The sequence below is a fragment of the Schistocerca cancellata genome, chromosome 8, assembly GCF_023864275.1.
Source record: "Schistocerca cancellata isolate TAMUIC-IGC-003103 chromosome 8, iqSchCanc2.1, whole genome shotgun sequence".
NCBI lineage: Eukaryota > Metazoa > Arthropoda > Insecta > Orthoptera > Acrididae > Schistocerca > Schistocerca cancellata.
In genome coordinates, this window is record NC_064633.1 from 124,727,267 (window position 1) to 125,880,699 (window position 1,153,433).

Genomic DNA, 1,153,433 nt, shown 5'->3' on the forward strand with positions numbered 1-1,153,433 from the left:
CCGTCATCTTATTGCCTCTCGTTCAACACCATTGGGCAGCTTGTAGCAACGAATGAACTGTTTGGATATAAAACTGTTCTCAATCTGTTGTTCCTTATGCTGTCCTTCAACAACAGCAAAATCGTCTACCAATTTTACATTTAAGTCATTTGACTGGAATTGTTCCAAATCAAGGCTTACCATGAAATCGAGGTTAGTGTTCTGAATGTTTGAAACAACGCTATGCCCCATTGCAATGTGAGTATTGTTTTCCATCTGAGTAGCCCTTGCGTCATCTGAGATAGTTGTATCTTCGTAAAACCCAGGAGGGTTTGAGGAGATGTATGGAGACAGTGAATGGCGTCCTGTTTAGTAGTATGCTGAAGGTACTGTATTGCTGTTTCAGCAACCATCATGGCCAGAATACGGTGGCTGCAGCTAGTGTCATTCTATCGTCCCATAACACGACATACTCCCAGTCTGCTAGAGCACTGAGCACAAAAATCTTTGGTGAGCTATGGGACTGGGTTGGCAATACGCATGCAATATGTTAATTCACTCTCTGGACTAGGGCTGGTAGCTGCGCAGTGGATGATGCTTGAAGAGGGAAGATGAAATCTGCCAGTAGGTTGAGGGCTCGCAGGTCTTCTTTGAATGCAGGTCGGACACTTAATAGGCATGTCCCCGAGTGCAACAGAAGGTGCAACCTATCAAAGACAGTCTTTCTCATATTTAGCATGACTAATAAGCAGGTGCAGCATTGCGATATGTCACACCAGACTTGCATGGAGAAACCAGAAATGGTGTGTTGCTTTAGTTTCAAACCGTTTGTGGTACCTTGTAGACGATTGCTGATCCTATTTTTGCGCGTTTGTGAGGTCGTCATAGTTGATGTCAACTGATAGTGCATTTACTCAAGATAGGCAAATCCTACCATGGCATTGTCTGTGCCCTGGAGAGACTGAATGCAAGTAGTAAATTGTGTGGCATAATGAAGATGAAGGAAACAGTATTTTTACCGGATTTCGTACGGCATCTGCTATCGGTCGGTGATCGGTGGTCCGTGTAAATTGTTAGTGGTCTACCCTCATTGTCGTCCTTGAAGTGTTACACTCTCTCGCACATGGCCAGCAGATCTCGATCATATATCAACCACTTACATTTAGACTCCGTTAGCTTCTATGAAAAGAAACGTAATGGTTGTTGCTCACGAACTACTGTCTGCTGATGAGCTGCGCCAATTGGAGTTTCACATATGTCAGAGGCAATTGTCAAGGGAGCTACCACGACCAGACGGGATAGCATTATAACATGTAGGAGGCTGGGCTTAATTCTGTCGAAAGTCTGTTGCGTTTTGGGAGTCAAAGTGAGAGCCTGTTTGCCATGTGTGTTTTTGCCAGGCAACATCTGTCAACAGTAACACTCGTGGCACGTGACCCCCATAGAAATTAATTATGCTGAGAAATCGCCACAACTCCTGATAGTTCCTGAGCCGTGGGAGCTGACAGATGAGCTCTGTGCATTGGGTCATGAGTCGAATCCCAGATAGACTGTTGAAGTGTCGTACAGAACTGACTTCAGATTGTTTAAGTTGCACTTGTCATCGTTTATCACTACCCAAAATGTTCAAGTGTCTGAGAAATAAGTCTAAGATTTTTCTTGTGCTCTTGTGAATGTGGCAAGAAAACTTAAGTAGTGTCTACCTATAAGAAACAGAATAGAGATTCAATTTTATCGATGAATTGTTGCCATGTTTGGGCTGCAGTTCTCAAACCGTAAGGCTTGAATAAGAATTTGTAAAACCCAAATGGTGTTATTATTGCAGTTTTTGGTATGTCCATGGTGCCAAGACAGTTTGCAGGTTAGTTTTTTTGCAGTCTAAAATGCTGAATACAGAATCACTTGCTAAGGTATGAATAACTCTTGGATGTTCGGTATTGAGTAACGGTCAGGTACCGTGCGGAAATTCAGGGTCCAATAATCACTTTTGGAACACAACCTACGACCAGCTTAGAGATAGAAGTGGTGACACTTTCTGCAGGACCTGACCATCATTTTGCAGGACAATGCTCAAGTACGTACAGTGCAAGCTCTTACTGATTTGTTTGACTGATGGGGCTGCTAAGTGCTATACTGCACTCCCTGACTTAAGCCCTAGTAAGTTCAAATCGATTTCTAAACTGAAGGAAACACTTCAAGGCATTTGCTTCAGAACTGCTACAATTTCGTCGGGCAATAGGCCGTGCCACTCGAACTGTCAATACAACTGGCACTGCTAAGAATATCCTACGACTTCCACATTGCTGGCAACGGGTTATACACAATGCTGGTGACTACTTTGAAGGTCAGTAAAACTGAAATACGTATCTATCTTGTATGAGCTGTAAATAAATAGTTGCAACTATCAAAGTTACAACCCTCATATAATCTGTATCCTTCTTAGGTACTAAATGTATGGTCAAAATCCAAGGGTGTCTGACGACCTTTCTACGCCTGTATACAGTAATTCATCAATAGCAGTTTTGGTTGCTCTTAGCCCTAAAAGAAAAGAAGGAACATTGGAGTTTAACAGCCTGTCGGCAACAAAGTCGTTAGAGGTGAAGACATGTTCTGATTATTTCAAAGATTGGTAAGGAAATCGGCTATGTCATTTCAATTTGTCTGGAGCAATTGAGGGAAGTCATGCAATAACTAAATCTGCTTGGACAGATGTGGATTTGAACTATCGTCCTCTTGAAGGTAAGTCCACTATGTTAACCACTGTGCACCTTGCTTGGTCTGTTTGGCTCCATTTGCTATTCTTTGTGGTAAACTGACAGACCTAGCATGGTGTTAAATTTGTGCACCATTTATGCATCACACACATCACATGGGGAGCACAGCTGTATAAGTAGCAGATGCATGCACACTTTTACATAAATTTTCCATATTGCTCAGTATCTGTGGTGTGCAGTATACCCTGACTGCCAATGTGTATCATCTGCCAAGACTGCTGTCGGTGCTGTCTTATCCATACTGTGTCTCTGTGTGAATGTGCTGGTGGACTGACAGTGATATCTGAGTGCAGACTCTCCATTGCTGGTTTGCCCAAGAATGCTTCATGTTAGGTCAGAGGAGAGGTGAAATCAATGGAGAAAATCCGTGTCCGAGATCATTTCATGAAAGTCTGCGACCACAAACTGCCATGAAAATTCCATGTGCATCACGAGGTCCACAGTGTGTGTGATGGTTCCAAATAGACTGAAGTGAGCGTTGTTTCTCGTGTACAGTTGGAAGAAAGGTGTTGTAAGTCCTATTTGTGTTGTTCTCCGAAAATGGTGCTCACTTCAGAGCTGATGTTGGTAAGAAAATATCGGTTTGTTCTGTTATCTAATGGATACAGTCTACTGCTGCCACCTGTAAACAGGGCAATAATAGTTTGGTCCACATGCTTGAGCTAAAGGTGACTTTGTCGAGTGTAGCGATCCAGAGCACCTATTGTTGATGGCATCTTGCATTTGGGTGATTGCATCAGTTGCATGTCTGGTCTCGAAGTGGGCATGAAACCAACAAAATCAAGGCTGCACTCTCTCGCTGTTGTGAGGAATGTTATTGTAAGCTGGGGGGGGGGGGGGGGGGGCTGGTACGTGGCGCTTGCAGGTAGCCAGAGGTCACTGCGCTTGTCTTATGTGACATCACTCTCGTGAGTATACACAGTTGCTTGGGCCTTGAGGACCCCTTGTGGTCATGGCTGTCGCACCAAGGATGTCCCAGCGATTGTCATTGGCATCCATGGCATCTGAGTACTGTCTTCAGTGTAGGATGGCAAAAGGTCTGTCAGACAGGAATAACTTGTGTTCCCTCATTTCATTTTCATGTGAAATCATCTCTTGCCGTATCTGAGGCAGTAATTTGATTAACCAGAGCATCCACAGCCTACTGTCTGGCGTGAGACTCAGGTTTATCATTCTATCCTCGTAAATTACTTGCTACAACTATTACTATGGCGTCTTGGCAAATCGGCAGAGCAGTACTGCCTTGGCCATGTTGAAATTTCCTTTGGACGGAGGTGCTTATATGATACCACTAAGGATATGAGATGATCCCCTATGTTGCTTAGTACGACCGTGAACTGGAAAGTTTCACCGAAGGTTCCATAACATGAACTCAATGTTCGTGAGTAATGTTACAGGGTGTTCCAGTTGAATGGTCAGTAGTTTAGGGTAGAAGCTCGGTCATGTATGTGCTCCACAGAAGCCCTAATGTTGATGTGCTGGAATGCGTACTCTGAGGGCAACAAAGATTGAAGCCCCTTGGACCATGCATGGCATAGACGGCAAACTGAGAGTCTTCTTGCATGACCCAGCCAGTTGGGTGCTGCATGGAGTTACACACAGATTAGGACAGATCGCTCCCAGCGTAGATGGGCAGTAAAATCAAACAAGACGTTGTTGTGTAGACACGAATCAGTTAGCAAAAACTGTATAGTAGGCGTGAGGACAGACTGGACTCATAACCAAAATCGCTGAAGAGGTTGAAAGGCATTACAGTTGTCCATGTACACATTTACCACCGTTGTTGTCAATAGTAAAACATGGCAGAATGTCACTTATGTGTTTCACACAAATCACAGGCTGATCCAAGTGGAAGAAAACATTATGGAATCACTTTGAATGTCACGGTTTTGTCCAAATTGCTCGAAAAGGTGGCGAATGTGGAATAGCTCCATTCTTGGAACGAACGCAGTCTCACAAAGGACACTTGTTACTGATTCCAGTAGGAAAATGCTCGCAGAATGAAGCAGAATCCTAGTAAACGCATGTAACACACATTTTATTACCGCCAATGGATGTACCTACTACAAAAACGCATGCACACAGTACAATTATTCATAGCAAACTGAGCAGGCTAGAGCATCATAGATATTCCTCTATGCAGGAGGCCCAAACTCATGTCACTGCTAAAGTCGTACTTGTGTAGCATTTTAGGTCATCAATGGTGAGGACCCCACACAGGGTCTTTAGATTTCCAAAAAGCATTTCGCTCACAAGGAAAAATTCACAGGTGTAAATAAATGATCTTGATGAAATTTGGTGGGTATGTAGAGGGGTCAAAATAATTCAATATGTATTTTTTTCATTTTTGCCCAATTTTACTTCTAAGGGGTAAAAAAAGGTAATTTGGCATATTACATTTAGAGGGAAATCTTCGAAGCATATGAAAAGTGTGTTTCATGCAAAAGTTCAAATATAATTGAAGTTCTTGGCAACTCTATAACGAACTTCTGTATAATATGAAATTTTGGAAAATACCCCTCTACCATTAATTAATTTTGAAAAATGAAAATTTTTGTTGCAACATAAAATAAAGTCCTTTCACGCCACATCAAACCATGTGTAATAAAGCTAGTTTCTAAAATACTATTTTTTGAAAAATAAGCTGTACATGATATGCTCTCATAGCTTTCTCAACATACCTAATGAAAATAACCAAGCGTTCACTATTATTCTAATTATTTGTTGTACTTATTCTTGTTTTACGTTTTAAATTGCTATTTTACGTTTAAATTCTAATATAAAATCATTACAATAATGATTATCTGTAAAGGAATGCTTAAACATAACTTTCTTTACATAATGCACTTGGCATGAAGGAAATTTCTTCACATAATGCGCCCAGAGGACAACACAAGATAAAACAGAATTCAGTAGGATTCTCAAGTTGTGACAGTTGATCCTCTAAATATCTTGATTTGTACCATGCATATTTCAGTACTCTGGAAAAACTGATTATGTATCTGTGACTGCAGCTTGATTATATTGTTTCTCAAGTGAAGACTGACATCATAATCATTCATCAGAACGGGATCTGATAGTTTTCTCATAAATTTCTTCCATCATCAAAAGTTATATACCTCCATCAGCTGAACCTGTCCCAATGAGCCTTTTGGGATCACCAGAGTAACAAGTTTCTTCTCCTCAAGTATGACACTCACCACTCTTTTTGTAGCCCCAAATTTTCTTGTGATGGCATCAAAAGCTGGTAATCTAACGTCTGACTGTGTCAAAAGATAGTCAACAGATGTTTTCTTCTCCAGTGCAGGAGAAAAATCTATATAATTGTTAAATTCTTGAGGTGATCAGTGTGAAAGAACTGTTTGGGGTGTCATACTGGAGAACAAGGAACTAGTTCACCCAAAGATCCAAAAAGGCTCGATCTTTGTCAGAAGATTTTCAGATCGAGTTCTGCTGAACAATTATGATGTCAGTCTCCAATTGAGAAACTATATAACCAATATCTAGTCACCACCATATAATCAGTTCTCTTCGCCAGGATCTTCCAATGACCTAAAATACGCCTGGTACAATTCATAATATTTAGAGAATCACCCATCAGAATTTGAGAATCTTACCTAAATTTGTTTTATATCATGTTGTCATATGCGTGTATTGTGTGAAGAAATTTCTTTCATGTCATGTGCAAGGTGTAAAAGGAGGTTATGTTTGAAGCATTTCTTTTCTAGATAATCAACGTTTTCATGAATTCCTTTACAATCATTATTGTAATGATAATATTGTAATATGCAGTTACTTATTATTTTTAATTAACAAAATACATTTACATGAAATGACAAAATAGAAAAAAACATGGATTTAAAATGTAAAATAACAATTTAAAGCATAAACCAAGAATAAGTAAAACAAATAATTAGAATAATAATGGACAGTTAGTTATTTTAATTAGGTATGTGAAAATACTGTGACAGAACATTGCATATAGTTTGTTGTTGTTGTTGTGGTCTTCAGTCCTGACACTGGTTTGATGCAGCTCTCCATGCTACTCTATCCTGTGCAAGTTTCTTCAACTCCCAGTACTTACTGCAACCTACATCCTTCTGAATCTGTGTAGTGTATTCATCTCTTAGTCGCCCTCTACGATTTTTACCCTCCACGCTGCCCTCCAATGCTAAATTTGTGATCCCTTGATGCCTCAGAACGTGTCCTACCAACCGATCCCTTCTTCTTGTCAAGTTGTGCCACAAACTCCTCCCCAATCCTATTCAATGCCTCCTCATTAGTTACGTGATCTACCCATCTAATCTTCAGCATTCTTCTGTAGCACCACATTTCGAATGCTTCTATTCTCTTCTTGTCTAAACTATTTATCGTCCATGTTTCACTTCCATACATGGCTACACTCCATACAAATACTTTCAGAAACGACTTCCTGACACGTAAATCTATACTCGATGTAAACAAATTTCTCTTCTTCAGAAACGCTTTCCTTGCCATTGCCAGTCTACATTTTATATCCTCTCTACTTCGACCATCATCAGTTATTTTGCTCCCCAAATAGCAAGACTCCCTTACTACTTTAAGTGTCTCATTTCCTAATCTAATTCCCTCAGCATCACCCGATTTAATTTGACCACATTCCATTATCCTCGTTTTGCTTTTGTTGATGTTCATCTTATATCCTTCTTTCAAGACACTGTCCATTCTGTTCAACTGCTCTTCCAAGTCCTTTGCTGTCTCTGGAAGAATTACAATGTCATCGGCGAACCTCAAAGTTTTTATTTCTTCTCCATGGATTTTAATACCTACTCCGAATTTTTCTTTTGTTTCCTTTACTACTTGCTCAATATACAGATTGAATAACATCGGGGACAGGCTACAACCCTGTCTCACTCCCTTCCCAACCGCTGCTTCCCTTTCATGCCTCTCGACTCTTATAACTGCCATCTGGTTTCTGTACAAATTGTTAATAGCCTTTTGCTCCCTGTATTTTACCCCTGCCACCATCAGAATTTGAAAGAGAGTATTCCAGTCAACATTGTCAAAGCTCTCTCTAAGTCTACAAATGCTAGAAACGTAGGTTTGCCTTTCCTGAATCTATTTTCTAAGATAAGTCGTAGGGTCAGTACTGCCTCACGTATTCCAACATTTCTACGGAATCCAAACTGATCTTCCCCGAGGTCGGCTTCTACCAGTTTTTCCATTCGTTTGTAAAGAATTCACGTTAGTATTTTGCAGCTGTGACTTATTAAACTGATAGTTCGGTAATTTTCACATTTGTCAACACCTCCTTTTTTGGGATTGGAATTATTATATTCTTCTTTAAGTCTGATGGTATTTCGCCTGTCTCATACATCTTGCTCACCATATGATAGATTTTTGTCAGGACTGGCTCTCCCAAGGCCGTCAGTAGTTCCAATGGAATGTTGTCTACTCCTGGGGCCTTGTTTCGACTCAGGTCTTTCAGTGCTCTGTCAAACTCTTCACGCAATATCGTATCTCCCATTTCATCTTCATCTACATCCTCTTCCATTTCCATAATATTGTCCTCAAGTACATCGCCCTTGTATAGACCCTCTATATACTCCTTCCACCTTTCTGCTTTCCCTTCTTTGCTAAGAACTGGGTTTCCATCTCAGCTCTTGATATTCATACAAGTGACTCTCTTTTCTCCAAAGGTCTCTTTAATTTTCCTGTAGTCAGTATCTATCTTGCTCCTAGTGAGATAAGCCTCTACATCCTTACATTTGTCCTCTAGCCATCCCTGCTTAGCCATTTTGCACTATTTCCCTAAAATGGCATTCCAGAAACCAGCTTTCTTGCCCAAGGATGTATGTGGTATGAAAGCTTCTTTAATTCATGTTGTAAGAAATGTTCCCATTTATCAGAATTAATTAATGGAATTAATGTATTTTGCAAAATTTCAGAGTATTACAGAAGCTGATTATAGAGTTTTCACGAATGTAAACACATTTCAACTTTTATATGAAAGACATCTTTATATATTGTAGCGGCATCACCGTTTAGGATGGGGACAGTTAGTTTTGTCAAATATTCTGAGCACAAGTTACAAGTTACAAGTGCGGGCCAGATTGCAGTGAGGTTTGCATACCAACACTTGTGAAGTAGAATAGAGGGCACAGGGCCACCAAATTGCTGAAAAAGTATACGTAGCAGTTTTGCCTGTCACAAATCACAAACAGAAGGGGCTCACTGGCCAACCTAGTGTATTATGTGTACGTGACCCGAAGCGGCGCATATGACAAAACAGAGGCCACAGCCGCAAATAATTAGGTGCGGGTTTCTAACGAGATTCATTGAAGTGTGGCAGCTCTCCTGGATGGCGGGGTGTGTCACACCACCAGCTACACGCAGCAGCAGATGGAGTGCCAGCGTTACAGTCCACGGTTCACTACTGCTGGCAGTCATCCTGGCTTCCAACACACGCCGGAGGCATCCCGAGACGAGGGCCACAGATTCTGATGCTGGATCGTGGGTGCTTGTTGTCGCCGTGATTTTAACCATGTCAGCGAGAAGCAGGCAGCTGGCCACTTACGGCTCACACTGAGTGGTGCTGAGTCGGCAGGGATGCAGTCTGCTGAGTCAACTGCTGGCATCCTGACTACGATGCAACTCTGCTGCCGTACAAGGCCGACACACAGCAGGGCATGCATAGGTCGCTGAGGCAGCCATTCCGCACCAAGCTGTTTCGCGGACAGCGAAGTGGTGTCCTCAGCATTTCAGGACCCAGTGACGCAGACCAAGACGAACGGGGTCACTGTAACTGGAAACCATAAATCACTTGGAAAGCTCGGACGAGTCTTAATATGGTGCCTTCTCCCTCTTCCCACTACCATTTTGTGTTGCTGTTACATTCGGTGGCAGAAGTTGCCACTATATTTGGTGTCAGAATGGCGGACGTCATCTGTCCAGCACGACATTCGAGCCCTCCACCTGCAGTGCACATACAAGATGTGGTGAGTTTTGACCAGTTTGCTTTTGAGTATTTGATATTTCGTTGCCTTTGTTTGTTTTTGAGTATGGGTCATGGGAGGCCATTTTAGATGTTTTGCATAGGCATATTATTTTTGTTTGTCAGAATAAGTGTTGGTGTATTTAGGGCAGTAAGATTTATTTTTTTCGTGACATGTAATTACTTTTGTATTGATTTGAGTATGATGCTACCGAGTACGATGATACTGAGGTGTAGGGAGTGGGGTTATTCTTGTACTTAAATGTTTTGTTTTGGGACTAACTGGGAACGAAAGCGACACAATGGCAGAGACAGAGATGCAAGGTGTCTCAGAACCAGAAGCAGTACGGATTTTGTTGGAAAACCATAGCACAATTGACACCAGACAATACGCACTTGAGAAATGAATTAATATCTAGAAGTGAGCAGGAAACCGTATCTGATCAGTCGTTGTTGCCTAGGGTGCAGGAGATTGATCCAGCTGCCATGAGTTTGATTATTCCGTTTTCTGGCAAGGCACCTGAGGATGTGCGTCCGTTTGTAAAGGACTTGGAGACTTCAGTGGTGATGAATGGTTGGTCTGATGAGCAGTTGTTACATATAGCCAAGATTAGATTAACGGGTGAAGCATAAGCATATGTAAGGTGTTCTGAGACCTTAAGGAAGGCAGGAGAGTTTAAGTAGTTAAAGGAAGGGCTTTTACAAAGGTACAAAAAACAGAATAGCGCTCGGTACTTTAGAGAGCGGTTAAGTATAATGTCAAAGAGACAGAGGGAAATGATTGAAAAATTTGCGGACATGATAAGGGAGATTAATGAGTATACTTACGAGTTGGGTTAGAGCGATGAAGTGAATAGTGTTCTGTTGCAGGAGGCCGAGCAAAAGGCACTTATTGTATTTTTGAGAGGGTTACCAGCGCATATGTCACGGAAAGTGCGTGAAGGGACTCCGAATGATTTGTATTTGGCCATTCATCTGGCAATTCAATGTGAGGAAATAGACACAGCAGCAGGGGTATGCGAGAGGCAAACAGTATTTGCAGCGGGTATAAAGTATTATAACTGTGGTTGTACAGGACATGTGCAGAGGCAATGTACTCAGTCACCAAGGAATAGAGGAAGGGATGGAAATCAGCAGCGTGGAGGATGGAGAAATGGAAATAGAAGACGTGGACAAGTGTTGAATGACTAAGGGGGCCCAAGACCCACCTAAGGGAGCTCCCGTTTAATTTCAATGCTATGAATACGTATGCAGAGGTGGAATGTCGAGTGGTAGGATCCATAGGAACTAAAAGTTTAAGATTTTGTTGGACATAGGGGTGCAAGTGTCAGTGGCTACTAGGAATATAATGGGATGAAGGAAGCTAGACTCACCACATTATAGGCTGCCTGGCATGTGGGATAAGGAGGTCACTCCTTTGGGGTTGGTGACAGTTGACTTTCGAATAGGGAAAGTCCTATTTGATGCATGCATGGAGGTAGTACCATAGGTAAGCGAGGGCTATGACATGATCCTAGGAGTAGATATCTTGCATCAATATCATGCCAAAATTGACCTTGGACAGCGAACTGTGGAACTTGGTGGAATGTTATTTCAGCTAGGGGAAACTGTTGTCAATGCAGAGCTGTCACGAGGGGTGTTCAACGTGATGAACAAACCAATTGACTCGCGTACATTAGCATTAAGGCTTAATTCGCATGAGTGTGTGTCTAGTGGCTCCGGAAAGTCTCTTTGGGTAAATGTGGAGTCAAATCTATCTGTGGGTACAGTATGTGTTATTGAACCATTGGAGGATAATGAAGTTTTGGGTCCATTGGGTTGTTTTGTGAAATGTAGTGCTGTACACGTAGAAAAGGGGAATGACGGGAGAGTAGTTCCCATGAACGTAGATCATTTTAGCGCTGTAGACGCTAATTTGAGGAAAGGAGTTTTAGTAGCAAATTTTGATGTGCCAGATGATGAAGACTGGTGTTAGAGAGGTAGGCGAAGAGATCAACCACTAACTGCCGATAGAACTGCATTGTGTGACAAAGTTAAGCATCTGAAAGGAGGAGAAAGAGAGCATATGGAAGAACTATTGTGGGAATTTAAGGCTTTGTTTTTTCCACAAGGTCTGTTACTAGCAACTCCATTAAAAATGGTTCAAATGGCTCTAACCACTATGGGACTTAACATCTGAGGTCACCAGTCCCCTAGACTTAGAACTACTTAAACCTGACTAACCTAAGGACATCACCCACATCCATTTCCGAGGTAGGATTCGAACCTGCGACCGTAGCAGCAACGCGGTTCCGAACTGAAGCGCCTAGAACCCCTCGGCCGCAGCGGCCGGTTGCAACTTCATTAGTTCAACATAGGATACTAACTGGGAAGGAAGCACCTGTTTACCGCAAACCATACAGAATACCGAGGTATTTGCAGCCGATTGTGGAGGATTTCATTGATCAGCAGCTTGCGGACACTATTATAGAGCATGGTAATAGTTGCTGGGGAACGGGCATTGTCGTTGTGCCTAAAAAATCTATGGATGGAACTAAGAAATACAGGTTCTGTTGTGACTACCGATACCTCAATAATAAGGCAGTAACGGACACATACCCCGTTCCAAATATATCCGAGACTTTGGATCACTTAGGATAGTGCCAGTACTTTTCTACGATGGATTTGACAAGTGGCTATCATCAGTTAGAGGTGGCTCCAGAGGATCGTCCAAAAACTGCTTTCTCTACTCCTGGAGACCATTATCAGTACATTAGAATGCCATTCGGTTTGAAAAACGCTCTGGCAATGTTTCAGAGGTTGCTAGACAGTGTCTTGAGGTGTTTGAAACCACAGCAGTGTCTGGTCTATTTGGATGACATTATAGTATTTTCAAGAAGTATGGAGCAACATAGACAGCGGTTAAGGGAAGTCTTTATGAGGTTAAGAGCAGCTCGTTTGACTTTGAGACTGGAGAAGTGTCATTTTGCATTAGAAGAAGTAAAATATTTGGATCATATTATCAGTAAGGACGGAGTGCGAACAGATCCGAGGTTGGTAGAGGGTGTAAAGGGATTTTCGGGAACCGAAAACAGTTAAGGAAACGCAGTCATTCATCAGAATTTGCAATTTCTATCGAAAGTTCGTGAAGCGGTTTACAGATTTAGCACACCATTCACGCAACTGTTATGGAAGGGTGTGAAATTTGAGTTGACAGAAGAGTGTCAGAAAGCATTGACAAACTGAAGGAAGTGTTAACATCAAGTGCGGTTCTTGTGTTTCCAGATTTTGAAAAGGAGTTTATACTAGCATGCGATGCATCGAATCAAGCATTTGGGTGTGTTCTTAGTCAGGAAATTGATGGCAAAGAACATCTTGTAGCTTCTGTGTCTAGGCAGTTGATGCAGCAGAGAGGAATTACTCAACAACAGAGAGGGAGATGCTTAGCGTAATCTATAGAATCACATATTTTAAATGTTATTTATATGGGAGAAGATTTCGGGTAGTGACAGATCATGCTGCGTTGAAGTGGTTGTTGGGGTTGAAGGATCCGTCATCTAGACTCGCTAGATGGTCTATGAGGCTCAGTGAATTCGACTACGAGGTGGTGCACAAGCCTGGGAAGAAGCACAGTAATGTGGATGCACTAAATGGAATGTGGCAAAAGTTGAAGTCATAGGTTATGACCTAGCAGTATCGCAAGAATTACAGGACGCGGACAACGATTGTAAATTGTATCGGACACAGCCACAATTTAATACGTACAACGGTCTTCTGTGCAGGGAAACGAAGTTAGGGCCAAGGGTAGTAGTGCCAGCGAAGTTGAGGGATGAGGTTTTAAAGGAAGCATATAATCACGTGTTATCTGGTCGTGGAGGGTGTAGAGTGATGAATAGGAGAGTGATGGAGAGATATTGGTGGAGAGGTAGGAAAGGAGACGTGGATCAGCATGTCAAGAATTGTGTACCATGTGCCCAGAGTGCAGATTTGAGTCAGACACAGATACAGCTACAACGATTACCGGAAGCAACATGTCCATTTTCTATGTTGGGGATTGATGTCTTATGACCTTTTGGCGAACACCATTGGGGAACAGATTCGTTCTCACAATGATAGACTATTTTTCAAGGTATGTGGAGATGGTGGCTATGCAAAATCAACAGGCAGAAATGGTCGAGCAAGTGTTAGTAAACAACTGTATTTTAAAGTTTGGTGTACTGGAGACAATAATTACTGACCAAGGGACCAACTTCATGTCGGGTTTAATGAAGGAACTGTGTAAATGGTTGAACGTAAAGAAGTTGAGGACTAGAGCACTGCATCCACAGGCGAATGGAAGGACAAATGGTTCAAATGGCTCTGAGCACCATGGGACTCAACTTCTGAGGTCGTAAGTCCCCTAGAACTTAGAACTACTTAAACCTAACTAACCTGACACCACACACACATCCATGCCCGAGGCAGGATTCGAACCTGCGACCGTAGCGGTCACGCAGTTCCAAACTGAAGCGCTTAGAACAGCACGGCCACACCGGCTGGCGAATGGAAGGACAGAATGGGTACACAGAACAATCGGGAAGATGCTGAGTTTTTGTCTGGATTCTCACCGCCATCAGTGGGATGAGTATTTGAAGCATATTCTATGCACATACAATGCAAAAGTCCATACAAATACCGGTTTGTCTCCATATGAGGTAGTGTATGGGCGAAAAATGCCATCACTGTTTGATTTAGTGAAGCTACAGAAAGGAAGGACTGGTGAATCTGTACGTCAATTCGCAAGAACAATTCGGGATGTTTGGAAACGGGTACAAAAGGCAAATACGAAGGTTTTGGAAAGGAAGGAAGACGCAGTAAAGCGGAAAGGAAGTTTACCGCAGTATAGCGTGGGGCAATGGGTAATACTGTCCATCCCCTATACGCAAAAAGGTATCAAGGGTCATACCAAGTTGTTGAAACCACATCCCCCATTAATAATAAGCTTCAGCTACCAAATAGAACAACGATAGTACACACTAGGCGGTTAAGGCCATTTAAGGGTTGTTTGGGTGTGATTGCAGGCGTGTCACAGGAAGGAAAGAGGAAGAATGAGAGAGTGAAGAGAGGTGCTAAGCACAGAGAAAACCAGGAAGATAGAGTACAGAATGAAGTACCGTATGCTGTGTGATCCAGAAAGTAGTAGAGTATTTGTAGTTTTTTATTTTCTTGTTATGTATTAGCGGTTTTGCGTAGGTTAATTAGGCATTGTATTTTCGTATATGTGTTTTCGAGTATTTTGAGCCTGCTGGGGCAGCAGCCTTTTTGAAGAGGGAGGAATGGTGACGGTGATCCCTGTCCTCAGGTCACTGAAAAGGGAAGTGTAGCGTCTGACGTATGTGGAGTATTAGAGGAGAAATCAAACGCAGTTCTGGAGAAATAAATGTGTCGGAGTAAATTTTGAGGCAAAGCCGTAATAAATATGTGTTGAACGATGTCAGAGTCTTACGATTTCCTGTTTAAATTTTTTGTTATCGACAGTGCTGGGTCAGGAAAGTCGTGTTTATTGCGCCAGTTCATATAATGTAGTATAAGGACGAAAGCAGTCACACAATCGGTGTTGAGTTTGAATCAAAAATAATAAATGTTGGAGGAAAATCTGTGAAGCTACAAATGTGGGACACGTGCACGGTTCAGTTATTTCTAGCCAGAGGGAATGGAGTAGACTGTCCAAGGGACATCGTGGAACCAAAATTGAGCTTGCAACGGGTCGGGATGCATTGGATCTTCTCCACCTACGAGAATTTGGTAGTAGTAGCAAGTTGTTTTGAGCGGGGAGTATTAGCAGAAGCGAAACATATAGAGCTCGAGGGGAGCGGAATTTTAATCACTGGAACTAAGTGTAACATAATAGGACCAACCTTCCACCTGCCAACGTCAATTTGAGGAGTCACGCAATTGAATGTTACACGGCCACAGCTGTACTGTCCAGAAGCCACTTTAGAGTTTTTTCCAAGGCAGAATCTGTGCTTGTTAAATCAAACTCTGGAGCCAGGTCTGTTGAGATCCGTAAACCAGTTCCTTTTAGAGCAAGAGGGGCGCATATCAGCCGAACAGCTTGTGCAACATGTAGCTCACTATAGGGAAAGGCAACGGCAAACAACGATCATTTTGAGCACCTCTGTGCAAGTGTCATCGCCGCCTTAACTTTGTTATGTGTTGTTTTCTTTCTGATCAGACGGAGAGCTAAATCCAAGAGGGAACCAAGGGTAGTCAAAGTCCCAGTGGGTTGGATACCAAGGACATGAGATGAGTAGGTAAGGGATTGATCGAGCAGTCGTCACCCAGTAAGGAATTTTTACGTTTTGTTTCATGTCATGGTTTTAAGGGGTACTAGACCACATTTAAGTTTTCTAATAGTAAGGAAATACGCCATAGGTGCTGACCCAAACAAGTTAAGAGCTAGTTAAGGGTCGACCCAGGGACCGGGTCTGTCCAAAGAGGTAAATAATGTAGCAGCACCACCGTTTGTGAAGGAGAAAGTTAGTTTTGTGCAATATTCTGAGCACAAGTTACAGCTAGGTGCGGGCCGGATTCCAGTGAGTTACGCATACCAACAGTTGCAAAGTAGAATAGAGGGCTCAGGGCCGTCAAATTTCTGAAAGAGTATACGCAGCAGTTTTGCATGTTGCAAATCACAAGCAGAAGGGGCCCACTGGCCAGCCTAGCATATTATGAGTACGTGACGTGAAACGGTGCATATGGCAAAAAAGAGGCGCACAGCCGTGTGTAATAGGTGCGGGTTTCTAACGAGATTCATTCAAGTGTGGCAGCTCTCCTGGATGGCGGGGTGTGTCACACCACCAGCTACACGCAGCAGCAGATGGGGCGCCAGCGTTCCAGTCCACGGTGGGTCTCTGGTTCGACCCTCTGAGGCCAATGCGGGGTCCATAGCCAGCCAGCGGCGGGCCACTCCACGGCTCGCTACCGCTGGCAGTCATCCTGGCTTCCAACACATGCCGGAGGTATCTCGAGGCGACGGTCGCAGATTGGGACGCCAGATAACGGGCGCTTGTTGTCGCCGTGATCTTAGCCATGCCAGCGAGGAGTACGCAGCTGGCCGCCTGCGGCTCACACCGAGCAGCACTGAGTCGGCAGGGACGCACACTGCTGAGATGACTGCCGACATCCTGATGACGCCGCAACTCCACTGCTGTACAAGGCCGACACACAGCAGGGTGCACACGGATCGCTGAGGCAGCAATTCTGCACCAAGCCGTTTCACAGATAGTGCAGTTGTGTCCTCAGCATTGTGACACAGACCCAGTGGAATGGGGGCACTGTAACTGGAAACAATAACTCACTTGGAAATCTCGGATGAGTCTTAATATGGTGCCTTCTACCTCTTCCCGCTACATTTAGTGTTCCAATTACATTCGGTGGCAGAAGTTGCCACTACAATATCATGGTTTTGAAGATATCCCCTCTAAACCTAATATGCCAAAAAGGTAAATTTTAAAAAAAGGGAAAAATATGTACACTACTGGCCATTAAAATTGCTACACCACGAAGATTACGTGCTACAGACGCGAAATTTAACCGACAGGAAGAAGATGCTGTGATATGCAAATGATTAGCTTTTTGAGAGCATTCACACAAGGTTGGCACCGGTGGCAACACCTACACCGTGCTGACTTGAGGAAAGTTTCCAACCGATTACTCATACACAAACAGCAGTTGACTGGCTTTTCCTGGTGAAACATTGTTGTGATGCCTCGTGACAGGAGGAGAAATGCGTACCATCACGTTTCCGATTTTGATAAAAGTCGGATTGTAACCTACTGCGATTGCAGTTCATCGTAACGCGACACTGCTGCTTGCGTTGGTCGAGATCTAATGACTGATAGCACAATATGGAAACGGTGGGTTCAGGAGGGTAATACGGAACGCCGTGCTGGATCCCAACGGCCTCGTATCACTAGCAGTCGAGATGACAGGCATCTTATCCGTATGGCTGTAACGGATCTTGCAGCCACGTCTAGATCCCTGAGTCAACAGATGGGGACGTTTGAAAGACAACAATAATTTGCACGAACAGTTCGACGACGTTTACAGCAGCATGGACTATCAGCTAGGAGACCATGGCTGCGGTTACCCTTGACCTGGGTGTAACAATTCATAAGGATATGAAATGGAGCTATTATATGGGCTCAGTGGTAGGTAATGCAGCTGGCAGACTCTGATCGGTTTGTAAAAGACTGGAGAAATGCAGTCTACAAATGTGATTGCCTACAAAACACCATGAGACCCATCTAACAATGTTGTTCAAATATTGCTGTACCAAATAGGAAGCCAGCCGCAGTGGTCGTGCGGTTCTAGGCGCTTCAGTCCGGAGCTGCAGGACTGCTACAGTCGCAGGTTCGAATCCTGCCTCGGGCATGGCTGTATGTGATGTCCTTAGATTAGTTAGGTTTAAGTAGTTCTAAGTTCTAGGGGACTGATGACCTAAGATATTAAGTCCCATAGTGCTCAGAGCCATTTGAACCATTTTTGAACCAAATAGGACTAATAGGGGACACTGAATATAAGCAATGAATGGTAGCAAAAATTATCATATGTTTCTTTGACCTATGGCAGAATGTCCCGGAAATGCTGAAAGAAGTGAATTGTCAGACGCTTAAAGGTAGATGCAAACTATCTCATGAAAGCCAACCAAAAACGTTTCAAGAAACAACTTTAAGTGATGAATCTAGGATTACACTACAGCTCCTACGTATTGCTTCTGAAGGGATTGTGAAGACAAGATTAGACCATTTACTGCGAGCAAGTAGGCCTTTAATCAATCATTCTGCCCACACTTCATCTTGGATGGAAGTATGAAGTACGAGGAGCGTGCACTGCTCGATGGTCACATGATACCTTGTTGCAGCGTGACCTCAAAGTCAGCCTTTGCTACCACGACCCTACCGGGTGCAAGGCAATGTGGGCAGCACGAAATGGGAGAACCAGGCATGGTAATAATGTGTTCAAGTGTTATATTCTGAACTTCCCTCGGTGCTTCTGATAGGCAAGCAAATTCTGCTAATATCTTCAGGATGTTTGTGTACATTGTGAAGCAGGCCACAGGTTTTATACTAAAGAACACTGCCTGCTGTCATTGTCCTGTTATCTTCAAACTCATTATGGAGCGGATCAGTTGGGCATTTGTGATGGCAGCAAGCAGCTTGTAGTGGCTGAGGAAATCCACGCCCAGGATCAGGTAATTGACATCGACCACAGTGAACCTCCACTTGAATGTGTGGTACAGTCCAAGGTCCACATTTCAGTGATGAGTACTATACGCATTTATGGTGGAATTGTTTGCTGTCATGAGACACAGAGTTTTCACGATCCTGCTGTATCTTAACATCATCTGAGGGAAAATGGACAAATCTGGACCAATATCGACCAGGTACCTTACACCCCCCCCCACACCCTCACATTCCTGCTTTGATACTGTACTGCAACTAGGTAGGTCTAAGCCCACTCACCATTGGCTTTTAGGTGTGAACACGGTGAATGACACCTGGTCGCTTCATTGTCAAAACTGGTATGGTACCAACAGTAACCACTTGGAGGTGCTTCCATTGTCAGGAGAGACACGTTAGAATGTCTGTCGCTGTGTCACCGATTGCACATGCTGTGTCGCCTGTAGTCAGATCCGCTATTGCCCTCTGGCAATGAGGGTGCCAACTGATCAACCTGTATGGTGAGAGCCACCAATTAGGCAGCCAGGTTCTGCACTACCTAGTGTAAGGTGGAGTACAGGGCAGTGGATGCAGTAAATGTATGTCACTGTGGAGGTGTGGTGCACAGTGTCATACATGGCTGCGGCTATGGTACCAGGCGCCGTTATCAGCGCAACGTGTACCTGGCTGGCCAGGTTTGCGATGGCGTCCAGCTGCATATCTGTCTACTCAGTTACTGCTGCTTGCACCTTTGTGGATAGGCTGCACACCCAGATAGTGCACAATAGTGAGTCAGGATCACGTCAGACTGCACAAGGCTTCACAGGTAGTACAGGAACTGAGAAGGTCTCCAATCACCACATTCCTCTTGGCATAACAATTTGTGTACCTATTGTTCTTCAGAAGACAAAATCCTTCAGATTAATTCCTCCTTCAGCCGTTTATATGAGGAGTGTGTCGGTGGTGCAGTAATTATATCCCGCGCTTTGGCCAGGTAATTCTGATTGAGCTGGCTCACTATGCATCCATATTTGGCGAGCTTGAAAGTAACGTTTTTACTTAGGAAAACCACCCGCACTTGACTAAATCACATGAATGGGTCAAGGGGTCAAAAGGAAGGCAGCCTAACCAGCATGCATCCTGTGCTACATGTCACCCAAGTGGCGGTGTGGCACTGTTGCGCGTGTACAAATTCTCATGAGCTGGCTCCAGGTGGGCAGTTCCCTGCATGCAGAGCATGTCTGTAGCTCACTCTCCAGGAGCATAATGCATGCCAACAGCTCTTCTCTTGCCTTTTGGAGTTCATCATTAGTTGTCATAATGCAATAGCAAAGTTCTCAAGCACACGGAAAAACACACATGAAGAAAACATGCACACAAAAAGAATGAATGTTCAATGTTCAAATCACGAGTACATGTGGCTATGGAAAATACAGAAATGTTTGTGTGGGAATCGACTCATGGTTCAGCATCACTTCCACTGATCCAGTCCATCACCACTCCACTTGTTTGCCTACAGATCACGTCAGGGTGAAGTGGGAAACGGGTTATTTTCTCTGCTTCCATGTCCGTTGCATGCTGAACTGACTTTTATTGCTACACCCATTTACTAAGTTCAGAATTTAGGCTCAGGCGACAGTAACTGATTAAACATTTGATTACGTAATAACACATTTATTTGCAAAGGTCGTACACTAACAAACTCGCGAAGTATTGTCTGAATGTTCTCACACAGTTAACACTTCACTGCAGTTAATAGCTCAACCAGTGATCTCGGAGCATGCACTCTTTCAGTGATCAAGCGCATAGTATGATCTTGCAGTCGTGGAGAGACATTTGTCCAGCCAAATGCGCAAATTACCACTCATCTCTAAGGCTCTGTGGCACAGAGCAAACGATCAGCATCTGATCAAACTTGTGAATGCATTGGGGGGAGTGAGTGTTGTACTCGTCCAACATGGTCCACAGTTGACATAATCTAGGTCGAGCTTGCAGTGGCTTTCGCTTTGTCTCTTCCATGCCCACAGGTGTTACACCATGTTGGCCTAAGAATAAAATCTGTGATCAGGTGTGAATAATGGCGTGCCACTGTCCACATGGTTCTGTGGTATGGCTGCAACAAAATTATTTCTTTGTGGAAACTAATACTTTCTAGCAAACTTGTTTTCATAAAACTCATCTTTGATTTCTCTGTCAGCGTCATTTGCAGCCGCATAAGCCCCTATTTCTCTTCTCCTTGTCAAAAGCACTTCATTGCTGGTAAAATAAAAATATCTAAAATAAATCTTTAAAACTGTTTGGGCAATTTAAATTTAAAGTCTTTTTCCTGTAGTGGACTTGTATAGGATTTTGCAGCCATAAATTATTTGAATCTGTCATTGTCACTTACTCTTCTCTGATCACTGGAGTCAATTACAATTTTCATCTGAAACTAAAATTGCATAGTGTTGTAGACAATTTTACATCATAATCTTTGTTTGAAATACACTCCTGGAAATGGAAAAAAGAACACATTGACACCGGTGTGTCAGACCCATCATACTTGCTCCGGACACTGCGAGAGGGCTGTACAAGCAATGATCACACGCACGGCACAGCGGACACACCAGGAACCGCGGTGTTGGCCGTCGAATGGCGCTAGCTGCGCAGCATTTGTGCACCGCCGCCGTCAGTGTCAGCCAGTTTGCCGTGGCATACGGAGCTCCATCGCAGTCTTTAACACTGGTAGCATGCCGCGACAGCGTGGACGTGAACCGTATGTGCAGTTGACGGACTTTGAGCGAGGGCGTATAGTGGGCATGCGGGAGGCCGGGTGGACGTACCGCCGCATTGCTCAACACGTGGGGCGTGAGGTCTCCACAGTACATCGATGTTGTCGCCAGTGGTCGGCGGAAGGTGCACGGGCCCGTCGACCTGGGACCGGACCGCAGCGACGCACGGATGCACGCCAAGACCGTAGGATTTTACGCAGTGCTGTAGGGGACCGCACCGCCACTTCCCAGCAAATTAGGGACACTGTTGCTCCTGGGGTATCGGCGAGGACCATTCGCAATCGTCTCCATGAAGCTGGGCTACGGTCCCGCACACCGTTAGGCCGTCTTCCGCTCACGCCCCAACATCGTGCAGTCCGCCTCCAGTGGTGTCGCGACAGGCGTGAATGGAGGGACGAATGGAGACGTGTCGTCTTCAGCGATGAGAGTCGCTTCTGCGTTGGTGCCAATGATGGTCGTATGCGTGTTTGGCGCCGTGCAGGTGAGCGCCACAATCAGGACTGCATACGACCGAGGCACACAGGGCCAACACCCGGCATCATGGTGTGGGAAGCGATCTCCTACACTGGCCGTACACCACTGGTGATCGTCGAGGGGACACTGAATAGTGCACGGTACATCCAAACCGTCATCGAACCCATCGTTCTACCATTCCTAGACCGGCAAGGGAACTTGCTGTTCCAACAGGACAATGCACGTCCGCATGTATCCCGTGCCACCCAACGTGCTCTAGAAGGTGTAAGTCAACTACCCTGGCCAGCAAGATCTCCGGATCTGTCCCCCATTGAGCATGTTTGGGACTGGATGAAGCTTCGTCTCACGCAGTATGCACGTCCAGCACGAACGCTGGTCCAACTGAGGCACCAGGTGGAAATGGCATGGCAAGCCGTTCCACAGGACTACATCCAGCATCTCTACGATCGTCTCCATGGGAGAATAGCAGCCTGCATTGCTGCGAAAGGTGGATATACACTGTACTAGTGCCGACATTGTGCATGCTCTGTTGCCTGTGTCTATGTGCCTGTGGTTCTGTCAGTGTGATCATGTGATGTATCTGACCCCAGGAATGTGTCAATAAAGTTTCCCCTTCCTGGGACAATGAATTCACGGTGTTCTTATTTCAATTTCCAGGAGTGTACATAATTTTTTGATGAATAACGTCAAACTGACTCTAGGGGTTATTTTCTATAAACCCATAAGCACATGCATGGGTTAAAATATACCACCTGTGGCTTCGACATGTTAACAGCATTGTTAGATAAATACTACAACTATAATCTTCTACATAACTTTCAACCAACAGTCCCTCCTTGCAACAGTTTGTGAGATCCCGTTTCTCACATTGTCTTGTTGAGTAAGGCTTTGTCTAGTAGTGTCTGGGTAAAAGATACCCCAAGCCTGGGATAACTCAGACACTTAACTTCAGGAATAAGTTGCGGTTTCGAATATGATAACGACATGGCATCCTGTGTAAAAAATTGTGCAAACATTATAAGAATAATGAGCCTGAGAGCGAAAATGTCCACATTTCAGGGAAGTAGCATAGTTTAGATACTGGTCAAGAGGTAGATAGTGATGATTCGGAGGATGTCTCTGCAATATCTCAAGCAAAATATAAGGGAAAGTATGGCAGTCGGTGAAAAAAATGCGCACTACCAAGATAAACTTCCCGTAAACAAGACAGAATACAGATGGATTTTCTTCTGGGGGATGCAAAATGCGTCCATGGGAAAAGGACCAGAAAGCCAAAACTACCACCAACACTTGTTTCAGGTTAACATGTAAGGTACATTAATTTTCATTTTGTTAAGAATGTTCCGGCAACGGTTCTGATTAGATATAAAAGACATACTCTTCAGTACGCACAGTCTTCCTTAGATTCATTTTTTGTCATTATGAGAAGTGAGTGTTTAAATCTTAAAAATCATTAATTATATCTTTAAAATACTCTAATGTTGTGATGTGTACATATACATTCCCATTCCCTGAATAGTATAGTGCAGTTTTTTTCTAATGGATAAAAAAATACCCCACGCTGGTAGTAACGTAACAGGAGTTAATGAAGTGAACAACGAGGCATGCTCATGTGATTCAGTTATGAGACTGTTGCCTGTAAAAGAGTAACACCGTATTTCGATTTCCAATCTTGCATTCATTTTTGATCTATCACATTGAATTAAAGGAGGATTTTGTTAACTGTAGATGTTTTCAAATGCATTTCAGCTCCAGGTATCGCGACAGAACTCGCCTTTTTTCGAGAAGAAGCATATCTTTCCGCATAGTTAGTGTAGTCACTTGCTATCTGGACAAAACTCGCCCTAAGAATGTAACTCTACACTCACGTTGTTCGCCATAGACAACCTAAATCCAGCTTATCATTTTATGAGGTGGTCAGATATTATATGGACCATTGCTACTGGCTTTACCTAAACCCGCACATAACTTGGAAATACTGTATATCAGCACATTCAAATGTGGTAATACTGCGCCGTTGAAGTGCTCTGAAAGATAGGTTCTGACATGTAGGAGCAGTGAGCATTGCATAAGAAGTTGTTAACTGTCATACAGAGAGAGAGATATATATTTACTTTAAAACTCCAGTTCTCTATGATAAACGTGCTTATGTGAAATGAGATTTGTGCTATATCTCGCATAGCCCAATTGTGTTGTTACTGCAATTTAAAGAAACCGCTCCATCAGTCCCATTCGATACGTGATTGGAGTGTCGTTGTGACGACATAATCTTGCGCAGTGGTGTCTCGACATCATCTGATAATGGATTAAAACAGGATAAGCATATTATAATATCGCTTTATTTGTAGTGAACACCACGTTAAGTGTAGGGGCAAGTAAACAAAATTAAAAATGTCAGCTGGTTTTGATGAAAATCCCTTTGGGGAGCCAACAGAACCTTTTGCGGTAAGCAATGTGTATGGGTTGACTTTGTTTAGACGAATGTTTGACATACGTGTGCGAGAGTCATATGATCTAGTAACACTTTAACTTTTCTTATTTTTCTTCTGTAGGATCCAGCAATTCAACAAGTGACCAGTAATACAAGCAGTGTACAGAGAGGTCTTGAAGATTATAATCCATTCGCCGACCAGGGAGATCAGAGATTTCCTGCAGTATGTTAATTTTTATCATCTGTGTTAGACTATATTCAGATGTGTGCCACGTAGCATTATAATTGCCCATATTGTACGGTTGTTGAACAACGATATTAGCCTGTTGTGTCTCGGTGCTATCGTGTTAACAATATGGGCGTTATCATTCCCTGAGAGGTAACGTGTGTTGAGCTGTCACGTACGAAGTGCTATTTGTTGCAGACAGTTTACCATTGTTGATTTTAAGGGTTATGGTCACTACGCCACCCAGTTTTTGATTTGGATGTCAATTTGTGTTAGACATGGTATGCACGTATTGACAGCGTTAAAATATGCTATATGCTGTAGTTTTTTGACGATATAACGCCCGTTGCAGTGGACGTAATTAGCAGTAGATTGTCAGACTGGCCATTTGATTGGGATCCAAACACAAGGATGAAAGGTGTGCCTTGCCCAATTGTATCATTTGAATTGCTGTATTGTGCTGTTAAATCCAGCTCGTGTGTTTTCTGTGTCGTGGGCACTACATGATGGATATTGGCTGGAAGAAACTACAGTATAAATGTAGTTATATCTCCCTTGAAGGGAAATAACTGATTTTAATTATGAAGGAATAATATAAGTTGTGTAGAGGCTGAGATTATTTTCCCTGCCAAACTGTATACTGGTATATACTAGGCTAGTGGATTAGTATATCGGGTTTAATATTTGACATTGTATGTGGTAATTTCACCCTGGATTGTTAAATTTGACAAAGTGAAGCATGAAATGAAATGTGTCAGCTTAAGACAGAACTATAGCCATAACATTCAGGTATATTACTTATTATGACACGAAATACTCAGTATCGAGTAAAGGTATAAAATCTGCTTGCACTGTAGAGCAGACATTTTTATATATCCTTTACAGTGATTACTCCCACCCTGTGCTTAATGTTTTTGTTGATTTATTTTAGTTTTTTGTAACCATAGAATATGGAAAAGGACTTCATGGTGTGTGTAAAACTCGTGGGTTGCCAACATAGCAGTGTACATAGTTGGGGCATTAAGTTTTTAAATGAAGCAATGGATGAGGCTGTAAGAGTGAGTAAAGGCATTAAAACAAAACAAGTGACTTTTATTGCATTGTGCAAAGTAATGAGAAATTGACATATAGGCTGCAAGCAATCTTGTTTACATTTATACACCTGATGCCTGAAGAATTTATGTTGGAACATTCACTGAGTGAAAGTGATCCATAGTAGAGAGAAAAATGGCCTAATGATCAGTGTTCCTAGTGTAGACTGGATTTCATGAGTGGCAAATAATGTAATTAGATATATTAGTCAATGACCAGAAGTGTGGAATTATAGTTAAACAATTCTTATATTGGAAAAGTGCTTCCAATCAATTCTCCTTGTCTCATTGCTGCACCAAGCATATATTCAGGTCAGTTGTGATGAACAAGTCGGTCATCCAGCCCTGCTTGTTTATTGCTGCTCAGTGCTGATAACCTTCTCTCTCTGACAGAGGAGTAACAGACATGATGTGGCAAAGATGGTCCCTGTTATAGATATTGACTAACAAGAATTAGACATATACTATTGTGGCAGATAACAGATTTGAGTAATGGACATAGCTCAGCAAAAAACTGCAGAAACAGCTACAGGCAGTGAGTAAACTAGGAATGAGATGTGTGATTTCTGACTGTACAGCAGTGATGATAATTATTTCAGTGGAAGAAGTGCACGTCTGGTGGTGAACTGAAATTGCTCGTGTTTTCTGTGTGGTGTTGCATTTTACTAACACACAGTCATTTGGCACAGATGAAGTGGATGCAGTGGAAGACAATCAAGCAATCATACTGTGTATGGTGAAGCAATTAATGTGACGGTGAAAAAGCAGTTGCTAAAGCTCTACAATATATCAGTATTATGTCTGTTAATAACATACAGCAACTCATAACAATAACATTCATATTACTTGTAAATTTAATGTAATAGTTTTAGGTGGGATGGGAAATTTGTTTTGAACTATGGTTGTGTAAGAAACTGCTAGAGATTGAGTTTGATCTACAAAGTTAATGATCCTGCCAATCTAAGCAAGCAGTTACTCAGTAGCCATTCCCAAATGCTTCGGGTTGTGTTGCTCATTATTTCTCTTCCTTTGGAAAGAGTGAAGAGGCTAATCCAGGTCCATCATATGTTTTGAATACAATACAAAGGAATCATTAAGCCCTATGACAGTGTGTCATTTCTGCTGTCATTGAAGCACTAAGCACAGGTGTCGACTCCCAGTCCTTGAGACGGAGGCAAGGTTTATGCTCCCATACTGCTTCTTTCACCACTGGTTATCTAAATTCTCATTCGTTTATACTAGTCCTAAACTATTGTTAGTGCCCACATTCTATCTGTAAAATTTTTTTGAACACACTGAAAATGATCTTCTTAATGTTTAGGACAGATGTTGACTATGCTACAAAAATCGTAATGGATATTCACATTGTTTGTTTGGTGACTAATGGCTTTGTGGTAGTTTGAAAGAAACTAATTATTGGAGTCAGATTCAAGTGCTCAACCAATTTGGTTTATTAGTGTTGTTGTATACAATTATTTAGGATTTATCGTAGACAGTAGTACATGAAACAATTTTCCAATTGTGTTGGTTATTGATATGTTCTTATGTACAACATAAAGCCAGAATGTAAATTAGTATAGTCAAAAGTTTTCTTACAAGGGGCAGTCAAATCAAAACGAGAAGGGTAAGAAAAAGTAAGTAAACTATTTGTTATTTCAGAAGATTCATCATATCTGTTACCAGAAAGACATTCATCTCACTGTGACAAACCAGTTGTTTCCTCCATGGAAAAATGTCTGCAGTTGCATACAGAACTATGGTTGTACAGAGGTGTGCACCTCTGTCCGAAGCAAATCAATGGCCACATGTTACCAAGTTTGACTGTGAAGTCCCAAACTCTCCTCAAGCAATTTCTATATTTTTGGAGTCCTAAGAAAGACATTTGTGGCAGTCAATTTGCTTTGGACGAAGTGCACCTCTGAGTACAGTTGTGGTTCCATAGGCAACCACACACATTTTTTCCATAAGACAGTGGCGAGTTTGTCTCAGAGCGGTATAAATTATACTTTAATTATTTCAAAAGTTTTCTTACTTTTCTATCTCATTTTCATTTGACTGCCCCCTTATATAAGTTTGCGAATGCAATTACTATTTTAAAAAATAAGCATTTCAGTTATCTACAATGAAGGAAGTAGCTGCTATACTGTTATCACTTATATGTATTCTCCAATACTATAGAAATTTTGCTAAATAACATTTTTTAGTTCTTATTTTAAATATGTCATTCTGCTATTCTTTAACTTTTTTTGGTATTGAACTGACAAGAATTTTCTCTTACAGCACTTTTTGTGTCACTTGGTGTATACTTCAGAAAATTGTTTCTGGTTCCTATTTCTTATCTTTGCACTTGATTGTTTAACACTAACAATTCATGAGAATTCCTGGTGTACCTTTAGAAAACGTAATTCCATAAATGTAGATACATGGTAGGATCAAGATTTTAAGTACTGTGAAAAAGTACTTGCCTGATCCTTGATGTGAGATTCATTTGATTATTTTTATTGCCTCCATTTGAAGAATAAATGAATGGTTTGCCAGAGTGGAATTTCCTCATAACATTAGACCATATCTTTTAGGCTCTGTAATAGTGCAAAGGAGGTTCATGGCACTGCTCCAATATTGTAGGCAGTTTTAATTATTCTTTGAACATGATATAACTGAATTGAGTGTTTTAACAATTTTGTATGTTCTTTCCACCTTTAATTTAAGAGCAAACGAGGCCATTATCACTCTGCATTTTGAGTGCTATTATTTACCTCCATCAGAAACATCTGACAATTATTGTTGCCAAAACCTCTCCACAAGTGTGTAAAATGCCCGTAGACTTGCATGGTAACTGTTGCAGAAGTGTAGGAGAAGTGGCTTAGCCATTACCTCATGTTTCCACAATGGTTCTGAGACTTCACAGTAGTTTGTTAGTACTGTACAAGGTATAAACAGCCATTGCCAAACTGTGATCAGAAACAAGCTTAGCCATTAGCCACCTGGTTGCAGATCATACTGCTAGAAACCACATCATACCCCCCTCTCCCCCGATTCTCTACACACACACACACACACACACACACACACACACACACACACACTCTCTCTCTCTCTCTCTCTCTCTCTCTCTCTCTCTCTCTCTCTCTCTCTCTCTCTACTCTTATTTTCTCACTATCCTATCTTCGTATTATGCAATGTGCGTAACTGGCAACATTCAGGGTCAACCGAAGTGTCAGATTCCACCTGCCGGCTTTGACCTGTGACATAAGGCTGTTGTGGTGTGTGATGTCATGACGGCACAGAGTTTAGTTTGTGGGAGTGGTGTGTTTGTAGGTGTTGATTTGATGTGATCGGTGGTGCTCTATGGTGGTGTGTTGTGTGGTAGGTGATGTTTTTGGTTTAGTTTGCATGTGTGGCATGTTTATATGTGGCGTATTGTTGCGGTCAGAGGTTCTCTTTGGTGGTGTGTTATGTGGCATGTGGGGTTAATTTGTGTGGTAGCATTGCATGTGTATGGTATCGGTGGTGACGGTGCTTTCAGCGGAATATTTTTCAGTGAGTTGACAATTTTGGTTTTGTTACGTCGACATTATTGTAGTTTTTTTTTTCTGTTCGTAGTGTGTGAATTTTGGTAAATCACTTTGTCTTTGGAAGGTATGGGTATGACTGACAAGGTCAACAGTTTTCAGTTGCTGGCGATGATGAGGGACAGTGCGTTGTCTGTAATAAAATTTATTCATCTTATCGGCCTGTTGGCTGAAGTCGTGAAGTGTTGAATGTGCCGTGAAGAAATCAGGCTTATTAAAGTTCCGCTGTCTCTGATCAGGGATGGCTATATGTGGAGATGCTGTAAGGATAACAGGTCGAGGGAAAGTGTTAGATTCCAATGTTGATTTTCTAGGTTTTTTAGGGGATTGTGGTGGTGGTGAAAGTTTTGAGACTTATAGTGTGGTATCTGTAGTTGTTGTTGACCTGTATAGGTCAACAGAAGTGTTAGATTCCAATTTTGTTGGTTTGTTGCGCTTTTTGAGGTAGTGATGATTGTGGACGTGGTTGTAGTTTTGGGTTTCATGATTTGGTGTTGGTAGTTTCTGTTGACCTATGTAGGTCAAGGGAACTGTTATATTCCAGTGGATATTGTTTTTAGTAGATTTTGGGAAATCTTGTTTTTGTCGTTTGGTTTAATGGTGTGTGTTTATTTTTAGTTCGTCCCCACCCAAAAACCCCAGTTTCCACTGCTTGTCCCATTAGTTTCATTATATTTTTGGAGGAATATGTGTTTGATGGTTTTTCGATCTATTTTTGTGTTTGTTGTCATGTTTACATAATGACGCCATAGTCGTGATATGGGAGTTGTTGTGAATGATCGTTTCCACCATATTGGTGACATCATTGGTCAAAGTAGACGGGTGGAATCGGATGTTTCCGTTAACCCCTGGAACTGTGGGAACCATTGTCACTTCTCTCTCTCTCTCTCTCTCTCTCTCTCTCTCTCTCTCTCTCTCTCCCCCCCCCCCTCTCCCCCCTCCCTCCCCTACAGTAATAAGATCAATGTTTGTCACTCAGTGCATCTCAGTGGCTCTTGTTCCATGACATTAACTCCCCTGCTAATTAGAAATAAGTATCTCCTTTGACAATTGCTGGAAAAAATCGTGTAATTTCATCTGTCATTTGGCAGGTACGAGGTGCAGCGAACCCTCCGCCATACCTAAATGCCAGTGCAACACAACCAGCAGCTCAACCAGCCATCATGCAGCCAACGCATGAGGCTCCACCCCCGCCATATACTCGAAGTGGTCAGCAAACTCAGCAGCAACAGCCACAGATAACAACAGCAGAATTCCAGGTTTGGTTGTGTGTTGAGTGAATATTCTCATTAGTTACAGATGAATTGGATACATGTGTGGTATTTGTCTGATTGATGAATTATCAGAAATAAATCTCTTCTGGAATGTTCAGAAGTTTAAGATTAAGTGATGTTAAAGATAGTTAGCTTTACTTCAAGAAATCTTATTTTTACATGCTTCTGTGCAGGAACTCAAGGTATGTACGTACTAAAATCACAGAATTTTATGGCATAATCATAAATCTTTGGAAGGCTGTTTAGACTAGCAATATATCTGATTATATGAAGATGATTTATTTGCTTCACAGCCCTGGCATTGCAAATCTTGTAGATACTTAGTTTCTGTACCAGTTACAGTAGCTGTATTGTTTGTCACAAAGTACATTAGGTTAGCTCTTACTACACACTGTTTAACAGTCGGCAAGATTAAACATTTATCCATTGAACTTAAATGTGTAAAGCAGTCTTCCAAAAACTTTGTAGTGTGTAGCTGCCTTATTCAAAGAAGGTTAAAGCCATAATTTTTTTTTTTCTGATCACAAAAATGATACAGCAAATTCTTTTGAGTTGCTCACCACAAATGTGTGTGAAATTTCTATGCCAGACTGGGAACTTAAGAAATAACTGAAAGGTGATTGCTAAATTCTCACAGCAGTTGTATTTGGACATCTCACAGAAAGCTCTCGGTACCATAACTGAACGATTGAGAAGTATTTCCAGTAATGTATTGGTGAAGTTTCATTTCTTTCACTAATGGGGAGAACGTTTCACTCACCAGTAAATTACCATAACGCTATAAATGGCCATTCAGTTATACCATAGTCTATTTGCTTTGTCTTGGCTGGACTGGAGGTTGCATTACACAAATTGTACACAGATTAAATGGGAAGAGAAAACAGAATGCTTTTTAGAATTTATTTTAATGTTCGATCTTGGGCAGTCAAATACATTAACAATTATAAACATCCAGTTAGAAATAAAACAAAAAATCAAAGATAGAAGTCCAGGTTTTCCAGCCACTCAAATGCTTTGGACCCAGTTTGACATAGCTTTTACAGGCAGTCAGTGAAAGTGCTCAAGGGGTAGACCTGTAGGGTATTGTGGCACTGCCTGTGCAGTCGCAGCTTTGGAGACTCATCACCAGCTGTATAAAATATCATATAATTAGATGGCTCCAAAAGGTGGCACATTTCTTTTCCTTAATGTCTGTGTATTTTCTCCTGACACTGCTTGGTGAGTAGATTTGTTATCAGTCAAGTTATATTTTCAGACATGGATTATTTTCATTTATGTATAAAATATCAGTTGTTCTCCCTGTCTTGCACCTGATTGGATTCAGTTTTTACCAGGTGACATGATGGAGTTTGATGGTTGTGGTTTTGACACTCAAGAATCTTGATATGGTGAAGATGCCCACTTAAATTTCTTATACCCATAGAATTGAAAGTGCTGGTTAATGGGCTCATGGCAATTATAAAGGTTGTTCTATGAAACTTCAGTTTGGTAATAAATCCTTGCTGAATGGTATAGTGTAGGATGACTGGTAGTTCTGATTCGTGTCCATATTAGAATGATTACTTGCTTTCTTCGTATGTGAGGCGGAGTGATGCTGCTAAGTACTGAGAGCCACTGAGCTGGCTTATGCAGATGTGTACTGGGTATAACGCACCCTGGTTGTCAAAGCTGAACATCTGGGTGTGTGTAGGAACTGTTGAGCCATACAACTGAACACGTTCCACATCATAAGTTTCTCCATGATATTGATCAATGGAACATGTAACTAACTAACTTCTCGAAGTGTTTGTGCCAGTGTCCCGCATAGTTATAGTTAACTTTTGTTATAAATTATTACAGCTCTTCACTTTTGCAGCTGTGTTCTGAAGGTGGTGTCAGTCTGCAAGTGGTCTAGCCAAAGTGATATCCCAGAGTCTTTGGATTACTGTTGTATTCAAATACACTGTCTCTGAATATTACATACGGATGAGTTTGCATATGTGTTACTAAGATGGAGTTCTGAAACTTCTGTCTTCAGTGATTTGGTTTTAGCTTTCATGTCCATCCAATACATGTGTATCCTCTATCATCATTTCTTCTGTCCCAGAGACAGCTCTTTCAAGTCACTAGACTGATATTGTCGGCTTACATTCTTAAAGTGGATCTTCATCTAGAGAACTACTACTGTAGTTGCCTTTTATTGCTTTTTTTCTTAATAGTTGGAAGAGAAGTTGCAGGCTTCTTATAAATATTCAGCAATTAAATGACTGTACAATTAATCAAAATTTGAATATTCAAAAAATTCTGTGGTGTATGATTTCAAATAAGTTAGAACATACAAGCCAACTTCATTGTTTACAATAGTAATTGGTTTATTTTTGTTGTTGCATGCATTACTCCTTACGGGTTTTGGTATTGAACGGGTTTTGGTATTGAACGGTACTGGAGTAGTTCCTTCTTAAAGTTGTAAAGGTTTTTCTGCTTCATTTAACATTACCCTCAGGATTTTCTTAATTCATGGAGGGCAAGCCCTCCTAGATTTTTTATATTATGAGTTTTGTTGCACTTACGTCCATTTAACCAGTCTTCCCATTGCTTCTTTATTTGTACTAAAACGTGTGTTTAGGCTTAAATGTCTCCACATGGGTTTAGTAGTCTCTCTACAGTTGATTCCATCATATCAGCATGTGAAATGAAATGTAATCATATACATGCTTTGTTCATTGTTATTGTGACTGTTGTTAGAGATACTTCTGCTATCTTTAAGGGGAACACATTCTAATTATCTAACCCATGTTAATTTAGGCAAGTATTTGACCCATTTCTTAAAAAAAAAAAGAGAGAGAATTGCTGCAGGACCTTAATATTTTTACTGTATGTTACATGATGCTAATAGTCAACTGTACTAAAATCTACTTTATCAATATTATACTTTTAAAGAAATACTTTTTAAATTTATTAACAAAAATATTAAGTTTTTTCTGCAGAAAATATTTTTTTGTGAACTTCCTAATGAGGAAATATTAATATAGTAGCAGAGGTGGCTTTTTGTTATGCAGAGTCTCTGAAAATTTCATTCATTTATCTATGATAGTTTCTGATGTAATGGGGCATATGTACTGAAAATTTTAATTTGTGAGAAATTGGCTTTAAAGAAAAAACTTTTGAAATTTGTTACTTGCAGTTAATTAAAACTGTCCTGCTACATATGATGGCCCTTCTTTGGCCTCCAGCAGGTCTTCCAGCTTCTTTTTCACTTTCCTGGATGTTTGTGTTACTTTCTTGGCCATATTAGATGCAGACCTGTCTGCATCAGCTATCCTCATTTTACCACAATGTTGCAGCCCCGTGACCATATTTTCACCAGGATTAATTCCCAGCTTTTTCAGTACCCAACACTTTCCAATATTATCACAATTGAATGTAATAACACCATCAGGAACTCCTAGTTTCATTGTATGTATGCCTACAAATACAGTTTTAGGAAGGTGGTTCCAAATTATGCTGTTGAAACATTCATTTGGGTTCTGTGTCTGCCCATGCAAACATTTCCTTAGGTCAGGATGAGCCAAATCTCTGAAAATAGGTTTAATTGCTGTAATAACAGCAGCAGGAAGACAATGCTGGTGAGAATAAGATTATCCAGTTGCCTGTGCCCTATTGTATTTGCACCATGAATTTTCTCCTGATGGACACAATCCATGATATGGCTTATTATCGGCAGAGGACTTACGGAAGAATATGGCTCAAACATCTCTCTTCATTGCCTCCAGATTTTCTTTATTTCTCCTATTTGCCTGCCCATAGTATACCTGCAAGTTTTCTATTTCAGTTTTAGTTAACCAACTCTGTCCGGTCAACAGTTTTTCATATTCTAATTTTTTCCCTCTCATATCAACAGTTAGTTTTCTCAGCCTTGTTCCCAAACGTTTTTAAACATGGCCTACACATTCTATTTTGCTAATAATGGCATCTCCACATGGCTTGGAGTTCACCACATTGTTGTATACCTTACTGTACGCCTCTTGTTTCTACAGAGTGATGAAATTTATTGTACTCCATGAACTTCTATTCCACCACTTGTTCCTCTAAAATTAGCCACACAGATGTCTTCTTTATATTCATTGACTTTACAACATTTGCAATATTTAGACATTATCTCCACATCTAACACTTTACCGGTGTCTACACTCGTGGCAGTCACTACTCCATTCAGAGAAGTATGTCCTCTTTTCTGCCTACTTCCATCAAGTGCAACTGCAATATCCGAACATCCATAATTTTCCTCCACTGCTTCCCTAGCCGCCAGTTTCATGCTTTCCTTGCAGACCCCACATACAGCTTTCTCTAATATTGCAGTCAGTTGTTCAAATTCATTTGGTGGTTGATGTAAGTTCATCACTGAAGAAAATGTTCTCCCTGCAGCCATGCCCTTGCCAATGGATCGTAAGGCATAAATTAATCTAGTATTGATTTCATAAGGGCCACTTGCATCTGGTTTTGAGGAACTCATAAATGAAATCACAGCTGAGCACTCTCACAAATTTTCACACTCTGTGTCTCACCACACTGTCTACATTGTACAAATTTAGAAATTACATCTGAGAATATTCTCAAATTTATGATGTTACTGCACCCCTTATCACTTACAGTACATTCGTTGTAACTCCCTTGAAATGGTGAGAGCTTCTTTGATGATGCACTTGTAATTCAACAATTAGAAACAACATTTCCAGGTGACATTACCTCTTGTACAGAAAGCTTTGTAAATTTGTTTCCTCTAAACTGTCATTTCTTGAAAATGCCTTTACGTTTTGTCATTTTCAATAAACACATGTAAAAAAGCACTGCAAACGTAAGTATAACAACTACTCGCAATCACTTGAACAAAACTAATCGTGTGTTTGAAAGCGTGTTTACAAACAGCAGAAGCAAAAGAATACCGGCTGTTGCATTCCAAAGATAGCCAACACACTCGGGAGTTGCTTGAAAAAAAAATTTTTCAGGAAAATCCTTTTCAGAGTACTTAAATAAAACTTTAATCTATTGAAATATGATGAAAACTGAAAAGCATTTTTTACCTGTATTACGGTGTGATCCCCTTAATTGGTGTGATTTTGGATTTTTCTTTTTTGTCTAGTATATATTCTTAATGTTCTAGTTCCTTAGTCATGCAAATATTGGCTGAGATAGTGATTTTGCTGCCAGTTCTCAGCATAAGTTTGTTCTCTCACCATCTAAGAATTGGTCCTTCAAAATTTCCTTTTTTTTCCTTTAAAACAAATGAAAACAAATTTTTAAAAAGGTCTTACTGTAAAAAAGGTGATTTTTATCACAAAATGTCTCTTGTGTACTCTGTAAAGCCAAAGTACCTTTAAAATGTGAAGTTTGACATTGCGGTTAATTTAAAAGGGTGTTGTAGGCAGAGCACAGTGGAGTCTCCTTGACAGCATAATGCCATCTTCTAGTAGTTTACTGAATCTTCATTCTTGAACCTGCACTCATTCTTCAGCAAAAAAGTGAAAGAAGTAAGGCATTGCAAAAAATTTCTAGTGTGTTGAAGCTACTGATAAGTGTAGAATTTGTACTAGAATTGACAAATTTAATTCATGGGTTCTTGGACTTGACTCTGTTATCTTCTACAGGAAAGTGTCCACAGCGCCCCCCCCCCCCCCCCCCTTCTTTTATGCTATTAGTCTCTCTCTTCTTAGTCATGGGTTTTTGCTTCTAATAAGTCAAGGGTGAAACCTGTATGCCTTTAGTGTACCCAGTTGAATATTAACTGAAATTTTCCATAAAAATAGTTTCTTATTCTTAAATTGTCATAGCACATTTAAAAAACCTAAAACAGTTCAGTCACTGCAAAATGCCATATTAAAAAAATCCTTGCCCTTGGATTTGCATTACTGAAGCTATGAGTGCCATTAGCAATTTCATGGAGTGCTTTGGCACATTTGTTAGTATCACAAATAAAAATCAAAACCTTAGTACTCATTGTGGATATGTCCCAAGTACTTTTACAAGATAAATGCATATAATTTATTCAAACTATAATTACATCAGGAGGAATCTATAAAGGAACAACAGCCCAGTGTATGTCGTCTTTAATGATGATGGCCTAACTGGAAATTTTCTTGCTTTTCTCCCTTTTTTATTTTTCAAATTCTTTACTAGTTGGGGTGGCACATACATCTAGGATGTCCTTACGATATCACTGTAGATAGGATTATGCAAGGCTTCAGCTCCAGTAACATCGAAGCTCAGAACTCCAATTTGTTCGTTTCTCATCGAATTCACTGCTTTAGATCATCATGTGAAATTACTGTTTTGAAATTCTGCAGACTAGCGGGCATGAGCAATTGTCTTGAATAGAACATTGATGAACCAAATGTGGAAGAGCCATGAGGTATGGAGAATTTTTTACAGCTAGCAAAAGGAGTTGGAGGCTAGGAACATGTGGTCAGATAAAGCATCCTTGAATGTATGTGGTGATAGTTGGATGTTGTGCTCCATGATTTCATGAATTGAGTAGGGGGAGGGGAGATGGGAGTCACAAGATTCTTCGAAACGGTAAGGAAAAATCTCTCACAAGGGGAGGGTCTGACAGGTGGGTCACAAATTCTGATGAAGTTCTGCAAGCACATTCTACATTTAAAATAGACATGTTTTGGCTTTGTTAGACATTCCCTAGTTTTTGAAAAAAATGAGGTCAAAGCTGATGATGAAAACTGTATTTTTAATGTTGTACATTGAAATAGCATCTAAAAACAAACCTTTTTAGTAATATAATATGGAGACCAAAGTTAATAATGTTAGTTATTAACATTTTTTACGTTTACCACTGCAGTTTGGTTATCAAATTGTTCTAAGTGTTCAGAAGTGTGATGTTGGCGGTAAAGGCATTAGACAGTCAAAATGCTCGTCCATGTTCAGTTCTTGGTTGTTGTTTATTTTCATTTTACATTTCAGTGTAACTGTTAATATACTGATAATCTGAATACTTTTCTTTGTCCCTTCCTCTTTTTTTTTAAAGGGTAAAACATTGGGAGCTGTGATTAATAAAAAGTTAAGTCTGTATACGGTACTGACAGTAATTTTCTTTCTGATACATAAAACTTGTCATAGAAGCAGGCAAAACATAAATACTTCTTGCACCGTGTGCAACACATGAATGAAATATTACCCCAGTGGTGTATTTTGCTTGACATTGTTCGTGGAAACATATGATTCACATTGCTAAAAACAGATCTTTCAGATATCAATTTGGATTTTTTACCAAGTGTATGAACGCATATTTTGAAAGACAGTTGTGGACAACTGGTCGTGGACCAGTCCATAAATTTTGATAGCATCCACCCTATCTTTTAATTCTGCACTCTGCTGTGAAATTTTGAAATGATACAATAAAATTCTTTGCCTGTTGGAAAAAGTAAATGTAACCCTGTTGACAAAAAGGGGTACATTTTGGTAGTATCACTCACAGTAAAAGTCAGTTCAGCATTGTCACCTAGCAAAGTCCTATTGTGGAGCTTCTTGTATCACAATGAAAATAACTCTCAGTACATTATATATACTTATTTGACTATCGGACACACCTGATTTTTTTTGCTTAAAAAAGGGGGAAGATAGGTACTCCCATTATCACATACACTGAAAAAATTATTGAATGGAAAAAAGCCACTACCAAGAACTGAACAGGGACCAGTAGTTTGGTAGTCTAATGCCGTGATCACTTGACTGCCAATCTCTCTCTGGCAACATGTTGAATTATGGGTATTGAAGATACAGCATGAAAACTTCAAAACATTAATAACACAGACTTCACAAACTTCGGACCATATAATACATTCATGAATAAATTTTGTTTCTAGACAATATTGTGATGTATAACATTGAAAATACCATTTTCTGTCATTAACTGTGACCTCGATTTATTTATTTTTCAGAGATAAGGGAGTGTCTAGCAAAAAGCTGTGACACCTTTGTCGTTACTTTCGGTATGGAACATCCTTGCAAAACTTCATCAAAATCGCTGGCCCAAATTTAAGACTCCCCCCCCCTTGTCAGCACTCTGCACCTTGAACACAATTTCTTGAGCTGTAATGTGCAACGCTCAAAATAGTTCATGTGCCAGTACTACTTTAGTATTTGATGACCTACATATCAGACCAACTTTACTTTTTCTTGGAATTGGTTTTATGGCTGTTGGGGGCAGGGAAGGAATTATTTTTTGCCATTGATCATCCTTCAATCAATAACACTCACAGATTTTTATTTAGAGACATCAGTGGACCATTATTATCTTTTGTTATTGGATAGATGACACTCTTCTGCAATTATGATGGAGAGTAGAAAATCAGGTGTTACATGTCCCTAACTTAGAAGTCTTCATAAGTGGGTACAAGTAATTTACACCTACAATTAAGTGCACAAGTTAATGATTTTCCAAAGTTACAATCGGCTGTGAATTGTTCACATATAATTGCAAGGTTGCTGACAAGGACTGTGTTATGAAAAGTTGACAGGTGTAGTCTTCAAAATTCATTGTAACAGTTGGCGAGTTGCCACTTCCATGTGTGGCAAAATTTGAAATAGATTGTGAATATATGCCTAGAAAGTGAAATAAAAATATTTACCACAATATTCCTTAGAATCATTTCTAAGACCAATGCCGTGCATCAGAACATTAGTATGAGCATAGTTTATCTTATTAATAGCATAGTTTATTCTTCTTATTTAGCAAAAATTTAGAAAATGCTTTTCATTTACACATGAATGTCTGACAGTATTCATGTAAAGAAAATTATTGGTAAGTTCAAATTTTGTTTGCTATTAGAAATAGGATGTTTGAGGAAATAGTTACTCTTTCTTTCCAATAGTAATTTAATCTCTTTTTCTGATTTTCCACAGCGAAGACAGGAAGAACTTGAAAGAAAAGCCCAGGAGTTGGCCCGCAGAGAAGAGGAGTTGAAGAATGCACCATATAATGGTAAATTGCTTTAATAATTTTAATTCTGATAGAACATTTATCTACTCTGTTGAAGCTATGTAGTGGTTGTTACATGTATTACTGGTAGTGAAATGTAAGGGAATTGTGGAGCATTCACCTGGAGCTGTCCAAAAGTGGGTGAAAATGCTGTTCACCGAAATTACTGACATTCTTAAGGCAGGTACACAGTGGAATTAAAATTTGTTCATGAATATCCATTTCATTACTGTGCTACAATTGAAGTTATTGGTAATGAGTGACAAAGGAGATGGACTCAGCATAAAGGTCCTTGGGATGGGCCCCGAGTAAGTTAAGTGGTGAGTCTTGGATTAAATCAGTATACATTGTTTATAAGTGAGAGTTTGACAGCTTACTTTCTGCCACGTAATCTTGGCAACGGTGGAACCTTTGTTCACTAGAAAGATGATTGGGGCCTGTTTAAAGTTGTTGATGGCTGTTTTCTGTGCTGGTAAGTTAGTTTTTAGGAAGAGTTCGGGGAAGTGAGGATGAGAGGATGAGAGGATACAGGAAAACTACCAAGAGCAGTGTGGATGTGCATAGCTGAAAGACTGTAGTGCATGTAAAATCTCTATAGGAGGCTTTGATTCAGAAATTGGGTCCAGGTATGAACTGTGAGAGGTTAGGTTCAATTTGGATTTTGGCTGGTTTTGGTCAAAGGAGTTGGTGCCAAAAAATTGGATGAATGAGATCATGGTAGAGGTCAGCATGATTGAATTTTGGTGTACGACTGCAGGTGAGACATTAAGAAAAGACTGAAATATCAGTGGGATATAGGTTTGTGGCAGGTGGCGCACCAACAGTGTTCTAGGTTTAGTTGCATGTGGGGGTTTTAAAGTAAGTTGGGATGATGTTCTGGGGGGATGCTGCAATTAGTAAGTTGACAGCAAAGTACAGTATTAAATGCCTCATGTGCACAGTCAGTTCTGTTATTTATACAGTATCTTAAAGATGGGATGAAGCAGAGCAGTGTGTGGAAAGCACCAACTTACCTCCATACAATGGAGAAGTTGGAAGGTTGTCAAAGTGCTGTAGTTGCATGAATGCTTTTAAAACAGATGCCTGTATAAAAATGCTAGGAAATTCAGGGTAAAATGTAAATAATTCAGATGTAAAGGAAACCACTTACCAAATAGCAGAAGCGCTGAGTCATCGACAGGCACACGCAGAAGGGAAAGAAAACTAGCTAGCTTTACCTACATTTATACTCTGCAACCACTGTGACGTGTACAAATTGTTGGGATTTTTTCCTGTTCTGTTCACATATGGAGGGCAGAAATAATGATTAAATGAATGCTTCTGGGCATGCTGCAATTACTCTAATCTTGTACTCATAATCCCTATATGAGTGATCTGTAGGGGGTTGTAGTATATTCCTAGAGTTGTCACTTCAAGGCAGTTCTTGAAACTAGGGTAGAAGATGTTCTCGGATTAGTTTATGCCTGTCTTCAAGAGTCTGTCGGTACAGCTTCTTCAGCGTCTTGGTAACATGCTCCCATCACTGACAAACCTGTGTGACTATACATGCTGCCTTTCTCTATATACATTCAATATCCCCTGTTAGTCCTATGTGGTACAGATAGCACACACTTGAGCAATATGCTACATTGATTTCACAAGTGATGTGTAAGCAATCTCCTTAGTAGACTGATCACACTTCCCCAGTATTCTACCAATAAACCCAAGTCAGTCACCTGCTTTACCCACAGCTGAGCATGTGTGATCATTCCTTTTCATATCCCTGCAAAGTGTTACTCTCAGGTATTTGTATGAGTTGGTAGATTCCATCTGTGACTCACTGATATTAGTCACAGAATACTATGTTTTTTGTTTCATGAAGTGCATAGTTTTACATTTCTGAACATCTAAAGTAAGTTGACAGTATTTGCACCAGATAGAAATCTTTTCGAGATCTGACTGTATATTTAAGCAGCTTCTTTTGGACAGTACTTTATTATTAGATAACTGCATAATCTGCAAAATAAGTCTCGCATTACTATTAATATTGCCTACAAGGTCACTAACACAGAGCATGAACAGAAAGGATCCAAACACACTTCACTGGGGCACACCTTAAGCTACTTCTACAGCTGATGATGATTATCCATCCAAGATAACATGCTGTGTCCTCTCTACCAAAAAGTCCTAAATTCAATCACAGATTTCACTTGGCACCCCCATGTGATCATACTTTAGCATAGGTGTGGTACTGAATCAAATGTTTTTTGGAAATCAAGACATACAGCATCCGCCAAGTTGCCTGGAACCAAGGCTTTCGGTGTATCATGTGAGAAAAGTGTGTTGGGTTTAACATGATCGATATTTACAGTATCCATGCTGTTTTGCATGGAGGTCATTCTGTTAAAGATATCTCATTGCATTTGAGCTTTACAACAAATTGATGTCAAGGACATTGGACGGTAGTTTTGTGGATCACTTCTATTACCCTTCTTGTAATCAGCTGTGACCCACACTATTCTCACTAATTAGCATAGTTTATTTTAGAGGGCTCTGCAATAGACTATAGTTAGAAGGGGGGCTAGCTCAGCTGCATGTTGGGTGTAGATTCTGATTGGGATTCCATTGACCCTGGAGCTTTGTTCAGATTTAACACTTTCAGCTGTTTCTCAACACCATTGACACTAATACTTATTTCATCCATGTTTGCAGTGGTACAAGGATTAAATTGGGGCAGTTCTCCTGGGTTTTCCTTTGTAAAAGGAATGTTTGAAAATGGAGTAAGCATTTCAGCTTTTGCTTTGCTGCCCTTAATTTCAGTTGTCTCCTTCACTAGTGACTGATAGTAACTTCGGTGCCACCAACAGCCCGTACTTGTATACAACCAGAATTTCTTTTGGGTTTTGTTTCATTTGACAGTATTCTGCTACTGTAGTCATTGAAGTCTTCATGTATTGCTCTTGACAGCCAAATGTGTTTGATTCATCATCTCTCTATCTATAGTCCTATGCTTTGTATTACACGTATTATGCAGTAGTCTCTGTGTGTGTGTGTGTGTGTGTGTGTGTGTGTGTGTGTGTGTGTGGGGGGGGGGGGGGGGGGGGTACAGTGACTATACCATGGAGGTTATCTCCCATTATGAACTGTTCTGCTATGTAGATATCTGCATAAACTTGGGCATGTAGTTCCTCTACATGCTCCTGCCCTGTGGTGAAAGTTTAAAGTTCCTTGTTGAGAGATGACACTACTGATTTTTATCTAGTTCACTGAACATATATATCTTTTTGCTTATTTTAGTTATCACACTGATCTCAGTTTCGATGTAGACATCCTCAAAGACATAGGGTCTATTTGTTGCTGTTAGGTCTGGTCTACACTGAAGGGAAAAAAGAATCACAACACCAAAAAATAATTAATGCAGAGTAATGAAATTTCGGGAATACATTTGTCTATTTAACATATTTAAGTGATTAACATTGCAAGACCACTGGTTAATTTAAGCAAGAGATAAGCCATTGAAAATGTGAAATGCTGGTATATCGATAACAGGTATAACAGGCAGGATGTGGAATGTGAGCATGCAAATGTGCATGCATTGTGTTGTACAGGTGCCGGATGTCAGTTTTGTGGGATGGAGTTCGTGCCTGTTGGACTTGGTGGTCAGTTAATACAGGGACAGTTAATTGTTTGTGGATGACGCTGGAGTTGTTGTCTGATGGTGTACCATATGTGTTGTTAATTAACTTTTTATACCTGGGATTCACAGTCGTGTAGAACATTCAAAAAGACATCATATTTATGCCAGTGACTGTAATACTTTCTTTATTTCACAATTGCAATTTTAACCTGTGGCCATTATCAAGTGAACATGTTATGGCTATTGGGCCATGTCAACCTAAAGTGGGCTGACACATATGTCATCATCATTACTATTAAATACATTGGTGACACTGTTACATATTGCAAGCACACATATCCATATGTCATAAGACAACATAGTCTGTAGACACTAAGGTTTGTTAGCCTGTCACTAGTCACCTAGTTCACCAAAACAGTAATCTGCCACTGCAGTTTAGAGCATATGTTACTAGTGATGGGCTGACGAACATGAGTGTCTACAGACTGTTGTTTCATGACATATGGATGTGTGTGTTCACAATATGTAACGGTGTCAGCAATGTGTTTTATGGTAATGACGACATGTAAATGTCTCAGCTCATTTTAGGTTGACATGCCCTAATAGCCATAAAATCTTCACTTGATAACGGCCTAAGGCCAAAATTGCAATCATGAAATAAAGGAAGTGTTACAGTCGCTGACGTAAATATGTCTTTCATATGTATTGTATTGGAGATAGACCTGGTGATAGTGACCCAAGGCAGCATGTCGACACTCGGTAGAGCATGTTGGGTTACAACAGTGGTATATGGGTGACTGTTATCCTTTTGGAAAAGTCCCTCTGGAATGCTGTTCAGGAATGGCAACATAACAGGTCAGATCAGTACACTGTTGTACAAATTTTTTACCATGGTGCATGGGATAACCACAAGAGTACTCCTGGTGTCATAAGAAGTCACATCCCAGACCATAACTCCAGGTGTAGGCCCAGTGTGTCTAGCACACAGACGGGTTGGTTGCAAGTCCTCAACTGGCCTAACCCTAACCAACACATAGCCATCACTGGCACCAACGCAGAACCAGCTTTCATCAGAGAACAGAACAGACCTCTACCCTGCTCTCCAATGAGCTCTCACTTGATATCGCTGAAGTCACAGATGGCAGCAATTAGGAGTCAGTTTAATGCACACTACAGGGAATCTGTCTCAGAGCTGTCCTAGAAGTAACTGACTGGTAACAGTTTGTCACGGTGGTGCCAACTGCTGCTCCCATTGCTGCTGAAGATGCAGCCATATGCTGAATATGACAAGTCTTGTCTTTCGGTAGTGCCACGTGGTCATCGGAAGCCTGGACTTCTTGCAACTATATATTCGCGTGACCACTGCTGCCAGCAGTCATGTACAGTGGCTACAGTATTGCCAAGACTTTGTGCAATATTGAAAAAGGAACATCCACCTTCTCATGGCCCTATTACACAACCTCATTCACTCATTGAGGTGTTGATAATGGCGTCTTTATCACCTTACAGGCGTTCTTGACAAACATCAACTCACCATGTCCAGTCTCAAAGGTAACTAACGCTCATGACTGTTGCAGTGTGTATTTAAAGCAAACCTTATTTACATCCTCATAGTGGTGCTACTAGCACCACTCTTATGTGACTGGCACAAAACTTGAAAAGACATCATCTTTCAGATGTAGAAACACTCTTAGCAATTTTCGTTTGTCGCACAACTTCTTCTTGGTGTTGGAAACTTTTTTCTGATCAGTATATTTCCAATATGAGTAGGGTTCCAAACTATTGGTTCTAGGTGGTTTTCAGAGATGGCATTTAATAATGGTCCACAGGATGCCCTATTGTATCCACCACTAACAAAACTGTTATTTTCACAATTTATTGTTGGGTGATTAAAGTCCCCAGTGATGATTATGGTTTTACTGCGGAATTTACGTACAAAAGAACTGTTGTTTTCTCTAAAGTTTTTGATCACATCAGGGGATGTGTGGTGGGTGATAGGCTCCAATTACCATTTTATGCTAACCCTTGATACTGAGTCTTGCACAAACAGTCTCACATGCGGCTTCAATTTCTATCTCCAAGGATTCAAATTTATTGTGTACCGCGACAAATACATCAGCTCCATTTCCCACCTGCTTATTCTTCCGATACACACATTAATTTTCACCAAAAATCTCACTATCAGTTTCAGGTTTCAACCAGTTTTCTGTACCTAGTATTATGTAAGCTTCACTGCTTTCCAGGAGCCCTTCAAACTCAGGCACTTTGTTGCGAATGCTTCGGCGGTTAGCCAATCGCATTTTAATATTTCTACCTGTGGGAGACATTTCTTTAAATTATACATTGATACCTCTGGGTTTTGTACAGCTATCTTTATATGGATGGGATACAGCTATCTTTACCTGGATGGGATGGAGAGTCACCTAATCTACAAAATCCTTGTGTGCACCCCACACAGTCAGCTACCTGTGTAGCAGCTGCTGATGTGTAGTGTACAGCTGACCCACTTAAGGGGACCTACAGATCTTAATGCTATGGTGCAATTCCAGTAAGTTTTAACCTAGCTCATCACAGAACCTTTGAAGTCTCTGGTCCATTCAGAACCAAGGGGCCAGGATCACTTCTGTGGACAGTGCTGCAGATAGTGAGCTTTGTTGAAATTCGATGTGCACAGCTGTTCTTCTCGACCATCTCTCCCAGTCACTGGAATTACCCAAGTATGACTTAGAGCCCAGATGGTGGGCATCTTTTGTTCAGAAGTGCGGCACAACCTATCCTATTCCCTCAGTGGCAGCCCATCCAGTGTCCTTTCCTGCCCCTTGATGCCATTTCTCTCTGTAAGAGGTACCACCATTTGCTGTTCGTTTTAACTGCCAACAGTTAATAGACCCTACCCTTTCACATTTGCCACCTCTTGACACAGGACAAAACTGGATTGCCCAAAACAGCTGAAATGAGTCCCACTGGCTCACTTACAGAGAGACTGTACCTCAAACTTGTTGATTACAGGAATTGGTATAACACCCCGAGTCGTCCTGGTCTCTGTTCACATTGCACAGGAACGCCTAGATCTACCATTGAAGCGTCAATCGCAGTCAAGTGGAAAAGTAATGAGAGATCCTGCACCTTCTGCAGAGGGTCAGGCTCCACAGGAGGGGTTAGTACTGGAGGTGCCTTTGGTACCAGTACCACGTACCAGTCTCCTGGCAGTAGTCAAAGTGTTTCCCAGCAGCTTACGAATGTCTACCAACTCATCCTGCATTAAAGAACAGCATTTTCACTGGTGCAGTGTATTACAGGATAGTGAACAAATAACTTTAAACTAAACCTGCTAATTATCTTTTACTCCGTTGAGCTAAAAAAATACTAATTCCTATAAGAATTTAACCAAATAAACAAAATAGATTTCTGTTAAGACAACAGGAAAACCTTTGGTAAAAATTACTAGTTTGCTAAAACTTCTTTAGGTTAGTTACAGTTGTTAGTAAGCTTGAAAATAGATAATTTTTGATAAATATAGATACTCATCTTTCAGGTGAAACTAAATGTAACACAGTATGTTAATTACAATATTTGCTGCAAATTAGATTACGCACATTCTCAGAAATGCACACTTATTTATTTGGGGTGAGTTATTCTTTGGCAGTAACTGTGAATTGCAAACGTTTATTTGCTACAAAATAAGTTATCCAAAACACTCATACCAGTAACTTACAGAAATATAGTTTTTTTAAGCATAAAAAATTTTCAAAAATAATGTTTCTCACATAATTATACAATGAAGTCAGAGAAAGATTGTTTTGAAAGAGGACAGGCCTGCAGATAAGTTTATAAGCTGCTACAAGCATACAGTTAATAACAGTAGGAGTCCTTGGTGGCACTGGCGAATGTTCGAAATTTCACAGTGTATCACAATACAATGGGGTAATGATAAAACAGTGAAAGATTATGTCAAAGTTATACAAACGGTAAAATATGTGAATCTACAATTTCCAGTCGGCACATGAATCTTTTACATGTGGTCTCTCTCAAAGGAAAATTCAGACATCGGCTTCCGCACATAAATAAATGTGCGAATTGTACATAATTTTTACTTAGATGTTTCTGTGTCAATTCTGCATTCGCGTGCCGAATAAAAACATTACAGTGTGAGTTTGTCAGCTGAAATCATGAAAATGTGCAGTGCCAACAAAGCAAGTCTTCTGCCCGTTGCACCTAACAATGCATAATCCACACTGTGTGTGTGTGGGTTGGGGGGGGGGGGGGGTTGAATATAGGAATGTAGATTTCAATTAACTCTTGTTTCTCTTCCACAGCTCGCCGTAACAATTGGCCACCTCTACCAGAGAAGTGCTGTTTCCAACCATGTTTCTACCAGGATATTAATGTTGACATACCACTAGAGTTCCAGAAAATTGTTCGTTACCTGTATTATCTTTGGATGTGTAAGTTTCCTCAGATCTTTTTATTCATTTTAAACTGTTATGTGTTAGCTGTAATTATCCTCCCTTCCCCATCTCTTCCTGGACTTCTTGGTGTGTTGGAGCATACCATTATGCCTGTTAAGTTTATATGAATTTCTTATAGTTTCTTTTCCTCTCATTTTATGGATTAGCATTGGGTGTTAATATAAGACGACAACAGCAACCTACACTGGTGAACACATAAACAGAATAGTGGTGAATGGGGAATCACTAGCTGCAATACAACCTTCAAATGAGGAAATAAACTGGAATAAGTGACTGTGAGAAATATTAGACGGTTAAGGCTTGTACCCTTGGAATGAGCATTTTGGAAATGGTGAAGCTAGTTAACTGTTCGCCTTGTCATTAGCATCTATGGGAAAGTCGGTGAGTGCCAGTGAAACTATGGGTAGGACACAAGGTATTAGATGTCAACACTTCATCAGAGAACCTACAGATAAAAGGCTTTCCTGCTCCATACAGCAGGATAGATGGTGACCTATGACAGATCTGATGACAGAGTACAATGCTGCTACAGGCACAAATGTTCCAGAGCACATTGTTCAGCATACATTGTTGATCATGTGGTTATTCTACATGTTCCTTAATTGACCCAGTGACAGTCAATTACAAATGCAGTGGGCACTGGATCATAGGGATTTAACCAAGGAAAAGTAAAAATTTGCTGTGGATTCCATGAATCACATTTCCTGTTACACCAGGTTGCAAGTCAAAGCCGGATACACCATCAAGACGAGTAGCTGCTTGAAACATGCACATAGTCCCAGATGCAGACCAATGAATGCAGTATTATGCTGTGGAGGGGAAGGGGGCGGGGTTAGATCCACATGGATTGCTACAGGATCTGTGGTAGTAATCAAAGGCAGCATGACAACTGAGATTACATGAACTGTATTCACACACACTTGCGTGTGTTTGTGCCAAACTTGGGCAAGATTAAATTAATCTGAACCTGATGGAACATATTAGGGTAGTTATTCTACTTTAATGTAGTTATTCTATTTGTTTTTAAGACCACAATGCAATTTCAAGAAATTTCACATTTTCAGGAGTATTGATCCTCCATAGGATCTCCTAGAATGATGCCCTCCTAACCCCTGATGTTATTAGACATTCTCAAAAAATTGCCAATAATTTTGTGTGATGTAATAGTAATTTTGCTTGTAAGGAAATTGTTTGTTCATTTCACTAAATGAACATGCTCATATTTGGAAAGTTGCTAATAACCTTTTTATTGAGCACCCTCAAGCCAGTCATCAAGAAATCTCAAGCATCATCAGTTTCAGAAGCATGTGGTCTCTTTAGTAACATGTTTATTGGATACATCACTTAGACAGTGTAATAAAAATGTCATTTAGCAATTAAAAATTATTTTGAGTACCTCAGCTAAGCTGCCTGCTCTCTTTTGTTAAGACATACTGTCTAAGGCTGGCCACCCCCTGACAGTGCTTATTCCTGAGTATGCCACCAGATTGAAGATTCCTCCAGGCCACTGGACACACTCCCCACAAACTGCCCCATATAGTCCCAATTTGACATGCTTCTAAATTGTTCATGATGAAGTAACTGCCATATCATTGAATTTTCCACCATTGCAGCTATAGAATCTTCTGGGTGAAATGCTTCATGGTGTTTTGGAGATGGTCATATCATTTTGATCTGTAGTCATGGTGCTTTCCAAGGAAATGATAGTCTTGAGCTATTCTCAAGTATTCAGCTGAGTGTCATTTTAAAAATGGTGCAGAATTTCAGCAACATGATTTCTTGTCATACTCACTAGTTGTGACAACTGAAAGTTATAGTGTGGATGACCTGGAATTGCTTCTTTGTTTAGGTGGAAAGGAAACTATTGAGCCATCAGCTTCAGCCCTCAATTGCTTTGCTGTGCTGCTATATTCTGGATATTTTTTGAGTGGTGGAGGTGGTGTGTAATTATGGTATTCTCTTCATTTGTCATAGTGTGAACCAGTCTTCCAAGTGGCAGTTGTACTTTGAGTAGGTTCAAAGCTGCATTCTACCTTACATTAAACTGGAAAGCGTTGTCATTACCATAAGCATTTTCCCCACAAATGGTATATCATTTGATTCCACCCTAGACATTAGTAGCCTTCCTTAGCCTCTTGGTAAGGTCTCTGAAAATGTAATGGGCAGTCAGATGAAAATGAGATATATGGGGGAAAAAGAAAGTAAACTGTTCATTATTTATGGTATGGATACTCCTCATTGGAAATCAGTTGGAATAATTAATAACTCAAGACAAATGTTTTAAGAATAGTTTGCAGATGATAACATGGAATGAAATTTATAATGAACCAAATGCTAACATAAAATTTAATCTATTCCATGGTAAATTCATATAATTATTTGAAAATAGCTTTCCACACAAGCTGGTCAGGGAGGACACTAAACAGCACAGATAAAATGCTGTGGATCACTAGAGGGATTGATGTATCTTGTGGAAAAAAAGGAAAATGTATCTTTTGGCAAGAACAAGTAGGAATCCTGCAGTAGTTTCCCACAACAAAAGATACTCAGTTACTAAGAAAGGTTATTAAAATCAAAGAACATGCACATAATGCTGGAAATTAGTATATCCAGTAACAGACTTGAGGCAATATGGAATGTAGTGAAGCAAGAGACAGGACAATCAGCCAGAGAACTCCACAGCAGCATTGAACTGAATGGAAAGACTATAAATGACGAATCAGAGGTAGCAAATGCAGTCACTAACATGTCTTAAATATAGTAGAAAGCATAGGGACAGACAGTTCAAGAGCAGTATGTTGAAAATGTAACTTTCATAAAATTCAATCGTATGAATGTATCACCAACTTCTCCTTCTGTGATTGAGAAAAATATACATTCTCTGAAAAATAAAAGCTCAAGTGTTTATTTTATCTGGTAAGAATTGATTTCCTAGCAAAGAATTTTACTGTATCCTGCTACTGGAGAATGGTACTGCAGCAGTAAAATATGAATGAGAGAAAAAAAAATAAAACTTATGGGCAAGGAGATGCGCCATTTACAACAAAACACTTTGCTCTCACGAGTGTCTGTAAATAGCAAAAATGTGCCCAAGGCCGTAGGGCGAAGACTATGTAATACTTCGTAACAATAAACTGCTTTTTATGAGCGTGACGTGACAACTGTCTACATTTGACCAGTTGTCAGCGGGCTCATGTGCATGCATAGTTGACTCCGTATGATCGCTTTTTGAAGTGTGGCTGCACGTGTCCTATGCTCTGAGTATATTCTGTCATCAGCTGGCGAGATGATGTGTCATGAGAAACGACTGGCTTACAAAAGGACATCGCAGTCTCGATTTCAACGCTCCAGAAACTAATGCGCTGTGTTTGGTGCAATTCTAATTTATACTTCCGTAATACGAAAATATGCAGCAAATCAAAGAGGTCATTTCAAAACTTCTCTCCCCCTTTGGTTGGTTGGTTGGTTGGTTGGCTTTCTTCTTCCTCTCTCTCTCTCTCTCTCTCTCTCTCTCTCTCTCTCTCTCTTTTCTTTACCCCCTGGGAAGTTCTACGCCAGTGAATAAAACATTACCCATTCAAAGGAATGAAAAGTTTTACAGATCCATGGGAAAAACTACGGAAAACCTGACACTTAGTACGGAAAAAGTGTATTTTTTGCCCTGGAAAAAGCATATTTTTTTAAACAGGATACCCGGGAATTTTTTTTTCCTTGTCCCTGTATAAGCTCAGTCTTATCTGAAATATGTAATGCATCACTAAAGTGAGACATTTTTCCAGAGAGACTGAAATAGTCATTGTTAAAACCCCTGTTTAAGAATAGAGGTAAGAGAGGTGTCAGTAATTCTCAAACATTTTTGAGAAGATAATGTATTCGATAATAATATTTCACTTTAGCAACAATAGTATCATTAGCAAATCACAGTTTGGGCTTTAGAAGGGTTGCTCTACTGAGAATGCTATTTACACGTTCACTCATCAGATTTTACAAGCATTAAATAATGAAATTGCACCAGAGGGTATTTTCTGTGTCCTCTTTAAGGCATTTGACTGTGTGAATCACAGTATTATAGATAAATCAACATTTTTATGGGATTGATGGTATAGGCAACCAGTGGATAATGTCATACCTAACCAAAACCAAAAGAATGCAGAAAGCTGCACTTAGTAATTCAAGCAATAGTGTCTAGGGGTACAATTCTGACTGGGGAGAAATCACGTATGGGGTTCTCTAAGGTTCAATCTTAAATCCATTACTGTTTCCCATATACAGGAATGATCCTCCATCTTGTATACAATAAACAAAATTAGTTCTTTTTGCAGATGACTCTAGTATTGTAATCAATCCAAGCATACATACAGAAACAGAGGAAATGATAAATAAAGTTCTTAAAAGTATCATTGACTGGTTTTCATTGAACGGTCTCATCCTCAATTTTAAAACCCAACATAACCAGTTCCGCACATCTAGAGGTACTACACAAATGATGCGTGTAACACATGTTGAGAAATTTATAAATAGGATGAAACTTCAAAATTATTAGGTGTTCATATTGATTAGAATTTAAATTGGGAAAAACACATTTTGGAACTCCTAAAACGACTTAGTTCAGCCACATTCACACTTAGAATCATTTCAAATCTTGGGGAGAGGAAAAACAGTAAATTGACATATTTTGTATATATTTGTTCAGTAATGTCATATGGACTAATGTTTTGGGGTAACTCACCTTTAAGAAAATAAGTTTTCGCTGTGCAAAAATGTGCTGTGAAAATGATATGTGGTGCTCACCCTAGACTATCTTGTGGACATCTGTTTAAGGACTTGGGCATTTTGACTACTGCTTCACAGTATATTTGTTCCCTTATGAAGTTAGTTGTAAATAATAGATTACAATTCCAGAGGAACAAATATCAGAAGGAAAAAGTAACATGGCTCCACATTCAGGTTGTCTGTAGCACAAAAAACTGCGCGTACAATGCTGCAAAAAGAAATTTGGATCATTTACCCAGTGATATAAAATGTTTGACAGGCAGCAAAGTAAAATTTGAAAACAAATTGAGACAACTCCTTTTATTCCATAGAATAATTTCTATTATTGCAATGTGTGAAAGGTGGCAGATAGGAATTACTGAGACATTCATAGTCATTGATTTGCTCTGGATGAAGAGGTGCATGCCTTGGTACAGTCACTGTTACGTAGGCAACTGCAAACATTTTTCTGTGAAAGGGTTGACCGCCTTGTCTCGCAGTGGGATAAATGTATTAACAGTTATGGCAATTACTTTTGAAATAATACACAATTTACTTATTGTCCATCTGTTTCATTTTCCTTTGACTGCCACATATATATCTAAATCCAATGACCACGGAAATGGGTTGTTTTCTCTTTCAAAATAAGTAGTGTATGGACATTCCTCTGTAACAGAAATTAAATTGACTCATATTCCAGTATTAAGTATCAAAAGAAACATTTCATTTCCCTTTAAGGTAATTCATGAGATCTTTAAAAGTTTTCAGTGAGAGCAGAAAGAGCTTGCCTTGTCATATTGTTCTAGATTAAAATAAAAAAAAATGCTCTCCATTAAACTGAGAGGGGGAAGAATGAAAATATGGAAGTAAAAAGTTTCATTATTACACTAAAGGACCAACAGTCTAAAATTCACAAATTACATAACTATTGGAAAAGTGGGACAGAAATACAAAATATAATGTAATTTTATATTGACATGTTAAACGTGAGTCATTGTATAACTGCATAAATTGTATATCTAAAAAGAAAGATGATGAGACTTACCAAACAAAAGCGCTGGCAGGTCGATAGACACACAAACAAACACAAACATACACACCAAATTCTAGCTTTCGCAACCAACAGTTGCCTCGTCAGGAAAGAGGGAAGGAGAGGGAAAGACGAAAGGATTTGGGTTTTAAGGGAGAGGGTAAGGAGTCATTCCAATCCCGGGAGCGGAAAGACTTACCTTAGGGGGAAAAAAGGACAGGTATACACGCTCGCACGCGCGCCCCCTAAGGTAAGTCTTTCCGCTCCCTGGATTGGAATGACTCCTTACCCTCTCCCTTAAAACCCAAATCCTTTCGTCTTTCCCTCTCCTTCCCTCTTTCCTGACGAGGCAACCGTTGGTTGCAAAAGCTAGAATTTTGTGTGTATGTTTGTGTTTGTGTGTCTATCGACCTGCCAGCGCTTTTGTTTGGTAAGTCTCATCATCTTTCTTTTTAGATATATTTTTCCCACGTGGAATGTTTCCCTATATTATATGCATAAATTGTGTGTTTTATTTGAAGATGTAAGAAGTTACATTATAGGAAATCTACCATAGAAGTAATTAAGAATTGAAAACATGATGAGAATTTTTATTTATGCAGCTGAAAAGAGAACCACAGATTTTTCTGATAATGTACGGGAGTCCTGGATGAGAATAAGGAATTATTTAGGAATGAAGGAGATGACTCACCAAAAGGCAAAAGTGCTGCATCATCAATGGGTGCATTAACAAAAGGTACAGACTTGGCTAGCTTTCGGAATGAAATTCCTTTTTCAAGCTTGTAGGAGAAGTACGCTCATGTGCAACCCCCCCCCCCCCCCTCCCCCCACGCACGAACGTGTCTCCCTACATTGTGCTCAGTTGACTGCCAGCTCTTTCCTAGCCCACAGTGAGTGTGCATGGAGGAGGTGGGATGGGGTGAGGGATGGAAAGCGGCGGGAGGCACGGAGGGAGTTAGGAGGAAGCATCTATCAGCTCATGGGGATTGGGGATACTGGGTAGCCATTTGTGAGCTAACTGGCAGTCAACTGTGCACAATGTAGTCACATGTGTGAAGGCACACAGTTTTCTACGAGCTTGAGAAAGGGATTTCATTCCAAAAGCTAGCTAAGCCTGTACCTTTTGTTGGTGTACCTATTAACGATGCTGCACATCTGCATTTCGATGATTAGTCTCCTTTATTCCTAAATAATTCGTAATTCTCAACCAGAACTTTCCTCACGTTATTATACCACTAAGTGGCTCCTTTCCATCCGAACCTCATGTTGCCTGTCCTTCATTACTGTCTCATTTATCTAGCTGCCATCTGTTGTCCGTCCATTTCTTTCTTTACGTTTCTTCCCTCTTGCCGTTACGACACACACTGCAATGGTCTTGAGACACGTGGTTACACAAGACTTCTGTTAAACCCTGTGATTATGACTGTGTCCGTTACAACAGCCGCGCGCACAACTCCATGTGTCGTGCGACTCCCAATAAAAGCCTAAGCAGAGCTTAACATTCTATTTTTATCTAGTTTTTGTCATTCTTTCTATATTTGATAGCGTTTTGCTGACGCTTCTAGAAACACAAAATCCTTTCCTCCCTCGCATACTGCTCCTGATCTGCCTGTCCTTGTTTTCTTTTTGTCTCTTAAAAGTGATGATAAATCATGCATGATGGAAGTTATTTTGCTTGTGTGACAATGTATTGTGTGCAATTAGATATACCTCAGTCATAATACTGCCCCCTGCGCTCACTCAACATAATTCCTTCCACTCCTTACGCCAGTCAGTAGTGCTATTAAACTCCCCTTCCAACCAACTGCAACCTTCACCTGCCACTTTCAACACTAGCTTCCTTACCCAGTGCCATCCCACCCCTCCCCCCACTCCCCCACCCCCACCCCCCAAATGCAGTGGACCCTTGCTCTATTTATCTGCATCAGTTCAGAAAAGATTCCCTGTTCCTAGCCGAAACCCTCTCCCTTATCCTGTTCTTTAAATGCTGCCTAAACCATAGAATCTCTCCCCCCCCCCCCCCCCCCCAATGGCCTAACCATAAAAATCCCTATTTCTGGATCCCCCCCCCCCCCCCCCCCCCCATCCTCCTGTGGGTCCGGGTGTTAGAACAGGCCTGAAATATTCCTGTCTGTTGTAAGAGGCAACTAAAAGGAGTCTAACACGTTTCGGCCTTTATGTGATGGTCCCCTGTTGGGTTTGACCTCTATCTTTCTAAATTTTCCCGAAGAGCGAGCCAATTGGGGAAGGGTGCCTTACATGGTGCATCGTGTCCATAGTGCATAGAGATCTTTAGCCAACTTTCTCGTCATCGCATTGCAGTCCGCTCATTCTCCGTCTCTTGGGTGAGGACACCTTCCTGGGTGCATTTTCCACCATGCACTATGCACTGTCGCTTTCTCTGCTGACGATGACCATGGACTTCTTAGCACCTCATATCCAGCGCTGTAGCCAGTCCATTGTGGTGGGGCCACCATGTACCTTGTTGGTTGCTCTCTGACAAAACAGGGATTACTCTGCTGATGCCTATGTCATTAACTCCCCATGTATGCCATGGAATAGATGCCCATCTCCCTGGGGCATCGAGACTCCGGGCAATGGCCATCCTGTCAGGCTTCCCCATGCTGAGGCTGGGTGGCACCCCTGGTTGGAGTGGGTGGCATCAAGGTGGATGACACGCCACAAAGCTTAGTGCATCATCTCTTGCTGATGGTCCTTTGCCAACAGTCTGTATGTGGGTAAAGGGTAACTTCAGTGCTAAGAAATATGACCCCAAATCGTTCCCCTCCCTGGCCACAGCATGGGAGGAACGCAGGCTAAGGATGACAGTGAAGCTTATTTGCCTTGGTACCTCATATGTACGAGAGTTGATGGGGAACCTTTCATGTCCATGAAGCCTCAGTTTGTTGTGGAGCATTTGGAGGACAACTTCGGGGAGGTGGAGGGGGGCTTGTCCAAAATGCACTCTGGGTCAGTCTTGATAAAAACAGCATCCTCTGCCCAGTCACGGACATGACTCAGTTGTGACAAGCTGGGGGATGTTTCTGTTACTATCACGTCCCATAAGAGCTTAAATATGGTCCAGGATATTATATTTCACAGGGACCTTCTTTTGCAGTCTGACAACGAGCTGCACGCCAATTTAGAGTGGCGAGGTGTTCATTTCTTCCGGCGCGTCCATCGGGGACCGAGGGGGTAATAAAGTTGCTACCGGTGCCTTCATCTTGGCCTTCAAGGGTGACACATTGCCCGTTAAGGTCAAGGTGATGGTGTACCTGTGTGATGTCAAGCCATATATCCCTCCCCTGACGTGGTGCTTTTAAGTGCTGGAAGTTCGGCCATATGTCTTCCCGCTGTACTTCCAGTGTCACATGTCGAGATTCTGAACGTCCACTACATCCCAATACTCCACGTGCCCCGCCTCCCATCTGTGTCAACTGCGGAGAACATCATTCCCCTTGCTCTCCAGATTCCAGGATTTTACAAAAAGAGAGGAAAATGATAGAATATAAGACCCTGGACTGACTGACCTACACTGAGGCTAAGAGGAAATTTGAGTGCCTACATCCTGTGGCTATGACCATCACTTACACTGCCACTATGAGAACAGTTGTCGCCCCATCAGTTCCTCGCATTCCTGTCACTTCCCGGACCCAGAAGACTACACCTGCCCTCTTGATTGTGGGAGGGGGGGGGGGGGCACTTCCTGTTGCTCCTGCACCACCTACTTCTAGGGCGACAACCCCCTCCCCCAACCATTGGGGATATCAGTCCCCACTTCTGAGTCGCAGAATCATAAGTCTTCTTCAGCTCTTCTCGCCAGGAAGTAGTCCCTTGGGTCTAGTCTTCTGCTAGTGGGGAAGATGAAACTCGCCAGTGGCTGAAGAGCCCAAAAGTAGCTGGTCGTATGGCTCCACGCTCATCCTCAGTTCTGGAGACTGAATCAGTGAAGTCCTCCCAGCCAGGGAAACCCAAGGAGCAGCGAGAGAAATCAAAAAAGAAGGTCCCCAAGGTCAAGGGAATTGTGGTGGCACCCACACCACCGTTACTTAGCTCTGCGTCTGCGGGTGAGGTGGAGATTCTGGGGTCTGCTGAGGACATAGATCTTGGCAGACCCTCAGACCTGATGGATATAACTGCCCAGTCAAAACGTTGGTGGCAACAGGTCACCCTGAGGTGTCATCTGCCTCATTGAATGTTCCATGCCTTCCCAGTCCCAGGATGACATCATCCTCCAGTGGAGTTCCAGCGGTCTTTTCCACTACCTGGCTGAGCTACGACAACTGTTCAGCTTTACACCTGCTTTCTACATTGCCCTCCAGGAAACCTGGTTCCCCTCAATGCGGACCCCTGCCCTTCGCAGATATAAGGGATACTACAGGAACCTAGTGACTATAATAGTGTCAGGTGGAGTTTGTGTTTATGTCCTAAACTCAGTCTGTAGTGAACCTGTGCCCCTTCAAACCCCTCTTGAAGCTGTGACTGTCAGAATAAGGACAATACAAGAAATAACTGAGTGCAATGTAAATCTTCCTCCAGATGGTGCAGTATCCCTGAATGTATTAGCTGCACTGATTGATCAACTCCCTAAACTTTTCCTGCTTTTAGGAGATTTTAATGCCCATAACCCCTTGTGGGGTGGCACCGTGCTTACTGGCCAAAACTTTGCTGTCTCAGTTCGACCTCTGCCTCTTAAATACTGGGGCCGCCACACATTTCGGTGTGGCTCATGATAGTTATGCGGCCATTGATTTATTAATTTGCAGCCCAGGAATGCTCCCATGTGTCCAATGGAGAGCACAGGACGTGTGTGTGAGACCATTTTCCCCTCTTCCTGTGCCGGCATCAGGCCCATGGACGCCTGCCCAGATGGGCTTTAAACAATGTGGACTGGGAAACTTCCACATCCCTTGTCACCGTTGAATCCAAAAAATGTGGACTGGGAAACTTCCACATCCCTTGTCACCGTTGAATCTCCCCTACATGGTAACATCGATGTGACGGTTGAGCAGGTGACAACAACAGTTGTTTCTGTGGCAGAAAACACGATCCCTACCCCTATAGCCCCCCCCCCCCCCCCCCTTTCCGTGAAATGCAGACCCTTGGTGGTTGCCGGAAGTCGCTGAAACAATTATGGAGCATCAGCGAACTCTACAGCACCAAAAGCAGTACCCATGCCTGGAGCACCTCATAGCCTTTAGACAACTTTGTGCCCGCATTCGCCAAATTATCAAACGTTGGAAGCAGGAGTGTTGGGAGAGATACATCTCAACCTATGTGTGCCAACTGTCACCTTCCCAAGTCTGGGCAAAGATAAAATTTATTTTTGGGTACCAAACCCCCAACAGATGTTCCCGGTGTTAATAAATGGTGTGTTACTTACCGATGCAAACAAGGTTGCCGAGCTCTTTGCTGAGCACTATGCTAGAGCTGGTGCATCTGAGAATTACTCCTCAGCCTTCACACTCTCAAATGGCGGCTGGAAAGGAAAGTCCTCCTGTTCACTACCTGCTGCAGTGAATCCTATAATGCCCCATTTACAGAGTGGGAAACTCCTCAGTGCCCTTGCACATTGCCCCGACACAGCTCCTGGACCAGATCGGATCCACAGTCAAATGATTAAACAGCTCTCATCTGACTACAAGCGACATCTCTTCAACAAGATCTGGTGTGATGGCGTCTTTCCATTGCAATTGTGGGAGAGCACCAACATTCTGGTACTCAAACCTGGTAAAAAACCTCTTGAAGTGGACAGCTATCGGCCCATCAGCCATACCAACGTTCTTTGTAAGCTGCTGGAATGTATGGTGTGTCGGCGGTTGGGTTAGGTCCTGGAGTCATGTGGCCTACTGGCTCCATGTCAGTGCAGCTTCCACCAGGGTAGCTCTACCACTGATAATTTGGTGTTCGAGTCTGCCATCCGAACAGCCTTTTCCAGATGCCAACATCTGGTTGCCGTCTTTTTTGATTTACAAAAAGCGTATGCCACCACCTGGCAACATCATATCCTTGTCACATTATACGAATGGGGTCTCGGAGGACCCTTCTCGATTTTTATCCAAAATTTCCTGTCGCTTTGTACTTCGTGTCAAAGTTGATGCCTTCCATAGATTCCCCCCGCCCCCCATATCCAGTATAATGGGGTCCCACAGGGCTCTGTATTGTGTGAGTCTCTATTTTTACTGGCCATTAATGGTCTGGCAGCAGCAGCTGTAGGGCAGTCTGTCTCACCTTCTCTGTATGCAGACGACTTATGCATTTTGCACTGCTCCACCAGTACTGGCGTTGCTGAGCTGCGCCTACAGGGAGCCATCCACAAGGTGCAGTCATGGGCTGTAGCCCATGGATTCCAGTTTTCAGCCGCAAAGTCGATGTCTTACCGTTCATCCAGAACCAGAACTTTACCTTAATGATGATAGAGGAGATATACTGATTCTTAAGACTGTTTTCAACGCCCAATTGACTTGACTTCCTCACCTTCGTCAGCTTAAGTAGAAATGCTTGCAGCAACACCAGCTGGGGTGGAGATCACTCAACACTGCTGCAGCTCTACAGAGTCCTTGTTCAATCCCGCTTTGACTATGGGAGTGTGGTTTATGGTTGGGTGGCACCCTCAGCATTGCGTTTACTTGACCCAGTGCACCACTGTGGTGTTCGCCTAGCGACAGGAGCTTTTAGGACTAGTCCGGTGACCAGTGTCCTTGTGGAGGCTGGAGTCCCTCCATTGCAGGTTAGGCATGCACAACTGCTGGCCAGTTGCACATGTTCGTAGTTCTCCTGCACATCCGAATCACCGTCTCCTTTTCCCACCCACGGCAGTTAATCTCCTGCATCGACAGCCCAGGTCCAGGGTTTGTTTCCAATTGCAGTTAGTGTCTGATCCCTTCTTTCTGAACTTGAGTTCTTGCCTTTACCACCTATACTTGAGGTCTGTTAACACACTCCTCCATGGTGTACACCTAGGCTGCGGCTTCGCCCGGACTTTTCGCATGGCCCTAAGGACTCGGTTAACCCCATGGCTCTCCGTTGTCACTTCCTCTTGATCCTTGTCAAGTACCAAGGCCACGAAGTGGTTTACACCGATGGCTGATGGACACATTGGTTTTGTGTATGTGTCCATGGAGGACGTATTGAACAGAATTCCTTGCCCGAAGGCTGCAGCGTTTTCACTGCAGAGCTGCTGGCTGCATCTCGTGCTCTTGAGCACATCCGTTCATTCCCTGGTGAGTCGTTTCTTCTGTGTACTGACTCCTTGAGCAGCCTAAAAGCTATCGACCAGTGGTACTTCGTCATCCTTTGGTAGCGACCATCCAGGAGTACATCTACGCACTGGAATGGTCTGGTCGGTCAGTGGTATTTGTCTGGACCCCAGGTCACGTCGGAATCCCAGGCAATGAACTTGCCGACAGGCTGGCCAAATGGGCTACACAGAAACTGCTTATGGAAATCGGCTTTTCTGCAACTGACCTGTGTTCAGTACTACACCGCAAGGTTTTGCAGCTCTGGGAGACGAAATGGCATAACCTCAGCACAAGCAAACTGCGTGGCATTAAGGAGACTATGAATGTGTGGCAGTCCTCCATGTGGGCCTCTGACAGGGACTCAGTAGTTCTCTGATAGCTCCACATTGGCCACGCTTGGCTGACACACAGCTACCTCTGGCGCCATGATGACCCACCTCAGTATTGGTGCAGCACCTGGCTGTCATTGGCCCATATATTGGTGAGCTGCCCTTCTTTGGCTGACAGGCAACGAACTCTTCAGTTACCGGACTAATTGCCGTTAATTTTAGCTGACAACGCCTCATCGGCTAATTCAGTTTTACGTTTTATAGGTGAGGGTGGGTTTTATCATAAGTTTTAGCGCATGTCCTTTGTTCCTTTGTTTTCTCCACTCTAATGTTTTTAGGATGGATGTTTTAATGTGCCACAGATTGGCTGGCTTTGCCTTTTTATTCTCATTGTCAGCCAGTCAGTCATCTGCTATCTTCTTTTAAACCCCTCTACCTGGTTTTTCTTCTCTCCGTGTTTTTCTTGTCCTATTTTGTCCAAGGTAGTGTCAGTTCTTCTGTCGTTCTTCTGATTCTTCCTTTCTCCTTTTATAGTACTGTAAGCTCCTTTTTCTTCTTTCCATTGTGTAATTATTTTACCAGGAACAAGGGACCGATGACCTCACAGTTTGGTCCCTTCCCCTCCCACTTTTATACCAACCAACCAACCTCCTTCCACAATTACCTTCACCTTTTCAGATTCCACTAGTCCCTTTCCCTCACAAACCTTGTTCTACAAAAACATGACTCCATGGCATAGGCATCCCTGACCCACCTCCACTCCCTCCACAAAATACTATTACTATGCAATCCCCACTACCTACACCTCATCGCCCAAATTGATATCCTGAGACTCCAGTGCCTAGAAGAACATCCAAAGCATCACCTCCACAACTTATCCACCCTGCTGAAATCCTTCTCCTCGGGGGCAGCACTGCCCACCCCAACCCTGCTCCCAGTGTTCCTTCTCATCAATTCCTCATAGCACCCAGACTCTGCCTAGCTGACCTTTTAAACCTACCACATCCTCCAAAACACCCTACCTACACACCACAAAATCCAGAACTGAAACAATCCCTGGACACCGTTCGTAACCTCTCCACCAAAATCCTCAGCTCCACATAAGTTTGTTCTATCTAAAAGTCTCACATTCAACCCTACTCCCAGATTTCACAATGTTGGACTTGTGAAAGACCTACTGTCCTCCGGCTCACCACCGTCGAAACAATTCTTTGCTACCTACCCCTCGAACCAAAGCCAATCCAATCCTAATGTTGAACCCTGCGTGTCCAAAGTTCTACCACCATTCAACTGTGATACTCTCACACTCCTGCCTAACCATCCCTTGGTCACCTTCCAGGAATTCCTAACTTTCAACATGGCCTCACCATCCTTCCCCAGTCCCTCCCTAGAAACAACAAACCTTGAGAAGCAAGGACTGCCCTGTACAATCTAAAAACAGATCCTGACCTGATCATTCTCGCGGCAAGCAAAGGTTCCACCATTGTTGCGATGAACTGGATTGACTACCTGATAGAGGATCTCCGCCAGTTGTCAGACACCTCCACCTACAAGCTCTGCCAAAGTGGCCCCATCCTAGAAGTCCAACATATCTGCCCTCTCCCGCCCCTCAGTGGGCCCACCACACTTTGGTGAGTTCGTGCTTGGCTACCACAGGGTGCCAGCTTTGCAGTATCTTTTCCCTTCCATGCTGCATGTCTCTCCTCTTGCTATTCTTTTTCCCCTCCCTTGGGGAATATGTCTGGGATATTTTTGGGAATGTGTTCTGCATTTTCGGTGGTCTGATAAAAGAACAGTCTCTCAAATGTTTTTTTTTCTTCGTTCCCTTTCTCCTATCCTTCCTCCACTTCGACGTTTGAGGTTCCTCTTTTTCTTCTTCCTCCCTGTGTGCTCCTGAAGGCCAGCCAACGTCTGAAGCATAACACGTGACTGGGTAACGCATAATTCCGAGCCCCGGGTCAACAGGTAGGTTTCACACATACCCCCTGATACAGGCCAGGCCTAGGGGGCGGATGTTGTCCTGAGCTGTTAACTTCCCAAGTTGCCAGTTGGTCCCTCTGACAGGTGTTCACAAGGTATGAACAATCGCCTAAGGTGGGTGAGCCCGCCTCTGAGGGCACCTCACATACCCACCTCCCCCCTCCCCACCTCCTACTGGAAGGAGTGTGCCACTGCGGACGGGATGGGGCTAACGATTCAAAGACCCTCCCAGCTGCACCTCAGTTCCTCACACTTCTGCGTACTGAAGACAGTCAGCCTTTTCTGCAATTCACCTGTTTATTATTCAGAAAGCTGAATTGCCAGCCCTGTGAAATCCTGCTCTCGTTTACCCAATTATGCTTTGGTTTCTAGGGACTACTTGAAATTCTCAATCACACAAATTGCTTGCAGCTTCGTTCCTCCATGGCTATCCTGTTCCTATCAAGGCCCATTGAATGCTGAATTCTTCGTGTGGCGTTATTTACACTAGGCTGCTTGTTAGTTGCCGGTCGTTGTGGCCATGCGGTTCTAGGCGCTTCAGTCTGGAACCGCGTGACCGCTACGGTCACAGGTTCGAATCCTGCCTCGGGCATGGATGTGTGTGATGTCCTTAGGTTAGTTAGGTTTAAGTAGTTCTAAGTTCTAGAGGACTGATGACCACAGATGTTAAGTCCCATAGTGCTCAGAGCCATTTGAACCATTCTTTTGCTTGATAGTCTGACCAAGGCAGAAATCCAAACTTTCTGATCAGAGTGTCATTGCCCCCTGCAGGTTCTGGGGTTAGAATAGGCCCACGATATTCCTGCCTGTCGTAAGAGGCAACTAAAAGCAGTCTCAAACATTTCGGCCTATATGTGATGGTCCCCTGTTGGGTTTGACCTCCATATTTCCAGATTCTTGCGGAGAGCGAGCCAATTGTGGAAGGGCGCCTTACATGATGCATTGTGTCCATTGTGCATTGAGACCTTTAGCCAGCTTTCTCGTCGTCACATTGCCGTCCCGCTTGTTCTCCATCTCTTGGGTGAGGATACATTCCTGGGTGCGATTTCCACCCTGCACTATGCAGTGTTGCTTTTTGCGGAGACGACGACCATGGACTTCCTTGCACCTAATATCCAGCATGGTAGCCAGTCCGTTGTGGTGGGGCCGCCATGTACCCTGTTGGTTGTAGCCCCCTGACAACACAGGGATCGCTCTGCTGATGCCTGCGCCATTAACTCCTGATGTATGCCAAGGAGTAGATGCCTATCTCCTTGGGGCATCGGGACTCCTCGCAATGGCCATCCTGCCAGGTGGCTCTTGCTGAGGTTGGGTGGCACCCGTAGGGAGGGCCCTTGGTTGGAGTGAGTGGTGTCAGGGTGGATGACCCACAATGAAGTGTGGTACATCATCTCTTGCTGGTGGCCAGCTGCCAGCAGTCTCTAAACGTTCTCAGGCTCAATTCAACGCTCAGAAATACGATCCCAAATCATTCCCCTCCATGGCCACACCGTGGGAGGAGCGTAAGTCTCAGGACGGCAGTGACACTTATTCACCATGGTTCCTAGTTTGTAAGAGAGCTGATGGGGAGTCTTTCGTGACAACAAAGCCTCAAGTCTTTGTAGAGCATTTGGACGACAAGTTTGGGGAGGTGGAGGGCTTGTCCAAAATGCTCTCTGGGTCAGTATTGATAAAAACAGTATCCTCTGCTCAGTCTCGAAGGTTACTTGCTTGTGACAAGTTGGGGGATGTTTCAGTTACCATCATACCCCATAAGACTTTGAATATGGTCCAGGGTGTTTTTTTCCATAGGGACCTTCTTTTGCAGTCTGATGACTAGCTGTGCTCCAGTTTAGTGTGTTGAGGTGTTCATTTCGTCCAGCGCATTCATCAGGGTCCGAATGATAATCGGATTACTACCGTTGCCTTCATCTTGGCCTTAGAGGGTGATACTTTACCGGAGAAGGTCAAGGTGATGGTCTACCGCTGTGATGTCAAGCCCTATATCCCTCCCTCGATGCGGTGCTTTAAGTGCTGGAAGTTCGACCATATGTCTTCCCACTGTACTTCCAGCCTCACATGTCGAGATTGTGGACTCCCATCACATCCCAATACTCCATGTTCCTCGCCTCCCATATGTGTCAACTGCGAACATCATTCACATTGCTCGCCAGACTGCAGGATCTTACAGGAAGAGCGGAAAATCATGGGATATAAGACCCTGGACTGACTGACCTATACTGAGTCTAAGAGGTAATATTACTCCATCCTGTGCGAATGACTTCATCATATGCCGCCACTGTGACAACTGTGATAGCCCCGTCAGTTCAGCAAATCCCAGTTGGCTCACCGAGCTGTACAACTCCACATGCCCCCTTGCCTATGGGGAGCACTACCCACCCTGTTGCTCCTGCACCACCTACCTCGGGAGCAACACCCCCCCCCCCCCCCCCCAACACCCATCGGGGAAGTCCGTCCCCGCTTCTAAGCCGGAGCAGCGTCCAACTTCTTTGGCTCCTCTCGCTCGCAATGGGTCCCTTCGGTCCCGCCCTTCCCAGGTTTCCACAAGTGGGAAGAATGACACCTGGCAGTGGCGTAAGTGCCATCCAGCAGCTGGTCATAGGGCTTCGCCTTCCTCTTCTATCCCGGAGACTGAATCGGTGAAGTCCTCCCAGGCAGTGAAACCCAAGGAGCAGTGAGAAAAGTCCAAGAAGAAGACCTTTAAGATGAATGAACTTGCAGTGGCATCCACCAAACCGCAACCTAGGAACTCTGCATCTGAGGGCGAGGTTGAGATTCTGGCGTCCACTGAGGACCTAGATCTCGCCGGACTCTGACACAATGGATGTCACTCGCACAGGTACTCAATCGGTGGCAGCAGGTGACCCAGCGGTGTAATCTGCCTCCTCGGTACCTTCACGCCTTTCTTGGCCATGGGCAGTGTCATCCTCCAGTGGAACTGCAGCGGTTTCAATCCTTGCCGCATTTCAAGGCTCTGACGTTGTCTATACTGACGGTTCGATGGTTGCTGGTCGTGTCGGTTATGCTCTTACTCTAAGGGATCATTATGAACAACACTCATTGCCGGCTGGCTGCAGTGTTTTCACTGCCGAGCTGGTTGCCATCTCTCGCGCCCTAGAGTATAACTACTCCTGCTCAGGTGAGTCCTTCGTTATCTGTAGTAACTCCCTGAGCGGTTTATGAGCTATTGACCAGCGTTTCCCTCGCTCTCGTCTGGTGATGGCTATCCAGGAGTCCCTCCATACTCTTGCCCGTTATGGCCGCTCTGTGGTCTTTGTGTGGACCCCGGGTCATGTAGGCATCCCGGGAAATGAACGTGTTGACATGCTGGCCAAACAGGCTGTCGGTGCACCAGCCTTGGAGATTGGCCTTTCGGAAAGTGACCTCAGGTCAGTTTTGCGGCAGAAGGTACTTCACACCTGGGGTGAAGAATCGCGCACCCTTCCTTCACCCAACAAGCTTCGGGCCATCAAGGTGGCTACCGGTGCGTGGCGCTGCCTGATACGCTTCCTGCACTTTTATCAGATGACGTTGCAATGGCAGATTTAGTTTTGAGTTTTATTTGTGCGGGGGGTTTTTATCACTTGATCTGAGTGTTTGCCTTTTTTTTGTGTTGAGTCTGGCCTTTGGCCTATGATTTTAGACTAGGGTTTTTAATGCGTTGCTTGGTGGTTGGCTTTTCCTTTTCTTTCGTTTCTATGGTCGGCCAACCACTGTCACACTCGGTGTGATTTTAATTTCTTTTGTCTGGTCTCTGTGTCTTTCTTGTCCGGTGTCATCTCTTGTCATCTCTAGTGTTTGTTTTTGTTCCTTGTGGAGGCTTCAAGTTCACGGAAAAAAAGATCGATGGCCCTAGTAGTCTGGTCCCTTCAATCCCACAAACCAACCAACCAGAGTGTCATTGCAGTCCATTGGATGATGAAAAAAGTATATGCATCCTTAGTGCCCATACACATTCTTTTTCTTATGTTTGACAAAGTAATGCTTCCAGCAAAGATCAAAGCAGGCTATGAAGTTATCACAGTCAGACTGTACATTCCGAATCCGAGGTGCTGCTACCAGTGCCATTGCTACAACTATATTCGAATGTCATGTCAGTTCCCAGCCAAATGTGTAACCTGTGGTTGATGCTAACGAGATTGAGAGTCTGCCTCCTCCTCCTCCTCCCTGCTGTATCAATTGCAATTGCCACCATGCAGCCTCCTCCCAAGATTGTCCGATGTATCTCAATGAGCAGACCTTCCCGGAGATCATCTCCAGCTGTGCAACAAGCCACCAAAGCGGTGAAATCACCTGCTACACAAATGGCAAGCTGGAAAGGACAGAAGGAATACTCCCACAAAGACTTTTCATGTCCCTCCAGCCAACAAACATCCGAATCATCATGTGCCAACTGCAAAGGCTCCAAGAAACCAAACAAAGGTAAACGGTCTTCTCTTTCGCTGACTCTGAGATCCTCTTAAATCGTGTCGCCGGAGGATATCCTCACCCTGCTGACCTCGGTGTCGCCTGTGCACAGTGCCAACTGTTTTTCTGCCCTGGACTCCACAGACCAACCAAGGGAGAATGCAAACACCTCTATAGATCACATGAAGCAGGATACTCTGGCCTCTGCACCCTGTAGCAGTGTTTCTTCAAAGGCTGGCACATGGCAGCTGCCAAGGTGACATCCCCTCATTCTTTCCTTCCTCCCTTTTCTTCATCATGACTCTCCTCCAATGGAACGTTTGCGGCCATAGATCCAACGAAGAATTATGGCTGCTCTCGGAATTGCAGTGTCCACATGTTCTACACCTCCAGGAAACAAAATTTCCTCCTCACTACCAATTTGATATCCTGCATTTGTTTCCGGTCTGCTTTGACCTTCACCTGAGAACGGCATTTCACCTCATTGGGGAGTCATGCTGCCCATCTGGGATCATGATCATAGTCAAACCACCTCTCTGAACACTCAACTGCAAGCTTTTGCAGTCCGAATTTTCCTTCCTCATTCCACCTTCTCTCTTTGTACCATTTACGTCCCTCTGTCATTTGGTGTCACCAGGGCAGATTTCCTCCAGCTTGTTGGGCAATTCCCTCACCCCTTTTTTGCTACTTGGTGACTTTAATGTGCACCATCCCTGTGGGGCTTTCCCAGAACCTGTCAGAGAGGTGCACTCTTGGCTGACCTTCTCAATCAACTTAACCTCGTCCGCCTTAACATGGGAGCAACCACGTTCCTATCAGATTCCACGCACACTTATTCTCATTTGGACCTCTCACTCTGCACTGTCCAGCTTGCCCAACGTCTCCAGTGGTCCGTTCTCTCTAGCGCTGTGCCATCCATTTGCCAACTCCTATCCCACCTATGTGCAAACCCAAATTTCAGCTTTCTAAGACCGACTGGAGGCTTTACACCTCTCTGGTGGCCTTCGACAAACATCACTTCCTCAGTTGTGGTGACCAGATAGAATACCTTACAAATTTTATCCTTACCACAGCAGAACATTCCATTCCTCACACTCCATCTGTACCATTCCATGACCTGGTCCCTTGGTGGACCGACGAATGCCATGACGCAATTCACGTGTGGAGACGTGCTGTCCACGTTTTTAACCATCCTCCTACAATGGTGAACTGTATTTGTCATTGTGTTCTTCGGTATAGCAAAAAAGCTAGCTGGATTTCATTGATAGTTCCTTTAACAGTTCCACTTCCTCTTTCGTCATGGCCAACCTCTGATGGCTCTCTGGGACCAAGGTCCATTCCCCAACTTACGGCCTGACAGTAACACTGTCATAGTGGACCCTATTGCTATCTCCAACACCTTGGGCTCCTATTTTGTGCAGATTTTGAGCTCCACCCACTATCACCCTGCCTTTCTCATTGGAAATGAGTGAAGGAGGCTGGGGCGATACCCTTCTCTTGTCAGAATCCTGGATGATACAATGCTGCTTTCACTGTTAGGAAGCTAGATCATGCTCTCACTTCATCCCGATCCTCCATCCCAGGGCCAGATGATGTTCACATTCAGATGTTGCAGCACCTTTCTCTTGCAGCAAGCACTTTATCCTTCATACATAAAATTGCGTATGGGCAGAGGGCAACATTTCCCAGTTGCTGGTGTGAAGCCACTGTCATACCCATGCCTAAGCCCGGTAAGGACAAACCCCTTCCTTCTAGTTACCATCCCATTTCTCTCACCAGCTTTGTTTGCAAGGTGATGGAACATATGATTCTTGCTTAGCTGGTATCGTGGCTCGAGTCTTGCAATTTACTGACCACTGCCCAATGTGGATTTAGAGCATGCCATTCTGCAGTTGATTATCTCGTCACTTTGTCAACTCATATCACAAATGGTTTTCTGCAGGAATACCAGACTGGTTGTGTTTTCTGATTGGGAGAAAGCCTATGATGCCTGCTGGAGGACTTGTATCCTCCATACTCTCTACATGTAGGCTGCCCCCCCTGAGGTCCGGGGATTAGAATAGGCCCGAGGTATTCCTGCCTGTCGTAAGAGGCGACTAAAAGGAGTCCATCCCCCTCACGGGGGTAGTTAGCGCCTGCGTCCGGAGACGGACGGTTCCACGACCTATAATCGTGGTCTTTTTGGTTTTTCACTTCTCGTTTCTTCCTTCCTTTTGTTGGTTCCTTTCTTTGCTCTTCTCCACCTCACTGTCTTCCTTACTCTTTCCCTTGACTTCTCCTTGCTTTCTCATTGCCTTTTTCTCCTTGCCTTCTCATTGCCTTTTTCTCCTTGCCTTCTCATTGCCTTTTTCTCCTTGCCTTCTCATTGCCTTTTTCTCCTTGCCTTCTCATTGCCTTTTTCTCCTTGCCTTCTCATTGCCTTTTTCTCCTTGCCTTCTCATTGCCTTTTTCTCCTTGCCTTCTCATTGCCTTTTTCTCCTTGCCTTCTCATTGCCTTTTTCTCCTTGCCTTCTCATTGCCTTTTTCTCCTTGCCTTCTCATTGCCTTTTTCTCCTTGCCTTCTCATTGCCTTTTTCTCCTTGCCTTCTCATTGCCTTTTTCTCCTTGCCTTCTCATTGCCTTTTTCTCCTTGCCTTCTCATTGCCTTTTTCTCCTTGCCTTCTCATTGCCTTTTTCTCCTTGCCTTCTCATTGCCTTTTTCTCCTTGCCTTCTCATTGCCTTTTTCTCCTTGCCTTCTCATTGCCTTCTTCTCCTTGCCTTCTCTGGTCTCCGCCTTGGCGTTTGAGACAGTCTGTCCTCTTTCTCCCTCTCTCTCTTCTTTTTCCTCTTCTTCCTTCCTCCCTGTGCGTGCCTGAAGGCCGACCCACGCGTTCGCACGCGTAGCCGGTGACGGGGTAACGCGTAAGTCCCCGCCCTGGGTAGACATGTAAGGCACGCGCGTACCCCCTGGTAAAAGCCAGGCCCGGGGAGGGGTGATTGCCTGAGCTGATACCTTCTGACCATGCCGATTGGTCCCTCCGTCAGTTTCTCGGGAGGTGTGACCTGAGGTGTAAACATTCACCTAAGGCGGGAGTGCCCTCTGAGAGGGTCCCCACAAGGAAGGAGCGCGCCATCGGAGATGCTGGCAATCATGGGGGATTCCTCCGCAATGGATTCTACTCCATCTCTCTCGACTTCGACCCAAAAACGGAAACGTGACCAGCCAACAGTGACAAAAGTACTACCGCCTGCCCCACAGTTCCTCGTAGTTTCTCGATCTGAGGACGGAAAGGATTTTTCCTCTGTCAACCCTTTCGTTATTCAGAAGGGCGTAGATGCCATAGCCGGATCTGTCAAATCTTGTACCAGGTTGCGTAACGGCACCTTATAACTAGAAACTGAGAGTGCCTTTCAGGCACAAAAACTGCTTCGGGCCACCCTCCTGTACACGTTCCCTGTCCGGGTGGAGGCCCACCGAACTTTGAATTCGTCTCGTGGTGTAGTTTATACTAGCTCACTCGACGGATTGACTGACGAGGAGCTTCAATCTTTCCTCGCTGAGCAGGGCGTGACGGCTGTCCATAGGGTCATGAAAAAGGTCAACAATGACCTTGTACCGACCCGGACACTTTTCTTGACCTTCGATAGTGTTAAGCTGCCATCGCGCATCAAGGCGGGCTACGAGGTTATTTCTGTTCGCCCCTATGTCCCGACACCTACGCGCTGCTACCAGTGTCAGCGTTTCAATCACACTCGACAGTCTTGTTCCAATGCGGCTAAATGTGTCACTTGTGGCAGGGATGCCCATGAGGGTGACTGTCCACCTCCGTCTCCTCGTTGTGTGAACTGTCAGGGTGACCATGCCGCATCCTCCCGCGACTGTCCTGTCTATAAGGAAGAACGCTGTATCCAAGAAATTTGGGTCAAAGAGAAAGTGTCCACCTCGGCTGCTCGCAAGCTATTGGCTAGTAGGAAGCCCACGCTGCTCCCAGCGGGGAAATACAGTACTGTCCTCGCCTCTCCTCGGACTACCCGGGAGGTAGCAACCCAGACATGCGATCTGACCTTTAGCACCACGGTCGTCCGTTCGGCCAGTGCTAAGATCGCGCGGTCGACGTCTCCTCTTCCTCCCATCACCCCACAGACACCAGCCCCTTCCTCAGCTTCTGCTAAGTCGAAGACCCCGAAGTCAGATGCACGGGCCTTCAAGAAGGAACCATCCCGTGCAGACTTCCTCCGTCCCTCGACCTCCCAGCCTTCGACCGGTACTTCCACCAAACGTCCTTCCAAAAAGGCGCATAGGAAGCACAGTTCTCCTTCTCCGCCATGGCGCATTTCTTCTCCTGCGCCACCCAGCGGTTGCCGCCCCAGGCCGTCATCCGTTTCGCCTGGCCGCACCGCTGGTAGCCGTACATCTGGCCGTTCACCGGCGGAGGAAGCTCCCCCTTCGGGCCATCCTCCCGAGATGGCCGATGAACCTATAGACCCCATGGACGATGACTGTCTCGCCTACTGATAGCGGCGGCAGTGCTCGCTCGAAGCCAGGCCCTAAGCGGCCTTCGAGGTGACCCCTTCTCTCATCTTCCTTTTCTTACGATGGCACTTATTCACTGGAATATTCGCAGCATTCGCTCCAACCGAGAGGACTTGAAGTTGCTGCTCCGCTTGCATCGTCCGCTCGTCGTAGCCCTCCAGGAAACGAAGCTACGCCCATGCGATCAAATTGCCTTGGCACACTACACCTCTGTGCGTTTTGACCTACCCCCTGTGGTAGGTATCCCAGCTCATGGTGGGGTTATGTTGCTGGTCCGGGATGATATTTACTACGATCCCATCACGTTGCACACCGGCCTGGAGGCAGCTGCCATCCGCATTACTCTCCCCACTTTTACGTTTTCCTTTTGTACCGTTTACACTCCATCGTCATCTGCCGTTACCAGGGCAGACATGATGCAACTTATTGCTCAGCTACCTGCACCATTTTTGTTAACTGGAGACTTCAATGCCCACCATCCCCTTTGGGGCCCTCCAGCATCCTGCCCGAGGGGCTCCTTGTTAGCAGACCTTTTCAACCAGCTCAATCTTGTCTGCCTCAATACTGGCGCCTCTACTTTTCTTTCGGACACATCTCACACCTATTCCCATTTAGACCTCTCTCTATGTACTCCCCAACTTGCACGCCGGTTTGAGTGGTATGCACTTGCTGATACATATTCGAGCGACCACTTCCCGTGTGTTATCCATCTCCTGCAGCATACTCCCTCTCCGTGCTCCTCTAGTTGGACCATCTCCAAGGCAGACTGGGGGCTCTTCTCTTCCAGGGCGGCCTTTCAGGATCAAACCTTCACAAGCTGCGATCGTCAGGTCGCACACCTCACGGAAGTCATTCTCGCTGCTTCTGAATATTCCATCCCTCACCCTACTTCTTCTCCACGTCGCGTACCAGTCCCCTGGTGGACCGCAGCATGTAGAGACGCTTTACGTGCTCGTCGACGTGCTTTACGCACCTTTAAACGCCACCCTACAGTGGCGAATTGTATTAATTATAAACGATTACGTGCTCAGTGTCGTCGTATTATTAAAGAAAGCAAGAAAGCCAGCTGGGCTGCTTTCACAAGCATTTCAACAGTTTTACTCCTCCTTCTGTTGTCTGGGGTAGCCTGCGCCGGCTATCTGGCACTAAGGTCCACTCCCCAGTTTCTGGCTTGAAGGTCGCGAATGAAGTCCTTGTGGCCCCTGAGGCTGTCTCCAATGCCTTCGGCCGCTTTTTCGCAGAGGTTTCGAGCTCCGCTCATTACCACCCTGCCTTCCTCCCCCGCAAACAGGCAGAGGAGGCTAGGCCACCTGACTTCCGCTCCTTGAATTGTGAAAGTTATAATGCCCCATTCACCATGCGGGAACTCGAAACCGCACTTGGCCGATCACGGTCCTCCGCTCCAGGGCCTGATTCTATTCATATTCAGATGCTGAAGAACCTTTCTCCTGCGGGTAAAGGTTTTCTTCTTCGTACATACAATCGCATCTGGATTGAGGGACATGTTCCCGCATGCTGGCGCGAGTCTATTGTTGTCCTGATTCCTAAGCCGGGGAAGGACAAGCACTTGCCTTCCAGTTATCGACCTATCTCCCTTACCAGCTGTGTCTGTAAAGTGATGGAGCGAATGGTTAACTCTCGATTGGTTTGGCTGCTCGAGTCTCGACGCCTACTTACCAATGTACAATGTGGATTTCGTAGGCGCCGCTCTGCTGTTGACCATCTGGTTACCTTGTCGACCTTCATTATGAATAACTTCTTGCGGAAGCGCCCGACCGCGGCTGTGTTCTTTGATTTGGAGAAGGCTTAAGACACCTGTTGGAGGGCGGGCATTCTCCGCACCATGCATACATGGGGCCTTCGCGGTCGCCTCCCTCTTTTTATTCGTTCCTTTTTAATGGATCGACAGTTCAGGGTACGTGTGGGTTCTGTCCTCTCCGACACCTTTCGCCAGGAGAATGGGGTGCCACAGGGCTCAGTTTTGAGCGTCGCTCTCTTCGCCATCGCGATCACTCCAATAATGGATTGCCTCCCAGCTGATGTATCAGGCTCCCTTTTTGTGGACGATTTTACCATCTATTGCAGCGCGCAGTGTACACGTGTCCTGGAGCGCTGTCTTCAGCGTTCTCTTGACCGTCTTTACTCCTGGAGTGTCGCCAATGGCTTCCGTTTTTCTGCCGAGAAGACGGTCTGTATTAACTTCTGGCGCTACAAAGAGTTTCTCCCACCGTCCTTACGACTCGGTCCCGTTGCTCTCCCAATCGTGGAGACAACCAAATTTTTAGGCCTTACCTTTGACAGGAAACTTAGCTGGTCTCCACATGTCATATTTGGCCGCCCGTTGTACCCGTTCTTTAAATGTCCTACGTGTTCTCAGTGGTATGTCGTGGGGAGCGGATCGAACTGTCCTACTTCGTCTATATCGGTCGATTGTCCGCTCCAAGCTGGATTATGGGAGCTTCGTATACTCCTCTGCACGGCCATCCATCTTACGCCGCCTCAACTCCATACAACATCGGGGTTTACGACTTGCGATCGGAGCATTTTATACTAGTCCCGTAAAGAGTCTTCATACTGACGCTGGCGAATTGCCACTCACCTACCGGCTGCGATATACTGCTTTGTCGGTATGCCTGTCGGCTACTGTCAATGCCCGACCATCCGTCTTATCGTTCCTTTTTTGACGACTCTCTTGACCGTCAATACGGGTTGTATGTCTCTGCCCTGCTACCCCCTGGAGTTCGCTTTCGTCGCCTCCTTCAACACCTTAATTTTTCACTCCCTGCAACCTTTCGAGTGGGCGAGAGCCGCACGCCACCTTGGCTCCAGGCTCAGGTCCGCGTTCACCTTGACCTCAGCTCGCTCCCAAAAGAGGTCACCCCCGGTTCGGTCTACCACTCCCGTTTTTTGGAACTTCGTTCGAAGTTCATCAACATGACTTTCATTTATACAGATGGCTCTAAGACCAATGACGGGGTCGGGTGTTCCTTTATTGTCAGGGCACAAAGTTTCAAATACCGGCTCCATGGCCATTGTTCGGTCTTCACAGCTGAGCTCTTTGCCCTCTACCAGGCTGTTCTTTACATCTGCCGCCACCGACATTCTGCTTATGCCATCTGCTCAGATTCCCTGAGCGCCATCCAGAGCCTCAGTGATCCGTACCCGGTTCACCCTTTCGTACACCGGATCCAACGCTCTCTTCAGCAGCTGGTGGCCGTCGGTTCTCCGGTTAGCTTTATGTGGGTTCCTGGCCATGTCGGTATCCCTGGGAACGAAGCTGCAGATGCCGCGGCCAAGGCTGCGGTCCTCCAGCCTCGGACAGCTTCTTGTTGTGTCCCTTCGTCCAATTTTAGCAGGGTCATTTGTCGGCGCATCTTATCGCTGTGGCATGCCAATTGGGCTGCACTTACCGACAACAAGCTTTGGGCCTTAAAACCTCTTCCCGTGGCTTGGACGTCCTCCTCACGCCCTTCTCGGCGGGAGGAGGTCGTTTTAGCCCGGTTAAGAATTGGACACTGCCGGTTCAGCCATCGCCATCTGCTGACGGCTGCGCCGGCACCGTTCTGCCCATGTGGGCACTTGCTGACGGTTAGACACATTTTAATGTCCTGTCCAGATCTTAACACACTGCGCCTCGATCTTAACCTGCCTAATACTTTCGATGCCATTTTAGCGGATGACCCACGAGCAGCTGCTCGTGTTCTTTGTTTTATCAATTTGACAAACCTCGCTAAGGACATTTGATGATGATGTTTTTTAATCCTATGCCTGTCAGTCTGTCTTTTATCGTGTTTTCCCTTTTAGTTGTTGTTGTCAACTTGTGCCTCGCGGTGCATTCTTAGAGTAGTCAGGGCGCTAATGACCATTGAAGTTGTGCGCCCTAAAACCACAAAAAAAAAACCACATGTAGGCTGCCTGCCATTTCCTTCAGGAATTTTTAAAAAGACAGAGTTTTCAAGATAGGTATGGGTTCTGCCTTGTCAGGCACCTTTCCTGAGTGTCATTTTCTTTGTATTACCATTAACCCTATAATGACGTGTCTCCCACCAGGCATCTCCAGCTCCCTTTCCATTCACGATTTTGCCACCTATTGCAGTTCTCCATGGATTTGTCTCCTTGAGCAGCATCTTCAGCATTGTCTAGATCATCTTTGCTTGTGGAGCATCAACAGTGGGTTTCACTTTTCCAATGACAAAACCGTTTGTATGAGTTTCTGGTGGTGCAATTGGTTCCTTTTATCATCTTTACATCTTGTGCCTGTTTTCTCTTCCATTCATTGAAACTAGGAAATCCTTGAGGGTAATGCTTGATAGGAAACTTTCTTGGTCCTCCCACATGTCTTACCTGGCCACCCACTGTGCCCAGTCCCTCAGTGTCCCACGTGTCCTCGGTGGTACTTTCTGGGGAGCTGATCGGACCACTGTCCTCCATTTGTACCGATCCCTTATCTGTTTTAAACTAGACTATGGGTGTTTCATTTATGCATGGCCATCCATTTTACACCATCTCAATACAATCCACCATTATGGCACCGGTTCAGCCACTGGCACCTTTTACACTATTCTGGTTGAGAGTTTGTATGCAGAGCTGCCAAAATCCCACTGTCAAACCGCCGTGATTTTCTCCTCAGTAGTTTCGCATGCCTTTTGTTTGGCATGCCTCGCCATCCATCTACTTCTTCCTTCTTCGGTGATCACTGGTATGGGGCGTGTCCCTCTTCTTTGTTACCTTCATGAGTTCACTTCTGGCTATTGCTCGGACAACTTAACTTCATGCTACGTGCCAGTTTCCTGAGGGGGTGTGAACCTTCACCGCCTTGCCTTCGTGCAGTGGCCCAAGTTCACCTGGTCTTTGTTCGCTTCCTATGGACACCACTTCAGACTCGCTGTATTGCCATAAGTTTCTCGACCTTCGCTCGGAAATTTGTGATTGTACCTTTCTGTATACTGATGGCTCTTGGCCTGACCGTCGTGTTGGATGTACCTTCATCATTGGCACCGACGATTTTCTGTATCGGCTTCCAGAACAGTGCTCTGTACTAATAGCAAGTGCCCATATCCGTGTATCAGGCCACGCAGTACATCCGGTGTCACAGGATTTTAAATTGTCATTTGCTCTGAATTTATGTGCCCTTCAGAGCCTCCGTGTGCTGTACACCATCCATCCCTTACTGAAACGGGTCCAGGTAAGCCTTCACTTGCTCGCTCTTGATGGAGCCATTGTGATGTTTATGTGGGTCCCTGGTCACATCTATCTGATGGGAAATGAGGTGCTGACACTACTGCCAAGGCTGCAGTCCTTGTACCTCAGCCTGGTAGTTCTTCCACTGCCTCTGATGATCTCTTTGTTGCCATCTGTCAGCAGGTGGTGTCACTTTGGCATTTCCATGGCTCTTTCCTCCATGGGAATAAGCTTTGGGAAATTTAGTCTCTCCCAGTGGTATGGCCAACCTCCTCCTCACCTCGAGGAGATCATTTTAGCTAGGTTGCATGTTGGGCATGTCTCTTTAGCCATTGCCGTTTGTTAAGTGGTGACCCCCCACCACTTGGTGCCCATTGTCATCAACCTTTGACAATTCGCCATTTCATGACTTACTGCCCATTTTTTAACCACTTATGTTTTAATTTATGTTTGCTGTCTGAGTTATCGACACTTTAAGTGAACAACGCACTGGCTGTCAACCGCATTTTACTTTTTGTCGATAGTAGCAATATGACGAAGGACATTTAATCTTTAGTTCTGCAACTCTGTTTCTTGTGGTGTATTTTGTGGCACTTTCTCCAAGAGAAAGTTCCTGTTTCTAGCTGACTTACCTTCCGTTGCTTGGGCTTAACAAGTAGTCTTTTTAACTCCTTTTTCGTCTTCGTGATCTACAGGTCTGACATGGGTGTGTATGACCTTAGTTATTTTCGTGCCCTAAAACCAAACATACATACATAACCTCCAATCACTGCTGAAATCCTTAGGCCCTTCCAGAACCTCTCCCGCGAATCCATCTCCGTACTCACCCTAACAATAACCTGCACACCTACCCTCTGTATCCCCCCCCCCAAAAAAAATCCACAAACCTAACAGTCTGGGTGGCCCATTAAGGCCGGTCACAGTGCTCCCACCAAAAAGATCTCTTCCCTCGTTGACCAACATCTGCAACCAATTGTCCAAAACCTGACCTCCCACATTAGATATCAACCACTATCTGTACCGGCTCTTCACCAGCCTCACAACCTTACCTCCAGGGTTCGTACTCTCCCTGTAGAAGCAACCTCCTTATACACCAATATCCCTCATGGCCATGGCCTTGCCGGGATTGAACACTACCTCTCCCAGTGCCCTGCAGTATCCAAACCCTCCAGTTCATACACCTAACCAACTACATCCTAACCTGTAACTACTTCATCTTTGAAGGGAAGGTATACAAATAAATTCGTGGCACAGCCTGGGCACCCACAAGGCACCCTCCTATGCCAACCTCTTCATGGGCCGCCTAGAGAAAACATTCCTAGTTTCCCAAAACACCAAACTCCTAGTCTGGTTCAGGTTTATTGATGACATCTTTATAATCTGGACCCAAGGCCAGGACACCTTATCCTCATTCTTCCACAGTTTCAAGACCTTCTCTCTCATCCACTTCATCTGGTCTTTTCCTCCATCTGTCCTATCACCTCCTTGGGCATAAATCTCCTCCTCTCAGATGGCTCCACCCCCGACACCTTGGTCTGCACTAATCACCAACAGTACCTGCACTTAGACAGCCGCCACCCCATCCACACCAAAAAATCCCTCCGTACAATGTGGCCACCCATGGTAGACACATCTGCAGTAATATCTCCCACCCAGTACTACCTGGGACTGGAACAACTGAACCACGTCCTTCGTTAGGGCTTTGATCACCTTTCATCATTCCCTGAAATGAGTGACGTCCTACCCAAGATACTTCCATTCTCTCCCAAAGTGATGTTCTGCTGCCCACCCAACCTCCACATTATAGTCCTCCCTATGCTTCTCTTACCTCCAATGCCTTGACACAGGGATTGTACCCTTGTGGAAGATGCAAATGCAAGACCTGCCCAATCCACCAACCTGGGGCCACATGTGAAATCAGCCATGTTATATACCAGCTCTGCTGTAACCACTGCATGATGTTTCGCATTGGTATGACGAGTTAGCTGTCAACCAGAATGAATGGCCACTGCCAAACTGTTGCAAAAAACAAGGTGGACCACCCAGTGTCACAACATGCAGCAGAGCATAACAAGATAGATTTCAGTGGCTGCTTCACAACCTATGCCATCTGGATCCTCCCCACCATCATCAGCTTTTCTGAGCTCCACAGATGGGAGTATCCTTCCAGCACTTCCTTTGCTCCCGTAACCTCCCAGGCCTAAACCTAACTCGCTGTCCTTCTACCCCCCACACAATAGCTAGGTGTGTGTGTGTGTGTGTCTGCGCGCGCGCGCGCGCGCGCGCGCGCGCGCGCGCGCGGCGCGCGCGCGCGCGCCCGCGCGCACGTGCGCGCGCGCGCCCTCTCCCAACTTCTTCAAAAACTGCCAACAGCTCCAGTGAGATCCACAGATCACTGTACAGCGAAGAAATTGGAGTTCTTGTAGCTTTCTGGAAATAAGTGTTACTGTTCCTTCCAACAGCATCTGCTTTAGAATCTTTGCTAACTTCATAAACATCATCACACACTTCTTACACTTCTTCAGTGTATTATATGAAGCAAGTGTTCCACTATTTCAGTGGGTACCACTGAGACATTGTAAAATGGGTTTAGATAAATGTTTCTTCAAAATACTTTATCGATAGCTGGATGCTGAAAAGAAATGGAAAACTTCTTGAACTGAAAAAGTTGACAGACCATACAGTAATCCATAAGATTTAACAAATAAACGCCACATCGACCAAAAATGCATGTTGGTTAAAGTGATTCCATCAAATATGAGCATGCAAATGAGCCATTGTGGTTATAAACAGCCACTGAAATCAGTATGAAATGCTATTCTAATTAGGACAAATGTATTTGAAATTTAACTTTTTGACCCTCATCTGTTTGGGCTCAAATTTCATCCATGGTCTACTTTACCTTGGGAAACATGGGGGAATGTGGCACATGAATTATAGGCACAAGTAAATTTTGCTGCTTCATATAAGACATCTAACATGCCAATATGGTCCAAAACAGACTGGTAGAGCACAGCCTGTATCTTGGCCTCAAAGACCACCCAACCTCAATCCATGGGATTTTTCTAGTTGAATCATCTCAGACAATGTAACCAGCTTGTATAATAAATACTCCCACTACCTGTCCCCATGACATGCTACAGATTGCATAGTGCAAACTGGGATGCCTTTATAAACTTTTATCAATCACTTATGTTTGTTAGTGGCTGCTTAGGCACAGTGTAGCAAAGTTTAAAACTTGTGATTTGCTGATCTGTTTCATTACACAACCATATCAAGCAAGTCATGCTAATTGCCAGTAAACTAGCATATTATACAAATGTTGTCACTTTTACTTTTAACAAAATGGGTTTATGTAACCACAAAGATACATGTTTTGATGATTTGAGTTCTAGTCAAGACTAATGATTTATAATATGTAAGTAAGGAAACCATACATAGAGTTAACTGTTTGCTGTGCTATTTTTCTGATACTTGTACTTTTATTGTGCTTGAATCTGTTGCAATTGTTACACTTGATAATGGCCTAAGGCCAAAATCTTAGATTGTGGAATAAAACCTGTTGTACAGACAAATGGCAGTTACATCTTTCAGAAAAAATTTATTAATTTAAATTTTTAAGGTTTTGAGATTCTAAGCCAGATAATGTTAATGTTAAATGTAATGTGCTAGTGATCTTGTTTGTATTTTTTCTCTTGAAAGAGAATAATGTTAGGAATGCACACCACTGTTCCAGTTCACGCATGTATAATGCTGCTGAATGTGTTTGGTGGCCTGCTGCTAATGTTTAGTGTGGCTGACTTCACAACATTTGGACTGGGACTGTTGTATCTAATTCTGTTCACACCATTCTCATTCCTATGCTGGTACAGACCAGCTTATAAGGCCTTCAGGTATGAGTTATTCGTAGTGCAAACACTTAGTGTATTTGAAATCAGATTAGATGTGTTTTGAATAGTCACCAATGCCAAGGCATTAATCATTCATAATTTTATATATCCCCCTTCTTTCTCACTTCCCCTTTCCATCCAGATTTTATCCAGACTGCAAAATTGTTAAACACATTTTTATTGTTTTGATTTTTTTTCCCTAGTTGTTTAACACCACGGGTATTGGTGCCTTCTTTTTTGGGGGCAGGGGGGGGGGGGGCAGGGAAGAGTTGGAGGGGAAATGATGAAGAATTGTTGCAACAACTCATAGGTTTGAGTGAGCCATGAGTAATTGATTTTTAAAATATAAGTGTCGGATGAGTGTATAAATATCAAGCCTATGTACTTAGTTTGGGCAGTGTAAACTTCAGCATCTGTGACAAGCAAAAACTCTGTACTGAGCTTGGACTCATATAGACATTCTTTCTTGGGAAGTAAATTTTCATTTCACATAATGTGGAAAACACACACACACACACACACACACACACACACACACACACACACACACACACACACACACACCTTATCACAAATACTCAAGTAGATGTTCTGGCATAAAGTAACACATTTAGAACAATAGAAAAGATATCTGCAAATAGCTTTTTGTAATGTAATGTTTTCAGTATGCATTACATACTTTATAATTGGGCACTGGTGAGTTAACTACATGGGTCGGTGGAGAATGATGTAAGTTTTATGGGTTGAAGTTCGCATGTTTCAGTGAAAATAATTTAAGAAGCTGTCTCTCAAGTAAGGGAGTTTGAGGGGAAAGTAAGTATGAAAGCATTCTGGAGATGTTCAACAAACTCTTAAAGCCAGACACTACAAGGGACTTGGTGAAGTAAGGAGAATTTAACAGTTAATGCAGAGTGCATGTAACTACAATGATTTCTGTTGTGTTTGTTTGGTTGCTTATGATTGGATTTCAGAGCCTATTAAAGAAGATAAGACTAATATGGAGAATACTATGTTTAAGGTGTATGGTAGGAGTATCTGTTAGATAAAGTATAGGGAAAAAAGATCACCATAGGTTCGAATTATGAGGAGATGCTGGCAGAGGAATATTGAGATGATTTCGAAGACTGGTCAAAGTGCTAAGATTCTTGCAGTAGGTGGAAGGAATAACTAAAGTTGTGATGATGGTATATATAAGAAGACAATAAAGAAGAAGTTTGCTGGGGTAGAATCACTGAGAGGAGCAGTTTCCCTGTGAATTAACAACATGCCAACAAAATTTCTGTATAAAGAATGCAATGTACATTGCTACCTAGCTTCTGCAAACATGCAGATACTGTAATAATTGAAAATCAAAGCCAGTATAAAAGTACAGCCTTACATCCACTTCCTGCCCATAACTGAAGTCAAGAGTGGCAAATCATGTTGGTATATAGTTCCTCTTAGTAATTCTAATAACTTTATCAACATAAAAATCTATCTCTAGAAGTTTAAACTATGATCAATATAATGTTATAAAAGGGCATTAAAAGTAAAAGATGTTGAATATTTTTGTGTAAATTGTCTCTCTCTACTGTATTCTCAGTGTGATTAATGGTATGCTTTAGTGTGTTCAGCTGAGTTGTTCGTTTCATTTCTCTGTGAGATACTTAGATGACACACACAGTGGTCTTCTTCAGGTGCAGTGAGCTTTATGTGTACTTAATGCCTGGACTCCAACCATAAAATGAAATCAGTAGCTTGGCTTGACACCTGAAAGCATTCCATTAGTTAGCCATTCGTATAATACACAAACTCAAGTACTTGTGATGGATAATCAATGGAAGGATTGGCTGCAGGAAAAAGTTCTGTAATGTAAGTCGGACAACCAAGCTAAAAAACTGACAAGTGCTCAGTATGTATTCTTCAAAGAGAACTCGCAAAGTAGTAAGGTATTTAGACAGAGGACACACTGTACAAAGTAGGCTTTCACAGCTGGTTTAACATCCTTGGTGATTTTAGATGTTTGGGCAGCAGGCCTTGGTCTGATGCATTTTTCTGTGCCTAACATTTAATCTCCTAATGGTGGAGGCATACTCACATGTGGTGAAGACAAAATTGCACATTATTTGTTACTGGAATAAGTGGTGGCTTGTAACCACACATTTGCAGTTTTCTTGTAAATAACTTATTTGCAGATCCATATTTAGTGGAAGCTGTTTGCTTCTAATATAACATATGCGTGTTAGTTTTCACTGCAACTTCATAGTTACTTTTCTAACTCAAACTTCTTAGGTGCAGAAACATGCCTTAAAGCCCAGTGTAATGCCCTCATCATTGAGGATAATAGTTAATGAATCTGTTGGAATCAGTGGAAATATTGATAATGATTGCAGCAGTATATTGAGAAGGAAGGAAAATTTAATGAATGAGGAAAAAAAGAATGATGGAAAAATAAATAACCTTGCAGTAAAGAGAAGAGTTCTGTACTAGAGTTAGAGAAGTTAAGGCAATTGTATATTTCGACTCACTAATGTATATTCTTGCTATTTGCAACACAGTACCAGTAATCATATTTGTTCAATATATTTTAGGGTTATAACTTTTATGTATGGATTGTGAATTTTGGAGCATTTGGAACTATTGTTTCTTTGCTTTCTGCTTTTCAGGAGTGATAGCTCTTTCAACTTCATGGTATTTTTCTTCGTTTTCTTTTTTCAATTTATTGTGACTGTAATACAAGCAATTGGCATCCACGGATCAGGTACTTGGTAAGTAGTAACATCACTTATGTCTGTGTGACTCTTCTAATTTTGAAAGGGAATAAACAAAAAAATGTGTTGTTCTTGCAGTGGTATCCTCCTTGCTGTACAGCAGTTTAGTACTGGTGGAGCAGGTGTTGCAGTGGGTGTGATATTATTAATTGTTGCTATTGGTTTTGTTGGGGCCGCATGCGTTGATTTGCTGCTGTTGTCAAAGGCAAGTAGTTCTTATAAACACAATATTGTTTGCGTTTTAGTGACCTTTAGTTGCAGACTATCCTGACTTAAATTTCTGGTAAATACAGATCCATCGGATTTATCGGAGTACTGGTGCAAGCTTTGCTAAAGCTCAGCAGGAGTTCACATCGGAGTTCCTACGCAATGAACATGTTCAGAATGCTGCAACCAGTGCTGCTGCTGCTACCGTCCGTGCCCAGATGAACAATAGCAACAGCAGCCGTTACTGAATGAAGACTGAAAAGGAATGTATGCTATTCAAATTGTCCATGTAGTAGACAAAATGTACACCTTTCTAGCTTATCTTGGTGTACGGAAATAATCAAATTCTCATGAGCTCCCTTGGTTGTACATCAGTGACTCAAAGTGTGTTCAGTTGACTTTACACAATTTTTTATACATATATTCGTGAAAATGTGTACTTACGTACAGAGGTTTATCAGCTGTTTCTTAACACAGTTTTGTATTGAATTTTGTTATTGAAAGCACATGTTAATTATAAAATTATTATGAAGTCTGTGCTTACTAATTGTAGTGTCGTTATTGAAGAAAAACTGTTGACTAATTCACACGTTTGAGCTGTGGCGAAGGTAGCATTTCTGTGTGTCATGTGTAACATTGGTACTGAGAATTTGTATATAAATATCATCGGCACATAACAGAATTTAAAATGGAAATATTATATAATTCTGTATGTAGTATTTCCACATTTATCCCTCCATTACAGTTTTGACATTTCTAAAGTTGTAATTAACTTTATGTAATAAATCAGTAATATAATGTATTTGTCTTTTGCCCTTTGGTATTAATCTGTCAGTTGAGTATTTCATTGGTACTTAGTTTTCTTTAGAAAGCTCATATGCTTTCCTAGTGGCGATCAAAGAGAAAATATGATATGGCTTATTGTGCTTGTGCTTTATTTTGTGCCACAGAAGTTGTACAAGTGATTATGATCATAAAGGCAGGCATGAACTTTGAACTTATATTGCAATTTTATTTTTAATAAAGTTAATATTTTTTATTAAGCATATTGTATGAGCATGTCTTATTTTTTCATTCAAATGCTTGACATTTCAGTATTTCACATTTTGATATGTCTTTCTAAAAACTGACGGAAACTCTGAAAACAGGGAAACTGGATATTACTGAAACAATTTGGTTACTGAAGGGAAAGTTAAGGCATTGCAAACCCCATATAAAGAGGCAGAAATTGTTGGAATTGATCTGGAAATAACAAGGTAACAGGAACTTTCTCTTTTCCAGCACTCTAACAATGCACAGTAGGTGGTCCATCAGTCCCAGAAGAATTTCAGGTGGCAACTTTTGCACATGCCACGAAGGAGTTCCACTTGTTGCCCAGTTATGTGGTTTCCCTTTCTTTGCCAACTGTTGTCGTTGTTCTTTGTTGAAATGTGGACCTTTGCTCGTGACAAATTGTGCAGTGATGACCAAACATGAATGCATTGTTCTTAGTGTTTCTGATAAGCTTTAAATAATAGAGCAGTTGAAGAAATGTGTTAATGGACCAAGCTTAGCTCAGGAATATGGAATTGTAAATGACACTGTGCTGAACATTAAAAAGAACAGTAATGCCATTACAAAATTTACAGATGTATTTGACAGTAAAGATGGAAAATTCCACAGAAAAATGGCAGAGAACCAGGATTTAAACACTGCTCAAAGCTTGAAATAAACTCCTTCCTAAAGATGAATGTATTGCTACAGCTGAAGAGTCGCCAGTCAGTCAGTTTGTATGTTAACTGGGTGGATGATTAAAGAATCTTCAGGATTTGAAGGCTGTGATTAGGAAAATATTAAAGACTGGCTTAAATGTGATGTTGGTAACACTGGCTAACAAGTATAGACAGGTGATGGAATAAGCCCCAGTGTAATCAGTGACCAAAATCCTTGCAATGAAGAAGGGTCCAGTGATAATGTGCTGAGAAAGTGACATCCAGTAAGGAAGCTTTTCACTGCCTTGAGGCAGCTATCCAGAACTGCCTTAAAAATACAAAATATAGCAACACAAAAAAGTTGTGGTCTAAAAGCAAAAACGAATTGTGGACGTATCATAACTTTAGTGTAATGTAATGGCTATATTGATCTTTTCAGCTTTGCTTATGCAGTCAGTTTTGTGTGTCGTGTAAGATGTGTGATAAAAAGATATATGCAAAAGTGTGTGTTTAATTCTGTTTTTCTTTGTTTTATGTCCCTACAAATACTGGTACAATATGTATAAGCAAGTAATTATCCCACAAATCAGTTATCAGAACACACCACTCTCCAACTGCTTTGTTAATTGATGCTCTACTGTAAACAGAAATGTAGAAGAAAACGTAAGGGAAAGTAGAAACACTGTGTGTTTTACTTTTTTCTCTAGAGCTTTAGTTTCTTTCTTGCAGTGAATGGAATAATCGCAGGTAATTAAAGGGTTGAATGGTAAAATCAGTGTTTATTGTCAAATAAAGTTTGTTACAAATAAATAATAGATATGTGTGCCACATCTTAGTACTGTAGAATGCTATTAAGCGATAAATTGTGTTCGGGGGTGTAAAAGTGTGGAATACGAGGGGAAGGGAGGTAGTTAAAAGGGTGGGAGAAAATAGGTTGCCAGATTGTCGTGATGCACTTCCCTCCAACATAGGTCCGCAAACCAAAGAGAGCAGGGTTCCCACCTATCTACTGCACAAAGTCACAAATAGTAGCAACAGGGTGTTAGTTATATGACTACTTCCATAGCTCGCCTCCCAAATCACTGGCGACACAGTGTGCACACACTCCCATGGGTATTTACTTTCCACAAAGTGCATTAGCACTATATGCAATACAGATTTGTGTTACAAGTAACAGTAATAAAAGTAGTACACATAAACAGAATATACATAAATCCTTGCACACTTTTCTAAACTGTCAGGGGCAGTTGATTTTTAGTCATCCTGTACAACAGCATGAGCATTTTCTGGGAAAGGCAATTTTCTGAATTTCTTGATTTTCAGTTTAGACAGACTATACCTCCTCAGCATTTCCTGTCCAGTTCTCTCATGTGAGTAGACGATATAACTTCACTGAGCTTGTGTTTATATAATGGCATTATTTGCAGCTGGTAAGTAAGCTATTGTCAACTATCACAAGTAAGTCTGCACCAAGTGTAACACAATAGTAATCGTCATTCTTCCGGCGGACAAGGGTTCCACGACTGTGGTACTTGATCGTCGGGAGTATGTGGCTGAGGGACTGCGTCAGCTTTCAGACAACACTACTTACAAAGTTTGCCATGGTAATCCCATTCCTGATGTCCAGGCGGAGCTTCAAGGAATCCTCAGAACCTTAGGCCCCCTACAAAACCTTTCACCTGACTCCATCAACCTCCTGACCCCACAAACACCCCGCACCCCTACCTTCTACCTCCTTCCCAAAATTCACAAACCCAATCATCCCGGCCGTCCCATTGTAGCTGGTTACCAAGCCCCCACAGAACGCATCTCTGCCTACGTAGATCAACACCTTCAACCCGTTACATGCAGTCTCCCATCCTTCATCAAAGACACCAACCACTTTCTCGAACGCCTGGAATCCCTACCCAGTCTGTTACCCCCGGAAACCATCCTTGTAACCATTGATGCCACTTCCTTATACACAAATATTCCGCATGTCCAGGGCCTCGCTGCGATGGAGCACTTCCTTTCACGCCGATCACCTGCCGCCCTACCTAAAACCTCTTTCCTCATTACCTTAGCCAGCTTCATCCTGACCCACAACTTCTTCACTTTTGAAGGCCAGACATACCAACAATTAAAGGGAACAGCCATGGGTACCAGGATGGCCCCCTCATACGCCAACCTGTTCATGGGTCGCTTAGAGGAAGCCGCCTTGGTTACCCAGGCCTGCCAACCCAAAGTTTGGTACAGATTTATTGATGACATTTTCATGATCTGGACTCACAGTGAAGAAGAACTCCAGAATTTCCTCTCCAACCTCAACTCCTTTGGTTCCATCAGATTCACCTGGTCCTATTCTAAATCCCATGCCACTTTCCTTGACGTTGACCTCCACCTGTCCAATGGCCAGCTTCACACGTCCGTCCACATCAAACCCACCAACAAACAACAGTACCTCCATTATGACAGCTGCCACCCATTCCACATCAAACGGTCCCTTCCCTACAGCCTAGGTCTTCGTGGCAAACGAATCTGCTCCAGTCCGGAATCCTTGAACCATTACACCAACAACCTGAAAACAGCTTTTGCATCCCGTAACTACCCTCCCGACCTGGTACAGAAGCAAATAACCAGAGCCACTTCCTCATCTCCTCAAACCCGGAACCCTCCACAGAAGAACCCCAAAAGTGCCCCACTTGTGACAGGATACTTTCCGGGACTGGATCAGATTCTGAATGTGGCTCTCCAGCAGGGATACGACTTCCTCAAATCCTGCCCTGAAATGAGATCCATCCTTCATGAAATGCTCCCCACTCCACCAAGAGTGTCTTTCCGCCGTCCACCTAACCTTCGTAACCTCTTAGTTCATCCCTATGAAATCCCCAAACCACCTTCCCTACCCTCTGGCTCCTACCCCTGTAACCGCCCCCGGTGTAAAACCTGTCCCATGCACCCTCCCACCACCACCTATTCCAGTCCTGTAACCCGGAAGGTGTACACGATCAAAGGCAGAGCCACGTGTGAAAGCACCCACATGATTTACCAACTGACCTGCCTACACTGTGAAGCGTTCTATGTGGGAATGACCAGCAACAAACTGTCCATTCGCATGAATGGACACAGGCAGACAGTGTTTGTTGGTAATGAGGATCACCCTGTGGCTAAACATGCCTTGGTGCACGGCCAGCACATCTTGGCACAGTGTTACACCGTCCGGGTTATCTGGATACTTCCCACTAACACCAACCTGTCAGAACTCCGGAGATGGGAACTTGCCCTTCAGCATATCCTCTCTTCTCGCTATCCGCCAGGCCTCAATCTCCGCTAATTTCTAATTTCAATCTGCCGCCGCTCATACCTCACCTGTCTTTCAACATCATCTTTGCCTCTGTACTTCCGTCCCGACTGACATCTCTGCTCAAACTCTTTGCCTTTACAAATGTCTGCTTGTGTCTTGTATGTGTGGATGGATATGTGTGTGTGTGCGATTGTATACCTGTCCTTTTTTCCCCCTAAGGTAAGTCTTTCCGCTCCCGGGATTGGTATGACTCCTTACCCTCTCCCTTAAAACCCATATCCTTTTGTCTTTCCTTCTCCTTCCCTCTTTCCTGACGAGGCAACCGTTGGTTGCGAAAGCTAGATTTTGTGTGTATGTTTGTGTTTTGTTTGTGTGTCTATCGACCTGCCAGCGCTTTTGTTTGGTAAGTCTCATCATCTTTCTTTTTAAATATACAATAGTAATGTGTATTAGACAGTTTCAATTTCATGGCCTCCACTATCAATGGAATATATTTCCCATTAGGAGATATATAAAATGCATCATCCCAGCCTCAGCTCCCTCTACATTTGAAGAGGCCCAGAGATTAAGTTGGTTTCCTCTGCAGCAGGAGGAGGTCACATACGGATTGGGGGCTTCAGAAATTTCAGCCTAACGCAAGCAATGCATTATAGCAAATTACTGTTCTAGAGCTGAACATGATCAACCCTATTCCATCAGATACATTGACACCCTCCATGCAATATATTCTGTGGATGTATGTTGGGTGACTATACTCAGTAGAGCCTGCTCTAAAAGTGCCAGCAGTCTCATGGAAGAGGTTTATATGGTCTACCAGTGAGAGTGGTGCAGTAACTTTTTGGTCATTCATTAATTCACCACCAGGTGATCACTATGGTTACACACCTCTGTATTACACTGTAAATAACAGACACTGCCAAGATGTTAAATTACCAATCAAATCCCTTTCCCACCAACAGTACATGTTTACGGGAACATACTTTACATAAAAGCTCACTTAACAACTTAAAATAGGTACTCTTAATAAACTGAAAAGAACTCCACTGTACACTGAGGTGACAAGAGTCATGGGATACCTCCTAATATCAGTTCCAGGCGTCCTTTTGCGTGACGGAGTGCAGCTACTTGATGTGACTTGGGCTCTGTAAGTCATTGGAAGACCCCAGCAGAAATATTGAGTCATGCTATCTCTATAGCCACAAATAATTGCAAAAGGCAGGGCAGGAGATTGTGCATGAGCTGAGCTCTGAGTTGTCGCCCCTAAATGTTTAATGGGGTTCTCATGTGATTTGAACGGCCAGCTCATATGCTCGAATTGTCCAGAACGTTCTTCAAACAGCTGTGACACAGTGACATGGTGCATTGTCATCCACAAGAATTCCACTGTTGTTTGGGAACATGGAGTCCATAAAAAGCTGCAAATGGTCTCTAAGTAGTCAAACATAAAAATTCCCTGTCAATGATCGGATTGGGTTGGTTGTACCAGGGGACAAAGTCCATTCCATGTAAACTCGGTCCACACCATTATGGAGCCACCATCAGCTTGTACAGTGCCTTGTTGACAACTTCAATCCATGGCTTTGTGGGGTCTGTGCCACACTTGAACTCTTAAGCCTTTACCAAATGAAATCTAGACTTATCTGACTGGCCCCTGGTTTTTCGGTCATCTAGGGTCCAACCCCAGGAGAGGCGCTGCAGTCAATGTTGTGCTTTTAGCAAAGACACTCGCATCAGTTGTCTCGTGCCATAGGCCATTAATGCCAAAGTTCATCACACTGTTCCAAAGGATACATTCATACATCCCACATTGATTTCTGCAGTTATTTCACGCAGTGTTGGTCATGTGTTAGCACTGACAATTCTATGCCATCAGCCAGGTATTGTCCATGGTAAAAGGTAATGCTTGAAATTTGGTACTCTAGGCACATTCTTGGCACTGTGGATCTCGGCATATTGAATTTCTAACAATTTCCAAAACAGAATGTACCATGAATCTAGCCCCAACTACCATTCCACATTCAGTCTTCTAATTCCCTTCGTGCAGCCATAATCATGTTGGAAACCATTTCACATGAATCACCTGAGTAAAAATTACTGCATTGTCTATGCACTGCCCTTTTATAACTTGTGTATGTGATACAACGTCCTTCTGTATATGTTCACATCACTTTTCCATGACTTTAGTTGCCTCAGTGTATAAACGTGAGTTCAGTAAGTTATTGTGTCCCCTTACATAAAAAGAACGGGATGGGAAATGCTAGGGAGGTATAGGAGGTATACCGTATTTACTCGAATCTAAACCGCACTCGAATCTAAGCCGCACCTGAAAAATGAGACTCGAAATCAAGAAAAAAAATTTTCCCGGATCTAAGCCGCACCTGAAATTTGAGACTCGAAATTCAAGGGGAGAGAAAAGTTTTAGGCCACACCTCCAAATCGAAACACACCTCCAAATCGAAACAAAGTTGGTCCATTGTAATATGAGACACAATTTAGTTCGAATGAATGACGATACAGCTACAGTAGGTTAGAGTCGTAAGCTTAGCAGTTAGCTTTACTAGGTAGCCATTGCTATGCGTCACGCGCTCCGTCCGTATTTATAGGGGTACCTTCCCTTTTTCACGTGCTTCGTCTGGTTTGAATAGATTGCTTATTTTGCTTTGATCTGGTAAGTGCCGTACTCTTTGTTATAGGTGTTTACGTCACTCTAAGCTGAAAATGCATTACTGTACTGTATCATGAGTTGTTTGTTGCATTCTGATCATGAGTGTTTACGGCCTGTACCCGCTCGCGGAATGGCTTGTTTTCGTACGCGTTACCGCAGCTTACAATAAAAAAAGAGAGGAATCGATTCATAGCAAAACAATGGCAAGAGACTGCTATTTGTTGTTACTTACACTGCTGCTTTCTTTGATAATTATCAACAAGAACCAAATAATAGACTGCTTTTGATAGAAGGCGTTCTGAACGAAAGTTTATCGAAAATTTTTCTCTGTTTGAAAATCTTTGCAGACGCCTCTTTAGTACATTACATTCTGCACAGAAATTAGTCACCTTAGATTTAAAAATAGAGTCAATTGCCGTGCTTCATTTCTGACTGTATCACTATTAGGCATAAGAATAATACAAATATAAACGTGACATGATATGTATATTCTTCCGCGTTTGTTGTTGTCTCACCCTAGTTTCGTAGTTTATTAGGCAGACAGTATTTAAATGAGATGGCAGCAAACACGAAAGAATACACAGCAAAATATTTATATTCGTATTATTCTTATGGTGAAGAGAATACTGTATGTGATTCACAATCCATAAAAGTTCGTATTAGCAACCATCTCTTCTCACAGGTAGGAAAAAATTCAGAACGTAGGGTTGGCCATATTGACAAAACATCCCAGTCTTGCCAGTTGGATTTTCGTAGTACATTCAACATTGAAATGCTGCTACATTCGAAGATGAACAATACGGAATTTGTATTTACTTCGTGGATAATGTATAAAATGCAGTGGTCGAAACTCGGGGCGGAGAAGAAGGCTCATCTTCCACCCTTTTTTTTTTTTTTTTTTTTTAATTTATTTACTGACGCGGATGTTTTGGCGCTAATATTTATCTTTGTGCCGGCAAAGCATGCCTATGCAGCGCTACATATATTCGACGGCAGTAGTCAGTTGTGGCGGCACCTACCAACATTTTTCAGAACTTCCACTTAATTTGCACTTGATTCTAAGCCGCAGACAGTTTTTTGGATTACAAAAACTGGAAAAAAAGTGCGGCTTAGATTCGAGTAAATACGGTAGTCTGTAAACTCCAGGAGCACTCGTGGTGGAAGGAGTCACCTTTACTGGAAGACTCATCCTGTCAGGATGACTAAGAATCAATGTTGTCTCAAATTGTGGTACAGTGTGTGGGTATTTACGTGGAATCTGCCCTATTCTTGCATCTGTATTCTTTGTAGTGTTAACACACTTTGTGGAAAGTAAACACCCCCAGAAGTGGCTGTATACTGCTCAGTAATTCATAAGGCGAGCTGCAGAAGGGTTGGATAACTTTGTGCAACACTCTTTAGGTGTTTCTTGTGACATAGTTTGCAGACTTGCAGAGGAGGGGGGAAGTGCGTGACCACAGTCAGGCACCGCGCCTTCCACTCTTGTGCATCTCCTAACCCCACCACCCTCTGCACTCCTACAGGACACAATCTGTCCCTTAATGCAGTTCTGTTGCACTTAGATGGAGTACACACATTTAATTTTTGTTCTTAATCTGCTATTTTTAATAATCTATGGTTTTTTCCTGTCTTCTGCAAGAAAAATATGATCTTAAATGGCCCCCACTCTCACACTCAAATTCCAGCAGTCAAGATTTTTAGTATGTTGTTCGTGACATTCCTCCCTACTACTACACAAAAATGTGACTACATGAATTTTTCCCCTATTTGTCCATTATTGATCCTCTTTGACTGGGCTGCAAGTAAAACAATCTAGTGGGTAAAGACAGTGCACTTGCATCTGGAAGGTAACAAGCTTCCTCCATGGTCAGTCATAAATCTGCCCAACAGTTGTAACAATGAGCAGTAATAATGGCACTATAGAATGCTCTGCCAGGAATGTCTCACAGAACTACAGTTTAGATAAAATACTTACTGTGCTAACTGTGAGCTGATATCTGTGACATGCATGCCATTTAATCTGGTACTTTTTGTCCCATGAAGATGTAGCACTGGACTGAAATAATAATCTTTTGTATGTGGTTGACTGGTTATGGTGCAATGATCCTGAATAACAAAGCAGGTCATTAACTGGTATTTATTCAAGGCAGCAAAATGTAATGTCCAACTGAACTGTAAAACTTCCCCAGAACTCTATCAACACCAGTCAACACGCCAGCTGCATCACACAAAAATCACACTTGACATGACAAAATTCAAATTCCTGTTCCAAATAGCAACGTATCTAAAAGCACACAAAAATCAAAAGTATTATCCCACGCAAAATATGTCCCAGACCAAACCAGAGTGTTTATAGACTTCATACAGTGCAAAATTTCAGTATTAAATTTTTCTCAACCTCCTTACCATTGTCCACGTTTCTGACTCAACAATATGCCTGCAATTGCTTTATAGAACTTTCATTTTTGTGAAATTAGTACAAGGTGTACTCCAGCTCAGGAGGAAACAGCTAGAACCCTTCATATCATTTGGGAAGGAAGTGGTCTTGAATAGGGAATTGCTCTTGGCTTTGAAATATCAAGGAGTGACTCTGAACAGTACGTACGTATAAGAAATAATACCTAAAGATGAAGCAGAAAGTGTCTGCCAGAAATAACATTGCGGATACTGATGAGTACCACATGCAAAGATCACCTCTACAGTGTGAGAACTAGTCATGTGTCCTGAAGTGCTGAATATGTATGTTTGGTGTGTTCCAAGTCGAGCCATGCCAGAAACATAGATGTGGTGCTTAATGAGACGTATTGCATTGTCATGGGTTGTTTAAAACCTACACCCCTAAATAAACTTTATTGTGCGCGGCTGCAGTCTGTGGCAGCTGAAGTCACACTGTGAGCAGCAATAGCAGTGCATGATGGGAGTGGAAATTGGGTGGGAGTAAGGGGGAGGCTGGGCTGGGGAGGGAGAGGGATTAGTAGGGTAGGGGTGGGGGACAGTGAAGTGCTGGTGGGGAGCAGTGTGCTCAGATAAAGGGTGGTCCACTTGTTTCCTGGCCACAGTTTGTCGGTGGCCATTTATGCGCATGAATGGCCACCGACAAACTGTGGCCAAGAAATAAGTGGACCAACTTGTTGTTGATCATGCTGCCCAACATGACATTCTTCATTTCAGTGACTGCTTCACGTCCTGTGCCATGTGGATCCTCCCCACTAACACCAGCTTTTCTGAATCGCACAGGTGGGAATTGTCCCTGCAATATATCCTATGTTCCCATAACCCTCCTGGCCTCAACCTTCATTAGTCATTGTTCTCACCCATTTAGCCCCTTCCCTGTTCCCATTGTAGCACTAAACAGCCCTCATTTCACCAACAAATGCAGTCTTTTTACTTCTCTCCTTTTCCACTAATCCTCCACACGACTTGGATGGTTAAACAATTTGAACTGATTGCTGATAGAAAGTTAGGATGTGAGAAGCTAAAGAACAACCTCCAGTGCAAGTTGAAAGAGGCTCATAATCTCACTGGGGAAGCTGTATTTTCTACTGGCTCTATTCAAATGACTGGTAAAAAGGTCTGTTTCTTCAGGATCTTTGTTTTGAATACTACGACTGTGTACTTAGATGTATTGAGCTTTGTCAACAGAAAGATAACAACAGTTGAATTAGTTATTTCTTTTGTACAGGGATTTTTTAAAATACATACAGGGCTATTACAAATGATTGAAGCGATTTCATAAATTCACTGTAGCTCCATTCATTGACATATGGTCACGACACACTGCAGATACGTAGAAAAACTCATCAAGTTTTGTTCGGCTGAAGCCGCACTTCAGGTTTCTGCCGCCAGAGCACTCGAGAGCACAGTGAGACAAAATGGTGACAGGAGCCGAGAAAGCGTATGTCGTGCTTGAAATGCACTCACATCAGTCAGTCATAACAGTGCAACGACACTTCAGGACGAAGTTCAACAAAGATCAACCAACTGCTAACTCCATTCAGCGATGGTATGTGCAGTTTAAAGGTTCTGGATGCCTCTGTAAGGGGAAATCAACGGGTCAGCCTGCAGTGAGCGAAGAAACGGTTGAACGCGTGCGGGCAAGTTTCACGCGTAGCCCGCAGAAGTCGACGAATAAAGCAAGTAGGGAGCTAAATGTACCACAGCCGACGGTTTGGAAAATCTTACGGAAAAGGCTAAAGCAGAAGCCTTACCGTTTACAATTGCTACAAGCCCTGACACCCGATGACAAAGTCATAGGCTTTGAATTTTCGGCGTGGTTGCACAGCTCATGGAAGAGGATGTGTTCAGTGCGAAACTTGTTTTCAGTGATGGGGTTATGTGAAAGATTCAGTGTTTAAACCTCCTCTACCAAGAAACGTGCCAGAACTGCGAGCTCGCATCAACGATGCTTTCGAACTCATGATGAGGACATGCTGCGCCGAGTATGGGAGGAACTTGATTATCGGCTTGATGTCTGCCGAATCACTAAAGGGGCACATATTGAACATTTGTGAATGCCTAAAAAAACTTTTTGAGTTTTTGTACGTGTGTGCAAAGCGTTGTGAAAATATCTCAAATAATAAAGTTATTGTAGAGCTGTGAAATCGCTTCAATCATTTGTAATAACCCTGTATCTTTCAGATGAATACCATGAACATCATACTGTTCCTCCATATCCGTAGTGCCTAAGGCAGGCTGTTCCAAAACTCCCGCATAAGGCTGGGGTTCTCAGTTTGCCCGCAGGCAGGCATATGTAATACACTCCTGGAAATGGAAAAAAGAACACATTGACACCGGTGTGTCAGACCCACCATACTTGCTCCGGACACTGCGAGAGGGCTGTACAAGCAATGATCACACGCACGGCACAGCGGACACACCAGGAACTGCGGTGTTGGCCGTCGAATGGCGCTAGCTGCGCAGCATTTGTGCACCGCTGCCGTCGGTGTCAGCCAGTTTCCGTGGCATACGGAGCACCATTGCAGTCTTTAACACTGGTAGCATGCCGCGACAGCGTGGACGTGAACATGAACCGTATGTGCAGTTGACGGACTTTGAGCGAGGGCGTATAGTGGGCGTGCGGGAGGCCGGGTGGACGTACCGCCGAATTGCTCAACACGTGGGGCGTGAGGTCTCCACAGTACATCGATGTTGTCACCAGTGGTCGGCGGAAGGTGCACGTGCCCGTCGACCTGGGACCGGACCGCAGCGACGCACGGATGCACGCCAAGACCGTAGGATCCTACGCAGTGCCGTAGGGGACCGCACCGCCACTTCCCAGCAAATTAGGGACACTGTTGCTCCTGGGGTATCGGCGAGGACCATTCGCAACCGTCTCCATGAAGCTGGGCTACGGTCCCGCACACCGTTAGGCCGTCTTCCGCTCACGCCCCAACATCGTGCAGCCCGCCTCCAGTGGTGTCGCGACAGGCGTGAATGGAGGGACGAATGGAGACGTGTCGTCTTCAGCGATGAGAGTCGCTTCTGCCTTGGTGCCAATGATGGTCGTATGCGTGTTTGGCGCCGTGCAGGTGAGTGCCACAATCAGGACTGCATACGACCGAGGCACACAGGGCCAACACCCGGCATCATGGTGTGGGGAGTAATCTCCTACACTGGCCGTACACCACTGGTGATCGTCGAGGGGACACTGAATAGTGCACGGTACATCCAAATCGTCATCGAACCCATCGTTCTACCATTCCTAGACCGGCAAGGGAACTTGCTGTTCCAACAGGACAATGCACGTCCGCATGTATCCCGTGCCACCCAACGTGCTCTAGAAGGTGTAAGTCAACTACCCTGGCCAGCAAGATCTCCGGATCTGTCCCCCATTGAGCATGTTTGGGACTGGATGAAGCGTCGTCTCACGCGGTCTGCACGTCCAGCACGAACGCTGGTCCAACTGAGGCGCCAGGTGGAAATGGCATGGCAAGCCGTTCCACAGGACTACATCCAGCATCTCTACGATCGTCTCCATGGGAGAATAGCAGCCTGCATTGCTGCGAAAGGTGGATATACACTGTACTAGTGCCGACATTGTGCATGCTCTGTTGACTGTGTCTATGTGCCTGTGGTTCTGTCAGTGTGATCATGTGATGTATCTGACCCCAGGAATGTGTCAATAAAGTTTCCCCTTCCTGGGACAATGAATTCACGGTGTTCTTATTTCAATTTCCAGGAGTGTATATACAGCCCACCAGGTGACCCTATTGCACACACTCTGTGTATATGCGAGTTACTTGGTGACTGCTGCCACTTGGCCAGGGCAGTATGATCCCCCTATGCTATGGCCCATCTGTCGAACTGTATGTGCATCATCTGTTTACTCACCTGTGCCTGGCTGCCCACAAGTAGGCATTCAAGTTGGAACAGCTTAGCCTAAAGTCTGGACAAGAACTGTTGAAGTTCCTATAATTTCCATAATCATTGTAAAACATGTTGTTGGCATCAGCACCAGCTGCATGCATCTTGACATGCCATTGCCAAAAAGCTCCTATAGGTCTGAAACATCAGATTCCAAGAGCTGATTCTTCTAATTTCCTTAGTAGCTCTTAAGCACTCAAAGCATTCTTTTTCCACTGTTTACTGTTTCATGAAGTTCTGCCATTAGACAATACACAATACATTTGAGCTAACATTATTTATATTTTATACTGATGATCCAAAACATTGCAACCATCTGATCGATAGCGTGTTTGTCCACCTTTGTAATTTAATACAACAGCAGTTGTCCATGGCATGCTCCATGCATGAGTAGCAGTCTTTGCCATCAGGATCCTCCCCACCAACACAAGCTGTAGGAACTCATCCTGAAACTAATCACATTTCCGGTCTTGCCTGTCCCTATTCCTGCCTCTTCTGTATCCCTACCCTGGCCAAGGTCACCACTCACCCCAGTGGAACCTCAGCACCCAGATATCATATGGCCTCTCTCTCTCTCTCTCTCTCTCTCTCTCTGTGTGTGTGTGTGTGTGTGTGTGTGTGTGTGTGTGTGTGTTTCTCTCTCTCTCTCTCTCTTCATCTAATGGACTTTGTGCAATAACTAAAGAATGTAATATGCCTTTCAGCTCTTCAATGGCTATGATGAGTAGCAATCTATCATAATTCATATTGTCATTCCATCCCAGGTTTGTCATTGTTTTACTTCACTCATGACTCTTATGAATACATGCATGGCGAGCTTGCTATGCTGCAATCTCTCATCTCTGACTATTCTTCCGTCTCTTACTCCCTCTTTCTTGGTGTCAAGCCTTTGATGTTGACCTAGTTGTTCCCCAGGTTCTGCTTTCCTTTCTTGGGATATTCATTCATTCATCACCTTAAAGTTGAAGTAATTTTTGGTGCCCTTCTGGGTTTGATCATATTACAAATTTTTACTGTAGTGTGGATTGACTGGGGAAGAACACCTTGAAGAGCGCCTGCTACAGGCAATGATAGAGGTCATCTGCACACAATACCTGTGCAGATTTTTATATGCACTTCAAGGCAAACACAGTAGCCAATCCAACATGGTGGGACTGTTACGTTCCTTTTTGGTTGAGCTCTCTGATAACACAGGGATCACACTGAGAGGATAGTTCGCTGCAAACCAAGGGGTAGATGCCCGTCATCTTGTAGCATCAGGGCTCCCGGCAATGGCCATTGTGCCAAATGGCTTTTGCTGCAATTGGATGGTGCCTGTGGGAAGAGCCCTTGACTGGAGCAGGTGGCATCAAAGATGATGTTTAGCAAGAGAAATGTATTAAATTACAGCAAAACAATAGTCATTCTGATCTGGCCATCTCATCACACAGGTACAGATTTCAATGTCAACAGTTACAACGCTTTGCTCTACCTACAATGGCTAACCCCTGTGAAGAGGGACAAGCCAAATGTCTGGGCACGAAACAATTCATCCAGTGGGGATGCTTTTACTATGACAAAGCCATTATTTTTTGCAGAACATTTTGAAAATAAAATTTGGAGTAGCCAAGTCTTCGGAAAAATCCAAAATGGATCACTATTGATTAAAGCTGCCTCTGTTGCGCAATCTACAGCCCTTCTGGCTTGTGGTTGTCTGGGTGACATATCAGTGACTATTGCTCCACAAAAGTTGTGAATATAGCCCAATGAATCATTTTCCATATAGACATTATGCTCCAAACCGACGAGGAGCTAGGGGCTGATCTCAAGTAGTGAGGCATACATTCTGTCTGACACGTCCAGAAAGATCCCAAGGATAATCGAACAGATACAGGCACCTTTATCTTAGCATTTGAAGGGAATGTCCTTCTGGGAAAAGTCATGTTATACAGGAGTGATGCAAAACCTTAGATTCCACAACACATGAGGTGGTTCCAATGCTTATGCTTTGGTTGTATATCATTCCACTGCATGGCACACCCAAATGTGGCAACTGTGTGAATGATCACTCTGTGAAGGTAGTCCTGAGCAAGCACCTTTGTGTGTCAGTTACACAGAACTCCATCCTACACATTTGTTGGTTTGCAGAGGCTTCAAGAAAGAAACAAAAATAAAGGAATATAAATCTGCAAGCTATGTGAGAAAAATAATGAGACTGACAGCACCACGAGCAATCGGGCAACACTGTGTCGTTCTACTTGTGTACACCAGTGTGTTCACCCTTCCAGATATTCAGTCCAAGTTTCAGCTCCGTATAGCCATCACATGATTTTTGAGAACACCATCAGTGAATTTGTGTTTTTGTTGTGTGTTACAAAAATGAAACAGCAAAAATTAGAGTAACATTATGCCATCAAGTTTTGTGTTAAACATGGAGCATCCACGAGTGTGACCATTGGAAAGTTGACTCTGTCCTATAGGGAACATTACGTATCAAAAACACAAGTTTTTTGATGCTACAAATCGTTTTTGGAAAGCCAAGAACATGTTGAAGATGAACCTCGCTCAGGCAGACCTTCAACTTCAAAAACTGATGGAAATATCATACATGTGCATGCTCTTGTGAGACCAGACTGACATTTAACTATTAGGGTGATAAGTGGCATGTTAAACACTTTCACCCTACATCAAATTTTGACTGAAGTTTTGCACATGCAAAAGGTTTGTGCTAAAATAGTAACAAACTGTCAACCAAGATATCCATGAAATGAAATGCTCAGGAAAATTGTAAATCAAGTGAGATCGCAGACAAGTGGATGCTGTATCATGACAATAGCGCCCCATGTCTGACGACCACTTTCATCATGGAATTTTTGACCTCAAAAGACATTCCTGTTGTTCCACAGCCCCCCCCCCTTTCCCAATTCACCTGATCTGAGTCCTTGGGACTTTTTTTCTTTCTTGGGGGGAGGGGGGGCTTGTGGAGAAGATTCAAAAGAATGTGACCAACATTTAAAAGCCCCAACCAGTTGATGCCTTTCAGCACTGCTACTGATACCGGGAACAAAAATTCCACTGGTGTGTGTATAGCTGTTGAATGGAACTACTTTGAAGGGGACAATATTGTTTGAAAAATAAAAACTTTTCGTAGATAAAAAAATCAGTCTCATTACTTTCCTCACACACCTAATAGTGATCCTGTGTTGTGCACCGAGGCACAACAAAATATGAACCCCTACATCGTGCTGATATGACCTATTATGCAAAAGTCACAGTCATCACCCCCACTCTCTCTTTTTTTTTCCAAACTACTTCTCCCACCACTCTCCTCTCTTTGGGAACTATTACCCGCATCCGGTCTGAGGAACAGCTCCATATTCCAGCCTCTAATGGTGACAGGGCTCTCTCATGGGACTCGTTTCCCTGGAAACAGATCAAGAGGGCAGACACCAGCCAGTGCCTGAAGCAACTGCGGCCTGTGGGTCCTAGGAATGCCTGCTCTTAATTTGTTCCTACACTCATTGTGGATAGTCCCTTACAAGAATCCCAGCCACCAGACTAAAAGAAGAAGAATGGGAACAAGGCTTCTCTGGTGACTCCGGAGGTGCCAGATCCCCCATGCAATCGGATTCTGAGCCAATTCTCATTTAAGGGGTTCCATTCCCTTCAGTGTTAGGCAAAGATCCTGGGGTATGACTGGTCCTTGTGGCCCCTTCATGCCTAACTTGGGCAGCAGTAACACGATCATTCAGTGGAACTGTAGCTTGTCACCTGTCAGAACTACTACAACTTACGTCCTCCTCTTCTGCAGTTCGCATTGCTCTACAAGGAATGCACTTCACTCATAACTATTCCTCAACACTTTGTGGTTATTGTGCATTCTGTTGGAACCATGCTGGCCCTGAGAGGGCATATGGAGGAGCCTGTACATTGGTTGCACAGATGTCATCAGTGAGTGGATTCCCATTTGTACCACATTAAAAGTAATAGTGGTGTAGGTGCAAAAAACCTCAGCGGTTATCATTTGCAAAGTTTATTTACCTCCAGGTAGGCTACAGGACTTCAGTGCACAGCACCCTTTGAAGGAGTATCACTTTGTCTGGTAGGGGCTTTCTGGCAGAACAGCTTAACAACTGTGCTCCCCCCCCCCCCCTTCTCCCCATGGCACCTTTCCAGCTACCTGCCTAATGATGCGTTCTCTCAACCTTGTGGCTGCGCTATTTCAGTCACTACATCAAAACTTTGTAACACCTACCACTTTCGATACTGTTGCTTCCTTGTCACTGCCAGAATGCCCAATTACAATACAGAGGGTGCTTTGAAGAGCGAAGTGGCAGTTGCGAGCCTCTAGTTACTTTTGCCGCTCTCACCCCTCTCCTTGTCAGATTGTACTGACAACATTGTGCAAGATGTCTCCAATGCAGTCACCCATGCCACTGGAACTGCTATTCCCCTTTCTACAGCCCCCCCCCCCTCCCTCCAGTTCTACAGGTCCCCCTATATTGCCAGCCAGTGCCTTGGTGGACCAAGGACATTGCAATAACTACTCAGAATCACCGAAGAGCCCTGCGACGTTTCAAATGACATTCTTCATAGATCAACTTTATCACTTTCAAGTGGCTTCATGCTGAGGATCACCATCTAACTAAACACAGTAAGAAGGAATGATGGAAGCACTACATCTTCTCCCTGCAACTGTATACCTCTTTCTTAACTAGAAGGAGAAGATAAGTAATTGCAAGCATCTGACTTAAGACAATGAATGAACATTATTTAGGTTGAGTATGATTGATGTAGAGGAATTATGGACAAAGTTTAAACTTTTTGTAAATCACACCCTGGGGAAGTTCATGCTGAGTAAGTGGATTAAGGATGGAAAAGAGCCACAGTTATTTGATAACAAAATTTGGAAAATGCTGAGGAAGCAGACTGTTGCACCCTCAGTTTGAAAAAGAGCGCAGAAATTACGACATGCAAAAGTTAGAAGAAACTCATGCATATGTAAAATGATTGATGCACAAAGCATACAACTTCCACTGTCACATCTTAGCAAAAGATCTTGATGAGAACCCGAGAAAATCCTGGTCCTAATGAAATCGCTAAATGGATGGAAGGCTTCTATTCAGTCACTCGTTGACCAGTCTGCTGTGGCAACAGAAGACAGCAAAAGGAAAGCTGAAGTTTTAACTTTAAAGTTTAAGAAATCATTCATACAGGAAGGTTGTACAGCTAAATGAGATAAAAGAAAATATGCAGACGACTCCCGAATATAAGATGGGTAAAAGGAAGGACCCACAAAATCGCAAATCAATATCCTTAATATCAGTTTACTTCAGAGTTCTTAAATATGTTCCAAGTTAGAATATAAGAAATTTCTGTGGAACAGAAAAGCTTCTGTCCACAAATCAGCATGGATTTATGAAGCACAATGCCCTTTTCTCACATGATGTGGCGACAGGCAGATTCTATATTCCTAGACTTCTGGAAAGCATTTACACGACGCCCCCCCCCCCCCCTCTAGACTGTCAATGAAGGTCCAAGCGTATGAATTAGGAATTAGCTTCCCAGCTATGCGAGTGAGCACCTCAAAGACTTACTAAATAATAAAACCTAGTTTAATGTCCTCGACAGCGAGTGTTCATCAGAGACAAGGATATCATCAGGAGTGCCCTAGGAAAGTGTGATACAACTGCTCTTGTTCTCTGTATACTTTTAATTATCTGATGGACAGGGTGAGTAGCAATCTGCAGCTGTTTGCTGATGACAGTCTGGTGTATGGGAAGTTGTGAGTGTAGAAGGATACAACATGACTTAGACAAAAATTTTAGTTGATTTGATGAAGGACAACTTGCTCTGAATGTAGAAAAATGTAAGTTAATGCAGATGGGTAGGAAAAACAATTCCATATTGTTCTAATATAGCATTAGTAGTGTGCTGCTTGACACAGTCATATCAATAAAATATGCATGTGCAATGTTGCAGTTCAATATGAAATGGATTAAGCACGTAAGGGAGGTAGTAGGGAAGACAAATGGTCGACTTTAGTTTCTTGGGGAAATTTAGTAAAGAGTAGCTCAATCTATAAAGGAGACTGTATACAGACACACCGTAAATATGTAGCATTATATTTTGTGATGTTACTTGATAATGCCCAAGGGGGTGACTGACATTGGCTAATCTGAAATGACATTTTTTAATTTAATTTTTTTCTTCTTCAAATGAGAAATAGCTTCATGCGGGAAAGATGCATTTAAAATGATTTTTTAAAATCCAATTTCTCTCTCGTTTCACCGACATTTGTGTAAGAAAAGGTTTCGTGAAAAACTGGCCAGGTGCAAGTAGAACTCTCACACCACGGATTCCCTACAAATTTAATTATATACATAGACAGTCAATCCTTTCCAGGAATTGAGAATTTAAATTATTATTGAATTATCGACATTGATACTGAGAAGGTCTCAGTCCCAGGGATTCCAGGACTTTCGAGAAAGCTAATTTCAAGTTTGAAGTGGGATTACAAATGACAAAAGAAATAAGTTTGTTTGATATAATTACAAATTAACAACTTCCTGTTTTTTTCCTCATTACTTGTCCTGTGACACCTTTCTTCTTACAAATTGTGTGATTCTACATCAAGGAGAAGTAAGCATAAGTTTTTAATGAGAGAGTGAAGAAACTTAAAATCACTTAATAAAAGCAGGTCTTCTGGTCCAGACTGTATACCAGTTAGGTTCCTTTCGGAGAATGCTGATGCATTAGCTCCATACTTAACAATCATATACAACCGTTCGCTCGACGAAAGATCAGTACCCAGAGACTGGAAAGTTGCACAGGTCACACAAATATTCAAGAAAGGTAGTAGGAGTAATCCACTAAATTACAGGACCATATCGTTAACGTCGATATGCAGCAGGATTTTAGAACATATATTGTGTTCGAACATTATGAATTACCTCGAAGAAAACAGTCTACTGACACACAGTCAACCTGGGTTTAGAAAACATCATTCCTGTGAAACACAACTAGTTCTTCATTCACATGAAGTATTGAGTGCTATTAACAAGGGATTTCAGATCAATTCCGTATTTCTGGATTTCCGGAAGGCTTTTGACACTGTACCACACAAGCGGCTCGTAGTGAAATTGCGTGCTTATGGAATATCGTCTCAGTTATGTAATTGGATCTGTGATTTCCTGTCAGAGGGGTCACAGTTCGTTGTAATTGACAGAAAGTCATTGAGTAAAACAGAAGTGATTTTTGGCATTCCCTAATGTAGTGTTATTGACCCTTTGCTGTTCCTTATCTATATAAACTATTTGGGACACAATCTGAGCAGCCATCTTCGGTTGTTTGCAGATGACGCTGTCGTTTATCGACTAATAGTCATCAGAAGATCAAAACAAACTGCAAAACAATTTAGAAGAAATATCGAAATGGTGTGAAAAGGGGCAGTTGACCTTAAATAACGAAAAGTGTGAGGTCATCCACATGAGTGCTAAAAAGAACGCGTTAAACTTCGGTTACATGATAAATCAATCGAATCTAAAATCCGTAAATTCAACTAAATACCTAGGAATTACAATTACGAACAATTTAAATTGGAAGGAACACATAGAAAATGTTGTGGAGAAGGCTAACCAAAGACTGTGTTTCAGTGGCAGGACACTTAGAAAATGTGACAGACCTACTAAGGAGACTGCCTACAATACAATTGTCTGTCCTCTTTTAGAATACAGCTGTGCGCTGTGGTATCCTTACCAGATAGGACTGACTGAGTACATCGAAAAAGTTCAAAGAAAGGCAGCACGCTTTGTATTATCGCGAAGTATGGGAGAGAGTGTTACAGAAATGATACAATATTTGGGACGGACATCATTAAAAGAAAGGCGTTTTTCGTTGCAATGGAATCTTCTCACAAAATTCCAATCACCAACTTTCTCCTCCGAATACGAAAATATTTTGTTGACACCGACTTACATAGGGTGGAACAATCACAAAGATAAAATAAGGGAAATCAGAGCTCGTATGGAAAGATATAGGTGTTCATTCTTCCCGTGCGCTATACGAGATTGGAATAAAAGAGAATTGTGAAGGTGGTTTGTGAACCCTCTGCCAGGCACTTTAATGTACAATTAGTATATAGTAAAATTATGAAGTCAACTATTATAATATAACAATTATTGATCAGTCTTTCCTTATCCCCCTCCAGTAAGTCTGCCCTGATCCAAGATTTTGGCTGACTTTTCTGTAACTCTTCCCATTTCCTAAACCTTTTTCTTCATCCCCATTCCTTTCACTTGAGTCTTTCTGCCAGAAGGTGCCACTGCCTCCAAAAGATCGTGTGTTTCCATATGTTTTTTTGTGCCACTCTTTGGTGATAGGATTTTTTTTTTTATCTATCCTATTGAAATATTGATCTTCGTTTGGCCCAGTTTTCGGTTTTTATCCATCCTATTAAAATACTGATCTTTGTTTGGCAAAATTTTTACTTCACAAAGCTGAGTTGGCAAATGCATGCTCTATGTTAAAAATGTCTGCACAATCTAAAGGGTAAGTGTTCAGTTTGTGCTTCATTGCATGATCACATGATGAAGATTCGCCATAATGGCTGCGTATTCTTAAATCCAGTAACTGAACTAAAGCCCATTTTTGTATGCTCATTTCTCCTCATGGGGAGATAGTTTCTCTTTCTTATTTTCACTGCTAATTTACAGGAAATGTGGAAAAAAAAGCTGTTTTTAAGCAATGGATTTTTGCTGTCCTGGTGTTAGTGGCTGAGTGTCTGATGCTACTTCTTCTCTCCCTTTTCCCCCCTCCCCAATTTTGCTGCACCTTACTATTGCCAAACAAAATAGGAAAAGAAAAGTTTAATGAGCATAGCATTACTTTGTAGTTGTTATGAGTTTTGCAAATCTGCTGTGGGAAGTGTAAGGTTTGAATGATGTCCCACATAAAATGTACACCTCATGTACCAATTAATCATCACTAATTGAATTGCTTCACATGAAGTCAGCAATATCTGGATGCCCATGGCCACCACTTCCAGCATCTCTTATAAACAGGGAACTACATGTTTATGAACATTACTATTACCTATTCTTTTTTTGTTAGTTCATTGTTACTAAAATCTCAAGCATGAGGCATGTTTTATGTGGAACACCCTGTACTTTCAGGTCAGAATTTATAACTTTTAACTGACTGGTTTAATAACAATAAAATACAAACAGTGCTTTACAAAAGTTTACAAATATCATACATTTACAAGCATCCTACCAGACTTATAAACATTCATTACAATAGTGAGATTACTGTGATACACTTTTTCATACAAAAGAGTCTTATACTAGATATGGTCTTTTTTTGGTCAAATGTATAAATATGGATCTTCACACTAGAAGCAGTGCTAAAGTGTTTTCAGTGTACACTGATATTTAGCACGCTAATAAAATTTGTCCTCGAAAACTGTCAGTTAACTCGTGGAGCACATAGCCAATAAATAATAGAAGCGAAAATGATTTGCTATTGTTGGCATTACAAAATTCCATACGTATTTCGGTATTTAGACCAGTGTTGACAACATAAGTAACACAATATTGAGCAATTAATTACATTCACAACAAACAATCTTTTATGCCTTGAGGAATAACATACATATTTCCTTTACAGCATTTTCACTTCCATTCAATTACTGAAAGAAACATAACATCCAATGTTATTTACATAGTTTTCTTGGTAGTAGGAACTGCATAAAAAGCTAAAAAAATGACTTGCTTGCAACTATTCACAGGATGATTTTCAAACTTTTTGGCTGACTTGGTATTTTACATACGAGGGTAATCCCAAAAGCAAGGTCTCCTATTTTTTTTATAGGTACATAGATCTGTTTATTTCTACAATGGTTTACATCAGTTTACAGCTTGAACATTTAGCTATTTTTCGACGTAATCACCATTTCTGTCGAAGCATTACTGTAGACACTGTGGCAGTCTTTGTATGCCCATGTCATACTAGCTCGTCGCCATGCCATTCAGAAAGTTATGATTCTCTGCTTGCACCTCGTCGTCGGAGCAGAATCACTGGGATCGCAATTAACGCTGACAGGTACTGTGAGACTCTGAAAAAACTCAAACGGGCATTTCGGAACCGGAGAATAGGAATGTTGAGCAAGGGCATACAAATTCTCCATGACAACGCTCGCCCACGCATCGCTCGGCAAACCATTGCTCTCCTCCAATGGTTTTAGTGGAACATAATCACCCACCCATCCTATAGTCCTGACTGGGCACCCCGTTCCCTAGGTTAAAAGAACATTTGGCCAGAAAGCGATTCAGCTCCGATGACGAGGTGAAAGAAGAGGTTCATAACTTTCTGAACAGCATGGCGGTGAGCTGGTATGACATGGGCATACAAAAGCTGCCACAGCATCAACAGAAATGCATTGACAGAAATAGTGATTATATTGAAAAATAGCTAAATTTTCAAGCTGTAAACTGATGTAAACCACTGTAGAAATAAACAGGTCTACGTACTTATAAAAAAAAATAGGAGACCTTACTTGTGGGATTACCCCCGTATACACCCTACGACCATTGCCTTGTCAAACACTAGGTGCTGTGATAGCTGCCAACTCCACTAAGAGACTGATGGTGTTGTATTGATTTGCTGATGCAAGGTCTACGAGCAGCAGCAAAGGCTTTACGTAATGGCATCTACACCATTCATTTTTAAATTGTTTCAGTCAAAGTTGGCAACATGTTAACAGATTTAGTGGCAACCCCAAATAAACTGGGGTAGTAACTGTCAAAATTAGCCATGACAATGTGTGTTACTGTTATGTACAAGAGTACCACTATGAAAATTATCCTGTGCATTACAATTCATTTGATGATCAGGGGTGCTTGAGTTAATTGGCATGAGTTGTTAATTAAAAGCTTCATAAAAATGGAATCAATAAGAAATTTTCTATGAATGTTCTGTAATGGTTTTGTTTTTAAAAATACAAAGGTGCCTTAGACCAATGAGAAGTAGAATAAAAAATATGTTTCAATGTAAGAACAAAACTACTAAAAAAAAAAAGATAAAACTGAAATCAAAGGTATTTTGATGGGAGATATTAAGAAACATCCACAATAAAGATGCTATACTTTCAAAGGATATGAAAGTTACAGCATAACTTCTGTGTTACCTTATTTTGCCCATTTAGTATAATATTTTATTTTGGTCTTGTATCTAAGTTTCAAGCTTTTAACTTCAGCTTTCTATATCAGTTTTTTATGTAAATATTCATCATAGACCTCAAAATTGTTCCAATGATTTTAGTTAGTAAAAACTGCAACAGGAAAATTAACGTGAATGGTCTATGATAATATTAATTTATAAAGAAATTACTATTGTTACAAGCCTGTTTCTCAATGTGGAACAGTATCCTTCCGCGGACTCTTTATTGTCTTATTTTGAAGTGCAGTATCAAAATATAGTATCTCATTTTGTCTTTACTAGCTGAAAATGCAATTTAAAGTTACTGAAATTGCTGAAAGTGACATATTAATAAGAAGTTATCCAGTATAAGGGTCCTGTATTCTTATTTTTAACAAAAATCGTAACTTTGCACTATAAAAACACTAGCATAGAATGGAAGTGGAATGTACTGCCTTCATTTTGTATATGGTCACAGGTATGGAGTAATATAATATGCACAAAGGATAACAGTTACATTACATTAATGAGTAGACATACAGGAAAAAATAACTATGTGCATTGTGTACTACACCTGATAACAAGCAGGATCAAGTATAATAAATAGTTATAGACACAGTAATACAATTTCGTACAAGATATGCACTCCCCTCTACACTGTAGTCGCTAGGCTTAACAATAATTCATTTGACAGATGAAGAAAGCACAAAAAACATCCTGTATATCTTGGAGCATAAGTCTAGATCTGACTATGCTTCTGCATGAGCTTTAACAGTTAATTAAAAATAGCTATTGCATTGTTGTACCAGCAACCATTTGTTCCCCTTGAGCCTCGTAAAATAGAAGCATCAAATTTTGAAGTTCATAATTTTTGTTCTTTCTTTTCCCTTTCAATCCCCCCCCACACACAATTTATCATGTGAATGGTGCATAAACAGTAAATCAAGTTATCACAAAGGACAGCTACACTCTTATTATTATGTCACAATGCATATCATTTCATCAAGTCTCAAATACAGCAAAGTAAAATTTTCACTGTAGTTTACAAAGTATCTTTTGACAGAATAACATTTTACTGATGTTTGGTTACCTGATCTACAGAATTCATTTATGCCTTTAGTTATGACAAGTGTAAAATCTGTCATCAGTATGAACAGCAGAAGCCCAATGGCGTGCACTATTTGGTTTCCAGAAGGTAGTCTCTTACTTGCATGTTTATGAAATAAAATGGGTTAATGTCTGCAATATTACACGATACATGTGACTATTCTATTCAAATGGATTTTAACTAGATTTTTAACAGAGTCAATGAAATTAGGAAGGTATTTAAAAATTACTGCCTTCTTTACTGGAGTGATCAGGAGTTACAACTACATGTTACCAGAATACACACATGCTTTGAACAGGATGCATACAACTTGGAAAACAAATAACTACTTGTGTCATACTATTTGATTTCACTACCAATGAGCAAAATGAGTGGGGCAGTTCCATTACAGCAAGGATCACAATTGAGCATGCATTCCTATATCGTTGTAAGGTTTTTAAATTAACTTGTAAGATATGAAAACTATCCCAGCTAGTGTTTCCCATGTTTGGTTGTATTTTCATATACGCAAGATAAGCTCTCTTAGTCCAATGCCATTACACTAGCAGATGGAAAGTAAGCACACTCATAGAAAATATTTTCAAACAAAGGCATTACCAGACATTAAGATAGGACAGCAGAAGAATTAGCAGAAAGAGAGAGAGAGAGAGAGAGAGAGAGAGAGAGAGAGTGGGAGTGTGTGTGTGTGTGTGCCTTGGTTAACTGTTATAATTTTTTGTTAAACTGTGAAAGTGTAAGACTTTTATTCAAACTGTCCACAGGGCTTTAGCACAATGTTGCTGATCAAACAGATTCCTATTGTTTCACTGAGATACATACCTTTTCTGAAAGTATTTTTTTGTTTCTTTTGACACTTCTACACTATTTAATGCATTTTATAATACTATATGGTTACATTGTATAGATGCATTACAAAACTTTGGATGTACCTTGGTCATTTGTGATATGTATATACATAAATTAACAGATGCAAAATGTTATCTTACACATTTATGAGTTACTGATAATAAATTTATCTTATCTCATTTCTCTGTGAATTTCACTTGCTTGAACAAACATCAGCAAAACAAAGGCAGTGACTTGTATGAGGTTTTTTATAAAATGACACAGTGCATAAACAGTTTGATGTGCACATTACTAGAAGACTAGTCAAATAGTTTATCAAAATATATGCAGCAAATATTTGTTTATTGACACAACTTTATAATCAAATAAATTCTCAAAATATGGCAGTGACTTCTTGCAATGAAAGGTGCTGTTACTGTATAAGGATTGCATGTAGATTAGTTTATGTACAATTGTAAGTTCTTTAATGAAATGTTATATTACACAAATTTTTATCCGGGAAGTATAGCTCGAACTGTGGGGAAAACTAGGTGCAAAATTCAGAACATGACAATTATTGTAGTTGCAGGAGTGACAAATAACTTCACTTGTGACAATCATATGGTGGGTTCAAAAACTGATGAATCCATATTCAGTATACTTTTTCTTTGCCAGTTGTATCTCCATTTGTGAGTTAAGTATTCACTTACCTGTAGCCCTCTTATTCAAGTCCTTTTTCTTACACAAAGCTGAGTCATTACAGACTATTTAAAAACAAGCTTTGAGCAACATTTTGAAAATCTGTAGATTTTTTTACTAAGTGCTACTAATTTGCTAAACTGTAGCAAATTTTTTAAGCAAAATCAAACTGATTTTGTGAAATTTGCCAGTGAAATGTAAGAAGGATGTGAGGATGCATTAGTGAGTTATTTGAAAAAATCAAAGCACACAGCGAAAGAACTGGGACCTGCCTTCATGCTACTTAGTTCAGCAGACAACTATACCACTCTACAACAATGATATGGAATGTGGCTGCCTACAAGGCCATATCTTTGGGGAGAAAAATTAATTCTGTACTTCTACAGAGGTAGTACAGAAATTTGCAAAAACCAACCTCTTTTCCACAATGTATATACCTGGCAAGATATTTAAAAAATGCTGATACAATTTATGGCAATATTAACACCACGTGGTACTCATTCAATAAGCAATAGATTCATTTGTTCCAGCTAGTGGTAGATAATCTTCATCGCTGGTGATAAGCTTGATAAACTGTCCCAACAGTCTAGTGTACCTTTACTTTTATTGGTGCACACACAACTACCTGAGGCTGACAGACAACCAGAAGGGAATGTCACAGTCACTACATGCCACCTTCATCCATTGCTCGGTTCATGTCTTCAACCACTCGCCCTAGTTCTGGCCGAAGTTCAGAATCTCGTCGAAATACTGTGTCGAGGAACTGGGGATCACCAAAGAAGTTGAAAATTGAGTCAATTCGTGTGATGCTCTTGTCAGTAAGGTGGCGTCCAACCAGTAAACCCAGTGCTGTACGAGCTTCAGCCAGGGCAGTTAGAAGATACATACGATCATAACTGAAATCCACCTGAAATATGAAATAAGAATAAGTGTGGAAAAAAATACAACTATATCATGTGCACTTGCACAGGAAATCAATGTGCCACTTAATCTTTTTTTTTACTTGGTGGCAGTTTCGTTTTAAAAATCTAATATCCTAAATTTCTAGTATTATTCTCTACATGAACAAGTTAACTATCCTCTTTATAAAATACGTAAATGCAAACATAATAAGACACACAATAACAAATTATCATTTATTACTACACTTTGGAAACACTATTAACTAGGCATGCCATCTTTCAAGAAAGTCTCAATCAAATGAAGTGAAGAAAATGCTAATATTTTACAATAAATATCATTAGTAATGTACTCAATTTGTTGTATGTATAATTTCAAAACATACAAAAATGTAGTTTTAATATTGTGTTAACACAAAAATAAAAGAGAAAGTCTTCTCTTTTTCACTCTTCCTTGTAATGTACAGATTTGCCATTTAAACAAAGAATGAATTTTTTAATGAACATTTAAATGCAATATAAAAAGTCCAGTTCAAAGTCTAGACAAAAAACACAGAGAAAAAAATCCTGAAGAAAATGTCCAAAAGTAACATGACCACTGTTTTGTATTTTTGAATGCCTATTTTGTGTAGTTCTTTGCTGCTTTCAGTAGTCCTTTACTGCCCCCCCCCCCCTTTCCTTTTTAAGAAGATTCAGGAATTCACTACAACATTCAGAAAAGTTCACTTTTATTGGAAGTTCTCTTTTCACCACAACCCTGAACATCCAGTTTCTTTAGTCTGATCGCTGGTTCTAGATCATATTGAAAATTCTTTCACCAAACGATTTACTGGCAGGAACTGAAATTATGTGTAACATACGCTAAGCAACTGAGAATGGGAGATGTCAATTGTGGTCTGCTGCTTAAAGAAATCTACCCAAACCTGGTCTTCTGCTTTCTTTTTGTCATGCCCAGCTTATGCCTCCTGGAAATCACAGAATTCACTGCATAACTGATCTTCATCGAGGTTGAAATTCAATTTGTTGGTAACCTTTAAAACACAGTGCCATTGCAGATGAAAATCTTCCTGTTGTTTAAGCAAAAAGACTGAACACATTGTTCTCATAAAAGTCATATTTTTGTGACAAATAATTAATGCATTGCGTCAAAAAAGATTGTGACTCGTTTTCATAGCTCAACGTCTGTGATTTGCTATTTCTTCCACGGCTTCATTATATTTCTTTCCTAATAGTTTATCTTGCTTCCTGCTATCTAGGTTGCTCTTAAGGAAGCTTATTATTCTGTCCAACTCAACAGAAGTAACTAAGCTGTTTTCCAGTTTTCTAATGGCAGTTTCAAACTGGGGCAAAATATAGTGCAGAAAACCAATAGCTTTCAGGAAAAGAAGTTCAGTATCTTCAGCGTCATGCTGCACATTTGATGCCACAAACTACCAAATCAGTCTTGAACAATCTTTCTCAAGCTCTGAAATAAAATAGTTGCTGGTAGGCCAGCAGTATACAATTCCGTCAATTGCAGGATGTAGTGAGTGCCAGTTTAAACATCTCCACTAACTCTAAAATTCTCTCAGTGACTGAACATGTGGCACAGAGAAACAAAATTCACTGCCGATTTTGAGAACTCTAGCATTATAATCAAATGTTTTAAGACCAAGTTTTACGGTATTATTAATTTATGGTGAGGCAGATTCAACTGGCTCTCAAAGTCAATGGATTCTTGTTTTTCAGTAAGACAAAAACAGATTTTTTTTGCCATAGTTCACTAGAGCACTGTCAGCATTGTAGGACCTTACTTGGTTAAGATGAAAGACATTCTTTAATGTTCTCTATTCTATGAAAAATATCTTTGTGGGTTTCTTTGGAGTCTTCATAAAAATCTAGCAATCTCTGATGTATCCTGCAGTTTTATATTTCCTCAGTTTGAAGTGACTGAGGACACAAAAAAAAAACTTTATGAAGCTCATCATGACTATATGAACCAAGAATTTTTTCGATATAGTTGTTGTCTTAGTTCTTCCACACGAAATTTTAGATGCAGTATTACTGTCTGGAAATAAGGAATGATGCAATGATAATCCTGTGACTTGTGGCTAAGGCCATGTTTTACACCAGATGCAACTTCAGCACGTATCATGACATTGGACATACGTTTCTTCACAAAGAAAGTTGTGATTGTTTTAGCATTCCATACATGAATCAGTAAAATCGGAACTCTTATAGGGTCACTTTGTTGTCAGTCTGTCTGTCTGTCTATTAAGATCCCTTTTTCTCTGGAATGGGTATATGTACGAAGATGAAATTTATGTCACATACTAAAGTATGTGGTCCTTGGCAGCATAAAAGATTTAAGCTTCCAAGTCAGTGTAGTCTAAAGATATGGCCGATTAGGTCCCTTTTTTTTGTACTCGTAAACTCACTCATCGAAAGTTATAGGGTGCTTCCCACTGACATAGAATTATGAAATTTGTCAAAAGGCAAAGTTTTATAGTATCAGTTAAAGAAAAAAATCTGAAAATTGTTAATTCATAATTATATCATATGACATTCATGGAATTCCAAGGACCAATATCTTGCCAGTATCAAAACTGTAGATATTCTCGATTCTTTGGATAGAATAACTATCTGTATACATAATTAAGTTTGTATGGAACCCTGAGAGAGTGAGTCGTACTAGCACTTGGCCAATTTTATTTTTGTGGCACTGCTGTTGTGCCAGAATGTGTTTTTGTGTCTTCTGATGAGCCACTACAACTTTTCTTCATTGAATTTTGATCACAAACATGATGGGGCAAATTTACACATTTTGCTGTAAAGTCTTTTTCTTTCATCTGTCTTGTGAAAAAATCTTTGTTTTCTAACCAATTTTTGTTCTTGGTTCTTTGTTGTAACATTTTTCATCAGAACAAACTTGATGAACTGTTTTCATCATCAGAGGAAGCACAAAACACCTTTTCAGAACAATGATCATTTACAATTCGTAAATGTTCAAGCTGGACATGAAATGTGCTGCTGGCAACTTCACTACCCAATAATATCCAATTTAACAGGAAATTGTGTGTTCTGAACCATGTTAAGCACCTGAGGGAGGAAAGTCACATATCACTGCTTCACTTTGTTCTCATGAAGTGTAAATTCAGCACAAAGGTTCCTGGACAGTACTCTAATATGTAGACAATCCTGTCAAAAATTGGTGAGGTGGCAATGCTACCAATAATCCTAATAAACTTCACATTCACTTTCAAGAAACTTAAGCCATGGTACATTCCATAATATTTCATTTAGAATACATTGTTGAGGCATGCCAACAAAGACAAATTAAAATGTGGTTCAAAAAATATTTTTTTTAGCATTTATACAAGTGTTTCTAAATCAGCTTATCGGTTTCAGTGAGTTACCTGATCGGAAATGATATTGTTAATCATTGATAATTGTTTAGAATTATGTAATATGAGTTTTTTTAGATTACAGTTGTTTCCTATTCGATAATTGTCTTTGCCGTGGCTGTTGTGTTTGATTTAGACCCCTATCAATAGAGTCGTAACTTTCTGGCCGAACTTACCCATGTGGGAACTCCAGACAATGAATGCCGTATGATCATTTTCTTTCATTTTATTTGTGTCATCAGGAAACATCGATTAAAAAATAAAGAGAGAAAACTTGAATGGCCTTAAATGAGAACTACTTCAGTCAAGACCATTTGTGGGTCAGCAACGGAATCTTGGGGGGCGCAAATTTTATTCTCAGTTGCTGTTATTCCAGCAGTGTGGGTTAATCTTTTTGTGGGTATCAATACATTTTATTGGTTATAATTTCAATAAAACATCATTGTTTTTAAATGACATCTGCAAAGACGATATGGGATAGTAAGGAAGGTGAGCCAGAAATGGTAATGGTAATGGTACACGACGTACTCCTTGCTACAGGCCATATACATGTACATGTAAATGACAATTGGGCAAACTTCCCATTGCAACCAAATGAAATCAGTTAACAGCCATATGCAGAAATGTTCATGTTCATGATTTTACTTAAGCGAGCTGATAAATGCAATGGAAAGAAAACACGGGAGGACGTAGAATGGGAGGGCAATGGAATACCACTTTAGGAAGAGTGGGAAAGATCTCGGGTAGAAACTCCCTTAATTCCAAGCGTGATGATACATAGTCAAAAATTCCTGTCATACGATATTGTTCAGTTTTCTAGGTGAGGGTGATGAGGGGGACAGTTCTTTGTAGCTGATTCTTGGGGGAGGTGGGAGGATTAGGGGAGTGTGATGATGTGGCATGAGAAAACTGTTTGCAGACTAGGTTTGGGGGGGAGGGGGTAGTGCCTGTCTGTAGAGTCCCTAGCGAGACTTTCAGCATACTAGGCAAGAGAATTCTTGTCACTGCAGATACACCATCCATGGTTGGCCAGCCTGTATGGGAGAGAATTTTTGCTGTAGAAGAGATGTTTCCACATGGTTAACCTTGGGTGCAGGCTGAAGGTGACACCTTTGGATAGGATTAATACTTGGGGGAAGGGGGTTGAGTTTTTTTGTGTTTGGGTTCTGAATTTCAAGGGAGAGAGTTTTGGAGGATGTGGCAAATTTAAAATGTCAGCTAGGCAAGATCTCGGTGCTATGAGGGATTGGTGAGGGGTTTCACTATGGGTAGGATAGGTAAGTTGAGGGTAGAATGTCCATATGTTGGAAGATTAATTGAGTTGATGTCTGGGATGATCTTCCAGGTGTTGCAGGGCAAGGATTTCAAACATGGAAAAAAGGTGCATGTAGTCAGGATTGCACAGTAACAGTATTTTTCAGAGGGAGCAGAGATGGTTCTGGATTGCCTGTGCCATGGAGTTGGGCTTTTGCAGTACCAGGTTTGTGAGAAATAGGGACTGGTAGAATTTGAAAAGATAAAGATCACTGTGAAAGGAAGGCTCAGTTCCTGAAAAGGGATTTTTATGGTTAGGTATTTGGGACGGGGGGATTCTATGGCTTAGGCTGCGTTTAAGGAACATGTTGTGGCACTGGGCTTCAGCTAGGAAAAGGGGCGCTTTTCTGAACTGATGCAGATAGATGGAGCAGGGTCTGTTTAGGCTGGGATGGTGCTAGGAAAATATGAAATGACATGGGGAAAAAGACAACTGAAAGCTTTAAATAGAGGGAACTGGATAACAAAGCATGAGTTTAGGAAATGAAAAGGGTGGAAGAAATTATGCCGAGGGCAATAAAATAGTCCTGTAACTTAACTCATGTCACAGGACTATCTACTGCCCTCACCACAATTTCTTCCATCCTTTTGTATGTGGTTTATTGCATGTAAGTTATATTCAGTGTGGAAACCAAAAAGGAAAGACATAAAATTCTGACGGAAGCAATGTGTGAAAAGGGCTGGGTCAACTGGAGATGAAATTTAGTGGTTTGTTACTAGAATAGTGTTGTAACTGTGATCTGGTTGATGGGTGATTCATAGAATAGCATGCAACACTGTTGAAATGGCCCTGACTGGTGCCACAAGGTCTCACAAGTCACACATGACCACGATGGTCAGGGCCGGAGACATGAGAAGAAAAAGGTAGGAACAGATGAGGATGGACAATAAAGGAAAGACAATATAAATGTAAACTGCAGGACAGATGATGTGAAATGTAGGATGGAAGGGAGCCACTAGGCAGTATAAATATAGGCATGTGACAGCTATGATATTCCAGCTCCCACACACTTGCCACAGGTATCACAACTCTATGGAAGACCCAAGTGAAGATCTGCTCAATCCATCCACTAAGCACTTCCTACTCCAGTCCTGTCACTGGCTTATCCTGTCTCATAACAGGCAGGGCCACCTATGAAGCATGTATGACACATACCAACTCTGGGGCAATTGCTGAACAGCTGTTTATGTTGGTGTGATAACCAGCTGCCCACCAGAATGAGTGGCCACTGCCAAACTATGGCTGAAAATAAAGTTACCAGCCAGTGGCACAACAAGCAGCTGAGCACAACATGCTCAAGTTCAGTGGTTGCTTCACAACCTGTGGCAACTGGATCCTTCCTTCCAGCACCAGCTTATGTGAGCTACACAAATGGGAGTGATCCTTGCACCACATCTTTCGCTTCCATTATCCTCCTGGCCTCACTCTCTGCTGACCCACTGCCCCCATAACCTCCACCCACCAATTTCCCTTTCCTGTCTCCCCTCCCAATCCATGTCTGCACATCACCCTTGCTGTGTGCTGCACCTCACCGGCTCTGGTACCTTTATCTTATTCCTAGCCCATGCAGCTGCCACCCCTGTTTGGAATTCCTAGGATCTCTCTCTCTCTCTCTCTTTCTCTCTCTCTCTCTCCCTCTCCCTCTCTCTCTGTGTGTGATTTTGTGTGTGTGTGGGGGGGGGGGGGGGGGGGAAGGGGGGGCACGCGAACTCGTGCATTTGTCCGCATGTGGGGGGGGGGGGGGGGGGTTTACAATATTTTGTAAAATGCAGACTGAATAAGGACAAATAGTTTATAGCAGTTTTAACAAAAGTAAATTATTAATGCAGTTTTTAATAGTTACTTCTGTTTGTATGTGCATGATTTGACTCATAGCATGTCCCTGCATGTTCTTTTTCATGGCAAGATCTACAAAAAAGATTACTGAATGAATTAACATTAATGAATCACTGTGAACAGCATCCTTAACACTTTTTCCAAAATCTATCTCTTTTAAGGTTAGTCACATTTTTCATACATTCTTCTCCTTCTCATCTGCGATGTTATGTGATAATCATACAGATACAAAGTATCCATCAGAACACAGGTTCTGCTGTCACTGTATATCTTTAGATATATACATACCTCATAAAATGAAACAACAGCCATGGCAGTTGAATGAAACCGCTGTTTGAAGCGTTCTGCATGATGCAGCTCTTCATTGCTGAACTGCCCATTTCTGTAGAGCACTCCTAACTTCACAACCAGTTTTATGATGTTCTTCACCAACTTTTCCGCTTCTTTGCGATTTCCAGTCTGTTGAAAAGAAAAAGAATAAATGTAAATTTAGCTTATCTGTAAACCACTGTAAAGGTAAATGGATAATATGTGGTAGAAGCAATGTAAACCATGGCAAAGGTTAACAGCACAACATAAGTAAATGAAATTAAATATGGTAAATAATTATAAGGCAGGAACAAATATAACAACAGCAATAATTCACTTTAAAAATAAAATAAAAGTGAGAAATATATAAAATAATCATTTCCTGTTTGACTTACTGGTAATATCATGTAACGGCTGTATTGCTATTCCCCATATAGAGGAGATGTTGAGTCACAGACAGGCAGAACAAAGACATTGGCAATGAGCAGAGACATTCGTCATGTGTGTGAGAGTTGTGCTTGTGTGATAGTCTGTGTGTATTTTCTACTTTAGAAGAAAGCCTTTTGGCTGAAAGCTCAAATGTATTGCAGTCTTTTTGTTGTGCCTGTCTGTGACTCAACAACTCCTCTATATGGTGAGCACTGATCTACCCTTATCATAATATTGTAATTATTCCATCCTGTATTTTCCAAGGAAAAGGAACCATACAAACGTTTGCATAAAATGATTCGGAAAGACAGTGTATCTATGAGCAAAGTCCCATTCTATTCCATTGTCCTGACTGAACAATCTCATCAAGTTTAGTGTCCTAGCCAAGTCTACTAACATGCTACAAGTTTTTAACATGAGAAATATACACATGATACAACAGTTTTTATAATAATTATGGAAGCTTGATGGTGGAAAGTCAGGAGACGCCAGTGCCAATAATGAGGTATCTTTTTAAATAGCGAAAAGCTTCAGATTCTGAAGTGATACTATATTAAAATCTTCTGATCAATTTTATGACAACACACTGCACTATATGTTGATGACTTCATTACATGTTTTTGTATAGTACTGCATCCTCACTATAGGTGAGTCTTTCTCAACTGATGCTCCAAGTGATCTTTCCTTCTTTTCCTACCTGCCACAACCTATCCCTCCTTCCTTCCTGAGGAAGTTATTATAATTTCCAAAAGTTACATATTGTTATTAACACTTTTAAATGTGTCTATCAGCAGTGCTACAAATTTCACTTCTTGGAAGTAAGCACTGGCCAGCTGTTCTATCCGCTTGTAATTCTTCTTGTCTATTAAAACTCTGAGTAAATTAAGTATGTAAACTTGTATATGAGAATTCCAGCAAATAGAAGAATTTTAAATAAAAAAGGGAGATCATGTAGTGCCAATAATTTTCTCAGCATCACTTGGAAGTCACGAAAACTTTTTACTCCTTGAGAGTTAGACGCTAGTATCATGTTAACAATTACTTGAGAGGTGGACTGTCTATATGCACGAACAGCAGAACCAAGTTCCTAGACCAAGGTGTAATAAGCCCGTGGTCAACAGCATTTATAATGTTGCGATAAATTAAAGGACTTAACAACCCACTAACCACGCCAAATAACTGCTGTTCTTCTCATTTTCAAGTGATTCATAATGAGATGAATATTGGGGTTTTAGAAAAATGTCATGAAACAGGGATTTTCTAGTCTATAATATATCTTAACCATATAACTAATTAAGAGTTGTTGGTGGTGTATCTTTAAAGGTGGAATATCTCTTTCAACAAGGAGATTACCAATAATGTTCATGCAAACACCTCCGTGATGCCTCAGTTGTGGTGTACAGGGTGTAGTAGGTCTAAAACAGAATGTGCTGCTGACCTATAAGCAACATATCCATAGTTTAATTAGATTACAATGAATAGCTGGTAATCTGAACATCTATCCTGGTTCATGGGTCAAGGTCATATTGCAGTCTCCTAAGCTAACGGCTTCCAGAGGCAGCAAAACTTTTATTTTCAATATTTTGCACAGTTGAACAAACTTAACAATTTAAATCACTTTCATAACCCACTAATTAAGAGATATAATCTTTGTTAAAGTTTTAATGCAGTGAGTCAAATATAACAGTTAGAAAGTGAGTATGTCTCGAGGCAACTTAACTAACTGCAAGCAAATACCCAGCAAATTTTTGTAGAAAATTTACATGTACGTTGAAAGTATAGGTTAATGGGAAATGCAAGTGGCTTATCTGTCACAGTAGACAAGAAACTCAAATCCTCCAAGATAGAAGCTGAAGTTGCATGTGAGTCTGCTTGGGCAGGACTCAGTATCAGGAGTGGGCATAAAATGGTAATTGGATCCTTTTGTTGCCCATCATACACACCTCCTGACCTAACCAAAAACTTTAGAGAGGGCCTCAGTTCATTCGTGTGTAAGTTCCCCTGTCGTACTGTAATCATTGGTGGAGACTTTAATCAAACAACAATCAATTGAGAAAATTACAGTTTTGTTAGTCATGGGTGTGACAATACATCCTGCAAAACATTACTAAATGTCTTCTCTGAGAACTACTGAGAACAGATAGATTGGAGCCCCACTTACGATGGAAATATATTAGATCTAATGACAACAAATATGACCTCTTTGAGGATGTCCACATGAAGACTGGTATCAGTGAGCATGGCACGATTATGGCAACAATCATTACCAAATACACAGGATAATTAAAACATGTAGAAAGATATACATACCTTCAGCAAACTATCAGTAGACTCATAGCTCAATGAGGAACTTCAAACTTTTAGCACAGGATACGAACATGTAGAGGAACTATGGCTCAAGTTTAAAAGAATAACTGATAATGCACTGGACAGATATGTATCCAGGTGAACAATTCATAATATGAGGGACCCTCCATGGGATTCAGTCACAGAAACTTCTAAAGAAACAAAGACTACCGCACAACAGGTAAAACAAAGCATTGGGCTATAGAAAGAAAGACACTGAATGAAATGCATTTAGCTACCAAGTGAGCAATGCATGAAGCTTTGAATGTTAACTGTAGCAGAATCTTGTCAAATGACCTTTTACAAAATCCAAAGAAATTCTGGCTGTATGTAAGGGCTGTTAGTGGCATCTAGATTACTGTCAGTCACTCACAAATGAGGTGGGAACTGAAACTAAGGGTAGTAAAGCAAAAAATGAAATGCTTAACTCCATCTTAAAATGTTCCTTCGCAATGGAAAAACCAAGAATTGTCTCAATTTAATCCTCATTCCACTGAAAAGATGAGTGTAATAAGTGTTAGTGTCAGTGATGTTAAGAAACAGTTGAAATTGTTAAAACTGAACGAAGCTCCAGGGTCGATGGTATCCCTATCAGATTCTATAGTGAATTTGCAGCTGAGTTAGCCCCCCTTTTAACTACAATCTACGGGAGTTCCTTGGAGAGGGGGGAGGGGAGGGGGGGGGGATGCTCAGCATTTGGAAGAAAGCACAGTTCACATCAATTTACAAGAAGGATAGTAGAAACTGATCTGATGGAATTACATTTTCCTGGAGACATATGAATCTAAACTTTATCTTTGATAAGGATAGAAACTGAAGCAATAGATTAAAATTTGTGCCACGGCTGGGACTTGAACATGAGTCTCCCGCTGACTAGGCAGATGTGCTAACCACTACATTATCACAGCATTGTGGCTACCACAGGCTACCCTAGACCAATGTTCTCCCTAACACAAACTTCAGTTCACACCTTCAGCCCATTTTCCTCTTCTTAAGTCAACAGTATTGCTCTCCAGCACTGGAATAGCACCTCAGCCTTGTATATAATGGGGAAATCTTGTCACAATGCTATGGTGGTGTAGTGGTTAGCACATCTGCCTAGTAAGCAGAAGACCCATGTTCGAGTCCTGTCTGTGGCACAGATTTTAATTCGTTGCTTCAGCTTCTATCCTTATTGATGATGGAGGTACATACAGGATTTAACCCAAAATTGGACTATGGTAGTCCATGCAGCTTTGGTAGCCGTACTGCTTCAGTGAGGTAGGGGTTAACCCATTTACCTAGTGGGCAGGAGAACTGGGTTCAAGTGCCAGCCGTGGCACAAATTTTAATTCACTGCTTCAGCTTCTAGCCTTATCGAAGATAGTGGAAATGATCCACAAAACTACCACCCAATATCCTTGACACCAGTTTGTTGTAGAATCTTATAATATATTCTGAGCTCAAACATAATGAGGTATTTCGAACAGAATGACCTCCTCCATGCCAACCAGCATGGATTCCAAAAATATTGATCATGTGGACCCCAGCTTTTCTGACATGATATACTGAAAGCTTTGGATCAAGGCAGTCAGGTAGAGGCAGCATTTCTTGAGTTCTGAAAAGCATTTGACTCAACAGCACATCCAGACTTGTTGTCAAAACTATGATCAAACGAGGTAGCAAGCAGAAAATGTCACTCGGCTGAGGATTTTTTGGTAGGGAGCACGCAGCATGTTATCTTGGATGGACAGTCATTGACAGATGTAGATGCAACTTCGGGTGCACATTAGGAAAGTGTGTTGGGACTCTTACTGTTCATGTTTATATTAGTGACCTTGCAGATGATATTAATAGTAACCTTAGAATTTTTGTAGATGGTGCAGTCTTCTATAATAAAGTATTATCTGAAAGAAGGTGCACAAATATTCAGTCAGATCTTGATAAGATTCCAATGTGGTGCAAAGATTGGCAATTTGCTTTAAATGTTCAGAAATGCAAAATTGTGTACTCCACAAAACAAAAAAGAAACATACACTGAAGAGCCAAATAAAATGGTACACCTCCCTAATATTGTGTAGGGTCCCTGCGAGCATGCAGAAGTGCCACAACACAATGTGACATGGACTCAACTACCTGAAATAGTGCTGGAGGCAACTGACACCATGTATCCTGCAGGGCAGTCCATATATCTGTAAGAGTACGAGGTGGTGGAGATCTCTTCTGAACAGCACATTGCACGGCATCCCAGTTTGGCTCAATAATGTTCATGTCTGGGGAGTTTGGTGGTCAGCGGAAGTGTTTAAACTCAGAAGAGTGTTCCTTGAGCCACTCTATAGCAAATATGGACGTGTGGGGTGTCGCACTGTCTTGCTGGAATGCCCAAGTCCTTCAGAACGCATGATGGACATTAACTGATGCAGGTGATCAGACAGGATGGTTATATATGTCTCACCTGTCAGGATTGTATCTAGACATATCAGGGGTCCCATATCACTCCAACTTCATAAGCCCCCGCCATTGCAGAGCCTTAAACAGTCCCCTGCTGACATTCAGGATCCATGAATTCATAAGGTTGTCTCCATACTCGTACACGTCCATACACTCGATACAATATGAAACAAGACTCATCCGACCAGGCAATATGTTTCTAGTAATCAACAGATTAATAGTCCAATGTCGGTATTGATGGGCCCAGGCAAGACGTAAAGCTTTGTGCTGTACAGTCATAAAGGGTACACGAGTGGGTCTTTGGCTCCAAAAGTCCAAATTGATGATGTTCCATTGAATGGTTCGCACACTGACACTTGTTGATGGCCCAGCATTGAAATTTGCAGCAATTTGTGGAAAGGTTGTACTTCTGTCACATTGAACAATTCTCTTCAGTCATCGTTGATTCCGTTCTTGCAAGATCTTTTTCTGGCCGCAGCGATGTCAGAGATTTGATGTTTTACAGGATTCCTGATATTCACTGTAGACCCGTGAAATGGTCATACAAGAGAACCCCACTTCATTGCTACCTCAGAGATGCTGTGTCCCATCACTCATGTACCGACTATAACACCAAGTTCAAACTCACTTAAATCTTGATAACCTGCCACTGTAGCAGCAGTAACTGATCAAATAACTGCACCAGACACTTGTTTTTCATATAGGCATTGCTGACCGCAACACTGTATCCTGCCTGTTTTCATATCTCTGTAACTGAATATGCATGCCTATACCAGTTTCTTTGGTGCTTCGGTGTAGAATCCTACGATCGTAATATCAATGAGTCACAGCTGGAATTAGACAACTCAAATAAAAATACCCAGGTGTAACACTTAGTAGGGACATGGAATGAAACAATCATGCAGGCTTAGTCACATGTAAAGTAAAAGGGCAGCGCAAGTAGTCACAAGTTTGTTTGATCCATGGGAAAGTGTCACAGAAATGCTGAAGAAACTGAACTGCAGACTTTGGAGGATAAACATAATGGTGAAGAAACTGAACTACAGACTTTTGAGGATAAACATAAACTATCCCAAGGAAGCCTACTTACAAAGTTTCAAGAACTGACTCTAGGAATGTACTACTACTCCTTTTGTATCACTCACACAGGGATTGTGATAGCAAGATTAGATTAATTACAGCACACACAGAGACATTAAACAATCATTCTTCCCATGCTCCATACATAAATGGAATGGGACATACCCTCTCCCATGCACTTCACAGTGGCTTGCAGAGTGTAGGTGTAGACAATGTGCAGATCATATTCGTCCAGCATTTCAGAATAAGAGCACTTAGTGACTTGCATCAAACTTTACACATAATTTCAAACTTCATTAAATATTTCCTCTACTTTAAATAAGAACATTTTAGGTTAGGCTTTACTGTGACTGTTATTGACATTGAATGAAACAACAAGTTTACTATCACCAGTCACTGTTTATTTCTCTCCACGATGCATTTCAAAGATTTAAACCTCCATCATCAGATGGATTTACATTTGTTAGTATGACATTTGTATGTCTTTGTGTGTTTGTTTGTTTGTGTGTGTGTGTGTGTGTGTGTGTGTGTGTGTGTGTGTGTGTGTGTGTGTGTTGTGTTACAATGTTTTGGAGTAACTTGTGGCACTGTCTAGTGGAGAAAGAAAACACTATTTCAGAACATGGTTTTGGGTTACTTTTGACAATAAACTACATGTTTATCTAACAGTAAAAATAAAATAAGTAAAATAGAATACCTACAGAGGTCACAGTTTTTTTTTTCACTGTTGTAACACATCATATGTGTACTGTCACATTTTATAAAAAAAAATATGGTGTTTGGAAACTATATGGTGCAGATATCATATAGCAGAAGAGAAAACTTTATCACAAAGTACAAATAATATACATAGTAACAACATTATTACAGAATAAATTTTTTAAGGATTTTGGAGATGTTTGTTTTGAGGTGTCGAATGCATGTGATGGAATAAATATTTCTGGTGATATATAAATCCTATTTTGACAAGTTAATGTAGCTTAAACTTCATACTCGTTTATACAACCAGGTGGCACGTTATAAACTTCCAGTACAATAAGTATGTTGGCTACAGTGGCAAAATTATACACAAATAACAATTTTAGTTGGGACTCACAGTTAGGCTGGAGGCAGAGGGAGAGGAAGAGAAAGAGAAAGTTAGACGCAGGGAGAACTTGGAAGGGAGAGCAAACTCTACAAAGCAGGGGGGTCTTAAGATTACATCTGTTACATGTAATAACTGCCTAAAGGTTGGGGCTATACATTGGTTAATGCTTTAAAATATGCAGATGGATGTACAATTTTTGCCAGGAGTTGATGTACATAGTTTCAAGCTGACAGGGGGTACAAGCTGTTGGTGTGATGATATATTTGCAAATGAGGTCAATCCCTTCAACATTTGAGGGCTATCATGGTAACACAACTAAATATTTATGCTAAATATTAAGGTGTCCACCATAGTGCCACCTATACTGGTCAAGGGCTAACACCATGGCCATCACCCAGCATGTCCACCTGGTTTGATAGTCATTGCTCAGAGTCCTGGTGGCATAAAAGGATAGGCATCTACCTATTCTTTCCCTTATGTAAGTAGGGATGGGGTGGGTTTAACAGCTCAGGCACCAACTGTACGGGTCATGGATTGTCAGTAAGCTATGGTCGAGAGGACATACGACGACCCCCATCACATTGGATTCATTACTGCTTGGGCTGCTTGGCAGGAGTAGCTGTCCACGTATGGGGGATGTGGTGGTGGTCATGATATGCTATGCATTTGGTGCCATCTGAAGTGTCCTTTCCTAAATGACCTGCAGTACCATCAAAATTTTGAAAAAAGAGAAAAGGTGGTTCAAACCCGAAAATGGGGATTAGATTTTAATTTACCGGAATTGTGATAGAAGAAAGCAAAGGGTGCAGTCCAGTTCAGAACTTAAGGAACAGGTTGAAATGAAGACTTAACGCAGGGTTCAGAAGAATCTGATAGATATTTGAAAGAGGGGAACAGAGAACTGCAACATGGGAAATGAAGATAAAAATACTGCAATAGTTCTAAGCCTCACACCAGCCATATACATACCCACGTAGGAGAGAGACAACCCCTGGAGTGAATGTAATGTAGGGTCTATGTGATTGAGGAAGAAAAATTCAGTGGAATGGTGATAATTCATTTTCTTCTGTCAGCTGCTAGTGGTTTGGAAATTTTCATAATTACATTGAATTAGTGAATGGATTCCAGAAACATCAGGCGGCAGTTGCAAGAAGCAGGTCCGACTGCAATTTCATAATTGTCTGACGTAAAACAGAAAACACAGCTGTCAAACGCAACCACTGCACCAAGCACCTGGAGATGGCGCAACAGAAAAGAAAAGAAAAACACAGTTTGTGTTATACTTTGAGGGAAAAGAAGGTCATTACACTAGATTTAAGTAATCTGCCATTTAATACTGAACAGAAGATAAGAACAATAATGGGGAAATATTGTGTTTCTGTGTGTCATTTGTTTTGGGTTGAGAAGATAGACATATTGTGCTAGGAAACTGAATGGTGCAGTTTATCACTGTCACTACATCATGATGGGAAATCTGCAACATTTACATTTATACTCTGCAAAATACCGTGATGTGCATGGCAGACGGTACGTCCCATAGTACCAGTTATTAGTGTTTCTTTCTCTTCCATTCACATATTGAGCATGGGATGAATGATTGTCTGAATGCCTCTGTGCATGCAGTAATTATTTTAATCTTATCCTCGCAATCCCTACTGAGCGATACATAGGGGGTTGTAGTATATCCCTAGAGTAATCATTTAAAGCCAGGTCTTGAAACTTTGTGAATAGACTTTCTCGGGATAGTTTATGTCTGTCTTCAAGAGTCTGCCAGTTCAGTTCCTTCAGTATCTCTGTGACACTCTCCCACAGATTAAACAAACTGTGACAATTCATGCTGTCCTTCTCTGTATATGTTCAATACCCACTCTTAGTCCTATCTGGTATGAGTCACCCACATGCTTGAGTAATATTCTAGGATGGGCCACAACAGTGATTTGCAAGCATTCTCTTTTGTAGACTGATTGCATTCCTCCAGTATTCTACCAATAAACCAAAATAGTACCCGTGGTCTAGGGGTAGCGTCTTTGATTCATAATCAAAGTCCCGGGTTCGATCCCCGCCACTGCCTAAATTTTGATAAATAATCGGCATTGGCAGCCGAAGACTTCTGGCATAAGAAGTCAGCCTTATTCTGCCAACGGCCTTGTCAAAGAGGGCGGAGGAGCGGATAGAGGTTCAGGGCACTCTCTTGTCCTAGGGGTGGGAAATTGCCCCTAAAGGCGGAAGAATCAGCAATGATCAACGACATGAGGATGCAGAAGGCAATGGAAACCACTGCATTAACGACACGTAACGTGTATCCACAGGACATGTGGCCTGTAATTGAAGAAGTGTCATGATGATCTCTCCATTGGCAAAAGATTCCGGAATAGTCCCCCATTCGGATCTCCGGGAGGGGACTGCCAAGGGGGAGGTTACCATGAGAAAAAGATTGAATAATCTACGAAAGGATAACGCTCTACGAGTCGGGACGTGGAATGTCAGAAGCTTGAACATGGTGGGGAAACTAGAAAATCTGAAAAGGAAAATGCAAAGCCTCAATCTAGATATAGTAGGGGTCAGTGAAGCGAAGTGGAAGGAAGACAAGGATTTCTGGTCAGATGAGTATCGGGTAATATCAACAGCAGCAGTAAATGGTATAACAGGTGTAGGATTCGTTATGAATAGGAAGGTAGGGCAGAGGGTGCGTTACTGTGAACAGTTCAGTGACCGGGTTGTTCTAATCAGAATCGACAGCAGACCAACACCGACAACGATAGTTCAGGTATACATGCCGACGTCGCAAGCTGAAGATGAACAGAAAGTGTATGAGGATATTGAAAGGGTAATGCAGTATGTAAAGGGGGATGAAAATCTAATAGTCATGGGCGACTGGAATGCAGTTGTAGGGGAAGGAGTAGAAGAAAAGGTTACAGGAGAATATGGGCTTGGGACAAGGAATGAAAGAGGAGAAAGACTAACTGAGTTCTGTAACTAGTTTCAGCTAGTAATAGCGAATACCCTGTTCAAGAATCACAAGAGGAGGAGGTATACTTGGAAAAGGCCGGGAGATACGGGAAGATTTCAATTAGATTACATCATGGTCAGACAGAGATTCCGAAATCAGATACTGGATTGTAAGGCATACCCAGGAGCAGATATAGACTCAGATCACAATATAGTAGTGATGAAGAGTAGGCTGAAGTTCAAGACGTTAGTCAGGAAGAATCAATACGCAAAGAAGTGGGATACGGAAGTACTAAGGAATGACGAGATACGTTTGAAGTTCTCTAACGCTATAGATACAGCAATAAGGAATAGCGCAGTAGGCAGTACAGTTGAAGAGGAATGGACGTCTCTAAAAAGGGCCATCACAGAAGTTGGGAAGGAAAACATAGGTACAAAGAAGGTAGCTGAGAAGAAACCATGGGTAACAGAAGAAATACTTCAGTTGATTGATGAAAGGAGGAAGTACAAACATGTTCCGGGAAAATCAGGAATACAGAAATACAAGTTGCTGAGGAATGAAATAAATAGGAAGTGCAGGGAAGCTAAGATGAAATGGCTGCAGGAAAAATGTGAAGACATCAAAAAAGATACGATTGTCAGAAGGACAGACTCAGCATACAGGAAAGTCAAAACAACCTTTGGTGACATTAAAAGCAACGGTGGTAACATTAAGAGTGCAACGGGAATTCCACTGTTAAATGCAGAGGAGAGAGCAGATAGGTGGAAAGAATACATTGAGAGCCTCTATGAGGGTGAAGATTTGTCTGATGTGATTGAAGAAGAAACAGGAGTCGATTTAGAAGAGATAGGGGATCCAGTATTAGAATCGGAATTTAAAAGAGCTTTGGAGGACTTACGGTCAAATAAGGCAGGAGGGATAGATAACATTCCATCAGAATTTCTAAAATCATTGGGGGAAGTGGCAACAAAACGACTATTCACGTTGGTGTGTAGAATATATGAGTCTGGCGATATACCATCTGACTTTCGGAAAAGCATCATCCACACAATTCCGAAGACGGCAAGAGCTGACAAGTGCGAGAATTATCGCACAATCAGCTTAACAGCTCATGCATCGAAGCTGCTTACAAGAATAATATACAGAAGAATGGAAAAGAAAATTGAGAATGCGCTAGTTTGGCTTTAGGAAAAGTAAAGGGACGAGAGAGGCAATTCTGACGTTACGGCTAATAATGGAAGCAAGGCTAAAGAAAAATCAAGACACTTTCATAGGATTTGTCGACCTGGAAAAAGCGTTCGACAATATAAAATGGTGCAAGCTGTTCGAGATTCTGAAAAAAGTAGGGGTAATCTATAGGGAGAGACCGGTCATATACAATATGTACAACAACCAAGAGGGAATAATAAGAGTGGACGCTCAAGAACGAAGTGCTCGTATTAAGAAGGGTGTAAGACAAGGCTGTAGCCTTTCGCCCCTACTCTTCAATCTGTACATCGAGGAAGCAATGATGGAAATAAAAGAAAGGTTCAGGAGTGGAATTAAAATACAAGGTGAAAGGATATCAATGATACGATTCGCTGATGACATTGCTATCCTGAGTGAAAGTGAAGAAGAATTAAATGATCTGCTGAACGGAATGAACAGTCTAATGAGTACACAGTATGGTTTAAATCGGAGAAAGACGAAGGTAATGAGAAGTGTAGAAATGAGAACAGCGAGAAACTTTACATCAGGATTGATGGTCACGAAGTCAATGAAGTTAAGGAATTCTGCTACCTAGGCAGTAAAATAACCAATGACGGACGGAGCAAGGAGGACATCACAAGCAGACTCGCTATGGCAAAAAAGGCATTTCTGGCCAAGAGAAGTCTACTAATATCAAATACCGGCCTTAATTTGAAGAAGTAATTTCTGAGGATGTACGTCTGGAGTACAGCATTGTATGGTTGTGAAACATGGACTGTGGGAAAACCAGAACAGAAGAGAATTGAAGCATTTGAGATGTGGTGCTATAGACGAATGTTGAAAATTAGGTGGACTGATAAGGTAAGGAATGAGGAGGTTCTACGCAGAATCGGAGAGGAAAGGAATATGTGGAAAACACTGATAAGGAGAAGGGACAGGATGATAGGACATCTGCTAAGACATGAGGGAATGATTTCCATGGTACTAGAGGGAGCTGTAGAGGGCAAAATCGGTAGAGGAAGACAGAGATTGGAATATGTCAAGCAAATAATTGAGGACGTAGGTTGCAAGTGCTACTCTGAGATGAAGAGGTTAGCACAGGAAAGGAATTCGTGGCGGGCCGCATCAAACCAGTCAGTAGACTGATGGGGGGGGGGGGGGGGGGGGGGGGGGGGACACCTGCTCTACCCACGACAGAAGGGATGTGAGCACCCCATTCCATATCCTTACAAAGTGTTGCACCCAGGTAGTTATGTCAGTTGACCAATTCCAACAGTGACTCACTGATATTATAGTCATAGGGTACTACATTTTTTCATTTTGTGAAGTGCAAAATTTTAGATTTCTGAACATTTAGAGCAAGTTGTCAATCTCCGCACCACGTTGATATCTTATCAAGATCTGACTGAATATTTATGCAGCTTCTCTCAGATGGCACTTCATTATAAATAACTGTATCATCTACAAAAAGCCTGAGTTTACTATTAATATTATCTGCAAGGTCATTAATATACAACATGAACAGCAAGGGTCCCAACACACATCTCTGGGGCACAGCCAAAGTTACTTCTACATCTGATGATGACTCTCCATCCAAGATAACATGCTGTGTCCTCCCTACCAAAAAGCCCTTAATTCAGTCACAAATTTCGCTTGATACTCCATATGATTGTACTTTTGACAATGAGCATACATGCAGTACTGAGTCAAATGCTTTGAAAATAGAGAAACACTGCATCTACCTGGTTGCCTTCATCCAAAGCTTTCAGTATATCACGTGAGAAAAGTTCGAGTTGGGTTTCACATGATCGATGCTTTCAAAATCCATGCCGGTTGGCATTGAGGAGGTTGTTCTGTTCAAGATTCCTCATTATGTTAGAGCTCAGAATATGTTGTAAGATACTAAAACAAATCGATGACGAGGATTTTGAATGGTAGTTTTGAGGATCACTTCTACTACTCTTCTTGAAGACAGGTGTGACGTGTGCCTTTTCCCAAGAAGTGGGCATGGGTTTTTTGCTCAAGGGATCTAAGATAAATTATAATTAGAAGAGGGACTAACTTAGCCACAAATTCAATATAGAATCTGACAGGGATTCCATTGGGGCCTGGAGATTTGTTCAATTTTAACAATTTCAGCTGTTTCTTATCTCCACTGACACTAACACTTGTCATTCATCTTTTATGTGGTACAAGGACTAAATTGGGGCAGTTCTCATGGGTTTTTCTTTGCAAAGGAACATTTGAAAACAGAGTTAAGCATTTCGACTGTTGCTGTGCTAGTGTCAGTTTCAGTTCCTGCAGTGGCTAGAACAATAGAAGCAGCAGAGAGGCTGGTCGGTTCTCTCATGAACACATCGTTCACTCATGTTTTCTCACGGTGATTTTTTTCTGTTTCAATAACAATTATTCTCCATTGTTGATACAAACAAACATATTTGTAAAACAGGGCAAATGCGTATAATCTTAAAGTTTTGTTCTAACTGTGACATGTAAACAAACAGTGACGTACTCTAACTGTGTGAAAATCTCAGGGTGATGCTAAGCTGCTAGCAAGGCTACAGTGACGTGGTACAGAGGTAAAGGTACTGGACTTGTATTCGAGAGGAGTGGGCATCAAATTTCTTTGTGTTGAAGTTTACACTTACTAACAGTCTTTAGTACATATTCACTGTACACACAAGGAGTGAACAAGAGGTACAGAATCACACAGTATATTGAAGCTAAGCTCATGGCAAAGTTCCCCCCCCCCCCCCCCCCCCCACCCTATGACACCCTGCTTGCCTCATATGGACAGTGGGTGGGCTGGCAGCAGTGCAATACTACACTCTTCAGCCAAGAGCATTCTTAAAAATCTACCAAGCATGAGGGAAAAAACAACATGAGGACTTTTTTAATTTTACATTAAATAGATTAATGATGGACTGCTAAAAGGACAAAAAATACATACCATTTTAAAAAACACAATTTCTATGTGCTGATATTCTTCTATGAAAAGGCTCTGAAGCACTGTACTTTCACTTAAAATGTGGAGGACCCGCACTGAGTGAGAAGCATTGTGACAGTACAAAATATGTTCCATAGGATTGAGGGGTGTGGGTAAAAAGATAAGGGTCTGTCAGGGAGGGAAACAATGCTCATTCCAATGGTATATCTATACCCAGTGCCACAAGCAGCTGACAGTGCTTGCCATCTTTTTTCATTAGTTCATGCCTTTTCTGCTTTGACCGATCAAATACATGAAGACTAACGTGTCCTCCAAACAATATGTCTATATAATTTAGAAGGAAAAAAGGACGATTAGGATTTAATGTCCATGGACAAGCAAATTACCAGAAATTGAATACATATTCAGACTGAACATGGACAAGACAGGCAATCGGTCACATTGTTTTCAAAGGAACCATCCTGCCATAAGACTTACCTGGTTTTGGGGAATTGTGGAGAAACAAAGCATGTAACTGCTTCAGACAGTGAAACGAGAGTTATCACAATGTCTGAAATCAGTCCATATTTGCTGCCTGCCACAAGACAAGTGCTGGGAAGAGGCCACACCCTCGAAGTGTTTACTGTGTCACCTGGTAGGATCCCATGACTGAACTGCTTGACATAAGTGATCACTGTTTTGGGAATGGTAGTTTTCGTTGGTGCTCCCTGTATCTGCCTATTAGACCGGTTGCTTTGTGATAACAACTGCCGCCTAAGACCTGCACTACTCTTGGGCAGTACAATTCTGTACTTCTTGTTCACTGCTAGCATACTCAGTGAATACGCAATACAGAGTGTTAGTAAGTGTAAACATCAACACAAAGCCTGGGTGTTCACACAGAAATCTCATGCCCGCTCCTCCTGAATGCAAGTCCAATACCTTTACCTCTGTACCACATCCCTCCTTGTATAAAATTTAAAAATTCAAGCCTTGCTAGCAGGAGAAATAATTAATGTATATGTTGATTATTTATCTGCGTTTCATATGCATCCAGAAAGGGGAGGGAGGGCAAGATAAGGCACTGGCCACATCCTTTAATTCAGGGGGGCAGGGGGCAAGATGAGACTTGTAAGTAGTAATAAAAAACTTCCAGTTCCGAACCTGTTAAAAAGATACGTAACACCACTATTAAATAATTTTCTTTAGAGAAAAGCAGCTGACTGCACTATATCTTTTCCTTTCACTAAGAGCTGGAGGGAGAGGGGGGGGGGCTGGGGGAAGGCTTGTGTGGCTGTCACTTCATTCAGAATAAATTGTGCCGGTTCCTTGGCATGGTGGTAGCTTCACAGATGCCCGGCAGGAAGAACCAGTTCAAAGGCCATGGTGAAGCTAAAAGTGGCTACATTATACATACACCCCAGTCTGATGGTTGTTTTCTAGCATTCGTCTCCCCTGGTTTATTCTTTACTCAAAAAGTTCAAAAATTTAGCTTTCAACCACTTTTATTAATATGTAAGTCAACCTCAAAAATAGAAATTATGAAGATAATGAAATAAAACCGTTAATATGACGAGTTTTATAAGAAAAAACTGTTTTTCAGTATCAACCCAAGATTACTTGTATACAAATAAAAATAGCTTTTGTAATCATTTTCTAGCTCTATTTCCTAATTTGTTGGATGTGCTGCAGATAAGCATATGAGTGTCTAATCACAGATCATTAACTGAAAAAGTGGTTTACATATTCATATTGATTATATCAAATAACATACTTTGCATGTATGCTTCAATTTGGGAATCAAAGTAATTTACACTGAGGTGTCAAAAGTCATGGGATAGCGATACGCACATATACAGATGGCAGTAGCATACTGTACACTGTATTGATGTGATTCATATGAAAAGGTTTCAGACATGATTATGGCCACATAATGAGAATCATCATACCTTGAACATGGAATGGTAGTTGAGGCTAAATGCATGGGGCATTCAATTTCACAAATTGTTATGGAATACAGTATTCCAAGATCCACAGTGTCAAGAGAATGCCGAACACAAATTTCATTCAAAGGACAATACAATGATGACCTTCACTTAACAACCAAGAGCAGCGGTTTTTGCATAGAGTTGTTAGTGCTATCAGACAAGCAACACTTCATAAAATAATGGCAGAAATCAATGTGGGACATAAAACGAATGTATCTGTTAGGACAGTGCAGTGACATGGTAGCAGATGACCACATAAGTGCCTCTGCTAACAGCATGACAGTATCTTCAGTACCTCTCCTGGGCTCATGAACCCTAGATGACTGGAAAATTGTGGCCTGGTCACAAGAGTCTTGATTTCAGTTGGTAGGAGCTGGCAGTAGGGTTTGAGTGTGGTGCAGATCCCTCAAAGCCATGGACTCAGACTGCCATAAAAGCAATGTGCACACTGGCGTTGGCTCACATGGAATGGACTGGGTCCTCTGGTCTAACTGAACTGATCACTGATTGGAAATGTTTATGTTCAGCTACTTGGAGACCAATTGCAGCCAATCATGGACTTTATGCTCCCAAATAATGATGGAATTTTCACGTCATCGTGCGACAACTGTTTGCGACTGGTTTAAAGAACATTCTGGACAATTCAAATGAATGATCTGGCTACCCAGATCACCTGACATGAATCTCATCAAACATTTATGGGGTTTAATCGAGAGGTCAGCACTGCCAGCACTTTTGCAATTATGGACAGATATATAGGCACCATGACTCAATATTTCTCCAGGAGACTTCCAACAACTTGCTGAGTCCATACCACTTCACGGTTCTGCACTACACCAGGCAAAAGGAGATCTGACATGGTATTAGAAGGTATTCCATGACTTTTGTCACCTCTGTGTAGTTTCAAAACAATACTAAGTAGCTAATATTTGAAATATATTATGTTTTATGAGCTTCGTGTCAAATTAAATTCTGAGGTTCTGACCCATCCACTGATTCATCGAATTAGTCTCATAAAAAGTAACAATTTCAAAATCTGCCCCCTAGTATATAAATTTCTGCAGACACCTATACCACTTTCATTTCTTTTGTAACAATATTCACATTATTAACAGACATTTTTGAATGAGGGCATATTGTGGCTGTAACATTTAGGTTAGGGTATTTAATGAAATTAAAATGTTCACACTAGTGAATGAAAAGTTTTAATAAGCACACCGGACAAACTTTAGGTGTGCCCCAGGGCAGCGTAATAGGTTCGCTGCTTTTTACGATTTACATAAACGATCTGGTTGATGGTATTGAAGCAGCATTAGACTGTTTGCCAATGATGCTGTAGTCTACAGGAAAGTAGTATCACACAAAAGTTTTCAGTGAGGATTTGCAGACAATAAATACGTGGTGTAATGACTGGCAGTTACCTCTCAATATTAGTAAGTGTAATCTACTGCGTATAACAAGGTGAAAATCCCCATTAAAGTACGAGTAAAAAATAAATGCCCAGTCTTTGGGAGCAGTAACATCTGTCAAGTATCTGGATGTGACTATTCAAAATGATCTCAAATGGAATGATCAGATTACACAAGTCATGGGCAAGGTGAACTCTAGATTGCTGTTTATTGGTAGAATCCTGAAGCGATGCAGTCCTTCAACAAAGAAAATCGCTTACAATACGTTAGTTCGTCCAGTCTTACGAGTATTGTTCATCTGTATGGGACCCTTACCAGTTGATTCAAGAGATTCAGAAGGTCCAAAGAAGAGCGACAAGATTTGTGTCTGGTACATTTAGCCATCGGGAGAACATTAAAAATCTCATATAAAGTTTGAAGTGGCACACACTTGCAGATAGGCGACGCGCTAAACGGAAGGGGCTGCTCACTAAATTCAGAAATCCGATCTTCGCCGAGGATGTAGAGCATATATTATTATCTCCAACTTTCAGATTACGGAATGATCACCATTCAAAGATAAGGGAAATTAGAGCTTGTACTGAGGCGCTCAGACAGTCGTTTTTTCCCTCGCGCGATCTGCGAGTGGAACGGGAAGGGGGGGGGGGGAATATGACTTTGGTGCGAATTGTGCCCTCCACCACACACTGCGGAGTATATATGTAGATGTAGTCACCTCAGGAGAGATCACACTAATACCACGTGACACCATCTCTAGCCTGGGCAATGGCCTCAATGGCAAGGAAGAGGTTACACAAGTTTCTTTATGCATGCTAAATCCAGATGAAGTCACTCAGTGATAATTAGATCCTGCACACCTACAAAACTAGGGCGATGTTCAGAACGAATTTTCACTATGGGGCAGAGAGTAAGTGATTTAAAACTTCTCAGAAGATTAAAACTGTGTGCCGCACTGGGACTCAAACTTGGAACCTTTGCCTTTCGCAGGTAAGTGCTCCAAACTGATCTAGAGGAGCATGGGAGCTCTCGGCCACACAATGTCAAGGTCCCACATTTGAGTCAAAGTCTGGCACACAATAATATGATGCCAGAAAGTTTTGAATCATAAAGATGTTGATTGCTGCATTTTACCCACTGTTCCAAATAGTCCCAGACATTTTCTGTGGATTGAAGTCAGATGGTTTAGTGGGTCAGCCAAGGTATGATAGGGCACCTGAGTGACAAACCAGTTCTGTGAACAAAGCTGTTCTGATGTTAGAAGACGGGAGTGTTTGCAGAACATTCCTCGTGAAAATGTACTCCTGTACATTTTCATGATAAGTGTTCTGCAAACACACCCATGCTGGTCAACCAGAATGATGGAATAAACACCTTGGATCATGTTAACAGTAAACTTAATGAGTGGGTCAAAATCATGGTGAAAAAACTCCCCTAAAACACCTCCAGTCTGAGCCACATGATTTACACACTCAGGTTAAGCACCACACTTGGCAGTCAGTTCACTCTATGCCTTATATCACATGAGAAGAGGCAAAATTGCAGTTTGCCAGACCACTCTACACCCCTATGTTCAATTACTATCGTGTTTCTGTGTCGTTTGGCCTATTCGAGACGTGCAGCTGTACGTTCCAATGTTGGCATTGACCTGTTGCAAAGTACCCGACTCCAAATGTCAGCTGCACGCAGTTCCCTTCGCAACTTTTGTTGGGAAATTGGTAGACATGTTCACTGACAGAAGCCACTTCAGCTGGTCATATTCATGGATTCTTCTGTCAGTTTTTGGTCAGCCTGTTAGTTTTCCAACCATGAATAATTCCTGTTATGGTTGACATTGACTGTCACTAGAGGACATATCACTCATCTCATGTCCCTGTCGATTAGCATCTTTTTACATTCAGTTTTTTACACCGTGTTACATGGATGTTAGTGAACGCCATTCCTTGTAGGTATGTTGGAGAGTCTGCAATGATACATCAACAAATCGCGAATCTTCGTTCTCAGTGTGGGGAGGGGCACGTCTATACACCATACTTCCTCTCTTGCCAGTCCGTCACATCTCCACATCTTACTGCGCTGATTCCATATACCCAGAGTGCACGTACTGCACGCGCAAACAAAGTTGACACGATGCGGTGGCTGATGGGAGCAACAGTAAAGGCATTTCCCATTTACAGTCGCTCCCATTGGCCACTGCACCGAGTGTCAACTTTGTTTGCATGATTAATACACACCACTTCACTGCCATAACTCACGACAGCAGTAGAGCGTTATGTGACCACTTGGTACCAGTTCTAACCATCTGCAGCGTTTCAGATCAACTACTTTGTTCCTTTGAAGACTAGGTAATGTTCCATTAGAACTACTAATAGTCTTGGGAGAGCCAGCCACGACAAAACACTACCATCTGCTGAGCAATATGTATGAGCCAGGTGAAATACCCTCAGATTTCAAGAAGAATATAATAATTCAAATCCCAAAAAAAGATGGTGTCGATATGTATGAAAATTACCAAATTATCAGTTTAATAAGTCATGGCTGTAAAATACTAACACAAATTCTGTACAGACGCATGGAAGAACTGGTAGAAGCCAGCCTCGGGGAAGATCAGTTTGGATTCTGTAGAAATGTTGGAACACGTGAGGCATTACTGATCCCACATCATATCTTAGAAGATAGATTAAGGAAAGGCAAACCTACATTTCTAGCATTTTTAGACTTACGGAAATCTTTTGACAATGTTGACTGGAATATTCTCTTTCAAATTCTGAAGGTGTCAGGAGTAAAACACGGGGAGCAAAAGACTATTTACAATTTGTACAGAAACCAGATGGCAGTTATAAGTGTCCAGGGGCACGAAAGGGAAGCAGTGACTGAAAATGGAGTGACACAGGGTTGTAGCCTATCCCTGATGTTATTGAATCTGTATATCGAGCAAGCAGTAAAGGAAACAAAAGAAAAATTTGGAGAAGGAATTAAAATCCATGGAGAAGAAAGAAAAACTTTGAGGTTTGCCGATAACATTGTAATTCTGTCAAAGACAGCAAAGGACCTGGAAGAGCTGTTGAACGGAATGGACAGTGTCCTGAAATTAGGATATAAGATAATGGAATGTAGTCGAATCAAATCAGGTGATGCTGAGGGAATTAGATTTGGAAATGAGACACTTGAAGTAGTAGATGAGTTTTGATTTTTGGGGGACAAAATAACTGACGATGGTCGAAGTAGAGAGGATATAAAATGTAGAATGGCTCTGGCAAGGAAAGCGTTTCTGAAGAAGAGAAATTTGTTAACATCGAGTATAGATTTAAGTGTCAGGAAGTCTTTTCTGAAAACATTTGTATGGAGTACGGCCACGAATGGAAGCGAAACATGGACGATAACTAGTTTGGACAAGAAGAGGATGGAAATATGGTGCTACATAAGAATGCTGAAGATTAGGTGGGCAGTCTCACCATGGATCTTGCCGTTGGTGGGGAGGCAACCACAACAGAGGGGTATCTGTTGAGAGGTCAGACAAACGTGTGGTTCCTGAAGAGGGGCAGCAGCCTTTTCAGTAGTTGCAGGGGCAACAGTCTGGATGATTGACTGATCTGGCCTTGTAACATTAATCAAAATAGCCTTGCTGTGCTGGTACTGCGAACGGCTGAAAGCAAGGGGGAAACTACGGCCGTAATTTTTCCTGAGGGCATGCAGCTTTACTGTATGGATATATGATGATGGCATCCTCATGGGTAAAATATTCCGGACGTAAAATAGTCCCCCATTCGGATCTCCGGGCGGAGACTACTCAGGAGGACGTTGTTATCAGGAGAAAGAAAACTGGTGTTCTACGGATCGGAGCGTGGAATGTAAGATCCCTTAATCGAGCAAGTAGGTTAGAAAATTTAAAAAAGGAAATGGATAGGTTGAAGTTAGATATAAAGGGAATTAGTGAAGTTCGGTGGCAGGAGGAACAATACTTTTGGTCAGGTGAATACAGGGTTATAAATACAAAATCAAATAGGGATAATGCAGGAGTAGGTTTAATAATGAATAAAAAATAGGAATGCAGGTAAGCTACTACAAACAGCACAGTGAACGCATTATTGTGGCCAAGATAAATATGAAGCCCACCCCTACCACAGTAGTACAAGTTTATATGCCAACTAGCTCCGCAGATGACGAAGAGATTGATGAAATGTATGATGAGATAAAAGAAATTATTCAAATAGTGGAGGGAGACGAAAATTTAATAGTCATGGGTGACTGGAACTCGACAATAGGAAAAGGAAGAGAAGGAAATGTAGTAGGTGAATATGGAATGGGAGTAAGGAATGAAAGAGGAAGCCGCCTGGTAGAATTTTGCACAGGGCATAACTTAATCATAGCTAACACTTGGTTCAAGAATCATGAAAGAAGGTTGTATACATGGAAGAAGCCTGGAGATACTGGAAAGTATCAGATAGATTATATAATGGTAAAACAGAGATTCAGGAACCAGGTTTTAAATTGTAAGACATTTCCAGGGGCAGATGTGGACTCTGACCACAATCTATTGGTTATGAACTGTAGATTAAAACTGAAGAAACTGCAAAAAGGTGGGAATTTGAGGAGATGAGACCTGGATAAACTAAAAGAACCAGCGGTTGTAGAGAGTTTCAGGGAGAGCATTAGGGAACAACTGACAGGAATGGGGGAAAGAAATACAGTAGATGAAGAATAGGTAGCTTTGAGAGACGAAATAGTGAAGGTAGCAGAGGATCAAGTAGGTAAAAATACGAGGGGTAATAGAAATCCTTGGGTAATAGAAGAGATATTCAATTGATGAAAGGCGAAAATACAAAAATGCAGTAAATGAAGCAGGCAAAAAAGAATACAAAGGTCTCAAAAATGAGATCGGCAGGAAGTGCAAAGTGGCTAAGCAGGGATGGCTAAAGGACAAATGTAAGGATATAAAGGTGCATATCACTAGGGCTGAAAGACCTAAGCCAAAACAAGGCCCCGGGAGTAGACAACATCCCATTAGAACTAATGACAGCCTTGGGAGAGATAGGCCTAACAAAACTCTAGCATCTAGTGAGCAAGATGTATGAGACACGCCAAATACCCTCAGACTTCAAGAAGAATATAATAATTTCAATCCCAAAGAAAGCAGGAGTTGACAGGTATGAAAATTACCGAATTACCAGTTTAATAAGCCACAGCTGCAAAATACTAACACAAATTCTTTACAGACGAATGGAAAAACTGGTAGAAGCCGAACTCGGGGTAGATCAGTTTGGATTTCGTAGAAAGACTTAGAGAAAGCTTTTGACAATTTTGACTGGCATACTCTCTTTCAAATTCTGAAGGTGGCAGGGGTAAAATACAGGGAGCGAAAGGCTATTTACAATTTGTACAGAAACCAGATGGCAGTTATAAGAGTCGAGGGACGTGAAAGGGAAGCAGTGGTTGGGAAGGAAGGGAGACAAGGTTGTAGCCTATCCCCGATGTTATTGAATATGTATATTGAGCAAGCAGTAAAGAAAACAAAAGAAAAATTCAGAGTAGGGATTAAAATCCATGGAGAAGAAATAAAAACTTTGAGGTTCGCCGATGACATTGTAATTCTGTCAGAGACAGCAAAGGACCTAGAAGAGCAGCTGAACGGAACAGACAGTGTCTTGAACGGAGGATATAAGATGAACATCAACAGAAGCAAAACGAGGATAATGGAATGTAGTCGAATTAAGTCGGATGATGCTGAGGGAATTAGATTAGGAAATGAGACATTTAAAGTAGTAAAGGAGTTTTGCTATTTGGGGAGCAAAATAACTGATGATGGTCGAAGTAGAGAGGATATAAAATGAAGACTGGCAATGGCAAGGAAAGCGTTTCTGAAGAAGAGAAATTTGTTTACATCGAGTATAGATTTAAGTGTCAGGAAGTCGTTTCTGAAAGTATTTGTATGGAGTGTAGCCATGTATGGAAGTGAAACGTGGACGATAAATAGTTTGGACAAGAAGAGAATAGAAGCTTTCGAAATGTGGTGCTACAAAAGAATGTTAAAGATTAGATGGGTAGATCACATAACTAATGAGGAGGTATTGAAGAGAATTGGAGAGAAGAGAAATTTGTGGCACAACTTGACTAGAAGAAGGGATCGGTTAGTAGGGCATATTCTGAGGCATCAAGGGATCACCAATTTAGTATTGGAGGGCAGCGTGGAGGGTAAAAATCGTAGGGGGAGACCAAGAAATGAATATACTAAACAGATTCAGAAGGATGTAGGTTGCAGTAGGTAGTGGGAGACGAAGAAGCTTGCACAGGATAGAGCAGCATGGGAGCTGCATCAAACCAGTCTCTGGACTGAAGACCACAACAACAGATGGGCAGTTCACGTAACTAATGAGGAGGTTGAGAATGAGGAGGTGCTCAACAGAATTGGGGAGAAGAGGAATTTGTTACACAACCTGACTAAAAGAAGGGATCGGTTGGTAGGACACGTTCTGAGGCATCAAGAAATCACCAACTTAGTACTGGAGGGAAGCGTGGAGCGTAAAGACCGTAGTGGGAGACCAAGAGATGAATATACTAAGCAGATTCTGAAAGATGTAGGTTGCAGTAGTTAAAAAGCTTGCACAGGATAGAGTAGCACGGAGAGCTGCATCAAACTAGTCTCTGGACTGGAGCCCACAACAACAAGAGCGTGCCATTCAACACTATTATTCTGCTGCGTTCGTTGTATGAACGACGTGGACAACGCGAAATTGATCTGTAGTGGTACTCACGTATGCTTTGGCCAGCCGGTAGACGTTGTCGAGTAGCGAGCCCGTGGTTTCGTCAATGAAGACTTTCGCCACCGACTTGTTGCTGGCCATGCGGCCGAGGATCTTCTTCTGGGCGCGCAGGCCAATGTCCCGCGCGCGGAAGCCCTCCGACATGGCTGCAACAGTGGAAGAGAGTACTCACTCACGGTAGCTGAAATTGACCTCTTTGCAGGCGCTACATGAAGAAACAATGACGATTAGTAAAATATGTTTACGGAACAACATCGCACAGCACACAGAAAGTACTGACAAATACAGTACTGGCCATTAAAATAGCTACACCAAGAGGAAATGCAGATGATAAACGAGTATTCATTGGACAAATATATTATACTAGAACTGGCATGTCATTGCACTTTCACGCAATATGGGTGCATAGAGCCTGAGAAATCAGTACCCAGAACAACCACCTCTGGCCGTAATAACGGCCTTGATACGCCCTGGCTTTGAGTCAAACAGAGCTTGGATTGCATGTACAGGTACAGCTGCCCATGCAGCTTCAACACGATACCACAGTTCATCAAGAGTATTGTGACGAGCCAGTTGCTTGGCCACCATTGACCAGACGTTTTCAATTGGAGGGAGATCTGGAGAATGTGCTGGCCAGGGCAGGACCTGCAACATGCGATCGTGCATTATCCTGCTGAAATGTAGGGTTTCGCAGAGATCGAATGAAGGGGAGAGCCACGGGTCGTAACACATCTGAAATGTAAATTCCACTGTTCAAAGTGCCGTCAATGCGAACAAGAGGTGACCGAGACGTGTAACCAAATGCACCCCATACCATCACGCCGGGTGATACGCCAGTATGGCGATGACGAATACACGCTTCCAATATGCGTTCACCGCGATGTCGCCAGACACGGATGCGACCATCATGATGCTGTAAACAGAACCTGGATTCATTGGTTTGCCATTCGTGCACCCAAGTTCGTCGTTGAGTACACCATCACAGGCGCTCCTGTCTGTGATGCAGCGTCAGAGGTAACCGCAGCCATTGTCTCCGAGCTGATAGTCCATGCTGCTGCAAACGTCGTCGAACTGTTCGTGCAGATGGTTGTTGTTTTGCAAACGCGCCCATCTGTTGACTCAGGGATCGAGACGTGGCTGCACGATCCGTTACAGCCATGCCGATAACATGCCTGTCATCTCGACTGCTAGAGATATGAAGTCGTTGGGATCCAGCACGGCGTTCCGTATTACCCTCCTGAACCCACCGATTCCATATTCTGCTAACAGTAATTGGATCTCGACCAACACGAGCAGCAATGTCGCGATACGATAAACAGGTATCGCGATAGGCTACCATCCGGCCTTTATCAAAGTCGGAAACGTGATGGTACGCATTTCTCCTCCTTACAAGAGGCATCACAACAACGTTTCACCAGGCAACGCCGGTCAACTGCTATTTGTGTACGAGAAATCGGTTGGAAACTTTCCTCATGTCAGCACGTTGTAGGTGTCGCCACCGGCGCCAACCTTGTGTGAATGCTCTGAAAAGCTAAGCATTTGCATATCACAGCATCTTCTTCCTCTCGGTTAAATTTCGCGTCTGTAGCACGTCATCTTTGTGGTGTAGCAATTTTAATGACCAGTAGTGTAAGTCTTGATTTACAGATAAGGTACACAACAGCTGCGCGGAGTGGCCGCGCGGTTAGAGGCGTCATGTCACTGATAGTGCGGCCACTCCGGCCGGAGGTTCGAGTCCTCCCTCGGGTATGGGTGTAATTGTTGTTCTTAGTATAAGTTAGTTTAATCAGTGTGTAAGTCTAGGGACCGATGACCTCAGCAGTTTGGTCCCTTAGGAATTCACACACATTTGAACATCAGCTACACAACAAAACACTATTGCTATCCCCGCGCCAAGAGATGCCCCAACTCGTGCTGACGCTATAGCCTGAACTACAGATCGCACGCTTTTACTCGTCCACTGAGCGCAGGGTGCTGGGAGTGTAAGTTTGCGATCGGCTCGCAGCGCTTTGGCTGCTGATACAAGCCCCGCCTCCTTCTTCCAGAGCAGCCACCTTCGCACATAGATCAACACTAATTCACAACGGCTACTTATCGTTACGCTGCACAATACTGTTACGTAGTAATGTTGGAAGAGACAGTAAAAAATTCGGAGAGGCGCGAAGTCAGCCGACTTTCATCAATCACAGAGGGGCCAAGCAGAAGTGCGCGAACAACAATGGGCTACTTACTACCTAACAATGAGAAGACTTACGAGGGTCACTCCAAAAGAAATGCACACTCTTTTTGTAAAAATACAGTTTTCATTCTGCATGTGTGAAAGTTTTAAGTGTGTAGATACATCCTTCCCGCTTGTTTTCAAACTTAGTTCAACCTGTTCCCGTGAGTGGCGCCGTCACAACATGTCTTCAAGATGGCTGCAACACTTGACGTTCGTCACAAGCAACGTGCTGTCATAGAATTCCTGTGCTGTGAAAACGAGACAGTGGGAAACATCCACAAGAGGCTGAAAAAGGTGTATTATGGAGATGCTGCTGTTGATCGCAGTACAATTAGTCGGTGGGCAACCAGGTTATGTGATGAAAGAAGGTACGGCAATATTGAGGATTGTTCTCGCAGTGGCAGGCCTCGTACTGCACACACTCCAAACAATGTGCACAGAGTTAACGAATTGGTGACTGCTGACAGACGCATCACAGTGAAAGAATTGTCACGCTACATTGGGATAGGAGAAGGAAGTGTTTGCAGGATACTGAAAGTGTTGGCGTTAAAAAAGGTTTGTGCCAGGTGGGATCCCGGAATGTTGACAGTGGCTCACAAAGAAACAAGAAAAACGGTACGCAGCGAACTTTTTGAACCGTTCAAGAATGGTGGAGATGAATTTCTTGGACGAATTGTGACAGGTGATGAAACATGGCTCCATCATTTTTCACCAGAGATGAAGAGGCAATCAATGGAGTGGCATCACGAAAATTCACCCACGAAAAAATAAAAAAATAAAAATTCAACACCACACCTTCTGCTCGAAAAGTTATGGCTACGGTGTTTTTCGATTCGGAAAGACTCTTGCTTGTGGACATCATGCCAAGTGGGACCACCATAAATTCTGATGCATATGTGACGACACTGAAGAAACTTCAAGCTCGACTGAGTCGTGTTCGACGATATCGGCAAAAGTAGGATGTTTTGCTGTTGCACGACAATGCACGGCCACATGCCAGTCAAAAACCCATGGAAGCGATCACAAAACTCGGATGGACAACACAGAAACACCCGCCTTACAGTCCTGACTTGGCTCCATGTGACTATCATCTCTTTGGGAAACTGAAAGACTCTCTTCGTGCACGCTGCCAAACAGTGGCTCCAACAGGTTGGTCCAGAATTTTACCATGCGAGTATACAGGCGCTCGTTCCAAGATGGCGTAAGGCAGTTGAGAGGGATGGAAATTATGTGGCGAAATGAAAATATTGTTCCTAAAGGATGTATCTACACACTGTAAAACTTCCACACATTTAGAATAAAAGATGTATTTAAAACTAATAGTGTGCATTTCTTTTGGAGTGACCCTCGTATATTTGCCGCAAGGCACGTTTCCGTGAGATACTTCCCTCTTCTCTTGCCACTGACCGCGACCTCCGCACGGTGCCGGGGTAGCGGATGCATTATTCTAAACAAAAATTTACACGTTCTGTCGAAAACAAAAGGGAAGACTTGTTCATACAGACATGTACAGAATCGAGGTTCAGTTCTTGGTGATGGGCTAAAATTCGCGTTGACGATAATTCTGCTATAACAGTTTAAAACTCGAGTGAAATCTGGATAACACAACTGATTTTTTTCCCCCTAGTGCATCACTCATTCATTCCACTGCCCTGCGGACAACATCACGAGATGCAGTAGAAATCGACAAATTAAACACTAATTTAGCAAAATATCGTGTAACTAGTAAAATCAAGTGTCGCACACAACGTAGTCACCTCTTGAACAAAGCTGACTTCCTTATCCGAGACATATCGCTACTGATACTGAAAATTATAAACGATCTACATGAAAGTACTCTTTAAGAAGAAACTTGCAATTCTTTAAAGAATCAAGTTCTCATGTATAAAACAGCTTCAAATGTCTGATTACTTTACAAATGAGTTAGTATGTTAAATATTTGATGTTAAACACGTAAAACCTTTCTGCCGAAGATGCAAAAAATCTGTTTTTCACCTCAATGTTTATGCAATGCTGATACCGTTGTGTGGCACATAACTATCCATATATAAAAGGCATCTCCTGACTGACGCATCAACGCCCAGCCCAAACCGCTAAGGACAAAAATTTGAAATTTGGAGGTGTTGACCTTACACTACACGCATCGTTTAAATTGTGATCTTTCGAAATTCCATCCCTAGGGGGTGGGATATTGGATTAAAGGTTTCTTGAAAACATTTCGCTAGTAAGGCAATGTCGAAGCTAGAACTATGAAGATTGGTATTTGGTTTCTTGGCCAGAAATAATGAAAAAAGACCAGGTATTTCAGCATTTTTGGAAAATTCAACCCCTAAGGGACTGAAATAGTGGATGACTACTAATGCATTCTTAAACCTGCACCTATGAAACTTGGTATGTGAGTTCTCAATAAGAAACACGCGTGTCAGCGTTTTTGAAAATTCAAGCCCTAAGAAGGTGAAACAGTAGACGAACTGATTTATGAAAATATTTCATTATGAAAGCAGAATCGCTTTTTGGTCGGAAATACATTCGGAAAAGACCATGCTCCTATACCTTAATTAGTTCAAATTGTTCAAATGGCTCTGAGCACGATGGGACTTAACTTCTGAGGTCATCAGACCCCTAGAACGTAGAACTACTTAAACCGAACTAACCTAAGGACATCACACACATCCATGCCCGAGGCAGCATTCGAACCTGCGACCGTAGCGGTCGCGCGGTTCCAGACTGTAGCGCCTAGAGCTGCCGGCCCTTAATTAGTGTGAAAAGTTTAGAAGGTATTGCAATTTGGGAACTAAATCAAAGAAAGTTATTTAACAGTCACCACGACAATCAGCTTTGTCCGAATTGCATAGAAAAAGAAACGGATCTTTAATACATTAATTTTTCAGTAGGCCTAACATATGTTTATAAAATTATTTTTGTTGTAATTACTACGCAAACTAATAATTAGTGATGACAAAATAGAAACCACGTTTAAATGCTATTCCATGTACAGGAATATCCGTTTGAGATGTGCCGAATATAGTACTGGGTTAAGACGACCTAATAACTATAGACCAGCTTATCCGATTCGTCTGTTAAAAAAAATGAAAGATTGGCATCCATGTAAAGAGTCATTAACTTTTATAGCGTGTAGATTTACACGAGCGCTTCACACAGAAAGCAGAAACTGAACTCTTCTTCTAGTAAGAAGCTACGATAGCGAAATCTCTTACAGGACTTGATATTATTTTGGTTTCGGTATCCGTTTGACATCTTCTTTAATGCTGGTCCAGTCTCACACTTTCGACACGATTTAAAAGCACGGGTGTCTCTAACACGGAACAGAGACTGGATTATACACTCCTGGAAATGGAAAAAAGAACACATTGACACCGGTGTGTCAGACCCACCATACTTGCTCCGGACACTGCGAGAGGGCTGTACAAGCAATGATCACACGCACGGCACAGCGGACACACCAGGAACCGCGGTGTTGGCCGTCGAATGGCGCTAGCTGCGCAGCATTTGTGCACCGCCGCCGTCAGTGTCAGCCAGTTTGCCGTGGCATACGGAGCTCCATCGCAGTCTTTAACACTGGTAGCATGCCGCGACAGCGTGGACGTGAACCGTATGTGCAGTTGACGGACTTTGAGCGAGGGCGTATAGTGGGCATGCGGGAGGCCGGGTGGACGTACCGCCGAATTGCTCAACACGTGGGGCGTGAGGTCTCCACAGTACATCGATGTTGTCGCCAGTGGTCGGCGGAAGGTGCACGTGTCCGTCGACCTGGGACCGGACCGCAGCGACGCACGGATGCACGCCAAGACCGTAGGATCCTACGCAGTGCCGTAGGGGACCGCACCGCCACTTCCCAGCAAATTAGGGACACTGTTGCTCCTGGGGTATCGGCGAGGACCATTCGCAACCGTCTCCATGAAGCTGGGCTACGGTCCCGCACACCGTTAGGCCGTCTTCCGCTCATGCCCCAACATCGTGCAGCCCGCCTCCAGTGGTGTCGCGACAGGCGTGAATGGAGGGACGAATGGAGACGTGTCGTCTTCAGCGATGAGAGTCGCTTCTGCCTTGGTGCCAATGATGGTCGTATGCGTGTTTGGCGCCGTGCAGGTGAGCGCCACAATCAGGACTGCATACGACCGAGGCACACAGGGCCAACACCCGGCATCATGGTGTGGGGAGCGATCTCCTACACTGGCCGTACACCACTGGTGATCGTCGAGGGGACACTGAATAGTGCACGGTACATCCAAACCGTCATCGAACCCATCGTTCTACCATTCCTAGACCGGCAAGGGAACTTGCTGTTCCAACAGGACAATGCACATCCGCATGTATCCCGTGCCATCCAACGTGCTCTAGAAGGTGTAAGTCAACTACTCTGGCCAGCAAGATCTCCGGATCTGTCCCCCATTGAGCATGTCTGGGACTGGATGAAGCGTCGTCTCACGCGGTCTGCACGTCCAGCACGAACGCTGGTCCAATTGAGGCGCCAGGTGGAAATGGCATGGCAAGCCGTTCCACAGGACTACATCCAGCATCTCTACGATCGTCTCCATGGGAGAATAGCAGCCTGCATTGCTGCGAAAGGTGGATATACACTGTACTAGTGCCGACATTGTGCATGCTCTGTTGCCTGTGTCTATGTGCCTGTGGTTCTGTCAGTGTGATCATGTGATGTATCTGACCCCAGGAATGTGTCAATAAAGTTTCCCCTTCCTGGGACAATGAATTCACGGTGTTCTTATTTCAATTTCCAGGAGTGTATCTCTCCTTCAGTCTCTCTAATTGCACCTATCAAATGACTGCACATCCACATGCATTTATATACATATATCCAAAATTCGACAAACAGACTGACTCATACATTTAGGATATATTGGAAGCCATCAAAGAAGGAAGGAAAAATTGCACAGATGTCCACTTGCGGTGGATAAACAGGCATCATCGAATTTTACGTAACAAAGTAACGGACCACACGGCGGGGAGGAACATCACTGAAGGGCAGTTCCGTCTAACACCAGTCCCTCATACTGATTTCAAACCTCCGATCAAGAAAGCTGTTTACCATTACTGGAGCCCCATAAAAGCAGACATTTGTCCTCCACCGTGGTTTGACTATGCGAGGCTGGGACACGGACATTGCCCCTCACATTTACATCGAATAAAAATTATAGTTTTTAGACATTGTGAAGAGGATCAAAACTGACGTGGCAGATTGAATCACGTAATACTGTCATTCACGATGCACGGAGCACAAGAAGAACAGTACAGGAATCTGGTTGCATGAGGTTTTGCCCTTCCTACAGGTGTGACCTCTTTATCGATTCGATGCAAATACGCATAGCTTGAATAGTGGGATACTTAAAAGACGCTGGCATAAAAATTTAATGTTGGGACTTAAAGTTCACGTTGCTCAAGTACTCTTATGGAAACAGCTTGGATAGAATCAAACTATCTTGAATAAGGTACGCCATATGGAAATACTGTAAGGACATACTTGTATGTAATGTAATCTCCTTGGTATATTGGTCATCCCCACAGTTAAGCTTACTCTGTCATTGTACTTCAACTTAACGTTCTATGTTAACTCTGTACTGTTTATAACTATTGCTGGCTGTAACGTCAATGTTGCCTAAAGAGAAAATAAATAAATAAAATAAAAAGCTTCGAAGCCTCCCATCCTCTACAAAACTGAGTGGCACGCCAGTAGTACTCTCTTTCCATGCCAGTGACACTTTCGAACTGTTTGTTCTGTGCTTTCGACCGTAGTGAGAAATGAAAGACGTGAGGCGGGTGACTTAGGTCTGCGCTGAACGCCTATCGACGTTCTCAATTCACTCACTCAATGAAAATACGACTCGAAATTATTTTATAGGATATGCGTCTATTTCGTGACATGGAAAATACAAACAATTGAATGAAGCCACACGCTGCTTAGGTATATTAAATACTACACTAACAACCTTAAACATCGGCCCATCTTACGTGAATTCCATTATTACTCTTACGAAACGCGGAGCATGTAATTCTTTAGCGTACGTGTGTTTCTTCTATTCAACCATTTAATGAGCAGTGGTTTTTTATTTAGGATTTTATGTAAATCTTTGTTTATACCGAGCATGTGCAAAGATGAACGTAAAAATGTATTCTCTTACTCTTATCGTTTCTCCAATTTATTACGTTTTAACAGATTTCAAAACAGTTCGAATTCCGCTATCTACGCTTTGTGCAGCCATGACAGTGTTGCTGCGAGAAAAGCACTGTTTGCAAACAAGGTGGTCAGAAACAGTCTGAAAAGCTTATAGAAGTGTTGCAGGGTAGATTGTGCTGAGAAATAATTGTTCAGCAAAAAATTCCATACGTTGCGCCGTTATGAGTTAATTGGCACTGAAGTTAGCGAATCAGGTCGTTACGCGCGCAAACTGGAGCGGCCCGCCAGACACAATTAGTGTTAGTTGTTGACGCCGCATAAATGATAGCGCATGAGACTGCTCAAATTTTGCGTTGGGTTCGATCCTTATTACCGTCCCATGTCCAATTCTCGTATCGCTCTCCTGTTCGGTTTTAGGAAACCAAATGAAGAATACGTTTGGCGAGACCGTCTCTGGCGGGCCGCTTGAATTTGTGCGCTCGGCGTTCTATTTGGCTAACTTCAGTGCTAATTAACTCGGAAACGGCACAACGAGTAGAATTTTTTTCCTGAAAATTATTTCTCAGCACATCCTACCCTGCAACACCCTTACAAGCTTGAGATGGTTTCATACCACTCTGCATATAGTTTGTGAAATAAGTTTGTTTTTTATAATTACATCTGCAGCAAAACGCAAACTGCAACTCATTTATCAATAAATTTTTCGGTCCCTATGTGCTTTCTTTTGTGGGTTCAACTTAATTTCTTAATGTGTATCATTAGTGTCTTAAATTAACTCTGTGACATCCCTAGGTAAACCGTACGAATTAAGAATATAATGTGTTCAGATGTTATAACATGCTTTGCGAATATGTTGAATACGAAAATTTTCTGAATACTTGCCTTGCCTTTTTTCACGTAGTTTCGTTAGCATACGATAAAAAATGGACGAAGAAACGTTGGTTAAACAGCACAGCCAGAGAGCTTCGCTGCTGTTTTTGATGTTTGTTGAATATCAGTAGCAAAGGAGGCATTTACAAATAACACATTTTAACTTGGCCCCTGAGCAGATAATACTGGGCCGGCCCTTGTGGCCGAGCGGTTCTAGGCGCTTCAGTCTGGAACCGCGAGACCGCTGCGGTCGCAGGTTCGAATCCTGCCTCGGGCATGGATGTGTGTGATGTCCTTACGTTAGTTAGGTTTAAGTAGTTCTAAGTTCTAGGGGACTGATGACCACAGATGTTAAGTCCCATAGTGCTCAGAGCCATTTGAACCATTTTTCAGATAATGCTGGGGGATGAAGCTTGCGCACTGGCTGCCGGTTCAAGCCTCGCCTCCTCTTCCCAGAGCAAACATTATATAGGTTGCACAGGATCCGTCACCGAAATCGTATGTTTTTATATTGAGTAGTACGCCCGAGCGATTGGCTTCAGAGAGCGGAAATTGGTCTTGATTTGTCCATTAGAGCTGGAAATTCGTTGTCGCGATGTCGTCGAACGTAAAGCATCTTGCGTTCATTCGCTGGCGATTAGCCGTAATGCAATGGATCTGGACGCATACACATCATGACTTTGTACCCACTTCAATATTCCCCTCCGCCAACCTGTTCAAGACTGCAACACCTTTTTGAGATGGGCTGAAAACTTCAACAAACTCCGTAATGAAGAAGGAGCTACCTGGCCCTGTCAACACAGCACATACGCCCGAATGCATTGAGCAAGTTTCGGGTGTCTGCACTTGAGCCTAACGTGTGTTGCGAGTGCTACATACACGGTAGGGATCACAAGGTGTATGCGTAGTAGCAATCCACGCCACTGACGTCAGAGTGAACCCAATCAACACTCGGTACCTCGCGATTGCCGTAACGTATTGTGTTGTAATTGGGTTTGAGCGAAAACAATGTTGCTTACTGGCGACTGAGTTCGGAGTTACGCCATAATTATCAGTGTATTGTGGGATTTTTAGAGTAAGTTTTTAAGTGAAATATAATGGTTTGCTACGCGATCGGCAGTTGTACTAATCATTGCAGACAACTAAGTAAGTTTGGAATTAAATTTCACATGTTTCCTAAAAACAATGAAATGAAACGAAAATGGATACATGCTTGTAAACATGGATATTCGTTTTCTGTCGAAAATGCTCTGTCCGCTCAATAATTTCACTGATTCGGATTATGAAACGGATCTGAAATGTGAACTGTTGAATATTCCTTCGAAACGCAAGTTTAATACTAGATGCTGTTCCAGCTCTACATCTACCATCCTTTGGTGCTGGCTTAGGGCGTAGTAATGGACCTAATAATGTGAGAAGTATTCGGGCACACGTTACCGTAAAGAAGTAGAAAATATTTTAGAGGTAAATATATTACTAACTATTGAAGAATCTACAACTAGACAATAACTTTGAAGCCGGCCGCGGTGGTCTAGCGGTTCTGGCGCTGCAGCCCGGAACCGTGGGACTGCTACGGTCGCAGGTTCGAATCCTGCCTCGGGCATGGGTGTGTGTGATGTCCTTAGGTTAGTTAGGTTTAAGTAGTTCTAAGTTCTAGGGGACTTATGACCTAAGATGTTGAGTCCCATAGTGCTCAGAGCCATTTGAACCAATAACTTTGAAAACAAACACTGCTGCAAATGCGCCAATGTGAGGTTACGCCAAAATTCTGAAATTATGAAAACAGAAATAAAAGACACGAAGCAAAAGAACGCAGATTTATGGGGTCGTAGGACTGAGTTACATGAAATTAAAGATGTTCAAAAAGTGATTCAGGGGTCTTTTTCTCCCAGTCAACAATAAGTGGTTATGAAAGAACGGTTTACTAACTGGTCCTCTGAAGATATTGCAAAGGGTGCGACTTTACACAACCTACGTTATAAAGAGTTATCTCTCGTCAGAGATGTATAGAAATAGCCTTTACCTTGCGAAGTCACTATTAGAGAGACTCACGCAACTTACCGTTCCATCACTTTTTACTGATTTAAGCCTTCTTAGTGTTTTGAAAACTCAAAAGTTTTTAACAAAATTTCAAAAAGACGTAGCTCGGAAGTATTGCATTAGTATTTCACCGAACATAGAAAAAACGGTCTAACTAATTAATACAGAGCGTACTAATAATAACAGTAATAACTAAAACCTGGAAATTCTCGATTACGTTCATACCTACTTGTTCGCCTACCTATTTGCTTCAACGCAGTGCGGCGTGGCGGGAAGGTCCACGGTGACGTCACAGCTCACAGTCCGCCTGTGCGTCACACCTGCCGAGTATTCAAGTAGCCTTGGGTGCCATATCACGATGCTCCACACCTCCGGGTTCCTAATTTCATGGCTGTCTTACGAAATCAGTTTCCAGGCCACATTATCTCCAGTTATGGCAATCTTCACTGGTCAACTCGCTTCCCTAATCTAAGCTTATTGTACTTATTTTTGTGGAGATACCTCCAGTCCCGAGTATATGTTAACTAGCCACACTGCCTTGAAGATCTTAAGATGACAATCAAAGAAGAAATCATTCGTATTCCACGCCGGATGTCAATCAATGCTACTTTTCGGTTTTCAGAACGGGTTAGAATCAAGGATAAACCTAAATACCGGTAGTCAAAATCTGAGATCTTAAAATCATATATGACGCAATGGAATTCCCAACATCTTAGCCAATGCACAAGCATAAATGAAAATATTTTTACGCAAAACTAACTGAATCATATTTAAAAACCATGCGATTCCCGCGACGGACTCTAGGAACGAACATGTAATGAATAAATGCGTGTCAGAAGTGACACGAAAGTCGACAGCGAGCCGCTAGAAGTTCCAGGTATATTCTCTCTCCTTATTTATGTAAATATTATCAGTCATTACAAACAATGTCCAACACAATCAAGACTGCATACAGAATGACTGCTTATTGCACAATAAGGTGACGCCGTTAGGGTTTGCAACGATCGTGAACATTCCGGAGCGCCACTTTGCCGACTTTCACCCATCACACAGGGCAAGTTCAAGTGTGCAATCTGTACTGACGCCCTGTAGAAATACTGGCAAGGTAACGAGGCAGCACGGTGTTTTAAGTCCAGAAGTCGCAAGATGGAAACCACCGTGAAAATCAGAAAGATTTTATTTGTAACACCTTCCGGCTGCTTCTCTACATAGCGCCGCTCCGGTTCACACATCTGTCGTATCGTGGTACCAGCGTTACAGTACCCTTGTCAAAAGAAGGCAGCCAACTGTGCTGTCAGCCAATTCCCTATGCTGTTTAGCATAGTCTGTGCCAAAATGCTGTCCGCCCCCGATAGCAGCTGAGTGGTCAGCGTGGCGAAATGCCATGCCAAGGGACCCGGGTTCGATTCGGCGCTCAGGGACTGGGGGTTGTGTTGCCCGCATCATCATTTCATCCCCGTCTCCGACGCGCAAGTCGCCCAATGTGGTGTCGAATGCAAAAAGTACTTGCCCTCGGCGGCCGAACTTCCCCGAGTAGGGGACTTGGCTTCAAATGACTCTGAGCACTATGCGACTTCACTTCTGAGGTCATCAGTTGGGTAGAACTTAGAACTACTTAAACTTAACTAACCCAAGGACATCACACACATCCATGCCCGAGGCAGGATTCGAACCTGCGACCGTAGCGGTCGCTCGGTTCCAGACTGTAGCGCCTAGAACCGCACGGCCACTCAGGCCGGCCGAGTAGGGAACTCCCAGCCCACTAGACTTGGCCACTGTTTCTATGTTTCGATACAGTGTATCGACACGTGGAACTGTTTCAGTGTTTCGGAACGGCTGTGGTTCACTGTTTCGAAACAGTGGTGTTTCATTCCGCCCCTGTCTCGGATATCCGGACCAGATTCGATCTCGAGCCAGACACAGAAACTGTATCGTTGTTTCAAAATAAGGCTGTTTCAGTCCACCTGTGCTTGGAACGGACTGATTGTATCGAAACAGTGATGTTTCATTCCGCTCTGTGTCGGACGAGATTCGGGCTCGGCACAGGTACTGAAACACAACATACCACTTCGTGAAACACTTTCAAGAGTGTCGAAATCGTTTTGACAAGCAATAACATGAAGCTTAAGATATCCGAAAATAAAGCTTCGTTTCTACATGACTGTCCTATTCCGAAATGGCGTACCATCTGCTTTACAAACACTAACCAAACAATAAAACAACGCATACTATTCACATTCAAAACAATAAATATGTGAAAATCATTCGATTAAATTACACTTTTTTTATAACATACGCTTCTCTTTTCATGTACAGTAATCATATTAAGAAACGCAAGCAAGCCTACAACATTTTGAATAAAAAAAGGCGCAGTGACAGTTATTAGACATATACATGAATTTGATGTAGGTATAATTGCAAGCAATCTGTTTGACTTATCACTGATAGTGTAGTGGTGAACGGGAAAGGCTGGGAAGCATGGTGAATTTATAGTAACGGTTCGAAACACCTTGAAAGACAAAAGTTTTTTTCTGTTATATTTTGTTATTTATTCGAATTATTTGGCGTTATTTGTGAGTTTATAGTCACTGTGCCTATTATTCACAATGATTCCCTTCGTGTGCATGTAAATTAGCAGGATGGGTATGTTACCCATACTAATGGAATGTGGGAATCCCAGTAGCATATCCGTTGTTTCTGCAGTTTGCTCCCACCTCCAGTTCCGTTCGTGGTGGTTGTTCTGTCTTCAGCTATGGCTGTCCTCAGCCGATTGAAAAGAATGAAAGTCACACAACACAAAAGCAGCACATTTGCTGCAGGAAATACGAAACTGCCAAGACGCCCAGTGCAGCGCTCTCGCACCTCATTTGCGTTTATATGGTCATACTTATACAGTAGACATTCAAGATGATAAAATGTGTAGGTTTATTAGATTACAAAACACTAACTGTTTCACTGTTTCGAAACAGCGTATCGAAACATTACATTGTACTGTTTCATTTGTTTCGAAACAGTTACGTGTTTCAGTTTGTCCATCTCTACGCCCCACAATGCCGTACGCTCATTTCCATTTTTGTCCCAAATTCTGTCCTCCTGTCCCGCGTTTCTTGTCAGCAAATGATGAAAATCAAAGGGAGCCGAGTCTGGACTTTATGCTGAGTGATCAACACCTCCCATCGAAAACGCTGCAGAAACGTCTTTTTGCAGCTGGAGCGTCCAGCCGAACATTGACATGAAGAAGAACAATGGCTCAAGACAACAGTCCTCTTCGCTTGTTCTGAGTTACCCAACGTCGACGTTGAAGAGTCACGCTGCAGTGATGGTCGTGCCACGTTCCATGAATTCCAACAACGAAATTTCTTTTCGGTCCCGGAACACAGCAGCCAAACGTTTTCTCATCAGAATTCCAACAACGAAATTCCTTTTCGGTTCCGGAACACAGCAGCCAAACGTTTTCCCATCACTTGCTTGTGGAATGAGGATGCATCCACTGTTAGGACTGCTATGTTGTTTCTTCATTTTCGAAATGGACCAATGTCTCGTTCCAGTGTCAATTTTGTTCAAAAAATCTTCTCCATCATGGTGGTTCTGGAGAAACGTTAAGGCGGCGCCCATTCGCTGTGTTTGCTGGTGGTCGGACGGCATCTTGAGAACTCATCCCGCACATTTGTTGCTCACTCAAGATGGCACAAAGAGCTTTGCTTGAAATTTCACGAAATAAATAACTCAACAAAGAAACTGTAAACTGTCGATTTTCTCGAATCGCTTGATTCACTCACTGAATTCGTTTCTTTCCCAGACTTGCTGCATCATGAACGTTTCTACATCTCGCTTCAAATTTCCTGTCCCATTGCTGCACTTAATTGTCACTCATGAAAGTTTCACCGTACACATAATCCATGCGTCAATGAATTTAGGCAGCTTTGCGCCCCTCAACATGTTTCTAAGTGAAAATTCTATTGTTTCAGCAACTACAGATGGAATTGCTCGCATATTTTCATTTAATTCTGTCCAATGGCACAATTTTCATGAGAAATGAATGTCAAAAAGAAACGCGTAATATGGATATTATGTAACGCTGACAACCGAATTTCTTGAGGAAGCATCTTATATGACAATATATTTACTCCCTCTGCGTATTTGTAGTTAAAAACATAGAATGGATTTGGAGTGAAGTGTTCAATCCGCAACAACAATACTAGAAGTAAATATAATTTCCACACAGGCTGCATCCCCATCTCAGATTCAGAGAGGAGTTTTCTATTCTGATACAAAAGTCCGTAACAGGTTGCTGGCAGACTAAGACAGAAAACTGAAACTGCTCCGATATTAAAAAACAAAGTAAAAGAATACATACGAATATTTGGGTTGCGGGATGCAAATTCTGCTTCACTATAAAAGTATTAAGGTTTTGGTTTTGGCAGTATGCAAAAATATGTTAGCGTTCTATGTGAAGCAGATAAATGCTTTGTTTGAAGTATTACACACAAACTGTAGCTGAGTAGTGTAAAAGAAGTAATGGCCTTTTCTAAGTAGCTGTTGTTCTAAATTACATATCTGTACTACTATGTACGGTAAATCGCTGTTTAACATTGTTACCAAAAATCTCGAAAAGTTCTTGACAGATTTATTTGTAATTTTTATAGAACCGGTATTGGCAAAAATCTTGAAAATTACTTGGTCGATTTGCTTTAAATAAATACACGATGTAATAAACGTTCTGACGGACGTAATCTATATATTTTAATATACATAGTGTATATAGATATCTACATACAATATACAGTGTATATCAAAAAGAATTATCCGATTTGGCACGTCTATATTTCTGAAACTAATAAACATATACAATGAATTTTATTTTTTGATGAACGGGAAACTCAAAAAGTTTTTTTTTCATATCTTTTCATGGGTGTTCAATACGCCTCTCTTGAGATGCACGACATATGCCAATCCGGTATTCAATTTGTTCCCACACTGCAGCGAGCATGTCTTGAGTTACAGCTTCCACAGCTGCTGTTATACGATGTCTCAGTTCATTCATTGTTGCTGGTAATGGAGGCACATAACCAGAACCTTTTATAAAACCCCACAACAAATAATCACATACAGTCAATGACTATGGCGGATGCGTTCAACATCTGTGTCAGAGACTCGGGGACGGCCCAGCGATTTGCCTTTATACAAACAACCTGTTTCTCGGAATTGTCCATGCCATTGTCTAATGCTCTGTGCTATAGGAGGATCCACATCATACCTAGTACGAAAGTCACGCTGAACAGTTATTACTGAACCGCACTGCACAAAACTTAGAACACAAAACACTTTCTTTTGTACCGACACCATTTTTACAACTGAAGTGAGTGCACATCTGCTACCTAGCGGGCACCATGTAAAACTCGAGTGTTTGCCCTTTTCAAGAGTACATTGTTCACACACGTATCTCAAATAACATAACAGTCATGAATTTTTAAACCGGTGGATCTTTTTGATATACTCTGTATAACAGGGAAAAGCTGGTACCAAAAATCTCGAAAAATGCTTGGCCGTCTTACTTCAAATTTGTACACGATACACTAATTCAGACGTACGTAGGCTCTGTTAAAAAAGAAGAGAAAAAAAAATTATATATTTTCTTTTAAAACAGAGTGCGATAAAGCAAATACTATAGTATGATTTACTGTGGAGGAAAATGTGCGGTTTTTTCTTTCTCGCAGCCAGTTTTAGCTATGATAGCAGAGCATTTAAACCATTAGAAACATTGTTTCTCCTGTTATATATTCTTCCTCCTTACACACAATTTTAAACAAAAATTGTTTACACAAAAATGTGCTGTTTTTTTCTTCAAGTCGGTTTTAATGCAGAATAGGAAAGTTGTATTTCTAGCTTATCAGCTCCGATTTGCATACCACTACGAAACTTTGCAGATTAAAATTATACACAATACTATCTTTGGAGCTGTTATCCTCACACACCCAACAACAGGAGAGGTCTCTCATACCCTGTATACCAATGATCCCAACCAATTTACCTATTCATTTTAAGTGACTTTAATTCGCAATCGATGTTTTGTTGGGAATTAACAACAAATAAGCCTCGATGTGAGAGAGAGAAAGAAAAAGGGGGGGGGAGGCAAGAGGAGTTGGGCATAAAGGGGACAAAGGAAATCAGATGGAGACTGAGGGGAGGAGGAGGTGGAGAGAGACAGGGGAGGAGGAAAAGACAGAAAGAGGGAGGAGGAGGTGGTAGACAGAGAGATGCTGAGGAGGAGGAGATATACAAAGAGATGGAGGAGGAGGGGATAGACAGAGAAAGGGGAAGAAAGAGATTAGCACTTACATCCAATACTCTTACATAGTCAGCAATTGCAAAGGATTAAAGAAATCACTAGTAAAACTGAAGCAAATCTCTTCATATTAATTAACCTAGAAGTAATCCTCATAATCGTCAGTCTGAACAGATTAACACTGTCCATAATCTTATCTTTTAGAGAAGAGACTTCGGTGGCTGTTCCTGTTTATTATTGTATAACTTTACACGTTCCACATCCCTGAGCGCTCTCCTTTATTATGGGATATTTGGAACACGATGTACGAATGAATGAAAGCACTTTATAGGCCATGTGTGCACGTGTAGGCCTCTTGCACCAAAATGCGTCTACCTGTGTAACGTGCAACACAAAAAGTCATTTGAATCCGGAATTTAATACAGTTACGATTTACTGATCTGAGTCACTTCCAACATAATAATAGTCTCAAATATGTGTGATATAATTATAACCGGGAACGATTTAAAATCGCACGAGGCACTTATAGGAGCACCTTTTCAACAATGTGTGCAATACTAATTTTTTAAATGTTATATTTTTATTTTCGGATAATATGTGAAAGTAAGGTGTAATAAAATTTTAATCACTAACGGGAACCGCACACCTTATCTTTGAATAGTTATATGGATAACATAATATACATTACTTAAAACACGACCAGCCACAGATAAATCTAATAAGTAGCATTCACACTGCAGAAAAAACACATTTCCGAATAAAAGGTTTCTTCATAACAAAATTAAAAAAAAAAAAATGGCCCACTGCCTACTTACGCCTTATATACATTGAATCTAAGTGACAAGTCTTTTCACTATGTAGGAAGAAAAATGTAACCAATGCTCCAAATTTTTACCATCGCTCTATAATAGTTACAAGCATGCGGAACTCAATTCCCCGCCGTGACTGGCGCTGACCGTGCAGTCTGCCTGGAAATTAGTTGTAAAGTTGTTAAGAGGTAATGAGCGTCGTAATACAAATTTATAAAGTTCAGACCTGTGAAAAGAACAAAATTTGACGACATAATTTACAGAACTATGCAACCCAGCACAACGTTCAGGCGCACCGGTTAGGAGAGCCTGATGCACATTGTTCTTAGAGCAGGAAGCTGGAAACCTAACACTGCATCTTTCGCCGGCAGAGAAAAACCACAAGGCATATCTGGATGGGTTAGACACATAATGCACGAAAACTTCGAAACATGTTACAGGAAAACATTGTAAATACATACTGCCTGAACTCAAAGTAGTGAAAGGAATATAAACAGGCTGCAAAAGAGCACTATGGAAGCAAGGTTATCATTAACGTTAACTGAAACAAATTTCATTGCGATTATTCTGGTTGTCCAACCGCTTCGCGCAGCGGCCTACTTCGACAGGCGAAGAGTACGAGAGCCTTGTTAACAATGTATAGAGTAAATAATCTCTGTCAACTATATTGTGGCGCAAGTCGGTAATAATTCATAGCTGACCGCATGAGAGAGGCAGAGCTCGCGAATAAATCTCTTATTCGGGTGTTTAACAGGTGAAATGTGGTTTAATAACATTACGTCAAATGTATTATTCAAACTCTCGAAAATACACACATTTTATGTCACTGCTTTTTCCATTGCTTTAAAAGTACTGTACAATCATGCGCACATAATCCTAAAAGAGTTTTATTATCTTCAATGTAAAATTGCTAACAGTTAATTTACGCAGTAAAAAAAATCATATTGCGGCGTGGGATCACTGACTCAGCATGGATTAACCGCTTCTGATAATTGTATTGCGGGCGGAAAGGAACATGTCTTACCTGTCATTTCATCCATGAACTGAGAGAACTGTTGCGTTGATCACTAACATTTCACTTGGCCAACTACGTAGGAAGGAAGACAAGCATTTCAACAATACAAAAATCTCCTACTTTCAAAAGGTTTACTGCGCATGCGCAATAGAAGAAGTTTGCAGACCGCCAAAGATCTTTGCTCGAAGAAAGTCTCTGTGCCACCCTCTTGCAGGTGTTTCTACAGCCCTAGAAGCAGCGAGCGAACGTCCGACCGCACCTGGAACTTGCGTCACGTGTCTCCAGAGCACTGCTGGCGCCACTTCTGCGCGGAAGCACTCGCCCTAATGAACAGCGACGCACGGGGACGCCACCCGTCGTCGTCCGCAGTCACGCTGCGTAGTACCTCCAGCGATTTACGATTCGCCTCTGCTACGGTGCGAAAGCGCTTCCCTTTCAGGTGCCTTTTCATTCTAGTGAACAGCGTTAAGGTCACAGCGTGCGTGCCAAACAGCTGTCATTTCAGGCCCAAAACTGCTCGACAACATACTCTGTTTCAGCGACAGCGTTGTTCTGCTAGAGGAAATTTGCTACACCAAGAAGGATATAAACGGATATTCATTGGACAAATATATTATACTAGAACTGACATGTGACATTTTCAAGCAATTTGGGTGCATAGATCTTGAGAAATCAGTACCCAGAACAACCACCTCTGGCCGTAATAACGGCCTTGATACGACTGGGCATTGAGTCAAACAGAGCTTGGATGACGTGTACAGGTACAGCTGCCCATGCAACTTCAACACGATACCACAGTTCATCAAGAGTAGTGACTGGCGTATTGTGACGAGCCAGTTGCTCGGCGACCATTGACCAGACGTTTTCAATTGGTGAGAGATCTGGGAGAATGTGCTGGCCAGGGCAGCAGTCGAACATTTTCTGTATCCAGAACGGCCCGTGCAGGACCTGCAACATGCGGTCGTGCATTATCCTGCTGAAATGTAAGGTTTCGCAGGGATCGAATGAAGGGTAGAGCCACGGGTCGTAACAAATCTGAAATGTAACGTCCACTGTTCAAAGCGCCGTCAATGTGAACAAGAGGTGACCGAGACGTGTAACCAATGGCACCCCATTCCATCACGCCGGGTGATACGCCAGTATGGCGATGGCGAATACGCGCTTCCAATGCGCGTTCACCGCGACGTCGCTAGACACGGATGCTACCATCATGATGCCGTAAACAGAACCTGGATTCATCCGAAAAAATGATGTTTCGCCATTCGTGCACCCAGGCTCGTCGTTGAGTGCACCATCGCAGGCGCCCCTGTCTGTGATGCAGCATCAAGGGTAACCGAGCTGATAGTCCATGCTGCTGCAAACGTCGTCGAACTGTTCGTGCAGATGGTTGTTGTCTTGCAAACGTCCCCATCTGTTAACTCAGGGATCGAGACGTGGCTGCACGATCCGTTACAGCCATGCGGATAAGATGCCTGTCATCTCGACTGCTAATGATACGAGGCCGTTGGGATCCAACACGGCGTCCCGTATTATCCTCCTGAACCCACCGATTCCATATTCTGCTAACAGTCATTGGATCTCGACCAACGCGACCAGCAATGTCGCGATACGTTAAACCGCAATCGCGATAGGCTACAATCCGACCTTTATCAAAGTCGGAAACGTGATTGTACGCATTTCTTCTCCTTACACGAGACATCACAACAACGTTTCACCAGGCAACGCCGGTCAACTGTTCTTTGTGTATGAGAAATCGGTTGGAAACTTTCCTCATGTCAGCGCGTTGTAGGTGTCGCCACTGGCGCCAACCTCGTGTGAATGCTCTGAAAAGCTAATCATTTGCATATCACAGCATCTTCTTCCTGTCGGTTAAATTTCGCGTCTGTAGCGGGTCATCTTCGTGGCGTAGCAATTTTAATGGCCAGTAGTGTAGTTCGTCGATCACCATACTGCAGGTCATGCGAGTAGTTGCCGGCTGCCACTGCTCAGACATTAACCCCTACAGTGCATTTAGTCATTTCTATTAAAAAAAGAATCTGTCACCCTAGAAAAAAGGATTCAATAATGTAAATCTGGTGCATGGTGTACGAATTCTCAAAAAAATCTGTGTAAGCTATATGGAAAGACGTGTAATATACAGCATATGTAAGATCCAGGAAGGAACAATAACAGTGGAAGACCGGGAACGACGTGCTCGGATGAAAAAGGGTGTAAGACAAGGATGCAGCCTTGGTAACCTACTGTGCTTCCGGTTCTCGAAGAAGCAGTTACGGAAATGGAAGACAGATTCACGATGGAGGTTAAAATTCACGGTGAAATAATATCAACGCTAAGCTCCACTGATGGCATTGCTGGTGTCAGTGAAAGCGACACAGATTCGCAGGATATACTGAGTGAAACTGACAGTCTGCTGAGCACAGAATATGGACTGAGAGTAAACCGATGAAAGGCGAAGGTAATGAGGAGCAAGAGAAATGAGATTATTGAAAAATTAACATCAAAATTGTGGACCACGAAGTAGACATCATGGAGAAATTCCTCTACCTCGGAAGCAAAATAACGTATGACGGACGAAGGGAGAAGGCCGTAAAAAACGGACCAGCAGGGGCACAGAGCACATTCCTGACCAAAATAAATCTACTAGTACCCAACATTAGCCTTAATTCGAGGAAGGTATTTCTGAGAATGTCCGCCTGGAGCATAGCTCTGTATGGAATTGAGTCAGAGGATTTTCTGGGAATCTGAGGAAAAGAGAATCGGAGCATATGAAAAGAATGCTCAAAATTAGGTGGAATGTTAAGTTCAGAAGCGAGGCGGTTCTCGGCAGCATCGGCGAGGATGGAATCTGGAAAAAATCGACAATAAGAAGGGACAGGATGATAAAACGTGCGTTAAGGAGTCAGGGAATAATGCACATGCTACTAGGGGAAGCTGTAGAAGGCAAAAATTTTACGGGAGAACAGAGATTGGAACATCTCCAACAAATATTTGATGCAAGTACTGCTCCGAGATGAAAAGTTTGGCACAGGAGAGGAAGTCGTAGCAGGCCACATCAAATCAGTCTGATAACTGGTGACAAAAAAATCAAAGAAGCGAGCTTAATTTCCTCGTGTATTCCTTTGGTGAGCAATAGCTTCAAACTGGATGTCCCGAATCCTCAACAACAAAAATGTAAGCAAGACGTGTCGTAATACAGGCTTAGCCAGTGAAACGGGCAGATTGGAGATGGCCTTGACAGTTGGAATGTGAGTGGTGGTGGTAATGGTGGCCGGCTCCGTTCTACCTGCATGTCCCGCCATTTAGTTGCGATGGATGGTTGGACGGATGAACATCGCGGCTACGCGGTTATACGAATGGTGATAGTTTGGTGAAAGCGCGACGTGCTTTTCAACGCCATTTCAACATACCGAGCAACAGGCCTGTTCCCTCGGATAACGCAATTCGTGTAAACAACCTTGAACAAACTGGATCAAAGTCTAAAAAACGACGTGGGGGTGCAAAAACCCTTCGAACCCCTCAAAACATCGCTGCTGTTCTACAGGCAATGCTCAGAAGTCCACGCCGATCTGCCAAACAACATGCTCTACGTCTTGGAATAAGTAACGCTTCGGTGAGAAGGGTTCTTCGTCAAGATTTACATTTTCACCCATAAAAAATACAGACTGTGTAATCTCCCAAGCCAAGTGACTATCAGAAACGATAACAATTTTTGTGAGGAAATGGACAGAAGACTTGAAGAAAATGACGGCCAAGTACACCACTTGTGGATGAGCGATGAGGCGCATTTTCACCTCTCTGGTTTCGTTAATAAACAAAACTTCAGATACTGGTCGGAGGGAAACCCTGGCGCACTTCATGAAACGCCTCTTCATGCTCAAAAAGTGACGGTTTGGTGCGCAATGTCGGCAAGAGGAATCATAAGCCCATTTTTCTTCGAGGATATGAATGGAAGTGCTATGACTGTTAACTCTTTTCGTTACGTTGCAATGATCCAGAACTTTCTTACGCCAGAACTCGCCCGTATTCCTATGAATGAACACACAATGTTCCAACAAGATGGGGCAATAAGCCACACTGCAAAAGTTGCTGTGAATGCTATGTTTCCAGGCGGCGTCATTTCCCGAAACGGGGATTTCCCTTGGCCCCCTCGCTCGCCAGATTTGATAACCTGCAACTTTTTTTCTATGGGTTTTTCAGAACGATCCACCCAGAACTATCCCAGCCGTAAAACAACGAATTCGGGACGAAACTGAAGGATTACCAATCAATATGCTGCAAAATGTCATGGGAAACTTCCAGGCCCAGCAGCAGAAGTGCATAGATTCCAATGGAGGACATTTGGCAGATATTCAAAAAATAATTTTTTCACTTATTGTACAGTAAATGGCTGCCTTTGTACTTTATATTTATAACCATTATATTAAAAAAATAAATTTTCTTAAAGAATTAGTTACTTATTAGATCTTCCCGTTTCACTGGCTCACCCTGTATATTCTTTGTGAGGACGGAGTTTTCGTGACGCTGCCACTTATTAACAGCATTAGACTTCGTAGTTCCTGATGCGGTAGCGAGCTCCAATATCTGGTGTTACCATATACAGCTTTCAACTATCTAGATTCCTCAGCAACCGCAGTAGAAAAAAGTAAGCAATGTTATGTTGGTCATCATCGTTTTTACGAGGAAAAATTATATGTGCAAGGCCAACATCAGAATTCTGGATCAAGTTTCGTTCAGGAAATTGAAAAGAAACGATTTAGTAGTACAGAAACTAAGCTTCTCTGGTGGTAAAGCATATTTAGGAAATCAGGTTACTTTTCTCCTGCAAGGTTTCTTATTGCTACGCTTTTGTGAATTGTCACATTTCACTGAGCCATAATCGCAGTACTAATATTAACTGTCGTGTATATGTTAATGTCTTTATAATTCTACCAAAATAACTTTCCTGAGCAAAACATAAATGACATAGGGATAACAGGCATGAAATGAACAGCATCCTCTGTACAGGCATGGCGCATTCACAGTTCGCTTGCTTCATTGCTAGCAGCCCGCACATGCATATCTCGAATAAAGTGTAATTGATACACAAATTATGTACAAATCACTGTATCTGCGTTCAGAACTTTTTGCAAAAGCATACAACATACTAAGTATTTGCATTTGTAATTGCTTAGATTATTATAGAAACAACTATCAATTCTGAGAACTGAAAAAAATAAAAAAAATAACAATAACTGTACTGTTCCGATTGCATTTCCATTACTTTTATTCTGCTTTTACCTTCCCTTATTTTCTGTAAAGATACACTAAACACAAGGAAATGAGTGAGAAATGAATGCAGGACTCTTGAAGAATGTTGCAGTGGCATTAAAACTAAATTAAACGATCATCAGTTTTGTGAGCACCGTGATACTTCATATTTACTCGAGTATTTCAACCAGCTGTAACGATCATATGACAGTTTTGGCCGGGAGCTGCAATCTGGCGTTGCACGGCCGCCTATCGCATTTCGTTTTATTTGACGCCACTTCGGCGACTTGGGCCTCGATGATGATGATTTTTCATCTACAAACAAAAAAGCATTAATACTAAGTATTTAAACTCAGACCATTACTCAGGGAATTCCCCTTTTGTGGCACTACGAATCAATTATCAGTTGTGCAGGAAGCAGTCGGTTTTCTGGCGATGCCTCTACAGTCCGTGTGAGATGTTTTATTACGTGGAGCAGTTGTGTAACTCGAAGCCGGGTGTATGGCCGGCTGTCCACGTTTGCACAGTGCGCTGAACGCAGCTCACCAGCGCGGCTGATGATGGCCACGCAGTCGTTTGTGGAAATATTCTGCCGATCGGACACTAAGTGCTGCCAGTACACCCGAGTACTAATTTGTTATCATTTATACCGAAAGAAACTGAAAAGTCGCATTACTGAAACTTTCTGAATGGGTTAAAATTGTGTGCATGATGGTATCACCCCTGTAGACCTTCTCCACAGTGGGCACTCGTTTGCGAATAATCGACAAAAAAGTATTTTAGAATCTCTTCTGATCCACAACAGCCTTAAAATTAGCAGTAATTACAAAAAGGCGACGCAGCCTAACGTCAAGTACAACCTACTTTTTCTGCACCTTTTTAGAAGCGACTGCTCTCATTATTTTTATTCCAAATTGCTTTACATATATTTTTTTTATTTCTAATACTTTGCAATGTCGTTTTAACCATCGTATAATTTTTTTATTTAGTTTAATTTTTCTTTTCTTTTATTCTTTTTTTTCTTTCAGAATCTCTACCCGTATAATTACGAATATTTTTAATTTTTTACTTCGATTTAATTCCTCCTTCATCATTTTGTATTTTCGTAAATTTTACCTGCAACTGTTATTTCTATTACTCATTGTGCTTGAATTTCGTTTAATTTATAAAACCTTCGTTTAAATCTGTATCTGCTTTAGTTTGTCCATGGTGTGATAAGAGTTTATATTTCTAATGTTTGTACTACGGTCACCATTCAAAAATGAACATTTTTGTAACGAAAAATATATTTTTGACACCACTGCATACCTAATATGAATAGATTATTTCATATTTTGTTTTCTAACCGATAGATAGGAAGACTCGGAAGTTTAAATTTTTCCGGTAAATTATTAAAAATAACTGAAACCATACGGACAAAGATTCCAAACGAAAAAATAGTAAGACGAAATAAAAAATGAGAGCAAATAAAAAATTAATACGATAATTAAAATGATGGGACAAAGAATTATAAATGCAAAAAATATTTTCTAAATCATTTACTTTAATAGAAATAATGATCGCAGTCGTTTCGATAAAGATGTAAAACAAGCAGATTGTACCTGACGGGATTCGAACCAACAGCTTTCATCACACAAACCAAAATAACTTATCCGCTACACTACGCCGCCGTTTTGTTGTTGCTGTTTTTAAGGCTGCTGTGGATCATAAGAATTCTGAAATGGGTGAATAACTGCAGGGTGTGATGCCTACGACCTTAACCTATATGAACGTATAGGTAGCTCGAAGAAGTCGATAGCGCTACTGTCGACCTCTCCTATCCTGTAACATACTGAAGAAAGTCATAGGCAGTATAGTGTACCCCTTAACACATTGTATAAACATACATCTAGCTGAAGGATATTTTCCTGATGAGCTTAAACTGCCTAGGGTAGTTCCAGTTTATAAAAAAGGGGGTAAAGACTCTGCCTCAAGTTACCGGCCAATTTCCATAGTCCCATCTTTTTCTAAAGTTCTGGAATGCACAATTTACAAACAATTATCTGATTACTTTGATAATATAGGAATTATTAGTGGGTCTCAATATGGGTTTAGGAAAAAATTGTGAACAATTGATGCAATAGATGCTGTTGTAAAATACATCTATCAAGTATTTGAGGATAAAGACTTTCCTCAGGTCACTTTTTGTGAGCTAAGCAAAGCCTTTGACTGTGTAGAACATACACTACTAATTGAAAAATTGGACTTTTATGATGTTAGAGGTAATAGCCTTAAACTATTAAGATCATTTTTACAGAACTGTAAGCAAGATGCCTGTGTTGGCAAAGAATTGTCCAGTGTAGAACTAGTTAAGGTAGGTGTCCCACAGGGATCTGTACTGGGCCCTTTCCTGTTCCTAATAATGATTAACGACATGCCGTCATATATTAAATCAAAAACTGTACTATATGCAGATGATACAACTTTTCTGAACAGCAGTAATGACCTCAATAGCCTTAAAACTTGTGTTACATAGACAATTGCTCAAGCATCATACTGGTTTAAAGCAAATGGATTTTTGCTTAGTGAAAATAAAACTCAGCATATAGTATTTAATCTAAAAGACACGCTACCATCTGATGATCCTAGTTATGTTAAGTTTTTAGGGGTATATTTGGATGACAAATTATCTTGGGGTCAACATGTCAAGTATCTTAGTGGTAAGTTGTCTAGGGTAATCTATCTGTTAAGGCGACTAATGGATTTTGTACCTAAAAATTATGTTTGAATATCCTATCTCTCATTCTTCCAAAGCATAATAACCTTTGGTATCATTTTATGGGGAAACTCCAGTTGTGTGCGTGACATCCTTCTACTGCAGAAGAAAGCCATTAGGGTAATTACAGGCTCATCATATGAGGTACACTGTAAACCTTTGTTTTCTGAGCAAAAAATTATGCCAGTAGTAAACCTATATATATACTATGTTTTAATCTACACGAAAAAGAAGCTACCTGAAGCTAAACGCAGAGAAAATATACATTGCTACAACACTAGGACGAATAGATGTATTTATACTCCATTCCACAGACTCTCAAAATCACTAAACAGTTATGAACTAATGGGCACAAATTATTTAATAAACTTCCACTAGCTATGCAATATTTACCAGAGCAACCATTCAAACAAGCACTGTATGACTGGTTAGTTGCCCACCCATTCTACGACATAAAGGATTTTATCAATTGTAAAATTATACTGTAATAACAAACCGATTACTCTTTTGCCACAGGAATTGTATAGTAATATAAGTATGACTTTGTAGGATTTCACCAATCGTAATATAACCATGTAATAACAAACCTATTGTTCTTTTGCGACATGAATTATATTGTATAATATGTATGACCTTGTCAATTGTAATATTATACTATAATAAAAAATCTATTGCTCTTTTGCAACAGGAATTATATTGTGTTATAAGTATGACTTTGTAGGATTTCATCAATTGTAGTATTACACTGTAATAACAAACCTATTGCTCTATTGCAACATGAATTATATTGTATTATATGTATGACTTTGTCTATTGCCTTAATGGCCTAACGACAATAAAATTATTCTGTTCTATTCTCTATTCTTCTCAGTAGGTCCTAGTTCCAGTCGGCAGACAGTTTTAATCCGCCAGGAAGTTCCAAAACAGCGCAGCACGCACTCTGGAATCACGTTGTTATTCACCGGTAAAGAGATCCCTTACAGGTTTAACAGTCCTTTCGGGCACGTGTCGGACTGTGAGTGACTTCATTTTTAACTGTCGTCAGTGGAGGCGGAGTAGAAGCGGCTGCCCTGCATGCTGGACATTGAGCACTCACGCGGCGCAGCTCGCAGCGAGTGACGCACTTCCAGCGCTCAGAATGGGAAACAGACAGCAGAGCATCAGAGGCGCACTGGAGAAACAAACCACTGGCCAGACATAACACTCGCGACTCCAAATAAGCGCCGTCCCCGCTATGAAGCAGCAGCTGCCACCGGAAACTCTCCGGCGGCCGATGACGTACGATCAGGCGGGGCGTCCATCACGGGACCTGCTTGTCTATTTAGTCTAGAGTGGTCATTACTCTACAAGGCAAGCTGCAGCGTGAAGTTACCTGTTCACCTTATAGGTGCAGCCATAGGCATCCGAAAGATGGGGAAGGGCGGGGGGGGGGGGGGGGAGGGAGTGGGGAAGGGTGGGCCGGGACAAGAGTGGGGTCGTTTGCTCCCTCTTGGAATACGGGTACAGGATTTTTTTTATTCCTTATAGAATTCTCGCTAATGTCCAGCAATGATTCTGTACGATACTACTAATCTACTTACTTAGTGTTGCCGACCGCGTCTTGAAATTCTGTGAATTTAATAGTCACTATGTACACTATGCAGGAGTAGGTTTAATAATGAATAAAAAAATAGGAGTATGGGTAAGCTACTACAAACAGCATAGTGAACGCATTATTGTGCCCAAGATAGACACGAAGCCCACGCCTACTACAGTAGTACAAGTTTATATGCCAATTAGCTCTGCAGATGAAGAAATTGATGAAATGTATGATGAGATAAAAGAAATTATTCAGGTAGTGGAGGGAGACGAAAATTTAATAGTCATGGGTGACTGGAATTCAAGAGTAGGAAAAGGGAGAGAAGGAAACATAGTAGGTGAATATTGATTGGGGCTAAGAAATGAAAGAGGAAGCCGCCTGGTAGAATTTTGCGCAGAGATAACTTAATCATAGCTAACACTTGGTTTAAGAATCATGAAAGAAGGTTGTATACATGGAAGAACCGTGGAGATACTAAAAGGTATCAGATAGATTATATAATGGTAAGACAGAGATTTAGGAACCAGGTTTTAAATTGTAATACATTTCCAGGGGCAGATGTGGACTCTGACCACAATCTATTGGTTATGAACTGTAGATTAAAACTGAAGAAACTGCAAAATGGTGGGAATTTAAGGAGATGGGACCTGGATAAACTGAAAGAACCAGAGGTTGTACAGAGTTTCAGGGAGAGCATAAGGGAACAATAGACAGGGATGGGGGAAAGAAATACAGTAGAAGAAGAATGGATAGCTTTGAGGGATGAAATGGTGAAGGCAGCAGAGGATCAAGTAGGTAAAAAGACGAGGGCTAGTAGAAACCCTTGGGTAACAGAAGAAATATTGAATTTAATTGATGAAAGGAGAAAATATAAAAATGCAGTGAATGAAGCAGAAAAAACGAATACAAACGTCTCAAAAATGAGATCGACAGGAAGTGCAAAATGGCTAAGCAGGGATGGCTAGAGGACAAATGTAAGGATGTAGAGGCTTATCTCACTAGGGGTAAGATAGATACTGCCTACAGAAAAATTAAAGAGACCTTAGGAGAAAGGAGAACCACTTCCATGAATATCAAGAGCTTTGATGGAAACCCAATTCTAAGCAAAGAAGGGAAAGCAGAAAGGTGGAAGGAGTATATAGAGGGTCTATACAAGGGCGATGTACTTAAGGGCAATATTATGCAAATGGAAGAGGATGTAGATGAAGATGAAATGGGAGACACGGTGTTACGTGAAGAGTTTGACAGAGCACTGAAAGACGTGAGTCGAAACAAGGCCCCCGGACTAGACAACATTCCATTGGAACTACTGACGGCCTTGGGAGAGCCAGTCCTGACAAAACTCTACCATCTGGTGAGCAAGATGTATGAAACAGGTGAAATAACCTCAGACTTCAAGAAGAATATAATAATTCCAATCCCAAAGAAAGCAGGTGTTGACAGATGTGAAAATTACCGAACTATCAGTTTAATAAGTCACAGCTGCAAAATACTAACGCGAATTCTTTACAGACGAATGGAAAAACTGATAGAAGCCGACCTCGGGGAAGATCAGTTTGGATTCCGTAGAGATGCTGGAACACGTGAGGCAATACTGACCCTACGACTTATCTTAGATGAAAGATTAAGGGAAGGCAAACCTATGTTTCTAGCATTTGTAGACTCAGAGAAAGCTTTTGACAATGTTGACTGGAATACTCTCTTTCAAATTCTGAAGGTGGCAGGGGTAAAATACAGGAAGCGAAAGACTTTTTACAATTTGTACAGAAACCAGATGACAGTTATAAGAGTCGAGCTGTATGAAAGGGTAGCAATGGTTGGGAAGGGAGTGAGACAGGGTTGTAGACTATCCCCGATGTTATTCAATCTGTATATTGAGCAAGCAATAAAGGAAACAAAAGAATAGTTCGGAGTAGGGATTAAAATCCATGGAGAAGAAATAAAAACTTTGAGGTTTGCCGATGACATTGTAATTCTGTCACAGACAGCAAAGGACTTGGAAGAGCAGTTGAACGGAATGGACAGTGTCTTGAAAGGAGGGAATGAGATTAACACCAACAAAAGCAAAACGAGAATAATGGAATGTACTCGAATTAAGTCGGGTGATGCTTTCGAAATGTGGTACTACAGAAGAATGCTGAAGATTAGATGGGTAGATCACATAACTAATGAGGAGGTATTGAATAAAATTGGGGAGAAGAGGAGCTTGTGGCACAACTTGACTAGAAGAAGGGATCGTTTGGTAGGGCATGTTCTGAGACATCGACGGATCACCAATTTAGTGTTGGAGGGCAGCGTGGAGGGTAAAAATCATAGAGGGAGACCAAGCGATGAATACACTAAGCAGATTCTGAAGGATGTAGTCTGCAGTAGGTGCCGGGAGATGGAGAAGCTTGCACAGGATAGAGTAGATGGAGAGCTGCATCAAACCAGTCTCAGGACTGAAGACCACAAAAAACAACAACACTACTGGCCATTAAAATTGCTAAGCCACGAAGATACCGTGCTACAGACGCGAATTTAACCGACAAGAAAAAGATACTGTGATATGCAAATGATTAGCTTTGCAGAGCATTCACACAACGTTGGCACCGGGGCGACACCTACAACGTGCTGACATGAGGGAAGTTTCCAACCGATTTCTCATACACAAACAGCAGTTGACCGGCGTTGCCTGGTGAAACGTTGTTGTGATGCCTCGTGTAGGGAGGAGAAATGTGAACCATCACGTTTCCGACTTTGATAAAGGTCGGATTGTAGCCTATCGCGATTGCGGTTTATCGTATCGCGACATTGCTGCTCGTGTTGGTCGAGATCCGATGACTGTTAGCAGAATATGGAATCTGTGGGTTCAGGAGGGTAATACGGAACGCCTTGCTGGATCCCAACGGCCTCGTATTACTAGCAGTCGAGATGACAGGCGCCTTATCCTCATGGCTGTAACGGATCGTGCCGCCACGTCTCGATCCCTGAGTCAACAGATGGGGACGTTTGCAAGACGACAACCATCTGCACGAACAGTTCGACTACGTTTCCAGCAGCATGGACTATTAGCTCGGAGACCAAGGCTGCGGTTACCCTCGGCGCTGCATCATAGAGAGCCTGCGATCGGGTACTCAACGACGAATCTGGATACACGAATGGCAAAACATCATTTTTTCGGATGAATACAGGTTCTGATTACAGCATCATGATGGTCGCATCCGTGTTTGACGACATCGCGGTGAACGCACATTGGAAGCGTGTATTCGTCATCGCCGTACTGGCGTTTCACCCGGAGTGATGGTATGGGGTGCCATTGGTTACACGTCTCGGTCACCTGTTGTTCGCGTTGACGGCACTTTGAACAGTGTACGTTACATTTCAGATGTGCTACGACCCGTGGCTCTACCCTTCATTCGATCCCTGCGGAACCCTACATTTCAGCAGGATAATGCACGACGGCAGGTTGCAGGTCCTGTACGGGCCTTTCTGGATACAGAAAATGTTCGACTGCTGCCCTGGCCAGTACATTCTCCACGTCTCTCACGAACTGAAAACGTCTGGTCAATGGCCAGCAACTGGCTCGTCGCAATACACCAGACTCTTGATGAACTGTGGTATCGTGTTGAATCTGCATGGGCAGCTGTACCTGTCCACGCCATCCAAGCTCTGTTTGACTCAATGTCCAGGCGTATCAAGGCCTTTATTACGGCCAGGGTACTGATTTCTCAGGATCTATGCACCAAAATTGCTTGAAAATGTAATCACATGTCACTTCTAGTATAATATATTTGTCCAATGAATACCCGTTTATCATCGGGATTTCTTCTTGGTGTAGCAATTTTAATTGCCAGTAGTGTACAACAGCGCAACGTGCCGTTTCATTAGCATCCAATTTATTTCTCACGATTTTTCCATACTTTTGTCCAACGCCTGTAATGCCCTCAATCTCTTATTTGGCACTTACTCGTAACGCTTTTATCGTGTTGCAGAAAGGGACGGATCCGGCACACTGATGCGCTGATTACCGGCACAACACACAATTGGCAGCAGTCTGCGTGACCCTCAGAAGTCCCAAATATCTTTAAAAGAAAAAAAAAATTGAACGCGAGAAAATGCCTTACATCCAGTAACACCATCTGTTCTGAAGTTCTGTAAGCAAACGAAGTGTTATTATTCTCATTTAAGTTGGAGAAGGCTTTTTTCAAGTTTATTCCATGTTTCTTCATTTCAAAGTCTGTCTATTATTGCTAATTTTTGTTGACTTTCAATAGGATTTTCTCAATTCGTCTGACTTTCTTTTCGATTTCAGTTTTTTAATTCTGAGTTTCAACCCAACTTCGTGGCAATATGAATAAACATTTCTTGTGAATGTTTGTTAGTTTTTTTTCCCATAACTCGCATACCGTGAGTTTAATCTTATGAGGATGTAATTTCAGATTGTTGAATAAAAAAGGTGACGTCCATATTAATATTAATCAGTTATATAAAAAATTGAACTTTTGGAATTTTGCCCCCTCTTAGATACGTTTCTACGAACGCCCAAGGGCACAGCCACAACCTCGCACCGCAGCTGACTCATTGTCGGTCCTTGTACTCATTGACCACCATGGCGTGGTAGACTGGGTTCGATTGGCAGCTCCCATTGTCTTACTCCGGCGCGTGAAAGCAACTGAGAAAACCACAGTTTAACCCTGCTGTTCTGTTCACTTTTACTTGACATATATACTGTTCGGGTCAATATGACCCGACATATCAAAATGCTTTAGAAACATAAATTTTGGTACAGTTTTAGCTATCGACATTGTTGTTCTATTCCAGTACCTTGTTAGTAATAATAATAATAATAATAATAATAATAATAATGGTAATAATAATAATAATAACAATGCATACAACTTTATTGAGGGATATTTTTCATTTAAATATGCACATAAATTTGAAACAACAGACAGTTTCCATTACAGGCATTCAACTTAGAAAGCACTACAGTTTTTCCATACTTCTATTCTTATTGTTGACAGTTTAGACGTAAGTATTGACATTTTCTAACAACAGACAGTTGTCATTACAGATATTCATCTTAGAGCACACTACAGTACAGAACACACTACAGTTTTTTTATTACATTCCAACATAGAAAGCACTACAACTTTAGAATCCTCTCTTCTTACTGATTGTAGTTTAGGCACAAGTATTCACATAAATTTGAAACAACAGAATTTTCAATACAATCATCTTATAAAATACTACAGTTCTTTTCTTACTGCTTGCACTGTGGACACAAGTAGGTTACATGTTTCTTGCAAATATGTTTACTACATTTTCCACACACCATGTTTGTTTTATTGTCATTACTTGATGGACAGAACTTACAGCGTGCACGTTTTGTAGATTTTCTTGTTGTTACCGATTCTGACACACCACCCACATCATTCGGGTTTTGGATGCTTGTGACCATTCTCAAAGAATCTTCTGTTCTTGGGAAATGCGTTCTTGATGCAATATGTTCTTTTATCAGTGACTTTCCAAGTTCCTCCAAGAATATTCTCCTTCTAGTCAATTTGCTTGCATTCCAATTAGGGTCAACCGAAATCCACAAAACGTATGCATTATAAGCAGAAACATCAAGAATATTGTAGAAAACTATCATTGGCCACCTATTACTTTTTCGTTTGCATGTATATGTACCTAATAACTGATCAAGCGTGTCTACAGCACCTTTGGTTGAATTATAGTCCAAAATCATTTTTGGCTTCTTATCAGCCCTGTCACTGATTTCCGCATCATGGTGGAGAGTGCTCATAAGTACAACATTCTTGTGTCTCTTAGGAATATAATTAACCACAGTAGTGTCATTTGTGAAGTAAAATGAAGAGCTGTGTACCTCCTTGTTGGTCATTTTGTGTGGAAGCTCCGGCTTATTTTTCCGTATAGTTCCCAACATAGTCAATTTCCTTTTCAGAAGCAGCTGCCCCAAATTGTACGACGTAAAAAAGTTGTCACACGTGATATTCTGACCACGTAACTCAGAAGTGAGATCAGATACCACCCTCATTCCCTGATTTCTTTCTGGTGCCGCTCCACTCACCTTTCCTGTATAAATTTGGGCTTTCAGTACGTATGAAGTTTTGCTGTCACACATGGTCCATATTTTGATCCCATATTTTGCCGGTTTACTTGGGATATACTGCTTGAATGGACAGCGACCTCTAAATGCTACTAACTGCTCGTCAACAGTAACATTTTCTCCTGGATTATACAGTTGAGGAAGGACCTCTACCCACTTCTCCCAAATACTACGAATTGCGGCAAGTTTGTCAGTACGTCGTCTTTCCTCTCTAGTAGATTTCTTGTCAAATCGCAGGACACGTGATATCTTACAGAATGTTTCATGAGACATGGTTGCTCGAAATATGTTTCGCCCAGTATCTTTATCCCACAAACTTTTTGTAGACTCCCCATGAGATCGATATACACCCGCTAGGAGTAAGAGTCCTAAGTATGCATGGAAAACAGAACCATCAATATCTGTCCACTGTTCACCATAAACTCGCTGCCCTTCAATATTTGTCATCTCTATTATTTCATTTTGAAGCGCTGTGTGAAATACTGCTTCAAATGAACATTTTACATCAGATATTCTGCTGACTGCATACCTGGTAACTCCTGGGGTACTCTTGATGATGTTCGAAGCTGGTAGGCGACCATGTTGTGCTGGTGGATGCAACTGCCATTCTATATTCCCATTTTTAGAAAGAAAAGTCTCTACACTATTTTGTATGGGCTGTGGACTGTCGTAACTGTCATCGGAACACTCGCTTTCAGATGCATTGCTGATGTGATCTTCAAACTCAGAAAGTGATCCTTCATCTGGTGAGGCATTTACTATTTCTTCCAACTCACGATCATTCAATGGTCTCATCGCCATGGTGTCACAAGTCAAACTGGGCAGAAACAAAGCATTCCAATTATTGAGAACTGCCAATTATTATTTCCTGGGGAAAGCAACAAACAAGCCCATTGTTGTGAACGCATGGAGCTTTAGGTGATTGTTGAGAGTAAGTTGGAATGATGCAGTCACTATTCCCACACAACACAACAAAAATAATTTTCGCCATTTCCAGATTTTAGAAATAAATACGAGTTACACTAAACATATTTGTGTCGGGTCATTATGACCCGAACATTACATATGCAACTATTACAGTTGAAGCCCAAACTTCTTAAACTTTTTTAAAACCTTTTAAAACACATGCTGCTCATCCATTTTCAGACAAAGTCACAAAGTTTCATAAATATATATTGGTATTTACATAATGTAAAATAACGTTCATATTCGTTTCGGGTCATATAGACCCGAACAGAACAGCAGGGTTAAATACTTGAGATTTATTACAGGACTCGGCGGCAGCAAACAGTACGGTACTGAGGTACTAATGGGTGCGGAGGTTACCAGAAGTTGCCAAATACTGTCACGAATTATGTAGAGAATGGTAAAACTGACAGAAGCCAACCTCAAGGAAGATCAGTTTGGGTTTTGGAGAGATGTAGGACAACAGGAGAAAATATTGACCCTAATACTTATCTTAGGTTCACGAAAGGCAAACCAAGTTTAAATATAGCATTTGTAGATTTAGAGACCTCGTTTATTGGAAAACACACTCTGTAATTCTGAAGGAAGCAGGGATAATTACAGGGAGCGAAAGGTTATCTACAACTTGTATAGAAATCAGAATGCAATTACTATAAGAGTACCAGAACATGGAAAGGGAAGCAGTAGTTGAGAATGGAGTGAGGCTGGATGTTATTTAGTTTGATGATTGAACTGGTAGTAAAGGAAATCAAGGAGAAAATTGAAAAGGAAAGTAAAGTTCCGAGAGAAAAAATAGAAAAAAATATTTTCAACTGACACTGTAATTCTATTAGAGATGGTACATGACTTAGTAGAGCAGTTGAATGGAACAGACAGTGTCATGAAAAGACGGTATTAAATGAATATCAACTAAAGGACAAGAAGAGTAATGGAAAGTAGTCCAATTAAACAAGAGGATGCTGAGGGAATTACAATAAAAAAATGAGGCACTCAGGGTAGTGGACGAGTTTTTTTGTTTGGACAGCAAAATAATTACTGATGGCGAGAAAGCCTGCGCCCCCCCCCCCCACCCTCCCCCTTCCGCCACATGGATCTTGCCGTTGGTGGGGAGGCTTGCGTGCCTCAGCGGTACAGATAGCTGTACCGTAGGGGCTACCACAACGGTAGGGTATCTATTGAGAGACCAGACAAACGTTTGGTCAGTGAAGAGGGGCAGCAGCCTTCTACTAGTGCAACAGTATAGATGCTTGAGTGATCTAGCCTTATAACATCAACCACAACGTCCTTCCTGTGCTGGTACTGGGAACGGCAGGAAACAAGGGTAAACTATCGCTGTCATTTTTCTCGAGAGCATGCAGCTCTACTGTATGGTTAAATGATGATGGCGTCCTCTTGGGTAAAATGTTGCGGATGTAAAACAGTCCCCTATTTGAATCTCCGGGACTACTCTGGAGGATCTCGTCATCAGGAGAAACAGAACTGGCATTCTACGGGTCGGAGCGTGGAATGGTGGATCCTTTAATCGGTCAGGTACGTTATAAAATGTAAAAATGGAAATGGATCGATTAAAGTTAGATATACTGGGAAGTAGAGAAGTTCGGTGGCGGGAGGGACAGGACCTCTCGTCAGGTGAATACAATGCTATAAATACAAAATCAAATAGGGGCAATGCAGGAGTAGATTTAATAATGAATAAGGAAATAGGAATGCGGATAAGCTACTATGAACAGCATAGTGAACGCTTTATTGTAGCCAAGACAGACACGCAAATGGCTCTGAGGACTATGAGACTTAACATCTGAGGTCATCAACCCCCAGAACTTAGAACTACTTAAACGTAACTAACCTAAGGACACCACACATAGCCGTGCCCGAGGCAGGATTCGAACATGCGACCGTAGCAGCAGCGCAGTTCCGGACTGAAGCACCTAGAGCCGCTCGGTCACAGCGGCCGGCCATTCGTATGAGTGCTAAAAGGAATCCGTTAAACTTCGGTTACACGATAAATTAGTCAAATCTCAAGGCCGTAAATTCAACATTACTAAATACCTAGGAGTCACAATTACGAACGACTTGAATTGGAACGAACACACAGTAAATGTTGTGGGGAAGGCTAACCAAAGACTGCGTTATATTGGTAGAACACTTAGAATATGTACCAGACCTACCAAGGAGACTGACTACACTACGCTTGTCCGCCCTCTTTTAGAATACTGCTGTGCGGTGTGAGATCATTCCCAAATAGGATTCACGGAGTATACCCACGTGGTCTAAGGCGCCTTGCCACGGTTCGCGCGGCTGCCCCCGTCGGAGGTTCGAGTCCTCCATCGGGCATGGGTGTGTGTGTTGTCCTTAGCGTAAGTTAGTTAAAGTGAGAATAAATAGTGTGTAAACCTACGACCGATGACCTCAGCAGTTTGGTCCCATAGGAACTTACCAGCACCACTGATGGAGTACATCGAGAAACTTCAAAGATAGACAGCACGTTCTGTATTATCGCGGAATAGGGGAGAAAGTGTCACTGAAACAATACAGGATTTGGGGTGGACATCACTAAAACAAAATCAGTTTTCGTTGCGGCAGAATCTTCTCACGAAATTTCAATCACCAACTTTCTTCTCCGAATGTGAAAATATTTTGTTGATGCCGACATACATAGGGAGAAACGATCATCATAATAAAATAAGGGAAAACAGAACTCGCACGGAGAGGTATAGGTGTTCGTTTTTTCCGCGCGCTGTACGAGACTGGAATAATAGAAAATTATTGTGAAGATGGTTCCACGATTCCTCTGCCAGGCACTTAAATGTGATTTGTTGAGTATTCGTGTAGATGTAGATGTAGACCTAGATCTACAGATATACTGAAGTGTTGGGACGACACTTTTCTTATTCTTTCAGTTCACAATTTACCAAGCGATCTTTGTCACGAACCTCCACAATGAAGTTTGTTTTGGTCACAACGGATGGTTCCTTACAACCTCAATTTCTTCGTGCAGGTTCCAAAATGCACAGCAGACAGCTTTCCCAAAATAAGTTATTTTGTCGTGGCGTGTAAACGCAAACGACCATTCGTAACAGACGAGACTCAGTACAGGTACAAAACGGCACGAGCGCTGCAGGAGAAGCACTTGCCGCCAAGTAGTCGACTGAGGAAAGAAATTCGCTTGTTTGGAAGGTGCTTAAGTTATTCCTGTATTTGGTGTGTGGCGGCCCTCACCGAAAGTGGGAGTCGTCTACGTCGGCACCACACACTTCCCGCGCTTTATGCTAACGACCGCGAAACCGGTACAGCGCCGGCCCCGCGCCTGGATGCAAACTCGCTTTCCTCACAGGAGAAGGCCGGCCTCATGAGGTCAGCATCAGGAAAAACCCCCGACGGGCGCTTCGGATAACTGAGGTGTGTGTGTGTGTGTGTGTGTGTGTGTGTGTGTGTAAGTGCGCGCGCGCATCGAGCTACAAAGACGCGTTTACTAACTCGCGGTGAGTTCGTTACTGGCTGCTTTCGTTACCAAACACTACAAATGGATCAAATGGCTCTGAGCACTATGGGACTCAACTTCTAACGTCATCAGTCCCCTAGAACTTAGAACTACTTAAACCTAACTAATCTAAGGACATCACACACACCCATGCCTGAGGCAGGATTCGAACCTGCGAGCGTAGCGGGCGCGCGGTTCCAGACTGAAGCGCCTAGAAGCGCTCGGCCACCTCGGCCGGCGCTGCATCACAGACAGGAGCGCCGCGATGGTGTACTCAACGACGAGCCTGGGTGTACGAATGTCAAAACGTCATTTTATCGGATGAACCCAGGTTCTGTTAACAGAATCATGATGGCCGCATCCGTGTTTGGCGACATGGCGGTGAAAGCACATTGGAATCGTGTATTCGTCATCGCCATACAGGCGTATCACCCGGCGTGATGGTATGGGGTGCCATTGGTTACACGTCTCGGTCACCTGTTGTTCGCATTGACGGCACTTTAAATAGTGGACGTTACATTTCAGATGTGTTACGACCCGTGGCTCTACCCTTCATTCGATCCCTGCGAAACGCTACATTTCAGCAGGATAATGCACGACCGCATGTTGCAGGTCCTGTACGGGCCTTTCTGGATACAGAAAATGTTCGACTGCTGCCCTGGCCAGATCTCTCACCAATTGAAACGTCTGGTCAATGGTGGCCGAGCAACTGGCTCGTCACAATACGCCAGTCACTACTCTTGATGAAGTGTGGTATCGTGTTGAAGCTGCATGGGCAGCTGTACCTGTACACGCCATCCAAGCTCTGACTCAATGCCGAGGCGTATCAAGGCTGTTATTGCGGCCAGAGGTGGGTGTTCTGGGTACTGATTTCTCAGGATCGATGCACCAAAATTGCGTGAAAATGTCAGTTCTAGTATAATATATTTGCCAATGAATACCCGTTTATCATCTGCAATTCTTCTTGGTGTAGCAATTTTAATGGCCAGTAGTATATTACGAATTGTATGACGTGAGCCATTATTCATCGTCTTGTGAAAATATGTGCGGTAATTTATGGAATATTAACTGCAAGGTCTTTCACGTAATCTGAAAACTGATGAAGTACGAAGCAATGTTTGTATCCTTGCTTTCAATAGGAAGAATTTTAAGCCGAATGTCTACACAAGAGTATCCTTCAAACATACTTCAAAATACTTGCAGAGACATTTCCATGATTTGAAAGTTAGGATGTATGTTGGTCCTCGGACAGGTTTGCCATATCTAGCTGGGACCTCGTCGGAAGTGGTAAAACAATTATTTAACGTAATTACTTTTTATTTAGAACACAATTACATGGAACTTGTTGTGGCAGAAGTAGTTGGTACACCACATGTTTCGGAAGATTTCATCTTTTTCAGCATGTCTCTTTTCCCTTTTAATAAAACCATGTACATCAGCTTGTAGTTAAACAGGCAGCATAAAACTGATTCGATAATCCCTGGGCCAGCAGCGAAAATATGTACTCTTTCCACAGTAGCGTTGTGTGCTCGAATAAAAAGCAAATACTTTCATAACTTTAGCAGTTGGCACTAGCCTTCAGGATTTTTGGTTTCCTTAGGAAAGTAAATCCACCTTTCTTCCACGGGGTGTTAATCAAATGCAACGGTACAGAAAGCCATAGTATCAAATTTCGAAAGCAAAGTAATTATTTCTTGGTTAGGGTTCTCCTTCCTTAACTTGTACAAATTCATCTTGGTTTGCATGTCAATGAAATTGGCGGTCTTCCATTTATTCAGACATCTTTGAGTGTCGATTAATATATTTATTTTTCAATTATCGAGACTTCATTCTTCTCGATGCTTTTTATATTTTTTTTTCCAACAGAGCCAAGTTTGACTGTAGAAACATGAAGCAAATTTCACTGATCGGCTGCTGAAAAAAATCTGAAGTTACTTTAGGTGGCCTGTCTTCGACGTCAATAAATTTTTAGTGGAATCCAAAACTGCGGTCATTAACGCCAGCCAGCTAATTTTTGAATGAGAAGAGTCTGATGATTGACATCAATGTATAAGCAAAACTCTTTCAGCTTCTCTATCCATCCCGTGCATATTGAAAAATAATTAAATATTTTCAGGAGCATTTTTTCAATGCCGACAGTTAAGACTCCAGCAGCGCTTGATATAGTATTTTGGAGAATATGGGCATGCCATCCAGTTCCTTCTACATTTCTTTCTAGTTCTTTTTTAATGTGGTGAAACACATTCCGCTGCCGCGTCGATGAAGCACTCCGAAGTTGCTATTTGCTACTGTCTTCACAAAAAGCGCTTAATTTATCTAATGGTATTTGTCTTAAAGTGCCTAGATAAAACTTTGCAATTGCCTCCGATGTTTCGTTATTCAGCGAATCAAACTGCAACAGCTTCTGTTGGATTCCGTCAGTTTCAGGAAAGGACTGAACCACTAAAGGAATGAAACTTCTTGTAACTCTTCTATGAATTCGTAAGCGGAGTGTGGTCCATGCTGCAGACTACTTTGCGGCGACTTTTGAGTCAGGATGCATTGCTACATTCAGTCTTACGGCACGGTCAAAAGAACTAGGGACTCGTGATGCTTGACAACTTTGTAAGCTGTTGTTAGTTCTGCAGCAGCAACGAGCAATTCTGCCTGGGTGTCTTCATTAATCTTGAATACAGAAATGCCTTTGATGTCAATGCTACCGTGAATCTAACTGTATGATTCTTCGTAGAAATGTGATGCCTCACATCTGCCTTACCTCCGTAAATTACTGAGCTGAAACAGCTACAAATCTCACACAACGCTTCCTGATCCCGTACGTTCTTGCTTGACAAATGACCACTCTTCTGTGTAATCACCCGAAAAATGACACGCTCTCTTTTCACCGTTAGGCATTTTTGTAAGCTACGATAAGTTTAGTAGACGGTAAGCAATAGACAATAACACTTCAGTCATATAAGAACACGACAGTATACACTTCACGCCTATATACCCGCACTAAACACTTCCACTCGTTGTTCGTATTAAGTTTAGAAAGAACCGTCTTATCAGATCGCCATTCAAATGGGAACTGCTCGATTCTTCCGCGTGGCGCTGCTTTAATAGTTCCAGCCCTGTACTACAGTAGAAAGCTGATGTTTTCTCGATTGATGGCGCTACACGTAGAAGGTGCTTTGAGCGTCGATACATGATACACAAAACGCAACGCCATCTGTGAGACGACCTCATCAACATAAACTTGATGGCATAAGTAAAACTAACTGCGGCTGTATTTACATGATGAGCTAACTGATTGCGTTACTTCAGTACTTGAGCCAAGCTCGCAACAGTATCTTGCGAAATCGGGACAAAATTGGGTCTTGTCGGGATGTCTGGACAAGTAGTTCCACAACGGTTATCGTCCCAATATATCGTGAGAGATGACAGCCCTATCGTCAAATCTTAAAAGTCGATGTATAACGAAGTTTTTGAGACGACAGAATGTCAATATCTCACTACAAGAGTTTCCTCTAAAAGCATGCTTTCTAATATATTATGCTTATTATCTTGATATTGTTGCAATATCTGCACTGGATTAAGCAGAAGTCGTAAAACATAAACTCTTATTTTGTTTAAGAACTGGACATTAAGGATAGAAACGATTGTCATTTCTTACAAAAGCGTAATAAAACAGGTCACATATATTGCTGAGCAATCGACAAAAAACTAAATGCTTCCTGCCAAACTGATATTTTGTTTTCTATTTCCGTGGAAGCGCTGTTTAAAATGACTCAAGTGCGACAAAAACAGAAATTCTTTGAAGTACTGTAATTCTATTGTCAGTAACAAGAAAGAACTGCTTGTTATCCTTTCACTTGACTCAATGTAACAGCTTTAACCATTGCATTAATATCGGGAATTTCGGAGAAAATAGGTTAAATCTACTACATCATGTGTAATACTAATAAAATAAATCTTTCAATTGTTAAAAATATACTTCGTGAATGAGAAAACTTAGCTGCCGACTTCGTACAGAGTGTAGTGATGGAGACTCGGCTTTTTTCACCTCGACTAAATGTTGGTTTCAAACCTTTACACGAGAGAGATAGTCACACGCGCGGTCGAAGCCACCGAGGGTAGCGAATTGGAGAGATTCGACAGCTATCGATTCGGCTACTAACTAATTGCGCAGGAAAAAGCATACGAGTAAAGAAACGTTTAGGCAGTAAAGAGGCGATATTTCAGTTTTTGTGGAATATTCGTTGCTCAGTAGCAAACACATTCGATGTGCAACGGCCCTCGTCACAAGCAAATATTCAGCGGTCAACACAGGACAACAAGGTTGGCACGGCAGGGGACACCGCCAACGGGGATTTTATACGGCGCTCGCGTAAATTTGGATACGCCGCGCCGACTGGAGTGCTTCCGGTTAACCGACGTTTCGACTAAACGTTCGGTACTGAAATGTCAACAGCTGACGTCTTTCTTTGGCTCTTTCCGTCCCGTGACCTTTGCTGGGGAAGACAAAGTGGTGAGTGGATCAGAGGCGAGAGGAGGCAGCCTTGAGCGGTTTCTCGCCGCAAGTGATGCCAAGGCCGGCAGCCGCAGTCCAGCCGGGTCATTGTCCAGGCCGCGCCGCGCCGTACGTAACACGACGCAAGACAGACGGGCTACGCGTGTCCCCTACCCTCGCGTGCCCTTCTTTTTATTCAGGCGCTTCCGGTGAGAAGCTCGCAGCCACTGGCTGCCAGTGCGGGGACGCAGCTCTTCACACGCATTCCGCTCGTCCTTATGTGCAAATGTAAACGTAAACTACATGGAAGCTACCCCCGCCAAACACTCGTCAACGCCAATTAGTCACATGGTTTTTGCGGAGCACTGCTATCCATAGTGGTATGACGCAGTACATTGTACCCCTCACGCATAGCTGATTCTTTGGAACTTTGGGAGCTGAGCGCGCCTTTTCCAGCACGGTCAGTCGTGCTGTTAAGTTCCCATGTGCAGTGCCAACAGTGAACAAGGGAAGAGATTATGCTTACGGTTGGCGGTGTTTTACATGGTTAGGGTACAGTCCCATTACGACGCTTAAGAAAACGCTAAATGCAGAAGAATATGAACACATTTTACGGGTTTTACTGGCTACAGTAGGGGAACAGCTTGGTGACGAGGACTGTATCAACATAAGAATGCATCCTGTCATTAAAGCACCTGGAAGGAAATGATCTTCACCAATACCATTCCTGAAATGGACTGGCTTGCCCACACTCCCGTCCCGAAACCAATGCAACAACACTGGGATGGGTTAGGACGTCGACTTCGCTTCAGACCCCAACGTCGAACGTCACCTTCTCTGGTTTCGGCTCTTGAGGAAGAATGGGCTGCCATTCCTCCAAAGACATTCAGACACCGCAATGAAACGGCCCACCGCACAGTTCAAGAAGTAATACAGGCGAAGAGTGGACACATCCCACATTAATGTCCACTAATACATGTCTGGATGCTTTTGAAGAGACAGTGTATGTATAGGATAACTCTGACCGTGGAATACAACTGACCAACGCTGTTTCGACTACATAATAAACTGTTTACGTATGTAGTTGAAGGCATAGGGTTCGCACAACCGACAAGCATGTAGCCATACATTTTTCAAGCACCATGATATTTTACACATATCAGAGGAAATTTTGCATCACCTCGGTTCCGAGAGTTCCGGAACATGTTCAGAAAATTGGAATAGAGACCAACATAAACGTCATTTCCGCCCTTTTTATTGCTCGTGAAAACCACACATTGCATGTTGTACCACCATACAGCGACACCAGAGGTGGTGGTCCACATTGCTGTACACACCGGTACCTCTAATACTCAGCAGCACGTCCTCTTGCATTGATGCTTGCCTTTATTCGTCTTGGTATACTATCCACAAGTTCATCAAGGCACTGTTGGTCCAGATTGTTCCACTCCTCAACGGCGATTCGGAGTAGATCCCACAGAGTGGTTGGTGGATCACGTTGTCCATAAACAGCCCTTTCCAATCTATCAAAATGGTTCAAATGGCTCTGAGCACTATGGGACTTAACTGCTGTGGTCATCAGTCCCCTAGAACTTAGAACTACTTAAACCTAACTAACCTAAGGACATCACACACATCCATGCCCGAGGCAGGATTCGAACCTGCGACCGTAGCGGTCGCGCGGTTCCAGACTGAAGCGCCTAGGACCGCACGGCCACTCCGGCCGGCTTTCCATTCTATCCCAGGATATCGATAGGGTTCACGTCTGGAGAACATGCTGGTCACTCTAGTCGAGCGATGCCGTTATCCTGAAGGAAGTCATTCACAAGACGTGCACGTTGGGGGCGCGAATTGTCGCCCATCAAGACGAATGCCTCGCCATATGCTGCCGATATGGTTGCACTATCGGTCGGAGGATGACATTCACGTATCGTACAGCTGTTACGGCGCCTTCCATGACCACCAGCGGCGCACGTCGGCACCACACAATGCCACCCCAAAGTATCAGGCAACATCCACCTTGCTGCACTCGCTGGACAGTGTGTCTAAGCGTTCAGTCTGACCGGGTTGCCTTCAAACACATCTCCGACGATCGTCTGGTTGAAGGCATATGCGACACTCATCGGTGAAAACATGATGCCAATCCTGAGCGGTCCATTCGGCATGTTGTTGGGACCACCTGTACCACGTTGCATGGCGTCGTGGTTGCAAAGATGGACCTTGCCATGGACGTCAGGGTAGGCGCTGCACCCAATAGCAAGCGTTTTCGCTCAAGTGAACCCCCCCCCCCCCCCCTGGATGAGACGAGGTCAGCCAATAGCCCGCTGACAAGGACCGCACCACGACATGAGCGCCCTCTAGCCGAAGGAAATATAAGCGCCGCTGCTGCCAGCCTCGGTCGCACAGTATTCGCACAGCACCACACCGGGACTCGCGGACCAGCACAGTTGTTGACCGGCTCTACGATGGCAGTTATTAGTGATCCATATCCATTGCTTACAGGGACATTGTCTATAACGAAGAACATTTCTCGTTTGCATGTTACCCATCGCTTGCGACACCGTTGTAAATCCAAAGTTAATAATAAAAGCTATTAATGTGATTTTCTTGAATTGTTGTATAGCATTCCGAGAACGCAGCATTCTTTAGGCACCCTATACGAGACGAGTGGGCAGGGCCCCACACTTATCTCTTCTGGCCATAATTAGCATTGTCCTTTACTTTTAGAATAGTAATGTAAGCGAACTTCGCGACTGTGTGCCAGATTTTCGGTTGCTTATATTTTAAGGTTGTGCACTGCACCCTACGCTAATTCCGAAGAATATTTTAATTACGTGCTATTATGTTTTTATTGTAGGGTGGCCTGATGATGGTACTTGGTACCGAAACTGATAGTCATTAGGCAAAATAACAGTGTGATTACAGACACATTGTGTTGCTCGCTGTTCCAACTGGCAATGTGTCATGTTATCCTAGGTTTTTTTAATATCTCGTTTTCTTGCAAGCGAGCTCCAGCTTTTTTTTTCTTGTCTTGCAGCAGTGGTTTCCCGAAAGGTGGGCAGGAACTAGAGCCGCTGTTTCATGGCCGCCTCGTCCACCTGATCTTTTTGTAGCGCCAAGTGAAAGTTCCTGCATATACACGAGACGCTTGTGGAGGCTGCAGATGATCTCATCACGAGAATTCTCGCCTCCCCCGCCCCCACCCCCCGTCCTTGCTACGCTACATTTCGAGCAACACCGGAATTGTCCGTTGTCCGAGCTGATAGGGCTGAGATTTGTCTGACCACGTCGCGCCTGCTTAGAAGCTTCGGAACGTCATTGTCAACAATTGTTTTGAACGTAGCTTTATGTTCAACAAATGTATTCCGGAAGACGTTATCCAGCAAGAGTGCCAATTCAGCGAATATGCAAAAAATGAACTGGGTGGACACTGGCATACTTCGCAGAGGATAAGAACCAAGCATATGACGAGCGGAGTGAACGAAATAGATGTACACGAAGCTGTTGCTAATAATTCATGTAGTATCGTTCAGAGATAGCGGTGCTACACCAAAGTCGACAACTCAACTCGATACGCTAGACGTCAGCGAGTTCTCGCTGCAATCCACAACAACGTATTGGAGGCGCCCCAGAAGAAAAGCAATGCCCTCACGCTAAGGTCACTATAGTGTCGAGCATGTGAGAGCTCAGCCCAGTTCGTGAACTCAGCTATAGCAGTAAACACCATCGTGTAGGACAGTTCAAAATGGTTCAATGGCTCTGAGCACTATGCGACTAAACTTCTTAGGTCATCAGTCGCCTAGAACTTAGAACTATTTAAACCTAATTCCATGAACTGTGTACAAAGCCAGACCAACAGGCATTACATGCATTGACCAAAAAAGGATAGTGCATTGAGAATGGCTAGTTGCTAGCCGAAATCTAGATCTGCCAATAAAAATTCCAAAGGACGACTGATAGCTGAAATCTATTATTTACAAAAGGAAGAGAAAGTATTTTGTGTGCTAGAATTTCCCCTTTGTCAATCGGTGGTTTGTGTCCGAGCTTTCAGTGTCAAGTTTCACAAGTCACCATTAGTTTACATAAGCACAGTGAAGTGGCACAAGAAATTCCGTGAAGATGGTTGTGTGTGCAACTGTGTGAGTCAGTCAGCAGTGGACTGCATGCGGGACAAGATGCTGCGAAGTCCCTAAGTCTACCCTTCGAGCTAGTGCAGAACGGAACGTCCCTCATCTAACGCGTGGAAAATCTTCCGTTAATTGAGTAAAAGTTGAGCCGTAGAAATTGCAGCTCCTGCAAGCCAAAAGCCACGATGACAAGTAGCGCCGTCTGCAGTTCTGCATCGATATGCAGAACCACCGTGAAAATGACGTCTTCTCAATCAAATTAATCTTCAGTGGCGAAACAGTTTTCCATCTTTCTGGAAATGTCAACCGACACAACACACGCTTAACCAATTGCTGAACACTTCCGGGATTCCTACAAGCTAAGGTGTTCTATGCTGTGTCCAACAAGACAGACCGTCAGTCTTCTTCTTCAAAAATGGTTCAAATGGCTCTGAGCACTATGGGACTCAACAGCTTAGGTCATAAGTCCCCTAGAACTTAGAACTACTTAAACCTAACTAACCTAAGGACATCACACACACCCATGCCCGAGGCAGGATTCGAACCTGCGACCGTAGCAGTCCCGCGGTTCCGGACTGCAGCGCCAGAACCGCTAGTCTTCTTCTTCGCTGAGAGAGCTGTCAATGGTGTCACATATTTCGACGTGGTACAGCTGTGGCTCATATTGCAACCTGAAAATGCTGGCAGGGATTTCATCTTTGAACAATATGACGACCCTTGATATTTCCACAATTGTGTACGAGATTCACCGAATGAGACGTTGCCACGTCGCTGGATAGGCCGTCCTACGGCCTCTGGTCTGGCGCTACAGTAGTGGCCCCCACGATCGGCGGACTTGACGGCTTGCGATCTTTTCTTCTGAGGCTACATCAGAGACATCGTTTAGCAAAGGTAAATATGAAAATTTTCTAATTTTCGCTTCTAGATTTCGACTCAGTAATTACTGACCACGACTCTGTACATCAAATTGAAAATTTTGTCTCCTGTGTCATACCAGATAATTACCACAGAAGTTCGAAGACATGCGACACTGCATCATAGCAGCTGTTCATACCGTTATTCTGGATATGCTACCGATTAGATGAGTGCCTGTGACAAAGAGTGGAGAGACAGAACATTTATAAATAATGCAAATTTGTGAATTTGTCTTTCAGACACTATATCATTTGTTGCGTTGTTCTTAACCATTTATCTGTAACGATTTTTTCAAGTGTTTTGTGGACTCCATAATTACCCTGTACTCGCTATTTTATCAAATTAACCAGAACAACGGTAACTTTGAAGATTTTCAAATTTTTGATTCTAACTTTCGACTCAGTTGTTACGGACCACGACTCAGTATTTCAAATTGAAAAATTTACCTCCTGTGTCATCCTAGACAGTTTTTATCAGTATTGCGGGAACATCTTGAATACCAGCCAAGTACAAACGAGCAAAAATATTCAAATGGTTCAAATGGCTCTGAGCACTATGGGACTCAACTGCTGTGGTCATAAGTCCCCTAGAACTTAGAACTACTTAAACCTAACTAACCTAAGGACATCACACACATCCATGCCCGAGGCAGGATTCGAACCTGCGACCGTAGCGGTCGTGCGGTTCCAGACTGTAGCGCCTTTAACGGCTTGGCCACTCCGGCCGGCTCAAAAATATTCCAAATATTGTATTGTGCTGTGCACTGGTCGCTGACCTTACCTCTTCTCTCCTGGACTAACTTTAAAAATTACGAAACGTGTTACCATGTAACGAGACTTTGAAGGACCTCGACATTTAACACTTCTTATGCTACCACACAGCCGGCCGGAGTGGCCGAGCGGTTCTAGGCGCTTGTCCGGAACCGCGCGACCGCTACGGTCGCAGGTTCGAATGCTGCCTCGGGCATGGATGTGTGTCCTTAGGTTACTTAGGTTTAAGTAGTTCTAAGTTCTAGGGGACTGATGACCTTCGATGTTAAGTCCCACAGTAGTCAGAGCCACTTGAACTATTTGCTACCACATATACCGTACGTGACACACTAATAGCCTAATGTGCTTTGGCCAACGCGGAAGAACTTATCGTGGGATAAGACAAATGCTGTATAAGCTTCTGAGCTCACAAGAAGAGCTCAAGGTAGAATTTCTGAAGAGATGGAAAGAAAACTAACGTAGGCTTTGGAAACCTTGGGAAATTACTACGAGGAAAATCATCAGCGACCTATTCCAGAAAAAACTCAAGCATGCGCACTTCACCTGCGTAATAGACAGCTGGCAGTAGAATGGAGGGGGGTTTAGACCAGATCACTGCACCAACCCAAAATATTTTAGATTCAGTCTACGCCGCACACCGCCATTTAAAAACAAAAAAGACTGCAGAGAGTGTACAGGAAAAATAAGTGGTAAAAACAAAAGTGTACGTAAACTGACTGGATCAACATGGGGAGCACACAGCTGTGGGACTTGTTTTGCAGCCAGTGAATATGCGGCACCATTATGGGAGCCATCTTGCCATTCCGAGCAAGTACTTAGCTACTTTCCGTCTGATATTTTATGGTGCTATGGCCGCAAGTGGGTAAATTTTGTGGAGAGTTGTAAGCCTCAGTTATCTCGCGAAAATCCTGATAGTCTCATTGAAAGTCTACATCTACATATATACTGCGCTAGCCATCAAGCGATGTAAGCCGGAGGGCACAATTCGCGCCAAAGTCCTATTCCCCCCCCCCCCCCCCCCCCCCTGTTTCAGACGTAGATCGCGCGAGGGAGGAACAACTGCCTGAACGCCTCATGGTTCCGGCGGAGGTTCGAGTCTTCCCTCGGGCATGGGTGTGTGTGTTTGTCCTTAGAATAATTTAGGTTAAGTAGTGTGTAAGCTTAGGGACTGATGACCTTAGCAGTTAAGTCCCATAAGATTTCACACACATTTTTTTTTGAACGCCTCAGTACGAGCTCTTATTTCCCTTGTCTTTGAATGGTGATCATTGTTTGTATGGGGCCCTCACCAGTTGGGTCTGATTCAAGAGATCGAGAAGGTCCAAAGAAGAGCGGCAAGATTCGTGACTGGTACATTTAGCCATAGCGAGAGCGTTACATGTCTGATTGAAAGTTTGAAGTGGGACACACTTGCAGATAGACGACGCGTTAAACGGAAGGGGCTGCTCACTAAATTCCGAAATCCGATCTTCGCCGAGGATGTAGAGCATATATTATTACCACCAACTTTCAAATCGCGCAATGATCACCATTCAAAGATAAGGGAAATTGGAGCTCGTACTGAGGAGTTCAGACAGTCGTTTCTCCCTCGCGCGATCTACGGCTCTGAGCACTATGGGACTCAACTGCTGAGGTCATTAGTCCCCTAGAACTTAGAACTAGTTAAACCTAACTAACCTAAGGACATCACAAACATCCATGTCCGAGGCAGGATGCGAACCTGCGACCGTAGCGGTCTTGCGGTTCCAGACTGCAGCGCCTTTAACCGCACGGCCACTTCGGGCGGCCGCAATCTACGACTGGAACAGTGAGGGAAATAGGGCTTTGGCGCGAATTGTGCCCTCTGCCACACATCGTTTGGTGGCTAGCGGAGTATATATGTAGATGTAGACATTCAATGAGACTGTCAGGATTTTCGCGAGATGCCTGAGGCTTACACCTGTCCACAAAATTTACCCACTTGCGGCCATTGCACCATAAAATATCAGAAGGAAAGTAGCCGGCAAAACAGGGAGGAAAAACAGCAAATCAGCCGGCCGGAGTGGTCGAGCGGTTAAAGGCGCTACAGTCTGCAACCGCACGACCGCTACGGTCGCAGGTTCGAATCCTTCCTCGGGCATGGATGTGTGTGTTGTCCTTAGGTTAGTTAGGTTTAAGTAGTTCTAAGTTCTAGGGGACTTATGACCACAGCAGTTGAGTCCCATAGTGCTCAGAGCCATTTGAACCATTTGAACAGCAAACCAGCGCACGGCAATTCACGTACAACCCCTGAAAAGTTCCAAATCATTTTATGTCAAGGAACAGCTTTATCCAGCGGACATTACCGATAGGAGCGACCCGAGACCTGCCGCGTATCTTTGAAGTTAGACTCAGTACAAAATAGAAACTTGCTTCCCCACAAAAGCGCAGCAACTGAGTTATAGCATATGGAGAGCACTGAATAGATTAAGAACAGGAGTCTCACAATATAAAGTAAACATGGTTAAGTAGGGCTATCCTGAAGATGACCAGTGTCAATGCAGTGACAAGGCTGTTAACGGTGCATAATTTCAGAGAAAGGGAGTTTAGACGTTCTTGTCTGGACACTGAAAGTAAGTAAGAACTTGAAACTTCCTGGCAGATTAAAACTGTGTGCCGGACCGAGACTCAAAGTCGAGACCTGTTGCCCTTCGCGGGCAAATGCTCTATCATCTGAGCTACCCAAGCACGACTCACGACCCGTTCTCACAGCTTTGATTCCGCCCGTAGCTCGTCTCCTAACTTCCAAACTTCACAGCTCCTCTCCTGCGAAACTTGCAGGACTAGCACTCCTGGAAGAAAGGATATTGCGGAGATATGGCTTTGCCACAGCCTGTAGGATGTTTCCAGAATGAAATTTTTCACTCTGCAGCGGAGTGTGCGCTGATATGAAACTTCCTGGCAGATTAAAATGGTGTGCCGGACCGAGACTCGGACTCGGGTCCCAAGTTCGAGTCTCAGTCCGGCATACAGTTTTAATCTGCCAGGACGTTTCTTATCAGCGCACACTCCGCTGCAGAGTGGAAAATTTCATTCTGGAAGTAAGAACTTATGAACCACGCACTTCCGTATGTGGCCGACTGTGCCGCCTCGTCACGGTAACAACAGCCCGCCTCTCATGGAAGAAAGTGACGTGGCCGTCCTGTTTACAATGCAGTCAGCGGTACAGACTACTGCAACCTGCGGGATTGTGTCAGACTTGCCGCTCTTTCCTCGTGGTATTTGCCGGCGCACAGGAAAACTTAAAGGCTCACTTATCGGATTTAAAGGTCAGTGGGAATGCCATTTTTTACGTAGAATAACGATAAAAAATTTAATTCAGGGTGAGACAGCTTGTGCGAAATATTTTTCCTCATTTACGGCACAGCAGGACCCGCCCGGATACCCGAGCACTTTAGCGCGCCGCTTCCGTGATACGGGGAGGCGAGCCAGCCACAGATCAAATTCGTCTCGCGGATTACTGCCGAGGACTGATCCCGGCAGCCTGGAAGTGGTTTATAGGAGGTTTTCCACATCCAACTAGGTAAATGCTGAGCTGGGACTCACATCTGGCCCCAGATACACGCTCCGCAAGCATTTAGAAAAACGTTACCGCACTTGAACGTAGATTTACTCTAGACTCAGACAGATTGGGTAGAGCGATTCCGCCACGGGGAAAGTGGTGGTGTCAGGAAGGGCGCACCACTTTCGTGTTGGGACCTATACACCACCAGGCCGACCATGTGGTGCAGGCCCTGACACAGGAAATTTTGTAATAATTAACCGGAAAAAGAGCACTTTTAGAACAATTTTCGAATTAAAAGCCTATAACGCGGCATTTAAAGTTTATTATTTATTTAATATACAATGAGTGATTCAATTAATTGATGAGATTAAAAATGAAAAGAACTGAAATCATTATGTTATTCAATATTACTTATTAACTACCTGTATTATTAAATGACTAAATTGGTTACCCAATAGTCATATTTGCAGGTTGCCTATCTAACGACTCCCAGCGAGAACAAAATTTTTATTGTCACTATTTTATTCTGTTAATAACCGAATTAAAAAAATTAAAATGCTTTCATAATGTACTCATTAACAGGTATATTACGTACAGGTTTAAGAGACTAAGATAAATATTACAATTAGAAACTGCGTATATATCTCGAAGCAGCGTAACTCATGACGCGCAAATTAGCCACACTGCTTTCGTCCAATACTTCAGAATGACAGCACTTGGCTGCTTCCAGCGAATTTTATACATAATTTCAAACCTTTTCGATACTTGTTGTCGCTGACACCCCTCACAAAGTAATGAAAAGAATGAATTTTATCGCTGGCCACCTTTTCACTGTTCATTCAAATGTGAAGCGCAATGGGTTGCAGCCGAAAACAATGTAATAGTCGTCTATAGAGTTCTGACAACAATGAGGCTTTGCCATAGCGCACATACAAAATCGCGTTACCTGACTGATGGATGCACACGTGCGAAGCAGCCGCCCCAAGCCCACTGCAACTGTCAGGGATCTTCTTTCATTGACTGTACTGGCGTTGAATGCACATCACAATATTATAAAATGAAATAAAGGAAGAAAACCTATAATTTTCGTAACGAGTATGGCCATGTGCTGGCTGTAAGGTTTAACAGCCAGATCCAGTTTCTCATTTAAAATCTGGAAAACAAAAACGATGCACCTGCTGTAGAATGCGGAAAATTACCTTATGCTCTTCCAGTTAAACAAAGAGGGGGCCACGTCATCTATACAGGGAGAAATTACTACGAGAGTCCTTCAAGGCTCAATCACTGGCTTATCTAGTTATTGTTAATTATCTGCCATTTTATTTGAATCAGGAGGCATAATTAGCCCTTTTCGCAGATTGTGGTATCGATAGCTACGATGCCACAACGTAGTTCCGCTCTGCTAGGTTGCCACTACAAGAGACACCGACGACAGCTCCGCGACTGCTTCAGCCCGTTTCATTAGGTGCAGACAGCCAGGACACTTCGCTTCAACTTCGCTCATCACCTTGCAAGTTATGTAATATGTTTGCATATGTTTATCCACTAGTACAGGTTTACAAACTGTATCTGCAGTACCGAGACATAAGTATCTTACCACGCGCCGCCCACGCGCCGCCTCCCAGGCGGGATACAAAACAGATGATACAAGCATTGTTGTGAAGTCGACGCATCAACAGAGAAAATAGTAAATGATGTCTTTGTAAAAGTTACTGACTGGTTTTGCATAATAGCTGCAGACTTTGAAAGAACATAGCTCATCCAGCTCTGTTCTGTTATAAATATCCCACCTGCTGTTAACCAAGACACCAACAAGAAGTAACATATGAGGAGCGCTGGAACAATACCCGATACATCCACTTTTGCTGTATTCGCGTGTTTGAGCTGTAGGGGGGAGATACTGGACTAATAAGACATGCTGCCACAAAATAATTTTTAGCACAACGCGACATCAAGTGTTTTATGGTGTGTTTCTTCTTTTTATAGCTCGTGGAGCCATTTGTTACTTTCTGTATTAACAGCAAATGCGGATTTATCGGTTTGTGTTCCGGCGCTCCTCATATATGGGGGGGAGTTCCAAGTTCTCAGTTATGAAATTGACGAAAACATAAACTGGAAAAACCTTATAACAGAAATGCTAAACGTTTACGTTCAAGAACTTCTGACACAAAAATTATTGACAACTATGTGATACAGGAATCAGTAAGGTAACGAAAAAAAATGGCTCTGAGCACTATGGGACTTAACATCTATGGTCATCAGTCCCCTAGAACTTAGAACTACTTAAACCTAACTAACCTAAGGACAGCACACAACACCCAGCCATCACGAGGCAGAGAAAATCCCTGACCCCGCCGGGAATCGAACCCGGGAACCCGGGCGTGGGAAGCGAGAACGCTACCGCACGACCACGAGATGCGGGCAGTAAGGTAACGTATTTTGTATATTTTCATTCTGTGATGTCCTGTGGGATAATATTCTTGAGTAGCTTTTCACTTAGGCAAGAAGTACGTATTGCACAAAACAACATAATTAGAATTGTGTGTGGGGTTAAAAAATATACTTCTTTCAGGGATGTCTTTAACCAGCTGGGAATATTAACCATAGCCTCACAATACATTTATTCACTTTTCAAATTTATCAGCTGTCAAGCAGAGGCTAAGAGTAGTAGAGATATTCACAGGTACAATACTAGAGGGGAAGGATCTGCATTACCCTATAACGAATCCAATTTGGGCACAGACATGGGCGAAACGCACAGCTATAAAACCCCTTGACAATCTACCTATGGAAATAACCTGTTCAACAGATAGGAGAAATATTTTCAAATGTAGGTTGAAGATGCTTCTCCATAACACCTCATTCTATACCACAGAGAAATTCTTGATATGCGTATAAACATTTCTTTAGACGACGTCGCTAATGGACGCTGGAGGTGCTCAATTGGAAGGTAAGCCGGTCATATCCTAATAGTGGACAATTTTCACTGGCATGACGCACCTGATCACTCTTCACACCAGCGTCCTGGATTAACTTCCAACGCTCTCCGCATTACCCCGTGGAGTGACGGTATGAGACACTGCTGATGGTGATCCGTCCGTCAGATGGGGCGCTGAGCTTGACGGTTCCCAGGGTGCTATACGAGAGGAGCAGGCAATGCGCCGGCAGTGGGTTTCGCCGACTCTCTTCCCTTCATCCATAACAACACAAACCCAACACTACACTGTACAAGCAGTCCCCACAGTCACTCACACGACATGTATACATATTTGACACCTCATGACAGATCGGAGGAAGACCGTGGCAAACCATCTACGCATGGACTTTGCCACGAGCGGCGATGCAGGATTATCGTATCTGCCTCCCGAAATCCATTTTCGGAGTATACGATCTACAAAACAAGTAACTAACTACTTTAATAAGAAGGAATGGCTCCAAGGTCTGGGAAGTCAACACGACCGGGAGAGCGGTGTGTCGACCCCATACCTCCTCCATACCTCCGAGTGACGCCATGTGGCACAGGATGACACGGTGGTCGGTCGGCTTCTGCGAAGTTCGCTGGGCATTTTTTTTTTCCTTGTGCATTTCGCAAGAGAAATTTTGTGCATTAAATGACGTCACTCGTTGTATGTTTAAGTTTTTGTTGGTTGGTTGGTCAGTTGGTTGATTGGGGAGAGGGAACCAAACAGTGGTGAGGCCGGTATTACACTATCAAATTTCTTTGTCAAAGATGTGATCAAAGATGTGATGAAATATTCCGTCAAATATATTTGACAAAGATCTTTGACGTAGCGCTAGAAGGGGTATTACACTCTCATCATATTTTTCGTCAAAGTTCAAGATGGCTGACAACAACAACGTGTTATTAACCGCAGCAGTTGCATGTACCACAATTGCACTGTGTGCACATGCGGAAGAGAAGCGGGGGGAAAAAGGAATCATACCTGGGTGAAGCCGTGGGTTTTACGACGACACGATAAAAGCATTCAACAAAACTTGTTACGTGATCTTAATAGTGGAGGATGTCAAGTCGTACATCAATTACTTAAGAGTGGATGAGCATACATTTCTGTATGTCCTCAATGAAGTGTATCCTCATATCACAAAGCACAATATTCACTTCAGAACTGCTACATCTGTAGAAGACAGGCTCACTGCAACACTCCGATTGCGTGCTACAGGAGAGGGTTGGGTAAGGTTAGGTTAGGTCTCCAATCTTCTTAATCTGTTTTTGTATTCAGCGTGCCTCACGTTGTAAAGCACTTCATCAGCTTCATATATCTCTATTAATTTTTTAGTTGTCGGCACACACCAATTGTATTTACCGGCAATGTTTATTAAAAGTTTAAGACACTACAGACGACAGAATGCTGCAGCGATGCTAGCGCTCTATATGGTAACATGTCATATTGCAGTGAACAGAAGACAAGCGACTTCTTTGATCAAATCTACAGCGAAGCCCTAGATTTGATCAAATATTGGACGACATTTGACAAAGTTCTCTATTACACCATCAAATATCTTTGACAAAGAAATTTGATAGTGTAATACCGGCCTTATCGGTACCGTCAGATCAGGGAAGGATGGCGAAGTACATCAGTCGTGCGCTTTCAAAGGAACCATCCCGGCATTGGCCTGAAGCGATTTAGGTAAATCACGGAAAACCGAAATCAGTATGGCCGGACGCGGGTTTGAACCGTCGTCCTCCCGAATGCGTGCCCAGTGTGCTAACCACTGCGCCACCTCGCTCGATGTTTTTTTAACAAGTTTGTTGGTGCGGTTACGTTTCGCAGAAAGTGTAAAAATATTTATTGCAAAAATTTTAAAAGTCTTTTTCTTTCTGCTGCTTGGTATTTATTTGAAACACTTTTCGCATTTTATATTAAACCATTCTTCCATAGATATTTCCATGAATAATACAGTTTTCTTATTACTTGTGGTACTGAAATGTACCAACGCTGATCACCTTGGGCTGCTCCCTGCACTGCATTTGTGGCTGTTTTTCCTGATTTTTCTCAACAGTATAACTGGAACAGCAATTTGTTGTAGTCTGATGGTTCAAATGGCTCTGAGCACTATGGGACTTAACATCTGAGGTCATCAGTCCCCTAGAACTTCGAACTACTTAAACCTAACTAACCTAAGGACATCACACACATCCATGCCCGAGGCAGGATTCGAACCTGCGACCGTCGTGGTCGCGCGGTTCCAGACTGTAGCGCCTAGAACAGCTCGGCCACCCCGGCCGGCTGTAGTCTGTGTTATATTAATTTTCAGTAATTTAATTCAAATCAACAATTTGATACGGATATTAACTGTTACTCCTCGTAAGGCAAAATATGTTGTATATTGAGAACCATGCGGTTGTAGTAGTGTGGAGTCCATTTTCGTTTTGGTTCTTAAGTTTCGTAAATTATTGTCGCTTAAAGCAACTGCACTGAAATTCATCTACGGTCATTGTATCTGGAGTGAGAGTATTATGCAGGAGCAAGAAGATACAGACTATGTGACTATAGTATTGGTTACCTTTATTCGTGTGATTCGCCTGGAATCCAAAATCGGTGTTGGTAAAACGCAGTCGCATATGTTATGGGTAAAACTGAAGAAGCGTTCTACCAACCGATAGCAGACACTGACATTTGCGGTTTCCTTTTTTTTTACACCCTTATGGCAATGAACAAACACTTTTACTATTACAATTGAAAGAAAACAGCCCTCGGTCACTAACGAATTAACCGGTTTTCAACCCTGCTAGGAGTGTCTTCCTCAGAATTTAAATAAACACAAATAACATAAATAAACATAAATAACATGGTCACCGAATTATGACTAAAAACGTATGATACAGAGTATAAGAACAGAATCATCGTGAAAGACTGGCAGTACTTATATGTCATTTATAAAATAATAAATATGCCAAAAGGGCATTAGTCACAAAGATATTTCAGATAAAAAATCGTGATGGCGAGTCACTAGGGGCTGCTCGTTACTTATGCGGTTACAGGTTGCAAACGGACTCCGTAAGTAACGAGCAGCCCATGGTGGCTCGCCATCACAATTTTTTATCTTAAATATCTTTGTGACTAATACCCGTTTGACATATTTATTATTTTATAAATGACATATAAGTACTGCCAATCTTTCACGATGATACTGTACTTATACTCTGTATCATACGTTTTTAGTCATAATTCTGTGAGCATGTTATAGACCATTCTTTGATTTAAATTCTGAGGAAGACACTCCTAGCAGTGTTGAAACCCGGTTAATTCGCTAAAAATAGTGACCGAAGGCTGTTTTCTTTCAATTTTAACTATTCACGCTCTCTGAACGTGCAGACATGTACAAAATTTTACTTACACCATTATTAATAGACTTACAATGTCGTAATACCTATAGGTAGAAATTGTGGTGAAACTGTTTGAAGTTATACGTGAAAACAAAAATGTATCATGCTGACGGTCACTTCAATATAAAAGCCGAAGCTTTTCTGGAATGTAAGAGTAAATAAATATTCTGTTGCAAAAAGGAAACGGCACTGTAAGTTCTAAAAGAAAAGTTAAAAATATGTTTACTACGAAGCGAAGATACGTCGACCTGGGCGTTCAGTTGGCGTACTCTTCCTTTCTCCGCGTGGTTACGTAGCAGCTCCCAGCGACTGCGCCTCCCTTCCCTCATGAACGTAACAGCTGTTTCGAAACTAGTTCCCATCGTCGCGTGCTACTCATCCTACAATGCGCTACGCTAAAGGAACTCCCACGAATGTTACTCGCTCTTCAGACACTTCGCTAAGATCCTAGTCTCTGCTGATCCTCAAGTATATTCACAGATGCGCAAACGTTAATTCGTAGTTTGCACTGGAACGAATGGAACACTAGTGAACGGGCATCCGCTGACGCGTTTGTTTACACCAGAGGTAACGGAAGAGAACACGGGATAACGAGTATAGCCTATGGTCGCTGCGTTATTGCTTTTTGGCGCTAACAGTTGTCACGTTGGATACATTACAGCAATCAAGCAGAACTCTGATATTCAGAGAGGATTTTATTCCAATGCGAGAGTCATGTTTTTGACGAAGTAAGCAAAATGACGTAGGAAAAAAAAATTTTTTTGGTCTGTGAGTTTGTGCGCACACTGAACTACATTTTTAAGTTAGCATTATTCCAAAACCTCGCACAAAAATCAGTAGACGCGTTTTGCTGGCTTCTCATTACAAATGAGGAGGGATTTAAAAGCAGAACACTAATCACCGACGACCAGCATAAGCTCACGGCTAGCATTTACGTTCTGATTAGTAGCAGATGGGAATATTTACGTTACTGATTGTTTCGCATTTCAGTTGCTGCTATAAATCAGACAGTTTCTGATGTCAGCAATGACATGCGCGAAGTACTTAAAATATTTCATTAATGTGTTAGGGAGATAACGTCAATAAAATATGGTTAATTAAATGGGAAATATACATATCATCTGTCATATAGCCTTTAATCTGCTAGATCAGGGGTTCCCAACAAAATTTTCTCGAGAACCCCCTCATCTGTGAAACCACTAGCAATAAATTAACAATGGCCGATTGTCGTCTGAAATGCGAGCTTCTGTGTAAAGTGACTGTCAGTTGTCAGCTGCAAAGAGGTAGCGTGCTCAGTGTAACGACACACAGCAGAACTATTTGCCTCTATCTAATTCTAGTTTTGCGCTAGAGTGTGATAGTGTCAGTTGGATCTAGGAAGACGCTAGACGCAGAAGTTTGCTAAAGCTCTGCTCATGCAGGAAGCGGCCAAAACAACAAATCTGTTATACAAAATATATTTAATATATTTTTTATTCTAATAGCATCTTGCCGACCCCTCTGTCATAGCTCGCGGACCCCCGGGGGGTCTGCGGACCACCTGTTGGGAACCACTGCCCTACATAGTTTGTAAGAGGGCCGATAGCGTAATCCCGGATACGCCAATTTTAGTTATCCTCAGAATTCTCTAACATAACAGTGATACACCAGCCATGTAATTAATGCTACCATGTATTTATATAACGACAATGATCAGGTCTTTCATATATTTTGACTCACCGTGACAAATATTCCTATTTGCTTATTTTCGTGGAAATTTTTTGTGCTTTTCTATTGAGATAGAAACAAATACAAAGCTTGTGCTTACCCACTGTCTTCCCTCCTGATGAAAGCGTCTAACGCACAGCTAGTGAATCTGCTTTCATGTGAGCGGTGGGCAGTAAGGGTTTTATAAACGTTATCGTTAGGGTTTCATAAAAATTTGACATGAAGTATTAGGTAAGTAATTATAAGCGGAGATTAGAAAGTTTCGTTTAAGGGCGTTGCTGCAGCGCATATGCAACGTAGTGCGACTCCGATGTGGGTATATAAGCACCTACAGGTATGCAAGGCATTAGTGTGGCATTTGTGTCTTTCTGATGTGCGGGCGGTAAAATACGGAAACACGAAGTATGGCGACGTTATCACCAAATACCTCCAAACAGGACCAACGTGCTGTTATTCTTTTCTTGGCTGCCCTATCACAAATACCGCTAGACGTACATCGGAGAACGAAAAATGTGTATGGGGCAGCATGCCTGTCGAAAACCACCTAAATCACCGTTAGTGTGAAACCGATAGGGTTGAAATGGCTCTGAGCACTATGGGACTTAACATCTATGGTCATCAGTCCCCTAGAACTTAGAACTACTTAAACCTAACTAACCTAAGGACATCACACAACACCCAGTCATCACGAGGCAGAGAAAATCCCTGACCCCGCCGGGAATCGAACCCGGGAACCCAGGCGTGGGAAGCGAGAACGCTACCGCACGACCACGAGCTGCGGACAAACCGATAGGGGTTTAGAACATTCTGCTATTAACAGAGATACAAAAGTGGGCGGTCGGTGAAAAAGGTTGACTACCTCTCGTCTAATGAATTTATCGTCTTTCTCATGTTCACAGTTGAACCCTTTGAGTGCATCGACAATCTTCTACCAAACATCTTTCTTTTCCTTGCGCGTTTGTGTTGCACATCTCTTGGATCGTAGAAGCGTCTACGAGATTTCTGTTCTGTCGCTCACGCAGTTCATGTCAACAATTTGAGTAGACAAGACATCAAATGATTCAAATGGCTCTAACAAGGGAACCTCCCCATCGCACCCCCCTCAGATTTAGTTATAAGTTGGCACAGTGGATAGGCCTTGAAAAACTGAACACAGATCAATTGAGAAAACAGGAAGAAGTTGTGTTGAACTATGAAAAAATAAGCAGTTTGTATAAACTGAGTAGTCCATGGGCAACATAGGCTACATCATGGACACTGTGAACTCAGGAACAGCGTGGTCCCATGGTAACGTGAGCAGCTGCGGAACAAGAGGTCCTTGGTTCAACTCTTCCAACGAATGAAAAGTTTTTTATTTTCAGTTTATGTGACAAACTCTTATGTTTTCATCACTTTTTTGGGAGTGACTATCGCATCCACAAGAAAACATAAATCGGGCAAGGTAAAAGAATCTTTTTACCCTTTCGCCAAGTGTACAAGTTAGGTGGGTCGACAACATATTCCTGTCATGTGACGCACATGCCGTCACCAGTGTCGTATAGAACATATCAGATGTGTTTTCCTGTGGAGGAATCGGTTGACGTATGACCTTGCGATCAAATGTTTTCGGTTCCCATTGGAGAGGCACGTCCTTTCGTCTACTAATCGCACGGTTTTGCGATGCGGTCGCAAAACACAGACACTAAACTATTACAGTGAACAGAGACGTCAATGAACGAACGGACAGATCATAACTGTGCAAAAATAAAGTAAGTAAACTTTTCACTCGAGGAAAGACTTGAACCAAAGACCTCTCGTTCTGCAGCTGCTGACGCTACCACGGGACCACGGCGCTCCTGAGCTCACATTATCCATGATGTTGCCTATCTTGCCTGTGGACTCCTCAGTTTGTATATTTTGCTTACTTTTTCACAGTTCCACACAACTTCTTCCTGTTTTCTCAATTGATTTGTGTTCAGTTTTTCAAGGCCTATCCATTGTGCCAACTTATAACTAAATCTGAGGGGGGTGCGATGGGGAGGTTCCCTTGTAAGTACTATGGGACTTAACAACTGAGGTCATCAGTGCCCTATACATAGAACCACTTAAACCTAACTAACACATCCATGCCCGAGGCAGGATTCGAACCTGCGACCGTAGTAGGCGCGCGGTTCCGAACTGAAGCGCCTAGGCCGGTCGATGTGGCCGAGCGGTTCTAGGCGCTTGAGTCTGGAACCGCGCGACCGCTACGGTGGCAGGTTCGAATCCTGCTTCGGGCATGGATGTGTGTGATGTCCTTAGGTTAGTTAGGTTTAAGTAGTTCTAAGTTCTAGTGGACTGATGACCTCAGATGTAAGTCCCATAGTGCTCAGGGCCATTTGAACCATTTGAAGCGTCTAGAACCAGACAAGACATCTGACGATAGCTTTATGTCCTGATAGCGCTGCAGCTGAAAGGACGCGAATGTCCTTTGATAGTTCGTCAAAAGACCAACAATCAGTGGAACACGGGCGAGCACTAGCGAATGCAACCGGAACACAATCGAATGCAGTTGGCTCGCCCTCGCCTATCCTTTCGACCAGACAGAATTCTCGTTCGCTGTTGCTTGTTCGCTTCTTGTTCGCTCGGGCACAAACCGGGATTAACAGCTTCTTGTGTCGTTCTCGGGATATGCCACTTGGTCGACAGCTTTGTTGCTGCTACTGTTGTTGCCGGTTCTCTCCATTCGCGCGGTTTCTGCCTCTGCTTCTCGCGTCAGCACTGCGCACCGCAGACGCCGTTCAGGACTCAAGGTGCATTACATCGCGTTCACAAACACAGTCTTAGAACACATTACAGGAGAAACGACCCGTTACGTCAACTTTGCTTCACAATTTTACTTTATTGCCTTTAAAAAGAAATTTATTGTTTTAACTGATTCGACTTTGTGTTTTTGGTGAACATTGTATATTGTTGTAAGTGAAGGAAACCACAATTTTAGCCCTGTTTCATAAAATTTATTATTACTATACGACACAGGTTTCTGGTAATAAACCCATTTCCCGGTGCAAAACTGATTCCAAATCTATCGATTCTTGACCCAAAAGCACTCTTTGTCGACAATTTTGATAATTACACATGGATTTACAAAATTAATTATGGGAGCATTTAAAATTCCAAATCTATCGATTCTTGACCCAAAAGCACTCTTTGTCGACAATTTTGATAATTACACATGGATTTACAAAATTAATTATGGGAGCATTTAAAATAACTATAACTAAAAATACATTGTAGTAGTGCTACGACAATGACAAAAAAACCCACTTCTGTACATTGTTCAAATCAATGTTTGTTTCGCAGTAGTTACTGTGAATTCTGTCCAAATGAATTTTGTAAACCCATATGTAACTGTCAAAATTGTCATCATCTCTGATTACAATAAAAGTTATCTCTAACTTTTATTGTAATCGATAGATTACCAAGCTGATATGCTTATATGTGCTTAGTTCTCATATTTGGGATCAGATGTACTAGAAAAATGCTTATTACCGAAAACTGCGTCATACAGTAATAATACAGAATGAGATTTTCACTCTGCAGCGGAGTGTGCGCTGATATGAAACTTCCTGGCAGATTAAAACTGTGTGCCGGACCGAGACTCGAACTCGGGACCTTTGCCTTCGCGGGCAAGTTCGCAGGAGAGCTTCTGTAAAGTTTGGAAGGTAGGAGACGAGGTACTGGCAGAAGTAAAGCTGTGAGTACGGGGTGTGAGTCGTGCGTGGTTAGCTCAGTTGGTAGTGCACCTGCCCGAGAGAGGCAAAGGTCCCGAGTTCGAGTCTCGGTCCGGCACACAGTGTTAATCTGTCAGGAAGTTTCAGTAATAACACAGTTTGAGAAAGAAGGCTAAAATGTGTTCAGTTAATACAAAATAAATGGTTACCATTATGCATATGTGACGTATACAATGTTTTTTTTCTGAAAATCTCTTCATCTGCGCCATTTTCTCTCAGCTGACGTATCAAAACACACTTATTTAAAAAGTTAAAACGGAAGAGAGGTGGCAATTTTTCATGAAGACTCAAGGAAAACACCGTATACTTAATCCTCAGCTCTATTTGCAAACTGCTTTGCATTGCCTTGGCTGCATTTGTTTGCTTCCATTCGCTTCGTCCTGTGTATCGTTCCCTGATAAAAACAATGGACTGCGAAGGTGATTGCAAGTATAGCGACGATCTTCTTCGAGAGACCACTGTCGCCATATACGCTACCGCACAAATGGCAGACTGATTGTCTAAAATACGCAAGAAACTGTCTAAAATGATAACGACAGTACAATAAAAAAACACGGAGTTCACCAAAGAAAATGACAGACAAAATATGTAAAACAGACATAAATTGGAAAATTTCTGTATTATGTGATATCGTGAACAGAAAGTGAATTACACACATATTCAAAAGATGAATGAATCAGTGTAACGGACAAGTACATACTTTACTGGTGTATATGCACTATATGCACAAGCATAGTTAACGAGTCTACAGACATCGGGAAAAAGAAATGCACAAACATAATGGATACAAACTGGACGAAAGATGGATGGAAACGTAGAAGTACTACGGAAATTTACCAAAGAAAAGAGAAAGTATGGGAAGCAACGGCAAAGCGAAAACTGACATTTATTATTATTATTTAAATTATGCAGCATGAATTTACACAAATAAATATTCCAGTGTCTTCTATATAGGAATCAACAACTGACCGGAACAAGGAGAAAAAAGATTTGAAACAACTGCCAAGAATTGAAAAGTGGAAGGAGTAAATGCGAATAGAAGGACTTTACAAGGGAAATGAACTTGAAGACAATATTGTAAAAAGGGAAGAGGAAGTAAATCAAGTTGGGATGGAAGGTTATATTACTGCGAGAAGAATTTGACAGAGCACTTAAATACCTACATCGAAACAAGGTCCCTGGAGCAGACGATATTCCCACTGGATTACTGAGAGCATTCGGAGAGCCAGCCTTGAAAAAATTATTTCACTTGGTACGGAAGAGTTATGGGACAGGCGAAACACCATCATACTTCAAGAAGAATGTAATAATTCTATTTCTGAAGAATCCAGGCGCTGACAGGTGTGAATATTACCGTACTATCAGTTTAATACGTCATGGTTTCAAAACACTAACACGAATTATTTAAAAGATACTGTAATGAGAAAAACTGGTAGAAGCCGATCTCAGGGAAGATCTGTTTGAATTCCGAAGAAATGTAAGAACACGCGAGGCGATGCTGACCTGATCTTAGAAGATAAATTAAAGAAATCCAAATCCATGCTTATAAAGAACAGATTTTGACAATGTGGACTGAGATGTCTCTGAAATTCTGAGGGTAGCATAGATAAAATACAGGGAGCGAAAGGCTATTTACAACTCGTACAGAAACCAGAATGCAGTTGTAAAGAGTCATGGAAGGGGTGTAAAGGGAAGCAGTGGTTGCGAAAAGAGTGACATTGGACAGCTGTCTATTCCAGGTGTTATTCAATCTGTACATTCAGTAAGCAGTGAAAAAAAATCAAAGAGAAATTTGGAAAGCGAATTAAAGTTCAGCGAGGAGAAATAAACACTACGAGATTTGTCGATGACATGGTAACTCTATCAGGGACGGCAAAGTACTTGAGAGATCAGTTGAGTGAACCGCGCAATGTCTTGAAAAGAGGTGATAAGGGACACATGAACCAAAATAAAAGAAAGATAATCGAATGTAGTCGAATTGAAACAGGCGATGCTGATAGAACTAGATTAAGAAATGAGACCCTAAAAGTAGTACAAGAGTTTGGCTATTTCGGCAGCAAAATAACTGATGATGGACGATATAGAGGAGATACAAATTGCAGACTGGCAATAGGAGGAAAAGCATTTCTGAAAAAGAGACAGTTGTTGGAAGCGAATATAAATTTAAACGTTAGGAAGCCTTTTGTGGAGATATTTCTCTGGACTGTAGCCTTATAGGGAAGTGGATACAACATGGACGACAAGCAGTTCAGACAAGAAGAGAACAGAAGCATTTGAAATCTAGTACGACACAAGAGTGATGAAGATTAGATGTAACCAAAGAGGAGGTACTGAAGAGAATTGGGAAAATCGAAATTTATGGCACAACTTAACTAAAAGACGGGATGATTGAATAGGATACATCATGAGGCGTCAAGGAATTGTTAGTTTGGCAATGGAGTGAAGTATGGGCGGTAAAAATTCAATGAACAAATTCAAGAGAATGCAGGTTACAGGTGTTACGCAGGGATGAGTAGACATGCACAAGATAGTCTAGTCTGGAAAGTTGCATCAAATCAGTTTTCAAACTGAAGTGCTTAACAAATTTCTAGACGAGAGACATTTTTCTTTACCGTGATTGTTATTGACATTAAATGAAACAACAAATTTACTGTTACCAGTCACTGTTTATTTATCTCCACGACGCGTTTCAAAGGTTTAAACCTCCATCATCAGGTAGATTTACATTTTTTAATATGACTTTTGTGTGTGTGTTGTGCTACGATTTTTTGGAGGAACTTGTGGCACTGTCTCCAGTGGTCCCAGGTTCCTTTCACTGTCGTAACACATCACATGTATCAAGTGTGTCAATACATGGTGTACGTGTTCGTATCAATGCCCGTCCAACTCTGAAGAGCACGTCAGGATTCTGTTGAACTTCGTAGAATGCATCAATCATTCGACCTATCAATGCATCTCTGGTGGCAATTGGAGTAACGTAAACCATAGCCTTGACATGTACCCAAAGAAAGCAATTAAGGGGCATCAAGGCAGAAGAACGAGCTGGCCATGCAAGAGGACCTCCTTGTCCTATCCAGTGTTCCCTAAATTCGACAGTTACCTGCGCTCACGGCAAGTGTGGATTTTCCTGCAGTTCCAGAACTGTGGTATGCAGGAACTCTAAGGAACCTGTTCCAGTTAACAAACGTGGCACTATTACAAGTCCCAGAAGATGATTATTCACAACTTCCACCCACATGTTTACGAATAATCTTCGCTGGTGCGATCTAGAAGCAACCAACGGCATCCGGGCTCTCATAGTCCCAGATGTTGCTGTTCCTGCTGTTAAATTACTCCTCACCTGTAAGGCAGGCCTCATCTGCGAATAAAACATGTACGTGAAAGACAACCTCGTTCAATCGACAGTGTACGAAACAAGGCAATCAGATGGTCCTGAAATCTGCATCCTTTGAAAATGGTACGGTTAGGCTGTACTGCAATACTCTTCAGATACCTGACCAGTTGCCAAAACATGGGCCGTGTCGCGCGTGCTGCTTGGCGGTTCATTGCTTAATCGACGTATCACTTCACCCGCAGAATCTCGTACTCTCTTGTCACGCCTGTCCTCACCAACAGGCTGAGGAAGCAAACTCCGTGTTTCTCGTGAACGTCCATGACATGCAACAAAGGTGTTATGGTGTCGGTGTCTTGTCTAAAGGCACCGATTTTCGTAGGTACGAAGAACTGCTCTTACATTTCCCTTCGCTTCGCCGTAACGGAAAATCATGTCATGAGCTCAGCAAATCCATACTCCGTGTTTCATTGAGTACTAACTGCAAGAAAATTTTAATTCAGGACCAGAAAGATGCACGACACTGAAGATACAGTATTAACAACACAAGCTGAAAGACGGGACTGTCACAACTGCACAGAATGACATTGTCACTGGAAGCTGCGCAACACAACGGTAGGTACCAGTGCGTATCATGAACATACGCGTAAATCGTAAACGGCGGACCGAAATGTGTATGTTCCTTAACAAAAAATGATCGTCTTTGTGTGATCTATCATCCCTTCGCGTTTGTTGGTGAGGTACTGCAGCATCCTGCATAACAAGCATGACAAACTGTCAATAGAAAGTAATGTTTTAATCGAAAACATCAAACATAAAAAGAAGTATTTTATGCAGGTGGTGTTGTACTAATTTAATGAATGTTCACATCTGCGTTATGTAACACTCAGCTGTATCGCTATATTGTATCAGAGACGAACGATTTCAGTCTAGGATCAGACCACAATCGGGTCCCAAAACCATCTCAGTTATTCACTTGCGTGTTTGGCGTAACAGTTATCAGATGCACACTGTACTTCACTAATAACAGCTGTATATAAGTTGCATATAAACAGCTACTATTAATGTTGTACAATGTACATCTGATAATTGTTATTACAGTTATGCAAATGCAAACATGAGATTTTTTTTTTTTTTTTTGGAACCGACGATGGTCTGATCCTGTACCGAAATCGGTCGTTTCTAATAAAATATACCGATAAAGCTGTGTATTGCACAATAGTAGTTCTAAAAATAAAAAAGTGTTACGACGTCTCTTCTGAAAGTATTTGTTTGGAATAGAAGTGAAACGTGGACGAAAAATATTACAGACAAGTAGAAGGTTGAAGTCGTTGAAATGTGGCTTTACAGAAGAGTGCCTAATATCTGACAGAGTAAGGAATGGAGATGTAAGACGTGAGGGGAGGGGGGGGGGTGCAGAATTTTGTGGCACAACTAGATCAGAAGAAAGGTTAATAGGAGATGTCCTAAGACAGCAATAAATGGGAAAAAACTAAATTCGTATGAAGTATTTGGCTGGGATGCTCCTAACGTCAGGTTGAGCTGCTTCACCATAAGAAGGTGCGTCAAACCTTCCAGCTTACCTGGGCCATACAGGTCGAAGACGAGCATTTTTGGGCTGCATATAACATACTTAACATTAACTATAATAGCCGAGAAAAAAAAGGGGGTGGAATGAAACAGACCAATGAGAGAGGAGAGAATAGCATCGTGTGACGGGAATTTCAAACTGAAAATATTCTTTTTATCACAACTTTACTTAAACGGAGTTTTATGGATTTTTTAACGATCGTGTAATAGCTGCTTACTTGTTGGGCCGCACTAACGTTTACTTTGGGGCGCATGCGGCCCGCTGGCTGCAGGTCAAGTCGGAGACCCTGTTTTAAAGGTTTTATTTGTTCACTCACAGTAACGCCCTTTCCTGTTGTTGTGTCCACAGTCTTCCTGACTGATGAGTGGAGGTGACTGTGAGGAGTGCTTGTGGAGTTCTAGTTTAGTGTTTGCCTGATGATATCCAAGAGAGAGAAGTGTCGGAACAGAACGTACTCCTCTGGAATAACACGAAGGCGGCCACTTAACTTAACATCCCCCTCTGGCGGACGAATGACCATCAAGATTAACTATTTATAAATCACTTATAGGGCCAGTGCTTACATATGCCTGGGAAACTTGGTCATTAACATCAAAAGATTTTGGAACGCTAGATGCCTCTGAGAGAAAGGTGCATCGAAGAATTGTTTGCTCGACCAATGAAAGAGATGGATAGAGGAGGAGTTAAAAATACGAGCCGTGCACTGTATATAAAGATCCGCCTATAAGAATTTTAAAAAATCCACCTATTAGAACTAGCCAGATTGAGAGGGAAGGGGCAGATGGCACGGATGAGTTATACGGTAGTATCTGAAAGGATATCGGAAAGAAAGCCAGGAGTTCAAAGAGGCCGAGATCGATCGAGAACCACTTTCATCGATGGAGTCATGGAGGACCTGCAGAAAACGGGCTCTAGAGGATAGAAAGTAGAGGAGTGGATTGTGTTCACTGATGAAGAAATGTTGAAGAGGCCAAGATTCACAGCTAACTGTAGAACCACAAAGAAGAAGAATACCATACACAAAATGGATAGAATCAACAAAACGAGAGTACCTTGATAGGGTGAAACCACCGGTGATACGACTGGTTGGTGAGATGCGTCGCTGGCGACTGCGCCGCTTTAAACAGACGGGCCAGACTTCAGTGAATCACCGACCACAGTACCGTGGGCGCAAGACCCTCACTCACCACGGGCCGGTCGAAGCGTCGTCTCGAGTGATGAGTCAGCCACTCGTTAGTACACCCCTGCCGCGGAGTGTGAATGCGATGGAAAGACACTCGAGCCGACGTAACCACATCCTTTTTCCATTTAGTTTATTGTGATGTTAAAGACCTGTATTCTTTAAAATAGGACGTAAATGTGACAGTTTCAATATTGTAATAACATAGATTGTTCCTAGTTTAGGTGTGCATGTCGCCATAGCATTTGAATGATGTCAGTAAGCCTTTGCCGCATATAATCAACATTGCCTTGTATATCCCCAACTTCTTGTCTTTCTACAGGGGGAATCCAACCTTCGCCAACAAAATTTTGTAGTCGTAAGTTCTTAGGCTTCCACGGTCAGTGTCATTATGAATAAAATAATTTTGGGTATTAGGTCGTATCATTGCAAAACACTAAAGCAACTAAACTGCTGACGTTTCGGCCAACATTGCAGCGGTTCTCTTCAGGGCGGTTAAGTGCTGGATACTACTGAATGTCTTCCCCCATGCAGGGAGTTCGAAATTCCCGTTACAAAGTTCTAGGACTTGTAGAAGGGAGTGAGTATAAAATATTTTGAACAGGAACCTATGTCAGGAAACGTACAGTTTCTGTTCTACGACGGTTTTAAGTCAGAAGTTTAATTCATCCATTGCTTCTTGAGGAAATGTATTATACCTGACGCAGTACGTAATAATTCGAAAGGAAACACAACGAAACACCAGATTCCCACTTTAAGCACATTTGCTTGCATTAACACTTAAACATTACGTGTTGACATTATTCCAAAATAAAAAAGGATCCAGCATACTGTACATATAGAGTAGTACTGGTGCATTACATCAGCGGCTCGATGTGGTGACCATCAACGTTATGACAGACATTGTGCCTACGAAGCATGTTCTGGTGCACACTCTCCACCCCCATCTGGCGTCTCTTCTATTTCTAGTGCAGCCCCCAGAACTCGTGCCAGCAGATCTTCCTCTGTCTCTACAGAGGTCTCGTAAATTAAACTTTGCATACGAGCCCACGGACGTTGAATGACATCAGGTGACAGTCTGACTAGTACACGACATCTTGTCTATTCTGCTGCGTGTCGGTATAATTAATTCTTAAACTCTTCTCTTTCCCTCAGCAGACGTCGACGCGCTACACATCCGAACTGAAACCGTCGTAGAACCTTTCCATACATGTACTCTACAAGTCCTACAAGTTTGTAAAGGCAGTTTACGAACACTCCGTACACTATTTCGGTTATATGGTGGCTACCGACGTCACATATCTGCAATGTCACTGGACAGTTTGAAAAGAATGCTATGGGCGAGGATGGCTGTAGGGGGGGGGGGGGGGAGGGGGTGATAGCTGCACGGTGGGCGATTGCTGTGCTACTCTGGGAGATGACTGGTAGGTAACTCTCGTAGCTGATTGGTAGGCCAAAGCAAATCGGCAGCTTGTACGGGGATGGTGAGGGGGGGGAGGGGGGTAGTATTTTCCGGCAGTGAAACGTTGAAGCGACGCTGTTTCTGCTGTTAAACCCGCTTCATGTGGCGCTAGTGGCTGGGAAACACATGCGGTTCGCCAAACCTCCGTGTCCATGCTGTTAGGGCGTTTGGTTCAGTGTTGCCAACAGTTAAAGTGAGCTCGCCACCAGTTTCAAGTGCAAAAACCACCAGAAAACCACTAACAAAAATGCCCCTACTCTCATAATCTCTAATTTTTTAAATTATTATGAAAGAAAACAATAAGTACGTTAGTAATTAGTTTCATTTATTATTAAGTAATAAAATATTCACAATCGTTAAATCAGCATACAATAAATAAATCAGCAAGTCAAGGTCAGGAACATACAAAAGGTTCTATAACAACAAATAATTATTTAAATGAATTCGTCTTCTTCGGATGACTCATTTTTGTCTGCATCATCATCATCGTCGGTTTCAGACTGATACGGTTCCTTGGTACCTATTTGTTTTTACAACGTTTATTGGAATTTCATATTCATTGCAGCACTTTCCTTCCAACCTCAAACTACAGCCTATTCTTAATATATCAGTTAAAAGATTTAACTTCATTCTGATCCTCTGCTTGTTTTTTATTACATTGATACTGCTAAACAGTCTCCCAATATCGGCACTGGAGTGAGGCAATATTAGGAGAGTAGTAGCAGAAGTCGCTAATTCCTCAAATCTGGTTTCCCCTTGAGCATCTTTGAAATACAATACTTCATTCCAAAAAAAAAAAATTTTTTTTGTATCTTTGGTCTCGTTCCCATTCAACAGATGAATGTTTCGCTACGGAATATCCACTCTTGCTATAAATTCTACACTGTTATTGAACTCAGCAATTACATCAATTAAATTTCCTTTGTTGTGATTTAGTGCTTGTTAAATACTTATCCGCCGGCAGCAGTGGCCGAGCGGTTCTAGGCGCTTCAGTCTGGAACCGCGCGGCCGCTACGGTCGCAGGTTCGAATTCTGCTCGGGCATGGATGTGTGTGATGTCCTTAGGTTAGTTAGGTTTAAGTAGTTATAGGGGACTGATGACCTCAGATGATAAGTGCCATAGTGCTCAGAGCCATTTGAACCATTAACTGATGATGTCGCGCAAATATTATTCAGTTCTTTGACAACTGTGATACCAAAATACTAGACAACATACAGTATTAAAATACTACCAGATGTTAATACATTTTAAGTAACAGAAATACAAATGTAAATGAGGAGGCCCTTATTGGTCACAATTATTTCGTACGTATTTGTTTTTATTTGAAAATATTTACTATTGATCACAATACGAAGCAAGTACACACAAAGATGCAAAATACATACTGTACATGATACAAAACTTTACTGAAGCATGTGCTCAAAATGCTTCCCCTCTGCTGCAGTGCATATTTGTAGTCTCCGTTCGAATGATTTGTGAACGGCTGCGAGGGTGTCACGTGAGAGATATCAGCGCACTCCTCGATGATACGTTGCTTCATATCGTCTGGCGTAGTTGGTATTTGGGCATACACTTTATGGTTGACTGCTCCTCACAGAAAAAAATCAAGAGGGGTCAAATCAGGATACCGGGCTGCCCACTTCACTTCAGCACGTCGTCCTATCCAACAATCCGGGAACTTTTCATTTAACAGCTGTGTAGCCACACGGGAAGAGTGAGCAGGACAGCCGTCATGTTGGAACCACATGCACTGACGCGTTGTTAGTGGCACCTCTTCCAGCAAAATGGGCAGAACGTTTCGCAGGAACTGTGCATAGTTATTGCCATTTAGTATACCCGCAATGACGTACGCCCCCACAATGACATTTCTGACGATACCGGACCACACGTTAAAACTTCACGGTTGCTGATGCTGTACCTGTCGCAGCCAGCGAGGGTTCTCTATTGACCAGTTATGCATATTATGCAAATTCACATTACTGTGGTTGGTGAAAGTCGCTTCATCAGTAAAAAGCACCCGTTGAGAAAACGATGGATCATCTTGTAGGTGCTGCAGAGCAAAATTCTTGGCGCCGTTCGAAATCCACAGCGGAGAGTGCTTGATGTGATGTTAAGTGAAACTGGCGAAATCTATGCCGTTGCAATATGCGTAGAACATTTCTCTGACTTATACCACATTCCGAGGCGATACGTTGCGACGAAACAGTAGGGTCGTTATGCGCCGACGCCCTCTTCATGTACCTCACCAGTTGCAGTTTTCTGCTTTGTCCTCTGTATGGCGTTGTCCGTGGTGAGAGGTAACGCCTGAAATGTGGTACTGTCGAATCACTCTTGACACTATGGATGGCAGAATATCGAATTCCCAAACCATTTCCGATGTGGAATGCCTCATGCGTCTATCTCCAACTACCATTCCGCGTTCAAAGCCTGTTAATTACTGTTACGCAGCCGCAGCCATGCCGGAAACCTTTTCACATGACTCACCCGAGTACAATTGACAGCTCCGCCTATGTAGTGCAAGCTAGCCAATGGTGGCGGCAGTTCTCCGTCTGCCAAACGTCTAGCTTGTCACCTCATCTCAGCGTAAACACGGCTACCAATATTTGTTCGACGCGATATGTCGTGTTCCGCTCAATATGTCATGTGCTACACATTTTTCGTACAGTTCCAACTCGAATTTTACTCGTTTTTCACTTTCTTTTCGAAAATTTATCACTTTAAAATGTTTTCACTCTAGGGTACCGCAGCATTATAAGCATTCAATAGCTGTCGAACAATAAACCTAGTCAGGGATTAGTCCTTAGACCTGTTCCAACTGGCCGACTGCTGTCTTTCTAGACAGCATGAAAAAAAATGGGTCAAATGGCTCTGAGCACTATCGGACTCAACATCTTAGGTCATAAGTCCCCTAGAACTTAGAACTACTTAAACCTAACTAACCTAAGGACATCACACACACCCATGCCCGAGGCAGGATTCGAACCTGCGACCGTAGCAGTCCCGCGGTTCCGGACTGCAGCGCCAGAACCGCAAGGCCACTGCGGCCGGCTAGACAGCATGAGGAGCGATCTATGACTATGGGACATGTGATCAGAATGTCGCAAATTCCTCCAGCCGTTATTGCCAGTAGGTGAATACTGATGGTGGCGCCGTTTCTTTATTCAGGCAACACAACGCTGTGTGGGCCCCATTCCAGACCTCCCTGCCTCAGCAAAAGTCTGAGGTGATACTGAGAATCGAAGCCGGGCCCTTCTGCTCCGAACGCAGCGACGCTAACCACATTTTTGTCGTCTTCCTTTCCATCTGCTTCTTCGTCGTTATTCGTCAGTGGTACTGTGTGGATGTTGCATGATGTCTCTTAAATTCTATCGATGAGAACTTCACTGAATTTTGTTATTATTACAGTGGCCAGTCCCCTGATAAAACACCCTGAGCTACAATGCTGGCAGACTATTTAACTACGGAGGTGGTTTGTCCTTTAAATACAGTGCAACCACATCATCATGAATACAATGTTCGAAACCTGTTGTCGTGCACAAAGCAAGAGATGCACGACAAATACGGCGAAAGGCCGCCACAATACGCACAACCCGCCGTCTGGCATCTTTCATGTCAGTTGGTTCAAATGGCTCTGAGCACTATGGGACTTAACTTCTGTGGTCATCAGTCCCCTAGAACTTAGAACTACTTAAACCTAACTAACCTAAGGACATCACACACATCCATGCCCGAGGCAGGATTCGAACCTGCGACCGTAGCAGTCGCGCGGTTCCGGACTGAGCGCCGTAACCGCGAGACCACCGCAGCCGGCTTTCATGTCAGTGCGGCAGCGTCCAGACAGTGCTTGCAAAGACGGGCCTCTTCCTGCTTCTGCACCATTGCCTCCAGTGCTTTATGCACATCCGCCAAATCTGTGGACGGCTAATAGGGAATGCTGTCGACCATGTGTGGACTCTTTCGCTTCCACCTTCTACTGAAACACACCGACATCCTTTCGTGAAGAAGCACCAAAGCATGACGTGCCGCGGGCTTTCAGCAACTCAGCACTCAGTACTCTGAAGTATCGACCAAGCAGTCAGTGTTTACACAGAACTTGAACCAGTCCAGAGTGTCTCTGACATTACATTCAGTGATAGTGACTCGATCAACGAGTGTCAACGGTCAGCAAAGTTATATTAAACATTACTGTATTAGGTTTAGGATATCAAGTGTACCAAACTTCTTATTGTGTTGCCACGGCTTTGTTATAGTGCCGCCCTGTGAAACAATTGCTGTAAGTGTTCAAACCAGCCACCATTAATGAAAATTAGCAGATAAAAGGTTTTTTTTTTTTTTTTTAATGTGAATGTTTGGGCTGAAGTAATATGGAATTCGGTTATTACATTCACAACACCGCTAACGGCAAGAAATAATGATATGTGTTCAAGTAAAATGTCATCACGTCAATGGCTGGAAGCTTCTTTACAACGTACCTTATGTCCTCTACTTACAAAGTAAGTACCTTGATACTGTGTGGCTGGCCGGGGTGGCCGAGCGGTTCTAGGCGCTACAGTCTGGAACTGCGCGGCCGTTACGGTCGCAGGTTGGAATCCTGCCTCGGGCATGCATGTGTGTGACGTCCTGAGGTTAGTTAGGTTTAAGTACAGGGTAGCGCACGAAATGTGTTACCACTTTGTTTTTTAATATAAACTTTATTGTCAATACAATCTGAAAGGAACATATACTACAATGAAGAGATATACTACATGGAGATTTGTTGAACATATACTACAATGAAGAGATATACTACATGGAGATTTGTTCTAACTCAGCACATGCTCAATATGTCCACCATTTCGTTTCCTAACTTCCTTCAAACGAACACTGAAGTTAGTGATTACCCTACGGCACATGTATTCCGTAATTTCACTGCAAGCTCGAAGAATAAGTCTTTTGAGCTCCATTAAATCACGTGGACGTTTCGGGAATATTTTTTCCGTTAGGTACCCCCAAAGAAGAAAGTCACATGGACTGAGGTCTGGACTATTGGGGGGCCAATTTTGTCCGTGCGGTTCTAGGCGCTGCAGTCTGGAGCCGAGCGACCGCTACGGTCGCAGGTTCGAATCCTGCCTCGGTCATGGATGTGTGTGATGTTCTTAAGTTAGTTAGGTTTAATTAGTTCTAAGTTCTAGGCGACTGATGACCTCAGAAGTTAAGTCGCATAGTGCTCAGAGCCATTTGAACCATTTTTTTGTCCGTCATTGAAGCGACCTGGAAACCTGAGTGAAATGATCCGCATGTCGAAATGCTCGTGTAAAAACTCCAACACAGTGTTTGCAGTATGTGGCCTGGCTCCATCTTGCATGAACCACTGCGTGTTGAAGGGCAAGGCAGTAGCAAGAAGCTGTGGAATGAAGCTATTGCGAAACATGCTCAAATAACGCTCGTAGTTCACAGTTTCTTCAACGAAAAAGGGTCCAATAAGTCCGTGACTGGGAATTGCTGCCCACGCTCTAATCCTCGGAGCATAATGTTTTCGTTCATGAAGCGCTTGTAGGTTTTCAGTGGCCCAAAAGCTTACATTTTGTTTGTTAACTATACGGTGTAAATGAAAATGCGCCTCGTCTGAAAACAAAACGTTGTTGAGAGTTTCTTCCCTATCCTCCGCCCACTGAGCAAACAGTAGTCTCTGCTGCTTGTGTTCTTCAGTGAGCTTCTGTGCACAGGTCATCTTGTACGGGTACATATCCAGGACTTCTCTGTACAGCAACTCGTACCGCTTTAATATTCTCCGGCGAACAAACAGGCTTAGGCAGAGGTCGCTTCCCTTACAAAACTGTTCCTTCCTGTACAAATTTATAGTACAACCTGTGGATGGTCTTCTTGCAAGGGACCCATCGCGTGTTAAACTGTTGTCGAAAACGCCTCTGAGTCACAACAAGGCTTTTCATTTCATGAAAAAGTAGCACCATTTTGCCGATCGTTGCTGTGTCGTCGGTCTTCCATTGTCAGCCATTGCTGCTTACTAGTCTCCTAGCGGCAGTATCGTGAATTACACGTCATTTCGTAACTCATTTGTTTTTCCAAGCTCTGTTGGTACTGCTGTAGCGATCCCAGTGGGATATCTAATGTGCGTCGTAAATTGTGAAAGAAACAATTGGTAACACATTTCGTGCGCCACCTGTAGTTAAAAGTTCTAGGGGACTGATGACCTCAGATGTTGAGTCCCATAGTGCTCAGAGCCATTTGAACCAATTTGACACTGTGTCATAATAGTGGCGACCGTGACAGGAAGCACAGTTTCCACCCGGGAGAAAGTTAAGTCGCAGCGCCAACGACGGTGGCAGACGGCATAAAAAGCGACAGCGCGGTGGTGGGGGCTCGGTGTCGCCGCCTATCGACCGGCGTCGCGACCTCACCCTCTGCCTCGGCGGCCCATCTGGCCTGGTTCGATCCGAGCGGATCGGGTGCGAGCCGGCGTGGCACGGCCACAGGCCGCCAGCCTTGTGCTGCCCGTGGGGGCCGGGGACTCCGCCGCCGTCGCAGATCCTCCCCGCCTACTCCACCCCCATCCCGGTCTCCGACCGCGATGAGGAGTCACGCGCCAGCCACCACCTCACCTTACGTGCAGCTGCGTTCACACGGACAGTGCTTCACGGCACTGTGCGGCCGCGGTAGTGTTGCCAGTAACGCTTCTGTAATCTGTCTACATTACCTGGCGATGTTGCTGTATGGCCGGGTAATATTACCGAAGGAACAGATTGTTGCACACAGCTGCCGACGTTTTGCCCATGCGTCACCATCATTCCGCACCAATGGTGGAGAGTATTTCGTCTGGCCGGACCACGTATTTTTTCTTCATTGGTTTTCGAGCCGTGTCCAAGAGTGGGATCTCGGTTACGGCGATACGAACATAAGGAAACACAACACCCAGTGCCCGAGAGGAGGAAATCCCCGACCCGGCCGAGAATCGAACCCTGGCTCCTTCATGCAGCTATCCGCCGCGCTGACCGCGCAGCAACGGAGGAGGACCGCGGTCCATCCCTGCTCTCTGGATACTATGGCTCCCTCTCACCTGCTTTCTTTTTCTCGCTCCGTCCGCGTTTCAGTGCCATGTCGCGTGAAACAATATCATTTCGCTTCAAATCGAAAATTGGCGCATACATAGAAGCCACGCGGGCTGCTTGTTGTCTGCTGGAATGTAGTAGCGGACAAGCGACACGAAGTCCATAAAAGTAATACGTACGTATCTACGACCAGTGTTGTGGAACACGGAAAGTAATATAAAGAGTGAAATCTGGAAAAGAACATTTTCGCTGCTGCATTGGGCAGTGCGGTATCTGGAGTACGGAATGGATGGCGAAAAGTTATAAACTTTGTTACTTGCACAAAATTTGTGTAACCAAAGCAAGCCACCACATGGAGATGTAGGTGAATGACAAACCACATAAATGGGCGTATAAACGTTCCGTTCTGTATGACATTTTAATGAATAGTTAATTCCTATTAGCTGCTTACAGTTTATTATTCTTTCGTACTATAGAACCAACTGTTGAAACTTGCGAAAAATACCGAATTATTCACAATATAAGACAGCAAGAAAATTACGAGAATACAAAAAACCAGTATATACATACGTCATACACTGAAGCGCCAAAGAAACTGGTATAGGCATACGTATTCAAATACAGAGATATGCAAACAAGCAAAATACGGCGGTGTGGTCGGAAACGCCTATATAAGACAACAAATGTCTGGCGCTGTAGTCAGATCGATTACTGCTGCTTCAATGGCAGGTTATCAAGATTTAAGTGGGTCTGAACGTAGTGTTATAGTCAATGCACGAGCGATGGGACACAGCATCTACCTTGAAGTGGGCATTTTCCAGTACGACCATTTCACGAGTGTACCGGGAATATCAGGAATCCGGTAAAATGTTTAATCTCCGACATCGCTGTGGGTGGAAAAAGATCCTGCAAGAACTCGACCAACGACTACTGAATAGAACCGTTCAACGTGACAGAATTGCAACCCTTCCGCAAACTGCTGCAGATCTCAATGCTGGGCCATCTCAAGTGTCTGCATGCGAACCATTCAACGAAACTGCCCACTCGTCTCGTATAGAGTGCCTAAGGGATGCTGCGTTCTCGGAATGCTGTACAACAATTCAAGCAAATAGCATTAATAGTTTTTATTAGAAATAAGAAGATTGACAATACCTAACTTGGAATATACAATGGTGTCGCAAGCGATGGGCGACATGCAACATAAACCCGAGTCCTTTGCTGTATGCAATGTTCACGCAAGTTTGACACACAGTTCGTGCATCACTAATAACTGCCATCGTAGCATTTTCTGCTAGGCGGTGTCTGTGCGAACACTGTCCCAATACTGAACGGCCGCGGTTGGCAGGAGCGGCGCTTATATTCTCCTATTGTAGAAGCCGCTCCTGTCGTGGTGCCGTCCTAACCAGCGCACCATTGGCCGTCGTCGTTTCACCGTCTTGCGTTCTTCATCTTCATTCCGGCGCTTGTGGTTACGCCAGATCATCAGCCAAAGACTCAAACGCGTACGCTATGATGATTGCGCGACAGAAAGCTTTATGCCTCGACAGTGCCGTCAACACCGAAATTGGACTGTTGATCACTGGAAACTTGTTGCCTGGTCGGACGAGTCTCGTGCCAAATTGTATCGTACGGATGGACGTGTACGGGTATGGAGACCACTTCATGAATCCATGGACCCTGCAATGCAGCAGGGGACTGTTCAAGCTGGTGGTGGCTCGTAAAGGTGCGTGGCGTGTGCATTTGGAGTCATATGGGACCCCTGATACGTCTAGATACGACTGTGGTATGTGACACGTGCGTCAGCATCCTGTCTGATCACTTGCATCCGTCCATGTCCACTGTGCACTCCGACGAACTTGGCCGACTCCAGCAGGGCATTGCGACATCCCACACGTCCAGAACTGCTTCAGAGTGGCTCCAGGAACACTTTTCTCAGTTCAAACACTTCTACTGGCCACCAACTCCCCAGACATGAGCATTATTGAGCATATCTGGGATGCCTTGCAACGTGCCTTTGAGAAGAGTTCTCCACCCCCTCGTACTCTTACGGATTTATGTACAGCACCGCAGGATTCATGATCTCATTTCCCTCCACCACTAATTCAGACATTAGTCGAGCCCACGCCACGTCGTGTTGCGGCACTTCTGCGTGGTCGCGGGGGCTCTACACGATATTAGGCAGGTTTACAAGTTTCTTTGGCTACAAAGTAATCAAACCTAGATCAGGTTAATAACCTATCAAAATAGAACCAACTATCGAATCTTATGATAAATACTTAATTGTTCATAATATACGCTAGCAAGAAAATAGCGAACAGAGACAGATGCAGTATGTACATATGTCCTTAAAAACTTAACGTAAGTATGCATTTGTACACATTCTACGTATAATGAACGCAGCTTGTACTACAAAATTGGCCGGCCGCTGTGGCAGAGGGGTTCTAGGCGCTTCAGTCCGGAACCGCGCTGCTGCTACGGTCGCAGGTTCGAATCCTGCCTCAGGCATGGATGTGCGTGATGTCCTTAGGTTAGTTACGTTTAAGTAGTTCTAAGTATAGGGGACTGATGACCTCAGATGTTAAGTCCCATAGAGCTCAGAGCCATTTGAATCATTTTTGACCTACAAAATTGAAATAACAGCAAATTACGAGAAAACAAATTATAAGCAGCTAAAAGGAATTAACTACTGATTAAAATGTCGTACTGTGTAGGTCGTAGAATGCGAGAACTTTCGTTGTGTGTTAGGAAACGAGGATTGTACAAAAACTGAAATCTACAGTGGGCACGGAAGTAATCCAAAATTCGCGTTATATAAGGAACCGGATTTTGGAGGGTCTGGCGCTTCCCGCGCCCGGCTTCCCGGGTTCGATTCCCGGCGGGGCCAGGGATTTTCTCTGCCTCGTGATGACTGGGTGTTGTGTGATGTCCTTAGGTTAGTTAGGTTTAAGTAGTTCTAAGTTCTAGGGGACTGATGACCATAGACGTTAAGTCCCATAGTTCTCAGAGCCATTTGAACCATTTGGAGGGTCTGGAAACGGAGCAATGAACGTAAATGGATCCTAATCGACGATCGGAGACGAGTGTCCTTCACGTCAATGATAAGCAATGATAAACGGTTTTATACCTGGCAGGAACAGCTATTGTCACTGAATGCAGGTTTCCGAGCGAAAGTTGCGGAGGCGCTGCGCGCAGTTTACATTTGCTGTCGTGTACCTCGCAATATGCCATTGCTCATAGCGGTTCTTCAGTAGACAAACAACACAGAGACTGGACAGTACATAGCTTGAATTTTGTAGTATTGGCTGACGAGCCGCTATGTTGCTGCTTTTCAAACAATGCTGGGCTTCGTATGTACTGACAGCCCAATTGGCGCTTAACCTGCAGAGTGTGGGTTTAACGTCCTGTCGACATCGAGGTAATCAGAGACGGAGCACAAGTTCGGATTGTGTCAAGGATAGGGAAGGATATCGGCCGTGCTGTTTCAAAGGAACCATGCCGGCATTTACCTGGAGAGATTTAGGGAAATTACGGAAAACCTAAATCTGGATGGCTGGACGCGTGTTTGAACCGTCGTCCTCACGAATGCGAGTCAAGTGTACTAAGCACTGCGCCACCTCACTCGGATGCAGCGTCTGTAGGGAGTTGTTCAGACCGAAGGTGGTTTTCAGACATTTAAGTGCATTTTGCATTCCACGGCTTAGGCGCACTCATTCAGTCTGTCAGCCTCAACTGGTATGTTTGTTTCAACATTATTGTGTGATCCAAAAACGCCTTCATGACGATTGTGCTGTGGACACACCCTTCTTCCAGTACGATAACAGCCCTGTTCACTGCGCTTCACAGATACGTACTTCATTTGACGAACAAGCACCTCGATTGGCCAGCTCATTCGCTCACCCGATCATAATGCACACAAAGACAAGAAAAAATAGAAAAAGAAGTTATGCAAACTGGTCAATAATTACACTAATGGCCATTAAAATTGCTACACCACGAAGATGACGTGCTACAAACGCGAATTTAACCAACAGGAAGAAGATGCTGAGATATGCAAATGATTAGCTCTTCAGACCATTCAGACAAGGTTGGCGTCGGTGGCGACACCTACAACGTGCTGGCATGAGGAAAGTTTCCAGCCGATTTCTCATACACAAACGTTGACCAGCGTTGCATGGTGAAACGTTGTTGTGATGCCTCTTGTAAGGAGGAGAAATGCGTACCATCACGTTTCCGACTTTGATAAAGATCGGATTGTAGCCTATCGCGATTGCGTTTTATCGTATCGCGACATTGCTGCTCGCGTTGGTCGAATCCAATGACTGTTAGCAGAATATGGAATTGGTGGGTTCAGGAGGGTAATACGGAACGCCGTGCTGGATCCTAACGGCCTCGTATCACTAGTAGTCGAGATGATAGGCATCTCATCTGCATGGCTGTAACGGTCGTGCAGCCACGTCTCGATTCCTGAGTCAACAGAGGGGGACGTTTGCAAGACGACAACCATCTGCACGAACAGTTCGACGACGTTTGCAGCAGCATGGACTATCAGCTCGGAGACCATGGCTGCGGTTACCCCTGACGCTGCATCATAGACAGGAGCGCCTGCGAAGGTGCACTCAACGACGAATCTGGGTGCACGAATGGCAAAACGTCATTTTTTCGCACGAATCCAGGTTCTGTTTACAGCATCTTGACTGTCGCATCCGTGTTTGGCGACATCGCGGTGAACGCACATGGAAGCGTGTATTCGTCTACGCCATACTGGCGTATCTCCTGCCGTGTTGGTATGGGGTGCCATTGGTTACACGTCTCGGTCACCTCTTGTTCGCACGGACGGCACTTTGAACAGTGGACGTTACATTTCAGATGTGTTACGACCCGCGTCTCTACCCTTCATTCGATCCCTGCGAAACCCTACATTTCAGCAGGATAGTGCACGACCGCATGTTGCAGGTCGTGTACGGGCCTTTCTGGATACAGAAAATGTTCGACTGCTGCCCTGGCCAGCACATTCTCCAGTCCTCTCACCAATTGAAAGCGTCTGGTCGATGGTGGCCGAGCAACTGGCTCGTCACAATACGCCAGTCACTACTTTTGTTGAACTGTGGTATCGTGTTGAAGCTGCATGGATAGCCGTACCTGTACACGCCAGCCAAGCTCTGTTTGACTCAATGCCCAGGCGTATCAAGGGCGTTATTACGGCCAGAGGTGGTTGTTCTGGGTACTGGTTTCTCAGGATCTATGCACCCAAATTGCGTGAAAAGTAATCACATGTCAGTTCTAGTGTAATATATTTGTCCAATGATACCCGTTTATTATCTGCATTTCTTCTTTGTGTATCAGTTTTAATCGCCAGTAGTGTAATATTCGTATAGATGGGCTCAAAGAAACCGGCTTGTGTAATCGTCGAAGCGCTCACAGTGTCAAGAATGAAGCAGTCGGCCTAGACAGATCACACAACGTGAGGCCCGAGCAACCGCGAGAGAGGCAATCAGAGCTCTGGTTCATCGTCATGATCGAACCGACGTGCATCTGGCGCTACAGTGACTCCAAGGACCATTAACAGGCGGCTCACAGAAAGGGAGCTGATTTTCAGGCGCCCCTTGCGCCCACTTCCATTGACCTCTATACACCAACAAGCACGTTTGCTCTGGTATCAGGCGCATTCGGGCCAGAATCTCACCGAGTGGTGCAGAACTGTCTTCAGTCATGAGTCCCGCTTCGAAAAGTGTTCCGATGACCAGCGGAGATGTATCACGAGACGCCCCGGACAGTGGTGGGATACCAACTAGACTGTCGCCCGCCGTACGGGCTGACAACCAGGGGTGATGGTCTGGGATGCCATTTGACAGCAGGATCCCTTCGGTTGCCATCTGCGGCACCTTTACAGCAAAGCGATACGTCGATTTCCCGTGATTTCCCTAAATTGTTCCAGGCAAATGGGATGGTTCGTTGGAAAAAGGAAGGCCCGATTTCCTTGCCCATCCTTTCGTAACCCTAGCTTGTTCTCAGTCTCTGCGTTGTAAAGGGACGCAACTCTTCCTATCCTTCCTTCCTTTGGATATAGCAACCTGAAGAAACCTATCGACTCTCTTCCTCGCCCAAATTAGGTCATTGTCAATGTTAGGGGCAGTGTTAGACAGTTTCCTGGAGGTGACAAATTTTTGTCTGCTTTACTTGAAACTGTATTTTTCCGTGGACCTTTTCCTGCACTGAACCGTAAAAAGACTGGGAGCAAGAGGTTTAGGTTGCTGGAAAAAATTGTGATTTTTCGGAGAGCCTGCCTGTGGCCAGAAAAGGAGGAGACTTTGTGGTTCATCGGCAGGATCTCTACTTAGCAAGCCAAGTAAGACCTTTTCAATAAATTTCTATCAGTAGCCTGTGAACTACTTTTCTGGGAAGCTGGAGGCACAGTAACACGGCACAGAACTCAGATTTCTGAACAATATCTGTTATTTCATGTCTTTAGGTAGCGTACCGGAAGAGAGTCCTTTGCCACTGGAGATAAGCTGTCCGCTTACATTCGCAGAGGTGCGTCGAAGTCTGTGGCGAAACATTAAATCCCCCCCCCCCCCTCCCCAACTCTGTCCAGAATGAATATTTGAATCTGCAGCAGAGTGTGCTATTATTTTTGAATGACACGATTTTTTTATTGTCTCGAGAAGTAGATGTTAAACAAGTACGTCGAAATCTCATTTGGCCAAATAAGCAATCAATGCGCTAACTGCCGGTGCGAGTTATTTTGAAATTGTACCGGCGATGCTCTTGTAACGTCGAAGTTTTAAGTGCTTCGCCATTCTCCAAACTTACCTTACCCTTCTTTAATTAAGAACGAAGCCAACTCTTTAGAAAGTCCAACAAAAGAGAAGTTCACAGAAGTTAAAGTGGATATTGAGGGCGCACAGGGCACAACGAATGATTGAAGCAAGGTCGTAGTGGCTTCTTGTTATTAAGAAAGGACTCTGGAGTTTAACACTGGGCAAATGAAGCAAATGAAAGAAAATCCTTTGCTGTTGAACAAGTGCAGTAGTACAGCATGTCCCAAAAGGTACGTTAAAACTTCGACAACTCGACTTAGTAAAGTTTGCCTCATGCACCACATTATATATAAGGTAATTTACAAAAGTTTTCCCTTACGAGATGACAAGAGCAACGTGACTAAAAAAGTGTTTTCTCTCTTGTTGCACGGTGTCCTGAGTACCATAAATGAATCGAAGATTGTAATTGGCACAGGAAAAGGCACAGTGTGCGGCTTGATTTATTGAAACAGTCAGGCACCTGAATTCAGAGAAATATCAGAGCGCGATACGCAAACAGTCTCCCTCTCGGCTTCCGTAAGAAAATTGCAAAAGGACTTCATGGAAGCAGAGAGTGTCGATCTGATGCACAATGTAGGCAGGCCAAGGAAAAGTGGCGAAGATACGGTGAGAATTCGACAGTTGTTCCAGCGTTCACCACAGAAATCTGCTCCTAAGACATCAAACAACTGTGAATTCCTCGCGTAACAGTGCACCTTGCATTCCTAAAGCGTCGTCATCTGTTTCTACACGTACTGCAATTGTTACAGAAAATCAAACCTGATGAGAAGCCAACGGTTTGTGATTTGAAGACAAGAATAACGGCAGCTATTGAGACAGGTGACGCTGTCACAATAGGTTTGGGCCGACTTCGAAATCGGCTAGATACTGTACGTGCCACAAAGGGAGCACTTATAAGACTTGATTACAGAACCAAAATAACGATTTTTGAATTGGTGCATCAATTAATCAGTTAATTACGAGTGATATAACATTGAAGTTATGGGACACCGTGTACATTTTTTATTTATAGTGTAGTTTGATGTACCTCTCCACACAAGCCTTTATATTTCTGCACAGCTACTTAAATCTAAATCCACTTTAACCTGCTTACTGTATTCGAGCCGTGGTCTCTCTCTGTAGTTTTTACCTGCCACATTTCGCTCCATTATCAAACTGGCGATTCCTTGATGTCTCACGATGTATCCAATCAACCGAGCCTTTCTTTTGGTCAGGTTGTGTCATAAATTTCAGTCCTCCTTATTTTAATTCAGTACCTCTTCGTTAGTTACTAAATTTTCCCACATAATCTCCAGCACCCTTGTGTACCACCATATTTGCGAATCTTCGATTCTGTAGTTGCCTATTCTGGTTATCGTCCACGTTCCATTCCCACAAAAAGCTACACTGCACTTAATTTAATTTACATTGTATGCTATGAAATTTTACTTTTTCAGAATTGCTTTTCTTGCTATAATCAGTCTGCATTTTGAATCCTCTATATTTCTTCTATTATAAGTCAGTTTGCTGCCTAAATAGCAAAACTTGTCAATTAGTTTTAGTATCTCATTTGATAACCTAGTGCCCCACGTAAAACCTAACATAATTCGACTGTTTTACTCTGAACTCTTGTTTTGCTTTTGTTGATATTCTTCCTTCCAAGACACTATCCATTCCGTTCAATAGATCTTCCAAGTCCTTTGCGATCTATGGTATAGAAAAACCTTAAAGTTTTAATTTATTCTCCTTCAGCTGTAATTCATTTTCCGTATAGTTCCTTGGTTTCCTATACTGCTTTCTTCAGGTACTGATCAAATAAAATCGAGAATAGGCTGTCTCACTCCATTCTCAACGATTACTTCTCTTCCACCCCCCCCCCCTTCGTTTCTTATAACTGCAGTTTGGTTTATGTACAATCTGAACATTTTATCTGTGCTACCTTCAGAACTACAGAAAGTGTATTCCACTCAACATTGTCACAAGTTTTCCCTAAATTTGGAAACGTAGGTTGGAGTTTCTTCAGTTTATAATATAAGTTGTAAATTACTATGGACTCCGGTGTTTCATACGTGTCCCCGGAGCCAAAACTCATCGTTCCCAGGATACATTCTACCAATTTTCACACCCTTCCGTAAATAATTTGTTAGAGTATTTTTCAGCCGTGACGTATTAAACTGTTGGTTCGATACCATTCACTCCTGTCAACACCTGCTTTATTTGGAACTGACGTTATTAGTTTCTTCTTCAAGTCTGAGGGTATTTCCCACGACTCATATATCTTGCACAAGAGGTGAAGTAGTTTTGTCATGACTGCCTCCCCCAATAATGTCAGCAGTTCTGCGGGAAGGTAATACATACAATAAGCATAACTATGCCGTTCTGTCTATATGTGGATACATAATGGCCAACTATCTATGCACGTATCACTACAGTGTTGGTTCGTAGAAGTAGCCTAAGTTGACTGGTGGTACTTAACGGCGATGATAACAACAAATACAGAGTAACATTAATAGAACCGACAAACTGCAGGGAAAGATTGCTGACTGGAAATGGAGGAGAAAAGGTCTATGCACATGTGTCCGTAAATGGGCGGTGTGCATGCAACGTCCAGGAACACAGTACAGAGTTGCTTCGCATCCAACTTACAACGGATGTTCAAAGTGGCCTCCATGGGGTTGCAGGTGATAGGGATAGTAGCGGTTCTCGTCAGAACAGACCCTACTTTGGCTCACACTATGTTGGCGGGACACTTGCCTGGAGCTTGCACGAGGGTTTGTCTAAATATTCTGTAGAACCAGGTCCTCCAGATATGATGTACGCACAGTCCGCCGTCTCCCTGCATGTTCATTTGTCTCAAAGGACCCAAAATCGCGCAAACGCCCAAAATGAGCTTGACATTTTGTGTAATGTTGTTGGTGTCTCTGAGGGCACTTGTTTTGGTATAGTCGTGCTACCCCTCGACCTTCTGCTTCGCCGTACACAATCACCATCTGGGGCTGTTCTCAATATGAATAACAGACCATTCTGCTGCTTACAGTACGCTGTGTCAATCACACAGCCTGCAACACACAAGGAACACACGGCGCGTGGTCAGAGGAACTGTCTTTCGTCAGCGCCATCTACAGTGATAACGGTTCATTTCCGGATGTTCACGCTGTATAGCTGCGTCTCACAATCAAAAATGCACACATCAAAAAAGTTTTGCATCACCCCGGCTCCCAGAACTCCTGAAGACAGACGTTGAATGTGGATATTATATCACAGACACAGTCCCTTTGACTGTTGAGAGACGTCACTAAACCCAGCCAAAGATGTAAACAACCATGCATGAGCAGCGCCTATTAGACGAAGGGTGTCCGACAGCCGATCAGTTCCAGTCATTCTACCAGGAAGTATACGGCTCGTGTTGTCTGTAGTTCAACAATGCCTAGACGGACAATGTCGTGGTTAGATCGCGTCCGCATTAATACTTTGTGCCAGGAAGAACTCTCAACAAGGAAAGTGTCCAGGCGTCTCGGAGTGGACCAAAGCGATGTTGTTCGGACATGGAGGGGTACAGAGAGACAGGAAGTGTCGATGACATGCCTCGCTCAGGCCGCCCAAGGCCTACTACTGCAGTGAATGACCGCTGCCTACGGATTATGGCTCGGAGAAACCCTGACAGCAACGCCACCATGTTGAATAATGCTTTACAGCCACAGGACGTCGTGTTACGACTCAGTGCGCAATAGGCTGCATGATGCGCATCTTCACTCCCGACGTCCATGGCGAGATCCATCTTTGCAACCACGACACCATGCAGTGTGGTACAGATGGGCCCAACAACATGCCGAATGGACCGCTCAGGACTGGGATCACGTTCTCTTCACTGGTGAGTGTCGCATATGCCTTCAACCTGACAATCGTTGGAGACGTGTTTGGAGGTAACCCCGTCAAGCTGAACGCCTTAGACACACAGTCCAGCGAGTGCAGCAAGGTGGAGGTTCCCTGCTGTTTTGGGGTGGCATTATGTGGGGCTGACGTACACCGCTGGTGGTCATGGAAGCCGCCGTAACTGCTGCACGATACGTGAATGCCATCCTCTGGCCGATAGTGCAACCATATTGGCTGCATATTGGCGAGGCATTCGTCTTCATGGATGAAAATTCGCGCCCCGATCGTGTATATCTTGGGAATGACTTCCTTTAGGATAACGACATCGCTCGACTAGAGTGGCCAGCATGTTCTCCAGACATGAACCCTATCTAAAATGCCTGGGATAGATTGGAAAGGGCCGTTTATGAATGACGTTACTCACCAACCACTCTGAGGGATCTACACCGAATCGCCGTTGAGGAGTGGGACAATCTGGACCAACAGTGCCTTGATGAACTTGTGGATAGTAGGCCACGACGAATACAGGCAGGCATCAATCGAAGAGGACGTGCTACTGGGTATTAGAGGCAGAGGTGTGTACAGCAATCTGGACCACCACCTCTGAAGGTCTCGCTGTATGGTGGTACAGAATGCAATGTGTGGTTTTCATGAGCAATAAAAAGAGCGGAAATGATGTTTATGTTGACCTCTATTCAAATGTCAAATGTGTGTGAAATCGTATGGGACTTGACTGGCTCTGAGCACTATGGGACTTAACTTCTGAGGTCATCAGTCCCCTAGAACTTAGAACTACTTAAACCTAACTAACCTAAGGACATCACACACATCCATGCCCGAGGCAGGATTCGAACCTGCGACCGTAACGGTCGCTCGGCTCCAGACTGTAGCGCCTAGAAACGCTCAGCCACCACGGCTGGCTGGGACTTAACTGCTAAGGTCATCAGTCCCTAAGCTTACACACTGTTTAACCTAAATTATCCTAAGGACAAACACACACGCCCATGCACGAGGGAGGACTCGAACCTCCGCCGGGACCAGCTGCACAGTCCATGACTGCAGCGCTTCAGACCGCTCGGCTAATCCCGCGCGGCTGAGTTCTATTCCAATTTTCTGTAATGGTTCCGGAACTCTCGGAACCGAGGTGATGCAAAACTTTTTTTGATGTGTGTATATCCAGAACGACTAAATTCATAGAGGGCGGTTTTAGTCAATGTATAGCGGACTTTATGACGAATTTTATGACGTAAGCAAATGCTTTATAAGTTTGTAGCTGCCAATGTAGAGCAGAAGTTTCTGCATCCTCTTCTCCTGAAGGCGAGATTGTGGCGCTATTATCTCGTTATTATATTATCACGTTTCACACAGGCTATATCGTCGAAGTGCTCTTTCTCTTATCTCAGGAAAAAGTGTCTAGATCATAGAATTTTTAAACGCGAATCGCTTTCACGTTGGAGAGGTAGTGCCGCTCGTTACACTCAGCCTATCAAAGAAAGAGGCTGTTACTATCAGTTCAGTTATATTCCAATCGCAGATTTTAACGGCTGATGAAATTACAAATAGAATTACCGAAATCACGCGTCGATTGCGTGGATATTCAGCAAGTATATTAATATGCAAGTATCTGCCAGCAAATTAATTATGCGTGAAGTGCTGAAAATAGCAGTGTGTTGCGGAAGGATAGACCTACCAGACAGTGATGTCGGATTAATTATGTGATTTTTGTATAAGCCCCAGTATGGTGTTGATCATTGGGAAAAGCTGTTTCTCCTGGGATGAATTGTTTCTCTACTCACCCTCTCGTTGTCACTGCATGGGAGGAACAACCCTCGCTCCCTCCATTAATGGAGTGAACATGTCAACAGAATGACCAGCGGCAGATGCGAGAAACAGAATGCTGCCGCCACTACATGCTAATTTACTGTAATTTGTAGAGACAAGCTAAACAGCATATGAAACATTGTAGACAACTCACCTTTTATTAAAACGAATACTCACAGAATTACTGTGATCGTGGACTATCGCGTCTACTTCTATATAAAAAGGCCGCCAACAGATACTGGTACAGCTCTCTTTCGTTTGGACGGTGGGGGAAGCTGAGAAGAAGAGAGTGGAAGCACTGGGGCTAAATAAGGATGCTGAAAATAGTGTAGACATAAGGTACGAAATAAGGTGGTTCTACGTGGACTAGGCGTGGATAGAAATATGTGGAAAACATTGACAAGAAGAAGGCCAGTGTGAGAGGACATGTGTTACGAGGTCAGGGAGTAACCTGCATAGTACTATAGGTAAGAAAGAAGGATGAAAATCAGTAATGTTCCGGTGGCATAGAGGTCATTAGAGACGAATCACAAGCTCGGACTGTTTCAACAATGGAAAAGGAAATCGGCCCTTACCTTTCAAAGGAACCATCTTGGAATTTGCGTAGAACGATTAAGGGAAATAACGGAAAACTTAGATCTGGATAGCTCGACGGGGATTTGAACCATCATTCTCCCGAATGAGCGTCCGGTGTGATAACCGCTGCGCCACCTCGTTCCATGCTCCGAGAGGGATCTGCACAGGGTACAACGGTAGGAAAATACATAGATTGGAATATATCCAACAAATAATTGTGATCGTTGGTGTAGGTGCTACTGTGAGATAAAGAGGTTGGCACAGGAGTGTCAAACCAGTCCGATAAGTGATGACCCCCCCCCAATCCCCCCCCCGTTCCCCAAATATATATATATATATATATATATATATATATATATATATATATATATATATTTATCATCTGTCTTCAACTTCTTATCCTTGAATGACAAATTAAACTATAGCGGCAGCAAAGATAAGGGCGCTCAAGCGAGCTACTAATTAATCACAAAAACACGCAAAAGCAAACAAGCCAAATGCTACTGTCAATCGCGCAACTAAGAGAATTAATTTAGATCGCAGCCGTGAGAAGTGTAATATGACAAATATTACGGTAACCAATGGACAATGTTAGGATACATAACAACAAAGGAATGTGGAAGGAAGACTACGGTTTAAGGTTCCGTCGACGACGAGATGATGAGAGTCGGAGCACAAGCCCGGATTGTGTAAAGCTGGGGAAGGCAATCGGCCGTGACCTTTCGAAAGAACCATCCTGTAATTTTGTTTGGGCGGTCTGGGGCAATCAAAGAAAATTTGAAGCTGGATGGCCGGACGGGAATTGATCCGATGTCCTAATGGAGTCCAGTGTGTTATCACTGCACCACCTCACTCTGTTTAACTAAAGTAAACGATCTGCCCAGAAGTATACGGACCCTTCTATGTAACGCGGAACTGACCACTAGAAGCCACGAGAGGTGGAGCTGCGAGTGAAAAAAAAAGTATTGTGTTGTCAGCATAGAAGCAGTAACAGTAGAACTGGTAGCTCAGTGATCTCGAACGTGGATTAGTCATTGCAGTACAAGATCCATCAGCGACATTTCAACCCTTCTGAACTTGTCCGAGTCAACTGCTGGTGACATAGTTGTGAAGTGGAACGACAAGGAACAACCAGAGCTAAACCAAGAGCAAGCATATTTTATGTACTGTCGGGCATTGCTGTAGGGCATTGCGGAGGGTGTATGTAAAACAATCGCATGCGACCAGCGGAAGGAATCATTCATTAGTTCCAAAGAGCTACAAGCAGTCCAGCTAGCACAATGACTGTGCATAGCGAGTTAAAAGGTTGGGGTACAACGATCGAGCAGTTCCTCATAAACCAAACGTATCTGTAGTGAGTGCTAACGATGTAAGCAACACTCGAGGTGGTGTAAAGAGCTACATCACTGGAGAGTGGACGATTTTGAGAGATGGATCACGCGATACACTGTGACAATCCGCTGGAACGGTTTGTGTTTGGCGAATGGCTGAAGTACGTTACCTGTTCTCACGTGTCATGCCAACACTGAGGTAAGCATGGTTTGGAGGTGAGCTATGGGGCTGTTTTCGTTCTTAAGGTGTGGTCCCCTTATAGCGCTTAAGAAAACGATAAAAGTGAAAAGATGTGAAAATATTTTACAGAACTGTGTACTGCATATGACAGAGCAACAGTTCGGAGACGACGATTGTTTGTACCATCATGACAATGCGCCCTGTCATAAAGCATCATCTGCGAGGCAAAGACATTAGCATTCCTGAAACGTACTGGCCTACCCAGAATCCAGACCTGAATCCAATGGAGCACTACTGGGATGAGTTAGAACGTCGACTTCGCTGGAGGCCCCAGCGTCCATCACTACCTTCTCTGCTTTCGGCTCTTGATCAAGAGACCGAAGCCCGTGGTCTAGTGACAGCCGGCACGGTAGCTCAGTGTGTTCGGTCAGAGGGTTAGCTACCCTCTGTAACAAAAAACTGAGCGATCAACGAAGAACCTAAATGGGTGTCATCGGACGTCCGCCCCGAATAAATCAAACAATATATAGAACAAACTGAGATAAAAACAAAACCGAGTAGACTGCTGGGACAGCAAAAAAAAAAAAAAAAAAACAAAAAAAAAAAAAAAAAGGGGGGGGGCTAGCGTTGCTGCCTCTGGATTACGGGGTCCCGGGTTCGATTCCCGGCCGGATTGGGGATTTTCTCCGCCCGAGGTCTGGGTGTTTGTGTTATCCTCATCATTTCATCATCATTCAAGAAAGTGTGAAACGTCCCCTTAGGAAAATTGTACAGGACTGTGCTTTAAACTGACACACAGTATTTTTAGCGCAACGCAATCTGACTTTCAGAAATCCCTACAAAAGAATAGCCCTGACTAACATTAACCTATGCGTTTCACAAATCGCTTACCTCACAAAAATCTTGGTTACTCGAACTACTGCAATACAGCGAGCGCCACTACTGCCAGCTAAATAAAAGATTCAAACTACTGAAGGCACTAACTACTGATAGGCATAGTTAGCAAATGAAAGATGTTAATAGAGAACCAACAATGTATTTACCTTAATAGTGTTGAAAAACCATAATATACATGTTCATGACATTCAGTCTTACAAATTTCCAAACTCCGCCATCTCTCTCCCCACATCCACCGCTGCTGGCGGCTCACCTCCAACTGCGCAACGCTACGCGCTGTTCACATCCAGCTGCCCAACACTACAATGGCAGACAACAATGCAAACTAGCCACAGACTGCACACAGCACAGCCAGTGATTTTCATACAGAGCGCTACGTAACGTTGCCAATAAGAAAACCTAAACAGCCTACTTACATGAAGAAAACATAAACAGCCGACTTACAAGTGCCGGCCGCGGTGGTCCAGCGGTTCTGGCGCTGCAGTCCGGAACCGCGGGACTGCTACGGTCGCAGGTTCGAATCCTGCCTCGGGCATGGGTGTGTGTCCTTACGTTAGTTAGGTTTAAGTAGTTCTAAGTTCTAGGGGACTTATGACCTAAGATGTTGAGTCCCATAGTGCTCAGAGCCATTTGAACCATTTTTTACTTACAAGTGGCAAGATTGGACTGAGTAAAGAGTGGAATTTGTACGAGCGTTGATAACTGCGCAGTTCAGCGCCCCACAAATCACACATCATCATCATCATCTTGATCAAGAATGGGCAGCCATATCTCTTCAGACATTGATACCTCACTGAAAGTGTCCCTAGCAGAGATCAATCCATCGTAAAGGCTAAAAGTGGACACGTTTCATATTAATGTACAGAAGTACAGAGACTTTTGACCAGATAGTGTACAGCTTACAGAATGAACAGTACGAAAACAGGCCAAACAGAGAACACACTTTATTAAAGTACACACTGATAAAATCTGTGTACTAAACAAATATTTGTGGGGAAAGAGGCAGATTATTTGCTGTTCGCTATTACATATGAATTTTTTCTGCCAACAAGCGAATGAAGACTCTCTTAACATAATTATACGGATGATTGGTGAGAAATAAATAGCATTTTGTGTACGGTGAACCCTGTGGCGCGTTGTCGAGTGGACGAGCTGAGAGCAGCGGGAAAATGCCTGGTATCACTCGTCACTCTGTTACAGATAGCGCGCGGCTATTTGTGTGTGTGTGCGTGTGTGTGTGTGTGTGGAGAGCAGGAGCGGGCAGCGGATATACTGCCGTAATCTCATCGGCCGGTAAACAAACACCGTTACTGGCCCGAGAAATGAGTACCATCTGCTTTCTGGGCAAGCGCTTCAAGATGTGCCGCTGTGCTTGCGTAAATCTCCCGGACAGCGTTTACAGAGCAAAGGAGAACTTTACCGCAACAGGAACTACAGCGAATGAGCAGCGCAAAGCGCTATAGGCGTACAGCACGAGCAGTAGCCGCGACGAACAGGCAAGCAGTGTCGTGCATGGTTATGACGCCCAGTGAAACTCAACTCAAGAGTATCGTTAACACTGGTTAGTGTGGGAGAGGTACAGGACTGATCAAGCTCCCGTGTAGTCTACAATCCGAAGTGCTATCTGTACCACCAAACGGCTAAAAAACGCTGCACAGTTCCAATTGTAGGTTGCCTATCTCACGGTTTCCAGGGGCAATTATTTTCATTATTTCGACACTCATTAATAAATATGACTGTAATGCAAAACATCACACAACCACAAGCAGTTTTTACTCGACTCTCATAGTTTTCGGTATTCTTTCATTAGAGTGCTGTGATAGATTTCACCCATAATATCTTTGTACCAACTATTCAAAAATGACGTGCTCCCCAATAAAAGAACAAATATTTATAAGTTATTTTAAAGAAATTACATACTGTTATATTTATGCAAATGATTAACGTTAATTGAAAAAATTGAGAAGAAAACCAATGCGGGTTAATTAACAAATTTCTATAAAATAATTATAACCTTCCTAGTGTTACGTTGGTTGAAACATGAGGCTTATATATAAGAGCTTTGCAACAACTGCTCGACAGCAACGTGCTCCTAAAATAGCGTAAAACATCTCGGATTTATTTTATGAGCATGACATGGAGTCATAGGAGCAACGACATATAGGGCATAATTTACTACTAAAAATCATCCACAAAGTAAGTTATAACGCGCCTAGTATATCTACAGATATGACTTGTTCCTACATCAAAATCACAAGTATCACTAATGTATCCAAAGTATAGCTAATTCTTCCGTTTTAGATACTTGAAAATGGCCTAAAAGGCTAAAACTGTATAATCGCACATGAAATAAAGAGGATGGCAGCTGAAGGCATTATGAAATATTTTTTTAAAAAAAGTGAAGTATTAAAATTAGACACTGCGTACATGTGTAGAGGTCTTGTAACACACTGCAGAGAAATTACCCATACTTTATTCATCCACTATTTGAGAATGACAACACTTAGCGACTTCTAATAAACGTTACACATTAATTTCAAACCTGACAGCCTCACAGACTGATGAAAGGGAAAAACTTCATCGCTTACTACATTTTCGCAGTTCTTGGCGTAAAACTTCAGTATTATGCATGACGTTTTAATTTATTACTTCTTTACTACAAACGCTATTCGCAACACATTTTGTAGACAGTATCAATCACGGTTTTGCACATTCAGTCATAAAGATTTTACATCCTTAACGTCAAATATTTAACACATTAAGACATTAACTCATTTGTAAAGTAATCAGATGCTGGACGCTGTTTTAGCCATGCACCGTCGGTTCAAGACAACTTTTTCCACACAAGCGACTTATCATTCGGTGCTCCCCTCCTCCCTGCGTTTCGCTGGTGAACTTTCATTGGTGTCAGTTTTCTCTGCTAATTGTGATACGCAGTGTATACAAATCTTACACTTGGGCGCCCCTGCCAGCTGTGGTGGAGTCATGTATAGAAATCTTTCGTAATTATTTTTCGCTTTTAGTCTTGTATGAGCTCAATGGATTTTAAACGTTTTAAGATTATACGACAGAGATGTGTTAAATGTCATATTTATTTCAGTGTCTTTGCTCCTTATCATATCTGAAATAGAATACCTATTAATAACATGTCACTTTGTTTAATTATTATTTTCCTAAAAAATAAAATAAAGAAGTAAGAAAAAATAATTTTGTATAATTTTTATTTGAGATTGAAAACTAATGTGATCGGTAGCTGACAAGGATTCAAATGGTTCAAATGGCTCTGAGCACTATGGGACTTAACTACTGAGGTCATCAGTCCCCTAGAACTTAGAACTACTTAAACCTAACTAACCTAAGGACATCACACACATCCATGCCCGAGGCAGGATTCGAACCTGCGACCGTAGCGGTCAGGCGGTTCCAAACTGACGCGCTTAGAACCTCACGGCCACACCGGCCGGCGACAAGGATTGAGACTGACTCGAAGAACAAGGAGAGACTGGCAGATTGGCCAGGGGGCCATCAGCAGTGGTTAACCGGCTGAAGGGCAAGAAAAAGAGGAAAACAGAAAACAGATGGTATGGCAGGATAATGAAATTCTAAAGAGTAATCCAAGAGCGAAACCATAATGTGTAGAGAAATATGAGGTGAAACCCATCCTGTATAATGAGAAGGATATAAGAGCGCAGCGAGCACACAACTGAAGGCAGAGCCTCGATGTGGCTAGCTTTGTAGTCTGCACTAATTGAAAGGCAAGTACTGTGGTGTCACGAGGAGAGTGCTGTTGAGGCGATACTAGCGCACGCAGACGTAGCAGTGCTGTCTAGCAACCATCATCGAGCTCTTCGCTTACCGCCTGGAATGCATTCTGATGCTATCCACACAACACGCTGGACCTGCAGGGCAGCCGAGATGCCCGGCGTTACCAACCCTTTCCACCCCACCCCTATGGAAGCTAGGTGGATCAGACAGACAAGATAGCGAGCTAATATGGCATTGTTATCCAGCTGAGAGCTACGTTTAAAATTTCAAGTCTCTGGCACGTTCGGTGTTTTCACCAAACAGACAGACAGACAGACAAGAAAGTAATCTAATAAAGATGTGTTAAAAAAAGAAAAAAAAGGGGAAACAGACTGTCGTCATGGGAAAGTGTTCGACACAGTGACCCATGCAGACTGGGTTAACGAAGGTACAAGGATATGAAATAGGTTCCCAGTTATGTGAATGGCTTGAAGAGTTCTTAAATAATAGAACCTAGTACGTCATCCCCGACAGTGAGAGGTCATCAGAGACAAGGGTATCGTTAGGAGTGCCCCAGAGAAGTATCATAGAATGGCTATTATTCTCTACGTGCATAAATGATCTCGTGGGCCAGCTGAGCAGCAGTTTACGTCCGTTTGCTGGTGATGCTGTGGTGAACAGGAAGGTGTCGTCATTGAGTGACTGTAGCAGGATATAGGATGACTTAGACAGGATTTCTAATTGATGTGCACTGAGTGTAGAAGTCAATGCAGCTGAGTAGGGGAAAAAAGTCACGTGACTTTCGAATACAGCATTAGTTGTGTGCTGCTTGATACAGTTACATAATTAAATATCTAGGCGCAACGTTGCATAGTACGAGGGTCACCCCAAAAGAAATGCGCACTATTTTTGTAAAAATACAGTTCTCATTCTACATGTGTGAAAATTTTACAGTGTGTAGATACATTCTTCACGCTTGTTTTCAAACTTAGTTCAACCTGTGCCATCACAGCATGTCTTCAAGATGGCCGCTACACTTGACGTTCGTCAGAAGCAACGTGCTGCCATAGAATTCCTGTACCGTGAAAACGAGACAGTGGGAAACATCCACAAGAGATTGAAAAAGGTCTATGGAGATGCTGCTGTCGATCGCAGTACAGTTAGTCGGTGGGCAAGCAGGTTATGTGATGGAAGAAGGCACGGCAATATTGAAGATTGTCCTCGCAGTGGCAGGCCTCGTACTGCACACACTCCAGACAATGTGCAGAGAGTAAACCAACTGGTGACTGCTGACAGATGCATCACAGTGAAGGAATAGTCACACTACGTTGGGCTAGGGGAAGGAAGTGTATGTGATAGGTGAGTTCCCAGGATGTTTACAGTGGCTCACAAAGAAAAAGAAAAACGGTAAGCAGCGAACTTCTGGAACAGTACGAGAATGGTGGAGATGAATTTCTTGGAAGAATTGTGACAGGTGATGAAACATGGCTCCTTCGTTTTTCATCAGAGACCAAAAGGCAATCAATGGAGTGGCATCATGCAAATTCACCCAATAAAAAAAAATTCACAACCACACCCTCTGCTGGAAAAGTTATGGCTATGTTATTCCAAAGGACTCTTGTTTGTGGACATCGTGGCAAGTGGAACTACCATAAATTCTGATCCATATGTGACGAAACTGAAAAAACTTCAAGCTCGACCGAGTCGTGTTCGACTACATCGGCAAAAACAGGATGTTTTGCTGTTGCACGACAATGCACGACCACATGTCAGTCAAAAAACCATGGAAGTGATCACTAAACTGGGATGGACAGCAATGAAACACCCGCCTTACAGTCCTGACCTGGCTCCATGTGACTATCTTCTCTTTGGGAAACTGAAAGTCTCTTTTCGTGGAACAAAGTTTGAAGATGATGACTCCCTTGTGCACGCTTCCAAACAGTAGCTCCAACAGGTTGGTCCAGAGTTTTACCGTGCGGGTATACAAGCGCTGGTTCCAAGATGGCGTAAAGCAGTTGAGAGGGATGGAAATTATGTGGAGAAATGGAAATATTGCTCCTAAAGGATGTATCTACACATTGTAAAACTTTCAAACATGTAGAATAAAAGATGGATTTAAAAAAATAGTGTGCATTTCCTTTGGAGTGACCCTCGTAATATGCAATGAACGAGCACGTCAGGTTGACAGTAGGGAAGACGTACGGCCGACTTCGCCTTATAGGGAGAATTTTCGGAAAGTGTCACTCATCTACCCATAGAACAATAGTGCAACCCATTCTAGAGTACTGCTCGAGTGTTTCGGATCCCCTCCAGGTCGGATTAAAGAAAGACAGCAGCCTGTTAGATTTGTCACCAGTAGTAGCGATCGAAATGCAAGTATTACGGAGATGTCTCGGGAATCCCTGGAGGGAAGCCGACGTTCTTTTCGCGGAACAGTATTAAGAAAATTTAGCGACATCTGAAGCTGACTGCAGAACGATTCTACTGTCACAAACGTACATTTCACGTAAGGGTCACGAATTAAAGAGAAATTAGTGCTCTTGTGGTTGTATGTAGGCAGTTGTTTTACTCTTGCTCCATTTGCGAGTGGAACACGAAAGGAAATGACTAGTAGTGGCAAAACGCACCCTCCGTCACGCACCGTACGGTGGCTTGCGGATTATGTACGCAGATGTAGATGTGGAATACAGTCCCAATGTCAATTTCCAGGCAATTTTGCGCCACTCTATATGTTACACTGCAACTCATGCAGTAACCACTGACGTGAAAATTTGCTATCGTTTTCGTAGCCATTTTCTTGAGCACTTTAATGTTTGCATCTCAAACACTTAATTTTGGTTTTACTTAACAAGACAATGAGCAAATAGTAGTACTCCTACTGAGACGAACTAGCGGAGGTGAGTGAACAGTGCCGTCCTTGAAACAGCCTCATGGTGTCGCAACAAAACAGGCCCATAAACTGAAAGAGAATCAGCAAGCTTAGTTTAAAGTTTTTTGTTTACCGCTCAGCAGAATATTGCACTGGTCACTGTACAGCTTCGCTACGTATGATGTCCTCGGGCAGAGGATGAATCAAGAAGAAAAAATGAGTTGTAAAGAATAGTATGAATGATATATTGGTTGGATACATACACTACTGGCCATTAAAATTGCTACACCACAAAGATGACGTGCTACAGACGAGAACTTTAAACGACAGGAAGAAGATGATGTAATATGCAAATGATTAGCTTTTCAGAGCATTCACACAAAGTTGGCGCCGGTGGCGGCACCTACAACGTGCTGACATGAGGAAACTTTCCAACCGATTTCTCATACACAAACAGCAGTTGACCATCGTTGCCTTGTGAAACGTTGTTGTGATGCCTCGTGTAAGGAGGAGAAATGCGTACCATCACGTTTCCAAATGGTTCAAATGGCTCTGAGCACTATGTGACTTAACATCTATGGTCATCAGTCCCCTAGAACTTAGAACTACTTAAACCTAACTAACCTAAGGACATCACACAACACCCAGTCATCACGAGGCAGAGAAAATCCCTGACCCCGCCGGGAATCGAACCCGGAAACCCAGGCGCGGGAAGAGAGAACGCTACCGCACGACCACAGATCACGTTTCCGACTTTGATAAAGGTCGGATTGTAGCCTATCGCAATTGCGGTTTACCGTATCCCGACATTGCTGCTCGCGTTGGTCGAGATCCAATGACTGTTAGCAGAATATGGAATCGGTCGGGTCAGAAGAGTAATACGGAACGCCGTGCTGGATCCCAACGGCCTCGTATCACTAGCAGTCGAGATGACAGGCATCTTATCCGCATGGCTGTAACGGATCGTGCAGCCACGTCTCGATCCCTGAGATAACAGATGGGGATGTTTGCAAGACAACAACCTTCGGCACGAACAGTTCGACGACGTTTGCAGCAGCATGGACTATCAGCTCGGAGACAATTACCCTTAACGCTGCATCACAGACAGGATGGTGTACTCACCGACGAACCTGGGTTCACGAATGGCAAAACGTCATTTTTTCGGATGAATCCAGGTTCTGTTTGTGGTGTCACCGCCAGACACCACACTTGCTAGGTGGTAGCCTTTAAACCGGCCGCGGTCCGTTAGTATACGTCGGACCCGCGTGTCGCCACTATCAGTGATTGCAGACCGAGCGCCGCCACGCGGCAGGTCTACAGACACTTCCTAGCACTCGCTCCAGTTGTACAGCCGACTTTGCTAGCGATGGTTCACTGACAAATTACCCTCTCATTTGCCGAGACGATAGTTAGCATAGCCTTCAGCTACGTCATTTGCTACGACCTAGCAAGGCGCCATTACCAGTTACTATTGATGCTGTAAAACATGTACCGTCAAGAGCGATGTTCACCATTTATGGATTAAAGTTAAGTATTCCACAGCTACGTCCTTTTTTGCTAGTCTCATTTCCTTGACCTGTTCCAGACCTCACGCCAGCCTGCATGAGCTAAAACGCGTGCCTTTCGGCTTCCTCTCATAGTGGGTTGGCCTTCTTGCCAATCCACAACACTGTTTACAGCCTCAAGATGTGTTTGGCGACATCGCGGTGAACGTACATTGCAAGCGTGTATTCGTCATCGCCGTACTGGCGTATCACCCGGCGTATGGTATGGGGTGCCATTGGTTACACGTCTCGGTCACCTCTTGTTCGCATTGACGGTGCTTTGAACAGTGGACGTTACATTTCAGACGTGTTACGACCCGTGGCTCTATCCTTCAAAAATGGTTCAAATGGCTCTGAGCACTATGGGACAACTTCTGAGGTCGTCAGTCCCCTAGAACTTAGAACTATTTAAACGTAACTAACCTAAGGACATTCCCGAGGCATGATTCGAACCTGCGAGTGTAGCGGTCGCGCGGCTCCAGAGTGTAGGGCCTAGAACCGCTCGGCCACCCAGACCGGCTCTATCCTTCATTCGATCCCTGCGAAACCCTACATTTCAGCAGGATAATGCACGACCGCATGTTGCAGGTCCCATGCGGGCCTTTCTAGATACAGAAAATGTTCGACTGCTGCCATGGCCAGCACATTCTCCAGATCTCTCACCAATTGAAACGTCTGGTCAATGGTGGCCGAGCAACTGGCTCGTCACAATACGCCAGTAACTACTCTTGATGAACTGTGGTATCGTGTTGAAGCTGGATGGGCAGCTGTACCTGTACACGCCATCCAAGCTCTGTTTGACTCAATGCCCAGGCGTGTCAAGGTCGTTATTACGGCCAGAGGTGGTTGTTCTGTGTACTGATTTCTCAGGATTGCGTGAAAATGTAATCAAACGTCAGTTGTAGTATAATATATTTGTCCAATGAATAACCGTTTATCATCTGCATTTCTTCTTGGTGTAGCAATTTTAATGGCCAGTAGTGTATTACCACATGAATCGTTGGTGAAAGCTGTCGTTGAAGGGATGTTAGAGGGAAAAATCAGAGGATCTGACACAGATTTGACTACATAAGGCAGATTGATGATAGTGTGGGCTGCAGCATTTGTGCTGAGACGGGCAGGACATCTCGTAAGGTAGAAGAGTGGACAGTTGAATCTCACGAACCTAGCAGTTGGTCACCCAGATAAACAAAGGAGAAACCTATAAAGTTTCTGTAAAAACTGAAACTGTTAGTATAGAGACTGCAGAATGGTAAGCGAACGGCGTGTTCTCCGAGCCATTCAGTAACACACTATATTTCGTACATATTCTCTGGTGCAACTACACTATATAAGTACCTGCCACGGCGTTTACTTCTTTCCACTCGCACACGTAAAGCGCTGCGGAGGACGGAAAGGCCGCGTAGTCGGTCGTAAAATGGACCGTTATCTACCGGATACGACGGACTGACGGCGAAATCGACTGCGCGATAACGGCTCCGCGAGAATTTAATGGACGCTTTCGACTTCTATAGAGTCTTATCTGTTACGCAATGTTGTGATTCTGCTGCGATACCTACCTCATATCGCTGCTTCTGTTTTGGTCAATGCAAGATATCGTGAATACACACATTCCATCGTCATCACGCAACAGGTTTTAAACAGTACACAATAAAATGTGGAAATTCCGGGTATTGTATTCCTCCTAGTTATTTCCTCAAGTAGACTATGGAGGGGAGAGCCTTCTGACGCAATGTGTCAGAACCGAAACGCTGTACGTAGAGCTGACAATGACTGGGTTTTTGTCGGGTAATTAGCACCAGAAACTTCACAGACTATTGCTAAATGCCTCATTAAAGTATCTTGTCATTACAGTCAATGACTAGTAGCGAGATGCACCACAGAACCTCAGCACGAAGTGCGGACAAATGTATAAAACAAACTTTAGTATCTACAAGTAATCACCCAGCGTAACGTAGAGGAAAGAACGCTACCAGAGCAATAATAAGAAAGATGACTTATGATTCAAATTAACGAACGATGGAAACAACAAAATCTAACTCTCCAGAAATTCCAATATACACTACTACGTTCAGAAAGCACCTATCAAAAATGGTCCAAATGGTTCTGAGCACTATCGGACTCAACATCTGAGTTCATCAGTCCCCGATAACTTAGAACTACTTAAACCTAACTAACCTCAGGACATCACACACATACATGCCCTATGCAGGATTCGAACCTGCGACCGTAGCAGTCGCGCGGTTCCGGACTGAAGCGCCTAGAACCGCTCGGCCATCGCGGCCGGCAATGCACGTATCGACCAGAAACACTAGTAATGGGGTCGATGAAAGTAAGCGAAGAAATCAAGAAATGAGAAAAAAAGACAAACAACAACACATCGTCAGCACAAAGATTTAAATTACGATGGACACAAACACAGCGAAAAAATTTTCCTCTTGATTTCACTTACAACATTAATATCAGACAGGCACGTTCAATGAATAAGTTAGTGCTGGCTGACTAGACGAATTGTACAACACACTGAACCGCCTTTTAAGGTACACCTAACTGGTTTATGAACGTACGTGAAGATGTGAAGGAAACTGGCATATAAAAGCAAGGGCAAAGCAGACCTATAACGAAAAATAAGAAGAAAGATAATAGTTCTGTTCTCCATCGACGAAGAGCAAACTTCGTTTACTAATGTACGCCCAGCGGTCACGTTATTTTGTTTTAGAGCTACGAGAAAGAGGCAAGAAAAGTCTGCCAGGAAGTTTCATATAAGCGCACTCTCCGCTTCAGAGTGAACATCTCATTCAGGCAAGAAAAAGTAAAATAAATAATTTTAGAATAATGCTAACTGAATTTTCCGTCGTTGCTTGGGAGAACATGATAATAATATTAAAAAGGATGTCACTTCCTTATGTTCAGCAAAATTATATTTATTTGGTCACGAACCGACTTTCGGCTTCTCAGGCCATCTTCATGTGACAAGCCATCTTCGTGTGACAACTGACTCTTCAAACACAGATAAACAGGATGTGCGACTTAAACAGATATTATTTGTACAAAAGATACAGAAATGAGCAAGTGTTTACATAGGAAAACATCACAATAATTACATTAACTAAAAAAGGGGTAAACAAAATTTTTGTGTAGAGATACAGATAACAAATGATGAAAAATGAAATGGACTTATAGCTAGAATCTAATATTTGTAACGAAAACTTAATTTAACTAGAGGGGAAACTGAGTTTGATCGTCTAATACGTGACTGGCATTTTGTGTCACGAGTTTGTTGATTTTCATTATTTCCATTAGGGTCATCTTTCTGTTTTTTTCCCTTTTTTTTGGCAGAATGTAAAACTTCACAGTCTACATTATATGATATAGTCACTGTGTTGTGTACGCATAGGACTGTAATTCCTTAGTCTGGCTGTTTCTAGCCTTCTACCAATGGTGCGGGATGACGGAGTGCTGCACGGAGCCCATTACTTGTTCTCGGATAGAAGGCACAGATGTGAAGGGGTGACGACGTGTTTTGTGCACAACACGGCGATTGTCCCTTGTGGCCGTTGGACGTGGTCGAGGGGAACCTTGAGGACGAGCATGTCTGTCTTCACACTCCTGTGCAGTGCAACATCGGGCCACTATCACATTCCAATGCCACATAGTTCCCGATAACGCACGATGCGGCCAACCGGCAAAATAGAGCCCCACAGTGACAACCCTTTAACATTCTGTCAGGTTCTGATAACGCTGTAACACACATCCTCGTGTCCTTCACAGTGACCACTGATCATCCGACCGGTTCACATTCCTTACGTAGCCGACCTGGCCCGGTAACGACGCTAAACACAAACAACGGTAAAGCATTCTGATGGCTGTTTTACCCACACACAGAATTAAAATCCTAATAATTTATACGGGGTGAATTTCTCCACCGTGTACAAACTCTAGGGATTCTTCGATGATAGGATTTTTTTTTTTTTTTGGTCATCAGTCTACTGACTGGTTTGATGCGGCCCGCCACGAATTCCTTTCCTGTGCTAACCTCTTCATCTCAGAGTAGCACTTGCAACCTACGTCCTCAATTATTTGCTTGACGTATTCCAATCTCTGTCTTTCTCTACAGTTTTTGCCCTCTACAGCTCCCTCTAGTACCATGGAAATCATTCCCTCATGTCTTAGCAGATGTCCTATCATCCTGTCCCTTCTCCTTATCAGTGTTTTCCACATATTCCTTTCCTCTCCAATTCTGCGTAGAACCTCCTCATTCCTTACCTTATCAGTCCACCTAATTTTCAACATTCGTCTATAGCACCACATCTCAAACGCTTCGATTCTCTTCTGTTCCGGTTTTCCCACAGTCCATGTTTCACTAACATACAATCTGTACTTAAGACTTACATCCTCAGAAATTTCTTCCTCAAATTAAGGCCGGTATTTGATATTAGTAGACTTCACTTGGCCAGAAATGCCTTTTTTGCCATAGGGAGTCTGCTTTTGACGTTCTCCTTGCTCCGTCCGTCATTGATTATTTTACTGCTTAGGTAGCAGAATTCCTTAACTTCATTGACTTCGTGACCATCAATCCTGATGTTAAGTTTCTCGCTGTTCTCATTTCTACTACTTCTCATTACCTTCGTCTTTCTCCCATTTACTCTCAAACCATACTGTGTACTCATTAGACTGTTCATTCCGTTCAGCAGATCATTTAATTCTTCTTCACTTTCACTCAGGATAGCAATGTCATCAGCGAATCGTATCATTGATATCCTTTCACCTTGTATTTTAATTCCACTCCTGAACCTTTTTTTTATTTCCATCATTGCTTCATGATGTACAGATTGAAGAGTAGGGGCGAAAGGCTACAGCCTTCTTAATACGAGCACTTCGTTCTTGATCGTCCACTCTTATTATTCCCTCTTGGTTGTTGTACATATTGTATATGACCCGTCTCTCCCTATAGCTTACCCCTACTTTTTTCCGAATCTCGAACAGCTTGCACCATTTTATATTGTCGAACGCTTTTTCCAGGTCGACAAATCCTATGAAAGTGTCTTGATTTTTCTTTAGCCTTGCTTCCATTATTAGCCGTAACGTCGGAATTGCCTCTCTCGTCCCTTTACTTTTCCTAAAGCCAAACTGATCGTCACCTAGCGCATGATAGGATATGGAACGAAAAAGGTCTAACGAACTTACGTCCGGAAATGCATGGTTTCCATGCTAAAGACTTTATACTCTGTGGCTGTCATACTTAGTTACAAAGACTGCAGTCTAATACGCGTTGTACCGCGCAGCCACAGTCACAGTACGCACGGGGAGGTGGTACTGTTCCTCATAGTCATACCCTAGCGCCTTCTCCTACCATAGTAATTGGTAATGTTGTGTCACTTCTCTTGCTGACTCACTTTGTAGTGGATATGATACAGCGTTGTACACAGTGGTTCTGCATTGGAACCGAGAGCTTGCCGACATGGTGTTTACTTACGGAAAGGCAAACGGTAACGGGCAGCGAGCGGAAAGGTTGCATCGAGAGACCTATCCCAGGCGGCAACAACCACAGCATTCAACGCTGTTTCGCCGCTTGAGACAGGGTGTTTCTCAGGAAGCAGGAAATCATGAACGACGTGCCCGAGGTGTTCGGACACTAGACTTGGAGGAAAACGTGATTAACACTGTGGAAGGCGACCGCCGTTTGAGCACCAGGCAGTTTGCCCGCCAGTGCTGGGTAAGCCAGACGACTGTGTGGAACATTCCCCATGACAATTGTTACTACCCTTATCACTTACTGCGTGTCCAGTGCTTACAAGCGACAGACTTTCCACATAGGGAGCGGTTTTGTCTCTGGTTTCTTCACCGGGCGACCAAAATTGCCGAATTTGTGTCATCCATCATATTCACAGCATAGTATTTACTTTCATAACATTCATCTGTGGGATACTACGCAGAACCCCCTTGGTATGGTGACAGCGAATCGTCAGCATCCAGGCAGTCGGATGTGTGAGCCAGGATTATTGGCGACAGTATTTTGGGGCCAGTCTTCTTTCCACGTCGCCTAGCAGGCCGGACCTATACACGTTTTTTGCGGGTGACTTTGCCTCCCCTGATGGAAGAAGTGCAATTGATGATTCGAAGGTTTAGGCTGATTGTGCTCCAGCCCACTTTGCCGTTAAAGTCCAAACGCATCTTAATCGTGTCTTTCCTGGTCGATGGGTCGGACGAGGGGTTCCAATTGCATGGCCTGCTCGTCCACCGGATCTCAACCCGTGCGATTTCTGGTCTTGAGGTCATCTCAAAAGTATCGTGTATGCAGAGCCCATTCCAGATGTGGATACACTGGAGCCCCGTATACATGCTGCCTTCGACACTGCTCGGATACAGCCTGGCCGATGTGAATGTGGGAGACAGAACATGCTACGGCGCGTACACACATGCGCTGAGGCACATCGAAATAATTTTCAACACATACTGTAACTGAGACTGCCCGCATCTCGTGGTCGTGCGGTAGCGTTCTCGCTTCCCACGCCCGGGTTCCCGGGTTCGATTCCCGGCGGGGTCAGGGATTTTCTCTGCCTCGTGATGGCTGGGTGTTGTGTGATGTCCTTAGGTTAGTTAGGTTTAAGTAGTTCTAAGTTCTAGGGGACTGATGACCTAAGATGTTAAGTCCCATAGTGCTCAGAGCCATTTGTAACTGTGACTGCATGGTACAGTATTAGATCTCAGTCTCTGTAACAATGTATAATTGAATAAATAGTCTCTAGCGTGGAACCCCACGCATTTCCGGACAAAAATTCATTAGACCTTTTTCGTTCCCTATCCTCTCATCGATCAATCCCTGTAACGAAACAGGCTATATTGGGTCATGTGGAGTACCCGATACAGCAGGTTTCGTAGTATGCGATACACGCTAAAACACATGAGAGTAGTGTAGAAGGACACTTACTGAATAAGGTCACTTAGTGCAACAGTGTGAAATAGTTGCAACGAAAATGTTAAACTGTGCCACAGACCAGTTAATGTATGTCGTTAATCAGGTAAAGTCGCAGGATTCGAACCTGTGGTCCAGTGACTCGTTTTTTCGCACCGAGACGGCCCTGTGAGTAGTTTAAGAGGTAAAGAGTGGAGGATGTAGTATTTCTGTGAAGCTCTGAGTGAGCTTCCTGTACCATGGGTTGGGCCGCGACATTCTGGTTGCCGTGGGCATAAATCAGGATGTATACTTCACCATTCTACGACTATATGATGAGTGCGCTGTGGACACTCCAGAGATGACGACAGCCTTGTTCACCGGGCGGCACGTATAAGATCCCGGTTTAACAGTCACTCGCGCACCCATTCACAGCACTACTAGGCCACTACAACACACGATCCTAAACTCAAAGAAAGTGTCATAAACTATTTGCAGCAGCAGGTGAAACGTAACTATCAACATTCTAACAGTTTGGCAGTTCTGTAGTACCTAATCACCAGTTTTATACTGCATACCTCAAAAATTTGTGGAGTGCCCTTCTCAACGAATTGAGCCCATTATCGAGGCTAGAGGCAGTACTGTACGATATTAGCGTCATATCTCCTAGAATTAACTAATTTTTGGCCAGTGCTCTTATTACTAGAAAGTACTACATACAATTAACTCTACGATCAGACCTGGAAGGCTCCGCAAAGCTGTCATCGTTTGGGGTCACAGGATATCAACATACAGTCGCACATAGTTAGCACTCTACTATTCCAGTTTTTTAATTTTGATATATACATTTGTCATTGCGTCAATCGTTGGGAGCGATCTGACTTATATTATTCTTGAAGAATCAAGAGTGGCAAGATCGCTGATGTTCCCTGCTACTTTTTATTACAATTTGACGCAACATCACCATGTGACTTTCAGATCCGATGATGACAACGTAGATCTGTCGAAATTGTTAACAAAAAAAATGGCTCTGAGTACTATGGGACTTAACATCTGAGGTCATCAGTCCCCTAGAAAGCACACACACCCATGCCCGAGGCAGGATTCGAACCTGCGACGTAGCAGCCGTGTGGTTCCAGACAAGTGTTAACAGTAATAAAAAGAATTACTAATGAATTTGGCAAACTTGGTTCCTCAAGAATAACATACTGAGCGAGGAGCTGCAGTGGTTAGCACACTGGACTCGCATTTGGGAGGACAACGGGTCACATCCGCGTCCGGCCATCCCGATTTAGGTTTTCCTAAATCGCTGCAGCCAGTCATGGATGGTTTCTTTGAAACGCCACGGCCGACTTCCTTCCCTAATCCGACGAGACTGATAACCTCGCTGTTTGGTCCCCTTCCTCAAATCAACCAACCAACCAAGAATAATATGATTTTAATGTTGCCTTTTCCAGACTGGAGCCGCTACTGCTCAATGCTGCTGTGACTCAGTTACATGGAAATTCAGTCCTCATTCCATCATGGCCTTCTAGGGAATCAAACCCGGTACTCTGCGCGGTACGCAGACACGCGCTCGTCATTCGGTTACGGAGGTGGACTGGTAAAATTCTGGCGATGACAATTTATTGCACCACCAGGATTCGAAGCAGCAACTTTCGGTGGGGGCACCACTGTATAAGCGCACATTGGCGATCTAGGATAGAAAGGCATGTACACATGGAATTGAAAAGAAAAAAATGGTTCAAATGGCTCTGAGCACTATGGTACTTAACTTCTAAGGTCATCAGTCCCCTAGAACTTAGAACTACTTAAACCTAACTAACCTAAGGACATCACACATCCATGCCGCAGGCAGGATTCGAACCTGCGACCGTAGCGGTCGCGCGGTTCCCGACTGTAGCGCCTAGAACCGCTCGGCCACAGCGGCCGGCGAATTAAATTCGTCATTGAGACTCATGAATGTGGCATATAAGAAGTGTCTCTCTCCCAGTGTACAAATGACGCTAGTTAGATATAGTACGAGTGCGACAGTAAATGCGAGCAAATTTCTAGTCTACTCATGTCGTCATTAACCACATTTTATGTCTTTTGTAAAGGCCAAACTTTTGAAGAGCTATGCGCGTAATAAGAAGGAAGTCATTAGTGGCACGTCACAAGCTCCGGTTGGGGAAAGATGAAAAGAAGACTCGGTCGTGTCCTTTTTATTTCTTTCGGTATTTACCTTAAAAAAATTTAGAGAAAGCAAAGAAAACCTGCATCTGAATGAGTTGACGGAGATGTGAACTCAGTTCTTCCAAAATGCGAGACCAGTATCTTACAATGCGTCAACGTTTTCGTTGTGCACATAAGCACGCTGGCGGAAATAAGCAGGACTTGTGAGTCACTCACCGCGCATGGGAATTATGTCGACGTCAGATTCTCAGCAGAGGCGCTGTCCCTTTATCTGTTATCTGGGGAGATTCCTGCCTAGTATGACGCTCAATTCGTCACAAGCGGTCAGGCGCTTTAAGCTGGATGGGGTTTTTCGAGGTTGTATCAATTTGCTTGACAACTAAACAGCTATTATTTTGGAAATAACGTGCAGTTTGTGGATAGGCTTATATTCAACATTAATTTAAGAAATTGTCCTTCAAGCAGGACGCAAGCGGTTTCACGAGAGAGGCTAGAAGCTTTCAAAGCATTCATTAGACCCACATATAAAATCTGAGTAAAAGTATCCGAACAGCTATTAGTGGTCAGTAATCTGGGGTGTGTCCCCCCTTCGTTTTTATGACGGCTTGGACTTTGCTGAGGATACTTTCAATTAGGTGCCCTGAAGTCTGAACGAATGGTAGCCCATTCTTCCTCAAGAGCCACAACGAGAGAAGGTAGTAATGTTGCACCTGGAGGTCTGCAACAAAATCGACATTTTAGCTCGTTCCAAAGATGTTCCATTGTGCTCAGGAATGTTATTGTCCACAAACCATTGCCTCGCGCATGCTGCTTTATGACGTGATGCGTTGTCATGCTGAAGCAAAACAGTCATCGTCTCCGAACTGTTCTCCAACAGTACGCTGTAAAATGTGTCCATATCCTTCCACATTTAACACCCGAAGCAGGAAGAAGCTCCCCTACAGCAACACAGCTTCCTCCGTACATCACTGCTGGTACTAGTAGGTTCTCCAGGCATTCGCCAAACCCAAACCCTTCTACAGCATTGCCGCAAGTTATAGCGTGAGTCGTCACCCACTGTCGAGTGATGTCGCTCTGTGTACACCACCTCAAGCGTCGCTTAGCACTACCTACAGAAATGTCTGGCCTATGAGGAGGAACTGATCGCCCATTCTGCCCCATAATTTTTAACTTATTACTCACAGTTATTATGCTAACTACACTTCTGGTAGCACTTTGAAACTCGCGGGTAATTCCATCCGCTGATGTCAATAATCTTCTGACAACCACCGTCCACAATAGTCTACGTTTCCCGTTCGTCAGCACGTGACGTCTGCTTAGACTTGTTTTAGCTGTGGTTGTTCTTCCTCACTTCAAATCGCCTCATCAATAGTCGACTTCGGCATCTTTAGAAGGTTTCAAATGTTCCTGGTGGTCTCGTTACTCAGGTGACATCCGGTGACTTGTCTACGTCCGAGGTCACTGACCTGACCGACCGATTCTGCTGTTACTGCCGATAACGCAATATTCTGCGCCTCCTTTTATACTGGCCGGACCACCCCTCCTGACATCTAGTTTCCGGACATCTTTAACCAGATAGTGTAAATTGACAACTCTGGCCGGCCCCTTTGATCGAGCGGTTCTAGGCGCTTCAGTCCGGAACCACGCGGCTGCTACGGTCGCAGGTTCGAATCCTGCCTCGGGCATGGATGTGTGTGATGTCCTTAGGTTGGTTAGCTTTAAGTAGTTCTACGTCTAGGGGACTGATGACCTCAGATGTTAAGTCCCATAGTGCTTAGAGCCATTTGAACTTTTTGGCAACTCTCGCCCAACCAGATTGAAGCACGGAAACACTTCATTTAAATGGCAGAGCTGGAGATTCTGTGTGATATAGTACATGTCGTCTGTTTCGCATTTTTTTCGCTGGATCACTCAGGGGACTGATTTTCCATTAACGAAAATATACGCCATTCGAAGCTGTCAATATTGTAACTCGATACACTCGGACGCTGTTTTCAGTTTGTAAAATATCAGGTTACTATAGCTAAGTGCTTTTGTACATTGCAAGTTAATTTTCCGTACCTTTTAGCAGTAATACAGTCACTGTTAAATGAGTTACAAATTGTTGGCACGCTCGCATGACGTTAGTTCATTTTTAGCAGCCTGAATTTACTCGCAATTCACTATGCCAGCAAGCTTCTTCCGTTTATCAGTCGCACAGCACACGACAGAGAGTATAATGTTCATGCTTGTGACACTGAAACTTTTAATCGTCTTCCATATCATGGAGAGCACATTCGTTGGTTCTGCAGTACAGAGACTGTGCAGTTTCTGATAATACCGTCAACCACGTATGAGGAGTATTCAGAAAGCAAAGACTGTTCGGTCACAGCAGAAACATTCTGTTTTGAAAAATCTTTCACTGGCAGTTTTAGTTTCATTTCACCATTCACTTCTACACAAACTTCGTCAACATTGCACTAACTTTAATCCATCTAAATAGTCGCTGTCCGCTGGGAACAGTAACGGTTCACAACGGCAGTCTGGAGTTCCTCACCTTGAAATTGTTCTCTACCGATCCTTTATTTCAGATGATGTGATGATGTGTGAAATCTTATAGGACTTAACTGCTAAGGTCATCAGTCCCTAAGCTTACACACTACTTAACCTAAATTATCCTAAGGACAAACACACACACCCATGCCTGAGGGAGGACTCGATCCTCCGCCGGGACCAGCCGCACAGTCCATGACTGCAGCGCTTCAGACCGCTCGGCTAATCCCGCGCGGCTTATTTCAGATGATCGTTGAGTACGTGTTAGGGAGTGTCGGGCGGTTGGTCGAAAAGTTCCCGGCGGAAATAGTGGCTATTATCTTTGGCACGCTCCGAGGCTTGTTCCGTTTTTGATAGTTCCTCATTTCTCCACTAAAGGCCTGTTGGGCCTATCACAGCTTCACCAGACGCTCGACTTCTGATAGTTTCCGGGGTTCCGTTCCAGCTACCGTAGCACTCACGGGCCACAGCGTCCCGTCGTACTTAGCCCCTACGGGCAGCATCCTAGTTCATGTCATTACTTGTCAACCACGACTTGGACGAGATCTTGGGCTTCAGTGTGTGAGCGGAATGATATGGAACAATGAAAGAGGGTGATGGATGAACCGTATTATCTAACAATTCTGTTGCATCCTGTAGAAATCTGCGGCACGAAGAAAAGGGGAAAAATGTGTGATCAAGTTTATCGAATCTTGTTAGAAGTAAAATAGGTGTAACAAAAATGTAACGGATGAGAAATGAGAGTTTTACGGAGATAATACATGTAGAAATCCTGCGACAGAAGATTGAGGAGCAAAAATGAAAATGGCGTGGACATGTGAACAGAATACATGAGATACCAAGAGTGATGTACAAGCTGAAGATGGAGATCAAGATACAAAGATTAAGGCGAAGGAAAAGTGGCTAAAAGGAGCAGCAGAAGGGAGAGAGAAGAAAACCAAAAGAGCGCCCTTTTCATCACAGTAAACGGTAGTCACGTTTTTTCGACTCAAGTAAAGAGGACAGTACAGACAGAAAAAAGATAGTTTAAAGTTGAAAAGAAACAAAATGAGTTTTTGCTCTATCGGTATTTTTTTTTAAATCGAATGGTTTTCGGATTATTAGACTATGTTCAGGAAACTAGTATGTTGAAACTAGTAATAGTTACGGAACTGGGTCGACAGGGATCCTTTTGGTTGCACTTGGCTACGTTAAGACAGCTTTGAGGTTTTGGAATGTCAAAATTCTACGCCTCATTATTATGAAAATGAAGGTTACTGCTACGCTGAATCCGAAGGTTATTAAAGAGGAAGTTTAGTAAGTGAGAATTTCAGATAAGAACTGTGATCTGTGTTGACCAAGTGCTGCAGTGTATCGAACTGTGATTTTTTTCCTTCAGGGCTGTATTAAGGAGAGTGTCATTTTAAGCAATAGGCTGAAGTTTAAAACAGACAGAAGTTGAACGACAGCAGGAGACATTCATGCATTTTAAACGGTATGCGTGTGGAATGAAATAAATATACACGCTCTGATAAAATAACTATGGAACAGGCATACACTGTTGACCGTATTACTTGTGTTTTGCACTAGTTGGACGTCAAATTCCCATCCTGGCACCATTACGTGAATGTTGAGACTTTCAGCATGTCGCAAACCGCCGAACGGTGGACTCTTAGCGCAAATCCCATTACACTGAATTTTAATCTGCTGTTTATGGTCGTCAAACACATTACCGAGAGCGTCCATTTTGTCTTGGCGTAGCAGCGGTCGCAGATTTTATTGCATCTTCGGCGAGGCAACGTCATTGCAAGGCATGTCCAAGGAAGTTAGGGTATGTCTTCTCTGACACATCTCTCGTCTTTGACGAAACTCACTTTTCAGAGGCGGCAAGAAAAGACATTACAGATTACGAGAAATTTGTACGTCAGTGTCTATTTATGAGAATGAACTTAACAGATCTGAGAGCAAAGTCAAAATTAAAACTATTAAAAGAGTAAAAACGTTGTCACTTTCGAGAGTTAATTATTTTGTAATCAAACATAAAAAATAGCTCATCTACTGTGGGAGTTTATGTGATGTAAAAGTACAATATACAGAGAGCGATGTATTTGATTAACAGCCTGGCAACAGTATTCGACAAGTCATTCTAACTGAATAGTGTTAAGTATCATTTATTATTTCACACGGACAGCTAAAACAGAGCAGAAAACGGTTAGTGTTTATTAAGCAGTTTTGAACTGCTAGATATTGAATGTCATACAAAATTACAAGTTGCAGTCGTCTGCTGTCAAGGGCCAGTGTCGATATTACATCTTAGTTGCCTAATACCTTGCATCACTAATCTTTATTCATACGTTACTTTCAAACAGTTGCCTGTTCTTTGAATATCTTATTATGTACTATGACAGAGAGAGCGTAGTTGAGTGTGTGCTAGTTACGCGTACCTCTGACAGATAAGAAGTGAATCTAGCATTCTGTAGGAAATCCGTTTAGCGAGGGACAACAGCTTTTCTGACAGTCGCTAATATACTCTTCTGTAAGATTGATTTTATATTACAAGAACCGGCTTTATTTCAACAGAAAAAAATCTATCCGCGTAGCACGAACATAGGAACAAAATAGGAGAGTTATAGCGGAATAAAGTGCAAACTTTATCACGCAACCGTTCGTTATACCTTGCATTTTCCCGATCTGACACCGTTTCGCTCCTGCGACGTATTCCGTTGTTGTAGCTTAAGGCGAGTTGCCGACTCGCTGGACGCCTGAGTACGGTGTGTCAGACGCGACTTTTTTTTCCCTCGACCACATCCGACTCTGATTCTTTATCTGCATCCGGGAATGGCTTTCGCTGCAGCCTTTCCATAAGCAGCACTAGAATTATCAGCTGTCTCCGACGCCATGAGTCAGCTGTAAAGCAACCGAAATATTAGCAGAATAGTAGTCCAAAAGTGACAGGAAGACGATTGTATTGGTAACAACTTGTGGTTTTTACGAGCAGACAGCAGGGCAAACTGAGTGCTACTCACTCACGGCTAAACCCTCGTAGACAGAGACTGAGGTGAGCGCAGAGCTCGAGACGTTGTTCTCGCTTTTGAGAGGACAATAGTTCAGTTCTGCATCAGGCCATCCAGATGTAAGTTTTCTGTGGTTTCCCTAAATCAGGGCAAAGTAAATCCTAGTATAGCTCTTTTGAAGAAGACGTGGCTGATATGTCTCATCTTTTTTCACTATGAGTTTGTGCTCTGCCTTCGTCTTTGTAATCTTAATGTTATTTTATTTCTGAGAGTAATGCACCATAGAACTATTTCGCATCCATATTACCTCAAAATGTGTAACTGGGAACTGCAAGATAACGTTAATTTCGTCTTTGGGGCAAAAAATACCTATGACAGTTAGGAATACCAAAAGGGAAAGAATACTAATTTCAAACCTTCCCACTAGCGTGATGGTTCAGTTGTCCTGTGATAGCAGCAGCAGGAGACCGCTCCAGAGTGGCGTCTGACATCAAGATTCGTATAAAACATTGAAAAAAAAAACAATACGGACGAATATTTGAAGGAAATAATTTGGTTGGAAAAGTTGAAAATGTTGAAAGAACAAAAGTTTTCAATTTGAACGTCATCGTATTTTTTTAAGGCAAAGCAAATAGATACTTTGAAAATACGAAGAACGATTTGTTACCAATATTGCATTGGCCACCGCGCCATTCGGTTCAGTGAGCGGACGCATGGGTATTATATACTGTAGGACTGATAGTTTCGGAGCGTTTTTCTCGTGAATGGCTGACCATCTGGCCGTATGGCTGGGGCATTGTAACTCTGTGGGGTAGTGCTGCAAACACGCGCCGTCCCACTCCAAACTTCATTTCCAAACCCTGGCACTCCCCTTGTGAGTGCACCCCACTCGCCAACAGCACTCGGCAGACCCGGAGGGTCACACATCCAAGCGCTAGCCAAGCCCGACAGCGCTGAACTTCGGTGCTCTGACGGGAACCGGCTTTATCACTGCGGCAAAGCTACTAATAATAATAATAACAATATCAATGATACGATTCGCTGATGACATTGCTATCCTGAGTGAAAGTGAAGAAGAATTAAATGATCTGCTGAACGGAATGAACAGTTTAATGAGTACACAGTATGGTTTGAGAGTAAACCGGAGAAAGACGAAGGTAATGAGAAGTAGTAGAAATGAGAACAGCGAGAAACTTAACATCAGGATTGATGGTCACGAAGTCAATGAAGTTAAGGAATTCTGCTACCTAGGCAGTAAAATAACCAATGACGGACGGAGCAAGGAGGACATCAAAAGCAGACTCGCTATGGCAAAAAAGGCATTTCTGGCCAAGAGAAGTCTACTAATATCAAATACCGACCTTAATTTGAGGAAGAAATTTCTGAGGATGTACGTCTGGAGTACAGCACTGTATGGTAGTGAAACATGGACTGTGGGAAAACCGGAACAGAAGAGAATCGAAGCATTTGAGATGTGGTGCTATAGACGAATGTTGAAAATTAGGTGGACTGATAAGGTAAGGAATGAGGAGGTTCTACGCAGAATCGGAGAGGAAAGGAATATGTGGAAAACACTGATAAGGAGAAGGGACAGGATGATAGGACCTCTGCTAAGACATGAGGGAATGACTTCCATGGTACTAGAGGGAGCTGTGGAGGGCAAAAACTGTAGAGGAAGACAGAGATTGGAGTACGTCAAGCAAATAATTGAGGACGTAGGTTGCAAGTGCTACTCTGAGATGAAGAGGTTAGCACAGGAAAGGAATTCGTGGCGGACCGCATCAAACCAGTCAGTAGACTGATGGAAAAAAAAAGAAAAAAAAAAAGAAAAAAAAAAAGATAAGAAGAATCGTAATAATGACAACGCGATCTGAGGGGTTTTTTCTTTACACTATAAACAGCTATTCACATCTGTGCAGCGGTGCGCCAGTGAGGGCGGGGGTAGGGAGGTACTTGACTGGTTAATATCTATACCCGCTGTATCGTGCGCCCACGAAACCACTGTGCTAAACTGATTGAGTAAAGAATGTCGTCCGCACACATTTAGCAGCTAAATCACACGCTGCTTGGCTGATTTACTGACCTACCGTGAACCACCCTTTAGGCTAAGAGAGCATGACGGGGCGGAGTACAGGGTCTTGGCAGCTGAATGCCTGCAGCTCTGTATTTTTTTTCCAGTTCCGCTGTACGTGCCGGCCCGGCAGCGAGGGCAGCGCCGACTGTCAGCAGAGCGGTCACAGGTCATCCTATTCCTGGCGCCGCCGCTCGCCGGCACGCAGCGTGCATTAATGATGGCCGCCACAGCCACGGACACGTCTCTGACACACGGAAACTCTGCCTCTGGCCCAGCGTGCCGCCTATGTCGAGGGCATTTGTGTACTGTGTTGAAGAACCTACGGGGAACAATAATAACGCAATATGCAGCCGAGATTAAAACCGGAGGAATGAAGTCTCCCTCTTTTACTGTTCAACCCGTGTATTTAAGAAGCGATGAAGGAAATTTGGTAAGTGGATTAAAATTCGGACTGAAAGGATATGACCTTTAAGATCTGCTGCTTCCGTTCCTATTCTCAGTGTAAGCGAAGAAGAATTACAAGGCCAATTAAATGGAATGTACAGTTTAATGAGTGCACAATATGGCTTGAGAGTAAATCGAAGAAAGACGACAGAAATTAGGAGTAGCAAAGGTGAGAGTAGCGATAAACTTAACGTCAAAATTGGTGATTACACAGTAGGTATAGTGGAGGAAATCTGCGAATTTGGAAGCAAAAATAAAAAATGGCGGACGAAGCAAGGAGCACTTAAAAAGCAAACTAGCATAGACGAAGAACCGGCCGAAGTGGCCGAGCGGTTCTAGACGCTTTAGTCTGGAACCGCGCGACAGCTACGGTCGCCGGTTCGAATCCTGCCTCGCGCATGGATGTGTGTGAAGTCCTTAGGTTAGTTAGGTTTAAGTACTTCTAAGTTCTAGCAGACTGATGACCTCAGATGTTAAGTCCCATAGGGCTCACAGCCATTTTTTCTAGGGACTGATGACCTCAGATGTTAAGTCCCATAGTGCTCAGAGCCATTTGAACCATAGACGAAGATGGCATCCTTGACCAAAGGAAATAAACTTGTGTCAAACATCGGCCCTAAACTGGAGAAGAAATTTCTGAGAATGTACGTTACGAGCACGGTATTGTATGGTAGCGCCTCATGGGTGTGGAAGAATGGGAAGTGAAAAGAATCAGCGTCTAGATGAGGGTCTGTAGAAGATTGTTGAAAATTACGTGGACTGGTAAAATAAAAAATAAAGACGTTCTTCGCAGAATCGACGAGGAGAGAAACATCGACAAGAGAAACGGACAGTATGATAGGACATGTATTAAGACATCAAGGAATACCTTCCATGCTACAGAAGGAGCTGGAGACAGCAAAAACTGTACGAGGAGACATAGATACGAATATAAATGGTCTGGCAACAATATAAAGAGGCTGTATAAGGTGTGTTGTTGAGGAACAAATTGATAGGTACCAATGTCCGCAAACGCCATCGAACGAGGCTACAGAGTGTATAAGTTTCAGGGGCCACCACCCGATCTCAGACAGTCTTTCCGGTTGCAAACCTGAGTTGCTGCGTTGAGGTAATGCAGCCCAAATTCCTCGCAATAGACCCGACAGCGCTCAGGATGTCAGACTGCGTCCAAGCGCCCATTCTCTTGTTGCTATAAGCGTGCAAGAGTTCGCGGAGTTGCGCAGATTGCCTAATTGGCCACCCTTACTCTGCTGCTGCTTCATGCGGCACCGAACCAAAGGCAAGTTGTGCGTGAAAGAGCATACGATGATACGCGAATGTTACCGATCGGAGCCGAAGCGTTCACTCACAGCTGTGCTTTCAAGCGAGGAAGACTTCTCAAGCCATCCACTTCATAGTTTCCGCTGCCCGATGACGAACTAATTTCGAGAAGAACGCTTCAAATGGCTCTGAGCACTATGGGACTTAACATCTGAGGTCATCAGTCCCCTAGAACTTAGAACTACTTAAACCTAACTAACCTAAGGACATCACACATATCCATGCCCGAGGCAGGATTCGAACCTGCGACAGTAGCGGTCGCGCGGTTCCAGACTGAAGCCCCTACAACCGCTCGGCCACAGCGGCCGGCTCGAGAAGAATGAACATAGAATCTGATATTTGCTGTGAAGACCTCGTGGCTGTTTTAAATAAACAATACGAACTGAAGCCCGTGTCTCTTTGACATCAGAAGTAAACATTACCTCAACAGCAACAAAGGCGATAAAGCATTAAATGAAATATGCTGAAAAATTTAAAAAAAATGTTATGTTACATTTGATTACACTTTCGGTTGCTAAACAACGATCGTCAGATCACTCATGGTAAAGAAATTATGTCTATTTACACCGAAGGTTAGAACGTCACCGACCGATATTATTTCTTGACGCATGCTTATTAGTGAGGCAAAATTCGGTACACTGCGGGTTATACCAATAAAGCTATAGTGTGCAATACAGAACCACGCTTCTCTGCAACTTCGCAGGCATAACCAACAGTGTATTGAATCTAGGCTCATTAATGAGAATGTATCAAGATATATTATCAGACAACGGCACTCTAGCCTACAGCGTACGTAGATACAGAGTCATTACAATGCGTGATCTGAAGACGAGTTTTAGCAGCCGAAACTTCAATCGGCCGCTGGAGTGGCCGAGCGGTTCTAGGCGCTACAGTCCGGAACCGCGCGACCGCTACGTTCGCAGGTTCGAATCCTGCCTCGGGCATGGATGTGTGTGATGTCCTTAGGTTAGTTAGGTTTAAGTAGTTCTACGTTCTAGGGGACTGATGACCTTAGAAGTTAAGTCCCATAGTGCTCAGAGCCATTTGAACCATTTTTTTGAAACTACAATCAAATACAACGTAACATACACTCCTGGAAATGGAAAAAAGAACACATTGACACCGGTGTGTCAGACCCACCATACTTGCTCCGGACACTGCGAGAGGGCTGTACAAGCAATGATCACACGCACGGCACAGCGGACACACCAGGAACCGCGGTGTTGGCCGTCGAATGGCGCTAGCTGCGCAGCATTTGTGCACCGCCGCCATCAGTGTCAGCCAGTTTGCCGTGGCATACGGAGCTCCATCGCAGTCTTTAACACTGGTAGCATGCCGCGACAGCGTGGACGTGAACCGTATGTGCAGCTGACGGACTTTGAGCGAGGGCGTATAGTGGGCATGCGGGAGGCCGGGTGGACGTACCGCCGAATTGCTCAACACGTGGGGCGTGAGGTCTCCACAGTACATCGATGTTGTCGCCAGTGGTCGGCGGAAGGTGCACGTGCCCGTCGACCTGGGACCGGACCGCAGCGACGCACGGATGCACGCCAAGACCGTAGGATCCTACGCAGGGCCGTAGGGAACCGCACCGCCACTTCCCAGCAAATTAGGGACACTGTTGCTCCTGGGGTATCGGCGAGGACCATTCGCAACCGTCTCCATGAAGCTGGGCTACGGTCCCGCACACCGTTAGGCCGTCTTCCGCTCACGCCCCAACATCGTGCAGCCCGCCTCCAGTGGTGTCGCGACAGGCGTGAATGGAGGGACGAATGGAGACGTGTCGTCTTCAGCGATGAGAGTCGCTTCTGCCTTGGTGCCAATGATGGTCGTATGCGTGTTTGGCGCCGTGCAGGTGAGCGCCACAATCAGGACTGCATACGACCGAGGCACACAGGGCCAACACCCGGCATCATGGTGTGGGGAGCGATCTCCTACACTGGCCGTACACCACTGGTGATCGTCGAGGGGACACTGAATAGTGCACGTTACATCCAAACCGTCATCGAACCCATCGTTCTACCATTTCTAGACCGGCAAGGGAACTTGCTGTTCCAACAAGACAATGCACGTCCGCATGTATCCCGTGCCACCCAACGTGCTCTAGAAGGTGTAAGTCAACTACCCTGGCCAGCAAGATCTCCGGATCTGTCCCCCATTGAGCATGTTTGGGACTGGATGAAGCGTCGTCTCACGCGGTCTGCACGTCCAGCACGAACGCTGGTCCAACTGAGGCGCCAGGTGGAAATGGCATGGCAAGCCGTTCCACAGGACTACATCCAGCATCTCTACGATCGTCTCCATGGGCGAATAGCAGCCTGCATTGCTGCGAAAGGTGGATATACACTGTACTAGTGCCGACATTGTGCATGCTCTGTTGCCTGTGTCTATGTGCCTGTGGTTCTGTCAGTGTGATCATGTGATGTATCTGACCCCAGGAATGTGTCAATAAAGTTTCCCCTTCCTGGGACAATGAATTCACGGTGTTCTTATTTCAATTTCCAGGAGTGTATTTTTGCGATCAAGACAATTAAAAGATTGTCTAATTTTTTTAAAGAAGAACATCTAAACATACATAATTTCGCTTTCCTGTATCACCTGCTAATGTCAAATGTTACTAAATGTGCTGAACGTTCAGTGTAGGCTGCAGACAATAGTGGAGGAAAGTAAAAGGAAAATAAACACTATGTGTTCACACTAATTCTAAAAATAGACATGGCACTCAGACCTCGAAGAGAAGTGATGATAGTAAGTAGGTTTTCTTTTTCTTACCATAAGTATAGTTTCACGAATGACTTACCTGTGGCATAGAATTTTAGAGTACCCGATAACTTCTCAGTAGAAGTGGTCCACAGATTACCAATTAGATTTAAATGAGGGGAGTTTAGTGGCCACGGGAGTACGGTAGCCTTATCCTGCTGCGCTTCGAACCATGCACGCACATTGCGAGCTCTGTGAGACGTTGCATTGTCCTGCTGGTAGATGCCATCAAATGGTTCAAATGGCTCTGAGCACTATGGGACTTAACATCTGAGGTCATCAGTCCCCTAGACTTAGAACTACTTGAACCTACCTAACCTAAGGACATTACACACGTCCATGCCCGAGGCAGGATTCGAACCTGCGACCGTAGCAGCAGCGCGGTTCCAGACTGAAGCGCCTAGATCCGCTCGGCCACAGCGGCCGGCGAGGTGCCATAGTGCCGAGGAACACCATATTGCATGCAGGGATGGACAGATGGTTCAAATGGCTCTGAGCACTATGGGACTTAACATCTGAGGTCATCAGTCCCCTAGACTTAGAACTACTTAAACCTAACTAATCTAAGGACATCACACACATCGATGCCCGTGGCAGGATTAGAACCTGCGACCGTAGCAGCAGCGCGGTTCCGGACTGAAGCGCCTAGAACCGCTCGGTCACAGCGGCCGGCAGGCATTCTGCGTCCTCGTGTTGTCTCTCATGCGATAGAATCCTGGTGCAATTAACCAAAAAGATAAAGCTCGTCCTCACATGGCAAATCTCGCTATGAGCTGCCTGCCTGATGGTGAGCTATCCATGTGGCCTGCAAGATTTGTCCTCCTTAGAATATGAGTGAGACCAGCTCGGGCATCAACCCCGTCCCAGTGGCAGTATCCAGGATATCAGGGACCAGTTACGTCTGTTGTGGGCCGGCTTGCCTCAGAAAAGGATACTACGGCTTTATGATACTCTTGCAAACCGAATCAGTGCATGAATCCAGGCCAGGGGCTGTGCAATGTCATACTGGTAAGTGCGCTCCAACTGCAAAGTTGTTTGTAAATTTGACTCGATTTTGTTAGCACGGAAATAACATCGCATACACTCTCAACCCGTGAAGTTTATTTCGTTTCCGTCACCCACTCCGGGTGCTTCACTTTTTTTTGCGTTGTGGTGTTCGATCACGAGACAAAGTACAATCCAATCACCAACAAACTTTACATATTCACAGGTACCTTTGCCTTTGATCCAAATAAATACAGTTTCATTAGATGATAACTTACGTCTACTACGTGTATATAAAGTAAAGGGTGAGGGTGACATATAGGTGGTGGTGGTGGTGGTGGTGGTTAGTGTTTAACGTCCCGTCGACAACGAGGTCATTAGAGACGGAGCGCAAGCTCGGGTGAGGGAAGGATTGGGAAGGAAATCGGCCGTGCCCTTTCAAAGGAACCATCCCGGCATTTGCCTGAAACGATTTAGGGATATATAGGTAGATTTGCCGAAGTCTCTATTAGCATTTTCAGTAACATGATAGGTTCTGTATGCGATGACATCACGGTCGACAAAGCTTTCGAGGCCGGATACATTTGGCACACCTGAACCACCACGTACAATAGCGACGGTTAACCATCCGTTGCCATGTGTGAAGGCAGACAAGAAGAAGAATACTATAAAATCTGTTGCTGCACACTCTCTACTGGATGGACCAGCAGTCTTCTGTGGATGCAGACTAAACTTCAGCATTGACATCAATGATTCCTTCACACATGGCAACGGATGGTTAACCGTCGCTATTGTACGTGGTGGTTCAGGTGTGCCAAATGTATCCGGCCTCGAAAGCTTTGTCGACCGTGATGTCATCGCATACAGAATCTATCATGTTACTGAAAATGCTAATAGAGACTTCGGCAAATCTACCTATATGTCACCCTCACCCTTTACTTTATATACACGTAGTAGACGTAAGTTATCCGACGACTAAATAAATAAAAAGTTTCAATGGGAACTTTCCTCCGGTACATTGCTGATGTTATTATTTTAATTGCCCAGTGCAATTGACTGCGGTTCATTTAACGTAATGACACGTTCCATGATGTTTCCGTGATCCTTGGAATAGAAATTAAGTAAAGGTCAATGGTTGAAGACGTTAGCAAAGCATATATCCTGAGTGCTCACAATGGTCCACACGCGGAATGCTGTGCCGTGCGTGTTCCAAGTGGTTCTTACGACTGATAAACGGTGGGCACATTAGTTTCAACCTGTGCTCTGTGCTCACTCAGAGGCATTTATTGCCCCATCAGCGGGAAATTCAAGATACAAGTCTCTTCCCATTCGCAGCTAGTGATATTTGTCGGATACCGGAAAGAAACAAATCACCGCAGGCAGATATTATGAATATATACTACGTAAATCTCACAAGTAACAGATAAAACAGCGATTTCATTTGCCTAGATACAAAACAGCTTTTTTAACGTAATGATCTCAGCCATATACATTGATAAGCCAGAACATTATGACCACCGACATAATATCGATATAAATCCGTCCGGGTGATAGCAGCGTCAGCTGGCGAAGAATGACTGCCAGTCAGACACAAGCACGATGCATATACACTGAAGAGCAGAAGAAACTGGTACACCTGCCTAATATCGTGCACAGCCCCCGCGAGCACGCAAAAGTTCCGCAGCACGACGTGGTATGGACTCGACTAATGTCTGAAGTAGTGCTGGAGGGAACTGACACCATGAATCCTACAGGGCTGTCCATAAATCCTTGAGAGTACGAGGGGTACAGATCTCATTTGAAGGGCACGTTGCAAGATATACCAGATATGCCTAATAACGTTCATGTCTGGAAAGTTTGGCAGCCAGCGGAAGTGTTTAAACGCAGAAGAGTGTTTCTGGAGCCATTCTGTAGCAATTCTGGATATGTGGGGCGTCGCATTAACCTGCTGGAATTACCCAGATTCGTGGGAATGCACAGTGGACATGAATGGAAGTACGTAATCAGATAAGATGTTTAAGTACGTGCCACCTATCGGAGTCGTATTTAGACGTATCAGGGGTCCAACTGTACACGGCACACACAACTACAGAGCCTCCACCAGCTTGAACAGTCCCCTGCTGACAATGGATTCACGAGGTTGTCTCCATACCCGTACACGTCCATCCACTCGATACAATTTGAAGCGAGACTCGTCCGACCAGGCGATATCTTTACAGTCATAAACAGTCCAACGGCGGTGTTTACGGGCCAAGCGAGGCGTAAAACTTTCTGTCGTACTGTCATCAAGGGGAAACAAGTCGGCCTTCGGCTCCGAAAGCCCATATCGATGACGTTTCGTAGAATGGTTTGCACGCTGACACTTGTTAATGGCCCAGCATTGAACTCTGCACCAATTTGCGGAAGCATTGCGCTTCTGTCACGTTGAACGATTCTATTCAGTCGTCGTTAGTCCCGTTGTTTCAGGATCTTTTTCCGGCCGCAGCGATGTCGGATTCCTGATATTCACAATACACTCGTGATGTGGGCTTACGGGAAAATCCCCACTTCTTTGCTACCTCGGAGATGCTGTGTCCCATAGCTTGGGCGCCGACTATAGCACCACGTTCAGTTTCACTTAAATCTTGATAACCTGCGATTGTAGCAGCAGTAACCGATCTAACAACTGCACCAGACACTTGTTGTCTTATATAGGCGTTGCTGACCGCAGTGCCGCATTATGCCTGTTTACGTATCTCTGTATTTGAATAAACATGCACATACCAGTTTCTCTGGCGCCTCAGTGAAGTTACAGTGAGTGTGCTGTCCGTGTGTGGAATGTGGAAGGTTCAAAAAATGGTTCAAATGGCTCTGAGCACTATGGGACTTAACATCTATGGTCATCAGTCCCCTAGAACTTAGAACTACTTAAACCTAACTAACCTAAGGACATCACACACATCCATGCCCGAGGCAGGATTCGAACCTGCGACCGTAGCGGTCACGCGGTTCCAGACTGAAGCGCCTAGAACCGCACGGCCACACCGGCCGGCGGAATGTGGAAGGCGCGCGAGGATATCGAGGATAGATTGTGATGGCCCGGAGGCTCCGCACGGATTATTGGGTGTTCGATGAGTGCTGTGGTAAGTGTTTTCAGCACGCGGCGAAACCAAGGTGAAACCACGTCGTAGGTTGGGCGTCCATCCCTCATTACAGATGTCGGACGTCGTAGGCAGGGGAGACTGCTAAAACAGGACAGGCGGGGACTCTGGCGGAATTGCTTATAACGTCAAAATTGAATGCTGGACAGAGTACAAAAATGTCTGACACACACTCCATCGAACACTCCTAAAGGTGTGTCTCCACAGCCGACGACACATACGTGTGCCAATGTTAACATCACGACATCGGCAACTACGACTGAAATGGGCACGTGACCTTCGGCACTCGACGTTGGCGCAGTGGCAGAGCGTTCCATGGTCTGATAAATCCCAATACCTTCTTCGTCATACCGATGGGTGGGCGCGAATCCGTCGTCTTCCAGGGGAACAGCTCCTTGACACCTGGACTGCAGGACGGAAACAAGCTGGCGGCGCCTCCATTATGCTCTTGAGAACATTCACGTGGAGATCTATGGGTCAAGTGGAACTTGTACAAGGCACCATAACGGCCAAGCAGCATCGATCACTGGTTGCACACTACTTCATGACGATCGGTTTCCCGACAGCAGCAGTTGGCATTTTTCAACAAGATAAAGCGCCGTGTCACAAGGCCAGGAGTGTGAAGGAGTGGTTCGAGGAACACAGTGGTGACTTCCTATTGACATACTGGCCCCCCAACTCGCCAGATCTGAACCCGATTGAAGACATCTGGGAATGGATTGAACGAGGCGTCAGAGCTCATTGCCCTCCTCCCCGGAATTCAGGAAACTTAGGTCTATTAGGTAGGTGGTCATAATATTCTGGCTGATCAGTGTATCTGACCCTGTAATGGTCGAGAGTTGTGGAAATGCACTTTGAAATACTATCTAATTCACCCTATTCTACAAATTTGGTCGAGTGGTGCCAAAGCACAGTAAAGCGTATTAAAACTAAAAAGGAGACGATTCCGGAAAAACAAGAAAATTTCTTTTAAAAAATTACAGGCTCTGAAACGTATCGTGTTGGATATGATCTCTACTGGCGCGTTGAGTCTGTAAATCTCATATGCAGGTTTCCACCCTTACGATTCGTAGCAATGTCAGTGAAAACAAAAATGGACGCAACTTGCTGCATTTAAAGTTCTTCTCAAAAATTCATCTCACTAAGTCCTCATTAAAACATGTACCCACTTCTTCTTTTGTCACACTCTAGAGAGTTTAACGTCAAAAAACCCACAAACAGAATGGCTTCTCCGTATGTCGCTACAGCAGTCGATTACATTTTCGTGCGTTAGCTTCATGTAATGCGTTGACCGATCTGTTCCTCATTACTACTAAGAAGGGCGTCAAGCAAGGCTAATGGACCATATTTCTCTGTCTGCATCGTAAAGAGGATGTGAGAGAAAGTCGTGAGGAACTCAACTAATATGCTGCGAAAAACTAGGAAAACAAATTCGCTTAGAAACATTCACAGGAACGGAGGGGACGTAATTTTTTTAAAGACTGCTCATTTCAACGTTCGCCAGTGTAAGTTAGGGAGGACTACTTCTCGGTGCTCGTAAACGGTCCAACCATGCAGTTCCTCCTCCTCCACCGCTGCTCCACCGAGCGTGTAGCGTGTCGGAGTTTCTCCGCCATTCCACGGCCAACACTGCGATCTCACGAAGTGCCTGAAGCTACGATACCGCTAGCAACCTCAGCTCTCCCATTGCGTTCATCAAACCGCAGACAGTGTTAATCCTTTCAAAAAATGTTCATTGAGTAACTTTCTACACCCTTCTGTTATACGTTTTTGGTCATTGGAATACACTACTAGCCATTAAGATTGCTACACCACGAAGATAACGTGCTACAGACGCGAAATTTAACCGACAGGAAGAAGATGCTGTGATGTGCAAATGCTTAGCTTTTCAGAGCATTCACACAAGGTTGACACCGGTGGCGTCACCTACAACGTGCTGACATGAGGAAAGTTTCCAACCGATTTCTCATAAACAAACAGCAGTTGGCCGGCGTTGCCTGGTGAAACGTTGTGATGCCTCGTATAAGAATGAGAAATGCGTACCATCACGTTTCTGACTTTGATAAAAGTCGGATTGTAGCCTGTCGCGATTGCGGTTTATTGCTGCTCGCGTTGGTCGAGATCCAATGATTGTTAGCAGAATATGGAATCGGTGGGTTCAGGAGGGTAATACGGAACGCCGTGCTGGATCCCAACGGCGTCGTATCAGTAGCAGTCGAGATGACAGGCATCTTATCCGCATGGATGTAACGGATCGTGCAGCCACGTCTCGATCCCTGAGTCAACAGATGGGGACGTTTGCAAAACAACAACAATCTGCACGATCAGTTCGACGACATTTGCAGCAGCAAGGACTAGCAGCTCGGAGACCATGGCTGCGGTTACCCTTGACGCTGCATCACAGACAGGAGCGCCTGCGATGGTGTACTCAGCGACGAACTTGGGTACACGAATGACAAAACGTCATGAATCCAGGTTCTGTTTACAGCATCATGATGGTCGCATCCATGTTTGGTGACATCGCGGTGAACGCACATTGGAAGTGTGTATTCGTCATCGCCATACTGGCGTATCACCTGGCGTGTTGGTATGGGGTGCCATTGGTTACACCTCTTGGTCACCACTTCTTCACACTGATGGTACTTTGAACAGTGGACGTTACATTTCAATTGTTACGACCCGTGGGTCTACCCTTCATTCGATCCCTGCGAAACCCTACATTTCAAGGATAATGCACGACCGCATGTTGTAGGTCCTGTACGGGCCTTTCTGGGTACAGAAAATGTTCGACTGCTGCCCTGGTCAGCACATTCTCCAGATCTCTCTCCAGTTGAAAAAGTCTGGTCAATTGTGGCCGAGCAACTGGCTCGTCACAATACGCCAGTCACTACTCTTTATGAACTGTGGTATCGTGTTGAAGCTGCTTGGGCAGCTGTACCTGTACACGCCATCCAAGCTCTGATTGACTCATTGCCCAGGCGTATCAAGGCCGTTATAACGGCCAGACGTGGTCAGTTCCGGTATAATATATTTTTCCAATGAATACCCGTTTATCATCTGCATTTCTTCTTGGTGTAGCAATTTTAATGGCCAGTAGTGTAGTAACACTAGGAACGAAATTTTGCTTATTGTGCGTGTACAGTATAGTAAGAAGAATGCGTGACTTAAGTCGTAGGTGATTCGGGGGTATACACGATGCACAGGCCTGCCACCTCTCGCATGAACAATTACTGTACCCCGGATGGGAATCGAGTCAACTGAGCTGGGATGACAGATGCAGATATGTCATTTTATGCTGTATGCCAGAGTCCGTCACTCTAATGGCCGGCGAATGTGGCGTACGTCTCTTGGCAAACCCATGACGAGACGTTTTCACTGGGTGAGATGTCTGGAAAACGGGAAAACGTACTGACCAAGTCAACAGCATAACACCCTCTTCATCGAGGTAGGTCAGGATAGCACGGGGAGCATGAGTTGTTGCATTATCTTGTTGAAAGAGAACGTACACTTGTAGTGGAAGTGCAAACAGCTGTGTGCGCGCACAATTTGTGGACACATACTCCGAGGACGCGTCCGCCTGCGCAGCCAGGTGCGTCGCCACGGGAGCTCAGCATGTTCGATGACGCCACTGGCGACCCTCCCCGTTTTTATTTTTTATTTTTTTTTAACTTAGTTGCGTCCTCATCGACGAAAGATGTCATGCGACATCCGCACGGAACCACACACGAAAAAGGACGAAGTAACTGATCGAGAGAAAGAAGGAAAGGAGGAAAAAATGGTCACCCTAGATGGCTGCCATGCAGAGGACTGGATTCCAGTCCCGGCACTGCCAAAGATTTTTCCTTGTCAGGAGGTCTGGTTCGGGGTGAATTAAGCCTCGCGATGCCAACTGAGGAGCTGCCTACATGAGACGTAGCGGCTCCACGGTCTGGAATGTTGGAAAAGGCCGGGAGAGCGCTGAGCTCTCCACAGCCCATACCTGTACATATCACATCCGCATGACGCCACAAGGCAGCGAATGACACGGCAGCCGGTCGACATCTCTTGGGCTTTGAAGACGTGGGCGAGGAACCCATATTTTTATTAAATTTATTCCTAGGACGCGTACGTGCGCATGATGGGTGAACTTTGTTTCGCACGATTTATGAGGCTGACGTATCAAAGAATAGAAAATCCAGGATGGGATGTTACAATATTATGAGAAGGAAAGTTGACACTCACCGTATAGCGGGGTGTTGAGTCGCAGATAGGCACAACAAAAAGATTTTCACACTTAAAGCTATCCGGCCCCGGTAGCTGAATGGTCAGCGTGACGGATTATCAGTCCTCTGGGCCCGGGTTCCATTCTCGGCTTTGTCGGGGAATTTTCTCCACCCAGGGACTGCGTGTTGCGCTGTCCTCATCATCATCCTATCATCCTCATCGACTGCAGGTCGCCGAAGTGGCGTCAAATTTGGCAACCGGTGACCGGCCTGCCCGACGAGGGGGAGGGGGGGGGGGGGGGGGTGCTAGCCGTACCATTAAATAAAACACTTAAAAGCTTTCGGCCAACGGCCTTTGTCAACAATAGACACACATACACACACACTCACGCAAACGCAATTCACACACACAACTGGTTTCAGTTGCCTGAGACTGCAGTTGTGTGTGTGAATTGCGTTTGCGTGAGTGTGTGTGTGCGTATGTGTGTCTATTGTTGACAAAGACCATTGGCCGGAAGCTTTAAGTGTGAAAATCTTTTTGTTGTGCCTATATGCGACTCAGCATCTCCGCTATATAGTGACTGACGTATCCACACACACAATGTACTTGAGAATGAGCAAGGCTCGGAACTAGGTGCAAGAGCTTAATAAAGGACTATTTTAAAACAACAGGCTGGTCGGAACGACATCATTCTCCGAAATCCAATTCCTGTATAACGTTCTACCGGAGACCAGGTGTTCCTTAGACCCAAAATACTCAGAAAGTATCCCTCAGCAAAATCCGCAATACTGTCGGTCGATTTCGGTTTCACTATGGGTATGTACAAAGTTAGCTTGTAAAAACTGCAGGCGTTACAGAAGCTGCACTCCAAGATCTAGGGTATCTAGGGCTGTCCCACCCCACAGTATTGTTTTCCAGACAGCACGTCACATGTGTAGCAAACTTGACTGAAATCGCTCTAGCTGTTCCAGACCTGTTCTGGAAGAAACGCACACGCATACATGCATTTATATACACGTAGGGGGGAATGTTGTACCTGGAGAATAGCATAGCTAGGAACAATTGATGGTTCGTGCTCCGTGTTTCAGTCTAGTGACAGGGTTTAAGAGCACCTGAAGGTATGCGCACTATCATTTAGTAATCGCGAAAGCGTTACGGAGATGATAGATAAACTCCAGTCGAAGACTCTGCAGGAGAGACGCTCAGTAGCTCGGTACGGGCTTTTGTCAAAGTTTCGAGAACATACCTTCACCGAAGAGTCAAGCAGTATATTGCTCCCTCCTACGTATATCTCGCGAAGAGACCATGAGGATAAAATCAGAGAGATTAGAGCCCACACAGAGGCATACCGACAATCCTTCTTTCCACGAACAATACGAGACTGGAATAAAAGGGAGAACCGATAGAGGTACTGAAGGTACCCTCCGCCACACACCGTCAGGTGGCTTGCGGAGTATGGATGTAGATGTAGATGTAGATGTAGAGACAATCTAAGCAGTTTCCGGCATTTTCTGCTATTTTTTTTGTTTAGAAACAAGAGGTTGTGTTTTATTCACAGTTTGTAAATGTATTTAGTTACATACATTTAAGTACTACATAATATAGTAAAGATATTTAGAAAGTATTCTCAATTCTTCATTTATAGAATTTAATGATGAGTTAAATCCTAGAAATTTTTAAAAGTAGTTGCATAACGTGTGGACGCTTAGGCCATACTTCGTCGGTCTTGCTCCATCTTGTATTCTGGAACGGTAAAAGGTCTTCTATGATGGAACATTTGATATTTGCATGAGTTTCTTTAAAGTCTTAAAATTTATCCCTGTCTTGAATATGGAAATTTGTGTTATTTTTAGTAGCTTCTATTTCAAAATATATTTAATTACACCTAGTTTTTTTATCTATTTTGTGGTAAGTTACAATGGGTCCAAACGGTCCCTAGGTTTACACACTACTCAATCTAACTTAAAGTAACTGAGGCTAAGGACAACACACACACACCCATGCCCGAGGGAGAACTCGAACATCCGACGGGTGGAGCCGCGCGAACCGTGGCAAGGCGCGGGAGACCGCGCGATTACTCCGCGCGGCTAGTTTTTGATAATAATTCTACGTAATCTAATTTCAGTTATTGATTATTAAGATGTCTTGAAGTGATAATGTAGCAGATAGACTATTCAGTACAGTATTGGCAAGATTTTCTCCACTGGGAAATTTAAATTCCAATATATTATTTGTTCCTAGTCAGATAACCATGTTCTACCTTGGAACACATTTTCACATTGGGAAAAAAAATTACTTTTCTAGATATTTTTTGTCATTTCAGAAAAATACTGCAGAACATTAAAAGTGAATGCTATTATTTAAAAATGGAAATAGAAAATATATCAAAATTCTATTACAGGGTTGGCTAGAAACGATAATCTGCACATGTTCCAAGGTACAACATTTTGCCCTAAGTATGGAGAGGAACGGCTAAGAAAATATTATACGACTGTGGAACGACACATAAAGATTTTAAGAGAAAGTGTCCTTCATGAGGAGACGCATGAGATTTAGCCGGAGGTAGGCAGCCGGCTAACATGTGTCGGAAATGGACAAACAAAGGAACTGGATGCGGTTGGCGGCAGTCGAGGACGGATGCAGCCAGATCCAGAGGAGACCGGTAGTATCAACTGTCCAGCCACGAGGCAGGTTGTACTCGCAAGTCACGCGTAACGGGGCAACACAACTTTCGAAACGAGCTGATACAATTTTTAAGAGACAAGCCGATATGTTTCAACTGTGCAACAGAGAAATCCGCACAGCACTGGAGAGAAATGTTGTGAACAATTTCTGAAATTACTGTACAGCACACACAGGTTACAATCCCACACGCAGGAAGTCAGCACTAGACTACGCAGTACAACGTTTACATCCTCAACTAGGATGGGCGGCAGTGTGTGACGAAGGGCACACAGAAAACCTTATTTTGCCCATTATGCACCTGATTTGCAGAGAATGACCATCGGCACGATTATGTGTTAGGCAGAATCTCTAACTGGATGTTAGTAGTATATTACTCGGCACTCAGGGGATTTCAGGGGGAAACCTTGACGCGTCACGCAATGCGTTCCCTAAAGCATCGCCCACCGGACGCCCTCCATTACTTCGGGGTTCCGTAGTAACACGCGAAAGAATCGACAATATGTATACAGGGTGGTCCATTGATAGTGACCGGGCCAAACATCTCACGAAATAAGTGTCAAACGAAAAAACTACAAAGAACGAAACTTGTGTAGCTTGAAGGGGGAAACCAGATGATGATGATGATGATGTTTGGATTGTAGGGCGCTCAACTGCGCGGTTATCAGCGCCCGTCCAAATTCCCAACTTTTCTCAGTCCAATTTTGCCACTTGCATGAATGATGAGGACAACACCAACACCCAGTCATCTCGAGGCAGGTGAAAATCCCTGACCCCGCCGGGAATCGAACCCGGGACCCATGCTCGGGAAGCGAGAACACGACCGCGAGACGACGAGCTGCGGTCGGGGGAAACCAGATAGCGCTATTGTTGGCCCGCTAGATGAGATGGCGCTGCCATGGGTCAAACGGATAGCAGCTGCGTTTTTAAAAATAGGAACCACCATTTTTCATTACATATTCGTGTAGTACGTAAAGAAATATCACTGTTTTAGTTGGATCACTTTTTTCGCTTTGTGATAGATAGCGCTGTAATAGTCACAAACATATGGCTCGCAATTTTAGACGAACAGCTGGTAACAGGTAGGTTTTTTAAATTAAAATACAGAATGTAGGTAAGTTTGAACATTTTGTTTCGGTTGTTCCAATGTGATACATGTACCTTTGTGAACTTATCATTTCTGAGAACGCATGCTGTTACAGCGTGATTACCTGCAAATACCACATTAATGCAATAAATGTTCAAAATGATGTCCGTCAACCTCAATGCATTTGGCAATACGTGTAACGACATTCCTCTCAACAGCGAGTAGTTCGCCTTCTGTAATGATCGCACATGCATTAACAATGCGCTGACGCATGTTGTCAGGCGTTGTCGGTGGATCACGATAGCAAATATCCTTCAACTTTCTCCACAGAAAGAAACCCGGGGACGTCAGATCCGGTGAACGTGCGCGCCATGGTATGGTGCTTCGACGACCAATCCACCTGTCATGAAATATGCAATTAAATACCGCTTCAACCGCACGCGAGCTATGTTCCGGACATCCATCATGTTGGAAGTACATCGCCATTCTGTCATGCAGTGAAACATATTGTAGTATCATCGGTAGAACATTACGTAGGAAATCAGCATACATGGCACCATTTAGATTGCCATCGGTAAGATGGGGGCCAGTTATCCTTCCTCCCATAATGTCGCACCATACATTAACCCGCCAAGGTCGCTCATGTTCCACTTGTCGCAGCCATCGTGGATTTTCCGTTGCCCAGTAGTGCATATTATGCCGGTTTACGCTACCGGCCGGCTGGAGTGGCCGAGCGGTTCTAGACGCTTCAGTCTGGAGCCACGCGACCGCTACGGTCGCAGGTTCGAATCCTGCCTCGGGCATGGATGTTTGTGATGTGCTTAGGTTAGTTAGGTTTAAGTAGTTGTAAGTTCTAGGGGACTGATGACCTCAGAAGTTGGGTCCCATAGTGCTCAGAGCCATTTGAACCTTTTTTACGCTACCGCTGTTGCTGAATGACGCTTCATCGCTAAATAGAACGCGTGCAAAAAATCTGTCATCGTCCCGTAATTTCTCTTGTGCCCAGTGCAGAACTGTACACGACGTTCAAAGTCATCTCCATGCAATTCCCGGTGCATAGAAATATGATACGGCTGCAATCGATGAGGTAGCATTCTCAACACCGACGTTTTTGAGATTCCCGATTCTCGCGCAATTTGTCTGCTACTGATGCGCGGATTAGCCGCGACAGCAGCTAAAACACCTACTTGGGCATCATCATTTGTTGCAGGTCGTGGTTGACGTTTCACATGTGGCTGAACACTTCCTGTTTCCTTAAATAACGTAACTATCCGGCGAACGGTCCGGACACTTGGATGATGTCGTCCAGGATACCGAGCAGCATACACAGCACACGGCCGTTTGGCATTTTGATCACAATAGCCATACATCAACACGATATCGACCTTTTCCGCAATTGGTAAACGGTGAATTTTAACACTAAGCAAATACCATCCGCACTGGTGGAATGTTACGTGATACAACGTACTTATTCGTTGTGACTATTACAGCGCCATCTATCACAAAGCGAAAAAAAGTGGTCCAACTAAAACATTCATATTTCTTTACGTACCACATGAATATGTAATAAAAAATGGGGATTCCTATTTAAAAAAAGAAACGCAGTTCATATCCGTTTGACCTATGGCAGCGCCATCTAGCGGGCCAACCATAGCGCCATCTGGTTTCCCCCTTCAAGCTAGACGCGTTTCGTTCTTTGTAGTTTTCTCGTTTGACGCTTATTTCGTGAGATATTTGGCCCGGTCACTATCAATGGACCACCCTATATAATTAAGGCGAGTACGACCAACTGATCACTTCATTGCGGATGTGCATCATTCTGGAACGCTTATGGGAATCGGCTAAATGCCGCGAGTAACGAAGATAATGGGCAAAGAGCATTACACCAGTAATGTGTGGATAAGCTGATAATCTGGGTGTCCGGATGCCGCAGTGGTCAGCGCTTGTACTTAGTAAGCAGGAGATCCGAGTTCGAATCCCATTCCGGCACAAATTTTCAACTTCCCCAATTTATTTAAATTAATTTCCACTGATAGCTGATCTGATCGATTCGTTTGTGTATAAACTTTGTAATGGGAAACTACGTTGACCATATTTCTCCACATGACTCCTTCAGTCTCTACATACTTGTCCATCTCTTAACGTGCTTCTGCCATTGTTAAGGCCCGTAATAACACTTCACACGTCTGGCCTAGGACAGCAGGTGGTACTGTGAGGCAATATAAGCGGCTGGCAGCCAGCAGGGAGCGCGACGCTCGTGCAGCGGCAGCAGGATGCAGGCTGCGACGTAATTCGCCCCGGCACAAGTGGCGGCGGGAAAAAGCCGGCGGCCGGCGCTGGCGCAGGCGGACACTGCGGCCGCAAAAAGGCGCCGGAAGGCAGGCGGGCGGCAGAGCGAGCTGTCTGACAGGCGGGCGGCAGAGGAGAGGCGCCCACAGCTCCCGTCGCCACAAGCAGCTTCCCTCATTTGTACAACGCAAAGAGAGGAAGCGGCGTGCGAGTCAACCGTTCCGTGACACGCGGAGCAGTATCACAGCCGGAAATGGAATCGTGTGAGTAACTAACTGTAGACCGTTTCCAGGAACCACTGTAATTCAGATACAGCGCAGAAAATGTAATTGAGGAGCGTCTTTCAGTGGTTTGATCTCCGCTTCTCTCGCAATCTCATCGGATAAAATTCTGGTTGTTGTTGTTGTGGTCTTCAGTCCTGAGACTGGTTTGATGCAGCTCTCCATGCTACTCTAGCCTGTGCAAGCTTTTTCATCTCCCAGAACCTACTGCAGCCTACATCCTTCTGAATCTGCTTAGTGTATTCATCTCTTGGTCTCCCTCTACGATTTTTTCCCTCCACGCTGCCCTCCAGTACTACATTGGTGATCCCTTGATGCCTCAGAACATGTCCTACCAACCGATCCCTTCTTCTAGTCAAGTTGTGCCACAACCTACTCTTCTCCCCAATTCTATTCAATACCTCCTCATTAGTTATGTGATCTACCCATCTAATCTTCAGCATTCTTCTGTAGCATCACATTACGAAAGCTTCTATTCTCTTCTTGTCTAAACTATTTATCGTCCATGTTTCACTTCCATATATGGCTACACTCCATACAAATACTTTCAGAAACGACTTCCTGACACTTAAATCTATACTCGATGTTAACAAATTTCTCTTCTTCAGAAACGCTTTCCTTGCCATTGCCAGTCTACATTTTATATCCTCTCTACTTTGACCATCATCAGTTATTTTGCTCCCCAAATAACAAAACTCCTTTACTACTTTAAGTATCTCGTTTCCTGATCTAATTCCCTCAGCATCACCCGACTTAATTCGACTACATTCCATAATCCTCGTTTTGCTTTTGTTGATGTTCATCTTATACCCTCCCTTCAAGACACTGTCCATTCTGTTCAACTGCTTTTCCAAGTCCTTTGCTGTCTCTGACAGAATTACAATGTCATCGGCGAAGTTTTTATTACTTCTCCATGGATTTTTACCTACTCTGAACTTTTCTTTTGTTTCCTTTACGGCTTACTCAATACACAGATTGAATAACATCGGGGAGAGGCTACAACCCTGTCTCACTCCTTTCCCAACCACTGCTTCTCTTTCATGCCCCTCGACTCTTGTAATAGCCATCTGGTTTCTGTACAAAATGTAAATAGCCTTTTGCTCCCTGTATTTTACCCATGCCACCTTCAGAATTTGAAAGAGAGTATTCAAGTCAACATTGTCAAAAGCTTTCTCTAAGTCTACAAATGCTAGAAACATAGGTTTGCCTTCCTTAATCTTTCTTCTAACATAAGTCGTAGGGTCAGTATTGCCTCACATGTGCAACATTTCTACGGAATCCAAACTGATTTTCCCCGAGGTCGGCTTCTACCAGTTTTTCCATTCGTCTGTAAAGAATTCGCGTTAGTATTTTGCAGCTGTGACTTATTAAACTGATAGTTCGGCAATTTTCACATCTGTCAACACCTGCTTTCTTTGGGATTGGAAATATTATATTCTTCTTGAAGTCTGGGGGAATTTCGCCTGTCTCATACATCTTGCACACCTGGTTGTAGAGTTTTGTCAGGACTGGCTCTCCCAAGGCTGTCAGTAGTTCTAATGGAATGTTGTCTACTCCCGGGGCCTTGTTTCGACTTAGGTCTTTCACTGCTCTGTCAAACTCTTCACGCAGTAACACATCTCCCATTTCATCTTCGTCTACCTCCTCTTCCATTTCCATAATATTGTCCTCAAGGACATCGCCCCTGTATAGACCCTCAATATACTCCTTCCACCTTTCTGCTTTCCCTTCTTTGTTTAGAACTGGGTTTCCATCTGAGCTCTTGATATTCATGCAAGTGGTTCTCTTTTCTCCAAAGGTCTCTTTAATTTTCCTGTAGGCAGTATCTATCTTACCTCTCTTGAGATAAGCCTATACATCCTTACATTTGCCCTCTAGCCATCCCTGCTTAGCCATTTTGCACTTCCTATCGATCTCGTTTTTGAGACGTTTCTATTCCTTTTTGCCTGCTTCACTTGTTGCATTTTTGTATTTTCTCCTTTCATCAATTAAATTAAGTATCTCTTCTGTTTCCCAAGGATTTCTACTAGCCATAGTCCTTTTACCTACTTGATCCTCTGCTGCCTTCACTATTTCATTCATCAAAGCTACCCATTCTTCTTCTACTGTATTTCTTTCATCCATTCCTGTCAATTGTTCCCTTATGCTCTCCCTGAAACTCTGTACAACCGCTGGTTATTTCAGTTTATCCAGATCCCATCTCCTTAAATTCCCACCTTTTTGTAGGTTCTTCAGTTTTAATCTGCAGTTCATAACGAATAGATTAGATAGTCCACATCTGCCCCTGGAAGTGTCTTACAATTTAAAATCGGTAAACCTCTTACAAGAACACAAGATCGCTGTGGATTGCGAAGAGTTAGCATCAATCGCTCATGTGACGTGAGTCATGGCAGGCAATCAACGTGTCGATTACCCGCTGGACCTGATGGGATACCAGTTCGATTTCACACAGAGTACGGGAAGGAACTTGCCCCCCTTCTTGCAGCGGTGTACCATAGGGCTCTAGAAGAGCGTAGCGTTCCAAAAGATTGGAAAAGGGCACAGGTCATCCCCGTTTTCAAGAAGGGACGTCGAACAGATGTGCAGAACTATAGACTTATATGTCTACCGTCGATCAGTTGTAGAATTTTGGAACGCGTATTATGTTCGAGTATAATGACTTTTCTGGAGACTAGAAATCTACTCTGTAGGAATCAGCATGAGTTTCGAAAAAGACGACCGTGTGAAACCCAGCTCGCGCTATCCGTCCACGAGACTCAGAGGGCCGTAGACACGGGTTCACAGGTAGATGCCGTGTTTCTTGACTTCCGCAAGGCGTTCGATACAGTTCCCCACAGTCGTTTAATGAACAAAGCAAGAGCGTATGGACTATCAGACCAATTGTGTGATTGTATTGAAGAGTTCCTAGATAACAGAACGCAGCATGTCTTTCTCAATGGAGAGAAGTCTTCCGAAGTAAGAGTGATTTCAGGTGTGCCGCAGGGGAGTGTCGTAGGACCCGGGCTATTCACAATATATATAAATGACCTTGTGGATAACATCGGAAGTTTAGAGAGGCTTTTTGTGGATTAAGCTGTAGTATATCGAGAGGTTGTAACAATGGAAAATTGTACTGAAATGCAGGAGGATCTGCGACGAATTGACGTATGGTGCAGGGAATGGCAACTGAATCTCAACGTAGACAAGTGTAATGTGCTGCGAATACACAAAAGAAAGATGCTTTATCATTTAGCTACAATATAGCAGGTCAGCATCTGGAAGTAGTTAATTCCATAAATTATCTGGGAGTAGGCATTAGGAGTGATTTAAAATGGCCGGCCGGGGGGGCCGAGCGGTTCTAGGCGCTACAGTCTGGAACCGCGCGGCCGCTACGGTCGCAGGTTCGAATCCTGCCTTGGGCATGGATGTGTGTGATGTCCTTAGGTTATTTAGGTTTAAGTAGTTCTAAGTTCTAGGGGACTGATGACCTTAGAAGTTAAGTCCCATAGTGCTCAGAGCCATTTGAACCATTTGATTTAAAATGGAATGACCATATAAAATTAATCGTCAGTAAAGCAGATGCCAGACTGAGATTCATTGGAAGAATCCTAAGGAAATGAAGTCCGAAAACAAAGGAAGTAGGTTACAGTACACTTGTTCGCCCACTGCTTGAATACTGCTCACTGGTGTGTGATCCGTACGAGGTAGGGTTGATAGAGGAGATAGAGAAGATCCAAGGGAGTGCAGTGCGCTTCTTTTCAGGATCATTTAGTAATCGTGAAAGAGTTACGGAGATGATAGATAAACTCCAGTGGAAGACTGCAGGAGAGACGCTCAGTAGCTCGGTACGGGCTTTTGTTGAAGTTTCGAGAACATACCTTCACCTAGGGGTCAAGCAATAAAATTCTCCCTCCTACGTGTATCTCGCGAAGAGACATGTTAAAATCAGAGAGATTAGAGCCCACACAGAGGCATACCGACAATCTTTCTTTCCACGAACAATACGAGACTGGAATAGAAAGGAGAACCGATAGAGGTTCTCAAGGACCCTCCGCCACACACCGTCAGGTGTCTTGCGGAGTATGGATGTAGGTATAGATTGAGGAGAATCAGTGCAGTAAGATGCATCCATGTCGAGGTTGGCACAAAAGGCAGAATCAATATATATTTCCAGAATAAATTTTCAGTCTGCAGCGGAAAGTGTACTGATCTGAAACTTCCTGTGGATCAAAACGGTGTACTGGATAGGGTCTCGAACCCGGTAGCAATGTCTTTCGCAGAAAGTTCTTCTCCTGCAAAAAGCAATGGTCATAGGCAAGTGCTTGCCTACGAAGGGCAATGGTCCCAGGAAAGAACTCGCCCATGAAATGCAATAATCCCAAGCAAGCAATTCCCCACAAATGGCAATGGTCCAAGGAAAGATCTAGCTTGTGGAAGGCAATGGTCCCCGGCAAGACATTGCCTGCGAAAGGCAATGGTCCCAGGCAAGAACTAGCTCGTGAAAAGCAATGGTCCCATGAAAATACTTTTCTCTTTAGGGCAATGATTCCAGGTAATGTTTGTCTATGAAACGAATTGTATCAGATAAGTGCTTGGCTGCGAAAGGTAATGGTCCCAGGCGAGTGCTTGCTTGAGAAAGGCAATGGTCCCAGGCAAGAGATTTCCCATGAAAGGCAATGACCTAAGGCAAAATGTTGCCTGATTGTGAAAGGCAATGGTCCCAGGCAAGACGTTGCCTGCAAAAGGATATGGTCCCAAACAAGAGCTTGTCCATGAAAGGCAATGATCACAAGCAAGACGGTGTCCCTCAAAAGACAATGGTACCAGGCAAGAGCCTGTTCACGAAAGGCAATGGTCCCATGCAACTGCCTGAAATAGAGTACCACTCGCAGCCATGTAACATGGAGTATGAACAATAGTCATAAAAAGATCCTAACCGTTGGGGCAATGTCAACCCATTCTGTGATATTTTGATATTATTTTTCGTACCATGACTTGGGCCCACTAATTCATGTTATTGTGAACTTGGAGCATGATAATTATTTCAGCATTTTCGTGACCCAGCGTTGAATTTTTTTCTACATATTCACCACGAGTGTGCTATGGACCCTCCTGTCTTCCGAGATGACAACAGCCGCGTTCAAAGGGCTGTACGCATATGTTCTTAGTTTGGCGAACACTCGGGCACCCTATCTGAAGAAACTCGTAGACTCTCTCCTCGCTGAAATGAGGCCATAATCGAGGCAGACACGGTTTTACACGGTATTGGTGCTGTGCCTCCTGCAGGTGTGGTTATATCCGTAGCCACTAAGACCGCTCTGAAGCTGAGTTTGTCAGGGTACGCTAGTGCGATGGCGCCCGACCAGTAGTATCCTACGCTAATGCCGCTGATGGGAGAAATTTTCATGACGAAAATGTGGTTGTTATGTCGATTTCAGAGCTCCCTGATTAATAGAACGTTAGCTTTATTAGTCCTCCTCCTGATAACCCCTTCAAGCAATCCATCTCCAGATAACCTCTGGAATGCTTTGCGAAGGAATTGGTCATGATGTGTTTTCAGAAGGCTACATGTCCTGGAGCTATACTTTGCGTCTCTAGTTTCCATTGTATTGTGCATCCTGGAGTCACTGATCATTCCATTGACGTTGATTAGTGACAGCTTTCCATCCCCTTAAACTTCCAGCCGTTCCTCCGCCAACTTTGACAAGTCTACTGGAAGAATGACGGTAATTACTTATAGCGGAAGTCTTCGGCCACAATAGCTGATGACATTATCCAGACTCTAAGCTGCGACTTGGATGCAACCCGGACTTAGAACCTATGCGTCGATCGTCAGACACTATCCCTAGTCATGGCCTGTTCATTGATTTCATCGTCATTGACCCATTAATTACCATATGAATTTAATTCTTTTCATAAATTACATTCGTCCAGCAAGACACAGACATAGTCTCAAAATCGCTACTATAATGTGATTAATTATAGTCCATCCATTACTAACTGGCTGTTCACATGCGTCAGATATTAGTGCGGCTAAGATGAATTTGTTTGGTAACGAGAGAGAACACAGCCCTAACCACTGACAAATCATCTCGATTTACTTTCGTTACTTTTCTCGAATCTTTTACGCTACCACGGACTTCCACATGCTCATTTAATCTCGTTAAACACGGTGGCCACTTGTGGCCCATATCAGTCTCAGTCCACGTCACATAGGGATTGTGATGATACATCGTGGCACTGCAAACGACAACGTTGGGCTGTTATCATTCTGCAAACCAGGCGTCGGCGATAAGGGCGAGCAGGGTGGGTAGGGTGCTCAAGTAGCATCGTGACACTTGTTGCCTATTTTATAGCAGCACCAGACTACAGGAACTAATGTTCATTTTTTTTATCTTCCATTAGCTATAGGTATACAACCACTGATAGCAGTCAGACGGAATCACTCCTACTACAAACTTCCTACAGTTTTCATTAGTTACCCTTGTTCAGTTGGACAAAAACTGCAAAGCAAGTGTGCCGTGGCTTGTCTGAAGAATCATCCCAACACACAGCTGGAGAGAGTTAGCAAAACCGCGCAAAACCTGTGCGCGGCTGTCTGCACGGGGATTTAGTCCGAGCACGAGTCCATCTAGGGCCCGATGTCTGACAAGAGCCACCTTGTTACGTTGCCTACCCCTAAAATGCAGCAACAATTCACTGTTCCATACAAGGACGTTCTTTACGTCATCGTAAATGAAATACGGATAGTGATATAACGTAGGAGTACTTTATTTGAAGTGGACTCTCTGAAATGATGTTGCAGTGACATCAAATCATTCAGGACTGAAGCTTATCCCAGTCTGACAGTCACGACAAACTCATAATACAGAGGGGTCCAAAAAAATGTATCCACTGTTTAAAAGTCCATAACTGGCAAACTAATTGACGGAGTTGTCTCATCTTTGGTAGTGTAACAGTTTGTAGTTCCGGCAATCGCCACACAAGCGTTGTATTGCGTTGTTTTGTTTTGTTTTGTCAGATGACAGTCGCCAGACAGTCAGTGTTTTGTTCTTAGTAGCACCTAGTTACTCGAGTAGACATGGCTGGTGCACTGCTTATATTCGATGAAAGGAAGTCAGTTTTGAAGTGGTATTTTAAGTACGAAAACATTAATGAGGTTCAACGGCAATGGCGAAATGAGTATCAAACAGAGCCACCGACACGTTTAACGATTCGTCGCATTCGAGACAAATCTGAAGCCGAAGGCTGTGTCAAACATCTACACAAACAACGATCTGGACGACCTGTAACAGTAACAAGTCCAGCTAACTCCCCTCGTGTGTTACAACAGTTCACTCGCTCACCACAGAAGTTTGTGAGACAGTGTGCCCGTGAAACTGCACTGAGTCGCTCAAGTGTTCGGCGAATTTTGAAGACAGCAAAGTGGAAGTGCTACATCCCACGATTGCTACACGCAGTCAACGAGGACGACCCAGATCGTAGAATGGAGTACTGCGAGTGGTTTACTAACATGGTGCGCAACGATGATGATTTTGCAGAGAAGATTGTGTGGTCTGATGAGGCACAGTTCAAATTTGCCAGGAGTAGATGTGTGGTGTGGGTTGTCTTACCGGGGCTTGATTGGGCCATTCTTTGACAGCACAGTTACCGGTGAGGTGTACCTTCAGAAGCTTCAGACATCCATTTTACCTGCCATCCGACACTTGTATGGAGACGGAAGAATTTACTTTCTACAAGATGGTGCCCCAGCCCACTACCAAAATAGTGTTAGGGCGTATGTGGACGAAAATCTACCAGGAAGATGGATAGGCCGTAGAGGTGCTGTGGAGTATCCACCACGTTCCCCAGACCTAACTCCTCTGGACTTTTACCTGTGGGGAACACTAAGGGACGTCGTTTATCGACAAAAGCCACGCACATTGGATGAACTTCGAGAATGCATCGTACATTCATGTGCAAATACCCAGCTGAACACGTTGCAGTCAGTAGTTCGTGCTGCAGTTCGGCGGCAGCATTTGTGTGTGGACGTTAATGGTGACCATGTCGAACACCTACTGTGATATCTTTAAGTTGGGCTTTAAGCTACACTTTCACCAAAAATTAGTCAACTCTGTCAAATAGTTTGCAAGTTATGGACTTTTAAACAGTGCATACATTTTTTGAACCCCTCTGTATTCTAGGTTCAGCATTTCTGACCAGTGTTCACTAATATCATTTCATGTCAGTGAAGCAAACCTGATACCATCCACATGGATCCGTTCATTACGCTTAAATGAAATCAGTTGATGTACACTGTGACACAAAAAAGTGAAGCGATCAGAAGGGGAGGAGGAAGCGAAATGAAACTTCACGGTTTGAGAGGGTATGTGATACTGCTTCAGTGATTATAAAATCGAGTCAGAATTACAAAGAACTTGGCAGTATGAGCCCACTTATCTGTATGACGTTGCACCCACTCTGGCATGGGTGAATGCACTGATTCGGTTGGGAAGGGTGCCTTAAAGCCACTGTATCCTCTCCTAAAGCAAGCTGGCACAAAGATGTTGTAACTCGTCCTTTATATCCTGTACACTGGCACTGGGACAGAGGTGATGTCCGAGCTGATACCAGACGCGTTCTGTCGGGGACAGATCTGGGGATTTCTCTAGCCACAAGTTTTAGAAAACTGCAGCTTGTACAGTAACTGAGGCCCGAGACTGTGAGGCCGCGACTTGGCCACGAACGGTGGAGGCGACTGAGTACTTATCTTCGAATTAAGATGTGGACTCCGTTTGTACTTCCACCCCGTTCAGAACACCGAAATCGGAACCAAACAGCACACGCGAGCTCAGGCGAAGTCCACCGCCCGTACGACCTCTAGTAATTTAAAAAGGGGAGGCTCTGCACTTCGGTGGCCCACTGCTTCCGATCTCTGAAACATAAATCAGAAGCGACAACAGGGAACCAAACAACCCTTCCTTCACCTTAATACTCAAACTTATATAGAAAACTACTTCGATAAAATCGACAATAATAAAACTGATTTCATTCCTTTAAGCAGAACCACGTACACGAATGCTGCAAACGGAACTGGCTCTTTAAAACCCAAGCATCACATGGAGCACCTTATGTGGGCCTGTAAGGTACCACACGGCAATCTTTAGACACGGTATACAGATCGTTCGGTAAGGCTGCGCACACGTATCAATGTTTTAGACACCTACGTAATGTGTTCCAGGGGCAGAAAGAAATTCAGTTTTCAGTATTTCATATAGTTATATATCGAATTTTAAAATTTAAAATGCTGCCATAACCTATTCATTAACAGGTGTAACCTTACGTTAAAGGTTTATCACAATAACTCAAGAATTAAACTTAGAAACTATGTACATGTCTTGACATTGTGGAACTCACGGCGCACAAATTATCCACGCTATATTCTTCCAGTATTTGAGAATGAGAGCAGCTAGCACCTTCAAACAAATTTCGCATATAATTTCAAAGCATGTTGAAACTTTTTCAAAAATGGTTCAAATGGCTCTGAGCACTATGGGACTTAACATCTGTGGTCATCAGTCCCCTAGAACTTAGAACTACTTAAACCTAACTAACCTAAGGACATCACACACATCCATGCCCGAGGCAGGATTCGAACCTGCGACCGTAGCAGTCGCGCGGTTCCCGGAAACTTTTTCGCTGAGACCGTGCACAAAACCGCGAAAGTTAGGAAGCAATTCATCGCTTACTGCAATGTGCAACAGAATTAAAGGATCACTGTGTCGAAACGCGGTAACTGTGTCACATTCCGTCACGTGAGTTTGAAGTTTGGCTCAACGGTGCCGACAACCTTCGTGCGTAATGGTGCAAAAGCGCGGGGCGTGCGACGTCACCCTCGGGCTTCACGACGCTTCACATAGCAAGGTGTCGATATTTACGGAAAAAGGACCAGAACTTAGAATTAATTTGAGGTGGGTTAATGATGTGACACCGGTACCAAATGCCACCACAATTCTGCCCAATCCCACCCTAGACGTTTCACCCGATAAGAATATCGTCACAGTCCATCTTACCCACATTTCACCCCTTCTTTTACGCCTCTGCGACAGAGGTCAGATCCGCGATGCCCAGCATTGCAATCACGCGGTTTTCTTATGGATGGCCGAGGATAACGTTGCAGACATACCGCTGTTCAGAATCGAAACGAAAAGGCCTTAGTGGGTAGTATGAAGGGCATCAATGAAACCACACCTTTCCTTGGGATGTTGACTCCCACATAGTTCGCGGTCGAAATGTGCAGTTCACAGTGTGTGAACAATAGTAAGAAGTTGTTGACAACCTTTGACATTGCTGACACCCTGGAACGTTTTAACCCTATTATATGGAGAGTGAATGAATGTGATCACACCCATTTAAAGTGCAGTGCGACTGCAATTTTTGCTTCCTTTCGCAGGTTGGAACCACTAGGAACTGTACAAAACCATTTGACAAAATAATGTGATCTGAAGCAGCAAAGACTCCTTATACTTTCTCACTGCTGCTCTTTCACAACCTCCTGTGGTGCGTTCACAGAGGGGTATGACATTGACACAGGCGAGAATAAAACTGCAAAAGTGCCTCTAAGACTCCCCAGTTTGGCAAAAGTCTCGGTAGCACCCAACCACATTTATTGAGAATTTTAAAACTGTACCTTTACTGAGAAAACCTCCCAAGGGGCCTGCATGTAGTCAACCACCTGACACACGTCCGAGGCCTGTTGCCTGCCTGCAGGCGCCTAGGAGTATATTGCTGGTTTTCTCTGTAAAGGCACACTTTTGAAATAATAAATGCATGCTGGTGCCTCCTAGAATTTTGTGGACTGGTGGTGTATTAGAGGGATCCTCTACCATTTTATTAATGCATGTGTCAATGTTGCACCTCTCAACGATCACATCATAGGAGCATGAGAAAAGCATAAGGGCCCTTTGCTAGTTAAGATCAGATTCAAATTTCTTTAAATGATTTTGAATGGTCCTTAGTCGTTCCACACTTAACACCAGAGCAAAAATTGCAGTCGCACTGCACTCCAAAGGTGACAACATGTTCAGTGGTGTTGCAGCCCCACGATGTCTGTTGAAATGGGTTGAATCGCCAATGAGCTGCCAACAGTGCCAAAGGTGGTCCAGCATGTCCTTTTGTTGATCGCACTCTGACTTGTCGCTTTCGACCACGAAATGTGTGTGACTCCACGTCCCAGTGAAAGGGCCGATTTCACTGACGCCCTTTGTGCCACACCCTGAGGCATTTTCGTTTCGATTCTGAGCGGCGGTACGTCTGAAATGTTTCCTAGCCCACTCACAAGAAAATCGCATGATTTCAGCGCTGTTCGTCGTGGTTCTGACCTCCATCGCAGAAGCATCAAAAGAAGGGGTTAAATGTGGGAAAATGGCGTCGTAACAACCTTCCTATCGTGTGGCACGTCCGCGGTGGCGTCGGGCAGAATTGTGGTGAAATTCTGTGCCAATGTGATCCTATGTCTGAAGCAGCGTCGAGTCTGTGGGCGGTGTCTCACGGCGCAACACACATTTGCTTCGTTACAGAGGAATGTTACAGGCACCTTTGAGGCACATTTTAAATTTATTCGGTGGAAGGATACACAATCGTGAGGTTTCTAATAAGTGATCCTTTAATTTTATTGGGCAGTGCACATTTTCGATGTTCGTGCAGTACAACCTTAGCATGAAGCATGATATTTTAATTCATTAATTCTTTAATACTAACACATTTTGCATACAGCATACACATAATCCACTGAATGTACCTGCAAAATTATATCAGTGAATGACACGTAGTTTAAGAGATATAACGTCATAAACGTCGAGATGCGTGAAAAACTAGCTTTTCGTATAACGATTCTTTAAATAATCGGCGAAGGGGTTACTTTTATTGACTAGTGGGCGAATTTGGGAAGACGGTGGCTCTTATTAACCAAAAAAGGTCCAGTGAAGGGCTAAGAATGCAGGGTTGAGACTGGGAGTGCAGTCGGAGAAAGATGCTCTTTGGGATATATGTTGGGGAGCATATATAGAAGAAAATTAATCGGCTTTGGAACTTCCAACGCACTTTGAGCAAACATTTTTATAGAAGAGAGCGTCAGGGACTTTCAGTATGAAGGAAGCGAGGGTTGGAATCAGCCGATGGCAATAAGATGTCCAGAGTCGAGGTTCTGTCTGAAGTTTGGAGGTACTTTTTGGTGAGTAAAAGGGCGAAACCGGTAATCAACGTTGTTCAGCCTTTTTTATGCTTTCCAATTCGTAGACAGGACGGGTTGTTGTGGAGCAGGGGGAGCCCAAATTGGGAATGTTTGGGACAGGGGTTCTAGTTTCGGCAGCTGTCTTACGACAACGAGAAACCTCCTGCAAACCTTGGTGAGTACAGTGTCTGAATAATGAAATTAAAGGGATTGACTATTCTGACAAAAAGCCTCTCAGATCTGCGATGAATTTTAGCACTGAATGGTAGGCACAGATGGTAGCAGGAATGTAGCAAGAGGTGCCAGGGTACTGTTTACTGTTGCTGACAGGTCTGATGATGGGGATACCCCAAAAACGCGTTGTGGTAATGTTAATAGAAATTACATTGATGAACAAGCCTAGTGTGTTTCCATTCAAAATAATTTAATTTGTTTAAACATCAGTAGAACTTTTTTACTAGTAACTGGAATTCACGAAATATATTCTTTTTCTTTTGCGGTCTCTTAAGACAGCTGAAAGTTACATTTAAATAAAAATATAATCTGCAATGTGTAGTAAAATTCTGTCTCGCTGCATCACGAGTAATAGCGAGGTTAACTGCTCGGATGAAGCACTGACGATGGTGATAAGGTGTGGGTGGAGACGGAACCGGGGGCGCCGCTGCCGTGTATTTCTGGCCGCGCTTAATGAGTGTAGCGGGCCGAAACTAACTGGCTTCACGAACTTCAGCGACGGCTCTGAGAGGGCATCGTCGGAGCGAGAGGTTTCTCCTTGATAAGAACCAGGGCATGACGGCATAAACCTCAGTTAGACTTCCGCTCGCCAGACAGTATGACTCATGAATCCGCAGTAGGCGTCTGTCACGCGCGAATAACAACGGCCGTATTTGCTTTGGCGCAGAAATGACGGCGACGGATCAGCGAAACTACGGCAGGGTTCCAACACTAGCAGTGCTGCCTATTACGCATGATGCTAAAAATGCCGTAAACAAGAACTTGGAAGTTATCCTACATGTGTCATCGGCTAAACTCGTGATTTCTGTAATATGTGATTACATTATTCATTGCAGAGGAATAAATTGATGTTTTATTTATAGATGATAGCTTTAGTACACTGAAGTTATTTTAATCGACAACAAAAAGAGAAACGCCGCAACTATCTACAATTTCATGGAACGAACGATGTCCACTGAGGTATACCTCCTAATATCGTATCGGATCTCCTATCGCATGGTGTAGTGTAGCAAATCGACTTGGCGTGGAGTCAACAAGTCTCTGAAAGTCCCCTGCAGAAATAAATATTGAGCCTACTGCTATAGCCGTCCATGATTACCAAAGTGTTGTCGGTTCAGGATTTTGTGCACGGGCTCTCGATTGCGTCCAATAAATGTTCGTTGGGATTTACATCGGGCGGTCTGGATAGCGAACACAGTGAAAATTCCTGGCTTATGCAGATGATATAGTGTTGCTGAGTGAAACTGAAGAAGAACTGAAAGACATGTACAGATCTCTCAGGCACAGTGCCAGCAAAATCGGGCTTTTGATTAACCAAGAGAAAACCGAATATATGGAAATAGGTCGAGTCATAAACTCAAATCCTTACTTTTAAATTCACCAACATTCTAAATTCAGAAAAGTGCTCCAGTTCAAATAACTGGGATCAACAGTAAAAATATCATAACAATGGGTATAAATGAAAGAATGGCCTCAGGGTCAAGATGTCTGTACTCACTAAGCAAGCCACACAAAAGTAAATGAAAGAATAGCCTCAGGGTCAAGATGTCTGTACTCACTAAGCAAGGCACACAGAAGTACAACTTCGTCAATCACCACAAAGATGAAGATATACAACACTATCACCTGCCCCATAGTACTGTACGAATCAGAAAGCTGGACGCTTACAAAGAATGAAAGAGAAAAACTGAATGTTTTCGAAAGAAAAGTAATGAGAAAAATCTGGGGACCAATGTTGGAGAATGGCGTTAGGAGAATTCGAAAGAACAATGAAATTTATCAGTTAATGAAGCAACCCACTATCATCCAGAAATTAAAAAGTAGGGGACTGCAATGGACTGGACATGTGGCCAGAATGGAAAAAAAAACAACAGAATCACCAAGAAGGCATTTGAATGAACTCTCTAGGCAACAAGACCATTGGGCCGACCTCGTACAAGGTGGAAAGATGACATAGAGAAGGACGTCGCAGAATTAGGAATTTCCACAGGGTGGAGAGAGGCTGCGAGAGAGAGAAGGCGCTGAAGGAGATCGTTGTTGCAGCGCGTGGTCTACAGGGCCTGTGATCACTGGGGGGAGAGAGAGAGAGAGAGATCTGGACAGCTAAATCATTTGCTCGAATTGTGCAGAACTTCACACCAACGGCGAACAGCAGTCGACCGGTGACACGGCGCATTTTCATCCATAAAAATTCCATCGTTTTTTGGGATATAAAGTCCGTGGATGGCTGCAGATAGTCTCCGAGTAGCCGAACATAGCATTTACAGTCAATGGTCGGTTCCGTCAGACCACAGAACTCAGTTGATTCCATGTAAACACAGTCCACACCAGCAGCTTGCACAGTGCCTTGTTTGCAACCTGGGTCCATGGGTTCGTAGGGTCTGCGCCACACTCGAACCCTACAGTCAGCTCTTCCCAACTGAAACCAGGACTCATATGACTAGATCGCGGTCTTCCAGTTGCCTAGGGTCCATAGGACATGGTCATGGGCTCAGAAGAGGTGCTGCAGGCGATTTCGTGCTGTGAGCAAAGGGTATCGCGTCGGTCGTCTGCTACCATAGCCCATTGACGCCAAATTTCGCCTTAGTGTCCAAACGGATATGTTCATCGCACGTTCCACATTGCTTCTGCTGTTATTTCACGCCGTGGTTCCTGTCTGTTAGCGCTGACAACTTCAATCAAACGCTGCTGCTCTCGGTCGTTAAGTGAAGGACGTTAGCCACTAAGCTGTCTGTGGTGAGAGGTAATGACTCAAATTATACATTCTCGGCACATTCTTGGAAATGTTGACGTCGGAATACTAATTTCCTAACGATTTCCGAAAAGGAATGTCCCATGCGTCGAGCTCTAACTACCATTCCTATCGCCGCGGGAGATTAGCCGAGCGGCCTACTGTGGTCATCAGTCCCCTAGAACTTAGAACGACTTAAACCTAACTAACCTAAGGACATCACACAACACCCAGCCATCACGAGGCAGAGAAAATCCCTGACCCCGCCGGGAATCGAACCCGGGAACCCGGGCGTGGGAAGAGAGAACGCTACCGCACGACCACGAGATGCGGGCCATGACTAAGGTCACTTCAGTGTATTTATCTGTAAACAGTTAACTCCCATCTTCAAGTGGCGGCGTACATCTCCTATTCAACTGACATGTTTACTTTGCTGTTTCATGAATGAATAAAGTTGGTTAATAATGTGCCGGGTAATCAAAAAGTCAGTATAAATTCGAAAACTTAATTAACCACGGAATAATGTAGATAGAGAGGTAAAAATTGACACACATGCTTGGAATGACATGGGGTTTTATTAGAACCACCCCATATCGCTAGACGCGTGAAAGATCTCTTGCGTGCGTCGTTTGGTGGTGATCCTGTGCTCAGCCGCCTCTTTCGCCATGCTTGGCCTCCCAGGTTCCCCGACCTCAGTCCTTGCGATTATTGGCTTTGGGGTTACCTGAAGTCGCAAGTGTATCGTGATCGACCGACATCTCTAGGGATGCTGAAAGACAACATCTGACGCCAGTACCTCATCATAACTCCGGACATGCTTTACAGTGCTATTCACAACATTATTCCTCGACTACAGCTATTGTTGAGGAATGATGGTGGAAATATTGAGCATTTCCTGTAAAGAACATCATCTTTGCATTGTCTTACTTTGTTATGCTAATTATTGCCATTCTCATCAGATGAAGTGCCATCTGTCGGACATTTTTTGAACTTTTGTATTTTTTTGGTTCTAATAAAACCCCATGTCATTCCAAGCATGTGTGTCAATTTGTACCTCTCTATCTACATTATTCCGTGATTTATTTAGTTTTCAAATTTATACTGACTTTTTGATCACCCGGTACATGGACATACATGAAATTTATGCACCAGTTTCGGGACTCACGCCTGCGGAAATCTCTTTCTGAAATAATGCTGACTACAGAAGACCATAGGGGATTGTCATTACATGGTAGTGTTACAGGCCCTTCGCTGTTCCTTATCTATATAAACGATTTGGGAGACAATTTGAGCAGCCGTCTTCGGTTGTTTGCAGATGAAGCTGTCGTTTATCGACTAATAAAGTCATCAGAAGATCAAAACAAACTGGAAAACGATTGCGAAGAAATGTCGGAATGGTGCGAAAAGTGGCAGTTGACCTTAAATAACGAAAAGTGTGAGGTCATCCACATGAGTGCTAAATGGAAGGCGTTAAACTTCGGTTACACAATAAATCAGTCTAATCTAAAAGCCGTAAATTCAACTAAATACCTAGGTATTACAATTACGAACAATTTAGATTGGAAGGAACACGTAGAAAATGTTGTGGGGAAGGCTAACCAAAGACTGCGTTTCATTGGCAGGACACTTAGAAAATGGAACAGACCTACTAAGGAGACTGCCTACACTACGCTTGTCCGTCCTCTTTTAAAATACTGTTGCGCATTGTGGGATCATTACCAGATAGGACTAACGGAGTACATCGATAAAGTTCAAAGAAAGGCAGCACGTTTTGTATTATCGCGTAATGTGGGAGAGAGTATCACAGAAGTGATACAGGATTTGGGATGGACATCATTAAAAGAAAGGCGTTTTTCGTTGCGACGGAATCTTTTCACGAAATTCCAATCACCAACTTTCTCCTCCGAGTGCGAAAATGTTTTGTTGACACCGACTTACATAGGGAGGAACGATCACAAAGGGAAGTCAGAGCTCGTACGGAAAGATACAGGTGTATACGAGATTGGAATAATAGAGAATTGTGAAGGTGCTTCGATGAACCCTCTGCCAGGCACTTAAATGTGATTTGCAGAGTATCCATGTAGATGTAGATGTAGACATGGGGATTAGGCCGTAGTCCAAAGCATGTCTCTGTGTCTCAATTTTGTTCCCATAATGTTGAAGACGCCTGCAGAGAATGCAAATAATCTGAATTTTCTAACTCAGTGCTCAGCTAGCCGCACTGTTTATACCTAACCACACAACGGTCGGGTAGTGAAGGAAGTCGACCGCTGTCTTAAGATCGTGGAACCGCGCAGACGCGTGTTAGCGAGCTTGCATTGAGGAACATTTGGCACTTTTCGCTTTCTTTCATAATAAAGCCCACGACTTGTCTCATTTCAATCCCTCTTCTTTATTACCGTGGTTTTGAATTTCTATGGTCTCTTTGTTCGTCCCAGTGTGGTAATTATTGGACGTTGACATACCGGAGAAACGAATTTGGTGGTTTCCTGTCTAAGCATACATTGCTTAGATCATGATCTAAGTGCTATGCAGTTACCAAGGACGCCAATACTCCTGTCTAGATACACAAACATTCCTTAAATCACGGCCTAAGTCCTATATAAGAAGCTTCCAAGGCTGCTAATACCGGCAGTGGAAGCCTACAGACCACACAACAATTTTAGAAAAAGAACACTTTCTCTAGCTTTAGATAAGTAATTTATAGTATGTTTGTGCGTTATTATTAGGTTGCAACGCAGGAGAAACACTCGAGTTGCGTCAGAAATGCATATATGTTTGGGTCGAAACTTATATCTGATGTGTTGGCAGAAGAGCCAACACCGTGTTGCTAGAGGAATGCACGCGTTTAAGCTCACGCAGGCTGGCGCGAGGTCTGGAACAGTTATAGGAGTTGAGTCTAGTAAAAAAAGGAGGTAACTGGTAGAATACTTAACTTTAATCCACAATTGGTGAACATCACTCTTGACTGTACATGCTTCACAATCTCAATATTAACTGGTAATGGCGCCTTGCTAGGTCGTAGCAAATGACGTAGCTGAAGGCTATGCTAACTATCGTCTCGGCAAATGAGAGCGTATTTGTCAGTGTAGCTTCGCTAGCAAAGTCGGCTGTACAACTGGGGCGAGTGCTAGGACGTCTCTCTAGACCTGCCGTGTGGCGGCGCTCGGTCTGCAATCACTGACAGTGGCGACACGCGGGTCCGACGTATACTAACGGACCGCGGCCGATTTAAAGGCTACCACCTAGCAAGTCTGGTGTCTGGCGGTGACACCACAATATCATTCTTTTTCTCGTCACTGTAAGATCTTTCATTCAAGGACTAACTAATGGCCAGTATGCGTTGCAATGCCTCTTTCAATTGTTTTGTAATTTATTGGAAGTAGATACACATGAACGAAACATACACTAATGTACAAAACAATAATTTCTTCATCATTGCTTTATATGTAAATACGTTTATTCATGTGAGAGGCGTGCGTGGCTCGCGCTAGTGCCACCTCTTACTTTACATCCTGTTGTTTTTTTGTTGTTTTTCTTTTGCGTGCTCCCACCTCGTTATGTTAGTTTCAATTTCTGTTGTCCCTGAATTGCTGCTTCGTCTGCCCGTAAGCAGCAGCAGCAGCTCCTATCGATATAGCCCTCACGTGTTATCTTTGCTGCACTGCTATTACTTCCCGGTTGTCGTCTGTCGTGGGGGGTCAGTTGGATTCGAACATATCCGCATCCTCTACACCTCCCGTCGTCCTGAACCCCCTCACCCCCTGGTTGCTCCTCTCTTCTCCCATCCCCGCCCCCTGCCACGTCTTCACCGTTGTGTCCCCCCTACTCTCCATCTCTACACCCTACATCTCCTTTCCCAAGGTGGCTTCCATCAACTCCCCCTCCCGGATGATGCCCTCTCTCCCTCCATTTATCCTTCCTATCAACTCTGATCCTCACCCCCCTCCTTTCCTCCATCCTTTCCCTGGACTCCCTCTTCCTCCCCCCTCTTCCTGTGTTTTCTCCCCGCCTATCCTCTCCCTATCTCCTTTCTCCCCCCCCCCCCCCGAGTCCTTTTGCACTCCCCTCCTCTGCCTTCCCCACTCCCTGGCACGTCAGCTCAGCACCCCCCACCCCTCTTATGGATCTTCCTCTTCCACTGGCTCCTTTCCCCCCACCCCCTTCACTTTTCTCTCCTTCCCCCCCCCGCTTTTTCCCGTCATCTGCCCAGTTTCCCCCCACCTGCTCTCGGGTGTGGTATGTCATATTTGTGCCACCTTTAGTGCAGTGTTTAAGTGAGTGTTCAGTGTTGTGCGTCCTTCCACAGTGTTGTGAACAGAAATCATGCTGTCGCTGGGTGTGCTTTTTATATCTCTTGCGAACAGAACCCAGACTGTCGCCGTGTTTTTTTAATTGTCTGTCTATTATTTTTCGGCTTCCTGTGTATTTTATTAGCATCATCCACCCTGTGTTTTATGTTTTAACCTCTAGAATTTTTCTGCCATTTTACCTTTAAGTCACCGATTTTATCGCCAACTGTTATTATTTTTTTATTATCTTCATCTTTTTAAAACAAATTCTGTAGGCTGAAGAGTGGCGTAATAAGCTGCTGCCAGCTCGCCCCCTTTAGGGGGAATCGAAACTCAATAAAGGAAACAAAAAAAAAAGTCAGTTGGAACTTGCCAGGAGTGCAGTTTGCACCTGCCAGTCAGGAAGTTGGAACGCGGCAATAGTTCAGTTGGTTTGGAGCAGCAGTGAGGCCTGCTTGTCCAAGGCTCCTCCAACCGTTGCCCCCACACATCACTTGACACGGTGACGGTCATCGTGAATCGTCGGTTGGGTGTCCTACTGGACGACTTGAATTGGCTCGCTGATCGCTTATGGGTTGGCTGTGTGTGTGTGAATCGACTCCCGATTACGGTCGTTCAAGTCTTCGTGCAAATGTTTGTCAAACTAAGTGTGTACTTGGTGTCATTTGCACTGACAACTTGTTTTAGGTGCTGACGGCGTACTGGCAGTGAGGCGGTCGGTTGGAGCGGATCAGCACGCAAGTCTCCGCGCGGCGCAGTCGGCCGGGCCCGCGGACTGTCTCTACGCTGTGTCGGAGCGTGTGGGGGCTGTTCCGAGTGCTGCGAGGTTCGTGGCTCACCGACCTATGACATGAAAGTTGAGTGGTGATTTAACTATCGAAGCCACGTCTGTTCACGTTGTCCCATTGGTTGATGGTTCGCTGTTGGTGGTATTCCTCGGAGCAACAGCGTGTGCTCGAGTTGGTGAAGATTTAGCCGCCGTGTGGTGGAATTAAATATACACTCCTGGAAATGGAAAAAAGAACACATTGACACCGGTGTGTCAGACCCACCATACTTGCTCCGGACACTGCGAGAGAGCTGTACAAGCAATGATCACACGCACGGCACAGCGGACACACCAGGAACCGCGGTGTTGGCCGTCGAATGGCGCTAGCTGCGCAGCATTTGTGCACCGCCGCCGTCAGTGTCAGCCAGTTTGCCGTGGCATACGGAGCTTTAACACTGGTAGCATGCCGCGACAGCGTGGACGTGAACCGTATGTGCAGTTGACGGACTTTGAGCGAGGGCGTATAGTGGGCATGCGGGAGGCCGGGTGGACGTACCGCCGAATTGCTCAACACGTGGGGCGTGAGGTCTCCACAGTACATCGATGTTGTCGCCAGTGGTCGGCGGAAGGTGCACGTGCCCGTCGACCTGGGACCGGACCGCAGCGACGCACGGATGCACGCCAAGACCGTAGGATCCTACGCAGTGCCGTAGGGGACCGCACCGCCACTTCCCAGCAAATTAGGGACGCTGTTGCTCCTGGGGTATCGGCGAGGACCATTCGCAACCGTCTCCATGAAGCTGGGCTACGGTCCCAAACACCGTTAGGCCGTCTTCCGCTCACGCCCCAACATCGTGCAGCCCGCCTCCAGTGGTGTCGCGACAGGCGTGAATGGAGGGACGAATGGAGACGTGTCGTCTTCAGCGATGAGAGTCGCTTCTGCCTTGGTGCCAATGATGGTCGAATGCGTGTTTGGCGCCGTGCAGGTGAGCGCCACAATCAGGACTGCATACGACCGAGGCACACAGGGCCAACACCCGGCATCATGGTGTGGGGAGCGATCTCCTACACTGGCCGTACACCACTGGTGATCGTCGAGGGGACACTGAATAGTGCACGGTACATCCAAACCGTCATCGAACCCATCGTTCTACCATTCCTAGACCGGCAAGGGAACTTGCTGTTCCAACAGGACAATGCACGTCCGCATGTATCCCGTGCCACCCAACGTGCTCTAGAAGGTGTAAGTCAACTACCCTGGCCAGCAAGATCTCCGGATCTGTCCCCCATTGAGCATGTTTGGGACTGGATGAAGCGTCGTCTCACGTGGTCTGCACGTCCAGCACGAACGCTGGTCCAACTGAGGCGCCAGGTGGAAATGGCATGGCAAGCCGTTCCACAGGACTACATCCAGCATCTCTACGATCGTCTCCCTGGGAGAATAGCAGCCTGCATTGCTGCGAAAGGTGGATATACACTGTACTAGTGCCGACATTGTGCATGCTCTGTTGCCTGTGTCTATGTGCCTGTGGTTCTGTCAGTGTGATCATGTGATGTATCTGACCCCAGGAATGTGTCAATAAAGTTTCCCCTTCCTGGGACAATGAATTCACGGTGTTCTTATTTCAATTTCCAGGAGTGTATTTGTCGATTTGAAATTCAAGTGCACCAGCGGAGTTTTCTGCCTTGTGGCCGTCAGTGTTCCGGTTACCTGACCTGGTCGCTGCAGGCAGTGTCCTTTCCTCACCTCATCTACATCTACATGATTACTCTGCAATTCACATTTAAGTGCTTGGCAGAGGGTTCATCGAACCACAATCATACTATCTCTCTACCATTCCACTCCCGAACAGCGCGCGGGAAAAACGAACACCTAAACCTTTCTGTTCGAGCTCTGATTTCTCTTATTTTATTTTGATGATCATTCCTACCTCTGTAGGATGGGCTCAACAAAATATTTTCGCATTCGGAAGAGAAAGTTGGTGACTGAAATTTCGTAAATAGATCTTGCCGCGACGAAAAACTTCTTTGCTTTAATGACTTCCATCCCAACTCGCGTATCATATCTGCCACACTCTCTCCCCTATAACATGATAATACAAAACGAGCTGCCTTTTTTGCACCCTTTCGATGTCCTCCGTCAATCCCACCCGGTAAGGATCCCACACCGCGCAGCAATATTCTAACAGAGGACGAACGAGTGTAGTGTAAGCTGTCTCTTTAGTGGACTTGTTGGATCTTCTAAGTGTCCTGCCAATGAAACGCAACCTTTGGCTCGCCTTCCCCACAATATTATCTATGTGGTCTTTCCAACTGAAGTTCGTAAATTTAACACCCAGGTACTTAGTTGAATTAACAGCCTTGAGAATTGTACTATTTATCGAGTAATCGAATTCCAATGGATTTCTTTTGGAACTCATGTGGATCACCTCACACTTTTCTTTATTTAGCGTCAACTGCCACCTGCCACACCATACAGCAATCTTTTCTAAATCGCTTTGCAACTGTTACTGGTCTTCGGATGACCTTACTAGACGGTAAATTACAGCATCATCTGCAAACAACATAAGAGAACTGCTCAGATTGTCACCCAGGTCATTTATGTAGATCAGGAACAGCAGAGGTCCCAGGACGCTTCTCTGGGGAACACCTGATATCACTTCAATTTTAATCGATGATTTGCCGTCTATTACTACGAACTGCGACCTTCCTGACAGGAAATCACGATTCCAGTCGCACAACTGAGACGATACCCCATAGGCCCGCAGCTTGATTAGAAGTCGCTTGTGAGGAACTGTGTCAAAAGCTTTCCGGAAATCTAGAAATACGGAATCAACTTGAGATCCCCTGTCGATAGCGGCCATTACTTCGTGCGTTGCACAAGAACGATGTTTTCTGAAACCATGCTGATTACGTATCAATAGATCGTTCCTTCGAGGTGATTCATAATCAATATATGCTCCAAAACCCTACTGCGAACCGACGTCAATGATATAGGTCAGTAGTTCGATGGATTACTCCTAGTACCCTTCTTAAACACTGGTGCGACCTGCGTAATTTTCCAATCTGTAGGTACAGATCTATCGGTGAGCGAGCGGTTGTATATGATTGCTAAGTAGGGAGTTATTGTATCAGCGTAATCTGAAAGGAACCTAATCAGATACAATCTGGATCTGAAGACTTGTCCGTATCAAGCGATTTGAGTTGCTTCGCAACCCCTAAGGTATCTACTTCTAAGAAACTCATGCTAGCAGGTGTTCGTGCTTCAAATTCTGGAATATTCCATTCGTCTTCCCTGGTGAAGGAATTTCGGAAAACTGCGTTCAATAACTCCGCTTTAGCGGCACAGTCGTCGGTAACAGTACCATCGGCACTGCGCAGCGAAGGTATTGACTGCATCTTGCCGCTTGTGTACTTTACATACGACCAGAATTTCTTTTTTTTTTTGTACCAAATTTCGAGACAATGTATCGTTGTGGAACCTATTAAAGGCATCTCGCATTGAAGTCCGTGCCAAATTTTGCGCGTCTGTAAATTTTAGCCAATCTTCGGGATTTCGCGTTCTTCTGAACTTCGCATGCTTTTTCCGTTGCCTCTGCAACTGCGTTCGGACCTGTTTTGTGTACCATGGGGGATCAGTTCCAAAAAAATGGTTCAAATGGCTCTGAGCACTATGGGACTTAACATCTATGGTCATCAGTCCCCTAGAACTTAGAAGTACTTAAACCTAACTAACCTAAGGACAGCACACAACACCCAGTCATCACGAGGCAGAGAAAATCCCTGACCCCGCCGGGAATCGAACCCGGGAGGATCAGTTCCATCTCTTACCAATTTATGAGGTATGAATCTCTCAATTGCTGTTGCTACTATATCTTTGAATTTGAGCTACATTTGCATAGTCAGTTCGGAAGGAATGGAGATTGTCTCTTAGGAAGGCTTCTAGTGCCACTTTTTACGCTTTTTTAAATAAAATTATTTTGCGTTTGTTTCTGGTGGATTTTGAAGAAACGGTATTGAGCCTAGCTACAACGAGCTTGTGATCACTAATCCCTGTATCAGTCATGATGCTCTCTATTAGCTCTGGATTGTTTGTGGCTAAGAGGTCAAGTGTGTTTCCGCAACCATTTACAAATCGCGAGGGTTAGTGGACTAACTGCTCGAAATAATTTTCAGAGAAAGCATTTAGGACAATCTCGGAAGATGTTTTCTGCCTACCACCGGTTCAGTCAGCTGTCCACCATGGTGTGTAGTTTTTGACAGCTTAATGTATATTTGGTTGTGGGCGGCTGTGTCTGTAACGTTTTGGCTTTGGAATCCTCGTATACTGGTCGGTGGTTAGCAAAGCATCTTGTCGGTGGGTACCTGACTGTCTCTTGGTTATGTTGCCGGTGGATCGAATATAGTTGGGCCGACTTCTTGTCTCACCTAAGCGAACGTTAAGATTTCAAGGGCAGACCGAGCCCCCTGTAAACTTCTGAGCACCGTTGCCTATAGTGCCTTCTTATTAGCGTTTAATTGTGTATTTTTAATGGCTCTTAGGCCTTCAGCCGTTTTAAAAATAAGATTTTCTAAATTGGGCAAGTCTTACGTTGTCTGAAGATAAAGCTTGGGCCTTCTGCCTGATGAAAATTTATTGTATTGTTTTTCAAGCATCGGCCTTCAGCCGCTTTAAGTTTTAAGGATCCTACTTATCAAGTGTTACCTTTTGGAAGATAAAGCTGTGAGCTTTCTGCATGTTGAAACTTTATTGTATTGTTTTTAAAAGCATCGGTCTTTAGCCGCTTCAAGTTTTAAGGTTCTTACTTATCAAGTATTACTTTCTTTCAAGATAAAGCTGTGGGCCCTCTGCCTGTTCAAAATTTATTATAGTTGTGTTGTTCTTAAAATGGCGGGCCTTCAGCCGCTTTAAAATTTTGAATTCTTACTTATCGAGTCTTACATCACTTGGGCTTAAATACTATTTAAGGTTAAAGGCTTTAGGCCTTCTGCCTTAGAAAATTGTAAAGTTTTTTTTAAACAAAAGCCTTCAGCCGTTTTGAATAAGGTTTCTTATTGGCAATGAAGCCTAGAGCCTTCTGTCTGAAAAAAAAAAAAAATTATTATAGCAGTTGTATTTAATTCACTGGCATTCAGCCGTTAAGACGTTTTCTGTCTGTAGTCAAGCTTAGAAGTTGCGCTGTAATGTTTGGACAACTAAATAAAGTGTTATGTCTGGAGTGTAACTGACAGCCGCTCGTTCTGGCCCCCTTCCACAATTCCTACTACTTGTCCTGTTCTGCGGGTTTAGCAGGGCGTCTCGATGGCTCTGGGATATAAAATAATTTTGGTTTTTCCGTCTTGTGCAAAAATAAATAAATTTTTCGGTTGTCCCCCTGATGAGCATGCAACATATAATTGGCCATGCGAAAAGCATGGTTTTTCCAGATGTAATCCACATACTTGATGCGACTGTCCTTGTTCTTTGGCGATGGTAATTGAGAATGCTAGGTGAATGGGCAAATGTCTGAAATGAAATGACAAGCCGATATGGTTGATAGGAATATGTGGAATGAGCATATCATTTCCGTTTGAATTTCCATTCAGGATTGTCGCCTCACTGATGTACCGCGTAAACTTTGCGACGAGAAGCCTTGTTTCATTGCACAGTCGAGGTGGATTAATGTTGCACAGAGGAATTATTGGTGCCCCAATTTTGTGTTACAATGTATGCGGTGGGACACCAGGAAGATCCAACGAATCCAAAAACTCAAACAGTTTAAAGTACCGTCCGCATTCACGACGCTGTCATTCAATTTGTATGAGAGGTAATGTGTTCGTCGATGGTGTAGTTGAGTGCAATGACATCGGTGTTTTCTGGTGCCAAAATAACACGTTCGGAAAGCCATAGATGATTTTTGTAATTCTTGGCAATTTGTGGGAAAACGTTCAAGTAAACGATCAGCTAAATTTCCTGCTACGCGTTGCCCTTGTGATTCCAAAGCACGCGATAGAGCAGCTCGTAAACAGACAGATAAATCTCTTGCCAGTTACTGAGCAACCCGAAAAGGATCCTTGAGTTGCAGGTAATCACTTTCTTCTTCGAGCCTGGCTGGTGGGCCCACCAACTGATGCGAGTTTAGGACGGATGATGGTTTTCAAGGAGAAAGTAACGACAACTGTACAAAGTTTCACTCAATCGTATAAACTAATTATTTTGCTTATGTACGAAAATTATTGTATAGGCTACTCACTTTTTTTAAACAAACTGTTATGCAGGACTGCCGACATGTGGGAGCTTTCAGAAAAGTCGAGAAATGCAGCATTGTGTTTCTCGCAGCCGATTTTAACAGTAAAGCGGTAAAATGTTACTGGAAACTTAAAACTGCTGCAAACTTTCTTCTAAGTGTGCCGATCTTGTCGTAAAATACCGCACGTAAATGAGGTTATCACGTTTTGAGCTCATATGTTCGTAACGGACAGTAAAATGTTCAAATGAGTCTGAAATCTTATGGGACTTAACTGCTAAGGTCATCAGTCCCTAAGCTTACACACTACTAAACCAAAATTATCCCAAGGACTAACACACACACCCATGCCCGAGGGAGGACTCGAACCTCCGCCGGGGCCAGCCGCACAGTCCATGACTGCAGCGCCTCAGACCGCTCGGCTAATCCCGCGCGGCTACAGACAGACACTCATTTTTACATAGATAAGGAGTATATAGTATATTTTGAAGAGGAAGAAACAATATAAGCTATAATTTTTATGTAGTAGTAGACCGGCTTAAGACCATACAGCTCCATTATCAGTACCCTCTATAAACTATTAAAGTTGCCGTCACATATTACAAAAAACACTGATATTTCATAAAAATTGTAGACGCTAGGTGAATTTCCTTTCTCCACCAAATGACCTGCGTATCTACGGATGCACTGCAATCAGCCACTACGAGATGATGTTTGGTTTGTGGGGCGCCCAACTGCGCGGTTATCAGCGCCCGTACAAATTACCAACCTTTGCTCAGCCCAATCTCACCACTTTCAAAATGGTTCAAATGGCTCTGAGCACTATGGGACTTAACATCTGTGGTCATCAGTCCCCTAGAACCTAGAACTACTTAAACCTAACTAACCTAAGGACATTACACACATCCAAGCCCGCGGCAGGATTCGTACCTGCGACCGTAGTGGTCACGCGGTTCCAGACTGAAGCGCCTAGAACCGCACGGCCACACCGGCCGGCTCACCACTTTCATGAATGATGATGAAATGATGAGGACAACACAAACACCCAGTCATCTCGAGGTGGGTGAAAATCCCTGATCCCGCCGGGAATCGAACCCGGGACCCCGTGCTCGGAAAGCGTACACGCGACCAAGTGACCACGAGCTGCGGACATCAGCCACTTCGTGGAATAGAATCAGGATTATTTAATATCTAGGAAAGTTTTCCTAATGGACTGGTATCTACTATAGATGTCCAAGTGTTCCAACATTAACTGTGTACAACTTTTTCAGAATTTAGTGCTGAACAGAAACTTGCAATTGGTGTCTATAGTTCGGCGCTGCATTTGCTTGTCAGTCCCTGGAACTCTTTTATATTGGAGCGTCACTGGAACTGCGGTCGGCGGTTGTTAACAGCGGAAGCTCAGCGCAGTCCAGAACACAGCACCCGTGTCAACAAAAAGTTGTAACAGCGCAGCTCTCCCCAGATGTTCGCCGTCCTACTCCGAGCAGAAGAACGGTCTGCGGCGTGAATCTGGCGCCGTGTTACGGGAGCTGCTGCGTGCAGCGTTACGCTTCAGAAGGAATTTCAATTTCGTTCGCTCCACGAGTAAATTCGGCGTGATCTGATTATTCCGCATCGCGACTGCTGACGCTCGGAGACTATCTTTCCCGAAGACGTTGGCGAGGTATTCCGATGTACTACGCTGAAACAACAATTTCCAGTGAAAGGTCAGAAACATGTATGTCTACAAGGATACGATGTGTGACACAAATCGCTTTATCACTGTCGTCGTGACTGCAGATCGAGCTGCGCACACTTATGCTAACAGGATATTTCAGGATGTCCAGAGTGATCCCCTGTTTTACAGGAATGTGAAGAAGTAAAAAAAAAGAATGTAAGGTTCGACGAGTACATTACAATTTCTGTTAGAACTTGGAAGAGCAGTTGTAGGCCACTGATACTGCCATGAAAAGAGGTTATAAAATGATTATCAACTAAACTAAAACAAGGGTAATGGAATACAGTGGAATTATATGACGCGATGCTGAGGGAATTAGATTACAGCATGAGGTACTCAAATAATTACCTGAGTGTTATTATTTGTGCAACAAAAACGAAAAGCATTTGTGAAAAAGAAAAATTGGTTTGTTGTTGTTGTGGTCTTCAGTCCAAAGACTGGTTTGATGCAGATCTCCATGCTACTCTATCCTGTGCAACCTGCTTCATCTCCGAGTAACTACTGCAACTTATATCCTTCTGTGTATATTTAGTGTATTGGTGCCTTGGTCTCCTAAGATTTTTACCCTCCGCGCCTTCCCTCCAATACTAAATTTATGATACCTTGATGCCTCTGAACGAGTCCTACCACGTGCTCTTCTTCTGATCAAGTTGTGCCACAAATTCCTCTTATACCCAATTCTATTCAGTACATCCTCATTAGTTACGTGATCTACCCATCTAATCTTCAGCATTCTTCTGTAGCACCACATTTCGAAAGCTTCTATTCACTTCTTGTCTAAAGTATTTATCGTCCATGTTTCACTTCCATGCATGGCTACACTCCGAACAAATACTTTCAGAAAAGACTTCCTGACACTTAAAGCTATGTTCGATGTTAACAAATTTCTCTTCTTCAGAAACGCTTTCCTTGCCATTGCCAGTCTACATTTTTACATCCTCTCTACTTCGACCATCATAAGTTTTTTCTCCACAAATAGCAAAACTCATCTACTACTTCAAGTGTCTCATTTCCTAATCTAAAACTCTCAGCATCACCCGACTTAATTCGACTACATTCCATTATCCTCGTTTTGCTTTTGTTGATGTTTATCTTATATGCTCCTGTCAAGACACTGTCCATTCCGTTCAACTGCTCCTCCAGGTCCTTTGCTGTCTCTGATAGACTTACAACGTCGTCGGCAAACCTCAAATTTTTTATTTCTTCTCCACGGATTTTAATTCCCACTCCAAATTTTTCTTTTGTTTCCTTTACTGGTTGCTCAATGTACAGATTGAATAACATCTGGCCGACCGCGGTGGTCTTGCGGTTCTAGGCGCTGCAGTCCGGAACCGCGGGACTGCTACGGTCGCAGGTTCTAATCCTGCCTCGGGCATGGATGTGTGTGATGTCCTTAGGTTAGTTAGATTTAAGTAGTTCTAAGTTCTAGGGGACTGATGACCCAAGATGTTAAGTCCCATAGCGGTCAGAACCATTTGAACCATTTGAATAACATCTGGGATAGGCTACAACCCTGTCTCACTCCCTTTCCAACCACTGCTTCCCTTTCATGCCTCTCGTCTCTTATAATTTCCATCTGGCTTCTGTACAAATTGTAACTAGCCTTTCACTGCCTGTATTTGACACCTGCTACCTTCATAAATTCAAAAGAGAGTATTCCAGTCAACATTGTGAAAAGCTTTCTCTAAGTCTACCAATACAAGGAACGTAAGTTTGCCTTTCCTTGATGTATATTCTAAGATAAGTCGTAGGGTCAGTATTGCCTCACGTGTTCCAAAATTTCTACGGAATCCAAACGGGTCCTCCCCGAGGTTGGCTTCTACCAGTTTTTCCATCTGTAAAGAATTCGTGTTAGTATTCTGCAGCCGTGACTTATTAAACTGTACTTGCTTTCTCTACGATTGAAATTACTATATTGTTTAAAATCACATAAATCTGACTGGCAGGAAATATTTTCTGGAGATATTTGTCTGGAGTATAGCCTTGCACGAAAGTGAAAATGGACGATAAAGAGTTCACATAAGAAAAGAATGGAAGATTTTTATATGTAGTGCTATACAGAAGAACGGTGAACATTATGTGGGTATGTCGAATAATTAATGAGGATGTAGCGAATGGAATTTGTGAGAAAAGAAACCAGAAATTCACTAAAAGAGAACGGTTGACTGGAGACATCCTCAGGTGACAAGGAATCGTCAGTTTGGATAATTTGGAAAGTGTGTGTGGGGAGGGGGGGAGGAGCTACAAATTGTAGGAGACCAAGCGTTTACTACAGTTTGAAATGGAGGTAAGTCACACCAGCTATGCAGTAGCTATGCTTGCACAGGCTAGACTAGCGTGGAGAGCTGCATACAAACTAGTCATCGTAGCGAGGATGGTAACAACATGATGGGTACAGCCTGCGATCGGAGATATTTTCCACACAGCGTCGGCTACAGGCGGATTTTGTGACACGCATGCACTGGTCGGAAAACGATGCGCGTGAAAAGCTCACACAACAGAGAACAGTGAAACAGTCGGAGCAGTGAGACACAGTTACCTACACACCGCGTCGAGCGAAGCGTGTCGGGAGGAACTACGAGTATCAGCGAGCTATGTACAGCTGCATAACGACTTCGGAGTAAGCACACGTGAACAACCATCCGCGTCGCGTGACGCTTTACGGTCGTCGTCACACGTTCTGAAATGATTAGCATACTGGTAAAGGGGACAAAGAAAATGACTGTACTAACATGTTACGTTCCTAGTAACTCGAATGGGTTCCGATAATGGGACAAGAGAACGCCGAAAACGGCTGTAGTGTAAAGGAAATGACAGGCACATCTACACAAAGGGTGAAACATTTAACTGTTCCAGCAGTCTAGAGCAGCCTCACATGTATCATAATTAGAGTTGCAGAACTGTCGTAAGCCACCGCACACTGTCATAAGGAAGCGCAGACTACGGTAGTTTGGTCAGTTAAGATCGTAACAGCGTTAGCTGTACGTTCGGTTCATTGCATAGCTGTCGGGCGTTACCTCATTTCCATCGCTTTGTTTGCGTATGCGATCAGTGTCTTAATAGATACTTCTAGAAACTGGAAACGGTGAACCATCTAGAAACGGAGTGAGGACCGTTTATCGACTAATAAAGTCATCAGAAGTCCAAAACAAACTGCAAAACGATTTAGAAGAAATACCAGAATGGTGCGAAAAGTGGCAGTTGCCCCTAAATAACGAAAAGTGTGAGGTCATCCACAAGAGTGCTAAAAGGAACTCAAACTTCGGTTACACGATAAATGAGTCTAATCTAGAAGCCGTAAAATCAACTAAATACCTAGGTATTACAATTACGAATTACTTAAATTGGAAGGAACACACAGAAAACGTTGTAGGGAAGGCTCACAAAAGACTGCGTTTTATTGGCAGGACACTTAGAAAATGTAACAGACATACTAAGGAGACTGCCTACACTACGCTTGTCCGTCCTCTTTTAAAATACTGCTGCGCGGTGTGGGATCCTTACCAGATAGGACTGACGGAGTACATCGAAAAAGTTCAAAGAAAGGCAGCACGTTTTGTATTATCGCAAAATATGGGAGAGAGAGTCACAGAAATGATATAGGATTTGGGTTGGACATCATTAAAAGAAAGGCGTTTTTCGTTGCGACAGAATCTTCTCACGAAATTCCAAAAATGGTTCAAATGGCTCTGAGCACTATGGGACTTAACTTCTGAGGTCATCAGTCCCCTAGAACTTAGTATCAAGCGACCGTAGCAGTCGCGCGGATGAAATTCCAATCACCAACTTTCTCCTCCGAATGCGACAGTATTTTGTTGACACCGACCTACATATGGAGGAACGACCACCAAGATAAAATAAGGGAAATCAGAGCTCGTACGGAAAGATAGAGGTGTTCATTCTTTCCGCGCGCTATACGAGACTGGAATAACAGAATTGTGAAGGTGGTTCGATGAACCCTCTGCCAGGCACTTAAATGTGATTTGCAGAGTATCCAGGTAGATGTAGACCGCGCAACATACGGAACATTTCTGTTCTGCATGGTTTTTCTACAGTCTGTTACTTAAAAATAAACAGTATTTATAGCAAAATTGAAACTGTCAGTGTTCTGTTCAGGTTTTACTCGAAAATTGTTGATTTGTAACGTGAAACAGACGGATATTGTAGTAAAAATAAAAAAAGCAATACAGATTTATCATATAGCGACGGGAAAAGCTATTTCCTCAAAAAAGGTACATTAAAAAAAAGCGCAGAACAAAAGCATATCAAATGTCGCTTCAATACTTCGTCGAGCTTATATAACCATGTTTCTGTTATTCCCAAACAACACTTGCACTTAAGACGAAGCAATTGCCTTCGCCGGCCCGAGTGGACGAACGGTTCTAGGCGCTAGAGTCTGGAACGGCGCGACCGCTACGGTCGCAGGTTCGAATCCTGCCTCGGGCATGGGTGTGTGTGATGTCCTTAGGTTAGTTAGGTTTAAGTAGTTCTAAGATATAGGGGACTGATGACCTCAGAAGTTAAGTCCCATAGTGCTCAGAGCCATTTGAACCATTTGAACCAATTGCCTTCGATCATGACGAAGAACGTTGTACAGAGTACAAAGTAATACTTCTTTATGATCGCGAGAAGTTACACGAGCAACTGATTTTTATTACTTACGAAATGTAATTTATATTTTGTAAGAATATAAAATGCACAATGCACAAACGCTGAACGATGTGCTGTTCTAATTACGGGGAAAACAAACAAACGAAGTCGTCGTCTCCCAGTTTCTCTCCCATAATTCATTTATGTATCTTTCCCTGCCAATGCTACCAATACTACCGCTAATCCTACCATTTACTACATTATTTATGTACTGTACTAAAACTTTTGAACCGCAACTTTCGTAGAGAGAGTCCGCCGCTCGTGGTCTCGCGGTAGCGTTCTCGCTTCCCGAGCACGGGGTCCCGGGTTCGATTCCCGGCGGGGTCAGGGATTTTCACCTGCCTCGAGATGACTGGGTGTTTGTGTTGTCCTCATCATTTCATCATCATCCAAGAAAGTGGCGAAATTGGACTGAGCAAAGATTGGGTAATTGTACGGGCGCTGATAACCACGTAGTTGAGCGCCCCACAAACCAAACATCATCATCATCATCATCATTTCGTAGAGAGCTGCTCTGCAGTGTATCAATTAGTCCTGTAAAGATAGCTAATCCTGTAGTATTCTGTACCTAGAACTGTGAAGTTCACGGCTGCCACACTGTCGCCTAATAAACAAAATACGAACGAACTGGATATCCTAATAGCTTTGTTACTGGCTAGAACAGTTCCCAAGAAATAGAACACAGCATGTGGTAAAAGTAGCTTCGGCTGCACTCCTATGAACTGTTACAGTACTATTACTGCTCAAAAGAGGAAGTCAGATATTGTAGTGGGTGTTTCAGAACTCGGCGCTAAAACTTCAGGAATGGATTCCTCATATAACGAGGAGAAAAAAAGGCTATATCAGCATGAGTCCGGCGGAAATGCATAGTTACAGAGTTGTTCGATCATGTTACGCAGAACACACTGCAGGAGGAATGTTACACAAGTAATAATTTTGTGAATCAATGTGATTTGGGCCTGAGCGTTTTTCAGCAAACGCGACTGAAGTACAGTGATCGCCAGTTAAATACGCTTATGTGTGATTAGTAATTGTGATGTGCTGGGAACGTTTGCCGGCCGTTGTGGCCGAGCGGTTCTAGGCGCTTCAGTCTGTAATTGCCTGTGCACGTGGTTTGCAGTCTGCAAACGTACACCAACCAAGAGATCTTGACCATGCATTACATGTACGCTTTGGCGGACAGCAGTGCACTGGAGGCACGTCGCTTGTACCAGGAACTCTGCCCATTTGGCAAATTACCAGACCGAAAGACATTGAAGGAATTCAGGGCTGCCTCTGTGAATACGGGAGTTTCACATGTCCATCAAGCAGAGGGGGTCGGCCAAGACGCCAGTCAACCCCGACCACTTCAGTTGCATTACGTCAGTGACGGCGTAAACATGTCCGTCCGGAGAAGCTGGAGGAACTCGGACAAGGAGGAACAACGGACAGTGATTCGATTTCCTTGCACACGAAAGGGGTGAAATGGTCTGAACTTTCTGCACAGTACGGGAATAGTGCCGTATCACGTAAAAGTGTTTATTTGTGGAGCGAGATGTTTGGGAGGTCGCCGGACAAGTGTGACGTATGAGGAGGACGGAGGACTCACGTCAATGTCCACCACGGTCCAAAAAATCGAGGGAAAGTTTCAGAGTACAGGCGATGCCACTTCGAAGGCAGCATATTGTCTGTTCATCTACACTACTGGTCATTAAAATTGCTACAACAGGAAGAAATGCAGATGATAAACGGGTATTCATTGGACAAATATATTATACTGGAACTGACATGTGATTACATTTTCACGCATAGATCCCGAGAAATCAGTACCCAGAACAACCATCTCTGGCCGTAATAACGGCCTCGATACGCCTGGGCACTGAGTCAAAACACAGCTTGGATGGCGTGTACAGGTGCAGCTGCCCATGCAGCTTCAATACGATACCACAGTTCATCAAGAATAGTGACTGGCGTATTGTGACGAGCCAGTTGCTCGGGCACCATTGACCAGACGTTTTCAGTTGGTGAGAGATCTGGAGAACGTGCTGGCCAGGGCAGTAGTCGAACATTTTCTGTATCCAGAAAGGCCCGTACAGGACCTGCAACATTCGGTCGTGCATTATCCTGCTGTAATGTAGGGTTTCACAGGGATCGAATGAAGGGTAGAGCCGCGGGTCGTAACACATCTGAAATGTAACGTCCACTGTTGAAAGTGCCGTCAATACGAACAAGAGGTGACCGAGACGTGTAACCAATGGCACCCCATACCATCACGCCAGGTGATACGCCAGTATGGCGATAACGAATACACGCTTCTAATATGCGTTCACCGCGATGACGCCAAACACGGATGCGACCATCATGATGCTGTAAACAGAACCTGGATTCATCCGAAAAAATGACGTTTTGCCATTCGTGCAGCCAGGTTCGACTTTTGAGTACACCATCGCAGGCGCTCCTGTCTGTTATGCAGCGTCAAGGGTAACCGCAGCCATGGTCTCTGAGCTGATAGTTCATGCTGCTGCAAACGTCGTCGAACTGTTCGTGCAAATGGTTGTTGTCTTGCAAATGTCCCTACCTGTTGATTCAGGGATCGAGGCGTGGCTGCACGATCCGTTACAGCCATGCGGATAAGATGCCTGTCATCTCGACTGCTAGTGATACGAGGCCGTTGGGATCCAGCAAGGCGTTCCGTATTACCCTCCTGAATCCAACGATTCCATATTGTGCTAACAGTCATTGGATCTCGACCAACGCGAGCAGCAATTCCGCGATACGATAAACCGCAATCGCGACAGGCTACAATCCGACTTTTATCAAAGTCAGAAACGTGATGGTACGCATTTCTCATTCTTATACGAGGCATCATAACAATGTTTCACCAGGCAACGCCGGCCAACTGCTGTTTGCGTATGAGAAATCGGTTGGAAACTTTCCTCATGTCTTCACGTTGTAGGTGTCGCCACCGGCGCCAACCTTGTGTGAATGCTCTGAAAAGCCAATCATTTGCATATCATAGCATCTTCTTCCTGTCGGTTGAATTTCGCGTCTGTAGCACGTCATCTTCGTGGTGTAGCAATTTTAATGACCAGTAGTGTAATTTTGTCCCAACTGTTTGCAGTTTGGTTTCAAGTTTTGGCAGACCCTTCCTGTTCATGCGAGCTGTACCTGCTGCATTTGTTCTTCCTTCAGGCAAGTAGTGGTGTGATGTGCTTGGAGAGTCCTGTCCCAAAATTTCTTACTTGTATACCAGTCGTTCATATGCAGCGCGTGTTTTATAACGTGCATTTACTAAGAAAACCTCAAAACGTATGTATTTGACGTTAGCACTCCTGGCATGCTCAGTTCCTGTCGCATATATACGTCATTAGCAGTTAAAGGGTTAGTGTGGTAAGCGGGCCAATGCTAGTAGTTCCGGCTGCAGCGTCGGCCCACAAGCTGCTGCGGGGACAGCAGCTGCAGCGAGTCGCGGGACTATCAGGGAAGGGCCCGCCGGGTGGCGGCGCCTGCTATCTGCACGGCGCCCAGACGTCCGGCGTCTGCTGTCCCGCTGGGCAGCTGCCGCGACGCGGTCCCACGACACGGCAGCCGCTCCGGCGCAGGACGCTCTGATGCGGTGTCCAGTGCTTACTGAATGGCAGGGTCAGTTGCAGCTAAGGGGGTCCATTTCTAGGGCTTCTGCCTCGATTGTGTGTTGATAATGTCAACACACACGGTGCTGGCTTGGTTCAGGTGTGGATGCCGAGGAACAGGTGAGTGCCGAGAGATGGAGAGCAAAATACACTCAAAAGATTGAAACAACGGCGCACCACGAAGGAATTATCCAGATGTGGTGTGCATGTACAGACCAATGATTACAATTTCAGAAAAACTGGATGATTTATTCGAGAAGAAGAGCTTCACAAACTCAGCACGCCAATAACGCAATGGTCCACCTCTGCCCTTATGCAAGCAGTTATTCGGCTTGGCGTTGATTGACAGACTTGTTGGATATACTCGTGAGGGACATCGTGCCAGATCTTGTCCAATTGGTCCGCTGAGGGACATCGTGCCAAATCTTGTCCAATTGGCCCGTTAGGTCGACAAAATTTTGATGTGCTTGGAGGGTCCTGTCCCAAAATTTCTTACTTGATAAAGATCGGGCCACTTTGCTGGTCAAGGTAGGGCTGGCAAGGATAAAGACAAGCAGCAGAAAATTTCGCCCGCCCAGGCGAGCGTTACCTTGCTGCAACGTAAGCGCAGGATGGCTTGCCACGGAGGGCAACAAAACGGGATGTAGAATGTGCTCGACCAACCGCTGTTCTCTAAGGGTGTCGCGGATGACAATCAAAGGGCTCCTGCTACGAAACGAAATGGTATCCCAGACAATCACTCCCACTTGTCCATCCGTTGTTACCCCATCGCTGTCCGGGGCGTCTCGAGACACGTCTTCGCTGGACATCGCGGTTCAGTTCGAAGCCGGAATCATCGCTGAAGACAATTCCACTCCAGTCAATGAGATTCCAGAGAGACACTGGGTTCGTTCTCTTCCAAGTATCAGGGTCCACTTTGCAGCAAATAGTTCCCGACGTACGTCGAACATGTCCTTCGAAAGATTGTGGTCAATTTCCCATTACGTTGTCACTCCAAGCACTGTTTATACAGGGGCTGGACAAATATGCATGCTTGAACATAAATGCAGATGCTTACCAAGCCTGCAGGTTGCGGTGTTATTCAAATGGTTCAAATGCCTCTGTGCACTATCGGACTTCTCAGGGCATCAGTCCCCTAGAACTTAGAACTACTTAAACCTAACCAACCTAAGGACATCACACACATCCATGCCCGAGGCAGGATTCGAACCTGCAACCGTAGCGGTCGCATGGTTCCAGACTGTATCGCCTAGAACCGCTCGGCCACCCCGGCCACCACGAATGGCGCTTGTGCAAGGTTCTCAACAAGTTGCAACGGTCCGTAGTTTTCAGAACAGTGTTCTGTGTAACTGAGTGTATTATGTCGGAGCTCGGTGAATCCGAACGTGGGCAAATGGTTGGTCCTCATTTGGTAGGTGCTTCCGTAACGAAGCCAGCCGAAGTGTTTGGTACTTCAAGAGCCACTGTATCGAAGACGTATACCGCATACAGTGCACGCGCAAAATCAACATCCGTTACGTCTCAACGCGGACAAAAGTGTGTAGAACAGCTGCGAAAGTCACTGCAGAACTGAATGTCGCACTCGCGAATCCTGTCAGCACAAAAACAACACCAAGGGAGCAGGGAATTGCAGGGCTAACTGAAATACCGAACCCAGTTATCGGTGATGCAAATGCCTGTAAAAGGAAAACGTAGAGCTGAAGCCATCCAACTTGGACTATCGAGCTTAGAAGAAAGTCAGTGGGTCGGATGAGTCTTGTTTCAGACTGTTTCCAACTTCTGGCCGAGTTTACGTCCCAAGAGTCAGATTTGATGAGCTGGACAGCCATATCGTGGCATTCCATGAGCCTCGTGGTTAACTCTGCAAGGTCGCATTACTGCCAAGTACTATGTGGCCATTTTGGCTGATCAGGACGTTGCACAAGGTTCGCTTCCATCGGTTCCCCAATGGTGATGCTGAATTGGCAGAGCTTCTGTTCACACAGCTCGCGTAGTCCACCATGACGATCAACTGTACCTCCCGCGGCCTTCGCAGTCACCAAATCTCAGTACCACTGAGCATTTTCATTCTACTTTGGAGAAGAGGGTCCGTGATCGCTATCCACCTCCATTATCGTTACCTAAACTTGCCACCACTGTGCAGGAAGAACAGTGCAGCATTCCCTTGAAAACCATGCAGAACCACTATTAATTCATTCTGAGACGACTGGAAACTGTTTTGAATGCCAATGGTTTTCCTACATCATATTAGGCATTGTAATGTGTTGTGTTTGTGGTATCTCCATATTTTTGTCTGCTCCCTGTATTCGTCAACCGTTTGTCATCGACTGTACATCAGTTTCTTGAATCCTCAGAGCTAAAGACACAAGGCAAATTTGCAAGAGATCAACGCTTTTTCGAAATACTGGTACCTGACTTTTAACGTAACTCAAATTCAGTTGGTTGGTTGTTTGGGGGAAGAGACCAAACAGCGGTGTTATCGGTCTCATAGGATTGGGGAAGGAAGTCGGCCGTGCCCTTTCAAATTTGCCTGGAGCGATTTAGGAAAATCACGGAAAATCTAAATCAGGATGGCCGGACGCGGGATTGAACCGTCGTCCTTCCGAATGTCAAATTCAGTTAATCCCACACGTTCAAACTGACGAAAAGACTAGATACGGGTTTCACTGTACCATCAATAACGTAGTCAGTCAGAAGCCAGCTGTGAGTAAGCCGGTTATGTAAGAAAATCGCAAACTACAACTCATCCACGAAGGACGTCACTCGTTCAACTCATTATTAGGAATTACTGATGATGTTCAAATGTGTGTGAAATCTTATGGGACTTAACTAAAAATGGTTCAAATGGCTCTGAGCACTATGGGACTTAACTTCTGAGGTCATCAGTCCCCTAGAACTTAGAACTACTGAAACCTAACTAACCTAAGGACATCACACACATCCATGCATGAGGCAGGATTCGAACCTGCGAGCGTAGCTGTTGCGCGGTTCCAGACTGAAGCGCCTAGAACCGCTCGGCCAGTCCGGCAGGCTGGGACTTAACTGCTAAGGTCATCAGTCCCTAAGCTTACACACTACTTAACCTAAATTATCCTAAGGACAAACACACACACCCATGCCCGAGGGAGGACTCGAACCTCCGCCGGGACCAGCCGCAAGTCTATGACAGCAGCGCCTCCGACCGCTTGGCTAATCCCGCGCGGCGGGATTTACTCGCTGGTGCGAATTTAATCACATTGGATTAAAGGAAGAGACAGGATGTTCGGGGAAGAACAGCTCAGTTTGTCAGGTTTCTTTAATCAGCATTAGAACGTGAAGCAAAAATTCTTCAATTTACAGTGGCAGATGCTCCAGTTTAGATGTTGTGCATAAAGAGAGCCGCTATCCCAAGATGAGTGAAGTGACACACTACTTTCTCCACCGTAGTATCTCGTGCAGGAGTGATGAGGGGTTAGAGCTTACACAGCTGGACAGTTGGTCTTCTGTGAACGGGAAAGGGAAAGGAAAGGCGGCAGAAACGACTGGGGCACGGCACGATCGCTCCGGCATAGTGGATTGTGGAGCAGAGCTATAAATTTATCGAGTATTGCAGTCGGAAAAATAATCGAGGAATGGTCGACCAACTTGTGCGACTTCAAGCGTAAATAGCGCGGAATGTGTTCCCAGCCCTAAAACTAATTAACTCAACGCTGAATTAACGGTGCAAACTGTACCGTGATGCGGTGCGCTCAACTCGAGCAAATAACGATTTTATGAGGCATTAAATCACCAAAAATGTTTTTAAGCAACCCGCTGCATCAGAAATGAGTCCAGCGGCCGGCGATCGTTTTACATAAACATGAATGTCTGATTAATAATCACCAACTTTTATTTATTAATTATGACTGCTGAGTGTATTCCTCTCCGGTATATCGAGGTCTGCAACAACGAGATAAACCGGGTGAAAATTGTAAAACTCAATGCTTCATTGTAGATTAAATTCAACGAAATATTGACGCATTAAATGGGCCTAATTTAGTCACTTGAAAGCAACAAGTAGCAGCTGTATACAAAAAATATCGATTATTCTTCAATGATTGCTGTTTCGCGTATTATGTTAGCAATTTCGCGTATCTTTATTTCACAGGTCCGTCTTGATCACACAAACTTTTACACTTCACTATTACCGGTTTCGGCTAATGTCGTCTTCAGATATGTTACAAATAAAAACAGTGTGTAATCAACTAAGTTCATTTTGCTGACGCTAAATCTATAAAAGTCCTGGTGCTAAATAAGAAAGATAAAAAGTGTTTACATGATTAACAGCCATGTACACCAGCCATACATACCATAAAATATTCTGATGTAGTATCATTGTCAAATTAAACATGTAGGTACATAGTAAGTGCTGGTGATGATCAGAACGCGTCTGGTATTACACAAGGAAACTGAGGCCAGCAGAGGGCACTATAGCTAGTGTAAATGATTAACCAGTATACCAAAAACGGTTAAAATGCGGTATGCTTAGTCATTAATTACAGTTACACTACTGGCCATTAAAATTGCTACACCACGAAGATGACGTGCTACACACGCGAAATTTAACCGACAGGAAGAAGATGCGCTGATATGCAAATGATTAACTTTTCAGAGCATTCACACAAGGTTGGCGACGGTGGCGACACCTACAACGTGCTGACATGAGGAAACTTTCCAACCGATATCTCATACACAAACAGCAGCTGGGCGGCGTTGCCTGGTGAAACGTTGTTGTGATGCCTCGTGTAAGGAGGAGAAATGCTTACCATCACGTTTCCGACTTTGATATAGGTCGGATTGTAGCCTATCGCGATTGCGGTTTATCGTATCGCCACATTGCTGCTCGCGTTGGTCGAGATCCAATGACTGTTAGCAGAATATGGAATCGGTGGGTTCAGGAGGGTAATACGGAACGCCGTGCTGGATCTCAACGGCCGCGTATCACTAGCAGTCGAGATGACAGGCATCTTATCCGCATGGCTGTAACGGATCGTGCAGCCACGTCTCGATTCGTGAGTCAACAGATGGGGACGTATGCAAGACAACAAGCATCTGCACGAACAGTTCGACGACGTTTGCAGCAGCGTGGACTATCAGTTCGGAGACCATGGTTGCGGTTACCCTTGATGCTGCATCACAGACAGGAGCGCCTGCGATGGTGTTCTCAACGACGAACCTCGGTGCACGAATGGCAAAACGTCATTTTTTCGGATGAATCCACGGTCTGTTTACAGCATCATGATGGTTGCATCCGTGTTTGGTGACATCGCGGTGTACGCACATTGGAAGCGTGTATTCGTCATCGCCATACTGGCGTATCACCCGGCGTGATGGTATCGGGTGCCATTGGTTACACGTCTCGGTCACCTCTAGTTCGCACTGACGGCACTTTGAACAGTGGACGTTACATTTCAGATGGGTTACGACCCGTGGCTCCACCCTTCATTCGATCCCTACGATACTCTACATTTCAGCAGGATAATGCACGACCGCATGTTGCAGGTCCTGCACGCGCCTTTCTGGATACAGAAAATGTTCGACTGATGCCCTGTCCAGCACATTCTCCAGATCTCTCACCAACTACAAACGTCTGATCAACAGTGGCCGAGTAGTCACAATACGCCACTCACTACTGTTGATGATCTGTGGTTTCGTGTTGAAGCTGCATGGGCAGCTGTACCTGTGCACGCCATAGAAGCTCTGTTTGACTCAATGCCCAGGCATATCAAGGCCGTTATTACGGCCAGAGATGGTTGTTCTGGGTACTGATTTCTCAGGATCTATGCACCCAAATTGCGTGAAAATGTAACCACATGTTAGTTGTAGTATAATATATTTGTCCAATGAATACCCGTTTATCATCTACATTTCTTCTTGGCGTAGCAATTTCAATGGCCAGTAGTGTACTTCACATGGCAAAACGAGCGTCTTACAATGAAATATCTACTGATATACTATACGTGGAATTGTTGGTTACACACTGTTTTTGTTTATAACAGATCCGAAGATGGCAGTAGTCGAAACCGGTAATAGTGACGTGTAAAATTTTGTGTGATCAAGACGGATCTGTAAAATAAAGTGCCAAAAATACGATCACGGACTCATTTTCAGACTTTATATCTTCAATTGATAATTTCGCCTAAGTTTTCTTTCCCGTCTTCCTATAACGTGCGTCTGAAAAGTCCGGTGAATGACCTCAGAAAGTAAATGTGATAAGATTTACAAACAAAACATCTTTGCCGGCCTTCAAAGTAATCGTCATTAGGTACAACACACTTCTGACATCAGCTGTAGAGCTGTGGAAACTGCATCATACGCATCTTGTGGAATCGCTGGAAGCACCGTGGTCGCGTGTTGTTGGATAGCCGAATCATTACAGGAGACCAAGATCCGGGGCTACCAATGCGATCCGGAGACCCTGTGTGCCTCGGTCGTATGCAGTCCTGATTGTGGCGTTCACCTGCACGGCGCCAAACACGCATACGACCATCATTGGCACCAAGGCAGAAGCGACTCTCATCGCTGAAGACGACACGTCTCCATTCGTCCCTCCATTCACGCCTGTCGCGACACCACTGGAGGCGGGCTGCACGATGTTGGGGCGTGAGCGGAAGACGGCCTAACGGTGTGCGGGACCGTAGCCCAGCTTCATGGAGACGGTTGCGAATGGTCCTCGCCGATACCCCAGGAGCAACAGTGTCCCTAATTTGCTGGGAAGTGGCGGTGCGGTCTCCTACGGCACTGCGTAGGATCCTACGGTCTTGGCGTGCATCCGTGCGTCGCTGCGGTCCGGTCCCAGGTCGACGGACACGTGCACCTTCCGCCGACCACTGGCGACAACATCGATGTACTGTGGAGACCTCACGCCCCACGTGTTGAGCAATTCGGCGGTACGTCCACCCGGCCTCCCGCATGCCCACTATACGCCCTCGCTCAAAGTCCGTCAACTGCACATACGGTTCACGTCCACGCTGTCGCGGCATGCTACCAGTGTTAAAGACTGCGATGGAGCTCCGTATGCCACGGCAAACTGGCTGACACTGACGGCGGCGGTGCACAAATGCTGCGCAGCTAGCGCAATTCGACGGCCAACACCGCGGTTCCTGGTGCGTCCGCTGTGCCGTGCGTGTGATCATTGCTTGTACAGCCCTCTCGCAGTGTCCGGAGCAAGTATGGTGGGTCTGACACACCGGTGTCAATGTGTTCTTTTTTCCATTTCCAGGAGTGTATAATCCACTCCATGTCGGCAGAATCTGATGTTTACAGCCATTATAGTATGTGCGGAACTGATTTGAGATTATCACATGTCAAGAAAGCACTTGCCGCTTGTCGTCAGACTACGAGTCGCAGAATACTCTACAGTTTAAACACAGAACGAGGGCATACGTCATACCGGGGACTGGAACCCTGGAGCGGAGAAACAGTAAGTAGTATTGCTGGCGCATGAGAGGCGGAAGTTTCGCAAGGCCCCTGTCAGAACAGGAAATATGTGGGTACCGGTATAGCACAGTGTACGTTGGCAGCAATAAAAACACCCGCGTAAATCACTGACGTGCGATATGCCAGAGCGCGTTATGTTTGTGCGTGTGCGTACGAGGTTTCCGTGTCCCTAGCTTGCCGATGCTACGAATCCTCACCTTTCAATATCTTAGCGTCTCTTCCATACAACCTCACAAAAAGAAAAAGTTTGTAGGACTTTCTACATTTACAATTAAAACCTCAAAGCAAAGCACCTGATATTTGATGAGCAGTCTCTGAGTTTTAGACGAGATTACGACATACAGAAGTGATTAAGGCCCTCATTCGGATTTGAGACATGTTAGTTTCATACTATCGTCCCTCCATTCTTCTACAGTCGAATAAAGGAGAGATGCATTTTAAAATTATTGGGGATTTAAGAAGCCGCTTTAGCTGCATTTAGTCTTTTTATAATCAGATCACAACAGGTTTAGTGACACTGGAAATCATATCTGTAGGTGTCCCAAGATCCGGTTGTGATCTGATAACAATAACATTAATTATAGCTGAGGCGGATTCTCAATCGCCAAGATGTTTACTCACAAGGGTTTCTGCAATGTACGTCAGCTTCCATTTAATCAAGTTCGGATATTCAGCCATCTAGCATGTACGGCTCACACATGAGTGTTATTTTTTCAGTGTACTGTTACAATTCTTCACAATAATTAGACGCATATGTAAGAATTTGCATCGATCTCCCCCGCAAATCTAGAGGGCGTACACAGTAATGGTATAATTAAAACTCTCATAATATCCGAGGATTCGAATCGCTAGCCTCACACTACGAGGCAGCCACTCTATCATGAGGCAACGAAGATCTATTCGTGCATAGTTTTTAACCAGAGACAATTTATCCGTCTCTAGCGATTTCAACGTCGACGGGAGGTTCTCTGACCGTTTTTCCTCTATATCTCTCTTTCGTCCTTCTATCCATCCTCAATAAAATGATTCAAATGGCTCTAAGCACTACGGGACTTAACATCTAAGGTCATCAGTCCCCTGGACTTAGAACTACTTAAACCTAACTAATAACCTAAGGACATCACATACATCCATGCTCGAGGCAGGATTCGAACCTGCGACCGTAGCAGCCGCGTGGTTACGGACTGAAGTGCCTACAGCCGCTCGACCACAGCGGCCGACCATTTTTCATAGACAGCGCTCGTACACACGTATAATATGGTATCGTATATGAAGCCGAACAAGAACTTGAAATAGTTCGTAAGTTATCCGTGTGTCAGTACCGTCCTTTTTGTGGATTGCGTTTTTCGGCCTGTAGTCCGAAAACTGGTTTTATGCACCTCTCCAAGCTGGTCTATCTTGTAACAGTCTGCTCGGACACTGTATCCTACGTACATTTGAGCCCGCTTACTAGTACATTCAAACCTTGCGTTCCCCCTCAGCTTTGACCACCCACTCCCTCTATTACCATATTAACGATTCCTGATGCCTGAGAACGTGCCCTGTCCCCCGATTCCTTCTTTTGGTAAAGTTGGGTCATAAATTATTTTGCTCCCAAATTCCATTCAGCACCTCCACATTGGGAACTGGATGTACCCATCTAACCTACAGCGTTCTTCTGGAACACCACATCTCGAAAGCTTCTATTTTCTTGTCTGTACTTCGGTCCACTTTCCTCTTCCATATTAGGCAACAATCCAAACAGATGCCTTCAGAATTTACTGAGGGTGGACGAAAATACGGAAATACCAAACTCACAACACGTTACCACTCCTTATACGGTCTAGGAAAATCGCTGGGTTTCAAAACAGCTTCCAGTCGTCTTGTAACGGATAAGTACAAGTCCTGTATAGTTTTCAAGGGAACCTTGTACCATTCTTCCTGCAAAATAGTGGCGAGTTCAGCTAACAATGATGAAGGTGGATACCCTCACGCACTCCTCTCTCCAAAATGGATCAAAATGCTCAACAATACTAAGATCTGGTGACTGTGGTGGCCACGGGAGATGGGACAATTCATCTACGTGCTCACAAAACCAAGTATGGACTATTTGAGCTCTGTGAACAGCGGCCATATCGTCTTGGAACACGCATCACCAATAGGAACAAACATTATATCATGGGGTGGATTTTATCAACCAAAATCTTTGGAAGTAACGCGACCTTGAACAATACTAATGGGGTCCATGAAATATTACGATATGGCTTTCCAAATCATCATCGATTCCCCACCATGTTTCACTGATGGACCGTAAACCCGGACAGAAGTCTGAAACAACGTGAAACAAGACTAATCCGACCAAATGACTTTCTTCCATTGCTCCCTAGTTCAGGCTTTATGGCTTCGGCACCACATTTTCCTTTTGAGGGTATTTCCATCACTGATGAGCCGTTTTGGAACTCGCCTTGCAATTTCCTGCTTATGGAGTTCCCTTCGTGTTGGCTTTGTGGTGATAGGATTCGAGAGTGTGAGAAGCAGTTCTGTAGTCACTTTTGTACATGTCGTCCTGCTACTTTTCGTCACATTCGTCTGTTACGATCACTCAACAAACATCTGCGTCCCCGTTGTGACTTAGCGGGTGATGTTTTTCGCTCTACCTGTATGCGATATAAATCTTCGATGTGGTACCTCTAGAAACACCAAACACTTCTGCCACCTTGGTTACGGAAGAACCAATCATACGAGCTCTAACAATTTGCTCACGTTCGAATTCACTTAGCTGCAACATAGTGCACTCAAAAAGACTACACAGAACGTTTTTGTGACCATGACAGACACTTCAACGTAGTGCGGACATAGCACAGGTGCCGTTCCTGGTCAAATGCAACAGCGCAACCTGCAGGCATGATAACATCCGCATTTATGTTCAAGCATGTATTTCTTGCACTGTTTGCATATTACTGTCCATCCGCTGTATTTCATAATATTTGAACTTATTTTGTATACTAGCATGAATCTGTTTTACAGGAGAGGGTTTCTTGCTATTGACAATCTATTTTCTATCTCCTGCGTATTCAGCGGAAGTGAATTCATTTGGTGCTCACATAGCAATAGCTGTTCCTCTGCTACTTAAAGTGTCCCATTTCGTAATCTAGCCTCCCTCAGTATTACCTGACATTCCATCACCCTTACTGTGTAAATTATTTATGTCCATCTCATAACCTTTTCGAAGGGTTTGTCCCTTCCACTCTACCAATCTTCCAAGGCTTCTTGTATCTCTTGGCACAATTACAATGTCATCGAGAAATGTTAAAGTTCTTATTTGTTCTTCCTGTGCTTCAATCCCGTTTCTTTTTATTTTATTTTATTCTTTTACACTGCTTGCTCCATGCACGCATCGAATAACGTCGGGGATACCTTACAGTTCTGCCTCTCTTCCTACGCTATTCCATCGTTTCATGCTCTCCGATGCCTAGAATTATTATAGTCTGGTTTCTGTAGAAGTTGTAGATAACATTTCGCTCCCTGTGTTGTATATATATATATATATATATATATATATATATATATATATATATAGGCTTATAAAAAATCACTGACAGACACTGTATCTAAAGTTAAATTCAGGGAGAAATCTCTGAACCTTTTCTCATAAAAACTGGAGTACGTCAAGGTGACGGGCTATCTCCACTTCTGTTTAATATAGTCCTGGATAAAGTCATTAAGAAATGGGAAAAAGAATTAAAAAATCAATCCTACTGGAAACCAATCCATCTTGGTAGAACCAAAGACAACGTGGAGGTATCTTGTTTAGCATTCGCGGACGACTTGGCCATACTTGCAGATGATGAAGAAATCGCCACCAAACAAATAGAGATCCTTAAGGAATGCGCGGATAAAGTAGGTTTACAAATTTCGTTTCAAAAGACAGAATTTTTCTGTACGAAATTCCATATACACAGTTTGAACACAAAATATGGAAAAATAAATAGAGTAAAACATTTTAAATACCTAGGTGAAATTTTGGAGCCAACCGGAGGAGAGAAAGTTGCACAGAAGATCAGACAACAGAAAATGAAGAGAGCATATGGTATGACACATGAAATATACAATAAAAAATGCATCTCCTCGAACACAAAAATCAGACACTACTGCGCAGTAATTAAGCCAGCAGCACTATATGCTAGTGAAACGCTCACACTCCACACAAAATGTGACTTAGAAAAAATACTAAAAGAAGAACGCAAAATTATGAGAAAGATTTTAGGTCCAAAATTAACAGAAGAAGGATACCGGATACAATCAAGAAGAACCACAGAAACTATATCAAACCTGGCAGCAGACATAAGAAGGCGAAGATTAAAATTTTATGGACATGTCACTAGACTTCCCCCCACACGACTCACCAACAGAATTCTCACTTACATAGAAAAAGTCAAATCAACAACACCATGGATTAGCCAAGTAAAATTAGATTTACAAAAAGCAAATATTGAACTTAAAGATGTCAAAGATAGAAAAACTTTTAGAAATAAGGTGGAAAAGTGGATTGTATTGTCGGAGAAGGAAGCACTAAAGAGACCAGGAACAAAATGGACAGAAGAAAGAAAAAGAAAACATGGAGAACGAATGAAAGAAGTATGGAAGAAACGACGTCAGAAAGCTTTGCGTGATCCTTCTGGGTCCATTCGCGATAAGTAAGTATATATATATATATATATATATATATATATATATATATATATATGACATCTTCTCTAAGATGTCAAACATAGCAGCAGATGTCAGAAAAAGAAGGTTGAAATTCTATGGGTACATCATCAGGCTATCACCAAAACGACTCACCAAGAGAATTCTAACATACATGCAAGGGACCAAATCAACAATACCGTGGATCACACAAGTCAAATTGGACCTAGAAGCAACAAAAATCGATCCATTAGAAACTGAAGACGGAAATGTATACACGACAAGATACAAAAGTGGAACGTGAGGTCAGAGAATGAAGTCCCAAAGAAACCAGGGACAAAGTGGACTGAAGATTGGACTTCATGGAGAAACGATGAGAAAATCGTGGAAGATTAGAAAGAACACTCAAATTAGGCAGAATGCTTTGCATGATCCTACAGGCTCTCGACGCTAGTAATAGTAATAATAATAATAATAATAATAATAATAATATATAAGGAGTTAAGAATACGTAGGCAGGAGGTACACGCCGCGAAGCCGCTAGGGGCAGCTGCTGCCAGAGCACAGACGGGCCAACAAAAGCCCAGTGTGTCGCTTTAAACGGACGGTCACATAGTGAGATGCGGGTTCAGACCTTCAGCACACGAGGCCGTCGCAACAGAACCAGCTGCACTGTGCGGAAGTAGACGCGGACCAACTCTGGTTCACACAATCGAATTTGCATCTATCAGGCCAGTCATAGGCAACTTTCTGACAACATGTTTCTGATTAAGTCATTGCCATTTATTTCTTATACTTCCATTACTGTCGCTTTGATAACCAGGACGAGTTTTCATTGAGTTATAGCGGAGAATGTGGCGGATATTCTGACGTTCACAAATAATTTCGAACGTTTTAACTGCTGAATTATGATGACGCCTGTTTTATGGAACTAAATATAAATAACATCTTTGGAACTTGACCAAATAATAACAAAATAACAACGTCACAAACCAGAGCAACGTCGTCAGAAGAAGAGCTCCCACAAATGATCGTAGCCCTATTACGCCAGATATAGGCAAATACTTAACTCAGCTACGGTTAGAGAAAAACGACAACTGGGCTCTTTAACTCGTGGAAATATTAGTAAAATACAGAGGGTGGACAAAAATACCGCACACCACGAGAAATGCATGTTTGAACATACATGCAGATGCCAAACAAGACTCCACAATGCACTGTTATACTTGACCACACACTGCACCTTTACAATGCCCTCAAATCGTTGCAAGTGTCTGTCATGGTCCGTACAATGTTCTGCGTGGTTGTGAGTGGATTATGTCTCACCTAAGTGAATTCGAACGACGTCAAATTGTTGGTGCTTGTTTGGTTCAAATGGCTCTGAGCACTATGCGACTTAACATCTGAGGTCATCAGTCGCCTAGAACTTAGAACTAATTAAACGTAATTAACCTAATGACATCACACACATCCATGCCCGAGGCAGGATTTGAACCTGCGACCGTAGCGGTCGCTCGGCTCCAGACTGTAGCGCCTAGAACCGCACGGCCACTCTGGCCGGCGCTTGTTTGGTGACTGCTTCTGTAACCAAGTGAGTCGAAGTATTTTGTGTTTCAAGAGGTGCCTTACCAAGATTCATACAGGATACAGGGAAAGCGGAAAATCGTCATCTGCTACATCACAACGCGGATGCAAGTGGAATAACATTTCTCCGGAAACATATGAGTCTCAACTTTATCTTCGATAAGGATTTATTGCTTCAGCTTCTATCCTCAGCGGATAACAGTGTTTATTGAGTGATCTTGACAGCGGTCATTGAAGAGAATTGTGACGAAAAACAAGAGGACATCAGCTACAGAAGTCATTGCAGCGTTGAAAAAGCCAACTGACTCTTGGTGTATGGAGAGTTTAGGAAGAACGCAGTTCGTTCAGAGTACGGTGTATGCGGCAAGATATCCAAGAGATGTCAACAATCTCGGCGTTTCTTTATCATCCTCTTCGAGCAGTGACGTGAAAGTGGTAGAGCAACGCCTGCACAGCGTAACAGAAGGAAACAAGCGACGATAGAAGACGGGAAATCAATGTTCTTGCTGCTTTTGCAGTTATCAGCCCGTTGCCTCCCGCGCGATCGCACGAGGAAGTGGCGTGAGGCAGGCTAGTGCCCTATTCATTCTCCATTGACAAAGGTTCTACTCCTATAACGTCTATCAAGAGCAGCATGGAAACGATTAGGAGAATCGTGTTAACTCCTGTACATGGACATTATGACAGGACGCTCTTGATGCATTATGCATCTTGTTTAGCGATGAAGCTCGTTTACCAAAAACGGCCAGGTAAACCGCCGAAACACGCACTACTGGTCCTTCGACAATCCCCGTTCGCTAAGTGAGGTGGAACGTCAGCGTCCATGGTGGGTAAGAGTGTGGTGTGAGATAGAGAACCACTATATCATAGCCCCATTCTTCATAGACAGAACACAACATGCATCAGGATCGCGGCCTCCTATTATACCATTTTCTACGGATGCTGGAAGATGTTCATCTGCACACTAGGAGGAACCTGTGGTGTCAACATGGAAGGCTGTACAGCCTATAGTGCACGAAGTACTACAGCATATCTCGACAGACTGTATCCACATCGTTAGATTGGACGCAGAAGACCTGTACCTTGGCCGACCCGTTCCCCGGACTTGACGCCTATAGACTTTTTTCTGTTGGGGAAACATGAAATACTGTGTCTACAAGGACATACCAACTACATCCGATGGTATGCCACGATATATTACTCTAGTCTGCTCGGACATCTCTGCTGAAATGCCAGCACGTGTGCAGCAGTCGTTCCATACCCGAGTGGGCCGGCCGCTGTGGCCGATCGATTCTAGACGCTTTAGTCCGGAACCGCGCTGCTGCTACGGTCGCAGGTTCGAATCCCGCCTCGGCCATAGATGCATGTGATGTCCTTAGGTTAGTTAGGTTTAAGTAGTTCTAAGCCTAGGGTACTGATGACCTCAGATGTTAAGTCCCATAGTGCTTAGAACCATTTGAACCGTACCCTACTGGAAGCTTGTATTGCCGCTGCCTGCAGTCGTTTCGAACACCATCTGTGACGGTAAATTGTGACTTTACTGCTCAGAATTCACGTAAATAGGTATACACATGCATTGTTTTTTAGTTTGTGCTACCAAGCGTATCGTACAAGTGTCGGTGTGGGAATTTTCCAAACTACGATACCTCGTTAACGACTCGCGACAGAAATTTTAATTTACTATACTTTTCTTTTGTTAATGCCAATAGGCCTTGTTTCATTTAAAAAAAGTATTTTTTGAGGAAATACATTTTCTAAGTATTATTACAATCTGTTGGTTGGATAACAACACGAACCCTTGATTACGAATCCAATCTGTGAAAACCGCACTTCCCATTTCCACAGTATTTGCGGTGGAAGTTTTAGGTAGTTCATCCCGTATGTACGCATTGACCGATTCCAATTGAGACTCACTGATATTGTGCTTATACGGTAACACATTATTTTCGATTTGAGAACTACAGAATTCCATATTTCCGTACATTTAAAGCACGTTACCAATATTTGCACAGATAAAAAATCTTATTAATATTTGGATATTCGTCCGAATCCTTTTAGACAGCACTTCCTTATTGAAACGGCAAATACACAAAAAATAAATAAATAAAATAAAAAATAAAATCTGACGTTACTACTAATACTAGCTGCCTTGTCATTAGCAAGCTATGTGAACTGTCTCACTACACAACAGATACACTCCTGGAAATTGAAATAAGAGCACCGTGAATTCATTGTCCCAGGAAGGGGAAACTTTATTGACACATTCCTGGGGTCAGATACATCACATGATCACACTGACAGAACCACAGGCACATAGACACAGGCAACAGAGCATGCACAATGTCGGCACTAGTACAGTGTATATCCACCTTTCGCAGCAATGCAGGCTGCTATTCTCCCATGGAGACGATCGTAGAGATGCTGGATGTAGTCCTGTGGAACGGCTTGCCATGCCATTTCCACCTGGCGCCTCAGTTGGACCAGCGTTCGTGCTGGACGTGCAGACCGCGTGAGACGACGCTTCATCCAGTCCCAAACATGCTCAATGGGGGACAGATCCGGAGATCTTGCTGGCCAGGGTAGTTGACTTACACCTTCTAGAGCACGTTGGGTGGCACGGGATACATGCGGACGTGCATTGTCCTGTTGGAACAGCAAGTTCCCTTGCCGGTCTAGGAATGGTAGAACGATGGGTCCGATGACGGTTTGGATGTACCGTGCACTATTCAGTGTCCCCTCGACGATCACCAGTGGTGTACGGCCAGTGTAGGAGATCGCTCCCCACACCATGATGCCGGGTGTTGGCCCTGTGTTCCTCGGTCGTATGCAGTTCTGATTGTGGCGCTCACCTGCACGGCGCCAAACACGCATACGACCATCATTGGCACCAAGGCAGAAGCGACTCTCATCGCTGAAGACGACACATCTCCATTCGTCCCTCCATCCACGCCTGTCGCGACACCACTGGAGGCGGGCTGCACGATGTTGGGGCGTGAGCGGAAGACGGCCTAACGGTGTGCGGGACCGTAGCCCAGCTTCATGGAGACGGTTGCGAATGGTCCTCGCCGATACCCCAGGAGCAACAGTGTCCCTAATTTGCTGGGAAGTGGCGGTGCGGTCCCCTACGGCACTGCGTAGGATCCTACGGTCTTGGCGTGCATCCGTGCGTCGCTGCGGTCCGGTCCCAGGTCGACGGGCACGTGCACCTTCCGCCGACCACTGGCCACAACATCGATGTACTGTGGAGACCTCACGCCCCACGTGTTGAGCAATTCGGCGGTACGTCCACCCGGCCTCCCGCATGCCCACTATACGCCCTCGCTCAAAGTCCGTCAACTGCACATACGGTTCACGTCCACGCTGTCGCGGCATGCTACCAGTGTTAAAGACTGCGATGGAGCTCCGTATGCCACGGCAAACTGGCTGACACTGACGGCGGCGGTGCACAAATGCTGCGCAGCTAGCGCCATTCGACGGCCAACACCGCGGTTCCTGGTGTGTCCGCTGTGCCGTGCGTGTGATCATTGCTTGTACAGCCCTCTCGCAGTGTCCGGAGCAAGTATGGTGGGTCTGACACACCGGTGTCAATGTGTTCTTTTTTCCATTTCCAGGAGTGTATATGGGATATCCACTCTTGAAATTGTAACAAGAGAAGTAACGCAGTTCGATCGGCTAAAACTGGATACAAATGGTCCTAAAATACGGAGATGTGTCATTTCTGCTAAACGTCAAAGACACAACGAAGAGAGATACTAAGCGGGGGTCAGTGGTCATATAAATTCCACTCCGATCTTTTAGATTTGGGTTTGTGGTAAGGAAGGTGTGAAGATTAAGCGCCGAATGTCCTTTCACTAGTGACGGAGTACACGCCCGGATTGCGGTAGGTTGGAGAGCGAAATCGGCCGTACCCGTATCGTCCGCGATTTGCCTTAAGCGAGTAAGGGAAACCAAGTAAAATCTGCATCTGGGTGATGGAAACGTTTCTTAACCACTGTCCCATCTCGCTAAATAGCTTAAGGCGAATGCTGGGATGGCCCTTCGGAAAAGGCGTGGCTGATTTCCTTCTCCGTCTTTGGCCCACCAAACGTGGGATTCCTTATCTGCTGAGGTGGAACCACCGTCTTCCTTCCTTTAGCGGAAAGATGTCTAATATCTCGCGGGAACTTAACTAAGCATAATTCGCAGACTCACGAAGATAAAATCGCAGCAATATGACCTCACACTGAGGCATGTAAACAGTCATTCTCCATTTCCTCCATCCATGAACCGACCAGGGAGATATCCTAATTTATGATACAGCAAAAATCTCCTCTGTCATGTGCTTTATACAGATACAGCCCGCAACGACCCAGGATTGATATCCTGTGAACTTTACGGCATCCACTGATACCCAATATTTTCAACTGAAATTATTGGTTTTGCAGTGGAGCTTGTTATATATATTATTTTCTGTTATTAGCATTCCTCTGCCCTATTTGAAGTTTATCTACGCATTTTGTAAATAGAAGAAAGCGAAATTTTAGTCATGTTTAATTAATATCATGTTTAATTAATACAGAGTTGTTCGCCCCGATAGCTGAGTGGTCAGTGAGTCGGACTGCTGTCCTAAGGGGCCCGGGTTCGATTCCCGGCTGAATCAGGGATATTCTCCGCTCAGGGACTGGGTGTCGTGTTGTCTCCATCATCATTTCATCCCCATCCGGCGCGTAAGTCGCCCAATGTGGCGTCGAATGTAATAAGACCTGCACCAAGTCAGTCGGACCTGCCTCGTAAGGGGCCTCCCTGCCTATGACGCCAAAAGCTCATTACATTAATACAGAGTTTGTTAAAATAAAAATTATAAATATAAATACAAATCATAGTCTGCAAGATCACATGAGTTTCTTCTACCTATTAATGTACCAAAAATATTGTTATCACAGTTTACATTTTAATATCAATGTAAAAACTTCGAAAATTATCGTTAATACATTTTTGACTTTTCAGCGAGAGGGGCAGTCAAATGAAAACTGAACTACCGCCGCAACGGGAGCATGGAATCGTTCCATTCAAAAGTAATCACGACACATCTATCGCATTGCAAGACGAGACGATCGGTTCCTGTTTGGTAGAACGCGGTCGGCCGCTGCTGGATCCACAACCGCAGCTACGCTTGCATTCCTCGACCGACTGCCTTTCTTCCTGTCGCCAAAGATGTGAAAACCACACACTGAAAGATCCGAGTTATACGAAGGATGTTGTAGTGTATCCCAACGATATAGCTGAAGTGTTGCATTCGTCCCGGTGGCAGTGTGGCGGCGGGCGTTACCGTGCAACAGGTTGATTCCGTCCGAGAGCATTCCAGGCCGTTTTGACTTGCTGGCGCGTCACGGTTTCAGCAAAGTGTCTTCATAGCACTGCGCCTTGATTGTGGTTCCACGCTCGAGGAGCTCTACAAGAAAAATTGCCAATCACACGGAGGCTACGCGTCAGCTTTTTTTTTTTTTTTTTTTAACAGTGGAACATCCTCTGTGCAGCCCGAAACACCCAACATGTGATTTTTGCATCTTTGGCGACCAGAAGAAAGGTATGTACGGACACCGGTTTCGGTATGACAGGTAAGTGCAGGAGTGGATCCGTGAGCAGCCGACCCGGTCTACGAAACAGGAACTGATAGTCTCGTCTCCGAGTGGAATAATTGTCTTAGCGCGTGTGGTGATTACCTTTGAATGGATACACTCCAAAGCCCCGTTGCGCCGGATACTCGTTTTTCGTTTGACTGCCCCTTATATTTTGACGCCATGTTTGGCAGAGAGAGTTTTTCTGAGTTCTAGGTTACGGACTGTGTTGACAATGCAATAGACTTGTTGCGAACGATGTTTGCTGCTAATGTAACTATTTGAACATTTTGGAGAGTTTATACGAAAAGAGTTTCGGACTGGATGTATTCCAGTCTTTTTCTTCCTCTATTACATGAAAGTTACTCCCTGATGCCTTAACACACGTCCTATCGTCCTGCCCCTTCTTGTCAATGTTTTCCACCTACTTTTATCGTCGCCGGCTCTTAGGAGAACCTAGATTAGACTAGAAATCTACTCTGTAGGAATCAGCATGGGTTTCGAAAAAGACGATCGTGTGAAACTCAGCTAGCGCTTTTCGTCCACGAGACTCAGAGGGCCATAGACACGGTTTCCCAGGTAGATACCGTGTTTCTTGACTTCCGCAAGGCGTTTGATAGTTCCCCACAGTCGTTTAATGAACAAAGTAAGAGCATATGGACTATCAGACCAATTGTGTGATTGGATTGAAGAGTTCCAAGATAACAGAACGCAGCATGTCACTCTGAATGGATAGAAGTCTTCCGAAGTAAGAGTGATTTCAGGTGTGCCGCAGGAGAGTGTCGTAGGCCCGTTGCTATTCACAACACAGATAAATGACCTTATGGATAACATCGGAAGTTCACTGAGGCTTTTTGCGGATGATGCTGTAGTATATCGAGAGGTTGTAACAATGGAAAATTGTACTGAAATGCAGGAGGATCTGCAAAGAATTGATGCATAGTGCAGGGAATGGCAATTGAATCTCAATGTACACAAGTGTACATAGAGTACATAGAAAGAAAGATACTTTATCATTTAGCTACAATATAGCAGGTCAGCAACTGGAAGCAGTTAATCCCGAAAATTATCTGGGAGTAGGCATTAGGAGTGATCTAAAATGGAATGATCATATAAAATTAATCGTCGGTAAAGCAGATGCCAGACTGAGATTGATTGGAAGAATCCTAAGGAAATGAAGTCCGAAAACAAAGGAAGCAGGTTACAGTACACTTGTTCGCCCACTGCTTGAATACTGCTCACCGGTGTGGGATCCATACCAGATAGGGTTGATAGAAGAGATAGAGAAGATCCAACGGAGAGCAGCGCACTTCGTTACAGGATCATTTAGTAATCGCGAAAGCGTTACAGAGATGACAGATAAATTCCAGTGGAAGACTGCAAGAGAGAGACGCTCGGTACGGGCTTTTGTTGAAGTTTCGAGAACATTTCTTCACCGAGGAGTCAAGCAGTATATTGCTCCCTCCTACGTATATCTCGCGAAGAGACCATGAGGATAAAATCAGAGAGATTAGAGGCCACAGAGAGGCATACCGACAGTCATTCTTTCCACGAGACTGGAATAGAAGGGAGAACCGATAGAGGTACTCAAAGTACCCTCCACCGCACACAGTCAGGTGGCTTGCGGAGTATGGATGTACACGTAGAACCTCCTCAATTCCCATCAGTCCACCGAATTTTCAGCATCTTTCCTTAATATTATATCTTAAAAGCTCCAGTTCTCTACTTCTCCAATTCCCCCACAGCCCATAATTCACTTCCATACAATGTTATGCTCCAGAGGTACATACACATGGTACTTAAAAACATGGAAACACCAAAACCGCGACAAATTACCATGCCTAATAAGTGTAGGAAAACCGATGGCTTTCAAAACAGCTTCCAGTCGTCTCGGAATGGATAAATACAGATCGCGTATGGCTTCCTACGATACCTTATTCCATTCTTCCTATAAAATAGTAGTAAGTTCAGCTAAGGATGGTGAAGGTGGATAGCAATCGCGGTCTATCCAACGTAGAACGCAAAGGCTCAATAATATTGAGATCTCGTGACCGTGGTCGAAATGGAAGAGGGGAAAATTTGTCCCTGTACTCGAGAAACCAGTCTTGGGCGATGCGAGCAGGGAAAAGGGGCCATATCGCCTTGGAACGCAGTAACGTTTTTGGGGAGCAAACATTGTACTATAGGATGAACCCGATCAGCCAAAATAGTCACATACAGCGACCTCGCAGAGTAATCATGGGATACATGAAATGCCACGATGTGGCTGGCCAAAACATCACCGAACCCCCGCATGTCTCACTCCTGGGACGTAAACTAGCGCAGAAGTTGGGAACAGTGTGCAACGAGACTCATCCGACCAAACGATTTTCTTCCACTGTTCCACAGTCCAGGTTTTATGGCTTCGGCACGACGTTTCCCTGTTTGCGCATCTGCATCACTGTTGAGTGTTTTCAGCTCGCCTTGCAATTCCTTGCTGATGGAACTCCATTCATGTTGATTTGGTGGTGACAGGAATCGCGGATGCAGTGACTTCCGTAACTGTCGTTCTCTTATTTTTCTTCACAATCATCTTCAATGACCGTCTGTCATTATCGCGCAACTCACACTTTTGTCCGCGTTGTGACTTAGAGGAGATGTGTTTTCGTGCTTCCTTTCTCTGCAGTATGAATCGTCGATAAGGTGCCTCTTGAAACACCAAACACTTCGACTCCCTTGGTTACAGAAGCACCAACAATTTGCCCACGTTCGAATTCACTTGGCTGCGATGAAATGCACTCAGAACTAAACTACGCAGAACATTGTTCGGGCCATGAGAGACACTTGCAAGGGACTCATGACCCTGTAGTTTAGTCCATTTAGTCTCCAAACCAGCCGGCCGGAGTGGCCGTGCGGTTCTAGGCGCTACAGTCTGGAACCGAGCGACCGCTACGATCGCAGGTTCGAATCCTGCCTCGGGCATGGATGTGTGTGATGTCCTTAGGTTAATTAGGTTTAATTAGTTCTAAGTTCTAGGCGACTGATGACCTAAGAAGTTAAGTCGCATAGTGCTCAGAGCCATTTGACCCTCTCCAAACCAACCAACGCTTGCAATGTATTGAGAATATTGCGCAGGTGCCGTTCGTGGTTAAATACAGCAGCGCAATCTGCACGTTTGGCTAGCATCTGCATTTACACTACTGGCCATTAAAAATGCTACACCAAGAAGAAATGCAGATGATAAACGGGTATTCATTAGTATACATTATACTAGAACTGACATGTGATTACATTTTCACGCAATTTGCGTGCATAGATCCTGAGAAATCAGTACCCAGAACAACCACCTCTGGCCATAATAACGGCCTTGATACGCCTGGGCATTGAGTCAGAGCTTGGATGGCATGTACAGGTATACCTGCCCATGGAGCTTCAACACGATACCACAGTTCATCAAGAGTAGTGACTGGCGTGTTCTGACGAGCCAGTTGCTCGGCCACCATTGACCAGACGTTTCCAATTTGTGAGAGATCTGGAGAATGTGCTGGCCACGGCAGCAGTCGAACATTTTCTGTATCCAGAAAGTCCCGTACAGGACCTGCAACATGCGGTCGTGCATTATCCTGCTGAAATGTAGGGTTTCGCAGGGATCGAATGAAGGGTAGACCCAAAGCTCGTAACACATTTGAAATGTAACGTCCACTGTTCAAAGTGCCGTCAATGCGAACAAGAGGTGACCGAGACGTGTAACCAATGGCACCCCATATCATCACGCCGGGTGATACGGCAGTATGGCGATGACGAATACACGCTTCCAATGTGTGTTCACCGCGATGTCGCCAAACACGGATGCGACCATCATGATGCTGTAAACAGAACCTGGATTCATCCGAAAAAATGACGTTTTGCCATTCGTGCACCCAGGTTCGTCGTTGAGTACACCATTGCAGGCGCTCCTGACTGTGATGCAGCGTCAAGGGTAATCGCAGCCATGGTCTCCGAGCTAACAGTCCATGCTGCTGCTAACGTCGTCGAAACCGGAATCGCGATAGGCTACAACCCGACCTTTATAAAAGTGGGAAACGTGATGGTACGCAGTTCTCCTCTTTACACGAGGCATCACAACAACGTTTCACCAGGCAACGCCGGCAACTGACGTTTGTGTATGAGAAATCGGTTGGAAAGTAACTTCATGTCCGCACGTTGTAAGTGTCGCCACCGGCGCCAACCTTGTGTGAATGCTCTGAAAAGCTAATCATTTGCATATCACAGCATCTTCTTCCTGTCGGTTAAATTTCGCGTCTGTAGCACGTCATCTTCGTGGTGTAGCAACTTTAATGGCCAGTAGTGTATGTTCAAGTATGCATTTCCCGCGAAGTTCCACATTCTTGTCCAACCCCTGTAAATATGGGGATAACGTTATTCAAACATTTATCTAAATTTTCTCCGGACGTCTTCAAGCACACAGCAGCTACATGTCCTTCCAAAGCCACAGCAACCAAGGGCCTCGTTTTAACTATGCTTTCGAAAGTATAATTACGTGGAGCGACGAATGACAAAAGCGCCAACAGAGATATCCTTGACGCCTGACTGACCCTCCTCTTTAATTTACCAGTATTGTCTTTCTTGAGGCCTTCGCGCTACGATGACGTGGGAGAGCGGCTACAACACAAGCGGACCGAGAAAGCGAAAGGCGACTTCCTGCTGGCGAGCATTTGGCGGTGTTCTTGTAATATTTCTGGCTTAGGCAGCCATCATATTAGGCTCCAAGAAGCTGTTCCCAGAGCACTGGAGATGCAAGAAGTATATAGATGAAGAAATGTGGTGCGAGGTACCTGTGACAGATGTTAGATTCGGTACCATTCCCGTGAGAAAGACCACCTGCATAATGCTACTGCTCTGTGATTGGTTGCTGTGTTCGGAGCAAGGGCGCCAAAACGTCAAAGTATAGTTATTATTATTAGTTAAACTACTCATTGGAATGAATTCACTTTTTAATATAAATATCTCTCAACAGCTGACTATCAATCAGTCACTTTAGAATTATTAAATACAATTTAAACAATTAAACAATTTAAACACAATTTAAAACAATTTAAATAAAAAACGAAAGACTGACGAAATTGCAGACGAAGCACTTCGGAAGCGTTCGGGTCACGCCTTTTCTGGTATGGCGCGCGAAGTGTTTCCGGCTGTTCGTCACTCTGGATTAGGCAGTCGAGAAGAACAGACAGGTTGTCTTTCGTAGGATGTGTTTCCAATTTTTATTTAAGTTCCTGTTCGTCACTCTGGATTACGCAATCGAGATGTACAGTCATGTTGTCTTTGGCAGGATGTGTTTGCCAGTATTCAGTATTAAAAGATTCACTCCGGTAGTCATGAGGCGCAGACACGTGCCACATATAGTGTAAAGATACATTTTCGTAAACATTGTGTTTGATCGTGTACTTTGCTGTATCAGAAGGTGTTGTATTAAGATCAAGTAGTCTTCTCGTATGGCTATATTAAAATACGCGAGTGGCATCCCAAAGAAGTAATACATTATTTCAGAACAGAACCTCGCTAAAAGTCAGTTTCACCCTTAATATACGGAACCTAGGACCTGCGTGCTGTTTTCTGCGCTGGGGACATCAACTCGAAGACAGCAGGTTAGTGAACTATAACACAACCTTCGTATTCCACACAGTGCAGTGGAAACAACTAGGCACCTCACGTGTACTGCATGCACAGAACAAAAGTTCTCAGTGACACGTCATCTGCAGTAACTCAGAGGAGGTAAGGGAGGATGATCGTTATTAACACCAACAATCAATTCATTCTTCCTTCCTTGGCGTATACTGCAGCCTTCGAATTAATCCGACGATCGAGGCGTCGCAGCAGGAAAACACTGGACTCGTATTCGGGAGGAAGGCGTTTCGAATCCCCATCCTCTTATCCAGGTTAAGGTTTTCAGTGATATCCCCAAATCACTAAAAAAGAATGCCGGTATGTTCCCTTTTATAGAGAATGACCGACTTCCTCACATCCTTCCCCAATCCGAACTCCCAATGGCGTTGCCGTCGACGGACAGCGAAACCTTAATCTTCTTTAATGTGGTTTCCTGTTTATGAGACACTGGCCTTTTCTTGCAGTACCAAGAAGCGAGTGTCGTAATTGTAATGAAGTAACAAAAAATATTAAAAATGGAGGAGGTCTGAGCAAAAAGCGTTGCTTCTCCCTCTCGCTTCTGTTTCCTAGAGTCTTAATGTTTCTCGGTCTTTGCTCGCTCTGTAGATCAGCAATATGCGACGATACTGTCGGGCCCTGTACGTGCGTCTTTCAACCGCGGTGCGCAAATTGGACAGTAAATTCTGTTAGAAAAAATCCTCCGCAACATTCCAGAGAGCGGAGCATCGGGCAAGCGGCAACAGGCGGTAGGCGATCGTCTTCCGGTATGTGGAGGTTTCTCAAACGCTAAGAATTATTTGATACATCAAATTTAATATGCACGGAGCATTCAATAAGTAACGCAACATATGTTGTTTTCTAGGCCAATTTAGGTTAACCAATGAGGAATGTATTATGGGACATCGTGCAATACTCCCGCTTCACAAAAACAGACATAATGTCTTATGGGATAACAGCAATCAGTGATTTTATAATGTTGCTTAAAATCCGTCTTGATTGCAAAAAAAAATTTTTTTATTATTCATATGACCGGTTTCGGTTCATTCAGAACCATCTTCAGATCTGATATTTTCGTTACAGGAGTATGTGACGTAGCATGTGAAAGTTGCTGGATTTGGACGGGTTACTCCTGTAACGAAAATATCAGATCTGAGGATGGTTCTGAATGAACCGAAACCGGTCATATGAATAATTAAAAAAAATTTTTTTGCAATCAAGACGGATTTTAAGCAACTCCCGCTTCAGCCCCTATAAGCTCTGATATGTGGCGGTGCTACCGTATCCTTCAAATATCGTATCCGCCTGTAACGTTCCAAGCAGAGAGCTGTCACTGAGTTTCTTTTGCAGGAAAACCAGAGCATCACAGATCTTCATAAGCGCTTGCAGAATGTCTACAGAGACCTTACAGTGAACATAAGCACGTCGAGCAGGTGGATGATGCGTCTGTCATTACCACAACAAGGTCGCACATACCCGTCCGATCTAGAGGGCGCCGGCCGGTCGCACACAGCTGTGACTCCTGCAATGTTGGACGTGCGGACACTCTCATTCGAGGTGATTCAACGGTTCGTAAGCAAGCACCTAGCGTCTCTGTCGGTAGAGCTGGCACACTGGTCCACCAGTTGGGGTGCTGTAAGTAAGGTGTGTGCCAGCTCCGTTCCCCACCGGCAAACACGAGACTCTAAAGACCAACGGAAGACCGTCTACGCAGGACTGCTTGCGCGTTACGAAGCTGATCGTGACAATTTCTTGTCGAACATCGTCACAGGTGGTCAAACATGTGTAGTTTGGCTCCACCAGCTCCCATCTCTTCCTCAGGCTCAAAATTTTCCTCGGCGTACGGACATTCTCTTCAGATGAAGAAGTGGCAGCAGAAATTGAATTTTCGTGATGGGATCAAGGCATTGAAACACAGCTGGACTAAATACGTCACTGTACAGAGAGAATACATTTAAAAATAAAAATGATTCTCTGAGGTAAGACGTATCTTTCAGCTCTGTTTCCAGAATTGTTCAAACTATCCTTCTATTGTTGATTATAAACTTTATATTAAAAGTAGTTTTGAGAGATGAAATAGTGAAAACAGGACAGGATCAAATAGGTAAAAAGACGAGGCGTAGTAGAAATCCGTGGATATAATAAGACATATTGAATTTAATCGATGAAAGGCAAAAATATTTAGATGCAGCACATAAAGCAGTCGAAAAGGAATACAACGTCTAAAAAACCAAATTGACAGGAGTGCAAACAGGTTGAGCAGGAATGGATTGACGACAAATGTACGGATTTAGAATAATACATCACTAGGGGAAAAACAGATACAGCCTACATGAAAATTAGAGAGACGTTTGAAAGAAAAGAAGCAGCTGTGTGTGTATCAAGAGCTCAGATGGAAAACCAGTCCTAAGCAACGAAGGGAAACCTGAAAGATTATATACAGATGTACTCGACGGCAATATTATGGAAATAGAAGAGGATGTAGATGAAAGTGAGATGGGAGATACGATACAGAGTGAAGAATTTGACAGAGCAATGGAAGACGTAAGTCGAAACAAGGCCCCGGAGTTGACGAATTCTGTCAGATCTACTGATTGCCTTGAGAGAGCCAACCCTGACAAAACCGTTGCATCTGGTGTGCAGGATATACGAAACAGGCGAAGTATCCTCAGACTGCAAGAAAAATGTAATAATTCAGATTCCAAGGAAAGCAGGCGCTCGCAGGTGTGTTTATTACCGAACTATCAGATTAATATTGCAAAATACTAACACGAATTCTTTACAGAAGAATGCAAAATCTGGCAGAAGCCGACCTTGGGGAAGATCAGTTTGGATTTCAGAGAAATGTTGGAACACGCGAGACAATACTAATCCAACGACATCTCTTAGGTGATAGGTAAATGAAAGACAAACCAAAACTTGTAGCATTTGTAGACTAAGAGAAAGGCTTTGACAATGTTGACTGGAATTACAATGAAATGAAAACCCTTAGCTGCTTACAGGCGTTGACATACGTCAATGGGGACAGATGAAAATGTGTGCCCCGACCAGGACTCGAACCCGGAATCTCCTGCTTACATGGCAGACGCTCTATCCATCTGTGTTCTCGGTGGCTCAGATGGATAGGGCCGTCTGCCATGCAAGCAGGAGATCCTGGGTTCGAATCCTGGGCGGGGCACACATTTTCATCTGTCCCCGTTGACGTATGTCAACGCCGAAATTTCATTCTAATGAGCTGCATGGTCACCGATGGTATCTGTTCTTTCGGACATGCGAAAGAACAGATACCATCTTAGTATATATAATGTTTACTTGGTCTAATTACAGCTTGAACAGAAACCAGACAGCAGTAATAAGAGTCGAGGAGCATGAAAGGGAATAATAGTTGACATGGGATGTTATTCCAGCCGTACTTTGAGAAAGCAGTAAAGGAAAATCAATAAACATTTGGAATAGGAAGAAGAATATCTAATGATGAGTTAGTAATGCGAATAGGAGTAAAAGAAGAGTAGGTAGAAAAAATAAAAACTTTGAAGTTTGCCGATAACATTGTAATTCTGTTAGAGACAGCAAAAGGACTTGGTAAAGCAGTTGAACGGAATGGACAGTGCACTGAAAGGAGGATACACGATGAATATCAACAAAAGCAATACGAGGAATGCAGTAGAATTAAATCAGGTGATGCTGACGGAATTAGACAAGGAAACGAGACACTTAAGGTAGCAGATGAGTTTTGCTATTTGAGCAGCAAAATGATGGCGAAGTAGAGAGGCTATAAAATGTAGGCTGGCGACAGCGAGAAACGCGTTTCTGAAAAACAGGAATTTGTTAACTTCTAATGTGATTTTACTTGTTCAGAAGTCATTTGTGATTTGTCTGGAGATTTGTCTTGCACGGAACTGAAAAGTGGACGATAAACAGCGCACACGAGAACAGGATAGAAGCATCTGAAAGGTAGCACTACAAAAGAATGCTGTGTGCAGCAGACTGAATAACTAATGGGGAGATAGTAAAGCGAATAGCGGTAAAAAAAAAAAGTTATGGCACAGCTGAAATAAAAAGAAAGGACCGGCTGATAGGGCACCTCTCAAGGCATCAAGGATTTGTCAGATTGTTGATGGAAGGAAGTAGAGGAGGGTAAAAACTATAGATGGAGGCAAAGATATGAATACAGTAAGCAAGTTCAAATTAATGTAGGTTGCATTAGTTATGCAGAGATCAAGAACAGTGTGAAGAGCTGCATCAAGTCAGTAATCAGACCAAAGACCACGCCGACCAACTAACGTATATTTTCACACGTGACAGTTACCGTGACTATGATATACCCTGTATAATAAACAGTTATTTGTACAACAGAGCGGCGCCTGTGCCTTTCTCGGAGTTACAGAGGCTGCAGCGATCCGGAAACGGACCCCGGATACACACAAGCGTACGGACAGAAAAAAACCAGCGACCAGTGTGTGACGGCGGGCAGCCTAGTTCCTGTGGCGTCCGCGGCGAGCGCTGCTGTCGCAGCACCACTTGCCAGTCCGCCGCTGCCGGCTGGAGCGAGCGGAGTGACCTCAGGTGACGTCAGCGCCGGGCTACCGGAATCTGCGCGGCTTCCAGCCACCGGGCGAGCGCGTCTGGCGATGCGCGCGAGAGCAGATTGCGTCCCACTCTGTGCGCCCCTTCCCCCGTCTCTCTCACACCAGCAAGGCGGCTTCAACGACGCTCCACCGTGACTCACGCACTCCAGACTCGAGAGTGGATGCATAGGCAGGGGTGGAACTGGCGGCCGGCCTAACACGTACGGCGACACGGCTCTTCACTGTAGTCAAATCGCCATTCCTTTAACTTACAGCGCTTTATCAACTGCTCAACATCGGACGGTCAGTTTTGCCCTGTTTTCGAAAACGGAGAATATGGAAAAATCTAAACATGTAATAGTAGGAGAGCCATCAACAGTTGTGGACTGTGATGCTGAAACGATTAAATACAAGAAATACTGCCAAAATCCGGATTTATTCTGACAGGAAAATAACATAAGGAGGACGTCTGAGCTTGGGGGGCAATAAGAAGCCTAATTTCTCTGTCATTATTATCCACAATACGGAAGAACACAAATCGGAGTGGCTGGTACATTTGCGACATATGACGCGGAATGTTCGCACGTTGCAAATAGAACTGCGAACATAATAAAAGCCCTGGAGGTGGACCATAAAGCTGCAGTATTACGAGCGTTTATCATGCACGTACCGTCAGATAACTGGTACTATTCTACAAAAATTACAGCTCTCTGAGGATTCAACTTAATCTTGATGAACTCAAGTGTCAAATCCGCTTCATCACACCCTATGTTAGCTTAATCTTGTTATCCCTTTACTGCTTTAAATTAGTGACAGTTAGTTCGTCAGCGTAGTCGCATTTGGATCTACTACTACGTCTGTACTCTGCAAGACATTTTATTTCCCTAATTCTACTCTTGTCTGATACCTCTCCAACATTACACAGTGTCTGCTGTGATGATCCAGAAAGGACGGGTTTCTTGCTCAGAGCATACAAGAGGAGGGAAAAAATAAATTTACTGGAACGATTGGCACACAATCATTCAGTAACGAAAACACACTCTAAACGAATACTGTTTTGTCCATAAAGTATTTTACTTGCACTACACCATCACCACCTTTGTCACTTTTTATTTCAAACGGTCACCAGGAGGTAAAGCTGCCTCTTCCAGATAATCCAAGATTTCGCCAAGCAGAGATTTGTTCCGAACGGTTTCCGTGTATACAGGCCGTTTCTAGACTCCTCTTGCAAACCTCCAAGATACAAGGCGGAAGCTGTACGAAAATGGGTGGATCAGGATTCCACGTTCTGACCTATCATACGTAAATAATAGAAAAGACTCTGTTATACACTCGATCCGATTCCGCTGGGTAAAGGAGCGGCACAATAGCAATTTCCCGTAACTCTGATAATTGTTACCTTTGTGATCATACGACTGACGTGGTAATAATAAATAGCCAATGCCAGAGGCCGGTTTAGTACAGCACCATCAGCTGAACAGGAAGTGCTGCATATACGTCACACAAATGCTCTATACTTCCTGTGTACCTTGGTAATGGACATTGTTACGTTTCTCTGATCGTTATGTACTTCATGATGTAATAATTGTTTTGCATGTCTTTTTCTTAGCATGGCAAAAGTATACCTCTGTGTTCCTCTTCAAACCATCATTTAAGCAGAGCAGTCAACACACCGCTCGTCCACCATGTAAAGTGAAGAGCAAAACGTGTAGGCAAAAATGTCACGCAAGGTGGCTCCACAATTCTACATCTTCAGCTACCTTCACTTCTCGGAAGTAGATGCAACACGACTTACTTCTAAAAAGGTTTATATGTTTACTGAAGATATGGAACACTTTTTGCGTTACTGAATGATATACAAGACTCTTACAGGAGATGTTCTAGGTTGGATATTCAGCCCATAAGAAACGATTAATGTCAAATCTCAGATTACAAGAGGGAATCTATCAAACCATACACGAAAACTGCTTCATCTGACATCATCAATTCATTAGGAAAAAAAAATTGCTTCATAAGCGTCAGCAAATGGCTCACACACTTTATGGGCTAACATTTACAGACACAGACTTCGCAAACAGTAACTAGACAGCCAAACTCCACATTTTCTACTCGTGTGTAGCATAGTCAAGTCGAACGGTCATAACGCCTTGCAGAACTTCTTCTAGCTTTATATGATCAATACACTCACTCTCAGAATAGGTAGCGAGATTTTGCATGGCACATGGCCTTTGCCAAGTAACGGTTGGCAGCATACGCACGTACGAAACAATTAAGCTAGTTCACCTGTTCGCACGTCTGGTGTGCGGTCAGAGCGGAAGGTAACGACAAAGTGAATGCATTCACCAGGAAAGAAAATTTCTTACCTGTCAGGCGGGAACGAATGGCGGACGAAATCTTGACTGACTTTTGGAGACTGTTTGAAAAGATACCGCCTCCTGCGAGACGGAACACCACCACAATTATTGTGCGCTGTTGTAGTTTATCGTGGCTCGTGTCACGACTAAACGCTGCAGCACAATGCCTCGGGGCGAGAGCTAACAGTGGAGAGCGAAGAACAATAACACACGCGACACAATATCAAACCGCTGGCCTCCGCTCGGCAGAGACTGCAATTACCGTCCCCGCACACTGGAAACACAGCAGCGCCATGGCTCGCGGCAGTTCTGGTTTTTTGCAAAATACGTAGTCCAGCGCCGAGACGCTGCGCGGAGCTGGTCCAGCAACGGTCGCTGGACGCTATCCAAGATCCGCACACTGGAACGTCCTTGACGCGGCAATAATGACGTTACGCGCGCGCCCACGCTCCGGAACTTACTGGAACCGTTGCTATCCTTTCACCTGGTCTTCGACGATACCTTCTTCTGGGAGAATTCCTGGAGAGCCTACACTTCAGCACTTCACTGTGTTTTAGTGACGTCAAATCCGCGCGGACCAGTAGGGAAAGGACGTCGCAGAGCGCTGTCGGATACTGCGTGTGGTAACTAACGGCACTTGCGAGGAGCAGAGAAACCACTCGTGCAGGGATAGCAGGTGCGTCACTTTGACAGCTGCGTTTTCCACAGGTGGCACGGTTGAAGCGGTACTGGCTGTGGCGGACGCGGATTCCAGCGGGCGGTTGGCGGGTGCTGTCAGTCGGCTGCAGACCGTTGTAGCGGGGCTGGAGGCGCCAACACGCGGGCGCACGCAGACGCAAGCACGCGCTAACGCACTGGCACACGCACCGGCACAGCGTCCCCCCCTCGTGGCGGCAGCTGCGCGCTGACTGGCTACAGCGCCAACGGGCGGCCGCTTTTGAAGGAAGGCCAGCGGCTGCGGCGCGACGGTTAGGAGGGGCAGCCCCAGCGGACTGGCCACCTGGCCGCTGGCTGCGCTGCGATGACAGCTGCCCGTGACGTCACGGTGCGCTCACTGCACGCAGCGGCAGGACCTCTAGGTCTAGGCCTCTAGGCGATCAGTCGCCTGCTCGATGAATCACAGAGGTGTGGAATTTGCGACAGGACATGCAGATCAGGGGCGAGGCGTGCTAGTAAAAGCTGTAATTGCCGATTACAATTACAGATAAAACGCACTATTTTTTTTTATTTTTTTTTTTACATTTAAACGTTCTTGGAATATGCAGGATGTCCCACTCAAACCTCCCTGATTTCAAGGACCCAGGAGAGAAAAACCACACTAGATCGACAATGAAAAATGCACCACATTGTAGAGCGTCTCAAAGAATTTATATTCCCGCGTCAGAGGTGCCAATTATCGTCGCCAGAGTGCATCAAGGTCTCATGAAGTGAAAATGGCGACTCCACAGCAGCGCACACAAGCAGTAGTGTGGTTTGTAGAAACAAAATCGCCGATTACTGTGCACATTCATTATCGTCGAGTGTATCAAATGTGATTCACCTGATCTGAGAACAATTAAGCAATGATATTGGAAGTTTCTGGCAACCGGAAGTATTCTGAAACATTCTGGCGGTGCATGTTACGAATTTCAGAAGAGTCAGTGGAGGACATCAGACAAACGTTTCTCAGAAGCCCACGTAAGTCAATTCGTCAAGCATCTAGGCAACTTGATGTACCTCAATCAACATTGCATCGTGTAGTTCACCAGCTTCTTCATACGTGTGCTTGTTGTTGTTGTTGTGGTCTTCAGTCCTGAGACTGGTTTGATGCAGCTCTCCGCCGGCCGGTGTGGCCGTACGTTTCTAGGCGCTTCAGTCTGGAACCGCGTGACCGCTACGGTCGCAGGTTCGAATCCTGCCTCGGGCATGGATGTGTGTGATGTCCTTAGGTTAGTTAGGTTTAAGTAGTTCTAAGTTCTAGGGGACTGATTACCTCCGAAGTTAAGGCCCATAGTGCTCAGAGCCATTTGAACTTTTTTTTTTTTTTTTTTTTTTTTTTGCAGCTTTCCATGCTAATCTGGCGCAAGCTTCTTCATCTCCCAGTACCTACTGCAACCTACATCCTTCTGAATCTGTTTAGAGTATTCATCTCTTGGTCTCCCTCTACGATTTTTACCCTCCATGCTGCCCTCGAATACTAAATTGGTGATCCCTTGATGCCTCAGAACATGTTCTACCAACCTGTCCCTTCTTCTTGTCAAGAACTCCTCCCCAATTCTATTCAATACCTCCTCATTAGTTATGTGATCTATCCATCTAATCTTCATCATTCTTCTGTAGCACCACATTTCGAAAGCTTCTATTATCTTCTTGTCCAAACTATTTATCGTCCACGTTTCACTTCCATACATGGGTACACTCCATACAAATACTTTCAGAAACGACTTCCTGACACTTAAATCTATACTCGATGTTAACAAATTTCTCTTCTTCAGAAACGCTTTACTTGCCATTGTCAGTCTACATTTTATATCCTCGCTACATCAACCATCATCAGTTATTTTGCTCCCCAAATAGCAAAACTCGTTTACTACTTTAAGCCTTTCGTTTCCTAATCTAATTTCCGCAGCATTGCCCGATTTAATTCGACTACATTCCATTATCCTCGTTTTGCTTCGATATTCATCTTATATCCTCCTTTCAAGACACTGTCCATTCCGTTCAGCTGCTCTTCCAGGTCCTTTGCTGTCTCTGACAGAATTACAATGTGTGCGTACAAAGTGCAAATTCTGCAACATCCGACGCCGAACGACAAACTACGCCGACAACAATTTTCTGCGGATGTGCTGCAGCGTATTGATGTGGATGCCAGCTTCCTGGAAAGATGTTTATTCTCAGATGAGGCAAACTTTCATCTATCAGGAAGGGTTAACAGATATAATGTTCGGATTTGGGGTTCGCAAAATCCGCACGTTGTCATTGAACATGTTCGTGATAGCCCTAGTCTAAACTTCTGGTGCGGGCTAATGCTCGACAGAATTATTGGACCGTTCTTCTTTGCGGAACAAACAGTGAATGGGTCAGAGTATCTGGACATGTTGGAGGAGTTTGTGTACCTTCAGATACAAGAGTTGCAACCCAACGTCATTTTTCAACAAGATGGAGCTCCGCAGCACTGGCGAACGGCTGTTCGCAAGTTCCTGGGTAGGAAATTTCCCAGTCGTTGAATCGGACTCGGAGGACCCATTGTCTGGCCACCACATTCACCCGACATTAGGCTGCTTGATTTCTTCATGTGAGGATTCGTCAAGGAGCGTGTGTGTGCGACCAAAGTGGACGACATTCCTACGTTGCGACATCGTATCACTAATGCGATTGCAACAGTAACAGAGGAAATGTTACAAATAACTTGGCAAGAAATTATATAGACGCGATAGTCTTCGTGCTACAAATGGTTCAAATGTAGAGGTATATTGATGATAAATAAATTCTTTGAGATGCTCTACTATGTGGTGCATTTTTCATTGTCGTATCTGCTGTGTTTTTTTTTTTTTCCTGGGTCTTTGAAATCAGGGAGGTTTGAGTGGGACACCCTGTATTTTTCTGAAATTTCGGTTGTGGGCATACTTCACACTTGCGAAACGCACTGTTAGCCCGGGGGCGGTTAAGACATTAACGGCTGTCAGTGTGACAGGCGCAAGCTTGAGTGTCCACAGGGGCTGGTCAGCTACATGCTACCCCCCCACCCCCCCTCCCAGCAACTTACCAGCAACAGCGATTACCGGTGCGCTCACAACCCAGTGCAAGGTCCATCCATCTCTCGCAGAGTGCAGAGTGAGAAATACAATAATTTCAGTTAAGTTTACAAAAGTGAAGTGTAAATAACCCAAATGCAGCGTAAGAAATACTGCAAGCTGGCAAAAACTGCCAAGCTCATATGTGTTCCGACGTGAACTGCTGCTAACAAGGAGGGAAGAGGCAGTGGTTTGGAGAATATGTAAACGCTGTAAGTAACTTGCACTGCAACTTTACAAACAAAACGCCGTTTTTAATTTAGAACAACCAAAATGTATAACATCTGTATCCAATCTGCAGAGTAACTACGTAAGATGATTTATAAACAATGGTGTAATTCTCTTTGATTAAATTGCAGTAAGTTCAAGATGGAAAATCAATAATAACTGACAATAAGAGTTTGTGCAGTAGTGGGGTTAAATACTTTTTCCTCCACTGTCTCACGAAATTGTGAAATTTATGCGCAGCCCTATCGTATTATTGTGGCTAGCTGGTAGTTTCTCCCTTATCCCTTGAACTCGCGTCGCGATTGTTCGGACAAGCTCGATACTGCTCGAGCCCCTTCGAACGCGAATATCGTTTGTAGTGTGGAAAAGCGTGTAGCCAAGACATTGATTCGGGTGTCATTGTGAAGAGCTTACGAGGCACTACTAATGAATGATGTCGATTCATATGACTCGTACATATGCTCGGAATTATAGAAAGCGCGGGCCAAGGGAAAGCTCTAGTCGAAAGGAATCCATAAAGCACAAAAAGACAAGTGGCAAGCCAATGCGAGAGCTACGGCAGCGTCGAGAAGGAAATGGAAAAACGGCGCAAAGCGACTTCCTAGCTGGCTCATGGGGCACGCAGCGGACAGCGACAGTCCAAACATGTGATTTATCTGTCTGTAACCATTAGACTACTCTGTGTAACTATTGTACTAAAGATATTGATAATTAAATTATATATTAATACGAAACACTTATGACTTTATGCAGAGGTTTTCACGAAAAATACGTTGCACAGATCCGATCTGTGGACACAGAATTTTCTTTATTTGCCCGTTTCGAGCATGGCTCATCTTCAGGACATCGAAGAAGAACTCAATACAGAGTATCGTTTGAAATGGTGTTACGGTCGATATCATTTCACACGATATTCTATATTAGGTTCTTCTCTGATGTTCTGATGATGAACCATGGCCGAAACATGTGAATAAACTTTTAACAAGTGCACACTTGTTATTAGCGGCCAGATAATGATATGCTCACAATTCATGCAATGGTTGTAGGCCTTTTGCGCGACTTTAAGTAGCAGCTTAAACTACGCAGACGCTTGTGAAATTTAAATTTATCTATGTTTTATGAATCCGGGTTAGGTCTATGAAAGTCTTACGAATTGTATAAACAGCATGGTTTTCGTATCTTGTCAAAAGTAGACATAGTGCGAACTGTGACTGAATAAAACATGATTGATTGTGTTCTTGTACTTTACAAATTTTGGTCAGCTAATGTCCCATTTTCAATGCTGGTTCCATTTAGTGTACAAATACTTTATCTGTTCGCAATGTCAAACACTATCCCTAGATCTGACAGGACAGTTTACACATTAACCGTTCATTGTTATTTGTTTGTGTAATTTTAGGTATACAATAGAATGCGATATTGTAAGTTATAGCAAATAATTTCACTTCTATTTTCAGCCTTTAAATAAATTTTATCGCTGTGGAAAAGAAATATTTTATTGTGACCATACATACTATACAGCTACTTAATTAGTTTCATCACCAGCTGCGACATATTTGCGAATATAAACAGTGATCCAAGTACTGTCAAATGTTTTTTATTCCAGTCTTTGATCAGAATATAAATTCGTTCGACGATGACCGGTTTCAGTTAGTAATGATCATCTTCAAATCTGTCCTACACCATGTTCTAATGTGATAAAGCCATAATGGCATCGTAATGGTATAGAACAGATCTGAAGATGGTCATTATTGACTGAAACCGGTCATCGTCGAGGGAATTTATATTGTGATCAAAGACTGGAATAAAAAAAATCATTTGACTTAGTTTCATGTTTCGTGGATCATTTGTACCATTAACTGTAATGGCGTGGAATGAGTCATTTTGTATTCACATTAGGTATTCCTATCTAAATATGGCTACATGCTGATTATCTATAATATTTCTAAAGTGTTGTGAGTTGGTAATTTCTACCCATCACCTTTCACACATTACGAAATTAGAAATTCTTCTACGGAACAGAAGGAGTTGTCAAGAATAGACTTTTTCAGTTTTCTTCAAGTGTAATTTTGCTGTCTGACATTTATATGACTAGGTAAGTGATCAAAAGTTTTGGTGGCAGCACTAAGCACCATTGTTCGTGCTAAATACAGCGTTAATATGGAGTAATGAACGTCGATGTTTCTTCTGATATCGTAATCATGCATATCAATGTTCCTTTTGATCTGATTTACACCAAAATTCATCAGGGAATAAATATACTGTGAAGCGTAAGTAAAAATGCGTAAATCCTTAAACAGATGTCTAAAAGACGATGTGGGTGAGAACCACTGATTATTCATACAGAACACTTGAGCAATGGAGTCGTTACTTCTTAAAGATGAGTTACACCAGAGCATTATTCCATACTGAATGAAAAGAAGCAATCTTATCAACTTAACAATTTGTCTCTCCCCAAGACCTGCAACGATTATTAGTTCAAATGTGCCTGAACTATTTTGTTTGAAGAGTTATAAAATGTACTTTTACCAGTTTATATTATCATCAATATGGCCACCTAAAATTTTTTCACGTTTCCACCCTCTTTATTATTTCCTCGCCATGCGTTACACTTAACATTGATGTAGTATCTTTTAGATGTGCAGAACTGAATATGTAGTTCTTCTCGAAATTGAGAGAGAGACCATTCGCATAAAACAAGTCAATTATATATTTAAGAACATCGTTTACCATTTCTTCTGTTGTAATATGTATGTTTGAATTGATTAGAAAACTAAAAATCATCGGTAACATATTTTGTATAACATCTTCAAAACTTGATTTTGTTACTCAAGTTAGGCTGGGCCGTCTTTTGTAAATGTTGACGGTTTGTACTGCCATGCAACATAGAATGGTATGTGTTAAAACAGTTTCCATAGAATTTAACAGCGCTCACAAAGTGTATGTGTAAAAATATGATAACTTAAAAACACATAACAGAAACACACGGAGTGCTGGCCGCACGGAAATATACTACACGTAAGTTATTCCCACATTTAATGCTTTATTAACCTTAAAGTCATCCATCGATATTTCAGTGAAGGTCAAACAGAGAAAAGGTCTCCCGAGTTTACCGCATCTTGAACGAAGAAACTTTGTTTTTATCTTAGTGCACAAAACCAGTAGCAAGTACAAAACGAGCGCCCTTCAAGGAAAAAGGGGAAACCCGTAACAGCCATCTGAAGATGGATTTGTGTTAAATCAGAAACCGGTAATGGCTTAATTTAAATAAACTTTCATAAACCATATTTGTGGCTAGTTGCTGTTGAAATTATAATCGCTAGAACATACTTTTGTATGACTAGAAGGGATAGTTAAAAAGTTTTAATTATCACATCGAAAAAATAAAGTTAAGTAATCATTGTTTTGTTTTCTGGTATTTGCCTGCAGTCCTGGTATACACGGAACCCGCAGGGCAGTAGTACTAACTGTTCACTCTAAAAAGACTCTCACAGTGGTAGCTGATGGCAGTAGGCGTTTTCGCAACAGTCATAAGACGGTGTGTTGCATTGAACCGATATTAACTTGTTTCCGATCGCCACCAACGTTGGGTTTCACTATTGTAACCTAGTGCACTGATATTTTTGTAGGCATATTGTTTCCTCGTTAACGTTGCCTTGGGATATTGTGGTCTACACAGGACATGCACATCCTAGTGTGTAAAATTGATGATATAGTTTCGTTTAGAAATACGTAGACGCACCGAGTGCAGTGTGGGTTGTTAGTTGCGGCGGACTGTATAGTTGGCTGCACTGAGAAATTATAGACTGTTCCCAGCAGCCACCGCGGCGAGAATCTTCTGAGAGTGAAATGGTTCAAATGGCTCTGAGCACAATGGGACTTACCATCTGAGGTCATCAGTCCTCTAGAACTTAGAGCTACTTTCAACCTAACTAACCTAAGGACATCACACACATCCATGCCCGAGGCAGGATTCGAACCTGCGACCGTAGCAGTCGCGCGGTTCCAGAGTGTAGCGCCTAGAGCCGCGGGAGTGAAAAATCGGCACAGTTCAGCAGCACATCATTAGGTGACCCAACACAAAATGGCGCAGCCAGTCTCCACTTTGTCAGTGGGCTGCGCCATTACGTCATGGCTAGTTTAGCTGCGTACTTCGCTCCTGCAGTGTGCGTATATCAATGTGCACACGCAAATAAACAACAAATTAATTACACATTATTTTAACATGGCGATAATTAAACTTTTATGAATAACCCACTATCAATGATGTGAAGCTTTTGTATGTCAGTGTGGTAAGGTGGCGAAGTTCTTCCGAGAAATCTACTACGAATTAGGATCCAACAAAGTCTGAAATTTTATGTACCATATATTCAGTTGAATAATTAATTGATTACATGTAATGATAAAATATATTCCAATTTGAACACATACATCTCTACATAAAAACAATAACATAATTTCCCCTTACATGAAGTTATGTTTATACAGGATTGAAAGACTGGTAAGATACTGCACATGAACACAGATTTTATTATTGTTGCATTACATTAAAAGAACCGTTAGAATAGGATCACAGGAAAATATGACATATGTTAATACAAACTTACTTTTTGTAAAGAAGAACTCAAGCATAAAAATGCTTGGATCACATCTCACAGTAAATTTCATGGCAGAAATCCACCATCACAATAACAATAATTACAAGTAAATTACACCTACGTCAAATGTGATCATACAGATTAATGAATAATTTATAAATGGGCACCTGCCGAAACACGTTGTGACCAACGATGCGTTGTTAATGAACACAACCGAAGCACCAAATTGTGTGGTTTATAAGAATACGAAAGTTCTACTCCAGCTTCCAACTGATGTACAGTAACGTGAAAGTGTTCCTCAGCGTTCAAGAAATGGATCGACTGTTTTCTAATGACTTCCATTCATCTTTTATTACAGGCATAATTGTTATTAATTCAGGATGGAACTGAATAATGCAGTATATCAGTTTTGGAGAGAAGCAACTTTTTGTTTCCAGGTAGTGAGTAGGTCGATTCTCTAGTCAAACCATTGTTCATACTGGCATTCTACTGTCCTACTATCAGGACACTCAGGGTTTCTGTGGCTGAAGGTAGACGGTAAGCCCCTGTGAATGACACATATTTACGAATTTTCTACAGCCAATGCCACTAACACAAGAAAATTTTGTTTACTTTCCATGTTTTCATTCCTTGATGTTATAAGGGTTAAAATTTGGGGGCAACTCACTTCAGGGACAAAGAGAATTTTTTGCCAGAACAAATGAGCTGAATGACCATATTTCCATTGTAAGTAGCCGCAGCACGGTAAATTACGGACTGCACGACCTTCTGATTTGAATATCCATTCTGCGACTTCTGCCACTGTCTCTGTTATAGCCAATAGCAACTGACAGGAAGTCAATGAATGCTGGACTAAAATTTCACCCACGCAGAAGGCCGAAGTATCTTCTTTACAAACTACACTGCCTTGCTGACACAGATCCATCTGACGTCCATGTGAGCTTGCCTGCAGGGGCAGAAAGCTGAAAGATAAACACCTAACCTGGTCATCCCCTCCTATGTACACTATCGTCCACTATCTCGACTAAATGCCAACGTCAGTTTCCAACGCTGCGTATGACCAGTTAACGCAGATATAACGATTATGGAGTCGTAAATTTCTCAACTTCGCAGTAAGTGTAGAGCCTGAATGAAGACTGTCCACTGCTCATGAAGGACGCTAGACTATGTTTAAATAGCTCAACAGTCTGTGAACAGGCAGCGATACGTCTATAATCAATACGAAGAAGCGAAATACCCTGGGAGAAGAAGACAAGTCTAGTCTACGTTACAAGTCGGAACGCGAAATCTTATATTTTAGCTTATAGGTTACAGTGACTGACATTACCTTATTTAATAAGTGCAGAGGCGCTGACATGAGTTACTAACTCTCTTTGCAAAAATTTACATATTGTCTTTCACCGGTAATTACATGGTGATAAATTAAGAACACGTTTCATTCTTCGTACGCAAGTTAAAGACGGTTTTGGAAGGAGGAGGCTTCAAGTTCAGTATGGAAAATCTTAACATGTCACAGTAGGAGAGATATCAATAGATTTTGACGTTTAGGAAGAAAGGATTGGATAGAAAACAGACAGTTAGTGTCTCTTGGCTCTATTGGTAAGTGTGAAGTGTGCATGTCAACTTGGTCATTCTTTCTTTTGCACATCGATATACACGCATCTGAGAGCAAACCATGTTGATCCGCGATCTTTGGTTGTGTTGTTACACCATCTCTGCCTGAGAGCACTCACAGAATGAGCATTATTATTAGTCGAGCTATGCTGGGAAGCAGACGTTGAACTGAATGGTCAGGAAATTTTTTATCTCGAATTGGACTACTAAGTACTGAATACAGATTTGCTGTAAGTGATTGAATAAAATGATGATGAGAGTATTTACGGATTTTGAAAAGATTTTTGTGAAGAACTGGGATTCAACGTAAATCCGCAGCTTTGCATACTTGCGCGTAGTTAGCACCCTGTTGTAAAATTAATTGTCGTACGTAAATTTTGTTGAAACATATCTCACGGATTGCTCACAAGTAGGGAAGTTAGTTCTTCTCCCCCCTCACATACATTTTGTAAAGTAACGGATATGGGTAGGTTAAACTTTTGTGTAAAGGAAAATTTTGAATAATCAACCTGTTAGAATTGTTTCTAAAAGCAATCATTTCTGTATAAAGTCAATATTGGCCACGATCCTGAAGGTCAAGTTATGAAGTAATTCTTTGCTATAATATTGTTATGTTGAAAACTATCCACTGTGATGTAAGGAAACACACCACCGTTTACCTTACTGGGCAATACAGGGTTTAAATAATCACATCTTTCAGTAATTTTGTGTGTTACACTCCACACACACACACACACACAAAGGGTTTAAAACAGAAAAGTTACGACAGCAGATGGCAAATGTGAAAATTACATCAGGAAGAGAGTTGCCTCGGCTTCGGTAGGAATAAGAAATCTCATTTAGTCAACCTTGATAAGAAAGAATACAAAGATACAGGTATACTGAATAAGGCTGTAGTTGAACCATTTACAAATGTCATGGAATACTGGCCGACAAGGTGCTAATAGATCTGGACAAAAGATCAAGCAACAAGTATATTACGAATGTAACGTGGAAGAAAAGAAGACTTCAGAACTTGGTTTTATGCCGAGGATACCACAATTTATAGAGGTAGCAATTAGCAGTTGTTTTCTTATGCCACGATGGGAGAGCGCAGTACGAAAGACGGCCTAGTAAGATGTTGGATTACTGTTCAGGAAAATGCTGAAGAGGAGGTCGTCCTAAAAAAAAAATGGCTGCAGAGACTTTCAGTAAGGCTGTTGCCAATACGGACAACTATGCCGTTCCTGGTGCGAAAAGCGGGGAATCCCGTAAATAAGTAAGTGAAATTCTGAATTCATTCACTTAACTACCTTTGTATTTTGTATATATTTTTTAGATTTCAATAAGACGATTCTCTGAAACAATAACTTCTTTCTGGTGTTACATTGTAGAAGATATGATTTGCATTCTTGTTTTTATAATGAGTTAATCCAATTACTGGCACGATTGAAGAAACAAAATCACGTTCATTCGCAGGTACCGAGAGTTTACTGCACCTAGAGCAGCTAGACAAGCTATCAGTTGCTTGAGAAGCTGCTAGTACACGTCTTCCATGAATCTGGAGCCTTGCTATCTGTGTTCGTTAGACTTCGGTTGAAGGGTGTGTGATGGAGGATTCACATAGCCAACACGACGTAAGACGTAAGGCATTGATGTTCACTTGGGCTATGTTTCGAGAAATATGGGACCTGGAAAGTAGTCTGTTCGTGCTCATTCAGCGATTTTTTGAAACGTAAAAACGTCTGGCAATTCGTACTTTCTTTCTAGAACATTGCATACTTCCTTCAACGCACAGTCATTCATACAGAGATGTGCACAGTCTTCAAGCACAGTTGTAATCAATTTTAACGTCGATGGCTTCTTGAGCTCCACCCTTTTCGGAACTAGGTGATTTATAATAGCCTTTCACCATAAAGGTAGGCGAGCAGTTCATAAACTTTGTTTTTAAAGAATGAACCGAGAATTGGTGAGAATGCATTCTGAAAATATTTTATACGTTACAGTAGTTTGAGAAATGTCAAAAAATAGTCAGTCAATTCAGTTATTTATCCGATAATCATCTTGCTGGGATTGGGAGCTCCTGTTAACTTTTCATGTGCTTGCGAATAAAATTTGGGTTTTTATACTCCGTCTTCTGTGAAACACAATGCATTTATTTTCTCTTTACCTAAACATGTTTCGACACCAATGTGTCATCTTCTGTGGGTTTCGATTTATATCTGTAAAATATCATACGAACTTCATGGTTATTTTTCTATTTTAGGGCCAAAAACTGTTTTCTCAAATCTCGTTTCTGTGTAAAAATCGTGTGAAAATAGGTGGGTAAAATATAGAAAGGTGTAGAAAACATTGTATATAATTACACTAAAAAAAGAAAACACGCAAAATATTCACAACTTAACGAAAAAATGGAAGTACAGGATATACATAAATAATAATTCTGAGAAAGTATTTTCAAAAATAAGCAAATTCCTTACGACTTCTTTGCAGATGACACACTGTCAAAAGATAAAACGCAAAAACTAGCCAACGTGTAGAGCTCCACTTTTCAGAAGTAATGTTGTTTCAAGTTAACAATCGAGACGAAATAAATAAGATATACCTGTAATAGTTTTTATGCGTAAAATAAAAAGACAACTATGAACATTGTGTTATATTTTACAGAAATAAATCGAGATCCACAGAAGATGACACATAGGTGTCGAAACATGTTTGGGAAAACAGAAAAAGAAATAAGCCGAGTTTTGCAGAAACCAGAGTATAGAAACAAACTTGTTTATCTGCTTCACCAGAACACATCTTGTGGCATATGTCACAATCTCCATCCTGTAGGTGTGTTTTTTATGATGTGAGATGACAGTCTATGGTGTGCCTTTTCTTCTACTCACATCTTCCATTATACCGTCGGAGCCTACGTGTCTTCTTACAATGAGGAACCCAGGAAAATTACTTCGTCCACAATTTTGTCTTCCTCTATAAACCCAACTACACTAGTCTCGATTACATCTTCAAGTACTGAATTTATTTCTCTCTTACTTAATTACTAAACTTCCTATCCCACTTATTATTCTCAAGATATTTCTTTTCATTCTCTGTTGAGCGACTTAGTTTTGGTGTTTTCACATTTACAGCTTCTGTTTTATGGTAAAAGGGAAGTAGTAGGCAAATGCATTTTTATAGAGTGCGAATATACTTTCGAAGACGGTGTTCCAGTTCCGCGTTCAGATTCTCTTTATTGTGTCCAACTGTAATGTTTCGCAGCTGCCTTAAAATGCAAATTTATCGCCTAACTCAACAACATCTGTGTTAAACATCACTATCTCCCCGCGTACTGATTATGCAGCAGTCAGTATTTGATAGCGATTCAGATTCCCCTCCCAGTCCGATTATCGATCTTGAAGTTTAATCAACGATTTCGCCGCGCAGTCAGAGATACTCGTGTTGTCCAGCCAACAGGTTGTCTCGTGGCGCTGGGGAGGGCGTAACCAATGTATGCGCCGGGCGCGGCCGCTTGCGCGATACTGCGAATAAATACAGCGCGGCCGGGAGAGCCGTACTCGCCCTAAAACCGCATTCGATAAGGTTTGGCACATGGGACTCGCAGATAAAGACATCCACACTGGTTGCCGTCTCCATTTATTTAAAATTTTATTCTCTTTTTGCGTAACAGACAGCTGTTCGCAACTATAAAACGTAACAATAGCCAAATACACAGCACAGCTGCAGGAGTCCCACAAGACTGAGTCACGGGCCCTTTACTTTATTGTCTCTACCAGGACCGTTGATATTTTTAAAAATATCAGGCGTCCGATATATCGATAGTTGAAAGAATATCACAATGGGAACGCGATATGTCGAAAAAGTATCATTATTGACATCGTGACGGAAGAAAGATCGAAGTAGTGGCCTATAAAAATATCGGCTGCAAATTTTAAACATACTGTCAGTTTTAGAGCTTTAGTTTTAGGCATTGATTTATTATTAGATATTCTGTACGTCAACAAGCTAGCAGCTCGCCTATCCCCGTTGGAACAAGGATTGAAAGGAAAACGATGCACGTCCACGCTTGGCGATAATCACTTTACTAACAATGGCAAGTGTCCCAAAGTGTCCCAAGTATCGCCCCTGCGCCTGATGTCGCCTATTTGTATTTCCTAGCTGTTAAGCGTGCCATCTATGAGTCTGTGTAGTAAACTTGAGCTTCTGCAGTTTTGCCACAGATGGCACTAGTTGCAAGCTTCCTAAGAGTAATAGCGGAAACAGTATAGCATTTGAAGTGTTTGGGGCTGTGTCAATCGTTTTTACTGCCTGCAGAAAATCGAGGGAACTACCAGGTAAATGTTTACTGATAATAATTTCGTTTATACTACTAGGAAGTATGTCAAATAATGGCTGCAATCGTATTATTAATAGCGAGAAAAGGTGTTTTGAAGAACTGTAACGTTTCTGTTTTTGTTGATGGTACTGTGTTCCCAATTTCACCCACCAACTGGATCGTAATATCGCCAGTAGGCGATATTGGGGGCAGGTATTTTGTTTAACTGATCTATCTCGTACTTATCTCAAACCTATTTTCTTCTTCAAAATGATTTATTTTATTCAGTTATTCATTTTTGTTGTTGTAGGACTCATACACAAGATGCCAAGGGAAAAGAAGGAGAGAGAGGCTTGGAGCACGTCAGATCTTGAGGCTGCATGTTGGGCTGTCCACAAAAAAAGAAATGGGCACTCTGAGAGCGTCAAAGACGTTTGAAGTATCCAGATCAACGATTCGAGAATAGAATGAGATTTTCACTCTGCAGCGGAGTGTGCGCTGATATGAAACTTCCTGGCAGATTAAAACTGTGTGCCCGACCGAGACTCGAACTCGGGACCTTTGCCTTTCGCGGGCAAGTACTCTACCATCTGAGCTACCGAAGCACGACTCACGCCCGGTCCTCACAGCTTTACTTCTGCCAGGTTCGTAGGAGAGCTTCTGTAAAGTTTGGAAGGTAGGAGACGAGATACTGGCAGAAGTAAAGCTGTGAGGACCGGGCGTGAGTCGTGCTTCGGTAGCTCAGATGGTAGAGCACTTGCCCGCGAAAGGCAAAGGTCCTGAGTTCGAGTCTCGGTCGGGCACACAGTTTTAATCTGCCAGGAAGTTTCCATTCGAGAATACACTAAAAGATGTGCAAAAGGGGAGAATTAACAGGAAGCTGCAGTTGTAAGACAGAAATTTGGAAGGAAACCTGTGTTGACACCTGAAGTTGAGAAAGAGCTGGTTGAGAACTGTTTGGAAATGGAAAAAAAAATTCTTTGGTTTGACGTGAAATGATGTAAAGCAGATGGCATTCCAACTTGCCTTAAGGAACAATTTGCCCCATCCCTTTTCAAAAACTGGAAACATGGCAGGTCGAAAGTGGTTGAACGTGTTTATGAAAAGAAATTGTTCCCAGTTAACAATACGAACGCCAGAATGACTGTCAAGAGCTAGAATCATAGGCTTTACTCAAGACAATGTGAGGTAATTTTTCTGTATTCTCAGAGCAGAACTTGATAAAATCAAGCTAAACCCTGCTAGAACATTTAATGTTGACGAAACTGGAATAACAACTGTCCAAAGCAAAAATTTGAAGGTGATCTGCACAAAAGGAAAATCGCCAGTCTAGAAAAATGTCATCAGCAGAGAGAGGAAAGCTGAACACCATCATCACCTGTATGTCACCTGCCGGCCAGTATATTCCTCCGATGATGGTGTGCCCCAGAGAGAAGCAGGACCTGAAGCTAATGAAAGGATCCCCTCCTGGAGCTATCCAGGATTTCACCCATCAGACTGGATTCAGTGTGATTGATTTTGTAAGTGGATGTAGCATTTTACCTCTTTTGTAAAGTCTTCTGCAGAAGACCGAGTTGTTTTAATCCTGGTGGACACTACTCACACACGAGGAATCAAGACGTTATAAACTTTGCCAGAGAAAATCACATCATAATGGTCTGCCTTCCACCCCATAGCACGCATAGGATGCAGCCACTGGACGTTGCCTTCATGAAGCCATTTAAAACCTTCTACAATCAAGAAGTTGAAAAGTGGACTTCCAATAATGAGGGTAGAATTGTGACCCAATATGACGTCGCTGAACTCATGGCCAAAGCATGCATTAGAGCAGCAACCATGAGTAATGCACTGAATGGCTTTCGTGCCACTGGTTTCTATCCTTACGACGAATCAGTATTTACTGAAGCTGATTTTATTTATGAAGCGACCACAGCCTATTTCTGAAGCTCATTGTGGGCCTCAATTGCCTGCAAATACTGCCACAGTTGATCTAGCAAGTAGGCCTTTTTCACATGTTGTTTACTAAGAACTTCCGTCTGCTGGTAGAAATGAATCTTATTCCTCATCTGCTTCCATGTCATTCCCTCCTTTAGTCTCGCCCAAAGACATAAAAGCTGTACCGAAAGTTCAACCAGCATCTCACAAAAGAAAGTGGGGGGAGAGCTTATAGGAAGAAGTTGGAAACCTTTTATGCTTCTAAAGGCACAAACAAGTCCAATGAGGCTTCAAAAAGTGGAGCAACACGAAAGAGGAATCCTGCCACCAAGAGGAAAGTTAAAAGAAAGTCAAACATCTCAAGTTCTTCTGACAGTGAGTTTGCTAGTGAACCTTCACTGACAGACACCAATGACGATCATGATCTGGATGTTGTTGATGATTCTACAGATGCCTCCTGTGCATTTTGTAATAAGAAGTTTTCCGACGATTTTAGTGGAGAACAGTGGCTTATGTGCTCTTCGTGTTTCAACTGGAATCACAAATTTTGTGATGCAGCGAGTGACGAGCGGAAAAAATACATATGTTCTTTCAGTCTAAATAACTAACTCTTAAATATGTTTTACATAATTGTGATGTAAATAATCCCATCTAATTGTACAATTGCGTTATAGTTTTCCAATAAATTCCAACAATTTGATTTGGTCTTACTTTCAACTTAAATTTTTTTTCCAAGAACCATGTTTAAAACCATTTACAAAAGCTAAACAAATATGGGCTGTGCTCTTAATTTCGGTGGGTGGGCGATAATAGGAACTGGGGTAGGCGGTATTAGGAACCCACTCTCAGACAATTTCCTTTCGCCGCTTTCTAAATTTTCCAAAATAACTCAGAGTAGCATAGCTTTAGAAGTAATTTGGCCTATGGAAACCAAAGAAGGATAGTTTCTACTAATATTCATTTAGTTTAAAGCTTGATTTCACCAACCAAGTGGCTGATAAACAGGGAAATAATAATGGTAGGCGATATTTGGGGCCCTTACCCTAAGTGGCGCAACAAAAGGCGTCCGTTGGGTCCATCACTCGGTTTCGTCACATATCGGATTTGTCAGGAACACTTCATGTCGACTTCTCTGTTTTTTTTTTTTCATTTCTGCCAACGCCAGTGACCTAGCAGTTGTAAAGTCAAAATTGAGTGCTGAAGTTAAACGTTGCAGTTTCTGTTGGCAGCCCTGAGAGCTGATTGCGTCAGCATTCAGCTTCACATGTCTCTGCCCACCGCAAAGACCAATCTTATGATTTAGATTTTGGTTCAAGATTTTCAGCAAATTATTTTTTAACGCAACTGGTCTGCTATTTCTCCACATCGGAAATCTTGTTGTTCCATTCACACCGCCACCCCCAATTGCAATCGGACTTCTCCTTTGTGCCACCTATAGGCCTACTTGCTTCATAAAGTTAAAGAGAAAGGCTGGACGTAATGAAAGCTCAAAAAGTAGTAAGAGTCCTTCACGCAGTGAAAGCAAAATTATGTTCTACTACAATTTCAAAAGAACAGTTTCAAAGATTTACCGAAAACTGAGCTTTTTTATAAAATAAAAATATCGGCAACAGATATTATCATGTCGATATCGATATGTTGATAAAAGGCGGAATAAATATGGCCGATACATATCGATATGTTTTATTCAGGAAGATCTAGACGACATGCAACCGTGGACACTTTTTGGAAGGTCACTCTGACTGCTGGTATGATTCATGCCAATCTTTCTACGTACAGGGTTTATGCGGTATAAGTACAAATACTGTGAACATTGATACCTTAATATGTACGCACTTCAGTGTGTAAGTTGTTTTATCTCTGCTTCCAACTGTCTTCCCGCAAACTTATAATTTAATTTACCACTTGATGTATTTTTTCACGGTCGCAACTACACAAGGAAGTGGACTACATCTGTCAGAACACACTATCCTTTCGCATCCACAAAAAAAAAGTGTGTGAAATCTTATGGGACTTAACTGCTAAGGTCATCAGTCCGTAAGCTTACACATTACTTAACCTAAATTATCCTAAGGACAAACACACACACCCATGCCCGAGGGAGGACTCGAACCTCCGTCGGGACCAGCCGCACAGTCCATGACTGCGCGGCCTTTTGCATCCACACTTCAGTACCTGAGCTGCTGCCCAGGGAAAAACTTTAATGGCCTCCTGGTGCCATGTGTACTAATCAACGTAAAAATATACTACTCGTAATAGCTGTAATTACTAGTCTGCAAATGAAGTAAATGCTGATGTAGGGTTGTTCAGTACTTGGTCCACAGTCAGCACTAGAAATATGTGCATTTATGCCCCCGATGCTCCCGAACAGAAGTGTACCTAAGACGTTAAAATTAGAGCTAACGCCACCGTTATACTGTGGAAGACGAAAATCAGATACTTGGATCTGATACTAGACTACGTTTGACTGCATTGTATTTTCATGTAACTCAAAGAATAAAATAAATAAAAAGTATATATAGAGTTCCTTAAGTGCCAATAGGCCTCTCGCTGTCACAATTCCAAACAAATTTAATCACGTATATAGTTAGTCCATCCATCTCTGGAATAGAGATTCTCGACGATTTTTGCCGGTTATCAATATCGATACTCGCACGATATCCGTCCCGGGAATTCCAAGATTTTCGAGAATGTTTTAATTCTTCACATTTTTCGTGTAATTTCGCATTTGCTATTATCTTTCCTGAGTAAATGGAGTCTTGACAGACTGATAGACAGGCAGTCGGACAACAAATAACAAAATATTTTTTTCGTGTGAAATAATTACAGATTAATAATTTTCGGAGTTTTTGCCATACTTCTACCTTTAAACCTTGCATCTTGCAAATTTCGTGATAGTAACCCAACGGGAAGAATCCCACACGTTTTGATGAGTGAATGCGTGAGTATCGAAAATGTGACATAAATGGCCCTATCTTTTTACTGGATTGACGTAGATGCTTAAATTTTTTACACCGCCAATGAACCATAGACCGTAGCGTGACATAAACATCAACTTGACACGTCTTCCCGTCGATGACAAAATGGGTGACTAACAGTAGAAGAGACGGATAGGCGGACAGACAGAAAGTCGGACAACTAAGTAATCCTATAAAGATCGCATTTTCACCAGGTGAGGTTCAGAAGAACTGCTCCTTTCGAAATTTTAATAAATGCATTTGAACTGACGCGAATTGACTAAATGCTACACTACTGGACGTTAAAAATGCTACACCACGAAGTTGACGTGCTACAGATGCGAAATTTAACCGACAGGAAGAAGATGATGTGATATGCAAATGATTAGCTTTTCAGAGCATTCACACAACGTGCTGACATGAGGAAAGTTTCCAACCGATTTCTCATACACAAACAGCAGTTGATGGCGTTGCCTGGTGAAACTTTGTTGTGATGCCTCGTGTAAGGAAGAGAAATGCGTACCATCACGTTTCCGACTTTGATAAAGGTCGGATTGTAGCCTATCGCGATTGCGGTTGATCGTATCGCGACATTGCTGCTCGCGTTGGTCGAGATGCAATGACTGTTAGCAGAATATGGAATCGGTGGGTTCAGGGGGTAATACGGAACGCCGTGCTGGATCCCAACGACCTCGTATCACTAGCAGCCGAGATATCTTATCCGCATGGCTGTAACGGATCGTGCAGCCACGTCTCGATCCCTTAGTCAACAGATGGGGACGTTTGCAAGACAACAACCATCTGCACCAACAGTTCGAAGACGTTTGCAGCAGCATGGACTATCAGCTCGGAGACCTGCGGAGGCTGCGGTTACCCTTGACGCTGCATCACAGACAGGAGCGCCTGCGATGGTGTACTCAACGACGAACCTAAATGCACGAATGGCAAAACGTCATTTCTTCGGATGAATCCAGGTTCTGTTTACAGCATCACGATGGTCGCATCCGTGTTTGGCGACATCGCGGTGAACGTACACTGGCAGCGTGTATTCGTCATCGCCATACTGGCGTATCACCCGGCGTGATGGTATGGGGTGCCATTGGTTACACGTCTCGGTTACCTCTTGTTCACACTGACGGCACTTTGAACAGTGGACGTTACATTTCAGATGTGTTACGACCCGTGGCTCTACCCTTCATTCGATCCCTGCATAACCCTACATTTCAGCAGGGCAATGCACGATCGCATGTTGCAGGTCCTGTACGGGCCTTTCTGGATACAGAAAATGTTCCACTGCTGCTCTGGCCAGCACATTCTCCAGATCTCTCACCAACTGACAACTTCTGGTCAATGGTGGCCGAGCAACTGGCTTGTCACAATACGCCAGTCGCTGCTCTTGATGAACTGTGGTATCGTGTTGAAGCTGCATGGGCAGCTGTACCTGTACACGCCATCCAAACTCTGTTTGACTCAATGCCCAGGTGTATCAAGGCCGTTATTACGGTCAGAGGTGGTTGTTCTGGGTACTGATTTCTCAGGATCTATGCACCCAAATTGCGTGAAAATGTAATCACATGTCAGTTCTAGTATATTTGTCCAATGAGTACCCGTTTATCATCTGCATTTCTTCTTGGTGTAGCAATTTTAATGGCCGGTTGTGTAAATCATGTACCCAGTACGCCAGGTAGGTTAAACAGAGCTGTAAGCAGTCATAGTTCATGGATTTTCATAAACATTCTTTACATGCGCTGAAGTAGTTAGTATGTGGTATTCATCATTGTTCAGTACGTTTTGTAGGAGGATTTATGTCCTGCGTGTATTTTATTACAATATTAATCTATACTTTGCCTATGGAATATTATTTTTGATTTTTGACTTAGTGCCAAAATTTGTCTGATGCTCTTCATATATTTCAAATCCAGTATAAGATTTACATTCCTTAATGAGTAGGGGTCCTTTTTTATTGATTACATGGTTGACAAAGTTAACGACAGCCACATTTAAAATTTCTTTAATGCAACGTATTTAATGAACTGGGATTATTTCTTGCTCTAGTACAGCAATACTGTCGATTTCCATTGTTTGCCACAACGACTCAGGATTGATTCCATGAAAGTATTGTCATCATCGTTCCCTGTATCAATCAAATTTGAAGTGATCCGTTGGTTGTCAGCCGCTGATTTTTTCCTCCTTCGCTTTAATTTTAATGGCTCAGTCCAGAGCACCTACGGTTTTATCTTAATTTCTTACTTCAAATTGTCCCCTATCTGGAGTGAGACAATTAGCTGTTGGGCCTTTTACGGTGCTGGTTCTTTTACTTGGGCTGAGACAGGGATTGCTTCCGTTGTTTTTGTTTCTCAAGTCCTGACTGCCCTATCAGTGATCTCTTTTTCCTTTATGAAACGTCGTGAGTTTGTTCTTTGTTCTTCAACTTGATTGGACATGATTTGTCTCTCTTCCTGGTAACCTCAGTTTCAGCTGCCTGTTTCCACGTTATTCATGCCATCCGGTACGGACTTCGATAGTAGTATTTTTGGAAGGTCTCATCTTCCGTTGATTAAAATCGGTGTGTCTGGCTCAACGTTCATTTCTGAGTTTTCAGTCCGTGCGACATTGTCGCCTTCCGTTTCCTGGATACTGTTTGACGTCACGGGGGGAGGGGGGGGGGGGAGTTGCGCTGCTCCGCCTGTCGCAGCCGCATACGTCAGCGACATGTTGACGGCGCCGGCCGTGCGTTCGACCGCGTCCGTCTCTGAGCAGTGGCTGGGGCTGCGCGTAGCACGTGCTTACTGGAACTACAGATTGTACACGTCTTAGGCTACGTTTCGTGGATAACTAATTCGTGTGAATTATTTCAACAAAGCTGTCTTAACACACCTGACTCAACTGAGAACAGGCAAGGCAAATCCGTTACCACGTCTCTCTCTTCATAAACAGATATGTACCCTTTAATATTCACTTACAACTTGACTTGCTTGGTCACATGGGATGTCGAATGCGAACTCGAATATTCTTACTGTGCAGAACTCTAGGTCAGCATGTGCTACCTAAACCTCACGAAATACAAGGCGAGTCAAAAGTCCTAGAACATCTTCATAAGTTGGAAGATTAAAGGGAAAATTGAAATGTGATGATGGGAGCATAGGTCTGACGTGGGGCCGCAACTTTGGGAGTGTATGTCATTGATGGCCGCCATCTTGAAATCCGCCATTTCGGATTCAAGTCACTTTTTTTAATGGGTGGGGGGGTGTATGACACATCAAATAACACTCGCTTGAGCTCTGGAATTTGTTTTTGTCTATCTTGTACAGTTTAGAAGTTATAAATGTTCAAATTTACCTTGATACCGACTCATGTCTCTCTTTGTTCCAGTTGATCTAAAGTGGGTCTGACACGTTAACAGAAGATCGAAATCATCCTTGTATCAGGGGAACGCAGCTACCGAACAATAGCAGCAGACAGAGAACCGGTATCGCACAGCACGGTAGCTCACGTGGTCACCAAATTCCGGGAGATGGGCTCTGTTCACGAAAGGGTACGTAGTGGGTGACCAAGGACTGCCACCAATGAGGAAACTGCAACTGAGGTTGTTGCGTCGTTTGTGAAAAGTCCTAAACGAAGTACCCGCCGTGTGGCCATAGCATGTGGAATAAGCCAAACCTGCATTGTCCGGATATTTCACACCAATAAGTGGCATCCTTACAAGCTGCAGACGCAACACCGACTTAACGAGGATGACCCAGATCGGCGGTTTGAGTTCTGCCTGTGGGCTACTGAACAACACCAACTGGATCCTTCGTTTTCCAAGAGCGTACTGTTCAGCGACGAGGTGTATTTCACTTTGAACGAGGAGGTTAAACGACATAATTGTCGATACTGCAGTGACGCAAATCCGAACTGGGTTGCCCCAATTCGAGAACATAGTCCAGCGAAGGTAATGGTGTGGTGTGGCATATGGGACACCGGCATCATTAGGCCATTTTTCATTTACAACACATTAACTGCGTCACAGTACATGATGCTGATGCAGGACGTTGTGTTCCCTTCCACACTGAACGCTGACGGCATTTTCCCATCTTATTTTCAGCACGATGGAGCACGATGGAGCCCCTCCATATGGCATTGGTGTTCGTGAATGATTGGAGGAACAACTGCCAGGGAAGTGGATTGGTCGCCGTGGTCCCGTGTAGTGGCCGCCCAGATCCCCTGACTTAACGCCCCTTGATTTTATCTATGGGGACATTTTAAGCAGACAGTGTATGCTGCGAGCATCCGTGATTTGAGACACCTGGAGGAACGCATACGACACGCCTGTGACCAAATTGCAGGAGACACTCTCCTCCGTGTGCAGTCGGAGTGGTTGCGGCGACTACAGTTGTGCACTGCACGGGATGGACAACACGTGCAGCATGTGTTGTAGCGAGTGTTATTTGACGTGTCATACACTGCCTTGCCATTAAAAAAAATTACTTGAATCCAAAATGGTGGATTTCAAGATGGCGGCTATGATTGAAATTCACTCCAAAAGTTGTGGCCTCACATCAAACCTCTGTTCCCATCATCACATTTCAATTTTCCCTTTAATATTCCAACTTATGAAGGTGACCAAGGACTTTTGACTCGCCCTGCATTTCATGAGGTCCAAAGAAGAGCCACAAGATTCGTGACTGGTACATTTAGCCACCGCAAGAACGTTACAAGTTTGAAGTGGGTGCGCTAAAAACAAGGGAGGCAACGGCCTTGCCGCAGTGGAAAGACCGGTTCCCGTGAGATCACCGAAGTTAAGCGCTGTCGGGAGTGATCGGCGCTTGGATGGGTGACCCTCCAGGCCGCCATGGGCTGTTGCCATTTTTCGGGGTGCACTCAGCCTCGTGATGACCAAATAGAAGCGGCTTTGGTCAAGAATACCATCATAACGGCCGGGAGAGCGGTGTGCTGACCGCACGCCCCTCCTATCCGCATCCTCCACTGAGGATGACACGGCGGTCGGATGGTCCCGGTAGGCCACTCGTGGTCTGAAGACGGAATGCTTTTTATACAGAAGGGGCTGCTCACTAAATTCCGAAATCCGATCTTCACCGAGGATATAGAGCATATAAACTACTGGCCATTAAAATTGCTATACCACGAAGATGACGTGCTACAGACGCGAAATTTAACCGACAGGAAGAGGATGCTGTGATATGCAAATGATTAGCTTTTCAGAGCATTCACACAAGGTTGGCGCCGGTGGCGACACCTACAACGTGCTGACATGAGTTTCCAATCCGATTTCTCATACACAAACAGCAGTTGACCGGTGTTGCCTGGTGAAATGTTGTTGTGAAGCTTCGTGTAAGGAGGAGAAATGCGTACCATCACGTTTCCGACTTTGATAAAGGTCGGATTGTAGCCTACCGCGATTGCGGTTTATCGTATCGCGACATTGCTACTCGCGTTGGTCGAGATCCAATGACTGTTAGCAGAATATGGAATCGGTGGGTTCAGGAGGGTAATACGGAACGCCGTGCTGGATCCCAACGGCCTCGTATCACTAGCAGTCGAGATGACAGCCATCTTATCCGCATGGCTGTAACGGATCGTGCAGCCACGTCTCGATTCCTGAGTCAACAGATGAGGACGTTTGCAAGACAACAACCATCTACACGAACAGTTCGACGACGTTTGCAGCAGCAGGGACTATCAGCTCGGAGACCTGTGGAGGCTGCGGTTACCCTTGACGCTGCATCACAGACAGGAGCTCCTGCGATGGTGTAATCAACGACGAACCTGGGCGCACGAATGACCAAATGTCATTTTTTTTGGATGAATCCAGGTTCTGTTTACGCATCATGATGGTCGCATCCGTGTTTGGCGACATCGCGGTGAACGCACATTGGAAGCGTGTATTCGTCATCGCCATACTGGCGTATCACCGGGCGTGATGGTATGGGGTGCCATTGGTTACACGTCTCGGTCACCTCTTGTTCGCATTGATGGCACTTTGAACAGTGGACGTTACATTTCAGATGTGTTACGACCCGTGGCTCTACCCCTCATCCGATCCCTGCGAAACCCTACATTTCAGCAGGATAATGCACGACCGCATGTTGCAGGTCCTGTACGGGCCTTTCTGGGTACAGAAAATGTTCGACTGCTGCCCTGGCCAGCACATTCTCCAGATCTCTCACCAATTGAAAACGTCTGGTCAATGGTGGCCGAGCAACTGGCTCGTCACAATACGCCAGTCACCACTCTTGATGAACTGTGGTATCCTGTTGAAGCTGCATGGGCAGTTGTACCTGTCACGCCATCCAAGCTCTGTTTGACTCAGTGCCCAGGCGTATCAAGGTCGTTATACGGCCAGAGGTGGTTGTTCTGGGTACTGGTTTCTCAGGATCTATGCACCCAAATTGCGTGAAAATGTAATGACATGTCAGTTCTAGTATAACATGTTTGTCCAATGAGTACCCGTTTATCATCTGCATTTCTTCTTGGTGTAGCAATTTTAATGGCCAGTAGTGTACTTTAGTTAACGTGGGTAAATTTTATTGTGCCTCTTTAGGTTCTTCGATTACACAACCGAAAATTCGCGAATCTTTAAGTTTCACGTAAGCAAGGGAGGATAATTGGGTGAAACACACAAATAAGATCATATAAATAAATTATAACCTCCTCAAAAACAAAACTATGAAACTCAAATTGTACATATCAACAAAAGAATCAACACAAGAAACACAGCTATACACTCAGTGACCAATACGACAAACTTGTCTTGCTTTCTGCAGAGCACAGCTCAGGGTCAACACGCCCACTTGCGATGAGACTTCCAGTCAGAATGTACTGACTGGAGAGCAAAGTTTCTCAGTGCTGAATCAAGATACCTGTCATATTTTTGTTTACAGTATTGGCGTTCCTTTGACTTCCGTTGAAAGGTGGCTACACTGAGCCACAGCGCCAAAAATCGCGCCAGAGAGTATTGTTCCGCCGCCTCCACTGGCAGTGATTATTGAGACGCAGCGACAGGCAGTTCTTGCCGAGAAGTTGTGGTGGACACTGCTTGTAGCTGAAGTTGGAATGAGATGGGGTAGTAGTGAGTGTTTGTTCGATGTTTTATGCAGCTATGTGATGGGAGAGATAGCAGATGTTATTCCAATGGAGATATTGTAATGGTCAGAGTGCTTTTCGTCAATATAAATTAAGGTAACTAACTACTATTCTTTATTTTCTTATTATTTGTGTGTCCTGAATAATGCTTCATTACAGGTTCAGTCAACAAAGCATCTGGCGTGTGTTCTTGTATTAGAGTGTAATTCTGAGTTTCTTGCACAATTATAGTATTTCTAATTTTCTTTTATCACGTCAGTATAAATGATATTTAAAAAATTCTTGTCTTGTTGAAGAAGAACCGTGCCAGATGTGCGTTGAGTCATACTACCACATACAGAACAGCTACACTTGTTGTTTCGTAGGTTTTATAGTTGCTGGGGACTTAATTAATTAACTGTGTTAACGAAAATTTTCTTACTTTCTTTGTTGTCATTCTAAGCAGTCAGATTGCGTAATAATACTAGTCAGGGCCAGCCGTTTACGAGACTTGCGTAATCGGACATACAGCTACTAAATACTAAAAATATTTGCATTCATATTTAATTTTAATTTAGCCCCCATGCACCGTTTTCTTTTGAAAATATGCTCAGGACGAAATTTTGCTAGAGACATGTTTGTACTGTGTGCAAAAAATGCGGCTGTAGCGTTCGCGTGCGAGAACTTTGGTCCACGCTGAATGCTATGTGCTTAGCTAAGCAGACGAACAGTATTTCTGAACAATTGCTTAAAGTAAGTAGGAAAAATGATATCTAAAAACTAGAAATTAAATTCTGTTCTAACAGGCCCCAGAAGGGCCAACGGTACCGACCGACAGCCATGTCATCCGCTGGCGTCACTGGATACGGATATGGAGGGGCATGTGGTCAGCAAACCGTTCTCCCGGCCGTTGTCAGGTTTCGTGACCGGAGACGCTACTTCTCAATCAAGTGGCTCCTCAAATCAAGGGCTGAGTGCACCCAGGTTGCCAACAGCGCTCGGCAGACCAGGACGATCACCCATCCAAGTGTTAGCCAAGCGAAACAGCGCTTAACTTGGTTATCTGACAGGAACTGGTGTTGCCACTGCTGCAAGGCTGTTGGCAATAACGCCATCTAAATTATGTATATTAGGAAAATCATGTGACAAGTGTCTTGTTCAGCAGTTGAAGTTGGTTCGGCCAAGAAGCAGAAACGTCTACCATCACATGTCGGTATTCGGCAGCGGTTGGATCCTGGCCTACTTGGACTTAAGTTATTCGTTCCGCGATGTTGTCAAGCGCCTTCGTGGCGATCCCGCGACTGTCATCCGTGTACGGAATCGACGGATTCCGGAGGGCCATAATCAACGCCACACAGGATCCCAGCAGTCCTGCGTGACTAGCACGTTGTACAACCAAAGAATATACAGAACCGACACGCCTACACAACACTCGTAGTGAAATCACGAACCTCCCGAAATGAGAAACGCACACTTGTGGACACAGTGAATTCATGAAAAATTAAACAAAACAAAATTATGAGAACGACTGTCGTTAGCTGACCGATTAACGACTATTAAACATAAAGCATAATCATTTACTTGATTTTTATGAAGCTTAATAACGTGTTATGAAAGCAGAAGGTGCCTCAACGTCAGTTCCACGATCATAACTGCAGCGTGAGTAAAATCGTTTGTATATAATATTGCATGATATCGAAAAATAATATAAAATAATTCCACAAGATTGTACAGATTTTCTGTGGGCTACTTTGAGGCGTAGAAGGTGTATTTGTAGCACCCCCCCCCCCCCCCCCCCCGTCCACCGCGTGGTACAGTTTTTATAAAATTTGTATGTATAGCGAGCTTTTGCTGAAAATAGACCTCAAATTACCCAGACTGTATTCGTCTAATGTCTGATAATGAAAGTACTTAACGATTTCCAAAAAACTTTAAAGATAATTTCAGTCCTTTTCTATATTTTTGGTCGTTTACGTACATAAACGTGAAATATTTAACACATTAACTCATTTGTAAAGTGAACAGAAATTTTGAGCTGTTTTATACGTGGGAGTTCGATTCTTTAAAGGATAGGGGGTTCGAGGAGGAATAGTCATTATTCACAGATATGACAGGAACGATCATTCGGAGCAGAAAAGCCCAAAATGAAATTTTCGCTCTGCAGCGAAGCGCGCGCTGATATGAAACTTTTGGGCTGATCAAAACTGTGCGCCGGACCAGGACTCGAACTCGAAACATTTACCTTTCGTGGGTAAGTTCTTGGAGGTTAGGAGACAAGGTACTAGCGGAAGTAGAGCTGTGAGGAGAGGTTGTGAGTCGTGCTTGGGCAGCTCAGGCGTGCACAGGGCGGAGTGACCAACATGCTAACGGCAACCAGCGAATGCAAAGATTTAATAGCCATCGCCACATCCTGTCGCCTTCGAGCTGCTCTGATCTCCACTGATTTCAACCACGCCTTCGACAAAGTTCACCACAAGTTCCTTCTGTCCGTTATGGCCCGGATGGGCTTCCGCCTGACTTTCTCGACATCTTTCAGCGCATTTTCCGTGGAGCTGTATTCCGTGTATTGGTGAATGGACGGATTGCGGGTCCCTTTCCGATCCGACGGTCAGTTCGCCAAGGATGCCCACTCTCCATGATCCTTTACGCGATCGCACTCGAACCACTTGTCGGAGGGTTGAAAAACAGGCTCTCGGCCATGTCAGTGAGGGATCACACCTTTCACTGCAGGATATATGCTGATGGCCTTCTATTACTTGTCCGATCTGGTGACGAGGTACGCTCGGTGATACAATGGATCAGTCGCTATGGGTTGACAGCGGGCAGCCTCATGATAGTGGCCAAGTCGGCAGCGATGCCCATTGGGAGAGATCTATAGGAGGACGCTTTAGCCCCACTCTCACCAGTCAACAAGATCCGGTTCTTGGGCATAACATTTACACGGGATGTGCGCCGCACGGCTGCCATGAACTATGCACGATTACTGCAGGCAATACGCACAGAAGTTCGCCGGAACCTACTTCGACGGATGGACCTCCTACAGCGTGTGGAATACCTCAACCTTCACGTGGCGACTAAGATGATCCACATGGCTCAGGTCCTACCGATATCGACAGCGATGGCACACAGACTGCAAGCAGCGTTTGGATATTACCTTGCCGCCGGACACCTATTCAATGTCCGCTACGAAACACTCACCCTCCCTCCGCGTGATGGCGGACTGGGACTTATAAATGTACGAGCGAGAGCTACAGCGTTATACTTGTGCACAATGATGAAATTGTGAACCTACAAAGATGCTTTCCTTACGGGACGTCTCTTCTGCCGGCGTCTCTTCTGCCACCTGTCACGGTTGCGCACATTACACCCTCACTCTCGCACCTCTCGGCATTTATTCTTGAGCATAGTTACGTGCACCCAGACCTCCACAACACTCGCACCCCCAAGGCGAGAGACGTTTACAGGTTGCTGCTAAGGGTCCATCCCTGGCAATGCGATTGAGAGGAAGAGCCCGACGACGCTATGGCCTGCAGTGTGGAGAGCGGTCCAGAAGCCGTTCCTCCCCACGCGGGTGCGAGCCGCGTGGTACCAGGCGGTGAACGGGAAGGTTGTAACACGACAAAGGCTGCACGCTATTGGGATGACGGATTCCACCCTTTGGCTACGTTGCCACCTCGTAGATACTGACGAACACCGTTTAACACGTGGATCGGCGTTAGAGGTATGGCTGCTAGTGCAGAAGATCCTCGCCTGCTACCTACGTATCGCGCCTCGCACAATTGAGCCACGGCTCCTCCTTTGTCCAGAGTATACTTATTTCCCACCTGCGAAGACGAACACTCTCACATAGTTTAAAGGCATGTCCATATACTACCTCTTTCGAGATGATGAGGAGATGGTACTAGATTACTGGCAATTTCTCCAGGATGGTCATAGCACACTTGAGTGTACACCCCGATACCGACAACTATTTGCGAACTATTTGCGCAGTGTCTTCGATAACTCCCCTCACAGTTGAGGAGTACTGGGCAGAGGATGACCGACGTCATAGGGCTCCACACGCTGCGAAATGTTTTATCTATTTGGAACATGGAATCTGTACGCAGATGGGACCTGCACATGGAATGGCGTGCGGGATTTGGTTACATTTTTCTTTCTTTATTATCTATCATCATACTATTAGTTTCGAATTTTATTTCATAGTTTAGAAGGAACTCTTGTTCTTTTGTTGCTATGGATGTACATTCTAATTTTGTTTGTCGTAACTGAAAGACGCCTTTTTCCATGTAAAAAAGTTGTCAGCCAAAAAAAATAGTTACAATTAAAAATAAAAATAAAAAAATAAATAAATAAAAAAACGAAAAAGGCGGTAGAGCACTTGTCCACGAAGGTCAAAGGTCTCGAGCTCGAGTCTCGATCCAGCACACAGTTTTAATCTGCCATGAAGTTTCAGAAAAGCCCAATAAACATGGGCTCTAAATGCATACCTTAAGAGCTACGAGCACTTGTTCAGTAGAAAAGGTCCGTTTCACAGTAGAGAAGATGAACAATTGCTCATAGCTCTTAAGGTATGCACTTTAGAGGGACTATGTTAACTGGAGATATTTTCTAGTTTTGGTCCATACTACTACCTATCAAAATATAGAAAGCAAAAAGTTCGCCGTTGGACAGATTTGCTTCACAGTGTCGAAGATGAAAGAAGTGCTCATAGGTCTTAGGGTATCCACTTTAGAGGGACCATGTTTACTGGAGATATTTTCTAGTTTTGGTCCATACTACTACCTATCAAAATATAGAAAGCAAAAAGCTCGCCGTTGGACAGATTTGCTTCACAGTGTCGAAGATGAAAAAAGTGCTCATAGGTCTTAGGGTATCCACTTTAGAGGGACCATGTTTACTGGAGATATTTTCTAGTTTTGGTCCATACTACTACCTATCAAAATATAGAAAGCAAAAAGCTCGCCGTTGGACAGATTTGCTTCACAGTGTCGAAGATGAAAAAAGTGCTCATAGCTCTTAGGGTATGCATTTTAGAGCCCATGTTTAGGGGACTGTATTGTTTCATCATTCCTGCCATATCTCTGAATACTGACCGTTCCTCTAGGGGCACCTTCCATATCTGGCATATTTTGTGTAGCATAGGCGATTTTATTTATTTCTTTATGGATTTTGATTAAATGATCTTACAGCCAACTTTGTTTTTTTTTTTTTTCTTTATTGAGTTTCGATTCCCCCTAAAGGGGGCGGGCTGGCAGCAGCTTATTACGCCGCTCTTCAGCCTACAGAATTTGTTTGAAAAAGATGAAGATAATAAAAATAATAACAGTTGGCCATAAAATCGGTGACTTAAAGGTAAAATGGCAGAAAATACTGGAGCTTAAAACAGAGAAACAGGGTGGATGATGCTAATAAAATACACAGGAAGCAGAAAAAATAAGAGACAGACAATTAAAAAACACGGCGACAGTCTGGTTTCTGTTCGCAAGAGATATAAAATGCACACCCAGCGACAGCATGATTTCTGTTCGCAACACTGTGGAAAGACGCACAACACTGAACACTTACTTAAACACTGCACTAAAAAAAATTGGCGCAAATATGACATACCACACCCGAGAGCAGGTGGGGGGAAACTGGTCAGATGACGGGAAAAAGGGGGGGGGGGAAGGAGAGGAAAAGTGAAGGGGGAGGGGGGAAAGGAGCCAATGGAAGATAAGGATACATAAGAGAGGGTGGGTTACAGCCAACTATAGTTTGTACATATCATTAACAACTGTTACTTTTGACTATCCAAGTACAAATTTAAATCCACTTATAGCAAAAAAGTTATAGTTTTTATCAAATTTGTACGTATATCTATACAGGGTGGTCCATTGATCGTGACCGGGCCAAATAACTCACGAAATAAACGTCAAACGAAAAAAACTACAAAGAACGAAACTTGTCTAGCTTGAAGGGGGAAACAAGATGGCGCTATGGCTGGCACGCTAGATGGCGCTGCCGAAGGTCAAACGGATATCAACCGCGATTTTTAAAAATAGGAACCACCATTTTTTATTACATATCCGTGTAGTACGTAAAGAAATACGAGTGTTTTAGATAGGTCACTATTTTCGCATTGTGATAGATGGCGCTGTAATAGTCACAAACATATGGCTCACAATTGTAGACGAACAGTTGGTAACAGGTAGGTTTTTTAAATTAAAATACAGGACGTAGGTACGTTTGAACATTTTATTTCGGTTGTTCCAATGTGATATATGTACCTTTGTGAGAACGCATGCTGTTACAGCGTGATTACCTGTAAATACCGCATTAATGCAAAAATGCTCAAAATGATGCCCGTCAACCTCAATGCACTTAGCAATACGTGTAACGACATTCAACTCAACAGCGAGTACTTCGCTTTCCGTAATGTTCGCATATGCATTGACAATGCGCTGACGCATGTTGTCAGGCGTTGTCGGTGGATCACGATAGCAAATATCCTTCAACTTTCCCCATAGAGAGAAATCCGGGGACGTCAGATCCCGTGAACGTGCGGGCCATGGTGTGGTGCTTCGACGACCAATCCACCTGTCATGAAATGTGCTATTCAGTACCGCTTCAACCTCACCCGAGCTATGTGCCGGACATCCATCATGTTGGAACTACATCGCCATTCTGTCAAGCAGTGAAACATCTTGTAGTATCATCGGTAGAACATTACGTAGGAAATCAGCATACATTGCACCACCATACATCAACCCGTCAAGGTCGCTGACGTTCCACTTGTCGCAGCCATCGTGGATTTTCCGTTGCCCAGTAGTGCATATTATGCAGGTTTACCTCACCGCTGTTGGCGAATGACGCTAAATAGAGCGGGTGCAAGGAATCTGTCATCGTCCCGTAATTTCTCTTGTGCCCAGTGTCAGAACTGTACACCACGTTGAAAGTCGTTGCCATGCAATTTCTGGTGCATAGAAATATGGTACGGGTGCAATCAATGTTGATGTAGCATTCTCAACACCGACGTTTTCGAGATTCCCGATTCTCGCGCAATTTGTCTGATGTGCGGATTAGCCACGACAGCAGCTAAAACACCTACTTGGGCATCATCATTTGTTGCAGGTCGTGGTTGACGTTTCACATGTGGCTGAACACTTTCTGTTTTCTTAAATAACGTAACTATCCGGCGAACGGTCCGGACACTTGGATGATGTCGATCTAGGATACCGAACAGCTTACATAGCACACGCCCGTTTGCCATCTTAATCACAATAGCCATATATCAACACGATATCGACCTTTTCTGCAATTCGCAAACGGTCGATTTTAATACGGGTAATGTATCACGATGCAAATACCGTCCGCACTGGCGGAATGGTACGTGATACCATGTACTTATACGTTTGTGACTATTACAGCGCCATCTATCACAAAGCGAAAAAAGTGGTCCAACTAAAACATTCATATTTCTTTACGTATTACACGAAGATGCAATAAAAATGGGGGTTCCTATTGAAAAAAAAAAAAAACGTAGTTGGTATCTGATTGACCTGTGGTAGCGCCATCTAGCGGGCCAACCATAGCGCCATCTGGTTTCCCCCTTCAAGCTTGACGAGTTTCGTTCTTTGTAGTTTTTTCGTTTGATGCTTATTTCGTGAGATATTTGGCCCGGTCAGTATCAATGGACCACCCTGTATACGAGATTTAAAGTCACTTGAAAGGGCGTGCTTATCCGATATTAGCTTGATGCATCCTGCCTGGGAGGTGATCAATTTTTTTTAAATTCTGTATGGTTATTCGGGCAGGTATGGCGATACGAGGAGGCTTGTAGCCAAAATCGTAGAGGGAACGTCAGGCACGGAGCGTTAGTCCTGGGAACGCAGCTACTACTAAGCTCGGCAGGTGTTTCTGGGAAGGCCGGCCGGCTGTTGTCCGGCTGACGCGGCAGCTCCGCCGCGCTGACCTGCCGCAGCTCGGGCGCTGACGGCTCGCGCTGTTATCGCTGATAGTCGCGCCTGAATCACCTCTGGGCGGACGCGCGCGTCAACCTGTAGCGGCCGGCGGGCAGCAGCCGGCGGGCACGCTTCTTCCTCTGGCCGCCCACTCGAGGACGGCCGCACGTAATGACGTCCCACACGGGATGTGTTTCGCAACGCGATGCACGCCACACGCGGTTGGTGCACGCTGAGGAAGCAGCTGGAGCATCACACGGAACATACTTCTCAACGTGATTTGCGACTTGTAATGTCACAATAAATTCAAGGCGCAGACACACGATTAAATTTTCTGTCTTTTCTTTCCAGATTTATTATGTAGTTAGTTAGAACCATTTCGATATATGCGCTGCTGTGTTAGGATAACCATCAGCTGTTAGTAATACTGCAATATCACGACAAAAAGACCCAGAAGATGAGATCAGATGTCAATGTACAGTTTGTTGTTGTGGTCTTCAGTCCTGAGAGTGGTTTGATGCAGCTCTCCATGCTACTCTATCCTGTGCAAGCTTCTTCATCTCCCAGTACCTACTGCAACCTACATCCTTCTGAATCTGCTTAGTGTATTCATCTCTTGGTCTCCCCCTACGATTTTTACCCTCCACGCTGCCCTCCAATACTAAATTGGTGATCCCTTGATGCCTCAGAACATGTCCTACCAACCGATCCCTTCTTCTGGTCAAGTTGTGCCACAAACTTCTCTTCTCCCCAATCCTATTCAATACTTCCTCATTAGTTATGTGATATACCCATCTAATCTTCAGCATTCTTCTGTAGCACCACATTTCGAAAGCTTCTATTCTCTTCTTGTCCAAACTATTTATCGTCCATGTTTCACTTCCATACATGGCTACACTCCATACAAATACTTTCAGAAATGACTTCCTGACACTTAAATCTATACTCGATATTAACAAATTTTTCTTCTTCGGAAACGCTTTCCTTGCCATTGCCAGTCTACATTTTATATCCTCTCTACTTCGACCATCATCAGTTATTTTGCTCCCCAAATAGCAAAACTCCTTTACTACTTTAAGTGTCTCATTTCCTAATCTAATTCCCTCGGCACCACCCGACTTAGTTCGACTACATGCCATTATCCTCGTTTTGCTTTTGTTGATGTTCATTTTATATCCTCCTTTCAAGACACTGTCCATTCCATTCAACTGCTCTTCCAAGTCCTTTGCTGTCTCAGACAGAATTACAATGTCATCGGCGAACCTCAAAGTTTTTATTTCTTCTCCATGGATTTTAATACCTACTCCGAATTTTTCTGTTGTTTCCTTTACTGCTTGCTCCACATACAGACTGAATAACAACGGGGAGAGTACAGTACATGTACAGTACTGGCCATTAAATGGCTCTGAGCACTATGGGACTTAACATCTGAGGTCATCTGTCCCCTAGAACTCAGAACTACTTAAACCGAACTAACCTAGGGATATCAGACACATCCATGCCCGAAGCAGGATTAGAGCCTTCGACCGTAGTGGTCACGCGGTTCCAGACTGAAGCTCCTAGAACCGCTCGGCCACCCCGGTCGGCGACGACGTTTGCAGCAACATGGACTATCAGCTCGGAGACCATGGCTGCGGTTACACTTGACGCTGCATCACAGACAGGAGCGTCTGCGATGGTGTACTCAACGACGAACGTGGGTGCACGAATGGCAAAACGTCATTTTTTCGGACGAATCCATCTGTTTACAGCATCATGATGGTCGCACCCGTGTTTGGCGACATCGCGGTGAACGCACATTGGAAGCGTGTATTTCTTCTTCGCCATACTGGCGTATCACCCGGCGTGATGGTATGGGGTGCCATTGGTTACACGTCTCGATCACCTCCTGTTCGCATTGACGGCACTTTGAACAGTGGACGTTACATTTTAGATGTGTTACGACCCGTGACTCTACCTGTACACGCCATCGAAGCTCTGTTTGACTCAATGCCCAGGTGTATCAAGGCCGTTATTTCGGCCAGAGGTGATTGTTCTGGGTACTGATTTCTCAGGATCTATGCACCCAAATTGCGTGAAAATGTAATCAAGTGTCAGTTCTAGTACAATATATTTGTCCACTGAATACCCATTTATCATCTACATTTCTCCTTGGTGTAGCAATTTTAATGGCCAGTAGTGTAATAACCAGTTCGCAAAAGTTCGTGTTGACACGTCTGGCCTCAGAAGCCCTTTTATCTGTGCTGTGGTAGCCGTACGTTCTGTCACTGATGCCCTTACAACACGACGATCCTGGCGTGCGTCTATGCTGCATGGGCGTCCAGAACCTCGTCCAAGAGTGTGAGAATGTTCACGTGACTACTGATACCAGCATTATTGCACAACCAACACAGCACGTCCAACTCGCGTGGTAATTCAAAGTCGCTACGTTGTAGCAAGCACCAGTGTGTCTTTGTGTAATGGTTGCCTGCTTGCTTCAAACTTTTGCAGCATACTTAGCCATCTGGCAGTGAGCATTCCCTATTAAAGGGCACATATAGACGGCGCTACACTAAAGGTTATATATGTCTAGTTAATAGTTCTGGTCGCCTTCTGGAATGAATCTAGCACTGTAGTGTTCAGTGGAAGTTAAGGGTTGTGTTACAAAGTTTACCATCATATTATTTCACCCACTTAGTGATCAGTTCCTTGTTTTTTAATTAACCTTTGCTACTGTATTTGCTGTTTTACAGCAGGTTTCTAAATTTTCAATATTATTGCCGTTCCTGGCCTGTAAGACCTTCAGCGGTAATTGTGGTCATTTGCCTCAAAATTCTAATTTGGTATTTGTATTTTAGTTGTAAGCCTTGAAAACTTATTTACTGCCATTCCTAATGTCTGATGCCTTCTGCTGTGTTTGTGGCGACCTACCTTTAATATTTCAATACCTGTAATTTGTAAGTTGCAGCGAGTTTTAAACAATTCTTAACTTATTGCCATTCTTGGCGTGTAAGGCCTTCTCTCCTGATCACAGTGGCTTGCCTTTAAAACATTATCTACTGTATCTGTATTTAATGGTGATTTGCTAAATTGTAGATCACTAAAAACAGTATTATTTTCACAGTTGTTCATCCTTTCACTAATACCGTGTGGTATTTTTATTTATTGTTGAGTCTGGAATTACTGGTTTAAAATAAATTGTGTGTAACTGTAAAAGGCAACCAATAGTAACTAATTACGGCCCCGTCCACAAACGTAACAGAATCCTGCCTTCCCTTGACTACCAGGTTTCGCACATAGGGCAGACTGCTTGTCGCGGACCGTCGTTATAGAATGGTGCGCTAAGTTTCGTGCTGTCGTAACACAGAAGCTACGCCAACTCAAGTGAGAGACACTGGTGCAGCCGCCCTATAGTTTTGATCTCTCCCCATCTGATAATCACGTCTTTGGACCCTTAAAAAACCCTTGAAGGGTGGACGAGTTCTTTTGGACGAAAACGTACAGCAGGCCGTTACTTCACACAACAGGAGACGGTCTTGAAAGTCTCTTCGGATTTGCCGCCGGATCCTAACATCAACTTGACTCGATATTTCGGCGATCCAACTGGTCGCCATCTTCAGGAAAATGCTGCTTCTGCTGATGAGTCCCGCTGAGAACTGACGCCAGGCTGCAAATCGACGTCCTATATAGGCCACCGTTCAGTACACGGCGCATGCGCCGCCCATCACGGTTGCTGCCCTCCAAGACAGGGAGGTGGCGCCGCTCTTAGTGGAGCACTGCTGGCAACGATATATCGCACTCAGGGCCGCACCGAAGAACGTTCAATTTTGATGCGAGATAATACAGGATTCCACGTCTTGCTAAGAGGAAACCCATTGTCTCTGCTGATTAAATTATCCGCCAACCTAATTTCAATCTCCTCTTTATAGACACTGTTCCAGAAACCGGAAATGTTGGCAACTACCACAGTTTCATCAAGTTTCATACTGTGTCCCTCATTTAAGCAGTGTTCTGCTACTGCCGATTTTTCCGGCTATTGTAGCTTCGTATGACGGCGATGTTCCACACACCTGTAATGCACTGTGCGAATCGAACGGCCAATGTAAGCTTTCCCACATTAACACGGAATTTTGTACAAACCGGGTTTCCTAAGCCCCAAATCAGTGCAGTGCCCTAATCTTAGATGGTGGACGGAACACACTCTTAATGTTAAAATTCCTTAAAATTCGTCCAATCTTAAACGATAAGCCTCCAGCATAAGGAAGAAAGGCCACCGATCTATATTCATTTTCATACACCTCCGGAGATGGTCCAAACTCCATAGCTTGAGCGAGGTGGCGCAGTGGTTAGACACTGGACTCACATTCGGGAGGACGACGGTTCAATCCCGCGTCCGGCCATCCTGATTTAGGTTTTCCGTGACTTCCCTAAATCGCTTCAGGCAAATGCCGGGATGGTTCCTTTCAAAGGGCACGGCCGACTTCCTTCCCCGTCCTTCCCTAACCCGATGAGACTGATGACCTCGCTGTCTGGTCTCCTTCCCCAAAACCAACCAACCAACCAACCAATCCATAGCTCGACGAATCTGCTTCTCGTTTGGTATAAGATGGTACTGATCCCCCATGGTACACAAAACGGGTCAGATCTTTGTTGCAGAAGCAACGAAAAAAGCATGCCAAATTTAAAAGAACGCAAAACCCCAAGATTGGCAAAGTTTTACAGAAGTTCGAAATATAGCGCGTCTTCAAAGCGAGATGCTTTTAATAATTTCCACAACGAAATTCTGTCTCGAAATCTGGCAGAAAACCCAAAAGGATTCTGCTCAAACATAAAGCACACCAGTGGCAAGATACAATCAATACTTTCACAACGGAGATGACTGGGTGTTTGTGTTGTCCTCATCATTTCATCATCATCCAGGATAGTGGCGAAATTGGACTGAGCAAAGATTGGATAATTGTACGGACGCTGATAACCACGCAGTTGAGCGCCCCACAAACCAAACATCATCATCATCATCACTTTCACAACGGTGAAGTTACTGATGACAGTGCCACTAAAGCAGAGTTATCAAACACGGTTTTCCGAAACTCCTTCACCAAAGAAGACGAAGTAAATATTCCTGAATTCCAATCAAGAACAACTGCCAAGATGAGAAACATAGAAGTAGATATCCTCGGTGTAACAAAGCAGCTTAAATCACTTAATAAAGGCAAGGTCTCCGGTCCAGATTGAATACCATTCAGGTTCCTCTCAGAGTATGCTGATAAAATAGCTCCTTATTTAGAAATTATATGCAACCACTCGCTCACAGAAAGATACCTACCTAAGACTGGAAAATTGCTCATGTCACACCAATACCCAAAAAGGGAAGTAGGAGTAATCCGATGAATTACAGGCCCATATCACAAACGTCGATTTGCAGTAGGGTTTTGGAACATATATTGTATTCGAACATTATGAAGTACCTCGAAGAAAACGATTTATTGACATATAGGCACCACAGATTCAGAAAATATCGTTCCTGTGAAACACAACTAGCTCTTTACACTCATGAAGTAGTAAGTGCTATCGACAGGGGATGTCAAATTGATTCCATATTTTTAGATTTCCAGAAGGCTTACGACACCGTTCCTCACAAGCGTCATCTAACCAAGCTGCGTGCCTACGGAGTATCGCCTCAGTTGTGGGACTGGATTAGTGATTTCCTGTCAGAAAGGTCACAGTTCGTAGTAATAGACGGAAAGTCATCGAGTAAAACAGAAGCAACATCCGGCGTTCCCGAAGGAAGTGTTATAGGCCCTCTATTGTTCCTGATCTGTATTAACGACATTAGAGACAATCAGAGTAGCCGTCTTAGATTGTTTGCAGATAATGCTGTCATTTACCGTCTTGTAAAGTCCTCAGAGGATCAAAACGACTTGCAAAATGATTTAGATAAGATATCTGTATGATGTGAAAAGTGGCAATTGACCCTGAATAAAGAAAAGTGCGAAGTTATTCACATGAGTACTAAAAGAAATCAGCTAAATTTCGATTACGCGATAAGTCACACAAATCTGAGGGCTGTAAATTCAACTAAATACTTAGGGATTACAATTAGAAATAACCTAAATTGGAACGATCACATAGATAATATTGTGGGTAGAGCAAACCAAAGACTGCGATTCATTGGCAGAGCACTTACAAGGTGCAACAGGTCTACCAAAGAGACTGCTTACACTACGCTTGGCCGCCTTATTCTGGAGTACTGCTGTACGGTGTTGGATCCGCATCATGGGACTGACGGATGACATCGAAAAAGTACAAAGAAGGGCAGCTCGTTCTGTATTATCGCGAAATAGGGGAGATAGTGTCACAGATATGATACGTGAATTGGAGTGGCAATCATTTTCTCCTCCGATTGCGAAAACATTCTGTTGGCACCCACCTACATAGGGAGAAATGATCATCACGATAAAATAAGAGAAATCAGGGCTCGCATGGAAAAATTTAAGTGCTCGTTTTTCCCGTTTTTCCTTGACTTCCGGAAAGCGTTTGACCCGGTGCCCCACTGCAGACTCCTAACTAAGGTACGAGCATATGGGATTGGTTCCCAAATATGTGAGTGGCTCGAAGACTTCTTAAGTAATAGAACCCAGCATGTCATCGATGGTGAGTGTTCATCGGAGGTGAGGGTATCATCTGGAGTGTCCCAGGGAAGTGTGGTAGGTCCGCTGTTGTTTTCTATCTACATAAATGATCTTTTGGATCGGGTGGATAGCAATGTGCGGCTGTTTGCTGATGATGCTGTGGTGTACGGGAAGGTGTCGTCGTTGAGTGACTGTAGGAGGATGCAAGATGACTTGGACAGGATTTGTGATTGGTGTAAAGAATGGCAGCTAACTCTAAATATAGATAAATGTAAATTAGTGCAGATGAACAGGAAAAGGAATTCCGTAATGTTTGAATACTCTATTAGTAGTTTAGCGCTTGACACAGTCACGTCGATTAAATATTTGGGCGTAACACTGCGGAGCGATATGAAGTGGGACAAGCATGTAACGGCAGTTGTGGGGAAGGCGGATAGTTGTCTTCGGTTTATTGGTAGAATTTTGGGAAGATGTGGTTCATCTGTAAAGGAGACCGCTTATAAAACACTAATACGACCTATTCTTGAGTACTGCTCGAGCGTTTGGGATCCCTATCAGGTCGGATTGAGGGAGGACATAGAAGCAATTCAGAGGTGGGCTGCTAGATTTGTTACTGGTAGGTTTGATCATCAAGCGAGTGTTACGGAAATGCTTCAGGAACTGGGGTGGGAGTCTCTGGAGGAAAGGAGGCGTTATTTTCGTGATTCGCTACTGAGGAAATTTAGAGAACCGGCATTTGAGGCTGATTGCAGTACAGTTTTACTGCCGCCAACTTACATTTCGCGGAAAGACCACAAAGATAAGATAAGACAAGAGAGATTAGGGGTAGTACAGAGGAAAATAGGCAGCCATTTTTCCCTCGTTCTGTTTGGGAGTGGAACAGGGAGAGAAGATGCTAGTTGTGGTACAAGGTACCCTCCGCCACGCACCTTATGGTGGATTGCGGAGTATGTGTGTAGATGTAGATGTAGAGAGTGGAACGGTAGAGAGACAGCATGAAGATGGTTCATTGAAGCCTCTGCCAGTCACTTTATAGTGAATAGCAATCACGTAGATGTAGATGTGTAGAAAACATTATCAGCGCATCTGCTACACCAAGTGGCATATGCCGTTGGGAAACCAAAATCGACGTCGTCTTTCCAGATGTACTAATTTTTCTTCCCAACAGTGTATTTTAATGCAGAAAATCGTGCTTACGACATCGTGAAAGAGAGACGGGGAGAACGGCTCGGTATTGGAAAGTGGCGTGTTACCTAGCGAACAGGTAGGCAAGAGACCACGTTCCTCTGTCTCTGGACAAGGGCAGCGATGTGATAGAGCAGGGCAGGGAAGTCAAACAGCGGCCGCTATCTGGCAGAGACGGCCGCTGGTAGCTGTGCCTCCACGGTTGACGACCCCTTGCAGATAAGCGCTCCGCCAGCCGCCTCTTCTACAGGTGCACGTAGTGCGACAGCGACGCTCTCACCCGACACGACAGCTACCTGCACGCCGACGCCTTTTACTTTATACAGTGCGCTTTACGTCTGGACGACATCAGTGTATGGAAACGGCAGTATCAACGTTAAAAAAACAAATGTAATTTTAATGCAGGCTATTAAAACATTAAATACGAAATGCGGCTCACATTTACAGACATTAGAAAAGGTGACCACTTGTTTCGTTAATTTTCTAGCTGCACTGCACCCGAGTGTTTTAGTGTTTGTCCTTTAACAAACAGAAACATATCTACACTACTGGCCATTAAAATTGCTACACTAAGAAGAAATGCAGATGATAAACGGGTACTCATTGGACAAACATGTTATACTAGAACTGACATGTCATTACATTTTCACGCAATTTGGGTGCATAGATCCTGAGAAACCAGTACCCAGAACAACCACCTCTGGCCGTATAACGACCTTGATACGCCTGGGCGTTGAGTCAAACAGATCTTGGATGGCGTGTACAGGTACAGCTGCCCATGCAGCTTCAACACGATACCACAGTTCATCAAGAGTAGTGACTGGCGTATAGTGACGAGCCAGTTGCTCGGCCACCATTGACCGGACTTTTCAGTTGGTGAGAGATCTGGAGAATGTGCTGGACAGGGCAGCAGTCGAACATTTTCTGTATCCAGAAAGGCGCGTACAGGACCTGCAACATGCGGTCGTGCATTATCCTGCTGAAATGTAGGGTTTCGCAGGGATCGTATGAAGGGTAGAGCCACGGGTCGAACACATCTGAAATGTAACGTCCACTGTTCAAAGTGCCGTCAGTGCGAACAAGTGACCGAGATGTGTAACCAGTAGCACCCCATACCATCACGCCGGGGGATACGCTAGTGTGGAGATGACGAATACACGCTTCCAATGTGCGTTCACCGCGATGTCGCCAAACACGGATGTAACCATCATGATGCTGTAAACAGAAGTTGGATTCATCCGAAAAAATGACGTGTTGCCATTCGTGCACCCAAGTTCGTCGTTGAGTACAGCATAGCAGGCGCTCCTGTCTGTGATGCAGCGTCAAGGGTAACCGCAGCCCTGGTCTCCGAGCTGATGGTCCATGCTGCTGCAAACGTCGTCGAACTTTTCGTGCAGATGGTTGTTGTCTTTCAAACGTCCCCATCTGTTGACTCAGGGATCGAGACGTGGCTGCACGATTCGTTACAGCCATCCGGATAAGATACCCGTCATCTCGACTGCTAGTGATACGAGGCCGTTGGGATCCAGCACGGCGTTGTATTACAGTCCTGATCCCACCCATTCCTTATTCTGCTAACAGTCATTGGATCAGGACCAACGCGAGCAGCAATGTCACGATACGATAAACCGCAATCGCGATAGGCTACGCATTTCTCCTCCTTACACGAGGCATCACAACAACATTTCACCAGGCAGCGCTGGTCATCTGCTGTTTGTGTATGAGAAATTGGTTGGAACTTTTCCTCGTGTCAGCACGTTGTAGGAGTCGCCACTGGCACCAACCTTGTGCGAATGCTCTGAAAAGCTTATCATTTGCACATCACAGTATCCTCTTCCTGTCGGTTAAATTTTGCGTGTGTAGCACATCATCTTCGTGGTGTAGCAATTTTAATGGCCAGTAGTGTATATACTTTACTTGCCTTTTTCTCCTTTTTTGCAACTTTTTGCTTCTTCTTGCATCGACATTGACTGGAGTTCCTTCATAAGAATGCCTATCTGCTAACTGTTTCCGAACAATTTCGCTTGATATTTGCCGTACAGTCACATCTTGGAATACGTATAATGTATTCACAATAGTGGTGTTCAAAAAAAATATCGAACGCCAACTTTCGATATCATTTTACTGTCTTTCCCAGTGGACTGCTATATGCACTCATTTGATCAGAAAGGTCAGCAGCAGTTTTTCTCTGGTTATATTCAATAACAGTTTTTGATAAACGATAAGTGGTCGGCAGCACGCGGAACTGCGGTTTCAACAGAAGGACTAGTAAAATAGGCTCCGAACTCAGCGTGTTAAGCCTCTTAACCCCCTTTCCCCACATGAACCACGGACCTCACCGAGGCAGTTTGGCTTCCGTGTCTTAAGATGTAAAAGTCGTACAGTAGGCGCACCCACAACGGGGGACTAACTGAACAGTGACCAGACTAGCCTATGATTTCTGAAGTGGGGTAGGAGCCTTTCCGGTAGATACAGGGGTAACAGTCTGGTCGATTGAATTATCTGGCCTTGTAACATTGGCCAACGTGGGCTTGCTCTGCTGGTACTGCGAATGCTGAAAGTAACGGTAAACTACTGATGGTATTATATTTCCGAGGGCTTGCAGCTCTTCTGCCAGACTTACTCTTGATGCTAACCTCGTGTGTAAAAATCTTCGAAGGTACAATGCTCCCTCTTCGGATCTACTGCTGTGGACTTCTCAAAAGGATGTAGTCATCAGGAAAAACAAACCTGACATTTACGGGTGGGAATGTTGGATTCCTTAATTGTGGAGGTAAGTTAGAGGGTTTAAAAAGGGAAATGGTCGCTTTTACGTTAGATATAGTGGGAATTAGTGAAGGGCAGTGGTAGAGAGAACAAGATTTCTGGTCAGGTTAGTACAGTTTTAAATACAAAATCAAATAGGTGCAATGCAGAAGTAGGTCTAATAATAAATAAAGAAATAGGAGGTAGGTAGGCTACTATGAAAAGCATAGTGAACGGATTACCGTAGCCAAGATAGACACGAGACCAACGCCCACCACATTAGTACAAGTTCATATAACAACTTGCTCTGGAGATGATGAAGAGATTGAAAGTTTGTATGAGAGGATGAAAGAAATTATTCAGACAGTTAAGAAATGATGGGGGTACTGGAATTCGATGGTAGGGAAAAGGAAAAATAGTAGGAGAACGCCGCTCGGGTTAGCCGTGCGTTCTAGGGCGCCTTACCACAGTTCGCGCGGCTTCCCCCGTCGGAGGTTCGAGTCCTCCCATGGGCATGGGTGTGTGTGTTGTCCTTAGCGTAAGTTAGTTTAAGTTAGATTAAGTAGTGTGTAAGCCTAGGGACCGATGACCTCAGCAGTTTGGTCCCACAGAACTTAAAAAAAAGGTAGGAGAACATGGACAGCAGAAAGGAATCAAAGAGGAAGCCATCTGGTAGAAATTTTGCACAGAGTGTAATTTAATCATTCCTAACACTTGGTTTACATTTCCTTAATATTCTTTCCAGAATCTCAGTCTGCCATCTGCTTTTTCTACTATTTGTTTTAAGCGGTCATTCCACTTAAAATCGCTCCGGATAGTTTACTCCTAGATATTTTACGGTAGATATTGTTTCCAGCAGGCAACGGCCTTGCCGCAGTGGATACACCGGTTCCCGTGAGATCACCGAAGTACAACTGCATTTGGATGGGTGACCATCCAGGCTACCATGCGCTGTTACCATTTTTCGGGGTGCACTCAGCCTCGTGATGCCAATTGCGGAGCTACTCGACCTGACAGTAGCGGCTTCGGTCAAGAATACCATCGTAACGACCGGGAGAGCGGTGTGCTGACCCCACGCCCCTCCTATCCGCATCCTAAACTGAGGATGACACGACTGTCGGATGGTCCCGGTAGGCCACTCGTGGCCTGAAGACAGAGTGCTATTGTTTCCAGCAATTTGTCATCAAATGGTTCGAATGGTTCTGAGCACTATGGGACTTAACATCTGAGGTCATCAATCCCCTAGAACTTAAGACTACTTAAACCTAACTAACCTAAAGACATCACACACATCCATTCCCGAGGCAGGATTCAAACCTGCGACCGTAGCAGTAGCGAAATTTGTCATCAATAATGCAGTTGTACTGTAGTGGATTTCTTTTCTTATGTATGCGCAATATGTTACATTTATTTCCGTTCAGGGTCACGTCTCGATCCGTGAGTCAACACATGGGGACGTTTGCAAGGAAGTGTGATTGGATCGTTTTTGTTTACAATGTACACAATGTAGAAGAAAGCTTCTGGAGCTCTGTAATAATGCTCGCAGATGATGCGGTTGTTTATAAGAAAGCAACAAAGCCAGAAGACAGTTTCGATTTGTAGAATGACCTACACAGGATTTATGAATGTCGCAGACCCTGGCAGGAAATGTAAAGAAGTTACTTGCAAGGAGCTTGTTCGACCGATACTAGAGTATTGTTCATCACCCTGGAACCCTTACGAGTTAGGATTAATAGAAGATCCAACGAAGAGCGGCACGTTTCGTCACGGGATTGTTTAGTCGGCATGAGAGCGTTAACGAGTTGCTAGACAAACTCCAGTCGCAGACGCTACATGACAGTTGTTATAAATCACAGAGAGGTTTGCTATCGATATTTCGAGAGAGCACTTTCTGGGAAATATCGGACGACGTATCTCTCCCACGTACATCTCACAAAATGAGACGACGAGTAAATGCAGAGACTTACCGACAATAACTTTTTCCACGCGCCATGCGCGAGTGGAACACAGAAGCCCCCAATAGCAGTAATGTAGGTTCGTATAAACGAATCATTTCGAACAGAACCACAAGTCCCACTGTCCTCTTTGTTCTAGCAGTTTTGGTGCGAAATCACAGATCATCACATGTTAACTTACGTCGATGTATTCCTCGTAATTCGCACTCACACAAATAATCGTAGGACTTCCTGTTCACCAAATATACGCTTGCACACTTGCACAATTAAACAATACTCTTTGTCAAATAAATCGGCGCGAGAAAAAATTTTCAGATGACCACATGGGCCACCCTCAAGTAGGGCTCGACCACCACCCATCCTCCGAAACGACTGACCAACGACTGATCCTGGCCAAGATGGGCGCTCGCTTATATAGGCTCGGATGTCCAACCCCCTGGTTATTTAAGTACCAGTCTCACCAGTTAAGGTTACAAATTTTGATACATACATCCCTCGACAGAAATAAGTACACCATCGGAACCGCGCTAAAAAGTACATCCCATTTACTACGCTACATTAATTTCTAGGATTATTCTACCACCCGTATATCAAGTTTGCAAAATTTCGACACTTAGCGTAAATTTTTTTGTTTACATCTGTGCTTCTGTAAAGATTGGAAGGTAGGAGACGAGATACTGGCAGAAGTAAAGCTGTGAGGACCGGGCGTGAGTCGTGCTTCGGTAGCTCAGATGGTAGAGCACTTGCCCGCCAAAGGCAAAGGTCCCGAGTTCGAGTCTCGGTCGGGCACACAGTTTTAATCTGCCAGTAAGTTTCATATCAGCGCACACTCCGCTGCAGAGTGAAATTCTCATTCTGGAAACCTTTGAGATGTTTTGGAACGCCGACTTCGTGCCAGGCCTCACCGATCGACATCGATACCGCTCCTCAGTGCAGCACTCCGTGAAGAATGGGCTGACATTCTCCAAGAAACCTTCCAGCACCTGACTGAACGTACGCCTGCGAGAGTGGAAGCTGTCATCAAGGCTAAGGGTGGGCCAACACCGTATTGAATTCCAGCATTACCGATGAAGGGCGCCAAGAACTTGTAAGTCATTTTCTGCCAGGTGTCCGGGTACTTTTGATCACATAGTGTACTGTCGAGGACTTATAAGAGCTAAATTATGAATTCTCTATTACCCTCCAAGTGTTTTGAGAGTAAATTCTTACCTGACTGTCGAGATTTCTGCTGTGCATTGAATTTCTCTAAACCTAATTACATTCATTACTTAACTACACAGTGCAGAAAAAGAGCTAAATAAGTCTTTGTAAATAGACCAGTCAGTTTTCTAAAGGGGGTATGGTGATGACAACATTACATCGAAAAATTGGAGGATTTGGATGCGTTATTTCTAATTTGTAATGAGTCTTTTTAAGTAGTGTGACGTTTAAAGTGTAAGATAATCGACTATTGAGATTTTCTAACCAAATGTAAACCAGAGTTGAAAAAGAATATTGGAAAAGAAAATTGAGGATCTGTTACGTGACATACAGTTTGCGTTCCCGAAAGATGAGGGCACAATAGAGGCAGTTCTGACATTAGAATTGATAATGGAAGTAATACTCAAGGAAAATCGAGACGCATTCATAGAATCTGATGATCTGGAAAAAGCGTTCGACAGTCTAAAATGGTTGGAAATTCTGAGAAAAATAAGAGTTAGCTATAGGGAAAGACGGGAAATATTCGACATGTACAAGATGTACCGAGAGGTAATAAAAAGACTGGAAGATCAAGAACGAAGTGCTCGGATTATAAACGGTGTACAACAGCCATTTAGTCTTTCTCCCCTACCGTTGAGTGTATAAATCGAAGAATGACGGAAATAATGGGAAGATTGGAGAGCGGGATTAAAATTCAGGGTGAAAGAATATCAATGGTTAGACTCACTGATGATATTGCAATCCTCAGTGAAAGTGAAGAATTACAGGAGCTATTGAACATAAATAAAGAATGTGAGCACGGAATATGGATTGAGAGTAAAGAAAGAGGAACGTAATGATGAGTAGGAGAAATGAGATTAGCGAGAAACTTGGCATCAAAATTGTTGACTACGAAGTAGATGAGGTTGAGTAGTAGTGCTAACTCGGAAGCAAAATAACCCACGACGGACGAAGCAAGGAGGACATAAAAAGGTCACTAACACAGGCAAAGTTAGACACTGGACTCGCATTCGGGAGGACGACTCACGACCGGCCCTCGCAGTTTCAATTCCGTCAGTACCTCGTATCCTGATTTAGGTTTTCCGTGATTTCCCTAAATCACTCCAGGCAAATGCCGGGATGGTTCCTCTGAAAGGGCACGGCCGACTTCCTTCCCAATCCTTCCCTAATCCGATGAGACCGATGACCACGCTGTCTGGTCTCCTTCACCAAACCAACCAACCAACACAGGCAAAGAGAGCATTACTGACCAAAAGAAGTCTGGTTGTACCAAACGTAGGCCTTAACTTGAGTAAGAAATTTCTGAGAATGTACTTTTGGAGCACAGGATTGGATGGTAGTGAATCATGGACTGTGTGAAAACCGGAACAGAAGAGAATCGAAGTGTCTCAGATGTGGTGCTGCAGAAGAATGTTGATAATTAGGTGGACTTAAAGAATAAGAAATAAAGAGATTCTTCGCAGAATCGGCTAAGAAGGGGTAGAACACTGACAAGAAGACGGGACAGGATGATAGGACATGTGCTGAGACGTCAGGAATAACATCTATGGTACTAGAGGAAGCTGTAGAGGGTAAAAACTGTAGGGGAAGACAGATACTGGAATGTATGCAACAAATAATTGAGGACGCAGGGTGCCTATACTACCCTGAGATGAAGAGATTGTCACAAGAGAGACATTCGTGGCGATACACATCGTATAAATCACAAGACCGTTGATTGGCCGAAGACACACCACATGGCACTCATGATCGTAGAAAGCAGACACAGACTGTCATCGTACTGCCCTGCAGACACACTAGTCTGCTCACCTCTTACATGTGAGCTGACATGGTGCAAAACAGCGTTTGATGACCGTTGGTAACATAAGTGTACACAGAATGAGATTTTCACTCTGCAGCGGAGTGTGCGCTGATATGAAACTTCCTGGTAGATTAAAACTGTGTGCCGGACCGAGACTCGAACTCTGGACCTTTGCCTTTCGCGGGCAAGTGCTCTACCATCTGAGCTACCCAGCACGACTCACGACCGGCCCTCACAGTTTCAATTCCGTCAGTACCTCGTATCCTATCTTCCACTGAAGCTCTTCTGCGAACCTTGCAGAGCTAGCACTCCTGGAAGAATGGATATCTTCCAGGAGTGGTAGAGTGGTAGAGCACTTGCCCGCGAAAGGCAAAGGTCCTGAGTTCGAGTCTCGGTCCGGCAACAGTTTTAATCTGCCAGGAATTTTCATAAGTGTACACGGTTACAATAATTATGGGGCTGGATATAGTGAAAACGTTAGTTTTTCCTTTGACATGAGATATCACAGTTGCTAAAACAGAGTAAGTCGCAAGTTTCTCTAGTAACCTAAGACTACGTGCATATGAGGCATAAAAAACTGCATATTGACGACAACATGGCCTTGCAAAGGTGTCTGGCAACATCCTTGTCTGGCCAGCATTAGGTTTTCCGTGATTTCCCTAAATCGCTCCAGGCAAATGCCCAGATGGTTCCTTTCAAAAGTACACCGCCGATTTCCTCCCCCAACGTTTCGTAATCCTTTTGTGCTCCGTCTCTAATGACCTCGCTGTCCTTCCTTCCTTCTCCAGCGTTTGCTTCTCACAAAGAAGAAAGTTAACTCGAAAACGAGAGATTGGGCTCAGATGGTGCGGTCTTTTTTAAGTAAGTTAGCTGCTTCCGAAACTTTAAGCTATGAACTGCACATACCATTCTCAGAATGCTGAAATACGATTTTGAATATATCGCTTAAAAGCAAATTCTCGGAGATCTGGTAAGATCAATAGGTATATGAAAGACACTATACCAGTTACACACAGACGTGATCACCTTAATTTTTGGTTACAGCCGATTCATATATAAGTTTGATGCATCTCTTTAAAGTGTAGACCTACTTCTCGTCAATATGCTTTTGGTACCGGGAGTTGCGGCGCTTTGCTGGAACGACTTGAGAAATTTATTTAAGTACATTGAAATAACAGTCAAATGTTTATTTTAATTTTTATTGTGGTTCGCCAGTACAGTGATAGAACTATGAATTTCAAAACTGCTCTACGTCCAGGAGCAGAGATATGGAACATATAACGCTTAAAGAGAGAGAGAGAGAGAGAGAGAGAGAGAGAGAGGGGGGGGGGGGAGCTGCCAGACTGGGATGTTGCTCCCAGGAACATGGAGTCATAAGTGATGAGCCTTCAAAAACTTTTATAAGTCTACAGAATCTAGATAGAACAAAATTATGGCTCGCTACTGAGTCGTTCCATGGTTACGGATATCACGTTTTTACAATGTTCACTGAAGTATTAACATGAAAACAAAAAAAGAAAAAAGGCAGACCTGCATATGAACAATATACAGGGAAGGTTTGATGATTTACTTATTCGGGGTACGTTGCCACGGATTGGTAGGTCCGCAACTGGTCAGTGCTGTGGAAATTGGATAATTGTTTGTATTTCATCCATCTCAGTTGCACTGACACAAAATTCTGCTGCAAGCTTGCCGGTTACGCGTTAACTGGCCCATTCTCAAACCACACACCTTGCTAATAGTACAGGTAACCACTGCAGCAGAATTTTGTATCAGTGCAACTGAAACGAACGAAATAAAAAATTATCCAGTTTCCTCTGTGGTAATCTTGTTCAGTCCCAAGAAAAAAAACAAATTAATAATGATTTTATTGAACAATACTTGCCAGATGAAATGAGCGGAGAACAATTGTCACTTCATGAAGTTAGAAACCTCAGAGTTTAAGCACTGAGAAACCCTAGTGGAGGATATTTGTGAAGGGGAGAGAGATAAGACACGTACGATCAAAACACGCACATTAAGACATTATTTGAACCGCAATTGGATGACAACAGAAGTTTTCCATATGTTATGTAAAGTAGGGACGTCCAGTAGCCTGTCAGATCACGGATTAAACACGAGATGGAACTATTTGAGAATGCGCCAAGGGATACAAGCCCTGACATCAACGGAAGCTTTCCAGTATACGTAAGTGGTAACATCGAGCGGAAACCTCTAGGAGAAATCCGACATTAAAGTATTTCCGTGTCAAGGGAGCCAGCTAATGGAAATATCACGAAAGGCTATTATCGAGGGTCAGCCGCAACTTAGATGGTATACAGGGTGAGTCACCTAACGTTACCGCTGGATATACTTCGCAAACCACATCAAATACTGACGAACCGTTTCCACAGACCGAACGTGAGGAGAGGGGCTAGTGTAATTGTTTAATACAAACCATACAAAAATGCACGGAAGTATGTTTCTTAACACAAACCTACGTTTTTTTTTTAAAAATGGAACCACGTTAGTTTTGTTAGCACATCTGAACATATAAACACATACGTAATCAGTGCCGTTTGTTGCATTGTAAAATGTTAATTACATCCGGAGATATTTTAACCTAAAGTTGACGCTTGAAACCTCCGACGTTCAGTTGCGTGTTGTAACAAACACGGGTCACGGTCGGCGAGCAGCATCTGCAGGGCCATGTTTACGATGACGACCGTGTTTACGAGTGTGGCTGTAGTGCACTGTTGTGGTTTGGTCTAGCTGTCGCAGTGTCCGCATGTAGCACTTGCTGCTATTGTTATTCTGCATTCGTCTCCGCACGCAGACCAACTGTAGTACACCGTGTTACCAGACGTCTGTGATAGTGTAGTGTTGTAGGAACTGTGAGCATGGTGTATTCGAACTCTGAAAAGGCGGAGATGATACTCATCTATGGCGAGTGTCGACGAAATGCAGCTGAAGCCTGCAGGGTGTATGCAGAACGGTACCCGGACAGAGAGCATCCAACGTGCCGCACATTGCAAAACATCTACCGCCAACTGTATGCAACAGGTATGGTCGTAGCACGCAAACGGGTCCGTAACTGGCCCGTCACAAGAGAAGCGGGTGCAGTTGGTGTGTTAGCTGCTGTTGCCATGAACCCACACATGAGTACACGGGACATTGGGAGAGCCGGTGGACTGAGTCAAAGTAGTGTCATGCGCATACTGTATCGTCACCGCTTTCACCCGTTTCATGTGTCGCTACATCAGCAATTACATGGTGATGACTTTAATCATCGAGTGCAATTCTGTCAGTGGGCATTAACAGAGAATGCGTTGCAGTTCTACCTGTTTACCGATGAAGCGGGTTTCACAAACCACGGGGCAGTGAATCTACGGAACATGCATTACTGGTCCGTGGACAATCCTCGCTGGCTGAGGCAGGTAGAGCGACAGCGACCGTGGACTGTAAATGTATGGTGCGGAATCATTGGCGACCACCTCATTGGTCCTCACTTCATTGCAGGGGCCCAAACAGCTGCAACATACATCGCGTTTCTACAGAATGATCTGCCAACTTTGCTCGAAAATGTCCCACTGGAAACGCGTCGACGTATGTGGTATCAGCATGATGATGCACCTGCACATTCCACAATTAACACTAGGCTGACCGTTGACAGGATGTTCGACGGGCGTTTCATAGGACGTGGAGGACGCATAAATTGGCCAGCCCGTTGTCCTGATCTTACACCTCTGGACTTCTTTCTGTGGGGTACGTTAAAGAAGAATGTGTACCGTGATGTGCCTACAACCCCAGAGGATATGAAACAACGTATTGTGGCAGCCTGCGGCGACATTACACCAGATGTACTGCGGCGTGTACGACATTCATTACGCCAGGGATTGCAATTGTGTGCAGCAAATGATGGCCACCACATTGAACATCTATTGGCCTGACATGTCGGGACACACTCTATTCCACTCCGTAATTGAATACGGAAACCAAATGTGTACGTGTACCTCACCCCTCATGGTAATGTACATGTGCGGCAGTGAAAAAGACCAATAAAAAGGTGTTAGCATGTGGACGTAATGTGCTGTTCCAGTCTCTTCTGTACCTAAGGTCCATCACCGTTCCCTTTGGATCCCTACATAATTCGGTGCTCTCCGATACACACGATCGAACAGCGGAGGAGTGGTACTCAAGCGTCAACTTTAGGTTACAATATCTCCGGATGTAATTAACATTTTACAATGCAACAAACGGCACTGATTACGTATTTGTTTATATGTTCAGATGTGCTAACAAAACAGACGGGGTTCCATTTAAAAAACATAGGTTTGTGTTAAAAAACATACTTCCGTGCATTTTTTATGGTTTGTATTAACCAATTACACTAGCCCCTCGCCTCACGTTCGGTCTGTGGAACCGATTCGTCAGTATTTGATGTGGTTTACGAAATATATCCAGCGGTAATGTTAGGTGACTCACCCTGTATAAGCAATAGGTAAAGTGAGAAGAGTCTGATGGAGCAGTCTGATGGAGAATTCTGGTGTAGTAGTCTGACGGAGGAGTCCGAGAGCAGTAGTACGCCAGTCCGCCGCGCAACCTGAGCATGCAGAAGTAATATTCGCAGCGAGAAGTCGGTGATCAGATCTGGAGACAAACACAGCAACTACAAGATAAGTAATCATTATCTATTCTGGGGAGTAGCTCTGAACAGAGACGATCTGTCTTTGTCTCAAGGAACAGCTATCATTTGTAGCTTAGTAATTAACAAGAACAATTTACAGAATAGTAATTGTCTCTTGTAAGCTTAGGCGAGTGGCCTGTTGATATGAGTAAACTGAGTCTGACAAGTAATACAGGAAGGGGTTAGGTACTGGCACCTCTTTTATAAGTTATCAAAGAGAATAAAGATATTACTTAGATTAATAATGAATTCTTCAGCATACCCAACCTGCCATTAATCCTAAAAGATTACCACTGTAACCAATAACCACCCAGTTGTACCTCGGAGAGCTTTCTCCCTCTCATCTCCGACAATAAAGGTGGGCACTCAAACGACCCTCAGATTGTCTACATCTACATCTACATCCATACTCCGCAAGCCACCTGACGGTGTGTGGCGGAGGGTACCCTGAGTACCTCTATCGGTTCTCCCTTCTATTCCAGTCTCGTATTGTTCGTGGAAAGAAGGATTGTCGGTATGCTTCTGTGTGGGCTCTAATCTCTCTGATTTTATCCTCATGGTCTCTTCGCGAGATATACGTAGGAGGGAGCAATATACTGCTTGACTCTTCGGTCAAGGTATGTTCTCGAAACTTTAACAAAAGCCCGTACCGAGCTACTGAGCGTCTCTCCTGCAGAGTCTTCCACTGGAGTTTATCTATCATCTCCGTAACGCTTTCGCGATTACTAAATGATCCTGTAACGAAGCGCGCTGCTCTCCGTCGGATCTTCTCTATCTCTTCAATCAACCCTGTCTGGTACGGATCCCACACTGGTGAGCAGTATTCAAGCAGTGGGCGAACAAGTGTACTGTAACCTACTTCCTTTGTTTTCGGATTGCATTTCCTTAGGATTCTTGCAATGAATCTCAGTCTGGCATCTGCTTTACCGACGATCAACTTTATATGATCATTCCATTTTAAATCACTCCTAATGCGTACTCCCAGATAATTTATGGAATTAACTGCTTCCAGTTGCTGACCTGCTATTTTGTAGCTATCTTTCTATGTATTCGCAGCACATTACACTTGTCTACATTGAGATTCAATTGCCATTCCCTGCACCATGCGTCAATTCGCTGCAGATCCTCCTGCATTTCAGTACAATTTTCCATTGTTACAACCTCTCGATACACCACAGCATCATCTGCAAAAAGCCTCAGTGAACTTCTGATGTCATCCACCAGGTCATTTATGCATATTGTGAATAGCAACGGTCCTATGACACTCCCCTGCCGCACACCTGAAATCACTCTTACTTCGGAAGACATCTCTCCATTGAGAATGACATGCTGCGTTCTGTTGTCTAGGAACTCCTCAATCCAATCACACAATTGGTCTGATAGTCCATATGCTCTTACTTTGTTCATTAAACGACTGTGGGGAACTGTATCGAACGCCTTGCGGAAGTCAAGAAACACAGCATCTACCTGTGAACCCGTGTCAATGGCCCTCTGAGTCTCGTGGACGAATAGCGCGAGCTGGGTTTCACACGATCGTCTTTTTCGAAACCCATGCTGATTTCTACAGAGTAGATTTCTAGTCTCCAGAAAAGTCATTATACTCGAACATAACACGTGTTCCAAAATTCTACAACTGACCGACGTTAGAGATATAGGTCTATAGTTCTGCACATCTGTTCGACCTCCCTTCTTGAAAACGGGGATGATCTGTGCCCTTTTCCAATCCTTTGGAACGCTACGCTCTTCTAGAGACCTACGGTACACCGCTGCAAGAAGGGGGGCAAGTCGTCAGTGTTTCGATCGCACTACAAAACTGTGCCGGGGCGCTACACTCTGTCAACAACAAAAGGAACAGGAAGTGTTAGACTAACAAAACCTTCACTTTTCATTGACTGACCCCCTACTACAATCTGCTGTGACAGTGGCAGCAGGAATGATCTTCGTTCTTTGTATTACATTGCTTTCTCCGTGTTCCATAGCTCTGGTCGTAGATGTATGGTCCGTTCACATTTATGGAATTCATGGTTGCCTTGTTTGCCCAGTTCTGCGTTCCTACCAACAACAAATAAAGTGAGTGCCTCTACGTATATGCGGCATCATTCGAAATGAGGCGAAATACGATAACATCGTTTCAGCGCTCAAATTACCTGACGTGTTGCTGCATCGCCGTAGGCGTGAGAAAGAGGAGGCAAGAGTCAGAGTGAGAGAGAAGCATTTACAGACAAGGACAGAGGTAGATATGGCTTAGTAACGTGAAATTTTCCCCGCCGCCGACCGCGGTGGCCGAGCGGTTCCAGGCGCTCTGTCCGGAACCGCCTGACTGCTACGGTCGCAGCTTTCGAATCCTGCCTCGGGCATGGATGTGTGTGATGTCCTTAAGTTAGTTACGTTTAAGTAGTTCTAAGTTCTAGGGGACTGATGACCACAGATGTTAAGTCCCATAGTGCTCAGAGCCATTTGAACCATTTTTTTGTTCCCCACCCTTGGTGCAACAACACTAGCAACAGCTCGACAATACGCCTGCAACAGCCTATAACAGGCTGATCTGTTAGTAACTAGCTGACCCGGCGAACTCTTTTCCGCCTTAAAGCCAATAAATAATCAGATTTTGTATTTTAAGTTCAATTTTTTATTAGGAAATACAAATAAAAAAATTAAGTATTTTAATGATTCTTTATTCTTTATGTTTTTTGTGGCATAGCCTCCACTCTTCAATTAAGTACCTTGTGATACACGACATTTTTTGTTTTATTATCAGGCGCTAGAACAAACAACGCAGATGGTCTTCCGACCCGTGAACATGCCACATATAATTGACCATGTGAAAAACATGAATATTCAAGATCTAAACCACAAACTTTCAAGGATTGGCCTTGTGGTTTGTTAATGGTCATGGCGAATGCAAGACGGATAGAAAACTGAAGTCTTTTGAACTCAAACGGCATATCGGTTGGGATCATCGGTATCCTCGGAATGAGAACTTCCTCACCTTCGAATTTTCCTTTGAGTATCTTCGCGTAAATAACATTGTTAATCAATTCACTTACCACCAAACGCGTACCGTTGCACAGTTTTGGTTGGTTTATGTTTCGAAGCATGATTACTACGGAGACAACTTTTAGGCGTAAATTGTGCGGTGGTAAGCCAGGCACATCCAAGGAGTTTAAAAATTCAATTGGAAAGTTGGTGGCTTCATATTCATTTGTTAGACAATAGATTTGAATGAATGCATTTTACCAATGAATTATGTAGTCTAGGTCATCTACATCTTTATCCTTAGCCGCTAAAATTGCTCGCTCACTCAACCATTCATTACTTTTGTAGTTAGTAATGATGTTTGGGAATACTTTGTTGATAAGCTCGTCTTTCGATGAGACAAAGTTACAGAAATTATGAGGAAATGAAATCTATCCGCTCGATTCTTCGACAGGTACTGGACCATAACCGATAATCAGCAATTTCTCAGAGAAATCATCAGCAGATGTATCATTAAGCAATGCAACTCTCATGTTTGTTGTCAGCTGAAGTTTCTTCACATAGCGCCATAGATTCGTTGATTTGAGACAAGCATTTATTTCGTCTGCAGACGTTGATCTTGGAAGTACTGGCAGTGTTTGGCGGAAATTGCCAGACATTAAAATCATTGCTCCTCCAGAACATCTCGAGTCATTGAGTAGATCTTTCAATGTTCGGTTAAGTGCCTGTAATGCACGTTTATGGGCCATTGTGCATTCGTCCCAGATGATGATCTTGGACGCTCTGTTGTTCGCTCGACGATTTCGCATTGCCAACCGAGCCGTTTCACGGGCTGCCCCACTTTGCTCTTGTGATTGAGAAGCACGAAGTCGAGCCCTACTAACGCGGAGCTCTTCACGGGCAGTTTGTTGTTCTTCTTCAGTCCTTTCATTCGCAATGTTTTGTATCCTTCTTGCATTACGGCTTTGTCGAGAAATATTCGATCGTCTTGGTCGCGGCATGTTAATGATGATTCAAAAAAATACAAATTATTTCTTTAAATTTTTAATTACTGATATGTACTGATACTTAACCATAGACGTTTAGTTGTCATTTGCGTATTGTTATTCCACGTCAGATGCGTTTTTGTTGTACCACGTTTTATAGTGACGTTTAGCTGACATTTGCGTTTTGTTATTCCATGCCAGATGCGTTTTTGTTATACCACGTTTTATAGCGGTCGAATGGGATAAAAAGTATCCTGTGTCCGTCTCCTGGTTCTAAGCTACCTCTCCACCAATTTTCAGCCAAATCGGTCAGGCCGTTCTTGAGTTATAAATAGTGTAACTAACACGACTTTCTTTTATATACCGGGTGATCAAAAAGTCAGTATAAATTTGTAAACTTAATAAACCACGGACTAATGTAGACAGAGAGGTAAAAATTGACACACATGCTTGGAATGACATGGGGTTTTATTAGAACAAAAACAAAAAAAACAAAGTTCACAAAATGTCCAACAGATGGCGCTGGACAGCAAAACGTCAGTGACTGTGCATGACAATCGTGTATAAAAGGAGCTGTAATGAGAGAGAGAATCAGATGCGCCAGCAGTCGCAGCATGTTGACGTTACCTGAAAAGGCGCTTTTAGTGAAGCTGTATTATCAGACGCGTGAAAGATATCTTGCGCGCGTCGTTTGGTGATGATCGTGTGTTCAGCCGCCACTTTCGTCATGCTTGGCCTCCCAGGTCCCCAGACCTCAGTCCGTGCGATTATTGGCTTTGGGGTTACCTGAAGTCGCAAGTGTATCGTGATCGACCGACATCTCTAGGGATGCTGAAAGACAACATCCGACGCCAATGCCTCACCATAACTCCGGACATGCTTTACAGTGCTGTTCACAACATTATTCCTCGACTACAGCTATTGTTGACGAATGATGGTGGACATATTGAGCATTTCCTGTAAAGAATATCATCTTTGCTTTGTCTTACTTTGTTACGCTAATTATTGCTATTCTGATGAGATGAAGCGCCATCTGTCTGAGATTTTTTGAACTTTTGTATTTTTTTGGTTCTGATAAAACCCCATGTCATTCCAAGCACGTATATCAATTTGTACCACTCTATCTATATTCTGCTGTGATTTATTCAGTTTTCAAATTTATACTGACTTTTTGATCACCCTGTATATAGATACTGTCATGCCATACCGTAATATGGCCTCATTGCAGCAATATTGACGACAATATTATTGCGGCCACATATTGCTGTGAAATATGGACCGCGTAAACGTCAGTGGAGCAGTTCACCAGGGAGGCGGGAACAATATTTCACAGCCAGGGACAGGGTAAGGCCGCGCGCTGCCCCGCCTCACCGGCTGCCCTGGAGATGGGCGCCGGTCACGCTCGCTAATTTCCCACGGCGCGCGAGAGAACGACAGGGCTGGCTCGCTGGCCGACGCCGCAAATAACTGTCGCGGGCTGGCGGAGCGATGCGCTCTCCCCAGTCCCGGTGGCGGAACAGCACCAGGAAAGAACGTCCCTGTACACTGCACTCCACTACTGCGGGCTGCGCAATGTCTAGGCTCTACGCGGCGACTTCCGTCTCCTTTATACTGTCACGTACACTACTGGCCATTAAAATTGCTACATCAAGAAGAAATGCCGATGATAAACGGTTATTCATTGGACAAATATATTATACTAGAACTGACACGTGACGCCATTTTCACGCAATTTGGGTGCATAGATCCTGAGAAATCAGTACCTAGAACAACCACCTCTGGCCGCAATAACGGCCTTGATAACCCTGGACATTGAGTCAAACAGAGCTTGGATGCCGTGTACGGGTACAGTTGCTCATGCAGCTTCAACACGATGCCACAGTTCATCAACAGTAGTGACTGGCGTATTCTGACGAGCCAATTGCTCGGCCACCATTGATCAGTCGTTTTCAGTTGGTGAGAGATCTGGAGAATGTGCCGACCAGGGCAGCAGTCTAACATTTTCTGTATACAGAAAGGCCCGTACAGGGCCTGCAACATGCGGTCGTGCATTATCCTGCTGAAATGTAGGGTTCCGCAGGGATAGAATGAAGGATAGAGCCGGCCGGAGTGGCGGTTCTAGGCGCTACAGTCTGGAGCCGAGCGACCGCTACAGTCGAAGGTTAGAATCCTGCCTCGGCCATGGATGTGTGTGATGTCCTTAGATTAGTTAGCTTTAATTAGTTCTAAGTTCTAGGCGACTGATGACCTCAGAAGTTAAGTCGCATAGTGGTCAGAGCCATTTGAACCATTTGTGAAGGGTAGAGGCACGGGTGGTAACACATCTGCAATGTAACGTCCACTGTTCAAAGTGCCGTCTATACGAACAAGAGGTGATAGAGACGTGTAACTAGTGGCATCCCATACCATCACGGCGGGTGATACGCCAGTATGGTGATGACGAATACACGCTTCCAATGTGCGTTCACCGCGATGTCGCCAAACACGGATGCGACCATCATGATGCTGTCTGTAAACAGAACCTGGATTCATCCGAAAAAATGACGTTTTCAACCAGGTTCGTTGTACACCATCGCGGGCGCTCCTGTCTGTGATCCAGCGTCAAGGGTAACCGCAGCCATGGAGCTGATAGTACATGCTGGGACATTATATGTGAAAGAACTTGCCCCTCTTCTAGCAGCAGTCTACCATAAGTCGCTGGAGAAACGAAGCGATCAGCGTGATTGGAAGAGTGCACAGACAATTTCCGTTTTCAAGAAAGCTCATCGAAGAGATGCCTATATCGCTGACGTCAGTCTAATTCTGGAATGCGTTTTATGACCACGTATTACTTTTCTGGAGTTTGAGAATCTCCTTTTGTGAAAATCAATACGGTCTGTTAGTCTACATGAATCAGAAAGTAGTATACACTAGCGCCTAGTTTGATTCCTTGACTTACTGTAGGCATCTGATAAAACACTGAATTGCAACCCAATGAACGAAATACGAGCGCATGGAATATTAGACGTCTTTCCCTATTGGATTGAAGAGTTTCTAGCAAAAAAAAAAAGGTCTTTCTTAGCGGAGAGGAACCCTCAGACGTAAAAGTAACTTTGGGTGCACACGAAGGAGGTGTTATAGGACACTGTTCACAATATACATAAAACATCTTATGGATAATGTCGGAAGTTATGTGACTCCGTTCCACAGCTACATCCACCTCCATGCTCTGCAAAACACTGTGACGTACGTGGCAGAGGGCACTTCTCACTGTACCAGTTATTAGGGCTTCTTCCTGTTCCATTCGCGTCTGGAGGGTGGGAAAAATCATTGTTTAAATAGCTCTGTGTGCGCTGTAATTAATCTAATCTCTTCACCAACCCGAAGGAGGCACTTGGTATTGGGTTGTCATCATTTAAAGCTGGTTCTATGAATATTGTAAGTAGGCTTTATCTTTTTAGTTTGCGACTATCTTCAAGTGCCCGTCAGTTCAAATTCTTCAGCATCACTGTGAGTGACACTCTCCACCGCGTCAAACAAAAATGTGACAATAGGTGATGCCTCCTCTTGGTGTACGTTCAATATTCCCTGTTAATCCTATTTGGTGTGAGTCATACAAACTTCAGCAATATTCTAGGATGGGACGCACGAGTGTTTTATAGACGAGTGCTGATTGCATTTCAGTGTTCTACAAATGAAATGATGTGACTGATTCCAGTTGTGAATCACTCATACTGTAGTCTTAGGATACTACCATCGCGGATGGTGCTGTTATATACAGAGACGCCGTAACTCTAGAAAAGTGTAGCGGAATGAAGCAAGACCTGGAGAGTACTGCGGATAAATATAAAGGGCGATTAAAAAATTTCCGTTCGAAAGCATTGTTGTGGCGTATATACGATGCGCATATACAAGCACTGACATGTAGGTAAGGGATTAGTGCAGCATTCGTCTCTTTTCGACACGCGCGCGGCAAGACGTGTAACCAATGGCACCCCATACCATCACACCGGGTGATACGCCAGTAAGGCGATGACGAATACACGCTTCCGATGTGTGTTCACCGCGATGTCGCCAAACACCGATGCGTCCATCGTGATACTGTAAACAGAACCTGTATTCATCGGAAAAAATGACGTTTTGCCATTCGTGCACCCAGGTTCGTCGGTCACTACACCATCGCAGGCGCTCCTCCTTACACGAGGCATCACAACAACGTTTCCCCAGGCAACGCCAGTCAACTGCTGTTTGTGTATGAGAAATCGGTTGGAAACTTTCCTCATGTCAGCATGTTGTTGGTGTTGCCACGGCGCCAACCTTGTGTGAATGCTCTGAAAAGCTAATCATTTCAGTATCACAGTATCTTGTTCCTGTCGGTTAAATTTCGTGTCTGTAGCACGTCAGCTTCGTGGTGTAGCAATTTTAATAGCCAGTAGTGTAGTTTCCGGCTGTGCTGTGTGCGGACAGTTGATCGGTTGGCGTGGAGCAGCGAGGAAATGTCCGCGGCGCGTAGTTTGACCGAGGCTGGCTCACCGATCCTGGACACGAAAGTTGAGTTTTGACTTAATCTACCAGCAAGTCACGACTGTTCACATTGTGTAGTTTGGATTTCGTTGGCGGCTGTTGGGACATTCCCGCGAGCAACAACGTGTGTTTTCAAGTCGGTCAAATTTTAGCCACCGTCCGGTGGAGTTTAACTGTACTTGGTTATTTTGAATTGAAGTGCACCAGCGGAATCTTCTGCCTTGTGGCCATTAACGTTCCGGTTACCTGCCCTGGCCATTGACGTAAATTCAGGTAGTGTCTTTTCCTCATCGTGTTGTCGCTGTCCAGCACGGTGTGTAGTTTGACAGCTCAATGTATAATTGGTTGTGGGCCCCAATACCTTCTACGTTGTTCCATTGAACTCCCTGTTGTGTGCTGGTCGGTTGGAGCGGAAGTTATCTTGTTGGAGGGTCCGTTGACTGTCTGTCTGTTGGGTTATCGACGGATCGACAATGGGTGCGCCGACTGCTTGTCTCACCTAAGCGAGCGTTAGTGTTTAAATTCCAGACGACCCTCGGAAACTTCTGAGCGCCGTTGGGTGTACTGCCTTTTATTATATGTTCTTGTTGTTTGCATTTGTGTGGCTTCTAGCCAATTTTTAAATCAAGGTTGTTTTGCTCTTAAGGAGTAAGACTGTTTGAGCCTTCAGCTTAATTTAAAGAACTGTTTTAAGGTTAGGCCTTTGGCCTTTTAAAAAATTATTTTGGTTTGAGGCTTAAGCGATGGACCTTCAGCCGTTTTTTAAATTAAAGTTGTTTTGCTCTTAAGGTGTTAGATTGTTTGGGCCTTTAGCCTAATTAAAGAACTGTTTTAAGATAAGGCCTTTTGCCTTTTAAAAATTTAATTTTGGCTTGAGTCTTGAGAGTTGGGCCTTCAGCCGATTTTTTTTTTAAATTAAAGTTGTTTTGCTCTTAAGGTGTGAGATTGTTTGGGCCTTCAGCCGATTTTAAATTAAAATAGTCTTGCCTTTAAGGCATAAGATTGTATGCCGCATTCAGCCGGTAATTAAGTTCCAAAAATTAATGCTGTGTTTTATTTAATTTTCTTGGCCCTTGTAATGTTTGGTCAAATAAATAAAGTTGTATGTTCGAGTGTAACTGACAGCCGCTTATTTTGGCCCCTTTCCACAATTTAAACTACCTGTCCTGTCCTGCGGGTTTAGCAGGGCGTCTCAAGATGGAAGTCGGAAGGTGCCAGATCAGGGCTGTAGGGTGGATTTTGAAGAGCATTCCAATGAAGTTCTGTCAACTCTTCTCGGGTTCGCAGATTTGCGTTGTCATGTAGAAGGAAAAGTTGGTTTGCATTTTTGTGGCGACGAGCACGCTGAAGTCCAGCACTGCAGGAGTCACAGCTGTGTGCGGCCAGGTCTGCGCCATCTTGTTGCGATTATGACAGATGTCCGGGACAACGACTCACCGTGCTATTGCTCACTCCCAGGACTCCCGCAGACATTCTGCAAACGCCTACGTATATCTACGAAGCTCTGGCTTTCCGCCAAAAGAAACTGAACGACAGGCCTCTGCTTGAAACGCACCTCTGTTACAGACCCCATTTTGAAACCTACATATAGCGCCGCAACCTATCGAAACTTCGTGAAACAATAGACGCTGAAGCGGGAATGTCCCACGGTGTCCCATAACAAATTGCGCAATTTTCAGCAGAAACTGGTCGAGAAAAAAATTGTATTGCATTACTTAATGAACGCCCTTCGTACATCGTTCTTCATACGAATGTCTAGCGAAAAGACGATGAGATACACTACTGGCCATTAAAACTGCTACAAGAAGAAGAAACGCAGATGATAAACGGGTACTCATTGGACAAATATGTTATACTGGAACTAATATGTGATTACATTTTCACGCAATTGTGGTTGATTGGTTTGTGGGATTAAAGGGACCAGACTGCTATGGTCATTGGTCCCACAATTTGGGTGCATAGATCCTGAGATATCAGCACCCAGAACAAACACCTCTGGCCGTAATAACGGCCTTGATAAGCCTGGGCATTGAGTCAAACAGAGCTTGGATGGTGTGTACAGGTACAGCTGCACATGCGGCTTCAACACGATACCACAATTCATCAAGAGCAGTGACTGGCGTATTGTGACGAGCCAGTTGCTCGGCCACCATCGACCAGACATTATTAATTCGTGAGGGGCCTGGAGAATGTACTGGCCAGGGCAGCAGTCGAACATTTTCTGTATCCAGACAGGCCCGTACAGGACCTGCAACATGCGGTCGTCCATTATCCTGCTGAAATGTAGGGTTTCGGAGGGATCGAATGAAGGGTAGAGCCACGGGTCGTAAAACATCTTAAATGTAACGTCCACTGTTCAAAGTGCCGTCAATGCGAACAAGAGGTGACCGAGACTTGTAACCAATGGCACCCCATACCATCACGGCGGGTGATACGCCAGTATGGCGATGACGAATACACGCTTCCAATGTGCGTTCACCGCAATGTCGCTAAACATGGATGCGACCATCATAATGCTGTAAACAGAACCTGGAATCACCCGAAAAAATGACGTTTTTCCATTCGTGCACCCAGGTTCGTCGCTGAGTACACCATAGCAGGCGCTCCTGTCTGTGATGCAGCGTCAAGGGTAACCGCAGCCATGGTCTCCGAGCCGATAGTCCATGCTGCCGCAAACGTCGTCGAACTGTTCGTGCAGATGATTGTTGTCTTGCAAACGTCCCCGTCTGTTGACTCAGGGATCGAGACGTGTCTGCACGATCCGTTACAGCCATCTCGGCTGCTAGTGATACGAGGCCGTTGGGATCCAGCACGGCGTTCCGTATTACCCTCCTGAACGCACCGATTCCATATTCTGCTAACAGTCATTAGATGTTGACCAACACGAGCACCAATGTCGAGATGCGATAAACCGCAATCGCGATAGGCTACAATCCGACATTTATCAAACTCGGAAACGTGATGGTACGCATTTCTCCTCCTTACACGAGGCATCACAACAACGTTTCACCAGGCTACGCCGCTCAACTGCTGTTTGTGTATGAGAAATCGGTTGGAAACTTTCCTCATGTCAGCACGTTGTAAGGGTCGCCACCGGCTTCAAACTTGTGTGGATGCTCTGAAAAGCTAATCATTTGCGTATCACAGCATCCTCTTCCTGTCGGTTAAATTTCGCGTCTGTAGCACGTCATCTTCGTGGTGTAGCAATTTTAATGGCCAGTAGTGTATATTCGGGCTTACTGCCACAAAGGCTTACCTGTAATTTCTCTACGCGCGCACCATTCGTGATTGGAACTGGAAAATGGAGAAAGTGCTAAGCAAAGTACCCTCCGTAGATGTATCTTTATATTGTTGTACCATAACTTGTAACGTACAATGTTGTATAGCCATCGAGTTTCGTATAACGTGGATGCAGTCACGTTATGACTGACGTTGAGTCTTCCGACAGATTTTCTCTACACGCTGCCAGCCAACGCCCCCTTGAACTGCGCCTCTGGGAACCAATATCGGCCAGCCGGCTGGTGGCTGGTGGCTGGCGCTCCGACATGTGCCGACTTCCTTTAAATGTGGGTCACCAGTTCCGGCCGCGGCGTGGCAGTTGGCGGCGGTACGCCGAGGAACGCGGGGGAATGGGGGGGGGGGGTCGCCGTGCCTCACACCCTGCCAATCTGGGGGCCGCGTTTCATTACGCGTCTGCAGTTGGCGGCGGTACCTGGCGCCTAAAGCTCCTCACACACCAGAGACATACATGTCTCCATCACAGTGGCGTCACTGGGCTGGGTCCCCGAGGATGCGGGGCCCCTGGACCCCGGAAGAAAGATCAAGAAGGATTAAAATGTAGAGGAAAACAGGAAAAAATAGCTAAAATATATCAGTCAAGTGATGTCTTTCCCCAAATATAAAATCAAAGGTGGTTTTGGGAATCATTCTGACGTAAAGAAATGCGAAACATCTGGTCAACACCGGGTAGCAAACGACCTCTGTTCACAGAATGAGATTTTCACTCTGCAGCGGAGTGTGCGCTGATATGAAACTTCCTGGCAGATTAAAACTGTGTGCCCGACCGAGACTCGAACTCGGGACCTTTGCCTTTCGCGGGCAAGTGCTCTACCAGCTGAGCTACCGAAGCACGACTCACGCCCGGTACTCACAGCTTTACTTCTGCCAGTACCTCGTCTCCTACCTTCCAAACTTTACAGAACCTCTCCTGCGAACCTTGCAGAACTAGCACTCCTGAAAGAAAGGATATTGCGGAGACATGGCTTAGCCACAGCCTGGGGGACGTTTCCAGAATGAGATTTTCACTCTGCAGCGGAGTGTGCGCTGATATGAAACTTCCTGGCAGATTAAAACTGTGTGCCCGACCGAGACTCGAACTCGGGACCTTTGCCTTTCGCGGGCAAGTGCTCTACCAACTGAGCTACCGAAGCACGACTCACGCCCGGTACTCACAGCTTTACTTCTGCCAGTACCTCGTCTCCTACCTTCCAAACTTTACAGAACCTCTCCTGCGAACCTTGCAGAACTAGCACTCCTGAATGAAAGGATATTGCGGAGACATGGCTTAGCCACAGCCTGGGGGATGTTTCCAGAATGAGATTTTCACTCTGCAGCGGAGTGTGCGCTGATATGAAACTTCCTGGCAGACTAAAACTGTGTGCCCGACCGAGACTCGAACTCGGGACCTTTGCCTTTCGCGGGCAAGTGCTCTACCAACTGAGCTACCGAAGCACGACTCACGCCCGGTACTCACAGCTTTACTTCTGCCAGTACCTCGTTTCCTACCTTCCAAACTTTACAGAAGCTCTCCTGCGAACCACTGACCTCTGTTCAGTGTGCATAGCCGGCCGGAGTGGCCAGGCGGTTCTACGCGCTACAGTCTGGAACCGCGCGACCGCTACGGTCGCAGGTTCGCATCCTGCCTCAGGCATGGATGTGTGTGATGTCCTTAGGTTAGTTAGGTTTAAGTAGTTCTAAGTTCTAGGGGACTGATGACCTCACAAGTTAAGTCCCATAGTGGTCAGAGCCAATTTTTTCAGTGTGTCTATATACCTGTACACGAAAGCAGACGTAACACGTGGAGTTCGTAGTGAAGTTACATTTAATTGAATCTGAAGTGGTATAAAGTACTGCACATTTACAAAAGAGCTGGAAATTGGACATCTTGGTGGAAATGGAAATTTTCATACTTGGCCAAAAGTCGACATCCTAAATCAAAAGAGGGAGATTAAGAACTCAGATTTCTTCACCGACATCAAGGCAATACTCTTAAAATAGAAAATACATAAAAATATAAATTAAGATTGTATATGAATCTAGGTCGCTACAATATCTTTGTAATTCCCTTAACATAAATTTCTGTACTGGCCTTTTTGACATAAAATTGTTAGTCTCTCATTTTGTAACATATGTTCAAAAGACATTGCAAGTGACTGATAATACTAAAACCGACCGATTAATCGGTATTCAAATCGAAACAGCCGGCCAGTGTGGCCGAGAGGTTCTAGGCGCTTGAGTCTGCGACCGCTACGGTCGCAGGTTCGAATCCTGCCTCGGGCACGAATGTGTGTGATGTCCTTAGGTTAGTTAGGTTTAAGTAGTTCTAAATTCTAGGGGACTGATGACCGCAGAAGTTAAGTCCCATAGTGCTCAGATCCATTTGAGCCATTTGAACCAAATCGAAACAAGCTTGGTTTTGACCGTCATCTTGTTTCTCTGCATTGTTGAGTAGTACGCGATATCGTCTTTCAAGTCATCCTTAAAAGTTTTTGAACTGTGGTTGACAAGTTTAAAAGAGTTATAGAGAAGGAGCTATCTTAACATGTCGTAAGAAGACAGCCACTTCACAAGAAACAATGTGCGTTGTTATTTACAATTTTTCGTGTGAAAAAAGACCAATATACAAAGGTACGCCGCCTTTTATTGTAGTCAAGTCGGCGTAAGTTGGTCCCTGGCACACCGGCCGCTGTGGCCGATCGGTTCTAGGCGCTTCAGTCCGGAACCGCGCTGCTGCTACGGGCACAGGTTCGTATCCTGCCTAGGGCATGGATGTGTGTGATGTCCTTAGGTCAACTAAGTTTAAGTAGTTCTGTCTAGGGGACTGATGACCTCAGATGTTAAGTCCCATAGTGCTTAGAGCCATTTGAACCATTTGATCCCTGGCAGCTGCAGTACGTTGGGCGCGAAAGCTTCGCGCGCCGACCGCACGATTTCGTAAATGTCTCTTTGGTGACGCCTCAGTGTTGTCACAGCTCTATAGGCTACTGTTCTCGCCTGCAGTCGTTTGAGCTTGAAAGTTAAAAGCTGGAAACAGTGCTGCCGACAGTCAGGAATCTTCTTACGCCATCTCGACTGTAAGTTATCCTTCTCTTTCTCCACAGGATTTGTACAGCGCATACCAAAACCAAACAAAAACAAACGACTTCAGTATCTACGTGCACTAGTGTTAAATGTTTTTGTGGGGCCACTGGGGCCTTACGACGAGTATAACTTCGAAACAAGTTGCTAACTGAATATTTTAAGTAGTCGTCAATATTGTGACTGGCAGCGGTATTTGGGAAACCTTTTCACACATATATCTTTCAATTGGTTTAAATTTATTGATCCGTTTAGTGAAGGTTCTCGCTGCACACAATATTGAAAGTTAAGATTGGTAGCGACCAGAAACAAACGAACGTCTGATGGCAGTCACACACAAATCTTTCGACTTCTCTCGAAACAGCCACTTCCTTCATTCCGTTTGTAAGACACCTATGATTTAAAAGGCGAAACAGTTTTTTGGCTAAAATACGGTTTCATTTTTGAGATTCCTCTATAACTGCTAGATATTCTTATAAAAATATATTAGTTCTTATGACATGTGTTTGGAAAACCTGTGTTTCAAGACACTATAGTGATACAGTACATTTGACGTGTCACACAATGTCTCTATTAGCGTATACAGAGATAACTTGGCAAGGAAAATTCGTAGGGAAAAGTACGATTTGTAGTACTGCAATACTCCTGAAACTGCAAGGTACATCAAATTCATACACCTCCAACACAAACTGCCTCCGACAAACCTTGATAAGTGGTCTGGACTACTCGTTTTCAAAATCAGAGTACGTTGAATATTAATTCAGTGCCGAAAACCTCCATATTCATTAAATCTGCATTCTTGTGAGATTTTATGTTATGTGTCTGCAGAAAGCTGCACTCCATTTGACGCCTGTAATTTGGGTGCCGGGAATTGGGGGAACTCTTATGTTTTGTTGGCGGCTCATCTTCTGACTGCTGCACTTTTACAACAGTTCACGGTTTTCTTAAGATTTTGCTGACTGTGACGGACACATTCGTGTTGCTGGACAGTCGCCTCTTTTGAAACTGATGCAAAGCAAAGGAGCGGGCTGCTGCAGAAACTCCTTTATTGTGGAGACCTGCGTCACCCCACGATATGTTAACTCTAAGATGATACGCGGAAAGTAATCACTACACAATTAAGGAAACTATCCAGCATTAATACAGGAGCGTAACTTGGCTGGATCGACCGGAGCTGTGCCCCAAGGGTAGGTGTCTCGGAAAAGAGGAAGAAAAACTGGAAAAAATTAGGAAATTTTAAAATACAAAGGAAAAGACGAAAAACAGTAAAATTGATCAGTCAAGAGAAGTCAGATTGTGTTAAATCATTCTGGCATAAAGATATGGCTGTAATTTAACTCCCTTATCTAGGTCAAAGATGAGACTGCATTAGGTACGAAAATCGGTTAACTCAATTTACAGAATGAAAGGGGGGACTAGATGTGAGCAGGTGTTGCAGCCAGGTCTGTGATGGAGCATTCGTTATGAGCGGCGTTTGCAGTAGTGTGGAAAGTAGAATCAAGACAAAATTTAAATTTAATCCTTAAAGACTTTGTAGAGGCTAAGAGGCTAGTCAAGAAACAGGGCTATGTTTCAAAACATCTACAAATTTTTTGGTCACAGCATGCGTCGGAGGTAGGATTTAAGAGACACTGTGAAATATATGCATCACTGTGTTAAATGATGATTACTATTTTATTTTCTGCAGACAGTCGCTTTTATTGGTATTAATATATTCACGGTAGTTTCTCTGCTAAGTGCGAAAATCATTTTTATGTTTCGAAGTGGAGACGCTTCAGATATCAGCGAGCAAGTGGGTAATGATATGAATATTTACCGACGGCCTTTGAGGCACTCGTCTTCAAAGCTGACGTGCTCAGCAAGCATTTGTGACCTGTGGATCTACGTTGGTGATATCTTCTGAAATAAACGTCGATAAGTTCAATTCAGCGTAACATCTCCTACGTCATAAAGTGTAAAATCAATGACACGCCCACATGTTGCCAAGGTTGTTTCGAGTGCGCTGAAAATGTTCTCTGCTAAGCCCTTAAATATCCTTCATACAGCCGGCCGCGGTGGTCTAGCGGTTCTGGCGCTGCAGTCCGGAACCGTGGGACTGCTACGGTCGCAGGTTCGAATCCTGCCTCGGGCATGGGTGTGTGTGATGTCCTTAGGTTAGTTAGGTTTAAGTAGTTCTAAGTTCTAGGGGACTTATGACCTAAGATGTTGAGTCCCATAGTGCTCAGAGCCATTTGAACCATTTTTATCTTCCATACAGTCCCGATTTCTCTCCATGCGATTTCCATAGGTTTGCCGCCGAAGGAAGACATTCGTGGCCGTCAATTTGCTTCGAACGAAGAGGTGTACTCCTGCGTAAAGTCATGGTTCCAGAGACAACCGCAAACATTTTTCCATATTGACCGTCTTGTCTCACAGTGGCATACATGTATTAATAGTTACGGTGGTTAATTATGAAATAATAAACAGTTTACTTACTTTTTCCCGTCTGTCTCATTGTCATCTGCTTGACCCTTATAGCTGAATACACTACTGGCCACATGTCAGTTCTAGTATATTTGTCCAATGAATACCCGTTTATCATCTGCATTTCTTCTTGGTGTAGCAATTTTAAAATGGCTACACCAAGAAGAAATGCAGATGATAAATGGGTATTCATTGGACAAATATATTATACTAGAACTGACACGAGATTGCATTTTCATGTAAATTTGGTGCATAGATCCTGAGAAATTAGTACCCAGGACAACCACATCTGGCCGTAATAACGGCCTTGATACGCCTGGGCATTGAGTCAAACAGAGCTTGGATGACGTGTACAGGTACAGCTGCCCATGCAGCTTCAACACGATACCACAGTTCATCAAGAGTAGTGACTGGCGTATTGTGACGAGCCAGTTGCTCGGCCACCATTGACCAGACGTTTTCAATTGGTGAGAGATCTCGAGAATGTGCCGGCCAGGGCAGCAGTCGAACATTTTCTGTAACCAGAAAGGCCCGTACAGGACCTGCAACATGCGGTCGTGCATTATCCGGCTGAAATGTAGGGTTTCGCAGGGATCGAATGAAGGGTAGAGCCACGAGCCGTAACATATCTGAAATGTAACGTCCATTGTTCAAAGTGCCGTCAATGCGAACAAGAGGTGACCGAGACGTGTAACCAATGGCACCCCATACCATCACTCCAGGTGATACGCCAGTATGGCGATGACGATTAAACGCTTCCAATGTGCGTTCTTCGTGATGTCGCCAAACACGGATGCGACCGTCATGATGCTGTAAACAGAGTCATCCGGAAAAATGATGTTTTGCCATTCGTGCACCCAGGTTCGTCGTTGAGTACACCATTGCGGACGCTCCTGTCTGTGATGCAGCGTCAAGGGTAACCGCAGCCATGGTCTCCAAGCTGATAGTCCATGCTGCTGCATACGTCGTCGAACTGTTCGTGGAGATGGTTGTTGTCTTCGAAACGTCCCCGTCTGTTGACTCAGGGATCGAGACGTGTCTGCACGATCCGTTACAGCCATGCGGATAAGACGCCTGTCATCTCGACTGCTAGTGATACGAGGCCGTTGGGATCCAGCAAGGCGTTCCGTATTACCCTCCTGAACCCACAGATTCCATATTCTGCTAACAGTCATCGGATCTCGACCAACACGAGCAGCAATGTCGCGATACGATAAACCGCAATCGCGATAGGCTACAGTCCGACCTTTATCAAAGTCGTAAACGTGATGGTACGCATTTCTGCTCCTTAAATGAGGCATCACAACAACGTTTTACCAGGCAACGCCGGTAAAATGCTGTTTGTGTATATGAAATCGGTTGGAAACTTCCCTCATGTCAGCACGTTGTAGGTGTCGCCATCGGCGCCAACCTTGTGTGAATGCTCTGGAAAGCTAATCATTTGCGTATCACAGCATCTTCTTCCTGTCGGTTAAATTTCGCGCCTGTTTCACGTCATCCTCGTGGTGTAGCAATTTTAATGGCCAGTAGTGTATATATTCTGGTCAGAGAGAGTTTTGTTTTGTATTTAATTAATATATGTCGTAGCTAGTGTGCAGTATTTATTGTTTAACGGATACGAAGAGGTGTTAGTGTATGGGAAGCTCAGGGAAAAATTGTAAAAATTAGCTTTCGCTTCAGTAGAAGTAGTTTTTTTTAAAAGATTTTGTTACATAAAGGGTGTCCCATAAAGAAAACAATTTTTATATTGAGCGCCTCTTGCGGTTTGTTAGGTTGCCGGACTTGAAATTTAAGCGACTGTCATCTGTTGGCATTGCATTAACTGATTGTCATTGTCAGTTCGCATTTGTCTGTTGGAATTTGTGCGTATTATCATCATCTAAAATGCAGCGATACACGATGGATCGACGCATCCAGATCTTGAAAGTGCACGTCAATTACAGCGAATTCTGTTCAGAGACCTTTTTCTTACGCGCGACCACTACGGTCGCAGGTTCGAATCCTGCCTCGGGCATGGACGTGTGTGATGTCCTTAGGTTAGTTAGGGGACTGATGACTTCAGAAGTTAAGTCCCATAGTGCTCAGAGCCATTTGAACCATTTGTTTTTTGTTCAGAGACCGTTCGAAGACTTTGTATAACTTTTGGTATACAATGTGCGCCCAATGTGTCAACAGTGCAGAAACTGGTAAGAAAAGTTGGAAATTCAGGATCGACATGAACGTCAGATCAGCTGGACGTCCACCTCGTCGATCCGTAGAGAATGTTGCTCTCGTCAGTGAGAGCGTTGCTGCGAGTCCGGTGAAAGCGATTTGCCGCTGTTCCCAGCTATTAGCCATTCTGACAAACAGTTTACATCGAAATTTAACAAAAGATTTGCATTTGCATCCTTTTATGATACAATTAACACAAGAGCTGAATCCGAAGGACCATTTGAAGTGTCGAACATTTGCCGATTGGGTATTCACAAAACAAGAATTCGATAGTGATTTTCATAAGAAGATAATCTTCATAAGAAGATAATCTTTCATAAGAAGATAATCACTTGCAGCATAATGGTTATGTGAAGAAACAAAACTGCCGGATCTGAGGCACAGAGAATCCTCGAATGGTCAGTGAGAAGTGTCTTTATCCAGAACGAGTCATTGTTTGGTGCCGGTTGTGGCCTCGAGGACAAAGTGGGCCACACTTTTTCGAAGACGAGACTGGAAAAGCAGTGACAATGACCGGTGATAATTATCACCACATGGTAACACAATTTGTATGGTCCCAACTGCAAGAATTGAATGTGGAACCCATGTGGTTCCAACAGCGTGGGGCAACCTCACACTGCCGTTGAAACAACAAGGCTACTTGGAGAAAGATTCCCTGCTCGTCTCATCTCTCACAGTGGCGATCGGAACCGTCCACCGAAATAGTCTGATTTGAATCCATGTGAATTTTTTGTGGAAGTATGGCAAATCTTGTCTTTATGTGAACAACCCACGAACCATCCCTCAACTCTAGGCAGAAATTAGAAATGTCGCGGGTCAAATTCAAGCGGAACTTGGCTCTAGAGTCGTCGAAAATTTTGTCCACAGAATGGATGTGAAGACGCAGTCGTGGAGGACATTTCCCTTATGTTTTGTTCCATGTTTAATGTCAGTCTTTGTGTTTTCTATTGACATAATATAATTTTCAAATAAATTACGTGTTTTATTATTATATTAAAAATTGCGTTCTTTATGGGACACCCTACATTTCTCTTTTTGACTCAAGAAGGAGGAGAAGAGCTGTGGAATTATCTAATGTAGTGTGTTTGTGTGTGTGTGTGTGTGTGTGTGTGTGTGTGTGTGTGTGTTGTCCGCCAACTTCATGTCTGGCTCGTTTTATGTAGATCTATTTCGGTCACTAAATAGCATTAATTCTGCCAATAATTCCATATAAGAACAAGAATATTTAGTTGTGGTGCAAATAATTGCCGTCTAACAAGTAACCAGTACCCTCATTCCGCTCTTTTCTGTGTAATATAATGTACCTGTTAATACGGCAGTGCAGGAACAATACTGATTTCCCAAATGTAACAAAAGCTGTGCGATGTAGCAACGATAGGGCCAGTGTGTCATTGCTTTGTCGGTTACTTTCGAAGTCTCCTGGAGAGTGGGAGTCCTAGACTGCCGCTTCCGGGAGACAGCACGGGGTGGCGCCGGCGTATAGTATTTCCTTCACCGGCCAGCCGTGAAAATTTCTGGACAAAAGCGACTACGAAAATGACGTGTCTCCGTCCACGTATTTAATGGCGGCTGCGCGGCGTCTTACCCTGAGTTTTTGTCGGAGTGGCCGAGCGGTTCTATGCGCTACAGTCTAGAGCCGCGTGACCGCTACGGTCGCAGGTTCGAATCCTGCCTCGGGCATGGATGTGTGTGATGTCCTTAGGTTAGTTAGGTTTAAGTAGTTCTAAGTTCTAGGGGACTGATGACCTCAGAAGTTAAGTCCCATAGTGCTCAGAGCCATTTGAACCATTTTCTTTACCTTGACGTTGCATCAGAAGTGTGCTGCCGCACGGGTGCAGCGCAGCTACTTCGTGCGGCGCATAGGCGTTGCACACTTCAAATATTTAAAACGCGCTCTTTTTGTGTTTTCGTTAGCCTGGTCGGCCAGTTCAGAGTTTCAGTAGAGAGGAGAAAATCGGAAGGATAGACTCCGCTGTTTCATAGGGCAGCCGCTGGTTGCGGATGTTGATTGGCCGATGGCAGTTCTGGCTAGGACTGTTGACATTTCTAAAAATATCGGGTATCCGATTTATCCATATTGAGTAATTATTATCGGTGATCGATATATCGTGAAAGGTAATGAGATATCGATATTTCAACTGATAAAATATCGACATATGAAAATATCGGGCTGCACATTGTAAATATACTGCCGGTTTCTAAGCTGTTTATTTTAGTATTGAATTATTATTAGATATTCTGTACATCAACAAGCTAGCAGCCTGCCTATCCGCATTAGAGCAAGAATCCAAAGGAAAACGATGCACGTTCACGGTTGGCGATAACCACCTTGCTAACAATGGTAGCTGCATGTATGTGGCACAAAAAACGGTAGCGATTTGTCCGCCGTTCGGTTTCGTCACACATCGGATTTGTCCGGAACACTTCATGTCGACTTCCCTGTTTTTCCATTTCTGCAAATGCCTGCGAAATAACAGCTGTAGCATTTCCCCTCATGTCTCCGCTCACAGCAAGGCCAGAGTTTTTTGTTCATAATTTTCAGCAACTGTTTTTGAAGAATGCCGATGTGAAGAAATGGCACACTGGTTGTGTTAAAAATTGTTTTGTAACGCATCTGGTGTGCTATGTCTTCACATCGGAAATATTGTTATTCCACTCACACAGCCACACGCCAGTGCAACCGGATTTCTTCTTTGTGCCGTCTATACTTGCTTCACACGGGCAAAGAGAAAAACTGGACGTGAAGAAAGCTCGAAAAGTAGTAAGACTCCTTCACGCAGTGAAAGTAAAATAATGTTCAACTACAATTCCAAAAGAGCAATTTCAAATATTTAACGAAAATTGCGAAAAAAATATAATATAAAATAAAAATATCGGCATTCGAAATCGCCATTTCGATATCGATATATCATATATAGCCTAGAATAGCACATCCGATGTATATCGAAGCTTTTTGGAAAATGTATGGATATATTGATGTATCGATATTTTATCAAAACCCATAGACTACTGGCGCGCTGATTTTTCGGACATGCCAGAATAGACTGGGAATTCTAAACGGCAATTTTGTCTAGTTTGATAGTATAACAAGCAGCTAATCGTTTTGATTAGCTGATAATAGATTTGGACGCTCTCTCATTCCATGGGAACGCCGTGAGTCAAAATAAATAATTTTCCTAGACTTTCTTTTGCGAGCTCTCAAGGGAGACACTTGCGCCAATTTGACACTCTCTCGCAGACGCTGAGACGAAATTCTGGGTTCAGACTATGATCAGGAGAGACGCTTTGACCTCTGGGTCTGACTCTGGTGCCGTACAGGTTCGTCTGGTGAACATGTTTTAGGTGTAGGCGGGTACGTGTTTCTTCAGTCTGGTGTATTTATTGGTGGCGATCAGGCATCGGCTGATTGTTGGGATCATAGTGGTAACATTTGATTTCGCGTAGTATCGTTCTTCATGAATTTATTACTCACTTATTTAATTTCTTTCCTCGGTCTGCGAGTGGATGATTACTACACTGCATGTCACAAGCTCCTTGCTTGTCTGGTTAGCACCCCTCCTCGTAACGTTTATAACGCGGTTGCTGTATTTCTGTCAAATCGATGTCCATCGATTACAGTATGATTCCTGGCGGTAAGATTTTTCATTCCGTCTTCCATTTTTCCTTCTATATCTACATCCATACTGTGCGAACCACTGTGAAGTGCATGGTGGAGGGTACCTCCCACTGTACGCTGTTATGGCTTTCGCCCTTTCCATTCACGTGTGGATGCTGTAATTAATCTAATCTTGTTCTCACGATTCCTATGGGAACAATATGTAGGCGGTTGTAGTATATTCCTAGAATCATCATTTTAAGCTGCTCTTGAAACTTTGCAGGTAAACTTTCTCGACATAGTTTCCATATACAATCCGTCTTCAATGTCCTTGCATCTCTCTCATACGTGAATAAAGTATGAACAGTTAGCTTTTTTTTTCTTTTTTCTTTTTTTCTTTTTTTTTTTTTTTTTAGAATATAGGTTTTCTGGATGTGCGATTTCCCTACGTGCGTACCTATGTTTGTAAAATAAACAGTTCAGTGACTTTACATCCTTTTGCTATTTTTTTCTGTAGGTAAGTAACTCTGCCGGAGTGGCCGAGCGGTTCTAGGTGCTACAGTCTGGCACCGCGAGACCGCTACGGTTGCAGGTTCGAATCATGTCTCGGGTATGGATGTGTGAGATGTCCTTCGGTTAGTTAGGTTTAAGTAGTTCTAAGTTCTAGGGGACTGATGACCTCAGAAGTTAAGTCCCATAGTGCTCAGAGCCATTTGAACCATTTTTTGTTGATTAGCCGGCCGTTATGGCCGAGCGGTTCTAGGCGCTTCATTCTGGAACCGCACTGCTGCTACGGGCGTAGGTTCGAATCCTGCCTCGGGCATGGATGTGTGTGATGTCCTTAGGTTAGTTAGGTCTAAGTAGCTCTAAGTCTACGGGACTGATGACCTCAGATAGTCCCATAGTGCTCAGAGCCATTTGAACCATTTTTTGAACTGTTGATTAGTGATTTTGCTAGGGCCGTCAGCCATTACTGAGGCCAATTACTCGTATAGGGGTGCCATTTCGTTCTACTTTTGTTGCACGAATCTTAGTTCACTTTCATGAATAGTGAGCGTCCTGATTGCTGGAAAGTCCAGCCACCATCGGACATTAACAGAAAATCACGTCGAGGTTCACGGCCGTCATCTTGTAGTGTATATGCGTGTGTATGAGATTAATAACATTATCCGTCCCGATAGCTGTGTGGTCAGCGCGACGGAATACCACGCAAAGGGGCCCTGGTTCGGTTCCCGGCTGGGTTGGAGATTTTCTCCGCTCGGAGACTGGGCGTTGTGTTGCCTTCATCAATATCATTTAATCTCCATCGATATGCAAGTCGCCGAAGTGGCGTCAACTCAAAAGACTTGCATGAGGCGAGAGGTCTACCCGACGGGAGGCTCTAGCCACACGACATTTCATTTCATTAATGACATTAGCCGAGAGCCACAGCGAGGCTCACGACCGTTATCTTGCAGTGTGTGTGTGTGTGTGTGTGTGTGTGTGTATGTGTGTGTGTGTGGCATATAGGAGAGGGAGACAGCCGCACTTGATGTTCTTCACCCTGGAGCCCCACGAATGTTATTACGCCTCTGCTCAGGCGACTACTCGAGGCGCGCGTACCTACTGAAGCGCTCCTGGCGTATTGTTCTTGCAGTGTGCCGCCCGTCACGACGAGAGGTTTTTGTTTACACGTCGGCGCCACAATTGCGAGTATTGTGAGAGCTGTCTGCTGTGTGGTTCGGCGCATGAAAGTTGGAAGTGATGTTCTGAGGAACCGTCCTTCTTGCATGAAGTCGATGTATAGTAACAGTCTCAAGGAGCTATCAAAGATAACGGAGTTTATGAAAGATCAAAGCAAAATGTATTGCGTATGTTCTTCACAAAAATTTTGCGGTAAATTCTCCACGCTTCTGACCGTTGAAAGAGTAAAAAAAGTGTAGTCCAAATATTACAAATTACCAACATTTGTTTACTCGAGAAAATACACTCCTGGAAATTGAAATAAGAACACCGTGAATTCATTGTCCCAGGAAGGGGAAACTTTATTGACACATTCCTGGGGTCAGATACATCACATGATCACACTGACAGAACCACAGGCACATAGACACAGGCAACAGAGCATGCACAATGTCGGCACTAGTACAGTGTATGTCCACCTTTCGCAGCAATGCAGGCTGCTATTCTCCCATGGAGACGATCGTAGAGATGCTGGATGTAGTCCTGTGGAACGGCTTGCCATGCCATTTCCACCTGGCGCCTCAGTTGGACCAGCGTTCGTGCTGGACGTGCAGACCGCGTGAGACGACGCTTCATCCAGTCCCAAACATGCTCAATGGGGGACAGATCCGGAGATCTTGCTGGCCAGGGTAGTTGACTTACACCTTCTAGAGCACGTTGGGTGGCACGGGATACATGCGGACGTGCATTGTCCTGTTGGAACAGCAAGTTCCCTTGCCGGTCTAGGAATGGTAGAACGATGGGTTCGATGACGGTTTGGATGTACCGTGCACTATTCAGTGTCCCCTCGACGATCACCAGTGGTGTACGGCCAGTGTAGGAGATCGCTCCCCACACCATGATGCCGGGTGTTGGCCCTGTGTGCCTCGGTCGTATGCAGTCCTGATTGTGGCGCTCACCTGCACGGTGCCAAACACGCATACGACCATCATTGGCACCAAGGCAGAAGCGACTCTCATCGCTGAAGACGACACGTCTCCATTCGTCCCTCCATTCACGCCTGTCGCGACACCACTGGAGGCGGGCTGCACGATGTTGGGGCGTGAGCGGAAGACGGCCTAACGGTGTGCGGGACCGTAGCCCAGCTTCATGGAGACGGTTGCGAATGGTCCTCGCCGATACCCCAGGAGCAACAGTGTCCCTAATTTGCTGGGAAGTGGCGGTGCGGTCCCCTATGGCACTGCGTAGGATCCTACGGTCTTGGCGTGCATCCGTGCGTCGCTGCGGTCCGGTCCCAGGTCGACGGGCACGTGCACCTTCCGCCGACCACTGGCGACAACATCGATGTACTGTGGAGACCTCACGCCCCACGTGTTGAGCAATTCGGCGGTACGTCCACCCGGCCTCCCGCATGCCCACTATACGCCCTCGCTCAAAGTCCGTCAACTGCACATACGGTTCACGTCCACGCTGTCGCGGCATGCTACCAGTGTTAAAGACTGCGATGGAGCTCCGTATGCCACGGCAAACTGGCTGACACTGACGGCGGCGGTGCACAAATGCTGCGCAGCTAGCGCCATTCGACGGCCAACACCACGGTTCCTGGTGTGTCCGCTGTGCCGTGCGTGTGATCATTGCTTGTACAGCCCTCTCGCAGTGTCCGGAGCAAGTATGGTGGGTCTGACACACCGGTGTCAATGTGTTTTTTCCATTTCCAGGAGTGTAAATACACACAAGTCTATAAAACTATATTTAAAAGGCAATAAATAGCACCTGTTATAGCCAGAATGAGATTTTCACTCTGCAGCGGAGTGTGCGCTGATATGAAACTGCCAGGCAGATTAAAAGTGTGTGCCCGATCGAGACTCGAACTCGGGACCTTTGCCTTTCGCGGGCAAGTGCTCTACCATTTTTTTTATTTATCCATCTTTTTTTATCCATCCTTTTTTTCCAGCAATCCAATTTTTATTAACCACTTTTATTTTCTTTTTTTATTTTTATTTATTTATTTATCTTTTTGTATTTTTAGGATGGGCAGGGCGTGGTACACGCCGCACTAGCAGTGGGATCTGTTCACGGCACTGCTACCGCGTCGAGGCCCAAACCCCTCCCACCCCTTTTTCATGTTCCCTGTTGGGTCATAGCACTAAGTGTGCAGAAATCTTAACACAATATTCCCATTCTCCGATGTAAGAAAGAGAAAGAAACCTCTTCTCTGAGTAGAAACTGAACATTGATAAAAAAACTTAACAATTCTTCTCGAATCACACAAATACTTTGGAAGTCGAACACAAGTAATTTTGAACAAAATGTTTTGAAAAAAAAAATGTTCCGGAAGCAAGGTAACAGTAAATAATAAAAAGAAACCAAGTGACTTTTAATTTTCTTCTGTTCGTTCTCGTTCAAGGTGTTGTAGTGGTTCCACATAGTTAACCAACACCCATTCTTTCAAAAATGATCTTCAGCATGTTGCCGTAGTGCTTCTTGTGGTTTCGGTACGTGCTGATTTTTGCATATTCACACTTCATGTAAACGCGGAATTCTATCTCGTTGTCCGACCCAAGTGTGTGGATGACATAACTAACATATTTTCCCAGTAACCAGCTAATGGCGTTGGTTTTTAATTTCAGAAAGTATGTCATGTCTGGTCTCAGGAGGAGCGATGGCGTTATATATTCCGTAGAGGATCTGCTGAGAAAGGCGATTTGTTGCCTGATCCAATTCCAGTTATGCAGATTGCCACCACAGGTGAATCTGTGGCTGAGTGTATCCACCAGATTGCATTTTCCACAAAGGTGTGTCTGGTTTAAACCGATCCCATATAGTCTCTCGTTGGTGCTGATGACATTATTAACTGTTTTGTACCATGCGGAAATAGCGTCTGTAGATAGCCCGGCATAGTTGATGTTCCGCCATACAGCTTTCCAGTCACAATTTGGGAATTTTGTTACAATTTTGTTTCTACCTTCATTTAACTTCCTTTCAAGTATGATGTCGCGCGCTGTGATACGTGTGTTGCTTCTGATTTCGTCACTAAGATAACTTGCTTCGAGGAAAAAGTTCCTCACATACTGCAGACGGGCATTAATCCTTCGCACATCAATCGGTGCTTGCAGGCTGTGGGGTGTCACAACCTCAAAGAGCTTTGCGGTTATACATTGTGGAAGTTCTCTGAGTATATGGAAAGTCCGTTTGAGGAACAGAGCAGACGCTTTATTGCGAATATCCACCAAACCGAGGCCCCCGTTTCTGACATCTAGTATAACGGTAGTCGCACCAACCCTGAATACGTCTCCTCGCCATAAATAATTGGTAACAGTGGACATGATCCCTTTCGCTACTAGTTTAGGGATTGGAAATACCTGCGCAGTGAAATACGCTTTAGACAAAAGGCAGGAGTTGATGAATCTGACTTTTTGCACCAGATCCATAGTTCGATGGATGTTCTCCATTACAGCACCAAGAACTTTCCTCCTGGTTTCCGTCCAGTTAAAAGCAGCCATCCGCATCGGACATGCCATTAAGGTTATTCCCAAAGTTTTATGTTTGTTGTCTTGTTTTGCCCATGCCAGTCGAAGGTGATCTAGGCCCCGTAGATTCAATATTTGACTTTTGTTTTCATTTGCTGTCGCTCCCGACGCTAGACAATACCTTTTGATTTCTCTTCCCAGTGTAACTGTCTCCTCCTTATTCCTTATTACAACGCCCACGTCATCAGCATAAGCCCGTATGACAGTTTTCTCACCACTCAATGTTATGCCTGTTAATCTTGCGTGGACAGTGCGGAGGAAGGGCTCTAAAGATACGGAAAATAAAAACATAGATAAGGGACTGCCCTGTGGAACCCCTCGCCTTATCTGTATGGGTTTAGATGTTTGGCCATTGATTGCTATTTTCGCATTTATACCTGTTGCAATATTCCTTAGCATGTTCACAATCTGGGGGTGGAAAGCCATTCTTGACAGCGTCGCAAAGAGGTATCTATGACCAACGCGGTCAAAAGCTTTGTTGAAATCTATAAAGATTAACGCACATTTTATACTTGTCACTGAGATAATTGCAATGACGTCTCTGTATGCAGATAGACTTTCGAATATCGTTCTTGTCGGAGAACAAGATTGATGATGACTCAATATTTTGTTGGAAAAGGCAGAGAGTCTTTTGTTGATAATACGCGAAATTATTTTGTAATCAGAATTTAGTAGCGAAAGAGGCCGAAAATTGTTTAAGTTGGTTTTGCCTTTATTCTTAGGAATCAGTACTATTTTACTTTCCTTAAACTCTGCAGGGACCGGTTTTCCGTTCAGGACCTCATTTGCCATGGAAGTGATCTTGTCACCAATTATAGACCAGTAGCGGGCATAAAACTCCACAGGGAGGCCATCAAGTCCTGGAGATTTTTTGAGAGGTGAGTTACGCACTGCCTCATGCACTTCATCTTTAGTAATAGGTGACAGGATGTCAGCGTTGCCTGTTCCCGACAATTGTGGACCTAAAATAGTGAGAAAGTCCTCGAGTCCACTGTGGTAGGGGCATATAAGGTTTCATAGTACCTGTGGAATTCGTCCAGTATTTGTTTCTGGCATGTGAGCCTCGTACCAGTATGCGTCTGGACTTCATCTGACATTATGTCACGCTGACCACTGAGCTACCGGGGGCGGACAAAGATGGTAGAGCACTTGCCCGCGAAAGGCAAAGGTCCCGAGTTCGAGTCTCGGTCGGGCACACAGTTTTAATCTGCCAGGAAGTTTCAGCACCTGTTATACTTTATAACTTGTGTTGTTATCTTCCTAAGTTCCTAACAACATCTGAAACTATTTATCTCGTTCGCAACATATGACTTTTTCTGTACTGAAATAAATTTCATTCTCCATCTATTGCAAAACGTATATATAGTTTTGCTTTAAAGCATTTGGTCTTTCTTGTCGGAGAACGCTTGTAGAAAAAAAGTCAAGTCCTCATGGAACCTTTGCATACGTCACGAAAACTAAGTAAGAAATGAAATGAACGTTAAGAAGACGGAAAATTCATTACCGTAACATGAGTGAACGCGCCGAGAATTGAGTATAAATTCCGACGTCAGCAGCAGTCGTCACCGCCCCTTGTTCTGTGCGTACGCAGTCTTCAGCTTATAACTCTGCAGTCTGCACAGCGGGCTGACCACTGACGTCACTGGTCTGTTACAGAAATGGTTGTCTGCTGATTTACACGCAGGCACGGGAGGCGCACCCACTACGAGCCGTCCATTTCGACCACAAAGTCGCCTGTGTAAAAATGGCGTAAGTGACGTGCTAACTAAGAAGAAGGTTGGAAGCTAAGTATTTTCCGCGCTGTCGACCATGAGGTCATTAATGTTTCGAACTGAACTACACTCCTGGAAATTGAAATAAGAACACCGTGAATTCATTGTCCCAGGAAGGGGAAACTTTATTGACACATTCCTGGGGTCAGATACATCACATGATCACACTGACAGAACCACAGGCACATAGACACAGGCAACAGAGCATGCACAATGTCGGCACTAGTACAGTGTATATCCACCTTTCGCAGCAATGCAGGCTGCTATTCTCCCATGGAGACGATCGTAGAGATGCTGGATGTAGTCCTGTGGAACGGCTTGCCATGCCATTTCCACCTGGCGCCTCAGTTGGACCAGCGTTCGTGCTGGACGTGCAGACCGCGTGAGACGACGCTTCATCCAGTCCCAAACATGCTCAATGGGGAACAGATCCGGAGATCTTGCTGGCCAGGGTAGTTGACTTACACCTTCTAGAGCACGTTGGGTGGCACGGGATACATGCGGACGTGCATTGTCCTGTTGGAACAGCAAGTTCCCTTGCCGGTCTAGGAACGGTAGAACGATGGGTTCGATGACGGTTTGGATGTACCGTGCACTATTCAGTGTCCCCTCGACGATCACCAGTGGTGTACGGCCCCAGGAGCAACAGTGTCCCTAATTTGCTGGGAAGTGGCGGTGCGGTCCCCTACGGCACTGCGTAGGATCCTACGGTCTTGGCGTGCATCCGTGCGTCGCTGCGGTCCGGTCCCAGGTCGACGGGCACGTGCACCTTCCGCCGACCACTGGCGACAACATCGATGTACTGTGGAGACCTCACGCCCCACGTGTTGAGCAATTCGGCGGTACGTCCACCCGGCCTCCCGCATGCCCACTATACGCGCTCGCTCAAAGTCCGTCAACTGCACATACGGTTCACGTCCACGCTGTCGCGGCATGCTACCAGTGTTAAAGACTGCGATGGAGCTCCGTATGCCACGGCAAACTGGCTGACACTGACGGCGGCGGTGCACAAATGCTGCGCGGCTAGCGCCATTCGACGGCCAACACCGCGGTTCCTGGTGTGTCCGCTGTGCCGTGCGTGTGATCATTGCTTGTACAGCCCTCTCGCAGTGTCCGGAGCAAGTATGGTGGGTCTGACACACCGGTGTCAATGTGTTCTTTTTTCCATTTCCAGGAGTGTATTTTTGGGAATTATATCGGCGGGCTTTTCGAAGGAGCCGATGCAGTTCTGTACTGTAGTGATCGTAGCGAGACGACAGCAGATCTAAGTCAGGATTGGCTGGTCAGGGATTTCGGTATGGTAAACGTACTACGCGAAGCTGATTCAAGTCTCTTTTCAGTTGATTACGCGGGTCGTTCAATAATGCCCCAATTCTTTTCTCACAAATGTCAGTACATACGGGAAAATATCATTTCTAGGAGTTCAAATTTGATGTTTCTCTCATATGTGTGCGAAGTTCCGAACAACTGTGACAGATGAAAGAGGTGTCGTGAATTGCGTTTACGCAACTCACCGGTTAGAAGCAACGTGGTGCAACTGAATTATTGATTGCGGAAAAAGAAATATCCACAAATGTTTGTGTGCACTGCATGGTAATGATGCAGTTGATGCCTCTGCGGTTGGGAGATAGGTCTACAAGAGAGTCCGCGTATTTAAATATCCGGGATGGCTTTTTACGAAGAGGCCGGCCGCGGTGGTCTAGCGGTTCTAGGCGCTCAGTCCGGAACCGCGCGACTGCTACGGTCGAATCCTGCTTCGGGCATGGGTGTGTGTGATGTCCTTAGGTTAGTTAGGTTTAAGTAGTTCTAAGTTCTAGGGGACTGATGACCACAGATGTTAAGTCCCATAGTGCTCAGAGCCATTTGAACCATTTTTACGAAGAACTCGTTATACGAAGTAGAAATCTATGCCCGGATCCTGTCAGGAAACCGATCCTTCCAGAGCCTGACACAACTGTTTTCGTCCACATGTCTCTCGAGACGTTGAAGATTCGGCAATATAAAAACCGTGGTCCACCCCGCGTTACTATATGGCTGTGAGACATGGATTATACGAAAGCAGGACTTTCATAAACATCTCGTATTTGAGATAAGAGTGCTTAGAAAGATCTTTGGTGCGGTGTTAGATGCAAAAACGGGTAAATAGAGGATGAGACACAAGCATGAGCTACATAAACTTTACCGAGATGCCAATAAAGCATGAATCGTCAGAAGCAAGCGACTGCAGTGATCTGGACATGGGGCTCGAAGGAAGACGACAGGTGGTCACGGAAGCTCCTGGATATCATACCCACTGCTAGGAGACCCAATGAAGAGAAGGAGGGATGGTCTCCATGACGACCAGCAATAGTCAGTGATAGTTGTTATAACCTCCCAACAGAAAAAAAAATGTATAGCATTCACATTTAGTGTAACCTCGCAACAGATAAATTCCGTAACCTACCAATAATACAATGTGACTAACCTCCTAATAAAAAATGTGACTCATATATAACCTTTCAATAATTAACTGACTGTGAAACTAAACTGGGAAATTTTGGACGTCAGCAGTGCTGCGTCATGGCCCTGAAAATTCGTTCTGAATAAATTGAAAATTCTTGCCTCAATGGGTTGGGTTTGGTTGTTTTGGGGAAGGAGACCAGACAGCGATGTCATCGGTCTCATCGGATTAGGGAAGGACGGGGAAGGAGGTCTGCCGTACCATTTGAAAGGAACCATCCCGGCATTTGCCTGGAGCGATTTAGGGAAATCACGCAAAACCTAAATCAGGATAGCCGGACGCGGGATTGAACCGTCGTCCTCCCGAATGCGAGTCCAGTGTTTAGCCACTGCGCCACCTCGCTCGGTGTCTTGCCTCCTTGAAGTCGCCGGATAACGCGTATATATCTGCTCCTATAAGAAATTTTTCTGGCACAGCCCAATGCATTGCTGGCCGATACATTTGTCATATATAAAAAGAAACAAATGATTTTTCTTTACAATAATCGGGATGACCATGGATTGGAGAAATTAGTAAATTCTTTAAATTGAGATGAACTATTGCCAAAGTTACTTTTTATAACAAAGATTATTATTAAGAGATTCTTTTTAAAACATTTACATGGGACTTGATATTACAATAGTACATATGCGCGAGGCTGCTTTTACCTTATACTACGAGGTGCATTCAAGTTCTAAGGCCTCCGATTTTTTTTATAATTAACTACTCACCCGAAATCGATGAAACTGGCGTTACTTCTCGACGTAACCGCTCTGCAGACGTACACATTTTTCACAACGCTGACGCCATGATTCCATGGCAGCGGCGAAGGCTTCTTTAGGAGTCTGTTTTGACCACTGAAAAATCGCTGAGGCAATAGCAGCACGGCTGGTGAATGTGCAGCCACGGAGAGTGTCTTTCATTGTTGGAAAAAGCCAAAAGTCACTAGGAGCCAGGTCAAGTGAGTAGGGAGCGTGAGGGATCACTTCAAAGTTGTTATCACGAAGAAACTGTTGCGTAACGTTAGCTCGATGAGCGGGTGCGTTGTCTTGGTGAAACAGCACACGCGCAGCCCTTCCCGGACGTTTTTGTTGCAGTGCAGGAAGGAATTTGTTCTTCAAAACATTTTCGTAGGATGCACCTGTTACCGTAGTGCCCTTTGGAACGCAATGGGTAAGGATTACGCCCTCGCTGTCCCAGAACATGGACACCATCATTTTTTCAGCACTGGCGGTTACCCGAAATTTTTTTGGTGGCGGTGAATCTGTGTGCTTCCATTGAGCTGACAGGCGCTTTGTTTCTGGATTGCAAAAATGGCATCCACGTCTCATCCATTGTCACAATCGACGAAAAGAAAGTCCCATTTATGCTGTCGTTGTGCGTCAACATTGCTTGGCAACATGCTACACAGGCAGCCATGTGGTCGTCCGTCAGCATTCGTGGCACCCACCTGGATGACACTTTTCGCATTTTCAGATCGTCATGCAGAAATGCCAACTCTGGAGGCCATCTGTTCAACAGTCATTCGGCGATCCCCCAAAACAATTCTCTCCACTTTCTCGATCATGTCGTCAGACCGGCTTGTGCGAGCCCAAGGTTGTTTCGGTTTGTTGCCACACGATCTTCTGCCTTCATTAAACTGTCACACCCACGAACGCACTTTCGACAGATCCATAACTCCATCACCACATGTCTCCTTCAACTGTCGATGAATTTCAATTGGTTTCACACCACGCAAATTCAGAAAACGAATGATTGCACGCTGTTCAAGTAAGGAAAACGTCGCCATTTTAAGTATTTAAAACAGTTCTCATTCTCGCCGCTGGCGGTAAAATTCCATCTGCCGTACGGTGCTGCCATCTCTGGGACGTATCGACAATGAATGCGGCCTCATTTTAAAACAATGCGCATGTTTCCATCTCTTTCCAGTCCGGAGAAAAAAAATCGGAGGCCTTAGAACTTAAATGCACCTCGTACAACGCTCAGGCACCGCCATCGCTCCCCACGACCAGCCCAGCCAACTCCATACACACGACTGCTAGCTACTACTTACTCCTACACACAGTTCCTACTGCAGTCAACACTGCTCTCTGGTCTGAGATTCTCTTGTAGTTTACATATCGCTGGCAGCGCGTGAGCAATCCATCGAAATTACACCTGCTCGAGTGTGCTAGCAATAAATTCCCTAGTTATGGACCTCTTACATTGTGAACGGACGGTGGATGGCAGCAATGGGCAGAAGACGACGGTGAAAGAAACTTGTAGCAGCCCTCGGTCCGTTGGGTCTGTTCGCGTAAAAATAAAAGTAAGTTAGGCAACGAGCAAAGAGAGTTAAAGCTTCAGGAAGTGCAGAAACTACTCTCCATGATCGGCCACGTTCAGAACGTCCTGTCACGGTCACTGCTCCCGATATGGTGAATAGCGCGGATTTCATTATTGCTGCAGATCGATGCATCACAACTCGTCAACAGGTCAAAAAATGTTCAAATGTGTGTGAAATCTTGTGGGACTTAACTGCTAAGGTCATCAGTCCCTAAGCTTACACACTACGTACCCTAAATTATTGTAAGGACAAACACACACACCCATGCCCGAGGGAGGACTCAAACCTCCGCCGGGACCAGCCACACAGTTCATGACTGCAGCGCCTTAAACCGCACGCCCAATCCCGCGCGGCATTCTACAGCTATCGGTTAGCATTTGAAGTGCGTGTGTAGTGACTGAGGCTGTTGGATATTGAAAGACGGGTTCCACAAATGCCACAACAGACCACAAGATTCAAAGAAAAGTCATTTCATTGAAACTGTGGAGTCATCGCCAGACACCACACTTACTAGGTGGTAGCTTTTAAATCGGCCGCGGTCCGCTAGTATACGACGGATCCGCGTGTCGCCACTGTCAGTGATTGCAGACCGAGCGCCGCCACACGGCAGGTCTAGAGACACTTCCTAGCACTCAGCCCAGTTGTACAGCCGACTTTGCTAGCGAAGCTACACTGACAAATACGCTCTCATTTGCCGAGACGATAGTTAGCATAGCCTTCAGCTACGTCATTTGCTACGACCTAGCAAGGCGCAATTACCAGTTTATATTGAGATTACATAATGTATCAACAAGAGCGATGTTCACCAACTATGGAATAAAGTTAAGTATTACTTCAACTACGTACTTTATTTGCTACTATAATTTCCGTTAACTGTTCCAGACCTCACGCCAGTCTGCGTGAGCTTGCACGCGTGCATTTCGGCCTCCTCTAGTAACACGGTGTTGGCTCTTCTGCCAACACCACAGAAACTATTGGAGTAGTCTGAGACTAAAAGGGAGGTCTTTCTTCCACGTTCCATTACAGGCGACGAAACCTGCGTACATCACCTTGAGACGGAAACAGCGAGGTATTCACTGGTGGGGCGCCACTGACAGTCACCAAAAAAAGAATACGTTCAGAGCAGCTCCCTCTGATGCCAAAGACACGAAGTGTAGCGGCAGCCGCCGAGCCGAGAGGACGCGCAGCAGAGCACCAGCACCACTTCTCTGACAAACTGTAGATTAATTTAGTCTTTCTTTTTTGTTCACGTGCTTCACGTAGGGCGGCTTCCTTGTGTAAATTTTCCTGTCGCCAGAAACTGCGTCACGCCACTAAGTTTTAATTTTGTGCTAGAAGACAGTTTAGATCAGTGCGTTCTAGTTTGAATATTTATCTCGTGCAATAACTTTTCGGCAAACACGATGGGTCACGATCTGTATTTGTAGAGCCCTTCAGACAGAACTGGCAGAATATCATTAGTAATTTTCCTGATTACGCCGTTGTAACAGGGGTGTGACTTCAACTTGCCAGGTATAGACTGGGAGTGTTATGCCCTCAAAACTGGTGCCAGAGACAGGGAATCGTGTGGCGTTGTTCTGGGTGTCTTGTCCGAAAATTACCTTGAGCAGATTGTTAGAGAAACAACTCGTGAGGATAACGATTTAGACCTCCTGGCAACAAACAGACCTGAGCGTATCGAATCAGTTAACGTAGAGGGAGGTGATCATAAAGCTGTGACAGCATCTATAACAACGGGTGCTACAAGGAATGTTGAGAAAGGTAGGAGGATATATTTGCTCAGCAAGGGTGACAGGATACAAATTTCAGAATATCTCAGCAGTCAGTATCAAATATTCGGTGATAAGGACGAAGATGTGGAGAACAAATGGATAAAATTCAAAGGCATCATTCAATATGCCCTAGACAAGTGTGTTCCGAGTAAGCTTTTAAGGGATGGGAAAGATCCACCATGGTTTAATAGCCGTGTTAGAAAAGCGCTACGTAAACAAAGAGTACTTCATCTCAGATTCAAGAGAAGTAAAAATCAAGCTGACAAACAAAAGCTGAACGAAGCGAAAACGAGCGTAAGGAGAGCAATGAGAGAAGCGTTTAATGATTTTGAAAGTCAACCGACCTGAGTAAAAACCCTAAGAGATTTTCGTCGCATGTAAAATCAGTAAGTGGGTCAAAATCATCTATTCGTTCTCTCAGCGACCACACCGGCACCGAAACGGAAGATAGCAGAGGGAAGGCCGAAATACTGAATTCGGTCTTCCGAAGTTGTTTCACCGCGGAAGATCGTGACACTGTCCCTCCTTTCAATCGTCGTACGAACGTTGAAATGTCAGATGTTGAGATAACCGATGGAGGAATTGAAAAGCAGCTACAATCACTTAGTAGTGGAAAGGCTTCAGGACCAGATGAGATACTAGTAAGATTCTATAGAGATTATGCGAAAGAACTTGCTCCCCTTCTAGCAGTAATTTATCGTAGATCGCCTGAGCAGCGAAAGGTACCTAACGACTGGAACAAAGCGCAGGTCATTCCCGTTTTTAAGAAAATCCATAAGACAGATTCACACAATTATAGACCTATATCGTTGACGCTAATCTGTTGTACAATTATGGAACACGTTTTGTGCTCAAGCATTATGACGTTTTTGGAAAATGAACATCTCCTCTATAAAAATCAACATGGATTCCTGAAGCAGAAACCGTGCGAAACTCAGCTCGTTCTGTTCCTCCATGAGATCCACGGCGCAGTGGACATCAGCGCTCAGGTTGATGCCGTGTTCCTTTAGTTCAGTGAGGCATTAGACACCGTATTGCATTGCCCTTTAATGAAAAAAATACGAGCTTACGGAATATCGGAGCAGATCTGCGATTGGATTCAAGACTTTCTTGCAGATAGAACTCAACACGTCGCTCTTAACGGAACTAAATCGACAGATGTAAAGGTAATATCCGGAGAACCACAGGGAAGTCTGATAGGAACGTTGCTGTTTACAATATATATAAATGATCTAGTAGAAAGAGTCGGATGCTCTTTAAGGCTATTCGTAGATTATGTAGTTGTCTATACCAAAGTAGCAACGCCACTAGATGGTAAGAATTTGCAGAACGACCTGCAGAGAACTGATGAATGGTTCAGGCTCTGGCAGTTGACCCTAAACCTAAATAAATGTAACATATTGCGCATTCGTAGGAAAAGAAATCCACTACTGTACAGCTTCACTATTGATGACAAACAGCTGAGGACAGTGTCTGCCGTAAAATATCTAGGCTTAACAATCCAGAGCGACTTTAAGTGGAATGACCATATAAAACAGATAGTGAGAAAAGCAGACGCCAGATTCTGATTCATCGGAAGAATCTTAAGGAAATGTAACTCATCCACGAATGAAGTGGCTTATAAGGCGCTTGTTCTTGAGTATTGTTCATCTGTTTGGGATCCCTATCATGTATGACTGACAGAGGAGATAGAGAAGATCCTACAAAGAGCGGCGCGTTTCGTCACGGGATCGTTTAGCTGGCGACTCAGCGTTCCGGGGATGCTAAACAAACTCCACTGACAGACGTTACAAGCGAGGCGTTGTGCATCACGGAGAGATTTACTATTGAAATTCCGGGACAGCGTTTTTCAGGAGAAGTCGGACAACATATTACTTGTAGTGGACTGACCCGACAGCCAATCCACTATGACTTGTAGCCGAGTAGCACGCGTTAAAGCTCACGCAGACTGGCGTGAGGTCTGGAACAGATCAAAGGAGTTGAGTCTAGTAAATAAAGTACGAGTTGATGTAATACTTAACTTTAATCCATAATTGGAGAACATCGCTCTTGTTGATACATTATATAATCTCAATATAAACTGGTCATGGCGCCTTGCTAGGTCGTAGCAAATGACGTAGCTGAAGGCTATGCTAACTATCGTCTCGGCAAATGAGAGCGTATTTGTCAGTGTAGCTTCGCTAGCAAAGTCGGCTGTACAACTGGGGCGAGTGCTAGGAAGTCTCTCTAGACCTACCGTGTGGCGGCGCTCGGTCTGCAATCACTGACAGTGGCGACACGCGGGTCCGACGTATACTAGCGGACCGCGGCCGATTTAAAGGCTACCACCTAGCAAGTGTGGTGTCTGGCGGTGACACCACATTACTTTCCCCCACATACATCTCTCGTACTGACCACTAGGAGAAAATTCGAGAAATTAGAGCCAATACAGAGGCTTAACGACAATTATTCTTCCCACGCACTATTCGCGAGTGGAACATGGTTGGAGGGATCGATAGTAGTACCGAAAGTACCCTCCGTCACACACCATTACGTGGCTTGCTGAGTATGCTGTGGATGTAGATGTAGATGAAAATGTTTTGGTGTAGTTGTTACGTTGAAGATTTTCTCTTAAACTGTCACACAACATACTATATGCTAATCCCCCTGATCAATTTAGTCATTCTCTTATGCCGGTCCATAATTGCAGACTATATTCTCTACCACCAGATACTCTCCCTTTTCTGCCTTCGTTTCGCTTCTCGTTTATTACGATACGGGACAGCAGACTTAAGAGTCTACGAGCTGACTGGGAAAAGACAAGACTTTTCTTAAAGGAAAAGGCAGGGTCGTAAACTTGTTAGTCCAGGGCTGAAATTAAGCCTCAGGCAGCCAACACAGCATTGTCGTCCCCCCATCCCACACACCCTGGGCGGTTAACGGGGACAGGTACCCGCCAGAGGAAGACTCTGGCAGAAAGGTAAAGAATCTAGCCGGGTGTCACTTTCCAGAGCTTGAGAGCCGCCGTTGCCTCAGCGGCCACGCTACGTAATAGCGTGAGAGATATCTTACTTCTCAGCTTCAGAATCGTATTGCGGAGTGGAAGAACTCTCGTGGTTCCTTCCGCACGTCACAACACTATTCGTTAATAATGACAAAATCCGCAAGAGTAAGAGTATGTTTAACTTTATTACACTACTGGTCATTAAAATTGCTACACCACGAAGATGACGTGCTACAGACGCGAAATTCAACCGAAAGGAAGAAGATGCTGTGATACGCAATTGATTAGCTTTTCAGAGCATTCACACAAGGTTGGTCCGGTGGCGACACCTACAACGTGCTGACATGAGTAAAGTTTCCAACCGATTTCTCATAGACAAACAGTAGTTGACCGGCGTGGCCTGGTGAAACGTAGTTGTGATGCTTTGTGTAAGGAGGAGAAATGCGTACCATTACGTTTCCGACTTTGATAAAGGTCGGATTTTAGCCTATCGCGATTGCGGTTTATCGTATCGCGACATTGCTCCTCGCTTAGGTCGAGATCCAATGACTGTTAGCAGAATATGGAATCGGTGGATTCAGGAGGGTAATACGCAACGCCGTGCTGAATCCCAAGGGCCTCGTATCACTAGTAGTCGAGATGACAGGCATCTTATCCGCATGGCTGTAACGGATCGTGCAGCCACGTCTCGATCCCTGAGTCAACAGACGGGGCGTTTGCAAGACAACAACCATCTGCACGAACAGTTCGACAACGTTTGCAGCAGAATGGACTATCAGCTCGGAGACCATGACTGCGGTTACCCTTAACGCTGCATCACAGACAGGAGCGCCGGCGATGGTGTACTCAACGACGAACCTGGGTGCACGAATGGCAAAACGTCATTTTTTCGGATGACTCTGTTTACAGCATCATGATAGTCGCATCCGTGTTTGGCGACATCGGTGAACGCATATTGGAAGCGTGTATTCGTCATCGCCATACTGGCGTATCACACGGCATGATGGTATGGGGTGCCATTGGTTACACGTCTCGGTCACCTCTTGTTCGCACTGACGACAATTTGAACAGTGGACGTTATACTTCAGATGTGTTACGACCCGTGTCGTGCCGAGCTGCCTGAATAGCCAACAACGAGGGTCAACTGGTGTCCGTCGTATCTCGGCGTCCTGTGTGCTCGTAGGTTACGTCGCGCTATCATCTGTGTGGCCTTCATTCTTTAACTGCCTGACTCACCCTTTTTATACACTGAAACGCTGTCTCAAGTGAGATCTGATTCGTATGCTGAGCGTATAACATACAATGGTGTGCAAAATTTATTGACGAAAGCAGCTTTCGTATGGCGTGTCGCTGTCAAGTAACATAGCTCGATGAAACATTGGCAACAGTTTAGCACAGAAGATAACTGTCAGAAATACGCAGTGAGATGAACAAAAATGACACTTTTATTCAAAGACAATAATTACACAATAATTACACTGAAGTCACACTCTTGTTAGGATCCTGAAGAACAGAGGACTTGATGGAACTACACAAGAACTGATAAAAGAAATTCTGACAGACACAAAATCAAGGGTGAGATTCAGAGGAGAACTGTCAGAAGAATTTGAGATGTGTTAAACAGGGAGATGTATTGTCACCATTGTTGTTCAATATAGCACTGGACGAAGCGATCAGGCAGTGGAGAGCAATAAACGAGGAAATGGGAATACCAAAGACCCATATGGGGCACATAAAGGACAACAGGGCTCAAGTGGACTGCCTAGCCTTTGCAGATGACATAGCAATAGTAAGTGAGACAGAAGAAGGCGCAAATACACAACTCGACAACTTAAGTAAGGTAGCCAGAAAGGTGGGACTGAGGATAGCCTATAACAAGACAAAGACATTAAATAGCACTGCAAACAGGGAAACACCGGAAGGCACTGTGCAAATGGTGGACAAATTTAAATACCTGGGAGAATTTATAACAGGAAGGAACAGGAGCAAGGAGGGGATAACAGAGAGGATAAAGAAAATGAGGTCAGCCTTCTGCATGACGAGAGAGATATACAATAAAAGGAATATATCCACAGAGGCAATGATAAGCCGCTACAAGGCAACGGTGAGGATGCAGTGTTATATGCTGCTGAGACGATGACACTAGGAAGAAATGGGGCAGAACAATTAGAGAAAGGAGAGAAAAATACTGAGAAAAATACTAGGTCCCAAAAGAGGTGGAGAGAGGTGGATGCGAAGGCCTAGGGAAGAATTGTACCGGAACATGAGAACAATATCCGGGGAAATTAGACTCAAAAGGGCAAGGTTTGCTAGACATGTAGTTCGGATGAGTATGGACAGAATGACGAAGAGAGTGTGGGAAACAACAGGGAGGACAAGGGGAAAGATAGGAACCAAATGGGTTGTTGAACTTCGGAAGGACTGGTTGGAATTGTGGATCAAGGTCGAAGGAAAGAAAAATTGGAGGAACAAATATAAACCGACAAATATGCCGGAGATCAATGACAGAGAAGAGTACAGGAAAAGATTAGAGTGTCACCAGTGGAGCCGACAGGAGAAACGGAAACTGAAGATCTCGGAAGAAGAGAGGGAGAGGAGAAGAGAGGGAGAGAAGAAGAGAAAGAATGAAGAGGTTCTGGGAGAAGAAGAGGTAAATGCAGTCCAAGAAGGGGCTACCCGTGGTCCTACAGAGGCCGTAACACAACAAGAAGAAGAGGAAGAAGTCACCGCGTTCTCTGGACGTTACAAATGGAAGGACATGGTTCTTAAAAGGGCGTGTGATCACCATCGACGGCAACGCATGCTCTGCAACGTGCTCCCTTGTTGGCCACAAGGTTGGTGAGGAGTTGCTTTGGCAGGGCGTTCCATTCCTACAACAGCGCGATGACAATTGCTGGATGGTTGGTGCACGTCAGCGTCCTGCAACGTCTCCCCGACGCATTCCATACGTGTGCGACGGGATTAAAGCCGGAGAACGGATAGCGCAGTCCATTCCCACAATATCCTCACCGGTAGCTCCTCCACCTGCGCTGTTCATGCGGTCGCTCATTGTCACTCATAAAAATGAAGTTACGGCCCCATGCAGCACTGAAAAGATGCTCGTGGGGGGATGAGTGCAGCGTCATAATAATGCTGATCGGTGTGTGTTCCACGTTCAAAGGTTTGGAGATCAGTACGCATATGCAACATCTATGCCACTCCACACCACAGCACCCGGACTACCAAAACGATCATTTTCGGTGCATTACTTGTTCCCCTCTCCCGCCATGTGAGGGTACGTCCAGAATCACTACTCACAATGAATGTGCTCGCTTCCGAGAGGAGCACGCGACCCCTCTCCTCGCTGGCTCAATCCCTATGCTCTTGGCGCCTTCGTAAATGGTGCCGTCGACGTGCGGGTAAGAATGTGATGGTCATTCTATGTACCGACCTGACAGAAAATCCAGGAAGTTCTCGTCTTACGTTAAATCAGTAAGTGGACCGAAACAGCATATCCAGACACTCTGGGATGATAATGGTACTGAAACAGCGGATGACACGCGTAAAGCTGAAATATTAAATACCTTTTTCCAAAGCTGTTTCACAGTAGAAGACCGCACTGCAGTTCCTTCTCTAAATCATCGCACGAACGAAAAAATGGCTGGCATCGAAATAAGTGTCCAGGCAGTAGAGTAGCAACTGAAATCACTCAACAGAGGAAAGTCCACTGGACCTGACGGGATACCAATTCGATTCTACACCGAGTACGCGAAAGAACTTGCCCCCTTCTAACAGCTGCGTACCGCAAGTCTCTAGAGGAACGGAAGGTTCCAAATGATTGGAAAAGAGCACAGGTAGTCCCAGTCTTCAAGAAGGGTCGTCGAGCAGATGCGCAAAACTATAGGCCTATATCTCTGACGTCGATCTGTTGTAGAATTTTAGAACATGTTTTTTGCTCGCGTATCATGTCATTTCTGGAAACCCAGAATCTACTCTGTATGAATCAACATGGATTCCGGAAACAGCGATCGTGTGAGACCGAACTCGCTTTATTTGTTCATGAGACCCAGGAAATATTAGATACAGGCTCCCAGGTAGATGCCATTTGCTTGACTTGCGGTCGGCGTTCGACACAGTTCCGCACTGTCGGCTGATAAACAAAGTAAGAGCCTACGGAATATCAGACCAGCTGTGTGGCTGGATTGAAGGGTTTTTAGCAAACAGAACACAGCATGTTGTTCTCAATGGAGAGACGTCTACAGACGTTAATGTATGGCGTGCCACAGGGGAGTGTTATGGGACCATTGCTTTTCACAATATATATATATATATATATATATATACATACATACACACACACACACACACACATATATATATATATATATATATATATATATATATATATATATATATATATATATATATATATGACCAAAGTAGATAGTGTCGGAAGTTCCATGCGGCTTTTAGCGGATGATGCTGCAGTTTACAGAGATGTTGCAGCATTGGAAAATTGCAGCGAAATGCAGGAAGATCTGCAGCGGATAGGCACTTGGTGCAGGGAGTGGCAACTGACCCTTAACATATACAAATGTAATGTATTGCAAATACATAGAAAGAAGGATCCTTTATTGTATGATTATATGATAGCGGAACAAACACTCGCAGCAGTTACTTCTGTAAAATACCTGGGAGTATGCGTACGGAACGATCTGAAGAGGAATGATCATATAAAATTTATTGTTGGTAAGGCGTGTGCCAGGTTGAGATTCATTGGGAGAGTCCTTACAAAATGCAGTCCATCAACAAAAGAGGTGGCTTACAAAACACTCGTTCGACCTATACTTGAGTATTGATTGAGATAGAGAAGATCCAAAGAGATTGGCGCGTTTCGTCACAGGGTTATTTGGTAAGCGTGATAGCGTTACGGAGATGTTTAGCAAACTCAAGTGGCAGATACTGCAAGAGAGGCGCTCTGCATGGCGGTGTGGCTTGCTGTCCAGGTTTCGAGAGGGTGCGTTTCTGGATGAGGTATCGAATATAATGCTTCCCCCTACTTATACCTCCCGAGGAGATCACGAATGTAAAATTAGAGAGATTAGAGCGCGCGCAGAGGCTTTCAGACAGTCACTCTTCCCGCGAACCATACGCGAGTGGAACAGGAAAGGGAGGTAATGACAGTGGCACGTAAAGTGCCCTCCGCCACACACTGTTGGGTGGCTTGCGGAGTATAAATGTAGATGCAGATCTGGCGCCGCAGTTGAGCTTGGTCGATCACCTCCTACGTTTCGGAAACGAGTCTCTGTGATTCGGAACTCTCCCCACGCACGCGAAACAATGCTGCGAGCACTACGAAACTCCCGCGTTACACACACCACACGCCACACTTCGACCTTCTTTTAGTTTCCCGATGACTCCTACCCGTGCGAAATCATCCAAATGTTGTCTCTGGGCCGTGCTGTAGAAAACAGCACCACAGTGCACCGTATGTGCTCGCTGACTGATACACATTGTGTTATTTCCCTTTGCTTTAACTGTGGTTGTGGAGCCACCCCATTGGCGCTGCAGTTAAGCAGACCCGACGCCATCCGATGTCCGTCTTTCTGTGCACGACTGGGGGACATATCGCGACATGCTCCCACGCTTTTATTCAGTTACACCGATTATTTAATATGTTATGTTATTTTATCTATCTCCTCCTTAAATTTTGAAGCCGGCCGCGGTGGTCTCGCGGTTCTAGGCGCGCAGTCCGGAACCGCGCGACTGATACGGTCGCAGGTTCGAATCCTGCCTCGGGCATGGATGTGTGTGATGTCCTTAGGTTAGTTAGGTTTAAGTAGTTCTAAGTTCTAGGGGACTGATGACCACAGATGTTAAGTCCCATATTGCTCAGAGCCATTTGAACCATTTTTTTTTTTTAAATTTTGAAGAGCTGTTTACAAGACAACTGGGTACAATGATTTAATCTTGGAAGTCTTCCATTTGGTCCGTGTTTGCATAGAAAAACAGTAACATCAGAAATTGAGTCAGCCATGATGCAAAACACCTTGTTAATCGTTTATTTCTTTATTATCCCAAACTAGTTTCGGCGACAAATATCACCATCATCAGTGGTTTTTTAAAATCTTATTTATTGTATGTTACAGCATGTTTTAAGCAATTATTGGCGCTGTTTGCGACATATTTTTTGTGCTCTTTTTTTTTCTTTTCTGTTGCCGTTTTTTACTTAGCGAACATCATGTCACGTTTGTTGGATGGTATGTGGCTGCTTTTATACACATAAAAACAACACTTTCGCACTTTGTTTCTGATCCAGAATATCTGGAACAGCAAGATGGCGTAATATTCTGGATCAGAAACAAAGTGCGAAAGTGTTGTTTTCTGTGTATAAAAGCAGCCACATACCATCCAACGAACATGTCATGATGTTCGCTAAGTGAAAAACGGCAACAGAAAAGAAAAAAAAGAGCACAGAAAATATGTCGCAAACAGCGCCAATAACTGCTTAAAACATGCTGTAACATACAATAAATAAGATTAAAAAACCCCACTGATGATGGTGATATTTGTTGCCGAAACTAGTTTGGGATAATAAAGAAAGTGTTTTGCATCAAGACTACTGGGTAGCTATCGTCAGATCAAGGGACTTCAAGGAAAAAATATCACTGACGAATCCACCTCGATTAATTCACGTTAATGGTGTTGTTCTCTACACGGAGATACCCGCTTCGAATTCCAGTGATGGAAATCGTTTTCGTCACAAATATTTGGATATCATGGGATGGGGACTTGATGGCCTGACCTTCCCTACCTACGTGCGAAAATGTTCCTGTATAAATCTTAAATCTCTCTACAGTGCGATCCGATATTCGCAATAAATGATTTACGGAAACCTTGGTGAAAACCTATATCAGAATGACGAGACGGGGATTTAAGTACCTGTAGATAGCTAGCTAAAGTTGTTAGAATGACAATAGGGGTAGAAAATGAGGAAAAACATATTCAAGAATTTAAACCCGTTTGGCACTGAGCATTCTATCACTGGGTTTTAAGAATGTGTACGTTCGGATTAAAAATAGGAAAAGTAGTCGTAGAAACAAAACCGCCTCACAAGAAAAAGAAACTTTTTTATATAGCGAAGGAATATTGCTAAGTAATGTCCGCAAAATTGCTGATATCGTAGGGAAATTCAATGACAGAGAATAATATATTTTTCTCGAAAAATTGGACAAGAAAAATACCTGTGTTCTTATTGCGAATGTTGGCTTTCTGACAAAATTTAAATGTTGCAGAATCCTTCAGCGCCGAAAACGACTGTTTAAAAGTAAGCCCTTTTGCTAGTATACGGAACTACGGACGGAATTTGGATCCATCGTTATATCATCCGAGGAATATTCAAGACCACGAGCAAAGAATCATCACATTTTATGCAATCGCGTGGGGAATGTGTTGTTTAGTGTGAAGGTGTTGATCACTGCTTTTTGGGGTTCCCAGGGAGTAATCCTGAGAGATGAATTCGCACAAAGGCAGAAATATAATTGAGGGCAACTGTACTTCGTTACTGGATCGTTTAATTAAGTAACCGTTCATCGAAATCACGGTGAAAGAATTGGCACAGGAAGTCGCTTTCATCTGAACAATGCTCTAATCAGCACAACAGAAGTCAAAATGTCGAAAATGGATCATCATTTAGAGTTAGGTTTGGTGCCATATTGTTATAGTCATTCACGCAGGTCGAATAACTTTACAGTTTGTTTTATGGGAATACTTCTCATTGTTCCACGAATCACGCCTTGGGGTTTCTCCTCGTTCCAGTCCTGTATGCAGCGCAGAAACGATGAGTGACTGAATGTCTCTCAGCCCGCTGCAAATAATCGATTCCTGCCTTCGCGAGTTTCAGGGGAAGGACACGTAGGCCGTGGCGTCGTAATCAAACTTTCGGTTGAGGGCAGCTTTACCTACATAAAGTATTCATTCTGCTCCTATCGGTTTCAGTCTTTCTTTACACTATAAGCAGCTCCTCTCTGTTCACTACAGGGTGTACATAAAGTCCAGAAACACAATTATTTATTGCACAAGAACCAAACATTGTACAGATATCATATATACGTCATTTTGAACAGAAACCCTGAAAGTTTGTTTTTTCGTGTATACCGCCACAGTGTAGTTTGGTAATTTGCCGATAGAGCTAGTCGCAAACATGGCGAGTTCAGATACGGAATGAGCTCTCTGTGTGTTGGAGTTCGACAAAAACAAAAGTGCTACAGCTGTTCAACGGATGTTTAGAACCAAGTACGGTAAGAAGCCACCAACAAGGGAGGCCATTTACCACTGGCACAACAATTTCTTTATGATGGGTTCCTTGTGCTCGGTAAAGAGAAGCGGACGTCCCAGTGTCAATGAAGTGAATGTCGAGCGCGTACGAGAGACATTCATAAGGAGTCCAAAGAAATCTGTGTTCGCATATCGAATTTTTGTAAAAAAAAAAAAAAAAAAAAACTTTCAGAGTTTCTCTGCAAAATGCGATATGTATGACATCTGTACAATGTTTAGTTCTTGTGCAATAAATGACTGAAAGTATTCGTGGACTTTATGTACACCCTGTATTTTGACAAAGGTGAAAAGGTGCAGTCGGCTGTCGTACAGCAGCTCCGATCACAGTCGGCTGTCATCTACGACACACCGAAGGGGTTGGCGCAGTCGATGACTAGCTTTCTCTACGACCAAGTTGTAAGTCACCGTCCGGTCATTGACGTTTTACTAGGTTTCCCTAAACCGCTTAGGGAAATACCAGAACGGTTCCTTTCAAAAGGATTAGGCCCTGGTTTATTTCCATCATTTCCCAGTCTGAGCTTGCGTCTGCCATTCTATGATGTCCGGACGCTAAAACCTTATCTTTTTTTCCTGTTGAACGCTCAATAAATTATCAGCTGCCAAGCTCGCTAAAATCGTTTACTCATATTAATAACCGGTTTCCGCAATTCTTTGTTGCCATCTTCGGATTTGCGAAAGGTGGGACCGAAAATGCTAGGCCACAGCACGTAATATAACAGTACATGTAAATCTGCAGTACATGGCATAGCAATATACCTATGTTTACATCATTACACAATCTTCTCCTTCACTGCAGTAAGTGGTATGTCCATGATGGTATCGTGAGCTATACTAGAGGTAGGAATGTCAGTTTTCAAACAACAGCTATGTACACAAATATTATTGCACCGATTACAATTGCGCACATTCATCATCACTTTACAACTAACATATCCCAGCGTATACGATCTAAGTTATACGTAAGTATATCAAATGGCGCAGTGGTAGTACAGATCGATACTATCATTTCATATTGGATTAAGGCTTGGATCTGCCTATAACCACTCCTTCCGACACGCAGAAATACGATAGTGACCACACGGGAAGACGCATGTTTCAGCACTAGTGGTAGACATGTTGAGAAATTACTCATTGATGGCTTTGTCTACTCCATAAATATTTCCAGGCAACTACGTTTCCTTTCTGAGTAAAGCAATAGGAAAACGCAGACGCTGCAACAGAAGGTGAAATAACAATACGACGGCTCCTGTACATGATCAAGTCTATCTTCTCACAAATTCATGAAACAAAAACTTCTCTGTCTGGCAGAACATTAAGAAAAATCGATACTTACTGGAGAGGGAGCGCTCGCTGGATTCTGCAGCTGCAAGCGGGAAGCTGATTTAAAAACAGAAAGGGGCAGTTTCCAGAGAATCGACAAGCACGTCGGAATCGCGAGGAGTAAACAATGATTTCGATCCGCGAATGCTGCACTGAATCACCCGCGCGCTTCAGGCTGTATTCGTCACTGGACTGAAAGTAGGCCACCTGTAATAACGGATCGGACGTGACGTTTATTTTACAAACTGACCGCTCATCGCGCCCGGAAGGACTGCACGCAAACTGCAAATTGTTTTGCTTCACAATCTGTATCACTGAACGACTAGCACGGTCATCTGGTCACCTAATCTACATCTACATCTACATCTACATACATACTCCACAATCCACCATACGGTGCGTGGCGGAGGGTACCTCGTACCACAACTAGCATCTTCTCTCCCTGTTCCACTCCCAAACAGAACGAGGGAAAAATGATTGCCTATATACCTCTGTACGAGACTTAATCTCTCTTATCTTGTCTTTGTGGTCTTTCCGCGAAATGTAAGTTGGCGGGAGTAAAATTGTACTGCTGTCAGCCTCAAATGCTGGTTCTCTAAATTTCCTCAGTAGCGAATCACGAAAAGAACGCCTCCTTTTCTCCAGAGACTCCCACCCGAGTTCCTGAAGCATTTCCGTAACACTCGCGTGATGATCAAACCTACCAGTAACAAATCTAGCAGCCCGCCTCTGAATTGCTTCTATGTTCACCCTCAATCCGACCTGATAGGGATCCCAAATGCTCGAGCAGTACTCAAGAATAGGTCGTATTAGTGTTTTATAAGCGGTCTCCTTTACAGATGAACCACACCTTCCCAAAATTCTACCAATGAACAGAAGACGACTATCCGCCTTCCCCACAACTGCCATTACAAGCTTGTCCCACTTCATATCGCTCTGCAATGTTACGCCCAAATAATTAATCGACGCGACTGTGTCAAGCGCTACACTACTAATGGAGTATTCAAACATTACGGAATTCTTTTTCCTATTCATCTGCATTAATTTACATTTATCTATATTTAGAGTTAGCTGCAATTCTTTATACCAATCACAAATCCTATCCAAGTCATCTTGCATCCTCCTACAGTCACTCAACGACGTTACCTTCCCGTACACCACAGCATCATCATCAGCAAACAGCCGTACATTGCTATCCACCCTATCCAAAAGATCATTTATGTAGATAGAAAACAACAGCGGACCTACCACACTTCCCTGGGGCACTCCAGATGATACCCTCACCTCCGATGAACAATCTCAGTCGCAGGTTTCCTATGTAACGGCTTCCAGGGATTAAAAAAATCGATTTCCAGTATTTCATACAATTATTGACCAAACTGAAAAATTAAAATGCTGTCGTGATTCACTCATTAAGAGGCACAATTTTACGATAAAGGTTTAACACTCTAAGTCAAATATTAAAGTTAGAAATTTGTGAATGTCTTGAAGCAGCACACCTCACGGCGCGCAAATTACACAGACTGTATTCATCCAGTATTTGAGAATGAGAGCACTTAATGGCTTCCGAAAACATTATACATACATTTGAAACTTTTTCTAAACTTTTTCTCGCTAACTGACCTCACCCCCTCCCGCAAAATAATTAAGCGAAAAACGTTTATCGTATAATATATTTTTCGCTGTTCATACAGTAAAGATTCAGCATCAAGCATGACGTTTGCATTAATTACTTCTTTACTAATAACTTCGCAACGAGTTTTGCGGACAGCACCCACATACACCACTGGATGTGCCTGCAAAATTGGATCATTGTACGACACACATTTCAGAAGATAATAAGTTGATAAACATTGAGATGTATGAAAAAGTTTTGTTTTCGGTTTGGTGATCGAAGAATCGGAAACTAACAAAATAAAAATATTTAGGGTTTTGCATCTTCCACCATAACGTTTTTACACACATAACGTCAAATATTCAACACATTAACCAATATGTAAAGTAAACACAGTTTTCAAGCTGTTTTGTACATGGGAGTTGGATTCTGTAAGGAATCGTGAGTTAAGGGAGGAGGTGTTACTGGTATATGTCTATAAGACCTAGTCCTAATAAATGAGGTCCATCAGCCTACGTGATCCTCTAACTCATCGCGTAAAAAATTCGACAATCGTTTCACAGAACCTCTTAAGCATGTTCTGACATCAACTTATTTTCTGGTCGAATGAACCGATGGTTTGGCGATGGGTAGTTTATTATGGCCTGTCGTGCTGAACCTATACATTGAACACTTTGAAGCAAAGGCACTAGAATCCGCCAAGTTGAAATCCGCGCGTTTTTATCGGCACGTGGACGACATATTTGACGTGTGGTCACACGGAGCGATAAAGCTTCAAGAGTTCCTGGAACATTTAAACTCTGTCCATCGTAATATAAAATTCACGATGGAACTAGAAGAAGAGGGCCAACTGCCTTTCTTAGACATGTTAGTTAAGAGAAGATCGGACGGACCCCTGGGCCAGAGTGTATGTTGAAAACCTACCCACGCTGATCTTATCTCCACCCCTCAAGCCATCACTATCCATCGCAAAGAAATTCAATGCTGAAGACTCTGATCCACAGATTTCGAACACTTTCAGACAAGGATAGCCTCGTCGGAGACTTACGACATCTACGGCTGGGGTTCCAAAGGAATGGGTATTCAGGGCATCAAACTGAACGGAAGATCTAAATACCAAGAACGCCTGAGAAAGAGGTTGAGTCTGAGGCCGAGAAAGAGAAGCTAAAAAATTGTTATCTGCCTTATTGTGGACCAATAGCCGGAAAGATCGATAGAATAATATTGAAACCTTGCATCCAGTGCATTTCGCTCCCTTCAAATAAGATAGAATGTTAGAGACGATCTAGGTCTCCGAGAGTCGGGTGTGTGTCACATTCCATGCATATTTGGCATGTCTTGCTTTGGGCAGGCTGTCAGAACAGCCGAGGAGACATGCAAGAAACATTAACGACACACCCGACTAAAGCAGCCGCGCCCGCATCTCGTGGTCGTGCGGTAGAGTTCTCGCTTCCCACGCCCGGGTTCCCGGGTTCGATTCCCGGCGGGGTCAGGGATTTTCTCTGCCTCGTGATGGCTGGGTGTTGTGTGCTGTCCTTAGGTTAGTTAGGTTTAAGTAGTTCTAAGTTCTAGGGGACTGATGACCATAGATGTTAAGTCCCATAGTGCTCAGAGCCATTTAAAACAGCCGCCTCGAATATAATAATGAAATAAAATACGATGAGACCAGTGTCGTGGTGCAAACGCCAAGTGTCTGGGACAGCATAGTTAAGGAGTCTATCGAAATAAATATGTCAGACAACGCAGTAAAGAGGAATGGAGATTTCAGTTTAAATGACTCTCGGGTTGTGACGCTCAATTTATTAAAATCTCCCCTACCATCACATTCATCAGAGTTGTAAAACACTGACTGAATTTGACTTTCACGGAGTATGAGTGCGTGCTCGGTAAAACAAAAAGAAAGAGCATCAAAGGACGCAGCGGACGTCGGGAATCTAACTCGTCTATAAAACAATAGCTCAGTGTATAGTATAGTTGCAGTCCAGGCAGCGTGTGTGCATAACAATATAAATCGCAGTACCTGAAGAAGACGACTGAGTCGATCGTCGAAATATTGAGCAGAAAATGGAAACAACAACTCAGATGAACACCCGATAGCTCACCATTACTCCATCAGGCTGTTCGTAGACGATGCTGTTGCACATATAAAACTTGCAATGCTAGAATGTCGTAGCGAAATGCAGGAAGAGCTACAAAGGATCATGCTGAAGGCATTGGCATTTGGCCTTCAACATAAACAAATGTAAGGCATTGCTCATAAATAGGCAAGAAGATTCCTTTATTGTATGACTACACGATTGTCTAACAAACGCTGGAACCGCCACGTCAATTAAATATCTGGGAGTATGAGTACGAAGCTATTTAAAGCGGAACGAACACATAAAACTAATTGTAGGAACGGCGCATGACAGACCAGAAATCCTCAGGAAAGGCAGTCCACCCGAAAATGAGACTTACAAAGGCCTGATTAGAGCAGCACTTGAGTATTGCTCACATTCGGTGACTCTTGACAGGCGCTACTGATAAGGGAAGCAGAGGAGGGCCGACGAAGAGTGACGCATTACCGCAGCAGCGCCACCTGCTTGCTGGCAGGCGTCTGTCGCAGCTGACCTGCAACTTCAGAGAGCACCCCTGTTTCTGGCAGCATCGATGCCTAAAAATGTGACGTGGAACAGCTACACTTTTAAAGGCCAAGAGATTTTATCTGTTATGTTCCATTTGCCAGCGAGCTTTTACACTACCTGTATCGGAGCCCTACACGGGAAAGCGCTCACCCGCTTCGATTTTTCATTACGCAGTTGGCTTGTTCGCGCCCGCTACTCATAACGCCGGTTCAGACGAAAAGAGCGCGTTGCTCTTCCGTTTTGAGTGCTAGACTCTTGTTCTTGTTCAGTCACACGTGATAATTCACAGTGGACTTCGAAAACTATTTTAAATTTTCCATTTTATCAGGCCTTCTTCTCATCTGGTGTCCCTATCACCACACTGCTGACGTGTCTCAACATTGCTTCTGCTTTCACGTCAGTATAAAAGAACTACGGCTGCGTACAGCCACAAAAGTATTTTTTTTACGTATTTCATCGCCTACCCATGAGATTTTTGATTTCATCTTTCACACGCTACTCATGAGAGTAGTGAAACTTGGTCCTTTCTGAAAAATTCCAGCAAGCCGCGAGCGGGACAAAAAGGTTCCAGTTTGTGAATGTTCTGCAAGGTATTATTTATTCGTTTATTTATTGAGGGATCATCTCACAATGCTCAATATGTACATACACGCAGAATATGCAAGTATGTTTCTATGACGATAGGACAGGATGTCGGCCGTGGTCTCGATGAATGAATCATCCCACAACTTGTCTGAAATGATTCAGGAAAAGCTAAATTAGTGTAGCCGAACATAATATACTCAGTCCTCCCGAATATGAGGTCAGTATCTTAAAACCGCACAGCATCGTGCGGTTGATTCCTAATGTACAGTATTCTTAGATTTATACAAAGTTTCCTTCATACAACTTATAAAACATAGTTTTGCACTTCATCGCTGCACACATTAACAGCACTCGCTGTTGGCCCCTGGACCACGAACATACTGCTACGGCACTTGCACGACTCCAGTCTGCTCAGAAAACGAGCTTCAGGTCCGTGAACAATACCACTTACGTCCCAGTCACGTCTTCATGCCCTCCCCACAGTCCGCCGGAAAAACTGAGTCAGCAACCCCCTCCCATGATGAATGAGTTGCTGAGCTCAGGAGAATGACAAGACATTTCTGTCTAGCCCTATAGTTCTTACTATGTTGTAAAAACATTCCATTGTGATGTGACACGATGTTGTAACTATCCCTCATCATTATTTACCACTGTTCTGACTCCTTTATGCAATCTTTAATTGTGTACCATAAATATATGCGTTAGCTGCCTTTTTACAAGATATATTTTAGTAATCTTTTTCAAATCCTTGAACAATTTATTATACTATTCCTGACAGAAAATGCAGTTTTGAGTTTTTTGTGTTTTTCTTGGTAAATGTAAGTCCAAATTGGCCCGTTGTCCATGACTATGAACAGAACTGTTATTGAAATAAAAGGTGTACAACTTTGCTTACGCCGTTTGCCGATAGGTGGCGACAACGGTAAGTAGCGGTCGAAAGAAACGGATCGCAGACGACAGGCAATTAGCTTGGACCTCGGTCAACATAACCTAATTCAAATATTAGTCGAATTGTGTCTCCATCATAAAGTTGTTCTTGATTGAAAATGTCAGTTTACGAGCCTAGTTCTCGTCATTTGCGGGAGGTGTTACTGTTTTGTTGCATATGAAAAAAACAGTGGCTGAATCTCATCGAATGGTCTCAAGTACGTATGGTAAGGACGCTACTAGTGAAAGAATGTGTCGTGAGTGGTTTCAATGCTTCAGGAACGGTGATTTTAACGTCGCAGACAGACGTAGTGGTGGAATAGTGGTGCAGAATAAGAAAAAAATGGCTCTGAGTACTATGGGACTTAACTACTCAGGTCATCAGTCCCCTAGAACTTAGAACTACTTAAACCTAACTAACCTAAGGACATCACACACATCCATGCCCGAGGCAGGATTCGAACCTGCGACCGTAGCGGTCACGCGGTTCCAAACTGAAGCGCTTAGAACCGCACAGCCACACCGGGCGGCTGCAGAATAAGAGACATTGCTGAGTGAGGACTCGCGTCAAACTCAATAAGAATTGGCACGGTTAGTGGGAGTGACACAGCAAGCCATTTCAAAACGTCTCAAGGCTATGGGCATGATTCAGAAAGAAGGAACTAGGATCCCGTGTGAGCTGAAACCAAGAGACGTTGAACGGCGTTTATGTGTTTGGGAACAGTTGCTTCAGAGGCAAAAACGGAAACGATTTCTGCATCGCATCGTGACCGGAGACGAAAAATTGGTTCATTACGATAACCCTAAACGCAAAAAATCATGGGGATATCCCGGCCACGCTTCCACGTCGACGGCCAAACCGAATATTCACGACTGCAAGATCATGCTCTGCATTTTGTGGGACCAGCTAGGCGTCGTGTACTATCAGTTGTTAAAAACAAGTGAAACAATCACAGGTGCTCGTTATCGAACGCAATTAATGCGTTTGAGCAGAGCATTAAAAGACAAACGGCCGCAATAGAGCAAGAGGCACGATAAAGTGATTTTGTAGCACGACAACGCTCGACCCCACGTTGCAAAAGAGGTCAAAACGTCCTACCCCACCCTCCGTATTCTCCAGACATTGCTCCCTCTGACTGTTTAGATCAATGGCGCATGGCCTGGCTGACCGACACTTCCGATCTCATGAAATCAAAAAGATGAACAGTTATTTCGACGCGGGATTCGTACACTGCCCGAAAGATGGGAGAAAGTAGTGGCCAGCAATGGAAAATACTTTGAATGAAACATGTATAGCCAATGCGTTTCATCAAAGCCTCAAATGTTCGGGAAAAGACGGCAGAAACAAAGTTGTACACCTTATATTTAATAATAATTTCCCTGATATGCCAAAGAGATTGGTAGACGTTCTCACTCGGTGTAGTAAACACATCCAGAATCCCACACCAATGTAATGTATGTGGTAAATATAGGAATGATCGGGGAAATTCCGGCTGGCTATACAGGGTGTTACAAAAAGGTACGGCCAAACTTTCAGGAAACATTCCTCACACACAAATAAAGAAAAGATGTTATGTGGACATGTGTCCGGAAATGCTTAATTTCCATGTTAGAGCTCATTTTAGTTTCGTCAGTATGTACTGTACTTCCTCGATTCACCGCCAGTTGGTCCAATTGAAGGAAGGTAATGTTGACTTCGGTGCAATCACGTCATCAACACATATTTTCTGTGAACGTTTGGGCAGGCATTGTTGGTGATGTCTTGATTGGGCCCCATGTTCTACGCTCAATGGAGCACGTTATCATGATTTCATACGGGATACTCTACCTCTGCTGCTACAACATGTGCCTTTACAAGTACCACACAACATGTGGTTCATGCACGATGGAGCTCTTACACATTTCAGTCGAGGTGTTCGTACGCTTCTCAACAACAAATTCGGTGACCGATGGATTGGTAGAGGCGGACCAATTCCACGGCCTCCACGCTCTCCTGACCTCAACCCTCTTGACTTTCATTTATGGGGGCATTTGAAAGCTCTTGTCTACGCAACCTCGGTACCAAAAGTAGAGACTCTTCGTGCTCGTATTGTGGACGGCTGTGATACAATACGCCATTCTCCAGGGCTGCATCAGCGCATCAGGGATTGCATGCGACGGAGGGTGGATGCACGTATCCTCGCTAACGGAGGACATTTTGAACATTTTCTGTAACAAAGTATTTGAAGTCACGCTGGTACGTTCTGTTGCTGTGTGTTTCCATTCCATGATTAACGTGGTTTGAAGAGAAGTAATAAAATGAGCTCTAACATGGAAAGTAAGCGTTTCCGGACACATGTCCACATAACATATTTTCTTTCTTTGTGTGTGAGGAATGTTTCCTGAAAGTTTGGCCGTACCTTTTTGTAACACCCTCTATAACAACTTCCAGCTTTTAAGGTAATTATTGGAAGAAGGGAGCAGTGGAGGAATGAACCACAATACTGTCTGTGCCCTGAGTGTACGGGTACAGCCTAGACTTGAGAGAGCAGTCTCTCTAGGCAAGCTGGTTACGGTATTCCAGGCGGAAATATTTGCTATCAGAGTATGTCTGGAAGACCATCTGCGTAGTGCTACAGGTATCTTGGCATCGACATTCATTCGGACAGCCAAGCAGCTCTGAAATCTCCACAGCCTCTGCAAAGAGATCACAGATCTTTGCAGAATGCCATGAAGCCCTTGCGAGACTAGAGGAAACCTTCTGTGGGTCCCTGGTCACTCAGGAATCTGTGGCTACGAACAAGCTCATAGGGAGGAACAACGATTTCATTTGGTGGAACAGAGCCTGTCCATCACCAAGCCGACGGTAAAATCAAAGCTGCGCAGTTATATCAGGAGGCAGTACGTAAAATACTAGTGCTAAGATCCAGAAACAAAAACGTGGCTAACTATTGATGCTGAAAACGTATTTCAAGAGAAGTTCTTCTCAAGACAACAGTAATAACAGGCCACGGGAACTTAACGAAACACCTGCATATGTTGGTTATAGAGAAAGAAGCCACTAAGTGTGGATTCTGTGACGAGGGGGATGAAACCATACCACAATTAGTCTTCCAATGCCACGCGTTGGACGCCAAAAGATTCAGAATGTTTGGGTAATTAATTTCTGAAGAAACTGTGTCTAACAAAGAACTAGTAATGGGGTCTCCCACTACTCTTTAAGGGTACTGGCTGAATTTACTGGACTGACAGGGAGAGAAATCGCACAGTAAACTCAGTTTCGATGCGCGCTGTGACGTGCTAAGACCACTATTGTTTTGTCTCCCTGCGGAGATTAAATCAAATCAGATACTTAAAATGAGCCCGACTACTACTACTACTGCTACTACTACCACTACTATTACTATTAGTTACTATTCCTGCGGCTCTTCACTGTAATTTGAAAACTGTTTTCTTTTTTTTTTTTTGTACTTCCAATCCCCAGATAAGAATTCCACAGCTAAGAATTTAGTGCAGGCCGAGCGGTTCTAGGTGCTTCAGTCCGGAACCGCACTGCTGCTGCGGTCGCAGGTTCGAATCCTGCCTCGGGTATGGATGTGTGTGATGTCCTTAGGTTAGTTAGGTTTAAGTAGTTCTAAGTCTAGGGGACTGATGACCTCAGATGTTAAGTCCCATAGTGCTTAGAGCCATTTGAAAAATTTGAATTGAATTCACGTAGAAATAATATATCTACAGGACAATGGTTGTTACAAACTGATTGTAGAATCCTAATAGCATAACGTGCTGATGACATTCTTCTTGCCAATATTTGTGTGTGTTTCCATGTTACTTGATAATCAATTCTCATCCCTACAAAATTTCTGTATGTTACGTAATCTATAGATTTGTCCTCTATCATTAATGGGAAAGAGTTGTTGTCCCCCTTCATGCCAAATGCATACCCTTTGCTTTGTTTGTTTTTAACGTTTATTTGTTAGATATTCTACCATCGCAAACATCTTTGAGAGTTTCATTTGCCTTCTCCAGTAGTTCTGGCGCTTTATCAGTGACTGTGATGTTGCCGTCATTAGAAAAAATGTTCAAATGAGTGTGAAATATTATGGGATTTAACTGCTAAGGTCACCAGTCCGCCCGAGGGAGGACTCGAACCTCCGCCGGGACCAGCCGCACAGTCCACGACTGCAGCGTCATAGACCGCTCGGCTAATCCCGCGCGGCCCGTCATTAGAAAACACAACTTTTTCTCCATTTTCTTAAGCTGTCTGGAATAATTATTTTAAGAGAAGAATTGGACCCAATACGCCACCCTGAGGAACATCCGTGTTTATATGTTTCTTGTGTGACAATTGTTGTACTAAGAATTTAACATCAACAGAAAAGTGATAACCTGATGACCTCAAAAACCGTGGTCGAAAGATTTTTCACCATCGCCATGATGCCCATCCTGCTTGTGTAGAATGTTCAGTACGTCAGTGTGCCTTGAAGTATAATTCCAAGTACACACGTGCACTGTCTCTTTAAGGCTCCTGAGCATGGGAATTTGACCACCGAACTGTCACTTACTACAGACACATCATTCCAAGATAAAATTGCTATCGTGAGACAGAACACTGAAGATATGACTCACAGTGGTCGCCTGACCTCATCACCCACTGATGACTGCAGGCTGCGAATTACCGCTCTTGAGGAGAAGACAGCACAACTGCGCGCTACCTTTCTGGACTGGGACGGCTATTTCGACGCAGACCGGAACCGCCTCGAAAAAGGAAGGAAGATGGGGTTTAATGTCCCGTCAACATCGAGGTTATTAGAGACGGAGCACAAGCTCGGATTGTGTCAGGGATGGGGAAAGAAATCGGCCGCGCCTTTAAGAGGAACCGCACCGGAATTTGATTAGATTAAGTCAGAAAAATCACGGAAAACCTAAATCTGAGAGGCCGGACGCGGGTTTGAACCGTCGTCCTCCCGAATGCAAGTCCACTGTATAACCACTGTGCTACCTCGCTCGGTACCGCCTAGATATGATCGATTTGGCCTCGAGGCATCCATTACGAAATACAATGGAAATTCCACTGCACTAAGCAAAGGACTTGGAAGAGCAGTTTAATCAAATGGACAGTGTCTTGAAAGGAGGGTATAAGACGACCATCAGCAAAAGCAAAACGAGAATAATGTAATGTAGTCGAATTAAGTCAGGTGATGTTGAGGGAATTAGATTAGGAAATGAGACACTTAAAGTAGTAAAGGAGTTTTACTATTTGGGGAGCAAAATAACTGATGATGGTCGAAGTAGAGAGGATATAAAATTTAGACTGGCAATGGCAAGGAAAGCGTTTCTGAAGAAGAGAAATTTGTTAACATCGAATATAGATTTAGGTGTCAGGAAGTCGTTTCTGAAAGTATTTGTATGGAGTGTAGCCATGTATGGAAGTGAAACATGGACGATAAATAGTTTAGACAAGAAGAGAATAGACGCTTTTGAAATGTAGTGCTGCAGAAAAATGCTGAAGATTAGATGGGTAGATCGCATAACTAATGAGGAGGTACTGAATAGAATTGGGGAGAAGAGGAGTTAGTGGCACAACGTGACTTGAAGAAGGGACCGGTTGGTAGGACATGTTCTGACGCATCAAGGGATCACCAATTTAGTACTGGAGGGCAGCGTGGAGGGTAAAATGGCTCAAATGGCTCTGAACACTACGGGACTTAACTGCAGTGGTCATGAATCCCCTAGAACTTAGAACTACTTAAACCTAACTAACGTAAGGACATCACACACATCCATGCCCGAGGCAGGATTCGAACCTGCGACCGTAGCGGTAGCGCGGTTCCAGACTGTAGCGCCTAGAGCGGCTCGGCCACTCCGGCCGGCGTGGAGGGTAAAAATCGTAGAGGGGGACCAAGAGATGAATACACTAAGCAGATTCAGAAGGATGTAGGCTGCAGTAGGTACTGGGAGATGAAGAAGCTTGCACAGGATAGAGTAGCATGGAGAGCTGCATCAAACCAGTCTCAGGACTGAAGACCACAACAATAACAAGTTTGGCGTAGAAGGTGGACAGTGGAGCACGTGGAATGACATCGGGTGGAGGATTTGTATGACACTTGATGGTCGTCGTGGAAGAGTGTGGGCGTGATCAGGTGCCTATACATGTCTCAGGGGTACAGTCACGGGTGCGGCAGGGAGGTGGGTCCATCAAGCTCTGGGCTGGTAAAAGTAAAGTCGTACAGCATGAATGGCTGGGAGACCCCGAAGGGCAGCCTTAGCCGCCTGATGAGAAAGGGTTTCTCCCATCGTCCCGCAAGCATCTTTTCTTCGCGATGTATGAGAGGTTTGTGCAAGTATAGATGACCATCATGATGTTCACACAGTGTAGTGCCATCTTCTTGTCGGAGATGATTAGGGAAAGGATAGGATGAAACCCTGCTCCAGCACACAGCCTATTCCTCCCGAAGAGCACCAAGTGGTCCGCCGGTCCGCACCTTCAACAGTGTCGCACGACTTCACTCCGTGAGACAGTGAGGAGGGGTTTGGAATTTAGTCCAGGACACTGGCGCAACGACTGGTGGTCAGGAACTATACGCCACCACCCCTCGTGTCCTCTCTACCATAAAGGCAAAGAGAAAATTGCACAGAGCATCCTGCGTACCAGGATGGTCACCCACCAAAGTACTGTCCACGCCCGATGGTGCTTAACTTCCGTGATCTGACAGGAACCGGAGTAATCACATTGGCACAGCCCTTTAGGCCTCGCCTCAAGTAACAATGCCTCTTGTGGCTATCGAGGCTACATTTGAGGAATGTGCAATAGCAGGAAGTGTCCTCCAAACTATTGTTCAGATGTGCAATCAGCTTTCTGGCGACAGGTTCATCTTCCTTGATGTGGTACTAAATGCAATCTTTTTGTAAGTTGTAGTTCTTCTGTCACCTTCAGTAACACATTTAACGTTAATGGCGAATTTTGTTTGATATGATAAACTTAATTATGAAACTCGGCGCGCCTTTGTAACCAAGTAGCTGCCAACTGATTCCTTCTGTCTTAAAATATAACATCACAGAATGCACATCAGATTTAATGGCACAGTATTCACTGCAATGCAGTTTTGGTAAATGATACCTTGGTACACGTGCGCCTAGCTGACGAAAGGTGACTGGGATAGTAAAAACCATTTACACTACTGGCCATAAAAATTGCTACACCAAGAAGAAATGCAAATGATAAACGGGTATTCATTGGACAAATATATTATACTAGAACTGACATGTGATTACATTTTCACGCAATTTGGGTGCATAGTACCCAGAACAGCCACCTCTGGCCGTAATAACGGCCTTGATACGCCTGGGCATTAAGTCCAACAGAGCTTGGATGGCGTGTACAGGTGACGCTTCAATCAACACGATACCACAGTTCATCAAGAGTAGTGATTGGCGTATTGTGACGAGCCAGTTGCTCGGCCACCATTGACGAGACGTTTTCAATTGGTGAGAGATCGGAGAATGTGTTGGCCGGGTAGCGATGTCGCCAAACACGGATGCGACCATCATGATGCTGTAAACAGAACCTGGATTCATCCGAAAAATGACGTTTTGCCATTCGTGCACCTAGGATCGCCGTTGAGTACACCATCGCAGGCGCTCCTGTCTGTGATGCAGCATCACGGGCAACCGCAGCCATGGTCTCCGAGTTGGTAGTCCATGCAGCTGCAAACGTCGTCGAACTGTTCGTACAGATGGTGGTTGTTTTGCAAACGTCCCCATCTGTTGACTCAGGGATCGAGACGTGGCTGCACGATCCGTTACAACCATGCGAATAAGATGTCTGTCATCTCGACTGCTAGTGATACGAGGCCGTTGCGCCAGCACGGCGTTCCGTATTACCCTCCTGAACCCACCGATTCTATATTCTGCAAACAGTCATTGGATCTCGACCAACGCGAGCAGCAGTGTCGTGATACGATAAACCGCAAACGCGATAGGCTACAATCCGACCTTTATCAAAGTCGGAAACGTGATGGTACGCATTTCTCCTCCTTACACGAGGCATCACAAAAACGTTTCACCAGGCAACGCCGGTCAACTGCTGTTTGTGTATGAGAAATCGGTTGGAAGCTTTCCTCATGTCAGCACGTTGCAGGTGTCGCATCGGCGTCAACCTAGTGTGAATGCTCTGAAAAGTCAATCATTTGCATATCACAGCATCTTCTTCCTGTCGGTTAAATTTCGCGTCTGTAGCACGTCATCTTCGTGGTGTAGCAATTTTAATAGCCAGTAGTGTATTAGTTAAATAGTGTGGGATCTAAAGCCGTTTGGAGGTCTGGCTATTGTTTGTGCATGTAAACTAATACGGGGGGATCTCGCACATTACGGTGGGACGGCGATTACAGCATTACCGCTAGTTGCGGTACATGCTGGGCGTTGAGCTATTCCGTGCTTCTGCCTCCTGGCTTAGAGAAGCGTGCCACGTCATCGATTAAAATGGGTGCCTTGTCAATACTGACGATGTCACCAGAAACATAAGACGAGCACTTATTTGTCAAATATGTTATCATTCTTTGCAGTATTCCAAACTGTCAATTTGAATTTTACACTGAGGTCGAATGATGATTGCAGTGTTCGTTTTGGAGAAATATCAGTGTGAAGAGTTATTGCTCATTGAGAGCAAGAATACATGCCACATTAATTGAAGAAGTATCGTACCTATTTTTGCAATGGGAAATTATGCTGAATTCTTGACTTCCAGAATTTATCGCTATACCGTAAGATGAGGTCGCAGCTTTATCCACTATCAAGCGTAAAGGTGGGTATAAGTCATAGAATAGATCAATAGAAAAGCCAAATTTTTATAAAAGCTGCCTATTAACATCGGGAACACTGAAGCGCTTATATTACATTTGAGAGATACTCTTTGTAACAAGGTTTAAATAGCATTTCCTCCGTACAGTGTATATTGTACTCGTATGAAGATAGAGCAATTTACGAAGAATGCTTTTATATGTCAATTGTGAATCTAGAGACGATTGCCTGATCAGTCTAAACCGGTCATCCTAGCATGAAATGGCGATAAAGACAAAATAAATTTTATATTTTCATCAGCATAGAAGCACAGAATGCAATATTTGTGGGTGGGATCATACATAAAAACAAACAAAACTCCGTTGTATGAAGACATACAGATGACACACAATATGAGTTGAAGTTTTCCTTAAATAACGTAATAGAGCCGAGACAGAAGTGAACGCAAGTAAGTGTTGCCCTGCTGTGAACTCACAGCATAGATTTAACGGCGTAGAAACCACCAGAAGCCATCCGAAGGCTGCGGCCCTGGCACGGAAAAGTCTAGCACCAACAGAGAGAGCGATTGCATTGTCATACTCGGCGACTACCTCAGGGAAAAAGCTCAGAACTACGAGACCTTGCGCGCAAGTAAATACCACCAGTTTGGAGTACGAGCGGAAATATCAGTACAGTTTCTGTTCTACTTAATGTGTGTGTTTCGGTATCTTTGGTTGTTTGCCGTGTAGAGTTACAATGAGAGTAATTGGCGTGCACAGGACGGCATGTGTACCTAATATGTTCCAAACGTGCATATAAAAACGGGATTTCCCGGTGGTTATACCTTTGGTTCTATTGGTGGAGAAAAGGTAGGGTCAAGTGTTTTGCGTACCCCACGGGGTAGGGGCTATTCGTGTAGCCAGTAGAAGGATCGTCTTAGTGTCACTATCGAAAGTACAGGGTCAAAGTATGAGTATTGCACACCTCCTACTGCTTAGGCAAATGGAGAAAATCTGTTGGTTCTTTTTCCATTTGATGTGGCGTACGGTGCGCTTCATGGGACTTGATGGAGACACCATTAGTTCATGGGTGGTTCCTTGGAAAACTCCGAAAAAGTTTTTTTTACTATATCTTCGCCGTCGCCAGCTGATCAGAATCGAGCCGAGGATTCCAAGACCGCTATACACAGTAAATGGCTGAATTATTTTACGATATATTCCTACGATCCCGATCTCGAGTATCCTTGAAAATTTTTTTTATATCTTTTCCGTTTCCAAGATACAGAGGTTCAAAGTTATTCTGCTTCTATACGTAATATCCGGTATGAGGTGAAATATAAATAATAAATAATCGCAGCAAATTGTCATTTATCTATAAGAGCTATTTCTTCGTTTCCAAAAAACTGCATCCGTCATCGAGAAACACCCCAAAAACTTATTTTTTGGGTACCAAAATCCAGCCGCGGATTCCGAGAAGATTATGCTCCACAAATGCCTTGAACATTTTCTTCGTATCTTTGTTTCCGAGAAACAGAGGTTCAAAGGTACGCTCTTTGTACGCGTGAATTACACACGCGCAATCTGGTGTGAGGTGATGACATAGTTTGCAAAGTGACGTAGCAGGAAGAAATATATTGTAAAGTGTCTCCATTATCATCTTGGAACCCCATGTTGAAATACTGAAGGCATATGCAGAATTTTTTTTCATGCATAATTCGGACTGAGGTGCAAAATTATTTTTGCATTATTTAAATTTCACGTGGTAAACTATTTAAATATTACTGACCAACAGATTTCTTTTTACATGAATTACTTGCCCTGCTGCAATAGGGAAAAGAAGGAAACCAGCGAAAGAATGCTCATATCGGAGCACAGAAAATGCGAATAATTCCTGTATATTTAAAATAAAAGATGCTGACTGAACAGTGGAGTACTAGCTGCTCATTCTGCGTTTTTCAGCACCTTTAAAAATGTTCCCAAAATTTGTCATACGAACACATTCGCGCTTTTTATGTTAAGAGACAAATGGGCATTGGCAGTGGTAAAGAGCCCGGAAAGTAATAAATAATTTAAGATAGTGGACAGTGTTTGTTTTATTTTATAGAGCGAGGAGACAGTGCCGGTGACAGAGAAAGTGAGGGACACAGTGCTAGTGGAACATGGTTGATAGGATAGTGCTAGGAAAAGAGTGAAGGAGACGATGCTAGGAGGGGGGGAGGGGGCGGGGAATAAAGAGGAAAGATGTGGAAGTGGATGAGGGCCAGTGATAATGAGAGGCGAGTGCATGAAAATCACAGTGAGGAAGAGAGACAAAGTGAGAGACAGTGAGAAGAGATAACAGCAGTAGAAATGAAGGACTGAAATATTAGCAGTAAGAGAGGGCAAGAGAGAGCCAATAACAGTAAGAGGAGGCTGTAGTTTTAGGACAGAACGAAGGGGACTGTGGTTGTGACAACACATGCGTCAATGACATAGAGATACAAAGACATGATGACAGTGACTTAGCTGAATAAGTGAGTGAGAAAGGGCAACTGGGACTGGATAGGTATGAGCGATTTAGGGCGATGGACCAGTGAGTGTGAGTGAATTATAATTAGGTGAGCTTGCGGGAGTTTGAGGTGAGTTGCACATTAAAAAAAAGAGCGAATATGTTCGCATGCCAAAATTTTTAGAAAAATTTTAAAGGTCCTGGGTAAAGTAGAATGAGGCAGTTGGTACCACACATTCAAGTTAGTCTTTTATTTTAAATAAAACATTAACGTATTTGCAATTTTATGCTCCGATGGGAGCATTTTTCCGCTGGTATTAATACATGTTACTTATTTATAGGAAAAATAAGACAGTGTACGGCTACTAGGCCAATCGCTGTTATCGTTCCACCTTTACTCTCTGACCCTTGATGGGATCGCAGGGAAAGGCGATTATATTTTATTCTTTTGTATCGTACATTCAGATGTACGTAAATATCCTGTTGTAGAAAAAAAGCATATTACACAACATGTACTGTATTCAGTACTGAGAAAATTTACAATAAATGTTAGCACTGTTATAACTTTTATTTCAAGACGTGAACTACAGACAATGTTCGAAACTAATTTGTTTAAATAGTTTATTTTTGTCACAGAGCTTACCCTATCACCGTGTCATCTCCTTTAAGGGGACAACACCCTGCCTATCTAACCCATGTTAATTTAGGCAAGTATTTGACCTATTCCTGACAAAAACTATTTGATGCAGGACCTTAATATTTTTACTGTTTGTTACAAGATTCTAACAGTCAACTGTACTAAAATCTACTTTATCCATTTTATAGTTTTTAAGAAATACTTTTTTAAATTTATCAACGAAAAATATTAAGTTTTTTCTGCAGAAAATATTTTTTGTGAACTTCCTAATGGGGGAATATTAATGAATGTAGTACCAGAGGTGGATTTTTATGTTATGCAGCGTCTCTGAAAATTTCATTCATTTATCTATGACAGTTTCTGATATAATGGGGCATATGTACTGAAAATTTTAGTTTGCGGGAAAAATACTTTAAAGAAAAACTTTTGAAATTTGTTACTTACGGTTAATTAAAACTGTCCTGCTGCATATGATGGCCGTTCTTTGGCCACTAGCAGGTCTTACAGCCTCTTTTTCACCTTCCTGGATGTTGGTCTTGCTTTCTTGGCCATATTATTTGCAGACCTGTCTGCATCGGCTATCCTCATTTTATCGCAATGTTGCAGCCCAGTGACCATATTTTCACCAGGATTAATTCCCAGCTTTTTCAGTACCCAAAACTTTCCAATATTACCGTAGTAGCAGCATCATGAACTCCTAGTTTCATTGTATGCATGCCTACAAATACAGTTTTACGAAGACGGTTCCAAATTATGCTGTTGAAACATTCATTTGGGTTCTGTGTCTGCCTATGCAGACATTTCCTTAGAAGGTCGGGACGAGCCAAGTCTTTGAAAATAGGTTTAATTGCTGTAATAACAGCAGCAGGAAGAGAATACTGGTGAGAATAAGATTCTCCAGTTGCCTGAGCCCTGTTGTATTTGCACCACGAATTTTCTCCTGATTGACACAATCCATGACATGGCTTATCATCAGCAGATGACTTATGAAAGAATATGGCCCAAACATCTCTCTTCATTGCCTCCAGATTTTCTTTATTTCTTCTAATGACCTGCCCATAGTATACCTGCAAGTTTTCTATAACAACTACTCGCAATCACACTTGAACAAAACTAACCGCGTGTTTGAAAGCGTGTTGTTTACAAACCGCAGAAACAAAAGAATACCTACAGTTGCATTCCAAGGATAGCTAACCCACTCGCGAGTGAGAAAAAATCCGTAACGTGCAATGTAGGGGATATATAGATCTAAATATATGCAGAAAAGTGAGTGACAGGAAAGTGGGCGTGCCACATAAACACATGTGGTAGGAAAATGCTCTTTAAATGTTCGAAAAAAATATTTTTCAGCAAAATCCTTTTCAGAGAACTTAAATAAAATCTTAATCTATCGAAATATGATGAAAACCGAAAATCGAATTTTTTCGACCTGAACCACGGTGTTGCCTCCTCAAAAATAGTTGTTTAAAAGCAAAAGAAAGAAAGAAAAAGCAAAACACGACGGAGGAATTATCCGAATGGCACAGAAATCGGTGGATGTGATGTACACCTACGGATAAATAAATGATTCCAATTTCAGAAAAAATGGATGATTTACTTAATAGAAAGAGCTTTACAAACTGAGCAAGTCAATAACGCGTTGATCTATCACTGGCCCTTATGCAAACAGTTATTCGACTTGGTATTCATTGACAGAGTCGTTGGGTGTCCTCTTGAGAGGTATCGTGCCAGATTCTATCCGACTGAAGCGTTAGGTCGTCAAAATCCCGAGATGGTTGGAGGGCCCTGAATAAAATGCTCCAAACGTTCTATTGGGAGCCGCCCGGCAACCTGGCCAAGGTAGGGTTGTACAAGAACGAAGACATGCAGTAGAAACTGTCGCCGTGTATGGGGGGCATTATGTTACTGAAATGTAAGCTGGTCATCGGGGATCAGTACGAAGCGGGACTCATCACTTAAGATAATTCTACTCCACTCAATTTCCAGACTGAAAATGTGTCTGGAGACACCCCGGACAGCAGTGGGACACCAACCTGACTGTTGCCCGCCATATGGCCAGACAACCAGGAGCTACACTATTGATGACAAACCGCTGGAAACAGTATCTGCCGCAAAATAACTAGGAGTAACTATCCAGAGCGACCTTAAGTGGAATGGCCACATAGGCAGTGGAAAACAGATGCCAGGCTCAGATTCATAGGAAGAATCTCAAGGAAATGTAACTTATCCACGGAGGCAGTGGCTTATAAGGCGCTTGCTCGACCGATATTGAGTATTATTCATCTATCTGGGATCCCTACCAGATAGGACTGATAGAAGAGGTAGAGAAGATCCAAAGAAGAGCGGCGCGTTACGTCACGGGACCGTTTACCCGACGCGAGAGCGTTACGGAGATGCTCCACAAACTCCATTGGAAGACGTTACCAAGAGGTGTCATGCATCACGGGGACATTTACTACTGAAATTTCGACAGAGCTCTTTCCGGGAAGAGTCTGACAACACATTACCTTCCGCCCCCCCCCACTCCACACACACACACACACACACACACACACACACACACACACACACTTGTTCGCCCACTGCTTGAATACTGCTCAGCAGTGTGGGATCCGTACCAGATAGGGTTGATAGAAGAGAGAGAGACAGAAGATCCAACGGAGAGCAGCGCGCTTCGTTACAGGATCATTTAGTAATCGCGAAAGCGTTACGGAGATGATAGATAAACTCCAGTGGAAGACTCTGCAGGAGAGACGCTCAGTAGCTCGGTACGGGCTTTTGTCAAAGTTTCGAGAACATACCTTCACCGAAGATTCAAGCAGTATATTGCTCCCTCCTACGTATAACTCGCGAAGAGGATAAAATCAGAGAGATTAGAGCCCACACAGAGGCATACCGACAATCCTTCTTTCCACGAACAATACGAGACTGGAATAGAAGGGAGAACCGATAGAGGTACTGAAGGTACCCTCCGCCACACACCGTCAGGTGGCTTGCGGAGTATGGATGTAGATAGATACACACACACATAAATCTCGTGTAATGACCACGTTGAAGAAATTCGATAAATTATAGAATTATAACGAATACAGAGGCTTACCGACAATCATTCTTCACATGCGTTATTCACGAGTGGAGCAGGGCTCAGTTAATGGTCCAAAAGTACTCACCGCCACACACCATTAGGTGGCTTGCAAAATATGACGTAGATGTACTACTTGTCTCTGTGCTTGCTAAACCATACTTTGGACAGCAAGGTCCAAGGTCTCCAGATCTCTCCCAAGCTGAAAATATTTTGAGCATTATGACCATGTCCCTTTAACCAGCTCGGGATTTTGGTTATCTAACGCGTGAATTGGACAGAAATTGGCACGACATCCCTCAGGACAACATTCAGCAACTCTGTCAAGAGATCCCTAAGGGCCAGAGATGGACCAACGCGGCATTTACTCGCTCTATTTGTGAAGCTCTTTCTCTTGAAGAAATCATCCAATATTTCTGAAATTGTACTCATTTACTTTTCTGTACATGTACATCACATCTGCCGACTTCCGTCCAATTCGAACAATTCCTTCGTAGTGAATCGTCTTTTTTTTCTTAGAGTGTTATATCAACAGGTTCTATATTGAAATACTAAATTATTACAGGAGTGTTAACCTTTATTACAAATTTTCTCACTAATCACTACATTACATGTTATCTAATAAGCTTTTTCTCCGATAAGACACCTTGTGATGTATCGATACGAAAGAACAGATTATAATCATCTTACTCTCCAATCTCATCGAGGGGCAGCGAGTAAAGGTGCGAAGGAACGCAACGATTTTAATTGAAATTTATAACTTTGGCCTAATATATGTACGCGATCCTGTCTTACAATTACACTACTGGCCATTAAAATTGCTACACCAAGAAGAAATGCAGATGATAAACGGGTATTCATTGGACAAATATATTATACTAGAACTGACATGTGATTACATTTTCACCCAATCTGGGTGCATAGATTCTGACAAATCAGTACCCAGTACAAATTCCTCTGGCCGTAATAACGGCCTTGATACGCCTGGGCATTCAGTCAAACAGAGCTTGGATGGCGTGTACAGGTACAGCTGCCCCATGCAGCTTCAACGCGATACCACAGTTCATCAAGAGTAATGACTGGCGTATTGTGATGAGCCAGTTGCTCGGCCACAATTGGCCAGACGTTTTCAGTTGGTGAGAGATCTGGAGAATGTGCTGGCCAGGGCAGCAGACGAACATTTTCTGTATCCAGAAAGGCCCGTACAGGACGTGCAACATGCGGTCGTGCATTATCCTGCTAAAATGTAGGGTTTCGCAGGGATCTAATGAAGGGTAGAACCACGGGTTGTAACACATCAGAAAAGTAACGTCCACTGTTCAAAATGCCGTCAATGCGAACAAGAGGTGACCGAGACGTGTAACCAATGGCACCCCATACCATCACGCCGGGTGATACGCCAGTATGGCGATGACGATGAAACGCTTCCAATGTGCGTTCATCACGATGTCGCCAAACACGGATGCGACCATCATGAAGCTGCAAACAGAGTCATCCGAAAAAATGACGTTTTGCCATTCGTGCACCCAGGTTCGTCGTTGAGTACACCATCGCGGACGCTCCTGTCTGTGATGCAGTGTCAAGGGTAACCGCAGCCATGGTCTCCAAGCAGAGATATTCCATGCTGCTGCAAACGTCGTCGAACTGTTCGTGCAGATGGTTGTTGTCTTGCAAACGTGCCCATCTGTTGACTCAGGGATCGAGACGTGGCTGCACGATCCGTTACAGCCATGCGGATAAGACGCCTGTCATCTCGACTGCTGGTGATACGAGGCCGTTGGGATCCAGCACGGCGTTCAGTATTACCCTCCTGAACGCACCGATTCCATATTCTGCTAACAGTCATTGGATCTCGACCAACACGAGCAGCAATGTCGCGATACGATAAACCGCAATCGCGATAGGCTACAGTCCGACCTTTATCAAAGCCGTAAACGTGATGGTACGCATTTCTGCTCCTTACACGAGGCATCACAACAACGTTTCACCAGGCAACGCCGGTCAAATGCTGTTTGTGTATATGAAATCGGTTGGAAACTTTCCTCATGTCAGCACGTTGTAGGTGTCGCCACTGGCCCCAACCTTGTGCGAATGCTCCGAAAAGCAAATCATTTGCATATTGCAGCATCTTCTTCCTGTCGGTTAAATTTCGCGTCTGTAGCACGTTATCTTCGTGGTGTAGCAATTTTAATGGCCAGTAGTGTATTTTTACCCTAAATAGGCATCGCATACTAATATTATTCTCATAGGAATGCTACAGCCACTGTCGTAACTAATGGAAAGGAGCTTCAATTGAGTGTTTAATGAACTAATACGTCAGAACGGACAACCTCCGTCCCACAATCACCACGGCAGCCTCACAGTGGTGAAGTGGCCCAGCCGCTGGAGAGGCTCGCCCCCTGATTACCCCTTCCGGCCACAGGGAGGTGGAGGCGTCTGTGTGTGTATGCGGGTACGATGTGGGTGAGTTGGGCACATCCAGTAGACTGGAGTTTCGTTGTTTTGCTGTCGTCTTCAGCACCGAGATAGTGTCGCTGCAGCTCTCCACGCTAGCCTGTCCACTGCAGTGCAAGCCTCTTCATCTCTAAATAACTATTTGCAACCTACATCCATCTGAACCAGCTTGTAGTGAGGTCTCCTTCTCCCTCGACAAGTTCTACTTCCGTCCCCTCCCCCATATGTCCCTCCATTGTGAGATCAACCGTTCTTTGACACCTCAGGACGCGTACTTGTTTTACTGTTTATCATCCACGTTTCTACTGCCATATGAGGCTACACTCCAGACAAATAGTCTCATGAAAAAACACTTGAATTAACTCAGCACGCTCACGATTATCCGGGTGCAGATTATCTGTGTACAGTTCGGCGATTTCTGAAAAAAAAATAAAAATAAATAACGAAGTTTGAAGCATTCTGTGATAATTAGAACCAATATTTTGTATTTTTTTGTATTTAGAACACAAATTTATGGTTGTGAACACGCAGATGACGACAACATCCGTGAGTGGTTAGTGATGCCTACGAACCGGGATCTGAGAACCTAAGTGAGGCGAATGTAACTAACATGCTGTGTTCGGGACAGGAAGAGAGCGAACAAGAGGCGATCGAGAAACGGAAATGCGTTGGGCTGTAATTAGAGTGTGCATGACAAAATCAGTTTGTTTCTAGCGATATTCTGACTCTTCGAAACATGAGAGCCGTCGTTATGAAAGAAAATGACTGAAAAAGAGAAAGAGAACAAATTGGACGATTTTTTTCCGAATATGAACCGAAAGCAAATGGTACGAAATAAAATGCGTTTTAAATGTAGAAGTTGTCATTTTCCAGCGAGTAACGTGTTATAAAACCGGCGATCAATTAATGTGACGTTGCCTTTTTTGTAAGTATACTAAACAGTAGTTTCCGTTAAAAGCATATGTGTTTTATATTATACATGCAGTCCCAGGCTCGCATTAACCGAAATAATCGTAGTATGCTGTTTAATTAGTTAACACATTTTTCTTTTTCGGAAACACTTTTCTTGCTATTGTCAGTGTGCAGTTTATCTCCCCTCTCATTCGTCAGTTAATTTTCTGTCTACTACTTTAAATATCTCAAGTACTTATCTAATTCCCTCAGCATGGCCTCATTCACTTCGGCTATAATCCATTACCCTTGTTTTACTACATTTGATGTCCTTTTTATAACGGCTTATGAAGATACCACGTATACAGTTCAACTGAGCTTCCATTTGTCGTCTTTCTGTCGTCTCTTCCAGCATTACAGTTTCCTGAATAAACTTTAAAGATTTAATGTCTTCTCCTTGAACTTTAATTCGCCTTTGTAACAAATTACATTACATGTTGCAACGATATTAGCGATAAAATTAGTATGAACTTTATTTCGATCTCATAATTATCTGCGAGAATTTTTATTTTCTTTTGTTAAAAAATAGGTGAACGGATAATCAGTCTTCCTTCTTCTTGTTCAAGCCTCGCTACTAGAAGACCGACTCGTCCATTGTACGAGGAATATATTTAAGTCATTTACGATTTTAAGTTAGTAGCTGTAACCGTGCACACCTGTAATAATGAAATCTTTTGTATATTTTTTCAGCCTTTTAAATTAGTTGGAAGTCAGTTTGGTGGCGCAAGAATCGCGCACCATAAGCACGCTATCGTATTTACGTTTCAGCATTCATAAGTCGAACCTGCAGTCTATGTTTTTATGCAAACTATTTGTTTGCGGTTACCAATTAACAATAACACGGTTTTGTGTCATCAAGTTTACTGCTTTCCATTGACGAACTCTGGGTCTATAGCAAAATTCGCATGAGCGATGAACTACTCTCACGCAGAAAAATTTTATGTCGAAAGAGCCGTGTTGGGTGCAATGTGTTTCTGTAATTTTCACAACTATATGTTTTCTCTTCTTTCTGGCAGTGTGATGTTTCCTTCCTTCACCAACGTTTTACTTTTTATTTAAATTTAAAATCGAAAAAATTAGCACCTTAGAATGGAGGAAACATTACACTTTCCAAATTCCTTGCTGGCTTCCTTTACTGATTATGTACACACGCTGAAGGGAGGAGGACATCCTGAAACCGTGCCTAGAGTCCTTTTCGACATGTCTAATTTATGTACAAGCTGAAGAAAACGTTTCGCTCCCTGTATTTTATCGTCGCTGTCTTCAGAATTCCAAAGAGTGAATTCCAGTCAACATCGTCGAATTTTTGTCTATAAATGTAGGTTTGTCGTTTTGATGCTTCATATGACAGGCAGGACATAGTCAGTTCATTCGCTGGAGAGTGTTCCTGAAAGTTCCTTTCTCCAGACAGTGTTGTCAACATAAAAGGGTGAATTAGTAAGTCTGACTAATTTAAACGAAACATCGTGAACACTGAGATTCTTTTCCTACTTTTACTGGAGCGTGGGATGCGATGAATATTTATGAGGAGTTGAAATTGTGTGCTGTATCGGCTCTTGAACTAGAGCTCTCGCCTCTCGCAGAACGTGCGTTGCCAACTGCACACCTGTGCACAGTCCACGGTGCAGCTCAAAGCTTCAACTTTCGTTCCAAGATCCAAAGAGAGCGCAGTTGAATCCGGGATCGCTTCTTTTTTCAGACTTGACTCTAACACCAGTGTGGTTGGGCGGTCTCTTTCTGGAGTATCGTGGTTTGGTGCCAAGGACGGCGATGGAACTCTTCTCAACATAATAACGCAATGATGAGGTCAATATTATGAATACCAGCAAAGACGTGGCACCTGAAGCGATCGCACACAGAACCTGGCATAACGATCTCGAATCGTGTAGTGTTCCATAATAACAAGTAACAGTCCGTCTTTGTTTTGACCAAGATGGCTCGACTTACACATTCAGTGGTGGTTCTTAACTGTACAGAAGAATGATTGTTCACTGACACCATACACAATGTCTGATACTACTGATGGCTTCCTGTCATAGCGTTGTAATTCTGGCTTACTCGCCACAGCTGCTCATGTATCGAAGGAGACCGTAAGCGGTTCACAGAGCAGTAATTCAATCAATGACTCACTTACGTTGATGAGTGCTAAGGTCATCTTAGTGGTCTCACATCTGCCATTGTTTCCCTGATTATCTCCCTGTCATAAACTGGTAGCAATCGAGTGTGCCACCTCAGTAAAGGGATACTGTTTATCAAAAAGTACGTTTGAAATGTCAATAGAAACCACTGTTTAACTGAACCTGTTGATCAAATCACAATAATATTGTCCTACATCAAAACAATGAGACAACACAGCCACGGTGCCCACTTAGGCGATACAGTATGAGATCGACATGTGATGTGACTTGCGAAACAACCTGCGTTGGTGGAGGGCATAGATACGTAGTTCACAGTGGGATGAAAGCGATATCTTTGTTTCTCCACAATACACGGGGCTTGAAGAGGAAAGCCAAATTTCGAGCCAAAAATGTTTAATGTAAATTAAGCAAAGCTACTTCTGTCTACTTTGTTCCCTAGTAAATGTTTTACATATTGCATAAAAAGTTTAAAAAAGCACAATTGTTAGATTCGCATATGTCCTCCGTTATGCATTATTTCTCATCTGACTCTACGGAAATTATTCAGTAAAAAGGATTTTTTTCGTATCATACATAGTGAACAAATTTCTTTTTGCTATTGGCCACGCTTCGACGTGAAGTAAATCACTGTGCACACTTTGAAAAGTTTTCACAGAAAAATGAGTCGCTGGCCGGTTAATGTTTGGTACATTTTACATCATACATAGCCATGTATAAAATGTAGGTAACATACAGAAATTATTGCTAACGCTGGAAGCAGTTCCGTACCTTCTTTCCACTCTCAAATAAATATGTGGTACATATGAGAACGAAATCTTTCGCGACGTTACTGTTGCACAAAACAGTCTCGGACTTCTTACCGCGTCAGTTCCGGGTAAAATCTCGAAGTTTCGAAGATTACATCCTCGGTCTTCGTTAGGAGCAACTGACTGTCAAAACTGCATACTTTTTTCTTTATTGTAATTTCAGTTACGCACAACGAGGGTGGGTTGGAAGCGGATAAAAACCGTTCTTCAGCCAGAGGTTACATAAACTGTATTTAAAGATGGTTAAAACACATTAAAGGTGACAATGACAAATGGTTTTGCAAAAAATACATAGAATGACGATCTTGACGATTCCTACTAAAATCTTCTGCTGTGGTGGCCTTAAACGAGTATAGACGACTTCTGATTGATCGGTAATTACGTCATGCCTTCGCAGATGGTGTCAACGTCGGCGTTGGTGGCGTCACCACTCCGGCCGAAGTCAAACATTGCGGGGAATATCTCTGGCTCTTCTTTGCCCCGAAAGCTCGCTTCCATGCACCGCTGAGATTATACCCGCTGTCACGGTTGAAGATCTCACACGTTCTTATTTCTGCAGCCTCTTTAATTACAGAATCCCAGTATTTAGAACCCCGGGATAAAACGTTTTTTTCGTTAAATAGTATTTTACTTATATTCGCGAGGCTGTGCTCAGCAACTGCAGATTTCTCCAGTTGTCGATTTTAACAGCGGTCGGAAACGGCGAGGGCGGGCTGACCGATGTAATTCCTTCCGCACTCACAGGGGTGTTATAAATCTCAAAGATCCTGAGGCCGAGCTCGTCATTAACAGAGCGTAGCATTTCCTTTATGTTCTTAGGAGATTGGAAAATACACATTGTACCTCGTCTTCCCAGGAGTCTGCCTATTTTTCTGGCTACAGCTCCGCAGAAAGGAAGGAATGCAAGCGATGGTTCAAAAATGGTTCAAATGGCTCTGAGCACTATGGGACTTAACTTCTGAGGTCATCAGTCCCCTAGAACTTAGAACTACTTAAACCTAACTAACCTAAGGACATCACACACATCCATGCCCGAGGCAGGATTCTAACCTGCGACCGTAGCGATCGCGCGGTTCCAGACTGTAGCGCCTAGAACCGCTCGGCCAACCCAGCCGGCCTGCAAGCGGTGGCTGTTCACGTGAATGTTCGACACCTTCACGTTTCCTTTCCTTGGAGCACGCTTACTTCATACCACGTGACCCATAGCCGCTCTTGCGGAACACGTACTTCAGTGGTCCTCGTCAGACGAATGTTTTATACATGTGATACATGCCTGAGGCGAGGTTGGCGCACACGAGGCTATTGCCACACGCTATGCTAGCGCACCTGCTTTGTGTTTCTCTTTTCTGTACGCCGCTGATAAAAGCCGAAGCGTGCACTTGCAAGTGTGCTTTCAAGCTGGAAAAGTGTTTGCACCTGTGCAGGATTCGGCATCCGCTGCTACACCATCGGTGATGACTGATCTCACTTCAAATCCAGTAACACTTCTTCCGAATACACATCAAATTGAGTCATGTGCTACCTAGTGAATTTAAATAGTTGTGGTGTAAGACGTTGTGGTCTCCTGACCTTCATTGCTTACATATTCCGCCCTCACAATCATATTCTGCACATAAAGACGCTTCATTCGAACCCAAACTCGATCAGATAAAGTCAATGTTGTATGAATTCATGTGAACGATGTGCAAATAACAAGTAAGCACACCGTGGTTGAAATACTTGAGGTTGACATACACACACTTATTCAAGATACGATGGTCGCAGGGGCTTGCTTTTAGTTCTGGAGATGCAAACCGCACGCCAGAGGGCTGGTCCCTTCAGAGGACGACTCAGCCTATCTATGTCGGCCGGTGACCGCCCGTAGAGCAGACAGCATTGGCCCGAGTGAAAGGGGGAACGACCCCGTGTTCAGCTTAAAAGCAAATTCCGGTACATTGTGTGTGAGCGGCCAGCCTACACACTCTTTACACATAGCACACAGTTTCAGCGATTTTCACACGGAGACAGCAAATGCCAAACGCCAATGCTACGGATTTCCAGATTGGTCGCCTTAAACGAAACGTCATTCTCCCGTTTTAGTAGAGCAATGCTCATTGGCAGACGATATTTCTGACGCCTTGAGCTGAAGGAGTATGGAAGAGACCAAAAGATATACCCCCTCATGTCTGGCGTGGAGAGGGGCTGTTCCGTTGTCACTCTTGGAGCGAGAACACGTAACGAGAGCGTGCGCGCTCGTACGTGTACTCAAAGAGCGAGGAACAAGTCTCTCCTCAGTACTTTACTGGGAGAGCACCTCTGTTGAGAGCAAATCGAAGTGCGACTCTATATTAAGCGTTGTTCACTGTGTTGGCCGACACACTTATTGTGCGGTGTGAATGGACAGAGTTATAGTTAAACGCCTGCGAGCGAATTTTTTAATGGCATCGTGGTGGACTAGTTATCTCACCGGTGTACCACACCAATAGTTAGACTAGGGGCGAATAGCAGTCCTTGACTTCATCAAGGCGTAGGGAGAGTTTGATTGGCGAAGGTCAATCCAGATAGAACGAGAGTTATCTTATTTGTCAGCAGCGAGTGGCACAGACAGCAGTCATCACAGCTTATGGTATTGTGCGCTACAGGTCTTGCGAGCCCCATATTTTCTCCACAACAGTACACTTCACTGCATTTCACATGCGACAGCCTCGACCGTACCTAGCAACATTCTAATGGATAATTATTCAAGTTGAGTAGGTGTGGCTCTCAGCCATTCTGCCAAGTCAATAACAATCTTAAACATTGTATAGAAATTTCATTAGCGAATCTTATCCTTGAGAGGTAACTTCACATTCCGAACAGAACCCGGAAATAACGTGTTAAGTTCATAACTAAAAGTGCCATTGTGATTTCTCAGAATTTTTGCAAAATAAATTATAATTTTCGTTAGTTTCATGTTTTTCTTACACTAACTAGCACTACTCCAGTACCCAAGTATCCCGCAAGTTACTTAAGAAATTTTGTGAATTTTTGTGTCATTTCCTTACAGTGGACGACTCCAGAAGATATTTATTGCTGAAAGTTTTTCACACATTTCTCTTTAGAACGTTAGGAGCGTCTGTCTGACTTCTGTAGTAGAGTGGGGGTGGAAATTGCATCTTGCAGGAGCCACAGGGTAAAGGGTACATCTCAGATTAAATCGTTGCGCAGAATAACATCTCAGATCAATCCCGCGTTCACAGTGAAAATGCTGTCCTAGGTTTATTAACTTGTAAGCATTATTTACATACGTACCACTGCGAATTAAGTACCATACTGGGTGGTCTTCATAAAAATCAACTTTTCATAGAAGCATTTTTAATGTCACTCAAACACTTGCACCGGTTTACCTTATTATAATGCGTAGTTTCTCAGCAAGAGAAATAGCAAGTCGAAAATTTTTGTCCTATTTTGTCAGAGCAGCTCATGCTAGTTGCTCTAAAAAGTGGAAATTGGTGGAATTTGTTTTCGCGCTGAGAGACCTCTCGAGGAACCACAGCCGAAGTATGATTGCTGTTTATAGTAGTGTCCTGATGCACCCAGTACTTCGTTTTGTTTTTCAGTTTTCTGGGCTTTAAACGATGGTAAGACATGATAACGTCTTCTTCAGGACGGCTATTGACTATAACTGAGGCAGGAACGTGGTTCGTGCTCTCTTGTTGTGTGTCGTATCGCTCCAGGGACAACACGAGTGTCGCACGTATTACGAACCGCGTCTCTCGGCCTTTGTTGCAACGTGTCGTGTAGCACAAGGCATCACTTAACTGGAGCAGCGTCTTAGTGTGATTAGTGCGCACAGATTAGAATCCACAGCAGCCGCTGACGGATTTCTGACGTCTTACCGATCGCCGCCAACCACTGATGTGCCTTCATACCTAGTGTCTCATATTGCACTCTGAATTGCCGTGAAGAGATTCCTTGGGACAAAATAAATTTAAATAAATGTAGCAACGGGTTCTCCTGCGATTACTAGCGTAAGTGAGCTGTCCTATACACTATGGGTTTGTTCAAACTTACTGTCGAGGGCACTTAGATTCTACAAAAATCTAGCAAAGAGATCAACATCCACCAACTCCCAGAGTTACCCAGTATCCAACTAATCCCTGTAACTGAGTTACTGCACTAAGTATCTAACTGGTAGAATGAGATTTCCACTCTGCAGCGGAGTGTGCGCTGATATGAAACTTCCTGGCAGATTAAAACTGTGTGCCCGACCGAGACTCGAACTCGGGACCTTTGCCTTTCAAAGGGCCCGAGTTCGAGTCTCGGTCGGGCACACAGTTTTAATCTGCCAGGAAGTATCTAACTGGTAGTCACTTATGCAAGGTTAGTCTAGAGATGTCGTCTAACAATCTGCAACGGCTCGGATCCTTTCTTTCGACTGCAATATATACTCACTTTCGTTGGTGAACTATTATTAAACTCAGCTTTCCATGAAGCGGAGTACTATGCGGTTTAGCACGGAAAACCTGTCTCCAAACAAGCAGCACTACACGTGTCAGAACTGTGCATAAAACTTTCTGTTTCCTACTGCTTAGATGATTCATTCTATGAGGTCTGATTAAAGCTATTAAATAAAACACGTTCTTGTCTAAAATGTCTGTGCTATATTCTCATTTTAACGCCACACATGTTGCTACCAAGTCCGCCGTAACCTTGACGTACGAACATATGCTTGCTCGCAGTTTCTACTGTAATGTTCAGTAACATAGCACATTCTCTCACTAGTAGCCAGCCTAACTACAAAACTCGCGACGTATTGTCCAAAGAACCACAACTATTATCAGTCAACTGGAAAGTTCAGACGATGTATACAGGTTTTGTATGCTCGCTCAGTACTACACAGTTCACCAATACTCAGTAATCCAAAGTTTATCAACTGCTACTGCGTAGCATGTTACCCGGAATTTTTCGAGCCGATCGAAAGGAAGTGAAAAAGTTCTCCATAATTCTCGATACTTCTTGAGAAACTGTTTGTACCCGATCTCATCACTTTCCGAGGCACTGTCCTTCTCAGAAAAAGCAAATTACAACTTTTTTACAAAGTTACGAGACCTTGTCGCTTCACGTCACTAAAGCTGCATTATGACTCATCGAGATGAGAGCGCGTCGCGAGCGAAAATCTCCCCCGCTTCCAGAAAGCACGACCGCTCACCTCTCTAATTGGCTGCAACATACTGTAGCAAATCACGTTCATAGCTTTTCGCTGACAGCGCGATAATTTCCTTCTAGGACTAATTTCCAACACCGAATTTTTCTTTAATCTTTTTCGAAACTTCGTATTTTCCGAAAGGCAAATAAACTCAAAACAATTTCAGCATTATTCTGAGAGATAGAAGGAACGAATTTGTTTCTGGAAGCCTTAAACTGGCAGCTTTACGCTCAGCATTTCTTACCATGTGTGTGAATCACTGCTCGATTACACAAATGATTCATACACTCATTGATCATTAATTATTTCAAATTCCAACGTACATACGTCACATATACAGGTTGGTCCACTGATCGTGACTGGCCCAAATATCTTACGAAATAAGCGTCAAACGAAAAAACTACAAAGAACGAAACTTGTCTAGCTTGAAGGGGGAAACTAGATGGCGCTATGGTTGGCCCGCTAGATGGCGCTGCCATAGGTCAAACGAATATCAACTGCATTTATTTAAATAGGAACCCCCATTTTTTATTACATACTCGTGTAGTATGTAAAGAAATATGAATTAGTTGGACCACTTTTTTCGCTTTGGGGTAAATGGCGCTGTAATAGTCACAAACATATGGCTCACAATTTTAGGCGAACAGTTGGTAACACGTAGGTTTTTTAGTTTAAAATACAGAAAGTAGGTACGTTTGAACATTTTATTTCGGTTGTTCCAATGTGATACGTATACCTTTGTGAACTTGTCATTTCTGAGAACACATGCTGTTACAGCGTGATTACCTGTACATACCACATTAATGCAATAAATTCTCAAAATGATGTCCGTCAACCTCAATGCATTTGGCAATACGTGTAACGACATTCCTGTCAACAGCGAGTAGTTCGCCTTAATTAATGTTCGCACATGCATTGACAATGCGCTGAGGCATATTGTCAGGCGTTGTCGGTGGATCACGATAGCAAATATCCTTCAACTTTCCCCACAGAAAGAAATCCGGGGACGTCAGATCCGGTGAACGTGCGGGCCATGGTATGGTGCTTCGACGACCAATCCACCTGTCATGAAATATGCTATTCAATACCGCTTCAACCGCACGCGAGCCGTGTGCCGCGCATCCGTCATGTTGGAAGTACATCGCCATTCTGTTATGCAGTGAAACATCTTGCAGTAACGTCGGTAGAGCATTACGTAGGAAATCAGCATACATTGCACAATATAGATTGCCATCGATAAAATGGGGGCCAATTATCCTTCCTCCTATAATGCCGCACCATACATTAACCCGCCAAGGTCGCTGATGTTCCACTTGTCGCAGTCATCATGGATTTTCCGTTACCCAATAATGCATATTATGCCGTTTTACGTTACAGCTGTTGGTGAATGACGCTTCGTCGCTAAATAGAACGCGTGCAAAAAATTTGTCATCGTTCCGTAATTTCTCTTGTGCCCAGTGGCAGAACTGTACACGACGTTCAAAGTCGTCGCCATGCAGTTCCTGGTGCATAGAAATATGGTATGGGTGCAATCGATGTTGATGTAGCATTCTCAACACCGACGTTTTTGAGATTCCCGATTCTCGCGCAGTTTACCTGCTACTGATGTGCGGATTAGCCGCGTCAGCAGCTAAAACACCTACCTGGGCATCATCATTTGTTGCAGGTCGTGGTTGACGTTTTACATGTGGCTGAACACTTCCTGTTTCCTTAAATAACGTAACTATCCGGCGAACGGTCCGGACACTTGGATGATGTCGTCCAGTATACCGAGCAGCATACATAGCATACGCCCGATGGGCATTTTAATCACAATAGCCATACATCAACACGATATCGACCTTTTCCGCAATTGGTAAACGGTCCATTTTAACACGGGTAATGTATCACGAAGTAAATACCGTCCGCACTGGCGGAATGTTACGTGATACCACGTACTTATACATTTGTGACTATTACAGCGCCATCTATCACAAAGCGAAAAAAGTGGTCCAACTAAAACATTCATATTTCCATATGTACTACACGAGTATGTAATAAAAAATGGGGGTTCCTACTTAAAAAATCGCAGATCGTATCCGTTTGACCAATGGCAGCGCCATCTAGCTGGCCAACCATAGTGCCATGTGGTTTCCCCTTCAAGCTAGACGAGTTTCGTTCTTTGTAGTTTTTTCGTTTGATGCTTATTTCGTTAGATATTTGGACCACCCTGTATAATGCGTTCAACCCATCACTTTCTCTGACAGCATAACATATGAAAATAATAATGTCAAAGAAATGAGGATAATAATTACTCTTTAAAAAGTGAAAACATTAGTTAACCCCCGAGTATTCCGTTATGAACAAAATAATGTTTAAATAAGTTTTTAGCTACAAGGTTAAGTCATCCACTAATGTAATTATAAAATAGAATTTAAAAATTCTATAAGGTAGCTCAAAATTATACGCTGGTTTCTTGTGAATTCCTTTATTGTGTCTTGTCATTACGTGTTTCGAGATTATCCCATCATCTGTTTTTACGTACTGTATGTGTTGCAAGAGTCTTGTAATGGTCACTACAATAACACAATAGTCAATAGTAATAAAACGTAGATGTCCCATACATACCACTGAGTACATACACTATGTGATCAAAAGTATCCGGACACCTGACTGAAAATGACTTACAAGCTCGTGGCGCCCTCCATCGGTAATGCTGGAATTCAGTATGGTGTTGGCCTACCCTTAGCCTTGATGACAGCTTCCTCTCTCGCAGGCATAGATTCAATCAGGTGCTGGATGGTTTCTTGGGGAATGGCAGCCCATTCTTCACGGAGTCCTGCACTGAGGAAGAGTATCGATGTCGGTGGGTGAGGCATGGCATGAAGTCGGCGTTCCAAAACATTCCAAAGATGTTCTATAGGATTCAGGTCAGGACTCTGTGCAGGCCAGTCCGTTACAGGGATGTTATTGTCGTGTAACCACGCCGCCACAGACCGTGTATTAGGAACAGGTTCTCGATCGTGTTGAAAGATGCAATCGCCATCCACGAATTGCTCTTCAACAGTGGGAAGCAAGAAGGTGCTTAAAACATCAATGTAGTCCTGTGCTGTGATAGTGCCACGCAAAACAGCAGGGGGTGCAAGCCCCCTCCATAAAAAACACGACTACACCATAACACCACCGCCTCCGAATTTTACTATTGGCACTACACACGCTGGCAGATGACGTTCACCGGGAATTTGCCATACCCACAGCCGGCCATCGGATCGCCACATTGTGTACCGTGATTCGTCACTCCATAAAACGTTTTTACATTGTTCAGTCGTCCAATGTTTACGCTCCTTACACCAAGCGAGGCTTCGTTTGGCAATTACCGGCCTGGTGTGTGGCTTATGAGCAGCCGCTCGACCATGGAATTCAAGTTTTCTCACCTCCCGCCTAACTGTCACAGTACTTGCAGTGGATCCTGATGCATTTTGAAATTCCTGTGTGATGGTCTGGATAGATGTCTGCCCTCTTCAACTGCCGGCGATCTCTGTCAGTCAACAGACGAGGTCGGCCTGTACGTTTTTGTGCTGTACGTGTCCCTTCACGTTTCCACTTCACTACCACATCGGAAACAGTGGACCTAGGGATGCTTAGCAGTGTGGAAACCTCCCGTACAGACGTACGACACAAGTACACCCAATCATCTGACCATGTTCGAAGCCCGTGAGTTCTGCGGAGCACCCCATTGTGATCTCTGACGATGTCTACTGACTACTGAAGTCGCCGATATGTAGTACCTGGCAGTAGGTGGAAGCGCAATGCACCTAATATGAAAAATGTATGTTTTTCGGGGTGTCCGGATACTTTCGATATTGATATACCAGTCGTGTGCTGTCAACTGAAGCTTGAGATTCATCAATTAAAAACTGAATGTCCCTTGAAGAATTTTCTATATCTACATCTATAGTGTGCAAACCATCCCGAGGTGCACGGCAGAGGGCACGTCCCATTGTACCAGTTGCAAGAGTTTCTTCCTGTTCCTTTCACATATGGATCATGGGAAGAATAAGTGTTTGAATGCCTCTGTGAATCCAGTAATTATTCTAATCTTATCCACACGATCTCTATGTGAGCGATATGTAGTGTTTTGCAGTATCTTCCTAGAGTAATCATTTAAAGCTTTTTCTTTAAACTTTTTAATAGACTTTCTCGGGATAATTTACATCTGTCTTCAAGACTCTGCCAGTTCAATTCCTTCAGTTTCTCTGTCACACTCTCGCATGGATTAAACAAACCTGTAACAATTCGTGCTGCCCTTCTCTGTATACGCTCAATATCTCCTGTTAGTCCTATCTGGTACTGGTCCCACACACTTCAGCAATATTTTAGGATGGGTCAACCGAGTGATCCGTAAGCAGTATCTTTTGTAGAGTGATTGCACATCCCCAATATTCTACCAATAGGCCGGCCGCGGTGGTCTAGCGGTTCTGGCGCTGCAGTCCGGAACCGTGGGACTGCTACGGTCGCAGGTTCGAATCCTGCCTCGGACATGGGTGTGTGTGATGTCCTTAGGTTAGTTAGGTTTAAGTAGTTCTAAGTTCTAGGGGACTTATGACCTAAGATGTTGAGTCCCTTACTGCTCAGAGCCATTTGAACCATTTTTGATATTCTACCAATAAACCGAAGTCTACCACCTGTTTTACCCCCGACTGAACCTATGTGATGATGCCATTTCACATCCCTACAAAGTGTTACACCATGGTACTTGTATGAATTGGCTGATTCCAGAAGTGACTCATTGATATTATAATCATAGGATACTACGTTTTTCGTTTTGTGAAGTGCAAAATTTTACATTTCTGAACATTTAGATCAAGTTGCCAATGTCTCCACCATGTTGAAATCTTATCCAGATCTGACTATTTATGCAGCTTCTCTCAGACAGTATTTCATTACAGATAACTGCATCATCTACAAAAATCCTGATTTTACTATTAATATTATCTACAAGGCCATAAATATATAACATGAACAGCAAGGGTCCCAACACACTTCCCTGGGACACAACCGAAGTTACTTCTACATCTGAAAATGACTCCATCCGAGATAACATGCTGTGCCCTTTCTACCAAAAAGTCCTCAATCCAGTCTCAAATTTCACTTGATACCAAATACGATCATAGTTTTGACAATAAGCGCAGGTGCGGTAGTGAGTCAAATGCTTTTCGGAAATCAAGAAGCACTGCATCCACCTGGTTGCCTTGATCCAAAGCTTCCAGTATGTTATGTGAGAAAAGTGCGAGTTGGGTTTCACATGATCGATGTTTTCGAAAACCATGCTGGTTGACATTGAGGAGGTCATTCTGTTCAAGATTATGTTTGAACACAGAATATGTTCTAAGATTCTACAAGAAATCGGTGTCAAGGATATTCGAGGGTAGTTTCGTGGATCATTCCTACTACCCTTCTTGCAGACAGGTGTGACCTGTGACTTTTTCCGAGGACTGGGCACGGTTTTTCGTTCAAGGGATCTACGATACATTATAGTTAGAAGAGGTGCTAACTCAGCCGCAAATTCAGTATAGAATCTGACAGGGATTTCATCGTGGCCTGGAGCTTTGTTCAATTTTAGGTGTTTCTCAACACCACTGACACTAATACTTATTTCATTCATCATTTCAGTGATATGAGGATTAAATTGGGGAAATTATCTTGGGTTTATCTTTGTAAAGGGGCATTTGAAAACGGAGAATTTCAGCTTTTACTCTGCTACTCTCAATTTCCGTTACTGTCTCATTCAGACCCAGATTTTAGACCCAATTTAGATCCACTGATGTGTTTACAGAAACATATTAATGTGTCAGGATGTTGCATTTAAAGAGGCGTTACTATGTTTAAGTTTTATGTAGCTTTGAATAACTCGGAAACTAAACTCGTACAGCATTTAGCTCTCGTTATTCTGAAAGCTTACGTAAAATTTTATGGCGATGTACGGGAGATGACTTTATTAATACACAGGTGGGTGCGTGATTTAACGGTTTCCAGAGCGTATATACATGTACATTAGTGGTGCACAGGCTAGCTGACGGTGTGTGGAGGAGGGTACTACTGGTACTACTGATCCCACCATTCTCTGTTCCATTCGCGGATGGTTCCTTGGAAGAATGATTGTCAGTAAGCCTCTCTATTGACTAATTTCTCGAATTTTCTTGTTGTGGTCATTGCGTGAGACGCATATGTCAGGACGTAATATTTTGTCCGACTGTTCTCGGAAAGTAGTCTCTCGAAATTTCAGTAATAAGCCGTCTTTCTGGCGTCTTCCACTGGAGTTTGTTGAACGTCTCCGTAATGCTCTCGCGCCGACTAAACCATCCCGAGAGGAAACGTGCCGCTCTTCGTTGGGTCTTATTTGTCTCTTATATCAGATAAAAATAAAGCAGACACAAAACTGTTCTTGTTCAGATTACAATAAGTGTAAACAACATGTTGCATAAAACAAATGAGATTTATCAGTGCCAGGAGAATTCACTTGACCAGTCATTGTAGCTTTTTTACGCTCAGAAACAGCGATAAAATCTATGGTGTCAGTAAGACGAGTGGTCGCCACCATGCTTACCTCACGACCTGTTTCTAAATTTATTGATTTTATGGCAAAGTAACTATCATTGATAAGAAGATATATCGTTACTGTAGTCATTATCCGAGAGAAATGTTTTCAGTTTTTCAGGTTTAACACGAAAATACCAAGACTCGATTTCATGTTTGAATCTCTGTTGAACGTCGATAATCGTTTTCCGTGTGAAATGTTTTGGACCCGTTCTAAAGTTTTTGAAGATGGGTAAGAGCACTCACATTTTATCTGTAACACCTTTAACGTAACTCGGTCGTCGTAAATTATCTGCTGTATGTGGAGGACCTGCAAAGCAGTATCTCCGTAGAACCCTGTGTAACTCTGGAAGAGACTTCAACTCTTCCCTTTTGCAGCTGTTTTTGGTGGAAGGAAAAACGATATCTACTCTAGCTACGACATGATATTAACAATTCACCACTAAAAGTCTTGTATTTGTTTCAGTGGGTGTACAGATTACGATTACTTCGTAACTTGGAGCAGACAGAACATAAATTAAATACATCTGCCTTGAAGGCTCGACAAGAAGTAAGTGACACTTCACTTTTTATAGCTTCCTTTGGTCGTTGCTGTTTCTATTCTTGGAGAGGCTGTCTTCTCGTCGCCAATCAGGGCACCGGCAAGCCGCGACGTCAAAACATAAAAGGCCCGTCCGCTGCCCGTGGTCTAGTGGCTAGCATTGCTGCCTCTGGATCACGAGATCCCGGGTTCGATTCTCGGGCGGGTTGGCGATTTTCTGTCCCCGGGGACTGGGTGTTTGCGTTGCCCTCATCATTTCATCATCATTCGTGAAAGTGACTATACTGGACTACGTAAAGATTGAGACATTGTCAGGCGCTTATAACCGCACAGTTGAGCGCCAAACAAACAGATCATCATCGTCATAAAAGGCCCCAGCAATAGCAGGTTCAGACGTTTACTCAGTGTCACACCTTTTCGAGCTCAAACCGCACACCTCTGCATTCAACTCTGCACAAACGTGAAACAAAACGACCGCCTACAATATGTGTTTCGCGACCTATTCCATTCCTAATATTACTTTACTATTTTGTCACCATCATCTTTCCTTGTCGTAAATAGAGAGTGGGAAATGTCATTTGCCTATCATTTGCCTAAACGGATCCTGGTAACTCAGTTTACGCAGTTAATGTGCAACAACCGGATGGAATAGTTACTGTGGCCGCCGACTTCATACACCGTAGCGCCTACTGCATTGGCATCCAACTTTACGTCCAACCAACACGGGATGCCTGCATCACAGGGCGTATATTCACCAGGAAAACCTACGTCGTCTGTGTTGTCAACACAAATACACTCCTGGAAATCGAAATAAGAACACCGTGAATTCATTGTCCCAGGAAGGGGAAACTTTATTGACACATTCCTGGGGTCAGATACATCACATGATCACACTGACAGAACCACAGGCACATAGACACAGGCAACAGAGCATGCACAATGTCGGCACTAGTACAGTGTATATCCACCTTTCGCAGCAATGCAGGCTGCTATTCTCCCATGGAGACGATCGTAGAGATGCTGGATGTAGTCCTGTGGAACGGCTTGCCATGCCATTTCCACCTGGCGCCTCAGTTGGACCAGAGTTCGTGCTGGACGTGCAGACCGCGTGAGACGACGCTTCATCCAGTCCCAAACATGCTCAATGGCGGACACATCCGGAGATCTTGCTGGCCAGGGTAGTTGACTTACACCTTCTAGAGCACGTTGGGTGGCACGGGATACATGCGGACGTGCATTGTCCTGTTGGAACAGCAAGTTCCCTTGCCGGTCTAGGAATGGTAGAACGATGGGTTCGATGACGGTTTGGATGTACCGTGCACTATTCAGTGTCCCCTCGACGATCATCAGTGGTGTACGGCCAGTGTAGGAGATCGCTTCCCACACCATGATGCCGGGTGTTGGCCCTGTGTGCCTCGGTCGTATGCAGTCCTGATTGTGGCGCTCACCTGCACGGCGCCAAACACGCATACGACCATCATTGGCACCAAGGCAGAAGCGACTCTCATCGCTGAAGACGACACGTCTCCATTCGTCCCTCCATTCACGCCTGTCGCGACACCACTGGAGGCGGGCTGCACGATGTTGGGGCGTGAGCGGAAGACGGCCTAACGGTGTGCGGGACCGTAGCCCAGCTTCATGGAGACGGTTGCGAATGGTCCTCGCCGATACCCCAGGAGCAACAGTGTCCCTAATTTGCTGGGAAGTGGCGGTGCGGTCCCCTACGGCACTGCGTAGGATCCTACGGTCTTGGCGTGCATCCGTGCGTCGCTGCGGTCCGGTCCCAGGTCGACGGGCACGTGCACCTTCCGCCGACCACTGGCGACAACATCGATGTACTGTGGAGACCTCACGCCCCACGTGTTGAGCAATTCGTCGGTACGTCCACCCGGCCTCCTGCATGCCCACTATACGCCCTCGCTCAAAGTCCGTCAACTGCACATACGGTTCACGTCCACGCTGTCGCGGCATGCTACCAGTGTTAAAGACTGCGATGGAGCTCTGTATGCCACGGCAAACTGTCTGACACTGACGGCGGCGGTGCACAAATGCTGCGCAGCTAGCGCCATTCGACGGCCAACACCGCGGTTCCTGGTGTGTCCGCTGTGCCGTGCGTGTGATCATTGCTTGTACAGCCCTCTCACAGTGACCGGAGCAAGTATGGTGGGTCTGACACACCGGTGTCAATGTGTTCTTTTTTCCATTTCCAGGAGTGTATTTTTATCGGCGGTCACAACACAACACCAGGTCCTTACCAACAACCGCCACCCGTTCGCAGAGCCTTCAGAACAGCTTCACCACAGGTCGCAGTTAGCCCAGGAAATACTTTGATACGGCAGGCACGTTATCGCAAATAGTTACTGAAGATACATCCACCAAACGGGCTTTATAGGCCGGCGCACTGCCGGCAAAGGGCAGTTCGACGCATCGCTTGGAAGTATACAGACACCTCTTCTAGCTGGCCGATGTCTTGCGGATGGACTTGGTATAGTCGACGAGCATCTTGACGTTGTAGAAATGTTTTATTGTGATCCCTCGCCTTGAAGAGTCGGGTCTTTTCTATTATTATTTGTTATTTTATATTTGTGACGATCTGCAGTTGGGATCGAGTCTGTTGTTCTTTTGGAGACTGGTTCGTTTTGGTGAGTCCAATAAATTGTTTTCGGACTTGAGTTTTTCGCGTTTCTATTCTGCTAGCGTCAATAGTACTTACAGTCTATCCTCCTGAAAAAATGATCGTTCCACATAACACGAACAAGAAAGCATCACAGGAACGAATTAGTTAAAATTAGACACGAAACGACACGTGGATGGCTGAAACAAATCATATTCCAACTAAGATATCTCTGACACACGTTTTGTATTTCCATTGTTACCAATGAGAATGAGGATGTAATACGGGCATTTTTCGAGGTGAAAATATTTAACTCTATGTTACAACATAAAGATAGTTGGGTCTAAAGGCGCTGGAAGAACCAGTGGAGGAGAAAAGTAGTAGGGGCAGGCAGCGAAATAGACAGTGGAGGATTTTGGCTGTAAGTTCAATTTATCAAAGAAGGCGTGTTGCGATGAAAATAAAAATTATCGGACAATTAGTCCGACAATTGAAGCTCGTGGACAGATAGATTACGAAATGAAAAATTATGAAAGAGAACTGGTGGGTAAGGACGTAAAGAATCCATCTTGCTTAGTGGGACATCTCTTACGGCATCCAGGAATAATTAAGCTGAGCTGTAAGGGTTAGTAGATCGAAAAATAGTAGGGGATGTCAAGATCATAAAATGACGAACAGGGTAGAGTTAATGTTGGGTCTAATAGCTACGTAGAGAAGATTGAGAACAGCCTAAAACCAGTAGAAAGATTTTTTTTTTTTTATAACGGACCTAGACGCCCCGCCACAGTACCTAGCGTACACGGAAATGTTCACGAGACATGCCACCACACAATGCAGCATTACGCAGACTATACGCCTTCATGAAATTGCCTAGAACTTTGTAACTGTTTAACTGAAGGACGTTACCACTGTACGTTAAAAAGCAGCACGTAAGGAGCAATTAAAGGATCGTATTGATAGTAGGTGCTAATCCCTACTGTTAATGAAGAAATCACATATTCTAGCGGGAAGCTAATAGGCGGTTGTCTGAGTGTTAGGCAGACTACACTACTGTCGTGCATGCAGTTCTGTGTGTTGGAGACATACGTAAACAACAACCTGGTACAAATTTTCATACAACTGGATGTGGAACTGGATGCACGGAACTAATCAGGTTTCCAGTGCGGCCATTTTCTCTAATTAACTTCGAGTACAAGTTATTGATAAAATTAGGAAACGGCATTTGAAGCTGACTGCCGAACAGTTCTGCTGCCACCAAAATACACTGCTCTTAAGGACCACAAAGATAATATACGAGAAATTAGGGCTCATACGGAGTCATACAGACAGTAGTTTTTCTCTCGATCTATTTGTTATTGGAACAGGAAAGAAAATGATTCAAATGGCTCTGAGCACTTTGGGACTAAACATCTGAGGTCATCAGTCACCTAGAACTTAGAACTACTTAAACCTAACTAACCTAAGGACATCACACACATCCATGCCCGAGGCAGGATTCGAACCTGCGACCGTAGAAGTCGCGCGGTTCCGGACTGAAGCGTCTAGAACCGGAAAGGAATGACAACTAGTGGTGCAGGGGATCCTTCGCCACGCGCAGTACCATGGCCTGCGCTGTATCTATGTAGGTGCAGATGTACATGGTTACAGTGTACTCGAGGTGTGAACCGCGCATCGACCATGTACAGCTGATACTACACACTCGTACATTATTTCATAATACGTGATACGTATGCCTGCCAGCTTCTCGTTAATCCAGTCTTGGACACACTCAGTGAAGAACTATCTCGCTGCCAGATGAGGCAACAGCCAAACAACGAACGCATAAAAATGAAAACTATACAGATAATATGTTTTTTCCGCAGTAATTTCTGTCTTGTAAGGCTGCTACTTTAGGATATGGACGCAAACCTGGACGTCAGTTCGCACGATACACACGGCGGTAATGTGGGCTGCCTAACTCCCAGGTAACTAACTCTTAATTTTCCAGCCAGAACCATGTGAATTCTGCATTAAAAGGGAAAGACAGGCCTTATTACGACGACGACCTTTTATACGGCACCTTAAGATACAGTGTAAGCTTGCTTTAAGTCTAAGTTTAAGTAGTACTATTAAAGATTGTTGAGCGAGGTCGCAACGAGCCACAACTATTTTTCAAAGAAAACTTCAGCTCATTGCCATGGATGGTCTACGGCAACTACCCTCATCTTCAGATGGAAACGCTTGTTTTATTAACATTCAATCGTATATTATTACTGAATTAATATGGGCAATAGAAGAACACCTCAGGAGCAAAGGAAATGCCACTGACGAAACTGACAGCGTAATAAACGAGCTGCAGACAGGCAGAATGGTCCGAAACCGATCATGACAATGAAATATAATGTTTTTCAAAAGTTTTATAGATTGTTATTTTTTGCCTGTATGCCAAATGCCGGTACTTTATCGCAAGCTATTTCCCACTTATGCGAGGGCTACTCGGAAAGTAAGATCCGATAGGTTGCGAAATGGAAACCACAGTGAAAATCAAAAATTTTTTATTCGTAGCAGTTAGCGACACCTTCCAGCTACCTCTCTAAATAGTCGCCGCTCCGACTTAGACATTTGTTGTGGCGTAACTTTCCAGTACCCTCGTCACAGAAAGCAGCAGCCCGTTATCGACGCTGGTCTGCCTTTGGTTGTTTGTGCCAAAATGTTGTCTTCGTAGCCAGCGGTTCATATGAGTAGAGATGAACAACAGATGGAGACAGTTAAGGGCTGTATTGTGGGTAATCAAGCACTTCCCATCGAAAACGCTGCAGGAACGTCTTCATTGCCCCTGCAGAATGCGATTGAAATTTATCCTGAAGAAAGAAACGCATGACATTTATGTTATGTGGGCTGCATAGATACAGTCGAAATCTCTCACCAGATCGTAATACTTGGCGGGAGACACTGTTGCATTAGGCATTTCTACGTCATCACTTTGCGCTCTGAACTGAAAAGAGCGACGTGAAGCGGTCGACAGGCACACTAAAGACACTGCCCAACACATCTATGCATAGCATTCAATTAACAGCACAGCAAATTGGTGCCAGAGGTACCTCCAGCCCCTTTCTTTATAGCGAATAGCCAGTCTGACTTCCATACCAATATCATTTATTGCTATTTTCATACTAACTGTCTAAAATTAGATACTGTTAATAAGATTCTTCGAACTTGTTTCTTGATATGATTAATAACTAAGTTACAATTCAGCAATAATTTATTGGTAATAATAATAATAATAATAATAATAATAATAATAATAATACCCGTGGAGGCCCGGGAAAAGAATAGGCCTCCGGTATGTTCTGCCAGTCGTAAAAGGCGACGAAAAGAACAAACCACTAATAGGGCTAACCCCCCTTTTAGTGTGATTAGTTGGTTCAGGACAGAACTAATGAAGCCTCGGACAAGCGCTGTCATGGTCGGGGACGACGCTTGAACCCTATGCCCGTCCACAATGGTAACGACACTGCTAGCCACACGGAAAATGATTTAAATCCAAATAGAGGTGTTTTGCAGGATATGCTTCCTGCAACCACTCTAGAAGGAAAACAAAGACAGAGGATGAGATGGTCAGATGAAGTTAACCGATACCTCGTGTTCTGTTATTACCAAGCAACAAACTTAGGAACCAACACAACTGGATACAGATCACAAGTGTACACAACATTTATTACCACATACCCAGAATTAAAATTTTTAACAGAACAACGACTAGCTGATCAGATCCGTGTAATAATAAAAAATAACAGGATACCCCAGTCAGAATTAGAAAACATCAAACAACAAGTACAACAAATACTAGAACAAAATAATGTGCAATCAGAAGAAGGAGAAAATACAGTAATGGACTCAAACAGCCAAGAACAAACAAACAAGGAACAACATGCATTAATTAAACAATCAGAGGAAAACGAAATCTTAAGACATCCACCAGAACAAGCACAAATAGAACACGAAGTGAAACACATGTTAGATATAGAAGAAAAATTTCAGCTAACATATATAGAATACAAAAACACAAATACAGACATTAGACCATTCTTGCATAGACCACCAAATAACCCACAAGTCGAAACAACAATAACAACTATCAACACAATAATACACACCAAAATAAATGAAAATACAACTATGGAAGAGCTACAACTACTGGTTTATATAGGAGCACTCACTACACTAAATATACACACTAGACAGAGATCAGAACCAACCAACACACAGAAGAAACCCACAAAACCAGCATGGCAACACAGGCTGCAGATCAGAATAGAAAAACTGAGAAAAGACATCGGACAGCTAACAATTTATAAGAAATGAAATGTCAGACAAAAAACGAAAAAGGTTAGGTAAAATCTCACAACAAGAAATGATAGAGCAATTAGATGAAAATAAGCAGAAATTACAAGCATTGGCCAAACGACTTAGAAGATACAAAAAAAGTGAAAATAGAAGGAAACAAAACCAAACATTCAACACAAACCAAAAGAAATTTTACCAGACAATAGATAACACACACATTAAAATAGACAATCCACAAAACATAACAGACATGGAACACTTCTGGAGCAACATATGGTCAAACCCGGTACAGCATAACAGGCATGCACGGTGGACACAAGCAGAAACAGACGCATACAAGACGATACCAGAGATGCCCGAAGTGATAATTTCGCAACATGAAGTCACACGAGCAATTAATTCTACGCACAATTGTAAAGCCCCTGGAAAAGATAAAATAGCAAATTTCTGGCTAAAGAAGTTCACCTCAACACATTCACATCTAACTAAATTATTTAACAGTTACATTGCAGACCCATACACATTCCCTGATACACTTACACATGGAATAACTTATCTGAAACCTAAAGATCAAGCAGACACAGCAAACCCAGCTAAATATCGCCCAATAACATGCCTACCAACAATATACAAAATATTAACTTCAGTCATTACACAGAAATTAATGACACATACAACACAGAACAAAATTACAAATGAAGAACAAAAAGGCTGTTGCAAAGGAGCACGAGGATGTAAAGAGCAACTGATAATAGATGCAGAGGTGACATATCAAGCTAAAACTAAACAAAGGTCGCCACATTACGCATACATTGATTACCAAAAAGATTTTGATAGTGTACCCCACACATGGGTACTACAAATATTGGAAATATACAAAGTAGATCCTAAATTGATACAGTTCCTAAACATAGTAATGAAAAATTGGAAAACCACACATAAAATCCAAACAAATTCAAATAATATCACATCACAGCCAATACAGATTAAGTGTGGAATATACCAAGGAGACTCATTAAGTCCTTTCTGGTTCTGCCTTGCTCTGAACCCACTATCCAATATGCTAAATAATACAAATTATGGATACAATATTACTGGAACATACCCACACAAAATCACACATTTGCTATACATGGATGATCTAAAACTACTGGCAGCAACAAATCAACAACTCAACCAATTACTAAAGATAACAGAAGTATTCAGCAATGATATAAATATGGCTTTTGGAACAGACAAATGTAAGAAAAATAGCATAGTCAAGGGAAAACACACTAAACAAGAAGATTACATACTGGATAACCACAGCGACTGCATAGAAGCGATGGTAAAAACAGATGCCTATAAATATCTAGGATACAGACAAAAAATAGGAATAGATAATACAAATTTTAACGAAGAACTAAAAGAAAAATATAGACAAAGACTAACAAAAATACTGAAAACAGAATTGACAGCAAGAAATAAGACAAAAGCTATAAATACTTATGCTATACCAATATTGACCTACTCATTTGGAGTAGTGAAATGGAGTAACACAGACCCAGAAGCACTCAATACACTTACACGATCACAATGCCACAAATATAGGATACATCACATACATTCTGTGGTGTCACCGCCAGACACCACACTTGCTAGGTGGTAGCCTTTAAATCGGCCGCGTTCCGTTAGTATACGTCGGACCCGCGTGTCGCCACTATCAGTGATTGCAGACCGAGCGCCGCCACACGGCAGGTCTAGAGACACTTCCTAGCACTCGCCCCAGTTGTACAGCCGACTTTGCTAGCGATGGTTCACTGACAAAATACGCTCTCATTTGCCGAGACGATAGTTAGCATAGCCTTCAGCTACGTCATTTGCTACGACCTAGCAAGGCGCCATTACCAGTTACTATTGATGCTGTAAAACATGTACCATCAAGAGCGATGTTCACCAATTATGGATTAAAGTTAAGTATTCCAACAGATATGTACTATTTTTGCTAGTCTCAATTCCTTGTCCTGTTCCAGACCTCACGCCAGCCTGCGTGAGCTTAAACGCGTGCCTTTCGGCTTCCTCATAGTGGATTGGCTGTCTTGCCAATCCACAACACATTCAGCAACTGAAAGATTCACATTAAGCAGAAAGGAAGGAGGAAGGGCATTTATCGACATAAAAAACCAACATTATGGACAGGTAGACAATTTAAGAAAATTCTTTCTAGAACGAGCAGAAACTAGCAAAAAAACGCAAAGCAATCACTCATATAAATACATCGGCTACACCACTGCAATTTCATAATCACTTCTACAACCCTTTAGATCACATAACATCAACAGACACGAAGAAAGTAAATTGGGAAAAGAAAACACTACATGGCAAGCACCCATATCATCTAACACAGCCAAACATCGATCAAGACGCATCCAGCACATGGCTAAGAAAAGGTAATATATACAGTGAGACGGAAGGATTCATGATTGCAATACAGGACCAAACAATAAACACCAGATATTACAGCAAGCATATTATTAAAGATCCCAATACCACAACAGATAAATGCAGACTTTGCAAACAACAAATAGAAACAGTAGATCACATCACAAGCGGATGTACAATACTAGCAAATACAGAATACCCCAGAAGACATGACAATGTAGCAAAAATAATACATCAACAGCTTGCCTTACAACATAAACTTATAAAACAACACGTTCTCACATACAAGTATGCACCACAAAATGTACTGGAGAATGATGAATACAAATTATACTGGAACAGAATCATTATAACAGATAAAACAACAGCACATAACAAACCTGAGATCATACTCACCAATAAAAAGAAGAAATTAACACAACTAATCGAAATATCCATACCCAATACAACAAATATACAGAAGAAAACAGGAGAAAAAATTGAATAATACATCCAACTGGCTGAGGAAGTCAAGGACATGTGGTATCGGGATAAAGTTGACATTATACCAATTATACTATCAACTACAGGAGTCATACCACACAATATCCACCAGTACATCAACGCAATACCGCTACATCCAAACGTATATATACAACTACAGAAATCTGTAATTATTGATACGTGTTCAATTACCCGAAAGTTCCTAGATGCAATGTAACATATACTATACAGTTAAAAGGAAGTCACGCTTGATCAAGGTCCGCGTCACTTTCCATTTTTAACCAGACATGACTTCTGAGAAAGAAAATAAATAATAGTAATAAAATGATGATTAGATAATGATAAACATATTACCTACTAGGAATAATATTGAGAGAAAATGTAAATCAAATAGACGTTTGAAAAGAAAATATGAATCGTAAATTTAGCAGTAAGAAACGTTATAACCACAATTTGAAACAAGACTGTTAGAAAGAAGATCATCACCAAATAAAGTTATGGGTGCGCCGCTTTTCATGAGTAAGAAAGGTAATTTCAAATGTACGGTGAACAATGTCATGTTGCTTGTCATGTTGCTTGTTATAACACAGTCACGAGAAAAATCTCCGCCAATGTACCGCTGTACGGTTGTCGAATGCCGAAGTCCACGCGTTAGTCTCTTGCTACGTAAATTTCGGTGAGAAGTAATTTGATCCCAGGGTCCCTGAGTGCACATTGTTTTTGACGACAGAAGTAGAGAGAAAATTTTTACAGTGAGCTTCAAACATCAGGACTCGTTACCATTCCACTCTTCGCTGGACTCATATATTGGATCATAAAGGCTGATTCACGCTGGCCATCTCATAACATTGGAAGTTAACTTATTGTCACTACGCTCGCTCCTGTGGTAGTACTGGAATTTGATTTTTGTGCCTTCTTAATCTATATTTCATTGTTTATTTGTTTCCGTGACTTTTGCGAAGGTTATATGAGGATAATATTTTTCCTAATTGACACAGTATGTAGTATGTATATATTTCAGAAGCAGTAAAGGAAAAAAATACTTAAGATATCACAGCTGTGAAGGAACGTCTTTGGAGAAGGATACAAAACTGTGCTCTTGCAATATAGTGGCTCCAATGGTTCAAATGGCTCTGAGCACTATGGGACTCAACTTCTGAGGTCATTAGTCCCCTAGAACTTAGAACTACTTAAACCTAACTAACCTAAGGACATCACACACATCCATGCCCGAGGCAGGATTCGAACTTGCGACCGTAGCGATCTCGCGGTTCCAGACTGCAGCGCCTAGAACCGCACGGCCACTTCGGCCGGCTGCATGCCAGTAGGGGAAAAGAGCTTAAATTCTATTATGATGTTCTGGACGACACTTGTCTTATTCTGTCAGTTTCAGTTGTATGGAAAATTTACCGTAAGAGCATTATTAAAAACATCTATATGAACTTGAGTTTCAGCATGAATGAACCGTGATTTATTTTCAAAGAATATACTTAAGAATTTATTTTATTTACTAGTGATTCATCGAGAACATTAACACATTTAATCACATTATGTGAGCGTGGAAGTAGTTGCCAGGGAGTAACTGATGAAATCATAATCAAATTCCTTTTTAACAAATGGTAATTTATTCACTTTAATGGTGCCTAACTGCCTAACAAATGCGGACGAGAGACAGACGAGCAAGCTGGGGACGAGAGACTGACCAAGAAAACAAGTAGAATTTAGCAAATCACACAACATATCACCAATCACTTAACTTCTAATAAACGGCGATTTCTCGAGAAGACCTGGCGCAGCACCCCCAAATCGCTCTCCCGAGCCGTCGGCTGCCAGCCACTTCAAGGGGCGCAGGAAGGCGCGCCGATCTCCCGTCTTTCCCGGTCCGCACAAACCGACCGACTGCCCGCTGCTCCGTCCGCGACTGCTGCTCCGTCGCGACTGCACTGCTGGTGCGTCTCCCACTCACTACCAGACACACGACGGCGGAAATACTGGCTCGGACCCAACCATGCAGAGGAAACACGTCCGCTGGCAAAACGACATCCCTGCACCAGGAAAGGACGGAGCCAAGCTCCACAAGATGGTAACTGAAGGGGCCCAGAAGCGCTCGGAGAACCAGTTACACCACGGCGTCGCAGCTCGCACCGGCCAGACTGATGTCGCGGGTTGACTCCTGCTGCTCTCGTGTCGACCGCGAAGCCACTACCCCTCGCTATACTGCGCGCCCCACTGGACTTACGTGGCGACCTCACATGCGCCGACGCTCAAGGCGGATAAGTCATCTTGTGTCTCAGTGCGCGACCGACCAACCGATCGATCCAACCGCCAATGACCATTGCCTGAGCAACTCGAGCAGACTGGCGGCCTCACGCGCAGACTCAGATACAGGAAGTAAGCCTCGACCGGGCGACCACTCGCTGAGTTCTCTTACTGGCGGAGTGGAAAGACTCATTTATCCGGCTTTAAAGGTTGATCCGAACGAAAGACATACTAGCACTCCGGACGACAGACAGACACTATCTGCCTCACAACTGCGGACGAGAGACAGACCAGCAAGCTGGGGACGAGAGACTGACCCAGACTGACCCTCTGGCGAGTTTTTTTTTCTTTATTGTATTTCAATTCTCCATCGGGGCGGGCTGGCAGCAGCATATGCGCTGCTCTTCAGCCGAAATACATAGAACAAACAATAGAAGACATTTAAAAATAACAAAGGAGAGAATATGGTGAACATAGATATAAAAAAGGGGGAACATCATGGAAGGCAATAGACAAAAAACGGGGTGACTGTAAAATGGAGATAAAAAACTGTTTAAAAGTAGCACACACAAAAAGCCACACACTGCGACAATTAAAAGAACACAAGGCACAGTATGACTGGAGCATAAAAGGTATCGACGGATGGCGTAGCACATAGCAAACACTGACGGCGAACCTCGAGGCAGTACACAATTAAAATCACACCTCTTGATGCACAGGAGAAACAGCACTAAACACAACACTGATGTGGCACACTGACGATGATCAACACGGAGAATCTGCCAGGCGCAAGGAGATGAGGGAGACCGGAAGAATGGAGGGAGGGAGGGAGGGAGGGGTAGAGAGGGGGGAGATGAGCGGGGGGCGTTCTGAAGAGGGCCAGGTAGGGAGGGATGTGGGAAGGAAAGAGGTAAGTATGGGTTGCAGGGTCTCGGGGGGGGGGGGGGGAAGGAGGAAAATCCGCTCTGGAGAAGGAGGGGAGAGGAAAAAGGGGACCCTGGGGAGGGGGGGAGGGAACAAGGCCAGGTTATAGTTGGAAGGAAGGGTAGATGTCACGGCGAAGTTCGTCATCTGGGAGGGGGAGGCGTTGGAAATTGCCCTGATGAAGGAGATGGAGGCCGTGGAGGTGGAGTGAGGGAGGGATGCAGCGATAGAGGCGCGGCAATGGGCAGGGGGTGGAGAGGAAGGAGGAAACCAGAGGGTGGGGGGGAATCAAGCCTGAGGACAATGTAAAGGATGCGGAGATGTTGGAGGAACAGGAGGAGGTGGGGGAAGGGGATCAGTTCATACAGGAGCCGTGTGGGGGCAGAAAGGCGGATACGGAAGGCAAGGCAGAGCGCATGGCGTTCAAGGATTTGGAGGGCCTTGTAAAAGCGGGTGGGGGCGGAGATTCAGGCAACGCTGGCATAACAGAGGATAGGACGGATGAGGGATTTGTAGCTGTGGAGGATGGTAGAAGGATGCAATCCCCATGTCCGGCCAGACAGGAGTTTCAGAAGGCAGAGGTGGGAATGGGCTTCCTGCTGGACGGTCTGGAGATGAGGGGTCCAGGTGAGGTGTCGGTCGAGGGTGAGGCCAAGGTATTTCAGGGTGGGGGTGAGCTGGATGGGACGACCATAAAGGGTGAGGTAGAAATCATGGAGGCGAAAGGAGCGAGTGGTCCGCCCTATGATGATTGCCTGGGTTTTGGAGGGGTGGAGATGGAGGAGCCACTGGTTACACCAAATGGTGAACTGGTTAAGGTGACTTTGGAGGGTACGTTGGGACCGTTGAAGGGTAGCATAGAGAGCCAGGAAGGCGGTGTCATCAGTATACTGGAGAAGGTGGACTGGTGGGGGTGGCTTGGGCATATCAGCCGTATACAAGAGATTAAGGAGAGGGGACCTCCGGCGAGCTCATAGCGCCCGTTAAATGCACGTGAACAGGCAACCTTTCCCCTTTCCCACCAGAGGGAGACACCAAAGCTGCGAATTCCACAGCGGCGCCTCCGCCAGAAACGGAAGGCGACCTCTTCACACTACGCGCTGCTGCGTGCTCTTCAAAACAGCAATTTTTACAACGGCTCAATGAATAAGCTGTAATTACTGCTTTCTTAATGCTGATTTATGTTAAGACTTTTCGTGAGATGTACGATCCTTCGTAACCTTGCTTCCTCCGTTAAGTACTGAACTAACCGGCTTTACGTGTTATTGGCGTTTTGCCTAGTGTGAACACCCCACCAGTTGACGGAGGCGTTCCCTCCAGTTCCGTAACGGGCACGTCGCGTAAACGGGATGTGTGAATCGCCTTAGTCGTCATGAGAAAGCCTACGGATCATTCATCTTTCCGTGTCTATCCAACAGGGCAAGCGCTCACCCTAAATGATAAGTGCGTCGTTGTCCAACCATCGTAACTTTGGTGGGTGTTGTGGGGAGACTCGCAGAAGACTGCTTGAAGCTGGCCTGTCGTCCTAGTGACTCCTGGAAATGCGACGGCTGGACATCGAGCCACTGCTCACTGGAGTTATGACAGCTGCTTCACAGTCCGTGGGACGTTTCTCCCCTGTCCCCTAGGTCCGTTCCATGGTGTAGCCCATTCAGCGTTTACAGCACTGTGCAGTGAACGCGTTCAAACGATCTACCTGTTCCGCGCTGTGTTCAAAGTACACCTTGAAGCCTTTCTCGAAGACTCCAACCACTTGCATTGTGCGCGAACCATCATCAAAATAGCATCTCCAAAACCCTGTCACGACGGAAGCAAAAGTAAAAGTGACGCTTTTCCTCCGTTCCTTTGTTGTTCAATTATAAATTCTAAGACACCTTTTACTCCTCAACAGTAGGTTGGCTAGACTTATGTTGACCTGACATGTGGTGGTCTTCCACATAAAATTTGTGAATAAAGCAGTCCAGACAGCTTAATATATTACTTTATTTATAACATCATTTCGGGCACTGCCGTCATCAGAGCTGTAATTATGATCAAAAGAAGATAATTACCTACTTCTTAGTTTCCTTAGTCAGAGAAGGAATTAGACTATATGTCCGGCAAAAATTCGGTCATCCAGTTATGTTTTTGTAAAACAGCTTTTTTATTTAGGGTGAGGGTCGCGGAGTCTTGCGACATCTGCAGTTTCTTACAGCTTACGAACAGGCTGAATTTTTCCACTGCACAGCACCATATTGAACACAGTGGTCTTCCATCTACGTAGAAATGTAGTCCAGTATCTAATATCGACATATAACAGCAGTTATAAAGTCTAATGTAATTCAAGTTACCAACACAATTAAGCAGTCTTCACATCATTTACATACAGTTAACTACCATAACGCGTTACCATCTTAACCAAATGGAAGAGGACGTGTACACTGTCCAACCTTCTACTCTTATTTATCTGTATCCCAGATTATACATATCACCATAAATGCCCGACCACAAACGCATTTTGAAACAGGAAGTTATTCTCTTCACTCGCGTACAATACAGGGTGATTTTTTCCACCGTGTATAAACTCTAGGGATTGATCGATGAGAGAAACGGAACAAAAAAGTTCTAATGATCTTATGTCCGGAAATGCATAGTTTCCATCCAGGAAACCACTCATTCAGTCATACTGTACAGAGACTACGGTCTAATACACGCTGTACCATGCAGCCACATTTAAAGTATGCATTGAAAATGGTTTCCTTGTGCCTCAACGCATGCGTGTACGCGCCGCAGCACGTTCTGTCTCACACGTTCACATCGGCCAGGCTGCATCCGAACAGTGTCAAAGGCTGCATGAATACGCTGCCTCAGTATCTCCACATCTGGGACGGACTCTGCATACACGATACTCCTGAGATGGCCCCATAGCCAGAAATCGCACGGATTGAGATCCGGTGAACGAGCAAACCATGCAAATGGACCCCCGCGTCCGATCCATCGACCAGGGAAGACAGGATTGAGATGCGCGTCCGGACGTTAACGGCGAAGTGGGCTGTAGCACCAACATGTAAAAGCCACATAATCCTTCCAATCATCAATGTTATATGTGGTGGGGGGGGGGGGGCGGGGGGGGGGGGGCAAAGTTACTCGCAAGAAACGCCGATAGTTCGGCCTGTTAGGTGACGTGGAAGGAAGACTGGTCCCATAACACGGTCGCCAATTATCCCGGCCAACACATTCCCACTGCACCGATGCTGACGATTCGATGCCACCATGTCATGGGGGTTTTGCATACCAATCTACAGACGATTGTTATGAAATCTTAAGATACCACTCCTCGTAAAGGTGGCCTCGTCTATGAATAGGATAGATGACACAGATCCCGGAATTATGATTGCCTGTTGAAGAAACCAGTGACAAAACTGCTCCCGATGTGGAAAGTCTGCCGCTGCACACACTGTAAGTGATAAGGGTAGTAACAATTGTCTTGGAGAATGTTCCACATGGTCGTCTGGCCTTCCCCAGTGTTAACCACATTTTCCTCTAAGTCTGGTGTCCGAACATTTCGGGTAAGTCCTTCATCATTTCATGCTTACTGAAACGGCCCTGTCTCAGACAAACGGCGAAACACTGTTGCAAAAACTGAATGCTGTGGTTGTTGTCAGCGGGGATAGGTCTCCCGGTACAACCTTGGTGTCTGCCTCCCGTTGCATTTGCCATTCCAAAAGTAAACACCATGTCGGCAAGCTCTCGATTCGGAAACGGAACCACTACGTACAACTTTGTATCACATGCACTACGAGGTAAGTCAGCAAGAGAAATGAAACGGACACAGTATTACCAATTACCACGGTAGGAGAGGGCGCAAGGGCATGACGTACGAAGAACAATACCAGCCTTTAGGAGATAAACATGCCTACTGTAACTATGGCTGCATGGTACAGCGCGTATAAGAGCACAGTCTTTGTAACAAAGTATGATTTATTAAATGGTCTCTAGCATGGAAACCAAGTATTCCCGGACATAAGTTCATTAGACCTCTTTTGTTCCGTATCCTCTCATCGATCAATCCCTAGAGTTCGTACACGGTGGAAAAAATTAACCTGTGTAGGTAGCTAAGTTCTATATTTCAGGCCTTCACAAGTGCATGGGTGTCGGTGTGCCCTGTTCTTTTACTTACAGCCTCCTATGCGTTTTTAAACGTATCTGGCTAGTGGACTAACCACTGGAAGACAAGAGTCGACGACACCACACCCTACTGAGGGAACATAAGCGCACCGCACAAAATATCAGTCCAACAGTTAAAAGCGCACACTGGTCGCTTTGGAGCAGTGATGACCGTATGAGACTGGTAACCCCCCGCCATGCGCCGCTTGTGGAACACGGGAACGCGAGTGAGCCCCGGATCAACGATGAGGGCTGATGAGCCAGCCAGCTTGGATTTGGTTTTTAGGCGGTTTTCACATCCACTAAGGTGAATGCATGAACATCAACAAAAGCAAAACGAGTATAATGGAATGTAGTCGAATTAAGTCGGGTGATGATGAGGGAATTAGATTAGGAAATGAGACACTTAAAGTAGTAAAGGAGTTCTGCTATTTGGGGAGCAAAATAACTGATGATGGTCGAAGTAGAGAGGATATAAAATGTAGACTGGCAATGGCAAGGAAAGCGTTTCTGAAGAAAAGAAATTTGTTAACATCGAGTATTGATTTAAGTGTCAGGAAGTCGTTTCTGAAAGTATTTGTATGGAGCGTAGCGATGTATGGAAGTGAAACATGGACGATAACTAGTTTGGACAAGAAGAGAATAGAAGCTTTCGAAATGTGGTGTTACAGAAGAATGCTGAAGATTAGATGGTTAGATCATATAACTAATGAGGAGGTACTGAATAGGATTGGGGAGAAGAGACGTTTGTGGCACAACTTGACTAGAAGAAGGGATCGATTGGTAGCACATGTTCTGAGGCATCAAGGGATCACCAATTTAGTATTGGAGGGCAGCGTGGAGGGTAAAAATCGTAGAGGGAGACCAAGAGATGAATGCACTAAACAGATTCAGAAGGATGTAGGCTGCAGTAGGTACTGGGAGATGAAGGAGCTTGCACAGGATAGAGCAGCATGGAGAGCTGCATCAAACCAGTCTCAGGACTGAAGACTACAACAACAACAAAAACAGGGGTAATGCCAGGCTGGTACCCATGTCAAATATTAGGTACACTTTTTGAAAACACTATGAAAACGTTATCGTATTTTTAGATGAGATTTTCGCAGGCAGATGTGGTACTCAGATTCTTTACAGGAGCAGTTGTGGCGTTGAACGGGAATCTGCCCACCAGATGGCACTAAAGTTGTCAAAACCGATGTAACAATATAGGCCTCGTGGAGAATAGTGAAAAAACACAAGACGAGGAGGAAGAGAAGTATAAAATTGTGTAGAACTGGTAGTAGGTGGTCACGTAACCCTCCATCGCTGACGTATGTTATAGCAGCGCTGCGGTGTGTATCTGCCAGTCCGTATCATGGAATCAGCGCACTAAGATCAGTCGACAAGGGGAAGCGAGAGAATGGCAGAAAGGAATTATTGTGTTAGAACGTACACGTGACCATGCCCTGAATGAAGATGCCCGATGAGTCTATTAACACAGACTGTCAATGGGTCTACAAGAAAGGGTGTAGTCATGTATCACGACGTAGGAACAGTGGTCATAAAAGAGATCCCAACCGAGAAGCGAGAGCCACTTCCTCTCGAGGGTAACCGGTTTCTAAACCGTTAGGAGTTGACGGTGTCAGTGAATCTAAGTCCAAATCAACCAGTTTGCGAGTGAACGCTGTGGAGAGAACTGCATGCAGAGGACATGTGGAATCGGACACCTAAAAAAGCAATTACCCACAGCGGTACATAAAGCCGCATGTTTTATATGGGCCATACAACGCAGAAACTGGACAGCAGCTGACTCGCGTCGTGTAGCGTGGCCAGACAAGTCGCGGTTTGAGCTCTTTTCAAGACACTAGATGCCGAGAGCAACAACCGTCTAACGAGGCATTAACCATCAGTGAGTGGAGGGTGTAGTTCAGGCCGGAAGTGTTTATGTCAAATTTTGGAGGTGTTTTTTGTGTCACGGCATGGAGCTTTACATTCAGGCTATGGTGAACAAAGACAAAGGTGTTTACTTCAACACCGACAGTGATCAGATGTTGTCCTTTCCTCTACGAGGTGCATTCAAGTTCTAAGGCCTCCGATTTTTTTTCTAATTAACTACTCACCCGAAATCGATGAAACTGGCGTTACTTCTCGACGTTATCGCCCTGCAGACGTACACATTTTTCACAACGCTGACGCCATGATTCCATGGCAGCGGCGAAGGCTTCTTTAGGAGTCTGTTTTGACCACTGGAAAATCGCTGAGGCACGGCTGGTGAATATGCGGACACGGAAATTGTCTTTCATTGTTGGAAAAAGCCAAAATCACTAGGAGCCAAGTCAGGTGAGTAGGGAGCATGAGGGATCACTTCAAAGTTGTTATCACGAAGAAACTGTTGCGTAACGTTAGCTCGATGTGCGGGTGCGTTGTCTTGGTGAAACAGCACACGCGCAGCCCTTCCCGGACGTTTTTGTTGCAGTGCAGGAAGGAATTTGTTCTTCAAAACATTTTCGTAGGATGCACCTGTTACCGTAGTGCCCTTTGGAGCGCAATGGGTAAGGATTACGCCCTCGCTGTCCCAGAACATGGACACCATCCTTTTTTCAGCACTGGCGGTTACTCGAAATTTTTTTGGTGGCGGTGAATCTGTGTGCTTCCATTGAGCTGACTGGCGCTTTGTTTCTGGATTGAAAAACGGCATCCACGTCTCATCCATTGTCACAACCGACGAAAAGAAAGTCCCATTCGTGCTGTCGTTGCGCGTCAACATTGCTTGGCAACATGCCACACGGGCAGCCGTGTGGTCGTCCGTCAGCATTCGTGGCACCCACCTGGATGACACTTTTCGCATTTTCAGGTCGTCATGCAGGATTGTGTGCACAGAACCCACAGAAATGCCGACTCTGGAGGCGATCTGTTCAACAGTCATTCGGCGATCCCCCAAAACAATTCTCTCCACTTTCTCGATCATGTCGTCAGACTGGCTTGTGCGAGCCCGAGGTTGTTTCGGTTTGTTGTCACACGATGTTCTGCCTTCATTAAACTATTGCACCCACGAACGCACTTTCTACACATCCATAACTCCATCACCACATGTCTCCTTCAACTGTCGATGAATTTCAATTGGTTTCACACCACGCAAATTCAGAAAACGAATGATTGCACGCTGTTCAAGTAAGGAAAACGTCGCCATTTTACGTATTTAAAACAGTTCTCATTCTCGCCGCTGGCGGTAAAATTCCATCTGCCGTACGGCGCTGCCATCTCTGGGACGTATTGACAATGAACGCGGCCTCATTTTAAAACAATGCGCATGTTTCTATCTCTTTCCAGTCCGGAGAAAAAAAATCGGAGGCCTTAGAACTTGAATGCACCTCGTACATCTGCACAATGAATATGCTTTGGACACTTCCGTCTTCGAAAATTACAATGGCAGTGTTCACAGAGCTTCTTGCGTAATTTTTGGTTTGACAAACATTCAGGCTTCTTATTGCACCATGACTGGTTCGTTAAATAACCCGATCTTAATGTGGGATCCTGCCCACTCGTCTCTTATAGGGTGCCTGAAGGACGCTGCTTTCTCGGTTAGATGTACAACAATTCAAGCAAATCACATTAATGGTTTTTAGTACAATAAAGATGATTGAAAGTACTTAACTTTGGTTTACAATGGTGTCCCAAGCGATGGGTGACATGCGCATAATCAATTTCCCTCACTATACACAACGTCCATGCAAGTAATGGATATGGATCACAAGTCCGGGTCTACTAGAGTCCGTCTTCTACTGTCGCGCCGAGGCTGGCAGGAGCGGCGCATATATTCTACATCTACATGGACATCTAGATCTACATGGATACTCTGCAAATCACATTTAAGTGCCTGGCAGAGGGCTCATCGAACCACCTTCACAATGCTCTATTATTCCATAGCGCATAGCGCGCGGAAAGAAAGAACATTTATATTTTCCGTACGAGCTCTGATTTCCCTTATTTTATCGTGGTGATCGTTTGTTCTTATGTAGGTGGGTGTCAACAAAATACTTTCGCATTCGGAAGAGAAAGTTGGTGATTGGAATTTCGTGAGAAGATTCCGTCGCAACGAAAAACGTCTTTCTTTTAATGATGTCCAGCCCAAGTCCTCTATCATTTCTGTCACACTCTCTCCCATATTTCGCGATAATACAAAAGCTCAGATGGTAGAGCACTTGCCCGCGAAAGGCAAAGGTCCCGAGTTCGAGTCTCGGTCGGGCACACAGTTTTAATCTGCCAGGAAGTTTCATATCAGCGCACACTCCGCTGCAGAGTGAAAATCTCATTCTGAATACAAAACGTGTTGCCTTCTTTGAATTTTTTCGATGTACTCCGTCATTCCTATCTAGTAAGGATCCCACACCGCGCAGCAGTATTCTAAAAGAGGACGGACAAGCGTAGTGTAGACAGTCTCCTTAGTAGATCTGTTACATTTTCTAAGTGTCCTTCCATTGAAACGCAGTCCTTGGTTAGCCATCCCCACAACATTTTCTTTGTGTTCCTCCCAAATTTAAGTTGTTCGTAATTGTAATACCTAGGTATTTACTTGAATTTACGGCCTTTTGATTTGACTGATTTATCGCCTAACCGAAGTTTAACGAAATCCTTTTAGCACTCATGTGGATGACACTTCTCGTTATTTAGGATCGACTGCCAATTTCCGCACTATTCACATATCTTTTCTAAATCGTTTTGCAATTTGTTTTGACCTTCTGATGACTTTATTAGTCGATAAAGGACAGCGTCATCTGCAAACAACCGAAGATGGCTGCTCAGGTTGTCTCCCAAATCGTTTATATAGAGAAGGAACAGCAAAGGGCCTATAACACTACCTTGGGGAAAGCCAGAAATCACTTCTGTTTTACTCGATTACTTTCCGTCAGTTACTACGAACTGTGACTTCTCTGACAGGAAATCACAAATCCAGTCACATAACTGAGACGATATTCCATAAGCACGCAATTTCACTACAAGCCGCTTGTCGGGTACAGTGTCAAAAGCCTTCCGGAAATCCAGAAATACGGAATCGATCTGAAATCCCTTCTCAATAGCACTCAACACTTCATGTGAATAAAGAGCAAGTTGTGTTTCACAGGAACGATGTTTTCTAAACCCACGTTGACTGTGTGTCAATAGACCGTTTTCTTCGAGGTAATTCATAATGTTTGAACACAATTAATGTTCCAAAATCCTGCTGCATATCGACGTTAACGATATGGGCCTGTAATTTAGTGGATTACTCCTGCTACCTTTCTTGAATATTGGTGTTACCTGTGCAACTTTCCAGTCTTTGGGTACGGATCTTTCGTCGAGCTAACGGTTGTATCTAATTGTTGAGTATGGAGCTAATGCATCAGCATTCTCCGAAAGGAATTGGTATACAGTCTGGACCAGAATACTTGTTTTTATTAAGTGATTTAAGTTGCATCACTACTCCGAGGATATTTACTTCTATGTTACTCATGTTGGCAGCTGTTCTCGATTCGAATTCTGGAATATTTACTTCGTCTTCTTTCATGAAGGCATTACGGAAGGCTGTGTTTAGTAACGCTGCTTTGTTAGCACTGTCTTCGACAGTCTCTCCATTGCTATCGCGCAGAGAAGGCATTGATTGTTTCTTGCCGCTAACATACTTCACATACGACCAGAATCTCTTTGGATTTTCTGCCAGGTTTCGAGACAAAGTTTCGTTGTGTAAACTGTTATAAGCACCTCGCATTGAAGTCTGCGCTAAATTTCTAACTTCTGTAAAACATCACCAGTCTTGGGGATTATTCTCTTCGGGTAGAGGCCGCTCCTGTCGTGCTTGCGGTCCTAGTCAGCGTGCTATTGGCTGACGTTTCACAGCCCTCTATGGTGCTGCGTTCTTCATCTTCATGCCGGCGCTTCTCGTTACGTCAGAACACTTAATCCAACAGAAAATGTCGGGGACTATATGAACAGTGGGACAGTGCCGGTTCTGGAACAAAGATTCCATTGTTCTCTTTATGTAAACAAAATGGCCACTTGGCTCAGCCTTCTTATGTAAACAAACTAGTGTAAATTATGACCCTACTGTAAACAACATGTTCACTTGTGCTCATAGTCATGTTTACACAAGTCTAATTTATGACCAAATCTAGTCTTAATTACCATAATGTATGGCCCACTCCTGTAAGGCAATTGGGTGATGTATAAATGTCAGACTGGGCTGAATTATTATAATTAATATAATTTATAACCCAAATGTGGCGCCAGACACTCCGACACTGCAGCTGATGTGTGAAATTCTAGTGATATTTGCAGTTTCGCTATGCAGTTTGCCGCAGAGTGCTGTAGCCAGTGACATTTTCTACAAACAGTCCAACGTACGTCTATCTACCACTACTTTTTACAGTTGTGAGGCTATCTGTTACAATTATTCTGATTTTCTCACAGTATTCCAAATACTCACTTTTCAAGATTGTCATCGAAATGCACATGTAACTATGAGACTTTAAAAGTTTTACGCTTACCACAACAAAGCGTTATTTAAACATATACACTAATATTGCAATAATGCTTCTTTGACTTCAGCAAAGCCTTTGACACTGTCGACTTCGATATTTTATTTGTCAAGCTTGGGAGCCAAAATTTCTCGCCAAATGCAGTGCAATGTTTTTGCTCTTACCTGACCTTTCGCCAGCAGTGCGACACGTCTGGGATCATTAAGTCACAATGGAGGCTGGTAGTAGCAGGCGTCCCCCAGGGTTCGATATTAGGTCGTATACTCTTTTCGTAGTAGGTAAATGATGTATCATCTGTTTTATCCCACTGCAAATACGAGTAACACATGTACGCTCATGACTTCCATTTGCAGCTAAGTGCAAAACCAATACACCTGAACATAGCTATCGACAGTTTCAGTACCAACCGGTGTGCGTTATCAAAATGGGCGCAGCGTACAAGGTTGAATTTCAGTCCATTCAGAACCAAAGTGGTGCTGGTTGGTCATTCCAGGCCCATTGGCCAGAAGTATCTTGAATCCATCTATAACCCTAAATGAGACAAATATCAACTTCTCTGCTTTAGTACAGAGTCTAGAAGTGATACTAGACGAAAATATAAATGGGACTGAGCACGTAACTGCAGTGTACAAGAAAGCATCGGCATCTCTCAAGCCTTTCAAAAATATGAAAAGCTCTTCTCACTTGAACTGAAAAAGAAACTTGTACAAGCATTTATACTACGATGTTATTTTCCAAGGCTTTTGTCAGGAAAGCTCAGGCGCCTGGAACTGGTCATGAATGCCTGCGTTCGTTATATCTGCGATGTTCGACTCTTTGATCATGTTTCACCAACATATGCATAGCTATCCTGGCTATGTGCAGCCAAGCACACAAATATCCGTACACTCTACCTTAACGCTCTTATCTGAACAACACGGCAGAAACAACCGTTCCAATCAGAGCAAAATCCTTTCGTCCCACTCCACATTTCAGCCACATTTCGAAGACCTTCTCAGTAGCAGGAACCCTACTCTGGAATAACGTGCCACATTGTAGTAGAGAACTGAATAACCTCTCCAGTTTCAGAAGTAATGGTTCAAATGGCTCTGAGCACTATGGGACTTAACTTCTGAGGTCATCAGTCCCCTAGAACTTAGAACTACTAAAACCTAACTAACTTAAGGACATCACACACATCCGTGTCCGAGGCAGGATTCGAACCTGCGACCATAGCGGTCGCGCGGTTCCAGACAAAATCTATCGACTTGCAGCGTTTAATATTACTCAGCGTTTGGGTGACTAACATGTTTATTGTACACGTCACACTTCTGCAAGTTGAATTTTTTGGATTCACAAAACAGACGTACTGCCTTTAAAATGGTTCAAATGGCTCTAAGCACTATGGGACTTAAAATCTGAGGTCACCAGTCCCCTAGACTTAGAACTTAAACCTAACTAATGTAAGGACATCATACACATCCATGCCCGAGGCAGGATTCGAACCTGCGACCGTAGCGGTCGCGCAGTTCCAGACTGTAGGACCTAGAACCGCTCCGCCACTCCGGCCGGCCAGAAGTAATGACATATGTTCTAAAGCAACAATAAGGATTACCATTGTCCATGTACACACTCGTTACCCTTTTACATCCTTATTTCCAATCACATCTTCCTCGTGTCTCAATATTCTTAAATGGTGCAATATCATCAAATATCCTTTCCTCAGAACTTTCTTTATCATAAAAGATCTATCTTGTACACTTCTAAATACTTTTTATGTCTGCCATTATTATTATTATTATTTTATTATTATTATTACTGTTATTATTATTGTCATTGTTCTTCTTACTATTATTACTATTATCGCTATTAGCAGCAGCAGCTGCAGTAGCACAAGTGCTGCCAGTATTAACTTTATTAGTTCATAGGCAGTATAATGTACTCAAACTGTCACTTCAGACACTCAAATCATTTTAATACTGTTTATCATATTAAAATTATTATGTCTTAGGAAACTGTGATGTATAAAAAAAGCCACTGTATGGTTGAAACTGGTCCGATGTAAGAGAGGGCCTGATGGCCCTAATCAGATGAGTTTAAATAAATAAATAAAGAAAAACATTTCGATGTTTCACAAATACGCTTTTGATATATATTAAGTTCACGTTAACTTGTTATGAAGTTGTTCCTGCATTATTTATGTGTTAAAAACAGTGAGTTCACCCCACAGAAGTGTGACACGATAGGTTTGTAGTGGACTTGTAAATAACGCTGGGAAATCGAGAAAAATGCAAGTAGTAGTGCACACACACGAAAGATACCGATAAATTACGCTGTAAACAATGTGCTACCACTGCCAGTTTAAAAGTACTTGGGGAGTGTTGCGCTGTCGGTGGAGAAGCAGTAGCAGGAGAATCAGTCTGAGGCAACCGACGGTTTGTGGACAATAACATTCCTGAAATGTACTGGCCTGCCTAGAGTGCCGACCTGATCCCAGTGGAACATCTTTCAGAAGAGTCAGGACGTCGACTTCGCTCCAGGCCACAGCGTCCAACATGATTACATTCTCTGGTTTCGACTCTTGAGGACGACTGGGGTGCCGTTCCTCTCCAGAGATACAGAGATCTCATTGCAAGTCCCCAGGCAGATTTGCAACCGTCGTAAAGGCGATGGGTGGTCAAACCCCACATTAATGTCCACTAAGAAGTGTCCGGATACTTCTGATCACATAGTCTACGTTCGCAGATAGGCAGGGCCGGGGGGGGGGGGGGGTGCAAAGTAGAGATGGGCAAAGTCGTTCATCCTTGGGAACTAGTTCACTGGTGATCGCTCTTTTTTGGGAATCGTTCATTTTTACTCGCTCACCGTTCACTGTGTTTGGTCTACAGTTCTAATGAATAACTGAAAATTAGGAGCATAGCTTACTGAAGATGGAAGGCTCCAAGAGGGGGCACTTGCCTCTCCCCCTGGAGTACTGAGTTTTTATTCATAACAGAATTCTCACAGACTTGTAATTTTCGTGATTCTGCAAAACATCTCGTTTAGCCAATTGTAGCGTTATGTGGCTGATCGCAGTGAAATGATATAAGACGGCGCACGAATAACCGGCCTCGAGTACAGACTGCTCGCCAATTACGCACGATTTGTTGACCGCTACGACCAGAATAGATAAACATGTAATAATTAGGCAGTGAAGAAATAACAAATAAGCTAATGCAAACAACATCGAGACAATAGATGACGACTCTAAGCGACAATGAGCAGCTAGTACTCGGGGCCGATTTTTCGTGTGCCACCCTGTACCACCAAAATAATATTCTCTTTACAAAATCTGACACGCTACACTCGATTACGAAGCGCGAGCTTCATTCGGTTGGAAGTCGGTCTACCTTCCGTAACAATGAAGATGTTCTTTTACCTTGGATAAAAAAAAGACTAGTGTGCTGTGCCGACGTCCTTTGCATGTGTAATAACAACAAATCTTGCCTTTTTACAAGTATTTCTTCTACTCTTTATCGAAATAGTGAAGTAAGCTGATATGCCGTTTTGTTACCTGAAAAGATGTATGTATTACATACCACGTAGTTTTTATGTAATTTACGTAATTGTAAAATACATTTTGATTACCGATCGTGGAAGCTGAAGAGAAAACGAAAAGAACCAGAAGTTCAGAGTTCAAAAAGGTTTGAAACAGATCTAGGATGGGCGTGCGAAGCGATCGGAACGAACAACTAAAACTCGATACTGAACTATGAGCTGTCGGCCGTCGAACTGCGACGAGTGGCCACGCGAAGAAAGACGAGTCCGGTCGAGGGAGACAGAGACCGAGACAGAGACGCGAACAAGATAGAGGCTGGAACGACACCGGCCGACATGCCGTTCGGGAATGAGACCGACCGTTTCCCATTCCCGGGAACTATAAGTAGAAAGACGTGACTGAGACCGAGACAGACGGGAACGAGACTGGCCGACGTGTCGTTTGGGAACGAGGCCGAGACAGACGGGAACGAGACCGGAAGACGTGCCGTTCAGGAAGGAGACCGACCTTTTGCCATTCCCGGGATCTTTCACATAAATTGCAGCATCCCTGAATATGGAAGTAAATAGGAATATAAAAAAAGGGAGGAAGGTTTATCTGTTTAGCAAGAATAATAGAAGGCAGATTTCAGACTACCTAACAGATCAAAACGAAAATTTCTGTTCCGACACTGACAATGTTGAGTGTTTATGGAAAAAGTTCAAGGCAATCGTAAAATGCGTTTTAGACAGGTACGTGCCGAGTAAAACTGTGAGGGACGGGAAAAACCCACCGTGGTACAACAACAAAGTTAGGAAACTACTGCGAAAGCAAAGAGAGCTTTACTGCAAGTTTAAACGCAACGAAAACCTCTCAGACAAACAGAAGCTAAACGATGTCAAAGTTAGCGTAAGGAGGGCTATGCGTGAAGCGTTCAGTGAATTCGAAAGTAAAATTCTATGTACCGACTTGACAGAAAATCCTAGGAAGTTCTGGTCTTACGTTAAATCAGTAAGTGGATCGAAACAGCATATCCAGACACTCCAGGATGATGAAGGCATTGAAACAGAGGATGACACGCGTAAAGCTGAAATATTAAACACCTTGTTCCAAAGCTGTTTCACAGAGGAAGACCGCACTGCAGTTCCTTTTCTAAATCCTCGCACAAACGAAAAAATGGCTGACATCGAAATAAGTGTCCAAGGAATAGAAAAGCAACTGGAATCACTCAACAGAGGAAAGTCCACTGGACCTGACGGGATACCAATTCGATTCTACACAGAGTACGCGAAAGAACTTGCCCCCCTTCTAACAGCCGTGTACCGCAAGTCTCTAGAGGAACGGAAGGTTCCTTATGATTGGAAAAGAGCACAGGTAGTCCCAGCCTTCAAGAAGGGTCGTCAAGCAGATGCGCAAAACTATAGACCTATATCTCTGACGTCGATCTGTTGTAGAATTTTAGAACATGTTTTTTGCTCGAGTATCATGTCGTTTTTGGAAACCCAGAATCTACTATGTAGGAATCAACATGGATTCCGGAAACAGCGATCCTGTGAGACGCAACTCGCTTTATTTGTTCATGAGACCCATAAAATATTAGATACAGGCTCCCAGGTAGATGCTATTTTCCTTGACTTCCGGAAGGCGTTCGATACAGTTCCGCACTGTCGCCTGATAAACAAAGTAAGAGCCTACTGAATATCAGACCAGCTGTGTGGCTGGATTGAAGAGTTTTTAGCAAACAGAACACAGCATGTTGTTATCAATGGAGAGACGTCTACAGACGTTAAAGTAACCTCTGGCGTGCCACAGGGGAGTGTTATGGGACCATTGCTTTTCACAATATATATAAATGACCTAGTAGATAGTGTCGAAAGTTCCATGCGGCTTTTCGCGGATGATGCTGTAATATGCAGAGAAGTTGCAGCATTAGAAATTTGTAGCGAAATGCAGGAAGATCTGCAGCGGATAGGCACTTGGTGCAGGGAGTGGCAACTGACCCTTAACATAGACAAATGTAATGTATTGCGAATACATAGAAAGAAGGATCCTTTATTGTATGATTATATGATAGCAGAACAAACACTGGTAGCAGTTACTTCTGTAAAATATCTGGGAGGATGCGTGTGGAACGATTTGAAGTGGAATGATCATATAAAATTAATTGTTGGTAAGACGGGTACCAGGTTGAGATTCATTGGGAGAGTCCTTAGAAAATGTAGTCCATCAACAAAGAAGGTGGCTTACAAAACACTCGTTCGACCTATACTTGAGTATTGCGCATCAGTGTGGGATCCGTACCAGATCGGGTTGATGGAGGAGATAGAGAAGATCCAAAGAAGAGCGACGCGTTTCGTCACAGGGTTATTTGGTAATCGTGATAGCGTTACGGAGATGTTTAACAAACTCAAGTGCCAGACTCTGCAAGAGAGGCGCTCTGCATCGCGGTGTAGCTTGTTCGCCAGGTTTCGAGAGGGTGCGTTTCTGGATGAGGTATCGAATATATTGCTTCCCCCTACTTATACCTCCCGAGGAGATCACGAATGTAAAATTAGAGAGATTAGAGCGCGCACGGAGGCTTTCAGACAGTCGCTCTTCCCGCGAACCATACGCGACTTTAACAGGAAAGGGAGGTAATGACAATGGCACGTAAAGTGCCCTACGCCACACACCGTTGGGTGGCTTGCGGAGTATAAATGTGGATGTAGATGTAGATCTATAAGTAGAAAGACGCGACTGAGACCGAGACAGACGGGAACGAGACCGGCCGACGTGCCGTTTGGGAACGAGACCGATCGTTTCCCATTCCCAGGAACTATAAGTAGAAAGCCGCGACCGAGACCGAGACAGACAGGAACGAGACCGGCCAACGTGCCGTTCGGGAACGAGACTGACCGTTTCCCATTCCCGGGAACTATAAGTAGAAAGCCGCGACCGAGACCGAGACAGACGGGAATGAGATCGGCCGACGTGCCTTTCGGGAACGAGACCAACCGTTTCTCGTTCCCGGGAATTCTAAGCAGAAAGCTGCGACTGAAGTGAACTATGAAAGACCATTCCTTCTAATTCGTTCCTTACTCGTTCCGTTCATCGTGGTGAACCGTTCCTTTGGACATGTTAGTTCGCGAACGACCCATCTCCAGTGCAAATCATGTCTCGAGTAAATTATATGATCTTTTCTGTAGTTTATAAATGTTACTCTCCTGAGTATGCTGAGCGTTCAGTAGGGTCACATCTGGAGCTCACACTGATTCCTGTGTGTGGGACGCGTACTGCGGCACCAGCACATAGCAAGACAGCGAATGCACGGCGACCACCGGGTTCCCCGGCTGGCTGCCGCCGCGACAGCTGCCGAGGCAGGAGTCACGAAGCCGTCGCCGTTCCGCGTCGTTATCATTCTGTGCGGGCGGCCACGGCCGTGGCTTTGGCGCGGTTGATCGCTGAGAGCCGCCAGTTGCCAGCTGACGTGATATGTGCAGGCGCGCGGCACTGGTCCCTGACCAGTTCGCGGGATCACGGCGGCTGCACTGCGACGCACAGTGTAGAAACCTGTCAGAGCGCTCACCGACCGACCGCCAGCTTCCGGGTTAGCGCTGGTTTATACAGCTGGCTAAGGTTTACGAATTCACATGACGCGTGCGCAGTGATACCTGTTGTCTACCGTAATTTGTTTTAATGTTTTATTTAAGCTTTCAAACAGTTGCGATTAGAGTTGGAAAAACTACTGTTAACAACTGTCAACATCAGTAACTTAGAGGTAGATCATCGGAGTAGTGAAGAAATTTGAATCACTAAGTCTTCCGGTCCAGGTTGTATACCAATTAGGTTCCTCTCAGAGTATGCTGATACAATAGCGCCATTAAAATTGCTACACCACGAAGATGACGTGCTACAGACGCGAATTTAACCAACAGGAAGAAGATGCTGTGATATGCAAATGATTAGCTTTTCAGAGCATTCACACAAGGTTGGCGCCGGTGGCGACACCTACAACGTGCTGACATGAGGAACGTTTCTTATACACAAACGTTTCCGACCGATTTCTTATACACAAAGAGCACTTGACAGGCGTTGCCTGGTGAAACGTTGTTGTGATGCCTTGTGTAAGGAGGAGAAATGCGTACCATCACGTTTCCGACTTTGATAAAGGTCGGATTGTAGCCTATCGCGATTGCGGTTTATCGTATCGCGACATTTCTGCTCGCGTTGGTCGAGATCCGATGACTGTTAGCAGAATATGGAATCGGTGGGTTCAGGAGGGTAATACCGACCGCCGTGCCGGATCCCAAGGGCTTCGTATCACTAGCAGTCGAGATGACAGGAATCTTATCCACATGGCTGTAACGGGTCGTGCAGCCACGTCTCGATCCCTGAGTCAATGGGGAAGTAAAGCTGTGAGTACCGGGCGTGAGTCGTGCTTCGGTAGCTCAGACGGTAGAGCACTTGCCCGCGAAAGGCAAAGGTCCCGAGTTCGAGTCTCGGTCGGTGCACATAGTTTTAATCTGTCAGGAAGTTTTATATATTTACAACTCGTACTAAATGGATCCGTGTTTCAAAGTTTTACTGACCTTCAAAGTAGTTACCACCACTGTGTAGAACCCGTTACCAGCGATGTGGAAGTCGTAGAATACTCTTAGCAGTGCCAGTAGTGTTGACAGTTCGAGCGGCGCGGTCTATTGCACGACGAATTTCTAGCAGTTCTGAAGCGAATGCCGTGAAGTCTTTCCTTCAGTTTATAAATCGAGTTGAAATCACGAGGGCTTAAGTCAGGGGACTGCAGTAGGTGGTATAGCACTTAGCAGCCCCATCAATCAAACAAATCAGTAACAGCTTGCACTTTACGTTCTTGAGCATTGTCCTGCAAAATGATGGTCAGGTCCTGCAGAGAGTTTCATCACTTCTGTCTCTAAGTTGCTCATTTTTGGAACACAACGTATGACCATCTTAGAGACAGTAGTGATGGTTGGTTGCGTGTCAGAAACTGTATTTTATATTTTTGTTTTGGCAACCAGGCAGGTTTCATACAACTTTCATCATAGATATTAGGTTTAATACACCGAAGAGCAACGCATGCACTGGATTTAATACTTTGCACATTACCATAAACATAATATTACAGTAGAATCACACACTGAAGAGCCAAAGAAACTGGTGCACCACCGTAATATCATATAGGAGCGCCGCGAACACTCAGAAGTGCCGCAACACGATGTGATATCGTTATATCCAAATAGTTTATAAATGTTAAGCTACATTCAGATCCGATGAGAGCACCTTTAGTGTGTTGAAACCGGTTATCTAGTAAATCTTGGCTTTTGAATTATTTCTATAAGTAAGGAAATTTTACTTATTGCACGTATCGAATAGAGAAGGAAGAGTACATGATTAAATTTGTAGGTAATCTGGGGGTGTACAGGGTGTGATATTTAGTACGCAGCTTTACCACATTTCGTTGCGCCAAATGACGTGAGGTTGTTTTTGAGCTACGGCCACACTGTGCCTAATATTGTTCCCCACTAAATGTCTGTGAGAAAGCGATTCTATGTCTGTTTTCAGCTTGCCTAACGTCTCTCAATAGGTCACTTGCCGATGCTCTTAAATCATTTTGGCACATCGTCAATGTTTTATGGACCAACAATCGACATTGGTCAACCTCCACTAAAGTCCACATACCAGTCTGACCCGTCTTTCATGAAGCTGACTGATTACCAACACTTGAAGAAAGTGATTTGAGATATTGTTGTCGATTTTACGGAAAACATAAAAAAAATTCATCCAACAAAAACTTTGACGTGACGTATCCCTTTTATCGTCACTTTGTTTCCTTAAACGCTCACAATATACTCACCTAATTTCTGAGCTTTCATTGTTTTAACAACAAAAAATGACAGACTTTAAAACAGTAGTGATGTCACCTCTCAATAGAACCATCCAGTGGTAGTTTGTAAAAGCTAAAAAGGTGGCACTTGTAGTGGATTCGACTGATGTCCAGAGTACCTAACCAGCTGACTGATTCGTATGACTCCGAACTTTCTTTATGGAACGCGTTAAAGTACTACGCTTCCACATAAAATTACACAAACCGGCACTGTTAGGAGCCGAAGGTCCAGCTACAGAGCTCGCCCGAGCCCACCGCCAGCAGCAGGCGCCCCCTCCCCCCCCCCTCCCCCCCCCCCTCCCCCCACCATCAAGCTGGCAGGGGCAGGCAGCAGGCACATGCCTTATCGACTGTGGCAGCTGGTCGTTCTCGTCCACAAGTCAGCTCCCGCCGCCTCCACAGGGACAGCTGAAGCAGCAGAGGCGACTGAGGATGTCACAAGACCTAATTATATCCGCGCTAACGAGACCACAGCTGATATTCCCAGTTAACCAGTTCAGTGAATGACATCTTGTCCAGTAGCGAAGCGATGTGGATCAACACGTCCCACTACACTTTAATTTTTTAATCTGGCCGTTCTAGATAATCCAACTATTTTGTAAAAAGAACTGCATATGTCCAGGTCTTCGCTGAATGTGCCATTTCACTTTTTTCCTTTCTTTCAACTTTTACTTCCTTTTTTTCGTTTTGCTTGTCACTGACTCCGTTTCATTCCAAAAGTTTGAGGCGTGTCGGTCCGTGAGGTGTATATGGATGACGTAGTCGTTGGAAGAGGTAACGGATATGGAAGAAATTCGCCCGTGTCCTTCTCAAAAGGAACGAACCCATGTTTAACATTAATCTGTTTAGGTAAAGGCAGAGAACATAAATCCTGCCGGATAGACGGGAATTTGAATCCCTCTCCTGTTTTCTCTTGCTCTGACAGCATAACTACGAAAGCAGATTTCATCACTTTTATAACACTTTGAATTCATTCATTTAAAAATACACTCCTGCAAATGGAAAAAAGAACACATTGACACCGGTGTGTCAGACCCACCATACTTGCTCCGGACACTGCGAGAGGGCTGTACAAGCAATGATCACACGCACGGCACAGCGGACACACCAGGAACCGCGGTGTTGGCCGTCGAATGGCGCTAGCTGCGCAGCATATGTGCACCGCCGCCGTCAGTGTCAGCCAGTTTGCCGTGGCATACGGAGCTCCATCGCAGTCTTTAACACTGGTAGCATGCCGCGACAGCGTGGACGTGAACCGTATGTGCAGTTGACGGACTTTGAGCGAGGGCGTATAGTGGGCATGCGGGAGGCCGGGTGGACGTACCGCCGAATTGCTCAACACGTGGGGCGTGAGGTCTCCACAGTACATCGATGTTGTCGCCAGTGGTCGGCGGAAGGTGCACGTGCCCGTCGACCTGGGACCGGACCGCAGCGACGCACGGATGCACGCCAAGACCGTAGGATCCTACGCAGTGCCGTAGGGGACCGCACCGCCACTTCCCAGCAAATTAGGGACACTGTTGCTCCTGGGGTATCGGCGAGGACCATTCGCAACCGTCTCCATGAAGCTGGGCTACGGTCCCGCACACCGTTAGGCCGTCTTCCGCTCACGCCCCAACATCGTGCAGCCCGCCTCCAGTGGTGTCGCGACAGGCGTGAATGGAGGGACGAATGGAGACGTGTCGTCTTCAGCGATGAGAGTCGCTTCTGCCTTGGTGCCAATGATGGTCGTATGCGTGTTTGGCGCCGTGCAGGTGAGCGCCACAATCAGGACTGCATACGACCGAGGCATACAGGGCCAACACCTGGCATCATGGTGTGGGGAGCGATCTCCTACACTGGCCGTACACCACTGGTGATCGTCGAGGGGACACTGAATAGTGCACGGTACATCCAAACCGTCATCGAACCCATCGTTCTACCATTCCTAGACCGGCAAGGGAACTTGCTGTTCCAACAGGACAATGCACGTCCGCATGTATCCCGTGCCACCCAACGTGCTCTAGAAGGTGTAAGTCAACTACCCTGGCCAGCAAGATCTCCGGATCTGTCCCCCATTGAGCATGTTTGGGACTGGATGAAGCGTCGTCTCACGCGGTCTGCACGTCCAGCACGAACGCTGGTCCAACTGAGGCGCCAGGTGGAAATGGCATGGCAAGCCGTTCCACAGGACTACATCCAGCATCTCTACGATCGTCTCCATGGGAGAATAGCAGCCTGCATTGCTGCGAAAGGTGGATATACACTGTACTAGTGCCGACATTGTGCATGCTCTGTTGCGTGTGTCTATGTGCCTGTGGTTCTGTCAGTGTGATCATGTGATGTATCTGACCCCAGGAATGTGTCAATAAAGTTTCCCCTTCCTGGGACAATGAATTCAGGGTGTTCTTATTTCAATTTCCAGGAGTGTATATTTTAGTCTTACAGAAGCTCTCCTGCCAACCTTGCAAGGTTCATAGGAGAGGTTCTGCAAAGTTTGGAAGGTAGGAGACGAGGTACTGGCAGAAGTAAAGCTGTGAGGACGGGGCGTGAGTCGTGCTTGGGTAGCTCTTGCCCGCGGAAGGCAAAGGTCCCGAGTTCGAGTCTCGGTCCGGCACACAGTTTTAATCTGCCAGGAAGATTCATATCAGCGCAAACTCCCCTGTAGAGTGAAAATTTCATTCTGGAATAGAATTGTCTGCAGTGATGAGTCCCGCTTCGTACTGATTCCCGATGTCCAGCGATGACGTGTCTGCAGACGCCTCGGACAGCTGCGGAATACCCACCTGACTGTCGCCGGCCATACGGCTCGACAACCAGGAGTGGTGGACTGGGGGGGTCGTTTCTTTTCACAGCGGGGCCCCTTTGGTTTTCATTCGCGGCATCCTAACAGCACAGAATACGTCGACAATATTTTACGCCCCGTTTTGTTGCCTTTCATGCCCCCCATGAACCATGGACCTTGCCGTTGGTGGGGAGGCTTGCGTGCCTCAGCGATACAGATGACCGTACCGTAGGTGCAACCACAACGGAGGGGTATCTGTTGAGAGGCCAGACAAACATGTGGTTCCTGAAGAGGGGCAGCAGCCTTTTCAGTAGTTGCAGGGGCAACAGTCTGGATGATTGACTGATCTGGCCTTGTAACATTAACCAAAACGGCCTTGCTGAGCTGGTACTGCGAACGGCTGAAAGCAAGGGGAAACTACAGCCGTAATTTTTCCCGAGGACATGCAGCTCCACTGTATGATTAAATGATGATGGCGTCCTCTTGGGTAAAATATTCCGGAGGTAAAATAGTCCCCCATTCGGATCTCCGGGCGGGGACTACTCAGGAGGACGTCGTTATCAGGAGAAAGAAAACTGGCGTTCTACGGATCGGAGCGTGGAATGTCAGATCCCTTAATCGGGCAGGTAGGTTATACAGAAGAATGCTGAAGATTAGGTGGGTAGATCACGTAACTAATGAGGAGGTATTGAATAGGATTGGGGAGAAGAGAAGTTTGTGGCACAACTTAACTAGAAGAAGGGATCGGTTGGTAGGACATGTTTTGAGGCATCAAGGGATCACAAATTTAGTATTGGAGGGCAGTGTGGAGGGTAAAAATCGTAGAGGGAGACCAAGAGATGAATACACTAAACAGATTCAGAAGGATGTAGGTTGCAGTAGATACTGGGAGATGAAGAAGCTTGCACAGGATAGAGTAGCATGGAGAGCTGCATCAAACCAGTCTCAGGACTGAAGACCACAACAACAACAACATCTCCACGCTTGCCAAACCCTACCTTTGCCGGCAAGGTAGCCGGCTCTGTCCTCAATTAATAATTGGCTGGAGCATTACGGGCAGGGCCCCCCAACCAGCTCGGGATTTTGATAGCCTAACGCGCCAACTTTATAGAATTTAGCACTGTATCCCCAGGAGGACATCCAACAACTCTATCAATCAACACCAAGCCGAATAACTGCGTGCACAAGGGCCAGAGGTAGACCAACACGTTACTGCCTTCCTCAGTTTGTGAAGCTCTTTCTCTTGAACACATAATCCAATTTTTCTAAAATTGTAATCCTTTGTTTGTCTGTGCATGTACATCACATCTACCGATTCCCTTCCAATTCGGATAACTCCTTCATGGTGCTTCGGTTTTTTTTTTTCTTGTCTTAGGCTGTATATCAGCGCGCCAGATGGGGAAACGGTAGTGTATGTCATTTTTTCTTTCTTTCATCACAAATTGTTATTGTTTATACAGATATTCTATGTAGACACCCCTGCCCCTTAAATACACTCCTGGAAATTGAAATAAGAACACCGTGAATTCATTGTCCCAGGAAGGGGAAACTTTATTGACACATTCCTGGGGTCAGATACATCACATGATCACACTGACAGAACCACAGGCACATAGACACAGGCAACAGAGCATGCACAATGTCGGCACTAGTACAGTGTATATCCACCTTTTGCAGCAATGCAGGCTGCTATTCTCCCATGGAGACGATCGTAGAGATGCTGGATGTAGTCCTGTGGAACGGCTTGCCATGCCATTTCCACCTGGCGCCTCAGTTGGACCAGCGTTCGTGCTGGACGTGCAGACCGCGTGAGACGACGCTTCATCCAGTCCCAAACATGCACAATGGGGGACAGATCCGGAGATCTTGCTGGCCGGGGTAGTTGACTTACACCTTCTAGAGCACGTTGGGTGGCACGGGATACATGCGGACGTGCATTGTCCTGTTGAAACAGCAAGTTCCCTTGCCGGTCTAGGCATGGTAGAACGATGGGTTCGATGACGGTTTGGATGTACCGTGCACTATTCAGTGTCCCCTCGACGATCACCAGTGGTGTACGGCCAGTGTAGCAGATCGCTCCCCACACCATGATGCCGGGTGTTGGCCCTGTGTGCCTCGGTCGTATGCAGTCCTGATTGTGGCGCTCACCTGCACGGCGCCAAACACGCATACGACCATCATTGGCACCAAGGCAGAAGCGACTCTCATCGCTGAAGACGACACGTCTCCATTCGTCCCTCCATTCACGCCTGTCGCGACACCACTGGAGGCGGGCTGCACGATGTTGGGGCGTGAGCGGAAGACGGCCTAACGGTGTGCGGGACCGTAGCCCAGCTTCATGGAGACGGTTGCGAATGGTCCTCGCCGATACCTCAGGAGCAACAGTGTTCCTAATTTGCTGGGAAGTGGCGGTGCGGTCCCCTACGGCACTGCGTAGGATCCTACGGTCTTGGCGTGCTTCCGTGCGTCGCTGCGGTCCGGTCCCAAGTCGACGGGCACGTGCACCTTCCGCCGAGCACTGGCGACAACATCGATGTACTGTGGAGACCTCACGCCCCACGTGTTGAGCAATTCGGCGGTACGTCCACCCGGCCTCCCGCATGCCCACTATACGCCCTCGCTCAAAGTCCGTCAACTGCACATACGGTTCACGTCCACGCTGTCGCGGCATGCTACCAGTGTTAAAGACTGCGATGGAGCTCCGTATGCCACGGCAAACTGGCTGACACTGACGGCGGCGGTGCACAAATGCTGCGCAGCTAGCGCCATTCGACGGCCAACACCGCGGTTCCTGGTGTGTCCGCTGTGCCGTGCGTGTGATCATTGCTTGTACAGCCCTCTCGCAGTGTCCAGAGCAAGTATGGTGGGTCTGACACACCGGTGTCAATGTGTTCTTTTTTCTATTTCCAGGAGTGTATATAATCCTTAGTTATACTAACGAATTTGAAATTACGATATTATATGCTATATTCATGCCAACTCACGTGCAACATTTGGTCTATTTCATAGCTAGCTGGCAAACTAAAAGAAAATAGCAGATAACATACAAACTGGCAGAAGTAAAGCTGTGAGGACGGGGCGTGAGTCGTGCGTGGGTAGCTCAGATGGTAGAGCACTTGCCAGCGAAAGGCAAAGGTCCCGAGTTCGCGTCTCGGTCCGGTACACAGTTTTAATCTGCCAGGAAGTTTCATATCAGCGCACACTCCGCTGCAGAGTGAAAATCTCATTCTGGAAACATCCCCCAGGCTGTGGCTAAGCCATGTCTCCGCAATATCCTTTCTTTCAGAAGTGCTAGTTCTGCAAGGTTCGCAGGAGCGCTTCTGTAAAGTTTGGAAGGTAGGAGACGAGGTACTGGCAGAAGTAAAGCTGTGAGGACGGGGCGTGAGTCGTGCTTGGGTAGCTCTGTTGGTAGAGCACTTGCTCGCAAAAGGCAAAGGTCCCGAGTTCGAGTCTCGGTCCGGCACACAGTTTTAATCTGCCAGTAAGTTTCAACATAGAAATAAGTGTATTTTTCAGTCTATTTATGTACAATAGGATATATTTATTGTGCTGAAAGTCAATTGTCAGTTCCTGTACCTAATGTTTCGAATTATACACATCATCGTCGACAGTATGTTTCATTGTCCTATTAACGCTATCTGTCAGATCAGCTTTACACAAAAGCTAAATAATGTAACTTTGACGCTCTGTTTGTTTCTTCAACGAATAAGTATCGGAAAGGCTTTTCCGGCAAATGGTAATAGGTAATGGGCAAGTAATTTGCTATATCGGTAACGCTCATTCTTTTTTTTTTCAATTGTAAATATTTGAGCGGAACATTAAATTTTTCTCCTGTGGAAAGAAGAGTACTGTGATATAACGTTTGTATTACCCTCTGCCAGGCAATTAGATGTGATTTGCAGAGTATCCATGTAGATGTAGATATTGTCTAAGAGTGAATTTTTTTTCTGCAAAAGCATCTCGGTAATTTAAGTACTGTCGAATGGGATGCATTTCAACGAATACTTTCACCGATTCTTTGACATGCATATCAAACTCACCTTCGCGCTATCACAAATGTAGACGCAATCGATCCACACGCTGCATCGTTTCCAGCTTAGAGCGAGTCCCATTCGACGATATTTACGCCTGTAGCGGAGAAATGGTTCAAATGGCTCTGACCACTATGGGACTTAACTTCTGAGGTCATCAGTCCCCTAGAACTTAGAACTACTTAAACCTAACTAACCTAAGGACATCACAAACATCCATGCCCGAGGCAGGATTCGAACCTGCGACCGTAGCGGTCGCTCGCTTCCAGACTGTAACGCCTACAACCGCTCGGCCACCCCCGCCGGTCCTGTAGCGGAGAATATACAGCATCTTGTCACCTAGTCTCTTTTGATGTTATTGTTCTAATTATTCAACTATTATTGTTTGCTCATTAGTTAAATAACGTGACAAAGGAAAGTCAGTTTTGTTGCAAGATTGGTTCACATCAAATTACATAAATTACGAATGTTAGGTAGAAATAGTTTTTGCGTTTCGTGTTTCTAAGTCGACTGCCAGCTCTTAGTACAATGTACAACACGAATAATAAATTATGTTTATTCAAGACATTTACTTCAAATTAACGAATTACATGGAAATATGCATCTATATTGTGAGAGTCAGTCCAATTAACGCATAAAAATATCTGCATAAAGTATAATATTGTAAAACATAACGAACTTGTAAATATCAAAAGAAAAACAATACGTGCTAGATATTCAGATGGGGCACTTTTCTTTTGGTGCCTACATTGTCGAAGCGCACAGCGACGGTAGTCTGTAGTCATAGTTCATCGTGTTACAGGAGTAAAACGGCTGTTATCGTGTGTAACACCCCACCCGTCACTTAGCTGGTTTTGGCGTGTGTTCACCCCAACTACACTCCTGGAAATTGAAATAAGAACACCGTGAATTCATTGTCCCAGGAAGGGTAAACTTTATTGACACATTCCTGGGGTCAGATACATCACATGATCACACTGACAGAACCACAGGCACATAGACACAGGCAACAGAGCATGCACAATGTCGGCACTAGTACAGTGTATATCCACCTTTCGCAGCAATGCAGGCTGCTATTCTTCCATGGAGACGATCGTAGAGATGCTGGATGTAGTCCTGTGGAACGGCTTGCCATGCCATTTCCACCTGGCGCCTCAGTTGGACCAGCGTTCGTGCTGGACGTGCAGACCGCGTGAGACGACGCTTCATCCAGTCCCAAACATGCTCAATGGGGGACAGATCCGGAGATCTTGCTGGCCAGGGTAGTTGACTTACACCTTCTAGAGCACGTTGGGTGGCACGGGATACATGCGGACGTGCATTGTCCTGTTGGAACAGCAAGTTCCCTTGCCGGTCTAGGAATGGTAGAACGATGGGTTCGATGACGGTTTGGATGTACCGTGCACTATTCAGTGTCCCCTCGACGATCACCAGTGGTGTACGGCCAGTGTAGGAGATCGCTCCCCACACCATGATGCCAGGTGTTGGCCCTGTGTGCCTCGGTCGTATGCAGTCCTGATTGTGGCGCTCACCTGCACGGCGCCAAATACGCATACGGCCAGCATTGGCACCAAGGCAGAAGCGACTCTCATCGCTGAAGACGACACGTCTCCATTCGTCCCTCCATTCACGCCTGTCGCGACACCACTGGAGGCTGGCTGCACGATGTTGGGGCGTGAGCGGAAGACGGCCTAACGGTGTGCGGGACCGTAGCCCAGCTTCATGGAGACGGTTGCGAATGGTCCTCGCCGATACCTCAGGAGCAACAGTGTCCCTCATTTGCTGGGAAGTGGCGGTGCGGTCCCCTACGGCACTGCGTAGGATCCTACGGTCTTGGCGTGCATCCGTGCGTCGCTGCGGTCCGGTCCCAGGTCGACGGGCACGTGCACCTTCCGCCGACCACTGGCGACAACATCGATGTACTGTGGAGACCTCACGCCCCATGTGTTGAGCAATTCGGCGGTAGGTCCACCCGGCCTCCCGCATGCCCACTATACGCCCTCGCTCAAAGTCCGTCAACTGCACATACGGTTCACGTCCACGCTGTCGCGGCATGCTACCAGTGTTAAAGACTGCGATGGAGCTCCGTATGCCACGGCAAACTGGCTGACACTGACGGCGGCGGTGCACAAATGCTGCGCAGCTAGCGCCATTTGACGGCCAACACCGCGGTTCCTGGTGTGTCCGCTGTGCCGTGCGTGTGATCATTGCTTGTACAGCCCTCTCGCTGTGTCCGGAGCAAGTATGGTGGGTCTGACACACCGGTGTCAATGTGTTCTTTTTTCCATTTCCAGGAGTGTAATTGACTAACAGATCAACAGAGAGTGCAAAACTGCCGCAATATCGGATAACGCAAAAAAAGTAATATGGCCCTGTGACTGCGGTGGCAGTGTTGACATTAATTTATTAAGAATTGATCACTTTTAATTAAAATTATTCAGCTATTGAACACCAGATGCAAATGTTGAACCTAAAATTAATTAAGAAAGTGACTTGGGATTTCAACTACTTGATTGAAAACAGATGCAGTCGATTAGCACAAATTTATTTTAACTCCCGACCTTCAATCATCACATTACAAGACTCTCCTATCAGGCAGTGGTAATAAATTGCATTTGTGTGGAGTAAAGCGCGATAACTCAGAGTAATTCCTATCGACTGACCCAGGCGTAATGCGAAGTGCGAGAAGAATTCTACAATACGGCCCATGAAACCCTCGTGGAAACTTTGCCGACGTGATCCAACAAATTAATCAGTGGCCGGAGCGGGCGCAATATCACCGAATACAGCGTGGCGGAGCGGCGTCGTTGTGTGGACGTCAGCCGACCTCGTGGTGCTGCAAGGCTGCGCTCGTCTATTCACTCCTAGCTATCTTGCTCAGTACATAGCTGAACGAAAACTTCCTATCTCCAAGCTCAATCGTTCCATTTGCTAAGTCCTAAACTGCAGAGATGCTCACTCTTTCTCAGGCAAGCTGAGTAAAGAACGCCACGTCCGCACTCTAGGCAAGCTGGGAACGGAAGACTTCTTGGGAGACTTCTCACAGTCCGCTCTTCGTCTCGGTTTCCCCTCCAGCAAAATCACTTACGCCAATTGCAGCGCAAGTCGCGTTAATTATGCGTCGCTTCCTAGCGCTGACCAATGCCTGCTCTGGGAAGTGAACAAATTCCCACAAAATTTCCCTTCCTCTCAACTTCTGTTATTTAGCTCCTCCCAGGCCACCCATCAAGGTTAGCGTCTGCACAAATACCAATTTTTCCGGAATTCTGACTCCCAGGAGAGTATTTCAAATTCCTTGGTCCTAGGTTCCCATCGGAGGCCGGCGTATTTCATTCTGTCGCTCTTCACCTGATTTACTTCAGGCTCTGCGGACTGTGAATTCAGCGTGAAGTTGCTATAGTCACGAACACACATATTTTGACCTCTGTTGACCGCTCCACCGTAGCTTTGCGCGGCTTTCTCGCATGTTTCACTGAAAACGGGATGACGGACATTTATCAACAGGCATACAAGTTCTCCGTCTGGTTCCCGGCACACCAGCATGGGGTCAGGGTCAACCACCCATGCTGTCACTCATCTTAAGGCAGCTGTAGGCCGCGCCCCGTTACCGCTTTCTAAGAGCTTGAGCCGCCCTAAGCTACCCATTGTCCCTTCCCTTAGCTGTTCCCTGGCGACCTCGGTCAATTCTGAGTACTTCCCTGGGATAAACTAGCCTCCAGTAAATCGACGCGTTACCACAAAGTTTTCATGTCGTGTGAATTAATCCCGACATTAATTATTTCAATACGTCCATACTATACCCTCTACAACATGCATTGTGCCTTGTCAGTCATTTTTTTTTGTTCAGCCCTACTGTTCGTTCAACGTGAGTTAGGTGATCTTTAATGACTTTATGTAAGGGGCATGGTTCTTGCCATCTTACATGGGGAACCAGTACGCAGTTTGTTGTATTTGAGGTGAAGAATAAAGCTATATTTTGGAGAACAAGGTCACAAAATAATGTACATAATTTACTGAAAAAAGAACCAATCAGATTCTGTACTTGAAATATAGCGAAAACAAGGTAAGATGAGAATTAATGCACATTAAACATGGAAAATAACGAAAAGCGAACAAGATTATTAAAAATCTGCACTCTACTTCTCATTCTCGCTTAATTTTATAACATGTACGAGAAATTCTTAGATGTTAGAAATAATGCATGCAGTATGTGCAGTGTTTTGAGCCAATTGGAGAACCCAGAAGTTACGCATGGCACATGTGTTTTGCAAACATTTCAGAGCATAGTTTACCAAACATAATAAAACTTAACTTATTGCAAGAGATTTCAAATACAGTTAAAAAATGCAATCTTTCCATTTAAAAAAAACTATAGTACCTCCCATATCTCGACAAATAAAAAGGAGGCAATCATTACCAATACTGCAAACGACTTGTCCTTGCCATTTGCGTATAGCCATTTGCCAGAAACGTTGGTTCATATGGCTCTGAGCACTATGGGACTTAACATCTGTGGCCATCAGTCCCCTAGAACTTAGAACTACTTAAGCCTAACTAACCTAAGGACATCACGCACATCCATGCCCAAGGGAGGACTCGAACCTCCACCGGGACCAGCCGCACAGTCCATGAGTGCAGCGCCCGAGACTGCTCGGCTAATCCCACGCGACCCTGTGGAATAAGTCCGCGGCGGAATCAAAATGGTTCAAATGGCTCTGAGGTTCGAGTCCTCCCTCGGGCATGGGTGTGTGTGTGTGTGTGTGTGTCCTTAGAATAATTTAGGTTAAATAGCGTGTAAGCTTAGGGACTGATGGCCTTAGCAGTTAAGTCCCATAAGATTTCACACACATTTTGACCAACAAATGGCTCTGAGCACTATGGGACTTAACATCTGTGGCCATCAGTCCCCTAGAACTTAGAACTACTTAAACCTAATTAACCTAAGGACATTACACACATCCATGCTCGAGGCAGGATTCGATCCTGCGACCGTAGCGGTCGCGCGGTTCCAGACTGTAGCGCCTAGAACCGCTCGGCCACTCACGCCGGCGTGGTGGAATCCACATCCGATAGTTTCTCCCCAGTGTGTGTTCCTTAATATTGTACTTATTTCTGGACCAAGGTAAGTGATTTTAGGACTTTATGTAGATTGTTCTTATTCCTAGCATTGATACTGTGTGTTGAGCTATTAGTTGGAGATAGAAACATATTATTTGCAACAAATTTCATTAAGTAATAAATATATTGAGAAGCAATGGTTAAAAACTCAGTTCCTTGAAAGGGTTTCTACATTATGTTCTCGAATTTACACCACAAATGAGTCTTATTACACGCTTTTGCACTCTGAAAATGTTGTTCGATTTGACGAGTTATTCCAAAATATGATCTCATATGACATAATAGAATGAAAGTAAGCAATTTATGCAATTTTTTCGTACATTTATATATCCTACATCTGACATCATTCGCGTTGCAAATACAGACTTGTTCTGTGGTATGCCCTTCCCAACTGAATTTATTGTTGTTGTTGTTGTGGTCTTCAGTCCTGAGACTGGTTTGATGCAGCTCTCCATGATACTCTATCCTGTGCAACCTTCTTCATCTCCCAGTACCTACTGCAGCCTACATCCTTCTGAATCTGCTTAGTGTATTCATCTCTTGGTCTCCCTCTACTATTTTTACCTCCACGCTGCCCTCCAATGATAAATTGGTGATCCATTGATGCCTCAGAACATGTCCTACCAACCGATCCCTTCTTCTAGTCAAGTTGTGCCACAAACTCCTCCCCAATTCTATTCAGTACTTCCTCATTAGTTATGTGATGTATCCATCTAATCTTCAGCATTCTTCTGTAGCACCACATTTCGAAAGCTTCTATTCTCTTCTTGTCCAAACTATTTATCGTCCATGTTTCACTTCCATGCATGGCTACTTTCAGAAACGACTTCCTGAAACTTAAATCTAATCTTGATGTTAACAAATTTCTCTTCTTCAGAAACGCTTTCCTTGCCATTTCCAGTCTACATTTTATATCCTCTCTACTTCGACCACCATCAGTTATTTTGCTCCCCAAATAGCAAAACTCCTTTACTACTTTAAATGCCTCATTTCCCAATCTAATTCCCTCAGCATCACCCGACTTAATTCGGCTACATTCCATTATCCTCGTTTTGCTTTTGTTGATGTTCATCTTATATCCTCCTTTCAAGACACTGTCCACTCCGTTCAACAGCTCTTCCAAGTCCTTTGCTGTCTCTGACAGAATTACAATGTCATCGGCGAACCTTAAAGTTTTTATTTCTTCTCCGTGGATTTTAATACCTACTCCGAATTTTTCTTTTGTTTCTTTTACTGCTTGATCAATATACAGATTGAACAACATCAGGGAGAGGCTACAACCCTGTCTCAGTCCCTTCCCAACCACTGCTTCCCTCTCATGTCCCTCGACTCTTATAACTGCCATCTGGTTTCTCTACAAATTGTAAATTGCTTTTCGCTACCTGTATTTTAACCCTGCCACCTTCAGAATTTGAAAGAGAGTATTCCAGTCAACATTGTCAAAAGCTTTCTCTAAGTCTACAAATGCTAGGAACGTTGGTTTGCCTTTCCTTAATCTAGCTTCTAAGATAAGTCGTAGGGTCAGTACTGCCTCAAGTGTTCCGATATTTCTACGGAATCCAAACTGATCTTCTCCGAGGTCGGCTTCTACTAGTTTTTCTATTCGTCTGTAAAGAATTCGCGTTAGTATTTTGCAGCTGTGACTTATTAAACTGATAGTTCGGTAATTTTCACATCTTCAACACCTTCTTTCTTTGGGATTGGAATTATTATATTCTTCTTGAAGTCTGAGGGTATTTCGCCTGTCTCATACATCTTGCTCACCAGATAGTAGAGTTTTGTCAGGGCTTGCTCTCCCAAAGCTGTCAGTAGTTCTAATGGAATGTTGTTTACTCCTGGAGCTTTGTTTCGACTCAGGTCTTTCAGTGCTCTGTCAAACTCTTCACGCAGGATGATATCTCCCATTTCATCTTCATCTACATCCTCTTCCATTTCTATAACATTGCCCTCAAGTACATCGCCCTTGTATAGACCCTCTATATACTCCTTCCACCTTTCTGCTTTCCGTTCTTTGCTTAGAAATGGGTTTCCATCTGAGCTCTTGATATTCATACAAGTGGTTCTCTTTTCTGCAAAGGTCTCTTTAATTTTCCTGTAGGCAGTATCTATCTTACCCTTCATGAGATAAGCCTCTACATCCTTACATTTGTCCTCTAGCCATGTCTGCTTAGCCATTTTGCACTTCCTGTCGATCTCATTTTTGAGACGTTTGTATTCCTTTTTGCCTGCTTCATTTACTGCATTTTTATATTTTCTCCTTTCATCAATTAAATACAATATTTCTTCTGTCACCCAAGGATTTCTACTAGCCCTCGTCTTTTTACCTACTTGATCCTCTGCTGCCTTCACTACTTCATCCCTCAGAGCTACCCATTCTTCTTCTACTGTCTTTCCCCCATTCTTGTCAATTTTTCCCTTATGCTCTCCCTGAAACTCTGAACAACCTCTGATTTAGTCAGTTTATCCAGGTCCCATCTCCTTAGATTCCCACCTTTTTGCAGTTTCTTCAGTTTTAATCTACAGTTCATAACCAATAGATTGTGGTCAGTGTCCACACCTGCCCCTGGAAATGTCTTACAATTTAAAACCTGGTTCCTAAATCTCTGTCTTACCATTATATAATCTATCTGAAACCTGTCAGTATCTCCAGGCTTCTTCCATGTATACAACCTTCTATCATGATTCTTGAACCAAGTGTTAGCTATGATTAAGTTGTGCTCTGTGCAAAATTCCACCAGGCGGCTTCCTCTTTCATTTCTTAACCCCAATCTATATTCACCTACTACGTTTCCTTCTCTTCCCTTTCCTACTGTCTAATTCCAGTCACCCATGACTATTAAATTTTCGTTTCCCTTCACTATCTGAATGATTTCTTTTATCTCATCATGCATTTCTTCAATTTCTTCATCATCTGCAGAGCTAGTAGGCATATAGACTTGTACTACTGTCGTAGGCGTGGGCTTCGTGTCTATCTTGGCCACAACAATGCGTTCTCTGTGCTGTTTGTAGTAGCTTACCCGCATTCCTATTGCTTCATTCATTATTAAACCTACTCCTGCATTACCCCTATTTGATTTTGTATTTATAACCCTGTATTCGGCCGGCCGAAGTGGCCGTGCGGTTAAAGGCGCTGCAGTCTGGAACCGCAAGACCGCTACGGTCGCAGGTTCGAATCCTGCCTCGGGCATGGATGTTTGTGATGTCCTTAGGTTAGTTAGGTTTAACTAGTTCTAAGTTCTCGGGGACTAATAACCTCGGCAGTTGAGTCCCATAGTGCTCAGAGCCATTTGAGCCATAACCCTGTATTCACCTGACCAAAAGTCTTGTTCCTCCTGCCACCAAACTTCACTAATTCCCACTATATCCAGCTTTAACCTATCCATTTCCATTTTTAAATTTTCTAACCTACCTACCCGATTAAGGGATCTGACATTCCACGCTCCGATCCGTAGGACGCCAGTTTTCTTTCTCCTGATAACGACGTCCTCCTGAGTAGTTCCCGCCCGGAGATCTGAATGGGTGACTATTTTATCTCCGGAATATTTTACCCAAGAGGACGCCATCACCATTTATCCATACAGTAAAGCTGTATGCCCTCGGGAAAAAATTACGGCCGTAGTTTCCCCTTGCTTTCAGCCGTTCGCAGTACCAGCACAGCAAGGCCGTTTTGGTTAGTGTTGCAAGGCCAGATCAGTCAATCATCCAGACTGTTGCCCCTGCAACGACTGAAAAGGCTGCTGCCCTTCTTCAGGAACCATACGTTTGTCTGGCCTCTCAACAGATACCCCTCTGTTGTGGTTGCACCTACGGTACGGCTATCTGTATAGCTGAGGCACGCAAGCCTTCCCACCAACGGAAAGGTCTATGGTTCATGGGGGGAGGCTGAATTTATTATAGAGCTGTAATCCTAGAAATTTAATGTTGTCAACCTCTTCTACCTGCACGTTTTCGTGTGTTATGTTGGAAGGAAATCTCTTAAAGGTTCTGAACTGCATGTAGTGGGTGTTTCCAAAGTTCAAAGTTTAATGACAGTGAATTAGCTGTAGACCTTTTTTTAATAATGTCAGTGAAAATTTGATTAGCAGTCATTTCTATGTCTGAACGTAACTTGCTATGCTTGTATTGTCAGCAAAACTACGTCAGGAGTGGTCTGATGTGAAAGCGCTCCTAAATTCAACGTGCGGCTCGCCACCACCGGCCACAACATGTCTACTGAAGACACGTGACTGGTCCACCAGGTGGGCCCTTGCCAGAGCAGTCTGCGGTCCAGAAGCTAGGTACGGACCAGACCTGAACCTGATACTTCGCCTGAAGATCACCGTAGGAAACTCAACGAGGCATTGCGACAACAGGATGCCGTCACTCAGCCGATAATCGGAGAAAATTTCATTAAGGCGTAGACGTATTATTTAGAAGCTATGAACAGTCCCGAATGCTGTCAGCCCCATTGTGAGGAATCTGGCCTATACTCCGTCTACGTAACAACTCCTGCTTGTTGTTCAAAGGTGCCTACTGACAGGCGTTCTGTTCTGGACTGTGACTTCGAAGTTTGTAGGTGATGACGCCTCCATAAACGGGATGCTGTTCTAAATTTGTTCCTCAAGACACCTTCTCCCAAGAGTTGCCAGGTAGATTTTTTCTTATGTTTCGACAGTTACTTCCAATTTCGTTTTTGCAGTGTTTAAATAGAGTCATCAGAAATAAATACTGCTCGTCGCGTGTTTTTTGTGATGCCCGGACTCCACGAGAAACACCGTTTATTTCTCGCTATAATCAAAATGTTTTAAAGTGAAATTTTATGAACCAATTCTATAGAGCGATCCAGAATTATAGTTTGGTATTGAACTTGAAGGAGCTGTCTTAGGAAAAACAGCAAAACACGAAGAGTAACTAATACTACAACAGCGAATGACAAGCGTTTTTTTCTTCTTTGTTGTATTTCAATTCCCCATCGGGTCGGGCTGGCAGCAGCGTATGTGCTGCTCTTCAGCCGAAAGACATAGAACAAACAATAGAAGACATTAAAAATAACAAAGGAGAAAACATGGTGAACATAGATACAAAAAAGGGGAACATCATGGAAGACAATAGACAAGAAAGGGGCGACTATAAAATGGAGATAAACACCGTAAGAAAGTAGCACACACAAAAAACCACACACTGGGACAATTAAAAGAACACGAGACGCAGTATGACTGGAGCATAAAAGTATCGACGGATGGCGTAGCACATAACAAACACTGACAGTAACAGTAAGTATACGGCCAGCACACAATTAAAATTACACCTCTCGATGCACAGGAGAAACAGCACTAAACACAACACTGACGTGGCACACTGACGATGATCAAAATGGATGATCTGCCAAGCGCAAGGAGATGAGGAAGAAGGGAAGAAGGGAGGGAGTTGAAAAGAGGGGGGAGATGGGCTGGGGGAAACGCCAGAGAGGGCCAGGTAGGGAGGGATGTGGGAGGGAAAGAGGCAAGGATGGGGGCAGGGGCACGGGGGGGGAAGGAGGAAAATCCGCTCTAGGGAGATGAAGGGTATAGGAAAAAGGAGGGCCCTGGGGAGGTGCGGGGGACAAGGCCAGGTTATAGTTGGAAGGAAGGGCGAAGTTGGCAAAGTTCATCATCCGGGAGAGGTAGGTGCTGGAAATTGCCCTGATGAAGGAGATGTAGGGTGTGGAGGTGGAAAGAGGGGGGGATACAGCGACAGTGGCACGGCAACGGGCAGGGGGTGGAGAGGAAGGAGGAAACCAGAGGGGGGGGGGGATCAAGCCTACAGACAATGTAAAGGATGCAGAGATGTTGGAGGAACAGAAGGAGGTGGGGGAAGCGGATGAGTTCATACAGGAGCCGTGTGTGCAGAAGGAAGGTGGATGCGGAAGGCAAGGCGGAGTGCATGGCGTTCAAGGATTTGGAGGGCCTTGTAAAAGCGGGTAAATGTGGAGATCCAGGCAACGCTGGCATAACAGAGGATAGGACGGATGAGGGATTTGTAGGTGTGGAGGATGGTGGAAGGTTGCTCGGCTCTGAGCACAATGGGACTCAACATCGTAGGTCATAAGTCCCCTAGAACTTAGAACTACTTAAACCTAACTACCCTAAGGACATCACACACACCCATGCCCGAGGCAGGATTCGAACCTGTGACCGTAGCAGTCCCGCGGTTCCGGACTGCAGCGCCAGATGGAAGGATGCAATCCCCATGTTCAGACAGACAGGACATTCAGGAGGCGGAGGCAGAATGGGCATTCTGCTGAATGGTCTGGAGGTGAAGGGTCAAGGTGAGGTGATGGTCGAGGGTGAGGCCAAGGTATCTCAGGGTGGGGGTGAGTTGGATGGGACGACCATAAAGGGTGAGGTAGAAATCATGGATATGGAAGGTGCGGGTGGTGCAGCCTATGATGATTGCCTGGGTTTTGGAGGGGTTGAGACGGAGGAGGACAAGCGTATATGCTCTACTTTAAATACAAGCAGTCATCACAGTTTAAGAGCACAGCTAACGCAGCCATGGTTGCCAGAGCCGTAATGAACGTGTAGCTTACACATATAGATGTACAAGGTGACCAAAAAGTGCGTTAATATTTGAAAATGCACTAACTCATGGATTAATGTAGGTAGTGAGGGAAAACTTGACACACATGCCTGAAATGGCTTAGATTTTATTGAAATAAAAAAAGAGTGCGAAAATTGGCCAACAGATGGCGCTGGGTAGAACACGTCAGTGAAGGTGCATGAGAACACCCACAACTACAAAATCTGGGCTGCCGCAAATCCTAGAACTGTCTTGGAAATCCCATTGCAAGATGGGAAAGTCGCGATTTGGTGTGGAGTTACCATGTCAGTCGTGACCGGACACTTTTTCTTCGTGGAAGTGCGGAGTGGTGCTTTTCAGACTGTCAGCTTTACAGGTGCGAGGCACGCCAGTGTTTTACAGAATCGCATCACCCCTAGCATGGCTGATAAACACCTGTTGGAAGGTACAACTTTTACTCAGGATGGCGTTCCACTCGATATTGCTACAAATGTGAAATATCTCTCGCGCACATTGTATGCTGAGCCGCCACTGCCACCACACCCGGTCTCCCAGGTCCCCAGATCTCAATCCGCGTTACCTGAAGTCTCAGGTCTACTGCAGACGTCCGACTTCATTACGGGTGCTAAAAGGCAACACCCAACGGCAATTTCTCACCATACCTACTGACCTGCTGTACAGTGCTGTTCACAACATTGTCCCTCTACTACAGGCTTTGTTGACGAATTATGACCGACTGTTGAACATTTGTTATAAAGAACATCGTATTTGCTAATAACCAATCGTTATGCTAATTATTGTTGTATATCATATGAAGCGCCATCTGTTGATCATTTTGTGCACTTTTTTCGTTTCAACAAAACCCCACGTCATTTCAAGCATGTGATTCAATTTTTATCTCTCTACCCACATTATTGCGCGAACTATTGAATTTCCAAATGTTAACAGACTTTCGGGTCACCCTGTGCTTCAGGCTTCCAGTCCCGTAAATATCTTGTTTGCGAACAGTGAGACGTTTCTTGTTTGCTGTCGATGGCTTTCTAGCTCTGAGACTTCTTCCGTCTTAATTTTCTCAGCGTCGTCTGTTTCCGTTAATTTCTTCGTATTACTTCATTTCGTGAATGTTTCTCACATGTCCACCTGCAAATGTTTCAAGTCTATGTATTTTATCGCTTCCCGCTGTCCACTTTTCCTGTCCTCTACAGGCCCTCCCTGTAACCTCCGATCCCCTATTTAAGCTCTGCCTCGTCACGTCATGCCTCTCTTGCCTGTACCCCGTACATCCACAGCGTTAGACTTACAAGTTCAGACATTATTTACGTTTCCATTGTAAAATATAAACGATAACTTGTTGCCTTTGTACCCTGTTTTCTTACAACATTGTTATGTATCTTTAATAATATAACCACCTGAAAATTGTCTTGGAGGCAGAAACCGGTTGTAGAATTAAAAAAATAAAAACTGCATCTGGTGCTGTAATTCGTTGCCAATCAAAACAGAAGTGTCTGACTGTGGCACCGCACGGTACTTTTAAGTCTACCTTGTGCCCGCCAGGGTACTGATTATCTGATGATGCTTGTGTGTGACGAACGAAAGTGGTTATAGTAAGTCATAATGTGGGCGACTAGTGTCTGTTTTATCTAAAATTTAATAGTATCTGTTGTTGCACTTCACTAACAGGACGTCGGCAATTTACAGGGGATTCAAAGGGAACTCAGTTAGGAGTAAGGCCCACTAATGTTACTGGAGAGCAGGTCTCTGGAGATAAGGGCTGGAAGACTGCGATAACAGCCGACGAGTAAAGTAAACGTTCCCTAACGCCAGAGAATGTTTGAGATAGGTCCACGTCCTCCTAGTCCGGAGACGTTTTGCTACCTAACGGGACACGGCCCTTAGTCCACGCACTTCATGAAACCAAACAACGTCCACTACACGAGAGAAACAACTTGTATCTTTCAAAAATGTACACGCTAAATATTTAAGTTTCAAGCGTCCCAAATGACCTGTAATACCACTGAAAACTCCGTTGGCCTCTTACGTGGATAGTGTGTCAAGATGGTGAAATAAAACTAAATTGGTAATATACTTTAAATTTTGATGACTTGAAATGTTTATTATAACTTATTATTGCAGACAGTTGCTAGTGTTCAAGGCGACAATCAATCCGAAATTATTGTGTTACTATATTTCTTTCGATTGCCATAATTAAAGCAGATAATGAAAGTAGATTACAGTAAGATCTATATAAACAGCTACTCCTCGAGGCAGAATAGGAATTGTATTCTATATTTCATCACAGTAAAAGTGCCTCTTGTGACAAGTACTTTGCCTTAAGAATTTCTCCATGCTCATATGAAATATTATGAACTATCTCTAAACAGTTAATGGAAATGAACAAACATCTTTTTCAATAACTGTATGCACCTACACACATCCAAAAAAAGTTTTGCATCACCTCAGTTCCCAGAACTCCTGAAGATAGACGTTGATTGTGGATATTGTATGACAGACACAGTCCCTTTGACTGTTCAGAGATATCACTAAACCCGCCCAAAAATGTACACAACCGTGCATGAGCAGCGCCTATTAGACGGAAGGGGTCAGAAAGCCGATCATTTCCAGTCATTCCACCAAGAAGGAGGTATACAGCTTGTGTCGTCTGTTGTTTAACAATGCCTAGACAGCCAATACCGCGGTTCGATCGCGTCTGCATTGTGGCTTTGTGCCAGGAAGGGCTCTCAACAAGGGAAGTGTCCAGGCGTCTCGGAGTGAACCAAACTGATGTTGTTCGGACATGGAGGAGATAGAGAGAGACAGAAACTATCGATTACGTACCTCGTTCAGGCCGCCCAAAGGCTACTAATGCAGTGGATGACCGCTACCTATGGATTATGGTTCGGAGGAATACTGACAGCAACGCTACCATGTTGAATAATGCTTTTCGTACAGCCACAGGACGTCGTGTTACGACTCAAACTGTGCGCAACAGGCTGCATGATGCGCAACTTCACTGCTGACGTTCATGGCGAGGTCCATCTTTGCAACCACGACACCATGCAGCGCAGTGCAGATGGTCCCAACAACATGCCGAATGGGCCGCTCAGGATTGGCATCAAGTTTTCTTCACCGATGAGTGTCGTATGTGTCTTCAACCATATAATCGTCAGAGACGCCTTAGACACACTGTCCACAGAGTGCAGCAAGGTGGAGATTCCCTACTGATTTGGGGTGGCATTATGTGGAGCCGACGTAAGCCGCTGGTGGTCATGGAAGGCGCCATAACGGCTGTGCGATACGTGAATGCCATCCTCCGACCGATAGTAGTACCGAGCGAGGTGGCGCAGTGGTTAGCAAACTGGACTCGCATTCGGGAGGACGACGGTTCAATCCCGTCTCCGGCCATCCTGATTTAGGTTTTCCGTGATTTCCCTAAATCGCTTCAGGCAAATGCCGGGATGGTTCCTTTGAAAGGGCACGGCCGATTTCCTTCCCCATCCTTCCCTCACCCGAGCTTGCGCTCCGTCTCTAATGACCTCGTTGTCGACGGGACGTTAAACACTAATCTCCTCCCCCCCCCCCCCCTCCGACCGATAGTGCAACCATATCGGCAGCATATTGGCGAGGCATTCGTCTTCACGGACGATAATTCGCGCACATCTTGTGAATAACTTCTTTCAGGATAACGACATCGCTCGAATAGACATGAACCCTACCGAACATGCCTGGGATAGATTGAAAACGGCTGTTTACGGACGACGTGCCCCACCAACCACTCTGAGGGATCTGCGCCGAATCGCCGTTGAGGAGTGGGACAGTCTGGACCGACAGTGCCTTGATGAAATTGTGGATAGTATGCCACGACCAATACCGGCAAGCATCAATGCAAGAGGACGTGTCACTGGGTATCAGTGGTGCCGGTGTGTACAGCAATCTGGACCACCATCTCTGAAGGTCTCGCTGTTTGGTGGTACAACACGCAACGTGTGATTTTCATGAGCAATAAAAAGGGCGGAAATGATGTTTATGTTGATCTCTATTCCAATTTTCTGTACCGGAACCGAGGTGATGGAAAACTTTTTTTGATGTTTGTATTTGTATAGCTGTAATTTGTGTAATATGCCGCCAATGTTTTCAAAAATATCCACAAGACATATGCTTGATACAATTCAATCACTTATGTATTTGTTGACATTAAAAGTGATCTAGGAAAACAAATCTATAAATTAATATACACTGCCTATTTATATTCTATGACTTCCTACGGAACTGTATTAAGGGCCGGGTCGTGTCCAAGAGATAGTGTTTCCACTATACGTAAAACTGATGTTCTTTTTCCTCCCATGATCGTCTTGTAGATAACTAGCAAGTTGGTAGGATTTTTGGTACAGTATCACAACGCATATTATATTCTCTCATGAAAATCTGTTGTAAGTAATTCAGGAAATTCATCAGGAATACCGACGTCTGAAATCATAATACTAAAACGTGAAATTAATTTATTTACTCTTAATTAACTGACAACGCTACTGTTAAAATCTTTGATCGTTTAAGCAATGATATAAAATGCCTGACGAATAAGAAACTAAATGTGAAATCGAACTGAGCTATGGTTATTCTTCAACAGAAGCACTATTGTTTTGAAACTTGTAGCTTATGTAGTGCAGATTAATTACATATTTATGTTAGTTGCATAATTCTTTTTGAAACGAAGCTCTTTGTTTTGTAAATAAAAACCGCCTTTTCTTGCTGTACCGTATTTATTGCTCCCAGATGCGTTTTGCCTTTTTCATCTTCAGTGGGATAGTTCCTCGCATTTTTGTTGGCATCTGCGTTTCATCTTATCTTGTCACATGCTGGAGGTGGCACTTGCATGTTTTTATGTTCCGAACAGTTTTCTTCACAATTTTCTTGTTTGTTATTGTTGTTGCGCATTATTAGCCTTCTACCACTATTTGTAGATATTTGATCGAAAACTGTGATTTAGAGACATAATTATTATGAGTTCACTATATGTCTCGTCCATTTTAGATTGTTCTTTATACATCGTCTGCATGCAGAGATATTTAAACATGATTAATTTAATATCCTCTTGGTTGACTCATTCCACGGAATTTCGATAAAGAGTGCAAGCGATGAATGGAAAATAACTAATTAGTTACCGGTGGGTAAAAAGTTTACAAGAACTGACCATACAGCAAAACACTCGTCCCTTTGAATACTCTCATTCACTGACAGTTTTTAGTTTGGTATTTACAGCTGTTCAGAAAAATATTTTAGGTTTACACTTAAAGTGAGTCTGGTTGTAGCAGAAGAGTCGCTAAATTTTCTATCATAAAAGCTTATGCAGTAACTGTACTGACAACATTGCACAAAAGATATATTCTGCAGCTTTGAACACTAAGGGCTCTTCTTGCAGACCTTTATTGACTACTTACCCGCATGAGTTGGCGTACTTGCTCTAGTAGCAGACTTTTGATTCCTTCAAATTAAAAGTACATGTAAAATTCAGTAATCACAGTCATGAAGGAATAAATTTCGTGTGTTATCCTAAATTAGACAAAATTACCTGATTGCCACAATATTGTAAGTCTGATGCTTAATTAAGCCGTAACGTGCAAACACTACACTACAACTATTGATAAGAACTTTTCAAAAGCAGAAACATTACTGTATTTTATTAATAAGGAAAGCAGGAAAGGTGGTAGCACTGGATTGCACAGCATACGTGCACTTGGAGATTCCCGGCGAATACATCTAAGAGAGCAGCTCAATAAATACCCGTGTGTGGAGGCACATGTTATTGTTAACGCAATTAGTATTATAATCGTGCAATGTCATCTTCTAGACGACGTTGAAACAAAAATGTCAATTATTTATAACTTAGTTTGGACCTGAAAGTCGTTTCAGTAAGCTGTGCTACGTGGGTTTCGCCGAAATGGATTGAAGCGTTGTATCGCTCAGTGATATGGTTCGTGCGCTTTTGGATGGGAAAATGTGTGGTGAAATAAGAGCAAAACTGGATGCTGTTCATGCCAACGTTATTGTTCAACAAATTTAAACGTGGTCGAATACCCGCTTTCGGCGAGAATTTCTCAGCAGGCTAGGAACCGAAGAAAACATTGAAAAAGTCCACCATCTGATTCTTGTAATTGGTCGAACGAAATTATACGAAGGCCGTAGCTTTGTAGACGGGAGCGGCAATTAATATTTACATTTACATGATAAGATGGCGGTGATAAAGGATGTCGCGATTGGTGACAGTGGACAGCAAGTCGGTGCGACTTCCACTACCAAGCTCTGTTTGGAACGCTTCAAACGAGTTTGGAAGAACTTCTTGTGTCGAGTTTCATTGTCTAAAAGACCTAGAATCATTAATGTATCCTGAAACCCAGCCAGTGATAAAAATCAGACTAGTTTGCGGTGAAACTTCTCGCAGGAGGGCGAAGGCGGTCCCATCGACTGGAAAAGTTATAGCGACGATTTTTGGGATGCATAGAGTGCATAATGGAAACATGACTTAAGAAGAATCAAGACTGGTTCGTAAGACTTGTCGATCTAGAATAAGCATTTGGCGATGTAAACTGGTGCAATTTGTTCGGTCTTATCAGAAAAGTAAATACAGTACGAAGAAGGAGCAGATAGGGAAGAACAAGAATGAGAGACCAAGAACGAAATTTAAAAGGGGTGTAGGTCAAGAATACATCGAAGATGCAATGATGGAAATAACAGAAATGCTCGAGAGTGGGACTGAAATTCAAGTTGAGAGGATATCAATGATAAGATACGCTCATGACTTTGCTATCATCAGTGAAAGTGAGGAAGAATTGCAAAAACTGGCTCTGAGCACTATGCGACTTAACTTCTGAGGTCATCAGTCCCCTAGAACTTAGAACTAATTAAACCTAACTAACCTAAGGACATCACACACATCCATGCCCGAGGCAGGATTCGAACCTGCGACCGTAGCGGCCACGTGATCCTAAAGATGACTCCCATTGCACCTGAGGGAACTGTATATGTGAAAACTGTAGAGGAATACAGAGACTTCAATGGAGTAATACTCGTATATGTAACAGATAATTGAAGTCGTTGGTTGCTACTCTGAGATAAAGAAGATGGCACAGGAGAAGAGGTTGTAACTACCCGTAACAACATTCATGGCCCTAAAAAGGAACGTCGTACTAATAAGACTTTTTAGAAATACGACAACGGGACACTGGGCTGTTTCGACAAGAGACTGAAGGGAAGACAGCCCCATACGACGACGAAGAGTGTGCAGCTGTTTCACCACGACAGCGTACCAGCGCATATTATTGCTACCGTACACCATATTCGCTTGGCATAGCATCCTGCAATTTCTTACGGTTCAGAAACATCAATGAATGGCTCGTAGGTATAAAAATTCTGCGCTAATGAGAATAGTCTTTTAGAATTCGACACTTGATATTTTTTGGAGGACTTAAAAAGGGGCAGAACGTTGGGAAAAGTGTATACCTACATCTACATCTATACACGTACTCCACAAACCATCATACTGTGCATGGAGGTGGGTACGCTATACTACTGCTTTTTATTTGCTTTCCTCTTCCATTCGCACTCTCTATATGCTGCCGCAAGAGCCCTGCTTTCTCTTGTCTTGTCTTCGCGGCCCTTACGTGAAATCTATGTCGCTGGTAGTAGGATCTCTAAATTTTCTCAATAATGTTTAGCGAGAAGAATACCTTGTTCCCTCCATGATTCCCATTTGAGTTTTCAAAACATTTCCTTAATACTCGCGTTTCGATTGAACCTTCAGATAATAAATCTAGCACTCTACCTCTGAATTGCTTCGAAGCCTTCCTTTAATCGAGCCTAGTGGGGATCCGGAAAATTTGACCAGTACTCAACAATCGGTCGCACAAGAGTTCTATAGTCGAAATCCTTTATAGATGAGCTACACTTTCCTGGAACTCTCCCAACAAACCTAAGTCGCCCATTCGCTTCTCTATAGCCGACCTCAAGTGTTCGTTCCATTTCACGTCGGCTTGCAACGTTGCGCCTAGGTGTTTAATCGACGTCAAGCAGTACGCCACTAATATTGTATACGAACATTTCAAGATTGTTTTTCCTTCTCATCTGCATCAAATTACATTTTTCCACATATGACGCAACCTGCCTTTCATCTCACCAAACTGAATTTCTATACAAGCCATCCAATAACTCTGTGATCACATTTTCCCTTACACTACAGCGTCACGAGCAAATAGTCGCAGGTGGCTGCTCACCCTATCTGAAAGATGGTTTATGTATGCAGAGAACATGAGCGGTCCTATCACACTTCGCCGAGGCATTCCAGACGATGGGAACTGTGTTTAAAAATTTAAAAAAAATGTTTTTGAAAAAATAAAAGAACGTCATTTCCATCGCTAACACGGGTGCTTAATGAGCCGCCCACGTATGAGAGCGAAGAGGCGTGCGCGTGAGGAGAGGATTGCGTCGCGTGATACTCACCCGAGACCACTAGGCGGCGGCGACATCGGCAGCGGGCGCAGCGGGTGCGAGCGGTGCGGGGGCGGGGGAAGGGTGCACAACTGCTGCAAAACAAAAGTACCATGCCAGCCAGCTACAGGTGACGCGACGGGGGCTTGGCAGGGTGGCTGCGCTACTGGCGTGTGCTGCCGCCTCGCCACTACGTCCTTCAGAAGTGTCAGCACTGTCAGTGGCGCAGCACAGTAATAAAGAGGCGCTGCATGCAACTAGCTCCTACAGTGTGCTGCAAGAAACCATGCTTTCTAGTCTGGCGAGCAGCCGGAATCTCTCCATTCACTTCCCGACTTGCAGCGTTTAACATTACTCAGCTTTTGGGTCACTAACATGTTTATTGTACACGTCACACTTCTGCAAGTTGAATTCACGAAAGAGACGTACTGCCTTTAAAGTGGTTCAAATGGCTCTAAGCACTTTGGGACTTAAAATCTCAGGTCATCAGTCCCCTACACTTAGAACTACTTAAACCTAACTAACCTAAGGACATCACACACATCCATGCCCGAGGCAGGATTCGAAACTGCGACCGTAGCAGCAGCGCGGTGCCGGACTGAAGCGCCTAGAACCGCTCGGCCACATCAGCCGGCGTACTGCCTTTAAGATGACGTCTTGTAAGATTTGTAGAACGAAAATACGAAGGGTAGTAGGAAAGTACATTACTGGTCATTAAACTTGCTACACCAACAAGAAATGCAGATGATAAACGGGTATTCATTGGATACATATATTATACTAGAACTGACATGTGATTACATTTTCACGCAATTTGGGTGCATAGATCCTGAGAAATCAGTACCCAGAACAACCATCTCTGGTCGTAATAACGGCCTTGATACGCCTGGGCATTGAGTCAAACAGAGCTTGGATGGCGTGTACAGGTACAGCTATGCATGCAGCTTCAACACGATACCACAGTTCATCGAGATAAGTGACGACTGTATTGTGACGAGCCGGTTGCTCGGCCACCATTTACCAGACGTATTCAATTGGTGAGAGATCTGTAGAATTTGCTGGCCAGGGCAGCAGTCGAACATTTTCTGTATCGAGAAAGGCCCGTACAGGACCTGCACCATGCGGTCGTGCATTATCCTGCTGAAATGTAGGGTTTAGCAGGGATCGAATGAAGGGTAGAGCCACGGGTCGTAACACATTTGAAATGTAACGTCCACTGTTCAAAGTGGCGTCAATGTGAACAAGAGGTGACCGAGACGTGTAACCAATGGCACCCCATACCATCACGCCGGCTGATACGCCAGTACGGCGATGACGAATACACGCTTCCAATGTGCGTTCACCGCGATGTCACCAAACACGTATGCGACCATCATGATGCTGTAAACAGAACCTGGATTCATCCGAAAAAATGATATTTTGCCATTCGTGCTCCCAGGTTCGTCGTTGAGTACACCATCGCAGGCGCTCCTGTCTGTAATGCAGCGTGAAGGATAACCGCAGCCATGTTCTCCAAGCTGATAGTCCATGCTGTTGCAAACGTCGTCGAACTCTTCGTGCACATAGTTGTCTGGCAAACGTCACCATCTGTTGACTCAGGGATCGAGACGTGGCTGCACGATCCGTTACAGCCATGCGGATAAGATGCCTGTCATCTCGACTGCTAGTGATACGAGGCCGTTTGGATCCATCACGGCGTTCCGTATTACCCTCCTGAACCCATCGATTCCATATTCTGCTAACACTCATTGGATCTGGACCAACGCGAGCAGCAATGTCGCGATACGATAAACCGCAGTCACGATAGGCCTTTATCAAAGTCGGAAACGTGATGGTACGCATTTCTCCTCTTTACACGAGGCATCACAACAACGTTTCACCAGGGAACGCCGGTCAACTGCTGTTTGTGTATGAGAAATCGGTTGGAAACTTTCCTCATGTCAGCAAGTTGTAGGTGTCGCCACCGGCGCCAACCTTATGTGAATGCTCTGAAATGCTAATAATTTGCATGTCACAGCATCTTCTTCTTGTCGGTTAAATGTCGCGTCTGTATCACATCATCTCCGTGGTGCAGCAATTTTAATGGTCAGTAGTATATTAATTGTAAGTAAATCTGCGACCATGACGTTGGAGGCAGTGTCATTCTTTCTCTACGTTTCACCCTTGAATGCAGCAAATTTTTCCGAACGATAGACGATTTGCTGGAGGCCTTGGTTGTAAAGTACTCATTTTGGCTGTGCAGGAAACGGTGTAACTCGAAAATCGCCTCATCTCCATTCTGGCTGCCACGCACTGGTTTCTTCATTCGAGGAAAGAGCAAGAAATGACTGGTGCTTTATAAGGAAAATATGGAGGGGGATGGGGGTGAGAAGAATCTGATAGCCAGAAAGATCAGTATGTGCGACGGTCTCCTGTGCAGAATCAGCTGGGGCACTGTCGCAGAGCGAAAACTCCAACACGGACAGCTTCAGTCGATGCTTCGCCTTGACTGCTTCATGTAATCTCGTCCGGAGATTTCAGCAGTACGCTCCTGTGACGGTTTACCATTTCCGAGCGTAGAATGTGAACAAAACAGCAATTCAGTCGTACAAAACTATCAGCATTAACTTGTCCGACGTTGCTTGGGCATTTGCCTTTGTCGGCGGCGGTGAATCCACATGCTTCCACTGTTTGCTTTGTCCCTGTGTGACGCGGGCGTAGTGATACACACCCAGCTCTCATTAATGGTAATCGGGCGGAGTAAAAAGTCACGGGGCTACAGCTGGAACATTTTACGTGTTGTCTCGGTTCGGTGGGCTTTTTGAATGAGTGTGAACAGTCGCAGAAGACAACTGGCGGCGACGTATGTCTTGTTCAAAATGTCGTGCAGGATGGTGAAAACCGAGGCATGACCGATTTTTCACTTTTTGCGCTATCGCTTCGGTCTTAGTACGCCGGTCCTTGAACACGAGGATTGATACAGAACGAAATCCGGCAATTTTATTCACGGTGTCACGGGCATATCCAGGCAGACAGCTTCTTTCTGCCATTCTGTCATATCTCTACATTGATCAATATGACAGCGCAGATCCCATATAAACGACTGCCACATACACATCACTTTACTGGCGCGACTCATTTCAGCGGTCGAGGACGACATGTCTGCTAACAGTTCTACACCATCTACAGCGCTGCAAAGTTCCCAGTGTGCTCTTTTAGACGGATGAGTGATTTTTTTTGTGGTGAGCGTATTTTTCTCCTCTTTCACTGACGTGCTCAGTGGGAGAAAGGTATCGAAATATTCATCATTCCTATAGTATGGTGACCAACAGAGGAAGTAGATATGGATAAGACCTTCGACTGTGGCCCGCACCAGCAAATCTGGACCGTTCTCTGTGACGCTAACGTGATTGAGCACCTCACCGAGGGGATGAGGGTGCTGTGCAGTATTACTACCAGTGGCCTGAGCTGTCTATTTGTTCCACCGAACAGCTTTACAATTGAAATTGAATATTTCGTCACCATTTATTTGCTAGGCGCGAAAGCGCCGAGAAGATGCTCATCCACATCTAGTAGCTAAGAGAGAGAATTGAGCGATACAGTGTAGTCTCGTGTTGAAATTCTGACGGTGTACATCCCTAGAGATCTGGCGATACATTTCTTTCTACTGGCTGACGAAAGAAATGAAGCACCCAGGAGAAATGGTCCAATGTCGACGTAACTTGGTATACGTACGCATGATCGGCAGGTATGTAAATGATTAGACTTTCAATTCTCTGTGACAGGTAGAATGCGTTACTGTAGTTCGTGTTTAGTGCTATTGCCAGGCCTGGTATATTTATACACTCCTGGAAATTGAAATAAGAACACCGTGAATTCATTGTCAGAGGAAGGGGAAACTTTATTGACACATTCCTGGGGTCAGATACATCACATGATCACACTGACAGAACCACAGGCACATAGACACAGGCAACAGAGCATGCACAATGTCGGCACTAGTACAGTGTATATCCACCTTTCGCAGCAATGCAGGCTGCTATTCTCCCATGGAGACGATCGTAGAGATGCTGGATGTAGTCCTGTGGAACGGCTTGCCATGCCATTTCCACCTGGCGCCTCAGTTGGACCAGCGTTCGTGCTGGACGTGCAGACCGCGTGAGACGACGCTTCATCCAGTCCCAAACATGCTCAATGGGGGACAGATCCGGAGATCTTGCTGGCCAGGGTAGTTGACTTACACCTTCTAGAGCACGTTGGGTGGCACGGGATACATGCGGACGTGCATTGTCCTGTTGGAACAGCAAGTTCCCTTGCCGGTCTAGGAATGGTAGAACGATGGGTTCGATGACGGTTTGGATGTACCGTGCACTATTCAGTGTCCCCTCGACGATCATCAGTGGTGTACGGCCAGTGTAGGAGATCGCTCCCCACACCATGATGCCGGGTGTTGGCCCTGTGTGCCTCGGTCGTATGCAGTCCTGATTGTGGCGCTCACCTGCACGGCGCCAAACACGCATACGACCATCATTGGCACCAAGGCAGAAGCGACTCTCATCGCTGAAGACGACACGTCTCCATTCGTCCCTCCATTCACGCCTGTCGCGACACCACTGGAGGCGGGCTGCACGATGTTGGGGCGTGAGCGGAAGACGGCCTAACGGTGTGCGGGACCGTAGCCAGCTTCATGGAGACGGTTGCGAATGGTCCTCGCTGATACCCCAGGAGCAACAGTGTCCCTAATTTGCTGGGAAGTGGCGGTGCTGTCCCCTACGGCACTGCGTAGGATCCTACGGTCTTGGCGTGCATCTGTGCGTCGCTGCGGTCCGGTCCCAGGTCGACGGGCACGTGCACCTTCCGCCGACCACTGGCGACAACATCGATGTACTGTGGAGACCTCACGCCCCACGTGTTGAGCAATTCGGCGGTACGTCCACCCGGCCTCCCGCATGCCCACTATACGCCCTCGCTCAAAGTCCGTCAACTGCACATACGGTTCACGTCCACGCTGTCGCGGCATGCTACCAGTGTTAAAGACTGCGATGGAGCTCCGTATGCCACGGCAAACTGGCTGACACTGACGGCGGCGGTGCACAAATGCTGCGCAGCTAGCGCCATTCGACGGCCAACACCGCGGTTCCTGGTGTGTTCGCTGTGCCGTGCTTGTGATCATTGCTTGTACAGCCCTCTCGCAGTGTCCGGAGCAAGTATGGTGGGTCTGACACACCGGTGTCAATGTGTTCTTTTTCCATTTCCAGGAGAGTATAATGGGCATGAACAGTGTTAAGTGTAGAGTGTAAGCCGTGAAGAACACGGTGATGCCATGGGCTCGTGTTAGATAGCATAATCAGCATCTGACAGAGTTCCAAATGGGCCACATTGTGTGTCTCTATTAGGCCGGTTGTTCGAGGAGTGCAATATCCAAATTTGTGGCGCATTCGAATGTGACAGTGGCACGATGTTGGACTGCAGGGGAACGCGGGGGCAAGCGTAATCGCCTTCAAAATTCTTATGGGCCATACCTGACCACCACAGGGGACGATCGTCGTATTGTGCACCGAGCACATCGTAACCCCTCCACACCTGCACCCTCCATCTGGGAGCATGTAATGGACTTCTTGCAGCATACCGTGTGTCGCCCCACAACACTGGTCAGTGACTAGTAGCAGCCAGACAACGGCCGCCGTTCACGTCACTAACACAAACGGCTGCGTTTGGAGTGATGCCGTGACCGGGAAGCATGGATTGCTGATCAGTGGCGTCGAATTGTGTTCAGCAATAAAACACGGTTCTGCGCTACCCTGAATGAGCACTGTCGGCTTGCATGGCAGCTAGCTGGAAGGAGGTTCGATACTTCTAGTGTTTTGGAGAAGCTCGGCAATGTTACTCCTGGTGTCGTAGGGTAGGGTGCTATCAGAGACGGTACGGTATATCACAGACATCCTACGTTTTCATGTTGTTGTGAATTGGCAGGAGCCAATTCACGGGGTTTGGAGGAAGCCGAAAGGCACGCGTTTAAGCTCACGCAGGCTGGCGTGAGGTCTGGAGCAGGTCAGAGAAATAAGACTAGCGAAACAGGAGGTAACTGGTAGAATACTTAACTTGAATCCACAATTGTAGAACATCTCTCGTTACTGTACAACTGGCTTCACAATAATAATTATCAAATGCTATGGCGCCTTGCTAGGTCGTAGCAAATGACGTAGCTGAAGGCTATGCTAACTATCGTCTCGGCAAATGAGAGCGTATTTGTCAGTGAACCATTGCTCGCTAAGTCGGCTATACAACTGGGGCGAGTGCTAGTACGTCTCTCTAGACCTGCCGTGTGGCGGCGCTCGGTCTGCAATCACTGACAGTGGCGACACGCGGGTTCGACGTATACTAGCGGACCGCGGCCGATTTAAAGGCTACCACCTAGCAAGTGTGGTGTCTGGCGGTGACACCACACATGTGTTACACATGGCAGGTGTCTATATGAACTTCCAGTGTGATGATGAGGTAACCCTGTGGCCAACAAGATCCAGAGATCTGTCCCCAGCAGAGCATTTGTGGGTCCAGCTCAGACGTCAGTTCCATGCCACTGCCATCGTTCAGGATATCAAGGGCCAGTTACAACAGTTGTGAGCCAGATTGCCTCACGAGAGAATATAATGGCTTTATGACGCCATTCCCAACCGAACCAGCGGGTCAGAGAGGGTGCAACATCATACTGATCAGTGGATTCGTACCGATAGGTGTGCTCGTATTGCCAATTTCTTTGTAAATGTGCCTCTGTTTTTTAATCACTGAAATAACATCACATACCCTCTCAACTCGCGTAGTTTCATTTCTTAGTTTCGTCCCATTCTGTGTTCTGCACTTGCTTTGTCAGGCAGCATTTATCTCGCGCAGAGGTCATGGTGGTAAAGTTAGAGAGTTTCCAACTCATACCGAGGTTCATCAGCATTTGCGACTGGAGTAAGAAAATTGAGAAATGACAGTGGTTCACGAAGTTTCCTGTATCTTATATCTTAAGGAGGCATGCAGAGTAAGTGTGAAAATGTAGTAGAATACGCGAGAATGGAGGAGAAGTTACATGGCGAGCAAAACATGGACCTTGAGGGTGTGAAACTGTAGGAGCTGTGTGGTCGCCCACACTCAAGGAACTCAGCTACTAAAAATAGCTGGCGAGAGGCAGCGTAATGGCACGCTCGCTCCACACTGCTAATGAGACGTGATTTATGGGGCTTGGCTGAAGATACTGGGCGTCGATGCAGCATACAGGCGCGACACGTGGGCGTGTGCCGCTCCGGCAGTTAACCCGGCGACGTGCGCAGGTCACGTGTCAGCCAGTGGCGGCTGCGATCACGTGGCTGGAACACGGAGCCACAAGTGTTCCGCAACGCACCAGAGTCTGGAACAGTCGCCGTTGTTAACGGAGGCGTATAAGCTAACTGTACAAAACATTGGTAACCGTCTCAAAACGGCACGCTGGTCGCTTTGGAGCGCCGTAGATCTTCTAGAACTGGTACCCTTCACTGCTGACGTAGGTCATGGCACTAAAATGTTGTGTATGTGTCAGCCGCTTGTGTGGAATAACTGCAATTAAATGGCTTGCGCGGATATTTGTGTCATGTTACACATCTCGTGTCACTTTACACTCTTGGGCTCCTTAGTGCTCCCACTCCCTCGCCTCAGAGACAACTGTGCGAGTTATATTCTAGGTCATGATGTAAATACATTGATGGGAAACGACTCTCAGCGGACGGCAGCCGAATATATATATATATATATATATATATATATATGGTGGTCCATTGATAGTGACGGGGCCAAATGCCAAATATCTCACGAAATAAGCATAAAACGAAAAAACTACAAAAAACGAAACTCGTCTAACTTGAATGGGGAAACCAGATGGCGCTATGGTTGGCCTGCTAGATGGCGCTGCCATAGGTCAAACGGATATCAACTGAGTTTTTTTTAAAAATAGGAAACACCATTTTTTATTACATATTCGTGTAGTACGTAAAGAAATATGAATGTTTTAGTTGGACCACTTTTTTCGCTTTGTGATAGATGGCGCTGTGATAGTCACAAACATTGCATCACGTAACATTCGGCCAGTGCGGACGGTATTTGCTTCGTGGTACATTGCCCGTCTTAAAATGGACCGTTTACCAATTGCGGAAAAGGTCGATATCGTGTTGATGTATGGCTGTTGTGATCAAAATGCCCAACGGGCGTGTGCTATGTATGCTGCTCGGTATCTCGGACGACATCATCCAAGTGTCCCGACCGTTCGCCGGATAGTTACGTTAATTAAGGAAACAGGAAGTGTGCAGCCACATGTGAAACGTCAACCACGACCTACAACAAATGATGATGCCCAAGTAGGTGTTTTAGCTGCTGTCGCGGCTAAGCCGCACATCAGTAGCAGACAAATTGCGCGAGAATCGGGAATCTCAAAAACGTCGGTGTTAAGAATGCTACATCAACATCGATTGCACCCATACCATATTTCTTTGCACCAGGAATTGCATGGTGACGTAAACCGGCATAATATGCACTATAGGGCAACGGAAAATCCACGATGCCTGTGACAAGTGGAACATCAGCGACCTTGGCGGTTTAATGTATGGTGCGGCATTATGGGAGGAAGGATAATTGGCCCCCATTTTATCGATAGCAATCTGAATGGTGCAGTGTATGCTGATTTCCTACGTAATGTTCTACCGATGTTACTACAAGATGTTTCACTGCATGACAGAATGGCAATGTACGTCCAACACGATGGATGTCCGCCACATAGCTCGCGTGCGCTTGAAGCGGTACTGAATAGCATATTTCATGACAGGTGGATTGGTCGACGAAGTACCATACCACGGCCCGCACGTTCACCGGATCTGAAGTCGCCGGATTTCTTTCTGTGGGGAAAGTTGAAGGATATTTGCTATCGTGATCCACTGACAACGCCTGACAACATGCGTCAGCGCATTGTCAATGCATGTGCGAACATTACGGAAGGCGAACTACTCGCTGTTGAGAGGAATGACGTTACATGTATTGCCAAATGCATTGTGGTTGACGGACATCATTTTGAGTATTTATTGCATTAATGTAGTGTTTACAGGTAATCACGCTGTAACAGCATGCGTTCTCAAATGGTTCAAATGGCTCTGAGCACTATGGGACTCAACTGCTGTGGTCATAAGCCCCCTAGAACTTAGAACTACTTAAACCTAACTAACCTAAGGACAGCACACAACACCCAGCCATCACGAGGCAGAGAAAATCCCTGACCCCGCCGGGAATCGAACCCGGGAACCCGGGCGTGGGAAGCGAGAACGCTACCGCACGACCACGAGATGCGGGCGCATGCGTTCTCAGAAATGATAAGTTCACGTAGGTACATGTATCACATTGGAACAACCGAAATAAAATGTTCAAATGTACCTACGTTCTGTATTTTAATTTAAAAAAACCTACCTGTTACCAACTGTTCGTCTAAAATTGTGAGCCATATGTTTGTGACTATTACAGCGCCATCTATCACAAAGCGAAAAAAGTGGTCCAACTAAAACGTTGATATTTCTTTACGTACTACACGAATATGTAATAAAAAATGGGGATTCGTATTTTAAAAAACACAGTTGATATCCTTTTGACCTAGATAGAGAGACAGAGAGAGGGAGAGAGATGCTAAGACATCGAATGAAGGGTTCAGCTAATTATATAAGATGATAGGGCGAAGGAGAAGGGGGTGCTTCAACTTCACTGGTCCCATTGGCTGAGATGGGTTTTCCACAAATTTTATGTCATGTGACCATTACAGAGTTACGTCATGATCTTGAATATAGGTCGCACAGTTGCCTGGGGGTTCACGTGGGTGCTTTTGATCAGTTCCCAGTGGTTGCCCGTGGGAGATTGAGTCGGGGCACCGATGAACCCAAGTGTATAGTATGACAACGGATGTGTAACATGACACAGGATGTGATAAGATAGTTATCTGGCCTTGATCTGGCCCTCAATAACTAATTCTTACCAGTTGTTGCCGTATGTGGCTGTATGGTGTCACTAGCATGTATTGCTAAAACAGCTGCAGGCTATCGAAATCCTGAAACTTTTCTCGATGCCTGTCAGTGTGTTTTGGAAATGGCGCTCACCGGGCGTGACGTGAAGCGACGCTCTGGAAGTGATACATGGCCCGAAGTTTACCTGTCTTTGAACTGGTTCTGCTGCCCTACTGATGTGCACATGATCACACCATGAATAAAGTTGTCCAATTTGTTGCTGTATCAACCCAGACTCTCGAATGTACCTACAAGGAATAGTGTACACGTAGCCATGTAATGCAGCACAGGAACAGTGCTGTAAAAAGATGCTGACTGACAGGGACTACGGACAAGTGTCGCGTCTTGTCAGCGATAATCGGTTTCAAGCCCTACAGGAGTTGCTGCTGTCGGTGAATGCAGTTCCATCTCAACCAGTTTACCAGAGGACTCTGGAAGGGAAGAGCATGAAATGGACGTTTTGAGTCCGGAGTTACTCTCGCTGTGAGCAGGCGGTGCAATTCAGGCTGCAGGTGTTTCTGTAAATTTTTTCGTACCATGACTTGGCCCCACTCATTCAGGTTACTATGAACATGAATCAAGGTGTTTACTTCAGTATTCTCCGTGACCAGCTACTCTACTTTCTTCTACATCTTCATGATATCTTCCAAAATCACAGCAACTGATTTCAAACTGGTCTGACGAACGCTGAAGCAGCCTATCGCAACTCTACTACTACTGCCGGCCGCGGTGGTCTCGCGGTTCTAGGCGCTCAGTCCGGAACCGTGCGACTGCTACGGTCGCAGGTTCGAATCCTGCCTCGGGCATGGATGTGTGTGATGCCCTTAGGTTAGTTAGGTTTAAGTAGTTCTAAGTTCTAGGGGACTGAGGACCTAAGATGTTAAGTCCCATAGTGCTCAGAACCATTTGATCTACTACTACTCCATTAAATCACCTGCTCAGAATCCATAGAAAATGTCTGAGGCTATTTGGAGCAGTGGTTGAAATGTAGCCAATAACATCCTCATAATATGGTAGCTCTCGTGGATCTAATCATCGAAGAATGACTTTATCTGGACATGGAGTAGGTGAAAAATATGTGGACTCTCTTCCTCGCCGAATAGAAGCCATTATCAAGGCTAGACGCGGTGTGGCGCGGTACTAACGTGAGATCTTCTGGGGGGTGACTAATTTTTTCCAATTAGTCGTCAGTTGCAGGTTTATTTGTAAATCACAGTGCCTTACTAGCCATGGCCCTATTCGAGGCGGTATGCCTCTGCCGGACGTAGAGATGACTTAGACCAGTCGGAAGGAATGGCTGAATACAGTATGTGGCTTGAGGATAAACTGAGCAGAGACCAAAGAGTGATAAAGAGTAGTGGAAGGTAAAGGTAAAGTCTGTGACGCAAGTCAATGACTTGGCTATTGGCCTGACTGCATGCAGAGTGCAGCCTTTCTCCGCAATGGCACTAGAAGTGGGAGGGTACCAGACCCATCGCCCCAGAAGCCTTTTACCTTTGGGAAAGCTCCACAGTACTCAGATTGTAAGTAGGCTGTTTAGGTTTTTATGTTGGTAACGCCATGTAGCGCTCTATATGAAAATCACTGACTGTGCTGTGTGCAGTCTGTGGCTGGTTTGCATTGTTGGAATTTGCTATTGTAGTGTTGGGCAGTTGGCTGTTAACAGCGCGTAGCGTTGCGCAGTTGAAGGTGAGCCTCCAGCAGTGGTGGATGTGGGGAGAAAGATGGCGGAGTTTTGAGAGCGGATGATCTGGACGTGTGTTGATCATAGACAGTAAATTTGTAAGACTGGATGTCATGAACTGATATATATATATATTATGACTTTTGAACACTATTAAGGTAAATACATTGTTTGTTCTTTATCAAAAATCTTTCATTTGCTAACTATGCCTATCAGTAGTTAGTGACTTCAGTAGTCAGAAACTTTTATTTAGCTGGCAGTAGTGGCGCTCGCTGTATTGCAGTAATTCAAGTAACGAAGATTTTTGTGAGGTTCAATGGCTCTGAGCACTATGCGACTTAATTTCGGAGGTCATCAGTCGCCTAGAACTTAGAACTAATTAAACCTAACTAACCTAAGGACATCACAGACATACCTGCCCGAGGCAGGATTCGAACCTGCGACCGTAGCGGTCGCTCGGCTCCAGACTGTAGCGCCTAGAACCGCACGGCCACTCCGGCCGGCTTTTGTGAGGTAAGTGATTCATGAAAGGTATAGGTTATTGTTAGAGGTCTGCGCGGATGCGGATATCCGCTGATATATCCGCGGATATCCGCGGTATTTGTTACTTGGAGGATAAAATCGCGACCGGCGCTGGTATCCGCGGGTCATCTGCGGATAATGCGCAAGGCATCTGCCCAGTACGTATGTTGCAATGTTAGTTGAAAACTTCAAGTCTGTGGACATTCTTGGAATCTTGCAGGGCCCGGGTAGAGCGGATGTCTGTTGTCCTCAGCCCCTGGCTACGACCGACGTAGTTGTACCCAAGAGACCTGCGCCTAATCCTTTTCAGCGACCGTGTCTTTTGTGTGGCCTGTGAAGTGCTCTCTGGGTGGCAAACCTGCCCATTGTCTATCATCAGATGGTTAGAGCGTCTGCCATGTAAGCAGGAGATCTAGGGTTCGAGTCCCGGTCGGGGCTCACATTTTCATCTGTCCCCGTTGGCGTATGTCAACGCCAGTAAGCAACAAAGGGTGTTCATTTCATTGTAATTTCATTCTAACGAGCTGCATGGTCACCGATGGTATCTGTTCTTTCGGACATATCCGAATGAACAGATACCATCTTAGTATATATGAAAAATAGTTAAGTTGTCACAGAAATGGCACCCTGACAATTACATATGATAATTCTAAGTACTACTGTCTATTACTATTAATTACTCATTCAAAACTTAAATATATGCGGATGCGGATAAGGAACTTGCGGATGAGGATTAATTGCCGCGGATGCGGATGCGGTTACGGATTAGGACCTTACGGATGCGGTGCGGATGCGGATTGCACTTTTCTTATCCGCACAGACCTCTAGTTATTGTTAGTCAGGGCCATTCTTTTGTAGGGATTTTTGAAAGTAAGAATGCGTTGCGATAAAAATATTGTGTGTCAGTTTCGAGTTGATCAGAATAAGTAAAGAGCGAACTGTCTGAGTACGTTCAGTTCTGCTCAGCTATTTGAAAATCAAATAACTTAAGGGGTTTACCAGCACAGTAATTCAATAATTTTTCTAAGGGGACGTTTCAAGATGATAGCAGGCTGAATGGCCCTGTGGCTCTCCTAGAGAGACTAGAGTTAGTAAAACTCCGCGCCCCCTACCTGGGTTTGAAACTGGGTCCTAAAGGGCTGCAGCCTAGTGCTGTACTGAGCAGACCACTACAGCCACGACGGCGAGTAGTAGGAAAATAAAATAGTATCAAAATGAGGTAAGGTGCAGTAGTAGAACATGTAAAAGAATTCTTTTATCTAGAAAATTACACTGGACGCCTGAAGTAAGGAAGATGTCAGAAGTGTGTTGACATAGAGAAAGAGAACCTTTTTTATTTAGAGAGATCTGCTGATATTCAAATTTGACGTGGAACTGAGGAAGTTGATCCTTAAAGCGTACGTCTGGACCACACTATAGTAAAGAAACGAAACTGAAGAACATTAAAAATTAAGTGGACAGGTTGGTTGGTTGGTTGGTTTGGGGAAGGAGACCAGACAGCGTGGTCATCGGTCTCATCGGATTAGGGAAGGATTGGGAAGGAAGTCGGCCGTGCTCTTTCAGAGGAACCATCCCGGCATTTGCCTGGAGTGATTTAGGGAAATCACGGAAAACCTAAATCAGGATGGCCGGACCCGGGATTGAACCGTAGTCCTCCCGAATGCGAGTCCAGTGTCTAACCACTGCGCCACCCTGCTCGGTGGTGGACAGGTGAAGTAAGAAATAAAGCAGTGCTAAACATAGTAGACGAGGGAGATCTGTTCGAAAATATGACGGTTCTGGGGGGTGTGGGGGGGGGGGGGGGGCAAGCGCACACGTGCAGGGTTGGTTATTTGTATGACCACATGTTGTGTTGGCAGAAGAGGCGTGTTACTAGTGGAGGCCGAAATGCACGCGTTTTAGCTCACGCAGGCTGGCGTGAGGAGGGAAGGACTATACTGACGTGAGGTCTGGAACATGACAAGGAATGAGAATGCAGAAAGCGGACGTAATTAGTTTGATACTTAACTTTAATACATTAATGATGAACGTCGCTCTTGACAGTACATGATTAACAATATTATCTGTTAGTAACTGAATATGGCGCCTTGCTAGGTCGTAGCAAATGACGTAGCTGAAGGCTATGCTAAACTGTCGTCTCTGCAAATGAGAGCGTATGTAGTCAGTGAACCACCGCTAGCAAAGTCGGTTGTACAACTGGAGCCAGTGCTAGGGAGTCTCTCTAGACCTGCCGTGTGGCGGCGCTCGGTCTGCAATCACTGATAGTGACGACACGCGGTTCCGACGTATACTAACGGACCGCGGCCGATTTAAAGGATACCACCTAGCAAGTGTGGTGTCTGGCAGTGACACCACACCACACACAAAATGCTTGTAAAAGGCTGGCTGCCGGATAGCCTATACTAGATGCGCATGCGCACGAGTGAGCTGAAGGGCTGCCGACAATGCCCGCGCCCAGTGATGCAACATTGTAACAGCTAAACGATATCCATGTGTTGTGCACATAGTTCCGCGTAGTCAGCGCGTACACAACTTTCCCACTAGAGCGCGCCCCGCTAAGCACAACAGCGCAGGCGCAGCGCTCGTCCGTCTCCGCACTATGAGATGGCGCTGCCATAGAGACGGATCAAATTCTGCTTCCGCCGATCCGCGTATTAATATGTAACGCAGCCAATGAGATTACTGCTAATGTAGAACCTTTTCTCCTCGCGGATCACACTCGCGCAGTGATACATGAACGCGCGAGGTATTATAAAGAGTGTACAGACCTCCGATTAGTCAGTCTGCATTTGTCTGCACCAGTCTGCATTTGTCCGTACCAGTCTGTACGATTTCTACTTTTGTCTGTACCAGTCTGTACGAGTTCTACATTTGTCTGTACCAGTCTATTGTCAAGTTTCAGTCTGCGCCCAATAAGATTACCATATTCCTGTACATAGCCATGAAGATATATGTATAGACACTTTTGTCAAGTATCAGAGATATATGTGAGAATAAGATTAACGTACCAATACCAAAGGAACTTCAGATTGTCAATTGTAAATAGCATCCAGAACCAAGTCAGGTAATTTTTATGCTTGTTATTATTTTAATAAATGTGTGTGAAAATTAATCAAGTTCTGTTTAAAGTTGGTCACCGTCAATCTGCTACTCTAAGCGTGCAAGTGGCGTTTCTATCGTCTGACCTAACGGCAGAAGATAAACACGCCACGATAAGACCATGAGACATATTGCATGAGACTCGCCTACTTCGTTAGAGTGACAAGTCAAATAATCTGATGGTGTGTGTACTGAAAGTCTTACAGTACGCACACACCATCATGAATAGTTGTTCTGGGACCGGAAGGAGCGATAAAAGGGAAAATAACAAAGGGAGGCCAAGACTAGAATAATAACGGAAATTATAGAGGATTTAGGCGTAGTAGTTATACAAGGACGAGGAGAGAAGCGAAGATAGCAAAAGTTGTACGATAGCATCAGGCCATTCGAAACACTGACGACTTCAGCAGTGCAGCCATCTTTCATTTTGTAACGTGCAGTCCCTGTTTTGTATCTGCATTCACGGAACCGATTCTGCGAAGCGAAAAGTGCGCGTGCTATGCATATAAATGCTAAATTCGCAGCTACAGGTTACAGAATAAAATGCAGCTGCAACGTTGAAAATACAGTCGCCAAAAATGTAGTATTGGAAGAAATATACAAATGTATTACGCCGCCTGAAGGTGGGTACAAATCCGAAAGCGTCTGTATATAAACAGAACTATAAAAGAAGCAATTGGTTGCTCCATTTTTATATTTAATTCCCTTACGGTTATGGGTACCTCGTGAATCCTACCCAGAAAATTGTTCAACTCCTAGACTTCCAGTTAGACAGTTAGAACTGTGTTTACTTAGTTATTGGTTTCTTCTTTAGTAACAAACAGTCCTATCCACTCTGTTTTGCTAGTTATTCCTACATGTTGAATGTTTTCTTCTCTCTCTCTTTCTGATCTCCTGATAAACTTTCTCTTGCATCATGGAAACCCTCAGACGTCCAAGGTACGCACGAAGAGTCCAGTAACAGTACCCCGTTAACACTGAGACCTTTCTCGACAGCAGAAACAAAAACATTCCAGTAAACATGGATCGGTGAATGAGCCATTTAGGAGATAATTGCATGTGCACGGTTACGAGATGCTGCTGGCGTCAGGTATGAAATATTGTCCTGAGTAGTAGAAATGTATAAGGAATATAAACTTTTCAATTATGTCCCCATCTAGTTGGGCTCAAATTTCACCATGGGCCATTCTGCGATGAATAAGTGATGGGCACCGGAAATTTTTGCTACTGATCTCAGACGCCATGTAACGCGCCAGTATGCTCCAAGATGTGCGTATAGTTTAGTCAGGCCCTGTACCTTGGCCTCCAAGGTTACCTAACCTCAAACCTCTTGGTTATTCTGTATTGGGTCATGTCAAAAGTGAAGTGCACCATACTGCTATGAATAGTGTTGAACTGGAGCAGCAAACTGTGCAGTTTCGTCGAGGTTTACGAGGTAATCCACGGGTGTTTGAAGGAAATGATAACTCAGTCTGTAGTTCGGGGTCTAGTACTTAGCATTTCTGTCTCCAGATCGCGGGGTCCGGGGTTCGATTCTCGGCCAGGTCGGAGACTATATTCATTCGGGGACTGGGTGTTTATGTTGTCGTAATCATTTCATTTCATCTTCATCCACGTACAATTACTTGCCTTACTTCGCCACACTCTGTTCTGCTGCCTTTCGCAGTATATACAGCTTTCAGGCAATTCGTTATGATGCAGTCCGCTGAAGTATGCAATTCGGAGCAGCGACGTCATCAGATCAGTCTATCTACATAAGTTTCGTTCTTATTTATCAGAAATAAAAAATTTCTTCCCATGGGTGCTTAGTTTCATATCGAACACATGGCAAATACATTTATTCTGCACGAATTTCGTCTACAAGATGAAAGTCATTATACGTCTCTTCATCAAAGCAGTAGTATTTCTAGCTAAGATTTATCAATATACTTCCCGGAAACTGTTCAACAGTTGTGAAGGCGCTACAGCTGCGTTAAAATATGCCAATCAGATTGCTTTATCAGGCAATCACACCTGAATACTGGCTTTCAAAATTTTAGCTGAACATTTAGCTTAATTTTTAAAGATTACGGTAGGTTTTCAACTCACTATTCCGAATATTAGAGCCCAGGTTAGATAATTCACTATGTGTAAGCTCATTCCTACAAGGCTACAGAATTTGGGTGGCAAATAGAGGCAAAATGCCTGGGCGGATAGTATAGTGTAAGTTAAAAGCTGCGGCAGCGGGCTGACAGGTTCCCTGTACTCACAGCAGGGGTAGTCCGCGGTGGACTGCAGCCAGTGGTAGATGAGCCACCCCTCCAGCTCCAGGAGGGTGGAGCGGCCCAGCGACACGAGCCCCCAGCCCGCCAGCCTGGTGCTTCTTTGCTCTGGAAGAACAACAACAACAGCGTCATCACACCTGTTACATCACAGTACCATCTACTGGGTGTGCGAAATGATAGTGGCCCACAAAATACATCACGCACCTTAAGACAGGCAACCCACCTTATGTCTTCATCCAGGAGCAGATGGCGTAAGTTGGATTGCCTACCTTAAGGGGCGTGATATATTTTCCGAGAGATTTTTATTTTGCCTAAACTGTACAAACAAGCGGCGCTGTGCCCTATTGTAAGCTCATTACCTATTTTTATAACGTGTATCACATCTGGTTTACTTATACTTTTTGACAGTGAATTGCTGCCTAAGACACACGAAACTGAATTCGGATTAGGGACACTTACCAAGTTCACGTGCAACAGTAATTAGTACCATATGGTTCGATCGTATAGCACACATCTGTGTAGTTGGTCTCTTTCGAGATAAGTATCAGGACTATTGAAACAACATAAAATCTGTTTTAAACATAAATTTTTATTTTTTTCAGAATACAACGGCAATAATCACTGTACTGAAATCAGTCAGTGAAGTCACATAATCTCCGCTTGCTTTTACCGATATAAAGTGAAAATTGCTACAAAATTAACTACTGCTGCAGATATGCAGTAGAAGCAGCGAACTATTATTAGACAAGTATGAGTCAGCACAAAAAGGCACCACAACAACGTAAGAAGGAAAAAAGGCAGTACTTAGGTAACTTTTTCCAAGTTTTCACTTTTAGAGTATTTTCTCTAACAATCAGTTTTATATTGCGAATATTTTAGTCTTATATTTGATACTCAACACATATGAACTTTATGCTGTTACATCAGTGACTGTAACTTTCAGTTCCAACGATTAGAGAGTAGATATGTTTACAATGTGGTGCCTCTCCAGCCCTGTTCACTTGAAGAATTACTATGCAGCGTATTATGTTGTGTACAGAAGTTAGTTTGGCTTATAACTTAGTTTCTAAGTATTTTACTACTACCATTTTCTTTCTTTTTCAAACAGATTATGTTATGATGACATGGTGATACTTTGAGAGTGGCAACTGAATCACTTTATTCCATACTAAAGTTGTCTCGGTATTTAAAAATTGCATTCCTAAAAAATTGTCTGGGAACTCAATTTAAAAAAAAAAGTAAGCTGTGGATAATTAAGCGAACTGAAATCTCATGCAAGAGGAAGAGGGAAATTTGTATAAAGGCCAAAGTAAGCCAACATCAGACATTACTTGCATATTACAAAAAAATACTGTAATATTTTAAGGAAAGTCATTAGTGTCCAGGTGTATGCATATCCTTACAGAAATAAATAATGGAGATACTGAGATTAATACTATATGGGTCATTGTCAAACAGCAGACAGAACAGTCAATCAGTGTACAAGATACCACAAAAATTAAGCTAAATGACACTGTTGTGACAATTCACAGGTTGCAAGTACTTTTAACGATCAGTTTCTAAGTGTAGCAGCAAAAACAGGATTACATGGTTCAGTGGCAGAAGCCTGAGACTATATTAAAAATAGATGTAGCACCAACATCATTCAATGAAATTAATATAATTCTGAAAATTCTAAAAAACAAAAGCTTATGTGGTATTGATGGAATTCAAAACGGAATCCTGGTGGAATTACAAACAGAATTCTGAAAAGTTATTCCTGCTTGAAAAGTAATTTTAGAGACACATGCAATATATCACTGAGACAATGACTCATCCCAGACAGGCTAAAATATGTAATATATTTCTTCACTAGAAATATGACAAGACATACTTAAACAGTTATGGTCTAATTTCATTACTGACATTTTCTTCCAAATTATTCGGAAAAGTAGTGTTTTCAACATTAGTCTCACAATTAAGTGGAAACAATTTACTTGGCATATCACAGTTTGGATTCCATGCTAATGCTATCTATACATTTGCTCATTAAACAGTACAAGCCTTAAATAGAAAAATATGGCCAGCTGGTGCTTTTTGTGATCTTCTCAAAGTGTTTGAATGTGTAGATCATGTCACTCTCGTAGAAACATGCAAGTTTTATGTAACTGATGCCTTTACACAAATCTAGTTTGAATCATTTTTAACCAACAGAATGCAAAACGTTGTGATGAATAACTCAAAAAATGTCAGAAGGATAGAAAATTTCAGTGACTGGGGAGAAATCTCAAAGGGAGTCCCTCAGGGTTCAATTTTGTGTCCACTCTATTCCTTATACACTGACAGATAAAAATCGTAACACCAAAAAATAATGTAGTGTAACGAAATTTTGGGAATACATACCTGTAGGTAGCATATTTAAGTGATTAACATTGCTGGATCACAGCTTGATGTAAGTGGGAGGTAAGCTGTTGCAAATGTGAAATGCTGGTAAATTAATAATAGATGTAACCTCCAATATGCTGAAATCAAGCACGTAAATAACCGTGAATTGTGTTGTACAAAAGCTGGATGTCAGTTTGTGGGACGGATTCCATGCATGTTGCACTTGGTCGGTCAATACAGTGACGACGAATGCTGTTTGTGGATGACGCTGGACTTGTCCGATTATGTGCATTATGTGCTCGTTTGGAGACATATCTGGTGATCGAGCAGCCCAAGGCAACATATCGACACTCTGTAGAGCAGGTTGGGTTAGAACAGTGGTATGTGGGAGAGCATTATCCTGTTGGAAAGCACCCCATTGAATTCTGGTGTTGAATGGCAGCACACCAGGTCGAATCACCAGACTGACGTAGAGATTTGCAGTGATGGTATGTAGGACAGCCACAAGAGTGCTCCTCCTGTTATACGGAATCGTACCTCAGATCATAACTCCAGGTGTAACTCCAGTGTGTCCACCACGCAGGTTAGTTGCAGGCCGTCAACTGGCCTCCTAACCAACATACGGCCGTCAGTGGCTCCGGGGCAAAACCACGTTTCATCATCGAGCACGACTGACCTCCACTCTGCCTCCAAGGAGCTCTCGTTTTTCACCACTTAAGTTGCAAATGACGTTGTGAAACATCCCCATAGAAAAATTTATGAATGATTGTGCTGATAAACCCCTTACGTTATTTGATTTTCAAACAGCTGAGCAAAACTGTACGTTCACAGACATTTCTCTCTTTACTTATTCAGATCATCAATAAAGTGACACACAATATTTTTAGCACAATGCCGTCTGACTTTCAATAATCCTAGAAAAGAATGGCCCTGACTAACAATAACCTGTAACTTTCATGAATCACTTACCTCACGAAAATCTTCGTTACTCGAACTACTGCACTACAGCAAGCGCCAATACTGCCAGCTAAATAAAAGATTCTAACTACTGAAGGCACTATCTACCGATTGGCATATTTAGCAAATGAAAGATTTCGATAGAGAACAAACAATGTATTTACCTTAATAGTGTTCAAAAGTCATTATATAATGTTAGGTGAATCACCCTGTATATATATATATATATATACAGGGTGATTCACCTAACATTACCGCTGGATATATTTCGTAAACCACATCAAATACTGACGAATCGATTCCACAGACCGAACGTGAGGAGAGGGGCTAGTGTAATTGGTTAATACAAACCATAAAAAAATGCACGGAAGTATGTTTTTTAATACAAACCTACGTTTTTTTAAATGGAACCCCGTTAGTTTTGTTAGCACATCTGAACATATAAACAAATACGTAATCAGTGCCGTTTGTTGCATTGTAAAATGTTAATTACATCCGGAGATATTGTAACCTAAAGTTGACGCTTGAGTACCACTCCTCCGCTGTTCGATCGTGTGTATCGGAGAGCACCGAATTACGTAGGGATCCAAAGGAAACGGTGATGGACCTTAGGTACAGAAGCGACTGGAACAGCACATTACGTCCACTTGCTAATACCTTTTTATTGGTCTTTTTCACTGACGCACATGTACATTACCATGAGGGGTGAGGTAAACGTACACACGTGGTTTCCGTTTTCAATTACGGAGTGGAATAGAGTGTGTCCCGACATGTCAGGCCAATAGATGTTCAATGTGGTGGCCATCATTTGCTGTACACAATTGCAATCTCTGGCGTAATGAATGTCGTACACGCCGCAGTACATCTGGTGTAATGTCGCCGCAGGTTGCCACAATACGTTGTTTCATATCCTCTGGGGTTGTAGGCACATCACGGTACACTTTCTCCTTTAACGTACCCCACAGAACAGAGGTGTAAGATCAGGAGAACGGGCTGGCCAATTTATGCGTCCTCCACGTCCTATGAAACGCCCGTCGAACATCCTGTCAAGCGTCAGCCTAGTGTTAATTGCGGAATGTGCAGGTGCACCATCATGCTGATACCACATACGTCGACGCGTTTCCAGTGGGACATTTTCGAGCAACGTTGGCAGATCATTCTGTAGAAACGCGATGTATGTTGCAGCTGTTTGGGCCCCTGCAATGAAGTGAGGACCAATGAGGTGGTCGCCAATGATTCCGCACCATACATTTACAGTCCACGGTCGCTGTCGCTCTACCTGTCTGAGCCAGCGAGGATTGTCCACGGACCAGTAATGCATGTTCCGTAGATTCACTGCCCCGTGGTTTGTGAAACCTGCTTCATCGGTAAACAGGTAGAACTACAACGCATTCTCTGTTAATGCCCATTGATTAAAGTCATCACCATGTAATTGCTGACGTAGCGACACATGAAACGGGTGAAAGCGGTGACGATGCAGTATGCGCATGACACTACTTTGACTCAGTCCACCAGCTCTCGCAATGTCCGTGTACTCATGTGTGGGTTCATGGCAACAGCAGCTAACACGCCAACTGCACCCGCTTCTCCTGTGACGGGCCTGTTACGGACCCGTTTGCGTGCTACGACCATACCTGTTGAATACAGTTGGCGGTAGATGTTTTGCAATGTACGGCACGTTGGATGCTCTCTGTCCAGGTACCGTTCTGCATACACCCTGCAGGCTTCAGCTGCATTTCGTCGACACTCGCCATAGATGAGTATCATCTCCGCCTTTTCAGAGTTCGAATACACAATGCTCACAGTTCCTACAACACTACACAATCACAGACGTCTGGTAACACGGTGTACTACAGTTGGTCTGCGTGCGGAGACGAATGCAGAATAACAATAGCAGCAAGCACTACATGCGGACACTGCGACAGCTAGACCAAACCACAACAGTGCACTACAGCAACACTCGTAAACACGGTCGTCATCGTAAACATGTCCCTGCAGATGCTGCTCGCCCGTGTTTGTTACAACACGCAGCTGAACGTCGGAGGTTTCAAGCGTCAACTTTAGGTTACAATATCTCCGGATGTAGTTAAGATTTTACAATGCAACAAACGGCACTGATTACGTATTTGTTTATATGTTCAGATGTGCTAACAAAAATAACGTGGTTCCATTTAAAAAAACGTAGGTTTGTGTTAAAAAACATACTCCCGTGCATTTTTGTATGGTTTGTATTGAACAATTACACTAGCCCCTCTCCTCACGTTCGGTCTGTGGAATCGGTTCGTCAGTATTTGATGTGGTATAGGTAATATATCCAGCGGTAACGTTAGGTGACTCACCCTGTATATGTATGTCAATTCATGATATCCAGTATTACAAATTTACTCTTTCTGGCGGCTCTTATGGACTGTGAGAAAATTTTAGTTTTTGACCAATATTGTGTCGTAAGTGTGTGCATTTGATATATTTGTTAGCGTTAATATAAAAAATTCTTAACAAATATGTATTGGCCAGTGCCCAAAACAATTTGTAAAAATTTTTTGTGGGAAACATGGGGGCTATGTAAGTAGGCTGTTTAGGTTTTTATATTGGTAACGCCACGTAGCGCTCTGTATGAAAATCACTGACTGTGCTGTGTGCAGTCTGTGGCTTGTTTCCATTGACGGAATATTTACTATTGTAGTGTTGGGCAGTTGGATGTGAACAGTGCGTAGCGTTGCGCAGTTGGAGATGAGCCACCAGCAGTGGTGGATGTGGGGAGAGAGATGGCAGAATTTTAAGAGCGGACGATCTGGACGTGTGTCCGCCAGAAAGAGTAAATTTGTAATACTGGATATCATGAATTGATATATATATAATGACTTTTGAACACTATTAAGGTAAATACATTGTTTGTTCTCTATCGAAATCTTTCATTTGCTAAATATGCCGATCAGTAGTTAGTGCCTTCAGTAGTTAGAATCTTTTATTTAGCTCGCAGTATTGGCGCTCGCTGTATTGCAGTAGTTCGAGTAACGAAGATTTTTGTGAGGTAAGTGATTCATGAAAGTTATAGGTTATTGTTAGTCAGGGCCATTCTTTTGTAGGGGTTATTGAAAGTCAGATTGCGTTGTGCTAAAAATATTGTATGTCATTTGATTGATGATCTGAATAAGTAAAGAGAGAAATGTCTGTGCACGTACAGTTTTGCTCAGGTGTTTGAAATTCAAATAACGTAAGGGGTTTATCAGCACAATCATTCATAATTTTTTCGAAGGGGATGTGTCAGGTGGCTTGGGGTCAATGGAACGCACACTACATGGCGTCAGTGGAATGCACGCCACAGAGCGTCTGATTCGGACCTGTCGTTGAAGTAAAGGACTGATAACAGTTCGTTGTGTTACTGTGGTGCCAACTGCTACTCGGATTACTACTGCAGACGCAGTCGGTGTGCCACAGCCATACGCAGAACACGATTGTTTTATCTCTCGGTAGTACGACGTGGCCATCCGTAGCGTGGCATTCTTGCAACCGTACATTCTCGTTACCACCACTGTCAGTAATCACCTACAGTTGTTACATTCCTGTCAATTCATTCTGCAATATCGCAGAAGGAACATCCAGATACTCGTAACCCTTTTACACGAGCTCGTGCAGAATCCGTGATTTATTGACAATGACGTCCATGTCGCCTAAAGGCATTCTTAACTAACATCAACGCACTACGTCCACTCTCAAAGGCAATTAACGCTCACTACACTTTCAGCGTGTATTTAAAGCAAACCTAGTTTGCAACCTCATAGTGGCGCTAGTAGCACCTCTCTTATGCGACTGGAGGGAAATCTGAATATACGTCATCTTTCAGATGTAGAAATGTGCTTACCAACTTTCGTTTATGTCTCACATCTCCTTCTTGCTGCTGCGGTTTTTCCATTAGTGTATATGTGAATGACGTTTCACTTACACACAACGAGCAGAATTGCTACTTTTTGGAGATGATACTAGTATTATAATAAATTTTATTAGAGCGAGAGCAACAAAAGGATAGTAAATGATACTTTCCAAATGATTATGAAGTGGTCCGCAGAAATGTACTCCAGCTAAATTTTGAGAACAGCACACTACGAGGTGCATTCAATTTCTAAGGCCTCCGATTTTTTTTCTAATTAACTACTCACCCGAAATCGATGAAACTGCCGTTACTTCTCAACGTAATCGCCCTGCAGACGTACACATTTTTCACAACGCTGACGCCATGACTCCATGGCAGCGGCGAAGGTTTCTTTAGGAGTCTGTTTTGAGCACTGGAAAATCGATGAGGCAATAGCAGCACGGCTGGTGAATGTGCGGCCACGGAGAGTGTCTTTCATTGTTGGAAAAAGCCAAAAGTCACTAGGAGCCAGGTCAGGTGAGTAGGGAGCATGAGGAATCACTTCAAAGTTGTTATCACGAAGAAACTGTTGCGTAACGTTAGCTCGATGTGTGGGTGCGTTGTCTTGGTGAAACAGCACACGCGCAGCCCTTCCCGGACGTTTTTGTTGCAGTGTAGGAAGGAATTTGTTCTTAAAAACATTTTCGTAGGATGCACCTGTTACCGTAGTGCCCTTTGGAACGCAATTGGTAAGGATTACGCCCTCGCTGTCCCAGAACATGGACACCATCATTTTTTCAGCACTGGCGGTTACCCGAAATTTTTTTGGTGGCGGTGAATCTGTGTGCTTCCATTGAGCTGACTGGCGCTTTGTTTCTGGATTGAAAATTGGCATCCACGTCTCATCCATTGTCACAACCGACGAAAAGAAAGTCCCACTCATGCTGTCATTGCGCGTCAACATTGCTTGGCAACATGCCACACGGGCCGCCGTGTGGTCGTCCGTCAGCATTCGTGGCACCCACTTGGATGACACTTTTCGCATTTTCAGGTCGTCATGCAGGATTGTGTGCACAGAACCCACAGAAATGCCAACTCTGGAGGCGATCTGTTCAACAGTCATTCGGCGATCCCCCAAAACAATTCTCTCCACTTTCTCGATCATGTCGTCAGACCGGCTTGTGCGAGCCCGAGGTTGTTTCGGTTTGTTGTCACACGATGTTCTGCCTTCATTAAACTGTCGCACCCACGAACGCACTTTCAACACATCGATAACTCCATCACCACATGTCTCCTTCAACTGTCGATGAATTTCAATTGGTTTCACACCACGAAATTTCAGAAAACGAATGATTGCACGCTGTTCAAGTAAGGAAAACGTCGCCATTTTAAGTATTTAAAACCGTTCTCATTCTCGCCGCTGGCGGTAAGATTCCATCTGCCGTACGGTGCTGCCATCTCTGGGACGTACTGACAATGAACGCGGCCTCATTTTAAAACAATGCGCATGTTTCTATCTCTTTCCAGTCCGGAGAAAAAAAATCGGAGGCCTTAAAACTTGAATGCACCTCGTATATTCAGTTCTGCAAAATAAATAGACTCATACCGACAATAGATGTAGCAAATGAGCATAATTCAGTAAATAGGGTAGATCGTTTCAAATTTTTGAGTGCATGTATTGGTGGAAACCTGAAATTGAAGGAGCATGTTAATGAAATTTCATTACAATTAAGCCGGCCGTGGTGGCCGAGCAGTTCTAGGCCCTTCAGTCCGGAACTGCGCGACTGCTACTGTCGCAGGTTCGAATCCTGCCTCGGGCATGGATGTGTGTGTCGTCCTTAGGTTAGTTAGGTTTAAGTAGTTCCAAGTTGTAGGGGACTGATGACCTCAGATGTTAAGTCCCATAGTGCTCAGAGCTATTTGAACCATACAGTTAAGTTCAGCTACTTTTCCTCTTCGTATAATTGCTAATCTCGGAAACAAAAGAATCGACCTACTGTCAATATTTTCATCAAATAACGTGTTATGGAATAACTTTCTGGGGTAACTAATCACCTAGAAAGAGAGTACTAATTGCACAAAAGCGAGCAGTAAGAATAATATGCAGCGTTCACCCACGGACGTCACCTGGGCAGCTCTCGTTGTAATGAGACATAAATGTTAAGAAAGAAATTCGATACATTGCGCCGTTTCCGAGTTATTTAGCATGGAAGTTAGCCAATCAGATCGTCGCTAACGAGACAAAGCACTCGTTGGGCAACACCGCCCATGGCAGGCCGCTTGATTGTGAGCGCGCGACGCCCCGATTGGCTAAATTCTATGCCAAATACACTCCTGGAAACTGAAATAAGAACACCGTGAATTCATTGTCCCAGGAAGGGGAAACTTTATTGACACATTCCTGGGGTCAGATACATCACATGATCACACTAACAGAACCACAGGCACATAGACACAGGCAACAGAGCATGCACAATGTCGGCACTAGTACAGTGTATATCCACCTTTCGCAGCAATGCAGGCTGCTATTCTCCCATGGAGACGATCGTAGAGATGCTGGATGTAGTCCTGTGGAACGGCTTGCCATGCCATTTCCACCTGGCGCCTCAGTTGGACCAGCGTTCGTGCTGGACGTGCAGACCGCGTGAGACGACGCTTCATCCAGTCCCAAACATGTTCAATGGGGGACAGATCCGGAGATCTTGCTGGCCAGGGTAGTTGACTTACACCTTCTAGAGCACGTTGGGTGGCACGGGATACATGCGGACGTGCATTGTCCTGTTGGAACAGCAAGTTCCCTTGCCGGTCTAGGAATGGTAGAACGATGGGTTCGATGACGGTTTGGATGTACCGTGCACTATTCAGTGTCCCCTCGACGATCACCAGTGGTGTACGGCCAGTGTAGGAGATCGCTCCCCACACCATGATGCCGGGTGTTGGCCCTGTGTGCCTCGGTCGTATGCAGTCCTGATTGTGGCGCTCACCTGCACGGCGCCAAACACGCATACGACCATCATTGGCACCAAGGCAGAAGCGACTCTCATCGCTGAAGACGACACGTCTCCATTCGTCCCTCCATTCACGCCTGTCGCGACACCACTGGAGGCGGGCTGCACGATGTTGGGGCGTGAGCGGAAGACGGCCTAACGGTGTGCGGGACCGTAGCCCAGCTTCATGGAGACGGTTGCGAATGGTCCTCGCCGATACCCCAGGAGCAACAGTGTCCCTAATTTGCTGGGAAGTGGCGGTGCGGTCCCCTACGGCACTGCGTAGGATCCTACGGTCTTGGCGTGCATCCGTGCGTCGCTGCGGTCCGGTCCCAGGTCGACGAGCACGTGCACCTTCCGCCGACCACTGGCGACAACATCGATGTACTGTGGAGACCTCACGCCCCACGTGTTGAGCAATTCGGCGGTACGTCCACCCGGCCTCCCGCATGCCCACTATACGCCCTCGCTCAAAGTCCGTCAACTGCACATACGGTTCACGTCCACGCTGTCGCGGCATGCTACCAGTGTTAAAGACTGCGATGGAGCTCCGTATGCCACGGCAAACTGGCTGACACTGACGGCGGCGGTGCACAAATGCTGCGCAGCTAGCGCCATTCGACGGCCAACACCGCGGTTCCTGGTGTGTCCGCTGTGCCGTGCGTGTGATCATTGCTTGTACAGCCCTCTCGCAGTGTCCGGAGCAAGTATGGTGGGTCTAACACACCGGTGTCAATGTGTTCTTTTTTCCATTTCCAGGAGTGTAACTCGGAAACGGAACAACGTATCGAATTTCTTTCTTAACATTTATGTCTCAGTACAACCTGCCCTGTAACATCCCTACAAGCATTTCACACATTTTCTGACCACCCTGTATAATCCATCACAAACTGCTAACAGTGATGTTCACACCTACAACACTAGAGGGAAAAATGACATTAATTACCATTATTAAAGCTATCAGTGGCAGAGAAAGGAGTTCAATACGCAGCAAAAAATTTTTTTGATCATTTTCCCAGTAACATAAAATGTCTAACAGCAGAAGAAGATTTAAATCTATCTTAAAGTCATTTCTCCTGGACAACTCCTTCTATTCCCTTGACGAATTTGTACTTAAAAATTGGTAGCCAGTAACAAAAAAAGCATTCATTAATGTTAACGATAAACACGTCTATAGGGTTGCCATCTGCCCCGATACATCGGGATCGTCACCGTTATGGATGTTCTTGTCCCGACCCAATTTTGTCCCGATTTCGCAAAATACTGTTATGAGCTTGGCTCAGATACTGAAGTAACACTATCTGTTGGCGCAACATGTAAATGCTGCCTCAGTTAATTTTATGTCAACAAGTTTATGTTCACAAGGCCGTCTCGCAGCACCTCCTACATCTAGCACCCTCATTCGCGAAAATACCAGACTTCTAATGTCTAACAGCAGGCTGGAACTATTTAAGCAGCACTGCGTGGAAGAATCGAGCAGTTCCCATTTGAACAGCGACCTGGAAAGACGATTCTTTCTATACGTAATACGAACAACGAGTGCAAGATAGTGATGTCTGAAGTATATACAGCGGATACACAGGACGTGAGTATATAGTGACGTGTACTTCGGTGACTGAAGTGTTACTGTCGACTGTTCACCGTCTAATAGCTTATAGCTTACGAATATGCCTAAGGATGGAAAGAGAAAGTGTCACTTCTCGGATCATTACACAAAGGAGTGGTCTTTTATCAAGAAAGGACATACGGATCAGGAAGCATTGTGTGAGATTTGTAGTTGTTTCGTCTCAGTAATTCACGGAGGTAAGGGAGATGTGAGGCATGACATTTCTACAAAGAATCAGACAAATAGATTCACGATGGCATCTACATCAAAGCCTATTTCTATATTCATGATTAAAGAAGATACCCGCCGCGCGGGATTAGCCGAGCGGTCTGGGCGCTGCAGTTATGGACTGTATGGACTGTGCGGCTGGTCCCGGCGGAGGTTCGAGTCCTCCCACGGGCATGGGTTGTGTTTGTCCTTAGGATAATTTAGGTTAAGTAGTCTGTAAGCTGATGACCTTAGCAGTTAAGTCCCATAAAATAAAAAAAAGAAGATACCCAAAAAGAAGTGCTCGTTGCTACTGTAGAGCTAACAACAGTTTGTAAAGTTGTCATGCATCATCAGTCCCTAGTTCTCTTCACCGCACCGTAAAACTGAATGTAGCAATGCATCATGACTCAAAACTCGACGCAAAGTAGTCTGCAGCCAGGGCCAAAGCTACAGCGATTGTTAAAAATATTCGTGGACCACACTCCGCGTCCGAATGCATAAAAGAGTTGCAAGAAGTTTCATTTTACGGCATAGGAATCGACGCATCGAACCGCAAGTCTGAAAGATGTTTCCTTCAGTGGTTCAATACTGTACTGAAACTGACGGAATCCAACAGAAGCTGTTGAAATTTGATTCTCTGAATAACGAAAAATCGGAGAAAATTGCAAAGTTTTGTGTAGACGCTTTAAGACAACTGCAAATTCCATTAGGTAAATTAATCCTGTTTTGTGCAGACAGTTGTTGTTGTTATGGTCTTCAGTCCTGAGACTGGTTTGATGCAGCTCTTCATGCTACTCTATCCTGTGCAAGCTTCTTCATCTCCCAGTACCTACTGAAACCTACATCCTTCTGAATCTGCTTAGTGTATTCATCTCTTGGTCTCCCCCTACGATTTTTACCCTCCACGCTGCCCTCCAATACTAAATTGGTGATCCCTTGATGCCTCAGAACATGTCCTACCAACCGATCCCTTCTTCTGGTCAAGTTGTGCCACAAACTTCTCTTCTCCCCAATCCTATTCAATACTTCCTCATTAGTTACGTGATCTACCCATCTAATCTTCAGCATTCTTCTGTAGCACCACATTTCGAAAGCTTCTATTCTCTTCTTGTCCAAACTATTTACCGTCCATGTTTCACTTCCATACATGGCTACACTCCATACAAATACTTTCAGAAGTGACTTCCTGACACTTACGTCTATACTCGATGTTAACAAATTTCTCTTCTTCAGAAACGCTTTTCTTGCCATTGCCAGTCTACATTTTATATCCTCTCTACTTCGACCATCATCAGTTATTTTGCTCCCCAAATAGCAAAACTCCTTTACTACTTTAAGTGTCTCATTTCCTAATCTAATTCCCTCAGCATCACCCGACTTAATTCGACTACATTCCATTATCCTCGTTTTGCTTTTGTTGATGTTCATCTTATATCCTCCCTTCAAGACACCATCCATTCCAGACAGTACCAATAGCAATTTCGGGGTGCTTCGTCGATGTGGCCAGCGGAATACGTTTCACCAAATTAGAGAACAGCTAGGAAAAAGTCTAGAAGGAATTTGATGCCCAGCCCATTTCCTCCACAGTACTATATCAAGCGCTGCTGGAGTCTTAACTGTCGACATTGAAATAATTATCATGGTAATGTTTTTCAATATACAGGGTTATTACAAATAATTGAAGCGATTTCACAGCTCTACAATAACTTCATTATTTGAGATATTTTCACAATGCTTTGCACACACATACAAAAACTCAAAGTTTTTTTAGGCATTCACAAATGTTCGATATGTGCCCCTTTAGTGATTCGGCAGACATCAAGCCGATAATCAAGTTCCTCCCACACTCGGCGCAGCATGTCCCCATCAATGAGTTCGAAAGCATCGTTGATGCGAGCTCGCAGTTCTGGCACGTTTCTTGGTAGAGGAGGTTTAAACACTGAATCTTTCACATAACCCCACAGAAAGAAATCGCATGGGGTTAAGTCGGGAGAGCGTGGAGGCCATGACATGAATTGCTGATCGTGATATCTACCACGACCGATCCATCGGTTTTCCAATCTCCTGTTTAAGAAAGGCCGAGCATCGTGATGGAAGTGCGGTGGAGCACCATCCTGTTGAAAGATGAAGTCGGCGCTGTCGGTCTCCAGTTGTGGCATGAGCCAATTTTCCAGCATGTCCAGATACACGTGTCCTGTAACGTTTTTTTCACAGAAGAAAAAGGGGCCGTAAACTTTAAACCGTGAGATTGCACAAAACACGTTAACTTTTGGTGAATTGCGAATTTTCTGCACGAATGCGTGAGGATTCTCTACCGCCCAGATTCGCACATTGTCTCTTCACTTCACCATTAAGAAAAAATGTTGCTTCATCACTGAAAACAAGTTTCGCACTGAACGCATCCTCTTCCATGAGCTGTTGCAACCGCGCCGATAATTCAAAGCGTTTGACTTTGTCATCGGGTGTTAGGGCTTGTAGCAATTGTAAACGGTAAGGCTTCTGCTTTAGCCTTTTCCGTAAGATTTTCCAAACCGTCGGCTGTGGTACGTTTAGCTCCCTGCTTGCTTTATTCGTCGACTTTCGCGGGCTACGCGTGAAACTTGCCCGCACGCGTTCAACCGTTTCTTCGCTGACTGCAGGCCGACCCGTTGATTTCCCCTTACAGAGGCATCCAGAAGCTTTAAACTGCGCATACCATCGCCGAATGGAGTTAGCAGTTGGTGGATCTTTGTTGAACTTCGTCCTGAAGTGTCGTTGCACTGTTATGACTGCCTGATGTGAGTGCATTTCAAGCACGACATACGCTTTCTCGGCTCCTGTCGCCATTTTGTCTCACTGCGCTCTCGAGCGCTCTGGCGGCAGAAACCTGAAGTGCGGCTTCAGCCAAACAAAACTTTATGAGTTTTTCTACGTATCTGTAGTGTGTCGTGACCATATGTCAATGAATGAAGCTACAGTGAATTTATGAAATCGCTTCAATCATTTGTAATAGCCCTGTACGTGGTAAAGAAAGAGAAGCTGAAGGAGTTCCGCTTATATGTTGATGTCAATCATCAGACTCTTCTATCTCACTCAAAAACAAGATGGCTGTCGTTAATGCCCGCAGGTCAGAGAATTCTTAAATTCTGAAATCCATTAAAATAACTTTTTTTTGGCCGAAGACAGGCCGCCAAAAATAATTACAAATTTGCTGCAAAAGATGAAATCTTTAGAAAAATATGGTGCACTAATTACTTCTGCCGCAACAAGTGTCATGTAATTGTGTTCAAAAAGCAGTTATAATATGGAAATTTTTTACTTCATATCTACACCCCCATCTCAGAGTGCCCGTCGAGGTTCCAGCTAGATATGTCAACCGTATATGTAAACATATCACGTAAACTCACTCGTTCCACATCATTTCGATAAAATAATCGTCCAAATGATTTGTGGAACGTGTAACTAACTAATTACAGATACTACTTTTGAGATGGGTGGCTGTAATACATAGGGTCTTTTTTAAAAATAATGTCCTGTTTTCCTACAAAAGGTAGAGTTATCAAAAGTTCCTGTAATGATATTGCGAAAGAACTACGCCATTTAAATTAATTCCTTGACCGCTATTTTGCAGTCACATTTGTGGGCGCTGGAAATCTGGAGAGAAATCTTCACGCTCTCCTAGCGGTTCTACATTTACATCTACATCTACAAGGATACTCTGCAAATCACATTTAAGTGCCTGGCAGAGGATTCATCGAACCACCTTCACAATTCTCTATTATTCCAAACTCGTATAGCTCGCGGAAAGAACGAACACCTATATCTTTCCGTACGAGCTCTGATTTTTCTTATTTTATCGTGATGATCGTTTCTCCCTATTCAGGTCGGTATCAACAAAATATTTTTTCGCATTCGGAGGAGAAAGTTGGTGACTGGAACTTCGCGAGAAGATTCCGTCGCAACGAAAAACGCCTTTCTTTTAATGAGGTCCAGCCCAGATCCTGTATTATTTCTGTGACACTCTCTCCCATATTTCGCGATAATACAAAACGTGCTGCCCTTCTTTGAACTTTTTCGATGTACTCCGTCAGTCCTATATGGTAAGGATCCCACACCGCGCAGCAATATTCTAAAAGAGGACGGACAAGTGTAGTGTAGTGTCTCCTTAATAGATCCGTTACATTTTCTAAGTGTCCTGCCAATAAAACGCAGTCTTTGGTTAGCCTTCCCCACAGCATTTTCTATGGGTTCCTTCCAATTTAAGTTGTTCGTAATTGTAATACCTAGGTATTTAGTTGAATTTACGGCTTTTAGATTAGACTGATTTATCGTGTAACCGAAGTTCAACGAATTCCTTTTAGCACTCATGTGGATGACCTCACATTTTTCGTTATTTAGGGTCAACTGCCACATTTGGCACCATTAAGATTTTTTTATAAATCGTTTTTCAGTTCGTTTTGATCTTCTGATGACTTTATTAGTCGATAAACGACAGCGTCATCTGCAAACAACCGAATACGGCTGCTCAGGTTGTCTCCCAAATCGTTTATATAGAGAAGGAACAGCAAAGGGCCTATAACACTACCTTGGGGAACGCCAGAAATCACTTCTGTTTTACTCGATGACTTTCCGTCAATTATTACGAACTGTGATCTCTCCGACATGAAATCACAAATACAGTCACATAACTGAGGCGATATTCCATAAGCACGCAATTTCACTACAAGCCGCTTGTGGGGTACAGTGTCAAAAGCCTTCGGGAACTACAGAAATACAGAATCGATCTGAAATCCCTTATCAACAGCACTCAACACTTCATGTGAATAAAGAGCTAGTTGTGTTTCACAGGAACGATGTTTTCTAAACCCATGTTGACTGTGTGTCAATAGACACTTTTCTTCGAGGTAATTCATAATGTTCGAACACAAAATACTCGTATGATCCAAAATCCTGCTGCATATCGACGTTGGGCCTGTAGTTTAGTGGATTAATCCTATCACCTTTCTTGAATATTGGTGTGACCTGTGCTTCTTTCCAGTCTTTGGTACGGATCTTTCGTCGAGCGAACGGTTGTATATGATTGTTAAGTATGGAGCTAATGCATCAGCATACTCCGAAAGGATCTTAACTGGTATACAGTCTGGACCAGAAGACTCGCTTTTATTAAGTAATTTAAATTGCTTCACTACTCCGAGGATATTTACTTCTACATGTTGGCAGGTGTTCTCGATTCGAATTGTGGAATATTTACTTCGTCTTCTTTTGTGAAGGCATTTCGGAAGGCTGCGTTTAGTAACTCTGCTTTGGCAGCACTGTCTTCGATAGTATCTCCATTGCTATCGCGTAGAGAAGGCATTGATTGTTTCTTGCCGCTAAAATACTTCACAAACGACCAGAATGTCTTCGGATTTTCTGCCAGGTTTCGAGACAGAGTTTCGTTGTTGAAACTGTTATAAGCATCTCGCATTGAAGTCCGCTCTAAATTCCCAGCTTTCGTAAAAGATCGCCAATTCTGGGGATCTTGCGCCTGTTTTAATTTGGCATCTTTGTTTCATGTGGGTTCCGAATTGATCACAGGTGCCCTATGTTGGCAGAGGTCAGTCGTAGAACCTCATTAGTCAAGCACGTCTCCGTGGGGTGTTGACAACTTTTCTCAGAAGCCCGGCTGCGGCCCCCTCCGCTGCTTTTGTGTGAACACGGATGGCGCCGGTTCGCATGCTGAACAATGAACGCCGCGCCTGCCGTGTCAGCCTTTGGAGACAGTATGTTCGCGACATTTTAGCTTTTCTGTGGTAACTTCAAAGTCCCGGACGCGTTGGTGTCACTCAGTTAGCGTCGGAGCTTCGGTTCCAACGAGACTGCACTGTGCCAGTGAGCACACGGTTCACAAAGGCCGACCAATCAACGCAGCACTGCTTCAGTGCTGTGCCAAGTGTCAACGTCGTCATGGTAAAACGTGCATCTTATATGGAAAAAAGTGGTTATGTGCTGCCTTTTCTTGATTTTTTTTTTTTTTTGTAAATTTTGTTGCATTTCTCGTCCATCACATTGACAGTAGCTTGTAATCGTCCCCTCCACGTTGAATTTTTGGTAGGTTGGAATTTGGACCGGACGAAGGAACTTCTTCGGCAATCGGGGACTCAGGAGAGATTCGGAGAGGGAGCAGATGGGAGCTGATGGCCATCTGGAACTGCTTGGCACAGTTTGCTGTTCTTGAGGTGATGTAAACTTTCGCTATCTGTGGTAGCACGATCTGTAATCCTGGTACGCAACTTCCGTTGCTGATTTAATCGAATTTGTATTTTGTTTTCATAATCTCATATTCGTGGGCTTCAAAGGTGGGTATATCTTGAGGCGTTATTGTCTATGCAGTCTTTCTTTCATTTGTTACCTCCCTCAATGTCAGTGCCACTTTTTGTCAACGTAAATCATTATTCATTAATATTCGTTCTCTGAGAACTTCTGTCTAACTATTGTGGAGCTTAAGAGTAGATAAAATTCTGTTAAAGGTAGAGCTGACTTGTATTTCAATATCCTAAACTTGTCCTACAACTTTCCTGGTCAGGCGAGCCACTAACTAATAAATATAACCGGGTACACTACCAAGTTGTGTGTTGTTGTGTCGTCGTTGTCTCTGCGTACAAAGGTCAAGTAGAAACATAATTATGAAGCTCCAACACAATTTAGGAACCAGGACCTGCAACTTGGATTAGTAAATTTCCTTTTTTTCCCCAATTTTTGTGACAATTGCGTTCAAAAATTTTTATTTGCGGTGACTAGTTTCGTACTACATTGTCCGTTCCCAAACCACAGCGTTCGTTGTAAACTTTAACGTCCTTTTGGAGGGAGCTGATACTAACGGTCATGGTGAAATTTCTGGATCATGAGAAAGCATTCCTGTACGTATAAAAATATCAGTTATGGTTATTGTATACGTGTGCGCTGGTCGAAATGTACGGTAACGTTTACAACGAAGGCAATGTAGTCCGAAAAATAGAGTCCCATTTTACTACACTTTTTCCTACTATAAACAATAACATTTTAACCCACTTCTAACAGAAACTGTAGAAATATAAACACAATTTATCGTTTATTTTGAGAAAGTAATGAGCACTGAACACGCCCGGCTGATGTAGCACAATAGCATTTATAAGAAAAAGAAACCTTCAGTATATCTGGAAACCAGTGCCTGTTGAGATACGGATCGTCGAATACCTGTAGGCCTATTCACAGCCTGCGTTTGATTTGCGGTTCATTCAGGATTCGCAAGCGTAGTAATTTACCACAATACGCACGCGTGGACAGATGAAAATTCTCGAAAAATCATGGCGATGAGGCATCAGAATCGCTTTAGTATCAGTGTATGGGCTGGAATTGTCGGTGATGGACTCAGAGGGCCATATATTTTACGAAACAGATTAACAGGTGCTGTGCATCACCGTTTTCTGTGCGATTGATTGCCAGCGCTATTGGAGACTGTCGCACTTGCAGAAAGTCGACTGTGGTTTATGCGTGTCAGACCACCACCCCATTCTCTACGGATCGTATGGCAGTATCTGACTACAACGTTTCACGGCCTCACTGTTCAGTCGACCTGAATCTGTTGAATTTCTCGCTGTGGGGACGTTTAAAGGTACTGCTGTACGAGCAACCCACCGAAAGTGTGCAGACCTCAGAGGGCTGTGTGATGAATGCACGTGACGAGTGAAGCCAGGTGTACTTGGAATAGTACGCGAATTATGGCGAAGCAGGGCTGAAGAATGTGGCAGGGTACTTGGTATGCACACGCAGCACTGTCTATAGCATCAAATTCTACAGACAGAGAGAGAGGGAGGGATTGGCCCATATCACAACAGCTATTGATTTCCGGATATACCATTATGAAAACTTTTTTTTCTGGTTTTGACTGATACTGCCTCCTGTAGGAACATGTGACACGCGTTTTAAAAGAACCTGTATACTTAAAAAAAATTCTGGATGGGCAATGTGTTTCCTTAAGGCACTATGCCTAGTTAGTGCAATAGTGTACACTACTGGCCTTTAATAATTCTACACCAAGAAGAAATGCGAATCATAAACTTGTATTCATTGGACAAATACACTCCTGGAAATTGAAATAAGAACACCGTGAATTCATTGTCCCAGGAAGGGGAAACTTTATTGACACATTCCTGGGGTCAGATACATCACATGATCACACTGACAGAACCACAGGCACGTAGACACAGGCAACAGAGCATGCACAATGTCGGCACTAGTACAGTGTATATCCACCTTTCGCAGCAATGCAGGCTGCTATTCTCCCATGGAGACGATCGTAGAGATGCTGGATGTAGTCCTGTGGAACGGCTTGCCATGCCATTTCCACCTGGCGCCTCAGTTGGACCAGCGTTCGTGCTGGACGTGCAGACCGCGTGAGACGACGCTTCATCCAGTCCCAAACATGCTCAATGGGGGACAGATCCGGAGATCTTGCTGGCCAGGGTAGTTGACTTACACCTTCTAGAGCACGTTGGGTGGCACGGGATACATGCGGACATGCATTGTCCTGTTGGAACAGCAAGTTCCCTTGCCGGTCTAGGAATGGTAGAACGATGGGTTCGATGACGGTTTGGATGTACCGTGCACTATTCAGTGTCCCCTCGACGATCACCAGTGGTGTACGGCCAGTGTAGGAGATCGCTCCCCACACCATGATGCCGGATGTTGGCCCTGTGTGCCTCGGTCGTATGCAGTCCAGATTGTGGCGCTCACCTGCACGGCGCCAAACACGCATACGACCATCATTGGCACCAAGGCAGAAGCGACTCTCATCGCTGAAGACAACACGTCTCCATTCGTCCCTCCATTCACGCCTGTCGCGATACCACTGGAGGCGGGCTGCACGATGTTGGGGCGTGAGCGGAAGACGGCCTAACGGTGTGTGGGACCGTAGCCCAGCTTCATGGAGACGGTTGCGAATGGTCCTCGCCGATACCCCAGGAGCAACAGTGTCCCTAATTTGCTGGGAAGTGGCGGTGCGGTCCCCTACGGCACTGCGTAGGATCCTACGGTCTTGGCGTGCATCCGTGCGTCGCTGCGGTCCGGTCCCAGGTCGACGGGCACGTGCACCTTCCGCCGACCACTGGCGACAACATCGATGTACTGTGGAGACCTCACGCCCCACGTGTTGAGCAATTCGGCGGTACGTCCACCCGGCCTCCCGCACGCGCACTATACGCCCTCGCTCAAAGTCCGTCAACTGCACATACGGTTCACGTCCACGCTGTCGCGGCATGCTACCAGTGTTAAAGACTGCGATGGAGCTCCGTATGCCACGGCAAACTGGCTGACACTGACGGCGGCGGTGCACAAATGCTGCGCAGCTAGCGCCATTCGACGGCCAACACCGCGGTTCCTGGTGTGTCCGCTGTGCCGTGCGTGTGATCATTGCTTGTACAGCCCTCTCGCAGTGTCCGGAGCAAGTATGGTGGGTCTGACACACCGGTGTCAATGTGTTCTTTTTTCCATTTCCAGGAGTGTATATTATACTAGAACTGACATATGATTACATTTTCACGTAATTTGGGTGCATAGATCCTGAGAAATCAGTACCCAGAACAACCACCTCTTGCCGTAATAACGGCCTTGATACGCCTGGGCATTGAGGCAAACAGAGCTCGGATGGCGTGTACAGGTACAGCTGCCCATGCAGCTTCAACACGATACCACAGTTCATCAAGAGTAGTGACTGGCGTATTGTGACGAGCCAGTTGCTCGGCCACCATTGACCAGACGTTTCCAGTTGGTAAGAGATATGGAGAATGTGCTGACCAGGGCAGCAGTCGAACATCTTCTGTATCCAGAAAGGCCCGTACAGGACCTGCAACATGCGGTCGTGCATTATCCTGCTGAAATGTAGGGTTTCGCAGGGATCGAATGAAGGGTAGAGCCACGGCTCGAACACATCTGAAATGTAACGTCCAGTGTTCAAAGTGCCGTCAATGCGAACAACAGGTGACCGAGACGTGTAACCAATGGCACCCCATACCATCACGCCGGGTGATACGCCAGTATGGCGATGACGAATACACGCTTCCAATGTGCGTTCACCGCGATGTCGCCAAACACGGATGCGACCATCGTGATGCTGTAAACAGCACCTGGATTCATCCGAAAAAATGACGTTTCGCCATTCGTGCACCCAGGTTCGTCGTCGAGTACGCCATCGCAGGCTCTCCTGTCTGTGATGCAGCGTCAAGTGTAACCACAGCCACGGTCTCCGAGCTGATTGTCCATGCTGCTGCAAACGTCGTCGAACTGTTCGTGCAGATTCCCGGGTTCGATTCCCGGCGGGGTCAGGGATTTTCTCTGCCTCGTGATGGCTGGGTGTTGTGTGCTGTCCTTAGGTTAGTTAGGTTTAAGTAGTTCTAAGTTCTAGGGGACTTATGACCACAGAAGTTGAGTCCCATAGTGCTCAGAGCCATTTTTTTGTTCGTGCAGATGGTTGTTGTCTTGCAAACGTCCCCATCTGTTGACTCAGGGATCGAGACGTGGCTGCACGATCCGTTACATCCATGCGGATAAGATGCCTGTCATATCGACTGCTAGTGATACGAGGCTGTTGGGATCCAGAACGGCGTTCCTTACTACCCTCCTGAACCTACCGATTCCATATTCTGCTAACAGTCATTGGATCTCGACCAACGCGAGCAGCAATATCGCGATACGATAAACCGCAATCGCGATAGGCTACAATCCGCCATTTATCAAAGTCGGAAACGTGATGGTACACATTTCTCCTCTTTACACGAGGCATCACAACGACTTTTCACCAGGCAACGCCGGTCAACACCTGTTTGTGTACGAGAAATCGGTTGGAAACTTTCCTCATGTCAGCACGTTGTAGGTGTCGCCACCGGCGCCAACCTTGTGTGAATGCTCTGAAAAGCTAATCATTTGCATATCACTGCATCTTCTTCCTGTCGGTTAAATTTCGGGTCTGTAGCACGTCATCCTCGTGGTGTAGCAATTTTAATGGCCAATAGTGTAGTTTATTTAACAGTTTACGATATTTGTTAATTATTGTCACTGGTCTGTGTCTAGGTCTACAACGAAAATTCGTTTTTGACGTAACTCAGCAGTGCAACTTACCTACGTTCGCTGGTGATAAGAGTGGAGGAAGTATCACAGAGAGTGCGACACGTATTGAGAGCGCAGGAGGCAACGTGTTGAATAAGCGTGGTAGCAGCGCGTCCGAGCTAATTTTCCGCCTCGAGCGCCGCGACGGAAAAGAATGTGAACAACGCATGGCTAATAATGCTGCGCCCAATCCTCCACAGCAGAGATGCGGCCTGTTGCGCTCAAAGGCAGCCATAATTGTCAGCCGTAACATCTGAAGCTGACTGCGAGCTGAGCTGGGTGTCGCCAGTCTGCATTGCGCAGTAGGCAGCCGTCACCATCGGTGGCAACGTGCAGACTGCTGCAACTTCCCACAGTCGCCAGGCAAGGTACGAGGGTGAGTCAATTGAAAACCTTAAATTGTTTTTAAAATATTATTTATTGTGCAGAAGTGGTACAAAGCTGTATCACTTCTCTACATAATCTCTCCCACGCTCAATGCAAATCCTCCAGCGCTTACAAAGTGCACAAGTTCCTTTTTCCTTTAGAAAAAAATTCTTTTGGTAGTCCGCGCAACCACTCATCCACTGTGTGGCGTACCTCTTCATCAGAACGGAGCTTCTTTCCTCTCATTGCGTCTTTGAGTGGTCCAGACATATGGAAATCACTTGGGGCAAGGTCTGGTGAGTGTGGTGGATGAGGTAGACACTCAAAATGCGGGTCTGTGATTGTTACAACTGTTGTAGGGGCAGTGTGGGGCCTTGCATTGTCATGTTGCAAAAGGACACCTGCTGACAGCAGTCCACGTCGCTTTGATTTGATTGCAGGCCGCAGATGATTTTTTAGGAGATCTGTGTATGATGCACTGGTGACAGTGGTCCCTCTAGGCATGTAATGCTCCAAAATGACGCCTTTTTCGTCCCAAAAGAGAGTCAGCATAACTTTCCCTGCTGATGGTTCGAAACTACTTTGATTTTTGGTGATGAGGAATGGCGCCATTCCTTGCTCGCTCTCTTCGTTTCCGGTTGATGGAAGTGACCCCAGGTTTCGTCCCTAGTAACGATTCTTGCAAGGAAGTCATCACCTTCTCGTTCAAAGCACCGAAGAAGTTCTTCGCAGGCATCATCACGCCCTTCTCTCATTTCAGGAGTCAGCTGCCGTGGTACCCATACTGCAGACACTTTGTGAAACGGGAGCACATCACGCACAATGTGGTGTGCTTGCCCCATGACTAATCTGTAAACATGCTGCAATGTCATTCAGTGTCACTCGGCGGTTTTCCTTCACTATGGCTACAACTACTGCACTGTTATGTGGAGTCACAACTCGTTGTGCCTGACCTGGACGAGGAACAACTTCCACTGAAGTCACACCATTCGCGAACTTCCTACTCAATTCGTAGACTTGCTGCTGTGACAAACATGCATCACCGTACTGAACCTTCATTCGTCGATGAGTTTCAATACGTTTCACTTGAGTTTCAATACGTTTCACTCCTTCATTACGCAAAAACCGAATAACAGAACGCTGTTCTTCCCTGGTGAAAGTCGCAAGTGGGGCGGCCATCCTTATACTGATACTGCGACGGTATGTATGCATCTGCACTATGCTGCGACCCACAGACCATTCTGCACGCTGTTTGTAGCACGCTTACCAATTTACAGGATAACGGCGCGAAATTTCGATCTGTTGTTACAAATTTAAGGTTTTCATATGATCACCCTCTCATTTGTGATTCGCTATAAGGGTATAAAGAGTGATCTTCACTGTGACTGTCATAATGACTGTACATAAATGCGTATTTCGGTTAACTTCTAAGCTACAACTAGTGAATTTGCAAGTGATTGCATTGAATGTTTATGTTACTACGACCGATAATTCGACAAATAGAGACGTTCAAAGTCAGTACTTTATCACAATAGTGCAGAAAAAGTAGTAGTATATTAAAAGTAAGGAACAACAAAAGGAATCATTTCTCACCATATACTGCCAGAAGGAAATTTCATAAAACAAAACAAGAGCTAAAAATGGAGCGTAGTGGACAATATCGTTTACAGCAACACTGACAACTTGCTCGTCAATATTACCTAATTTAGCTGACAAACTTTACATTGCTTGGATATTCATTTTGCCAGTTTTTTTATTAGAAACAACGACAATAAATGAACTGAGTTTGTATTTAAGTGTACAAAAAATTTAATTTTCATGTCTTCGTGAAAACACGTTTGAAATTATGAAACAGGCGTACAAAGAGACATGGATAATGTAAAAATGTATTAGTACAGTGTGCGTACGCCTTCGCCAGCACAAAGGTCGCCACTAGGAAGTATCGTAAAGCAGCCGTGCCTATGATAAGAGAAGAAGGCACGGCCCCAGTCTGTGCGCCGATAGCGCCCCATGGGCAGCGTGCATATAGGCCGCCGCCTCGTACCTAGCCGTTTCAGTCTCTCAATCTCAGTACATCAGAACGTCGCATCGGGACTCAGTTCGCATTGCACCTCAATACGTCGCACTGCGCTGTTGTCTTCCACACTGATAGTTGTCGCCTCTCACCTTAGCTAGCTGTGAGGGAACGTTATTCATTGTATATTGTTGCGATATGGACACGGACAAGATTCTATATTTACATCTACATATATACTCCGCTAACCACCAAGCGGTGTGTGGCGGAGGGCACAATTCGCGCCAAAGCCATATTTCCCCCCTCTGTTCCACTCCCGGATCGCGCGAGGGAAAAACTACTGTCTGAACGCCTCAGTACGAGCTCTTATTTCCCTTATCTTTGGATGGCGATCACTGCGCGATTTGGAAGTTGGTGGTAATAATATATGCTATACATCCTCTGTGAAGATCGGATTTCGGAATTTAGTGAGCAGCCCCTTCTGTTTAGCGCGCCGTCTATCTGCAAGTGTGTTCCACTTCAAACTTTCTATGAGATTTGTAGCGCTCGCGCGATGGCTAAATGTACCAGTCATGAATCTTGCCGCATTTCTTTGGACCTTCTCAATCTCTTGAATCAGACCCAACTGGTAAGGGTCCCATACAGACGAACAATACTCCAAGACTGGGCGAACCAATGTATTGTAAGCTGTATCCTTTGTTGAAGGACTGCATCGCTTCAGGGTTCTACCAATAAACTGCAACCTAGAGTTCGCCTTACCCGTTACTTGTGTAATATCATCATTCCATTTGAGATCATTTCGAATGGTCACACCCAAATACTTGACGGACGTTACCGCTTCCAAATACTGGGCATTTATTTTGTACTCGCACATTAATGGGGATTTTCGCCTTGTTATACGCAATAGGTTACACTTAACTAATATTGAGAGATAACTGCCAATCATTACACCACGCATTTATTTTCTGCAAATTCTTATTGATTTGTTCACAACTTTCGTGTGATACAGCATCATCGGCAAACAGTCTAATGCCGCTGTCAATACCATAAACCAGATCTACATCTACATCTACATTTATACTCCGCAAGCCACCCAACGGTGTGTGGCGGAGGGCCCTTTATGTGCGACTGTCATTACCTATCTTTTCTGTTAAAGTCGCGTATGGCTCGCGGGAAGAACGACTGTCTGAAAGCCTCCGTGCGCGCTCGAATCTCTCTAATTTTACATTCGTGATCTCCTCGGGAGGTATAAGTAGGGGGAAGCAATATATTCGATACCTCATCCAGAAACACACCCTCTCGAAACCTGGCGAGCAAGCTACACCGCGATGCAGAGCGCCTCTCTTGCAGAGTCTGCCATTTGAGTTTGCTAAATCTCCGTAACGCTGTCACGGTTACCAAATAACCCTGTGACGAAACGCGCCGCTCTTCTTTGGATCTTCTCTATCTCCTCCATCAACCCGATCTGGTACGGATCCCACACTGATAAGCAATACTCAAGTATAGGTCGAGCGAGTGTTTTGTAAGCCACCTCCTTTGTTGATGGACTACGTTTTCTAATGACTCTCCCAATGAATCTCAACCTGGTACCCGTCTTACCAACAATTAATTTTATATGATCATTCCACTTCAAATCGTTCCGCACGCATACTCCCAGATATTTTACAGAAGTAACTGCTACCAGTGTTTGTTCCGCTATCATATAATCATACAATAAAGGACCCTTCTTTCTATGTATTTGCAATACATTACATTTGTCTATATTAAGGCTCAGTTGCCACTCCCTGCACCAAGTGCCTATCTGATGCAGATCTTCCTGCATTTCGCTACAATTTTCTAATGCTGCAACTTCTCTGTATACTACAGCATCATCCGCGAAAAGCCGCATGGAACTACCGACACAATCTACTAGGTCATTTATATATATTGTGAAAAGCAATGGTCCCATAACACTCCCCTGTGGCACGCCAGAGGTTACTTTAACGTCTGTAGACGTCTCTCCGTTGATAACAACATGCTGTGTTCTGTTTGCTAAAAAAAAAAAAATGGTTCAAATGGCTCTGAGAACTATGGGACTCAACATCTTAGGTCATAAGTCCCCTAGAACTTAGAACTACTTAAACCTAACTAACCTAAGGACATCACACACACCCATGCCCGAGGCAGGATTCGAACCTGCGACCGTAGCAGTCCCGCGGTTCCGGACTGCAGCGCCAGAACCGCTAGACCACCGTGGCCGGCTCCGTTTGCTAAAAACTCTTCAATCCAGCCACACAGCTGGTCTGATATTCCGTAGGCTCTTACTTTGTTTATCAAGCGACAGTGCGGAACTGTATCGAACGCCTTCCGGAAGTCAAGAAAAATAGCATCTATCTGGGAGCCTGTATCTAATATTTTCTGGGTCTCATGAACAAATAAAGCGAGTTGGGTCTCACACGATCGCTGTTTCCGGAATCCATGTTGATTCCTACATAGTAGATTCTGAGTTTCCAAAAACGACATGATACTCGAGCAAAAAACATGTTCTAAAATTCTACAACAGATCGACGTCAGAGATATAGGTCTATAGTTTTGCGCATCTGCTCGACGACCCTTCTTGAAGACTGGGACTACCTGTGCTCTTTTCCAATCATTTGGAACCTTCCGTTCCTCTAGAGACTTGCGGTACCCGGCTGTTAGAAGGGGGGCAAGTTCTTTCGCGTAGTCTGTGTAGAATCGAATTGGTATCCCGTCAGGTCCAGTGGACTTTCCTCTGTTGAGTGATTCCAGTTGCTTTTCTATTCCTTGGACACTTATTTCGATGTCAGCCATTTTTTCGTTTGTGCGAGGATTTAGAGAAGGAACTGCAGTGCGGTCTTCCTCTGTGAAACAGCTTTGGAAAAGATGTTTAGTATTTAAGCTTTACGCGTGTCATCCTCTGTTTCAATGCCATCATCATCCCGGAGTGTCTGGATATGCTGTTTCGAGCCACTTACTTATGTAAATCATAAAAAGCAGAGGACCTATTACGCTGTCCTGGGGCACACCTGAAGTTACGCTTGTTTCTGTTGAAGTCACCCCGTTCAGGACAACATACTGCTCCCTGCCTGGTAGGAAAGTTTCTATCCAACCGCATATCTCATTGGATAGACCGTAAGCGCGCACTTTTTGTAGCAAGCGACAGTGCGGAGTTGAGTCGAACGCCTTTCGAAAGTCGAGGAATATGGCATCAACCAGGGAGCCGGTATTTGGAGCCTGTTGCATATCAGGCACAAACAGGACCAGCTGTGTCTCGCATGACCGCTGTTTCCTAAAACCGTGCTGGTTTCTGCAGATGAGCTTCTCAGATTCTAGAACGGTCATTATGTCAACAAAATATGTTCCATGATTCTACAACGAATCGATGTCAGTGAAATTGGCAGGTAATTATGTGCATCCGATCTTCTACCCTTTTTATAGATCGCTATGACCTGGGGCTTCTTCCGGTCCCGTGGAACTTTCCGCCGTTCCAATGATCTCTGATAGATGACGGATAAGAATGGTGCTATATTTGTAGCATAGTCAACATAAAATCTTACGGGGATACCGTCCGGGCCAGATGCCTTTCTGGCGCCTAAGGATCTTAACTGTTTTACAATCCCAGATACACTAAACACTATGTCAGACATCCTTTTGTTCGTTCGATAATTGAAAGGGGGAATGGTGCTGCAGTCCTCTATCATAAACGAGTTTTTGAAAGCTAGGTATAGAATTTCGGCCTTCTATTTATCATCATCAGTTACATTACCCGTACTGTCAGCAAGCGGAGGTATTGAATTATTCGTAGCGTTCGTAGATTTTACGTAAGACCAATATTTTTTGGGGTTATTTTTAGAATCTGCAGATAAAATATTCAACAATTAATACATGTTATTTGATTGCTGTTAGCCACAGAACTTCAGACTGGACATCATTGAAGTTAAGCACTCAATTGGTTTCTCTAATAAACTGTATTTTAACCACGGCTGCATTTTTTGTTGTAGTGAGAGGAAACCGGCCACCCACCTGTTATACCAGCCTCTCCTCATCCAGCCAGGAACCACAAAACATTACGAAAGGGCACAGCCACAGTATCCAAATTAAGAAACATGATACCAGGCAGTTTACGTACTCTGAGCGCAGCTGCTTCGCATGTCTATGGCGCGATTTTAAAAACATCTCTGTGGCAACACCTGCCACAGCTCTACCGACAGCCATTGTTTTCGCCTACAGCCGTTTGCACTTCGCAAACGATTTAGGGAAATCACGGAAAACCTACATCAGGATGGCTGGAGACGGGATTGAACCGTCGTCCTCCCGAATGCGAGTCCAGTGTGCTACCACTGCGCCACCTCGCTCGGGTAGAAGAGATGTTATTAACATTAAAAATGCTACTATCTCTAACATTTAAAGGGGACTATTGTTCACTTGATCTCTAGGCCGAATTACTGAAACTTCCACAAGTTACATTGCACCATATTACATCCAAATGCACTTCTGCTGCTGTTCCATCCACTATCCAACAGGTACCACACAGAATTATAGAACGAATATTCGTGAAACTCGTTGACTTAAGCTTAATACAGTAGTTGCACTGTTTTCAAATAAGTGACTGTAATGTCTTTCTTTGCACGCTGTGTGGTTATTAAGTGGATACAGGAGCGAGGAAGGGATGCGGTTGATGCACACAGAAATCAGAAATTAATTTATTCTGCATCTAATATCAAATAGTAAAAATAATACATAACTTTGTTGCTGTATTTGCAGCGTCAGTTGCAAAGAGTAGATCTGAATGTATAAATATATGCAGATACAAAAAAAAAATGTTCAGATGTGTGTGAAATCTTATGGGACTTAACTGCTAAGGTCATCAGTCCCTAAGCTTACACACTACTTAACCTAAATTATCCTAAGGACAAACACACACACCCATGTCCGAGGGAGGACTCGAATCTCCCCCGGGACCAGCCGTACTGTCCATGACTGTAGCGCCGTAGACCGCTCGGCTAATCCCGCGCGGCTACAGATACAAAAGATTTATAAATCTGTCTACCTTCAATACAATATTTATTCAGAAGATTTCGAGCCCTGGCCACTATGAAAGTCTGTAAATGCTATTCAACTGGCAAACACACAAAAATGGGGTCAGCGCAAGGATGTTCGAACTTCAGTAAGTCCACCGCTGCTGCTCCGGAGAGGGGATGCTATCATATCATTGACAGCCGTGTAATCGTTCGTGGCAGCGCCCTCGACCCGCGGCGGTGTAACTGGCTGCGCGCGTATTTGAAAGTGCGGCCGAACAGATAACGGCCGATAGCGGAGAAAAAATTGGGTCAAAGCGTAGAAACAGAAAAAAGAAACTTGAGGAAGAACTAACGCTACTGAAAAAAACAGCGTTTAGCAACAGAAAAGAATACTTATATGAATGCGTGGTGTCTATTCTATCGGACTTATTGGAAAGGGAAGACACCACGTATTCATATAACTGATTCGTCTAGATGAGCAATCGATCCACCTTCTTCAGTACGGATGCGTAAGTATAAGGGGCGTTCAAAAGGAAACGAGTCGGAGGCTTAATTACACAAATCAGCACATGTATGTTATAAGTATTGACCCTGGTTCTTGAGACACTTGCCCCACTGTGACACAAGGGATGAATGGCTGTCTCATAAAATTCCCGGGGCTGTGATGTTAACCAGTCCCGCACCTACAGCTGGACATCGTCGTCCGCGGTGAATCGTTTGCCCCTCAGAGCCTTTTTAAGGGGAGCAAAAATGGAGTAATCACAGGGTGAGAGGTCTGGACTGTATGGAGGGTGGCCAAGAACCTCCCATTTGGATTTCTGCAGGAGTGCCACGGCTGTGTTGCCCGTATGAGGCTTTGCATTGTCGTGGAACAGAATGATCCCACGGGTGAGATTGCATGGTCGTTTTGATTTGATCACTTGGCGAAGGGTAGTCAAGGTTTGCATGCAACGCTGGGCATTCACTGTTGACCTGTGATGCAGGAAGTGAATCAGAAGGGGCCACCTTGGTCAAACAAGAACGTCAGCATAACCTTTCCTGCGCTCACTTGGATGCCCTTGGCTTTTTTTGGTGATGGTGACCCTGGATGCTTCCACTGGAGACTTTGTCGTTTCGATTCTGGTTCGAAGTGGTGACACCATCTCCAGTCACCACTCATGCCAGGAACGCATTCCCTTACCGAGCAGGCTGCAGATGAGCAAGACAGTGGACCATTCGACATGCTTCCTGGTGTGGTTGAAGACTGTGGGGCACCCATTGGGCACACACTTTGCGCATGTGCAGTCGTTCATTCATGATGGTGTGAACACTTCCGACGCTCAATCCGGCCACGGCGGCTATGGCTTTCACTGTCACTCGGCGGTCCTGGTAAATGAGTACATCCACCAGCTGGACGATGACATCGGTAATGCAGTGCGGTGCTCCAGACCGTGCATCATCGGCTAACGACAGACGTCCTTCCCTGAAACGCTTGTTCAACGCCTTGACCCTTGCAAGGGACATGCATTGTTCGCCGTACACTTGTGACATTCGTCGATGAATGTCCGTTCCTCATACTCCTTCCGCTGTAAGAAAACGAACAACACCTCTTTGCTCTTCTGTGGACGCCTCTATATCACTGTTTGCAGTGCAACTGGCAGCGTTGGACGATTGACGCATGCTGCTGCTAACTCTGTATAGTCACGTGACGTGCACGCGTGCCCTCTAGCGACGGACTGTGAACTTCGACGCTCTGGTCGGAACCACACCTCGTTACACACGCCGCGACATTATCCTCCTGTCACCGGTTTGAGCATTCCAGATTCCGGCTAGTTTCTTTTTAAACGCCCCTTAAACATCCGGCCTCCTGCGGGACTCTCAGAGTAGCGAGCATGGAGGAAATGGACAAGGACTGCGAATAGATGGCGGTCGGTCCGCTGATCCCGGGTTCGAAACCTCGTGTGGTACACATTTATACAGAACAATTGGTTCGTGCTTTCGCAGAGGAAGCTATGCCAGGACTTCAGTTTTGGTACAGTGCAAACCAATAACGACATAGGTATATAAAGTTCTAGAAAACGTATTCAGAGGTACACAAATTAAAAGTGTCGTCAGCTGCAAGAAGAATTGCCTCTGGAGTCGGGTGGATACAAGGAAAAACCTTTTTTTTTACGGTCTTTGTCTAGGAAAACTTACATTTGTGCGAGAAATGTGATTAACATACAACCATCAAGATTTTATATTCCAAAAAAGATGGATATCTAATTCTTTTCGTTGTTATTCGGACATTTTGATTAATGTGTGTCGATTAATCTCAGGCTTCTGTACTATTATGAGGGTGTCTAGTAACTGTGACTATGGTGTCTTCTTATTACTTCATATCTACATGAAAAATATATTAAACATTATGCCGATTGTGATGCACAAAATGTGTTTACTACATGGAAAACTCTTCTGATTATCGCGTGTGCAGTACTATTCATAGTGAAGGACGCCTGGTCAGAAGTTTTCTAGTACAGAATACTCACACAGAGTGTCCCAGAAAGAATGGCGAGTATTCATGAATATGTCAGAAACCATCATTCGAAGTCTAGTCAATGTGGACTCTAAAATGCATACCTCAGGAACTATGAGCACTTCTTCATCCTCGATACTATGAAACAAATCTCTTCCAATGCAGGATCTATGCTTTCTCCATTTTTAGAGATGGAAGTATGAATTAAAACAAGAAAAAAATCTTTACTAAACATGGGCTGTAAAGAGCATAAATTAAGAGCTATGAGCACATGTTCATCTTATCTATTGTGAAACATTCCTCTTATACTCAACAAGTTGAGTCGTCCTAACGGCAGATCATTCCACCACCAGGACAACAAAAATGAGAATCCCAAAAGGCTTTTATCAAAGCCAATAGTCTCCATTAACACTGAAGGAATACCACATGAGAAAGAAACGCTGCTGTCAGACATCTGCAAACACACAAATTTTGACTTTCTTTTGATATAAGAGACACACAGAGGCCACAATGAACAGAAACCAAAGGCAAATAGAAAGAAATTGATCGTTGAAAGACTAAGCGCTCAATATGGTAGCGTAATATTTGCCAAACCGGACCTTCTGATCCTATCCGCAGACATAACGTCAGAAGATGATACAGAAATTTTGACCGTTGAAGTCCAGTCATGCACAATAACATCGGAACATCGGTATATAAGCCACCAAATCGGCGGTGTGGCCGAGCGGTTATAGGCGCTTGAGTCTGGAACCTCGTGACCGCTACGGTCGCAGGTTCGAATCCTGCCTCGGGCATGGCTGTGTGTGATATCCTTAGGTTAGTTAGGTTTAAGTAGTTCTAAGTCTAGGGGACTGATGACCTCAGATGTTAAGTCCCATAGTGCTCAGAGCCATTTGAACCAAAGACGTTCCTGTCCTGGTCTGAAACATCTTGTCTATAGCGCACTGCCAGGTGATGGGGTTTGGGGTGCCGATTGCTCACAGTCACAAGTGTCTGAGGTTAGTGGTTGTATTTTTATTTTCTACTTCCATGTGAACCATATAAGCCACTAGACTTCAGTTTCGAGGAACCAAATAACTTCTGCCACAAACCAACAAAACTGGTTATGGGTGATTTCAATTGTCACAGCTCATCATGGGGATACATGGACACGGACAAGAATGGAGAAGATCTTGAAGATTGGGCCGAAAGCATGGAACTGAAGCTCAGACACGATCCTAAGCAACCACCCTCTTTCAACAGTGGAAGGTGGCGCTCCGAATATACTCTAATAACATCTTCGTAATTTAACATATAGCACACCAGTCGAAGAAAGATGTTACGGAATCAATCTCACATTCTCAACTTCGACTTACAATCTGTTTTGTGGACGTAGCTGTGGTGCCAGGAAGAGTCCCATTCAAGAGACGATTTAATTTTAACAGAATGCAGTGGAGCAATTTCGCTAAGATCTGGATAAGGAAGTGGAAAATGTGGAACCCATGCCAGAAATGAATGGGCAGTTTGTCGACCTAGTGAAAACCATATCAGAAAGACATATCCATAGGGAATGCAGAACTACATATATTCCAGAACTTAACAAAGATTCAAATGAACTGCTGAAAAAATATGAACAACTATTCAATGAGGTCCCGTTTTCTGAAGAAACAATTGAAACAGGTGAACAGTTGATGTCTGGCATATCTGTCTCCAGGAGGAAAAAGTGGTGCAATCTAGTGACACATTTAGACATGAAGCATAGCAGTCATAATGCCTGGAAACTCTTGAAAAACCTCAACTGTTACCACACTATAGTTCCTGCTGAAATGGCTAAAGTAGCTCCTGATCAAGTAGCTAATCATCTGCTATTAAATGGCAAAACGAAAAGAAGATATGTCAAGACCAAACTACAAAGATATGCTGAAGAAAATGACTTTATTGCCTGCCCTTTCACATTAGCAGAACTAGAGGACGCCAAGCGCTGCATGAAAAATAACAAAGCTCCAGGATTATATGATCTACGATTAGAACAAATAAAGAGGTTCGGAACAGGCACTAAAAGGTGGATTTTAAATCTAATTAACAACTGAATTTCTAAACTACAGGTATCCAAAATCTGGCGTAAAGCGAAAGTGGTAGTCTTACTGAAACCTGGGAAAGATTCGACAGATCCCGAGAACATTCGACCAGTCCCATCTGTGCCATCTATACAAACTGTAGGAAAGAATGATATTGAACCGCATATTAGGCTATGTAGACCGGAGCCTAATCAAACAACAGGCAGGATTTCGGTCAGGAAAGTCATCTTGTGGCCAGATCCTCAACCTAACTCAGCACATAGAGAACGGATACGAGAGAGGGCAAATTACAGGTGTGGCGTTCGTGGACCTAACAACAGCGTACGATACAATAAATCACAACCAACTCATAAGGAAGATTTATTATAATTACCAAGGACTATCGAGTAATGCAGTTCACCCAATGGTTACTTCAAAACAGGCAGTTCTTCGTCATCCGGAACAAGAGAAGTTGACGGAGAAGACAGAAGAGTGGTCTACTCCAAGGCAGTGTGCTGGCGCCGCTGCTGTACAGTAGCTGCACCAATGGCCAACCTGTCGGGACAGATACAAGATCTTTCATCTACGCCGACGATACAGCAGTTGCAGCCCATGGACGTACATTTGAAGAGGGGGAAATGAAACTAACTCAGTCCTCGAGGACCTGACAAAATTCTGTGACAAGAACAGCCTAAATCCTAACCCATCCAAAACACAGGTGTGTGCGTTTCACTTGAGAAATAGACACGCTAGAAGAAAACTGGATATAACTTGGAGGGGAATGCAGTTACAACATAAATACATCCCTACATAGCTCGGAGTAAACCTGACCGAATACTCACTTTCAAAGATCACTGCGAGAAAACAACCCAATATCCTACGCACGCACATCTGCCCTAGCTTTATGTTTCTCCACAGTCGAATATGCAGCACCAGTCTGGCAGAACTCTGCACACACCAAGCATGTTGATACCGCTCTTAACCAGACAGGCCGCATCATAACAGATTGCCTACGAACAACTCCAGTCGACAAAATCTACCAGCTGGCAGGAATAGCACCCTCGGAGATAAGACGAAGAACAGCGGCAGAAGCGGAAAAGAAAGAACAGGAAAGCGATCCCAGGCACCCCATGTTTGGAAGTGAAGCACCGTGTTCAAGGCTGAAATCCAGAAAGAGTTTCCTGCAAATATCTGAAGCGGTTACATCTTCACCTTCCACTCGACGAATTCAGTTGTGGTGGGACAAAATAATTGGAAACAAGAGCCAAAACCTAAAGAAAGAGCCTGCTGCTGGTTTCCAACTACCCTGCCAGACGTGGAAGACTTTGGACAGACTACGGACTGGAGTGATGCGGAGCAAACAAAACTTGAAACTATGGGGATACATTTCTGGAGATGCAGCCTGCGAATGCGGAGAATCTCAAAATGATGCAAACCTCTTGGTCTCTCCGAAGTTGCCTGAACCCTGCACACTTGATGAGCAAGTCGCAGCAGATGTTCCAGCAATCAAGACTGTTAATTTCTGGGTCTCAACACCAATTTGACTTGTATAAAACCCTGTGTATATATTGTAGGTACGTTTGATTTTATACATAATCGTATTGTACTGTCCTGGATACGAAAATAGTAATAATAATGTACTATACAAGTGCTCATAGCTCTTATGGTATAGAACCTATGTCTACTAGACAATGTTTTCTTGTTTTGGTCCATATTACTTCCTCCCAAAATATGGAAAGCAAAGAGCCTGCATTCAAAGACATTTGTTTCGCAATATCGAAGACGAAGTAGTGCTCATAGATCTCAAGGCACGCTTTTTAGAGCCCATGATTACCAGACCTCTTTGCTTCGAATGATCGTTCCTGTCATATCTCTGACTATTGACTACTCCTTCTGGGACACATTATACAGGATAAATCACGAAAAACTTGCATCGCAGATATTTCGGAAATGGGAAGTGCTATTGAGGTGCAATTTTCACAGAATGGATTGATAGTCAGAGGCCGTATAATTAGCCAGTCAGTAGATTGTAATAACTTTAAGAAAGTGTATTTTTTGAGCAAATACACACTTTTTAAGTGGAACAATGTCTATTGACATTAACAAACTATAAGTAGGGTAAATTAGAATGCCAGAGAGTTGGTTACAGGATTCTAGTAAGAGTCGTTTACGAGATACCGTATTTTGGAAAGTTCCCTCACTTGCGTTATTGCTAGGTACGATGTTGTTATGTTTGCTTACACTGTGCGTGTGTGTTCCACGAGTACAGTGCGGCTTACTAGTCCCTCAGTGTGTGACAGTCCAAGCAGTAGGTCATCACTGGAGGATGGGATTTACCAGCGCATAAGAAGCTGATATGCTTATGGTGTGTGGAGAGAGTAGGAAGAATGCAGTTCCTTTTTTGTACGGTGTGTGCAGCAAGATATACCAACAGATGTCAACCATCTTGGGAATTATTTATCATCCTCTTCAACCAGTTACGTGAAAGTGGTAGTGTGACACCCAGACAATATAACGGAAGAAGACAAGTGACGACAGAAGAGGAAGAAATTAGTGTTGTTGCTGCTATTGTAGTAGATCCGGACGTTGGCTCCTGTGCGATCGCACGAGGAATTGTCCTACGCAATCTATATCGCCATAGCTTCCATCTCTATCACATCTCTCTGTATCAGGAGCTGCATGCAACGATTACGAGAATCGTGTTGGATTCTGTACGTAGACATTACGACGGGATACCCCAGGTGTATCATGTGTCTTGTTTAGCGATGAAGACACATTTACCAGTCATGGCCAGATTAACAGCCGAAAACAGGCACTACTGGTCTACTGACTATCCCTGTTGGCTTTGTCAGGTGAAACATCAGCGTCCACGTAATGTGAACGTGTGGTTTGGGATAGTGAACCACGAGCTCATAGGCGCGTTTTTCAGAGACGAGACACTGAACGTGCCCAAGTATCGCAGCCTCCTAACAGACCATTTTCGAGGGATGCTACAAGACGCTCCTCCACAGACTAGGAGGAACTCGTGGTGCCGACTTGATGGCTATCCAGATCATAGTGCATGAAGTACTGCAGCATGTCTTTCCGAACTGTTTCCAGGTCGGTGGATTGCATCTAGAGGACTTGTACTTTTGCCGGCCCGTTCCCTGGATTTGGCGCCTGTAGATTCTTTTCTGGGGGAAAGCTGAAAGGCGCTGTCTACGAGAAGACACCAACTGCACCCAACGATATGCAACAACATCTTACTGCAGCCTGCTCGGACATCTCCGCGGAAGTGCTAGCACGTATGCAGCAGTCGTTCCATACCTGACTGGAACCATATATTGCCGCTGCCGGTGGTGATTTTGAACACAACATGTGATGGTCAATTGTCTCGCTACTGGTCAGAATCCACATACCTAGTGTATACACTCGTATTGTTCTTTAGTGTGTGCTACCACAGATATGGTGTCTCGTAAACGATTCGTACAAGAATCCTCCACTTTTCATATTTTTTTTTACTTTATTGTTATTTTAAAACCTGTACAACAGGCAGGCTGTCAGCAGCATTCTACGCTGCTCTTCAGCCATAGAATACACAATGAGAAGAAAACAGGAAGAATACACATAAGTTCCAGAACGGAGGGCAATAAAACAGTAGACACATACGAGTAAAGACAAACATGGAGCCGTTCACACTCGACGATAATCCACACGGCAAACTTTTGAAACGACGCACAAACACTGAAGATGGCGATGGCACAGGTGAACGAAGGAGTGCGATGGTGAACACTGAACACTAAACACGACGGCACACACGAGACACTGAGGGCGATGATCTCCGGCGCGCGAAAGTCCACGTAGCGTGTGCGAGTCCGGGGACCTGCCAAGAAAGGAGGAGGGGGGGTGGGAGAGGGAGAGGGGAGAGCAGAGATGCCATGGGCAGAGGGGATAGGAGGAAAGGAGGAAGGGGTAGGGGAAGCCCGGGGGAAGAGGGATGGAGGAAGAGGGATGGGGGGAAAAGGAGAGAGAAGGGAGGGAGGGTGCCTAAAGGAAAGGACACCGGAAGTGGGGGGGGGGGGCAGGATCAAAGTTGACCTCCACTTTTCAAAAAGTGATGTTAGTTTGAACGGGACAGTGCCACACCCGAACGTGAGAATACGCCTAGGGCTGCTACCGCGTCTCGACAGTGATGTCACGCGGAAACCCGAGATCGCTGCCGAATGCATAAGCCGAACCTTCTACGTAATAATCGTAAGACTGAGTAGTGTTGTGCAAGACGATTCTGGCTTTTATTCATCCGTACTCATGGGGCTCTCGTTAGTTTAGTAGTAACATTCATTCTCTCCACGTGAGGATTGTGGCCATCGTCTACCGCACACAATACTACATAGTTCGCGAAAGCACTGCAGCCGACTTACGAGTATTGAATATTTGTCGAGAGTGGCAGCAAGCAAGTTGTCTTTGCAGCAGCAAGGCGTGTCATCCGAGGTCCGCAGGCGGCTCAGGAAGGGCGTAAAGCGAGGCGGACAGGCGCCTGCGCGGCGGCGGGGCCGCCGTAAAGCCGCGAGGTTGTTTACTGCCGCCGCTGCCGGGGATATTACTGCGCCGGATGACAACACTCGGCGCCAAAGCGGTGCGGCAGAGGCGCCGCAGCCAGCAATTACGACTGCAAGGGGAGCGTGGGGCTGCCGGTATTACAGAGCGGCTGTCTGCTGGGAAGCAAAGCAAAGAAAAAGGCGTAGCAGCTGCTCCGGTAGCACGTGTATACTCGTCCTTTTTCTGCTGCAGTGTGCGATTTGTGCTTTTACCAGTGGGGGAGATGTCTTAGGGATTTAGTATAATTATATATGTTACTAGCATGGACCGTGGCGTTGCCCATGGTTAAACAGTTATTTATAAGTAGATGTTAATGCCGAAACTCACTATTCACGCGTATGCACTATCATAAAAATGGTTCAAATGGCTCTGAGCACTATGGGACTTAACATCTATGGTCATCAGTCCCCTAGAACTTAGAACTACTTAAACCTAAATAACCTAAGGACATCACACACAGCCATGCCCGAGGCAGGATTCGAACCTGCGACCGTAGCAGTCGCGCGGCTCCGGACTGAGCGTCTAGAACCACTAGACCACCGCGGCCGGCGCACTATCATAAAAGCCATCCCTTGTTATATCTTTAAAAGTACATTATACAGGGTGTTTCAAAAATGACCGGTATATTTGAAACGGCAATAAAAACTAAACGAGCAGCGATAGAAATACACCGTTTGTTGCAATATGCTTGGGACAACAGTACATTTTCAGGCGGACAAACTTTCGAAATTACAGTAGTTACAATTTTCAACAACAGATGGCGCTGCAAGTGATGTGAAAGATATAGAAGACAACGCAGTCTTTGGGTGCGCCATTCTGTACGTCGTCTTTCTCCTGTAAGCGTGTGCTGTTCACAACGTGCAAGTGTGCTGTAGACAACATGGTTTATTCCTTAGAACAGAGGATTTTTCTGGTGTTGGAATTCCACCGCCTAGAACACAGTGTTGTTGCAACAAGACGAAGTTTTCAACGGAGGTTTAATGTAACCAAAGGACCGAAAAGCGATACAATAAAGGATCTGTTTGAAAAATTTCAACGGACTGGGAACGTGACGGATGAACGTGCTGAAAAGGTAGGGCGAACGCGTACGGCAACCACAGAGAGCAATGCGCAGCTAGTGCAGCAGGTGATCCAACAGCGGCCTCGGGTTTCCGTTCGCCATGTTGCAGCTGCGGTCCAAATGACGCCAACGTCCACGTATCGTCTCATGCGCCAGAGTTTACACCTCTATCCATACAAAATTCCAACGCGGCAACCCCTCAGCGCCGCTACCATTGCTGCACGAGAGACATTCGCTAACGATATAGTGCACAGGATTGATGACGGCGATATGCATGTGGGCAGCATTTGGTTTACTGACGAAGCTTATTTTTACCTGGACGGCTTCGTCAATAAACAGAACTGGCGCATATGGGGAACCAAAAAGCCCCATGTTGCAGTCCCATCGTCCCTGCATCCTCAAAAAGTACTGGTCTGGGCCGCCATTTCTTCCAAAGGAATCATTGGCCCATTTTTCAGATCCGAAACGATTACTGCATCACGCTATCTGGACATTCTTCGTGAATTTGTGGCGGTACAAACTGCCTTAGACGACACTGCGAACACCTCGTGGTTTATGCAAGGTGGTGCCCGGCCACATCGCACGGCCGACGTCTTTAATTTCCTGAATGAATATTTCGATGATCGTGTGATTGCTTTGGGCTATCCGAAACATAAAGGAGGCGGCGTGGATTGGCCTCCCTATTCGCCAGACATGAACCCCTGTGACTTCTTTCTGTGGGGACACGTGAAAGACCATGTGTACCGCCAGAATCCAGAAACAATTGAACAGCTGAAGCAGTACATCTCATCTGCATGTGAAGCCATTCCGCCAGACACGTTGTCAAAGGTTTCGGGTAATTTCATTCAGAGACTACGCCATATTATTGCTACGCATGGTGGATATGTGGAAAATATCGTACTATAGAGTTTCCCAGACCGCAGCGCCATCTGTTGTTGAAAATTGTAACTACTGTAATTTCGAAAGTTTGTCTGCCTGAAAATGTACTGTTGTCCCAAGCATATTGCAACAAACGGTGTATTTCTATCGCTGCTCGTTTAGTTTTTATTGCCGTTTCAAATATACCGGTCATTTTTGAAACACCCTGTACATAAAGCTTATTTACAAAATCATCTACATACATGTATACGGGGGCCGGCCGCGGTGGTCTAGCGGTTCTGGCGCTGCAGTCCGCAACCGCGGGACTGCTACGGTCGCAGGTTCGAATCCTGCCTCGGGCATGGGTGTTTGTGATGTCCTTAGGTTAGTTAGGTTTAAGTAGTTCTAAGTTCTAGGGGACTTATGACCTAAGACGTTGAGTCCCATAGTGCTCAGAGCCATTTGAACCATTTTTGAACATGTATACGGAGGGAATTCAAAAAGTAAAGGCACATTTGTGAAAAGCTGTACTTATTCTGATGACAGAAAACTGAAACATGCGTTATTTTTCTGCGTAACCTCCCTGGACTTCAATGCAGTTTTCCCGACGTTTTACGAGTTTTTTTTTATTTCATCAGAAAATACGTTTTTAGGTTGCATCTGTAACCAATTTTGCACCGCAGCAATGACGTCTTCATCACTTTCAAATCTTCTTCCCTGCAGTGCTTCCGTTAAGGGTCCAAACATGTGAAAATCATTTGGAGCCAGGTCTGGATGTTCCAGCACCTCGAATCAGCTCTTACGGAAATCAGAAATTTTGCTTTGTTTGAATGACATCCTGAAATTCCGTAGTTCTTACAGGCCCAGACGCACTCAACTCATTAATGAAGTTACTGAAGCGGGAACGTGTGAAGATTGCCGTGTGTTTGGCGGACGCGAGGCAACGAACGAACGGCACCAATTAATTTGGAGTACGCGATGCTGGGGAGCCTGTGTTAAGCTCTACCCACGTGGTTCGCTGCTAGCCAAGTCAGATGTCCGATCACGTCTGGTAGATAACGTCGCTCACTTCGCACTACTTTGTGCTTTCGTCCCAGGCGCCTTAGTCCGCGCCATACCGTTGCCAAAAGGTGGCCCAACGGTAAATGTTCGCAAAGGTACCGGGCCGGTCACCACCCTCTGTCAGGGCCCGCGGTGGGAATTTCAATCCCCCAGCTCACCCAACCCTGCGGTACGACTGCTGCGGTATGAGTGGCACACTACTTCCCTCGCAAGCTCGCAAGTAAACGGATGACGCACCTTAGGCGAAAGCAACAATGACAACATGAGAATGATGATTTAGTTCTAAATGTTTTGAAATGCTTAGCTACTACATAACACTTTTTCAAAATTAATAAGCAAACATATTAATAGTATTAATAGTAAGACTGTATTAAAAACTTTCAGTGTTCGGCTCCACAAATTTAAATTGTATGTAAATTTTTACTCCAGTGCGTGGGAAATAAACATCCCAGGTTGGGATGCATAAACTAAAACTAGAGGAGGGGATGGTCTCATGCAGAGGGCGGAAATCCCCCCCCCCATTCCCCCCCCTCCCCCCTTGCAAATCGCACCTGTTCTGCTGTGTATGCAACTGAAGTCTTTCTGCATCTTTCGCAGTCTTCATGAAAATAAATGGGAGACAGTGTGAGACACCGGTAATTTGGTTATCTTCCGTGTTATGTTAATTAAAACAGATATTTTATACCAAGAGAGAACGCCGGCCGTTGTGGCCGAGCGGTTCTAGGCGCTTCAGTCTGGAACCGCGCAACCGCTACGGTCGCAGGTTCGAATCCTGCCTCGGGCATGGATGTGTGTGATGTCCTTAGGTTAGTTAGGTGACCTCAGATGTTAAGTCCCATAGTGCTCAGAGCCAAGAGAGAACGATGGTTAGAAGAGTTGTCACTTTATTAAATGGAAGGGCTGATACTGGCTAGTTTCTCCGTAACACAATAAAATTGCATTCGCTGGGAAAATTAAATTTTTATCTGGCCGTAGAAACGAAGAGGCAGGGAGCCTTTCTAAGGGCTGTAGGCAGCTTCTATTGGCGGGAATTTCAAAAAGTTTCTTTGTCCCAGAGCTGTGCTGTACAGAAGGCTGCCTTGTGTGAAAGCTGTGTATAGGGACGTTGCAGAGTATATAACTACGAACAGTGTCCATGTAGACAACTTAGAACAGTGGGTCAATATGGTGCCAACGAAAACTAATGTACTGGCAATAAGTTTGAGAGAAATACATGCTGAATTTTGTGCTTTCGAGTAGGCTTTATTTTCTATGTTATGTACTGGTATTAAATAATCTGTTGATGTAGTGCATCGTGTGTATGATTACTGGCCAAAAAAATATATATAACCATGTACGTGTTTTTATTTCTTACCTCCCATTATATTGCAAGTAGTAAAGCTGTTGCCACCAGTATTTCAACTGCAAACATGCAATAGCAGAAAATTATGTCACTTAACTAAATTCTCTGTTAAAGACCATCGCAAGCCAGTGACTAACATAGTCGGTCTCGTGGCAAGACACAGTATTCATTATTTTCTACAAAAACCCATTGTCAGCACCTGACGTAGTAGGTATCATGGCAGGGTGGGTGAAGCGTCAAGACTTCGTTGCAAGCGACTAGAGATATGACGGTGTGCAAGAAGACCAGAAGAAGAATGGCGTACACCTTTCCGACGACATACGTGAATTATTGTGGGTCCATCCAACTGCTGCAAGACAAATGTTCTCACATCCGGATGGAGTCCGCTTTGAGCATGTATGTCTCTTTTCAAAAACACTGTTTCAGCCCAAATGCCGACTATTACGGGAGATATTGCAGGGTGTAGATGGTGTGACACACACGACATTCAGTGAGGTCATTCATATCCCTCCACTGAAAGCCAAACACAGAGTTCATATTTGACGATATTGTTGTGGAAAACTGGAACCAAATTCGGCGATATTTCTGTTTCTGTCGCCATATGGCTGTTGATGTATTTTATCTGACTCAGACATATTCCAAAATCCCAAAACAACTGGTGAGTGAGATAATGCAAACCCCACTATAGCATTCAAACAGGACACCCTGAATTTAAAATATATTTACCAGGCTCATGTAGGAACCGATATGTCGATCAATGATTTTGTAAAGATATGTTCATATTGCTGGAGTCACTCACAGTATGGGTTTGTCGTTATTGATGAGGGCAAGAAAACTGAATAAGGCGCGTATAGATGGAACTTCCAGGAGTTTCTGTATACACAGGTATAGCCATGCAAAGAGGTGAAAACATCTGAATACGTATTACCATGGATAAATTCACACGCATGCCGGGTGCTCAGTCTGATAGGATGGGTGTGTACAGACAAAACATTGGCTTGTACATGACGCGAAAATTCAAACTCGCGAACGTAAGTTGCAGGCGAATGTAACTAATTAGAGACGTATTGTCATACCCCTCTGAGACTGCATAATACACTGAATGATCGGGTTAATGCAGTCGAGAATAAACGACTTAATTGAAGGAGAAATAGCCGTTATTGAGAAGGAGACAGTGTGTGAAAAGGTTAACGCAAGTGAAAGGAAAGTAGGCGATTTAACTGAAGGGAAAATAGCTATTACCGAGAAGGGGAAGCAGCGTAAGAAGAAGAAGAGCGGATACATAAAACCTCACACTGCACACTGCACACTGATTAGTATACAATGAGATTTCGACTAAGCATAAAGTCATCGAGGCACGGGAGGCCATTGGAGTGAAGGTACGGTTGCTGGGGTTAGGGCATTTGAAGCGGGAGCAAACACTTCGAGAAACCTTTAAACCAGATACTAAATCTCTCAATGAACTCTCAGCCAAATACCACCACGATGACGGTGACGCTATTGCCGATTTCGTGAACTGTTACGGCGATGCTAGGATAGACAGTGTTAGTGACGAAAAGCCACACATGTTGGACGTGCAGCCCATAACTTTAAATGAAAAAAACAATACAGATCGGCGATAGGCAGCTGCAAAGAACACACGGTTTACTGAACCTTATTTTCCTAAGACCCACGAAAACTGTAAACTATTTGTAAATGTATTGCGAAATATTGCTTTTGTCTGATCTGCAAAAGGAATGCAAAAAGCCGAAGCAATGTGAAAGACAAATCCACTATAAAACCCTATAGTGTTGATGGTATTGACATTCAGCGTAAAAGAGTGAGCAATCGACTGTACATTATATATTACGGCAACCCGAATGAGCTAATAGACCAGTCCATGCTGCTCATGTCATCAGCTGCCGGTTGTTACACAGCTCATTCAAATGAAGTTCTTTCAACAATGTCTGAGTTTAGAGGGAGATATCAATGAATAAGTATCTAAACTGAAGTTCGAGATCTGCACATAACAGCACGCAAAACACACCTTCGAAGAAATGTTCTGATTAAAGTTTTGGACGACCTATAGCACGCGCGTCGTGTCGATATCAGGGAATATTCAAGTGTGAATAACGGATTCAAATATATTTGAATGGTCATCGATACTTATTCTACATTTGCCTGGGCATTGCGCGTGAAAGCGAAAACAAGGAAGGACGTCACACATGTGTTTGAACGATTGCTGCGAATCGAAGCCCAGACAGACTTTCAAACAGATCACGGCGGCGAGTTTTGCAATAGATATTTGAAGACTGTGATGGAGCGATATGGAATACATCACTACTCGACATTGACCCACCTGAAGGCAAGTATTGTGCAACGTCTGAACAGAACAGTGAAAGTCCAAATGCGGATGCGAGTCAATCTTCGTGTGTCACACAACTGGACCGTTGTGCTCCCGCAAATAATTATACAGTATAATCTAAACAAACATCTCACAACAAAAATCAGACCAATCGACGTTGGTGATAACAGACTTCTAGATACAGTATACAATCGTATTAAAATGTAAGATATGTGCAAATAGCAATTTACTCTATGTATGCATGTATGTACGTATTTCAAAACACAAGACAGGATTTGAGAAGTTATACATACCAAACTGGTCAACCGAGATATCAGTTTCCAAAGTGCAGAGAACGAATCCTATGACCTACCTCTTAAAGGGCAGCAGTGGTACTGACACTGCAAGTTGTTTTTACACAGAAGAGTCGCAGAAGAGCTCGGAACCAGATTTGTGTCTTGTAGAGAGCGTCTTACGGCGTCGAGGGAATAGAGTGGTAGTTAAATGGCTTTGTTTTCCTGCACCACAAAACAGCTGGATCGACGCAGACGTTTTGCTATATAACAGGATGCGTAGACCACAACCACCTTCGTAGCATAACATGCGTTATACAAGATGCATTACAGGAAGAGGCGGTATTCTCGACAAACTACTAGTCGAATTACACATATCTGGATATAAGTGCTGTGAAATCGATTGGCACGCGGTAATAAGGGGAAAAATCTGCTCGACGAAGCATGTATGGAACACGACATGGCATATGCAGCAAATAAAGAACATCACACCGCCGAACGAATTTTAGCTGATAAAGCTAAGGCAAAACGTGCGAGAAGAGACATTGGTATAGGTCAATGCATTGCAGCATTTGCAGTTGAAGAAATTATGCATGGCAAAGTGAAGTTAGGCTTGGGTGTGAAGACGTTCAGTCAAGTTATGAGTGCTGCAAGTAGGGTGCTAAGGAAGAAGGTTACAAACAAAGGGTGCATGAAAAGCTGTATCCTTACAGCGCTGTATGCAGCTAAAACCGCCATGAAGCAGAAATGAGAGAGAAAAAAAGATCGATTAAACCACCCATGGTTCTACTAATATCCTAGACGTCGAGTGGAAGTATTCCGTTCCTCATTATTGGTCTAGCCGGTCCCTCAGCGGTGGGTTTAGTTGGCTGGCGGTGCTGCGGCTATTGCTAGGACGGTCAAGAATGTAAAAGACTCTCAGCAGCAACTGCAGGAGGAACGAAGACATAACCGAATGTGGAGGCAGCAGCCATAGGAAAACATCTATACGCGAAACCATAGAAGAAAGAACTAGATTTCTTTCATAAACAAACAGAAAGCCCCCTAGTAGTCCTACCAGACAGGGCGCTTACAAATACAGATCTACTTAACTTTGTTAAGAAGAAATTCAACATCCCACGATTCCGAGGTATGTTTACTGCATTAGAATGTTAGTGAGATGAATAGTTATGAACTCTGCTGTGTTCTGGCGAAAGAAGTACATTTTAACACTGCAACAAGGGAACTTATGTATTACTCGAAACTTGTCACTGATAACGTTTATTTGAAAAAAAATAAATAAATAAAGGGAATAAGAAATGTGGTGAAAATAAATCGCTGCTTATGTCGAAATTTCAAATGATGGATGATGTGGATTGAAACTGGCCAAAGAATTTTATTTCTGTTTCTCAGTGGTCTGCGATACGAAAACTGCTAAATTTGCAGAATCCTGTCAACAACCCATCAAAGTGTAAACAGATGCCCGGGTTCGATTCCCAGCGGGGTCAGAGATTTTCTCTGCCTCGTGATGGCTGGGTGTTGTGTGCTGTCCTTAGGTTAGTTAGGTTTAAGTAGTTCTAAGTTCAAGGGGACTGATGACCATAGATGTTAAGTCCCATAGTGCTCAGAGCCATTTGAATCCTCTTTTGTAAACAGATGTATTTGATGAACTAGAAGATGTTTGTGTTGAAAACTTACAATCCTTCATACTGTATAGGGTCAGAAAATAACAGATGGCATACTACGAGTTGTTAATTGTTTTCATTTATTTCATATATATGTATTTCATATATGTATTCATATATTTCATATTTCTTAAATAATTGAGATATAGAAATAAAAGCGAATGGTCAGTTTCAGTTCATATCATTCGTTATTAAAAATACGATGGGGCATAGGATTCCGCCGAGGTTTCAACAGAAGTGGCTATTTATTTTGTCCATACCTTTATTTTTTTTTCAAAGAAATTTTGTCTGTAACGAGATTTGCGTAATATGTTTGGCTCTGAGCACTATGGGACTTAACTGCTAAGGTCATCATTCCCCTAGAACTTAGAACTACTTAAACTTAACTAACCCAAGGACGTCACACACAGCCATGCCCGAGGCAGGATTCGAACCTGCGACCGTAGCGGTCGCGCGGTTCCAGACTGTAGCGCCTAGAACCGCTCGGCCACCCCGGCCGGCCGTAATATGTTTAAGACCTCTTGTTGCTACATTTGAATCTGCTTTCATCGACAAAATACAGAAGAGTTTATAAATATTCATCTTAAAACATTTTAATGCTGTTGAAATTGCTGTAGAAGCATGTAACAGCATATTATTGAACTAGCAACTGAAGAAAAGAGAAGTCTGTAATTTCTTCACATATATTATTCCATACTCACAGCAATTCCCATGTCACTAGCTATTATGGCACTTAAATAATACATTATTTCATTGAAAAAATTTGTAGTCCCTTGAATATTGCGTCAGATATGGAAAATTCACATAGTAATCATCTGGCAAAATACTCTCCTCTTTGAGTGCTATCATTTGCCAAAAATCCGGTTTCCTTATCTGAAACTGTTTATGATATGTGAGGAATTATATGAATATGTCATTTTGTGTTTTTAGTTGGGCTCGAGTTCGAGACAAAGTACTTTACATATAATCCATTTTCTAGAGACTGGTGATAGGTAGCAACAAATTTCCATGTTTGAAGAATAATTCAGTATGTTAGCTACATTTCATAAGCAGCAATGTATGACCCAAATGCACCAAACGCAAATTCAAGCGATCTCTTTTTTTGTTTTGTTTTTAACGCAAACTTTCCGGAATTCTTGGAGTAGTTAACTTAAACCTGAAATATCACAGTAAATATGATAGTTAATGAAATGACAGGCAGTTCATGATGAAGCTGATGAATTAATCTATGAGCTGTGTAAGAATATTTTTTTTTATCTGAATAGTTTCTTTAAAATCGTTTGCGGAAGACTGTACATCGGCCAGCAGGCCCATGACGTTCTGTTTGGTCTCGAGGGCTAACTGGCACTGTCTGAGAATTCCCATGCTGTATGCTGTGACGCCAGACACCAAACAGGACTTCTGATTAGCCAGCGCAGGAAGCATTCAGGGAACCTCACAAGGAAAAAAAGCACTGTAGTTATCATGGAAAAAATGCGCAGTTCCCTGCAGGGCAGCGAGCTATCAGATGACACAGCCTGCAAGGGAGCTGTCGATGGGCCGGCAAGCACGAGTAAGCTTGCAGAAAATCCTCCTCTGTGAGAGACAGTCCAACGGTAGACCATTGGATGGCATTGTTCTTCCAGGCAATAGATAAGAAAGGTGTGGTCGAAATTAACTATGCAATGCACTCACTCCGTCTTCAGGCCACGAGTGGCCTACCGGGACCATCCGACCGCCGTGTCATCCTCAGAGAAGAATGCGGATAGGAGGGGCGTGTGATCAGCATACCGCTCTCCCGGTCGTTATGATGGTATTCTTGACCGAGCTACTATTCGGTCGAGTAGCTGCTCAATTGGCATCACGAGGCTGAGTGCACCCCTAACTATGCAATGGTACAAAGATATTGGAATATTATGTATGTGAGTTAATAATCTGACTAACAATTTATAGTTTAGCGTTCAGATGTTTGTAAGGACTTTAGTAGTCAATTTGAGCACAGTTATGTGTGTAAGCGAATTATCTGGACTTCTAAGGGAGAAGCTTTGTCTGTAGGACAACCATGTACCCCTGGTAGCACATGGGAACCATGCCTTTGTTTAATGATTTTGAAACTAATTTTACTACTATTGTTCTGAGGAACAAGGGACCGAAATTCATGATGTTTTCGCGACTTAGGAAATTTAGGAAAATGTTCAAATGTATGTGAATGCCTAAGGGACCAAACTGTTGAAGTTATCAGTCTCTAGGCTTACACGCTACTTAAAGTAACTTATGCTAAGAGCAACACACACACACACACACCCATGCCTGAGGGAGGACTCGAACCTCCGGCAGTAGGGGCTACGCAATCCGTGACATGGCGCCTCAAACCGTGCGGCCACTCCACGCGGCGGAATTTGGGAGATTATGTTTTCGTTTAGGTCTTATGTTCACACGAACAGTGTCAGATATCATCTTGTACGGTCTTAAACCACTAATAAGTTCTATTTTTTGCGTCCCTTTCTAGTTCTGTTTCTTGAATGCACGTACAAACGACTGTTTTTCTTCTGTGGACTGGGATTATATGTATCCCCATGTCTATTCTGCAACGATTATGCACAACTAAGAGGTGTAAGCTCCTATTGTTAATGAAAGATTTAATTCCACGAGAGGACCAGTTGAACTTATGCTAATATCTATGCTTTGTCTTTGACGTTGCCCACTCTTTTATTGTTTAATAAATCCCCTGTGGAATTTCTCAGGAGTCTACATCTACTGTTTTCACGATGCCAAACCCAAATCCCCCTAAAACTTACTGATTCTACCCATTATGTGTTCCCTGAAATAGTTTCAGCTCGGCGGGTACTGGTCAGCCAAGGTCAAAAGCAAATAATTTCGCATTACCTCTTGTCTATATAAAGTTACAGTGTCATCTTTAAATTCTTTAAACATTTATCTCATGGGGTATCCTATTACGATTGAAATGATATGGCATTTAGGCCATTGCAATCAACCTGTTTGAAAAAACCTGGTCCTCCTAAGATACCTCTTATTATCAGAGTTCACAAATAGAATCAATCAGATCAACGCAGGAAAATTTTACAGTGTTTACATTTTTTCATAAATTTTGCGATGTGGTCTATACGTATACTAAAAAGAGTCAGTGACATATGAGTACTGCGTCCTTGTCGTCCATCACGTGTCGTTTTTAATTTGATATAATTCCTCCTTTCTGTATTGAGAACTAGTGTGTAATTCTGTAAAGTATTTTTGAAATTTGATTCTCTGGCATTTATGGCGACCCAAAGTTTGACTGAAGACCTTCTTAAAAATCTAAAAGTGCGGTACGTGTTTCTAAATGTACTTTCGGCATTTTTCTATTATTTGTTTAAGATTAAATATGTTACCTGCAGAGTAGTGACCTTTCCTGAAATGAGCTTAGTCTTCACCTCATATTATCTCTTATATCGTCTGTACTCTGTTGTTTATTATACTTGAATACATTTTTACGCCAATTTTAGCAAATATGTGCCACGATACTTTTCACTTTTTTGTCAATTGTTATGTATAAAAAGAGAAACGGTCTCAACAATTTGCCACGTACGTGGAATAAGTTACCATATTTGCTCCAACATTCTTTCATCCTGGGATGTTCACATAATCTGCTCCACAAATTTCTTTCTTTGTAGACTGCTTAATTGTTTTTTTCAAATCTGCTAGCGTTATCGGCTGGTTCCCATTTCTGTGTCATCTTCAATTACACCTTTATTTCAGAATAAATTCTCTTAGTACTTTCTACGGTTCTTATCTTATGTAGTATTCAGTTTGGCTATATCTCTCTCCGAAGAATCAGGAGATGTTTATATTTTATATACCATGTTTTGTTCAACACGTATATCATGTTTCACATTATTTACATATTTATTCCAAGACTGTTAGTACAGTATCCTTACTAGACGTTTAATGTTGCAGGAAAGTATGGTGAGAAGTAGTGTGTGTTACTATTTTTGATATGTGTATTCTAAAGGCGGTTAACTTACATATGTTAGCATTTTCTTTGTAACCATATAAAAGCTAATTTCCAAGTCGCACTCATACACTACCAGAAAAATTTTCTGATAATTTTTTTTTATCGATTTGTTTGTTTGTCCTGGAATGATTAGGATCATGAGGCGCTGTCTTACAGCTAAAACATTCTTCATACACCTAAGATGAAATCCAACACTTAGTAACTATTATCCTTCATTTTGATCTACAGGAGGGGACTGCCAAGCGGATATGATCATACGAAAAAGACTGAATAATCGAAGTGTGGCATATGGATGTGATAAGGCAGCTAGAAAATCAGGAAAGGTAAATCAAAAAGTTACTGAGCCGAAATGGGATACGCTGTGAATAGTGAGGTATGGCAAACAGTGATTACTGCCAACAATTCAGTGATGGGATTATTCTCATGAGAATCGACACCAAACAAATGCCAATAATAACAGTTCAGGTGTGCATGGCTCCTCAGAAGAAGAATGTAAAAAGATACAGAAACTATATAAGGATACTGAAATATGTGAAAATCTAATAATGATGGGGGAAGAAAAATAAGAAAGGGTCTGGTAGTGGAAATGAGAGAAGAGAGAACTAATAGAGTCCTGCAATAAATTTCAGCTAGTAACAGCGAACACTCTGTCCAAGGATCACAAGGGAAGGTGGTATACTTGGAAAAGGCCCAGAAACACGGGAGGATTCCATTTGGGTTACATCATGGTCAGACAGAGATTCCAAAATCAGATATCAAATTGTTAGGGATACTCAGGAACAGACCTGTGTTCTCACTTGTCGGTGAATAATGTTTTCTGAAATACACTGACGAAAAAAAAAAAATCGTGACACTAAGAGGGAATTGTCTTACATAAACGAAAGTTGATTGGCATGTTTCCACATTTGAAAGATGATGTTTATTCAATGTTCGCGCCAGTCGCATAAAATCGGCCCCATTAGCGCCACTATAAGGACACAAATCAAGTTTGCTTTAAATACAAGGTGTAACGGTCGCGAGAATTAGTTAGTTTGGAGACCAGTGATTCACCTGTTGTGTTGGAATTCATTAGTAGCATACCGGGGGTGTTTTACAGCAGGATAATGTTGCCCACATACCGCTGTAGTTACCCAGCATACTCTACAGAGTGTTGGCATGCTGCCTTGGGCCGCTCGATCACCAGATCTGTCTCCAATCGAGCACTTTTGGGACATCAGACGATAGCTCCTGCATAATCCACAAACAGCATTAGCTGTCGCTGTATTGACCAACCGAGCGCAAAAGGCAAGGAACCCAGAAAGTGACATCCAGTACCTATACAACACAATGCATGCACGTCTGCATGCTTGCAATCTAACAGTCTGGCGATGACAGTAGATATTAAAGTGTTGTGGACTGACATGACAGCCAGTCCACAGTGACGGGTAACCGAAAGGCACGCGTTTAATTCACGCAGGCTTGCTTAAGTCTGAAACAGGATACGTAATGAATGCTATAAAGAAAAGTACGTAGCTGCTGGAATACTTAACTTTAATCCATCATTTGTATACAGCAGTCTGGATGATACAAGTGAGACTCTCTCTAGAAATGGTTAATGGCGCCTTGCTAGGTCGTAGCCATGGACTTAGCTGAAGGCTATTCTAACTATCTCTCGGCTAATGAGAGAAAAGCGTCGTCAGTGTAGTCGCTAGCAAAGTCGTCGTACAACTGGGACGAGTCCTAGTACGTCTCTCTAGACCTGCCGTGTGGTGGCGCTCGGTCTGCAATTACTGACAGTGGCGACACGCGGGTCCGACATGTACTAATGGACCGCGGCCGATTTAAAGCTACCACCTAGCAAGTGTGGTGTCTGGCGGTGACACCACATAAAGTATCAGCATTTCACATTTGCAATGGCTATACCGCACTTACAGTAAGCCGTGAACTTGCAATATCACTTAAATATGTTGTAAGGTGGCAGAGTAAATGAAGGTCAGATTTGCACCTTACATGAGAGCTTAATATATCACAATGGGAAGGTGAATATGGCATGTCACTTAATTCAGTGGTAATGAGAAAATTTGCCTAGCAGTATGTAATGCAAAAAGGGATGAAATTCAATCGATGGTAATTAACACACCATTCCTATAATGCATGTTTGAGCAGAAGGTGAGACAAGCAGCGAGAGGCGTTTTAGTTTGGAATTCAGAGGGACGACGCAGAGGCAAGGCCACGCTACAGGGGATACCACGTAAACCACTTACAGGGGTGCCCCAGGTGGAAAGTCAATGACCGACCAGGTGGCTCAGATGGGGGGAGTGAGTATAACAGCCCATCTGAGGGAAGGCAGGAAAGAAAGCTTTTAGAAAACTGCGTTTCGGAATTCCAAATGGATACGAAACAAGACCAGTGACGCATTTTCGATCACATGTCCAGCGAGTGGTACACACGTGTGAGAGTCAATGTATGCATTAAGGCGTCTGGAACGGGCACAAAACGTCCGATTGGCGGAAACGCGCTAGGAAGGAGAAAAGAGCCAAAGTTTCGACGCAATGTAATGGTAGAGAGAGTTTCCAAAAAATAAGAGGAACGCTCCTATTGGTCGAAAAAAAAACCGTGACGTGAAGAACGAAAGAAACCAGGTAGGGAGACAGTTTGGCTATGAGTAAGACAAGACGGAAATTTTCGGGGACCCTTCTCTGAACTGGAACGCAGAATGGAGTGCACAACGCTATGTATGACACAGAGGAGTAATTTAGCTCCAACAATTAGTTAATTGTTCTTGCGAGAACTGAGAGGGCATTACAATATGCACGCTGCTCCAACCATGCAAGCGTATATCGCCACATTCTAAGACTGGGGATGAATACATGTTCTCTCGAATAACGAGAAACATAGGGAAAGTTTCTGCTGGAAAAATTCAGCAAAGATGTAATTAGTTTTATAGGAATTTCAGCGGAAGAGAGTGGCCTATCAAACGACAGCTCATCGCAGCTTAAGGTAAATACCGCGTGCAGAAGTGTAAACTTGTTGGTTCACCAGCTTGCATCCAGTGTAAACTCGAGTGACCTTGAGTAATCTTTTGCTCAATTTGTCACATAACTAAACATCCACCATCGACTTGATTGGCATCCTAAAAATAGTACCGGACGTTGAACCGGAATCGGACGACTTTCGTAGTACTGACCAACATCATAATGTAAGTGTAGAAACAATTTTGTAAAGAAACTTCTAGTTAAACATTAAATGGTCATGTTTAGGAAAATTTAACCTTCTGAGAGTTAATATTTAATATTTTTGTGTTTAGGATTGTTTCACTTTTTGATGTTGATGAGATGCATTATCTTGACAATTGTTATTTGTTGTCACATTGAAAACTGTGTATTTTTGTGCTAATATTGCAACATTAAACATGTCATTTCAGCTTACACAGTTGTCTTCAATCCTAGAATAAGTAAACCACAAAATATTGTACCTTACAATGTTGCCTAGACTAATATATTCCCCAAATTTCATTACTGTATATTAATTATTTTTGGTGCTGCGATTTTTTTCTATCACTGTATTTATGTGCTGCGGAGCACCACTTTTTCAAAAATATTAAGTCATTCACCGCTAGTTTTAACAGTCTGGAGCAGTGGATGTCAAACTTGCCGATAATGCGGACCTCCTGTTTATTTGGAAAGTGACCTGCGGACCGCCTTGGAATGTTGTCTGAAATTTCACATGGTATTAGAAAAGGAACTAATTAGAATTACCGCTGACAATAAAAGATCAAGAAAAATAAAGAAATAAGTAATTTATTCTAAAGATACATGATTGTTGCCATGCGAACTAAACTTCAGTTGAAAATACAGTAACTTACAGTAAGACAGTAGCACTACAGAAATATAGTAACAGAGAAATTACAGTACTACAGTACAGTAACTGAAAAACAATGTCTTCTTTTTAAAGGAAATCCACTTGATAAATAACGTTCTCAGATGTATCATCACTGACGTGATCAATGATATTCCTTGTGTTTTCCATAATCCACTGATATCTGGAATACGTTTTGCCACCATGATTCTTAGGTCCGATTCTACATTAAGACGGTTTCGCTTTAAGGTTTTAATACTGCAAAGAGCAGAGAAGGTCTGCTGACATAAGTAAGTGGTAGGGAAAGGCATCAAATGTTGCAATGCATTTTTCGACAAGTCTTCATACTTACAGAGCACACGCAGACAGAAGCTACAAAGTTAATTTTACCTGAACACTTTTTTTCATGAAGAATTGCAGGATAGTTCCAATAGCTGTTCTTGTTCTGTATCAGAGAGATTCATAACTTGTATGTCATGCATAGCAGGGAGATGGGGGCACGAGCGCAATTTTGATATCAAATTGATATGCAAATTATTTAAATTGATCAATTAATTACATCTACATCTACATGGATACTCTGCAAATCACATTTAAGTGCCTGGCAGAGGGTTCATCGAACCACCTTCACAATATACGTATTGTTCCAATCTCGTATAGCGCGCGGAAAGAACGAAGACCTATATCTTTCCGTACGAGCTCTGATTTCCCTTATTTTATCGTAGTGATCGTTACGCCCTATGTAGGTCGGTGTCAACAAAATATTTTCGCATTCGGTGGAGAAAGTTGGTGATTCGAATTTCGTGAGAAGATTCCGCCACTACGAAAAACACCTTTCTTTTAATGATGTCCAGCCCAAATCCTGTATCATTTCTGTTACAGTCTCTCCCATATTTCGCGATAATACAAAACGTGCTGCCTTATTTTGAACTTTTTCGATGTACTCCGTCAGTCCTATCTGGTAAGGATCCCACAACGCGCAGCAGTATTCTAAAAGAGGACGGACAAGCGTAGTGTAGGCAGTCTCCTTGGTAGGTCTGTTACATTTTCTAAGTGTCCTTCCAATAAAACGCAGCCTTTGGTTAGCCTTCCCCACAACATTTTCTGTGTGTTCTTTCCAATCTAAGTTGTTCGTAATTGTAATATCTAGGTATTTAGTTGTATTTACGGCTTTTAGATTAGACTGATTTATCGTGAACCGAAGTTTAACGAGTTCCTTTTAGCACTCATGTGGATGACCTCACACTTTTCGTTATTTAGGATCAACTACCAGTTTTCGCACTATTCCGATATTTCTTCTAAATCGTTATAAGGAACAGCAAAGGGCCTATAACACTACCTTGGGGAACGCCTAAAATCACTTCTGTTTTACACGATGACTTTCCGTCAATTGCTACGAAGCGTTACCTCTCTGACAGGAAATCGCAAATCCAGTCACATAACTGAGACGATATTCCATAAGCACGCAATTTTACTACGAGCCGCTTGGGTGGTACAGTGTCAAAAGCCTTCCGGAAATCCAGGAATACGGAATCGATCTCAAATCCCTTGTCAGTAAACACTCAACACTTCATGTGAATAAAGAGCTAGTTGTGTTTCACAGGCACGATGTTTTCGAAACCCATTTTGACCGTGTGTCTATAGACCGTTTCCTTCGAGGTAATTCATAATGTTCGAACACAATATATGTTCTGAAATCCTGCTGCATATCGACGTTAACGATATGGGCCTGTAATTTAGTGGATTACTCCTACTACCTTTCTTGAATATTGGTGTGACCTGTGGAACTTTCCAGTCTTTGGGTACGGTTCTTTCGCCGAGCGAACGGTTGTATATGATAAGTATGGAGCTAACGCATCAGCATACCTCCCCCCCACTCCCCCACCCCACCCCCACATGAAGTCATGTGTTTTGCTCAGCCTGCACGTGGATCCCCGCACTCTACTCCCTGCCCAACCACTTGTCCTTTTGGCGGAAATTTCGAATTTTTGTTGTACAATTCAATTGTCAGTTCAGAGGACGTGATGTTAACGGAAATTGTTGATGGAAATTATTTATAAAACAGGAAGAGGTGGTAGAAATTGGAAAAAATCAGAGGACGGGAAATCGGTGAATTATGCTCTGAGAAGTACATAATTTGCGTTTTGTAGGACAGGATACTCTTGTTTAACTTCTGATTACTTCATCGTTTCATGTACTGTGATTGCAAAGCCGATTAGTATCCCAAGGTTCATCCGTTCCCACCTTTTGCACCATGCAGCGTTGCTTGAGTTTGGGGCAGAGGAGGACAGACTCGGTCCGCATTCATGACGGCTGCTGCAGCTCCTTCGCCCAACGGGACCCGACCAGACTTGCCTAACGCTGCCTCCAGGTCTGCTCAGGTGGCTTGAGATGAAAGGACGCTGCGCCACGCGCATTTGTATCCGTAGGTGTTAGATGACACAGCCCGTACCACGTTAGCTGCTTGGCTCGGTGTTTGGGCGATCTGCACCATGAATACCCCAAAGTGAGAGGGGGGGAGAGGGAAGACAGCTGTTGGAAATCGGCAGATGACTGTATTGTACAACGATGCTCTCAAGGTGTGCTTTGTTGGGCATCTGCCACAGACAATAGAATTGTTTTCGAAGGTTAGTGTCTTCCCCCACAGCTCTGTCCTAACTAAAACAACATATATTTCGAGGGATGCAGCTGGCACTGGGCGTGCCAGACTATCCATCTCTCACAGGGTGTTTTTCTAAAGATAGCAGATGTATTCAAGTTTTCCAGCCACTAGGCAGAAGGGACCTCTATCTGTTGCACAGGACGTTTTTCTTCCCCACATCAACCACCCGCACCAAGCCTGCTTGAAGAAGAAAAAGGTGAGGTTACTGTCCTCAACCCAAAGCTTTACCCTGACTAACAACAACGTGTATTTCATGGGATGCAGCTGACATCAGAAGTATTAAGCTATCTGTTTGCATCAGAATGAACAAGAGTGTATTTCTAAAGCTAGTAGCTACGTCCAGTTTTCCAGCCACTTACCAGCAAACAAAGGATGTTTGTCTCAGAATTTTTTTTTTTGCTCCTCTACAGATGCGATCTGATCCTCAAACACCTGCACCAAGCCTGCTTGAAGAAAAAGCAAGGCAAGTTATAACTCGCTCATATGGCATTCTGCGTTCCTATTGGTCCTCTGCAAAATAGCGGAGTCTGAAGGTATATAAAGCCCAATCCTCACCACAATCATCATCAGTCTTTGACAGTGCCTAGTTGTGTCCATGTGATTCCCGCAATATGAAACAGTCAGCCAGCAGTGATGCTAGCGGTAGCGGCGGTGGGAAACGGCAAAACTTGGGTCAATTGCCACGTAATGTGTTTATAAAAAAATTATGAATTCAAATTGCGACAGTTATAAAATTTCGTAGCGGAAGTATTCAAAATTTTCGACACTGTGATACAGTTTCGTAACAAGTGGCTATAAGAGTTCTTCTTTTTCTTGTTATTGTAGCATTCATTCCAGAAATGTTGGCAGAACTAGAACGAAAGTTAGAAGCTGAAAGTCGCCAGCAAGCCGGAAAGGTTGTGCTACCATTATCCGTGTACATCTCCAAATTCTGTGCGATAGTTTGCATGTCCATAAAACAACTCTTGTGTTTTCAAAACGTAATAAGTGTTAATGAAACTTTTGATCTCGCTGTTGCACATTAGAGCAGCAGCCGATGGACATTGTCAGCCGGTGGAGGTCTAAATGCAGCAAGAACAAAGTACATTTGTAATGCATTGCCGTTAGACTTTTTTAAATCTGCATTTGTTCTTGGTGTAGCAATTTTAATGGCCAGTAATGTAAATGGATGTCTTACCTGATTTCTCATGGAGTGCCGAGTCAATGTACACTGTTGTAATAGCTAGAGTTAGAGCAGCACAATAAGTGTCTGGAGCAGGACGGCTCGGATGATACTCGACGGTCACCTGCTGCTTGATGTTGGCTTTGGAACGACAGAGTTCATCCCAACACCCTCAGTAAACCGCACTTAACACTTTTGGCTGCATTCTAGATCTCTGTCACAACACGCCAGTCTCTGTCTGTGGTTGCTTCTATACCAACATATGAATATTACACACTATAATATGTAAATGTTATACACTGAAGTGCAGTCGTGGCACACAGGGCTTAACTGGTATCTTCTCATCCACCACATCCTCACTTTGTCCATGCAGTATCACTGGAATATTCTGTAATGGCTTGTATGATGGGGTCCAGTACCGACCTGCGTCATGCTGATTAGGACTCCGCCGCGCGGGATTAGCCTAGCCGTCTCACGCGCTACAGTCATGGACTGTGCGGCTGGTCCCTGCGAAAGTTCGAGTTCTCCCTCGGGCACGGGTGTGTGTGTTTGTCCTTAGGATAATTTAGATTAAGTAGTGCGTAAGCTTAGGGACTGATGACCTCAGCAGTTAAGTCCCATGAGATTTCACACACATTTTTTTGATTAGGACTCCCGGTACACTTCACCCAGTGAGGGGCTTGCTGAGTGTCTTCAACCGACAATAACAGCTCATTGTCCTGCTCCATCAAACTGACCAGGGGCGCAACAGGATCCCACGATGCCGCCGCTGTTGCGGGTCCCGACGGGCTGGGACACGTCGCTGTTTATAACGATATGTTTACGTAATGTGTATACATAAACATACAGTTATAAATGTCCCCGTTCGTAGTCTCTAATTATAACAATATGTTACTTTTGTGCTGTAACATACAGCTATAATCAGCGGTGGAAACATATTTGCGAACGCCGACCGTGTGCGGCTATTTCTTGTTGGATCGTCTGATCAGTCGGAAGTTGCATTGCATAGGAGAGTAAATGCCTATTCAAAATATAATTATTTTGGATAGCTCTACATGAATTTCCTAAGAGACCGTAGTTTATCATGCATTTACCAGTAGAATATGGCGCGGAGAAAATATTTCGCCGCATGCAACTTCCATCCGAACTCGACGAAAGAATTCGTGGCTGTGAACTCTCTATTTGGCAGAAACATATAGAAAATTAAATAATTTCATGAAGAAGTGCGACATAGATTCTATAGTAAATGAATAGTCCATACACCAGTTCCATTTAATTCTGAATTTATGGCAAGTAATAGACAAACTTACACTGCAATGACGGATTTAACATGGATGCCGTTTTGACTGGCACTTCTCTTAATGAAAACAATTCCTTTGACGTTTTCACATACACGTCGCACAATAAATCTATTGCTAGGCACTTTTAGTATTACACATTTACTTTACACTAGAACAATATTAATTTTGACAATAATAATACGGCGGCAAGACATGCGCATCCGACACAAGTTACAGGAGACAAGAGAAGAATGAGTAACTGTTCATCGAGAATATCTCGTACCTCCAAAAAAAAAATGTGTAAAAGTGTTCTTCTTCTGTCCGTTTTTCGCGCCGCGGTTTTCAAAGTCAATAACTCACTGCATCTCTGACGGCGCTTCGACAATAAACAAGTTACGTCACAGGTCGTTCACCTGTTACATTCTCGCAACATTATTTGCTAACTGTAGCTGTTGCCGAGCGACTGCTCGATTAGTGAATGATTTAAAATGATAAGACAATCACATAATGTTACATGTTGCAGACCGCGACAGGCTGGACGGCGTCGCATCTACTGATGAGCAAAGAAGAAAAACCGTTACACGCATTGACAGAGGCAGAAAGAATTCATCTTCCTCGCACGACAATAAGCGCAGACATTAAGTAGCGGGTAATTAGTCTTCTGCGGCTTCTTCCTATTCTGTTGTTGCTGCAGCTGAGCGGCGCTGGACGATCTCGACGGGCGCTTCATGCTGACTGACTGACTGCAGACTGAGGCTGCGGAGCTGCTGGACCCACCTTGCATCCCCGATATGATCAGATGCTGCGCTCCTATTGGCTATTGCCAATTTCATGCGCCTCTGATGGTATAATTGTATTTGGGAGGTGCACTTCCTTCCAGGAGGACCGGTGTTAAAGTCCCAGAAAGGGCACCGCCATTCTTAATTTCCTGCCAATTCCTGGGTGGGGGTGGAATGGGACGTCAGCACAGCCTGGGACAATGAAATTCCTGAATGAGATTTTTCACTCTGCAGCGGAGTGTGCGCTGATATGAAACCTTCCTGGTAGATTAAAACTGTGTGCCAGACCGAGACTCGAACTCGGGACCTTTGCCTTTCGCGGGCAAGTGCTCTACCAACTGAGCTACCCAAGTACGACTCACGCCCCGTCCTCACAGCTTTACTTCCGCCACTACCTCGTCTCCTACCTTCGCAGGAGAGCTTCTGTAAAGTTTGGAAGATAGAAGACGAGGTACTGGCGGAAGCAAAGCTGTGAGGACGGGGCGAGAGTCGTGATTGGGTAGCTCAGTTGGTAGAGCACTTGCCCGCGAAAGGCAAAGGTCCCGAGTTCGAGTCTCGGTCCGGCACACAGTTTTAATCTACCAGGAAAGTTTCAATGAAATTCCTGCCAAAATTGGAAATTCCCACCATTTTTGAAATTCTGGTCAATAGGATAGGTGTGGGAGGGGGGAGGGTGGGGAGAGAGGACAGGACTGGGACCCACGTGTAGGCTGACGAAAGCACATGACTTCATCCAGGGTGGGGCTGCACATGATTGGATGGGGTAAGTAATTGATCAGTTCAATTAATTTGCATATCAATTTGATATCAAAATTGCGCTCATGCCTCCATCTCCCTACTACTGCCATAGAGTTCTATAGTAGTCAAAGGATTCTCAGTACAACAACTACCAGGTTGTGGGACAGCGAAATATTCTCGAAAACTTGCAGCTATTGCACTCAACTGTCCTACAATTGTTTTGTGGCACTTCAGTAGAGAGTTTTCCACCTGCAGAATCAATGAAGTCCTTGAACACTGGACATGATGAACAGAAATTCTTTTGTGCTCGTACTGCCCACAGCTGCAGCTTCTTAATTGTAGCTTCAACTTTATTTTCAACCTGGAAGATATTATAACATTTCTTCCTTGCAGGGCTATGTTAAGGTCATTGAGAAAGGAGAAAATATCCACCGAATAGGCAGGTTTTCACAACCATTCAAAATCACACAATTTTTCCCTTCAAAAAGAATGTTACTTGTCCAAAAGAAACAAGCGCATTTGATCACGCAACTCAGAGAAACGACATAAAACTTTGCCTCTTGACAAGAAAAGCTAAGTGTGTTCACTGTCAATTTCTTCACTTAAAACTGTGAAAAGACGGAAATTTAGATAACATGATTTACTTCATCCAGAATGCAATTCAAAACCTCCGGCGTTTCTCTCGTTGCTAAAGCTTCTCTGTGTATGAAGCAATGAGTACACTATACTTCTGATGGCTGTCTTCAAAAATCCAAAAGCACGTGCTCCGTCCGTACTGATAGCAGCGCATTTATTCCACGTAATATTCTTGTATCATGAACTCATTAAGCGCACAAAACACTTCTTCTTCGAGGAGTATCCGTTCGGAACAAAAGATCCACAAAAGCTGTCTCTTTACACTCAGTACGGGTGGAAACAAATAGATCTGCTTTCCTGTGTGTCTGTACTTTTATCAGGTTGTTGCGATCTATCTTCCAAGACAATTTTACATTGTTGTTGTTGTTGTTGTGGTCTTCAGTCCTGAGACTGGCTTGATGCAGCTCTCCATGCTACCCTATCCTGTGCAAGCTTCTTCATCTCCCAGTACTTCCTGCAACCAACATCTTTCTGAATCTGCTTAGTGTATTCATCTCTTGGTCTCCCTCTACGATTTTTGCCCTCTACGCTGCCCTCCAATGCTAAATTTGTGATCCGTTGATGCCTCAGAACATGTCCTATTAACCGGTCCCTTCTTTTTGTCAAGTTGTACCTCTTCTCCCCAATTCAATTCAATACCTCCTCATTAGTTATGTGATCTACCCATCTAATCTTCAGCATTCTTCTGTAGCACCACATTTCGAAAGCCTCTATGCTCTTCTTGTCCAAACTATTCATCGTCCATGTTTCACTTCCATACATGGCTACACTCCATACAAATACTTTCAGAAACGATTTCCTGACACTTAAATCAATACTCGATGTCAACAAATTTCTCTTCTTCAGAAACGCTTTCCTTGCCATTGCCAGTCTCCATTTATATCCTCACTACTTCGACCATCATCAGTTATTTTGCTCTCCAAATAGCAAAACTCCTTTACTACTTTAAGCGACTCATTTCCTAATCTAATTCCCTCAGCGTCACCCGACTTAATACGACTACATTCCATTATCCTCGTTTTGCTTTTGTTGATGTTCATCTTATACCCTCCTTTCAAGACACTGTCCATTCCGTTCAACTGCTCTTCCAAGCCCTTTGGTGTCTCTGGCAGAATTACAATGTCATCGGCGAACCTCAAAGTTTTTATTTCTTCTCCATGGATTTTAATACCTACTCCGAATTTTTCTTTTGTTTCCTTTACTGCTTGCTCAACATACAGATTGAATAACATCGGGGAGAGGCTACAACCCTGTCTCACTCCCTTCCCAATCACTGCTTACCTTTCATGCCCCTCGACTCTTATAACTGCCATCTGGTTTCCGTACAAATTGTAAATGGCCCTTCGCTCCCTGTATTTTACCCTTTAGAATTTGAAAGAGAGTATTCCAGTCAACATTGTCAAAAGCTTTCTCTAAGTCTACAAATGCTAGAAACGTAGGTTTGCCTTTCCTTAATCTTTCTTCTAAGATAAGTCGTAAGGTCAGTATTGCCTCACGTGTTCCAATATTTCTACGGAATCCAAACTGATCTTCCCCGAGGTCGGCTTCTACCAGTTTTTCGATTCGTCTGTAAAGAATTTGCAACTGTGCCGAATTTGAGTCAAGAGCTACTCGCAATGGCGGATCTAGGAATATGCCTTGGGAGGAGTTGCTCATCGTTTTTTTTAGAAATCCCAGAATTGGGGGGTGGGGCGGGGGAGGCATGATGCTTATGAGCATAGGAATGACCAACATTTACTTTTTTAACTGAAATTGGTGGGAGTGGTGGCAGCTTTCCTCCGCTTGAAGATGAAATCCACGAAATTCCGAGGAGTTGTGCCGTTAATGTACAACCGCTTTTGGATAAGTGCTCTAAGGCAGAAGGAGTTTCTCGTACTTGAAGTAGTACTATATAACGGTTGACAGACTTCAGGGCTAAAAATTTAGTGAAACAGGAAAACATTTAAATTTACCCAACGCATGAATAATTTTATTGATTGGCGACTCCATGGCGTGTTGTGTGCATCACGACCAAATAGTGGATAGAATTGGAAGGTAAATCAGCATTGGCCGTATTTTGTTGTTTTATTGTCAGCAAAATCGATTTTCAGTGACTTAGTGACCATCCTCAGTGCTGTAATATACAATTAATATTGGTAGGCACTGGTATCAAGCTATAATCACAAGCTCAGAGCGATCACCTAAACTCAGATAAACTAATTAGGAATAATTTCTAACTGCTTTCTTTTCAGTAACTGGAAGAATCACTTGTCGCGTAACATCTGTGAGTTCCATTTTACTACAACACATTTCAAATTTTAGGCGTCATTGACTTCTTGGCTAGGTGCCGAGGACTCCCAGGGGTTGGTGCACCCCACTTTGAGAAACACTGGTCTACAGTGTTCACTGCTCGTGCCTTTTTGGCTATACTGCAATCGTGGAGAACTAATGACTGCACGAGTTTACGTTCCACATTCTGTGGGGATACATTCCCAAACTAGAGGACACAGAGGGAAGTCGAAGCTAAAATGGCGTGCATATTGTAAACGTACAAGGATCTAGGCGCCTACTGGCAGTCTGCGAGTGTCGGGCGGCCGTCAGTGGGAGTGGCGGGTTACCTGCGGAACGTAGCGAAAGGTGCGGGCGGCGGATCCCCGCGCAGGCGCAGGCGCCGGCTGTGAGGTGGCGAGGGCTGCGGCTGTCTGGTCTGGCGCCCCTCAACAGGTGGCCATCCCACAGGGTCAAGGCCCTCGCTCTGGCGGCGGCTGCGGCGGCGGCTGTCGCGTGCTCGCGACCTCGCGACTCGCTGGGCTGTGGGCGCCGGACACCTCCAACACTGCCTGCCAATCAGAAAGACACACGCTGTCAACGCCCGACTCTTTCCGTTTAACTGACGTTAAAAATTGACGCAGCTAGAAGAATAAGGTAGAACTAGGGGAGAGGGGATTCGTGGCAATATACACTCCTGGAAATTGAAATAAGAACACCATGAATTCATTGTCCCAGGAAGGGGAAACTTTATTGACACATTCCTGGGGTCAGATACATCACATGATCACACTGACAGAACCACATGCACATAGACACAGGCAACAGAGCATGTACAATGTCGGCACTAGTACAGTGTATATCCACCTTTCGCAGCAATGCAGGCTGCTATTCTCCCATGGAGACGATCGTAGAGATGCTGGATGTAGTCCTGCGGAACGGCTTGCCATGCCATTTCCACCTGGCGCCTCAGTTGGACCAGCGTTCGTGCTGGACGTGCAGACGGCGTGAGACGACGCTTCATCCAGTCCCAAACATGCTCAATGGGGGACAGATCCGGAGATCTTGCTGGCCAGGGTAGTTGACTTACACCTTCTAGAGCACGTTGGGTGGCACGGGATACATGCGGACGTGCATTGTCCTGTTGGAACAGCAAGTTCCCTTGCCGGTCTAGGAATGGTAGAACGATGGGTTCGATGACGGTTTGGATGTACCGTGCACTATTCAGTGTCCCCTCGACGATCACCAGTGGTGTACGGGAAGTGTAGGAGATCGCTCCCCACACCATGATGCCGGGTGTTGGCCCTGTGTGCCTCGGTCGTATGCAGTCCTGATTGTGGCGCTCACCTGCACGGCGCCAAGCACGCATACGACCATCATTGGCACCAAGGCAGAAGCGACTCTCATCGCTGAAGACGACACGTCTCCATTCGTCCCTCCATTCACGCCTGTCGCGACACCACTGGAGGCGGGCTGCACGATGTTGGGGCGTGAGCGGAAGACGGCCTAACGGTGTGCGGGACCGTAGCCCAGCTTCATGGAGACGGTTGCGAATGGTCCTCGCCGATACCCCAGGAGCAACAGTGTCCCTAATTTGCTGGGAAGTGGCGGAGCGGTCCCCTACGGCACTGCGTAGGATCCTACTGTCTTGGCGTGCATCCGTGCGTCGCTGCGGTCCGGTCCCAGGTCGACGGGCACGTGCACCTTCCGCCGACCACTGGCGACAACATCGATGTACTGTGGAGACCTCACGCCCCACGTGTTGAGCAATTCGGCGGTACGTCCACCCGGCCTCCCGCATGCCCACTATACGCCCTCGCTCAAAGTCCGTCAACTGCACATACGGTTCACGTCCACGCTGTCGCGGCATGCTACCAGTGTTAAAGACTCCGATGGAGCTCCGTATGCCACGGCAAACTGGCTGACACTGACGGCGGCGGTGCACAAATGCTGCGCAGCTAGCGCCATTCGACGGCCAACACCGCGGTTCCTGGTGTGTCCGCTGTGCCGTGCGTGTGATCATTGCTTGTACAGCCCTCTCGCAGTGTCCGGAGCAAGTATGGTGGGTCTGACACACCAGTGTCAATGTGTTCTTTTTTCCATTTCCAGGAGTGTAGAAGCAAAGGCGTTCCAGTGAGTACGGGGTCGCAAACTACACTACTGGCCATTAAAATTGCAACACCAAGAAGAAATGCAGATGATAAACGGGTATTCATTGGACAACTAGCATACCAGAAGTCACATGTCATTACATTTTCACGCAATTTAGGTGCATAGATCCTGAGAAATCAGTACCCAGAACAACCACCTCTGGCCCTAATAACGGCCTTGATACGCCTTGGCATTGAGTCAAACAGAGCTTGAATGACGTGACCAGGTACAGCTGCCCATGCAGCTTCAACACGATACCACAGTTCATCAAGGGTAGTGACTGGCGTATTATGACGAACCAGTTGCACGGCCACCATTGACCAGACGTTTTCAATTGGTGAGAGATCTGGAGAATGTGCTGGCCAGGGCAGCAGTCGAACATTTTCTGTATCCAGAAAGGGCCGTACAGGACCTGCAACATGCGGTCGTGCATTATCCAGCTGAAATGTAGGGTTTCACGAAGATCGAATGAAGGGTAGAGCCACGGGTCGTAACACATCTGAAATGTAACGTTCACTGTTCAAAGTGCTGTCAATGCGAACAATAGGTGACCGAGACGTGTAACCAATGGTACCCCATACCATCACGCCGGGTGATACGCCAATATGGTGATGACGAATACACGCTTCCAATGTGCGTTCACTGCGATGTCGCCAAACACGGATGCGACCATCATGATACTGTAAACAGAACCTGGATTAATCCGAAAAAAATTACGTTTTGCCATTCGTGCACCCAGGTTCGTCGTTGACTACACCATCGCAGGTGCTCCTGTCTGTGATGCAGCGTCATGGGTAACCGCAGCCGTGGTCTCCGAGCTGATAGTCCATGCTGCTGCAAACGTCGTCGAACTGTTCGTGCATATGGTTGCTGTCTTGCAAACGTCCGCATCTGTTGACTCAGGAATCGAGACGTGGCTGCACGATCCTTTACAGTCATGCGGATAAGATGCCTGTCATCTCGACTGCTAGTAATACGAGGCCGTTGGGATCCAGCACGGTGTTCCGTATTACCCTCTTGAACCCACCGATTCAATATTCTGCTAACAGTCATTGGCTCTCGACTAACGCGAGAAGCAATGTCCCGATACGATAAACCGCAATGTGGATAGGCTACAATTCGACCTTTATCAAAGACGGAAACGTGATGGTACGCATTTCTCCTCCTTACACGAGTCATCACAACAACGTTTCACCAGGCAACGCCGGCCAACTGCTGTTTGTGTATGAGAAATCAGTTGGAAACTTTCCTCATGTGAGCACGTTGTAGGTGTCGCCACCGGCACCAACCTTGTGTGAATGCTCTGAAAAGCTAATCATTTGCATATAACAGCATCTTCTTCCTGTCGGTTAAGTTTCGCGTCTGTAGCACGTCATCTTCGTGGTGTGGCAATTTTAATGGCCAGTAGTGTGAATTCGGTCAGAGAGGCAACTGCAGCAGACACTTCGCACCGAGATGTCGGCGTCAGTCAAACGCCCGCATGCGCTGTCTTGGATGAAGGCAGAGCCGGGTAGCTACAAAAAGTGTTTCCCGTAAAAGTAGGAAGTGAACTCGCGAGGAGTGTGCACCGTCCTGGATTGCTTAGATTTCACGTAAGTAACTGTGCCGTCCGTAACGTTGACAAAACTGTGCGGCAAGTAGCGAAATTATTTTACACTTTTTAGGCGGGTAGTTATCTTTTGGTAATTAGAAGTAAGGGCGATATGGCACTTTACTTGGAACTTCCCGCAGATGTAGCCTCTGAACTGTTAATAGTGCTGTTTCCGAGAAGGCAATTCGTTACAATTAAGAGTTATATTTTGTGGGTGTGCACTTTCACTGAATACATCAATCAGTAAAAATCTCAAAACTTTTATATATAACCATAGTTCCTGATCCAGCCGCTTAAGTAGCAAGTAGGGACATCAGCTTCCAGTGAGCACAAAGAGTGATGTGGATCTGTAAGCTGGAAATTTTGGTCAGTATGTTCTTCATTGCTTCCTGGCTGACCGCAAAAATAGTTTGCCGGTTCTTGGAAACGTCGAAGATACGTTTAAAGCACGCACAGTGCCTATTATAACTAAACACAGTGACCATTGGATTATCACTTGTCGCCCCACAAATGGATACAGCAGTCACCTTCGGCCTTTCCAAGGTCAAACAGAGCGACTCTTGGCAACCATCCATAGGAAATGCTCGAATCTACACTGAAGAGCCAACCCGCGCCGCGCTGTTTGGCCGCGTGGTTTAAGGCGCCATGTCACGGATTGCGGGGCCCCTTCCGCCAGAGGTTCGAGTGCTCCCTCGGGCATAGGTGCGTGTGTGTTGTTCTTAGCATAAGTTAGTTTAAATAGTGTGCAAGTCTAGGGACAGATGACCTCAGCAGTTTGGTCCCTTAGGAATCCACACACACATTTTAGGGCCCCCGCGAGCATGTGAAGTAGTGCTGGAGGGAACTGAAACCATGCAGGGCTGACCATAAGTCCGTAAGAGTACGACGGGGTGGCGATCTCTTTTGAACAGCACGTTGCAAGACATCTCAGATATGCTCAGTAATGTTCATGTCTGGAGAGTTTGGTGACCAGCGGAGGTATTTAAACTCAGGAGACTGTTCCTGGAGCCACTCAGTAGCAGTTCTGGAAGCGTAGGGTGTCGCATTGTCCTAATGAAAATTCCCAAGTCCGTCGGAATGTACGATGGACATGGATGGATGCAGGTAATCAGATAGAATGCATACGTACGTGTCACCTGTCAGAGTCGTATCTAGACGTATCTGTGGTCGCAAATCACTCCAAATGCACGCGTCCCACATCGTTACAGAGCCTCCAGCAGCATGAACAGTCCCCGCTGACATGCAAGTCCATGGAATCATGAGGTTGTCTCCATAACCGTAGACGTCCATCTGATCGATACAATTTGAAACGACTCGTCCATCGAGGCAACATGTTTTCCGTCATCTACAGTCCATTGTCGGTGTTGACGGCCCAGGCGAGGCGAAAAGCTTTGTTTCGTGTAGTCATCGGGGTTACACGTGTGGGGCTTCCTCTCCGAAAGTCCGCATTGATGATGTTTCGTTGAATGGTTCGCACGCTGACATTTGCTGATGTCCCAGCTTTGAAATCTGCATCAGTCTGATGCTACCTGTAGCTCGACATATGCAAGCAGCCCGTTCAAAAATTTTCAAATGTGTGTGAAATCTTATGAGACTTAACTGCTAAGGTCATCAGTCCCTAAGTTTACACACTACTTAACCTAAATTATCCTAAGGACAAACACACACACACCCATGCCCGAGGGAGGACTCGAACCTACGGGACCAGCCGCACAGTCCATGACTGCAGCGCCCTTGACCGCTCGGCTAATCCCGCGCAAAGAGCCCTTAGTGACTTGCTTTCCACGTATTCTACTTTAAAATTGTGACTAAAGCTTTTTCGCTTAATATTTATCTTATACGTGTCGTGAAAGTACTGTTTTTTTTTTGTACAGTTAATCAGTTTAAACTGTATTTCTATGCTTTTACAGAAAGAAAAAAGTTACCAAGTTTGCTGTTGTCAAATAAAACTTTGCCTGTGAGATCATGTGCTAAATACTGTTCATTTTAACATTCAACTGTCTATATTTTAAATGTTAAGTAGCCTACCTGTATTTACAGCTACCACATGGCACTCTTGGAGTAATGTTCACCTGCCCGCACTTAATAACGCGGGCGGCTCGGTCTGTTGCTGCCTGTGGCTTTATAGGTGTGAGCAGGCCACAGTGGCTCGCCTTTCATGTATTATTTTTAAATTTTTTGTGACTAAAACCTTTCTGGCTTGATATTTATTTTATACGTGATATGTAAGTACTGTCTCTTTCTGTTAGTCGGTACTTACACTTTTATGTTAAAAATCTCTTTTCCCATAAATTTGTACTTATGTTATGGGCCACTTGAAATATTTAATTTCCTTATGAAGGCACTCGTGGAAGTGCTGAAACCTGGTCAAAAAGACTAAAAATTGTGACCGAGGGCTTATTTAGTTCAAGTTTAATTCTCCAGGTCACCAGGAAACATCTTGAGATGTCTGTTTAAGCAGAAGAAACTAACGATCAAAGTCCGAAAACAATCTATTGGACTGTTCAATTAACCAAAACAAATTCTCCCAGTATAACACCAACACAAAATAGTGATCCGTCTTCGAATCCCAACTACATACAAGAATAATATAGAAAACAACAGAAATAAGTTCCTACTAGTCTCCGCCAGAGACTTCTCCGATATACCAAGCCTAATCCAGAGATCAGCGAGAAGATCCTAGCCGGGCTGCCGGGGCGGCAGCTATCCACGTCTGCTGGCGGTCGATGAACTCCCGATGTGCGGCCGAGCGCCGGCCTTTATAGCGCTTCGGCGGATGAGTACCTCGGAACTATTTCCCAACACGTGGTTTGACGTGTGAATATAGTTCCGGGATCTGCAGCGACCTCTTCCTTATGTTTATGTGGGCCGGCAGTGGCCCCTGTTGGCCCCTGTTGTCTTTGCAGTGGTGTTGCTGTTGCTGTTTTGGCCGTTCATCAATATTGCCTGTCGGTTGTGTAGTGCTTCGGTGTGCCTGCAAGCGGGCAACCCGCGGCTGCTGGCTGTCGGTTTGGTTGCTGATACTCTAGGCGCCGTGATGCCTGGTGGAGAAGGCCACAGCACATCTGTTTACCACGATTCACGTCAAGCGGTACAGAATTTTGCCTCGAGTGTATCAAGACTTCGTGGTAAGTCCTTGGAGGAGATTGATCGCTGTGACAGCAGGGAATTCGGACCGTACACGCAGTTAGTGATATAGTTGGCGCCTTTAAAACCAATAGCATCGGGACTTCAGAGAATATAGAGTACAGAAACAAGCACAAAAAATTTAGAGAAAACATTGCTGCATGAAAGGCTGAGGGCTGAAGCCTCCATAGGGTCGACACGTCGTTACCAAGCCGTCCCCGGGCCGTCCCGCGGCACTCGGGTTCGCCAGCCAGCGACCCATCACTGCCACTCACCGCCGCGCCTCTCCCGTTTCCGTCTTGGTCGCTAACGACCATCAGAAGCAGCCTTTGAAACATTACATACTGCACCGGCGAACGTTGCTCTGGAAGTAATTCATGACCAGATGCTTAATTCGAAGCACATGAACAACTTCTGGCATCACATGTATAACTTGCTACCTCTAACTTGCACAAGTGTACACCGAGGTTAAAAAGTCGAGGCTGGCATACACAACATGATGGCCACAGGAATTTTCGTTCTAAAGAGGAAACCAGCCCGCTGGGAAGACCATCCCTTCAGAGGGCTGGGTCAACAACATACCTACTTTGGCCGAAGCGACTGCCCAGAGAGAAGAGAGAAGACAGCTTTTGCCCCTGTGTTCGACTTAAAAGCAAATTCCGCTACATTGTGTGGGAGCGCCCAGAAGACGCATTTTTTCACGGACCAAGTGCGTAGTTATGGAGTTCTCACAGGAGGACAGTATACGCTTAATGGAGATGCTACAGATTTCTGCATTGGTCGACTTAAACGAGACATCATTCTCCCGTTTAAAAGAGCAATGCTGATTGGCGGAATATTTCTGAATCAAAGAGTCAGAGGAGTGAGGGTACACAGCGAATGATATACCTATGCAACTTTTCCAGAAAAATGGGCTGTTCCACTGTCGCTCTTGAGCGGGAACACGTAACAAGAGCGAGTGCGCTCGTACATGTACGCAAAGAGCGAGGAACAAAGTCTCTCCTCAGTACTTCACTGGGAGAGCACCTCTGTCGTTAGTGAATCGGAGTGACACTCTATACTGAGTCGCTCGCGATTAAGCGTTGTTCACAGTGTTGGCCGCCACACTTATTGTGTGGTGTGAACACGGACAGATTACTAGCTAAACGCCTGCTAGCGACTATTGAGTGGCATCCCGGTAGACTGGTTATCTGACCGGTGTACCACGCCAATAGTTAGACTAGGGGCGGATAAGAGTCCTTGACTTCATCAAGGTGTAGGGAGAGTTTGATTGGCGAAGGTCAATCCAGATAGAAAGAGATAGTTGTGTTATTTGCAGGCAACTAGCGACGCAGGCAGCAGTGGTCGCAGCTCACGCTATTGTGCGCTACAGCGTATGCGAGCCCCATCTGTCCTCCCTAACAGTACGCTCCACTACATTTCTCACACGACAGCCTTGACTGTACCTAGAAAAGTTATTCAAGTTGTGTAGGCGCGGCTCTCAGCCATTCTACCAAGTAAATAACATTGTTAAAGAAAAGAAACTTTCCATACTTTGTAAAATAATAGCATTCCTATCCATAAGAGGCAATCTACTGTTCCGAAAAGAACCCGGAAATATATTATTATTTTATAAGAAAAATTTTCACTTGATTTCTCAGAATTTTTTGTAATAAATAATATTTTTCGTTCGTTTAATGTTTTTCTTACACTAACTAGCAATACTCCCGTGCCCTAGTATCCCACTACTTACGTAAGAATATATAGAATATTTTTGTGTCTTTTCCTTACAGCGGACGACTCCAGAAGATATTTGTTGCCGAATGTTTTTCAAGCAGTTCTTCTTGGTACATTAGGAGCGTCTGTCTGACTTCTGTAGTAGTGTGAGGTGGAAATTGTTTCTTGCAGGAGCCAAAGGGTACTTGTTGGATCAATCCATCGCGCAACTTGACAAAAATAAAACCCACACACTCACATTGTTGTGGCAATTTTCATGCGATATTTACCGAAGTCAGCAACTGCATTTATTTGGTGGCATAATCTTTAATAGTAATAATCTTTGAAAGCTTCAAACATGTGTGCTATTCACACTGACTTGTTTCATTAATACAAAACTTGTAACTACTCTGTCTTCTACACGGAAGAAAGTAGTTCAGATACGATACTATCTCTGGAAGCCAGTCCGACATCTCTGTATGGTGCATGTGGAACGTATCTTGCATGGGTTTGACTCTTGGACTAGTGCCAGCCAATCAGTTCTTTCTGTTCTTTTTATTCTTGTTTTTCTTAGTTTTAATTGGATCCTACGAACGCCACCAGAAGCTTCCCACTCGCCTTCGCGTAATGAGTCTAAGGGGCTCCCTCTAAACCGTTTTCTCTGAGGATCAATCGTGTGCCGTGAATCATTTTCTAGTACTCGGACCGCTCCAATGGGCAGGAGGATCCTCGAATAATGCACCTAAATAATTCGATAGTCGTGTGCGGTAGGATGCATGGTGGCTGACCGCCTCATGAGTCGTCGACAGATGGACCCTCAAGTCCAGAGCGTTTTCAGGCGCGGCTTGCAAAATGTAATACAGAGCGATGCCCTTCAGCCAGCTGACGGCGTTCGTTCTGGTAGTGGGAAAGTAAGTGGTATCTGGGTGTAGGAGCTCGTCAGGCGTGACAGACTCTTGCTGTCGTCGCAACAGAAGCGCCAGCATACGCTGTACAAGATCCAGCATCTGCCTGTCACAGCACATGTCAGGCGGTGCGCATCCGAATAGACGACGGCACAGTGCGGACACAAAGGGTCGTCAGTGAGATGGATGGAATGGAGGCGCTGGTGTGTGGCTAATTTGCCGTTCACCACAACATACCACAAGGAACGAGCGTACGTGGGCAGGTACGGGGTTTGGACGGCTCGTCACACCCTGGTCCAGCGGATGGTTGGATGTTGTTGTTCGACGTTGTCACGGGGGTTGTCGTGCCTGATAGATGCGGTAGTAATCTCTCGTGCTCGGCGCCCTTGTCGCCGGTAGATCGTCGGTCATGTAGCTCAGTTCGATCAGGGAATCGCGGATGTGGGCAAGAGACGGAGCTACGTGGCCCTCGGCGACCGGTGGACGAAGATCTTGCGGCGCGACGATCTGTAGCAGCGTTCCCGTCTAGCTGTTGTGAGCACGGGTGCAAACTCCGATGTTCATACCTCCATGCATACTGTATGAGATCTCGGTATTTTTCAAACTGTTGAAACGCAATAAGAGTTTGTGCAGTGGTAGGATTTAAAACTGTTCCCTCCACTGTTTCACGAAATTGAGAAATCTGTGCTGAGCAATAGCTTACTGTTGCGGCTGGTTCGTAGTTTCTTTCGCAACCTTCGCACTCACGCCGCGCGAGTCAAATGTCACGTGATTGATACTGTATCGAACGCTGCGGCGTATCGCGAAATCTCGAGCCCGTTCGAAAGTGAGTATGTTTGCCCAGCCCTAGTAGTAGGTAGGATCACAAGGCAGATTCATATAACGACTTGCCAGATGTTCACATAGGGTGGGAACGGACGGGAGAGCAAGAGCCTTATCGTACTGGAACAGGGAGACACAATATGGATGCCTCTACAACTCTGCGCGCCAAGTAGCAAATCTTTTATTATTTATATTTACTATTTAAATGTTAAAATGCAGCTCCAACCGTGCTGATGTTACTTGTACTGAGAACTTGTTAATAATAATAATTTCAATATCACTTAACTAATCAGAAAACGATAATTACTAATCGTAGTTACTGTCAGTGTTTACTGATGGAAAGGATGCACCAATCAAAAGTGCGCCCTGAGAGGAAAGACACATAAGTACTAAGATAGCTCACCATTTGTGTACGATCGGTTTCCGACGAGGCAATACATGAATCCGTATTTAAAATCTGATCTCATGTCAAGACGGAACAGTTCGTCGAAAAAGTGCCTCGGATGACGTAATTGTGCGATGCTGTGTTAATCCAAGGCAGTCTACGATCTGTTTTCGAGGTGGAAACAGGCGCACTAGAGTGTGAAGTGCAACTACGCGTAAAGATGGAATTAATTGTTAAAGCTGTCTCGGAAAACATATTTGTGCGATCTCATTTGGATTCTAAAATCGTGTGAAGCATTTTGAGACTTTTACGGTGCTCGGGAACTAATGATTAATGACCGGGAATCTCGTTATAAATATAAACGATAGACTATCTCTAGAAATCGTTTTAGCAATTTTGTGATTGGACAAATAAAACAAAATTAATTATAATCCTAACATTTTACTAACTTATGCACTTGCCATATTATTTTACGCTTTTTGGTGCACTTCCATACAAAACCGAGCATTTGTCTGTAGACATTGTAAAGGAACTGTCTGTACACATCTAGCTCGGCAACGTATATAGCAAGTCATTTTACGCTTTTTGCTGCACTTCCATACAAAACCGAGCGTTTTTCTGTAGACATTGTAGAGGAACTGTCTATACACATCTAGCTCGGCAATCTATGTAGCCAGTCTAGATACTTCACCTCATGTACACGTTTGAATGCCTTGTTCCTCGACATTTGCTAAATATGGCTCACGTTGTTCGGAACGCTCCTTGTGCAGTGACAATAATAGATGGTGAAAGAAATCGAAAGAGCAGACGTTGGTGGAAACGTCAAATGTTTGCGGAGGGGCTTCGTTTAGGCAGTAATTTACTTTCGGCTTTGTAAGTAGACGACAGTATGTTTTTTTTTTTTTCGACATCACTCACTCATACCTAACATCTGTTTCGGCGGTTCTTTGATAACCAACTTCTTGTTGTGAATTTTATATTCGGAATTACTAACTAGCCACAAACACGACGCCGCGTGGAAATCTTCAGTTGGGTGCAACACTTTCTCCGGTGGCCACATCTTCATAATTGATGTTTAACAGCCGGCCGCGGTGGTCTAGCGGTTCTGGCGCTGCAGTCCGGAACCGCGGGACTGCTACGGTCGCAGGTTCGAATCCTGCCTCGGGCATGGGTGTGTGTGATGTCCTTAGGTTAGTTAGGTTTAAGTAGTTCTAAGTTCTAGGGGACTTATGACCTAAGATGTTGAGTCCCATAGTTCTCAGAGCCATTTTTTTTTTATGTTTAACATTAAGAAAAACAAAAGTAATAGAAAAACCGACGACGTGTTACCACGGCGCAAAGAGAATAACTAGAGGTTCTGTCTACCAACACGTCCACACTACGACATGTTGGGCAACTTTGTCTAAGAATTTTCTCATGTGTCCTATTTGGAACACGGGTCAAAAGTTCTGCGATTTTGTTGGAAAAGCGTCTCTATGGGCAAGAAATGTCTCTCAGTTGTCTAGATAAAAAATCGCTCGATTGCCTATAGACGTTGTCTAGATATAAAAATTGCTCGACTTTGTGCACTAGTGTGCTCGCGACCGACGGACAAGAAACCGATTGCAGCAACATCTACGGGACGCGGGATAAGCAAGTTGGCTACAATTCGTACGAGAAGTGGGGGTGGGGGGGGTGGACGCACTGTACTTTCATATGTAAATCCCACGTAACATCACTATGCACCCCCGAGTACATATGGTGGCAGACAATGTTTCGAACATTCTTTCCCCCCATCTGCTGTGATAGTGTTTCAAGATCTCACGGCATAATATTACAAACTATAGCAGATAAAATTTCTTATCGTATGCGAATTCCCTGAAATGGTGACTAATACACTTCGATTTGTCATTAACAGTTGTAACAGTAACACCAATGAGTCTATGATATCTCTGTGCGTACATCAGACATTATTTCCGTGACTGTAGATGATTCTCCACTCAAGATAACATACGCGAAATTTTTTGTTCAAAGCTAACCATTCCTAAACCATCGATGAGAAACGTATCTTTTTAACAGGCGACAGCCTGATACTGAACACAAGAGTTTTCGAGAATACAGTAACAAAGGATCCACCTGATTACCTTTCAGGGCTCAGAACACTGTGTGTGAAAAACGCGAGTTGTTTGGTTTTCTTATGATCGACGCATGTGGAATGCATGCTGATGCCTTCGAGCGGATCACCTAATTTCAAGGTAAGTCTTTATGTTCAAAACCAAAATAACGGTTGAGACTTCTGTCAGTTCACATGTAAATTCTAAATGGAAGGTCCTAGGGCTTACATTTCAAGCAGTTTTAGCTGCTTTTCAACACGTTTTCACTTCCGTATCAGCCATCTTCTTGGTAATGGATATGTCGAATAATTACAACATATCTAAGTTTTCTTGTTCCAAGGAACATCTGAAGATACAATTTTCTTAGGGTTTTGGAAGAGGTCTTTCGATAGTAGTTTGCTATGGTAGTTGTCAACGTTTGCGTGTATCGATCTTCTGGCGTACTAGCATGTTTCAATTTATGGCAGCCTGTCTTTTGGAGTAATGCTTCTTATCGTACCTATTATTCAGTAAGTACTGGTTCTCAAGAGACTACCGATAATGTTTGTACACCAACAGAGACCTCTGTCGTCTTTAATTATACCGCTAAGTACACGTTTTTCTGGAGCTTGCTAGAATATTCACGTGAAGCTAAAGCACAGTTCATTTGAGTGTTCATTGTCAGACCTTTATGATTTTATTTCCTGTTTGATAGATGTTTCCAAGCTGCATTGCGGTAACCTATACTAGTCCCGTGGGTTACAATGGACGTGCGCATGGGTCTCTGAACCGACTTAAAGTTGGTAGGAGGCGTAATGGCTGGCCAGGATTGCACTATCAGGTAACTTAATATTTTCAGTAAATGAGTAAAATATATGATTATTTATAGAGACTGTTGTTCCCCGGCAGCCGGCAGTGTGCACGAAATATCGCACGTATCCGTTCGCAAGCAGTGACCGCGACGCAAAAAGAACTCGGCGATAATTCCGTAATTAACGGAACACATGGGCCGTCACCAGCTAATTGCGTTGCTTTCTATTTGGGGTCGAGCGTGGAATCTTTTTTCCTTTATGGTTATTTCATATCCCTAACCCCTCTTGAGCGGTGGGTGGGCTGTTAGTGGTACAATAATTCCGCTCTGTAACCAAGCGCTTTTTTTTAAAAAATATAACACAAATGAGAAGAAATATTATTAAGCAGAAACATTACACATAGTTTTAAAAACAAGAAATAATATGAAATTTTGTTGGCGTGCATATAATAAACATTAAAACTGTTTTCTTCTTTAAATTAAAACTCAAAGAACTAACAGCGTGTATATATATATATATGTTCTGTGTGCAGAAACATTCCAGCAGTGGTGAATTCTTTTAACTTTTACCTGCAAAGAACTAAAAATGATTATAGTTCACTACAACAACCAGTTACGTTATCATCCATGTTACGCCGACCCACAGTCAACTTGTCAGTCATTATACAACGAATAATTCTTCTTGCAGTTCTGCCAGACGCTTTTTCATAAACTAGTGTCCTATTCCGTGTCACACAGCCAGTCACTCATCTACAATAAGCTACTACCTGACTACCCGCTGTTTCGCAAGATACCTCTCCTTCTTGGAGGTTTGTAGTCCATGCTGTTTTTTTTTTCTTTGCTCCTTTCAACATACATAAATGATGGTTACGTACGTTCGTATGTCGACAGGTGAATAATTTCTTAGGACACAATGGCGTGGAAATAAGATGTGTTGTTTTTTTTTTTGGTTCCTTGTAGAAGGTTCTAAAAACTTCTGTTTCAGAAACATCTATTTCACCGAGTTCAATTCCACCATACTTTGAGATAAATGTTAGACACGTTATCATTAGGCAAAGCGACCATAAACACTGTCTATTTGACGCAAATATCGACTATTTTCGATTAATATGACCCTCATCCTTCTCTCACCTCCATCTGTAACTGTACGAGGACACACTAATTTTAGCCGGCGTCTGTGGCCGAGCGGTTCCAGGCGCTTCATTCCGGAACTGCCTGCTGCTACGGTCGCAGGTTCGAATCCTGCCTCGGGCATGGACGTGTGTTATGTCCTTAGTTTAGTTAGGTTTAAGTAGTTCTAAGTCTAGGGGACTGATGACCTCAGATGTTAAGTCCCATAGTGCTTAGAGATATTTGAACAATTTGAACACTAATTTTTGGCGCATAGTATGTACAGGTAATACGCGTAACAAATCATCTTAAGTTACCACAGGGCTTGAAGAGTTATGCCTGTATATACTCACATACATTCGTGTAAATTCGTGTAAATCTTCGTATAATTGCAATTACTCCTCACAAATTATGCAGTATTTACGTCAAGCCGGCCGGTGTGGCCGTGCGGTTCTAGGCGCTTCAGTCTGGAACCGCGGGACCGCTACGGTCGTAGGTTCGAATCCTGCCTCGGGCATGGATGTGTGTGATGCCCTTAGGTTAGTTGGGTTTAAGTAGTTCTAAGTCTAGGGGACTGATGACCTCAGATGTTAAGTTCCATAGTGTTCAGAGCCATTTGAACCATTTACGTCAAATTTTGTTTTCACAAATTAACAACCCAACGGAGTGAATTCTGACTTTGCTTGACACTAACATCTGAAACAAACTGAGGATGCACTCGCCAACAGCACATGTGAAAATCAAAGTCCACACTGGAGTCGAACCGCGACTTCCGCTTGAGGAGTCGCAGATGCTACGCCGAGACCACAAACTCCTACCTGTGCGGCTGGTACCGGCGGAGGTTCGAGTCCTCCCTCGGGCATGGATGTGTATGTTTGTCCTTAGAATAATTATTATAAGTACAGGGCTATTACAAATGATTGAAGCGATTTCATAAATTCACTGTAGCTCCATTCATTGACATATGGTCACGACACACTACAGATACGTAGAAAAACTCATAAAGTTGTTTCGGCTGAAGCCGCACTTCAGGTTTCTGCTGTCAGAGCGCTCGAGAGCGCAGTGAGACAAAATGGAGACAGGAGCCGAGAAAGCGTATGTCGTGCTTGAAATGCACTCACATCAGTCAGTCATAACAGTGCAACGACACTTCAGGACGAAGTTCAACAAACATCCACCAACTGCTAACTCCATTCGGCGATGGTATGCGCAGTTTAAAGCTTCTGGATGCATCTGTAAGGGGAAATCAACGGGTCGGCCTGCAGTGAGCGAAGAAACGGTTGAACGCGTGCGGGCAAGTTTCACGCGTAGCCCGCGGAAAATTGGCTCATGCCACAACTGGAGACCGACAGCGCCGACTTCATCTTTTAACAGGATGGTGCCGCACCGCACTTCCATCTTGATGTTCGGTATTTCTTAAACAGGAGATTGGAAAACCGATGGATCGGTCGTGGTGGAGATGATGATCAGCAATTCATGTCATGGTCTCCACGCTCTCCCGACTTAACCCAATGCGATTTATTTCTGTGGGGTTATGTGAAAGATTCAGTGTTTAAACCTCCTCTACCAAGAAACGTGCCAGAACTGCGAGCTCGCATCAACGATGCTTTCGAACTCATTGATGGGGACATGCTGCGCTGAGTGTGGGAGGAGATTATCGGCTTGATGTCTGCCGAATCACTAAAGGGGCACATATCGAACATTTGTGAATGGCTAAAAAACTTCTTGAGTTTTTGTATGTGTGTGCAAAGCATTGTGAAAATATCTCAAATAATAAAGTTATTGTAGAGCTGTGAAATCGCTTCAATCATTTGTAATAACCCTGTAGTGTGTAAGCTTAGGGACTGCTGACGTTAGCAGTTAAGTCCCATAAGATTTCACACACATTTGAACATTTTTGAAACTCCTACCCAGCCGGCCGTTTTTGACACGTGCGCAGACAGGGACACAGCCGCTGTGATGCCTCCAGGCGGCTTTTACTCGTATCTGCAGGGCGCCGCCGTGCGGAGTGGCCGCGCGGTTTTAGGCGCCATGTCACGGATTGTGCGGTCCCTCCCGCCGGAGGTTCGAGGCTTCCCTCAGGCAACACACACACCGATGCCCGAGGGCCGACTCGAACCCCCGGCGGGAGGGGCCGCGCACTCCGTGACGTGGTGCCTCAAACCGCGTGACCACTCAGCGAGGGCCGTATATTAGCCCTCCACCTAAAGGCGCCCTTTTTATCGCGAAAGCCTCCGACGAAGTTTTTACAGTCCCCACTGGTCGCTGCCAGCACAACTGCTCAGCCTGTTCTCTCAAGAATTCTTGGGATGCTGACGAAATACAAAAGATGCGATCAAATCAAACACGTGGGGTACTTTCACTAATTAAGATGACACATACACATATCGAAAGTAAAATTATATGCACATTTATGTAAAACATATACAGTCAGAATTGATCATATGTAGACTTCCTCATTATGGTACAGCGTATCTAGAGGATCATATAGAAACATTTCCCTTCTGTACGTCTCAATAAGCACGCTTATTTATTTGTTTCTCTCCACTTTGCGATAAGAAGCTATCATTAGATATACAGCTTTTCTGAACGGAAATACAAAAAAAAAAGAATTTTCTTTCGTTTTGGTACTGTATTTATAAAAAATTATTCTCTGAAAAAAATGTAGACTCTCCCATGTGATAGCCAAAAGAGTCCTCAAGAGATCACGGAAATCTCGTCTGCTCACTGCTGACCACCGGTGAAAACATTAACGAGCAGGAAGGTTGCGTTATACGCATGTGTGTACAGTATACACCTCCTATACTGCGCATGAGCGGCTCCCGGCAGAATAAGAAGGTTTCTATTCCTCGCCGGCGGATAACCGTCAGCTAAAATCGCAGCTTCACCTGTTCTCCCTCTGGATGTCAGGCCGTCTCCACCTGACTTGTATTTCTTAGGTGTATTGTTGTGGATTGGCAAGAGAGCCAACCCTGTTTTGAGAGGAAGCCGAAAGGCACGCGTTTTAGCTCACGCAGCCTGGTGTGAGGTCTGGAACAGGTCAATGAAATTATACTAGCAAAAAAGGACGTAGCTGTGGAATACTTAACTTTAATCCATAAATGGTGAACATCGCTCTTGACGGTACATGTTTTAAAGCATCAATAGTAACTGGTAATGGCGCCTTGCTAGGTCGTAGCAAATGACGTAGCTGAAGGCTATGGTAACTATCGTCTCGGCAAATGAGAGCGTATTTTGTCAGTGAACAATTGCTAGCAAAGTCGGTTGTACAACTGGGGCGAGTGCTAGGAAGTCTCTCTAGACCTGCCGTGTGGCGGCGCTCGGTCTGCAATCACTGATAGTGGCGACACGCGGGTCCGACGTATACTAACGGACCGCGGCCGATTTAAAGGCTACCACCTAGCAAGTGTGGTGTCTGGCGGTGACACCAAATGCATCATATCATAGGGATAATGAAAACGTTAAAGTTCCAGACTTCCATGCTCGGGCCGCTGGTGAAGACTTGTAAACGTTAGGTATGTCACATAATCGTACTACTCACACGCAAAGACAAGTATCCAAACACACAGAAACGGGCACAGAGGAATGTGCAACACATTGCTCTTGTGAGGTCCTAAAGCATCGACTGCATACAGGCGCCGGGGATTACAGAACTAATGCTGCCTTCGCTCTTCGCCGCTACATCACAGCACTCCGTCTTCAGGCCACAAGTGGTCCATCGAGACCATCCGACCGCCGTGTCATCCTCAGTTAAGGATGCGGATAGGAGGGACGTGTGGTCAGCACACCGCTCTCCCGGTCGTTACGACGGTTTTCTTTGACAGGAGCCGCTACTATTCGGTCGAGTAGCTCCTCAATTGGCATCACGAGTCTGAATGCACCCCGAAAAATGGCAACAGCGCATGGCGGCCTGGATAGTCACCCGTCCAAGTACCGGCCACACTCGACAGCGTCACAGCGCGTCACTAATATTTCTCTTTTTTTCTTTCAGAGGAGCATTGCTACTAATTGTGTTCTCTCTTGCAGACTAGTCGCAACGCTCGTGCTATTTCTGTATTTTCATTGCTCCTAATTATTTTGTTCCAGCGCTCCTCTCATTAAAAAGGCTCCTAACACGCCTCCTACACCAACTGCGCCTACGCCTCCTGTTGCTGCTGGCTCCGATCTAATGCAGTTTATTGAGTTTCAGAACCACACCAAATGTCGAGGTTGATGAACGCAGTACAGCAGCTCATTGCTGCACAAGCCACTGCTGCATCAACTCCGCCACACCAGCTAGCCACATCCAGGGTACCGCCTTATTCGATTCGACCGCTCTGAGCTTCAAACGCACAGCAAGACGAATGGAACGAGTGGTACGCTCAGTTCGGCGCTCACTGTGCTACACATGAATTGCAACGTACAGTGAAACTTTCTTATTTCTTGTCAACAGCCGGCACAGGAATTTACTACCTTGCTCAGAAGCTATTCCTGACTAGTAGATCAGAGTTGTTAGTTTTTGAAGATTTACGCTACTGGCCATTATAATTGCTACTCCACGAAGATGACGTGCCACAGACGCGAAATTTAACCGACGAGAAGAAGAAGCTGTGATATGCAAATGATTAGCTTTTCAGAGCATTCACATAAGGTTGGCACCGTGGCGACACCTACAACGTGTTGACATAAGGAAAGTTTCCAACCGATTTCTCATACACAAACAGCAGTTGACCGGCGTTGCCTGGTGAAACGTTGTTGTGATGCCTCGTGTAAGGAGGAGAAATGCGTACCATCACGTTTCCGACTTTGATAAAGGTCAGATTGTAGACTATCGCGATTGCGATTTATCGTATCGCGACATTGCTGTTGTGTTTGTCGATTGTGAGATTCTTCCACAGATTTTTCTGTCCCCAGATTCGCATCCTACCGGGATCTTGCGGCCGGCGTCGCCGCCCCCGGAGGCTTCTTCGGCACCGCCTGTGCAACCGGTGGAGCTGGACCCATCGCCTTCGCCGCTGCAGCAGCTCAAATTCCCGGCGCACGCCGCGGACCTGGCGGCGTCGTCGCCGTCGCAGACTCCGTCGTCACTGCTGCCCTCTCCGTTTTTCGTTGAACCGGCTCAGGAACAGGGTGTGGGCTCTTTTGGGAATTATACGACCGACACTCCCCTCCGAGCGCAGGACGGGTTTCGGGACGCGGTGTCGGTCCGAGTTGGAGCTCCCGTGAGGGTGAGGGGGGGGGGGGGATGGAATGTCAGTCCGAAAGCATCGACTGTACACCGACCAGGGCAGCACCGTCAAACGGTTTCGAGAAGGCGCTGACACGAGCGCCAATGGAAAGAGTGGAAGGTGCCATACTTCCAAGAAGACAGAGGTCAGCACACCCTGTCAACGCTGACTTTAGCAGCCGCCCATGCTGGGCGGCCTCCTTTCGTCGCAGACTTCGAGAACATCAGTATTGAATAATAGGAAGACGATAATTAGCCTCCGTTCTCAGAGTAGTAGTAGAGGGTAAATCTAATTGCATCTACATCCATACGCCGCTAGCTACCTTACGGTGTGTGGCGGAGGGTACTTTGAGTACCTCTATCGGTTCTCCCTTCTATTCCAGTCTCGTATTGTTCGTGGAAAGAAAGATTGTCGGTATGCCTCTGTGTGAGCTCTAATCTCTCTGATTTTATCCTCATGGTCTCTTCGCGAGATATACGTAGGAGGGAGCAATATACTGCTTGACTCCTCGGTGAAGGTATGTTCTCGAAACTTCAAGAAAAGCCCGTACCGAGCTACTGAGCGTCTCTCCTGTAGTCTTCCTCTGGAGTTTATCTATCATCTCCGTAACGCTTTCGCGAGTACTAAATGATCCTGTAACGAAGCGCGCTGCTCTCCGTTGGATCTTCTCTATCTTTTCTATCAACCCTATCTGGTACGGATCCCACACTGCTGAGCAGTATTCAAGCAGTGGGCGAACAAGTGTACTGTAACCTACTTCCTTTGTTTTCGGATTGCATTTCCTTGCCAGCCGGCGTGGCCGTGCGGTTCTAGGCGCTACCGTCTGGAACCGAGCGACCGCTACGGTCGCAGGTTCGAATCCTGCCTCGGGCATGGATGTGTGTGATGACCTTAGGTTAGTTACGTTTAATTAGTTCTAAGTTCTAGGCAACTGATGACCTCAGAAGTTAAGTCGTATAGTGCTCAGAGCCATTTGAACCATTTTTTGCATTCCCTTAGGATTCTTCCAATGAATCTCAGTCTGGCATCTCCTTTACCGACGATCAACTTTACATGATTTCCATTCCTCCTAATTCCTACTCCCAGATAGTTTATGAAATTAACTACTTCCAGTTGCTCACCTGCTATTTTGTAGCTAAATGATAAAGGATCTTTCTTTCTATGTATTCGCAGCACATTACACTTGTTTACATTGAGATTGCATTTAGGAGGCACAGGAAGCCACTCCATAACCAGAAGTTATGGTTCTTTCCTTTTCAGACATAAAGTGTCCATTAATTTGAAAGTGTTATGTACAGATCATTTTGGATTCCTGCTACCGTCCATCGCAACTTCTTCCTTGTTAGTGTCGGTGCTGACTCCCACATTAGCCAACGCAACAGTTGACATCCATATTAAGCTTACAATGAACAGAGTGTAGTGATACGGAGGCACTTTGCCCAGCTAGCGGGTACTCCGCACGTTTGCAAGGCTGTACTGCTGTTAAATACCGCACCTTTCCTCCATCCCCTCTCCTCGAATTTAGTCATTCGTCCGCTTTGTATATCAGAGACGGATAATGGCTAGGTTCCAGCTGGATTACATCGTGCTCAGATAGAGATTTCCAAATCAGCTATTGGATTGTAGAGCGTACCCAGGTCAGATATGGAATCTGTTGTGGACTGACAAGGCAGCCAGTCCACAGTGACGGGTAACCGAAATGCACGCTTTACTCACGCCGACTGGCGTGAGGTCTGAAACAGTATACGTGATGAATGCTATAAAGAAAAGTACGTAGCTGCGTTAATACTTAACTTTAATTCATCCTTGCGGTACATCGCTATTGTTAATACAAGTGAGACTCTCTCCAGATATGGTTAATGGCGCCTTGCTAGGTCGTAGCCATGGACTTAGCTGAAGGCTATTCTAACTATCTCTCGGCAAATGAGAGAAAGGCTTCGTCAGTGTAGTCGCTAGCAAAGTCGTCGTACAAATGGGGCGAGTGCTAGTCCGTCTTTCTAGACCTGCCGTGTGGTGGCGCTCGGTCTGCGATTACTAACAGTGGCGACACGCGGGTCCGACATGTACTAATGGACCGCGGCCGATTTAAAGCTACCACCTAGCAAGTGTGGTGTCTGGCGTTGACACCACAGAATCAAACCACAATTTGGCAACGATGAAGAGCAGACTAACTTTAAGAGAGTCGTTGGAAAGAATCAGTATGGAAGGGAATGGGAAAATGATGTACTGAGGAATCATGAGACGCGATTGAATTTCGATCAAGATGTAGACACTGCGATAAGAAACACCTTAGCAGGCAGCTCAGTTGAAGAGGAATAGTCGTCTCTAAAAAGTTTAAGCACAGGTGTTGGACAGACAAACATAGGAACAAGGAAGATAACTGTGAGGAAACCTTGAGAAACAGATGATATATTTCAATTGATCTACAAAGGAAGGAATTAGCAAAATGTTTACGGAACGACAGGAATACAGCAATATAAATCACTTAGGAATGAAATATACAGCAAATGTAGGGCAGCCAAGGCGAAATGAGAAAATGGTATGAAGAAATCGAAAAAGGAATGATCATTGGGAGGACTGATACAGCATACAGAAAAGTCAAAACAACCTTCGGTAAAATAAAAAGAAAGGCTGGTAACGTTAATAGTGCAACAGGAATTCCACAGTTAAACGCAAATGAGAGAGCAGATAGGTGGAAAGAGTACATCGAAAGCCTTTACGAGGACCATGACTTGACTTACCACGTGTTAGAAGAATAAACTGGAAAAGAGAACTGAGATTGTGTTAGATGGCGACCAGTTCGACTTTAAGAAAGGTAAAGGCACCAGGAAGGCAGTTCTGACGTTGCGCTTGATACTGGAAGCAAGTCTGACAAAGAATCAAGACACATTCGTCGACCAAGAAAAAGCTTTCGACAATGTAAAAGGGTGCAATATCTTCGAAATTCTGAGAAAAGTAGGAGTAAGCTATAGCAAAAGATGGATAATATGCACTATGTAAAGGAACCAAGAGCGAACAATAAGACTGAATGACAAAGGACGACGCGCTCGGATTAAAAAGCGTGTAAGACACGGATGCACTCTTTCGCCTTTACTGTTCAATTTGTACATCAAAGAAGCAATAACTAAGATAAAAGAAAGGTTCAAGAGTGGGATTAAAATTCAGGTTGAAAGGATATCAATTATAAGATTTGGCTGATGACATTGCTATTCTCTGTGATCCTGTAAAACGACCCGTTCCGTATCATTTAGATATCAAAATCGGATGATGAATGGAACATGTAGCTAACTAACTGGAACTAACATGCACTGAAGCATTCTTGGTTGGTTCTGATTGCAAAAATATTGGTCTTGCCGTCTCTTCCTCTTTTGTTAAACGTTGGTTCTTACGTGTTTCACATTGTAGTCGAGCAACATCTTTGGTATTCTGGCCCTATCCATTCTTGACACCTATTCCTTCCATTTTCTTCTGTATTTTATTATTTCTTCATGGATTTTAAATATCTTCACACCTCGTGTAATGTCTTCTCTTATCTTCCTACACGTTAAGGTACAGACCACAACGTTTCTGAGACACACTTTTTATTCCTCTGGTCTCTCGTTGCGTTAGTGTCCAGCATTCACTTCCACAAGGAAATGTTGGCAATGTCATTACTTCGTGAAATTTTGGAAGTGTCTCTCGTCGGCTGTTCCGAAAGTTCCATTTGATTGTTCCCCGCCTCGCGGGATTAGCAGGCGCCCCAGTCATGGACTGTGCGGCTGGTCCCGGCGGTGGTTCGAGTCCTCCCTCGGGCATGGCTATGTGTGTTTGTCCTTAGGGTAATTTAGGTTAAGTAGTGTGTAAGCTTAGGGACTGATGAACTTAGCAGTTAAGTCCCATAAGATTTCAAACACATTTGAACATTTTTTTTAATTGTTCCACACAAATTCTGAAACTTTTGCAGCTTTGAAGTGATTTCATGATTTAATGTACAGGTAACGTCGCAACTCAATCGTATGAACTTGCTGACCCACTCTGCTGTTTTGTTCTAGTTAACTACACTCCTGGAAATTGAAATAAGAACACCGTGAATTCATTGTCCCAGGAAGGGGAAACTTTATTGACACATTCCTGGGGTCAGATACATCACATGATCACACTGACAGAACCACAGGCACATAGACACAGGCAACAGAGCATGCACAATGTCGGCACTAGTACAGTGTATATCCACCTTTCGCAGCAATGCAGGCTGCTATTCTCCCATGGAGACGATCGTAGAGATGCTGGATGTAGTCCTGTGGAACGGCTTGCCATGCTATTTCCACCTGGCGCCTCAGTTGGACCAGCGTTCGTGCTGGACGTGCAGACCGCGTGAGACGACGCTTCATCCAGTCCCAAACATGCTCAATGGGGGACAGATCCGGAGATCTTGCTGGCCAGGGTAGTTGACTTACACCTTCTAGAGCACGTTGGGTGGCACAGGATACATGCGGACGTGCATTGTCCTGTTGGAATAGCAAGTTCCCTTGCCGGTCTAGGAATGGTAGAACGATGGGTTCGATGACGGTTTGGATGTACCGTGCACTATTCAGTGTCCCCTCGACGATCACCAGTGGTGTACGGCCAGTGTAGGAGATCGCTCCCCACACCATGATGCCGGGTGTTGGCCCTGTGTGCCTCGGTCGTATGCAGTCCTGATTGTGGCGCTCACCTGCACGGCGCCAAACACGCATACGACCATCATTGGCACCAAGGCAGAAGCGACTCTCATCGCTGAAGACGACACGTCTCCATTCGTCCCTCCATTCACGCCTGTCGCGACACCACTGGAGGCGGGCTGCACGATGTTGGGGCGTGAGCGGAAGACGGCCTAACGGTGTGCGGGACCGTAGCCCAGCTTCATGGAGACGGTTGCGAATGGTCCTCGCCGATACCCCAGGAGCAACAGTGTCCCTAATTTGCTGGGAAGTGGCGGTGCGGTCCCCTACGGCACTGCGTAGGATCCTACGGTCTTGGCGTGCATCCGTGTGTTGCTGCGGTCCGGTCCCAGGTCGACGGGCACGTGCACCTTCCGCCGACCACTGGCGACAACATCGATGTACTGTGGCGACCTCACGCCCCACGTGTTGAGCAATTCGGCGGTACGTCCACCCGGCCTCCCGCATGCCCACTATACGCCCTCGCTCAAAGTCCGTCAACTGCACATACGGTTCACGTCCACGCTGTCGCGGCATGCTACCAGTGTTAAAGACTGCGATGGAGCTCCGTATGCCACGGCAAACTGGCTGACACTGACGGCGGCGGTGCACAAATGCTGCGCAGCTAGCGCCATTCGACGGCCAACACCGCGGTTCCTGGTGTGTCCGCTGTGCTGTGCGTGTGATCATTGCTTGTACAGCCCTCTCGCAGTGTCCGGAGCAAGTATGGTGGGTCTGACACACCGGTGTCAATGTGTTCTTTTTTCCATTTCCAGGAGTGTATATTGGCAGCCGGCCGGTGTGACCGACCGGATCTAGGCGCTTCAGTCTGGAACCGTCGCAGGTTCGAATACTGCCTCGGCCATGGATGTTTGTGATGTCCTTAGGTTAGTTAGGTTTATGTAGTTGTAGGGGACTGATGACCTCAGATGTTAAGTCCCATAGTGCTCAGAGCCATTTGAACCAACTATAGTGGTCTGGATTGACTCAATTCCTCTGAAAGCCATCACTGTGGTTTTTGTTGCAAGGATGTTCAAACTATATTCGTATTCTACTTTCATCAGTATATGTAGCGTTCGTTGGAGACCGTCTTCTGAGTCCGCTAAAATCATATGGCCATCCGTAAGGAGCATTGTGTTTAGAGCGACGTCGTTACATATAAATATGTCAATATTGTCTTCTATCATTCCTTAATGACAGAAATATTAAAACTGGATAGTATGGATGACAGTGGACACCCTTGTTCAAAGCCATGAGTTGTCTCAGCTTGTGTGATGTCATCTAAAATTCTAACATTCCTTTTCTCGTACATATCTCCTGTTATTCTTCCTATATCTTGTTGGAGACCCTTGTTCACAAAAACTTAGAATAGCTTCACTCATGATCAGTCATAAGCCATCATAAAACCCGAACGGGATTATCGGAAGAAATACTGCAGGAGCTGAACAGTGAATGCTTGTATACTGGAAACGGTCGCGACCAAGGCTTCGTTATGATTCAAATATGGGAGGCAAATATGAAGACGTTCAAGCACTATATGCCAAAAAGATGAAGCTGATAATTTGTGCCTCTTGCAGCATACGGTCTAAATTTTGTTGGCTTGCGGGCCGCGGAAATGTTAGTTCCAAAAATCACTTTCTTTGGAAAATTGTTGCAGTTTTTCAACTATTTCAGCAGCTCTACTTTGTGGTGGGAAACCTTATTCGATTGTTTAAACAATTCTGAAAAGACACTGAGATACAAGACGGTCCTCTAGCTGTTAGGCTGTGACAGCTCTTCAGAAACCGAGCGAGGGACTCGCACTCGGGAGGGCGACGGTTCAAATCCCCGTCTGACCACCTACATTTAGTTTTCCTCTGACTTCCCTAAATCACGTTTGGCAAATGCTGGGATAGTAATTTGAAAAAGCGCGACCGATTTCCTTCCCCATCCTTCCCTAATCCGAGCTTTCACTCCGTCTCTAATGACTTTGTTATCGACGGGACTTAAAAACTTTCTCCCATCCTTCCTTTTACTCTTCAGAAGAACCATGCATCTGTACACAAGGTGTTACCAGATGTGAACAAAAAAAAAAAAAAAAAACGGACCACTGAAACAGCATCAGTTGCTGTCATCCTTCTTGGGGAACTTAATCACCAATCTGTGTGCCCTTTAGAGGCGTGATCAAAAGTATTAATAAAATTGGGCTTAACTAAGAAATCACTGCAAGGAAAGAGTGGTATCCTTGATGTAAAATGGAGTTTGTTACCTGTTTCGGCGAAAAATATTAAACATCTACGGGACGAAGGAGTGCAGAAATACACAGCCAAGGCCAAAGGTGTTTGGAGGTCTATAAATATTCGAAGCAGTTTTGCTAAGAGTTTGGGAAAGGTGGAGAGGATGGCTGGAGGGACGGTTGAATGAGAGGCGCGCTTGATTTGCGCTGTCACTTTGTGTCAGAGTACTTCAAAGGATTTTCTAGAATAATATCTGAAATAATCGCTTTAAATGAAAAGTCTGTATATCTTGAGAGGCGTGCAGCTACTTTCGTGCTAAATACAAGTATAGGAGGTATACGATACAGCGGAGCTAGTTAATGAAATATCTGCTTTCAAGTTCCAGGCGAAAGAGGTAATTAAGGGAACTAACACGGATTACCATTTGGATATTTTAGAGGTATTTTCAGGCAGCTTGAGGATGTTTATGAGAACATCAGGTCAACTACATCTTATGAATGCAGGTTCAGCAAACTATAGACGGTAAAAAACAATTTAAGGCCGAGGAAGGGTGTAGTGGCACATAGCAATACGTCTCACTTCCATTTTAAATAGACTGATGGAAGATGTGTGTGTGTGAAAAACGTGACATTCATTATTAGTAGGATAAAGAGCATCTACTGTGTCCATGTTTGTTGGAATTTATGTGCAGACGCGAGAAAAGAAAATGCGGCCACAGCGCAGAAAACGACGACGGTTATGTAATTTGGACTGTCCAGTGACGGGTCACTTGCACTTTGCTGTCGTGCTTTAGGGGTGCTGTGGACTCCAATGGAGAAAAGGCCTGACGACAATGGTCAAGCACTAATGAAAAACGAATGTTGTGATATAGACTCTGTGCCATGCTATCTCGAGTCAAGTACGAACTTATAGTTTTGGTAAAGCATTGAAGCGTCGTCTATGAACATGTTGTCTGAAAAGCTTTGTTAATTATCAGTTGTTATGTGTTGAGAACTAATTTGAATATAGAAGAATTTATTTGAATATAGAAGAAATACGGAAACAGTGTTTTGTGATTTCACAGTGAGTTATTTAAATGTAGAAGCTCTCTTATAACCTTCGCCCCTCTGCAATCGGAAACGAAGCCCGTGGTTAAATACGTGGCACTGCATAGCAGGACCACAACATCAAGAGAAAACAGGGCGGCGACCGGAAAATTCGGAAAAGAAGGTAACTGTTATTACTTGGGAACGAGTAAAGACTTGGCCTCTCGCAATATATCGATCACTTGAAGTCAGCCCACAACGAGAAAAACACATAATCTGGCCTCCTACGTGAAGGATACAGAAAGAGACCTATAAAACTAAAATTTTACGGAAAACGGGAAGATCTATGTCGTTGCCTAGGGCGAAAGAAGTAAACAAATCATCAAGAACTGTATCGTAAGCCTATACGCTGTAACGGTACAAACGACAGCAACATTATTCAAACTAAAGGGATTGTGACTCTAAGTAGACCCAAACAATATAGACTGTCACGATCTTTGACAAAACGAATACCAAATGGTTCAAATGGCTCTGAGCACTATGGGACTTAACATCTGAGGTCATCAGTCCCCTAGACTTAGATCTACTTAAACCCAACTAACCTAAGGACGTCACACACATCCATGCCCAAGGGAGGATTCGAACCTGCGATCGTAGCAGCAGCGTGGTTCCGGACTAAAGCACCTAGAACCGCTCGGCCACAACGGCTGGCTGAAAAGGAATACCAGTTGACCATAGCAGCTAAGTCAACAACGGATACTCGTATTATTAACGTGTTAGAATATGTTCTCGGCGCGTAAATCACGAGACGATAAGGTGAACACAGAGAAGATTTTTGGTGAGCGGTTTGATGGGTGCTGTGACGGCGGCACTGCAGTTGACGATGGTAGCGGCTACACGGTGACTGTCTGAGACTGCGTTAAGCACAGGACGCCTTCGACAAGGCGCTACAGCGGCAGGTGCGGCAAATTAGGTGAGCTTTACAGTGTACCACCTCCAGAATTTGTGTGTAGTTATTTAATCTGCAGTAACTGACTGTGAACGACATTGACTAACATTGGGTGATGATGTAAATACAACCAAGGCTTTTAGAGTGATAAACGCTTTCAAATCGTTCAAATGGAAGTGTGGATAGTATGGCTTTAGCGGAAATTCTAGATAAACTTAAAGCATTATGAAAACTAGGTGAACTATCTCAAAACAGCAGAAGTCAAGCAGATAAACTACGTGAGCTATCTCAAAATAATAAAAACTTAGGCAATTTAGTCACAAAAAATATATAAAACCTTAGCCAAATTACTAAAAGAATTCGAAAAGAAAATACTCGAGCATTGTGATATAGTTAGACAAGAAGTGAAAATATAGTTTAAAGATGTAAATGATAAGATGACACAGTTAGAGAAATCATCTTCGTGCAGTACGAAACCAAATGCAATCAAATCTCAGAGGCCCAAGACAGGGTAGAAATATTAGAACTAAATAAAAAAAACTTATTTAAATTTCCGGTGATCCAAATATCTTAACTAATTTGGAGAAACTTATTTAAATTTCCGGTGATCCAAATACCTTAACTAATTTGGAGAAACTTATTTAAATTTCCGGTGATCCAAATACCTTAACTAATTTGGAGAAGCGTCTAGAACAATTCGTAGAGAAAAAAGTACACGAAAAAGTGGATAGCAACAGCGATATCTCTAATTCTGTGGACGATAGTATTAATAATAAGAGTGAGTTACAGAAATTATGGAAGGAATTAGAAGACAAATGGCTCTGAGCACTATGGGACTTAACATCTATGGTCATCAGTCCCCTAGAACTTAGAACTACTTAAACCTAACTAACCTAAGGACAGCACACAACACCCAGCCATCACGAGGCAGAGAAAATCCCTGACCCCGCCGGGAATCGAACCCGGGAACCCGGGCGTGCGAAGCGAGAACGCTACCGCACGACCACGAGATGCGGGCCAATTAGAAGACACTAAACAGGAACTTAGAAGTAAAATAGCTACATCGAACATTGGATTATCGGCAGAATTGTTAGAAGAATTACAAATAGGAAGTGGAGGTGGTTGTGCTAAGCAGTTTCCAAAGTTAAATCCGGAAGGACAAGTACGTTCAACGTATTTCTTAAGAGTATTTTCTCGATCTATGCCTCAGAACAACAAAAAAAAAACAAATAAATCTTGCACTAGGATATTTATTAGCTGATGCAGAGGAATGGGGAACAGCACATTCAGAGGAAGTTAAATGGTGGGAAGATTTTCAAGAAAAATTTAAGAGACAATATTGGTCCACAAGTTTGCAAAAAAAACTGACACTAGAGTTATTAGAGCCGAAGTGTTATAGTAGTTCACGGGTTACATATAAGAAGTGTATTGAGTGGCATCTACCTCTTTCTACGTATTTAGATAGCCCAGTAGATGAAAAGCTTTATAACACTGATACAATAAAAATGTTTAATTCCTAAAGATAATCTGCCCTCTTTACTTATTAGGCGGGGTGACGACCGCCAGGTTTCGAGTTAATTGCTTCATTTTTTTCCGCTTTAGCTTCCTATGAGGCAGTTTCTTCCTCTTTAACTGTTCTGTAGTCTTTCAACTTTCTCTTACTATCTTCAAGAGATTTTGCCAACCTGAGGAGTATCTATTAAAAGGGTACAGATACATCTATATTTCGAATACATAAGTATAGCACAATCTTCGTAAATCGTTGCAGGAAAGTAAAGATTCGCTATAAAAACTGAAGAAAATAGTAGAGTACAATAAGTTTTGGTATTTATTTCTACAATCGTTACAAAAATGATCCAAATTCTCTTGTGTGTTTCGTATGTGGGATTTTGTTTTTCTTCCTTCCATATGAACAATAAGTTGGGCAGAGGACGCAGACTTCCTTTGCTGAATCACATCGCATTTTAACCTGGCCGCAACATAATTCGAAAGGCCAGTTACGACCGTAATACTGGCGGTGGATTGACCATCTGGACTAATATTGTGATTATCAAAATGCTGCATGATAATTGTACCTGGAATCAGCTGGGGTTGAGTAGACTCTATAAGTGAAGTCAGAGTGTTAAGACTGGAAGGGTTAACTCCAGAACAGAAAATTCAGCCGCACCACAGGTGAACAGACGTTGACCACTTTGCCGCTTGCTACAAGACAGACGCAAAGTGGATTTCTAACATTGATTAAGGAAATGTTAACCAACACCAGCTCTAAAGTTAAATTCATAGGAGAAATTTCTGACCCATTTGATATAAAGACTGGTGTTAGACAGGGAGATGGACTCTCCCCATTACTGTTTAACGGTGTGCCGGAGAAGATAATTACACAATGGCGAGAGCAAAAGTCGAGTCAACGTACAGATCGATCAATGAAGTTAGGTAGAAGTAATATTAGAGTAGTTTGCCTCGCCTTTACAGATGATGTGGCAATTTTAACTAGGGGTATTACCACAGTCCAAAAATAAACTGAAATTCTGAAAGAAGTTGCGGAAAAAGTAGGACTACAAATATCATTCGAGAAAACGGAATATATGACAAGCAAAAAACAAACACAAAAGTTTTTGAACATTAAATGTGGAAAAATAAAAAGGGTTTCTCAGTTTAAATACTTGGGGAAAATCATATAAAAACGGTCTGGATAAAGGTGCAAACCAAGTTCGCTGTTAAAAAATGGCAACTGCATTAAGATTAACAGAAAATATGTGTAATAAAAATCACTTTCTAAATTCAGGAAACTTTGACATTACAGCACTATTATCAAAATTGAATGTCTTTATGAAGCAGGAAGTTTCATTTTAATAGAAAGAGAGATACTGAAGAAATTAAAAAGAAAGAAAAAATATTATTAGGAAAATATTAGCCCCAAAATTACTGATAGAGAAACTTACAGGCTGAGAAGTAAGAAGGAAATATAAGAATACACATACATGGTGACATGAGGAAACGAAGACTTAAATTTTATGAGCACATTAAAAGAATGACACCCACTGCCAAACAAATAGTAGAATTCCACTAAAACAGAAGTAAGGCCAAAACTGAATCAATTAAATGGATCGCTGCGATTAAGGAGGATCTTAAAGTAGTCGGTATAACTCAGACAGACGTTACAGATAGAATAACATTCAGACGAGAGATATTTCATTGGGAAGTTGGTCAGAGAGAAATTAGAAAACGGACTGGAACACCGTAGTCTGATGAAATGAAAGGATGAAACAAATTTGGACACAAAAGAAGGGCAACCAACAAAAGCGACATTGATTGATTGTACCTCGCGTGGTCCTATTCGGCTCATACGTGAATAAAAATAATAATAAACAATAAGTTGGGTTTTATGTACGTTTTATAATGGAGATTAACTACTGGAATGAATAATATATTTTTTTAGTACGGTTGTACCCGTCACATGCTGGGTGTATTTATGACGCCCAAGTATTCACACGGTTGTTAGGATCCAGAAAGGTAATTAATAAAGACATTAGGACTAACGACAAAAACTGAATGACGGATAACGCGTGACTACCAAGTCTCTACTGGCTACCCGGACGGGTTGAATTGACGCATGGTGCAGGGAATGGCAATTGAATCTCAATGTAGACAAGTGTAATGTGCTCCGAATACACAGAAGGAAGCAGTTAATTCCATAAATTATCTGGGAGTAGGCATTAGGAGTTATTTAAAATGGAGTGACCATATAAAATTAATCGTCGGTAAAGCAGATGCCAGAATGAGATTCACTGGAAGAATCCTAAGGAAATGCAGTCCGAAAACGAAGTAGGTTACAGTACACTTGTTCGACCACTGCTTGAATACTGCTCACCAGTGTAGGATCCGTACCAGATAGGGTTGATAGAAGAGATAGACAAGATCCAACGGAGAGCAGCGCGCTTCGTTACAGGATCATTTAGTAATCGCGAAAGCGTTACAGATATGATAGATAAACTCCAGTGGAAGACTCTGCAGGAGAGACGCTCAGTAGCTCGGTACGGGCTTTTCTTGAAGTTTCGAGAACATACCTTCACCGAGGAGTCAAGCAGTATATTGCTCCCTCCTACGTATATCTCGCGAAGAAACCATGAGGATAAAATCAGAGAGATTAGAGCCCACACAGAGACATACCGACAATCTTTCTTTCCACGAACAATATGAGACTGGAATAGAAGGGAGAACCGATAGAGGTAGTCAAAGTACCCTCCGCCACACAATGTCAGGTGGATGTAGATGTAGAACGCATACCCGCCATTCCGTCAACCATCGTCAGTTGAAGAGTTGTGTGAGTAGAGTGTACACCAACGAAGAGAAGATAGCCGGCCGGAGTGGCCGTGCGGTTCTAGGCGCTACAGTCTGGTGCCGAGCTACCGCTACGGTCGCAGGTTCGAATCCTGCCTCGGGCATGGATGTGTGTGATGTCCCTATGTTAGTTAGGTTTAGTTAGTTCTAAGTTCTAGGCGACTGATGACCTCAGAAGTTAAGTCGCATAGTGCTCAGAGCCATTTGAACCATTTTTTTTTTTGAAGAGAAGGTAGAAATACTACTCATCTATGGGGAATGTCAGTTAGCAGAACAGTAACTGCAATACTGTTTTCCTGTGTACGGGTACATTTGGTACAGTAGTTCAGTCCTTTTAAATACTGTTGCGTAGAGTAGGCATACAGTAAAGATTGTCCTTCCCACAAACTGCATCGACATAACGTGTCTTATTGTTGTTGTTGAAGGCAGGCGAAATACTACGCAGGCAGCGGAACTGTACAGAGAGCCGTATCTTGACAAGAACCCACCTTCGCTACGGATGCTTTCTCGTCTTTTTGCGACGCTTCAGGGAACAGGAAGTTTCAACCCACGACAACGCAATCGTCGTAGCACTCGGACAGACGAAGCTGCCGAAGTTACTGTTCCCGCTTCCGTTGATATGAATCCACGTGTGAGCACACGACAGTTTGAACACGAGATTGGCATTCCTAAAACTAGTGTACATCGTATTTTTAGACGTCACCGGTTCCATCGTTACCGTGCACACCTACACCAAGAACTAGATGGGAATGATTTCCAGAATCGTGTACAGTTCTGTCTGGGCACAGCAGCAAGTCCTCGCCAACCCGAACTTCTTCTCCAATGTTCTATTTACCGATGAATGTTCGTTCTCTGACAAAGGACAGGTAAATACAAGGAACATGCATTATTGGTCGAGCGACAACCCACGATGGCTCAGACAGGTGGCACGTCAGCGGCAATGAAGAGTTAACGTCTAGTGTGCGATGCCTGGTACCACAATTATTGGCCCTTACTTCATCAATGGTAGTCTAAACGGCACAGCGTATGCCAACTTCCTCAGACGAATTCTTCCTCCTCTACTGGATTAAGTGCCGCTAAGAACTAGAATGCTTATGTGGTATCAAAACTATGGATGTCCAACACATAAAGCCGTGCGTGCACGTCGTGTTCTGAACCGAAGGTATCCTGCCAGAGAGATTGTTCGAGGAGGAACAGTTACTTGGCGTGCTAGGTCATCTGGTTTAAATCCTCTGGACTTTTTCCATTGAAGATGCATTAGAGACGTTGTCTATCGCGATGTTCCAACAGTTCCAGAGGACATGCAGGAACGTATCGTGCTTGCTTGTAATTCTCTTCAGCAGGCAATACTGGAAGCAGTAAATAATTATTTCAATCAACGAGTGCACCAGTGTATCGGCGTCCAGGCTCACCACTCTGAGCACCTTTGAATGTTTTACTCCTGGGCAATGGTGTAGGAGAGTCAGAGTCAAATTTGTGTTATGTTTTTACTTGGTATTGTCACAACTCCAGCAAGTGGACGAGTTTTTGATCCCGGGCTCAAAGTCGACGTTGTGTTATGTATTTAATAACGCTGTGCTTCAGTCACTGGTACACTGTGTACATTTCTGTATAGATCTTTAGGAGAGGAAATGAATTACCGAATAAAAGATTCAGGGTGCCATTTAAAAACGTCATACCGTCGTTCATACACTACTGGCCATTAAAATTGCTACACCAAGAAGAAATTCAGATGATCATTACATTTTCACGCAATTTGGGTGCATAGATTCTGAGAAATCAGTACCCAGAACAACCATCTCTGGTGGCGTGTACAGGTACAGCTGCCCATGCAGCTTCAACACGATACCACAGTTCAAGAGTAGTGACTGGCGTATTGTGTTGCTCGGCCACCACTGACCAGACGTTTTCAATTGGTGAGAGATGTGGAGAATGTGCTGGCCAGGGCAGCAGTCGAACATTTTCTGTATCCAGAAAGGCCCGTACAGGACCTGCAACATGCGGTCGTGCATTATCCTTCGGAAATATAGGGTTTCGCAGGGATCGAATGAAGGGTAGAGCCACGGGTCGTAACACATCTGAAATGTAACGTCCACTGTTCAAAGTATCGTCAGTGCGAACGAGAGGTGACCGAGAGGTGTAACCAATGGCACCCCATACCATCACGCTGGGTGATACGCCAGTATGACGATGACGAATACACACTTCCAATGTGCGTTCACCGTGATGTCACCAAACACGAATGCGACCATCATGATGCTGTAAACAGAACCTGGACTCAACCAAAATGACGTTTTGCCATTCGTGTACCCAGGTTCGTCGTTGAGTACACCATCACAGGCGCTACTGTCTGTGATGCAGCGTCAAGGGTAACCGCAGCCATGGTCTCCGAGCTGATAGTCCATGCTGCTGCAAACGTCGTCCAACTGATCGTGCAGATGGTTGTTGTCTTGCAAACGTCCCCACCTGTTGACTCAGGGATCGAGACGTGGCTGCACGATCCGTTACAGCCATGCGGATAAGATGCCTGTCATCTCGACTGCTAGTGATACGCATTTCTCCTCCTTACACGAGGCATCACAACAACGTTCACCAGGCGAGGCCGGTGAACTACTGTTTGTGTATGAGAAATCGGTTGGAAACTTTCCTCATGTGAGCACGTTGTATGTGTCGCCACCGGCGCCAACCTTGTCTGAATGCTCTGAAAAGCTAATCTTTTGCATATCACAGCATCTTCTTCCTGTCGGTTAAATTTCGCGTCTGTAGCACGTCATCTTCGTGGTGTTGCAATTTTAATGGCCAGCAGTGTATCTTTGTAAAAAAACAAAGCTACAACGAAGGCAATCATGGTGATTGATGTTCTCCTGACGGCTAAAGAACTGTTGTGGTTGGCAAGAGAGCCAACACCGTTTTACTAAAGGAGGCCGAAATGCACGCGTTTTAGCTCACGCAGGCTGGCGTGAGGTCTGGAACATGACAAGGAAATTAGAATTTAGAAAAACGGACGTAGCTGGTGGAATACTTAACTTTAATCCATTAACGATGAACGTCGGTCTTGACGGTACATGATTCACAATATCAATAGTAAGTGAATATGGCGCCTTGCTAGGTCGTAGCAAATTACGTAGCTGAAGGCTATGCTAAACTATCGTCTCGGCAAATAAGAGCGTATTTAGTAAGTGAACCATCGCTAGCAAAGTCGGCTGTACAACTGGGGCGAGTATTAGGAAGTCTCTGTAGACCTGCCGTGTGGCGGCGCCTTGTCTGCAATCACTGATAGTGGCGGCACGCGGGTCCGACGTATACTAACGGACCGCTGCCGATTTAAAGGCTACCACCTAGCAAGTGTGGTGGCTGGCGGTGACACCACAAGAACATTTCCTTGAAACATTTTGTAATTTGCATCTGGCAACATCTGATGACTCTTATACACCGTAACAGGTCTGGTGTTAACACTAACGCACCCTGGTGGCTGTTCTATCCGTCACAAGGAATTACAATTCCCATCATTTACATGCTCGCTGATGGTGAGCACGTGAACGATTGACATGGTACCATGTCTTCTGGGAGCTTCACTTTTTTTGTCAGGCAGCGTAATTATAAATTGTCACACACCATCAATGCAGTACGTGTCTCGTAGGAGATTTCAAGAATCCTACATCAAGTAAAGAATTTGTTTACTATCTGATCGCGCCCTATTTTCCCCGCCAGTTGCAGAAAGAAATAACGGTGAAAAGAAGGTACTGAACACAATTCGAGCCGAGAGACATTACTGGGGCTTCCTGTTGCCGGCGTCTCTTCTTATTCCAGCAGCGAAGTGGAGGGCGCTCGCATCTGGCGGAGTGGGAATACATCACACAGGCGGCGCAAATTAACGCTGCGAAATAGACAATTACCACGGGTCGCGGCCCAAGTTCCGCGCGCTATTTATTCACAACTGTGCGCTGCAAATTCAGCCGGCAGCGGCAAAGCGCTCTCGTCAACACACGCTCTTATTTCGAGGCCCTTACAAATAATCGGTAATGGTGACACTTATGTTCACACTAGCATGAACTACACGACGACGGCTCAGACCGTTTTTAGAAACAATAAACTAATTTCTACATACTTTTTTATATTACAGAATTCATTCCAGTTAGAATCTGATGAGCAAGATGTATGAGACAAGCGAAATGCCCACAGACTTCAAGAAGAATATAATAATTCCAATTCCAAAGAAAGCAGCGGTTGGCAGATGTGAAATTTACCGAACTATCAGTTTAATAAGTCACGGCTGCAAAATACTAACACGAATTCTGTACAGACGAATAGAAAAACTGGTAGAAGCCGACCTCGGGGAAGATCAGTTTGGATTCCGTAGAAATGTTGGAACACGTGAGGCAATAGTGACCCTACGACTTATCTTAGAAAATAGATTAAGGAAAGGCAAACCTACGTTTCTAGCATAAAGCTTTTGACAATGTTGACAGGAATACTTTCTTTCAAATTTTGAAGGTGGCAGGGGTAAAATACAGGGAGTGAAAGGCTATTTACATCTTGTACAGAAACCAGATGGCAATTATAAGAGTCGAGGGACATGAAAGGGAAGCATTGGTTGGGAAGGGAGCGAGACAGGATTGTAGCATATCCCCGATGTTATTCCGTCTGTATACTGAACAAGTAGTAAAGGAAACAAAACACAAATTATGAGTAGGAATTAAATTCCATGGAGAAGAAATAAAAACTTTGAGGCTCGCCGATGACATTGTAATTCTGTCAGAGACAGGAAAGGACCTGGAAGAGCAGCTGAACGGAATGGACAGTGTCTTGAAAGGAGGATATAAGATGAATATCAACAAAAGCAAAACGAGGATAATGGAATGTAGTCGAATTAAATCGGGTGATGCTGAGGGTATTACATTAGGAAACGAGACGCTTAAAGTAGTAAATGAGTTTTGCTATTTCGGGAGCAAAATAACTGATGATGGTCGAAGTAGAGAGGATACAAAATGTAGACTGGCAGTGGCAAGGAAAGCGTTTCTGAAGAAGAGAAATTTGTTAACATCGAGTATAGATTTAAGTGTCAGGAAGTCGTTTCTGAAAGTATTTGTATGGAGTGTAGCCTTGCATGGAAGTGAAACGTGGACGATAAATAGTTTAGACAAAAAGAGAATAGAAGCTTTCGAAATGTGGAGTTACAGAAGAATGCTGAAGATTAGATGGGTAGATCACATAACTAATGAGGAGGTATTGAATAGAGGTGGGGAGAAGATGAGTTTGTGGCAAAACTTGACTAGAAGAAGGGATCGGTTGCTAGGACATATTCTGAGGCATCAAGGGATCACCAATTTAGTATTGGAGGGCGGCGCGGAGGGTAAAAATCGTAGAGGGAGGCCTAGAGATGAATACACTAAACAGATTCAGAAGGATGTAGGTTGCAGTAGGTACTGGGAGATGAATAAGCTCGCACAGGACAGAGTAGCATGGAGAGCTGCATCAAACCAGTCTCTGGACTGAAGACCACAACAACAACAACACATCAACATGAAAGAAAAGTTGTAGACGTCTGTTAAGGGCTTTGGGACGAAAACTTCGTAGAAAAATATGCTCTGTATTCTACGTCTGTGCTCTCTGCAAGCCACCTTGAATTGTGTGGCAGCGTGTACTTCGTGCACATAAAGGGGGCGGGGAGAGGACGCTTGCGGCAGCAGGAACTAGCCGATCACAGGCTAGTGCAGTTCGCGTGGCGTGTTTCCTAGCCGCCTTGAACGGTGGACAAAAAACATGCTGTTTGTCCATTCTGTTGCTGCTTTTTCTGTTTTCTGCACGCCATTCTGTTCTGGACGACTGGTTCACAGCTTGTTCGAGCACTTTGGTACGTGAACTGAGTTGCATTCTGACGGCCGTTCTTACGCTACGAACTACGAGTATGAAGAGAACACGGGATGCATTTTGCACCTTAGCGTAAAGTTCTGTCTGCAATGTTTCAGGTGTTTAAATGTTCCTTTACTGAAGTTCAGACTCAACTGCAGTTATTCAGTGAGATACGTTGTGATCCATACTTGTGGTACAGAATCGGCTTACCACTCGTTCATCCATCCTACAGGATGTATGGTTGCCTCACTTTCTCGTTAATTTACGTGTGTTCAGGATTTGTTAAAGTATCTAGAGTTTTCCTTTGTTCAATTTTTCATATATCGTGGATTTATATATCACATGACCCATCACAGGACAAGTATAATTCGTTGTTTTGTATTGCTTTTGAGTTGAGTCTTAGTAATCATGAGTTACTATATCTACATCGGCATATTTTTAAACCCTTTCATAATATTTCTTGGGCTATCCCTCAGTTTGGCCCCCTCCCACGTAAAAATCAGCTATGTGAAATTAAGGTTCTGTAGGATAAGAAGGAAAAAGGACCATTGGACATTCAGAATAGGAACATTCAAGAAAAAGAGCTTTGCTGAGAATTTCTACGATTTATTTTCATTCCGGGATCACTCAATGAAATAAATGCTGAAATGAGATTGTAGATTTATTTTTATATTCATTTTCATACATATACTTAATTCGACCGCGAACTTTACTCTGAATTCTGCTTTCATCAAGGATATTAGTCAAGGCGAAGAATAACTACAATTACCAAAGGCTTTTAAAAACCACAATCGGCAGAAACCTTTTCAATTCTTTGCATGTTCAGAAGATAGTGTTCTTCCCGCGACTCCGGGACTGTCTGCCTGTTATCAGATTACGTTCGACGTGATTGTTATACATGGTGGTCCATTGACAGTGGCCGGGCCAAATATCTCACGAAACAAGCATTAAATGAAGAAACTACAAAGAACGAAACTCGTCTAGCTTGAAGGGGTGAACCAGATGGCGCTATGGTTGGCCCGCTAGATGGGGCTGCCATAGGTCAAACGGATATCAACAACGTTTTTTAAAATAGGAACCCCCATTTTTATTACATATTCGTGCAGTACGTAAAGAAATATGAATGTTTTAGTTGGACCACTTTTTTCACATTCTGATAGATGGCACTGTAATAGTCACAAACGTATAAGAACCTGGTATCATTTAATATTCCGCCAGTGCGGACGGTATTTGCCTCGTGATACATTACCCGTGTTAAAATGGACTGTTTACCAATTGCGGAAAAGGTCGATATCGTGTTGATGTATGGCTATTGTGATCAAAATGCCCAACGGGCGTGTGCTATGTATGCTGCTCGGTATCCTGGACGACATCATCCAAGTGTCCAGATCGTTCGCCGGATAGTTACGTTATTTAAGGAAACAGGAAGTGTTCAGCCACATGTGAAACGTCAACCACGACCTGCAACAAATGATGATGCCCAAGTAGGTGTTTTAGCTGCTGTCGCGGCTAATCCGCGCATCAGTAGCAGACAAATTGCGCGAGAATCGGGAATCTCAAAACCTTCGGTGTTGACTATGCTACATCAACATCGATTGCACCCGTACCATATTTCTATGCACCAGGAATTGCATGGCGACGACTTTGAACGTCGTGTACAGTTCTGCCACTGGGCACAAGAGAATTTACGGCACGATGACAGATTTTTTTGCACGCGTTCTATTTAGCGACGAAGCGTCATTCACCAACAGCGCTAACGAAAACCGGGAAAATATGCACTATTGGGCAACGTAAAATCCACGATGGCTGCGACAAGTGGAACATCAGCGACCTTGGCGGGTTAATGTATGGTGCGGCATTATGGGAGGAAGGATAATTGGCCCCCATTTAATCGATGGCATTCTAAATGGTGCAATGTATGCTGATTTCCTACGTAATGTTCTGCCGATGTTACTACAAGATGTTTCACTGCATGACAGAATGGCGATGTACTTCCAACATGATGGATGTCCGGCACATAGCTCTAGTGCGGTTGAACTGGTACTGAATAGCATATTTCATGACAGGTGGATTGGTTCACCGGATTTGACGTCCCCGGATTTCTTTCTGTGGGAAAAGTTGAAGGATATTTGCTATCATGATTCACCATTTTGAGCATTTACTGCATTAATGTGGTACTTACAGGTAATCATGGTGTAACAGCATGCGTTCTCAGAAATGATAAGTTCACAAAGATATATGTATCACATTGGAACAACCGAAATAAAATGTGCAAACGTACCTACGTTCTGTATTTTAATTTAAAAAACCTACCTGTCACCAACTATTCGTCTAAAATTGTGAGCCATATGTGTGTGATTATTACAGCGCCATCTATCACAGAACGAAAGAAGTGGTCCAACTAAAACATTCATATTTCTTTACGTACTACACGAATATGTAATAAAAATGAGGGTTCCTCTTTTAAAAAAACGCAGTTGATAGCCGTTTGACTTATGGCAGCGCCATGTAGCGGGCCAACCGTAGCGCCATCTGGTTTTCCCCTTCAAGCTAGACAAGTTTCGTTCTTTGTAGGTTTTTCGTTTGACGCTTATTTCGTGAGATATTTGGCCCGGTCACGATCAATGGACCTTCCTGTATATATTCTAAGTTTTCGTGTGGATAGGTGTCAGACTATCAGACTGACAAGGGAATGGTCAGACTTGTCATGTCGAAACCTGTGTTGCTTTTTTTACCACTGTGAGTTAACATTGCAAGACGTCTATACGCAGAATTTTAGCTGCTGACATGACCTGGAAGTCTGTAAACAATTTTATGAAGTAAGACATTATTGCCACATGGTTTTCGCGCTTACAACTGCCTCTTGTACAACCCTGACCTCTCTCGCTACGTTATACCAACGCCATCTAGGGACAAGGTGGCGTTAGCTATGCGCCGCTCTCTTGCCACAGCTGTGAGAGAGCTGATTCCCCCAGTGAAAGCGATCGTATGATAATTAAACATTCGTTGACAAATATGGCTGATATGTTATCTACAACATTCTTTCCAAATAGCTATGAAATAGACACAAATAAATATACGGTTTAGAACACGTCCAAATTTTATTTCTTGTAATTACCGCAAAAATGCGAAATATTGATACAATGTTCAAAACATAGGTTTTTTGTGCAACAAGAACATACAAGCAAAGACTACATATGACAGCTCTGCGAATCACAGACATTGTTAGATGTCCGTAGACAAAACTGGGCAGGTGTTAGGAATGAATCAGGCCTAGTATGAGTATATTTCGAGGAATGCACGCATATTTAATCAAATTCTGGAAACTTGGGGAGGAAAATTGATAATGTACTACTGATTGCAGCTTGAGAATATTGTCACGGTGATAGACAGGAAATTGCAGTGACCTGCACTCAATAATTTTCTCTGTTAGTTTTCTGTAAAATGCCTTTCACTGACGGAAATATTATGTCTAAAGGTTGAATTACGTTCGTCGTGCCGGGTGGAATCTGAAGTATCTCTACTTCTTTGTCAGGGTGGGGTCGAAATACAGCTTTTAATGAATCAGACCTTTCATGACCTGACAACGAATCTAGAAGGAGAAGAGATTTGTTCCCGCTGAACGGAAGAAAAGCATGACGCATGAAAAGTGTAACGTTTTCACTTCCCACTTTTCCAGACTTCGATGCGTCTGGAGAAGATTGTTTGTGTAGAACATTGTTCTTTTGACACGTGGTCCAAAACGTCCAGTTCTTGAAGACACACATGTAGTTTAGGCAGCAATGAACCATCCAGACCAACTATGGGCATTATAGTGTATCAATGGGTGAGTGCAGTCGTGGACTGCGCAATCGCCTCAATATGTTTTTCCCCTTTGAATGACAGTGTTCTTTTCGCACGCATTTCTTTTTGAAAACCTGACTGATCTGCATTGTACACGTGCGATTCACTAAAACTAGCGATCTTATTTTTTGCATTCGTAAGAAAAGCTTCTATCATTTCGATTTGTGTAACTCCATTTTCCGACCTGTTTCTCGATACAAATTTCGTTATTTTTCTTGCCACAATTTTATGTGATCTTTTGAAGTGACTAATCCAACTTTGAGAAGCTGTAAATTCTTCAGCGCCTATCGCGTTGGCAATCTCTAACGCCCAATCACGCAAAGTTGTATCGCTGACACTAAATGACTGTTGTCTGGCATCGGTAAATAGCTCAAAGTCGCGCATTTATCTCCGTCGTAATTTCCAGTCGACTCTTACGTCGTCCAGCGACTTCCTTTTTCCATCTATACAATTCACGTTCAGAACGCACAAAGCGATACTTATTTTGAACAGTACGGACACGTAGGCGTTTCTTACCACTTTCGTTCAACCCATACGTCACCGCTATTTCTTTGTCTGATAAGGTAACTGTAGTTGCTGGTGTTACTTTCGGAGATAACTGATGATGTTACGTGGCACTATCACTCGAAGAGTTTTCATGAGTGCAACTTGCGTCGGTGTCTTCGCCGTCTGTAGATTCATAGTCTGCAATATCGAGTGTTTCAGTTGTTTCTAGCCACATGCTGCGCCATTTACATGCTCGTCTACAAGTTTAACAACCATGTCGCACAACACATAATTTTCACGCGTGTTTTCTGTTGATTGCTTCAGTTGGGGTCTGTGGTATATCTCCATGGCAAGCAGCAAAACATTTACAGGGTTCGCCATCAACTGTGAGGGGAGATTGAATGTTCACCGTAAAGTGGCTTGTGGAGTATAGATGAACATGTACAGAACATCTTTCACATCTCTAACCAGTTTCAGGACGGTATGTTTCGAAATACGTACCAGAAATTGAAAGGACGTGCATGCCACAGAAACGAATATTCGTTTCCCCTTTCCACCAAAACCGTGCAGCGATATTCCTCTTTAGTGAACGCCGCGATAAGACGGCCGCACTTCCCGACCACGCGCACAACGCTCGCGACTCGCCATTTCCAGGGGTGACCAGCCGTCACTGCTGGCGCCAAGCAGGAAACACAGCCATGTTCGTGATTTTTTTAAGGTGACTTCCAGTTCATCTCAGCAGCTACAATTTTGCATACGGACCTTTTGCACAGTTAAATACCAGTGCTAAAAAAAGCAATACATGTTTCGGCATGACAAGTCTGACCATTCCCTTGTGAGGCACGCATCCTCATGCCGCTTGGTCTATCTACAAGGAAGATCAATTGCACGTCCATCGAATCAGGTTTGAAATTTTTAGAAGTAACTGTTAGCTCAAATTCACTCAAATACGCATTTACGCTCCCATTTCTTGCCGTTGCAAAATGTAAGCATCCCCTATTCTTGAATACGTTCATGTAAGCGCGGGTAAATTGCTTCAAGAATTATTTCTTGCGTCGTAGTTTTGTATAAAAACGATATATATTCACGACATTCTTCTGATGACATGTTTTCATCTACTTATATCAATTACAAAAAAGGCATAAGAGGCATTCATCGGCACTTTTTAAAATCTTTCATAATTTTTCTTAGCGTACCCTTCACTTTGGTTTCGTTCCATTTAAAAGTGAGCTGCGTGAATTTTAGGTTCAGTAGGATAAAACAACCTTCAGAATAGTATTATCCATAAGAAACGAACTTCACAAAATACTTCAGTTGCATGTTAAATTCATCCATTACCTAGTGTGAGTAGGTTGTTTACTTCAGTTTCCTTAAATAAATGCATTCTCATTACACAGGTCACCTGTGTTAGTAGACGAAACGGATCAATCATCTTAAAACAGGTAAAGAGAAGTCAGAGTGAGTAGAACTGTTCCTTTTTACGAGCCAACCTGGTCAATCCCAGCGCTTTCTCGATTTAGATGGAAGGTAGCAATGGTCTTAAGTAAAATTTTATTCAGTTCATTTACGAACGACAGGTAACATTTTTTTCTGATATTACTTGGACGAAATAAACGGAAATACAGATATTGCCAGCTGTCAACCAAAGGTTAAAGGTTCTCTTTTACAGAATCGCAGTGTGTAATTAAGTACAGGGTTTATCATAATTAATGGCGTAAACGCATACAGTTGAAACTACGCGATACTAGAAGCAAAAAAGTCTCAGTAAACATAGGATCGAAGATGCTTGCCTTAAGAGCTACGAGCAATTTTTCATCTTCGATACTGCGAAACAAATCTCTTATACTGCAAGTTCTTTGCTTTCCATATTTTGGGAACTGGTAGTATGGACCAAAATAAGAAAAAAAGTCCAGTAAACATGTGATCTGAAGTGCATTCCTTAAGAGCTATGAGCACTTGTTCGTCTTTGCTACTCTGAAACACAATTCTTCTAATGATAAAGTACTCGTAACTTTTAAGGTATGCGTTTTAGAGCCAAAAATATGGAAAGCAAAGAACTTGCAGTAGAAGAGGTTTGTTTCATAGTATCGAAGATGAAAAATTGCTCGTTGCTCTGAAGGTATGCATTTTCGACCCTATGTTTACTGCGACTTTTTTGCTTCTAATATTGTGTATCCGTTTACCCCATTAATTATGATACTCCCTGTATATCAGAGTAGCATTTTAGGTATGCAGGAAGAAACGACTTACTGGGAAAAGCGTGAATTACGGAGCAGTAACTTGAAAACTGCACATCACAATTAGAAACATTCTATCAACAGTTAAGTCAACTACATGAAAAAGTATGCTGGAAGATAGTCTGAGATTTATAAATGAAAAGAAACAGAAGCACTATTCAGGTTATGTCTCATTGCCATTATAGATTTCCAGACGAAAAAAGAAGACGTTAACGAAGAACAATAATTTTTTAAAAAGAAACTGTAATTTTCTCATCGCATTCGCATCACTAGCGTTTGACATACTACTTTTATACACTGTAGTATTAAAGCTAACACAGCAATATTAATAACTCAAGTTCGCGGTATTGATTGATGAGCTACTTCAGAACATTGTTTTTTGAGATACAAAATGAGTAAGATTTTAATGTGATGTTTCGTTTTCGCATTTGTAGGAGAACAAGGGCACATCTTTCGTTTGTCCTTCGTAGCCCAAATTACACATAGCTCTTTCTTGCGCGATGGGTCCAATCTGGGTGGAAACACAAAGAAAAAAAATCGAACTTCAAAAATAGGAGCCACCCTAGGATAGATACAGGATGGGTAGAATAAAACTGTCCCGGAAACTGTTTCAGGCCCATGAAGATAGGCAACCCATCTCGCATCACCTGCTACTAGGGGCGTGTAGAGTAAGTTGGCCGGCCAACTCACAAGGGGACCGCGCCTACTCGTCACCATCGATTTCGCCCACATTTATTGTATACGCAGGGCTTGGATAGAAATGAATGTGACGTAAGCGTGAGCTCCAGATGGCCAATCGTTTAGAAAAAAAAATAGCGTTTTTGGTTCAAAAATGGTTCAAATGGCTCTGAGCACTATGGGACTTAACATCTATGGTCATCAGTCCCCTAGAACTTAGAACTATTTAAACCTAACTAACCTAAGGACAGCACATAACACCCAGCCAACACGAGGCAGAGAAAATCCCTGGCCCCGCCGGGAATCGAACCCGGGAACCCGGGCGTGGGAAGCGAGAACGCTACCGCACGACCACGAGATGCGGGCTAGCATTTTTGGCACAGGTCGGGCGCGGCATGAGCCATTTATGTTAGCGTAGTTTCCAGGCAGCGGATGACGCAGTAGAAATGGTATGGAACGGTAATACGAGGGTCGTGGAGTCGAGTCTTTGTGCGGAAACATCTTTTGTTTGCATTTTTAGGTCATTTACACCGCAAATAAACCGAAATAATACTCAATGTATTATATTTATTAAAATCTTCATAAAATACATGAAAAAGAAAGACAAAGGAAAATTTGGGACTGAAAATAAATATTCGAGAAAGGATTGTGCTTCAGCATCCAAGAGGGCTCTGCAAATAACTTTCGAAGGCGTGACTGTAATAAAAACGTACAGGACTTGGCGTTCCGTTAGTTTCTTTCGACTTTTGAGTGACCCTCTGCAGCTAATGCAAAGTTGCGATTTCTGCTTTTATAGTTCGGTAAAGAGTTCGAGCACAAAGCTTCAAAAGTGCTCTATCTCACAGAGAGAAATAAATCACATCCAGAGAAGCCTACATAAAAATAAATTCCATTGTACATCTCCAGCTATTCTCGTCAATAATTAGCGAGATGATTCGTTACGAGTGGTTTACTGGCAAACTGTGCGATGAGGGAGAACCTTTCACGTATGTAAACCAAGTTTGTCTTTCTGTAGAAACTTTAAAACAGCTACGTAATTTTAAAAACTCTGCGTTAAGAGAACATTACTGCTGCCCTTGTTTTTACAAAGAATATCATCACAGCACATGTAAATCATCAATCGCAAAATAATTGAAGTATGTTATTTTACATACGGAGTTTTCGTGTATGCATTCCTTGAAATTTATTTTCAATCCAAAATTTTCCAATCTCCTTCCTGTTCACGACTTTCATAATTATATAAATAAACACGATACACATAGCATTATTTCGTTTTATTAGCTGTGTAAGTAATGTAAAAATTGAAAAGAAAGAATTACTTAGGACAATAGGAACATCTTAGCCGAGGTCGCTATAAAAACTGTGTTGTAGGCAACCAGTTTCGGTAAACCTAAGTTACCACCTGCCGATCTGTAAAATTACAACAAGTGCTACAAACTGTTATACAAATATCAGGTGTAGAAGTATGAAACCGGAATTTGGTTGCAATAACTACACGTCTGTTGTTTGAAACTCACAAACAATATTTTATTCAAAATAATCTCTATTGCTATTTATACATTTCTCCCACCTCTCCAGCAGGCTATGAATGCCACGCCAAGAAAACAGTTCTTCTTTTGAAGCGAGCCATTTTCATACGATTTTAAACGAATTGAAGCGTTGTACGGGGAGAACGTGTCCCAGTGATGCAAACAGATGGTAATCGGACGAAGTCAAGACCCACCTGAACGCCTCGATCGTTTTGCTGTGTGTGATAGGGCGTTATCATGGAGCAATATGACTTTGTGCCATATTCCGGTCGTTTTTCACGTAATGCTCGATTTAAATCGATCACTTGCTGTTGATAACGATCAGTGTTAACGGTTTCACCAGGTTTTAGCAGTTCACATTAGGTGATACCCTTCTGATCCTAGCAAACACAGTGCATTGTCTTCTTTCCAAAGCGATTTGGTCTTGCAGTGAACGTCGATGATTTGCCTGGATTCACCCGTGACTTACGACGCTTAGGATTTTCAAAATATATCCATTTTTCATCACCGGTCACTATTCGATGGAGAAACGACTTTCTTTTGTGTCTGGCGAGCAGCATTTCACAAGTGGTCTTTCGATTTGTTGCCGTCTTTCATTCAGTTCATGCGGAACCCATTGCCCACTTTCTGCACGTTTCCCATAGCTTTCAATCGAAGAGAAACGGCTTTCTGCGTCACATTCAATTGTTCCGCGAGTTTGAGTATCATCTTCATCCAATAAGGCCTGCAATTTGTTGTCTTCGAACTTTTTGCTTGTTTCCTTTGCTCGTCGTTTCTCACGTCAAAATCACCACTTTTGAAGTTTTTGAACCACTCGAAACACTGTGTTTCCCAAAGAGCATGTTCGCCGAAAGATTCGACAAGCGTTCGATTCGATTCTGCAACCGTTTTCTTCAAATGAAAATAGAAAACCAATTCTATCCGCAAATCGTAGTTCGTAGGCAAAAAAACTCGACATGTTTACGGGTTTTAAACGGATATCGATGTATGGAACTTGGGCTACTATGTGTTGACATTCGACGTCAGCCCTTGCAGGAAGCAGATGGCGCTGCAGACGCGGACTCAGGGGCTCTACACTGACGGTTAGCACCATCTTTAGGGAAATTCCGGTTTCATACCTCTACAGCTGGTAATGGAACATTAACCTATAGAAGAAGCAAATAACAGTATACCTTCACAAAGGTTATTGCAAACATTTTGTGCCAGCCACCCATAAAGTCTTTCCATTGAATTTTCAGTTACATGAAGCATCAAATGAGCGATGTGTTGGCAGTCAGAATTAAAATTACTATGTACGTCACAATTCGCCTAAAAATCGTGCTCATAACATAATACTCCATGCCTACCAGGGCGCCACAAGACTGTCAACAGCCAACGCATGAGACGAAATGACCACAAGCACAACAGGTGTCGCTGCGGAACACACATTCTATCAGTAAAAATTAAATACGTAATTTAAAAACGACCATTATTGCAAATGTACATATATAAGAAATACTGAAATATATATAAAATATTTTTGATGGTTTCTTCATGACAGAATACTGGTAAGAAACCCTACACACCATATTTATTCTTGCGTTATGTCGTCATAAAACTGCACGTACCTTATTTTGACAGCATCGCTAAGTAAGCGATAAACATAGTTAAAAATTGTTTTTTTTTAAATTTATTGTAAGAAACAGAATTAAAGGAACCGTAACCACATTATAAATAAAAACTTCTACACCTAGCACCAGTATGCTACAAGATATTACCATTCGCTAACAGGAAAGGGATGCTCATAACTTCGGCTGACATTTACGCGTAAATAACATCAACACTTATATATCACGTACATGTTGTTAGCATACAAGTGCTAGGTGTCAAAAGTTTTTACATCAACGTGTTTAATGTTCCTGTGCTTATAACGTAATGTTACCACATGTAGACCTCGAGTTTCTGTATAAGCGATATATTAACGTAATTTCTAAACATTCTAGGACAATTTATTTCTTGTAAAGAGGAAGGGAATATCGTCATTCGTGCGTCTGTAGTAAGTGGGAATTGCTCATACCTTCAGTACTTATGGGATTACGGTTTGGACGTAGACCTCGGGCTATGCTGTTATGTATATAATTGTCTTCTTTATACCGTTTAGTTAGTGGACAGTAATATCCGGCTGTCCACAGAAGCTATGTTGTCATGTGTTCCATATTTAATGCGTCTGTTCTTTAATAGTTCCACTTAACGTTGTTGAATGTTAGTTAATCTCGAGATGCATTGCTATATAAATGATTGATTTTTGGATATCTCTAAATGTCCTTTTACAGCTAATTTTGTAGGTAGAGGAAGGTAATTTTCTAATTCAGGCTATTTTTATGTAGCCGGGTATCTGTTTTTTCGTCATTACTCGTTCAGTGTTTGTTGTACAATAATAATGATGTAGATATATTTCATAGGCAGATATCTAGCAAAGCTGTGGCTCTTCAGATAGAGGACGGTATTATCTTATTCCATGTGTGGTTGCTATCTAGTGTGGTTTGAGCGTACACCTCGGGCTACGCAGTGGTGCACATGTCGTGTAAGTGTAGATATGTTCCATATGTGGATATCTAGAGAAGCTTTGACCGTCTGCTCCTCAGACAAAGGATGGTATTCGGTTGCTAGGAAGTGGAAATATTTCAGATCATAACCGCTAACCCTTCAGGAATTATTGGACAATGGTTTGTTGTAGACTTCGAGCTGCGTTAGTGTGTGTATGATGGTCTACTTTATACCTTTTAAGATAGACGACTATTGCATACAAATGCTACGTTGTCATTGTTTCTTAAATTCAGCTGGTCTGTACTGTAATACACTCCTGGAAATTGAAATAAGAACACCGTGAATTCATTGTCCCAGGAAGGGGAAACTTTATTGACACATTCCTGGGGTCAGATACATCACATGATCACACTGACAGAACCACAGGCACATAGACACAGGCAACAGAGCATGCACAATTTCGGCACTAGTACAGTGTATATCCACCTTTCGCAGCAATGCAGGCTGCTATTCTCCCATGGAGACGATCGTAGAGATGCTGGATATAGTCCTGTGGAACGACTTGCCATGCCATTTCCACCTGGCGCCTCAGTTGGACCAGCGTTCGTGCTGGACGTGCAGACCGCGTGAGACGACGCTTCATCCAGTCCCAAACATGCTCAATGGGGGACAGATCCGGAGATCTTGCTGGCCAGGGTAGTTGACTTACACCTTCTAGAGCACGTTGGGTGGCACGGGATACATGCGGACGTGCATTGTCCTGTTGGAACAGCAAGTTCCCTTGCCGGTCTAGGAATGGTAGAACGATGGGTTCGATGACGGTTTGGATGTACCGTGCACTATTCAGTGTCCCCTCGACGATCACCAGTGGTGTACGGCCAGTGTAGGAGATCGCTCCCCACACCATGATGCCGGGTGTTGGCCCTGTGTGCCTCGGTCGTATGCAGTCCTGATTGTGGCGCTCACCTGCACGGCGTCAAACTCGCATACGACCATCATTGGCACCAAGGCAGAAGCGACTCTCATCGCTGAAGACGACACGTCTCCATTCGTCCCTCCATTCACGCCTGTCGCGACACCACTGGAGGCGGGCTGCACGATGTTGGGGCGTGAGCGGAAGACGGCCTAACGGTGTGCGGGACCGTAGCCCAGCTTCATGGAGACGGTTGCGAATGGTCCTCGCCGATACCCCAGGAGCAACAGTGTCCCTAATTTGCTGGGAAGTGGCGGTGCGGTCCCCTACGGCACTGCGTAGGATCCTACGGTCTTGGCGTGCATCCGTGCGTCGCTGCGGTCCGGTCCCAGGTCGACGGGCACGTGCACCTTCCGCCGACCACTGGCGACAACATCGATGTACTGTGGACACCTCACGCCCCACGTGTTGAGCAATTCGGCGGTACGTCCACCCGGCCTCCCACATGCCCACTATACGCCCTCGCTCAAAGTCCGTCAACTGCACATACTGTTCACGTCCACGCTGTCGCGGCATGCTACCAGTGTTAAAGACTGCGATGGAGCTCCGTATGCCACGGCAAACTGGCTGACACTGACGGCGGCGGTGCACAAATGCTGCGCAGCTAGCGCCATTCGACGGCCAACACTGCGGTTCCTGGTGTGTCCGCTGTGCCGTGCGTGTGATCATTGCTTGTACAGCCCTCTCGCAGTGTCCGGAGCAAGTATGGTGGGTCTGACACACCGGTGTCAATGTGTTCTTTTTTCCATTTCCAGGAGTGTAGTTTCAACTTTACGTTGGGAAACGTAGGCCTTGAGATGCACTGCTGTATAAACGAAAGATCATTCAGTATCTCTTAATATCTTATTTAATCTCTCTGTGTAGGTAGAAGGTAACATACGCTGTTGTTTAGACAGCTGGATGTGTCAAATTTTGCCAGTACTTCCTTCAGTATTTTTTGTGCAGTGGTTTGAATGTAGATAGCGAGCTAAGTGATATTGTACATGTCGCATAAGTCATGAAATGTTTCATATGTAGACATCTAGCAAAGTCATGTCCTTCTACTCTTCAGACAGAAGTTTGTATTACCCCGTTGCATGCAGGTGCTAGGTATCTGGTGCCGTTAGTTCTACAGTACTTTCAAGTGTATGCTGATGCACGTAGACATCGAACTACGATGGTGTAATAAAACGATTTATTGAAGGAAGTCTCTGAGTATTCTTTTATTAATTATTTTGGATTTTGCCAGGTCTGTGGTGTGTCCTATGGGTTATTCAAGTTTCCATCCACATTGGGTAGCCTTTTTGTAGATTGATGTATGAAGACAGCTGGTTGGCTACATTACTATATTCCTTGGCATTAAGTTATATATTAGTCCGTAACTTATATTAATACCATTCAATGAACAAGCTTTCGTAGATATGGCAGTCAGTATGGCGTTTTGGTTTCTCACGTTCAGTATTCAAATGCTACAGACGTCCACGTACTCAGTCTGAGATGCGGACTGTCATTGCTTTTGACAATTTTCCGCTGGTATCCTACGTAGTATTCAAGGCCCTGATATAGGCTATCACATCGCCTAATTTTTTTGGTTCAGTAAATATGATGTGTTGCTCTAGAATGGTATAATTTTCAGATTACTTGCGCAAGGAACAGGTGCTTGGTTGAAGACCGCTGTATTTTGGTTAAATGTTTGTTTGAACACCGCAGTATTTTGATTTTAATGATCTGTTAAGAAAATTTCGGCATACAGTCTAACTTTTGTTTCTTATAATAAATTTTTAAAAAATTATTTTTCTTTTGTAATTATGTTTGCCGCTTACTTATCGATGCTGTCAAAGAAGGTATTTGCAGTTTTGTGATGGCTGTTGACAGCCTTGTGGCGCCCTGGTAGGCGTGACGTATTATGTTATGGGAACGATGTTTTGGCGATTGTGATGTACATAGTAATTTTAATTTCGTCGTGCCAAAGCATAGCTCATTTGATGCTTTATGTACTTGGAAATTCAATGGAAAGATTTTATGCGTCGGTGGCACAAGATGTTTGTATTAACCTTTATGAAGGCATGTTGTCATTTGGTTCTTCTATGGATTAACGTTGCATTATTTGTATAACAGTTTGTAGCAGTTCTTGTAATTTTATTACAGATCTGAAGATGGTAACTTAGTTTTACGGAAACCAAATATCTACAATAAAGCTTTTTTATAGCGCTCTCGGCCAAGTTGTTCTCCTCGTAAGTAATCAATACAGATCACCCCTTCGCGCTCAACATGTGTAAATTAATGAAAATAAAGAAGTTCCTGCACAGGAACTCGACCCCACAACACTCGAACTACCGTTCTGTACTCTTCCCGCTGCTTCATCTGCTGCCTGGAACCTGCGTTTACATAAATGGTTGATGCGTCGCCCGACCAAAACCAAAAATATTATTTTTAGGGGTCAGTACTCCGTCGACATAAACGGAACCCTTACGGGATCACTTTGTTGTCCATCTGTTTGTTGCCCGTATGTCTGTCTGCGAAGACACCTTTTACTCAGGAGAGGGTGAAGGTATCATGTTGAAATTTACGTCAAATACTGATTACCATGGTCTCTTGGCGATGTAAAAAATTCAAGCTTCTAAGTCAATGCAATCAAAAGTTAAGTCCATTTCGATACTCTGAAACTCAGTCGTCAAAAGCTGTAGATATTTACACGCGTCGGACCTTGTGCTCTGTCGGTAAAGCGTGTGCCTGCACCTGCAGACTGAATGGTCGTGGGATCGAATCTCGACCGGAACACGGATTTTTCACTGTTCGTTTTCACCTAGCTTTCAACTCACATCGTTGTGAGGAGTCGCAAGAAACACGTGGTTCAGACACCACGTGAAACTGTAGATCCACTCTTCACTGCTGGATAACGTGGTGGGTTAGAGGCAAGCGAGTCGCCAAAGTGCGTCCACTAGAAATACTTGTACCAGACCACTGAGCTACACGAAATTATTATTAATGTTATTATTACTTTATCTACACACTTCAAAAAAAGTTTTGCATCATCCCGCTTCCCAGAACTCCTGAAGACAGACGTTGACTGTGGATATTGTATCAGAGACACAGTCCCTTTGACTGTTCAGAGATGTCACTTAACCCGCCCAACGATGTAAACAATCATGCATGAGCAGTGCCTATTAGACGGAGGGGGCGCGACAGTCTATTAGTTCCAGTCATTCTACCAGGAAGGAGGTACACAGCTCGTGTTGTCTGTGGTTCAACCGTGCCTAGACGGTCAATTCGCGGTTCGATCGCGTCCGCATTGTTAGTTTGTGCCAGGACTGAACCAAAACGATGTTGTTCGAACATGGAGGAGATACAGAGAGACAGGCACTGTCGATGACATGCCTCGCTCAGGTCGCCCAAGGATTACTACTGCAGTGGATGACCGTTACCCACGGATTATGGTTCGGAGGAATCCTGACAGTAACGCCACCAATTTTGAATAATGCTTTTCGTGCAGCCACAGGGCGTCGTGTTACGACTCAAACTGTGCGCAATAGGCTGCACTCCCGACGTCCATGGCGAGGTCCTCCTTTGCAACCACGACACCATGCACCGTGGTACAGTTGGGCCCAACAACGTGCCCAATGGACCGCTCAGGATTGGCATCACGTTCTCTTCACCGATGAGTGTCGCATATGACTTCAACCAGACAATCGTCGGAGACGTGTTTCCAGGCAACCCGGTCAGGCTGAACGCTTTAGACACACTGTCCAGCGAGTGCAGGAAGGTGGTGTTTCCCTACTGTTTTGGGGTGGCATTATGGTGGGGCCGACGTACGCCACTGGTGGTCATGGAAGGCGCCGTAACGGCTGTACGATACGTGAATGACATCCTACGACCGATAGAGCAACCATATCGGCAGCATATTAGCGAGGTATTCGTCTCTATGGACGACAATTCGCGCCCCCATCGTGCACGTGTTGTGAATGACTTCCTTCAGGATAACGACATCGCTCGAGTAGAGTGGCCAGCATGTTCTCCAGACATGAACCCTATCGAACATGCCTGGGATGGATTTAAAAGGGCTGTTTATGGACGACGTGACCCGCCTACCACAGTGAGGGATCTACGCCGAATCGCCGTTGAGGATAGGGACCATCTGGACCAACAGTGCCTTGATGAAGTTGTGGATAGTATGCCACGACGAATTCAGGCATGCATCAGTGCAAGAGGACGTGCTACTGGGTATTAGAGGTACCGATGTGCACAGAAATCTGGACCACCAGCTCTGAAGGTCTCGCCGTATGGTGGTACAACATGCAATGTATGGTCTTCATGAGCAATAAAAAGGGCGGAAATGATGTTTATGTTGATCTCTATTCCAGTTTTCTCTACAGGTTCCGGAACTCTCGGAACCGAGGTGATGCAAAACACATAATCAAGTTTGTACGGAACCCTCAGCGCGAGAATTCTACTTGCTCTTGTCCGGTTTTTCTAAACGCTTGGTCACCCGGAGCTCCCAGTTCTGTCACTTTCATTTATGGCAAAGCCCTGCAAAACAGCCGGCCCCTGTGGTCGAGCGGTTCTAGGCGCTTCAGTCCGGAACCACGCGGCTGCTACGGTTTCAGGTCCGAATCCTACCTCGGGCATGGATGTCTGTGATGCCCTTAGGTTAGTTCTAAGTGTAGGGGACTGATGACTTCAGATGCTAAGTCCCATAATGCTCAGAGCCGTTTTTTTTAACCCTGCAAAACTACCACGATTCCAAATTTACATATGTAAGAAATCCTGAAATGTTTATAAAATAATTTTGATGATTTCTTCATGACAGAATACTGTTAAGGAACCCTGTACACCATATTTACAAAACTTGCGAAATCGGTGATGACGAGTAGACACAGTCCCATTGCTGAAGTGCATGGAATATTTACCAGGACAGTTTTATTTTACACACGCTGTACATCACTTTCCCCTTCACCATCTTTCCTTTTCCATGCGTGAGCGAATGGTGCTTAGGAAGAAAGGCTGGTGGTACACATCCCGTCAAGTCTCTCTTATCTCGCGCGGTATAGGTAGGCGGAACAACGGCGCTTGGCTCTTCTAGGAACTGTTGACAGTAAACTACGCGACAAGTCTGTGTGAAACTCTGTACTTTGGATAATCTCTACCAGCGTCGCAGCCGATCCTGCTAGTTTGGTCTTATTTTATAAGTCTCCGACATATATCATCGTGACGCTGGGGAGAGGGTATGGAAAGAATACTTCTGTCCTGCCAGAGATTACTTAAATATAAACAGCTCGGCGAATTGCTCTGAAACATATTACGATCAGGTACCCTTTTCAGTGCATCGGTTACTTTATAATAACCACTGTGCTTCTCATGGTTGTTGCTGCAGAATATGATTTCAACAGCCTCCTTATCTGATATTTTGTCGTCATGGAGACAGTTGAGATCACAAAGTGTAGCAGTAATTTCTTTAACCGGGGCTATTACTATAGCTTTAGAGGTGTGTTTCAAGTAAATTTCTGAATACATTGTCGATGTAGAAGTGCAGGGCGTCCATGAAAAAAGTCTTTAAGCGAGATATTAGTCACTTGCTAGGTACAATGACACACTACGCACGGGTTTCTTGTATCAGGAAAGACAGTCTTTCGGTGCACAGCGAAGGCACATCTGTAGGCTGTCCCAGAAAAGTTGGAACAAACGTCGAGAGACTGTTGAGGGTGTCTTGAGGAACAAACTAAGGATAGGAACCACTGTCGAGAAACTCACTCAACGACGCAACAGAGTGCCGAAGTTATAGGCGCCGGCACCTGCCACAAGACCATTCCTTTACCAGCAAACGTGGCTTTGTGCGCTTATAAATGGTTCAGATGGCTCTGAGCCCTATGGGACTTAACATCTGAGGTCATCGGTCCCCTAGAACTTAGAACTACTTAAACCTAACTAACCTAAGGACATTACACACATCCATGCCCGAGGAAGGCTTCGAAACTGCGACCGTGCGGTCGCGCGGTTCCAGACTGAAGCGCGTAGAACCGCACGGCCACCACGGCCGGCTAAATCCAAAGAGATTCTGGTCGTATGTGAAGTATGTTAGCGGCAAAAAACAATCAATGCCTTCTCTGCGCGATAGCAATGGAGATATTATCGAAGACAGTGCTACCAAAGCAGAGTTACTAAACACAGTCTTCGGAAATGCCTCCACAAAAGAAGACGAAGTAAATATTCCAGAATTCGAATCAAGAACAGCTGCCAACATGAGTAACGTAGAAGTAAATATCCTCGGAGCAGTGAAGCAACTTAAATTACTTAATAAAAGCAAGTCTTCTGGTCCAGACTGTATACCAATTAGGTTCCTTTCGGAGTATGCTGATGCATTAGCTTCATACTTAACAATCATATACAACCGTTCGCTCGGCGAAAGATCCGTACCCAAAGACTGGAAAGTTGCACAGGTCACACCAATACACATGAAAGATAGTATGAGTAATCAACTAAATTACAGGTCCATATCGTTAACGTCGATATGTACCACGATTTTGGAACATATATTGTGTACGAACATTATGAATTACCTCGAAATAAACTGTCTATTGACACACAGTCAACATGAGTTTATGAAACACCGTTCCTGTGAAACACAATCAGCTCTTTATTCAGATGAAGTGCTGAGTGCTATTGACAAGGGATTTCAGATCGATTCCGTATTTCTGGATTTACGGAAGGCTTTTGACACTGTACCACACAAGCGGCTCGTATTGAAACTGCGTGCTTATGGAATATTGTCTCAGTTATGTGACTGGATTTGTGATTTCCTGTCAGAGAGGTCACAGTTCGTAGTACTTAACGGAAATTCATCTTGTAAAACAGAAGTGATTTCTGGCTTTCCCCAAGGTAGTGTTATAGGCCCTTTGCTGTTCCTTATCTATATAAACGATTTGGGATACAATCTGAGCAGCCGTCTTCGATTGTTTGCAGATGACGCTGTCGTTTGTCAACCAATAAAGTTATCAGAAGATCAAAACAAACTGCAAAACGATTTAGAAAATATATCTGAATGGTGCGAAAAGTGGCATTTGACCCTGCGTAACGAAAAGTGTGAGGTCATCCACATGAGTGCTAAAAGGAACTCGTTAAACTTCGGTTACACGATAAATCAGTCTAATCTAAAAGCCGTAAATTCAACTAAATACCTAAGTATTACAATTACGAACAACTTCAATTGGAAGGAACAGATAGTAAATGTTGTATGGAAGGCTAACCAAAGACTGCGTTTTATTGGCAGGACACTTAGAAAATGTAACAGACCTACTAAGGAGACTGCCTACACTACGCTTGTCCGTGCTCTTTTAGATTACCGCTGCGCGGTGTGGGATCCTTACCATATAGGACTGACGGAGTGTATCGAAAAAGTTCAAAGAAAAGGCAGCACGTTTGTATTGTCGCGAAATGTGGGAGAGAGTGTCACAGAAATGATACAGGATTTGGGCTGGAAATCGTTAAAAGAAAGGCGTTTTTCGTTGCTACGGAATCTTCTCGCGAAATTCCAATCACCAACTTTCTCCTCCGAGTGCGAAAATATTTTGTTGACAACGACCTACATTGGGAGGAGCGATCACCACGATGAAACAAGGGAAAAGAGCTCGTACGGAGAGATATAGGTGTTCATTCTTTCCGCGCTCTATACGAGATTGGATAATAGAGAATTGTGAAGGTGGTTCGATGAACCCTCTGGCAGGCACTTAAATGTGGTTTGCAGAGTATCCATGTAGATGTAGATGTAGATACACAGCCATGCTCGAGGCAGGATTCGAGCCTGCGACCGTAGCGGTCGCGCGGTTCCAGACTGAAGCGCCTAGAACCTCTCGGTCACAGCGGCCGGCTGTGCTCTTACGGACCGTTGGCGGAACGTTTCACAATGTTCTTTGTTATTCGGTGATCGCGCCTGATTGCCACGATCACCAGATGGAGCTAGCTGTTGTGTAAAAACGCCTCGTCTCCTATGAATGCGGTGCTCTGTTGTCTCGGTGGATGACGGTTTCAGACACGGGTTTCTATCCGCAGTTAATTTTCTCCTGGAACCCTATAAAATCTTCAGTGTTTTTCGGTACACAGGAGATAAATAAACTGCAGAGTTTTCAGTTCTACAGATGTATTAACTCTGTGATCAAGGTTAAATCAGTTGTTTAAAGCGAGAGGCTTTGTTCCACGTTTAAGGATCAATATCGGCATTTAATTTATTCGTCCGCGAATTTAGCCAATGGTATACATTGCTGTCTTGCTTATTCGTTATTACGATGGAAATTTAAAATTATATGGGACTTGTTTCTGTACTAATTCAAATGCCTTGTGGAACTGTTTTCGAAATGCTCCGTTAGAGAAGAAATGTGACCTCCTGTGGAAAGTTCTCACTTGTTTGTTGAATAATAATAAGAAGTTACTCCAAATTTCTCTTCCGTTACTTCGATCTCACAGTCATTTCTGAAAATTAGCATGTTCTCCTGGGACGTTCCCGCGTGTTCAGGTGTTCTTACTTAAATCGGTATATGACGCGACCACAATTCACTGGACAAGGTTTGCCTTCAGCACAATCGTTTTTTAGAGCGGCTGCCATCAGCAAAAGTATTTTCAGATTCTTTGCATGGCGTTTACAACAAGCATAATGTAGTTTTGCGTTCCTCTGAACTTCGAGAACTCCTGCTGATCTTGAATAGGCGTTACACCATGCAATGTGAGTCTTTATGTTCTCATTACTTGTATTCTCTGTATAAGACAGGGTAGAAATATACTTTCAAATCGTATCATGAGATTATAAAGTATTGATTGTAATGTTGCATTTACTTGAATGCATGCTCAACCTTCCCTAAAGTAATCGTTTCGCTAATAAGATCTTTCCTACTTCTAAATACATAGAACAAATAGCAGTCAGATCGTGCAACTCTTCTTTCACGAGCCGACCGCTCCAGTCCGGAGCCGCGCTGCTGCTACGGTCGCAGGTTCGAATCCTGCCTCGGGCATGGATGTGTGTGATGTCCTTAGGTTAGTTAGGTTTAATTAGTTCTAAGTTCTAGGGGACAGATGACCACAGCAGTTGAGTCCCATAGTGCTCAGAGCCATTTGAACCATTTTTTTCTTCTTTCACGGGTCAAAATATTGGATAAAAGAGGAAATATTCTCGAGGCGTTTTCACTGAAATCATTCCTGTTATGTACTCAGCTTAGATCAAAATAAGAAGTAGGGGCTTACAGAAGGAGAATGAGATTCTAACTAGATGCTGCCGTTTTTGTGAAAGAAAGGCAAATTCTTTCGATGAAACTGTTCTTCATATACCGTTCTAATTTTAAGTTTCTGTCTTGTAAGACTTGCTCTGATTCTTCCTCCTATATAGTCGTTTGCCATTCCACGGTCTCGGTAGGTTTCTACTATTCGGGAAGTGGCAGCAGTGCAAGAGAGTCGTGTGGATTGAGAGTCTGTTGTCAAACTGACAGCATCTTCCACATACTCTGCAGTAGCGATGGTTTTATATTCAGTGACGGGACTAAGAATCCAATCTGACATTAGTCTGTTGAGTAATAGACAAAAATTGAGAAAGCAGTTCCTTTAGTGCTAAAAACTCTTGGAAATTTCCTCCCGTCGGACATTTACCATCCCCTTTCTGGCATGGGATGGTTTATTGTGTTACCGGACGCACAATGTTCTTAATCATATCCAAAGACATATGAGTTCCAAGTTACATCCGCGATCCTCTAATCTTTTCTAGCATATTTTGTAGTAGCCAAGGAATATGCATATCATCTATGAAAGACGAAGCACCGGGTGTATAAGGCGAGACGTAAAGAATGTGACATCCGTGTGCAGGTTGCCGTAGCATTGTGAATTGTTCCTACAATAGTTAGTCAATTAAAACTGTTTACATGTATATTACATGTATTTTAGCTTACATAAGTTACTGGAAATAATCCAGCAACTAATATAAACAGCAACAAATGTAATAGAAATGTGAACAGTCATCATGTGGTTTCGAAAGTGGTAACGGAGCTACTTGTGTAAATAAAGCATGATTAACAGTGACTGGTTGCTGTTTTTTACTTTGCAAGAATCAGCTTGTATTTAGTATACAGCCATATTCTCACAACGTAGGTTTTATATAATGTGGCAGGAAGAAAGTTTTTATTTCAAGTGCCATTAATACTATGGCACTACATTTTATTTGTGACAATGCGAGTGCAACTACAGAAGTAGAAACGTAGCAAAAAAAAAAGTCCTTTGAATGAAGAATAACGAAACTCTAGAGGGTACCCGGCCGGGGTGGCCGAGCGGTTCCAGGCGCTACAGTCTGGAACCACGCGACCGCTACGGTCGCAGGTTCGAATCCTGTCTCGGGCATGAATGTGTGTGATGTCCTTAGGATAGTTAGGTTTAAGTAGTTCTAAGTTCTAGGCGACTGATGACCTCAGAAGTTAAGTCCCATAGTACTCAGAGCCATCATCTAGAGGGTAGCTCAGCTCGGCACAAAGACCATGCACCATCTGCAGGTATATGTCTGAAACACTTCTCCATGGTTTGGCACCTGGAACAAAGGTGGAGACACTGAACTGAGTACCCAGAACACAACTGCACTGAAACCGCGATTAGTGAAAAACGGCACTTATAACAGTTCCGTTTCCACTCTTCAGTTCTTTCTAGAGCATAGTTACATGTATAAAATTGAGACATTTGCTCTTAGTCATCATGGAAACCGTCTCTATACCACTTCAGTAGAGAAGATAAGCGGAACAAATGTTACCTTGAGATTACGAAAGTACACTTTGTGGAAGTTACACTTTCTCAAAACTGACTCAGAGCTATGACGACTGCGTTCTGTAGTAAATTTGTCGTGAACTATTGGAAATCTATTATGAACTATAGTAAATTTTCAACGTGACAAATAAATGTAGGATCTTTGAAAATGCTCGCCAATTTTAATATATCAAATTATGAACTTTATTTTTTCGAAATACATAACAAAATAGATAAGCATGTTCATTACATCTCATCATTTTACGTATGAAAACTGATGTCAGGCATACGATCTCCTCTACTGCGCTGGCATGCAATAATTCTGTTCGTGAAACTCGCTAAGACTGCCTTACAAGAATCGACTTGAATTTCCCGCACACTACGTCGAATTTCCTCTTCTAATGCGCAGATGTTTCGAGGTTTACTGACATACACCAATAATTTGAGGTAACCCCAAAGAAATAAAATCGCCAGGAGTTAGGGCACATGACCTTGGTGGCAATTGTTGGTCACCATTACACGACGTGAGGCGATCCGGAAAATTTCGTGGGAAATATTACAGGTGGCACCATCCAGCTGAAACCACAACTGTTGAACGTCCATTCCACTGCAATGAGGCCTTATAAAATCTCTTTTCATCGCATGCTCTCTGTTTCCATCAGTTGTCACATCCGGTCCTACCTTATCTTCAAATATAACGGCTTCTGATGGTGCCAGCCAAAAATCTACAAGAAATCGTCAACCCCTGTAGATGAATCTCTCTCTCTCTTGCACCATTCAAGCATTTTTTACCTCCAGAAACGGCAGTTCTGTTTATTGACAAATTGTCACTAAGTGGATGTGCACCACGTCACTAAAAATGATCTTGTTCGCAAAATTGTTGTCTTTCTATATTCTTCTCAGAATCGCGCCAACATGTCACTTTTCCTCGTGATCGGCTTCTTCCAGCTGCTGCGTTAAATGACCTCCGTAAGTATGATAACGGAGATCATACCGGATAATTCGCTATATTGAAGCATACCTTATGACAAGTTCTTGGGAACGGCGAAGAACCGACTTCGCTGGACTACGGCAACACTACAACACAATGTTTCGTAAAGATTGGCTAGGACGAGAGCGCCCCGAGCTCTCTAATGTTCACTATTGAACCCGTTTCATTGGACTTTCCAGTAAGTTCGCAAACTGTCGATTCATTCGGTAATTCGTTGTACAACAGAATCATGTGAAGATATTTCACAGTTGCTGCATAATTTTCTCTGTTCTGATAAAATGTTTCCGCCATTAGCACACGCTGCGGAATGGTAAACAGCTCCATGGTGTAATATTATTGGAATTCAGATACTTCGCATATGAGATATTTGCCATAAAAGAAAAGGACAGCCACGAGCTGTAGTTCGTAAAGATGCTATGCACCACAGCACGAGAGTAAAGAGACGAAATATTTTTATAATGTGCGCCTATACCAAGACGCGCGTCCAGCGTTTAAATACTCTAAATAAACACTATGACCCGCTGGGCGCAGAAATTTAAAATCATTGCCGCGGCGCTTGATAGCAAGAAGCTGCGAAACAGAAGAAAGAACAATCTATCTTTTGTTAAGAAATATTCTAGAGACTTCATTATCCCTTGTACTTTTGGTCGCCGACATGTTAAGACGTACTACATAGCATTGCTACAAGTTGTATTTTTATTTTGTGCAAAAACTATGTGAAATGACGAACAAACATTTCGGTAACTCGGGTGTGGATACAATGTACTTACGCGCACGCAAGGACATTTAATGTTTAAGAAGGAACGGACTGACAAAACAGCGATTATTGGACTGCGCCATGTACAAAGGAAAGTCATGCATTTATTGCGTATTTGTCAATGTCTAGAAGTTTAAAGCCAATTTGTTCAAAATATATTAATATTTTACAATGCAGTAATTTTCTATTTTCTTTTCTTTCATTAACCAAAAATGATGTTCAAATTGTACAGGAGCTTTGTTACAGGTTCGCTCTTTATCGCTGTGTCTCGATTGTATTTGGGAGACCACTATTGTGTTCAACTTTCGATCTGTTAATCTTTCTCTTACGAAATTCCACTAATTTGCTCTCATTTCCATCTTTATATTCAAATCGGTCGCTTAGGTATTTTCATCGAAGATTCTGATTGCGTGAAGGCAATCCGGGTCATAAGGTTAATTAAGAAAACCCCTTCGCGTAATCAATCCGTACGTCTCGTGAACACAATCGAGAACCGACGCATCGGTGATCAATTATTAATCTCACTCTCTTTTTAAGTCGTACTAAAAAACGGCCACACAGGATAACCGTAATCTAGCGTTAGGTTGCATTTTGTCAGTAAATGTTACCAACCAACAATTAGAGCCTCACTATTATTATTTACTACTATTTCTTATACAGAATAAGCAAGTTCCTAGCGCCAGAATAGATAGACACACAATGCAGAAATGGGAGAAATTCTGACCTAAGCGACGGTCATAATTTTAATGGAAATCGAAATGATACACAACGATGTGGTCAACCGACAGACTATGCGATTCAAAACTGGCGCGCTTTTTGAAGGACATAAAAATAAATAACAAAGTGAAAGAGGCACTTGTTGACAGCAAGTTATGACAAGCATTTTGGATCAGAGCATATGATTATGTGAACTTCTGTACCTGAAACGAATGTTCTTGCGACAGCCCGGAATATCGACCTTTTCTCTTACAACAACTTGATAGACTCGCTGCGGATGGGACAGGACAAACTAAGCGTGCAAAGACAAAAATGTGTACATGCGGAAGAAAAAGGCATTGCGAGCTGTCAGACAGTAGCAGCAGGTGTGTGTGGGGTGGTGAGGCACGGGAGGAGGGGGGGAGGAAGGGGGGGGGGACACAGGCAGGCGGAGACATCGACCAGGCGCTCCGCCGTGTCTGGCGCTACCGCCTCGGTTTATTGCGTCTGCTCTCTCTCTCTCTCTCTCTCTCTCTCTCTCTCACACACACACACACACACACAAACCTCGCGCTCAGCTCTGTCAGGCTCGCTCCCTGCGTCTGAGGCGGTCGCTCTGCCCGACTAGCAAACTGAACACGCTTCCGCGACTACAAAACGAGTACGTGTCTTACATGCTCGTCTCAAAGAAGAGAGACTGTAGACGATCCACAGCTATACTAAATACACTGATCATCCACAACATTATGACCACCGACCTACTATCGATACAAACCCGTCCAGACAACAGCGAGGAATGACTGCTTACAAGGGGAGGCCGCCAATTGTGAAATTCAGATTCGATTCATACTGTGCATAATAAAAGCTCATGGCCAGAGGTGTCATGTGGCAAAGCACCAAGATGCACTTCTCAGTCGTTGTCGAGAAAATCGACAGTTAAAAGAAACGTTTGCGGTGAAATACTCTCTACGCTTAATGATTTTCTACAGCGTCGTGGCGCAGCGGTAAGCGCTGTTGTTTGTAATCCGAAGGTCGCCTGATCGAATCCCGCGCCATGCAATTTATTATTATTATTATTTTTTTGTAATTCAAATATATATATAATGAATTGCTTATGCATGTTGGTGAAGGCGGATCGCTCTCCAATTGTACCGCCTCCATTTTTCCGTTTGTTTAACAGGGTGTACCAAAGCTCTCCCGTCCGCACTGATTTTCGACGATGTTATAAGTTACGCTAGGGACCGCATCTACCTTCTTTCGAAGTTAGCACGCAACTACGCTGTTCTGCGGCGGCTCGTTTCGGCCCATTCAACATCTGTCCTTCAAGTGTAACCAGCGAGTAACGGAGTTTATATTTCATATCTGCCACAGCAAGTTTGTGTTCGTGGGGTCTCTATTCTAATTCGAACGTTTGACTTACGCTATACGTATTCGTTGAATGGTTGAATGGTTCGGGATTCGATCCGGCGACCTTCGGATTACGAACCCGAGCGCTTACCGCTGCACCACGACAGTGGAGAAAATTTCTACTCTTAGAGAGTACTTCACCGCAACGGTTTCTTTTAACTGTCGATTTTCTCGACAACGGCTGAGAAGTGCATCTTGGTGCTTTGCCAAATTACACCTCTGGCCACGAGCTTTTATTATGCGCAGTATGAATCGAATCAGAATTTCACAATTGCCGGCCTCCCCTTGTTAGTCAGACACGAACGGTGCATGTAGACTACTGGCCATTAAACTTGTTACACCAAGAAGAAAAGCAGATGATAAACGGATATTCATTGGACAAATATATTATACTAGAACTGACATATGATTACATTTTCACGCAATTTGGGTGCACAGATCCTGAGAAATCAGTAGCCAGAACAACCACCTCTGGCCGTAATAACGGCCTTGATACGCCTGGGCATTGAGTCAAACAGAGCTTGGATGGCGTGTACAGGTACAGCTGCCCATGCAGCTTTAACACGATACCGCAGTTCATCAACAGTAGAGACTGGCCTGTTGTGACGAGCTAGTTGCTCGGCCACCATTGACCAGACGTTTTCAGTTGGTGAGGGATCTGGAGAATGTGCTGGCCAGGGCAGCAGTCGAACATTATCTGTATCCAGCAGGTCGTACAGGACCTACAGCATGCGGTCGTGCATTATTCTGCTGAAATGTAGGGTTTCGCAGGGATCGAATGGAGGGTAGAGCACGGGTCATAACACATCTGAAATGTTACGACCATTGTTCAAAGCGCCGTCACTGCGAACAAGAGGTGACCGAGACGTGTAACCAATGGCACCCGATACCATCACGCCGGGTGATACGCCAGTATGGCGATGACGAATACACACGTACAATGTGTGTTCACCGTGATGTCGCCAAACACGGATGCGACCATGATGATGCTGTAAACACAACCTGGATTCATCCGAAATATTGACGTTTTGCCATTCGTGCACCCAGATTTGTCGTTGAGTACACCATCACAGGCGCTCCTGTCTGTGATGCAGCTCAAGGGACACCGCAGCCATGGTCTCCTAGCTGATAGTCCATGCTGCTGCAAACGTCGTCGAACTGTTCGTGCAGATGGTTGTTGTCTTGAAAACGTCCCCATCTGTTGACTCAGGGATCGAGACGTGGCTGCACGATCCGTTACAGCCATGCGGATAAGATGCCTGTCATCTCGACTGCTAGTGATACGAGGCCGTTGGGATTCAACACGGCGTTCCGTATTACCCTCCTGAACCCACCGATTCCATATTCTGCTAACAGTCATTGGATCTCGACCAACGCGAGCAGCAATGTCGCGATACGATAAACCGCAATCGCGATAGGCTACAATCCGACCTTTATCAAAGTCGGAAACGCGATGGTACGCATTTCTCCTCCTTACACGAGGCATCACAACAACGTTTCGCCAGTCAACGTCGGTCAACTGCTGTTTGTCTATGAGAAATCGGATGGAAACTTTCCTCATGTCAGCACGTTTTAGGCGCTAACCTTGTGTAAATGCTCTGAAAAGCGAATCATTTGCATATCACCGCATCTTCTTCCCGTCGGTTAAATTTCGCGTCTGTAGCACGTCATCTTCGTGGTGTAGCAACTTTAATGGCCAGTCGTGTAGTATCAGTGAGCATGCTGTCTGTGCGTAGAATGGGGAAGGCGAGCAACTTATCTGAGTTTGACCGAGGGTAGATTGTGATGGCCCGGAGTCTCGGCACGAGCATTTCGGAAACTTCAAGACTTGTTGGGTGCTCGAGAAGTGCTGTGATGAGTGTCTTCAGTACGTAGCGAAACCAGGATGAAACCACGTCCAGATGTCGTGGGGTTGGGCGGCCACCAATCATTACAAGATGTCAAGCGTCGAGGGCTGTGCAGACTGGTAAAACAGGACAGGCTGCGAACTGTGGCGGAACTAACATCAGGCTTTAATGCTGGACAGAGTACAAGTGTGTCTGAACACTTCTAACGATGGGCCTCCGCAGTTGACGACCCATGCATAGATTAGATTTGATTAGATTTACTTTCATTCCAATTGATCCCTAGTGAGGAGGTCCTCCGTCATAAATGCAACAATACATGACTAATATTTACAACTCAAACAAATAAGCTAATGTACCATTCCACAGGTCCTAAGTGGCATGGTCGTCATTTTTTAATGAACGCTATATGAAACAATCATTTTGCAAATACTAATGCACTGAATTTAAAATAATTTTTTTTAAAATTTATTTATTAGGTAATAAACGTGTAATACAACTACTAAATACTTATTTACAATGAACACATTACTGCACTGAACTGGTGCAGAAGTTAGATTGTACTTACACACGCACACAAACCCACACACTTATTTGCAATGGACACATTACTGCACTGAAATTGTGCAGAAGTTATATCGTATAAATCAGTTGGTTCTACTGAGAAATTCATCAATGAAGTAGAAGGAGTTGGCCACCAATAAATCCTTTAGGCTTCTCTTAAACTGAATTTCATTGGTTGTTAAGCTTTTTATGGCTGCTGGCAAGTTATTGAAAATGTGTGTTCCTGAATAATGCACACCTTTTTGTACAAGACTAAGTGACTTTAAATCCTTGCGAAGATTATTCTTATTTCTAGAATTGATTCCATGAATTGAGCTGTTTGTTTGAAAAGTGATACATTTTAATGACAAATTTCATTAAGGAATAAATATATTGGGAAGCAGTAGTTAGTAGCCCTAGTCCCCGAAACGGGCTTCTGCAGGATGTTCTTGAGTTCACACCAAATATAACTCTTACTGCACGTTTTTGTGCCCGGAAAACTTTAGCTTGGCTTGATGAATTACCCCAAAAAATAATGCCATATGACATTATGGAATATAAGTAAGCATAGTATGCCAGCTATCCATTTTTATATCTCCTATGTCTGACACAATTCGCATTACAAATAGAGAGTTGTTAAGACGCTTCAGCAGTTCTGTGGTGTGCTCCTCCCAGTTGAATTTATTATCAAGCTGTAATCCCAAGAATTTAACACTGTCCACTTCTTCTATCTGTTTGTCATCGTATGTTAGGCATATACTCGTGGGACACCCCTTACACGTTCTGAACTGCATGTAGTGTGTTTTTTCAAAGTTTAGTGACAAAGAATTGGCTAGGAACCAGTGATTAATGTCCACGAATATTTTATTAGCTTACCTTTCTAAGACTACACTTGATTTGTTATTTATTGCAATGTTTGTATCATCGGCAAACAAAACGAGCTTGGCTTCTGGTAATGTTACTGATGAAAGGTCATTGATATACGCAAGAAAAAGTAAAGTACCTAAAATGGAACCTTGTGGGACCCCACATCTAATTAGTTCCCAATTGGATGGTGCCTAATAGCTTGATTCATGTTTCTTTTCTAATAACACTCTTTGTTTCCTGCCAGAGATATACGATTTGAACCATTTTGCAGCATTTCCTGTTACACTATAATATTCTAATTTACTTAAAAGGATATTGTGATTTACACAGTCAAATGCCTTTGACAGATCACAAAAAATACCAGTTGCCTGCAATTTTTTGACTAATGAATTAAGCACATTTTCACTGTAAGTGTAGATAGCCTTCTCAATATCAGAACCCTTTAGAAATCCGAACTGTGACTTTGACAGTATGTTATTTGAGATAAGATGGTTATAAAGTCAACTGTACATTACTTTTTCTAAACTTTTTGAGAATGCTGGCAAAAATGAGACTGGACGGAAATTTGATGCTATTTCTTTATCTCCCTTCTTAAACAGGGGCTTAACGTCAGCATATTTCAGCCATTCAGGAAATATTCCACTGATAAATGACTGATTACACAGATAGCTTAATATGTTACTTAACTCAGAATCAAATTCTTTAATTAATTTTGTTGCTATCTCATCATACCCACTAGATGTTCTTGATTTTAAAGATTTTATGATGGATATTATTTCTGCTGGGGTAGTGAGGGTCCAATTCATATTATGGAAGTTACTTGAAATATCTGGTCTGAGGTATTCCATAGCAGCATCTACAGAACCTGACAACCCCATCTTGTCAATAACAGTTATAAAATGTTTGTTAAAAAGTTCTGCAACACTATACAAGTCTGTCACCAATGTATCATTTACTCTTAATGATATTTGTCCCTCTTCATGTCTGGTTCTACTGGTCTCCTCCTTCACTATATCCCCCAATGTTAACATCACGACGTCGGAAACAACTTAAATGGGCACGTGACCATCGGCACTGGCGCAATGGCATAACGTTGCATGATCTGATAAATCCTGATACCTTCTACATCATGCCGATGGGAGGACGCGAATCTGTCGTCTTCCCGGGGAATAGCGCCTTGACACTTATACTGTGGGAGAGAAAGATGGTGGTGGCTCGATTGTGCTCTAGAGAACCTTCATGTGAGCATCCTTGGGTCCAGTGGAGTTCGTGTAAGGCACCATAATGACCAAGGAGGCCGTACGCAGGTTACAGGCCTCGTACTCCTCTTCGTGACGATCATTTTTTCCCGACGAAAGTGACATTTTTCAAATACAGTGACTCACAAAAGTATTCGGCCACCAGTGTTACGTTTTATTTTTACTCCATTATATACAGGCATCACAAAATGATAAAGAACTATGAAATAAATAACAGAACAGCATTTTCTTATTTGCAAACCTAACTCAAACAACATAAACAGTAATACATAAATAAACAAGCCCACTATCACAGCTAAAAAAGTTTTCGAGCGGCAAGTATAAGAGTCACAACCCTTTACATTTTAATATCTTGTATGCAGTCCTTTTTGCTTAATCACTTGTTCCAAGCGCTTAGAGATGCTGTGAACGAGTTTTCGTGTATAATCAGGACTTATTTGTCGCCAAGCTTCCAGTCTTCGTTCCTTTAAAGCATGTTTTGATGTCACTGTTGTTTGTCGTACTTTTCGCTTCAATTCACTCAACAGATTTTCTATTGGGTTCAAGTCTGGACTTTGAGGAGGGGTATCCAAAACCTTAGGGCAATTATACAGCGTCCATAGTCTCACAGTTTCCGCTTTATGCTTCGGATCATTGCCTTGATACAATCTGAACGTCCTCGAAAGCCAGAAACTTGTAACACTTTGCGGTAAGTTCTCGTTTACCATGCTCAGATACTTACGCTTGTCCATTGTACCTTCAATGAATACTATTTCGCTCACCCCAGGTGACGACATGGAACCCCAAATCATGACACCTCCACCACCATGTTTACTGTGGGTTGCAGATGCTTCGACTGAAATTCTTAGCGTGGTTTTCTACAGGTCATAGATCGTCCGCTTGAGGATAACATCTGCACTTGACATTCATCGACAAAAATTACTTCGTCCCACTAACTGATACTTTTATTTACGCGCTGCTTCGCGAAATCCAGTCGTTTCTTTCTATTCCTCTCTTTTATCACAGGTTTCTTCATGCTTACTCGACCATTATACCCCTCTCGTCTCATAATTCGTCGGACTGTTTCAGGGTGCACGTTCTTCCCTTATTCCTGCTGCACTGTGGCAGCAATTTTCCTTGCCGACAACCTTGGATTTGTTTTAATTTTTCTTATTACTCCGCTTTCCTCTCTTCTACTCAAGTTTCTTTGGTCTCCCTGTTTTTGGTTTATCTTCAATTCTATCTTCTCTATTTAATCTCCGTATAATGTCACCTACAGCACTTTTACTCATCTGTAGCAATGTGGCAATCTGTCTTTCGGAACAGGTTCTGTTTACAGCATCATGACGGTCGCATCCGCGTTTGGCGACATCGCGGTGAACACACATTGGAAGCGTGTATTCGTCGTCGCTATACTGGCGTATCAGCCGGCGTGATGGTATGGGGTGCCATTGGTTACACGTCTCGGTCACCTCTTGTTCGCATTGACGGCGCTTTGAACAGTGGACGTTACATTTCAGATGCGTTACGACCCGTGGCTCTACCCTCCATTCGATCCTTTCGAAGCCTTACGTTTCAGCAGGATAATTCATGACCGCATGTTGCAGGTCCTGCACGGCCTTTCTGGATACAGAAAATGTTCGACTGCAGCCTTGGCCAGCACATTCTCCAGATCTCTCGGCAATTGAAAAGTCTGGTCAATGGTGGCCGAGCAACTGGCTCGTCACAATACGCCAGTCACTACTCTTGATGAGCTGTGGTATCGTGTTGAAGCTGCATAGGCAGCTGTACCTTTACACGCCATCCAAGCCCTGTTTGACTCAATGTCCAGGCGTTTCAAGGCCGTTATTACGGCCAGAGGTGGTTGTTCTGGGTACTGATTTCTCAGGATCTGTGCACCCAAATTGCGTGAAAATATAATCACATGTCAGTTGTAGTATAATATATTTGTCCAATGAATATCCGTTTATCATCTGCATTTCTTCTTGGTGTAGTAATTTTAATGGCCAGTAGTGTAGTTCTGTTGGCTGTGGTTCCTTCTTAAGGCGGCCGTCGCCCTGACGCTTGTCAAGCAGTCGCACCTGCTGTGCACGCAACCAGTGAAACTGCACCGTATCACGGGATGTCACCCGGCGAGTCCCGGACGACGTAACAGCTACACAAGAAAAGGGGACCCGTTCTCTTGCATATAAAAAGATAATAATAGTAACATGTCGACAATCTGTCGACAAATATACACCGGTACAGTGTATTTTACTATTATAGCTACAATGGAAAGATGCGTATAGACGAGAATGAAATAAGCAGATAATTCTAATAGAAAAAGGTCCGAAAACCATGAAGACAGGCCGCGGCGCGTACGTCATAGCACGTGATACTACAGGTCTTACGAGTGCCAGCAGCCATCTCCGGTGGAGAGCGAATAACTATTTCAGAAGAGTGTAATAATTCTTGACTGCGTGTTTAAATGCATATAGGTTTTCGACAACACACGACAAAAATTAAGACCTTTAGAAGGTAACTTTCTAATTAAGCATTGGTTTCCCGTGGGTCCTGCATGGAGTCGAGCGTTCGCGAAGTGTGAATGACAAGCCGACTAGTACCATATCTCGGTGGCCCCTGTTTTTGCGATATGATGTATTACGACTAACAACACGAGTCCCCGGCAATCCAAACTGCAGATATGCACTTGAAGACGTATTACAGTAGTTGTCCGACATGGCAACGGTTCATGTGAAGGCAGCCTGCTGCACATCTCTTCATCGATGTTCACACATGTTTAAAAACCCAGGCATGTTCTAGACACACTGAAAAACAATGTAAAAAGCGTTTCCGGAGTTCATCAGCACAATCAACACGGGTAGACTACACCAAAACTGTTAACTGCCCCCACACAAAAGAATTCCAACGCGTTCAAGTCAAGGGATCTGGGAGATCGTAGCTCTGAAGAGCCACGACGATACACTTGTTGCCGAAAATTCGTGATACATATTCCTGAGGAGCTACATGAAAGCGTGAGGGTGCATCGTCATGCATACACTATATAGGCATCCTCTCCTCATAAGGAACATCATCCCAATATTCGATTAGCTTGTGTTGCAGAAAATGAAGCTACACAAGACCAGTAAGCCTGTCAGAAAAAGTGGCCCTGTCAACCAGTCACCAGCGACGCTTTTCCGATCATTATTATGTGCGTAATCATAAAAACGAACTTGTGTTTTGTGGATGTTAATAATATTGTATCGGATAAAGCATGGTATGTCGGTGAATAACGCGTGCACGACGAATAGTTGACATTGTGTACGGATCCAGTGTCAGTAGACAATCGGGTTGGAAAGTCAGTTGCAGCCAGGACTCAATACTTTGAACATTATATCGGTACAACTGTCCCTCACGTAAAGCCGCCATGTGGAGGAGGACGAAATGCGTTCTAATGCAGCAATCCTGATACTTGTTCCCAGCACTGCTTCTATTTGTTGTAATGCACGCTCCTCCATCAGTGGTGTCCAGACTGTTCTTCGCTTAACACCGTTTTTCATGTTGATTTTAAATAAACCGGTCTCGCGGAGGCGTTGATGAGACCTAGGACCGTTCTGCTGTTTGGCTGACTTGTCTGAGGACACGCTTCGTGATACAGTCGTGCTGCCTTCCGTACGTCGCCATGACCCGCACATGAAACTGATTTCAGATATTTCTTCATTTGAAAACGTGGTTGGGGCCATTGCAACGGATTTAAATGATACATGTGGACGCTGCGTTTTGCTGTTCACTGCGTGAACTGTTACCTGGAGTATAGACATTAACAGCGTTTGATATCGGCATGACTGCGCTAGTACATACGCATAGGGGAAACCACTGAGTTCCGGACGTACATTTCTTAGGATTACTTCCTTCTTTCGTTGTCCTCTATTCGTCTTTTTCTTTTATACACTATTGGCCATTAAAATTGCTACACCACGAAGATGACGTGCTACAGACGGGAAATTTAACCGACGGGAAGAAGATGCTATGACATGCAAATGATTAGCTTTTCAGAGCATTCACATAAGGTTAGCGCCGGTGGCGACACCTAAAACGTGCTGACGTGAGGAAAGTTTCCAATCGATTTCTCATACACAAACACCACTTGACCGGTGTTGCCTGGTGTAACGTTGTTGTGATGCCTGGTGTAAGGAGCAGAAATGCGTACCATCACGTTTCCGACTTTGATAATGGTCGGATTGTAGCCTATCGCTATTGCAGTTTATCGTATCGCGATATTGCTGCTGGCGTTGGTCGAGATCCAATGACTGTTAGCAGAAAATGGATCGGTGGGTTCAGGAGGGTAATACGGAACGCCGTGCTGGATCCCAACGGCCTAGTATCACTAGCAGTCGAGATGACAGGCATCTTATCCGCATGGCTGTAACGGACCGTGCAGCCACGTCTCGATCCCCAAGTCAATAGATGGGGACGTTTTCAAGACAACAACCATGTGCACGAACAGTTCGACGACGTTTGCAGCAGCATAGACATCAGCTCAGAGCCCATGGCTGCGGTTACCCTTGACGCTGCATCACAGACAGGAGCGCCTGTGATGGTGTACTCAACGACGAACCTGGGTGCACGAATGGCAAAACGTCATTTTTTCGGATGAATCCAGTTTCTGTGTACATCATCATGATGGTCGCATCCGTGTTTGGCGACCTCGCAGTGAACGCACATTGGAAGTTGTATTCGTCATTGCCATACTGGCGTATCATCCGGCGTGATGGTATGGGGTGCTATTGGTTACACGTTTCGGTCACCTCTTGTTCGCATTGACGGCACTTTGAACAGTGGACATTACATTTCAGATGTGTTACGACCCGTGGCTCTACCCTTCATTCGATCCCTGCGAAACCCTACATTTCAGCAGGATAATGCACGACCGCATGTTGCAGGTCCTGTTCGGCCCTTTCTGGATACAGAAAATGTTCGACTGCTGCCCGGGCCAGAAGATTCTTCAGACCTCTCCCCAATTGAAAACGTCTGGTCAATGGTGGTCGAGCAACTGGCTCGTCACAATACGCCAGTCACTACTCTTGATGAACTGTGGTATCGTGTTGAAGCTGCATGTTCAGCTGTACCTATAAACGCCATCTAAGCTCTGTTTGACTCAATGCCCAGGCGTTTCAAGGCCGTTATTACAGCCAGAGGTGGTTGTCTTGGGTACTGACTTTCGCAGGATCTATGCACCCAAATTGCCTGAAAATGTAATCGCATGTCACTTCTAGTGTAATATATTTGTCCAATGAATACCCGTTTATCATCTGCATTTCTTCTTGGCGTAGCAATTTTAATGGCCAGTAGTGAATAAGGGGCGATCAACAAGCTTCTGTCTGAGGGCGCTGCCGCAGTGCATATGCAACAATGCGTGTCTCCAGTGTGAGTATGTAAGCACAGACATGTACGCAAGGTATTAATGCGGATTTCCTGCCTTTCCGAGGTGCGTGCCGTAAATGCGGAAACGTGAACTATGGAAACATTATTTTGTATTACCAGGGCATCCAAACACTGGTTGACATCCCTTGGATAATGAAATATTTTTATGGGGCAGCAGGTCTGCCGGAAACCGCCGTTGTGGAATGAAAACAGCGATAATAGGTGCTGCTGCTTCATGATACCGCGCGTCCGCGTACCGTACACCGCAACTGCCGTAACGTAGAAGTAACGCCAGATGAAGTGGGCGGCACTCGAGCACACGCTCCATAGTCCTGATCTCCCCCACGCGACTATCGCGCCTTCGGCCCCTGAAAACAGGCCTTGTAGATTCAACGATTCCTGTCGCACGGAGCTGTGCAGCAGGCAAATACGGACTTTTTCACGCAGCAGGACGCAGTGTGCTACCAAACGAGTAGTATCTTCAACCTGGTGCGCTGGTGGAATGATTGTCTCAATGCTCACGACGATTTTGCCCGATTGCCATACTGATTCTGGACTGTACGCCCTTCGCACGGAAACTTTTTATCGGCCCCTATACTGCGATCTGGAAAAGATTTTTCAAATTCTCCCAGTTGGGAGCCCTTATCTCCTACTTCCAACGCACTGTGATCTGGCTGAAACGTACCAAATTTTCAATTGGTCTGCTTCTCAACCAGCCCTCGGCATGCAGGGGATTACGGAATTACAGAAAAGGTTATCCCATACTCTTTTCCAATTCGTGCCCAAATGAGTAACATTATTTCTGGTGAAAGTTTTATAGAAATTGTGATGTGGAGATGAAAGGTGGCAGCGAATTTATTTTATAAATTACACACTTAATTTACTCCATAATATCAAACAGATTCCCTTTTTTCCCTCAGAAGCTACGTACACTGGAGAGGATGTTCTGATGCATCTGTAACAGTAAACGGCTAAAAGGCTCACACGCTCGCCTAGTTGCAGTTGGTTTTCTCAGAATGTTGTTGTTGTGGTCTCCAGTCCTGAGACTGGTTTGATGCAGCTCTCCGTGCTACTTTATCCTGTGCAAGCTGCTTCATCTCCCAGTACCTACTGCAACCTACATCCTCCTGAATCTGCTTAGTGTATCAATCCGTTGGTCTCCCTCTACGTTTTTTATCCTCCAAACTGCCTTCCAGTACTAAATTGGTGATCCCTTTATGCCTCAGAATATGCCCTACCAACTGATCCCTTCCTCTAGTCAAGTTGTGCCACAAACTCCTCTTCTCCCCAATTCTATTCAATACCTCCTCATTTGTTATGTGATCTACCCATCTAATCTTCAGCATTCTTCTGTAGCACCACATTTCGAAAGCCTCTATTCTCTTCTTCTCCAAACTATTTATCGTCCATGTTTCACTTCCATACATGGCTACACTCCATACAAATACTTTCAGAAACGACTTCCTGACACTTAAATCCATACTCGATGTTAACAAATTTCTCTTCTTCAGAAACGCTTTCCTTGCCATTGCCAGTCTACATTTACATCCTCACTACTTCGACCATCATCAGTTATTTTGCTCCCCAAATAGCAAAACTCCTTTACTACTTTAAGCGACTCATTTCCTAATCTAATTCCCTCAGCGTCACCCGACTTAATACGACTACATTCCATTATCCTCGTTTTGGTTTTGTTGATGTTCATCTTATATCCTCCTTTCAAGACACTCTCTATTACGTTCAACTGCTCTTCCAAGTCCTTTGCTGTCTGACAGAATTACAATGTCATCGGCGAACCTCAAAGTTTTTATTTCTTCTCCATGGATTTTAATACCTACTCCGAATTTTTCTTTTGTTTCCTTTACTGCTTGCTCAATATACAGATTGAATAACATCGGAGATAAGCTACAACCCTGTCGCAATCCCTTTCCAACCACTGCTTCCCTTTCATGTCCCTCGACACTTATAACGGCCATCTGGCTTCTGTACAAATTGTAAATAGCCTTTCGCTCCCTGTATTTTATCCCTGCCACCTTCAGAATTTGAAAGAGAGTATTCCAGTTAACATTGTCAAAAGCTTTCTCTAAGTCTAAAATGCTAGAAACGTAGGTTTGCCTTTCGTTAATCTGTCTTCGAAGATAAGTCGTAGGGTCAGTATTGCCTCACGTGTTCCAATATTTCTACGGAATCCAAACGGATCTTCCCCGAGGTCGGCTTCTACCAGTTTTTCCATTCGTCTGTAAGGAATTCTCGTTAGTATTTTGCAGCCGTGACATATTAAACTGGTAGTTCGGTAATTTTCACATCTGACAACGCCGGCTTTCTTTGGGATTGGAATTATTATATTCTCTTTTTTCTGAGGATGAAAATTTGAAATGCTGTGATACTCTGGTCATTAGGAAGTATACTCTAAACGTTAACATCAAGTCAAGTATTAAATCTGGAAACTGTGTATATGTATTGAGGCAGTGTAACGCACGCCGCATAGATCTCCCAAGCTATATTCATCCGGTATTTGTTAATGAGAGCAGTTAGAGACTTCCAACAAGCTTTAGAAATAATTTCAAAACTTTTCGAACCTTTTTTTCCGTGTCTCTCCCCACAGATTAACGAAGGAGAAAACATTTTTTGCTTTCAACATTTGTGTCTTCAACCATAAAGGTTTAACTTGCTTAACGTCAAATATTTAACCCATTACCTCCTTTCTAATAATCAGATGTTTGAGGTTGTTTGACAGATAGGAAATCGATTCTCTAAAAATTTGACTATGAGGAGTTTACTGGAATCCTCGGAAATCACGAGGCACAACTTCGTGTGATGGCCCTGGATTGCACTGTTCTTTCTAGTTTCCCGTGATACACTTCCGTTTGAGCAGTCACGTGGTTTTATGTGCAGCCATATGACGTCTCGAAAATGTTCCACATTTCACGGATGCGAAGACTATCATGAGAAAAATCGAGCACAAGGTATTCAACGTATGCGTCTTCTCCATCTTCATCTACATCTACATCCATACTCCGCAAGCCACCTGACGGTGTGTGGCGGAGGGTACTTTGAGTACCCCTAACGGTTCTCCCTTTTATTCCAGTCTCGTATTGTTCGTGGAAAGAAAGATTGTCGCTATGCCTCTGTGTGGGCTCTAATCTCTCTGATTTTATCCTCATGGTCTTTTCGCGATATATATGTAGGAGGGAGCAATATACTGTTTGACTCCTCGGTGAAGGTATGTTCTCGAAACTTCAACAAAAGCCCGTACCGAGCTACTGAGCGTCTCTCCTGCATAGTCTTCCACCGGAGTTTATCTGTCATCTCCGTAACGCTTTCGCGATTATTAAATGATCCTGTAAGGAAGCGCGCTGCTCTCCGTTGGATCTTCTCTATCTCTTCTATCAACCCTGTCTGGTACGGATCCCACACCAGTGAGCACTATTCAAGCAGTGGGCGAACAAGTGTACTGTAACCTACTTCCTTTGTTTTCGGATTGCATTTCCTTAGGATTCTTCCAATGAATCTCAGTCTGGCATCTGCTTTACCGACGATTAATTTTATATGGTCATTCAATTTTAAATCAGTTATAATGCCTACTCACAGATAATTTATGGAATTAACTGCTTCCAGTTGCTGACCTGCTACATTGTAGCTAAATCATAAAGGATCTTTCTTTCTATGTATTCGCAGCACATTACACTTGTAATGCATGATTCATATAGGTTCACTTGCTGTTATGGTTTGGGGAAAAACAGTTTCCCAGCAAGCCTCAGTACCGCTCGTGCTGTTGTCGAACGGAAAAGGACGAATGTTTTCATGATTTGCCGTCACAGACCACACATTCATCTTTTCCCTCTAATTTACTTGTGTGTGCTCTGTCGCCGTGCGTTCTTTCCGTCAAAGGTGGAAGTTCTGTTTGTTATAATAATGTTCCCCTTAATAGTGGGATTCACTAAAATACCACTTGTTGTGAATCACAGCCTCTTCCTCGGTGACCCACGTTGCGAACCGTAGTCATCGATCCATAAGATACGCCATAAACTAAAGCGCCGCTGAAGTAGTGCAGTTTTATAGAAGAATATGTTGAAAGGATGCTGTATAAGCCAATCTTCATTTTTACTGTTTTATACCGTTGACTCGTCACACATACGAGTAGGTTCCGTATATGGATTTTCTCTGTGCTGTACTCTCTTGGTAAGAGAATATGCACGGTGCGACTATGTTAATTTTATGTGTCAGCCAACGTCCTCTTCATATTCTCTCTGTTTCCCCGGATAACGTCTGCAAATTATGAACCTGGATTTGTGTGTAAGCCTGCCAGTGAGGGAAGCAGAGACTTCTTTGGATCCCTGACAACACTGAGGTGAGGAAGACCTCAGAGGATTAAGTGATTTTATTTTTTACACCAGATGATGGAACTGTAACTGTTCCAAAACCGGTCGCGTACCCAATAAAAGACTGTGGATTAAGCAACTGTCCTGCGGTATCCTTCATTTTTCAAATAAACTTTCTTATGTTCTCTGGACTGTGCAGTACCAACATCGACACCTTTCCCCATAGATATCTGACAAATCTACTTCTTTACGAATCAGAGCGCTTCCCACTTTTTCTCGCCAACCATCAACATGTGCCCATCACCAACTAGCTTAAAAAAATGGACTTCCGAAGCAACCGGCTCGGATAGCTTTTTTTAAGCGACGCTCCGGGTCCTGCCGCCGCCCTTGTGAGACTTAAAGTTCCTTGGAACGACATCTTGGTATAATTTTTGTTCCAATTAGTGCGTTTTTATCACTTATGAAGAAATCATTCAACTTATTTCGTGGAATGTTGAGGAGTGCCTTTTTGTTTCATTGAGTTTTTCACTTCGTTTTCATGAATAATGACTGAACTGGTACTCTGTTTTTGTTCGTACCGAAAGTGACCATATGCCATCAGTCTTGGTCTCTCTTTGATTTAATACCTACTGTGTTCTCTTTAAGAATAATGTACCTCTTATATTTGCAAGAATAACGATACTTAGGTAGATCGTTTCCTGTAGCCTAATCAGTTAGGTTCCCATGTGGCGAACCACATCTGAAGAGTGATATTTAGACCACTTGTTTATTCGAGCTATTGCATTCAGCAATCACTTGTATTCTTTCTTTCTTTTCTTTTCTTACCGCCTTTATCCCGCATTGTGCACAGGGTCGGCAGGGTTAGGTACGGATTTGGCATGGTTAATTTTAAGGCGTGGCCAGATGCCCTTCCTGCCGCCACCCCATACCCCCCGGGATGGAATTAGTGGACCCCAGCTGTCTGCGCTCAATGTAAATCGTGCGATAGTATGAATGTGTTTCAAATATCTGCGAGTTGTGTAACTGACGCGGGACGCGGGGACCAGCCCGGCATTCACCTAGGAGGATGTGGAAAACCGCCTAAAAACCACATCCAGACTGGCCGGCACACCGGCCGTCGTCGTTAATCTGCCGGGCGGATTCGATACGAGGCTGGCGCGCTTACCCGAGTCCAGGAAGCAGCGCATTAGCGCACTCGGCTACCCTGGCGGGTTCAGCAATCACTTGTATTCTTGCTGTGTAAATACATAAATCGGATCGTGGAATCTAGAATATGACACTTTTTCCATTTCTAAGCTATGAATCTTCTTGCGGCTTCACTGCCACGCGTAAACGAAGTAATGCTATAGCAAGTACTTAATTCTACATGGATAGATCCCCAATTTGCATAACACTCTGACGGAAAAAAATCGCTACACCAAGAAGGAATTTCAAGACATAAATGGAAGTTGGTAGCCGTGTTTCGACATCTGAAAGATGATGTATACTCATATTTCGCACAAGTCGTATACGAGTGGCGCTAGAAGCGTCATTATCAGGCTGCAAAAAAGTTTGCTTTAAGTACACGCTGCAACGGTTATAAGCGTTAGTTACCTTTGAGACTGGACGTGGTGAGCTAATGTTAGTCAAAAAATGCCTTTAAGGCGACAAAAACGCCACTGACTGACTTTGAACAAGGTCGTATAATAAGATACGAGAAGCTGGGTGTTCCTTCTGCGATACTGCAAAAGAGACAGCGGGATTGTAGCCACTGTGCATAATTGCTGGCAGCGATGGTCACAAGGAAATACAGTCGCAAGATGATCGGGATCTGGATAACCACGTGGTGTTATCGAGGCGGAAGACCATCGTGTTCGGCGTGTGGTTCTGGCGCATCGTACTGCATCTGCAGCAGTAATTTGAGCACCAGCTGGCACCACAGTGACACTATGAACTGTTACACATCGGTTACTTGAAGAACAAATCCGAGCTAAACGCCCTGTATCGTGTATTCCACTTACTCTAAACACACTTCAGTGGTGTGAAGCGAGAGCTTACTGGAAGGTAGGGTTGGGGTCCGTTGCGTTTTCTGATGAAAGCTCGTTCTGCCTCAGTGCCAGTGACGGCCATGTGTTGGCCAGGAAGGGGTCAGCTGAGGGCCTATCGCCAACCTGTCTGCGTGCTGGAGACATTGGATCTAAACCTGGAGTTATGGTCTGGGATGCGATTTCGTATGACAGCAGGAGCACTGTCGTGATTATCCCACGCATCCTGACTGCAAAATTGTACGTGAATCTGGTAATTCAACGTGAACAGAGTTCCAAGGGGTGTTTTCCAACATGATAACGGCCGCCCACATACAGCTGTTGCTACCCAACATGCTCTAGAGAGTGTCGACTTGTGCCTGATTTGGGGGAGGGGCCAAATAGCGAAGTCGTCGGTCCCATTAGATGAGGGAATGATGAGGAACAAAGTCGACCATGCCCTTTCAAAGGAACTATCCCCGCATTCGCCTGAAGCGATTTAGGGAAATCACGGAAAACATAAATCAGGATGGCCGGAAGCGGGTTTGAACCGTCGTCCTCCGAATGCGAGTACAGTGTGCTAACCACTACGCCACCTCGCTCGGTCGAGTTGTTGCCATGGCCTGCCAGATCACCAGATACGTCTTTAATCGACCGCATATGGGACATCATCCGACGACAACTCCAGCGTCATCAACAACCAACTGTGTCTCTGCAGTGACCGACCAAGTGCAACAAGCAACGAACTCCACCCCACAAACTGACATTCGGCAACTGTACAGCACATGCATGCACGTTTGCATGCTTGCATTCAACATTCTGTTCGTTACACAGGTTATTAGTGTACCAGCATTTCATATTTGCAATGGCTTATATCGCGCTTACATTAACCTGTGATCGTTCCATGTTAATCACTTAAATATGTTACGTAGACAAAAGTATTCTCGGAATTTCATTACTCTACATTAATTATTTTTGGTGTTGCAATTTTTTCAGTCAGTGTGTTTCTCGAATAGAATCACGATTTTGGAATTTATCACTTTTAGGGGAAAGTTTTTTATTTTTACTCTGGGACCTTTCTGTCTCACATGGGTAGTTTAAGTGGTAGTAGAATGAACTGTTTCTTTCACATGCTAAGCTATGTGTATTTTATTCCAATACCATTGCAGGATTATCCAACTATTACGCTGAGAGATGACAAGCACTCACATGGCAGAAGGGCAACAAGATGGTCTACATTCCAAAACATCGTCTGGCTGAAAGCCTGGTAGAAATACTAATGAAAGAACTCGGCCAAATGTGCTGGCTTAATTGCTGTCGACAGTATTGTATATGAGGGGTGTTTCTGAATGATTTTAAGGAATTTCAGCATCCTCATGGGTCAAAGTGCATGTCACCCATTCTAACCCTCAAAAACCAATGGCCTGTCGATAGCATCAGGGAACTGGTAAATTTTTCTGTGTGCATTACGCGTTCTCAACTCTCACCACATGAAGATTAGCGCAGCGTTTTCAAATATGATCGTTTTGGTGGTCCAGATGTTATGGTATGGACAGGTATAGTGTTTCATGTACTGACCTGAAAGTCTTTGAACACCAATAAACGTTATTATGTACCTCTGTACTACTTCCACATATGCGTCTTTTCGAGGGAGCGATTGGCCCTGACTTCATTTTTATGGATGACAACGCACGACCACAGCAAACAAAGCAGGTGGAGAAGCTCTTGGAACAAGAGGATATTTGGCGATTGGACTGGACTGCTGTTCCTCCGACTTAAATCCCACTGGGCATATGCAGGATGTGTTGGGAAGACATATTGCAGCATGCCCACATGCACCAACGACCATCCAGCAGTGTCGTCAACCGCGCTGGTGGACGAATGGAACGCCCTACCACAAGAACTCCTTACCAACTTTGTGGCCAGCGTGAAACCACGCTGCAGAGCACGCACTGCAGCCCATGGTTATCACACACCCTACTGAGAACCGTCTTTTCTAACGCACACGGGACCACCATCAATCGTAGTGTCTTCAGCATACCTTCTGTACCATACTGCAGCAGTTCTTTCTACGTATGGTTCAAGTTTCATCGAACTGTATTACTTGGTAGTGATACATCACGCGAAAATTGCTTTCGTCCTTAAGTTTTGCACACCAGTGTTCTAGGATGGGCGTTGATCATTTTGCAGTTTTTCCCGGATCGTGCTCCTGCTCACTAAAAAGGACAACAAAAAATTAAACAGAGGGAGAAAGGGACCTGAAGTTCTAAAAGATGACTATGTCCAGTGACAAAGTCATTTTTGAACTAAAAACACTGTCTGTCTGTGAGGTAACGGGCGAGTTGTGGCGCCCTGGAAATATTATAATTTCGGAGTTGGGGCGGCCGCACAGGACGCTCGTCAAAGCCGATGCCCGGCAGCAAACACGTGTTGCCGAACGTTAGCCGGACGAGAGGGGTAGCCCCAGCGCATGGTCCAGCCGCGTGGCTGGGAATTCCGCTGTGACGAGGACGGTGCTTTGTGTCGATGAAGGAGATGTCTATGCTAGGAATGCCAACGAGGTGCCGGCCGCGGTGGTCTAGCGGTTCTAGGCGCTCAGTCCGGAGCCGCGCGACTGCTACGGTCGTAGGTTCGAATCCTGCCTCGGGCATGGATGTGTGTGATGTCCTTAGGTTAGTTAGGTTTAAGTACTTCTAAGTTCTAGGGCACTGATGACCATAGATGTTAAGTCCCATAGTGCTCAGAGCCATTTGAACCATTATTGAATGCCAACGATGGCGGACTTTGTGAAACCTTAATGGAAGACATTTCACAGTTCGTAAATAAATTAATACTAGCCAGATGAATCATGATACCTCAAAAAGAATCATGTATATTACCATTATTTGCACGACGATTCTGATGGTGTTATCAGATTTCCAGTATCTTTATTAGTTTAAAGTTTAATATTTGACGGTAAATTATACAAGTAACACCCAGCAACGAATTTCCAAAATATAAACGCTTCATCCGATTTTGTCGATCGCCGTGTCTTTAGAAAGCTATCAGTGTAAACCTAAATTGGTATGAATTAAAGGCATGTAACTTGAATAGTACACGAGTTATTGGAGGTCAAAGTGACCGATTACTATTGATCGCGTCAGGCCATAAGTACTCCACAGTTACACGAAAAAACGGTAGCAGCATGCTTATAAATATATTTATTCATCTATGTCTTTGATTGTATCCGATATATAATATTCATGAAGAAATTGGTCAAATATTTACTGTTTTATAGAAAGCACAGAGACATTAGGCTACTGGTCTACCTTTTGTTCTATTTCTTTGATATATGTTTATCTAATTTGTTTATGTATCTAATAATGTGTGTTAGAGGGTGTTTATGGTCCAGCCGTAGGAATATGTATATAAATTCAACTTATTTAAATGTAAATCCAGTACTTAGAATTTGTTTCATTATGTTTGCTTGGGTGCGTTGGCATGAAAAAATGTTCAAATGTTTGTGAAATCTTATGGGACTTAACTGCTAAGGGCATCAGTCCCTAAGCTTACACACTACTTCACCTAAATTATCCTAAGGACAAACACACGCCGGCCGGAGTGGCCGAGCGGTTCTAGGCGCTTCAGTCTGGAACCGTGCGACCGCTACGATCGCAGGTTCGAATCCTGCCTCGGGCATGGGTGTGTGTGATCTCCTTAGGTTAGTTAGGTTTGAGCAGTTCTAAGTTCTAGGGGACTGATGACCGCAGATGTTAAGTCCCATAGTGCTCAGAGCCATTTGAATCAATTTTGAACAAACACACACACTCATGCCCGAGGGAGGACTCGAACCTCCGCCGGGACCAGCCGCACAGTCTGTGACTGTAGCGCCCTAGACCGCTCGGCTAATCCCGCGTTGGCATGAAGACATGGCTCGAGCGCTCTAGCCAACCACAGCGCTCGTGAATGGGGAGACTGGATGGAAGCGAGTTCGGGTGAAGAAATCTGGAGCGTACGGCACAGGACCTGGGAAGCAGCGGGACGGTACGGCGCGAGGGACGGACGGTTGGCGGAAAGACTTGGACAGTGGAGCAGGTTGCGCGTGGTCGCGGAGGATAGAAACATTTCGCAGTGCCGACCTGTGCTCTTGTGCTATTTCCGTGGCTTCTGCAGAGAAGGCGTAGTGTGCGTTTAGAAGTGAATGTCTCGCGAGCTATGTTGTTGTTCATAACTAATTACGTGCTGTAGGAATCTATTGTTTCCCTGTCATTCAACTTATATTTTATTTAATTGCTGGACCATCGACACCAATATGTGTTTTGCAGAAATATACGGCATTCTCAAAAGTACCCCTGCTATCGTACCCATCATTTAAAATCGTTAAAATAGTACCTGCAGATTTTATTTAATTGCAATCTTTCATTTATAAATTTCTATATTCATTCGCAATTGCCGAGCGATTGGAACCTTCGACCATTCGATTCATGTGTGTATACATATTGTATACTGTAGATGGTCGAAGTAGAGAGGATATAAAATGTAGACTGGCAATGGCAAGGAAAGCGTTTCTGAAGAAGAGAACTTTGTTAACATCGAGTATAGATTTAAGTGTCAGGAAATCATTTCTGAAAGTATTTGTATGGAGTGTAGCCATGTATGGAAGTGAAACATGGACGGTAAATAGTTTGGACAAGAACAGAATAGAAGCTTTCGAAATGTGGTGCTACAGAAGAATGCTGAAGAGTAGATGGGTAGATCACATAACTAATGAGGAAGTATTGAATAGGATTGGGGAGAAGAGAAGTATGTGGCACAACTTGACCAGAAGAAGGGATCGGTTGGTAGGACATGTTCTGAGGCATCAAGGGATCACCAAATTAGTATTGGAGGGCAGCGTGGAGGGTAAAAATCGTAGGGGGAGACAGAGAAATGAATACACTAAGCAGATTCAGAAGGATGTAGGATGCAGTAGGTACTGGGAGATGAACAAGCTTGCACAGGATAGAGTAGCATGGAGAGCTGCATCAAACCAGTCTCAGGACTGAAGACCACAACAACAACAACAACTGTAGACTCAGCAGTATTTGGCTTGTAATGCGGCAACTACGTATCCCAGTCCCTAGATAACGAAACCAGCCAAAACTTTTAATATTGCAACTCTGAGGGTGCGTAGTGTTTTTGAAAGGCCGCATGTCTAATATACCGAGAGTTTTCAGGTTGCTCGTTTAAATGTAGCACGCCCGCCCTGGCAAGACAACCGGTGGTGCAGCGTGCGGAGCGCTAGCAGAAGCTGGAAGCGACGCAGCCATTAGCCGGAGACGCCGTTCCAGTAACGACGCGTCACATTAGCGCTAGCAGATATAGAGGGCGCCGCCAAACACACTGCAGATTGCTGAGTGCACCTGCTACCTGCCGAGGGGCAGATCAGAGATAAGCCCCGATAACAGGGCAGCTAAAAGTGTCGGGAAAGCAAGTGGCAAAGGCGGTATTACTGGCAGATTACAGGGAGCTTTAAAGCTGTAGAGAGCCGTCCTCTGTTCCAGTGTTTTGTGGCAGGTAGGACACGCGCCATTATCGTCGTGGGACCGCGCTATAGTGGTGTGCAGTTGAGGAAGCGGGTAGTGGATTGGTATGCAGTGGCAAGGAGCAGCGTACCACGTGACACTACCGCCAACAGCGTCATTCCGCCGCCTCAGTCTTTAGCGCGCGCTTCGGCTTGCCCGTAGAAAATTTAGCGTTGATTTTCAAGTTAGTTTAGGTGTGGCAAGGATACTTACCCACTGTATTGTTCTTATGGGTAGTATGAAGCAAGCATGACAAGTGTTACGCTAAGAAGTGAGACCTAGAGTTTTACGAGCGTTTAAATTTTTCTGGGATAGATGTCGCCATAAACTTGTGGCATTTCCCAAAAAACTGGATATAGATCAGAAAGACATCTGCTGTTGAGAAAATTTTCATTGGAATCAGACAAAATAGGTTAAGTTTAATAATAATGTCAACGAATTACTTAATATCTGTCGAAGAGTGCTCTATTATTGAAACTGTATTCTGAGAGTGTCTTTCAAGAAGCAATTGTTGAGATAGGGAATGTCATAAAGGTTAACAGAGCCATCCTCAACAACATTTACTATGCAAATAGCACAGTCCTGTTTGAAACTTCCTGGCAGATTAAAACTGTGTGCCGGACCGAGACACGAACTCAAGATTTTGGCCTTTCACGGGGAAGTGATCGACCAACTGAGATACCCAAGCACGACTCACACCCCGTCCTCACAGTTAATTCCGCCAGTACCTCGTCTCCTACCTTCCAAACTTCACAGAAGCTCTCCTGCGAACCTTGCAGAACTAGCACTCCTGAAAGAAAGGATATTGCGGAGACATGGCTTAGCCACAGCCTGGGGGATATTTCTAGAATGAAATATTCACTCTACAGCGGAGTGTGCGCTGATACGAAACTTTCTGACAGATTAAAATTGTGTGCCGGACCGAGACTCGAAATCGGGACCTTTGCCTTTAGCGGGCAAGTGCTCTACCATTCTAGAAACATTTACTACGCTAATAGCACATTACTGATTGCTGATAATGTAGATGATCTTCAGCAAAACGTCAACATAGTACGAATTTACAGCAATAATCTAGGTCTGAAAATCATCATCAAAAAGAAAGATTGCATAACTGTCAAATGACACTCCGACTCCTTTGCAAATGCAAATATGCGATTCAGTGGTCCCAAAATAAAGAGTGGACATATTTAAGTACCTTGGAACATGACTCTGTATAGACTGGAGGTCAGACATGGAATGAAAAGTTTAGAGTAGAGGCCGCCTGCAATGCTTTCATAAAATTCAAGACAATTCTCATTAGTGTAGACGTAGACCTAAACCTTAGAGTTCGATTTGTATCATGCTACGTCTGGTCTGTACTTCTACATGGTTCTGGAGGACTGACACTAAATATGCAAAGAAGATCGAAGCTTTCGAAATGTGTGTTTACAGCAGAATGTTTAAAACAGAGTGGACGGCAAGCATAACGTACCCCAAAGTATTGTGACGAATACGCAAATAACAAAAAATGTTAACAACTTTTGAAAGAAGGAAAACAGCATACCTAGATTAACACCAGATATATAGCTGTAACTAACTCCGTCCACAGGTCTTGGCAACTCCATTAGTACCGACCGGCTGCCGTGTCATCGTCTGCTAATGATGTCATTGGGATGCGGTATGGAGGACCGATGGGTTAATACCTCATCTTGCAACAAGGACTTCTTGTAGCCGAGCGCTATCTGTTGCGCAAATACTGTGATTAACTACATTATCGGCCCTGAATGTCAAGTTCAAATGGTTCAAATGGCTCTGAGCATTATGGGACTCAACATCTTAGGTCATAAGTCCCCTAGAACTTAGAACTACTTAAACCTAACTAACCTAAGGACATCACACACACCCATTCCCGAGGCAGGATTCGAACCTGCGACCGTAGCAGTCCCGCGGTACCGGACTGCAGCGCCAGAACCGCTAGACCACCGCGGCCGGCCTGAATGTCAAGTCGTCTGAAGTTCGAGGAGTATTACGTGATTATTAGCTCCTAGTCTCTACCCGGAAGAGAAAACTGCACAACAGAATTTTAGTTATTGAACTGCAGAATGAGCGATCAGAGTTTGGACATGTAACATATTAAGTAATTTTCTCTCGCAGGACGTTCGTAATTACAGATTACAAGAAGGGGTAAAAATGTGCTGTTGTGCACGGTGGGGGCAAGTTTAATGAACTCAGTAACTGCGTTATTAACTTTCATTGAACAGGTGGAGCGTACTCCTGAAACTGCATTTACATGGAACACCCATAAAAATAGTAATTCTATGGTACTAGACGAACAACCGATGTCGATCAATATTAGTCACGAAGGATTTGTGGACTAAAGTAACGCAACTTGGACGTGCGCTGGCCGAGATGGCCGAGCGGCTCTAGGCGCTTCAGTGTGGAACCGCGCGACCGCTACGGTCGCAGGTTCGAATCCTGCCTCGGGCATGGATGTGTGTGATGTCCTTAGTTCTAACTTCTAGTTGACTGTTAATTTCAGATGTTAAGTGCCATAGTGCGCAGAGCCATTTGAACCATTTGAACTTGGACGTGAAAACTACTCACACACAGAGATTTGACAGCAAAATTCATCACTGTGTATTACTAAATGAATCATTAAAGCCACTTCGTAAGTGACAGTGAAAGCAATGATGACTATCAACTGGACACACGATGCATGAAGTGAATTGCGACTGTTTAAAAACACCAAATTTTGATCCATTTGAGTTTACTTTAAACGATACTGAAATGATTTTCCATAAGAATTCCGCTCTCCTTCTGACGATGGAATTTCATCGTTTTAGAGAAACTTAACTCAAAATCGACCCAACTCCCATCTAATAATCACTCCTTATTTTATAACGGAGCAGCACCTGCTTTCTGCGTATCGCCTCCTCCGCGTCCAATTAAATTCTCTCCAAACCTTAAACTATGCACTTCGCCTCTGCATACAGACAGCGACAGAAGTCGGCGGGCATGTACTGATCAGTCATTAAGCTGATTTTTTACGCTAAAATTTTTAACGCCTTTTAACGACTGAAATTTTGAAGATGGCGTCCCAATGCTCGGATTCGAAATGGGCAACGGCGCAGCCGAGTCCCTGAGACACGTGGTCGCTTTCGGCGAGAAAGTGTCGCTACAACATATGGCCGTTGGAGCAGCCTTCGAAAATAACATTCACCTGTCTTCCATGGCGGCTACAACAAAGCTCCGTCTGAATTTGCGAAGTTTCAACCATTTATTATTACACATACATTCATTCAAATTGAGCGGTCATCCATGTTTGGGACATGTGGTTAAAGATACACAGGGGAGGTGGCAAGAGGGGGGACTATGGGGCTATAGCCCCCCCCCCCCCCGCCAATGGCGTATCATATTACACTGGATAAAATGACTTCAGAAATCAGAAAATATACTACTTCAACAGATTCAATGATTTTTTTATAATTATGTAGCAATATAGGTTGCAAAGAATTTTAACAAAAGAATAAAAGCGGAAAATTGCTTACTGTTGTGTCAGCAGATTAGCCAACACAACGCACTAATTTAGAGAGGAGGCCGAAATGCACGCGTCAACTCACGCAGGCTTGCATAGGTCTGAAACAGGATACGTAATGAATGCTATAAAGAAAAGTACGTAGCTGCTGGAATACTTAACTTTAATCCATCATTTGTATACAGCGTTCTTGACGATACAAGTGAGACTCTCTCTAGAAATGGTTAATGGCGCCTTGCTAGATCTCAGCCATGGACTTAGCTGAAGGCTATTCTAACTGTCTCTCGGCAAATGAGAGAAGGGCTTCGTCAGTGTAGTCGCTAGCAAAGTCGTCGTACAACTGGGGACGAGTGCTAGTACGTCTCTCAAGACCTGCCGTGTGGTGGCGCTCGGTCTGCGATCACTGACAGTGGCGACACGCGGGTCCGACATGTACTAATGGACCGCGGCCGATTTAAAGCTACCACCTAGCAAGTGTGGTGTCTGGCGGTGACACCACACTTACTATCTAAACCAATAATATCATTTAACTTAAAATGGGCGTCTTATTATTTATTAATACACATTGGATGTGTAGTAATGTACAAGTACAGTTGTGGACAAAACGAGCGAGACCCCTCGCCTTTTCGTTATGCTGATCCGCACAGCTTTAGAGTCTGATACACAGCATAACAGGCAAGGCGACGAAGTGCTACCAACATGCTATGCACAGGCGTGAAATTGAAAAACTTTCCGAACTTTGTTAGACAGTTTTCAAAAATGTGTGTGTGAAATCTTATGGGACTTAACTGCGAATGTCATCAGTCCCTAAGCTTACACACTACTTAACCTAAATTATCCTAAGGACAAACACATACACCCATGCCCGAGGGAGGACTCGAACCTCCGCCGGGACCAGCCGCACAGTCCATGACTCCAGCGCCTAAGACCACTCGGCTAATCCCGCGCAACAGACTGTTTTCAATCATGTGTAATACTGTATTAATGCTGATTAGTGTGTTAAACACAACACGTAAATATAAGATATAAATGAAAGAAGAAACGCTAATGAGTACGAACTGTACTAATAAAAATTAATTTCAGCTTATCGAGATAACATAAGACAAAGTACCCCAGATCGTTACGAATTAGCAAAATATTATGCGCATTCGGCCGCGAAACGGTTTGTGTCAACTTTCAGACCAGTCATAGTGGATTACCGTTGCTGACCTGCCATGAAAGTGTGCAAATTTAGCAATGCGTGAAGATTCATAACGAAATTCAGTTAAAAATCATTCAGTGCCACACTTAAGTCAATTCATTTATTGACAGAAGCGGAGAAAGTAGGCAGTAACAAGTATAAAATTCTACAAGAGTTTCATATTGACATCCACAGGGCGCCGATACAGATTAAAGGCAGCAATAGAACGTATTGGGGCGGGAGAAGTTCTTAAAATTTCTTTATTGATAGCCTATCTGCCTCCATCGAGATTAAAACCGAAAACAAGCCAGATCTCCCTTGCAGTAGCAAACACCTTTCACTACGCTAGCAGACAACCCAGGCAAACAGCCCTCTATTATTACCTCAGAGAGGAATAAGCCAGCAATTTCGCAATGAAAATGGCAAAATGATCTGCAGTTTCTGTTGCGTAGAGCTTTGTGGACTCAAAAACATGAATTTTCTATCTTTATGTCACCGCTTATGTGACTACCATTCGGGATGTCTATCGAAATAACAAAATACTGTTATTAGCGAGCAAATTTAGTAGGATAATTCTGCACCACCCCAGGAAATAAAGGGCTACACAGCTGCCAAACGTATTGTAAAATGTTTCGAATTCTCCATTAGACTCGCCACAGCCAGAAAACGTTCATAAGCCGAAGTGTTTCTTAAGCTAGCTAGCAATGGGAATTCTTGCTCTTCTAAAACGCGGTGGCATTAATACTGGAATCTGAATTGCCGCGTGTATAGGCAAATGGATTTTATTTGCATTCCTGTAAACGTGATTTAGATCGAAAGCTTAGCTACAATTAATATGTTGATGTATCGACTGCAACTAGAACATTTCGAATAAAGAGTAGGGGGAATTATTTATGCGGCCCTCATCTTCAGTAACGGTCGTAGCTATTTTCGTTGTTAGGATTTCGTCACCTAAATCGGTAAAAATGGAACCCTACTAGTCTCGCTTTCTTGACCGTCTAACTGTCTACCCAACCTTTAAAACCTGTTTACCTCGAGAACGGGTAGACATAATAAACGGAAGTGTATCGCACTTCCTGCGGTATACCGTCCCTTGGAGGTGTAAAAAAGTGAGCTCCTTTCATTTATATCTTATATTTACGTGTTGTGTTTAACACACTAATCAGCATTAATGTACTCTTACACATGATTGAAAACAGTCTGACACAATTCGGATAGTTTTTCAATTTCACGCCTGTGCATATTATGTTGGTAGCACTTCGTCGCCTTGCCTGTTATGCTGTGTAGCAGACTTTAAAGCTGTGCGGATCAGCATAACTAAAAGGCCAGCGGTCTCGTTCGTTTTGTCCACAACTGTACCACTTACAATAATCAAGAAAGCTAAATATGTCGGGTATGCCTACCAACACTTAAATTGCTGACCCCAGACAAATACTTCGAAATCGCCGGACATCTGAGTAAAATCGTATTATTTTCCCGGGCACACACATTCTGTAGACAAGTTTTTACCCTGAACTCCAAAACAATTATCAAAAACTACTTCAAGCATTACCAGATTTTACCAGTTTGCCGGTGGAGGACAGCAACTCTCCTCTCCTTTCGTTAAGCGATATTCCATTCCTCCAAACCCCCAAACCCCCGCTCCCCCCCCCCCCCCCCCGCCATTAGCACCCCACCCGCTCCCCATCCCTTGACCGACTTCTAGAACCGCCCCTGAATATACATGTCGTGCTGACTATCAATTTTAATTAACGTGAGAATAAAAACACACAAATTCAGATTTCCAGTGTAATCTTTCTCCCTGTTAGGGAAAATATGAGCAATAGCAGGCAGAGAAAATACACTCTGCTGAACTTAATAAAGCAAAGCTACCAAAATAATACACGGTCTAGTCACGTTAATGTGACCACCGCCTATGTTGACGTCAACGGCAATAAACATTAGCACTAGCAGTGGAGAGTATTTAAGGTGTGTCAGGGGTATGCGGAAAACAGTGCAGTCCTTGGCGTAAAGCGGAAACGGAGGGATTTATTATCTGATGTCCAAAAGTGCATGATCATTGACTGACACGTCAAGGCTGGAAGCACTATCTGACATCCAAAAGGGCATGATCATTGACTTACAAATCAACGGTGGAACACGTTCGTAAACGGTTCAGTTTGTAAACTGCTGGCGTGCCGCCGTGGTTCAACTCCACCGTGCACGTCAAAATGGCGCTATCCAAAACTGCCGTCGAGGCAACCGTGCTGCACCACGGGCCATAGATAAGAGGGGTGGACGATGGCTGCGGAGATGTGTACAGGCGAACAGGCGTGCGACCGCTGGGCAGCTGACCGCCCAGGTGAGCCAAGCGGCTACCAACAGTGTCTCCGCGACAACCGTTCAGCGAATCAATTGTTGTTATACGAGACCCTGCACTCGCGTGTAGTAAAGTCGCGCAACACTGTGTTCATATTTTTAATCTCTAAATACCAAGAATTTACACTACTGGCCATTAAAATTGCTACACCACGAATATGACGTGCTACAGACGCGAAATTTAACCGACAGGAAGAAGATGCTGTGATATGCAAATGATTAGCTATTCAGAGCATTCACACAAGGTTGGCGCCGGTGGCGACACCTACAACGTTCTGACATGGGGAAAGTTTCCAATCGATTTCTCATACACAAACAGCAGTTGACCGGCGTTGTCTGATGAAACGTTGTTGTGATGCCTCGTGTAAGGAGGAGAAATGCGTACCATCACGTTTCCGACTTTGATAAAGGTCGGGTTGTAGCCTATCGCGACTGCGGTTTATCGTATCGCAACATTGCTGCTCGCGTTGGTCGAGATCCAATGACTGTTAGCAGAATATTGAATCGGTGGGTTCAGGAGGGTAATACGGAACGCCGTGCTGGATCCCACACATTTCAGATGTGTTACGACCCCTCGTATCACTAGCAGTCGAGATGATAGACATCTTATCAGCATGGCTGTAACGGATCGTGCAGCCACGTCTCGATCCCTGAGTCAGCAGATGGGGACGTTTGTAAGACAACAACGTTCTGCACAAACAGTTCGACGACGTTTGCAGCAGCACGGACTAACAGCTCGGAGACCATGGCTGCGGTTACCCTTGACGCTGCATCATAGACAGGAGCGCCTGCGATGATGTACTCAACGACGAACCTGGGTGGACGAATGACAAAAGTCATTTTTTGTATGAATGCAGGTTCTGTTTACAGCATCATGATGGTCGCATCCGTGTTTGGCGACATCGCGGTGAACGCACATTGGAAGCGTGTATTCGTCGTCGCCATACTGGCGTATCACCCAGCGTGATGGTATAGGGTGCCATTGGTTACACGTCTCCGTCACATGTTGTTCGCATTGACGGCACTTTGAACAGTGGACGTTACATTTCAGAAATGTTACGAAACGTGGCTCTACCCTTCATTCGATCTCTGCGAAACCCTACATTTCAGCAGAATAATGCACGACCACATGTTGCAGGTCCTGTACGGGCCTTTCTGGATACAGAAAATGTTCGACTGCTGACCTGGGCGGTACTTTCTCGAGATCTCTCACTCTCTCACCAATTGAAAACGTCTGGTCAATGGTGGCCGAGCAACTGGCTCGTCACAATATGCTAGTCACTACCCTTCATGAACTGTGGTATCGTGTTGAAGCAGCAGGGTCAGCTGTACCTGTACACGCCATCCAAGCTCGCTCTGACTCAATGCCGAGGCGTATCAAGTCCGTTATTACGGCCAAAGGTGGTTGTTCTGGGTACTGATTTCTCAGGATGTATGCACCCAAATTGCATGAAAATGTAATCACATGTAGTTCTAGTATAATATATTTGTCCAATGAATACCCGTTTATCATCTGCATTTCTTCTTGGTGTAGCAATTTTAATGGCCAGAAGTGTATAATTGTAACGTTAATAATTTATTTTATGTACTGGCAACAATGACCATAACACTGATGATATAAGATACAGTAAAATATTTTTGTATTAATTTTTTGACGTACACACTTGGAAAACTCTTACTTTAATAGATTTTTATATCCATAAAGAACATAACAAACAGAAAATTCTTTACATTCTGTTTCGAAGCTATAATCGTTTGTTGTAAAACTCTGCTACCACCTGGTGGCACCTCAAAATGCAATTTACTCCGTTGATTGCCCCCTAAGTTTCATATCAGAAAGGATTGTATAGATGTCTTACATACTTTTTTTTTTTTTTATCGTACACTGTTCGCACAGCTATTGTATTATGAGATACAATAATATGGAATATCGTCTCCATACGGTATCTGTATACATTTTATGTTGGTTTCGCGTTAGATCTTTTACGTACATTACGGTTGTGTCCAATTAATGTGAACATTCGACGAAATGGATTTGCCCTGTAAAATTTTTTTCTATACAAATTATCTGAATATGGCGATTTAAGTCCTCTGAAACTGGTAATCATTGTGAATTTTTATGTGATCTGGGCGAATAAACTTCTGTCATAAGAAGATCAACCGTGTTTAACTACAAATATGCTCTCCAGTCACATTAATGTGACCAGCTGTAAAAATTGTGAATAACCACCCTTTGCAGAGTGAGATGTGCAGGAAGAGAGCCAATGAGGTTCTGGAAGGCACTGACATTGACTGGGTTTAAATTCAGGGAGTTTGGTGCCCAGGAAAGTACAGTAAAGTTATCCTGATGATCTTAGAACCATGGAAGTACAGCGCGAGCTGGGTGACACGTTGCACTGTCCAGCTGGTAGATACCATCCTACATGTAGGAGTGGACATGGTCCCCGTTGATGGTGCACACTTGTTTTGATCCATTGAGCCTTCCAGAATGGTGACAGCACCCAGGGAATATCACGCAATATTCCCCAGGCCACAACGCCCTCTCCTCCGTCCTGGACCCCTTTGCATCCCGACGGTTTACGCCGTACATGCCAACGAACATCTGTCCGATGGAGCATAAAACCTCATCCATCTGGAAAAACCACCTGTCACCACTCAGTGGCTGTTCAGTTGCGGTGTGCGGCGCTGACGCTCTAATTCCAGCCTCCGTCGCTCACGAACTGCAGTCAGCATGGGTGCATGAACGAGACCCCTGCTGCGGAAACCATACAGAACAACATTCGCTGAGCGGTTGTTGAGGTGACACTGGTGGTACGCCTTTGATTCATCTGTACAATCAGTTGCGCAACAGTTGCACATCTATTTCCCCATTTACATGTCTGCAGCCGTCGTTCCCCCCTGTCATCTATACCGCATGATATATCACAGTTGCCTCGGCTCCAGTTTTGGATAGATCCATTTTCCCATGCATGGTATACTTTATACTTTAACGACTCCGTCACGCCAGCAGTTTACTAACTTAACCGTTTCGGAAATGGTTCCAGCCTTAGCCTGGAACCTAATGATCATGCCCTTTTGGACATAAGATAAATTGCTCCGCTTTCGCATTATGACAACGACTGCACTCTTCTCCGCGTCTCCCTTCTCGCTTTTACACTGTTGTTGTTGTTGTTGTGGTCTTCAGTCCTAAGACTGGTTTGATGCAGCTCTCCATGCTACTGGCCATTAAAATTGCAACACCAAGAAGGTATGCAGATGATAAACGCGTATTCATAGGACAAATATATTGTACTAGAACTGACACGTGATTACATTTTCACGCAGATTGGATGCATAGATCCTGAGAAATCAGTACCCACAACAACCACCTCTGGCCGTAATAACGGCCTTGATACGCCTGGCCATTGAGTCAAACAGGTACAGTTGCCCATGCAGCTTCAACACGATACCACAGTTCATCAAGAGTAGTGACAGGCGTATTGTGACGAGCCAGTTGCTCGGCCACCATTGACCAGACGTTTTCAATTGGTGAGAGATCTGGAGAATGTGCTGGCCAGGGCAGCAGCAGTCGAACATTTTCTATATCCAGAAAGGCCCGTACAGGACCTGCAACATGCGGTCGTGAATTATCCTGCTGAAATGTAGGGTTTCGCAGGGATGGAATGAAGGCTAGAGCCACGGGTCGTAACACATCTGAAATGTAACGTCCACTGTTCAAAGTGCCGTCAATGCGAACAAGAGATGACCGAGACGTGGAGCAAATGGCACCCCATACCATCACGCCGAGTTATATGCCAGTATGGCGATGACGAATACACGCTTCCAATGTGCGCTCACCGCGATGTCGCTAAACACGGATGAGGGCATCATGATGGTGTAAACAGATCCTGGATTCATCCGAAAAAAGACGTTTAGCCACTCGTGCACCCAGGTTCGACGTTGAGAACACCATCGCAGGAGCTCCTGTCTGTGATGCAGCGTCAAGGGTAATCGCAGCCATGGTCTCCGAGCTGATAGTCCATGCTGTTGCAAACGTCGTCGAACTGTTCGTGCAGATGGTTGTTGTCTTGCAAACGTCCCCATCTACTGACTCAGGGATCGAGACGTGACTGCACGATCCGTTACAGCCCTGCGGATAAGATGCCTGTCATCTCGACTGCTAGTGATACGAGGCCGTTGAGATCCATCACGGCGTTCCGTATTACCCTCTCGAACCCACCGATTCCATATTATGCTAACAGTCATTGGATCTCGACCAACGCGAGCAGCATTGTCGCTATACGATAAACCGTAATCGCGATAGGCTACAATCCGACCTTTATCATAGTCAGAAACGTGATGGTACGCATTTCTGCTCCTTACACGAGGCATCAGAACAGCGTTTAACCAGGCAACGCCGGTCAACTGCTGTTTGTGTATGAGAAATCGGTTGAAACTTTCCTCACGTCAACACATTGTAGGTGTCGCCACCGGCGGCAACCTTGTGTGAATGCTCTGAAAAGCTAATCATTTGCATATCACTGCACCTTTTTCCTGTCGGTTAAATTTCGCGTCTGTAGCACGTCATCTTCGTGGTGTAGCAATTTTAATGGCTAGTAGTGTATATCTGCACTGCTAGTTCTGCCACATGACGACTGCGAGTGATTATTGCAGATTGACGTCGGACACAGGCGATGATTAAATTAATGTGACTGGACCGTGAAAGTGTGAGAGCGTAGAATCAATGTCAAGCATGGTACAAAAAGGGTGACTGAGTTTTACCGAGGACATGTTGACCGTTGACAAGTAAGATACCCAGATGATATGGACTGCAACGTGTTTCAAAGGGAGCAACTGGATCGAAGAAGTCAGGGAAGATTGGACAGTACTTTTGCAGCTGTAGTCTCCTTATTTTTCGTCACAATCCTCTTGAATGACCGTATGTCACGATCACTCAACACACACTTTCGTCCCAGTTGTGAGTTATCTAACGATGTTTTTCCGCTTTCCCCTTATGCGATCGAAGTCTTCGATACAGAGCTCTTAAACTACCAACAACATCGGCTATCTTGGTTACAGGAGCACATATCATACGAGCACCAACAACATGCCCGCGTTCTAATTCATTTAGCTCGGGCGTAACGCACTCACAACTACACAGAACACTGCTGCCACCGCAACTGACGCTCCCTACGTACTGAGCACACGCTGCAGGTACTTCTTGGTCAAGTACAACCTGCAGGCCACGCTAACACTTGCATTTATGCTCAAGCACGCATTTCTCGTGGTGTTTCCATCTTTTTGTCCAACCACTGTTCGGTGCAGTTAATACAGTAATTTAATGTCATTCATCACAATCGATGTTTCTGGAATGCCTGCAACTGTGTCATTCATGATTGAAATAATGAAATACCGCACCAGTTACGTGTGTTTTCTAGCATAGCACGACGCGTTTCGAGAATTTATTGTCACTGTCAAATGCATTTGTTTGCATAAGCATTTTATGTGACCCTTGCATGTGTGTTTTTCTGTTACTCTTGCACCTACATTACGCAGAATAACATACAAACACACTGAAGCAAACATCCACACTGTTTTTGAATCAGAATATTTAGAATCAAAAACAATCAGTGTGAATGAAGGTTTGCGCGCGCGCGCGCGCTTGTGTGTGTGTGTGTGTTTTATTCTACGTAATTCAAGAGGCACAGTGCCTTATAATCTCAAAAAGACGACGACAGTCCAAGAGAAGCAGAAAAGGACACATAGAAACGTCACACAAAATGCTTAAGTAAAAAAAAATTCGTCCGCCGAAATAAAACGTGCGTTGAGGCAGCCACGCAGAAATCATACTGACGTACAGGCTACTGCAAAATCTAAGGTTTTCCTGCCGTTTGTTAAAAATGTAACGGAAAGAATAGGGAGGATCTTGACGAAGCGGAATATTACCGTAATTTACAAGCCCACCAGGAAGATACAGGAATACCTTAGGCCTGCCAAGGACGCTCGCAAACCATTGGAAAAATCTGGAGTGTATAGGATCCCATGCAGCTGTGGTGATGTTTATGTCGGTACCACCAAAAGAACTGTTTCTACACGTTTGGAAGAGCACAAGGGAAATTGTAGAAGAGGAGAAACGGAACGATCAGCTGTTGCGGAGCATGCTTTCCAGCCAGGGAACCACAATATTCGTTTTGAGGAGACGCAAGTACTAGCGGCCACGAGCGGATACTACGAAAGGCTCTACAGGGAGGCAATCGAAATCGCTAAACACCCAAATAATTTCAACCGAAAGGAGGAAGGTGTCAAATTAAACGGTATATGGATGCCGGTGTTAAAGAAGATGTGTACCACTCGTCCACTACTGGGTGATGGCAACGGCGATCGACGGCGACGGACAGCGGCCAATTGCACTGACGTTTTCAAAACACGTGACGTCACGCCGCGGCGCGGGGGCGCGCGGACACGGAGTTTAGCGGCAGTCAGTAGCGAGCCAGTGTGTGTGTTGGACCTTCCATCAAGCTACGGACCCCCTTGAAGATGTCTCCCGCAGTCGGAGACGAAACGTTGGGAATCACCACAGAATTCATCAACCGACCACGGCATAACAGCCCGGATAATTATAATGGACATAATGGACAAAAAAAAATCACTTCACAATGAGGATAAATTCTCGAAACGGATCCTGTTGCCGGCCGGTGTGGCCGTGCGGTTCTAAGCGCGTCAGTTTGGAACCGCGTGACCGCTACGGTCGCAGGTTCGAATCCTGCCTCGGGCATGGATGTGTGTGATGTCCTTAGGTTAGTTAGGTTTAAGTAGTTCTAAGTTCTAGGGGACTGATGACCTCAGTAGTTAAGTCCCATAGTGCTCAGAGCCATTTGAACCATTTGAACGGATCCTGTTATGCAAAACAATAAAAAAGTTAAAAAAAATATCTAACTTGAGCAGTGCTATTTCAGTGATACATTACTTTACTGTTTGAAGAAATACGGCAACGATTTGATACTACACTAAAACTTAATTGCCAGCCTTACATCTTGAAGCGAGCAGCCAGATTTGAAAACATAATTATAATTCTCTGAGTTATTAATTGCTTCCTGGTACGTGACAATCTCTGGTTGAAAGTTCAACAAGGCGGCGGCGGCGCGACAGGAATTCTCAGTAATAATGGTCTACAATTTTCTTCTCATCTTTCGTGATAACACTTGAGTAATTTTCTTTAGTAACTTCGCTTCAGTAGTTTCCGATATAAGCTTCGTTACGGCTTCGAACTTCTGTTACCAAAGAGTCTGTGTTTATCTTTTTTCTCCCGCCGCCTGCTCGCCCCCCTTCCCCCCCCCCCCCCCTCTCTCTCTCTCTCTCTCTCTCTGTCTCCCTCTCTCTCTTTGTATATCTCTTGTTCTTAACAAACACACACACATACACACAAAATTTTATTTGTTGTCCGGGACAGTTGGTAACATTGTCCCAGAAACAAGTTAAAATAGGTGCAATCCGTCTGTTCCACTTAATCTTTTTGGGAGGCCTCCTTTGGCGAATGCCAAAAGTGACAGCCCCTTGCAAATGTTCCCAAATGAGAATCCGTCTCACACCCAGTAAATGAGATATTTGGCTAAAAAGAACATGGCCTTGTTCTGCGTCCAACCGTCAGTTCAATAGAATGGAGGATGTGAAGGAAAGTTTAACTTTTATCTAAGATAGTGACTATTGTTGTTCTAGAAGCAAATTGAAAATAGTCGCAATTAGCCTTTTCGGACCAGGATTTTGGGAAGGTTACCCTGTTCACAGACATTTCTTCACGGGTCATCCACGACTTTAACTTACAGTTTCGTAGTATTTGTATCAGTGACAATATTTCATTTTCTTCTTTTAGGCCAACACGTTTCAGAATTACAGCTACAGCTCAATGACTACATTGACGTTTTCTGGATATTACATGTCCTTCAGTTTGCCAGTTAGTAGTAAATTAACGACATGGCTGTCGGTTTTACGCTAAAAATCATCTTAGGTAAGTTATCTTCAGATTGGTGACGAATTGTTCGTTTTCTGCACCAGTTCAAAAATGGTTCAAATGGCTCTAAGCACTATGGAACATAACATCTGAGGTCATCAGTCCCCTCGACTTAGGACTACTTAAACCTAAATAACCTAAGAACATCACACATATACATGCCCGAGGCAGGATTCGAACCTGCGACCGTAGCAGCAGCGCGGTTTCGGACTGAAGCGCCTAGAACCGCTCGGCCACAAAGACCGGCTCTGCATCAGTGAAAAATTTCTAAATTTTCACTTAGTTTTCAAAGAATGTAACGTATGTGTCACAGTGTTATATTGTTCAAATCACAGAATTTAATTTGTGATTCTAGGATGTATTAAAGGAGCAATGCTTATATTACCACCGTTTACACAGAAGATGAAGTAAACTAAAAGTGTGCCGTGAATCAGCGACTTATAGCACAATCGTGCTCACGACTCACTTGACTGTGGCGCAAGCGCTGATGTTGCCTTCCGCAATGACAGAACAGTTGTTATATTTCTGGCTTAGTCAGCCATCATATTAGGCTCCAAGAAGCTTTTCCCAGAGCAGTGGAGATGCAAGAAGTATATAGATGACGAAATGTGGTTTGAGGTACCTGTGACAGGTGTTAGATTCGGTACCATTCCCGTGAGAAAGAGCGCCTGCATAATGCTACTGCTCTGTGATTGGCTGCTGTGTTCGGAGCAAGGCCGCCAAAACGTTAAAGTATAGTTATTATTATTAGTTAAACTACTCATTGGAATGACTTCACTTTTTAATATAAATATCTCTCAACAGCTGACTATCAATCAGTTATTTTAGAATTATCAAAAACAATTTAAATCAAAAACAAAAGACTGACGAAATTGCAGACGAAGCACTTCGGAAGCTTTCGGGTCACGCCTTTTCTGGTATGGCAGGCGAAGTGTTTCGGGCTGTTCGTCACTCTGGATTAGGCAGTCGAGAAGTACAGACATGTTGTCTGTCGTAGGATGTGTTTGCCAGAATTCAGTATTCACTCTGGCAGTCATGAGGCACAGGCATGTGCCACAAATAGAGTAAAGATAAGAGGCACAGACATGTGCCACAAATAGTGTAAACATACATTTTCGTAAACATTGTGTTTGATCATGTACTTTGCAGTATCAGAAGGTGTTGTATTAAGATCATGTAGTCTTCTCGTGTGGCTATATTAATATACGCGAGTGGAATCACAAAGAAGTGATACATTATTTCAGATCAGAACGTCGCTAAAAGTCAGTTTCAGCCTCAAGAAACAGAACCTACGAACTGCATGCTGTTTTCTGCGCTGGGGACATCAACTTGAAGGCAGCAGGTTAGTGAACTATAACAGAACCTTCGTATTCCACACAGTGCAGTGGGAACAACTAGACACCTCATGTGTACTGCATGCTCAGTGACACGTCATCTAGAGTAATGCAGAGGAGATAAAGGAGGATGATCGTTATTAACACCAACAATCAATTAATTCTTCCTTTCTTGCTGTAGAGTCTGCAAAAGCAAAACGGCCGCTCGTAGTGCTACAGCCAGGTGTGGAGCTGTGTGCTGTGACCTTGTGGCGCAGTCTGGACCACGACACAGAATCGGCAACATCAACTTTGATCTAACGCCATGGACTGTGGGTAGTGTGTGCTACTGAACCGCGTTGGCCTTGCCAGCTAGTCTTGCAAATTCCTGGAGTGGCCTGTTCAGGATGTTGCATGGCGAGCAGCCTTGCCTCGCAGCACAGGCAGCTGCTGTCGCGCTGAGGAACGGAAGCTAAAGAAGATACGAGCTGCAGAGAGTCTGCGAAAGCAAAACAGCCACTCGTAGTGCCACAGCCAGGTGTGGAGCTGTGTGCTGTGACCTTGTGGCGCAGTCTGGACCACGACACAGAATCGGCAACATCAACTTTGATCTAACGCCATGGACTGTGGGTAGTGTGTGGTACTGAACCGCGTTGGCCTTGCCAGCTAGTCTTGCAAATTCCTGGAGTGGCCTGTTCAGGATGTTGCATGGCGAGCAGCCTTGCCTCGCAGCACAGGCAGCTGCTGTCGCGCTGAGGAACGGAAGCTAAAGAAGATACGAGCTGCAGAGAGTCTGCGAAAGCAAAACAGCCACTCGTAGTGCCACAGCCAGGTGTGGAGCTGCGTGCTGTGACCTTGAGGAACACTGTGGAGCATGGCACAGAATCGGCAACATCAACATTGATCTAACGCCAGGGACTGTGGGCAGCATGTGCTACTGAACCGTGTCGGCCTTGCCAGCTAGTCTTGCAAATGCCTGGAGTGGCCTGTTCAGGATGTTGCATGGCGAGCAGCCTTGCCTCACAGCGCAGGCAGCTGCTGTCACGCTGAGGAACGGAAGCTAAAGAAGATACGAGCGGCGGAGAGTCTGCGAAAGCAAAACAGCCGCTCGTAGTGCCACAGCCAGGTGTGGAGCTGCGTGCTGTGACCTTGAGGAGCACTGTGGAGCACGGCACAGAATCGGCAACATCAGCTTTGATCTAACGCCAGGGACTGTGGGCAGCGTGTGCTACTGAACCGTGTCGGCCTTGCCAGCTAGTATTGCAAATGCCTGGAGTGGCCTGTTCAGGATGTTGCATGGTGAACAGCCTTGCCTCGCAGCACAGGCATCTGCTGTCGCGCTGAGGAACGGAAGCTAAGGAAGATACTAGCTGCAGAGAGTCTGCGAAAGCAAAACAGCCACTTGTAGTGCCACAGCCAGGTGTGGAGCTGCGTGCTGTGACCTTGAGGAGCACTGTGGAGCATGGCACAGAATCGGCAACATCAACATTGATCTAACGCCAGGGACTGTGGGCAGCATGTGCTACTGAACCGTGTCGGCCTTGCCAGCTAGTCTTGCAAATGCCTGGAGTGGCCTGTTCAGGATGTTGCATGGCGAGCAGCCTTGCCTCACAGCGCAGGCAGCTGCTGTCACGCTGAGGAACGGAAGCTAAAGAAGATACGAGCGGCGGAGAGTCTGCAAAAGCAAAACAGCTGCTCATAGTGCCACAGCCAGGTGTGAGGCTGCGTGCTGTGACATTGAGGAACAGTCTGGAGTATGATACAGAATCGGCAACATCAACTTTGATCTAACGCCAGGGACTGTGGGCAGCGTGTGCTACTGAACCACGTCGGCCTTGCCAGCTAGTCTTGCAAATGCCTGGAGTGGCCTGTTCAGGATGTTGCATGGCGAGCAGCCTTGCCTCACAGCGCAGGCAGCTGCTGTCACGCTGAGGAACGGAAGCTAAAGAAGATACGAGCGGCGGAGAGTCTGCGAAAGCATAACAGCCGCTCGTAGTGCCACAGCCAGGTGTGGAGCTGCGTGCTGTGACCTTGAGGAGCACTGTGGAGCACGGCACAGAATCGGCAACATCAGCTTTGATCTAACGCCAGGGACAGTGGGCAGCGTGTGCTACTGAACCGTGTCGGCCTTGCCAGCTAGTATTGCAAATGCCTGGAGTGGCCTGTTCAGGATGTTGCATGGCGAGCAGCCTTGCCTCGCAGCACAGGCAGCTGCTGTCACGCTGAAGAACGGAAGCTAAAGAAGATACTAGCTGCAGAGAGTCTGCGAAAGCAAAACAGCCACTCGTAATGCCACAGCCAGGTGTGGAGCTGCGTGCTGTGACCTTGAGGAGCACTGTGGAGCATGGCACAGAATCGGCAACATCAACATTGATCTAACGCCAGGGACTGTGGGCAGCATGTGCTAGTGAACCGTGTCGGCCTTGCCAGCTAGTCTTGCAAATGCCTGGAGTGGCCTGTTCAGGATGTTGCATGGCGAGCAGCCTTGCCTCACAGCGCAGGCAGCTGCTGTCACGCTGAGGAACGGAAGCTAAAGAAGATACGAGCGGCGGAGAGTCTGCGAAAGCAAAACAGCCGCTCGTTGTGCCACGGCCAGGTGTGGAGCTGCGTGCTGTGACCTTGAGGAGCAGTCTGGAGCACGGCACAGAATCGGCAACATCAATTTTGATCTAACGCCAGGGACCGTGGGCAGCGTGTGCTACTGAACCGCGTGGGGCATGCCAGCTAGTCTTGCAAATGCCTGTAGTGGCCTGTTCAGGATGTTACATTGCGAGCAGCCTTGCCTCGAAGCACAGGCAACTGCTGTTGCGCTGAGGAACGGAAGCTAAAGAAGATATGAGCTGCAGCTAAGCATAGAAAGTGACATCAACTTGGTGCCAGCACTGCGGGTTGTGGACAGTGACAGTGAAGTCTTGGCGTCCGCCGCTGGGCCACGCATGGCACACTGACTGAGCTTGTTTACGTCCTGGCATAGCCAGCCCAGAGAGATGGCCTCGATAGCAGCGCCGTGTTGATAGAGGACAGGGTGGCCGACGTCATCATCTGGTGGGACCTCGGTGGAGTGGAGCGGGTTTCAAGATGGCCAACTAGGAAGCAACACAATTGTCGACAGATACAGCAGCTGGCTGACCTTGGGAAGCAGGAAGTTGAGAACAGAGCAGCGAGGCAATCTGGTGGACTTGTAGCAGGGGCTGGTAGTAGTTTGCCGTCAACATATTGACTCTAGATACCGGATCCCAGGTTGATGCCATATTTCTCGACTTTCGAAAGGCTGTCGACTCAGTTCCACACTGTCGCTTGCTACAAAAAGTGCGCGCTTACGGTCTGTCCAATGACATATGCGGTTGGATTCTAAATATTCTGATTCAAAAACAGTGTGGATGTTTGCTTCAGTGTGTTTGTATGTTATTCTGCGTAATGTAGGTGCAAGAGTAACAGAAAAACACACATGCAAGGGTCACATAAAATGCTTATGCAAACAAATGCATTTGACAGTGACAATAAATTCTCGAAACGCATCGTGCTATGCTAGAAAACACACGTAACTGGTGCGGTATTTCATTATTTCAACAGACAGGGAGCAGTATGTCGTCCTGAACGGGTAACTTCAACAGAAACTGCGCGGCTGATCCCAGCGGAGGTTCGAGTCCTCCCTCGGGCATGGGTGTGTGTGTTTGTCCTTAGGATAATTTAGGTTAAGTAGTGTGTAAGCTTAGGGACTGATGACCTTAGCAGTTAAGTCCCATAAGATTTCACACACATTTGAACATTTTTTTTTTCAACAGAAACAAGTGTAACTTCAAGTGTGCCCAGGGCAGCGTAATAGGTCCTCTGCTTTTTACGCTTTACATAAACGATCTCGTTGATGGTATTGACAGCGGCCTTCGACTGTGTGCCGATGATGCTGTAGTCTACAGGAAAGTAGTATCACACGAAAGTTGTGAACAAATCAATGAGGATTTGCAGAAACTAAATGGGTGGTGCAATGACTGGCAGTTATCTCTCAATATAAGTAAGTGTAACCTACTGCGTATAACAAGGCGAAAATCCCCATAAATGTATGAGTACAAAATAAATGATCAGTCTTTGGAAGCGGTAACATCAGTCAAGTATCTGAGTGTGACCATTCGAAATGATCTCAAATGGAATGATCAGATTACACAAGTAACGGGTAAGGCGAACTCTAGATTGCGGTTTATTGGTAGAATCCTGAAGCGATGCAGTCCTTCACCAAAGGAAATAGCTTACAATACGTTAGTTCGTCCAGTATTAGAGTACTGTTCATCTGTGTGGGACCTGTACCAGTTGGATCTGATTCAAGAGATTGAGAAGGTCCAAAGAAGAGCGGCAAGATTCGTGACTGGTACATTTAGTCATCGCGAGAACGTCACAAATCTCATAGAAAGTTTGAAGTGGGGCACACTTGCAGACAGACGAAGCGCTAAACGGAAGGGGCTGCTCACTAAATTCCGAAATACAATCTTCACCGAGGATGTATAGCATATACATACATATATTAGCACCAACTTTCAAATCGCGTAATGATCGTCATTCAAAGATAAGGGAAATAAGAGCTCGTACTGAGGCGTTCAGACAGTCGTTTTTCCTTCGCGCGATCCGCGAGTGGAACAGAGGAGGGGGGGGGGGATATGACTTTGGCGCGAATTGTGCCCTCCGGCACACACCGTTTGGTGGCTAGCAGAGTATATATGTAGATGTAGATGTAGATTGTTCCGGCCTGGACCGGAACACTGTGTGCCCAGGAATCTAGTGTTGTCAGCTGCGGTGTGTTTTAAGCTATGATGATTACTGCGCTGGTTGTGATTAGTGCAGTTTTTGGTGCAGTCGAGTGTGTCTATGTTGGCCAATTAACTTGTCAAGAAGTCGTATTTTTCAACTATGGTGAGACAACTGTAGGATCAGTGTATTAAAATTGGAACATTTTATTTGATTGTTGTTGTGGTCAGTGAAATTTTACTCTATCCTTGTTGCTAGCATTCACTGCTTTGTTGTCCTTGCTTATTGTGCCCATCAGAGACTAACTGGAGCTGTTGTACTGAGTGATGCGAATCAGACATAGAGTCTACTTGGTAGTCTCTAGGACCTAGATTTAGCGTTGACTATTTGTGAAGCGAATAGTTAGGAACCGAGAAAGATAGTAATGTTCAGTTGGAAAATTCAAGTAGATTCTACAGGAGCAGATTGTAACACCCTAATGAACTCCAAAACCCAATTAGGAAAGACCATCATGACGTAAAGTGGGGAAAAGTTATCCTGACAGGTACGACAACTTTGCCGATAATATAACACCAGAAAGTCTTGATAAACACCAACATTAAGCATTACAGACTGTGTTTTGGTAGAAAGGAAGAGGAAAGAAAGGTCATCTTTAGTTATTTGCCAAACATAATTTGCCAAAGTAATAATTTCAAATTAATACCATGAAAGTTAAGTCCAAAGAAATGTCGGTCAGAGATAACTTTTATGTGGTAGAGAGTTGTAAACGCAACGAAGAAATTCAGTGCGTCTACAGAAGTCAGTCCGCAGCTCATGGTCTTGCGGTAGCGTTCTCGCTTCCCGCGCACGGGCTCTCAGGTTCGATTTCCGTCGGGGTTAGGGATTTTCTCTGCCTCGTGATGACTGGGTGTCGTGTGTCTTTCATCATCATTTCATCATCATTGACTTACAAGTCGCCGAAGTGGCGTCAACTAAAAAGGCGGCCGAACTTCCCCGCATGGGGCCTCCCGGCCAACAATGCCATACGATCATTTCATTTCATTTCATTCACGGAAAAAGTAAGTCGCTCGCTAGCTATCGTGCTATCAAGTCATACGAGAGCAGCTCTTGCCATAGTTGAGCGAAAGGAGTGCGACGAGATTGTTTTACTTTCAAGGGTCGTCGTTGCGTGACGTAGACGCACGGATTTTGTGAACTGATATTCAGACTAGAGACTTGAACCGAGATAGTAGGCTGACTGTGTATACCGAGTTGTTGGACTTTATTAACGGAAGTGGGCAATATTGGACTCAACATTCATACAAGTGAACTTATAGAGAGGAATGGACAGTTTCAAAAGACTATAATACACGTTTAGTCTCGAGCAGGAGACATTGTCACGAATACATGAAGAAGATACAATTACGCCGAGGGTTAAAGCTGTCGAATTCTCACGATACTTGAAACTAACAGAACTACCAGTGCTAATTAATCGTGTGTGCGTGTGGCGTGATGTTTATAAAATATTTAGCGAAAAGGAACAATAAAATTGTTCATCAAAAGTGGAAATTCAACGTGTGACAAGGAAGGTTTGGACATACATAAATTACGACGCAAGATAATTAAGACATTGTTAAAGAGTATCTGTGGATCTCGCGTCATATAGAGCGAACAATTTTACTTAGCAACGAACAAACAACGACCAATACGATCTGCAATTGAACTTTTTCCTCGCTTTTGGTGATGTGGACAATGCGCCTGAGGGAAGATTAATCAAGTACTGCACTAAAGTGTTAACCGGGCACATAATAATTCAACTTCAAACCATAAGAGACAATCAGAGTGCACAGTTCGCATTAATAAGGTAACTGTGCGGACTCGCAATCAAAATTTAATCATTACGAGAGTAATGATTTCTTAAGAGCTTTTTCAGATCTTGTCTCTTGTTAACCGACGGAGACATCCATCATCGCGCAACGCGTCTGGACACCACCGACCGAGCTGTAGCAGCAACAGCTCCATGGCGTCGATAACACCAGCACGCGGCGGAGAGGGGACGTCACAAGATGCAGTCCAAGGACAACATACATCTTGATCTTCACTGTGAGTCAGGGTTCGCCTGTTCCGACAAATCGCAGCTATTTTTCGTCTACCCCCGCTCCCCCTCCCTCTCCCCACCCCCAACTCTCTCAACCCTTTGTACACATCCCAAACGTTAGTTGCATGTAGTTTACACTGAACAACAAATCTGAAGTGAAAGTGTGTAAATTGCATGATTTTGATTTAGTTATATTTATTTCAGTATAAAATGATACAAAATCATCATCTTCACAAATATTTAGCTCTAGTTTTTTCTAAAAAAGTAATCTACATTTGTGTATAAATAATTATTATGCATTCATGTTCCAAAATTCAGCATAACAAATTTTAAGTGAATAATTACTTGAATTATGATACGTGTTATGGATTGATAAATTTCAGTGCCAGTCTGGAAGTACAAAAGTAAAATATTAAGAAAAAATGAAGATAATATTACATGAATGAAAATACTTTGTAAGTCTACATTGTACCAGAACTATGTAAAGCACAAAAGAAAATATATAAATTACCTGGTCACAAATGTATATAAAGGATTACAAATGTTAAATGTCCATATGTACAGTATATACAATTACATATTTTGTTCAGAGATATATTCAGAAGATTACCGTTTTCGCTTGGCTTGACGTTCATACACATACTCGGGAACATCCCTTATGACAGGACAGCAGTAATCTGCTAAAATAGTAAGGCACCACTTTCCGGGCTAACTCTTCTCAAATGTGGCAATATCTTGATAAATCGCTCCCCATGTTCATTACGTACTGCACCACAATCTTTGGGAAAGAAGTCAAGATGACTATGTAAGAAATGCATTTTCAATGACATTTTGCAACTAAATTTTCCATAAGATGACAACATGTTATCTACAATTCTCTCATAATTTATTGCTCGTTTGTTCCCTAAGAACTGTAAACAGACTGTCTAAAAACATTCCCACCTCGTATGATTCCATCAAAAGTATGGACTCCAAAAAGCTCTCGAGTCTGTGGGCCTACAAAGATGCCCTCCTTTACTTTGGCATCACTTAAGTAAGGAAATTTTTGTCGTAAGTACTTACACGTGTCACCATCTTCGTTCATTCCATTAAAAAAGTTATTCATGAGACCCAACGTGATGTGCAAGGGCGGGAGCAGAACCTTTTTAAGGGATACTATAGGTTCACTCTTAATGTTCTTTATGCCTGGTTGAAGAGATTTTCTGGTGGGCCATTCATATTTACACAGAGAAAGCAGCAATATTTAGTATACCGTAACTGAATATCTAATAGCATTGCAACCACTTTCATGTCACCACAATTGTGCCATTGAGAGTCATTATACTTGATGGCTGCAAGTAAAATTTTCATGTTTTGTTATGACTTTTTCATAAGCACACTACGCCCAACTGGAATAAAAGGAAGCTCATTACCAATATGTAAAAGCACTGCTTTGAAGCTCAACTTTGACGAATCAATATAGAGTCTCCACTCATCATGGTTGTAATTAACTCTGAGAGCCTTAATTAGACCATTTATGTCTACACATGCCACAAGACTGCATGTTAAAAAAAGGAGTGAATTGTTGCTCTCTTCTGCGACAGAATGAAACATTTACTTTGCTTTCCAGACAATTGCGCTGCTGCAATCTTAGTGCTAAAATCTCAGACTTAGCTTTAGAGAGCTCCAAACCTCTAATGAGATCACTTAACTCATTTTGAGACAATTTTTGTGGATCATGAGTTGATGATATATTTGGAAGAAACTCTGGATCTTGTGATGTACTTAGTTCAGGACATTCAGAATCCCCATCAGAAGCCATCTCGTACTGTGTCAGTGGTTCAGGTATCGGCAATCCTTCCCCATGTAGAACTGGACGTATGGTAGATGGAATGTTAGGATGGATCACTGTCCACTTGTTCTTCTTAGATATTCTCTTCTTGATAGGAGGACCCACACAAAAGTAGCAGTCACTGACATTGTTAGGTGACTCACGCCAGGTCATGGGCACTGCAAAGAGCATTGAACGTTCTTTCCCTTGCATCCATTTCCTGAGGTTGCTGGCCCAAGTGTTGCAAATCACATGTGGAACCCAGGGTTTATCCTGATCACCTATTTTGCACCCAAAATAACAACTGTAAGCCATTTTACACAATGGAGTTATTTGCTGTTTTTGTGAAGCAAATGTCACATCGCCACACAAATAGCAAAGTGTGTCAGCACCGTTAACACAGACACGTGGCATTATTGTTCGCTTCAATAGCAGTCAACTTGAACAACTGGTAATTAATCTGGAAACAAATGTGCAAAAATTATTACATGCATTAATAAAGTCACTGAAGTTGAAGAGGAGGGAGACAAAAAGATCACTAAACTTATCAAAATGTTTATATCCAAAATATTGCACACAAGTAAGACCAGGGACAACAATATAATCCATTGTTACTAGTTATTATGACTTTGAAAAACCATTAGAATTGATAAGAATTGGCTATTTTCATTCGATTTACATTTTCATTGTTGCACAGTGTATCGTGATGTGCAGGTCGTGCTAGTTTACGAGCCAATTATCGACATGTCTTCAACTGAAACGGAAGACGGCGACAAGACCACAGTTAACAAACAACTGTTCGTCAATTTGATATCTGAGCACATTATCGTGTTACAAAAATATAGAATATCGAAAGTAGTGTCAGAAAAGAAGAATTATTGAATACTGTTGTCGAAGGAAATTCTCCCACAGAAATGGCAAACATTACAGTGTTGCACAGATTAACAATCTGCTCGCTGATATGAAGAGTCAAATAAAAATGAAAACCGATCTGAAGAAAAAGGAAATAATCCGATTAACTTAAAGACTGGGAAAATGATGTATCCATATGACTTCCCTAGGAAGATAATTCTGTTTTTAAAATGGTTGCAGGGGCTATTTCGGTTGGTGTGAAGCACGAATCAAATGCTGCTAAGCACTGCTATAGAAATGAAGATCAGAGGGAAATGTCATACGCAGCTATGTGTCCAGTTGTTGCTCCTTCGGCAACATGACCGACATCAGCATACATTCGGCCTGGAGAAAATCCCTTACAGCTTACGAAGCTGAGGAAAAAAATCTTATCTTTACCGCAACTTCAGAAACTTATATTGTTCAAACAATTGGAATTACAAAACCTTCAAATACGAAACGAAAAGAAAAAGCTAGAAAAAACTGCACAGGATAAATCCACTCAAATAAATTACCAACATGAAACATAAATATTGTATTGTCAAACTTTCGCATTACCAAATCCTTTCCATTCATTTCTTTATTGTCTACAAGAAAGAAATAAAAATACAATTCGTACATTTATTTGTTCTCTTGTAGCTACGAGACTTTCAGTTATTGTTACATTGCTTATACGTTCCTTATTACATTTGAATAGTACAGAATTAAACCAAGGTAAAACATCTAAATAAATCCGAGCATTTACCGCCGCTTCTGTTTATCGCGAACCTCGCTTCCACTGCTTTCCAACTGTCTGTCGGTAGTCTCGTGTTCATCAGGACATTCACTTCGTCGCTGCCGTCTTCTGTAACTTTCCGGTCCTCCAAATGAAACTGAAAGTGATCTTTCAGGTGCACAGAGATGTTGCGCAGTACAGCACAGGTTACTATTAGTTTGGACTCTCTCTCTCTCTCTCTCTCTCTCTCTCTATCTCTCTCTCTCTCTCTCTCTAAAGGAAGTGTTATAACGTCAGCGATAATCGGAAATCGTTGCTCCAACTGACCAAAGGCTCTCTCCATTATCGTTCTTTCTGTGCCACGGACCAAATTGAATCGTCGCTGATCAATATTTCTTGCTGGCTTCAATTAAGTGACTAAACATGGATATATTCTGTACCTTGTATCACAAAGTAAGCAAAATCCCCGTTGTACCCTGAAATTATATTTCTGATTGGACTACATGTCCATATTCTAACATCATGCACGCTACCAGGCTATTCTGCACTTATGCTACTAAATTTCTTACCACCATCTACGGCCGCTTGCACATTAATTGCGGTATAAACCTCTGCGATTGACAAACTTATCATCATTTAATCTTGGTTTTCTATTTTCTCTTTGGGTGCAATACAAAGGCCCTACAACATTTGGCAGTCGAAATATTTTTTGCCATTCTAGATTAGCCATATCAATCTCCTGCATTTTGGAGGGGAATCGAATACATTCATCAGCTTTTAAAACATAACATCGTTCACTGGTTTATATTCTGTTGTCCGGTCAACTCCAAAATCGTCGGCCACGCTAGTCTGGAATCTAGGATCGCCCACACAACGAAGAAATATCTCCATCTGTTTTCGGGAAATCAAGACTAATATATGCGTTTCATCACTTACTGGCATAAATTCCACAGTCAAAAAGTCCACATTTTGAGTTTCGAATCGTAACAGCTCTTTACATCTACTGAAATCTCTCCGAATCTGATAACGGTTCTCATGTCTGACCGGCAGGGACATCGCCAAGTCGCAGGCTGAAGGACGGTTGTTACGAACTAGCATGACTTACCACCGTCTTACAAAGAACCAAGCTGTATCTCAGCTTGAAGAGTGAATGAGATTCTATGCTTTATTCACAGCTTAAGTCCAGCTCGTTCGGAATGCCAAGATACATCTTGGCATGGGCTTATTCGCACACAACTTAGATACACCTTAAAATCAGGACTTAGCTGCATTTCGATTTTACTCACATCGCTCATTCTACTGCTAATTCCTGCTGTGTTATTAATTGCTTGATTAGTGTTAGTTAGGGTGTCGGCTTTAGTTGTATATATTTTAGGCTTTGTTGCTAAACCACGAAGATGATGTGCTACAGACGCGAAATTTAACCGACAGGAAGAAGATGCTGTGATATGCAAATGATAAGCTTTCAGTTTCAAACCGATTTCTCATACACCAACAGCAGTTGAGCTGACCGGCGTTGCCTGGTCAAACATAGTTGTGATGCCTCGTGTAAGGAGGAGAAATGCGTACCATCATGTTTCCGACTTTGATAAAGGTCAGATTGTAGACTATCGCGATTGCAGTTTATCGTATCGCGACATTGCTGCTCGCGTTGGTCGAGATCCAATGACTGTTAGCAGAATATGGAACACGGAACGCCGTGCTGGATCCCAACGGCCTCGTATCACTAGCAGTCGAGATGACAGGCGTCTTACCTGCATGACTCTAACGGATCGTGCAGCCACGCCTCGATCCCTGAGTCAACAGATGGGGACGTTTACAAGACAACAACTATCTGCACGAACAGTTCGACGACGTTTGCAGCAGCATGGACTATCAGCTCGGAGACCATGGCTGCGGTTACCCTTGACGCTGCATCACAGACAGGAGCGCCTGCGATGGTGTACTCAACGACGAACCTGGGTGCATCAATGGCAAAACGTCATTTTTTCGGATGAATCCAGGTTCTGTTTACAGCATCATGATGGTCGCAACCGTGTTTGGCGACATAGCGAAGAACGCACATTGGAAGCGTGTATTCGTCATCGACATACTGGCGTATCACCCGGCGTGATGGTATGGGGTGCCATTGGTTACACGTCACGGTCACCTCTTGTTCGCATTGACGGCACTTTGAACAGTGGACGTTACATTTCAGATGTGTTACGACCCGTGGCTCTACCCTTCATTCGATCCCTGCGAAACCCTACATTTCAGCAGGATAATTCACGACCGCATGTTGCAGGTCGTGTGCCGGCCTTTCTGGATACAGAAAATGTTCGACTGCTGCCCTGGCCAGCACATTCTCCAGGTCACTCACCAATTGAATACGTCTGGTCAATGGTGGCCGAGTAACTGGCTCGTCACAATACGCCAGTCACTAGTCTTCATGAACTGTGGTATCGTGTTGAAGCTGCATGGGCAGCTGTACCTGTACACGCCATCCAAGCTCTGTTTGACTCAGTGCCAGGCGTATCAAGGCCGTTATTACGGTCAGAGGTGGTAGTTCTGGGTACTGATTTCTCAGGATCTATGCACCCAAATTGCATGAAAATGTAATCACATGTAGTTCTAGTATAATGTATTTGTCCAATGAATACCCGTTTATCATCTGCATTTTTTCTTGGTGTAGCAATTTTAATGGCCAGTAGTGTAAGTATTGTTTCATTAACAAATCTGCAACAAAGGATTTTCGAAGACATCGTTAGATGTTCTTTTTGACTGAGAAATCGTCCTCCTAACTTGTGAAAGTTAGTCGACACATCTTGAACGCTCATCAGTTGGCCGATAACGTTAGCTATTTGCAAGCGGTGCTGATACTTATCACGATATAATCTTCCAGATGAAAGTATAATTGTACAGATATTGGGTCATACTCATAAAATTATTTTATCCTGGAGCAAAATCTTGTGACTAACTGTAGTCGGAGAAAGCTATATGTAAAGCTGTACGATTCGCAAAACGAAAAATGCAGTAACTTTTGTTTGCAGAATTAATGAGTCACAAATGCAGCGAGCGGAGATAAACAGATACCTGGGACTAACAATGAGAGGGGATATTAAATAGAACGATCAGTTAGTCTCAGACGTAGGTAAAACAAGGGTCAGTCTTGGATCGATTGACTGAATACTTCAATTGATCACCGGACAAATACGTTCGGCCACAATAGACACGAAGCTTATACAACGATGGGCGAAACGAAATGTCAGGAGGTCGTTCACCTCAAGGAGTGCCACGGACATGAAAAATTACATATATTGCACGAAAGATGTGCAATATCTCTCGAAAACCGATGAATAGAGAGAATTACTGAAAAGGTAGTGGCGTAAACATTATAAGTGCAATGGGAATTCCACTGTTAAGCGCAGTGGAGAGAGCGAATAGGTGAAAAAATACATTGAAGGCGTCTACGAGGGCTAAGACACGTGATTAAGGAAGAAATGGGAGTTGATATAGAAGAAAAAAGTGAGTCAATATTAGACGTAGAGTGAAACAGAGCTTTGGAGGGCTTGGTATCAAATTAAGCAGAAGGGATGATAGTGTTCCTTAGAAAGTCTTAAATCGTTAGAGGTAATATGAATCAAGCGACTATTGAGGATTTGTTAGATGATGATCAGTTTGGCTTTCCTAAAGATGAGGGCACCGGACAGGCAGTTCTGAAGCTGCATTTGATAATGGAGGCAAGACTTAAGAAAAACTGAGACACGTTCATAGGATTTGCCGACCTGGAAAAAGTGTTCGACCGCTGTAAAATTGTGCAAGATGTTCGAAATTACGAGAAGAATAGGACAAAGTTGTAGGGAAAGGCACCTAATATAAAGCATGCACAAGAACCAAGAAGGTACAAGAAGTACGAAAGATCAATAAGAAAGTGCTCGGATTAAAAAGAAATATAAGACAGGGTCGTAATCTTCCGTTCCTAGTGTTAAATGTATATGTGAAAGAAGTAATGATGGAAACAAAAGAAAAGTTTAAGATTAGTTTTGAAATTAAAGTTGAGTGGATATCAATAAAGTTGAATGACAGTGCTGTCATCTTTGAAAGTGAAGAAGAATTACAGGACGTGTGGAACGGAATTAATAATACACTGGGCAGAAAATATGGACAGAGTAAACCGAAGAAAGATGAAAATAATGAAGAGTAGCAGAAATGACATTAGCGATAAGCTTAACATCAATACTGGAGACTAAGGAATTCTGTTACCTTGGAATGAAATAATACAGGAAGGAAAAAGCAAAGAGGACTTAAAAAGCAGACTATACAGACATAGAGGGCATTCCTGGCCAAGAGAAGTCTGCTAGTATCGAATGTAGGTCTTAATTTGAGGAAGATACAACTGAGAATAAACGTCTGCAGCACAGAACTGTATGGTAGCGAATCATGTTGAAAATCAGCTGGACTTGTAAGGTGAGTAATGAGGAGGTTCTCCGCAAGGTGAAGATAGAAACATAAGGAAAACACTGACAAGAAAAGGGGACAAGATGACAGGATACGTGTTAAGACATCAGGGAATAACCTACATGGTACTATAGGAAACTGTAAAAACTAGAAGACACAGATTGGAATACATCCGTCGTTTGCATCGAACCAGTCAGAAGACGGATGACTTAAAAAAAAGTGGTAATATCTTGTGCACACGATTGTGGACAGGGGAGGCTGAACGTAGCGTTTTTGGGAAGATACTGTTAGGAATAGTGGTGGAAGTCAGTTGGTAACACGTTAGGGAGGTGGTGGGGGAAAGGTGGCCTGCCGCAATACCGCAGCGGTTGCGGCCGGCTCTCCGCAGCCACACTGCGGCTTGCGTGGAGTCGGGGGGCTCGCGTGACGTCTGAGAATAGCCAAGTAGCGGGTCGTTTGTTTATAGGTCGCAGCCATCACCTCAGCCAACGCCGTGGATGCGCGGAACGGCTGCTTCTCGAAAATTCCCCTCAAAGTCTCGGTGCTACACTTTTATATCAAATTCCATTCCCTAAACCCGATAATGGAAACCGGTCTCACAATCACTACGGAATATGCGGCAGACAGTGTTTGTAACTGTCTGTAACGCTAAATGATTAAACGCTCACCCAAGCACCCGGTCCCAGTTACTGGTTACCTCTCTAATGGCTTCCAGAGGCAACAGTATCTTGATTTTCAGTATTTCATACAACTATTTATCAACTTTAAACTTTAAATTCCCATCATAATCTACTCATTAAGAGGTATAATCTTAAGTTTAAGGTTTAACATAATGTGTCGAGTATCCAAGTTAGAAACTGTGTACATATTTTCATGCATCACAGCTCACGGTGTGCAAACTACCCTGACTATATCCATCCAGTACCTCAGAATGAGACCACTTAGCGACTTCCAACAAACTTCACAAGTAATTTCAAACCATTTCGAAAATTTTTCTCGCTGACGCACCCCTCTTCCCCTCTCCATCCCCACAAGATAATGAGAGAAAAAAAGTTTCGCGATTACTACAATTTCCTTGTTCATGCAGTAAAACTTCAGCATCAGTAATAATGTCTTAATTTATTACGCCTTTATTAAAAACTCTGTTTGCTACCCATTTTGCAGATAATATCTACATATACTACTGAAGAGGCCTACAAAATTATATCATTGCACGACTCATAGCTTAGGAGAAAAACCAACTTTAGGAAAAATGTAAATATTTCTCAATATCTGTTTTGACTTTTTCCTTATTCTATCGGTGAATAATCCGAAACTTGTGCAACCAACATAATTATCGTTTTGTTTGTTCAGCTATAAAAGTTTTACATGCTTAACGTCAGCTATTTCACACATTAACTCATACGCAAGGTAATCATAAGTTTGAAGCCGTTTCACAAAAGGGAGTTTAATTCTTTAAAATACCTTAGGCACGTCATGCCCAGTGTTTTTTCAAATAGTAAATGTCCAGAAACCCCTACCCCTGATTCAGTAAAGAGTCGAATTACCATGTATAAAACAGCTTCAGATGTCTGATTACTTAAAAAAATGAGTGAACGTGTCAAACAACACACGTTAAGCATGCAAATCCTTTGTGGTAGAAGGGGCAAAATTTAATGGTATCCAAGGATGCTTGCATCACGTGTTGTGCTGCTTAGACACACGAAAACTTACGCATAACCGTATATTATATTGTTTTGGGAGTGTCTGTTTTACAATAACGTAAGTAATAATAACAACAATAATACTTTGTAGCTCCGTAGATTTTACAAAAAAGCTTATGACTTAGTGGACCATAAGCCTCTCCCAGATTCTGAAAGAACAATGTATGGATCTAAAAGTCATTGGAATTATTAGTGAATCACTAAATCCTACAAAATATTAGGTAGAATTCGGGAAGAAATATGGGAACATTTTAAGATTAAAAAAGGAGTGATAGAAGGTGTTGCACTCTCTCCATTAATTTTCAACTGTATCTTACAAAAAGTAATTGAAGCGTGAGGAAAAATAAAGTCAGAGCTTAAAGTTGACAAACCAACAAAATTAGAAAGAAGCAAAACTAAGATAGACTGCGAAGCATTTGAAGACAACCTGCCAATTCTATGTCAGGGCATTTGGACAGCACAAAAACAGATGGTCTTAAAAAGCAGAAAGAATCGGTCTCCAAATATCATTTGAAAAATACAAAATATATTTGTACGTCCTAAATTGTTCTATATTCCAAACCGGATGTCCTTGACGTCCGTCTTAGAAAGTATATTTCTACAGGTTCGATCTTCTCCGTCATCGTCCAGCACTCTGAACCATAGGTGGTAACTGGCTCAATAGTAGCTTTACATATATTAAGTTTCATTTCTAATGCGTTTTTTGTGGAGCATAAAAGGGAATGAGTTTTGATATTGCTTCCCTTCCTGAGATCAATCTGTTCCACAAGTCATCTTCGCATGTTCCATCTTCATTAATTACACTCCCTAGATACTTAAAACTTTCACAATCATCAATAGTTACATTGTCTGACAATTCAAGACCTACCGATTGCGGTCCAGTGGTTAAGTATTCTGTTCTCTTGATGTTCATCTTAAGTCCTCATACGCTACGATCTTCAATAAATTTTCTCGCTCTATAGGAGGTGTCTGTTTCATCGATCGCAACCAACACCTGGTCATCTGTGAACAAAAGGATATAGACGGTGTGGCCTTCTAAACGAATTCCCATTCTACTCCACTTATTTTTCCAATTCTGCAAGAGGATTTGTAGATGTTCTTGTTGTGGTCTTCAGTCCTGAGACTGGTTTGATTCAGCTCTCCATGCTACTCTATCCTGGCAAGCTTCTTCATCTCCCAATACTTACTGCAACCTAAAACCTTCTGAATCTGCTTAGTGTATTCATCTCTTGGTCTCCCCCTACGATTTTTACCCTCCACGCTGGCCTCCAATGCTAAATTTGTGATCCGTTGATGCCTCAGAACATGTCCTACCAACCGGTCCCTTCTTCTAGTCAAGTTGTGCCACAAGCTCCTCTTCTCCCCAATTCTATTCAATACCTCCTCATTAGTTATGTGTTCTACCCATCTAATCTTCAGCATTCTTCTGTAGCACCACATTTCGAAAGCTTCTATTCTCTTCTTGTCCAAACTATTTATCGTCCATGTTTCACTTCCATACATGGCTACACTCCATACAAATACTCTCAGAAACGACTTCCTGACAATTAAATCTATACTCGACGTTAACAAATTTCTCTTCATCAGAAACGCTTTCCTTGACATTGCCAGTCTACATTTTATATCTTCTCTACTTCGACCATCATCAGTTATTTTGCTCCCCAAATAGCAAAACTCCTTTACTACTTTAGTGTCTCATTTCCTAATATAATTCCCTCAGCATCACCCGACTTAATTCGACTACATTCCATTATCCTCGTTTTGCTTTTGTTGATGTTCATCTTATATCCTCGTTTCAAGATACTGTCCATTCCGTCCAACTGCTCTTCCAAGTCCTTTGCTGTCTCTGAAAGAATTACAATGTCGCCGACGAATCTCAAAGTTTTTATTTCTTCTCCATGGATTTTAATACCTACTCCGAAATTTTCTTTTGTTTCCTCTACTGCCTGCTCAATATACAGATTGAATAACATCGGGGAGAGGCTACAACCCTGTCTCACTCCCTTCCCAACGGCTGCTTCCCTTTCATGCCCCTCGACTCTTATAACTGCCTTCTGGTTTCTGTACAAATTGTAAATTTACGATTTGCAATTTGATTTGTAGATATGTCTTGAATAATTTTGGAGAACAACAGCTTCGTTTCTATTCTCTATTTTTTCTTTTTTTTACGAATGAGATATGATAACCAACCTTTATTCTTCCGAGAAACATCTTTGCTTATGTCATACAGGGTGAGTCAGGAAGAAAGGTATATGCTTTCAGGAGTGAGAGTATTAGTTATTCCGTACAAATGGTTCAAATGGCTCTGAGCACTATGGGACTTAACATCTGAGGTCATCAGTCCACTAGAACTTAGAACTACTTAAACCTAACTAACCTAAGGACATCACGCACATCCATGCCCGAGGCAGGATTCGAACCTGCGACCGTAGCGGTCGCGCGGTTCCAGACTGAAGCGCCTAAAACCGCTCGGCCACTCCGGCCGGCTATTACGAACAAAAAAAAAGTCATAGTTATGAACATATGTCCCGTTATCCACAATTTCCGAGGAAACTTATGAAAACAATGGGCAATAGGGCACTTGTAGGTGATAGTACGAGGGATGTTCAATAATTACTTATTGAAAGCAACACTTTTTTCTGGGGCAGTTTCGATTGAAAAAATGCAGAATGTGTTGTGGGACAACGTGGAATAGTCGCGATTCAACTTCCGTTAGGTTTATGGAGTTGCGATATGTGACGATCCATGCAGTGAGTGAGCTGTTATCGAGGGTTTTTTTTTTCCGGGAACCCAGAGCATCGTACACTCCTGGAAATGGAAAAAAGAACACATTGACACCGGTGTGTCAGACCCACCATACTTGCTCCGGACACTGCGAGAGGGCTGTACAAGCAATGATCACACGCACGGCACAGCGGACACACCAGGAACCGCGGTGTTGGCCGTCGAATGGCGCTAGCTGCGCAGCATTTGTGCACCGCCGCCGTCAGTGTCAGCCAGTTTGCCGTGGCATACGGAGCTCCAACGCAGTCTTTAACACTGGTAGCATGCCGCGACAGCGTGGACGTGAACCGTATGTGCAGTTGACGGACTTTGAGCGAGGGCACATAGTGGGCATGCGGGAGGCCGGGTGGACGTACCGCCGAATTGCTCAACACGTGGGGCGTGAGGTCTCCACAGTACATCGATGTTATCGCCAGTGGTCGGCGGAAGGTGCACGTGCCTGTCGACCTGGGACCGGACCGCAGCGACGCACGGATGCACGCCAAGACCGTAGGATCCTACGCAGTGCCGTAGGGGACCGCACCGCCACTTCCCAGCAAATTAGGGACACTGTTGCTCCTGGGGTATCGGCGAGGACCATTCGCAACCGTCTCCATGAAGCTGGGCTACGGTCCCGCACACCGTTAGGCCGTCTTCCGCTCACGCCCTAACATCGTGCAGCCCGCCTCCAGTGGTGTCGCGACAGGCGTGAATGGAGGGACGAATGGAGACGTGTCGTCTTCAGCGATGAGAGTCGCTTCTGCCTTGGTGCCAATGATGGTCGTATGCGTGTTTGGCGCCGTGCAGGTGAGCGCCACAATCAGGACTGCATACGACCGAGGCACACAGGGCCAACACCCGGCATCACGGTGTGGGGAGCGATCTCCTACACTGGCCGTACACCACTGGTGATCGTCGAGGGGACACTGAATAGTGCACGGTACATCCAAACCGTCATCGAACCCATCGTTCTACCATTCCTAGACCGGCAAGGGAACTTGCTGTTCCAACAGGACAATGCACGTCCGCATGTATCCCGTGCCACCCAACGTGCTCTAGAAGGTGTAAGTCAACTACCCTGGCCAGCAAGATCTCCGGATCTGTCCCCCATTGAGCATGTTTGGGACTGGATGAAGCGTCGTCTCACGCGGTCTGCACGTCCAGCACGAACGCTGGTCCAACTGAGGCGCCAGGTGGAAATGGCATGGCAAGCCGTTCCACAGGACTACATCCAGCATCTCTACGATCGTCTCCATGGGAGAATAGCAGCCTGCATTGCTGCGAAAGGTGGATATACACTGTACTAGTGCCGACATTGTGCATGCTCTGTTGCCTGTGTCTATGTGCCTGTGGTTCTGTCAGTGTGATCATGTCATGTATCTGACCCCAGGAATGTGTCAATAAAGTTTCCCCTTCCTGGGACAATGAACTCACGGTGTTCTTACTTCAATTTCCAGGAGTGTAGTTATTCATAGGTGCTCGCAGAACATTAACGAGATCTGGCAGTGAACAGAAGCGGGTCGAGTCATTGGGCGAGGCGTCTGTCTTCGTTCACCAAGTCTCGCAAAGCTGTCCGACCTCCCGCGTTCCGGACGGCCGTACATAACTGTGACTTCTGCAATGTTGGAGCGTGCTGACATTCACTCGAGCTGATCGACGAATCGCAGTCATACAGTTCGCTGTACAAACGGCCGTCTGTGTCGCTAGTGCTGATATACTCGTTCACTAGTTCACTAGTTGGGGTACTCAAGGTGCACGGCCAGTATCTCGCACCTTCCGACTTCCATTTGTGCGGCCCAATGAAAGTTGCACTCTAGTGGAGGCGGTACGTGGATGGTGGGGAGGACATTGATGCATCAAGACGTTGGCTCCGGCGTCGATCATACAGGCATAAAGGCCGTAACAGTAAGGCTGCGAGAGCCGTCGCACTGAACGGAAATTATGTTCAAAAGTAGTTGTAGCCAGAAGACTGGGGATTAATACGGTGTATTGGAATCCCCAATAAAACCAACCTGCTTTTAGGAAAAAAGTATGTTGCATTATTTATTGAACGAACCTCTTCAATGAAACATTGTGATCTAATGTTTTGTTTATTTGTGTACATTTCCTCAAAAAGTCCACCGTGAACTGCAGTGCATTTTGCAGCTCTTGTAAAGAGCAACTGTGTTGCTAATCTGAGCTTATTCGTGCTGTCCTTTGCTTGAGCACACGCATGTAAAACGTGAGCGCGGAGTTGCTCCTTTGTGCCCTCTCTGCGGTTGTAGACTTCACTTTTGAGTCAACTCCACAAACAATAGTCTAACGGAGTAAGATTAGTGCTAGTGAAGAAGGTGTAATACCCACGACACTGTGTCCAAGCCACAAGATGTTAAAATGACCTAAGTGTACAAACTTCAACAAATATTTTCGATACTACGTATAAAAAGACTGTATCGTGTAAAAATGACGATAATTATTTCATTATTTCTATAATAGTTTAATTTCTGTGTGAATTAAAACTATTATCAGAGAACTACACTCATGGACAATGACAATTATAATCTTTTTTTGTTATCTCTGATAATTGTCGTTCAGTTGTTCTTCCTGTGCTGACGGGTAAGCTGTTCGGACCTGAGACGTGTGAGGTCTGTAAAGAGACAACCTGTAACTACAGGGTGTTTCAAAAATGACCGGTATATTTGAAACGGCAATAAAAAGTAAACGAGCAGCGATAGAAATACACCGTTTGTTGCAATATGCTTGGGACAACAGTACATTTTCAGGCAGACAAACTTTCGAAATTACAGTAGTTACAATTTTCAACAACAGATGGCGCTGCGGTCTGGGAAACTCTATAGTACGATATTTTCCACATATCCACCATGCGTAGCAATAATATGGCGTAGTCTCTGAATGAAATTACCCGAAACCTTTGACAACGTGTCTGGTGGAATGGCTTCACATGCAGATGAGATGTACTGCTTCAGCTGTTCAATTGTTTCTGGATTCTGGTGGTACGCCTGGTCTTTCAAGTGGCCCCACAGAAAGAAGTCACAGGGGTTCATGTCTGGCGAATAGGTAGGCCAATCCACGCCGCCTCCTGTATGTTTCGGATAGCCCAAAGCAATCACACGATCATCGAAATATTCATTCAGGAAATTAAAGACGTCGGCCGTGCGATGTGGCCGGGCACCATCTTGCATAAACCACGAGATGTTCGCAGTGTCGTCTAAGGCAGTTTGTACCGCCACAAATTCACGAAGAATGTCCAGATAGCGAGATGCAGTAATCGTTTCGGATCTGAAAAATGGGCCAATGATTCCTTTGGAAGAAATGGCGGCCCAGACCAGTACTTTTTGAGGATGCAGGGACGATGGGACTGCAACATGGGGCTTTTCGGTTCCCCATATGCGCCAGTTCTGTTTATTGACGAAGCCGTCCAGGTAAAAATAAGCTTCGGCAGTAAACCAAATGCTGCCCACATGCATATCGCCGTCATCAATCCTGTGCACTATATCGTTAGCGAATGTCTCTCGTGCAGCAATGGTAGCGGCGCTGAGGGGTTGCCGCGTTTGAATTTTCTATGGATAGAGGTGTAAACTCTGGCGCATGAGACGATACGTGGACGTTGGCGTCATTTGGACCGCAGCTGCAACACGGCGAACGGAAACCCGAGGCCGCTGTCGGATCACCTGCTGCACTAGCTGCACGTTGCCCTCTGTGGTTGCCGTATGCGGTCGCCCTACCTTTCCAGCACGTTCATCTGTCACGTTCCCAGTCCGTTGAAATTTTTCAAACAGATCCTTTATTGTATCGCTTTTCGGTCCTTTGGTTACATTAAACCTCCGTTGAAAACTTCGTCTTGTTGCAACAACACTGTGTTCTAGGCGGTGGAATTCCAACACCAGAAAAATCCTCTGTTCTAAGGAATAAACCATGTTGTCTACAGCACACTTGCACGTTGTGAACAGCACACGCTTACAGCAGAAAGACGACGTACAGAATGGCGCACCCACAGACTGCGCTGTCTTCTATATTTTTCACATCACTTGCAGCGCCATCTGTTGTTGAAAATTGTAACTACTGTCATTCCGAAAGTTTGTCCGCCTGAAAATGTACTGTTGTCCCAAGCATATTGCAACAAACGGTGTATTTCTATCGCTGCTCGTTTAATTTTTATTGCCGTTTCAAATATACCGGTCATTTTTGAAACACCCTGTATATTGTCAATTATTATTTGAAAAATAGAGTCGCTATTGTCTAGACGCGTATTTGTATTTACTTCAATTGTAATCCAATCTAATTAATTTTTGTAAGTGTTAATTTTCAGCTCCGCTTACAGCGGAGTTTGCTAATAGCTGGTATAAAAAATATGTCGGTATTTATCATTGAAAATGATTTTAAATGCTAAAGAACAGAGATAAAAGGCTTAAACAATTTTATCTAAATGTATTAACTTGATATAAAATAAATCGAGAATAACAATAGACAAATTGACCATCATCTGTCTGCCGCCATCTTAGTAAAAATATCTTCGCGGTAGTTTTGAATCGAGAATTTAAAAAAAAAAAAAAAATAAATGTTGTTAAGATATAAATGAATGGAAATAAATTTGCACCGGTGGTCCCAGATCTACTTTAAAAGACAGAATTCAACTCAGATTGAATCTTTAAAAATAGTGTTCACAGCACGTTACATAATATCAATTTCTTATTTGCTGATGTATGAAGCCTAATTATTTCTGACGATTTATATGAAATATTTTAATTGGAGACATACGCCAGTGTTGTGCGCGGGTAGTATTTTGTGACTAAATGTTCCTTTTGCTAGAGAAAAGTGCTTCCATCCTAAGTAACAGTTGTGTAAAATCTGATAAATGATGTGCAATTTAGTGCCACTCACACGACTTTACAGACAACATTTCTACACAACGTCAAGTGGAGATTTCTTTAGCAGAATGACAAATATTAGCCGGGATCATCATCTTTGAGTTCAAACGAATTGTTACGCTGACAATAGGTAACAGGTTTTAAATTTTTTTGATCTACCTGAAATATCATTTATAAGTAATTAAAGTCACGAAATACTATAAACCGGTTCCGCCACAAAGGACATGCTAAAGATTTTCAAATAGCTCTATATGGGATACGGTTAAGAAAAGCGCGTATGTTCATTTGAAACTTTTTTGTTCAGAATCACCAATTCTGTCGCTCCTGAAAGCACGTACCGTTCCTCTTCACTCGTCCTGTGAGTGATATACACAAAAGACATCTATAAAAATGCATCTCAAAATATACAAAACAGCGACACTACAACGCACCTATCAAACCAGAGTGTCTTCATGGAACTGAAACACTCATTTTAAACTGCGACACTGAAAAAATCCAAAAGCGCGAGGAAAAACCCAATTTATACTGAAGATGGAACAAACAGACTAAGAGGAAGTTGAAAAGTATTCCCAAATTTATTCCGATATGAAAAATATTCAACGGGCATATTCTAAGAGTGGAACCAACCAAGTTAACGAGACAGACTGTGGAACTCTACGAAAGATGCAGTAAGGCTAAAATTGAAATAGTAAAATGGTCGTTTATCGTGTCTGCCGTTTGCAGAATGCATTCCTGCTCTGCGCTGCTCGCCTCACATCTCGCTGCCGGTATGACGCGCAGCGATGACATGGTTCGATGTGTCGGCGCTCCCGGCGTCGAATCAGAACAGCGAAAGGCAGCGGCCGGTGGCCGGCGGCGTGGTCGCGCGATGCGAGATATCGATTACCACCGGCGGGCTCTCGCCGCTGAGCCGACACGTGAGTTGGCAGCCGCTCCAGTGGTGGCGTGCGGCCCGTGACGTCGCCGTGCCTGAACATTCTGCGACAATACTCTGGTCTACACTGAGTAAACGGTCCCGGCGTTTGAAATTATACTCTATTCGTGTCAGTAACACACATTACTTTAAAACCGTGACAATAACAGAATTTCTTTAACGTAGGTATGGGATGCAGCTAAAATTTAACCAGAAGCGAGCAAGATTCTAATAGTGGCATTTTCTATGTAACTCATCGTGTGACTTTTAGGACGTATAATGCCACAAGAATTATTATCAGCTGAAAATTTTATGGAAAGCGTATTACTTTGACAACTAAAAGGTGAGGATATTTTATTAGCTCGTGTAAAGAAGATCTTTTTATGCTATTAACATTGAAACACGTTCGTAATTACTTTCAATCATTATTTGTCCCGGGAAATACGTACAGAAATGTGTGACGTTGCATCTCTGACAATGATAGAATTCTGATTGAGAACCAAACGAAACAGAAATTTATTACTCTTTCTACATCTACATCTACATGGATACTCCGCAAATCACACTTAAGTGCCTAGCAGAGAGTTCATCAAACCACCTTCACAATTCTCTATTATTCCAATCTCGTATAGCGCGCGGAAAGAATGAACACCTATATCGTTCCGTACGAGCTCTGATTTCCCTTATTTTATCGTGTTGATCGTTCCGCCCTATGTAGGTCGGTGTCAACAAAATATTTTCGCATTCGGAGGAGAAAGTGGGTGATTAGAATTTCGTGAGAAGATTCCGTCGCAACGAAAAACGCCTTTGTTTTAACAGTTCCCAGCCTAAATCCCGTATCATTTCTGTGACACTCTCTCCCATATTTCGCGATAATACCAAACGTGCTGCCTTTGTTTGAACTTTTTCGATGTACTCCGCCAGTCCTACCTGGTAAGGATCCCACACCGCGCCGCAGTATTCAAAAAGAGGACGGACAAGCGTAGTGTAGGCAGTCTCCTTAGTAGGTCTGTTACATTTTCTAAGTGTCCTGCCAATAAAACGCACCCTTTGGTTAGCCTTCCCCACAACATTTTCTATGTGTTCTTTCCAATTTAAGTTGTTCGTAATTGTAATACCTAGGTATTTAGTTGAATTTACGGCTTTTAGATTAGACTGATTTATCGTGTGACCGAAGTTTAACGAGTTCCTTTTAGTACTCATGTGGATGACCTCACACGTTTCGTTATTTCGGGTCAACTGCCACTTTTCGCAAAATTCAGATATTTTTTCTAAATCGTTTTGCAGTTTGTTTTGATCTTCTCATGACTTTATTAGTCGACAAACGACAGCGTCATCTGCAAACAACCGAAGACAGCTGCACAGATTGCTTCCCAAATCGTTTATGCAGATAAGGAACAGTAAAGGGCCTATAAAACTACCCTGGGGAACGCCTGAAATCACTTCTGTTTTATTCGATGACTTTCCGTCAATGACTACGAACTGTGTGACCTCTCTGACAGGAAATCATAAATCCAGTCACATAACTGAGACGATATTCCCCTAAGCACGCAATTTTACTACGAACCGCTTGTATGGTACAGTGTCAAAAGCCTTCCGGAAATCCAGAAATACGGAATCGATCTGAAATCCCATGTCAATAGCACTCAGCATTTCATGTGAATAAAGAGCTAGTTGTGTTTCACAGGAACGATGTTTTCTAAAGCCATGTTGACTGTGTGTCAACAGACCGTTTCCTTCGAGGTAATTCATAATGTTCGAACACATTATATGTTCCAAAATCCTGCTGCATTTCTACGTTAACGATATGGGCCTGTAATTTAGTGGATTACTTCTACTACCTTTCTTGATTATTGGTGTGACCTGTGCAACTTTCCAGTCTTTCGGTAAGGATCTTACGGAGCTAATGCATCAGCATACTCCGAAAGGAACCTAATTAGTATACAGTACGGACCAGAAGACTTGCTTTTATTAAGTGAGTTGAGTTGCTTCATTACTCCGAGGATATTTACTTCTACGTTACTCATGTTAGCATAAGGAAATCACTTCTTAAGTAGTATGTGACATCGTTTCAACACATCCTTTAACAACCCCTAACAACTGTTCTGCAATGCCCCTGTAGGCAACAGACAATTTACCTCGGATTGCCGCTGCAGCTGAGGGTTCAACAACGTGCTAAAATAATTCAGAAACAATACTGCTCTGAATGCAGAGTGCAATTCATGGTCAAAATAATTGCGCTACCTACTGCCATATATTTTTTTGTATATGGAAATTGAATGATCAGGAGAGGTTTGGTCAACAAGCCTCAAGCTGTGTAAAAATCGAAAGAAACCAATGAGGACTATAATTTACTATATTTACATAATAGATTATTTAAACATTGACAAACTTTGCACATACTTGAATTATTCCACAATGTTTATACTCATTAAACACGTCTCTGGCCACAACGAAGATATGAATATTACTGTCAGTGTATGCATACACAAATCTGACGCCGGCCGCGGTGGCAGAGCGGTTCTAGCCGCTTCAGTCCGGAACGGCGGGACTGCTACGGTCGCAGGTTCGAATCCTGTCTCGGGCATGGATGTGTGTTATGTCCGTAGGTTAGTTAGGTTTATGTATTTCTAAGTTCTAGGGGACTGATGACCTAAGATGTTAAGTCCCATAGTGCTCAGAGCCATTTGAACCAATAACGTGACGACTGTTGACAGTGTGGTGATACGCCAGTATGACGATGACGAATACACGCTTCCAACGTGCGTTGACCGCGATGTCGCCGAACACGGATGCATCCAATATGAAGCTGTAAACATAACCCGGATTCATCCGAAAAAATGACGTTTGGCCATGCGTGTACCCAGGTTCGTCGTTGAGTACACCATCGCAGGCACTACTGTCTGTGATGCAGCGTCAAGGGTATCCCCAGCCATGGTCTCCGAGCTGATAGTCCATGCTGCTGCAGACGTCGTCCAACTGTTCGTGCAGATGGTTGTTGTCTTGCAAACGTTCCCATCTGTTGACTCAGGGATCGAGAGGTGGCTACACGATCCGTTACAGCCATGCGGATAAGATGCCTGTCATCTCGACTGCTAGTGATACGAGACCGTTGGGATCCAGCACGGAGTTCCGTATTACCCTTCTGAACCCACCGATTCCATATTCTGCTAACAGGCATTGGATCTCGACCATGCGAGCAGCAAGTCGCGATACGATAAACCGCAATCGCGATAAGCTACAATCCGACCTTTATCAAAGTCGGAAACGTGAGGGTACGCATTTCTCCTCCTTACACGAGGCATCCCAACAACGTTTCACCAGGCAACGCCTGTCAACTGCTGTTTGTGTATGAGAAATTGGATGGAAACTTTCCTCATGCCAGCACTTTGTAGGGGTCGCCACCAGTGCCAACCTTGTGTGAATGCTCTGAAAAGCTAATCATTTGCATATCACAGCATCTTCTTTCTGTCGGTTAAATTTCGCATCTGTAGCACTTCATCTTCGTGGTGTAGCAATTTTAATGGCCAGAAGTGTACATAGAATAATATACACTGTTCTGTCACTTTGGAATTAGTGTACCTTAGGCTAGGGTAAAGTAGCCGAGCAGTATGTTTGTCGGATAAGTGGGCCGATAATTCATAAAATATTCCTTACTGATTCATTAACATAGTGAGATTAACTAGGGCACAAGAGCCTAGCCGGCCGGGGTGGCCGAGCGGTTCTAGCCGCTACAGTCCGGTACCGCGCGACCGCTACGGTCGCAGGTTCGAATCCTGCCTCGGGCATGGATGTGTGTGATGTCCTTAGGTTAGTTAGGTTTAAGTAGTTCTAAGTTCTAGGGGACTGATGACCTCAGAAGTTAAGTCCCATAGCGAATGCTCAGAACCATTTGAACCATTTGAACAAGAGCCTTATTCTAAGTGGAGAAGGAGGAACGAAAGATGTTTTAAGATAGATCTGCCGCAAGGAAAACGAAGATGAAGACTGTATACGTAGCCATACACTGTCCTGTCACTTTAATGTGACCACTTGTTAAAAGGCTGAATACCTCCCTTTTGCAGCGCGGACCGTTGCGAGACCTGCAGGAAGAGAGCCTGTGAGGTTCTGGAATGTTCCGACAGGGATGCGGAGCCATGCCGTGGTGAGCTGTGCTAGGTTTCTAGGTTGAGTATCGATGCCATGAAGAGCCAAATCGAGGTGATCATACGGGTTGTCGATTAGGTTTATATGCGGCGAGTTTCGTGGTGAGGTGAGTAATGGTAAACTCGTCCTGGTGCTCTTCCAACCACGTACGTACACTGCGAGCTGTGTGACACTCTGCATTGTCCTGCTAGTAAATGCCATTGTGCAGAGGAAAAACAAACTGCATGGAGGAGTGGACATGGTGCCCAAGGATGGACATGTATTGAGCCATTGTGTCTTCCAGAACGACGCAATCACCCAGGGATGCCACGAAAACATTTCCCAGACTATAGTGCTTCCTCTATTGTTGCCGAGTGTTTGCTTTCAGAAGATCCACACCACACACGCCAGCGACCATCTGTCCGATGGAGCATAAAACGTGATTCATCTGAAGCCACCTGTCGCCACTCAGCGGACGTCCTGTTATAGCATTGGCGTGTAAATTCCAGCCTTCGTCGCCGATGAACAGCAGTTAGCATGGTTACGTGAATCAGACGCCTTCTGTGGTGGCCCACTACCAGCAATGTTTGCTGAACAGTCGTTGAGGAGACACTGCTGTTACGCCCTCGATTTATTTGGATTGCTCAACACTTGCTCGTCTATTCGTCCGTACACACCTCCCCAACAGTCGTTCACATCTGTCATTTCTGGTACATGGTGCACTACAGTTGCTTCGGCACCGGTTTTACATAGCGCCATTTTACCATGCACGTTGTACTTTAACCACGACGGCTCGTGAACAGTTTACAAACTTAGCCATTCCCGGAATTCTCCCAGTCATCGCCCGAAAGCCAACGCCCTTTGGGGTCAAATAAATCGCTCCGTTTCCCCATTACCACAACGCATCCCCCCGACACGCTTTATATACCCTCCACTACTTCTTCTTCTTCTTCTTCTTGCGTTACGGCCTCTGTAGGACCACGGGTAGCCCATTCGTGGACTGCATTTTCCTGTTCTTCTCCCAGAATCTCTTCATTCTTTCTCTTCTTCTCTCCCGCTCTTCTTCCGAGATCTTCAGTTTCCGTTTCTCCTGTCGGCTCCACTGGTGACACTCTAATCTTTTCCTGTATTCCTCTCTGTCATTGATCTCTGGCATATTGGTAGGTGTATATTTGTTCCTCCAATTTTCCTTTCCTTCGACCTTGATCTCCGATTCCAACCAGTCCTTCCGAAGTTCAACAACCCACTTGGTTCCTGTCTTTCCCCTTGTCCTCCCTGTTGTTTCCCACACTCTCTTCGTCATTCTGCCCATACTCATCCTAACTACATGTCCAGCAAACCTTGCCCTTTTGAGTCTGATTTCCCCGGATATTGTTCTCACGTTCTGGTACAATTCTTCCCTAGATCTTCGTATCCACCTCTCTCCACTTCTTTTGGGACCTAGTATCTTTCTCAGTATTTTTCTCTCTTCTTTCTCTCGTTGTTCTGCCCCATTTCTTCCTAGTGTCATCGTCTCAGAAATATATAATACTGCATTCCTCACCGTTGCCTTGTAGTGGCTTATCTTTGCCTCAATGGATATATTCTTTTTATTATATATCTCTCTCCTCATGCAGAAAGCTGACCTCATCTTCTTTATCTTCTCTGTTATTCCCTCCTTGCTCCTGTTCCTTCCTGTTATATATTCTCCTAGGTATTTAAATTTGTCCACCATTTGCATAGTGCCTTCCGGTGTTCCCCAGTCTGCAGTGGTATTTAATGTCTTTGTCTTGTTATAGGCGATCCTCTGTCCCATCTTTCTGGCTACCTTCCTTAAGTTGTCGAGTTGTGTCCACTACTAGTGTTGTCATTTGCCATCTATAAATAGTTATTGCACGTTGACGTCGAAAATGGCGATCACATTAATCTGACCGAACCGTGTGAAACCTATATGAGAGCCAATTTCAAGCATGATACAGAAAGGAAGATTGAGTTTTACTGAGACCATGTGGATGGATGACAACTAAGACACCTAGATAACATGAACTGGAAAATGCTTGAAAGGGAGCAACGGGCTGAAAGAAGTCAGGGGAGACTGAAGAGTAATTGGTGTAAGTAAAATAGCCACAACAGCGATGCAGGATATGTCCGTGTGTAGGAAAATAGTGGGAGACCCATAAGGGGATCGATACGAGGATAATAATTGACGTTACGTATGTATCTACATCTCAAATATATGCTCTGAAAGTCACTGCATGGCGCTGGATACTTTGTACCAGTATTACCGATTTTCTGTCCTATTCGGCCCGAGCACAGAGCGAGGGAAGACTGACCGACTCTTTCCGTGCCTATGTCCGTGCCGTAAACTTATTCTGACCGTCTCTACGCGAGACATGCAACGGTAAAAATAGAACTGTAACAGAGTTTTGTTCCGATACAGGCTTTCGCGAGAGATACATCGTCTGTCTTCCAAGGATTCTTCCTTATGTTCGCCGAGCAGTTATGTCGCACTGTTCTATGGCCCACGAACCTGATACAGCGTCTCTGAATTCATGCAATGTCTATTTGTCCCACCTATTTAATGAGGACCCTAAGCACTGGAACAGTTCTCTATAGGTGGTTTCGCAAGCGTCTCGCATGTAATTGCTTTAAAAGGTGCACTGCCCTCTCCTAGTATCCTTTCGACAAAGCTAGTCTTCTCTAATACCGAGCTTATGTGATTGTCCCATTTAATATCGCTTCCTCGTATTACTTTTAAATATGTATAGGATGTGATGCACTCAAGATGTTCACCGTTAATCTTGTAACCGGTACCACTGGGTTCTTTTAGCATGCTATGAACTTTATTTCACATTTACCCACATTTCAAGGGAGTTGACATTCATTACACTTAATAAAAATTATGGGTAAGACGCTCTGCGTTTTCATATGGTCGTCCAATGATAACTTTCTCCAGTAGACCTCAGCATCGTCGGCAAGAAATCTTCTCGTGCGATGAAGCAATATAGTCAATAACACAATAACAAATTTGTCTCGATCTCCAGTTGGATATAAATAACTATGCAGATACACGTGTCCTAAAAAATTCAGTTGTTTCATATTTAAATATTTATATTATAGATTTTGTAAAACGTTAACTTTCACGGCCGGAATTGTCACAATTGATAAAATTAAAGGAATAAAAAGTGAAATCCCTTAGACCACGGCATAATAGCCCGGAATATCGCATTATACATTTTTATTATATATATTAATGTTGAAGCATTTTATTTAAATTTATGTAAATTCATTTTTATTGTTTGTTTAAATATGTACCAGCGATGGTTATCGACAAAGTTGTAAACTCTTTAACCTTACACTATATCTTTGTGCACCGATTTGGCGATAATGTGATGCAAATGGACAGTCTTTTAGGGAAGAGCTATTGTAAATGCAGCTAATATGTTTTTGTAATACTGATGGATGCAGAAGTATCTTTTGTTAATGCAGTGTGAGCAAATATTAGTGAATATAATTGTTCCAAATTGTATTCCATTGAATAATCATTCCAGTGAATAATCATTGGAAGTCACCTGAGTAACACAATTCTTTTACCTGTTAATTTTTCTTCGCGTCAGAAATAGGATTCTAGACCAGCATCATACCCCACAGAAGGCAACAAGATCACCAAGGAAACAAGATAAGTAATGAAACTTCCTGGCAGATTGAAACTGTGTGCCGGGCCGAGACTCCAACTCGAGACCTTTGCCTTTCGTGGGCAAGTGCTCTTCCAACGGAGGTACCCAAGCACGACTCACGCCACCGTCCTCACAGCTTTAATTCCGCCAGTACCTCGTCTCCTACCTTCCAAACTTCGGAGAAGCTTTCCTGCGTACCTTGCAGAACTAGCACTCCTGGAAGAAAGGATAGTGCGGAGAAATGGCTTAGCCAGTTGGTAGAGCACTTGCCCGCGAAAGGCAAAGATCCCGAGTTCGAGTCTCAGCCCGGCACACAGTTTCAATCTGCCAGGAAGTTTCATATCAGCCCACACTCCGCTGCAGAGTGAAAATTTGATTCTGGAAACATCCCCTAGGCTATGGCTAAGCCATGTGCGGCGTGTCGTAACGCAATGAAACACGCATTAGTGAGCAAAGGCGGTTTCTTCCACGGGTATGTTTTTTACACGTAACAAATGTCGTGAAACCTTATTACATTCAATTTTTCCTCCCTGTCGCGTAAGTCAGCCGGTAACGGCTGGATGAGCCCACGTGATGTCCTCCACCTCGCCACGTGCACGGCACTTGCACGGCGGCAGCTGTGACGTCTGGCGGCGCGAGGAGCGCCCCCGGACTTTGCAGAGGACGCGTAAATACCGCCGACCTCCGTCCTTGGGGAGAAATAAATGCCCACTCTTACTCTCGCGCCGCTGCGCAAATTAAGCCTCGCGGTGAAATGGGAAGCCATGTTTCTCCGAGCCTCCACAATGCTCTACTGAAGGCTCAACAGCGTCCCCCTCGAGTCTAAAAAACGTACTGCAGTGGCAGCTGCAGTAGTGATGCAAGGACGCACTTGTCAGGTTAATATTTTGTAGATCAAAAACATTACAAAGAAAACAGTAACGCCGTCGTTGGTTTCCGAAAAGGAGTGATCCTGTCGTCTTGTCTGTTCCAAAACATTCTCTGTCGGCATGCTTTTAATGACACACTCGTTCGTCACTGATTATAACAAGTACGTTTACAAAGAGAGGTCGCCAGGGTTGAGAATGACTTTAAAACCAAGTACTTCGTGGCGTAGGCTAGGGTTCTAAGTATCACATCGAGCAACCATTCGCTCTGAAGGGCTCCCGTTTGCAACTAATCGACAGAGCCGTATTTCATAGTTTCGTGCGATTGATCAGAGTGCTGAATTTAATCAGTAACTTCAAAGTGACGCCATAGCGTAGCGGATAAATTACGTGTCTGGTATGCGAAAGGTTGTGGATTTCAATCGCGTCGTGTCATATCTACTTCTTTTAGTCTTAATCTAAACGACTGTGATCGTTATTTTAAATCACTTAATCGGTTTACGTCTAATTCGTTCATTTATAATCGTCTGACCCTTCATTTTTTCACTTAATTTTTATTTGCTGTAATATTTCTTTCTTTCTCCGTGTGATCATCATCATCATCATCATCATTTAAGACTGATTATGCCTTTCAGCGTTCAGTCTGGAGCACAGTCCCCCTTATAAAATTCCTCCATGATCCCCTACTCAGTGCTAACATTGGTGCCTCTTCTGCTGTTAAGCCTATTACTTCAAAATCATTGCCGGTCGTGTTGGCCGAGCGGTTCTAGGCGCTACAGTCTGGAACCGCGCGACCGCTACGGTCGCAGGTTAGAATCCTGCCTCGGGCATGGATGTGTGTGATGTCGTTAGGTTAGTTAGATTTAAGTATTTCTAAGTTCTAGGGTACTGATGACCTCAGAAGTTAAGTCCCATAGTGCTCAGAGCCATTTGAACCATTTTGAACCAAAAACACCTGATATCTACTCCTTCGGAGACAAAGCAGTGCCATCGAGAATCTGCTCAGAGTTAACATTGAGCAATGTTGCGCAGTGGTAAGACCTTGGTTTCGTGTCCTTAGTTGGTACGATAACAAAAACCTCTCACGAATAAAACCTCCTGAAACCGAATCTGCTGATTATATGCTTATAAGTCCCAGGACTTTTTCAGACTACTTTCGAGGCTGTGGCAATCCAGGCAACCACGTGCAGCGTATTATTTGTGTAAACTAAGCTCTTTTGATTCCACCAGAACGAGAAATCGAATAGTGTCATATCTGGTCCCCGAGATGGCCATGGAACAGAACCATTGGGATGCATACACTGTTTCAGAAATGTAGATGAATGTGATTCCTAACAAGGAATGTCAAGCGTGACCGCGGCTCATTAACCAACTCTGCTTGGAGCAGCCAGTGCCGCCACCAGGCTTCCACTGGGTGTTTGTGTTGTCCTCATCATTTCATCATCACCACCATTTGTGAGAGTGACTAGATTGAATTGTGAAAAGAAAATGGACTGTGTAAAAAGTGGGACTTCTTACGGGCGCTGAAGACTGCGCAGTTGAGCGCGCCGCAAACCAAACATCATCGTCATCATCACCAGGCTCCGCCGGGACGCGGCCTCTGCACCAGGGACATGTGTGTACTTTGCTACTGACTATTAAATTTTTCATTCCACAGTGAACTCACAAATTAACTTTGCTATTTCTTGGGGCTGTTAGCCCACAAACAGTTAATGTGCCATTCAACTGCAACTCTGACTTAACCACGTACTGTCAAGGTAAAATCTTACCCCAAGGAAGAGGCTCGAGTTCATATATTTACTAATAAACTTGTTCTGCATTGTTTACCTGCGCTCTGTTCTTATTGAACCTACGCTGGGGTGATATATATTATTTTTATTATATAGCGCGCACGATACCAATATTGCATTATTAGTGAGATTTATCTTTCTTTATTATCTCAAGTGCCAAATAAGCAACATTTTCAGGTACAGTTGATTCAGTGATATTTGATGGCAATGCTTCTGAAGTAATTCCTTAACGCCGCAATCGGTGGAGAAAAGTGTTTGCTCGGTAGCCGCTGTATCTCTCTTAAATAGTCGTGAGGGGTCTGGCACAGTGGGTTTTCCGACGCCGGGCGTCGTATCACATACACCGACTGAAAAGGAACAGAGTGAGACGCTAAGAAGAAAGTTTGGAAGTGCAGGCCGAGGAGAGAAAAAGACGAGGGCGCGGTCCGTGTCGCCGGTGACGGCGCTCCCACGCATTCTGCCGAGGAGCTTCCTCCCAGGCGCGGGTGTCTGGCTTTGTCAGCGTCAGGCGCCGCCAGCCAGGGGGGTTCCCTTGCCTCATTCTCGCAACGGAGCTGCTTCTGCATATTTATCTTATTCCTATGGGTTTAGCGCTCATTTTGTTTTATTATCTAGCGAGGTGGCACAGTGGCTGCAACACTGGCAATCCACATTTACGTCTGCTATAGTTTCGTTAAATCAGTCCAAGCGGCCGTCTCTCAATAACTGACGCCAATTCCCTTACGCACCCTCGGTCTCTCTGACACGCCATTCCGCTCCAAGTGCCAAGCCGCTCACAGGAATCTAAATTAGAGACTTCCTCACCCATCTGCTGGGGTGAAAGTACGAGAAAGTACGATAAAGGATTGCAACACGTATATTTAAACTGTACAGAGGGTACAGAGAGCTTTGAAATATGGTGCTGGAGTAGAATGGATAAGATCAAGTGGACAGATCGCATAAAAATTGACGATGTACTGCGAAGAGTAGGAGACAAGAGAAGTATTCTGCGTACAATTCTTCAGAGAAAGGCCAACTGGATTGGACATATACTTAGACACGAGGGACTCATACATGATGTCATCGAAGGGAAACTCAGAGGAAACGCAGGACGAGGAAGAAGAGGAATTCCACATCTGGACGACATGGAAGATGGAAGGAGATATAACAGACTGAAGGAAGAAGCTGAAGACAGGGAACAGTGGAATCAGAAATTCTCCGTACGAAGACATGGACCTGCCACCAGGCGAATACTACATAATAATGATAATAATAATAACAGAGGGTACAAAGAAATTTTACAGTCGAGAAACTCTCAAAATTCTCTTCAAGTTTTTAACTTCTTTGCGTTGTCAATACTCCTTCCTCTTTTTTCTGTCGGACGCTGATGCCGAATTCAAATACATATTCTGGTCTACCTTGAAAGGGACCGATGACCGTAGCAGTCTGGTCCCTTTAATCCCCCCCAACCAACCAATCTACCTTGAAAGACAAGGTCTTTTCAACGACAAACACTGAACGGATTTCCTGCTCACAAGATTTTAAAATGTTTCAAATGGCTCTGAGCACCATGGGAATTAACATCTGTGGTCATCAGTCGCCTAGAACTTAGAACTACTTAAACCTAACTAACCTAAGGACATCACAAACATCCATGCCCCAGGCAGGATTCGAACCTGCGACCGTAGCGGTCACGCGGTTCCAGACTGAAGCGCCTAGAACCGCACGGCCACACCGGCCGGCCACAAGATTTTCTAAAAGCCACATGCACTCGCATTTCCATGATTTTCGATTCTGTATCTGCCGATATTCTAAACGTTTTATAGTCGCTTTTGCTTAGGTGCCTTCCAAAGAAATTATGTACCTAGGGCATATGTAACAAAGCTGGACTGCAAAACAGAATGCATTACGTTTTCCTCGATGAAGAGACATCGACACGGAAGTAATTACGAATGTGCTCCACTGGGCAGATAACTGAGATCGTAGTGCGTAGAAAAATATCCGCTGCCAGACACAATAAAAGTTTATTTATTTGTCACACGATCGGTTTCGGGCTTGCGCCCATCCTCATGTGTTCATACATTCATGTACATGTTTATACTGTTGAAGTTCACTGCATAAATACAAAAAAATTATTTGCTGGTGACGAGACAGATACAAGTGGGACAATTGTAAGTGGCAAGGCATGATTTGACGAAAATATATCTGTACTTACATAAAGATGAAGCACCATTAATTTAGTTACGCTGTGGTAATTTTCGTCAAATGATGCCTTGCCACTTACATTTGTCCCACTTGCATCTGTCTAGTCACCAGCAAATAATTTTTTTGTATTTATACAGTGATCTCCAGTAGTATAAACATGTACTTGAATGTATGAACACCTGAGGATGGGCGCAAGCCCGAAACCGGTCGTGTGACAAATAAATAACCTTTTATTGTGGCTGGTAGCGGATATTTTTCTACACCCTTTAAAGGAACAGTCACGGAGTTCGACAGCATCCACTTTGTATAAAATTCATTTGAGATCGTAATGTTTGTTGTAATGTTAGACTTCTCTGTATTCTGTAACCTAAAAGAGATACTCGATAAAGACTGAAATAACATTTTACCTGATTACTAACTGTTCCCGGCCACATATCGCTGTGGTTCAGTCTGGTTAAATGGAAAAGAAAGAAAACAGACAGCATAAGCTTTTAACTTTTATGGGAATTGGATATATGTCCTAACCTCCTTGTCCCCTACTGGCTCTGCCCCTTTCCGCCTCTCCCTCTATTTGTCCATCTCCCCACCCTCCCTGTCCATCACCTCCTACTCCTCTCTCTCCATCTCCTAATGCCGCCTCCCTCTGCACATCTCCTCCTTTCCGCTTTCTGTATCCATTTTCACCCAGCCCTCTTCCATCTCCTCTTTCCGCTCTCCATGTCTTTCACCTCCTACCCATCTCTCTCTCCATTTCCTACTGCTGCCTCCCTCAGTCTATATTGTCCTTTCTGCTTTCTGTGTCCTTTCCTCACAGCCCTCTTTCCATCTCCTCTTCCCGCTCTCCCTGTCCATCACCTCCTACCTCCCTCTCTCCATCTCCTACTGTCGCCTCCCTTTGCTCATCTCCTCCTTTCCGCTTTTTGTATCCATTTCCACCCAGCCCTCTCTCCATCTGCGCTTCTCCTGGAGCTTTCTTTAGGTGTTACTGCATATTTAGATTCTGTAGTACTATTCTAACCATAACCCAAAAATGCATACATACAACTTTCCTGTTTGCTAACAAAGTTCCGCTGTTTTTTTATATATACATATACACTCCTGGAAATGGAAAAAAGAACACATTGACACCGGTGTGTCAGACCCACCATACTTGCTCCGGACACTGCGAGAGGGCTGAACAAGCAATGATCACACGCACGGCACAGCGGACACACCAGGAACCGCGGTGTTGGCCGTCGAATGGCGCTAGCTGCGCAGCATTTGTGCACCGCCGCCGTCAGTGTCAGCCAGTTTGCCGTGGCATACGGAGCTCCATCGCAGTCTTTAACAATGGTAGCATGCCGCGACAGCGTGGACGTGAACCGTATGTGCAGTTGACGGATTTTGAGCGAGGGCGTATAGTGGGCATGCGGGAGGCCGGGTGGACGTACCGCCGAATTGCTCAACACGTGGGGCGTGAGGTCTCCACAGTACATCGATGTTGTCGCCAGTGGTCGGCGGAAGGTGCACGTGCCCGTCGACCTGGGACCAGACCGCAGCGACGCACGGATTCACGCCAAGACCGTAGGATCCTACGCAGTGCCGTAGGGGACCGCACCGCCACTTCCCAGCAAATTAGGGACACTGTTGCTCCTGGGGTATCGGCGAGGACCATTCGCAACTGTCTCCATGAAGCTGGGCTACGGTCCCGCACACCGTTAGGCCGTCTTCCGCTCACGCCCCAACATCGTGCAGCCCGCCTCCAGTGGTGTCACGACAGGCGTGAATGGAGGGACGAATGGAGACGTGTCGTCTTCAGCGATGAGAGTCGCTTCTGCCTTGGTGCCAATGATGGTCGTATGCGTGTTTGGCGCCGTGCAGGTGAGCGCCACAATCAGGACTGCATACGACCCAGGCACACAGGGCCAACCCCCGGCATCATGGTGTGGGGAGCGATCTCCTACACTGGCCGTACACCACTGGTGATCGTCGAGGGGACACTGAATAGTGCACGGTACATCCAAACCGTCATCGAACCCATCGTTCTACCATTCCTAGACCGGCAAGGGAACTTGCTGTTCCAACAGGACAATGCACGTCCGCATGTATCCCGTGCCACCCAACGTGCTCTAGAAGGTGTAAGTCAACTACCCTGGCCAGCAAGATCTCCGGATCTGTCCCCCATTGAGCATGTTTGGGACTGGATGAAGCGTCGTCTCACGCGGTCTGCACGTCCAGCACGAACGCTGGTCCAACTGAGGCGCCAGGTGGAAATGGCATGGCAAGCCGTTCCACAGGACTACATCCAGCATCTCTACGATCGTCTCCATGGGAGAATAGCAGCCTGCATTGCTGCGAAAGGTGGATATACACTGTACTAGTGCCGACATTGTGCATGCTCTGTTGCCTGTGTCTATGTGCCTGTGGTTCTGTCAGTGTGATCATGTGATGTATCTGACCCCAGGAATGCGTCAATAAAGTTTCCCCTTCCTGGGACAATGAATTCACGGTGTTCTTATTTCAATTTCCAGGAGTGTATTAAGCCTGCCCGGTTAGCCGTGCTGTCTAACGCACTGCTCTCTGGACACGAAGGATTCAGATTAGTGTCGAGGTCTGGTGTGCCGGCCAGTTTTCAAGGCGGTTTTCCATCTGCCTCGGCGAATGCGGGCTGGTTCCCCTTATTCTGCTTCAGTTACACTATGCCGGCGATTGCTGCGCAAACAAGTTCTCCATGTACGCATACAGTATATTTACTCTACCACGCTAACATTGGGCCTACACTCGTGTGATGTGAGACTTCCCGAGGGGGTCCACTGGGGGCCGAACTGCACAATAACCCTGGGTTCAATGTGGGGCGGCGGCGGTGTGAGTGGACTGCTGTAGCCTGTTGTGGGGTTGTGTACCACTGCGCGCTACGGCGAGGTGGAAGCCTCTCTGTCGTTTCTAGGTCCCCAGTTCCATACAATATATATATATATATATATATATATATATATATATATATATGTGTGTGTGTGTGTGTGTGTGTGTGTGTGTATATGAGAACTTTTAACATTGCAGCGCGTCAGCAATCGTGAATAATTTAATGATTATAAGGAATCCGCCTCTATTGCAAATAGAAATCGGATGTTGACCTAGGTTTCGGCGCGGATAACCACGCCTTATTCGGAACACACTAAAACTACAAACTGCCTAAACAGGCATGGTCCAACATTAATACAGAACTCCCAAAAGGGCAAAAGACTCGCATAAAATGTAAAATAAACGGTAGGTGTGTACCATGTCAATAGCTGTACTTAGCTCAAACGTCAGAACGTGAAGAACAGGATAATGTTAGTCAACACATGGCACCATATAGTCTGCGTGTGTTGAGGTACTACTATGGCCAGTATGATCCCCATATTTGTTCCCGACAGAACTTGTGTGAGACCTGCACAGACGTCAACTCCGTCGCAGAGCCAGTACCCAGGATACCATGGACAGTTATACCAGTTGTGGTTCAGTTAGCTTCAGAAGAGAATACAATGGCTTTGTGGCGCCTTTCCTACCCCAATCAGTACCTGTATCCTGGCCAGAAGTGGTGCAATGTATTACTAAGCTTATACTGCCAAGTTGTCTGTAAATTTGCCTCTATTTTGTTATCATCGAAGTGACATCATACATCTTATAATCTGGTGAAGTTTCCTCCTTCCTTTCTAGGAGCCAGTGTATCATTAAAACGCATTATAACGTAGTCTGTAGAATCCTATGAATTCGAAACTTGCGCGCCAACTTTGGTTGAAGTGACTGTTCCCAATAATTAAATATTTAAAAAAAAAAGGGGGGGTGTTGTTGAGTGTAATTGTAGCATAATCTGCAACTGAAGTGGTGACACCAGCTCGCTGCTGCTAGCTGAGGCCTGTCTGCAACACGGAAGGCACTCACCACCTTCCAGTACAGTCATCACAGTGTAGCTTATTAGGAAATAGAAAGATTATCGGACAATACTATCTCGTCGGACATCCACCTCACAGCCACCACGCCCCTGCAGCTACGTGTAGGGTGGTGAACTGCAGGCGTCCCGAGCTCTCACGGCCAGTCTCACTACGCACTGTAGACGTCACATCGCTACAAGGGTAAAAACTACATGGGAAGACAAATATGGGAATACTTCCAACAAATAACTGAGGACACCGGGTGCAAATGCTGCTCTGACATGAACAGTTTGGCACGGGAGAGGAATTCGTATCAGGCATCAGGCAGCAAAAAGATAAAAAGTAAATAAAGAAAAGAGAGAGAGAGACAGAGAGAGAGAAGAGAGAAGGAAGACCCAATACTCCGTAGATGATGAGGTGAATAGGGGCGGAGCACAAACTCACACTGGACAACGATGTGGAAGAAAACTAAGGTAATCGTGTTGCCAGCAGGTTTACGTGGTGGAGGGCTAAATGTTAAACACGGACAGGATGCCTCAGAACTGGTGGATGATTTCTGATTTCTCGGAGGCAGAACAGATGACGAAGGAAGATGCAATAAAGACTTTGTAGGAACGACTGGACATGCAAAAGAGCTTTTATTAAAGGAAACAGCTATCGACAAAGAAAAATAGCTATATTAGACTGGGCGAAGAGTCATTAAAGGCTATCTACGTAGCGGAGCTCTGAAAAACTGCGTAACGTGGACAATTGAGCAGACAAAAATAAAACAATTAGAAGCTTTTGAAATGTGGTTTTACTGCAGACTACTGAAAATCTTACGAACTAGTCGAGTAAGGAATTAAGACATCCGGCAACAAAAGGACGAGAAACAAATTATCAATAAAGAAAAGACTGGATCGATTGGATAGATTGGGCACATACTCTGATTAGCCAGAATATTATGACCACCAAGTAACTATCGATATAAACCAGGCGATAGCAGTGTCACCTGGCGAGGAAAGACTGCTAGCGACACATATGCACGGTGCATGTAGTATCAGTGAGCGAGCTCTCCGTGTGTAGAATGTTGATGGCGCACGATGTATCTGAATTTGACCCATGACAGGTTGTGATGGCCCAGAGGCTCGGCACGAGCATTCCGGAACCGGCACGACTTGTTGGGTGTTCGAGGAGCGCCGCGGTGAGCGACTTCAACACGTGGCGAAACCAAGGTGGCACCACATCCAGACGTCGTGGCGTTTGGCGGCCACCTCTCATTACAGATGTCGAATGTCGTAGGCTGGGCAGACTGGTAAAACAGGGCAGGAGGCGAGTAGTGGCGGAACTAACGTCAGACTTTAATGCTGGGCACAGTACAAGCGTGTCTGAAGACACAGTCCACCGAACACTACTAACGACTGAAGACTGACCTCGGCACTGGACGTTGGCGCAGCGGCAGAGCGTTGCATGGTCTTATGAATCCCGAAACCTTCTTCATCATGCTGATGGGACGGTGCGAATCTGTCGTCTTCCAGGGAACAGCTCCTTGACACCTGTACTGTGGGACGAAGACAAGCTAGCGGCGGCTCCATTATGGTCTGTGGACATTCACATGGGCATCAATGGGACCAGCGGAACTCGTGCAAGGCACCATCACGACCGAGGAGTATCGTACACTGGTTGCTGACCACGTAAACACCTTAAGGGGCTCCGGAAAGGCTCAAAATCATGAAAAGTTCAATTTTTACTTTCTTGCGTTTTCTGAATCTGCAGACTATTACCTTTTAATAGATATATAATTTATTCAATTCCGAAGACTACAACTATTTTTAAATTTTTTTTGAAATGTGTTCTACATGGGCGTGACCCACTGTGGCGCTGTTAAACTGCTGTCAAATGGTGTTATTATTAACGTCCGTGTTCATCAGGTACATTTTAGTGATGTGAGATAAAGTATGTGTTGTGGCTAAACCTATTTTCAGAGACTTAGCAGCACCTGAACTGTTGAAAAAGTGTATTCACGGAAAAACTCAAAACCCCAATGAAAGTGTAAATAGTGTTATATGGTCGAGAATACCCAAGACTGTATTTGTTGGAATAGAAACACTTCACTTTGGTGTGTATGATGCTGTTGCGACTTTCAATGATGGCAACATTGTAAGGTGCAAGGTATTTAGAAATATGGGAATGAAGATAGGTTCTAACATGGTACGAGCGATGCTTGCTTTAGACAAGGAACGCCTTCGGGCTGCAGACAGGGCTGTAAAGAGTCTAGAAATACAAGCAAGAGTAAACAGGAGGAGGAACAAGAGGAAGCTGGAGGAGGAATTTGCAGAGGATGAAGATAATCCATCCTATGGACCTGGAATGCACTAAAAAGTTAATCCAATCTTTGTCGCTCGATTCCCAAAACTGTTATTTTCTCATACTAATTACATGTTTTCTAAGGATCTTCCAAACATATTTGTTTCAAACTTTCAGTAAATGTTACACAGTACCTTCTACATAATTTAACACAGCCTTTTTCCAAAAAACTGTATATTTTTGAATATATAAATAAAAAATTGCAAAAAAATGTTGTGAATTTTAATTACAATCGAAAAAAAATCATCTTTAATAACTGAATCAAAATTTTGTAAAATCCCTGTGTTAAGTTGTAGCCCATATTCCAATAAATAATCTGTAAAAAGTTCAACTTCCTACCTCAAATACTTTGTGAGGAAAGATGTAATTTATAAGCGTTATTTTAACATTGCAAGTATAGGGCGTTCCGGAGCTCCTTAAAGACGATCGTGTTTCCTGACGGCAGTGGCATTTTTCAACAATAATGCACCACCATGTTACGAGGTCAGGTGTGTGATGGAGCAGTTCGAATGGCACAGTGGCGAGTTCCATTTGATATGCTGGCCCCCCAGCTCGCCAGATCTGAACCCAATCGAACACATCTGGGCTATGATTGAATGTGGCATCAGGGCTTATCGCCCCCATCCCCACAACTTAGGGAAATTAGGTGACGCGTGTGCAGGTCTGGCACCGACTCCTTCAATCGACATACCAAGGCCTCTTTGCTTCCATGCCACGGCGCGTCGCTGTTGTTATCCGTAACAAAGGTGAGCACACCGGGTACTAGGTAGGTGGGCGTAATGTTCTGTCTGATGAGTGTATTTTGACACGAGACTTCGCTGGAAACTGTCGCTGAGGTGACAGAGAAATGAAAGAATCGCAGAGCCAGGCCAAAATATAAATATGTAGGACGTATACGGTAGTATAAAAGTGCAGCAGCTGTGCTGTGAGAAAGAGGTAGCTAATAAACGGCAAGAATTGAAAACTACAACGGGGGAGTGTATGACGCGGACCAATTGATACTGCTATCATAGCTACAATCCTCTATATATTTCACAACTAATGATGGCCTTATTCGGTTTAAACCGGTCCTAGAATAATAAAAAATACGTGGTTTAGACAGTCCTGTGTTCATAAAAATTTAACATGTTAGTTTTTTATGTTACGGTTGGTTACCTACCCCAGCTTCGCACGGGTAACAGTAAGTATGTACGATCGGACGATACATGTGACGTAGCAGTGACAATTATATACCTTCTTTGTGAATCAGTATATCTATTAATGATCATCCAATCAAAATCTCTACAATAGTTCCTGAGATTAGTCTTCACTTACAGAGAGAAAAGTTCGGCAGGGTAGTCTACTTTATAATGTGTAGAGATTTGCACAAATATTAATCTCATTCTGGAAACATCCCCCCGGCTGTGGCTAAGCCATATCTCCACAATATCATTTCTTTCAGGAGTGCTAGTTCTGCTAGGTTAGCAACAGGTCGATTCTAAACAAAATTGTCCATATGTTTACACTTACACTATCAGATCAAATGTATCTGGACATCCATATGAAATGCGGAATTGACAATTATATGTCAAGAGAGCCGGTCTCTCCACTGCAAAAAGCTGTGAGGAGTATTGTGTTGTCAGTAAAGATAAAGTAACAGCAGAATGGCTCGGTCAGAAGAGATCAGTGATTTCGAAATTGACTACTTACTGGATGTGACCTAAATAACAGATTCGTCAGGGATATTTCAACCCTTGTAAAGCGGCCCAAATCGATTGTTAGTCATGTGAGTGCAAAGAGGAAACGTGCAGGAAGAACCACTCCTAAACAAAGACCATACAGACATCATGGACAAACGGACAGAGACCGTCGAGCATTGCTGAGGGCTGTTGTAAAAAATTAATTGACATCAGCGGAAAGAATCACTAGTGAGTTTCAAAATGCCTAGAAAACGTTACCTGCCATCTGTGGTATCACATATCGTTACTACCCTAGCTGTGTCTTTAGGTTGGCAACGGAATTACAAGTTCCCATCAGCGGATATGCAGAATCTGGTGCGCGGCTGTTAAGCCACAATAATTCAAATGGCTCTGAGCACTATGGGACGTAACTTCTGAGGTCATCAGTCCCCTAGAACTTAGAACTACTTAAACCTAACTAACCTAAGGACATCACACACATCCATGCCCGAGGCGGGATTCGAACCTGCGACCGTAGCGGTCGCGCGGTTCCAGACTGTAGCGTCTAGAACAGATCGGCCACTGCGGCCGGCATTTATTTATAATTAGATTAATTACATAAGATAATCAGTTTATATTTATGTAATTAACGTAATTTGTCTTCTGTTTTTCCCATTTACGTGACTGTAGTAGCAGTTGTACGGTTTTATTTCGATCTGGCGGCAAACAGAGATATCACAGCAAACATATAAATAAAGAAATGTTTGACATTAGGTTATTTATATATTGGAGTCTTTATGTTCTCGATTGAGTTGATATTGGTGGTGGCCGAGTAAGCTTCAAAATTACTTCCAGAAATACAAACACGAGTAGTAGCAGAACAACTAGAAGTTACTCGTTTTCATCCTTAAGTATGTAGGAAGAAATGTTTCAATAGCGCTGACGCCACAGACAATAATGCTCGACGTCTCATACGGCTGCTCAGATAAATGCGGAGCCGCCCTTGCGCGTCGACAACAGCCTGGTCATATTTTTGCAGCAGGAGCGCGCCCAGTCCAGAGCCCGTGCAAAACCAGCTCAGCAGCGAGCACGGAAGCCCACCTCATCTCGTTAAGACAACAGCCGACGCTGCATCGGACGACCGGCCGTAAGCGCTCAGCAGAGGGTTACATAAAGGGGTGACCGGGAGAGAAAGGGGGAGGGGGGAGGGAGTCTGCTGTTAATGTTACTCAGCAGTTCTACTCGTGCTTGCGTAAAAACGACCCTAAGGCTTGTAAACGGAAACTTCTACCTGTATTTCAAAAGTACTGCCCAGCATTGTTCCAATGCGACACATGGCTGTGAATGTCCGTCTCGTAATATTTCTGGGGCTGCGTTGTGAACCAGTTTCGAATGTACTGCTTGACGTCCTTGTCCGAGATGAATCGTTTGCCTCTCAGAGCCTTGTTTAGCTCACCAAAAATGGCGTAACCGTAGGGAGACAGGTCCGGACTGTAACGAGGGTGACTGAGGACCTAAATTTGAATGTCTGCAAGAACTGATCATAGAATGAAGGCTTTCACGGCGGGTGTTGTCATCACTTAACACTTCCTGGCTGAGATGCCGTGGTCCATACATAAAACTCTCCCCTCACGTTTCGCCTTCCACTGCGGAAGGTATCCTCCGAGGAAAATCGGCGAATTGCAATGAGAGCGATTTTTTTTTTCTTTATTGAATTTCAATTCCCCCCGAAGGGGGCGGGCTGGCAGCAGCTTAGTATGCCGCTCTTCAGCCTACAGACTTTGTGTGAGAAAGATCAAGAGAATAAATAATAAAAAACAGGCGATAAAATCGGAGACTTAAAGAGTAACATGGCGTAAAGAAATCGTGGAACTTAAAACAAAGAACAGAGCGATGATGATGCTAATAAAATACATACGAAGCAGACAGGGAAAACAATAGACAGACAATTAAAAAACACGGCGACAGTCTGGATTCTGTTCGCAAAAGACATAAAATTCACACCTAGCGACAGCATGGTTTCTATTCGCAACACGAGAAAGACAGACAACACTGAATAGTCACTGGAACACTGCACTAAAAAGTTGGCAAATGTGACGTACCACAGTCGAGAGCAGGTGGGGGGAAACTGGACAGAAGATGGGAAAACAAAAAAGGGGGGAAAGGAGAGTAAAAGCGAAGGGGGGAACCGGGAAAGGAGCTGATGGAGGATGAGGACCCATAAGAGGGGTGGGGGGCAGACGCGACAGGGAGTGGGGTAGGCAGAGCAGGAGAATACAAAGGGACTTGGGGGGGGGAGAAGGTAGGGAGGGAGAGGTTTAGTGGGGAGAAAACAGGACGGAAGGGGGGGAAGAGGGAGCCCAGGGAAAGGACAGAGGAAACGAGGGGGAGGGAGGATCAGAGTTGAAATGAGAGCGAGAGTGAGCGCCGTATATATAAGCCATCCAAGCCGCTGTCAATCACGTGACGTCGGCTGTGCTATGATCTCCGATATTGCCAACTTTCTCAATTGAAATTAATCGATTGTCACGCTGTTGCTGCAATGTTGGCATCCATATCTTATCCAGCTTAATGCCTTCATCTTTTCTATTAAGATTATTGCAGTGTTTGGCAATCTCAATGGCCTCTCTGTACATTCGCGCATACTAGTGCGACGTATTTGCTATGACGCTCGTCTCACTAAACTTTATTTCATGATCACCTTCCTGAAGCACAAGTTCCGCTACAGCCGATTTATCAATATGTTCGAGGCGGCAGTTTCTTTTATGTTCACCCAGACGGGTGTTGACGCTTCTTTTTGTTGTGCCTATATAGACCTTAGATGATGAGATTGAACACCTTAGAGCGACCTTCAAGAAGAATGGGTATTTCAACAGAAAGATGGATCGTGCACTACACCGTAGACTGACAGCCAGGACGAACGAGGATCGACACCAACCCAAGGGGAAAGTGTTCTTACCATTTATCAATAAGGTCACTGATCACATTGGGAGCCTGCCGGAGTGGCCGAGCGGTTAAAGGCGCTACAGTCTGGAACCGCACGACCGCTACGGTCGCAGGTTCGAATCCTGCCTCGGGCATGGATGTGTGTGATGTCCTTAGGTTAGTTAGGTTTAAGTAGTTCTAAGTTCTAGGGGACTTATGACCACAGCAGTTGAGTCTCATAGTGCTCAGAGCCATATGAACCATTTTTGATCGCATTGGAAAAAATTTAAGCAAGTACGAGGTGGAAACTGTTTTCAGACCCACCACGAAAATAAAAGAATGTTTAAGATCCGCAAAAGATAAACAACATCCTCTGTCTACACAAGGTGTCTATAAAAAAATGTTCAAATGTGTGTGAAATCTTATGGGACTTAACTGCTGAGGTCATCAGTCCCTAAGCTTACACACTACTTAACCTAAATTATCCTAAGGACAAACACACACACCCATGCCCGAGGAAGGACTCGAACCTCCGCCGGGACCAGCCACACAGTCCATGACTGCTGCGCCTGAGACCGCTCGCCTAATCCCGCGCGGCTGTCTATAAAATTCCGTGCAGTTGTGGAAAGGTCTATATAGGCACAACAAAAAGAAGCGTCAACACCCGCCTGGGTGAACATAGAAGGAACTGCCGCCTCGGACATACTGGTAAATCGGCTGTAGCGGAACATGTGCTTCAGGAAGGTGATCATGAAATAAAGTTTAGTGAGACGAGCGTCATAGCAAAGACGTCGCATTATTATGCGCGAATGTACAGAGAGACCATTGAGATTGCCAAACACTGCAATAATCTTAATAGAAAAGATGAAGGCATTAAGCTGGATAAGATATGGATGTCAACATTGCAGCAACAGCGTGACAATCGATTAATTTCAATTGAGAAAGTTGGCAATATCAGAGATCATAGCACAGCCAACGTCACGTGATTGACAGCGGCTTGGATGGCTTATACAGCGTGTTTCAAAAATGACCGGTATATTTGAAACGGCAATAAAAACTAAACGAGCAGCGATAGAAATACACCGTTTGTTGCAATATGCTTGGGACAACAGTACATTTTCAGGCGAACAAACTTTCGAAATTACAGTAGTTACAATTTTTAACAACAGATGGCGCTGCAAGTGATGTGAAAGATATAGAAGACAGCGCAGTCTGTGGGTGCGCCATTCTGTACGTCGTCTTTCTGCTGTAAGCGTGTGCTGTTCACAACGTGCAAGTGTGCTGTAGACAACATGGTTTATTCCTTAGAACAGAGGATTTTTCTGGTGTTGGAATTCCACCGCCTAGAACACAGTGTTGTTGCAACAAGACGAAGTTTTCAACGGAGGTTTAATGTAACCAAAGGACCGAAAAGCGATACAATAAAGGATCTGTTTGAAAAATTTCAGCGGACTGGGAACGTGACGGATGAACGTGCTGGAAAGGTAGGGCGACCACGTACGGCAACCACAGAGGGCAACGCGCAGCTAGTGCAGCAGGTGATCCAACAGCGGCCTCGGGTTTCCGTTCGCCGTGTTGCAGCTGCGGTCCAAATGACGCCAACATCCACGTATCGTCTCATGCGCCAGAGTTTACACCTCTATCCATACAAAATTCAAACGCGGCAACCCCTCAGCGCCGCTACCATTGCTGCACGAGAGACATTCGCTAACGATATAGTGCACAGGATTGATGACGGCGATATGCATGTGGGCAGCATTTGGTTTACTGACGAAGCTTATTTTTACCTGGACGGCTTCGTCAACAAACAGAACTGGCGCATATGGGGAACCGAAAAGCCCCATGTTGCAGTCCCATCGTCCCCGCATCCTCAAAAAGTACTGGTCTGGGCCGCCATTTCTTCCAAAGGAGTCATTGGCCCATTTTTCAGATCCGAAACGATTACTGCATCACGCTATCTGGACATTCTTCGTGAATTTGTGGCGGTACAAACTGCCTTAGACGACACTGCGAACACCTCGTGGTTTATGCAAGATGGTGCCCGGCCACATCGCACGGCCGACGTCTTTAATTTCCTGAATGAATATTTCGATGATCGTGTGATTGCTTTGGGCTATCCGAAACATACAGGAGGCGGAGTAGATTGGCCTCCCTATTCGCCAGACATGAACCCCTGTTACTTCTTTCTGTGGGGACACTTGAAAGGCCAGGTGTACCTCCAGAATCCAGAAACAATTGAACAGCTGAAGCAGTACATCTCATCTGCATGTGAAGCCATTCCGCCAGACACGTTGTCAAAGGTTTCGGGTAATTTCATTAAGAGACTACGCCATATTATTGCTACGCATGGTGGATATGTGGAAAATATCGTACTATAGAGTTTCCCAGACCGCAGCGCCATCTGTTGTTGACAATTGTAACTACTGTAATTTCGAAAGTTTGTCTGCCTGAAAATGTACTATTGTCCCAAGCATATTGCAACAAACGGTGTATTTCTATCGCTGCTCGTTTAGTTTTTATTGCCGTTTCAAATATACCGGTCATTTTTGAAACACCCTGTATATACGGCGCTCACTGGCGCTCTCGTTGCAGTTCACCGATTCTCCTCGGAGGGTGCCTTCAGCAGTCGAAGGCGTAACGTCAGGGCAGAGTTTTATGTATGGACCACGGCATCTCAGCCCGGAAGTGTTAAGTGATGGTCTGCAAGAACTGCTTGACTGCGTTTGCTGTATGGAGACTCACATTGCCATGGAGCAGAATGATCCCGCAGGTGAGCTGCTGTTGTCGTTTCGATTGGATCGCTTTGCAAATAAAAGTCAAGGTTTATGAGTATCGCTGCGCAGTCATTGTTTTCCCACACTGCAGGAAGTCGATAAGAAGGGAGGTCTCTTGATCATAGAAGAACGTGAACACAAACTTTCCTGCACTTGTGTGAACGGTTTTGGATTTTTTTGGTGTCATCGACAGCGCAGGCTTCCGCTGAAGATAATGTCGTTTCGACTCGGGTTCAAAGTGATGAACCATGTCTCGTCTCCAGGGACCACTCATGACAGGGACTACTGCCCTTCCTTTGGACAGCGCCGCAGATATTAAAAGATGAGTCCCATACGACATGCTTCTTGTGTTGGTTGAAGACAGTGAGGCTCCACTGAGGGCACACTTCGCGAAATTTCAATCTCTCCTTAACGGTGGCGAGAACACTTCCGATTCTCAATTTGACCTCTGCAGCAATCATTGCTACCCTAAACACGCAGTCACCATTAGCACGTCTGAAAATGTCTGCACACTTACTCGATGCACCGTACTCTGACATGCACCAACACACCTCTGCGTATGTGGACTGCTGCCAGCGCCACCGTGCGACGACGGGAGATCAAATGCACCGCATGGTCATACCCCGAGGTGATTTAAACCCGCAAACCGCTCACCAGAGCGTTGTTTCACCATGTATCAGCATCATCCTTAATTTATGAGCCGCACAGCTTCTGCTACTGGAGCCATATGCACGTAGCGGCAAACTTACAACGTCCTCCCTTTCCAGGCTCAGTTATCAATCGCTTTGTTACTCTGATCCAGGTATGCAGAGGGGAACTATCAGTGCTTGCATTTAGTGCTTGTTGGCTGCATTCGTTTAGATGTGTATGTCATTCTGAAAAGCCCTTAACCGGTAGCTGCATCACTGTGTGGTATCAGAGTCCTCTTGTAGAAGACTTCGAGTAGATCAACGTCCGTGCTGCATACTGACACAGCCAAAGGCTGAGAGCTATTGAGAAAGACGTGAGTGTCAAAACCGGTCTAGTCTACAAATAATAAATATGAGCATTGACTTTAACCTCTGTAGTCAAATTTATTGTGCTTATTGATGCACTATGCAACAATATGGCAGTTGCGATCATTCGGGATTACCGTGGACATGAACAAGAATTTTTATTTCATCTTTCTCGGTAACCAAGTATTGTCCTTTCCTCTACTTTTTCATGGTGAGTATGCTGTGGACATTCCATCCATGTTGCCCGCATCTCGTGGTCGTGCGGTAGCGTTCTCGCTTCCCACGCCCTGGTTCCCGGGTTCGATTCCCGGCGGGGTCAGGGATTTTCTCTGCCTCGTGATGGCTGGGTGTTGTGTGCTGTCCTTAGGTTAGTTAGGTTTAAGTAGTTCTAAGTTCTAGGGGACTGATGACCATAGATGTTAAGTCCCATAGTGCTCAGAGCCATTTGAACCAATTTGAACCATCCGTGTTCACAGGGCTGCAAGTATGCGGAACAGTGCGCGTAACAGACCAGTGGACAACCTTGCAGTCTGGTAGCGCCTTGCGATGAAGAAACTCGTGGACTCTGTTCCTCGCCGCATCGAAGTCAACATTAACGCTAGAAGGAATACCCGAGTACCTAGTTGCAATATTAGGCTGTAATGCCCACAGAGAAAATACGCCAAGAGGATGGAGCAAATGACGCCTATTGTAGTCCTGGATGCTGACTTCAGAATAATATCGAGAAAGCTCAAAGTGAGGCTGAAACTTGTTTTTGATAAAAGCCTTGGGATGTATCAGCACAGCGCCATACCTGGACGCAGCGTTATAACTCCAGAGACGACTTCTGCACAACGTGGAAGTCAAAGGTGGCTATTTATTGACTTTCAACCATGTTCTGACCGCACGAGCCACGAATATCTACCACAGACTCTCCAGGAAATGGACTTCATAAGGAAATTTATCACGAGCGCTAGTTCCAAGATCTTACTCAATGGACACTTGAACAAAAACCCACGAGGTAAGGGTGTCCGTTTTCACGGCGACGCGAGAAATGGATGCTGGAACATAAATGCAGATGCTGGCCGAGCCTGCAGGTGGTGCTGTTTATTCGACCATGAACGGCACCTACACGATGTACTCAACACATTGCAACTGTCAGTCGTGGTCAGAACAGTGTTCTGTGTGGCTATGAGTGCATTATGTCGGAGCTGAGTGACTTCGAACGTAAGCAAGTTTCTGGTGCTCGTATGGTGGGTGCTTCTGTACCTGTGACGTAACGGGCGAGTTGTGATGCCCTGAAAATATTCTAAGTTCGTAGCTGGCGTGGCTGCACGGGCTGCTCGTCAAGCCGGGGCCCATCAGCAACCGCGTGGTGCCGAACATTGGCCTGAGCAAGAGGGGTAGCCCTAGCGCGTGGTCCAGGCTGACCAAGTGGCTGGGAGTTCCATGTTGACACTGTGTCGAGGACTGTGCTTTGTGTCGATGAGGGAGATTTGTGTGCCGGGAGTGCCAAAGGTGGTGGACGTTGTGAAACCATATTGACAGACATTCCACAGTTCATGTAGAAATTAATAATAGCCAGAGGAACCGTGACACCTTAAAACAAACATGTACGTTACCATTAATTGCACGACGATTCTGATGGTGTAATCAGATTTTCAATATCTTTATTAGTTTCAGGTTAAGTATCTGACTGTAAATTATACAAGTAACATCCAGCAACGAATTTCCAAAATCTAAACGTTGATCGACGTGTCTTTAGAAAGCTATTAGTGTAAGCCTAAATTGGTATGATTTACATGCATGTAACTTGAATAGTACTTGAGTTGCGCTATGGTCGCAGGTTCGAATCCTGCCTCAGGCATGGGTGTGTGTGATGTCTTTAGGTTAGTTAGGTTTAAGTAGTTCTAAGTTCTAGGGGACTGATGACCTCAGAAGTTAAGTCCCATAGTGCTCAGAGCCATTTGAACCAGTACTTGAGTTGTTGGAGGTCAAAGTGGCCGATTACTCTTGATTGCGACAGGCCACAACTACTCCACAGTTACACGAAAAACCGGTAGCAGCATGCTTATAAATATATTTATTCGTCTGTGTCTTTGTTTATATCCGATATCTCGTACCGCTTCCCACGGATTTTGAATCCGCGCCAGACGGCATGGACGTCGAAGACCCCTAGAGGTCTCTGCACCATCGCGCCGTAAGCCGTGGCGGCGCGTGCCTCCTGGTCCACGTTTAATGTGAGGGCGCCACGGTAGAACATGTGGTCCCAGCGGCCAATAGCGGCGTTGCCGATAATGTATTTAAGTGCCTGCCTCTCGCTCAGTCAGTTTCTACCTCACCATTTATGGCCATCCTATTCACCTCACTCCTACCCTCAAATACCTTGGCCTCACACTCGACCGCCACCTCACCTGGACTCCCCATCTCCTTACCATCCAAAACAAGCTCACAACCGCCTCCGCCTCCTGAAACTCCTGTCCGGCCGGACGTGGGGTCTGCATCCTTCCACCATCCTTCACACCTACAAATCCATGATCCGCCCCATCCTTTGTTATGCCAGCATCGCTTGGATTTCCGCCCCTCCCCGGTTGTATAAAGCCCTCCAAATCCTCGAACGCCATGCACTCTGCCTCCCCTTCCGCATCCGCCTTCTGTCCCCCACGCGTATCCTCTACGACCTCATCCCCTTCCCCCACCTTCTCCTTTTCCTTGAACACATCCGCACACTATATATTGTCCGCCGCCTTGATCCCCCTCACCCCCTGGTGTCTCCCTTCCTCTCCACTCCCAACCAGTTGCCGCGCCTTTACCGTTGTGTCCCTCCCTCTCTCCATCTCCACACCCTCCATCTCCTTTCTGAACACAACTTCCACCATCTACCCCTCCCGGATGATGAGCTTCGCCCTGACATCTACCCTTCCTACCAACTCTAACCCCCTCTTCCTGCCTCCTCCTCCGGGCTCCCTCTCCTCCCCCTCCCTCCTTCTGAGCGGCTTTCCCCTCCTACTCCCCCTCCATCTCTTGTGCCTCCTTTCAGTGTCTCTGCGCTACCTCCTGCCCTGTCTTCCCTTTTCCTCTCCCACCCCATGTGTCTCCTGCCTCTTCGTGAACCCACGGTTGCCCCTCCTCTCTTCATCCCGCCGCTTCCTCAGCTGCCCCATGCTCTCCCCTCCTTTTCCATCCTCTCTGACCTTTCCCTCGTCAGATCCCACCTGGTAGTTTTACTCTTCGTCGTGTGTGCTGCTAGTGGGTTTTAAGTGTGTTGTTCTGGAGTGTTTTTAATACTGTGGCCAACTTTTAACCTGTGCATGCGCATTCAGTGTCTTCTCTGTGTTTCAAGCATCGCCAACTGTGTTTTTTTAACTTTCTGGTGACTTTTTAACTATCCCCCATGAACGTCTACATGTGCATGTCTTTTTACCTCCATTTGCCCCCCTTACTCTGTTTTATGTTCCCCTTTTTTATCTCCTTATGTATGTATCATTTTATTCTTCTTTTAGTTGTCATGTCTCTCAGCTGAAGAGCGGCGGATTGTGCCGCTGACAGACCTCCCCTGCCCATATGGGGCAGGGGAATGAAATCACAATAAAAAAAAAAAGCTCAGTCAGTTTGTCTGATCTTTGCGTGCGTCTATTGACATATCGCATCAGACAGCGTATTTACATTACTTTGTTTCGTGAACGAGTGGACGTGGTTCATTCGTGAGGTTTTATTGTGACTCCATTGTGTCTTTCTTGTTGTGGTTCGTAAGGTCTTGCTCAGTTGTCCTTCGTTGTTTGTGTCCGTCCTCTCCCGTTTGTGTTGTTCGTGGGCCGCTCCGTGGGTCCCACCTCGCTTTCCTTCACGGCAACCCCACGACCGTTCCGGTTGCGGTTACAACACCATATATACTATTCATGAAGAAATTGGTCAAATATTTACTGTGTTTCAGAAAGCGCAGAGACATTAGGCTACTGTCCTAATCCTGTTTCTATTCCTTTGATATATGTTTATTTGATTTGTTTATGTATTTAATAATGATGTTTAAGCGTGTTTATGGTCCAGCCATAGGAATGTTCATTTAATTTCAAGTTATTTAAACGTAAATTCAATATGTGTCTCAATATGTTTGTGACTGTGCATTGGCTTGGAGACATGGCGGGAGCGCTCTAGCCAATCACGGCGCTAGTTACAATGGTAGGCGACTACCGAAGTCAATGGAGAGACTGGATGGAAATGGGGGAGGAGCATTGGGTCGCAGGGGACAGGGGAGTGATGGACGGGAAGGCGCGATGGGCGGTCGTAGGAAATACTTGGAGAGTGTTGAGCAGTTTGAGCATGGTCGCGGGAGGTAGAAATATTTCGTAGTGCCGACTTGCGCATTTGTGAGTTTTCCGTGGTTTCCGCAATGAATAAGTAGTATGCGCTTAGAAGTGAATATCTCGCGAGCTATGTTGTTGCTCATAACTAATTACGTGAAGTAGAACGCTACTGTTTCCCTGTTATACAACTTATATTTTATTTAATTTGCTGGACCATCGACACCAATAAGTTTTTTGCAGTAATAAACACCATTCTTAAAGGTGCTTCTGCTATCGTATTCATAATTTAAAGTCGTTAAAAATAATACCTGAAGATTTTATTTAGTTGCAATGTTTCATTTATGAATTTCTATGTTACATTCAAAATTCGCATTTGCCGAGTGACAAGAACCTTCGACCATTCGATTCATGTGTATATTCATATTGTATGTAGACTCACCAGTATTTGGCTGGTAATGTAGCGACTACGTATCCCAGCACCTAGACAACTAAACCAGCCAACACTTTTAATATTTCAACTCTGAGTCTGAGGGTACATAGTTAAGGGCCACCATTAATTCTTTTTGAAAGCCCACAGTAACCAAAGTAGCCGCAGTGTTTGGAGCTTCAAGAGGCATCCTACCGAAGATTTATACCGCATACAGGCAGAGCAACATCATCCGCTGAGTCACAACACGGACGAAAGCGTGTGTTGAGTGATGGTGACGGACGGTCAGTGAAGAGGACTGTGACGAAAAATAAGATGACGACATCTGAAAAAGTCGCTGCAGAACTGAAAATAGCACCTCGCAAACCGTGTCAGCACCAAAACAATATGAAGGGAGCTCCAGGAGCAGGGAACTGCTGGGTGCGCTGGCATTCAACACCGCACACATCAGTGATGTAAATGCTGAAGCGATAAAACCTCGACTGTGCAACAATGGAAGAAACTCAGTTGGTCGTATAAGTCTTGTTTCACACTGTTTCCATATCCCGCCCGAATTTACGCCTGGCGTACACCATCCCAAACCTACGTCGCAGACAGTTTGTGTCAAGACTAAGACATGGCGAAGGTTCGGCGGTGATTTGGACAACCATGCCTTGTTATTCCATGGGCTCCGTAGTTACTCTGCAAAATCATGTCACTCACAGAGATTATGTGACCATTTTCACCGACGGAACATGGTACAATGTTTGTTCCCCAATGGTCATCCTATGTTACCGAGCGAGGTGGCGCAGTGGACTGGACTCGCATTCGGGAGGACGACGGTTCAATTCCGCGTCCGGCCATCCTGATTTAGGTTTTCCGTGGTTTCCCTAAATCGGTTCAGGCAAATGCCGGGATGGTTCCTTTGAAAGAGCACGGCCGACTGCCTTCCCCCATCCTTCCCTAATCCGATGAGACCGATGGTCTCTTCCCCCAAATCAACCAATCATCCTGTGTTCCAAGAAGACAGGGCCGCTGTTTACAAAGCTCGTATCGTCTTGGACTGATATTGTGAACACGAGGATGAACTGTGAGATCTCTCCTGGACAACTCAATCACCAGTCTCAATATTACTGATATTTTGTGGCCTACATTAGAGAGAAGTGTGCGTGATCGCTATGCACCTGCATTATCGTTATTTGAAATCGCCACTGTTTTGCAGTAAGAATGGTAAAGATTCCCTTGAAAACCACGCAGAACCTGTATTTATCCACTCAGAGACGACTGGAAGCTGTTTTGAATGCCATCGGTTTTCCTACGTCATATTGGGCTTTGTAATGTGTTGTGTTTTTCGTGTTTCCACATTTTTTTCCACCTCATGTAGAAAGTCTAACTCTCCATAATATCAAAATTTTGCATAGCGGACGCAGAGGACATCTGTGTAACAGTGTCATCGCTCCTGAAGACCTCACGAAGTCAGATGCGGTGTTATGGGGTATTAGCGTGAGGTGGGGGGGGGGGAGGGGTGACGACTAATGTTTTTGCCTAGAATGCTTACCTCACGAAACGATTCTCAAGTTAGAATAAGAGAAATTCGAGCTCACCGAGGTGAGGGTATCATCTGGAGTGCCCTAGGGAAGTGTGGTAGGACCGCTGTTGTTTTGTATCTACATAAATGATCTTTGGGATAGGGTGCATAGCAATGTGCGGCTGTTTGATGATGATACTGTGGTGTACGGGAAAGTGTCGTCGTTGAGTGACTGTAGGAGGATACAACATGACTTGGACAGGATTTGTGATTGGTGTACAGATTGGCAGCTAACTCTAAATATAGGTAAATGTAAATTAATGGAGATGAATAGGAAAAAGAATCCTGTGATGTTTGAATAATCCATTGGTAGTGTAGCGCTTGACACAGTCACGTCGATTAAATATTTGGGCGTAACATTGCAGAGCGATATGAAGTGGGACAAGCATGTAATGGCAGTTGTGGGGAAGGCGGATAATCGTCTACGGTTCATTGGTAGAATTTTGGGAAGATGTGGTTCATCTGTAAGGGAGACCGCTTATAAAACACTAATACGACCTATTCTTGAGTACTGCTCGAGCGTTTGGGATCCCTATCAGATCAGATTGAGGGAGGACATAGAAGCAATTTAGAGGCGGGCTGCTAGATTTGTTACTGGTAGGTTTGATCATCACGCGAGTGTTACGGAAATGTTTCAAGAACTCGGGTGGGAGTCTCTAGAGGAAAGGAGGCGTTCTTTTTGTGAATCGCTACTGAGGAAATTTAGAGAACCAGCATTTGAGGCTGACTGCAGTACAATTTTACTGCCGCCAACTTACATTTCGCGGAAAGACCACAAAGATAAGATAAGAGAGATTAGGGCTCGTACAGAGGCATATAGGCAGTCATTTTTTGCTCGTTCTGTATGGAAGTGGAACACGGAGAGAAGATGCTAGTTGTGGTACGAGGTACCCTCCGCCACGCACCGAATGGTGGATTGCGGAGTATGTATATAGATGTAGATGTACCAACAATCTTCCTCCCCATGCAACATTCGCGTCTGGGTCAAGAAAGTACCCTCCGCTACACACCATAAGCGCAATATCGATCTTTATTCTTTGGTGTCAATAGTTTATAGAATTTTTTAGGCTTCTGTACCTCAGTCGATACAAACAAAACGCTTATAGGATCACTTTATTGTCCGTTCGTATGTCTGTCTGATTGTTAAAAACCCGTTTTCTCAGGAACGAGTAGATATGTCAAGTTGAAATTTATGCCAAACCCTACGCTCTATGGTACTTTGACGGCGTGACAAATGCAATCAAAAGATTGGCCATTCATGTTTCATATTTTCATACTCGTAAACTCCCTCATCAAAATCTATAGGGCACTTCTCTCTAGTCCAGAATACCGAAATATGGTGGCAGGAAGCAAGGTTTCACAGTACAACTAAATCTGTAATTGTGTCACACAAAAAAATGCCTCTTTTCATTTGTTATCCGAGTCCAAAATTAAAAGTAAGACATTCTCGAAAATCTTGCTATTTCCGGGACCGATATCTTGCCAGTATCAATGTGGATAACAGGTAAAATTCGTCGAGATTTTCGATTCCCGGCAGGGACGAACTGTCTATATGCATAATTAAGTTTGTACACAACCCTCAGTGGGCGAGTCCTGCTCGCTTTGCGTAAAAGGCTTCGCAGAAACGCCCTTTGGCAGGTGCTGTCCTTACTGCAGTGGAAGTCAGTCCCGTGCCTGGCGCGGCGCCGCCGCTACCGAAGTCACGGCCACGGCTGGGCGCGTGCCGGCCGCCTGCCTGTCTGGCGCATCGATTATTTAGCAGCCACTCCACACCGATTGCCGAGCTGGGTTGCCTAATGCACAGGCGCCACAGACATCGCGTGACGTTTCCGGGAAGAGGCAAAATCTCGACAGCTGACGGCCACGCTCAGTCGCAGGCGCCTTTACAACAGGCATACATTACGATTCACAAATTAAAATCTATAATCATCATTCGAGTAAGTAATTTAAGAATATATGGAAATCACATAAACTACTCCCCTGCTCTTCCTAAACCCCTTTAAGGGGAGTCGTACCGTCCAAAATGACAAAATTTGACATTTTTACTTTTATGCAAAGTATGAAAATATGGATGTTTATGCTTAATTTGGTGTTGGTTTTATTGAAATATTCCATTATTTACTATTTTAAATAAATATTTGAAAATAATCATGCAATGACATTTCCGAGAATTTTGTTTTCCATCATTTCGCATATTGGCATTTTTCTCTGGAACTATTTAGTCTAGAAGGCTGTGGCTCCTTTTGTTTTGTAGAGAACTGTCCGTTTCATAAGTTGCCAACACTGGCGGTACTTCTCAGTAAACTCTTTGAACTGTACATCTGTTTGTGTTTGACAACAACAGTTATCCACTAGCCGCATTTTATTTTCTGTGTTTCCTGTGATAGTTTTCGTCATGACTGAACCAAAAGGAGTGTTTAAAAAATACGAAACAAAGGAAACAGATGCTACAGAACAAATATAGCAGCAGTAAAAAGTGTGGTTAGCGGCGAAGGGCGTGATAATTTGGTTGTAAATAGTGACAGTCCTTCTACTCCTCCGAGTGCTTCCAAGAAAAAACTGCTGGGTAATGATGTAAAATACAACGCAGCTTCAGACAGTGAAACAAACTGCAATATCATTACTAATCTCCATACATTTATTTTAGCTTTGTGTGAAACAGTGTGTTGTCATATATGTGGAGGGGAAATCGGAATTTCTGAAAAGCTATCTAAACGCAATGGTCTGGTGTGCACTTTACAAATAATATGTTTGAACTGTAAAAACGAAAAGACTTCAGAAGTAAGTGTAAAGAATGGACTTTTTGACACTAATCTAAGATACTTCTATGGGCTTAGATGCATAGGAAAAATCCATTACGCTGGTATGGTTCTTTGTGGCTTGCTGATCCTCCCTAGTCGCCCTACAAAGAAAGAAGTAGTGTCAAGACGTGTGCTATGGACTCAATGACCACAGCAGCAGAGCAGGCTGTAACAGAAAATTGTAGTTCTGATATATCAATATTATTAGACGGATCCTGGCAAACAGGAGGTTTAAAGTCAAAGAATTCACGTGCATCTATTATCAGCTTCGACAATGGAAAAGTGTTGGCTGTTGATGTGTTGACCATGTACTGTCAGGGTTGTAAGCAAGCGGGCAAGAGTACTGAAAAGCAAACTAAGCACGAAATGAATTATAAGAGAAACTATGAAGGAACTAGTGGAGGGATGGAGGTTGCTTCTGCAGTGAAAATGTTCCAACGTTCCCAGCATGACCGTGCTGTTCGTTACATGAGTTTTCTTGGGGATGGAGACTCACGTTCGTATAAGGCAGTGCTGATGGCAGAACATGTGATAAAAACATCACATTTATATGCTCAACAGTTCCTGAGAAAACGGGGCATTTATATAGCCAACTTAACATTGTCGAGATAGGGCGGTACGACTCCTCTTAACCTCAATGTTCCTCTTCCTAATTTTAAGAAACTCTATCTGAGAGCACCATCCCATTTATAATATACGCGTAAACCCGTTTTCATATATTGGATCTGAGCTATTTCGTGTCACGACCTCTATAAGCAAAATTACCTTTTGGAAAGGCCCGACAAATCGTTCCTTCGGTGAACTTACCAAAGTTCCTACAGTGAGACTTTATCGTGTGAGCTAAGACAACTTTAGGGTCTGCGACGATCGCCAGTCGCTGAGGTTCTCCAGAGCCGTCGACAATGCCGAGCGAGCACAATTTATAGAGAAACAGACTCCAGTCTCCAAGAACGAAGCCTCAGAACGAGAAACCATTCTTGATGCTGGCACGAAGAGTCAGTCTTGGAGGCTGCCTTTAATTCGCGTTGTGTGCGATATTTGGATCATACTTGAATATCATTGTGCTGAACAGAGTTGTGATTCTTGGATAGATGCTCCATGGATTTCATGCCGCGTCAGATTTGTATGCAATCTCAAGTTTTCGACGACTTAAAAAAAAAAGGTTCAAATGGCTCTGAGCACTATGGGACTTACTGTTGAGGTCATCAATCCCCTAGAACTTAGAACTACTTAAACCTAACCTAAGGACATCACACACATCCATGCCCGAGGCAGGATTCGAACCTGCGACCGTAGCGGTCTCGCGGTTTCAGACTGTAGCGCCTAGAACCGCTATGCCACTCCGGCCGGCTTCGACGACTTCCTCCGCCATCATCGTCATGAGTTATCGTAGACCATGTGGCATTTTATTTGCTTGGCCGAATTATGTCATGCAGGCGTTACGAAATCACACAGCTTCCGTATGTTACCACACATTATGTTAATGTCTATAATGGAACTAATATTGGTAGCGATTTTGCTTTTGTTAATGGCGAATGACTCAGCTCATTTCTTTGTCGGCTTTCAGGGTATCGAAGATCCGTGATTTCGTAACGTCTCTATTACATAACTAGGCAAATAACACCGTTTGACAAAAAAATGGAGCACCCAGATGGAATGGGGGAAACAAAATCATACTTTACAAGTTCAGAATGTATGTAATGCTATTTCAGTGATTGTAATAATGAGTCAGATTTACAAAGAACACATATGGACACAAGAAGACCGTCACGTAGCGGCGAACCGTCAAGAGTTCCCTCAGTCACCGCCAGGCCTGACGTGAGGTCATGCTCGATGGCTTCCCACACCAAGCTGCCAAGAGTAGAATGGCTTCGATTTTGCAAAACATTAGAAGAATAGTACTTCTCTCCAGGTCACTGATATAGTCACAGACGACGGGCGGCAGAGGCAGTGCAGAACCGCAATTCATCGCTGAACACAATGCGACGCTGTTCATCAGCAGTCCAGCAATCCATGCTTCCTGGACTCGCAACCACTACAGTCACAGTTGTTTGTGACGAATAGCCGGCCGCTGTGGCCGAGCGGTTCTAGGCGCCTCAGTCCGGAACAGCGTGACTGCTACGGTCGCAGGTTCGAATCCTGCCTCGGGCATGGATGTGTGTGATGTCCTTAGGTTAGGTAGGTTTCAGTAGTTCTAAGTACTAGGGGACTGATGACCTCAGATGTTAAGTCCCTTAGTGCACAGAGCCATTTGAACCAATTGAACCATTTGCAGCCGGCCAGTGTGGCCTAGCGATTCTAGGCGCTTCAGCCTGGAACCGCGCGACCGCTACGGTCGCAGGTTCGAATCCTGCCTCGGGCATGGCTGTGTGTGATGTCCTTAGGTTAGTTAGGTTTAAGTAGTTCTAAGTACTAGGGGACTGATGATCTCAGATGTTAAGTCCCGTAGTGCTCAGAGCCATTTGAACCATTTGCGACGAAAACCTACACGGCTGCTGGAAGCCCCCAAACAATGTTGCAGAGTGGTACAGAAGGTTCCAAGGAGTCCTTTACTTGTTCTGGGATGGCAGGCGCAGATGAGAAGCAGTTGCGCTGTGTCGGTGCAAAATATGGCGACCTCCCATACGGTGGTCAGAAATGGTCGACCGGAATCTTGATGAAGACTTTGCCTGTCCTCACGTTCCCATCCAGTCCAATATCATAACCGAATGCTGCACAAATGTGTATATTGTTCGATTCTACCAGCTTGCCACAATGAGGTCCCTGTTCTATTCTTGTCAGGTACTGATAACGCCGCCTCATCCGTCGCGCGCCTCCGGGTCATTCACCATGATCACTCAACATGTGACGCTGTTGACGCCTCTTACTCGTATATATCTTAGGAGGTGTGGTAACAACACTAAACACGAACAACACAATGCAGCCTGGTGACCGATCCACCTGTCACAGAGAATATTCACCATGATCACTCAACACGTGACGCTGTTGACGCCTCTTACTCGTATATATCTTAGGAGGTGTGGTAACAACACTAAACACGAACAACACAACGCAGCCTGGTGACCGATCCACCTGTCACAGAGAATTGCTACTCTAATGACTTACATACCTGCCAACGAATTCACGTTGACATCCGATCCTATCGGGTGCTTCACTTACGGCCTACAGATAACTTCTGTCTATGACGACGGAGGAATTCGTCCAAAAAGTTTGTGACTCCACACAAATTTAATGCAGCAAGAAATCCATGTAGCATTTATTTAAGAATTTCACCGCGAAAAATTACATTCTCAAAATTACAACTCCTGAATTTTTATTGGTCTAACAGATTTGCGTAGATGTGCAGGAAACGAAACAAATTCACAAATTATTAAAACAGCAGTTGTGATCCAGCAGGGGGTCGGTGCATCGCCATTGCCCCGTTCTACTGCCATTATAATCGTACAGGGTGAACCCCAATACCACTGACAAAATTTCAGAGCTTGTTCTGGATACACTAACTGATCAGAAGTATCCGGACACCCGAGTGTAATGCGAAATTCACAGTTAGAAGTCAACTAGGTGTTGAACTGGCAGTTGGCAAGAAGGCAGGTAGGAGGAGGTATTCACACAGTTATACTTTGCGTATATGCAACAAATTTGAACAACTGTTAGAGTTGAGTGGAGCCTCTTGTAACAGTAGGTGTAGGGAACATGCAGTAGTCCTCAACATTTAGGAGGCCTAGGTCAGTTGTAAAGTCTAACAGAAAGGAGAAGGCTCTGCTGCTAGGTAGTTCACACGATAGAGGTGTGGGCCAGCAGTTGCAGGAAGTGTTGGGGAGTGAGTACCAGGTCACCAGGATTGTGAATCCTAGTGGGGGTTGGCTCAGGTGACTGACATCATAGGGGAGTGATGTAGGAATTTTACAAAAGATGATCAGGTAGTGATAGCGGGTGGAGCAGGGAACAGTCTTGAGAGGGACGGGGAATATGATGTCGGTGGTGACTTGGTTAAAATAGCTACTCAAATTGGTGGCACTAATGTACATTTTGTGCAACTGTTTCAGCGTCGTGATCGGCCTCATCTTAATGCGGCTGTTAGGCACGTTAACATGGGGCTGGGGAGGACGCTGATGGCAGAGGGCATGGGTCACATCTCAGTGGTGCCAGTTGGGTCTAGGAGCAGATCGGGTTTCACTAAGCATCGCCTGCACCTCAGTAGGTTTGGGAAGGGGAGTCTGGCAAAGCTTATAGGTGACAGTGTAGTGGGCGATGGTGGGATCACTCATGGAAAAGTTCTTGTAGTAGGTGATGTTAGAGCTGCACCTTTTTTAGATTGAAGTCAGCTGATAGGTATACCTGTTTAGAGGAGGTCCCTCTAACTAAGGGACGTCATGTGTCCAAGCAGAGAAGGAATTAGCATATTTCATCATAATATAAGAGGTACTAGAAATAAAGTTAGTGAACTTCATATAGCTGTTGACTCTGAAATTATTGGTATATCGGAGCACCACTTAAATAATTTTACAGCTCAGAGGCTTCCTTTACCAAGATACAGATTAACTGGCTGTTTTTCAAGGAGTTCCTTGCGGGGTGGGGGAGTGGCCATATACGTAAAAAAACAGTATTCCATTTGAGTCCATTGACGTATCGCGGCAATGCACTGTATTGATATTTGAATGTTGTACAGGAGTAGTTGAATTCAGTGAAACTAAACTTCTAATTGTTGTTGTTTCTAGATCCCCTAACTTTGACTCCAGAGCATTTCTGTTCAAGCAAGAGAAGGTTCTTGATTCATTTTATAGGAAGTACCAGAAATTAGTTATGTGCGGTGACTGGAATATTAATTTTGTATACGATGGTGCTTTTGTTGGTAGATCTCCTAAACACATATGATCTGCTGCAGACTGCGTTTTTTCCAACTAGGGTGCAGGGGAACAGGAGTACAGCCATAGACAATATTTTTATTCATTCTTCATTACTAGATGGGCATTCTGTTAGTAAAAGGGTGAATGGCCTTTCAGACCATGATGCACAAATTTTAACTCTAAAAGGCTTCTGTACTCAAACAAATGTCACATATAATTACAAACTAGTTTTATAGTACCGATAACATAAATGACAAATATAAAGCTTTCCTTAACACATTTCTCATGCTCTTTGAGAGTTACTTCCCATTAGAACTTTCTAAACGGGGTACTAGCAGTAAAAGGCAGCTCAGGTGGCCGACTAGTTTGATAAGGATATCATGTAGAACAAATCGGGAATTATATCAAAATGTTTCAAGTAGTCACAATCAGCTGCAGTAGTCCATTACAAACAGTATTGTAAGGTGCTTAAAAATGTTATTAGGAAGGTAAAGAGTATGTGGTATGCAAATAGAATAGGCAATTCACAGGATAAAGTTAAAACCATATGGACTGTTGTGAAGGAAGTGTCTGGTCAGCAGCGCAAGGTCGACGATATAAAGTCAGTTCGCAGTAAAAATATTTCTATTACTGATAAATCAGATATACGTACAGTATTTAACAACCATTTTCTGAGCATTGCTGGTGAATTAAATGAAACTTTAGTTTCTACAGGGAATCATATAACTCTCTTGGCAAATGCCTTTCCGAGATTGATGTCTGAAATACTCCTCTGTGATACAGAAAAGGGGGAGATTGAGTCAATAATTAAATCACTGAAGACTAAGGACTCAAGTGCATATGATGGAGTACCTAGCAGAATATTAAAATACTGTGCTGCACATGTTAGCCCTGTATTTAGCCATATTTGTAATTTTTCCATGAGGAATGGTCGGTTTCCTGAACGATTAAAGTACTCAGTACTAAAGGCGCTTTATAAAAAGGAGAAAGGGATAATGTAGACAATTTTAGACCTATTTCTATGGCATCACTGTTTGATAAAGACATTGAAAAGGCTGTGCATGTAAGGATAATTGATCATTTTATATCACACGATTTGATATCAAACGTACAGTTCAGCTTTAGAAGTCGTTTAACAACCGAAAATGCTATATTGCCTTTTCTCTGTGAGGTACTGGGTGGGTTAAACAAAAGGTTTCGAACGCTAGGCATATTTGTTTTAGTTAACTAAAAGGCATTTGATTGTGCTGATCACATTATATTGCTCCAGAAGTTGGACCATTACGGAATACAGGGAGTAGCTAACAATTGGTTCACCTCCTACTTTAGCAACAGACAGCAAAAGGTCTTTATTCACACTTTGGAGAATGGCTGTGTGTGGGGTCTGAGTAGGGTATAGTCAAGTTAGGGATGCCCCATGGAGCAGTGTTGGGGCCACTCCTGTTCCTTATTTATATAAATGATATGCCCTCTAGTATTGCAGGTAACTCTAAAATATTTCTGTTTGCTGATGACGCTAGCTCGGTAGTAAAGGATGTTGGGTGGAACATTGGCTCATTTTCAAGTAGTGCAGTTCATGATCTAAGTTCATGGGTTGTAGAAAATAAACTAACGCTAAATCACAGTAAATATCAGTTTTTACTGTTTCTAACACACAATTAAAAAAAAAAGAACAAAAAAAACCTGACGTTTCAATTTCACAGAATGGGCATATGATTAGCGATGCTGAAAAGTTCAAATTTCTATGTATTCAGATAGTAGTAAACAGTCGTGGAAAGCACACGTTAAGGCTCTTGTTCAAAGACTTAGTGCTGCCATTTTCACTGTTCGAATGGTATCTAAAGTGAGTGATCGTTCACCATGAAAATTAGTCTACTCTGTTTATTTTCATTCGCTTATGTCGTATGGTATTATATTTTGGGGTAACTCTTCCCGTTCTAAAAGGATATTTTTGGCTCACAAACGGGCGGTTAAGGCAATAAGTAATGCACGTTCACAAACCTCTTGTTGACCCCTGTTCAAGAGTCTGGGTATTTTGACATTGGCCTCTCAATATATATATTCCTTAGTGTCATTTCTTGTTAAAAATATTAGCTTATTCCCAAGAATAAGCAACTTTCACTCAGTTAATACTCTGCAGAAATCAAACCTGCATTTGGATCTGACTTCCTTAATTATTGCGCAGAAAGGTGTGCCGTATACTGCTGCATCCATTTTCAATAAGCTACCACTAGAATTCAAAAATCTTAGCAGTAATCCACCCGCTTTCCAATCGCAACTGAAGTGATTCCTCATGGGTCACTCCTATTCAGTCGAGGAGTTCCTTGAAAAATTAAGCTGCTTCTTGTTGTATTGTTGATTGCGTTTACTTAAACTTATGGCTTGACTTTTTACGGGTTCATAAACATTTTATTTTACCTGTTATTACTTTTATGTTGTAATTTCATGTAGTGACACGTTCCATGACCTTGGAGATTTTCTCCTGAATTTGATCTTACGGAACTTGACGTGTAAGTAAGTAAATAAATAACCCCGAAGCAGCCTGCCAGTATGAAATGAGGCGGAAATTATTGTGTTGTCAGTAGAGAAGCAGTAACAGCGGACTGGGTCGATCAGGAGACCTCAGTGACTTTGAACTTAGACTACTCGTTGTGTATCACGTGAATAACAACTGCTTCAGGGACATTTCAATCCTTTTAAACCTGTCCGTGTCGATTGTTGGTTATGTGATTGTGAACTGGAAATATGAAGGAACAACCACAGGAAAACCTAAACCAGTAAGACCTCCTGTACTGACGGACGTAGATCGTCGAGCACTGTGGAGGCTGGTTGTAAAAAAATAGCCCGAAATCACCGTATGGAATCACTAATGAGCTCCAAAGTGCTACCAGTAGTCCATACAGGACAGTGACTGTGCATAGTAAGTTAAAAGCAATGTGGTACGAAGATCGAAGAGGTCCTCATAACACACATTTCTGTAGTCAACGCAGAGAGACACTTTAGGTGCAACGACAGAACCCACTGGACAGTGGATGACAGGAAACGAGTGATTTGGAGGGATGAATAATGCTATACCCTTCGTCATCCAGATGGAAAGATTTGGGTTTCGCAAATGCCAGGAGGAGGTTGTGTGCTGCGTACAGTAGAGGAACAATTCGCAGACGATGTTTTATTGTCCAATTTGACAATGCACCTTGTGATAAAACAACATCTGTGAGACAACGATTTGTGGAAATTATTGAATTGCCAATGGAACACCTTTGGGATGAGTTAAAATGTCGAATTCGCTCCAGATCCCAGCGCCCAACATCACTGTCTTTTCTAGTTTCCGCTCTTGAGGAAGAATGGGCTGTCATTCCTCTACAGACATTCAGACACATCATTATAAGTGTTTCAAACAGAGCTCTAGCCGCCATAAAGGCGGAGGGTGACACATCGCCAACATGCGTCCGAACACTTTTGGTTAGATAGGAAATCTTCTGAGTATTTTCGTATAAGACTCCCGTTACACGTTACACAGGAATAACGCAATTATGATTTATTTCATGTCGGTCATCTACCTTCTTTGTGAGAATAGCTCACAACAGTGAAGAAGCCGGTAACATGCAAAGGAAATAGTGGTTGCTGGTGATTTTAATGTGGGTTCATTGGAAGGCCCTGTCAGTGAACAATTATTGCAATAAGTAACACTGTCATTTAATTTAATTCCTACTGTGAACTTTGCAACTGTGGTATGTAAATGCTCTGAGACTGCTACTGATAATATCTTCGTAGACAAATCTAGGAAAAAAAGTGAAATTACAGAACCAATAGTAAATGGGCTGTCTCATCTAGTCATGCAGCATCTTGTTATCAAATGTTGAAAGTTGTCAAAGTAAAAAATCTATTAAATCTGAATACAGGAGGGTAATAAATCGGTCAAAAACTGGAAATTTTAAGAGATTGTCCAAAGACATGGACTGGATAGATCTTTACAATAATTCTGACACATATGTAAAATACAAAGCATTCATTAATGAAGTTACTTCCTCTTTTGGCCGCGCGGGGCTAGCCGAGCGGTCTCAGGCGCTGCAGTCATGGACTGTGCGCCTGGTCCTGGCGGAGGTTCGAGTCCTTCCTCGGGCATGGGTGTGTGTGTTGTCCTTAGGATAATTTAGGCTAAGTAGTGTGTAAGCTTAGGGACTGATGACCTTAGCAGTTAAGTCCCATAAGATCTCACACACATTTGAACATTTTTGAACTTACTCTTTTGGAAATTATTTTCCCCCAAAGGTAACTCAAATCAAACAGAAGTCTAAAAAACATCATGGATTATACAAGGAATGAAGATGTCATGTGGCACAAAAAGGACACTGTATCTACAATCTAGGAACAGCTCTGATACTAGCATTGTAATGCATTACAAAGAATACTGCAAAATATGGAAGCAAGTAATCCAGAAATCTAAGCAGCTTTATTACGAGAAAAAGATAAGTACATCAGGCAACAAAATAAAAACTAAATGGAATGTAGTGAAGACAGATACAAATAAGGTCAAAGTGGGAAACAGATAGCTCTAAAAATAAATGATGTGTTGGTAACAATTGCATGTAGAGTTGGAAACCTGTTAAACAAGTACTTCGTTTCTGTTAATAACAGCTTGTGGTTATAAGGTTCCGTAAACAGTGCAATGAAATACCTGAGACCACTCTTTTCAGATAGCTTCAGCAAAATGGAAATGCTACTCATGTCTCCCAAAGAAGTAGCATCAATCATAAAATCCTAAAAATCTAAGTATTCTAGTGGTTATGATGTCATGTCAACGACGTTAATCAAAGAGTACTCATGGAACATTTTCGGACTGGCTATAATATGCTGAAGTTATGGCTCTTTACAAGAAGGAGGATAAAGAGAGAGATACGATCAAACTATCGACCAATTTCACTTTTACCAGCTTTTTCAAAAATATTTGAAAGATTATGGTCAAGCATCTTCTTAAGCATCTGACTGCAAATAATATATTGTCCAAGTCACAGTCTGGGTCCCTTAAGGTTTCCGATATAGAGAAAGCTATTTACACGTACAGTGAGAATGTACTTAATTCATTAGATGACAAATTAGAGACTAGTGGCAATTTCTGTGAGCTGTCAAAAGCCTTTGACTGCGTGAATCACAGTATTCTCTTAAGTAAATTGGAATATTATGGTGTCACCGGCAGTGCTGTCAAATGGTTCGAATCTTATCTACCTACCAGAAAACAAAGGATGTTTTGCGAAATTAATTGTTCAGCAAGCAGTCAGTCTTCATCTGACTGGGAATTAATTACATGTGGTGTTCCTCAAAGTTCCATCTTGGGTCTGTTGCTTTTTCTTCTGTGCATTAATGACTTCTCGTCTGTTACATTGCAAGGTGCTACGTTTGTTTTGTTTGCAGATGATACAATCATTGCAACAAGTAGCAAGTTAAGTACAGATTCAGAAATGGCTGCTAATCAAATTTCCACTGACATTAATAAATAATTTACAGCTAATTCATTGTCATTAAACTTTGAAAAGACTCACTATATGCAGTTCAGAACCTGTAAGAGATTTCCTTCCAGCATGTTTATGACATGTGAAGACATGCAGATCGAAGAGGTTGACTGTCAAACTGCTAGGATGAAAAGTCGATAGTAAATTCAGTTGCGAAAGGCATACACAGAGCTACTGAAGCGCATAAGCACGCCTTTATTTGCAGTATGAATGATTTCAAATGTAAGAGCTATAAATATTTTTAAAAACTTGCCTCTTCGCTACTTTCATTCTATTATGTTATAGAGAATCATATTCTGCAGTAATTTGTCAAACTGAGTAAAAGTTTTTAGCATGCAGACTCATATTTGGTGTAAATTCGAGAACATCGCGTAGAACCCTCTTCAAGGAACTTTGTAGATGGCATCAATACTAGGAATAAGAACAATCTACATAAAGACCTAAAATCAATTACCTTGGTCCAAAAAGGGGTTCAACATTCAGGGACACATATTTTCAATAAAATGCCAGCAACCGTTAAAAACGTGGTTTCAGATAAAGCGCAGTTTAAACAGAGATTGAAAGACTTTTGGATAGACAGCTACTTCTACTCCATAGATGAATATCTTAACAGGGACTGTTGGACCAGTTTAAGTAAAAATACCTGTTAGATTTCACTTTTAACAGCACTTGGTTACAACAGTCAAATTAGGTATTTTGTGTATGGTAAATTTATTAAAAGTGCATAATTATGTTCGTTCTGACAGCATATTAATTCGGTAAATATTAGCGGTTCCAGTTTACTGTAATGTATTCACCTATTTTAATTATCTCCTGACAAATGGTTAGGGTTGTGAGTATTATATTCAAATGTTTTGTATTTTTTAATTTGTTCCAGAACCACGAAAATAATCGCATTTTTGGGTCTATGGAACGAAAACGGAATCTAATCTATTGTAATCTAACCAGCAAAACGTAGAAAACAATACGAACAGCACTGAAACAGGCGTAGAAATCCTGTGGCGTGGTTGCCTTCGTTGTGCTGCTCTTTCATCGTGTTCAGTGAACACACGCACACGAGATATATACCGGCTAGACCTTCATCAGTAAATCTGTCCATACAACCGTGTGTCACTGTTAACGTATAGCCACTATTGCCGGAAAAACAAACCAGTGACGTAAACGAACAGCACTGAGCGCATCCTGGGGACGAAAATTAAACTGGGATTTATTGTTGTCAATAGCAAGTAAAGTGAGTAAATGGAACAAGTTTGTTTCCAAATAAGACACAGAGTGCATACATCAACATTTCCACTGTTTTCCACATGCTTTCAGTGCATGTATATCGGCTGTTTATAGCTAAACTTTCCTTATTTAACACGTTATACCACGGAAACTAATTACCAAATGGGGACCAAACGTGGTATCATTAATTTGAAGGACATGGGGAAGAGAAATAATGCAGCATAAATTCAGTTGAAACATTTTTAATGTGCTGCTAAAGTACATCATACCATTACACACCGGTACACTACTGCTACAAAAGGGGCTATTCAGTGTCCAGAAGAGTCTGAAAGTGCAGGATTGCATTCTGCACATCAGAATGAAGCATATCACTAGATGTGCTATCTACCTCTCTTGATAAGCTGCGCTTCAGATCAGCACATGTGTGAATGTTCCCCGGGTAAACCCTGTCCTTCAGGTAGCCCCACAACCAGAAATCGCTGGGAGTGAGCTCATGTGATCGTGCCAGCCAAACATTTCAAAACGACCGGCTAATAATTCCAAATGTGTTTTGGAGAAGCAGGTGAACTTCTCGAGCCATGTGTGGTGGGGGCCCACATTACATGCAAACTGTTACGTTCAATGCGTTTCTCTCCTGTAGGGTGGGTATGACATGCTGGCGAAGCATATCACAGTAACCCTGGCCAGTCACACTGTACGTCTTTGGCCCTGAGCTCCAACCTGTTCGAAAAAGAATGGGCGAATTATGAAAGCAGCCAGAAGCCACACCATACAGTGAAACGTTCGCCATGCAGAGGAACTCCATGCACAGTGACTGGAGGTGAAGATCCCCACGCTGGACAATTCTGTGTGTTCGCCTCAACCGTCAGAGAAAAATGAGCTTCGTCTGTCTATAGGATGGTCCAGGGCCAGCCCTCGTCAACTTCAATCCTTGCGAGAAAATAAAGATCTAAGTCAACATGTCGTTGTGCGTCCTGTGGTGCAAGCTGCTGCGCCGTATGGATCTTGTACGAATACCATTTGAATACCATTTGAGAATGGCTCGAAGTACTTTCAATACAGTAGACCAGGGGATGTTCAGCTGTCGTGACACAGCAAGCGCACTGCCTGACGATAGGGAATTGCGCGCAGCGTTGTCTACCATAGTAACAGCGATTTCATCAACTACCTGTGGTGCTACCGGTTGTCGGCCTTTTCCCGGAGCGACACCCGGTTCTCCAGTTGATTCGAACTTCTTCATCATGCTCCGCACGACAGGTGGAGAAAGAGGACCCTTTCGTAATCCTTTGAGCCAGCGATATTCTCGAAGTGCAGCTCCAGCATTACTGTTGTTTTGATAATAGAGCTGCTCCTTTTGTACCTGCTCATGTAGAGACGTTAACAGGTGCATTGCGGCTGGTCAGGTGTGTGAGACTATGAAACACGGTGACTGATCACGGCACCTGGTGGCCATAGTTGGAAGTGGACGGTGGCCCTGTGACGCATGAAAGTCATGCATCCCATACTCTGGAAATTTATGCTACCAAGTTTGGCCGTTGTCCGGTAATTAATTTCCGTGTTATAACGTTTGAAATAGGGAGAGTTTAATTATAATCACGTGGTAGATACAAAGACAAATGGAAGTAAGAAATTCAATTATTGTGTAACGAGCGACTGAAGGCCACGGGTTCCTCGTACCAAAATATTCAGAAAATGATGCTGAATAACTTCTCAAATTTTGTCAGTGGAGTTCATGTGGACCTTGTAGAAGCACAAGCCTGCCATTTTCATCAACAGTTCCGAATCAATGATAAGATCTGGAACCATTTTATTCATGAGACGATGGTACAATAATACAGGGCAAGCAGAATAAAACTGACCAAAAATATGGGCAACCTATGTCACATAATCCGCCCTGGATCCGGAAGATAAGTTCCCTGTCTTAAGATGCATGAAATATTTTCTGGGACAATTTACTTACAGCTGCCTCTGTTGATTATGTGTTTAAGGAGGCTGGACGTCTAAGGTTATCAGTCTCCCATTCACCCCCCAGGACGGAATTAGTATACCCATCTGTCTGCGTCTAGAGTAAATTCTATGTGGAAAGTTTACGAAATGTTTGTATACAACGTAAGCCAGGCGGCACCTGCATACCACACTTAGTAGAATGTGGAAAACCGCCTAAAACCTTATCCCGGCTGGCCTGTGGACCGGCCCTCACCGCTTATCTGCCGGGCGTATTCGAACCGGAACCGGCGCATCTCACTGTGTCCCGAAAGCGGGAAGTTTAATACTCACAACTTGCCAGCCGTGTCTCACAATTAATGTACAACCAATACTACCGGAAAAACAAACCATTGACATAAACAAAATGGTTCAAATGCCTCTGAGCACTATGGGACTTAACATCTGAGGTCATCAGTCGCCTAGAACTTAGAGCTACTTAAACCTAACTAACTTACGGACATCACACACATCTATGCCCGAGGCAGGAGTCCAACCTGCAACCGTAGCAGTCGCCTGGTTCCAGACTGAAGCGCCTAGAAGCGCTCGGCCACACCGGTGACATAAACGAAAAGGACTGAAAGAATCCTGAGGACGAAAATAAAACTGGGAATCATTGTCGTCAACAGCAAGTAACACCAGTAAATGGAAGAAGTTTGTTGCCAAATAAGACACAGAGAGCATACATCGACATTTCCACTGTTTTCCACATGCTTTAAGTAGAATATAGACACAAAGGCAAATGGAGGTAAGAAATTCAATCATTCTGTAACGAGTGACTGAAGGCCACGGGTTCTGCACTCCAAAATATTCAGAAAATGACGGTGAACAACATCTGATGGGAATGATGTAAGTTGGGTTCCCTATCTTAAGCTGCATGGAATGTTTTCCGGACACTTCTGTTTTGTCCACCCTGTATAATGGTAACAGGTATATCAAGGGATGAATTTGAAAGTGGTTGGTCGCAAGTGTACTTTGTCTGTGTGTGCATGTTCATACTTGGGCGTAAAATGTGGCCAGAGGCCGGTAGCTGCAGAGGCTTAAGTTCACGGCAGTCGCGACATGCATGGGAAAAATAGTATGGCAACCTTGATAATTCTCTAAGTCCGGCTGTCTGCACAATCTGGGAACACTGTAGATTGTGGCAGTTCCTGAAGGAATTCTTGTTTTCTTTTCGATCTGTTCTATGATGTCTACGCCTGTGGTCTAGCAGTAAACCGCGTGCCCGCTGAATGCAGCGTCTGGCGGTCTCAACCATTTGACGCCGAAACCTTTCATCTGACTGCTGAAGTATGAGTACAGTAGTACTGCAGCTACAAATTATTTCACTTTCTGACACACAGGCAATAACAGTATCGCCCAATAACCTTTTACAGATTTCTTGGCAGACTGACTGCCTCTGAAAGACACATGCACCAAAGCTCTCTGGCACCAGTAGCAACTGCCATGGCGGTGCTGCACTCCCTCACCGATTTTGGAACCTGCCTTCTACCATTCGTCGCTTTGGATAGCACAAATTGCTTTACTGTTGTTGAGTGATGCTCCACAAAAAAGTCTACGATTTTTTAACGTTTGCAACGTAACAGAGACGCGAAAAAGTCTCACGCTAAAACCTTCGGCTGATGTGGCCCTTTTAGTGTTATCGTAAGATCTATACTGTTCTTCTGGAGGGCTCTAGCTTTTAACATGGGCTGGGGGGTAGTCCTGGCGGTTAGCTGGCAACGTGGGTGTCCGTCCCTTATCGTAGGGTCTTCTAGCTTAACACGGTTCTGCTCTCGGCTTCTGTTCTCCTTTCTCCCCTCGGAACTGCGTCTGTCTCACGGTGGGATGGTATGACATACATTTAGGCATTATTGTGTTAGTCTGTGGTATTCCATCTGCTCACTCGTTACTCGTATTACTTGGGTTAATTTAATGTCACGATTTATTCGGAGCTATGTGACATACTACTGGATTTGCTTATCATGTCAGGGTTTTCATGGAAGGTGTTGGATTTGCCTGACACCTTACAGTATGAGTATTGTATTACAATAACATGCACGACATGAGAATGGCTTGAATTTAATTTTATAGTTTGTGATCGAAATAAAATATCTTACGTCATTGGGTAACGTTATTGCTAATGCTTCATATCTCGTTTCTTTTCCTTTTGGAGGCTGCTCCACAAATTTTTTGTCAAGAACTTGCATGATTTCGTCAAGGTATAGTGAATAAGTATTGCGTAACGCGTTTTATTGTCGCTGTTTCATTGCTTACCTTAAGTGGATGCGATACTGTGTGAATATTTTTCAGTCCATGCTCTATAGCACAGCAGGCACCCTGCACATTTTGAGTTCCACATATGGATTTATGGAGAACTGAACGCTGATCGAATCTCGTACTTAAGATATTCAGGTAGATTTAAAGCAACAAAACTGAGGATTTTTTAAGCAGGCCAGTACGGAATTGCTCGCTTCATATACACTCCTGGAAAAGGAAAAAAGAACACATTGACACCGGTGTGTCAGACCCACCATACTTGCTCCGGACACTGCGAGAGGGCTGTACAAGCAATGATCACACGCACGGCACAGCGGACACACCAGGAACCGCGGTGTTGGCCGTCGAATGGCGCTAGCTGCGCAGCATTTGTGTACCGCCGCCGTCAGTGTCAGCCAGTTTGCCGTGGCATACGGAGCTCCATCGCAGTCTTTAACACTGGTAGCATGCCGCGACAGCGTGGACGTGAACCGTATGTGCAGTTGACGGACTTTGAGCGAGGGCGTATAGTGGGCATGCGGGAGGCCGGGTGGACGTACCGCCGAATTGCTCAACACGTGGGGCGTGAGGTCTCCACAGTACATCGATGTTGTCGCCAGTGGTCGGCGGAAGGTGCACGTGCCCGTCGACCTGGGACCGGACCGCAGCGACGCACGGATGCACGCCAAGACCGTAGGATCCTACGCAGTGCCGTAGGGGACCGCACCGCCACTTCCCAGCAAATTAGGGACACTGTTGCTCCTGGGGTATCGGCGAGGACCATTCGCAACCGTCTCCATGAAGCTGGGCTACGGTCCCGCACACCGTTAGGCCGTCTTCCGCTCACGCCCCAACATCGTGCAGCCCGCCTCCAGTGGTGTCGCGACAGGCGTGAATGGAGGGACGAATGGAGACGTGTCGTCTTCAGCGATGAGAGTCGCTTCTGCCTTGGTGCCAGTGATGGTCGTATGCGTGTTTGGCGCCGTGCAGGTGAGCGCCACAATCAGGACTGCATACGACCGAGGCACACAGGGCCAACACCCGGCATCATGGTGTGGGGAGCGATCTCCTACACTGGCCGTACACCACTGGTGATCGTCGAGGGGACACTGAATAGTGCACGGTACATCCAAACCGTCATCGAACCCATCGTTCTACCATTCCTAGACCGGCAAGGGAACTTGCTGTTCCAACAGGACAATGCACGTCCGCATGTATCCCGTGCCACCCAACGTGCTCTAGAAGGTGTAAGTCAACTACCCTGGCCAGCAAGATCTCCGGATCTATCCCCCATTGAGCATGTTTGGGACTCGATGAAGCGTCGTCTCACGCGGTCTGCACGTCCAGCACGAACGCTGGTCCAACTGAGGCGCCAGGTGGAAATGGCATGGCAAGCCGTTCCACAGGACTACATCCAGCATCTCTACGATCGTCTCCATGGGAGAATAGCAGCCTGCATTGCTGCGAAAGGTGGATATACACTGTACTAGTGCCGACATTGTGCATGCTCTGTTGCCTGTGTCTATGTGCCTGTGGTTCTGTCAGTGTGATCATGTGATGTATCTGACCCCAGGAATGTGTCAATAAAGTTTCCCCTTCCGGGACGATGAATTCACGGTGTTCTTATTTCAATTTCCAGGAGTGTATATCGCCCTGAGATGTGGGCCTAAGTGACAAAAAACCCAAATTCATATCGTTGACGGCCGATTCGAATCTTTTCCGAGACGATTCCATCGTGAAGCACCTTGGTATTCGCACAGCAATCATCTATAACCATTAACACAGCCTACTGAGTCGAGCTTGCGGGAGCATTTAACAATACAGGTTTTCTTCTACCATTTTTCAGCTCCATTAAATAAAACGTCAAATTAGAAACTTGCATATACTGGTGTCCACTGCGATTAGAACTGACAAATCACACTGCCCTTGAGTCGCAAAACGTGTGGATCCACTGAGCTAACAAGACGCTGGACAGCAGTAGTTGTCTTATTACCATTGCAATATTCGTCGCTGAGACTCGTCATGCAATTCTAAAAATATGAACAGTTGTTACTTATGTGAAGAACGGCAAACCTGGAGTCCAAAAATTGAATTTGCTATCTCATTGTCTTATCTTACATGAGGATCATGTAGCGTGAGACATCGAAGTGAAAAGGGAACGCCAATTGAATTTAGCGGGACGATTCAGGACCACATACGGGAGTAAATGCACCATCACAGGGTTGTAGAATGTTTGAAACGATGTTGCCAATTCTTAGCTGTGTGAGAGGCAGCTCTGTAACGAAATTATTGGCGTGCTCGTCTTATATGGGCTTCCATAGGGGATGTGTGCATGCTTTTCGTTTCTCTGCAACGTTATCTCATGATAAATTGTAGTGTCAGCATTTTCTATTAAGGAATTCAGCTAGAATAGAAGGAGGTTGTTGACGCCGATGTTATATAATTTCAGCGTAGAGTAGCAAGGCTAGTGATATTCGCTTCGCTCATACAGCATATAAAACATTACAGAATATGATTTTCCATAACAATTACGGTTTCCGCAAAATAGAAGCGAATAAAACAATTACATTGACAGTTTTCAAGAAAAGTTTATTCCATTGGAATAAAAAGCAGTTGTCAATCAACCATGCCCCACATATCATGAAACAGTCACATATCAAACTCTTTGCATCTCGAAATCGGCCGATTTTATATGCAGTCGTGTGCCATATAAAAATAGAATTTCACGACTACCACGAGAATGCAGAATGCAAAAGTATCCGGAAACCCCGAAAAAATACGCTTTTCATATTAGGCGCATTGTGATGCCACCTACTGCCAGGTACTCCATATCAGCGACCTCAGTAGTCATTAGACATTGTGGGAGAGCAGATTGGGGCGCTTCGCGGGACTCACGGACTTCGAACGTGGTCAGGTAATTGGGAGTCACTAGTGTCATACGTCTGTACGCGGGATTTCCACACTCCTATACATTCCTAGATCCGCTGTTTCCAATGTGATAGTGAAGTGGAGACGTGAAGGAAGACGTACATTACAAGAGTGTACTGGCCAGCCTCGTGTGTTGACTGACAGAGACCACCGACTGTTGGAGAGGGTCGTAACGTGTAATAGGCAGATATTTATCCACACCATCACCCAGGAATTCCAAACTGCATCAGGATCAACTGCAGGTACAATGACAGTCAGGCGGGAGGTGAGAAAACTTGGATTTCATGGTCGAACGGCAGCTCGTAAGCAACACATCACGCCCGTAAATGTCAAAAGACGCCTCACTTGGTGTAAGGAGCGTAAACATTGGACGATTGAACAGTGGAAAAACGTTGTCTGGAGTGACGGATCACGGTACACAATGTGGCGATGTGATGGCAAGGTGTGGGTGTGGCGAATGCCCGGTGAACATCATTTGCCAGCATATGTAGTGCCAACAGTAAAATTCAGAGGCGGTGGTGTTGTGGTGTGGTCGTCTTTTTCAGCACCCCTTGCTGATTTGCGTGGCACTAGCACAGCACTGCCCTACCTTGATGTTTTAAGCACCTTCTTGGTACCCACTGTTGAAGAGCAATTCGGGGATGGCGATTGCATCTTTCAACACAATCGAGCACCTGTTCATAACGCACGGTCTGTGGCGGAGTGGTTACACGATTAAACATCCCTGTAATGGACTGGTCTGCGTAGAGTGCTGACCTGTATCCTATAGAACACCTTTGGGATGTTTTGGAATGCCGACTTGTTGCCAGGCCTCACCGACCGACATCGATACCTCTCCTCAGTGTAGCACTCCGTGAAGAATGGGCTGCCATTCCCCAAGAAACCTTCCAGCACCTGACTGAACGTATGCCTGCGAGAGTGGAAGCTGTCATCAGGGCTAAGGGTGGGCAAACACCATACTGAATTCCAGCTTTACCGAGGGAGGGCGCCACGAACTTGTAAGTTATTTTCAGCCAGGTGTCCGGATACTTTTGATCACATAGCGTATGTTAGTGGGGATGGAAGCGAAAAGAAACGCACTTAACTAATTACTCGATGCCACACAGTAATCAAGTAATTCGAGTATCCAGATGAGAAGAAATTGTGAATTATATTTATTAAAACAGAAACTAGACTGCATGTAAGGACAATGTGCAACTCTGTGCCTTCATACGTTTTTCACCCTGAGATCTATACATGTATTGTATACTACCTAGTTCATTCAATTCTTTCGTAATGTTTCTATCTTTTCTGGTCCCTAAATGATGAAAAAATCGAGATCCGTATCGCTGCATGTCACTGATGGGCCCTTCGAATTTTTCCGGCGACTTTTATTGTTTGTTTTCGCCTGGTACTCTTACAACGACCAGTATGCCTGCTCCCACGAGGTTCTGGATCACAGTTGCCAGAATGCTTACGAATTGTATTTGAAATCGAATATCACCAGTGAAATTTCGATATTAGTCTACGTAGCTGTTTTTCGAAGCAAGAAGAAAGCCTACTTTATCCACTCGTACAACTCATTAGAACAGCAGCAGCACAGGATGATCAAACAGAGTCTTCAATTTATTCTGGTAGTACTATAACAAGTAGCTGAGCGAAGAGTAAACTATGGTCATAGTCACAAATTTGTAGCTACTTGTAATACTGACAGAGTCCGTAATACATGTTCAATTATTGAATAATACACTGCGACTCCAATTTATCTGTCGTCAAGGTGGAAAATGCACAGAAGTTGTTGCAGAGTTCTGCCTCCTGTTGTCATTTCTCCTTATTGGGCTTTCTCCGACACAAGACACGGAGTTAAATGGAGTGTGTTCTGTGAGGCGAAACAACCGATATTCCATTCTTGCAGATCCACTGATCACGAGCAGCGATACCAAGCAGGGATAGGAAAGCTCTTGCAAATGAACGAATAACAATAATAATGGTAGCAATAAGAAACTAATAATAAATGAAGTTTATTGCATTACAGAAGAAGGTTGACATGAAAAATAAAAATAGGCTGATCGTTGGGTCGGTGCAATGCAAAGGTTTTCTTAGTACTTCGTTTCTGAATTCCATTCTGGCTATTTGCAGAAAAAAAGAGAAAACAGAAGCGATACACCTCGCTAGTCTAACGACATCTGAACCAGCAATTACCCTTTCCACGAGACGAACATAGCGCCAAGGAGCAAACATGATACTGCTGCGTTCAGCTCCCTGCCATTGCTCTCCTGGAAGTTAATGCAGAAGTTCACGACAGGAAACGAAAAATCAATTGCACTTTAAGCATGCGATGACTTTCTGAGGGTCGAAAAATTAAATTAACTACCACGATGTCATACAAACGTGATGACTATTCAGGTTACTTCACCAATTTGAAAAGAGAATGTTACGAGAGTTTAGCAGGATTAGTCAGCACCAATACCGAAAGCGAGCGAACGACCACAGAGGTGCCAAACAGTGACAGTAACATTGCCAAGTTTCAATTACTCTAGCACTATGAAGACCTTCTTGGACAGTTCACGTCGTCCTCATCGCCATGCAGAGCCTGCTCCTCCAGCCCTCTGTGGGGCTACACTACAAGACGCCAATTTAAGAGAAGGCTTGAAACCAACAGCAGGTTACGACACTGGAAAATATGAATGAACTGCACACGTGTCTTGATAGGCTTTCGGTGAAAGCTGAAAATTAAAACGAGAGCAAAACTTCCTTGCCCAAAGGAAGAAACAGTGTTGGCCTCGACGGACTGTATCTTTGTCTGGTCTTGCGTCAAACACGACTAGAATATCAGGAATACCAGCAAAATGTGGAGACATTATGGATAATACACTAATACATTGATGTAAAATTGTGGATTCATAAGAAAAAGTTTTATATATGACTACTGACGCAGAATCAAAACACAAGAAGTAGGCATATGTGCAGTTGTGCATTTTCATTCGTTTCCACCTCCAGACCTACCGCTGATAACGTGTATTAACAACCTTGTTCAGTGCTTCGGTAATTTTTGCGGTCTTGTCTGATACCGAGAGGTTGGACAAAATACAAATTCATGTCACTAAAAGTTGATTCGAAACTTTTCTTTTTCTTTGTTGGTGATTTAACTTAGTATTCACGAAGTAAACAACTATGGCAACTCCTGCGAGGTTGCCAGAACACTTACAACATGGAGGGTTAACATTCGTCTCTTCTTTGCGACAGTTAGCAGCCCAGTTAAAGCAGTCGTGAAAGGAATTGATATTTTTTCATCAAAATTAGAACTGATTTCGGGAGCATAGACAGTGAGAACTTCAGCACTATGTGGTCAAGGCATCGCTGTAGTAAACACACTCTCATTGCCATTATCGTAGCTGAGGTACATATCTCGCATCATGAAAGATAGAACAAAGCGTTACTTATGACCTTCTTGGACTACAAGATTTTTACTTTACTAACTCAGTATAACACCTTAAGCGGGAATTACTCAAAAGATTTCATGGAAATGACGAGAAAACTTCATGTGAATTTAGCAGGACAAATCAGTCACACCTGCAAATTACTATCATGACAATAAAGATGGCAAATAATGCCTACGACGCTTCGAAGTCTTGACTACGCTAGAAGAATGCGTTTTCGAAGCTGTTATTCTGTGTGATCAGATTTGTCAGATATGCAGTGCAAACCAGTGTCTAAAAGAGTAGAAAACTGAATAATACTCCACTGAGTATTATTCCCGTTTCTGAGACTCAAATTGTGGGTACAGCCTAGCTAGGACTCACGTTTATTTGCACTAATAACAACGTACACCATTAAATAACAGCAGGGAGGCTGACAAATACATTCAGAAAAGTTTTCCTGACACTAAAATTTATGTTCAGTGTTGGCATGTTTATCTTTTCAGGAAATCTATTCATTCTATTTCCAGTCTGCATTTTTTTATCTGCTTTACTTCTGCTGCTGATAGGTATTTCACTGCACACATAGCAAAACTTGTCTATCACTTTCACCCTCTCATTTTGTTCACTCAGCATCGTCTCAATTTGCATACGGTTTGTTTCCCTTCCATTTATGTATACACATCAAAAGAACTGAAAGTCGCGAGTGTAACGACGCGTGAAGAGGCGACAGTGGCGGCCATGGTTACCTTCGGTAGATGCAGCACACTGAGCAACTGAGCGTGTGTAAAGATCACAGAGAATGGCCCTAGCTGTTTTTGCGCCCTAAAACAGAAACAAAAAACAAAACAGATCTATATCTTTCTTGTATCTTTGCTAGACGAAAGAGAGAAAAATAATAGTAAACTAAAGGCTAGCCGTCGTTTTGAATTTGCAAGCGTATGAGCGTTTCCAGCCATGAAAGACAGTCTTAACAAAAATTCAGTAAACATCTCCTCTATTTTCAGTAACAAACACTAAAGCATACCGACGCCAACGAAAATACAAAAGTAAGATATTAATTTTTTTTTTGTAGAACCCAAGACCCCAAACAGGCCAGCCTAACAGCAGACATACTTGACAATTTCACCATTATGAAACGTGACACTATTTTAAATTAATCTCGTCCGCTGTCTGAGAAGGATGTATCCTGAACGAAAGCCTACTGGCGTGAGACACTTGGCATCTTAAAATACATCACCATTCACTCCAGACTCTGATTCCCACCCCGACACCACACCCTCCCCCTGTGGGTGCGGTTTTCTGTCTACTGCACCCACAGAAATACCATGCAATCTGAAACCTCTTTTTCTTTTAAAGGTCTAGCATAGATGATACAGCTATTGGAGGGATCGAATTTATTTCACAGTGCAGAAATTAAAACTGTATTGTATTAGTTTTTTGTTTATTTATTTACAATATTCTCCATTACAAAATTTTTAATACTACATGTACAGGGTGTTTCAAAAATGACCGGTATATTTGAAACGGCAATAAAAACTAAACGAGCAGCGATAGAAATACACCGTTTGTTGCAATATGCTTGGGACAACAGTACATTTTCAGGCAGACAAACTTTCGAAATTACAGTAGTTACAATTTTCAACAACAGATGGCGCTGCGGTCTGGGAATCTCTATAGTACGATATTTTCCACATATCCACCATGCGTAGCAATAATATGGCGTAGTCTCTGAATGAAATTACCCGAAACCTTTGACAATGTGTCTGGCGGAATGGCTTCACATGCAGATGAGATATACTGCTTCAGCTGTTAAATTGTTTCTGGATTCTGACGGTACACCTGGTCTTTCAAGTGTCCCCACAGAAAGAAGTCACAGGGGTTCATGTCTGGCGAATAGGGAGGCCAATCCACGCCGCCTCCTGTATGTTTCGGATAGCCCAAAGCAATCACACGATCATCGAAATATTCATTCAGGAAATTAAAGACGTCGGCCGTGCGATGTGGCCGGGCACCATCTTGCATAAACCACGAGGTGTTCGCAGTGTCGTCTAAGGCAGTTTGTACCGCCACAAATTCACGAAGAATGTCCAGATTGCGTGATGCAGTAATCGTTTCGGATCTGAAAAATGGGCCAATGATTCCTTTGGAAGAAATGGCGGCCCAGACCAGTACTTTTTGAGGATGCAGGGACGATGGGACTGCCACATGGGGCTTTTCGGTTCCCCATATGCGCCAGTTCTGTTTATTGACGAAGCCGTCCAGGTAAAAATAAGCTTCGTCAGTAAATCAAATGCTGCCCACATGCATATCGCCGTCATCAATCCTGTGCACTATATCGTTAGCGAATGTCTCTCGTGCAGCAATGGTAGCGGCGCTGAGGGGTTGCCACATTTGAATTTTGTATGGATAGAGGTGTAAACTCTGGCGCATGAGACGATACGTGGACATTGGCGTCATTTGGACCGCAGCTGCAACACGGCGAACGGAAACCTGAGGCCGCTGTTGGATCACCTGCTGCACTAGCTGCGCGTTGTCCTCTGTGGTTGCCGTACACGGTCGTCCTACCTTTCCAGCACGTTCATCCGTCACGTTCCCAGTCCGTTGAAATTTTTCAAACAGATCCTTTATTGTATCGCTTTTCGGTCCTTTGGTTACATTAAACCTCTGTTGAAAACTTCGTCTTGTTGCAACAACACTGTGTTCTAGGCGGTGGAATTCCAACATCAGAAAAATCCTCTGTTCTAAGGAATAAACCATGTTGTCTACAGCACACTTGCACATTGTGAACAGCACATGCTTACAGCAGAAAGACGACGTACAGAATGGCGCACCTACAGACTGCGTTGTCTTCTATATCTTTCACATCACTTGCAGCGCCATCTGTTGTTGAAAATTGTAACTACTGTAATTTCGAAAGTTTGTCCGCCTGAAAATGTACTGTTGTTCCAAGCATATTGCAACAAACGGTGTATTTCTATCGCTGCTCGTTTAGTTTTTATTGCCGTTTCAAATATACCGGTCATTTTTGAAACACCCTGTATATAGTGTGTGTGTGTGTGTGTGTGTGTGTGTGTGTGTGTGTGAGTTGTATGGTGAAGATGTGATGCAGAAGGGAAGGGTGAAACCCACTGCCAGCAATGGCCTACTACTCGCGAATAGCACCAACAAGGCCGTCAAACTTAACATCCCCATACAACAGATGGATCACCATCAACAGTGTTACACGCCGTCGTTTCACTAGACACTGTAGAGAGGTTTGGTATTTAAAACACTCGGACATTGCTACAAAGTCTGGTGGCTGGGAACATTATGCCGCCACCTCTCCTCCCCTTACCGGCCAAATAATGGCAGTGAAAATTTTTGCCACCACCAGGATTCTAACCATCTTACCCCTGGATCTAGCGCCGCCACATAAGCGTACCTTATCGACCTCGACCTGCCTTACTCAGAAACATATCCTTTCAGAATTAATAGATGATAATTTGTTTAGAGGACCTTAGCCCGATTCATAGCAGCAGAGCCTTCTAGAATGGTTTCAACGCCAGCAGAGAATAAAACTTTTCCCTTTCATGCCAAAGTAACCAGACCTCAGCCCCATTGAAAATGTGTGGGCAAAGGGTACGATATCCCTACTGTCTGGTGCAACGAATGCAGATGATCTGTTATCAAATATATATAGAGAATACCTAGTGGGAAATAAACGATCATCAGAATCTGTCGACATTTAGCAATACAGTAGGGTGTCATGAGAGAACGAGATACTCATACACCCCAACAGTATTCAAGAAGGTGTGACAGTGTCATATTACAGCTGACACAATTGTGCATGTCATATTCAAGGTCTCTGTCAACATGTGTCAAGGTTCCTGCTGGTAGGGGGATGGGAATGGCATGGGTGGGGGAGGGGAGGGGGAGGATCGGCCATTCGAGGTCTGTACACAGTGGCTATTTTGCTGTCGACCAGCAGGGAGTTCTGCCTGTTTGGTGAACAGAGCACTGTAATACACTATCAGCAAGGGCCATGCATTGCCTCCAAAAAGCTGATGAAGACGGAAAGTAAGTACAAAAATATTAATAATGGGGAGTAGAGGGCGAGCAATTGACAGTGACTCCCTGCTCTCAGACAATTTCCTCAGAAGGACCTGAATTATTTATCAAATAATACGTCACACACCTCCAATCAGGGCTTAGTGTGACTATTACAATGTAGCCCAATACACATGGAAGTATCTGACCTGTATAAAAATGGCATTTTTACTCGTATTAACATATTTTTGCCCACAGATTTATCCAGCTATTCTGTACCACAGCGCAGTAATATACATCCCAGACACTGAGTTCCCTCTATACGACTAGTTAGACCTCTACCATTGCTTACCTCACCTGTTAAGGTGATTTTAAATGCCTGTAGGAGTAAACATTTGCTTGTAGGATTACCCACAATGTACTGGCGACGACTGAAAATGTAATGCTTTCACACAACGAAAAATGTGATGTGTAATACGTGAGATTTTCTCAGATGTATGTGGCAGTCGAACACGTACACTGCGTGTGTTAGACAAACCATACAGAGAGAGTATCTCTATACACTGACAAAACATTTTAGAGAAGGACTTAGAAACAATTTTTATGACTGTTGTGCCCATATGTGCAGTGTATTATTTTGTGGTGAGGTAAGACCACTGCTCTGTCCTTGTTCTACTTTACACTGTATGCAGAGCAAAATTATTGACAACCTGCTTCCATGCACATCACATAAAACGATGCATGATCAGAAGTACCCGGTCATTAATGTGAGATCTGTCGAATAGGAAGCATTGCTCTATTCCCCATTTAAAAAAATTAAAGTGGAAAAATGCCTCACACTTAGTCTAGTTCGATATTCACATAATCTACACTCCTGGAAATTGAAATAAGAACACCGTGAATTCATTGTCCCAGGAAGGGGAAACTTTATTGACACATTCCTGGGGTCAGATACATCACATGATCACACTGACAGAACCACAGGCACATAGACACAGGCAACAGAGCATGCACAATGTCGGCACTAGTACAGTGTATATCCACCTTTCGCAGCAATGCAGGCTGCTATTCTCCCATGGAGACGATCGTAGAGATGCTGGATGTAGTCCTGTGGAACGGCTTGCCATGCCATTTCCACCTGGCGCCTCAGTTGGACCAGCGTTCGTGCTGGACGTGCAGACCGTGTGAGACGACGCTTCATCCAGTCCCAAACATGCTCAATGGGGGACAGATCCGGAGATCTTGCTGGCCAGGGTAGTTGACTTACACCTTCTGGAGCACGTTGGGTGGCACGGGATACATGCGGACGTGCATTGTCCTGTTGGAACAGCAAGTTCCCTTGCCGGTCTAGGAATGGTAGAACGATGGGTTCGATGACGGTTTGGATGTACCGTGCACTATTCAGTGTCCCCTCGACGATCACCAGTGGTGTACGGCCAGTGTAGGAGATCGTTCCCCACACCATGATGCCGGGTGTTGGCCCTGTGTGCCTCGGTCGTATGCAGTCCTGATTGTGGCGCTCACCTGCACGGCGCCAAACACGCATACGACCATCATTGGCACCAAGGCAGAAGCGACTCTCATCGCTGAAGACGACACGTCTCCATTCGTCCCTCCATTCACGCCTGTCGCGACACCACTGGAGGCGGGCTGCACGATGTTGGGGCGTGAGCGGAAGACGGCCTAACGGTGTGCGGGACCGTAGCCCAGCTTCATGGAGACGGTTGCGAATGGTCCTCGCCGATACCCCAGGAGCAACAGTGTCCCTAATTTGCTGGGAAGTGGCGGTGCGGTCCCCTACGGCACTGCGTAGGATCCTACGGTCTTGGCGTGCATCCGTGCGTCGCTGCGGTCCGGTCCCAGGTCGACGGGCACGTGCACCTTCCGCCGACCACTGGCGACAACATCGATGTACTGTGGAGACCTCACGCCCCACGTGTTGAGCAATTCGGCGGTACGTCCACCCGGCCTCCCGCATGCCCACTATACGCCCTCGCTCAAAGTCCGTCAACTGCACATACGGTTCACGTCCACGCTGTCGCGGCATGCTACCAGTGTTAAAGACTGCGATGGAGCTCCGTATGCCACGGCAAACTGGCTGACACTGACGGCGGCGGTGCACAAATGCTGCGCAGCTAGCGCCATTCGACGGCCAACACCGCGGTTCCTGGTGTGTCCGCTGTGCCGTGCGTGTGATCATTGCTTGTACAGCCCTCTCGCAGTGTCCGGAGCAAGTATGGTGGGTCTGACACACCGGTGTCAATGTGTTCTTTTTTCCATTTCCAGGAGTGTAGATGTATTAACACACAGTCAGTAGTCCAGAGTGCCTAGGAACAACATACCAATAATCTGCCTACGTTCGCTATATTAAAACAAATTCTTGTCATTCCAACTGAATCTACCTTATACAACACTGCACCTCAATCCTTAAGTGTGCTGTGTAGGGCTCTATTGCTCTCGCACTGTTCACAAGATAGGATGTGTTCAACAGAAGAAATAGCTCATGTGAGAATGAAAGCCCTATAATTACAATTTGCATAAAGTACATATGATATGGGCATTAATGTGAGATCTGTGAACAGAAAGCATTGTTTGCGCACTCGATAAAGGATCTTACATTTAATTTAGTGTAGGAAGGTTACACACGCACGGATAACAAACGACTGAGCTCGTCCTGTATGTAGTCTCTGAATCGTCTGTGATACTTCCAGCAATAATACACTACTTTTTACGACACAGATGCAACCCAACCACCTACAATAATACAATTCATTTGCATTCGATGGGCTTTTATCTCGTTTAAATTACATGCTGCTAACGTAGTCATAGCGATCAGAGATTCACAATTAACTAGTACATTAGGACAACCAACCTCTATGTATGCTTTGGTGTTTCATTGAAGAAAGTCCAAGTAATTCTTGTGACAACTCTGCCCTCAACATCGTATTTCTTGCACAAAGACTACGCCTCTGCGACACCTAATGTATAATACATAACACACAGTAAGGTCTATCGCACTTGATACACAACATTATCACAACCAACTTGTAGAAGAAAGTCCTACATCAAAACAAATACCCCACAAGCCGCTGTACAGTCCATTTATAGACAACTGAGGACCTATGATTCCAATATTGAGGGTAGATACAATGCATACACTTGGGTTAAGGAGCACTTTCATTCACACACACTAATTACGTGGAGTTACAACTCACTGCAAATTAAGCTCATATTACAATACTAATTTTTCATTTAATTTTATATACAAAAAGGTAATTTGTTATGGAGAATGATCCTAGGCTTGTTTCATGCAGCGATGTACTCTTTAGGTAGCTGTTGGAAAGTGATTGGTAGACAACAGCAGCTGGGGTGTGGATGGGGAGGGAGGGGCTACATGCGTAGATATAAACCCACCAGCTCATTTAGTCGTTAGTGCCATGCTACTGTTCATGAGGACATTATATTTGACCGGTTGCCATTCATAGCGTGTCAATGTCAGTATTTCACCTGGCATTGAGTTTGAGGTGGTAGCTGGGACAGAGGACGTGGTAACTTGTAGGAAGCTTCAGCTCACGCAAATACAATGGCACGGCTTGTGCGAGAGACTGCTGTACATTGAGAACCAATTAACAAACAAGTTCAGCCCAGATAAATCAACGTCAATGTTTTTTCCCCAATACCAACACCAGCAACGTGTGTCTTTGCACCTTAATAGTTTTTCTGTGGCTGTTCATTATGAAGAAATTGATTTTGTATATTGGAACCAACAGCCAAAGCTGTAAGTGCGTCTGTACGCCGAAGAAACTTGGCTAGGTCATAAGACATGCCTTGGGAATGGCAGGGGATCCACTTTACCTCTCTGTCAGGGAGTTCGATTGTAGATGAAGATTTCAATTTTTTTTATACAACTTCTGGACTAAAGAAATACGATAGCAGTTTCAACTTGCTATAAATTCTAAATTAATCAGTTCATTACTGACGGCATCTTCACTGAGAGGTAGACCAGGATGCGATCAATCATGGAGCAGAAAAAACTCAGGAACCCACTTGACAGGCATTGGGGATTTTCAGCTTGTTGTGCTAATCGCATTTTGCCAATCTATTCGCATCATGTAATCATTTTTATGGATGGCGTGCGCCGTGACCAATTTCTGTAAGTTTGCATAAAAGCTTCTCCCGTGGAGTAAGTTCTTGCAGAAGATGAGATCAAGACGTTTCCTTGTACCTTTTTCGTAATCTTTTGCATTGTAGATTATCTGAAGGTGGCTATCACAGGCGAAATGCGTAAATGACATGTGGAAATAAAAAGCGCTGCAAATAAGACTGTGCTTTTTCCCCGATCTTACACTGGTTGTTGTATCAAACGCAATGATGGAGTGGAAGAAAAATTTTGAAAAAAATAATAAATTATGGTTTCTTTAAGTTACAGAACGTGTATAATTTCCTTCCTAAAAGAGAACGTGGGTTTAAGCTGTAATTTACAACTATGGAATGGATTGTACAAGCTTGACTCTGTGGAGAGTCGTCTAAATCTTATTGCTCACTTGAGCATTTCGTATGTGTATATGACATGAAACTGAAATAAATCAATATTTTTTCCACAAGTTGTGATATGTGTTAAATTCTGTTATATATGCTAGTACGTTTCCCTGGGAATAGATGTATTTTTTCACAATATGTAAAATAAAGTAATGATAATTCCTACAAAAATGTTCTTATTGTAACTGCAACATGTCTGTGGCACACAGCACACGAGGAAAGCGAAGGTTTACACTTTATGCGAGCTGTGACATATCTACATGGAAAGAATGTCACATCCAGTTGAGACGTGGCACTGCGCTCTCTCAAAGTCTCGGTAAAATAAATATAAGATTTTGTGTATTGAATCATGAAAGTTAGCTAATTAAAAACGCATGTCAGTAAAGTAGTAAATTACAGGGCTGTTCGGAAAGTAAAGTTCGATCGGTCGCGAAATGAAAACCACAGTGAAAATCAAAAACTTTTTATTCGCAATAGTCATCCACACCTTCCAACTACCTCTCTAAATAGCCGCCGCTCCGACTTAGACATCTGTCGTGGCGTTGTACCCTCGACACATAAAGCAACTGCCTATGTTTTCCGCCAATTCTCTACTCTGGTCTGCCTTTCGCTTTTTATACCAAAATTTTGTCTTCATAGCCAGTGGTTCATTTGAGCAGAGATGAACAACGGAGGAAGCCAATTAAGGGCTGTATTGTGGGTGATCAAACAATTCTCATCGAAAACCCTGCAGGAGCGTCTTCATTGCCCCTGCAGAATGTGGCTGAAAATTTTCTTGAGGAAAAAAACGCATGACATTTATATTACGTGGGCTGCATAGCTTCAGGCGAAATCTCTCACCAAATCCACATACACTCCTGGAAATGGAAAAAAGAACACATTGACACCGGTGTGTCAGACCCACCATACTTGCTCCGGACACTGCGAGAGGGCTGTACAAGCAATGATCACACGCACGGCACAGCGGACACACCAGGAACCGCGGTGTTGGCCGTCGAATGGCGCTAGCTGCGCAGCATTTGTGCACCGCCGCCGTCAGTGTCAGCCAGTTTGCCGTGGCATACGGAGCTCCATCGCAGTCTTTAACACTGGTAGCATGCCGCGACAGCGTGGACATGAACCGTATGTGCAGTTGACGGACTTTGAGCGAGGGCGTATAGTGGGCATGCGGGAGGCCGGGTGGACCTACCGCCGAATTGCTCAACACGTGGGGCGTGAGGTCTCCACAGTACATCGATGTTGTCGCCAGTGGTCGGCGGAAGGTGCACGTGCCCGTCGACCTGGGACCGGACCGCAGCGACGCACGGATGCACGCCAAGACCGTAGGATCCTACGCAGTGCCGTAGGGGACCGCACCGCCACTTCCCAGCAAATTAGGGACACTGTTGCTCCTGGGGTATCGGCGAGGACCATTCGCAACCGTCTCCATGAAGCTGGGCTACGGTCCCGCACACCGTTAGGCCGTCTTCCGCTCACGCCCCAACATCGTGCAGCCCGCCTCCAGTGGTGTCGCGACAGGCGTGAATGGAGGGACGAATGGAGACGTGTCGTCTTCAGCGATGAGAATCGCTTCTGCCTTGGTGCCAATGATGGTCGTATGCGTGTTTGGCGCCGTGCAGGTGAGCGCCACAATCAGGACTGCATACGACCGAGGCACACAGGGCCAACACCCGGCATCATGGTGTGGGGAGCGATCTCCTACACTGGCCGTACACCACTGGTGATCGTCGAGGGGACACTGAATAGTGCACGGTACATCCAAACCGTCATCGAACCCATCGTTCTACCATTCCTAGACCGGCAAGGGAACTTGCTGTTCCAACAGGACAATGCACGTCCGCATGTATCCCGTGCCACCCAACGTGCTCTAGAAGGTGTAAGTCAACTACCCTGGCCAGCAAGATCTCCGGATCTGTCCCCCATTGAGCATGTTTGGGACTGGATGAAGCGTCGTCTCACGCGGTCTGCACGTCCAGCACGAACGCTGGTCCAACTGAGGCGCCAGGTGGAAATGGCATGGCAAGCCGTTCCACAGGACTACATCCAGCATCTCTACGATCGTCTCCATGGGAGAATAGCAGCCTGCATTGCTGCGAAAGGTGGATATACACTGTACTAGTGCCGACATTGTGCATGCTCTGTTGCCTGTGTCTATGTGCCTGTGGTTCTGTCAGTGTGATCATGTGATGTATCTGACCCCAGGAATGTGTCAATAAAGTTTCCCCTTCCTGGGACAATGAATTCACGGTGTTCTTATTTCAATTTCCAGGAGTGTACTTGGCGGGAAACACTGTTGTTCTAGGCGTTTCTACGAGATCACTTTACGCTCCGAACTGGAAAGAGCGATTTGAAGCGATCGAAGGCACACTAAAGACACTGCCCAACACATCTGTACAAAGTTCCATTAGATTTTCACAGTGGTTTCCATTTCGCACCTAATCGGACCTTACTTTCCGAATACACTTCGTATCAGAGTTCAAATGGTGAAAACAGTCTGGAAATCAGACTAAGGGTACGAGAGAAATTTTCAGCTTAATTCTGTGGGCCTGTCAGAATTAAGGCGGAGATACCAGGCACGAGTGGCAGCCAGTGGCTTACCTGTGGCCCAGTGTGGGGATCAGCTCCCAGTGTTGCAAGGCAGCATGGTCGCTATTGACTGCAGGGCTCGTAGATGGTACACAGATGTGCAGTGTTACCAAAGGAGGCCTAAAGCAGAGAGTTACGACAACTGCAAACTCTTCCAGTTTCTGTGCGTTGAGGTGTCTTCCACATTTGTGTCGATAAAAAACGCCGCCTCTGTCTTTTATTTCAACCATCCTGTGTGTTGTGGGAGCAACATACCTTAAACCATGCAATGTCCTGCTTTATGTGAGAGCCAATGGATCGCAATGTGTTAACGTCAGTTTAGAACGTGAGACAGTCATCGAAGTCATGGAAGAAAAACAAAATGTATGATTGTGTACACAGCCGTATTCATACACTGCTTCGATGTATTACAGCAAAAAACGATGTGTCAAATTGCTTATGAAACAACAACGCATAAACTCTCTCCTTATGATTGATAGTTTGTGCAATAAGGTCTTATTTGAGTACTGGCGAGAGAAATTTACACTGGTCTGTGTCTATTTCGATTAAATAGAGAACACCCTTTCACCTGACTTCAGACGGACGAGTTCATGAGCTGTCGCATTTTGGGGGAAATATAGCCCCTTAAAAAGTTTGTTGTGGCAGGCGGTGGGACAATGGTCACCTCTACTGAAATTCGGTTTCACGTTCTGCTCTATGAATTTTCATAACAAAGCAGGTCAGAGTTGAAAATACACTCCAGGAAATGGAAAAAGAACACATTGACACCGGTGTGTCAGACCCACCATACTTGCTCCGGACACTGCGAGAGGGCTGTACAAGCAATGATCACACGCACGGCACAGCGGACACACCAGGAACCGCGGTGTTGGCCGTCGAATGGCGCTAGCTGCGCAGCATTTGTGCACCGCCGCCGTCAGTGTCAGCCAGTTTGCCGTGGCATACGGAGCTCCATCGCAGTCTTTAACACTGGTAGCATGCCGCGACAGCGTGGACGTGAACCGTATGTGCAGTTGACGGACTTTGAGCGAGGGCGTATAGTGGGCATGCGGGAGGCCGGGTGGACGTACCGCCGAATTGCTCAACACGTGGGGCGTGAGGTCTCCACAGTACATCGATGTTGTCGCCAGTGGTCGGCGGAAGGTGCACGTGCCCGTCGACCTGGGACCGGACCGCAGCGACGCACGGATGCACGCCAAGACCGTAGGATCCTACGCAGTGCCGTAGGTGACCGCACCGCCACTTCCCAGCAAATTAGGGACACTGTTGCTCCTGGGGTATCGGCGAGGACCATTCGCAACCGTCTCCATGAAGCTGGGCTACGGTCCCGCACACCGTTAGGCCGTCTTCCGCTCACGCCCCAACATCGTGCAGCCCGCCTCCAGTGGTGTCGCGACAGGCATGAATGGAGGGACGAATGGAGACGTGTCGTCTTCAACGATGAGAGTCGCTTCTGCCTTGGTACCAATGATGGTCGTATGCGTGTTTGGCGCCGTGCAGGTGAGCGCCACAATCAGGACTGCATACGACCGAGGCACACAGGGCCAACACCCGGCATCATGGTGTGGGGAGCGATCTCCTACACTGGCCGTACACCACTGGTGATCGTCGAGGGGACACTGAATAGTGCACGGTACATCCAAACCGTCATCGAACCCATCGTTCTACCATTCCTAGACCGGCAAGGGAACTTGCTGTTCCAACAGGACAATGCACGTCCGCATGTATCCCGTGCCACCCAACGTGCTCTAGAAGGTGTAAGTCAACTACCCTGGCCAGCAAGATCTCCGGATCTGTCCCCCATTGAGCATGTTTGGGACTGGATGAAGCGTCGTCTCACGCGGTCTGCACGTCCAGCACGAACGCTGGTCCAACTGAGGCGCCAGGTGGAAATGGCATGGCAAGCCGTTCCACAGAACTACATCCAGCATCTCTACGATCGTCTCCATGGGAGAATAGCAGCCTGCATTGCTGCGAAAGGTGGATGTACACTGTACTAGTGCCGACATTGTGCATGCTCTGTTGCCTGTGTCTATGTGCCTGTGGTTCTGTCAGTGTGATCATGTGATGTATCTGACCCCAGGAATGTGTCAATAAAGTTTCCCCTTCCTGGGACAATGAATTCACGGTGTTCTTATGTCAATTTCCAGGAGTGTATATTTGATATCCAGTGAATGGCAGTGGCTGACATGACGAAGTGATGGGGAGAGGGACAGGCTTAACTGCTGAGGTCATCAGTCCCCTAGAACTTAGAACTACTTAAACCTAACTAACCTAAGGACATCACACACATCCATGCCCGAGGCAGGATTCTAACCTGCGACCGTAGCGGTCGCGCGGTTCCAGACTGTAGCACCTACAACCGCTCGGCCACACCGGCCGCCGATTCTAACAGAAGAGTGAAAGTGGCTCCATGTACAAATCACCGAGTAAGTTGTGTTAGTGCTCATACCGAGCGAGTAACGTTGTATGTGTAATATTCATGCAGGAAGTGGCTTCGAACATGTGCAAAAAGTGTATTATGTTAGTGACAAACTGAAGGGGCTAATGTAAACAGTCAAAGAGACAAGCGAATGGTTATTATGTAATACCACGACCGAGGATCAAGGTAGATGGTTTGTGGCGTGCTGGGAAGCTGTGCCTTACTCAAGTGTTGTGTAGAGAACATTGCTGAGAAACGTATGGTCGCGAATCGTCGTTTATCGTAATGGCATCCGTTTGGAGAATATTTAGCGAAACATTCCGGCTAGATTTCACAAGTCGCGTGTGGCAAGGGAAGGCAGGGCAAGGCTATGCAGAGAGTACTGAAGAAGGTCCCCAAAAGAGATTACCGGTGACGTGGCGTTTAAACAATTATGTGAGTGAAGGGTCGTGCAAGGCATTCTTCTGTTGGTAACGCCCAAGCCTGTCGGAGTGAACTCCTTGAATTCTGATATGTGCCATCTTGGAGGGTGCGTTGTTGTAAGGAAGACTGTACAATCACCGATTCCAAGAACATTGTGCCTCCATAAGAAAGCTCACTTCTACCAGAATTAGGAACCGTCTTATTAGGTAGTGGTGCATCTCTCGGTAAGTGTGGTTGTATGTAAATAGGTAACAGCAGAATTCACGTGTTGTGGAGCACAGCATTTCCGAGAGCTCTGCGAAAGGTAGGTCGGGGAAGTTTGACAGATGACTGACGTGCGGCGGATGTGCAAGCAAACAGCGCTGACAGGAGGTCAGTGTACCCAGTCTGCCACACACCCCTCTGCTTTACCCTGTACTGTGACGCTGAGTTATATTTTAAGTTGCGCTGTCGAGTAGAGTTTGTCATTACCGGCCATAAACCAGTTCACATCGATGCAGCACACGTCTTGAATAGGTTTCTTCTAGGTTGCACGGTTGGGTAATGTTACACACTTCTGGAAGCAAATTTTACACAGGTGAGCCTTGCTGGAAGCTCCCATGGGTCATGGCGTTCTGGTGCTGCTTTCAGAAGATTTGACGGAGCTCTATTATGAGCTGCTCCCTTTGCAGTAATTTATGCATCTCGTTTCTGACAAATATTATACACAAAATCTTTACTCTTTGCAAGAATTGTGAATAAACACTTGAAAACCACATACCATGTTGAACCCATGGATCGTTCATTTGTTACCAATACCGCAACCGCCTGCAACAGTGGAAGCACACTGTTTGATCTCCATCACCAGTATAAAAGAATTCAACTTCATTTAGTTTGTCAGAATGTTGCTTAATAGCTAACGGCTAACCATCAAAAGATTCCAGCCTCACATCATATGTTCTAAATTTATGGCAAGGCAACTGAATGTTATGCACATCACACGTTGAACTACACAATAGCGCTGAGTCAGAAGATGAATGTGGGGGTATATCGATCCTGTACAGGCCACAGATATACTTTCACAGACATCCGCTACGTTACTATATACTTTCAAGAACCAAGGTGATGACACTTCCAGCCACGTAATCATGATTTCACATATTCTTGCAGACATTATCCAATTGTATTGCGCTGTATTCTAACCATTAAGATTCCAGCTTCCCACTTCGATCTACAATCCTTAGGTGTGCTGTGCGGAATTTTGTTGTTGTGTAACAGTGTCCTGTAGAATGTTATCGGATTCCACGCTTGTAACGAGACATAGGTGGTTTAGCTCCAGTCAGAATGCTGTACTGTGTTGCAGACAATAGATCATCCACTCTGACGTAGCTACTCTCATAAGGGTTAAAATTAAGTTCTTGTATTGTGTGTTTTTTATGGATGCCACACCCAAGCGGGTGGTGGTGGCTGTTGAGGTCTCAAGTCCATCTCAGACTGGGGTTAGTTAATGCTGTTTGGACACCATTCATGTGTTTATTTCATGGGGGAGTCCTGCCTACTTGGGTTGATAGTTTTGTACTGGCACATGCCATTTTGCTCTCAGATTTTGCCTAAATCTGTGTGTGTGTGTGTGTGTGTGTGTGTGTGTGTGTGTGTGTGTGTTCATTGATGGAGAAGTCTCACTGTAGGTATCTCGAAAGACATATTTGGAATGAAGTAATATATTTTTAGACGTACAACCTCGAATGTGCAACACCTCTCTTGCAGCATTTACCAGAAATGCTTGTCCCTGACCGTCCTGCAATATTTTCACGTCCACTAAACGATTGAAGTTCTTTAGCTCACCACATCGTTGAACTAACTCCCTGGCGACTATACTAATCTACAGCAAGTTATTCTCGGTGAGAGAGAACAGCAGTGATGAATTCCACCTGTCGGAATCAGAGTGGTGAGGGGTCAAGCCACGCTCTTTTTTGCTCGATGGTGAGGGTGAGAAGCTAGGCGTTCGACAGGGAGAGTGTATTAACGACGTCACGTGCGGATATCAAAACTGTTCAGGGAATTTCAGGTTAACGATCAACGTATAATACACTACTGGCCGTTAACATTGCTACACCAAGAAGAAATGCAGATGATAAACGGGTATTCATGGGACAAATATATTATACTAGAACTGACATGTGATTACATTGTCACGCAATTTGGGTGCATACATCCTGAGAAATCAGTACCCGGAACAACCACCTCTGGCCGTAATAACGGCCTTGACACGCCTGGGCATTGAGTCAAACAGAGCTTGAATGGCGTGTACAGGTACAGCTGCCCATGCAGCTTCAACACGATACCACAGTTCATCAAGAGTACTGGCTGGCGTATTGCGACGAGCCAGTTGCTAGGCCACCATTGACTAGACGTTTTCAATTCTTGAGAGATCTGGACGATCTGGATCGAGACGTGGCTGCACGATCCGTTACCGCCATGCGGATAAGATGCCGTCATCTCGACTGCTAGTGATACGAGGCTGTTGGGATCCAGCACGACGTTCCGTATTACCCTCCTGAACCCACCGATTCCATATTGTGCTAACAGTCATTGGATCTCGACCAACGCGAGCAGCAATGTCGCGATACGATAAACCGCAATCGCGATACGCTACACTCCCGCCTTTATCAAAGTAGGAAACGTGATGGTACGCATTTCTGCTCCTTACACGAGGCATCACAACAACGTTTTACCGGGCAACGCCGGTCAACTGCTGTTTGTGCATGAGAAATCGGTTGGAAACTTTCCTCATGTCAGCACGTTGTAGGTGTCGCCACCGGCGCCATCCTTGTGTAAATGCTCTGAAAAGCTAATCATTTGCATATCACAGCATCTTTTTCCTGTCGGTTAAATTTCGCGTCTGTAGCACGTCATCTTCGTGGTGTAGCAATTTTAATGGCCAGTAGTATATTAGGAGAATTGATACGGAGACGGTGGAAATATAAAGCTAAATTGGCCGACTATTGCACTGCCTTCGAACTAACAACTTATGGATCTAGATCTTTCGGGACGCTGGTATCAGTGGTCACACAAAAACATTCTCACACATAGACGAGCTTCTGGACGTCCACGCTGCACAGACGTCCGCAAGGATTGTCGTATTGTAAGGGCGGTAGAGGCAGATCGTACAGACACCACACCACAGATAAGTCGGCTTGTCAGCCCAGACGTGTCAACACGTTGCGTACCGATTATTAGCAGTGGGGCTACGAGCGCCCACATCCATAGCCTGTCTTTCACTCACGCCACAGCATCGAGGTGCACGGCTCGACTGATGCCGCCAGAGGATCACTTGGAAGACAGAATGGCGAGGCGCGGTCTTCAGCGATGAAAGCAGATTCTGTCTGCACGCACGTGATGGTCGTTTGTGCGTACGACGTAGACTTGGTGAGCGCTGCCTCGTAGGGTGTATTCGTCCAAGTTACACTGATCCCACCCCAGGTCTTCTGGTCTGGGGTACGATAAGCTACAACTCTCGTTCACCTTTGGTGTTCTTGGAGGGGACGCGAACAACTTCTCGGCACGTGCAGAATGTTGTTAGACCCGTTCCTCTGCCGTGCTTGTAACAGGAAGGTGATGTGTTGTTCCAACAGGACAATGCTCGTCCACAGACTGTCCGTGAAACTCAACGTGCTCTGCAAGACGTGAAGAAATTTCCCTGGCCATCATGATCTCCGGACTTGTCTCCAGTCGAGCAAATGTGGAATATGATGGGACGAGAAATGACTGCCGCGCGGCTTAGCCGAGCGGTCTAGGGCGCGTTGTCACGGTCCCTGCGGCTTCCCTTGCCGGAGGTTCGAGTCCTTCCTCGGGCATGGGTGTGTGTGTTGTCCGTAGCGTAAGTTAGTTTAAGTTAGATTAAGTAGTGTATAAGCTTATGAACCGATGACATCAGCAGTTTGATCTGATAAGACCTTACCACAAATTTCGAAATTTCGAGAAATGAGTCGTCCGACTCGTCAACCAACAACTCTCACAGAACTACGGGAACAGGCTGAGCAGGCGTGGTATAACGGATGTCAGGACAGTATCCGCCATCTGAACGATGGAATGAATGATAGAGTCAGCGCTTGCATTACCGCCTGTGGAGGCTACACCATATACTAAGATGAGTGTTTTAGCATGGATCAATACCCGCTTTGCCTCAGAACTGCTTATGCTACTGATCTGTAAATGTAATCATTTCATGTAGTCCATATGCACTGTTGCAACAACAGACCTCGAGTGAATTGGGAACCTCTAGAAGGGTGTACAATTTTTTTTTTCGGCAGTGCATTTAAAAATTCCTTGACCCAGGGATTTTTTAATTACAGTTATTAAATGTGAAATTAGAAGGAAGGTCAGCGTTGGCCGTAATATTGATGGTTTATTGACTGCAGAATCGATTTTAAATCACATCGTGAGCAGTGCTGTGGTGTACAAATTAAACTCATAGGCACTGTTGTCAAGTTATTATCAGTAACCAAAGCTATGAAACGAATACAATAACTCACGGTTAAACTCATAGGCACTCACCAGTGCCTATGGGTTTAATTTGTACACCACAGCACTGAAGATGATCGCTATGTGACTGAAAATCGATTTTGCTGTCAATGAACCATCAATATTACGGCCAACGCTGATCTTCCTTCTAATTTCACGTATATGGTCGTTGTGTACACAGCACTCTATGGAGTCGCCAATCAATAAGTTCTTAATGTGTTAAGTTACATTGATTAAATCTGTAACACATTCCTGGTTAAAGCATTTGTATCCATTGCGCTGTTTCAAATTACTGTGGCTTCCCTGAAAATGATACATAATCTAACAGTTGCGAAATTGTAACTGTTTTATATATGTGTGTATAGAAGTAACTTTAATATTTATCTTTTAGAGTGACATGTGTAAGCCAATTGTCAACTTTCTGTCTCTAAATTTCGTGAATATTTTTTGAGACGATTTTCATTCAGTTAAAGGAAAACTATTGAATGACCTTCTCTCAAATTTCGTAAACAGATCTCTCAAAACGCCGTTATCATGAAAATAAAATGAAATTTATATTTTATCGTAACACCCAAAATTAGCAAAAAATGAAGCCTGCCACGTGTGCTCCCTGCCTTGGGGATTTCCGCGTTACGCTTCGCCAGGTATTGATCCGTTCTTTCAGTAGCTGCATGCGCTATAGGCTCTTAAGTGCAGCTTACTCACGGCAACGGACCAGTCGTGTCCCTACGGGTTGCTAACCGCTCGTCTTATTAGGTCCTATAGAAGAGCGTCTATTTCAAGTTCATCATAACAATTCCTGTCTGCAACGCATTTGATGGCGTTAGAGAGAGACCAGCAAACACAGTAAACCCTGTCTCGTCTGGGCTAAATTTCCCTTTCTCCACGAGTAGGCCACAGCACATACCAAGACAGAAAACTACTAAATTGGCTGAGTTAGCAAGTAAACGCCTTTTTCCATGCAGTGGGCGATCTAGAATATTACACGATTTTTCGTCCCGAGCGGGGTGACGCAGTGGGCACGCTGGACTCGCATTCGGGAGGAAGCCCGTTCAAACCCGCGCCTAGCCATCCTCATTTAGCTTTTCCGTCATTTCCCTAAACAGCTTCAGGCAAATTCCGGGATGGTTCCTTCGAAAGGGCACGGCCGCTTTCTCCATCCTTCCCTAATCTGAGGTTGTGCTCCGGCTCTAATGATGTCGTTGTCGACGGGACGGTAAACACTAATCTGCTCCTCCTACGCTTTTTCGTTTTTACGTATTGCGTTTCAGATTTAAACCGGTCCTCGAAAATATTTTACAGTAAAATGAAAAGATACTTAAAATAAAAACGTGTAATTCAATACACGAAGATAAGTAGTTTCCATCTACATGGATAAACGGTTGAAAGTCACTTTTTTTTGTTTAATCACTGTAATTTCGTAACGTAATACTAACTTGACTACCGTCTAATGTGTCATTTGCTTCTATAACTAATGCATACTTATCAGTTTTTTTGTTCTTACTTGTTCTTTCTGTTTGTATTTTCGTGTAAGTATGTGTGTGTATGTGTATACGAGCGCGTCTGTATTTGTGCACATGTAAGAAAGCTTTTTTAACACATAAAATTAGGAGAGGAATGGTATTTGTGATCCTCTTTTGGGATGTTTATCTACTGTGTAATAAGATAATGCAAAAAATGATGGTTCAAACGGCTCTAAGCACTATGGGACTTAAAATCTGAGATCATCAGTCCCCTAGGCTTAGAACTACTTAAACCTAACTAACCTAAGGACATCACACACATCCATGCCCGACGCAGGATTCGAACCTGCGACCGTAGCTGCAGCGCGGTTCCCGACTGAAGCACCTAGAACCGCTTGGCCGCAGCGACCGGCGGAAACCATTCACTTGGTCATGTAATAGTATTTCTTATTCCGCCTTTGTTTTGTGGCTCAAATGGCTCTGAGCACTATGGGATTCAACTGCTGAGGTCATCAGTCCCCTAGAACTTAGAACTACTTAAACCTAACTAACCTAAGGACAGCACACAACACCCAGCCATCACGAGGCAGAGAAAATCCCTGACCCCGCCGGGAATCGAACCAGGGAACCCGGGCGTGGGAAGCGAGAACGCTACCGCACGACCACGAGATGCGGGCTTTTGTTTTTTAATTGTGATAGTTTCCTTGCAAAGTTAGCAGGAGTCTTTCATTATTTATTCAAACAACACTACCTTTCAAAAGAACTGAGCCACCCAGAAGAGCAGCTGCAAAAGAAATGAAGCTTCACGAGTTTAGAAGGTATGTGATGTTACTGCAAAATCTAGTCATATTTTTTTAACAATGAGCCCACTTATCAGTATGACGTTGCACCCCTGCTGGCCCGGCGGCAAGCACTGATTCGATTAGGAAAGCCTTCATAAAACCGTTGCATCCTGTCCTTAGGCGAGATGCTCAACAACTGTTGTAACTATTTATTTTCAGCCATAGTGGGTACACTGCTAGCCATTAAAATCGCTACACCAAGAAGAAATGCAGATGATAAACGGGTATCCATTGGACAAATATATTATACTAGAACTGACATGTGATTACATTGTCACGCAATTTGGGTGCATAGATCCTGAGAAATCAGTACCCAGAACAACGACCTCTGGCCGTAATAACGGCCTTAACACGCCTGGGCATTGAGTCAAACAGACCTTGGATGGCGTGTACAGGTACAGCTGCCCATGCAGCTTCAACACGATACCACAGTTCATCAAGAGTAGTGACTGGCGTACTGTGACGAGCTAGTTGCTCGGCCACCATTGACCAGACGTTTATCAATTGGTGAGAGATCTGGAGAATGTACTTGCCAGGGCAGTAGTCAAATATTTTCTGTGTCCAGAAAGGCCCGTACAGGACCTGTAACGTGCATTATCCTGTTGAATTGTAGGGATCGAATGAAGGGTAGAGCCATGAGTCGTAACACATCTGAAATGTAACGTCCACTGTTCACAAGTGCCGTCAATGCGAACAAGAGGTGACCGAGACGTGTAACCAGTGGCACTCCATATCATCACGCGGGGTGATACGCCAGTATGGCGATGACGAATACACGCTTCCAATGTGCGTTCACCGCGATGTCGCCTTACACGGATGCGACCATCATGTTGCTGTAAACAGAACCTGGATTCATCCGAAAAAATGACGTTTTGCCATTCGTACACCCAGGTTCGTCGTCGAGTACATCATCGCAGGCGCCCCTGTCTGTGATGCAGCGTCAAGGGTAACCGCAGCCACGGTCACCGAGCTGATAGTCCATGCTGCTGCAAATGTCGTCGAACTGTTCGTGCAGATGGTTGTTGTCTTGCAGACGTCCCCATGAAACTCAGGGATCTAGACGTGGCTGCACAATCTGTTACAGCCGTGCGGATAAGATGCCTGTCATCTCGACTGCTAGTGATAAGAGGCCGTTGGGATCCAGAACGGCTTTCCGTACTACCCCTCTGAACCCACCGATTCCATATTCTGCTAACAGTCATGGGATCTCGACCAACGCGAGCAGCAATGTCGCGATACGATAAACCGCAATCGCGATAGGCTACGATCCGACCTTTATCAAAGTCGGAAACGTGATGGTACGCATTTCTGCTCCTTACACGAGGCATCACAACAACGTTTCACCAGGCAACGCCGGTCAACTGCTGTTTGTGTATGAGAAATCGGTTGGAAACTTTCCTCATGTCAGCACGGTTTAGGTGTCGCCACAGGCGCTAGCCTTGTGTAAATGCTCTGAAAGGCTAATCATTTGCATATCACAGCATCTTCTTCCTGTCGGTTAAATTTCGCGTCTGTAGCACGTCATCTTCGTGGTGTAGCAATTTTAATGTCCGGTAGTGTATATCTGTGAACTGTGACCGTGTGAGAAAATTATTTATTTCTAGTTTCTGCTACCAGTCACTTTTTTATTTTATGTTTAATCTAACAGAATGAAACCCGTTTCGAACATGTTCTGTTCATCTTCAGACCTTTAGACATACATACATACATAGATACAGAGAAATGTTACTTAAACAGTCTTAAACTAGATTAATCTAGAACACTTTGTCCGTTCTTTGTTACTGTAGCGGAAGGGGATGACGTCTGAGCTGTCCTAGAAATACGATGTGCGAACGAGCATTGTCCTGTTAAAAAATGGCACGACGATACTGTCGCATGAGAGGTAGTACATGACGACGCGGGATGTGCGTGACGTACCACTATGCGGTCAGAGTTCCCTCACTCGCTGCCAGCCGAGCCCTTAATCATCCCTTATTGTTCCCCACATCTTGACGCCAGTAGTGATACCGTTGTGCCTCTTCTAAGCATTGGTAGGTTGGGGCCTCTTCCCAGGTGGCCGCCTTCCTCGTGACGATGGTCATGCAGGTAGTGCATAACCGCGATTTTTCACTGAACAAAATGCGACGCCACTGACCAGCAGTCCATCCTTCGCGCTCACTGCGCCATTCCAAACGCAGCTATTTGTGCTGTGGTGATAACGGCAGGCTTCACGAGTGACTGAAATTCCCTAGACCGACTGCAATGGTATGGGATGATAAAGGGTGTCCATTACTTGTTCTCGGATTGCAGGCACAAATGAAGGGCTTATTTCAATAGTGGTACAAGTCCATTTTTGTTCGTGTTGAGATACAGAGTCATAAAGTTAAATGAGCGCTGAAAAATCTGCAGTTGAGATACCAGAAATATTCAAGCATATGGCTTCTTGATAGAAATGACCCTTTCTTTCTGTTTATTTGGCTCATTAATTTCAGAAGCGCTATAGACAGAAAAGTGGAGGTAATGGACTTGTACCACTATTGAAATAAGCGCTTCAAATGTGAAGCTGTTACGATATGCTTGTCGCATAATATGACGATCCTGCCTTGTGGAGGACAGACGTGTTCGACTATAACGTTGACGACGAATACGCGGAGGTCCGAGTCCTCCCTGGGGCATGGGTATGTGTGTTTGTCCTTAGGATAATTTAGATTACGTAGTGTGTAAGCTTAGGGACTGATGACCTTAGGAGTTAAGTCCCATAAGATTTCACACACATTTGAACATTTTTGACGAATACGCCCATGCAGTCCAGCGTCTGGCCATTGTCACGTCCGAATGGCCAGCTGTTCGGGACACTGTACGATCGGATCAGCCGCCCGAATGGAGACCCACACTGCGTCTCCTTTCAAACGCTATCAGGTGCCGATAACGTTGTCTCACACCAGTACGTGAGACCTCCGTGTCCTTCACAGTGATCACACAACATCTGGCAGTGTTCACACTCTGTGTATACTCTACCAGGCCTGCTCACAACACTAAAACACAGGAAATACTAATGCTCTTCGGTAGCCGTTCTATCAGTCACAGAGAATTGTAACTCAAATCATTTACAACCCTCCTCCCCCACCTCTCCCGATGGCGAGTACGTGTAAGAAGTTTCACTGACATCCGACGAAGTCTTCTGAGTGATTAACTTTTTTTTTGTCAGGAACTGTACTGCAAGATATACACTCCTGGAAATTGAAATAAGAACACCGTGAATTCATTGTCCCAGGAAGGGGAAACTTTATTGACACATTCCTGGGGTCAGATACATCACATGATCACACTGACAGAACCACAGGCACATAGACACAGGCAACAGAGCATGCACAATGTCGGCACTAGTACAGTGTATATCCACCTTTCGCAGCAATGCAGGCTGCTATTCTCCCATGGAGACGATCGTAGAGATGCTGGATGTAGTCCTGTGGAACGGCTTGCCATGCCATTTCCACCTGGCGCCTCAGTTGGACCAGCGTTCGTGCTGGACGTGCAGACCGCGTGAGACGACGCTTCATCCAGTCCCAAACATGCTCAATGGGGGACAGATCCGGAGATCTTGCTGGCCAGGGTAGTTGACTTACACCTTCTAGAGCACGTTGGGTGGCACGGGATACATGCGGACGTGCATTGTCCTGTTGGAACAGCAAGTTCCCTTGCCGGTCTAGGAATGGTAGAACGATGGGTTCGATGACGGTTTGGATGTACCGTGCACTATTCAGTGTCCCCTCGACGATCACCAGTGGTGTACGGCCAGTGTAGGAGATCGCTCCCCACACCATGATGCCGGGTGTTGGCCCTGTGTGCCTCGGTCGTATGCAGTCCTGATTGTGGCGCTCACCTGCACGGCGCCAAACACGCATACGACCATCATTGGCACCAAGGCAGAAGCGACTCTCATCGCTGAAGACGACACGTCTCCATTCGTCCCTCCATTCACGCCTGTCGCGACACCACTGGAGGCGGGCTGCACGATGTTGGGGCGTGAGCGGAAGACGGCCTAACGGTGTGCGGGACCGTAGCCCAGCTTCATGGAGACGGTTGCGAATGGTCCTCGCCGATACCCCAGGAGCAACAGTGTCCCTAATTTGCTGGGAAGTGGCGGTGCGGTCCCCTACGGCACTGCGTGGGATCCTACGGTCTTGGCGTGCATCCGTGCGTCGCTGCGGTCCGGTCCCAGGTCGACGGGCACGTGCACCTTCCGCCGACCACTGGCGACAACATCGATGTACTGTGGAGACCTCACGCCCCACGTGTTGAGCAATTCGGCGGTACGTCCACCCGGCCTCCCGCATGCCCACTATACGCCCTCGCTCAAAGTCCGTCAACTGCACATACAGTTCACGTCCACGCTGTCCCGGCATGCTACCAGTGTTAAAGACTGCGATGGAGCTCCGTATGCCATGGCAAACTGGCTGACACTGACGGCGGCGGTGCACAAATGCTGCGCAGCTAGCGCCATTCGACGGCCAACACCGCGGTTCCTGGTGTGTCCGCTGTGCCGTGCGTGTGATCATTGCTTGTACAGCCCTCTCGCAGTGTCCGGAGCAAGTATGGTGGGTCTGACACACCGGTGTCAATGTGTTCTTTTTTCCATTTCCAGGAGTGTATATTCGTAGTAAAGTTTTTTGTGTTGCCTTTTTTGGTCCGATGAAGCTGTTATACCTTGAAGCATGTTGCAATATTTACTTATTTAAGTGTGTTGACGGTAGCGGTCTCTGAAAAACCTGTTTATACACCTGAAAGCTGTTAACACGGACCAAGGATTGTTTCCTCGGCCGTAGTCGGTGTTTTGCATACTGACAGAGCGCAGACGAACCGCCAGGTCGGGCTTAGTGTAAAGGCACGAGCGTCAGACCTACCACTGTACACACGGGTAAATGGCTCTGTAAATGTCAGCACAAACTGGAAATGCAACTGTGCGCACACAGGCCTCAAAGCTGCCGCTCGTCTTTCACTCAAAGCACTGCGCCGCTTGGCTTGTACTACCGTGCGAGCAACTGAATGTAGAAGAGATACAGGAGACGTCTTTGACCTCGATCGCTCGGAGCCGCACGAAACCCTGCTTAGACTAACACTCGATCGTAAGAACAACAGTGTTCTGTTTCATTTCCATGCAACTCCACGCTTGTGTGCTAGCGTCATTAGACGGTGGCATGTTGTATCTCCACTTAGAAGTGCTCCAGTTGCGTGAATGGTATTCCTGAGGTATGAATGTCCCTCTTTGAGTGATCAATTGCGGGTTACTTTGTAAGCTGTGTACAGTGTTATCATGAACAGAATTAATCCTACGAATGTCGTCCATATACGTATTATGGACAAAGTTGCGACGTGCTGAAGATGAAATCGGTGCTGAGGATAGAGAGAGCGCGGGGATATTACATAACATAATAATTCAGAAATATAATGGGGATGACAAAGAAATACATGACGCTGGATAGATATACTGATTCTGGAGGGCGGAAGGAACCTCGAGCTAAAGGTGGCTGTTCATGCAGCCCACGATTTTCATATCCAGAGCAACAGAAACAGTCTAGTTAGAATGAGTACCAACTATCTCCACACAAATAGTCGAGGCCCATTATATTAGAGGATATGGACGGCCCAGTATATTAGAAGATATGGATGACAGGATATTTATGAAGACTGTTACAATCGTGGCTTCAATTCATACAGCAAACTAAAGAGGCACTGCAAGTTCTTTAAAAGTAAATCAAATTGCAGATTAATCTTCACTTACGTGTCTAGCAAAAGGCGAGCAGGAGCTCGAGTCAAGAGCTCGTGTCAAAGGAAAATTATGTGTCTATCAAAAGATGATCAGGAGTTTGTTTCAAAGGAAACAGACTGTCACAATTACAAAATATAAAAGGGCATATAATATCGTAAATTGACAGATCAAGGTCGTATGATCTACAATTCACTATTGGAATCTGCAAATGTGGGCACTAGAAGCGTCTGAAATGGTTGGCTTCGACAATTTCAAAGCTTCGATTTCTTTTATCGACAATCTTAAGGCTGAACATGGCAATTTGATGCAGGCATATTACTACATTTGTCACACGTAAGCACATACAAGACGATAATGGTATACGTCTAAGGTACAATAGTTTGTGGAGGAAGTGAACATGTTTGTGACAGGGCAGAGCGTGAAGAAAGGAAATACACTCCTGGAAATGGAAAAAAGGAACACATTGACACCGGTGTGTCAGACCTACCATACTTGCTCCGGACACTGCGAGAGGGCTGTACAAGCAATGATCACACGCACGGCACAGCGGACACACCAGGAACCGCGGTGTTGGCCGTCGAATGGCGCTAGCTGCGCAGCATTTGTGCACCGCCGCCGTCAGTGTCAGCCAGTTTGCCGTGGCATACGGAGCTCCATCGCAGTCTTTAACACTGGTAGCATGCCGGGACAGCGTGGACGTGAACCGTATGTGCAGTTGACGGACTTTGAGCGAGGGCGTATAGTGGGCATGCGGGAGGCCGGGTGGACGTACCGCCGAATTGCTCAACACGTGGGGCGTGAGGTCTCCACAGTACATCGATGTTGTCGCCAGTGGTCGGCGGAAGGTGCACGTGCCCGTCGACCTGGGACCGGACCGCAGCGACGCACGGATGCACGCCAAGACCGTAGGATCCTACGCAGTGCCGTAGGGGACCGCACCGCCACTTCCCAGCAAATTAGGGACACTGTTGCTCCTGGGGTATCGGCGAGGACCATTCGCAACCGTCTCCATGAAGCTGGGCTACGGTCCCGCACACCGTTAGGCCGTCTTCCGCTCATGCCCCAACATCGTGCAGCCCGCCTCCAGTGGTGTCGCGACAGGCGTGAATGGAGGGAAGAATGGAGACGTGTCGTCTTCAGCGATGAGAGTCGCTTCTGCCTTGGTGCCAATGATGGTCGTATGCGTGTTTGGCGCCGTGCAGGTGAGCGCCACAATCAGGACTGCATACGACCGAGGCACATAGGGCCAACACCCGGCATCATGGTGTGGGGAGCGATCTCCTACACTGGCCGTACACCACTGGTGATCGTCGAGGGGACACTGAATAGTGCACGGTACATCCAAACCGTCATCGAACCCATCGTTCTACCATTCCTAGACCGGCAAGGGAACTTGCTGTTCCAACAGGACAATGCACGTCCGCATGTATCCCGTGCCACCCAACGTGCTCTAGAAGGTGTAAGGCAACTACCCTGGCCAGCAAGATCTCCGGATCTGTCCCCCACTGAGCATGTTTGAGACTGGATGAAGCGTCGTCTCACGCGGTCTGCACGTCCAGCACGAACGCTGGTCCAACTGAGGCGCCAGGTGGAAATGGCATGGCAAGCCGTTCCACAGGACTACATCCAGCATCTCTACGATCGTCTCCATGGGAGAATAGCAGCCTGCATTGCTTCGAAAGGTGGATATACACTGTACTAGTGCCGACATTGTGCATGCTCTGTTGCCTGTGTCTATGTGCCTGTGGTTCTGTCAGTGTGATCATGTGATGTATCTGACCCCAGGAATGTGTCAATAAAGTTTCCCCTTCCTGGGACAATGAATTCACGGTGTTCTTATTTCAATTTCCAGGAGTGTATTTGGAACATTAACCAGAGTCAATTCCATTGTGAAATGTCGTCGTCATCAACACTGTCTCACAGAGGAGGGAAAACTACAGATAATTTGTTGCCGTCTGCACAGAGGTCTACACACAGCTACACAATTAATGTATCTGGCTGGCAGACTAGCGAACAAGTCGCACATACGTAGACACCTTCGGCCAAAATATTTCAAAGAAACTTGGAACAACCTGCCCACGAAACATTCATGTAGGAACAAGCAAAAGTGGAAAAATGACTGAAGAATACACGAAATGTTTCTTAAGTTCAGTCCTTGACGGACACGTAACAAGCGAAAAGAGCCTATTGCTGTGTGATTCCTGGTCAGGGCATACAGATTGTACCTTTCTGAAGCAGATATTCCAAACAAAGATGTTATGCTAAAGATATTTCAACCGTAAACAACTTAATATTTCCTACCCCTTGACGGTTACTTTTTTCCGCAGTATAAGCGCTATATCAGAAGGACTGCTGATTTTGTGCTTCTAAAATGTGCCACACCACAACTAACGATCATGATCGTTACTTCATCATCAAACTTCCCTCTGCGATTTACAATCAATTTTCTGAACCAAAATATACAACTGCGTTGCAATATGCTTGGCAAAAGGGAAGTTGTAACACTGACTTATGCATCATTTGAAAATGTAATTAGTGTGTCTCCTAGAATACGACAGTGATTTTGAATGTAAGAACGTGGCTGTACTGAGATGTGCACATTGTTCTCTTCCACTTTGTTTTAACCACTTCATCGAAATCCTGCATCTGCACTATGAGGACTAATATAAGAACTATCAGTTGTGTAGAATACGTGAGTTTTGCTCTCTTATAATTACTCTGAGCAGGGGGCTTCTGGCACTGCTGATTGAAAATGTAATGATACATCGACATAACTGATTTACGTATAATTTCTCTCCTATGCTACCGTTATCTTGTTGCTTTGTTTCTCTCTGTTAAGATGTCACTTGTGGTAAATGCAACGTTTTACCCGAAAATGACGCACACCTCTATTGTTTTTGTGATCAAGTGTTACTATAAGCATGGTTTCGTGCTGTTCCGAGCGTTCGAGACCAAAGGTGTCCCTTGTCAGTGGGCTTCAGAGACGAAAGACGACTCTGTGTGCACGTGATGGGCAATCGCAGGTGTGGTAAAACTCTGAACAAAGCTTACTACAGCGTTAACATGAAATAGCGCAGACGTTCAACATCAGTTCTGCAATGTAAGGTAACCTCCTGTTTAATGTGCGACGTTTTTGGAACGGATCTGAGCAGTGCTTGCCATGTGTCAAACGTTGATATTGTTGTTGCAGTTGATCTTATGGTCGTATTGGACACGCGATAATACGATCGTTTGTGCGCAAACGTGAAACAATAAATGTTCTTACAAAGCAGATTTTAGCGAATAAAACGTAATCCAAAACGTCAGTGAAAAACAATAATGAAAATCTCAGTATAGGAGAAGTATGCAAGTCTGGGACTAGGATCATGCAAGATCAGTCAAATATTTACAGCGACATGATCGATTACCATCACATAAATCAGATGGCAGGCATACAGTCATGTAAGTAAAACTTGAACAATAAGAGACTAGAAGCTTTAGAAATGTGGTGCTATAGTTGAACGCTGAATGTAAATTGAATGGTGGTGTAACTAATGAAAAGCTACTGAATACAATTGGAGAGCAAAGAGCTCTATAACACAATTTGTCAAAATGAAGAAATAAGTTGACAGAGCACATCACAAAGAATCGAGGATTTGTCATTTTGGTAATGGTGAAAAAGGGAGGACGGAAAAAACTGTTAAAGGAGACCAAGGCATGATACAGTAGGCAAGTTCAAATGGACGTATGGTACAGTAGTTATGCAGATAAAAGAAAAAGATTTGCGTAGCACAGATTGGAGTTGAGAGCTGCATCAAGTCAGTCTAATGGATGATTTTTACTACAACAACAAGAACAACACACAGCAGCTGTGCGGTCTGAGGCGCCTTGTCATGGTTCATGCGGCTCCCCCCCGTTGGAGGTTCGAGTCCTCCCTCGGGCATTGGTGTTTTGGTGTTTTTTGCGTCCTTAGCGTAAGTTAGTTTAAGTTCGTTTAATTACTGTGTAAGCCTAGGGACTGATCATCTCAGCAATTTGGTTCCATAGAACCTTACCACAAATTTTTTACATTACAATAGAGTCTAGCATACTCATGTTTGACGTCAATAGCCAAAAACAATAGTTTGACAATTCCTCTCCCCAGAGAAGGAATTGGTGTGTCAACAGGCCGTGTCCAGTCGGAAGGCGCTTCAATACAGGATGGATCACTTGGCGTACATGTGCTCTGCGCTCACGATGTGTAGTTAAATGCGTACAATCACGTCTAATCGTATCCTCTCGCCCGGCCCACTTTTATTTGCCACACCCTGTAAAATATTATACTGTGTAGGAGCTAGAACATAGTTCTCGCGAAACTCTGCTTGCTAATTATAAATGGCTCTGAGCACAATGGGACTTAACATCTGAGGCCATCAATCCCCTGGAACTTAGAACTACTTAAACCTAACTAAGCTAAATACATCACACACATCCATGCCCGAGGCAGGATTCGAACCTGCGATCGTAGCGGTCGCGCGGTTCCAGACTGAAGCGCCTAGAGCAACTCGGCCACACCGGCCGGCTGCTAATTATATACCACGTCGATTAAGACAACCTGGTAATGGTCTCAGCAAACAAGAAAACCTCGTAACCTGATGTTTTTATGTAACACACCACGAAAATCCGAATTATTTCCAAAAACATGGTGCGTAAGTGATAAATAATCAGAGATTAGATCTTTCATGCTCCGAAACACATGTGCGTGCCCCACCGTTGTGCTCTTTTGGCAAAGGTGGCACGTATCACCATTTATCCTACTTTACAGAGCAGACAAGCCTCCGAACCCCACATTCTGTGAAAAGTCATGGACACCCGACCATTTAGCGCCTAGTGCTAGTTTCACTGTCCTCTTACCTCTTTCCGAAGATGCTCACAACACTAGCACGTGTACATTCCACAAAATTCGCCGTTTTCGAGATACTCGTTCATAGACTTTGCGTAGTAATAATTTGCCCTTTGTCAGAGTCGTTTATCTCTCTTGAAGGAAACAGGGATGCCCGATAAAATCATCAGACAACTACGGGAAAAAGCGCCAGTGCCACCTAGACTGTATGGTCTGCCTAAAATACACAAGGAGGGCGTGCCCCTACGTCCTATTGTCAGTAATATTGGGGCACCTACGTACACAACAGCCAAGTACTTGAAAGGTCTCCTGTCTCCATATGTGGGGAAATGTATTCACCACATCCGCAACTCAGAAGATTTCCTGCAACGCCTGAAGCAACTGCACATCACAGATTCGGACATCATGGTTAGTTTTGATGTGGTATCGCTGTTCACCAGGGTCCCACTTAAGGACTCACTAGAACTGATTGCAGATAAATTTGACGGTGCTCTGTTGGACCTGTTCAGTCATACACTGACATCCACGTATTTTCTGTACAGAAACCAATATTACGTGCAAACTGAAGGTGTAGCTATGGGCAGCCCACTGTCCCCTGCGGTTGCCAACATGTTTATGGAGAGTTTTGAGGAGAGGGCATTGGAGACAGCCACATTTAAACCCACATGCTTCTTTAGGGATGTGGATGACACCTTCGTGATCTGGCCACATGGGATGGACAGGCTCAATGAGTTTCTTGAACATCTTAACTCATGCCACCCTAATATCAAGTTCACCATGGAACTGGAGAAGAATGGCCCCATTTCTGGATGTACTAGTCCAGAGGAAAGCAGATGGATCAATTGGCCACAGTGTGTACCGAAAACCAACACACACTGACTTATATCTGCAGGCCAGCAGCTGTCACCACCCTGCACAGAAGAATGGGGTTCTGAAGACTTTGGTCCACAGAGCACGTGCCCTGTCAGACCAAGAGAATCTACCTATAGAGACAGAACGTCTCAAAACAGTTTTCTCCAAGAATGGATACACGGACAGACAAATTGAGAGGGCACTCCAACCAGCCACTATACCACAGGTTCCTGAAGAAGACCAAGATGAAGCAAAGAAGGTGGCATATCTGCCCTATGCTGGCTCTATTTCTGCCAGAATCAGTAGGATCCTCCGTAAACACAATATCAAGTGTGTTTTCTGTCCATCCAACAAGATCGGGGGACTGCTGGGGAGTGTCAAAGACGACCTGGGGTTACGAAAACCAGGGATTTACAATATACCTTGTCAATGTGGCATGTCCTACATTGGCCAGACGACAAGAACTGTGGAGATCAGGTGCAAAGAACATCAGAGGCACACTAGATTAAGAAGGTGACTAAGTCAGCCATTGCTGAACACTGTCTAGAGCTAGATCATGCCATGAAGTGTGAGGATACCAAGATTCTAGCACAAACATCCAGATTTTGGGACAGTGTTATAAAAGAATCGATAGAAATTAAAATGGCTGACGATCTTATGAACCGTGACGCAGGGTACCAGCTAAGCAGAGCCTGGGATCCGGCTCTGGAATTGTTAAAGGAGCAACGGGGCCAGCTGCAACACTATACAAACAGAAGATCCAGAGACATGGAGATGGAAAACGAACCCCTGACGGACTGCCAGGCGCACCAGACCGAAGATGGAACACCCAGAAGTGGGACTGTTGGCGCGGACCGCAGAGGGAACATCCAGAGCCGCAGCGGACGAAAAACGGAGCGGCAACGCTCCAACAGGTCGTGGTGAGCGGGCGCGGACCGCAGGGGGAACGCTTGGCCCCCCAGACCGTAGATGAAACCCCCAGGAGCGGGTTTGGTGGGCGCGGACCGCAGAGGGAACACCTAGAACCGCAGCGGACGGAAAACGGAGCAGCAATTTCGTCTGAGCGTCGCCCCGGAACACACTCTGGGCCGCCTAAACTTGCGCCGGACTAACTGGAATCACTTCCGTGACCACGTGGACTACGCCGTCACCGCCATGGTCGCCGACGGGAACGTCGCTGAAGACTCCATTGACCACCTTACGGACGCCATCCATGATGCGCTGCATGCCTCCACCCCACCGCCGAGGCCTCCCACTCTTCGGACGCCTGATCTGCCGCCACATCTTCTCGCTATGATCCGCACTCGCAACAGATTGAACCGGGAATGGCGGATCACTCGGGATGTTGCCTTGAAGAGGAGGATCAATCAGCTCCGTCGGGATATAAAGGCGGGGATCGCCGATCATCGCAACCTGCTCTGGGCGAGCAAACTTCGGTCATTTACGCCGGATCCTTTCGGCTGGCAGTCCCTCCGGCAGCTGACGAACCGGCGCTCCCGCATGCCGCCCCTCTCGGTCGATGGCCGGACGGCGTACAGCCCGGCCGACAAAGCCAACATTATAGCGGACGGGTTCGAGGGGAATTTTCGTCCCCTGGAAGATCGGGTGGACCCCCAGCGTATTGACACCATCCATGGCGACGTCGCTGCCCTCCTTCGCTCCGCCGATGTCGACGATGACGACCAAGTCCCCCGCATCACACCGGAGGAGGTCCTGGAAGGCGTCCGGCAACTCCCAGCGTCGAAAGCTCCTGGCCAGGATGAGGTCGCGGGCCGGGTCCTGAAGCACCTCCCCTGGTCGGCGGTCGTCTACCTGGCGGCCTTCTTCAACTGGGTGCTTACATCTGCCGTCTACCCCCGTGCCTGGAAGCACTCCATTGTGGTCGCGGTGCCTAAACCGGGGAAAAACAGGACGTCGCCCTCCAGTTATCGCCCTATCAGTCTGCTGCCGCATGTCAGCAAATTATTTGAGCGCCTCCTCCTCCGCCGGCTCCGGCACATCATTCAGCGTCACGCCATCTTGCCGCCAGAGCAATTTGGCTTTCGGCCTGGGCACTCCACCGCCCAGCAGGTCCTACGTGTGGTCGACTACATCACCACAGCCTTCAACCGGCGGGAGTTCTGTGGGGCTGTATTCCTTGATGTCCAGAAGGCCTTCGACAGCGTATGGCACACGGGCCTGCACTGGAAACTTCACCACTTCGGCTTCCCGGTCCACCTGGTGAAGCTTCTCGCCTCCTATCTCCGGGATCGCACCTTTTGTGTGAAGGTGGGTGACGCGCTCTCCACGGTACGCCCCATTGCTGCGGGGTTTCCCCAGGGCTCTGTCCTTGGGCCCGTGCTGTACACCATCTTCACGTCGGACCTTCCCACGGTGCCTCGTGTGGAGAAGGCCGTTTATGCGGACGACACGGTCATCTACTCTCGCAGCCGATGGACCGAGGTCTTAGTCCCCCGACTGCAGAGTGCCTGCACCGCGTTGGAAGACTGGGCTGCCAAATGGAGTATCGGATTCAACCCCGCCAAGACGCACGCCATCGTTTTCACCTGGAAGAGGTCGATGCCCCGCCGCCAGCTGCGACTCTACGATACGGACCTCCCATGGCGAGCGACGGTGAAATACCTTGGCGTCCTCCTGGACAAGAAGTTGACTTGGAGGCTCCATATTGAAGACGTCCGCGCTAAAATCAACTGCCGCCTGGGTGCTCTCTACCCTGTGTTGAACGAGCATTCTGCTTTATCTGTCGCGAATGGTCTCCTTATTTTCCGACTTTACCTTCGCCCGATCTTCGACTATGCCTGTGAAGTCTGGGGCGGTGCGGCCCCCTCCTATCTTCATCGGCTGCAGACGCTACAGAACAAGATCCTGCGTAGAGTTTATCATGTTCCGGCGCGTTTCCCGCATCGTTACCTCCATGACGCCGCCGACGAGCTGGAGGTCGTGCAGCGCCATCGAGTCGTCGCCCGTCGATTTTCTGATAAACTGGAGTCTTCCATCAAACCCCTCATCAGGCGACTGGGGGAACCACACCAACAGCGCGGGCCGCATAGGCGTCCCCTCGCACTGCTTGACCTTTAGGTCACCGGGGCCTCGCCCCCATCCGTTCATCTTTGGCACCTAGAAGTTACCATCTACTGTCCCACAAACACATCTGATCAACACCAAAATACAGAAGTCCAGAACCTCCCGTCCTTGTTGACCCCATGAAGAAGGAAATGCTAAGTAGTAAACCCTTCATTACATAGCTGACTCGAGAAGCCAGCAGAATGTGGGCTGGAGGAGCAGCAACGCTCCAGCAGGTCGCAGGGAATGGGCGCGGACCACAGAGGAAGCGCCTGCAGCCGTTGGTGGAGGGGGAAGGCCACAGGCATAAATACTGGACCAGGTCCACTCGAGGAACAGTCTCAGGTCGCACCTGATGAAGGTCACGAGCTACGTGACCGAAATATCGTGCAAGTACGACGCTGATACCCGGCAGAACACCCGACAACCCAAGACGTCATTAGATCGCCGGGAAAGCCTGAAGAGTTAATCTATTATTATTTATCACTTACATATTACGTTTCTGCATATGATTCTGATTTTCGTGATGTGTTACGTAACAACATCTGGTTACGAGATTTGCTTCTTTGCTGAGACCATTACCAGGGTGGATTAATGGACGTGGTACGTAAGTATCATGCAAAGTTTCGGGAGAACTATGTTCTGGCCGTTTATTATACATTGTTGAACACAGAACACCGCAGCAGGCCACCCCTACGCGTTCACATGTTGATCCAACGACATCGTCAGTTACGATTGCAGTGGGCACGTGACCATCGGGATTCGACCGTCGATCAATTGAAACCTGTCGGCTCTCCTGGTGAGTCACACTTTTGCTACACTAGGTTGATGGTCGTCTCCACGACGGCTCAAACGTGCAGCGCGCCACGGACGCAGGCTGGCGTAAGCAGCATTATGCTACGGGAGAGAGTCTCCTGCGCTTGCGTGGGACCTTCGGTAGTAACCGACAGCTGCGAACCACCTGCATCCCTTCATGCTTGATGTCTTCTCCGACGGCGACATCTTTCAGCAGTATAATTGTCCGTGCCTCGGAGCCAGAACCGTGCTACAGTGTTTGAGGAGCACTACGGTGAACTCACGTTAATGTCTCGGCGAGCAAAATTTGCCTGATGTAAATCCTATGGAACCCATTTGTGTCGCTAACGGGCGCCATCGTTGCGTACGCAAATCAGAGGCCCGTTATTTCCGCGAATTACATGACTTGTGGGTAGACATTGTAACGGAACATATTAAAGGCTTTACTGTACCGAAGTATGCGATACCCTCCAAATTCAACCAGTTTAACGAGTATTTATGATTATAGAAAAGTTATTATGTATGTTAACAATGATTGCGTAACATGTCTCCATAAACAGTCAACCCATTAAATTATACTGAATAACTAACCCACACAAAAGTTAATATCACTTGATCACTGATACAGCAAATGTCATCATGTAAAAACACTGAGTTCATCTTAAATAATTAATATGAAGTACGAAAAATAGTGTACAACTTAGGTATTTTGGATCTCCTTAAATAAAAATCACCCAGTGAAGCCTATTTGTTCACTAGGAGCGGTTTCACTTAGTATTCACGAAATCAATCCTGTCTTAGACGAAAACCAATGTATTTCTTAATAATTCATGTTAATTACTTATTTATGCAAATTAGAGAAGTCAATTGACAAACTTCTAGAAAACGGACTTTTTGTAACAAAGAATTATTCTGTCAAGTCGACAAATCTGTCTGTCATTTTAATAACATGTTAAATTATGTCACTCGATGCAAATTAATAACTTTTCTGCACAAATTAGGATAACAGGTGTACATGTGACTTGTAAACTATATCTCTTTTTAGTAGTTCTTTGACAATGTTATAAATACGAGCAGCAAGAAGGGTCGAAAGGCAGTCGGAATGTCACTTTGGTACAGTGTGTTAGTGTGTTATTGTTTGAGGTGGATAAACAATGCAAAGAACATGTAAAGGAAGTTGTGTTGTGTCATAGTCTTTGGTGGACAGTGGAATTAAGATGGCCACCAGAGAAATAAATATTTGAAGTTTACATATTTGTTGGTTTCGTTCATCCTTTATCATCAAAAGCACATAAAACAAAACACGGGACCTCATGTTTTTAACCCTAGACAACCAGATTTAGAGCCAGCATCAACATCGAGACACAGCAGCGATCCAGCAAGCAGCAGTGATTACTACAATGCATTGTAATGGCGCCAACCTAACATCAAGTGCTAACAAGCTCCGTAAATGGGAGTGAAATAGTGCGATTATAGCAATTAGCAATATCTACGACCAGGCGACCATTACAACATCTAACGCCTGATACCTCCACAAACCTACCAAAAAACTGTCGGATCCCTGACACGCAGAATCAGGTACGTATTTCATTCCAGAGACGGACAAACAAGCTATTAAGCAGATGGTCGTAATGTTTAGACTCGTAAGTGTACAACTTCAAGACAAGTTCTTTCCAGTGCAGCACCTTCCTCTTCACATATCCTATTTTCAGAACGTTCCGAATATTATGCAGATTTATGCAGGACTTTTCTTTTGTGTGAGATGTGTTTATATAAATTGAGAATTCCAGTCCTCAGAAATTTTCTTACGAAATACCAGGAGGATCAACATTATGTGTCTGCCTGTTAAGAAGAGATGCTAAGAAAGGTCAGAGCAGAAACGGAAAATAAAAAAAGGGTAATCAGGGACAAATTACCAGACTTTACCGGTAGGAAAGTGGTAGATGTGCTAGAAAATGTTGAAACAGATTCTAAGCGGTATTTCTGTTGGCATATAAAGAAATATCACCATCGAATCACGTAACAATGGCTCACTTATTCAATTAATCTCTGCAGTTGTTATGGCCGAATGGAGAAAAATCTGATAATGTTTTACTCTTACTAGTCGATGTTGCTTCGTATATGAAGAAGGAATTCAAAGGTCACTCTATAACCTTTCCACGCTTGATATAGGTAACTATTATAGTACATGGTTTACACAGAGGACGTGAGCAGATACTTGCACTGTATTCTAAAGTGGACAAATTGACCTGAAACAGCAAAGAGGTGTTCGTGAAAACGCCAACAAGAATTGATTGTTCCAGAACCAAAATTCCAGATCTTCCATTTCCACCTTGGCCCATATTTATTCTTTGGGGGACATGATTGAAAGCCGAGCGGTTATAGGCGCTTCAGTCCGGAACAGCGCGACTGCTACGGTCGCAGGTTCGAATCCTGCCTCGGGCATGGTTGTGTGTGCTGTCCTTAGGTTAGTTAGGTTTAAGTAGTTCTATGTTCTAGGGGACTGATGACCTCAGATGTTAAGTCCCATAGTGCTCAGAGCCATTTGAACCATGGTTGGAAGCAACACGATATAATGCAATCACTTTTGAAAAGTTTAATTCGGTGACTGATTAAAAAGTAAGGATGACGCTTCTTCAGTTGTAGTTGTGGTGTCACCGCCAGACACCACACTTGCTAGGTGGTAGCCTTTAAATCGGCCGCGGTCCGTTAGTATACGTCGGACCCGCGTGTCGCCACTATCAGTGATTGCAGACCGAGCGCCGCCACACGGCAGTTCTAGAGAGACTTCCTAGCACTCGCCCCAGTTGTACAACCGACTTTGCTAGCGATGATTCACTGACAAAATACGCTCTCATTTGCCGAGACGATAGTTAGCATAGCCTTCAGCTACGTCATTTGCTATGACCTAGCAAGGGGCCAGTACCAGTTACTATTGATACTGTAATAATGTACCGTCGAGATCGACGTTCACCATTTATGGATTAAAGTTAAGTATTCCACCAGCTACGTCCGTTTTTTCTAAATTCTAATTTCCTTGTCCTGTTCCAGACCTCACGCCAGCCTGCGTGAGCTACAACGCGCGCCTTTCGGCTTCCTCTAGTAAAACGGTGTTGGCTCTCCTGCCAACCCACAACAGCAGTTCTCTAGAACTTACTCCCGATAGTACACTTAAAAAATGACTCGTCTTACATATCTGCAAATTTGTGTTTTTTAGTTTCACTCTATTAAAAACTGAAGTGCATGACACTGAGAAAAAAATTAATGCGCTAAAAGGGCCAAACGTGGAAGAAAATAAATATATATTAAAGGTCTCTTAGAAAAAAATGTTGGATTTCGTACTAAGTGTAAAACTGCATAGGTTTTGGAAGGGGAAGTATACGTTTGTGAAATTGAAAATTATGTGCCAGTGACATTCATTTTATGAAATATGCAAGACTACCATCATGTGATGTTGAAATGTCTTTCTCCCGGTATCGTACATTGTTTCGAGGGAACCGACATCGATTTATGTCGAAAAACTTAGAGAAAGCTTTCGTGGTCCACTGCAACAGCGAGTTGTTTCAGTCCGCCACTACGTTAGCATGACTGGAAAGTAATTTTTCAACGTAAGTATTAACAGATTTTTAATACTGAAACTCAATATTTTTCATTTCTTATGAATATTTTTTTGTTTTCCTTCATAAAGAATAAAATATTTCAAAATTTTTAGTATATAAAAATCCGTTCCCTAGTAATGATTTAAGTCTGTTCGACAGAGGAGTTCCTTTAAGTATCGGGAAGACCAGATTTGCTCTATATCTTTGGTTGCAAGACAATCAGACCACACTGCTGTTACAGAGAAGTACAGCTCTTCTTTGCACTTACAGATTTACAGCGAACGAAATAAACACCGAGGAAATAACGCTTCCAGCCTCCCTTCCATGTCTCTCGGCGAATATTAAGTATGTTTAATACAGCACTGCTGTAGTACGCTTCCGTCAGTCTCACCTAGCCGCATCCTGCGAATGATAATAAGTAAGTCTGGGCATTATTTATTTGGAGTGAGAGACTTCTGGGCATCACTGTTCGATCGTTGCCCGGCCGTTACAGACGGCCAATGAGCGTGTTGTGTCTGAAACTGAATACTGTCGGTTGCACAGAGAGGCGTGTCGGTACTTCTCCCATCTAGACGGTTAACATATATTTGAGATGGGGACGCTCTGGCCCTCTCAGACAGGAGTGGCTATGCAAACGTACCGTCGTACCCGCGAGTTTTTCCAACAGTCAGCGAGCTCAAAAAAATGTTCAAATGTGTGTGAAATCTTATGGGACTTAGCTGCGAAAGTCATCAGTCCCTAAGCTTACACACCACTTAACCTAAATTATCCTAAGGACAAACACACACACCCATGCCCGAGGGAGGACTCGAACCTCCGCCGGGACCAGCCGCACAGTCCATGACTGCAGCGCTTGAGACCGCTCGGCTAATCCCGCGCGGCTGTCAGCGAGCTTGTATTGTCCGTATGGCGATACTTCGCCGGGTAAATGGCTTGTAAAGAGCCGTTCTTCTTGAGAGATACGTGGCGGAGAGCACGCAGTACGTGCGGGCTGCGAGCTGAGAGCTTGTGACGGCTTATCGTCAGACGGCACGCGAACGCTGCATCTCTCTACAGCCGCATTTACCATATGGCGACAAAGGTGCCGTGACCTCGGAGAGTCGATGATTTGGCATGTAGAAATAGTTTATCTTTGCTGCACTATGGTCATTGATCAGTCTAATTTGGGTGGTGGGGACTTGTATGTACTTTGCGTTTTCTGTACTTATTTACGAACCTTAGAGTGACATCACACACTAATAATGCGTGATTTATTTATTTAGATATCGTAATCATCTTCTGACTTCTTCTTATTCTTTCTGGTAGCACAAGCTGACCAAGAGATCGTCATTCTAACAGTTTTTCTGATAAAAAAGCACGGTGGTTGTGGGAGCTTGTTCCTTATTGGTCTAGAGACAGCGTGGAGAGTATGGCCCTTAACTGCATAATTGTCCGCAAATTTCTGATCGCTAAATTTCCCGAGATTTTACCGTGATGTCATTATTTCTAACAATGCGCTCATTTTAATACGTACACTATGTTGCTGAACACATGCACTAGGAAAGTAGGGATGGTGTAAGAGTTCATTTGGTTTCTCTATTCCTTGTCGTATTTGTTTAACATTTAAAGTCTCTGAAACAGAATATTTCTTGTTACATAATTCGTTGCAGTAAGAACATATACAGTACATTTACACATAGACTATTGAAACTGTGGAAAAATATGAAAAATAGTAAAAATTTATAAAGCACGTAAAACTGTGGAAAATATGGAAAAATACTAAAAATTGGAAAAATATGGAAAATGAGAGTACTTACGTAACTGCTTGGATTGGCTTCAGCTGTCACCTCAAATGAGGCATATGCATCTGTAATAATAATAAATTTAGTTTGTCGTTAACAAATACCCACACCCATATCCTCTCCCTATACATCAAATGAAGCCAACAACCTTGTCGCAGTGGTAACACCGGTTCCCGTCAGATCACCGAAGTTAAGCAATGTTGGACTGGGCTAGCATTTGGATGTGGCCGAGCGGTTCTAGGCGCTTCAGTCGGGAACCACGCTGCTGCTACGGTCGCAGGTTCGAATCCTGCCTCGGGCATGGATGTGTGTGATGTCCTTAGGTTAGTTAGGTTTAAGTAGTTCTAAGTTTAGGGGACTGATGACCTCAGATGTTAAGTCCCACAGTGCTTAGAGCCATTTGAACCATTTGAAGTTGGATGGGTGACGTCCGCCGCTCGTGGTCTCGCGGTAGCGTTCTCGCTTCCCGAGCACGGGGTCCCGGGTTCGATTCCCGGCGGGGTCAGGGATTTTCACCTGCCTCGAGATGACTGGGTGTTTGTGTTGTCCTCATCATTTCATCATCATCCAGGAAAGTGGCGAAATTGGACTGAGCAAAGATTGGGTAATTGTACGGGCGCTGATAACCACGCAGTTGAGCGCCCCACAAACCACAAACCAAAAAACCAAACCAAAAGATGGGTGACCATCTGGTCTGCCAACGCTGTTGGCAAGCGGGGTGCACTCAGCCCTTGTGAGGCAAACTGAGGAGCTACTTGATTGAGAAGTAGCAGCTCCGGTCTTGTAAACTGACGTACAGCTGGGAGAGCAGTGTGCTGACCACGTGGCTCTCCATATCCGCATCCAGTGACGCCTGTGGGCGCACGATTACATGGCGACCAGTCGGTACCGTTGGGCCTTCCAAGGCCTGTTCAGATGGAGTTTAGTTTTAGTTTAGACATCGACTGATGAAACTTACATAGTTATAATAAATTTATTTTTATTATTTATAACAACTACCAACCCCCTCATTCTCTCCGTACACTATAACATGGATTAACATAACTACAACAACATGATTCGCTATCAACAAACTGCCACACCCTGATCCTCTCCTTACGGTGCGCCACTCAAGAATGAAGGCACTCACTTAAGTGCTCTAGTTAGAGAAGCAGAAATGAGATTAGGGTGCTTCAGTTGTTTTGGCCATTGGGGGAGGGGGGACAGGGCGTGGATGTGTGAGTAGGTGGTGAAGGGGGGAGGGGAGGGGGAGGCGAGGTGGGTGACCTTGAATCTCACCTAGTATGCCCAGTTACGTAAACTGACACTATAACTGATGTGACCAGTGACGACTTTGAAATTGCACCAGAACTGGTACTGGTACCCTACTGCTGATCAGTTACAGTGAAGTGATGCGACGCCCGATGTTTAACTGGTCCCAGACATAGACTGTAGGACTAATATTGTCCACATACCATTGCCTCATAGATGCTGCTTTATGACAGGGTGCATAGTCATGCTGATATTAACTACGCCTCCCAAAAATTCGTGTACTGTACACAGTACAGAATGCTTTAAAATGTGTTCATATCCTTCTGTACTTAGCGTTTGATTAATCGCAATAAGGGGATCACAACTCATCCACGGAAAACACCCCTGTATCTTATACATATGCCTCCATATTTCACTGTTGCCACTACACGTTCTTAACCATTCTCCAAACCCACAATCCTGCAGCGGATTGCCACAGAGTAAAACGTGATTCATCGCTCCAAATCACTCGTCTCCAATTATGCACTGTCCACTGCCGTCGCTCTTTACACGGCCTCATGTCCGCTTAGCAGTGACAACACAACTGTGCGGCTTACGAGGAATAGCTCGACCAACTGTATCACATTCCTTTTAGCTCCTTACGCACAGTCACTGCGCTAGCTGAACTACTGGTAGCACTTTGGTGGTCACGAGTTATTCCTTCTGCTGATTACATGCGATTTTTACAATCGCCCTCCGCAATGCTCGATAGACCCTGTCCGACACTAAATGAAGTGTGCTGGTCTTTGTTTGGCTATGGTTGCCGCTTGACGTTTCTACTTCACAACCGTTTCACCAAGAGTCGACCCGGGAATCTTTAGAAGGGCTGACATGTCCCTGACGGACTTGTCACTCAGGTGCTGTCCAGTGACTGGTCCACGCCACAAGTTACTGAGCTGTCCTGACCGACCCACTCTGCTATTACTGCTTCTCTGCTGCCAACACAGCACTCCCTACTTCCTTTTATACTATTGCATCGGTCTCTCATGACATATAATGGGTAGTTCCCCATAACTAGAGGTGTCCGGATATTTTTGATGAGGTAGTGTATAAGATTTCGCCCTCTGCTGCAAGTTAGTCAGCGCTCAATCATTTTTCTGTGACTAACGGACGCAAGTCAAAGAGCAGCTTGCACTTCTGTTCCCAGTGGCCAGTGTCACTGTAAGTTCTTTTCTTTACGATGTCGTTTGCGAAGGAGCTGTAAAAAGTTCATCATCAAATGCGAGTGTAATAACATATGTTAACAGCATCCTTATCGTGCAAAAGTAGTAAATGCCTCACTACTGTACATGGAGATGTTTTCTCGCCACAGACCACATTTATCAAAAATTACTTTTATACTACTGGCCATTAAAATTGCTACACCACGACATGGGCCCAAAAAGAGATGGAAGTCTGAAGGTACGGTGGACCGTACAATACTGTAAGGTGGATGTGACAGGACAATTCAGCCAAGTTCGGCAGTGAGTTCCACGATCGCACAACTGTTGTAGCGCCTCATGTTATCGAGTTCCAGGCAGAAACTATCTTCATCTGGAATTTGGACTTTGTCTGATCACTCTTGTAGCGTTCTGCATTGACAGTTGCTTAAAATTGCTACACCAAGAAGATGACGTGCTACAGACGCGAAATTTAATCGACAGGAAGAAATGCTGTGATATGCAAATGATTAGCTTTTCAGAGCACTCACACAAGGTTGGCGCCGGTGGCGACACCTACAGCGTGCTGACATGAGGAAAGTTTCCAACCGATTTCTCATGCACAAACAGCAGTTGACCGGCGTTGCCTGGTGAAACGTTGTTGTGATGCCTCGTGTAAGGAGGAGAAATGCGTACCATCACGTTTCCGACTTTGATAATGGTCGTATTGTAGCCTATTGCGACTGCGGTTTATCGTATCGCGACTTTGCTGCTCGCGTTGGTCGAGATCCAATGACTGTTAGCAGAATATGTAACCGGTGGGTTCAGGAGGGTAATACGGAACGCCGTGCTGGATCCCAACGGCCTCATATCACTGGCAGTCGAGATGACAGGAATCTTATCCACATGGCTGTAACGCATCGTGCAGCCACGTCTCCATCCCTTAGTCAACAGATGGGGACGTTTTCAAGACAACAACCATCTGCACGAACAGTTAGACACGTTAGCAGCAGCATGGACTATCAACTCGGAGACCATGGCTGCTGTTACCCTTGACGCAGACAGGAGCGCCTGCGATGGTGTACTTAACGACGAACCTGGGTGCACGAATGGCAAAACGTCATTTTTTCGGATGAATCCAGGCTCTGTTTACAGCATCATGATGGTCGCATCCGTGTTTGGCGACGTCGCGGTGAACGCACATTTGAAGCGTATATCCGTCATCGCCATACTGGCGTATCACCCGGCGTGATGTTATGGGGTGTCATTGGTTACACGTCTCGATCACCTCTTGTTCGCATTGACGGCACTTTGAACAGTGGACGTTACATTTCAGATGTGTTACTACCCGTGGCTATACCCTCCATTCGATCCATGCGAAACCTTACATTTCAGCAGGATAATGCACGACCGCATGTTGCACATCCTGTACGGGCCTTTCTGGATGCAGAAAATGTTCGACTGCTGTCCTGGCCAGCACATTCTCCAGATCTCTCACCAACTGAAAACGTATGATGAATGGTGGACGAGCAACTGGCTCGTCACAATACGCCAGTCACTACTCTTGATGAACTGTGGTATCGTGTTGAAGCTGCATGGGCAGCTGTACCTGTACATGCCATCCAAGCTCTGTTTGATTCAAAGCCCAGGCGTATCAAGGCCGTTATTACGGCCAGAGGTGGTTGTTCTGGGTACTAATTTCTCAGGATCTATGCACCGAAATTGCGTGAAAATGTAAACACTTGTCAGTTGTAGTATAATATATTTGTCTAATGAATACCCGTTTTTCATTTGCATTTCTTTTTTAATGGCCAGTAGTGTATGAGTGCTGGGACCAATGGAGAAACACTAGCCAGAGAGGTAGTTAGGCTTGGTGTTATTCAAGGCGGAAAGTATTGTGCTATTTCCCCTACTGCAGGTGGCTGTAACACACAATCAAACGGCCTCATATCAGCCCACGTACGTAGGGACTGCAGAAAGGAAGTTCTACATGGTGTCCCATGCAAGACTATTGCGCAACAAGTATGACGTAATGTCAGAAGGGAGTTCATGTTCCGGGTTCCCTTCAGACACACAGTTCTGGTGCAGTACAGACAACAAGTGCATCTCAGTGTGGAAGGCAGTGGTACGGCAGCTGAAAAACGTACTCCACAGCTGAAGTGCGCGGGACAGTATGACTCTTGTGGGCAACCTTCAATTTGCGCACTTATTAGCATTGCAATTGTGACGGGATACAGACCAAAAGCTTTATCGTCCAGCTGTAGTGAAATGGTGCCAACAATTTGACCAAGGTAGCACAGACGCTGGGTGACGGTGATTCACCGTACAGTTCAGATCTTCCGCCATGAGGTTTCCATCTTTTTGACAAGCTGACAGAACGTCTGGTGGCAACCCCTTTTCCAACTTCGAGAACGTTCACACAGCGGTCAGCGAAACGTCCCGTGACCGAAGAGCAGATTTCGGTCGTCGTGGAATTATCGATAGGTAGAACGTTACGTACCCTTGTTTACAGAAGCTCGGTGACTAAATTACTAGTAGTTTCTTGTATCTGTCCCACGTTGCAGTGCCGTACTGCATTCAGTGGCTACATCTACATCTTCATGGATACTCTGCAAACCACACTTACGTGCCTGGCAGAGGTTTCATCTTACCACCTTCACAATAATTCTCTATTACTCCAATCTCGAACAGCGCGCGGAAAAAACTAACACCTATATCTTTCCGTGCGAGCTCTGACTTCCCTTGTTTTATTATGATGATAGTTTCTCTCTATGTAGATGCGCGTCAACAAAATATTTTCGCATTTGGAGGAGATAGTTGGTGATTGAAATTTCGTGACAAGATTCCGCCACAACTAAAAACGCCTGTGTTAATGATGTCCACCCTAAATCCTGTATCATGTCAGTGTCACTCACACCCCTATTTCTTAGAACTTTCTCGATATACTCCGTTAAATCTATGTGGTAATGATCCTAGACCGGGCATCAGTACTCCAAAAAAGATGACGGACAAACGTAGTTCAAGTAGTCTCTTTAGTAGATCTTTTACATTTTGTAAGTGTTCTGCCAATATAACGCCGTCCTCGGTTTGCCTTCTCCACAACATTTTCTGTGTGTTTTTCCAATTTAAGATGTTCGTAACTGTAATTCCTAGGTATTTAGTTGAATTTACGACCTTTAGATTTGACTGAATTATCGTGTAACCAAAGCTTAACGGATTACTTTCAGCACTGATGTGGATGACATCACACTTTTCATTATTTATGGTCAACTGCCAATTTTCGCAACATTCACATAGCTTTTCTAAATCGTTTTGCAATTTGTTTTGATCTTCTGATGACTTTACTAGACGATAAACGACAGCATCATCTGGAAACAACTTAAGAAGTGCTACTCACACTGCCTCCTAAATCGTTTATATAGACAAGGAACAGCGGAGGGCCTATAACACCACCTTGGCGAATACCAGAAATCACTTCAGTTTTACTCGATGACTTTCCGTGAATTCCTACGAACTGCGATCTCTCACTACATGAAATCAGGAATCTAGCCATCAAACTAAGACGATATTCCATAAACACGCAATTTCACTACAAGACGCTTGCGTGGTAGAGTGTCAAAAGCGTTCTGGAAATCTATAAATATGGAATGAATTTGAAATCCCTTGCCAATAGCGCTCAACACTTTGTGTGTGTAAAGATCCCGTTGTGTTTCACAAGAACGATGTTTTCTAAATTCGTCTTGACTGCGTGTCAATAGACGGTTCTCTTCGAGGTAATGTTTGAACACAATACATGCTCGAAAACTCTGCTGCATATCGACGTTAGATATGGGGCTGTAATTTAATGGATTAGCGCTATTAGCTTTCTTGAATACTGGTGTGACCTGTGCAACTTTCTAGTCATTGGGTATGGATCTTTCGTCAAGCGAGCGGTTGTAGTATACGATTGTTAAGCATGGAGCTACTGCATCAGCATACTCTGAAGGTAACCTAATTGGTTTACAGTCTGGACCGGAAGACTTACTTTTATTAAGTGATTTAACTTGCTGCACTACTCCGATAATATCTACTCCTAATTTACCCATGTTGGCAGCTGTTCCTGATTCGAATTCTGGAATATTTATTTCGATTTCTTTGGTGAAGGGATTTCGGAAGGCTGTGTTTAGTAACTCTGCTTTGGCAGCACTGTCGTCGATATTTCCGTTGCTATCGCGCAGAGAAGGCATTGACTGTGCCTTGCCGCTAGCATATTTGACATACGACCAGAATCTCTCTGGATTTTCTGTCAGGTTTCGAGACAAAGTTTCGTTATAGAATCTATTATAAGCTTTTCACATTGAAGTCTGTACTAAATTTAGAACTTATGTAAAAGATGGCCAATAGGGAGATTTTGCGTTAGTTTAAATTTGGCAAGCTTTTTTCGTTGTTTCTGCAACAGTGTTCTGGCTCGTTTTGTTTGCCAAGGGGCATCAGCTCCGTCGTTTGTTAATTTATTTGGTAATAATCCCTCAATTGCTGTTGTTACTATTTCTTTGAATTCAAGCCACAACTGGTCTGCACTTCCATTGTTAATTTGGAAGGAGAGGAGATTGTCTGTCAGGAAGGGGTCAAGTGAATTTTTATCTGCTTTTTTGAATAGGTATAATTGCCGTTTATTTTTGGAGGATTTGAAGGTTACAGTATTCAATCTGGCTACGACAACCCTGTGTTCGCTAGTCCCTGTACCGCCTTTGATGCTCGCTAGTAGCTTAGAATTATTTGTTGCTAAGAGGCCAAGCGTGTTTTCACAACCGTTTACTAATTGCTCGAAATAATTTTCAGAGAATGCGTTTAGCACAATTTCGGATAATATTTTATGTGTACCTCCAGATTTAAACATGTATTTTCGCGAAACGTTACTTGGCCCGCTGCAATAAAGTGAAACTTACTTTGTGAAGTACCGTCGTATGCACGGAGGTTTGCGGATAAGCGCGGAAGAATTGTCGATGAATCTTTCGGCTGTATTAGTTTGTGAACGTTGTACTTGAAAAAGAAACATCCTTTTGATAAAACATTTCACATATATTTTTGATAAAAAAAAGGGTTGGGAACAATGGTACACCGTAGTGCTGCGTTTACAGATCCCCGTCACATGTAGCCCGCGTCTCCCTACAAAACGATAGCAAGCAGCGCAGCACCGGGCGGGGTGAGCCACCCGGCTCCACATGACTGTGTGTTTACAGGCCTGCTCTCCCAGCGTTTCGCGGTTATATACACAACACTGCGCGCCATGAAAGCGAGCTCATTAGCTTGCGCAAATTTGGAGCACACATTCAGTTAAACTGATCCATATTCGTGTCTGTGTCAGTTTTCCAGTCTCCTCTTCCAATATTTTCTGTTGGCTGCACAGTGATAAAAGGGAATTGCTTCCGTTTCTGATGAGCTTCCATTCCTTCGCAATGCGGCAGCCAGAAGGGGGCGTTGCATGGTCACATTTTGTAGAGCGTGTATGTTATTTCAATTAATTGGTCTAACAGTGCGTGTGATGCTCCTGAATTGGGCGTATCATCTCGTCCATATCTTAATTCGTAGAACACCTGCACAACCCACACAATAAATGAATGTCAAGGGGGGTAGGACGTCAAACGGGCCGACTTGGAGCAGGAGAGGCACCGCAGGACATTTTAATTTCCACTGTCTATACTTTTACAAATAAACTCGTAAAATTTTGTCAGCATGACAAAAAAGGATTCAGGACTCACACTCATAGCAGTCGAATTTCAAGAACATGACAAAATGATTTTTTTTACACGTGAAATTTCATCATATTTTCAGTTAGTATCGGCTGCATTTGTTGCTATAGGTATACTTTTCTTCATAAATAAGAGAGATTCTTCGATGCATTTTACACTGCATACAAAGCATATTTACAGGTGTATGATACGCTAGAATTGTCCAGATTGTCGCGAATGGGTCTCGGATGTACAGGGTGTTTCAAAAATGACCGGTATATTTGAAACGGCAATAAAAACTAAACGAGCAGCGATAGAAATACACCGTTTGTTGCAATATGCTTGGGACAACAGTACATTTCCAGGCAGACAAACTTTCGAAATTACAGTACTTACAATTGTCAACAACAGATGGCGCTGCGGTCTGGGAAACTCTATAGTACGATATTTTCCACATATCCACCATGCGTAGCAATAATATGGCGTAGTCTCTGAATGAAATTACCCGAAACCTTTGACAACGTGTCTGGCGGAATGGCTTCACATGCAGATGAGATGTACTGCTTCAGCTGTTCAATTGTTTCTGGATTCTGGCGGTACACCTGGTCTTTCAAGTGTCCCCACAGAAAGAAGTCACAGGGGTTCATGTCTGGCGAATAGGGAGGCCAATCCACGCCGCCTCCTGTATGTTTCGGATAGCCCAAAGCAATCACACGATCATCGAAATATTCATTCAGGAAATTAAAGACGTCGGCCGTGCGATGTGGCCGGCCACCATCTTGCATAAACCACGAGGTGTTCGCAGTGTCGTCTAAGGCAGTTTGTACCGCCACAAATTCACGAAGAATGTCCAGATAGCGTGATGCAGTAATCGTTTCGGATCTGAAAAATGGGACAATGATTCCTTTGGAAGAAATGGCGGCCCAGACCAGTACTTTTTGAGGATGCAGGGACGATGGGACTGCAACATGGGGCTTTTCGGTTCCCCATATGCGCCAGTTCTTTTTATTGACGAAGCCGTCCAGGTAAAAATAAGCTTCGTCAGTAAACCAAATGCTGCCCACATGCATATCGCCGTCATCAATCCTGTGCACTATATCGTTAGCGAATGTCTCTCGTGCAGCAATGATAGCGGCGCTGAGGGGTTGCCGCGTTTGAATTTTGTATGGATAGAGGTGTAAACTCTGGCGCATGAGACGATACGTGGACGTTGGCGTCATTTGGACCGCAGCTGCAACACGGCGAACGGAAACCCGAGGCCGCTATCGGATCACCTGCTGCACTAGCTGCACGTTGCCCTCTGTGGTTGCCGTACGTGGTCGCCCTACCTTTCCAGCACGTTCATCCGTCACGTTCCCAGTCCGTTGAAATTTTTCAAACAGATCCTTTATTGTATCGCTTTTCGGTCCTTTGGTTACATTAAACCTCCGTTGAAAACTTCGTCTTGTTGCAACAACACTGTGTTCTTGGCGGTGGAATTCCAACACCAGAAAAATCCTCTGTTCTAAGGAATAAACCATGTTGTCTACAGCACACTTGCACGTTGTGAACAGCACACGCTTACAGCAGAAAGACGACGTACAGAATGGCGCACCCACAGACTGCGTTGTCCTCTATATCTTTCACATCACTTGCAGCGCCATCTGTTGTTGAAAATTGTAACTACTGTAATTTCGAAAGTTTGTCCGCCTGAAAATGTACTGTTGTCCCAACCTTATTGCAACAAACGGTGTATTTCTATCGCTGCTTGTTTAGTTTTTATTGCCGTTTCAAATATACCGGTCATTTTTGAAACACCCTGTAAGTAGAAACGCATAAGATTGCATAAGATGAACATGTAGGAAAGCAACCCAACGTCAGCCAGGGCGCTGGGAAGTAGGAGAGGTTGCGTTTTGTGGCAAGGGACGCTGGAGCTACACGACCAGCTACGACAGAATGTTCTGGAAGGACGACAGGACACGGGAGACGGGCGTGATCGCGGGGGATTGCATCAGACGATCCTTTATAAGCAGGGCCGTTGGTGCCGCTGGAGAGTTTTCTACATCTACATCCATACTCCGCAAGCCACCTGACGGTGTGTGGCGGAGGGCAGTTGCTCCAGACACTGGACCTGAGTTACTCTGCCCTCGGTACGGGACTTAGTTTATCGTGGCACTTAGCTGCACAGGGTACATGCAGGATAGCACAACTTACATCCGATGTGTTGGTGCCTCTTAGGGTTCGACAGTGGTCTTATCCTACCTCGTGTTTCATCTCAGTTATTTCATCAGAAGTATACGTCCCTTATCCAACCGAGTTCCCTTATATGCAAAGAGTTTCCAGGACTTCGAGTAGGACGAACCACCTCATTACTGGATTTAGCTTCTAGTTCCCATCTGATCCGTTCACAGGAAACTACAGAAGCGACAAAATAGTTTAAAAACTGTGGTAAAAATTGAGATAATTAACTATAAAACTTAAGGTTTTTTTCTAAACATGAAGTTTAAAATGTAACAGTTCATTCATTTTTTCATAAATTAAATAAATTCTAGAGTTTCATACACCTGTAAGTATGGTTTGTATGCTGTGCAAAATTCACGAAGAATCTCTCTTACTTATGAAGAAAAGTGTACCCACAGCAATAAATGTAGCCAATAGTAAGTGAAAAAACGATGAAATTTCACGTTATGTTCTTGAACTTCCACTGTTATGAGTGTGAATTCTGGATCCTTCCTGGTCATTCTGACAAAGTTGTATGAATTTATTTGTAAAAGTATAGACAGTGCAAATTAAAATGTCCTGTGGTGCCTCTCCTGCTTCAAGTCGGTCCGTTTGACGTCCTGCCCCCCTTTCGGAAAGATGTTCACTGTACAGGAAAAGTTATTTCTATTATTTACCAGCAATCATGAAATGTTTATACACTCCTGGAAATGGAAAAAAGAACACATTGACACCGGTGTGTCAGACCCACCATACTTGCTCCGGACACTGCGAGAGGGCTGTACAAGCAATGATCACACGCACGGCACAGTGGACACACCAGGAACCGCGGTGTTGGCCGTCGAATGGCGCTAGCTGCGCAGCATTTGTGCACCGCCGCCGTCAGTGTCAGCCAGTTTGCCGTGGCATACGGAGCTCCATCGCAGTCTTTAACACTGGTAGCACGCCGCGACAGCGTGGACGTGAACCGTATGTGCAGTTGACGGACTTTGAGCGAGGGCGTATAGTGGACATGCGGGAGGCCGGGTGGACGTACCGCCGAATTGCTCAACACGTGAGGCGTGAGGTCTCCACAGTACATCGATGTTGTCGCCAGTGGTCGGCGGAAGGTGCACGTGCCCGTCGACCTGGGACCGGACCGCAGCGACGCACGGATGCACGCCAAGACCGTAGGATCCTACGCAGTGCCGTAGGGGACCGCACCGCCACTTCCCAGCAAATTAGGGACACTGTTGCTCCTGGAGTATCGGCGAGGACCATTCGCAACCGTCTCCATGAAGCTGGGCTACGGTCCCGCACACCGTTAGGCCGTCTTCCGCTCACGCCCCAACATCGTGCAGCCCGCCTCCAGTGGTGTCGCGACAGGCGTGAATGGAGGGACAAATGGAGACGTGTCGTCTTCAGCGATGAGAGTCGCTTCTGCCTTGGTGCCAATGATGGTCGTATGCGTGTTTGGCGCCGTGCAGGTGAGCGCCACAATCAGGACTGCATACGACCGAGGCACACAGGGCCAACACCCGGCATCATGGTGTGGGGAGCGATCTCCTACACTGGCCGTACACCACTGGTGATCGTCGAGGGGACACTGAATAGTGCACGGTACATCCAAACCGTCATCGAACCCATCGTTCTACCATTCCTAGACCGGCAAGGGAACTTGCTGTTCCAACAGGACAATGCACGTCCGCATGTATCCCGTGCCACCCTACGTGCTCTAGAAGGTGTAAGTCAACTACCCTGGCCAGCAAGATCTCCGGATCTGTCCCCCATTGAGCATGTTTGGGACTGGATGAAGCGTCGTCTCACGCGGTCTGCACGTCCAGCACGAACGCTGGTCCAACTGAGGCGCCAGATGGAAATGGCATGGCAAGCCGTTCCACAAGACTACATCCAGCATCTCTACGATCGTCTCCATGGGAGAATAGCAGCCTGCATTGCTGTGAAAGGTGGATATACACTGTACTAGTGCCGACATTGTGCATGCTCTGTTGCCTGTGTCTATGTGCCTGTGGTTCTGTCAGTGTGATCATGTGATGTATCTGACCCCAGGAATGTGTCAATAAAGTTTCCCCTTACTGGGACAATGAATTCACGGTGTTCTTATTTCAATTTCCAGGAGTGTATATTGATAGAGCACAGTTTAAGTAGCGTCTGAAATATCTTTTGATGGTCGTCCCTTTTTGTGCCATCGAAAAATTTCTTAGTAGAATTGACGGATCGACATGCACATGTGATGCCAAGTGACTACTAGACGTTACGAAAGACGAACCCGTCAGTATAAAAGGAGGCGAAAAGTTTTGTGCTATCAGCAGAGAAGCAGTGACAACAGAACAGCTCGGTCAGCAGAGTTCAGTGACGTCGAACGTGAGCGCTTCATTGGATGTCATCTGTTTAACTAATCTGTCACAGACATTTCAAATTTTCTAAAGCTGTCCAGTTCGGCTATCGCTGATGTGATCGTGACGTGCAAACGCCAAGTAGCAACCACAGCTAAACCAAGACCCGGAAGACCTCACGTACTGACGGATAGCCACGTCCATAATTGTGGAGGATGGCTGCAAAAAATCTCATGAGAACAGCGGAAGGAATCACTCGTGTGTTCAAAGATGCTATCAGCATTCCAACTAGCACAAACAGTGTGCGTAGCGAATTAAAAGGAACAGGGCAGAATGACCCACATGTTTCTGTAGTCACTGCTTAACAAAGTTTCTGATGGTGTAATGAGCGACCCCACGGGAGAGTGAACGACTGAAAACGAGGGATTTGGAATGATTAATCCTACGTCAGTCCGATGGAAGGGTTTGAGTTCGGTGAATGCCTGGAGAACGTTAGCTGCCATCTTGTGTAGTGCCAACAGTGAAGTATGGAGGAGATGGTGTTATGAAATGGGCTTTTTTCGTGATATGAGCACAATTTACAGTGTTGTGTACTGCGTGCACCAGAGGAACAGTTCGGAGACGATGGTTGTACCAGCGTGCCATTGTACCCTGTCAAACAAAAACATGTGTGAGGCAGTGTTTTGTGAATAATAACATTCCTGAAACGGACTGGCCTGCCACGAGTTCCGATATGAATCCACTTCAACACCGTCGGGATGAGTTAGAACTTCGACTTCTAACAATACCACCACTTGCAAAGTAGGTTAGAAATCAGATTAATAATGTTGCTCACGCAGCATATGTTCGCTTTATCGGGCAACAACAAAGTGATTGACTGTGAATGGTATCGTCAGAATGGAAATAATGAGGTCACTGTAAAGAAGTCATTAATTTGGCACTTATCTTGAATGGATTCCCACGTAGATTTCGTCGAAGTCGTTATCCTGTTGATTCTAGGGTGATTCCACTTTGACTGCTAGAAGGTCCAGATCTGTATTTTAGCAATATTTGAAGACCTAACAAATGCGTTTTTCAGGAAATTCTTAATGATCAAACAATCCCAGATCAGAACAATGGTATGGTAGAAGTAATTTTTGACTTGGTGTTCACGATCCACATTTTTATTAAACTTCTTGTAAATTCACATCTACTTCTTCTTAATTGTCACATCATCAAGAAAACAGTTTTGTATCAATCTTCATATATTTAATTTCCACTTTAACCAAACACAAGACTTCACTGTTCTTTTACAAAGCGAAATAACAACTTAACTTCCGCCAAAGTGAAACACAAAGACTGCTCTGTGCGCATTTGCGCCAAAACAGTTACAAGTAAGTCAAAGATTATGACAGTCTCACAGAAATGAATACACACAAGAACCATATCACTGTAATATATCGATACATCGGAGTACCTATTCATTAATAAAACCAAATGTGAATATTGTCACAAAAATATGTCTGTTACTTCGCAGAAAAGTAGTACGATATTACTGGTATCGAGAACTGGGGTTGGAGTGCCGTAATGGTCACGTAAATAGATAACCATTACAGACTTCACTCCAGAGCCTAGCGTCCAACATCATAGTTTCGGCTCTTGAGGAAGAATGGGCTAACAGTCCTCCAAAGACAATCAGCCGCCTCATTAAAAGTGTCCCCAGTGAAAACCAAGCCGTCGTAAAGGCAAAGGGGTGGACACACCTCATACAGAGTCGCCGTTCATTTCAGCTGACAACCGGACGAACTGGTGGAGGAGGAACAGCGGAGTTCCCCGTTGGGAATAAATGGGAGCCGATTACCAACATTTACTGACAACCGAGGGAAACATACCAAAAACCTTGGTCGGAACCAGGGGATTGAAAATATTTTAATTTATTCCTGGGGCAAATAATGGCCATTGTTCCATCCAAAACCATAAAAACTTATGTATGTATGTTGTGTATATGTGTTACACATGCGCTTGTGTATCACTGTATGTTGTCAGGTTTGCAGGCTTGCAGATAGCAAAATGCATTTCACCTGCAACAGCCATGCCAGTAACCGCCCCCCCCCCCCCCTCCGCCTCCCCCTTCCCCCGCTACCCAAATTCTTCGAACAACTGAGCTTCCATGTACAAAACGTCATATTTTATAAACTATGTGTCATCCAATAATATAACTTTGCAGGTATATTCAGTGGTATATGTGGATACCGTCTGCATAATGTGTTGCGAATAGAGTTAATAGTAAAGACGTAATAAGTTAAAATGTCATGCCTAATGCTGAGGTTTTCCTGCATGAACATCGAAATGGTTGTCAGCGATGAACTTTTTAGCTTTCATTATTTTATTGCGAAAAAGTCTCGAAAAGATATGAAATTGCCAGTAAAATTAGTAGGAAGTCTTTAAATGTTATATCCTGAAATACTGGATGAATATAGTCTGGATAATTTGCGCGCTATTAGTTACGTACGCTGCCTCAAGAGATATACGCTGTTTCTAACTCTTATACTTGACCGACAGTGTTAAATGTGTAACGTGAGATTATGTCTATTAATGAGTAGATTATGACAGCATTTTAAAAATTCGATCAATAATTACATAAAATATTTGCTACCAATTTCTGTTACCCCTGGAAGTTGTTAGACGGGCAACCAGCAACTGGGACTCTTTAGCGTTTTAGCCATTTAGTAATACAGATCGCGAAACTGGTGGAGCACATTTATACAGAGGCTGCTGAAACTTTACACTTGACGTATACGTTTCAGGTTGGCAGCAAAACAGATTAACAAGTGAAGAATGAGAACGCGCCAGGCGTGTGGCGCAAACCAATCCCAGCACAGCAATCGCTTCCGGTCGTGACGTCAAAGCTCCAGTGTTGCCAGCCTTGTTTTGTGTGCGCATAAACAACGAGCGTTGTGGTTGGTTTCTGCCGTGTGCTTGCATTGTTCTGTGCTTTACAAAATTTTGATACGCTAAAAATGCCACAGAAAAGAGTTCGTTCGCCTACTGACAATGCTTTTGCGTTGAAGTGTGCCACTAAACAACCAGGCCACTGGAGTTACTACGGAGAACTCGTGAGTTTTACGAGCAGGAAAAAGAATACGAAAGTATTCATGGCCAGCCATCAGTTCCTGCCTACAGCGTAGTTGGAGGCTCATCAAAAACTCTCGAAATTAGAGTAAGAACAGAAGTAAGCAAGAGAGCGTTAGTGCAAAAGTTGCGAGTTGTAGATGTGAGGCGTAATGATTCCGAGGCGACTGGTTCAGATAATGTATTTTAACGACTCCTGGAAAGAAGAAAAACCAGCCTCACCTTGTCATCGACTTAGTTTCTTTCCATATTGATGCAATTCGAAGGAAAATTTATGCTTACTACAAAAGGGAAGAGTATCCTACCATAGCAAAGTTGGTAGTGTCGTTAAAAGAAAGTGGACTTCTCAGGGGTGGGAAAACGTCACTAAAAATTGTGCTGATAAGTATGGGCTTCCGTTACAAAGTGCTAGACGGACGCAAAGTCCTGTTAGAAGAAGCGCATATTGTAACGGCTCGAAGCATATTCTTGCACAAAATTGTGGACGATGACATTCATTCAATAATATGGCTAGACGAAACGTGGGTTAATGCCAGGGAAGCTGTCAATAAGTGTTGGACGGATGACACTCCAAGCAGTTGAGGTCTTCATCCGAGGAGCAAGGTTAATTATGATCCACGCAGGTTCTTCCAGTGGTTTTGCTCCTGATGCATTTTTAGTTTTTGGTCCAGAAATATATGTGGTTATCATGAAGAAATAGACCACACGCGATTGGTTAGTTAGTACAGGAACCTGTTAAAATGGTTTTCAGTCTTTACAACACTTGTAATGGAAAATGCCGCATATCATTCGGTGATACCAAACAAAGTCCCAACCAAAAACGACTGCAAAGAATTAACTTCTCATGGTTGAGATTCACAGTCATATAATATTTCTTAAAAGACATCATAGTCGCCGCTGATTGTATAAAATATACAACTTGTATGTGTGAAGATTATTAGAACGATGGTAACATCGACAGTTCAGTACATATTTAAAACATATTACGATGTAATAAGTGTCGTACTCATCGGCTCTTGTGGGACTCTCACAGTCAAAAGGCTGCATTTTGACGACGACGTGTACTCATGTCAGATAGTTTTATATTCTGACAGAATGTAACTTTTGCAGTGTTACTTGAAAATGGCCATAAGGACGAAATTGCAATAGTAATAATAAATATTTTATACAGTCAACAGCGACTATTATGTCTTTTAAGAAGCTGCAAAGAAGTTATGGTCAAGTCGTTACAGGCACGAAATACTGCTGCGGATATGAGCATGACGAAGGTTCTGTTATATTCGCTCGTTAAAGGAAATAAGTCTATGGTGCCTACGTATGCAGTAGCCGCATATGCAGCAGCCGAAGTCACCGTGGAGCAGGCAGTATCATATTGTAATAAGGATGCCATCATATCACTGCCATTAAAACCACATCAAGTTAGTGTGGAGCGATGTGAAGACGTAAATAATGAACAACAATAAGCCCTTTATAGTAACAGAGGTAGAAATGGTGTTTGGAGAACCTCTTGCGACTGTGGATGCAGCCTTATGGAGAAAAAAGGTCGAGCACATCGAAAAATTTATTCGAGCAGTGCAGACAGTGGAGGGTATCATAAGTGACCATGAACAGTTAATGATCTGTATTGGTAACGACGACGACGAAAGCGGTTTTGACACAGATTCCGACGACAGTGACGCTGGGAGCTGGTGGAATTGAGCCACTGTCGCCGTAACTTAGTGAGTGAAAATCTACGAATATAGGTTATTTATTGCATCACTGTCATAATAAAAACTAGCACGAGAAGTTACTATCTCGCTCGTCATTTATTTTGCAAACTATGTACCGTGTTGTTTTGAAGATATCGGTCATAATCAAATGTCCAGACCCAATTGCCGATTGGTCTCTCTGTCAGGTGTTCGGGAGTGTGACCTGAGGTGTGAACACTCACCTAAGGCGAGTGTGCCCCCCTTCGGAAGGGGGCCCCCAATTGGAAGGAGCTCGCCATCGGAGACGCTAGCAATCGTGGGGGATTTTCTCGTAACTAGCCGATCATCTTCACAATCAACGGCTATGAAATGTAAATGGAATGAGGCTAACGATTCAAAGACCCTCCCAGCTGCAGCAAGATTCTTCTGGGTCTCACGCAATGAAGACGGGCAGTCCTTGGCTATGGTAAATCCGTTTATTATCCAGAAAGATGTTGATGTAATTGGTGGCCCTGTGAAATCCTGCTCACGTTTACGCAATCGCAGTTTGCTTTTGGAGGCTACTTCCGATTATCAAGCACAACAGTTGCTTGCAGCTTCGTTCCTCCTGTTCGTGTCGAGGCCCACTGAACGCTGAATTCTTCACGTGGTGTTATTTACACTTGGCTGCTCGATGCTCTGACCGAGGCAGAAATCCAAACGTACCTCTCTGATCAGGGTATCTTTGTCGTCCATCAGGTGATGAAAAAAGTAGATGTCTCCTTAGTTTACACACGCACTCTCTTTCTCACTTTTGACAGTGTAGTTCTTCCGTCAAAGATCAAAGCAGGTTATGAAGATATCGCAGTCAGACCGTATATTCCGAACTCGGTGCGCTGCTACCAGTGTCATAGTTTCAACCACACACGAGAGTCCTTTCGACACACAGCCAAATGTGTAACATGCGGTAGGGATGCTCACGGGGGCGATTGTCTGCCTCCTTCTCCAAGCTGAATCAACTGTTATGGCGACCATGCCGCCTGCTCCCGCGATTGCCCCACGTATCTCGATGAGCGGGCTCTCCAGGAGATCTGAGCGAACGAAAAAGTGCCTTACCCGGCCGCACGCAAGTTGCTGCGTTCTACCATCTGGCACCTACAGTACTGTTCTTGCTACATCTCGCTCCACGAAGGACATGGCCACGCAGACATACGACCTCAAATTAAGCACCGCGTTTGTGAAATCGCCCAGCATCATGATAGCGTCCCCGTCTCCTCTTCCAGCTGTGCAACACGCCACCAGACTCTCGCCTCACGGGATGAAGTCACCAGCTACACAACTGGCAGGCCGGAAAGGACAGAAGGAATAGCCCCGTGAAGACTTCCTACATCCCTCCAGCCAACCAACACCTGTGTCTTCCTCTGGTAACCGGAAAGGCTCGAAGAAGTCAAACAAAGGCAAGTGGTCTTCTCCTTCGCCGACTCCAAGGTCCCCTTAGACGGTGTCGCCACGTCATACCCTCGCCCGGCCGACTCCGTGCCGCCGGTGCGCACCACCAACTTTTTATCTGCCGTGGACTCCGCAGGCCGACAGCATAAGAATGCCGACGCTTCTGTAGACCTCATGGAGCAGGGTCCTCCTGGCACAGTGCCTTGTAGCAGCGAGTCTTCGAAGACTGGCACTCGGCAGCCGCGGAGGTGACACCCCTTCATTTTTCCCACGTCACGACCCTCCTCCCATGGAACATTCGCGGCCTTCGATCCAAAACCGAGGACTTACGGCTGCTCTTACAATCGCAGCGTCCACTTTTTCTCTGCCCTCAGGAAACAAAATTGCGTCCTCACGACCACTTTGAGCTCTCGAATTTCTTCCCGGTCCGTTTTGACCTTCCCCCAGCGGCCGGCATCTCATGGGGGAGTCATGCTGCTCATACAGGTTGATTTTCGTAGCTGACCCATCTCCCTGACAACCCGCCTCCAAAAAAATGGTTCAGATGCCTCTCAGCACTATGGGACTTAAATTCTGAGGTCATCAGTCCCCTAGAACTTAGAACTACTTAAACCTAACTAACCCAAGGACATCACACACATCCATGCCCGAGGCAGGATTCGAACCTGCGACTGTAGCGGTCGCACGGTTCCAGACTGTAGCGCCTAGAACCGCTCGACCTACCCGCCTTCAAGCTGTTGCAGTTCGCCTTTTGCTTCCTCACTTGAACTCTTCCCTTTGCACCGTTTACATCCCTCTCTCATACGAGTGGCCGTGCGGTTAAAGGCGCTGCAGTCTGGAACCGCAAGACCGCTACGGTCGCAGGTTCGAATCCTGCCTCGGGCATGGATGTTTGTGATGTCCTTAGGTTAGTTAGGTTTAACTGGTTCTAAGTTCTAGGGGACTAATGACCTCAGCAGTTGAGTCCCATAGTGCTCAGAGCCATTTGAACCATTTTCTCTCATACGATGTTACCAGAGCAGACTTCCTCCAGTTTATTGGCAGCTACCTCACCTCTTTCTGCAACTCGGCGACTTTAAGGAGCGCCATACCCTTTGGTGTTCCCCCAGAACCTGTACGAGAGGCGCCCTTTTGGCCTTCTTAATCAACTTAACCACCTCTGCCTTAACACAGGAGTACCCACGTTCCTTTCAGACTCCACGCACACCTATTTCCATCTAGATCTATCCTTCTGCACTGCCCAGCTTGCCCATCGTCTCGAGTGGGCCGTTCTATCCGACACATAGCCGAGCGACAATTTCCCGTGTGCTATCCGTTTTCTGACTCCTACCCCGCCTCCGTGCACACCTATATGGCAGCTTACTAAGTCCGACTGGAGGCGACTTGGACGACCTCCTCTCGGCTCTCTCGCCGCGAGGAGATCATTTTAATAAGGTTGCTTATTGGGCACTGTCTCTTTAGCCATCGCCATTTGTTAAGTGGTGCTCCCCCACCACCTTTTGCACATTGCGCCCAACTTTTGACTGTCCGCCGTTTCCTGACGTAATGCCCTTTTTTTAACCTCTTACATTCCCGTTTATGTTTGTCGTCTGAGTTATCGGCCGTTTTAGCGAACGACGCGCAGGATGACGACCGCGTTTTACTTTATATCCATCGTAGCAATACGGCGAAGGCCATTCAATTTTTTGTTCTGGATCTCCTTTTCTATGCCGTATTTTATTGGGTTTTTTCCACGTCCCTGTTTTTAACTGTCTTCTCTTCTGTCGACTGGGATTGACGGTAGTTCTCTCTTTGTCTTCGTGTTCTGTAGTTTTGACATGGGCACGTATGACCCTATTTGTTTTTGCGCGCTAAAAGGAAACAAAACAAACAAACTGCTGTGGCCTTCTCCATCAGACATCACGGCGCCTCAGGACTCGCATTCGGGAGGACGACGGTTCAATCCCGCGTCCGGCCATCCTGGTTTAGGTTTTCCGTGATTTCCCTAAATCACTCCAGGCAAATGCCGGGATGCTTCCTCTGAAAGGGCAAGGCCGTCTTCCTTCCCGTTCCTTTCCTAATCCGATGAGACCGATGACCTCGCTGTCTGGTCTCCTTCCCCAAAACAACCCAACCCAATCACGGCGCCTACAGTATCAGCAACCAAACTGACAGCCTGCAGCCGCGGGTTGCCCGCTTCGCAGGCACACGAAAGCACTACACAACCGACAGGCAATATTTATGACCGGTCACAACAACAACAACACCGCAAAGACACGAGCGGCCACCAGGGGCCACTACCGGCCCACATAAACATAAGGAAGAGGTCGCTACAGATCCCGGAACTATATTCACACGTCAAACCACGTGATGGAAAATAGTTCCGAGGTGCTCATCCACCGAAGCGCTATAAAGGCCACGCTCGGCCACACATCGGCAGTTCATCGACCGCCAGCAGACATGGATAGCTGCCGCCCCGGCAGCCTGGCTTGGATCTTCTCGCTGATCTCTGGATTAGGCTTGGTGTATCAGAGAAGTCTCTGGCGGAGAGTAGTAGGAAATTATTTCAGCTGTTTTCTATATTATTCTTATGTGTAGTTGTGATTCGAAGACGAATCACTGTTTTGTGTAGGTGTTATACTTGGAGAATTCCATTTGGTTAATTGAACAGTCCAATAAATTGTTTTCGGACTTTGATCGTTAGTTTCTTCTGCTTACGCAGACATATCAGAAACATCATAAATGCTTATTTCCTGTTTATTTGCTCCTTTATCGAAATCATGTGATTTGTTCTAAGAGTATCTACAGTATTACAGGTATACGGTTGTTTATTTGCTCTTAGTATGCCAGCAAATCGAAAAGGAATTGTTATTGCTCAGTAGCTTACATTTACGAGGTGGAACAGAAATGTGTGTACAGAGGCTGATGATCAACATGGCTGTTGCAATATAGCGAAAGTACAACACTGGCCATTAAAATTGCTACACCACGAAGCTGAAGTGCTACAGACGCGAAATTTAACCGACAGGAAGAAGATGCTGTGATATGCAAATGATTAGCTTTTCAAAGCATTCACACATTGTTGGCGCCGGTGGCGACACATACAACGTGCTGACATGAGGAAAGATTCCAACCGATTTATCATACACAAACAGCAGTTGACCGGCGTTGCCTGGTGAAACGTTGTTGTGATGCCTCGTGTAGGAGGAGAAATGTGTACCATCACGTTTCCGACTCTGATAAAGGTGCGATTGTAGCCTATCGCGATTGCGGTTTATCGAATCACAACATTGCCGATAGCGTTGGTCGAGATCCAATGACTGTTAGCAGAATATGGAATCGGTGGGTTCAGGAGGGTAATATGGAACCCTGTGCTGGATCCCAATGGACTCGTATCACTAGCAGTCGAGATGACAGGCATCTTATCCGCATGGCTGTAACGGATCGTGCAGCCACGTCTCGATCTCTGAATGAACAGATGGGGACGTTTGCAAGACAACAACCATCTGCACGAACAGTTCGACGACGTTTGGAGCAGCGTGGACTATCAGCTCGGAGACCATGGCTGTGGTTACCCTTGACGCTGCATCACAGACAGAAGCACCTGCGATGGTGTACTCAACGATGACCTGGATGCACGAATGGCAAACGTCATTTCTTAGGATGAATCCAGGTTCTGTTTACAGCATCATGATGGTCGCATCCGTGTTTGGCGACAACGCGGTGAACGCGCATAGGAAACATGTATTCGTCATCACCATACTGGCGTATCACCCAGCGTGATGGTATAGGGTGCCATTGGTTATACGTCTCGGTCACCTCTTGTTCGCATTGACGGCACTTTGAACAATGGACGTTACATTTCAGATGAGTTACGACCCGTGGCTCTACCTTTCATTCGATCCCTGCGAAACCCTACATTTCAGCAGGATAATGCACGACCGCATGTTGCAGGTCCTGTACGGGCCTTTCTGGATACAGAAAATGTTCGACCGCTACCCTGGCCAGCACATTCTCCAGATCTCTCACCAACTGAAAACGTCTGGTAATGCTGGCCGAACAACTGGCTCGTCACAATACGCCAGTCACTACTCTTGATGAACTGTGGTATCGTGTTGAAGCTGCATGGGAAGCTGTACCTGTACACGCCATCGAAGCTCTGTTTGACTCAATGCCCAGGCGTGTCAAGGCCGTTATTACGGCCAGAGGTGGTTGTTCTGGGTACTGATTTCTCAGAATCGATGCACCCAAATTGCGTGAAAATGTAATCACATGTCATTTCTAGTATAATATATTTGTCCAATGAATACCCGTTTATCATCTGCATTTCTTCTTGGTGTAGCAATTTCAATGGCCAGTAGTGTACGTTGACGAACACGAACTGTCAAACGCAATGTTTCGCCGGCTCAGGTATAACAGATGCACTGAAAAAAAAAAAAAGAAACACCGGCAGCGAGGTCTTCTTTCGCCGCTTCGGAAACGAAGCTGTCTGACGGGTGTAGAGCACGCGGTGTAAATCCCTCGCGGCGGCGTGCCCTGAGGGCAGCGTGCCGACCCGCAATGGCCCCCTGCGGCCGCTTCTTGTGGAGGCAGCGCCACAGAGCGGCCTCTGTCCGGCACAGCGGAGGAGATAGCGCCACGGGCGGGCGGGGGGCCGTCAATGCCGCCTTTTACACTGGACTCCACTGCGTCAGCCGGCCAGCAACAGGCGGCAAGCGCCGAGTGGCGGGCGGCCAGGGCGACGAACTGTTGCGCTCCCAGCGTGCAGCGCGCGCGGTTCCGCTTCCAGCTCTACTCTGCACTACTCCACACTCCCACATTCTACATCTACATCTATACTCCGCGAGCCACCTTACGGTGTGGCGGAGGGTACTTATTGTACCACTATCTGATCCCCCCTTCCCTGTTCCATTCACGAATTGTGCGTGGGAAGAACGACTGCTTGTAAGTCTCCGTATTTGCTCTAATTTCTCGGATCTTTTCGTTGTGATCATTACGCGAGATATATGTGGGCGGTAGTAATATGTTGCCCATCTCTTCCCGGAATGTGCTCTCTCGTAATTTCGATAATAAACCTCTCCGTATTGCGTAACGCCTTTCTTGAAGTGTCCGCCACTGGAGCTTGTTCAGCATCTCCGTAACGCTCTCGCGCTGACTAAATGTCCCCATGACGAATCGCGCTGCTTTGGCACTACTTGCCATTAAAATTGCTACACCAACAAGAAATGATAAACGGGTATCCATTGGACAAATATATTCTACTAGAACTGACATGTGATTACATTTTCACGCAATATGGGTGCATAGATCCTGAGAAATCAGTACCCAGAACAACCACCTCTGATCGTAATAACGGCCTCGATACGCCTGGGCATTGACTCAAACAGAACTTGGATGGAGTGTACAGATACAGCTGCCCATGCAGCTTCAACACGATACCACAGTTCATTAAGAGTAGTGACTGGCGTATTGTGACTAGCCAGTTGCTCGGCCAACATTGAACAGACGTTTTCAATTGGTGAGAGATCTGGAGAATCTGCTGGCCAGGGCAGCAATCAAACATTTTCTGTATCCAGAAAGGCCCGTACAGAATCTGCAACATGCGGTCGTGCATTATCCTGCTGAAATGTAGGGTTTCGCAGGGATCGAATGAAGGGTAGAGCCACGGGTCGTAACTCATCTGAAATGTAACGTCCATTGTTCAAAGTGCCGTCAATGCGTACAAGAGGTGACCGAGACGTATAACCAATGGCACCCTATACCATCACGCTGGGTGATACGCCAGTATGGTGATGACGAATACATGTTTCTGATTTTTTCTTGTAGTTTGCGTAATTAGTGTAGCTATTGTTTATTGCTAGCGCGTAATTATAGAGAGAATTTCCTTTGTAGTTGTAGTTTTTCATTGTTGTACAGTAAAACAGTCGTGGCATGCATGTAGATTTTCACCAAGTATTTCGCAGCTGCGCTTGCAATTAACTAGATATTATTTTCAATGCTATGTGAATGTGTTTTCTTATTTTGCTCTTCAAATTGTGCTTTTCTGTGTTATCGTGTGAAATATTGTGACAATAATGGCATGTGAAAAACGTAATACTAGGCTCCAAAGTAAACTGAGAAATGACAGTGAAGACGAAAGCAGTGTTTTAGCGCCACCGTATAATGAATTAACTAATGTTCAAACTAGTAATTTGGTAATTGTGCATAGGGAAATGGAGCGGGCGGCAAATAATGGTATAGACAGTGAAACAATTAGTGAACAGGGAAGCATTATCGATCGATCGGTCGGCAATAGCTCGCCTCAGGAATCCGAAATGACAGGACACAATCTCGCAAATACTGTAGATTCAGGTTTTGCGTCCTCACCGTTTTCTCAAATAAGTCAAGACACATTTTCTGCTTTTCAAAATGCGAATATTACCGGTTCAAATGCACTGTCGAATAGCACTGCGGAACATGTTTCAGACACCAGTGCATTGTTATTACAATTAGTGCAACAAATAGGACAAAAGCTTCAAAAGTTAGACACAATGGAACAAAATCAGAGACAAACACAACAGCTTCAAAAGTTAGACACCACGCTTGAACAAACACGTGAAGGTTTAACTGCTGAGATATTTAAAATCGAATCTAAATGTCAAAAAGTCTGTAATGACGTAAAAACACAAATTTGTGAGCATTTTCGACCTATTTTTTCGCGTCATGAAAATCCATATAGAATCACGAAGCAGCCATAAAAGAACTGCAAACTATTGTTCATGAAAATCAAGACACCTTCCAAGCTAAAATTGACTCAGTTGCATCTACCGATTCGGTTACGCAACTTGCAAAAACTCACGAAAACTTAAAGGACACAGTAGATACTCTGAAAATTGGTTCAGAAAGACACATGGAGGAAATTAGTTCATTATCAGAGAAAGTAGTCGAACTTTCGGATCAGCTAAATAAAAGATTCAAACTACTGAAGGCACTAACTACTGATAGGCATAGTTAGCAAATGAAAGATTTTGATTCAGAACAAACAATGTATTTACCTTAATAGTGTTCAAAAGTCATAATATATATAGCAGTTCATGACATCCAGTCTTACGAATTTACTGTCTCTGATGGACACACATCCAGATCATCCGCTCTCAAAACTCCGCCATTTCTCTCCCCACATCCACCACTGCTGGCGACTCACCTCCAACTGTGCAACGCTACGCGCTGTTAACAGCCAACTGCCCAACACTACAACAGCGAATATTACAACAATGCCACCCAGCCACAGACTGCACACAGCACATCCAGTGATTTTCATACAGAGCGCTACGTGGCGCTACCAATATAAAAACCAAAACAGCCTACTTACAACAGCCATACGGATAAGATGCCTGTCATCTCGCTCGACTGCTAGTGATACGAGGCCGTTGGGATCCAACACGGCATTCCGTATTACCCTCCTGAACCCACCGATTCCGTATTCTCCTAACAGTCATTGGATCTCGACCAACGCGAGCAGCAATGTCGCGATACGAATCATCGCAATTGCGATAGGCTACAATCGGACCTTTATCAAAGTCGGAAACGTGATGGTACGCATTTCTCCTCCTTACACGAGGCATCACGACAACGTTTCACCAGGCAACGCCGGTCAACTGATGTTTGTGTATGAGAAATCGGTTGGAAACTTTACTCATGTCAGCACGTTGTAGGTGTCGCCACCGGCGCCAACCTTGTGTGAATGCTCTGAAAAGCTAATCATTTGCATATCACAGCATCTTCTTCCTGTCGGTTAAATTTCGCATCTGTAGCACGTCATCTTCTTCGTGTAGCTATTTTAAGCAACTGTCAATGCAGAACGCTACAAGAGTGACCAGACAAAGTCCAAATTCCGGATGAAGATAGCTTCTGCCTGGAACTGGATAACATGAGGCGCTACAACAGTTGTGCGATCGTGGATCTCACTGCCGAACTTGGCTGAATTGTCCTGTCACATCCACCTTACAGTATTGTACGGTCCACCGTACCTTCAGACTTCCATCTCTTTTTGGGCCCACGAAAGATGCACTGCGTGACAACATTTTCCAGACTCGGACGCTGTCGTCAACGGTGTAAGACAGTGGCTATCCTCAGATGGTTCAGGATTGGAATAGGGTGGGCGTCCAGTTTCTTGTTCGTCATTGACAAAGTGCGCTTCATATAGTGGTATGAATGTATGAAGAGGAAGACAGTATGTTGGAGAGATCTTGCTCCATTTAACTGTGTTATGGTACATTCTGTATCAGTTGTAGTTTCCAAAAAAAATAAATGGGAAGAGTAGTTTCAGAATGCTCCTCGTGTTTTGCGATGGCGATGGCGATGGCACTTAAATGTGAATAGTGAATGCTCCGGGAGTGCTGACGAAAGGCGACACGGGCGCAGGAAGACACATAATCTACATCTGCCTCTACATACATACTTCGCAAGCCACCATACAGTGCATGGCGGTGGGCATCTTAGAACATTACTAGTAACCCTTTCCTGTTCCTGTCGCAAACGGAGTGAAGGACAAAATGACTGTGAATGTGCCTACGTACAAGACCTAATTTCTCTCATCTTGTCTGCGTGTTACTGACCCGAAACGTACGTAAGCGACAGTAGAATCTTTCAGCGGTCAGCCGCAAATGCCGGTTCTCTAAACTATCTCAACAGCGTTACGCAGAAAAGAAATTCGTCTTGCTCTCAGGAAGTTCCATTTCAGTTCAGGGAGCATTTTCGTAATATGTGTTGATCGAGTCTAGCGGTAACACATCTAGCATCACGCTTCTGAATTGCTTCTATGTCTTCCTTTAATTCGATCTGGTGCGGATCCCGAACACTCGAGCTGTATTCGAGAATGGGTCGCACAAGTATTCTGTAAGTTGTCTCCTTTATATATGAGCTACGCTTCCCTAGAATTCTCCCAATAAAACGAAGTGCAGCATTCGCCTTCCTTACTACCGAACTACGTTCTTGTTCCATTTCAGATTGCTTAGCAATTTTATGCTCGGATATTTTATCGACATGACAGTGTCAACGAGTACACCATTAATACTGTATTTGAACATTACAAGACTGTTTTCACATAATCAACTGCGTTAACTTATAATTTCACATTTAAAGTAAGCTGCCGTTCATCGCACCAAATAGAAATTCTGTAGAAGTCATCCCGTATTCCTCTGCAGCCACTCAAATACGACGCTTTTGCGTTTACTACTGCGTCATCAGCAAACAGTCACACATTCCGCTGCAGAAGGAAAATCTCATTCTGGATTCGCAGATTGTCAGATCGTTTATGTACAGGTTGTTTCACAATTGGTGTTACACACTTCTAGAGGCTGCAGAGGGGACTTAGCACATCAAGTTTTTCATAGGAATCCATCTCCGGAAATCGGAAATAACATCCAACGACGCTACAGAGCATCAATGTTAAAGACGCCGGAGCCTGTAAATGTACGTTTATACAGGATGATTCCGTGATAATGTTACAGACTTTCTAGGTTGATGGAGAAGGATATATGTGTCAATTTGAGGTGAGGGTCCATGTATCAGAAACCATTCTGATACCTCTGACAGAGGCATACATTAGTAAATGTACTGTTGTTGCTAAGATTGTAGGGTAGGCAACTTTCAGAATTGGCAGTATGGACCAAAACAAGGAAAAATTTCCAGTAAACACGGGCTCTAAAACGCACAGCTGAGGAGCTATGCACACATATTCATCTCCGCTACTGTGAAACACATCTCCCCTACTAAACAAGTGATCTTTGTTCTTGAGGTATGCATTTTAAAGCCCATGTTTACTGGAATTTGTACCACCTGTGAAAGGTGCCTACCCTAAAATCTTAACGAAAACAGTAGTAGTACACATGTATTCCACTGTTAAGAGGCATCAGAACGTTTTTCGCTTATAACTTTCGATCCGTTCGTTTCCGGTACATGGACCCTTACCACAAATTGATGCATTTGTTCTTCTCCATGAACCTTGAAAGTTTGTGACATCATCACGGAATCACACTGCATATACGTACATATAAAGGGCTTATTTCAATAGTGGTACAAGTCCATTTTTGCTCATATTGAGATACAGAGTCCTAAAGTTAAATGAGCGCTGAAAAATCTGCAGTTTAGATACCAAAAATATTCAAGCATATGGCTTCTTTCTAGAGATGAACGTTTCTGTTTGTTTGGCTCATTAATTTCAGAAGCATTATAGACAGAAAAGTGGAGATAATGGACTTGTACCACTACTGAAATAAGCCCTTCATACATAGGCGCCAGCGCCTGTAACTTTGACGCTCTGTAACGTAATTGGATGACATTTGCGGGCATACGCTCTTATAGAAAACTTGATCTACCAAGTTCCCTCTACAACGTCCAGAAGAGTGTAACGTGAATTGTGAGACATCCTGTATGTAAAGAACAAGACTGTCCTATGAGATTTCCTAAAGAACTCTTAACGATAACCTTATCTGTATTGAACACTTGCCTTCCAGCACAACTTACTGGTGTTGTTGCTTAACAAGTTTTCGAGTCAGACACATGTCTGAGAACCTACTCCGTATGCTCGGACTTTTGTTATTAGCCTGCAGCGGGCACTGTATCAAAGGCTTACCGGCAATCCGAAGTAAGAGTGATTTCAGGTGTGCCGCAGGGGAGTGTCGTAGGACCGTTGCTATTCACAATATATATAAATGACCTTGTGGATAACATCGGAAGTTCACTGAGGCTTTTTGCGGATGATGTTGCAGTATATCGAGAGGTTTTAACAATGGAAAATTGTACTGAAAAGCAGGAGGCTCTACAACTAATTTACGCATGGTGCAGGGAATGGCAATTGAATCCAAATGTAGACAAGTGTAATTTGCTGCGAATACATAGAAAGAAAGATCCTTTGTCATTTAGCTACAATATAGCAGGTCAGCAACTGGAAGCAGTTAATTCCATAAATTATCTGGGAGTAGGCATTAGGAGTGATCTAAAATGGAATGGCCATATAAAATTAATCGTCGGTAAAGCAGATGCCAGATTGAGATTCATTGGAAGAATCCTAAGGAAATGCAATCCGAAAACAAAGGAAGTAGCTTACAGTACACTTGTTCGCCCACTGCTTGAATACTGCTCACCGGTGTGGGATCCGTACCAGGTTGGGGTTGATAGAGGAGATAGGGAAGATCCAACGGAGCGCAGCGCGTTGCGTTACAGGATCATTTAGTAATCACGAAAGCGTTACGGAGATGATAGGTAAACTCCAGTGGAAGACTCTGCAGGAGAGAGGCCCTCAGTAGCTCGTTACGGGCTTTTGTTGATGTTTCGACAACATACCTTCACGGAGGAGTCAAGCTGTATATTGCTCCCTGCTACGTATATCTCACGAAGAGACCATGAGGATAAAATCGGAGAGATTAGAGCCCACACAAAGGCATACCGACTATCTTTCCACGAATAATACGAGACTGGAGTAGGAGAGAGAACCGATAGAGGTACTCAAGGTACCCTCCGCCACACATCGTCAGGTGGCTTGCGGAGTATGAATGTAGTTGTAGATGTAGATGTAGAATAGGACATGTGCCTGTTGCTCTTCATCCTTCATCCGTAGTTCGCAGGCCAGCAGCCCGCGGTCTTATGATTAGCGTTGCTGACTCTCGAGAACAGGGCTCGCGATTGGATTCCCGACCGGGTGGGGTGCGTGAGTTGTCCTCGTCACCATTTCGTAATCATCGATGTGCAAGTCGTCTAAGTGGCGTCGATCAAAAAAATCTTACACCAGGCGCTCGAAACTCTAAGAGGACTGATGGCAAAAATGCCACACACGCACATTTCGTTTCCTGACTCGCAGGATATCGTGTGAGAAAAGGGCAAGCTGAGTTTCGCACGAGCGATGCTTTCCAAATCCGTGCTGATTTGTGGAAGCAGCTGTTCCGTGTCAAGGCAGTTTAGATACATTACTGGCCATTAAAATTGCTGCACCACGAAGATGACGTGCTACAGACGCGAAATTTAACCGACAGGAAGAAGATGCTGTGATATGCAAATGATTAGCTTTTCAGAGCATTCAGACAAGGTAGGCGCCGGTGGCGACACCTACAACGTGCTGACATGAGGAAAGTTTCCAACCGATTTCTCATACACAAACAGCAGTTGACCGGCGTTGCCTGGTGAAACGTTGTTGTGATGCCTCGTGTAGGAGGAGAAATGTGTACCATCACGTTTCCGACTCTGATAAAGGTCCGATTGTAGCCTATCGCGATTGCGTTTTATCGTATCACGACATTTCCGATAGCGTTGGTCGAGATCCAATGACTGTTAGCAGAATATGGAATCGGTGGGTTCAGGAGGGTAATACGGAACGCCGTGCTGGATCCGAACGGCCTCGTATCACTAGCGGTCGAGATGAGAGGCATCTTATCCGCATGGCTGTAACAGATCGTGCAGCCACTTCTCGATCCCTGAGTCAACAGATGGGGACGTTTGCAAGAAAACAACCATCTGCACAAACAGTTCGACGACGTTAGCAGCTGCGTGGACTATCAGCTCGGAGACCATGGCTATGGTTACCACTGAAGCTGCATCACAGACAGGAGCGCCTGCGATGGTGTACTCAACGACGAACCTGGGTGCAAGAATCGCAAAACGTCATTTTTTAGGATGAATCCAGGTTCTGTTCACAGCATCATGATGGTCGCATCCGTGTTTGGCGACAACGCGGCGAACGCACATTGGAAGCGTGTATTCGTCATCGCCATACTGGCGTATCAACCGGCGTGATGGTATGAGGTGCCATTGGTTACACATCTCGGTCACCTCTTGTTCGCATTTACGGTACTTTGAACAGTGGACGTTACATTTCAGATGTGTTACGACCCGTGGATCTACCCTTCATTCGATCCATCCGAAACATTTCAGCAGGATAATGCACGACCGCATGTTGCAGGTCCTGTACGGGCCTTTCTGGATACAGAAAATGTTCGACTGCTGCCCTGGCCACCACATTCTCCAGATTTCTTACCAACTGAAAACGTCTGTTCAATGGTGGCCGAGCAACTGGCTCGTCACAATACGCCAGTAACTACACTTGATGAATTGTGGTTTTGTGTTGAGGCTGCATGGGCAGCTGTACCTGTACAGGCCATCCAAGCTCTGTTTGACTCAATGCCCAGGCGTCAAGGCCGTTATTTCGGCCCGAAGTGGTTGTTCTGGGTACTGATTTCTCAGGATCTATGCACCCAAATTGCGTGAAAATGTAATCACATATCAGTTCTAGTATAATATATTTGTCTAATGAATACCCGTTTATCCTCTGCATTTCTTCTTGGTGGAGCAATTTTAATGGCCAGTAGTGTAGATCTAAGGGAATTTTGGTTTTGAGCATTTACTAGTGTGGAATCAAGTGGGCTAGTTAACCTGCCAGAAATAGAGATTAGGTAGAGCTCAACGTGAATATTTAGTAAGACAAATTGTGTCACGACGTTTAGTTGAACATGCCTCATATTTTAAGGTCCACATCAGGTAGCAACTGGAAGAGGGCCTAGAGGAATCCAACCGCCCTGAATTCTTTTCCGCTTAAAGTTGCGGTATGTCAGTTGATTATGAAATGTCAGGTAGTACTCCTTCTCTGACACCCTCATCGACGTATCTGGCGCACTGCTGAAGTCGCTGGATTCGTTTGAGACAGAAATGAGGCGCAGATTTGCCTCTAGCCATCCGGATTTAGGCCACATCTGTTTTCCGCAAATGGACCAGGGCGAATACCCGGTTAGTTCCTTCCATACGAACACGACGGACTTCTGTTCCTCTCCACGTCCTATCGTAGCTTATTCTCCTTCTCTAGTGACCTTGCTTCGATGGGTCGTTTGACAATAATATTCCTTCATTTCGGTGTCCGGAGAAATGCGAACACAGAGATTTGCGGATACAACCAGTTCACGGAAGGATTTACCTGGTCTGAAGAGGTGGCTATTCTCGCACTTTTCGGCCACTGGATACCAACAGTTCGCACGCCATGGACGCGAAATTATCACGTACAATTAAGGAAGCTGTATTCCACCTGTAGCAATATTTAGTTACGTACCGATCAAAATCTAAATCTGTATATATTTAAGAAAGTAACATTGATATTCATGTTATAAGAAATAAAAATCACAAAATCAAAAAAATTGTTTCTTTACTTTTTTTTAATTAACTAAAAATACTGCTGGACGATATATATAATTGCCTTGCATGTTTTCATGACAATTGTACTGCTAACGTTTGCTTGTATTACAATCCTAAACCACACTCAAATGACCTCCTAACCGTCATATAATTCAGTTACACCTAACAGTTTTTTCAGCTGAAATTCCCCCTCTAATTTCCACGTTTTCTTTCTCTGTTCTGCCCCGTGGCATCATTAATAATTTTTCTAAACGCGTGAGAGACATAGAATTTCAGTCAGAAATTTAACACGGAGTTTATCGTCGTCTTCTTTTCATTCAATTACTTATCTATTTTTCCTTTTGTCTTTTTTTTTTTTTTTTTTTTTTACAGTCATAATTAATAAAGTAGCAAGAAAGACTTCATCGTTCATCGACATCTTGGCTTTTTGTTATCGCGCTATGAAATGGAAATATTGACATAACTGTTGATAGTGTGATGATGGCTCCAATATATTGAACGACTTATAATACAGCATTGTTAATGAATATTTAACTGGTCGAACCTCCTTGTGTACTGGTAGTATTGGGAAAGATGGGACATGACGGCTTGAAAGCGGAAATTTACGAACACCCTCAGCTCGAGGAAGGCCTTCTGTCATCCCGAGGGATGTGTGCCCAAACCACATGCCGAAAATCACCTGCAAACTCTGCTGTCCGCGTATTTCCATGTCCGCATCTCTCCGGGATTATTCTTCATTTCTTCCTCTTCATGGTATTAACGTTATCATAATGTTAAATGCTAACTATCATTACATTTGTCCTAACCAGAGAGGTAAAGGATTTATTTAATTCAAGATTCATTAGTACCATGATATGTTTATCTTGCAAATAGTAGCTGAAACCATAACATGTATTTTCTAGCGAATAAAAATTATTTTGCATAAGTCGTGTGGCGTAATAAAAATTTTCAAATGCCTCTATGGCTGTCTAATTACTTTTTCTGTTAAATTTATTACGGAAACTATAATGAGGCAGCCGTATGAACTGAAACGTGCAGCAAGTAATCATTTTGTTATGGAAAAGTAACAGAATTAAAATGGAAAACGTGTCTGGAATACGGAGAGATAGATCGTTACATTTGACCTCTATTCTGCATTAGCGCAGAATACGCACACTAGAAATGATGACACAAAATTGAGTTCCCATACTGATTCCTATCTGAAATGTCAAGGGTAAATTTGCTGACTTGATAAAACAGGCTAAATGAAACAGTATTACTTTTCAAATGAGCTGTCGAACTGTCTGTAAATACTGAAAACATATTTGCTCATTACATACCAGTGCCAGTAACACTGTTGTGAAAAGATCGGAGGAAAATAAAAAGTGAGTAGTTCTGGCAAACATATTAGTCGACTAAAATACTATTGCTCCTGGTAGTGAAGACGTTTCGGTAGGCTTATCGTGAGTTTTTATCTCGATATTTAACCAGGATATTCACCAGGATATTCTGAAACATTTCTACAGCTACATCTACATCTATGTGATTAATCTGCTATTCACAGTAAAGTGCCTGGCAGAGGGTTCAAGGAAACACCTTCAAGCCGTCTCTCTACCGTTCCAGTCTCGAACGGCGCGCGGGAAGAACGAGCACTTAAATTTTTCTGTGCGAGCCCTGATTTATCTTATTTAAACGTGTTGATCATTTCTTCCTATGTAGCTGGCTGCCAACAGCGCAATCGTAGGAGAAAACTAGTGACTGAAATTTCATGAGAAGAACCCGCCGCAACGAAAAACGCCTTTGTTTTAATGATTGCCACTCCAATTCACGTATCACGTCTGTGGCACTATCTCCCCTATTTCGCGTTAAAACAAAACGAGCCGCCCTTCTTTGAACTTTTTCGATGTCAGCCGGCAGTCCCACCTCATGCGGATCCCACACCGCACAGGAATACTCCAGAATAGGGCGGACAAGTGTGGTGTAAGCAGTCTCCTCAGTAGACCTATTGCACCTTCTAAGTGTTCTGCAAATGATTCGCAGTCTTTGGTTTGCTCTACCCACAACATTATATATGTGATCGTTCCAATTTAGGTTATTTATAATTATAATTCCTAAGCATTTAGTTGAATTTGAGTGCCTTACCACGTAATCGAAATTTAGTGAATTTCTTTTCATGTGAATAACTTCACACTTTTCTTCATTCAGGGTCAATTGCCACTTTTCGCACCATATAGATATCTTATTGTTGTTATGGTCTTCAGTCCTGAGACTGGTTTGATGCAGCTCTCCATGCTACTCTATCCTGTGCAAGCTTCTTCATCTCCCAGTACCTACTGCAACCTACATCCTTCTGAATCTGCTTAGCGTATTCATCTCTTGGTCTCCCCCTACGATTTTTACCCTCCACGCTGCCCTCCAATACTAAATTGGTGATCCCTTGATGCCTCAGAACATGTCCTACCAACCGATCCCTTCTTCTGGTCAAGTTGTGCCACAAACTTCTCTTCTCCCCAATCCTATTCAATACTTCCTCATTAGTTATGTGATCTACCCATCTAATCTTCAGCATTCTTCTGTAGCACCACATTTCGAAAGCTTCTATTCTCTTCTTGTCCAAACTATTTACCGTCCATGTTTCACTTCCATACATGGCTACACTCCATACGAATACTTTCAGAAATGACTTCCTGACACTTAAATCTATACTCGATGTTAACAAATTTCTCTTCTTCAGAAACGCTTTCCTTGCCATTGCCAGTCTACATTTTATATCCTCTCTACTTCGACCATCATCAGTTATTTTGCTCCCCAAATAGCAAAACTCCTTTACTACTTTAAGTGTCTCATTTCCTAATCTAATACCCTCAACATCACCCGACTTAATTCGACTACATTCCATTATCCTCGTTTTGCTTTTGTTGATGTTCATCTTATATCCTCCCTTCAAGACACCATCCATTCCGTTCAACTGCTCTTCCAAGTCCTTTGCTGTCTCTGACAGAATTACAATGTCATCGGCGAACCTCAAAGTTTTTATTTCTTCTCCATGGATTTTAATACCTACTCCGAATTTTTCTTTTGTTTCCTTTACTGCTTGCTCAATATACAGATTGAATAACATCGGGGACAGGCTACAACCCTGTCTTACTCCCTTCTTAACCACTGATTCCCTTTCATGTCCCTCGACTCTTATAACTGCCATCTGGTTTCTGTACAAATATCTTATCTAAATCATTTTGCAATACGTTTTGGTCATCTGATGACTTTACTCCTTCCGAACAGGCCATGAAGGCCCAACGGTACCGACCGGCCGCCGTGTCATCCTCACTGGATGACGTCACTGGAGGCGGATATGGATGGGCATATGCTCAGCACACCGCTGTCCTGGCTGTATGTCAGTTTCCGAGACCGAAGCCACTACTCAATAAAGAAACACACCGCTTGACAACAGCGCTCGGCAGACCGGGTGGTCCACCCATCCACGTGCCAGCCCAGCCCGACAGCGCTTAACTTCGGTGATCTAAAGGGAACCGGGGTTACCACTGCGGCAAGGCCGTTGGCATCTGGTGACTTTACAGGACAATGACAGCATCATCTGCAAACAATTTAATAGGGCTTCTCAGATTGTCTCCTATGTCGTTAACATAGATCAGGAACAATACAGGGCCTATAACACTTCCTTGGGGAATGCCGTATATTACTTCTGTTTTACTCAATGACTTTCCGTCTATTACTACGAACTGTGACCTTTCTGACAGGAAATCACGAATCCAGTCGCACAACTGAAGCGATACTGCATAGGCACGCAGTTTGGTTAGAAGACGCTTTTGAGGAACGGTGTCGAAAGCCTTCTGGAAATCTAAAAATATGGAAGCAATTTGACATCCCCTGTCGATAGCACTCATTACTTCATGAGTATAAAGAGCTAGTTGTGTGTCACAAGAACGATATTTTCTGAATCCGTGCAATAAATCGTTTTCTTCAAGGTAATTCATAATGTTTGAACACAGTATATGTTCCATAACCCTACTGCAAATCGACGTTAGTGATAGGGGCCTGCAGTTCAGCGGATTACTCCCATTTCCCTTTTTGGGTGTTGGTGTGACTTGAGAAATTTTCCTGTCTTTAGGTACGGAATTTTCTGTGAGTGAGCGGTTGTATATAAATGCTAAATATGGAGCTATTGTATCAGCATACTCTGAAAGGAACCTGACTAGTATACAATCTGGATCGGAGGCCTTGCCTTTATTAAATGAGCTGAGCTGCTTTGCTACAACGAGGATATATACTTCTATGTTTCTCATCTTGGCAGTTGTTCTTGATCGGAATTCAGGAATATTTACTTCGTCTTCTTTGGTGAAGGAGATTCGGAAAACGGTGTTTAATAACTCTGCTTTAGTGGCACTGTCATCAGTGACTTCACCGTTGTTATCGCGCAGTGAAGGTTCAAAATGGCTCCGAGCACTATGGGATTTAACTGCTGATGTCATCAGTCCCCTATAACTTAGAACTACTTAAACCTAACTAAAATAAGGACATCATACATATCCATGCTCGAGGCAAGATTCGAACCTGTGGCCGTAGCGGTCGTGCGGTTCCAGACTGTATCGTCCAGAGCCGCTCGGCCACTCCGGCTGGCGCGCAGTGAAGATATTGACTGCGTCTTGCCACTGGTGTGCTTTATGTATGACTAGAATCTCTTTGGGTTTTCTGCCAGATTCCGAGACAAAGTTTCGTTGTGCAAATTATTAAAAGTATCTCGCATTGAAGTGCGCTATATACTTCGAACTTCTACAAAACTTTGTCAATCTTGGGGATTTTTCGTTCTTTTAAATTTGGCATTCTTTTTTCGTTGCTTCTGCAACAGCGAGCTGGCCCGTTTTTTGTACCATGGGGGATCAGTATCATCACTTATCACTTTATGTCGTATATATCTCTCAGTTGCAGTAGATACTATCTCTTTGAAATCATTACACATATTTTCTACGCTTACATGGCCAGATCGGAAGAAGTGGAGACTGTCTCTTAAAAAGGCGATAAGAGCATTTTTATCAGCTTTTTTAAATAGATGTACTTTGCGTTTCATTTTGATGGTTGTAGGTGTTACGGTACTCAGCCTAGCAACAACTGCCTTGTGGTCGCTAATACCTGTATTCGTCATGATCCTCCAGGATTATTTGTTGCTAAGAGGTCAAGTATGCTTTCGCAACCATTTAAGCTTCGAGTGGGCTCATGAACTAACTGTTCAAAATAATTTTCTGAGAAAGCATTTGGCACAATTCTGGATTAGTGCCCAATCGGATTTCCGAGAGTAGCCTACCAAGACGGATGTAATCATGAGAAAAAGATTAAAAAACGAAACAATGGTTAACATTTTGCGAGACGGAGCAGGTGATGTCAGAAGTGTAGAAGGGAAGCTAGAAAACCTGAAAAGCCAAATGTTAAGACTGAATCTAGATGCAGTGGGAGTCAGAGAAGCGGAATGGATAGAATATAAGGGTTTCTGGTCGGATCAACACCGGATAATATCAACAGCAGCAGAAAATGGCATAACGAAGTAGGCTTCTTTATGAATAGGAAGGTGTGACATATTGTTACTGTGAACAGTTCAGTGATACTGTTGTTCTCACCAGAGTCGGCATCACCAACGCCAGCAACAATAGTTCAGGTCTACGGGATTCCATCACGAGCAAAAGATGAAAAGGCAAAGAAAGTGTACGCGGATACTGAACGGATAATTCAGAATGTAAAGAAAAATCGCAGAAATACAGCAATGTAAGTCACTTTGGAATGAAATAAATAGGAATTGTAGGAAATTCAAGGCGAAATGGCTGCACAGTGTATAGGTGGAAAGAGTACCAGCGTAGAAAATTATTGTAGTTATAGTGCTTTGCAAAAGTTGCGAACAAATAAGGCAGAAGGGATGGATAACAGTTCTTCCGAATTTCCGAAATCATTAGTGTAAGTGGCAACTAAACGACTACTCAAACTGGTGTGTGTAATCTATAAAACTGGAGTAATATCATCGCATTTCCTAAAGGATATCATCCATAGGATCCCGAAATAGAAAGGGAAATTACGTGCGAAAGCTATCGTAAAATCGTGCAAGTTGCTGATCAGAATAATGTATAGAGGAATGAAAAAAAAAACTGAATATTTGTAAAATGACAATCAGTTTAGGTTTAAAAACAGATGAAGGTACCATGGAAACAGTTTTGACGTTGCATTTGGTAATGAGTGAAAAAGAAAGACACTTTCATAGCATTTGTTGACGTACAAAGGCGTTTGACAAAGTAAGACAATGCAAGATGTTTCAAATCCTTATAAAAATTTATATAAAACAATAGGGATTAGATTCGTTCTTTCTCTCCTACTGTTCAACTTGTACATCGAAAAAGCAATTAACGAAATAACAGAAAGGCTCATAAGCATGCTTTAAACTCTTGTTGAAATGATATCAGTGACAAGATTTTGTAATGACTTTCTATCATCCGTGAAACTGAGTATGAATTAAAGGGTTTGTTGAATTCGAGGAACAATTTAATGAGCACCGAACACGAATTGAGAATAAACGATAGAAAATTTACCCTAACGAGGAGCAGCAGAAATAGGTTAGTGAACAACTTAACATCAAATTGGGGACAATGTACGAGGGAAGATCGGAAAGTACCGCACAATAATTTTATTACCAATAAGTTTAATAGGTAAAAAACAAAAAAAAACACAAATGAACACATATTTTCCATTCTTTTCTGCATAGTCACCAACATTGTCAATCTATTTCTCCCACCATGGTAGCAGTTTAAGTAGGAGTCCGTTTGCTTGGAGTACAGCCACCTACGGGCTGCTGATTTCACTCCCGCATCTGTCACAAAGCGTTGGCCGAGCATGAATTTCTTCATGGGATCAAACAGATGAAAGCCCAACGGTGAAAGGTTCGGAGTGTGTGGAGGATGTTGGAGCACCTCCCACCCAAATGTGGCCATTTTGTCATGAACAAGCGCAGCAGCATGGGACGAGCATTGTCATGAAGAAATATGACACGGTCAGACTAATGTTGTGGCGTTTGTCACGAAGGGCACGACGCAAATTAACCAAAGTTTTAATGTAGGCTGCAGCGTTCACAGTGGTCCCGTATTCAGGAAAATCAGCCGATAACACACCATGCATGTCCCAGAACACTGTCACAAGCACTTTCCTAGCAGATTGAGTCAGTTTGAATTTTTTTCGTACTGAGGAATCAGCATGTTTCCAGGCAACACAGGCCTGCTTGGTTTCGGGCATCTAGTGGTACACCGACGACTCATTCCTTTCAGAAACTCATGCCTTTCTGCGGCGTAAAACGTTAAGTGATCCAAGCTTGTCATCCTTCGCCGGCCCTCGTGATTGTCTGTCTGGTTCTTAGACAAACAGCGAGCACTAACTTTCAGCGTGTCATGAACAATATCGTACGTTGCATCATAGGAAATGTTGAACTGCTGCGATGAGGTTAGCAGTTACAGACGCCGGTCGTTCAAACTTGCTGCCTCAATGGCTCCAACATTCTGCGTGGTTGCAGCTGTTGTCTGACGCCTGGTGCGTGGCGAATCACTAAGTTTCACACGGCCCTCTTGGAAGAATGCACACCACCTGTAGACATTGCTACGATATATACAGTTATTCCCATACATGCCAAGCATGCCCTTGTGAATTTCACGCGGTTTGTGCCCTTTGGCTCACAAATATCGAACTACATCTCGCTGCTCTTCACAAGTTGAGGACAGTGACATGCGCGTCATGTTTGTTTGATGGTTCAGGCTTCTCTCGCTAAAGGTGCCCACGAAAACAAAATACCATCTGCAGCGCAAACTTAAAACTATATCGTCGTGAAATTTCAACACTCCAGCAGCAATACCAGGGAGAAATAAGTTATTCTGCATTGCTTTCCTATCCTCCCTCGTAGTAATCAAAGTGAAGGAATTACGTTACTCTGAAAGCAAAATAACCCACGACGGACGAAGCAAAAAGCAAAGAAGAATTAGGTAGGCTATCACATGCAAAGAAGAAATGTACAAAGAAGAAATGTACTAGTATCAAACACAGGGCTTAACTCGAATAAGGTATTTATGAGAATATCTGTCTGGAACACAATGTTGTATGGAAGTGAATCAAGGACAACGGAAAAACCAGAGAAGAAGAGCATCGAAGCGTTTGAAATGTGGTATTACAGAAGAATGTTGAAAATTAGGTGGACTGTTACTACAAGCAATGAGGATGCACTCCGCAGAATCGGTGAGGAAACAAATACGTAGAATAGACTAACTATAGCAGGGATTTGAAGATTGGCCAGTATTGAGACATCAGAGAATAGTTTACATGGTACTAGAGATAGCTACAGAGGACCAGCGTTTTAGGGGAAGACATGGACTGAAATAAGTTCAGAAAAGTCACATGAGGACGTGGGCGTAACAGGTAGAAGAGATTGGCGCAGCACAGGAAATCACGGAGCACCTCATCAAACCAGCCAAAAAACTGACAAGCCCGCCACCCTCCCCTCCCCACCCCCACACCCAAAAAAAAACTTTTGCAAAGTCGGTTGTGGACATTGGAATTAATAGAAAACTACGTGCAGCAAAGAGGGGTGCAGCACGTTTACTGGGAACTGGATGCTCTGGAGCAGTTGGAATAAAGCAGTCAGTGTTCTCGCTTGAAATGTTTCTTCAGAAAATGTAATTTTTTTCTTATTGGTATGAAGAGTGGAGACTAGCTCTAGTGCATATGAGCATATTCTTTCTTTGACCTAGCAAACATAAATTTAGTTCAAATCGGTATTGTAAAAACGCAGATATCTTGTCAAACACTTCCATTATAAGTATTCGTTGGCAAAAACAAAAAAGGGAGACAATACTTTTGCGGCTTCTTTTTTCGAGCGGTAGCTCACTACTGTCTGGTGTTCGATCAGTGCTACGGTGTAGACATATTATGTAAATGTCTCTTGTGTATGTAATTGTCAACTGGGTTTAATTAAGATTAAACTCTAGTATGTAATATATTCTATTGTTATCATTTGAAGAATAATTTCCTTATCTCGAACTTTGTCGTGTACAGGTATTTATTCTCTATTTTTCAGAATATTCAACGGCTGGAACAGCGAATATGGTGACGAACTGCGTCGTGCCGTCCAGGTAGGAGCTGTGCTTTTTAGTCCTACGCTCCCATGCGCTCGTTTGACGCGAGTGTGATCCCCAGTGACTGACCGGCCCTACTGCCACACATTCGACTTTTCGTAATTATTTGGTGGCACCTGAAGATGAAACTTTAAGCTTCGAAATCAGTTGTGGGGTAAATTAAGAAAATTACTAGCAGCTGAAGCGGATTTTTCTTCCATAAATACGTTCCTTAGTTCCGGATGTTCCCGTGATCAAATACACTCCTGAGAAATGGAAAAAAGAACACATTGACACCGGTGTGTCAGACCCACCATACTTGCTCCCGACACTGCGAGAGGGCTGTACAAGCAATGATCACACGCACGGCACAGCGGACACACCAGGAACCGCGGTGTTGGCCGTCGAATGGCGCTAGCTGCGCAGCATTTGTGCACCGCCGCCGTCAGTGTCAGCCTGTTTGCCGTGGCATACGGAGCTCCATCGCAGTCTTTAACACTGGTAGCATGCCGCGACAGCGTGGACGTGAACCGTATGTGCAGTTGACGGACTTTGAGCGAGGGCGTATAGTGGGCATGCGGGAGGCCGGGTGGACGTACCGCCGAATTGCTCAACACGTGGGGGCGTGAGGTCTCCACAGTACATCGATGTTGTCGCCAGTGGTCGGCGGAAGGTGCACGTGCCCGTCGACCTGGGACCGGACCGCAGCGACGCACGGATGCACGCCAAGACCGTAGGATCCTACGCAGTGCCATAGGGGACCGCACCGCCACTTCCCAGCAAATTAGGGACACTGTTGCTCCTGGGGTATCGGCGAGGACCATTCGCAACCGTCTCCATGAAGCTGGGCTACGGTCCCGCACACCGTTAGGCCGTCTTCTGCTCACGCACCAACATCGTGCAGCCCGCCTCCAGTGGTGTCGCGACAGGCGTGAATGGAGGGACGAATGGAGACGTGTCGTCTTCAGCGATGAGAGTCGCTTCTGCCTTGGTGCCAATGATGGTCGTATGCGTGTTTGGCGCCGTGCAGGTGAGCGCCACAATCAGGACTGCATACGACCGAGGCACACAGGGCCAACACCCGGCATCATGGTGTGGGGAGCGATCTCCTACACTGGCCGTACACCACTGGTGATCGTCGAGGGGACACTGAATAGTGCACGGTACATCCAAACCGTCATCGAACCCATAGTTCTACCATTCCTAGACCGGCAAGGGAACTTGCTGTTCCAACAGGACAATGCACGTCCGCATGTATCCCGTGCCACCCAACGTGCTCTAGAAGGTGTAAGTCAACTACCCTGGCCAGCAAGATCTCCGGATCTGTCCCCCATTGAGCATGTTTGGGACTGGATGAAGCGTCGTCTCACGCGGTCTGCACGTCCAGCACGAACGCTGGTCCAACTGAGGCGCCAGGTGGAAATGGCATGGCAAGCCGTTCCACAGGACTATATCCAGCATCTCTACGATCGTCTCCATGGGCGAATAGCAGCCTGCATTGCTGCGAAAGGTGGATATACACTGTACTAGTGCCGACATTGTGCATGCTCTGTTGCCTGTGTCTATGTGCCTGTGGTTCTGTCAGTGTGATCATGTGATGTATCTGACCCCAGGAATGTGTCAATAAAGTTTCCCCTTCCTGGGACAATGAATTCACGGTGTTCTTATTTCAATTTCCAGGAGTGTATTTTATCGATTTAATGAGTTAAAATTGCCACAATACAATACAACATCAAAAAAATTTTTGCATCACCCCGCTTCCCAGAACTCCTGAATATAGACATTGACTGTGGATATTGTATCACAGACACAGTCCCTTTGACTGTTCAGAGATGTCACTAAACCCGCCCAAATATGTAAACGACCATGCATGAACAGCGCCTCTTAGACGGAAGGGGTCCGGCAGCCGATCAGTTCCAGTCATTCCACCAGGAAGGAGGTACACGGCTCGTGTTGTCTGTGTTTAACCATGCCTCGACGGTCCATCGCTTCCGCATTGTTACTTTGTGTCAGGAAGGGCTTTCAACAAGGGAAGTGTCCAGGCGTCTTGGAGTGAACCAAAGCGATGTCGTTCGGACATGGAGGAGATACAGAGAGACAGGTACTGAGGACGACATGCCTCGCTCAGGTCGCCCAAAGGCTACTACTGCAGTGGATGACCGCTAACTACGGATTATGGCTCGGAGGAACCCTGACAGCAACGCCACTGTGTTGAATAATGCTTTTCGTGCAGCCACAGGACGTCGTGTTACGACTCAAACTGTGCGCAACAGGCTGCATGATGCGCAACTCCACTCCCGACGTCCATGGCGTGGTCCATCTTTGCAACCACGACACTATGCAGCACGGTACAGATGGGCCCAACAACAGGCCGAATGGACCGCTCAGGATTAGCATTACGTTCTCTTCACCGATGAGTGTCGCATATGCCTTCAACCATACAATCGTCGGAGACGTGTTTGGAGGCAACATGGTCACGCTGAACGCCTAAGACCCACTGTATAGCGAGTGCAGCAAGGTGGACGTTCCCTGCTGTTTTGGGGTGGCATTATGTGGGGCGGATGTACGCCGCTGGTGGTCATGGAAGGCGCCGTAACGGCTGTACGATATGTGAATGCCATCCTCCGACCGATAGTGCAACCATATCGACAGCATATGGCGAGTCATTCGTCTTCGTGGACGACAATTCGCGCCCCCACCGTGCATATCTTGTGAATGACTTCCTTCAGGATAACGACATCGCTCGACTAGAGTGGCCAGCATGTTCTCCAGACATGAACCCTATAGAACATGCCTGGGATAGATTGAAAAGGGCTGTCTATGGACGACGTGACCAACCAACCACTCTGAGGAATCTACGCCGAATCGCCGTTGAGGAGTGGAACAATCTGGAACAACAGGGCTTTGATGATCTTGTGGGTAGTATGCCACGACAAAAACAGGCATGCATCAATCCAAGAGGACGTGCTACTGGGTATTAGAGGTACCGGTGCGTACAGCAATCTGGGCCGTCACCTCTGAAGGTCTCACTGTATGGTAGTAAAACATGCAACGTCTGGTTTCCATGAGCAATAAAAAGGGCGGAAATCATGTTTATGTTGATCTCCATTCCAATTTTTTGTACAGGTTTCGGAACTCTAGGAACCGAGGTGATGCAAAACTTTTTTTGATATATATACGTAGACAGTATTGTGTACTAAGGACTTCTACATCTACATCTACACCCATACTCCGCAAGCCACCTGACGGTGTGCGGCGGAGGGTACCCTGAGTACCTCTATCGGTTCTCCCTTCTATTCCAGTCTCGTATTGTTCGTGGAAAGAAGAACTGTCGGTATGCTTCTGTGTGGGCTCTAATCTCTCTGATTTTATCCTTATGGTCTCTTCGCGAGATATACGTAGGAGGGAGCAATATACTGCTTGACTCTTCGGTGAAGGTATGTTCTCGAAACTTTAACAAAAGCCCGTACCGAGCTACTGAGCGTCTCTCCTGCAGTCTTCCACTAGAGTTTATCTATCATCTCCGTAACGCTTTCGCGATTACTAAATGATCCTGTAACGGAGCGCGCTGCTCTCCGTTGGATCTTCTCTATCTCTTCTGTCAACCCTATCTGGTACGGATTCCACACTGCTGAGCAGTATTCAAGCAGTGGGCGAACAAGCGTACTGTAACCTACTTCCTTTGTTTTCGGATGCATTTCCTTAGGATTCTTCCAATGAATCTCAGTCTGGCATCTGCTTTACCGACGATCAACTTTATATGATCATTCCATTTTAAATCACTCCTAATGCGTACTCCCAGATAATTATTTATGGAATTAACTGCTTCCAGTTGCTGACCTGCTATTTTGTAGCTAAATGATAAGGGATCTATCCTTCTATGTACTCGCAGCACATTACACTTGTCTACATTGAGATTCAATTGCCATTCCCTGCACCATGCGTCAATTCGCTGCAGATCCTCCTGCATTTCAGTACAATTTTCCATTGTTACAACCGCTCGATACACCACAGCATCATCTGCAAAAAGCCTCAGTGAACTTCCGATGCCATGCACAAGGTAATTTATGTGTATTGTGAATAGCATCGGTCCTATAACACTCCCCTGCGGCACACCTGAAATCACTCTTACTTCGGAAGACTTATCTCCATTGAGAATGACATGCTGCGTTCTATTGTCTAGGAACTCTTCAATCCAATCACACAATTGGTCTGACAGTCCATATGCTCTTACTTTGTTCATTAAACGACTGTGGGGAACTGTATCGAACGCCTTGCGGAAGTCAAGAAACACGGCATCTACCTGTGAACCCGTGTCTATGGCCCTCTGAGTCTCGTGGACGAACAGCGCGAGCTCGGTTTCACACGACTGTCTTTTTCGAAACTCATGCTAATTTCTACAGAGTAGATTTCTAGTCTCCAGAAAAGTCATTATACTCGAACATAATATGTGTTCCAAAATTCTACAACTGATCGACGTTAGAGATATAGGTCTATAGTTCTGCACATCTGTTCGACGTCCCTTCTTGAAAACGGGGATGACCTGTGCCCTTTTCCAATCCTTTGGAACGCTACACTCTTCTAGAGACCTACTGTACACCGCTGCAAGAAGGGGGGCAAGTTCCTTCGCGTGCTCTGTGTAAAATCGAACTGGTATCCCATCAGGTCCAGCGGCCTTTCCTCTTTTGAGCGATTTTAATTGTTTCTCTATCCCTCTGTCGTCTATTTCGATATCTACCATTTTGTCATCTGTGCGACAATCTAGAGAAGGAACTACAGTGCAGTCTTCCTCTGTGAAACAGCTTTGGAAAAAGACATTTAGTATTTTGGCCTTTAGTCTGTCATCCTTTGTTTCAGTACCATTTTGGTCAGAGTGTCTGGACATTTTGTTTTGGTCCACCTACCGCTTTGACATAAGACCAAAATTTCTTAGGATTTTCTGCCAAGTCAGTACATAGAACTTTACTTTCGAATTCATTGAACGCCTCTCGCATAGCCCTCCCCACACCACATTTCGCTTCGCGTAATTTTTGTTTGTCTGCAAGGCTTTGGCTATGTTTATGTTTGCTGTGAAGTTCTCTTTGCTTCCGCAGCAGTTTTCTAACTCGGTTGTTGTACCACGGTGGCTCTTTTCCATCTCTTACGATCTTGCTTGGCACATACTCATCTAACGCATATTGTACGATGGTTTTGAACTTTGTCCACTGATCCTCAACACCATCTGTACTTGAGACAAAACTTTTGTGTTGAGCCGTCAGATACTCTGTAATCTGCTTTTTGTCACTTTTGCTAAACAGAAAAATCTTCCTACCTTTTTTAATATTTCTATTTACGGCTGTAATCATCGATGCAGTAACCACTTTATGATCGCTGATTCCCTGTTCTGCGTTAACTGTTTCAAATAGTTCGGGTCTGTTTGTCACCAGAAGGTCTAATATGTTATCGCCACGAGTCGGTTCTCTGTGCAGTGAGTTATTGCAGTGAGTTACGAGAACAACACAATGAAGTGCACCTTTCGCTTTTCTGGAGGTAAACTCCCAAGTTATAGTAAAGAACTGAATAACATCTCCAGCTTCGAAAGACAATTAGAGACATATCTACTAAAGCAACAATAAGAATTACCATTGTCCTGTATGTACTCGTTACCCCGTACATCCCTCCTTCCAACCTAATATTCCCGGTTTTCCAGTATTCTTAGCCAATGTAGTCTCCTTAAATTTCCTTTCCTCAGAACTCGCTATATCAGAAAACATCTATTCTGTACACCTACAAATTCTTCCTGATGTGCCACTATAATTATTGTTCGTGCTGTCAGTGGCAGCAGCTGCAGCAGCACAAGCACTGCCAGTATTAACTTTAGTAGTTCATAGTCAGTACTACCTACTCATACTATCACTTCAGATGCTCTTATAATTTGAATGCTTGTTATCGTACTAAAATTGTTATTTCTTAGGTAACTATGACGTAGAAAACGTACTGAACGTGTGAAATCCTGGTCTGATGTAAGAGAGAGCCATCAGGCTAATCAGATCAGGTTAAATAAATAAATAAAAGCAAATAGAATGAATTTGCCAGAACGAAAATCTCTAGTTTGTGAGTAGCCGTCCCAACTATTGTGAAAGTTGACATTACCTGTATGTTGTAAACTGCTGCACAGCTTTTCGGAGAGGGGTGAAGGAAGTGCTCGCAAAACAGTGATCCTTCCTCCGTCTTTGTTTGCTATTGTTCTTGTTAACATACTTCGAGTTTTCAGTCACAAATATTATGCATTAGTACATGGACTGTCATGTCAGCATAAGACTCTCAAACTCGTCAAAAGGTGAGGTTTGTGAAATGACGCCGACTGTGGGTCAGATAACGTGCTCTTTGTCTAAAATTATTAGTTTCCGCCCGAACTGAGTTCCTACCAGACATAAAAGTAAACACGTTCCATTTTATAAACAGTGCAGAAGGTGAACATTACTCCAAAAGTAAGTGTAGATTCATTCGAGTTTTCCTGATATATCTTGAACGAGGCCATTTACGAGAGTACTTCATTACTGCCACTCCTGCAGATCTCGTGAATCTGTTAATGTGCCACCCCACAAGAGGGGTGAGTGTCGGTATATTCATAACTGCGCATAAGAAACCGAAACAAGAATCAAATTTTATGAAGTGACGATTGCGCCAGTTCTGCATCACGGCTCAATGACGAGGGTAGCGAGTGCTAAACATCTCAGTAACGTATAAGGATCCGAAGTGAAAGTACTGCTATTCGTGAAAGACGGGAGGAGACTGGATAGATTCAAAATGACAATGCTTGGAAGGATCTGAATAATTCCTTAAGCAGAAGATGTAATCAACGAAAACTAAAAAAAGATGACTCTCACACATGAACAGAATTGAAGACGCAAGGATGCCAAGAGAAGTTACGTCATACAAACAGAAAGATAGAAGAGACAATGAAGACCAAGGAGACATTGACAATTTTCACTGTGACCAGAACAGGTTTACCGTGTTCTCCACGAAAGAATAAGAAGAACAAGATGACGCCGACGAAGATGATGATGATGATGAAGCAGAGAAAAAGGTTATCCAGTAAGATCAAGTTTCTGGATTCGAGTCTTGATCCAACTATATTTTTCATCTGCAACAAATTTTGGAATTTTCAATACGCTTTATTAACAGAATGGGAAAGGAAGCTAATAATTGGAAACTTTGTTCCTAAAAATAAATTACAGCACACGTACACACATAAACGACACACACACACACACACACACACACGCGAGCGCGCGCGCGCGCGCTCGTACGCACACACGCACGCACGCACGCACGTACAGTGACACGGACAGTGAATGTATTGTATACTCCACCCCAGTGAGAAAGATATGACAATGGTGGTCTACATGGAAAAGGGTAGCAGCGCGACGTCAGCTTGGAATTATCGAGCCAACGTCAGTGACGAAAGCCATCGCGTGGGGAAACTTCCAGAGCGTGCTTTTGTGGGTCTCTCCGCGGTCACGCAAGACGTCTGGGCGCCTGCTCGTGCGACTGATACTATCCGCATGGCAGGTAGGTCATGCAAGGTTGCCTAAGGCTATCCTGGTAGGAGCTAACCGCTGTGGCTCGCCGAATACCCATTTATTCGCCACGATACTACAGCAGTTAGCTGGTGGTTAAGTAGCTATCTAGCTTTATGCCAGTTACCTGTTTGATGTTCCCTTGTTGTTTGTGTGCCTCGAAAACAATGTCGTGTACTACTCTTAAGGCTGCAGATACTAAAAAAACCGTATGGTGTGACGATGATTATAGAAAACAACGTAAAAACATTTTGGCCAACCACGGGAGATTCTCTCCGATAAAAAATGGATTACTTTTAGATGAAGGCTCCATTTAGTTTCATCACTTTGCCCAACGGTTTCCTTATGAGATTCTTCATCCCTGGAATGTAATTGCGTTAAGTCCGCAAGACATTCATCTATGCCTGCCGTAATTTCTTAACTGGACTCAAAATGTTGTCCAACTGCTAATTTTTAGTAATTATTTAGTTTATACCGTTCCTAATCACACTGCTTATTTTGTTTTCATTTAACATATTGCGACTTGTTTCGAAGATGTTTTATCCATTACCAGGATTTTTTGTGTTCATCTGGCAACAAAAGTTATGTACCCTTACAAAATAGCCCCAGCAGGTATCGGATGACATCTTGGCTCATATCATGACATGAGACGAGTTTCTTTCCTTCCCTTGCACACGACGGGGACTTCTCCTGGATCAGAAAAACAGTGGAATATATGGTTCATACATCAGAAAACAACTATCTTGAGTGAGACACGGCATTTGCGGAAATGCATATATACGTATTATAGAAATGTATGTACACTACTGGCCATTAAAATGGCTACACCAAGAAGAAATGCAGATGACAAACGGGTTATCATTGGACAAAAATATTATACTAGAACTGATATGTGACTACATTTTCACGCAATTTCGGTGCATAGATCCTGAGAAATCAGTACTCAGAACAACCACCTCTGGCCGTAATAACGGCCTTGATACGCTTGGGCATTGAGTCAAACAGAGCTTGGATGGCGTGTATAGCTACAGCTGCCCATGCAGCTTCAACACGATACCACAGTTCATCAAGAGTAGTCACTGGCGTATTGTGACAGGCCACTTGCTCGCCACCATTGACCAGACGTTTTCAATTGTTGAGAGATCTGGGGAATGTGCTGGCCAGGGCAGAAATCGCACATTTTCTGTATCCACAAAGGGCCGTACAGGACCTGCAACATGCGGTCGTGCATTATCCTGCTGAAATGTAGGGTTTTGCAGGGATCGAATGAAGGGTAGAGCCACGGGTCGTAACACATCTGAAATGTATCGCCACTGTTCGAAGTGCCGTCAATGAGAACAACAGGTGACCGAGATGTATAACCAATGGCACCCCATACCACCACGCTGCGTGATACGCCAGTATGGCGATGACGAATAAACGCTTCCAATGTGCGTTCACCGCGATGTCACCAAACACGGATGCGACCATCATGATACTGTAAACAGAACCTGGATTCATCCGAAAAAATGACGTTCTGCCATTCGTGCACCCAGGTTCGTCGTTAATTACACCATCGCAGGCGCTCCTGTCTGTGATGCAGCGTGAAGGGTAACCGCAGCCATGGTTTCCGAGCGGATAGACCATTCTGCTGCAAACGTCGTCGAATTGTTTGTGCAGATGGTTGTCGTCTTGCAAACGTCCCCATCTGTTGACTCAGGGATCGAGACGTGGCTGCACGATCCGTTACAGCCATGTGGATAAGATGCCTGTCATCTCGACTGATATGATACGAGGCCGTTGGGATCGAGCACGGCGTTCGGTATTACCCTCCTGAACCCACCGATTCCATATTCTGCTAACAGTCATTGGAACTCGACCAATGCGAGCAGCAATGTCGCGATACGATAAACCGCAATCGCGATAGGCTACAATCCGACCATTATCAAAGTCGGAAACGTGATGGTACGCATTTCTCCTCCTTACACGAGGCATCACAACAACGTCAGCACGTTGTAGGTTTCGCCACCGGCACCAACCTTGTATGAATGCTCTGAAAAGCTAATGATTTGCATATCACAACATCTTCTTCCTGTTGGTTAAATTTCGCGTCTGTAGCACGTCATCTTCGTGGTGTAGCAATTTTAATGTCCAGTAGTGTATGTATGTGTGTGGGTACCACATTGCCTCCTAAACCACAGGACCGATTTAAACCAGACTTCGTACACATATCTATGCGTTACTGTCAGGCAAAAATTCCTGTGTGGTTAAGAACCATCTACTAACATAGTCCATGTGATATGACGTCAAAAACAATGAGATGCGTGAAAAACTGCCGCAGTACGCATGATGTTTAATTTTATTACTTTTCAGTACGTATGGCGTCATGAACAATGAGATGCGTGAATACCTGCAAGCATTTATTATTTCTGTGATACTAAACCTATTCGCAATAAATTTTGCAGACAGTATCTACATATAAATGTATCTACAAAAGTATATCATATTACCACACACAGACCAACAGATATAACGTCATAAACACTGAGATGAGAGAGAAAATGTTGCATGATGAATGAAGTTTTGACACCTTCATTCTTTATTACTAAGGCACTCCAAGAATGAAGTCAACTTAAGGAAATCCCTGACCCGTTGCAGTGCTTTTGACAGCTTTCAACTGCGAAGCACAAATAGCTGTAGGAGAAAAAATAGCCGTCTACAGAGCAATGAAGAGGTTGCCATAAAGACGTTTGTAGACACGCGAAGCAGCTTTGCCCAGCGTACAGAATTATGGATACTGTACTTAAACATTTGTACAGTTTGCACATGTCTTTGTACAACTGTTCCTTACATTCAAAGGTGTTTTACGTATACATGGAAATGATATTTCTTCGGTACTTCACTGCGAATGTAATTAGTTTTTTGTTTTCGTTTCCAATAGAAAATTAACAACATGAATACCCAGGCAATACCAGTTTTGTTAGCTAGTAGTACCAATAAAGCACGACAGGCTGTAATTCTCTCAGCACCGTCCGAAGTAATTTGATTACATTCCAGTATCGTTGTTTTACTTTTATTGATGTTCATCAGTTTCTCTTTTTCACCGCTCTTCCAAGTCCTTTGTTGTCTCCGACAAAATAACGGTGACGTCGCCGTGCTTCAATATTTTAATTTTTTCTGCCTTTCCAAGTTTCTACTCGGTTTCATCCACAGTTTGCTCAATGTATATTCATAACAGCGGGGATAGGTTAGAATCCTGTATCGCTCCATTCTCAACCACTTCATCCCTTTCGTATCCTTCGAATCTTGCAACTACAGTCTGATTTCTATACATCTTGTAAATAACATAAGGCTCCATCTATTTTGTTCCCGCTCCCTTCAGAATTTCAGAGAGCGTAGTCCCATGAACATTGTCAAAAGTGTTATCTAAATATACAACCGCTATAAACATAGATTTTCCTTGTTTCAACCTACCTTTTTAGATATGTTGTAGCGTCAATATCGCTTCGAGTGTTCCAGCATTTTTGCGAAACACAACTGATCTCCCCGGCGGTCGATCTATAATAGTTTTACGGCTCTTCTGTAAGTAACTAGTGTCGTTCTTTGACAAACATGGCTTATTAAACTGATACTTCGGTAGTATTCACATGTGGCAGCAGTCGCTTTCTTTGGAACTGGAACTATTACATACTTCCTGAATTGTGAGGGTATTTCGCCTGTATCATTTACTTTATACACCAGGGAGAATAATTTTGTCATGGCTCTCTCTCTCAAGGATCTCAATAATTCTGAGGGAATCTCTTCTACTCCAGAGGCCTCGCTTCCACTTACGTCTTTCAGTGATCTGTCAAATTTTTCTCGCAGTATCATATCTTCATATCATCGTCACCTACTTCCTCTTCTCTTTCTATAACGTTGTCTCAAGTGTGTTTCCCTTATACAGACCCCCAAGACATTCATCCACATTTTGCTTCTCCTTCCTAATTTGGTACTGATTTGCCATCTGAGCTCTTGATATTGATACAGCTGTCTCTATTGTCTGCAAATGTCTCTTTAATTTTCCTGTAGGTAGCGTGTATTTTTCGGTTAGTTATGCACCGTGCATTAACAATTACATAATTGCAATAAGAACAGAGGTATATTTGAATCGACATACTGCTTCTCTTGGTGCTAACGTGGGTCTGCAGTCACCAGATCCAGATAATCATATATGTGTGGGAATGGCTAATGAGTAATTTTATTTTTCTTTTACAGTTTTAGAGTTTCCATATTTCTTGCTCTGTATCTGATAGGAGCTTGCTGGATAGATACGCTGAAATATTCCTCACTGGGAATACTTCCACAAGATAACAAGTAGATGCAACTAAACTTTGTTTATTTGAAAAAGAAAACTTCGAACAGTCCGCTGTTTCTGATGCAGTACAACGAAAGAAAATAAACGTTCTCAGAAATCGTGTTGAGTAATGTGAAGGGAAAGTGCGTCACAAACAACTGTTCTTCAACGAAAGGAAAAATAGATTCTTGAGAGAGTGCATTACGTTCTCTTGACACCAACGAAATGTCTATCACAAAAACAAAAATATCAAGGGTCGGATCGCAGGTCGCGGGAGTGCAACCTTCCGGATTGCGAGAGCGACGTCCGATCCAAGGCGGTGTCCAAACGGTGATAGTACATCAGTCGCTAGCTGGCGAAGACAGAACTGGCTCTAGTCGGCTCTGCGCGGACAGAAATGCTCGCGCTCTGGAAAGTTGCAAATTTTCCTATTGGCTATCGAAGTTGCGGCTGATGCAGCAAGAGGTGCATGTCTGGAGCGACCCCTGTTGCTATCTTCTGCGCTCTCCGGCTGGTTACCGGGAGACCCTCAGGGAGCTGAGCCGGATACCGCAGAATGCAGCCTCACCGCAGGAGTTGAGCTAACCCGCTAAGTACAGATGCATTGCGGGTTGGCGGCATCGAAGGCGAAGCCGAGAGACAAGCAGTAGAGCACCCAATTCTGTACACAAAGACATGGAGACAAGGTCTACATGAAAATTACTTTCGTGCCTTTCACTGTCGGTCCGTACGTCACAACTCATCTGAAACTGAATCTGGGCAGTCACTGCAGATCCTTTATACAGCGTTACAGAAAAGTCTTGTGACTGTGCCGTTTCAAAGAATATGTGGCTCTTTTCTTTTTTGGGCAGGGGTGGGGGTTATTGGAGCAGCCCTGATTTTTGGCATTTAATAAAATGTTATGCGGTTTGGGTTTGATAAACCAAAAAGTCAAAAAGTTGGAACAAATAGCTCTCTGTTGCTGTTTTGACGCAACTCTTCACGCTAATCCGCTCTGTACAAGCCTCTCTGCGTAAGTACTTCGAACCACATCCGTTTGAAGCCGCTTACTTGGTTTCCCTGTGCAATGTTACTCCTCCACATTTTCTCCATTACAAAATTGTCGATTCCTTGATTGCTCAGATTGTGTTCAATCAATCTACGTCTTCTTTTAATCCTTTGAGTAAATGTGGTTTCTGTGGTTTCTGCCAGAAACTATGATATTTAGGAGATCACTGACAGTGAAAGTAAGTATATCTAAAGTTATTGTTACCTAAGTTGATGTTTGTACTATTACTTTCATGAGTGGTTGCGAAGTGAAAGCACTGAGGCGGTATTTGCTTTTGATATAAATTTGTTAAATTTTAGGCCCTCTTTTGCTTGTTATTTAGGACTATAATTTGTTTGAGGCATCATGAGTTCATGAGAGTTTTTACGTATGGGAAATTGCTTTCAAACCATCACATGAAATGATGTGTTGCTGAAAACTGTATGTGCCAGTGGTTCTAAAGTGAAACCGGGGCCTTAAAATAACTGATTGTCTGCTTTTTGCCCATTTCTTCTTGTATTCGTCGCTTATTATTATAGCAAAGATTAATTTTGCGAAATATTTCAAAATTGTATTCCAGAATGAAACTACCTCCTTAAAACAATGGACTGTTTACTTTTTACAAATTTCTTCTTGCATTAGTTGCTTACTATGATAATGAAGCTTAATTTTTTGAAAAAAGTTTTGATATATATATATATATATATATATATATATATATATATATATAATTTTACCATCCACATTTCACTGCCGTACAAAAGCCCACACTCCAGGTAAATAGCTTCAGAAAATTCCTAACATTTAAATTTACATTCGATGTTAGTAATTTTCTCTTTACCAGAAATACTTTTGTTTTAATGCCAGCCTGCATTTTATATCCTCTCTAGTGGGACCATCATCAGTTAGTTTGCTGCCCAAATGGCAGTACTCACCTAGCACTTTTAGCGTCTCCTTCCATACTGTAATTTAATTCGATTGCGTTCCATTATACTCGTTTTGTGTTCATCTTATAACCTCTTTTCAGGGAACTATCGATTCCGTCCAAATGCTCTTCCATGTCGTTTGGCGTCTCTGACAGGATTACGATGTCATTGCCATACCTCAAAGTTTCTATTTCTTCTCCCTGAACTTTATCTCCCTTTCTATAGTTCTCCTCGGTTCCGATTACTGCTTGCTCGATGTACAGATTGAATAACGTCGAGGATAGGCTACAACCCTGTCCCGCTCACATTTCAACTACTCCACCACTTTCATGTCCCACGAATCGTATAATTGCCGTCTGGTTTCTGTACAAGTTATAGACTATGTATTGTACTACTGGTCATTAAAATTGCTACACAACGAAGATGACGTGCTACAGACGCGAAATTTAACCGACAGGAAGAAGATGCTGTGATATGCAAATGATTAGCTTTTCAGAGCATTCACACAAGGTTGGCGCCGGTGGCGACACCTACAACGTGTTGAAATGAGGAAAGTTTCCAACCGACTTCTCATACACAAACAGCAATTGACCGGCGTTGCCTGGTAAAACGTTGTTGTGATGCGTCGTGTAAGGAAAAGAAATGCGTACCATCACGTTTCCGACTTTGATAAAGGTCGGATTGTAGCCTATCGCGATTGCGGTCTATCGTATCGCGACTTTGCTGCTCGCGTTGATCGAGATCCAATGACTGTTAGCAGAATATGGAATCGGTGGGTTCAGGAGGGTAATACGGAACGCCGTGCTGGATCCCAACGGCCTCGTATCACTACCAGTCGAGATGATAGGCACCTTATCCGCATGGCTGTAACGGATCGTGCAGCCACGTCACGATCCCTGAGTCAACACATGGGGACGTTTGCAAGACAGCGACCATCTGCACGAACAGTTCGACGACGTTTGCAGCAGCATGGACTATCACCTCGGAGACCATGGCTGCGGTTACCCTTGACGCTGCATCACATACAGGAGCGCCTGCGATGGTGTACTCAACGACGAACCTGGGTGCACGAATGGCAAAACGTCATTTTTTCGGATGAATCCAGGTTCTGTTTACAGCATCATGATGGTCGCATCTGTGTTTGGCGACATCGCGGTGAACGCACATTGGAAGCGTGTATTCGTCATCGCCATAGTGGCGTATCACCCGGCGCGGCGTGATGGTATGGGGTGCCATTGGTTACACGTCTTGGTCACCTCTTGTTCGCGTTGACGGCACTTTGAACAGTGGACGATACATTTCAGATGTGTTCTACCCTTCATTCGGTCCCTGCGAAACTCTACATTTCAGCAGGATAATGCACGACCGCATGTTGCAGGTCCTGTACGGGCCTTTCTGGATAGAGAAAATGTTCGACTGCTGCTCTGGCCAGCACATTCTCCAGATCTCTCACCAACTGAAAAGATCTGGTCAATGGTGGCCGAGCAACTGGCTCGTCGCAATACGCCTGTCACTACTCTTGATGAACTGTGGTATCGTGTTGAAGCTGCATGGGCAGCTGTACCTGTACACGCCATCCAAGCTCTGTTTGACTCAATGCCCAGGCGTATTAAGGCCGTTATTACGGCCAGTGGTGGTTGTTCTGGGTGCTGATTTCTCAGGATCTATGCACCCAAATTGCGTGAAAATGTAATCACATGACAGTTCTAGTATAATATATTTGTCCCATGAATACCCGTTGATCATCTGCATTTCTTCTTGGTGTAGCAATTTTAATGGCCAGTAGTGTAAATCTGCTACCTTCAGAATTTCAAAGAGTGTACTGAAGACAATACTGTCAAAATCTTCCCCTAAATCTGCAAATCTGTAGACGTTGGTTTGCCTTTCCTTAGCCTATCCTCTGAGACAAGTAGCAGGGTAACTATTGCCTAGCGTGTTCCTCCAGAGGGCTTCTTCCAGCATTTGTGTTTTTCCGTAGAGGCTTCGTTTCAGAAGTTTACGTTCATAGTCAGGTATAAATGTCGGCCGCGCGGAGTGGCCGCGCGGTTAGAGGCGCCATGTCACTGACTTCGCGGCGCCTCCCGCCGAAGGTTCGAGTCCTCCCTCGGGCATGGGTGTGTGTGTGTGTTGTTCTTAGGATAGGTTAGTTTAAGCTAGTTTAAGTAGTGTGTAAGTCTAGGGCGCGATGACCTCTGCAGTGTGGTCCCTTAGGAACACACACACATTTTATAAATGTTGCAAGAACAACAACAATACCCGTCGATGTCTACAACAATACCCGTCGACGTCTCGGCTGCGCTAGAGCGCGCTTGCTGCGACTGCGCTGTGAGCCCGGGGCAGTGTGAATGGCGTGCTTTCCCCCTCGCCCTCCGGTCCGCACGTGTCGCAGAGCCGGCGGCGCCCCCGGCTGTAGATACGGCCGGCACTGCTCGCTTGGCGCCGGTCCAGCCAGCCGTCTCCTTGCCGTCGCGACGACACCTGCCATCGATCGGCCGCCAGCCCACGTGTCCCCTCCCCCTCGCCCTCTCCCACTCCTTCCCATCACCCCCGACTCGAGATCACAACAAGTGGAATCACCGGTCTGCAGCTCTGTTCGGAATAGCGTTAGGGCTGACACTTTGGCAGCAACACGTGGAGGCGCGCAGCAGAGCTTGTAATACCAAATCGCCCGCCGTCGCCTGTGACTTGAGGCAGTGCGTTTAGTTCTGCGCTTTTACAAGTAGCGTTATACATATTTATTTGTATCTACATCTACATTTATACTCCGCAAGACACACCGCGATGCAGAGCGCCTCTCTTGCAAAGTCTGCCACTTGAGTTTGCTAAACATCTCCGTAACGCTATCACGCTTATCAAATAACCCTGTGACGAAACGCGCCGCTCTTCTTTGGATCTTCTCTGTCTCCTCTGTCAACCCGACCTGGTACGGATCCCACACTGATGAGCAATACTCAAGTATAGGTCGAACGAGTGTTTTGTAAGCCACCTCCTTTGTTGATGGACTACATTTTCTAAGGACTCTCCCAATGAATCTCAACCTGACACCCGCCTTACCAACAATTAATTTTATATGATCATTCCACTTCAAATCGTTCCGTACGAGTACTCCCAAATATTTTACACAAGTAACTGCTACCAGTGTTTGTTCCGTTATCATATAATCATACAATAAAGGATCCTTTTTTCTATGTATTCGCAATACATTACATTTGTCTATGTTAAATGGTTCGAATGGCTCTGAGCACTATGGGACTTAACATCTGAGGTCATCAGTTCCCTAGAACTTAGAACTACTTAAACCTAACTAACCTAAGGACATCACACACATCCATGCCCGAGGCAGGATTTGAACCTGCGACCGTAGCGGTCACGCGGTTCCAGAGTGAAGCGCCTAGAATCGCTCGGCCACACCGGCCGGCGTCTATGTTAAGGGTCAGTTGCCACTCCCTGCACCAAGTGCCTATCCGCTGCAGATCTTTTTGCATTTCGCTGCAATTTTCTAATACTGCAACTTCTCTGTATACTACAGCATCATCCGCGAAAAGCCGTATGGAACTTCCGACACTATTACAAGGTCATTTATATATATTGTGAAAAGCAATGGTCCCATAACACACCCCCGTGGCACTCCAGAGGTTACTTTAACGCCTGTAGACGTCTCTCCATTGAGAACAACATGCTGTGTTCTGTTTGCTAAAAACTCTTGAATCCAGCCACATAGCTGGTCTGATACTCCGTAGGCTTTTACACTAGATCAAAACTATCCGGTCACCATATTAGTGAACATTGATATGCGGTACGGCCATCCTTCGCCTTTATGACAGCTTGAACTCTGCTGGGGACACTTTCAATAAGGCGTCTGTGAAGGAATGACAGCCCATTCTTCCTCGAGAGCAAAACCAGAGAACGTAGTGATGTTAGACGCTGGAGCCTCGAGCGAGTCAACATTCTCACTCATGCCAAAACAGTCCCATTGCGATCAGAGCGGTCCTCTGGACAGGCCAGTTGATTACAAGAATGTTATTGTCCGAATACTACTGCCTCACACATCCGCTTTCTGACACGGTACAGTGGTACGCTGATAAAATCGTAGTCTCAAAAAAATAAAAAAATAAAAAAAATAAAAGGTTCAAATGGCTCTGAGCACTATGGGACTTAACATCTGAGGTCATCAGTCCCCTAGAACTTAGAACTACTTAAACATAACTAACCTAAGGACATCACACACATCCATGCCCGAGGCAGGATTCGAACCTGCGACCGTAGCGGTCGCGCGGTTCCAGACAGTAGCGCCTACAACCGCTCTTCCACCGCGGCTGGCCATAGTCTCCAAACTGTTCCTCTACTGTACACAATACACAACGCTGTGAAACATGTTTATATCACGTTTAGCATTTTCTCTTAACGTCAATGAGGGGACCACACCCCAACCACGAGAAACACCCCCATACCATAACAACACCTCCTCCGCACTTCACTGCTGGCGCTACACACGATGGCAGGTGACGTTGTCCAGGATTCGCCACACACAAACACTTCCATCGGATTGCCGCAGAGCATAGCGTTATTCACCACTCCAAATCACTTGTTTCCGCTCATCCACTGCCCACTAGCATCGCTCTTTACACAATAACGAATGTCGCTTAGCAGTGGCTACAGAAATATCTACGTAGCACCCTGTTCCGCCGGCCGGAGTGGCCGTGCGGTTCTAAGCGCTACAGTCTGGAACCGAGCGACCGCTACGATCACAGGTTCGAATCCTGCCTTGGGCATGGATGTGTGTGATGTCCTTAGGTTAGTTAGGTTTAATTAGCTCTAAGTTCTAGGGGACTGATGACCTCAGAAGTTAAGCCGCATAGTGTTCAGAGCCATTTGAACCATTTTTAACCCTGTTCTTTTTAACTTCTCACGCACAGTCAGTATGTTACGTGGATTTTTGCTATCACTTTTGACTTCACGAGTGATTCCTTCTGCTGATTTCAAGTAATTTTTTACATCCACCATTCGCAGTGCTCGTTGGTCCCTGTCCATCAATACTGAGGTCTGTCTGGTCTTAGTTTAGCAATGGTTGTCCTTTCACGTAACCGTTTTGTATCACATCAATGGTCGACTCTGGCAGATTTAGAAGCGTTCAAATATCCCTGATGGATTTGTTAATCAGGTGACATCCAGTGACTAGTCCACGTTTCAAGTCACTGAGCTCTCCTGATCGGGCCATTCTCCTGTTACTGCTTCTTTATTGACAACACAAGAATTCCCCCACCCATTACACTGCCAAGTTCGTACCTCGTGAAGTGTAGTAGACAATTCCGCACTCTGAATACTTTAAATCAAATAATGTATTAGTGAATCGGAAATATGTGCGTTTCATCATCTGAATATATATATATATATATATATATATATATATATATTCCACATCTCGTCCTAACACCTAGACCTGTTTCAACCAAACTTGGTACACATATCACTTACCGTCTGCAAAGAATAATTGTGGGGCGTAAGAATCACCCACCTATCAAAGGGTTAAGGATGAGGTTGAAAAATCAGTGTAGCCCACGGCTCTCATCATCCAGTATTTCAGAATGAGAGGACTTAAGAGTCTTGCAACAAACTTAACACATAATTTCAAACCTTTAAGGACCATTTTCCCACTGATTACCCTCCACAAAATGAGTAAAGGAAATACGTTTATCGCTTACTACATTTTCGCTGCCTCTCGGAACATGGCGTTCTAATTTATTACATTTTTACTACCTGTTGTACTCATGACACATTTTACCATCAGTATTCACATACACCACTGAATGCACCAGAAAAATTACATTATTGTACGGCACTTACTTCAGGTGACATGAGGTCATTAACACTGAGCTGCGTCAAAAACTACCGCATTATGCATCAATTTTTAATTTATTACTTCTTTGATACTAAACCTATTCGCATTACATTTCGCGGACAGTATCCACGTACGCCGCTGAATGCACTACAATAGTATATCGTCGTACGACACATAGTTCACGAGATAATGACGCCATACACACTGAGATGCGTAAGAAACTGCTACATCACACACGACTTTTTAATTTATACCTTCTTTACTACTAATAGTAACTCTATTTGCAGCACATTTCGTAGACAGTAGGCAAATATACCATTGGATAAGATCCAAAATTATATCATTGTACAGCATATCGTTTAGGGGATACGAAACATTGACTCGTGTGAAAATGAGATTGTAGGTTAAAATTCTGTAAACGTACAGGTGAAATATGTGTACAAATACGCGTGAAATACGTTACATACTTGTGAAATACACTTGAAATGGGCGTATGCGGGCAAAGACACAAGGAAAAAGCTCAACATAAATCCCTGTAACTACACTCCTGGAAATGGAAAAAAGAACACATTGACACCGGTGTGTCAGACCCACCATACTTGCTTCGGACACTGCGAGAGGGCTGTACAAGCAATGATCACACGCACGGCACAGCGGACACACCAGGAACCGCGGTGTTGGCCGTCGAATGGCGCTAGCTGCGCAGCATTTGTGCACCGCCGCCGTCAGTGTCAGCCAGTTTGCCGTGGCATACGGAGCTCCATCGCAGTCTTTAACACTGGTAGCATGCCGCGACAGCGTGGACGTGAACCGTATGTGCAGTTGACGGACTTTGAGCGAGGGCGTATAGTGGGCATGCGGGAGGCCGGGTGGACGTACCGCCGAATTGCTCAACACGTGGGGCGTGAAGTCTCCACAGTACATCGATGTTGTCGCCAGTGGTCGGCGGAAGGTGCACGTGCCCGTCGACCTGGGACCGGACCGCAGCGACGCACGGATACACGCCAAGACCGTAGGATCCTACGCAGTGCCGTAGGGGACCGCACCGCCACTTCCCAGCAAATTAGGGACACTGTTGCTCCTGGGGTATTGAAATAAGAACACCGTGAATTCATTGTCCCAGGAAGGGGAAACTTTATTGACACATTCCTGGGGTCAGATACATCACATGATCACACTGACAGAACCACAGGCACATAGATACAGGCAACAGAGCATGCACAATGTCGGCACTAGTACAGTGTATATCCACCTTTCGCAGCAATGCATGCTGCTATTCTCCCATGGAGACGATCGTAGAGATGCTGGATGTAGTCCTGTGGAACGGCTTGCCATGCCATTTCCACCTGGCGCCTCAGTTGGACCAGCGTTCGTGCTGGACGTGCAGACCGCGTGAGACGACGCTTCATCCAGTCCCAAACATGCTTAATGGAGGACAGATCCGGAGACCTTGCTGGCCAGAGTAGTTGACTTACACCCTCTAGAGCATGTTGGGTGGCACGGGATACATGCGGACGTGCATTGTCCTGTTGGAACAGCAAGTTCCCTTGCCGGTCTAGGAATGGTAGAACGATGGGTTCGATGACGGTTTGGATGTACCGTGCACTATTCAGTGTCCCCTCGACGATCACCAGTGGTGTACGGCCAGTGTAGGAGATCGCTCCCCACACCATGATGCCGGGTGTTGGCCCTGTGTGCCTCAGTCGTATGCAGTCCTGATTGTGGCGCTCACCTGCACGGCGCCAAACACGCATACGACCATCATTGGCACCAAGGCAGAAGCGACTCTCATCGCTGAAGACGACACGTCTCCATTCGTCCCTCCATTCACGCCTGTCGCGACACCACTGGAGGCGGGCTGCACGATGTTGGGGCGTGAGCGGAAGACGGCCTAACGGTGTGCGGGACCGTAGCCCAGCTTCATGGAGACGGTTGCGAATGGTCCTCGCCGATACCCCAGGAGCAACAGTGTCCCTAATTTGCTGGGAAGTGGCGGTGCGGTCCCCTACGGCACTGCGTAGGATCCTACGGTCTTGGCGTGCATCCGTGCGTCGCTGCGGTCCGGTCCCAGGTCGACGGGCACGTGCACCTTCCGCCGACCACTGGCGACAACATCGATGTACTGTGGAGACCTCACGCCCCACGTGTTGAGCAATTCGGCGGTACGTCCACCCGGCCTCCCGCATGCCCACTATACGCCCTCGCTCAAAGTCCGTCAACTGCACATACGGTTCACGTCCACGCTGTCGCGGCATGCTACCAGTGTTAAAGACTGCGATGGAGCTCCGTATGCCACGGCAAACTGGCTGACACTGACGGCGGCGGTGCACAAATGCTGCGCAGCTAGCGCCATTCGACGGCCAACACCGCGGTTCCTGGTGTGTCCGCTGTGCCGTGCGTGTGATCATTGCTTGTACAGCCCTCTCGCAGTGTCCGGAGCAAGTATGGTGGGTCTGACACACCGGTGTCAATGTGTTCTTTTTTCCATTTCCAGGAGTGTACATAGTCGGGCGGTTCTCAGCTAGTACTGTTATAGACTACATTTGACATTTTTGTTGGCGGTGCGAAGAGGAATAATTTTTGTGGAAATCCAACACGCGAACGCAATACATATTTCCTCTGCGAGAAACTTGATTTTTTCACACTCACTTCGCAACACTGGAATGTCTGCCCTTCATACTGTGATGATGATTTGTTTGTGGAGCGCTCAACTGCGCGGTCATCAGCGCCCGTACAAAGTCCCAATTTTTACTCATTCCATTTTCTTTTCACAATCCGGTCTAGTCAGTCTCACAAATGATGATGAAATGATGAGGACAACACAAACACCCAGTCCTCGGGCTGAGAAAATCTCCAACCCGTCCGGGAATCGAACCCGGGACCCCGTGATTCAGAGGCAGCAACGCTAGCCCCAAGACCACGAGCTGTGGACATAGTCATACTGTACTCTAATCTTATTGGAGATTAGAGCCTTTTAAAGCTGAATGGTAAGTTAGTTGAAATGAATGGAATTCGTGGTATTAATACTGGCTTGTCTTTTTCTTTTATGCTTAACGTTTCCGTTTCTATGGTGATCTTTAGAATGCGACACGTGTCTTCTCCAAGTTCTGTTCTAGAACATACGAGAATCTTCTAAAAGATTCAAAAATATTGGTTAATATTCGAGAATACTGGTGAAAGCAGGAGGACCTTATACAACAATCTCGATCTTTTCATTTGAAAAATACATTGAAGCCAAAGTTTAGGACGGATACAGACCGAAATCTCGTAAAAGAACAGAGAAATTTTCAAACTGGCAGTTCTTCTATTTTCAACCATGTGACACGATCACGACAACGTTACAAAGAGAGAATGGCTTTTACTGAGAGCTGGCTTTAAAAAGCTCCACCCTACTTGTGGACTGTACCTGACGAACAAGCCACGCGAGACCACATTATATTGCTCGGCTCACGGCTTCATTGTCCAGAGGCCGCCTTCATTGCAATCTCTTGGCGCTTTTTGTGCGGAGCTCTGTAGGATTTACGTGATAAGGCGAGCAGAGCGAAATCGATCGGCAGGAGCTGTGCTCACGGACCCCCTGGCTCCAGCCAGTTCCACAGAAGCAGCACAGCACCTTCTTCCTCTCCCATCTTGACTTCTCATTTGGACCGGCGTTAGGAAACACATATTTTACACTAATATACTGTCTTCTGTAAATTAGAGAAAATTCAAAGGAAGGGCTATAGTCGAACAAATCATAAAACCATTGACACGCGAGTTGGATGCTGTTATGGCAGACGTGCTGCACAAAATTTTCCTGAGCAAGCCAGTGGCACTCCAATCCACTTGCATCATCTACACACGGCAGTCAACTGCATACTCAAGAATACTTGTCAAATGGTAGTGATTGTCAGATAAGGATAAATGCAACTGTAACAGCAACAGAACGACGTCAGCTCATTAACCGGACGATCAAGGACAGAGAACCTTTGGCAGATTCCACAACGGCAGACTCCAGTGTAATTTGTCAAGTGGTAAATCTCACTCATCTGTTGTTCTTAGGCGGTCGAACTCAGACAGAGGTGAACTATGATTAAATGTTTACCTCTGTGTTGTTCTTAGACTGTGCTAACAAATCCCGCACTCAAAGGGTTGACGAAAAGACATCACGTGCTCTCTTAGCCGTTACTTAGTATTATGTCGTGCACGAAGGCATAGGTGTGCGACCCCAACCCAATTACGTTATGCGCTTTCTGCAGCCACCAGATATTACAGTACGAGGGTTGCCCAGAAAGTAATGCACAGCAATTTTTTTCTCACCCGAAAACAATGCTACGAATGCGAAACGTTACGTATGTATTATTTGAAGTCTCCTAAGTGAGTGCGCCAAGTTTCCGTCACTTCTGACAGATAGTGTAGCTTCAGGACAGTTTCAAAATGGCGTCTGTAGGTGATGAACATTACAAGCAACGTGCCGTCATTGAATTTCTCACTGCAGGGAAAGAAACTGTGGGGAATATTTACAAACGCTTGTGCAAAGTCTATGGAGCATCTGCTGTCGACAGAAGCACATTTAGTAGCTGGGCACGGAGGGTGAGGTCATCAGAAGGCTGTTCGGCGGTGTTTCACGATTTGCAGCGATCGGGGAGACCATCCACGGCTGTCACACCTGACAGCCCTGACCCAGCCCCCTCGGGCTTCCACTTCTTTGGGCCGTTAAAGGATGCCATTCGTGGAAGACATTTTGAGGACGACGAGGAGGTGACTCATGCAGTGAAGCACTGGCTCCGCCACAATGACAAAGATTGGTACCGAAAGGGCATACACCCTCTTGTTTCGCGCTGGAGGAAGGCCGCAGAACGGGATGGAGATTACGTAGAAAAATAGGGTGTGGTGATAGAACACCATTCATTCATGTGTATAAATCTCATTATGTTCAATAAAGAATCGTTGAAGGAAAATAATGCGGTGCATTATTTTCTGGGCAACCCTCGTAGTAGGGCGCGGGGATATGTATGTGTGTATCTGAGGCAACCATCCAACGTATATCGCTCAGCACTGGGAGAGAGGATTGATAGCAGCACGCCAGTATGAAGTTAAGTTCTAGTTGTCATACAACAAACTGTGATTGAGGGAAGAAATCTTGCTTTTCTTTCAGAATATCTCTTCCTTGTAGCAACATAACATAATGAACAGGTTATTAGTTAAGGTATTCCATACAAAAGTATTTTTAGACTCACCATTTACTGGAGCAAATCTGTTATAAAATGAGTCCCAGTAGGGTGGAAAGGACAGTTCTGGCGGAGAATGTGCTGGCATCAGCATCAGTGCATTCTTACCTGTGGTGCCATTCTACAGTTGAGGCGATTGCACATGTCATGTTTTGCTGACAGCAGCATCAGCAATTCCTTACCTCCAAGGCCAGTCCAGGAATCATGACATCCTGCCATATTCCAAGGTCCCCCTCCCCCCACTCCCTCCTTATGCACTCCTGCAATTTGCAAGAAGCACTCTACACACTAAGTGCCCCCACGCTGCAGCCAATGGCGTATGTTGTCCAGCATGAAACACCACTCACCCCACGATTCCCACCCCATGACCCACGACCACGACCCACATACCCCTGCTCGGGGACCAAATACAATAAAGCATCTGAATTGCCAAAAAACTTGCCACCTAGTTCGTATTACCTTACAAAGTTCGTTTAAGGACTGGTTCACCTGTCACATTGGTAGATATCATTTAAAGCTATAAATCATTCGCCGTGGACTATTAGAATGAGTAAACATCTGTCCCTACAAAAAATTAAAAACCAACATTTGCCTATATGATATAAATAACGAATTAGGAATGCGTATGTGTTGAAAATGAGTTTCACCTTAAATACTTCCTAGAAATCCTAGAAATTCGATAAAAAATCAAGTCCTGTTTCGCATCCTGATTGCTCTTGTCACCAGGAGACGGCTGCACTGCAGGAAACGAGCGACTACTGCCACCAGCACATAGCTGCAATGTAAAATCGAGCAATGTCAGATCTTCGTATTGCAACTTCTTACTGCCACCAATAAATTGCTACACCGTTAAAAAAAGGCAATATAGTCGTAAATTAATTATGTCCCACATGTAAGATGTTGAAAAAGCTCTAAAATATCCACAAAGAACTTCGGCAGCGCGAAAAAGAGCGATGTTTACATTGTTTGTTGATGTTAATACATGAAAAAAGGCAGTAAGACTCGAATCAATTTATGTGACGTCACAGTATTGCAAAAATACATCTGCAGTGTAAAGCGTGAGTTAATTTCCATGTATACCTATATTTGCGACATTAGTGCCAAAAATTCTAAAGTATGTACCCCATTGCTATATTTCAACGCCAAACAATTTGATGTCATAAAACTAACCTTACCAGACTTATAACTGCAGAAAAATACGTGTTAGCTAAAAATATTGCACTATGCAGGCAAATGGACTGAATGTCACTAATTATGCCTACTCTTGATGTAAGTCACGGCATATACTCAAATTAAATATTTCTGCATTTACATTATTCTCAACCACCATTTTAAGAAGATCAAAGATAACGCATCATGTTATTCATTAGAAACAATATAAACGATGCTGTTTATTGACATATATTGCTATTATTACAAATGAAAAAAGCTTACTGAATGCTATGAACAATAACAGCAGTTTACAATCAGATCTGTAGTGGTAACACAAAGCAGAGTCGTAAATTAATTATTTCCCGCATCTAAGATGCTGAAAAATTCTAAAATGTCTGTAGAATACGTAGGCACCGTGAAAAATACGATGTTTACATTGCTACTTGAGATTATTACATGAAAAAAAAAGAACGCTGTAGGGGTTAAATCAAGTAATGTTATGACACATACATCTGCAATGCAAAAGAAAGCGCGGGTTAATTTCCATATACACGTGTGCGCCAAATTAGCGCCTAAAATTCTAAAGTATGAATCCAAACGCTACATTTCAGTACCTAATAATAGTCGACATTTTAGAAGTTAGTCCTAACAATTCGATACCATAAGACTAACATGACCAGGATCAACTAATTAGGCCTACTCTTGATCTACGTCACAACACACCCCCGCAGTACATATTTGCACATTTAAACTGTTTCAAGCACCATTCTAGGAGGGACAGAGATAATGCATCATGCAATTCACTAAAAAATATATATATAATCGATGATACTAACTGAAAATTACTGCTGTTACTACAACTGACACAGGCCTATTGGAGGCTATGTAAGTAACAGTAGTTTCCAATCAAAAGGCGCTCTAAAAGCTGTACAGATTGTGTTTGTCCTATATTACTGCTTACAATATTCTAAAACTACGTCAGCAACGTGAAAATCGCGAGTTTCACGTTGCACCAGCCTCTAAATAAATGAAGTGTGCATTCAGTCTGTGCTGTTGTATTTCTGAAAACTATTGCTTATGAAAATAAAAACCTATAACCAACTGCACCACCACAAACACACACACACACACACACACACACACACACACAAAATTCTCTTATTAGGGAATAAAGTAAGAAGATGCTTTTATTACCAAGTATCACTTAAACTGCAGAAGTGCTTGGACTGCTCTGTAAACACACGACCGGACATGGTAAGAGTGAGACGACTTCCAACAAGCAAAGCTTAAACGAAATGGTTGTCAATATTACGAGGTGTGGTACCTCACACTCCAGTGTGACTGCATGACAGTGTCGGTTTTCAGAGATGAAAATATCGACTTTGTAACACACGGAAAACAGATGAAATTATGTGATTACAGCAGCAACAGCGGTGAGGAATCACCAATAATTGTCGAAGAGATGTAATTAATAACAGAGTATGTGGAAAGAAAGGTACAAGTCTTATTGTACATACCTAAACAGTCTTGTACAGGGCTCAAACACACGACCCATTCTGTACTGGTCTCCGGCCTGGCAATGCCATATTCTGTTGCCATGGAAGGCGTAAAAAGTTTCCATAGTCACGTGTCTGGATACTTTGTAAAATCTATGGGGTGGTTACCAATAACGTTGCCCGCTCCTGAGCTAGTGAGCTGACATATAAAATATATTACTCTACAATTGGGGGCCACTCACGCTAAACTATCAACTACAACTCTCTTATCGTATAGTATAGTTCTGTCTGTCGCTGTATATGCGAGATATTACCTGCAAGCTAACTTAGCGCTTCATCTAGAAAAAACTTTATACAACTTCCGTGCAGGCTGGTTCTGTTGATGTAGACTGATGGTGTAGTTTCGTGAGAATAGTATGTGAAACCCACGAGTGCTGTATACAGGGTGTTACAAAAAGGTACGGCCAAACTTTCAGGAAACATTCCTCACACACAAAGAAAGAAAATATGTTATGTGGACACGTGTCCAGAAACGCTTACTTTCCATGTTAGAGCTCATTTTATTACTTCTCTTCAAATCACATTAATCATGGAATGGAAACACACAGCAACAGAACGTACCAGCGTGACTTCAAACACTTTGTTACAGGAAATGTTCAAAATGTCCTCCGTTAGCGAGGATACATGCATCCACCCTCCGTCACATGGAATCCCTGATGCGCTGATGCAGCCCTGGAGAATGGCGTATTGTATCACAGCCGTCCACAATACGAGCACGAAGAGTCTCTACATTGGTACCGGAGTTGCGTAGACAAGAGCTTTCAAATGCCCCCATAAATGAAAGTCAAGAGGGTTGAGGTCAGGAGAGTGTGGAGGCCATGCAATTGGTCCGCCTCTACCAATCCGTCGGTCACCGAATCTGTTGCTGAGAAGCGTACGAACACTTCGACTGAAATGTGCAGGAGCTCCATCGTGCATGAACCACATGTTATATCGTACTTGTAAAGGCACATGCTCTAGCAGCACAGGTAGAGTATCCCGTATGAAATCATGATAACGTGCTCCATTGAGCGTAGGTGGAAGAACATGGGGCCCAATCAAGACATCACCAACAATGCCTGCCCAAGCGTTCACAGAAAATCTGTGTCGCAAGTCAACACAAGCACCGAAGTCAACATTACCTTCCTTCAATTTGGCCAACTGGCAGTGAATCGAGGAAGCACAGTACATACTGACAAAAGTAAAATGAGCTCTAACATGGAAATTTAGCGTTTCCGGACACATGTCCACATAACATCTTTTCTTTATTTGCGTGTGAGGAATGTTTCCTGAAAGTTTGCCCGTACCTTTTTGTAACACCCTGTATAAGTTAATGATGTCATGGCATAATAACGTAATGGGACAATTTAATGGCATATTATGTGATGTGTGTACAAAAAGTATCTGAGCACGACGGACAGACTGTACCGCTGACAGAACTGTGGAAAGCAATGTCCCGCCTCCCCCATCTGTTTTAAAGTAGCACTTCTGTCGGTGTTAGAGTAACATATTATAGCCGTATGAAGACAGAATATAGTTAACGGTCTACCTGTACACAAGTAGACAAACTACAGAAACGTTACTAAACACCATACAGCGACTGTCCTGCAAGCTATTCTTTAACTGACACCACATCACAGACTCTTACTGAGCACTCGCCGCTATGAAGTCGCCCGAACCATTGCGGCCCCAGGTCCTTCCGATCCAATGTTAGCAAAACCGACTGAGTAACAGCATACAAATATAGCAGACACATTACCAGATTGGGTACTCTAATACAATGAGTAGAACCTACCATAGTTAAGTGACAGAGACTTGTCATTTGTCGTCCAGTTCTCATGTGCTGTAAACTATACTACTGGCCATTAAAATTGCTACACCACGAAGAAGACGTGCTACAGACGCGAAGTTTAACCGACAGGGAGAAGATGTCGTGATATGCAAATGATTAGCTTTTCAGAGCATTCACACAAGGTTGGCGCCGGCGACGACACCTACAACGTGCTGACATGAGGAAAGTTTCCAACCGATTTCTCATACACAAACAACAGTTGACCGGCGTTGCCTGGTGAAACGTCGTTGTGATGCCTCGTGTAAGGAGGAGAAATGCGTACCATCACGTTTCCGACTTTGACAAAGGTCGAATTGCACCCTATCGCGATTGCGGTATATCGTATCGTGACATTGCTGTTCGCGATGGTCGAGTACCAATGACTGTTAGCAGAATATGGAATCGGTAGGTTCAGGAGGGTAATACGGAACACCGTGCTGGATCCAAACGGCCTCGTATCATAGCAGTCGAGATGACAGGCATCTTATCCGCATGGCTGTAACGGATCGTGCAGATACGTCTCGATCCCTGGGTCAACAGGTGGGGACGTTTGCAAGACAACAACCATCTGCACGAACAGTCCATTAACAAGTGCATATCTTAGTAAGTACGAACTTGATCGGAAATCCACGAACAGTGACGAAACTAGTAAGAGATACGGACTGCGCGCCAAAGTCGGCAGTCGGCGTTAAGAGCTCTTCCTGTCTTGTTCGATGGTAGCCATGCTCTCGCTTACGAGTAGATTGTGACATGAGTGTTTCATTATTGATTTAATAGGAATAAAAGTGATATTACAGCATTCTGAATGTTAATTTCGAGTCAATAGATACCCCAAAGTTGTTTGACAGCAATTTCAGATAATTAGCTTCCACCGACAGAAACATCCAATGAGCGGTTCTAAGCGCTACAGTCTGGAACCGCGCGACCGCTACGGTCGCAGGTTCAAATCCTGCTTCGGGCATGGCTGTGTGTGACGTCCTTAGGTTTGTTAGGTTTCAGTAGTTCTAAGTTCTAGGAGACTGATGACCTCAGCAGTTAAGTCCCATAATGCTCAGAGCCATTTGAACCATTTGTTAATGGACGGGTGTGAATTTTAACGAGGCAAAATTATGATAAATGCCTGAGGCTCCTCCTAGTATTCATGTTGACATAAATGACTTTAATTATTAAATATAAATAAATAAAATCGGTGACTTTGGCGCCAAGATGGCGGTACTTCCCGTCATGTGTATTTCCCAGGCTGACGCTTGTTGCTATGGTCCAGCGCCGAGCCCCACTACGCGCGACATATGGTCGCTTCGTCACCTAGCCAGCCAGCGTGGGAAATGCTCTCCGACTCATGGCCGGCTACGGACTACAGCACTTCCTAACTATCGTGAATACATCAATAAGAGACAATAATTTATTAAAACCGGTAAAGATGTCTTCCTCACGTAAGAGGCACCTTACAAAGTCTTCCAAGGCTCTGTTAAACCCTGACTCTAATGTAGGACCCCTTAAGTCTTCCTTATTGACACCGACTTCTTGTTCTGTCAGGTCATCGGACATTTCCTCCCCCCACTCAGGCCTTAAATGTCTTCTTTCCCGCTATCCGATGTCTCCTCTGGTTGAACAGTGCAATTCCTCTTGCGCTCTTAATGGCATGCGATTCATCAGATTACACTGGAATTACGAGCGATCAGCGATCCACTGCTGCGATCTGCGAGTCGCTTACATACGAGCGGTCTGCAAGTTGCTCTGATAAGAGAGGTCTCCGGGCGGATCGCACGACCTGGCGCCCGATTACTGCTATCATACACGAGCAGCAGCTGACCGGCGTTGCCTGGTGAAACGTTGTTGCGATGCCTCGTGTAAGGAGGAGAAATGCGTACCATCACGTTTCCGACTTTGATAAAGGTCAGATTATAGCCTATCGCGATTGCGCTTTATCGTATCGCGACATTGCTGCTCGCGTTGGTCGAGATCCAATGGCTGTTACCAGAATATTGAATCGGTGGTTCAGGAGGGTAACACGGAACGCCGTGCTGGATCCCAACGGCCTCGTATCACTAGCAGTCGAGATGACAGGCATCTTATTCACATGGCTGTAACGGATCGTGCAACCACGTCTCGATTCCTGAGTCAACAGATGGGGACGTCTGCAAGACAACAACCATCTGCACGAACAGTTCGACGACGTCTGCAGCAGCATGGACTATCAGCTCGGAGACCATGGCTGGGGTTACCCTTGACGCTGCATCACAGACAGGAGCGCCTGCGATGGTGAACTCAACGACGAACCTGGGTGCACGAATGGCAAAACGCCATTTTTTGGGTTCAATCCAGGTTCTGTTTACAGCATCATGATGGGCGCATCCGTATTTGGCAACATCGCGGTGAACGCACATCGGAAGGGTCTATTCGTCATCGCCATACTGGCGTATAAGTCGGCATGATGGTATGGGGTGCCATTGGTTACACGTCTCGGCCACCTCTTGTTCGCACTGACGGCACTTTGAACAGTGGACATTACATTTCAGATGTGTTACGACCAGTGGCTCTACCCTTCATTCGATCCCTGCGAAACCCTACATTTCAGCAGGATAATGCATGACCGCATGTTGCATGTCCTGTACGGACCTTTCTGGATACAGAAAATGTTCGACTGCTGCCCTGAGCAGCACATTCTCCAGATCTCTCACCAACTGAAAACGTCTGGTCAATGGTGGCCGAGCAACTGGCTCGTCACAATACGCCAGTCACTACTCTTGATGAACTATGGTACTGTGTTGAAGCTGCATGGGCAGCTGTACCTGCACACGCCATCCAAGCTCTGTTTGACTCAATGCTCACGCGTATCAAGGGCGTTATTACGGTCAGAGGTGGTTGTTCTGGGTACTGATTTCTCAGGATCTATGCACCCAAATTGCGTGAAATTGTAATCACATGTCAGTTCTAGTATAATATGTTTGTCCAATGAATATACGTTTATCATCTGCATTTCTTCTTGGTATAGCAATTTTAATGGCCAGTAGTGTACCTAAACAGGTTGAATCTGACTTCCATTGGTTACGGTAAAATGAAATGATTGTATTGCTTTATCCGCTGGAAGACTCCATCTGGGGTTATTCGGCTGCCTGGAGCAAGTCCTCCCATTTGACGTAACATTAGCGACCTGCGCGTCGATGAAGACGACACGAAACACAAACACTCTGTCCCCGAACGAAGAAAATCTTCGACCTCGCCAGAAATTGAAACCGGGACCACTCGATCTGTAGCGACGCTGACCTACCACGACATGTGGACACTGGCTATGTTCGGACATCCCGTCTGAAGTCGATGTCTTGGCAAACTCGCTACAGCATGTCAGGCGTAACTAGTTCAGTTGTGACACAGTTTCTTGCACTGAGCCCTGCTAGAGAAATCGATAAGGATGAAACGAATCAAGAGGTGTCAGGTCCGGTGAACGTAGAGGCCATGCGCACAGGCGCACTTCGATCAATCCATTTACCTGGAAGCGGACGACAGTGAGGTAGTGCGGCGGTGCGCCATCTTGCATGATGAAGGTCACGCTGCGTTCATGGGCAATCTCGTCAATTAGCGGGATTAAAATTCTTTCCAGCGCATGTAGGTACGTTGTTGCATTGATTCGTCTTGCTCAATGCACAAAAGACGTTACTTCTGGGCTACCACAAACATGTTATAAGATTTGTCCAAATTCTACAGCTGTGTTTATTAACTTTACCACGTAAGTGAAAAGTCGACTCATCACTAAAAATAGTGATTCAAGTGAAATCTTAAGTCTTTATTCAATTGATGTAACATTACCCCGGGGAAGCTCTTACGAGAAATCCTATCATTTATTAATGGTACATGTTCGGGTTTCTGCCGAGTTGTTGTTTCCATTATATGCACAATATTTCGACAACCGACCCAGTCGTCTCCTTCAGCTGTTGCGAGTACACATGACAGCGAAACTCGCAACAGCTGAAGGAGACGACTGGGTCGGTCGTCGAAATATGTGCATATAATGGAAACAACTATTCCGGAGAATCCTGGGCACATACCATTCATCAATCGCGCCGAGGAAACCTGAAAAATCAAGTCCTATCAGCGTTTTTTAGTACTTGGACCATTGTTAATTTGTACGCCAGACAGCCACATGTGAGACGCCCAGCTCGCGAGAAGCACGCTAGGTCGATTTTGTAGGACTATTGACAAAGTTTGTCTCACTCGGTCTACGACGTCTTCAGGCACATGAGGTCGATCTGAGAGTTTTTTTGGGCTACACGAGCACCCAGTTTGAACTATACTATTATGCCACTCACAAATGGTAGACTAACCAGGAGGCTCTGTACCACACTCTGTCCGATAAGTGTGGTGCACAGTTGTCGCAGACTTAGATCTGTCAAAGCCAAACACATAGCCAGCAAGCTCGTGACGAGTGAAGGCAACCATCTTTGCTGCAGCTGTCGCTGGTGCTAGAAGCGGTGTGGTTCGACATTAGCGTATTAGTATTACATGGGTCAAAACTTGATGTATATTACTTGGCGTACCAAGACTAGTCTGTAAGTAGTATGATTAACTTTATACGGCTGTTCGAAGTTGTAAACTCCGTTTAGAAACACCCTGTGCGTACACTTATTCCCGGACATGTTTATTTTATTTTTTTTTTTTGTGTTTCCTTGTGTTGCTGCTTCCGACACGAAGAAATTGAAAGCAAATTTTGTCACTCAGGATGCCCAGTCCAGTCTGAGGTTTTTGACATTCCTCAGCAATATGAACAGTCCCAGTCAATAGCAGTGACAACTCCTGCCCAGCTGACTCCACATGGATGCTGATCCACCTCCGGCAGAGGGCGTTCAACCGACCAGGCTGTACTCTGGCATGCTCAGCATCGAACTTCACTGTGGATGGAGCTGTGTGGCCCGTTGCGGACATGCTGACAACGTGGTTGCCATCCCTTACTGTGGTTGTCAGCACTGTTCGTGTACCCGCTCGATGCTCGTTGCTTTCTTATTTATAAAGTAAGAATATCTATGGAGTGAAAGTAATGTACTGTCAAGGTCGCCAAAGCAAACTGAAACTGTCAAGTCACTTTAGTACAACACTGCTTGTTTACATTTCGCACTAAGACACTTGTCTTACATAATTATCTGAAACCTAATCTATCTGAAACCTTCCCATGTTTCCAGGTATCTACCACGAACACAATCATCTTCCAATATTTTTAAAGTAAGCTTTGCCAATGATTAAACTGTGCTCAGTGCAAAATTCTACGACAGTCTCCACTTTCATTCCCACCTCCCAACCTTCCCCTGTCCATATTCTCCTACTATTTTTACAACTCTTGTTTTTTCTGCTATCAAATTCCAGGTCTCCATCACAATTAAATTTTCGCCTCCCTTCACTAACTGAATAACCTTTTTCGTCATCTCCGCATTCTTTCAATATCTTCATCATATGTGGAGCCAGTAGGCATTTGAGTTTATACCACTGTATTATTGTGGTTAGTCCCCCATCTTCGCTTCGCTATTGCATTCACTATACCGTTCATAATAGCTTACCCACATATTTATTTTCTTATTCATTATTGCACCCACTCCTGCATTACTCCTATTCGCTTTTATATTTATAACCCTCTACTCACCTAGCCAGAGATGTTGTTCTTCCTCCCACCGCACTTCACTAATTCCCATTCTCTATAACTTCAACTTATCCATTTCTCTTTTTAAACTCTCTAACCTATCTATCCAGTTAAGGGACCTAACTTCCTAAGTTGTAAATCTGTAGAATGCTTCCTTGATGGCAACGTCTTTCTGAGTTGTCACTATTCGTAGATCCGAATGAGAGACTATTCTATGTCCAAAATCTTTTATCCAACAGGGTATCATCGTCATTTAAACATACAGTATAGCTGCAAGCGCCAGGGAAAGAAATAACTTTCAGCCGCTCACAGTACTAGCATAACAAGGACATGTTTGCCAATGTTACAACGCCGGATCAGTCAGTTATCCAGAACGATGCCCTCGTAACTGCTGAAAAGGTTGCTGCTTCACCACAAGCTAGTCTAGTCTCTCCTTAATTACCTAACCGTTGTGGTTCCATCTACGTCCTGCGTATCACTGGGGCACGCAATCCAGCTCATCTCGGTATGGTCGAAGTTTCAATGGTTAATCTGCAAAAAGTCTGAGGCTATTACTGAAATTATGTACCACGTCATTAATACGCAACACGAACAGCAAGGGTCGCAACACACTTCCCTGGGGCACACCAGAAGTTACTTCTCTGTTTGCCTGTAAGTGCACATTCAAGGTAACATGCTGCGTCCTCCCTCCCAAGAAAACCTCAATGCAGTCACAAATTTCGTATGATGCCCCGTATGATCGTAAGCTGATCCAATAAAAAATCTTTCGTCCTCTTAAACGAGCACACTGGTATATTCGGGGCTATGTAGATGGTGTAGATCTACCAGACGGTCATGTGACACTACACTGCTGACGTGAGACGTAACAGTAAAGTAATCAGTATGTGACAGACGGCTGTATCGATTCAGCACTGCAAAGTAGGTCGACGTTGAGACGTAACAGAATGGCAGAAAGCAGCTATCGTATCTGGATGCTCCCCTGACCACGCCGTGAATGCAGTTATTCAATGTGTTATGCATGGATCATTCAGTGCACTTACAAGCAATGCTGAATCACTTGTAGACATGTAACATGGCGTAAGACCAGAGGTCGTAAAAGATATACTGGTCTATCTGTCCACCTCAACTACACTCCTGGAAATGGAAAAAAGAACACATTGACACCGGTGTGTCAGACCCACCATACTTGCTCCGGACACTGCGAGAGGGCTGTACAAGCAATGATCACACGCACGGCACAGCGGACACACCAGGAACCGCGGTGTTGGCCGTCGAATGGCGCTAGCTGCGCAGCATTTGTGCACCGCCGCCGTCAGTGTCAGCCAGTTTGCCGTGGCATACGGAGCTCCATCGCAGTCTTTAACACTGGTAGCATGCCGCGACAGCGTGGACGTGAACCGTATGTGCAGTTGACGGACTTTGAGCGAGGGCGTATAGTGGGCATGCGGGAGGCCGGGTGGACGTACCGCTGAATTGCTCAACACGTGGAGCGTGAGGTCTCCACAGTACATCGATGTTGTCGCCAGTGGTCGGCGGAAGGTGCACGTGCCCGTCGACCTGGGACCGGACCGCAGCGACGCACGGATGCACGCCAAGACCGTAGGATCCTACGCAGTGCCGTAGGGGACCGCACCGCCACTTCCCAGCAAATTAGGGACACTGTTGCTCCTGGGGTATCGGCGAGGACCATTCGCAACCGTCTCCATGAAGCTGGGCTACGGTCCCGCACACCGTTAGGCCGTCTTCCGCTCACGCCCCAACATCGTGCAGCCCGCCTCCAGTGGTGTCGCGACAGGCGTGAATGGAGGGACGAATGGAGACGTGTCGTCTTCAGCGATGAGAGTCGCTTCTGCCTTGGTGCCAATGATGGCCGTATGCGTGTTTGGCGCCGTGCAGGTGAGCGCCACAATCAGGACTGCATACGACCGAGGCACACAGGGACAACACCCGGCATCATGTTGTGGGGAGCGATCTCCTACACTGGCCGTACACCACTGGTGATCGTCGAGGGGACACTGAATAGTGCACGGTACATCCAAACCGTCATCGAACCCATCGTTCTACCATTCCTAGACCGGCAAGGGAACTTGCTGTTCCAACAGGACAATGCACGTCCGCATGTATCCCGAGCCACCCAACGTGCTCTAGAAGGTGTAAGTCAACTACCCTGGCCAGCAAGATCTCCGGATCTGTCCCCCATTGAGCATGTTTGGGACTGGATGAAGCGTCGTCTCACGCGGTCTGCACGTCCAGCACGAACGCTGGTCCAACTGAGGCGCCAGGTGGAAATGGCATGACAAGCCGTTCCACAGGACTACATCCAGCATCTCTACGATCGTCTCCATGGGAGAATAGCAGCCTGCATTGCTGCGAAAGGTGGATATACACTGTACTAGTGCCGACATTGTGCATGCTCTGTTACCTGTGTCTATGTGCCTGTGGTTCTGTCAGTGTGATCATGTGATGTATCTGACCCCAGGAATGTGTCAATAAAGTTTCCCCTTCCTGGGACAATGAATTCACGGTGTTCTTATTTCAATTTCCAGGAGTGTAATTTCCGAGCGGACATCGCGAGGGGAATTGCATGTGGTATACAGGGACTGGACGAAAATATGGAAACACCGCGAAATATACCCGTTTGAACATAAATGCAGATGCTAGCCAAGCCTGCACGTTGCGCTGTTGTATTAGAGCACGAACGGCACCTGTGTGTGCAATGTGTATATTAAAAGAAGACCTGTTTCAACCAAAATATCAGCTATTGCAGGAGATATTGCACAGCACTGAAGGTGTAACATGCCAGACGTTCAGTGAAAGCAGCGATGTTCCACCGCCTGAAAAACCGAAGCCAAACAGTGAACTCATATTAGACAATGTCGCAGTGAAAAACAGTGAGAGCCGGAAATATTTCTGCTTTTGTCGTCGTATGCTACTCGATACATTTTATTTGAGTCAGACATACTGAAGGATCCCGAAACAGCTGGCCTGGAATAATATGAGCCTAATGATAACTTCCAAATAGGACAATCTATATTTAAAAGACGTTTACCAAGTTCCTGCAGGAACTGACATCTCATTCAATGAATTCGTGACAATATGCAGGGGTTTCTAGAATAACTCGCAGTATGACTTTCAGGTTATTGATAAAATGAGGAAACTGAATGAGTGCCAATGCAGACCATACAGGCTACGGACAAATTCACACAGATGCAATGCGCTCATCCCAATGTGATAAAAAAGTGTGTGTGAAATCTTATGGGACTTAACTGCTAAGGTCATCAGTCCCTAAGCTTACACACTACTTAACCTAAATTATATTAAGGACAAACACACACACACACCCATGCCCGAGGGAGGACTCTAACCTCCGCCGGGACCAGCCACACAGTCCATGACTGCAGCGCCTCGGACCAATCGGCTAATCCCGCGCGGCACCAATGTGATAAAGCACAATCCAAACATATCTTATAGAAAATAAAAAAATTCGAGATCATCAACTCAATATTAACGGAATTAGACAGCGGTGTAAGCGCAGTCGGTGCGAAAGCTGAACCTTAACTGAATGACAGAATCCAGTGAAATGAGCAAGATATCAATACAGGGTTAACGGAGTTAGGTGGCATTATTGTGGTGTACGTACTGTAAGACCTTCTGTACACACACCATTAGATTATTTGACTTGTCGCTCTAACGAAGAAGGCGAGTGTCAGCAATATGTCTCGTGGTCTTATCGTGGCGTGTTTATCTTCTGCCGTTAAGTCAGACGATAGAAATGCCACTTGCACGCTTAGAGTAGCAGATTGACGGTGACCAACTTTAAATAGAACTTGATTAATTTTCACACACATTTATTGAAATAATAATAAGCGTAAACCTTACTTAACTTGATTCTGGATGCTATTTACAATTGACAATCTGAAGTTCCTTTGGTCTTGGTACGTTAATCTTATTCTCCCATATGTCTGATACTTGACAAAGTGTCTATACATTTATTTTCATGGCTATGTACAGGAATATGGTAATCTTATTAGGCGCAGACTGAAACTTGAGTACAGACTAATGCAGACTGATTAATCGGAGGTCTGTACACTCGTTATAATACCTCGCGCGTTCAGGTATCACTGCGCGAGTGTGATCCGCGAGGAGAAAAGGTTCTACGTTAGCAGCAATCTCATTGGCTGCGTTACATATTAATACGCGGATCGGCAGAAGCAGAATTTGGTCCGTCTTTATGGCAGCGCCATCTCGTAGTGCGGAGACGGACGAGCGCTGCGCCTGCGCTGTTGTGCTTAGCGGAGCGTGCTCTAGTGGGAAAGTTGTGTACGCGCTGACTACGCGGAACTATGTACACAACAATTATCAAGGCAGCAGCTACGAAAGGCGAATCTCAGGTTCGGCAGTTGAATGAAAGAATATCGATATCTCGGATGACAAACGCAAAGATCAACAAGGCTCTAACAGAGACTGTAAAGGCATAAAAACCATTAGACAGGAAAAAAATTATGTAAAAGTCGCGGAAAGAAAATCTCAGAAAGAAGGGAATGAATCCCTTCCGAGGTTACTCAGTGGAAGAGCTGAAAAGCTTGAGAAAGTTATGTATAAGACTATATAAAATGTGTATTATCTCGAAGTATGAGTCTGTGGTAGATCTGTAGATACTTTAACGTGATAATTCAATGGTTAGTACTACCTTACGTCGAAACTAAATCTGTTCTACGGGTTCGAGGTTATAGTAGGAATGTAAAACGTACTGTGTGAAGTATCATCGCGTTGACGCACACGGCTAAAGGCTTTATCATTTGCGCTAGTCAACTGTTCAATTTTGGAAAACTTCTTATGCCCTTTCTGGAGACAGAATAACAACATGTATTCCATAAACAATGGTTGTGTAGAACTCAGCTCGGACTGTTCATCCACAAGACCCAAAAGTTGGGGGATACATTAATGTAGTACTGCTCTATTGATTTTACATTAACATCTGGTCCTAAGGACTGTTGGATGGTGTTCAATCATCAACACCAGATTCGTGCCGTAATAAATCTACTGCTTATGTTGGCTGTCCTGTGTAGAACGCAAAAAACTTACAATTTTGGTGAGGTTTTGTTAGCTCTATGCATACATTTCTTTAACTATTTGCTTGGCAACTATTTTGTGTGTGTGTGTGTGTGTGTGTGTGTGTGTGTGTGTGTGTGAGTGTGTGTGAGAGAGAGAGAGAGAGAGAGAGAGAGAGAGAGAAAGAGAGAGATTGTGATGATTTGGTGTTCTGTTCAAGAAGTTAGTGCAATATGCTGTTTAAGTTCACTCATAAAACAACGAGACTTCAAGAGAAATGAAAGATGTATCAACGACTAAATAAGTAAACATCATGAACTTGACAGACGCAGTTACGTCAGTCTTGTGAAACTGTGTGAAACATATCAAACTGTTACGATTACGATCATTACAAATTTTCACAGAGTTGAGTCATTCTTTGGCTTTGTTAAAAAAAGAAGAACCGCTGGAAGACTAAGATTTCTTGGAAGATATTAACAAGCCGTTATACCACTAGCACCAGTATTCGTTAATTTCCCAGTTGTTGTGGTTTTGGAGGTATAGCAGAAATGGGAATGGTGATGGTTTTGGATTTGTTGCAGAAATGGGAATGGTGGGCATATCGTAAACTGCTCTCCGATCTGGTTGTCAGTATGTTTTGGAACATAAAGCTAGTGTTCGTAACTTCTGGTCGATGTTAAATACTGTTCCAAGATGTCAAACACGAGTAAAATACAGAATATTTATGTGACATTTATGACTGAACTGATGAGTTTCTAGCAAACAGTACGTTGTTCTTAACGGTGGGTGAACTCACTGTGCTCGTTCACGACCCTGCATTACATAACATTTATACACATATAAAGATGGCGATAGTATCGCATACAGAACGTATAAAGGGACAATTCACTGACGGAGCTGTCATTTGTACTCAGGTGATTCATGTGAAAAGCTTTCCGTCGTGGTTGTGGCCGCATGATGCGAATTAACAGACTTTTAACGTGAAATGATAGTTGGAGCTACAAACATGGGACACTGCATTTCGGAAATCGTTAGGGAATTAGGTATGCACAATGTCAAGAGTGTGCCGAAAATATAAAATTTCAGGCATTATCTCTACCGCGCGCAGTGCAGTGGCCGACGTCCTTCGCTTAAGGGGCTCCGGAAAGGCTCAAAATCATGAAAAGTTCAATTTTTACTTTTTTGCGTTTTCTGAATCTGCAGACTATTACCTTTTAATAGATATATAATTTATTCAATTCCGAAGACTACAACTATTTTTAAATTTTTTTTGAAATGTGTTCTACATGGGCGTGACCCACTGTAACGCTGTTAAACTGCTGTCAAATGGTGTTATTATAACGTCCGTGTTCATCAGGTACATTTTAGTGATGTGAGATAAAGTATGTGTTGTGGCTAACCTGTGATGGTTCAATATATATCGCTGGTGTGATTGTCGATTGTTTCATGTTTATTTACTCTGTCGTTACCTCGAGAATATTCGTAATTAATTCTGTTTCTTGAGTCTCTGTTTTGTTGAAGTATAATAATGAGTAAAAGTAAAGTTGCTGTTGCGACTTTCAATGATGGCAACATTGTAAGGTGCAAGGTATTTAGAAATATGGGAATGAAGATAGGTTCTAACATGGTACGAGCGATGCTCGCTTTAGACAAGGAACGCCTTCGGGCTGCAGACAGGGCTGTAAAGAGTCTAGAAATACAAGCAAGAGTAAACAAGAGGAGGAACAAGAGGAAGCTGGAGGAGGAGTTTGCAGAGGATGAAGATAATCCATCCTATGGACCTGGAATGCACTAAAAAGTGAATCCAATCTTTGTCGCTCGATTCCCAAAACTTTTATTTTCTCATACTAATTACATGTTTTCTAAGGATCTTCCAAACATATTTGTTTCAAACTTTCAGTAAATGTTACACAGTACCTTCTGCATAATTTAACACAGCCTTTTTCCAAAAAAACTGTATATTTTTGAATATATAAATAAAAAATTGCTAAAAAATGTTGTGAATTTTCATTACAATTGAAAAAAAATCATCTTTAATAATTGAACTAAAATTTTGTAAAATCCCTGTGTTAAGTTGTAGCCCATATTCCAATAAATAATCTGTAAAAAGTTCAACTTCCTACCTCAAATACTTTGTGAGGAAAGATGTAATTTATAAGCGTTATTTTAACATTGCAAGTATAGGGCGTTCCGGAGCCCCTTAACGACCGAGGGCAGCTGCGTTTGCGCAAAGTAGTAAGTGCTAACAGTTAAGCAACACTCCGCGAAGTAACCGCAGAAACCAATGTGGTATGAACGATGAACGTATCCGTTAGGTCGGTGGGGCGAAATTTGGCGTTAGTGGTCTATGACAGCAGACGATCGACCCGAGTGCCTTTGCTAACTGCACGACATCGCCTGCAGCGGCTCTGCTGGCACGTGACCATGTCGATTGGACCCTAGACGACTGGAAAACCGTGGGCTGGTCAGATGAGCTCCGATTTCCGTTGGTAAGAGCTCATGGTAGGGTTCGAGCGTGGCGCATGGACGCAAGATGTCAACAAGGCACCGTGCAAAACTGGCGGTGGCTTCACAACGACATGGGCTGTACTTACTTAGAATGGAGTGGATCCTCTTGTCCAAATGAAAACTTGGAGACCATTTGCAGCGCCGGCCGGGGTGGTCTCGCGGTTCTAGGCGCGCAGTCCGCAACCGCGCGACTGCTACGGTCGCAGGTTCGAATCCTGCCTCGGGAATGGATGTGTATGATGTGCTTAGGTTAGCTAGGTTTAAGTAGTTCTAAGTTCTAGGGACTGATGGCCTCAGAAGTTAAGTCCCACAGTGCTCAGAGCCATTTGAAACATTTTGAACTTGCCTGACTCACGCCACTTTCTCGTGCGATTATGCGTGAGCTAGCATGCGGATCAACTGCAACAGCAACAGCAACAAGAACGTTAATTTCCCCCTCTTCTGTCGTAACTCGTCGCTTAGTTGGTTGGTACGGGGGAGTCGACCAAACAGCGAGGTTATTGGTTCCTGCCGGCCGTTGTGGCCGTGCGGTTAAAGGCGCTTCAGTCTGGAACCGCGTGACCGCTACGGTCGCAGGTTCGAATCCTGCCTCGGACATGGGTGTGTGTGATGTCCTTAGGTTAGTTAGGTTTAATTAGTTCTAAGTTCTAGGCGACTGATGACCTCAGAAGTTAAGTCGCATAGTGCTCAGAGCCATTTTTTGGTTATTGGTTCCATCGGATTAGGGGAAGGAAGTCGGCCGTGCCCTTTCAAAGGAACCATCTCGGCATTTGCCTGAAGTGATTTAGGGAAATAATGGGAAACCTAAATCAGGATGGCCGAACGTGGGTTTGAATCGTCGTCCTCCTGAATATGTGTCCATGGTGCTGACCACAGCGCCACCTCTCTCGGTTCGTAACTTGTTTCCTTCTGTTACATTGTCCGGATGTTGCACTACCACTTCCACGTAACTGATTGAAGAGTCTGATTAAGTGCGGAGATGGTTGACGTGTATTCGGATATCTAGCCGCATACAGTGTACAACTATGACCTGCATTCTTCCTACACTCTCCCTACACCATGAGCATTTCGCCCGTTTCTGCATTTGTAAATCCCGCCGTCCAATCGCGACCTACTGCTTGGACTGTCACACACTAACTGACTAGCAAGATGCAGTGGCCTCAAGGAACACACAAGCACACTGTAGGCAAACACGACAACAAATGGCTCTGAGCACTATGGGACTTAACAGCTATGGTCATCAGTCCCCTAGAACTTAGAACTACTTAAACCTAACTAAGGACATCACACAACACGCAGTCATCACGAGGCAGAGAAAATCCCTGACCCCGCCGGGAATCGAACCCGGGAACCCGAGCGTGGGAAGCGAGAACGCTACCGCACGACCACGAGCTGCGGACAAACACGACAACAACATCGTACTTAGGAACTACGCGGGTGGAGGGCAAAAACAATTGTCGGTGTGGAATCTTTTCGAGATACAATACCTTGTAAACGATTCGCACCTAGAACGCTGCATTAAACGCCACTGAGATTCTAATTTACCCTACTTTTTGCACAAAAAATATACACTACTGGCCATTAAAATTGCTGCACCAAGAAGAAATGCAGATGATAAACGGGTATTCATTGGACAAATATATTATACTAGAACTGACATGTGATTACATTATCACGCAATTTGGTGCATATATCCTGAGAAATCAGTACCCAGAACAACCACCTCTGGCCGCAATAACGGCCTTGATACGCCCGGGCATTGAGTCAAGCAGAGCTTGGATGGCGTGTACAGGTACAGCTGCCCATGCAGCTTCAACACGATACCACAGTTCATCAAGAGTAGGGACTGGCGTAGTGTGACGAGCCAGTTGCTCGGCCACCATTGACCAGACGTTTTCAGTTGGTGAGAGATCTGGAGAATGTGCTGGTCAGGGCAGCAGTCGAACATTTTCTGTATCCAGAAAGGCCCGTACAGTACCTGCAACATGCGGTCATGCATTATCCTGCTGAAATGTAGGGTTTCGCAGGGATCGAATGAAGGGTAGAGCCACGGATCGTAACATACCTGAAATGTAACGTCCAGTGTTCAAAGTGCCGTCAATGCGAACAAGAGGTGGCCGAGACGTGTAACCAATGGCACCCCATACCATCACGCCGGGTGATACGCCAGTATGGCGATGACGAATACACGCTTCCAATGTGCGTTCACCGCGATGTCGCCAAACACGGATGTGACCATCATCATGCTGTAAACAGAACCTGGATTCATCCGGAAACATGACGTTTTGCCATTTGTGCACCCACGTTCGTCGTTGAATACACCATCGCAGGCTCTCCTGTCTGCGATGCAGCGTCAAGGGTAACCGCAGCCATGGTCTCCAAGCTGATAGTCCATGCTGCTCCAAATGTCTTCGAACTGTTCGTGCAGATGGTTGTTGTCTTGCAAACGTCCCCATCTGTTGACTCATGCATCGAGACGTGGCTGCACAATCCGTTACAGCCATGCGGATAAGATGCCTGTCATCTCGACTGCTAGTGATACGACGCCGTTCGGATCCATCATGGCGTTCCGTATTCCCCTCCTGAACGCACCCATTCCATATTCTGCTAACAGTCACTGGATCTCGACCAACGCGAGCAGCAATGTCGCGATACGATAAACAGCAATTGCGATAGGCTGCAATCCGACCTTTACCAAAGTCGGAAACGCGATGGTACGCATTTCTCCTCCTTACACGAGGCATCGCAACAACGTTTCACCAGGCAACGCCGGTCAACTGCTGTTTGTGTATGAGAAATCGGTTGGAAACTTTCCTGATGTCAGCTTGTTTTAGGTGTCGCCACCGGGACCAACCTTGTGTGAATGCTCTGAAAAGCTAATCATTTGCATATCACAGCATCTTCTTGCTGTCGGTTAAATTTCGCGTCTGTGGCACGTCATCTTTGTGGTGTAGCAATTTTAATGGCCGGTAGTGTACTTTCTATGTATTATTACAATCTGTTTATTGGCTAACAATACGAGCCCGTGACTATCGATCCATTCTGCGAAAACTGCACATCAATCGCACTTCCGATTTCTGCAATATTTGCGCTGCAAGTTTTAGGTGGTTCATCTTGTATGTGGTAATCTGTACACATGGCAAACGAATATACCTGTATACATGTCTCAGAGCCATTTTTGTTTTCTGTACCATGAATCTCAGAATAAGGAGGTGAGGCGAAGCTTTTGTTGCTGTGTGTAGTAACCTTTCTCGCCCTATTCCCCTCCTGCAATCTCCTGACTACCTAAAGAAGTGCTGGCGGTACACGGCGAAAATAAAACATTTTGAATAAATTCATTCATGCGCCGACGTAACATGCAATTTGCGCTCCATGCAGTACCAGTAGAAGGTACATTGCTGCTCGAAGAGAGGCAATTCTTAGGAGTGAAGAGCGGACACGGGGAAGGGTTATCAGAAAACTGGCACTGATCTTTGTCGGCCTGAGGTGACGCCCTGCTGCAGGTGACAGGGAGAGAAAGGGGAGGCTCGGCAGCAGAGCAGGCGTCGCGCGGCGGCGCCGTGTTTACAGGGCCGGCCTCCCGGCGCCCGCCCACGCATCGATCTGAGCAGACAGCACGGAGCCAGGCCGGCCACAGTCGCTCGTGTATATATATGTATATACCAGCCGCCAAGGGGGCCCGGGGAGCCGCCGAAACGCCCCCCCCCCCCCACCCCCCGCCTCTAGGAGGAGGGCGACACCACTATGTGCTCTGCAGTCTGACTACAGTAAACGAGCACCGACAACAAATACAATCTATTTCGCTATGTACGATGGGTTAAACGATTAGTTAACGACAGTAAGTGACTTCAATAGACACTGACAAAAAAAACGCAAAGCACTTAAAAGACACAGTTAGATGACAACGTAACTTCGCGCACGTGCTCGCCAACGACATATAAGTAAATGATCAGAGTTTGAGTTCTGCGACAGGTAGATCAGCCACCAAAGTACATTGCTGTTGTTCCTGTTTAACGTTATTACAAGGCCTTGTAGCATATACAGGCTGGTCCATTGATAGTGACCGGGCCAAATATATCACGAAAGAAGCATCAGACGAAAAAACTACAAAGAACGAAACTCGTCTAGCTTGAAGGGGGAAACCAGATAGCGCTATGGTTGGCCCTCTTGATGGCGCTGCCATAGGTCAAACGGATATCAACTGCGTTTTTTTAAAAGAGGAACCGCCATTTTTATTACATATTCGAGTAGTACGAAATGAATTAGGAATGTTTTAGTTGGACCACTTTTTTCGCTTTGTGATAGATGGCGCTGTAATAGTCACAAACGCATAAGTACGTAACATCCGCCAGTGCGGAAAGTACAGGGTTATTACAAATGATTGAAGCGATTTCACAGCTCTACAATAACTTTATTATTTGAGATATTTTCACAATGCTTTGCACACACATACAAAAACTCAAAAAGTTTTTTTAAGCATTCACAAATGTTCGATATGTGCCCCTTTAGTGATTCGGCAGACATCAAGCCGATAATAAAGTTCCTCCCACACTCGGCGCAGCACGTCCCCATCAATGAGTACGAAAGCATCGTTGATGCGAGCTCGCAGTTCTGGCACGTTTCGTGGTAGAGGACGTTTAAACACTGAATCTTTCACATAACCCCACAGAAAGAAATCGAATGGGGTTAAGTCGGGAGAGCGTGGAGGCCATGACATGAATTGCTGATCATGATCTCCACCACGACTGATCCATCGGTTTTCCAATCTCCTGTTTAAGAAATGCCGAACATCATGATGGAAGTGCGGTGGAGCACCATCCTATTGAAAGATGAAGTCGGCGCTGTCGGTCTCCAGTTGTGGCATGAGCCAATTTTCCAGCATGTCCAGATACACGTGTCCTGTAACGTTTTTTTCGCAGAAGAAAAAGGGGCCGTAAACTTTAAACCGTGAGACTGCACAAAACACGTTAACTTTTGGTGAATTGCGAATTTGCTGCACGAATGCGTAAGGATTCTCTACCGCCCAGATTCGCACATTGTGTCTGTTCACTTCACCATTAAGAAAAAATGTTGCTTCATCACTGAAAACAAGTTTCACACTGAACGCATCCTCTTCCATGAGCTGTTGCAACCGCGCCGAAAATTCAAAGCGTTTGACTTTGTCATCGGGTGTCAGGGCTTGTAGCAATTGTAAACGGTAAGGCTTCTGCTTTAGCCTTTTCCGTAAGATTTTCCAAACCGTCGGCTGTGGTACGTTTAGCTCCCTGCTTGCTTTATTCGTCGACTTCCGCGGGCTACGCGTGAAACTTGTCCGCACGCGTTCAACCGTTTCTTCGCTCACTGCAGGCCGACCCGCTGATTTCTCCTTACAGAGGCATCCAGAAGCTTTAAACTGTGCATGCCATCGCCGAATGGAGTTAGCAGTTGGTGGATCTTTGTTGAACTTCGTCCTGAAGTGTCGTTGCACTGTTATGACTGACTGATGTGAGTGCATTTCAAGCACGACATACGCTTGCTCGGCTCCTGTCGCCATTTTGTCTCACTGGGCTCTCGAGCGCTCTGGCGGCAAAAACCTGAAGTGCGACCTCAGCCGAACAAAACTTTATGAGTTTCTCTACGTATCTGTAGTGTGTCGTGACCATATGTCAATGAATGGAGCTACAGTGAATTTATGAAATCGCTTCAATCATTTGTAATAGCCCTGTATTTGCTACGTGATACATTACCCGTGTTAAAATGGACCATTTACCAATTACTTAAAAGGTCGATATCGTGTTGGTGTATGGCTATTGTGATCGCAATGCCCAACGGGCGTGTATTATGTATGCTGCTCGGTATCCTGGACGACATCATCCACGTGCCCAGACCGTTCGCCGGATAGTTACGTTATTTAAGGAAACAGGAAGTGTTCAGCCACATGTGAAATGTCAACCATGACCTGCAACAAATGATGATGCCCAAGTAGGTGTTTTAGCTGCTGTCGCGGCTAATCCGCACATCAGCAGCAGACAAATTGCGCGAGAATCGGGAATCTCAAAAACGTCGCTGTTGAGAATGCTACATAAATATAGATTGCACCCGTACCATATTTCTATGCACCAGAAATTGCATGGCGACGAGTTTGAACGTCGTGTACAGTTCTGACACTGGGCACAAGAGAAATTGCGGGACGATAACAGATTTTTTGCAAGCGTGCTATTTAGCGACGAAGCGTCATTCACCAACAGCGGTAACGTAAACCGGCATAATATGCACTATTGGGCAACGGAAAATACACGATGGCTGCGACAAGTGGAACATGAGTGACCTTGGTGGATTAATGTATGGTGCGGCATTATGGGAGGAAGGATAATTGGCCCCCATTTTATCGATGGCAATCTAAATGGTGCAGTGTATGCTGATTTCCTACGTAATGTTTTACCGATGTTACTACAAGATTTTTCACTGCATGACAAAATGGCGATGTACTTCCACCATTATGGATGTCCGGCACATACGAGTAGCTCGCGTGCGGTTGAAGCTGTATTGAATAGCATATTTCATGACAGGTGGATTGGTCGTCAAAGCACCATACCATGGCCCGCGCTTTCACCGGATCTGAGATCCCCTGATTTCTTTCTATGGGGAAAGTTGAAGGATATTTGATATCGTGATCCAACGCCAACGCCTGACAACATGCGTCAGCGCACTGTCAATGCATGTGCGAACATTACGGAAGGCAAACTACTCGTTGTTGAGAGGAATGTCGTTACACGTATTGCAAATGCATTGAGGTTGACGGACATCATTTTGAGCATTTATTGCATTAATGTGGTATTTACAGGTAATCACGCTGTAACAGCATGCTTTCTCAAAAATGATAAGTTCACAAAGGTACATGTATCACATTGGAACAACCGAAATTAAATGTTCAAAAGTACCTACTTTCTGTATTTTAATTTAAAACATCTGCCTGTTACCAACTGTTCGTCTAAAATTGTGAGCCATATGTTTGTGACTATTACAGCGCCACCTATCGCAAAGCGAAAAAAGTCGTGCAACTAAAACATTCATATTTCTTTACGTACTACACGAATATGTAATAAAAAAATGGGGGTTCCTATTTTTAAAAAATGCAGTTGATATCCGTTTGACCTATGGCAGCGCCATCTAGTGGGCAAATCATAGCGCCATCTGGTTCCCCCTTCAAGCTAGACGAGTTTCGTTCTTTGTAGTTTTTCGTTTGACGCTTATTTCATAAGATATTTGGCCCGGTCACGATCAATGGACCACTCTGTATAAGGAGCGTCAATGGCGTCAAATGTCGAGTGATCACCGCGAAGGACTCGAACGTGCCACTTATTTGTGTGGGACAGCGTTATCAGCATCTGACAGAGTTTGAAATATGCATCATTGAGGCTGGCTGGTCGAGTCGTTCTATGTATGGATCTTTGGAGCATTCAGATGTGACAGTGGTCTGATTCTGGACTGGATGGAACCTGAGGGCAAGCGTACTTATCATCAAGGTTCTGGTCGACCATGTCTGACCACCAAAAGGGAGGATCGCCGAACTGAGCCCTAAGCACAACGTAACCCTTTAACTTCTACTATTCGAGAACAAGTAATGGACGTCCTGCAACACTGTGTCTACCCCACACTATTGGTCAGAGACTACCACCACCCAAACTAGAGAATTACTCTCCCACTTGTTGGTTCCCGTTAACACCACAACACCAACATTTGTGTTTCTGGTAGTGCCGTGACAGGGAATGTTGATGAATGGCGTCGCACTGTGGCCAGCATTGAATCTCGGCTGTGCACTGCCGTGCATGACCATTGCTGGGGAGTATGGCAGCGACCTAAGGAGAGGTGCATTCTGTCGATGTTTTGGAGAGGCTGTTACTCTTGGCTTCGTGATGTTGGGAGCACTTCAGGGCACGACTAGTAATGACTGAGGGAACTTTGACGGTACAATGATACGTTATAGACACCCTGCGTCCTCATGTGTCATCTTTCATACAACAGTATCATTTTTCAACAGGACAGCGTTCGCCCACACGTGGCACATGCCTCTGTGAACTACCTGTGTGATGTTGAGGTAGGCCTACACCGGTGGCCAGTAAAATGCTATCCATAATATGAGGGTCACATACAACAGGTGTAAGCCACCATGCCTCAGGACAGTATACAACGGCTTTGTGACACCCTTGCCAACCATATCAGTGCATGTATCCAGCCAAACGGGATGCAACGTCATATTGATAAATGGGCTCATCATACTGCCAAGTTCAATGTAAATATGACTCGATCTTGTAATCACTGAAATAACATCACAAACGTGAAGTTAAATTTCGTTTTCCTCCTCCTCTTCCGAGTGTTTTTTTTTTCAGCCAGTGTAAAAAAAAAGCAAGGTGCCAGTCATAAAACATACTGGTGAGCCAAACATTATGACCACCAGGGTAACATCACTTTTGGAAAGCAATACAGCAGCCATTCTGCGGGGCACCCATTCGCCAAATCCTTGGGAGTTTTTCGATGCTAGGTGCACAGGTCACGCAATTCGCATAAATTACGGGCCGGTTGTTTGTGGGCGCGCAGTTGGAGCCCGATTGAGTCCCAGATGTGTTCCATCTGTCCAACGTGAATTCACTACCGTGCTTCTCAAACCACTGTAACACCATTTTGTCACTGTGACACCAAAATGTATTATCCGAGTGGAAGATGTCATTGCTATGCAGAGAATAGCCTTCGACGGCTCATATCACGAAAGCAACGCACCTTCTCTGAACAAGTTACTAGAGACAGGAGCTAATCTACTACCTGAGATCCTAGATATTTTACTGCGATTCGCACTACATGCCACTGTTATTGTCATGGGCATCACGAAGGCTTTCTTCAACTGGTCTTGAATAAAGAAGACAAAGACCTCACCAGTGCCTTCTGGTTTAGTGCTAATTGGAACATAACTGGAAGTCTTCAAACGATGGCCGCCATAACACGCAACCGCTTAACTAGGCTGCAGCCCATTTATATCCTCAGCAATTGTGATAGAAGACGTCGACATGAGCAGGACGTCATTTTTCACCGTGGCACCTCTCATAAGCAAGAATACATACATGGACGACTTTGCGATCACAGTAGAAAATTTGGCGATCGCCATATACTATGAACTTACAGAGCTAATGAAATTGATCAGCCTCCCCTTATCGACATGGACTACCAACTCCGCACAGCTTAAAACTATTTGGAAGGCTGAAGGACAAGAACCACATGCACAGACTCAAGTTTTAAGTATAGACTGGAACGTCAAAGATAAATGTCAACGAAATTAGCAGGAAGTCATCAGAAATCCAGCCACCAAACGACAGCTCTTGGCCGGCCGGTGTGTCCGAGCGGTACTAGGCGCTTCAGTCTGGAACCACGCGACCGCTACGGTCGCAGGTTCGAATCCTGCATCGGGCATGGATGTGTGTGATGTCCTTAGGTTAGTTAGGTTTAAGTAGTTCTAAGTTCTAGGGGACTGATGACCTCAGATGTCAAGTCCCATAGTGCTCAGAGCCATTTGAACCACTTTTGGCAGCTCTTGAAACGTACGGCTAGGGTCTATGATCCACTTGGACACATGGTGTAGCGGAATTTGCTAGTATTAATTCATGCCTTGCGACCTAGGAACACGATGCTGCACTTGGATATCGAGCTTACCATCACTATCTGAAGTACTTGTCCCCACATGGCTAGATACAGGTCGTGGAAGAGACAGTCAGGTGTACGTATACTCAGATACATCCAAAAAGGCATACGGAGCAGCTCTGGACGTTTGTACAGCTTTAGAGAATAACGTCCTAACAGACTTGCTCCTATTAAGAAGATGACATTGCCACTACTCGAACTTTTAGCAGCAGTAGTAGGAATCGAACTACTGTGTTGCTGCTGCCATGCAACAGAATTTAAAATCGCTCTGCGATATTATGGACATACACTACAGTCACACTAAGTTGGATCTGCAGTCATCCAAAGAGATATAATGTTGTGGCATAAACACAAGCGCTGGAACGAAGAGGAAGAACACAAGATCAGAGAAGGCGGTGAGGAAAAGTCATCCAATATCCCACTGACAAGGAGCGCCAGGAGCGACATCTGCAAGAAGTGAATGTAAGCGCCGCTCTCGCCAGCCTCGGCTCCTCTTCCAAAACATCCACCCCCTCTACACCAACAAATACCTCCTTATGCACACCCTCTCCCACCACCAGGTTGACACCTCATGAATGAAACCTTTCTCCAGCCCCACCATACTATCTGCACCTTGCCCTATATCCTACACCAGACTGGTGCTCCTGGTCCCCGAGTGCACAGTGAAGTCGCCATCGGCCACCTTAAGCACATCCCTGTCTGGTTACAAACCCTACTCAATGACCCCACTGAACACCTTATCCTCAGCGTCTTCTTCTCCTCCCTCACCCTCACCTGCGCCACCATTTATGTCAGCTCCACTGCTCCTGTTCCCTATGACTTCATCTCCCACTTTGACGGCACCTTCTCCACCTATGTGACTGCTACCGACATCAACATCCATAGCCGCTCCCCTGCGCCCTTCGGCGGTGGCATCAGTTCCTCCTCACGACCCAAGGTGACCTTGTCCCCTTCCCCAGCACACCCGTCCTGAAAGCAGCACCACCCCCGATGTCTGCCAACCTCCTTGAGTGTATCACCGTCGACATCCTTGACCCCACAGATAGTGACCACATCCCCGTCCTTCTCACTATAACGTCTGCTCACCACCCGCCTCCGGCTACATGTTCTTCACTCCCTCCCAAGGCAGTCCAGGACTACCATCGTGCCAACTGGGATACCTACAGGGAATCCATCGGCACCCAGGTCGAAAGCCGCCCTCTTTCCTATCACCATTCTGGCAACATCATCCACACCTTGTCCTTCCTTCAGAAGGCCATTACTTACGCCTTGTGGGCCCATGTTCCTACTACAACCATACACCCCCACTGTACCACCCTCCCTCCATGGGCTGTCCTCCTCCTCTGCAAATCCCGCCGCATCTATCACTCCTTCCTGCACACTCATGACAGGGTTTCACTCCAATGCCACTGGCAAATACACCGACATGTTTGAAATCTCATTACAGACCTGTACATGACTCAAAGTCACCCTCCCTATAAACTCCTCCAAATATTAGTCAGCCTTCCACCGCTTTACTGGTTCCCATTCTGCACCCCATTACTCCATTCTCCATAACGACTGCCACTTTCCCAACAACCTCAGTAAGGCCAACCACTTCACTTCCCACCTTTCCGAGGTCTTCTCCATCCCTGATGATCCTCACTTTGATTATTCCCTTTCCCCCACTGTCATGGAAAGCACCGATACCTCGGTCACTCCACTTGCTCCCAGTCCCCAGTGCTTGAGGCAGTTGCCCCCTCCAACATAAACACTCCAATCACAGCACAAGACATTAAACTTATCCTCTGGTCAAAACGCAACATGGACCCTGGTCACGACTGTGTCACCTACTGCCACCTTAGAGGCTCTTTCCTGAGTATCCTTCCCAATTTATACGTCATCCTCTTCCCTCTCCCCTATCTCCTGTACACTGCAGATATGCCCAAGCCACCCCCACCTGTCCACCTCCAATATGCAGATGACACCGCCTTCCTGGCTCTCTGTCCTACACTTCAATGGTCTCAATCCACCCTCCAAACCCACTTGGCGCAACCAACCCCTCCAAAACCCAGGGAATCATAATAGGCCGCACCACCCGCTCCTTCCATCTCCATGATTTCTACCTACCCATTTATGATTGTCTCATCCACCTACTCCCACCCTAAGATACCTTGGCCTCACCCTCGATTGTCACTTCACATGGATCCCTCACCTCCTGTTCATCCAGCAGGAAGCCCATTCCTGCCTCCACCTCCTGAAACTCCTGTCTGGCCAGACATGGGGATTGCATCCTTCCACCATCCACCACACCTTCAAACCCCTCATCCATGCTATCCTCTGTTATGCCAGCATTGCCTGGATCTCCACCCCCTCCTGCTCTTATAAGGCCCTCCAAATCCTAGAACGCCACGTGCTCCACCTTGCCTTCCATATTTGCCTTCCTTCCCCCACACAACTCCTGTACAACCTCATCCCTGGGGTTCCACCACCTTTTCCTCCAACATATCCACGTCCTTCACATTTTCTGCAGGCTAGGTCCCCCCATCCCCTGGTGCCCTCCTTCCTCTCCACCCCACTGCCCATTGCCCAGCCTCTATCACTGTATCCCTCCCTCTCTGCAACTCCACACCCTCCATCTCCTTCATAACAGCAATTTCCAGCACCTCCCCCTCCTGGATGTTGAACTTTGCCTTGACATTTACCCTTCCTACCAACTGTAGCCTGGCCTTGTTCCCCCCACCCTCCCCTGGGCCCCCCTTTTCCTCTCTCCTCCTTCTCCCAGAGCGTATTTTCCTCCTCCCCCCCTCCTCAGCTGTTTCCCTCCCCCATCCTTCTCTCCCCAACCCCCATCGGCGTGTCCCCCACCCATCTCCCCTTCTCTCCCCCCTTTCTTCCCTTCTACCTCGTCTCTGTACCCCTGGCAGATCCTCTCAGTTGGTTCATCGTCGTTGGTGTGCTATGTCAGTGTTGTGTTTGGTGCTGTTGTCCCATGACGCCAAGAGCTGTGATTTTAATTGTCTGCTGAACTTGTACGTAGTGTTCCTGTCAGTGTTTGTTATGTGCTACGCCGCCCATCGCAACTTTTATGCTCCAGCCGTACTTCGCCTTGTGTTTCTTTTAATCGCCGCGCGGAGATAACTTCCCTGGTCCGCAGCAACAGACCGATTGCCCCTGGTCCGTCCGTGACTGCTGCTCTGTCGCGACTGCACTGCTGGTGCGTCTCCCACTCACTTCCAGACACACGACGGCGGAAATACTGGCTCGGACCCAACCATGCAGAGGAAACACACCCACCGGCTTAACAACATCTCTGCACCAGTAAAGGACCGATCCAAGTTCCACAACATGGCAATTGAAGGGGCCCAGAAGCACTCAGAGAATCAGTTACGCGTCGCCCGATGAGACGACCGACCTCTCAGAGCCAGTATGCCGACAACTTTTAAAATAACTTGTCAAAGAAATCACGCCAATTACACACACAACCTGACAAACACTTGCACGAAGACCTGAACGATACCCAAGAGTAACTAAACACACACGAAGACACATCAGGAGTCGATGCACACATACACAGCCGACTCATGTACGATCGGCGAGCCAAAACGCGTCGTCCGTTAGGACGACCGACCGACGATCCACCGAGACCGTGGCCCGGCTCAAGTGATACGTGGCGGCAATGGTCAGACGAGCCATGTCGACGCAGACCTCACTGCTGCTCCAACCCGACTGCACTAGTGCCGCATTGCAACTCCCCGACTGGCAGGTCCGGACTGCGCTCCAGACGCGTTCCAACTGACTGGCGATCCGAACTGCTTATCCGAACTGCCCTGCGACAGACAACGACCGGGAAGTAATAGCAGTCGAGCAAAGATACTACTAGAGGGGATATATCGATACGCGCTGCTAGCGCCGGTCACGGCCAGGCAAAGCAGCAACTCAGTGACAGTAGTAATTCAAATTAACGTAGTGAGGTGGAAGTACGTTAAAACCAGGTGTAAAATAGATGATGGCGGGAACACGAGCCACGTACGGCTCAGGTTGCACCGCAGAAAGTAATGCATCGAATCCTTTTTTCTTCAACAATTCTTTATTGGACATAATGAGAATTACACACGCGAAAGAATGGTTTTTTTATCTACATATCCTTTTTTTTTTTCACGTAATCTCCATCTCGATCTATGGCCTTCCTCCAGCCCGAAACAAGGGCGTGTGTGCCTTGCCGGTACCAATCCTTGTCCTGGTGGTTGAGCCAGTGCTGCACTGTTTGAATCAACTCCTCGTCGTCCTCAAAATCTCTTCCACGAATGGAGTCTGTGCTCTCGAATGACAAAACCAGCTCGCGGCAACACGTCAGGTGTGACAGCCGCGGATGGTCTCCCCGACCGCTGCAAATCGTGGAGCTCCGCCGAACCGCCTTCTCATGACCGCACTCTCCGTGCCCAGCGACTTGCTGTACTTCTGTCGACAGCAGATGCTGCATAGACTTTGCACAAGCGTTTGTGAATATTCCCCACAGTTTCTTTCCCCGCAGTGAGAAATTCGATGACAGCACGTTGCTTATAACGTTCATCACCTACAGACGCCATTTTGAAACTGTCCTGAAGCTACGCTATCAGTCGGAAGTGACGGAAACTTGGCACACTCACTTGGGAGACTTCAAATAACACATACGTAACGTTTCGCATTCGTAGCATTGTTTTCGGGTGAGAAAAAAATTGCTGTGCATTACTTTCTGGGTAACCCTCGTATTTATACAACACATCCCTAACAACTACACAGTACTCTTCCGGATAATATTCCCAGAAGGATTCTGGCAAACCTGAAAAATGTGACTGACAGGCCACAGTCTTGTTGAAAGGTTTTCTTGCGACGCTACTTTTGTTCCGTCTGCGAGTCCCTTGTGGTTGCTCAGAGTCTTCTGCAGTATAATGTTATTTATTTATGTCCACTGAGGCCGGTCGTTGTGGCCGAGCGGTTCTAGGCGCTACAGTCTGGAACCGCGCGACCGCTACGGTCGTAGGTTCCAATCCTGCTTCGGGCATGGATGTGTGTCATGTCCTTAGGTCAGTTAGGTTTAAGTAGTTCTAAGTTCTAGGGGACTGATGACCTCAGATGTTAAGTCCCACAATGCTCAGACCCATTTGAGCTCTAGCTATAGTTTTTAAAATGCGAGTCCCCAACAGCGAAGTCTCAAATCCGCAATTTTCTGTGGGTATACACTATCTGATGAAACGTATCCCGACATCTATTACACGACATTAATATGTAGTGTGTCCATCCTTCGCGTTTGTGGCAACTTGAACTCTGCTGGGGACGATTTCAATGAAGTGCCTGAGTGTCTGTGGAGGAACAGTGCTCTATTCTTCCTTGAGAGAGGAAACCAGGGAAGGCAGTGATGTTGGACGCTGGGACCTCTCGCGAAGTCTATGGTATAACAGTGGTGTTACATTGGGTTCAGGTTGGGACACTGGGAAAATCAGTCCAGTTCAGGAACGTTATGGCCCACAAACCAATGCCCCACAGATGCTGCTTTATGACAGGGTAGATTGCCATGCTGGATCGCAGTCTCAGAACTGTTCCTAATAATAATGATATAATGTTTAATATCCTTCCGCATTTAGCATTTTGTTAAGAGCAATAAGGAGACCACACGCTAACCATGCAAAAAACACCCATACATTAACACTACCTCCTCTGTAGTTTAATATGTAAACTGCACATTATGACAGATAAAGTTCTCAGCGAATTCGCCAAATCCAAACCCGAACCGTTCCGTCGTATTGCCACAGGGTACAATGTGACTGGCTGATCCCGGCGGAGGTTCGAGTCCTCCATCGGGCATGGGTGTGTGTGTTTGTCCTTAGGATAATTTAGTTTAAGCAGTGTGTAAGCTTAAGGACTGATGATCTTAGCAGTTAAGTCCCATAAGATTTCACACACATTTCAACATTTTTACAGCGTGATTAATCCCTCCAAATAATTGCTTTCCAGTCATCTCCCGTGCTGTGGTGTCGCTCTTCACATCAACTCATGCGCCGCTTAGCACTGACTGCAGAGATTTGTAGCTTATGAGAATGTGCTCCACTGTCTTACCCCATTCATTCTAGCTCCCTAAGCATGGTCAATATGCTAGCTAGACTGCTGGTAACACTTCGAACTCACGAGCGACTCCTTCCACTAATTTCAAGCAATTTTTTTTTTTTTTTTTTTTTTACAAACACCTTCCCCAGTGCTTGACAGTCCCTGTCCGTCAGGTCTGCCAGGTCTTGATTTGGCCTCGGTTATTCCTTCACGTTACCACTTCACAAGTCACATCAACAACAGTAAACTTGAGCACCTTTAGAAGGATTGAAATGGCCCGACAGATTTTTTTCCTTTTGCGACAGCCAGTGACCAGCCCACGTTCGAAGTCACTGAGCTCTTCTGACCGAGCCATTCTGCTGCTCCTGCGTATCTACTGGCAACATGATACTGCCCGCCACAGTTTACACTGCCGGATCCGCCTCTCCTGACATCTGGTGGACAATCCCGCTTTACGTAGCAGTGGCCTAGCATCTGTGATCAGATGATGTAATTATCTAATAGTCGTTGATAGTCCAGTGTTGCCAACCCATTTTTTGATTGAAGTATGTTTTAACTTTACAAATAACAAAGATAAACCTTGAGTAATGTTTGTTTATTATTGTTCAGACCAAAAACAAAGGCGTCTCGCACGTATCTTAGTCAGTGTTGTCAACGTATTTTATTAAATATATATAACTTAAATAATTTTATTAAATAATAAAATCGAATAGTCAGAATCACTGGTCTACGTAACTCAACGCTCTCTGTCCACACAACTGCCTACCATCAGCTGGGGTACTTTTTTATGCTACTGGCTTGTGACGTCATTCTCATAGCGTCAAACAAGGCCTACCTATGTCACATGTACGCTATGACTTATGACTTATGAATCTAGAATCTAGATTTCTAGAATTTCCGATTATACTGAAGGCCAATTTTCCACATAATTCAGTGGATCGAAATAGCATTCAGGGATCCGCAGAGACTGCTGGTTCTCTTTACAAGTATATCCTCTGTATAATATATTGATCGAATCGGGCTGAAAGTGGACGCAAGGGGAAACGCATACAAAAATTATAAAAATCATCAGAAAAAAGTAAAAATAAAAATCAATGTTATTGTGATGTATATCAGTGATATCATTTCGTCAGAGAATTATGGCACTGAAATTAAGTTTCATAGAGGCAGAGTATTATGATAACTTCGATGTTTTAATTAATTAATAATAACTGAAACATCGTCTTTTAAGTAAAACCAGTTATCAGAATCAAGGTATTTTGATCTCTTGTTTGAGTTTAAATATCTTAATTGCTTCAAAAGACTTTTCTTTCATAAAAATGGCCCGGTGCGTGTAAGACTTACGCTCTGAGGGTTCCGTACAAACTTAATTATGTATTAGCCAGTTCATCCAACCCGCTAATTCAGAATCTCGACGATTTTTGCCTGTTATCGACACTGATACTAGCAAATTATCGGTTCCGGGAATTCCAGGGCTTCCACGAATGTTTTAATTTTAAGTTTGAAGTCTGACAACAAAAGACAAAATAAATATTTTTCCGTGTGATATAATTACAAACAAACACTTTTCTGATTTTTTTCCCTTACTTGTACTGTGAAACGTTGCTTATTACCAAATTTCATGGTTCTAGGCCATCGGGAAATACCCTACACATTTTAATGACTGATTTTGCGTCAGAGTATGTAACATAAAAGCCCGCATATTTTGGTTGCATTGACTTAGAAACTTGAGCTTTTTACACCACTATGGAACTGTAGACCTCAGTACGTGACATAAAAATTACGTCAACCTGTTCCGCGGAAGAAGGGGGATAGACCGACGGACAGACAGACAGTAGTATAACAAAAAATGGTTCAAATGGCTCTGAGCACTTTGGGACTTAACATCTGAGGTCATCAGTCCCCTAGAACTTAGAACTACTTAAACCTAACTAACCTAAGGACATCACACACATCCATGCCCGAGGCAGGATTCGAACCTGCGACCGTAGCAGTCTCGCGGTTCCGGACTGAAGCGCCTAGAACCGCACGGCCACCACAGCCGGCAGTAGTATAACAAATGACCATTTTCTTTCATGTTATATAATTACAGATACACAGTTTTACGATTTTTCCCCTTTAGCTGTATGATTGCATTGAGTTAGAAGCTTCAATTTTTTACACGCCAATGGACCGTAAACCTGTCTGTTTGAACACGCTGGTCTCCAAAACTAATGGGCGAATTTTCAAAGGGTTCAAATGGTTCCAATGGCTCTGAGCACTATGGGACTCAACATCTTAGGTCATAAGTCCCCTAGAACTTAGAACTACTTGAACCTAACTAACCTAAGGACATCACACACACCCATGCCCGAGGCAGGATTCGAACCTGCGACCGTAGCAGTCCCGCGGTTCCGGACTGAAGCGCCTAGAACCGCACGGCCACCACAGCCGGCAGTAGTATAACAAATGACCATTTTCTTTCATGTTATATAATTACAGATACACAGTTTTACGATTTTTCCCCTTTAGCTGTATGATTGCATTGAGTTAGAAGCTTCAATTTTTTACACGCCAATGGACCGTAAACCTGTCTGTTTGAACACGCTGGTCTCCAAAACTAATGGACGAATTTTCAAAGGGTTCAAATGGTTCCAATGGCTCTGAGCACTATGGGACTCAACATCTTAGGTCATAAGTCCCCTAGAACTTAGAACTACTTGAACCTAACTAACCTAAGGACATCACACACACCCATGCCCGAGGCAGGATTCGAACCTGCGACCGTAGCAGTCCCGCGGTTCCGGACTGCAGCGCCAGAACCGCTAGACCACCGCGGCCGGCAATTTTCAAAGGGTTTCCACAGGTAACTTGACCGTACTTGGGGCACGATATAGGCCATATTTCAGCAAAATCAGATCAGAGGAGTTGGAGTGGAGGCGGGGTGAAAAAGGAGTGTAGCTCACGACGTGCAAATAACCAGTCTATACTTAACTGGTGTTTGATGGTTCAAATGGCTCTGAGCACTATGGGACTTAACATCGGAGGTCATCAGTCCCCTAGAACTTAGAACTACTTGAACCTAACTAACCTAAGGACATTACACACATCCATGCCCGGGGCAGGATTCGAACCTGCGACCGTAGCAGTCGCGCGGTTCCAGACTGAAGCGCCTAGAACAGGTCGGCTACAACTGGTGTTTCAGAATGAAAGCACTTAGTCACTTGCAATAAACATTACACATAAATTCAAAGCTTTAAGAAACTTTTTCTCGTTGACAACACTTTCAAAATTATGAAAAGGAAAAAGTTCATCACTTATTACATTTTCGCTGTTCACGCATTAAAACTACTGCGACAGCCATGATGTTTTAATTTATTACTTCTTTACGACTACCTGTATTCGCGACACATTTTGTAGACAGTGTTCACATATACCACTGAATATACACACAAAATTATATCATTGTACGGCGTATAGTTCAGAAGATATGGCGCTATAAACTTTGAGATGCAAGAAAACGAAACTGCAGGGCGAAATTCGCTAGAGATGCAGGTGAATTGTGTGTTACAACTATCTGTTCTATACCTTCTATTCTAATAATGAAACTGAAAATCGCAGTGCTTGTTTCCCAGTACACCAAAGAACCAATACATGGCTCAGTTTTTTTTAACTCGGTGACATGTATTTTCACTAGTGTTTCCGTAAGAGACAAAGTTATGTGCCGTAACCTTATCTTTATGAATACAAGGCAGTATTGAAGTTACTTGGTTAGGCTATATGGAATTACAGATTTTTCTGTGTGTTGAAAACAAAAATCTTGCCTTACGTATTTCGATAGATTTTATGTATGAAACTTCCTGGCAGATTGAAACTGTGTGCCGGACCGAGACTCGATCTCGGGACCTTAGTCTTTCGCGGGCAAGTGTTGTACCAACTGAGCTACCCTCGTACGGCCCAGGTCACGCCCTGACAGCTTTAATTCCTCCAAAAATTTCATTCTGGAAACATCCCCCAGGCTGTGGCAAAGCCGTATCTCCGCAATATCCTTTCTTCCGGGAGTGCTAGTTCTGTAAGTTTCGCAGTAGAGCTCCCGTGAAGTTTACAAGGTAGTAGACGAGGTACTGGCGAAAGTACAGCTGTGAGGAGGGGTCCTGTGTCGTGCGTGGGTAGCTCAGTTGGGAGAGCACGTGCACGCCAAAGGCAAAGGTCCCGAGTTCGAGTTTCGGTCCGGCAAGCAGTTGTAATCTGCCAGGAAGTTTCGTATCAGCGCACATACCGGTGCAGAATGAAAATTTTATTCAGGTTTTGTGTATATTTGCTAGGAAAAACGAATTTATTAATTATGCTTTGTGATTTGGGTGTCTACATATCACATTCTGATTTAGGTTCGTTTACGAATAAAAATTCTAAGAATATGGTCAAGTCCGTAGTAATTTTACATAGTGTATTAGAAACTTAACGATCTTTCTTTGCATCTTTCGATAGATTTGATGTTTATTCTTTGCTAGGAAAAAAGAATTTATTGTATTTGTTTTATGATTTGGGTGCCTCCTGATTACGATTTTGTTTTCTTTGCGAACAGTAATGACTAGAAAATGGTTGAGTGCACAATTTGAAACGTTTACACACTTTTTCTCACAGGCAACCTCCACAAAATGATGAAACGAGAAACATTTATCACTTACTTCTTTTTCGCTGTTTATGCAGTAAAAGCGGTGCATGAGGCATGACGCCATATTTAACTTTATTGCTTCTTTGCTACTAAATCTATTCGCAGCACATTTAGCAGAAAGAGTACAGTATGCCGTTCAAAGTACCTACAAAATTATGTCATTGTACGACACACAGTTCAGAAGATATGAGGGAAGGAGGAGTTTGACAGATAGGGAGGAGGAGATGAACATCAAAGAGGAAGAGGAGTAGATGGACAGAGAGAGGAGGAAGAGTAGATGAAGATAGAAAGAAAAGAGGAGGAGATGGAGGGATAGCAGGGGAGAGAGGGGCGAGTAGCAGATGGACAGAGAGAGGGGCAGGTGAGGATGGACAGAGAGTGGTCGGTGGGGAGGAGGACAGCGACAAGGGGAAGGAGGAGATGGATGATATGAGGGAAGAGGAAATGAACAGCAAGAGGGGGGAGGATTAATAGAATTTGTGAGTAACTGGGGTGATAAGAAACGGGGTGGGAAAGAGATAGGAAGGAAATAATGACTTCCAGTCGTACGGGGCACTGAGGCAATGCTGGGGCGAGAGTTGAAAATTTGTGCCAGACCGGAGATCGAACCTGAATGCTCCTCTTCTCTGCAATGGTTGCCTTACCCGCCGGGTTTTCTTGTCATACCTCCCGATATTTTAGTTCATAGAAAGGCCAAAAGAAGTATTCCGATTCTCAGCATATTATCAGACACCCCGAAAAAAATATCGAATGCAAAAATGACACGACCGACAATGGAACACGGACCTGCTGTTTGGTAGACTAACACTTCGACTGCTCTTTTTTTTATTAACTTCTTCCTTTTTGTAGAATGTCTTGTATTACCTAATCATATGTTTTTTTTTTTCAGTAGCGTGCTAACTCGCTTTTTTCGGCACTCTGTTTCTCATGCTGATTTTTTGGGGTTTTTTTGTGGAGTATGAGGGGGGGATATAAAATTTATTTCCAAACAAACAATACACCAAATCAGCAGATAACGTCAGAAACTACAAGTAAGAAAAATTGACAGTTCCTGGTAAGCAGGCAGAAGGTAGAGATGATGGGATATGAGTACGTGTAGGTCGGCTCTGGCTCGATGACAGGGCGGTGGCGGAGTGGGCAGGGGTCAGCCCCACGAGGCCTGGCCACGGTGTCCCCGACTCCACCAACCAACTGGAAGTCGATAAGAAGGGACATCAAGGCAGGAGGTATGTAATTGTAACCATGAAATTTCATCCTGCGACACTGCGGTGATAGGTGGCGGAGACAGGAATGGAAAACAAGGACAGTGCGGTATCAGGCGCTGCGCCCGCCAAGGGCTTGAAATAACGTGAGCTGTTGTCGATTGTGCACCCTCGACAACAGTCGAGCCAACCACCCAGTCACATCCCAGCTGAGCGGGTACGGAGGTAACTGGTGAAATAGGCGCGGTTGCGTCGACGTCGTTCAATCACTGTATGCTCATTCTGTAGGAGGGTCAAAAGACTGAGCCGTCATTTGTCCCCGTTTCCATAAAAGTATTCGACTGTCCATCCTTTGACCCAGACTATCGCTTGAGTCTTGACTGCAGGGAAACACACGTCCTCTGGGCGAATGAAAGCACACGGTTCGATCACGGATCGAGGGGCACGGAGGAAACAGGCGACCATTTGCAGCCCCAGCGTCTAGATTTTACGAACGAGGGAGGACGAGATGAACGGCAAAAGCGAAGAGAAGCAGATGGACAGAGAAGGGGGGCGTCATCGTCACGTGATGGGCGCCATCGACAACCGAGTCAGAGGTGGAGCGTAAAGGACTTCCCATTAAACTAGTCGCATGTAAACGCTGGTTAGTGGCGAATTTTCCACAGCCGACGTGATACCATGTCGCTCAGACTGATGTAGGGAAATACGAATGATGAAGGTTGCGCCACATTAAGCGATACTTGATCTCAACGTCGTTGCAACGCATTACTTGAATGTAGAAGTCCCTTGGACGCAGGAGGGGCAAACATGGGAGGCCAGACTTATACTCGAATAGGGGCGCAACCTGTCCCACCGACTCTGGCGGGGACATGAAGCCCGGCGTGAAAATGTCCAAGAGTTGTCAAGTGAGTGAGTTCCCGCACTCTATTTCTTCATGGTGCTCAGATATAGGACCGCTGCACGAAACCAGACAGTGAGTCCAAATCCCGCAGATCTCCAGGGGAGTGTGAGTGTATCGTATCTGACCTTAAAAATGTTACCAGCCGTTGGGCAGTAGTCCAATGCGACCAGTCGCCGACCTCATCGAAAGGATCTGCGTTGTGTGCACCAGCTCGGAAACTACACTGAAATTGGTACACCTACCTAATATCGTGTAGGACCCCTGCGAGCAAGCAGAATGTCTGAAGTAATGCTGGAGGGAATTGACACCATGAATTCTGCATGGCTGTCCATAAATCCGTAAGAGTACGAAGTGGTGGAGATCTCTTCTGAATAGAATGTTGCACGGCATCCAAGATATGTTCAATAATGTTTATTTCTGGGGACTTTCGTGGCCAGCGGAAGTGTTTAAGCTCAAAAGAGTGTTCCTGGAGCCACCTTGTACCAATTGTGGACGTGTGAGGCGTCGCATTGTCATGCTGGAATTGCCCAAGTCTGTCAGAATGCACAATGGACATGAATGGATACAGGTGATCAGGCGGGATGCTTACGTACGTGTCACCAGTTAGAGTCGTATCTAGACTCATCAGGAGTCCCACATCACTCCAATTGCGCATACCCCACACCATTACAGGGCCTCTACCAGCTTGAACAGTCCCCTGCTGACATGTGAGATCCAAGGAATCGCAAGATTGTCTCCATACCCGCACACGTCCGTTCGCTCGATACAATTTGAAACGAGACTCGTCCGACCTGGCAACATGTTCCCAGTCATCAGCAGTGTAATGTCGGTGTTGACGGGCCCAGCCGAGGCGGTGGTGGTGGTTAGTTCCTATGGGACCAAACTGCTGAGGTCATCCGTTCCTAGGATTACACACTACTTAACCTAACTTAAACTAACTCACGCTAAGGACAACACACACACCCATGCCCAAGGGAGGACTCGAACCTCCGACGGGGGAGGCCGCGCGAACCGTGGCAAGGCGCCCAAGGCCACGCGACTACCCCGCGCGGCCCAGGCGAGGCGAAAGCTTTGTGTCATGCAGTCATCAAGTGTACACGAATGGGCCTTCGGCTCGGAAAGCCTATATCAATGATGTTTCATTGAATGGTTCGTACGCTGACACTTGTTGATGACCCATTACTGAAATTTGCAGCAATTTGCGGAAGGGTTGCACTTCTGTCTCGTGGAACGATTCTCTTCAGTTGTCGTTGGTTCCGTTCTTGCAGAATCCGGCCGTAGCGATGTCGGAGATTTGATGTTTTACCGGATTCCTGATATTCACGGTACACTTGTGAAGTGGTCGTACGGGAAAATCCTCACTTCATCGCTACCTCACAGATGCTGTGTCCCATCACTCGTGCGCCGACTATAACATCACGTTCAGACTCACTTAAATCTTGATAACCTGCCATTGTAGCAGCAGTAACCGATCTAACACCTGCGTCAGACACTTGTTATCTTATATAGGTGTTGTCGACCGCAGTGCCGTATTCTGACTGCTTACGTACCTCTGTACTTGAATATTTGAATATGCATGTCTTTACCAGTTTCTTTGGCACTTCAGTGTATATGTACGTTCAGATCTTCCTCACGTTGTAAAGCATCAAGACGACGGAGGCGATGTTGCTGAACGGTCTAGTGGGTCACTTGGAGGGCGCGCCGGAAGTTGACCACCGTGATATCTTGTAGAACGATGCCAAGGTGTCGGAAGCTCTGGGCACAGTCGATCATCCGGACACGCAATCTGTCAGACCTAAATTTTCAATTTCCCGCTCGCCGCACCGGAACCATTAATAAAACCGACAACCTGTAGGGACAGATTTCTGACTAGAAACGGAGAAAAAATGTACGATGAACATGTGTCTGGAAATGGACGTTGTGCGTGCTATAACAACAAATCGTCCCTGAACACAGCGCAGAGCTACATTGCATCAGTCACAACAGATGTTCAAAGTGGCCTCCATGGGACGCAATGCACGCGTTCACGCATATCTGTCATGCAGGGTACACATAATCGTAATTTGTCTTACACCATGTTGGCGGTCCACTTGCCTGGAGCTTGTATTAGGGTTCATCTCAATATCCTGTAGAGCCTGGTCCTCCATAACATGGTGTACGCACAGTCCGCCGCTTCCCTGTATGTTCCTCTATCTGAAAGGACCCATGATCTCGGCCGTTTCCATCTACTTGTTTGTTTGTTTGTTTTGTTTTAGGGCGCAGAAACAACTGGCGTCTTACGCGCCCAAGTCAAAACTATAGAACAAGATGACAGAGAGGATTTAAAAAACGACTATACGTCAGTCCCAATTGACATAAGAGAAGACGGCAAACACAAGCGGGAACGTAAACAGTTAAAAAATGAGCATTCCGTCACGAAGAGGCGGACAGTTAAAACTTGGGCGCAATGTGTACAAAGTGGTGGGGAGCGCCACGTATCAAATGACGATGGCTAAAAAGGCAGTGCCCAATAAGCAACCTGCTTAAAAGGACTTCCTCCCGGCTGGAGGGCCGACAGGTGGTCGTCCAAGCCGCTGGGAGGGGCTTCGTATTACGGAGCTTATTCCCCAGAAGGGAAGACCAATGGCGATGCCAAAGGGGCACCACCTCCTGACAGCCTCCTGACAGAAAGCAACATTGGAGGGAATATAGGAACTAGTGGGCTGAGATTCGAAGACTGCTGCCTTGGCAGCAACGTCAGCAGCCTCGTTTCCATGCAGACCAGCATGACCAGCAACCCACATTAACAGCACAGTGGCTCCACCAAGAGTGAGCAAGTGACGACAGCTTTCCTGGACCCGTTGCACTAAAGGATGGGCGGTAGCGCACATAGACTTTGAAGGGCGCTGAGAGAGTCTGAGCAGAGGACACAAGTGAAATGTCTGTGTCGCTGGATGTACTCCTTGACCTGACAGAGGGCAAAGAATTCGGCTGTAAATACTGAGCAGAATGCCGGAAGCCGGTATCGAAAGACGTGGGCGCCAATGACGAAGGCACACCCGACACCATGGTCAGTCCGAGAGCCATCAGTATACACAAAGCTACTATCGCGAAGTTCCACGCGAAGGTCGTGAAACTGAAGGTGATAGAGCCAGGCTGGAGTAGTGTTCTTAGGAAGCGAATGAAGGCCAAGGTTAACACAGGCCGATTCACGAAGCCAAGGTGGTGAAGGGTTCACGTCAACTGGGAAAGTTGCAGGTATCGTGAAGCTAATTAAACCGCCGGAGAAAGAGCCGAAAGCGGACCCCACGAGATAACAGAAAAGAGGGATGCGCCCCACACTGGCGATCAAAGGAATCATCAAAGAAGGAGGCATAAGAGGGGTGGCAACGCATGGCAGACAAACGGCATGCATACATACTTAGGAGAGTCACGGCGGTAGGACAGTGGTAGTTCAGCAGCTTCAACGTACAGGCTCTCACTCGGGCTACTATAAAAGGCGCCACTGGCCAAACGGATGTCACGATGGTGGATAGTATTGAGACGGCGTAAGAGGGACGGACGTGCAGACGCATAAACAAAGCACCCATAGTCTAGTTTCGAACGGACAAAGGACTGGTAAAAATGGCGGAGGGTGGTTCTATTAGCACCCCAAGAAGTACCATTGAGGAGCCGGCCGGGATGGCCGAGCGGTTCTAGGCGCTACAGTCTGGAACCGCGCGACCGCTACGGTCGCAGGTTCGAATCCTGCCTCGGGCATGGATGTGTGTGATGTCCTTAGGTTAGTTAGGCTTACGTAGTTCTAAGTTCTAGGGGACTGATGACCTCAGCAGTTAAGTCCCATAGTGCTCAGTGCCATTTGAACCATTTTTTTTACCATTGAGGACACGTAGGACACTGAGGAACCGCGTACAGCGGGCTGCCAGGTAAGACACATGGGAGGACCAAGAGAATTTCCTATCGAGCATGAGCCCCAGGAATTTGTTAGTTTCAACGAAGGGAAGAGCAACATGTCCAAGATGTAAAAATGGTGGGAAAAACCAATTGCGCCGCCGGAAATTCATACAGATGGTTTTGTCAGTAGGAAATGAAATCCACTGTCGATGCTCCGGGAGTAAAGACGATCAAGACATTTCCAATCTGCTTGACCGTACACAGCAGCATCCCGGCTTGTTCTTGCTCTCAACACGAATATTGGACCATTCTGGTCCTTAGAGTACGCTGCATCAATCATACAGCCTGCAACATACAGGGAACAAACGGCACGTGGTCAGAGGAACCGTCATTCGTCAGCGCATCTACCATGGCAACTATGCATTTCCGAACACGTATTCATAGGACCTTTTTTCCTGCATTTTCACTCAGGAATCCGTCCCTGCAGACTGTCGGTTTTTATTAATAATCGCCTTGTACATAAGAGTGGTGTCTGATAGGCCGGACATGTCCGACAGACCAGAAACCACTCATATCTATAACAGAATTTAAATACACACTCAGGCAACGCCGGGTACTCAGCTAATACGTGACATAAATTTCAGCTTGATACGTCAATCCGTTCCTGAGAAAAAGGATTTGTAACAGTCGAATAGACAGAGGACAGATGGACAAAAAAGTAATCAACACCGGCCAGGCCGCGAAAAACCATTTTTGAAGGCGAGGTTCGGCGCAGCGCTGGGCGACCGTTGGTGACGTCACACGGCACCGTTCTGCGCAACAACGATCAAGTTGCGCCTTTGTCGGTACGTCAAAGGGAATGGTTCATTCATGCGCGGCTCTGTTTGGAAAGCGTTTCTCGTATTCCATTGTTACTGAAGCGCGCGCGCGCGCGCATACCGGAACACTGCTGCGCACCTACGAATACTGCTCCACTGCGCGCAGTTCTGTGCTTTGTTCTGCGCCGCGCGTTATTGTGCGGCGCGATGCAGCGCGGGTCCGGTGTGGATGTGGCACGTAAGGGTTCCGTTTCTACAGACTGAGGTACGGAATACTAAAACGGTGCCACAATTTACGTGAGAAGTGTTCTCACATCAGACTTTGACGGATTAGTTTACGCTAGACGCTCCCCAAAAGACCTGTTACGTCACTGTGAATAAGAGGTGGTTCTGATGATACGTGCTAGTAAAGATGTGGATAAAAGCTGAATGTGAAGCCAAATATGAAAACTTGATCCACATAAAGCAATCCGCAAAGGCAAATACAAGGAAAAGAAAATCGATATGGAAAGGAGCGGATAATGACAAGCAATATTATGTAGTAGCTGAAAGTGTCAGTTATGATACACCAGAAACATCTTTGATCACTCAGAAATTCAGGTTATAGTTTACAAAAGAGATTACGTCTGAAGCAATCGGTTTGGAATAGATCGAGTGTTCACAATCGATCTTGGATGTCTGAAAAAGAACGGCGAGTTCGATAGTATTAGTTGTTCATCACAGTGCTACTGCAAATCTCTCTTAATTTTCAACATAATGCAGCAGAGAATTCAGCGAAAGATCGTTAAAACATTAATACCGTCACATTTCAAGTCGCGTTTTTATTTAAATTCTGGTCATCGGTTTCGATGCCCAGCTGACATGTGCCCCGGATACGACACTACTACTACTACTACTACTACTAATGCATCTGCATCTACATCTACACCACACTCTGCAAACCACCGTGAGGTGCATGACAGAGGGTACGTCCCATTGTACCGGTTATTAGGGTTTCTTCCTATTCTATTCACGTATGCAGCGCGGGAAAAATCACTGAATGCCTCTTTGCGTGCAGTAGTTATTCTCACGATCCCTATGTGAACGATACGTAGGGGGTTGTAGTATATCCCTTGAGAACCATTTAAAGCCTCTCATTGAAACCTTGTTAATAGACTTTCTCGGGACAGTTTACGTCTTACTTCAAGAGACTGCCAGTTCAGTTCCTTCAGTATCTCTGACACTCTCTCACAGATTAAACAAACCTGCAGCGCTGGCATGTCATCAGTTTCGGGTATTAAGTTAGTATAGTCGATACTGGTAACTAGAAAATAAACGGAAAGGTAACTTGGATTGTGTCAAGGTCAGTGTGGAAAGCCTACACTCGTATTGTTCCACGGTACCCGAGAAAATAGAAAATAAACAGTCCAGTTAGCGATAGCATCGATCCTGGAGAGACGGCGTTACTGTCGTTTTGGCAAATGTAGTAGTTCTCTCTGCATATCTTGACATTTTCGTGGCAGTTGAGAAAATATTTGCGCACTAGTTGAGGTTAACACATACACTGTAGAATTGTGTTCTGAGAAAAACATCAAGTTACATATACGCACATTTAAAGCAGGACGTACTTTTCATAAGAACATTCAAATCAATAAAGACACTTGTTATCAACGACGAGTAGCACGTTCCACTTGTAGCACTTTCATAACGATTGTACTATCCAAACAAAAACCAAAATTGTGCATCTTACCTCAAGAAATATTTGAATGATCACTCATTCAAGGTCTAAGACAAGAATTCCAGTGACACAAAGAAACAAAATATCTATCTTCAGACAGCGCAGTCACTTTAAACAGGACAGTGGATGACTAGAAACGAGTTGTCTGGAATAACTGATCATGCTATATCCTGTGACAATCCGATGGAAGGGTTTGGGTTTGACGAATTCGTGGAGAACGTTAACCTGCCATCAACGTGTAGTGCAAAAATGATCTACGGAGAAAGTGGTGTTCGAGTATGGGAAATTTTTTTCGTGGTTAAGGTGTGATCCCCTCATTGCGCTTAAGAAAACGTGGAATGCCAAAGGATATGAACGCTTTTTACAGCATTATCTATCGTGCACAGTAGAGGATTAGTTCGGAGAGGACGATTTTTCGTATCGGCATGACTATGCACCCTGCTACAAAGCAGCGTCCGTGAGGCAATGGTCTGTGTACAGTAACATTTCTTAAATGGACTGGACTTCAGTGAGCCCCGACTTGAATCCAATGGAACACCTTTCGGATGAGTTAGAACGGCGACCGCGCTCCAGACCACCACTGTCCAACATCACTACCCTGTCTGGTTTCAGTTCTCGAGGAAGAATGGACTACCATTCCTCCACAGACGTTCAGACATTTCACTGAAAGTGTCTCCAGCAGAGTTCAAGCCTCATAAATGCGAAGGGTGGCCATACACTCCATATTAATGTGCGCTAATAGGCGTCCAGGATACTTTCGCTTAGACAATGAATATGATGGCGGAGCGCGACTTACCAGTCTTTACACCGAAATAGCCGATTTTGGCACCACGTATTTGCATTTTAACACATATCTCGGATACTTTTGTGAAAAGTTACAACGCTGACATTAACGGGCGTTCTATCATTGCAATTATCTTTCAAATAGCTTTCGAATACCGTTAAAATCGTATATCTTTCCATTCAAAAATGCTTATTTGCTTCAATGTTTCGATTGACACAAAACTTAAAAGTATTAACAATTTGGCCTCCTGCTTACTGTTATTTGACGAAAACTTCATTTAGATATCTTGAAGCGCTCACAAAATAAAGAGGGTGTTACGCTCCTCACGCTATACATATCTGCCCAAAAAATTCCGAGACTGATTTTATTCCCGGCGTATAAGCGACGTCAGCGCAGTAACTGCCGTGGCAGCTTGAACTATCGATTAAAAATAAACTGATGTGCTTTCCCTCTGCCGTCCGCCGCTCGTGGTCTCGCGGTAGCGTTCTCGCTTCCCGAGCACGGGGTCCCGGGTTCGATTCCCGGCGGGGTCAGGGATTTTCACCTGCCTCGAGATGACTGGGTGTTTGTGTTGTCCTCATCATTTCATCATCATCCAGGAAAGTGGCGAAATTGGACTGAGCAAAGATTGGGTAATTGTACGGGCGCTGATAACCACGCAGTTGAGTGCCCCACAAACCAAACATCATCATCATCATCATTTCCCTCTGCCAGTTGTAAGTAGGCAGTATCACGTAGTGGACATGCGGCCGTGGTTTGTCGACGTTATTATATCACAAACTGCAGTGGAACAACATCTCTCAAGCAACTGATCCAAACGTTCTACAGAATGTTTTGAAGAAGAGACAGGTGTGTGCAAAGTTTGTCCCGCATGTTCCCGAACGAAAACGACCAAACGTGCACGTGTGCCTCGACCTAATTGAAATGCAAAATGCAGATAATTTTTTTCATCAGGGGTGTCAAGAATTGTTATCAATAGGACCAATCACAAAACTATAAAGTGCACAAATTCACAAGGAGGGTCAACGTTTTGACGACATAATCGACATTCAAGGCAGTGTGATCTACGAATTGGACAACATTCCATAGAAGGACTTTTCTCGTAGTTTCACGTGGTGATATGAACGTTCTGTCCGTTGTACCCAAGTGGGGGGACCATTAAAACCACCATCTTAACTTTCCTCTGTTTTTTTTTTTTTATTAATCCAGTCTCGAAACTTTTTGGGCTGATGGGCTATGTATGCTATAATAAGAGATCTGAAATCTGCACTTAGACTTTAGAGGCACTGATTTTTGTAGACGATGTAGTCTCAGCACCAAATAATGAAGGCGATTTACAAAGATTTATACTTAAAAATATTTCGGACAAATACCGTACTCTCCGGAAATATCAAACGACAAAACCAAATGAATGGCCTTGTATGGCATACAAACCCATACCGAGGAAAATCTGTACAAATATAAAAAAAACGTAGACTGAAATCTGCATAGAAGCATTGTTGTTCCAAGGACAGCATCAATAAAACTAATAGTGTGCAGGACGTCCTATTTCCTGCTACATGGATGTTTCATTTTCCCGCCGAGCTTTGACACGTTGAAGGCGGAATTTCTTCTTGATCTTCCCCAGGCAAAAATAATATTTGTCACAGACCACCGACACAATGGTTCATCCCAAAGATGTCCGTGGTATTAATGTCAGGGCTTTCAGTTAAACCAGTGCTGAAAATTAATATAATTATATTCGGAGCAAAAATATGTTGATAGGAAAAAGATCCGAATGTAAAAAATTGCGCAAGTATGGGGAATGTTCTATTGTTTAAAATATTTTCATATAACGCACAGCTGCGTTTCTTGTGCCGACGGTCTGAGCTTATTTCATAGGACAAAAAACAGCCACTGACCAATGTACCACCGCCGCCGAATTTCAACATTGTCGGGAAAAACTCAGGTAAATACTCAGGCAGTTTGAATAAAAACGCCTTCAGTCATTATTATTTCGCATTTTCTTAAATAATACGATCCATTTCTGACGCTGTGGGTCCATTTTCAGGTGCAAATCGTCTAGTACATCATTTACATTTGTTCTTGAATGATGTGAAATGTATTTTACTATTATGAGAAACTTAGATGTTAGGTTTCGTATTTGGTGCGGAAATATGTGAGACGCCGTGGGAAAAAAATGAAAAACTTATTGAACAAACAAGAAAGAACATTTTTAATCTTTTAGGTGTGACATACGTTGATTTATGATTTAGATAACTTGTGTGCAAATACACCACCTGAAAAAACAATGAAAATAATCTTTAAAAACTTAGTAAAACACAAAAAGTTATCAGTATCAGAACCATCAGAGGTCACCGACATATTGCAATGTTACATAATTACTTTACCTTCAATGGGAAAGTTTACCAACTGAATGCCGGCCGGTGTGGCCTAGCAGTTCTAGGCGCTTCAGTCTGGAACCGCGCGACCGCAACGGTCGCAAGTCCGAATCCTGTCTCAGGCACGGATCTGTGTGATGTCCTCAGGTTATTTAGGTTTAAGTAGTTCTAAGTTCCAGGGGACTGATGACCCCAGTCCCATAGTGCTCAGAGCCATTTGAACCTTTTTTTTATCAACTGAAAGAGGATCCTGCCATGGGCTGTACTATATTAAGTTTCTTGGCTGATATATTTCTCAGTCATCTGGACAATAATTTCTTTTTAAAAAAAAAGTAGTTCGAAAAGTAAAATAGTATATTAATGGAGGTATATTGTTGATACATTGCTACTACATGATGGCGCAAAAGAGGAGATTAAGGAATACTTGCAGCATTCAGTTCTTTCCATAAAAATATAAAATTCACAGTTGTTGTTGTTGTTGTTGTTGTTGTGGTCTTCAGTCCTGAGACTGGTTTGATGCAGCTCTCCACGCTATTCTATCCTGTGCAAGCTTCTTCATCTCCCAGTACCTACTGCAACCTACATCCTTCTGAATCTGCTTAGTGTATCCATCTCTTGGTCTCCTCTATGATTTTTACCCTCTACGCTGCCCTCCAATACTAAATTTTCGTTCCATTGATACCTCAGAACATGTCCTACCAACCGATCCCTTCTTATAGTCAAGTTGTGCCACAAACTCCTCTTCTCCCCAATCCTATTCAGTACCTCCTCATTCGTTATGTGATCCACCCATCTAATCTTCTGCATTCTTCTGTAGCACCACATTTCGAAAGCTTCTATTCTCTTCTTGTCCAAACTATTTATCGTCCATGTTTCACTTCCATACATGGCTACACTCCATACATATACTTTCAGAAACGACTTCCTGACACTTAAATCTATACTCGATGCTAACAAATTTCTCTTCTTCAGAAACGCTTTCCTTGCCATTGCCAGTCTACATTTTATATCCTCTCTACTTCGACCATCATCAGTTATTTTGCTCCCAAAATAGCAAAACTCCTTTACTGCTTTAAGTGTCTCATTTCCTAATCTAATTACCTCAGCATCACCGGACTTAATTCGACTACATTCCATTACTCTCGTTTTGCTTTTGTTGATGTTCATCTTATATCCTCCCTTCAAGCCACCATCCATTCCATTCAACTGCTCTTCCAAGTCCTTTGCTGTCTCTGACAGAATTACAATGTCATCGGCGATTCTCGAAGTTTTTATTTCTTCTCCATGGATTTTAATACCTACTCCGAATTTTTCTTTTGTTACCTTTACTGCTTGCTCAATATACAGATTGAATAACATCGGGGAGATGCTAAAACCCTGTCTCACTCCCTTCCCAACCACTGCTTCCCTTTCATGTCTCTCGACTCTTATAACTGCCATCTGGTTTCTGTACAATTTGTAAATAGCCTTTCGCTACCTGTATTTTACCCCTGCCACCTTCAGAATTTGAAAGAGAGTATTCCAGTCAACATTGTCAAAAGCTTTCTCTAAGTCTACAAATGCTAGAAACGTAGGTTTGCCTTTTCTTAATCTAGCTTCTAAAATAAGTCGTAGGGTCAGTATTGCCTCACGTGTCCCCATATTTCTATGGAATCCAAACTGATCTTCCCCAAGGTCGGCTTCTACCAGTTTTTTCCATTCGTCTGTAAAGAATCCGCGTTAGTATTTTGCAGCCGTGACTTATTAAACTGATTGTTCGGTAATTTTCACATCTGTCAACGCCTGTTTTCTTTGGGATTGGAATTATTATATTCTTCTTGAAGTCTGAGGGTATTTCGCCTGTCTCATACATTTTGCTCACCAGACGGTGGAGTTTTGTCAGGACTGGCTCTCCCAAGGCCGTCAGTAGTTCTAATGGATGTTGTCTACTCCTGGTGCCTTGTTTCGACTCAGGTCTTTCAGTGCTCAGTCAAACTCTTCACGCAGTATCATATTTCCCATTTCATCTTCATCTACATCTTCTTCCATTTCCATAATATTGTCCTCAAGTACATCGCCCTTGTATAGACCCTCTACATACTCTTTCCACCTTTCTGCTTTCCCTTCTTTGCTTAGAACTGGGTTTCCATCTGAGCTTTTGATATTCATACAAGTGGTTCTCTTTTCTCCAAAGGTCTCTTTAATTTTCCTCTGTGTATCTATCTTACCTCTAGTGAGATAAGCCTCTATATCCTTACATTTGTCCTCTAGCCATACCTGCTTAGCCATTTTGCACTTCCTGTCGATCTCATTTTTGAGACGTTTGTATTCCTTTTTGCCTGCGTCATTTACTGCATGTTTATATTTTCTCCTTTCGTCAATCAAATTCAATATTTCTTCTGTCACCCAAGGATTTCTATTAGCCCTCGTCTTTTTACCTACTTGATCCTCTGCTGCCTTCACTACTTCATTCCTCAAAGCTACCCATTCTTCTTCTACTGTATTTCTTTCCCCCATTCTTGTCAATTGTTCCCTTATGTTCTCCCTGAAACTCTGTACAACCTCTGGTTAAGTCAGTTTATCCAGGTCCCATCTCCTTAAATTCCCACCTATTTGCAGTTTCTTCAGTTTTAATCTACAGTTCATAACCAATAGATTGTGGTCAGAGTCCACATCTGCCCCTGGAAATGTCTTACAATTTAAAACCTGGTTCCTAAATCTCTGTCTTACCATTATATAATCTATCTGATACCTTTTAGTATCTCCAGGGCTCTTCCATGTATACAACCTTCTTTGATGATTCTTGAACCAAGTGTTACCTATGATTAAATTATGCTCTGCGCAAAATTCTACCAGGCGGCTTCCTCTTTCATTTCTTACCCCCAATCCATATTCACCTATTACGTTTCCTTCTCTCCCTTATCCTACTACCGAATTCCAGTCACCCATGACTATTAAATTTTCGTCTCCCTTCACTATTTGAATAATTTCTTTTATTTCATCATACATTTCTTCAATTTCTTCATCATCTGCAGAGCTAGTTGGCATATAGACTTGTACTACTGTCGTAGGCGTGGGCTTCGTGTCTATCTTGGCTACAACAATGCGTTTGCTGTGCTGTTTGTAGTACCTTACCCGCATTCCTATTTTTTTATTCATTATGAAACCTATTCCTGCATTACCCCTATTTGTTTTTGTATTTATAACCCTGTATTCACCTGACCAAAAGTCATCCATTTCCCTTTTAAAATTTTCTAACCTACCTGCCCGATTAAGGGATCTGATATTCCACGCTCCGATCCGTAGAACGCCAGTTTTCTTTCTCCTGATAACGACGTCCTCCTGAGTAGTCCTCGCCCGGAGATCCGAATGGGGGACTATTTTACCTCCGGAATATTTTACCCAAGAGGACGACATCATCATTTATTCATACAGTAAAGCTGCATGCCCTCGGGAAAAATTACGGCCGTAGTTTCCCCTTGCTTTCAGCCGTTCGCAGTACCAGCACAGCAAGGCCGTTTTGGTTAGTGTTACAAGGCCAGATCAGTCAATCATCCAGACTGTTGCCCCTGCAACTACTGAAAAGGCTGCTGCCCCTCTTCAGGAACCACACGTTTGTCTGGCCTCTCAACAGATACCCCTCCGTTGTGGTTGCACCTACGGTACGGCTATCTGTACCGCTGAGGCACGCAAACCTCCCCACCAACGGCAAGGTCTATGGTTCATGTGTGTGTGGGGGGGGGGGGGGGGGGGGGGAGAATTCACAGTACCATGGTGAAAAAAAGTATAAATTTCCTGGAACTTAGAATCACTAACCTCCAGCAAAAATATAAGTGCAGCATACACAGAAAACACATATGCACAGATATTACTTAGTTAGTAATATGTTCCAGGATCACTTTGCATGATAGACCATAATGACGGGAAACAAGTCATTATACATTCACATTGCAAATTAATTTGTACGTACATTTACATCTTGAATATTTTTTTTTACAAAGAGAAGAAAGAGCGCATTTTATTTTATTTTATTTTATTTTTTTGTGCAAGGAAAACTTCCTTTCTTAAAGATGAATTACCCTACAACATTATTCCATATGGCATTATTGAATGAAAATATACCTACAAAATATCTCAGCTTACTGATTTATCTCTACCCAACATTTGCAATGATTCTAACCACAAATGTGGCTGAACTAAGTTGTTTTAGGAGTTCCAAATGAGTTTTTTCCAATTTAAATTCTCATCAAAACTAGAATATCTCATCAATATCGGGATTTTGAAGTTTCCACCCTATTTATTACTTCCTCACCACGTAATACCTCTAGATGTACAGAACTGAATTTGTCGAGTTATTTTAAAATTGATCGTGAGACCATTCACAGAAAACCAACCAACGACACTTTTAGGAACTGTTGTTACCATTTCTTCTGTTTCTGTATGTATGCTTGAATTGATTACAGTACTAGTTTCATCTGCAAAAAGATCGTTTACATGTATGAGGAGCAGTAATGGACTTAAGATTGAATCTTGGGGGACCTCATATGTGATTTCCCAGTCTTAATTGTGTCCCTGGACTATACTGCTTGACTTACTATGCACAACTTTCTGCATTCTTTTGGTTAGTTATGAAATTATCCATTGGTAGGCTAAACCATGAATCCCATAAAATGTTATTGTATCTAGGAGAATGCTGTGATTCACACAGTCACATGCCTTAGAGAGGTAGCAGAGAATACCAGCTGGTGCTGTTTTATTATTTAATGCTTGTGAAATCTTGTGAGTGAACATGTAAATGGCATTATCAGAAGAACAACCCTTCTGAAACACAAACTCTGATTTTCTAAGAATAATATTGCTGCTAAGATGAGATACTATTCTAGAATACATCACAACAGACACTGCATCATGCCATCCACTGCACACAAACCTGCTGCCTTTAGGTCCACGCTACGCAGAGCATACTCATAAAAAAAAAGCCTTAGGGCAACAAAGCCTAAATGGTCAAAATAAAATGTATTGCCATAAACAATGGCTACATAGCCAAAACAATTCACATCACAAAAAACTGCTAACCTTTTCATAACAACCGATGTCGCAATTGCATTCTCCACTAATAATAAGGTAGAACACTTACTAGTCCACAACACAAAAACAGATAACCACAAATTCAACAGCAATGGAGTGTATAAAGTACCATGCTGCAGTTGCCCTGCCTTCTATATAGGGAATAGAGGTAGAAATATCAAAATCGATTTCCAAGAACACATAAATGCTTTCAGACTCAATCACTTTGAAAAATTGGTTATTGCACGGTATGTACTAGAAACCAAACATGTGATCAACAAGACAGGAAACAATTCGATAGTAGCACACAATAAAGCTAATGGTAAGACCCTAATTCTATCAGAATAATTGGAAATTTACCTCCACTAAATCAAAAAACCAGAGTTTATATTAAACGAACAAGTAGATTTCACTAGCATAGATATTTTAGTAATTTTAAAGACTTATTTTAAATTTATTCCTTGTACATATCAACGTCTTAAAATTCAGATCTCTGACACTATATGATGAACTTCATCTTCGATCATATCAGGTTTCAACATTATCTGCAAAGTGTTTTTAAACAACTGTAAACAAATGTGCGCCTTGAGTGATGTGATGTGCGACGAAAGTAAGAGTAACCAACGTATGCTGACCTCAAAAGGTTAAAAATGTTCTTCCTTGTTTGTTCGGTAAGTTTTTCTCTATTTTACCATTGTTGCTGACATATTTCCGCACTTGATTCACGAAATACGAAACTTAACATCGAACATTCTCATAAGATGAAAATGCATTTCATATCACTCAAGAGCAAATATAAATTATGTATTATACGATTTGCGCCTGAAGATGGACCCTCAGGGTCAGAAATGCACCGTGTAATTTAATAAAATACGAAAGAAATTGTGACTGTAGGTGTTTTCATCCAAATTTCCTGTGTATTGAATAAGTCGCGCTCACAGCTGCAAAATACAGAAAAATTATATCAGATAAATACTGTTCGATATACATCATCTGTCTTGACTCCTTACTCCAAAAAACCTTCCACATACCACTGACGGCGTTCTTTGTACTATGGTATCCTAATCGTTCGTTCTTGTGGTCAGTGTTTTCTGGGCAGCAACGGAACCACAATACGTCGAACCCTCTCACCAGATCATTCCCTCAATGATATGTGTACCTGAGCTGCAACAGGTGTCCTCTCTTGAAGATGGTAAGAACCTCTGACAAATAGTACGGCTACATTATAGAATTAGCGGTCCGTATCAGCTGAGCGATGATTAGGTTTTGTGCTTCCCTTGTGTTTCCACAACATTAATAATGGACTTGCTGCGTGAGGCTTTTCGTGAACGACGTGCGATGTCTATAGAGTGTAACGCCAAAGGACTAGCGAAATGCCGAAAGAGCCGCAGGTGCTCGACAATTGTTGCAAGGACTGCAGTTGACCCTAAACGTAAATAAATGCAAGGCACTGCACATAAACAGGGGAAGAAAACCATTACTGTCCTATCGCACTAATGGCGAAAAATCACTGGAAACAGGAACAACTTTCTAGACTGACTTAAACTGGAATGATGACCAGGAAAAGGTACTTGTAGGAAATCAGAGATTCATTGGAAGATATTCGAAAGTGTAATTCATCCGCGAAAGAAGTGGCTTCTATATCACTCGTTCAATTGCATCTTGAGTACTGATCATCAGTCTGAGACCCTTACCAGATTGATTTAAAAGCAGAAATAGAGGCGATCCAACGAAGAGCGGCGCGTTTGGTCACAGGCTCGTTTAGTAAAGGTGAGAACGTCACAGGGATGTTCAATAAACTCCAGGGGAAGTTGCTACAAGTGCAAGAGAAGCGTTGGTATCACGGGCAGTTTGCTGTTCAAATTCCGAGAGCGATGCGAATCGAAACATCCACAAGCGTCTCGCTAAGTCACAACAACGAGAAAAATCAGAGAAATTAGATTTCATACAGAGGATTACTGACTGTCGTTCTTCCGTCGTTCCGTTCCCGAACACAACAGGAAAGGGAACAAATGATTATGATACCAGAAGCACCCCGCGTTGCATACCTTAAGGTGGTTTGCGGAGAACAGACGTACGTAGATGCAGACTTCGGCAAATGCAATTCTGTAAAATCTCCTTGTGACGCCTAAAATTGGGCCTCGTTTGATTTTTGTCTGACGTCTCATACTGACAGAAAAATGTGCAATGAATTTTATTCAGGTGGTGTATGTTAGAGACGGGCTGTCGTCATTATCATTCACGCAGATTTTAAGATAATGAGTAGCTTCGTCACATCAAAATGTAAAGTTTTGACAGTAAAATATAATTTTTTGAAAGATAATGTTTTTCTTCTCGAAGTCCGCTGATAAATTTCCGGAGAAAATCAAATTAAAGCGAACGACTGCAATAAAAATTGGCATAGAAAACTGATTTACTTAATGTAAGCGGTAGAACCTACCCATGAAGAATGTTTGATAAAATAAAAATCCGTTACATCCACTAACGTATGAAGTTGGCGGTCTTCTACAGGAAACAGAAGTTTCCCTGGTAAGAAGTCACATCATTTGTTAACCAGAACCACCGCGGTAAATGCTTTACTTATATTCTTGCTACTAAAAATCCTTGAAATCACAACATGTATATACCATGGAGTATATAGAAGAAGATAAAAAGGAGGAGGGTAACAATGTAGTTCAGCTGGGTAACTCGTGCACTAAAGTATATTATAAAAAGCCTCAGTAAAACTGAAACTATCGCATACAAGATCTGTGATTAAGAAACGAAGAGTAATGTTTCAACAATACAAATCTATGGTGCGACCATATGTGGTGCGTATGTATTCACTGAAATACGACTGATTGTCCTGCTCGTGCATTTTGTGTACAACTTCGGCATTGAACAAGTCAAGCTACCGAGTAACTCACCGGGCGTCCTGTCTGATGTCAGCGTACTAAATCGTCTGCGCGCGCCAAATCTAAACTCGCATTAGATCAATCACGGAACACGCACGTATCAACTACTACGTTACCTAGCAACCCCGTCCGATTGTTCACCTCGCGGCGCCGTCGTGTGAAAACACACTACACCTGCGACCGACCCGGCGCAGTGAGCGTTCATCGCGAGCGATGGCGCCGAGTATCGATGCTCTGCATATCGATAGTCGCTCGTCTGACGCGCGAGAAAGCTATTGAACGTATATTTCATATTCAGATGAGCGTTTATAGAATTTGCTGTTTATGAATGTTGTTATTGGAACTTTCTTATAGTTACAAGTGCGTAGAGCAACTAGACGCATAAACGTCTTTTGAAGTAAGCCATTTTCCTGAGAGGAAAGTTTCCCAATCAGTCCAAAGGAATTTCACATTTTATTTGTCTCGTTAGATCTATTAGACACCCGCGGCTCTTTCGTTTTGTCTGTGCCTCCCAATTATTCCTCACACATTATTCTATATACGTCATTGAGAATTGCTTTAATTGTGGGGTACAGTACATTGCTAGACAATGTAAGGACGTATGAAATACCACAGTCATCATTGGTTCTTGACAACAATGCACGATTGCATTTAAGCTGCAAAATGCAGATTGAAAAGTGTTCACGAGAAAATCGGAATGGTTTGATTTCATTACAATTCTAAATGTAATGTTAATGGGCATAAAATTTCTATTGCGTGTTAGTAATTCAACAGTGTAGTCCGGGAAGATTTATTTTGGCTGGGGAGAAATCACTTTTGGGTTCCATATGTATGTAAACTATTTCCCGTTCAAAATACAACAAGTAGAACTAGTTCTGATTGTGGAAGACATTAGTATTGTAACCAGTCCAAGCACACACACACATACAGAAACATAAGATGTGGTAAACAAAGTTCTTTAAAGTTTCATTGATTGGTTTTTCTGCGAACGGCCTCACCCTCAATTTCACAAAGACTCATCATATTCAGTTCTGCACATCTAGGTGTACTACGGCAGTAATAAGTGCAACCTGCAGTGAGGAAATAGTAACTATGGTGGAAACTTAGAAATTCTTAGGTGTTTACATTGATGTGAGTTTAAAAAGGAAAGAGCACATTATACAATTTCTAAAACAAATCTTGGGTAGAGACAAACCAGTGAGTTGACATATTTTGCATATTTTCATTCAATAATGTTCTGGGATAATTCATCCTTAAGAAAGAAAGCCTTCGTTGCTGAAAAATGTGCTATAAGAATTGTATGTGGTCCTCACACATCGTCTTGTAGACATCTTGAACAGTTGGGCGTTCTGACTGCTGCTTCAGTATACGTTTACTCCCTCATGAAGTTTGTGGTAAATAATCCATTGCAGTTCAAAGGAACAATGAGGTGCATAATAATGATACCAGAAGAAAAAGTGACATCCATTACCCCACGTTAAGGTTGTCTTTAGCACAAAAAGGAGTACACAATGATGCAACTAAAAGTTTTGATAACTTAACCTGTAATATAAGATGTCTGAAAGAGAGCAAAGTAAAATTTGAAAACAAACTCAAAAAGTTTCTCCTTGACAGTCCTTCTATTCTATAGAAGAATTTCTGTTACTGTAATGTGTAAACAATTTATCATGCAAATGATCCATGGAACATGAAACCAACTTAAGATCATTCTCAGTTAAGCTGTAAAATGTAGCACCAGTGCAATACAAAAGCAACGTGGTAAAATGGGCATAAGAAAATAAGGTTGACAGTAGGAACTAAATAAAATAAAGTGGAGCAGTGGGGATGATTAAAAAGGTTCGAATATTATTAAAAATGAATGCAATGTAAGTCCAAAATGAAAACTGAGTATTGATGAAAATGACCTAATAGTAACTTACTTTATGCACTAAGTGCTAATATTTATAATAATACATTTTTCCATATAACAGTGACAATCTGCATAGCAAATTCAGAAGCTCTGCAGCAGACCTATAGGAGAAAAGTGGTATTACAAGCATTCAATGTAAATTTAGTTCATGCTACTTTTTTCTCAGAAAACCAATACATCTCCAGGAGATAGTACCAGAGCAATATTTTAATCTCCTCTGTAAGAATAATATTGAGACAGGAATGAATAATTATCAACCTATTTCATGGTCAGTACTTTTCAATAAAATTTTAGGAGAAACAAGATTCAAAGTCAGTCCCAGTTTATATTACAATAGCATCTGTAAAATTATGCTAACAACGATCACTGCCAGTGGCAAAATGAGATGCCATGCTGCTTCACTTCCTATTCACATGAGCTCAGCAGGTAGCTGGACACCCAATCTGTTAGTCTGACTGCTCAGTAATAATAAACTTTCCTACTGCAGCCCTTCCTCAATAACTAATAAACTTTAAACTGCCTAGGGTCACTGGTCTCACAGACTGATGTGTACCCAGTGAAACTAGCTCAGTTTAATGCTTGTTAAATCCAGCTGTCTGTCTAACAAACATTTCCTGAGGGCCTATAAAGTATTAGTAATTGAATTTTGAGATCCAGATTAATTTTCCAAAATGTATTCGTGACAAGCATTCTTGGCAATCCATATCATCTTGCTCAGTTCTCAAAATACAAGGGAAATATTAGGCTGGAGAATAATGTATATCAGTGACACATTAAACATGAAAAGGATAATACAAAACTACCAGAAATAACACACTAAAATAATAACTGTTATTATTTCAGTGAATGTCCATCTCACTTGTTTCCATTCACATTTTGCATCACTATTGAGTAATAATATCACAGCCCCAACCTGTGCTACCACTACAGCAGAAACACATTTACTTTTGTGTTTGTACATTTCCAACCTGATATCTAATACCGGTACTGAAGAATCTGTCTCCCACATAAACTCTACTCACTGGTATAGACCATGTGAAACTTACCTCAGTCCATCCCAATTTCTCCTTTCTAACACAACCAGGCCATTGAATACTGTTAAGATCATTTAGTTCATCTCAATTCCTTATGTTTATCTTCTCTTGCTGCTGCATCCATAGTTCCAGATGTCACCTTATTTCTATCTTCTCCATGAACTTACTATAGATCTCCAAATTCCTGATGAAAATTATGCCAGGGATTCCCCAAAATTGCTAGTAACAACCACATATAACTGTTCCAACAGGTCTCTCATTAGTGACAGCCTGAAACACTTTTGGTGGAGCACATTAGGGTTAACTCTATTTTTGTTTTTCCTGGGTCAAGGTTACCTTTCCTAATGGTGAAAATACAGCACATATAACAGCTGCCTTGCTATTAGACTAAGGAGCAGACACCATTCAAACGTGGTATATTTCAATATGTACTTGATAGGCACAATAAGAAAAGGCATCAGAGTGAAAAGCTATGGATCAGACAAAATCTCCTAGAGAGAATGGGTATGTATAGAGAGTGGGGTGTGTGTCACTATATATCCCATATCTGTAAAAGTAAAGACGAACTTAACTTGTGAACATTTGGTTTTAGCAACCACAGATTATTGAATTTCACTAACATTCACTCTTCCTCTCGTCGACACATAACCTTGTGACTCAATAGCTAGGCAATGGCTCACAGGATATATTAATTTTCCAGGATGTATATTCTCAACAAGCATTCCTGACCATCATGTCAGCTTGCTCGGTTACGTGCTGGTACCATATTTTATGGACTATAAAAGGCTGCAGACTAAGACCTACCTTAATTTTTAAGCAATTAAAAAAAAAACATTTTTGCCATTTTTATTATTATATTCCAAAGCCAGACTAAAAAAAATCTTAGTTTATAAAACTGAACTGACCTTTAAAATCCCTGTTACTGACAACACAAATCACTTTCAGTTCAAGTGCACTGGCAGCGTAGATTGCAATGACACATCACAGGACAGTGTTCTGGGTTTGTGATGGTGGGGGAGGAGGGAGACAGTGTTAACAAGCTCTGTGAATCCCCTTAGCTCTTGTTCATCACCTCAGTGCACTGTTGCTGCCAGTTGAATCCAACGTTGTCAGATAGAGATAGTTTTTCTGCAGCATCAAATATATGGCCATTTTTAAGAATGGTGGGAATTTTAAGTCAAACATTGGACATTTTTATATTAATTTTGAGTATAAGACACAACTGAATTTTAGAGGCAATTTTTCGAAGAAAAATATGTGTCTTATGGTCCGTAAAATACGATAACCTTCAGAATGTGTCTTCCTTTCTCGTTCTTTGTAGCATAAGAAGGGATTCATGAATCATCTGATCTGTTTTCTCTGCTTGATATATCCACTGAGTCGCTTTGAAGGCACTGTGTTAACAGAAGCAGAAAAGAAAGTCCTTTCCTCAGTCATTTCTCCTTTGCTCTAACTCTTTACTGCATATAGTCTGCACAATAAATAATGAATCCCCATTTGAAAGAGGAATCCTAGAAATGTGGCCAGGGAAAAATAACTAAGCAGTTAGCTGAATACCTCCTGTATAACCTATGAGCACAAACTGCAATAAAATTGCAATAACTGGCTAGAACTTGAATGAATTCTACTGAATTAAATTAAAACACTAGCAGTTCTCCTTTTTTTTCTTTTTTTTTTAAAAAAAAAGTATCAAATTTTAAGTAGCACTAGGCCTCCTAAGAATCAGAGGTGGTGATTTGTACTGCTCTTGGCTTAACTTTCCTCAGATGCACCCATTTCTAAATTGTAGTTCTTTGTATTGGTCCTAAATGAAGTCAACTACCTGTAACCTGCTATTAAAATGTTGTTTTATGGATAAGCCAGAAACAATCTGGTGTACCTTTGCTCAATGTATAGACTGCACATGCTTGTCACTCAATGCCACTTGATGTAATGTGGGAACTATGAATCTGACGTTAAAGAAACAAGTAAAATCTGTGATCGGGAAAGTAGCAAAATGGGGCAAAAATGTGAATCATAAATATAACCAAGTACCAAAGGTCAATCATAAAATACATATTTTTGTAAATAGCCATGAAGAGAATCACCGAAATTTTATGTACTACCACTAAGCCATGAGTGTCTATACCTGAAGTTCTAAGAAACTGAAAGATCTTTACAGGCTGGAAGCAAGTGTGTTGTGCAAACAACATGTACTGCAATGAAGGTAGATGGACAACAAGGATTTTAAAAGATAAACTTTGAAGTAACCTACAGATTTATTTTTTGTTGTGGCTCTTCCCTGGAGGCATGACTTAAAATTTTTGTATCCATATTGAAATCATAAACACTAACAGAAGTCTATAAAAAATTTAAATAATTTCCCAATGCAAAATTTGCACCACTTGTTAGCTCTGTAAGAGAACACTTTACAAAACATGGCCTGCCAAAAATCATAGGGGTAAAGAATTCATGTGTGTCAAAATAATAAAAGCTGTTCTATCAATATCTAAAGTACACATCATCCCAATTCTCCTTCCAGGAATGACAGGTATAGATGGCCCAACCACATCTGTGCAAACAATGGAAGAACAAAAAGAAACACTACAACAGCAACAGTGATTTTTACCATTTCAAAAAGCAGCTATCAAACCTATAGCTGCACTCCTGTCTTCAGCAGCAGCTGTTTCAGGAACTTCAGCAGTTGTTGACCTTTCATCAATAGCCCAAAATCTTTCAACAGTATTGGTCCCTCCACTGCAAGATCTATCACCATCTGATGGGCTTTCACCATCAGTAGTATTAGAGGCAAGCAGAAGAGCACAAGAATGAGGAAACACACAACTCTATAGGTCTTTTGGGACCCAGCATCAGCTGCAGAACTAACCTAACTCAAATAACTGCAGATGTCCTTCACATAAGCTCAAATTCAAATTTACAACAGAACAGTTGCCACCAAAACAAAGGACTCAGGACATGATGAGTTTTGTATATAGTGGGCCTAAGAAACAAACTTGGCCAGCTGTCTCTCTGCATTAATGACAGCAACACAGTAAACAATATCTGTATGTCATGCTTTACTGAACATTACATGAAGTAAAAGACTGAAATATTACAACCAGACAACTACAACTTAGCAGCTTATTACCCTATGAATAGAATGGGGAAAGGTGGAGTGATCATGTTGTTAAAAATAACATGGTATTTAAGCCTGCAGATAAAGAATTATTGTGCTCATCAGCATTTTGAGGACTGTTGCATTGAACTCCATGTTAATTCACTGCCTACTTATGTAATTACTGCTTATAGAGCTCCCTCAGGAATGGTGAGCACATTCTTCAAGTGAGTAGAATTATTTCTAACTCATCTGTTCTCAAAAACCAAAGAAATAATCAGCTCAGTGATTTTAACATAAATTTTCTTACCTGTAATGATAATAGGACAGATTTTGAAAGTTAGTTCTTTTAATCTGAGAACAGTTTGACTTTCCAATGAGAGTGACAAAAAACTGCACAAACCTGGGTAACAATATCTTTGTAGACAAAAACAGAACTGATAACATATGTATGATCCAAATCTTAAAGGGTCTTTCTGTCCATGATGGGTAGCTGTTGAAAATCCATGATGTTAGCCATGCTAACAAGAGTATTTTTATCAATAGATCCTTTAGATTAATCAACAGTGAAAATCAGTAAAACTTCAACAGGCATTTGCAGTAGCTGCAGTGGGATGCAGTAGATCAGGCTGAAAATGACAATAATAAGTTTAATGTACTCCTGGATGAATTTTTTGCTCCGTTTGAAGCCATTCCTAAGAGACTTTCAGAAAGTACCAAGTGACTGCAAGAGACAATGGCTTATTAAGGAAATCAAAACACATTGTAAAACAAAGAGAATACTTTATATGTCACTCAAAGCACTGCAATTTATACAGCAGCATCCTAAATAATATAATCAAAAAATCCAAGAGCATGTCAAATTGACAACTCAAATAATAAAATAAAACACTTTGGAAGGTGGTAAAAAGATAGACAGGTAAAATTTCGTAGTATAACAGAAAGTATCAAAATGTGTGATAATGGTGGCATGAATTGTGGAGCTGAAATACCTAGTTGCTGCTTCTTTATAACCATTTTTTGACAGTATCCGATCAAACTGGTTGTAAAAGGTCAATGGCTGGAACCATGAACCTTCTGCAAAAATCAATGCAGAACAAAATTAGTTAGGCGCATGTACCCTATATCACAACTGATGTGACTGAGAAGGCTATAAGACAAATGAAAAACAAAAAGACCACTGGTGTGGACAATATATCAAAGTACTGAAGCACTGCTGTAAATTTATTCTTAATGTTCTCTATCATATATTTAATGAATCTCTAAATCAAGGTGCGGTTTCTAACAGACTTAAATATTTTACTGTCAAACCATTGTTCGAAATAGATGACAAAGCTGAGGTTTCCTACTACCAGCCAGTTTCATTGGTAAAAATTCTTTCTATAATCCCAGAGGAATTTACTTACAAGAGGATTGTGGATCATTTTCATAAACACATTATCCTTATTAAAATCAGTTTTAATTCCAAAAGAGTATTTCCACTGAACAGACCATTTTCTGATTCATGAACTAACTCCTTGAGTCGATTAACAATAAGTTGGAATCATTTGTGATCTGTCTAAAGCATATGACTGTGTATATCACAAAATTCTGCTTTGGAAGGCTAAGCACTAAGGCTTAAATAGTAAAGTAGGGATGTGGCTGATGTCATATCTGGTTGACAGAAAGCAGAAAGTAGTGCTGCAATAGCACCTGCCTGCTCTGACTGAGACACAGGGAAATATGGAGTGCTATGGGGCTCAGTGCTACTATTATTAATCTTTATCAATGACCTGCCACAGCATGTGAACCAGAAAAGCACACTTCACTTTATTTGCAGATGACGCAACCATTATGCAGAATAAATTTTCACTTTGCTGTGAAGTGAGGGCTGACATTAAACTTACTGGCAAATTACAGCTGTGTGTTGGACTGGGACTCAAACCTGGGACCTTAGCCTTTCACATGCAAGTGTCCTACCAACTGAGCTACCCTAGCACGACTCTCAGCCTGTCCTCACAGCTGTACTTCCACCAATACCTCATCTCCTACCTTTTAAACTTCATAGAAATTCTCCTGTGAAACTTTCAGGACTAACACTGCTGGAAGAAAGGACATTGTAGAGAAAAAGCTTAGCCACAGCCTCTGGGATTATACTGATGGAAGTAAAGCTGTGAGGCTGGGTTGTGAGTGATGCTCAGGTAGTTCAATTAGTACTGCATTTCCCCATGAAAGGCAAAGATTCCTGGTTCAAGTCCCAGCCTGGCACACATTTTTAATCTGCCAGGAAGTTTAATAGTGGTGCACACTGCACTGCAGAGTGAAAATTCATTTTAGAAACAATCCCCAGGCTGTGGCTAAGCGATTTCTCCACAATATCCTTTCTTGCAGGAGTGCTAGTCTCATGTGTTTGCAAGAGAACTTCTGCTTCTTTGATTAATGAGGCATCATTGGCCACAGGCAAATGAATCCGAGTCAACACAGATAGGGAACCAGAGTCTGCACACTTAAACTGAGCACCAACACTCTGCCTGCACATGCAATGGGCTGCAATTTGTGGTTGCGCTTTGCTCGCATCATACATGCAAAGATTGTGATCCATTTCTCTGGCAGGGAGCGCTGGATGTCACCATGCTCTATGATTTGGCTACAATGACGTTATAGCCCCACCACTTGATACCTACACTTTTCAAGCAAGCCAGCATATATATTGGCGAGCCACTGCAGCAACATGTCAGTAAGCACCTGAAGATGACAAGCATCTGTCTTGTTGAAATATTGTGCAGCTTCCACAACATTATCCAAAGCAACTCCTGAGAACCAATGAAGCAGTTGTTACACCTGAAAAGTTTCAAACAGCACAACTGTGAAGTTTGGAAGACAGGAGATGAGGTGCTGGTGGGAGTAAAGGTATGAGGGCAGGTTGTGAGTCATGCTCAGGTAGCTCAGTTGGTAGAGTGCTGGCCTACGAAAGACAAAGATATCGAGTTCAAGTCCCACTCCAGTGCACAGTTTAATCTGCCAGGAAGTTTCACAGGCATTATGATTTTTCAAAATGTCCAACTGCAGTACAAGGAATACCGTGTTCACTATATTCAAAGAAGTTCTACATTGATTGAGCTCAAATGGCCTGTCCCTTAATATTAACCAGATTCAATTCATTTCAGTTGTACACAGTACACAAAAAATAGGAAGATGTTGAAATAAAATGGGGTGACAAAGAAATATTTACGGTCGAGTCTTTCAGATTCCTGCGAGTACATATTAATAACGTCCTAAATCAGTCAGTTCACCTCTTTGATCAATATAAAAAATTAAATTTGGCGGTATTTGCTATTCACTCAATTGCTTTTGTTTGTGACTGGGAAATGATCAAATCTGCATACCTTGGATACTGTATTCACTTATGACATATGATGTCATATTCTGGGAAAACCAGTCATAAGCAAGTAAAATCTTTACTGCACAGAAGAGGGTCATCAGAATTACGAGCAGACTTTAGCCTAGATGCTCTTGCAGAAATTATTCAAACAGACTGGGATTCTCACCATAAATGATCTTCAAAAAAATATAAAAGTATCTCAGCATCATAGAGAGAGAGGTACATTATTCAACCACAAGAGTATACAATAAGCTTTCATTGCATGTCAAATCAACCATTATGGGTCTGACTAAATTAAGAAAAACAGCTAAAACTTTATCTTTTGGATAGCTCTTTCTACCCTCTGTAGGAATTTTTCATTGTGTGTAATACTTTGTGAACTGTGTTTAAGTATTACTAAGTGAACTCAGTAACATAGCTCTGTGTGTTGCTTATTGACAGAATGCTTTATATGTAATTTAGACTGTAAGCCATATAATTTTTTGTGTGACTATCATTACAACTGTTATCTCACTTGTTATCTGAACTCTCACATTTTAATATCTGTGTATGATTTAGACTATAAGCCTCATGGCAAGAACATAATAATTAAGAAACAAGGGCCATTCTGGACCGGAAATGTGCGTTGACTGAATGGGCATCATCTAGAGTTCTAGAGAATCACTGCTACATGCCAGTCCAAGCATCTGCTCAGGCGGTTGAAATAAGATGGTCTCTGCTCAAAAGAAGGCATTTTGTGTGTTACAGTTTAGCAAGAGTGAGTCAGCAATTACACTTCAGCATGGGTTTCGCTAGCATTTCAAGAGTGATCCATCTCGGCAAAAAAGCATTCTTTGTTGCAATAGTCAGCTTGATGAGCAAGGGTGTTTATGCAAATGTAAGAATCTAGGCTGAGCCTGCACTTCTGATTAAATGGTGCAAATAGCTTAGCAAAATATTGTGCAGAGTCCAGGAAAGTCTATTCCCTCCAGAAGCAGCGAACTTGTAATTCCCCATATGATGGTGTGGTGAGCGTTAAGGTTATATTTGGTCTATAAACCATTCAGGCTACAATTAGTGCAATGTACAGGATGGACAGATGGGACGGCAGTGGGCGTTCTGCAAAGAGCAGGACAAAGTTTCTTTTGTAAGGCCATTTATTGGCAAAAGCTATGCTATAGGGAATACATCGTCGGGCCAAGGGAGGTGAGGGTGAATCAGAAGGTAAAGTATGGTGAAGGTTGATGTCTGCGAAAACTAAGTCCACAGTGCCGCAGCACTGGGAGAAGTGGAAGATGTTCACTGCTACAGGGCACGCGTCTGACTTGCAGGAGAGCAAGAAAACAAGAGAGCGGGCCCAGTGACGGGCGGCCGGATATATTCGACGCACCACGCAGCTTCCTCCGCCCTGGTTGGTTGGGATCGAGAAACCCGCAGGGGCGGCAATGGAACTTTCCAGAGTGTGGCTTGGTCAGCGACACCTGTGGCGGCGTTACTTCGTCAGCTCACGATGGAGGCACGTCATCAAGGTGCCCTTCCTTGGTGCTGACTTCCTGTTACTAGACTGTGGGACGAAAGAATTTACAGGCAGCCAACACTGCTGGCCGTGGCTTGGCTGTAATGGAAAAATGAAGTTACATCTGGTAGCTAATAAAATAAATTAAAATTTTCCTTCTGACTGGCCCAGCCTTTACAGCAAGCTCTTGAGGCTGGTGATGAAAGGAAACATGCTGACTTCAGCAAAACTCTACTGGAAGACATAGAAGATGACCAATTTTTGACATGGTTAATTTTCTGTCCTGAAGGTATATTTCATGTTAGTGGTAAAGTGAACCATCAGAATGTCAGCCTATTAGTACTTCAAAACTTTCATGCAATTTTGATCATGAAAAAGCCTCATCTAAAGTGAACATTTTTTGTGTCATCTCTTATGAGAGTTCATGGTCTGTTCTTTTTTAGGAAAACACAGTGACTGTAAAATGCTATCTTCAAATTCTGCAGATTTGGCATTTTTCACAACTTGAGAAGGTCTGTAATGTCTTCATATTCCAACAGGTTGAAACTCCATCACACTGGGGCAACATTGCATGACAATTCCTCAATGACATGCTGCCCCAACATTGTATAGGGTACATGGGCAACAAGACACTGCCCAACATTTTTGGCATCCAAGATCTCCAGGCTTAACCCAATGTGATTTTTTCTTGTGGAAGTAAATTAAGTAAAGTCTTTCCCCCATTTATCTCCTGACATAGAAGTGTTGAAGAACTGCATAAGAACCGTGGTGACTTCTGTCATTGTAAACTGTGGTGACTTCTGTCACTGTATATATATTACATAGAATTTATGATGAATTTACCTGTTGTATAGATGTTGTCCATGCTGCTGTGATGGACACAGAGAACTTTTAATAAAATAACTAAACTCTTAAGATTTTATGAGTATTTTGCTTTTTTTCTGTTTAATAAACTGTTTCCGTGAATAAATATGAAGTTTTTAAATCAGGTCATTCCTTCTGATACACTCTAAAATAAAAACCTCTGTTAAACAACAATGAAAAAGAAAAATAAATTACCAGCTTCACCACATATTCTGTGGTTAGACTGTTTCTAAATGCTCCTTCATCCAGTCTTTTCCTCATAGTGCAAGCTCTACTTATTATGCCTTGTTGCGAAAGCAGTATAAAATACTAAGTGATTTGATTAGTCACACATTCAGATCCCTCAGGTGTGCTGCTGGCTGTTACATGTTTCAGGAAGCACATTTTCCAGCACAATAAGTAGAACAACATAAAAATAAAAAACAATAGTAGTTCTAGCTTACAGAGATACAGATTCCTTTTTCAGTTTAGAAAAGAGGGAACAGCTGAGGAAGGATGGTGCTGAGGGCAGAGCGTCTATTCTGGAACACAGAACAAGACAGACCCACCTTCTAGGAGTTGTGCATTTTGTATAGGTGAGTAGTGACCAGCCCAACTGTCACTTTGTGAACTGAACATATTTTTGATTGGATTTTGCTAAAAGTACATAATTTTCATTTCTTTTCATAACAGATTTTCTTCACGCAAAGTATCTGAGTGTAAAAAGCTTTATTTAAACTTATGGAATTCTATTTATTGTCAATGAATAATTCTCGTTTACATACTATTTTGGCAAAAATAGTCACATTCAGAAATTGTGTAATCATTTCTATTCATAAAACAAAATTCAGGGAGAGAGGTCTGTGGTATGTTGATAGAAGGCAAGGACAAATATTTAATTGAATTATGTTGAGGTGACATAACTATGTAGAGAGATAGAATTGTCGGCGACTGCTTACCAACAGGAAAAGAAATGTGTATACTACCAATTGACGCACATAAAAGTGATATTAATTCTTTCATTGTGTTCTGTATATCCTGTCAAGAAGCAAAGTGCTTAAGGATATGGAACAATCCAAGGTATACATTAATGTAAGACAAGGGATCATAGAAACATAATATTATATTGCATTAACTATCTAAATTTAATTGAGTAAATACAAAAGTTGATACTTTGAAAAATGTTGCTGTCTCCTCAGTTTTGCTAGACAGCTGCTGTTTATCTGTTATTAGTAGCTTACTGTGTAAAACTCTGTCTACATGCTCTAACAAGCCAATTGATACCAACTGACTGCCATCTTGTCCTCTGCCAATGGAGATACTGAATGCAGTATGGAGGGGCATGGGTGAGCACCGCACTCTCCCTGCTTTTATCAGTTTCTGCGACCTGGAGGTGCTCCTTAGTCAGCATCATGAGGCCAAATGCACTCTGTTCCAGTCCTATTACCATGGAAAAGTTCTGCCAGTACTAGGAGTCAAATCTGAATGCTCTGCGTGGCAGTCAGCTGTGCTGACTATTGTGCTATGGAGACAGACAGCTGAATATGGTATTTTTCAAAGAAAGTATTTTCTGACTTCTGTAAATACTGCCCCAATAAAACTTTTCAATCTCTGAATCTAAATATTCAGATAATTTGTGGAAAGAGTGGCTAATGAGCTACTGTTTTCATTTAATTTTGCATTTGAAGGTAGTCCCAATTCATTACTTTGTGTTAGACAGGAGCTTGTTGAATATCTTACTACCAAAGTATGTAACTCCATTCTAAATCCTGGAAAAGTAGACAAAGTTGTCACTCGAAAACTTTAAATTGTTTCATTGCATAATTGCTGATCCCCGTCTGTTGGTAGATACTGTACAAACTCATTTTAATTAGGTGAACTGCATCACACAAATTCCCTACTAATATGTGGTACAATCCATTTCTTTCCCAAATGTACCTAACCCACTGTATAGATCAATCTCTTTCATGGATCTGTCTATCTGCCCTTTTATTTCAACCTTTTCCTAATGTGAGTACACCTCACTTTTTATTTTGAACCAATTGCACAACACCTCCTCAGCTTTTCTCCTGTTTTTCCCCTTACATTGGTTTGAAGAGGTTCTTTCACTTGACTGTGCCCAGATGTCAATCTATACTCTTGTTTATTTCATATCTTACTCTTCCTTATACTGTAATCACCTCATTTTATTCAAAGGAAATCCACTTACTTATAATATTTTATACAATAATTCCTCATCCCACCTGTTTAATTAAAGCTCAAAACTTTGCATTACCTACTGTCACTCATGATTTTCACTATTTAACTTTATTAATGACATAAGTCACTAGTACATGTGATGAAATATTACTTTGTGTTCATAACTAGAGTGTTTTCTTGGATCCATGTATCTGCTGTTCAAAGAAATGATGCTTCTGTCGCCATGTGTTCATTGCATCACCTCTATGCATATTCTGATTTATGCCTGCCTAAGAGCCCAAAAATATCTGGCGTGCCTAAACCTATTGGGACTTAAATTAATTGTTGCAATTGTCAATATCTTATGTCACATGGGAGTAGAGCATTTTCGGCAATCTTGTGAAAACAAGTTGCAGGTAAACAGAAATGAGAAGGGTTCCACAGTGGCGACTACTGCTTATGGAAATAGGGAAAATAAGACCGGATCTCCTACAGGAGAAGAAAGAAAGGAAAACGAAGAGTGGATTTGTTGAAATCGAAGAAGAGAAGAAGGCAGACCCCAAAGACAGATTCCCATTCCACGCCGCACCTCAAAAATGGCGCCACCTGGATAACGATAGATGCTGAAGAAATGAATTCGAATTTGTGCCAGAGCTGGGATTTGAACCCAGATCTCCTTGCTTATTAGGCAGGTGTGCTAGCCATTACACTATCACAGTAGTATAGTTAACACTGCTGCATGGACTACCATAGTCCAGTGCCCTCCTTAATGCAAACTTCAGTTTATGTTTTCAGCTTATTTTACTCTTCTTAGATTGTCACTATTGCCGAGGCTTTCCGGTATTGGAAACACCCCAGCATTGGATGTAGTGAGGAAATCCTGCCTGTGCCTTAGGCGTAAGTGATCTATGGATCTGATATAATTAAATTTTCCTTGGGACATTTGAGTCCATCTTTAGCTACAATAATGATAGAAGAATGGAAAAATAATCTGAAGACATGAATTGAAGTTTGTATTAGGGAAGACACTGGAGTGGGGTAGTCCAAGCAGCTGTATTAGCTATACAGCTGTGGTGGTGTTATGATTAGCACACCTGCCTAGTAAGCAAGGAGACCTGGGTTCAAGTCCCGGTTATCGCAGATTTTAATTCAGTTCTTTGGCTCCCATCATTATTGTAGATAAAGATGAGACTCAAATGTCTCAAGGGAAACTGAATTATGTCAAATCTATAGACCACCTGAATAAGTTACTCGCTGAAACGCTGGAAGACAAAGGGTGTTATCATGCCGAACAGAACAGCTTGTTTTAGTTTCACCGAATGAAAACTGATTTCAACAAACCAGTATTGTATGCCTAGAGAGACTGATCTAACTGCACTTTTTTTAATGTTCATAAACTGATTTCAACCGTAAATTGTTCTTGTCTCAAGTCACATCTACTGTCCTTATTTTTCCGCAGGATGCATGCGTTTTCTTCCAAAATAACATCTTTCCCATACTTTGTCTGCAATATATTTGATTCATGTGATAACTATTATATGGCCAATGGCCTTGTCACAGTGGTAACACTGGCTCCCATCAGATCATCAAAGTTAAGTGCTGTCAGGCTGGCCTAGCACTTGGATGGGTGACCGTCTGGTCTCTGAGCGCTGTTGGCAAGCGGGGTGCACTCGGCCTTTGTGAGGCAAACTGAGGAGCTACTTTATTGAGAAGTAGTGGCTCCAGTCTCAGAAACTGACATGCGGCTGGGTGAGCAGTGTGCTGATCACATGCCCTTCCACATCTGCATCCAGTGACGCCTATGGGCTGAGTATGACATGGCTGCCAGTCAGTACCATTCAGCCTTCTTGGCCTGCTCGGGAGGAGTTTAGTTTTAGATATCTGTTATCTAATGATATGGAAGCTAATCAGTACAGTAACTGTATCTGTATGATTTCTTAAAGTTGATGTACACTGAAGCACCAAAGAAACTGGTATAGGCATGCGTATTCAAATACGAAGGTGTGTAAACAGGCAGAAATGGTGCTGCAGTCAGTAACGCCTATCTAAGACAAGTTGTTAGATCAGTTACTGTTGATACAATGGCAGGTTATCAAGATTTAAGTGAGTTTGAATATGGTGTTACAGTTGGCGCACGAGTGACGGGACACAGCATCTCTGAGGTGGCGATGAAGTGGGGATTTTCACTTATGACCATTACATGAATGTACCTTGAATATCAGGAATCTGGCAAAACATAAAATCTCCAACACTGCTATGACTGAAAAAAGATCGCACAAGAACAGAGCCAATGATGACTGAAGAGAATCATTCAGTGTGACAGAAGTGCAACCCTTCCTCAAATTGCTGCCATGTGAACCTTTCAACGAAACATCATCAATATGGGCTTTCAGAGCCGAAGGTCCACTGATGTATCCTTGATGACTGCACAACACAAAGCTTCACACCTCGCCTGGGCCCATCAACACCAACATTGGACTGTTGATGACTGGAAACGTATTGCCTGGTCGGACAAGTTTCGTTTCAAATTTTATCGAGCGGATGGACGTGGACATGTACGGGTACGGAAACGATCTCATGAATCCATGGACCCTGCATGTCAGCAGGGGACTGTTCAAGCTGGTGGAGGCTCTGTAATGGTGTGGGGCGTGTGCAGATGGAGTGATATGGGACTCCTGATATGTCTAGATATGACTCTGACAGTGACATGTACATAAGCATCCTGTCTGATCACCTGTATCCATTCATGTCCACCGTGCATTCCAGCAGACTTGAGCAATTCCAGCAGGACAATGCAACTCCCTATACGTCCAGAATTGCCACAGAGTGGCTCCAGGAACAATCTTCTGAGTTTAAACATTTCCACTGGCCACCAGGCTCCACAGACATGAACATTATTGAGCATATCTGGGATGCCTTGCAACATGCTGTTCAGAAGAGATCTTCATCCCCTCATACGTCTAAAGAGTTATGGACAGCGCTGCAGGATTCATGGTGTCAGTTCCCTCCGGCACTACTTCGGACATTAGTTGAGTCCATGCCACGTCGTGTTGTGGCACTCTGTGTGCTTGAGGTGGCCCTACACTATATTAGGCAGGTGTACCAGTTTCTTTGACACTTCAGTGTAGCTCAACATCAGTGATACTATACATTATGCGCATTTAACAATTAACAAATAACAACTGGTAGTATTTTATGGTTATTTTATTATATTGCATAACGGAAATAACTGATAATTTTGTTCTCTTTATTGAGTTTACTTTTAACAAAATAGTGGTCTACAAATGTTCAGCATACCTACATTGTCTTGTCCTTTTTCTTGAGTATAATTGGAACTGACTAAGAAAACAGCTTTTGAATCTGGTAAGGTCCATTGTAACGAGGAAAAAAATTGTGTGTTTCCTTCTTTATGTTATAACTGTGGTGTTTGTTTTTCACTAATACTAAGTCATCTATATTAAATGTCAGTGTCCTTGCATTCTCATTCTATTTACTTAAACGCCTTTCAGCTGTTTGCTGCAAATGATTCCTTACTATATCTTCTAAATTTTCTCCTGCCATCATATTGTTGTTCGGCCATTTAAATTATTTAAGCTAGGGTTCACCAGTAAATTTATGCTTCATTACTTCTGCTGGGGATAAATCTGTAGACAGATGTAGCAACTCATTTAATATTACCTGAAATTCCTGTTTCATTTGCGACCAAGTGGTATGTTTGGTAGAGCAATATGTTTACACAATCTTCCAATCTCTTTAATAATACATTCACACAGGTTCAATCTTAGGTTACATTTTGATATAGTTATATGACATATACCTCCCAAGCTAGGAATTCCTTAAAATTATGGCATATAAATTGCGTACTGCTGTCAGTTAAGAGCCGTTTCTGTTTCCCAACTTGTGCGAAGTAATTACGCATACATTTAATCACTGTATGTGTGTTTGCATGCTTAATACAATTTGGTGTGACATATTTTGACCAACTTTTTAAAAACACGCAAATATATATTACACCTCCCCTACACAGTGATAAAGGGCTGTAAAGACCCATTAAAAATTAAGTCATATAAACCCTTCAGTAAAATATGATATATTTTATAATTAATATCACTGTTACCTTCCTTAAATTTTTGGCAAATTTGGCGTGTCTGTATCACTCTAACACCCTCCTTTCTTAACCCCTTAAAGTAGTAAAGCTTTGTGGAATACATAGCTTCTAATATTGCACCTGTGCATTTTCTCTCCTAAATAACATTTTATTTACAAGTTTGCATAGATGTTGTTCTAATGATGGTAATGATTCCTGTTCACACTGTTGAAGTTTATATTTTGTTAGTGGTATAATGTTAATGTTGTTGCAAGGCAGCAGCACTGTTTCTCTTCCATTCATGTTAATGCCCATTTTTCAGATGTTTTTCATTTTTTATGTCTATCCTGTGTGTGTGTGTTATTGTTGTATGCCAATGATATAAACTATCACATTGTTAAATATATCTGTACAGACAGACTTATAATAGAGCTTTACTATGCCTGATTATAGCTTATGGGTCCAGGTGCAGAAGTCTGTTTTTCAGTGTAGTGGCAGAGTTTTTCGGTACTATCATGAGAAACAGCAAATTTAATGTTACCGGCGTAGTGCATGGGGATGATGCGGCACAGTGGAGCAGTCTATGCATCAGTGTTCGAAGCTGTCTGGAGGAGACAACAGGGCGGTGTAGAAATTTCAAATGGAAGTGATATTAAGAGGAAAAAGTGTTTTAAATATTGTCAGTGGCATAGATATTAAGCCTCTGAAAGAGAAAGAAGCTGAGGATAAAACATGGCTGGAAAAGGATGCAAAAGTGCAGAAACTTGTTGTATGGATGGAGTTTGCGTCAATCACTCATTTACGTTTGTATACGACATAAGCTGGCATGTGGACTAAATTGATGACTGTGTATGAGAAAGAGCCCGCAGTGAGCAGCAAAAGTTTTTCTTGCTCCAATTTGATGATGACTCTGTGGTTACAGTTATGCTGAAAACAGATGAAAGCAACATTAATCTGAAAGAAGCGGGTGAACCACTTTCAGAGAAAATGATAATAACCGATGTGTTGATGTCATTGCCAGAGAAATATAAACATTTACATTCAGCATGGGAGTCTGGTCCCTTTGAGAAGCAAACACTTAGCTTCAAGACTGTTTATTGAAGAAGAGAGCAGGAGTTGCTTTGGCCAGTGTAAGCAGGCAGTAAAAAGTTACCTATTACACTTGTGGTGAAGAAGACCATTTTTCAGAGGATTGCAAAAATAAAGTGAAGAGAGAAATAGAAGCTGCAGTGATAATAAGAGAAGAGGTCATCTGAAGTCAAATTGTAGGTTGTTGAAGTCCAAGGGAAGACGAGAGGCGCAGGATACAAATGCCTTTATGTGTATGAGTCAAGGAGTTGACATAGAAGATTAGCAGTTCATGGATACAGGTGTAAGTGAGCATATGTGCAGTAAGAGAGGATTGTTTGAGAAACTGGACTGTGTGCAAATCTCAGTGAAAGTTACTTGGTGTAACTGGATGCAGTACTGTCAAACTGTGCGCGTGGAATGGGGCTAAATTCATCAACATAGTACTTAGTGGTGCCTGAGATGAAATTCAATCTGTTTTTAGTTGGAACTGTGTTGGATAAAGATATGTATCTACTGTCGAACAAGGAACAATGTCAATTCTTGAACAGTAAGGGTGAAGTTCGTGCATTATCAAAACATGTCAATAAAATGTATTGTATGTTGTTTTCCTTAAATGGAATTCAATCAGAACTGTCAGTGGTTTACCTGATATATTTTTAAGTGTACTTGAAGATCTATTTTTTTTTTGTTATTGAACAAGAATACCATAAATGTATATTTATTAAAAAAATGGAAAATCCAAGATGGAATGTGACAATATTATGAAAGGACAGTTACTGCTCATCATGTGGCAGAGCTTCTGAGTTGCAGATAGACACAACAAAAATATTGTTGTGCCTATCTCCACTATATGATGAATAGTAACTATGCTTTTCATAATATTGTTTTATTCTTAAAAGAGTTATCAAAAGCCAAATAGCCTCCCTGCTTCCTGACTGGCAGTTGTGTACAAAGTCCCAGTTTGCACCAACTAGTCTCTCAATAAAGACTGTTATGTACTCTTCCTTTTGCCCTCTTACCAGTACCACTTTAGGTTCTTCGATTTTAATTGGTTACTTCTTAGACAGTATGAGAAGTAAAGATTCATGATCTGTCAAACATAATCGTGCAAGTCTGACAGTGAAGTCTTCACTATGGAAATTCAGTATGATATCATCTTGCAGGCATTCTTATGTGTAGAACAGTTGTTTGTAGAATTAAGGTCCAATGATCTTAGCATATTCAGAAATGTCCTTGTGACTTGCTCCTTTATGTTGCCATTTCTATGTTAAAACCATCACATGTAGCAATCTTTGGCATATTCTTCATGTTTTTTTTAAAAGTATTAACTCACATTTTTCAATAAACAAATTTACATCTCTGTCTGGAGTTCTACACAGACTAATTACAACTATATTTTGATTCTCTAGTTTTATACAAGTAAACTTCCCATCCAATTCTGAGCAATATGTCGATAAATCAATTCTGGTGACTTTTATTTCTTCTTTGATAAAAATTCCAGCTCCACCATTCTTTCCTGTTTTCTACACATTATGTCTGCAAGAGCATATCCTTGGGGAACAAATATACTTACTTGATCTTAGGTTAACCAGTGTTAAGATACAGGTATAATATCAAAATTCTGTTTGTTGCACAAATGTTCTAATTCTAAAAGCTTATTTCTAATGCAATGTATGTAGAAAAGTGAGTAGTTTGCCTCTATCTATATTCCTCTGGGAGTTATTTGTCTCTTTACTTGAAGTTTAGGCTCAGTTTATGTCTTTAATTCTAGTACACTGTGACAGTATGTGATTTGATAGTCACATTCATGTTCTTCTGTTTGTTGGGTCACTTTGTTAACTGCTTTCTCTTGTGAGATAGCCTCTGATCCCACCATAAATCCTCTGGGAAGTCCACTGTATTGAGGAAAAAAATTATGTGTTTCCTTCTTTTCATTTTTCTCCTGCTGTCATATTGTTGTTTGGCTATTTAAACAATTTAAGCAAGGGTTCACCAGTAAATTTATGCCCCATTACTTCTGCTGGCGATAAACCCACAGACAGATGTAGCAACTAATTTAATATTACCTGAAATTCTTGTTTCATTTGTGCCCAAGTTTGGTAGAGCAATATGTTTTACACAGTCTTGCAAATTCTTTCATAATATGTTACCATGGTTTCAGTTCTGGGTTATATTTTAATGTAGTTATATGATGTATGCCTTCCCAAGCTAACAATTTCTTAAAATTATGACATGTAAATTGTGTACTGTTGTCAGTTAAGAGTTGTTTCTGTTTCCCAAAATCTGCAAAGTAATTGCATATACAGTTAATTATTGTATCTGTGTTTACATGCTTAATATAATATAGTGTGACATATTTTGACCAAAATTTTAAAAGTATGTAGATATATGTTATTCCTCCCCTACCCACTGATAAAGGGGCATAAAAATCTGTCACCATTAAGTCACATAAACTCTTCAGTAAAATAGGGTACATTGTATAGTTAATACCACTGCTTTGAACTTTTAGGTACTGGATAAGGTTTACAAAAGAATGGTTCTTTATTTTTTATGTTAAAGCTATGTATGCAGTAAGCTACAACACTGAGTTTGTCCAGAAAAACTTCTTCATAAGTACATAGAATTTGATATAAATCCTCCTTTCGCCGATCTGTTAACAGATCAGACTCATGTGCTTTTTTGTATATATCAGCATGAGATACTTGAAGTAAAGCTTTTGCACTGTCTTCATCTCTTTTTGCTCTAGCCACTAAACATAGCTTAGTTAATAAATGGTTTTTGTTGCTTACTAATGGACTGGGTTTAAAAGGCACTGCAACATTGTAATTATCTAAATTACATTTTAACGATGTACAAAAATCCAAAATCACTTTGTACTTAAGGAACCAGTCTACACCTAATAGTATTTCCATATTTACGTTAAGCACTACAAGTAATGTCTGTATGAAAGAGAATGATCCTATATATATAGTTGTTCTGGTTTCCTGTTTAATTAATTTACCTCTTGTACCAGTAATTTCTACTATATGTACATCTGCTACTGGAAAAATAGAAAATAATTCTTTCTTTTTACATGTAGTTACTAGTTCTTTTGAGATCAAGGAAATTTTGCTACCTGAATCAATATATTTCAAAAATGGTTCAAATGGCTCTGAGCACTATGGGACTTAACATCTGTGGTCATCAGTCCCCTAGAACTTAGAACTACTTAAACCTAACTAACTTAAGGGCATCACACACATCCATGCCCAAGGTAGGATTCGAACCTGCAACCATAGCGGTCACGCGGTTCTAGACTGAAGCGTCTAGAACCACACGGCCACACTGGCCGGCCAATATATTTCCCCACTCACTATATGTTTTGATATTTCCTTATCTTCTTCTAACAGCCATTCTCTCACTGGTATTCTGTGATTACAAGCAACAAATGTATCTATGTACGGGCCCATTACTGACCAGTTACATCCTGGGTTTTGGCCTTCGCTCCAGGATGCATATTTCCTTTTCTGTGATCAGTAGGAGGCAGTAGTGCCTTAAAACACAAATGGATTTGTTATGCTAAATACCTCTCTGAACTCTTGTCCATTTCAAAGTGTGCTTCCTCCAGTAATGCTTGGATTTGAAATGCAATCTATTCTTCCAAACACATGATGCATGGAACACATGATGCATGGGACATAGCCATAAATTTCATGCCCTTATTTCACGTTGTTCACATTTCATCCATAAGTCATAGTTGTTTAACATTGTCCATTGTTTTAGGTTAGGACATACTTGGTGGTACTGTGGACATTTTTGAAATTGTGAAATAAGATGAAGACAAAGACAATTACCAATGTAAAATATGATACTCTTTATCTTCTGAAAGAGGTTACGATGCAAAGTGTGATTATTTCATTAAAAAAGTTTTGGAATCAATTCAAACAAATTTGATTATGTTGAGGTTATTCACAGCAGGTACTATGATATGATTTTAGAAAAGTATGTAAGTGTCATCTTTCAGAATGAAACAAAGACATAAAGACAGACATGACTAGAAACTTTAATTGTAAAGCAAATACAGGAATCAAGTTTTTAAAAGCAGCTAAGAGTACCTTAAAAAATTCACCATTAATCATTTTCATCAAGGCAATTTCTCCCAACCACTGAACCTACTGCAGTGATATAAATACACTATAAAGCAGCCTGAATCATATTTTGATGGTGGCATGAAGCTGCAGCAGCCAGATCTTATCACGAAATGACTATCATTGAGGAATGTGAGAAAAATGATAACATTACATTGTGAAAGGCACAATAAAATCCACTTGACCATCAAGTTACATATCTGTAAAAACAATGGCATCATCAAACCTAAGGGACACAAGGCATCAGTGATATTATCAACATTTTAAATCAAAAGATGATTGAATTACCTAACATAAATGTACACATTTCAGTCAAAGAAGAACCAACTGTGTGCATTATAATAACACCTACTGGCTGATTTGCTGATGAAATGGTGTTTATTGATACAGTTGGATCCTGTGACCATACAAATGCCTGTGTTACATTTATATTAGCTGCAATAAAAATTAGTGTTAAGTCTGTTGTTATCTTTTGTACACAAGTCAGTCTCAAAAACATTACATACGTGCCTTTCAATCTGCAAAATATAATTTAGAGGAGAAAAAGTTGTGCATCAGTACTTCCAAACATTAGGTTACTTTTCTGCATATTTCATGTTAATCCAGCTCTTTGGCACTGCTTGTAGGAAAGTGACCACGACGTTATTAAAGATGATCAATGACTACTCATGAGGGAATCAGAATTTTCTAGTAATTGGTTGTAATGTATGCCATTACACTGAAAGAAGTGAAGTTGGTATGTCTGATTTATTAAATGAAGAGGAAGTTAAGAAAAATAAAAAGCTGGAAAAACACTTTAACACATATTTGGGGACAGCATGAGGAGTGATGTTTGGCATATTGAGGCAATATCTTAACATGGGGGAATAACACAAATAATTATTGTGAATCCTCAATATAGATTTTTCAAGACGTAGTACTGCAGCACTGTAAAGTTGTGCGTTTTAGTGAACTTTATCGTGAAGACTTTTGAAGCATACCACAAGGAAAGGTTGATATGGTTTGCCAATGGGAAAGTGAGAAATCTTATGTTAGCATGTGAAAAATTTTGCCAAAGAAGTAGCAATATTGATCACACTGTACACATAGATGACAATACTTGCTTCATCAAAGAGAAGACTAACCAGTAGATTGCTGATTATGATGTGATTGTCTAAATGGTGCTGGGGGCTGATTCTGTAAACATCGCTGTGCTGTAGAAAGAAAAAAGAAAAAAAAAAAAAAAAAAAAAAAAAAAGAAAAAAAAAAAAAAAAAAACCTCAGGGCCCAGATGAAATATCAGAAACATTTAGCTTTCCAATAAATGGAGGAAAAAGCAGCATAACTATCAGCAATGAAAACTTTGACAACGCTGTTCAAAATATTAAAGCTCAGTAGCAATGAATTACTGTTATTTTGGGAAGGAACCTCCCACTCCAGCTTAAATTTAGGAAATTATTTAGACAAATTTAAACTGCTTCCAATTTGTAAACCTTCTGAAATATCTTCTGATACTTCTATATTATTAATTACTTGTTTTCTTTGTAATGATTTCTGAGTTTCTCCTAGTATGTCCCATATGTTTTGAAATTCCTGTTGATGGTTAGCAACATCATCCACAGAAGTTGTCTTACTATTACTTGATTCAAGCATGAAATTTCAGTCTGTACAAACTTCTAGTTTTGTTTTGCATCTTTAAAATATTCCTTGAAATCATGAGAACCTATTGTATGTACTTCAGATGGTAGATTTTCTGTTAATACATTAACTTTGCTTACTGATTCTGTTAATTTGCTTTCATGTACCATGAGTTTTGACATGAATTTAATTCTAATAGTTTCCTCCAGCAATCTATTTTTTTGTGTAACTTATTATTAATAATATCCTTGTACACAATAATAAATGCCCATGCCCCGACAAATGATAAAAATAATAAAAAAGAACACAGAGAAGAGGTAGAAAAATTTTGGGAGCTCTTAGATCAAATGACGAATAACATTAATAAAAATCACATCAAAATTTTAATTGGAGACTTCAATGCCCAGTTAGGAAGGGAAAAGAGATATAGAGACATAATAGGGAAATGGACAGCACAAAGAAGAACAAACAAAAATGGCATAAGACTAGTGGAATTTTGCAGAAACCATGACATGATCTCAAAGTCGACGTATTTTAAGAGAAGACCAAGTAAACTAAAAACTTGGAAACATCCAGACTGGAAAAAAGGAGAATGGCAACTGGACCATGTCTGCATGGACAAGAATTACCACAAGGAAATTTACAATGTGAAAGTACTGAGAGGGACAGATACCGGATCAGATCATTACATGATAAAAATTAAAATTAAATTAACCCCACTAGCAAAGAAAAAATCCCACCAGAAGAAGAAGAGAACCTATGACCCTCATAAACTGATACAAAATGAGGATTATGAAGCACAAACCAGGGATATAAAAATAACAGATGATCTGGAAGAAATAATTCCCAAATTGAAACAAATAGCTGAACAAGTTGCCCCTATAAATCCAAGGAAAAAACACCAGTGGTGGAACGATGAATGTGATGAAGCAGTGTTGGATCGACACCAAGCCTGGTTAAGGCATCAAAATGAAAAAACAGAAAAATCATATTTGGAACTCACAAAACAAAGGAAGACAACACAAAAAATAATAAGGAGAGTTAAACGTCAGTACCAAAAAGATATACTTCTAATGATAGAAACAAATAGTGAAAAAACAAACTCAAGAGACTATTACAAAATATTTGGCAGACAATTACAAAGATATGATCCTCCAACATTAATGTTAAAAGATAAAGAGAATAACCTAGCCCATAGCAATAGTAAAAATACAGAACTTCTAGCAGAAACATTTAACAAGTTACTAAATTGTGAAGATCCCCCAGAACTTCTTCAGATAAACACGGAAACCCCAATTAAAACACCAGCAGAACATATAAATCCACCTACAATTAATGAGGTCTACAGAGCCTTGAAAGAACTCAAAAACTACAAAGCAAGTGGAGAAGATCAAACGTTTGTTGAACTTTGGAAATATGCAGCAGAACCAGTAAAGATAGCATTACACCAATGCATAGTAAAAATCTGGAATGAAGATAAATTACCAGAAAATTGGACTACTGCTATAATACATCCATTACATAAGAAAGGAGAAAAATCAAATCCAGACAACTATAGAGGAATTTCCCTTTTGGACTGCACGTATAAGATCATGGCAAGAATACTATACAACCGCTGTAAAGATCAACTAGAACTGGAACTGGGAGAATATCAAGGAGGATTTAGATCCTGGAGAAGCTGCCCAGAACAGATAATCACCTTGAAGTTAGTTATGGATATCTACAAAAGAAGGCAAAAACAACTAGTCATAACCTTTGTAGATTTCAAAAAGGCGTATGATTGCATCCATAGATCTTCAATGATGAAAATATTAAGGAATTTTGGACTTCATCCTAAATTAATAAAAATGATACAGTTAACCTTAACAAACACCAAATCCAAAGTAAAATTTAGAGGAGAAATATCTGAACCATTTACGATTAAAACAGGGTTGAGACAGGGAGATTGTTTATCACCATTGCTATTCAATTGTGCTCTTGAATATGTAATGAGAGAATGGTACAAGGAAAATCCTATGAATATTAAAATTGGAACTAAGAAAGATAAAATAAACCTAAATTGCTTGGAATTTGCTGATGACCTAGCATTACTAGCTAATAATATTCAGGAAGCCACGAAACAAATAACAAGCTTACAAAATATAGCACAAAAATTAGGACTCCAGATATCATTTGAAAAGACTGAAATAATGGTAACGGATCCACTTGTAATAGATCATATCACAGTGAACAATAGGGAAATTAAAATAGTGAAACAATTTAAATACCTGGGTGAAATTATAACACATAAATTGGACGAGAAACCTGCATGGCAAGAACTAATAAAATGATAAAAGCTCAAAAACTAACATGGTCTACGTACAACAAAAAATGTCTATCAATTAAAACAAAATTAAAACATTACAAGACGGTGGTTCAACCAGAGGTTACATATGGAAGTGAAACTCTTTTTAAAGTCACCCAGAAAAACAGAATTGACAAAATTTTAAAAGTAGAGAGAAGAATTGCTAGAACATGCATAAATAAGAAATATCAAAAAGCTGGGCAATGGCGGATAGTTCCAAATGAAGTGGTATACAGAGAACTGGAGCCCATCACCGATACTATACGAAAGAAAAGGATCTCTTTTTGTGGTCACATTCTGAGGACACCAGAAACCAGATTATCAAGGAAAATTATTGAGAAACTCTGGAATTTGAAACAACAAGGAGGATGGCTTAAGGAAATAAGAGAGGATATGGAAGAACTGGAAATAACTCTGGATGATTTGCAGAACAAAACGCCAAATTTAAAGAAGTTGAGGGACACAGAAATAAGATTTAAACCAAAAATTGACAAACGACATACAATGAAAAGGGTATTTACAGATGAGGAACGACGAAAAGCATCGGAACGAATGAAGAGATACTGGGCCACTCGGAAGGGGAAAATACCAAAGAAGAGGACCAGAAATGATTGACTGAAGTGGTCCAATGAGGCCGTAAAAGCAGAAGAAGAAGAAGAATATCCTTGATCTTATCTTATTATTAATATCTTCAATTAATATTTTATTATGTTCTACAATTTTATTATTATCCTCCGCCACACATTTATTCTCATCCATCAATTTCCTATTGTTATCCTTTATCATTAGCTTTTTTTTAATTTTATTTTGTTATTTTGTACAAAAACAGGTGTAAACTCTGACATCTGCACAATAGTTCAATAGCTGGTATGTAACAGTGCACCTAATCCTCAATATACCATTACTATGTACTGTCAATAACATGAATCAATTATTTTACAGCAATTAAGAAAAAAAATTATGTATTCTTCTCATTCATTTTTGCTATATTAAAGATGTTGTAACAGTGACAGAAATGGTCATGGGGTTGCCGCTAACAAAAATGTGGCAGGACCAAAAGGGAGCGGCCGCGAACAAACAAGACGGGTGAATAGGAATGGAAGGACAAGCTTGATGACAGACAACTGAGCAAGACACCAAGATCAACAACAAAGTATTAAGCAATGGGGTCACAAGAGATAACCTCACAAAATCAAAACAATGTACACTCGTAAACAGGAAGTAAGCACACGCAACATAAACACGATGTCTGTAAGTGAGATATCAACCAACTCAATGCGGATACCAGACTGCCTCGCTGAGTGAGAGGCAGCTGCCTAAATACATAACAAGAAATGTCACTATTGCCCATTGGGACCACATGCTCCACAATGGCAACCTCACATTAGACAAGGGGCCAGGAGTGCGTGCAGGCATGGTTTATGGTGCGACTGCTGCAGAGACCTCTAGTGGTCATCGAGTTCCATGCTGTCTGGCACAGATTCGAAACTCACTGCACTCAGTACCAGATCCCTCCCCCCTGGAATTTGCGTGTAGGGGTGAAAATGCCCCAGACGGTGCTGTGGTGGTTGGCAGATGGGAGAAGACCAGGCTTGTCAACTGCCATTGTCTACATCTACATATATACTCCGCTAGCCACCAAGCGGTGTGTGGCGGAGGGCACAATTCACGCCAAAGTCATATTTCCCCCCCTCTGTTCCGCTCACAGATCGTGCGAGGGAAAAAAAACTGTCTGATCACCTCAGTATGAGCTCTAACTTCCCTCATCTTTAAATGGTAATAATTCTGTGATTTGAAAGTATGCTCTACATCCTTGTTGGAGATCAGATTTCGAGATTTAGTGAGCAGCCCCTTCCGTTTAGCACGTTGTCTATCTGCAAGTGTGTCCCACTTCAAACTTTCTATGAGATTTGTAACACTCTCGCGATGGCTAAACATGCCTGTCACGAATCTTGCCACTCTTTTTTGGACTTTCTCAATCTCTTGTATCAGACCCAACTGGTAAGGGACCCATACAGATGAAAAATACTCTAAGACTGGACAAACTAATGTATTGTAAGCTATTTCCTTTGTTGAAGGACTGCATCGCTTCAGGATTTTACCAATAAACTGCAATCTAGAATTCACCTTACCCGTTACTTGTGTAATCTGATCATTCCATTTGAGAACATTTCAAATAATCACACCCAGATACTTGACGGATGTTACCGCTTCCAAAGACTGGGCATTTATTTTGTACTCGCACATTAATGGAGATTTTTGCCTTGTTATATGCAGTAGGTTACACTTACATTCAGAGATAACTGCCAGTCATTACACCACACATTTATTTTCTGCAAATCCTCATTGATTTGTTCACAACTTTCATGTGGTACTATTTTCTTGTAGACCACAGCATCATCGGCAAACAGTCTAATGCCACTGTCAACACCATCAAACAGATCATTTATGTAAATTGTAAAAAGCAGCGGACCTATTACGCTGCCCTGGGGCACACCTGAAGTTACGCTTGTTTCCGGTGAAGTCATCCCATTCAGGACGACACACTGCTCCCTGTCTGTTAGAAAACTTTCTATCCAATCACATATGTCATCAGATATACCATACGCGTGCACTTTTTGGAGCAAGCAACAGTGCGGAACTGAGTCGAACGCCTTTCGAAAGTCGAGAAATATGGCATCAACCTGGGAGCCGGTATCTAGAGCCTGTTGTATATCATGCACAAAGAGGGCCAGCTGTGTCTCACATGACTGCTGTTTCCTTAAACCGTGCTGGTTTCTGCAGATGAGCTTCTCAGAGTCTAGAAAGGTCATTATGTCTGAACACAAAATATGCTCCATGATTCTACAACAAATTGATGTCAGTGAAATTGGCCGGTAATTATATGCATCCGTTTTTCTACCCTGTTTATAGATTGCTATGACCTGGGCCTTCTTCCAGTCCCATACCATCTGGGCCAGATGCCTTCCTGGCATCTAAGGATCTTAACTGTTTTACAATCCCAGATACACTAAACACTATGTCAGCCATCCTTGCGTTCATTCAATAATTGAAAGGGGGATTGGTGCTGCAGTCCTCTATCGTAAATGAGTTTTTGAAGGCTAGGTTTAGAATTTCGGCCTTCTGTTTATCATCATCAGTTACATTACTCATTGGTTGGTTGGTTTTTTGGGGGAAGAGACCAAACAGCGAGGTCATCGGTCTCATCGGATTAGGGAAGGACAGGGAAGGAAGTCGGCTGTGCCCTTTCAGAGGAACCATCCCAGCATTTGCCTGGAGCGATTTAGGGAAATCATGGAAAACCTAAATCAGGATGGCCGGATGCGGGATTGAACCGTCGTCCTCCCGAATGCGAGTCCAGTGTGCTAACCACTGCGCCACCTCGCTCGGTACATTACCCGTACTGTCAGCAAGAAGAGGTATTGAATTATTTGTAACATTCATAGATTTTACGTACAAACAACATTTTTTTGGGGTTAGTTTTAGAATCTGAAGATAAAATATTGCTTTCAAATTCGTTAAAAGAATCTCTCATTATCTTTCTGACAGCAGCTTTCATTTCACATAATTTCTGTTTGTCAGCGGGACAGTGACTACATTTAAAATGACTGTGCAAAATTCTTGGTTTTCTCAGCAACTACCTACTATGTTTGTTGAACCATGGTGGATCCTTACCTTCCCCTATATTTTTGCCGGGCACTACTCTAGCACATGGTGGACAATACCTTTAAATTCTGACCAAAGATGCTCAATAGCTTTGTGTCCCACGGTGAATGCTTGGAGCTGACTATGAAGATATTAATTAATGACACTTTTATTTGCTTTCAAACAAGAAAACTGTATGCTGTTTCTTAGGTTTTTTTGCAACTTCCACTGACGCAGAAGCCACAATGACATAATGGTCGCTAATGCCTTCTTCTAGATTAACTTCCTCAAAAATATCAGGTCTGTTTGTTGGCAGGATATCTAATATGTTCCCATCTTGAGTTGGTTTTCTAACCAATTGCTCAAGGTTGTATGTTGAGAGCATTCCTAGAATAACTTCACACATATCTGTGCTTCTGCACCCTGTGATAAACATGTAATTTTCCCAGTCAATGGATGCCAGATTAAAGTCTCCACCTATAACTAATGGATAATTTGGATATTCACTTCCTATGTACTCAAGACTTTCCCTGAAATGTTCTGCGACGTTTGTTGCAGATGTTGATGGTCTATAAAAACATCCTAATGCAATGGTCAATCCTTCTCTGAGTGACAGCTTTATCCAGACTATTTCACAGTCTGACACAGTATTGACCTCAACTGCATTTAAACAGCTTTTAACTGCAATGAACACACCACCTCCCATAGCATCAGTCCTATCCTTCCTAAACATTGTCCAACCTGAGTTCAAAATTTCACTGCTTTTTATGTCTGGTTTCAACCAGCTCTCGGTACCTAATACAGTATTGGCATTGCTACTGTTTATTGGGGAGTAACTCGGGGATCTTGCTACAGACACTTCGACAATTTACTAACTTGAGATTAAGCATATTTAAATCCTTTGGTGTCCATGACGGCCGACCCAGAGGCCAGGGTGTCAGAGGAAGCCTCCGATCTACCTGAGGGTCGGGAGGGCCGGCGGCAGGCTCGCGAGGATGCGGCAATCAGCAGCAGTGGCAGCGACTCAAGGACCATGTCGGAACCCAAAGGACGTAGTGTAGGAGGAGGTGGCAGCAGAAGTCCCACGGGAGTCCTTTCAATGTCTGCACTGACATCACCTGCTGCCCATGGGGCATGATGACCATGGCAGGTGTCCAACCCGCCTTCTCCCATACATGCGGGCCCACATGGTAGTGCCGGGAGCGTAACACTGAGAGGGCCAGGAGTGGGGGTGGGAGGGTGACGGCACCATCAAATGGAGCAGGGTCCGCGGCTGTCCCCCATGGAGGAGTTCCACCGGACTATGTCCATCAATTGGCATGGTGCGATATGTGTTCAAGAACAGGGTGAAGGCCGATGTGGTTAGAGACATTTTGACTGCCTTTGTCATCTGCTGTCAAAATGTTCGGACAAGCCTCTCCACTGCGTCATTGGAGGAAAGGTGGAACGGTGGGCTACAGATATGTTTGATACCATTTGCCTGACAGAAGTCATGGAAGGAGGATGCCATGTATTTGGGGCCATTATCAGAGACCAACGTGTGTGGCAGACCCTCAATGGTGAGAACTTGGCCCAGGGACGTGAGTGTGGCGTCTGTGGTGGTGGACACCATGCGGATGACATATGGGTATTTGGCGTAGGCATTAATGATAAGCAACCACATGGACTCCAAAAATGGGCCCACAAAATCGAGATAGATGCGATCCCAGGGCTGACGAGGCACAGGCCAGGGTGCGAATGACTGGGGGGGCTTGCCTGGTGACGTGCACACACAGTGCTCCTGTGGACCAGGCGGTAAATATCGCCATCAATGCCAGGCCAATACACTTGCCAGCGAGCCAAAACTTTAATGTGGGACATACCCCAGCGCCTGTGGTGTAACAAACTGAGCATGTGATGTCGAAAATCTGGAGGAATGACCACCCAATGGGTGTCCGACTCCGTGGCCAACAGAAGGACATCATCAACCATGGAGAACCTATGGGACAGGTGGAGCCAGGGGCTGAAGTTGGTCTGCATCCAATGAGTAATATAGGACAGCCAACTGTGGACCACGTAGTGGAGAATGTGCCTCAAGATAGGGTCTTGGCGTGTAGCTGTGGCAATGTAAGTGGCCATAAGAGGCAGACCGTCCAGCGCGTCCCAGCAAGCAGAATCAATGTGAAGCAGAGGACCTCCTGTTGGTCAAATGCAGGGTCGAGGCCTGCTGGGAGACATGACAAAGCATCCGCATTAGCATGGTGGGTGTATACCGGATGGTGTAAGTGTAATTGAGTAAAAATAACGCCCAGCACTGGAGACAATGAGCCGTCCTCTCTGGAAGATGAGAGTGGTGACCGAAAAGTGTAACTAAGGGTTTATGGTCCATCAGGAGGGTGAACTTTGCCCCAAAGAGATAGAAGTGAAATTTTTGGATGACGAACACTAATGCCAAGGCCTCCTTTTCAATCTGGGTGTAGTTCCGTTGTGCTGGGGTTAATGTCTTAGATGCATAAGCAATGGGCTGTTCTGAGCCATCGGTATTCCGATGTGTGAGGACTGCCCCAATGCTGTATGCCGACGCATCAGCCGCCACAATGAAAGGGCGGTCCAGAGAGAAGGCAGTAAGGCAAGGGGCGGATTTCAGCATCGTCTTTAAATCGAGAAAAGCCTGGTCACAGGCAGGAGTCCAATCAAAAGTCACCCGTTTGTGACGCAAGTGATTGAGGGGTTGAGCAACAGAGGCAGCTTGGGGTAAGAACTTTAAATAATAAGTAACCTTGCCCAAAAACACCTGAAGTTCAGGTAAGTCCTTGGGGGGACGAGGAAGGGCCTCAATGGCTGTGACATTATGATCCGAAGGGCGAATGACATCTTTGCAAAGCCAGTGGCCTAAGTATTCCACTTCCAGTTGAAAACACAACACTTGTCTAGCCGACAGTGTAAACCTGCAGATTGCAGAATATGAAATAAGGTGCTGAGGCTGTGCAAATGTTCCTGGCAGGAACGCCCGGTGACTAAGATGTCATCCAGGTAATTCACACAGACTGGGATAGGCTGCATAAGCTGCTCCAGAAATTGCTGGAAAATTGCTGGTGCCGAAGAGACACCAAATGGAAGGCGCTTGTATAATCCGAAAGGTGTGGTGATAACCATGAAGTTCTGGGAATTGGCATCCAACAGTAACTGGTGGTATGCCTCAGCCAGGTCGATCTTAGAAAAGTACTGCCCCCCCCCCCCCTCCCCCTCCCCAGCTTGGCATGAAGGTCTTCCTGTCGGGGAATGGAGTAAGTGTCTACTAAGGACTGAGCACTGACAGTAGCGCCAAAGTCCTCACACCGTCAAAGGGACCCATAGGGTTTCTGTACGACCACCAACAGCATCGCCCAGGCACTGTATGTCAGGGGCTCTAGGATGCCAGCAGTCTGGAGCTGATCAAGTTCCTGCTTGACTGCTGGCCATAAGGCCACTGGAATGGGTCTGGTCTGGAAAAAACGAGGCTGCGCATCCAGCCAAAGTGTGATGTGGCACCTGAAAATGTGAAGTACACCTGAAATCCATAGTAAACAATGATGCAAAAGCTTAGCACAGATTGTCCAAGTCCTGAAAAGGAGCAGCCTTGGAAATGACCTTAACTTCATTGGAAATTGAAAAGCCAAAAGGTTGAAATGCATCCTCAGTAAAAAGGTGGAGCATGAGGAAGAGCTTTTGTGCTGATGAGTCCTCGAGTGGGATGACCGATTGCAAAGCATGTACTGTATCCTGAGGCCCAATAGGGGCTGGATGGGAGAGACTATGACAAACAGATTGGATGTAGCCCTCCTTTTCACACAGCATGCACATTCTCCAGCGGTGGGGGCAATCAGCGCGAGTGTGCGGCAAAGCACTGTGGGCAAGATGGAAGTGGGCCGTGCGACCAGCAGTGAGGGGGGACTGGAGGTTCTGGTGCCATAGAGACATCAGACAAAGGAGCCCTGACAGCACTGAATTCTGTTGGCTGGGCCACGTCTACGTCGCGAGGGCAGAACCCGCAGAGACGCATCAATCACCGCCACTTGCAGCCGCACCATTAGACACTCGTTAGCCGCCTGAGCTATTTCAAACGAGTTGGCAATGCGGAGAATCTCTTCCAATGAGGGATTATGGAGTTTCAACACCATAGTGCAGACCTCCAGATCAGGAGCCAGCTGAACCACCACATCCTGGATCAGGGAGTCCACATATGAAGCATTACCCTGCTGACTGGTGCATGTAAAATCACATTGACGGCTGAGACCCTGCAAGTCTGTGACCCAGGAACAATATGATTGACCAGGCTGTTTATGGCACTGGTGGAACTCCAGCCGATAGGCAACCACATGGTAGCGCTGTGAATAATAGTTTGTTAGCAAAAGGCATATCTCCTGGAAAGGGAGAGCCACAGGATCGGACAAGGGTTCCAACTTGAAGAGAAGAATGAATGTGTCTGGAGAGGCCCAAGACAAAAACAATGACTGCTACAAGTGGTCATCTGTGACTTGAAAAGCTGTGAAATGTTGTTCCAGCCAATGTAAGTATGTTTCCCAGTCTCCTTCAGCATCATTAAAAGGTGGGAACGATGGCGGACATGGGAAAGCATTGGACACCCGAGGACTCGGAAGCTGTTGTGGTAATGCGTCCCGGGCATCGACTTTGTCCGTTAGCTACCGCATCGACTTTTGTATGATGTCTAATTGGAGCAGCTGCTGTTGTTCAAGAAGACAGACCAACTTAGCCTCCTTGCTAACACTACTACCGTTTATCTTGTTGCCAAAACGTTGTAACCATGACAGGAACGGTCGCGGGGTTGCCGCTAATGAAAACGCGGTGGGACTGAACGGGAGCAGCCATGAACAAACAAGTCGGATGAACGGGAATAGAAGGACAAGCATGACGACACACAACCAAGCAAGACACCAAGATCAACAATGAAGTATTAAACAGTGGGGTCACAAGAGATAACCTCACGAAATCAAAACAGCGTCCACTCGTAAAAAGGAAGTAAGCACATGCAACGTAAACACAATGTCTGTAAGTGAGATATCTACTGACTCAAAGCGAATACCAGACTGCATTGGTGAGTGAGAGGTATCTGCCTAAATACAGGACAGGGTATGTCACTATTGGCCACTGGGACCACATACTCCACAGTGGCGTGCTCACGTTAGACTTGGGGCCAAGAATGTGCACAGCCATGGCTTACGGTGTGACTGCTGCAGAGACCTCTAGTGGTCATCAAGTTCCATGCTGTCTGGTGTGGATTTGAAACCTGTGGCACTCTGGAACAGGGAAGGTAGATGCAAATTACCAGTGCATTGCCGATGTGATGTCGACGTTTTTGTAGCTCTATGTGGCTGCAGCTGCAGCTACCATTGAACTCTTAACACTGCTTGTAGTCTTGTAGTTGATGGCTGTGTAACAATCACTGATGCATAATCTGCTGGCCACAATAATATTATCATCTTCACCAACCCACCCATAATGTTGTATGTGTCACAGATATTCCAATCTCGATTAGTACTTACAGTGCAAGTACATTGTCAACACTTTTTGCTGGATGTTTTGTATGTGGGAATTGATTTTCGTACATCTAAATAACACAGATTTTGTATGGTCTCCTTTACGAATTATTCTGGTGGTCCAACTATTCCGTACTACCACTGTGTATGAACATTCTCTTCTTCTGGACTTAAATCCATTGCAAGATGATGCTGAAATAAGAGACCATGATGACTTCTTCAAGCTATGAAATAAACATTGAACTCTTAAGTTTCACATCTCTATATTTTAAATTCTTCCTCCCTCTCACAATGACATATTCCATTACTTAGAACTCCGAATAGTGTAAACCTTCAATGCACTATTATATGTGTGACCCATAGGCTGTACATCAATGTTCCGTCTTTTAACATTAAAAAGTGACTCAGTTCTTTTGGGTCCTCATTGACATTTTTGGTGGCCTCCTTGCTTCAAACTGCGCACGACACTGCCAACTTGGAGTGTTGAAGTATATCCATGTCCTTGTTCAGCAAGGGAGTGACCTTCATCCCCTGACAACTTGCTGCTGCCTTCATTGTTACTGCTCAAATACGCTCTGTACAAACACAGATCAGGGCACACAGTACCTGCTCCTTTTTTTTATGCCACTTAACATATGCTCAGCTATCACAATCAGTTTAACAGTATGAATATTAATATGGCAGTAGGGTATTCGATAAAATGCCCTGTTACACTACAGTCATTAGGGTTTTCTTACACAGCTATGGATGTCTATATGCATCCTGAGCCTCCCACCTCTCACTGCTGCAGACAAGTTATTTCATATATCAGTGAATAAAATAGTTTCAAGTATTTATCCTACAACATATGTGCCTCAGTGCATGCTATCATTTGCAGAATACCTTGTTTCAATATCTTTAATTGTTTATGAGATATGAAAGTTTTTATGACCACATGATCCACATTGGGTAAGGACATGAATGGGCGTATCGTACACAACCATCCTTCAGATGTAAAATCCAATAACTTGAGAATGAAATGAGATATCATTCTGCTCTCAGTTTTAAATGAAATTTTGATATCTTACCTGCAATTCATTCCCTGCAAAATGTACAAGCTGAAACTAATCATATGCAAAGTTTACACAGTGTGTTTTTACCTCTGTTAACTCTTTAACTTAATTTGATGCAGCACAGTTAGTATGAAGAATAATGAGAAGAAAACTAATTGGCTTACTTGTAATTTCACTTCACTAATGATGTTATAGCCTGACCCTTCTTTGACAATTGCTGCCTAAGAGAAGCAATGTTAGTATTCAGCAGATTTTAGAAAGTAATTACACTGCCCTTTTTAGTTATACACTATAACTTATCATCATACAATATCTTCAAACATGTTTGCTCATCTTGGTTACTATAAAAAAGATAGCACAATCTTTTTATAGCCATTAAAACTTCTTCACAAAAAAACTGTCATAAATTCTGGGTGCCAGAATAATCACCACTTCATAACCATTAAATCCTACCATGTCTGACCTAAATGACAATTTAGCAGAAAGTAAATTTCAAGAGTTTAAGATTAAGTCCACTTCCCAAGAAGCTGGTTAATGTTTATTGCATGTCAATGTTCCCTTTTTATCTTTAAACCTGCCACAGACTTAGTTGCATTTCTGCCAAATAACTCTTTAATATTTGGTCACTAGATTGTGGAGTATTCTATCACCAAATATTGCAAATTTTCCATCACTCAAATTTAAGCTGGAACTATATTTCATTTGGTGAGAAATTCCTCCAATTCGCTATTTTCAAAATTCCTTTTAAATCACAATACTGATACTGACAGTTCTTGAAGAAACAGACATAAGTCCCATTGATACTTAAGCATTGTGGGAAAATATGTTATTTTATCACCATAGCTCAGGTCCTTCACTCTCTGATGTACGATACAGTGTGTAACATTCAGCCTCACTAACCATCCTAAGTTTTTGCAATGGTAATATTTATTCATTGACTTGCACATTTTTTGTTGCCAAAGGGGCTGTAACCATCGTACATGCAGGAGGTTAACTGGTCTGTTATCTGCTGTGAAAAACACATTTCCCACCAATTGATTTGTACATTATCTCTCCAAAACAATGTTCCCTGTACTATTAACCAATGATTGCACTTTTCTTTGGCTAGCTACCCACCTTCAGTTCTGGAAATACTTGTGATAAATATGCAACTGTTCTCTGTTCTGTCACTATGTGCTAAAGTTCATCCACATTTTTAATTTGTTCCTTCATAAAATACATGTGAAACATTTTCTCTGGACTGTTATTAATCAAACCCTCTTCCATACCTGCTAGTAAAAGTGAAAGCATATCAGCAATCATATTTTATTTTTCTTCTACATACACAGTTGGAGGGGAAATAGAACCCTTCTTTTTAGTTTCTCTTGTGACAATTTACTGTTAGTTAATAAATAATTACTTTTCAACCAGCAAGGAAATAACAGAAATGTTTGAAACTCCAGGCAAGAGCTAATGCTTCTTTCTTGCTTACATTGTGATTGATTTCATGTTTATTCAAAACATGACTTATGAAAGCAATACACCAAAGGTTTTCTGAAACCACTTCAGTTCTCTTTGGATCCAGCTTTGTACCTGTCTGACCAACAAAGTATTTCACCTCCTGCACCCGAAAGGATGATTTGCTCAGTTTGATAGTAATTTCTTTCACTAAAAATCAATCTGACACCTGTTGTAGTAGTTCATTACATTCATCCCAAGCCTTAGTGATGATCATAATATTACCAACACATATGAAAAGTTTTTGAACTATTTATGGTCCCAAAGCTTGGTCTAGTATCATCATGAAGACATTAACAGAAAACCATAGACTGATAGGATGAAATCTCTTCAATGGGAATAGGTCAGTCTCTCTCCTCTACTGTATATTGATTCAGAGTTCACGCATTAAGGGCTAACTGTATGTCACCAAGTGGCTTTTTTAGCACTAATAAGTGATTATTTATAAGGAACCAGTGATTGTTCAATTACTGCTTGTTTCACTATTTCATCAGTTTCCCCACCTGTGGGTTCCTTAAGAGCAAATGGAATGGGATAGGGTTTCACACACACACACACACACACACACACACACACACACACACACACACAAAACTTTTTGCTTCTTCTAATTTTAACTGGCATTCATAACCCTGAATAACACAAGGTTGATATGGCAATACCTTTTTATATTTCAAAAAGACTCCAATAATTCGCTGATGACTTAGCAATGAGCTGCTTTGTACCTTTTTCCTTAACTGATATTCCACTTTGTTCTCCACTAATTCTTTAACTTGGTTACTTATGTTACTGTCATGCTGTGTCTACTCACATGGATTAGAAAAAAACTTCCCACGGTTTTCGAATGGCCTTCTCCTGTGTTTCACTCCCTAGTAAAGGAACTGTTAGTGTTTGGTTCTGCAGAGGTATAATTAATCAGTGGTTGTAGAACTCTAACACAGCCGTATATTTTTCTAACCAGTTAAGGGCCAATAGAACCACCACGTCTAAATAAGCACCATTAAATTTTTTAATTACATTACCATGATCTGATTACCACAGGATAACACTTCCTCCCTAAGAGGCTTGCCTTTAACCTCAGTCATACCCACTACATGCATTCCTCTTATAAGGTACCTGGGATATTTCTCTCTCTCTCTTAAAACTCCTGGTTTATTATACTATGTCACTTGCAGAATACAGCATTGTCCATACTTTGTATCCCTCTACATGGCCTAAAATTACAGATTTTATATTTTCCTGCACTGGACAGCCTTCCCCTTCTTCTTCTAATAAATCTTCTTCAGTTTCTGTTCTTGTTGTATTGTCTGCATACATTGTCTCATGGGCCTGTATTTTACATCTCTTGGTCCTGCAGAAAGGCACCATAGAACCTTCCTCATTTCCCACATGTTCAAAGAGCACTGTCATGACTTGCTGCTAATTACTGGATGGACTGCACCTACCACTGCTGAAGATTCTGATTCCTCTTATTACTGTTCTGAAATCTTGTTCTTTTGGTCTTGTTCTTTTGGTCTCACATAAGTGACTGTTAACCACTTCTAGTCCCATTGTAATTTCCTTTATTATCAGGAACTCCATTTCTATTTGTAAGGGTCCATTCCTCCTCTTCATTCTTGTGTAAATTTTCTGGCTGCTCTAATTAATGCAATAACTCCCCAATTTTAATACATTCTTTAGACAACAATTTTTCTTGCATGGAAATAGGTAAGTGGCTGGTCAGTATTCTTACTAATTGCTCTCCATCTACTGGTTTATCCACGGACTTGGTTAAATGCCACTAAAATTTTTTTGTAACCTCACCATCTCCAACTATATGGTTTATGATCAGACAACATTAAGTACAGTTTCTCCTGGTTGCCTGCATTCTAGTATTCTTCCACAAATTGTCTACAAAATTCTTTCCAATTTACAAAATCCTTCATACCAGTATTAAGAATTATGCATTGCTGCACTCATTTCTCAAAATTACCTAAAGTGAACTGTATTTTCTTATGAATGCTTCATGACAAAGGTACTTGTCCATCAAAAGATTTTAAAAATGCGAACTCCATTACCTGGTTTAAAGGCTGGTATCTTTTAGCCAACCTGTCCTGCTTTCAAACCCCCACTCCTCTAATAAATCTTTTGTTGAGCGTGACCCTTTGTTTCACAACCTTTGTTCCATTTTTAGGAAACCTGCTGTGTGAAGTACTGACACTATTATGTTGATTATACTCTATACATTCAGTTTTTCCCTGTCTCCCATTTCTAATCTATTTTCCATATAACCATAATCTTGTGTAAGAGCTCCTCCTTTTTCTTGTGAAAAATACATATTCTTCACTTGATTTCAGATAGTTTCAAAATCAAGCCTATCACTTTTCCTTTGTAATTTTAAACTTCCAGCTAGTCCCTATAAATGATCAAAACCGTCCCCCAATTTCTCCACACTGAATTCTTGGACCAGATATAATCAGTCTTTATCTACCTAAAGTCCTTCCATCAGTTCTTGAGCTCTGTGATCTACTGATTGTTGCACTTCTTTAACTTTTTCCTTTAAGTTATTCTCATAATACATCTTAAAGCTACCAAGGTCTTCTGATAATTTATCAATTTTCTGGTTCAAGAGCTCCTTTTCTATGTTAGATTCACGAATGCATATGTCTAACCTTGCAGTGTTTGTACCTATCTCTCAAAGATTCCCCCTTTAAACTTTTCTGACTGATCACTTCTTTCTCTAACCTCAGCTCAGTGATGTGAGTTTCTATCTTATCTTATTTCTTGTAATCTGTAGTCAAATTTAAAATTACTTATAGCTACATTCTGAGTTAATTCTTGCAGACAACTAAGTTTGCCCTTCATCCCTAATAAACTGTTATTCATTGATTCATAGTTAATATCACAAGCATAATAAGCATTACTCATTCTGCCTTCTATTTCTTGCAGATTACTTTGCATTTAGTATGAACCACCATTTATTGGTGCCAATATTTTCTAAATTGTTCCATCATGAGAGTATAGCTGGAGTTGGGAGTGCCTACTTTGAAATGAGTGCTGCTTAATTGCTCACAAAGTTTTTCCTAATACAGAGGGGTCCAAAAAAATGTTTAAAAGTCCATAACTGGGAAACTAATTGACGGAATTGTCTCATCTGTGGTAGTGTAATAGTTTGTAGTTCCAGCAATCGCCACACAAGCGTTGCATTGTGTTGTTTTGTTTTGTCAAACGACATTGGCCAGATAGTCAGTGTTTTGTTCTTAGTTGCACCTAGTTACTCGAGTAAACATGGCTGGTGCAAGGCTTACATTCGATGAAAGGAAGTCAGTTTTGAAGTGGTATTTTAAGCACAAAAACATTAATGAGATTCAACGGCAATGGCGAAATGAGTATCAAACAGAGCCACCAACACGTTTAATGATTCGTCACATTCGAGACTTGTATGGAGACAGAAGAGTTTACTTTCAACAAGATGGTGCCCCAGCCCACTACCAAATTCGTGTTAGGGCGTATCTCGACAAAAATCTACCAGGAAGATGGATAGGCCATAGAGGTGCTGTGGAGTATCCACCACGTTCCCCAGACCTAACTCCTCTGGACTTTTATTTGTGGGGAACACTAAAGGACGTTGTTTATCGACAAAAGCCGCGCTCATTGGATGAACTTCGAGAATCCATTGTACATTCATGTACAAATATCCAACTGAACACATTGCAGTCAGTAGTTGGTGCTGCAGTTCGGCGGCATCGTTTGTGTGTGGATGTTAATGGTGACCATTTCGAACACCTACAATGATATCTTTAAGTTGGACTTTAAGCTACATTTTCACCAAAAATGAGACAACTCCATCAATTAGTTATGGACTTTGAAACAGTAGATACATTTTTTTGGACCCCTCTGTATACGATGCTGCCATAACATTAATTAGGTGTCAATTCTAATAACTAATGTTTTCAGTAAAAATAACTGTGTTGTTATAATCAGTAACATAACTATAAAAAATTGAGATAACTAGATCCATGATGTCAGCTGCCGACGCCTGCTGCACCGGCAGCTGGGAAGCCATCAGTCGCGATGTCCGCGAGGTCCCGTCATGGACGGACCATGCACCGTGGGGCCGGTTCGCCGTGAAGTCCGGGTGTCAGTCCCCAGTGGCACCTGTGACCAAGACCATGCTGCGGCCGGTCCTGCTGGAAGTTCTCGCTGTAGTTAGTCAGCCGTGGTGCCGACCGAACTTGGGCCAACCTCCAGAGCTGAAGCTGACATCTGGCAGCGAACGGATGACTCCTGCGAGCTGGAGACTTCCGAAATCGTCATACAAAGATTGAACGTTCGGAAACAGACCACATCCGTCCTCAGATCCGAACTGCTTCCTAATGGCTTCTGTCTGTTGCTGCCTGCGCTCCACTATTTATATGCAGCAGGAGGATGTTTTTTACTCTCGGTAGTAGTTTTTGTTATTACTCCTGCAGTATATTGCAGCGTAACTTAGCATGCTGGCCTCATTTCTCCTTACTCAGCACTCTCCAGGCTTCACTCGGCACTCAGTCTGTGTGCGTCCTTGCATCAGCTTGTTGGTAGACTGCTACTGTCAGCAAGGCTATCTGTGCCGTGCTTACTTCGCAGACACGATGAAGTGAGTAATTATCGACGAACCTCATTGTAATCAATGGTTTCCAAAATATTTCAAAGAGGTGTATGTACCTCGATAGTTAACTATAATAATGTGCATATTATTATCCAGAACAATTGGCATGGTTTCCAAAGAGGACACTGCACTGTTCAAGCCGAACTTTTTATAGTAGTCTAGATAAACATATGAATGTATCAGGCATCTTTTGTGATCTAAGTAAAGCCTTTGACACAGTAGATAACAAACTACTACTTTGCAAACTACAAGCATATGGTTTTAGTGAAAATTCGCTGAGATGGATGTCATCTTACCCATTAAACAGGAAACAAAGAATAGTAATAGAAGAAACTGGTAAGAGATTCTTCTCAAGTCGGAAAAAGAAAGAACAAGGTGTGCCACAAGGAGCTATCCTTGGGCCAATATTGTTCTTGCACTATATAAATGACCTGCCACATAACATAAATTCAGAGACTATTCTTAATCAGATGACTCTACAGCAATAGTCTGTTGCAAGAAAAGTGAAAATTTTGATTAGTCATCTTCAGCAGTCTCTTGCTGAAATTGAGGTCTGGGTGAGAGATAATGGTCTGAAATTAAATCTAACAAAGACACAAATCATTCACTTTACCACAAAACAAGCTGTACAGATTGTACTAGAAACACCATATGAGGACAATCACCTTGCCACCACAAACTGTACCAAATTTCTAGGTGTAATGCTGAACAAAAATTTATCATGGACAGACCATGTAGATGCCATGTGTCAATATCTAAATAGTCTAATATTTGCAATGAATATTACAAGCAGTACAATAGAAACACCAGTCAAAAGAGTTGTATATCATGCATATTTTGTATCTGTGATAAGATATGGTACAATTTTTTGGAGATCAGAGAAAACAAACTTACAGAGAGTCTTTATGCTACAGAAAAAAAGCATTAGATCCCTGGCAAGTGCAGAAAAATGACAATCGTGTAGACCTCGGTTCAAGGCCCTTGATCTTATGGCTGTTCCTGGCCTATATACCTATGAGACAATTAGGTTTTCTAAACGAAACCGACAACTTTTTTTAGGATAACCTGTTTAAGCATGATCATGAAACAAGAAACAAATATCAGTATAAGTTACCTACTCATAGGCCTACTCAAAACTGGTGGAGAAGACATCTTACTGTATGGGTATGAGGCTGGGAAATAAAGTCTATGAAAAATTAAAAAATTATGAACCAGAAGAATTTGTTCATCATTTAAAAAATACCTAGCAAGTTAATATTATTACAGTGTAGAAGAATTAATGAGTGACTGTCACAAATAACTGTTACATTTTATTCTGTCATGCTAAAAAAAGTACTTTAAGTAAATACTTATTCTTAATTTTACTTTATTTTCAACATGATTATTTTAAATCAACTTGTGGTAATTAAAATTACAAAATACCTGTAATTATTCTGTGTACTTACAATTAGAAGTAGCTTTAAACTGACAAGACACGTATGTCCCAATTATCAAATTCTACATGACATGTTATGTGACAATAAAGTTTCTATTCTATTCTATTCTACTACCAGTTGACTGCACAAATGCTAAGCTATATATATAATAGAGGGAAACATTCCACATGGGAAAAATATATCTAAAAACAAAGATGATGTGACTTACCAAACGAAAGCGCTGCACGTTGATAGACACACAAACAAACACAAACATACACACAAAATTCAAGCTTTTGCAACCAACGGTTGCTTCATCAGGAAAGAGGGAAGGAGAGGGAAAGACAAAAGGATGTGGGTTTTAAGGGAGAGGGTAAGGAGTCATTCCAATCCCAGGAGCGGATTGAACCCTGCCTGGAACAGTTCTGTCCTCCGTCATAGCGGGACCCACCTCCTCTTCCTCAAAATCACCCTCTCCAAACCTTCCAGGAATTTCTGACTTCCAGCCTTGCCTCTCAATCCTTCTTAAAAAAACCTTAATCCTACTCCCAACATCACCACTGCTGAACCCCAGGCTATCCATGATCTGATGGCTGACTGATCCATCATCATTCTTCCAGCGGACAAGGGTTCCACGAACGTGGTACTTGATCGTCGGGAGTATGTGGCTGAGGGACTGCGTCAGCTTTCAGACAACACTACATACAAAGTTTGCCAAGGTAATCCCATTCCTGATGTCCAGGCAGAGCTTCAACGAATCCTCAGAACCTTAGGCCCCCTACAAAACCTTTCACCTGACTCCATCAACCTCCTGACCCCACCAACACCCCGCACCCCTACCTTCTACCTTCTTCCTAAAATTCACAAACCCAATCATCCCAGCCACCCCATTGTAGCTGGTTACCAAGCCCCCACAGAACGTATCTCTGCCTACGTAGATCAACACCTTCAACCCATTACATGCAGTCTCCCATCCTTCATCAAAGACACCAACCACTTTCTCGAACACCTGGAATCCTTACCCAATCTGTTACCCCCGGAAACCATCCTTGTAACCATTGATGCCACTTCCTTATACACAAATATTCCGCATGTCCAGGGCCTTGCTGCGGTGGAGCACTTCCTTTCACGCCGATCACCTGCCACCCTACCTAAAACCTCTCTCCTCATTACCTTAGCCAGCTTCATCCTGACCCACAACTTCTTCACTTTCATAGGCCAGACATACCAACAATTAAAGGGAACAGCCATGGGTACCAGGATGGCCCCCTCGTACGCCAACCTATTTATGGGTTGCTTAGAGGAAGCCTTCTTGGTTACCCAGGCCTGCCAACCCAAAGTTTGGTACAGATTTATTGATGACATCTTCATTATCTGGACTCATAGTGAAGAAGAACTCCAGAATTTCCTCTCCAACCTCAACTCCTTTGGTTCCATCAGATTCACCTGGTCCTACTCCAAATCCCATGCCACTTTCCTTGACATTGACCTCCGTCTGTCCAATGGCCAGCTTCACACGTCCGTCCACATCAAACCCACCAACAAGCAACAGTACCCCCATTATGACAGCTGCCACCCATTCCACATCAAACGGTCCCTTCCCTACAGCCTATGTCTTCGTTGCAAACGAATATGCTCCAGTCCGGAATCCCTGAACCATTACACCAACAATCTGAAAACAGCTTTCGCATCCCGCAACCAGCCTCCCAACCTGGTACAGAAGCAAATAACCAGAGCCACTTCCTCATCCCCTCAAGCCCAGAACCTCCCACAGAAGAACAACAAAAGTGCCCCACTTGTGACAGGGTACTTTCAGGGACTGGATCAGACTCTGAATGTGGCTCTCCAGCAGGGATACGACTTCCTCAAATCCTGCCCTGAAATGAGATCCATCCTTCATGAAATCCTCCCCACTCCAACAAGAGTGTCTTTCCGCCGTCCACCTAACCTTCGTAACCTCTTAGTTCATCCCTATGAAATCCCCAAACCACCTTCCCTACCCTCTGGCTCCTACCCTTGTAACCGCCCGCGGTGTAAAACCTGTCCCATGCACCCTCCCACCACCATCTACTCCAGTCCTGTAACCCGGAAGGTGTACACAATCAAAGGCAGAGCCACGTGTGAAAGCACCTATGTGATTTACCAACTGAGCTGCCTACACTGTGAAGCTTTCTATGACCAGCAACAAACTGTCCATTCACATGAATGGACACAGGCAGACAGTGTTTGTTGGTAATGAGGATCACCCTGTGGATAAACATGCCTTGGTGCACGGCCAGCACATCTTGGCACAGTGTTACACCATCCGGGTTATCTGGATACTTCCCACTAACACCAACCTGTCAGAACTCCGCAGATGGGAACTTGGCCTACAGTATATCCTCTCTTCTCGTTATCCGCCAGGGCTCAACCTCCGCTAATTTCAAGTTGCCGCCGCTCATACCTCACCTGTCTATCAACAACATCTTTGCCTCTGCACTTCTGCCTCGACTGACATCTCTGCCGAAACTCTTTGCCTTTACAAATTTCTGCTTGTGTCTGTGTATGTGCGGTTGGATATGGGTGTGTGTGCGAGTGTATACCTGTCCTTTTTTCCCCCTAAGGTAAGTCTTTCCGCTCCCGAGATTGGAATGACTCCTTACGGGTGTGTGTGCGAGTGTATACCTGTCCTTTTTTCCCCCTAAAGTAAGTCTTTCCGCTCCCGAGATTGGAAGGACTCCTTACCCTTTTCCTTAAAACCCACATCCTTTCGTCTTTCCCTCTCCTTCCCTCTTTCCTGATGAAGCAACCGTTGGTTGCGAAAGCTTGAATTTTGTGTGTATGTTTGTGTGTCTATCGACCTGCCAGCGCTTTTGTTTGGTAAGTCACATCATCTTTGTTTTTAGGTATATATATATATATATACCTAAAAACAAAGATGATGTGACTTACCAAATGAAAGTGCTGGCAGGTCGACAGACACACAAACTAACACAAACATACAAACAAAATTCAAGCTTTCGCAACAAACTGTTGCCTCATCAGGAAAGAGGGAAGGAGAGGGAAAGACGAAAGGATGTGGGTTTTAAGGGAGAGGGTAAGGAGTCATTCCAGTCCCGGGAGCGGAAAGACTTACCTTAGGGGGAAACACATATCCATCCACACATATACAGACACAAGCAGACATATTTAAAGACAAAGAGTTTGGGCAGAGATGTCAGTCGAGGCAGAAGTGCAGAGGCAAAGATGTTGTTGAATGACAGGTGAGGTATGAGTGGCGGCAACTTGAAATTAGCGGAGATTGAGGCCTGGTGGATAACGGGAAGAGAGGGTATATTGAAGAGCAAGTTCCCATCTCCGGAGTTCGGATAGGTTGGTGTTAGTAGGAAGTATCCAGATAACCCGGACGGCGTAACACTGCGCCAAGATGTGCTGGTCATGCACCAAGGCATGTTTAGCCACAGGGTGATCCTCATTACCAACAAACACTGTCTGCCTGTGTCCATTCATGCGAATGGACAGTTTGTTGCTGGTCATTCCCACTTAGAATGCATCACAGTGTAGGCAGATCAGTTGGTAGATCACATGGGTGCTTTCACACGTGGCTCTGCCTTTGATTGTGTACACCTTCCGGGTTACAGGACTGGAGTAGGTGGTGGTGGGAGGGTGCATGGGACAGGTTTTACACCGGGGACGGTTACAAGGATAGGAGCCAGAGGGTAGGGAAGGTGGTTTGGGGATTTCATAGGGATGAACTAAGAGGTTACGAAGGTTAGGTGGACGGCGGAAAGACACTCTTGGTGGAGTGGGGAGGATTTCATGAAGGATGGATCTCATTTCAGGGCAGGATTTGAGGAAGTCGTATCCCTGCTGGAGAGCCACATTCAGAATCTGATCCAGTCCCGGAAAGTATCCTGTCACAAGTGGGGCACTTTTGTGGTTCTTCTGTGGGAGGTTCTGGGTTTGAGAGGATGAGGAAGTGGCTCTGGTTATTTGCTTCTGTACCAGGTCGGGAGGGTAGTTGCGGGATGCGAAAGCTGTTGTCAGGTTGTTGGTGTAATGCTTCAGGGATTCCGGACTGGAGCAGATTCGTTTGCCACGAAGACCTAGGCTGTAGGGAAGGGACTGTTTGATGTGGAATGGGTGGCAGCTGTCATAATGGAGATACTGTTGCTTGTTGGTGGGTTTGATGTGGACAGACATGTGAAGCTGGCCATTGGACAGGTGAAGGTCAACATCAAGGAAAGTGGCATGGGATTTGGAGTAGGACCAGGTGAATCTGATGGAATCAAAGGAGTTGAGGTCGGAGAGGAAATTCTGGAGTTCTTCTTCACTGTGAGTCCAGATCATGGAGATGTCATCAATAAATCTGCACCAAATTTTGGGGTGGCAAGCCTGGGTAACCAAGAAGGCTTCCTCTAAGCGACCCATGAATAGGTTGGCGTACGAGGGGGCCATCCTGGTACCCATGGCTGTTCCCTTTAATTGTTGGTATGTCTGGTTTTCAAAAGTGAAGAAGTTGTGGGTCAGGATGAAGCTGGCTAAGGTAATGAGGAGAGAGGTTTTAGGTAGGGTGGCAGGTGATCGGCGTGAAAGGAAGTGCTCCATCGCAGCGAGGCCCTGGACGTGCGGGATATTTGTGTATAAGGAACAAAGATGATGTGACGTACCAAACTAAAGCGCTGGCAGGTCGATTGACATACAAACAAACACAAACATGTTGTTTGTGTGTCTATCGACCTGCAGCGCTTTTGTTTTTTTTACCAAACAAAAGCGCTGGCAAGTCGATAGACACAAAAACAAACACAAACATACACACAAAATTATATATATATATATATATATATATATATATATATATATATATTCCTGGAAATGGAAAAAAGAACACATTGACACCGGTGTGTCAGACCCACCATACTTGCTCCGGACATGCGAGAGGGCTGTACAAGCAATGATCACACGCACGGCACAGCGGACACACCAGGAACCGCGGTGTTGGCCGTCGAAAGGCGCTAGCTGCGCAGCATTTGTGCACCGCCGCCGTCAGTGTCAGCCAGTTTGCCGTGGCATACGGAGCTCCATCGCAGTCTTTAACACTGGTAGCATGCCGCGACAGCGTGGACGTGAACCGTATGTGCAGTTGACGGACTTTGAGCGAGGGCGTATAGTGGGCATGCGGGAGGCCAGGTGGACGTACCGCCGAATTGCTCAACACGTGGGGCGTGAGGTCTCCACAGTACATCGATGTTGTCGCCAGTTGTCGGTGGAAGGTGCACGTGCCCGTCGACCTGGGACCGGACCGCAGCGACGCATGGATGCACGCCAAGACCGTAGGATCCTACGCAATGCCGTAGGGGACCGCACCGCCACTTCCCAGCAAATTAGGGACACTGTTGCTCCTGGGGTATCGGCGAGGACCATTCGCAACCGTCTCCATGAAGCTGGGCTACGGTCCCGCACACCGTTAGGCCGTCTTCCGCTCACGCCCCAACATCGTGCAGCCCGCCTCCAGTGGTGTCGCGACAGGCGTGAATGGAGGGACGAATTGAGACGTGTCGTCTTCAGCGATGAGAGTCGCTTCTGCCTTGGTGCCAATGATGGTCGTATGCGTGTTTGGCGCCGTGCGGGTGAGCGCCACAATCAGGACTGCATACGACCGAGGCACACAGGGCCAACACCCGGCAGCATGGTGTGGGGAGCGATCTCCTACACTGGCCGTACACCACTGGTGATCGTCGAGGGGACACTGAATAGTGCACGGTACATCCAAACCGTCATCGAACCCATCGTTCTACCATTCCTAGACCGGCAAGGGAACTTGCTGTTCCAACAGGACAATGTACGTCCGCATGTATCCCGTGCCACCCAACGTGCTCTAGAAGGTGTAAGTCAACTACTCTGGCCAGCAAGATCTCCGGATCTGTCCCCCATTGAGCATGTTTGGGACTGGATGAAGCGTCGTCTCACGCGGTCTGCACGTCCAGCACGAACGCTGGTCCAACTGAGGCGCCAGGTGGAAATGGCATGGCAAGCCGTTCCACAGGACTACATCCAGCATCTCTACGATCGTCTCCATGGGAGAATAGCAGCCTGCATTGCTGCGAAAGGTGGATATACACTGTACTAGTGCCGACATTGTGCATGCTCTGTTGCCTGTGTCTATGTGCCTGTGGTTCTGTCAGTGTGATCATGTGATGTATCTGACCCCAGGAAAGTGTCAATAAAGTTTCCCCTTCCTGGGACAATGAATTCACGGTGTTCTTATTTCAATTTCCAGGAGTGTATATATATATATATATATATATATACTCCGCAAGCCACTTGACAGTGTGTGGCGGAGGGTACCCTAGTACCTCTATCGGTTTTCCCTTCTATTCCAGTCTCGTATTGTTCGTGGAAAGAAGGATTGTCGGTATGCTTCTGTATGGGCTCTAATCTCTCTGATTTTATCCTCATGGTCTCTTCGCGAGATATACGTAGGAGGGAGCAATATACTGCTTGATTCTTAGGTGAAGGTATGTTCTCAAAACTTAAATAAAAGCCCATACCGAGCTACTGAGCGTCTCCCCTGCAGAGTCTTCCACTGGAGTTTATCTATCATCTCCGTAACGCTTTCGCGATTACTAAATGATCCTGTAATGAAGTGCGCTGCTCTCCATTGGATCTTCTCTATCTCTTCTATCAACCCTATCTGGTACGGATCCCACACTGCTGAGCAGTATTCAAGCAGTGGGCGAACAAGCGTACTGTAACCTACTTCCTTTGTTTTCGGATTGCATTTCCTTAGTATTCTTCCTATGAATCTCAGTCTGGCATCTGCTTTACCGACGATCAGCTTTATATGATCATTCCATTTTAAATAACTCCTAATGCGTACTCCCAATTAATTTATGGAATTAACTGCTTTCAGTTGCTGACCTGCTATTTTGTAGCTAAATGATAAGGGATCTATCTTTCTACGTATTTGCAGCACATTACACTTGTCTACATTGAGATTCAATTGCCATTTCCTGCACCATGCATCAATTCACTGCAGATCCTCTTGCATATCAGTACAATTTTCCATTGTTACAACCTCTCGATACACGACAGCATCATCTGCAAAAAGCCTCAGTGAACTTCCGATGTCATCCACAAGGTCATTTATGTATATTGTGAATAGCAACAGTCCTATGACACTCCCCTTCGGCACACCTGAAATCACTCTTACTTCAGAAGACTTCTCTCCATTGAGAATGACATGCTGCTTTCTGTTATCTAGGAACTCTTCAATCCACTCACACAACTGGTCTGATAGTCCATATGCTTTGTTCATTAAATGACTGTGGGGAACTGTATTATCCGCCTTGCGGAAGTCAAGAAACACGGTATCTACCTGTGAACCCGTGTCTATGGCCCTCTGAGTCTCGTGGACGAATAGTGCGAGCTGGGTTTCACAGGACCGCCTTTTTCGAAACCCATGCTGATTACTACAGAGTAGATTTCTAGTCTCCAGAAAAGTCATTATACTCGAACATAATATGTGTTCCAAAATTCTACAACTGATCGACGTTAGAGATATAGGTCTATAGTTCTGCACATCTGTTCGACGTCCCTTCTTGAAAACGGGGATGACCTGTGCCCTTTTCCAATCCTTTCGAACGCTACGCTCTTCTAGAGACCTACGGTACACCGCTGCAAGAAGGAGGGCAAGTTCCTTCGCATACTCGGTGTAAAATTGAACTGGTATCCCATCAGGTCCAGCGGCCTTTCCTCTTTTGAGCGATTTTAATTGTTTCTCTATCCCTCTGTCATCTATTTCGATATCTATCATTTTGTCATCTGTGCGACTATCTAGAGAAGGAACCAGTGCAGTCTTCCTCTGTGAGACAGCTTTGGAAAAAGACATTTAGCATTTCGGCCTTTAGTCTTGTCATCCTCTGTTTCAGTACCATTTTTGTCACAGAGTGTCTGGACATTTTGTTTTGATCCACCTACCGCTTTGACATAAGACCAAAATTTCTTAGGATTTTCTGCCAAGTCAGTACATAGAACTTTACTTTCGAATTCATTGAATGCCTCTCGCATAGCCCTCCTCACACTAAATTTGGCTTCGCGTAATTTTTGTTTGTCTGCAAGGCTTTGGCTATGTTTATGTTTGCTGTGAAGTTCCCTTTGCTTCCGCAGCAGTTTTCTAACTCGGTTGTTGTACCACGGTGGCTCTTTTACATCTCTTACAATCTTGCTTGGCACATACTCATCTAACGCATATTGTACGATGGTTTTGAACTTTGTCCACTGATCCTCAACACTATCTGTACTTGAGACAAAACTTTTGTGTTGAGCCGTCAGGTACTCTGTAATCTGCTTTTTGTCACTTTTGCTAAACAGAAAAATCTTCCTACCTTTTTTAATATTTCTATTTATGGCTGAAATCATCGATGCAGTAACCACTTTATGATCGCTGATTCCCTGTTCTGTGTTAACTGTTTCAAATTGTTCGGATCTGTTTGTCACCAGAAGGTCTAAGATGTTATCACCACGAGTCGGTTCTCTGTTTAACTGCTCAAGGTAGTTTTCAGATAAAGCACTTAAAAAAATTTCACTGGATTCTTTGTCCCTGCCACCCGTTATGAAAGTTTGAGTCTTCCAGTCTATATCTGGCAAATTAGAATCTCCACCCAGAACTATAACATTGTGGGGAAATCTACTCGAAATATTATCCAAATTATCCTTCAGGTGCTCAGCCACAACAGCTGTTGAGCCAGGTGGCCTATAGAGACATCCAAATACCATGTCTGAGCCTGCTTTAACCGTGACCTTCACCACCTTTCTTACTAGGGAGATGAGGCAGACAAAATTTTAGAAATATCAACAATGATTACTGGAAACCAAGAAATGAAACCTGGGATGAAGAAATTGTTGGCAACACTTAACAACAAAACAGTTATACGGAACATGGCATGTCTGATACTAGTTGGCAAAATTGGTGAACAATGAGCCGTTGCCACCTGTACCAAAGTTTCATCAGACTAATTCCTACCTCATTAAGCCCTCCAATGATGGTCATATCATGAGATGGGAGCAATCAAGGCAGTCACATCAATTTATTATGGTATAATGATGAGTTGATATCAGAGATGATTTAACTGTGGATCAACGTACGTGTACTAGTCATACACAAGCTTCAGTACAAGCCTCAATAGAAGCCACAATATAAAGAATTCTCACCACAACAGCATTAGATACAGGTGCCTCTATCAATGTTTTATTACAGAACTTATTAAAAATATTAAAGAAGTAGACAAAGTCCCAAACTGTTATAAACTGTCAAGTGGCAGATGCAATACACTTTTTCTCTGGAAATGGAGCTATGGTGTCCTGTTCCTGATCTTGAAAAGTCTTGTGGTCAACTGCTTGCTAGGCATGGAGTTTTTCTGAGAAAAGGACATAAAATTAGACTTTCCTTTGGGTAAGGGCTACTTATGCATCAACGGCAAGGGTATTGAAACTAACTTAATATAAACACCAGTGGAACATGGTAAGTACTACCTGGGAATTAAAATAAAATTTTTAAAGGCAAAGAGTGCATATGAAGATAGTTTCTCAACTCACTATGGAAAAAAAATAAAAAATAAAAATAAAAATAAATAAATAAATAAAACCTAACAGAGCATGTATGCATGGTAAAGCAATGGAATCTTCTTATCTCAATGAATGACAATGAGAGATTTAAGAAACATTCTTTTGCAATACTTACACATTTTCAAGGAGAAACTACGTATAATATATACAGGGCTATTATAAATGATTGAAGCGATTTCATAAATTCACTGTAGTTCCATTCATTGACATATGGTCACGACACACTACAGATACGTAGAAAAACTCATAAAGTTTTGTTCGGCTGAAGCCGCACTTCAGGTTTCTGCCGCCAGAGTGCTCGAGAGAGCAGTGAGACAAAATGGCGACAGGAGCCGAGAAAGCGTATGTCGTGGTTGAAATGCACTCACATCAGTCAGTCATAACAGTGCAACGACACTTCAGGACGAAGTTCAACAAAGATCCACCAACTGCTAACTCCATTCGGCGATGGTATGCACAGTTTAAAGCTTCTGGATGCCTCTATAAGGGGAAATCAACGGGTCGGCCTGCAGTGAGCGAAGAAACGGTTGAACGCGTGCGGGCAAGTTTCACGCGTAGCCCGCGGAAGTCGACGAATAAAGCAAGCAGGGAGCTAAATGTACCACAGCCGACGGTTTGGAAAATCTTACGGAAAAGGCTAAAGCAGAAGCCTCACCGTTTACAATTGCTACAAGCCCTGACACCCGATGACAAAGTCAAACGCTTTGAATTTTCGACGCGGTTGCAACAGCTCATGGAAGAGGATGCGTTCAGTGCGAAACATGTTTTTAGTGATGAAGCAACATTTTTTCTTAATGGTGAAGTGAACAGACACAATGTGCGAATCTGGGCGGTAGAGAATCCTCACGCATTCGTGCAGCAAATTTGCAATTCACCAAAAGTTAACGTGTTTTGTGCAATCTCATGGTTTAATGTTTACAGCCCCTTTTTCTTCTGCGAAAAAAACGTTACAGGACATGTGTATCTGGACATGCTGGAAAATTGGCTCATGCCACAACTGGAGACCGACAGCGCCGACTTCATCTTTCAACAGGATGGTGCTCCACCGCATTTCCATCATGATGTTCGGCATTTCTTAAACAGGAGATTGGAAAACCGATGGATCGATTGTGGTGGAGATCATGATCGGCAATTCATGTCATGGCCTCCACGCTCTCCCGACTTAACCCCATGCGATTTCTTTCTGTGGGGTTATGTGAAAGATTCAGTGTTTAAACCTCATCTACCAAGAAACGTGCCAGAACTGCGAGCTCGCATCAACGATGTTTTCGAACTCATTGATGGGGACATGCTGCGCCGAGTGTGGGAGGAACTTGATTATCGGCTTGATGTCTGCCGAATCACTAAAGGGGCACATATCGAACATTTGTGAATGCGTAAAAAAACTTTTTGAGTTTTTGTATGTGTGTGCAAAGCATTGTGAAAATATCTCAAATAATAAAGTTATTGTAGAGCTGTGAAATCGCTTCAATCATTTGTAATAACCCTGTACATATGCATAGCACAGGGACGTGATGCCCATGATATACTTTGCTGTAAATCCTGTGAATGAAATGAGAGGCTATTGATTGAGAACTAAAATGAATGCTTCAATGGAAAATTATTGAATCATCTCAATTTCCATGGTGCAGTCCATTACTAACAGTGGATAAATCTAATGGCCAAGTATGGCTAATTCTGGATGCCCAAGCCATTTGTAAAATAACTGTACCAGTCTACATGCAACCTGACAGTTTAGAAGAGCAATTGCAAAAATTTCATGCTGTACACTATTTGACTAGTTAAGACCTCCACTGTTCCTATTGTCTGATTCTGGTGTCAGATGAATCCAGGAAATAAACAGCTTTTGTCAATGCTGGCAGAAGTTATCAGTTTTGTGTTTAGCCATTTGGACTTAATATGAGTTCTAGACACTGTCCCAGGACCCAGTCCATTAGATAAAGTAACATTATATATCAATTATATCCGGATTGCAAGAGCTATGTGGAAAGAATACCTTGAATTGCTGCAGAGGACATTACATATTCACAGGCTGGAGTGGCAGTTAACTTGGAGAAAATAAAGTCTGATGGTGAGGAAATTAAATTTTTGGGCAAATTCATAACTTCTCAAGGAATAATACCTGTTCCTGATAAAATAAGTGCAGTGAAAAATTTTCAGACTCAGAAAACAAAACAGCAAAGCATTTCTTAGTCTCCATTTGTTTTTTCACCATTAATAGTCCAGCCCTCTTAAATTTATTAAAGAAGAAATCTGTATTGGTACTGGTCACACAAATGTCAAACAGATTTGTATACAGTAAGGAGTGCTTTGGTAAATTCTGAGATTTTGTGCCATCCCAACATGTGTTTAGATTTCTGTGTTGACATAGAAGCATTGTTTTTGTGATTTGGTGCTTGTCTATTTCATATGCCTGAAAGGGATGTAAAATTGAAGTTAACATACTAGTTTTGTCAGTAGAACATTTTCAAAGTGCAAATGTGGATATTAAGCTATTGAACTGGAAGATCTAGCCATAATATGAGCATTCAAGAAGTTCAGCTATTACACTTACAGAAAACACATTAAGGTATTTTGTGACCACAACACTCTGAGCTTTCTGTTAATCTCTAAGTTATTGTATCACAGGATTACAAGGTGGACGGCTTTTCTTCAGGAATACAGTTTCAAGATAATGCATGTAAAAGATAAGGATAATGTTGCAGCTGACACTTTGTCATGTCTACAGCAACAACTGACTGATCTTCCACATTTAATGAAACAGATAACTAACTACAGGATTTTGTTGATGAAAGACACTAACTGCAGACAATACTACTTAGATATCTGTATAAGTAGCAACAGGGCCACATTGCAATATGCAGATCCAAAGTGGAATAAAGATCATCTGTGAAAATTTTACAGCATTACAAAACTCAAAACAATGTGTTATTCTACAGATGTAATGTTCATGATGATCACTGGAATGTGTGTGTGTTCATCTTGCTTGTAAAGACACGTTAGTCTGACATACACATTATACTTTGGGTCACTATGGTGCCAAAAAATGTTAAATAGAACTAAATTTATATTACTACTTTCCAAATATGCGAAGGCATATTGAATGGCTATTGAAAACTTGTTTACTTTGTCAGAAAGCAAAGTCTACTAATAAGTGCTACTACACAGAGTCATGCCTTATAGTACCAACACAGCCATTATAAATTGTCTCTCTTGATATTGGAGGGACAATGTCCATTGCAAAAGGTGGTGTTAAGTACTTGGTAGTTCTATATGATCCCTTCTCAAAGCATTTCACTTCTTAAATATAAATGAGTAAAACATAGGACAACTACACTTAAAATATTAATTCCATCAGAAATATTTAAAATTCATTTTCAGTATTCACCTTGAAAGCTCATGTTACCTTTAATCATCTAGAGTCATGGTTAAATGACCATTTCCTTGCATAGTAGAACTTAAAGCCTAATATACCGTATACATGTGTTCATAACAACTGTTCACTAACAGGAAGGTAATGACTACTTGAGTAAGGTTAAAACTACTGTTCAGACTTTTGTCAAAGGAAAATAGTCTCTTCAGAAATTCAGTTTTCCAGTTTATTGTTTCTCATTTCATATTTTTGTTCATACTACATTTCAATATACCGTATACACAGCAAGGTGAGTTGTAAAGTAATTTCTTTTGTAGTTATGTGTTATGTAATAATTCCCAGAACCTCTAATCCCTCAGTAATCTTTTTTTTTTTTGGACAACATGGTTGTGAAGATGAAGCAGCGATTAGTATGATTAATCAATTATTCAAAAACAGTCTTAATCACATTTATTATTATTATACCGCCAACCGGTTTCAACCCAACGTAGGGGTCATCATCTGGGCGTTTACACTGTGAAATTATAATTTGGAACAATTTTCTGTTGCAAGATTGTGGAGATTTAGAGACTTTTAGGAAAATTAGAACTGCAATCATGAAATTAAATACGAAAATACTATTTAACAGAAAATGCTTGCAACAGAAAACTGTTCCAAATTATAATTTCACAGTGCAAACGCCCAGAAGATGACCCCTACGTCGGGTTGAAACCGGTTGGTGGTATAATAATAATAAATGTGATTAAGACTGTTTTTGAATAATTGATCTCAGTAATCTGTCCAGCAAATAAGATGGTATTTGCTATAATTAATGAAACCTGGACATATTACATCAAGCTTATCTAAAATGGTGAACTCCATTTCATTACTTTTCTTACATTTTTCTCGATCAGTGAAAAACACACAGTGTGAAATCACTGGCTTCCTTTTCCTTATTCTTTTTCTCAGTTTTTAAACCTAAGATACCAGCAAAAGATTTAGTACCTCTAATACTTCTTCAGCTTGGAGAACACAATGACTACGGTTACACACATGCCTCTTCCCCCCCCCCCTCCCCCCCCCCCCCCCCCAGGTCCTGGTGGCAGTAAAGTTCTTTAATTCTATTATATTTAGGAAAGGCCAAAAGATAGCTACCTGGGAGCAGTATGTTGACTTTTTTATAGAGCTGTGTGTGCAGTAATTGCCGTTTGCTATTTCTTTTGAGTGAAGCAGAAGATTTTAGATTTTGGATGATATTTGAGTAATACTGTTTCTCCAGTTAAATATTTTTATACATGACCTAACCTTTTGTAATAATTGTACTTTCTGGTTCTGGCATGATCAGTGAGTATGAGGACTGTATTTCTTACCTTTTCTTTGAGTGCAGGTTCTTCTTTAGACAGGTGTGATTATGGGTTTATCCAATCATTGGTTTCTTTATAGTCATTCAGCAGTTCCATAAAGTAAATTAGCAAGTTATTTGCAATGTGTTCAGATGGTTCAATGAATCCCACCCAATGTGTGTGCTGGTGTAAGTTCTTATAAATCTGTTAAATTCTCAGAAAGTGTGTCTAACGAGGGTTCTTTGTGGATGGTACAATGATATCAAGAAGTGCTTAATACTATTGCCTTGTAAAAAATCTTTCCATTCTTTACATGTATAATTAGATGCATTGTCTGTAAGCAATATGACAGGTTCGCCAACTGTTGTTGAGAATCATCCTTATAATGGCAGAAGCTGCCATCAATCTTGTAGCGTATAGAAGAGATGAAATTTTTGAGCCTAGATGAGGCACTAATTCATTAGCCTTAAGTAAATAAGTATTTGTAAATAATGAAAATGAATGAATATTTCAATGAAGAGTTGTATGTAAGCTATTGTACGCCTTTGTCTGGGCTAGTCTTATTTCCAGTTTGCTTTACATACATTTGCACATGTACACGTCTTTGCTCTGCTGTATGTAGATGGTACTACTTTCATGACACAGGTAAAATCTGTTGTGCAAACTTTAAATAGTGTTGAGCCCACATAGGAGCAAATTTTAAAGCAAAATCAGCTTAACCTGGCCTAAACGTTTGCCCATCAGTTTGAAGGTACAATGTAAATACCCACATAAAGGACAAGGAAAAATTATAGAAATGAATATGAAATACTGATTTCTTTATGTAAATACAATGAAAAGGTCTTTAATTTCATGACTAATAACAAGATCCACAGGGACAAATGAGACTTTAACTGTGTAATGTAAATAACAAGGCTCTGGGCTAGAAACTCTTACTTACAGTTGTAGTGAAGTTTTAGCATGTTTAAAGAACTGTTAAATGTATATAACTGAGGCAAGAAATCTATGAAAGACGTATCATGTGAGTGAAATCCCATGTTTGGTGTGCACTACTGTATGTAATTGGAACGCTTCACTAAACACTATGTGTATCTGGATTTTATCCTGTGAGCACAGTTTATACAATTCTGTACAGTACATGGCATAGCACCATTGATAAATATACACTATGAACGGAAGTCTGTTGCTAAATTTCTGGGCGTGTGCATTGGTGAGAAACTGAATTGGAAGAAACACATAGATGATCTGCTGAAACAGTTAGGTTCAGCTACTTACGCTATTAGGATTATTGCAAATTTTGGTGATAAACATATCAGTAAATTAGCCTATATGCCTATTTTCATTCACTGCTTTCATATGGCATCATATTTTGGGGCAGCTTGTCATTAAGAGAGAAAGTATTGTTCCATAGACATTCGAACAGACATAAACACTGTGACAGTGGAGAATGAGAAACAGTTCAAGAAAGTGAACTGTAAATAGTGCAGTGCAGAAAATACTGCAGAATGCCAAAAACTGCCAAGTGTAGGTGTGAAATGAAGCTTTTTGACACCACCCACTGCTAGTAAGGAGAGAACAAGCAGAATATGTAAAGAAACCCCATAAGTAACTTGCAGACCAAGTTTATAAAGAAAACACTGTTTTTAACCGAAAACAATCAAAAATGTACAAATGTATGTATCTAATTTACAGAATAACCACTGAAGGTGCTTTATAAATAAAAGCAAAATGCATCTGGTGTAATTCTTTTTAATTAGACTGCAGTCAGCTCAAGACGGATAACCTACAGTAACAAATATTTTTGGTGTTTTTTGACACTTTGTCTAACATTTTGAGTTTTCAGTAGAACATTTCCATAAATAAATTGGATTTGTATATTATGCACCTAATTTCACTAAGTTTCATAGATATGGCAAGTGTAAGACAACACAACTGAAAGTTCTGCATGTATGTAACATCATGTACCTACGGATTTAGAAGTCATAAGTGAAAGTAATGAAATTAATGGTCGGTAGACATAACACTAAGCGTAAAGCTTTGTCTTTCTTAAGGTATTAAAGAAATCACCAGTTCTTATGCCTTATCAAGTTGAAAGTCACTGTAATGACTACTAAGATCTTACATCAGATGTATTTCCACAGATTCATTGATAACAGAATCCCAGAAGGATCTTGTGTCCAAAAATTTCGTGGTAGAATAATCCATAGAACATACCCTGGAGCTACAGTGCTCAGCTATGGCTAGGTCACTGGGCTTCAAAAGGCAAGTGTGGCGATCATGTTCATCTACATCTACATTGATACTCCACAAGTCACCGTAAGGCGTGCGGCAGAGGGTACCCTGTACCACTACTTGTCATTTTCTCTCCTGCTTCACTCGCAAATAGAGCGAGAGAAAAACGACTGTCTACATGCCTCCATATAAGCCCTAATTTCTCATATCGTCATGATCCTTATGTGTGATGTTTGTTGGCAGCAGCAGAATCATTTGGCAGTCAGCTTCAAATATCAGTTCTCTAAATTTTCTCAATAGTTCTTCCCGAAAAGAACACCGCCTTCCCTCCAGGGATCCCCATTTAAGTTTCCGAAGCATCACCACAACACTTGATGTTTTGTTCAAACCTATTGGTAACAATCTAGCAGACCTCCTCCTCACTTATTCGATGTCTTCCTTCAATCAGACTTGGTATGGATCCCAAACACTCGAGTGGTTCTCAAATTGCAACATTACGCCCAGATATTTAAATGACTGCACTGTGTCAAGCTGGACACTAGTAATACTGTATCCAAACATTATAGGTTTGTTGTTCTTGCTTGTCTGCATTAACTTACATTTCTCCACATTTAGGGCTAGCTGCCACTCATCACACCAACTCGAAATTTTGTCTACATCATCTCGTATCTTCCTACAGTCACTCAACTTCGACACCTTACTGTACAATGTGGCGTCTTCAGCAAACAACCACAGCCTGCTGCCCACCCTGTGCACCAAATCATTTATGTATATAGAGAACAACAGCGGTCCTATCACACTTCCGTGGGTCACTCCTGATGATACCCTTGTCTCTGCTGAACACTCGCCATCAAGGACAACACGCTGGGTTCTGTTATTTAAGAAGTCTCTGAGCCACTCGATATATGTGAACTTATTCCATATGATCGTACCTTCGTTAACAGCCTGCAATTGGGCACTGTGTCAAACACTTTCCAGAAATCTAGAAAAAGTGAAATCTGTTTGTTGCCCTTCATCCATAGTTCGCAGTATACCATGTGAGAAAAGGGCAAGCTGAGTTTCGCACGAGAGGGATGCTTTCTAAAACCAAGCCGATTTGTGGACATAAGCTTCTTAGTCTCAAGAAAGTTTATTATATTCAAACTGAGAATGTGTTCATGGATTCTGCAGCAAACAGAAGTTAGGGATATTGGTCTGTGATTTTGCGGGTCAGTTCTTTTACCTTTCTTGTATACAGGAGTCAACTCCACTTTTTTCCAGTCGCTTGGAACTTGGTGTTGGGTAAGCTAGGTAAGGGGCCAATGTCATAGAGAACTGGGATTCCATCTGGACATGGTGATTTGTTTGTTTTCAAATCTTTAAGCTGCTTTTCTACACCAGGTATGCTTATTTCTATGTCATTCATACAGGAGTCTGTCCCACTGTCAAATGACAGTATGTCTGCATGGTTCTCCTGTGTGAATGATTTCTTGAACATGAAATTTAAAACCTTGGCTTTTGTTGTGCTATCTTTAACTGCACACCAGACTGGTCAAACGGGGCTGAACAGAAGCCTTACATACTACCACAATTTTCTCGGATTTTCTGCCAGAACTTTTGCTAAGGTATGGCAGTGGTATTTGTTGCATACTTCATGCATAGATCTATTCACAGGCACATGAATATCTATTAACCTTCGCTTGTTGTGTGTCCTCTTTTGAACCTAGAGTGCAACAGCCTCTGCTTCCACAGCATCATATGAATTTCATTATTAAACCATGGTAGGTCTTTTCCATCCTTTACCCACTTACTAGGCACATAACTCTCCAGACCACAACTTACAATATGCTTCAACTTTCCCTATAATTCCTCTATATCCATCTTCCTGGTACTAAGTGATGCCAATTCACCGTCCAAGCAAGATGTTAATAACTGCTTATCTGCTCCATTTAGCAGAAATACTCTCCTAGCCTTCTTGACTGATTTCTCAACTTTCATAATCATAGTTCCTATAATGTTGCAATCTGAGGCCAGAAGAGCCCCTAAAAACCTAAACATCAATGGGAAATGCTTCAAAGGAGTGTCCTCTTTTAACTACTTGGGAGCCCTAATAACAAACAACAGTATTGGAAAGGCTATAAGGGAAAGAATACAAGCAGGAAACAGAGCTTGCTTTGCAAATATGCAACTTTTCAAAAGCAGCCTTGTTACAAGAAAAACAAAACTGCTAATATATAATTTCCTAGTCCGCCCAGTTATCACAAACAGGTCAGAGGTATGGACGTTGACAGAACACGATAAAAATGCACTAAGAACCACTGAGCGGAAAATACTATGCAAAATCTATGGGCCAATAAGGGAGGAAGAAGGCTGGAGAATACACTCCAATGCCGAATTACAAGAGTTAATACAAGGCAGGGACATGGTAAAATTTATGACATCACAGTGAATACGATGGCTAGGACACTTGGAGAGAATGGCAGAGGATAGAATTCCAAAGAAAATGATGAAAGGTATGATCCATTCAGCTAGGCGAAAAGGGAGACCTAGAAGAAGAAGGAAGGTAATAATGGATATCACCAGTATGAGAGTCCTGGGGTGGAAAAAAGCAGCAAATAACTGAGAAGTGTGGAGGAAGATTGTTTAAGAAGCCAAGGTACACCAAGGGCTGTAGTACTACTGAAGAGAAGAGAGTTCCTATAATGACATGATCACTAACCCCCGTTTCTATACTGATGTTGTTGATAAGGTCTGGCTTACTTGTAGCTACAAGATATAAGATATTTCCATTGTATATGGGCTGCCGAGCTAGCTGCTCAAGATAATTTTCAGAATAGTCTTCAAAAGTATTTCACATAGCTATCTGTCTGTACCCTCTGCAATGAATCCATAGACATCCCAGTCTATACTCGGCAGGTTAAAGTCGCCTCCAGCTAGTATTGCCTGATCTGAGTATTTACATGCTACTGACTGTAGACTTTCTTTGAATGACTCTATAACTGCCACAGGAGAATCAGGTGGCTGACAAAAACATCCAACAATTAACTTAGTTTCACCTATACCTGTTATATGTGACCAGATGACTTCACTGTCACACTCAACTTCGACCTCCATGCACCTTTCCACCATTGTGTGTATGATTTGCCCAAAGTAGGTTATGCCATTATGGTATGGTATTTTGTAGACTCTAGCTTTCCCCAAACCTACAGCAACCTTTACTGAGTCGAGAAGGCTTAATATGATGCTTCTTAAGGATTCTACTTAATTTGGACAAAGTATTGCCCACATATGGGAGTAACATTCTGTGCTTGAATAGCTCCTCCTCTCCTTTGTGTTGTTGATTGTCATGTTCATACCTCATTAGAGCAGTATTAAAGTGAGGGGGAATATCCATTACTTTTGAACACAAATAGTAGGCACTAAACCTTCTTTGGAAGACTGTGTTCAGGTACAATGTGATCCCAGCACACAACTGTTCAAAGGGCATTCATAGTACGTGGAGAGGGTTGGCAGGTAGTTGTCTGCAAATACAGATCCTTATGTGCGGGCTTATGGTAAATGGAATGCCCCAATTACACATCCATTTTATGACTGACTAAGATAACTAGAAATAGCAGACAGACACCTTTTCCCACATTGATCAAACATTGGCTATCCTTGTGGACTGAATTTAGGTGTCATGGAAACTGGCATTTCCTCCTTACTGTAGAGCCACACTACACAATTATCATTTACTTATCAATACAAGACTTCTGGTATAAGGAACTCATTTGGCATCTTCACAATACCAGCTGTCACAAAAACATCTAGCGGAAAAAAAGTTTCCACAACTGGTTCAAACACATTTGAAGGGAAATATTTTGAGAAACAAGAAAATGATTTGCACCAGAAAAGTTTTTCTTTCATTGCAATTGTAAAAACTTAAAAAAGGCGGCCCACCTACTTATGACAAAATAAGAAGAAAATCACCTAATCTAAAAGGTAGAAGTAAATTTTTCGTTATATAAGAAGAGTCACGGCAGTTGTGAGCTCCTTTTGCAACAGTAATGAAGGAATGGATTTTGTAGCCACATTAAAATCTAATCTGTCAAATATTAGAGAAACACTAGAGGAAGTTAACGAAGAGGAGATGGAAGATATGATATATTTGACAGAGCACTAAAAGATCTATGTGGAAACAAGGCTCCTGGAGTAGACAACATTCCCTCACAATTGATGAGATTCTTGGGAGAGCCAGCCATGGCCCAACTATTCTATCTGGTGTGAAATATAAATCAGATAGGCAAAATACGCTCAGACTTCAAGACGACTTTAATAATTACATTTCCAAAGAAGACACATGTTGACAGGTGTGAAAACTACTGAAGCACCAGTTTAATAAATCATGGTTGCAAAATACTGACACATGATTTTTTACAGAAGAATGTAAAAACTGGTAGAAGCCAACCTTGGGCACGATCAGTTTGGGTCGCAGAGAAATGTAGGGACGCACAAGGCAATACTGATTGACACTATGGCATACCTCATAAGGTAGACTGAAGAAAGGCAAACTTACATTTATAGGACTTTTAGACTTAGAGAAAGCTTTTGACAATGTTGAGTAGGATACACTCTTGAAAATTCTGCAGACAGCAGGGGTAAAACGTAAGGAATGCATCAGTACTAAGTAATAGGATGACAATACTTACCAAGCATACTGCAAGGAGTAATAGAGAGTAAATCTAATTGCACATAGGAGACACAAGACAACATCAGGTCACCTCATAAGGTATTTTATTGATCTGGAAGTGTTTTGTACACATCACTTTGTATTCCTGCCACTGGCCATTACAACATCTCTCCTTCCTTGTTTTTGTTAATGCTGACTCCCAAAGTAGTAACCAACAAAACCGGGAGAGAGTTGGTTGGTTTGTTGATTCAGGTGAGGAGAACAAACAGCGAGGTCATCAGACCCATCAGAATAGGGAAGGAAGGAGGCCGTGCCGTTCCAAAAGAACCATCCCGAAATTTGCCTGAAGCGATTTAGGGAAATCATGGAAAATATAAATCAGGACGGCTGGACGTGGATTTGAACCGTCGTCCTCCAGAAAGAGAGTCCAGTGTGCTAACCAATGTACCACCTCGCTCGGTCAGGGAAAAGGTTAACAAATATCATCATCATCATTATACATCTCAGTGTAATGATTATATTTAATTCCATAATATGAATTCATGAAAAAATAAGAGATACAGGGAAACAATGTTTGCTAAAATGTGATCTGTATATTTCCTTCATGGCCTCAGGGCTTTAATTTGGTCAAAATAAACAAACCAATAAATTAATTCTGCATGTGTGGTGCTGAAAATGAATGATAGGTTTGTTTAAAATTCTGTCAAATATAAGATTTATCTGAATTAAGCCCCAAAATGAGATCCTCATTCTTTGATAGCAAGCACTTTTATTGTTCATGTAGGTGATAAAACAGATATGTGGAAAACTATGCCAACCCCACACCTATTCATCCCATGTTTAGCCAATACACCAGTCATGAGTGACAAGAGAAGAAACCACTGGCTATAGAAGTTACAGCTGAAAAAGTGAGTTTATGTAATGCAATGCCTGCATAATGTCAATGACACAGTATAAGGGGCAGTCAAGTAAAAACATGGCAGATGGGGAAAAAAAGTAAACAGTTTATATTTCAGAAGTAATTACTGTAACTGTTACTACATTAACCCAACTGTGTGACAAGACAGTTGCTGCTTTCACGAAAAAATGTTTCTCAGTAACAAATAGACCGCCACAAATGTCTTTTTTATTGCACATGGACAGATTAGGACTGCATAGAGGATATGTAGGGGCTTCCAAGTAAAACTTCTGCAAACTACCCTTAAAAAAGCATGTGAACCCACTGATTTTTTTGGAGCCCTGAAGAAAGATTTTTGTGGCCATCAATTTGCTTTGGATAAAGATGTACAAGCCTGGATACAATCATGGTTCCATAGGCAACTTCAGACATTTTTTCATGAAGCCATTGACCATCTTGTCTCACAGTGGGATCAATTTATTAACACAAGGTGATTACTTTTGAAAAATAAACAGTCTGTAACCATTCAAATATATCTTACCTGAGCTATGTTACAATATATTAAGCAAGATTTCAACAATGAACCAGAGTTGGCAGGCAGGCAAATGGATTAATTCCTTTTGCAAATGATGTTAATTGGGCTGAAATTAATGCTCAGCTAATGTCATCATTTGTGTGTTCACAGTTCCCATTTTAAGAGAAAAAAATTTGTTTTTTGTAATGTTTTTGAAAAGCGCCACTTCTATACTTTAACTTGTATGAATCAGTTCAAATTTTGAACTAAGATAGATAATTAGATAAACTCAAACTGAAAATTAGTATCCAATAATCTAAATGCAGCACATAAAATTCATTCTTACGTGAATTAAATGCATGTGAATGGTTTCAAGTGGTTCAAATAAATAAAAAATCCATTTTTATGATAAACTTGAAAACTTGCTTTCAAAAAGGTAGCTTCATTTGTAGTTTACACACAAAAATCAGACTTGTGTGAATTGGTTCAAATTTTGTGAGAAGGTAGACAAATACATGTAATTAATGGTCATCATGTCGTTTTGTGAAACCTCTATACATTGCCATGATATAAGCAACACGGTTCGAAAGACAATAAAAACCCTACACCGTATCAGTCGTCACCACAGTTAATAAAAATCTACATTGATTGCCAAGCTATGGCAGTCTTATGTCAACATTATGATACGGTAGCAGTAGGGAACTAGACTGAAAAATGCTCCCATTACAGCAAAAAACAATGCAAAAGTGTCCTGGGCAGAGTCAGGAATGTAAAAGAAGGGAACTAGCTTTTTGACTTATCTGGTAGTTTCAAAGACACTGAAATCAAAATTCTGATTATATACATATATATTCATAAGTGCTTAACATTACAGGATCAATGTTGTAAAATGCAACATTAACATGGGTGTAAGATTCTTGAATACAGAACCAATCAGTAACGGAATACACATTACATTTTATTCTCTGGTACAAAATCTTTCAAAAGGAAGAAAAGATCTACAGGTAAGACTTACAGCTGATGGTGTTTCATTCATGTGTAAAATTGCTCTCATATAAGGCAAATTGTAAAATTTTATGGATTTCACATAACAATATTAACAATCATATTACAAGTATTATATGGAAGCATCACATTTTGGTGTTTTGACTATAAGCTCCAGGCATATGTTATATAGGCACCCCCAGTCAGTCATTTGCTGACATTAAAATTTATTTTTCTTCTCAGTATTACTGTAAATGACAAAATATCTAGATCATAATCATTATGGCTATATTGGTGTTCTGTGATTCGAGGCCACAGACAATTTCTTAAACAAATCTTATTTGCATCATTTGAAATACTATTTTGGTGACACTAATAATTGAAAAAAAATGTACAGTAACAAACAGTTCATGTAAATGATCTTGCACTTCATCGTACCTCACATGATTTTGAATGATACGAGAACAAAACCTTTTGAACAAGAATCCTCAGTTTACTTCTCAGAAACAAAACTACAAATTGTGTAACTTCAACTATTTAAGATATTCCCTGATCTTTGTTTCTTCCTCCTTTTCCTTTTTTGGCAGTAACACACACCATTTTTAATGTTGATCCAACAGTAAACATATTGTATCTTATAAGAGAATAATTATTGTGAAGTGACAAACTAAAATGTGATTTTGATTTGACATACATCAAACTGTGACAGTGAATTTAATGACAGCACAACACAAAAAGAAAGAAATGAAATTAAAATAGAAAAAATTAAGGCAAAGAAACCAACTGTATTTGGATCCTGGTAGAGTAAATAACATTATTTGGTACATCAACCAGATAAAGTGAACTATTAAATTAAACATTTAACCCATAAATACAATACTTCTCAATTTTATTAACTTGTTTGCACATTCATTTGCCATCAGTCAAAAACTTAATCAGCTGAATGGTAACTGAAAGGTTCACCACAATTACAACAGGCTGGGACAGGGATACTTTGAAACATTTCTGTGGTGATTGGTTTGCAGTGTCAGAACTGTGATTCCTTTTTTAATTACCAGTTATTATCTAAAATCCTTCTGATATATCACTCTCATTATTCTTCTGAATATCTGAAGTCAGGACACAAACAAGTTCTGGCAATTTCAATATTAAATAGGTCAAGCATATTGGAAAGCAAGACATACAAATTTTCACGACACACACCTGCTATTACATGGACAGGTTGTTGTGGATGTCATCTGCACTGCAGCACACTGTGAATGTGTGTCTGTTACAAACAGTGTGTTGAAAGAAATAGGTATTCTACTTACGATGGTTGTATGTGGCATTCCACATATGTAGATTAAAATTCAACACCAGAGAAATTACGGACCACAAATAAACAAGAAGGGCAAACAGGCATGTGAAATAAATGAATGTGTGTTCTATACATATATCAGTACCTCACACTTTTTAACTGTTGTACCAACCAACTCAAAGTAAATGAGGGCACACAGAGTTCTTTAATTGATAACAGCATGAATAGTAGTAATTCACATTCATGCAAAATTTTATTAGGAAACTGAAAATTTGATGTAGTTGCCCCGAGTCCATAGTTTGACAATAGTTTTTGTAATCTAAGGTATTAGCCAGATAGTGTACGCACTGAAAATAATTACCAAAATTGAGTATTATATGTACATATGGAAATATACTAATGGCAATACATATTCAGATTAAGAGTATCTTTCTAACTGCAAAAGTGTAAATTTAAAATAGATAAAAATGAAAGAAATAGCTCCCACAAACATGACTCATTTTTAATGGTTATTTAATTTTATTTTCGGTTTCAATTTCACATGTAGGCATATCATACTTAGGTTTCTGATTTACAGTAAGGGATGGGAGACAAACTGTTACCATTATGAATAGCTTTGTTCATCTTTTTGACTGATTGGAAGAAAATACATATATGTTGGTGTGCAGATGACTGAAGGCAGAAAAAAAGTCTGCATTTTGTTGAACAAAAGGCACTTTTTTAAATTTCAAATAAAAAGTTATTTTGTCTGTAATGTGAATACCACATACCATGACATGCTGACATTAAGTACTTTTGCACACCGTTCATAAATAGAGCGGCTCCTTTTCTCGACAATCTGAATGAAATTACTGAACAATTCTTCGCATGCATATTATAATGTTCTATTACAGGCATGATGCATATTTAGTTACCAGTAAACAATGCAGTTATAAAAAACAGAAGAAAGAAAAAGATTGTGATAGCAGCAGAGGTGTGTACCAGAATTTGGGTTCATTGAGAAGCAGGCTATCATCTGGTGTCATATACAAATGTTCAGGGACTTCATATCTGTAAGTATGAAACTATACATGCATGCTTTTTAAACCTGAAATCTATGTTACAGTTACTACAGATGATGAAAGTTGTGTCTAAACTGAAATATGGAAGGAAGTGTACTTTTTTTTAATCTAATTAAAGGTATCGGATGAAGTCTTCCTAAGGAATCTCCCTTATGAAATTGTAACCAGAAACTGCAAATGCAGGTGTGCTGTGTGTGTGTGTGTGTGTGTGTGTGTGTGTGTGTGTGTGTGTGTTTTCAGTCATCTCTGTATGAGGACTCATCCACAAGCTTAGAAATGTTTTCCATTTTGTTTATGTGCCTATTGAGCACTGAATGCTCAACAGTATGATGAGTAGTTAACTTACACACTCTTATTATTTATACCAAGGAGATTTCATTACCATATGTAATAAGGAAAAGGACTGTTCAGGACCTAAGTTGGAAACTGAGAGGTACATAGGAGGAGAAAAGGAGTGGACAACCAGCAACTGCTTTTTCATACTCTCTGAGTAGCCTCACTCCCCCAAACTTTTCCAAATTACAGAACTTCTAGTTCTATAATATAAGGTCCACATTTGTTACTAAATAACAAGATAAAAGTCTTCACTTACATAACCACAGCATTTGAGTTTCAGTGGCCAACAATATTTCAAATTGGGTGACATCATAGCGACATTTTGCATCTACTTTACGGCATATTTAATTCAGCAGAAGAAATGAGAAACTGTGCAAACATGGTAGAATTACATTGCTCAGTTTTTATGGTAAGCTATTTGTGTATGTCCACTGTTGGTTTTAAATCACATATGAGTTACAAATTTTATACAATGCTGGTTTACCACAAGAGATGACAAACAAACCAAAATAACATAAGTAATAGACAGATATGATGCTGGAGAGTCTTGGAATACAAATAATGAAAGGAATAAAGATAACTATCTTTGTGTAGCTATTCTTATTATCTTAAAATAATAAAATATCATACTACATACTGGCACAGAGCTCAGCAGACAGCAAAATGGATAAATTATCACTGTATATGTATGGGGTTACCGAATAGCTGCAGTCAATGTTTTCAATTATAAAATGTGGGTGTGTGAACAATATGCAACATGGCATCTGAACCTCTTCATAAGCCCATCTTTTGAAAACTTAGAATTATGACTGTCATCATTATTTGTTATGCACTGTGAGACACTCACCGAGGGGAACTATCACAGCTGCCAACAGTATGGCATGTCCAAAGTACAATATCAGAAACAAATATGAAAATATGCCCTATCATCTACACAAAAAGGTGTAGGTGCTTCATACACATATAAAGTAAACTCTTCAATGTCAAATCTTGGCATTACACGGACCTTTCAGTTCAACTACTCAATAGAGAGGTCAAATGAATTTCCTTAGAACTGAGAGTAAATGGCAAAGTTAAATTTTTAATAGAGGTAGAGAAACTAGCATGACTTAAAATGTGTATATTGGTGAGATTGCACAGTGTCCATAAGTGTATATTAGCATAAAGCATGTTTAATTTCAATGATTATAAATTTGTTGTACATTTTGCACAGTTAATGTACTGATGGTTGTAACATCTCAGATCACCCATAAGATTTTTTACTGATACTCATCATTCATTCATTGAATTTTTGTTTCTGTCCCACTGGTGCTTACAAAAACCACTTTAAAACAAACTCTCGCCAAAAATAAGTGTCCTCTAACTTCTTGTTGCACACTACTCAAGTGAGCTAAGTGCAGGTCCAATACACAACAAGAAAAGGGCTATTAAAGTTATGAGGTCAAACCTAGTGAAGGGAAAAAAAGGAAGGAAGGTTAGTATTTACATATCACCACAGATATGCACTATGTAATAGTTTATCCCACATGAAAATGTTACATATGCAACACAATACTCTTAAATCATAAAATAGACAAAAATATGCTTTTTTCTTCTTATACAAATGACCAATGCAGTTTTGTAGGTCCCTATAATAAAAACTTTAAAAATAGTATGTTATTGATAACAGTAATATATTTATGTGAACCTTTCACTTTGTGCTATAGTTTCATTCATAAACACAGTAACTCTAATATTACAAGGAGATATATTCCTGTCAGCGAGTACATGAACTTCACCTTCTGAAGGTAAACTCTGGTCAGGTATTTATTCTATCTCCTTATAATTTCAAAAGTTTTCTTGATTTAACTTCGTAATTTTACAGTTTTCTCAACTGAATTTTCCTGTTGATGCAAACATGAAGTAAAATCAGATATGTATACTCGTAAGACTCCAATTGTACACAAATAAATATAAGCTATTCATATAGCCTTAGCAATAAAACACAAAATACTAAAAAAAAACATTTTAGAATGATTATGAAAGACAAAAATCTTTAAAGGCTATACACAAATGTAAATAATACTGTTCTGGAATAATTTCTTTCCTCTTTTTTGAATAGATGTATTAGCATCAATTACTAATGTTACATGCTCTTAAAGCAGCAGAAGAAATGAAGTTATTGTGCGTGTACCAAAAATGCTTCAACAGAAGCCAGTCAATGTGTAAATTACTTATTGTCCCTTGACATACACAGTAAATTATCCACTCACTCATCACTTTTTACCGTTTTAGTATATCACCACCAAGCAAAATAATCACCAAGGCAGCTCTTAAAATTTGTTTATCAGTTAACTTCCTCACAACAAAGATAGCAAAACAATGCTTTATACAACATGTAAAAAACCTTCAGTTACCCATTTTCCTTCCTGAATTTATACGGGATACACTGCTTTGTATTTCATGAAGAGGAACATGCAATAAATGACAACGAGCACCTGTTAAATAAAGAGGTGAGGTTTTGATTTAAAGATAGGTCTATACATAAAGGACAAGTCTATTACTAACAAATAGGAACCCTGCAGTCATAGCAGAAGTGACACATGTAAATACTTTTTCTCAGTAACTTGCAAAAGAAGGTAGCATATCAATCATTTAATTTGATTGAAAGATTCACTTATAAATGTCAAAAATAATGTTATTAATGAACAATATTCTTTACTGAATAATGTCGCATAATAATTTCTGAAAATGCTATGTACAATGATAACTTTGACCAGATGTAATGTATACAGAACTTCTTACAACTACATTGTAAAGATAGTGCATAAACTTAAACACCTACTGTCACACTGTACATAAGAAATAGCATCTGGATAGTAACTAATGAAACTTCCAAACCAAATGTTGCACATAATCACAATAACTCATTACATCTGAAGTAATGAGAACCATAAGGGGCTAAAGCACACTGTTACTGACTTTTAGATTATAGCAAGTAGGCATGTTCCTGCCATCTATTGCTCTTATGGTGAATCAGCTTTATCTCTATCAGTAGACCCACATTGTGAACATGAAGATTAATAAAAATACGTCTCACCCATTTCTCAGATATTCATCTGTATATAGGTCCAAAGCACAACACATTATTTTGTTACTCTGCAGTACTCAAGTGTCATCTAGCATTTCCCACACAATTTAGTGTCTACATCATGTACATAGCAGTAACATTTCGTAATCAGGGGAATAGTGGCAGTTTTAACTGAATGTCACACTACAGAGTGTGCTTAATGATGACGATGATATTGAGGAACATGAAGTGTTGGAACAGGTCATAATTATGTATTGGTGCATTCATTATCTGTTCTAAATGTTCTAATTCTAGTTTCACATTAATTACAAACTTTACAATTGTCAAACAACACTATTGTCACTACCCTCCACATGGAAATTTTGAGCTTTAACATTAACAATAAAAATAATCCTAAATATTAATTAATATTTCATACCATAAAATGGGCACATTATTTTTTTCATAGGTAATAACAGAAGTTGAGACTTGGTTAAAAAACAGTTCAGACCTAAGAGAGTGGTGGTTTGTCTATAAATATGATTTTCCAAACATCTCTTTTCTCAAAACTTTGTGTCTGTGCTTTGGGCTCTCATGATCCACAGTGTGTCATTTGATGAATGAAAATCTTTTATATCAGTTCCTCAGCACCCTCATGAGAATCATACTGACTAACTGAAGCAGACAGAATCTAATTAGTTTTCTTGTCCTCATAGCTTACAAAAAGCTTCCTTTAAAAAAATGAGGAAAAAGGAAAAAAATACATAAAGCTTATAAACATTATTTCATTCCCACAAATGGACACTAATCAGATGCTAATACCAAACAGTGATCAAATTGCTGCTTAAGTAATTACCCATGTAAAAGTCATACCACAGAATAATCAAATGCCTGTTTATCAGCAAGTTTCATCATCTAGATAAGTATCTACTAAAATACAATGGGAGACTGCAATAGCTCTATGTACACAGCTATGCAGTGTTCTGATGTAAATCATGTTATACAAGTACTGATAATAGTCTGCATAGCTTAAAACCAATCAAAATTTCTTGTGTCTATTAAATACCAATTACAATCTTTGTTCAGTTAAATGGAATACAGAGATTTTTGTAACATGCCTACTAAATCTTTTCGTTCATTATACAAACTAACATGGCTGTTAGGATTATAAAGGAATCACAGATTGTAATTCAACCATAAAATGAAACTCACAGTTGATCAATTCAATGCCTACTTTTTCTGTGGGGGAAAATAGCACCATAGGAACAACATAAAAGCAGCTCTTGGAAAAGAAGTAAACACAGTTTTTCTTTTCACAGTACAAAAATGTCTCAAAGAAATTTGTCTTTTGCAATAGAAGTCACTGATGTGACTCAGTTCAAATGGGTTCCAAGTGACTTCAGTAATAAACTGAGACACAAAAGCCTATAAATTCATGAAATTTGGTCTATATAATATCTCAGGGATAATTAGGCAGTTGTGTGTTTACATACGATGCAAATGCTATTGCTTCATTTAAAACAGGCATCAGCCATGAGCACAAACTAAAAGTACTTACCATAGAATTCAAAATTCAAGCACTTTTCATGAAAAAATTACAGTATGCCAATCATCATACAAAAAGAACACCACTTGGACTTTGGTACCCTTGTGTCTAGCACAGCTAATACACATATAATGAAGCAGAATTTGTGCTGCTCATTCTACCACTCTTCATGAATCTTCTTAAGTGTAGCAAATGCCCGCTGCGTGATATTAAGTCTGGGCTCAACAGGTAATAGCAGCTCTTCATCCATAAGGCTAAGGCCACAAAGACCTGTGAAAGTAAAGTTTTTCAATTAACTGTTGGAGGATATATGATTTAGAAATTACATGCAGTAAAGACAGCTGCTATTATGTTTTCAAGCATTTACTGTAAGGTCCCAAACTACAAAGTGTGAACAAAGATTTAATTATCATTATTAATTTTCTGTTTCTTTGCAAGTGTATATTTGCAGTCATGGTACACATTGAAATCCCTGTGCCACAGTACTGTGGCCTGACACAAGAAAATCCAAAATAAAATGGTGGAATGTTTCCTGAAGAGCCAAAATGCAGACTTCTACAATCAAAGTCTCCAACAAGTCATCTAATGTTGGGACAAATGTGTTACACTTACATTAAAAGACGGATATGTCGAGGTGGACTAACCCCATCACCAAGTTGATTTTTTGGTAGAATAAGTGAAGGGTATAGCAGAAGAAGTGTTAACCAACAGGAGCATATTTTGAGTTACTCCATAATAAGACAAGATGATAAGCAAAACAAGACAAAACACTTCATACACTAAACTGCCATTACTAGTGGTATCTAAAAGGTGTCTGTAATTAAAGCTGCAGTTTCAAAATGCTATAGAACAAGAACCATTGCCCAGAATGACATCAAATTTGAACAGAATATTATTGAAGCAGGGGGAAACATCACTGGGGAAAAAAAGACAATAGATGGCGCTGTAAGCATCAGAACATGCACACCAACAGATGCACTGACATGGCAGTTCCTCAGTTCGTGCCCAGGATGCCCAACATCACTACCTCCATAAAGGATTGCGTACTGCCAGTAGCCCTGCAGAAGTTCCAGACACTCAAGGGTTTGAAAAAAGACATTGGTCCAATGTCTGCTAAGTGTTTGGAGAAAATGTTTACAGGTTCTTTTGAAGTGCTACATGGAAGAGGAGGAAACAGCTGATCGGATGTCTGTTAAAGATGCAGCCACAGTGTTGCAGGAGGGGTCGAGCGGTGGTGTGCAAAGATGCAGTGCACAGAGAACTGCCCGAGTGTTGGATCTGCCTATGAGCATGGTGCACAACATCATACGAAACATCCTGCATAGCTGTCCATACAAAAATCAACCATGCTCAGGAGTTATTTCCTGCTAAATGCCAGCAATGATAACTTTGGGAGCGAAGATGCAAGTTTATCTAAGATATTAGTGATTGCCAGTTTAGAAGAACTAGATGAAAGATGAACAATTATGGAAAGGACAGACTGCTAACCACCGTAAAGATGACATGTTGAATTACAGATCAGCACAATGAAAATATTGTTACACACTCAGCTTTTGGGCAAAGCTTTCTTCAGAAATGAAAGGAAAATACTCAAACATTAATACAAGCAGGCACACCTTATGCACGACTGCTATCTGGATGCTCAGGTCAGACAGCACTGCTGGATGAAGATGATCTAAACACGAAAACTTAAGAACCCAGTCATAAGTAAATCCACCAGCTTAACTGTATTATGTACTGCGTTACATGTGGAAGCTGAGCATTTAGAAGGAGCAGAGAAAATAACAATGGAGAAGCCACTGTTGGAACCTTACGACTGTCAGTAGCAACCATGGTGGCCCAACACAGGATTCCAAATGGGAATCAATCACGTGTTATCATAAGCCATACAGAGTGCCCATAAGGTACAGCTGGTAATGGAGGAATCTATTAATCAGCAATTACATGATGGTATCATCCTGGATAGCAATAAAAGGAAAAAAGACACACTCACGCAAACCATATGCAAGATTCCATATGTGTTAGGATGCAAAGGAAGAGCAGTAAAACTTGATCAAAGCAAAAGTGCTTAATTCGGGCATCTGGGCAAACTGTACAAATATTTCAGTCCCAACACATTTAATACACTTTTATACACTGTGAGGGTGGTTTGGTAACTCTGGTAAAAAATGTTTGTTTCTAAACTCATGTTATTTCTCAACATAGTCTTCCTTGAAGGGCACACACTTGGCCCAGTGATCCTCCAGCTTTTACATTCCATTTGAAAAATAACTTCTGTCAAAGCCTGTAACTATCTCTTCCTCATGTCACGAAAATTTCTTCATAGCAAGCCAAAGTTTCAAGTTCGGGAATAGGAAAAAGTCACTTGGGGCTAAGTCTAGTGAACAGGGTGGATGAGGATGCAATTCAAAGAATAATTTGTGCACTTTCACCACTGTCGCCGCTGATGTGTGGGATGGCGTAGTATCCTGACAAAAGATCACTTTTTGTGTGCCAACCTGGGTCTTTGTTCAGTCAACACAAGTTTCAAAAATCCAATGATGAAGCATAATAGGGTCCAGTTATGGTTCTGCCTTTTTTCTGAGTAAAATGCTGTGGCCACCACCTTACCAGGTTACAAAATGGTTTTTGCCATCTTCAGTGCACTTTCACTAGCCTGTGTCCATTGTTTTGACTGTCATTATGACTCTGGAGTGTAATGATGAATCCAGGTTTCACTAGCAGTCATGAATCAGAGCAAAAAGTCTCGTGGATTGTGATTAAATACATTGTGCTGGATGCATTTTTTGTGGACAGTGATCAATCATGGCACTCATTTGCACACAGCTTCTTCACAGACAATTTTTGGGGCAGGACATTATGAACTTGCTCAGTTGAGATGCCTACAGTCTCAGCACTATCACAAATTTTTATTCAACAGTCTTTTGATACCACATCAAGGATTTTGTCAATGGTTTCCTTTGTCATGACCTCAATTGGATGCCTGGATTGTGTTTCTTCTTCAGTGCTTGATGAACCATGTTTAAATACATTAATCCAAAAGTAACATTTGAGAAGAAAGTTGCTACTCACCATACAGAGGAGATGCTGAGTTGTAGATATGAAAAAAATCCCTCACAATTATAGCTTTCAGGCATTAAGGCCTTCGTCAACAATACACACACACACACACACACACACACACACACACACACACACACACACACACAAAACTGCAGCCTCAGGCAACTGAAACCGTACTGCGAGCAGGAGCACCAGTGCATGATGGGAGTGGCAACTGGGTGGGGGTAAGAAGGAGGCTGGGGTGGGGTGGGGAAGGGATAGTATGGTGGGGATGGTGGACAGTGAAGTGCTGCAGTTTATTTGGATGGCAGGGGAGAGGGGGGAAGGGGGGAGGGAAGTAGTGGAACAGGAGAGAAATAAAAAGACTGGGTGTGATGGTGGAATGACGGCTTTGTAGTGCTGGAATGGCAACATGGGGGGAGGGGGGGGGGGGGCTGGATGCGTGAGGACAGTGACTAACGAAGGTTGAGGCCAGCAGGGTCATGGGAACATAGGATATATTGCAGGGAAAGTTCTCACCTGAGCAGTTCAGAAAAGCTGGTGTTGGTGGGAAGGATCCATTAGGCACAGGCTGTGAAGCAGTCATTGAAATGAAGGATATGATGTTTGGCAGGGTGTTCAGCAACAGGGTGGTCCACTTGTTTCTTGGCCACAGTCTGTCAGTAGCCATTCATGTGGACAGACAGTTTGTTGGCTGTCATGCCTTCATAGAATGCAGCACAATGGTTACATCTTAGCTTGTAAATCACATGATTGGTTTCACAGGTAGCCCGACCTTTGATGGGATAGGTTGTATTAGAGACTGGACTGGAGTAGGTGATGGCAGGAGGATGTATGGGACAGGTCTTGCATCTAGGTCTACTACAGGGGCATGAGCCATGCGGTAAGGGATTGGGAGCAGGGGTTGTGTAAGGATGGACGAGTATATTGTGTAGGTTCGGTGGACGGTGGAACACCACCGTGGGAAGGTTGGGAAGGATAGTGGGCAGCACATTTCTTATTTCTGGGCACAATGAGAGTTAATCGAAACCCTGGCGGAGAATGTAATTCAGTTGCTCCAGTCCTGGGCGGTACTGAGTTACGAGGGGGAATGCCCCTCGTGGGCGGATGGGGAGACTTCGGGAGCTGGTGGGAGACTGGAAAGATAAGGCACAGGAGATTAGTCTTTGTACAAGGTTGGGAGGATAATTGCAGTCAGTGAAGGCTTCAGTGAGACCCTCAGTATATTCTGAGATGGACTACTCATCATTACAGATGTTATGACCGTCGGTGGCTAGGCTATATGGAACGGATTTCTTGGTATGGAATGTGTAGCATCTATCGAAGTGGAGGTATTGCTGATGGTTAGTAGGTTTGATATGGACAGAGGTACTGATGTAGCCATCTGTGAGGTGGAGGTCAACATCTAGGAAGGTGGCTTGTTGGGTTGAATAGGACCAGGTGAAGTAAATGGGGAAGTTGTTGACGTTCAGGAGGAATGTGGATAGGGTGTCCTCACATTCAATCCAGATAGCAAAGATGTCATCAATGAATCTTAGCCAGGTGAGGTGTTTAAGGTTCTGGCCCACGAATAGGTTGGCACAGGACGGTGCCATGCAAGTGCCCATAGCCATACCCTGCATTTGTTTGTAGGTAATGCCTTCAAAGGAGAAGTAATTGTGAGTGAGAATATAGTTGGTCATGGCGACAAGGAAGGAGGTTGGTGGTTTGGAATTCACAGGGTGTTGGGAAAGGTAGATGCTATGAGATCAAGTAGACCAAAAAAGTGATCTCTCATTGCCAAAACAACACACTTAACAGTGTTTAATATAATCCTGTATTTGTCCAGGTTTGTAAAGATTTCAACTAATTCCTGTTGGTATCCTCTACCATGGCTGAAAAACGGGGATGCTGTCAAGGCATGTGAGCCAATATGACAAACCTTGAAGCCTGAGTCTATAAACTTCTGCCAAGCCTGTGCAGCATTTTGCAAGCTGAGCATCGCGAACCAGCTCTTGAAGAGGCGAAATGGTGCAATAATATCCGTCTTCAGTTTGTCCTCATCAGACTCAGAAATTTGTGTGTAGGCTTTGGCCTGTCTAGCACACTAAATATCATTGCACTACATAATGCATAATTGTACTTTCTTAATATGGGCACAGGATAATGAGCTGGCACCATCTGGCATTAAGGGTGTAGTAATCTTTGCATGGGCACCCCGCATCTCACTTTTTTTTGGCACCAAGTGTAGAGGCGAAAACTGTGGACTACTGGTAAGGCATATGATACCTTCCTTCAACACTGCAATACAGTCAGCTTTGGCAATAGGATAATAATCTGGAGCAAGGCCTCTTGGGTTACATGAAACTGGTTACACCACGTTGGTGTTAATGTAGTGCACAGTGCTGTGACATACTTTTTTCAGAGTGCCTAGAGGTCCAGTGATACCTGGGAACTGCTCCAGTAGCTCGGCGTATCTGCTGCCTGTTGACTGGATAACTGTGGCATCATGCACTGCAGTGCATCATCGAAAACCGGTAGCAGACAGGCTGGTGATAATGTCACTGAACATGCAATGGCGATGCCTGGCAGCAGATGATAATGTACTAGAAAGTCAGCTCCGACTATGGGTTCTGTCACATTCAGTACTATCAAGTTCCAAATGATGGCATGGTGTGATTCTAAATTCAGGTAGGCCTATCTGTGTTGCATGTCGTAGGCTGCTGTGGACAAGTTACTGGCTGTAGACAGATGGCACAGTGGCCAGTATTTATGCAGCAGGATCCCAGGAAAATACATAAATTGGATCAATACAGGAATAGTTAATAATTCTTTTAATTGTGGTGATGGAGTGTTCTCAGCTAGGGCACTGGTATTGAGGTTGGGGCAGTAGTTGAGTGTAAACATCAATTGAGAGTGGCGGTGGCAATGGTGGCGGGGGGGGGGGGGGGGGGGGGGGGTTGCTTGTGAGGGGCTGGGAGACTGGGGGGATTACCGATGGGGGCAGAGAGCAGTCGCAGGATGTGGGAGGGGGGGATTTACAGACTTTCTGTGAATCTGTGTAAAACCAAGTGCAGCTAAATACTCTGTGTATTTGTGTACACAGCTTAATAATGTACATTATAGGAAGAGATCTGATATGGATACCACAAGGCAGCACTGCATCTAGCTACACTTGGTCCTCAACATAATGTTCTTGTAACACCTCCATCTGATGATGAGCCTACAGTGGCTCGAAAACATGTCCATGCTTGAATAAATTGAATTAAAGGAGAGACTGGTTGCATATTTATTACCAGATAAATCACCAATTTACATCACAATCGCAGTTCATCATCCACTATGGATTTACTGAAAAGAGAAAGGCAAGTTTGATCTGGGGTGATCTGGGGAGAGGAAAGGAGCTGGGCAGAGGAAGAGGGGCTTGGGAGAGGAGGGGGAAGCTGGGGAGAGAAGGGGGGAGCCAGGGTGAGGAGGTGGGAGCTGGGGAGTGGAGGCAGGAGCTGAGACTGGAGGTGAGAGCTGAGAGTAGAGGTGAGAGCTGAGAGTAGAGGTTGGAGCTGAGAATAGAGTTTGGAGCTGAGTGTAGGGGAGGAAGCTGAAAGCGGCTGCAGGTGCTGGGAGTGGAGGCGGGAGAGGAGGAGGGAGGTGAGGGTGGTTGGAGGGGGAGAGGAGGTGGGGGATGGATAGAGGAGGTGGGGGATGGGTAGTGGAGGCGGGGGAGGAGGTGGGGACTGGGGAGTGGAGGCAGGAGAGGAGGCAGGCAGGAGCTGGTGAGAGAAGGAGGGAGTTGGGGAGCAAAGGAGGAGTTGGGGAGAAAGTTAGACCCCAGGAAGACAGGGACCCCCCTATAGTGAGGACGCTGGAAGCCATAGAAGAAGGAATTAATAGTTCTGAAAGGTTGAAAGTGTATTATTTTTACTTTTATATGCATCTATCTGCATTTCTTCATATACATGTCCTGAAGGTAAGTATTCACCAGCAAGTCTGTCTCAAGTTACGGAATTTATGTGAATGCAATTGACAGTTACAGAGCTGAAGAAGTTACGGAATTTATGTGAATGCAATTGACAGTTACAGAGCTGAAGCAATACAAATGTTGTGACTCTTTTATCCTCATCCAAAATTCAAGACACGGCCGTGATTCCTATCTGGAATATTTTGTTAATACTGAAGTCTTGGGAATGATCCAGCTCTGCTGATAAATGTTACTTCCCCCAACGTATGCATAATTCCGTCACACAATGCGGTTAGACACTAAACACACAACTGTATTGACACCAATAGCAGAACCCTGGCATATAGCCTAGGTCTATAAAATGAGAACAGACATTTCAACTTCACCAAAGCAAGGTGGGAAGAGGGAGGTGGGGGTGATTCCAAGGAATCATCAGTGACACAGATTTGTGTTATCTAGGGATAAATCAATTAATTCCATATGCAGTCAACTTGCTTTGGTGGTGAAAGGTTAATCTGTTCCATTTCCATAGGCTATAATGAAAGAAGTCCTGTCCTTGTGTTGTGGTTGTTCATGTAACGCAGATCTTGGAATTGCTTCTGCATATAAAGTTGGAGACAGCCAACATGATTGTAGTATGTGATAGCCAATGAACAGCTTTAACCATATACGCTTTTATGTCACTAATACGAGGGTCATTCCATACATGTGGGATCACTGCAATCACAGTAAATACATTCGAAAATCTGTGGCAAACATTACTGAAATCAACAGACATGCTGCATGCAAGTATGGCTCCATACAAGTGCCTGAACCATTTAAACTAAGTTTGGCCATGCTACAACGTGATTCCTCCCCCAAACACCTTACTCATGAGACCTCAGTCCATGCAAATTAGACTTCATTCCACAATTGAGGAAACCACTCTGAGGGAGACGCTTTGCAAACATGGCAAATGGCCTCACAGCATTTCAACAACATGTGGCACACGTTGATGGCAATGGCAATGTGAATGGCACTCAAAGCCTTCCCCAGCATTGTCAACTCTTGTTAGTATGCACTGGGGAGCTATTTGGAAGAACAGTGACTGATTTTGATTTTTGTTCCATTTGTTATTGTGCACAATAAATTTACACACATTTGTCCTTGTGTACAATAAATTTACACATAGTACCAATGCATTTGTTTCATTTCAACCTTTAGTGGAACCTAATGTACTGGAACCCTATTTTATGTTGGCATTCCAATACACACAGTCATACCACTTTAATGTACATCATGGAATTCTCATGTTGTCGCGTTCTTTCAAGATATACCATAGTTGCCATGACTTATGGAATGACCCCTTATATGTTTCCTTCACATTCTGCTTTTGTCACATACTGAAGTTTCACATGTACACCCACCCCACACCCAAACCCACCCCCACCCATCTCCAACCCATGCACGCGCACGCGCACACAACGCACACACACAGCACATTTGCTCCTTTTACGTTGGAATGTTATAAATGATTAATGATGATTATGCGTTTAAAGGGACTAAACTACTGGGTCACCAGTTCCTCCATTTCATGAGAGAAACACGTTAAAAAAAAGTGGGGAGTATGCTGCTCCAACTATGTAAGCAAGTCAAAAGAGTTTGTAAAAGGGTGTGGCAGTAGTTGTAACACTTTAGGTAAAAGAAGATAGAGATAACCCAGGTAGCATTTTGCACAAGATGGTCTAAAGGCACAGCAAATGGGTGGGGGAGTTATTCGATTTCATTCGAAATACAAATCTTGGTAGTGGTGATAAAATATATGAGGGTTGGAATTTAAATAGTGGCAACTATTTATTCACAACTGATACAAAAGAGTTACATGTTTGCACCTGTTACTGTCCTTTAAAGTAGTCACCAGCATTGTGTAGAACTTGTTGCCAGCGATGTGGAAGGCATAGTATGCCATTAGCAGAGCCTGTTCTGTTGATGGTGCAAATGGAACACTCTACTGCCTGTCGAATCTCTGGAACAGACCTGAAGCGAATGCCACGAAGTGGCTCCTTCATCTTCGAAATCAAATCTAGGTCACAAGGACTTAAGTCCGGGGAGTATGGTGGATGGTACAGTACTTCCAGTCCCATCAACCGCACCGAGCAGCCACAGCTTGTGCTGTACACGCCCGTGCATTGTCATGCAAAATGATGGGTGGATTGCGCAGAAAGTGTCACCACTTCTTTCCCAAAGGTGGTCAGAAGTGATACTCCAAAAATGAACAGTAATACTGTGCATTGATGGTCTGCAGTGGAGGAACGTAATGCGTTAGGATAACACCATTGCAGTCGAACATGAGAATTACCATCACTTTCACCATACTGGGGCTCTGACGCACTTTCAACTTTCGCAGCAACCCATAATGACACCATTCGTTGGATTGGCATTTCAGTTTTGGCTCATACGATGTGGCCCATGTCTCATCCAGTGTTATGATACAGCTTAAGAAAGCCTTTCCTTCGCATTACGTTAGACCACTCGCTCACAAGTGACTGTGTTTCCCATGATTCTGTGCACGCCGGTGACGTGGGACAGGTGAGTTCATTTGCTCAGAGGTAAGATAGGTATATCAACAATGTGTGCTATCAGCAACAATAGCACATTGCATTGCATAGTGTCTCCACAGCAGTGTTGCCACTATTTACGTTCCAACCTATGTACAAATTACTTGCATTGTGTGGGTAGCCCTATTTTACCTTCTGCATTTGCAGCTTGCAGACATTTCTTTTATTGATGTATGCAGCACTTCTGAATTATTTGTGGTGAAATATTATTAATGATTTTTTCTCAAAGGTGGAAACTATTTTTTGGCGACAGACTGATACGTAGCACAGCCTGAAGTCTATGTTAGGTTAGAAAGTGACCAATTTGTGTAATTAATGTGAATGAAAGATCTCCTTTGTGGTGAGATACTCATCTATAGTACAGTCAGATGTCTATGTTAACATGGAAGGAGATACTTTCAGTTGCCATTATTTCCTGTTTGTTTACATTCAAACTGCCGCAGTGTATGACGTTTTAAAAATTTGAGAGCTTGTAGAGGATGAAATTTGCAATAAGAAACCTATACCTGGAAATGTGAGACGCAGTTCCTGCAGCAGTAGGTGTTTGAACTTCTATTGCCCTTCCAGCCACTGGCGTTATGTTATTGCTGCAGATGGAAAACTGTAACAGGGTGTACACGCGGACAAAGAAAAAAAATTCCCAGGTTTTTACCTGATTTCCCAGTTAAAAAATACACTTTCTCCCGGGTGAAAATATGCTTTTTCCATGTTGAGTGGCAGTATACTTTCCCTGAGGATCATAAAACTTATCAATCCTTTGAATGGTTAAGGTTTTACACACCAGCGTAGAACCCCCACGCCACTTTAGAAAACGAACCCCAGAAAAAATGCATTTTGGAAAGATCTTTGATTTGCAGCAACATCAGTGCTGCATATTTTTGTATTACGAAAGTATATAGTCGATTTCGACCAAACGCAGAACGTTAGTTTCCAAAGCATTGAAATCGAAATCGACATGTGTTTTTGTAAGCCAATCATAGTTCTTGTCACGTGATCTCGCCAGCTGATGATAACAGACATTCTTCGCATTTACACGGGGCTCCCAAAACCTGATTTCGTAAATCGATCTCCCAATACTGCTCCTGGGTGGTCATGTAACACTTCAAAATCTATTCTGGAAATCCGCTTCTGGTTGCTGGTTTTCCAATTCCGTAATTGATTTTCACTGCCATGTAAACGCAGCTGGTATTGAAACATGCTTGGGCTGTCAGGTTTCGTCTTGTTTTTAAAAATTTCGGCTAATATTGACAGAGTGGCTTTTTGTACAATGAAGGACACACAGAAATATTAGACTGAAGCTGTTTACACCTCGTCTAATTGAATAGAAACAGCATCAACACACTGACTAAATCATAAACTGCATTTGCTGTTTCCAGGTGCCGTAGTTAACTGGTCTTGCAAATCCACTTCAGACCTTAACATGGGAACAAGACAGCGAAAAACGGTTTCCGAAATTCGGTTTTCACCTTTTGGAAGATGTGTCACATGTAAAAGTAGTGATTCATAGCATAGGACACATGATGTAGTCAGTCTATAGCAACATATCTGTTAAGTAGTGTGAACACACAAATAGGAAAAGTTAATGGTTGAATTTAATGTACATAGTGTAGCTAAAAGAAAAGCTAAGGTTTCACATATGGTATTTGTCATTTTTGCATGTGTTACACATGGATGTATTACACAAATGTGTTAGTAAAATTTTAAGTAATGACATAAATGTCTAATCTTCTGGGCTTGAAATTCTTCTAAGTGGCTGGTCCTCTAAGTGTTAAACTTCAAATGAAAATCAAACGCCCTGTGATTTAAGAAATTCAATGGCACGTTCGCACACATAACATAGCTCATATTGTGTAAAGTTAAATGTACTCTGAGAGTAACGCTTTTCAAATGACCAATTGCAATATTTTCCCGCAACCTGTTACAATCTGTTTCAGCAGATGTCAGAGAGCATCAGAAAATGGGGTTACTGTGCTTGCAAAGTCACAATGACGTAGGTAGCCCATATGTTCATACGTATAAGGCATTAACAGATCTTACACTACGTCATAAACAAAACTGGGCATCAGAGGATACTCCAAGAGCATCAGAATTTTGTAAACCATACTAAATTCCAGATTCACAAAGAAGTAGGCCACAAGGTGATATTAAACTTTTCAGTGTGGTTTTCAGAATGCAAATTTTCTTGAAGTACCAGTACTGTATTATCTCATGATTAGTTCTATGGCATAATGCCATATGTCGCAAAAGATAACAATGTGTGCTTGACACTAGCCAATATTGTTTCAAATAAATTGACAGCAGAAAATATTAATTAATCACAATTTTTTAGGAAACTGATAAAAATAACTTCATTGTTTTGCAGGGCAATTAATACCTGACAGTCAAAAACCTGGAAACAAAATGAAGTCAGAAAACTGAGGCTAATAACATATTTTAGCCTTCCATAATTATGTTAATATTTTAATTCACTTTATAGTTCCCGGCCAGAGAAATCTGTTTTGTTTTTGAGAGCTGTAAACCAAACAGCGAAATCACTAAACATAAACACAGTTCAAATGAAGATTACTGCTCATCCCACAACTCAGATTGCTCTACGCATGCGCGTATCTGTCAGCTTGGGTGCGTCAGAAAAATGTTTCCGGGTAGCACCTGGCTGCTTGTTGCTACTTCTGATACAGCTCGTGTCTAGTTACCTTGGATACAGCTAACAGGCACACTTCAAGTAGCCAGAAGCGTGAGAAGGTACTGCTCATACACGACTCAACTGCACATGTGTATAAGCCCACTGGCAACTTCTCACGCGAACCTAACATTAATCATTGTGATGTCACGCCCATCGGAAGCAGTTTGTTATGAATTACTGCATAGTCTTCATCCTAAAGCATTCGACACAGTTTGCTATTGGCAGGCGCTTGTGTGTTTTGTTGCTGCAAATGGCACAGTTCCTTTGCAATTTAAGTTTTACTTATTTTTTTCCTCGTTTATGTTTTATTGCTGCAGTATTATTTGCAGTAATGGGCTAAAGCAAAATTCTTTGTTAGAATACCAGTTCTTACTGTCAAAACTACATAAATTTAACTGAAAACTAAAACAAAGAAAAATTCCCAGAATCCTTAAAAATTCCCAGGTTTTTCCCGGTTGTCCCGGAGCGTACACACCCTGTGTAAATAGTCAGTTACATTAGTCGACCGGAGCCTATGTACAGGAAGTTTATTTCGTGCTTATCATTCTTCAGTTCACCCTTTCCAACACTGACAATGTACTGTAAACACACAGTTATCAACGTGAGTCAATGTACAGTTGCCTGTTTACTGTCCCTTTCATACTGGTAGGTTCTGACTTCGTGGAGGGACATTGCATCTTTGGAGAACTTGCTGATTCACATTTGTGTTATGGTGAAGCTCACTGGAATGCCACTGCCGCTACTTGTTTGTACACAGGAAGGTACCCAAACGGACAATTTCATAGTGTCCTATTATTCAGCTATGTTGATCATTGACTGAGGCATAGGGGGAAATCTTGTCAGCTGATACACATCAGGCAGGTGCAAGGATGATGACATGAATCCCAGACTTTGAAGAAGATGTTATTGAACTTGTAATTTCCAATCCATGAACATGCACACATGCAATTGTCGTTGTAATTCATACAGATCACGAGTGGCTGACGGGTTCTATACAGTGTGCACTTACACCCATTCCATGACCAACCAGTTCATACTATGAGACAGACTGATTTTAAAATAAAACAATAATTCTCACAGTGGTTCTTCTTCAAATGTGTTGGTGTCCCCAGTTTTCCAGACCTCATGCTGTTTACTTATGAGTCAACTTTCACAAGGAAGGTTAATTTTAACTTTCACAACAGCCAATGCGCTGTTGAATATTCACGCACTAAGCAAATGAAAAGTTACTAAGTTACTAGGCGAGACTCTCGGTCAACATTTTGGCTGGAACTCTTTGGAGATAATTGTATTGGACAACATATCTTACCAGATTGTTTCAATAGTACATGGTATTTGAACTTTCAGAGAGTACCTTGTCTGAACTTCTGAAGGACATTCCCCTCCAACTGCGTGCTAGTTTGTGGTTTCAGTATGACGATAGTCCAGCGCACTTTGATTCTCGGGCCAGAGCATATCTCACAAACAACTTCAGGTAGAGAGTAACTGGAAGGGATTGCCCAGTCCCTAGGCCTGCATGCTCCTTGGAACTCACTGCTCTTGATTTTTTTCTCTGGTGTTATGTGAAGTCTCTTGTGTACTAACACCAGTAGGAGCAGTACCCAGCTTATGAGCACGTCTACACAACATTTGATACCAAAATCAGATGAGTGTGTGGAATTTTAGAAGAGAATCATACAAAACACGGTTTGGTACTGCACATTATGTAACAAGTTCCCATTTACTCTAAAGTAGCGAAGCCACAGATTCAGTTTACAGTATTCAATTGTACTGTTTTGTAAAGAAAAGTTTTCCAAACTACAGTATTCTGGGATTTCATTTAGCCTACCAACTGCATAAAATGTATACAGTGGTGCAGAAACTTTATTTCACATTTCTGGTGGTAAGTTTCTTACTGTAAAAATGTTTCAAATGTCATCATCTGCAATATCACAAATTTTTAGAATGTCATTCTGTAACACCCTGTTCAATAAGAGAGAATCCAAGATGCAGCAACAGCAGAAAATTAAAATGCAGCGTTGAATTACCTATTGCATGATTGTGTGTATTAACTCTGCATATGAGGTTTTATTTGCCAAAAATTCGATTTAATATCAATCGAGCACTAAGCATACAAAGCTGACTGTTGCATTAAATACGTAACATTTCTCTTGCAATTGAAACAAAACATCATTACTTTATTGGCTATAGAAATCAGCTGTTTGACCACCATAACTTCCCACAACCATTCGTGACATGTATTACCAACCACATCCTTAAAGGTTGGAGCGAGGGTGGCCCCTTGTAACACTTTACCCTTTCACATACCGTATTTACTCAAAACTAAGCCGCACTCAAATCTAAGCCGCACCTGAAAAATGAGACTCGAAATCAAGGAAAAAAAAATTTCCCGAATCTAAAGGTACGTTGTCCAAGACGCGACGCACACTAGCGACTGCGACGGGTCGCTACGTGACGTCAGAAGTTGCTTGCTGGCGCATGCGCAGTTCGAGTTTGGGATGTGACGCGCGACTGTTGCGGCAGCTGCCACAGCACTGCACCAGTGAGCAGTGTTGCGACAGAAGTCGCACGACACAAAGACGTACGGCTGCCAGAAAGATGTCGAGCCAGTCAAGGAAAACTGAAATGAGCCACTCATAGAATGTGATTCTCTGTGAGCTGGTCTCGCAACATCCTTGCCTTTACGATTTGAAGAACCCTAAATATAGAGACACTATGTTCAGAGACAGAATTTGGGAAGAAATTGGTGCACAGTTGAAACTGGCAGGTGAGTGAAATATACAATATTTTCCCATTAATGCAAATTTTTCAGGCCTGTTATGAAAATCAGTATAATCCATGCAGATGTAGAATTAGAATTATGAAAATGAACTTTAAGGTCAATTTTCGCATTACTCTTTTTTGTGACGATAAAAATTGAAAACGGCAAGTACATTATAAAATGAACAATCTAAAGTACAACGAGAAATTTACATTTTACAATACCTTCACTTTGAAAGTAAACGGTAGATTGGTGTCTTGATGATAACTTCTAGTTGTGAAAAACCACCACCAGATTGTTGTACAGCTTTCTGTAATCAATAGATGCTCGTTTTTGAGGAAGGCGTTTCTCAACAGATTGCGCAAACAGTATGCTGCAATAAGTAATTTGTCACATTCACTTCAATTCATTGGTAGAAGATGGTGCTCAAAAAACTTGTACCAAAAGTGCACTACTGTTTTACAAGGTCCTTCTGGTCTGACACAGTTCACAATTGAAATTCATCTTTTGTAAATCCTGGAGTCATCTTTTGAGTGCAGCTTGGCAAGATTAAATGTTCATGTCATCCATAACGATGTATGCTGTCAGAATATAAGAATATGGAAGTTCATTTGGATGGGAATAAAGACTCAGTCGACTATGAAAGTTGCCTTAGCTTGTTCCAAAAGTTTCTGCATGGGAGAAACTGACAAGTATAATTTGGGGAAATTTTGTGAACAAGCACGGACATTATTTCTTCCACATTTCTGCCAGTGTATACTGTAGACGTTCAGAATGAAAATTCTAGAGATGTTTAAGGTGTAACCCTATCTTGTTGTCAAGAACTTGAAACAATGCAATGACGCAAGCGTGCGCTTATTGTTAATAAACTTATCTTTCATTGGAATTTTAGGTGAAATGTGCAAAAACAGATGGAGGAATATTCGGGACTCGTATCAGAGAAATAAACGAGAAAGAAAGCTTGGAACAGGTTCAGATGCCTCAGCAGAACCACGAAAATGGGTTCTGCTTGATCACTTGGGTTTAAGAAACCTACATTTCGTGGCATTTTAAATGAAATTGTCAAGAGCATATGGAGAAATATTAGTAACTCATACCGGAGAAATATGACATAAAATGGTTTCATTAGGTCCAAATGTGTCAGCGAAACAAAACAAATGCATTCTCTATCGTGTGATGACCACACGATTCTCGTTGCGCGTCGACAGAATTGACGGCTAGTCGCGACGCTCCCGGAGATATGAGCCCAAATCTCGGTAACGGAGTTCGATATCATTCTGATCTCAACTTTAAAAATAATTTCGATATGTTCGCTTCTTTTCATCGGCAACGATGTATGACCTAACGTAAACCATACGTAAAGTAGCCAGCGACCACATTTTTCACTGTACACAATTCAAATTTTATGCAGTAGGTTACTTGTAAATTAAGTATCGGGATAACTGTGACGAATACTGGAAAAATAGACACCTCATTATCAAGCTGTGATGTGAAACTGTAAGATACGCAAACATCAACTTTTTGTGCCTTTTACTTTCCTCACAATTGATAGAGAAGTAATATACAGCAAAAAAAACACGCAAAACCGGAAGAGATACTTTTCAATTTTTTAAAGTAAAAGGAGAATCTGTATCGAAAAACTAACTCTGGGAGCCAATGTAACTTTGTTGCATTAACATACAGTATTTTTTACAGCAAGAAAATCGGAATTCTTATTTTTCTTATGTATTTGAATCCGCCGCCGCCGACCTGAGCTTGGGAAACGGCGACGACTCCAGTCGTGTTGCGGCCATGTCGCCGTCTGCCAGGGTGGGAAAAGAGGAGGGGGCAGCGTCGCAGTCGCAGCCAAATGTCGCGTCTTGCACAACGTAACTTAAGCTGCACCTGAAATTTGAGACTCGAAATTCAAGTTGAGAGAAAAGTTTTAGGCCGCACTTCCAAATCGAAACAAAGTTGGTCCACTGTAATATGAGACACAGTTTAGGTCGAAAGAATGACGATACAGCTACAGTACTTTGGTTCGAGTCGTAAGCTTAGCAGTTAACCTTTACCAGGTAGCCATTGCTATGCATCAGGCGCTTCATCCGTATTTATACGGGTAACCTTCCTTTTTCATGTGCTTCGTCTCATTTGAATTGATTGCTTATTTTTCTTTGATCTGATAAGTGACGTTCTCTTTGTTATAGGCGTTTACGTCACTCTAAGCTGAAAACGCATTATTGTATTGTGTCATGCATTGTTTGTCACATTTGTTTACGACCTGTCGCCACTCGCGCCATGGCGTGCTTTTGTGCGCGCTACTGCCGCTTCCAATTTTTTTTAAAAAAAAAAAAAGAGGAATCGCTTCATTAGTGAAACAATGGCAAGAGACTGCTATTTGTTGTTACTTACACTGCTGCTTTCTTTGATAATAATCAACAAGAACCAAATAATAGACTGCATGTGATAGACGATGTTGTGAAGGAGAGTTTAACGAAAATTTTTCTCCGTTTGAAAATCTTTGCAGACACCTCTTTAGTACATTACATTCTGCACAGAAATTAGTCATCTTAGATTTAAAAATCTAGTCAGTTGTCGTGCTTCATTTCTGACTGTATCACTGTTCGCCGTAAGAATAATACGAATATAAACATGGCATGATATGTATAACTCTTCCGCGTTTGCTGTTGTCTCACTCTAGTTTCGTAGTTTATAAGGCAGACATGATTTAAATGAGATAGCAGCAAACACGAAAGAATACATGGCAAAATGTTTATATTCGTATTATTCTTATGGTGAAGAGAATACTGCATGTGGTTCACAATTCATAAAAGTTCCTATTAGCAACCACCTCTTGTCACAAGTAGGAAAAAATTCAGAACGTAGAGTTGACCTTACTTTGTGCCTGCAAAGCATGCCTCTGTAGCGCTACATATATTTGACGGCAGAAGTTAGTTGAGGCGGCACCTACCAACATTTTACAGAAATTCCACTCACTTTGCACTCGATTCTAAGCTGCAGGCGGTTTTTTGGATTAAAAAAAACCGGAAAAAAAGTGTGGCTTAGATTCGAGTAAATATGGTAATCTAAAACCACAGTTTTACCATGTCTGACTTCTTAATGACATTTTTCAAGTTCTTCCCTGGTTATGTAGACTGTGATATTGTTAGTTTCCATCACTATTTGTTGTTCTGTTTATGTGAGCTGTAATTTTTATGCAAGAGAGCACTGATGAACAACTCCATCAGGAGGCAAGTTGGTGTGTCCAGGAGCTATTTTGAAGTTAATACTAAGCCTTCACAATAATCTTTAAAGTTTTTGGTTGGTTTTGAGCACAATGTGCTTTTCACGGGATGAGATAAAAATACTATCTGTCTTCTACAAACTCTGTTGTCTGTCTGACACTCCCAGTAGCGAGTCTATCCTACATACAAGGCTGCAGAAACTGATGAAATTTTGAAATGTTCAAATTAATGCTATTCTGTCAGTTGTCAACACATTTTGACAAATGAGGCAACATTTTTTTGCACCACCTTCTTCAACTTTTACATTCTGCTGAAATAACTGTTTTTCAGTCAACAGGGTTTGAAGATAAGCACATAATTCATAGTAGTTTTTGGAAATTTGAAAGAGGTGTATACTGGAAAAAAACTCTGTTAATTATTCTTTTAAACACAAGTATGTTTTTTTTTTACATACACATGGTGTATTAAATTACAGTTTTCATACAGAATCTTACTATTTCTTTGTGTGGGAGATCTTGAAACAAGGTTCATTACATGAAGCAAAACCACTTTGCTCACACTGATAACACGTTTTACTTCAAGAAAGTTTTGTAGTTTCTTTCTCAAACTTGGAAGTACATGATATAAATGGGCAATACTTTTTACTTACAGGTGATAAATGCTGCAGAAAATTCCTCTATGTCAATATACCTACAGCTCAACTTTGTTCAGTGTCATCACTAACTAGGTGCACATTGTTGTTGTTGTGGTCTTCAGTCCCGAGACTGGTTTGATGCAGCTCTCCATGCTACTTTATCCTGTGCAAGCTGCCTCATCTCCCAGTACGTAACTGCAGCCTACATCCTTCTGAATCAGCTTAGTGTATTAATCTCTTGGTCTCCCTCTACGATTTTCACCCTCTACGCTGCTAAATTGGTGATGCCTTGATGCCTCAGAACATGTCCTACCAACCGATCCCTTTTTCTAGTCAAGTTGTGCCACAAACTCCTCTTCTCCCCAATTCTACTCAATATCTCCTCATTAGTTATGTGATCAACCCATCTAATCTTCAGCATTCTTCTGTAGCACCACATTTCTAAAGCTTCTATTCTCTTCATTCGAACTATTTATCGTCCATGTTTCACTTCCATACATGGCTACACTCCACACGAATACTTTCAGAAACGACTTCCTGACACTTAAATCTATACTTGATGTTAACAAATCTCTCTTCTTCAGAAACGCATTCCTTGCCATTGCCAGTCTACATTTGAAGAGCACAAGGCAAAAATGATTATAGTCAATTTTTTCCCATTTTCAGGTTAGGACAGGAATTTGTAGCTCAAATACGGCCGAATTTGTGGGGAGGGGGGGGGGGGGGGGTACACAGCAAGAATGCTGGCAGGTTATTTGCCATTTTATTTTTGTTGTGCATGGTAAAACCGATGAACATCATCTGTGTTCACGGCACATATGATGAGAGTCATTTCATAATGTTGGCAAAACCTGCTTGATCAGGAGTTCAACATGCTGTCTTCATTCTTTTGTTTACTTTGTATTTGTGGTTAGAAAGTTGCCAAAGTTTATAGCTTGTGTTCTTGGTAGTAGTTTCTGTGAAAATGAGTGAATTAAGTGGGTCAAGTGTGGATGAAGATTGTGAAAACGTCAGCAAATCTAGCACAAAGAAGAGAAAATCCCATGGAAGGGTAAGAGATGTGATGCAAAAACGTAAAGTCTGTACTCACGAAACTGGGCCCGATTGCAGATGTAAAAGACTACAGTGTTTTGATAGTGTTTGTGAAGGTGAAAGAAAAAGATTAATTTCTCATTTTAGTAGTTTAGAATCTAATGATGCTCAGTCCACGTACTTGGCTGGGCTTATCAATGTTTATGACGTCAAAAATCGCAGACCAAGAAACCCCCAACAGACAAGAGAGGAAAGTATGATCACAAACATTGTAGGACCTAAGAAGAAGTTGAGCAAAGTGTCGTTGATAACATTGCATCGTTTAAGGGCCGTACAAGCCATTATAGTTTTGATGAAATTAAAAGAACGTACTTGCCAAACACTTTAAATCTGAAAAAAATGTACACATTGTACAAGACAGGTAGGCCTAGTGGTAAGATTGTGTCCTATGAATACTATATATAGATATTTGTATCTAAGTTTAACATAGCTTTCGGATATCCCAGAAGCGACACCTGCAGTGCATGTGACAGGTACCAAGCAGAAATGAAAGCTTTAAACCTCCAGCTGGAAGAGACTAATGATGACAAGGGAAAAGCAAATATATTAAGCAGCATTAAGAAAAAACAATGTGAGAATCAACCAAACTTGAGGAAAGCTAACACATTTTATGACACAAAGAGAAAATGCAGGAAAATTTCAAGGAAAAGGGAGGAAACTGAGGTACTTACCATTGATTTTCAAAAAAAATTTAAGCTTACCTAATTTGACCACAAATGACGTTTACTACCACCGTCAATTGTCATTGTATTTGTTCAATGCCCACAGCCTATCTACGGGAAATGCAACTTTTTTTGCTTACCCAGAAACAGAAGGATGTAAAGGTGCAGACAAAGTAGTATCGACGTTGCACTATTATATCTTCCCCATGTTACAGTCCAATGTCAAAAACTTGTACATATTTTGCGATTCTTGTAGCGGACAGAACAAGAACTACACCACGTTTCGCTTCTGTCATTGTGTGGTACGAATCCTAAAAAAACTAGAGTGCATAACAATCATATTCCCTATTCGCGGCCACTCTTACCTAGAATGCGATAGAGATATGGCCCTGATAAATGGCAAATTTCCCGCAGAGATACCAGAATATTGGGTAAATGAAATAAAGAATGCCAGAGAAAAGCCTTCGCCTTTCACTGTGATTGAAGCTGACCAAAATCTATTTAGAAAATGGAGTGCTTTTTTGGAAAATAACTATCACAAGAAATGCCCATTTGCTACACGACCAATTCGTGAAATAAAATTTTCAAAAGACCATTGTAGGTTAGTTGAACACAGATCATCTTACAATGGGTACTTTCTTATGTCACCGATCCTAACACAACACCAACTTACCAAGCTTTCAAGAGAGTCAGAAGACCCTGGTGATAATATGTCCTTCTCTTTACCACCAATTCTGCGTGAAGGTGAGAGAAAATGACTCAGCACTTTACCTTTCCTTTCACATATCAATAATCTATAGACCTACGAGGTGCATTCAAGTTCTAAGGCCTCCGATTTTTTTCCTCCGGACTGGAAACCAATTGAAATTCATCGACAGTTGAAGAAGACATGTGGTGATGGAGTTATGGATGTGTCGAAAGTGCGTTCGTGGGTGCGACAGTTTAATGAAGGCAGAACATCGTGTGACAATAAACCGAAACAACCTCGGGCTCGCACAAGCCGGTCTGACGACATGATCGAGAAAGTGGAGAGAATTGTTTTGGGGGATTGCCGAATGACTGTTGAACAGATTGCCTTAAGAGTTGGCATTTCTGTGGGTTCTGTGCACACAATCCTGCATGACGACCTGAAAATGCGAAAAGTGTCATCCAGGTGGGTCCCACGAATGCTGACGGACGACCACATGGCTGCCTGTGTGGCATGTTGCCAAGCAATGTTGACGCGCAACGACAGCATGAATGGGACTTTCTTTTTGTCGGTTGTGACAATGGATGAGACGTGGATGCCATTTTTCAATCCAGAAACAAGGCACCAGTCAGCTCAATGGCAGCACACAGATTCACCGCCACCAAAAAAATTTTGGGTAACCGCCAGTGTTGAAAAAATGATGGTGTCCATGTTCTGGGACAGCAAGGGCGTAATCCTTAGCCATTGCGTTCCAAAGGGCACTACGGTAACAGGTGCATCCTACAAAAATGTTTTCAAGAACAAATTCCTTCCTGCACTGCAACAAAAACGTTCGGGAAGGGCTGCGCGTGTGCTGTTTCACCAAGACAACGCACCCGCACATCGAGCTAACGTTACACAACAGTTTCTTTGTGATAACAACTTTGAAGTGATTCCTCATGCTCCCTACTCACCTGACCTGGCACCTAGTGACTTTTGGCTTTTTCCGACAATGAAAGACACTCTCCGTGGCCGCACATTCATCAGCCGTGCTGCTATTGCCTCAGCGATTTTCCAGTGGTCAAAACAGACTCCTAAAGAAGCCTTCGCCACTGCCATGGAATCATGGCGTCAGCGTTGTGAAAAATGTGTACGTCTGCAGGGTGATTACATCGAGAAGTAACGCCAGTTTCATCGATTTCGGGTGAGTAGTTAATTAGAAAAAAAATCGGAGGCCTTAGAACTTGAATGCACCTCGTATAATGAGTTATAGAATAATACCTCATAACAATAGTGTAACCTTGAAAGTAATGAAAACTTTTCAGTACAGGAAATACTTTTGCCGCTATTGCAACAGATATTTAGTTAGGTTGTTAGTTCAATTCATAGCACACTATGTAAGTAGGTAGGTTACTATTTTATGACAACAACCACCAGCAGATTCCCTTGTTTTAGCCCAAAAGTTTGCTTATTTCCAGATCTGGTTAAAATAGAACCTGAAAAGTACCCAGACCTGCAGCACCTGAAGCAGTTTTGCAGTCCATCTGCTCAAAAGTACTTTGAAGAACTTTCTCATTGACAAAACATAAGTTGCAAGTAACAATATTAAAATAAAATCTATAAGGGCCTAATGTGTTAAAATCTAGAATATTATAAATTTTATAAAATAAACAGTAAACAGAATCTGTTTACAGGTTACAAGATCCACTGAAGAAGCACAGAAAGATAGTGGACTTTCATTGTTTTTACCAAGTTTTTTATGACTACCATCCTTTTTACCATGTTTTTTGTGTACCTATTTAAGCTCTTAATTAATAAAGTACCTTAAAATTGAAAATGTGTTTATTGTATCTCATTTATTAACTAAACAAATAGATACAGAACAATAAAAATGTTGTTGTGATAATCATACAGTAAACGTTTATGATATACGAGACCTTAGAGCATAAAATTCGTCGTCCTGAAAAATTACAAAAAAGTGACTATCATCATTTTTGCCGTGTGCTCTTCATTTTATATCCTCCCTACTTCGACCATCATCAGTTATTTTGCTCCCCAAATAGCAAAACTCCTTTACTATATTAAGTGTTTCATTCCCTAATCTAATTCCCTCACCATCACCCGAGTTAACTCAACTACATTCCATTATCCTCGTTTTGCTTTTGTTGATGTTCATTTTATATCCTCCCTTCAAGACACTGTCCATTCCGTTCAACTGCTCTTCCAAGTCCTTTGCTGTCTCTGACATAATTACACTGTCATTGGCGAACCTCAAAGTTTTTATATCTTCTCCATGGATTTTAATACCTACTCCAACCTTTTCTTGTTTTTCCTTTACTGCTTGCTCAATATACAGATTGAATAGCATCGGGGAGAGGCTACAACCCTGTCTCACTCCCTTCTCAACCACTGCTTCCCTTTCATGTCCCTCGACTCTTATAACTGCCGTCTGGTTCTGTACAAATTGAAAATAGCCTTTCGCTCCCTGTATTTTACCCCTGACACCTTCAGAATTTGAAAGAGAGTATTCCAGTCAACATTGTCAAAAGCTTTCTCTAAGTCTACAAATGCTAGAAACGTAGGTTTGCCTTTTCTTAATCTAGCTTCGAAGATAAGCCGTAAGATGATGATGATGTTTGGTTTGTGGGGCGCTCAACTGCATGGTTATCAGCGCCCGTACAATTTCCCAACCTTTGCTCAGTCCAATTTCGCCACTTTCCTGGATGATGATGAAATGATGAGGACAACACAAACACCCAGTCATCTCGAGGCAGGTGAAAATCCCTGACCCCGCCGGATAAGCCGTAGGGTCAGTATTGCCTCACGTGTTCCAACATTTCTACGGAATCCAAACTGATCTTCCCCGAGGTCTTCTACCAACTTTTCCAGTCGTCTGTAAACAATTAGGGTTAGTATTTTCCTGCCGTGACTTATTAAACTGATAGATAGGTCATTTTCAAATCTCTCAACACCTGCTTTCTTTGGGATTGGAATTATTATATTCTTTTTGAAGCCTGAGAGTATTTTGCCTGTCTCGTACATTTTGCTCACCGGTTGGTAGAGTTTTTTCAGGACTGGCTCTCCCAAGGCTGTCAGTAGTTCTAATGGAATGTTGTCTACTCCCGGGGCCTTGTTTCAACTTAGGTCTTTCAGTGCTCTGTCAAACTTTTCATGCAGTATCATATCTCCCATTTAATCTTCATATATATCCTCTTCCATTTCCATAATATTGCCTTCAAGTACATCACCCTTGTATAGACCTATATACTCCTTCCAACTTTCTGCTTTCCCTTCTTTGCTTAGAAGTGGGTTTCCATCTGAGCTCTTGATATTCATACAAGTGGTTCTCTTTTCTCCAAAGGTCTCTTTAATTTTCCTGTAGGCAGTATCTATCTTACCCCTAGTGAGATAAACCTCTACACCCTTACATTTGTCCTCTAGCCATCCCTGCTTAGCCATTTTGTTGCATTTCCTGTCGATCTCATTTTTGAGACGTTTGAATTCCTTTTTTGCCTGCTTCATTTACTGCATTTTTATATTTTCTCCTTTCATTGATTAAATTCAATATTTCTTCTGTTATGCAAGGATTTCTACTAGCCCTCGTCTTTTTACCTACTTGATCCTCTGCTGCCTTCACTACTTCATCCCTCAAAGCTACCCATTCTTCTTCTACTGTATTTCTCTCCCCCATTCTTGTCAACTGTTCCCTTAAGCTCTCCCTGAAACTCTGTACAACCTCTGGTTTAGTCAGTTTATCCAGGTTCCATCTCCTTAAACTCCCACCTTTTTCTAGTTTCTTCAGTTTTAATCTACAGTTCATAACCAATACATTGTTGTCAGAGTCCATGTCTGCCACTGGAAATGTCTTACAATTTAAAACTTGGTTCCTAAATCTCTGTCTTACGATTATATAATCTATTTGAAATCTGTCAGTATCTCCAGGCTTCTTCCATGTGTACAACCTTCTTTTATGATTCTTGAACCAAGTGTTAGCTATGATTAAGTTATGCTCTGGGCAAAATTCTACCAGGCGGCTTCCTCTTTTATTTCTTACCCACAATCCACATTCACCTACTACGTTTCGTTGTCTTCCTTTTCCTACTATCGAATTCCAGTCACCCATGACTATTAAATTTTCGTCTCCCTTCACTATCTGAATAATTTCTTTTATGTCTCATCATACATTTCTTCAATTTCTTCGTCATCTGCAGAGCTAGTTGGCATATAAAGTTGTACTACTGTAGTAGGCGTGGGCTTCGTGTCTATCTTAGCCACAATAACGTGTTCACTATGCTGTTTGTAGTAGCTTATTCATTATGAAACCTACTACTGCATTACCCCTATCTGATTTTGTATTTATAACCCTGTATTCACCTGACCAAACGTCTTGTTGCTCCTGCCACCGAACATCGCTAATTCCCACTATATCTAACTTTAACCTATCCATTTACGTTTTTAAATTTTCTAACCTACCTGTCCAATTAAGGGACCTGACATTCAACACTCCGATCCGTAGAATGCCAATTTTCTTTCTCCTGATAACAATGTCCTCTTGAGTAGTCCCCGCCCGGAGATCTGAATGGGGAACTATTTTACCTCCGGAATATTTTACCCAAGAGGACGACATCATCATTTAACCACACAGTAAAGCTGTACGCCCTCGGGAAAAATTACAGCTGTAGTTTCCCCATGCTTTCAGTCATTTGCAGTACCAGCACAGCAAGGCCGTTTTGGTTAGTGTTACAAGGCCAGATCAGTCAATCATCCAGACTGTTGTCCCTGCAACTACTGCAAAGGCTGCTGCCCCTCTTCAGGATCCACACATTTGTCTGGCCCTCACCAGATACCCCTCCGTTGTGGTTGCACCTACAGTACAGCTATCTGTATCGCTGAAGTATGCAAGCCTCCCCACAAATGGCAAGGTCTATGGTTCATGGGGGAGTGGTGCACATTATCATCAACAAATTCAGCTGTAAATGCTGTGATGAAGGCAGTCACTGTTACTCTATGAACTGTAAAACAAAAATGCAGTTGACACTCTTATTAGCAGTAGATGAATGTACAACAGCCTCCACCATTTGACCTTTTGGTGCCAAAGAACATTGTACTGCAGCATCAACACCAGCCTTATTCATATTGCAATATAATATCTGAACTAACTTCAGTGTAACTGTGCCATTCTTTCTTATGTGTGGTTCAAATTACAGTATTTGCATTGTAGACACCAAATAGAGATCTGTCTTGTGTTCAGATTTCACAGCCAACACACTGTCTCTGCATTGCTTAGAGGGAACTAATGAAAAACTGAACGCAACAAATGTTGAAAGGTCATGGGGGCAACAGAGCCAATAGGAAGAGATAGGTCCTATTCTGTGGCCTGGGCATCATCCAAGGAGGAGTGAATGAGAAAACACAAGGAACACAGTCCAGGGAGGGGAAATGGAGATCTTGGCAGAGGAAACCAAGGCACATTCCAACTGGTCATCCCATTTGAGGGCAGGAATAAGGACGATGATGACACTTCTAATATGTAAAGAGAATGGGATATGTGAGATGATGAAGGACTTGTCGAATGGAGATTGCATAAGAAACCAAGAGCTGGTACCATTGAATCTGAGGAGAGAAGATCCCAGCTTGAATTCTATGGGACTAGTCCGAAAGGCACCAGTGGCCAGATGCACACGACGATGATGGACTACGTCTACCAGTTTTAAGGCTGAGCCATAAACCTGGCAACCATTCTCCAGTCGGAATGAAAACAGTGTCCGGTAAATATGGATAAGAGTAGCACGATCCACACACCAAGATAAGTGGGCAAGGAAGCAAAGTGTGTTAAGCTTCTGCCTGCAGCTAGTCTTCAGCTAATGAATATGGAGCAGCAAAGACAGCTTTCTATCAAAAAGGAGGCCCAAGAAATAGGACTGTATAACAACTTCCAGCAGCTGGTAGCTAAGTAGTTCCGCATCAGGATGGAGCTTGGTATGATGGCAGAGATGCAAGACCCGTTTTTTTGTAGGAGAGAATCTGAAACCAAGAGAAGGAGCCCATGCAGAGGCCTGCTGAATAGCTCTCTGGAGCTGGCATTTTTGGAGCCTGCATTCAGCAGAGGCTACTAAAGCTGTACCAAATGAAAAAATCATTGACATACAATGCAGGGGTGACTAGTGGCTCAACAGAGGTCACAAGACCATTGATGGCGATGAGGAAGAGAGTGGCACTCTAACCCTGATCAATCGGTGGGACAAAAACTGATGAATAAAGATCGGTAGTGGGCCTCAAATGCCCCATTCATAGAGGATGAATGATGTTGAACGCCTTATACAGGTCAGAAAAGATTCCAAAAGGTGCTGGCATTTAGAAAAAGCCTGTCTGATTGCTGTTTCCAACCTAAGCAGATGGTTGATTGTGGATTGTCCCTCTAAAAACTGCACTGATAGGGAAACAAAAGGTCCACTGATTCAAGAATTCAGCTTAACATGTGGGCAACCATCATTTCAAGCAGCTTACAGAGTATGTTGGCACTATCTTCCCATTCCGAGGGGAAGGCACCTTGCAGCCAAAGTTTGCTGAAGACCCTGAGGAGATGTTACCTTTGTGGATCGTTCAGGAGTTGGATCATTTGATTGTGAATTGAATCCAGGTCTTGGGCTGTGTCGTGGGATGAGGCACTAGCCTGACGTAGTTCCTAGTCAATGAAGAGTTCATTATAGGATTCAGATTGGTGGGGAGCGATATACAAGGGGATGTCTTCAACTTGTCGCTTCTGCAGTAGACAGGAGGAGACAACAATGCTGTCAAGTGGGTCACCAGGTGTTCTGCAAGAACTGATGAACTGGTCCAAAGACCACTCTTCAGGACAAGACATGTAACAGCTGTTGATCATTGGTGGCCCATGAGACTGTGGAGCTCAGCTCACACCTGAGGTGAAGAGGCATACCTCCCAGGGAGGAGACATAGTGCTCCCAGCATTCCTTCTTACTGCATTTAGAGACAGCCATCGCATAAAGTCATTTAAAAGTACTAAGATTCATCTGTGTAAGATGTCATTTGGATCATTTCAGAGCTCAGTGGCGATCCTGAATAACTATTGCAATGATTTGGTCTACTGCAGCACTAGTCAATGGTGGGGGGGAGCCCTTTAGGAAGGGGAACAGCACTTCCAGCAGTGTGGGTGGTCACATCTGAGACATCTTGCACAACCTCATCAATGTAACAGAGAGGTGGCAAATGTAACAGCAGAGGCATACAAAGGCCATTTGGCACTGTGAAGAGCCCAACAGCGTATTTGGTCTGTCTGGCAGTGACAAGGAAATGACAGGATTCCCAGAAAGTGGTCACTGTCAGAAATGTCACCATGTAATGACCAATGTATCGAAGTTACAAGATTAGAAGAAGAGGCTGTTAGATCAATAGCTGGAAAGACGACATGGGCAGCACTAAGTGGGTGGGAGATCCATCATTCAGGAGGCACTGATTGTGGTCAGTGAGAAGCTGGTCAATTAGAAAGTTCCTATCAGACAAAGTGGTACTCCCCTAAAAGTGATAATTCTACAGAGTTGGCATGGAGGATGTTAAGCCTTTCTGCACATCTTTTAACCAAACAGGTTTAGTTACAACAGGGTAATACATTCAGATAACAGACTTTGTTCATGAATCAAGCAATAATGTTCAAGCATAAATGCAGATGCAGCCACCAACTGAATTTTGTTCCTTTGGATTACAGCATGCAGTACCCAACTTTGAACCTAACCCACTTGAGAGGAAAATGTGGCACGAATTTTAAATGGTTGCATTTCATTACTTTTCCATTAACTGGTTTCACACTGACAATTTAAATCATTTTCAACAGTGCCCAAAGGTCTTCCTAAATTCGGAGAACAATTCAAACCAAATCAATGCCCCTTGAAATGAGAAAACAATTATATTTTCATAATTTCACTGCAGGAACTCTCCTCACTCATGGCATACAGGTTTCGTGCTATGGACATGTCTAACAAAATGCTGCAAACTTCTGTAAAATTTTCATATTTTCTGGTAAATTCTAATATTTACTGTATATACTTTAATGTTCTGCCACATATGCTGCATGAGCAACTGCCACATTATGGTTGTTATTGCACCATGTTTGCTCTGTTTATTGTAGATATTTTGCATGGAAAATCACATTACAACAACAAATGATTTTATGCTTGCCAAAGTAAGAGCAACAACATGTGTGACAGATCACAGAGACATCAGGTGATGCGGCATGAACAGATGGGCACTGGCCAACTGCTGTTAGCTAGCAGCTGAAGTCAGTTAGGGTGCAGCATTCTCTCCATTAATGCCAAACTTTCAAGCATAATTGTGGTGTCACCACAAGACACCACACTTGCTAGGTGGTAGCCTTTAAATCGGCCGCGGTCCGCTAGTATATGACGGACCCGCATGTCGCCACTGTCAGTGATTGCAGACCGAGCGCCGCCACACGGCAGGTCTAGAGACACTTCCTAGCACTCGCCCCAGTTGTACAGCTGACTTTGCTAGCGAAGCTATACTGACAAATACGCTCTCATTTGCCGAGACGATAGTTAGCATAGCCTTCAGCTACGCCATTTGCTACGACCTAGCAAGGTGCCATTACCAGTTTATATTGAGATTATAAATCATGTATCAACAAGAGCGATGTTCACCAATTATGGAATAAAGCTAAGTATTACTTCAACTACGTACTTTATTTGCTACTATAATTTCCCGTAACTGTTCCAGACCTCACACCAGTCTGCGTGAGCTTAAACGCGTGCATTTCGGCCTCCTCTAGCAACACGGTGTTGGCTCTTCTGGCAATACACCAATAATGGTTCTGCAGAAGCACATAATAGCTCTAGGGTGGAAAACTTACTTTTATTACTATAGCAAAGTAAAATAAATTTCACTGCACTTCCATCAGGCAAATTTGTTTGGCATACAGACAAAATGTGGTTAGAAAATAATGGAATGTATGTTCTTGAATACTCCACTTTGCTTTTACAATGCACACTATTAACCATAAGATCACAAGCATTAACAGATTGAGTGGAAGAGAACGCTTCCTCCAGCTACTGTCACACACTACAGTGTCACCAATGGAGTCAAAGCAGTTCCTTAACAGAGCAAGCAGTCTCATTTTTGTTTTGTCAGATCTCATATTTTGGAGAAGATTTTACACATAAAATAACAATTATGTTAAAAAAAAAATCTCAGTAGTTTGACACACACACACACACACACACACACACACACACACACACACACACACACACACACAAAGTATGAACACAGAAGATTTCAATGGTTTTATTTAGATGCTTCTTGCATTTCTGTGACATACCTAAGTAAGTGTGCATTGGATCTGAAGTTGTGTCAATCCATTTTGAAAAACCGCCAACAATTCTGTCTTGTGTAGAAAGTATGTAGAATCGGTTAGGCTTGTATGAGATCATATTAAAAACCCCAAGTATCTGAAAATATGAAGACATGGAACAGTATTGAGGTTAAGTTACGGAGAATTACTTATTTTAGTTTCAAGACAGAAAGTAAACAATCACAGACATAAAAGCCCAGGCAAAAATTTAAAATAAAATACAGCTAAATGTTACCTTCAATGAAGCTCCAACCCAGAAAGAATAACACGTGTCATCGGGTTTATTTGGGCGCCCCTGAAATCCTGTCACCTGACGCATCAGCAGCCATTTCTTCAATCTTGAACGCTGAAATTAGAGACCACAAATTACTGTAAGTGAAGACATCAATAAAGCAGCAAATTTACACAATCTGTCATGATAAATCTTCTCTCACAAAACAGGACAAACTAGCAATTCATTAAATACTCACTCCAAACTTTACATAGAGTTTACTTATCAGCTAACTAAAGTGTAATTATCATTGGTCATATAAAACTAACTTCAATGACGAATTGAATACATAATTGAAAAGAGTATATTATGCAAGTACTGATAGGACTACAGCATGAACACTGTTCCCAGACAAAGATAATTTCTCCTCCTATCGAAGATTTAAGGATGCTGCTGGGCTGTTGGCAGAAATATAGAGATCAAGGTAAGCCAATAACTTTTCAATCCTTTCTTCCCAACCTCTTGTGTTTCTGGGAAGATCAGCAGTAATGAACATTCACATCATCAATAAACAACACTATCTCACCCTTCAAATGCCACATATTGTCTTTAGTGCAAAGCTCACACAAAATAACTTGGGTCTTGAGTAGAAACACTGAGTGCTGAGCAAGAACATCTCTCTGTGCTGAAGGAGTGCCACTTGAGTTGTCTCTCCCTGTCGTGCTGTGTTACTTTAATCAATAAAGAGCGGCCACCACAGATGTTTCTGTGATCGGTACTCTAGTCAGATACTACTGACTCCCAATATGTGTGTTTCAAACTGTTGGTGATACTACCCCAACCTATCCTTTGCAGACTCATTAGCTTTAGCTTAGAAATTCTGCAAGGTATGCAATTGTGCGACGGCTTCAGGTGTTGAACTATAACTTCTCTATGGTGCAATTGCTGTTCCCAATGGGACACTCACCACGACTGTTGTTCCTCCTCTCCCATATTGTCCCTTGAGCCACACATAGAACCAATCTCATACAGGAACACAAGTATGTCATAAAGGCCATCTGAGATCTGACTTGTCAATTCATGGGTTGAGTGACCCAAAGGCTACTGGCAGGCCATCAACTTATGTATCTATGTGAAATGATTAACCATTAGGGTTGTGTCAGCAATATTAAATCGAGAACGAAAGATTACATTCTGTTATGCAACACATTTGACAGAGCAGCTCACTATTACTCACACAGTGACAGCTTTGTAACAGATGGCCTCAAATTGCTGATCTAGATGGTTGGTTGGTTGATTGGAGTTGGAGGGACCAAACAGCAAGGTCATCAGTCCTTTGTTTCAAAAGTGGTCCATTTGGACGGATTTACAACTCAGAAGAGTCATAATGGTAAAAAAGTGCTGTCATGTTGTCTATAGTGAAAACAAAAGGAGGGAAGTCAGCAAGTGGGCAACCCCAAGGCTATGCTAGAGGTAGGAAATATCCTACGTCTGACACAGTACAGGCAAGACCACGTGCTATTCAAAAGTGTTCAACCGCTAGAATGTAAAAGTGATTATTGTAAAAGGAGACTAAACAAATCAAAAAAGCAATAAAAACAGAGTAAAAGGGAGAAAAAAGTGGATCTTGGCCAGGGAGGGGAGTCAGGAATCTCCAAACACAGCTTACAGTGGGAGACACCACAACCCCCACTGCCCAGTCCGTAACACCAGAGGGAGATTAAAAACCTTAGAACTGAAAATAAAAAGCACTTTCACGGAGGAAACTGAGAACCAGTTCAACCCTCTGGGAATTGTCTGCCAATATTAAAGATAAAGTGCGGGGAAGTCTGTACTTAGTACGCAGAGCCAAAAGAAGGGGGCATTCCACCAAAATGTGGGCTACTGACTGGAAGGCTCCACAACCACAAAGTGGGGTTGGCTCATTATGCAAAAGAAAACCGTGGGTCTGCCTGGTATGGCCGATGCGGAGACGATACAGGGTGGTCGAGTCCTTTCAGGAGAGGCAGAAGGAAGAACGCCACGGGACAGATGTCACCTTAAGCGGACAAAGTTTATTAGACAGGGAGGCAGCCTCCCAAGAGTTGGCCATGATTGTGAGAAGTGGGATTTCATATGAAGCTGTAAATTCATCGCAGGAGGGGTTACAGAGAAGCTGGGGTAAGTGACTGCTCCCCCAGCCAAACGATCAGCAAGCTCATTACTTGGGATACCCACATGGCCAGGGACCCAAAGGAAGTCAACAGAACAAGCAGCATGGTGAAGATCAGCGAGACGGTCTTGGATGGTTGAGACCAAGGGATGGCGGGAAAAACACCAGTCGATAGCCTGAAGGCCACTCACTGAATCTGTACATAACAAAACACGGTTGAGTTGGGACTGTTTAATGAAGGTAAGGGTCTCAGAAATTGCCATCAATTCCGCAGTAAACACCCCACATGCAGTTGGCAGGAGATGATTTTCCATGCCATCAGAGGACATGAAGGCATATCTCACACGATCAGCAGATTTAGAGCCATTGGTGCAAAAAACAACAGCATCCCGAAACTCCCATAAAATTTGGCAGAAAAAACAACGGAACACCATAGAGGGAACGGAATCTTTCGGACCTCGGCGGAGATCCATCCGAATCCAGTGCCAAGGAACTAATCAAGGGGAGGTGTTGGTGAGGCAATGTAGGAGACAGGACAAAGAAGGAAGCTGAAAATCACGATGAAGAGACGCAAGGTGGAGCCCAACCGGTAAACCCGCCCAAGGGCGGGAATCAGGCGGGCGACAACCTTGGTCTGGGAACAGGATAGAATAGGAAGGATGAGTGGGAGGGGAATGGACAGCGATTGCATATGAAACCAGAAGCTGGGACTGCCACACAGAAAGAGGGGGGGGATCCCAGCTTCAACCAGGAGACTATCAATAGGGCTAGTAGGGTAGGCACCGGTGGCAGAACGGATACCACAATGGTGGACCAGATCTAGGAGGTGCAGTGTGGAAGTAGCAGCTGAACCATAAACTTGACAACCATAGTCCAATCGAGACAGCACTAAAGACCGATAAAGTTGCAGAAGAGTGGAACAATCCACACCCCAAGAGGTTTGGACAAGGAAGCGAAGGACACTGAGTTTATGGAAACATCCTATCTTCAGAAGTCCGATACGAGGCAGCCAAGTGAGCTTGTTGTCGAAAAGACGACCCAGGAAATGAAACTGTAGGACCACAGGTAATCGTTGTGCATCGAGGTAGAGCTCTGGATCAGGGTGGACCGTAGTATAGCGACAGAAGTGGACCACCCGTGATTTTAAAGGTGAGAACTGAAAGCCGTGTGAGAGGGTCCATGCAGAGCCACGCCGTAGGGCACCCTGGAGCTGCCGCTCTGCAGAGGCCCAAATGCAGAAATCATCCACATACAGAGCAGGGGTGACTAAAGAACCAATGGAGGCCTCAAGTCCATCAATAGCAATGAGGAAAAGAAGTACACTCAATATGGATCCCTGTGGGACGCCATTCTCCTGGGTCCGTGCAGAACTAAAAACAGTACCAACCTGAACCCTGAATGACTGATGGAACAGGAACTGGTGGATAAAAATTGGAAGTGGGCCCCTAAGACCCCACTCGTGAAGTGTAAGATATGATGGTGCCAAGCCACGTCATAGGCCTTGCAAAGGTCGAAAAATGGCGGTGCTGGGAAAAAGCCTGCCGAACTGCGGATTCCAAGCAAAGTAAATGATCGATCGGAGACCGTCCTCTCGGAAGCCACGCTGGTATGGGGACAATAGATCCTTAGATTCGACAACCAAACTGAGCCGACGGGCTACCAACCATTCAAGTATCTTGCTAACAACGTTTGTCAGACTAATTGGCTGATAGCTTTCGACAAACAGGGGGTTCCTTAAAGACAGGAACCATGATGCTATCTCTAAATTGAGAAGAGAAGTCATCCTAGAGCCAAATATGGTTAAGCACCCAGAGAAGATGGTGTCATTATGGAGCACTGAGATGTTGAAGCAATTGGTTATGAATGGAGTCTGGGCCAGGGGCTGTATGATGAGAAGAAGAAAGTGCGGAAAGAAGTTCCCATTCAGTAAAAGGTTCATTGTAAGATTCTGACTGACAAGGGATAAAACATAAGGCGGAAGTTTCAGTCCACTGTTTATGGTGAAGGAAAGCAGCCCGACAGGAGGTTGATCCTGATGCTGCTGCAAAAGAGGACGCAAGATGTTCCGCGAGAATCAGCGGGTCCGTGCAAAGGCCATCAGGGAGGGCAAGGCCTGGGAGGGTAGACCTTGGAGAGAGTGAAGTGTATCCCATACCTGTGACATAGGGACAGTAGAACCGAGGGAAGAAAAAAAGTCTTCCCAACACACCCATTTGCTTCATTTGATTAAGTAACGGGCTTTGGCGGGGAGGCATTTAAAGGTAATAAGATTGGCAGCAGATTGGTGCCTCTTAAGGTGTTGCAAAGCTCGACAGCAATCACAGATGGCAATGGCAATGGCCGTTCTCCATCACAGGACTTGCCAGCAGCGAAATGGTCCAGATGAGCGTGGGATAGCAAGGCTAGCAATGCGAACAATCGCATCAGACACGTCGCCTAGGACGTCATCAATACAATCTGACAAAGAGGGAGAAAAAACGACCTGTGCAGCATATAGAGGCCAATCTGCGGATTGGAAAGACCAACGAGGTAACCTGTCCGCCGGGGAGAGGGAAGGGAGCGAGAGAATCAATGGGAAGTGGTCTACATCTACAATTATACTCTGCAAGCCACCCAATGGTGTGTGGCGGAGGGCACTTTACGTGCCACTGTCGTTACTTCCCTTTCCTGTTACAGTCGCTTATGGTTCGCGGGAAGAACGACTGCCAGAAAGTCTCCGTGCGCGCTCAAATCTCTGTAATTTTACATTTGTGATCTCCTTGGGAGGTATAAGTACGGAGAAGCAATATATTCGATACCTCATCCAGAAACGCACCCTCTCGAAACCTGGACAGCAAGGAACACCGCGATACAGAGCGCAGAGTCTGCCACTTGAGTTTGCTAAACATCTCCGTAACGCTATCACGCTTACCAAATAACCCTGTGCTGAAACGCGCCGCTCTTCTTTGGATCTTCTCTATCTCCTCTGTCAACCCGACCAGGTACAGATCCCACACTGATGAGCAATATTCAAGTATAGGTTGAACGAGTGTTTTGTAAGCCACCTCCTTTGTTGATGGTCTACATTTTCTCAGGACTCTCCCAATGAATCTCAGCCTTACCAACAATTAATTTTATAGGATCATTCCACTTCAAATTGTCCCATACGCATACTCCCAGATATTTTACAGAAGTAATTGCTACCAGTGTTTGTTCCGCTAACATATAATCATACAATAAAGGATCCTTCTTTCTATGTATTCGCATTACATTACATTTGTCTATGTTAAGGGTCAGTTGCCACTCCCTGCACCAAGTGCCTATCCGCTGCAGATCTTCCTGTATTTCGCTGTAATTTTCTAATGCTGCGACTTCTCTGCATACTACAGCATCATCTGTGAAAAGCTGCATGGAACTTCCGACACTATCTACTAGGTCATTTATACATATTGTGAAAAGCAATGGTCCCATAACACACCCCTGTGGCATGCCAGAGGTTACTTTAACGTCTGTACACGTCTCTTTTTCGGCAGAATTTATCTCTGGCTTCAGCCAGCTTTTCATACCTATAACGATTTCAGCTTCGGTGCTTTCTATCAGCGCTTGAAGTTCCGGTACTTTACCAACGCAGCTTCGACAGTTTACAATTACAATACCGGTTGCTGCTTGGTCCCCGCATGTCCTGACTTTGGCCCGCACCCTTTGAGGCTGTTGCCCTTTCTGTATTTGCCCGAGGCCATCTAACCTAAAAACCACCCAGTCCACGCCACATAACCCCTGCTACGCGTGTAGCTGCCTGCTGGATGTAGTGGACTCCTGACCTACCTAGCAGAACCCGAAACCCCACCAGTCTATGGCGCAAGTCGAGTAATCTGCAGCCCACACGGTCGCAGAACCATCTCAGCCTCTGATTCAGACCCTCCCCTCGGCTCTGTATCAAAAGTCCGCAGTCAGTCCTGTCGATGATGTTGCAGATGGTGACCTCTGCTTTCATCCCACTAGTGAGACTGGCAGTCTTCACCAAATCAGATAGCCGCCAGACTATCGCAAAGGTCATCGTGTGGCGACCAGTGTAATGAAGGGAGGAAGGACGAAGGGAGGAGAAAGAGAAAGATCAATGGCAGAAAAGGTACCATGACCGGCACTCAAATGGGTAGGGGAGCAATCATTAAGAAGGCAAAAGTCGTGGTCTGCAAGAAACTAGTCTATGAGAAGACCCCGACTAGATGGAAGTGCACTGCCCCACAAGGGATGATGAGATTAAAACCCCCAAGAAGGAGGAAGGAAGGAGGAAGTTGCTGAAGAAGGGCAGTTAAGGCAGCAGGTGTAAGAATCCTGTCAGGAGGGAGATAAAGACGGCAAACTGTGAGCCCACAGTCCAGATGGACCCTAACAGCAACCGCTTCCAATGTAGTCTGAGGAGGAATCCACGTGCTAGCAACGTCCATATGGACCAACGTACAAATGCCACCAGAGGCGCACAGGGGGCTGACCCAATTTCGATAGAAAGCACGGAACCCACGGAGGGCCAGCGAGTGATCATCAGTAAAATGTGATTTCTGTAGAACCACACAAGCTGCAGAGTAAAATGAAATAAGGGATTTCAACTCTGGAAGGTGATGGTAATATCCATTACAGTTCCATTGGATAACCACAGAACGATGATTCAAATGGGGGGTGAACAGGCTAAAGCCAGTCATGCCTCCGGATCACCATCTGTCACCGACAAGGAGGGAGTGACATCCATGGACAGCAGGTTAGAGTCAGGTTGCGAAGGTGGGGATGGGACCTTTGGCAACACCAGAGGCTCCTTGTCCTGGGACTTATGTTTCTTCTTCTTTTCTGTTTGAGATTGAGGAGGGCTGTGCTGCAAAAGGGAGCCAGCTGCAGCAAGATCTGGAAAAGAAAGAGAGCGGGCGACCTGGGAGCCCACAGACTGTGGTTCTCGTGGTTGTCGCGTAGCAGCAGACCTTTGGCATGGAAGGTGCCGGGAAGGGGGGTCCTGGGAGGGGTGCCCTTGACTGACAGACACCGAAGAAGTGGGACACTTCTCCAGCTGGGGAAGGAGAGCGGCACCCGGAGAGGAGGGTGTGGGAACTGCAGGGGAGGGGGGTAGGAGAGAGGTTCAGGACTGGGGTAAGGAAGGGGGAGGAAGGGGTGAAGATGTAACTAAAGCATAGCTAGACGTCATTGACACAGGATGAAGATGTGCATACTTCTTACGAGCCTCAGTGTAGGTTAGACGATCAAGGGACTTATACTCCTGTATCTTCTTTTCCTTCTTATAAGCTGGGCAACTGGTGAACATGGAGAATGATTGCCATGAAAATTAACACACACAGAAGGGGGAACACAGGAACTCCCCTCATGGAGTGGATATCCACAGAGAGGGGTCTGTGAACAGTGGGAAAACATGTCCAAAATGCAAACACTTAAAAAATCTCATAGGTGGTAGGATGTACGGCATCACATCACATCGATAAACCATCCCCTTCAAAGGCCAGGATAAAGGCACCAGTATCAATGCAATTGTCCTTCGGGCCCTTCTGAACACGCTCAACAAAGTGAACACCCCGCCGTGCTAGATTATCCCTAAGTTCCTCATCAGTATGAAGGATGAGGTCCCTGAGAAAAATTACACCTTGAACCATATTCAAAGACTGGTGGGGGGTAATGGGACACAGGAATTGTGCCAAGATGGACACAGGCACGAAAGGCCGCAGACTGGGCAGCTGAAGCATTTTTGATCAACAACGAACTCGACTGCATCTTGCTCGGAGAGTCCACTTTGCCAAACTTGTCTTCAATGTGTTCCACAAAAAATAAAGGTTTGGTATTGGTGAAAGTATCCCTATCAGTCCTGGTACAAACCAGATAGCAGGGGGAAAGGTTTGGCCCCTAGCCGAGCCTGACCCTTCTCCCAGAGGGTAGGCAGGGAAGGAAAGGCTGAAGGGGCAGAAGAAGCAGCACTGAAAGAATCAGTCCATTCAAAGATACGGCCAGAGTTCTGGACTCGTATGCGTTTTATGTGCATAGCATCCGCCCTGATACCACCCACTCCAATCACGGGCTCCCCCCAAGGGCGCCACCCAGCCACAGCAAGGGCCGTCTGGCACAGCGGCCATTGCCGGAAGTATCAATGCTTCAGGAAGACGAGCAACCACTCCTAGGCTTACATGAGAAGGTCACAGCTCAGGTATCAGAAGTGTGATCCCTGTGTTTTCAGGGGGCTCAATCAAAAGGGTACATCTGATTTAATCCATTATAAATGGTTTTTGAAAGCCTGTGACTGTAGAAACAGTAGGTTTGTTTATAAATAAATAAATCTTCCACTACCAGTCACGATTTGTCTTTATTTTACTTTTCGCACAACACATTTTGAGAAATAATTCCCATTTTCAAGTACTTTTTTTTGTGTGTAAAATAAAGAAAAATCGTGACTGGTAGCGGAAGATTTCTTTATTTATAAACAAACCGAAAGGGTACATAGCAACCCCACCACACGGGCTGGCTACCGTGCTGGCTATGTAGCCTAGCATCAGATGACGATGTGAAGGAAAAGATGGAAGGAACTAGGAGGGCACACACTGGAGACACTAGGTAAGGTGCTCTTCCCCAAATGGCTCACACTATGGAATAGAAATTTAGCAATGGAGGTCAAACCCCAGAAGGGGGCCAGAGGATGCCGAAAGGATGAGGTAATTACTTAACAATACCAAATTGCAAAGCCAACATAGCACGGATGATGGCATGGCCAACATAAAGAAGGACTTCAGGAGAGGGAGAGGAGAGGGTGGAGGGGATGGAGAAAGGACAGGAAAGGAGGGGAAGGGAAAGAAAATGCAGCCCCAGAAAGAAGGAAGGAAGGCTGCAATAGCTCGGGGCCCCATGCTCGCCACGCGCATACTCATGATAGAACCGTGAGCCCCCCCGGGGGGGGGGCGCTTATCTAGAGTTTGTGAGCTAGCGTCCTGGGTTAAAGCAGTGACTGGCGGCATACACATCCAGATTAGGACTGGGCTGTATGCACCTCACTGCCTTTGGGGTTCAGCATAAGTACAGCCTTTCTGATGATTGCTTACACTGTGTCAGCAATGTCTACCATCCCAAGCTGATCCCAAGGAGTCCAACAAACTGTCTCATCGGCCATCAGGTAAAAAGCTAGCATGAAGAACCATTATGGGACAGGTGGCTGTGATACAGAAAAACAATGCTGAGTGAATCTATACAGCAGATGTTGAGAAATATGGCTGCTATTATATCACCACCTCATCTGGCATCTGCTCTGTAGCTGCAGCTACTGTTAATGGTAACTAGCCTAGAAAGGACAGATGGTTTTGGACCACATCCTATGTTTATGGCTGTTAAGTCCACATTTATTTTTCAGCAGCAACTCAAGTCTAACTAAATTGGGACACATGCACCTGCTTGCCTGTGGGAGTTGTTAGCTAATCACCACTACTACCTGCATGCTCAGCTGTTTGCCTGGAGGCAATTAATTAGTAGTATGCTTTCACGAATACGTATTGACACTTGTGATGGTTGTCTTGAGTTTGTGTCACTGCAGTTACTTTTATTTGCTACTTTCAAACAGTTGTGGAAAGTAAAATAGCAAAGATACAAAACAACCGTGCTTTAGTATCCACTTTATTTCTACTCCACTCCAGTGGCAACTAACGCAGCACAGAGGAGGTGAATATGATATTCCTTGTCCATGAGTTGCTTTGTTACACATTCCCCGTGTAGTCTGGGCCTTACAGACTGGCACAGTGTGTGTAAATAATGTCTTCTATGATGCAAGCCCTTTGTGGGAGGTTTTGTCCCTATCAGTGGACTTAATTTGGTGTCTTTCGCTGAATCAGTGTTCCTTCAATTTCCTAGAAACCCTCCTGGATATAAAAAGAATAAAACTAGTGAAAACACCCTTCTGATTTCATTGTATTACAGAAACACTGTTAAAATTAATCATATCCCTTTGCTTGTAATGTAATCTCTACTCATCAATGTTAAAGAGGACTGAGTTACAGCCCTGCAGACCATTTGAACCACTGGAGAGTTGGTTTCAGGATACAAGGAAGCTCTACAAATGACAAGGGAAATACAGACATCACAAATGGCTCTGAGCACTATGGGACTTAACATCTATGGTCATCAGTCCCCTAGAACTTAGAACTACTTAAACCTAACTAACCTAAGGACAGCACACAACACCCAGTCATCACGAGGCAGAGAAAATTCCTGACCCCGCCGGGAATCGAACCCGGGAACCCGGGCGTGGGAAGCGAGAATGCTACCGCACGACCACGAGCTGCGGACAGACATCACAATATCTGGATATACACTGATGAGCCAAAACATTATAACCACTGCCCCCTGAGAGGCTGAATGCTGTTGGGCATATGACACAAGTCAGGAAAGTAAATGACCAACACAGAGACAAATGGGGAATCATTAGCCACAAATAGTGGAATCCACTAACTGACTTCAATGAAGGGCACATTTATGGTCTAGCACTTGGTACATGCATCTAAGAATCGGCAAAGCTGCTTGGCAGTTCGTGTGCTACTATCATGAGCATCTATGGAGAATGACTGAAGGACTGTGAAGCCATGAGTAGGTGAGAAGGTGTCAGATATCCATACCTCACATCATCATAGAATGTAGAGGTCTAAGACTTGTACACTCTGTAAAGCAGGATGGGTGACAATCAGTGGCAGGGATGACAACAAAATACAATGGTGGTGCGACCACAAGCATTTCAGAGTACTCTGTTTAGCACACATTGTTGCACACGATGCTCCACAGCAGATGTTCAACCAATGACACTGACAATTATGAATATAGTGTATCAGCCCATAACTTACGGAAATTGTGTGATCTGTCTGTAGATGTCTGTACCACATACCTAGAAAGGACTTGTCAAATCCATGCCATGCAGAATCGATGCAATACATTCCAAATGTGGGCCAACTGGCAATTAAGCAAGTGGTTATAATGTTTTTGCTCGTGCGTGTGTGTGTGTGTGTGTGTGTGTGTGTGTGTGTGTGTGTTAAACTCATCTCAGCCTGAGCTACATATTGATGAGGTGGATTATTATGCTGAGGCATAACAGTCATTAGTGGGCAACCTCGAGGGCAACTTTGTATCCTAACTGTATCACACCTGTGCAGATAATATGGTGTCTGTATTTCAATAGTCATTCAAAGGATTTGTGTGGAGACTAATACTCTCTAACCAATTCTCACAGTGGTTCAGATGAGCCTCAAGGTTATAATCACACCAAACTCTATGAGAGAACATGTGAGTTCAGTATTCCTGAACACCTATAATTGACAGATGTAAGTAATGAAACACAATCAATTTTAGTTATGTCATAATGTTTAGGACAAAAATATTAATGTCTACAATAAACTGCATTTAGTTGCATTAACTCGTGACTAGTATTTATGTTAAGTATGTTTGTGTAGACACTATCAAGTGTTTTTGCTTTCATCTAGTAAAATCAAAAAATTTATTAAGGTGATATGCAACATGTAGGTGGTCATGATTGTCAAAAATCTGTTGGCTTCCCTGTCACGGTGCTCAACTTCTTATTATTTACAAACAAGTCCCACTACTATTTCATTTCATTGTCATTACCTTCCAAGGGGGAATTGTGGTGTACTCCTGTAATCCCAGATACTGAGATGCTATGTTTTGGAGAGATCTGTAGATTTACTAGAGATTTGATCATTTTGTGAACTTAGAAACACCTGTGGCTCATATATCATACCCTGTCCTAGTGTTAGTGTGAAGGTTATTAAGCAAACAAAGCTCACAAAGTTAAAAGAAGCCAAAATTATAAAGTTCATTTGCACAAATGACCCGGTGATCAGGCTGTGGAATGCAATGGAACTAAAGCAGATGTAAGACGAGCATACAAAGAATTTATTTATTATTTTTTTAAAGGTGAAAACCATACAATTTATGTTTTTTTCCACCACTATATGTCTGATTATCATCTTATCTGACTATCGTCAGGTAACAACAGGCTCCTCGTTACTTGATGTCCAACAAGCCTAAACTTGGTGAGTAATAAATAAAATGTAATTTGTTTGTTTGTCACCATTAAATGTGCAGTTATTCTACTAAAAAGATATTGATGAAAACATGAACATAGAATTTAATTCCTTGAGAAGCCTAGCAATACAATGACTGCATTTTATTATGTCAACCAATTGTGAGTTCCATTATCTTTCTTCTTAAACAGAATACTATTGTCACTTAATTTTAACCTTTGTCATATAGCCTCAAATTTGTAAATGAGGGTAGACATGTATAAAAACAGCCTCCAGTCGTATATGTGTTTTTCTAAGTGTGGTATTGCTGATAGTATGAAGCAGTGATGACAGAGTGATGTCCTTTTTATTCATTTACAGAATTAATTACTACTACTATATCAACTATTACACATTTATACCACATGTAAAATCAAGATGCAACTGGAAACTTTCTGCATCTGAACATGGGATACAGGCAATGAACCTCATTGTGCTTCAGAACAAATATTTTGTAGTCAAGGGTGGTTCTTGTAACTGTATACATCCTCCTCCTTCTTTGCCTTCTTCTTGTCATGGCTTTACATCCCTGTGTGAATCTCCGCCTCTTCAGTAAGTTTCCTCCATTCTGCCCCCACCACAGCTGTTCTCCACTATCTTCTATGCCCTGAGTTTTTATTTCCTCCTATATACAACATATCCACTGCTTTCACGCTCTTCCTCTCTTTCTCTTTCCAATTCGTCTCCATAATTTTTTTTCATTCTTTCACATTCCATTCAAAGAATGTGGCAAAGCTAGGCTACATTCCCACTTTTTATTGATTTTATCTCAGCTCCTTGTATAAGATGGTGCAACTGAGCATTTGTTCTAGATCTCCAAATACCATTGTGACTATTACCCTGAACTGCACCGACTATTACCCTGAGCTGCACCCCTTTTGCAACACCCTGTGTTTAAATACTCTAAGCTGCTGTTCATCAATATTAACTAATATCCATGTTTTACATGGGCAGGTCATGACTGCCATGATCACGACCCAGTATATTTGCCATTTAATCTGTCTCTAACATCCTGGAGCCTAGTAATTCCTTAAACCTGGAAACCATTTATTACTGTTTAAGATTTGCAATTTTATCTCAGCTGGCATGGAATTATTCCTATTAATATTATATCCCAGATATTCACGGTTCTGCATATGCCCCGAATTGGACCCTGCTGCTGATATTTTATTCAGATTGTCATTTAACTTCCTGGTAAACATCATGTACTTGGGCTCGATTTCATTGATAGCAAGGCCTCAGGGTTGTGTGGTTTCCTTCAGCTCTTTAATGAACTGCCTCTCATGCTAGTAAGAGTTTCTGAGTAACTGCTTGCAGATTCAGGCTGAAAAGCATTACAAAAATGGCATCCCCTTATCTTACTCCCATACTGATGCTGAATCAAGTACTTAGTTCTACATCCACTCACACTGGAGCCTTGGAATTAGTCGGGATTGCCTGAGCGAGCGAGGTATATTTAGGATGCCAGCTTGAAGTCTATGTATAGGTTATTAAGCTCAATGTTATCTTTATATGACTTTTATGTAGTTGCAACAGGACAAATATGTGGTACGTTGTTGGTCAATTAGGACACACTGATATTATCCCAAAATCTCACTCGCATTTTGAGTTAGCTTACTGTAGAGTGTATTGGGTCGGTGCATAAGTTTGTAGCATTTCTTCATAAGTTAAATAAACACAACAGATACACATAACTGAGACTTAAGTCATTGATTATATGTTCTCCTTCACTATTTACAAAAACCTGCCAATGCGGTGGTAATTTTTCGATTGCATCTGTAAAGGAAGTTCCTTGAAGGTTACTTTGCAGTGTGTGGAGAAAGTGAAAATATGAGGATGCAAAATGGCTTTCCAACCCAACTACAGTAGAGTACTTTTTTGTCAGTCTAGCATTATGCAGGTGGGCATTATCATGGAACAGCATCACTTCACACCATCTTCCTGGTAGCTGTTCTAGGACTGCATCTGCAAGATGTCTCATTGTTGACAATTATTGTCAGCAGTGATGGTTATACCTTGGGAAAGCGATCAGCAGTACGCCACACTGTCGCTATTCCACCAGATGGATAACATTATCTCTTATGGATGCGTGTAGGTCTTTGTATGGGGAGTTGTTTCTTTGTTTGGGCTCAACCCTTCCTTTTTTTCCTTATGTGAGCATTAAGACACCACTTTTCATCACCAGTAAGGGTACAGGGTAGAAATGGTTGGCATTGTTCACGAGACAATTGATGATGAGCAAACAAAGCTACACATATGGCCACCCCATGATATTTGTGATTTTGCCTTAGAGCATGCCCACACCCATTTTTGAACCTTCTCCATTGCAAGCAAATGTTACACAATGGTAGAATGATCACAATTCATTGCATTCGCCGGTTCTCAAGTATGCTGATATGTGTCATTGTGGATTAACACATTTAAATAATCTTCATCAAAACCGGAAGGTATTCCCAAATGTAAGGAGTCACAAATGTCAAAATGATCCTCCTCAAAATGAGAAAACCATTTCTTTGCCATGCTCCATCCAAAGACATTATCCCCATTCATGCCGCAAATATTTCTGGCTGCCTCTGCTGCTGTGGCTCCTCTATTGAACTCGAACACAGGAATATGCCAAAAATGTTACAGTTCCTTCACTTGGTACTTCATTTTCTACAGCTCCAGCCACTATTGAAAAATGACAACACGTAAACTCACATAGCAGCAATGAATTGCAGATAAAAATTGACAATTGATACATAAACTCATAGCAACTAGAATATCAACATGCGGAACAAAAACACTACAATCTTATGCACCAACCTAATACCTGACAAACCTTTATAGGCCACATTCGAGGGTAATTCCTCAGTATTTAGGACTACAATTCCGGTCTATTTTCTTATGTAAGGGTTGAATCACATCTAAAAGACCAGTCTTCTGGGGTTCTTACCAGGTTCTACATCAGTTTCATGAATTTAAGTATTTCTTTATGCAGAATGCTTCGTCTTTTTCAATAACACTTCACCAGTTAGTCCATCAATTCCTGGTTTCTTGTAACTCTTCAGATAGTTCACTAACTTCAATACTTTCAATCAGGTGGGTCCATATACCTTTGGGTCTGAAATATAATTGAGTAGCTGCTCAGTTTCCTTCCAAATTCTTTATCTATGCAGACCATCTTATTTATCGGTACGCAAATTTCTCTGTCTATCCTAACACTCTGCTATTTTATGTATATATTCCTTAGTTCTTTCTTCCTGAGCACCTGCAGACAACACTGGTCATGTGGGTGTGAAAAGTGTGATGTAGTGGTCTGGTTCAAGAACAATTTTCCACAGAAATGACTCATCATTTGGCACCACCCTCCCCTCTCTCCCTTTTCTCTTGTATACTTTCAACTATGTCAGTTTTCACAACTAATTGTGGTACATCCTGTATAGAAATCTTGCACTTGTGGCACCCCTCTCAGTGTGGTGCCCCAAGTGGTGGGTTGTGTGGCTTGGGCCTTAAACCAGACCTGTGCATGTTTGAGTGTTCTTTTGCACCTGAAGGAAGACACTGCCTGACAGTTTAGCCTACATTTAAATGTACCAGTCTGCTGCTCAATGCCTCTTATGCTGTAAGTAGTAATCTATCATACTTTAATTGTTGTCAACTTCTCTTCAAATTTCTAATGAAAATTTCTGCTTTAGTTCCTATGGTAAAGTTTCTTGATCTCTTTCTCCTCGTACCTTCCCCTCTTCTTCCATCTTAAAACTTTGTGCCTCCATTCTCTATTTCTGTATACCACCTGATTAGATCTTGTATTTTATTGCTTCCTTTTTCCATTCCACTGTCTTGTCTACATTCATCATAATAGTGGTCTTCATCTTTAAATCCACTTCAGTCCAGCACTATTTCATGTGTTGTTATCAGAATACCATTTTTAACAGAATGTCGTTCTTTATTTATATCATCTTCACCATCCTAGCCACAAAACCTTGTACATTTAAATGAAGGTTCACATGCATTAAAATAGCCTTCAGTCACATGTGTGTGTTTCTAAGAATCCTGATGCTAATAGTATGAAGCAGTCATGACTGTTTAACATCTTTCTTGTTTGCCTGCAGAATTAATTACTTTTACCGAATAAATTATTACACTTCTGTACCATCCTCCTTATTTATCTGCTCAATAATTACACACTTACACTAGTAAAGGTGTAAAACTAAGATGCAAGTAACAAATTTCTGGTACAGACAACAGAACGTCATTGCACTTAAGAAGATAAAAGTTTTGTGGTGTAAGGTGGTTTTTGTAATTCTACAGTTTTCATATGTTGGTCTGAAGATACTACCACAGTTAATTGAGTTTAAATTAAAATACAAACAATTCAATAACTACACAGTGACTAATTTTCTCTTTGCTTTGACATCTCTCTTTCTTTCTGCTTTGGGTGTTGTTCAGTATGTTGCCTGCAGTGTGTGTATTTCTAATATTTAGTGAATTATTATTATTTATCTAAATATTGCTTCTCAGCTTTTAACTAGATAATATTCACAGTAATTTATAAATATGACAGCAGGTTTTACAGTACAACAGTAACAACAGTGGAAAACCAGCTCATCAATTCAACATATAATCCATAATAACAACACAAAAACAGGGAGCTACAGGGTGCCATTTTTTGATGGCTCAAATTTTAGCAACTGGATACTTAGGATTGTAACTCATATGTGAGATGGAATTATTGAGTTTTGTGGAAAGACTTACATAGAAATGGTGGAGTCTACTCAGGACACAGCTGAACAACATGCAAAGAATGCTTTTCTGGGAGTACTTCACAAAAACGAAAGAAAGTGTGATTCACATACATTCAAATGAGTTCCAGATTGTCACTTGGAGTATTCCATGAACAAGGAAACTGCTTATAACTTGTGGAATTCACCACCTCAAACTTCTGAGCATGAGGAAGTGAAAACATTTTTTTTAATTCTCTGCTGCTGCTGGAAGTCTTACATATGACACAGTGGAGCAATTTTCAGACTCATGGACAATGGAACATTTAGTTCAGGAATTGTTCCTTCGATGAATGTCTAGGGAATGGAAAATCTAATAAGAATTAGGGTTGTCAAAACATATTTTTCTTTGCCAGAAAGGTCTGAGGAGTTGAGGTTAAAAGCACCATTTGCGGAAAGAAATTTTAAATAAATGTAAAAGGTGTTCTTGTAGTGCCAGGGTTATTAAATAGTCTATTGTCAGTAGGTGAACTAGAAATGGAGGGTACATTGTTTTTGAATGGACTCAATTCAAAGAACTGATAAAGTTACAGACAAAAGCAATAAAGGAAGAACTGCACATTCTGCCAACCAATGGAACTTGGATTTATGTAGCACGTCCAGCAAATAAATGAGCTATTGACAGCAGATGGGTGTTCAAAGTAGAAAGAGATGCACATGGAAACACTGAAACAGTCCAGTCTAATTCTCAGGGTGGGATTGGGGAGCAATGATTACACCCTGAAAACAGTGGGATAGAAGATTTTGTTTTTAACCCCTTTGTGGGGTTGGAGAGACTGGAAAATCAAGGTTTGGCAACAAAATTTATGCTGGCTAACTTTCCTGAAGTCAAAAAATTTTGAAAATTTTAATTTTTTTCACTTTTTTGACAAAAAATCTGCTTCTTGTGCTCCTAGCAATAATTCATGCTTTTGTTACTGGTCTGAGTGAAAATACGAGGGTGGAGGCTGGGGGGGGGGAGGGGGGGGTTATGAGGCATCTCGTTCTATATATTCACAACTATCCAAATGTGAGCCACAGGTCTGCAAGTGAAATAGTTTTTGTACAATGTTTTAAGATGGTGGTAATGAAATTGGGTGATACTTGATGCTTTAATGTTTGTGCTTGTAATCTGTCATGTGTCATTTTTTGAAAACGTCAAGTACAGTTCTTGAGGATATTTTTATTCGGTCATTAAAACTACAAAAAAAAAAAAAATGCATGTTTTTCTCAACAGATGCATTTTCTTTAATGGAGTAAAGCATCTTCAGTGGCCTATAATTAAAGATATTTACAATTTTAGTTGTTTATTAGATCAAAATACTTTTAATTGCAGACCACTGATGATGCTTTACTTCAATAAAGTGAAATCCATATGGTGAGAAAATACACATTTTCTTGTAGCTGTAATGATGGAACAAAAATATCCTCAGGAATTGTAAAGCAACTAATGACAATATGGCCACATAAATGAAGAACTCAAGAAGAGTTATTGACTTGATGATGGATGTCAATATATAAATAATTTAATAATTGCATTGTGACTAATTTTCTCTTTTCTTTGATGTATGTGTATCTCTCTGCTTAGGCTGTTGTTTAGTATTTTGTCTACAATGATGGTTGTACTGTAATTATAATATTAACTAAATTGTTATTAAATGTGTAACTGTGGCTACATGGCTTTTAACTAGAAAACATTCATGAAAGTTTCTAGTTATAATAAGCTAAGTTATTTGTTCCATGGATCAAAATTGTGATCAATTAGTTGTCTCTATCTCTCTATGATTTCAGTTTGCGTTTGAAGTTAATTTTAGGAATTATAAGATCCTTTACATTATTGGATGGGTGGTCAATTATTTTATGGCCAAGTTCCTCACATTTTTCAGTTGCGCACTAAGGCTGAGTGAAGGATAGTTTAGGTCAGTTCTCCTTTTAGTGTAATATTTGTTAGTGTCACTTCTGTTTTCGTACTGGGGTTACTGTTGGCTATGAACTTCATTTGGTGTAAACGTGTGGACAACACATATTATCTATTACACACGTCTGTGCTAAAAACATTTCAGCGAAGAGCTGCATTAGTATATGAAATCATACGATAACTGTTAAATAAAAATAATACGCATATATCAACTTTCCGTGGCCGTGCGGTTAAAGGCGCTGCAGTCTGGAACCGCAAGACCACTACGGTCGCAGGTTCGAATCCTGCCTCGGGCATGGATGTTTGTGATGTCCTTAGGTTAGTTAGGTTTAACTAGTTCTAAGTTCTAGGGGACTAATGATCTCAACAGTTGAGTCCCACAGAGCTCAGAGCCATTTTTTTCAAACTGTCACCTTGCAATCTAACCTAGACCTCACACAATTCTACATATCGGTACGACAACCTACTGAGATTTCGTATTCACATTCATTGGCTCTAACCACTCACTACCAAATTATCACCTTTCAAGTTAATCTGTACTTTGGGCTATGCTAAGGCTCAGTCTCTCATTGCAACTGACTGTCCAAGAAATATAGACAGAAAAAATATTGGCCATGTTCTGTTATACTTCTATTTGCAAAAGTATTATGTCACAAGCCACAGCACTTGTGTCATGGGATGAAGTCAATGTGCAGTTTCAACTGACCCCAAAATTACACGTAAGCCTATTTTGTTCTACTGTTTCATGACAGTTCATTTGCAGAGACTGAGTAGCTATGTGATAGAAAGAAAAGTGGGAAAAGAAAGGTATTTTTGGACAATATAAAGACACATGAAATACCTGAACGGGACTAATTTTTCTATCAAGCTCACCCATCAGAGCCAAGGCAGCAACAGCACAAAATGTAGTTCCTCCATGGCTTTCAAGATCAGGCCCTTGGCCAATTGCACCATCATATGACTATAACAGATGTAGATACACATTTGAAATCAGTCATCTGTGTTTTCAAGTCTCTGAAACTCAAAATTTGCCAATGACATTTACTGCATAAAATTAGGATACTCCCAAATTAAGTATATCACTTACCATACTATCTAAGATGTATGAGATAGTTTTTTCTACATCCATTCCAGACCAATCATTTAGCATGTAAGAGATGCAGGCAGCACAATAGACAAACCTCATGTCACTTTCACTGCCGGAAAGTGTTGCGCAAAAGCTGGTAACATGAAACACTTTTAATTATAAACTTGATCCTGAATCAACAGAGATCAGTCATCAGGGGTAACATGGGCAGTACATACCTACCATCCTCTTGTTGCAAAGCCTTTATACCAGCAATAATTGCTTTCTTATTCACTTGTGACAAATTGTCACCAAGAATAATAAGTGCTGCAAGACCTGTATATGTCATTGCTAAATGACCACACACATATGGCCCTGAGCAATCGCTGCTGTCGCGCGAAAAGTTTAGTGTAGACGAACCCTGAAAACCGCATCGCTTCCAGCTTTCTTTGTCGTCTGTCGAAAGAATGGTTTTAATTATTTGCATGATTAATTTACTCTAAAGTTTATTTAAAGGACTGCGCTTACTCTAAGGTTACATTCCCTACAGCTTTACTAAGACTTAGTTACCTGTCTCTTGCGGTACGACCTGAAGGCTGTAAATCCAGTTTATTATGTGTTTCTTTTTTTCCTCACTCAATTCATCTAGTGCGTTTAAAACGTCCAATCCGGAGAGTGCAAAAAACAAAATTGTCAGTCTAGCAGCATCATGATATGCTAACCGTGAAGGCAGAATATCGAGATGGCGAAGCAAATAGCGAATATGTTGCTTTCTTGCTAACTGGTTTTCCGATTCATCACAAATCATTTTAGATGTGTGGTAAGTTAGCACCGTTCATAACATATTACCACAAACAAATCACAATTGTCAACGAACGGTATTGAAAACAACACACACAGAAAAATCGCAAGTTATTGTTCAACACGCCGCATACCGCGCATCAAAACAAACATGACATTTTGGTCCTTTGGTGATGTTCACTGCCATGCTTGACTTTCGATAAATTAATATCGACTTTGTACAATGTGCTGCGGCCAGTTCATACTGTCTTCACGTCGCGTTACGTAAAAACATTATACAATTAATTAAGCTTATCCATTACGGATATTTTAGAACCCGTGAATGTTAATTGAATATAAATACATAAAGCTGCAACCAGTCACTTTTCTGAATACTATTTCTAATTCCATGAGCCGGTTTTCGAATCCTTTCAGGTTCGTCATCAGATGGTTTTCTGGATGCTACATCATTATTAATAGCATAATGCTCTGTGACAATAAGATGCAACAGGCCTTAATGTATCGCCATGATTATTGTTTACCTGTCGATATGGATGCAAAATAAACAATAATCATTGCGATACTGTCACAGACTGAGGACCAGCATTATGCTAGAAGTAATGACGTAACATCCAGCAAAACATCTGAAGATGAACCCTAGAAAAGGTCCGAAAACCGGTTCATGGAATCATAAATAATATTCAAAAACGTGTTTGGTTGCAGGTTCATGTACCGGTATTTACATTCTGCTCTGCATTTAAAATGGTGGTATTCACCTAAGCTGTCAACGGATCGTCAGGTCACATAACGTCAATGTTTCTTAGGGGTAACGTTTTGAAGCCGTTGTCGTCTGGCAACATGGGAAATTAACCTATTTTCGCCGCACTGTTCTCATGTTGTAGTAGTGAATTTTTCGGCTGTTGTAGTATCTAATCCATATTTGTTATTTTGCTTCTTTTTCATGGCTATATTTTATGAGGAACTGGATATTTATTATTACCATTGTGTGTTTTTTCACAAGCAAGATCAGATGCCTGAAAGCGAAAAATTATTTAGGTTTTACAATAAGTGAACAGGGCTGATGCACATATTGTAAGTAAATAAGAACGTGAGTTTATGAAGTAGTCATTCTTCACTAACATTTAAATGAACATATCAGCTCTAATGAAGGAGAAAAATATAGTTTATTAAGTTATTTGTTACGTAATTAAGAAAACATAGTGGGCAATATAAAATTGCTCTGTAATTCCCTTATAAATATTGTTTGATGTGTTTGTATTTATATATTTTCGCTAGCAAACAAATGTCAACTTATGAAACGTTGTTTGATGTGAGAAGCCATCTAAGCACCTTACCACACAAAATCGATCAAGAGCATCAGTTATTATATTTTCTTTGTGTGTTAATAAATTTCGACGTTGTTAGTTCTTCAGTTCCGATACTATATTCTGACTTTTTGTATCAAGGACAGTAACTTCATAACCTCACTTTCACCGGGAGCCGGCCGTTGTGGCCGATCGGTTCTAGGCGCTTCAGTCTGGAACCGCGCGACCGCTACGGTCGCAGGTTCGAATCCTGCCTCGGGCGTGGATGTGTGTGATGTCCTTAGGTTAGTTAGGTTTAAGTAGGTCTAAGTTCTAGGGGACTGATGACCTCCGATGTTAAGTCCCATAGTGTTCAGAGCCATTTTTCACCGGGAGGTACTCGAGAATGCACCTTGACGTGGCGGTGTCGTGATGTGAAGTAACGGGTGCTTTCTGACATGTAAACAAACATAATTCCTGCATTCTACGTTTTACTGATATGTAGATTAATCCCCCAATTTTCAATAACTGACAAAATGCGACGGTTGGAACCTAACATATCGTCCATAAATAGGCTGAATGAAAACCGATTCACAATGGACGTCAACGGAATGGAACGAAAGACTACTTTACTATCAAATACCGAAGTGTTAACATAATGTCAGTTCGTTCAGGCCAGTAAAGTCTCCTTTCACGGCCGCCTCTATTAGTGGCCAGATTCCGAAATGTGGCACGATTGCGTTGAGGAACTGTACGCGAATAACTGTCAACAAATCGATTTTTTAAATTTTTGTCTTAAAAAAATTCTCTGTAGTCTTCTGAACGAAAAAAAGTCTACCAACAGGAAAATGAACCACAGAGAATACCAAAATTAGAGGAATTTAAAAGTGGCTGCGCGCACCACGATGTCCCATGGCACACAGTAAGCTCTGTTAAAAATAGAGTTTTGCTCTCATTTGTCTCGTTTTTAAAACTTTTAGTCTCTTTAATTGGCTAACCTGCAAAAGATTTAGAGTTGCTTATCTTTCGTTTCTACAGAAAGTTTAGTCTTTGTTTGTTGTTTTTTTGGTGTGAATATTTTCTTTACAGCGAAGTAATTGTGTGCGTGAATTTCTTATTCTTGCCTGAGTTTCTTATTCCACTTGATAGCAATGGAAGAATTTATAAGTTCGGTGTTAAATAACGTAAATTTTATGAAAATCGGTTCACCAAACACATTAACTTTGCTAATACTGAAATGCAACATGATACAACACTTGAAATGGCTTCAACTATTCCAACTGCTCCGAAGCTAAATCTGAAATATTTGGACAATGGGCTTGACAGTATTAATGCTGATAATATAGAGACGCCAACTATTGATGCAGGTTGTGTTATTGTTGAACTCTCTGTTCTGTCAGAATTAATAAATAAAGTCTTGCAGTGTAAGGAATGCAGCAATAGTGGTGTGAAGGTGGTTGAGGAGATAAGTGTTAGAAGAGTTTGTGCATCAAAATGAAGAGTTGTTTGTAATTTTTGTGATTTAAGCGAATGTGGTTATACTTGTAGCATAATTAAACAGAGAGTGTACAACATAAATATTAAATTTACTTCTGCTATGAGGTGTATAGGCAAAGAGTACAGAAGTGCACAAATTTTCTGTGCTCTTATGGACTTACCTTCTCCACAAGGTGTGACAGGTATATAAAATTATAAGAAGTAGCAAATGATAGTATGAAAAATGCTGTTCAGGAAAGTGTAACCATGAATGACAGCAATACATGTATGTCTGAAGACCTGGATGCATCCTGGCAACGAAGAGTCTATAGTTCCCCAAATGGCGTAGTGACAACTACTTCATTGGACAATGGTAAAGTCATTGATATGGAATATATTACCCAGTACTGTCATGGCTGTACTAGTGGAACTGAAAATCATATGTGTTTGATTAATTTTAGTGGTTATAGTGGAGGGATGGAATTTGAAGGTGTTGTGAAGATATTTCACAGCTCATTGGAGAAATATGGTGACTAAAAAATGGAGACTCAAAAGGGTACCAAAAAAGTTTGTGGATCCAAACCTTATGCTGACACAAAAATTGAAAAAATGGAATGAGTCGGACATGTCCAGAAAAGGTTAGGTACAAGACTGAAGAACTTGAAGAGGAATTTGAATGGAAAGAAATTAGCCGATGAAAAGTGAATGAGTGGACATGGTTGGCTTGCAGAAGAAGAAATAGGTTTCAGTATTATTATGGACAAACCATAAGACAAAATAAAAATGACCTTGAGAGAAAGGAAAAGGCAGTATGGGCTACCTTCTTTCATAAATACTCCACAGATGACAAACCATGTCATGCACACTGACCACCTGGCAGTGATTCATGGTGTGAGTACCAGAATGCCGTTACTCAGGGTGAGACCTACAACCATAAATGTCCTTTGCCATTTGCTATAATAGAAAGTATAATACCCATTTATGGGGATCTTAGTGACACAAGATTATTAGAGAAATTCTTACATGGGAGGACTCAGAATCCAAATGAAAGTTTCAACAATCGTATATAGGAACAGATACGAAAAAGCGTCCTAATAGGACTAAATACTTCGGAAATAGAGGTGCTAAAAGCTGTTCGATGTTTCAGTGACAGTGCAGTGTCAAGATTTAATGTTATGGAAATGATTGGAGTGGCTGGTGGACTAAATATGCATAGAGCTCTAATAGCCATTGATCGAGGGAGACTCTTTGAAGCAGAAAAATCAATGTTGGAAGCCATCAAAGAAGCCAAAACAAGAAGAAGAAGTGTGAAAAAGAGAAGGGAGGAAGAAAAACACAGGAAACAAAATGAATATGGACCTGGGATGCATTAGTGCCATACAAGTTTGATAGAAAAAGGAAGTTTTAAATTTAACCTGAATTTCTTGAAAATTAAATTATTTCATTGTCTGATACACTTTGGCTAAAAACTATTAAAGACAGAGAGCTGAAATTTTGTAGACTATCTTAAAATGTGCTTAACTACAAAGTAGACTGCCCTTGTGATTTAACTTCGAAAATAAAATGCTTTTTTGAAGAAAAACTCTGAATTCATTTCCAAAAGTTTGGATAATCACATAAAATTTTTTTTGACCACAATTTATGACAGCACCATCTTTTCAGTAGTCTACTTTAAAGATAATAGTGTAAAGAACCTACAGGAAAAAATAAACCTTCTACTTTGTTTTTGAGGAATGTGTACCTGTGATGTACATAAATAATTAGCATGGTTTATTTCACCTGGAAAAAAAGAAAAAAAATACAATTAAAGAAAAGTGTATGAGCTAAAGCTGTGGTTCATACATACAAATGTTCTCAAAAGATGTCTTAAAAGGTGGTAAGCATTATATGGGGTCACAAATTTTATTCTTTGAGTTACACTGCTGAGAAAACTGATAAATTTCTCAAGATTTCCTCTGATATTCACAGACCTGTTCCCTTAAGCACTACCGGACTTTAAAGTGAAATTGTACCATACTTGACTCTTTGAAAGTTGTAGCATATAGTCATAACTACAGTCAAAGATAAAACAATGTAAGGATGGAATTATGGACAGCTTATAGTGTTCTAACATGTATATGTGCAGCTGTGCAGCATGAATGACCTTTGCCAACAGTATTGAAACAAAAGTTCTGCATAGAACTTTAAAATAATGTTTTGGATTTATAAATTTAGTACATGAATCATCCTGTAAGTGATTGTCTGCTACATTTCCATACATTCACCTCAATTTGTAGACTTTGTTCCACGATGTCCAAGTAGTACAAATTGAAATTCTCAGTTATTCTTAAATAATAGTGTTTTGATTTAAGGTGTTAAAATGTTGCATTCCTGCTTGCAGAAGGAATTAGGAATCCAGCAAGGAAGAAGGTTATATCTCATTGTTTAGATTCCCTACCGAAGAGGAAAACACAAAGGCAAATAAAAAACATTCCCAGAAGTGAATGGAATCCATCAAACTAAATTGTTATTTTTATTAAGTATTTTCACTAACATTGTGTGTCAAAAATAGAGATTTACAAGGAGTCTGATGGGAATGAGTTCCCTCACCAGAGACAACTGCTTTTACTAGAAGCTGTGCCAAAATTATTGCCTTCGTTACCATTGTATTTAAGTAAGGTTCAGCCTCCAACAAAGTGTGCTGCAGAAATCAGAAAGGACGAGTGCACTCAAAAAAGATAAGGAAAAGGATAAAGCCTGGTTAAAGGAGGATATAATAAATTTTCAGTGTCTGTTTTTTAAGTACCAATACAGAACAAACAGTGTAGGAAAGTAGTGTTACAGATAAAGACAATAAAATATTCATTTTTACTATAGATTATTTATTTTATTTACTGAATTGGTATTTACAAGGCGAAGTATTAAATAAGGACGTTACAACATTAAAATGACACATTCAGCATTACTTAATTACACAACACAAAATTTTATACAATATCACTTATTTTTTAAAGTCATTCAGTAGCATTGTCCTTGAGGTTATGTACGCCCTCCAGTTCACCATTAAAACCATGCACAGTACACTCTGTCTAGTGGGCCATTGATTGGTTGAGTCCACATTCGCACTGAGGGTTGTTTGCAAGGCTCCATGTCGTCTTCATCTCCATGAATCTTTTGACACCTGTCCTCACACAGTTCAGTATAGTCCACATTCTTCTAGAAAGCTTAAAACCCTCTATTGGTATGCTTGGGTCAGTAACCAGATTTCTGTTCTTTACCATGCTTCTACTCCATAAACTTTTCCATTCATTTTCTGGGTCGAAGGGAAACATGTCTTCACCTCTTTGCCATATAGATGACCTAGATCTCAGGTGGTTTTTTGGTGACAGGTACTGGTGTATGGGACGGTTTGGATTTGCCAGTATTTTGCTATATTATCTTGATAGTATTTGATTTTTTTCTAATTTTAGGTGGTGCTATGTTAGACAGTACAGGTAGCCCATCTGTAGGTGCAGGTCTCAGTGCTCCCAATGTCGTTCTCATTGTTACTCTCAGCTGAATATCGATTTTTAATATGTGCACACTTCTGGCCCATATAGGTGCACAATACTTGGCCATGCTGTATATCAGTGCCAAGGCTGAAGTTCTCAAGGTATTTGCATCACATCCCCAGGTGGTTCCCTGGTATGAATGGCATTTCTAGATTTCAGTTTTTGTTTTGTATCCTCTAGATGGGCTCTGTACCTTAGGGAACAGTTGACCTTTACTGCGAGGAATCAAGGAATATCTTCATGTTTAATGGTCTGGTTATTCATGCAGATGTTCAGCTTTCTCTTGGCTTCTCTGTTATTGATATGCATGTTTACACTTACTGTCTTGTCTGGATTAGGTTGTAGCCCTGTACCGTGGCTTGCAGAGTATCCATGTAGATGGAGATGAAGGAAACGTGAGAGTAAAATTTTTTCTATGTCGGAACAGGCAGCCTTACTCAGTCACATGGAAGTGTCGCCGTCCGCCAGCCAGGAAGTGTAAAAATTTCAATAACATTACTGGATCAGCCAGACAGCAACCTTGACACTCAGCAGAATATGGTTAGAACAATGCAGATCAAATCGAATTTGTTACTCTGGTAACGTTACATAGGGTCACTAGGCAGGATGCAACAATTGCTAGCAGGCTTTTGACTGAGCAGTAAACACGCCGTACCAAATTCGTTAACAAAATATAGCAGAACTAAGAACCGCTGACAGTTCAGAAAGAGCAGAAGGCATTCAGTCATTATGACATTGTAGAACAGAGCCTTTCCTAAGTGAGACAAAAACTTCACTCCCACTCTCTTTTAGCACTCCATCAGTAGGATCGATGGCGTTCATGTTATTTGCATACAATTTTCTGGTTATTATATGCTAACATCTTGTATGTGAATTTGTTCTAATGTTTGTCTTACACTTACTACCCCAAGAGATGATCAGCAATCCGAATCCAAGGCAGATGGAGTCCAGCGTCCAGAACTGACGTCATTACAGCGACAAGCACTGATGTTTAGTCTAAAGATCTAACAACAAGCCTGTGGTCCAGGGCAGAAGCTTCCCTAAACTCAAGCGTCACATGAGTACAAATGGCTCTGAGCACTATGTGAGTTAACAGCTGAGGTTATCAGTACTCTAGAACTTAGAACTACTTAAACCTAACTAACCTAGGGACATCACACACATCCATGCCCGAGGCAGGATTCGAACAACCGCTCGGGCACATCAGCCGGCCCATCACATGGGTCTGAAGGCATTCAGCACAACTACATGGCATCCAACATCACGGTCCATCTGAGGGGACAATGCGGACAGTGATCTGGGAGGGATTGTGTACATAAAGTGTTTCACGATCCATGGGTATCCAGTCAAATGGAAAATTATCGACAAGTGGGTACAAGTGCAAAATAATTATGTGTTACTTGTGTCAGAAAAAAGAGATGCACATATTCTTATGTCGATTGGAGATCATAGAAATAGTGTCAAGGAGTTAGTCACCAGTTGTCCAGATTAGGTACGAGGGCAGTTCAGTAAGTAATGTAACACATTTTTTTTCTCGGCTAATTTTGGTTGAAAAAAACCGGAAATTTCTTGTGGAATATTTTCAAACATTCCCGCTTCGTCTCGTATAGTTTCATTGACTTCCGACAGGTGGCAGCGCTGTACGGAGCTGTTAAAATGGCGTCTGTAACGGATATGCGATGGAAACAACGGGCAGTGATCGAGTTTCTTTTGGCGGAAAACCAGGGCATCTCAGATATTCATAGGCGCTTGCAGAATGTCTACGGTGATCTGGCAGTGGACAAAAGCACGGTGAGTCGTTGTGCAAAGCGTGTGTCATCATCGCCGCAAGGTCAAGCAAGACTGTCTGATCTCCCGCGTGCAGGCCGGCCGTGCACAGCTGTGACTCCTGCAATGGCGGAGTGTGCGAACACACTCGGTCGAGATGATCGACGGATCACCATCAAACAACTCAGTGCTCAACTTAACATCTCTGTTGGTAGTGCTGTCGCAATTCTTCACCAGTTGGGATATTCAAAGGTTTGTTCCCGCTGGGTCCCTCGTTGTCTAACCGAACACCATAAAGAGCAAAGGAGAACCATCTGTGCGGAATTGCTTGCTCGTCATGTGGCTGAGGGTGACAATTTCTTGTCAAAAATTGTTACAGGCGATGAAACATGGGTTCATCACTTCGAACCTGAAACAAAACGGCAATCAATGGAGTGGCGCCACACCCATTCCCCTACCAAGAAAAAGTTTAAAGCCATACCCTCAGCCGGTAAAGTCATGGTTACAGTCTTCTGGGACGCTGAAGGGGTTATTCTGTTCGATGTCCTTCCCCATGGTCAAACGATCAACTCTGAAGTATATTGTGCTACTCTTCAGAAATTGAAGAAACGACTTCAGCGTGTTTGTAGGCACAAAAATCTGAACGAACTTCTCCTTCTTCATGACAACGCAAGACGTCACACAAGTCTTCGCACCCGAGAGGAGCTCACAAAACTTCAGTGGATTGTTCTTCCTCATGCTCCCTACAGCCCCGATCTCGCACCGTCGGATTTCCATATGTTTGGCCCAATGAAGGACGCAATCCATGGGAGGCACTACGCGAATGATGAAGAAGTTATTGATGCAGTACGACGTTGGCTCTGACATCGACCAGTGGAATGGTACCGTGCAGGCATACAGGCCCTCATTTCAAGGTGGCGTAAGGCCGTAGCATTGAATGGAGATTACGTTGAAAAATAGTGTTGTGTAGCTAAAAGATTGGGGAATAACGTGGTGTATTTCAATGCTGAATAATACAACCCCTGTTTCAGAAAAAAAATGTGTTGCATTACTTATTGAACTGTCCTCGTAGTTTAAATTGAAAAAGAATCATGTGAAATTCAGTAATTCCTAGGGTTATGGAAGCCCCAGAGGGTAACAAAGTAGTATCATTGCCATAGCCATATTTCAAGAGGACTGGTAATTACCAGTTATATTCTATGTTTCCACCAGAGAAATTAATAGTAGCTTGCTGCAATAATAAGATATTAATGGGTATGAAACAAAGTGGATTATTAGTAAATGGAACGATGTGTGATATAGCTGGGACAAAGTTTCACATTCCTGCTATGATTACAGGTACCATTATATGCACAGGAACTTGATCAGTGTTGTATTGGCCAAAGAAACCTTTTAGCATATTACACATGCAAAACCTAAGTTTCCTAAATAATACTTCAGATCCCAGTTTATTAAGGACAACAGATGAGTTAGTCATTGCAGAAAAAGGGCAAATTTCGGTAGATTTAATGTTACATCATGTTCAGAGATATCAAGAGAAGCGCAAACAAAATATCATGACAATCAGTATATCACCCACCATTTATTATGATGCTACTATCTTTTATTTGTGTAGTCAACTTTTGCCTCGGAAAGAGGGTAAATCATGCAGTGGAAGCAACTGTTCATGAAATTCCTTTGTAGTGGATTTGTGATATTAAGTAAGAGATTTTAGTGTAAAACGAGATAAGAAGCAAGCTAGAAAAATAATGTTGAGCTAGGATAAGATTGTTTGTGATCAAAGGAACAAAAGGTTCAAAGTAGATGTAAATGTGTTGGGCGTTCAATAAGCACTGCAACACACTTTTCTGAAAGCAGGTTGGTTTTATTCGTGATTCCAATACAGTACTTGTATTCCCCATTCTTTTGGCTACAAAATCCTATTTCTCATCATAATCTCTGTTCAATGCGACTGTCTTGTATCACCTTACTCGGAGGGCCCGTATGCCCGCATGTCAGAGCCAATGTCTTTTTGTATCAATAACCCCCCCCCCCCCCCATAATCCACATATGCTTCATGTGAAGTGCATACTTCATTGGGCCAAACAGAAGGAAGTCAGAAGACGCGAAATCTGAGTTGTAGGATGGATGGGGAAGAACAGTCTAATGAAGTTTTGTTAGCTCCACTTGGGTATGTAGACTTGTGTGAGGCCTTGTGTTGTCATGGAGAAGGATAAGTTCGTTTGTATTTTTGTGGGATGAACCCGCTGAAGTCGTTTCTACAATTTCCTCAGGATACACAATACATTTTAGAGTTCTGCATTGCAGTGTGAGGGAGGACAACAAACAGAATACCTCTTCAGAGTCCCAAAAGACCGACGGCATGACTTTACCATCTGAGAGTGCAACTCTGAACATTTTCTTCAGAGGTGAAGTGGTACAGCGCCACTCCATGGATTGTCATTTTGTTTCCAGTTCGAAGTCAAAAGCTTTTGTTTTGTCGCCTGTGACGATGTTCGAGAAAAAATTGTCACGATCAGCCTTGTAACACACAAGCAGTTCTGCACAGGTGTTCCTTCCTTACTCTTTATGGTCTTCTGTTAGGTGGCGAGGAACCCAGTGGGAACACCCCTTTGAGTACGGCAAATGGAGGAAAAGTATGTGAGCACTATGAACAAGAAGTCCAGTTATGAAGCAAGGTGTTTGATTGTCGTCAGTCGATCACCTTGAATGAGAGTATCTGCACATTCCAACATTGCAGGAGTCACATATGTGCCAAGAGATCGGTCAGGTTTACAGGACCTTGTTGTGATGCTAACAGACGCTTTGCCCAATGGCTTACTAACAGCCAGGTTTCTGTAGACAACCAGCAAGTGCTTAGGAATATCTGATATGCTGTGTATTTCTGCCAAAAGAAACATATTGACAACTCTCTGCTAGGAATGTATCTCTGTTATAGACACCATTGTAAAGGCTACATATATAGTTGGAACTTCATAAAATATAGAGCTGAAGTAGGAATATTCCATGTTGTCCCACAACAAATTCCGCATATTTTCAACCCAACTGGCTGAGGAAACAGAATTGTTGGGAAAGGATAAATTCAGGACGAATTTTATTTAATTCACGGGGAATGCTATGCAACAAAATTAGTAAGAAAATGTGTCAGTTAATTTTTTTCTGAATTCAAACAGCTGATGTTACACAGTCACGCAAAAGTGTAGCCAGCCGTCAACCAGGAAGCGTAAACATTCCATCACCGTGACTGGGTCTGGAAGACAGGTACCTCCACACTCTTAAGAGACGTAGCGGTATTAAACACCTTTGCTGGCAATGAACAACTTCCTAGAATTGATGTAAGCACATCATTCAGCGCTGATGTGTAGTCCAAGGGTCTACCAACAAGATTCTGGTCTAGGTCAGAATCTGCCCTAAACGCTAACGTCAGACAGGTCTGAAGGCGGGCTGGTTTAAGCATTCAGCAGGGCTAAACAGCATCGAACATCATGGTGCACCTGAGAGGGCAGTCCAGTCATTGATTTTTTTTTTGGGGTGGGGGGGGGACTGAGTACTTACTCAGCATGTGAAGCCAAGCAGAACTACTAATGAGGTGTGCCTATCTGGCCAACTGGCAGCAGAATGTCAGGGTGTCATTAACTCGCAACCCAAGCTGATGCAGTGTGTTTGGCAGCCATGATGAGTACGCTAATGAGTCCAGCTGAATCTTTTCCAAATTTCGCAGCTGCCTGTCGACATAGAAGAAGCAGCAACGACTTGTATTTGAAGTAATACATGGAATAATCTTGACTATTGTTTTATTGCATTTGATATCGCTGCATAGTTCCTTGGTCTGTATCCTGACATATTAGTATGTACTTCCAGCCCAGTGGAACGCAGCCCGAACACTTCTGTAAAAAATTCCTCCTTTCGGCTTCATTCAACATCATAAGTTAAGAAAATTGTGGTGACACCTTTATTGGAGCTATGTATTTATATACTCATCACACACAACAGCTGATATACATTTACTGTCCGCTATTTGAACGTGCATATGGTCATGCTCCACACATAAATCATGTGGAAATGTTTTTTGGTTCTTTACTGTTCCAAATTGTAGACCTTTAAAACTCGTTTAAGAAAAAAGGACACTTTATCCTGCTGAGAAATCCTTTTCATCACAGCAGTGTATCAAATTGTGCAATAAATATCAGATGCAGTTAGTTCGACAGGACAAACTTTGGTGTGATTATAACGTGTTCTATAGTCTGAAATTCTGTATTATAGACTAAAATTGATGATTTCATAAAGTGGTCACAGGCTTAAAACGTCGTATTTCTGTCGTCTTCAAATACTGTATTGTTGCAGAGCACAAGGAGGCCACTTTTTCTATCCCTGCTCTGAATCCGTTAATGTTATGTGTAGGAAATGTTGGACACCTACAAAGTAATCTATAATGCATGGATAAATTTAAGATTAAAAAATAATGTACCAGAAATAGGGCAGCTGTCAAAGAATTTTCTGAATTCCCTAGATGAAAGTCGGCTCATTATAGCTGACCAATACCTTTGGGGAGGGGGGGGGGGGAATGGCAAAATAAGAAAATATCTTGCTAAGTGCTGATTCATTAACCTAATTCATAACCCTAATTGGGACCAACCTAATGAAATAGGTGAATGCATCCACTACAACCACTATACATTTATTCTCACTCTTTGTATGTGGAAGCAGCCCTAATTCGTCTATGAAAAATGTGCCCATGAGACTTTATCCTTGAATAGAATGCAGCAAACCACGATGAGGACTTTGCTCAACAACATTCATGGCGCTTCTGGACCAAATTTCTAACATCAGAATCAAAGATGGCCACATTAAGTGAATCATAGTTTTCATGACGGTCTTAAACGTCCCCATATGGAATTGTGAAAATACCTAAACACTGCTGGGACCAATTATTTAGGAAAGCATATCTGTAACTTTCTATCGCTCGGCGATCATTTGCCTCAAATGCTTCTGCCACCAATTGTGAGGACCCCTTATATGCTTCATCACAAACATCCCTTATATGCTTCATCATAAACTGGAAAGCTGAAATCCTAAATGCCCATTGGGCTATCCTACCGGTTTTCTGAGGCCTCGCCAACACCATGATAGTGCCTGACTGTCAGTTGTAAAAGAAATGACTTAAATTTCTCCAGACCAAATAGCACCACCAAGGTCTCCAGTTCATACATGGGGTATTTAACCTCTGTCGCTGACAGAGCCCTTGAGGCATAGACGACTGGCCTACAGTCCACATTAAATTCCTGCAACAAAACAGCAGATACTTCAGAATTGGAAGCATATGTCTGGATAATAAGCTGATTCTGAAAATCAGGAGTGGCCAACGCGACGGCATTGCTGAGCACTTGCTTCAAATCATTAGTGGCAGACTGTTGGACATCAGACCACCTGAATGGTTTTCTTTTACAATGCAGACGATTCAAGGGAGCAGCTAGTTGGACAAAATTCAGCACAGACTTCCTAAAAAAATTCGCCATGCCCACAAAGCAGGGAATTCTCTTCGTATGCCAAGGTGACAGAAAATTATAAAGAGCCTTAGTGCTGGCATGGTCGATCTTGACACCATTGGTGGAAACCAAGTAACCAAGAAAAATATCTCAGAACAGGCTAAATTAATATTGACAGGTTTGACTGTTAATCCTGCTTCCCTAAAACAGTTTAACGCCTGCTTTAGATGCTGAAGGTGTTCATCAAAGGTCTTCCTGTAAACAACCACATCGTTGGGGTAATTATACACATAATGAAAATTCTGATCCCACAAAATGTTGTCTAGCAAATGTGCACAAGTTGAACCCTGTTGAACTTGTACAAATTCCAATCACTGCAAAAAGCAATCACTGGTTTCGACTCTTAAGCCAGAGGTATTTGGTGGTAGAGTGTTTCAGGTTCAAAATAGTGAAATGTCATTCTCCTGTAAATCAAGTGAAGCATGTGGTAAGGTCAGGCAAGGGAACTGACTCCAAAACCATCTTTGCATTTAAAATTCTGTAGTCGACAAGGGGCCTACACCCATTGACCTTGGTCTTGGGGACTAAAACATGAGTGATAAATATGTAAAAGTATATGTCTAATCACTCCTTCTGAGATCAACTTTTCAACAATCACCCTCAGCTCTCGCATCTTGGGTGGCAATAAGCAGTAAGTATCCGATTGGTGACTTGGATTCTATGCCCTATTCTATCCGTTGCTCCCAAATGATTGGTCAAAATGGCCAGAAATTGATGTAAGAATTCTAGTATCTGCTGTGTTTCATCTTGCCCCAAATGTCCAACATGAAATCAGAACACCTCGAAATTCACGTTATTGAATCATACTGTTGACCATGACTGCACAACTAAAATCCCTCATCTGGACAAAACTTGAAGAGGAACTTGTTCCCTGAGTAGTCCAAAACACCATCGGTTCTTTATATGAAATCACAACCTAACAGTACATCAACAGACAGCTGTACAGCATCAAGAGTTGGGGGACAAAGAGAGAGTGGGTGCATTTTGTTAGTGTGGGTTGCCTACGTCAGGGGCAGGTATGCATTCAGGAGCAAACCTATTGTTCTCCTTTGATTGACAGGTCATTAACCTATTGTTCTCCTTTTATGGACAGGTACTTAACCTATTGCTCTACTAAAAGGATCCTTCCTTTTGATTGACAGCTACTTAACCTATTGTCCATCCCCCTTCCTCCCCCTCCCCCATCTCTCAAGAAACCTCCAACCCACCCCCTCCCTCTCAATGATACAGGTACACTTTCAGGTCTGAGTTCTTGGAATAGCCCCTCTCACTCTTATCAATTTGGTTGACTTTTTAATTAAATTGATCAATTTATTAACACCTCCCTCTCTGGTAAATCCCTCCACCCCCTCCCCTCCCAGCCTCCCTCCTGGAAATTGGCGGGAAAACGACTCCATTGATTGGTCATTAGGAGGGAATTCGATTGCAGTGTATGGAACATTGTTTAAACAATTTAGACAATGTATAGAATACTGTTGTATTATTTATGAGAGTGTATGGGATAGTTTGTTTAGTAAGGAATATTGTTTAAGCAATTTAGAAAATGTAAGGAATATCGTTTATTTAAATAATTTATGGGATTCAAGGCAGTGTATAGAATATAGTTTATTTATTTATTTAAAGAATTTTTCAGGAAATCGATCCCCCCCTCCCCAAGCCCTCACCCCTCCTATACCTGGAAATCGGCGGCTCTGCAGTGGAGAGGAAGGATCTCAGAAGGAAAATTCAAGGGTGTATTGTTTATTTACAAAAAAAAAAAAAAAAAAAAAAAAAAAAAAAAAAAAAAAAATCATGGGCAAGATTTCTCTTGCTCATCATTCTCTGCTGTTGGGAAAGATGCAGGTCTTGTAAGAAGTGATTAAATCGATCGCTTTTCTTTTTATTCAAATTGCTCAAGGAATACCATCATGAAACACATATCACATGTAATTACACAGTTAAAAATCTTTTGATCGCGAAGCACGCAACGCCCGCCGTCCCCTGTCCACTGGACCGCACAGAACGCAACCGCACACGCTCCCAAGAGTCGGGATGCGAGGGGCGGCCCCCCACAAACCGATGACGCGGCCGTCAGCTGTCCAACCACGAGCAGGTGTCAGTTCGGGACCGGCGAGCATGAGGCGGCAGCATCCCTTTCGTACTTGACAAATGAGAAATACCTGTCGAAACATGTTGCGCAATGTCGCATAGCCTTTGTACCTGCGTATCACCCTCAGCGAGATGTTCTCATAGCGACTCTCCCTTACAGGCGCAACTAAAAGATTGTCAGTGTTATACTGATGTCACACATCTATGTAAATATGAGCCAAGTCTACCTCTCAGAAATCGTAAAGTGTTGCAGGTACAGTTAGCGGTCGCTTTTGTTGTTGTGATGTTTCAGCTTGCCTGCACGGAAATTCTCGCCGTACCATTGCCTCTTTACAAAAATAGAATCGCACCTAATGCATTCTTTCTGATGATCCTAACGAGATACGTGTTCCCGTCCTGGAAATTGTGACACCCTACTTTCAACATACGTCTCAGAAATGGTAAACGCTCTCACCGCTGAAAGTCTTCATCATGTCTGTACACACTCGTGGAAACACCTTTACTCATAAAAGCATTCTTGTTGTTGGAAAGAGCACACTGTCTAAGCACAGACAGAAGGTGTTGCCCCTCCACCAAAACTCTTTCTCCATCTCATACAAGCGATGTCAGGCAATCATTATGTGGTAACCAACAGCATACCAGTGGACGGATGGGATGGAAAAAACACTGTCGATGTACTGTGATAATAAGCATCACAGTTAATAGTTATCAATTTTTCAGTAATTTTAACACCGACCAATGATGTGACAGCATGAATCCCAATTTCAGTATTATTGCAAAGCCACCCCTTCTACACTTTGCGAGTACCATTGCAGATGTAGATAGATGACTGTGCAGTACGTCCATTCATTGTTAATTCTTGAACATATATATCATCAAAGTATACCATACAGTGATCTACATATTTTTAACACCTTGAGCATAGTGCATAATTTACGATCTTACTCTATATGGATGGGAGTCACAGAGCATTCTTGCATTCTTAGGATAAAGTCAGAGAGTGAAAGACCCCCTCGCACAGTCTTTGACCAACCCACCCTGAAGCACTGTTACCGATTTAATCCGCAGCTGACCAGAAGTAGACCGCTACATTCCACGTCTCATGAATGAATGGAGCTTGCTGAGTCCTCGCCCATCCAAGTGTACAAGATTTATCCAGATGTGCGCATGTTGAGGAGGTTAGCACCCCTTATCGATGTATAGTAGTAGTTTTGAAAGTGTTGTGATGTAATAGCAGACAGTTAATAAGAACAAGAAACAGGTGGTTTTTGTGTACGATAAAGTTCCGACTCATGGAGTTTTAAGCATTTTTACGTAAATCAACACTATCAACTCTAAAGTATTATTCTAATGTCTGGAATCAGTACTAGGAAGATATTGGTAAGAGAGAACATAAACACACGCACTCCTAAAGCTCCATGGTTCCACACTTAAAACAGGCTATAATGTTAGATCACTTCAGTTTCCAACCTATCAGTCATGTGGAATGCAGCGCTGTTAATATTCCAATGCATGACATACATCCATTCTGCAGGTTTCTCTCACTGGTGGACCCAACGTCGAACTTAGAACACATCTTCTGACGTAGCGTGTGGTTGGTCCACCTGCAAGCCCTATCCCAGACGTGACATGTGATGGATCCACCTCTGAACATCGGTCTGGATATATAGTGTGTGGCAGATCCACACTCGAAAGCTAACTTGGATGTGGTATATTGTGGATCTGCATCCCAACACCGCTACATACATTGTGTGTGGCGGATCCAACTTCAAACCCTATCCTGGATGTGGCATATTGTGGATCCACATCCAAACATCACTCCAGATATAACATGCAGCGGATCCACACTCGAATGCTAACTCGGGTCTACTGCAGGTCCTGCAATCCATCCGCAACACATGCACTTTCAGAGGCATACAGAAAACAGAGCAAACGTACTGCAAATGTGGAATATGTGGGTGGAGGCGACTGTATGCAATCGAGTGCAGTGCTATACTATGCCTCCCGATCAGAAAAATAGTGCATTTGTGCTATGTGTTGGCAGTTGTACTACATTTACAAGCAATTTTAGAACACGGAAAGAGAGGTTGTGTCAGGATCCCAAGGTTAGAACTGACATAAAATAGATAGAATTGCGAAAAATGACGGAAAATATGTATAAATTCAGGGAATATACACCGAAATTCGGGGAAATTCATGAAGTACTTGTGTGTCTTCTGGTTGGCGCAGAACAATTTGTGCATGGAAACAAGTATGCGACAGCAAGAGGTATCCGAGAAAATGTCAACATGGAAGCAAAGGGAATCAGGGAAGCAGTCACTTTTTTTTTCCATCGAGGCAGAATTATACTGTATGTCCATTGAGGTAACAGTGATACACGCGAGTTGAATACTGTACTTGACGCTTTTCAGGGAAACAGAGAACCATCCGCCTCGAAACTTACGCGCATCTGTGTTAAAGGATGACAGAGAGTGGGCAGAGTGATAGACGACCGAATAGCGAACTAAGTACGTGCTTGGCGGCTTTCGTGATCAAGAGTAACTTTGAGAAGATGGTGCGTTTGCGGTGGAGCGTTATTCCCTCCCATGTAAATTGTTATGCACATTTGGTGCCTTTATTTAGTTGAGGGAGTATTTGTGGTGTGTTGGATACATGTTTACCTGTTATCCGGACGTGGGAAAGACCCTAGTTGGTTTGTAAACAATATTGATCATCTGGAATCTGCAACATTGCCGACTTCGGTATTCGAGAATGCAAATATCATTTTACTCTATTTGTTTCTAGTTAGTCAATGGTTTACAGCACATTGCACCACCCTAAAGTTTGGTGTTTGTGGAGAAATAATTTAGAGTCTATATCTTGTACACTATGTCGTGTTAGCGATCGGGAGGCTACTGCTGTGTGCTTGATATCGAGAAGTACGTCGAAAATTGTATAACATTATGGCGAAAATATGGTTGTTCTTTTAATCGACGAATCTGGAGATGTCTGTAGAAATGCGAGCAAGAAAGCGCAAAGAGTAACGCGTTGTGCAGGGGGGAAACAAGCTTGTCTTTCACATCAGTTCTGAGAGAGTGACTTCAGTTTGCTGATGTAGAGGGGATGATATGGTATGGTGGGTGAGATGGACTGCATGTTCACTAGATCGAGACAGTACTCAGAGATATATTCCCTGGTTGGAGATCGGTTTGACGCTCCAATATTCTTGCGAGTATAGTATGTATTTGATGACATATAGACAACTTTGTGATGTTTAGTTGCCGGTGCAAAATGGTGATCAGTGTAAAACAGTTTATTACCACTGAGTGTAGCGTCTGTAGAAAGAAAGAACAGGTTGAGGGTGTACAGATTGAGGGAACTGTCGGTGAAATTTAGCAATCTTTGCAAAATAACGACAGAAAGCGCCAGAAAGAAAATGCTCGACTGATTGTGGTGAAATATAGGAGCGGTGAGAACATTTGCAAATGTTGAGAGCAGGAAGGCTATCGTGTTGTGTCCAGGAGGAAGACTGGATTGGGCGATATTTTGGTAAACAGGTTCTGTTAGGGCGCGAATTTTGACAAATTCAAGCTGAGACGACAAGAAAGCGAGCGTTAACTATTTATGGGGGGGGGGGGGGCTACGGAATTTAGTAGAGTTAGACTTGGTTATTACTTTAGATAGCAATGTGAGTTGAGTATAGTATTGATAACGTTGCTAGATGCGTTTGCGATGGTATGTAGCTACGTGCAGTGAAGCGTGAGTCAAACGTGACATATGGTCCATTAGAATTGCGAAGGAGAAAGCAGGTCCTGCTATTGTGGAATGGAATTCAGCAACGTCTTCGCCGGACTGCAGTTAGAGTGAGGGTAGCGAGGAACGCCCTACACGTGCGGCTCTGCTTGGAGTGCACGCTATGTAAATAAGCCCCCAGTCATTAAAGGCGCCTACATACAACTTTCGACTGCGTTCGGCTGCAGCTCGCGGTTGCGCTCCCGCCCGATCACGTCAGCTCGTGTGTCTAGGTGAACACGTATTCGGATAGGAATTTCTCAGGTGTTACGTATGAATGGGGGTGCCGCCGGTGGCGGGATGTGGGCGTGGGATCTGTGCACGGTTTGACAGTTGACGGCCACGTCGACCGTACGTGCAATCGCGTCATCATCGGTATCTAGCAGATAGGAATTTCTCTTGTGTTACGTATGAATGGGGGTGCTGCCACTTCATGCTTGCAGAAGCTAAGCAGGGCTGTGCGTGGATTGACATCTGACGGGTGTGACTTTGTGGGGGATAGGGTGTGATGGAGGGTGCTTGTGTGCATTTGTTGCGTTATTTTGCGAGTGACCCTGTAGTCTGTGCTATGCGCTATTTGGACAATTTACGAGTACTGAGCGTGTCTACATATCAGTGTGAAGAATTATTTAGGAGCAGTTTGCTATTGTGTACTGAAATTACGAGTTGGTTGCGAGTCTGTGGGCTGTGCAACATGACCCCAGACACATCTGGGTGGATGTTTTGTATCATTGTGATAGATACACTCTATCATTAAATAAGTTGTTTGAAAATAGAGTGCACTCCATCCTTATTCTCCCCAGCAGCCCAGAGTAGGCTCAGTCTTTTTCCCACCATTTTCCCTCACCATCTTGGTTTATGTTACGGAAAGGACGACAGCGTTCTCTGCTGGTGCTACTGGCTACTAGACCTCATGGAGAACACACTGTTTGTCGCCATCAGTGATAACTGTACTTGCATCATCAGCTAGTGTCATGGAAGCGTCATCTGGTGGCGACGAAATGTACTAAGGCATTTGGGATGTGGAGCTCGTCGTGAACCCACTAGGTGGCGCCATCTTAGATTACGGTACTTGCGTCATCACCTGAGGTCACTAAAGTGTCGTCTAGTGTCATCAATTTGAATTAAGTCAGTTGGGCTATGGACTCAGTGGCGAATACACTTGGTGGTGTTGCCTCTAATTGTTTAAATAAAGACTGGTGTATGATTTCGAAAGTTGACGATTAGCAAGCATGTTTGCAGGGTCTTTTACATGGATTATTATTTTGACAATTTACGAGTTGTTTGGCTCTCTCGGCGTAAATGTATTGCATTATTTACGAGTGGTTCGCATGTCTGTAGGCTGTGCAATGCGTTATTGAGATGGTTTACAATTAGCAAGCGTGTGTGTAGAGCCTTATACACTCCTGGAAATTGAAATAAGAACACCGTGAATTCATTGTCCCAGGAAGGGGAAACTTTATTGACACATTCCTGGGGTCAGATACATCACATGATCACACTGACAGAACCACAGGCACATAGACACAGGCAACAGAGCATGCACAATGTCGGCACTAGTACAGTGTATATCCACCTTTCGCAGCAATGCAGGCTGCTTTTCTCCCATGGAGACGATCGTAGAGATGCTGGATGTACTCCTGTGGAACGGCTTGCCATGCCATTTCCACCTGGCGCCTCAGTTGGACCAGCGTTCATGCTGGACGTGCAGACCGCGTGAGACGACGCTTCATCCAGTCCAAAACATGCTCAATGGGGGACAGATCCGGAGATCTTGCTGGCCAGGGTAGTTGACTTACACCTTCTAGAGTACGTTGGGTGGCACGGGATACATGCGGACGTGCATTGTCCTGTTGGAACAGCAAGTTCCCTTGCCGGTCTAGGAATGGTAGAACGATGGGTTCGATGACGGTTTGGATGTACCGTGCACTATTCAGTGTCCCCTCGACGATCACCAGTGGTGTACGGCCAGTGTAGGAGATCGCTCCCCACACCATGATGCCGGGTGTTGGCCCTGTGTGCCTCGGTCGTATGCAGTCCTGATTGTGGCGCTCACCTGCACGGCGCCAAACACGCATACGACCATCATTGGCACCAAGGCAGAAGCGACTCTCATCGCTGAAGACGACACGTCTCCATTCGTCCCTCCATTCACGCCTGTCGCGACACCACTGGAGGCGGGCTGCACGATGTTGGGGCGTGAGCGGAAGACGGCCTAACGGTGTGCGGGACCGTAGCCCAGCTTCATGGAGACGGTTGCGAATGGTCCTCGCCGATACCCCAGGAGCAACAGTGTCCCTAATTTGCTGGGAAGTGGCGGTGCGGTCCCCTACGGCACTGCGTAGGATCCTACGGTCTTGGCGTGCATCCGTGCGTCGCTGCGGTCCGGTCCCAGGTCGACGGGCACGTGCACCTTCCGCCGACCACTGGCGACAACATCGATGTACTGTGGAGACTTCACGCCCCACGTGTTGAGCAATTCGGCGGTACGTCCACCCGGCCTCCCGCATGCCCACTATACGCCCTCGCTCAAAGTCCGTCAACTGCACATACGGTTGACGTCCACGCTGTCGCGGCATGCTACCAGTGTTAAAGACTGCGATGGAGCTCCGTATGCCACGGCAAACTGGCTGGCACTGACGGCGGCGGTGCACAAATGCTGCGCAGCTAGCGCCATTCGACGGCCAACACCGCGGTTCCTCGTGTGTCCGCTGTGCCGTGCTTGTGATCATTGCTTGTACAGCCCTCTCGCAGTGTCCGGAGCAAGTATGGTGGGTCTGACACACCGGTGTCAATGTGTTCTTTTTTCCATTTCCAGGAGTGTACATGAGTTATGTAGGAGTAGTTTGGAGGTCTGTATGCTGTGGGTCATGTGAGAGCATATGTTCTGTGATAAATATACTCCATCGCTAAATAAATTGCTCCAAAATAAATAAAGTACAATGCTTCCTCTCTCCATCAGCCCAGTGCAGGCTGAGTCCTTTTACCACCCGCCCCTAGGAAGAGGTGGCGGCCTGGTTAGTGGTGGTGGTGACCTTCGTTTGTAACAATTTTCTTATGTTGGTAGCGAAAGCACAAGTGACCTTTCTTTACTGCCAGAATTCAAACTTGGCGCCAGTGCCTAGGAGGAGGTGGCGGTTGGGTGGCTGAGGTTAGTACAGGTGTCCTTTCTTTCCCACAATTTTCTTATGTAGAGTCATGTGACTATTGGTGCAGCATTCTAGGGGTGGGGGGTGCTAGGTCATGAATGGACACTGCGCTGATAGTGGGAAAATGTGGAACTTCTTATTTGATCATTGAATATTGAAATTGTAAATCGAATTATTGAATATGATTAAAATTGAAATGGAATTAAGTACTTAGGTAATTGATAGGTTAGATGCACGATGTGAGTGTTAATTTAGTTAGCATATTTACAGAAGACTACGTCCGGCACGTGTATGAAGGTGGCGGCCGAGGGTGTGTGACAAAGCGGTCGGACACCAGCGGGGCATTGGTGCAAGCATGTCCATTTGTAACGCACGCGTGCCAGAGAGAGCAGACGATCTTGCGTCATCACACGACTTCACGGTAGCGCCTTCTGGTGGGCACGATATGAACTAAGTCAGTTGGGCTATGGAGCTCGCTGCAAACACAGTGGGTACTTGCATCATGATCTAATGTCAGGAGAGCGCCCTCTGGTGGCACCAATATGAACTAAGCCAGTTACAGTCCAGACTCAGTGGCTAACACATCTGCTTGAAATTGGTTAAATAATAAAGACAAGCCCGTTTTTCCTGCCATTATTGTAGGTGTACCGAATTATCATGTTGGAATTTGAACTTCGCGTTATTTATATTGGGGAGGGGGTCCAAGTGTCCAATCTTACACCATGTGGGGGATACACTGGGTGCAGCCATCTTGAATAACGGTACTTGCTCATGATCTGACGTCACAGTGGTGCTCTCTGGTGGCGATGATTTGAACTGTGCCAGTTGCAGTCCAGACTCAGTGGCGAACACATCTGCTTGAAATTGGTTAAATAATAAAGACATGTCCCTTTTTACCGCCATTTTCCTAAGTGTGACGCATTATGATGTTGGAATTTGAACTTCCCGCCAATTTTTCTGGAGGGTTAGGTTAGTGGAGGTAGCCCAGTTGACCTTCATATGCAAATGTCGAACATTAACGAACTGCGTAGTAACAGCATTCGTAGTGCTCCAGAACGTAAACAATCCGCCCGACCCATATGACACAGCGTCTGACGTCATGGATGGAGACAAAGAGTGCCATACTGCGCCGACAGAACGCCGGTAGACAGAAAAACACAGAAAAGTCTTGCCCGAAGTGCTTTAGGCGCCAGGAGCGTGATCAGTGCCCAAGTCGTGGCGCTGTTTGTTATTTTTGAAACAATAAAGGTCGTGTTCAGTCAGTGTGCATGAAAAAGGTGCTTGGACAGCAAATTCCCAAGCAACATGCCACTAAACCAGTGCGAATCATTAATGTCGTCACGGCACAGCCAGCCACGGAATAGTGCGACCAAGTGGTTGTAGTAAATGTTGTGAAAGGTCGCTCAAGTACAAAACTTAGCAAAACCCAGTCGAATGATTTTCATATGCCAAACAAGTCACGCCGACGCAAACACAGGTCCACTACTAAATCTCTGCCAACTTTCACCTGTCGTGCATTGTTGTAGCTTACAGCAACAGGCTGGAAGTGATGGTTCTCTCTTAGATATGGAACTTAGCCAGGACAAGGTTTTTGTTGCTTTGACAGTAACAATGTACGTATAGTGTGTGCAGTGACTGGTAGTGAGATATGAGTGAACAGTGTGGCATTACATTATTTAATAAGTTATTTGCAATAAACGTATTGTATACTAGGAGTAAATCTAATGATTGTCTCTAACTAGAAGTCTGTAAATATATGTGTATACGAATTAGCTTATTTTAAATTGGTCTAAACTTGTAAGTACACTGACATGTCCTATATCCTTGTAAAAAGAGATCTACGGATGAATAGAGCTACTACTACTAAATTTCAACTGGACACAGGTGCTTCAGTTACACTTCTGAACAAACTTACGAACGATTAAGTTCACCAGTATTGAGTACAGCTACACATGTATTGTCAGCTTGTAACAGACGGGAAATTCCAGTTTCAGGATCTTTCAGGATGCCAACTACTGTTTTGAAGTGTAAGGGAGACTTGTATTCACAGTGCTTTCTGCTAAATCTTCGCATAACATTTTTGACTTAGATTCGTTTGACATTTGTGGACTGTCAATCCACAAGTCAGTGTTGCAAATTTCAACAGATGTGCCCACAGACAAAATTCAAGCTCTGTTTGACAAATTTAACGAACTTTTTAGCGACGGTCTCGGTTGTGCCAACAATTTTTTAGCTCATATGTCACTCAAAGACAATGCGCAACCAAAGTTTCGTCGAGTTAGGTAAATGCCGTTGCCATTGCGGAATAGGTTGCTGAAAAATTACGGCAACGGCAAACGGCTGGGGCTAAGCCAAGCAGTACAAGTCTGTGCTCGTCCCCATTAGTCATCCTCGGCAAACCCACAGAAAGTCTTCGATTGTGTGTTGATTTTAAGTCGACTGTGAACTTTCAGACAGTGATAGACAAGTACTCTTTGCCCCGTCCAGAGGAAATGATGAACAGATTAAACATGGTTGGTTATTTTTCCAAGATAGACTTTGTCGATGACTATCTCGTTTGCCTTTGTAAGACTATTTAAAAAAAAAATAGTTATTTACACTCATCTCAGGTTATTTGAATTTCAGCGCCTGCCCCTCGGTACATCGGCGATCTTTCAACAGTTTTTGAACAAGTGACTGCCAACGTGCATTCTTCCTCAAGTTATTTGGAAGAATAGGTTATCGGCAGGCCGTAAGTGTCGCAAAGACAAGTGCTCTTTCTTCCAAGTTGAAGTAGAATAACTGGGACACGTGGTTAATGTGCTAGGTATTCACCCACCCAGACTCTTTTGCGAGCCATCGAAAATTTGCCAGCCCCAAAAATCTAAAGGAACTGCAGGCAATGTTAGACAAACTGAACCACATGCTTCAAATTTATTTGTCACGACTCTCGGATAGCATACCCGGTTCTCAAGTTATGGCATAAGGATGTTACATTGGCATGTACCTAGAAATGTCACTTGACTTTTGATCAATTGAAATGGGCGCTACTTAGTAACAGCATGTTCAACCCGTGGGTTATTCGTTTCATTCCAATATTTCAGCCCTCTACTACAATCAGTTTCTCTTGAGGTCTTCGTGAATCTGTAATGGTCGCTGTCATAATATATATTGTGATCTGAGTAGTATATGACTATTAAGGCTATAAATTTGCTCTCTAATATAACAACAACTAAATTGTAAAGTGTCTCTGACTTTGCAAATGTACAAACTACTAAAGCTCTATCTCCAACATCTGAACTGTTTAGTCTCATGATATATGTGTATGATGGAATAAAACCATGAAAACTTAGAAAAAAAAGATATTCTTCATTTATTGTATGTATTTTTGATACAAATTCTATACATTGTTATTGTACAATTGTTACTTCATGAACTGTGGAAAGTAAATCACCATTGTTAAAAAGAATCGTCATTCTCTTTTTTCTACGTCAACCCTATTCATCACTCTGCAATACTATCCAATAATTGTTTTTGTATCCTTTAAATTCGGTATGTATTTCTCGCAGTCGAACTGGAGCACTAATAGAATTAGGAGTGCCTTCTGTAAACTCCATTTGTATAGAATTTTTGTTTATAGGAGTAATACTAGCAGCCTTGGATACAGCACACAGACACACGACTATGTGCACAATTAACTTCTCATCCTCATCGTGAACTTGGTGTTCCATTAGGTACTCGACAGTATCACTGATCGGTGGTGTGTTAAACCACTTCACCATAGACTGAGTATTTCTATGGCAATCCATACAGAAATGTACAGACCACGCAGGTTCGTGATATATGAACGCTTTAAATAAACTCATTGAACTGGGTCCTGAGATGTTAACTTCATTGTATCACCCCCAAACATGCTGACTATGGGTACACTATTGCTGCCAAAGATACTGATTTCGCGAGGGAACGGACTGAACTCATTTGTGATGCTACCCTCTGTGTATTTCAGTTTGCTTCATAGTTGGCTGCAATCCAGATCAATGAACTGTATTTTTGTACCTCACTGGACATTCTCTTCGAAACCTATGCCAGGTGCTAAACCAAGATGAACATGTATTGATTCATTGGAGGTCAGCTTATAAGTAGTGTTGAACAACAGCACAGTCTGACTACTTTGCTGAGGCTTGACGAGTGTCGCGGACGTTGGATGTAGCGGAAAGTCGAAGACTGGAAACAATTCCGTATCCTGTTATCAGGCGCTGCATTAGGTAGCTTGTCTGCGTGGTGACTTCGTGGTGCTGTTGATGGGTATAGTGGAAACTCGAAATCTAGAAACAATTCTCCAACCTGACTTGATTTCCACTCTGGTGTGTCAGGAGCTGCATCAGGGAGTTTTTCTGCTGCTTGAATGTACTTGATTTCCACTCCGACGTAATGGGAGCTGCACTGGCGGCGTGTCTGCATGCTACCTTGACGTCTGCTGCTGCTCAGATGTATCAGCACTGAATCATCTACGTCATGGACCTTTTAAACTGAGGCAGAAATAAAACCGTGAAAAACGCATACGTACAAATGACGAATAATAAACATTGAGAGAGATTAATTAATGCTTACAATTTAGTATGTGAGTCAGATTCTTCTGTCTGGAGGTGGTCGATCTCTGATGATTCTTCATGATGATGATACAAGTGGTGGGTCGATGGATGACACAACAACATTGAAATTCAGTGGAAATAAAATACATTTTATGGTAGCACCATCTGGTACTATTCCCTCAACAATGTTCAATAGCTGTTTTGAAAATGTGCATATTGGTCTGTAATGTGAGTTTCCGCACGTCTCTATTTCGAGCAGAGTTTGATTAAAAATGCTGTCCGAAAAATCGGTGGAGCTGTCGTTGCTAAAGGTAAGAAAACGGTGCAAAATGTCTTCGCTCAAATCCTCTCTGAATCTTACCCATAAATCTTTCGGGTTGAATCTGATAGCGAATAATGTTCGAATTTGATGCGGGTGAGAGCTCGCACAGGCGCCCGTCAGTCTTGTTTCCCAGTGTGGGTCATTTTCGAACTAATGAAGGTTTTGGCAAGCTTCTCTGTACGTCTGGCATTATATGCCATCAAATTCGCAAGTGAAGTAGTGCTTTTGGCATTAACGACCAGCATTCTCGCGTTATTTGGATGTACTGTGTAAATATGGCCCACTGCGTCAGAAGAATACAGGTTTTGATAGCCTTCAAAAGGCATACCTTTCTTACATGGTTTGAATTTGTTGAATGTAGCGTTCTATATGCAGGGTGTATCATAATTAATGGCGTAAACGCATGCAGTCGGAAGTACACGATACTAGAAACAAAAAAGTCTTAGTAAACATAGGGTCGAAAATGCATACCTTAAGAGCTACAAGCAATTTTTCATATTCGATACTGTGAAGCAAATCTCTGCTGAAATCTCTTTGCCTTCCATATTTTGGGAAATGGTAATGTGGACCAAAACAAGAAAAACATTCCAGTAAACATGTGCTCTAAAACACATACCTTAAAAGCTATGAGCATGTGCTCGTCTTCACTACTTGGAAACACAGCTCTTATAGTGAACAATTGCTCATAACTTTTAAGGCATGCATTTTAGAGCAAATGTTTACTAGAGATTTTTTCTTGTTTTCGTCCATACTACTACTTCCCAAAATGTAGAAAGCAAAGAGCTTGCAGTAGAAGAGATTTGTTTCGCAGTATCGAAGATGAAAAATTGCTCGTAGCTATTAAGGTATGCACTTTCGACCCTATGTTTACTGAGACTTTTTTGTTTCTAGTATCGTGCACTTTCAACTGTATGCGTTTATGCCATTAAGTACGATACACCCTATATAGTACGCTTAAATTTCTGCATACAATAATGTCTTGGCAAACATACCTTCTTCACAAACCGCAGAAAATGCTGTAGGTGCTGTGTGCTCTGGTTCAGCAACCTTTTGTGCAGTGTCTGTCGTGAAACAGACTCTTTGTCGATTTTTAAGACGAACATTGAAATAAGCAAGATTCAAATGGCGACTGTGAATTGGGAAACTCAAAATACGCCTAGCAGCTTCGTTGTTGCTAATACACTCCTGGAAATGGAAAAAAGAACACATTGACACCGGTGTGTCAGACCCACCATACTTGCTCCGGACACTGCGAGAGGGCTGTACAAGCAATGATCACACGCACGGCACAGCGGACACACCAGGAACCGCGGTGTTGGCCGTCGAATGGCGCTAGCTGCGCAGCATTTGTGCACCGCCGCCGTCAGTGTCAGCCAGTTTGCCGTGGCATACGGAGCTCCATCGCAGTCTTTAACACTGGTAGCATGCCGCGACAGCGTGGACGTGAACCGTATGTGCAGATGACGGACTTTGAGCGAGGGCGTATAGTGGGCATGCGGGAGGCCGGGTGGACGTACCGCCGAATTGCTCAACACGTGGGGCGTGAGGTCTCCACAGTACATCGATGTTGTCGCCAGTGGTCGGCGGAAGGTGCACGTGCCCGTCGACCTGGGACCGGACCGCAGCGACGCACGGATGCACACCAAGACCGTAGGATCCTACGCAGTGCCGTAGGGGACCGCACCGCCACTTCCCAGCAAATTAGGGACACTGTTGCTCCTGGGGTATCGGCGAGGACCATTCGCAACCGTCTCCATGAAGCTGGGCTACGGTCCCGCACGCCGTTAGGCCGTCTTCCGCTCACGCCCCAACATCGCGACAGGCGTGAATGGAGGGACGAATGGAGACGTGTCGTCTTCAGCGATGAGAGTCGCTTCTGCCTTGGTGCCAATGATGGTCGTATGCGTGTTTGGCGCCGTGCAGGTGAGCGCCACAATCAGGACTGCATGCGACCGAGGCACACAGGGCCAACACCCGGCATCATGGTGTGGGGAGCGATCTCTCCTACACTGGCCGTACACCACTGGTGATCGTCGAGGGGACACTGAATAGTGCACGGTACATCCAAACCGTCATCGAACCCATCGTTCTACCATTCCTAGACCGGCAAGGGAACTTGCTGTTCCAACAGGACAATGCACGTCCGCATGTATCCCGTGCCACCCAACGTACTCTAGAAGGTGTAAGTCAACTACCCTGGCCAGCAAGATCTCCGGATCTGTCCCCCATTGAGCATGTTTGGGACTGAATGAAGCGTCGTCTCACGCGGTCTGCACGTCCAGCACGAACGCTGGTTCAACTGAGGCGCCAGGTGGAAATGGCATGGCAAGCCGTTCCACAGGACTACATCCAGCATCTCTACGATCGTCTCCATGGGAGAATAGCAGCCTGCATTGCTGCGAAAGGTGGATATACACTGTACTAGTGCCGACATTGTGCATGCTCTGTTGCCTGTGTCTATGTGCCTGTGGTTCTGTCAGTGTGATCATGTGTTGTATCTGACCCCAGGAATGTGTCAATAAAGTTTCCCCTTCCTGGGACAATGAATTCACGGTGTTATTATTTCAGTTTCCAGGAGTGTATTTCGAACTCTTTGTAATTCACTCACTTCATTGTTGCGTGCATCAGGTCCATCAATACGGATTACTGACTGCCTCCTGGTTGCCCCTGTTGACGTATTTGCGTACATATTTGATCGACTTGATAGAATGACAATATTCGACGTTGATATGAGCTTTAAAGTTTTCAATAATTAAGGACAATAGGGCACAAACCATTGTTATATAACCTCCATCTTCTAGTTTTCGGTGACTGTATTGTGGACATCTGTCATCACCAATGTGTATTACATAAACTAAGTCTCTAAGACACTTTTTCGTGCATTTAATATCTATCACTGAAGGAGACTGTAGATTCATTGAGTTCTCTCGTCTGTCACTCTATCGCGTAATCCAGCAGCGAGTTTCACCATAAACGTCATGCTTCACAATTAAATCCATTAATTTAGGGACGTTTTGCTTAATTATTCGTGCTGTCAAATGACGTCTATCGGATGGACGCTGACCACAGTAGAAGTTATTTTATCTCGTCGCATTCTGGATTGCATGTAAATGTGATGAAAAAAGGTGGGGCTGCCATATGAACGTACATATGTCATGGCATCTTAAGCATATTCTGCAGATGCCGTGGGCTGCCACTGAACGTATCTGGAAGCATGACCATTTTGCCAATATCGGAAACATTTCCATTTTTGCAACTGCATCTCGTAAACGAATGTATTCTTCTGAACGGAACGGTGCTTGATTTAATAGGATGAATAGCAAACTTCAGGATTTAAATTAAGCGTATATGTCGACCATGTAATGATGAAATAGTTGATGGCCTTGCAGAAGATGATTTTTTCCATTCTGAGGTCTTATTATGCAGTGTGAATAATAATTGATTATTGATACTTTTTATTGAGTTGTAACCTGTAAAAATAAAGAAAAAGAAAGAGAAGAAAAACGCAAATTACGCTTATGACTATTTCAAAGTTGAAAACAAAATAATATTTTAGTTTAATAAAATGGAATAAAGATATCTGTATAATTGATATCCGTCCTGCCACACCCAAAAAAATTATGGGATACTGCAGCGCATCGTATAATCGACGTTTTTCAGCGACACGTTGAATTATATTATTTCGTTGCTGAAGAAATATGTCATGCGTATGACGTTCTACACCAACTATGACAATCATATCTGCATTGATGCGTTGTAGCGTCCGGCATGCTGCCCGAGTAGTGTCGGCTCGTATTTGAACGCCGTAGTTATCCGCTCGTTATTAATTGATGTTTTGAATAACTTTATCAGTACGTTGTGTTGTTTGTAACTTGGATATAATTTGGCGTTTAGTGCTTTGAATTGCATCTTCACCCATTTGTAGAAATTTACGTACAACGTCCGAAACGGAATGACACCTACCAACACCGCCATGTATTAGTCCTTAAATCTGGAAAGTGAGCATGTACTCATCTTGGAAAATTTTGTCAGCTCCAAAAGACTTCATTTGAAACGCTGTATTGTATCTGCGTATGTGCTGCAAAAAAGTGTTTGGAATCAAGCGAGTCGCCCAAAGCAATAACAACAATGGATCAGGTGGTGGATGGAACGACGGCGTTTTAATTTTGTCATTCGCGCAGCACATTCCTAGTGTTTCATTGTTCAAGTTAAGTAAACCACAACGCCCACCCGTCTTCTCCAAATTACTGATATTTTCACTGGGATGAAAACTGTAATTGAAGTTAACGTGGAACTGAAATGCTGCAAAATTCAAATCAACATGTACTGTTCGTCAAGATCGAGTTCCCTTTCAGCTCTCGCTGATTCTTCTGATTCTGAGGGGCGCGATTGGGGATTGGATAGCACGTAAATATTCTCCTTTGATTGTTGCAGTCTGTGATTGTGATCCACACGAATAAGCAATTCGTAACGATCTGCTTCCTTCTTTGCTGCATATTGATTTTGTAATTGTGACGCACCTGCTCAGGTACCATGTAAACGATCTCTTTTGAGTCTTGCTTATGGTGATCTTGAGATGCACGTGAATTTGCAACTCGTAAACGATCTGCTTCAGTGCTCGCTTGTAGTTCGTTTGTTTGGGAAGCTCGAATTCGTTTATTTCTACATGCTGCGCTGGTAGATCTACTAAGCGACGAACGTGTGGGAGGCATATTTTTTGACGAAGCAATTAACATGATCCACGTTCATACAACAAAAATATTGTTCTTCGAATCACTGAAAAAATATAAAAATTGCTTTTTGCACTGGAAAATTTCGGTCAGATATAAATCAAATTCATCGGCATCAAAATGAGTAAGACACAATAAAACAATCATCTGTTTGTTTCTATCACATTCAAACATCTCATTACTTCAATGTCCTTTCAAATACATTTTCCAGTACAACACGTTTCCCATCTACTGTAAGTTAACTGCACTATGCCTATAAAGTTTGTGGAAGTGCAAGTAATAAGTTGACAATGTATTATCGCAATCGCAAGAATGGTATGGCAGCACACAGCACATAAACAAATGTACAAACAACCAAACATTAATTTTTATCTATTAGATATACGAAATACATTAAAATATCTTTCGCCTATGTCCATCCAAGGGTTTATTGTAGCAGTGGGACAAAGTCGCGACCACTACATGTTGCATTGTTGTCCAATTTATTCAAGTTGGCGGATCAAAGATGGCGGCGATAAATTTGGCAACGTCCCTATGACGTCATTACGGAAAGTTCAAATTTTGGCGAGAAAATAGGTAAACTGGGCTTTCTCCACTAACAGAAAATGGCGGGAAGATCAAATTTTGGCAGGCAGAAAAGGGCACTTGGGCTACCTTCACTAACCTAAGTCATCTGACCACCACCTCTTCCTTGAAATTGGCAGGAAATGGACTCAGCTTGTGCTGGGCTGTTGGATAGAGTGGACATAAGTCTTTATTTTGCATGCAGTTTTTATTTAAACAATTTGAGCTGTCATAGCCAGTAGCTCCATCGTGTTCACCATGAGGTCCAGAGTCCAACTGACCTAGTACACAGTACCACCAACAGAGGGCGCTGACATCCCTCCCATGATGTAATCCAAGGTGGCGGTCTGGGGGAAAAATTGCAGGAACCCATAGGAAACCTTAATTCAGTCACGTATTAGACTTCAGCCAGTAGGATGGCAGTATCTGGTAACATCATTGAAGGGGATATAAGGCAGGCTCAGCAGGTCTAGGACCTCAGTCTCGCTCAGTCAACCAGCAGCAGCGCCAGAAGCAGAAGAAGAAGAAGAAGAAGTATCATGATACCTCAACAGCAGTCGCAATCCAACACAGCCATGCAGAACAGGAAGAAACGGAGAAGTAAATACCCCTATCACATCTTTGTCTGTGATTATTATTATTATTATTATTATTATTATTATTGTCATGGGTTGCTTTCACATCTTGATCCATATGTAATGCTTCCTCATCTTTGTTCAGCAGTAGCCCTCAATGCATCCTAGCCCGCAAGGTCGGGCACCAACATCCCGACCTCTGCTTCATCCAGACCTGTAGCAACCTCGGCTGCCATCTTGTTGAGACCTGCACCAATCTCTGGGCCTGCAGCAACAACAACCTCCAGCATGTCTGAACCTGTAGCGACCATGTGGGAACCTGTAGCACATGCCATGTGGTCGCTACAGGTTCATCCATGTTGGATGGAAGGATGATTTCATATATCAGTACTTCACCAGGACAGAAATCTAGGCACTCCAGAAACATTTCACCACACAGCAGGAGATGTTGTTGTTGTTGTGGTCTTCAGTCCTGAGACTGGCTTGATGCAGCTCTCCATGCTACTCTATCCTGTGCAAGCTTCTTCATCACCGAGTACCTACTGCAACCTACATCCTTCTGAATCTGCTTTAGTGTATTCATCTCTTGGTCTCCCTCTACGATTTTTACCCTCCACACTGTCCTCCAATACTAAATTTGTGATCCCTTGATGCCTCAGAACATGCCCTACCAACTGGTCCCTTCTTCTTGTCAAGTTGTGCCACAAACTCCTCTTCTCCCCTATTCTATTCAATACCTCCTCATTAGTTACGCGATCTACCCACCTAAGCTTCAGCATTCTTCTGTAGCACCACATTTCGAAAGCTTCTATTCTCTTCTTGTCCAAACTATTTATTGTCCATGTTTCACTTCCATACATGACTACACTCCATACAAATACTTTCAGAAACGACTTCCTGACACTTAAATCTATACGCGATGTTAACAAATTTCTCTTCTTCAGAAACGATTTCCTTGCCATTGCCAGTCTACATTTTATATCCTCTCTACTTCGACCATCATCAGTTATTTTACTCCCTAAATAGCAAGATTCCTTTACTACTTTAAGTGTCTCATTTCCTAATCTAATTCCCTCAGCATCACCCGACT

The 1,153,433-nt window shown here is 43.7% G+C and overlaps 3 protein-coding genes and 2 non-coding genes across 8 annotated transcripts; 3 read left to right on the top strand and 2 right to left on the bottom strand.

Moving 5' to 3' along the window:
* Positions 1-24,178: 24,178 nt before the first annotated feature.
* Positions 24,179-85,121, top strand: LOC126094705 (secretory carrier-associated membrane protein 1). Of its 2 annotated transcripts, none has more exons than XM_049909234.1 (9): positions 24,179-24,598; positions 24,706-24,807; positions 30,562-30,732; positions 39,637-39,715; positions 47,645-47,773; positions 80,968-81,124; positions 83,767-83,868; positions 83,950-84,076; positions 84,165-85,121. In XM_049909234.1, the coding sequence occupies exons 1-9, from the start codon at positions 24,545-24,547 to the stop codon at positions 84,324-84,326; spliced, it is 1,083 nt and encodes a 360-aa protein (XP_049765191.1). In that variant the 5' UTR covers positions 24,179-24,544; the 3' UTR covers positions 84,327-85,121. The 2 variants fall into 2 exon arrangements, with proteins under 2 accessions (XP_049765191.1, XP_049765192.1); XM_049909235.1 differs by having other exon boundaries at positions 24,180-24,598; positions 30,565-30,732.
* Positions 85,122-107,261: 22,140 nt separating this feature from the next.
* Positions 107,262-638,505, bottom strand: LOC126094554 (tumor necrosis factor alpha-induced protein 8-like protein). Of its 2 annotated transcripts, XM_049908988.1 has the most exons (5): positions 638,382-638,505; positions 572,500-572,619; positions 144,212-144,366; positions 119,609-119,779; positions 107,262-112,794 (listed from the first exon to the last, which is right to left on the bottom strand). In XM_049908988.1, exons 3-5 carry the CDS (start codon positions 144,362-144,364, stop codon positions 112,552-112,554), a joined length of 567 nt encoding a protein of 188 aa, XP_049764945.1. In that variant the 5' UTR covers positions 144,365-144,366; positions 572,500-572,619; positions 638,382-638,505; the 3' UTR covers positions 107,262-112,551. The 2 variants fall into 2 exon arrangements, with proteins under 2 accessions (XP_049764945.1, XP_049764944.1); XM_049908987.1 differs by lacking the exons at positions 572,500-572,619; positions 638,382-638,505 and adding an exon at positions 351,796-352,678.
* Positions 123,472-123,543, top strand: Trnat-agu (transfer RNA threonine (anticodon AGU)). The gene has a single exon. It is a non-coding gene; the product is annotated as a tRNA-Thr (tRNA).
* Trnas-cga (transfer RNA serine (anticodon CGA)) lies at positions 526,525-526,598 on the top strand. Its single transcript has one exon. It is a non-coding gene; the product is annotated as a tRNA-Ser (tRNA).
* A 421,458-nt stretch (positions 638,506-1,059,963) lies between the features above and the next one.
* Positions 1,059,964-1,119,166, bottom strand: LOC126094456 (geranylgeranyl transferase type-1 subunit beta). 2 transcript variants are annotated; one of them, XR_007521840.1, is made up of 8 exons: positions 1,118,741-1,119,166; positions 1,118,410-1,118,626; positions 1,118,192-1,118,324; positions 1,117,946-1,118,065; positions 1,098,241-1,098,351; positions 1,097,973-1,098,102; positions 1,067,316-1,067,573; positions 1,059,964-1,064,591 (listed from the first exon to the last, which is right to left on the bottom strand). XR_007521840.1 is itself a non-coding variant. In XM_049908835.1 (7 exons), exons 1-7 carry the CDS (start codon positions 1,118,976-1,118,978, stop codon positions 1,067,461-1,067,463), a joined length of 1,062 nt encoding a protein of 353 aa, XP_049764792.1. In that variant the 5' UTR covers positions 1,118,979-1,119,166; the 3' UTR covers positions 1,059,964-1,067,460. The 2 variants fall into 2 exon arrangements, 1 of the variants encoding a protein (XP_049764792.1); XM_049908835.1 differs by having other exon boundaries at positions 1,059,964-1,067,573.
* Positions 1,119,167-1,153,433: the final 34,267 nt, after the last annotated feature.

Coding starts and splice junctions, on each gene's coding strand:
- LOC126094705 (XM_049909234.1), top strand. CDS start 24,545: ATGTCAGCTGGTTTTGATGAAAATCCCTTTGGGGAGCCAACAGAACCT. Junction 30,733..39,636: donor TAACAACAGCAGAATTCCAG/GTTTGGTTGTGT, acceptor GATTTTCCACAG/CGAAGACAGGAAGAACTTGA. Junction 84,077..84,164: donor ATTTGCTGCTGTTGTCAAAG/GCAAGTAGTTCT, acceptor TGGTAAATACAG/ATCCATCGGATTTATCGGAG.
- LOC126094456 (XM_049908835.1), bottom strand. CDS start 1,118,978: ATGATTTGTGATGAATCGGAAAACCAGTTAGCAAGAAAGCAACATATT. Junction 1,118,066..1,118,191: donor CATACATCTTAGATAGTATG/GTAAGTGATATA, acceptor CATCTGTTATAG/TCATATGATGGTGCAATTGG. Junction 1,098,352..1,117,945: donor GAAAAATTAGTCCCGTTCAG/GTATTTCATGTG, acceptor CTCTAATTTCAG/CGTTCAAGATTGAAGAAATG.
- LOC126094554 (XM_049908988.1), bottom strand. CDS start 144,364: ATGTCGGAGGGCTTCCGCGCGCGGGACATTGGCCTGCGCGCCCAGAAG. Junction 119,780..144,211: donor ACCGGCTGGCCAAAGCATAC/GTGAGTACCACT, acceptor TCTTTTCAACAG/ACTGGAAATCGCAAAGAAGC. Junction 112,795..119,608: donor CTGTTGTTTCATTTTATGAG/GTATGTATATAT, acceptor TTCATATTTCAG/GTGGATTTCAGTTATGATCG.